The 1,153,433-nt window shown below is 45.9% G+C and overlaps 2 protein-coding genes and 1 long non-coding RNA gene across 9 annotated transcripts; 1 reads left to right on the top strand and 2 right to left on the bottom strand.

Annotated features, from left to right (window-relative positions):
• Positions 1-321,855: 321,855 nt before the first annotated feature.
• On the bottom strand, positions 321,856-450,921 carry CEP19 (centrosomal protein 19). Of its 3 annotated transcripts, none has more exons than XM_078665760.1 (4): positions 450,799-450,921; positions 355,264-355,339; positions 351,785-351,977; positions 321,856-325,581 (listed from the first exon to the last, which is right to left on the bottom strand). In XM_078665760.1, the coding sequence occupies exons 3-4, from the start codon at positions 351,921-351,923 to the stop codon at positions 325,220-325,222; spliced, it is 501 nt and encodes a 166-aa protein (XP_078521886.1). In that variant the 5' UTR covers positions 351,924-351,977; positions 355,264-355,339; positions 450,799-450,921; the 3' UTR covers positions 321,856-325,219. The 3 variants fall into 3 exon arrangements, with proteins under 3 accessions (XP_078521886.1, XP_078521887.1, XP_078521888.1); XM_078665761.1 differs by having other exon boundaries at positions 450,777-450,827; XM_078665762.1 differs by lacking the exon at positions 450,799-450,921 and adding an exon at positions 438,805-438,824.
• Positions 450,922-450,999: 78 nt separating this feature from the next.
• On the top strand, positions 451,000-800,901 carry PIGX (phosphatidylinositol glycan anchor biosynthesis class X). Of its 5 annotated transcripts, none has more exons than XM_078665765.1 (7): positions 451,000-451,266; positions 502,905-503,001; positions 503,760-503,829; positions 662,368-662,509; positions 684,887-685,100; positions 776,889-776,989; positions 800,507-800,901. In XM_078665765.1, exons 2-7 carry the CDS (start codon positions 502,935-502,937, stop codon positions 800,648-800,650), a joined length of 738 nt encoding a protein of 245 aa, XP_078521891.1. In that variant the 5' UTR covers positions 451,000-451,266; positions 502,905-502,934; the 3' UTR covers positions 800,651-800,901. The 5 variants fall into 5 exon arrangements, with proteins under 5 accessions (XP_078521891.1, XP_078521892.1, XP_078521894.1 ...); XM_078665766.1 differs by having other exon boundaries at positions 451,001-451,222; XM_078665768.1 differs by lacking the exon at positions 503,760-503,829 and having other exon boundaries at positions 451,001-451,222.
• Positions 657,092-942,042, bottom strand: LOC144791105 (uncharacterized). Its single transcript, XR_013602297.1, has 3 exons — positions 941,908-942,042; positions 676,638-676,754; positions 657,092-660,050 (listed from the first exon to the last, which is right to left on the bottom strand). It is a non-coding gene; the product is annotated as an uncharacterized LOC144791105 (long non-coding RNA).
• Positions 942,043-1,153,433: the final 211,391 nt, after the last annotated feature.

Here is a 1,153,433-nt window from a genome sequence, read left to right on the forward strand (position 1 = left end):
TCCTTCTAGCTGAAAAAGACTGGCCACCAGAGTTTGTCAGGGAGTGCCCTCATGGCGAAGAAGTAATTATGCCTGCCTTCTCGAATCAAATACCGATTCATAAAAAATACACACTTGCTAGAAAGTGGGCAGTGGCCTTAGCACCTGCTTTATATAAAAATCATGTAGGATGGGATGAGGATTCTCCTCCTCACAAAATCCAGTTAAAATCACAACCAACTGCACAAAGGCAGTATCCAATTAAGCAAGAAGCTAAAAAACAAGTAAATGAAATACTAGATCAGCTAGAATACCAGGGGGTGATTGAAACTTGCACCTCACAAATGAACAATCCTTTGTTTCCGGTCTCCAAACCAGACAATTCATATCGTCTAGTTTTGGATTACCGACACCTTAACACATGTTGCAAAACCTTTGCAGTGCAAAACGCACACAGTGCTGCACTAATGAATAACATAGTGCGCAAAAAATACAAAACAACCTTGGACATCTCCAATGGATTCTTTTGTCAAAACATAGCACCAGAGAGCAGATATTTAACTGCATTCTCAGTAAATGGCACTTAAAAACAATTCTGTCGGTTAGCCCAGGGGTACAAGAACAGCCCGGGGGTATTCTCAGCGAGAGTAACAGAATTACTACAACTATATGATGATGAAGCATTATCTTATGTCGATGACATTTACCTAACAGATGATGACTTGGAGACTCACTTGAAAAGAGTGAACACCATTATACTTGGTTTCGCTGCAGAGGGTTACAAATTCAACTTTAAAAAGTCCAGAATTGCCCATCTGACGGTCCTATTCCTAGGATATGAGTTATCAAGTGAAGGCAAAAGCCTGGCAGACAATTTCCTAGAGAAATGTGCTGTAATCCAAGCTCCAAAAACACTAAAAAACCTACAGTCAATTCTAGGCTTCCTAAATTTCGGAAGAACATACATTGCAAATTACGCAGAAAGGGTCAAACCCCTTTATGATCTAATTAAACCAGACTTTAAAAGATCCAGTTGGACTCAAACACACACAGAAATTTTGAGATCCTTACAAACAGACATGCTAATTAAAACAAAATTAGAAACACGTGATAACACACGCAACCTTGTGATCCGAGTCATCCCAGGGAGATGCGGATTCACATACCTGACTTCTAATGAAGGAGAAAAGGTACCAATTGCATTCAAATCACACTTGTACACAGAAGCTGAACAGAAATTCAGTAATACAGAAAAAATAATTCGTGCAGTTCAAACCGCAATAGCTAGAGAAAAAGACATAGCTGACGGTAGACATATCACAGTCAGAACAGCGGAATCAGCCTTTGAGGCACTAACAACACCGTGTAATTTACCAACAACAACATTGAATCCGGAATGGATACAATGGGTGAATTCAATCACAACGGACAAAGTAGACTACTACTTTGATCCAGAACTAGAAGAATTAAAAAATCTAAAATATGAAAAGACGTATCCTCTGCCAATCGACATTCTGCCTCTAAGACATTACCCCTGTGTAATCTATACAGACGGACATGCTCAACCCTCCGTTTGGGGAGAACATGCATACAACCCCACATGTGAGATTACAAAAGAAGTGTGGCGCGGAGGTAAATTAAAACCTCTATTAACAAAATCACACTCAGTAGAAACTAATTCAGAAAAACAAACTGAAATAATAGCTTTGAAAATGGCGCTAGATAATGCGGATCGCGAATTCCCGACACTTATAGTGTCAGATTCATATTACTGCGTCAAAGCATATAACAAGGATTTGCAGACATGGATTCAGAACGGTTACAAAGATGACACAGATGCACCAATAAAGCAGAGACTGCTCTGGGAACAAGTAGCTCTTTTGAAAAAAGAACTACCAAAGACTCACGTGACTCACTCACTGAGTCATCAACGTGATGGCGTTCACGTTGTAGGGAATTCATTGGCTGAAGCAGCCGCAGCGGCAGCCACTAAACCGGCTCCCGTAGATCGAAAAAAGCGTACATTAAAATACATTGACGGTGAAACATTGCTGGCGGTGAAAACGTCATCAAAAGGCGACTGCTCAGCGTTACCGATCAACTATCCACTCAATTATACATACATAATCGATGCAAACTCCGTCCCTTTTGCTCAAATCCCTGGAGTGGGGGATAGAGTGATTCCAAACATGGACAGGAGAAACTTGTTAATCGCAGACGCACACATGGGCGAGGGTCACAGACACCTTAAATTAAAAGATTCTCTGGAAGAATTACAATCACGGTACTGGTGGCCAGGCATGAGCCTGCACTACACCATGTTTGTAAAAAACTGCCCAAACTGCAACAGAGATCGCAGTGGGGAGAGAAGCAGTTTAATACCTCGTCGTATCAAGGCAGATAATATTACCAGCAAAAAGAATGGCTTGCGATTAACATATACAGGCTAGTTTCCACTTATAATGTAGATCCTCAGCACTCGGCTGACGTCCGGACTGTTATACAAAGATTTGCGAGTCTAAATGGCATATACGCTAAGAGCATGCTACGTTCGACCATTTCTTTCACTCAGGCAAACCAGCCTGGGGGGGAAACATGGCCAAATGAGCACAGCCCAGCGGGAATCTTCTCACTTCCTTCCTGAGGGTATGGGATGGTGTAAAGAAAAAACCAAGGCAGAAAGCAATCTATAATAGAAAGGATATTAGGTTCGGGAGCAGGGTGGGTCAAACATCTAATAAGTGTCCAACGTAGTCTAAATAACTTGCCAAGAAATTCTCTGAAGGGATTCAGTCCGTACGAATTATTATTCGGAACTAGGATGTTGATCTCTGACCTTGATAGTCAGACTTCAGTGGTAATAGAAAAAACCTTTGATGTCAAAGACCGTTTGGCTATTTTACAGGACTTAAACAAAACAAGAAAAGACCTGAGCAACATACAGTTGAAACAACAGCCAACAACCACTGAAGAATCACCACCTGTCCCAGCAAGACCTGTCTGGATTCCAAAAGTCGGGGATCTAGTCAGGGAGAAGATCGCGGTAAAGAAGGAATTTGGGCCTTCTTACAGAAAAGCAGTTCCTGTCTTGTCTGTCAACGGGACAAGATCAGTTGTACTACCGCCACTTGCTGGAAAAAAGGAGAACCGAGTTGTATCCATCGACCTGGTAAAACCACAACATGTGTCCGATAACAAACAGTAGGCCAAGTGGACTCCCAATAAGTAGCAGAACACCAAGGTTTGCTACCAGTACAGAGGTCCTATCAAAGAGGCTCATCACATTCGAAACGCCTACAGAAGAACAACAAGGACTATGCAACAATGCAATAGAACTAAGACCTCTGAAAACCCAAATAAAAACATTTAGCAGAGACACACCAATCTATACTGAAGTACCAAGTGACAATGCAAAAAACAAAAATCCTGAACCAATTGGAACAATTGACAGAACTGCATCTGGTTACTTCATCAACTTCGATGATTCCTCTGAAGGCTTCAGTGAACCAAAGACACAGCCATCATCAAAATCCTTTAAAGACAAAGCTAAGGAACTTTTGAAACAACTGAAAGAAACATATCTGGTTTCTCCATGGATTGAATTTTGGGTGGGTTTTGGTGCATTTATCCTCATACTTTGGCTCATCATGGTATTTACTTTGGGACGCTTCATTGAGGGAAAATATGCTAAAATGGACACAGCAAGTCAGAACATCAACTTGGTCCTCAAACCACACACATCTTCACACGTCGAGAAAAGAGAACTTTCTCCAGAACTTTCTTCAGCCAACTTCACAGCCAATCCGATACCTGGTGGGGTAGCCTGGGACAACACTGACTATGAAATTTATGGTCCGGTCGAGATCCTGAAATATCCACACCAAATCAAGATCTCCTTGAGTGACTTTGCAAAACCAAACTCATTTGCTGATGATTGGGACTTTGAAAGTATTAACAATATGATGTCTGACTTAGTAATGTCTGCTAAATTTACAAAACATGATTATTTGCAAGGTTCTACAAATTATGATAGTATGTATTGCTATAACCATTATGGTAACCATTTCTTGCATAAATCTGCACAACCTAGAAATGTTTTAAATTATAATCAATGGGAACATTGTGCTACACCTCCAAAAGGGAGCTCTAGAACCGTTTATGACAAATATTCATATTTTTCAGGTTTTAACATAACTAATGCTGAAACATTTTATTACAAATTGTCAAACAAGACAGGGATGAAAACCATGATAACCAACACAAAATTGATATATTCAGATTCATTCTTTGAAAAAATGAATACTTTTGGATTTGATTATTGGGACAAAAATGTTGATTTGAAAAGTGTTTGGGGTACAAAAGAATGGCAAGTACAGGGTTTAGAAGCTTTGTTTAGAGCCTGCATGATCCCAGAACAAATGATATTTTTAAATGACACTGTTCAACAAACCACCTGTCTTGGCTTAGCCAAAATCAAAGATTTAAATAACCCGTCTATTCCAAAGCCAACAATGTTTAGCAATAACTCTGATACAGATGAAGGAATAGACATAAACCATATACTTAACCAAAACAGAACACATCCTGATTGGAAACAATGGTTGATCTGGCCCACAGATACAAATAACTGTCAAGATAGATTCCTGAATAAAACACAGGGTTTCAAAATGACCAGGCCAGACCCTAGATATCCTCAAAGACATCACCCAGGGATAATAACAACCTACAGTGTGGGCAAATTATGCCTTCAATGGCTACAGACTTCCACACTGCCTGAAATTAAGCAACACCTAACTTTACTTACTGATGGTGCTGACTTGCGTGATTTCATAATGGGACCACGCAAACAGCGTCAAAAGCGTTTCATAGCAGCCTCTGTATATGCAGCATACAATGAGGCCTGGAAGGTTACTCAAATTGAGACAGCAGAAAGAAAAGGGAAATTGACCGTATCAATTTGGAAAAATCACTTTCTGTAGTGGACAATGGGTTAATGACTCTGTCCTCCAGAATTTTTTCATTGGACAGCATTGTGTCTTCAGCAATCGATATATTATCGCAAGACTTACTGTTATTACAACATGGTCAGTCACAATTGCGTTCCATTGTACAGCTTGGCTGGACGTTACAAAATCTGCGTTCAGGCTATGTGCCTTGGCGTTTAATCAACACAACGTCACTATTCCAAATCTTTAACCTTACTGATAGACAAATCGGTATGGCGCAAAAGGGTGCTGATTATACAATCTTGAGCATTGAAAAACTAGAAAGATTACCGATGACAATGTCAGAACGACCTGTCAGTGAATGGATAATCCACGGAATCATAAATATTCCAATCTCAACCTTCAGGTTTCAATACTGCCAAAAATATATACAGGCTGGCATGTACGAGAAATTGGGAAAGGGGTACCTTAAAACAACTTGGAACCTGCCCTATTCACATGCATGTGTCAGTAATAAAGGACAGAAAGTGTTTCTTAGTGGCAACAATTGTGCTATGTCACTAAGCGGCACGCTTCTGTGTAACGGAATTAGTTTGCATGGAGCCTGTGAAGGGAATTCATACAACCTTTCATGTCACCAGCAAGGCGCACCTGCAACTGAAATAGAACCATTCTTTCAAAGACTCTATAATGGGAGTTACATTCTTATTGTAGACCGCAGATGTTGCAGTCTTATGCCCGGGACTCCTTATCTAGTAACTACAACAGCGAAGGTCAAGTGCTGTGGACGTTCTTTGTTCCCCAGCTCCTTTCCAGACAGGGAGGCAAGGGCATGGCCCAGTTTGAAAATTACTTCTATTCGAATAGACACTTTAAGCAGAATGAAAACAGTGCTTCTTCAGACGCCTACAAGGCTCACGTCATCAAAAGAAACGTATGATCTACAAGTCGCAAGGACGACTGCAGAGATACATACATTATTATCAACTAATTCCCCCGTACATTTCGCGGAAATCCTGAGCGAAATCTTAAATATTTCTGATACCACTGGGGTCTCAAAGGTATTTAAGACAGTATTTTCGATGGCATTAACACCATTCAAAGCCATACTGGGTATTTTTCCAGATTTCGTCCATTCGATTTTTGGCGGACTTCCCCTGATCCTGGGACTAATTGCAGGAATCCTATTCCTAGTCCTTATTTTTCGTTATGGCAACCCATGTCACAGATCAAACTCTCGCGACAATGGAAGATACGATCCTAGCCATTGGATACCGGGACCGGATATCAAAAATCCTGGGACTTTCCCGGCTTAGAGACCTAAACATGACTTGGTTTCTATCATTTCGACCAATGTGGCAAAGGTGTGTTTTACCTGTACTAAGGTGTCTGCTATGCGGAGAAGAATGCGTGTTAGACACCTGTCTGACGCTACAATCGGATGCGCCAGTGGATGCAGATACACTGTTGGTTCCTACCAAGGTTCACGCTTTGTGCTGCCCTCAAAGGCTGCCAATCCTGATGACGGCATTCCTGGAATCTTCACCACTACGATTGAAGAGTAGTGAAGTTCAAGATGAAAGCAACATCGAACAGGTACGACCTTCTGTCAGCAATGCAAATCAGAATGTCAATGGAGACAATCATGCGCACGAATGCATGGTTACCCCTATTTCCGACTTAGTGGAACTTTCCCATGAAGCTGTTGACAGTTTTTTCGAAAGCCTGAATGATATGATGTTCTCTCCGGAACAGAAATAGAGACTTTTGAGTAAACTCGCACACGGCGTTCCCTGAATTCGGCCTTCAACTTTAAAAATAAAGTCACATGAACAATTACAATCCAGTTCACGGACAGCAATTTTTTCAGCATGCCCCTTAAAATATTTTTCTACATATTTTTTCCCGGGACACTGATCTTCTGCTTAAAGTAAGAAACTATTCCTAGAGAACTAAGATTTCTATTTTTAGATACTTTATATAGACTTTAGCTGCCCGCTGGTATGTTCACAAATATTTTATTATGTGATGAAATGGTCTCGAACTTCCTTTCTGTATAGCCATATTAAGAGCCATTTCATGTGTATTTCTCATATACCAAAAAGCAATAATGCATAACAATGCGTGTTTACTTTTGCATTTAAACCATAGCTTAAGTGCATACAATATATATGACTGCAATTTTTCAGTATATTTGAAAATTTCAAAATGCATTTATGTATTTTGGGGTGGTAAGGTATACACTATACTCTATAGTATGTTGTACTATGTTATACTATGCATAGATTAGTAGATATGACCATAGTTAGCGTGGAGTGGGTGTCGTGTATTTCTATAGGTTCTGAATCAGTCCCCCTATTCCTGACCCTATTCTGGTTAAACTAACTATCAAGTTAACTAACAGTCAGCCCATGAGGCAAGAAATCCCCCATGATGCAGATACCGTTATCTGACGCAGTCACACTACGGCACAGGAACGTGTTATCTGATTAGGTCATAACGCTTGAGATCTAATTAGACAAGCGACATTCCTCCAGCCCCTGATAAGGCATACGACGTTCTCATAACAAATCAAACCTATGACAACCTGGAAAATCCGTGCGGCCATTGTTTTGATTTCACAGAGAACTTTTGCAAAAGAATGTGCTAACGAGCAAGTCGTATGACATCTTTATTGACGTACCTATGTCCATCCTTACGTCAATCTCGGCACCTTTAAGGTATAAATATTGCCGACCTTGCCCTATGCAAACACACGCGTGGTGACAAGACGGAGCAGCCATACTTGCCGAAGCCGAGAGCAGAAGCAGACCCCGCTGGCGCAGCCCCGCCTTCCTGACGCGCTGAGAGACGCGCTGCTATCTCAAGCCGAGAGACCCAGCACCGGCGCTTCTGGGCAGCCCTCGCAGGCAGCCTGGAATATCGAGAGCAGAGAAAGAGATACCATTCCTCATTCATCCTAAATTCCAGGTACAGAACTGAATAACCCCTCACAGAGAATTCTTTAGTTATTCACTTGGCAAAAACAAACTTAACTTAAACTGTAACTTTCTATTCCCGCCCACGCATTAGACTTAGGTCAGGTACACGGGGTAGGCGTATTTAGAAACACCAGTTGAGTACGTTTAGTCAAATGTATATGTGTATGTAAATATATTTTAATCATTTTAAACATCATATGGCTCAGAAACCATATCAATGTTTTTACAGTATTATTTTATACTATTGCTTTTAATGTATGCACTTTACTTAACTATAAGTATTGCAATAATATCGATCCATTTCTCATGTATGAGAAAAGAGACTGATCAATAAATAACATCTTTTATTGAACACGCCCGTCTCTTCCTTTTCTCTACATTCTGATGAGACTAAGAATGCACGTACTGACTGAGTAAAATAATTGCCTTGTGCTCACACGACTCTTGAGATTGACTCTTGATTAGGGGAGAGCAAAGTTGTCATGTTCTATGGTTGTCAGAAACTAAATCCCTTCTTGTCTAATCAGGGAAGTTAATCCTTCCTTGAACATTCGAGAAAGTTTCTAGCGAACTCTGAGCTTAGCTGGCAAACCCCAAAATTAAGTCTAGCATCGACAGTAGTAGACCTAGTTAACGTCTGGCCTAGGCCTTTACTGCTGTAGGTACTATTCCAATGCGCAGAGCCTATTGGGAAAATAGGAGCTACACTACAAAGTAAAGCCATAAAGAAATCTGGTGTGAAAAAGCAGCAGGAAAGGTGGCGGAGAGGAGGCTCTGAGGGAGAGCGACGGAAAGTCATATGGCTGCTTTGTGCACGTGCACACCTCGTGCACTGTAGATTTATGCCAGCGGTAGCACTTTGAAGACTCCCTTACTAAATGTCTCGATAGCAGCTCATGCGCGCTGGCTCAGCGAGACCTAAAAGCGAAAATGGCTGTAATTCACTATTAGGACATGCTACACACACCAGGGCATGTCCTACCTTATACTTAAAATGCACCCTGCCCATGGGCCTACCATAGGGGTGTCTGATATAAAGAAAAGGGAAGGTTTAGGGACTGGTAAGTGGGTGCACTTGCCAAGTTGACATGGAAGTCACAGACTGCACACAGGCCTTGCAACGGCAAGCCTGAGACACACTTTACAAGCTGCTTCTGTGGGTGGCACAACCAGTGCTGCAAGCTCACCAGCAGCATTTGATTTACAAGCCCTGGGCACACATGGTTCACTGTACTAGGGTCTGACAAGTAAATCAAATAACCCAATCATGGAATCACTAATTAATACATCAATTTAACATAGGGAGGACTTGCACTGTGGCACTGAATAGCAGTGGCACAGTGCCCAAAGCATATAACCAGCAAAAACATATCAAAACAGAGGAGGCATTCAGTAAAAATGGAAGGGAGACTCACGCCAATGATACCAGGTCTAACACACCTGGTACAGAGAAGTTGATTGGCTTACAGGGTGTACTTGAACAAATTCCCTGTTCTGCTTCCCCTGCTTGCTGTTTGGTGGTGAAATTTCTTGGACAAAAAAAGGTGTAAAAGTCTTGAAGCATTTGTCAGATAAAGTAAACAAGCATGCACACCCAAATATACATATGGAAACCTGACGAGACTGGGAATGTTGGGAGACACACTGATTGAAGCCCACATAAGCGACACATACCAGAAAACAATAAAGAAACACAATGAAGCAGTTTATAGGAATAGACTTTACTAAAAATAGTCATTTCCACTCCAATGACAACATCAGAGGCGGAATAATGTTTTTCCACTTTGAACAGAATTAAGACATTCCTGAGGAACACCATGATTCAGAAAATACTGAATGCTTTAGCAATGCTCTCAATAGAGAGAGACCTAGTTAAAAGAATCCCAGACTTTAACGATCAAGTTATTGAAAAGTTTGCTGCTATTAAAGACAGACTTGCTGATTTTATGTACAAAAAGTGAACAATATGTTGAATGCTGCTAGTTTGTGACCTGTTTAGTTGTTTGTTAAACATCTGTGAGGTACTCAGCAATGCATTGTATCTCGAAGTCTGTTATGAAGCTCTGTGGTTATACTGAATAAGCAGCTACCCATGCTATATGACATCTCTTTATTAATGTAATAACTGCTTTTTCCCAATTGCTTAATTATCCTTCCTGCTATCTAAAATTTGCTTGAAAATGCACCATTTGTCCACTCTTTTTTCAAAATGTTCTCGAGGGAAGTATGTTCCCGAACCCCCGTAGGTTGCAGTGCAGTATGAAAATAATTTTACGCCTCATCATTTTCAAATGTCACCAGCCGCCACTGCTCCTGAAGCCTGAGAGCTGCGGGTACATGCAAATTACCGAAATTCTTGAGCACCCAGGCAGTCAAGAACCCGCGGGCGCTCCGAAAAACAAAGTAATTCTGTTCTAAACCATCCTCTCCCAGTTTTCCATCTGTCTTAAGTTAATTAACAGCATGCTACTATAATTATGTGACAATAGAGGACTATATTATGTGGCAGCACTGGCTAATTTATGTGTTTAAAAAAGGCAAGTTACGCAGCAGATTGTGGATCATGTGGCACATCAGGTAAATCCATAGTTATATGGAGCACACTGGATCAGCTGTGGCTCTGGTTATAGTTCATAGTAATGATTCTAATAGATATGTGCTGTCTACTGTGAAAGCTAAACCTGGTCCCTACAAGGCATCATCCTGGGGTCACACCACTGAAAATATCACACGATATATCCTCTCTTTCAAAAGACCAAATAGTAGCCCACATTCAAAATCAAATTATCTGCTGTTTGCTAATGCTCTTTAGCACCTCGCCAAGGGTATGACGCACTATATTTGAAATACAATACAGTACAGTTTGTTTATTGTATGGCATCACAGCACTTTTTGATAGTCAGTACGTAAGAGGAATAGTTAACAGACATGGCTATTCTCAATTGTTACATAAAGCTACACCACTGCCTATCACAGCCAGTGAACCATGATTTACATTTAGATGCATTAGAGTCAAATTCTGTGGCACGTTAGGGTAAAAAAAAAATCACATTCATGATATCAAGCCACATTCTGAGTGAAATAGTATATGTGATACACTCATACATCAAAACGACGTGCAGAAAAGTCATCAATCCAGTTGAGAGGAAGTTCCCTGCCTACAGAAATCACTGCATTACAAATCATAATGAAAACACAGAAGGCGAGAGTGAACGTTTGCCACAAAGTGCTTACTGTACCGCAAGTTATACCAATACAGGCAGCTGTCTGCCCACAAACCTTACTCTGAAAAAGACATATAGGTACAGTCAGTGAGAGAGAGAGAGAGGCACATGATCCATGAAGCTTACAGGAACTCAATTCACATATGCAAAGTTATTGAGAGGGACATCCCGGACACATGGGGCACACTTAAAGCTGTGTTTGCAAGACACCACTCAATTTTCAGAGCACTAGCACAAACGTATATTATCCATACATGCTTTAGAAGTAAAACCCTTTTTATATATCTTTTTTTTTGTTTAAGAATTTTTATTAATTTGCAAGAAAAGGATACATACAGCAAAGAAAAAGACGAAGGTATTCACAAATTATGAACCATATTACAGAAAATAAATGAATGGATAATATATAAGCATTACAATGTAGAAAAAAGAAACAATGGACAGAGAACAGTAAAAACAAAAAGAAGGAAAAGAATAGAAAAAAGAAAAAAGGGGTGAAGAAAAGAGAGAAAATAAGAAATATATCAGGCAAAGAATGAAAAAATATAGGACAGAAAAAGAGAGTTAAGAAGTAGGTGCATGGGAAGAGACATAAGTTGTAAAGGGTAACCAGAGGAGATCAGATTTAATTTTTTGCGAAAGAGGGAGAGAAGAAACAGTAGCAATTCTATGTTCATCACAGATAAAGTTCCACCAAGTCAATGAGGAAATTTTGGAGTTGTCTTTCCAGGATAATAAAATAACTTTGAATGCTAATGCCATAAAAAGGTCAAATAATAAGGAGATAGAAGAGAAGTCAGCAACAGCATGAGAGGAGGAACCTCGAAAAACATTTTGTAATGATAAAGGAAAAGCACAGTGAAAAATGTTCATACAAGTGGTCCAAACATATTTCCAAAACATCAATACATTTGAACAGTCATAAAGTAGATGACACAAAGTGCCAGTAGCATTAGAACAAGACCAGCATAATGAGGAAGAGGAAGGGGAAACTTGGAAATATAAATAGGTGTAATAACAACTCTATTATAAATAAAATACAAGGATTGGGCTATACGAGCAGCAGCAGAAATGTTAAAAAAATTAGACCAAAATGTGTCCCACTTCGAAATGGGAAGAGAAATAGACAAGTCTGTTTCCCACGCAATTTCTATAGGAGACTTAGGTCTTTCAGTAATATGTAACGACAATAGCTTGTACACAATAGCTGCTTTAGATCTATGTGTCTGAAATAAACTATATAGTAGAGTAGGTGGAGTGAGATAGGGTTTATCAACAGGAAGGTCAAAAGAGGCAAGCTGCAATTGCAAAGCATCAGAAATTACAGTATATTAATTGAAACATGAACTAGGCAATTGAAACCGGGATTGCAATTCATCAAATAGAATAACAGAGTTTTGGTGGAGTAATTGGTGCACATAGATAATTCCCTTCTCCCTCCAGTATTTGTAATAGAATGATTTACCTTTATAGTTGAGAAATGTGTTATACCAAATGGTAGATGATAAAAAACATTGAAATGGGGTTAGGTCAGTGGTAAAAGTATTGTATAATAAATTCTGAGAATATTTTAAAATAGGGTTATTAGATGTAAAAGTACAATTTGGCATATACACAACATTCTGAAAAGTGAAATCCTTTAGCAAGGAATGCTCAAAAGCAATCCATCTAGGGATAGGAATATCAACAAAATCATAAGCTAGAGCAAATGATTATTTAATTAAGAAGGCCGAATGGTAAGCTTTAAAATTAGGGAAATGAACGCCACCTTTTGCTAGAGCAATACGTGGGTGTTTCTTATTCCATAAAAATTGTGAACAAATAAAGTTAATTTTAGAAAAATATGATATGGGTATGCAAATCGGTAACATAGATACTGTGTATAGTACATGTGGAACAATCATCATTTTGATGGTGTCTAATCTACCCCACCAGGAAAGAAATAATGGAGACCAAGTAAGGAGGAGAGATTGGATTTTAGTGATTAATACATTGAACGTATACTTAATTGTGTTGGACAAGGAAGCAGAAAACCAAATAACGAGGTATTTTATTTTAGTTGGGCAAAATCAGTATCAGAAAACATATATTGGTAAAATAGAAAATTTAAAGGTAAAACTTCAGTCTTAGAAAGGTTTAACTTATATCCAGAAATACTGGAACACAACCAAACTTCTTCCATAAAGAGAGGCAAGGAAGTAAGGGGATTAGACATATAGACTAATATATCATCAGCGTAGGCCAGTAATTTTGTTTCAATAGAGTTATATGAGAAGCCAGAAATATGCGTATTGACACGTATGCGTTAAATAAAAGGTTCGAGACATAAAACAAAGAGTAAGGGGGAAAGGGGACATCCCTGGCGCATACCTCTAGATAAAGAAAAAAATTTAGAAAAGCGGTTACTAACAAAAATACTAGCTCTTGGGCAGGAATAAAATAATTTGACATAGGAAATGAATGTAGGTCCAAAGCCAAACCATTGAAGTGTTTTGAACATAAATTGCCAATTAATATGGTCAGAAGCCTTTTCAACATCCAAAGACATTGCTGCAAGAGGGAATTTTGATTTCTTGCCGTAGGAGATAATATTTGCAAACATTCTGGCATTATCTGAGGCTAACCTGCCCTTCACAAATCCAACTTGGTCATTCTTTATTAACAATGGAATAATATGCTCAAGACGAGAGGCCAAAATCTTAGCAAATATTTTACAATCATAGTAAATCAATGATTTAGGACTGTAATTTTTACAGAGTATATGGTCCTTGTCAGGTTTAGGGATTAGGATTATTAAAGCATCCATAAAGGGTCCAGAGGTTTAGCATCATCAATAAAAGTATTAAAAAGTTGTAAGAGTTTGGGGATGAAAATGGAGGCAAATGTAAAGTAAAATTCAACGGAGAGACCATCAGGTCCTGGTGCTTTTGTTTTTTTCAGAGATTTAATGGCATTAGCAATCTCCTGGGATGTAACTTCACCCTCTAATAAACGAAAATCATTAGGCAAGGATGGGGGAGAAGGGAGGCCCCTGAAAAAAGTATCCAGATTCTGATTAGAGGGATGTGTATCATCAGTATACAGTGATTGATAATAGTCATGAAAAACATCAGCAATATCGTCGTCTGATGTCACCAAAGTGTTAGTAGAGTCCTTCAGGATGGGTCTAATATGTTTACGTTCAGATTTGATTTTCAGATAATTGGCTAATATTTTACCCTCCTTGTTCTGGCCACCATGATACTTAGAATTGACTTTAAGAAGAGTATTACACACTTCAACTGTTGCAAGTTTATTGAGTTCGGATTTGGCTTTAATTAACTCATGAAGAGTTTCGGGGGATTTGGACGTAAAATAAGTATGTTCCAATAATTTAAGTTGTTGCAATTGATCTGCATACTTTTTCAGATTAGTTTTCTTTTTCCCTGAAACATATGAAATGGTAAAGGCACGAAAAGAGGCCTTAAATGCATCCCAATTATTGGGAAAGGAGGTGTCTAAAGGGTTATTGAATGTGAAATATTCATTTATAAAAGTAGTGGCTTTTTTAATGAAAATAGTGTCAGATAGTAAAAAGTTGTTAAATTTCCATCGGCTAAAATCTTAGGAATTAATGGATAAGTCTAGAACAGCATGAACTGGAGCATGGTCGGAAATGAAAATAGACCCAATTTCGGATGATTGAACAGACAGAAGTAGGGATTTGCTTATCAAAATATAATCAATCCTGGAACGAGTTTGATGAACATTGGAAAAAAATATATACTATAATGAATGAGAGGTAATGGCCGACTGGAATGCTTAATGGGATTTATCCGGATTAAATTTACATTTAGATTGTCTATCTGAGAAGGGGTCACTCCATTGATTAAAATCACCTGCAATAATAATGTTAGGGCAATCTATGGAGGAGAGTAACATTTTAATACTATTCCAAAATTCAAGGATCAGACTTTACTGGGCCATAAATATTCATCAAAACCAGAGTTTTATTTTGTATAACCAACTTGGCCATTACCCAACGCCCATCATCATCATTTTGTGTAGACAAAATTTGAACAGATAACGACTTATGAAATAATATCGCAACACCCCCTTTTTTCCTAACAGCAGGAGAATAAACCACTTGGCCCACCCATTGCCTTTTTACTTTGAGCGATTCCACATCAGTACAATGTGTCTCTTGAAGAAAGGATACCTGAGAATAAAGTTTAGATAAGTGAGAGAGTACCTTTTATCTTTTGATGGGATGACCAAGTCCACGTACGTTCCATGTTACAAACTTCACATGGAGGAGGGATGGGAGGGTTATACATAAAAGTTGATACACATCAGGGAAATATCTAAAAAGTAAATGACACCACATATGAGAAACATAGAGAAAATATATTACATAGGAATAAACAAAACTGAGAAATGCATGCACCAAATTTAACCACTGCAAGAAAAAGAAATAGATAAACAGAAATAAGAGGAATAACAAGAAAGAACAAGGAATAAGACACAGAAAAAACTGAGGATAGATCAAGGAACAAAGTCCAGATCTACAAAAAGGCGACAAAGACAAATGCATGGGAGGTAACTGCCTAAACAAGAGATGAAGCGAAAGGGAGAAAGAAAAAAGTGAAAGAATAACGAACAATCATAATGAATAAGACATATTAATAGGAGAACAAGAGAGCCAAAGGTGATAGGAAGAACCAGCAGCAGAAACTGGACATATATGCAACAACAAGAAATGAAGCGACAAAGAGAGAGGAGTAAGTAATAAAGTGAAGAACAACCCTCTTAAACGTGATATGAGAAAAAAGAGAAAGAGAAAACAATAGGATCATTATAGAGAAGAAGAAGGACCAGCATCAGAATTAGATGAAATACTCTGGAGAAAAGATTTCAATTTAGGAGGATCTTCAAAAGAACGTGTAGAACCATTGTGAGTAACTTTACACAAGCAAGGATGCAGGATACCATAACGAATATTCAAGTGTCTCATCTGAGGACGTAGAGCCAAAAACTCCTTACTTCTAGCATTCATAGCATTAGAAGCTACCAGCCCATATGATCCACCCTACTCTCTTCTCACTCTTCCACCTCTCTCTCAGACACATTTGGAACTCCTGGCCTCTAGGGTGAAGTCCGGATCACCAGATGACCCGGTAAAACCTGAAATGTTCCGATCTCACCAGTATTCCATATTGCTTGAGGGACGGGAACTGATCAATAGATCGCTCCAATCTTCTATAGTCCCTAGCTCCTGGAAACACGCTAAGGTGGTCCCACTGCTGAAAAAGCCCACCTTGGATCCTTCGCGGCCTGAGAGTTTTAGACCCATCTCTCTGTTGCCGTACCTGGCCAAGGTGACGGAATCTCACGTAAATTCCATCTTGACCAAATACTTGGAGACTAATGAGATCCTGGTTGAATCTCAAAACGGTTTCCGAGCTAATCATAGCACGGAATCCGCTCTTTTGGTAGTCACCGAACAGCTGAGGGCTGCACAAGACCTGGGCGATACTTCAGTCCTGATCCTGCTTGACCTGAGTGCGGCCTTCAACACGGTCTCCCATAAGATCTTACTTAAACGACTTGGGGAGATTGGGGTCGGGGGGAGGGGCTCTGGATTGGTTCGCGTCTTTTCTATCTGACCGTTCCTTCCAGATTCATGCCCCACCGTACTCGTCCAGCAGGCTCCCCCTCAGTTGCGGGGTTCCACAGGGGTCTGCCCTCAGCCCCACGCTGTTTAATGTGTACGTCCGCCCCCTGGCCGTATTAGCCATGGAGCGTAATATCAAATTAACAACATATGCTGACGACACACAGCTTATTTTCACCTTTTCCAGTGACCCCGAGAGGGATCGAGTTAAATTTCAAGGAGATGTACTAGCCATCTCTGGCTGGATGTCAGAAAACAGTCTCCAACTTAACACGTCTAAAACCGAGGTGCTTTTGGTTGGCCGAGATCCTCAGAAGTGGGATGAGCTTTGGTGGCCCCCTGCATTGGGCCCACCTCCGATTCCAAAACAGGAAGTAAAAAATCTGGAGGTGCTTCTGGATAATGCTCTTGCTCTCGACTCCCACGCAAAAAGAGTGGCTGGCACCTGCTATGGTCCCGTACGCTCTCTCAAGCCCATTTTAGGTTTCTTTGAGCCTTCCACCCGACAGACAATAGTCCAGTCTATGGTCCTATCTCATCTGGACTACTGTAAAGTACTCATGCTGGGCTCAAACCTGACAGTCATTAAAAGACTTCAAAGGGCTCAGAACGCTGCTGCCCGCACTCTCCTTGCTTTGCCAAAACATTGCCCCACTTCTCAGATTTTACGTCGATTACATTGGCTACCCATTAAACGAAGAATTCAATTCAAAACTCTCTGCCTAACTCATACAATTCTTTATGGCCACGGCCCACAAATATTGCAGGGACTCTGTACTTTCTATACTCCCACGCGTGCTCTCCGTTCTGCTGATCTCCTTCTTGCTCGCACCATTAGGATGCGTAGGAGTAGAGCTGGGGGTCGCTCCTTTAAGTCCATGGCTCCGAAACTTTGGAATTCCATCCCCTTGGAAACACGTAATACCATGAATCATCTGGTCTTCCGAAAACTAATCAAAACTTGGCTGTTCTCCTCCTTTTAGGGCCCCTCCCGTATATTGATCTTCTCTCTTCCCCTTTCTATTATGCGCCCACTAGGCCTACTGTTGGTCCGTCTGCTAGCGCTGGGACGCCCCGTTGCTGGGGTAGCCATGCGCTATATAAATACATTTAACATAACATAACATAACATAAATCCTGGGATATGAAGATGTCGTGACCAGACCATTTGAGATGACGTTTTGCTTAGGCTTTAGAGAGGACATGCTTTAAGTCCTTAAATTCCAAAAATAACATAATGATTCCTCTGGGTTTGGAGGCATGAGATTGTAGATGACCAAGTCTGTGGGCATGTTGAATATTTAAAACAGGCTCTGCTGGAAGGTCCAGAAGTTCTGGCAAAAATTTCTTTAGAAATGACAGCATATCAGGACCTTAAATATTTTCTGGCAGACCATAAAGGCGTAAGTTATTACGTCTGTTTCGATTTTCAAGGTCCTCTGTATGCAATTTTAAGCGTTGGATCTCCTGTTCTAATAGTGGAATTTTAGTAGAAACATCATGTAAATCGCTGATACGTTGTTCCATATCCAACACCTTAGCCTCCATACTGATCCATCTGTCCTCTGTTTGTTGAAGCTTCTCATTAGTCGAGGTCATAAAAGATTTAAGACCCCTGACTTCATCTAGGATAATGTCAAAAACAAGGTTTTGGGAGGATAGAATAGGTGATGGAGGATCATTGTGGCTCTTTTAGGCTTGGTACCAGTTGAAGCAGAAGTTGAAGTTTCAGTTGCCATCTTGAAATGATGAGAAGGGCGAGATGTAATTTTTTGTAAAGTTTTCAATCTGCCCATACGCCCACAAAAAATAGTGCAAAAATGGTTAAGGCACCAGCAAAAAGGAATATATATATAAGAAAAAAGAGGAGAAAGTCACCCACCTGTCAACACACAAGTAATCGCAAAAGAAAATGTATATATCATAAGCGATACTGCAAGTAGTAAATCACAAGCCAATGTGTCATGAGGCTAAGGGGTGTGACTTATTGCAGCATAAGAAAGAGGTAACTTAGACTGGCTTAATTTGAGAAGAGATCATCATAAGCTCCATAAGCAAAAAAAGGGCACTGAAATAGAATCCACTTATTCATAAGTGTGGAGAGTGAATTGACATGAATGAGTAGGAAGAAAAAAAAGAAAAAAACTCATGCCCCATTACTATTGATTACATGGAAATGGAAAGAAAAACACTGTTGGCTGCAGATGTTGGCAGAATCACTATACGGTGGATAATAATATCATTCATCCATGAAAATAGCGAGCTGATGAGAAAGCGATTCCAGTAAAAATGCTGGCTGCCTAGTTAAATGCAGTGCGCAGCTGATATTACAATGAGTGAGGATTGTACCATTACAACAGACTAATTTGCAGGCAATCACAGAGCAGCGACTAAATTTGATCCTCAAGGCTTTAAAACACGTCAGAACAGGGAGCCACACACTATTTCCTCATCAGCAAACAAAATACTTCATAAGCACTGCAGCGTGATAACTTCCATCACTTCTCTGCCAGAAAAAAGTTGTAAAATAGGAACATAGCTGAGAAGATCATATTCAGCCCAAGTCTGAAGACACGCTGTAGAACATTGTTGAGGCACTGTTACTTTAAAAAATAATTAATTCCTTATAATATATGGGCCATGTGTATCAAAAAGTCATTTTGCGATTCTCAAATAGCGATTTTTTGCAAATCGCTATTTGAGAATCGCAAAATGCTATGTATGTAGGATTTGCAATAAATTTTGCGAATCCTACATATTCCTTAATTGCGATTCGCAAAATGCAATTCGCAATTAAGGAATACCTCCCCATTTATTCCTATGGGCCTAGAGGCCCATAGGAATGACTGGGAAGACATTCTCAATTTGCTAATTGCGAATCGCAAATTGAAAATGCAATTTCAAGGGTGCAGGGGTGTCAAAAGGACACCCTGTTGCACCCCTGAAAAAGCATGGGTGCACATGTGGCGCACATACATGCCCAAAGGGCTTCATTTTGCCTTAATACATAACATTTGGCAAAATTGCATTCGCATACGCCGAAATTCTGCGAATTTCGGCATTAGCGAATGCAATTTTGCTTGATACATATGGTCCATGGACTCCTTGTCAGAATGATAAACAAAGAAGCTGCGCGTTAATGAGAAGAGTGCTGGTTACCTCAGTTATGTGCGTTGGGCTGCCCATGTCAAACTGGCGGCCGCAACGCACATCGTCGTGAGGAGAGATTCCGTTTCGTGTATTGAGCCTCCCTGAACTGCAGGAGACGTAAAAAACTTGCCAAAGTTCTCCCCGCACCTTCACAAGGAGGCGTCCATCAAATGCGGCTCCCCTGGACCTCGGAATGTGGCTGAAAATCAATTAGCAGCTCCGTGGGATCACGGAGCTCACGTAGAAGTCGCCATCTGCCTGCAGCATGAGACCACGCCCCCAAAACAACCCTTTTTAAACATACATGTCACCCCTATCTCCTCTTTATTATATACTCCTGTCATTTTGGTCATTTATGAGCTAAATTAGCATTTAATATGTGGACGAAAATTATGTGTTCTACAGTAAGTATAATAAGATTTGAGTGTTCATTTCAAATTTTCATTAGTCACAATTTCTCGTTTGTTTTTGTATATTTATATTACTCAGTAGTCAGGAGGCTGCCTCGGAGCACTAATAAAAGCATAGCATGATCACAAACATCTGAGTCCTGTGTATCTAAACCTACACGCGTCCCATGATACACTTAATATAATACATCATAAAATCGTGCATTTGACAGGATACAGCATTAATGATATTAACTTGATAAGTTACAAATAGAATGGCAAAGCTTCCTTAAATAACAGATAGAATCCTTCGTTTGAGTGTTATTGCATTGCAGATGCTCCTGAGTGATAATTCATGCATGCATTCCTTTTAAATGTAGGCTAATGCATTGCCAATAATATTCACTGCTTTGAGTGGACAGGTAGTGCTCTCGGGTTTCGGGTACTCATACACACAGAGCACCCTTACATATAAACCACCATGTTCATGGAGCAGAAATCTCATTTCATATTTGGGGTGCATCATAATCATGTGTAGAGCGCACTTGCAATCTTGCAACTGTATTAACGTTAAGTGTTAACATTATGAAATGTATTAACATAAATACATGATGTATTTTAGGTTATTGACAAGTAGCATGCAGAATTATCATAGGAAATGGATGTAACTAACAGAAAATGTTAACAGAAAGAACTTGTGTTGTGAAGTTAACGCCACTCGTATATTGAATGTGTTTAACACTGATATTTCTATAATTTGGTAAATAAATTAGCTGAAAATGTATTAATGATTAAGTGAATTTGTGAAGCTCATATGATGCATTCTTATGCTAGCTGAAGTCATAGGCCTGAAATGCAAGTCTCTAACAACTCTCGCTTTAGAATTAATAGTTTGAATTTCATGTGTGCTCTGGAATCTGCTCTTTTCTCACGTTTTGTATTGCAGGTGTAATTGGGATTCACACAGGAGAAGGCCTGGGAACCAAGGACAAATTGTTGCAAGGGAGGTACATGGACAACATTGTGGAAAAGTACATTCAGGATTGTACCTACAGTGGATGGTATTTGTGAGGTGCACTATTGGAATTCTACCTGTGGATAACTGATTGTTAGGGAAAGAACCTCACTTCTTTCCTGCCTACAGAGAGAGAGCATCCCAGAACAAGCTCTTTCTTTGCGATAGTGGCTTAATGGTACTTGACCCATTGATGGTGTAAAGGCTTCTTAGGAAGACTCCACGTACTGACACCTTTTCTTTTTCCCATCTGAAAATGCTTAGGGAAGGGATGTCATCTTTATGTTAGAGTAGGGATAGATTTAGTGCTTTTCATGCATCAACCCTCGAAACAGGGAAACTTGGACTCATGCTTTCTGATTTTTTGAATCATACTTCTTGAATTTAGAGTTTTGTTCAGGCTACACTGTCTAAATTGAATGTGTAGATTTGGCTTCATGTTAATTCCTTTGTATTTCTACAACCTCGTGTTCAGGTGTCTTTATGTCCAGTTGTTACGGCTTTGTAATAAACTAACTAACTTGATGCAGTTGCCAGTGGGTTATTATGTATCAAGGAGAACTGTTGGCAAATCAACTGTTTATTAACAACTTTTCACCCCTTTACACTTTCATGCTAAAAAAAAGAACCACCGGAGTATGTCTCTAGAAAAGGTTTCAAACTAATGGGCCCGGCCATTTCGATGGGTAAGAAAGTAGGATGCTGCGCACATAAAGTAAGGGGAGAATCTGGAAGTGATCTAGCATAGGTGGAATCTAGAACCCCAAAGCCACAAACTAGAGCCCAATGATCGAGAATGGAAGGCAATGGAATCTGGTGGAGACCAACGGTGTTTGATGGTGCTGCAAGATCAGCAGCGGAAGGGGGAGTGAGTATTAACAGGGTGTATGTAGTATGTCAGATTGTGGGACGGGTTGGAGTGTGTGATATCTTGTGGCATTGGAGTGAGAGTCGAGTGAATGTGGTTTTGGGTCTGACATGGTCCAAGGACTGAGATTTGAGTTACAGCTCCCCAAATGGCCTAAGATCCTGGGATGTTATAAGGTGTAGAAGACACAAGATTGTGATTGCCTGACCGAAGATTTGAGGAGCTGTCGTGAGACTTCATTGGCAGTTCCACCTAAGACAGGGAATCTTGTGTGAATAGGATGTATGGGAATCGTCTAGTGGACCTTGTTTACAGGGGTTAACTAAACTGATTCGGGTGATCCACGCTGGTCGAGGGATACCGTGTGTGAACGTTCTTGAATGGTTGAATTCTATCAATCTTTTAGAGTGCAGAAAATTATGGATTTAAGATGATTGTGTGTGGTAATGTGTACGGAGAAATTGTGAAGGAGGGTTTGCCGCTGCGAGGAGTGAGAATGTCGTCAAATTGTGCCACACTGCGATAGGTCGGTTGGTGTAACAACACGCTGGGATTGGTTGGTAGTCATCGGGAAGTCTGTGGTTCAAAAGAATTGTTCCGTCGTAGTTCATTGAACAACAAATTTCATTTTTGGAACCATGTGATGCTTTTGGTTGTAACAGGATCTTTTCAGGAGTGATAAAGAGGTTATCACTTGAGTGGACAAAGAGACGCCACCCGAGGATACTCCAGCACACTATATGGCAACAAAAGTTGGGCTCCACACTATAATTCAGCTTCACAATTGGCACAAGATCACTGAAAAGGAGGGTGAAGCGCTAGATGCATGGATGTGTGCAGATCATGCTAAGCAAAGAGAGAAATATCAAGGGAGGATGAAGAAAATTGTGAAGGCGTATAAGGATGCACAGTGGGACGCTAGGCTTAAGAGGTGGAGAGTGGATACAGTTGAGGGAGAGATATTGTACCCAGTGCTGATAGGAGATGGAGGACCACAGGATAGGAGCAGAAGGACAAATGGGAGTGGCAGTAGTGATAATGAAGACAGCTTGTTGGATGGATTGTTAGCCGAGCATCCTCCACCTTACAGTCCACAAACGGGTGAAGGGGGCTGAGGCTCGGAGAGTATGAGAATGTGGAAAGTGCAGTAGATTCAGTAGCTCCTGATCCAGGGGTCGTGGAAAGGATATCAGCAGGGGAGACGGGAGTGTCTGTCTCGGGGTATGAAACAATGCTGCTTTACTGTTACTGGAAGCTCTTACAGTACAAGTTACCATTGGTCCTGTTGTTCCTGTTTATGACTCACACCCTGTAGGAAGCCTTGGTCAGAGACAACCTATACATGCTGAAGGGACTGGATTAGGGAGAACAGGAAGCACAAATGGAAATTGTCATCCCTTGGTGCCTATGGAATCTAGTACCCCTTTAGCGAATACTTCCGACCCTTCCGGAGTACGGATTGGCTCCAGTACTATACGGTCTATACCCATGGTAAGCACTAGCTCAGATCTGAGAATGTGGGAAACTCCTGTGAGAGGACCAAGTGGCGTAACTCACAAAACAAGCACAAGTCAGGGAACCTCTGGGAATCAGCACGCTCTAGATGTTGCAGACTTAGAGTCATGGTTGTGGGACCATAATAACAGCAAGGAGAGCCTTAATAGTAAGTCAAATCAGGGTTCCACCAAGGCTGCAATGAGGGTGAAGCTAGTGGATGCGTTGATGATGAAGGCTGAATTAGGGGAAATCATCAGTGGGAGTCTACCTTTAGACAGAATAGGGAACTATGAGCCAGAGGACTTGTTGTTTATGGCTAAGGATGTCACCCGGAGAGCAAGACAAGCACAGGGGAAGTTGTTGGAGTTGGCTCATAGGTATGGAGTAGATTTATCCCAAACAAAGACATTGCAGGGAAATCATAGGCTTACTTACAGTGACCCAGAGTTAGAGGAAAAGAGAGTGACTGGGTTAAAGATGCACATTCGAGAGTTGGTAATAGGAATAAGGGCTAGGAGTATGCTGGATAAGTGGGAGGAGAGATGGTCAAAGAAGAGCATAGGAAAGGTTACAGCAGAGACCCCACCTCCAGGAGGGGAAACACAGGGAGTAGAGGCATATCAGTTACAGTAGGTGCCTAGTGGAAGGTATGTGCATGTTCCCAGTCGGGGTAACCTCGCTGCATTTATAAATGATTTCCCCAGATTAAGAGAGAAACCTGCCAATTGGTACAAGCAAATTGATCACTTTGTTAAGATCTTGAAAGTGTTGTGGGTTGATTTAAACACCTTGTTCGAAATTGGGCTTCCTAGTGATCTATGTTCTGCTTGTAAGATAGCTGTTGACTGGCCTACTGCTGAACCGCAGAGGGACTTGTAACTCATGGTTCTTCGCCGATAGCTATGAAGAAGTATGATCAGGTGATCACATGGTTGCAGTCCAAAATAGCCCCACAGGACATCAATTGGGTTAAGATAGATCGAACAACCCTGAAACCTAAAGAGTCAGTGTATGCTTAGTACGAGAGGCTGTTACAAGCCTTTAAGCAGTACCGTGGGTTAGATACACTCGACCCTAAAGATATGGGACAATTTGTGTCCAGATTTGTGACAGGATTGAGGCTGGAGATCAGCCTCATTATCCAACAGCACCTAATTTGTTGGCAAAACAGATCTGTGGACGAAATCCTACGGCCTGCTAGGTATTGCAGTGATGAAGTGGAATCTAAATATAGGAGGATAAGGAGAAATTGATGTTAGTCCAAATGCGTAATGCCCAAAAAGGAGAGCAGGTGCAGGCAATGATGGGAGCTGTAACTCGTCGTCAGGTGAATGTCCCAGGAGGTGTACAAGTACAATCAGTTGCAGGGTCAATGGGACAGGGCAAGGGAGAGGCATCCTATAGATCCAAAGACAGGGATATATGTCGCGACCCTGAAAAAGACCACTGCCTGACATTTTCGTCATAAGATCGAGCACTGGAAGCGCGAGTGGAGCCTTATTCCTGCGAACCAAGAGCAAGGAGGAGAACTCGTGCAGGTGGCAGATGGAGTATATCAGTTACCGACAGTGACCAGGCCAAGATCATTTAATGCGGGAGGGAATCCGAATCCATTACTGCAGTAACCCCATCCTCCAAAAATTCACCAGGGTAATTGGACATATCACCAGATGCCCTTGAAGGTAGCTTTTTGTGAATTTGATCTGGACCCATCCTTATGACGGTGCCTGAGGGGGGAGGAAGACTGTAGACTTTGCGCAGCCTTAGAGGTAGACCAGAGTGTACCATACGTGGAAGCAGACGTAGATGGTCATTTCATTTCATTCTTGATTGATTCTGGCGCTGCACGTTCACTGTGAGATCTGCAGTAGCCCCAAACCTGCCCCTCTCAGGAAAATCAATCCAAGTTGTAGGAGTCTCTAATAAATGAATGACAAACCCTTTGACAGAAGAGGTGCCTGTGAACATTGGAACCTTCCCAGATCACCATCAGTTTGTGGTTTGTGATTCAAGTCTAGTCTGTTTGCTAGGGCGTGACCTGTTGTGCAAATTGAATTGTACCATCTACTGCACACCAACAGGAATCGAGTTGCAGACTAATGATGAGGACATTGCTATCAAATTGGACAACCAGAATGATTGTACTGTCATGTTTCCTTTATCGACAGTGGAAGACATACCGCTGGATCTGGGAGACACTGTCTCTCTGGTGGTGTGGGACTTCTCAAGGGAAGAGATCAGACTGATTCATGCGAGCCAGTCCGCATACTGGTGAAGCCAAATGCGGAGTTTCCAAAAACACCCCAGTACAATCTGACCCCAGAAACAGTGGCAGGAATTACACCTGCAGTTAAATCCATGATTGCACTGGGCATCCTAAAGGAGATCATGGGAATTCCGTGCCATTCACCTATCATGGTATTGCAGAAGCTGAGTGGGAAATTTTGCATTGTCCAGGACGTAGGATGGTAAATAGCATAGTGATTCATGTTGTCCTGTGGTACCGAATCCATCTGTAATCCTATTTTAGAGTCCTTGCAAAGCTGAATGGTTCACAGTGATTGATCTCTGCCAAGCATTTGATTTCTATTCCATTGCTTGAGAAGAGTTACTTTTTATTTGCTTTTCTTTTGGCGAATCGTGTCTTAATGTGGTGCCGTATCCCTCAAGGGTACACTGAAAGTCCATCTATTTTCAACCAGGTCTTGAAAAAGAACCTTGAGAGTCTGATTCTGCCCCAAGTCTTATGTTGGTCCAGTACATTGACGACCTTCTCATCACGTCTGAGATGCGAGAGGCTTGCAGGGTTGATACCATTGCCTTACTGAATCATCTGTCTGACAATGGGCATAAAGTGACTCTGAGTAAGCTTCAGTACTGTCTGAATCAAGTACAGTACTTGGGCCATCAAATCAAAAAGGGCAAGAGAAAGGTGTCACCAGAAAGAGTGGAAGCAATCATGAAAATGAATCTGCCCAGTACCCAAGGACGAGGCAGAAACAGCCACCTACATCTCTCAGAATATGCGAGTCACCATGCCATGATACAGGCATTCCCAGCACACATCACTATGATCTGAGGCTTCACAACGCATGCTAGAATGGGGCACATGGTCACCTGTGGTGTAAAATCGATAAAGCGCCTGGAACCTTCAAGGAGTATTGTGAGATATATGTATATATTTACTGCTATTACTTGTCTAAAAAGCACTAAATATTCTAGTGCCTCAAAGTACTCAAAAGGCACAGTCAAGCACCTCGAAGCAGTTATAATGCCAAAGGTAAGCAACTTTGGTATTCAGAAAGACACAGGCGCCTCAAAACACTAATAATAGCAGTGAAGTGTACATGTGTTCGGTACAGTGAAGGAAGCTTTCATCAGTTAGAAAAACAGACACAAGTGCAAATGCGCTCAGGAGAGTAAAGTTAAGCACTACTAGGCACTCTGAAAGTCAGTGAGTTGGCTCAATGTAAACATAATAAGCAGGTAAACAAACATGCAAAAGTGAACTGGTGCGCTTTGAATGGCGCAGAATGGCAAAACAAGCACCTTTTAATGAATAAAACTACTAACTGAAGAACCTCCTGGCACTCTGATAATTGGGGTCAAGAGCCTTGAGAAAGAGTAAAGCCAAAATCTGTAACAATAAGGCACTTAGGGGGATATGTACAAGAACTGCCGCTAACAAGTGTTAGCGTTAGTTAGTGACAGTTTTCTTAACGCGGCCTATCACCAAAAACTATCGCCCTGTCAGCTCTGTATTTACAATACACTGCTACATGGCGATAGTTCCAGGTAGCCGCGGTGAAAACTGCAGCTAACTTTAGCATGAAGGTGACACAAATTCAGGCGTTAGCAGGCGAAAATTGACGAAAGGCCCATTAGCGGGCAAAAAACTCATGTTAGTCAGCCCAATGTGACGTTTGTTGCCTCTAGAGGCAAAAATAGCCTATAAATCCACCTCCAATGAAAAATAGGAAACAAACCCAATGGAATGCAGAATGAATCAGCCAGGGCCAAGTGCAGCATGGATCAACAACACCCCCAAGCTCCCCAAAAGCCAGGATGACCAGCCAGAGTCTCAGGAAAAGAGGAAATTGAGGGCTACAATCATGAAAAGAGGTGCATAGATGGACAAAACCAGTGATGCATCACTTATCATTGTGCACTCCTTGCAACACCATGTCATCCAAAACCTTGAAAGTGCGGAGAGTCATCGTGGCCAAGAGGCCTCTTTGGGCCTGCATCTCGGTCCCCGAGTGGGATGCAGAGGTGCTGTGGAGTTGACGGGCCGTGGCGGTAGACATTGAGGTGTCGGCGATCGCCCTTACCTGGTGGTGAAGTGTGCCAGGTCGCATGGAGACACGTTACTGACCTGGGTGAGAAGACCGCCTGGTACCCCTTGGAGCTGTGAACGGTAGAGGTGCTCCTGCGCACCAACGTAGGGAGGTCTGCATTGCATACCACGCGCTACCACTACACTGGGGTGCATGGAGGAGATTACTAATGGTGTGCAGAGCCTCTCTGCAACACAGGCCAGAGGATGTTGCGCTGGACAGACGCTGTGGAGAGTGAGGTCCCTGAGCTGCGCCAAACTTGTGTGGTGGGAGCACTGTAACTTCACGCCTAAGGAGGCCCTGTTGCAAAACTTGCATTGGGAGGTACCTCAGTGGACTTGGCAGCGACTGCTGTACCCCAGGCTTGTGAAATCCTACCTAGCTGAGGCTCCTGCTGGCTGAGTCACAGATTTGGAGAGAGTGCAGCGGGTTGCGCCATGGTGTCAATGTCCAAGTGAGAAGATGGTGGGACGTGTAGTGAACAAGGCCCGGGGGTCGAGATGGGCTAAAGCCTAGCACCTGTTGGTGACGCACCCCCAGTGGCGCCTCATCTGCTATGTCGGAAGAGCGTTGCCCCACTGCTTTCAAGTGCAAGGAGAGGAAACATAACATGATGATAACTTTCTGATGTACTCATGCAACCTTTCCTTTGTTGGGGCTGCTCTACTCATGGAGCATGGCAGGGGAGGAGTAGTATGCCCACTCAAGTTCGCAATGGCTGTTTGGTCAGCCCTCTCAGGCCACCCAGAACAGTAATGCTCACATCCCTGTTGGCAATGCAGGCTGCATTACAGCCTGCATGGAGAATATGCCCACCACTATAGCCCCTGGCTGAACGCCTTGTCACGGTGCTCAAGAAAAATCACAACGCCGCATTGCAGCATTGTGATTGGCTTAGGGGAGGGAGCCTGGCTGCCTGCCTCCTGTTCCTGGAAGCAGACCTAGGAGAGCAGGAGAACACAAGATGCTGGACCCGGCCTCGAGTTGAGAATTTTTTCAAAATATATTTACAACCCCCACTCCCCTCCTGTGTCCTCACCCCCTCCAGTGTCCTTTCCCAGGTTTCCCGCCTCCCAGCTGTCCAGTCCTCCCCGCAGCACTACAGAATGGTGGCCGCTGTGCAGCCATGTGCAGTGGGCATACGACTGGTGTGCCAAAGGCAAGCCAGTCTGCTTCTGTCTGCTCCTGGACTCCTCCCAGCACCAAGGACCTTTCCTCTCAGACATCCACTGCTACGACACCAGCACCCTCCTCACCATCAACCCTGGATGCCATGCCAACTGCCATCTAGCAACAATGTTGAATTCTCTTGCACCCTGCACCTGTCAAAACTGCAAACGCACCTTCTGCCACATCAGCACACCAGGGCCTCCTGCTGCCCAGCTGCCCAACAGCACAGTCGACTGACTCAACTGCATCCTCCTCAACGTGCACTCCCTCCACAAACACGCAACCGAAATCTGGGACCTCCTCAACTCTACCTTTTCAGACATCACCTTCTTCACAGAAACCTGGACCAACCTCTGTTCCACACCAGACATCCACATCACCATTCACGACGACTACAAATTGACCCGCACGGACCACCTCGGCAGCCAGGAGGCGGCATTGCCATTGTCTAAAAAAAGGCACACTCCGATGGACCATGCACTCTAATGACCCAACAGTGACCATGTAACACCTCCACTTCCAGATCCAGACCAACGCCAACACCACCCTCCTTGGCACCCTCATATATCGGCCCCCTGGCCATGAACCCCCATTCACCGATGCTATTGTAGACCTCATCGCACCCCAGGCTTTCCCATCCACCGACTACATCCTACTCAGAGACCTCAAGTTCCACATGGACAACCCCAGAGACCAGAACAGCACACCCCTTTTGGGGAATCCCACCAACATTGGATTCAAGCAGCTAGTCACCACACCAACCCACATAGCCTGACACACGCTCGAGCCCGTCTTCTCCACCAGCGGGAACTTCACCTACAGCCACAGGACTCTCCTGTATCGACCATCATTGTTTACATCACGCCTTCACCACGCCCACCGTACACCATCACCATCATTGCTCCCCGTCACAGCTGGATCAAGGCCACCGAAGAACTTCCCGTCAACTTCCTCAGCACCACCACTCTGCCTACACTTGCCGACGCAAACACTGCAACTCGCAACCTCCACCGATGGATCTCCAACTACGCCGACACCCTGGCACCCCTCAAGAAAAGACCAGGCAAACAACACTCCAAGAAGGCCAACTGGTTCACTCCTGCCCTCCACTAGTCCAGCCCCGCCTGCAGACATCTCGAGAAGAGATGGAGCCACAACATCAATCAACTCGTAACACAGTCACCCTTGCACCATGGTGCAAGAGTGCCTGCGTTGGCGCATGGCACCCATTGTTCACTAACATAGGGTAAAAAGACAGGGGGGCTTATTCATGAGCCCCTTCTGACAGTTTCACCCCGCCGGTGCGTTATTTTCTTGATGTACTTGCAGCGTGATTCTTGCACCATGTTGCGCCGTATTTGCAAAGTGACGCACCTAGGCATATGCATGACCTTGTGAAGTCCTGTGCCACATTATACCTGCATCAGTTATGATGTATGCAAGGTGGGCGTTCCCACGCAACAAAGCCTTATGGGAGTGGCGCAGTGAAATCCATCAGAGTTCACTGCAACAATTGTAGGATGCCACTGCGTCAGTACCTTACACCTGCCACATGACAGGCGTAAGGGTGACACAGTGCCACAGGGATAGACTGGCCCCATGTATTGCTGGAGTTGCGTCATGCTTGTGACAGAACTGCAGCAATGCGTGACTTTAGCGCTGACAGATACATCAGGATTCCAGACGTATCTGTCATTAATTGCGACATAGAGCACCGTACAGTGAATACAGCGCATCCATGGTGTCTCAAGAAGGGCATAGTGAAAAGTGTTGCAGCGATGCAACACTTTTCATGAATGAGGCCCAGGAATGCGCCCTATCTTATTGATGGTGTGCATTCCTGCCCTGTAGTTTTGTCGCAGGGCAGTGCAGCAACATTCCTCGCAGCGCTGGCCAGCAGCAAAACCTTCTGAAAGGAGGCCCCAAGTGTTTGCACCATTTTTAAGACCAGCTATTTTCGGGTCTTAAAAAACTGCCTATAACTGGAGTTAGAGGCAGGTTTTTTGATTTTGCACCATACAATGAATTCCTTGTAAATATCGTCAAGTGTGGTAGGTGACAGGCTTTGCTCGGGAACACCTACCTTGCATCTCATTTTCGTTAAGAGCTGCTAACAGAAGTGGCAATCTTGAAAATTCATGTTTACACTGGAAAAGTGCTGCTAACTTTAGTTAACAGTAACTTGTAAATAAGGTGATAAAAAAATCCACCATAAAGTAAAAAAATAGATGCTACTGCGGCGTTAAGTCCTTGGACATATGCCCCTTTGAATAGCAAAGCCAAATCTCTTGAAAATAAAAAAAAGGGTGGGCACCTCTATTAATGCCAGAGTCAGGCATTCTAAAGGCAAGCAACAGTCTCAAGCACATTGAAGATGAGCTTGAACTACACTACAGTCCCTAAAATGCATGAATGACATGACAGGAACGTAACTTTGCTGGTATCTTGCAGCACTGTCTACGGATAAAATTACAGCACAGTATATTCACAGAATATAACACTCCTTGCTTTACAAAGTCTGAAAAAGTTGTATGCAGCCCCTTATGTCGACCGTGTAAACTATACTGACAGCTTCTCCTCACTTATCGCTCGTTGCATTACAATGATGCACTCTGCTTCATACATGCTGTGAAGCAATAGTGTATACTTGCTGTCTACAATAAAGCACAGACTTTAAAAAAACAACAGTGTGAGTTGTGTTTGCTTTGCTGGGGAAGATGAAGTCTGAGTGAGGGCTACTAAGTCAAGCCATGCATATAGATGTGTTCCATGTCGGGAGCTAAAGGACTGAGCAGAGCGTAGGTAGAGACTGATAACGGCGTCAATATAATCAATGTTTTTAAGACATGTGCCACAACAGCATTAGCTACTGTGCAACATGGCTTAAAGTCAGGAAAGAAAAATAATCTCCCCAGCACTACAGACAGAGGGAAAGTAGTACAATTGCGGGCCTTGTAAAGTGTTTCCAAGTCGAAGGTGAACTGCAGGAGGCATCACACATCTCCTGTGATGCATGACAACTGCCTGTTTAGTAGTAAACTATAGCAAGGTGTTTAGAGGGAAAGATAAAAAAATGTAAACAGTAAATGGGATGCAGCAGTAACCAAAAGAAAAAAGTTCGAACCACCAACGCAGATTGATGAGAATGAGTAGTTTGGCCACGGGAAACTAATCAGAGAGACACAGAAGGGAGAGCAGACTACAACCAATAGAAACGGAGGAAGGTAAACTGGCAGGCATAGTGACCAATTAAAAGCCCCTTTTAACCCCTTCGCTGCTAGGCCTCTTCCCCTCCTGTGATAAGCCTTTTTTTGGCTATTTGGGGTAGTGTGTGCTTAGGCCCCTGTAACATTTTGACCACATAAGGTATCCACATCATTTTTGCGTCCTTTTCATCCAACATCATGGGGATTCTAAAGGTACCCAGGGTTTGTGGATTCCCTTGGAGGGGTCCCAGAAATTAAGCAAAATACAGTGACATTTGTGTTTTTTTTCAGAAAAATTGGAAAAGCGGGCTGCAAAGGAAGGCCTCTGGGTTTTTCCCTGCAAATGTTATCAAAAAAGGGTTTGTGGGGCTGAAACACCATTTTCCCAGCTTTTAGGTAATGACAGTCTTTTGTCAGAGAACCAACATTTTTCACACAGTTTTGGCATTTTTCTGGGACATAGCCTAATTTTGCTATTTTTAGTGCTTACAACCTCCTTCCAGTTAAGGGTAAAAATGAGTATGAAAGCAATAATGGATCCTGGTAAGCTATACATTTTATTAAAGTAGACACAAATATGAATTCAGAAAGGGGTCATTTGTCTAAATCCATGAAGGTTTCTTTATAGAAACTAACAGCTAAATATTGGAAAAAATGAAAATTAGTTGAAAAAAACAGCCTTTTGTGTCAACGTTTTCACCTGTAACTTCTTATAATTATGACAGCTCTTTGCAAGCAATATACCGTTACATTTGCTGGACCTTCCTGGTTGTGGGGATATATAGGTCTTGTTGGTTCACCAAGAACCCGACGAACCCAGAGCCAAGAACTGCGAAGCGACTTGCAATGGAATTTTATTATGTACCGGGTTTAGAGCAATTATTCTTCGAAAATGTATACATGGAAAAATCTGTATGAAATACACCTATATATTTCTGAAATGGGTAAAAATTATAGTGTTTAGAAACAGTACATATTTGCAAATTTTCAAAATTGGGAATACTCATACTAGCATGAGCATTATTGGTCATTTTTCAAAATGACTTTTTTACACAATGTCTTTAATTTGGAAGGCAGAAATGCATCAAAACTCAACAGGTAATAACAGTTGCTTTAAAAATATGAGTTACCCTAAGTCTCCCGATAAAAATGGTATCTCACTTGTGTGGGTCGGCCTTGTGCCTGCGACAGGAAACGGCAGAAAACACAATGTGGTCACACCTCAATTTTTCGCAGTTAAAAATTGCCCTTTTTTGGCAAAGTGCCTACCTGTAGTTTTTAACCCTAGCTCTGCCGGCACCGAGGGACACCTAGCAAACCTATACATTTTTTAAAACTAGACACCCAGGGGAATTCAGGATGGGGTAACTCGATTGCTTCCCACCAGGTTCTGTTACCCAGAATCCCTTGCAAACCTAAAAAATTGACAAACAAAACGCATTTTCCTCACGTTTCTGTGGTGGAAAGTTCTGGAATCTGCGTAGATCCACAAATTTCCTCCCACCCAGCGTTCTCCCAGGTCTCCCGATAAAAAATGGTACCTCATTTGCGTGGGTGGCTCAAGGACCCGCAACAGGCAAGGGCCCAAAACCTAATGAGGCGACATCAAAATAACCTATCACAAACCAACCTGGTTTTGCAAGGGGGTTCACATGAGTTTTTGGCCCAGGGCTCGGCGGCCATCTAGGGAAGCCTACCTAACCCACACATTTCTGGAAACTAGACACCCTGGGGAGTCCAGTGAGGTATGGCTTGCGTGGATCCCTCATCATTCTCCTACCCAGAATCCACTGCAAACCTCAAATTTTGCAAAAAAAATCACTTTTTTCTCAGATTTCTGTGTTATAAAGTTGTGGAATCTGCGTGGATCCTCAAATTTCCTCCCATCCAGCGTTCCCCCAGGTCTCTCGATAAAAATGGTACCTCGCTTGTGTGGGTAGGCATAGTGGCTGCAACAGGAAAAGGCCCAAATGGAACGGTGGAGACTTTAAAATTACCTACGCTGGGTAGGTGGAAATTTGAGGATCCATGCAGATTCCACAACTTTACCACACAGAAATGTGAGAAAAAAGTGATTTTTTTAGCAAAATTTGAGGTTTGCAGTCCATTCTGGGTAGGAGAATGATGAGGGACCCATGCAAGCCATACCTCGCTGGACTCCCCCAGGTATCTAGTTTCCATAAATGTGAGGGCTAGGATAAATGTGAGGGCTAGGTAGGTTTCCCTAGATGGCCGCCGAGCCCTGGGCCAAAAACTCATGGGAACTCCCTTGCAAAACCAGGTTGGTTTGTGATAGGTAATTTTGATGTTGCCTCATTAGGTTTTGGGCCCTTGCCTGTTGCAGGTCCTTGAGCCACCACGCAAGTGAGTTACCATTTTTATAGGGAGACCTGGGGGAACGCTGGGAGGGAGGAAATTCGTGTGAGCCCAGTGATGCCACGCTTTCCCACACAAAAATGTATGAAAAATCTGATTTTTTTCAGCTAAAATTGAGGATTGCAAGGGATTCTGGGTAAAGGAACGTTTGAGGATCCACGCAAGCCATACCTCCTTGGAGGCCCCCCCTTGTGTCTACTTTCCAGAAATGTGTGGGTTTCGTAGGTTTCCCTAGATGGCCACCGAGCACGGAGTGAAAAAACCATGTGACCCCCCCTAGCAAAACCAAATAGTTTTGACAAAATTAGTTGTTTTGTTCTGCAGTGTGACAATTTGGGTGCAATATTGCAAGGAAAATATGACAGACATTGTGAGTTTTGCAGGATATTGTGGATAAAATAACTTGTTAGATTTCACCAGAGAGACATCACCATGTACTCCCATGGGTTTTCAACAATATCTACAATTGGTAGGTTATTCGTAGGTGGAATGTACACCTTGGCAGAGAGACTAAAAAGACCAAGATCCCTGCACAGCCATCTATTCCTCAAACACACACACATACTGGTTGGATTTGGCACGAGGGCGAGTGATGGTTCAGTATATAAAATTTTATTAACAAGAGATTTCACAAAAATGAAATGCACTGTCAATTACATGGACAAAAAAACGGAACCAATGACTCGCAGATCGTGAGCTGTAAAGCCACTTCAAGGCACCAACCGCTTTACAAGCCTTTCACACACCTTTCATACCTGATACACAGAAGACCATTCACACCAACAGGCATGAAAGCAACACATCACAACATTAAAAAAGGGACAAGGTGCAACCGGCTTCAAAAAAAAAAAACAATTACTACACAGCCATCAAGTCCTCAAACACACACACATACTGGTTGGATTTGGCACGAGGGTGAGTGATGGTTCAGTATTGTATTAGCAAGTGATTTCACAAAAAATGAAATGCACTGTTAATAATTGAAAGGACGAGAAACTGAACCATTGACTCACAGCTCGTGAGCTGTAAAGCCACGACAAGGCACCAACCTCTTTACAGGCCATTCATACACCTTTCATACGTGTGACACATAAAAAACATTCACACCGCCAGCCGCGGACCCATCACATTACTACACTTCTACCAGCAGACAGCGCCATTCAAGGGCCCATCACTTTCACACAACCACATTCCTGACACAGCAACCACAAACTCATGGATTGCATGGAATGGTGCTCAGCTAGCACTGTGTGTAGTGACCAGCATTAAGTCACTTCTCACATACCGCCAGCCGAGCGCCAGTCCACGCACACCACCAGCCAAGCACCAGACCACGCACACCGCCAGCCAAGCACCAGACCACGCACACTGCCAGCCAAGCACCAGTCCACACACACCACTAGAGAAACGCAAGTCCACGCACACCGCTAGGCAAATGCCAGTCCAGGCACACTGCCAGTCAAGTGCCATTCGACGCACACCGCCAGTCAACGCCACCCCACGCACACCACCAGCCAAGCACCAGTCCAGGCACACCACCAGCCAAGCACCAATCCAAACAAACCACCAGGCAAGCGCCACTCCACACACCACCAGCCAAGCACCAGTCCAGGCACACCACCAGCCAAGCACCAATCCAAACACACCACCAGGCAAGCGCAAGACCACGCACACCGCCAGCCAAGCACCAGTCCACACATACCGCCAGCCAAGCCCCAGTCCACAGACACCGCCAGCCAAGCGCCAGACCACGCACACCAGACAATCGCCACTACATGCAAACCAACATCATATTTTAGAATTTTTTTAATATAAATAAAAAAATTAAAAAAATTGCAAATTGATACAAATCTACTAACACAACAACTAAAACTAAATACACTACTCAAATGCCAACATTGAAACTGAACAATAAGTATTAAAGAATAGAGACCAGGCAATTCCCTTTACCACTCATGGATGCTCCCAAAAATTATTTTGCGTGTGGTACATTCTAAAACAAGCAGGTACGCATAGCCCAGGGTTAGAAGGACAGCCGGGGCAGTACATATGAACCTCCTTCCGCAAACCTCTTTGCCAACAGACTCTACATCTCCGACTGGGAAAGTCTTCTGAGGATGTAGGAGGAATTTGATCAGGAAAGTGGCGATCTTTCAATCTGGCAACATCCTCCACCACTCCAACTCTAGGAACACTTGCCTGTTCCACTAAAACAAGGCTGCCTATTACAGACTCCTGAAACTTTACAAAAGTCATCTTTGACTGAGGACAAGATTGCTGGAACACAACAAAAGCATTAAAGGTTGCCTAGTGGAAAAGATGGATAGCCAACTTCTTGTACCAAATGTAAGCCTTACGAAGAGCAGCATACGGTTCCAGCCTCTAATCTACTCTGTCAACACCACCCATGTGCCTATTATAGTCTAAAATGCACACAGGTTTGCGCGCTTCTGCAACCTGACCCCAAACAGTCACCGGTTCAGTGCTTTCATCATGTATGCTAGTCAACATGTAGACATCTCTCCTGTCTGAAAACTTCACAGCTAGAAGCTCCTCGCAACGCAATGCACTGCACTGTCCCCGGGCAAGCTTTTGACAAACAAGTTATTTTGGGAGACCTTTATGGTTAGAGCGGATTGTGCCACAAGCAACAGTGTCCACTTTGGCCAATTCCCTGAACAACCGCACAACAGTGTAGAAGTTATCTACATATAAATGATGGTCTTTGTTAAATAATCCTCTACCAAGTTCCCACACAATTTTCTCCGTCACTCCAAAAGTGGACGGACAACCAGGGGGGTTAATCCTGGATTCCTTACCGGTGTACACCCTGAAATTAAAGACATATCCAGTCCGACTGTCACACAGCATATACAGCTTAATTCCATAGCGTGCCCTCTTACTAGGAATGTATTGCCTAAAAACCAAGCAGCCCTTGAACAACACCAAATACTCATCCACAGCAATTTCTTTCCCAGGAGCATAGATCTCAGAAAATCGATCAACAAAGTGATCAATGACAGGCCGAATCTTGAAAAGACGGTCACAATCAGGGTGATCTTGTGACAAAGCTAAACCATTATCGATAAAATGCATCATCCGAAGCAGAAGCAAATACCTATCACCACTCATGACTGCCGGAAATATAGCAGTTGCCATCAAGGGACTAGTAGACCAATATGTAGCCATTGATGGCTTCCTAAGCAAGCCCATCAAAAAAGTTAAACCCAAGAACTTCTTCATCTCTTCCAGATTTGTGGGAGTCCACCAGGTAGCTCTAGCGTGGGGCTTAAGGCTGGCACTGTTCTCCCTCAAAAACTGTTCTGCATACAAATGAGTCTGCTCTACAATCTCAGCCAAAAACACATCATCCATAAACAGCTGAAAAAAATCAATCGGCAAAAGTTTTCAGTGTTCACCCTACACCCTGGAACACCAGTAAATTCAGGCAATGCCGGCTCCACCATGCCTGGGGCAACCCAGAGGTCAGAACTTTCAACGGGAAGTCTTGCAGCCCCAGGCTGCTGCCCCGCTGCCTCTTGTCTCACTATACCAAGAGGAAGTCTTGCAGTCCCAGGCTGCAGCCCTGATGTCTCTTGTCTCAATATACCAATGGGAAGTCTAGCAGCCCCAGGCTGCAGCCCAGATGCCTCTTGCCGCACTATCGGCACAGCAATGCCCTCCTCAAACACAGGCACTTCATCCACACCAAAAGTAGCTTCATCAGCACTCAGAGTATCTTCATCATCAGATGATGCCATGTGGAGAGAAAACTCACTACCTGAATCTTCACCTCCCACCTCTGCATCAGAATCAGAGTCAGTCTCTGGACCATGGTCAGAGGAAGAATCAAAATGTATTACAACAACTTGCTGTGCAGTAATCCGGCGGCTAGCCATTATCCTTACTAAGAAAGGAGACTGCACAAACAACTCAACAACCAACACTGTGCAAAGTAAGTAAAAAAATGTAAGCCTTTATCACAAAGATCTATATACTGAAAAAATATACAATTCACTTACAAGAGACAGCTACACTCACCAGCACCTACTCTGCAAAGACACAGCAAATAGTCAACTATATCCCACTAGAGAGAAGACAAAAAAACATAAATCTACAGAAAACAAAATACACATCAAGCACAAATGCAAAACATGTTTTACAATCACAAAAAACAGAAACCAAACATACTCGTATTATTACACACTTTGCAAAAAAAACATTTACATTGAAATTGTACAAAAAAGGTCTCTTACCAAACACATGCAACTACACAAACAGCAGAACCACCAGTAACGAAACCGCACACTGCAACAGACTAAAGAGCAAAAGCCTTGAACAAGAACAAAAAAGGAGAAAATAAAACATTACACTTTACAAAAAAAACAATACACATTATAACAGGCTATGTCACAGGGTATGTCACAAATGGGGGCAGAAAGGGCTGAATACACATAAACAAATATATGTCCCCTGGAAGCAAGCACATCTTCATTTTTACATCCCTGGCACTAGTGGGCTGGGGCCAGAAACGCCCAAAAAATCAGGCTGTTTGTCCCCAGGGGGCACAGAATATAATTTTTTTAACAATTGGGCCACCAAGAAGCGACCCTTGACATAGGGGTCGCTTCCATTTAAAAATAAAATAATTCCCTGGTGTCTAGTGGGGGTTTTCTGCCCCGCCTGGGGGGAGAAAGGCCAAATTAAAAAAAACGATCTACACCCACAGGGGGCAGAATACATATTTTTTTAAATTTGGGCCCAAGGAAGTGACCCTTGCCCAAGGGGTCGCTTCCAATGTAACTAAAAACAATTCCCTGGCCTAGTGGGCTTTTCTGCCCCCCATGGGTCCAGAAACGCCAACAAAATGAGGCTGTCTGTCCCCATGAGGGGGGAAATATAAATCTTTGTAAATGTGGCCCCCCTGGAAGCAACCCTTGCCCAAGGGGTCGCATCCATTTCAAAATAAAAGATTTCCCTGGTGTCTAGTGGGGTTTTCTGCCCCCCTGAGGGCAGAAAGGCCAAATTAAGACACTGATCTGCCCCCAGAGGGGGCAGAATATATTTTTAAACAAATATGGGCCCAAGGAAACGACCCTTGCCCAAGGGGTCGCTTCCAATTTAGAGAGCAACAAAATCCCTGGCTCTAGCGGCTTCTCTACCCCCCTGGGTCCAGAATCGGCCAAAAAAGTGCCCGATCTGCCCCCGGAGGGGGGCAGAAAAGTCTGAAATATTTATTTGCCCCCAGGAAGCGACCCTTGCCCAAGGGGGTCGCATCCTTTACACAAAAAAAATAATCCCTGGTGTCTAGTGGGCTTTTCTACCCCCCCCCCAAGTCCAGAATCAGCAAAAAAAACACCCGATCTGCCCCCGGGGGGGGGGGGGGGGGATGAAAAGTCTGAAAATTATTTTGCACCCCTGGAAGCGACCCTTGCCCAAGGGGTCGCTTCCTTTTCACTAAAAAAAATCCCTGGTGTCTAGTGGGGCATTCCTGGTGCACGATCGCGACGCTGTGCGTGATCGTGCACCAGGAATGCCCTGCATTGGGACATCAGGGGAGAGGAAACACTGTTTCCTCCCTCCCGATGCCTCAAGGCACTGAGAAAAGGCCCCCCCGCCCCACCGGAGAGCCAAAACCTACCTGCTCTCCCTGGACGCGCTGGAAACAAATGGTTTCCAGCGCTTCCTGATGACATCGGCGCGTGCTGTGCGCGCTGACTTCATCAGGAAGCGTGGGGGGCCCGGGGGTGGCAGCGGAAATTCTTCCGCTGCCACCCCTGCTTCAAGATGACGATCGATGCCCCAGGTAGGGAGCGGGGGCTGTGCTGATGACGGAGCGGTTCCGTCATCAGCACAGCCCAACCGATGCTGATGACGGAACCGCTCCGTCAGCAGCATCGAAGGGGTTAAGATATATTACCAACAAAAGATTTCACAAGCACTATGCAGGCAAAACCAAAAAAAGAGAAGGGAAAGTTATATAAAGCAACTGCCTAGGATCACACAATTTGGTAAAGTGGGAAAGCCAGGATTAATTCCAGGTTTTCTGGTTTCACATCATGCAATTGCAACTAGATGTGTAGATGTATATGCTTTGCATCCCTACACCCACCTTACTGCCACCACCCACTCTGCACCCCCACTCCTCCCCGCCTCCCACTGCCACTCTGCTGGTATCATTGTGGCCCTAGGTCACATCACAGACAAATCTTTATGGCCACTGGGAAAATATTTGTGAGTACCCATGTTGTTCTATAGAGTCATCTTAAGGGAACCAGGAATATCTTTTTAGAACATGCTATAATGTTCTATATTCTCCCATATAAACTACAGCAGTAATGTGCCCCTTAAAACAGGGCTGCCTTGCTGAGATGTGTTGTCACTGTCCAGATACCTATGTTGCTGGTCTATTGTGAAGTTCCTATAGTATACCTATGTCTAAACCTATATCTGTACACATATACACCTATAAGTCACTCCTATGGCAGGCCTTAACAATCCTGGTGGCAGAGTGCTTGGTTTTTATGTGAGATGGTGCTCTAGCATGAGCTGAGCCTGTCTGCAGCTTTCGGAACCATGTCCTTATAGCTGTTCCAAGGTATTGCCATACCATATTCTCTTAAGTGCATTATAATCCTCACGGTTAGATGCTATCTTTGGTTTGGCTTTATCGAAACATGTCGTGTAAGGTGTTATACGCTTTGGAATACTATCCCCTCGCCAATTCTGGCGACGGGGTAGCATTCCACCCTTCTAGAGGGAGAAGACATGTTGCTAACAGTAAACGCGGTTAAAACTAACTAGAGCCTCAGCATCACAAAATGGATGCTGCTGCCACAGACACAAGTCTGGCCTCCTGCTGCTGACCGAAACTCCGGCAGGGGAGGCCTGGACAAAAGGTTTCCTGTCACAGGGAGGTGCTAACACCACCCCAGACAGGAGATAGTGGATTGGGGAAGGGAGGGATGAATGAAACTAGACACTGCCTGGGGCACACAAGGTGTCCCATGCATAGCCCAGTTCAAACCGGTGCTGGGGCACTCCAGCCCCAGCTCTGGCGCAAAACTGGACAAAGGAAAGGGGTGTAACCACCCCCTTCCTGGGTCCCACCCATAGGAGGGACCTAGCAGTTAATCCAGCCCCTTTATTTGGAATAAAGGTAGGAGCTGTGTCCATAGACTTTAGATAATCCTGACTGAAACTTTGAAACAAAACTCTGGACCCTTCGACATCCTACTCGACGTAGAAGACTGAAGAATCTCCCTTGTGGTCAAGGAATGACCACCCTGTGCAAACAGGCACCACCAAGAGCTCAAAGGTTTGCTTTGTTGCTGCTAACGCCGGAGCTCAAACAACAGAGATCAACAAGAACTAGACTTCCAACAGCCCGATCCACAGCCACAGCAAAGCTGAGACCCGCGGAGGCGACGTGAGACGTGGGACCGGCCATCTTGGAAAGCCAGCAAAGTGCTTTCTGTGCAGTTCCTGAGGCACGCTCAAAGCTGTGCATTGGGGATTAAGAAGCCCCAGCCCGGTGCAGCTTTTGCACCGAAGATCACCTCCCCACACTCACCGAGTGCTGCGTGGGGCCCTTTCCTATTTTCCTGCTCGACGCGTCTGTCCAGTCACTTGCCTGTTGGCTAGTGACCTCTGTGATGATGAACCTTTGAATTTACAACACTGGTCAGGTTGCTCCAGACTGGCCCTTGCTCCCCTGAAAAGGAGCAGCCCATCAGACATTGCTGGTCTGATCCAGAAGCCATCTTTGATTCCTGCGTGGGTTGCATTTGCCAAGGCTTGTTGACTCCGAATCGAGATCCGACACGGCCGACAGGGAGAGCCTTTGTGGGACAATCCGTGCCCAGCTCCTGGTCATCATCAATACCTCCTGGTCTACATGGCAGTGGAGACAAGCTTCACAACAACCACCTGATTGCGCCCGACATCGCCTGGTTCCTTCCTGGTTCCATCCTGGTCACTGGCTAGTGACCCAGACTCCAACCCCTCCGCTTTCAGGTACTCTACATCTTCAATCCGCCCTTGGATCCAACCGGACTCTTCTCTCCTGGTCGCCTGCAGCATCTTTTCCTTCAGGCTCCATAGAACTCCATGAAGAAACCCGACGCACTTTGACATCTATGCACCCGCTTCCTGTGGGTGAGGTAACGCGAGTACTCCGGTGCTCCTGTAGTGGTTTACACCTGTAGTGTCCTAGTTTTAAGTGGTTATGTTCTAGTCCAGTCGGAAGACTTCCAAATCTGCAACTTTCTAACTTTTACGCACCATTGAGTTGTATTGGTGCACGCGTGTGCATTTAGACATTGCACCCGCATCCTGTGGGCCTCCCACGTCCTAACTTCTGTTAGTCCAGTGTAGCCTCACCAATTCTCAAGGCCCTAGGCCTTACCATTGTTCGTGACGTGGTTCTTATACCACTATTTTAGTATATGGTTTTAGGGGCCACCAGGGCCTATCCATATTTGTGCAACTTTTGTATGTTATTTGAAGTTCTTTGTTTAAGCTCTTGTGCTTCTGGCCTCATAAAGAGTACACAGGATTATTCTAGTAATAAATACATACATTTTATAATATATAACTTGTGTGGTGTCCTTTCATTTGGTATTAAAGGGATTGCATATGGTAAAACAGCTGAATTCACATGCACTCTTGAGTTTAGCCTAAGACTGCTTTTGTCCATGCTACCTCTAGGATAGCTGGTCTATAAGGCTGCCTTACAACCAAGCACCATAAGGGTTGTTTGGACTGGTGCACGGTGCTCACTAGAATAGTGAACATCACATACCAGGCCAACTTCTCACATTGGTGTGCAGCGGTTGGGATTTGAGCTTGCTGTTGTTTTACCAATTGTAATCCTTGACAATATCATTTGAAAGATCACATCAAGTACCATAGGTACATATAAACAAAGCTTTAAATACTTAAGTTCTACAGAACTTAGTAGTTGTAGACCAAAGGGCTTAAAGGCACACCCTGACTACAACTCCTACAGAGGTTCAAGTAGGTAAACACTTAGTGTAGGTAGGTGCACACACCCACACCTCACTAGTCATGTCTGGCACAGGTGAACAAGTCAGTTCTCTACCTGTGGAAAGTGACCCTCCCAGGGCACCATCCAGCTATGACAAACTCAGCTTCAGAAAATTGGGTGCCTTGTGTACCTCAAGGAGGCTGAAAAAGGATCATAACCATACCATCCCAATCCTGATACATGTCCTAGAGACAGCTGATCTTCAGAAGTCTTCTGCAGGCCCCTCAGGTAATACAGGAGAAGGAGTAACCCCCATAGATGATGATTCCATCACCCCAGAAGTTGAGGCTGAGGAGGTAGATGAGGATGATGATTCAGATGATAGAGGAAATGGCCAGGTTCAGGTCAGAAGGCTTAGCCAGGCTAACCTACGTTTACATGGGAATGGAGAGGTGTTCCACCTTTCCAGACCTAATAGTAGGCTTAATCCAGGCAATAGAAGGGACAGATCTCCTTCCAGGGAATCTCTCCTCTCTAATGCCTCAAGAGGTTCTCAAAGGGGAATGACTTCCCTCAGAGAAAAGAGCATGAGGCTAGGATAAGAGCTGTCCAACTTCAGATAGAGAAAGAGGAAACAGCCCTGGCCCAAGCTAAACTTGCTTTAGCAGGGGAACAAAAATTAAGTGGATTAGATTCCACTGGTGGCAGCAATATCCCCAAGGTCCTATGATCATAGAAACCTGAGTAAGATTGTTCCCCCCTACAAAGATGGGGATGACATCCACAAATGGATAACTGCTCTGGAGAGGGCCTGCATGGTACAGCAGGTCCCCCAAGATCAGTGGGCAGCAATCTTGTGGCTTTACGTTTCAGAAAAAGGAAGAGACAAGCTCCTCACTGTTAGACATGAGGATGCTAAAAACTACACTGTCCTGAAGAGTGATCTGATTGATGGGTTTGGCTTAACCACCGAGCAATACAGGTTGTTGTTCAGGGATACCCAAAAGGCTCAGACTCAGGACTGGACTGATTTTCTAGATTGTGCTACTAAGGCTCTGTAAGGTTGGTTACTGGGCAGTAAAGTACATGACTATACAGGATTGTATAATTTGATTATGAGGGAGCAGATCCTTAGTAATTGTCAAAACTAGCTTTTACACTAGCACCTGGTGGACTCAGATCTGACCTCGCCACAAGAATTGGGTAAGAGGGCAGACAAATGGGTCAGAACCAGGATTAGGCCTAAGAATCAGGGTGGTGACCAAAAGAAGGATAATTCCAAGGCTCAAGAGAAAGGTGGGGATAAATCAAAAGGCAAGTCTTCCACAGGGCACCAAAACTCCAATGGTGGGGGTGGGTCCCAAAACACTTCTTCTAACCAAAAGAAACCTTATTGCCATGTCTGTAAACAGCCCGGCCACTGGAAAACTGACAGCAGTTGTCCAAGGACCAGCAATAAGGAAAATGTTCCTCCAAGTAAGACTCCAACACCTCCTGTTACTATTGGTAGTAATCCCGCAGGTGGTAGGAGTACCCCCAAGAGTTTGGCTGGGTTTACTTTTGGAACTCATGTGGACTCTCGCCTAACCAGGTCCCCTACAACAGCTACTCTTGTCTGTGAAAATGGCATGGGGTTTGCCAACTTCACTGCTTGTCTCAACACTATGGGCAAGTACAGACAGGAGCCCCTCATCAATGGTCAGAAAGTTGAGGCCTATAGAGACACAGGGGCTAGTATCACTATGGTGACTGAGAATCTAGTCTCCTCAAGGCATCTTTTACCTGGAGCCATATACCAGGTGACAAACATTGATGGGGTACAGAAAGATCATCCCTTGGCAGTAGTTAATCTCAGCTGGGGAGGTGTCACTGGCCCCAAGAAAGTGGCAGTGTCTACAAACTTGCCTGTAGATTGCTACTGGGGAATGATCTGGAAATCTCAGCCTGGGCTGAGGTAGAACAAGAAACCCATTCTAAAATGACGAATCTCCATGGAAAGGTTAGTGGGGCTGTGATGGCCACAGCCCCAGCTCGGGATGTCCTCCCTGAAAAGGTTGGTAGGGCTGTGCTAGTCTCGGCCCAATCCCAAGCAGACTCCTTCCCTAGACAGACTGGCAGGGCTGTGATGGTAACAGCCCATACCCAAACTGAGTCCCTTCCTGAAAAGGTTGGTGGGGCTGTGATGGCCACAGCCCAAACTCAAACAGATTCATGTGTTGTGAAGCCTGAAACTATGGATCACTCCACACAAACAGAGAGCATTGAGGAGGAAGAGAAATCTCCCTCCCACCAGACTTTAGGAAAGGATCAGCCTCCTCAGGGAAATGATCTTACCCCTTGTGAAGAAACTGCCCCAGAGGTAGTCAGGCCTAGCCTGGCAGAGCCCCTGATGTCAGTGGACCCTTCCAAGGTGGGACCCAGTCTGGAGCAGGTAGCCTGCCCCTCTCTACCCTGCCTTAGTCAGCCCAGGGCTGCAGAGGTCAAGGAGGCCAGTGGACCCCAAAGGGCCCCCTGTCCAATAGAACACCCCCATGATTTGGGGCATCAAAGCTAGCAGCCCTAGCAAGGTGAAAAATTCAAAAACTCCTGATGGATCTCTCTTACACCTAGTTAGGAACCTCCCCCAGATGGACACTGTTGGGCACAGCCAAACATGGGACCCAAAGGCCCCAAACCTGACCTGTCCCTCCAGTAAGCCAACAAAAGGGACCCAGCCTCCAGCTGTAGGCAGTCAGAGGTTGACCCTGCGAGCACAGTGCAACTCAGTTATGGAAAGAAAGGCATCCATGGTGGATAGTGATTGGAGGTAGCTGAGCCCTACATTAGTGGAGCCTCACTTCAGTACTCCATCTCAAAACCAGCCTTTTACTTTGCGAAAACACACCACAGGTACAGATTCCCTATGGTGGAGACCCTCTGATACCCCTAGGGTGAGGGATTGCTTAGTGGACCATGAGACAGGGGGTAACCATGCTAGTGCAGGTACTTCCTTATATGGCCACTTAGGCAATATAAGCTTACCTGGTCAAGGATAGCCTTATCTCCTTTCGTTTGGGGGGGGTTATGTAGGAAGGTAGATACCTGACTATGGTTACCCCAGATTTTTTGCCTTGTGTTTAGCTGGTTTTCGACTTAGTTGGCCTGTGATCCTGCTAATCAGGGCCCCAGGCTATCTGCTCTCTCTGTAAAATGGACTCCATGTACCCTAGGTACATAACTAATTGGATATTGAGTCACCTTATCAGCCCCTGTATAGTGTACTATAGGTACCCAGGGCATAGGTGCACCCAAGGCCTACCAGGGGCTGCAGCATATCTTTTGCCACCCCTGGCTGGCCATCCAAACTGACACCCCTGGCTGATCACTCAGCTGGGGCAAGGTTGTGTAATCATCCCTTGCTTAGATATAGTTTATCTATGTCTAAACCAATATCTGGACACATATACACCTATAAATCACTCCTATGGCAGGCCTTAACAATCCTGGAGGCAGAGTGCTTGGTTTTTATGTGAGATGGTGCTCTAGCATGAACTAAGCCTGTCTGCAGCTTTCGGAACCATGTCCTTATAGCTGTTACAGGGTATTGCCATACCATATACTCTTAAGTGCATTATAATCCTCACGGTTAGATGCTATCTTTGGTTTGGCTTTATCGAAACATGTCGTGTAAGGTGTCATACGCTTTGGAATACTACCCCCTCGCCAATTCTGGCGACGGGGGTAGCATTCCACCCTTCTAGAGGGAGAAGACATGTTGCTAACAGTAAACGTGGTTAAAACTAACCAGAGACTCAACATCACAAAATGGATGCTGCAGGGGAGGCCTGGACAAAAGGTTTCCTGTCACAGGGAGGTGCTAACACCACCCCAGACAGGAGATAGTGGATTGGGGCAGGGAGGGCTGAATGAAACTAGACACTGCCTGGGGCACACAAGGTGTCCCATGCAAAGCCCAGTTCAAACCGGTGCTGGGGCCCTCCTGCCCCAGCTCTGGCGCGAAACTGGACAAAGGGAAAGGGGTGTAACCACCCCCTTCCTGGGTCCCACCCATAGGAGGGACCTAGCAGGTAATCCAGCCCCTTGATTTGGAATAAAGGTAGGAGCTGTGTCCATAGACTTTAGATAATCCTGACTGAAACTTTGAAATGAAACTCTGGACCCTTCGACATCCTACTCGACGTAGAAGACTGAAGAATCTCCCTTGTGGTCAAGGAGTGACCACCCTGTGCAAACAGGCACCACCAAGTGCTCCAAGGTTTGTTTTGTCGCTGCTCCTGCCGGAGCTCTAACATTAGAGATCGACAAGAACTAGACTTTCACACTTCCAACAGCTCGATCCACAGCCACAGCAAAGCTGAGACCCGTAGAGGCGACGTGAGACGTGGAACCGGCCATCTTGGAAAGCCAGCGAAGTGCTTCCTGTGCAGCTCCCGAGGCACCCTTGAAGCTGTGCATTGGGGTTTTAAAAGCCCAAGCCCCGAGCAGCTTTTGCACCCAAGATCACCTCTCCACACTCACCGAGTGTTGCGTGGGGCCCTTTTGCATTTTCCTGCTTGATGCGTCTGTCCGGTCACTTGCTTGTTGGCTAGTGACCTCTGTAACGATGAACTTTTAAATTTAGAATGCTGTTCTGGTTGCTCTAGACTGGCCCTTGCTCCCCTGAAAAGGAGCAACCCATCAGACCTTGCTGGTCTGATCCAGAAGCCATCTTTGATTCCTGTATGGGTTGCATTTGCCAAGGCCTGCTGAATCTGAATCAAGATCCGACACCGCCAACAGCGAGAGCCTTTGTGGGACAGTCCGTGCCCAGTTCCTGGTCATCGTCGATACCTCCTGGTCCACGGGGCAGCGGAGACAAGTTTCATGACAACCACCTGATTGCGCCCGACATCGCCTGGTTCCTTCCTGGTTCCATCCTGGTCACTGGCTAGTGACCCAGACTCTGTCCCCTCTGCTTTCAGGTACTCTACATCTTCGATCCACCCTTGGATCCAACCGGACTCTTCTCTCCTGGTCGCCTGCAGCATCTTTTCCTCCAGGCTCCATAGAACTCCACGAAGAAACCCGACGCACTTTGACACCTATGCACCCGCTTCCTGTGGGTGAGGTAACGCGAGTACTGCGGTGCTCCTGTAGTGGTTTACACCTCTAGTGTCCTAGTTTTAAATGCTTAAGTTCTAGTCCAGTCGGAAGACTTCCAAATCTGCAACTTTCTAACTTTTACGCACCATTGACTTGTATTGGTGCACGCGTGCGCATTTAGACATTGCACCCGCATCCTGTGGGCCTCCCACGTCCTAACTTCTGTTAGTCCATTGTAGCCCCAGCAAATCTCAAGGCCCTAGGCCTTACCATTGTTCGTGACGTGGTTCTTATACCACTATTTTAGTATATGGTTTTAGGGGCCACCAGGGCCTATCCATATTTGTGCAACTTTTGTATGTTATATGAAGTTCTTTGTTTAACGCTTGTGCTTCTGGCCTCATAAAGAGTACAGAGGATTATTCTAGTAATAAATACATATCTTTTATAATATATAACTTGTGTGGTGTCCTTTCATTTGGTATGAAAGGGATTGCATATGGAAAAACCGCTGGTTTCACATGCCCTCTCAAGTTTAGCCTAAGACTGCTTTTGTCCATGCTACCTCTAGGATAGCTAGTCTATAAGGTTGACTTACAACCAATCACCATAAGGGTTGTTTGGACTGGTGCACGGTTCTCACTAGAATAGTGAACATGGCATACCAGGCCAACTTCTCACAATAACAAAGACACCCTTGCTCTATGTCGAAAGGGTTCTTGGGTTAGGGGAACCCAAAGTGTTCTAAATCATGGAGACAGCAGAACTGCACCATTTCTTTGAAGATATGGCACAATTCTATTCTCTTCAGTTAACGTAAAGCAGCAACTTTTCTTGCTGTGCTGCATTGCGCCGCTTCTATGTAAATATTCCCTTTAGTAACAGGGTTACCAAAAAGTAGCAACCCTGCAATCTATAGCACTGCTCCTTGAAAGGATGCAAATTTACTGCTTTGTGAAATTCACAAACATTTGCAGTAGTAGGCTTGGAAAGCTACATCATTCTCGGATTTCCAGGCATACTACTGACAGGTGCTTGAACAAAACATCGGAAAAAAAGTATTGTGATTCAAACATATTGTATTGAGAATATGGGAACATCAAAAATATCGTCGACAGGACTATCAAAGGTAGAAATATCTCTTTTAGTGTGGTTTTTAATATCGTAAAAAATATTGATGTGCAAAATATCATTGTGTGTAATATCGTTTGTGTTTATTAGTATGTAACTTATTGTAGGCTGTGTTATTGTATATTTGTATACATTTTTTTATTAGAATTTTTAGTAGCGTAATTTTTAGGTCTCAAGCCTGCATTGCACTGCGCAGCAGTGCTCGCGCGAGACCTTAAGTCAGTGAAAAACGGGGTTTTAGCACTGACCTAGGAATCGCACACGCTCATGCGTGTGCGATTCCTTTTGTGCTATCACATTGGCCTTTGCGTGCGTCTTTTTGTAAAAGACTGCACGCAATTGGCCAAAGGCGGGCGCGTTGCTCCGCCTACGGCCTATTGGTGTCTATTACGCGCTTGGTGCACGTAATAGACACCAATAGGCCGCGTGGTTTTCAATTATCATGCCCAGACATGGGCTCGATAATTGAAACACATGGCTCGCAGCGGTGCGCGCTCGCGCTTTTTCTTTATTTTTGAATCCATTTCATACGGAAGCAACAAAAGCCGCTTCTTTTCCTTGCGAAACGGAGGGCTGCTTATCTCGCATTGTGCAAGAAAGCACAAGTTCTTGTTTAAATCTCTCTTCATTTGTGCCCATTGGATAACTCTTCATGACATTTCCCAAAAGGATGCACATAATTAAGATTGTTTTTTTTGCACTTTAATCCGGGCATGGGTGGAGCGTTTATTTATAGCGGATGTCCTTAATTTTGTATTTCCCATTCATAGTCACACATTTGTTCACATGAAGAAGGTTAACACTTTCCAACAGTAAAGAACTGCAACACCAGTTGTTGCATCGAGCGATAACACACAATCAGCAAACCTGTTGGTGGTGCAAAGACATGCACAGGAAGAGGGATATGACTGTAATAGGTATTTAATGGCTGTGCAAAATGGTGGAAAGACTAGATTCTGACAGCAAGAGGGTCACAGGAGTATTGACAGTGAGTGTAAATGAGGTTGGGAATTAAAGAGTAGAGAGGAAGTTACGAGACACAACAGCAGTATAGGGGAGGAACATGAGTCAAATAGAGTTTGAACAGGTACGTTTTTAGTTTTCTTTTAAAAAGGATTAGGGTCGTAGCATTGCTCAGGTTGGCTAGGCCTGAGCACCATAGAGACGCTGCTAACCCAGGGAGGGCTTGAGTTGCAGCTTTTAGTTCTGTATAAGTCCATTTCGAATCTGTTGGCCAGTACCAGACGGCGTGAGTGGTTTGACTCGGTGCTCTCCCTAATAGAGGTAGGTACAGGTACAAACAGGAGCTCAGTTGTCATACTCATTTGCAAACCAGCAACCCAATATCTCTACATAATCAATTGCCACCTCCTAAAGTACATGCACATTGTTAGTAGGAACATGCACTTTGTACTAAAAGATGAAAGTACCTCGCAAATAACGTGCAACTTAAATTCCTGCATAGAGCAGCTAAAGTTAGGCCAGTGAATTGCACAAATCTGAGAGTGCTGTGATCTCTGTTACCAACAGTTATTTTATCACCTCATTGATTAGGAACGGCCTCACGAGTGTTACTCCTTAAAAGCTATATTAGGGATTTAATGCTACAAGCAGCTAGAGGTTTACTCTTGGGCACAAAGACTGATGGAGAATATGTAATTAATGAGTAGAAACGGATTTAGATTCATAATTAATATTTTTCTCGACAAAGGCATTGAAGAGGAGTTTGAAGGAGGTGCACCCCAAATGCTGATGAATCCCTAAATGAAGTTCCCAAGAGGACTAAGTCAGATCAAAGAAATTGACCCCTTTTAGGAAAAAGTAAATGGTTGTGCACAGGATATTGTAATAAGCATGGTCGATCTATGTGGTGCCATTTAATTGAGGTAGTTGTTTAAGAGAATCCTACTCGCCTTAAAACCATCAAGATACTGGGCTATGATGAATTTTGGATGTCCTTCCCTAACCGAGAATTTGGAGTGGGAAATGTGCAGTTTCCATGAAGGTAGCCATTGCTTTATATTCACAGTCGCCTCACCTCAAAGAAAGGTGTTTGGAGTCGTCGCTGTGGTACGTGGTTACTGTACGGATAACATAACTAGTATGCGAACGATGGTCTAGGGAGGACAAGCCATCAGTTATGCTGTTCTTCCACACAGAATAGGATGTGTACCACTGGTGTTCATTTCTAAGCTATGAAGGTTATATACTTGGTAAACAACTTAAAGCAACACCAACCTATCTACTATCTACTTACTGCACCAGTAGGTTATGCACAATACAACAGAACTGGAATTTGTCTGTTATGATGATAATAAATATGGATTATTGGTCGCCCAAGTATTTGGGTAGGACTATGCTTTAGTGGTTGGTAAATAAAGGGTGCAGTAATGTTGTGAAATAGTTGTACCCTTAAGGTAACACCTAAACCTCACGATTTATTATAAAATAGGCGTGGCTGCAAGAAGAAAAGAAAAGCATACTGTTCACCTACATTCACCCCATGACATCATTAGTGGTTGATCAAGGTATCTGGCCGCATCCTCTCATTGGAATCAATTGGCCTCATCACCATTTACATGAGTTACATCCTAAGCTGGGTTTATAACAGGTATAGGAAAACATTTCCCTTGTATGCATTGTGCATTCTTGTGGGAAAAAAACCTAATGGATATTGCATGCCCTTTAAAACTGTGGAGAAATATCAGTGTATTGGCTGTTAGGATATGAAGACTGATCTGTTTTCCTGTGTGCAGGGTATATGCTGCTGAGAACTTTGACAACGTTTTTCTTCGACAATATGCACCCTGTATGTTTCCGAAATATTGGTTATATTTGCAGTTGCTTCTCATGAAGAAGATGTTATCTTCGAACATCATTCTGGCAAACAATTACCAGCAAGGGAGGGGAGTCCTATCCAAACAAGCATTTGCAATGCAATAGGTCTCGCATTATTAAAGTTTGAACTATTGGCATTGCTAAAGAATGCAGCACCAATAGCTCAAACTTTAATAATGCGAGACCTATTGCATTGCAAATGCTTGTTTAGTTATGAAATTGTTAAATTTTTAAAACAAATTGCAATAATGTATGTAATAATTGTTTTTTTGTAGGGGATATTGGGTTTTTAGGGGATACGGGTGGGAAGATTTGTAAAATTTTAAAGAAGTTTGAAAGATATGCGCATTATTAATTTAGAATTGTTATAATTATTTTGTTATTTATATTTTAATATATTTTAATTTGGTGTCAATCAAAGTGTATATTATTAATATTAATTATTGTAATTATTTTAATATATATATTAAATTAAAATCATATAAAATATTTTAAATAAAGTAGAATATTCAGGGAATATTTTTGTTTAAATAATTTTTTATATTGAAATTTGCATAAAATGTTTACATATTTTAGATTTAGAATTTTATTTTTAATTGAAACATTTTTTGAAATGTTTAAAGATATAAAATGTATTTACATATTTTTTAAAGACATGATTTTTAATTTTGTTATATGATTTTATTGTCAGTTTATTCTTTAAAGTTTAAAGTTTAGGAATGGTAGAAAATATTTACAATAATATATTATTTTTTGATAGTCATTAAAATATTAATTGTATGTATTACAATTTGCATATGTATACTAAGGTTTGTAGTTGAGATTAGTGTGTTTTTAGATAACATTTAGTTGATTTTTTATTAAAAAGAAATATGTGTGAATATGGAGTATTGAATGTGTATGTACATTTTTTATTATATATTACCTTGTGTAAAAGGTTTTAGTTTGAAGTGGGTATTATAAATTACATCTCTTTAGTGTCCAACACCTTCTTCAAATATATTGGAATAGGAATAGTAAATGTCATCCCTTTAGTGTCCAACATCATCCCCCAATATGATTATATAGGAGTGTGAATAGTAAATGTCCACTGTTTAGTATGCAATACCTTCCTCAAATAGGTTCATATTTGAGTGGGAATAGTAAATGTCACCTGTTTAGTGTCCCATGCCTTTCCCAAAGTGGCTTATACTAGAGTGGGAATAGTGAATGGCACCTCTTTAGTTTCCAACGTCTTCTACAAATTGTTTTAGATTGGAGTGGGAATAGTAAATTATAACCCTTTAGTGTCCAACACCTTCCCCAAATTGGTTTAGATTAGAATGTGAGTAGTTAATTTTACCCCTTTAGTATCTCCTACTATGGTTAGATTGGAGTGTAATAGTAAATGTCACCCCATTAGTCTCCAACACCTTCCCCAAATTGGTTTGGTTTGGAGTAGGAATAGCGGATTTCATCCCTTTAGTATCCAACACCTTCCCTCAATAAGATTAAATTGGACTGGGAATAGTAAATATTAAGCCTTTAGTATACAACACATTCCACAAATCTGTTTAGATAGTAATTGGAATAGTACATTTCTACCCTTTAGTGTTCAGCGCCTTTCCCAACTGGGTTTAGATTGGAGTGGGAATTGCAGATTTCACCCCTTTAGTGCCCAGCACCTTCTTCCAATGTTGTTAGATTGGAAAAGGAATAGTAAATTGAAATTGTTTTATTGTTCGTCACCTTTAATGAGTGGGTTTAAATTGGAGTGGGAATGGTAAATGTCACCCCTTTAGAGTCCAACACATTCCCCAAATTGGTTTAGATTGGAGTTGGAATAGTTAGGTATGTGAAATAACAAGGACCCCCTGGTATTCTAGGAACTTCTAGGGCAGGGTAAAGCAATATGTGGGTATCTTCCTAGACAGTCTGAGTAATACACAAGTATGTCATACAATGGCCCAGTAAATGCAATGTCAAGCAAACATCACTATTGTAAAAAGTTTATGGATTTATTGTTGATAAAAACAGTGTTTTTTAAAAAAAAAAGGGGAGATTTATACCAAATATTTGTATCACGAAGTACAGTACATATAATGTTCAATCATAATGTGCAACATACATAAATTCATATAAAAAACTTAAAAAAGCAGTGCATATACAAAGTTTTATTTTAGAGGGTGTGGCGAGATTAAAAATAATTCTGATGCGCATTTCGGCGCTATTCCAGCGCCTTCTTCAAGGGAATCGAGCCACAGAATCCTGAAGATAAATAAGAACAAAATGCATATTATATTTCTTTTTAGCTTGACAATTGCTACAAATCAATTTAACAACAAAAACGTTCTAGACTTAAACATAGGCCAATGTGACAGTGAGATATGATAATATTTAAAGGACATACATGAGGTGCCTTAGAGCTGAGGAAGTAAATACTTTTTAACCCCTTGCGCGCTAGCGGTTTTCCCGCTGTGCGCTGACTTTTGCGGAAACCCGCGTTACATGACGAGCTCAGCTCGTCATGAGCGTACGACAGGCATAACTCATGACGAGCTGAGCTCGTCATGAGCGTAGAAGGGGTTAATAGTTCCTAAATTATATACAGGGAAGTTATAAAGCCTAACATGTGGCCTTATCTTAACTAGTCAGAAACAGTTATATAGATAAGACTAATTGACGTAAATGGGCAGTACTGTAGGTGTAATAATTACAGTGGATTGTAGTAATGTGTTAGTAAAAGTAAACAAGTCAGTGTTATCAAAAGGGAAACAGTCAAAAAAGACTTGGGCAAAATACCTGGGTGTATAGAGAGCAACGTCTATTGGGAGTATGAGAGTTTTCTTGTCCTTGGAATTTAGAAGTGGACGTGATTCTGGAAGACGGGTGTTTAGAATGGGTCAAATAAATGTATTAAAGAATATAGCTTAAGATTTATTGTACGGATTTCAAGTGCAAGGTTCGCTGCGTATATGCTAACCTCAATTTGGAAGAGGAAAACTGCCTTGAGAGGTTCTGTGTCAGTTCGAGTCCTTCGTTGGCGTAGTTGAATAGTATATTTCTATTTTGTATTATGTTGATGAGCTGATACACATCTTCGATGGAACAGAACTGTTGGGCAGATTCTAGAATAAATGGACAATGCATGTACATAAAAGCATTTACTGTTTATGACACCCTATTTATTTGTTGTCTAAATGTACTTTATTTATTTTATTTATTATAGTGTTTTGTATAGCGCGAACAAGACCCGTGGGTATCAGAGCGCTTAACATCGAGGTCAGTTACAAATTGGCAGTACAATAACAATTATAAAAAACAAACATATGAGGTAGATGAAATTATGGCTATGAGGGGGTGCATAAATATATATATTCCAAACGCATGTGCAATTAGCAATAAAAGGTAGGTAAGGCTTAGCTTATATCCCTATCTATATTGACCAATAAGAAGAGGTAGAGGTTATATAGTTTTCGGCTATAAAAACAGTTATAGGTTTACATAGTATGGTGATAGCAATGAGGACAAAGTTGAGGCTTGTGGGTGGAGTCAGTCATTTATCAATGATATTGTTCCTGAAGATGGCCGCCCTTCGGCTGATATGGATATTCGTCCTAGAGATCCGTCAGCTTCCCCATTCAAGGTATTTCCTCAACATATGGCTTTTCAATTCCCGTTTGAATGAAACAATATTTTGAATCTTCCTGATGCTTGGAGGGAGAGAATTCCAGACTCTGGGGGCAGCTCCAGAGAATGCTCGGTCATAAGACTTTTTCTTTCGGAAGATGGCTGGCCGCAACAGTAGCTCCTTGGCGCTTCTGGTTGGTCTATTTCCTCCCGATAGCTTGATTTTCTTGGCTAGATATCGTGGTGTGTTATAGTGCACCGCTTTGTGGGTAATGCATGCTATCTTCATTTGAATTCTAGCCTCATAAGGTAGCCAGTTTAGTGCTTTCAAGTGAGGAGATATATGATCAAATTTCCTAGATCCAGTGATGAGTCTTGCCGCTGTGTTGAGACAGGCTTTTAGTGGTGCTGTGGATGTTTTTGGTAGGCCGGCTAGTGTGGAGCAACTATATTCGATCCTCGATATAACTAGGGATTGAATAGCCAGTTTTAAATCTGCCTCCGAGATGAATGGTTTTAATTTTCTTAAGTAGCTCAAATGGAAGCGGGCACTTTTCGCCATTGAATTAATGTGGGCTTTCATGTCGAGATTTTCATCTAAAGTGATTCCTAATGATTTGGCTGAGTTGACTAGGGTTGGGGTGCAGTTTAGCGCCGTCAATAATTTGGTCCATTCCTTTATTTCAGAATTGCTCCTTGGTGGTGAAATTAGCAAGAATTCTGTTTTATGGGCATTTAGTTTCAGATGATTAGAGGTTAACCATTCCAGAGCCATCTTTAGTGTCTCATTCATTCGGTCAATGTCCTCAAGAGAGGCAATCTTCAAGTATATATGCGTGTCGTCTGCATACATGTGGTAGGAAATCCGTGATTTCCGTAGAATGTCTGTAAGAGGTTCAACATACAGGTTGAATAGATCTGGGGATAGCGTTGAACCTTGCGGGACCCCGATTGTATTAGGACATGAGGGTGAGATTGCTTGGTTAACCAGGAATCGTTGTGTTCTGTTGCGTAGGAAAGAATTGAACCATTTCAGCACATTTCCGGACAATCCCATCCTGTCCTGTAGTCTGGACAATAATGCTTCATGATTTACCGTGTCAAATGCAGCTGATAGGTCTAATAGAATCAATAGACAAGCTTGCTTTTGGTCTAGGGCTTGTAGCGCGTCATCGACAATGTGCAGGATCGCTGTTTCCGTGCTATGCCCTGCTCTGAATCCTGATTGGCATTCGTCTAGTAAGGAGAACTTGGTGATGTGTTGATTCAGTTGGCTCTGCACGCATTTCTCAATAAGTTTGGCCAATAAAGGGATGTTGGTTACTGGACGATAGTTATTCGGATCTGTTGTATCCGCTGTCAGTTTTTTGATTATTGGCACTACTTGTCCTGTTTTTAGGCAGTCAGGGAGGATCCCTTGTGCAAGTGACGCGTTTACTATTTTGGTCCAGATTGGGACCAGGATGTGGCTGATTTCTCTTACACACTTTGCCGGTAAAGGGTCATGATAGTGGTTGTTCGGTCTGATTTCCGACAGCGTTTTGGCGATCTCGTCCTGATCATATAATTCAAATGTGTCCCAATTTGCTTTATTTTTTGCCTTAATACTCTCTGTTGTCATGGGGGCCGCGTTTGTTGGCAAATGTTGGGTCGGGAGGATAGCCGCGGCGTTTGAGAGCTCTACCTCTAGCGATTTGGTCTTTTCCGTGAAAAATGTGGAGAATTCCTCGTCGCTTAAGGGAGTTTTTGAATGCTCTTGGGCCGATTTGGCTAGTTTGTCTGATTGTTGTTTTAAGATCTCGAAGAGTTTTCGTGGTCTGTTTTTGGCATTGTCAAGTTCTGCTCTTATATATTCTTTCTTGGAATTGATTATCTTTTTGTTATATTGATTTCTGATGGTTCTGAGGGCTTTCAGATCAGGGGAGGAAGGGTGTTGTCTCCAGTTTCTTTCGGCCGTTCTCAGTTTGCGCCTTTCCTCATTCAGTGCCCCATTGAACCAAGGATTTTTTTGGTTTTTCTGCGACTCTTTTCAGTTTTAGTGGCATGGTGTCATTGACGATATTTCCAATTGAGGTTAGGTAGGGATCAGTCAGCTCGTTTACATTCTGCATGTCGTTAGGTGACTTTAAATCTCTCTCGCAGCTTTCAACCAATAACTCAATATTCGCCTCTTTTGTATCTCGGATCGCTTTTTTGGACCTAAGGGGTTGCACAGTCCTACCCTTTTTCACTGTGGGAATCACAAATGTTATGGCGTGATGGTCCGACCAATCACACGGATCAATAGCGCGTATTGATGTCTCTTTCTTTTTTGCAATAATCCAGTCTAAGGTCGCTCCTTGCGCATGTGTGGGTTGGGTGCAAGCTTGTGTAAGGTTTAGATCTGCGAGGAACTCTTTAAGCAAGTTAACCGTTTTGTCATTTGCGTCGTCCCAGTGTAGATTAAAGTCTCCCAGGAAAATGTTGTTGTCATCCGAATCGGAGTTGGCCGTTATGATCTCTATTAGTTGCTCTGTGAACTTTGCTTTATCTCCTGGTGGATGGTAAAACGCATGCAGATTGCATTTTTGGTTACTTGAGGATCTTATATTCACACCCAGGTATTCACAAGATTCTAGGGGGTCGGCTTGGATTTGGTTGACCTCTATCTCTGATCGGTGGATGCAGGCTATACCTCCTCCTACTTTTCTTAGCCTATCTAATCTCACAATGTTATATTGCAGTGGTACTAAGAGATCAATGGCAGGCGATGATGATTCATTGAGCTATGTTTCTGTAAGTATTACTAGGTCAATTTCCTTATTGATGATGAGGGCTGCTATGTCTGATGCATGTTTGGTTGCCGAACGACAATTGAGTAGAAGGCAACTCAAAGGTTTTTCTGAGTTAATGAGGTTTCCATTTTCTGATTCAGTTGCTGTTAATTGGATATGTTGTAGGTTGAGGTGGATTGCTTTCCTGTCATTCTTTCTGGATCTTCTGTTAGCATCTATTGGTACTGTTTCGATTCTCTCCTCACTCCCCCGGGCCGGTTGTTCATATGTTCGGAGTAAGGCTAGGGTTTCTTCATCTGATAAGGGATTTGTCCTATCTGGTCTACTGAACCTGTTTTTTTGAGACAAGGCCATCTCGTCATTCCTTCTTTGTGCGGATAGTACCAGATTCTGAATATGTGAAACCTTAGAGTGCGTGCTTACCGTCATCTCCCACATTTTATCAATTGCTTTTGAAATTTCCATCGAGCCTTGTGCCAGGTTGCCTACTATTTTCAGGAGCTCCTTAATTTCTTTCTGGTTTCGGGGTGATTTCTTAGCGAGGATTGATCTGTTAGTCCGGGTTTTGCATTTTGCTCTTCTCCGTAATTGATTTGTTCTCACTCGCACAATTCTTTTCTTCGTATCCTTAGTTAGGTTTTCACTTCCGATTCTATATGAGATGTCACAAGTATTATCTATGTTGTGTGGTGTTATTAGTGAATTTCTGGGTGAGGATCTATAACACTCTGGTATCGAATTCGAGAGAGGTGGCGGGTCACCAGGTGACTCGCTAGGTGCTGAGGTACCCTCTTCAAGTAAATTCACCCCGAGTAGTGGCGACATCAGCTCTTCCCTTTGCACAGGGAGAACGCCCTGTATGTATCTAAAAAGAATAGGGGGGAGAGCAAATGTTACCTTTTAGAGAATGAATGCCCGTCCGAAATGGTCTTCAGATTAATGATTCTGATTCTGCATGACCATTAGTGTGAAAAAGGAGGGATGATAAAAAGTTCCTGTAAATGAAAAAATACCACGAGTTTTAATGTAGTGACAGGGGTTGGTTTCAATTCTTTTAAAAATCGCTGTACACTCAATGTGTGTTGGAAACAATCATGCGGCTTAAGGCGGCATGGGTGGAATATAATCTATATTAATAGTGCTGAAGATGGCAATGAACAGTGGCGAGTAACAAAATTTCTTAGTTGCTCGTGAAATTGGGCTCAGAAATTGTGGGTATTTTTAACAATGATGGGCATAATGATGGTACAAATAGAGAGGGAGAGTCCGACAGTAATTTCATTAAAAGAGATATTCGCCCTGATCGAGTAGCACCTTTAAACTATGATCATGTGAGTTTAATAGTACGCATGATGGGAGCGAGCCGTGCACATAAAGCAAGATTCAGTAAGGGCGAATGGCATGCGATCCTAAGCGGCTTGCAACGGGCAGCTGATTGATGAAAATGGTGGTAAACAGAATTAAATGAGGAGTACATGGAAGTACATGCGGCGAAGAAAAAGAAGGCCCTACGGTGACAAGGCATATAATATTATTCACAATAGTCGGCAGGCGATATGTGCTAACTAGAGTATAGATTATGGTGGGCCGGAATTCTTACCGTCGGGTATATTTCTCGTGGTGGTAATGTCTATCCAGACCTCGATATGGTATCGGCTTGCTGGAGGTTATGTGTGGAGCCCCCTTCTAATAAAGCGTCGAGATATCGCAAGAATTAAGCGATGAAGGGGAAGGATGTGATGGTGAAATGACTTCCTGGTCATGTGACCAACATGGCTATGGATATGAAGAAAAGACTGCGGGCTGGCGATATCTAGTGTAAGGGGAACAACCGATAATGTATGAAATATATTGCATTAGATGATGGGGAGGGGAGAGGTTTAATTATGAAAATTCAGTTAACCGAGAGATAGCTAAAAAATGGGGGGGGAAGGGGGAGAAAAAATGTTTAGGGGACTGAATGGGGCTGGAATTAAACCTCTCCCCACCCCTTATTTCTCTGTAAACCAGATTAGTGCATACCATTTATCGCAACCCTAACACATGTATTTTTCAAAAAACACTTTTATATACTTTTTTCACTGTTCGATACGTTGTTACACTGCCCCATTCATCTCCCATAATCACCATAATATTTCAATTGATAGCCATCATATTACCATCCATTGCATTACATCGTTTAATGCAATATATTTCACACATTATCGGTTGTTCCCCTTACACTAGATATCGCCAGCCTGCAGTCTTTTCTTCATATCCATAGCCATGTTGGTTACATGACCAGGAAGTCTGTCAAATCGATGCCAATAATTCAACAGAGTCAAGTTAAAGAGACCTAGGAGTTTATTAGGTCATATGCTATATCCTAACGACCTCAGCCACAGCCTCTCTCGAAGGTCGGCTTCACACAGTCCCCGGCGCTCGCCTTGGAACGCTGGTCGCGGTGACATTCTAAGTGATGTCACCGCGAGCAGCTCCATTACATGCGGAGCCGCCGGGGGGGAAAACAGAGGTGGAAGATACCACACATCCCCCTCCCCTGCGGAATGAAAAATGGGAATGAACAGAGGAACAAAAACATGAAGCGAATCACATCATTGCATATTAGCCTGAGTGTAACATACAGAAAATCACATCATAACATATTGATCCAAATGTCTAGGGGGTCTGGTCACTCTCCTGCTAGACCTACCAACCGGGGGTGGGACTGGCAACGGCTTCCTAGCATTGGGACGATTGCTTCCTCCCACATCACTTTTCTCCTCCCCTTCACTATCGGAGTTATTCCCAGGTGGGTGAAACCTCACTACTCTTCCTAGGTTCCATATTTTCCCTTCCTGAGTCTTCACAGCATTCTTGAACAGTTTTGTGATCTTAGTTGGACCACTGTATCCTGACCAGCTTGCTCTACCAGTAGGTGTCTTGATCTTGATGTTATCCCCTACTTTGAACTCGGCATCCCGCGTAGATTTGAGTCGGTCGTACCTTTCTTTCCTTTCCCTCATGGCTCCTTCTTGTTTCTCCAGGCTTTTTGTTTCTTTTGAGTGGTCCGACCATCCTTTGTGCCACCCCATCCATCCCGGGGATAGCTTGGTGTTAGGTACCCTTGCCCGGAGCAACTCGAAGGGGGTGACTCCCGTCGTTTGGTGCGGGGTGAACCTGTATGCCTCCACACGCCTCCACATCTCTTCTTTCCAGCTTAACCCACTGGCTTTTGCGAGTTGGATGCTTTCCTTGAGGGTTCTATTGAAACGTTCGACCATGCCGTTGGTCTGAGGGTGATACAGGGCACACCGTTTGTGAGAGATGCCTCTCCCCTCCAGGAAGTCTTTCATCTCTTTGGAACACAATTGCACTCCATTGTCTGTGAGTAGGCTGCTGGGTAGCCCTTCTCTGACAAATAACTCCTGCATGAACTCAATGACAACTTTCGTCGTGACTTCGCTCACTAGTCTCACCTCCGGCCACCTTGAATACATGTCCATGAGTACCAGAATGTACGGCGTGCGCACTTCTCCTGTCAATGGACCCACAATGTCCAGTGCCAATTCCTCCCAGGGTCCTGACGGTGGTGGCCTACATACCATTGGCGGTGTCATTTGCTTCAAGACTTTGTCACTGTTGCTGCATGGAATGCAGTCCCTGATTGTCCTTTCAATTGCAAGGTCCATGCATGGCCACCAATAGTCCTCTCTCAGCCTTTGCTTCGTCTTGGTGATACCCATGTGGCCTTCATGGGCTAACTCGACTAGGCTTTCTCTCACTGACGCAGGGGGGACGAGTCTTGTTCCCCTGAACAGGCATTCATCGGCCATGGATAGCTCATCTTTGACTACCCAGTACGGCCGCAGATTCTCCTCCTTTTTGTCTTCGTGCTTCCACCTGCCCTTTATTCTGTTGCACACCTCCTCCAAAATTTCATCTTCCTTCATTGCGTTTTTCCATGTTTCTTCTCCTATTGCCCTCTGGATGGTGCAGACACTCTCCAACTGGTGTTCATCCGCTTCAACATCCGCCTCCTTCACCTCCTCCTCATTCACGAGTCTTGACAAACAGTCTGCTGCGAAATTGCGTGTTCCCGGGACATACTCGACGCAGAAGGTATATTCTTGCAGACTGACCACCCATCGCCTGATCCTGCTGGAGATGGCATCAAGGCCCTTCTTGCTGAAGACTTCAACCAACGGCTTGTGGTCAGTACGCAGCGTGAATTGTGTACCCCACAGGAAGTCTCTGAATTTTCCTAATGCCCAGGAAACTGCCAAAGCCTCTTTTTCGATAACTGAGTAGTTGTTTTCGGACTTCTGGAGTGATCTAGAGGCGAACGCAATAGTTTCTTCACCGTCTCTGCCTATTTGTGTGAGGACTGCTCCCAGCCCTTTAGCGCTTGCATCGGTGGTGACCACTGTCGCCCGGTTGGGTATGTAGGACTTCAAGCTGGGGGCTTCTGCCAGTGCTCTCCTTACATCTTCAAACTCCCTCTGACACTCTTTACTCCAGTTGAACTCCGTCTCTTTCTTCAATAGCAACCTGATGGCGTACGTCCTTCCCGCAAGGTTCCGTATGAACTTTCCATAAAACTCTAGCATTCCCATGAATGACTTGATTTCATCCTTGCTTGTGGGGGGCATCAAACTTACGATGGTGTTCAGGAGCTCGGCTTTAGGGCATATTCCTTCGGCTGTCACCTTGTGTCCCAAGAAGTCTAATTCTGCGCAGCCAAAAACGCACTTTTCCTTTTTTAGAGTTAGACCTTGCGACCTGAACCTTCCTAGCACACGTCTCAACGTCTCATCATGTTCTTCATGGTCTTTTGTGAATATCAGCACATCGTCTTGATAACACACAATGCCTGGGATGTCTTTCAGGATGTTCCCCATGAGCCTCTGAAACACGGCAGCCGCCGAGACTAACCCAAAAGGCATCCTTTTGAACTTGTACGCGCCCATGGGTGTCACAAACGCTGTGAGTTCTTGCGACTCCTCATGTAGTTTGATCTGAAAGTACGCCGAGGTGAGGTCGAGGGTGGAGAACACTTTTGCCCCCTCAAGCATGCTCATCATCTGGGTGATGTTCGGGAGAGGAAATCGATCGACCACGACTTCTCTGTTGAGTGCCCTCAGATCGATGCAGAGCCGAACCGACCCATTTTTCTTCTTTGCGGCCACAATGGGTGCCAACCATTCTGTTGCTTCCACTGGTTCGATGACTCCTGCCTTGCACAGCTTCTCCAGCTCAGACTTCACCTCTTCTTGGATGGCAATTGGAAGCTTCCTGACCTTGGCCACGACAGGTTTAGCGTTCTCCTTCAACTTTATCTTGTGACAGTAGTTTTTTAAACATCCTAGTTCTTCTCTGAAAACTTCTTTGAATTCAGACACTACGGCTTCCTTTAGTTCCAGCATCTCCTGTATCAAGATCTGGGGGTTACAATTGGGATTGAGATGGACCCCCAACTCCTTCTGCGCTTGCCACCCCAGTATGTTATCCCCGACTGTAGACACATACACCTTGGATACTGTTGACCTGTTCCTGTATTCTATTTTGCTCCAGAAGTACCCTTTCATTGAGATGGGGCGTCCCGCATATCCTCCAGGTCTCACGTCCATTTTTCTCAGAATTATCTTCCCCTTGGACACACATGTGAATACTCTAGCATTAATGATGGTTATCCTAGAGCAGGAATCAAACAATGCCTCTACCTCAGTGTTTCCCACTTTTATGGTGTCTTTGGGGCTGCTGACCTGACCCTCATCGACCAGCACTACAATTTCTTCACACATGGTGTCATTGCGGCTTATGACCTGACTTTCCTTGACTTGCACCACAATTTCATCACAGACTATGTTCGTCCTGTCTCTACTCTGTCTGCTGAACCCTTGTCCAGTCTTGCAATACTGCTTAAAATGACCCTTCTTCCCACACTTGTTACATGTGAACCTGAGGGCAGGACACTCTTTGTCATTGGCTAGATGCCCCTGCTTGCCACATCTGTAGCAAGTGCCCTTGAATGATCCTCCCACTCTGTTTTCCTTCTGTTCTCTACCCGTTATTTTCTGGCCCTTGATCACTGACACAGCCTCACATTCAGTCATCACTTCACTCACAACGGGCTTATCATCATTCCTTTTCTCCCCAGTGTCTTGCTTTATTTCTTTGACACACTGCAACATGTGCTCAACTTGTTTAGCTATGATCAAAACCTCTCTCAAGGGCGGATCATCCTTAAGCCATAACTCCTCACGTACACGTTCCATTCTGCATGCTAACACAAACTGATCCCTGATCCTTTCTTCACTAGCACCACCAAACGTGCATGTCGCAGCTAGTTTTCTTAACTCAGAAACAAAATCTTCAATAGATTCCCCCTCCTTCTGTGCTCTCTTCCCAAAATGGTACCTCTCCATATGGTGCTAGTCTTGGGGAGATAGTGTAGATCCAACTTCTTCAAAATCACTTCTAGCTCATTGAGGCCCCTCGCTTCCTGTGTCCCTAACTCTGGGAGATGATCTAGGACTTTTTCCCCCTCTGCCCCTAAATAGTATGCTAGTCCAAGATTTGGCCCGCACACAGTTGCATAATTCAAAAATACTTTTTTCCACTTTTTCCATTGAATACTAGGATCACCTGGGTTAGTCAGGAAGAAGGGCGGAGGAGTCACACTCTGCATGGTATAGTGTACAGAGCGCTAAGGCAACAGAGAACCCAAAACCAATAGTGTATTACTAGGCTGCAATGAGGAGTATGGAACAGGACGGGGTACAATGTCACAATACGCTATACTAACCAAATAACCCAAACCTGGGGGAACCTGCTAGATATTAGTGTAAGGGATGGGGCACAGAGCTATTCTTAAACCACAGGTGTGGCAAGGTACAGGGAATAAACTACCACACAATTATGACACTAGCAAATCATTCACTGAGAGGGTGCCTCCCCTTAGAATTGCAAAAGGAGAAACCTGAACAAAGCGGTAAAAGGCCCACGGTTACAATTTATGGTTCCCCCGAGGCCTCTAACACTGCCAGCACTCCTAAGGGCTGAGTGCCACAGGCTAGTGAGGAGGTTCTGCCCAAGTTCCAGGGTTAGACACAGTCCACGCAGTGCTGGCTCCAAATGTCAATGTAGCGTGGGAAAATCGCAAAAGTCTTGCTAGATAAGGTGTGAAACAGCAGGGGATGGTGCGTTGATATTGCTGCCCGTCACTTCACAGGGTGAGTCAACATACGACGATGATCATTTGAGGGGAGACCTGGCGAGCTGAAGGCTTCCTGCTGAGGGCAATGCGATAGTCAGATGAGAGCGTGCGGTAGTCTGTCAGAAATGACGCTGTGCAGCCACTGATCGCATTGATTAGCAGTCCGCTGACATCAAAAGCACAAGGTGCACTTCCTGTTATCCTTACTTTGCGCTACACAGCGTAAGAGTTGGACCGAGAGAGATTAGTCCACAACCCTACGCTTCTGCGACGATATATCACTGGCACCCCTCAGCGTCCTCCAAAGTAAGTGGGGAATACGCGCCTTGCTCTTCCAGCCGGCTTCACACGCCAGTCATTAGGTGCAGCGTGCGCTACAATCCACCACTCGGCAGGCACAAGCAGCGGCGAGCACCTCACGCGTTTCACAACCCCAGCCGAGAGTCAATTCAAAGCAGCCAGAGACCGAGGATTTTGACACAACGCTTAAGAGGCAGCCGGCAAGCGCGCCTTACTTCTATTTACGATGCGGACGGGGTTCTTTCTTCTGTACTCACGGTACTCGCTGTGTTAAGATTGCCACAGAATCGATACTTCTCCCCGACTCCGCTCATTCCGACAATTCCTTAGCAACCACGTCTCTCCAAGGCGTGATGAAATACTTCTGTCCCGTCAGCTGTCACCTTCCTTGTTATGGCGTGTTGAGGTCGCAGGTAGGGCTTGTCCTCGTCGCCAGTGTCAAATTGATGCCAATAATTCAACAGAGTCAAGTTAAAGAGACCTAGGAGTTTATTAGGTCATATGCAATATCCTAACGACCTCAGCCACAGCCTCTCTCGAAGGTCGGCTTCACACAGTCCCCGGCGCTCGCCTTGGAACGCTGGTCGCGGTGACATTCTAAGTGATGTCACCGCGAGCAGCTCCATTACATGCGGAGCCGCCGGGGGGGGGGGGAAACAGAGGTGGAAGATACCACAAAGTCATTTCACCATCACATCCTTCCCCTTCATCGCTTAATTCTCGCGATATCTCAACGCTTTATCAGACGGGGGCTCCACACATAGCCTCCAGCAAGCCGATACCATATCGAGGTCCGGATAGACGTTACCACCACGAGAAATATACCCAACGGTAAGAATTCCCGCCCGCCATAATCTATACTCTATTTAGCACTTATCGGCTGCCGACTATTGTGAATATTATTATATGCCTTGTCACCGTAGGGCCTTCTTTTTCTTCGCCGCATGTACTTCCATGTACACCTCATTTAATTCTGTTTACCACCATTTTCATCAATCAGCTGCCCGTTGCAAGCCGCTTAGGATCGCATGCCATTCACCCTTACTGAATCTTGCTTTATGTGCACGGCTCGCTCCCATCATGCATACTATTAAACTCACATGATCATAGTTTAAAGGCGCTACTCGATCAGGGCGAATATCTCTTTTAATGAAATTACTGTCGGACTCTCCCTCTCTATTTGTACCATCATTATGCCCATCATTGTTAAAAATACCCACAATTTCTGAGCCCAATTTTGCGAGCAACTAAGAAATGTTGTTACTCGCCGCTGTTCATTGCCATCTTCAGCACTATTAATATAGATTATATTCCACCCATGCTGCCTTAAGCCACATGATTGATTCCAATACACATTGAGTGTACAGCGATTTTTAAAAGAATTGAAACTAACCCCTGTCACTACATTAAAACTCGTGGTATTTTTTCATTTACAGGAACTTTTTATCATCCCTCCTTTTTCACACTAATGGTCCTGCAGAATCAGAATCATTAATCTGAAGACCATTTCGGACGGGCATTCATTCTCTAAAAGGTAACATTTGCTATCCCCCTATTCTTTTTAGATACATACAGGGCGTTCTCCCTGTGCATTGAGTATCTAGAAAGTACATTTAGACAACAAATAAATAGGGTGTCTAAACAGTACATGCTTTTATGTACATGCATTGTCCATTTATTCTAGAATCTGCCCACCAGTTCTGTTTCATCGAAAATGTGTATCAGCTCATCAACATAATACAAAATAGAAATATACTATTCAACTACGCCAACGAAGGACTCGAACTGACACAGAACCTCTCAAGGCAGTTGTCCTCTTCCAAATTGAGGTTAGCATATATGCAGCGAACATTGTACTTGCAATCCGTACAATAAATCTTAAGCTATATTCTTTAATACATTTATTTAACCCATTCTAAGCACCCCTGTCTTCCAGAATCACGTCCACTTCTAAATTCCAAGGACAAGAAAACTCTCATACTCCCAATAGACGTTGCTCTCTATAGACCCAGGTATTTTGACCAAGTCTTTTTTGACTGTTTCCCTTTTGATAACACTGACTTGTTTACTTTTATTAACACATTACTACAATCCACTGTAATCATTACACCTACAGTACTGCCCATTTACTTCAATTAGTCTTATCTATATAACTGTTTCTGACTAGTTAAGATAAGGCCACATGTTACGCTTTATAACTTCCCTGTATATAATTTAGGAACTATTAAAAAGTATTTACTTCCTCAGCTATAAGGCACCTCATGTATGTCTTTTAAATATTATCATGGCTCACTGTCACATTGGCCTATGTTTAAGTCTAGAACGTTTTTGTTGTTAAATTGATTTGTAGCAATTGTCAAGCTAAAAAGAAATATAATATGCATATTGTTCTTATTTATCTTCAGGAATCTGTGGCTCGATTCCCTTGAAGAAGGCGCTGGAATAGCGCCGAAACGCGCATCAGAATTATTTTTAATCTCGCCACACCCTCTAAAATAAAACTTTGTATAAGCACTGCTTTTTAAAGTTTTTTATATGAATTTATGTTTGTTGCACATCATGATTGAACATTATATGTACTGTACTTCGTGATACAAATATTTGGTATAAATCTCCCCTTTTTTTAAAACAAACACTGCTTTTATCAACAATAAATCCATAAACTTTTTACAATAGTGATGTTTGCTTGACATTGCATTTACTAGGCCATTGTATGACATCCTTGTGTATTACTCAAACTGTCTAGGAAGATACCCACATGTTGGAATAGTTAGGGCCCAATTACAAGTTTAATGGTGCAACAGCGGGTCCGCCCACCGCCGCACCGCCAAACCCATGGTCTGGACGCCTGCCAGATTACAAATTAATCATGTCTGGCAGGATTTTTTGGGCGTTCCCACAGCGGTGCCTTTAAAAATAGGCACCGTAATGGGAATGCCAAAAACAGTTCCTGCATGGCATGGACTCAAAAGTCCATGCCATGCAGGAACTTGCGTGCATGCACACGGGGGGGTGCACGTTTTGCCCCCCTGTGTGCATACACAGGGCATTAGGCACAAGGGGGCTTGTTTCCACTCCACCAGGGTTTACATGGAGTCGGAACCACCATGAAAATCCTGGCAGAGAGGAAACTCGTAATATACTTGGCGGGACCACTGCATCCCACCAAGCATATTGCAGCCTCTAAACCGCCACACCACCTCCAGGGAACGGTGGTTACCTGGTGGCGGCAGCAGTCCCGTGGCGCCAGACTCGTAATCAGGCCCCTAAATGTCACCCTTTCAATGTCCAATACCTTCTTCCAGTATGGTTGAATTGGAGTGGGAATCGTAAACTTCACCCCTTTAGTGCCCAATACCTTTCCGAAATGAGTTTAGATTGGAGTGGAAATAGTAATTGGCACGCCTTTAGTGTCCGTCACCTTCACTAGATTTATTTAGATTAGAGTGGGCATAGTAAATGTTACATGGAAGAGAAACCTTGCAGGCACAAGGTGGGTGACCTGAGCACTCCTATGTGCTTAAAAAATGCCAGTTGTACGTAGATATTCAATGGTTCAAAGTTTTATTCACTTTGTGGTTTGATACATGGGATTCATCCTTCTGAATCAAGAGTGATCCTTTAAATAAAGATGACTCGAATTATGCATTGCGTAATAGCTTCAAAGTCACAAAAAGTTCAATACATCGTGATTGTAAATATAGAATGACATGTGTCAATATCCCCGATGCATTTCGAGCTGAAGAGCTCTTCTTCAGGGGGTCAATTTGTTCGAAAGTGTGTTGTGTGGAAACGCGTAGATTCGAAATTGCAAACACGGAAGCCCGTCACCCGAAGAGTGCGGAAGTAAATGTTACCCCTGTAGTGTCCAAGACCTTCTTCCAAATTCCAATATGGTTAACTTCAAGTGGGAATAGTAATTGTCATCCGTTTAGTATACAACCCCATCCACCAATAGGGTTAGATTGGTGTGGGAATAGTAAATGTCACCTGTTTAGTGTGTTTACAATTTTTTTAAATGATTTATGTTGGAGTATGATCATTTGATTATATCATTTTATTAAAAAAACATATAATTTACTTTTATTTGTAGTAAAAATGCTTGGTATTATTTTATTATTTTTGTTTGCGGTATGGTGCTGCTGTGCATCGGAACAGGAAAGTCCTTTGTTAAGGATTTTTTAAGGGTTTTGAAGTTAGGGGGTTTAGAATGAAGGTTTAGAAGTTAGTTATAGTGTTGTTTGTGGGTTATTTGTGTATTTAGATGTATTACTGTTAGTGTTTTTGACTTGTTTGTAGTTTTGTGTTTTTGAACACTATTTTAATAATGTATCACTATGTTATGCTGAATTGTGTGATGTTAGTTATATTTTAATGATTAAATGTTGTGTATATGTATTTTTGGGAATGTAATGTGTTTTGCGGGCTGGTTTCTTTATTTACTTCACAGGTTTTTGTCTCCAAAAGTTTCAGATGGGCATTTGCTGTTTATGTTTTTTTTTAAGGAAATCAGCATTTATTTTGGGGATTTTTTTAAAGAATTTACCAAACTTTTGGTGGGTTACTATTTTTGATTGCAAGAATATATACAGAGAACGATCAGCAGCTGCAGAACAGTAAGCTTTTTTGTCTTTCTTTCTTTTGGGTTCGAAATGTGATATATTGTTTATGTCACAATTATGGGATTGTTATGTAAAATTGTTTTGTTTATGTTTTGTAAGGATTTTATGTGATGAATTGAGTTTGTTTACAACTATCTTGGCTGGTGATGATTCAATATTTAAAAAAAAGGTTTGGTATGTAAGTTTATAGTTTGCCATATTTTTTTACGATTTGGTAGGTTACTAATTATGTCATAATATGCTTTTGGCTATGATTTAAAAGTAATCTCTCGTTTGTTATTTATGAAGAGTTTGAAATTAAATTGTAGCATGGCGTCCATTGTTTCGGTTTGTTTGTTAAGTGTATGGCAATTTGGATAGCTTGGCTGATGACGGCTGATAGCCAGAAACCGGTCTACAAACAGTAAAGAGTGTTGAATTTTACTGAAGACACTAGGTGTCCAAAGCAGTGCATCACGTAGGCAGTGGTTTCCATTGCCTCTCATTGTCTTATAATTCTTGGATTTTTGGGCTAAACCCCACACATGCGATAGCACGCATATTTAGTTTTAAGATATACTTTAAACAGTTACATAATAGAATCATAGGATTACATTGGTGTGAAGGCCCACCACTCTTTTTTTTTATTTTTTTTTATTTTATTGTTTTATTGCAAGGAAATACAGCAATACATAGTTACCAGAATAAGTCAGTATCCTCTTAAAATACATAACAATTTATAACATAAATCTGATTCAATCAACATAAAAAGTTTAAATCCATTCGGCAATTGGTGCCCAAATTTTCTCCCCCAATATTCTCTTTTTAACCCCTTTTAACTTATATATAGCAGATTCAATATTGTACATAAACAATAATTTTTCCCGCCACATAAAAAAAGACGGCGGGTCCGAACTAATCCATTCCTTAGTAATGCAGGATCTAACTGCAGCCATACACAAAAATAAAAAATAAGAAATTGGTGTTGACCTAACAACAGTATGGTCAATACCCAACAACACTAATTCCACCGTTATCTTAATCTCACTCTTAAGCATAATAGCTAGAAAATTTTCCACATGTTGATATAAAATAGAAAGTTTGGCGCATGAAAAAAACATATGCAGTTCATCAGCTGCATATAGCCCACAGCGGCTACAATTCGTACCTGTCGTTGTACTCCACTTAGCAACTTTGTTTGGGGTGTAATATAGATTATGAATGCACATAAAATGTTGGGATTTCATCATCCCTGTCATTAGGCAATCTGAAGCCATTTTAATCGATAACAAAATATCCACATCAGATACACCTAAGCTATTAGCCCATTTCCGCTGACATTGTCCTAAATCATCCCCAAATTCCTGAATTAAACTTAAATAGATAGCACCTATACGGGTTTTTTTTTGCAAGAGTTCTAACAATGAAATTTTCGTCATTTTTACTGGGGAAATTGAAAATTGGTTCTGTAGGTAGCTTCGAAGTTGGAGAAATTAAAAAAAAATAAATTCTTCCAACAGAAAGTTTATTCATTAAATCCTGAAATGAAACAAATTGATCATCACTAAATAAGTCTCCCAGATACCGTATTCCTTTTTGCTGCCATCTATACATAATTAAATCACAAAAAATTTCAGGTAAAAGGCCCCTTGATATAAGGGGAGTATAGGCATTTAATTTATGTAATTTTATATGTTTGCGGATTTTTTGCCAAACTCCAAAAGCTGCCTTAAGTATCTTATATTTAGTTTTTTTGTGATAGTTGGGCTCTACAATCCTCAAAAAACTACCTTTAGCTTGTTCGCCCAAAAGCATTTCGTAAATTGAAGGAGTTTGACATTTCATAATTTCCACCCTATCTCCCATAATTAAAGGACTTATGTATTGCAATGCAGCAGATAAATAATAAAAAAGAAAATAAGGAACATTCCATCCACCTTGTTCATTACTTAGTATCATTTTCTTTGATGCTTTCCTGTGACGTTTATAACCCCATAAAAAACGAAAAGTGCTTCTTTCTAAATTTTTAAAGCAAAGCGGCTGAAATTCTAATGGTATTGTACGGTAGATATACAGTACTTTTGGTAAGATCATCATTTTTAAAATGTTGAGTCTGCCATATAATGATAAGTGTAAATGATCCAAGCGCTGCAGTGAAACATTGATTTGAGTTATTATAGGGTTTATATTACGTTCTGGTATCTTTTCTATGGGGAGAGAAATCTTTATTCCTAAATATGTGACCTCTAAAGTAGTAGAAATGTTTGAGGGTGGATTATCTCATGAGCATAAAATTTGTGTTTTCTCCAGGTTGAGTTTGTAACCGGAGAAAAGCCCAAATTGTTTAGCAAGGTCATCTATCGCTGGTAAAGCTGTCTGAACATCAGTAGTGGTTATCACTATATCGTTAGCGTAAGCTAAGACTCGATAATTATTATTGGCTAAATAAATAGGTTTGATTTTTTGTTCCAAAAAAAAGCGGTTAATTAAGGGGTCAATATAAAAAGCAAAAAGTAAGGGAGAACAGGGACATCCTTGTCGAGTGCCACTGGTCACTGAAAAAGGAGGGGAAATTTGTCCATTAATTCGAATACACGCTTTAGGAGCGATATACAAAGTTTTTAAAGCTTTTATGATTCCAGGGCCTAATCCCTTCCTAGATAGAATTTCCCATAGATAGTCCCAGGCAACCCGGTCAAAAGCTTTTTCAGCATCTAAAAATATTAGTCCAACATTAGACCGAGTTGCCTGGGACCAATCCAGGAACGAAATCACACGTTGAATGTGGTCAGCAGTGTCTCTAGCAGGGATAAAGCCATGTTGATAAATAGAAACTAAGGGAGAAATAATATTAGATAATCTTAGAGCTAAAATTTTAGAGAAAATTTTACTATCGGCATTTATGAGTGATATGGGACGAAAAGATGAGGGTGATAAAGGAGGCTTCCCTTTTTTAAGAAACACAGTTATTATTGAATCATGCCATGATTGAGGGGCACTACCTTGTTGAGCTCTCAGACATAGATCTACTAATTCTAATTTTAAGGCATTCCGAAACTGTTTAAAGAACTCTAAAGGGATAGCATCAGGACCAGCTGCTTTTCCTGAGGCTAGAGACATTAAAGAGAGTTCAATTTCCTCCCAAGTAAATGGTAGATCTAACTTCTCCTTCTCTTCGCTAGATAAGGTGACATTTAAAGTTGATTCAATAAACTGAGTAGTTTGATCTAAACAATCTGACCTCACATCCTCAGTATACAGTTTAAAGTAGAAGTCACTAAATACTTTAAGAATATCCTCTATTTTATTAACAGTTATCCCTGTCAAATTATTTATTTTATCAATGCTAGCAAATGCCGCTTTCTGCCTGGCCCTCTTAGCCAAATGTCTGCCAGAATTCTCACCAACTTCATAAACCTCTGTCCTAAAGGCAGAAACTTGCTGAGCAAACTTTGTCGCATACCCCTGATGAATCTTAACTTTGAGAGTCAATAACTCCTTTATAATGCTTTCAGTAACTAATCCTCTATTGCACGCCTGCATAAGCTGAATCTCTAGCAATCCTAAATTTTTCATTTCTAGTTCTTCTCGCATTCTAACCTCCTTTTGTTTTCTTATTGAGTAGCTCAATGTTTCTCCCCGAACCCCACATTTAAAAGCATCCCAAACTATTTCAGAAGATGCAGAACCTTTATTATTAGAGAAAAATTCAGGGATCCAGATATTCATGTAATCAACATAGGATGAGTCATACAATAGTTTGCGGTCAAATGACCATGCTCGAGGGGTAAATGAGGTAATTAATTCGAATTTAAAAGTAATAGGATTATGATCCGAAATAATTTTTGGTAACCCCCAATATTCCACTTGAGTAAGTTCATTGTATAGGCACTTAGATACAAAAAAATAATCCAATCTGAAAGATTTTTGGTGCGGGGCAGAAAAAAAAGTATAACCAAACATTCCCCCCCTTTTCTCATACCCTACATCTAGCATTCTATATTCTAGAATTATCTCTTTAAGTGCCCCAAATACCTTTTTCTTCCTACCATTATATGGGGTACTACCATAGATGTCAAACGTTTCCTCCATGTGTAAATTAAAATCTCCACATAGTACAATATTGGATGACCATTGAGCTAACTCCACACTTAGATGATTAAGGGCAGTGGGATCGTCAATTACTGATGCATATAGTGAGCAGATAGTGATAGTCAATCCTCCAAATTTAAGTTCGGCAATAACCCATCGACCTAATAAATCTTCTTTGACTTTTTTAATTTCCCCTAATCCAAATCTCTTAAGAATTGCGACTCCTCTTATTGTAGAGCTCTGCCGAGAGCACCCTACAACTTCCAATCCAAGATCTTTTAGCCACCCTCTGTTAGACCAGGCAATGTGAGTCTCCTGTATACAGACTACGTCCAGCCGCATAGTTTTTAGCATCTGAGCCATTATTCCCCTTTTTCTTTTGTCGTTTAGCCCACAGACATTAATAGAGCATATCGACAGCTTAGCCATTATATTCTTTTAGTAATTTAGCACAATAGAGCATATGATAACAGAAAATTACAAAATTCGACACCTGCCATAGATAAATCATAGCATTAAAATGAAAACATTTTTCAGCTGTATGTCCTTGCACCCCAAAAAAAGAAAAAATTTTCCAGCCCACAACCCCCCCAGCTAAGCCCTCCCAACCCACCCTTTCCCCAGCACCCCCCCACCAGAAGCGTAAGGACTAATGCCCTCATTGATGGTAAGTGAGTATGGGCTGTTTGTTCCGCCCGGGCCAGCCCGACCTGTAAATAATATACCTCTAGCACCACAAAAGCCAAAAAAAACTTGAAAACAAACAAAGCTAGAAGGGTCGCCCACTCAAGCCACATTCAGATATTATCCTTCATCTCTATCCTGTAAATCCCTATTGCATAGTTTCTAGAAATTGTTGTGCTTTGATCTCCGATACACAGTAAATAGTTCTCCCCCTATGCACAACCTTAAGCTTAGCCGGATTTAATAGAAAGGCTTGTACCCCCTTAGCTTGTATTGGTGCCATTAACTGTTTAAGTTTCCAGCGTTGTTGGACTGTTGCAAAACAAAAATCTGGTCGGACAAAAAATTCATGCCCCAAACCCTTTCTAGTTTTGGATGGCCTTGCCAAGTCAAATAGAATCTCACGAAGTAAGTAATTCTGTAAACTTATATCTCTTGGATTTTTACTTCCCCCCTCCTGACCATGTTTTAGATTAAAAGGAAAACGGTGAGCTCTTAAGACTTCTTTATCCCAGTCCCATCCTTTAAGATCCTGAAAGGCATCTGAGAACATTTCAACAACAAATCGTCGAACGTCCTTTCCCTCTGATTTTTCTGCCACTCCCAGTATACGTAGGTTGTTACGCCTTGCACGATTTTCCAAATCAATTAACTTCCAATCGACATCTTTTCTGGTACTATCAAGATCTTTAATTTAGGTTTTTTGTAAAGTTAATTCATCCTCTATTGCAGATATACGAGTCTCAGTCTCCTGTACTCTTAAATTAGTATCTGTATTTGATTTGGCCAACCGACGAACAACATTCTGGAGCTTACGCACAGCTCCTTGAGTACGAAGTCCCTCTGCTTTTGTTTCCTCTCTGTGAGTCATGATCATTCTGTACATTGACGTTTGTAGTTTATAGATTGACTTCAATGTGACTTCTTCGTCTCCCTCTAATATCTCTAAGGATTCGAGATCAGTTCCAACATTCGTGCCAGCCCCTTCCCATTGCGGCTGACTTATAGAGCCTACATTTTCACCTATTTTAGCCTCTATGACCCTACGGACGGTATTTGGGGCTCCTTCTTTCAATAAAAAGTCTGATCCAAGAGGGTCTTCTTCTGAACCATCATTGCGATCATCAGCCCAATCTTTTGCAAGTAAATGATCGTCACTAGATAGCTCCTCGTCAGGGTCCCCTTCAGATGCTACCGACACATCAGACATGGAGAAAAATTGGCCCCCTGATTCAATGGAATCTGCATCGTGTTGTTCACTCGCCCTGGGTGAGACTCTGACTTCTTCCACAGCATGACAGAGTTTAGCTAGTGCATCATCTATCACTCCTACTCCAGCTCCAGCTGCTTCCTCAACTGTTCTCACTGCTGCGTTTACAGGAGATTTGGCTGATTGGATTGCATCAGGTTTTTTTGAAGTAGCACCAGGTAGAGCTTTGGAGGAGGTCTGCTCGTTAATATTGTTTTTAGAAGAGTTAGGTATATATTTTTTTCTAAATAGATCGGGTATTACAGGCTCTTTAGTAATAGCCTCATCTGCCTGGACAGCCCGATTTTCTGATTCTGGCACTGATATAGTTGCTGTTCTCTCTGTAACTCCTGGAGTGGTATTAACGGAATTAGCTGAATTGACAACATTTTTTTTAGCTCCTCTGCCTTTGGGGGCCATGACTTTATTACTTTATGAGGAGTTTCAATAAGCCTCCAAAACTCAATCTTGCTGTTTCACTTATTATTTGGTTCAATTCAAACACAAAAACTTCAATCTTCTTTTACTTTTGGCTCCTTTTTATCTGTTCTCACCACGTTTTTTTTTTCTTTTTTAAATGTTACAGTTCTTACCTACAGTTTTTATGAATATGACCTGCCACGTCACATTGTATCCGGCTCAGTATTAATTATTCTTCCCAGTAATGAAGCAGCTCATCACTCGAGCTGAACACAATATCCAACGGGTTTCAGCAATACAATGTAGCAAAAATGCACAATGAGCGATTAGCTCAATCCACCGGGACCTGCCTGTGTCTCTCGCTTCTCCTGCAGAGACGCCGTGAATGGCGTCTCCACTCACAGGAAGTAAGCTCCGCACCATGCTGGCCCCAGCCTCGGCAGTAGCAGCGGTGCACAGAACGGAATACCGCGGGAAGACTCCACTCGCGGCCCGCAACAGCACACGGCCGCCGCACCTTCCAAACGGCCGCCGCACCTTCCAAACGGCAGCAGCGTAGAGGCAGCACGGGGACACGCCAAGCACACCGCGCCGGTCTCACTCCCGGTAAAGCACCGAATCTCGGGAACCACCGCCGTGGCCCACGGAGCTCACACCAAGCACCAGGTAATTCTTGTAGCCAAAAGCAACTGTAGAACAGCGGGAAGCAACGCCGATTAGAAGCAGGTCGGGTCGGTCATTAGGCAGAGAACGCCACAGCTCCTCACACGGCTGCAATAGCAGCCGCCATCTTGCTTCCTCTCAGAAGGCCCACCACTCTTATTAGTCAGTATTACTTTCCTAGCCTGCCATCCTCAAAGTATCAGAGACATTGGTTTCTCAGTGTTATTCTGTACTGTTGCATATACGATCACATGTATGTATCAATCTCTATTACTGCCACATTTTGCAATGGTGTCTGCAAGTTTATACTCAGAGAAATATCATCACTGGACCCATGATATGTGTCAAAATTTAAATGTATGGTCCATTCCAAATGCCTGTTTCCAATAATTATGGTAGACTAACTATTTGTCAAGTGTAGGTAAGTCGAGTCGAATAGAAATGACTACAACTACCTTTAGGCCCTGTGACACTGTAACTCTAACCAAGATGCAATAGTCTTTTTGTGCTTTCTCACTTGTCTGCCCTGTTACAACTGATGCTCACCTTATTGCAGGTTACCATTTGCCAAGTGTTGGTAAGTCAAGTTAGAAATAGGTACAATTACCATGAGGCCCTGTGACTGTAACTCTAACCACGATGAAATAATATGTTTTGCCACTTATCTGCCATGTTGCAACTGATGTTCACCTTCCATGCAGGTTACCATTTGTCAAGTGTTGTTAAATTGATTTAGAAATGGCTACAACTACCATGAGGCCCTGAGACTGTAACTCTAACCAAGATGCAATAGTATTTTTGTGCTTTCTTACTTGTCTGCCATGTTACAACTGATGTTCTCTCATCATGCAAGTTACCACTTGTCAAGCGTTGGTAAGTCAAGTTAGAAATGGCTACAAAATACCATGAAGCCCTGTGACTGTTTCTCAAACCAGATGCAATAGCTTTTTTGCACTCACTTATCTGCCATGTTGCTACTGATGGTCCCTTAATCATGGAAGTTATCATTTGTCAAGTGTTGGTAAGTTGATTTAGAAGTGGCTGCAACTACCATGAGGTCCTGTGACTGTAACTGTAACCAAGATGCAATAGTCCTTTTGCACCTTCTCACTTGTCTGCCATGTTACAACTGATGTTCAACTTATATGTTATGTTATGTTATGTTATGTTATGTTATATGATATTTATTAAGCGCACTGTCACCATGAGTTTCCTGGCGCTCCAAGGATCCTAAAACTATAACAGAGGAATTCAGTGACAATGGGAGAAGAGCAGGGTTTTTAAAGATTTCCTAAAGGCAAGAAGGGAACCGGAGGTCTTGAGGGGGAGAGGAAGAGAGTTCCATAGTTTTGGGGCCAAATAAGAAAAAGTGCGGCCACCGGATCTGGTGAGTTTGACGCGGGGGACAACTAAGAGGTGAAGGTTAGTGGACCTGAGGGCACGGGAAGGACAGTAAGGAGTGATCAAGGACGTGAGGAAAGCAGGAGATGGACCAGTAAGTGCTTTAAAGACCAGGCAGTGGACCTTAAAAGCTATTCTTTCACTGACTGGGAGCCAGTGAAGTTGATACAGTAAAGGTCGGGCCGACTGCCATCTGGAGAGATTGAACGCGAGTCTGGCAGCCTGGTTCTGGATGAGTTGTAACCTAGATAACAAGGAGTTGGGGAGACCGTGATAGATCGAGTTTCAGAAGTCTAGGCGGGACATCACCAAGGCTATGATGACTTGTAGCAGTGCTTCAGGGGTTAGAAAGTGGGCGACCTTCCGAATCCTGTATAGCTGGAACATACAGGAAGATGTTACTGCACTCACCTGGGCCTTAAGAGTGAGGCCGGAGTCAATAATGACCCCAAGGCTCTTCACACGGTCAGCGCGAGAGGGAGGAGTACCAAGCTCGCTGGGCCAGAACTGAGGTCCCCAATAGGTGGCACTGCTCCCGGGAAGGAGGAGCTCAGTCTTGCCCGGATTGAGCTTTAGTTGGTTTTGGCACATCCAGTGCTGAATGTGTGTCATAGCCGATTGGAAGTTGGACACAGCGTCAGGGGAGGTGAGGGGAAAGATAATCTGCAGGTCGTCCGCGTAATTGAACACGGTAGCGTCCCACCTACTTAGAGAGTGAAGGAGGGGTAAAAGATATAAATTGAAGAGGAGGGGGGACAGGGAGGAGCCCTGGGGGACCCCGCAAGATGACGCAGCACTGGTGGCGCTGAACGGGCCCAGCCTGACTGCCTGAGATCTCCCCTCTAAAAAGGACTTAACCCAGGACAAGGCAGGCCCGCGGACTCCGGCGGACTCGACACGGTGGAGTAAGATGTTGTGGTCCACCGTGTCGAATGCCGCCGATAAGTCAAGAAGGACTAATGCCTGGGGTAGTCCTCTGTCCGCCTTGCTTCTAAGGTTGTCCAGTACGGCAAGGATCACAGCCTCGGTGGAATGGGCTGGTCGAAAGCCGGCCTGGTTGAAAGCCAGGAAGTTGGACTCCTCGATGAAGTGTGATAGGCAAGTAGTAACATGTGCCTCCAAGACCTTAGACAGAAAAGGCAGAAGGGAGATGGGCCGATAGTTTACAAATACCGCTGGGTCCGCGCCAGTTTTTTTTAGCAGGGGCACCAATACGGCCTCCTTGAATGACCTGGGGACTATGCCAGTGCTGAGGGAAGAGTTAAGTAGGGGGAGGATACAATGGGGAAGGGAGTGACAGATGTCACGAAGCACGGACGGGGGACAGCAGTCCTTCGGAGAGCCAGATTTTACTCGCGAGGACAGCTTGGCAAGGGAATCAGAATCGAGTATAGGAAATCGATCCAGGATAAATGGATTGATAGGGGGAGGTGTAGCTGTGGTTAACGGGGGGGAATGGGATATGGAATTTTTAATTGTGGTGATCTTTTCAATGAAGAAAGAGTTGAGCGCGTTGCATGACTCAGCGGAGGGAGGCAGGTTAGGAAGTGTCCTGGCGTCGGATGTTAGTTCGCCAAGGACTTTGAAAATCTCCTTAGATTTATTGGGGGCTGTTTGGATTCGCTCAGAGATGAAAGCAGACTTGGTGGAAGTGATGGTTTGTTTATAGATTTTCCGTGCGACCACGTACGCTTCCCTGTCGGCACTAAGATAATTGCGCCTCCATCTACGTTCCAATTGGCGTAGCTCTAGATGTTGCTGTTTTAGGGTCGAGTTATACCAGTTGTGAGACTTATTGGGGCGTGTTCGGGGGAAGCAAGACAGAGGTGCAAATAAATCACTGGCTGTCATGAGCCAATGAGAGATGTTAGCATCAAGAATGTTGACGTCTGAGATGTCAGTGGTTGATGGCTGAGTATCAGCAAGGGAGGAGAGGAAGGCAGGTGAATCAAGGAGCTTCCATTTCCGGGCAGTTCCTCCTGATAAGGGAGGAGATCTGACTGATCCTTTGACGACGATGGAGGACTCGATCAGTAGATGGTCGGACCAGACACAGGGGGAGACGATCGGACAGGAGAGCGTCACCCCCTGAGTCCAGATATGATCGAGAATATGGCCACCGATGTGGGTGGGGGAGGTGATATGCTGAGTCAGGTTTAGACTGAGGAGTGTCTCAAACAGTTCAGTGGCATGGGGGCCCGCATTAGCATCATTGTACCAGTAATTAAAATCTCCGAACATAACGATGCGGCCTGAGGAGGTCATCAGAGCAGAGAGTTGTTCACAGAGGGCAACGGAGAAAAAGGGCATAGGGGTTGGGGGGCGGTACAAAACGATAAGGGACAAAGCGCCGACCTCAGTTGCAAGGCTGATGACGAGATTCTCGGCCTCAGGAAGGCATAAAGAGGAAGACGTAATAACAGACAGGTCTTTACGTATGACTGCCGCCACCCCACCACCGCGCCTGCCGTTAGGCCGGTTGGCGTTCAGCATGTAATAATTGGGGGGTAGGGCAGCCAGAATATCAGGGAGGGAAGAGTCAGATAGCCAGGTCTCTGTGAGCAGCAGGATATCTGGGCTCTCTGCTGTTAATAAGAGAAAAATGTCGGCATGGTGCTGTGGGAGGGACCGCGTATTAAGATACAGGATGCGAATGCGGGACTCAGGCAGGGTAGGGGCCGGCGTTGGTGCCTGGATAAGTGTAGGAAAGGAAAGTGTAGGAAAGGGCATGGACTGTACAATGTACATACAATGCTGTACTCAGAGACATGTCTGACTACGTTGATTGGTGCTGCCTTGGTATCCTCAACTGAAACTATTGATGGCATGAGTGACCCCATACCAAGTGTGTACCTCTAATATATGTTAGGCATGAAGATGACTCATCTGATTATAAGTGGCAGGTGACCCATTGACTCTGCACTGCTCACATGATGAATAATGTTAATCATACAACAGTTGTGTGTATGCGTGTATTCTACACAACTAGGTCTTTGAATGGTTAAATACACTTGTTACTTCTACACTGTGTTGGCTTAAATGTTTAGGAGATGTTAGGTTTATCCCTGAATCCAAAATGCAACATATCAATTCAGCACATCAGCTAATGAGCTCCTCAATTCTACTACATGTATTAAAGGGCTCCAAATGTCTATGAAATTACTTCAATACCATGCAAATAGGTCATAATAGTATTCTCTATCTATCTTGTTTATTCCTAGGTCTCTCCTTACTGTGACGCAAACAATGTGCATGGGAATACCACACTTCCAACAATAACAATGTTTTCAATTTCTCAGCAGGTCTATCTGGCAGTGCACCTGGCCAGAGCTTGCCCACAGGACAGACTTCAACTCCACTCCAGGATCTAGCCCTCAGTGATGACAACAATCCTGGAGAGGTGGCCATGGATAACCTTCCTGTCCCATCTGGTCACCCTAGGCGGAGGGCAACAATGGGGCTCACTGTGCCCAAAACAACAACTCTCAACCCAGCTGCAACAACACAGTCAACTACTGCCCCTTAACCTGTAAGCCTAGCATGGTCAGTAACATCTTTTGGCCCCCAGTCGTGGATTCTAAGGTGGCAATCACCAACAGAGTCACTGATAAACCTGCAACCAGTAGGAGCGTACATCCTGGGCCAAGGGCACAGGCACTGGGGGTAGGGGTCGTGGGAGGGTAACTCTGGGCTACTGAGAGCGCCCACTGGGGCCACTGACGCCCAAGTCACCATCACCCAAGTCTTGGGAGTCTATCAGACTACTAAGGCATGGTGGGTAAGGTACTTACCAAAATCCGGGAGATGAAGCAACTGCCGAGGGACACATACCAGGAGGTGGCTGGCATCAAAACCAACATGGCCTCCCTGGTTGGGATGCTGTAGGACATCCCCACCACATTCTGCTGGGCTTTTCCTCCTGCATCTACCCCTTTCTGTGGTCCAAGTACATCCAGCCCACCAAGATCTGCGAAAGCCACAGGATGAGAGCCACTGTCAGAGGAAGACACGTCTGCAGGCACCCCTGTCTCAGTAGCAGTGGATCTCTCACCGGAAAAAAAGAAGGGAAGTCCATGCAAAAATCTAGAAGGTGTGGTTGGCACCACCACTAATAAAAAACCTCACACCTAATTTTCTCCTGTGTGTGCCACACAGTCACATTTTTGGACTATTCCTGCACACTTTTCCATTTCTAACAGGAGTAGTATGTTGAACTTTGAACTCCAGACAATGTGGCATCTACATCTATGGTTTGATCCACCATGGATGACTTCTTCACTTTTGGTTTTCCCTGTTTTATCTTGAACATTTTTTATTTTCTCCCTGTTCAATGCAATAAATATACTAGTCACCAATTCATTGGCTCCTGTAGTATCTCTCACAAATACCAATGTATACGTACTCCCATGTGAACCTTAGAATGGCAAAACAAGGTATGTGTGTAAGCATGGATATGTTAAATGTAAACAACGTTCAACTCCGGATCACAACCATGCCACACCAACATATACTTACAAGTGTTCACCAAAATGGGGTCGCACACTGCTAATACACCAGCGGGATCGCCCCTAAGGACCATGGTAATTGTAGTACCGTTCTCTGCGATGCATCTTCTTTCGAATTCTCGCGTATCTTCAAATCTTCGCCATCCCTGTACACGTGTTTCAGGGTATTTACCCCTCATCAGCAGGGATTAGGCTATCTTCTTATCTTCTGGGGTTGCTGCGTGCTGCCAAATATTACCAGGTATAGTACCACACAAAGGCGCGCAGGTGCGGGGTCCCGAGCTCGTCAGCTCAAAGCTCGAAGGAGCATAAACATTCACCAAAATGGGGTCGCACACTGCTAATACACCAGCGGGATCGCCCCTAAGGACCATGGTAATTGTAGTACCGTTCTCTGCGATGCATCTTCTTTCGAATTCTCGCGTATCTTCAAATCTTCGCCATCCCTGTACACGTGTTTCAGGGTATTTACCCCATATCAGCAGGGATTAGGCTATCTTCTTATCTTCTGGGGTTGCTGCGTGCTGCCAAATATTACCAGGTATAGTACCACACAAAGGCGCGTAGGTGCGGGGTCCCGAGCTCGTCAGCTCAAAGCAACCCCAGTACACGGCCTATCCCTGCTGATGAGGGGTAATACCCCGAAACACGTGTCCAGGGATGGCGAAGACAGCGAAGATAGCAGAAGATCGAAAGATGATGCATCGCGAACACTTTACTACATTGACCAGAGTCCTTAGGGGCGACACCGCCGGTGTGTGAGTAGTGTGCGACCCCACCCCCATTTGTAACTTTAAAGCTCCCTTGAGCAGCGGGCTGACGAGCCTGGGATCCCGCACCTACGCGCCTGAGTGGTACTATACCTGGCAGATATTGGCAGCCATCGGCAACCCCAGTACACGGCCTATCCCTGCTGATGAGGGGTAATACCCCGAAACACGTGTCCAGGGATGGCGAAGACAGCGAAGATAGCAGAAGATCGAAAGATGATGCATCGCGAACACTTTACTACATTGACCAGAGTCCTTAGGGGCGACACCGCCGGTGTGTGAGTAGTGTGCGACCCCACCCCCATTTGTAACTTTAAAGCTCCCTTGAGCAGCGGGCTGACGAGCCTGGGATCCCGCACCTACGCGCCTGAGTGGTACTATACCTGGCAGATATTGGCAGCCATCGGCAACCCCAGTACACGGCCTATCCCTGCTGTAGAGGGGTAATACCCCGAAACACGTGTCCAGGGATGGCGAAGACAGCGAAGATAGCAGAAGATCGAAAGATGATGCATCGCGAACACTTTACTACATTGACCAGAGTCCTTAGGGGCGACACCGCCGGTGTGTGAGTAGTGTGCGACCCCACCCCCATTTATATACTTACAAGTGGCTGGCCTTTTAACATCTTTATTCAATTGTTACATTAATAGGCTGGTCTGATGTCAGAAACATGGCAAATAAGACATGACTCAAATACCCTGTGTCTGTGATCACAGATTCAGTTGCTGACCTTAACAACAGGGAATGAGGGGACACATCAGACAATAAACTATTCAATTGGCAACATAAAAATAGCTGGAGCTATGTTACCTAACTCACAAAAGGAATACCACATTAATTAAACCAAAAAACAGGCACAACAGTACAACAGTTACTGAGCAGAGGGTCATGCCAATTCAGTTTTGCTGCATCTGGTGGAATGTCCCAAACATATGTCAGTGATGTGCCACACACACTGAGAGACTATCCTCAAACTATCCTCCCGTCAAACCTGCACAGGGATTATTATTTACAGAGCACCTGGCCCTCTGGTCTCATTTTTTGAGGACCTTCAGGCGGCACTCTCTGTAATGTGTTTGAGATCAGAGCACTGTCTCCTATTGGGAGACTTCAATCTCCATATGGACAACACTGCTGACCCTGACACCATTAAGCTCTTGGATATAGTTTGTCCGCTTGGCCTGTCCCCTTTCATTTTTAGCCCGACTCATACTAAAGGCCACACGATTGATCAGATCTTCTCTACCGGGTCTTTAGAGGCCTCCCCACCGCTTCCTGTTCTTTGGTAAGACCATTTTCTGGTAGATTTTTGCATCTCCATCATGGCCATGCCCAATGTTAGAGGAGCGAAGGATACTAAGAGGCTGTCGCGGCCTTTTCATCGAGTTACGGCAGAAATGTTTTCAGCCGCTCTCTGTCAACACCCCTGCCCCTTATCAGGGGATCTGGAGCAAGATATAGAATCGGTCCAGAAATGGTTTGAAATTAGGTTTGAGGAATTAGCCCCTGGTAAGACAGGTAAACCGGAGAGCAAACACATCTCGGCCCCCTGGTTCACTCCTCTTCTTGGCAAGTTGCGTCAGGACTGTAAGAGGGCAGAAAGAGTTTGGAGGCGCCTGTATGATCCAGAAGATAAAATCAAATACAGGGGACTAATTCGTCTCTACCACAAGCAAATCTTGGAAGCAAAAAAAATCTATCTTGAACATAGAATTGACGTAGCAGATAGCAGGAGTAAAGAAATTTTTAGAATTGTACAGGAATTTATTTCTCCTGCCGCAAGCTCTCCTAATCATTCTCACACGGAAGCTTGGATCTGCCAACTCAATGAATTCTTTATCAACAAAATCAAGCTCATCCAAGACTCTTTTCCTAGTATAGGCCTTAGCGCAGGAGCTTGTCATTTGAGTCCTATGCCTTCACTGTTAAAGGAAACGGGACCTCTGCTTCTGGACTTCCCGGCCTTATCTCAGGCCTCTTCCCTTGATCTTCTAACCCGACTTAAGTCAGGCTCGCCGCTGGACCCATGTCCTGCTACTTGCCTTGGAAGGGTTGCCCCGGCAATTAACACCTTGCCTAACCCATTGCTCAATGCCTCCCTTACATCTGGTGAGGTACCCTCGGCCTGGAAGCACGCCCTAATTCTGCCGCTGTTAAAAAAAACAACATCGGATCCCCTTGTTCACGCGAATTATAGACCAATCTCCCTTCTTCCATCCATGGCTAAGGTGATTGAGAAACACGTGCACCTCTCGATTTCCAGCTTCATAGAGAACAACAACTTGTTATACGACTCTCAATCAGGTTTCCGTGCGAATTACAGCACGGAGACAGCCCTGTTAGAGATAACTGATGCCATTCGAGAGACTCTGGATGGAGGAGGGAAAGCCATCTTGGTCATGTTGGACTTGTCGGCGGCGTTCAACACCGTCCCCCATGTCGGTCTCCTTTCAAGACTATGGGAGATCGGTTTGCGGGGGACGGTGTGGGAATGGTTTAAGTCATTTCTTACCAACCGCCGACAAGTGGTCTGGGCACCCCCGTTTTCCGCTGAAATGCCTCCGCTGGAGGTAGGGGTTCCGCAAGGGTCCATTCTGAGCCCCACCCTTTTTAATATCTATATGGCCCCTCTGGCGGAGGTAGCGGAATCTTTTGGTGCCCAGATCATATCCTATGCTGATGACACCCAGCTACTTTTCACGTGTAACAAGGGTGAAGATCTTGACAGCAATCAGATCAGGGAGTGTCTGGAAGCCGTGTTTGAGTGGTTTCTGAGACATAGTCTGAAATGCAACTCTGATAAGTCGGAGCTGCTCTTCTTTGGAAGTCCGCCTAATCCCGAGTGGAAGTCTTGGTGGCCGCGGGATATGGCACCGCCTGGGGATACCTCGCAAAAAGCCAAAAATCTGGGCATCTTATGCGATGTAGATCTTTCTTTTAGACCCCAGGTTATAGGGCTGACTGGAAAGTGCTTTGGCATTTTGAAGATGCTGCGGAAATTCCTCCCACTAATATCCCTCCAACACAAAAAAATCATAGTTCAGGCCTTGATAGGCTCGCGGCTTGATTACGTGAATGCCCTCTACCTAGGCCTCCCCAAATATCTTTTAGCTCGTTTGCAGGTCGTGCAAAACTCAGCCGCTAGAGCTATCTTTGGACTGCCGCGAAGGGCTCGCGCGTCAAAGTTGCTAGAGAAACTTCACTGGCTTCCAATTGCCAAGAGAGTCACTTTTAAGATCTTGACTCTGGCCTACAAAGCTCTCCATCACATCGGCCCTAAGTATCTCCGGAAACGGATGGCTTTCTATGTTCCAAAGAGGGCCCTGAGGTCCGCACGACTAGCCAAAGCTATTGTCCCTATAATTAAGCGTGCTCGTACTGGAGGCCGCTCTTTTCGGTATCTGGCCCCTTGTTGTTGGAATGAGCTCCCTATTGCCTTGAGAACTATCTCTAACCTGCTTGCCTTTCGAAAGGACCTGAAGACGTGCCTTTTCACCCAGTAAATTCTTTGCCGCCCATGGAGAGCACTGTGTTATGTACTTCCCTTTTGACTTTTCTCTTTGCCAAAGAGCCGGGACACTCTTTGGAGTAGCCGTGCGCTATAGAAGAGCTTTCATAACATAACATAACAATGGCCCTGCTGCTTCTCTCTCACCATTAATCGCCCTGCTGCTTCTCTCTCACCATTAACGCTCCTGCTGAAGACACTTTCACTGAAAATTACATTGACGGCGCCTAAACCTCCATGTCCATTGACCTCTGGTGCAGAAATGAATATGACTAGTGTTTTGGCACCAACCAGTTTAAATGGCCGTTTTGCACAGACCTCTTGGTCCAAATGTCAGAGTAAAACTGTGTGCACCATTGATAATATAGATAATTGGACTCTGTATTATTGTACTCTTGAAAATATATTGTGGCAAGATGCAACCAATGTCATTCCTTTTTTCCGGTTTTTCTATTTAGAACTTATGATTGACATGCCACAGAAAAAATGTATGCAACATCTACAGTCTTGCACTCTATTAATGTAGTTTTCTACATAGGTAAATATTTAGGTCAGATGCATTTAATAAACTATCATGACGACTGATGTTGCCTGAAATGAGGAAAGGGGTTTGTCCCAGGCCAATCCCTCGGTATCAATGCTGGGGTCTACTAAGCACTACAATAACTACTGGTGCCAAACTGGCTAGAGCAGGGACTTCCAAAGCTCCAAAAATAACAAGCTGCTCTCAGTCAGGAATGCCCGTAGCTAAAGCACAACAAAATGGTGGAAAAATAAACACCACCCATGACCACGAAGAAAGAACAAAAGGCCCCTAACAACCCGGAGACTTAACCGGCTGCCCAAGGACTTGACAAAGAAATTATTAGTTTAGATTTGGATGCAAGTCGAGTTGATAGCCCGCAGGTGGCTATCGTTAAAACCCAAACACGGTTTGTTGCCATATTTGAATCAAGGCAAAGCATATGTAATGCAGTCTGTGGTGAATTAGTCTGCACTAACTTTTCTCTACTTAATATGACCCTACTAATATTGAAAAGTACCCCGAGGGCTCGTCTTGTGAGTTAACTGAATACGCTGTATATCATGGAGGGTGTTAACTATGCCTGTGTGGGATGGGTATGTCAGGCAGTGGCTCAGGCATGACTGTTATACCGTATACGTAATAACATGTCAGCACCACCGACTCTCACTGTCAGCGCTCAGCCATGCTTTCCCTCCACATACACCTGCCCTCTCTGTTCCAACTGGCTGTCAAACCTCTGGGAATTCACCAACATGCCCAGTAAGTAGTACGACTGTGAAGCTGGGCCAGACACCTCTCGCTACTAGGCAAATACACACTTCTTTCTTTTTTCCCAGGAGGAAAACATTTTCCCCATGAATAAGGGCCTTATCCTTTGGTCGTTTAAGAGGCATATACATGTTCTGCCTAGGAAGTTACATTACAGTGTCTACATTAGAAGCATTCATGGTACTATTACAGCTCAACTGTTATACATTATTACAGTTGAGTACCTATGCCATGTTCATATTACAGAAAAGTAGAGATGTCACTTCCAAAGCCCTCGTTACTATTGGCCTCTAAATACCCATTTGCGTGGAAACAGGACATCCTGCTTAAAATGATCACCATTTCGAGTCCTGCGGTATTACCCATGCTGCGACAGAAAGTCCCGATTCACCCAGCATCAGAGAGTGACCTCGATGTTGTATTACTGCCCAAAAATCCAGCTCCACTGATTACTGAACCCTAACTGTGATGAGATAATTAGAGACAATGAATGTATAATACAATTACGATCATAAATCTAGGGTATGGCCCAGCCCCAAAAAAGTGATAAACAATGAGTGTTATTATTGCTACTACAGTTCTCGGCCTTACAAGGTAGAACATCGGAATCGACCCTGACGAGATTCACCCGCCCTCTGCAGGCTTCGCTCCGCATACTCACACATTGGCAGCGAACGTGGCCACCAAAGTAGTGTGTGGAGTGGGCGCCAGGTGGGGTGGGCCGTTGGGGGTTGTGTTGTTACGGGAGGCAGTGAAGGAGGCTTGGGAAAAATTTCTCCATGGGGCCTGTGGGGTCAGGAAGGAAGCACACGCCACCACAACTTTAGGGGTGGCTGAGCTTAGGCAACTGCGTCGCGTGACCTGAGGGGGGGCAGGAAGCATGCCTTGTGCAACCACGTCACTGAAGTCAAGTCAAGTCAAGTCAAAAAATTTGTATAGCGCACTACATACCCAGAGGGTTTCAAGGCGCTTAGGAAGGGGAGGAGGATTATTTGTCAAATATCCACGTTTTAAGCTGCTTTCTGAATGCTAGGTGGTTCTGGGTGAGGCGAAGGTAAGCGGGGAGTGAGTTCCATGTTTTAGCAGCCAGGTATGAAAAGGATCTGCCTCCCATGGTGGTCTTGTTTATGCGAGGTACAGTGGCGAGGGCTTGGCTGGAAGAACGTAGTTGGCGGGGGGGGTGTAGAAGGACAGTCGAGAGTTGAGGCAATCTGGTCCGATGTCGTAGAGTGATTTGTGTGCGTGGGTAAGCAGTCGGAAGGTGATCCTCTTATTGACGGGTAGCCAGTGGAGGTCTTTAAGGTGACCAGAGATGTGTTCGTTGCGTGGGATGTCTAGTATGATCCTGGCTGAGGCGTTCTGGATTCGTTGGAGTTTCTTCTGGAGTTTGGCGGTGGTACCTACGTAGAGGGTGTTTCCGTAGTCCAGTCGGCTCGTGACCAGAGCGTGGGTGACTGTTTTCCTTGTTTCGGAGGGGATCCAGCAAAATGTTTTTCTGAGCATGCGGAGAATGTTGAAGCAGGAAGAGGAAACGGCGTTGACTTGTCTGTTCATTGAGAGTGAAGAATCCAGGATAACGCCTAGGTTCCGTGCGTGGTCTGTCGGGATGGGTGCTTTTCCGAGGGCTTCCGGCCACCAGGAGTCGTCCCAAGCAGAGGGGGATGTACCTAAGATGAGGACTTCTGTTTTGTCTGAGTTCAGTTTCAGACGGCTTTGTTTCATCCATTCGGCAACTTCTTTCATTCCTTCATGTAGGTTAGTTTTGGCGGTGTTGGGGTCTTTGGTGAGTGATAGGATGAGTTGGGTGTCATCAGCGTAGGAGATGATGTTGAGGTTGTGTTGGCGTGCGATGGCCGCGAGGGGGCTCATGTATACGTTGAAGAGGGTGGGACTGAGTGAGGATCCCTGTGGTACGCCACAGATGACTTCAGTGGCCTCGGACTTGAATGGTGGGAGGCGGACTCTTTGTGTTCTTCCGGAGAGGAAGGAGGTGATCCAATCAATTGCTTTTCCTTGTATTCCGATGTTTCTGAGGCGCTGAAGAAGAGTGCTGTGGCAGACTGTATCGAATGCAGCAGATAGGTCGAGGAGGATGAGGGCGACTGTGTCTCCATTGTCCAGTAGAGTTCGAATGTCGTCAGTTGCTGCGATGAGGGCGGTCTCAGTGCTGTGTTTTGCTCTGAATCCCGATTGTGAGGGGTCGAGGGATTTGTTGGCTTCGAGGAAAGCGGCGAGCTGGTTGTTGACGGCTTTCTCGATGACTTTGGCCGGGAATGGAAGAAGCGAGATGGGGCGGTAATTTTTGAGTTCGGTGGGGTCCGCTGTTGGTTTTTTCAGAAGGGCGGTGAGTTCAGCGTGTTTCCAGATTTCTGGGAAGGTAGCGGAGTTGAAGGAGCAGTTGATGACGTCTCGGAGGTGCGGTGCTATGACGGAGTCTGCTTTGTTGAAGATGTGGTGAGGGCATGGGTCTGTGGGGGATCCTGAGTGGATGGAGTTCATCAGGCGGATGGTGTCCTCAGTGGAAATTGGATTCCAGGCGTGAAGGGTGTTCACGGGGGGAAGATGGTCAGCAGATGGTAGGGTGGGTTGGTTTCCGGGAAGGTTGTCAAAGCTGTTGTGGATGTCTGCAATCTTGTTGTGGAAAAAAGAGGCTAGGGAGTCACAGAGGGTTTGGGAGGGGGTGATGTCGTTGGAGTTGGCCGAGGGATTGGAGAATTCCTTGACGATGTTGAAAAGTTCCTTGCTGTTGTGGGCGTTATTGTCAAGTCGATCCTTGAATGCTGTTTTCTTGGCTTTTCGGATCAGTTGGTGATGAGTGCGGATGGCGCTTTTGAAGGCGTCCTTGGTGCTGGTGGTTGGGTCTTTTTTCCAGGCCTTTTCTAGGGAGCGGCAGAGTTTCTTGGACTTCTTGAGATCATCGTTGAACCATGAGGCTTTCTTGCTGAAGGGTCCGGCTGGGCCCACTTGGGCAACAACCCCGGCGTGCATGCCAAGGGGCCAACATGGACTAACCACAGTCTGCAGCGTGCATTCTTTTAATCTATTTAGAATTTCTATGTGCGCTTCGAAGCGGCTGCTTACCAACTGAGAGCGTAAAAATAACCATAATTAATTATTTTGCAGTGATATAGCTCTGCAGCATGGGGCAGGGTGGGAGAGAATGTCAGCGCTAGAATAGTTGTAGTTCTTTTCTTTTTGCCGTTAATTCTAGAATAAATTCCATTAAAGCCAGGTTTTGATGCTCTAGTTTTGCCTTCGGATTCTGGACTTGCAGTCCAGAGTGTCTCTTCCGCAGAACTCTATCCTTTTGTACGTGAGACATGTTGTGCCTGGTTTGTTACAGTGTGTTTTAGTTCTTGGATAAATGTTTATGAGTTCTATCTTTTAATGTATGTTATCTTGTCCCTGCACAAGGCCTTAAACTCGCTGTACTGTGCACAGGAAAGAAAGAGACCGATAGATCTGCACTCACAGAAGTACTCATGAGGGGTCCGGGAAGTAGTGCTGCAGGAGGCCCTCTCATGGCTTTCCCCAGACGGTGGCAGCGGCTCTCATGGATGACTCTCCAGCTCACAAACCCTGCCCGTCCTCCGCTCTCAACCCCAGCCCGTGCTTCCACCCTCCGCTGCCGTATGCCAGGTTTAAAACCTAAAACAAGCACAAACCCCAATTAAAACAAAGATATAAACAACAAGTACAAGTTCTACCAACCTACCTTGTGGTGGAGGCCGGCGTGCTCGAGGGCTGCCAGTGGGGTGTGTGTGGCAGCTTTCCCTCCACCCATGCCTCTTTCTGACTAACCTCCGCTTCTCTCCCCTGCCGCCTCCGAGTCCTCGCTGGGGGTTGATGCCAGTCTGATGAAAGCAGACCCACGAGGAGAAATGGAGGCGTTGTATCCGGGTGTGGCGTGACGTGAGCAAGGTGTGCCACCCCCACGCGCGGCATCCAATGATGGATGCTGCGGGGTGGACCAGCCAATCCTGGCGCTGCATGCAGCCCCAGGATTGGCTAGGGGGGCACATTTGGTGCTCGCCCTGTCGCCCCTTGCAAACCCGGGCTACGGCAGGCAGAGAAGTCCCCGCAGGGTCCCACTGGGGTACTGTAGTGCGCATGCTTGCGAAAGTTGGAACACAACTTGCACTTGCGCACTACGGTCTGTCTGCTGCAGCCTGAGTGTACTGTCACTCAAGCTGCAGCAGGCCTCCCCCCCTTGCGCACAGCGAAATCTCCGGGTGTGTCCCGGCGGCTGACTCGCAAACCTTACAATAAATTACTCTGTACTAGTACAGAGTAATTTATTGAAAGGATTGCGGCGGCGGCGTCCGCGATGCGGGTCCATGTGGCTGGTGGGGCTACGCCCATACGCCCCAATGGATGCACCGCTGCTGGGACAGCAACTTCATCGGAGCGAACGTCGTGGTGAGCGTTGCACTCTTGCAGAAAACTACAGGTCATATTTGTGTTTAGCTGAGGACTTTAAAAAAGCTGAGGTGAGGAGACAGGCTGACGCACTCGGTGAAGGGAGAAACTGGCGCGTCAAGGCTCCGCCCATGTTAGTCAATACACCACCCCTGCCTGCATGAAGTAAACACCCTCATTTCTTAAAGGAGAAGGACTCGCAATCGACAGCAAAAAATAGAAGTTTTGAAGTAATTAGCAAATTCAGAGTCCCCCGCTTCACGGATCGTACATTCATGGATGCATTCACACTCACACGACTCAGAGCGATGTTGCGCGCTGTCTTCCCCACATTTCCTCTCCCACCTGACAGCAACCCTGCGCTTACATTCCTTATACAGAACACTTCGGTTGCACACGTGGTGTCTAAATTGTATAAGCTGTGCTTGGCATCTCTTCCATCGTCAGACGGGGTGGTGCGAGCTGCCTGGGAGCGGGATCTGAGCACACAGATCTCAGACGAACAGTGGGAGGCGTGTTGTGCTGTAACCAGGGAGGTTTCAATGAATAGTAGACACAAGCTCATTCACTTTAAATTCCTGCGCAGGATGTATCACACACCGGCGTTAGCTCACAGAATCGACACCAATAGACCCCATGCTTGCCCCAAATGCAGCGCCCCTCAGGCTGACTTTGCGCACCTATCTTGGACATGCCTGAGACTGCACACATATTGGGTTGAGGTTCACAGGATTTTGGGTGAAATACTGGGTCTTCCGCTGACGGTCACACCAGAGATCGCGCTGATGGGCTATGTTGCGAATTTTCCCCGCAAGATTCGTAGGTTAGCGTCCATTTGCTTCCTCTTGGCCAAGAGAGAGGTGGCGCTTCTCTTTTGCGCCAGGCGTGGCCCGACGAGCGCCTCGTGGCTTCGGAGTGTGGCATACTGCAACGTGAATAGTGTGGAGTATTCGGAACAACTACCTACTTCTTCCCGCCCGGCGGACATATGGGGGCCATATCGCCATTACATTGCTAAACTGACTCACGACACACCATCCCAATCACTCCACCCAAACACACCAACTGGGGTGGGTTAGTGCTTGCGTGTATCCTTCGCTGCTCCTGGCCACACACGGATATCAGTGCGGCTCACATACGCAAATCGACTCTAGAGAAGAGCTGCGCGACGACTGAAGACCCCTGGCCCTTTGCTGCCCCTAATTGTTCTTGCCAACGACTGCTGGTGACACTGCCTTAGGCTTGCCCTATATACCGGCCATGATGGCTGACACTCGGCCTGGTGAGCTACATCGAGCTACTTGTACCCGTATGGTGCGGTACATGGACCCGTCTTATACATCAGACCCGGGTTGCTGTCCGGAGTGGTGGTCCACACATCAAGAGCTGACCTACTGTACCAGTCTTGCAATCTAGTAGATATGATTTTAGTTATTTTGGTTGTTTTTGCTTTCGCTCTCGCAATGTTCATAATTTGTTTGTGACTTGAGTTGCTATATTGAAAATTAGCCCCTGTATCACACTCAATGTCCAATTACGCAATCCAACTCTGTACACTGCAGTATTTCCATGCACTGCTTGCTATGTAGTTTCTTCTGTTTCTGCAATTGATATGTACATGGTCTTTAACACTGTGGATTGCCTCAGTTGAATCAATAAAATGTTTAAAAAAAATTAAAAAAAAGTTGGTGGAACTGAAAGAAAATCTCACTTTATCAATGAAATGGGACTAAAATGTTGGAATAAAAGCTAGCAATAAATGTAAAGTTATTACAATGAAAAAAAAAACAATTAGCAAATTCAGAGTCTTTTCTCTCTGAAGAAAGTACGCTGGTGAATATAAAAGTGGTGTTCCAATGCAATGGAAAACATATGAGTGCAAATTAAACAAATGGATGTACTCTGGCTGTAAGGAAGATATTAATCTCAGCCTGGTAGTGGTAAAGAAGCAGTAGGTATTTGGTGAAACAATATTTATGTGCTTTTTTAGCTTAACCTATAGCTTGAAGCACGAAAGCTTAATTTACACCTGTAGCCTCCCACTTTTCAAAAGTCTCCAATATTTACAAAGAAATTCTACATTGGACTAGAAATTTTATTTGAAATATGCAGTCTGTCCACCCACCACCACCATTCCTTGATACCCCTGGAGAACCAGCAGTGCCATGGAGGAAGTGGTTTGACGCATTTGAAAATTATTTGGGGGCGATAGGAGCGCACCGATTTAGATCTGAAAGAAAAAGGTTTTTATTGCTTCACTCGTTGGGGTTTGAAGGCAGGGACACCCTCAAACATTTACCTGAAGTGGTGGATGAAGCTGGTGAGGAAACTGATGAATACAAAGACACGGTTAGGAAGTTGACTAAAAGATATGACAAGCAACCTAGTGTTGTAGTGTTAAGACACAAATTCTTCAAAAGGGCTCAAAAGATGGAGGAGGATGTAGACACGTACATCATTGCACTAAGGAAGATGGTGGCGGAATGTGAATTTGAACATTTCTGTGAACAGTTGGTTCGTGAGCAATTCATAAGTAAATGTCTTGACAAAACCATCTGACAAAAGTTGGTGTCTTTGGAAAACCCGTCTTTAGATGAATCCATCCGTATAGCTAGGAGCATAGAAACTTCACAATCCTCTATCAAGGAACTGGAAAGTAAAAACGCACAAATTGTCACTCCAGTGCGCCTCAAGAATTACAAGAAAAAGAAGGATTATCAGCAAAATAATTTTTTCAAAAGAACTGACATCTGCTTCAGGTGTGGATACCCTTCTCACACAAAGAGTGGTAGACCATGTCCTGCTAGGAATGCTGTATGTCGCAACTGTGGAAAGATGGGACACTTTGACAAAGTGTCTCAAATGCATAATAAAAACAATATCCAAGTAGGATGTGTAAAGGACTCAAGCAATAGCGAAAATGATGATATGCTGAGTGAATTAAAAGACATGATACTAGTTGTCAATGATGGAGGTGTAAAATGTGGAGATCCCAATGACTGTGTGGATCCGTATGTGATCATTGACTTTGGTGATAAAAAGTTGAGACTTCTAGTGGACTCAGGTGCAAGGATCACAATGATCACAGAATCACTTTTCAGAGAAAAATGGGGGGAAAGACCCCTACAACCTCCAGATCGTGAGCCAGTATCCTATGAAGGAAGAAAAATAGACCTCCTAGGGTATTTGAAGGATATTTTGATTTTCAAAAACAGGCATATATATGGAAAAATATATGTACCTGTACATGGTCTGGACATATTAGGATGGTTCCATCAAGGCTTGTTTAGCATGATGCTATGCCCAGGTGCAAGTGAACAGATATTGGCGATTCGTGACAAGACACATGTTGAAGAGTTGCTCAACAAATACCCTAAAGTATTTTCAGGAGAATTGGGTAGGATTAAAGGGTTCAGACATAAAATAAAGGTAAGAGAAGATGCGGTGCCTGTCAAACATAAAATCAGAAGCATACCCTTCAGCATAAGAGAAGATCTGGAAAAAGAACTCATGTCCATGCATAAAAGAGGGGTAATTGAACCTATTGAGTCCTCGGACTGGTCTTCGTCTTCAGTAGTTGCTCAGAAAAAAAACAATGAACTGAGAATTTGTATTGACCAGCGCAGCTTAAATAAGGTGATTTGGGTGGATTCGCACCCACTACCCAATATATCAGAAATGCTGGGGGTGGTAGCAGGGTCAAAGTTTTTTCAAAACTGGACCTGGCCTCTGCGTACCATCAAATTGAACTTGACAAAGATTCGCACCACTACACTGCATTCAACTCTCCATCTGGGTTATTCCAATTCTGTCGCATGCCATTTGGCCTGGCTGCGGCAGCTTCAGTCTTCCAAAGGGTTATGGTCAACCTGCTTAAAGGTATAAAAAACATAGCGATATTCCAAGATGATGTCCTTTTATTTGCTAAGGACCAGAATGAACACGACTTGGTCCTGAACAAGATTCTGTCAATATTTCAGGATTATGGTGTGGTTCTAAAAAGGGACAAGTGTGTGTTTTCTAAAGACAAGGTGGAATATCTGGGTCACACCATCTCAAGCGCAGGGGTCACGCCCAAGCCTAGTCTGGTTCAAGCCATTTTGGATGATTCCGCACCGAAAGATAAAGCTGGAGTCAAATCTCTACTGGGGCTGACAGAGTTCTATGCTCGCTTTATTCAAGATTATGCCACCAAAGTACGCCCTATTTCTAGATTGTTGAAGGATGAAAGTGAATTTGTGTGGGACGACGATTGCAAAATTGCGTTTGATTGGCTCAAAGAGCAACTGAGCACTGTTAAAGCTTTGAAACCTTTTGAGCACGACGTACCATGCACATTGACTGTGGATGCTAGTAGCTATGGTTTGGGGGCAGTTTTGACACAGGAAGTTGGACATCAAGAACACACTATCGGTTTTGCGTCCAGGGTACTGGGAGAGGCAGAAACGCATTACTCAGTAATAGAAAAAGAACTCCTTGCATGTTGGTGGGGCATTGAAAAATTCAAGAAATACCTTTGGGGACGTAAGTTTACTTAACAAACAGACCATAAACCTTTGGCGGCAATTTTAGGAAATACTAACAATAGCAATGCTACTCCTCAAATAGCCCGTCTTGCATCGAAACTTTTACAATTCAACTTTGAAGTAACACACATTGCAGGGGGCAAAAATGTGAGGGCAGATGCTCTGTCACGATTGCCTGCTACCTCTATTCAGGCCATGCAGTGTGATGACGACTGTGATTATGATGAAAAAGAAGATTGTATCGTAGCCATTGTTGAGTTGATGAATGTATGTTCGGTGTTGCAAGAAAGTTGGAGGGCGGCTATGGAAAGAGATGAAGTGTTAAAAGAGGTGAAGAAGTACACTACCCAAGGGTGGCCAAGAGAAAGGAATGTGAATGTGACTTTACAACCTTTCGTGAAAGTAAGTGAAGAGCTTTCTATAGAGGATGGTCTAGTATTCAGGCTAGATAAACAAATACCTCCTGAAAGCGTTAGACCCACCTTACTAGAAAAAGCCCATGAGGGACACCTTGGGGCCACTCTCACCAAACGCAGGGTTAGAGAGTATTTTTGGTGGCCACAGATGGATAGTAACATAGATGCTATTGTGCAGGAGTGCACCGTTTGTTCTTCAAGTGACTAAAGTCTTCGCACATCAAATCCCCCTCTCATTCCTATACCTCTTCCTGAAGCTCCGTGGGAGAAACTAGGTATCGATGTTTTAGGGCCTTTTCATTGTTTAACTCATCATTGCAAGTTCGCCATAGTGATGATGGATTATTACACTAAGTGGCTAGAGGTTAAGTTTGTGTCCAGAGTAGACTCGAAGGAGGTTCTTGACTTCATGAAAGAAGTTTTCATGAGAGAGGGGTTCCCCTTATCCATCGTTTCCGACAATGGGGTACAGTTTGTGTCTGCTGATGTGGAAGAGTTTCTCAAAGAATCAGCTATAACTCATCTGAGAAGCTCTCTTTACCACCCTCAAACCAATGGTTTGGTCGAGAGGCTCAATAGAGTAATAGGTGAAAGTCCATAGGTCGCACTCTACTCCACCCACCAGCGGGTGTACCCCATGAGCATCATGGTAGATGCAGTTCTTTGAAGCGTGTGTGCTTATCATAGATTCTGGCGTGTAAAGGCAAAGTTGCAGGCCAACTCTGGACACCGGTGTTTCAGGATTATTGTCCTTCATCAGCAGAGTATAGGCAGTTTGTCGGGGTTTGCTGTGCAGGCTGCCAAGTATTATCGGGTCTGGTACCTCTCACGGCTCGTAGGTGCGTGATCTGAGCTCGTCAGCTCGTGAGGCTCGAGGGAGCCATATTAAGTAAAAGTCCATAGGTCGCACTCTACTCCACCCACCAGCGGGTGTACCCCATGAGCATCATGGTAGATGCAGTTCTTTGAAGTGTGTGTGCTTATCGTAGATTCTGGAGTGTAAAGGCAAAGTTGCCGGCCAACTCTGGACACCGGTGTTTCAGGATTATTGTCCTTCCTCAGCAGAGTATAGGCATTTTGTCGGGGTTTGCTGTGCAGGCTGCCAAGTATTATCGGGTCTGGTACCTTTCACGGCTAGTAGGTGCGTGATCTGAGCTCGTCAGCTCGTGAGGCTCGAGGGAGCCATATTAAGTAAAAGTCCATAGGTTGCACTCTACTCCACCCACCAGCGGGTGTACCCCATGAGCATCATGGTAGATGCAGTTCTTTGAAGCGTGTGTGCTTATCGTAGATTCTGGAGTGTAAAGGCAAAGTTGCAGGCCAACACTGGACACCGGTGTTTCAGGATTATTGTCCTTCATCAGCAGAGTATAGGCAGTTTGTCTGGGTTTGCTGTGTAGGCTGCCAAGTATTATCGGGTCTGGTACCTCTCACGGTGCGTAGGTGTGTGATCTGAGCTTGTCAGCTCGTGAGGCTCGAGGGAGCCATATTAAGTAAAAGTCCATAGGTTGCACTCTACTCCACCCACCAGCGTGTGTACCCCTTGAGCATCATGGTAGATGCAGTTCTTTGAAGCGTGTGTGCTTATCGTAGATTCTGAAGTGTAAAGGCAAAGTTGCAGGCCAACTCTGGACACCGGTGTTTCAGGATTATTGTCCTTCATCAGCAGAGTATAGGCAGTTTGTCGGGGTTTGCTGTGCAGGCTGCCAATTATTATCGGGTCTGGTACCTCTCACGGTGTGTAGGTGCGGGATCTGAGCTCGTCAGCTCGTGAGGCTCGAGGGAGCCATATTAAGTAAAAGTCCATAGGTCGCACTCTACTCCACCCACCAGCGGGTGTACTCCATGAGCATCATGGTAGATGCAGTTCTTTGAAGCGTGTGTGCTTATCGTAGATTCTGGAGTGCAAAGGCAAAGTTGCAGGCCAACTCTGGACACCGGTGTTTCAGGATTATTGTCCTTCATCAGCAGAGTATAGGCAGTTTGTCGGGGATTGCTGTGCAGGCTGCCAAGTATTATCGGGTCTGGTACCTCTCACGGCGCGTAGGTGCGTGATCTGAGCTCGTCAGCTCGTGAGGCTCGAGGGAGCCATATTAAGTAAAAGTCCATAGGTCGCACTCTACTCCACCCACCAGCGGGTGTACCCCATGAGCATCATGGTAGATGCAGTTCTTTAAAGCGTGTGTGCTTATTGTAGATTCTGGAGTGTAAAGGCAAAGTTGCAGGCCAACTCTGGACTCCGGTGTTTCAGGATTATTGTCCTTCATCAGCAGAGTATAGGCAGTTTGTCGGGGTTTGCTGTGCAGGCTGCCAAGTATTATCGGGTCTGGTACCTCTCACGGCACGTAGACTAAACCCATGACTGTTCATGGGTTTAGTCCTGTTAGTCGCACCAGCGAGACTACTAGGGGAAATGAAGAGCTTGCTTAGGGCCCTAATTAGGTCACAGAAAATCTGCGTGGCCTCCTCAGGCGCATGAGAAAGTGAACCCAGATTGCTCTGGGCTGCAGCCAGCAATGCCCCTATGTCTGCAACTTTCTCAACAGATAAAACGAGCTTGGCCCACTTCAGACGTCTCCCACAATTAGATATGCTGACCATCTGAGAGTTGGTTGCCGACGGTGATTGTGACCCAGCCTTGCCCTTGAGCCACTCCGGAGATAAGACTAGAGAGAGAAGATTGTGGTCACTCTCAATAGTCTGAATAATCTCCATGTCACTCAAGGTGCTCCATAAGCATACGTCCAGAAGAATGTAATCTATTCTAGACGTATGATTGGGCCTATTATAAGTATGTACACCAATTAAATCGGATTTGGTCCTCCCGTTAACCGCCCTCAGATCAAATTCCATATTAAGTGCATTGATCTGCAACGCCACTTGTGACCACCTTTTAATGGGGGGCAGAGCCAGGGCCGGAATCCCCTTTCTCGAGTCCTCCTCTGCTATGCCTGGCATATCATCATGGCCTAGGGGCTCAAACGTGCAATTTCGGTCACCCGCCACCAAAATACACGATTTTTTTGACCGCTGCCTAAGGAGATCTTCCAAGAGCGCAATGGTGGGCGATTGTGCGCCTCCCCTAGTACCTCTAGCATAGATATTGAAGATGTCTAAAAGCAAACATCCCCGAGAATCCTTTAGTGTGATGTTGAGCAGATCGGGTGAGTTTGTGGGGTGCTCCTTCACCCTGCAGTCTAGAGAGACAGCAATGCAGATGAGGAGACCACCCGAGGGGCGTCCCCTCCCTGACAAAGGGGGGACAGCTGGAACAAAGTGGGATGAATATCCCACCTTATGACAGGGCTCCCTACCCCACGTCTCCTGGAATATACAGATGGAATAACCCTCAACAAGGGCATTCCAGTCAGGCAAACCTATCTTCCTTTCGATTCCTGCGATGTTCCAGCTGAAAATCCTAAGAACCGGATCCGCCACAGCTGGATCACCGTCAGAGTCGGGGCCTCCTCCACCCTCCATCAGGTCCTGAGTCATTATGCTGCCAACCCCACCTTGCCTCCCGGGGAGCTGATTAATCTCCTGTATGGGAGTGGGGACTACTGTAGTGAGGGGGAGTGTACCGTCGTCACTAGCCAGCCCACTCAGCTCTTTGACATCACCTGAGTTACAGACCCCGAGAATCTCCCCAGCGGTGACGTCGGTTCAATATCCCGATGGTCTCCAACCAGGCGAAGGCCAGACTGCCTGAGGGTAAAATTGTGGATTTGCAGAGAACTCAGAATGGGCAGAGCTATTGCTCCAGGCCCTGCCGAGTTCTCGGCCAATCGGGGTAGTGACTGATCTTGGGTAAAAAAAGGTTAAGTCCACTATGCCTATTCCCGGCCCCCCGGAATTCAGTTTATAATTGCAAATGGTTTGTGCTACCCTGCTATCCCTAAAATTAACCACCACGCAGTCTCCTTCCAGATGCTTATGACCATAACCCACCCATCCCACCCTTCTAACTCCTAGAATTGTTCCATCAAGGCCCCTAGGAAGGGGTCTGTTGGACTCGAGCCCGTGCAGAGTTTTGTTTTTTAGGGCTTGAGGGGATTCATTTTGATCAACCTTCAGGGTGGGTACATTTGTGACGACGGCAACATACGGATGGCAATCAGGGGGCAAGTTCACAGGTGGGGATATTGGGGCAGCTTTGGGTGGTAAACCTTTTGGGACAGCTTTTGGTAATAGTGTTTGAGGATGGGTAGGAGCAGGGCAAGTATTTGTGGTTTTGGCTGGACAAGCCTGACTAATTACTTTACCTTTGCCCGTCCCCTTTGATGTTCCCTTGGGTTTGACAGGACCACTCCCTCCCGACAACTCAACCCGACCCGACTTCGTGCCCGGGGCTTTGGGGGGCTTGGGGATACCTGAAGGGGCTTGCGATTTTTGGCCAATGCTCCCAGAAGTAGCCACAGAGGGCACTAAGGGGACATTGTCAATCAACTGTGGAGTTACCAAAATAGCCGCAGTGGATACATCTGGCAACGCCTGCTGGGGTTCCGTAGTTTTCCTAATTTCTGTGGTCCCTCCTTGTCCCTCCTCCCTTAGTCTAGAGTGCAGTTTAATGAGTGCTTTCAAGGAGAAAAAGCTATCTAGGGTTGATTGTTCAAACCTATCTAGCCTGTCACCCAACCCTATTACTCGGTCAGCTATCGGGGACAACAATGTTTTCAACAACTCTTCAATTTGTGCAATAGTAACAGGGACACAAAAGGCTGGTGGCTGATGGAAAGAGAAGGGAACTGCACCCACTTTTTCTAAGATAGGACCACTTCCCTCAATAGAAGAAGAGGAATTTATCGTACCCAGGCCCTCGCCCATTTTGGTGCCTATGCCCTTGACCACCTGTTTCCTTGGTTTCTTAAACAGTTTCAGGGAACTTCCTTTGCGCGGGCTGGCAATCCTTTTCCTTTTAGTAATTAATGGAATCTTAGGAGCCGACAGCGGAATGCCCAGTGTATTGGGTTTTTCCACTATGGGAGGGGGATAGGCAAGGCCTGCTATGGATGCATAAGAGACAATAGGAAACAAGCCCGTATTGCCACCATCCTCAGAAGTAAGTATAGATGATGCAGCCAGGCTCTCCAATCTATCAATACTGGCCCTCAGAGATGCAACCCGCGGTTCGTCAAGCACACGAGGTGTGGCTAGAAGGGGAGCAGGGTTGCATACAGGTGACACTGCCTGAGCTAAGAGACCCAGGGATGATCTTTTAGACGGGGGGTGTTCCTGCGAAAGACGCCGCTCCGTCATTACAATCTCCTTCTCTATGACAGCTGCAACCCGTGTGATAAATTTGTCCATAGTACCAATGACACTACTAGGTCCCACCTCGCCCCCTCCCCTCAAGATCTTCCCAGAGCGGGTAGACATTAGCACAACCTACAAAGAAAGAGTAAATACCCTTACTAGTGTTAATTTGTCCACCGTGCCTGGAGTATCAGATATCAATGTCAGAGGGGTGGCCCAGCCCAGCCTTAGACAGCCCCTGACTGCCACAGACTGCCCGCCCTTTGCCCGGGCTTCGCTCGGCGTCCCGCTCGCGTTCCGCTACGCGATTGACGTACAGTTAAGTAGATAGCGTTTCGGGCGGGGGCGTGGTTTCAAGGGGGCACGGCCAAGATCTCCGGGGCTTTGCAGGGACTCCTGGACAAGCGAGTCCCTGTCTCGCACCGCCCTTGTTGCTTTCAATAATGCTCCTCCTCTCCCTCGTGGTCCACCACAGGAATGGGACAAACAGCCCCTCGCTTCAACCCGCGAAGCGGCACCCGCGAAGCGGGTGCGGCGAGAAGTTGCAGGAGCAGCGGTATCCCTCTGGGATGAGGGATAAAGGGCCACCCAAGACTCCAAACGGCACACAGTCCACACAGGACCACACCAAGTACGCTGTCCCACCTGTTTCCTGGCTCCACGGACCTTTAGCTCTCAGCCGGGCGGGGGGCGTGGTTTCAAGGGGGCGCAGCCAAGATCTCCGGGGCTTTGCAGGGACTCCTGGACAAGCGAGTCCCTGAGTGCGACCTATGGACTTTTACTTAATATGGCTCCCTCGAGCCTCACGAGCTGACGAGCTCAGATCACGCACCTACGCGCCGTGAGAGGTACCAGACCTGATAATACTTGGCAGCCTGCACAGCAAACCCCGACAAACTGCCTATACTCTGCTGATGAAGGACAATAATTCTGAAACACCGGAGTCCAGAGTTGGCCTGCAACTTTGCCTTTACACACCAGAATCCACGATAAGCACACACGCTTCAAAGAACTGCATCTACCATGATGCTCATGGGGTACACCCGCTGGTGGGTGGAGTAGAGTGCGACCTATGGACCTTTATCTAATATGGCTCCCTCGAGCCTCACGAGCTGACGAGCTCAGATCACGCACCTACGCGCCGTGAGAGGTACCAGACCTGATAATACTTGGCAGCCTGCACAGCAAACCCCGACAAACTGCCTATACTCTGCTGATGAAGGACAATAATCCTGAAACACCGGAGTCCAGAGTTGGCCTGCAACTTTGCCTTTACACACCAGAATCTAAGATAAGCACACACGCTTCAAAGAACTGCATCTACCATGATGCTCATGGGGTACACCCGCTGGTGGGTGGAGTAGAGTGCGACCTGTGGACTTTTACTTAAATATCTCCATCGAGCCTCACGAGCTGACGAGCTCAGATCACGCACCTACGCGCCGTGAGAGGTACCAGACCCGATAATACTTGGCAGCCTGCACAGCAATCCCCGACAAACTGCCTATACTCTGCTGATGAAGGACAATAATCCTGAAACACTGGTGTCCAGAGTTGGCCTGCGACTTTGCCTTTACACTCCAGAATCTACGATAAGCACACACGCTTCAAAGAACTGCATTTACCATGATGTTCATGGGGTACACCCGCTGGTGGGTGGAGTAGAGTGCGACCTATGGACTTTTACTTAATATGGCTCCCTCGAGCCTCACGAGCTGACGAGCTCAGATCACGCACCTACGCACCGTGAGAGGTACCAGACCCAATAATACTTGGAAGCCTGCACAGCACACCCCGACAAACTGCCTATACTCTGCTGATGAAGGACAATAATCCTGAAACAGAGTTGGCCTGCAACTTTGCCTTTACACTCCAGAATCTACGATAAGCACACACGCTTCAAAGAACTGCATCTACCATGATGCTCATGGGGTACACCCGCTGGTGGGTGGAGTAGAGTGCGACCTGTGGACTTTTACTTAATATAACTCCCTCGAGCCTCATCAGCTGACGAGCTCAGATCACGCACCTACGCGCCGTGAGAGGTACCAGACCTGATAATACTTGGCAGCCTGCACAGCAAACCCCGACAAACTGCCTATACTCTGCTGATGAAGGACAGTAATCCTGAAACACCGGTGTCCAGAGTTGGCCTGCAACTTTGCCTTTACACTCCAGAATCTACGATAAGCACACACGCTTCAAAGAACTGCATCTACCATGATGCTCATGGGGTACACCCACTAGTGGGTGGAGTAGAGTGCGACCTATGGACTTTCACTTAATATGGCTCCCTCGAGCCTCACGAGCTGACGAGCTCAGATCACACACCTAAGCACGGTGTGAGGTACCAGACGCGATAATAATTGGCAGCCTGCACAGCAAACCCCGACAAACTGCCTATACTCTACTGATGAAGGACAATAATCCTGAAACACCGGTGTCCAGAGTTCGCCTGCAAATTTGCCTTTACACTCCAGAATCTACGATAAGCACACACGCTTCAAAGAACTGCATCTACCATGATGCTCATGGGGTACACCCGCTGGTGGGTGGAGTAGAGTGCGACCTGTGGACTTTTACTTAAATATCTCCATCGAGCCTCACGAGCTGACGAGCTCAGATCACGCACCTACGCACCGTGAGAGGTACCAGACCCGATAATACTTGGCAGCCTGCACAGCAAACCCCGACAAACTGCCTATACTCTGCTGATGAAGGACAATAATCCTGAAACACCGGTGTCCAGAGTTGGCCTGCAACTTTGCCTTTACACTCCAGAATATACGATAAGCACACACGCTTCAAAGAACTGCATCTACCATGATATTCATGGGGTACACCCGCTGGTGGGTGGAGTAGAGAACGACCTATGGACTTTTACTTAATATGGCTCCCTCGAGCTTCACAAGCTGACGAGCTCAGATCACGCACCTACGCACCGTGAGAGGTACCAGACCCGATAATACTTGGCAGCCTGCACAGCAAACCCCGACAAACTGCCTATACTCTGCTGATGAAGGACAATAATCCTGAAACACCGGTGTCCAGAGTTGGCCTGCAACTTTGCCTTTACACTCCAGAATCTACGATAAGCACACACACTTCAAAGAACTGCATCTCTCATTTTTTTGGGGGGGGAAATATATTTTTATTGCAGAAATCAGTCACATATTCAAGCCGGTTATCAATTATATAAACATCGTTTGTGAGCGATGAAACAATAATATTCATAATACACAGCCATTTAGCCCACAACCCGGGGGTTGGGCGGCGTGAATCAGATATATAGTATGCGTGTGTATGTCATAGAATCATGAACATGTCCGGCCCACAAAGAATAATAGTATCTGCTTTTCTTTTGCTCCCATTTACCCAACATACAAACCCCAACAACCCCTGCGAGCCAATACTTGAGCAAGCACCACCCGTCCCGAGTCTCCCGCTCCCGTGTCCTGTGTCCCTTGTATCAGTCCAAGACAGCGTAGCTCCACAGTTACAGTAATCAGCTTGATTTCAGGTGCATTCATCCTCCCAGCCAGTCCCTGATAGCATGGATCTCCTTACCCGGTGGTCAGCTCCCCCCACCCTCCTAATCCCTCCCCCCTTACTTGAATGGTGGTGTGGGTGTTTATATAAGCACTCAATATTCGTAGCGGTAATAACAATGGGCTAACGTAATTACGCGTTACATGTAGTAGTCACATGGACGTGGAGCTCACTCCCCTTCTTCCGTCAACTGTTGATCCTTCAAAGACTGGACCAGTGCTTCCCAGGATCGAGCTGCTTCCAACGCTTTATCATTACCCGATCGGGTAGCCTGTCGGAGCCTCACTACGCTCTCGCAGCTGGCCCATTTACAGAGTTCCCTTCTCCGGCGCCCAAATGATGGCCCCACTGTTGCCTTCCAATGCCAGGTAATTTCACGTTTAGCCAGCAGAAGCCCTAAGTCGATAAATTTGCTGGTGACCTTGGTCTTGGCCGTGTGCGGAAACCAGTGTAGCAGGCAGGTGGCCATGTCATAATCCAGTTGTCTGTCTGTGATCGTATTCAGGAGTTCCCCTACTTCCTCCCAGTAACCGCCCATGCGCGGAGAGAACCATAACATGTGGTCTAGCTCAGCACTTTCCTCCCTACATCATGGGCACGCCGCATTCTGAGCCTGAAAGTACTTTCGGATCTTCCCCGGTGTTAAATAGGCCCTATGCAGCACAAAGAATTGAATCAGTTGGAGACGAGCATTTCTAGAGGCCTTCCACGCCCGCTTGAGGATCTGTCCCCAAGCGGCTTCCGGTATCTCCCTACCTATGCTTTCCTCCCATTTCACTTTAAGAGTATCTAAGGGACGCATGCCCTCCCGAAGTGGCCTAGACTGGAGGCACGTTACCGCTTTGATGGTGCCCGCCGCCATCACAATATATTGGCAAGCAAGGGTGACCCCCGGCTCCATTTTCCCCGTTCTCCAGTGCTTTTGAATCGCGGTTGTCACCGCAGAATGAAGCAGGAAGTCCCCCTCTGGGAGCCCATACAGGTCTCGCAGCACTGGGAAGGGCACCAGTTCCTGGTTCGCATACAGGTCTCCCACCACCTGGACGCCCATCTGTTCCCAATTCGCCAGCGGCGACCAATCCCCGCCATGCGGCAGCGCCGTCAACATTCCCAGTGGAATTTCCGGCGCGTACGGGTGCAGGGTCCCTGCTTTCCGCTGCATTCTGTTCCAGCAAAGTCTGAGGGTTCGTTCCTCCCCCGTCAAGGCCTGCTGGTCGAGCCTTTGCTGCAGGACTATATAGGCCTGTACATGACGTGGGATGCCCTTCCCCCATTCACTCTCCGGGCCCCGATAATCCCGCGCTATGTTTTGCGTCAGAATCTGCATTTGGGCCGCCAGGTAATAAAGTTCAAAATCCGGCATCGCCAGGCCACCCTCTACTCTGGGCCTCATCAATGTCGTCAGGGCTATTCGACGTCTACCACTACCACAGATGAAACCCACCATCAACGATCTCAGTTCCTTAAATATCCTTGGCGGAAGCCAGATCAGCAGTGTACGGAAATAATATAACAGCCTGGGAAGTGCTACCATCTTAAGCAACGCCACCCTGCCCATCACCGACAGAGGAAGCGTTGTCCAGAACTCCATACAACCTTTCAAGGCTCTGACACACCTGCATATGTTACCCTCCAGCAAGTCCTGGACCGTGTGGTAAATCCGGACCCCCAGATAGGCGATGCACGTCGGTTCCCATTTAATGGGTCCCAGCGTCACAGGCCCAGGGAGACCCCGCCGCATCGGAAAGATGCACGTCTTAGTCCAGTTCACCTGGAGACCAGAAACTCCCCCAAAACTGGACAACATAGCAGTCGCCCCCTGCAGATCTACCTCAGCTTCCCGGAGAAAGAGGAGCAGATCATTCGCATACAGGGAGATGTAGTGGTGATCACCCCAATGCAGCAGTCCCCTATACATCCTCCCCATCCTTGCCCGTGCCGCCAAAGGCTCGATCGCCAGTGCAAACAACAGTGGCGATAATGAGCACCCCTGTCTCGTGCCTCTCATGATTGGGTATTGGTCAGAGATCACCTCGCCTAGCTTCACTCTAGCCGTGGCCGAGGAGTATAACACCCTCATCCATTTCACGAACCTGTCACCCAATCCAAAGCGGACCAGGACCCTGCAGAGAAACGCCCACTCCAAACTATCAAAGGCTTTCTCAATGTCGACAGAGAGCACCGCTGCGGAACTTTCATCACTCTGATTGTCCGCCATGATCTGAAGAAAGCGGCGGATATTCGTAGCTGTGCATCTCTTGGGAATAAAGCCCGCTTGATCTACGTGTACCAGCGACGTCATGTACGGCAGCAATCGTGTCGCCAGTATGCGGCTCAGGATTTTATAATCCACCGATAACATAGACAAAGGTCGGTAGGAGGCCACATCCAGCTCTGACCGACCCGGTTTCAGAAGAGGGATTATCAAGGCCTCACGCATCGAACCTGGGAGGTGTCCCTCCGTCTCTGCCACCCGATACACCTCCAGTAAAGCGGGTGCCAGTTTGTCCACGTATGAAGCATAAAATTCAATGGGAAGCCCATCAGGGCCTGGCGTCTTATTTCGGGCCATATGTTTAATCGCCACACGTATTTCCGCTAGTGTGATATCCTGTCCCAACATGTCAGCATCCTCCTCCTCAATCCGCGGCAAGGGGGTACCCTCCAGATATTCTTCTATGTCCTCCTCTGCCTCCCCCCTTCTACTGCTATACAGGTCTTCGTAATAGGTAGCAAAGCGAGACAGCACCATGTCCTGCGAGTGGGTCAGAGTACCATCACCCATCGCTATCTGCATAATTGGCCCATTTCTCTGCACCGGGTCGGCCAATCTAGCCAGCAGCGTTCCCACCTTATCCCCCTCCGCATGGGTCCTCGCCAGGTAACCTCTGTGATCAAAGCATCGCAGCCGTTCAGTTTCGTTTGCCACCTTCTCTTTTGCCTCGAGCAATTGCTCCTGAAGGGACGGCACTTCCAGCCTCCTCTGCTCCAGATCCCTCAAGGCCTTGTCTGCTCTCGCTACATCATCCACCACTGATTTCCTGGCTCCTGAATACTTGGTGATGCATAACCCTCTGATAACCACCTTAAAAGCATCCCACTCCAACGCCCTAGAGCTAGCCGTACCCCAGTTCTCCCGGAAGTAATCATCAACGCCCTCTCCCACCTCCGTCCTAAATACCTGATCTTCCAGAGTCTCAGGGCGTAGGCGCCATGTCGGGATTGCCGTCCTCACCCTCTGCCAGTGAAGCGACATCAGCAGCGGGTTATGGTCGGAAAGAGTTCTAGTGAGGTATTCAGTATGTGTCGCCATATGGGCCAGCATAGGGGAGCACAGGATAGCGTCAATGCGGACATGTAGGTCATGCACAGAGGAAAAGAACGAGTAATCCCTAACCTGCGGATGCTGGGCACGCCACACATCAATGAAGCCCCAGTGGTCTTGCCAGTCGGATCTCGTTTTAGCCAGCTTCCTAACCGGTGCAGCCGCCAGAGGAGGATGCGATCTATCCATGTCCACATCCGAGATAGCATTAAAATCCCCCCCTACAATGGCCGGGCCAGCCAAAAAGGGCGCCAACGTGCCCGACAAACCAGACAGAAATCGAGCTTTCTCAGCGTTCGGGGCATAAATACTACACAGCACAACGTCCCTGCCAAATAGCCTGCCCTCTACAGCCACATATCGCCCTTCTTGATCGATCACCTGCCGAGAGACCTGGAACGGGATCCCGGCCCGAATCCAAATGAGTACCCCCCTGGCAAACGCAGAATAAGCTGTACTGAAAACCTGACCCCTCCATCTCCGCTGCAGTGCCTGGCCCTCCGCCTTGGTAAGATGTGTTTCCTGTAATAAAGCTATGTGTAACCCTCTCCCCAATAAATAAGCATGCACCTTATGCCGTCTAACCATAGTATGTAAGCCTCTCACATTCCAAGTGATACATTTTAAATCACGTAGCGTTTCCATCCTTGTAGCCCTGCTTCCCCGTCCTCCTCAAAATAACAGCACCCACACCTTTGCCAACCCCAAGAAACTCAACCCCCCAAAAAAGCCCCCCCCCCCAATCCCAGAATACAGAACCCACCCTCCCCCAGAACAGGACCCAATACCAACATATCAGCCCCCGTCCAAACAGCCACAGCAAAACACACAATACTATCCTGCGGTAGTCACCACAGGTTGCCTTAAGGGCTATAGGAGTGTAGATCAGCCCCGACAGGCAGCAGCGCCACCCCCGCTTCCGGCCCCCGACCCCATAAGCAGCATTCCCATCCACAAAAAAAAAACATAAATATTACCAGGGGCTCCATCCCCTTCCAGTGTAGTCCAATAACGGGAGCTCCGCAATGAAGGAGAATCATTCTACAGGTCGTCCGCAGATCTGGGCATCACTTCCGGCCCCACGGTGCTGTCCACATCCGAGAGTTCAGTGCCCGATTGTTTCCGTTCCTCATCCGAGTCTGACACTCTGTTAGAGTCCGCCTTCTGTGACCCTGTGATTTCCGCTGTCGCCGCCAGAGCGTTCCGTTTGTCAGCAGCCACTTGTGCAAGCATGAGGGCCTGCTGATTCTTGTTCTTCTTTTGGATACGCTGCGATTGGCGAATCCTTTGTGATTTCGGCTGTTCCCGGCTACCCCTGTTCCTGTGGTCTGTGCCCGCCCTGTAAGACTCCAGCCATGCCCATGCGTCTTCAGGTGTCAGAAAGAAGTGGGTCATGTCATCCACAATGATTCTCAATTTGGCGGGGAATAATAATGAGTACTGGATCCCCTCCTCTCTTAGTTCCTTTTTAATGGATGAATAGGATGCCCTGCGCCGCTGAATGTCCTGCGTGTAGTCCGGGAAAATCGTAACTGAGCCGTTCTCCACTTTAAAAGGGCCCTTGTCACGTGCATTTTGGATCAGCAGGTCCCTGTCTTTATAGTGGAGGACCCTGGCAACCACAGGTCTGGGCGGGCGACCCGGCAGCGGTGGCTTGGCCGGGACCGTATGTGCCCGTTCGAGCGTGAAAAAGGCGGAGAGACCCTCCGGGGCAACCCGCGTCCTAAACCAGTTCTCCATGTAAGCTACCATGTCCGATCCCTCCACTTTCTCCGGCAGGCCCACGACCCGTACGTTATTGCGCCGATTTCGACTTTCCGCATCTTCGGCCTTCTTTTCAAGGGTTGCAAGGCGCTGTAAGGCATCCTCCAGCTTGCGTTCCACCGTCACCACCGCCGGTTTCAGTTCCTGCACCACCAGCTCAATATCCTTCACTCTATCCGCCAATTTCGAGTGGTCCGCCTTCAGGAGGCCCAGCCCCGTTGCGACGTGCGAGATGTCGTGGTGTAAGGACTCTTTCGTTGCCGTGATGGCTTCCAGGATTTTGTCTAGGCGCTTGTTCAGCCGTTTCTCTGATTCTGTGCTTTCAATATCCTCTTCGTTATTGCGGACGGCGCCCTGCTCCGCAGCCCCCTCTGTCTCACTCGTGGGCTTCATCATGAAGGTTGGGGCGCACCCTGTCTCCTACTGGAAGGACTACTTGCGCCAAATAGTTTGTTCACAACGGCCGCTCAGGATGTCACACACAAGGGCCGGCTCCGGTCCCCACCAGATTTCTATATTTGCTCCAAGCTAGCGGGCCGCCACTTCACAGCCACGTCATGCACCCCACCCCGGCTCCACAGGTTGCCCCCCGCAGTCCGCTTCCAGGTGTACGGGGTCCTCGGTCTCCCGAAAGCACCTCTGTTCCGCACCCCGCCACCAAAGCCAATAATCAGGACCGGGGCTCAGTCTTTGTGCCACTGGTTAGACCCCTTCAGCGCAAACCTCCGATGCGCGCAGGGACCCAAGTTCAGTCTGGGCTAACAGTGGGGGCGCAGCGGGGTAAAAAATAGGTTCCACGGCTGCTCCCATGGCCGCATCATCCCAGCATCCTCTGTATTGCGTCACCCTGATGTGCAGAGCAAGGGAAGATATGCCACCTCAATATGCTCCCTTATATCCACGCTCGCCTCGGCAGACCCATCTCCTTCACTCCTACAGTTCCGCTGGTCTGACTCTGTCCCCACCCTCGCTGGTCCGAGTTTAGAGCCTCCGCCCGTCACTCACCGGGGCCACAGGGGTACGTCGGTGTTTCACCGCCACTGGGGTCCGCTCGTCCCTGTCTGTTCCGGTGCCCCCTCCAGGGAGCGCCGGAGGCCGGCGTCAATTTAGTGGGCAGCCACCGGTATAGTTCAGTGCATGCTCCGCTCTTAATGCAGGGTCGCAGGTTCCCCCTACTCTCTTTGGGTCGAGCGCCGCACAGCTGCCTGACCTCGCTCACTGAAAGCAGTACACACTGCTCGCCGACCACAAATACCTCCGGGGCAGGGTTACGATGCTGTGCCTCTCATGTAGCACCAGTAGTGGCCGCCATAGCAGGACCTTTGCGGGATGCCTTCCCCTCCAGGCAAACCCCCGTCATACACGCCCGTCAGGGTCCTCTCCTCAGCGCAGGCAGTGAGAGCACCAGCCACCCGCTGATCACAGCGGCAATCGTCTCACAGCTCCCGGGCGCCGGGCCTCTATTAGCGGCTTCCCCGCTGCCGGGTCAGTCCCGTCTCCCTTTGTGCTCCGCCATCTTGTGGAATCGCTTTGCAACGCTCCAACATTGCCGCCGGGTCCGGAGCTCAGCGGAGCCTCCAGTCGATGCGGTATTAACTTCAGGATGTCCCCCTGATATTCCGACGCAATTACAGGCGTTGCAAGCCGCAATCAGGATAAATAAAAAGGATAATCGGCGGGTGCGGGCGTGGAGCTCTCGGCTCACGCCGCTGTTCCCATCAGCGCTGAAACCACGCCCCCAGAACTGCATCTACCATGATGCACATGGGGTACACCCGCTGGTGGGTGGAGTAGAGTGCGACCTATGGACTTTTACTTAATATGGCTCCCTCGAGCCTCACGAACTGACGAGCTCAGATCACGCACCTACGCGCCGTGAGAAGTACCAGACCCGATAATACTTGGCAGCCTGCACAGCAAACCCCGACAAACTGCCTATACTCTGCTGATGAAGGACAATAATCCTGAAACACCGGTTTCCAGAGTTGGCCGGCAACTTTGCCTTTACATTCCAGAATCTACGATAAGCACACACGCTTCAAAGAACTGCATCTACCATGATGCTCATGGGGTACACCCGCTGGTGGGTGGAGTAGAGTGCGACCTATGGACTTATACTTAATATGGCTCCCTCGAGCCTCACGAGCTGACGAGCTCAGATCACGCACCTACGTGCCGTGAGAGGTACCAGACCCGATAATACTTGGCAGCCTGCACAGCAAACCCCGACAAACTGCCTATACTCTGCTGATGAAGGACAATAATCCTGAAACACCGGTGTCCAGAGTTGGCCTGCAACTTTGCCTTTACACTCCAGAATCTACGAAAAGCACACACGCTTCAAAGAACTGCATATATTATGATGCTCATGGGGTACACCCGCTCGTGTGTGGAGTAGAGTGCGACCTATGGACTTTTACTTAATATGGCTCCCTCGAGCCTCAAGTGCTGACGAGCTCAGATCACGCATCTACGCGCCGTGAGAGGTACCAGACCCGATAATACTTGGCAGCCTGCACAGCAAACCCCGACAAACTGCCTATACTCTGCTGATGAAGGACAATAATCCTGAAACATCGGTGTCCAGAGTTGGCCTGCAACTTTGCCTTTACACTCCAGAATCTACGATAAGCACACACACTTCAAAGAACTGCATCTACCATGATGCTCATGGGGTACACCCGCTGGCTGGTGGAGTAGAGTGCGACCTATGGACTTTTAGAGTAATAGGTGATTGCGTCAAATGGGCCATTGAACACAACAGGGCTGTTTCCCAGAGTGTAAGAACAATGTTGTGGTTCTACAGGACCACCCCCATTCATCTACGGGAGTTTTTCCATTTGAACTTCTGAAAGGCAGAAAACCATGTACTGAGTTTAGACCCGCATGGATGTCTAAATGGTTTAGAGCCAACACTACTCCCCAAGAATTAGATGAAAGAGTCAGATCCAAGGTTGAAAAAGTCCAGTGCAAGCAGAAAGGATACTTTGACGAGAGGAAGCGGGTCAAAAGCGGAGAGATTGTTGTAGGTGACTGTGTCAAAATAAAGAATCAAGGTTTTGTTAAAAATGGAGAAACAAAGTTCAGTAAAACTGTGGTTGTAGACAAAGTGTGTGGCAGTGCGGTTCGTGTCAATGGACACAACTGGTGGAATTTGAACAAAGTTGTAAAAGTGAAAAATGTAAAGGATGATATGCTGAATTCTAATGATGTATTTGATGTGTCACACAACCATGCTCCTAAAGATCGCAGTGTTCAAGATTCTTGTCATTCACACTCTGTGTTGAGGAGGAGCACTAGAGCGATCAGGATTCCGGTCAGGTACCGGCGTTAGTACCTTTTGTCCCCTTCTTCTGTGTTTCCTTCTCACTTGTTCTTCTCCTCTCCTCTCATCTTTTGCTTCTCGTTTTCTCTATTATTTATTCTCTTCCTTCTCTCTTCTCCTTGGGGAAAGGAGATATATTTAGTGACCGTGCCCGCCGCGCGCTGCCTGCGCATGATCACCTTAGGCTTTGGTCTCGTGCTGCCCGTTGGCACGCATGTCTGATTACTGTTGGCTGACAGTTGCCGGCCATTTTACTTGTATCCGGCTTCCCGGTTGGACTTGCATGTGGGAACTAATGAAGACATTTGCGTAAAGTATTTACTGTGCCTTCGAGTTATTACACTTTGTGTCAAAAAAACGTGGTTAATGGGAAATATTGTAAGGGACATTTTAGAGTTTACGAGAAATAAAGGGCTAAAATGTGATATTGTATGTGAGTAATTAACGTTTGTGGGTGGGTTACAGGCTTATTCATTGCATGTGGAATAGAATGTAATATTAATATTGTAGTGGAAATTAGATATTGGTGCATAATCTACATTTGATAGCTACAGTGAAAATATGCATGTCTATGTAACCCAGTGTGCTTGTGAAGTTGGCTATTATTTTAGGTCTAACGTGCATTCATCTAATTTCACGTGTGATTTATTCTAGCCTAACACTGTGTTCCAGTGCAAGTATACGATGCAGCTAACATTTGATTTGTGCTTAATCTTTACTGTGGAATGTTTTCACTGTATTTCGTCTCTATTGCAGGTATGGATAATGCCGTATTAGCTACCATGGAAGAGTTATTGGTTTGCTCAATAGTGAGGTGTGAAAGTTCAAAGTAGCACAATAGGAATGTGGTAAATAGCACAAGGATGAGTTCCCCTGGAGGAGAAGAAGGATGACCAAGGATGAAGAGGATTGCTTATCTGTGTACGAAGGGAGATGGAAGAATTAAGTCTGACCAATGGAAAAGTACTTGAGGGAAGTTCATGTGAAACATGCTCTTTTTGAATGCAGTTGATATTGCTTGTTGATTCTTAAGAGAGGCGAACACCTTTGAGACTTCATTACAGACAGATGCGTGTGTGTCTTCATGCTACTCTACCCATTCTTGAAGTACTTCTACTGTTGAATTAATCATACTTTCTGTTCTGAATCGAGCACATCTCTTCAGGAGATTTGGGCATGGTGAACTCTTTTCTATTTTTATATGCTCATGCTAAGAGTGGTTAATATTAGCTTAATTTTGAATTTGTAATAAATACCACTAAACCTTTTTCCAAATGTGGACTAGGTTATTGAGTGGCCTAATGAGTTACACATTGAGACATTGAGATTTAACATTGTTTTCCCTTTTGCCTCATGCAGTCAAAGACCCATAGGGAGCAGAAAGTAAATGGGCTCAGATTTCCTCAGTTGGGAGTTAGGTGGAGCAGATGGTAGCTTATCAGATGGCTGTTCATGAAGCAGAGGGAGACAGTAGTAAGAATTGGCATAGTTTGTACTATATCTTAGTGGCCTTAATCCTCAAGGCTGGAATCGAGACACAGAGGATCGACAGAGTTCCAGTGGCGTATCATTTAAGCAGCGACAGCCAAAGAGTGAGTATGTGGAGAGTTTGTGATGCTCAAATTTGCATTGTGGTAAAGTGTGGATTGTATGGTGTCTAGCAGAGATGTTTTTAGAGTTTTGTGAGTGATGCTGAGTTGTTGAACTGTGAAGCTGTTTAAGTTGTTGAAGTTGTTATGGGGTCCAACGAGGCCTAAGATCCTGTGATACACTAAAAAGTGCAGAAGACACCATATTATATTTGTGTGCTAAGTTTTGTGGCGTTTGTCGTGAGATGGCGGCGGCGGCCTGAATTGAGACAGGGAACTTTGTGTGAAAGAGACAGTTGTAATTAGTGTGTTGGACCTTTTTGCGCAGAAAAGGAAACAGCGTTTACAATGCAGACAGACCTACACAGTGTCATTACAATGCAGGCACTATAACAAATGTATTGTTACCATGTGTTCCATTACAACGCAAGTTGTTACAACTACTTGCTTAAATCCAACACCTTCCCTATTGTTGCACAGACTGGAGTTGGACTAGAAAAATGTACTATTCCAAAGTCCAGCATTTTCCTAAGGCAAGTCGTTGTAACGACTTGCGTTGTAATGGAACACGTGGTACCAATGAGTTCATTGTAATGCCCGCATTGTAAAGGCATGTGTTGTAAAAGCATGCATGAATATGTCATACATCCGCACAGAAATGAAAACTATACTGATAAGTGAATCCCCGTAAGTCGAAGTTTCATCCATGAATGTATGTTCCCTTTGAGTGAATGAATTCTATCATCAGGGCTCCACAAATTCACTCGACCGCTCGCATTTGCGAGTGAGATTGATTAAGGACGAGCTATTTTTAGGTCCTACTTGCCCTTTCTGGCGAGTAGGAATACAAACTTGACACTTGACCTCTGCCTCTGAAAGCAGAGGAAATGTGACAAGATAGGAAGATTTAAAGGCATCTTTATTGCTCACAAAGTAAATGAACAATAAAAATGCTTTTAAATCTTGTTAACTTGTCACATTTGCTCAGTTTTCAGAGTTTGAGGTCAAGTTCATTTAAGTTAGGGCGAGGAGATTTTGTAGTTTACTAGACCTGCAGGTCTAGAGCATTTTTTATGATTTGTCGAGCCCTGATCATTCTTTAGTGGAGCAGAAAATTGTTGTTTTGTATAAGAAACTTAGTGAGAGAAAGTGTGTGCGAAGAAATTGTGAAGGAGAGTGAACTGCTGCGAGGAGTTTGAGTGACGTAATAGAGTGCCGCGCTGTGATAGGTCAGTTGTTGTAACGCTGCACTGAGATTGGTTGAAATAATTTCTTGGATGCTGGACTGCTGTTGGTGATCGTATTGTCACAGAACTTGAAATTTTCCTGAATTTGATATGAGTTAAAACTTTGAAACAAGAGATTAAAAATGAGATATTTTAAAGCAATAAGAGATATAAATGATGCAAGGAGATGTAAGGGTGACTAAAAGAATGGGCGAGGAAGAGTCTTTGGAGGATATGCCAGGACATTATATGTCGACAATAGTAATGGTTCATATTATTATTTGGCTTCAAAATTGGCACAAGATCATAGTGAAAGAATGTGCATTGATGTTTCCGAACTATAGTACTTTCAATTTGAGAATATTCGACTATTTGAAAGGAATATTATTTGCAATAAGACCATTACCAAGGCACACACAATTTGAAGCGCTTAATGCATGGGAATGTGTGGCGCATGCAAGACCAAGAGATAAACATCAAGAGATGATGACAAAAGTGATGTGTGCATATGCAGAGGAGAGATGGGATTCTCAACAGAAGAGATGGAGAGTAGATATGATTGAGGGAGCAAGATTGTACTCTTCCATAATGAGCAAGGGAATAGAGGATGGCAAAAGGAGAAGAGAACAGATGTAGGAGGGAGATGCAGACAATGAATGTGATGCTAGTGATATTCTTTTGGATGGGTTGTTAGCTGAACGTCCACTTCCAAATAATCAGACTCCAATGGAGAGTTGGGGAAATGTGAACGTTACTGATAGTTTTGACAGTGCTTCGGCACCAGTTGCTCCTAGTCCTGGGGGTGTAGGGGTCATATTGACTGGGGGAACACAAACTGTAACCCCGGGAACTGGGAACTTAATTTGGCTCTGCAGATTCCATATGCTCTTACAGTACCTACTACTATCTGTCCTATAGTGCCTAGGTATGATCACAGCCTGATTGGGATTGTGAATCATGGAGTGTCAACTCTTATTGAAGTAAGGATAGCAAAGAAGGAAGTGGATATTTCAAATGTGAAATTTGTTCTGTTGACCCTGGCAAATGGGAGCATGCCTCGTACAGCAAGTGCAGATCCTCCTGCTTTGCAGAATGGATAAGCCCCTTTGAGGTCTTTCACAGGATTAGCAGGACTGAACTCTCCTGTATGGGAAATGCTTCCAAACAAACTACTCCAGAGAAGGGAACATCTGAGAGTTAACTTGTATTTGATTTCCAAGATTTAGAGAAGTGGTTAAAAGATCATAATGACAAATCTGTAGGGAGCAAGAGTACTGAAACGAGTCAGGGAACCATCAAATCAGCCATGAAACGGACATAGTCGATGTGCTTAAATTGAAAATGGAATTGGATACGATTATAAGTGGAAGTTTAGAACTCCATCAGATAGACTCTTACCAGCTTGCTGAATTATGTTCCTGAGTAAAGATGCTACCAGGAGATCAAGGCAGGCACACAAGAAATTATTTGAACTGGCTACAAGGTACAATGTTGATATAGAACAAACAAAAACGTTGCAGAAAAATCACAGGCTTGCATTCAGTGATCGGAATATAGAGAACCTGAGAATACCAGGGTTGAAACCCCAAATTCAAGAACTTATATTAAGCATTCAAGTTTGGAGTACATAAGATAGGTGGGAAGAGAGATAGGCCAAAAGGAAAGCTTCTAAAAGAATAGTGGGAGCACCTTCTCCCGGTCCAGGGGGAACAGCCTTCAAGGCTTTGACTTTACGAGAGGTTTCAAGTGGGTGTTATGTTGTGGTAAATAAATAAATTACCGGTACTATTTTTCTATGCATTAAATGAAAAGGATAGCTCAATAAATAAGAGGCAGAGTCCGTGGTATCTGAGTCATACGGGCTTTAATTAAGTGGCTCGAGCCAATGGATATCGGGTTCCATTACCTACTAAGGATCAGGAAGGGACATTCTCGACCTCGATCTCAACATTTCATTAACATCATACAGTATATATAGTAAAACAGTACAGTTGCATTGAATACAGTAGGCGTAACAAGTGAAAGAAAGAAAGATAGGAACATATGGGCGTAAAAGAAGGCGTGCACAGGGCGTGCACGGAGGTGTGTGATGTAGACGTCACAAAAGTGTCATAAGTGGGTGGACACATGGAGGGGGCTTCATGGGCAGCTGGAACCTTTAACCTACTGGTGCGCGCAAAACGAGTCATGACGTGTAACTGGAGAGAGCTGGGGGGGCCGCTGACTCCTAGCACTAGTAGAGGAGACTGAAGTCTGAGATGTCAGAACGACCTGTACCTATAGCGTATCTGATATCTTATGTTTGGAGTACATGTTGCTTGATTCTAAAAGTCATCAGGGCAAAGGCAACTTGTCACTAAAGGCAAGTGCATGCATATATTTCCTCACGTATTGCGTGAGCTATGAATCTTCTATGGATACTAATTCAGTAATTTACTTGCATAGAGACAGGAAGACTAGACTGTAGATGGATATGTTTATGCTGTTCGTTAGCTAGGAATGTGAAGCCGGGGAGCTGAACAGATAACTGTAGGCATAACATATTCTTGGCAGGCAGGCCAGGCCGAGCCGGGCACCGCGTTGCTTGGCAGGAAGTAAGGGAAGGGTCAGGGATGCGGGCGGGGCTGCATCTCTCGGAGTGTTTCAGGAGACTTGAGGCCTGAATCTGGTGTCCGGGCCCTGTGGGGCCTTGGAAACGGGTGCATCTCGAAGATTTAACGTGCACCATATAAATACGTTGGCAACATAGGCCTGAAAGCCTAATTCACGTTGCTTTCACGGAGGACTGGATAACTGGCATACTAACGTTGGGCAACTGGAAATGCGTCTTTATTATCGGCCATGGAGGGAAAATGCATAGCAATTATGCACATATACCACATGATGGGGAACACGTAGGGACACATGACAGGGCAAAATTCAATTTTCCTCATTCCCTCCTTGTTCCCTACGTTCCCTTCAGGAAACATCAATATTCATGAGACCATCTATCTGTTCATACAGCATCATTTGCTTGTCTTTTTTCATTTGGGTATGGGATCGTGGACGTGGAATACAAGATGTAGCGCACAAGCCGCAAATCGCTGGGCCACATTGTAAACAGAGACAACAACTGAATATGATCATTACTATTACTCCTAGGAAAGACAGTACTTTCCATCCCCATGCAGATATTATACTCCAGAGCCAGCCGGACCAAGTCCAGGTGCCTGGATTCTGGTGTAGCTGATGAGCTATTTTATGAAGTCTAGTTATTGCTGAATACACAGACGGTGCGTTATTAGGAATGAAAACGCAACAACTAGATCCGATGACTCTACAAGCTCCGCCCCTATCGGCCAGGATGACGTCAAGGACAAGGCGGTTCTGAAGAACAACAAATCTCATAGCAGACTGCTCTTCTGTTAAGTTACCTAGGGCGGAAGTAGTCTCATTCACTACTGCTTCAAGGGTTCTGGTTAACCTGCGTATTAATTTACTATTCTGGACAGGACCTATGAAGAAAAAGAAACCTTTATTGAAATCCGTATACTGTTCCAATGCAGTTTCAGTCTGATCGACAATTGGGGACTCAATCTCCCTCCTATGTCTGACGTGTACTAGATGTGTATTTCGGTGATAATCGGATGGGGCTAGGAAAACTGGTGGCAGTAGGAATGCAATGTAACATGTTCCATCCCAATCTAGGGGCAAACGTACATAAGCGGTCTGACCACATATAAAATAAGAATGACGTGAAGTTTTGAAAATAGACTTCCCTTTGTCACTGTACTCGACCACAGTAGTACAATCACTGTGTCCTAGGTGTACTGAACCATTCTTTCTAACACATAATTCGCCTTTCACTGGTAGAACTGTTATAGAAGGCAAGTCTGAATTAGTCTCGGACTGGACATTCAAAACCATGAGGTTGGAGGAAAAATTACCTAGATCATATACTTCATTTTCTAGATCTATCCCTGTCCTATGGGAAAGACCTTCCTTGTCTGGGAAACAGGTTTCATTCATAACTGTATTCAGAAGGGAAGCTGTGGACTTGTCGTCTAAAGATGACGCCAATTGAAACCATGCCCCACACGAACCATTGTGTGAAAACGGATAGGGAAAGAGTGGCAGAGCTCCCTTCACTGTCTGAAAAGGGGGGAGTCGACCACATACCCAGCAATCAGTGGCATTGCTGGTCTAGGGCGAATAGTGTAACATGCGAATAAAAGTATTGTTGCGCATTGCAAGTCGATAGGACAACTCGTGAGGGGGTAGTTCACTAAATGTGTGCTCTACAGTATCATTAGAGGAAAAGTGTGAATGCGAACCAAGAGGAGGAAAAAATACATGTAGCATATAACTTATACATGTGATCGTAAGACTCAGAATAAACATAAACAATAATGTAACAATGCATCTGCTTCGCAGACTTTTACAGTATTTCGTTTTCTTGAAGTTTCGTCTATCTCTCTCACTATGTGGGTCTATCTCATACATGTCAGGAACCTGTCTAACCGCTTCACCCGAGGGGGACTTAAACAATTAAACGCTGTCTGACTTACTAGACCTTAGTTTCAGTTTATACTCCTGCTGCGGAGTTTTCTCTAACAGGGGAAGTTTAGAGTCAGTATCGGGGCAGTCCTTGAAATAAGTCTTTGGACACAGTCCATGGAAACGCTTGATATGACTGGAATGGAGCCAGCCTTTTCTTCCTTCTAGCTTTACGGCGGTCCTTGTGGTCATCAGAACGAGTTTTGGCTCCTTCCAGCGGGGCTCCAGAGGACTTGAACGATCAAAATTCCGGACCAGAACGAGATCACCTGGAACGACCTCGTGCGGTTTCACCTGGGTGTTGTCTGGAAAGGCAGCCGCGACCTGTGAACGACAAGAGAGTAGTGCAGACATCAAGGAAGCTAGGTAATCTGTCAGCATGTTACTGTCAACATCGGTGATTTTACGAGGCATAGGTGTACCCCACATGTTTGGGGGACGACCGAAAATTACTTCGTAGGGTGACAAACCAGATCTGGAGTGAGCGACCATTCTCATATAGAAGAGGGCAACCGGCAGGGCTACCATCCAATCTACACCTTTTTCTGCACAGACCTTCGCTATTCGTATTTTCAGAGTTTGATTGTGTCGCTCGACGAGGCCAGCTGCCTCGGGGTGTCGTACACAGTGGAATTTCCACTGGTACCCTAACAGAAGTGATACCTGTTTCATGAGTTCGGACGAGAATGGCTGTCCATTATCTGAATACACGACCCGGGGCAAACCATATCGAGGGAAAAACTCACGAACCAACTGCTTGGCAGTGGTCACGGCAGTATAATCTGAGACTGGATATGCTTCTGTCCATCTGGACAGAGCGCATACAACTACGAGGACATACTTGAATCCTCGACATCGATCCATCTGGATATAATCCATCTGGAGGACTTCAAAAGGATGGTCAGGAGGATGAAATCCACCTTGTTCCACGGGAACACCTTTACCGGGATTGAACTGACAACAGATCATGCAGGTACGCACTTTCTGCTTCGCTGCTGCTCGTAAATGCTTGTTAAACCAGAGGTTCTGGATGCTGTCTAACATGGCCTTTTCTCCTAAGTGTGCTGGACTATGTGCTGTATTAATGATGACTTGAACCATAGAGTCGGGGAGAAACCATGTGGCTTTTCCCTTCGTCAACCATCCCTGATCTGTTAGGACCCCTCCTTGTTCAGTCCATTTCTTGATTTCGTCTGGAGTAGCATGTGTCTGTATGTCTAGTACATCTTGTGTGGGATCCTTGACTGTCATGCAAGTCGTCAGGACTGAAATGTCTGTCTTTGTCGTGTCGGCTGGAATGTCTGGAGTCTGAGCTGTAAGCTTGGCTGTTCGATCTGCCAGGTCGTTACCCTGGGAAATGGTGTCAGTGACTCTCGTATGTGCTTTGCACTTCATAATCGCTATAGCTGTAGGTAAATGTATTGCTTCTAGCAGAGCTTGAATGAGGGGGCCATGCTGAATCTTGGCTCCATGAGAGGTCATAAAACCTCTTTCTTGCCAGAGGACTCCAAAGTCGTGAACAACTCCGAATGCATAACGTGAATCTGTATATATGTTTACTTTCAGGTTCTTGGCTCGTATGCAGGCTTGGGTCAGAGCGATGAGCTCTGCTGCTTGGGCAGACAAGGTGTCAATACGATGTGTTTCTATAACTTCAGTTTCAGTAGTTACTGCATATGCTGCCACTAACTCTCCTGTACTTGTTCTCATACATGAACCATCCACATAAAGTGTCAGGTCGGGATCAGGTAATGCAATGTCCGTCAAATCTTGTCTTGGCTTTGTCATGGTGTTAATAACTTCCACACAGTCATGTGTCGCAGGGTTTGAGGTAATCGAAGGTAACAGTGTAGCAGGATTTAATATGTTGCAGCGTCTGATCTCTATGTGTGGCTGAAACAGTGTCAATTCATATCCTGTCAATCGTGCAATTGTCAAGTGCTGAGTCTGTGTTCGGTTTAAAAGAACTTCCACGGAATGTGGAACCTGTACTGTCAGGGGGTGTCCTAACACTATGGAATCACTTTGTCTGATAGCTAAAGCTGTGGCGGCAACTGATTTGAGGCACGCAGGCAAAGCCTGAGCTACTGGATCCAATGTGCTAGAAAAATAAGCACAAGGCTTGTGTTGTCCTGCTTGATCTTGTGTGAGAACAGATAATGCTGTACCATCGTGTTCAGTGACAAAAAGTGTAAAAGGTTTACTATAGTTTGGTGTCGCTAAAACAGGTGCTCGACATAAAGCTTTCTTTAACTCATTGAAAACAAGTGTATGTTCCTGGGTCCAAGGGAGGACAGTCGATGTCGCTGCCTCCTGTGTTGTCAACTGTATCAGTGGTTTGGCTAGATATGCGTACTGAGGGATCCATTGTCTGCAGTAAGAAGTGAGGCCGATAAAAGCTCGTACCTCCTTCTGTGTCTTGGGTTGTGGAAGATGTGCAATTAACTGGATACGGTCAGGTGTCAGCTGTCTACCCCTCTTGGACAGTAAGTGTCCAAGGTATACCACTTGCTGGACACAGAATTGCAGTTTCGAAGGGGACACCTTGTGTCCCATTTCAGCCAGAAAATACAAGACTGTCAGTGACGCACGTTCGCAGTCACGTTCTGTACGGGCTGTAATTAATAGATCATCGACATACTGGAGCAGGGCAGTGTCAGTTGGCATGTGAATACTATCTAGTTGTCGTTTAAGTGCTTGACTGTAAATACTGGGACTTTCTGTGAACCCTTGTGGTGCACGTGTAAATTTATAGCTTCTTCCATTTAAACAGAATCCGAAAAGGAACTGGCTGTCTGGATGGATGGGTACACTAAAGAAGGCGTTCTTAAGATCAATAACAGTAAAGAACGCTGCTTCGGAATCAATGGCAGTCAATAGGGAAGAGATATCTGGAACCACTGGGTACTGGGGTATAATACATTTATTAAGTTCTCGAAGATCAATCACTAGTCGATAAACTGGAGGTGCATTTGGGTCAGTACGTTTAAGGATCGGAATGATAGGAGAATTACATACATTGGAGTCAGTTTCTACAACCACTCCTTGAGCAATGAGCTCGTCAATGATTTTTGATAAGGCTGCTACAGCCTCAGGTGGTAACTTGTATTGTCGGATTCGCGGTAATACAACTCCTTGTTTCAGAGTGACACGGTATGGTGTAATGTGTATACAACCCACATCAGTTGGACCTTGTGCCCATAAATGCTGTGGTACATTCAGTAATCTTGGATCAAAATCTCTTAACACATAATCAGCCTGATTCATGAAGCGAAATAGCGCCCGCAATGGCTGCGAAAATGCAATTGCGGGTGCAAAACACGGAATCGGCATTCAAGTACGAAATAGCGAAATCGCAAAAAAATAATAGCGAGCGGAATAGCGATTACGCTGTAAAAGTCGCAGACTCCGGGAAGTCGAGCATTAGCGATAATGAAATAGCGACCAACCACGGAATCTGCGAATTGAATAGCGAAACGCCATATTGTCTCAATCGGCATTCATGAAAGAAATACATTAGCGAAAAATCGCTAAATCGCACATTAGCGCGGCGCAATTTAAGGACAACTCAAAGCAGGTGGTAACTGTCATGCTTTGGGATTCCCCTACGCTGTCCCTTTAAGAAACCCGGTATGTAAGGAACCAGGAAACAGGGAACGACGCTTCACGTTCCTGCGTCAAGCTTCCCTTGTTTCCGGTTCCGTCCTATTCCTGTTTCCTGACTTGTTGTTCCTGGTTGAGTTTTGCTGTTGTCCGCTGTTAAGCGTTTTGCGCCCCCCTGCACCAACTATTTTGTGGGCTCGCTTACGCTTTTGTTTATGCAGCGTCTTGCTGCCTCAGGCGTACTTTGCTGTGTGCCTTATCACTTCTCCCTTTCTCCTGTGCCTCGCCCGGCGGCCGGGCTTTGCTCCGCCATCCGGCCGGGCACAGCTCCGTGGAGAACGTGTTCACAGATTCATTGTGAACTCCTTCGAATTACTCTGACACTTAGTTCCACCCGGCGGCCGGACTTTGCTCCGCCATCCGGTGGGACTAGTTTTTCCTTTATTTTCCCAGTATTTCTTTTTCTACACCTGACGGCCGGGTTTGAGCTCCGCAGTCCGGTGTAGTGTATTCCCCATTTCTTCTTTACATAGTTAGTCAGTTAGGTTTCTCCCTACTTTTTCCTGTCCCCGTTCTGTCCCCTCCTTACCTGCAAGGTCCCTGTTTCCAGGATCTTCCACTATACTTTCAGTTATTCTGGAAACCCCGTCCTTGGTATTTCGTGGCACTCTTGCGTGGATCAGGGTGGGTGCCTCTATTCCTCACTACAGGGAATCACGGTAAGAGCGTTCATGCGCTACCAATCTTTTGTGCCTTATTATTGATACATGTGAATAGACTGTATAGATTTCGTTTGGTTCTCATAGATGGTGGTAATTCATAAAGATATCTGCAGAAGAGATGAATGGAAGGTTCTTTGTGTACCAGACAGTATTGAAGGGGTCTTCAAAGGCAGTTCCAAGATAGTCGAAGTAAGAAGGATTGATTAGAGCACTATCAAACATACAACATCTAGCCTATAGTACTCATTCCAATAACTGTGTCATCCTTATCATAGCTCCAGACGCTGTACCTTATTTCCACCTTCATCTGCTAAATCAGCGACATATTAAGAACCTGGGGTACGTGATATGTTTATGTACATGCATACTTAATATTTCATTTATTGGAGTAGAGCTAGAGTGTTTTGTTTACTCTTGTCATTTCAGCCTACCTGTTTTCCTGTTATCTCCATTGAAGCACCCCATATTCACTACTGGAGATTGCCATCAGCCAACATTGTCTTCCCCCCTCTTTCCTTGTTTTGTTTCCCTGTTTTCCCCTGGCGAGTCTCTCGTACTCTAGTGCTTGATAGAGTCGGAAGACCGCAGGGGAAGGCTGCGGACTACTCTTCGGATTCCTGACGCTCCTGTGGAACCAGCCTGCAATCCTTACAGAACGTGAAGCCCAAGTGGTACGTTCTGCCCGAGCGTCATGGATCTCGAAGCAGTGACCCTGACAGACCTAGCTGGCATGTTAGGTAATCTACAAGTAGAAACGCAAACTCTAATGGCAAGGATGGACACCCTCCAGAGACAGCAGCCCTCGGGGGCTTCTGGAGGGGGTACATCAGTAGTACAAGTGACTACCCCCCCTGTCATTCCTCTGGCACCACCTGAGAGGTTTGCAGGAGACGCAAAACGATGCGCTGCTTTCCTTAGCCAGTGTCAGTTACACTTTTCTTGTAAAGCAGCTTGTTTTCCCTCTGATCAGGCCAAGGTAGCCTTTGTGGTTTCTTATCTTAGCGGGTCAGCTGCAGATTGGGCAATCCCATTAGTCGACAGGGATGATCCTTTGTTACACAGTTATTCGGCTTTTAGGCGAGAGTTCCGCAAATTATTTGACAGACACATGTACACCCATTCTGCTGACACTGAGTTACTAGACCTCAAACAGGGTACCCAAGATTTGGTATCTTATATAACCAAATTCCGTAGCTTGGTGGTCGAATCTGAATGGCCTGAAGCAAAACAGAGTACCATGTTTTATAGGGGTTTGCGAGAGGAATTAAAGGACGCTCTCTCTCAAATAGTCGACCTTCCCACCTCTTGTCCAGCATTAATAGATTTGGTGGTAAAAATTGATCATCGCTGCCAAGAAAGAAGAAAAGAGAGAGGGAAACATGAGTACCGATACGCTAGCACTAAGGAGAAAAAGAGCGCTCCTGAGAAAGCCAGTGAAGACAGTGAACCTATGCAGATAGGTGTAGTCAGAGGTCCTTTGACTACAGAAGAGAGACAGAGGAGAAGAGCTCTTAGACTATGTCTTTATTGCGGTAAAGCAGGGCATTTTCTGCGGGAATGCCCGGTGAAACCCAAAGCCACACAAACCAAAGTACAGGGAAACTAGCAAGCCTGGGTTCTTGTGAGACAAGGAACCCAGGTAGATCTGGTCTTACGGTCTCTTCTTCTGAGGTTAACACCACTCCCACGAACCATCTATATATTGCAGTACATATGACTCAGGGGGCGCTTGGTCTACATGTATTGGTAATGATCGATTCGGGGGCGTCTGGAAATTACATGGACCAAGAGTGGGCAAAAGAAAATCTGGTAGCCTATACTACAAGGGAGACACCCAGTATAGTTACTACAATAGACGGTAGTTCTCTTATTTCCGGCCCCGTAACCCAATGTACCAGTCCTATTCGCATGACTATCGATCCCGATCATCAGGAAGAAGTGGTGTTCGATTTGATTTGTTCACCACAGTTCCCAGTATTACTAGGTATCCCATGGTTGAGATCCCAAAATCCTGTTATTAATTGGGAAACGTCTACAGTTACCTTTCCTTCTGTCGTACCCTCACCCGTAGCGGGGGCAGTTGTAGAAGGCTTGAGTATGGACCACGACAGTCAAGAGCCTAGTACTCCCTTACCACTATGTTACCAAGATCTACAGGCAGTCTTTGATGCCAAGGAAGCCGAGGTTCTTCCCCCACACAGAGTATATGACTGCCGTATAGATTTAGAGGCAGGAGCTAGGATTCCTTGCAGCAGAGTCTACGCCCTTACGGAAAAGGAGAATGTTTATCTACGGGATTATCTGGATTCCATGCTTCAGAAAGGGTTTATCCGACAATCGCGGTCCCCGGCCTCTTCTTCTTTATTCTTCATTCCAAAACGTGAAGGGGGTCTGCGATGCTGCATAGATTATCGGAAGTTGAATGATGTCACAATCAAGAACCGTTACCCCCTGCCTCTCATCGCCTCCCTCCTTGACAAGATACGCAATGCCCAATATTTCACCAAGTTAGATCTACGTGGAGCTTACCATCTTGTGCGTGTCAAGGAGGGTGACGAATGGAAAACAGCCTTTTGCACCAAATATGGTCTGTTTGAATATCTCGTGATGCCCTTTGGGCTATGCAACGCCCCTGCGGCGTTTCAATTTTTTATTAACGAGGTATTAAAGGACATGCTTGAGATCTATGTAATTGCCTACATAGATGATTTGTTGATCTTTTCCTGTAACCTGACAGAACACAAACAACATGTTCGCAATGTATTGGAACGACTGTTTGACAACCGTTTGTATTGCAAACTGGAAAAGTGTACCTTTCACACTAAGGAAGTACCCTTTTTGGGATATGTCGTATCCCCTAGAGGCCTTAGCATGGATATCTCCAAGGTAGAGGCTGTGTTGGCATGGCCAGCTCCTCGGTCAGTAAAGGAAATTCAAAGCTTTCTGGGCCTAGCGAACTTTTATCGACGGTTCATCCGTGACTTCTCCACCTTGATATCACCTGTCACTTCACTATTGAGGAAGGGCGTTCCCTTTGTGTGGTCTGATGAAGCAGAACGTTCTTTTCGTCTGCTGAAGAAGGCATTTACTAGCGCTCCTGTCTTGCGTTATCCGGACCCTGCATTGCCCTTTGTAGTGGAAGTGGATGCTTCTCAAGTGGCGGTGGGTGGTGTGCTGTCACAAGCGGATGCGGTGACTGGCGAAAGCCATCCGGTCGCTTTCTTCTCGCATAAGTTCACTCCTGCTGAATACAATTATGCCATAGGAGATAAGGAACTGTTGGCCATTAAGAAAGCGTTTGAGGAGTGGAGACAGTATCTCTTGGGGGCTAGATATCCTGCTGTAGTATATACAGACCACAGAAACCTCCAGTACCTCAAATCTGCTAAAGCCCTATCCATGAGACAGTTACGCTGGTCCCAATACTTTAGTGAATTTGACTTCACCGTCCAATATAGACCTGGGAGAAAAAACGGAAAGGCGGATGCCCTGTCTCGGTTGGGTTTTGATATTCCTTCGGACCCCATTGAGCAAGTCAACATCATCCCCAGAGCTAACATCATAGGACTTGTACAAAATGAGGATGTATTCCTATCACAGGTTAGAGCTAGTCAAGTAGCAGTAGACATGATGCAAGTGGTGGGAGCTCAGGAAATGTCGCTGCGAAAAGGACTGGTACGGGTACAAGGGGGAGTGGTGTTACCGTCGGGAGAGCTACAGGAACAGGTCCTGAAGTGGTATCATTCCCATCCAGTAGCAGGCCATCCCGGAATCAAGAGAACAATAGAAGCTGTGCGTGACCGTTTTTGGTGGCCTACAATGTTGAAAGACATCGAACAATATGTGAAGACATGTTGTGTGTGTGCTCAGACCAAGGTGTCACGTCTCAATCCGGTGGGCCTTCTTATGCCCCTACCTTCACCTGCAGGCCCATGGCATACTGTGTCTCTTGATTTCATAGTAGAACTACCACTCACAAAACTGAAGAACAATACACTGTTAGTGGTAGTAGACTTGTTCACTAAGATGGATCATTTTGTGCCCTTAAAGGGTTTGCCCACAGCAGTAGAGTTGGCATCCATATTCATGCAGCACATAGTCCGTTTACATGGTTTTCCCTCTGTTCTAGTGTCTGATAGAGGGGCACAATTTGTGTCACGATTCTGGAGAAGTTTATGTTCCCTTCTCCACATTGATGTCCGTTTGTCGTCCAGTCACCATCCGCAGTCAGACGGACAAACAGAGAGGGTTAACCAGTGTTTCGAGCAGTACATACGGAATCAGATGTTGCAAACATTGGATGAATGGGATGAGTTGGTCTGGTTGGCTGAAATCTCTTACAACCAAAGCACACACTCCTCCACCAAAACCTCACCTTTCTTTTGTACTTATGGTTATCACCCCAGGTTATTGCCCTCAGGTATCCCTACTGATTGTCCAACCCCGGCTGCCTCAGACAGGGTAGAACACCTACACGAAGTGCAGAAGAAAGCATTAGATAATCTGGAGATGGCAAAGGTGAGATACACAGAAGGGACAAACCTACACAGGAGACTGGAACCTATTTATACGCCAGGAGATGAGGTCTGGCTCTCCACTAAACATCTCTCTTTGGGGGGTCCACGCAAGTTTAGCCCTAAATACATAGGCCCTTACAAGGTGGAGAAGGTGATCAATCCTGTCGCCATCAAAATCATCCTGCCTCCCTCCTTTAAGATCCATCCGGTCTTCCATGTGTCGCTACTCAAACCGGTTGAACCAGGGACTCGGGTTCCTGTAAGACCTGCTCCTGTTATCCTGCATGATTCAGAGGAGTTTGAGGTTGGGGCCATTATTGATTCCCGGTTGGTCAGAAAAGTATTGCAATACCTGGTTCATTGGAAAGGGTATGGTATAGAGGAACGCACATGGGAACCTGCGGCCAATGTTCATGCCCCTCGATTGTTGAGAGAGTTTCATCGGAGAAATCCTGACAAGCCCAAACCGGGTGGGGAGCGTTGTGGGGGGAGTGTACTGTCATGCTTTGGGATTCCCCTACGCTGTCCCTTTAAGAAACCCGGTATGTAAGGAACCAGGAAACAGGGAACAACGCTTCACGTTCCTGCGTCAAGCTTCCCTTGTTTCCGGTTCCGTCCTATTCCTGTTTCCTGACTTGTTGTTCCTGGTTGAGTTTTGCTGTTGTCCGCTGTTAAGCGTTTTGCGCCCCCCTGCACCAACTATTTTGTGGGCTCGCTTACGCTTTTGTTTATGCAGCGTCTTGCTGCCTCAGGCGTACTTTGCTGTGTGCCTTATCACTTCTCCCTTTCTCCTGTGCCTCGCTTGGCGGCCGGGCTTTGCTCCGCCATCCGGCCGGGCACAGCTCCGTGGAGAACGTGTTCTCAGCTCACCTCTCCCCTTCTCCTTGTGCCTCGCCCGGCGGCCGGGCTTTGCTCCGCCATCCGGCCGGGCACAGCTCCGTGGAGAACGTGTTCACAGATTCATTGTGAACTCCTTCGAATTACTCTGACACTTAGTTCCACCCGGCGGCCGGACTTTGCTCCGCCATCCGGTGGGACTAGTTTTTCCTTTATTTTCCCAGTATTTCTTTTTCTACACCTGACGGCCGGGTTTGAGCTCCGCAGTCCGGTGTAGTGTATTCCCCATTTCTTCTTTACATAGTTAGTCAGTTAGGTTTCTCCCTACTTTTTCCTGTCCCCGTTCTGTCCCCTCCTTACCTGCAAGGTCCCTGTTTCCAGGATCTTCCACTATACTTTCAGTTATTCTGGAAACCCCGTCCTTGGTATTTCGTGGCACTCTTGCGTGGATCAGGGTGGGTGCCTCTATTCCTCACTACAGGGAATCACGGTAAGAGCGTTCATGCGCTACCAATCTTTTGTGCCTTATTATTGATACATGTGAATAGACTGTATAGATTTCGTTTGGTTCTCATAGATGGTGGTAATTCATAAAGATATCTGCAGAAGAGATGAATGGAAGGTTCTTTGTGTACCAGACAGTATTGAAGGGGTCTTCAAAGGCAGTTCCAAGATAGTCGAAGTAAGAAGGATTGATTAGAGCACTATCAAACATACAACATCTAGCCTATAGTACTCATTCCAATAACTGTGTCATCCTTATCATAGCTCCAGACGCTGTACCTTATTTCCACCTTCATCTGCTAAATCAGCGACATATTAAGAACCTGGGGTACGTGATATGTTTATGTACATGCATACTTAATATTTCATTTATTGGAGTAGAGCTAGAGTGTTTTGTTTACTCTTGTCATTTCAGCCTACCTGTTTTCCTGTTATCTCCATTGAAGCACCCCATATTCACTACTGGAGATTGCCATCAGCCAACATTGTCTTCCCCCCTCTTTCCTTGTTTTGTTTCCCTGTTTTCCCCTGGCGAGTCTCTCGTACTCTAGTGCTTGATAGAGTCGGAAGACCGCAGGGGAAGGCTGCGGACTACTCTTCGGATTCCTGACGCTCCTGTGGAACCAGCCTGCAATCCTTACAGTAACCATAAAAGCCATGATTAACCAAAGTTTGAAAAACTGTTAGCCAATCACCAACAGGTCCAGGCCTGACCAATCACACATAAGGACATTCAGCAGCAGCAATAGGCGTTCCACAATGCCTGGGATGTACATGGTGGTGAGGCGGCGAAGGCTACAGCGAGCAGCACGGAGGAGACGCATGAGGCAGGCAAGGATTTACCGGCAGCGGGTCACCTTGCTGGGGCAAACCAGAGAACAGATTTATGCTAAATACAGGCTGAATGGGGAAATGATCACCTGGCTGATACAAGAACTCGACCCCATCATGCAGCACCTAACAAGGCGAAACAATTCTGTGCCCACACATGTGCAGGTATTGTGCAGCCTGCACCTCCTGGCATCCGGCAGTTTCCAGGGCATAGTAGCCGCTGCTGGGGGGATTTCCCAGCCCACCATGTCACGCTGCCTCCACACTTTTGTTGATGCCATGCTCACCCAGCTCCACCGGCACATCACATTTCCCACGAGCCAACAGGATTTGGACCTCACAAAACTACAATTTTATAATGTTGCCCATTTTCCCCATGTCCTTGGCTGCATAGACTGTACCCACGTCGCCATCTGCCCACCAGCTGGCACGGAGTATATGTACCGCAACAGGAAGTCGTACCACTCCCTCAACATACAGATGGTCTGCAATGCCAAGACCATCATCACTGACATTGTGGCCCAGTACCCAGGGAGTACCCATGACTCCTTTATCTTCAGGCACAGCGGACTCCACACACGACTGATCAGGGGAGAGTTTGGGGAAGGACACCTACTTGGTAAGTACACTTTGTCGACAATGTCACATTGCTATGAAGTAACTGCGCTGCACAGGCAATCAACATCTGCTCCTCTCATTCAGGTGACAGTGGCTACGCCCTACGGGAATACCTCCTGACCCCTTACCTCAACCCTGCCACACCTCAGCAACGCCGCTACAATGTTGCGCACATCCGGACAAGGAACTGTATTGAAAGGACATTTGGCCTGCTCAAGAGCAGGTTCCGTATACTGCACAAGACAGGTGGGGCCATGTATTACAGTCCTGCAGCATGCTGCCGCATTGTGGCTGTCTGTGCAATGCTTCATAACATTGCAACCAAGCGCCGGATACCAGTTGACATCTCAGGCAGTGAATCTGAGGGGGACGACCGGCCACCAGCACATGCGCACCATGCACGCGGGGAGAACCCAGCTGAAGGCCACAGACGTCGCAACCACATCACAGCTAACAATTTCTAGCCCACCCCCTTCCCCCACCCCACATATCACAATAGCATGCAAACTGTAATGATTACACAAGGCGTATGTGTGCACCAAAATAAATGTATTTGTTTGAATCACAAAAAAATATATGGGTCTCCGTAACAACTATTTACAAAATGCAGTATTCATGCATACTGCATGAGACGCTCCATGGCAGGCTTAAGTTCAGCCTGCGCCCGTCCCTGACACAATGTCATTGGCGCCTCCGGCGCACAATTCCCAGGCGCCTGGGAGCCTCTTCCTCTTCCTGGGCAGCTGGAGCTGGGGCAGCCCTTGTGCTGCGCCTAGGTGTGGGGGCCTGCGTGGCAGAGTGGCTGCTGACACTAGAGGCACCCTCACTAGCATCATCACCCCCCACAATTGCCGGAATCACAGGTGCGTGCAGTGCGGTGACGGCGGTTGTCAAATGCTCCAGCACTCGGGTAATATCCTCGCAGCACTGGACGAGTTGGTGCTGCTGGGTTAACGAGCGCCGCGCAAGCAGGGTGGTGGCATTTGCCGAGGCATAATTGGAGCGGCTATAGGTAGACAGCCGGCTCAGCAACTGGTGGTGGCGCCTGCTAGCAACACTTCGGTGCTTCACCAGCGCTGCAGTGTTGTGTTCCATAGCCGTCGCCATGCGGTCAATGGCCGCCGTCATGCGGTCCACCCTCTCGCCCACTCCCGCCACATTGCGGCCGATCTTCTGCAGCTGGAGCTGGATGGCTCCTTGCTGCTGCGACTGGCGCTGGTGTAAACGCAGCATGCGCCGCTCCACACTCATGCAGGCGTGGAAATGGCCATTGCCCCTCCTGGTGGTAGGCCGCTGTGTAGCGGATGTGGCTGGCCCAGATGGTGGTGGACGAGCTGCAGGTCTTGCAGCAGCTGGTGTTGCAGGTGCGGCAGGTGTGGTGGGTGGCCTGGCCTTGGCAGCCGGTGGGCCTGAGGCGGATGCAGCAGGCAAGGTGGGTGGCCTGGACTTGGCAGCCGGTGGGCCTGAGGCGGATGCGGAAGGCAAGGTGGGTGGCCTGGACTTGGCAGCCGGTGGGCCTGAGGCGGATGCGGAAGGCAAGGTGGGTGGCCTGGACTTGGCAGCCGGTGGGCCTGAGGCGGATGCGGAAGGCAAGGTGGGTGGCCTGGCCTTGGCAGCCGGTGGGCCTGAGGCGGATGCAGCAGGCAAGGTGGGTGGCCTGGCTGCTGGTGTTGGCGCTGCCGCAGGGGCTGGTGGCTGGGTAGCAGGTAGGGATTCCTCCTCCTGGGCCTCCTCGTCGATCAGCAGCCTCTCACTGTCGCTGCTATCTCCCGCACCTGTGAGGGTAAGTGGATACTCATTAGGTGCATGTGACTGTCAGACGTGCAGATGTTACATGCATGCTGGGTGTCATTCCCTGGGTGGCTGTGTATATGCGCACTTTGGAACCTTTGGGGCCGCATTGTGGTACTACTACATTGTGGACATACTACGTCTCCCACAATGCTTCAGGGCATTTCCTGATGCACGGCATGACTAACGGCCAATGAGTGAGCCTATGTGGTCAGGGGCGGTCATAGGGGACAGGGTCGCAGTCGCATGCCACTTACCTTGGGTGTCTTGGGTGGGGCGGGAGGAGTCCAGAGGGGTCACGCCAACACACGCCTCCCTCTCCAACGTGTCCTCTACCCGGTCCTCCAGGGGGGTGTTGGGTGGGACAGTCGGTCCACCACCTCCGGTGCCTGATGCCTCACCAAGGCGCTCCGCCACCCTCTCCTTGGCACGCCCTCGGAGGTCGTACCACCGCTTTTTAAATTCCTCCAGGGACCTGTCCGCAACGCCCACAGAGTTCACGCTTGCGGCAATCCCCACCCAGATTCTCCTCTTCTCCTGCTCTGGGACCCTCCGGGAGTTTGCACCAAACAGCTGGTCGTGGTTGGCCACCACACCCTCTATGAGGTTCTCCAGCTCCTGTTCGGAAAATTTCAATTTGCGCTTTCGGCCAGCGCTGTTGCTGGGTCCGGGCTGCGGGTCGTCTGACATAGCGGTCGCTATTTCGGCGGGGTCGGGATGCGCAAACGGCGGGTTGGTGGCAGCTTTCCGTCGTGGACAGTCGACTGATAGCGTCACTGTGGTGTTTGGGGGTGGGATTTGGCTGCTTCCTGGTTGTGATGTCATCACGGTGCTCGGAATGCGTCTTCCCGTTTTCCAGATCCCGCGAGAATGCGACTCGCAATCCCGTGCAATCGGGATTGCGAGCGCAATCGGGATTGCGAGTCGCAATCCCGATCGCAGGTAGCCGGAAATAGCGATTATTCTGCGTTTTTTGTGGGTCGCTAACGACTTTAGCGCCCGCATGCGAGTCGCTATTTTTTCTCCGAAAAGTACATGAATGCCGTTTTGCGTTTCCTCAATAGCGAGTCGCTATTGATCGCTATTAGGGACACGCAAAACGGCCCGTACATGAATCAGGCTGAATGTCCTTTAAAATCACGTAAAAACAATCTCACTCCTTCCGGAGAACAGCAAATCACTGCACCCAATTCTTTCAATGTTTTAAGACCAAGTAAGTTTTCTGGACATGATTTCGTAAGTAACAAGTCTGTAGTTCGGGACAATGGACCAACTTCTAGGGAAACTGGTTTCGATATTTCATTAACAATAGGCTTTCCTGAAAATCCCAGGGAAACATTTCTTGAGCCTGAGAGAGGGGCCCCTGGAACCTCGTCATGACTGATGGTAGTCCTACTTGCCCCTGTATCAATCAGAAACTTTCTGTCTTTCCCTAATACTTGGCTGTGTACATAGGGACCCTCTTGATCTACAGGAACCTCGATGAGAGGCAAGCCAACCTCTCTCTCTAGGCTGTTTCATGAATACTGCTGATATTCTGGATAATCCGACTGTGCGTACTGGTACATCTGCTGTGTAACTTGTTGTGTGGCAGCTATAGGCTGCGGTACTGCTACTGTCTGTTGTGCGTTCTGCGGCGGTTGCATATTTTGCGGAACATGTTCCTGTCTAGGAGGACGCGGTCTCTCTTTCGTCTTGCCAGTAGCTATGTTGTGTTTCAGAACGGCACATTCGTTTATATAGTGACCTGGCTGTTTACAGTAATTGCATGTCCCTTTAACGGGAGCTGCAGAATGACTAGTCTGAGTCGTACCCCTCTTCTGACTATCCACCGGAACAGACTGTGCCACTAGTACTTTCATTTTCGTGTCTTTCATACGTCTCCTTTCGTGTTCTTGCTCTTCTCTGATTCGGTTCTGATGGTACTGCAACATTTGTAACATTTGGGACGGGGTATTAGCTTGCCAGGTACTCTCAACTTTCAGTACTCGATTTTTAACTTGTGGTAAAGAATTCTCTACTAATTTGGTAACAAAAAGATGTGGATACGACTCACTACTTGTTTTCAAGCCGCTATTAATAATGAAACATTTCTTAAATCTGGAATAAAAATCACTAGTGTCTTCGTCTTGTTTCTGTTTACAGGCTGAGATGGCATCCCAGTCTTCCTTTTTCGTGGTTAGTAATCTTGGCAAGACTTGTATTAACAACTCGGGCAATGCTTTGGCTTTTTCCCCGAGACCAGTACCAGGAACTCGTGTATTATCTTCGTTCTCTAATTCTGCCCAGTCAATCTTTTTCTCTCCCACCTCCCATTCTTTTTCTTTAAGTTTTTCATATATGCCCGCAGGCAACAGGACCTTTAACATTTTAATGATATCGGGATACGTGTATTCTCCCATACGGAGCATGTCTTTTAATTCACGGTGGAACCCTGCTGGATCTTTATCGTGACAGGGCACTAACTTTTTCATTTCCAGTAGTTCTATTTTCGTTAAAGGGGTGTAAACAAATACTCGTTCGAGCGTACCTCCCGTTCCCTTAACAGGATGGACTTCTCGCAAGGGATTCTGTCTGTCTATGTAAAATGTCTTCCTTACTGGGGGTGGAACAGGAACAAAATGTGGAGTCAGGAACGTTCTGTATTTGTGGCGTTGTTCTAGAATGACATTAATCAAATCGGTACCTAGACCTTTCCATCTGTTTAGGAGTAACTCGTCCAATACATTATATAGGGGACCTGGGTCAGAATGCTGACTTTCGTACAATGTAATGAGGTGTTGGATCATGTACATACCCACCAGTCGCTGCTCGTCTGGGGAAAGTTTCAGAAACGTTTGGGCCACTACTTCGTCTGAAAATGTGCTAGAATCACTAGTCCATTGAACTGCTGATCGGGCTAGTTCCTGTTCATGCATAGTACTAAGCTCACTGTAACCTATTCGTTGTTTCAAAACTCTATCGGTAATTTGGAATAAATGCTCAAGAGAACACTGTTCTGGTACGGGAGGAAGACGAGTTTTCTTGCATTCTAGGCGTGTGTGTCTGTCAGAAGGTCTCGCCCTACCTACGTACGCTATTCTGTCTGGGTTCTCTATATCTACATCTTCGTCTGAAGTGTCATTCTCTTTCTCGGTTTCTCTCGTTGCTTTCTCCCTTTCGTGTATGCCTAGAATTTCCTTACAAATCTTTCTATACATGGATTCTATACAACCTTGTTTACTGTGTTTTCCGTCTGCTATGTTGTCACTCCATTTTATCAGGGCCTTCATTTCATCTTTGTTTTTACCAGGCTGGTCTTGTTCTCTTATTAAACAGTTTATCAAAAACTGCAAGATCATATTTTGAGTCTCGACTTTCCTGTGGGCCATAGCCTCGTGAATACTTTCTGGTCTTTCCCCTGTCCTGATGAAATGATATATTCTGTCTAAATGTTCCCTCATCTCTGGTATGATAGCCAAATAGCTTGCAACTCGTCGTAGGCGTATGGAATATAATATCATCTGATCTTCGCCTGGCACTGGGTCATATCTACAATCCGTAAGGTATTGTTTGAGGGCTGCGTATGTAGCTACTTTTGGCGTGCGCTGTAATGCTGCGTCTCTCAGCGGCATTCGTTTTACTTGAGGCGGGGTGATAGGGATACCTCCCCCTGCCCCTCCTGAACTAGAATCGGCAACTAATACTGGATGTGCCGTTGCTGGTAGTGTGACTGGTAAAGTAGGCATACGTAACGTGGGTTGGTCCGGGGTTACTGGCGGATCAAAGGGATTCCCGAGACCAGTGGCTGGAGGAACAGTAATCACGTTATTAACAGGGTTATGAGGTTGAGCAGGCGGAGGAGGATTCGGATTTGTATATTCTGGGACAGTGTCGTCTAAATAGGAAGAAAGGAAAATTTCAGCTGCGGTCGGTTTATGACGTAGCTTAGTCGGGACCAATGGTGGCGGTAAATTACAGGGTGCTTCCGGGGTCGCCTTAGGCAGGCCCTCGGCGAGAAGGGGATACATGCCTTTAATAAGGGCATTTCTTTGTCTGTCTGACTGTTCCGCTCTAACTCGTTCACCTTCTTCTAGTAGTTCCCTTTCTTGGGCTTTTTCTGATGATTCCCTACTTAGTTCTGCTTTCCTGAATTCTTTTTCTGTTCTTTTATGCGATTCTTTACGCCACAATTCTATGGCATCTTTCTGGGATTGTCTGGCTTTCTTTTTCCATAATGCTTCCTCTACTCTCATGATGCATTCAGCATCCCAAGTTCCTGAAACAGGCCATCTATATTTCTCTTCTAGATTTTTGGTATAATCTACCCATAAGTCTAAGTACAGTATGGCATCTAAGCCATGTTTATGATACATGAAATGTCCGGGACTGTCCCTAGGTGGGACAGGAACTGCTTCTTCGAGTATCCCTTTTCTGGATTTTATCTGACGTAACTTTGAAAACAGAGGCATATTTGAACGTACTTGAACTCGAACACAATAAACACAGTAATAAAATAACAAACAAATCATTCATACCACGACATCAAAAACACATTAAACAGGTACTACCTAGTACATTGAAACCATAATGCATCGAAAACATAATACTTGAAATCTCGAGGAACTATACTAGAAAAACAGAATTACTGGATGCACTGCTAAAACAGTACAGAACATACCGGTCTCATAAAGAGACACGTCATACCGTATCCACCTAGGTGAACACGTCGGACCGGATCTGTGTACCCAAACCCGTCTGGACCGGGCACAAGTTAATGAACCCGTCTAGATGCGTCCCCAGCAACGGTACTCACCGGGAAGCAAAAGTGAAGGCCTCGGACTGGACTGAACTGGACTGCTACGACGTCTGGTTACTGCTACGCACTACGCATGCGCTTCGGGCTTCGGAAACAGGTGGGCCTCAGGATACCTCGGACCTTGCTCTCTCGGCTTGGGCTCTGGTCGGGACTCGCCGCGTTCCTCACCGCCTCGTCTGGATGCCGGACCGCAGTCTCCGTCTCCTCCGTGGGCCTGAGGGAGATTAAGCAGGAAAACCTGCGAGTGCACAGTAGGGGTCCGTCACGGCTGTAGAAGGGGTCAGGGGGCCTGCGTTACATCGCCGGCGCATGGGGAAGGGGCATGTTCCTGTTCGGGCGCCATTCTGTGGTAAATAAATAAATTACCGGTACTATTTTTCTATGCATTAAATGAAAAGGATAGCTCAATAAATAAGAGGCAGAGTCCGTGGTATCTGAGTCATACGGGCTTTAATTAAGTGGCTCGAGCCAATGGATATCGGGTTCCATTACCTACTAAGGATCAGGAAGGGACATTCTCGACCTCGATCTCAACATTTCATTAACATCATACAGTATATATAGTAAAACAGTACAGTTGCATTGAATACAGTAGGCGTAACAAGTGAAAGAAAGAAAGATAGGAACATATGGGCGTAAAAGAAGGCGTGCACAGGGCGTGCACGGAGGTGTGTGATGTAGACGTCACAAAAGTGTCATAAGTGGGTGGACACATGGAGGGGGCTTCATGGGCAGCTGGAACCTTTAACCTACTGGTGCGCGCAAAACGAGTCATGACGTGTAACTGGAGAGAGCTGGGGAGGCCGCTGACTCCTAGCACTAGTAGAGGAGACTGAAGTCTGAGATGTCAGAACGACCTGTACCTATAGCGTATCTGTTATCTTATGTTTGGAGTACATGTTGCTTGATTCTAAAAGTCATCAGGGCAAAGGCAACTTGTCACTAAAGGCAAGTGCATGCATATATTTCTTCACGTATTGCGTGAGCTATAAATCTTCTATGGATACTAATTCAGTAATTTACTTGCATAGAGACAGAAAGACTAGACTGTAGATGGATATGTTTATGCTGTTCGTTAGCTAGGAATGTGAAGCCGGGGAGCTGAACAGATAACTGTAGGCATAACATATTCTTGGCAGGCAGGCCAGGCCGAGCCGGGCACCGCGTTGCTTGGCAGGAAGTAAGGGAAGGGTCAGGGATGCGGGCGGGGCTGCATCTCTCGGAGTGTTTCAGGAGACTTGAGGCCTGAATCTGGTGTCCGGGCCCTGTGGGGCCTTGGAAACGGGTGCATCTCGAAGATTTAACGTGCACCATGTAAATACGTTGGCAACATAGGCCTGAAAGCCTAATTCACGTTGCTTTCACGGAGGACTGGATAACTGGCATACTAACGTTGGACGCAACTGGAAATGCGTCTTTATTATCGGCCATGGAGGGAAAATGCATAGCAATTATGCACATATACCACATGATGGGGAACACGTAGGGACACATGACAGGGCAAAATTCAATTTTCCTCAATGTACATGTACAAAGCACAGAGAGAAGGCCAGAGGGGGTTTAAAGACCAGCACGGGTTGTATCCCCAAAACAGAATCAAAACACAACAGGAACCCTGGGTCTACAAGAAAGACACCCCATTAGTATCCGCATTCTTCCTTTCTTGTAGACCCAGGGTTACTGTTGTGTTTTGGTTATGCACATGTACCTTGGAGTAGAGGTGATCTTGCAGCATTAACTAATGATTTCCCGGAGGCTGACAGAAAAACCTGTGAAGTGGTATAAACAAGTTGATGGATTTATAAAAATCTCAAAGGTTTTGTGTATTGATTTGAATGCTATGTTGGATATTGCGGTCCCAAGTGATTTATGGTCGGCTTGTAAAATAGCTGTGGTTGGCCCGAGGGTGACCCTGAGAGAGACTCAGTGACACATCGCCCGTCCCACATAGTGATGAGAAAACATGATCAGATGATTATGAGGCCGAAGGCTAAAGTGCCTCCAAAAGACATTGATTGGGTTAAATTGACAGGACTACTCAGGAACCCAAAGAGACGATTCATGCGTATTGTGAAAGGCTGTTGCATGCTTTTGAGTAGTACAATAGGATGGATACCCTAGAGCCAAAAGACATGGGACAATTTGTGTTTCAGTTTGTAACCGGATGGCGACATGAAATTAGTATGATGATACAGCAGCATCTGGTCTGTTGGCAAAACTAGTCTGTCGTTGAGGTCCTGTAGTACATCAAATACTGCTGTGATGAAATTGAGATGAAAACCAAGAAGTTGAAAGAGAAGTTGACCGTAGCGCAGATGAAAGCAGCTCAAAGGGGTCAGGAACCAACTTATGAAGGTAATATTAACTCGATGCAGAGAGGTTTGCAGTCTGGAACTGCAGTAGAGCAAAATGGAGGTTTCCAGAGACAAGGAAGGGGAAGAGGTATTACTATAGATCCTAAGGTTGGAATTGATATTTTCTCTTTGAAAAAGGCTTTCCCGCTTCCTGGATCACAAGTGGCCCGGACTGCACACTCCTTTGCAGATTGGCTGACACATAGCAGACTCCAGGAGTCTGGTGCTCCCTGCATCCTGTTACACAGGAATACTCTCACTTTTCCGTGGTTATCAATTGGGGGGAGCAAGATGGCGGCCGTGACCCACGGCTGAGTTGCATCGTGAAGCAGTGATGGCTCTACCGGGATCACCCTAGGAAACACCCCGTGAAATTAAGGCGCTCAAGTCCGCTCAAGTCTGCTCAAGTTCGAGAAAGGGATGTTGTTTGAGCGGAGGCTCTCTTCAAGAAAATGAATATAGCGAGTTCGGTTTATTAAAAAAAGCGATCGAGGTGAGAGGAATGAGCGAGTTTTAATGCAGCGGAGAAAACTAGATGCCTCTTATCTCATCTTACCGCAAGGCGCTGTCTCCTGTAACGCTGAGGGCTGCCGCGGCACTGCTCCTAAGGATCGGGCTTGTTGGTAGAGATGCCGGTAGAGCCCGCAGAGCTCACGGACTCAGGGGGCGTGCCTACACTGACCAGGTGAGCGGCGTCAGTCGTAGCAGCAGCGGCAGAAGCGTGGAGAGTAATGCGGAAACCGCATGGTGCGGAGACAGCCTACAGAGCCTTCATAGGCATCAGCAGGAGCGAGCGGAGCAGCAGTCTCTAACGTGCATGGCTACAAAGACGAACTCGGGAGGTAAGCCAGCGTCTAAGAGGAGAAACGCCAATGTTAGGACAGCCACAAACTCCACAGAGATTACAAGTGCTATAACAGCTGCTGCTGCAGAAAGAATTACATATATTGAAAAAAACGTAGCGGAGTCATCTTTGAGGGCCCGAGAAAAACAACTGGCATCGGTGCTGTGCACTCCCAAGGGAATGAGGCCCCCAGCAGCTAGAACAAGACAAGCTGCAGCTACAGCCGCCGCTACAGCAACAGAGAGCGTAGTGGAGCTCATGAATCGTAAGGAGAAAGAAAAAGTTAAAAAACTGAAAAGTAAAAACATGGAGATGGCTCCCGCGGCAGGGTTAACACCATTACCTAATGATGAGAACATGGGAGTTGAGCAAGAATCTTGTCAGGATACAGCTGTCTTGGTTGCAGTGGATGTTGATAGCAGGACCCAAGCGGGAGAGAGTCCCGAGACTTGTGTTGCAGCAGGTAAAGTGCTTAATAACACATCTATGGTAGTTGCCGAGATGGTAACAACTGCCTCAGCCGGGACTACGGAGCAGCTATTAGAGCCTGAGCTTGAGTTTGAAGTCCCTTTTCAAGCTGCAGACACCAGTGTGAGTGTGTGTCAAGCGGGTCCAGCGGGTCCAGATAAGCATCCCTCTCTGGCCACAGGTGATGCACTGGCGGAGAATGCAGCGGCTAACCCCCCGGGGGGTAAAACTTCAGGTCAAACCTCAGGTCAAGATCAAGCTCAGAGAGGTGAAATCGATATGCAGAATGGCTCAACTGAGGGGGATAAGGAGAAGGAGAAAGAGAAAACCCCCAGTGAGTGTTTTTTCTCAGTGGCTGAGGAGGCCGACTGGTCAGCTGACGATGAGGAAGATGAGCTCCATAGCTCGGATATTGATGGCAGCAATGTTGAAACAGAAAGCGACCCAGAAGGGGAACCACCGCTGACTGTCAAAATAGTGCACTCTCAAAAAGGTCAAAAAGGTCAAGATGACTTAACATGGGATCACTCCCCTACTACCTCGCTACAGGGCAATTTAAACCAGGCGACACATTTTGTGCAGGATCAGGCTATCCTACCAGCAACACAGGATACTACACAACTCTCAATGATGTCAATGATGTCAATGATGGAATCAATCCATCAGGGCATTGCAGCACATCGTGAGGAAACTAGATCTGATAGCCTCAAGGCCCAGGCTACTATGAGGAAAATGAAAGGGGTAGTCAGGAAGCTTTCAAAAGCCTGTGAGAACGTGGGAGATAGGGTTTTAAATCTGGAAGAGAGAATTGTCTCTACTGAAGCTGAGGTGGCAACTGCAACAAGGAAAGTGGAATCCCTAGACACACAAGCACAGGATGTCCAGTGGAAATTGGAGGACTTAGAAAATAGACTAAGAAGAAACAACCTTAGAGTCCTAGGGATTCCGGAAGGATGTGAGGGGCAAGATGTTAAGGCCTTTATTGTGAAAATCTTCGAGAAGGCTTTTCCAGATGTTGCAGGTTGGAATTGGACTACCAAAATCCAGAGAGCACATCGTATACCAGTCAGGCTGAGGCAGAATGCTAGAGCAGATGATAAGCCCAGAGCAATCTTGATATATATAGGGAACTTCCTGCTGCGCCAATCCATCGCAGAAAAAGCAAGACCAGATTCTAAGAGAGCTTTCGAGGGAGGCCTTTTCTTCGTAAGGCCAGACTTTTGCCACACTACTGTGGAACGGCGATGGAGATTAAGACAGTTAATCAAGCCCTTTCAGGACAAAAAGATACAGGTGTATCTCATTAATCCTGCTCAACTTAAAGTTATTCATCAGGGAAAGACTATTTATTTCTCCTCAGAAATTAAAGCTCGGGATTATCTAAACTCAGTATAGTTATGGTTAATGCTTAAGTAGTATTCCTTAATTAGATTAGTCCTAGGGTGGTATAATAGTCCTAGTAGGGGCCACTAAGGGCAGTGTATGACTCTTAAAGGTTTGAGTTTTTGTCTGTTTTCACGGGTTAAATAATGTTAAATAATGTAATCAACTGGTTTCTACTTTCTGTTTGCTCTGGGTATATTTCAGGGGAACGGGGTTTCCAAAATAATTTCTATGTTTGGATATAGAGCCCACTGCACGATGTATCCATCACACGCACAGACCCAGTCTGTGCGCTCCTTCAGGGTGGGGGTCAGGGTCATGGGCGGGTTCAGGGGGGGTCACGTCGCGGGGTGGGAGGGTGGGATACGGGGGGGTGAAAGCAAAAAAAAAGAAAGTTCATACAGTCAAGATGTATATTGTTGAGGATGTAAGATTGTTAATGTTATGGCTACTCTATTCAGTTGAAGTCTTCAGGAGAATAATTGATTGGATAGACCAATGGTTACGACTTTTGCAGGGCTATGTCTAAGTTAAATGTAGTAAGTCTTAACATAGGTGGTCTGAATAACTGGAAAAAAAGAGGTAGGTTGGAGGAGTACATCAAAATAATAGGGGCTGATATCCTCTGCCTACAAGAAACTCATCTACCGTGGAAAAAAAAACATTGGTTGAATCTAAGGGGTTATGAAATTTTATCCTGCTCCTCACAGACATCTATGATAAAAGGGGTAGCAATCATCGGAAGGATAGGGCTGGGGGGGGTTAAAAGATGCAAGGCTGATACTTCTGGTAGGTGGGCTATATGTGAAATGAACATAGGTATCACTATATGCTCAATATACGGATCTAACCTCGATGATCCAGCAGTGGTGGATTATTTAGAGCAGGAGTTAACTAACTGGTCGGCACCTATTATAATCTGCGGAGATTTAAACATATCAGCAGATTTTACAAACGGGAGTGTATACACAGGTCGGAAGCCGCGGGTATATAAAGCGATATCCTCTGTTATAAAATCCCATGGTTTGATAGATGTCTGGGGAAGTTTAAAGAGAAATAATCCAGGGTTTACGTATTTTTCACATCCTTTTAATAAATATACTAAACTGGATTATTTCATGATAACAGCTAATTATCTTTCTAATGTGGAAATAGTAAGGTTACCCAAGATAATATCGGATCACAATCCCCTTGTTCTAACAATTGCTATCAATAAACAAGGTAAAAAAGTTAGACCCTGGACTTTCGACAGAAAGCTCCTAATGGATAATAATTATATTTCACATCTGAAAACATGGTGTCAGTCATTTTTTGATGCAAATAGATATAGTGCTTCCCGTAACGTTGTCTGGGATAGCTTTAAAGCGGGTTTGAGAGGTGAGACAATTAGCTACACAGGTCAAATGTGGAAGAGAGCTAAGATAGAGAGGGAACGTCTATTGGGTAAATTGGCAGATGCAGAGGAACAGCATAGGAAAGATGTATGTCAGGGGAGTCAAGGTAATTTAAGTCTAGAACGACTGAATAGTATCAAGGCTGAACTCCAGATACAATTGGCAAAAAAAGCCGCAGCGGCATATCAAACACACAGGTCTGGAATGTATGAAACAGGGGAAAGTGCTGGTAAAGTTTTGGCTCTTCGGATAAGGCAGGTTGCTTCAGGGAATATCATAACTGAAATAAAGGAAGGAGATCAAATTTATAAAAAATCAGATGAAATTCTTGATGTCTTCAGAAAATTTTATCAAGATTTATATAAGGAAGAGTCGGAAAATGATGATCCGGATATAAATTGGCCGGAAATGGGTACTAAACTCACCCCTAATCAGAGGAAAATATTGGAACGTAGTATAACCATAGATGAACTATCCGAGGCGTTACAGGATTTAGCAACTGGTAAAGCGGCAGGCCCCGACGCCATACCCTTGGAGGTATATAAAGGTTTAAGGGAAGTAATAACACCCCTACTATTGGATTTATTTAACGGGGTTATAAATACCGGGGCTATCCCGGAATCCTGGACCGAAACAAATATTGTGGTCTTCCATAAGAAGGGGAAACCGAAAGAGAGCCCCGGTTCATACAGACCAATATCGCTAATAAATAGTGACAATAAATTGTATGCTAAAATTATGGCGACACGGCTGGGCGGGATCATTGGGACCCTGGTTTCCCCCTGGCAACACGGTTTCATTCCAGGCAGAGGCACGACTGACCATATAAGGAGAGCCATCACATTATTTGATATACATGCTGCCGATGGGGGGAGGGCCGCGATGACCCTACTTGACGCGGAAAAAGCTTTCGACCGCGTCAGGTGGAGCTTTCTGTGGAGGGTGATGGAAGATAGAGGTTTTGGTCCTAGATTCTTACAGGCAATTCGGGCTATGTATGTGAACCCAACGGCTAGTATTCATCTTATGGGGGAGCACTCGGGGAAGATCCACATATCAAGGGGTACGCGACAAGGGTGCCCGTGCTCACCCATTCTTTTTGCTTTATATATAGATCACTTAATAATTCTACTAATGAATAGTAAAATTAAGCCAGTTGTTACCAATGGATTCCACACTAAGGTTCTCGCCTATGCGGACGATATTGCTATTTTAACTACGGATCCTGATAGTGCTTTGAATGAAATAGTAAGAATTACTTTAGAATTTGGTAGATTATCTGGATATCGTCTTAATGCAGCCAAAACGCAGATATTATGCACCAGTAACATAATTAAAACGGACAACAGATATCTGGACTCAGTTGTTTACTTAGGAATTGTAATCAATTCCCAGCCAAGGGACATCATCAAAGATAATTTTGAGTTACTACTGGCCAAGATTAAACAGGATCTAAGGAGAATAGACAAACTTCATTTATCAGTTATAGGAAGGGTTAATGTCATTAAAATGTCTATCTTCCCTAAGATTTTATATAAATTTAGGTCCATCCCTTTCAGAATAGAAGATGCAATGATAAAGGAAATGGAGTCTATCTTCATGAACTTTGTATGGCAGTACGGTAAGGTCAGGAGATCTAATAGGCTTATGTCCCTTCCTCAAGAAAAGGGGGGGTTGGGAATACCCAATCTCAGGTTTTATAACTGGGCCTGCCTCCTCACAGGGATGTCTGTGCTCTTCTTCCCAGAGGATGCTAGATACAGCGAGGGAGACATTCCCACCATTTATCACCTGGCACTGGGGGGGGAAGTATACGGGATATTGTCGAGGAAACATGACAAACGTTTCTTTAAAGCATCTGGCTATAAGATACTTGAAGATATTTGGGGGATATGGACTACTATATGTAAGGATCAGGACATCCCAAGGTATAATCAGCATACCCTATTATGGAACTCAGATCTATTCCCGCATCTAAGTGACGATGGCCCATGGAAATATTGGGAAAGACAAGGGATTACCACATTAGGCCAAGTAATGATTAAAGACGTTTGTAGGCCTCTCGAATTGTTGAGGACACGGTTTTCACTGCAGGGTGTTCAAGAATTTAAGTATATGCAGTTGGTTAATATTATTAAGTCAAAAAGACCGGTTCTGAATATATCTAAAGGCTGTGCTCTATTAGATTATTTGAAAGGGGGAGGTCATAGAATTAAGGAACTGTACAGGATACTTATGGAGAGTCTCCCCGATGATCTGATTAAGGTGGAGGAGAGCTGGGCCTCCAAATTGCAGGATCCAGACATTGATCTTGACAGAGCACTGGTAATGGACAAAAGGTTTCTGAGATCATCAAATTTAAGAGCACAGCACTTTAAGACTCTTTTTAATTTATACTACACACCAGCTAAACTGTTTAAATGGGGCAAGAGACTAGACCATAATTGTCCTAGGTGTGGTAATGGGCCAGCAGACGCACTGCATATGTTCTGTAGCTGTGTAAACTTGGGATCAATTAAAAAGGAAATTGAAAAGTTTTTAGAGGGGCTGCTAGCTGTCAGAATAGACCTATCCCCTACTCTTTTAATATTTGGTTGTGATCCAAAGTTAGGTTTGAGTACAGAGATAGAGGCGCTGGTTTTCATATCGATAGCTGTTCTCAGGATATTAATCGCTGCTGCATGGAAGGATGCGGAGCCTCCAACCTTTCAAATGTGGATGTGCAGGCTGTTAGGGATCCACAATATTGAATCAGAACTTTATGCCCTTAAAGGAATTAAATCTAGAGAAATGGGGCTACGGATATGGGCACCAGTGGCTAGGTGGAGGAAGTCAAGGTGTGCGGCCCTATAGATTATATTGTGGGATGTCATGGTCTATGCTAAGTATGTTTGGTTTTACCCTGTTTTAATCTTGGCTTATCCTGTTAAATATTGCTTCTGGTTAATGCTGCTTCTATGGTATTTATATCATTGTATTTATTACATTATCAAGTGTATTCATATTTATATGTCTATATTTTACGTGGATATATTTATATATACTGATGATTTTAATGTACACCTTGCTGCTATGAAATTTCAATAAAAAAAAAAAAAGAAAAAGACTAACCCATGTCATTATTGTAATAGGGTCTGGTATTGAAAGTGAGAATGTTGTTTAAATCCTACTACCCAGGAACAGAATGGAGATATGGCTCAGTCCCAGGAAAATGTTGTGCACCCTCAGAATGTGCCCAGACCCTGATCTCAGAATTATCCGAGTTCGCAAGATCCTATAATATAGTGTTAAGTAGACTTCGTAGCCTCAGAAGTAGGTGAAAAGAAGTTTAATCCAATAATAGGAAGCACCACCGGTTACAAGACTTCAGGCTCCGGCTGGCTTCATACAACTGCTCACCTTGATTCACCGGACCGATCACATGTTCTATTCTAGAACATACTGATCGAGCTACGAACCAAGGAAAGCTTTAGATAATAAACAAGGAAACAAACTTGTGCATGCAAGCCCGAGAAAAACATATAAAGAACATATGTAACACATCTTCCTCCTTTAATAGTACAAACATTACAAAAAATGTATTTACAAATGTATTCCTAATCAAAGAGACAAAATCAGACATCCAACCTGGTTTCTTTCTTTGGAGTTTACCAAGTCCTTCAGTATTATTAATATCATCTGAAACATTGACAACATTAGGACTAAGAACTGGACATGCAACTAGGTCTTCATCATCTAGACTGTCAAAAAACTTAGGTTCATTCTCAGAATGATAATAAACACTTTTGTCACCCTTGAGAACAGCAATTCTGCTTAAATTCTAGACTTTATTATTGGTAAGTCTGACTGAGTTCTTGAGGACAGCTTTAATTTCAAAAGAACCCATGAATTGGCTCTCACCTTTTTTAACTTTCCAAGGTTTCTTAACTTTAACCAGCATACACATTTTGAAATTGGGATCTTGTCTCGAACCTTTTTTCTTGTCAAACCGTTCTTTAGTAATAGCATGATTTTGAACAAGTCTTACCTTGACAGACACTAAATCTATATTTGACAAGGTAGATGGAGCTAACCATGCAGGATTACACTTGGTTCTGGGAAGTCTACCCCTCATAATCTCAAAAGGAGAATGACCAGTCATGACATTGGTAGAGGTTCTGTACATCCATATAGTTTTGAAAATCTGTAATTCCCATTTATCATTGTCAACTCCAGAAATCTGCACTGCTCCCTTGAGAACTCTATTAAACCTTTCAATGATACCATTTCCACTGGGATTATATAGTGAAGTGGTACAAGGATTTATACCAACTCTTTTAAAGTACGCTTTAGCTTTATTAGAAAGAAATTGAACGCCGTTATCTGTAATAAGACGTACTGGTAACCCTTCCTCAGTGAAAGTTTCATCCCAAAAAAACAAAACAGAATCAGTATCTACTTTCTCTACAATTTTGATGTCAGGCCATTTAGAGAATACATCAATAGCTGCAAGAATAAACTTTAAATTCGGACCTACAGTTCCCATGATATCCATGGCGATGGTATGCCACGGATCATCAGGAATAAAATGATCACCCATATTAGGTTTAAGAGTAACCAGTGTCTTGTCCACATTAGCACATATGATGCAGTTCCTCACAATGCGTTCAATAAAAATGTCCATACCTGGCCACCAGAAAACATTTTTTACCTTTTGTTTGGTCCTAACAATACCACCATGACCTTCATGACCATGTGTCACCGGGTCACGAAAACAACAGGAACGTTCCCCGTGACTGATTGTCCGTCTTCCCTGCAGGATTGGTCCGGGCCCTTTAAGGGAAGTCTGGATTCCCTTGAACGAGACTCCGCCCCTCTGACATCAGCGGGGATCAACCTATCACCAGGGCGAGACCTCGAAGAAAAGGAGGACCCGGAAGACGCGGTGTTGCTGCTGTGCCGAGGAGACATCGAGCCCGTGAGGAGAAGCAGACTTGGAGAAGGAGCTACGGAGGACGCCGAGTCGGACGGGAGAAGCACCGAACTCGGGACGAAGCCAGCCGACACCGGAACGCTGGAGACAGAGAGAGAGACTACGACCCTGCCGAGGGAGAAGCCAGGAGGCCACCGGACCCACGCACCGCCCAGCCACGCGCAGGAAGACGCGTGGCTCAGTCAGGTACGGGGTCGTTTCCGTAACCTTCTAAAACTTAAGAAAGGGGGAACCGGGTAACGGAGGGAGCGGGAGAGACCGGGGCACACCAATTCCTTTGTGCACTGCACAGCACTTCGGGTATTGCATCGTGAGCTCGTTTTTGGGTGATGGTGGTTCACTCTCCTTCTCACATTCAATTATCCTCACTCCCTTCCCCTTCTATGTTCATAAAAGCCGGGCAGTGAAGTAATTGCCACTTTTCTTTGTTTTCCTGTGGGTACCGGGCAAGCCGCAAAGACCAAGCAGCTGAGACTACACCTGAAGAGAAAGCAGGAAGTCATACCAAGTCCCCTGGAACTATATAGTGTTTGAAGTGTCTTGTATCAACCCCCATTAAACCCGCATATAACAACCTTAACAGTGACTCCGTCCCTCCTTGTACCCCCTCAAGGTTACACCATGAGAAACAATACCGTGACTTAAATTACATGGGGGAATGGCTCGGTCACCTCTTTTAAGCAAACCATCAACGCAAGAAAGTTCGTTCCTAATTTCCCAAAAATATCTAAGTTCAGCATTAATATTCTTTTTAGGTAAACAACCTTTACAACGAAACTTTTACCACGCAGTGCCTTTACAACGCAACTTTTACAACGCAAACCATTACGCTGGGGGGCGCTCTAGGATAGGGAATGGGTTTAATGTACTATCCAACACCTTCCCTACTATCCACGGGGACTGGAGTTGGAATAGTAAATTAAACAATTCACTATCCAGCGCCTAAAAGCACTATGCGTTGTAATGGTATGCGTTGTAAAAACCGCATTGTAAAAGCATGCGATGTAAAAGCATGCGTTGTAATGTCATACATCCTTCTTTTTATTAGGCCTTCCACACAAGATGTATTTTTCAACTTCCTTTATTAAAGGATCATTTGCAAATTCTTCACACCATACAATTTGATCAATAGGCATAGAGTCTTTTTTATGTACCAAAGAGATTTGGAAATCATCCCACTCATTATAAGTACTTTCTCTGAGCGGTAAAGGCATTCTAGAAAGGAAATCAGCAGTTACATTTTCTTTGCCAGGTACATAAACAATAGTGTAAATAAAATCTTGAAGACGCATAGACATGTGTGCTATACGTGCAGACGCTTTCAACATACCCTCCGTGGTTAATAAACGCACTAAGGGTTTATGGTCACTTCTAATCAAACATTCTTTACCCCATATAAATACTCTGAAGTGCTCAAGAGCTCACACGCATTCTAAAGTCTCTCTTTCTATGGTAGAATATTTCTCTTCTGCAGGTGTGAGTGCTCTGGATGCATGAGCAATGAGGAATTCCTTACCAGAATTGGGCTTTTGCACCAGTACTGCCCCTAAACCTTTTGAACTAGCGTCAGTGGTAACAATACAAGAAAGTGAAGGGTCAAAACTTGAAAGAGCAGTAGCTGCACAAATTGCTTTCTTGACATCAATAAATTCAGTTTCGCAATCTTTACACCAAATGAACCTGTTCTTATTCTTAATCAACTGTCTAATATTAAATGTATGACACAAAACATTTGGTACATACCTTGAATAAAACTCAGTGAGACCTAAAAAACACCTTACATCATCCTTAGATTTAGGAAGGGAAGCAGATTATATAGCCTCAACCAAATCAGCTTTGGGTTTAATTCCTTCTTCACACAGCTCATGTCCTAGATAGGTTACAGATTTCACTCCAAATTTGCATTTTGAGTGTTTTATGGTCAAACCATGATCAGAAAGAACCTTAAGTACATTTTTTCTAATGCTGACAAATGTTCTTGAGCATTACATCCAAAAACAAGAATGTTGTCTTGAAAACAGATGGCGTTATTGCAATTCTTCAAAATATCTTGAATGACACGTTGAAAAATAATAGCCGTGGCGGTAGCTAATCTGAATGGCATTCTATTAAACCTGAAGCACCCGAAAGGGGTGATAAAAGCAGTGTAGTCTTTGCTTTTTTCATGTAACTCAATCTGGTGATAAGCCGCAGATAAATCAATAGTTGAAAAAAAACTAGCTCCCTCAACACTGTTTAACATTTCAGAAATGTGTGGTAAAGGAAATTGATCAAACACAATATTATTATTTAAATGGCGTAAGTCCATGCACAATCTAATTTTGCCATTGGCACGTTTGGCCACTGCAATGGGTGAAACCCATTCTGAGGATTCAATCCTCTCAATGATTCCTTCTTTAACAAGAGTATCAAGGTTTTTTTTAACTTCTTCCCGCACAGCTAAGGGGATGTTTCGAGCTTTGTACATTTTTGGACAACAGTCTTTTTTTAAGCGTATTTCATGTTTGAAACCAATTAATTTACCAATTTCAGTTGTGAAAACACTGGGAAATCTTTGTAGTAAAAGATTACTAATACCATTGGATTCATCAATGACCATAACTGGATCAGGGCAGTTGGGATTGAGAATAATATATAACTTACCTTGCTCAAACCAACTTAAAACAAAAGGTCCTTTGTTTGAAAAATATAGTTTAGCCGTACATTCACGATTCTTGAATCTAAAAATTTGAGTTCTAAACCCAATAATCTCAATCCTTTCTCCAGAATAACCTTCTGGGTTAATGTCGGGCAGTTCTAATTCACTACCTAATTTTTTAACAAACTGGGAATTCCACACAGTCTCATTTACAATGGAGTAAGGTGATCCTGATTCTGCATACATTTTAGTGCTTACACCTCTGTAGGAGAGTAGGGTCTGCTATCCTATGGTCACCCCATTTTTTTGCTTTTTGCTTCACTGGTTTTCGACTTAATGTGGCTGTGGGCCTGCTAATCAGACCCACAGCCCTGCTGTTCTCTCTCTAAATTCACAACCATGTACTTTAGGTACATCACCAATTGGGATTGGGTCACCTTATGAGCCCCTGTACAGTGTACTATAGGTACCCAGGGCATAGGTGCATCCAAGGCCTAACAGGGGCTGCAGCATATCTTTTGCCACCCCTGAATGGCCATCCAAACTGACACAACTGGCTGATCACTCAGCTGGGGCAAGGTCGTGTATTCACCCCTTGCTTAGATATAGTATCCCTATGTCTAAACCTATATCTGGACACATATACACCTATGAGTCACTCCTATGGCAGGCCTTAACAATCCTGCAGGCAGAGTGCTTGGTTTTATGTGAGATGGTGCTCTAGCATGAGCTTAGCCTGTCTGCAGCTTTCGGAAGCATGTCCTTATAGCTGTTCCAGGGTATTGCCATACCATATAATCTTAAGTGCATTAAAATCTTCGCGGTTAGATGCTATCTTTGGTTTGGCTTTATCGAAACATGTCGTGTAAGGTGTCATACACTTTGGAATACTACCCCCTCACCAATTCTGGCGACGGGGGTAGCATTCCACCCTTCTAGAGGGAGAAGACATGTTGATAACAGTAAACGCGGTTAAAACTAACCAGAGCCTCAGCATCACAAAATGGATGCTGCTGCCACAGACACAAGTCTGGCCTCCTGCTGCTGACCGAAACTCCGTCAGGAGAGGCCTGGACAAAAGGTTTCCTGTCACAGGGAGGTGCTAACACCACCCCAGACAGGAGATAGTGGATTGGGGCAGGGAGGGCTGAATGAAACTAGCCACTGCCTGGGGCACACAAGGTGTCCCATGCATAGCCCAGTTCAAACCGGTGCTGGGGCACTCCAGCCCCAGCTCTGGCGCGAAACTGGACAAAGGGAAAGGGGTGTAACCACCCCCTTCCTGGGTCCCACCCATAGGAGGGACCTAGCAGGTAATCCAGCCCCTTGATTTGGAATAAAAGTAGGAGCTGTGTCCATAGACTTTAGATAATCCTGACTGAAACTTTGAAATGAAACTCTGGACCCTTCGACATCCTACTTGACGTAGAAGACTGAAGAATCTCTCTTGTGGTCAAGGAGTGACCACCCTGTGCAAGCAGGAACCATCAAGCGCTCCAAGGATTGCTTTGCCGCTGCTCCTGCCAGAGCTCGAGCAACAGAGATCAACAAGAACCAGACTTCCAGACTTCCAACAACCCGATCCACAGCCACAGCAAAGCTGAGACCCGTGGAGGTGACGTGAGACGTGGGACCGGCCATCTTGAAAAGCCAGTAAAGTGCTTCTTGTGCAGCTCCCGAGGCAGCCTCAAAGCTGTGCATTGGGGATTGAGAATCCCGAGCCCCGAGCAGCTCTTGCACCGAAGATCACCCCTCCACACTCACCGAGTGCTGCGTGCGGCCCTTTTGCATTTTTCTGCTCGACACATCTGTCCGGTCACTTGCCCGTTGGCTAGTGGCCTCTGCGACGACGAACCTTTGAATTTACAATGCTGGTCTGGTTGCTCCAGAATGTTTCTTGCTCCCCTGAAAAGGAGCAGCCCATCAGACCTTGCTGGTCTGATCCAGAAGCCATCTTTGATTCCTGCGTGGGTTGCATCTGCCAAGGCCTGTTGACTCCAATCCAGAAGCTGGACTGTTCCCATGAGGCACAGGGTCAGAGCTGATTTGCATATAGCCAGTGTCTAACCCAGGGTGGTGTGGAGTGCAAAAAAACGATGGATTTAGGCCCAGATCCTTGTACTGGGGTGAATGTATGACATTGTTCTACATTCTGTCCATCAACTGTGTTTTTTGCAATTTCTCCAATCCAGAAGCTGGCACCGCCGACAGCGTGAGCCTTTGTGGGACAGTCCATGCCCAGCTCCTGGTCATCGTCGATACCTTCTGGTCCACGTGGCAGCGGAAACAAGCTTCACAACAACCACCTGATTGCGCCCGACATCGCCTGGTTCCTTCCTGGTTCCATTCTGGTCACTGGCTAGTGACCCAGACTCTGTCCCCTCTGCTTTCAGGTACTCTACATCTTTGATCCACCCTTGGATCCAACCGGACTCTTCTCCCCTGGCCGCCTGCAGCATCTTTACCTCCAGGCTCCATAGAATTCCACGAAGAAACCTGACGCACTTTGACACTTATGCATCCGCTTCCTGTGGGTAAAGTAACGCGAGTACTCCGGGTCTCCTATAGTGGTTTACAGCTCTAGTGTCCTAATTGAAAGTGGTTAAGTTCTAGTCCAGTTGGAAGACTTCCAAATCTGTAACTTTCTAACTTTTACGCACCATTGACTTGTATTGGTGCACGCGTGTGCATTTAGACACTGCACCCGCATTCTGTGGGCCTCCCACGTCCTAACTGCTGTTAGTCCAGTGTAGCCCCAGCAATTCCCAAGGCCCTAGGCCTTACCATTGTTCGTGACGTGGTTCTTATACCACTATTTTAGTATATGGTTTTAGGGGCCACCAGGGCCTATCCATATTTGTGCAACTTTTGTATGTTATATGAAGTTCTTTGTTTAACGCTTGTGCTTCTGGCCTCATAAAGAGTACAGAGGATTATTCTAGTAATAAATACATATATTTTATAATATATAACTTGTGTGGTGTCCTTTCATTTGGTATTAAAAGGATTGCAGATGGTAAAACAGCTGTTTTCATATGCCCTTTTGAGTTAAGCCTAAGACTGCTTTTGCCCATGCTACCTCTAGGATAGCTGGTCTATAAGGTTGACTTACAACCAATCACCATAAGGGTTAAATGTAAATGTCAAGGTATTTGTAGAGCGCACTGTCACCAAGCGGTTTCCTGGCGCTATTACTCATACCGCTGTGGAACCCTTCCTGGCTTTCCCTGTGAAGTGTCCACTCCTGGGCACCCCCAGGGTGAAGCCAGGCATCCTAGCGCTGTTGGGGCCGGTGTGGAGGTTAAGCAAGCTATTGCCCAGAGTTGCAGCATGGGGCCCATGAATAGAATAGGCACCGAGGCGAGAATTGACCGGTCCGAGGAAATTGAGTCCAAGACCTGCCGAGGCGGGAATTGAACCCTGGTCCCGGGCCAGAACTCTGCATCAGGGTCTGCCGCTCTAACCATTGAGGCACACTCCTCCTTGTTTGGACTGGTGCACGGTGCTCACTAGAATAGTGAACATCACATACCAGGCCAACTTCTCACATTGGTGTGCAGCGGTTGGGATTTGAGCTTGCTGTTGTTTTACCAATTGTAATCTTTGACAATATCATTTGAAAGATCACATCAAGTACCATAGGTACATATAAACAAAGCTTTAAATACTTAAGTTCTACTGAACTTAGTAGTTGTAGACCAAAGGGATTAGCACACCCTGACTACAACTCCTAGAGAGGTTCAAGTAGGTAAACACTTAGTGTAGGTAGGTGCACACACCCACACCTCACTAGTCATGTCTGGCACAGTTGAACAAGTCAGTTCTCTACCTGTCTAAAGTGACCCTCCCAGGGCACCCTCCAGCTATGAAAAACTCAGCTTCAGAGAATTGAGTGCCTTGTGTACCTCTAGGAGGCTTAAAAAGGGTCATAACCCTACCATCCCAATCCTGATACATGTACTAGAGACAGCTGATCTTGAGAAGTCTACTGCAGGCCCCTCAGGTACTACAGGAGAAGGAGTAACCCCCCTAGATGATGATACCATCACCCCAGAAGTTGAGGAGGTAGATAAGGATGAGTCAGATGATGGAGGGGAGGGCCAGGTTCAAGTCAGGAGGCTTAGCCAGGCTAACCTGAGCTTACATGGGAATGGAGAGGTGTTCCACCTCTCCAGGCCTAACAGTAGACTTAATCCAGGCAATAGAAGGGAAAGATCTCCTTCCAGGGAATCTCTCCTCTCTAATTCAATTCAATTCAATAGAGACTTTATTTCAGTTTTGTTTCAAACCATAAAAGTGCACATATAAAATACATTGAACATTTCATATTTAAAAATCGCATTTACAAACAGACATAATATACATATTTCATTAATGGGTAAGTAGGCGAAATCAGCAACAACGTACAGTTAATACTGTGTTTACAACATGATATACGTTCTTTCAGTAATTGAGCTCAACATCCATCAGAGGTGTAGAATCACTGGTCCAGGCAATTTCTTAATTTAACTGTTAATTAAAAAAATTCTATTACCTGAAGAACACTGTCACTGTGCAAAAGCTGTAAATACATAAGTGCTGGTCTTATTGGATCCTCTCTAATGCCTCAGGGGGTTCTCAAAGGGGAATGATTTCCCCTCAGAGAAAAGAGCATGAGGCTAGGATGAGAGCTGTCTAAATTCAGATAGAGAAAGAGGAAACAGCCCTGGCCCAAGCTAAACTTGCTTTAGCAAGGGAACAAAAATTAAGTGGATTAGATTCCACTGGTGGCAGCAATATCCCTAAGGATAAAGACAGGTCCAATGATCATAGAAACCTGAGTAAGATTGTGCCCCTCTACAAAGATGGGGATGACATCCACAAATGGATGACTGGTCTGGAGAGGGCCTGCATGGTACAGCGGGTTCCCCAAGATCAGTGAGCAGCAATCTTGTGGCTCTCCTTTTTAGAAAAAAGAAGAGACAAGCTCCTCATTGTTAGCCCCGGGGATGCTAAAAACTACACTGTCCCGAAGAGTGCTCTTATTGATGGGTTTGGCCTAACCACTGAGCAATACAGGTTGTTGTTCAGAGATACCCAAAAAGCTCAGACTCAGGACTGGACTGATTTTGTTGATTGTGCCACTAAGGCTCTTGAAGGTTGGTTACTGGGAAGTAAAGTTACAGACTATACAGGATTGTACAATCTAATAATGAGAGAACAGATCCTTAATAATTGCCAGAACCAGTTGTTGCACTAACACCTGATTGACTCAGATCAGCCCTCTCCCCAAGAATTGGGAAAGAAGGCAGACAAATGGGTCAGAACCAGGGTTAAGCAGAAACCCCAGAACCATGGAGGTGATCAGAAAAAGGCAGACCAGAAGGGTGGAGATCAAAAACAAAAAGACCAGAAGTCTTCTTCAGGCCCCAAAAATACTCGTGGAAGAGGTGTGGCGCCGCAGCCAGGGCGACTGACGCTGGAATCCGAGGATCACGGTTCGATCCCCGGCTCCGGCGGCAGGTTAGCCCAGCACCATGTGACTCTGGGCAATAGCTTGCTTAATCTTCCCGACAGCCCCCAGCGCCTAGAGACCCTAACGGGTGATTGTGCGCTTTACAAATGTGGATTATTATTATTATTATTCTAATGAGGGGGGGTCCCAAAATGGAAGGAAAAAGAAGAAGAATGATGGACCAAAGAAACCTTGGTGTGATTACTGTAAGTCAGTTTCTCACTGGTTTAGTGAGTGCACTAAGAAAGCTACAGCCCCTGCCACTGCAGCCCCTAATGCACCTGAGCCCCCTAGTACAGTCAGCAGTGGTAATTCCCAACCCAAGGGTATAGTAGGGTACTGAGGTGGATAGTGGCCTAGTCAGGATTCCTACTCAGGCTGTTCTGATCTGTGATGTAGACATGGCTATGCCCACTACTGTGAGTCCCAATACTTTGGGCAAGTACAGGCAGACGCCTTTGATTAATGATAAAGTGGCTCAGGCCTACAGGGACACATGTGCCACTGTCACTATGGTGACACCTAACTTTGGGGACCCTGGACAAATTGTACTGGGTGATAATTACCTAGTGACCAATGCTAGCAATGTCACTACTACACATAGTGTGGCAGTTGTTAACTTCTCCTGGGGAGGGGTAACTGGCCTCAAAAGAGTTGTGGTAAGTGCAGACCTCCCAGTTGAATGTCTTTTGGGCAATTATCTAGAGGACTCAGTATGGTCAGAAGTGGAGTATAGGGCTCATGCGGAGATGCTAGGTATTTCAGCACATGTCCTTGCTGTAACCAGGTCCCAGGCCAAGAATTGCCTACCTGAACCTGTGCTGGATCTTGAAACTATAGACCAGACACAACCCAAGAGAAAGAGCAAGAGGGTTAAGGCAGTGCCTTCCCCCTTGCCCAAGGTTGAGGATCAGCCCTCACAGGAGGATGATTCTGTGATCCAAGAGGAGACTGTCCTGGAAGAGCTTGAACCTGATCAGGTTGAGTTTCTGGGGACAGGGGGACCCTCAAGGGCAGATCTGGGGCAGGCTCAGTTAACTTGTATTTCTCTTCAACCCCTCAGACAGCAGGCTGCTGCTGAGGCTGCTGGGAATGCTCAAAGTACCCATAAAATATATTGGGATGATGGGCTCCTTTATTCAGAGGCTAGAGACCCCAAGCCTGGTGCTTCCAGGAGATTGGTTATACCTCTGCAATTTAGGGGCTTCCTTCTAACCTTTGCCCATGATATTCCTCTAGCAGTACACTTAGGCTAGAACAAGACTTGGGGCAGGCTTGTCCCTCACTTTCACTTGCCTCACATGTCAGAAGATGCCAAGGAGTTTTGTCGCTCCTGTGAAACCTGTCAAGCCAGTGGCAAGTCAGGTGGCACCACAAAGGCCCCCCTTATACCACTACCTGTGGTGGGGGTACCCTTTGAAAGAGTTGGGATAGACATTGTTGGACCAATGGATCCCCAAACAGCATCTGGGAACAGATTTATACTGGTGGTAGTGGATCATGCCACCAGGTATCCAGAGGCTATTCCCCTGAGGACCACAACAGCTCCTGTTGTGGCACGGACCCTACTTGGAGTTTTCTCCAGAGTGGGCTTTCCAAAGGAGGTACTTTCAGACAGAGGTACCAACTTCATGTCTGGATATCTAACAGCAATGTGGAAAGAGTGTGGTGTTAACTATAAGTTCACCACACCCTACCATCCGCAGTGCAATAGGCTTGTTGAAAGGTTCAATAAGACCCTCAAAGGGATGATAAAAGGGTTACCTGAAAAGCTTAGGCGAAGATGGGACATCCTTTTACCCTGCCTTCTGTTTGCTTACAGAGAGGTCCCACAAAAGGGGGTTGCTACAGCCCTTTTTAACTTTTGTTTGGGCACCCTGTAAGGGGACCCCTGTGTCTTGTGAAGGAAGGATGGGAGTTACCTCTCAAAAAGCCTAAACTTGACATAGTGGACTATGTACTTGGTCTCCGCTCCAGGATGGCTGAATACATGGAGAAGGCTTCCAAAAACCTTGAGGCCAGCCAAGAACTCCAGAAAGCTTGGCATGACCAAAAGGCTGTGCTGACTGAGTACCAGCCAGGACAGAAGGTGTGGGTGTTGGAGCCAGTGGCCCCAGCAGCCCTCCAAGACAAATGGTCTGGACCCCACGCTATACTTGAGAAAAAGGGAGAGGTCACCTACTTGGTGGACCTTGGCACCCCTAGGAGCCCCCACAGGGTGCTCCATTTCAACAGATTGATGCATATGTGGACAGGGCAGACATGGTCTTGCTCATGGCTACATATGGGGAACAGGAGGAAGAGAGTGACCCTCTCCCAGACCTGTTATCCCAAAACCCTGATGATGGTTCAGTGGATGGAGTAGCCTTGGCAGGCAGTCTCTCTGACCAGCAGCAATGGGACTGCAGACAAGTTCTACAGGCTCACAGACACATGTTTTCATTAACACCTAGTCAGACTAACTGGTGCACCCATGAGGTGGACACTGTTGACAGTCTGCCTGTAAAGAGTAAGATCTACAGGCAACCTGGCCATGTCAGGGACTGTATAAAGACTGAGGTGCAGAAAATGCTTGAACATGGCGTAATTGAGCCATCAGAGAGCCCCTGGGCCATCCCAGTAGTTCTTGTGCCAAAACCTCACACCCAAGATGGTAAGAGAGAGATGAGGTTCTGTGTGGACTATAGAGGTCTCAATGCTGTCACTAGGACAGATGCTCACCCAATTCCAAGGGCAGATGAGCTCATTGATAGATTGGTGTTGGACTTGGGTCTTCTGGCAGGTTCACCCCTGAACTTTTTGCCTTGAAGTATAGTGATTTCTGGTCTTTGCGCACTTTGACACTGTGGCGCAGTGTAAAGTGTGTCCGCTCCCTGAGTGCGTGTGTGAGATAGGCCTGCCCTCCCATAGGAATGCATGGGGAATGTATGTGTCCCTGGTAGTTCCTGATGCGTGGGGAGTGCAGGCTCGAGTTTGGTATGTGTGAACTCGTGAGAGTGAATGCTGCGCAATGGTATGTGCGGCTCGTATGTGTCTAGTGGGGAAGTGCTACTTCTAGACATTGATGTATGTGTGCAGTGAGGGTGCTGGAGCGTGATTGGCTGGAGCTGGCTGGCAAGCCTGGCTCCAGGAAGTCTGGGTGGGTCTGCCCGGTGGTGAGTGTGAGATTAGCATGCTGATGGCTGGGGAGGAGTGTACCTGTGTCCTGAATGAGGCTGGGTTTTCCCCAGACAATGCTGGCTCCGCCCCCTGTGGTGCGACTGATGACCCTAGTCCTGCCAGTGAATGAAAAGGGTGATTGAGCACATCAAGAGTGCTCACCAACCAGCTGCGACTGGTTTCTCCCCTCACCCTGTGCCAGAACAAAGGATTTACTAGTATAAAAATGGGGCTGTGTCCCCACAGAGGTTGTTCTCTTCCAGGATCCTGATAGGAGGGGGCTGCTGCTGGTAGGGCCCAGGAGGGACCGCCATGGGGGCTGTCTCCTGCCCTGTGCGCTGGCCCCTGGGCCCTGCATGCTCCTCCTGATGCCCAGGACCTTCTGCTGTGCCTTTGTCCTTGCCCCAGGGCTGTGGCTGCCCCTAGCGCCCCGTGAGCGCTTTAATTTGCCTGCCTGGGCAGAGCGCTGTCGTTTTCCCTCTGAGGGAAGCGCTCCTGCCCTTTTTGTGCCCCAGAGTGCTTCGTTGCACTTTATTTTTATATAAGGGTGCCACCCCTTTTTATGTGTCCATTAGCGAGTGCCCACCTCGCTTTTATGTTTTATTTTAATCTCGAGGGTGCCCACCCCTCTTAAATGCCCCCGAGATTCACTGCCGCGGCCCTCGCGCCGCAAAACAGGAAGTCAGGCACTACGGTGCCTGATGCGGGGCGGGACTTCCGGTTTGTCGGAGGAAGTCCCGCCCGCCGCCGTGCTGTGATTGGCCAGCGCCGCCCCGAAGAGGAGAGGTGAAGTCCTCCCGCGGCCCGGGGCTCCCGTGAGCTGGGGAGAGCCGGGGCCGCCAACCAAGCAAAGCGCGAGCCATTAAAGGCCCGGCCCCGAGATGGGGGACCGGGGGAACAGCGAAGCGGGCGCATGAGGAAGGCGGGGCTCCCATGAGGAGGGAGAGCCCCGCCGAGCGCTACCGCCGCCCGGACACCGAGAGCCCGCCGCAGAGAGAGGACAGACCGGTGAGTGGGGGACGGGTGTGCTAAAGAGAGGGTGGCATCGGGGCACATTGCCGGTGCCCGCCCCCTCCCTTCCACGGAGTTAGTTGTTTAGGAGCCCTAGAAGGCTCCAGGTGCCCCACTTGTTTCCCGGGCCCCGAGAGGCTCCTGGTTGCCGCAGTTTGCTCCCGTCGAGTCCCCAGAGAGGGGGACTCCAACAGCGGGGCATATTTGGAGCCAGAGAGGCTCTTAGCGGCAAGCCTATTTCGAGCCTGTGAGGCTCCGACAACCTCAGGGGCATTTCCTTGTTTTACGAGCCCGAGAGGCTCTTGGCCCCATAATTTACTTCGAGTCCCCCCTGAGGGACTCCAGCAGCTGTGGGGGCATTTGTGTATTCCCGAGTCCCCAGAGGGGGGACTCCAACGTCCTGGGCCAACAGCGTTGCAGGGCCCAGAGGCTATTGAGGGCCTCAATCATTTCTAGGGTCCAGAGGGGCTCAGGGGACAGTCAGTAGCCCAGAGCCTGCGAGGATCCAACGTTGGCCCATCCTTGTCTTCACAGCTGCACAGCACTTCGTGGGCAGCTGCCACGTTTAGGACCCTGACATTTGGGACACAGGGCGTCCTAGCCCTAGAGAGACCAGTTGGCCTAGGGACTGTCACAGGTGGTGACGTCTGTGGGTTTGGCGCAATTGTTCTTTTGCTGCACCTCTGAATGTGTTTTAATGCGTCATGTGCCATGTTCTTACACCGCTGAATGTATTGTTGATGCATCATGTGTTTTCCTTCCTTACACCTCTGAATGTTTTTAGGCATCATGTGTTTTTCTTCCCTGCACCTCTGAATGTGTTTTTATGCGTCATGTGCCTTGTTCCTTACACCTCTGAATGTATGTTATGCATCATGTGTTCTGTGTTTACACCCCTACAGGTATTGTGATACTTAGGTGGTTTTTCTCCTAGTGCAGGTGGTGCTAGTGAGGTCCTGGTTACCAGTAATTACTGGTGGTGTACTTTATGTTCTAATTTGTGCTACAGTGATTTATATTCCATGTTCTGAGAGCTAATTCTACCTAGTGCTAAAAGTGCTGATTCCTGACAGTGGTCCAGGTGGCCCTGTCTTGTACATATCCCCTGTAAATTCTGCCCGTGCCTCTGGCACATTGTAAAGTGTGTGTTTTCATCTAATGTGTTTTGGTGTAATACAAAGGCTATTTTTATATAACCTTGTGTGGAGTTTCCTTTGTGGTGGGCCTTTGGGTGTTGTTGCTGGGGTGAGTGCGCAAATACTTAACTCACATCGCCTCCAAGTTTAGCCTTGCTGCTCGCGCCACGTTACCTAGAGGGTGAGCAGGGGTTATCTTGGCGTGTAACTCCCTTGCCCTGACTTAGGAGTGGTGGTCTCTGACTGACTTTGGCGCAAGCCCTGGCCAGCCAGGGATCCCATTTCTAACAATTGGCCTCTGCCAAATTTCTGAGCACATTTGATCTGACAGCTGGCTATTGGAAAATCAGGTTAGCTGAGGAGTCCAAGGCCAAAACAGCTTTCTCAATACCTGGAGGTCATTATCAGTTTGTGGCAATGCCCTTTGGTTTGAAGAATGCACCTGCCACTTTCCAAAGGTTGGTGAACCAAGTCCTTTCTGGGTTGGATGACTTTTGTGCAGCTTATCTTGATGATATTGCTTTCTTCAGCTCCACCTGGGAGAATCATCTGATCCACCAGAAGAAGGTTTTAGAGGCACTGCAAAAGGCAGGCCTAACTATCAAGGCCACAAAGTGCCAGATAGGGCAGAGTAAGGTTGTGTACCTGGGTCACCTTGTAGGTGGGGGTCAGGTTCAACCACTGGAGAGTAAGATCCAGACCATACAGGACTGGGCTCCTCCAACCACCCAGACACAGGTCAGAGCTTTCTTGGGCCTGTCTGGGTACTACAGAAAATTTGTCAAGAATTATGGGTCCATTGTGACACCACTCAATGATCTGACATCCAAGAAGATGCCAAAAAAGGTTCAGTGGACAGTTAGCTGTCAAAAGGCATTTGATGACCTGAAGAAGGCCATGTGCTCTGCACCTATCTTAAAGAGTCCTGACTACTCCAAAGAGTTCATTGTCCAAACAGATGCTTCTGAGTTGGGGGTGGGAGCTGTGCTTTTACAACTTAATGTAGATGGTCAAGACCAGCCCATTGCTTTTATTAGCAGAAGGCTGGCCCCTAGAGAGAAACGTTGGTCAGTTATTGAGAGGGAGGCCTTTGCTGTGGTTTGGGCCCTGAAGAAGTTGAGACCATACTTGATTGGCACTCACTTCAAGATTCAGACAGACCATAAGCTCCTCTTGTGGCTAAATCAGATGAAGGGTGAAAATCCTAAACTACTCAGGTGGTCCATTTCCCTACAGGGGATGGACTTTACAGTGGAGCACAGACCAGGGACTGACCATGGCAATGCAGATGGTCTCTCCAGGTATTTCCACTTAGAACATGAAGACTTATCTGGTCATGGTTAAGTTTAATGTCCCTGCGTTTGGGGGTGGGTTATGTAGGAGAGTAGGGTCTGCTATCCTATGGTCACCCCATTTTTTTGCTTTTTGCTTCACTGATTTTTGACTTAATGTGGCTGTGGGCCTGCTAATCAGACCCACAGCCCTGCTGTTCTCTCTCTAAATTCACAACCATGTACTTTAGGTACATCACCAATTGGGATTGGGTCACCTTATGAGCCCCTGTACAGTGTACTATAGGTACCCAGGGCATAGGTGCATCCAAGGCCTACCAGGTGCTGCAGCACATCTTTTGCCACCCCTGGCTGGCTATCCAAACTGACCCAACTGGCTGATCACTCAGCTGGGGCAAGGTCGTGTAATCACCCCTTGCTTAGATATAGTATACCTATGTCTAAACCTATATCTGGACACAAATACACCTATAAGTCACTCCTATGGCAGGCCTTAACAATCCTGGAAGCAGAGTGCTTGGTTTTATGTGAGATGGTGCTCTAGCATGAGCTGAGCTTGTCTGCAGCTTTCGGAACCATGTCCTTATAGCTGTTCCAGGGTATTGGCATACCATATACTCTTAAGTGCATTTTAATCCTTGCGGTTAGATGCTATCTTTGGTTTGGCTTTATCGAAACATGTCGAGTAAGGTGTCATACGCTTTGGAATACTACCCCCTCACCAATTCTGGCAACGGGGGTAGCATTCCACCCTTCTAGAGGGAGAAGACATGTTGCTAACAGTAAACGCGGATAAAACTAACCAGAGCCTCAGCATCACAAAATGGATGCTGCTGCCACAGACACAAGTCTGGCCTCCTGCTGCTGACCGAAACTCCGGCAGGCGAGGCCTGGACAAAAGGTTTCCTGTCACAGGGAGGTGCTAACACCACCCCAAACAGGAGATAGTGAATTGGGGCAGGGAGGGCTGAATGAAACTAGCCACTGCCTGGGGCACACAAGGTGTCCCATGCATAGCCCATTTCAAACCAGTGCTGGTGCACTCCAGCCCCAGCTCTGGCGTGAAGCTGGACAAAGGGAAAGGGGTGTAACCACCCCCTTCCAGGGTCCCACCCATAGGAGGGACCTAGCAGGTAATCCAGCCGCTTGATTTGGAATAAAGGTAGGAGCTGTGTCCATAGACTTTAGATAATCCTGACTGAAACTTTGTAATGAAACCCTGGACCCTTCGACATCCTACTCGTTGTACAAGACTGAAGAATCTCCCTTGTGGTCAAGGAGTGACCACCCTGTGCAAGCTGGCACCATCAAGCGCTCCAAGGTTTGTTTTACTGCTGCTCCTGCCGGAGCTCGAGCAACAGAGATCAACAAGAACCAGACTTCCAGACTTCCAACAGCCTGATCCACAGCCACAGCAAAGCTGAGTCCCGTGGAGGCGACGTGAGACGTGGGACCGGCCATCTTGAAAAGCCAGCAAAGTGCTTCTTGTGCAGCTCCCGAGGCATTCTCGAATCTGTGCATTGAGGATTGAGAAGCCCCAGCCCCAAGCATCTTTTGCACCAAAGATCACCCCTCCACACTCACCGAGTGCTGCGTGGGGCCCTTTTGCATTTTCCTGCTTGACACGTCTGTCCGGTCACTTGCCCTTTGGCTAGTGGTCTCTGCGACGATGAACCTTTGAATTTACAATGCTGGTCTGGTTGCTCCAGACTGGCCCTTGCTCCCCTGAAAAGGAGCAGCCCATCAGACGTTGCTGGTCTGATCCAGAAGACATCTTTGATTCCTGCGTGGGTTGCATTTGCCAAAGCCTGTTGACTCCAATCTGGAAGCAGACACCGCCGACAACGAGAGCCTTCGTGGGACAGTCCTTGCCCAGCTCCTGGTCATCGTCGATACCTCCTGGTCCACGTGGCAGTGGAGACAAGCTTCACGACAACCACCTAATTGCGCCCGACATCGCCTGGTTCCTTCCTGGTTCCATTAAGACCTTCCTGTTTCCGTCACCTTAGTCCCTCTTAAGCTTCTCTCTTTCTTCTCAGTCTGGTCCGTATTTCTGTGCCTCTTTCGTGGTTAGCGCCGGGACGCCCCTTTGCTGGGGCAGCAGTGCGCTCTATAAAACGGTTAACATAACATAACATAGCATAACATCCTGGTCACTGGCTAGTGACCCAGACTCTGTCCCCTCTGCTTTCAGGTACTCTACATCTTCAATCCACCCTTGGATCCAACCGTACTCTTCTCTCCTGGCCGCCTGCAGTATCTTTACCTCCAGGCTCCATAGAACTCCATGAAGAAACCCGACGCACTTTGACACCTATGCACCCGCGTCCTGTGGGTGAGGTAACGCGGGTACTCCGGTGCTCCTGTAGTGGTTTACACCTCTAGTGTCCTAGTTTAAAGTGGTTAAGTTCTGGTCCAGTCGGAAGACTTCCAAAACTGCAACTTTCTAACTTTTACGCACCATTGACTTGTGTTGGTGCACGTGTGTGCATTTAGACACTGCACCCGCATCCTGTGGGCCTCCCACGTCCTAACTGCTGTTAGTCCAGTGTAGCCCCAGTGATTCCCAAGGTCCTAGGCCTTACCATTGTTCGTGACGTGGTTCTTATACCACTATTTTAGTATATGGTTTTAGGGGCCAACAGGGCCTATCCATATTTGTGCAACTTTTGTATGTTGTATGAAGTTCTTTGTTTAACGCTTGTGCTTCTGGCCTCATAAAGAGTACAGGGGATTATTCTAGTAATAAATACATATATTTTATAATATATAACTTGTGTGGTGTCCTTTCATTTGGTATTAAAAGGATTGCATATGGTAAAACAGCTGGCTTCACATGCCCTTTTGAGTTAAGCCTAAGACTGCTTTTGTCCATGCTACTTCTAGGATAGCTGGTCTATATGGTTGACTTCCAACCAATCACCATAAGGGTTGTTTGGACTGGTGCACGGTGCTCACTAGAATAGTGAACATCACATACCAGGCCAACTTCTCACATTGGTGTGCAGCGGTTGGGATTTCAGCTTGCTGTTGTTTTACCAATTGTAATCTTTGACAATATCATTTGAAAGATCACATCAAGTACCATAGGTACATATAAACAAAGCTTTAAATACTTAAGTTCTACTGAACTTAGTAGTTGTAGACCAAAGGGATTAGCACACCCTGACTACAACTCCTAGAGAGGATCAAGTAGGTAAACACTTAGTGTAGGTAGGTGCACACACCCACACCTCACTAGTCATGTCTGACACAGGTGAACAAGTCAGTTCTCTACCTGTCGAAAGTGACCCTCCCAGGGCACCCTCCAGCTATGAAAAACTCAGCTTCAGAGAATTGAGTGCCTTGTGTACCTCAAGGAGGCTGAAAAAGGGTCATAACCCTACCATCCCAATCCTGATACATGTCCTAGAGACAGCCGATCTTGAGAAGTCTACTGCAGGCCTCCCAGGTACTACAGGAGAAGGAGTAACCCCCCTAGATGATGATACCATCACCCCAGACGTTGAGGAGGTAGATGAGGGTGAGTCAGATGATGGAGGGGAGGGCCAGGTTCAAGTCAGGAGGCTTAGCCAGGCTAACCTAAGCTTACATGGGAATGGAGAGGTGTTCCACCTTTCCAGGCCTAACAGTAGACTTAATCCAGGCAATAGAAGGGAAAGATCTCCATCCGGGGAATCTCTCCTCTCTAATGCCTCAGGGGGTTCTCAAAGGGGAATGACTTCCCCTCAGAGAAAAGATCATGAGGCTAGGATGAGAGCTGTCCAAATTCAGATAGAGAAAGAGGAAACAGCCCTGGCCCAAGCTAAACTTGCTTTAGCAAGGGAACAAAAATTAAGTGGATTAGATTCCATTGGTGGCAGCAATATCCCTAAGGATAAAGACAGGTCCTATGATCATAGAAACCTGAGTAAGATTGTGCCCCCCTACAAAGATGGGGATGACATCCACAAATGGATGACTGCTCTGGAGAGGGCCTGCATGGTACAGCAGGTTCCCCAAGATCAGTGGGCAGCAATCTTGTAGCTCTCCTTTTCAGAAAAAGGAAGAGCCAAGCTCCTCATTGTTAGCCCTGGGGATGCTAAAAACTACACTGTCCTGAAGAGTGCTCTTATTGATGGGTTTGGCCTAACCACTGAGCAATACAGGTTATTGTTCAGAGATACCCAAAAAGCTCAGACTCAGGACTGGACTGAATTTGTTGATTGTGCCACTAAGGCTCTTGAAGGTTGGTTACTGGGAAGTAAAGTTACATACTATACAGGATTGTACAATCAAATAATGAGAGAACAGATCCTTAATAATTGCCAGAACCAGTTGTTGCACCAACACCCGATTGACTCAGATCTGACCTCTCCCCAAGAATTGGCAGAAAAGGCAGACAAATGGGTCAGAACCAGGGTTAAGCAGAAACCCCAGAACCATGGAGGTGATCAGAAAAAGGCAGACCAGAAGGGTGGAGATCAAAAACAAAAAGACAAGAAGTCTTTTTCAGTCCCCAAAAATACTTCTAATGAGGGGGGGGTCCCAAATTGGAAAGAAAAAGAAGAAGAATGATGGCCCAAAGAAACCTTGGTGTGATTACTGTAAGTCAGTTTCTCACTGGTTTAGTGAGTGCACTAAGAAAGGTACAGCCCCTGACGCTACAGCCCCTAAGGCACCTGCACCCCCTAGTACGGTGAGCAGTGGTAGTTCCCAACCCAGGGGTGTAGTAGGGTTAACCCTGGGTACTGAGGTGGATTCTGGCCTAGTCAGGATTCCTACTCAGGCTGTTCTGATCTGTGATGTGGACATGGCTATGTCCACTACTGTGAGTCCCAATACTTTGGGCAAGTACAGGCAGACGCCTTTGATTAATGATAAAGTGGCTCAGGCCTACAGGGACACATGTGCCAGTGTCACTATGGTGACACCTAACTTTGTGGACCCTGGACAAATTGTACTGGGTGATAATTAACTAGTGACCAATGCTAGCAATGTCACTACTACACATAGTGTGGCAGTTGTTAACTTCTCCTGGGGAGGGGTAACTGGCCTCAAAAGAGTTGTGGTAAGTGCAGACCTCCCAGTTGAATGTCTTTTGGGCAATGATCTAGAGGACTCAGTATGGTCAGAAGTGGAGTATAGGACTCATGCAGAGATGCTAGGTATTTCAGCACATGTCCTTGCTGTAACCAGGTCCCAGGACAAGAAGTGCCTACCTGAACCTGTGCTGGATCTTGAAACTATGGACCAGACACAACCCAAGAGAAAGAGCAAGAGGGTTAAGGCAGTGCCTTCCCCCTTGCCCCAGGTTGAGGATCAGCCCTCTCAGGAGGATGATTCTGTGATCCAAGAGGAGACTGTCCTGGAAGAGATTGAACCTGATCAGGTTGAGTTTCTGGGGACAGGGGGACCCTCAAGGGCAGATCTGGGGCAGGCTCAGTTAACTTGTCCTTCTCTTGAACCCCTCAGACAGCAGGCTGCTGCTGAGGCTGCTGGGAATGCTCAAAGTACCCATAAAGTATATTGGGATGATGGGCTCCTTTATTCAGAGGCTAGAGACCCCAAGCCTGGTGCTTCCAGGAGATTGGTTATACCTCTGCAATTTAGGGGCTTCCTTCTAACCTTGGCCCATGATATGACTTGGGACAGGCTTGTCCCTCACTTTCACTTGCCTCACATGTCAGAAGATGCCAAGGAGTTTTGTCGCTGCTGTGAAACCTGTCAAGCCAGTGGCAAGTCAGGTGGCACCACAAAGGCCCCCCTTATACCACTACCTGTGGTGGGGGTACCCTTTGAAAGAGTTGGGATAGACATTGTTGGACCAATGGATCCCCAAACAGCATCTGGGCACAGATTTATACTGGTGGTAGTGGATCATGCCACCAGGTATCCAGAGGCTATTCCCCTGAGGACCACAACAGCTCCTGTTGTGGCACGGGCCCTACTTGGAGTTTTCTCCAGAGTGGGCTTTCCAAAGGAAGTACTTTCAGACAGAGGTACCAACTTCATGTCTGGATATCTAACAGCAATGTGGAAAGAGTGTGGTGTTAACTATAAGTTCACCACACCCTACCATCCACAGTGCAATGGGCTTGTTGAAAGGTTCAACAAGACCCTCAAAGGGATGATAAAAGGGTTACCTGAAAAGCTTAGGCGAAGGTGGGACATCCTTTTACCCTGCCTTCTGTTTGCTTACAGAGAGGTCCCACAAAAGGGGGTTGGCTACAGCCCTTTTGAACTTTTGTTTGGGCACCCTGTAAGGGGACCCCTGTGTCTTGTGAAGGAAGGATGGGAGTTACCTCTCAAAAAGCCTAAACTTGACATAGTGGACTATGTACTTGGTCTGCGCTCCAGGATGGCTGAATACATGGAGAAGGCTTCCAAAAACCTTGAGGCCAGCCAAGAACTCCAGAAAGCTTGGCATGACCAAAAGGCTGTGCTGACTGAGTACCAGCCAGGACAGAAGGTGTGGGTGTTGGAGCCAGTGGCCCCAGCAGCCCTCCAAGACAAATGGTCTGGACCCCACACCATACTTGCGAAAAAGGGAGAGGTCACCTACTTGGTGGACCTTGGCACCCCTAGGAGCCCCCACAGGGTGCTCCATTTCAACAGATTGAAGGCATATGTGGACAGGGCAGACATGGGCTTGCTCATGGCTACAGATGGGGAGCAGGAGGAAGAGAGCGACCCTCTCTCTGACCTGTTATCCCAAAACCCTGATGATGGTTCAGTGGATGGAGTAGCCTTGGCAGGCAGCCTCTCTGACCAGCAGCAATGGGACTGCAGACAAGTTCTACAGGTTCACAGACATATGTTTTCATTAACACCTAGTCAGACTAACTGGTGCACCCATGAGGTGGACACTGGTGACAGTCTGCCTGTAAAGAGAAAGATCTACAGGCAACCTGACCATGTCAGGGACTGTATAAAGACTGAGGTGCAGAAAATGCTTGAACTTGGAGTAATTGAGCCATAAGAGAGACCCTGGGCCAGCCCAGTAGTCCTTGTGCCAAAACCTCACACCCAAGATGGTAAGAGAGAGATGAGGTTCTGTGTGGACTATAGAGGTCTCAATGCTGTCACTAGGACAGATGCTCACCCAATTCCAAGGGCAGATGAGCTCATTGATAGATTGGCTTCTACCAAATTTCTGAGCACATTCGATCTGGCAGCTGGCTATTGGCAAATCAGGTTAGCTGAGGAGTCCAAGGCCAAAACAGCTTTCTCAACCCCTGGAGGTCATTATCAGTTTGTGGTAATGCCCTTTGGTTTGAAGAATGCACCTGCCACTTTCCAAAGGTTGGTGAACCAAGTCCTTTCTGGGTTGGATGACTTTTGTGCAGCTTATCTTGATGATATTGCTGTCTTCAGCTCCACCTGGGAGGATCATCTGATCCACCAGAAGAAGGTTTTAGAGGCCCTGCAAAAGGCAGGCCTAACTATCAAGGCCACAAAGTGCCAGATAGGGCAGAGTTAGGTTGTGTACCTGGGCCACCTTGTAGGTGGGGGTCAGGTTCAACCACCGGAGAGTAAGATCCAGACCATACAGGACTGGGCTCCTCCAACGACCCAGACTCAGGTCAGAGCTTTCTTGGGCCTGTCTGGGTACTACAGAAAATTTGTCAAGAATTATGGGTCCATTGTGACACCACTCAATGATCTGACATCCAAGAAGATGCAAAAAAAAGGTTCAGTGGACAGTTAGCTGTCAAAAGGCATTTGATGACCTGAAGAAGGCCATGTGCTCTGCACCTATCTTAAAGAGTTCTGACTACTCCAAAGAGTTCATTGTCCAAACAGATGCTTCTGAGTTGGGGGTGGGAGCTGTGCTTTTACAACTTAATGTAGATGGTCAAGACCAGCCCATTTCTTTCATTAGCAGAAGGCTGGCCCTTAGAGAGAAACGTTGGTCAGCTATTGAGAGGGAGGCCTTTGCTGTGGTTTGGGCCCTGAAGAAGTTGAGACCATACTTGTTTGGCACTCACTTCAAGATTCAGACAGACCATAAGCCCCTCTTGTGGCTAAATCAGATGAAGGGTGAAAATCCCAAACTACTCAGGTGGTTCATTTCCCTACAGGGGATGGACTTTACAGTGGAGCACAGACCAGGGACTGACCATGGCAATGCAGATGGTCTCTCCAGGTATTTCTACTTAGAACATGAAGACTTATCTGGTCACGGTTAAGTTTAATGTCCCTGCGTTTGGGGGTGGGTTATGTAGGAGAGTAGGGTCTGCTATCCTATGGTCACCCCATTTTTTTGCTTTTTGCTTCACTGGTTTTCGACCTAATGTGGCTGTGGGCCTGCTAATCAGACCCATAGCCCTGCTGTTCTCTCTCTAAATTCACAACCATGTACTTTAGGTACATCACCAATTGGGATTGGGTCACCTTATGAGCCCCTGTACAGTGTACTATAGGTACCCAGGGCACAGGTGCATCCAAGGCCTACCAGGTGCTGCAGCATATCTTTTGCCACCCCTGGCTGGCCATCCAAACTGACACAACTGGCTGATCACTCAGCTGGGGCAAGGTCGTGTAATCACCCCTTGCTTAGATATAGTATACCTATGTCTAAACCTATATCTGGACACATATACACCTATAAGTCACTCCTATGGCAGGCCTTAACAATCCTGGAGGCAGAATGCTTGGTTTTATGTGAGATGGTGCTCTAGCATGAGCTGAGCCTGTCTGCAGCTTTCGGAACCATGTCCTTATAGCTGTTCCAGGGTATTGCCATACTATATACTCTTAAGTGCATTATAATCCTTGCGGTTAGATGCTATCTTTGGTTTGGCTTTATCGAAATATGTTGTGTAAGGTGTCATACGCTTTGGAATACTACCCCCTCGCCAATTCTGGCGACGGGGGTAGCATTCCACCCTTCTAGAGGGAGAAGACATGTTGCTAACAGTAAACGCGGTTAAAACTAACCAGAGCCTCAGCATCACAAAATGGATTCTGCTGCCACAGACACAAGTCTGGCCTCCTGCTGCTGACCGAAACTCCGGCAGGGGAGGCCTGGACAAAAGGTTTCCTGTCACAGGGAGGTGCTAACACCACCCCAGACAGGAGATAGTGGATTGGGGCAGGGAGGGCTGAATGAAACTAGGCTCTGCCTGGGGCACCCAAGGTGTCCCATGCATAGCCCAGTTCAAACCGGTGCTGGAGCACTCCAGCCCCAGCTCTGGTGCAAAACTGGACAAAGGGAAAGGTGTGTAACCACCCCCTTCCTGGGTCCCACCCATAGGAGGGACCTAGCAGGTAATCCAGCCGCTTGATTTGGAATAAAGGTAGGAGCTGTGTCCATAGACTTTAGATAATCCTGACTGAAACTTTGAAATGAAACTCTGGACCCTTCGACATCGTACTCGATGTAGAAGACTGAAGAATCTCTCTTGTGGTCAAGGAGTGATCACCCTGTGCAAGCAGGCACCATCATGCGCTCCAAGGTTTGCTTTGCCGCTGCTCCTGCCGGAGCTCGAGCAACAGAGATCAACAAGAACCAAACTTCCAGACTTCCAACAGCCCGATTCACAGCCACAGCAAAGCTGAGACCCGTGGAGGTGACGTGAGACGTGGGACCGGCCATCTTGAAAAGCCAGCAAAGTGCTTCTTTTGCAGCTCCCGAGGCACCCTCGAAGCTATGCATTGAGGATTGAGACGCCCCAGCCCTGAGCATCTCTTGCTCTGAAGATCACCACCGAGTGCTGTGTGGGGCCCTTTTGCATTTTCCTGCTTGACGCGCCTGTCCGGTCACTTGCCCGTTGACTAGTGGCCTCTGCGACGACGAACCTTTGAATTTACAATGCTGATCTGGTTGCTCCAGACTGGCCCTTGCTCCCCTGAAAAGGAGCAGCCCATCAGACCTTGCTGGTCTGATCCAGAAGCCATCTTCGATTCCTGCGTGGGTTGCATTTGCCAAGGCCTGTTGACTCCAATCCGGAAGCCGACACCGCCGACAACGAGAGCCTTTGTGGAATAGTCCGTGTCCAGTTCCTGGTCATCGTCGATACCTCCGGGTCCACGTGGCAGCGGAGACAAGCTTCACATCAACCACCTAATTGCGCCCGACATCGCCTGGTTCCTTCCTGGTTCCATCAAGACCTTCCTGTTTCCGTCACCTTAGTCCCGCTTAAGCTTCTCTCTTTCTTCTCAGTCTTGTCCATATTTCTGTGCCTCTTTCGTGGTTAGCGCCGGGACGCCCCTTTGCTGGGGCAGCTGTGCGCTCTATAAAACGGTTAACATAACATAACATAACATCCTGTTCACTAGCTAGACACCCAGACTCTGTCCCCTCTGCTTTCAGGTACTCTACACTTTGATCCACCCTTGTATCCAACCGGACTCTTCTCTCCTGGCCGTCAGCAGCATTTTTACCTCCAGGCTCCATAGAACTCCACGAAGAAACCCGACGCACTTTGACACCTGTGCACCCGCTTCCTGTGGGTGAGGTAACGCAAGTACTCCAATGCTCCTGTAGTGGTTTACATCTCTAGTGTCCTAGTTTAAAGTGGTTAAGTTCTAGTCCAGTCGGAAGACTTCCAAATCTGCAACTTTCTAACTTTTACGCACCATTGACTTGTGTTGGTGCACGTGTGTGCATTTAGACACTGCACCCGCATCCTGTGGGCCTCCCACGTCCTAACTGCTGTTAGTCCAGTGTAGCCCAAGCGATTCCCAAAGCCCTAGGCCTTACCATTGTTCATGACGTGGTTCTTATACCACTATTTTAGTATATGGTTTTAGGGGCCACCAGGGCCTATCCATATTTGTGCAACTTTTGTATGTTATATGAAGTTCTTTGTTTAACGCTTGTGCTTCTGGCCTCATAAAGAGTACAGAGGATTATTGTAGTATTTGTGTCCATACATACATGAAGAGATGTAGCCGAGGCAGATGTAGATGAATTGTAGAGTAGGTTTATTCAGCTATAGATTGAGTTACAGGAAGTATTATGCTGGAACAAGCAGCCCCACCAGGAGCAGCCTCCTAGCTACTCAGCCCATACTCCAACTGCCAACCCTCATACCAGTCACACAAGCATTCCATTCATGTCAATCACACTCACATTCTAACCTGGAACACTCATACTGGCTGAGTAGCTAGATGCAGAGAAGTGCAGTAACATACATACTAAACCCAGAATACTACACATCCTCTCCCTCTCGAAATGGAAAACAAAAAGGAACCTGAGAGCGGAGAAGAAAACTATCCACAATCAAAATATACAATCGTAATATTTATCCGTAAACCCAGGGATGAGAAGGACTTCACACCACGAGAGGGTAAACAGACAAAAACCAAGAAAGAAGGAAGAAAGAGACAGTAAACACTAACACTGACACATCCTCCTCCTTTAATACTGAAAAAAAAGAAAAATGATATATGAGAGACGAACTCACAAACAACAAGTGAGTAAGACCTAACATGAAGAAAACGTCTTCACGAAGGTAGACAGTGGCAAATAAAAGCCACTCCTCAAGAGAGGAACTAAGAAGACACGGGACTAACCCATAAGCGAAGGTGTAACAAGGGACAAACCCAAGAAAACACACGCAGCACGGGAAGGTGCAGCACAATGTGGCAAAACAATTCCACTCCTCATGTGAGGAACACTGAAAATATGGGGCTACCCATGAATGAAGGTGTAACAGAGGAAATACCTAAGAACACAAGCAGCATAAGATAGTGCAGCACAATGTGGCAAATATTCCACTCCTCACGTGAGGAACTGAGAAAATATGGGGTTACCCATGACCAAAAAGAAAGAGATGTGACAAGGGACAGGGCCCAAGCACACACGCAGCACGGACAGGTGCAGCACGATGTGTCAAACCAACACATAGGTAAGAAGTGAAGCACAACCAGCTTACACAAGACAAAGTGAGCCAAATAATGACTACACACACAAACGAAAATGTGATGCACATGGCGTCTTACACACTGGACACAAAAGAGAAATTCGCACAGTGCGACATGCACGTAAAAACGTACAACAAGGTGTCCAACACAGGTAGAGAAGGTAAAAGTCCTAAACAAAGACAAGAACCCAATAACCCAGACATGAGGGTTAACTAATGGTAAAACCATGAGGGGAAATGGGACTACAACCCAAACCCATCCCAAAAACAGGGATACAAAGATGCAAATGAGGGTGAGAGAACCCTTAACCAAGACTTAGCGCAGACATGAGTAAGAGAACTCATGTACGAAATTAATTACAGATAAGAGGGTGAAAGAACCCTTAAGCAAAACTTTTGCGCAGACATGAGTAAGAGAACTCATGAACCAAACTAAACACATAAATGAGGGTAAGAGAACCCTAATCACCACATAAGAAATGTGACTCAGTCGTAAAATCATGTCAGATACATTGCACACACATTTCTAGAATATTTCTTCAAGAATAAACATGCTCGTAGATTAAACACAGTCATAGGTGTGCCTGTCACCGGGATGATGGACAGGCATGACGTGAGGTAAATGAAAATACCACTTGGCAGCAGAACAACATAGGCTGTGCAGGAACCGAAACAAATAGAAATGTTCCAAGTTGAACGGAGCAGTTTGCTTGAGAATGCAGCTTCAAGCACACAAACCAAAACCATAAAATTGAAAAGCAGTACCTTGCTGGCGAAGAGTACTTTGCAGGCGAAACAGTAGGCAGGATCCTTGAAAGGTCAAAACTTCGGAAAAACACAAACGAGGCATATACCAGTCACACAAGCATTCCATTCATGTCAATCACACTCACATTCTAACCTGGAACACTCACACTGGCTGAGTAGCTAGATGCAGAGAAGTGCAGTAACATAAATACTAAACCCAGAATACTACACATCCTCTACCTCTCGAAATGGAAAACAAAAAGGAACCTGAGAGCGGAGAAGAAAACTATCCACAATAAAAATATACAATCGTAATATTTATCCGTAAACCCAGGGATGAGAAGGACTTCACACCACGAGAGGGTAAACAGACAAAAACCAAGAAAGAAGGAAGAAAGAAAGAAAACTATCCACAATCAAAGTATACAATCGTAATATTTATCCGTAAACCCAGGGATGAGAAGGACTTCACACCACGAGAGGGTAAACAGACTGCGTAAACATCAACAACAGATCTGCCTACGTGACGCAGAAGAAACAAAATGTTCCAGCATAATACTTCCTGTAACTCTATCTATGGCTGAATAAACCTACTCTACAATTCATCTACATCTGCCTCGGCTACATCTCTTCATGTATGTATGGACACAAATACCACATTATTTTTGGCGACGATCTGGAGACTTTCCTACGCAAATCTGACTATTAACAAGAACTGGGAGTTTCCTGCAACTTTTGTGGAACAAGCAACAAGTTTCTGAAGAAGAAAGAATCTCATCATTCACGCGAAGTAGCCCCACCAATGTCAAGAAAATCAGACAGCCCAGGATCAGTAGTGTCATGTCATCTCTGTTTCATAATAGAAGCTGTCAAAAGAACCAACTTTACTAACAAGGTTTCTGCGTAAAAATCAACAACAGATCTGCCTACGTGACGCAGAAGAAACACAACCTGACATAGTGCCTTGAAAGCAACAACCCAGAATACTACAATTATTCTAGTAATAAATACATATATTTTATAATATATAACTTGTGTGGTGTCCTTTCATTTGGTATTAAAAGGATTGCATATGGTAAAACAGCTGGCTTCACATGCCCTTTTGAGTTAAGCCTAAGACTGCTTTTGTCCATGCTACCTCTAGGATAGCTGGTCTATAAGGTTGACTTACAACCAATCACCATAAAGGTTGTTTGGACTGGTGCACGGTGCTCACTAGAATAGTGAACACCACATACCAGGCCAACTTCTCACAACCTCCAATAACCATATCACATACAGGTTTCTTTTTAACAACAGAGTTATCAATGTTCAAAATGGGAAGCTCAGAATCCTTAATGTTAAGGATGAAAGAACTTCCATCACCATAATCTGTGTTAGGTTTTTCATCATCGCTGTCTTCACTTTGATCAATACATTTAACGTTGTTGTTTTTATTTTTCTTATTGCAAGCTTTAGAAAAATTACCAACTACACCACAATTAGAACACCTCTGCTTCATAGCTGGGCAGAGTTTATAATTAGCTAGGTGAGACTTACTCTTGCACCTGTAACACCTCAAATTTTCTCTATGGTCTTCATTTTTACCCTTGTAAGAACTGGTAAGTTTATTTTTTTTAAGATCTCCTTCTCTAAAGTAAAGCTAAATCTTTCTACTGCAGTAAAGCAGAAGTGCAAAGAGTATCGACATTCCCATATTTGGGGGTCACTTTCGAAGACAAGGGAAGTTGGGGCCCTCAAATAGGAAACCGAAATAGTGCCGTAGTAAGATCATCCTCTGCCATTTTAAGTTTTAGCAGAAGGCTGGGGGCTAGGCCAATTTCAGCCCTTATGGCAATTTACAATGCTAAGTGCCTGTCTGTTGCCACCTATGGCTGCTCCCTATGGGGCTACGGACCGATAGACTGTCTTCAAGTTTCTGAAAACAAATTTTTCAGATCAGTCTTGTCTGTGCCCCAGTCTACCCCTTCTTACTCCGTTCATTCTGAGCTTGGGGCCGATTTTATAACGGACAAAATTCGAGTAGCCCCTTTAATTATGTGGCTTAAAATTTGGCTAAATAATGAACTATCTTTAAATCAGGCTATCCTGAAAGATTGTCTCTCACTTGATAATGCCTACAAAATCAAGTGGTTAAATTATATAAAAAATGGCTTCAACGCCCTGGGTAGACTTAACCTCTTTTCCTCACCGGAGTCAATATCCCGGAACGATATTGTTAAAATTAAAAATGACATGCATATGAGGTTGTCCCTAATAAGAGAGGAAAAGGAGCTCACAAAACCATCTGTTAGAGCGCTCCTTTTGGTTGCAAATCCGCCTGGCCCAGAATTTTACCTTACTCTGGTTAACCACCCTTTTCATAGGTTTTTATTAACTTGTTTTCGCCTAAACATGATACACCTGATATTAGGTCAGTATACAACGTGGTGTAAACCAGATGAATTTTCACCTTGTTCCTGTGATAGTTTTTCTATTCAAGATACCATGCACTTCACCATGTTTTGTGGGCACTTTATAGTTGAAAGGAGGAAATACCTTGTGCCAATTCTTAAAAAGGCAGGGTTTCTGCAAGTTAGACCAGCACTTCTCTATCTGCAGTTATTAAATAACCCCAGCATTGTCTCTCATGTAGCCAATTATTTAGTGTGTGCGGTGCGCACAAAGAAAAGACTCATGGGGAATGGGTAATTGGTCACATGGTTCTGATGCTTTACACCTTGCACTTTACTGGTTAAAACGGCACTTTATATCAGGAATTAGGCTGTTGGAGGAATGATAATTTTTAAATATTTTATGATAAAATTCTTATGAATTTAGTGATGATTTTAATATTTTTTTACTTCTTGTTGTCTTTGTCTTTTTGTAAACATGCCGTGGGCTTTTTAATATTTTTTAATATTGTATAAATGTCTGTTTTTACTGTCATTGCATATTTCTTTTTGTACCGTGCCTTTTTTTGATATTCATTTATCGAAATAAAGATTTTTGACTGACTGACTGTAATGTTTTCTATTTACCTTGGCAACAATTTCATTGTCACTACTGTTAGTTTCACCTTTGACTTGTTTTGCACTTCTGCATGACATCTCTGATTTTCTTACAATAGCAAGAATGCTTTCAAGGTCAGAGTCACCATTTATAAACAACCTCTCTTGAATTGTAATATTATTAACATGCATTACAGCCTGATCTCTGAGAAGATCTCAGAAGTAGGTGAAAAGAAGTTTAATCCAATAATAGGAAGCACCACCGATTACAAGACTTCAGGCTCCGGCTGGCTCCATACAACTGCCCACCTTGATTCACCGGACTGATCATATGTTCTATTCTAGAACATACTGATCTTGCTACGAACCAAGGAAAGCTTTAGAAAATAAACAAGGAAACAAGCTCATGCATGCAAGCACAAGAAAAACATAGAAAGGACATATGTAACATGTAGGTACCGCAACCCACAATGCCACAAGCTGGGGGTAATCACAGATTCCATCAGAATATGGACATAAGTGCAAATCAGAACATGTCTCAGAATCTTCTGATGTTCGAGTTCCGCTATGAATACACTTCAGATCAGTCATTATGACAGAGTCTGAAGGGGGAGGGATACTGTACACTTGGTGCAGTCTTGGAAGTAGACCAGAGTGGACCATATGTCAATGCCAATGTAGATGGTCACAATGTCACGTTCTTGTTCTTGATTGGCATTGATGCTTTCTCGCTCTACTGTTAGAACAGCAGAGGTCCCAAACCCACCCCTCTCTGAAAAAATAATCCGAGTTGTAGGAGTTGCAAATAAGAGGTTGTCAAACCCTTTAACAGAAGAAGTGCATGTAAAGAGAGGGACATTTCGATGATGATCCTCAATTTGTGGTGTGCAACTCTAGTACAGTGTGTCTCTTAGGACTTTCCGGTTACAGGCTCACACAGAACTGGTGTACCGACGGAGAGAGCGGTGCGCCCTTCCTGAGCTGTTGCCAGGCAGAGGTGAGGTTGACGACCCAGCACTTGCGGGTCATGATTCTTCTAAAGACAGAATGACACGTTATTTCGTCTGTGTATGATATACTTTTTTGATTTATCTCATGTTTTCACTTAAGCAGCGCGATACAAAAGGGGATGATGGACGGAGCGTTTGAACAAATCAAACACTCACCCCCAGTCAACTGATCTGGGTTTAATCCATCACCATTCTTTAGTTCACTCAGCCACCCCAGTTCAGACATGGCTATATGCAAATCAGTCTGACCCAGTGCCTCATGGGAACAGTCTAGCCCGAACTGCCAAGCCATGTCTTCCCTGGACCGGAAACAAGCATCCTGGGACCGGTTTCAGATTCATAATCCTCATCAGCCAGGCTATCTTGAATCCAGTGGCCAAGTGAACAAGGGACTCACGTCTGAGCATACCCTGCCACACTTCGGGCGAACAAAGCGATACAAAAGGGGGGTATGCTCAGACGTGAGTCCCTTGCTCACTTTGCCACTGGATTCAAGCAAGCCGGGCTGAAGACGGCTGTAATGCCAGAAACCGGTCCTCTGAAGCCTGTTTCCGGTCCAGGGAAGGCATGGCTTGGAAGTTCGGGCTGGACTGTTCCCATGAGGCACAGGGTCAGACTGATTTGCATATAGCCATGTCTGAACTGGGGTGGCTGAGTGGGCTAAAGAACGGTGATGGATCAAACTCAGATCTTTTGACTGGGTGTGAGTGTTTGATTGTTTCAGATGCTCCGTCCATCACCACCCCTTTTTGTACCGCTAATTCACTTAAGCAGCAGCACCATCCTGAGGTCCTGACGAAGGCCCAGTCCACGGTTGGACATTCAAGGCTGAAACATGTTGACCACTTTATTCACGTACACCACAACGGTTTAAATTCATACCGTTGGTGCACTGCATTTTAATCCTGGCAATGGGCATATTCTAATAAAAATGTTTTTTTGTGCTCATTAGCTAGTTTTAGCTCACATCCCCTTCACCTTTTTATTGTTTGTGCTGCGTCCTCACTCATACTATATCTTCACGCTTATGGATTTATTATACTCCACCTATACTCAAAACATCCCTGAGCTCCTCCCTCTCAGAGAGGGGGCTGTAGCGCTCAGAGGAACTATGGGTTTCCTCTGGGAGGAGAAAACCCAAATGATAAAGCATGTCACCTTTGTTGAGTGAGGGATTTCGTCCTATTAAGGGATCTGCCCAATGCTAGATCTGTGGGTACTAGTCATTGGTTCTGTTTTGTTTAATGGTAGGGCATTTTGGCATCTAGGTTTCATTACCACATTCTAGTTCAGACCTAAGGATTTCACACTGTTTTGTATCTCTTAGGACGTGACCTGTTGTGCAAATTGAATTGCACTATATATTGTACACCAAAAGGGATTAAACTTCAGACAAACATTAAAGACATCGTCCTTAAATTAGCCAATCAGAACTTAAATGTTTCGTTATTTCCTCTGCTAACTGACCCAGTAAAGGATATAGTATGGGATTATTCTCGAAAGGACATTGGACTCATTAAAGGAGTTGAGCCTGTATGCATTAAAAAAAACAAATGTTGAAAATATGAGAACTCCACAATACAATTTGGTGCCTGAAACTGTGGCGGCAATCAATCCTGTGATTTAGACAATGAAAGAGCAAGGACCTTTGAAAGAGATCACGAGGAGTCCATGGACCTCTCCTATTATGAGCTTACAGAAGCCGAGCAGTAAGTAACACATTGTACAGGGTACCGAATCCATATGTGATATTGTTTCAGATTCCATGCAATGCTGAATGGTTCACTGTTATTCACCTTTGTCAAGCATTTTTCTAAATACCCCTCTATGAAGAAACCCAATTTGTATTTGGTTTCAGGCTGGGGAATCGTGTCTTAACGTGTTGCCGTATCCCACAAGGGCACACGGAGAGCCCCTCCATATTCAATCAGATCTTGAAAAAGAACTTGGAGTCCTTCATCATGCCCTGTAGTTCTGTCCTGGTCCAGTATATTGATGACCTTTTAGTGGAATTGAATACTCGAGAAGCATATGAAACAGATACCATTGCCTTGTTGAACCATTTGACTGAGAATGGACATAAGGTATCCACAAGCAAATTACAGTACTGTATGACAGAGGTTCTTTATCTTGGACATAACATATTGAAAGGTGCAAGATTGGTGTCTCTGGAATGTTTCGGTGAGCATGCAAATGAATCAGCCATGTACCCAGAAAGAAGTCAGGATATTTTCGGGAATAGTGGGCTCCTATCACCAGTGGATACCTAGCTTTACTTATTGGCAATACCTTTACAAGGGCTGGCACACAAGGATGTGTCTGATCCGATGCCTTGGGACAGTGATTGCTTGAATGCCTTCCTGGAGCTGAGAGAAAGCCTTTGTCGTGCTCCTGCCATAGGAATGCCTGATTACAACCAAGTGTTTTTGTTCCTTTGCAGTGAGAAAGAAGGTTGTGCATTCTCAGCATTGATTCAGAATCATGCAGATGCCCATAGACCTGTTGCCTAATTCTCAGCTACTTTAGATCCAGTAGCTTCAGAGTTGTCAGGATGTCTCAAATCCGTTGCTGCAACAGGTGTCAGCACAGAGAGATGCAAAAACATTGTAATAGGTCATCCACTGACTGTGTAAATTCCTCACACAGTGGAGATACTATTGGCAAGAACTCGTACTCAGCACCTAACAAACAGTCAGCTGCCTAGGTATGAGCTGATTCTTCAGGCTACAGAGAATGTGAGTCTAAAAAGAATATTCTCTTTTGAACCCTGCAACATTTTTACCCTTGCCTGATTGTGAATCCGATGATACTGAAGTGGAAAATGATTGTCTCCATGTCACAGAACTGAGCCCCAAGCCACGTCTTGATATAATGGACGAACCCTTACCTAAATCTGATTATACTTTATTTGTAGATGACTCTTGTCTCAGAGACAATTAAGGGAAGTTAAGGGTTGGCTATGCCATTATCCCAATACGAGGAGTGGTTGAAGCTGCCTGACTTCAAGGAGTATGTTCCACGCAGGTGGCAGAATTTATAGCTCTTACCAATGCCTGCTGCATTTTAGACCAGCTAAAGGTGACGGTAGTCATCGATAGCCAGTATGACTTTGGTGTTGTTCATGACTTTGGACAGTTATGGTCCCAGAGGGGATACATGACTTCGTCAGGATCCCCTATCCGTAATGGAGAACATGTGAGAAAATTGTTAGAAGCACTACAAATGGCATCACAGGTTGCAGTGGTGAAAGGTTCTACCCATTGTAAGGGAAATTATTTTGTGACCGTTGTTAACAGATATGCCGATGAAGTTGCATGCTATTAAATCAGGGATCTGATTCAGCAGATTTCATCCTTTTGATGACAATTGCAGATAATTGGGAAGAGGTTATGAAGTTGCAAGAGGGGGTTTCCAAAGAGTAAACCAATACTGGATTAGAGCAGAATGTGTGAAATGTGAGGATGATATTTGGGTGTCAGTAGACGGAAGACCAGTGTTGCCTAATAGCTTGTTGCCCCCAATGACCATATTTTGCCATGGGCCAACGCATGTAGAAAGAGATGCAATGGTGCGATTGTTTCAACAGACTTGGTTCAATCCAAAGTTTCAAATGATGGCAGAAGCTTTGTGTTATAGATGTCTGATATGTCAGCAAATGAATTTGGGAAAAAGAACTGCTGTTAAAATGAGTCACATAGGAGGGTCTAGAGGTCCTTTTAGCGGGATGCAATTGGATTTCATAGAAATGCCAGGGTGCAATGGATTGAGGTACATTCTAGTGGTAGTGTGCATCTTTTCATGTTGGGAGGACGCCTACCTGACTAGAAGATGTGATGGTCTCACTGTAGCTAAACTGCTGTTGAGGGAGCTGATTCAGAGATTTATTTTCAACCTCTTTGGAGTCAGACCGAGGAACCCATTTTAATAATGAGGTTCTGAGGATGCTATGTGCAGCACTGCAAGTGGAACAGAGTTTACATTGCAGTTATCGTCCAGAAGTTTCAGGTATTTGAAGAACAGGTCAAAGGTTTTTTGAAAATCCAGATTGGATAAAGTATGTGCTTTAACATCTTTGAAATGCCTTGATGCTTTGCCCTTTGCACTGATGAGTCTTCGAGGTGTTCCTTATCGAAAGGCTGTATTATCCCCCCATGGAATAATAACAGGACGGGCTATGAGACTGCCTGCTGTGCCAGCCAGAATACTTGTTAACATCACAGTCAATTTGCTGCTTGATTACTGTAAAGTATCGATTGAAGTGGTCTGTTCTGTGTCTCACCAGGTTGAAACTGAAACAGCACCAACACACCAGGAGCAATTGCACAACCTTTGTTCCAGAGACTGGGTCGTGGGGAAGAAACATGTGAGAATGAACTGTCTTGAGCCTTGTTGGCATGGTCCGTACCTGGTGATCTTGGTTACCACATATGCTGTGAAATGCGGTGGTCTACCAAACTGGGGGCATACATCCCACACTTGTAGAGTCCTGTGTCCCTATTAACGAGTAACAGCTCTTCTACTAGAAGAAACATCAGTGGTGGTCGAAAGGCCACGGGAGAAGGTCAGTCAAGCTGTGGGGGATCTTGATGGGGTCAGAGACAACAGTTGAATGATCTGAGAGGGGGTCTCAATGAAATTGAAGTTGAATCTGAAGCAGATGTTCTGGTGGTGAATGAATCAACTTCCGACCCTCAAGTGGCAGCTAGTGTTGTGTGACCATGAGTGGTGGTGGGAGAAAGCTAGCCCAAGAGTAAAGAAAGGCAAGGTCTGAAGTTATCATCAGAAAAGGATCTTGCACCCTTAACTGAGGTCTCAGGTGAATCTGAACTGGGGGGAAACAAGATTAAAAGAACAAATATCAGAAGGTCTAAAAGATCAAGGGTGCCTTGTTGAAGGCACTCTTCTCCTGAGTGGACCTATTTAGCTACAAATGTCAACAAGGGAGAGCTCTGGAACCTCATCGCTTATAATAGATGTTTTGCTGAAGATTTCAGGGACTGAATTGAATGTCCTATTTGGATTTGCCGTTTCTTGTCCACCAAAGTTGAGTGGCTTGAGAAATCTAATACTAAATTAAACTGTTTTTCCTCATTTAAATCCGGAATAATTACCTGAGGAAATTCCATAATTGAGAGAAGATTTGTTACAGTTGCTCATAAGTGAACTAGGTTCAGAACATATGAGGGATGCTCAATAAACGTTATTAACTTTGGTTGAATTGGTTGAAGAAGAAAACCTAGGCCTGAGTGGAGGAAGAAAGAAATTTGGGTTGATTATTTAGAAGAACACAGATTAGAGTTTGGGAAGTCTCATGAAGATTGTACAAATTTCAGTAAATAAAGGCAAAGTAGATTAAGACTGTTGATGTTTTGCTGTTGCACAGGTGGAGACCGACATAAGCAAATCTGTTGCTTCTATTTCTTCACCCACTTGCTCCGATTCTAAACAGTATGGAAACTAGTAACACTAGTTATAAACGAAGATGCATAATATGCGTAGCAATTATACTATTGGTGTTAGGCTTAATAGTATTAATTGTAGGGCTAAGCCTAGGTTCAACTAATGCTAAAGAAGGAAAACGTGCACCTGAATTGTAATCAATACACAAGGTAGATGGAGGATTATATTTATCGGGGAGAGCAGAATTTACACAAGAGGTTTATCCAGGGGAGATTACACATTAAAGGCTTCCACTAATTTGCTGTACGCGTATGTCGATACAATGGAAGCGCAGGATTGCTAGGTTTGTATGCAGTTCCTTGCTTCAGTAGCTGAGGTAATTACATATCATCATATACTACTAACACATGGAATCACATTTAGCTTATTGCTGAGCCTTTTTTATGGGCAAGATCATTTTCAGTATTATTATTCAAACTATGATTTAGTTTTTTCAAAGATTCTGTTGTTTAAACATTTGAAAATGCATTCTGATGCTAGGGTTGCGGAAACTGTAAATAGATATTTCACACCAGTTGGTACGATAGATACAGCTTGTGCACATAGAAAGAATTCAACATGTATTCTCACTGATATTTAAAAGAGATTTTTGGAACAGGTAGAGGACAGGTATAGAGCAATCAAAGTAAAGGTGGCACATCAGACGGCAGGAATCATGGGAGCGTTGACATTAGATTGGCAACATCAAGAGAAGTTACGGATTCAAAAGAACAAGAGCAGTACCATTTTTGTGGGTGAGAGTGAGTGTGATCATACTTTTGCGGTTCTGGAGATTTGGAAGTTATTCTTGGATGGAACAGATCCTGTGATTCCTGGAGTTTATTTTGTTTGTGGGAAGAATGCCTGCTTTAAGTTGCTGAATGAATGGGATGGCACATGTTATTTGGAGGCAGTGTTTTCAAAGAGTTATCTTCTGAAAATTTGGATCATCCTGTGTGGGAAGAGAAGTCGAGAACAAGGAGTGGTGCGAGTGCTGGAGAAATTGTGGGAGATATTTTTAGAGCAATCAAACCCAACAGAGGGGTGATATTGAATCCCATCAAGATTAGAAAGCTATTTACTGTAGTTGATAGGTTTTTACTGACACTGCTGGAGCATTGTTGATTGTAAATACTGAGATGGTTGCTATTAGAGCTACGGCTATGTAAAATCTCGTTGGTTAGACATTTTGTTCACAAAAAAAGGCGAGTCTGTCGGATGTTAAAAGTTCAATAATGTTGTACTTACATCCCACATCCCAGACAAAAGTAAGGATTTGCAGAAGTCCATAAAGAATATTACTGGTGTGCATGAAGAATTTGGTGGATTGGCAACAGAAGGTGCATGGGAGTTGGTTGGACATGGATTGAGTGCTGTAGGTAGGTGATATGGAAGTTTGGGAAGTGGCATTGTTGGATCTGTTTTAAGACCACTGCTGATTATTGTCCTGTGTGTGATAACATTGATTGTGAGAGTGTGGCTGTACTGGAGATATAAAGCGAGGAAACAAAAGTTCAAAAATGGATGATGTTCAATTAAAGAAGAAACATAATGGACAGTATTATGAAATGAAAGCTTTGGAGAAGTTCCTGAGAAAAGCAATTGCCACCACAAGGGTTTAACTTTGTTCATCTTATAAGATCTAAGTATAAGACATGATGGCTTGATATGCCTTCAGAGGGGGGGAATTGGTGAAGCGTAATTTTGGTTTTCATGTGAGAAGCCGTAGGACTGCATCATAGTCACCTATAGTTGGCACTCAAATATTATGTGTGAGTAATTGTACTAGAGAAGGGGTGACGTTTGACATTTAGTTAGAATATTCGTTGTAGAGAGAAACGTGATTAAGCTTTGGATGACATGGATAATGGGAAATATTGTAAGGGATGTTTTAGAGTTTATGAGAAATAAAGGGCTAACATGTGATATTGTGATGTGAGTAATTAACATATGTGTGTAGGTTGCATTCTAATTAATTTAATGTGAAAGATAATTTATTATTAATAATGTAGTGGAAATTAGATATTGGTGAATAATCAACATTTGATAGCTTCAGAGAATATGAGCACATCCATGCAACCCAGTGCTCTTGTTAAGTTGGGTATTATTTTAGGCCTAACATGATAACATCTGATTTCACGTGTGATTTATTCTAGCCTAACGCATGGTTCCTGTGCAAGTATACAATACAGTTGACATTTGGTTTGCACTTAAATTTCAGTCTGGAACATTTTTGCTGTATTTTGCCTCCATTGTAGGTGTGGATAAGGCCTTATTATTTAGCATAGAAGAGTTATTAGTGTGTTCGATAGTGAGGTGTGAAAGTACAATGTAGCACAAGAGGAATGTGGCAATGAGCACGGGATGAGTTACCTTGGAGGAGTAGGATGGCCAAGGCCAAAGAGGATCGATTTTCTGAGTGAAAAGGGAGCTGGAAGAATCAAGCCTAGCTGATGGAAAAATACTCGAGGGAAGGTCACATGAACATGCTCTTTTCAAATGCAATTTATATTAACTGTTAATACAAAGGAGCAGAAGAAGCTTTTGAGTCTTCATATGGTGCAGACCTATGCTTGTATGGCTTCATGCTACTTGACCCATTCTTGAAGTACTTCTACTGTAGACTTCAGTGCTGGCACCTTTCTTTCCTTTTCTCTGATATTGGTCTCAAACTTTAAAATCATCTGTTAAAATAGGTGTTCCTTGCAAAGATAGTGTAAGAAAGGGTTGGATTAATGCTGCTTGTTGAGACTCAATTAATGCAATTTGATTTAACATTCTTTTTCCTGATTGTTTACTTTGTAATAATTGAACTAATCATACGTTCTCTTCTGTATTGAGCACATCTCTTCTGGAGATTTGGACAAGTTTTACTAAGTTTTTTATTTTTGTATGTTCATGCTAAGAGTGGTTTACTGGAGCTTATTTTTGAATTTGTACTAAATCTCACTAAACCTTTTTCCAGTTGTGGACTAGGTTATTGAGCGGCCTAATGAGTTACCCAATGTGATTTTAAATTGTTTTCCCTTTTGCCTCTCATGCACTCAAAGATCCATAGGTAGCAGAAAGTAAACGGGCCCAGATTTCCTCAGTTGAGAGTAAGCTGGAGGAATGCAAAGGGAAAAATGTGCAAAGCACACAACAATGCTGTGCGTTTCATGCCCCGTTTTTCCAGCTATTCCTCAAAATTACAAGCACAGGCTCGACAAATAGCGAAAATGGCTTTGTTTACACCATGTTTACTGAGTCAGACCATATTCGGTGCGGATCACTGACAGAATATAGAATGCCAAAATATCGACCTATCAAAATATAGTGGACAAAATATAGAATGCAAAAATATCGAATTCCTATCTGCAAACAGGTAAGTACAAAAATATTGAATCAAAAATATAGTTGTAAAAAATATAGTCAAAATATTGAATTTTAATAAATGTCTTAAAAGTAATTTAAAATTAATGAAATAATAAATCTAACTAAAACATACTTAAATAACCTTAAAATTAATAAATAATTAATGTAAGTTAAAAAAAGAAACATACAATTTTATTTTTAATACATGTATATATATATTAACGTAATATTAATAAAATATATACAATATTTTTACCGTAGGATAGCGGGAGGGTAAAATTTACTATTACCACTCCAGTGAATGCAACAGTAGGGAAAGCGTTGGATAGCGTAGGGGTAAAAATTACTATTCCCAATCCAGTGAGTGCAACAGTAGGGAAAGCGTTGGATAGCGGGAGGGTAAAAATTACTATTCCCACTCCAGAGAGTGCAACAGTAGGGAAAGCGTTGGATAACTTAGGGGTAAAAATTACTATTCCCACTCCAGAGAGTGTAACAGTAGAGAAAGCGTTGGATAGCGTAGAGGTAAAAATTACTATTCCCACTCTAGAGAGTTCAACAGTAGGGATAGCTTTGGATAGCGTAGGGTTAAAAATTACTATTCCCACTCCAGAGAGTGCAACAATAGGGAAAGCGTTGGATAGCGTAGGGGTAAAAATTACTATTCCCACTCCAAGGAGTGCAACAGTAGGGAAAGTGTTGGATAGCGTAGGGGTAAAAAATACTACTCCCACTCCAGAGAGTGCAAGAGTAGGGAAAGCGTTGGATAGCGAAGGGGTAAAAATTACTAATCCCACTCCAGTGAGTGCAACAGTAGGGAAAGCGTTGGATAGCGTAGAGGTAAAAATTACTATTCCCACTCCAGAGAGTACAACAGTAGGGAGAGCGTTGGATAGCGTAGGGGTAAAAATTACTATTCCCACTGCAGTGAGTTTAACTGTAGGGAAAGTAATGATTTAATATATTAATAAAAATAAATTAAATATCAATACCAATAAAAAATTAATTACAATGAATTACCAATTTAATATTATGTAATAATTAATCAATTAGAAATACAAATAAATATTAGTTAATACAAATGAATTACCTATTCATAATGAATTAACAACGAATTAATTTCAATAACAAAAACTAATTAATAATAAAAATTAATACCAATTAATAATTAATTAGCAGTAAATTAATTATCAATACACAAAAGGTATTTTTAATATGTAATTAATTACAAATAAATTACTTCCCACCCTATTACCCCACAATCCGCTATGGAAAATAAATTAATACAATTATCACAATTATCAATTAATCAATTAATACAAATTAATTACCCATTAATAAAAATGAATTACCAATTAAAAATTGATTAAGAATAAATTACAAATCAATACCAATAAATAAATAAAAATATTTACTTAATTACAATTACATTACTTCCCACCCTATTCCCCTATAAACCCACAACCCACAACAGAAAATAAATTAATACAATTAACATAATTATCAATTAATCAATTAATAAAAATGAATTACCAATTAAAAATTAATTAACAATAAATTCAAAATGTATACCAATAAATAAATAAAAATGTTTAATTAATTACAATTAAATTACTTCCCACCCTATTCCCCTATAAACCCACTACCCGCTACAGAACTAAAAAGCAAAATTTAATTAAAAACAATTAATAATTTCTAAAAATGTATATTTAATTTAATATAATTAAATTACTTCCCACCCTATTCCCCTATAAACCCACAACCCGCTACAGAATTAAATTGCGCAAAAATTAAATAACATAAAATTCATTACTTAAAATAAATTAAACATACATTACAAAAATAATATACACTTTTCACACATATACTAACATACAAAACACTTTAAAAAATTCGATATTATTAAACATTCGATATATTTTAATGCCTATGTTATATACTTCGATATTTCGACTTCTATATTTTGACAATCGATATTACTTAGCTTCAATTCGATATTTTTAACTACTATATTTACTTCGATATTATGTCCATTCTATATATTTTTTCGATATTATGACTAGTTACCAATTAGAGCCTCAGTTATATGCTCTAAATCAGCAGCAACATGCTTCCTTTACTTTAGAGACCTCGAACATTCAACATGCTTTTATCGTATTGTATGTTATTTTTGACGCTTGTTATTTGCCTTTTCCTTCTGTTTCAGATATTGTGAGGTTAATGAGGTCTATGCTGCAGATCCATTGATGCTGGTGCACTTTCGATTTGTGAATGTTGCTTGTTGTAGGACCACATACTAATTTGAAAGTGCGCATTCATTCAAAATGGCACAGCACTGTAGGAAGATGCACGCATTTCAGTGCGCCATTTGCAAATTTGCAATTATCTAAGATGGTGAACTTTTCATTACTGAATATGTGCTATGTCCAGGAAAGTTTTTTTTCCACATGTGCAATATCATTAACTTACTTTGCCCACAGACGCATTGACCATACTTGTTTCTGCAATATTTATTTTAAAGACTTGTAAACCTTAATTCAAATACTACTCCATGTGTCACAAAAAGACAATTACACAGTGGTGTCTTAAAAGCAATAAATGTTAGCACAATTAAAAGTGGGGCTATTGTGTCAGTGAGTGTGATATGCTAATGAAATCGCACAGGTTGAAAATACTGCCTGGGAAATAGCGCACAATCATTAATGTAAAGTGCACTTTCTAACACCATAACTGCACATGTACAAACATTGCACCTGACCTCAGATCGTACAGTTGCACTAAAAACCAAGTGACTACGTGTGTGCACTTTCCATATAAGATGTGCTTTCAGAAGTACACAGTTGCAAATTGGTAGCTCACAGGTGTTAATAATACATATGGGCCACTTCACAAAAGTATTAATGAAAGACATAAATTATTTTACTACTGCAGATTCTCCAGTACCAGTGCAGAGAAATATCAGGAGAAAATCCCAAAGAAGGGCTGGAAAGTGGGAGGAACAAGGTGCAGTTTGCCTTGTACGCTAGTGAATGTCAACAAACATGCACAGCTGAAATCTGAACACTTGCCATCGTGAAAATTGCTAAAGAGTTAGGGGCATATTAACAAGAACGGTGTTAAAATTTATCGCAGGTTTAGCGGCAGAAAACTGCAACTAAAACGGCGATAATGGGCTTGATAATATGCCCTTGAAAATTCCCATAGAAGTCCAGGTTCTGGTGTGAATTAAGTATGGGCGCAAAATCCGTTCCGCTCGCGGAATTTGCGGATTTTTGACAATTTCGCGATCCGAAAATTGCCGAAAAATCCGCAAATCCGCTGGCGGGCGGATTTTTTTTTTTTTTCACATGCCCGAGTTAAAGAGTAACGTTTTAATCAGCCCAAACAACTAGTGAGCACTGTCTAGGCTAGGCAGGTGTGCTTCCTCCCTATATCAACCGCCTACAATTAGATGTAATCCTTGATGGAGGTCTTTGCATCCACGAGTTTCTCGAGCGCAATCCCTGTGTACTTCCTGTGACCAGGAGGCTGCTTCCTTCTCATCTGCTGCTCTGATCGATCACTGACTCTTACAAGAGGCATGTGAACTCGCATGGAAGCCCCACCCGTTTGGCCCCGCCCCACACACACTAGGGTATGCAACGTCTTCCCACCCTTTCCTCACTATGATGGACAGCTCACTCGAGGGACCTCGTCGCCTTTCAGCGCTGTGGCAAAGTTAGTTACAAACACATGTGGTCACATTGTGCAAATCCGCGAGTTTGCGGATTTTCTGGCAACTCGCGTATTTTTTGCGATTTCGCGTGAATTTGCGGACCGCAAATCCGCAAAATTCACCCATACTTAGTGTGATCATGGGCTTCTATTGGAATTCTCCAGGGCCTATTATCAAGCCCCTTATCGCCGCTTTAGTGGCAGTTTTCCGCCGCTAAACCGGTGTTTAGTTGTAACGCTCTTCTTGATAATATGCCCCTTATTTCGGCCAAATGCTGGAGTAACTCCCCTTACAGGATGGAAAGAATAGATTAGCACCAGATGTGATCAGTTGCGGCTGCTGGCCAATTCAACTGATAGGGCGAACATTTGAGGCACTGACAGGTGTTGAAAAAACCCAGCATTGCCCTTAGGCTTACCGCCAAAACACTCAGTCACGGTCCCTTTTAAGCAATGTTTATAAAGGGCCATAATTGAGAACTCTGGAGTTGAGGCTGAAGTCACTGTGAATTTTCCACGGTGTCTGTCACAAAGTTAAAATAAATAAATAAAAGATTCACTTACCTTCTGTCTCTGCCCTTGATGCTCCTCCATCTCGTCGTCAGTGCCTCCACCAGCGCAGGCTCCCAGAGCCTCAGACAACTCCATTCTTCCAATCAAGACGCTGCTCTCATGCACGACAAAAGCACCAGGATTGGCTGGAGTGGACTGGCTCCACGCTCACTGCGGCACTGGTGGCCTGTGCTTGCTCTCCACCCAGCTGTCTAAGAAAGCTGGGTTGAGAGGATTACACTGCACGTCCGGCTGGCAGTCAAAAGACGGCCGGACAAAGTGACATATTCAGTGTGAACTGGTGGAGAGAGCACCACTCCCTGGCAGCAGTTGTCCTGCCCCAAACTCAGCTGGGGAAAGGATAATACATTCAATGTATTACCATCTTATTTTTCCCCTTTGCTGCGCTGGCAGCAGAGGGGCAATACTGCTCTACCCTTAGTAGAGGGTACGCCATTTGATTTGATGCAGGTATAGTGGTGGTGTATGTCCCGGGGTAAAAAGTTTTCCCAAATTAAAAAAAAGACAAAAAAGTGTTCCTTTGCATGTTCACCTGACCTCATCACTATGTAGAATTGTATGCTACAAACAGATCAACATAGGGATAGGAGCCAGCCCAAAAAATGTACATGAAAGGTGGAATAGTACGCCTGGACATTTCCGCATGGTGTGGCTTTACAGTCATTTTATTTTACCTCTTTTATAAATTGAAAAAAGTGTGAAGTTTCATTCAGGCAGTGTTGTTGAATTGCGCCTATGCTTTCACAGTTAGACATCACCTTGAATCCTAATGCAGCCATGATGTGTATTTTCACTTTTCCTCACATTGCAAGTAACAAAATGTGCACTGGTATAACCCTCTGTGTTAACATGCTGTTCTCGAAGAACTCTTGAGGAAGCCTTTGCAACATTCCAGGATATTCATACCTGTGTTACTGGAGGTCTATTCACTTATGAGGCTGTTATTGTTTTGAGTTTAACAACACTGGTATTGGCATGTCCGATGACGTTAGTTTACTAGGGGTGTTTTTAATATTCATAATAGGGATGGAGTTTAAGTAATGCTAGATGATGATGCATTACATTTTGCGTTCTGATTCATCCATTTCCGTAATGATGTATGATATGATCATCTGCTCATGATGTGATTTTCACTGTGCATTTTACTATAAAAGACATGTTGAGGTGAGCCAGTCTGCTTTTCCTAGATTCTTTGACAAAAGAACTATGTCAATCTGTTTCTTAATTGGGAAAAAGTTGGATGGGATATCTGTCACATTTTGATGGAGTTCCCATCCGCCAAACTCTAAATCAAGCCCTAATTCTACTGATTGGCATTAATCATTCCCTCATTTTCTGAGATTGCCATGAGCCTATATGCTGTTTTCAGCACTAACCCAATCTATGCTGTGTGAGTGCTTTATGTTCGTTTTCCATGAATTAACCCTGAGCTAATTATTTGCCCTCACTAGCTTAAGCTATGTCCAAATAATTCAGTGATTTGACGTTTTCTTGCTCATTCTGTACCAACTATAAGTGTGCGATGTTGTTTAGCCTCATGGCTTGCAACTTCACGCAATTACTTTTAAAACATGAGAGCTTTGCAAAGCAGGTACCTTTTAACAAATCGTGTGCCATTCAAGGCAGTGGGGGGTGACTAGGCGGCCATCCATCCTATCCCCTGTTGGAGGCTGGAGACAATGGTCCCAGAGGACACATTGTAAATTCCTGGCCAACGAGTTCAAAACGTGAAAAAGAATCTTGGACCACTAACTCGAACCTGTCACACCCTTCCCCCAACCCCGACACCACCCAGTCATAGCTCCTGGAATCTCCTCAAGTTCCTCACTCCCTGAAATCCAGATGTGGGGTACGTTCAACTGGTCCTGACCAGCCAAAGTGATGCTCAGGGTAGCGGGTCCCCTAGTAGAGGAAAAGAGCTGTTCAGCAATCACACGATCACACTTATTGCCTTGATGGTGTTTAAAAAACTCTGCATAGGTTTGAGGGGAGCAGTGCTCCATTCTGGGGGTCGGGGCTTCCCCAGTCTGTCTCTTAGACTCATGCTATGACCAGAATTCCCAGAAACATCACTACCAAAACGTCTGGAGTGTAATGTCCCTGAGGGTATGAGCCATAATCCAGTCCAGAAAGAGGGGGCGACAGAGAATCATGCTTAAAGTGGGCTCAGTAAAGCTCTGAATAGCTGAAGAGATCTTGCAGAAAGCAGTGCCCACAATTTCACAATAGTTTATAATACGGCTCCCTTTGCTTTGAACATGTCTCCCACTAGTATATTCTCCCATTTCCCTTTCACTCGCTGGGACTTTCCAGAATTGCCTCAAAATATAAGCAGCTAGGGAAGCACAAGCAAAAAAGATGTAATCTATTGTGGTGCCCTTTATTGAGATGGTACGCTGGTTAAATAAGGACACCGCCTTCAAATCTCCCACTCAAAGACGGTTCAGTGCTTTATTTGGGCTGGTGATTGCAGGGAATGGGCACCTGCACGTAGTTTTTCAAAATCAGATTTTAACCACGAGCTAGAGAAAGAAAGACAGAAAAGACATACATGAGGAGGAAGAGAGATATAAGAAAAGAGTGAACAACGGAGAAAGCAGCGTTGAAAAAGAACCTTGAAAAGTGAGATGAAGAGGCAGAAAACTGAAGATGGTAAAGAAAGAGACAAAAACTAGGAAGCCTCGGTGCTCAGTGACCCTGGCATTCGACAGTGCAGACAGCGTATCCTTATTTTTAAAAAATTAGGCACTGTTGTCATTGCAATACTAATTCCAAATATCAGACAGTGCGTGGACGTCACCTTAACAGAGACTGAATTTAAATGTAACCTCTGAGTGCCTCAGAGTGGCTTCTTCTAGGAGGAAGGGTCCGATGGGGCAATACCCTCTCCTTAGGCCCCCCCCCAGCTGAGCAGGGACACTGAAAAAACGTATACCGACCCATGCCACAAACCACGTGTTAAGCAGCAACTGTTTGAGGCAATATATGAGCCTACATGTTTGCTTAAAATGTTTAAATATGAATTTGTATGTATACGTGTGCAAATATATGTGTATAAACACACATGTGAAAAGAGATGCTGGAACATTTTTTAGAGTGGGGGGTGCAGGCCAATAACGTCACCTCACTAAAGACGTAGGGCCAGATGCACTACCCGCCAATTAGCAAGTCACAAATTGAGTCGCATTTGCGACTCGCAATTTGCGACTCGCTAATTGAAATGCACAACAGTGTCTCAGACACTGTTTGCAATACCTAATGGAGTGGCAAATTGCACGACTCATTATTATTAATGAGGAAGGCACAATTTGAGACCCCTTTAGGAATGGCTAGCATTCATAGGGATGGTGGCCTGCTGAGGTCAGCAGACCACCATGTCTGTGACTGCTTTTTTACTAAAGCATTTTTTTTTAAATGCAGCCCGTTTTCCTTAAAGGGAAACGGGATGCATTTAAAAACAAAAAATGAAACTTTTCAGTTTCATTTTTTTATGGGCAGGCAGTGGTCTGCTCTAAAAAAAATCTTTTCTCGCATACTCACAAAGGGGAAGGGGTCCCCTGTGGACCCCTTCCCCTTTGCGAGTGGTTTACCACCTACTTGAAGTAGGTGGTAAACTGTGAGGGCCTTATTTATGAAGGCCTTGCGCCACCGGTGCGTCACTTTTAAAATGGGAAAAAGTGACGCACCGGTAGCGTAGGCCTTCATAAATAAGGCCCTGAGTGTTTTGCGGCCGCAAAACATCAGTACATAGCATGTTGACTCGCTATTAGGAAGGGAAGCCCCTTCCTAAAAGCGAGAGTCGCAAATGCTATTTTGTGAGTCAATGACTCGCAAATTAGCATTTGTACATGCTATTACCCTTATTTGTGGTCGCAAACGGGAGGATCTCCCGTTTGCGACCGCCAAAAAAGGTCGTACATCTGGCCCGTAATGAATACGCGACAATCTGCCTTTTAAAACACAACAATTGCTGGCAAAAGAAAAACGTTCGGAAGGCCCCGTTATTGTTCATTCTTCATCTGACCTCTGTTAAGTTTAGTGGGGGTGCTACAGTATCTCACACCCCTTGTTGCAGTGCCACTGCAAGCTGCACAGGCCTGCAAACTCACAGTGCCACTGGTGCGTCACTTTTAAAATGGTAAAAAGTGACGCACCGGTAGCGCAGGCCTTCATAAATAAGGCCCTGAGTGTTTTGCGGCCGCAAAACATCAGTGTTGACTCGCTATTAGGAAGGGAAGCCCCTTCCTAATAGCGAGAGTCGCAAATGCTATTTTGTGAGTCAATGACTCGCAAATTAGCATTTGTACATGCTATTACCCTTATTTGTGGTCGCAAACGGGAGGATCTCCCGTTTGCGAACGCCAAAAAAGGTCGTACATCTGGCCCGTAATGAATACGCGACAATCTGCCTTTTAAAACACAACAATTGCTGGCAAAAGAAAAACGTTCGGAAGGCCCCGTTATTGTTCATTCTTCATCTGACCTCTGTTAAGTTTAGTGGGGGCGCTACAGTATCCCGCACCCCTTGTTTCAGTGCCACTGCAAGCTGCACAGGCCTGCAAACTCACACAGTGCCACTGTGTGCCCCACAATATCAGAAGCTTGACACGGTCTCCTGGTGAAAAGCCAATATCAACCGGTGAGCACCATGCGAGCTGTAAACCCTGCCACTGAGTCGGTTTCCAGCTGTATTTGGAGGCTCTGCACAAACATGCAGTACATCAGCTGCAGCCTCACAAAACTTGAATTTTATCCTGGTGAGGGTTAGTGCCTCTCAGGCAGTTCTTCCCAGAGGCCCACCCCACCCCTTCCTTTACATTGTTATTGCATTTATATATCTCTTAGTACCCCTAACGTTGTGACAAAGCTGTCAGGTCTTCATATATGTGCATGCAAACACTTTTCGCGATTGTCCGTTGAAGTGGTCCCACCACTTTTACCCGTGGCCCTTTGTGTGCCCCTTACAAAAATCTATTCTATAGACGCCACTGATGCCTCGTCGTTTTAAATGTCCGTCCCATTAGTTTGTATTGATATTGTTTGATGGCGATAATTATGCGGTTACACTGCTTGTTAAAGTAGTGATAGATATTCGGTGAGGAGGACCAATGAAGTTATGACAGTTCCCCTTTCCTTTTGACCCTGGGAGGGCTGCAGAAGCTCAACCGGAAGATGAGAATCACTCACTCCAAGTGCACTTCCATACTGGGCATGTGTTGACTTCCGGCCTTCTGCAGAAGCCTCCACACCAGTTCCCCTTTCTGAAGAGCCAGGCCGCGTGCGTGGGGAGAGAAGTCGACAGCTGGCACAGGCCTACAGGAAACAGAGAAGGAAGGGAAGGGGAGGCCCTCGAGAGGGCAGCAGTGATGTGGTGCAACGGAGGTTGCTGTAACACATCCTGAATGAAATTCAAGTCATCAAATAAAGGTTTCATGAGATTAAAGTTGAAGCTTCAGCCTGGCCGGCGATGATTTTCTGATTCATCCAGAGACACACTATCGACTCCTTTGTTATATTATGCGACCCCGTTGATGGGATGGAACCGCGATAGTGCAGTATTTGTATCAACTGACAAATGGTGGATTTAAAATAAACATTAGTAATGCCAATAATTCTATCTTTTGTAGATTGAAAAGCAGACAGCAAGTTGGAGGAGAATACAGACGAGGTCACGTGGTTTGCAGTTTCGCCCGTGTACCTATAAGCATGCATTGATGCTGTCCATGCTGAATTTATGGATTATATCGGTAAAGCATAGTGAAAATCTTTTCAACATACAGAACCTGATAGACACTACATGTGATCAGCGCAGACAGTACTAGATGGAAGGAAAAGGTGCAACACACAGTCCAAAGATTGGGTTGAGTAGAGGTTCAGGGAACATCGTGGAATCAGGGACAAAGGGCAGGGCCGGCATCGGGCATGGGCGAGCTGGGTCCAGACCCGAGGTGCCAATATTCTGAGGGGCGCAGCAGGGAGATACCTGACCTAATGCCATGGAAACAGCAGTCCGCCCATCCCTCTTGGTCTCCATCGGTCCCTTTAAAGACTTTGTAATCAGCCCTTAATGTACCTCAGCATAATTGTTAACACCCCATCAATCCCCGGCCCTCCTCCCATCTTCCTCACTCCTCCTGCTGTTACACGGCAACAACCCCCTGCCCCCTCAACAAACACCAAATGTTCTTTCTGCCCAGAGTGCTGTCCCAGTCAATCCGATTTCGGACCGGCCTTGGACAGGGGGCAAGATCCTGCCGGGTAATGCAAGGTCTAAGTAAGGATCGGTGCCAGGGGCAGGGGAGGCTAGCCAACTAGCTGACCTTGAGGGAGCCCAACCCTGACTCCGGATGAGAGCGAGGCAAGAACAGAGTGAGTGGTACAGCACGTTGTCCTAGGGGTGGGAGAGCAGTGTAGGTGACAGGTCAGTAGTATGTTAATAATTTTGAAAACAAAAGAACAGACCACACAAATTAGAACTCTTGGAATTTTTTTAACCTGTATCTTTTATCAGTTTTGAGCGAGTACAAGCATCATTTGGACTCATAAAATTGCCAATGTTCTTTCTCTTTATCAGTAGTGTCTTAACTTGAATACTTGAACCAGTTTTTCTTTTTTTTATCTTTTAACAAGTGCATATTTCTTTTTTTTAACTGATATAGTATGTAACATTGTAATGGTTTTTACTAACTATACAATAAAGAATTTCATTTCATTTCAGGTCAGTAGTACAGGGACCAAAGAGCTAGCGGGGCAATGCAGACTCAAGGGTACATGGAGCCAGGTAGGGTCAAGAGATTGGAGAGTAGCTTTGGGCAGCTTAGGGAATAGAGGAACAGTGCAGGGTCCAACAGGGAGCAAGGCAGAGGCCTTCCTGGAGTAACACTTGCAAATCTGTGAGTCTGTGGCAGCCCAGGGACAACGAGAGTTGTAGACAGTGGTGTGGTAAAGTAGCAGAAAGCACTGCAGGGTTGAGAGGAGTGCAGGGTGCAGGGGGGGCAGTTCTTCCTCTAACCCAGACTGCAAGTTTGAAGATACTGCTAAGGATTAATTGTACTGCCTGTGTCATGGAGGATGCAATGTTGAGCCATCTAGGTCAGAAAAAGAGCGAGTTTTCACGAAGAGTTACACCACTAATGGATGTGTGCTGTGCTACTGTGCACATATGTTGTAGAGGTGTCCTCCACAGTGGTGGCTGGTGACATTTGAAAGTGGTGGGGAGTAAAAGGTGGTTATAACTTTTATGTAAGCAGCAAAGCAAGCAAGCTTAATCGACTAATGTGGAGTCCAGGATGGGATCTCATCCCGAGAAAAAATTGAAAAAAAATGGGCACATTGTGCATTGAAAGCGAATTAATTTAGTGAGAAACAAAGGTTTATAAAGAAGTGGGAACGGATAGACTTGAAATATTAAACATTAAAAACGGACTTATGTCTTACTGCGTTAATATGCTCAACAGTTATGTTAATGTGCAATTTTACAGCGTGACAACTTCAGGCCTCTTAAAGTCTGTGCTTGTCCAGTGTCTTGCACTGCATGAGGCATCAGCTTTGGAAGTACATGCTCTAACAATGCTTCAGGAAACACCCACAGCTACTGACTGAAATTAGTGATATAGAAATAGGTACAGACCGGTGTTTAAGTGGAATTGAAAAAGTGGGGGCTCTCTAAAAAGAAACATGTAAAATCCATTTCAGTGAATCCCACACTGTGCCACCAGTATTTTGGTTTCTCTCTGACATGTTATTACATCCAGATATATATCAAAACAACTGATAAACACCTATTGTCAGTATGATTGGCTTTGTCAATTATTGTTAGCTGCTTAAGATAATTGAGAAACAACATGAATTGTTACAAATAATTAACAATGGAAATGTTTCAATTCTGAAATTATGAGACTGTAAAATAAATATTATTGAGGCCTGTGTAAGGCACTTTGGTATTTAGTAATGTGGGCTTTATGTTATATAGTATGCCCTTTTCTCTGGGTATCTTACCCATCTGCACATTTTCAACTTCCTCTCTTTCCTCTTCAGCAGCCTCTTTTTGCTCACCCGAATGCACTTATTCCCATCTCCCTCATTTCCCCGCCCCCAAAAATACACTGCATTTACTCACTCACATTTAAGCACTTAAATTCCTTTTCCTTGTGCCTTGTAAATATTTTGACATCTGTGTACCCATCCACATACATTTACACAAAATTTAAATTACAGTTGGAATACATGACCATTGTTCTATGTGCTCTGCAGAGACAAAAATGCACTGACAGGCACTTTTGCTTTGCCTTCACCCTCAGCACCAGTGATCTCAATCAAACCCCCTCATAAACACCTGACACAACCCAAAGTATGTACTATGCAAGAATAGCAAGGTGCACAAAAAAATACAGAAATACAACATGATGAAATAGCTAACCCTCTTGGGGAATGCAAGAATAAGTAAAACTTGAATAAGAGAGGAAATAAATCGGTGACATGCATCAACTTAACGTTTTTAAAATTGATTGATCGTAAATCAATCCATGTTTTTGACATTAATGTTAAGGGCATGAAGACTGGGCTAGTTTTAACTACATACAGCAGATAGCTGTCTTTACTGTAAACAGACATTTCTCGCTTTGCGCTTGACTCTGATATTTGGATCAACTTCGCAAGGGAACAAGAAGCCTGCTCGTCTTTTGGATCAATATTGTGGGTGAACAAATACAACAGCTCCACTTCTAAAGGGGCCAGTGGCCTGCAGCCTGGGCCTGGGGTATCAAAGTGGGGGAGGTTAGTATGACTAGGGGTCTCAGCACAATATCTATAACACAAGATTAGTATTATAACACCTACAATTACCGAGGACAACCCATAAACTCACACATACTTGCATCTGCTCCAATGTGTGACAAATGGGAAAGGGTGGGACCTATGCCTGTGAATGACAGACGTCTGGCATCATGCAGGGATGCAGACTTCGATGCCTAAAACTGTGATGTTGATAGCATCACTGGCCTACATTGAATAGCCTTTAACTACAATGCAATGAAGGGCTTTAGAAAGGTAAGCCCTGTGTCGTACGTCACAGTCAGTAGTGGCTGCTACCAGACAGGAGTGGTGTAGCGGGGAGGGGGGAGAAATGAAAAAAAAATGTTTTTAAACCACACACTTACCTGGAATTAGTGACGGCCGCCACCTCTACCCATTCCTCTTCATCTTCCTCGAGTCCAGCAGCAGAAAGCACCTGGGCTCCCAGGCTCCCCACAGCCAATCACAATGCTTCAGTGCAGTTGTCCTTGGTCTGAGAGCCGTGGTTCTGCACTCAGACAGGCAGTGGGAGCATGAGCATGTTCTCCACCCAGGCTGCAATGCAGCCCGGGTGGATAACATGCAAAGTGCACATGATGCTTTGGCTGGGCTGAGACGGACAGATTTATTAGATGCACGTCTTCATGTCCCTTTTCACAAACATTTGTTAAGATATTTGCATATTTTTATGTTAGGGAAACACTACCAATTGAGAGTGTTACCTTTTGGACTTTTCTCTTGCTCCAAGAGCTTTCACTAAGGTTTTGTCTAGTACCTTTTATTGGTCTTTGTATAATCAAATATACATATTTTTCCTTAACCGGCAACAGTAAAGGAGTGACTTGAAGTTGAGGGGGAGATGGCCACTTTCTTAGCATTTATTCCCTGGTCCTGTTGGCACTTGTTTCTATTGATTCAACAACTCTTAAAACATTGGAACCCTCAGTCAGAGGGATTTGAGAAATTCATCCCAGTAACTTATTGTGTGAGACAGGACTTGAACTTGTGGTTGGTTCGGGGCAATCTGAACTAGGGGTTGCCATTGATCAGTCCAGATCCAAGGGTCATCACAACAGATGTCAGTCTAAAAGGCTGGGGTACAGTCTTGAAAGATCATTTAGTACAGAGTTATGGACCCAGATTTCATAAATTGGAGAGTAAGCAGTCATTATCAAATCTCTTCAAGCCTTTCTACCCTTGATTCAGAAACAGGTAGTCAGAATAAGAGCAGGTACCCATGGCATATAACCACCAGGGGCAACAAATATAGAGTTCTTGGCTGGTTTGGCACAGGAATTAACCATAGTCCACTCTCCTCTCTTTGGAAGCAATTCATCTTCTGTGAGCGAGAATGGGCTTGCGGTCCAGCTGAGCAGGGTGTTTCTATGTTCGAATTTAATGAGCATCACTCCTGTGATCTTTCAGGAGATCACTCAGAGATTTGGCCTGTCTTGGATAGCAATGTTAGCCTCGGAAGAGAAGTCAATGCTTCCCAAATTCTGCTCTCTGGATCCATCTCTTGGGATATTCACTTGGTCCGGTGGCCAGAGGCCTTGATTTACACCTTTCCTCCAATCCCCTTACTCTCCAGAGTTCTCTGCAAGGTGGTTCAAGAGAAGGCCAGAGTTCTTCTTTCTACTCCCTGTTGGCCTTGGTATCCGCTCCTTCGCAGCCTCAAAATTTGCTGTACTGCCAGCATGTTAGACCACCTCTCAGAGGTTATGCCTACTACTTCACATTCTCAATCAAACATTCCTAACAACCGTGCATAAATGTTCCCAGTTTTCATTAGGCATTTTTCAAGTGTTTGCATTACTCAGATATGCATAGCTGAAGCAAATTCAAACCCATTGAGCTCACTCATAACATCCTGTAAAGTTGAAAAACAAATCCTTAGGGATATGTGGGTGCTGGGAAGCACTAAGAAGAGGCATGTGTGTTGCCTTCATTATTACTGCTTCAAGTTAAAGCACTGATAAGCTTTTTCTCATTTAACTTAATTTTGTGTTCCTCAACTTGCCTTTCTACTACATGTCCTTTTTCCACTAGCCTGAGTTAATCTCTCACGAAACTCTCTCTTTTCCAGCATTTTCCAGCACCATCTCCAAATCCAGTCTTCTAAGAACTGGGACAGATCTATCTGAGGATGTAGGACTAAACACCAATGCACCAGATAAAGTAAAAGGGGGCTCTCTTTTGACTGAAACCTATCAAATAATAGATGAAAGGAGGAAGATAGAGTGCCTTAGTGTTTACTTTCAGCTGTTAAAGTTAATAAAAATGTATGGAAGTTACATTGGACAAAACAAAATGACTGGGTGATTCTGTGATTTTGTATTGTTGACAAAACTGGTCCCAAAATAAAATGTTGGGTGGAACTTTCCCTTTAATATTGGCTCTCTAGCTAATGTTATTTTTTGGGTCATGTATCAGGTCGACTCAGAAATTCAAAAGGCAGTTAAATCTGTAATTCTTAAAGGAGGATAATCTCCAGATAAAGAATTATAAGGATGGGCAAGGGGAGCAGATGCAGGCCATGTGGATGCGGTTTTGGCCCATGGGTACCACTTTAGTACAAATGGATTGAAAAATGTGTTGTTCCTATTGTAGGAGAGTAGGGTCTGCTTCCTATGGTTACCCCCACTTTTTGCTGTGATTCTCTGGTTTTTCTACTTTAGCCTGGCTGTGGCTCTGTTAATCAGGCCCACAGCCTAGCTGTTCTCTCTCCAAATTGATTCCATGTACTTTAGGTACATACCAGATTGGTTACTGGGTCACCTTTGTGAGCCCCTGTATAGTGTACCATAGATACCCGGGGCATAGGTGCATTGAAGGCCTACCAGGGGCTGCATCTTGTATTATGCCACCCCTGGCTGGCCCTCTAAACTGGCACCACAGGTCTGCAGTTGCAACCTGGGTAAGGTGGTGTAATCACCCCTTACTTAGACATAGTATACCTATATCTGACACTTCAGACACTGCAGACAAGTTTAAAAGTTGTATGAGGCAGGTCAGTCTGTGGATGGAGAGAAACTGTCTGAAACTAAATGGGGACAAAAGTGAAGTCATGATACTGGGAGCAAACAACGAAGTCTGGTTCCCTGAATGGTGGCCTGCCAATCTCAGAAATTGCCCAACACCTGTTAATAAAGTAAAAAATCTGGGTATGATGCTGGACAACAGTCTAACGTTTGAAGCCCCAACCAACAAACTAGTAGCCACTATGTGGTTTATCCTGAAAATGATCAGGAAACTACTGCCCTACATCCCTATGGTTTCCCGTAAAACCGTGGTCACGACACTGGCTTGTCGAGACTTGATTATGGGAATGCGTTATATATGCCGGAATGCAGGCCCAGCACCTAGCCAAACTGCAACGCCTGCAAAATTCAGCAGCTAGGCTGATACTAGACATCCCCAGATCAGAACATATATCACATCACCTGGATACCTTACACTGGCTCCCCTTGGGAAAACGAATTACATTTAAATCCTTATGTTTAACCTACAAAGCACTTCAGGGCTCGGGATCTCTGGTCCTTAGAACACATCTCAAGCCATATGTTCCTCCAAGGGTACTGCGCTCCAGTCAGGCGAAACTGATCCAGATCCCCCGCTTCAAACAGGCAAGGTGGGGAGAAAGAAGCTTCCTATTGCATGCAGCCAAGGACTGGAATCGGCTCCCAATTGCAATCAAAAACAGTACCTCCCTGTTGTCTTTCAGGAAATCTGTAAAAACCTGGCTGTTCAGGTCCGTTAAATTAGGTTTCCCATCACCACACTAGTCTTATGTTTCTCCAGCGCCAAGACGCCCACGGGCATACGTGCGCTTTACAAAACCATAAATCAAATCAAATCAATCAAATCAAATATATCTATATATATATATATAGACACATATGAACCTATAAGCCACTCCTATGGCAGGCCTCAACAATCCTGGAGGCAGAGTGCTAGGTTTTATGTGAGAGGGTGCCTTAGAATGAGCTGAGCCCCTCTGCAGCTTTCGGAACCATCTCCTTTTAGCTGTTCTATGATATAGCCATACCGTATACCGTTAAGTGCATTATAATCCTCGTGGTTAATGCTAACTTTGGTTTGGCTTTATCAAAACATGTTGTGTAAGGTGTCAAACACTTTGGAATACTACCCCCGCCAGTCCTGGCAGCAGGGGTAGCATTCCACCCTTCTAGAGGGAGAAGACATATAGTTACTGGTAAACCCGGTTAGAGTTAAACAGAAAGAGCCCCAGCATCACAAAATGGATGCTGCTGCCACAGACATGAGTCTACCCTTCTGCTGCTGGACGAAACTCCAGCAGGGGAGGCTTAGACAATAGGTTTCCTGTCCAGGGAGGTGCTGGCACCTCCCCAGACAGGCTTTAGTGTATTGGGGCAGGGAGGGTTGCATTCAGTGAATGCTTTTGAGACACTGCCTTAGGCACGCAAGGTGCTCCATGCATTTCCCAGTTCAAACCGGTTGCTGGGGCACTCAGCCCCAGCTCTGGCATGAAACTGGACAAAGGGGAAGGGGTGTAACCACCCCCTCCCCAGGTCCACCCATAGGAAGGGCCATAGAGTTAGTCCATCCCCTATCTTTCCTATAAAGATAGAACCCCAGTCCCTAGGACTTTAAATTAACCTGGACGAAACTCTGAAAAATATATCCTGGACCTTCAACATTCCATTTCAACTGGAAGATGGAAGACATTTCCCTTGTGGTTAAGGAGTGACCACCCTGTTCAAACATGCACCAACAGCAATTTCGAAGCTCCTGCCGGATCACGAAGAATCTGGACATGGGTTTCCAGACATTTCTGACCCGACCTTCGCTCACAGCAAAGCTGAGACCCGTGGCGGACACGAGAGGTGTGGGACCCGAACTCCTGGACATCCTGCATTTTGCATGCTGCACCTACTTCCAGAGGTATCCCGAAGTTGTGCATTGGGGTACTTAAAGCCCCAGCCCTGAGCATCTTTTGCACTGAAGCTCAGAGGCCCACACTCCACGAGTGTCCCTTGGGCCGACTTTGTGCATTTCCGCTCAACGCATATTTGTAGTTCCTGGCCTGTTGGCTAGTGAGCCTCTAAGAAGACCAATCTTTAATCAAACTTGCTTTCCTGGTTGCTCCAGGCTTGCTCCAGCTTCCCTGCAAAGGACAAGCACCCCAGACCTTGTTGTTCTGCAAAGAAGCCAATCTTGACATCCTGCGTGTGTTGCGTTTGCCAAGGCTTGTTGGGTCCAATCCGGATAACGACACCGCAGTCAACTAGATCCTTTGTGGTACAGCACGAATCCAGCTCCTGGTTATCATCGACGCCTCCTGGACCTCGTGGCTGAAGAGACAAACTTCACCTTTTCACCTGAAATCACCCGACATTGGCTGGCAGCTTTTCATCGCCATCCTGGCCACTGGCAAGTGACCCAGACTCTGTCCCTTCTGCTTTCAGGTTCTTCAGATCTTTGATCCACCCAGACACTTTTCCTCTAGTCGCATGCAGCACTTCTCTGCAGCTCTCCATTGAAAACGACGACGAAACCCGACACCAAAAGGCACCTATGCACCCGGCTTCTGTGGGTGAGGTAACACGAGTACTCCTGTGCTCCCGTGGGGCTTGACTCTCGAAGTGTTCTTGTCTAAAAGGGTCCCATCGTAGTCCATCTGGAAGTCTTCCTAAATTGTAAATTTGTAACTTGTTTCTTTCCAATAGAAAGTCAATTGTAACCCACAGCTGTGTTTAGACACTGCACGCGTCTCCCGTGGGCCTGCTACTTCCTAACCCTTGGTTGTTCCTAGAAGCCCCAGCGATTCCCCAGGCCCTAGGCCTGCTTTCTATCCCAGACGTGGTTCTTATACCACTATTTTAGTATATGGTTTGTGAGGCCCCTAGGGCAAAACGTATACTGTGCAACTTATTGTATGTTAATTAAGTTCCTTGTAATGTACTTTTACCTCTGACCTCATAAAGAGTCCAGAGGGGTTGTATTTAGAATACATACATATATATTTGATATATATGTTGTGTGGTGTACTTTCCTTTGGTACTCAAGAGATTATAATTGGTAAAACAACTAGCTTAATTCGCTCTCTGAAGTCTTAGCCTGAAGACTGCTCGCCACTGCTACCCCTAGGATAGCTTTCTATAAGGTTGACTATACAACCACCATCAATAAGGGTCAATTGGACTGGTGCAAGGTGTCTCACTAGAATAGTGGACATCATATACCAGGCCAACTTCTCCCACCTATAATTAGTCTTTGTCCAGATGAAAAAGTGGTGGCCCAAAATATTGAGCCCAAGCATACACCCACCCCCCTAAACAGGACAATAACAATCTTTAAATCTTCCCAGTTGTGCTCAGCAGGTGATGTCCTGATAATTCAATGTCTGGTTTCCATATCCGATTACAGACCCTGTCTCCTCAACTGGAGTTCAGGGACCAGTTAAGCTCCCAGCAGGTCTTTATACTTCTGTTGGGACAGTTATAAAAACAGTAAAATAGCTCCCAGTATAATGCCACAGGATGCCATGAACTTTAGAACTCTATATGTCATGATGTACAGCAAGGGTTAAGATTTTCCATTGGCGAGGGGTGACCAAGAGCACAATGGTGTAGGCAGCACAGAATAGTTGCTGTAGCTCGACAGGCCGGAAACAGACATTAACCTGCCCCACAGCACCAACACCGGTGGTGCTGTGAGAGGTGTTGGAGAACAGAGGCACCGATTGCAGGGTTTGGTGCCTGCAGGAGAGCCGCTAATCTAAGCTGGCGGCCAACCCGAATCTAAACTGGTGGGCAACCCAAGATGGTGGCCTCCATGGACCTGCAACAGATCGAACCCTGGTGGCCGAGTAGCTTGCCCTGCATGGGAGTGGCTGTGACCCTAGGCGGTCGTCACATGATTAAACTAAGGGCAGATCACTGTAGGCTGGGGCCAGCCGTGGGCACTGCCTTGCCACGCTGGGCCTGCAGGAACTGGTTGACATAAAAGAAGCACACAATTAGGAATGGTAGGACAGTGGAGTGCCCCACTGGAGCCACTAATGTGATACTACTAAACATTGGGGTGGCTGAGGGTATAACAAAAAGAATGCGTCCCATGACAGCTGATCGCCTCTCCCCTGGGAAGGACTGTGTACCATTTTATTTTTTTATATTGGCCAATGCCCACAAGTTAAGCTCTAGGACCCAGTAATTTGCTGAATCAACCTCCAGCGGCACAGGTAGTCAACACCACAAGTGCACACATTAATACGGTGTCTGACTTTTTGAGATAGTGAAACCTATGGCGGAAAACCTCAATCCGAGGACAAAGACACCAAGGTACAAACTTCACAGACCTCTAAAATAGACATCACCATTAAATCTGTTGAACACTGGAGGCCTACAACGGGTAATTAAATACAATACTCAAGGCAATTCTGGACACTAAAATGAATCTGGAAGGCAAGATTGATACAGTAAAGAGTGAAGTTGAACTGTTCAAGGCTGACCACTGAAAACTCTAAGAACAAGTCACAAATAACAAATCAATGCTGTCTCCTCTTTGAACCCCATAATCAGTGGGGTTAAGGCCCAACTGAAAGAGCTAACGTGAGAGATGAAACTATTGAAGAACAGAGTAGAGGATGGTGAGGTGGCCCCCGGCAGAACAACATGCGGTTAATACAGATTATGGGGAATACGGAAGGAACGAACTCTGAGGAATTCTTGGAGCAAATTTTCAAGCAACACATCTGCGGGGCTGCCCCTCCCCCACATTTCTTTCATAGAAAGGACCCACAGAATAACGAGTACAGAAAGGAGCTTCTGAAGCAGTCCAATGAGGGAGCAGATACAAAAAAGTGAGCGACCCAGATTACCCTTGAGGGCTTGGGTAATTAAATGAAAAGGTAAGAGTGCCTTCAAGGGAATTCGTTTAAAAAAAAATTCTTAATTAACAATGTGATTTCGTCAGAATCAATAAATCATCCTCTTTGGAAACAAATTCAAATCAATAAAATTCGACAAAGACAAACATAATTACGTATATGACAAACAAACGCATAAACCAGGTGTATGAAAAATAGAAGTTTATCAAGGCACTCTTACCTTTTCATTCAATGAGGGAGCAAGCAGATAGAAAAAAAGCCCAGGTGGTGGATGACGTCCTGTCCCACAGAGAACCACAGTACTAGCCCTCATAATCTGAATACTGTGCAATAGGGTAACAGGGCAACAGTGAGGGTGCCTCGGAAGCAGGTGGTCTGGCTTAGGGACCAATATTGACTGCTATGACCACAGAATTCCGTTCTTGATGGGTCAACATGAGTGGCCATAGGGTGGATTGCCATAGGCAAAAGAGCAAGGAGCTGACATAAGAACCATGGGCCCGGTTCACAAAAGTAATCTGAGACAAAATCCTAACTTTATGACTTTCGGCATTCACAAAATGGATTTAGGAGTACTAAAGTTAGGAATCCTCTTTCGGGTTTCACAAAGGGCATTTAGGAGTACTAAAGTTAGGATTCCCTCACTTTAGTAGACCTAAATGCATTTTGTGAATACCGAAAGTCGTAAAGTTAGGATTTTGTCTCAGATTACTTTTGTGAATTGGGCCACCAATGTCCAACACGGATAACATGCAAAGATGTATGCAGTTTGCAGGGGATACTACATCTATGCATGGAGCTGAGCTGGAACTGAATGATAATCTGATGACTCACGGTAAACTGGATATTCAAGGGGACAGATTATTTTCTTTCTCATTGGTTAACATGGAATTTGGTGAGCTAGTTACCCAAGCTTCAGTCAGAGCATGGCAGGTTTAACAGCCAACTACATAAACATAGGGTCTCGCTTTTTAATTGTCTGTGCTAACCATAGAATTACAGCCTCGCATACACACAGGTATAATTACTCTGGTCAGACGCATTCCAGCAGGGACAATCAGGAATTTGTATATATATATTCTGAAAACCCCAACCATATCAGTTCTGAGATGGTATGTGACTTAGTTGTCCACAACACAGCAATACCATATGTATAAGTTAATTCAGTGTATCACATGTGTGAGTAGTTAGCCTGGCATATGATGTCCACTATTCTAGTGGGCACCTTGCACCAGTCTAATGAACCCTTATTGATGGTGGTTGTAAAGTCAACTTATAGACAAGCTATCCAAGCTATCCTAGTGGTAGCATGGACCAGCAGTCTTAGGCTAAGACTTCAGAGAGCATGTGAAGTAAGCTGTTTTACCAATTATAATCCCTTGAATACCAAAGGAAAGGACACCACACAAGGTATATATCAAATATATATGTATTTATTCTAAACACAACCCCTCTGCACTCTTTATGAGGTCAGAGGTAAAAGTACATCACAAGTTACTCAATTAGCATACGATAAGTTGCACAAATACCCGTATGCCCTAGGGGCCTCACAAACCATATACTAAAGAAGTGGTATAGGAACCACATGAGAGGTTTACAGCAGGCCTAGGGCCTGTAGAATCGATGGGGCTACACTAAACAACCAAAGGTTAGGAAGTAGGAGGCCCACGGGAGACGCGTGCAGTATCTAAACACAGTTGCGAGTTACCGTTGACTTATAATGGGAAACGAAGAAGTTACAAAGTTACTGTTTAAGGACACTTCTGGATGACTAGGATGAAACCCCTTGATCTAGGAGACTTCGAGAGTCAAGACTCACGGGAGCACCGGAGTACTCGTGTTACCTCACTCAGGGAAGCCAGGTGCATAGATGCCTTTTGGTGTCGGGTTTCGTCGTCGTTTTCTATGAAGTTCTGCAAAGAAGTTCTGCAGGCCACCAGAGGAAAAGTGTCCGGGTGGATCCAAGGGTGGATCGGTGATCTGAAGAAGCTGAAAACAGAGGGGACAGAGTCTGGGTCACTAGCCAGTGACCAGGAAGGAACCAGGAAGGAACCAGGCGATGTCGCATGCTTGAAGGTAAAGAAGGTGAGTTTGTCTCTTCAGCCACGAGGTCCAGGAGGCATTGACGATGACCAGGACCTGGATACGAGCTGTCCCACAATGGATCTAGTTGACTGCAGAGTCGGTATCCAGATTGGACCCAACAAGCCTTGGCAACCGCAACCCACACAGAATAACAAGATTGGCTCTGTTGCAGACCTGCAAGATCTGTGGTGCTTCTCCTTTGAAGGAAAGCTGGAGCAAGCCTAAGGCAACCAAGAAAGCAGTTTAGTTTAAAAAGAAAGTCTTCAGGGGGCTCACTAGCCAATGGACAAGGAACTGGGAAGACGTGTTGAGCTGAAATGCAGGAGCAGGCCCCACCTGGCTCTCGTGGGGTGTGAAGGGCTGAGCTTCAGTGCAAATGGCGATCGGGTCTGGGGCTTCTCGTGCCCCAACGCACAACTGCAAGGGTACCTCGGTAGTCGAGCAGTTAGCAAAATGCATGATGTACAGGGTGTCCGGTCCCACGTCTCTCGTGTCCGCCACAGGTCTCAGCTTTGCTGTGGATGTGGGTCGGAGTTGGAGAAGTCTGAGAGTCCAGGTCCTGTGTCAATGAGTCTTCGGGTTCCAGCAGGAGCATTGACAAAGCAGACCAGCAAGGTACTGGTGGTGCCTGTTTGCACAGGGTGGTCACTCCTTGACCACAAGGGAGATGTCTTCCGTCTTCTTGTCAGAATAGAATGTCGAAGGTCCAAGAGTTCTGTATCAAAGTTTCTTTCCAGGATAATCTCAAGTACTGGGGACACAGCTCCTATACTTATACTAAACTAAGGGGCTGGATTACCTGCCTAGGTGCCTCCTATGGGTGGACCTGAGAAGGGAGTGGTTACACCCCTTTCCCTTTGTCCAGTTTCATGCCAGATCTGGGGCTGGAGTGCCCTAGCAACTGGTTTGAACCGGGCTAAGCATGGAGCGCCTTGTGTGCCCCAGGCACTGTCTAGATGCATTCACTGAATGAAGCCCTCCCTGCCCCAATACACGAAACCCCTGTCTGGGGAGGTGCTGGCACCTCCCTAGACAGGAAACCTATTGTCCAGGCCGCCCTTGCTGGAGTTTCCCCCAGCACCGGGTGGTCAGACTCGTGTCTGTGGCAGCAGCATCCCTTTTGTGATGCTGAGGCTCTGTTTAACTTTAACCGGGTAAAGCAGTAACATACATGTCTTTTCCCTCTAGAAGGGTGGAATGCTACCCCCGCAGCCAGAATTGGTGGGGGTGTAGTATTCCAAATTGTTTGACACCTTACACGACATGTTTTGATAAAGCCAAACCAAAGTTAGCATTAACCGCGAGGATTATAATGCACTTAAGAGTATATGGTATGGCTATATCATATAACAGCTATAAGGAGATGATTCCAAAAGCTGCAGAGGGGCTCAGCTCGTGCTAGGGCACCCTCTCTGCCTCCAGGATTGTCGAGGCCTACCATAGGAGAGACTTATAGGTGTATATGTGTCTATATGTAAAGGTAGATATAGGTATACTATATCTAAGTAGGGGGTGATTACACCACCTTACCCAAGCTGAGTGATCAGCCTGTGGTGTCAGTTTGGAGGGCCAGCCAGGGGTGGCATAATACATGCTGCAGCCCCTGGTAGGCCTTGGATGCACCTATGCCCTGGGTACCTATGGTTCACTACACAGGTGCTCACAGAGGTGACCCAATACCCAATCTGGTATGTACCTAAAGTACATGGTATCAATTTAGAGAGAGAACAGCTTGGGTGTGGGTCTGATTAGCAGGCCCACAGCCACATTAAAGTCGGAAAACCAGAGAATCACAGCAAAAAGTGGGGGTGACCATAGAAAGCAGACCCTACTCTCCTGCAACGTGGAATGTACGAGAGCTGGTCACACCTACCAAAAGACACAAGGCAATTGGGGTGTTCATTCTTTTTCCTATGGTGCCCTTTTTACTCAGTTGTATCTATGTCCACGTCCCATATGCAATTCAATTATTAACTGGATTAACCACTCTGTGATTCCCCATCCTTTCCTTTCTTACATAATCTGTTTCTATTAAATCAAAGGCACTATTTAGATCAATAAATGCATCAACAAGCTATCCTACTTTGGGTTTTATATAGTTCTGTGCAAGAGGTTGAAGCACTGCACATCCAGTTCAAGGTTTCTCGGGGAGGAGGTAGGTGTAGGGCAATCACAGGCTCACAACTCAACATACTTTCAGGAACCACAATAAATAAATATCCAGTCTAATGCTTGATTTTGTAAAAAGTAGTATTTGTGCACAGACACAGCAAAGTACAGTACACACTAAATAATGACACACTCTTTGAAAGGTCTGTATTCTGGCATGGTCCCAGCAGGCACTCTTCACTCTGGAACAGGGTATTCCTCATTCACTTGAAGCAACATCCAGGCTTGGTTCCGATAGGGAATGCGAGTCGCAGACTTCCCATTATGGTTAGATAAAGGCAAAATGTCCCTTCTTCTCTGGCACTACAGTCAGTGTAGTTCTCCCTACCCACGGGCTCTGTGACTCACGGTTCAGTCTTTTCCACTCCTGTTTCCAAGGCAGAGGGCCCAGGAGTGTTCTGTGGACCAGGGTGGTGTTGATGGTGGTAGGGGTTGGTAAGGAGTAGAAGTTTATTTGTGGCCGGCAATGATTCTCATCTTCTGTGGCACTCTTCCGTTGTTGCAGTAAGTACCCTTGGGTCCAGATGGCAGACTCAGGGTGCTCCTTATGTTCCAATGATGACGGAGCAGCTCTGAGCTCACAGTTTGTAGTTGGTTTGTGGGTCATGACAGATTCCTTCTTTTGCAGCCCCCTCCTGGGTTACAAGGACCACTTCCCGTGCTCTCAAAGCGACGTCCCTCTGCAGGTTATAACACTGTCCAGGACGACGGCCCTCTTGTTACCACAGCACTGCACCAGAGTGATGGCCTCAAGACTCACCATGGTCCCTACCTGGCATACAGTGGTCATGAACACTGTTTCGTGTCACAAAGCTTTACAGGACAATGGTCCTCACCACAAAGCTGCACCAGGGCAACAGCCTTCAAGATGAATCCAGCCCCCATCTGGCATATGGGGTCGTGAACACAGCTAAGGCAGCATCCCTCTTTGGGTCACAACGCTGCACAGGGTAACGGACAGCTACACCAATACACTGTACCAGAGCGACAGCCCTTAACATTCACCATGGACCTCACCTGGCATATGGCGGTCATGAAAAATGCACACAGGCCCAATCAGTGCTGTATCCCGATGTGAACCCGAATTTCACATTCTGCTTTGGGATCCATTCAACAGGATCCCCACTGGATCCTACTCCCTCCAGGTTCCTCACAGGGTCCTCTGATCTTTGGCCAGGCAGAAACTGGTGCCCCAGGGCCAGTGGCTTTGATCCTCCTGGTTGATATCCCCCTCATCCAGTAGGGAGTCTGACAGACCCTTTTAGGGGCTGATCATGATAGTGGGCCGTCAGACCACCGCCCGCTACCACAGTGGTCAGGAGACAGCACGACAAGAAGTCAGTGATCTGACCACCGCATTATGATGCGATCATCAGCCTGGCAGTCACAAAGTGCTTTTTTACACAGCAGCTTGTGCTGTGGCCCAGGAAAAGGGCTGCAGCCCAAGCCACTGTGCAAAGGAGCACTTAATGCACATCCATGCACCGTGCACCATGCACTATGAGTTGCATGGCACACAGTGCCTGGAGGTGTGTGGAGGCACTAAATGTGCACTGTGGACCACTTTACAGTGTCCCAGAATAGACAAGGGCCCTTTTATGGTGACCCTAAAATAATTTCACGACAGCTTTTAAATGACGGTCTTTTCGACATAAAAAAAGCTTTTTGGAAAGGGATTTCGTAATCCGGGCAGCGGTGCCTGCCTCTGTACCACCTCCATTCGGGAATGCGATTCCGACCACTGTCCTGTCGAGATCAGATGATGCTTTCATGGGCGAAAGTCTTCCCTCGACTGCTTAGGACCAGACCGCCTGCATTTAAGGGGTGAGACTGAAGGCCTATCAACATTCGGTGTGCGGTCCGATCGGCATCATAATCAGGACCTTAATCTCCAGTCCTGGTCCAAACAGGCAGAAATCATGCTGTGCTCCTCCACAGTGATATACAGCTTTAGTTTGACAATTTGAGAGTATCAAGCTTCCCTTTTTATAAATGATTTACAGACACAAATCTGATTTAGTGTCCATGCCTTTGAAGTTCTTGTTCTGGGGGTTGTCCACTTTGAACGTTTCATTCCTCTAATGTGCTCTTCCTCCAGAGAGATCTGCCACAGCAGGAGTGTTTCCAAATATAATAACCACAAACACAGGCCATGGGAGTAACTCGAGGTTCACACCTGGATGTCACCCTCAGTGATATATGCATGAAAGGTTTACCAATGGGAGCTACTTTCGGCGGCTGCGAGGCATGATCATCGGCTTTCTGTGGGGGGCGGGCAGGCGCAGGGTGGCCCACGCCACACTTCTCCGCCCTAGAACAGATGGCGGTCTGGCAGTGCCGGACTACGAGCTCTACTACTTGGCGGCGCAGCTGCAGTGGCTGACGCAATGGGTAGCACGAGCCAGGAGAGGGTCAGACGGATCGGGAGAACCGGCGGGTCCGGTCCAAGTGCTGTCTCGGATCGTCCTGGGACTACCGATGGGGGATTTCCACCTCACTCAGGAGTTTGCAACGGCCCGAAAATGCTGGAACAGATATCGCCGGAGATGCGGTATTGCGATTCCGTACGCACCTGAGATCCCTCTTGGACTCTGCGGGGCACTTCCACACGGGGGCTCGTGGCGTGGGCTAGACGGGTGGGATCAGCAGGGGCTGTCATCCATGGGTGACCTGTACGAAAACGGGGCGATGTTGCCCTTTGATCTCCTCCAGGACCGCTTTGGGTTGGCGGGCGGGGACTTCCTACTTCATGCGGCTCTAACGGCGGCGATCCGCAAACACTGGGGAACGGGCATGTCGGAGCCACCATTGTCCCTGGGCTGCCAGTACATCGTGATGATGACGGGGACGGTCAAGGCTGTCACGTGCCTGTCTCGTCGCATGGTCTCGGAATCCATCGCTCCACTGATGGCCCTGAAGGCGAAATGGGAGGCTGATTTGGCGACTGAGATCCCCGAGGAGGCATGGAAGGGTATACTGGAGGGGGCCCGGAATAGCACACGCAACGCGAGGTTCCAGCTGGTGCACTTTTATGTCCTGCATAGGGCCTACCTGACCCCTGATAAACTGCATAAATACTTCCCGGCCCACCCGGCGTCCTGCCCGCGTTGCCCGGCAGATCCCGCCGACTTCCAACACATGTTCTGGTCCTGTCCTGAGCTGGGGCCCTTTTGGGAGGAAGTAGTGGAGGGTCTAAGGGAGGTGACGGAAAGGGACCTGCAGCTCACCATGGCGCATTGCATACTACACTGGTTCCCACACACATCAAAAAACAAAGTCACTAGCAAGTTTCTGGACTTGGGGCTCATCCTGGCGAAGCGAGCCATCACGTCCCAATGGAAGGCGTCCCGGAGCCCCGTGATAGGGCGCTGGAGGACTGAGCTGCATAAATGGGCTAGATGTGAGGGTGAGGTTCGCCTGCGGGCCGCGCTCAGGGCAGGCAACGACACAGCACTGGAGAGAGCCAGGGCGTGGGAGGGGATGGTCCTAGGACTCACACTCATGGACATGGAGGAGGAGGACTCCCCGGAACATAGTCCGGCTCCGGCGGAGCGCCCACCAGACGGGGGGACGGTCTAGACCTGATTTGCTGCTTCCCTACCCTTGAGTTCCATTGTGAAGACTTACGAATGGTCGCTGATAAATCCTGGTGCTAAGTTCCGGATCTGGTCTTGTGGTTGGGATTGAGAATATGATTAGGCAATACTCTGGCATGCCTGGGGGGGAGGGGGGTCTGGGCGGGGGTGGGAGGGCATTCAGGGGTGGGCCTGGACGAGGGTGGAGGGGTAGTTGGGGTTGAGGGTGTTGCGGGGGAAGGGGGGGGGTTGTTCAAGTTGGGTGAAAAGAGACTCCTGGTTTACCTGGACTTGGGACAGGGAGAAGGGAATGTTAGGACCAAAAGCAGCCATGTCAATTCTCATCCGCTTGGTGACTATGGGCATGAACAAAACGCTCCAGTGAATTTTTTTTTTCCCACCGTGGTATTGCCGCTCAACCTCCGGGTTATGAGCTGAATGGCTGTGTAATACTGGGGTGAGGGGTGACACGCCAACTGAGAACCAAGGAGAGATGTTTGAACATGCTATATGATTTTCTGATATTGCTGCAATAAAAAATATTTAAAAAAAAAAAAAATGAAAGGTTTACCAATGGGCCCCAGCCCTACTCTTTATGATTCACTTATCAATGTCCTTCCAGAGATGTGTCCAGCCCCCTATGACCAGTGACGTCTATTAGAACCAAAGTGCCCTTTTGAAGTGCATGAAAGGACAGCCTTTTCCTTCCTTCGGTGTGTGTCCTACCCAGCTCTCAGGAATGTAGCAATCCACAAATCTGTCTGGGCAAATCCTTTACATTTTCCTACAGCAAGCCCTGGGTCCCCCAAAATGGAACCCAGAACCTTCCATGTATGGTGCCTCTCACAAGCACACATACACCCCTCAGAGCCAACGCAATTACATGTGTGCAGGCTCCCATGTACTGTACCCTTTGAAAGTACGCACGCACACACACACAACCTTACATACTATCCGGTACTGAATACAATCCAGTGCAGGCCATGGATGAGTTAAGCACACAGCAGCACAACGTTACCGGAGTGGGCCAGGACCCACCACTCCAGTGACACAAGTAAAAAGGCCTGTTTACTCAACTGATCACTAAAACTTCAATTATGGTATGCTGCCACTACCACGCTCATGCTACTTAACTCCTGGTGGAGGTGGTAGCCTTTCACCACCTGTGGGAAGCATTTGGGGCACCACTTCCGGTCTTAGCAAAACTGGAATCCATGAGACAGGCCTACGTCATGGAGCATATACATGATCCGTGTTCACCCATGGCCAAACATTTTTACCAAAGATCCCAATATCACGACAGCTGAGGCACTCAGGGCGGGGGTACACGTCCATTAGCATGTGAGGGATTTTCCATCCCAACAATTGCAGTAGACGTTTACTGAATATTTTGCCAGATATATCTTTGGAGCACTCATCCTGCAATTACCCTGATTTTCCCTATCACCTTTTTTATAGAATGCGATTCAGATACTCTCTGTCCAGGTATCAATAAGTTTACATTGCTGTTTCACTGCTTGGTGTTTCCGCACTGTAGAGGCATCAATATGCCGTCCCGCCAAGCATATTATGAGTTTTCTCTCCGCCAGGGTTTTTATGGCGGTTCCTCCTCCATTAAAACACTAGCAGAGAGGAAACAAAGAGGGCCCTACAGGATCCCCTATGCCTCTGTGCCAAGTGGATGCACACAGGGGGGGGGGGGAACATGTGCCCCCCTGTGTGCATGTACACCAGGTCCTGCACATCATGACCTTTACAGTCCATGCCGAGCAGTAACTGGTTTTCGCTTCCCATTGCGGTGCCGGTTTTTAAAGCACTGCCATAGGAACACCAAAAAAAACAGCCAGACAGACACAATTTACACTCATAATCTGGCAGGCGGCCACACCACAGATTTGGTGGTGCCGCGGCATGTGGACACGACACCGCAGCACCAAACTCGTAATCAAGCCCTTAGTCTTTTAAGTCCCAATCAACCACAGAAGTACACTTCAAAGGCCTAACAGAAGGGCACTTAAAGACTATCAGTGTATCAGGCAGATACTGATAGCAAAGTTGTCTCCAAGTCCACTTGCCACTAGTCAGCTGGGTACTTTCAGGATGGTAAAAGTCTTTTGCCACACTAAACTTGGCCTGTGAGGGCTGGACTTATATGACTGGTGTACTATGATAATCCCAGTGTCCTCTCACATCTAACATTAAAATCTAGTTTGGAGCAGCCAATGTACCCACAACAAACCCATAGCCAGACGCCTAGTAGGAAAAAAGCAGGATCCTTCAGAAATTTGACAGGTGATACAAAAGGATGGTCTTGGCATCTTATTCTCTCCCTTTTAAGTGTGCCTCATGTGTCACATGTGGTTCTACATACCTATCAAGCAGTATTTGACAGTGCGGTCTCACAGAATGCCAAGTGCACCTATTCAGAATTTTCTGTGGAGTTTGGCAGGTCAGCCTATTGTTTGCTCTGGAACGCAATTCACACCTTATTCAAACCTATTCAAGGCTGAGCACAGGCGAGGACAAACTTGAGAGCTAATTCAAGTTAGCTTTTAAGAACTTCAGGTATGGAAAAGGTAACCTTCTAAAAGTTGCTTTTCCTTAATATTTATTTAGAAAATCTGACTTCCACATTGAAGTGGATTTTTGAAATCCATTGAAAATAGTAGTTTGATTATTTTATTTGTTGGTTCCTTTCCTGAGATAGCCATATTAATATTCTACTCTGCACTGTGGTTTTATAGATAAAACAGCTAGGCAGGTCACATTAAAAATGTGTTTTGGGCATTTTACCTGTAGAGACAAAGTAATAATAATTGTCTACATCTCCCACTTTGCAATATCACTCACCCCACCTTTTGGGCTACAAGACTTACATAGGTGAGACATACTAATATTTAAAAGGAGATGTCTCCCTTCCAAAAAGGGATACTTCAACAGGCATGGTGTAGGATTTACACTGCAGCAGTCAGACTGCACTGGGAAGAGCAATATGTGTATTTGGAAGACAGGTCAAAAAAGAGCATAAAGGCCTACTGTTTTATCGTCATTGAAGCCTGTGACATACAGCAAGACAACTCAATTGACAGTAAGCAAAGAGGGAAGTCTGAAATTGCACCACCTGTAGTCTTCTGTGAACTGTTTTTGAACTCTATTTACTCTCTTATGTTAAGTATAACAAGTGTTTATTGTGTCTTTCTTTATGTGCGTCATATGTATCTCCAGTGGCTTTCTAATTCCCTATGTTAACTTTAGTATTACATCCTGATTATTCATTTATGGTAAATACATTTTATATTTCCATATATACTTAATTGAACTTTCTGTACCAATGTGAATCGCTCTGAACGTCCTGGGATTTTTGATAAATATAAAAATTACTTAATTATTTCACATTTAAAGTGAGGCTCCCCTTGCCGTAGGTTTCAACTTTTAAAAGCTTCAGTAAGGGTCCCCTGACAGGGAAGTGCTAGTAGATGCTACAACTGAAATGCTAGTAAATATACATATTTTCTAGGGTCAGGGGAGTGCACTGGTTATTTTTTTGTCTTCAAATAATGAAACATTACTTATCCGCCAAATAAGTGTAACTTTAATGCTACACATAATTTTACATCCTAAAACATAAGTATTCTTTGTTGGATTCGTTGCTATAATAAATCGCGAGATCCTCTTTGAAAATGGGCATATTCGACTTCTCCTAGTGGCTTAATTCTGGAGTGACAAGCACCATTAGAAAAGGACTGCACTTTGCTGTTTTGTCGTGTAGATAGGCAGATAATATTGCACTTACGATCCTTGATTCTTCTTCGTGATGCATGATAAAGTCAATTCTGTCAACAACTTATTTCCTATGGAAAGCATTGCCCTCTAGTGGTTTTATTTAGTGAAACAAATTGCAGTTAACATAAAATTTACATGACCTACCCATTACTTTCCTTGTTTTCACTATTTATTTTTGGCATGGAAAAATCATGCTTCTGCACTGAGAAGCAAAACATTTGAGGGCATATTTACAAGCCGAGTGCGCTGCCGGAACTTTATTTTTTGTGACGTTCCGGTGGCACACAGGGATCAGAGGTATCTACAAGGCCACTTCAAGCCACTCTACGTGGTTTTCATGGCCTTGTCGATATGGAGTAAGGTAAGGAAGTGCGAGTCGCTCCCTTGCCTTACTCAGCATGAAAGAAGCACTCCAGGGGTGTTGCTGTGGGTGTTCCCACACAAAACCCTGGAATTTGACACTTCCCCAGATTCATAACATCTGGGGCAGTACCAAAACCTTGAGCCTCCCAAGAGCAGTCATAACAAGCAGAAGTTTTCATCTTTCCATGTGTGCTGCAAAATAACCGGGAAAACACTTCTTGTGATTGTTTTTGTGCAGGAAGGGGAACCTTGGAAACAATAGTGCCAACAAGACACAATGGTGCAAGGGTGTCTGCACACAGCCGCAAATTGTGCGCTGGCCAAAAGGACAGGAATGCCGTCTATCTTGTAAATACTGTGCATTCCTACCCATTTCAAATAGGCGTAGGTTGGTGCAGCAAAATGACTTGAGGCACTGCCTTTCGCCAATTCTTTGTAAATAAGCCCCACAGTGTATAGATCACTTCAAATTTACAAAATATCAGGCCCAACAACCAATCATTGGGGCATATTTACAAGAAATGACATATCGCTGTGCCAAGGCATCTATGCATCAAAGGGGCATATTTACTAGAAAATGATGCAGCATGGCGCTGCAAGCCATTGTGCTGCGCCGAGTTGCATCATTAGGAAACTGCAGGGATGCGTTGTATTTACCAAAATACTTTTGTTTTTTATTTATTTTTTTACGAAGTTTTATATAGCTCTGGCCTGACACGAGGGTATCAGAGCGCTTAACAACAGTCGCGTTGCAGAAAATTACATGATACATTAATAGTATAGATCATGAACAGAGAGTTCAATTCGTAGGTAACCATGAGGCGCTGAGGTCTTGGGAAGTCTTAGAGGAAAGTTGATGTCCTGAGCAGAGCTCCATTTCGGGAAGGAGTGACGAGAATGGGGTCAGGGATGAGGCGGAGGTAGAAGTCTTGAGGACACAGAGTCGAAGCGGTGCAAGGTGCCTGCTTCAGCGCTCCGGCGGCTCCTATTGGTTCACTAGGGAGCGGTTGAGGAACAGGACTTAAGCGGGAAACACCTGTTAAAACGAATGTATCGCATCGCGCTGCCATCGCAACGCGACTATCACATCGCGGCGGGCATCACAACGCATGTTATCCGGATACATGGTACTACATCGCAATAACATATACATCGATAGCGATTACATCGCTAGGTGTAGTGTTGCTGCCAGTGGGGTGTACCACTGCAGCACACGCCCCCTCCCACTGTTCCTGAATGTTTCGCCCCTCAGGCGTGAAGGGGCTTTGGTAGAGCCCAGACGTAAGCGTGGACACGCTACATTGTTAATAAAGAGCCCAGGGCCCTGGGCGTGGTCAGTTAGTTACTAGCCACCAACAGTAACGCATGTGTCCTGAGTCCCTATCTTGTAGGCCTACACTAGGACTCTACACTGGCGACGACGGTGGTCTATCGCCTGCCCACCGTGTGCCCTGCTGCACCGTGACCCTGCCGGTCGCTCACAGCTGCCCCGCAGCCCTGCGCCGTGCCTCCCTGCGAGTGGCACGCCTACCTGCCTTCCAGAGTCGCCTGCCGCCTCTGCGACGCCACCGGACATCACCTGGCCCGCCCCTATCCCGACGGAACGGAAACCTGCACCGCCTCGGCCCCCGGCGACGTCCCGCCTGCCGGTAGCTGCCCGCGCTACCTGCCGATGCCTCCACGTGGCCTCCGCCTCCTTTCAGGTACGGGCCGCTGCCTGCCCGCTCCGCACGGCTGTCCCGGTGCCCTGCCTCAGCCTCGCTCCCGCTACCCCTGGGCCCGCGCACGCCTCTCCATACGCCGCCAGGCCCGCGCGACACCCCAGCGGTCTCGCGCATGCGCAGTAGGCACCCGGCGGCGTTTCCTCACGCATCTCGCGTGTCCTCGGACCGCTAGCGCTGCCATCCATCACGCTTCTGGCGGGACGGAGCCCGCCTGCGCCCCTGGAGTGCCTGCACCTCCCCGCTGTGCGTGTGGGAGCCAAGAAGACCCGCCTCTACCCGCCAGCACAGCGAGAGTGTCCCGCCTGGCCCTACTTCCGCCACCATGGCCAATGTGCCGCCCCTGGAGCCATTTTCCGTCACCGGTACGCCGCCCTCGCAAGCAGCTCGATGGAGAAAGTGGGTGGAACGGCTTGAGACCTACTTTATTGCGGCAGATATCGCAGTGGCGCGACGCCGTGCAATGCTCCTACATCTGGGAGGAGAGGCTATTCATGACATCTCCAAGGACATCACAGAAGGCGACCCACCCCACACATACGCCACCCTGCGAGACGCCATTACAAGATACTTCGAGCCTTTCACCAGCGCGGATTACGAGCGTTTCCTGCTCCGACAAGCGGGCCAACTCCCTGAGGAGTCTGTTGATGTATTCTACACGCGTCTTAAGAAGCTAGCCAGCACGTGTACGCTCCCGGACGCGGAGGATGAAATTCACGCCCAATTCATTCAGGGGTGCGCCTCTCTAAAGCTGAGAGAGAGGGTGCTAGAAACGGACGCCATGCCCATGCGCGACATCCTCACTTTGGGACGCTCCAAAGAACTTTCCCAAGCCCGTGCGGCCCACATGGAGCCAGATCCAGCAGTCAAAGTCAAAACGGAGCCAGTGTGCGCAGTCAAGTCACAACGTCCAGACGGCCGGACGAGGCCTCAGAGGAACGCACAGCCACATCAGGCCCAGTCCACCCGCGATCGCACCTGCATGTGGTGCGGAGGTGCCACTCCACACAAAGGCGCCTGCCCAGCCCAAGGTAAAATTTGCAGCGCGTGCGGCAAAGACAACCACTTTGCGAGCGTCTGTTTGTCGTCACAGCGGAAGAAGCAAAGCGGCCCACCCAGGAGGGCGCGACAGGTGGCGCCACTACCGAACACGTCAACCAGCAGCGACATGGACGACGACGAGGAAGACGCCGCGTCTGTCCACGTGGTGCGCATGCTCAACACCCTAGCTGCCACGTCGTCAACCGAACCGATGTGCACCGTCCAAGTCCATGACCAGGCAGTCAGAGCCCTCATCGACACCGGCGCTACGATAAACCTCATGGCAGCCAGTGTGTACCAGGGCCTGGTAGACGCTCCCGCGCTTCACCCCACCAGAGTGCAAGTGTTCGCCTACGGAACCCGGCGCCCATTGCGCCTGTGCGGAGTATTCCGGACAACAGTGTCCCACGATACCATGCAACTGCAGACAAAGATCTACGTCTCCCAAGAAGGATCAGGGTTCCTCCTTGGTTGCAAGACTGCACGTGAACTCGGACTCATACACTTTGCCCTAACAGTACAAGCTCAAGGTCTGGATCATCTGGTCACAGAACATTCCTCGCTGTTTGAGGGCATCGGATGTCTACGAGGGCCCCCTGTCCGACTCCACATTGACCGATCAGTGGCCCCTGTAGCCCTTCGGCACAGGCGGATCGCGTTCCAACTCCGGCCCAAAGTGGAAGCCGAGCTGAAAATGTTAGAACAAGCAGGAATCATCGAACGAGTGACGGGGCCCACCCCATGGGTATCCCCCATTGTCGTGGCCAAAAAAACCGAAGCAACCCGATGCGGTAAGAATATGTGTGGATATGCGCCTCCCCAACCTGGCCATTAAAAGAGAACATCATCTGACGCCGACCATTGACGACATCATCGGGGAGCTCGCAGGGTCCAAGTGGTTCTCCAAAATGGACCTGAGATCGGGATACCATCAGATCCCGCTTCACCCCGACTCGCGCCCAATCACGACATTCTCCACACACGCCGGCCTGTGGAGATACACGAGGCTTAACTTCGGCATATCAAGCGCCGCCGAGGTGTTTCAGAACATTATCCACAACGTCCTCCAAGGCCTCGACGGAGTACTAAAGTGAGCGACGATATCCTGGGGCATGCCCGGACTTTGGACGAACACGTCCGGCGCGTCCAAGCAGTGTTCGACCGTCTAAAGGAGAGGGGACTGACTCTCCACAAAGACAAATGCGAGTTTCTGCGCAAGGACATAAGCTTCTTCGGATACAAATTCTCCGATCAAGGAGTAGGCCCGGACCCAGAGAAAGTCAAGGACATTCACAATGCGCCAGCACCCACCTCGGTAACAGCAGTCCGCAGCTTTTTGGGCATGGTGACCTACTGTGGGCGTTTCATAAAAGATCTGTCTGATTTAACTGGACCACTCCGCGATCTCACAAAGTCAAACACCACCTGGACGTAGGGCCCAGAGCAACAAGAGTCGTTCATGAACACGAAAGCAGCCCTATCAGCTGACACAACACTAGCATACTTCAACCAACAAAACGAATCGCAACTGCTAGTGGACGCCAGTCCCACTGGTCTGGGAGCCGTCCTGTCACAGCGACAACCATGCGGAGAGTGGGCCCCCGTTGCGTACGCCAGCCGTACCCTCACACCTACCGAACAACGCTACTCCCAAATTGAGCGGGAAGCCATTGCAATTCTGTGGGGGTGCCGCCATTTCCACATCTACCTCTATGGACATCCTTTTTCAGTGGTTACCGATCACAAGCCCCTCATACCATTCTTCCAAGGCTCTTCCTCTCGCCCACCCCCAAGGATCGAGAAGTGGGTGCTGCAGTTGCAGGAGTTCCAGTTCACAGTAGAATACCGGCCCGGCTCGCGTAATCCTGCGGACTACCTATCAAGGCACGCCCGACCAGTTACTGACGCGGAAGCAGCCGAAGCAGCAGCCACCGAAGAGTACGTCCGGCTGACCGTCGAAAGGTCAAGACCACGTCCCATGTCCCTGGAAGAGGTATCAAGCGCCACTAAGGACGATGACTGTCTCCAGATCGCGATCCATGCCATAGAGTGCGGAGACTGGAAGGCGCTCCAGAGCCCGGCATCCTTTCGCACATCTGACGCCCAAGCCATCCTGAAAGCCCTGTACCAAGTCCGGCACGAACTGTCAGTATCAACTGAAGGATGCCTCCTGAGAGGCCCCCGCCTGGTGCTGCCCAGCAGCCTGACCCAACAAGCCGCCTTACTGGCACACGGATCACACCAAGGGATCGTCAAATCCAAAAACAGGCTCCGAAGCAAGGTGTGGTTTCCGGGGCTCGACAGAGCAGTTGAAGAAGTAATCCATAGGTGTCCAGTGTGTCTTGCGACGAGCCTCCCAAACCCTCCGGCGCCAGTGGTAACCGAAGAAGGCCCCACATCCCCGTGGGTGCGAGTGAGTGCAGACTTCGGCAGCCTCCCTGGGGGCAAGTACATGCTCGTCGTGGTGGACGATTTCTCCCGCTACCCGGAAGTAGAAATTGTATCGTCAACCGCAGCCTGGGAAGTAATACCAAAGTTCGAAAAGATACTGGCCACCCACGGGCTCATGAAGGAAATCCGCACTGACAATGGACCCCCTTTCAACGGCAACGAATTGACGGATTATCTTCAGGGCCAGGGTATTAAACACAGACGGATAACGCCAAGATGGCCTCAAGCTAATGGAGAGGTCGAGAGACTAATGAGAACTTTGAACAAAACGATACAAATTGCAGTTGCCGACGGCCAATGCCTGGAGCTGGCCATCTACCAATTCCTCCGAGAGTACCGCCTGACCCCACATTGCACTACAGGAGTCTCCCCAAGCCGACTCTCCTTCAATCGAGTCATGGCGGACACTATCCCGCACCACCCAGCGTGGGAGCTCGCCCCAAACCCGAGGAACCGGTCCATGGAACAGCGCGCCAAAACCAACCAGGAAGCGTCCCGACGGAGAAGAGCAACAGACAGTCCCATACAAGTCGGGGATACGGTTCTGGTGAAAGACCGCCACCCCGGAGGAAAGTTCCGTCTGCCCTTCGAACTGGACTCATGGACTGTGACGGAGGTAAACGGAACCATGGTTACAGCTGTCAGGAATGGCGAATCTGTCACAAGAAACGTCTCATTTTTCAAGCAAGTACCAGAGGGAAGTGCAGACCCTGACCAGGACAAGTGGTACCCGACCCCCCAACGTCGGCCCTCAGGATCGATGGGAACAGACGCTGCAACGGGCCAAACAGAAGACACTACCCCGAGCGTCCACGCCACGGAGAGACCAGCGGAGGAATCCACCGTCAACGAGACCAGAGACCCAGAAGAGCCACCCACAGCTACGGGAGAAGGCCGAAGCCAAGCAAGATACAGCCTGCGTCCGTGTCCAAAGCCTTCCCAGAGATATCGTGACTTTGTGGCACAGTGTTGGCTTTGAACTGATCGAGATGGCTGACCCCGCCGAGAAATAAAGTAAGACGGTTCTGTTTTTGATATTCGAAATATTATGGGTTGTGCCAGTTAAGCAGAGACTGAACCAGAGACAGTTGGTGAACTTTGTTTGAATGCCGCCATCACAACCATCACAGCATGTTCGCTGACCGGATAGACTTTTTAGTATCTATGTGTTTGTTTTCAGTTTCTTTTCATCCCTAGGTAAAGGAGGAATGTAGTGTTGCTGCCAGTGGGGTGTACCACTGCAGCACACGCCCCCTCCCACTGTTCCTGAATGTTTCGCCCCTCAGGCGTGAAGGGGCTTTGGTAGAGCCCAGACGTAAGCGTGGACACGCTACATTGTTAATAAAGAGCCCAGGGCCCTGGGCGTGGTCAGTTAGTTACTAGCCACCAACAGTAACGCATGTGTCCTGAGTCCCTATCTTGTAGGCCTACACTAGGACTCTACACTAGGGATGCCAAAGTGTGTTAGCGATGTGATGCCAAGGTGTGTTAGCGATGTTTTTTAATGTGTCATTGTTAAACATTATTGGAAAAGAAACACGCACATGATCAGATGAGAATATTTAAGAAACAGTGTATTAACACCGCCTCAATGACAAGAAACACGCGCATACAAGACAAGAAACACGCACATACAAGAGCGCGCACATGAAACACGCACATGATCAGATCAGAATATTTTATAGGCTGTGTATTACCAGCGCCCGTGATAATGATCAGATGATATGTAAATGTAAAAGAAACACGCACATGATCAGATGAGAATATTTAATAAACTTGGTATTACCAGCGCACATGATAATATTTAAGAAACAGTGTATTAACACTGCCTCAATGACAAGAAACACACAAATGATCAGATGATATGTAAATAGGAAAGAAACACGCACATGATCTGATGAGAATATTTGATAAACTGTGTATTACCAGCGCACATAATATTAAATAAACTGTGTACGCACATGAGCAGATGATATGTAAATATAAAAGAAACACGCACATGATCAAATGAGAATATTTGATAAACTGTGTATTAGCAGCACCGATGATAATATTTAAGAAATAGTGCATTAACACTGCCTCAATGACAGGAAGAGGATGTGGTCTGACGGATAGCTCTGCCGACTTTGGTGCTGTCAACCATGGTCCGAACCTCCTATCAAATCGCCGCACTTACAAGTGCAGCGCTACATTTACTTTTAATGTATTTACAGTGATATTTTATGTGTGTCGCAAATGTAAAAAATGTATCAACAGTGGATATCACTAGTGGGTGGGTGGATGCATGATGGGTGGAAGCTGGATGGGTGGATGGGTGGCTGAATGGATGGCTGGATGGTGAATGGATAGATGGATGGGTGGACGGATGGGTTGGTGGATGGGTGGATGGATGGATGGATGGGTGGCTGGATGGATGGGTGGGTGGATGGGTGGTGGATGGATGGATGGATGGGTGGGTGGATGGGTGGTTGATGGGTGGATGGATGGATGGGTGGCTGGATGGATGGGTGGATGGGTGGGTGGATGGGTGGTGGATGGGTGGATGGATGGCTGGATGGATGGGTGGGTGAATGGGTGGTGGATGGATGGGTGGCTGGATGGATGGGTGGCTGGATGGATGGATGGGTGGATGGGGGGATGGGTGGATGGATGGATGGGTGGCTGGATGGATGTATGGGGGATGGGTGGTGGATGGATGGGTGGCTGGATGGATGGGTGGGTGGGTGGTGGATGGGTGGATGGATGGATGGGTGGATGGGTGGGTGGTGGATGGATGGATGGATGGGTGGCTGGATGGATGGGTGGATGGGGAATGGGTTGGTGGATGGATGGGTGGATGGGGGATGGGTGGGTGGCTAGATGGGTGGCTGGATGGTGGATGGATGGATGGGTGGACGGATGGGTGGCTGGATGGATGGGTGGATGGATGGGTGGGTGGACGGATGGGTGGCTGGGTGGATGGATAGATGGATGGGTGGATGGATGGGTGGCTGGATGGATGGGTGGATGTGGATGGGTGGTGGATGGGTGGATGGATGGATGGGTGTCTGGATGGATGGGTGGATGGGTGGGTGGATGGATGATGGATGGATGGATGGGTGGCTGGATGGATGGGTGGATGGGGGGATGGGTGGGTGGCTGGATAGGTGGGACTGCGCATGCACACCCGGGGGAACAAAATGGAATGCGCTCATCACCTAGCAAACGTTCCTTGCACTAGCTGTTGCAGCTTGGTAGAAAGTAATAACACACAAGAATAAGGGTGAGTCCGTCAATTTTTATTCGCATATGGGTGGATGGATGGATGGGTGGCTGGATGGATGGGTGGATGGATGGATGGATGGGTGGCTGGATGGATGGGTGGATGGGTGGGTGGATGGATGGTGGATGGGTGGCTGGATGGATGGGTGGATGGGTGGGTGGCTGGATAGGTGGGACTGCGCACGCACACCCGGGCGAACAAAATGGAATGCGCTCATCACCTAGCAAACGTTCCTTGCACTAGCTGTTGCAGCTTGGAAGAAAGTAATAACACACGAGAATAAGGGTGAGTCCGTCAATTTTTATTCGCATTACATTGGATTGATATCACAGAAATAGATACAAAGTAATAACAACACATGACAATAAGGGGTGATCCCTCAATTTATTTGCATTACATTGGATTGATCTCACATAAATAGATACTTTGGATTTAGGGCATAACTGACATTATTTAACTTGTATTTACACTGGGAAAAAGGACACCAGGATTTCACATTTAGCATTCTTGTTTGCTGTGAAACAGAAATTTCCGCTGGAACATTTGCATCTCAAAGATAAAACACTTGTTAATATTTTGTACGTTGAAATGACATACAGTAAATTTAAAACTTAAATACAGAACATACTTTCCTGCAATTAAGCAAATTATGGATAAGTCCTAAATAATTTCCAGTATATCCTTTCTTCCATGTCTGCCATACCAGCAGGGGAAGGACTGCCCATTTTGAATGTTCCTAAGGACTGGCCATTTGGAATGTTCCAAAGGACTGGTCATTTTGAATGTTCCAAAGGACTGCGCATTTTGAATGTTCCTAAGGCCTGATCTTTTTGAATGTTTCTGTCTTAGCTGTTCTCCCATCCTCACAAAGGTTGCTTTTGCCTCTTTGGCTGGCGGGAGCCACCTGAGGGTATAAACTATATCAGCAATTCTAACATGCCCAGGCAATGTGGTGCAATTGCTACCACACCTTGTACAGACTCACAAAAGTGGGGTATTTACTGTCAATATCCACATGAGAAGTGTCCCTGATGGGGTGGGACTATTTCTTGGCACTTAGGAGACTACTGTGTGTAGTTTAATGCAAAATAGTCATGGTGTACATGATGTCTTGCGTGGGAGAGCTATAGCCACACGCCGGCCATGTTTGACCTGCAAGCAGTTGGTAAATCACCATTTTCTGTAGTGTCTGTTCCGCAAACGTGCCATTGCAGATGGCAGAACTTTCAGTCTGTGCCTCACAAAGTCAACCTTCGCTCTAGCTCATAAATGGACAAAGTAATGAACAAAAGTATAATTTGGAATTCCGCCATGTTTGGTGGTAATCTAGTTACAGCCCCCCTCAGAATCGGGCTGCAAAAGTCCTGAGGAGGATTCCCAAAGCATTTCTATACCGACGGCTCCATAAATGCTCAATATGGTCTTGATCAACACTGCAAAGTCCTGCTCTGCTCCTTGAATACATTATTGGTGTGGGGCAGGTTCCAGAAGTCATGTAAAGACATTATATTCAAGTGGAGGGAGGGGGGGGGGCGACTCCTTTTATACAGCCCCCCCCCATTACTGGAAAAAAGATTGAAAAGTACGTTTAAAAAAAAAACCTGCTTTCATTATTAGCCGTTTACAAAATAAATACACTCGACAAAAACAAACAAATGAAAATAGAAGTTTTTGTGTCGAGGGGAACGGGGAGAGGGGGGCCGGGGCAGAGGCGGCTTCACGCGGCAAATACAAAAAAAACGCGTTGTTTTGCACTGCGACGTGATGCACTGTGGGGTGATGTTCGGGTCAATGGGAAGCAACGCAATCGTGTTTCAAAAGGATGCGATGTCGTTGATCATGATGTAATGGACGGGGCGATGTGATAGATGCGATGTTACAGCGCGCGATGTTGCTGACCGCGGTGTAACGTCATACATCCGACTTAAGCTGTCTTTTGAAATTTGCAAAAGAGGGGCTAGTTCTGGAATGAGGGGCAAAAGAGTTCCAGATTTTGGGTGCGTTCCCAGCGAAGGACCTGGCCGCGTTTTTTTGTTTGTGTTTTTTCAGCGGGATGAGTAGAAGAGTGTTCGAACTCCTGAGGTTCCTGGTCTGACCGGCTTTTTTGAGTTTGGAAGCCAGATAATCCAGTGTGCAAGGCTTTGTGCGTGAGGCAGGCTGTTCTGAAGCTCCCCCACATTTCAATTGGGAGCCAATTTAGTTCTCTGAGTGCGGGTGAAATGTTATCAAATTTCTTGATTCCAGTGACCATTCTGGCTGCCGCATTGAAAGTTGTTTTGAGGGGAGCAAGATGTGATTTTGCTATTCCTGAGAGGACTGCATTCCCATAGTCTAGTCTTAACAACACCAATGCTTGGGTGGCTTGTTTGAGGCCCTTGGGCGGGATGAAAGGTTTTATTTTGTTCAGTAGCTTCAGGTTAAGAAAGGCGCTCTTAGCTGAGTTCTTAATGTGTTTGTTCATGTCCAATTTCAGGTCTAGCGTGATACCTAGTGATTTTACAGAGTCGTTCCCATTGAGCGCATCGATAGCTTTTAGCCATTCCGCAATTTGAGGGTTCTCTTCTTTGTTTTTAGATGAGGAGTATTTCCATTTTGTCTTGATTAAGTTTTAGGTGGTTACTTGACAGCCAGTGTTGGACCTCTCTTAGTGTGTCATTGAGTCTTTGAATATCCTCGATGGAGGACGTTTCCAAGTAGATCTGTATATCGTCTGCATACAGATGGAAGGGAATGTTGGCTTTTTTGAGTAGGGTGGTGAGGGGTTCCATGTAATGTTGAGAAGTTGCGGGGAGAGCAATGAACCTTGGGGGACTCCCCTGCTGACTGGGTGTAGGTAGGACGCAAAGTTTTTGATTGTAATTCTTTGGGTGCGGTTGTGTGGGAAGGAGGACACCAGTGGCGGCTGGTGACATTTGAAAGTGGTGAGGCGTAAAGTTATCGTGGTACTGCACTGAGGCGAGCGAGCGCGCCTGAACAACCTACAGGTGGTTATGGTGAGTTTCCCCCACCCCACCGAGAACATTTAGAAAAAAGAGTGGAAAAATGGAGCATTTTCAAGCAGATTTGATATACCAGGAAGGCTGATAAAGCACTTGCAAAAGTGTCATGCCATCAATAGTAGAGATTTCATATGATAATGACGTTGGTAGCCGCTTGTTCAGTTTAATCAGAGAACTTCACTTTACAACCCCCAAACCACAACGCACTGACTTACCTGTAAGCAGTGTATTTTCCTTTACAATTGCCTTGCCAACATTTTGGCAACTATGTACCTCCTTCACACACAGTGGCACAGAATCGCAAATGCAACTTAAATAAGTGTCCTTTGCTTTTATTGTTCAGCAGAGGTCAGGGGTTGGATGGCCAAGTTCTCTGAACACTTTTTTGACCCACTGACAAGGCACTGTGAGAAATTGACAAAGCCTTCAGCCTTTGCTCTAAAGCTCTCAATGGTGGCCCGTTAAAAATGCCTGAACGCGACTCAGTTGAATGAATGCACTGTACAAGAAATATACTGCACAACTAAATACAGAAATACAGCATCCTGGAAATAGGGGGCACTCTTAAGGAATGCAAGATTAAGTAAAACATGTGAAACTAACAAAAACTATACCACTTACATGGAATACCTTAATGTTTTATACATTCTTTGTTCAGAAATCAGTAATTTCCCAGTTGTGGATTGGTGGATGCATGCATGCATGTATGTATGTATGGATGGATAATTGGTGATGTGGATGAATGGGTAGGCAAGTGAATAAATGTGTTTGAGGAGGATGGATGGCTGAATGGGCAAATATGCGGAGGGGTTAATGAATGGATGTGTAGGCCATGGGTCGATGGATGAGGTTGTGGGGTGAATAAAGGGAGGCAGTAAGGAAGGGGTGGATGAATTGGCTAGAAGAATAAAGAAACCGCCAATGCCATAATTATGCAGCACACGCTGCAGGACGACACAATTCCTGGTCCTGTTCAAAGCACACAAAATAAAGTCAGATGCAAACCGAGAATAAGACTGTTAGCAAGCACACAAGCAGCGGTGCACCCAACAATCTGCAGCTGAATTCATATCACACACAGTGAGAAATCCTTATTTGGGGATTTAAAAAGAGACAAACTGATACGATCAGCACAAAGTATTCCATGTCAAATTAAAACATATTACACATTTTCCAGTAGTAAGGAACACATATATACTGTGATGTATTGTCATTACCACCGAAATATTGACACTATTTCTGAGCTATGCTAAGCGTTTGTCAAACCAGTTTATGAGACTTGTGATGCTTGTTCGGTCAGAACACCCATTAACATGTGGTGCTCATCCATATTTTGTTTTTATAACAGAACATCTTTTACCATGTGAATTGAGCAAACATTTTACGTCACATATACATGTCCAGCCTGCAACAATGATAGAGAACACCACCTATTTCGATTGAACTATAACCTTCATGTCTCGCACATTTAAAAACACACCGGAGCAAAACTCAAGAATACATACATAAATAGACGCCGAATGGGTTTTCGGGCCTAGGTATATGACAGTCAGAGAGAGGCTGAATCTGCGGCCATCTGGATGTTATGGGGGGTGGGTGGGGGCTCAGATTAAAGGGTGAGTGGTCGCAAGGGAAGGGGGTCGCGCGGGGGTTAAATAAAATGAAACTTAACTTACCTTTCCCGGGTCCCGCGTTTTCTGATCTTCTCTCCATGATAGAGTCCAGGATACTCCTGTAACCTCAGATCTGTAACTCTGCAAGGATCCACTTGACTGCAGAGTGACCAGAGCTATCCTGTACCCTAGGATCCTAATGCCAGTAGAGGCAAAAAGAGACCAGAACTATCCTGTGTAGCCTCAGATCCCTGCCCTGCAGCAAGATCCTTCTCTCCATTATAGAGTACAGGATTATCATGTAACCTCAGATCAACAATCCAGCACGGAGGTCCTGCGGACCACAAAGAGGAGATGGACCTGTCCTGAACGCAGACACCCCAGTTTGTTCCGAATACAGTAAGGAGCGAACTCTTCTGCACTCAGACCCCTGCACTCATCAGCCATTGCAGTGCACCTACCTCTGGCAGTTTTGCATATGTTGGTGCGGGCCACGGTACATAGAGTTAAGGGTGCAGTGAGGGGGCCACAGGTGTGCGTGAGCCCTTCCTGGCCTGGCGTCATGGTAGTCGAGCTGCCTCTCGCCCCAGGGGCCGGCAAGCAGTCGGTGCGCAGGAGTTACCGGGAGGCCAGGTTAATTCTTCTTCCTCCCCTGGCACTGCGCCGGGCTTTGCAGGCGGGTAGTGTGCCGGGGACGATGTGCATCATTCCAGGACGGGCACGGGCGGTATGCCCTGGGTGCGACGCGGGAGGTCACAGCACTTGCTGCCCCAGCGCTAGGTTGCCAGCTGCCCCCCTCCCCTCTCCCTTTTGCAGGCAGTCCTCCGGTCCGTGTATGCGAAGCCAGGAGAACCTGGCGGAGCGTTGTGGTGCCGGCGGAGCTGCCGACTGCAGAGCCGGTCTCGCGCCCAGCGCCCGCTCATCACCTGGGTTACTTTGGGCAAGGAGGCTATCCCCCTGGCAGCAAGAGTTAGGCCTGCCCACGTGTAGAGGTGTGCGGGGTGGGTGATATGTAGAACTACGCCGGGTGGGCGCGAGCCGCGAGGTGTTTACTGCCTATTGGAAAAAAACTTCTTTACTTGATCACGGTCCTAGGAGTTAAGGGCAGCATTGTGGTTCCCAGTGTGAATTTGAGCGGCAAAAAGAACACGAGGGAGCCGTGAGGCGCAGACCCTTTCGGTGACATATTGGGTGCAACCGGTGACATATTGGGTGCAACCGTGCAGTGAGGGGGCCACAGGTGTGCGCGAACCCTTCCTGGCCTGGCGTCATGGAAGTCGAGCTGCCCCTCGCCCCAGGGGCCGGCAAACAGTCGGTGCGCAGGAGTTACTGGGAAGGCCGGGTTAAGTGTTAAATGCGCATTGCGCAGACAAAACAAATTCTGTGTGTCTAATCTATTCGTCGTCGTATTCGAAATAGATTAGACACACAGATTTTGTTTTGTCTGCGCAATGCACACTTAATACTTAACTCTCCCCTCCGACTCTGAGACCTAACTGAGGCAGCCGCAGCCAGGTTTATACGCGCGCCAGTCACCAGACAATTGCGGCCCCCCCAAGACACACTACAATCAGATGCCACCCACCCCACGCCCCTTGCTGTACACACAGTCACTATCTATGTCTCACACACTGTGTAAAAAAAAACTTACATTGGAACAAAGTCCTGTCTGTACTTGTCTTGGAAGCAAGTGTGTACTAAACAGCGGTGAACCAAGCACGAGGTCTACTGTAGTCTACACACGACACTCTCTCGTCTCGTGACTCGTCGTGGCACAGGCACTAGCGCGCCATGCGCGGTGACATACCAACAACATCGTAAAGGAAATGGCCAATCCACTGCATGGCTTCGCATATGCCATGGTGTGATTGGCCATACAGTGCGGCACTGTGCAGCCACCACCACCCACGCACGGGCGGCACCGTCTGTAGTCTGCGTGCTGACTCTCAGCCAATCCTGGCGCAGCATTAGCAGCGCTACTGCGCCAGGATTGGCTAAGAGCAGGGTCATTACCTGCCCATAATGAGACCCGGGGCCCCGGGTCCCTGCCAGTCTCAGAGTCACAAATTTAGGGAGGGCAAAGTAGTACTGCGTGTGCGCAAGCGCGAGACAGTACTAAAAATTACTAGGCCTAAAATTTACATGCGCACACTGCTGCAGCTGCTGGCTATTTCTGCATTCTGCTGTGCTGTCACTCACTGCCGCAGCCCCGCCCCCATACCCTTCCGTGGCTCGATGTCTGGTTCAGTCGGGCTTGTCCCGGCAGAGAGAGCTCTCCGAGAGGCAAGGCGAATCACGAGTAAGCTCTCAGAAATCATTTTTAAAATCAAATTCGAGCGTCTGAGCAGCATGACGGTCGTCCACATGGCTAGTGGGGCAACGCCCCAACGCCCCGAATGGACGCACCGCCACTGGAGGACACCCAGTGTAAGACCACCTCATCTAGTCCTACCCTTTCTTGAAGAACCTTACAGAGAAGTTTGTGATCGACAGAGTGAAAGGCTGCCGATAGGTCTAGGAGAATGAGGAGGAAGCATTGGTTCGATGCCAGTGATTTGTGGATATCATCAATGACGTTGAGGATTGCGGTTTCAGTGCTGCAGCCTTTTCTGAAGCCTGACTGGTGGGAATCCAGGAGGTTAATGCTACCCATGTGTTGGGTTAGTTGTAGGAGCATGCATCTTTCCAGGATTTTGGATAGAAGAGGTAGGTTAGAGACAGGTCTGAAGTTATTCAGGTCCTTTATGTCAAGGCCAGGTTTTTTTCAGCAGTGGCGTGACTTGCCCAACTTTGAGGCAGTCTGGAACGACTTCGCTTCTCAGGGAACTGTTTATGATCTTGCACAAGAGCGGGGCTAGGGAGAGTTTCAGCTTTTTGGTCAGTTGTGGGGGTAAAGGATCTAGGACATGAGAAGAGGGATTGGAGGTGGAGATCAGTTTGACTTTCTCTGCTTCCTGAATGGGGTGGAAGAATATCCACGGTTTGATAGGGGGTGTGGATGCATTATCATTCGCCCCAGGCGTGATGCTCTTCTTGGTGGTCTTGTCATTAAAGAAATTTGCGAAGTTGTCGCCCAGGTTTTTGGAAGCCAACACTGAGGACTTAGCAGGCTTTGAGGCTTATTGCTTGATGATGTTAAAGAGCTCCTTGGGTCTGTTTTTTGTGCTGTCTTGTGTGGTGCATAAAAATGTTTTTTTTTTTGTTCTTTATGTGTTTGTTTTACTTCCTGCAAACTGCTCTGAGTTGCTCGCGGAGGATAACGATACAATTATTCCTCCAGCGTCTTTCTGTTGCTCTTAGATGTCTCCTTTCGGAGTTGATGTCAGTCCTAAACCATGATCTGGAAGGAGTGTTCTTGCTTTTTTTTAATTTCAGGGGGGCTAGTTGATCAAGAATGGCCAACATATTTGAGTTGTAGAGCGAGGTGAGTTCAGTTGTGGTGATTATTGGCGCCTGGGGAGGAGGGAGCTTATCCTTTTTTCTAGGATGGCAAGGGGAATCTGGGTTAGATTTCTAGACCATTTGGGTGGGTCTTGCGAGTGTGGCTGGGATAGCACTTTTTGGTTGGCGTGGAATATGATGATGTGGTGGTCCGACCAGTCCACGGGGAGGATGTGGTTGATCGTAACTGCGTCTTGTTGAGCGATAATGGCATCCAAGGTTGCTCCTTTATTGTGCGTTTCCTCTGAGCAGTGTTGGGATAGATTGTTGTCCCAAAGACGAGTTTTTAGGGTTTGAATTAGCGAGTTGTTCACTTCATTCTAACGTAGGTTGAGGTCACCAAAAATTAAGTTGTTAGAGTCTCCGAGTGAGCAGTGAGCATCGAAGCCGGAAAAGTGTTCCCCGAATGCGGAGGTGTTGCCTGGGGGGGTGATAAAGAAGATGGCAGAGTATTGCTCTATTAACTTCTGTCTAGATGTTGGCAGTAAGACATTCAATGGTGCTGTACTTGAAGGTGTCCATTTCCATGATGGCGATGTTGTTCTTGTGCATGATGGCTACACCTCGTTGAACTTTTCTGTCTTTGTTTATAATAGTAAAGCCTGGGGGCACAAGCATATCCAGGCTTGGTGAGGAGAATTCATTCAACCTAGTCACAGTGATAAATGCGATGTCTATGTCATTTGAGAGGATGGCTTTTGCTAATTCTGTTGCATGCTTGGAGACTGATCTGCATTTTATGAGCATGCAGTTGATGAAAGACCACTCTTTGCTGTGGTTCTTTCCATGGGGGGCCTAGGTATGGTGGTGAGGAAAGTTGGGGGTCTTGAGGGTTTAGGGAGGGGGTAATCTCTGCCGAATCCCGTGATCACTTGGATCTTGGGGAGGCAGTGGGGGGAGAGTTGAACGTTGAAGCTAGATCAGCCGTTTTTTCTGAGGACATTGCGGCTTTGGTTCTTATGGGTCTCTGAGTCAGGATCTCTGTATCGGTTCTTATGGGTCTATGTATCAGGGTCGTGAGGGTGGTTGAGGTCCCAGTAGGGTGCATTAGTTGGGTGGAGTTGGTCGGAGTGGGAGTCCTGGGAGGGGATTGCCTGGGCTTTCGGGCCCTGTCGAGGTTAGTTAAGATTTTGCTTAGGCCCAGGAATATAATTTCTAGCTGGCTTTCTAGGCAGGCGAGTGTAGTGAATGAGCCACTTTAGTGGTCTGATGATCTGTGATGACCCTCGATCACCACCATTGTGTACTGATTTTAGTGTGCTATGTTACTTTAGCCTTAATGTAGGATGGTCTTGCATTAGAATAATCTTGCCAAAGAATAGAAGGTATGGGATATCGAGGTGCAGAGTTGTTGGTGATGGTGCACACATGTGCTCCATAGTGGATACTGAGGGATTAAGTGCATAGTGTTATTTGAGTTAGGTGAATTATGACTTTAGCCTATTGGCTTTGACGTGGTCTAATATCATTCTGCTTTCCAAGTAGTAGAGGCCTATGCTTGAGCAACTCCATATTCTAAACTGCAGCCATCTTCTGAGCCTCTGTAGGTGAGAGGTTATATTTGAGATTACATGTGTTGTTCACCGGCAGTGAACCAGAGCAGACCAGTTCTTATCAGGAGGAATGTGCCTTCTTCGCATTGGCGCCATAACAAAACGCTTGGCCAGCTGCTATTGGGTGCCTGGTGTGGAAGGGTACAGGAATCTTGTGAGAAAGGTAGGCGGGTTCTTCCAGAAGCTTCGATAGAGGATAGAGTTCTATATTAGAGAAAGGGGGTCCGAGAGAGAGAGAGAGTTTTCTGAGAGGCAGAGAGATTCTGAGATGCTGAGAGATGCTGAGCTGGGATGCTGAGCTGAGATGCTGGTCGTTGTGTTTTGGCGGTCTGATGATACATCACGGTGCAGACGTGCAGTTGTGTTTCTCCAACAGGGAGTCCTGACCCAACCAGAGAGAGGGAAAGAGAGACAGACACTTCTTCAGATGACAAGACGCCTAAGATTATGGTGAGGTGTTCCATGTATATCTAACCTTATCTAACTATGCTTTTATTTTCAGGCTCTATGTATATGTATGTGTTGATGATTGCTGCTAATGTTTACTGTGATGTTTAGTTATTTTCATCCTATTATCATGTAATAAAGAAACCCTAGAGCATATCATTTGTTTGTATTCCTTGTGAGGGAAGGTTGGGACCCTTTTTTACCAAGTACTTACAGAGGGATGGGCGATTCCCCTCTAATGGGTAATTGTTGATACGGAAGGGAAAGTGCCTCCCATCAGGGATGTCTAAATTCTACCCAATACATTGCCAGGAGGAGCATGCGTTGTGTACCCTCTCGGAAAGGGAGGTGTTGTGACTTGTTATTTGCGAGCTCCTCAGCAATGGTCTTATATGTTGTCAGTGTTTATTCCTTTCTTGGGTAAGTATTGTGAAATGTGGTGTCTTTCTGGAACCTGATAAAGGATGTGGTAAGTAATGACCTGGTGACTGACAGAAGCACCAAAACATACAGAGAAGTAGGACATTACAGCGAGACGCTGAGCCATGTTTTCCGGGGGTGAGGGAGTCTTGGGCAGGGTCGTCCCGTGAGGTGGTGGGCATGTCAGTGTTATGATGTCTAATACTGCTTGTGTTGTCCGTGATGCCTCCGTTTGGGACCCTGGGCAAGGGGTGCAGTGGGTCATTTCGTGGTTTCATCCTCTTGTTGCCTACGGGTACGGTAATGTAGTTAGTGTCCTGTGCTAGCAGGGCAGGGTCATTCCTGGCTTGATGGTGAAGGTGATTCGGGGGGGAGGCTAAGGTTGACGTTCGTCGGGGAGTTGGAGATCGTGATTCTTGGGGGCTGAGGTGCAGGTGGTGACTCGTGGGGGGCTGGGTTGGCGTTCGGCAGGGAGTTGGAAATCTTGATTTGTGGGGGCCGAGGTGCGGGTGGTGACGGGAGAAGGGAGGATGGTGGTTCTGGCAAAGGGCACGGGAATGGCTGTTTGACTCTCCTGGTAGGACAGTTTGACCAGGGGTAAGTAATGGGTATGGGAAGGTTGGCGCGTGTGTAAGTGGGCATTTCGGAGTGAGGGGAAGAGGGAGTCGAAAGATTCTAGGTTCTCATTGTTTGCTTGTATCAGGACTGTGCCATTAGAGTAGATGGTCACAGACGTCTTCCCGCTCTTTGTCGAGCGGTTAGTGGGTGAGGTCATCAGTTTGCAGCCATGTGGAGTAATCGTAGTTTTGGAGATGTGAAGTTGCATTCTGAATGTGGCATTCCAGTTATAGGGTCTTTCTGTGTGTGTTAGACCTGGTATCATTGGCGTGAGTCTCCCTACCATTTTTTACTGATTGCCTCCTCTGTTTTTTATATGTTTTGCTGGTTATATGCTTTAGCCACTATGCCACTGCTATTCAGTGCCACAGTGCAAGTGCTCCATGTGTTAAATTGATGCATTGAGTAGTGACTCCATGATTGGGTTATTTGATTTACTTGTCCGACCCTAGTACAGTGCACCATGTGTGCCCAGGGCTTGTAAATCAAATGCTGCTGGTGGGCAAAAACGATTCAAAAAGGGGGTGGTGATGGACAGAGTATCTGAATTAAGCAGAACACTCCTACCCAGTCAAAAGATCAGGGCTTGATCCATCACCGTTTTTTAGCTCACTGCACCATCCCAGTTCAGAACCTGGCTACATGCAAATTAGTCTGGCCCTGGCCCAGTGCATCATGGGAACAGGGCAGACCAAACTACCAAGCCAATTCTTTACTGGAAAGGAAACAAGCTTCCGGGGACCGGTTTCTGGCATTACAGCCGTCTTCGGCCCGGCTTGCTTGAATCCTGATGGTGCAGTGAGCAAGGGACTCACATCTGAGGATACCCTTCCACACTTGTGGTGGCTAAAACGATTCAAAAAGGGGGTGGTGATGGACAGAGTATCTGAATTAAGCAGAACACTCCTACCCAGTCAAAAGATCAGGGCTTGATCCATCACTGTTTTTTAGCTCACTGCACCATCCCAGTTCAGAACCTGGCTACATGCAAATTAGTCTGGCCCTGGCCCAGTGCATCATGGGAACAGGGCAGACCAAACTACCAAGCCAATTCTTTACTGGAAAGGAAACAAGCTTCCGGGGACCGGTTTCTGGCATTACAGCTGTCTTCGGCCCGGCTTGCTTGAATCCTGATGGTGCAGTGAGCAAGGGACTCACATCTGAGCATACCCTTCCACACTTGTGGTGGCTAAAACGATTCAAAAAGGGGGTGGTGATGGACAGAGTATCTGCATTAAGCAGAACACTCCTACCCAGTCAAAAGATCAGGGCTTGATCCATCACCGTTTTTTAGCTCACTGCACCATCCCAGTTCAGAACCTGGCTACATGCAAATTAGTCTGGCCCTGGCCCAGTGCATCATGGGAACAGGGCAGACCAAACTACCAAGCCAATTCTTTACTGGAAAGGAAACAAGCTTCCGGGGACCGGTTTCTGGCATTACAGCCGTCTTCGGCCCGGCTTGCTTGAATCCTGATGGTGCAGTGAGCAAGGGACTCACATCTGAGCATACCCTTCCACACTTGTGGTGGCTAAAACGATTCAAAAAGGGGGTGGTGATGGACAGAGTATCTGAATTAAGCAGAACACTCCTACCCAGTCAAAAGATCAGGGCTTGATCCATCACCGTTTTTTAGCTCACTGCACCATCCCAGTTCAGAACCTGGCTACATGCAAATTAGTCTGGCCCTGGCCCAGTGCATCATGGGAACAGGGCAGACCAAACTACCAAGCCAATTCTTTACTGGAAAGGAAACAAGCTTCCGGGGACCGGTTTCTGGCATTACAGCCATCTTCGGCCCGGCTTGCTTGAATCCTGATGGTGCAGTGAGCAAGGGACTCACATCTGAGGATACCCTTCCACACTTGTGGTGGCTAAAACGATTCAAAAAGGGGGTGGTGATGGACAGAGTATCTGAATTAAGCAGAACACTCCTACCCAGTCAAAAGATCAGGGCTTGATCCATCACTGTTTTTTAGCTCACTGCACCATCCCAGTTCAGAACCTGGCTACATGCAAATTAGTCTGGCCCTGGCCCAGTGCATCATGGGAACAGGGCAGACCAAACTACCAAGCCAATTCTTTACTGGAAAGGAAACAAGCTTCCGGGGACCGGTTTCTGGCATTACAGCCGTCTTCGGCCCGGCTTGCTTGAATCCTGATGGTGCAGTGAGCAAGGGACTCACATCTGAGCATACCCTTCCACACTTGTGGTGGCTAAAACGATTCAAAAAGGGGGTGGTGATGGACAGAGTATCTGAATTAAGCAGAACACTCCTACCCAGTCAAAAGATCAGGGCTTGATCCATCACCGTTTTTTAGCTCACTGCACCATCCCAGTTCAGAACCTGGCTACATGCAAATTAGTCTGGCCCTGGCCCAGTGCATCATGGGAACAGGGCAGACCAAACTACCAAGCCAATTCTTTACTGGAAAGGAAACAAGCTTCCGGGGACCGGTTTCTGGCATTACAGCCGTCTTCGGCCCGGCTTGCTTGAATCCTGATGGTGCAGTGAGCAAGGGACTCACATCTGAGCATACCCTTCCACACTTGTGGTGGCTAAAACGATTCAAAAAGGGGGTGGTGATGGACAGAGTATCTGAATTAAGCAGAACACTCCTACCCAGTCAAAAGATCAGGGCTTGATCCATCACCGTTTTTTAGCTCACTGCACCATCCCAGTTCAGAACCTGGCTACATGCAAATTAGTCTGGCCCTGGCCCAGTGCATCATGGGAACAGGGCAGACCAAACTACCAAGCCAATTCTTTACTGGAAAGGAAACAAGCTTCCGGGGACCGGTTTCTGGCATTACAGCCGTCTTCGGCCCGGCTTGCTTGAATCCTGATGGTGCAGTGAGCAAGGGACTCACATCTGAGCATACCCTTACACACTTGTGGTGGCTAAAACGATTCAAAAAGGGGGTGGTGATGGACAGAGTATCTGAATTAAGCAGAACACTCATACCCAGTCAAAAGATCAGGGCTTGATCCATCACCGTTTTTTAGCTCACTGCACCATCCCAGTTCAGAACCTGGCTACATGCAAATTAGTCTGGCCCTGGCCCAGTGCATCATGGGAACAGGGCAGACCAAACTACCAAGCCAATTTTTTACTGGAAAGGAAACAAGCTTCCGGGGACCGGTTTCTGGCATTACAGCCGTCTTCGGCCCGGCTTGCTTGAATCCTGATGGTGCAGTGAGCAAGGGACTCACATCTGAGCATACCCTTCCACAATTGTGGTGGCTAAAACGATTCAAAAAGGGGGTGGTGATGGACAGAGTATCTGAATTAAGCAGAACACTCCTACCCAGTCAAAAGATCAGGGCTTGATCCATCACCGTTTTTTAGCTCACTGCACCATCCCAGTTCAGAACCTGGCTACATGCAAATTAGTCTGGCCCTGGCCCAGTGCATCATGGGAACAGGGCAGACCAAACTACCAAGCCAATTCTTTACTGGAAAGGAAACATGCAGCAGTGGTTGTGCCACCCACAGAAGCAGCTTGTACAGTGTGTTTCAGACCTACCATTGCCGGGCCTGTATGCAGTCTGTGACTGCCATGTCGACTGGGCCAGTGCACCCACTTGCCAGTCCCTAAACCTTCCCTTTTCTTCATATCAGACACCCCTGTGGTAGGCCCAAGGGCAGGGTGCATTGTAAGGATAAGGTAACGACATGCCCTGGTGTGTGTAGCATGTCCTAATAGCGAATTACAGCCATTTTCGTTTTTCACTATTGCAAGGCTACCTGTTCTCCATAGGCCAGAATGGCCAGTTTGATTATTACATCCTATAATCCTAACTGACTCAGGAAACTAGGTAGAAATGTGAGTTTAGTATGATAAACTACATCTTTTAGTGAAGTTAATTTTAACATTCTGTGTTTGAAAATACCACTTTTAGAAAGTAGGTATTTTCTTGCCTAACTATCCAAGCCTACCTCTGCTAGGTTGTATATTCCTTGTCTAGAGTTTGAGTGACAGGGGCTGGGGGGTTCCAGGAGACAGGGTGAGTCAGCACAGTGCTGAATAGAGAGATCTGCATCTAGATGGGTGGGAGGAGTTGCACCTGGGACCTGAATAGGGCTGTGCCTTCCCTCCACAATGCTGGCTCCACCTCCTGTGGTGTGTCTGATGTCTCTGCCCTGCACTGTGAAAGGAAAGAAGGAATCATGTCAACAAAGTGCTCTAGGACTGACCAGAACTGGTTTGGACTAGGCAGAGGCCTCTCTGCCTTCAGAGAACAAAGAAAATTTGAGTATAAATATGGGGACCCAGACACCAAGACTTCAGATCACTTCTGGAACAACAAGGCAAACCTCTGCCAAGGAGAAGAACCAAAGAAAGCTGAAGGAGTGGACTGCCCCCCTGCCAGTGTGCTGTGTTGCTGGGTTGGCCTACAGTGGTGTTTTCAGTGCAAAGGAGAGGAGAAGGAACTGTGTGTGTACTTCACCATCTTGCAGAATATTTCTCCAAGGGCTTGAACTTGTGTTTACCTCCTGCTGAAGTCTCAGGGACAAGACTTCACCACCAGCTCCCCTCTGATTTTCCTTGCTGGGAATTCTATCTGCAGAAGCCTGCGTGTCGCTGGGAGCTGGAAGCACGATGCAACGAGAGGAAGCATGTCGCTGCCGCAGCTGTAGTCGTCGCATCGCTGGAGAAGCGTGCCGCCACCGCATCTCCCCAAAAGCATGTCTTCATCGCAGCTGTCTGCTGTCGCATCCCCGGAGAAGCGTGACGCCACAGAGAGGGTCACTGTAGCATCATCGGAGATGCGTGTTGCAAGGCCTGTCGCGGCTCCAAAGTACAGAGTGGTCGCAAGGCTGCCAGGGCATGTACGCATTGTCTTCGCATAGTTGCATCAAGGGCGCCATCTTATTGCATCGTACCGGATTGTTGCATCGCATCGAGGCACCATCTTGCGCATCGCAATCGGACCGCAGGACAGGAATCTACGCATCACCTCCGCTCCGGTAAGGATCAAGGTGCATCCCCTACTCTGCGCAAGTATTGAGGCGCTACGAATCATCTCCCCCGAAGCAAGGAACCAACGCATCTCCCACTCTGAGAGCCTTTTGTTTGTTTTGCATTATGCATCCAGGTACTTTTGTGAGAACTTTGTAGCATTTATCATCAACTTGAACTAAGCAACTTCTACCGTCTTTAAGTCAATTTTAAGTACAGTATTGTGGATTTTTGTCATTGGTGGTCTTGTGTTAAGTCTATATAAGGAATACTTATTTTTCATAAAACCTGTGTTGTGTCCAGCTGTAGTGTTTTCACTGTATTACTGTGTATATTCACAAATGCTTAACACACTGCCTCTGAGATAAGCCTATTTGCCCGTTCCAAGCTACCAAGGGGGTGAGCAGGGTTATCCAGTAGTGTAATCCCCTTTCCCTGACTTAGAAGCAAGGGTCCCTATTTGGTCAAAGGAGTACACCATTGCTAACTAGAGACCCCCGGTTCTAACAGTGTGGAAGATGAGATCCATCTTTATCTGCCCTTTGGAGGAGCAGTGATATATGTCCGCGAATAATGTTTCTGGATGCTGTCTAATCAGTCTGTGTTTGAAGTTTCTTTTCGCTTTAAGTGAGAGGTTGGGAGGGAAACTAATCTCGAAGGAGTTTGTGCCATGAGGTTTCATGTGGGTCGGTATGGGGGGTTAGTGACAATAGGCATGCCCGGTGACATTGTTGTGTTCCCTTGAAGGGGGGACCATGATTCTGATAGGGATTTACACTGGTCAGGGACTGTCATCCAAGGGATACGGGTCTCGAAGTGAGACTGGAAGGCGAGGGTGGGCCCTCTCTAATTAAGGGTCTGTGGGTCTGTGCTTAGAAGTTATCCTCAGCGTAGGGAAAGTGGTATCAGGGATCTGTGCTTAACTGTTGCCCTGGTCTGAGGTGCAAGGAGGTCAGTGTGATAATGTGTGGTGTGGAGGACACTAATCTACTACAGAAGGATTGTATTGTGAGGGGGACCCATCTTTTGAGGTCTGGTCAGGATGGAGAGCTGGCTTGATAGATTATAAGCAGTGCTCTGGGAGAAGTTGTGGTGCTGGGTGCTTTGCCGGGAGGAGGCTGTGATTTGCTGCCTTAAATTGGGTCAGGGAGGTAGGGCTTAACTGACCTGCTGTGCAGCCCCTTAGCTTCGTTTCACTCCAAAGGCTTCCGGCTTCAGGTGATGCTTGGGCAATTGTTCCCCAGATTGGGTCGTTTCATTGCCAAATTGTTGCATGGTTCAAGTGCGGGATAGCACAGAGTCGCTCCTCACGCTGTCTGAAATTGCTGATCAGGGGTGACTGCACTCATGGACCCGCCATGTTGGGGTCAGGCATCCGAGTCAGTTATCAGCTGGCCTGTGACTCCTTACTGCCAAGAACCGCTTATCGGGGGCGCGTTGTGTGATGACCCGTTTCTTGTATATTGTATGCTTGTGTCTTTAAGATCTTAGAATGTAAGTGTTAGTAGATTCCAACCTGTCATATTCTGTTATGGACTTTCCATGCCTTTTTGTAGCAGTTGACTTGTGACCGTTTGTGGCTGAGGTTAATAAAACCTACGTGCTGAAGTACATCCTTGAAGATTCATTTATTTACTTGTGGTGAACACCACATTAATTTGGCGACAATCGGGAGTTGTTTTATCACCTCAACACAAAGAAGATCCTTATCTACTCCTCCAGCGGCTGAAAAAATCTGAAGCGAAGCGTTGTCTTCTCGGCGGCAGTTAGTAGTGAAGAAAAACACCTGTTATAGCATTGACGGTGAGGAGTATTGAGGGAGGTTTGAGAGCGGTCACGGGAGGAAAAGGTCCACTATGATGTGAAGGGCCGGAATATAAAAAATTTGAGAAAGACGTTGTGCGGGTCAGTGACGCTGCAAGGAACGCGAGGAGTGAAGTGACGTTTGCGTTTCAAGGCTGAGTTAAGAGTGACGTCGTACGTGTCACTGAATTTGCGCAAGTCAAGCAACGTGAGAACGTGAAGAGAATACGTCTTCTGCGTTCCAGTGAAGAGATATATCTCCTTTATCCGTTTCAATGATGTTATTGACGTTGAACATATTGTGACGTGGAAAAGTTAGCCAGATTCCAGGCATTCTTGCAAAAAACAAAGGAAAGAATTGTGGTTGCCAGGCAGCTTGTAAACACAGTATTGTGACGTATAATTAAGCCTGATTTCAGTCTTGCAAGCTAGTACGAAGAAGTGCATTGTTGTATTCAGACAACTTATAAACACTGTCTTGCAAATAATCGCGTGCTGTTTTGAGAAAACAAGTGACAGACACGTTTTAGGTTTTCTTTTAAAGGGAAAAGAAGAAATGAAGGAGAGACATTTTTAAAAAAAATATTTGAACAAATAAGAATAACATTGAAAGGAGCGAATATTAAAGTCAAAAGTTTTGAATAATTTAAAAATAAAAAAGTGCAGAATGTAACTCAACCTGCATTTTTTTAGAAAGTCCAGGTGAACCTAATGTAAAGTGGCAAAAATGGAAACAAAATTTTGCAAATTATGCAAGAGTTTGTGCCACTAATCTTAGTGCAGAACGTAAACATTCCTTGCTTTTATATTGTTTAGGAGGAGAAGGTCAAGATGTTTTAGAACATTTACCAGAACTTAGCATATCTGAACAGCGGAACTTGAATGAATATGAAATAGCTATTACTCAACTTGATCCTCATTACTTACCTAGGTTAAGCACTATAATGGAGAGGTATCATTTTGGGTTACGTGAGTAAAAGAAGGATGAATCGGTGGAAGATTATGTTTCTGTCTTCAGAAAGTTAGCCTCGTCATGTAAGTTTGGACAGACTTTAGATGAAAGGATAAAGGATCAGTTTGTTTTAAGATGTGCACATGACAGCATAAGGAAAGAACTTTGGTTAACAGACGAGCCACCATTGGAGGAAGTGTTAGTCATCGCAAAGCAGGTTGAACACATGACAAAATGTGTAGAAGAACTTAAAGGAGAAAAAGAGAAAGTGTCAAATGCAGAAACGAAAGTGGAATCTAAAGTGGAAGAAGTGGTACATCAAGTAAAAAAAACACGATGGTGGTAGTGTTGAGAAGTTTAATCAAAAATCGAATAGTACAATTACAAATTCTCCTCCTATCTTAGGTAATAGATTTTCCTGTTTTAGATGTGGACAATATGGACATTTAGCTAATTTTTCTGGTTGCCCTGCGTTAAAATCTATGTGCAATACTTATGGCAAAAAGGGTCATTTCGCAAAATATTGTAGATCTAAAGTGTATAAAGGAGATAACTCTATTAAAAGGTGGACGCAGCCACAGCCACAGGTGAAAACGGTTACTTTTGAAGTGAATGGAGACTTAGTAGAACATCCTTCACATTTGGTGAATGTTGAGAATGTTATGATTGATTTTAAGTTTGATTCATGTCCACAGATAACTATGATTGATGAGAAAGTGTTTATTCAAAATTTTGTAAAGAAAGTAAAATTGTTAAAGAGTGACATCTTTCCTTTTGGGTATGGTGACAAACCAATAAAGTTGCTGGGATATTTTTTAGCCAAAATTAAGTTGGGTAGTCGCATAATAGCAGGAAAAGTTTATGTGGCTAAAAAGGGTGATGCGTTACTAGGTTGGCGTCATCAGCGAGAACTTGGTGTGAAACTTATTCCAAATGCGTAACCTCAGGTGCAAGTGCAGGAGGTTGAGGATTTGTCTTCAATGTTCTCGGATCAGTTAACAAATGTTTTTAGAAATAGTTTAGGGTGTTTACAAGGTTACAAACATCACATTAGACTGAAAGAGAATGCTGTGCCGGTGGTGGCAAAGGTAAGGATAATTCCGTTAGGTGAACAACTGACAGTTCAGAAAGAAATTGAGAGACTTGTTGAAAATAAGATAATTGAGCCAGTTGAAGCCACGGAATGGTTGGCCCCTGTTGTCATAGCTAAAAAATCCAACAGGAGACATTTGTTTATGCATTGATTTACGTTCTCTAAATAGGGAGGTGGTGGTGGATAAATTCCCATTACCTAACATTGATGAGATGGTTGGTACACTGGAGGGTGCGAAGTATTTTACAACACTGGATTTGGCCTCCACTTACCATCAGGTGGAATTGGATGAAGTTTCACAGGAGTTAACGGCATTTGTTACTCCCATGGGCACATTTAAATTTAGGAGGATGCCTTTTGGGCTTATTTCTGCGGCTTCAGTTTTCCAATGCATAATGTCAAGAATTCTCAAAGGCCTGGTGGGTGTAAAGTGTTACCAGGATGATTTGTTAGTTTATGGCAATAACATTTATGAACACAATAATCGTGTGTGTGCGGTGTTGAAACGTTTGAGTGAGGCAGGTCTATCTCTCAAAAAAGAGAAATGTAGGTTTGGTGTGGAAGAAGTCAATTACCTGGGACATCGAATAACGTGTGATGGGGTGTTTCCAAAGAGAGAACTGGTTGATTCCATTAATAAAGTTGTGGAACCAGTTAATAAGGAAGAGCTTCTCTCTTTTCTTGGTATGGTAGAATTTTATGGAAAATTTATAACAAACTTTGCTGACAAGACCCACAATTTAAGAAAACTTACAGCAAAAAGTGTTGTGTTTGATTGGACTTGTGAGTGTAAGCGTGAGTTTGAAAGTATAAAGGAGGAGTTGAAGAAAGCGCCGTCACTCCATGCATTTATTCCTGGTTTTCCAACATATATGTTCACTGATGCAAGTGACAAAGGACTTGGTATGGTTTTGATTAAAAAAAAATGGGAAGGAATTTTTAATTGGTTGTTCATCAAGATGCCTTAGAGGTTCGGAATTAAACTATTCTGTAATAGAGAAATAATCCTTAGCTATTTTTTGGGCACTGAGAAAATTTAAAAATTTAATTTGGGGTACTAAAGTTTGTGTTATGTCTGACCATAAGCCATTGAAAGAGGTATTTTTGAAGAAGGGTTTAGATGCGATATCAGGATTAGGAGGTGGATTATTTAGTTACAAGAGTTTGATTTTGATGCACAGTATATTCCTGGTGTGGCAAATAAATCTGCTGATTGTTTGTCAAGATTAGTGAATAGCAGTTGTGTTGATGATGAGTTGTATGATGTCGAAGAAGCAATTAATGTATGAGAAGTTACTGAGGGTGCTGTGGAAGAAGGTGAATTGAAAATAGAGTTAGAAAAGGATGAGGACCTAATTAAAGTTATGACTTTGTTGAAGGAGAATAAACGTTTAGTGAAACCCTGGTCTCTTGTTGGTGAAGAACTCTCGGTTACAGAAGGAATGTTGACACGTGGTACAAAACTGGTTCCTCCTTTTGGCATTAGAAAAAAACTGTTGTCACATGCGGGATTGTTAAAACTAAGGAGATGATGCGCACGCAATTCTGGTGGCCTGGCATGGACGGAGAAATTGAAATAATGGTTAGGGATTGTGGTGAATGTTGTGCAAGCAGATGCCAATGGTTTGCAGAGAGTTACCATGTTATCCTTGGGATGAAGTGGCTATGGATATTTTAGGTCCTCTGAGTGGTGTTTCTGATACTCCTTATTTGATTGTACTCATAGATTTGTACTCTAGGTGGATTGAGGTATCTGCAGTTAGAGACATTTCTTCTGACTCTATTATTAAGTTTTTGGAGGAGCTTTTCAAGAGAGAAAGTTTTCCTAATAGTATTCTGTCCGACAATGGTCCGCAATTTTGTTCTAGTTTGTTTCAAGGTTATTTGAATAAATGTGGAATTATTCATAAAAGGTGTTCCTTGTACCCTTCTGAGTCTAATGGTGCTGTGGAGAGAGTTAATAAGACTCTGAAGTAATGTATACAGCTTGCCAGGGTTAATGGTTTGAAGTGGAAGGTGGCTCTTCAAGACAGGATTAATGCGTATCGGTGTTCTCCACATTCCACAACAGGAAAGTCCCCATTTGAGTTGTTTAAGGGAAGAGTTCCTAATACTCTGTTGTGTCCTGGATGGATGAAGTGGAATAAAGGTTTAGTTGATAATGCAATAGGAAAGTGGAGAGAACGAGAGGTGAGTAAACAATGGGGAAGGAAGAGGTATTTTGATGAAAAAAAAATGTGTACAATTTCAGGTGGTTAATATCGGTGATTTAGTTAAAATAAAAACACCAGTTGGTTGTAAACCTTGGTTTAAGTATACCAATGTAAGATCAGTTATTAAAGTTTTTAGAAATGCTGCAAAAACACAAAATGGGAGAATTTGGAATAAAAGTTGTGTAGTTGTTGTCAAATCTAAAAGCTTATGTCAAGATGATGTTGATGTTAATAACAATTTGTTTAATTCTTGTAATTTCTCTTCTGATGCTTCATCGTCCTTATTTAATGGTGCCAAAAGAAGCCAAAGAACACGTAGGGCTCCTGTGTACATGAAAGATTATGTGTGATCTTTAGTTGCTTTAAGTTTGTTCTTATTCTGTGTTAAGTTCTTTTAGCTTATAGATTGATGCTCATTTTTGTCTTCATTTTTGTTTGTGTTTTGTAAAGAAGGAAGATATGTGATGACCCGTTTCTTGTATATTGTATGCTTGTGTCTTTAAGACCTTAGAATGTAAGTGTTAGTAGATTCCAACCTGTCATATTCTGTTATGGAATTTCCATGCCTTTTTGTAGCAGTTGACTTGTGACCGTTTGTGGCTGAGGGTAATAAAACCTACGTGCTGAAGTACATCCTTGAAGATTCATTTATTTACTTGTGGTGAACACCACACGTTGCTGCATGGCACTCTTGATGTGTACCTTTATTTCATTTGAAAGGGGCAAATCGGTGGGGTTACGCCGGTGGTGGGATGTCCAGGACTGGGCCGTGTGTTGCCATTATTGGGGCCAGGTATCTGAGACTTTTATTCTCCGCCCTGTGTTTATTTTTATTGCGTGAGAGCCCTGGCGATCCAGGGCGAGTTGTTGTCTGAGTCACTTGCGAAGCTCCCTATCATCGGTTCTGAGGGTCTCAGCTGCACAGTTTCAGGACCCGGACGAGTTCCTTGGATAGCCGTGGGTGGCCATTTTGCGATCAGGCATAAATGCTGGAGGCATTGGTTTTATTGTCGGGTCTGCGTTCCTTTGATGGGTATTGCCTAGCGGGTTCGGGGCAAGGGGTGTGAGTGGACTGAGAAGAGGCCTGCTTCTTTGGGGCGGACCGGGGGTCACCAGTGCAGCTTCAGTTGACCGGGAGTTACCCTTTGACACCATCACAGGGCCAGGCAAGTCCAGCAGTTGAGTGGAGGTAGGACTATTCTTTGCTGCGTTTCAGTGGCCGTAGGATTAACGGTGAATTGTTAGCATTATTGTCTTTGAGTGAATTGGTTTTGTAGGTTTGTTCCGGTCTTAAGCGGCCCATATTTCCCCATGGGACCGGGGGTATGCAGTGTCGGCCATCACATGTTCAGGCATTCTCGCTGTGCGGAGCGGAACTTAGCGTTGGATCAGTGATTGGTTCAGTCTCCGTTCCCGGTCGTGGAGGGTGGCTGGAGGAAGCCTCGCTGCAATGGGTATTCCGATGTTCAACGGGACCTGGTACTTCTTATGGGGAGAGACATGGGTGAGCCATGGGTGGCCATTGTGAGTTCAGGCAGTCTCAAGTTGAGGGACAGTGCTCAGTGCAGGTCCGGTGACGGCTTTGTCTCCTTCCAAGGCCACTTCCGGCCTGGTTGTGGAAGGTGGTAGCCGAGATTTGCTATGATGAATGCGCCGATGCTCAGCGGGACATAGTAATCGTTGGGGGTGAGAGCCGATAGTAGACTATGAGCGGCCATCTTGGGGTCTGTCAGTCACACTTGGGGGACGGTGTTCCGTGCAGATCCGGAGGGGAGTTCATTACGATCCAGGGTCCTGGTAACCGTGCCCAGGTGTGGTCAACCGTTGGATTCGGGTCCAAAGCGGGCTGTCCAGGGATTGCTTGGTGGTCTCCACCGCAATGGTCACCTCAGCAGGAGCGCATGCCATCCTGGAGGCACCGGACGAGGGACGTTGTTATATGATGCTTCCCTCTGCAATGGCGCACAATTGGCTGCCTAGTGCCAACGCAGGCACCCTCGCACCATGGTGCAAGGGTGCCTGTGTTGCAGGCATGATTGTTTTTGTGCAGAAAGGGAGGGCTTCCTGCACAGAAACAATAATTAACTGCATTTTCCCCTTCTAAGTGTGCTGCAGAAAGCAGCACACATAGAAAGAGCAAACAATCAGGAGAAATAAAGGTATTTCTCCTCATTGCACCACTTTAACGCCTCCCCTGGGGAGGCATTAGAATCTGACGCACTCCCAGGTTTACAAAACCTTGTACATCTTGGAATGCATCAGAATCCATGGGTGTTGTGTGGTAACCCCCAGAGCAACACCCACGAAATGCCCCTTTCACGCAAAGTAATGCATGAAAGGGGGCCATATTTACTAGGCCGTGAAAAGCCATGCAGGGTGGCTCAGCGTGGCCTTGTAAATATGGCTCAGCATTGTGCACCACTGGAGTGTAAAAAAAAGTGATGGTCCGGTGGCACAACGGCCTTGTAAATATGCTCCAAAATGTTTTGCCCCTGCAAGAGAAATCCTTACAGGGGTCTGAACTGGGTTGGTGAAGTGAGCTAAAGAACAATGATGGATTCAACCCAGATCTGTAACTGAGGGTGAGTTTCTGAAAAGTTTCAGCACTCCGTCCATCATCTCCTGGCGTGTACTTTGTTCACCCTAAGTTGGCAGGGTTTACCCAGTAGTGGGTCCCTTGCTCACTTTGCCACTGGATTCAAGCTAGCCTGGTTGATGGAAGGTGTTACACGAAACTGGTCCCAGGATGCTTGTTTCCAGTCCAGGGAAGACCTGGCTTGGAATTTTGAGCTGGATTGTTCCCATGAGGCAAAGGGTCAAGCCTGATTTGCATATGGCTGGGTCTGGACTGGGGTGGCGAAGGGAGCTAAAGTACAATGTTGGATTCAACCCAGATCTGTGACTGGGTTTGAGTGTCTGAAAAGTTTCTGCGCTCCGTCCATCATTTCCTTGTGTTTGCTTTGTTCGCCCTAAGTTGGCAGGGTATGCCCGACGTAGGTCCATTGCTCACTTTGCAACTAGATTCAAGCTAGCCTGGCTGATGAAGGGTGTAACCCCGAAATTGGTTGCAGGTTGCTTGTTTCTGGTCCAGGGAAGACCTGACTTGGCAGTTCGTGCTGGACTGATCCCCTGAGGCACAGGGTCAAGACTGATTTGCATATGGCTGGGTCTGAACTGGGGTGGCGATGTGAGCTAAAGAACGATGATGGATTCAACCCAGATCTGTGACTGGGACTGAGTGTCTGAAAGGTTTCAGCGCTCTGTCCATCCTCTTTTTGTTTTGCTTTGTTCCCCCTCATTTGGCAGGGAATGCCCGATGTAGGTCCCTTGCTCACTTTGTCACTGGATTCAAGTTAGCCTGGCTGATGAAGGGTGTTACCCCAAATTTGGTCCCAGGATGCTTGTTTCCAGTCCGGGGAAGACCTGGCTTGGCAGTTCGGGCTGGACTGTTCTCATGAGGCACAGGGTCAAGACTGATTTGTATATGGATGGGCCTGAACTGGGGTGGTGAAGTGAGCATAGAACGATGATGGATTCAACCCAGATCAGTGACTGTGGGTAAGTGTCTGAATAGTTTCAGTGCTCCGTCCATCATCTCCTTGTGTTTGCTTTGAAAAATCCTTACAATGCCATGGATGCACCGTATTTACAATACAAGACTCCGTGGTGCAAGGTTCCAAGGATGCGTAAAGAATTCTGACTTGTCTGTGGGAAGGATGCCACAAGTCATCCGGTCCAAAAGTGGCGAATTGCTGTAGTTGGTCATAAAACTGACTCAACTACACCAATGCGTCAAAGAAACAGAAGCGATGCATTAGTTTTGACTGACGCAAGTGTCCTACTGTATAGCGACCACTGTAATAAAATGTGAAAAGGTGAAAAACTCACCTGGCATTGGTCCTGGATTTCAGCATACAGGTGGTCATAGTATACTTATATGTACCACTATGCCTATGTATGTGTGACATAAGTCATTAATGGTGTGTAATGTGTGAGTTACTGTGTTACCTACCTTATGTGTGCACTTACCTGTTGAGGGGAAGTGATTTTATTGCACATTACACTGATGTAAGTCACTTTAGCTGGACAAATTCCCCTGAAACAGCCAATGTGTCATTCCAACTCCTATATTTTGAAGGTGTACGCATTATGACGCATCTGTAGCTCAGCAGCTGGCCTCCCAAAAATGCCCCACCATATGAAAAAGTCATAAATACCACTACGTCACTTTCACAGAGGGTTTTAGGTGAAAACGCCTACCTTGCATATATTAAAACTAACGTGACACAGCCGATCCTGATGAAGGAAACAAGCATTGGCATAGCCAATAGGTCTCGCCTTTGGAACCTTATAAGTGTTTATCGGGAGCTATTGGCTTTGCCAATGTATTTAAGCTACATGCAACATGCTGCACAGCAGCAATGCTGCTTTACAGCATAGCTTAAATACATTCGGAAAGCCAATAGCTCTGGCTAAACACTTATATGGTTCAAAGGCGAGACCTATTGGCTAATCCAATGCTGGTTTCCTCTTCTTCCCGTCTATGCTCATTCTCTTTTACCATTCCCTTCTGCTTTTCTCTTCCTCTGCCCTCCGCCTTACGAGACATGTAGGTTGGTGCAATTCAGATACTGCATTGTATTTAATCTTGATAAAATACGGTGTGTACATATCAAGAATATACACCTAACTTTCCTTTATTTTTGTGCATTAGTGGAAGCCTCAATTTCGAATTGGCCTTTGTGGTTATTGATAAATACGATGTAAACATAAACGCAGGATAGGAGCTGTATTCTTCTGAGTGCTCACAATGGCACTGGACAAGCTAGCCTGGTTGATACCCTGAAACAGGTCCCAGGGAGGATCTGGCCTGGCAGTTCGGGCTGGACTGTGGCCCTGGGGAGCAAGGTCAAGACTGATTAGCATATGGCTGGGTCCAAACTGGAAAGGCATGGCAAGCAAATAAACTAGCGCCATGGTACAGTTATCATATGAGTTCTCATAAATGTATGTAAACTCACTACAACAATCACGCGGGATTTCGTACTATCTTGCTAGACACCTCACATTTTTACACAACCTTTTCACGTATAGCACCATATATTCTTCCACGGCCACAAATTGTCAACTGTCTACAACGTGTCACTAGTAATAATAGGATCAGAACTCACAGATTTGCACTTTTGTCACCCCACAAAAAAATGTCTCCATACACTCTAACACTGAGTCACCTACAGTCACATGTTGGCATGTCTTCCTCTTCACTAATGGTGACACTACCCAGTCACCTTTCTATACACTTGCAATGGAAATATGATCGCAAATGTACTCTCTATGTTTCAATCCAGCCCTGAAGATTCGCAGTCTGTTTCCCTGCGATGAAACACGTGTTGGCCTACCCAAAGGAACAATAAACGGAACTTTTTCGTACCAGCAACGGATTACATCCTTAACTTTTTTCTCTATTTTGTCTTAAGATGGTCACCAACTATTGAGCTACTTGTATGAATTGGATGTTGTTCTATCTGTTCTTCATACTTAGCGGAGTGACATTGTAGTTACCATACACCTCAATAATTTTTCTGTACAAGTGCAGGGGCATTGTGGTTTTCTTTTGTTCTTGTATGTACCAAGCTTGGTCCATCTTTGAGCGGTTGTGAGGATTTACCGTTCGCCCTATTGCCTGTACCAACCATTTAATAACCTTCTTTTCAACCTTTAACTTTACGGATACTCCGGCTGTGCGCCTTGTAATTCTGGAACACCCCAAAAAAAACCTCCCAGTTGTTTGTATATTTCATGATTTCCAGAGAGGGCTGCCCCCCCGTACACTACTAAACAACTAACAGTATATCATAACCTTGAACAACCTTCCTGACCAGATCTATTTCATCATGAATAGAGACAAAATAGCGGCAGATCTATTCGAAAATCTAGCAAAAGGCATGCCTACTCATACCGCCACGGCCAATGCCGGTCCCCCTCGTGTAGAGGGTCTAAAAGACAAATTAAAAAAATTAGAAAGATTGAAGAAACAAGAGAGCTCACGATGGTGGGATGCCACCACGCTCAAACAATATATGCGACTCAAACAGATACCTAGAGGCTTACGCTCCCAAAATCTTTCCAACCTACGACAATTTGGATGCTGATCTTCTAAAGAAATGGGAAGATTCAGTAACCAATAATTCATTTGTTCTCATGGACATCTTAATAGAGAGCGCGGATCGCAAATCAGTTAAATTACTAGAAGAGATAGCGATCCTGGAAAAAGAGATAAAAGACCTGAACTTACCAGAACCTACTGTAAAAAACTACACCATCCTAGACGAATTCTTAGCCAAACATCAAGATGAAATAAAAGAAAGGAAAGCCAGACAAATAAAGAGAGATGATGGGGACTACCGCAATGGTAGAATCTTCACCTATGATCGCAAATACGATGCGATGATTCGATCAACCAATCCTACAAGACCTAGCGATAACATATCTGCCCCCAGCTCAGTCTCGTCCAGCAACACGTCCCTGAACAGCGCAGGTACAAGCGAACCTGGAACAGAGACAGGTGACATCCTAGATACAAACAGTACTCCTTTTTTAGTGGAAATGGAGCGTATCCGAAAAGGGTACAGGGCTCTGCCTCAAAGGAGACCACAAAATCCAAGACCCACAGAGGCAGCAGGGGTGGTCAACGAAGACTACCGAAAAAAACTAAGATCAGGAACGACAAGGAAATAGAAAATGAAGACAAGGAGGTACAAGTAATAAACCTTTCCTCTTTTCCCCTAACCACCGACATGACCAATCTTCTCTCTAAAGGCCTTAACTTTAACCCATACTCGACAGGCGACATCTGTCAAATCAAAATAGATCTTTTTAAATTTATTCGCAGCCTGAAACTTAAAAAACATTTTTTAGGTAAAACAACCAGCGACAAAAATGTACAAAATATTTCAAATGTTGTGGCAAATGATGAGCTTTCAATAAAAGATGTTCAAGCAATTCATCTACTGTTATCCATTACCGAACGGGAAGATAGTCCTATGGAAATGGGACAACTTCTTGAGGAATTGAACATAGAGACTAACCTGGATATGGGAAGTGGCCTAAAAAACAAATCCACCTGGACACCTACCTTACCGGGTGGTAATAGCATCGACACTTTTCATAGACGTGTTCTAGAAGATCTTAACAAAATCAACACAAAAAAACATAATGAAACTTTCGTATTTAAAGACAACCTGACTAAAGGAGAGCGTCTTGCCCTTACCACACTTACAAAAACTCCCACCATCATCATTCGCGAAGCAGACAAGGGAGGCAATATTGTGGTTATGAACACAGATGACTATAACAATGAAATACTGAATCAGCTAGCAGACCAGTCCTGTTACGAACCCATCGCCAACAACCCCATGGGCACTCTGACAATTACCATTAATGACCACCTACGAACATGGAAAGAGAAGGGCCTCTTGAATGACGACGAGTACCTATACCTCAAAGTACTCAAACCCACATACCCGTGGCTCTACACTCTACCCAAAATCCACAAAGATCTACCCTTTCCTCCTGGAAGGCCGATCGTTTCGGGTATTGGAGGTCCGACCGAGAGAATTGCAGAGTACGTGGACATGTTTCTAAACCCACTGGTGAAGAACTTGCCCTCTTTTATACAAGATTCAAAGCACATACTAAGTGTTTTGGGTGACCTAGAATGGCAACCCAACACTACTTTAGTCACCATGGACGTCGTCGCACTGTATACCAGCATCAATCCAACTTTGGGTATAAAAGCAATCACCCAAACTTTGTCCACACGACCGGCGTCTCTTTGGGCACACACACAAATGCTGATTTCCATGATGAATCTTATCCTGAACAACAATTTTTTCATTTTCCACAAAAAATGGTACCAACAAAAACGCGGAGTGGCTATGGGTTCAAAATTATCCCCATCTTCCGCAAATCTATTTATGGGTGCCTTTGAAGATGACCACATTTGGGGCCCGAAAGGCACTGTATACACTGATTCAATCTTGTTTTGGGGTCGCTATATAGACGACTGTATTCTACTATGGACAGGGACAGAGGAACTTCTGAATGACTTTTTTGCACATCTCAATCACAACGATTGGGAAATCAAGTTCACTATGAAATCAAGCAGAACAAACATAGAGTTCCTAGACCTGGAGTTTTATGTAGAGAAAGACAAACTCCAAAGTAAACTATACAGGAAACCGACCTCTTGTAATGCTATCCTAAGAGCAGACAGTTTTCATCCTTACCACCAAATCAAATCAATTCCCTTTGGAGAATTCCTCCGCGCCAGGAGGAACTGCAGTGACAATAAGAATCTTGAAACAACCATACAGGATATGGAAACCAGATTTGAGAAAAGAGGGTACCCTAAAGGCATCCTCACTCAGGCAAAGAAAAAACTCCACAAAATCAAAAGACCTGATACACTGATACCCAAAACTCAACCAGTAGCGAAAGATTCTACAGTGAGATTGATTACTGAATTCAACGCAATGCATAACTCACTTAGACACAGCATGACGAAACATTGGGGTCTGCTTAAAGATGATTCGACCTTGAAAGCTATAATACCTACAACCCCCCAAATTACCTTTCGAAAAGGGAGAACACTGAGAAACAGACTGAGTCCAACCGTCCCACGAAGTGACATGACAGCAACCTGGTTAACCCAACGGAGCAATGGGTTCTTTAAATGCGGCTTTTGTACAATGTGCAAATGGGCCAAACACAAAACTAAACACTTTTATGGACCAGACAAAGAGATTTATGATATAAGAGTCAATATCAATTGTGTCACTAAATATGTTGTATATATCATTGAATGCCGATGTGGCAAACTTTACGTAGGAAGCACCATCAGAGCACTAAAAGAGAGAATAGCAGAACACATGAGAGCCATTCAAAAACAGGATCCCAGATATCCGGTGGCTCTTCATGTGGCTACGTGTCAGGCTAACACAGAAGACTTTACGGTTTCTTTCTATGGAATCGAAACCGTGCCTGTACACATAAGAGGAGGCAACAGAGAACTGACACTCAGACGCAAAGAAGCTACGTGGATAATGCGTCTTCAAAGTATCGAACACGGTTTAAACTATGACCCAGAGATGCAATTTTTCCTAGGAAACTAGCAAACCCAATGGATCCAAAACCCAGATTTTGTATCCATAAACATTCATACAACTTAAAATGAAGAAAAAAATAATATAAATAAATTTTGTGTGTTTTTTATTTTGTTTTATTTTAAACATGTTGCACATTGGTCCAAACCATTTATCTATTAAGCGAATCATCCTAAGTACTTATCAGAAAGGCATATTTTCATTCAATTTATGACTTGTGGATAATTACGTACTGTTTGAAATGTGTTAGCATAATGACCCCCACAAACAAAACAAAAAAAAAAAAAAAAAAATGCTTTGGAAAATTATTTGTGGGAACTTTGTTTTTTGGAAAGTTATGTTTTGTGTTTTTCTTGCATTTTGTGAAAACTAGGACAACGTAAACTAAATATGCAAATAATAGCAGTATTAACAACTTAATGTAATCGCAGTACAGGATTTTTTATTAGATAATCCAACTTAGATGGACACACACAAATAAAACCTTTCATTTGTGTTCATGACTTAACAGTACACCTCCTGAGAAATAACAGTACTAAACTGTGAGGAACATTAACAAAAGGATTCCTCCTTTCTAAAATAGTAATCTATGAGCTTCACATGTACAACAAAAAATAAACAAATAACGAAGGAATTTGTTGTACATATACTCGTTTCGCAATCTATGAGCGTCGTTGCACGCATGCTCGCAAAGCAATAAATTATCCCCGCAAAACTAGCGCCATAGAACCGCCGTGTAATTAAAAGATTCACCAATCTCGATCAATACAGATTTAATTGAATCAGGTTTACGAAAATTCGGATAAATAATACTCTTAGAATAAAAGAAAGACCCGATAACCTTAGACAAGCCCACTTAGGCCCACAGTAACTAATGTGGACTTTTAGTATTTCTTCACTATAGCCCCCATTGAATAACGGAACTACTCAGGTTAGACGTTCTAGTTGTTGTCAGAACAGGAAACCTCCGGCCGGTATATCTTCAGGCCTGGTTTCCTGTCACGTGACCGTCCTCGGAAAACGGCGCCGGGAAATTCAAGAGGGAGAACTGCTGTGAAAAGGTAAGCGACCTTTCCCTGGCGCTCTCTTCCTCTTCTAAAACCGTAATTGCCTTGACCATTCACCAGATACGAGTTTAAAGGCTAAACAAACCGTTTTGCTTTATTTTTTCGTGACGGATGAATATAGGTGTACCTGCCCTTTCTTTTTTGATGACATCGTCACTTAATTTGGAGTAACCTGTTAATCCTCTCCTCCCGGTTCTAATTTTGGTGCTAAACTATTGAGGTAGGTTTTTTCAATTTTTTTTCATTTTGTCGCGCGTTTTTCAACCCTCCTTGTTTTTTACTGCACTTGTAGACTAAGTTACGAAATAGTCTACCAGGTCACGTGTTTGTAAACAATACTCCTGATTATACCACCCACAGACTCATCAGGTCTTTCGGAGTGTGACTTCACATACACAGTGAAACTCCGTCATACAGGATCCCTTGAATATATCTAGCCGAGGTGGCCTTTGCACCTCACCAATTAGGGTGAGTGTTTTCTTTAGCCCTGAAACAGTTCATTAATATATCCACTGAGCATGCGATGCACGGTCCGTTTTTGCACTTAACTCCAGACAAATACCGGAACTAGAGATCACTTAAACCGACTATCTTGAACTATATATTTTACGAATTGTCGTTTTTTCAATTTTTGATTAATGCAGATTCAGACTAGATACGTCTGTATGGTAGACAGTTTGTACAATCACCGCACAACTTTTATTATTCTTTAAAGTAAAAACATCGCATTAAATAGATAACTGGCATCCAAGAGCGTAGAGCTATAAAAAGGAATAACTACTCAGCAATTCAGTATAGAATAGTTGTGATTTACAATATACACTAAGCAAACCCTGATAAGAATATGAGACATATCCACCATTTAAGCGCCATGGTACAGTTATCATATGAGTTCTCATAAATGTATGTAAACTCACTACAACAATCACGCGGGATTTCGTACTATCTTGCTAGACACCTCACATTTTTACACAACCTTTTCACGTATAGCACCATATATTCTTCCACGGCCACAAATTGTCAACTGTCTACAACGTGTCACTAGTAATAATAGGATCAGAACTCACAGATTTGCACGTTTGTCACCCCACAAAAAAATGTCTCCATACACTCTAACACTGAGTCACCTACAGTCACATGTTGGCATGTCTTCCTCTTCACTAATGGTGACACTACCCAGTCACCTTTCTATACACTTGCAATGGAAATATGATCGCAAATGTACTCTCTATGTTTCAATCCAGCCCTGAAGATTCGCAGTCTGTTTCCCTGCGATGAAACACGTGTTGGCCTACCCAAAGGAACAATAAACGGAACTTTTTCGTACCAGCAACGGATTACATCCTTAACTTTTTTCTCTATTTTGTCTTAAGATGGTCACCAACTATTGAGCTACTTGTATGAATTGGATGTTGTTCTATCTGTTCTTCATACTTAGCGGAGTGACATTGTAGTTACCATACACCTCAATAATTTTTCTGTACAAGTGCAGGGGCATTGTGGTTTTCTTTTGTTCTTGTATGTACCAAGCTTGGTCCATCTTTGAGCGGTTGTGAGGATTTACCGTTCGCCCTATTGCCTGTACCAACCATTTAATAACCTTCTTTTCAACCTTTAACTTTACGGATACTCCGGCTGTGCGCCTTGTAATTCTGGAACACCCCAAAAAAAAACTCCCAGTTGTTTGTATAAAGCAAATAAACTATGGTTTTAGGCTCAGATCTCTGTACTGGGGGTGTACTGGCGGGTGTACTGGGGTGAGTGCCATTGTTCAGCATTCCATCCATCAATTGTTTTTTTTGTATTCTTCTGAGTAGGCACTGTCGGACATAGAGTCCCAGCAAGCGGAGTCTTTACTAGCATAGGGAGCTGAGCTACAAACTGTTTTCTCTGGCTAACTTAAGGAGGTTCGGCATCTTCATGAGAAAGTTGAGTTGGTGTTTTATAATCCATGATTTAAGATGTACATGTAGCTACTTGAAGTGGTGCTTCTAACCCTTCACAGGAATTGTACAACTCGCATAACATATAGAGGTTGGTGAGGGCTACCCCTTACCAACCTCTATATATATTTCAATTGGTTTTCAAAGACACTCCTCTATTTTCACTAAAGTCGCCTTGCCCCCCTTCCATGAGTTTATCATGTATTATTTGATGAAAATCCGCTCTCGGTTCAGGTTTCTTCGACCAATCTCTAGGCTGGTGCAGTCGAAGTATTTCTGTACTATATTTTAGAGTAGCACTTGGAATACTGCAAACACTTCCTCTTCCATACATATGCTCAGACATCTCGTACAAGTGTGCATTGTTTTTTGCAACCTTAACTAAGTTCTACGCAAAGTCTGTGTAGGTGGCAACGTTTTATGATTAGATACATTTTCCATCAAAATAAAAAAAAAAAGTTGACTATACCGAAAAAAGGCAAACGTGCAGAGAAAAAAACTGCATACTTTTGTCACTGTGCATGGAAAACTCTGAAAAAGGTAAAGTGCAAAGAATGTTCTGCGCACAGTTTCAATAATGCAATACAGCAAAAAAACATAGCGAAGTACAAAGTTAATCATGGAAACTGCACAACTCACGGAATAAAAACAAATCCATTTTGGCATCCCTATTCCTGAGCTCAGCCTCTAAATTCAATGTACAATTCTGTCCTATTAACTTAACTATTTTTAATGAGGCTTTCTATAAGACACTGGAGTGTATTAGAAATTTGCAATATCGTTTTACTACAAGACTGGCCTCGACTGACCTGCTTAAATTTGCCACTGGCAAGCAGAAGAGACTGCACGCGTGCCTCTCTCATGAAATCATACGGTGGCTGACGTATGAAAATAAACCCCATCACAGTAGAAATGAGCTAATCACAGGCTCCAGTCTCCATATAAATGGGACCAACACCCCAGAAAACAAAATACAAATCACTCTTTGTATTTGTTTTTATTCTTCTTCAGTATAAAGCGGCGACGACAGAAGCTTCGAACAGCTTTCCGACTGGAGCCCACTGCAGAGAGCATTGTGCCCTGCCAAAGGGTGTGGACAAGCGCCCGAGCGAGCAGCCGGCACGTGGGGCGAACAATAAGAAGCCAGCTGAGTCACCACCCTCCCAGTGATTCAAGGTATGGCTGCAATGCAGGGCACAGAAGAATCGGAAAAGACCCGGACACCACTCATCCACCAAGGCTGCAGACCCATGGGCAGTTCCAGTGCTCAAACACAGTGTGCTCTGCTGTTCCTTGAAAGCTCTCACCTCACAGTACAAGGGCTTTCCTGTAAATGGCACGAAGCCATTCTCTAGGCTCACGGTCACATTTACAAGCCCCTCGAGGCAAGGAATCCACGGCCGCCATCTTCAATCGGGGCCTGGACAGCGCTCTAGTGGCTGGGCGATTTGGGCCCAACCCATTATAAAATGGAGCCTCCTTCCCGTCCGCGCAGCGGGCGGGCGCAGCGGGCGCGCCGATGGCGCGCCGGAGGCGCGCCAGAGGCAAGCCCGTCTGGGCCCGTCCGGGCCAGGCCGGGCACAGGGCCATCCACTATGCCCGTTTCTCATAGTCACCGGATTAAACATTCACGCGACTATCTGTTACAATTCAGCACGCCAGCCTCATCCCCGATACCCAACCACTCATCTACGCCCCTAGATGAGTCCTTCGGGTCAACCATCCACCATTCATCTACTGGTATTAGCTTGGCTTTGTTGAACTGTAGATCAGCCCCCAAGCATGCACTTGAAATTAAAATTCTGATTCAAGACCAAAATATTGATATTTTCTTCCTAACGGAAACATGGCTAACGTCTCATTCTGAAGCCGACATTGTCAACATGCTTCCCCAAGACTACCTCATTCAATATCAGAATAGAATGAAGGGAAAAGGAGGTGGACTTGCGATTATCTATAGAAACCTCTTCACTTGCAGGATACAAGCAGGAGGAATTCAGGATTGCGAAAGTATCCACTTCTCAATTCAACTAAATCCCAACAATTCTCTTTCAGGTATCCTTATATACCGACCTCCTAGTAGCCTAGGAAACTTTGTGAGCTCATTATTAGAGACCTCTATCTCAGCCTGCACTTCGGCCCCAAATTCCATCCTGGTCGGAGATTTAAACTTGCACTTTGAGGATAGCAAAGATAAAATTGCCGCTAACTTAATTTCCGAGCTAAAAGCACGGGATTTCCACTTAATCAATTCAGAGGCAACCCATAGTAAGGGACATCTTTTAGACCCCCTTTTCACTAATCTGCCAAAAATTGAGGTTCAGTCCGCACTTCCACTTCCCTGGTCAGATCATTTTCTCATCCCATTCACCTGGCAAATTCCCTTAAAAACCTCTCACATACCTATCCCCAAAGAACACGACAGAATATGGTCCAGACTCTCATTTGAGCACTGGACCCAGGAGCTTACACGCTCCGCTCCTCTGGCAGACCCAGACCCTGCAACAGCAGACAACAACTTCACTAGCTGGCTTACCTCTTCCTTGGACACAATCGCTCCTAAGAGAGACGTAAAAACAAAAAGTAAGAAATTCAAATCTCCATGGTATTCACAAGAACTAAGGAACCTAAGGAAAAATTGCAAAATCCATGAGAGGAAATGGAGGAAAAACTGGGATCCTCTCATCAAGACAGAATATAAAACAGCAATGAGGTCCTATAAAGTAGCACGCAAAGTAGCTCAATCCTCTTTTTTTGAAAAGAAAATTAAGGAAGCATCTAATTCAACTCGTGAGACTTATGCAATAGTTAAAGAGCTCCTTAAAATACCTAATCCCCCCCCCAATTATCAACCCACGGTCGCTAGATGCAACCAAATAGCAGGTTATTTTCAAAATAAAATCACCAACATCCTGCAATCACTCCCCCCCAAAACAGATCACAGTCCCCTGGTGGCCCCTACATCTTCCACCACCAGTCCAACACTGGATAGCTTTAATTTGATGTCCAATGAGGACTTTTTAAAAGCCCTCTCAGATCTAAAAAGTGGCTCCCCCAATGATCCCGCCCCCATCCGCATTCTTAAACAAATCGGACCCACTATCGCCTACCTGGCTACTAACCTTATTAACGCCTCCCTTAGCCAAGGTGTAGTCCCCCCCAATTGGAAACATGCAATTGTTAAGGCACTACAGAAGAAACCAGGCCACGACCCCTCAGATCTGTCTAACCTTCGCCCTATTTCTCTTTTACCAGGCCTGAGCAAGATTGCAGAGAGGGCAGTCAATCAGCAAGTATCTACCTTCCTCGAATCTAACAACCTCCTCTGCCCCTCGCAGACAGGCTTCCGTCCAGGGCAGGGGACCGAGACAGCTCTTCTCAAAGTGGTCGAGGAGACCAGATGCATCTTGGATTCAGGGGGATCGGTTTTACTGATCCTCCTGGATCTAAGCGCTGCATTCGACACGGTTGACCACGAGATTTTAATCCAGCGATTATCCGGGCTGGGGGTGAGGGGCACGGCACTTCGTTGGCTCTCATCTTTCTTAGAAAACCGCACCTTTCAGGTTTGCGAAGGGAACATACGATCTGACATCCTTTCCCTCCAGTGTGGGGTTCCCCAGGGCTCTTCATTGAGCCCTACACTTTTTAACACCTACATGGCCCCCCTGGAGGATGTGGTCACCCCTTTTGGGATAAAAGCCGTCACATACGCTGACGACACCCAAATGGTTGTTTCATTTTCGCTTGAAGAAGACAAACTGAAAAACCTCCATGACTGCCTAGAAGGCATTCATGGTTGGATGTCTAACTCAAGGTTGAAGCTAAATGGCTCAAAGACTGAGCTTATGCTGCTGGGACATCAAGTACCATCCCTTCCCCCTACCATGTGGCCACCATGCCTAGGACCTATCCCAGAACTCAAATCTGAGATTAAAAGTCTGGGCTTTTGGATGGAACAGAACCTCTCCATGATAACACAGGCAAAAAAAACAGCCGGTACATGTGTGGGTCTATTACGGTCAACCAGAAAAATTCTCCCTCTACTCCCAGCACCATCCCAGAAAACGCTCATTCAAGGTCTAATACTGTCAAGATTAGACTATTGCAACGCTCTTTTCCTGGCAGCCCCGGAAGCTACGGTTAATGTTCTGCAGAGAACACAAAATGCCGCAGCAAGGATTCTCACGGGGACCTCTCGCAGAGAATCAGCCAAACCTGCCCTTAAAGCATTACATTGGCTGCCGATCCGCGAGAGGATCAAATTTAAAGCTCTGTGTTCCACTCACAAGGCCCTGCACAATCTAGGACCCCCAATACTAAAAGACATGCTTTCCTTATACAAACCCAATAGACCCCTACGATCAGCCCAAGGCAACTTGGCCATGGTACATCGAACAAAAAAAGCCCGGACTGGAGGACGTCGATTCTCGGTTATGGCCGCCACCATCTGGAATACCCTGCCAATCCAACTGCGTTCCGAGCCGAATCATATGAAATTCCGGAAACTTCTCAAGACTCACCTGTTCCCTCAATAGCCTTCCGCCTTATTCCCCCCACTTTCACCTTCAGATGTTTCTTGCAATCTCAGCGCTGGGACGCTTCCGGGCAGCCATGCGCTATATAAAAACCCAAATTCATTCAAATTCATTCATTCAAAAAAAAAATGTTGAATCCACTACCGGGTCTAACAAGTGAGTGATGGAGATCATATCCACTAGAGGAATCCGTCACAGTCTTGTCTGGTGTGGTTTCAAGATCCTACCTCTTTTGGCCAAGTTCTTCTAAACATCAGCCATGGTGTTTCCCAGTAAAGTTGTGGTTGAAATGGGTGTTGGTCAACGACAGATCTTGCATCCACGGCCTCAAATACTCTGTACTCGCACGGCAGAGGTTAATCCTCAATTAGAAAAAGCATTGGCTGCGTTGCCGGGCCGCAAATATTATTTTTTTTAAAAACACGAGTTCTGCGCGCGCGCGACGGTAAAAGTGCTGTGCAAATCGCACGCGCGTGTGGGCCTCCTAGCAAGCTGGTCGCCTGCACGCCTGTGGTGGGCAGCACTTTTGTAACCCGCTTTAAACTTACTAAATGTCTCGCTGACAGCGCATGCGCGCTGGCTCAGCGAGACCTAAACAAGCATTGGCAAAGACAATAGTCCTCGCCTATGTGAGAGCTAGTTCGGGCATCGAGGTCTTTGACGGTTGCTTGGCGGCCTTCTCTTCCACCCCTAACTATTTTCTCTACTGATGAGGGAAGTTATCCCGAAACCCGAGCCATGTCTCGGGCGATATCCAAAAACCCGGGACATGTATCGGGTCTAGAGTTCATCAGTTCTACAACTACCTACTTGCACCCACTGGGGTGAACCACTCAAGAACTCCATGTACCAGACTCCCTAGGGGCGATCCGGAGGAGGGTTTAGCGGTGTGCGGTCCATTGCGATTGTGTCTACAAATTGGCTCCCTTGAGCTTTGAGCCGACGGGCTCCTGGACGACGCACCTGCGTGCCGGTTCGGGCATCGAGGCCTTTGAGGTTTGCTTGGCGGCCTTCTCTTCCACCCCTAACTATTTTCTCTACTGATGAGGGAAGTTATCCCGAAACACGAGCCATGTCTCGGGCGATATCCAAAAACCCGGGACATGTATCGGGTCCGGGGATCATCAGTTCTACAAGTACCTACTTGCACCCACTGGGGTGAACCACTCAAGAACTCCATGTACCAGACTCCCTAGGGGCGATCCGGAGGAGGGTTTAGCAGTGTGCGGTCCATTGCGATTGTGTCTACAAATTGGCTCCCTTGAGCTTTGAGCCGACGGGCTCCTGGACGACGCACCTGCGTGCCGGTTCGGGCATCGAGGCCTTTGAGGTTTGCTTGGCGGCCTTCTCTTCCACCCCTAACTATTTTCTCTACTGATGAGGGAAGTTATCCCGAAACACGAGCCATGTCTCGGGCGATATCCAAAAACCCGGGACATGTATCGGGTCCAGAGATCAGCAGTTCTACAAGTACCTACTTGCACCCACTGGGGTGAACCACTCAAGAACTCCATGTACCAGAGTCCCTAGGGGCGATCCGGAGTAGGGGTTAGCGGTGTGCGGTCCATTGCGATTGTGTCTACAAATTGGCTCCCTTGAGCTTTGAGCCGACGGGCTCCTGGACGACGCACCTGCGTGACGGTTCGAGCATCGAGGCCTTTGACGGTTGCTTGGCGGCCTTCTCTTCCACCCCTAACTATTTTCTCTACTGATGAGGGAAGTTATCCCGAAACCCGAGCCATGTCTCGGGCGATATCCAAAAACCCGGGACATGTATCGGGTCTAGAGATCATCAGTTCTACAAGTACCTACTTGCACCCGCTGGGGTGAACCACTCAAGAACTCCATGTACCACAGTCCCTAGGGGCGATCCGGAGGAGGGGTTAGCGGTGTGCGGTCCATTGCGATTGTGTCTACAAATTGGCTCCCTTGAGCTTTGAGCCGACGGGCTCCTTTGCGACGCACCTGCGTGACGGTTCGGGCATCGAGGCCTTTGACGGTTGCTTGGCGGCCTTCTCTTCCACCCCTAACTATTTTCTCTACTGATGAGGGAAGTTATCCCGAAACCCGAGCCATGTCTCGGGCGATATCCAAAAACCCGGGACATGTATCGGGTCTAGAGATCATCAGTTCTACAAGTACCTACTTGCACCCACTGGGGTGAACCACTCAAGAACTCCATGTACCAGAGTCCCTAGGGGCGATCCGGAGGAGGGGTTAGCGGTTTGCGGTCCATTGCGATTGTGTCTACAAATTGGCTCCCTTGAGCTTTGAGCCGACGGGCTCCTGGACGACGCACCTGCGTGCCGGTTCGGGCATCGAGGCCTTTGACGGTTGCTTGGCGGCCTTCTCTTCCACCCCTAACTATTTTCTCTACTGATGAGGGAAGTTATCCCGAAACCCAAGCCATGTCTCGGGCGATATCCAAAAACCCAGGATATGTATCGGGTCTATCAATCAATCATGCCATTTGTATAGCGCACTACTCACCCGGGAGGGTCTCAAGGCGCTGGGGGGGAGGGGTATGCTACTGCTCGAACAGCCAGGTCTTGAGTTGTTTCCTGAAGGCGACATGGTCCTGGGTCAGCCGAAGGTGGATGGGGATGGAGTTCCAAGTCTTGGCAGCCAGGTAAGAGAAGGATCTTCCTCCGGCGATGGCTCTTCGGATGCGTGGTACGGCTGCGAGGGCGAGGCTGGTGGACCGTAGCTGGCGGGTGGGCGTGTAGAAGGTCAGGCGGTCGTTGAGGTACTTGGGGCCCAGGTCGTGGAGAGACTTGTGTGCGTGGGTGAGGAGCCGGAACGTGATCCTCTTGTCGACGGGGAGCCAGTGCAGGTTCCTCAGGTGGCTGGAGATGTGGCTGCGTCGGGTGACATCCAGGATGAGTCGGGCGGAGGCGTTCTGGATGCGCTGGAGTCTTTTCTGTAGCTTGGCTGTGGTTCCCACGTAGAGGGCGTTTCCGTAGTCCAGTCGGCTGGTGACGAGTGCCTGGGTGACAGTCTTCCTGGTCTCGGTCGGGATCTAACGGAAGATCTTGCGAAGCATACGCAGGGTGTTGAAGCACGATGAGGAGACGGCGTTGACTTGTCTGGTCATCGAGAGGGAAGGGTCCAGGATGAAGCCCAGGTTGCGTGCGTGGTCGGTTGGCTTGGGTGCGGTGCCCAGGGCTGGGGGCCACCAGGAGTCGTCCCAGGCGGAGGGCGAAGATCCCAGGATGAGGACTTCCGTCTTGTCCGAGTTCAGTTTCAGGCGGCTGTCCTTCATCCACTCGGCGACGTTTTTCATCCCTTCGTGTAGGCAGGTTCTGGCGGTGTCGGGGTCTCTGGTGAGGGAGAGGATCAGCTGGGTGTCGTCGGCGTAAGAGATGATGTTGAGGTTGTGCTGGCGTGCGATGGCTGCAAGAGGTTTCATGTAGATGTTGAAGAGGGTGGGGCTGAGTGAAGATCCTTGCGGGACGCCGCAGATGACTTCGGTGGCCTCGGAGCGAAACGGGGGGAGGCGGACTCTTTGTGTACTTCCGGCGAGGAACGAGATGATCCACTCCAGTGCTTTCTCTTGGATACCGATGTTGCTGAGGCACTGGACTAGGGTGCAGTGGCAGACCGTGTCGAACGCAGCGGAGAGGTCCAGGAGGATGAGGGCCACTGTTTCCCCCTTGTCGAGCAGGGTCCGGATGTCGTCGGTGGCTGCGATGAGGGCGGTCTCGGTGCTGTGGTTGGCTCTGAAGCCGGACTGCGAGGGGTCGAGGGATCCGTTCGTCTCGAGGAAGGCGGTCAGCTGTCTGTTGACGATCTTCTCGATGACTTTAGCAGGAAAAGGGAGGAGCGAGATAGGGCGGAAGTTTTTGAGATCGGTGGGGTCACCTGTAGGTTTCTTCAGGAGGGCGCTGATCTCGGCGTGCTTCCAGCTCTCCGGGAAGGTGGCGGTGTTGAAGGAGGCGTTGAGATTGTTCTGGAGTTGGGGTGCGATGGTGGAGTCGGCCTTGTTGAAGACATGGTGTGGGCAGGGGTCGGTCGGTGACCGGAGTGGATGGTGTTCATCGTGCGGGCTGTGTCTTCGGTGGTCACCGTGGTCCAGGTGCGAAGGGTGGCGGTGGGGGGCGTTGGTTCGACGGTTGGGTGCGTGGGTGGGGCGCCGAAGCTGTTGTGGATGTCGGCGATCTTGCGGTGGAAGAACGAGGCGAGGGAGTCGCAGAGGTCTTGTGACGGAGTGATGTCGTTGGTGCCGGTGCTGGGGTTGGAGAACTCCTTGACGATAGTGAAGAGCTCTTTGCTGTCGTGGGCGTTGTTGTCCAGTCGTTCCTTCAGGGATTTCTTCTTGGTGGTGCGGATGAGCTGGTGGTGCTTGCGGGTAGCGTGTTTGAGGGCGGTCATGTTGTCGGTGGTCCGGTCGAGGAGCCAGGCTTTCTCGAGGGTGCGGCAGGTCTTCTTGGAGTCCTTGAGGACCAGGATGCCTTCTTGCTTCTGGGTCTGCTGGGAGGGTTCTTTAGTGGCGCGAGGTCGTCGGCGCAGGCGGTCAGCCACTGTGTGAAGTTGCGGGCTGCTTCGTTGGGGTCCATTGTGTTGGCGGGTGTGCTCTGGCTGAGGGAGGTGGTGAGCTGGTCTGCGGTGATCTTGCTCCAATTCCTGTGAGGTACCTGTTGCGGGTGGTGGTAGGTCGTGGATCTTTTGAAGCTGAAGTGGACGCAGCTGTGGTCGGTCCAGTGGAGTCCGGTGGCGTGGCTGAAGGTGATGTACTTGCTGGAAGAGAAGACGGGATCAAGCGTGTGGCCGGCGTAGTGGGTGGGGTTGTTGACCAGTTGCTTAAGTCCGACTCAGTTCTACAAGTACCTACTTGCACCCACTGGGGTGAACCACTCAAGAACTCCATGTACCAGAGTCCCTAGGGGCGATCCGGAGGAGGGGTTAGCGGTGTGCGGTCCATTGCGATTGTGTCTATAAATTGTCTCCCTTGAGCTTTGAGCCGACGTGCTCCTGGACGACGCACCTGCGTGTTGGTTCGGGCATCGAGGTCTTTGACGGTTGCTTGGCGGCCTTCTCTTCCACCCTAACTATTTTCTCTACTGATGAGGGAAGTTATCCCGAAACCCAAGCCATGTCTCGGGCGATATCCAAAAACCCGGGATATGTATCGGGTCTAGAGATCATCAGTTCTACAAGTACCTACTTGCACCCACTGGGGTGAACCACTCAAGAACTCCATGTACCAGAGTCCCTAGGGGCGATCCGGAGGAGGGGTTAGCGGTGTGCGGTCCATTGCGATTGTGTCTACAAATTGGCTCCCTTGAGCTTTGAGCCGACGGGCTCCTGGACGACGCACCTGCGTGCCGGTTCGGGCATCGAGGCCTTTGACGGTTGCTTGGCGGCCTTCTCTTCCACCCCTAACTATTTTCTCTACTGATGAGGGAAGTTATCCCAAAACCCGAGCCATGTCTCGGGCGATATCCAAAAACCCGGGACATATATCGGGTCTAGAGATCATCAGTTCTACAAGTACCTACTTGCACCCACTGGGGTGAACCACTCAAGAACTCCATGTACCAGAGTGCCTAGGGGCGATCCGGAGGAGGGGTTTGCGGTGTGCGGTCCATTGCGATTGTGTCTATGTGAGAACTAGTGGTTTTACCAATGTCTTTTAGTCCTGTTGTACCGCAGCGTGACTGTGCAGCATGGCTAACAGTAAAGTTAGAAAACAAGCGCTGTGATGCAGCCAGTGCTGACTGCGTCATGGCGCTGTGTTTTCTTGTGGTGGGTGAGAGTGGGCAGGACGGACAATGGGAAGGAGGTGATGGGCAAGTGAGGGTGGGGGGAACAAGACAGTTAAGTCAGGTGGAGGGAAAGGCAACACAATCAACTGGGGAGGGGAAGAAACAACGGGGAAGAAGCAGCAGGGGCACGGGGTTGGGAGGAGATGAAGCAACAGAAGCAGGAGTCAGGAGGGGATGAAGCAACAGAAGCAGGAGCCAGGAGGGGATGAAGCAACAGAAGCAGGAGCCAGGAGGGGATGAAGCAACAGAAGCAGAAGTCAGGAGGGGATGAATCAGCAAGAGCACGAGCCAGGAAGGGATGAAGCAACAGAAGCAGGAGCCAGGAGGGGATGAAGCAGCAGGAGCCAGGAGGGATGAAGCAGCAGAAGCAGGAGCCAGGAGGGGATAAGCAACAAGAGCACGAGCCAGGATGGGATGAAGCAACAAGAGTACAAGCCAGGAGGGGATTAAGCACCAAGAGCACGAGCCAGGAGGGCATGAAGCAACTGAAGCACGAGCCAGGAGGGGAGGAAGTAACAGGAACAAGAGCCAGAAGGGGATGAAGCAACAAGAGCACGAGTCAGGAGGGGATGAAGCAACAGAAGCACGAGCCAGGAGAGGATGAAGCGGCAGAAGCACGAGCCAGGAGGGGATGAAGCAACAAGAGCACAAGCCAGGAGGGGATGAAGCAACAGAAGCAGGAGTCAGGGGGGGGTGAAGCAACAAGAGCACGAGCCAGGAGGGGATGTAGCAACAGAAGCACGAGCCAGGAGGGGATGAAGCAACAAGAGCACGAGCCAGGAGGGGATGAAGCAACAAGAGCACGAGCCAGGAGGGGATGAAGCAGCAGAAGCAAGAGCCAGGAGGGAATGAAGCAACAGAAGCACGAGACAGGAGGGGATGTAGCAACAGAAGCACGAGTCAGGAGGGGATGAAGCAACAAGAGCACGAGCCAGGAGGGGATGAAGCAACAAGAGCACGAGCCAGGAGGGGATGAAGCAACAAGAGCACGAGCCAGGAGGGAAGTGTCGGAATCACTGCGCCAACAATCAATGAACTGTGAAAGGACATTAATCAAGCTCAACCAATCAGAAGTTGGGCCATGCTGCATACAAAAGAAGAGGGACTAAAGCCAGCATGTGCTGGTCAATTAGGAAGCAGCAAATGAGTAACAATGATTGCTTTGGAGAAGAAAAGGAAAAGACTGGATCATTAAGACCTCAGTGACCTGTGCAATCTCGTAAACGTACTTCTTACAACAAGTCCACAAATACCAACAGAAATATGGACTGAGAGAGCTACACCAGGCCGTAGGAAACTTGAGAACTCCGAGATATCGTCAAGTTAGCACTGCAGGCTGTTTTATTAACCTACTAAAGCTCTTGTTTTTTCAACCCTGAAAATGTCTACTCTGACTGACATTGCATGTGAGCAAGACGAACAATTGCTAATCTGCTTTTTGCTACACAGACATTTGAATAGGAAAAGAAATGAGATTAGCAAAGTCAATTGGTCTGGCTTGAAAACGCAAATAAAAAACGTGCTGTCTGCATTCAGTCTGTCTATGAGATTAATGCGCCATGATTCATTGGACTATTTAGGGGCGGAATATTCCTTTGCAATACAAAAGTCTATAGGAGGTGGAATACCTCAAGCTGTCAATAGTCTGAGATGATTGAAAAATACTCCTTTGGGCAATGCCAAAGCCTTCTTCGTTTGTATTTGAAAGAACTAGTTACAAAAGGTAAGCAGCGAGCTGTACTGTCAAGCCAAATGTCGAAAAAAAACCTGGCAAAACCAATAGTTCTGCTATCCTGTGTTTAAATGTGGTCTCCAGCTTCACGTGTAAATTAGATGAGATCAGAAAATGTAAATGGGAGGGGCGTGGTTTCGACACCACGCAAGATGGCACCTCTTCACGGTATGTTCTGACCTTCAGACACGGCGCACCTCAGTCGGAAGGTAAACGCTGCAATTTAATTGCTTTTACACCTTCTACAACGCAACGCCTGCCCGACAATGTTCGCTGTAACATTCCTCAGCTGACCTGTGACGGCCGCCATTTCCCCGACGTACGGTTCTCCTCACGAACCAATGTGCGGTGTCAATATGCTGCTTTGAGCCTCCAATTTAATTTGTGACTGTTTGAAATATTTTTCCACTTTCATGGAATTTTTGTGGCTTCGTCAGACCTCTTCTGCTTCAGCACATAGAGATATTGCCTGCATTATGCTTTATTGCTCCTTTCAACAACTCAACTACTCTACCTGACTCACTTTTCTCTCTGGCATTCACATGTTTGGAAAGTGCATCGGTCTTTTATTCCTGACAAGTGCTTCTGTTGAGGGCCTCTTCTATTAACCGCTACGCTGCTGGTTTTTTTGGAGCTGTCTCTCCTGTCAGTTCGCCACCTATTATCTTCCTGGACTGCACACCTTTTTCGCAAATTCGCTATTTTCCATTCCTACACTTTGAGGCGTCCTGTAAGTGCATTTTTCTGTTATTTCGGTGTATTACATAAATGGAGTCTTTTTTCTGCTGTTTTTGGAAGTTTTGATGAATATATTGTTTGTTATTACTGCGTTTTGTAACATTCTGCACTCTGAGACTGTACTATTTTTGGCTGCAACATTGTCCATTTACTAATTTCTGTATCACGGTGTTCACTGCTGTGTTCATTATTTTCTGGACCTTCTCACCACTGAGGATTGTTACTACGTTGATGACGTCACCTTCCATTCTTCATTTTCTGGATTATTCCTGCTTGTCGCTACATGGGCAAACTGCGCAAACCAAAATGTATATTTGTCCCTTCTAGTTGCTGCGTTGCGGACTTATCTTCTTCATCTGCTCCTCTCCTTGCCTCTTCAACGCAAATGGCTGGGCCCCTCCTACCCACTCTTCTGCTTCACAATCCCCTTCATCTAAATCCTCTCCTCCTGTCACATCATCCAAGAGGTTGAAGCAGGATCCTCCTTCTCCTGACAAATCTTCCTCTCAATTCTCCATGGAATTCATTTTAGAGGAGATTCGTGCTCTACGCCCATTCGTGGAAGATACAAACAATGATCTGAAATTGGTAAAAGAGAAGTGGTGAGTTATGGATGACAGAATTACCTCGGTGGAACAACAAGTCGCGGAGATTCCAACACATGCTCAACGCATACCTTCCCTGGAGAAGTCTGTTCTTGCTCTTCAGCAGCACACGGAGGATTTGAAAAACAGGAATAGAAGGAACAATCTCCGCATCTATGGTCTTCCTGAATCTTTATAAGGTGATGATTCTGTTACTTTCTTTACTTCTTTTCTCCCAAACTGTTGGATATGTCACCCACCACATCTCTTACCATACAAAAAGCACATAGACTGGGTCCTCGTTCTTCCACCTCACCGAAACCTCGAGGAGTTATCATCTTATTTTTGAAATTCACGGATATTCTATCAGTTTTTTCTGCAGCTAAGGCCAAGAGTCAACTTTCCTGGTTGGGACAGAAAGTTTTCCTCTCTCAAGATGTCACCAATGCCACGGCAGCCAGAAGAAAGGAATTTCTCAGTCTTCGTCCATCCCTGCGCAACCTTGGTGCAAGATACGGCTTGTTTCATCCATGTAACTTTAAGGTCACCCATTAGAATCGAACATGGACTTTTCAGGATCCTGGAGAACTTCGGAACGTTATTCACATTCAATCTAATAGTTCCATGGATACCTCCACTGTTTCTAGTGGTTGATTTATTAGCCATTTATATTTGTTAGCATTTGATTAATCTGTTATGATAATGTTTTCTGCTCCTTCTTTGCCTTCCCTGATTCTTTGAAATACATTTGACGTTGTTTTCGTAGTTCTGTTTTCATGGTTTGATATTGCTTTCTGTTCCTTCTTTACTTCCACTGGTTCTTTGGAATACATTTAACACTGTTCTCATTGTTCTGTTTTCATTGTTATATATTGCTATTATATTGTTGTAGTGTATTTGTTGCAATTTACTTTCTCCCTTTATTTTTCACACAAGTTCCTCGTATTTGTTTCCTCATTCAGTTTGGCTTCCTGTCTTTGATTCCCTTGTTCTGGCTTGGTTGGGCTTTCGCTTTCCGAGCGTTCCGTCTTGTTGAGTGTCGACATCGCTCCACTTCCCTCTTGTTTGTCCCCCTCAGGTATGTTTCTCTCAGTCGTCCTTTGGATTTGTACTGTCTACTCTTTTCTTTCACCTTCCCACTCCCTCCCTACTTTCCCCCTTTCTTCCCTGTTTCATTCTTTTGGCATTATTCTCTCTTTTCTCCTTCTTTTTTCTCTTCGGCTACATATGCAATATATGTTTTGTTTGCTTTGTTTCTATGAAGTATACATATTGTTTGTTTTTATTGCTCTAATTATTTTCCTCCTATTTAAAATTTAGAGTAATTTCCTGGAATGTAAAAGGTTTTGTTAATCCAATTAAACGGCAGTGAGTTCTATTTCATTTAGCTTCCTACACCCCTGACATTGTCCTCTTACAGGAAGCTCATCTTAATGAGCTTGAGTCCCTTAAATCAAAACGAAATTGGGTTGGAACAGTTCTTTTTTCCCCCTCTAACAACAAGAAGAATGGGGTTGCCATCCTTTTACATAAAAAGTTGAAGTGTAAGGTTTTGTCTGAGGATAAAGATGATGATGGTAGATGGATTCTTGCTAATATCCTAGTTAACTCAATTCCATTAACTGTTTTTAATGTCTATGGCCCCACCCAACCTGATTATACCTTTTGGCCTTTAATTATGAGCAAATGCATTCAACATAAAAATGATTTATTTCTCTTAGGTGGTGATTGTAATGAATTAATGGACCCTTTCCTTGATCGCAAATCCACGGTTCGTTTTATTCCTCACAAGTCTCATAAACAATTTCTCGACACTATTTCACAAACTCACCTCACTGACTCTTGAAGACTCTTACACCCTGACACTTTGGATTACTCTTTCTTTTCTCCCCCTCATTCCTCCTTTTATCGACTGGACTATATCTTTCTTTCTCAATCCTTATCTCAAAACTTACTTTCCTCTTCCATTGAACCTATAGTTATCTCCGACCATGCTCCAATTGTGACTGACCTTGATTTACTTCCACCTCAGTCTAAATCATCTTGTTCGCGTTTCAACTGTGCTCTACTCTCAGACCCTAACTTCTCTTCTTTATTCCGGTCTTTCACTGATGATTTCTTTCAAATTATTTCTGAGCCTTGTACACCCCCTCATATCCTTTGGGATTCTTATAAAGCTACTGCAAGGGGTTTTATTATTGATTTTGTCTCCAAGAAAAAGAAGCAGTTTCTTCAGAAACTGAAGCTTTCTCTAGCTCATATAAAACGACTAGAACATCTTTTTTATACCTCTTCAGATAAACGTATGTCACCAGATCTTCTCCGTGCTAAAATTGACTTTAATGAACTTACGACTGATAATGCATCTTCTATTCTTCTCCGCAGTAGCGCCCGTTATTATGGAGGTCGCAATAAATCGGGTAAACTCTTAGCTAACTATCTTAAATCTCGTAAGGAATGCACTTTTATAGATTCCATCTATTCTGCTGATAATACTCTTCTTCATAAAGACAAATACATCCTTGACCAGTTCCAATTGTTTTATCAACAGCTCTATACTCCAGAATCTCCCCCCTCCTCTTCCCTTATTCACTCTTATTTTGAGAAATTACCCAAACCAGCCACTTCCCAACTTAACTTCCCTGCTCTTGAACTTGATCTCTCTTTGCAAGAACTCTCTACTGCCTTGTCCTCTCTTACTACTGGTAAAACACCGGGCCCGGACGGTTTTCCTGTTGAATTTTATTTACACTTCACTGACCTTTTATTACCCAAACTTTTGTCACTTTTCCATTCATTTTATTCTTCGGGTAAGGCTGAAGGCTCCTTTCAGGATGCGACCATTTGCTTGATTCCAAAAGACGGCCGTGATCCCAAGTATTGTAAGAATTATCGCCCAATCTCACTAGTTAATGTCAACTACAAACTTTTCGCTAAGCTATTAGCCTTGCGTTTAGATCCCCTTATGCCTCATCTTATTGGTAAGGAACAATGCGGTTTTGTTAAAGGTCGACTTACTTCTGACAATTCCCGACTCCTTCTTAATGTTTTGAATAAAGCGTCCTCTCTCTCCACCCCTTTAGCTGCTATTTCTGTTGACGCGGAGAAGGCTTTTGATAGAGTGGATTGGTCCTTTTTGTTTGCTTCCTTACGTTGGCATGGTTTTGGTCCTAAATTTATTTCTCTTATTTCCTTGTTATATTCTGCTCCTAAAGCTTCAGTCCTTGTCAATGGTCAACTCTCCTCCTCCCTCAACCTTCAAAGATGTGTGCCTCAGGGCTGCCCGCTTTCTCCACTTCTTTTTATTTTGGCCCTTGAACCGTTTCTCACTTCTATTCGTAATATTATGTCTATTTCTGGCTTTCCTTACGGTGAGGAGCATTTAAAAATTTCTGCTTATGCGGATGATATTCTTTTGTTTATTTACGATCCGGAGACGTCTCTTCCCCCCTTATTATCTGAATTTGCAGATTTTTCCTCTGTCTCGGGATATAAAATATATTCTGACAAAACCGAAATTCTTCCACTGACCAGTAATTGTCTCCCACACTTGCTCTCCTCGACAGGCTTTGTCTGGAGTAGCACAAAAATAAAATATCTAGGAATCCTTTTTTCTAAGTCCATTTCTTCCTCCGTCACGTTAAACATGTCCGCAGTTTTGTCCCGAATTGAGAAATTATTCTCCTCATGGAATCCTCTTTTCCTTTTCTGGTGGGGTCGCCTTGACTCTATCAAGGTGATGATAGCTCCTATTCTTATTTATATTCTTTCTATGTTACCTGTCCACGTCCCTGCTCTTTATTTCAAACGCATTGATTCTTCTCTCTCCAAATTTCTTTGGAAAGGCAAAAAATCCTGAATTTCTTTTCTTTTAAGGAAATTTTGGGTTTCTCTACCAAAACTACTTATACTTCACTTCCTCTGTTTAAGCATACGTCTTCTCTTCTAAAACCTTTGCTCTTTTCCCATGATCTTTCGCAGGAATCCTTTCTAACTTCCCCAATTTGGTATAATTCTCTTATACTTGTTAATAATAGACCCATTTGTTGGTCCTCTTGGAGGTCAAAAGGTATTATGTGGGCCAATCACCTCTTTGACGGTGTTTCTCCTCGCTCCTTTCCCCAATTTCAACTTCTGTTTCGCTGCCCTCATTCTTTCTTACATAAATGTACTCTTCTCATGGAGACAATTCTTGATCGTTATTATTCTCTTCCCTCTTCTACCTCATTATCTCCTCGATCTCCTCTTCTGGTTATTCTTTCTACTCTTCCTAAGGCGTCCTTATTTACAAGTTCTTCTCCTCCCCCAACCCAGAACGTTCCAAAACCAAAGTGGAACTCTCTTGGGAACATGATTTTGATTGCTCCTGGTCTGTCGCTCTCTGGGATAAGCTCTGGTCTAGATCGCTAAAGGTCTTTCGCTCCGCTTCTCTTACTCAATCTTTATTTTTCTTATATCATAGACTATATCTTTCTCCTCTAACTTCATCTGGATTTTCTTCCTCTTCTGACTCTAAATGCTGGACCTGTGGCGCTTTAAATGCTGATCTTTTCAATCTATTTTTTCTCTGTCCCCCTGTCTCTACTTTTTGGAATAAAATCTGGTCTTACTTTTCTCGTATTTTTACACTCTCTACTCCTTCTTCACACATTCATTTCTTTCTAGGCAGTCTCTCAGACTCTTTGGATCTTCCCCCATATTCACACAGTCTTTATGATCTTATGCTAGCACTTGCATTCCAACACATCTCTTCCAATTGGAAATCCCTTTCAAACATTTCTATACACCATTGGTGGAATTCTCTGTGTCATTTTCATAGACTGGATGTGGCCTTTGCCTCTTCTTGCAAACCACGACGTATTGTGGAACTTTATTGGTTACCCCTTACTACATATTTAGACCAGCTGGCTCATACCTCATCCAATCATATCACCTCAGAGAATTTTAAGCCACCTTGAAGGGTTTATATCCTCTCCTTCTCTGTTTTGCTTGCTCTTTTTGAAATGTTTTTCTCTTTTATATTTCTTTTATTTTACTTTTTACATATGTATACTGATTGTTTATTCGATTATTTACTCTCATAGTTTGCATTGCCATCATTTCTTATATTATATTATTATTATCCTGCCGTAGTATTACCCCTTTCCCCCCTCCCCCCCCCCTCTTCCTTTTAATCTTAAAATCCCATAAAATGCTTTATTTCTCTGTTATGGCATTAGCACTCACTGTGTTTCTGTTTTTGTTCTTATACTTTTCATTTCCTGCCGATGCCTCTTGTTGTTTTTCATCTTATTGTTCTTAATAAAGCTTTCAAACACAAAAGAAAATGTAAATGGACCCACCGAGAAGGCCAAGAGTGGCTGTTAGCTTTAAAAACTTAACTTTTCTTACCGCCTGCTCCTATTAGGAGCAGCAGCAATGCTTCTGCCAAGTAAACAGATTTTCTCTCCAAATTAATACACATTCACATTAATGAGTAAACAGAGGTGGTGCTCCAACCGCGTCTAGCGGTTTTTTTGTGAGGGGCAGGCAAAGAGGGGAAGAGATGGTACGGGAAAGAAGAGAAGACGGGGAGGGATGGGGACAGGGGGCAGAAAATTGTACCACAACCAGAGTGCCACATACAAGCCGCACAGAACAACAGTAATCAAGGGAACCATCAGTACCTTGGCCATGCTACAGTAATCCGATGCAGGCATACTGAAGAAATACGAATCTGACTTGCGCTCACCAATTAAAACAAGTGAAAGAGCACAATAACAAATGACGGGGCCCTTTGCAGCATGTAATGAGGGGCCCCTAAGTCTCCCATATCTCATGGCTATTCATTGGCCTTGGGTGGAATGGACACCTCTGAAGGGTTGCAGCCCTCTCCCAAGGGATCTGTGAGGGGCACTTCATATGAAAAGAGGGAGAAAACAGGCCTTGTGCAGCACACTGATCAAGTTTTCAAAGACAGGAAAGTTAAACTCGCTCAGCCCGTTTAATTTCATCAGCATGCGCTGCCTCCCCGAGGTAAAACCCCCTAACTCTAGCTCCCACCCTCTACTCTGTGCAGTCATTGCACTCCTGTGGACAATGTGGAATTCAGCAATCCTGCTTCATGTGCCTCTGGTAGCTGCTGCGCATTGAGCAACCCTCTCTGACAACTTTGGGGCAGTTGCTAAATCAGGGGAGTGGATGTGGCTTCACGGCCAGAGCTGTCGACTTTGGGGGTGGGGAACCAGGTTCGAGCCTCAGCGTGGGCTCAGCAGTCTGTTCTTCTATGCAAATCTCTTAATCTCCCTGTGCCTAACAAGACAAGCACTGATTATATATATAGCTGGAGTCAATCACAGAAGCAGCAAAAGTCCTGTTAGGCGACACACTATGCTAAGCACAGGTTGTTAGCCTACGCATTTTAAGCCACACCCTTAACTGCATCGGACACGCCTCCTTGAGAGACCCCCGATTGGTTCATCTCACTTAAAACCCTGCGTTGCAGTAATGTTTACTTTTTGGGGTGCAGTAACTGTACGCCGAGGATGATGTCTACTGTCTTCCAGGTGTATAATAACTACAGTGACCGTGTGCAATTATTTAATAGAACCCATTCAGGGGTGTTGGCAGCGGCTGCTAGAGAGCAGAATTGTATTGCAGCACAATACACCTGGCCATGCGGTGGTACAAATCTGCAGTGAAGCAGAGAATTCTCCTGTTGTGGGTTCTGACTTGCCGTCCTTCCAACCCCCTCACTCAGCCCGATTACTGAGAATATTCGGTTTCATGGAAATGGAAAGAAACTAAGTATGGCATTTACTCTGCTTTATAAAGCCTTTGAAACATCGGTAACAAATAATGGCATTAGTGAGCATACATATGTTCTATGGGGGTACGTCTTCTGTCAGCATGTCTCCCCAGCACGCAGCTTGTATTCCAAGAATGGGGTCACGCCCAACCTCACGTCTGTAGTTCAAAGTAAACACAATCACAGCAGTCGTCTCTGATGACGCTTTTCTTCTCACGTATTTAGTGGCTAAGTACGAAGGAGTAGCTTAAATATGCTGTAAGCACGGGTGTCGGGTGTACGGAAAGCATGGCCCACAGCAGTTGGCAAGCTCGTTCCGCGATACAATGAAATGGGTAGAGAGCAGACGATGTTAAACAAAGTAAAACAAGCATTGGCCGCACGCGAGTCGGGGAGGGGGAGAAGCGGGAGTTGTGTGCGCGCTCGGCCAATGCACACAAAAACAAGCATTGTACGCAGGCGCAGGCAAGGGGGGCTGCGGCCGCGGCCGAGAGCAGGCAGCATTTCCCTTGCGGGAGCATGCGACCACGTGAACGGGCTGCATTGAAAGCAATGCAACATGTGCACGTTTTTGCCTGGAAAGCTGCATCCATCTCAAGAGGTCTCTTTCCTCTGCAACGCATGTGCGTTGCGGAGGCAAGACCTAAAAACGACGCATCCTAGATGCTTCACCTTGTAAATATTGATCAATGATAGCGCTGCTAATGCTTCAAAAAAAATGTGCAGCAGTGGCACAAGCTCCTTGTAAATATGCCCCTTTAGGAGTAGAGAACCTGTGGTGATAGGTCAAGAACAAAAAGTGTCTTAACAGATACAGCAGACGAGGACCACAGTTGAGCAATGACAGATAAGGTTAATTAGAAAACGGAGATAGAGAGTTCACGCATGTCAGGAAGGCTCCATCCAAAGAGGAAGGTCTGCAAGTACAGAATTATACGCTGTTAATCAGGGGGTTCACCTAGAGATCCTGAGGGAATGGATTCCAGCGATCAGCACTTTGCATATTGTATGAGCAAAAGTAAAACTGTGCCCAAGTTACTTTGGGGCCGAGTGAGAAGGTGGGGGGTGTTCAGATGTGTGTGTCTGGTTGAAGTTTCAGATATATAAGGAGGGGTTAGGCCCTGAATTGGGCAACCACCTCCCTTCAGATCATTACGGGCACTGTTTCAAGCCATGGACTTTTGAGAGATAACCTAATGCATTCTGGGTGTTTTAGTCTTGTTTTGCTCCCATACGGTGGGAGATTTACAGGCAGAGCTCTCAGGGAGATGTAGCGACATCCAAGGAGAATTACTTAAATGTATAGGGAGCCCTCACTGCAAGTGATTTTGAAGATGTCTCTGGTTGATATGGATGGAGACTCAGAAAGATATTTCTCCTAGCCCTAGTGTAAGCCGGCCTGAGCACAGAGCTAGTGGTTAGCAGAAAGGTGCCCCTGGGCAGGATGTAGCTATCAATGGTGAAACCTGTGCTGTGAAACCAGGGCCAAATGGGAGTAATAGGCCCATCCAGCCCTGCATCAGCAGTAGTTATTTGTAAGGCTGCTACCCACCCCCAGGCATAACTCAGGCCCCCGCAGACCCCGTACCCCCCACAGTTCAGGGGGCCCCAGGTACCCTTACTCTGGAGGGGGGCTCCCATCCACCTTTCATATCTGTCCTAATTTTGTGAACTAAAGAGAGTTGATGGCCAGTATAGACTCTCAGGTTCTTAACAAGAGATCTGGCTCATGATGCTGCCGTAAGGAACTCTGTCCTAGAAAACAGAGACTAAGATAGAATAGCCACTCCATTTTGTGATATTTTATTTTTTCTGCCACTGAAAGTTGGTTTATGTACTGTCATCCCTGCAAGAAGCTGTTATTTGCTCTCTCTACTGTAAGACATGAGGGATAGCATACAACAACCCTCACTCTAAAATGGTGCATGCCTCCTGATTTACAAGAAGAGGCAGCACCATGCCTGAGGATGATGGCACTCTAATTTCTGCCTTTCAAGATTACTTCTTTGAACTTGCCACAACGAATAGTTCAGGAGTGAAATGGTAATCAGCAGTAGAGTTGATCAGCTGTAGACTAGCCAGAGATGGCAAAGTAACCAGAAGCCTGGAGTGACGCACTGCTAGTTTAAATTCTGATCTGAAAATGCCTGGTAATTAAGGTATCTGTCTGACCCAGGCTGAATATAGTAGGAAAATAAAAAAGTAGCACAGTGGCACCGAAAAGGCAAAGAGCACCATTTGTAAATGAAAAACTGGAGGAAATCTGGAAGAGTGAGAGAGTAGACTCTAAGGGGTAGGCAAGGAGAAGAACGTGGAGCAGTGGTGAGCAGGAGGATGCATAGATTAACTGGAAAAGTTCTGTACTGCAACGTAATGCTGTGGAACACTTACAGTCGGCACTAAACTCCTTTTTAAGTGGACTGAGACTTGAGCATGTTCAAGTGATCAGAGTTTTCTTAAAGGCATTTTCTGTATTACGCTTACTGACGTGCCAGACACCAGCTAATTCTGTGCTTGGTTTGGTTGCTGTTGCAGGCTCTTGGATGAAGGCAATCATTCCATGATTAAATGTGGCCACTAGGAGGCCACAATCTCTGTGATCCATTAAGAATGTGGAAACAGAGCCTGGAAACTACCTTCCTCCAGACGAAACCTTATTTGGGTGTTATATTTGGTGCTGAAAGGTCAGTCCAGTTGGAAGTCCAGCCATATATCCTTTAAAAAACAATGGATACACTGCAGAAACTTGTGGTAAGTAAAACTTACAAACATGCTGCTGGCTTATTTCATGTGCCACTTCCTCCGACACTTGGTCAATACTGGCAAATAGGAACTTGGTCTAAAATTTTCAGTCATCCATGGGCAGACCTTCTTTTTTGAAGATGGGGAGCCACAACAGCTGTTTTAATCTATTGTGAGACCAGACCCTCTTGCCATACCATGGGAAGATACCACAACATGCTGCTGTTCAGGGACCCAACAGTGCCTCACCCAGTGAGAATGAGAGGAAAACAATGACTTCCTGACTAGATAATATTCATATTTTGTGCTGGATTATAATGATCTTGTATTGAAAGGCAAGAGTCCCAGTTGGTCACCAAATTCTGTGAAGGTGTAGTGTAGTTCCTATATTCCCAATAGGCTCTGCGCATTGGAATAATATAAACAGCAGTGTAGAGGTAGGACTGAGGTCGACTAGGTCTCTACTGACTATATTAGACTTAATTAGTTTTGCCAGCTAGCTCAGGTCACTAGAAACGTTCTCGAATAAACAAGGAGGAGTTTAACTTCCCAGGATAGACAAGAAGGGATTAGCTTCTGACAACCATAAAACATGACAACTTTGCTCCCTCAGAATAAGAGTGTATCTCTAGAGTCGTGTGAAAACAATAGACAGCTATTTCACTCAGTCAATCGTGCGTACTTAGTTTCACCAGAGTGCAGAGAAATAGATAGACGGGCGTTTTCAATAAAAGGTGTTATTTATTGAGTAGTCTTCTTTCTCATGCAAGAGAAATGAATTGCCACAATTGCAATACTTATAGTAAAGTAAAGTGCGTACAGTAAAAGGAGTATTATGAAATAATACTGTAAAAGCATTGATATGGTTTCTTAGCCATACGATACTTTAAAATATATAAAATATATACATACATAAAAACATTGACTAACGTGCTCAACTGGTGCTTCTAAATACGCCAACCCCGGTGTACCTGACCCAAGCCTAATACGTGGGAAGGAGTAAGTAAGTAGCAGTTTAAGTTAAGTTGGTTTTGCCAAGAATCTGAATCAAGAATTCTCTTTAAGGGTTTAGTCAGCTCCGTACCTGGATAATAGAATTCAGGAGGTCTGGTATCTCTCTCTCAGGACTCGATATCCCAGCAACCCGCAAGGGCAGCTGGAAACACCGGAGCTGGATTTCTCGGCTGGAGAAAAGACAGCGTCTCTCTCAGTGCGTCAAAAGGGAGGGGCGGCGTCCGTGGGCTCTCGCATCAGCTGGGCTCTCGGGCAAATAGATAGCCGCTCTGCTCCAAACCACTGTGTGTTTGCTTAAGGCAACGTTGGTATATTTATACCTGAAAGGTGCCGGGTTTGACGTAAGGTTGGACATAAGACGTCAATAAAAGATGTCACTAAGAACTGGCCGTTCTCCTAGTGCTCGCAGGAGTTCTAGGACAAATCAAAACAGAAGCAGGGGGAATTCCCAGGCTGCTGGAGGTTTGGTTTGTTTAAAGAACACGTTGTACTTTCTAGGAGTCTGGGGAAGTAGTCTTGCTTAATTTGGACTGCATGGGCTACGACTAAATATGGATATGATTCTTATGCCTTTATAAGGATATTATTTATTATAGCCATACAAGGGCATAGATTGGGAATATTGAATTAGGGTCCTAGATAGAAATACAACACCCACTCCACGATCTAATGTCCATCATTACTAAAACTAAGCAATAGTAAACATATAACGATGCATGTGTGTTTTCCAACCCACCCCAAAATACATAATCGCATTTGAAATGGTATATGGTAAATACACGAAAATGAGTATTGGTACTGTACGCTTTTCAAGCAGTTGTATCATTCAATTAAAAAATGCATATATATATCAGCTGAATACATTGCGAAATTTACACATGAAATCTCTCTGAATACAGAAAAGAAGGTTGAGACCATTCCATCACATATTAATACAAAATGCTGTACATGTGCTAGAGGCTGAGGTAAAATATTGTCTCTAGAGTTCCTAAAATAGAAGCTCTGTTCTCTAAAAATAGTTCTACTTTAAGCAGAGAACATGTGCCAGAAAAAGGTAAATATTTTGGAAGTGAAAAAAATAATAATTTCGCTTTCAGGGGAAAAAATTGTTCCAAATGTTTTCAGTAGCTTTTGTTTATCAAAGCTGAAGGCCGAATTCAGAGTTCAGGGAACGCTGTGTGCTCGTTGCTTTAAAAAAGTTATTCCCGTTGTTCAGGGGAGAACATCATTTCAGACAGACTCGCAAAGAATTGGTCTACAACATCAGGTGAAAGTTCGACCAAGTTTGAAAATGCCGAAACAGTGCATGTGTGAGAATGATTGCTATCATCGATGTCAGGATCAGAAATGCTCACAGAAGGTTGTACCTGTGTGATGTTGCTCTCATCTCGTACTCCACTGCCACATACTCGTAGTGGTGAAGTCTCAACGAATGCCGTCATCAGAATAGGTAGCCGCTGGGGACAACACGATGCATGAGCCGTTACAGGACCTAGCAAGGTATCTGTATCCATTGGTACTGCTGATGGTAGTGTAAGGCAGACGTCCAACATGCATTCTTCTCCGCATAGCATACATCGAAGCACAGGTAAGATGCAATTTTGCCAGATAGGTCTGAATGAAAGAAACCAGGTCATATTCAGATCTCTTAGCCATGCTAATCCGAGGACTTTAGTTATGCGGTCCCGATAGAGTATAGCTAGGATCGTTTCTTCCATCGTTGCTGGAGTCTTGTCTGCTGCTTGGCTTGCCATATCGAAGCAAAAGGACCAAAAATAAAATTCCTGCCACGAGTCCCAAAAGTAGAGGTAGGCCGTCAAAGACAGAATGGACAAAATTAGGAAAGATGCCCAGAACTGTTTCAAAGGGTGTTAACAGTCCCGAAAAAATTGTCTTAAATACATGTGTGATGCCACTGGTATCTGACATGTTTAAGATTTGGCTTAGCATTTCTACGAAATGCACGGGGCAATTTGTTGATAATAGGGAATGTATCTCTGCCGTTGTCCTTGCAACTTGCAGATCATACGTTTCTTTGGACGAGGTCAAAGGCACAGTTGTCTGTAAAAGAATAGACTTCATTCTGCTTAAAGTATCAATTCGAATAGAAGAGATATTCAAATAAGGCCATATTGCCGCCTCCATGTCTGGAGTGCTGTTTGGATACAATACTTGCATACAGTTTGCGTGGTCCCAGAATGAAATCACGCAAGTCAGCACCGTCTTTAAGTAAATTCAAGTGTTGCTTAATTTCTGCCAGTGTGGATTTTTGTAGCCATTCGAAGCATAGTTTCCCTACACTGTATGTTGTAACTATCCCTGGATGTTGTCTCTGGGAGTATCTTGGATCTGGCCTGGTCATTTTGAACCCCTGTGTTTTGTTCAGGAATCTATCTTGACAGTTATTTGTGTCTGTGGGCCAGATCAACCATTTTTTCCAATCAGAATGTGTTCTGTTTTGGTATAAAATATGGGATACGTCTATCTCCATGTCTGTAGTGCTATTACTATCAGGTATGGGTTTCGGAATAGACGGTTTGTTTAAGTCTTTTATCTTAGCTAGTCCAAGACAAGTAGTCTGTTGAATAGTATCATTCAAGAATATTAGTTGTTCTGGGATCATGCAGGCTCTAAATAATGCTTCTAAACCTTGGACCTGCCATTCTTTTGTACCCCAGATGGTTTTTGTTTCAATGTTGTTTTTCCAGAATTCAAAACCAAATGTAGTCATTTTTTCATAAAATGTTTCAGAATAAATCAATTTAGTATTTGTCAATATTGTTTTCATTCCTGTCTTATTCGACATTTTAAAATAAAACGTTTCTGCATCACTTGTGTTAAACCCTGAGAAGTATGGGAATTTCTCATAAAATGTTTTCGAGCTGCTTTTAGGTGGTGTTGCACAATGTCCCCATTGGTTATAATTAAAAACATTTCTAGGTTGAGCAGATTTATGCAAATAATGATGACCAAAATGATTGTAGCAATACATTTCTTCATAATTTGATGAACCCTGTAAATAATCATGTTCTGTTACTTTTGATGACATTACTAAATCTGACATCATATTATTAATATTTTCAAAGTCCCAATCATCAGAAAAAGTACTTGGTGTTACAAAGTCACTTAAGGAAACCTTGAACTGGTGTGGATATTTCAAGAGCTCAATCGGGCCATAGATTTCATAATCCGTTTTGTCCCATGCTACCCCACCGGGTATTTGATTGGCTGTGATGTTCACAGATGACAGTTCTCTTTTCTCGATGTGAGATGACTTGTGAGACTTTAGGACCAAGTTGATGTTCTGACTTGCTGTGTCCATTGTACTGTATTTTCCTTCAATGAATTGTCCCAAACAAAGAACCATGATGAGCCAAAGCAAGAGGAAAAGTACACCTAACACAATCCAAAATTCAATCCATGGAGAAATCAGATAGGTTTCTTTTAGTTGATGAAGGAGTTCAGTCACTTTGTCTTTGAAAGTTTTTGTTGCTGGCGTTTCTTCAGGCTCGCTTGGATCCTCAGAAAAGTCATCGAAATTGATGAAGTAGCCAGATGCAGTTCTGTCAATTGTTGGAATTGCTTCCGGATTTTCATTTGCCTTTGGATTTTTCTTTATTTCATCAGCATAGTCTGAGGCTACATCGTTGTAGACTGGTGTTTCTTGACGAACTGTTGCTATTTGGGTTTCAAGAGGCACAAGTTCCATGGCTTTGTTGCACAGTCCTTTTTTATTCACTGTAGGTTTATCGAATGTGATTAGTCTCTCAGATTGAACCTCTTGGATTGTAGCAAATTTTGGTATTCTGCTATTTCTTGGGAGTCCACTGGGCCTACTACTTATTATTGGCCACATGATTGTGGTTTTACCAGGTCGATGGATACAACTCGGTTCTCCTTTTTACCAGCAAGGGGCGGTAGTACAACTCATCTTGTTCCGCTGACAGCTAAGACAGGTACTGCTTTTCTGTAAGAAGGCCCAAATTCCTTCTTCACCGCGATCTTCTCTCTGACCAGATCCCCAATCTTTGGAATCCAGACAGGTCTTGCTGGGACAGGTGGTTTTTATTCAGTGGCTGTTGGCTGTTGCTTTAACTTTATGTTGCTCAGGCTTTTTCTTGTTTCATTTAAGCCCTGTAAAACAGCCAAACGGTCTTTGATATCAAAGGATTTTTCTTCTACCACTGAAGTGTGACTATCAAGATCCTGAATGTGCATTTCAGTACCGAACAATAGTTCGTACGGACTGAGACCTTTTAGAGAATTTATTGGCAGATTATTAAGACTACGTTGGACACTTGTTAAATGTTGGACCTACCCATCACCCGAACCTAATACCCTCGCCGTTATAGATTGCTTTATGTCCCGTTTTTTTCATCCACTACCGCATTTCCCTCAGAATGGAAGGGACAAGAGTACCGCAATGCAATGCCCATGCTTGGTCATGGCCTCCTTATAAGCCCGAGAGCTAAAAGCAGGACCCTGGTCAGAATGTAGCATGCCAATTGCGTATGTGCCGATAAGGACTCGCAAATCTTTGTATAACAGTTCTGGCGTCAGCCGAGCGCTGGTGTCGGCATTTTAAGTGAATCTAGTCTTAAATATTATGGGGACGCATTTCTCCGGCTGGATTTCTGTGTATAGATACCATGATGCTTTCTAATAAAAGGGTCCTGGCAATATTCCGCTCGGTTCATGACTGCGATCTCTGTTGCAGTTTGGACAGCTCATTGCAAATCTGTAATGTTGCAGGCTCATCCCCGGCCACCAGTATTCTGATTGTAATTCTTTCAGAGATTCCTTGATCTCTTTGTGCCTTAGACCTTCACCCATGTGTGCGTCTGCTATTAATAAGACTCTCCTGTTCGTGTTTGGAATTACTCTGTCCCCCACTCCAGGGATTTGAGCAGAAGGAACAGAGTTTGCATCAATTATGTATGTATTATTGAGTGGATAGTTCACAGGTAATGCTGCATAGTCGCCTTTTGAAGACGCTTTTACCGCTAGCATGGTTTCCCCGTCTATGTATTTTTCTGAACGCTTTTTTGTGGCTACGGAAGCCGGTTGAACCGCTTCCGCTGTGGCTCTGTTAGCCAATGAATTCCCTGCAAAGTGGACGCCATCACGTTGATGACTCAGTGTATGCATCAGGTGAGTCTTTCGTAGTTCTTTCTGCAAAAGAACTACTTGTTCCCAAAGCTTTTTATGCTTTATTGAGGCACCTGTGTCATCTTTGTAATCGTTTTGAACCCAGTTCTGCAATTCCTCATTGTAAGACTGGACGCAGAAATGAGAATCGCACACTATTAGTGTCGGAAATTCACGATCGGCATTTTCAAGCGCCATCTTTAAAGATCTTATTTCAGCTCGCTGAGTTGAGCAGTTTCTGAGTGATTCAGTTTTGGTGACTATTGGTCTGAATTTACCAAAGCGCCATCGACCTTTAACAATCGCGCACGCTGCGTTGTAGGATTTTTTCTCTACATCGTAATGTTGTGGAAATCTGTCCATGTAGATTACACATGTGTACTGTTCGAGAGGCAGAATTTCGATTGGCAGAGGATATTCTTCTTCATATTCTAGATCTTTTAGTTTTTTCATTTTCGGGTCAAAATAGTATTTCATGTCTTCTGCAGCAAGAGAATTTTCCCATTGTATCCATTTTGGATCTAATGCCACAGCAGTCAAATTGCGTGGGCTTGTTAATGCCTCAAGGGCTGATTCTGCTGTTAAAACAGTTATCCTTCTGCCTTGGGCTTGGGCTCTTTCTTTTGCTACAGCAGTTTGAACCGCAGTTAGAACTTTTTCAGTAGAACTGGATTTCATTTCAGCTTGTGTGTACAAGTGTGATTTGTAAGCTATTGGTACCGCTTCTCCCTAATTAGAGGTTAGGTACCTGAATCCGCATCTTCCTGGGATTACTCGGATTACAAGGTTGCGTACGTTTTCGCAAGTTTGTAATTTTGTTTTAGCTAACATGTCTGTTTGCAATGATCTTAAAATTTCTGTGTGTTTCTGAGTCCAATTTATTGGTTTGAAATCAGGTTTTATTAATTCATAGAGAGGTTTAACCCTCTCTGCATAATTTAGAATGTATGTTCTTCCGAAATTCAGGAAACCTAGTATTGATTGCAAGTTCTTCAGCGTTTTTGGTGCTTGGAGTATAGCGCACTTCTCTAAGAAGTTGTCTGCTAGGCTTTTGCCTTCACTTGATAATTCACATCCTAAAAATAGGACAGTTAGATGGGCAATTCGTGATTTTTTAAAGTTGAATTTGTAACCCTCAGCTGCGAACCCAAGTATTATGGTGTTCACTCTTTTCAAGTGTGTCTCCAGGTCGTCATCTGTGAGATAGATGTCATCGACATAAGATAATGCTTCATCATCATATATTTGTAGTAACTCGGTTACCCTTGCTGAGAATAATCCTGGGCTATTCTTGAAACCCTGTGGGAGTCGACAGAAGTGTTTTTGCGACCCCATTATTGAGAATGCGTTCAAATACCTGCTCTCAGGTGCGATGTTTTGACAAAAGAATCCATTAGAGATATCCAATGTCGTTTTGTACTTTTTGCGTACGATGTTATTCATTAGTGCTGCACTGTGTGAGTTTTGTACTGCAAATGTTTTGCAACATGAGTTTAAGTGTCTGTAGTCCAAAACTAGACGATATGAATCGTCTGGCTTGGAGACAGGAAACAAAGGATTGTTCATTTGTGAGGTGCATGTTTCAATCACCCCCTGGTGTTCAAGTTGATCTAAGATCTCCCTGACTTGTTTTTTAGCTTCTTGTTTAACTGGCTACTGCCTTTGTGAAGTAGGTTAACTTTTTAACTGGATTTTGTGGTGAGGAGAATCCTAATCCCATCCTACATGATTTTTATATAATGCAGGAGCTTGGGCCACTGCCCATTTTCTTGCATATATGGATTTTTTTATGAATTGAAATATGATTTGAGAAGGCAGGCATAATCATTTCTTCGCCATGAGGGCACTCCCTGACAAACTCTGGTGGCCAGTCTTTCTCAGCTAGAAGGATGTCATAGCCTTTCGAAAGGTTAAAAAGAGACCCCTTACTTTCCTAGTCTTGTCCCCCTCTATACGCAATGTTATTTCGTATATTTTATGAGGTTTGCTAACTCTGGTATCTGCAGTTTCCACCTGAATGTATTCATTCGTGTCCACTGTCTCCAGAAGATTCATCAGGATCTTGCGAGCTATGGTCACTTCTGCTGCGCTGTCTAGCATTGTCTGGGCCCACTCTCCGTTTTTCAGTTGTGTCCTCAGTATCCTCGGCATGTTTAATTATTTTAATACTGGCTACCTTCTTTCTTGGAAATTGTAATTTTTTACTTTGATGAGCAGGTTCCTTGTCTTTGGACTTGACGTGCTCTTCCCTGTGTTCTGACCGTCCTCTTCTTTCCGATTTCTGCGAGGAAGTCTGAAAATATCGAGAGGGACGTGTATCAATATCTTGATATCTATCAGGTTTTTTCAAATTATCCCTATTTCTAAGGTTGTATCTTTTCTCAGAGGGCTCCCTCCTGGGAGACTTGTTTCCTCGGTCTGGAGATCTCTTCCTCTGGACTGGAATCGTTTTTCTTTGGGAGTGGATTGTTTATTACCATCCCAAATCTTTTTCGGAGTATTTAGATTATTTGTAATAAATGTTTTTTCTGGATTTTCAGTTAGTTGGGGTTTTACTGGTTTCCCACCCAAACTATCTCTTCCTAGTTCTTCATAGGATTTTTCTATGATTCTGGCAAGTTCAAATGGTTGTTCTGCTATATCTGTTTCTTTCAATTTCTGGCGGATCGCCACAGATGCTGCTTCTCCTTTTATGTTGGCTAGTAATATAGCCGAGACCTGCTTGAAGTCTTTCAGTAATTTCATACCCAGAGTTAAAGCAGGTTCTGGACCGTATTCATTTTGAATCTGTCTTAGTACATCTGGTATTACCGCCATGGACGGAACACCATGTGTTTTTGTGTAGATGGAAGCAAAGACTGTGCCCCGAGTGTCACAGTCTTCCACATGTGGTGCGATCCCCATTGGAAAACAGATAGTCAGAATTCTGTGTTTTTCATGAGCTGTAGTATTAGGAAATACTTCCTCAATTTGAGTTATTTTTTGTGCTAACGAGAAAAGAATTTGTTCCCGTTTTGCGGGTATTTTACCAAGACATGATTGTATGTTCTGTGGTGTAATTTTGTTTGTGTTCCCCTGATGAGGGGTCAGCTGTGGAATGTTAATAGCTGGTTGGACTGTTGAAGTCCGCATTACATATTGGACTAATTGTCTATGTATTTTAATTAGTAATTTTAGCTGACTAGAACCGGCCACGTTGCTCCTGGTCTACCTAGTGGACCGAGCCTGGTGATGTGATTATGATGGTTTAGGGCGTCTTTAAACCAGAGCAGGAGCTCTTGGTAATTTAGTGGGATTTCAACATCCTCGAAAGGAGTGTATTCATCCGGAGGTTCCTCTATTTTGTAAAAGTGGAATTCGTCTGTTACAGCGTTTGCTGCTGGAAAGTTTATCCATGAATAGAATACCTCTGTCTGCTGATATTCATGGGCCTCTACCACGAATATGACTGTACCACCTCTTGGTGTTAGTCCATTTTCTATAAGTTTAATAGTTATAGTTCTTCTTATATTTGCCGGGAGGAGTATAGCATCCGGGTCATTCTGTTGGACAGTTGTGTCATCCGCTAGGAGTTGAGCTGCTATTCTAGCTCTCTCCGCTTCGTCTTCACTTTCCACCATTTTACTGACAGAAAGATTTTTGTTGCAGATCAAGTTTCAAGGGAAACAAAGATTAGGTGCACAATATTTTGGAACACTGTATCCTTCAACGTTGACTAAACCAAAACTAATACATAGGAATCTCTTCCTACTAAGTTCCGGAGGATTTTAACCTTTTACCCACTCCAGACGTCTATTGGAGTTTTTACGGGAAAAGGGTCTGTGTGAAAAAGCACGACTGAGTTACTCTAACGTCTTGCGTTAGATTTATCGCCTTACCAAACGTTGGGCGCCATGTAGTGTTGTTCCTATATTCCCAATAGGCTCTGCGCATTGGAATAATATAAACAGCAGTGTAGACGTAGTACTGAGGTCGACTAGGGGCCAGATGTAGGAGCCCTAATACCGGTCGGTAACGGCCTAATTCGGCCGTTACCGACCGGTATTTGGGTTTTGCAATGTAGGGGGCTTAAAATTACAGAATCGGTATATTTACCGATTCGGTAAAATTACCGATTCGGTAAATTACCGAATCGGTAAATATACCGATTCTGTAATTCTAGATGTAGCTAGCACTTCAAAGAGTGCCACAGGCCCTTAAGAGTCGGTATTTTACCACACAATCCTATTGTGTGGTAAAATACCGAATTCAGGTGTGCATGCACACCTGTGCCATGTGACACACAGACATGCCCTTAGGGCATGCATGTGTGCCACATGTCACACAAGCCTGTACTTGGAGTGCTAGAGGGTGTCAAAGTGACACCCCCTGCACCCTTGCAGGATTCGGTATTTACCGAATCGGTAAATACCGAATCGGTATTGCCCATTGATTCCTATGGGCTTCAAGGCCCCTAGGAATCAATGGGCAATACCGATTCGGTATTTACTGAATCAGTAAATACCGAATCTTACAGATTCGGTAAATGTAAAATGAAATTTACCTACATCTGCCTACTTCTAATTTACCGATTCATAAATACCGAATCGGTAAAATTCGGTAGTTATGAATCGGTAAATTCGAATTACCTACATCTAGCCCTAGGTCTCTACTGACTATATTAGACTTAATTAGTTTTGCCAGCTAGCTCAGAGGTCACTAGAAACGTTCTCAAATAAACAAGGAGGAGTTTAACTTCCCTGGATAGACAAGAAGGGATTAGCTTCTAACAACCATAAAACATGACAACTTTGCTCCCTCAGAATAAGAGTGTATCTCTAGAGTTGTGTGAAAACAATAGACAGCTATTTCACTCAGTCAATCGTGCGTACTTAGTTTCACCGGAGTGCAGAGAAATAGAGAGACGGGCGTTTTCAATAAAAGGTGTTATTTATTGAGTAGTCTTCTTTCTCATGCAAGAGAAATGAATTGCCACAATTGCAATACTTACAGTAAAGTAAAGTGCGTACAGTAAAAGGAGTATTATGAAATAATACTGTAAAAGCATTGATATGGTTTCTTAGCCATATGATACTTTAAAATAGATAAAATATGTTCATACATAAAAACATTGACTAACGTGCTCAAATGGTGCTTCTAAATATGCCTACCCCGGTGTACCTGACCTAAGCCTAATACGTGGGAAGGAGTAAGTAAGTAGCACTTTAAGTTAAGTTGGTTTTGCCAATAATCTGAATCAAGAATTCTCTTTAAGGGTTTAGTCAGCTCCGTACCTGGGTAATAGAATGCAGGAGGTCTGGTATCTCTCTCTCAGGACTCGATATCCCAGCAACCCGCAAGGGCGGCTGGAAACACCGGAGCTGGATTTATCGGCAGGAGAAAAGACAGCGTCTCTCTCAGTGCGCCAAAAGGGAGGGGCGGCGTCCGTGGGCTCTCGCATCAGCTGGGCTCTCGGGCAAGTAGATAGCCGCTCTGCTCCAAACCACTGTCTGTTTGCTTAAGGCAACGTTGGTATATTTATACCTGAAAGGTGCCGGGTTTGACGTAAGGTTGGACATAAGACGTCAATAAAAGACGTCACTAAGAACTGGCCGTTCTCTTAGTGCTCGCAGGAGTTCTAGGACAAATCAAAACAGAAGATGGGGGAATTCCCAGGTTGCTGGAGGTTTGATTTGTTTAAAGAACGCGTTGTACTTTCTAGGAGTCTGGGGAAGTAGTCTTGCTTAATTTGGACTGCATGGGCTACGACTAAATATGGATATGATTCTTATGCCTTTATAAGGATATTATTTATTACAGCCATACAAGGGCATAGATTGGGAATATCGAATTAGGGTCCTAGATAGAAATACAACAAAGGCAATGCCATCAGAAAGAGGCCTGATGGATGAGTAAGATAACTGAACCACCTAGGATAACAATGTTATGGCTTTAATTATTGTAGTAATATAATACATATGTTTGCCTTTTTCAGTTCCTAATGGAGCTGCAGGTGCTTCCTACAGCAAGCTCTGTCTTCCTCAAATTCTCTCTTCCTCCACCTTCTTTCTGCTGTTCTACACATCTCCCTTTGGTGATAAATGGACAAACTAAACCAGGGTTAAGACGTATGCCTATTAGATGGACTGGCTGCCTCAGACAGAGGCATCAACATCTTCAAACACTTGTTTATGGTTTAGTAAAATGCTTCAAGGTTTCTGCCTACTATGTCCCTAAATCCTGAAACAAAGTATTGAGCGTGTCAGTGCTTAGTGTTTTTTGCATTTGCGCTACATAAGGTTCTGATTGATTGGTTTTCATTCTTGTCTACAGTTGTTTGCATTACAGGACTGCCATTTCCTCACTTAAATAAAAGATCTTTTTAGATCTTCTGATTTCCTCTCTGTCAGTCCCAGCATTGCATACACTAAGAACAATAGTAATTTGTCTAAGATGCATCTCTTTCTTGTATCAGTAACATACCTACTCCCCTGTTTAGGACCCAGTTTGGTTGATGTCAAGTTGTGTGTGCAGCCGGCAGACCTTTTTTCACTTGAGATACAACACAGTCTCAATCCACAGCCTGAAGATTTGTGTAATCTGGGAATAGTTCTGCTGAAAGTGTCTATATGTGGCCAGTTCTGAAAATCCTCGCAAAGGTGAAGGGTGAGGGTCATAGATTGCATGTAGGTGAGCAGGGCCTCTTCATCGCATCTTGAAGGGGGCCCCTCTAAGGTTTTGTTACGCCACTGCTAACTCCATTTTATTATATTTTTAGCGAGTGTCTGGGGCCGGCTTTGTTTGCTTACACTTCCCTTGATGTGAAGTGATACCGTGGAATCATATGTCCCTAGGGTGACCACCTGTTATGAAGGTAAATTCTGCTCAGTGACCATAAAATTCTGGACAAAGGGTAAAATTCATGATGACAATTCAAGACAAAGTGTCAATTTTACAGACACATCTGAATAATTCACACAATAATATAAATGTAGGTTAATAAGCAGCCAAAACAAGTACAAGTAAAAATAGATTTGTATATGTGCTTTGTATAATACATTGCAGCAGTGAACAAAACTTCGTTTGTAGCGGGACTTATTTAATAATTAAACCAAACAAAGAAAAAGAGACAATATGATTTATTGTTGAACGCCTTGTTATGTATATGGTTGTCCGAGCGCCTAACAAAGCATATCCAAGCCCACCAAGTGTGATGTGATATGTTGAGATTTTTCCATTAGGCTAAAATAGTTTTTATCCCATTGGTAAGACGTCCATGAGATACTGGTCCCTAGCAGGCAGAGGAGCGTCGCCCCACTGCCTTAAAGCACGGCAAAAATGGAAAAATACAATAATAATGTTATTATCATTTTATTTTTCTGTGTTGGGGCAGTTTTGTGGGATGGAGCTAGGCTGCCCAGGGGGAAGGAGTGGTGGCACCCTCCTAAATGTGCATGAATGTTCCCCACCCAGGCTGCATTACAGCCTGGGTGGAGAACATGCCCAGGTTTCCATTCCCCATTTGAGAGCCGAACCGTGGCACTCAGACCAAACACAGCACTGCATTGCAGCACTGTAATTTGCTCAGGGGAGCCTGGGTGCATACCAATCACAATGCTGCATTGCAGCGTTGCCATTGGCTTAGGGGAGCCTATACTGTTTCCTGCTCCAACAGAGGTCAGGAAGAGGACGAAAAAGAGGCAGCTGCTGGCCAACCGGCAGGTGTTTTTTTTTCTTCTCTGCTTCCTGCAGCTCCTCCCAGCCCCACTCTCATTTCGCTGGAGCAACCTCGACGGGTCCCAAGTGTTCATAGTTTGGGTAGATGTGCTTGCACATGGTCCTAAAGAGACAATGATATGGTTTAGTGCGAGTTGAGTGTTTTATATTTTGTTCAAGGCCTCTTCTATTTGCGACTAAAAGAGTTTTATGTGCTTACAATAAAAGAGTAAATGATCAAGGTCACCCGGCAAGACTCCACAATGCCAGCATAAGTGTGGCTGGGCCAATCTCACTTTATATAATCGGTAGGGGACCAAAGGGACCTATGTACTGTCCAATATTTGCATTGGTATAGAAGGGGAGACATTACGTCTTAAAGGTGAATCTCAGATTTCATCCCATGCAATGGGTAGGAGAGGTGTGACATATTGTGGGAGCAGGATTCCGTCCATTTGTTCTGGATGTATTTTTTTATTTGGTATATGTTTATTTTGCAGAGTTTTATATATGATGGACACCATGGGAGGTTAATTCACTAGTAACTCACATACTTTAAGTCACTTTGCTTAATGGGTATGGCTAAATTAACTCAGAGCAACTTTTAACTTCATGAACTTTTAAAAGTCATATGGTTGTAGTTGGAATCTTTTGGATAGTCTAGCGAAAGAGTGTTTTTTGTTATCACCAAGATCTTTAATATAAAGAATACCAAGGGCAGCCCAGTCTTTCCAGAAGGTCTTAGTGAAGTCTATTATAAGGTGCTTTTGAGCAACAATAAAGCCAAGACTGATAGGTATTTTTTTGTTAAGACAGGAATCCAAAGTTTTGCTAGCTGACAGTGTCCCTTTATTAATCATAAAAGAGTGAGGAACTTTAATTAGTCTGATCATTAGAGTACTTATTATCAAGAGGGGGCTAACAAGGTCAGCTTCAATGTCGACCTGGGGGGGGACAAGAAGGGGGGGTTGGAGTTTAGCCACCAAGTGGCTTGCTAGCCAAAAAGGCAGTTTGGTAGTGGGTGAAATTTGGGATTCCCTGGCCTGCTTTGAAATCGATTCTCGCACAGTTCTCATACCATAAGAAGGATGTGATCATTAGGTTAACAGATTTGTGGAAGGAATTAAAGAGTGACATAGGAAACATGCGTAGGATTAAATTTATTTGTCGGGCAATCAACATCTTGATCGTCTCCACTCGTCCCCACCAAATGATATATTTATACAACCCTATATCTCTTAACCGTTTTATTTTGGTGAGTAGGATATCCTTATTGAGGGTTCTGGTTTCCTCAATCATATGCGTAAATTCAATACCGAAGTATTTTAATTTGGGCTGCCATTTTAGGTTAGATTGCATGGCAGTATTCAGGAAACAAAGCATGCTGTGTGAAAAGATTTCAGTTTTTTCCCTATTTAGAATAGCTTGATACTACAGCATATTGAGTGATTGTAGTAAGGATTTCAAGTACAGCTGTGTTTGCCTCAGTGGAAAGGATGAGAACATTGTCTGCATGTGCAGACAGTTTCTGGACTCCATGGGCAAAGGGAATACCTTTTATGTAATCATTGCTTCTTATGGCATGAAGCAAAGGTTTTATTGCAAGAAGAAACAGTAAAGGGGGTAGGGGGTACCCCTGTCTTGTGCCCTGTGTGAGAAGGAATTCTTTGCGTAATTAACCATTGATTTTGATGTGGGCTGAGTTTAAAATAAAGGGATATTGCCAAACTGTGACACCTTTACCCTAAGTTGAATTTTTTTAGAGCACCGCTGTAAGGAAAGGCCACCACACTTTATTGAACGCCTTCCTCACTTCCAGGGCCATAGCCATGGACGCAAGACAGAAAGTATGGATACAATTTGGAGCAAGTCTCCCTTTTGCAAAGCCCATCTGCGTAGAGTGTATTATAGAGGAAAGGATTTTTTACAACCTCAGCACCAATATTTTTCCATACATCTTGTAATTCTTAGTCAGCAAAGATATTGGCCAGGAATTGTTTTATCTCAAATTAATCATTTCCTTCTTTGGGAAATACTACAATGTGTGCTTTTGAGGCTGTGCCCATTAGTGTACCTCTTTGTTAGAGCTTGCATCTTTAGCGTGGTTTTCCCCTGCATTGTTGCCTTTGCCTCCTGTGTTTTTGCTGTGTGTTGGACTTTGTTTTGCTGGTCTAGATGCTTTGGACACGTTGCCAATGCTGTTCAGTGCCAAAGTGCAAGTGCTGCCTTTGTAAATTGTTGTGATGGATTGGTGTCTTCATAATTGGCTTATTTGATTTACTAGTCAGTCCCTAGTACGGTGCACTGTGTGTGCCCAGGGCCTGTAAATCAAATGTTGCTAGTGGACTTGCAGCCTGATTGTGCCACCCACATAAGCAGCCTGTAAATGTAACTCAGGCCTGCAATTGCAGAGCCTGTGTGCAGTTTTGTACTGCCATGTCGACCTGGCAAGTGCACCCACTTTCCAGGCCCTAACCTTCCCTATTCTTACATGTTAGTCACACCTAAGGTAGGCCCAAGGTACTCATGTGGGAAGGGTGCAGTGTATGTGAAAGGTAGGGCATGCCCTGGTGTGTGTGTGGCGTGATCTGATAGTGAAATACTGCAAATTTCATTTTTCACTATTGCAGGGCAATCTGTTCCCATAGGATAGAATTGGGAGTTTGCTTATACCATCTTATAACCCTAACTACCCCTGGGAAAAAGATGGAAAATAAAGTTTGATATGCCTGAACTCAGAATGTTATAATGCATCCTTCAGTGAAAGTAATTTTTACATTCTTTGTTTGAAATTACCACAAAGTAGGTCTTTTCTTGCTTAGCCATCCTGTGTCCCTCTGCCAGGATGTGTATTGATGTCTGGCTTTGGTGTTACAGGGGCTGGGAGGTGCATCGGCTCCAGAGAGTCTGGTTGAGTCAGGGCTGGACTGAATAGAGCTGGACTGCATTTAGAGTAAGGGGGGGGGTTCCTTTCACCTGAATGGGCCTGGTCTGCCTTCTACAATGCTGTCTCCACCTCCTAAGCTGCCTGCATTAAAGAACTGGATTTGACTGAGCACAGGGCTTCTCTGCCACCAGAGAACAAAAGATTTTTCTGTATAAAAAGAGAGGTCCAGACCCCAGGGAATCAAGAGGAACCTTTGCCAAGGAGAAGAGCTGGAGAAACTGAGGAATACTGCCCCTGTGCTGTTTGCTGTTTGCTGTCTGGGGTTGGCCTGCAGTGGCTACTTTTTGTCAAGGAAAGGGAAGGGAAAAGGACGTTGCTGGTTGCTGTGTTCCCTGCTTGAGGAAGATCTCCAAGGGCTTGAAGAAGAGCTTGCCCCCTATTCTGAAGTCTCAGGGGCACAAATACTTCACTCTCTGCTCCCCTGAACTTCCTTGTGAGTTATGACCTGCCAAGTGGTGCCTGTAGTTGTTCTTGGCCTCTGGAGGTTGTTCTGCCTGTTGGGAGCTGGAAAAGCAACTGCAACAATGAGAAGCTTGATGCATCCATGCCTTTTTCCAATGAATTGACGAAGAAGAACCCGACGCAGCACCTGTGCACGGTTCGAGTAATCGCCGCACGCTGCATCGAGTGCACTGGTCTCCGAAGTCCAAGATCACCTCACCCTTCTCCTCCAGCAAACACATCTCCTTCAGCCACACCACCAAATTATCCTGGACGGACCACAGCTGTGTCCACTTCAGCTTTAAAAAAAACGCCGTACACCACCACGCCCAACAACCACCAAGAAGACAATGGAACCGAGTCACCACCGAACAACTCACCACTGCCCTCTCCCAGAACCCACCCACCAGCACCGCAGACCCCAACGAAGCGGCCTCCAACCTCACGAACTGGATCTCAGACTGCGCCAACCTCCTGGCCCCCCTGAAGACCCATGTACACAAAGACAACCACAAGAAAAACTTCTGGTTCACCCCCACCCTCAAGGACTCCAAAAAAGAATGTCGCACCCACGAAAAAACCTGGCGCCTCAATCAGACCGACAAGAACATGTCTGCTCTCAAGAACGCCACCCGCAAACACCACCAACTCCTCTGCGCAGCAAGAAAATCATCCTTCAAAGACAGGCTCGAAAACAACGCCCACAATAGCAAGGAACTATTCGGCATCGTCAGGGAACTCTCTAACCCCGATGCTGAAAACAACGCCATCCCCCCCTCTCAGGATCTCTGCGACTCCCTCACGGCTTTCTTTCACCACAAGGTCACCGATATTTACAACAGCCTCTCCACATCCAACACGAACCCACCTCCGGAATCCGACACTGACAACACCACCATCCACACCTGGAACCCAACCACCACCGAGGAAACCACCCGCATCATGAACTCCATCCACTCAGGATCCCCATCCGACCCATGCCCACACCACATTTTCAACAAAGCCAACAACATCATCGCACCCCACCTACGAGACGTCATCAACGCATCACTCACCACTGCCACCTTCCCCGAAAACTGGAAACACGCCGAACTCAACGCCCTCCTAAAGAAACCTACAGCAGACCCCACCAAACTCAAAAACTTCCGGCCCATCTCGCTCCTCCCATTCCCCGCCAGTGATTGAGAAGATCATCAACACTCAACTCACCACCGCCCTAGAATCCAACGACTCACTCGACCCCTCACAGTTCGGTTTCAGAGCTAACCACAGCACCGAGACCGCCCTCATCGCAGCCACAGACGACATCAGATCCCTGACAGACAAGGGAGAGACCGTGGCACTCATACTCCTGGACCTCTCCGCAGCCTTCGACACGGTATGCCACCGTACTCTAATATGGCGCCTCAACAACGCCGGCATCCGAGGCAAGGCCCTGGAATGGATCACCTCCTTCCTCTCCGGAAGAACACAGAGAGTCCGACTCCCCCCCTTCAAATCTACAGCTACTGAAGTCATCTGCGGCGTCCCACAAGGATCCTCCCTCAGCCCCACCCTCTTCAACATTTACATGACCCCCCTGACGAACATCGCACGCAAACACGGACTCAACATCATATCCTACGCCGACGACACTCAGCTCATCCTCTCCCTCACCAACAACCCCACCTCAGCAAGAACCAGACTACACGAAGGCATGAAGGAAGTAGCGGACTGGATGACAGACAGCCGGCTTAAACTCAACACCGATAAGACGGAGGTCCTAATCCTCCACCCTACTCCCACCGCCTGGGACGAATCCTGGTGGCCCCCCGCCCTGGGCAGCACTCCCCAACCCACCGACCACGCCCGCAACCTCGGCTTCATCCTGGACTCGTCCCTCTCCATGAACAGACAGGTCAACGCGGTGACATCGGCATGCTTCAACACTCTCCGCATGCTCCGCAAAATCTTCCGCTAGATCCCCACCGACACCAGGAAAACCGTCACCCACGCCCTCGTCATCAGCCGCATGGACTATGGGAACACTCTGTACGCCGGCATCACTACCAAGCTACAGAAGAAACTTCACGAATCCAGAACGCAGCCGCACGACTCATCCTGAACATCCCCCGCCACCACCACATCTCCGGACACCTGAAGAAACTTCACTGGCTCCCAGTCAGCAAGAGGATCACCTTCAGGCTCCTCACCCACGCACACAAAGCCCTTCACAACCTCGGACCAAAACTCATCAACCACCGCCTCTCCTTCTACTGTCCTCCTCGCACCCTGCGCTCGACAGGACAAGCCCTGGCAGCCGTGCCCCGCATCCGCAGGGCCACCGCCGGGGGCAGGTCCTTCTCCTACCTGGCAGCGAAGACCTGGAACTCTCTTCCCAGCCACCTGCGCGCCACACAGGACCACCTCTCCTTCAGAAGGCAGCTCAAGACCTGGCTTTTTGAGCACTGACCCCCCCCCCCCCCCAGCGCCTTGAGACCCCCACGGGTGAGTAGCGCGCTTTACAAATGCAAATGATTGATTGATTGACCCATTCCAACGTAAGCCCTGCTATGTGGCTGCAAGAACCCAGGTATTGTCCCAGATTGTCGCATCGCATCAAGGCACCAGGTCTGTCACATCATTGGGAGCCGTAGTAAGAAACTAACGCATCACTTGCCCACGCAGTAAAAAAACGACGCATCACCTCCTCTCCGGTAAGGAACCGACGTATCCCCTTTGGCGCAGCAGTAAGGAACAGACGCATCACCTCCTCCAGACCAAGGAACCGATGCATCTCCTTCCCTGAGTGTAAGGAACCAACATATCACCTTCCTTGTGACCCTTTTTGTTTGTGTGCGCGACGCATCCAAGGTACTTTGTGTGAAAAGTGTCGCAGCTGCAAATTGCTTTGAACTGAACTATTTCTACCATTTGAAAGTCATATTTATATTAATTTATTGTGGATGTTTTTGTTGTTTTGTTCTGGTTTGGTTTAGATAAAGATTACTTTTTTTCGAAACTGGTGTGGTGTCCATTTGTAGTGTTTTCACTGTATTACTGTATGTGTTCACAAATGCTTTACACACTGCCTTTGAGATAAGCCTGTCTGCTTGTGCCAAGTTACCAAGGGGCTATTTTAGAAGTGTATCCCCCTTACCCTGACTAGGAAGAAGGGTCCCTACTTGGACAAAGGTCCCTACCTCTGCCAACTAGAGATCCCCATTTCTAACACTGTTGTTTTAAATGTATCAAAGGTAACAGCATAAGATGGGGTGATATCTGGATAGCATTTATAGAAAGAGGTTAGGATGGTTCTAAGGGCTTTGATCGCCACTATGATCTCTTCCCTCTCAATCTTCTTAACATCAGCGGTTATTTTGTCCTTTAGTTGTAGTAAAGTCATCCTAAACATTTTTGACAGCTATCAGAGCTATCTATGAATTTGTCATGAAAAGGGTTGCATAAGTCAATATAAACAGCCTGAAAATACTAAAATCTTCTCCTGGTCAACCTGGAGATTGCCCAGTTTGTCTCAAATGGTTGAAATACATGTTGTGTTTCTAGAGTCTTTAAGTGTTACATACAGCTAGTAGCTTACCCACCATGTTGTGTTCTATAACATTTCTAGCTTTGATTTTATTAGACCAGATCTGGGCTCTTTTGCTCAAAAGTTTGTAAAATAAATATTTAATTGGTTTAATTCGATCAGTAATATTTAGATTTTTCAACAGGGATCATTGCCCAGAATTTGGTTCCTTCATGCATCCGGATTCTCCCTAAGCATTTTGCCAGGTCCTACGTTATACTTACTTCACCAATGCGTGACCGCGAAGACGCTCGACCAGATACCGTGCAAACGGTTTACTGCCACCTGGCCCTGGGTTCGCTGTGGCATGGTTACTAGTAAAGCACAACCTTGAGGATAGGAAAGACAGATGCAGGTTATCCAATTCAATCAACTGGTCCCTGACAGCTACTCCCTGCATGGAATTGCCCACTTTATTTTTTTTTATTTTACAGAGTTTTATATAGCGCAAACTTGACCTGAAGGTATCAGAGCGCTTTACATAGCACCAGTTGCGTTACATGGGGACACATTCATTTTTGTTGTTGTTAGGCACAGAGAGATTAAGTGATTTTCCCGGAATCACAGGATGTTCAGCATCCTTGCCAAGACTCAAACCCAGTTGCCCAGATTCGAGGTCGACCGCCCTAGCCGTTAGGCCAACCACTCTCCCTAACTTAACCTAACTTCACCTTGTATGACTTACCCCTCGAGTCCTATTCCAATAACGTGGCTGCTACGATGATGAGCAGCCAGTGACATGATACCTTCAATAAAAGAGCAGAACAATAAAAACTAGTTAAATTCAGGACATGTGCTTGAAACACATCACAGCAGAATGTGGAATGTTGCTAACAGCATGTCGGCACTACGCTATTGCAAATAAAACGAAAATGCCTTATGGATGTCGACTGAGCTGAACCCAGAATGTAGCAATAAATTATATGAAGGCGAGCACCCCTTAAGAAGAAGATTCTAGACATTCAAGTTACACCTTCGCGACCTTACTTGACACCTCCTGAATAAAAACAAAAATGTTTTGTTGAACTATAGACCTGGGCAAATCTCCTAATTATGCCTATGTTTTCTTCTCTTACCTGCCCAGAACTGAGGGAGTGAGATACAAAGAGAGTACAACCGTACTGTTGTCCACACTAGAATCTTGGGTACACATCCCCCATTAAGAAACAAGGGAAATTCAGCAAAAGTGGAACATTCCCCCCTCAGTAGCCTAGTGATTCATAGGACCAAGGAGAAGCTCACTACCTATAGTTTCCTATCAGATCCCTAATATTGATATATTGCAAAAATGTATGATTGGTCCCCTGTATGTTTTACACCAACTGTAATTTCTCATACCATCACAATGTAGGCTGTTGCCTAAGACACAACTGATACTAATTAGTTATGTGGCTTTCGTTTCCAGCAAAGCCACAAGGACATTTGAACGCTTCAGCAACCTCGTAGAAGGGAGAGGATGTAGCTTTATGACAAGAGCTGCCGACCTTGGAGCAGGGGAACCGCATTCGAACCTCGGCATCGGTTCAGCATCCTGTGGTTCAGGGCTAATCACTTAAACTCCCCGTGCCTACCAAATATGAATGTGTCATTAAGTTTGGATCGAGCTTGTGCTATATAAATCTGCACAAAAAAAATTTGAGCCCTCTGATCGCGCGAAATTCAACAGCAAACGACTCATGGCTGTGGTGTCGGGCCTCAGGCCCGCATATCCTGGAATGATGGACACAGATACTCGATGGTATGGTGCTGTACACTGGCCCAGGGCACGTGCGCCAGGCCCCTTTTATTGACAGGGTCACCAGACTGGTGACGCCTGTGGTGGGTGGGTGTCTAGTGTGGGTTACATCAGCAGTGGAACACTAGAATGTATCCAGACGGATACTACATCCCTCCCAAACTTTAATGAAAAAAAAAAAAAAGTCCAACCTGAAATAAAACAAACAAACAACACATAGCACCACATGAGTCTATTCTGGCCGTCAGCCAGGCAGCGCTGGAGCTTCGGACCGCATGGTCAGGATGCCTTCCTCTGCCTTGGCAATGTTCTGTAGACCAGCCTGGTCTCGCAGTGGTGAAGTTTCTGTATAGAGTTCAGTGCTGGTGCATCTGGAGCTGAGGTGGAGTCCACTCTGGAGGATCTCTCAGGTACTCAGGCCTCCTTGGATGACAGAGCATGTGGCTGTTGGAGACGTTCTCTGTGAGTGAGGCCGTCCTTTGGAGGTGGCGTGCTCGATGGCCTTCTTTACTCCTGACTGCTGAGCGGCGTCCGACTTGCCTCTCTCGCCCAGACTCCTCTCTCACTGGAGCCTCTTGGAAGGCTTTCCTGCTAGCTGAGGACCGTGCAGGGCTTTGTGTGAGCTGCGCGAAGGCATCGCTGGGGAACTGCCAACGGACTCACAGCCAAGTCACTCATGTAGCCTACGGTGATGGTTTCTTCGTCTGGGCATGCTCGCCGTCCGGACTTGGGTTCTGCGCCTTCCTCTGACGATCTTGTGGGTGACCAGTCTTCAGCCGTGACCTCCATGCTTCCAGGGCCAGACGTGGAGCTGCGGCCGACGCCTCTCCCCTATTCGGACTCCCTTCGCACAGGAACTCCGTCAAGGCCCTTGTCCCCTGGACTGCCACATGACCGTGTGGTAGGGTGACCAGATTCTCAAAACAAAAAACGGGGACAGGTCATAGACATAGAAGTAGGACTACAGTTTGCAGTAACTATCGACGTAAAAGTAGGACTATGTGACAGCTGTCAGACATAGAAATCTGAGAGACAGTGGTTATGGAGACTTGAGGGGCACTGTTAAAGGGTACTAGTGAGGGAATCCGTGGCGGAGGTGGCCTCTCCCTCCATCTGTCTCTCTCTGAATGTCTCCCTCTCCAACTGCCTCCCTCCGACTGCCTCAGTCCGACTGCCTCCCCCCGACCGCCTCAGTCCGACTGTCTCCCCCCGACCGCCTCAGTCCGACTGCCTCCCCCCGACCGCCTCAGTCTCCCTTCCTCGGTCTTACTCTTTCTGTCTCCCTCCCTGTCTGTTTCCCTCTGTCTCACTCCCTATCTCTGTCTCCCTCCCTGTCTGTCTCCCTCTGTCTCTGTCTTCCTCCCTCTCTGTCTCACTCCCTCCCTGTCTCACTCCCTCCATCCGACTGTCTCCCTCCCTCTGTCTCCGTCTCCCTCCCTCTGTCTCCCTCTCCCCCGACCAACATTCTGTGGGTTCCATAAGGGTCTGTGACACTGGACCCAATAACCCACCGTATTCACTCATTGAAGGGCCCTTTGCCAAAAGGACTATCCACAAATGCACAGGGTGCAGCAAAGCTGGGTAGTGTCTGAGTTAAATGGATCTGACCTCTACATTCTTGCTGTGTGTACATTACTGCTCATAGAATGTATGGATTTTCAGACAGACCAAACCAATTTGCGTGATGTTAAACATTTTACGTTTCTAAACCCACTGTTTCCTTTAATCATGCATAAACCAGACCACAAGTTCTTCAGGGAAATGTTTTGTTATTTTGGTTTACCTTTGACGGCTGCCGAGCACCACGAAGTTTTTTAAAGAAAATCATTAATGGTGTATAATTGTGATATTGTAGTGGTTTGGGGATGCACAACGCTGAGAATAACACTGGGTTATATTTTTTTCTCACATAGAAGACCCTCTGAATCCCGCCCCCCCTCCGTCGTCTGTGTGTGCCTGGGCGGAGACAGCTTCCAGGGGACACACACACAGCCGCACCCGAGCACTTAAGAGGTCTTTAAAATACCATTTTAGTGCTAATGAGGCTTTGTTGTTATTCACCCCTTATCAAAGCCCCTGCAGCGCCACTCTGCCTGTTGCTGGAAGGCCCACGGCGGGGGTATGCTAAAACCGGGACATTTGAATGTTTTACCCGGACGCTGTTACAAAACCCGGACATTTCTCTACTTTAGAGAAAAGTGTCGGGACACCGGGACAATTTTCAAAAAACGGGGACTGTCCGGGGAAAACCCGGACGTCTGGTCACCCTACCGTGTGGGCATTGCGGGCCTTTGCATAGGTTGTGCTTAGGGGTTGCTGCAGAACTCCCAACAGGGCCAGGGCCAAGTCTTATGTAGTCCCCAAGGGTGGATCTTCCAATGGCGGGGTGTGCTCAACTTCGGCAGGCTGTTGGTTGACTGGGGTGCACAGGCTGTTCCTGGGTGATTCGCCTCATTGAGCTCCGGTTGTTTGGGGTGTGTGTTGATTCACTAGGTGGTGTGATGCTCCTTGGTGATGATGCACCTGGAAGATGGTAACAGGATGTTAGTATTCTTCAGTGGGCAGACAGGCGGTGATCTACTGTCGGGGTGACCTTCGGGAGTGAGGAGGACTTAATGGACTTTGTGACACCGCTCCGTTGTCTTCAGTCAGGTGCACTGCGAGGTATGATGCTATTGATACTAAGCAGCCGGTGACAGGTGAGAGGAGGGTTGAACTGCGGAGCGTGGGGCTAGGACGCAGATAGCGCTGCTAGCGGCTTACGGTAGGTCCTCCCACTGAGCTGTCTCCAGTGAAGTTTCTGCACCCCGGTGGCTGGCTTGTGTGGATGAACACCTTCCTCAGTGCTGGTGCGAATCCTTGGTCCTGTCGCTCTTTTCTGTTCCATCTTGCGCGTCTGTGGTGGTTGTCTGCCCTATGGCGTCATGCCACACTCTTCTCCTTCTTCCGACCAGGTTTTTCCTTGGATGTGGCATCCTACCACCTGTCCCATGTTTGCGGCACGTGGATATCTCACTGGTCTTGTCGTTCTTGTGACGGTCTTTCCTTCCCTTTTGTGGGCCTGTTGCAGGCCTGTCCTGTCCGTAGGACTTCCATGTGCTTCTTGGGGACTTCTATTGGCACCATCCCCTCCTCAGGGATCTCGCGGGGTTTCCCATTTCTCTTTGCTCGAGGACTGCTTACTTGTGCCCCGATGCTGCGCCGTCATGGCGTCTGCTCCTTCCTTTCTTCCGGTGCGCTTCCTGGTCACTTTGCATGACGGGCTCCTTCTCTGCTGTGCGCTGTGACGTCCGGTCATGTGTCGCCATGCCGTCAGAGCGCCTGTCGCTGTGGCAGCCTGCCACATGGAGTGTGCGACTCCTCTCTTGCCTGTCTTGGGTCGATGCCAACTCCGTCTTGAGGCAGTGCAAGGGAGGACATCCTGTGTTGCCTTCGGCCCACTGTGGGGCATTGCTGGGGCAATGGAGATTCTTCTTGATGCTTTCAACACTTCTTCTTCTCTTCGAAGAGGTCTTGTTCTCCTGGGCGCCTGCCAATGCAGTCAAACTTCTGGGTGCCTCTGTCGCGCACCTCAGACTTGGCGCTCTTGTACCTTCTTTGGGGTATTCGTGCTTCTGATGGTCTGCCCAACCACTTCTTTGACCTCTTTCTGGCGACCTCTTTCTGCGCCCCTCGTTCAATTCACTGGACGCGCTTGCTGCGCATTGTCTTCAGTCTGTCACTCCTGGAAGTGTCGCAGCTGTTCCTGCGCTGCTGCACACTTGCATGGTGCTGTGTTCTCCTCCCTGCGTTCCGCAGAGGTGGGAGGCAATGCTCCTCTATTCCTTCTTTGGAGTCCTGGTACGTAGAATGCTCTCGGGCCAATGCGCATTCGGCATTCTAGGGAGTAACCAACGCCCGGGCGCATTTGCGGGGTTGGATACTCTCCTGTTAGCACACTCCCGTTCCTCTTCTTGGGTGCTGCGTGCTCAGGCTGTGTTGCGTTGGGCCTTTGGTCACACTGTTCTGGTTGAGCTCGGCGTAGCTGCCCAGTTTGGGCTTCATGCAATCTCTCTGGGGTTAGCAGCCCGTCCTTTGTGTTCATTCTAGCCACGGGGCTCATGTGGCTGGCATCATTACGCGGACGGGTGGTGTCGCTGTCAGTGTTGGCGTTGCTTCTTCCCACCCTGGGGTTTACAGATACATGTCCCCCAATTGGAGGATCTCCTCTTCCCTCTTCACCGGGCTACAGCCAATCTTTCCTCTTACCTCCGGTTCATTTGCAGCTTGTGCATGGGCCACCAGGTGGCGTTGTGGGTGCTGAGTAGGCAACCTGCCCCACGGGCTGAAAATGCCGGTTTGGGCCCCTTGCAGGCCTTGTGTTGCTGCCAATAGTCTGCAGAAGATATGGCTGGCACCGCTCACTACCTCTTCTTCATCCACTCATGCTGCATAACAGGCGAGTGAGGGTGCACAGCTGCATGGGCCACCAGGTGGCGTTGTGGGTGCTGAGTAGGCAACCTGCCCCACGGGCTGAAAATGCCGGTTTGGGCCCCTTGCAGGCCTTGTGTTGCTGCCAATAGTCTGCAGAAGATATGGCTGGCACCGCTCACTACCTCTTCTTCATCCACTCATGCTGCATAACAGGCGAGTGAGGGTGCACAGCTGCATGGGCCACCCGGTGGCGTTTTGGGTGCCGAGTAGGCAACCTGCCCCACGGGCTGAAAATGCCGGTTTGGGCCCCTTGCAGGCCTCGTGTTGCTGCCAATAGTCTGCAGAAGATATGGCTGGCACCGCTCACTACCTCTTCTTCATCCACTCATGCTGCATAACAGGCGAGTGAGGGTGCACAGCGAGGGTGCAGGACTAGCGTAGTTCTGCCAGTGGCGTTCACTCTGCCAAAGGGGGCATGCATGCGGCTGGAGTGTGGAGTGTGTGTCTCTTTTGCGCTGGCCTGAATGGAGTCCGGGTGCGGTGTGACTAGCAGGCGCTAGGTGGCGCTGCTGGTGCAGCAGTCTCTCTTTCCTAGGCAGGCCGTTACATGGGGCTTCTCTGGGCAGTGCCTCCCTGAGCTTCTGGGCGCCTTTCCCTAAAAGGCTGCTTTGGTACCCATGACAAGGTGCAGGCACGTGACCGCTAGGTAGTGCTGTGTTCCGGCTGGCTTGCGGCAGGCTCTGGCGTGCTGAAAGGGGCTGGAGCAGGACCCCGTGCTGTTTCGGTGCATGGCGCTGCTCGCCTTCTGGCAGGGGTCAGTTGCTGATGCGGTGTTGTTGGCTGCGGATTGTGCCGTCGACCACCAGGTGGCACTGGAAGCTGCGATGGGGCAGGCGTCTAGGGAGGTATGCGCCTGGAGGGCAGCTCTTACTGGCGTTTCCTACTTTTCCCTGAAGCAGACGCCCTGAGCTCTCGGCAGCCGGGTGGCGCCGCTGGCATTGGCTCTTCGTCGGCCGCTGCAATCTCTCTCGCAATTGCCGGCCGTGGTGTTATGTTATGTTATATAGAGTTTTATTAAGCACTCAGCTACTCGACGCCAGAGCCGTTGCTTGACTCTCATTCCTGGCGGCGTTCCTCCTATGGCTGAAACTGTAGCCGGCGGGCAGGGAGCCTCCTCGTGCTTGAGCAGGTATGGGGGCATGGACCTTTGCTCTGCGCGGCTGCGTCTTTACCTCGTTGGCGGCGTTGTCTATGGTCTTCGGCAAACTTGACAGCGCTCATCCTTCCTGGAGGACATTCGGGGCTCGTGGGGTGATATTTGTACGGGCGTTTGTTCGCTGGCCAGCGGGCTCTTTCTTTCACTCCCTGGGGCAGTGAGCTGTCGCGCAGGGAAGCGAGTGTCTGTGTGTTGGCGTGCATTGGGGGGCTGCGAGGCAGGGTCGCACCAGGCTCTTCTCACCTGGGCATCCTGCGGGTCCGCGGATGGCACTATCTTCACCCCCCCCACCACCACTCGGGTGGTGATGGCACGGGCAGTGTCCCACCTACTGCGGCGCCAATCGCATCACACGCGGTCTCACTGAGCCTGGTGCTGGCATTAGCAGTCCCCTTGCTGAGGGTTAGTTACTGGGCAGGCCAGTGTGAAGGGCAGTCGGTGGGACAGCATAAAGGCGAAATGTAGGGGCAGACTGGCGGGCCCGTGTCCAGGAGTGTCAGCTACACTTCTGTCCCGAGGAACCAGGAGGCGGCTGCCTTCTCACGCGTAGGATAAGACCCACTTGTCACCAGTGTGGTGTCGGGCCTCAGGCCCGCATATCCTAGAATGATTGACACAGACACTCGATGGTATGGTGCTGTAAACTGGCCCAGGGCACGTGCGCCCGGTCCCTTTTATTGACAGGGGCACCTGACTGGTAACGCCTGTGATGCGTGGGTATCTAGTGTGGGTTACATCAGTAGTGGAACACTAGAATGTATCCAACCGGATACCATAATGGCGTCGAAGCTTTCCTGCTCGCATCTAGAATAGTAGTGGTAAAGCCGTAGGCCCCACACACAAACCTCAACTCTATCTGGGATAAGCACTTCTGCCCCGTGGAGCCCCTGAATGGACAGGACAGCAATTCAACTTAAAACGACTACTTTAAAACAAATAATACTTCGGTATTTCACCTTCGTTTCAATGGATGAACAGTATTCCAGGCGCACTCATGCTTACGTTAGACAACAGTGCCACCACGTGGCCATCGTAATTTACGGGCACAATTCCATAACTGTTGAAAGACTCCCGACCTGAAAAGCGGCGTTATGCCACCAACTAGCCGCTCAGTCTTTCTCTCCATTCGGCGTTAAGTAGAGAAAAGCTGCGTCGTGCACGAAGGGATTCCAGATTGGTTCTGACTGGGTGGTACTCCCTCCCAGCTCAATTCCCAGTGTTTTTCAAGAATGGTTTTTTAAAGGGAAAACTGTTTCTTCACACTACCGATTTACAGAGCTTTGTGCTAATGTCATGCCTCCCCAAGTGCAGGTAAGTTTGGTGAAAGGAAAACGTTAGTCTTAGAACTGTGAGTGTGACAAATGTGGGAACAGGTAGTGTTCCATTTGTGCTCAAATAAAGAAAACTCACCAAAAGCTATTTGGTCTCTTGATAACCCTCTCAAAACCCAATCAACCCTGGAATTTGGATTTCACAACCGACTTATCACCATAACAAAAACGCATTCCTTTTCTGGTTGTTGACTTTTAAAAAAAAATCAAATATGCACATTTCTTCTGCTACACAACATACCTAACCTCCACAATTGGTCATGCTATTTATGAGGGATTCTTTGAGATTACATGGATTACCATTTAAATTTGTAACTGATAGAGCATCCCGATTCATCTCCAAATTCTGGAACGTTCTGCGACAGTGATAGGGCACAGTCACATTTAAACCAAACAGTCATCATCCCAAACAAATGGTCAGATTTAGAGAAGCAATCAATCTTTGGGACAATATCTCCGCTGATATACTATGAACCAACAACCAACAGTCGTATAACTGGTTACCCGTAGCCGAACACGCATATAACAACTTGTTGCATTCATCTCTTTGCAATTTTCCATGTAAATCCCTGTTTGGCTTTCATGCACAACTATGTGCAGATATTTCCATACAAATCTCTGACCTTCAGTTACTGTCATCAATCTGTACTATTCAAGCTAATACTCTACTTCACCTATAACAGGTCAAAACAAATCGCCATCGGCAAAAGGTGCCAAATACAAGGAAGGACATTTTGGTTATCAGCTCTATTTTTGTCACTGTCCGGTTTTGATTCCACATTGACATTCCGTTTGCAAGTCTATTTCAATACCCAGATTGGCAGGGACAGGTAGCAGTAGCTCTAGGGCTCCCAAAGGGCAGGACAGTCTACCCTGTGATCGCGTCTTCAGAGTAAAGCATGCACTATTACCCAGTAGCTCCCACTGTATCGGTTATAAAGGATGAGTCCCGAAAAATTGAGGTGGTTTCTGCACTAGATTCAAGGAATGTGAAAGATCAATTGCAGAGTTTAATCTTTTGTTCACGTCCCCAGATTAGTGGATTCCTTTGAAAAATAATACTTGAAAAACTAGCACCAGCAAGGTGGATCGAAAGGGAGTACTCGCAGGAATCAGCATGGTACTAAGGGTTTGAGTGCTCCTACACAAAGACGTGTGGGACACCTTCCTTTAATTCTGGGATGGACCACACCTTGGCAGCTGGGGGTCGATGAGTAGCAGGCCAGTCTGGGGCAAAGGTGAGACTTCAGGGCTTAGACAGGCAGCGGCACTATTTAAATAAAATAAAGGCTTAAGGTAAATGCCTGCCAACTTTCCCAGTTGTGCTGTGTTCTGCTTGCCACGTAGTTAGTTCACTGTTTCCCATTCCCCACATTCGTTATTTTTCCCTTCTGTGTTCCTCAGTTACCTAACCATTTGCATATCATGCTGACATTGAATTGCATTTTGGATTTGTCGTATTGCTGTGCTTTTCCATATTCCCTTCCCAGAAGAGTCCTAATCTCTCATCTGATTCTCTGATTTACTATCTTCATCCCGCTTGGCTTAGCCTTAGTGTGGCCCCTAATTTCGAAGCTGGTGAGTATACTCGTTTGTTATTGTATCATTGTGAATCGTTTGTGCCTTTCACCTGTACTAAAACACTAAAAGTGTTCTCTTTGATTAGTGAGTCAATTCTGTTACCAGAGAACGTCAGTATATAATTGTTTTGCAACTAGAGACGTAATACCTAAGAGAGCTATCCTCAAGAAGACCTGGGGAATCTGTGAGGTTCTTGCGCCCTCTCATCCCAGTTCCCTTTCCATCTAGTATTTGGCTTTGTCTGGTCTGTTTTCCTTGCCATGGACGAAGCCACTTTCAGGGGAGAGGGGCAAATTGCTATTAAAACTTGTCAGACAACACAAACACAACCCTTGCCAATCTGACAGTCAATTGAGATGGCAGCAGATAAAGTGATTTCGCCAAATCCAGAGTTTGTAAGACGCAGGCAAATTAAACCCACGCTTTCCCTAATTTGTAGGACTTTCTGTTGTAACACATCATTTACTCACATCATTCTACAAGATCTTTTACAACAGTTTTGGTATACAAGGTTGATCATGTATCAAAATCCCTTAGAGCAGTGGTTCCTAACTTGTCCGAGGATGCATGGGGGTCAGCACGGCCTACTCAGGCGTAACTGTTTTACAAAATTAAATAATATTAAAATGACAAAATTAGATTTTTTTCAACTATGTACGAGTAAAGAAGCAAAATTGAAAATGTGAAAACTTTTTCTAAATTGGATTGCGAATTACACAAAATATTTTTATATTTGAATTGTTTGGTGTACATTGTTTTTTGTGTTTTTATATTGTTTTGAGGTTCAAATCATAGAATTTGCTTAAGCCAGGGGTCCCTGGCTTCCAATAATGATTCAGCGGGGGTCAATACAAGTCAAAAAGTTCAGTATCGCTACTCTAGAGAATAAATGAATAATTCCTTAAATAATGTAGAATTTTGTTTTTGCTCTTATTTGATGCATCCTAATATTTTCCTTATTTGATACAGCTTAATATTTTGCATGGAACATAATCAATTATAATCATATCTTTCTATCCCTTCTTAGTAGCCTGGACTTGAAGAGGATGTGTATCAAAGAGGGTCTCCTGACCTTTTGCATGGATAAACCGTTGGATGTCATGTAACCTTGTGTTCTGATTAGTCAAGGTATTGGCATCAATAAAAAAAACTGATATATAAGAGAAGGTATGTCCTTATTGTTGAAGCACAGACTTTTCTATGCATCTTGTCAAATGAATAATATACGAATATACTGTCTGTGGCTTTAGGACATAGAAAGTAGGTTGCTCACTGGAACAGGAATTGTTTCATACAACTCATCTCATGTTGACAGATGTAGCAATCATGTGAGTGGTCTTCAAGTAATAGTTCAATTTAAGAGAGAAAGTAAAAGCTACATTTCAAATGAAAACTGGTCTACAGTTCCTTGGCTTCCGAATGAGGTTCATTCCCATCAGGGTATGTACGCAAAAACGGAAACACTCACCCCCTGAGAAGGAGCATTTACACACAGCACTGCTCACAGCTAATTTTGAAGTACCTTCCTGAAGGCAGGCGACGTTTAAGGGATGTTAGCATCAGCTTCACTGAAGGGAAAACAAGCTCAATGCAGCAAACACGCTCGCTCATTGCAGCTAGCTGTAAGGACAAGGGATGTTATGGCACAGGAAGGTGCAAAGGGTTACTCTCTCGTGATAGAGGAATAACTGAAGATTCGGTTCTAATTGGCAGACCCACGTCTGCAAATACATGGTAACTGTTGGAAGAACACTTTTTGGAAGGCAGAACGTAAGAGTGGTTAGATAAAACGGGCAGGCAAAGCACGCGCAGATTTCGAATGGGGAACATCCGCGCTTCTTTCTTTCCAAGCTGGATAAAAAGCTTGAAAGTTTAGTAGGTGATTAAGACTACAAATTCCATAAAACTTCCCTCAGCCTATGCTAGCTTCCAGTCACCAGCTATCGTCTTTGTAGAGTCCTTAGACATTATCGTCAGATTCAGCATCCCATTCACACTCTTCAAGCTGCCCATCCTGTGGGAACTCCACTTCTACATTGTATTTGAACTCAGGGTCTTCCTTTCTCTTGCGGTTCTTCTCAAATGTTTCATCCATCAGACTCTTCCGTTTAGCTAGTTCTTTATCACCCAACTTGTTCAGGTCTTCATCTGGGTCAAGTGTGGTCTCCCGCTTAATATCCTCAAGGGTCTGAGACAGGTCCTGTCCCTTCAGGTGACCCCTTAGGACGGAAAACAGCTTCTCCAACTGATGCAGTGAGACCCCCTCAAGATAACACTTGTGTCGTGGGTTGTTCTTCAGCTGTTCTGCAGCCCTATTACAATCTGAAAAGGAGAAACAGAGAGTTATCAAACATTATTCTGGTCCAGTTTCCTCCCAACATACCAAAATTACAATGCACAACACTCATAGGTGCACTCACACAACTCCTAGTGCCTCGTTCATGCCCAGAATAATGTTTATAGGTAATCCAAACTCCAAATATACATTGGAGTAGATTAAATGTCTTTAAAGCTTTACTGGAGAACCAAAATGTATAAATTATTTTAAAAAGCAGCGCACTCTGTAATTGTGGTTGTGTGAACTAGGAAGTAAATCAAATAATTTAATTATTTTTTACCTCCTTGCTTGTCAGGGGAACCAGGTTAATGTGATCAACCTCAAGCTGACAATAGGTTCCACCGCCAGCATGTTACGGTTGTTGTCCGTTGGGAAGGAAGTAATGCAATGTTTCACATGTAACTCCCAATGGGTTTGCACAACAGATCATTTAAAAAAGAAAGGTGTCAAAGATCTTCACCCAGTAAGACTCCTGTATAGCAGCCTACTGGATCAAGCGGTCAACACAATGCCTTGGCCAACACAGAATGATGCCACAATGTTTGTAAGAGGGTACTGACGCATCCAGACAGCACACAACCAGTCATATGTATAAACCCATATCAGTTACTTCAGAAGGGCTATGCCCTACTTAGAGATCTGCAACTGAAGTCTTTAGCGTCTATTGCTGCTTCCTTGGGAGTTCCATATTCTGTCAGTCCGGTTGAATAATAGACAGTAAGGTGACTCCAGTGCCTCCTCTTTGGGAACAGCTCTCTTGCTCCTGTTTACCTGCTGTTCTAGTCGGTTCCATTTTCTGTATGCCCGATCGAATATGTGTGAAGTATCTGTGCCTCTGTCCTTTGCCTTTTTCCGGCAGACATCAGCTTCCAGGATCTGTGCTTGCTCACTAACACTCAGTTACTACAATTACCCTGCTGAACGACAGACCACCGATATTAATGCTTTACTATCAAGTAGTCTCATGGGTAAGTAAAAAAAAAAAAATCTACACCTAGTCAGGAGTTTGATTTGCTTAGCGGATAAGTAGGTTTCTTGTTTTTTCAAAAGTATTTTTATTGGCATTTCTTTGTAAAACATTGAAAAAGGGATGACATTGCGACAATCCCGCGCATCTCCCACGCAGGGGTAAGCTATGAAAGTGGCCCACATTCAACCCACCACACCGTACCAAACTCAGTTCAACCAGGCCCCAGGCACATCAGCTAGGGTTCTAATAGGTGCAATCCTGGCAAAGAGGTGCGCCTCCCGGCTCGCTGGGTAAATGCACAACCAGTGGCAGGTAGGCCAGACCCCTGCAGTGCCAACCAACCAAAGTCTGATCGGAATTGTCCATCATAAAGTCAACAACTATCCTCTCAAGGCAGGTCAAAGGCAACTACCTCGTGTGGCACCCTGGTGGGGTTCGCCATGAAGAAGCGGTAAGCGGGGTACACAGAAATGATAACAAATTAAGAAACCCCCCACAATCCTCCCCCTCCCCGTGGTGGTAGCAACTCATAGGAACTAAAGGTAGGGCGCACAATATGAGCAGATCACAGTTGAAACAAGTGGAGGGCTCTTACACTAGCAGGACACACTGCGGAAGGCAGTCCTTTGGAGATGAAAGCAACCAAGGGGCCCCAGCGGAATTCAAAATTCTTAAAGTCGTCTAGGAATATGTCGGCCATTCTTTCCATACTTAATCTACTACGAAGAGCTGTGATTACTTGAAGCTTCTCTGCCTATATTTCAAAGCTAGATCCCTTCCCAAGCATGCCATTGTCATATGGGACCTGCTGAATGAAAAGAACCCCGATTTGGTTTTTATAACCAAAACTTGGCTGAATGACACTAACGCCCCAGACCTGGCCAATGCATTACCTAGTAACTACAAAATTATCAAACAAGACAGAGTTGGAAGCTGGGGAGGGTGCTATTATATTTTAAGACCACCTGACTTGTCTTTCGGTGCAGGTAACCTCCTACAATGAACATCAAGTTCTCCCTTTTCAATTACTCCACGAAGGCCTCACCATACTAGCAGGAACAGTAATTTATAACCCCCCCTGGCCAACAAGTCAATTTTAGCACTAAATTACTCACCCAACTTCTACCAACTTGCCTAAAATACAATAACTACTTGGTAATCAGAGATTTTAATATGCACTATGAGAAAAGAGACACTCTAGCAGTCTCCCAACTGGAGAGTGATATGAGGATCCTTAATCTTAAACAGTGGATAGAGGGACCGACCCATAGAGCTGGGCATACGCTCGATCTACTCTTCTCTAACATCGAAGCCACAGACATTCATGAGACCTTGCCATTACTTTGGACATATCACTCCCTCATAGTCTTCACACTGGGTTTACCCATTAAACCAATGAAATCCAGGGTAACCCATCAGATTTCTAACCGAGCCTGGAGGCAAGTTAACAAATGCACCTTTGAAGCACATTTTTCAAATACTAATATAGAGTTCTCAGATGACACCACAGTATGTGCAGATACAGCCACTCTTGAAACTGAGATTCATCAAACGCTAGACAAACTGGCCCCTATTCGGAAATCCCGGAAACGGCCTCATACGGAAAAATGGTACACCCCACAATTAAAAAGCCTCAAGAGGGAGTGCCAGAAACTTGAACATCTATGGAGACGGCTCAAAAACGAAGCAAACAAACTAAATTATATGCTCAAATTGAGATCCTATAATCTTTCAACAAAAAAATTACTATTTCCAGCGCATCAATGAGAGCTGCAATTCAGCCAAAGAACTTTTTAGAATTGTTAAGGAACTCAATAAGCCGTCTAGCACAACTTCAACGCTTACCCCTTCGGTAGAGGCCTGTGAAAGAATTAGTGCTTTTTTCACCGAAAAAATTAGAAAGATCTACACCACCTTCAGTCCCCAGAGTTCCCATAGTACAACCAATGTAACCAATACAGCCCCGCCCACTCCCTATCCGGAAGTTACACCAACCCTGGGCAGCTTTGAGCCCCTCACAGTTGATGAGGTTCTGAAAGCTATGAGTACAGTAAAATCAGGTTCCCCGTTGGACCCCTGCCCCCATTTCGTCTTCTTAAAGATTGCCTCCACGCTCTGCCTCCTGATCACCCAGCTTTTTAATAAATCCCTAAGAACTGCCATCTTCCCGGACTTATGGAAACATGCCTCAGTGATTCCCCTCTTGAAAAAAGCTGGGACGGACGTCCTTAACCCCGAAAATTACCGCCCCATCTCTCAGCTCCCTTACCTTTCTAAGGTCTTAGAGAAATTGGTAAATGGTCAGCTGACTAAATATCTGGAAACAAACCATCTCCTTGATCCCTCCCAGACAGGGTTCAGAGCCAACAACAGCACTGAGGCAACGCTGCTGGCTGTGTCGGACAGTGTCAGATCATGCACCGACCAAGGAGGGGCGGTGGCTCTGATACTGTTGGACCTGTCTGCAGCGTTCTACACGGTCTCCCACAACACCCTGTTGAACATCCTTTATGAAAAAGGAGTTCACTCTACTGCCCTAAGCTGGTTACATTCATTTCTGAGTAACCGTACACAAGCAGTGCATATGGGCCAATTTCATTCCAAACCCAATCCCATCGGTTGCGGGGTCCCTCAAGGTGCCTCATTAAGCCCCACCCTCTTCAATGTCTATATGTCATCACTAGCTAAAATTGGGAGGAAGTGGGGCATTGGCATCTGCTCCTATGCGGATGACACGCAACTGATGGTGGCCCTGGACGAAAAACTAGATATCACCAAATCAAAACTGCATAACTGTCTTTCTGAAATGGCCCAGTGGATGCACACACATTGCCTGAAACTGAACGCCGGCAAATCCGAAATCCTATTGTTCGGCGGCGCTACACGAGTGTGGGACGCCACCTGGTGGCCACTCACCTTAGGCAAGGCCCCCACCCCAAAACAATTCGCAAAAAACCTGGGTATTATTATAGATGACGCCCTGACCATGAAGGATCATGTGCAATCCCTCTGTGGCAAAGGCTTCGCTATCCTCAAGCTTTTAGCCAGACTGTTCTCATGGATACCGCTGGACTGCAGACGCTCGGTAACACAAGCTTTGCTGGTCAGTCTTATGGACTATGGCAATGCCTTATTTGTAGGCATGAATGAACATCTATTCACACGCCTACAAGTACTGCAGAATGCAGCAGCTAAACTTGTCTGCAATAAGGGAAAGTTTGATTCCGCCTCAGACTGCTTAAAGAAATTGCATTGGCTGCCGATGCGCCAGAGAGCAGTTTTCAAACTACTCAGCCATACTCATAGAACTCTCTACAAAACAGGCCCTAGAATACTTCAGGAAAAGATCGAATTTTATGTTCCCACGAGAAACTTACGATCCCTTCAATCAGCCCTCGCCAGAACAAGACACATTAATAAAGCAAGGACAGGAGGTCGCTCATTTTCTTACCTAGCAGCAAAGTGGTGGAACAAGCTTCCTCAAGACTTAAGACATACCTCTAACTATCTTCAGTTCCGGAAAAAATAAAAAACACATCTATTCCCCAAACCTTAAGTATCAGCATACTAGCGCCAGGTTGGCAGATTTATCAGTTCTAGCATCAGCGCCTTGATATCCCTTGGGATGAGTGTTGCGCTTTACAAATAACATAAAATAAAATAAAATAAAATAAATAGCCTCCTCCAAAGGCGCGAGTGCCAAAGAGAGATGGCCGGTGCTTCCCTTTGTTTCCATGCAGCAGCGAGGGTGAGCTTGGCAGCCCCTATACTGAGCCACATGATCCTCTTGTCCGCCCTAGTTTGAAGGTCGAGAGTAGGATCACGGAGACCCAGAAGGGTAGTGGCTATCGAGGTAGGAATGGGGTACCCCAGCATCTCCTTGATGTGGGCCAGAATTTCCTCCCAAAATGGGCGGATGATAGGGCAATCCCACCATATGTGCTGGAAGTCTCCCAAAAGGCCACACCCCCTCCAGCATCTATCCGAAGTGTCGGGGAATATCTGTCGCAGTTTGGCAGGGTACAAGTACCAATCCATCATGGTTTTCATGTGTGCCTCCCTTAGTTCCACAGAGTGGTTAAACTTAGCTATGTCCGACCATAAGTGTGTCCATTCCGTGTCAGGAATATCCCGTTGGAGCACCCCCTCCCACATGGACATGTAGCGAGGCCCAGGAGAAACGGCAGTGGAAAGAAGGAACCCATGTATAAATGTGATAGCACCCTTCATGGAGGAGGATTTGGTCAGAAAGGCTTCAAATTTGGTGAGGGGACGTGTAGCTGCTTCTCTCACCTGGGGGTTAGTGCCCAGTGTAGTAGCTGTGCGTGGTGGTAGCGTTCGGTCTCCTGAAGAATGCCATGATATTGGATATGATAGACCGAATCCTGACAAGAACTGCTTTAAGCATTATGGGAAATGGTACCATCAATTGCAGAGAACTGCCACAGGCTCTCGTTTCGCTCCCTCTAATTCCGGACTCTTTATGGTCTGGTATAAGAGGGAGTATGCCTCCGGCAGAGCTGCCTCCCGAAGGAGCAAATACATTATATTCTGGGGGAGGTACATAGATGATATCATTTGCCTTTGGGCAGGCTCCAGTGAATTACTATAGATGACGCCCTGACCATGAAGGATCGTGTGCAATCCCTCTGTGGCAAAGGCTTCGCTATCCTTAAGCTTTTAGCCAGACTGTTCTCATGGATACCGCTGGACTGCAGACGCTCGGTAACACAAGCTTTGCTGGTCAGTCTTATGGACTATGGCAATGCCTTATTTGTAGGCATGAATGAACATCTATTCACACGCCTACAAGTACTGCAGAATGCAGCAGCTAAACTTGTCTGCAATAAGGGAAAGTTTGATTCCGCCTCGGACTGCTTAAAGAAATTGCATTGGCTGCCGATGCGCCAGAGAGCAGTTTTCAAACTACTCAGCCATACTCATAGAGCTCTCTACAAAACAGGCCCTAGAATACTTCAGGAAAAGATCGAATTTTATGTTCCCACGAGAAACTTACGATCCCTTCAATCAGCCCTCGCCAGAACAAGACACATTAATAAAGCAAGGACAGGAGGTCGCTCATTTTCTTACCTAGCAGCAAAGTGGTGGAACGAGCTTCCTCAAGACTTAAGACATACCTCTAACTATCTAAAATCAAAATCCTGAAAGAGGGCAGGATGGTGCCCACGGAACTGGATGCCTGCAGGATCTCTTGCTTTGCGCAGGATTTGTTCCTTAATCTGGAAGTCATGGACGCAAACCAGTATGTCCGGTGGTGGGGCCTGTGCCCCCCTTGGCAGGCCAACCCTGTGGACCCTGTCCAGTTTGAGCTCAAAGTCATCCCCCTCACCCAGGACCTGACGGAACAGCGCCAAAACGTAGTCTCAGAGGCTTTACCCCTCACCCTTCCAGGGCACAGCTCTAATCCTGATGTTGTTTCTCCACGAGCGGTTTTCCAAGTCTTCCGCATGCACTTGTAAATCCAGATTTTGCTCCGGTGCCCACATCATGCTCCTCCAGAGTGAGGAGAGCTGGGAGCGTATCTCCAGGATGTCCTCGTTGATAGCCGCAAAGAGTTCCATCATGAATGCCTTGGTGGCTGGGGCCTCCTCGTCGGCCTGATGTGTCGCCTGCGCCGTTGCCTGCTGGGGGCTCCCATTACCCGACTTCGGCATCACGTCCTTGACGACCCTGTCTTTCTTGCCCCTAATGCCAGCCATGTCGGGGGCACCCTGTGTACACGGCCTTGGCACTGTGATACCCAATAGGAGGGGGTTCTAGGCAGTGGGGCTCCCTGCTGTAGCACTAGCTTTGTGGCCCACCTGCACTGTCGGTGCTCTTGGTGCTCCTCTTCCCTCCGTCTTAGTCGCCACTGCACTGGGGGGCCCTACGGCCGATGATAGGGCAAGCTCAGGATGTCAATATCCCCCCGCAGACCCACTTTCCGCTCCAGTTGCCAGGGCTCCCTGTCCGCGGTCAATTGGCAGTCGCCGGACCCCCCCCTCGTCGGTGGTCACTCCGCGAGGATCCAAACCACTCGGTGCCTCGCCACCTCGAGGTCGCAGGGGGGGAGGAGGAGCCCGCCTTCGGGGTCAAGTTTGCGGCCTACCTCTCTGCGCTGTGTCCTGGGCCCTCAACCGCCTTCGGTCCTCTGGAGACAAGGACCCCGCTCCTTTCAGGTGCTCCGCTGCTGGTGCCACACAGTTTCTGCCCGGGGGGCCCGCTAGGGAAAGTGCTGGAGGGGCCTTCCGTGTGCTGCTAGGCCTCAGGTAGTCCCCTCGGATCTAGGGTACTTGCGCCTCCCTCGTAAAACGATAGGCCGGTACTTCGCATCACACCCTCCATGGCGATCGTAGGGATTGTCGCCGGTCCCTCTGATGCGGCTGAGCCAGGCTGCAGGCGGCTCCGGACCCCCTGGGCCCCTCTCCCCGTCACTCTGCCGTGTCGCTGCAGGTCCGCCTCTCCTCTGGCCGGCTCCCTGTCCACACCGCTGCCGCCAGGCCTGCCCGCCTACAGCGCCGCCGAGCCGTTGCAGACTCCGCTCTCACTGGGTCCTGGAGAGCTATCACGGCCCTCCAGCGGTAGGCCTCAGGGTCGCTGGGCGCGTCTCGATTGCGGAGGCTTCTCGCCAGCTGCCGGGCCTACAGGCCGCACCCACCACTACGGACAGCCTCCAACGCTCACAGGGCGCCCCTGAGCCAGCAGGCCGCAGAATCCACTCGGCCCGGGGTGTGCAGGCCCTTGGTCGCTATCGGCCCCTCTCAGGCACGAGTCGCTATCTCCGACTCCGGATGGGCGCAAGTCAGTATGGCATGCTAGGGGTCCGCTCCGGCGCCGCCCAGGCTCCGGCCGAGCCTCGACGTGGATCCCCGGCCGCCCGGCCCACAGGAAGGGTATCCCTGTCACCAGCTGCCTGAGGCGATCAATCGTCGCCCCCTCCGGTGTATGGATGGGCACCAGGAGACGCGTAATCCACGCTACAAGCCGGGCGGAGCGGGAGGAACACGTCCTACACCGCCGCCATCTTGGGGGTTTCTTGTTTTAATCCTTTGTCTATCTGCCAATACACTTAGTGATCAATATCAATAAAATGGTGTCCAGAGCTATTATGACTTGTTTTCTTGCTCGACAATAAAGTCACTGGCTGTGCACAACACTAAGATACTACATTCAACAGGACCTCCTTGCTGTACTCTGACTAGCATGCCGTTATTTAGTTTGCTCCCACATTAAGTCAAGTGGCCATTTGTGTGTTATACACCTTTGCTTTCACTAAACTGGGAAACAATATTGTTGGGAGCTAAATTCAAAGTGGTGCTAATCCATCTGTACCCATGGTCTGGAGGTAAATGAACTATACTAATTTGAAGTATATATGTAGGCTGCGTATGCTTGTGCTCACCTATCCTGACATTTCATAACAAATTCCGCCTTAACCCAAGGAGCTTGCAAATCCAGATACCTTTGGTCATGTGTCTTCCCCCCAATGCTGATATAGCTTGTTCTTTATGAGGCAACCAGAAGCATAGGAGCAGGTCACTGGAAACAGAGTATTATTGTCAGTATTTAAACTATCCACCCCCTCAGATTGCTGCATATCAATTTTGAAGGTTATGTGAAAGTTTTTACATTTGTATTCAAATCTCGACTCTCGGCTGGGCATTCCCTCCCTCGGGTTTCACTGGGGATCGCTTGTATAGGGAATTAAAATATATCTTCCAGAATTCGCCTTGTACCCAGAAACTGCATTGTATTTTAGGGGTTGTGCAAGCTGGTTGGGAGATACATAGTAACACATCATGTGCAGAGAGAGGTTTGATTGCCATCCCCACCTTCACACCACTGAAGTTCCTGCTTTGATGTACCAATTCTACTAGAGGTACTAATAAATACGACACAAATTAGGATTTCAATCCGGTTAGGCCCTGCAGTTAATCCTGGGCTTTGTAGAGCGTCTGATAAAATATCACAAGCCAGCCGTTATATGATCAGAGACCGACTGGTACCAACTGCGCAGCGAATAGAGAATTGCATATCGACATCTGCTTTTTGCCTTATCATGGGCCAACCATTGAAGATGCTAAGTTTTAGCACTGGCCCACCAATAATAATTATACTTTTAAATCAACCGCCCATATATCTTGTATCCCATTTGTAGATAATGTTCGAAACAGTTCTGCGCTGCTGACCTTATGGTATAGCATCAGAAAAGCTCTTGCTGGATGATATTGCGAAACACATGTTGGCTGATGCTGTGAAATTTTAACTCCTTGACAATTAGAAACGTGAACTGGGTTGTCTTGAAGCTTTGAATGACAGCTAATGAGAAAAGGGAAATGCCTATCAATAATAATATATTTTAACAGCTATCAACAAAAACTGTTCGTGAGTGTGAAAAGTGAAGCTTGCCAATACAACAGAGGCTGAAAAGGTAAGTATATATGAATATGGAAAAGTAACTGGATTGGAACATATCTGCATCGCTAAAAGATACCATTTAATACTGCAATTCTATTGTATGAAACTGAAGTGTGCACCTCACTGCTCTTTGAAGTACAGGTGCTTTTAGTTTAGCAAATACCACGAGCAAGAATGGCCATTCATGACACAGTCCTCTTTTGACTGCACATCAGTTAGGCAGCACCCAATTCACAAATATATTTTTATGCAATATTTGAACGAAACTTTTATGACTCTAAGGAATACCTAGTGCACAAGTTACTTACCTTCGGTAACGATATATCTGTAAGAAACAGTAGTTAGTATTAGATTCATTACCTTAGAATAGCCCCAGGCGTCAGACTGGATCCGGAAAGTTTTGCGTAGCAGGAACCCCTGCACGTCGGTAGGCGTCGTCCGCTGCTCCGCATCCGTCATCGGCGTCGTTGGCGACTTGATGACGTCATCGGAGTACCTAGACACCGCCCGCGCGCGCTGACGTCAGTTCTTATACACAGCTTTTTCGCGCCAGAAACGCAGAGACATGATAAAAACCAACACTAGTGCCATGAAACTAGGGCCCTAGAAGGGATGAACCTTAACCCTAGATATCGGTTCGCAGAACGGGGAAGATGGGTGGGGTGGTAAGGAATCCAAGACTTACTACTGTTTCTTACAGATACATCGTTACCGAAGGTAAGTAACTTGTGCATCTGAAAGAAACGGGTTAGTATTAGATTCCTTACCTTAGAATAGATACCCCAGCAATACCAACCCCGAAAGTGGGTCTGCAAACCAATAATCACACCAGAAAGTCCTGGAGAACGGAACGGCCGAAAAAGCCATTTCTCCAGACTTGGCTGTCCAGGCAGTAGTGTCTTGCGAACGTGTGCAGCGAGGCCCACGTAGCTGTCTGACAGATGTCCTGTAAGGGGACTCCTCGGCCCAGGGCCGTAGTAGCCGCCGTGGCCTGAGTAGAATGGGCCCTCAGCCCCACAGGAGGCTCCTTTTTAGCCAAAGAATAGCATGCCTTGATGCACAACACGACCCACCGAGAGATGGTCCGTTTGTGCACCGCCCGTCCCTTCTTAGTGCCAACGTAACCAACAAAGAGTTGGTCATCCACACGGAACTGGCGTGTGCGATCAAGGTAGAAGGAGAGTGCACGTTTTGGGTCCAGACTGTGGAGCCTCTCTTCCTCTTTCGAGGGATGCGGAGGCGAAAAGAAGGTGGGCAAGGTGATGGACTGCCCGATGTGGAAGGCCGTGACTACCTTGGGCAGGAAAGAGGGACGTGTTCTCAACACAACCTTGTCCGGATGGAAAGAAAGGAAAGGATGCTTAGAGGAAAGAACCTGGAGCTCACTCACTCTCCTGTCAGAGGTGATGGCAACCAGGAAAGCAGTCTTAAGAGTAAGGAGACGAAGAGGGCAATTATGAAGTGGCTCGAAAGGAGCGCACATCAAATAAGTAAGAACAAGGTTCAAGTCCCACTGAGGCATCACGAAAGGAACAGGAGGAAACATATGAGTGATGCCCTTCAAGAACCTATTTACAACCGGGGACTTGAAAAGAGAGGGCTGATCAGGTAGCCTTAAAAAGGCGGAAATGGCAGAGAGGTAGCCCTTGATAGTGCCCAGAGCAGAGCCCTGCTGGGCAAGAGAAAGAAGAAAGAGGAGAACCTCAGATAGAGGAGCAGAGAGTGGATCCACAGCCTTTGTTGTGCACCATGCCACAGATTTGTTCCACCTGCAAGTGTATAACGATTTTATGGAGGGACACCTGGCTGCCAGAATCACATCACAGACTTCAGGAGGCAAGTCAAATGGCCTCAACTGTCGGCGCTCAATCTCCACGCATGGAGGTGGAGACTGGACAGGTTCGGGTGAAGGACCGTCCCCTGCTGCTGCGACAGAAGGTCCTCCTGAAGAGGCAGACGAATCGGGGGATCGACTGACATGCTGAGTAGCTCGGGATACCAGTATGTTCGTGCCCAGTCCGGAGCCACAAGGATGACTTGGGCCCGGTCACGCCTGATCTTCTTCAGCACTCTGGGCAGAAGTGGTATACGCGGAAAGGCATACAACAGACCGCAGCTCCACTCGCGATGAAAAGTGCCTCCAAGCTCGTGCCGCCTTGGAAATTCCAACGCGCAGAACTGAAGACATTGCGCGTTCTCTTCTGTTGCGAATAGATCTAACCAAGGCTCTCCCCACTGCTGAAAGAGGCCTTGCGCCACGTCCGAGTTCAGACGCCATTCGTGATCCATCATGCACCGACGGCGGAGTTCGTCCGCCCTGGCGTTCAGAGAACCTGCCAGGTGTTGAACCACCAGGGTCACGCCCTGATGTTCCAGCCATTGCCAGAGACGCAGAGCCTCCTGGCATAGGGTCCACAACCCCACCCCACCCTGTTTGTTGCAGTACCACATGGCAGTGGTATTGTCCATGAACACTTGCACTACACTCCCCCGGACAGAGGGGAGGAATGCTTTCAGCGCAAGACGGATCGCTCGCAGCTCCAGAAGGTTGATGTGGAGCCGGGACTCCGCCGGAGACCAGAGGCCTCTGATCTCCGCATCTCCCATGTGGCCTCCCCAGCCTAGGAGGGACGCGTCCGTCACAACTAAGTACTCCGGTTGGTGAAGGGAGAGGGATCTACCGCTGACCCAGTCGCGGTCCGTGAGCCACCACTGCAACTGACTTGCAGTGCCCTCCGAGATCAAGACATGGTCGGACAAGTTGCCCTGATGCTGGGCCCACTGAAACTTCAGGTCCCACTGCAGAGCCCGCATCCGCCACCTGGCGTAATGCACCAGAAGGATGCAGGAGGCCATCAGCCCCAGAAGCCGCAGCGTCAACCTGACCGAGACTCGGGATAAAGGCTGAAAGATCGTAATCAGAGCCTGAATATACCGAACCCGCTGTTCGGGAGGATAAACCCGAAGCTGCGCCGAGTCCAGAACCGCTCTGATGAACAGGAGCTTCTGAGAGGGGCACAGGTGTGAGTTCGGCACATTGATGGAGAACCCCAGCAGGTGCAGGAGGTCGGCCGTAGTCTGGAGGTGGCTGACGACTGTCTGGGGCGAGCCCGCCTTCAACAACCAGTCGTCGAGATAGGGGAAGACTGACACCGCCATCACTTTCATGAAAACTCGAGGGGCGCTGGTAAGGCCGAAGGGGAGCACGGTAAACTGAAAGTGCTCGTGAACTACCGTGAACCGCAGGTAGGACGGGGATGTGGAAATATGTGTACTGCAAGTCCAACGCTTAAAATCCAGTCTCCTGGGTATAGGGCAGCTAAGACCTGAGCCAAAGTCAGCATCTTGAACTTCTCCTTCCGGAGGAAGCCGTTGACGTCCCGGAGGTCTAAGATAGGGCGTAGGCCCCCTTTGCCCTTCTTGGGAACCAGAAAGTAGAGGGAATAGCAACCACACCCTACTTCTGGCCCAGGAACGTGCTCAAGAGGGCCGTAACTTCCTCCTGCAGAAGATTCAATTGATCCCCTGACACTCGGTGGTATTGAGGTGGCATGGCTGGAGGGGTCCCCTCGAAGGGGAGGGAGTAGCCCCTTTGGACGATTTGCAGCACCCACCTGTTCGATGTGATGGTGCGCCAGTGGAGGAGGTGATGGCGAACCCTGCCCCCCACTGGTGTCGAATGGGCCTGAAAGCTTGGACTAGGAGAGCTTTGAGGCAGATGCTGCGGGGGTGGATGTGGACTGGCCTCGCCGCTGTCTCCGGCCACCGCCACTGCGGTTACCACGTCCACCGCCTCTCTGGATGTTAGTCTGCGGCCCATGGCTGGCAGGACGTGTGGGGGCACCCCTTCCTTGGCCACGAAAGGAGCGAAAGGCAGACTGCTGCTGATGCAGGGCCGACAGGCCCAAGGACTTGGCCGTAGCCCTGGAGTCCTTGAAGCATTCAAGCGCATGATCTGCCTTGCCACCATAGAGGTGGCTGCCATCAAACGGCATGTCCATGAGGGTGCTCTGGACATCAGCCGAAAAGTTGGCGGACCTCAACCAGGCGTGGCGGCGAACCACCACCGTCGCTGACATCGCCGTGCCCAGTGAGTCTGTGGTATCCAGCCCACATCGAATAGAATACCGCGCTGCGCCTCGTCCCTCCACTAGGGCTTGTGCAAGCTTTGCCCGGTCCCCTTCCGGGCACTCTGGCAGCACGGCCGCAACCGTATCCCACAGAGACTGGGTATAACGGCCCAAGAGACACGCAGTGTTGACTGACTGCAGTCCGCAGCTAAGGGACGGGGAACAGCTTCTTACCAAACTGTTCGTACCTCTTGGATTCCCGATCTGGGGGAGCAGTCTGGAATGCGGATTGGGAAGTGGAGGCCTGGATAACCAGGCTCTCGGGGTGGGGAGGGAGGACGAGAAGCTAAGGTCACCCAGAGCTGGGCGGTGGCGCCTGGCGACGTGCCTATCTACAGGAGGGCCTGTACCAAGTGCCCAACAGGACGTCTCCGGAGAGCCAGCCTGCGGTCTAAGGACCTCAGTGAGGATATAAGGCCTCACAGTAGCAACGGGGAGCGTAAGCGCCAAGGCCTTGGCTGCCCGTGTCAGCACCACACTATAAGCAGCCCCCTCCTCCGTAGCCACCGTAGGAGGGGAGACAAAACCAGTGTCAGGCGAGGTGTCTAGACCACTGGTCTCCCCTAGCTCCTCTGTCCAGTCCTGAAAGGACTGACACTCACGTGTCCGAGGGTCCTCAGACCCCTCCCAACCCTCCTCGTCCTCCATCTCCTGAAATTCAGGGTCAAAAGATGGAGCCGGATCAAAGAAGAAAAGTTCTTCGGCCGGCGCCGGATGGGGACCGAGGGAAGGATCGGGGACGATGTTGTCCAGCGACGGCGTCGGGGGGCGACACCCTGGGGGTCGGTGCTGGCGGAGGAGCTGTGAGGTCGACCAGCGGCGATTCGGACCCGGATCCAGTGGGGCCTTGCGGCGTCGGGACCGAAGTCGCCGACGGCGCCGGGGCCGAAGCTGCCGGCCCGCCAAGGACCCCAGTCGGGGCTGTGGGGCCTGAAGGCGCGTTGACAACCCTCGACAGAGGGAAGTGAGTCCTCATGGCCACGAGGAAGTCACGAATCTCCTCCGGCATTGCATTAAGCCCAGGGAACAGCGGGTGTGGGCCTGGCTGCAACGCCTGTGGCGGAACCGCATGGGCGGTGTCGCCCGAACCCCCGGGCGCATTGCGCGAGCGTCGGGGGGAGTCAGAATAGCGGTGTCGCTGCTTTGACTTCTTGTGCCTCTTACCTGAGGACTTGGAGCCCGACGAGTGGTGTCGACTCGACGAGCTGTGATGACTCTGGCCCCGCGACCGGTCCCTCGACCTCCTCCTGGACCGGGACCTCGAACGGCGCGGGGCCGACTGCCGGAGCTCGAGGCGCTTACGGGACCGCTCCCGCCTAGCCTTCGACGTCAAGGCCCGGCAGTCGGAGCATGTCTTGTCATCGTGGTCGAACCCCAAACAATGTAGGCACCGGTGATGGGGGTCGGTAACCGACATCAGTTGGTCGCAGTCGGCACAGGGCTTGAACACGGGCATCCCTACCGGCACCGATGGAGTCGTTCGACTCAAAAAACAGATCAAAAAGATCGAAAAAGTTTAGTCAAAAAATGACTAAGGGTACTACTTTTTCCGGATCGGCACTTGTTGGCGTGGAAAAAAGAAGAACTGACGTCAGCGCGCGAGGGTGGTGTCTAAGTACTCCGACGACATCACGGCGCCAACGACGGACGCGGAGCCGCGGACGACGCCTACCGATGCGCAGGGGTACTGCTACGCAAAACTTCCCGGATCCAGTCTGACGCCTGGGGATATTCGAAGGTAAGGAATCTAATACTAACCTGTTTCTTTCAGATCTTAAAGACACCACCACTGTAAACAGACAATCCACATGGCTAAATGCATCTTTCTCAGCGCCCAGAACCACTCCAGCTGCATCATCTTTCACATCTTCAATGACTTTGGTCTTGTTAGCGAGTGTGGTATTTTATCCCATCAAATTCGACCTTTTATGAATCCTGTTTGGTCTGGGAGTATATCGTGATTTTGGAGTGGCTCTCAGGGAACTCTTTAATGTTCCTTACCTAGTTTGGAAGGGACAATTATAAAAGCCCTCCTTTGGAATGTTTCTGTTTGTTTTCCAAAGGTATGTTTATGACAACTGATAGCACCCCATTACATTCGGTTATACAGTACTCGCATGCCTTGCCTGGTCCAGGTACCTAGGACTATTGGGCAGCCTTGAACCAAATGTTCAAACTCTTCTGACTTAAACTTCTTGTTATTTCTTCTGCCTATGGCGCATCTTCATCTGAAGATGGTCTAGGAATCAACATGTCTTTACATCCACAACTGAACTGGTTCTACATTTTACACGTGCTCATATAAATCCCAAAAGTGTTTGCAATGTTTGGGGTCAAAAAAGTTTGAGATCTGATATGGGTCACTTAGGCTGGCCACCAAATCGGAGGCATAATGTACTTTATTTGTATGGTTAGGTGCCTATCCATCCTGTTACTCTGTAATGTGTTTTCTGTACATAGAGTTGATTCCTCTCTAGGGCCTTGATTATGAGTGGGTCTGCATTTTCCAACCCCTGCGCAAACTCCTGTGCGAAGCATGTTTAGCCTACCTCCTTAAATTCTTGTTGTGTCTTTCCTAGTTTGTTCTTCCCTACTGAGTCCCTGCTGCGTCTGTGCAGGCATTTTGTTTGGTTCCCATCTAAGAGTCCCATTTCAGTCTTCACTGAAGGGTATGCCTAAAAGGGGGATCAAAATCATTTCTCCTGTTTAGAAGGCCTTTAATGTGTCTCATTAAAGAGTTGCTTTTGTCTCAGAAGAGCCATATGTATTTGACAAACTCCTTTACTGACTCCATTAAGTTATCCAATGATTGGTCACCTTCTGACAGCACAACTCATCTAATACAGGAACACTCACAAAAACACAGCCTCTTTTTACTATCTGAGGCGTACTAACACTGCTGCATGATTTCAAGTTACTACTCATCTAATTCCAACATTCACATTGGACCATCTTTTTGATGGTACCTGTGTCTAGTCTAACATTCATACACGTAGGAGCTTTCAAAATCATAACGCATGTTAAGAACACCTTTAATGTGTCCCTTTATGGACTTGCTTTCATTTCCCCACAGTCATTTATCAACAAAATCATGTATTGAGTCTTCTAATTTACTCACTATTAGGGAATCTGTGCATGATCCGATAGCAATGTTCAATAATTCTAGCACGTAGCCACATGCACATTTGTGCATACACACACAAAGTCGGTATTTTACGCCTTTAGCCGTAACAACACTGGTGCATGATATGACATCACTGCTCCCCTAATCTGAGCGCACACACAGCCATTAATTGGGTAATTCCTGTGTCTAGTTGTGCCTATTTTATGTTTCACTGAGTAGTGTATGAAAACTACACATGGAACTGTGTCTCCTTGAATCCTTTTAGGTTATTTCCACCTTGGTTGCGTATCATGTTTAGGATACTTTTGTAGTGGTCATGCGCCTGCCTGGCCCTTCCTTCCACCATTCACGGTCATTCTTTTTGATATGAAGCCTAACCACCGGGTTGAAATCATTCTGTGTCCAAGTTATATGCCCATAAATGTAGACAAACCAAAAGTAAACAAACATTTGCAATGCAATCGGTCTCGCCTTGGGACCTTATATGTATTCAGCTATGCAGCACATTAGCCTGGGTGCTGAAACATCTTTGACAAGGAGGGAAAGTAAGCACCAAACTGCGTGACACGCCAGGTATGGGAACACATGGAGAGAAATATTGCCTTTCAGCGGGCAATGGTAAGCTCTGTTTTTGATATAACTTCAGGGCCTTCGGTGGTCATTTCAATGAAAATGCAAGATTTGAAAAAAATATTATTGTCTACGGGTGCTCGTGGAAGACAATTTCTATGGACTGGAATCTAGAGAATGCTAAAGTGATTCTGGTACTTTACTGACCTCTGCTGACCGATTTCTATCAAGAAAGTTTAATAGAGACAGTTGCCAGAAAAATAAAAAAAGAAGGTCTCTCGGCATAAAGCAATTCTGGTATTTTACTGACCTCTACTGGTCGTTTTCTATCAAGACAGTTAAACAGAGGCAGTTGAACAGAAAAAAAGTCCCTAAGCGGAAGCAGACAACTCCTAGCGCAGATCTCCAGAGCCCACAAAGTACATACATATGTAAGTATATACTAAACTATATACAAGAGGTCTCGAATGCTCGGCCTAAAAATAAGTGGTTGGTGGGATGTAATGGCTTGTCCATCTTTCTGACCCAGTTAGTATTGTCAAAGTATTTTAAGAGTTTGTATTTTAGTCTGGCAATGCCCTAGGAAACTAAGGTAGCATCTTTGTTGTTCATTGGGTTCATTTTTTTGTTTACCTGAAACCTACTAGTTTCCTTTGGTTACTCAATATGTACCTCGGATCAAAGTTGATATATTACTCTTTATTTAGCTACCAGTTTCTATGCCTGCGAAAGCATTTGTATTGGTTTTAAAGTCCAGGAATCGGGACAGTAATGTGAGGTATTTATTTGGGTAGGAAACAAATAATGAATTGTCCACATGTAGAAGTTTCTCGCTCCCCTGTATAACTAATTCACACATTACTTTATTCTAGTAAAATGCTTTTTTCCTCCTTCCATTACCCATTCATTACTTTCCCTCGTAGGGCAACGCTAAGAATTTAGTGGTGTGCTGCAATAAGGAGAAAATTGTCACTAAGGGAGCAGGGTGAAACACGTAGAGTAGGTTGGCAGTTTCTTTTTTTTTTCTTTTCCTCATTTTCCTTAACCCCACTGAAAGAAAAAAGAGGAAAATAACCTCCATCCTTCTTTTCGTGTCCTGCTAAACTCGTTGTTTGCTGCCGTCAGCCAAAGACATTTAATTACTCGAAGGAGGATCGTGGGAAAGAGATTTTTGCTCCACCTAGGTTTTTATACAACCTGCCGGACCAAGTGACTGGGAGACCCTTTTCGGTAGTCCGAGGAACATCAAAGGCATAATTATAGAACCCGGGAAAAAAAAAACCCGGACTCCTACCTCCACAACTTCAGTAGATCCCAAAATGCCAGTTTATTCTTGTTACAGGATCTGGCCAAGTCAACCCTAGACACTTCATACAACGAGGCCAGCCATTCTGAGTGTGTCGGCGCTGTTGACTCTGCCCAATACTTGCATATTTGCCTTCTTGCCAGAAGTATTGCATAAAGAAGTAAGGATCCTGCAGGGCCCATAATGTTGTCATCCAGGCCGAAGATGATTAACCGTAAACTAATAGTCAAAGGGACCATCAGGATAGATTCCATAGATTTTATTACTTTGTCCCAGAAATCACGTATAAGGTGAAAATCCTTGTACATGTAAACATCCGATGCTTCTGGCAATCCACATTTGTTACATACTTTGCCGGGCTGAAAGTTCGAAAGCTTGAGTGGGGAGAGGTACGCTCTATGGCCTGTAAAGATGTGATTGCGCCTAAGCCAAGCAGGTTTGACTATTCTATACAGGGTGTTAAATGAATCCATCCACATCGAATCACATTGTATATTCATCTGGTCTCCCCATAAGTCATCGGCAAGTTTAAATTCGCCATCTGCTTCCTCCGCAATAGCCCAGTACCACATTGAGACCTCCCTTCTCCCTCTAGGCTTTGCCATTAGCTGCTCTTCTAGATTGCTCTCCCTCCCTAATAATGTGTTACTCTTAGCCTGTGACTGAACCCAGCTATTCAATTGAAGATATTTAAACTTGGAGAGACCGGGCCCCACCGCCTCGCGAAGATCTTCCCAAGAAGGCAAAACGGCCCCTTTCAACAAGTCTCCCCATGTTGAAAACCCAGAATCTCTCAGAGGTGTGCTCAGACTATCTGGAGGCATGCAGGCGTACCCAGGGAATCCCATAATGGTGCCTTTTTTGAAAAGTAGCCCAGCCCTACTCTCCTTCTTATTGCTGACCAGCTTCTGGCTATTGACTGAAGAACTTTCAACGTAACTTTAAAAAAAAAATGTTGGTCTCCAAACTTAAACATAAAACCAACTTCCGACAAGTCTGATCCCCTTAGCATGGCCCGGAACAACTCTCCCTCAGTTGTGCTGGTAGGCATTTTCAGCAACATTTGTGAGTGAGATAGCTGGAATGCCCACGCATAATATTGCAAATCGGGCATTGCCAGACCTCCTTTCTCCCTCTTCCACCTGAGCTTCTTCCAAGCTAACCTGGTAGCTCTGTGCTTCCAAATAAATGAATTTAGTTCTCTTTGACATTTCGCTATTTGCTTTGTGTCAAACGCCAGTGGGATGGAACTAAGAAGAAATGTTAGCTTGGGGAGCATGGACATTTTAACTAGATCGATCCTTCCCAAGATTGATAGGGGAAGGTGCACCCAAGAATTCAACTGTTTACGCGTCAGGGCTGCCCCCTCTCCCCTCTCCTGTTTAACCTCTATATAGAACCATTCGCAAAGGTACTTAGAGAAGGCCACAACATCGTTCCGTTTAAATTTGAAGAGTGGGAGAGGAGAGTGGCCCTGTATGCAGATGATAATTTGATCTTTACAGCTGACCTTGATACAGCTTTTTCTACAGTTATCGCACATGCAGAAGAGTTTGGTACAATATCTGGATATGAAATCAATGCGAATACGACCGAGATAATGGCGTGGAACATGGGAAACACACACCATCACATTGCTACCACCATGCGATACCTAGGAATTAGAATAACTCAGGAAGTTGAGAAGATCCCGGAATTCAATCTTAACCGCATTTTTAAAGAGAGGTTGGCAGTTTCAAAAGAAAAATAATTCCCTTATTCTAAAATTTAAACAAGTACTAGTGATAGCTGCTCTAATCAACTCCAGGTTGTATTACCGCAGTGGCCTTCATGGGGGCTGTGCAAGAGGAGCGGGGTACTCCATCTAACCTTTTTTGCCAGCTCCAGATCCTGCAGAACACTGCAGTTAGGGAAGCAGTAGGTTTGAACAAAAAGAGGGCCACATGCCAGAAATGTGCTGAATCCTCCACGGTCTCACACATGGCACCGGGGTGCAGTTTATGGAAATCAAGCACCTAAAAAGTTACTTAAGTAGATTGGCTTCATGCACAGCAGATCTCAGTAAACTGCAAGTTAATCAAATTTCATAAAACCGAGGAGGTTAAAGATAGATTTTTTTCACTTCTCTAGATCAAGCCTCAACTGTTCATTGGCCTAGAACAAGATTAGGGACTGAGTTACGGGCATTAGTAACATGATTTAGTTACACTCAAGAAAGGCACTGCAGGTCTCTTAGCTCATTATACAGAATCTCAACAAGAATACTTTTGGGTAGGGAACTATATAAATCTTTACCAACTCACTCTTAAAATTTTTGCAATAGACCTTACTCAAAGACCAACAGTTCCAATCAATGAATGAGTACTACTGGATTGCAATGAGATTTTTGGTTAAAACTAAAGAGCATGTGGAAGAGGTGTGGCGCAGCAGCCAGGGTGCCAGACTCCGGACCACAGGATTCACGGTTCGCTCCCCGGCGGCAGGTTAGTCCAGCACCATGTGACTCTGGGCAATAGCTTGCTTAATCTTCCCGACGGCCCCCAGCGCCGGGACACCTCTGTCAGAGGAAGCTGGGCGCTTTGCAAGTGCTGGCATTTCCGTTTACATTTAAAGGGCACGTCTGTTGTTGTGAGAAAGTGCATACCTAAAGCTTTTGTCTTTTTGTGGCAGAAATCTCTTGGCAAATAGGTATGGGGCCTTTATAATCCATAACCAAAATCTAAGTGAATGCATCTTTTTTTTTTTTACTGAAGATACAACTCACAAGGGGGATGTTGGGTTATCAGATTTTCCGAAAAACCAAAGGTGGTGATGGACGGAGCGTTGACAATACAAACACTCACCCCCAGTCAACTGATCTGGGTTTAATCCATCACCGTTCTTTAGCTCACTCCGCCACCCCAGTTCAAACATGGCCATATGCAAATCAGTCTGACCCTGTGCCTCATGGGAACAGTCCAGCCCGAACTGCCAAGCCATGTCTTCCCTGGACCGGAATCAAGCTTCCCAGGACCGGTTTCTGGCATTACAGCCGTCTACAGCCAGGCTTGCTTGACTCCAGTGGCAAAGTGAGCAAGGGGCTCACGTCTGAGCATACCCTGCCAACTTAGGGCGAACAAAGAAAAACCAAAGGTGGTGATGGACGGAGCGTTGACAATACAAACACTCACCCCCAGTCAACTGATCTGGGTTTAATCCATCACCGTTCTTTAGCTCACTCCTCCACCCGAGTTCAGACATGGCCATATGCAAAACAGTCTGACCCTGTGCCTCATGGGAACAGTCCAGCCCGAACTGCCAAGCCATGTCTTCCCTGGACCGGAATCAAGCTTCCCAGGACCGGTTTCTGGCATTACAGCTGTCTTCAGCCGGGCTTGCTTGACTCCAGTGGCAAAGTGAGCAAGGGACTCATGTCTGAGCATACCCTGCCAACTTAGGGCGAACAAAGAAAAACCAAAGGTGGTGATGGACGGAGCGTTGACAATACAAACACTCACCCCCAGTCAACTGATCTGGGTTTAATCCATCACCGTTCTTTAGCTCACTCCGCCACCCCAGTTCAGACATGGCCATATGCAAATCAGTCTAACCCTGTGCCTCATGGGAACAGTCCAGCCCGAACTGCCAAGCCATGGTGAGTGTTTGTATTGTCAACGCTCCGTCCATCCCCACCTTTGGTTTTTCTTTGTTCGCCCTAAGTTGGCAGGGTATGCTCAGACATGAGTCCCTTGCTCACTTTGCCACTGGAGTCAAGCAAGCCCGGCTGAAGACAGCTGTAATGCCAGAAACCGGTCCTGGGAAGCTTGATTCCGGTCCAGGGAAGACATGGTTTGGCAGTTCAGGCTGGACTGTTCCCATGAGGCACAGGGTCAGAATGATTTGCATATGGCCATGTCTGAACTGGGGTGGCGGAGTGAGCTAAAGAACGGTGATGGATTAAACCCAGATCAGTTGACTGGGGGTGAGTATTTGTATTGTCAACGCTCCGTCCATCACCACCTTTGGTTTTTCTTTGTTCGCCCTAAGTTGGCAGGGTATGCTCAGACGTGAGTCCCTTGCTCACTTTGCCACTGGAGTCAAGCAAGCCCGGCTGAAGACGGCTGTAATGCCAGAAACCGGTCCTGGGAAGCTTGATTCCGGTCCAGGGAAGACATGGTTTGGCAGTTCGGGCTGGACTGTTCCCATGAGGCACAGGGTCAGACTGATTTGCATATGGCCATGTCTGAACTGGGGTGGCGGAGTGAGCTAAAGAACGGTGATGGATTAAACCCAGATCAGTTGACTGGGGGTGAGTGTTTGTATTGTCAACGCTCCGTCCATCACCATCTTTGGTTTTTCTTTGTTCGCCCTAAGTTGGCAGGGTATGCTCAGACGTGAGTCCCTTGCTCACTTTGCCACTGGAGTCAAGCAAGCCCGGCTGAAGACGGCTGTAATGCCAGAAACCGGTCCTGGGAAGCTTGATTCCGGTCCAGGGAAGACATGGTTTGGCAGTTCGGGCTGGACTGTTCCCATGAGGCACAGGGTCAGACTGATTTGCATATTGCCATGTCTGAACTGGGGTGGCGGAGTGAGCTAAAGAACGGTGATGGATTAAACCCAGATCAGTTGACTGGGGGTGAGTGTTTGTATTGTCAACGCTCCGTCCATCACCACCTTTGGTTTTCCTTATCAGATTTTACACCAACTCCATTTTAGATGATAACTAAAAAATGTCACAAAAAAGTAACACTTTGAAGAAAAGAATACATTAAGAAATAAAATTATGACCTTAGTAATGACATTTAAGATCTCCAAAGCGAGACGAGGATTACAGACATTGGCTGATCCATTATTATGTTAGAAGCTGGTAGCACATGATGGAGAAGTTTATATCCCAAACATCTAGGTAAAAGTCATCACATGTACTTGCAACATTCTTCAAAATAAAAAAAACTATGAGGCTTGTTGATGTTGATATGTGTTGGGATGGAAAAGTACTCCATATGGTAATGGATCTGCTCCCCCGCCCTGAGCTCCCCAGCTGGCCTGATGTCTGGATCTCGAATGCTGATTCTTGTTGTCATAAGCAAACGCGATCATGTGTATGCTCTATGACATAGGCTTGTCTCACAAATTGCTGTCTTGTTGGACCAGTAGGGGTACACAAAGAACTACCCTCATAGTGGTAGAATACTGTCTAGTGACTAGTAGGATTGAACAGGTAGTTTTTGCCGGTGTCACTGGAGTGAGACTTATAAGCTCCCTCATTTAATGTTCCGCTGCTGTGTGAATTACTCAACCTTGTCCTACATTTATTGGATGAGTAGTGCAGCATGAGGCATGCGTGTGGTACATGTGCTGAGTGTATGTGTGCTAGTGAATTGTACACTACAAGGATAATGCAGTATTGTGCAGTCCATGTATGTTAATACATGTGGGTGTATGTGTACCTGTGAAGGGTACAATACATGAAGGATGTAGTGTTATGCAGTGCACATATGTTGTGTACATGTGCTGGGTATATGTGTGCCTATGAATGGCACAATACATGGCAGACTCTGGGTTCCATTTTGGGACACCCAGGGCTGCATGACGAAACATAAGGAGAGACGGTAGAGGAATACCCCTGACAGATCTGTATAAAGCTGCATGCCTGTAAGCTGAGTGAGACACACTGGAGAAGGGATAGACAGGCTACCCCAACCCACTTAAAGAGTGGTTTCTGAGTCAGAGGGAGGTCACAAGGAAGGACCTTGGGAACAACTCAGGAAGGAGATGGGGCTTATAAGGGAATTATAAAGAGTAGGGCTGAGGCCCTGGGCTAACCTTTTAATAAACATATCACTGTGGCTGACACCTAGGAGTGACCCTCTGGTCACTCCTATGATCTGTGTTGTGGAGCTTTGAAGTTGCTCCTCCTGTGACAGATCGCTTTCAAGAGGAAGAGAGGGCCAAGGAGTAGGCACTTCAAAAGAAATAGACATCTAACATAAACCTCAAATATTCAGACTCTAAATCGTATTTGGTGTCAGGAACTAGACTATAAGAAGGGGAGCTTGAGACCCCAAACATTGTCAGCGGTTAAGCAGCAAGTCAGACTGTGTGAAGAGTAGAGGCTCTGCAAGACTTCTGACTGTGACCTGGGCTGAAGGCCGAGGCTTATTAGTCTCTCAGCTGAGTGAAAGGACATCACCCAGGGCATCCAAGAGAACCTGCCCTGGAGCACCAGCACCAGCCTGCTTGCCAAGACCAGTGTGCCCTGTGAAGAAGAGGAGAGTGTTGGAGGGAGCGAGGTCCAGAGTGGATTCCCTTAGCACGGTGAGAGGAGGCGGCTACTGCACCAATCAGGTCATTGCCCTATGTGTAGGGAAAGTCATCAACCCTCATATGCCACAGGAGGGCCGCTGTGAAGTGAGCTATGATTGTCACTGTACCGACTGGGTCTTCACCCCTTTGCAGTGAGAACTGGGGACCACATATGGCAGGAGAGGCCCCCGTTAAGAGATTGCCATACTGAGCAGGCTTAAGCCTGTGTGAGGTAGAAAGCTGGTGACCACCTTGAAGAAATCTGCTGTGCCGATCAGGTCGGAGCCCAGGTGCAGTGGAGAGAAGGTGACCCTGTATGCCAGAGCGGGCCACTGGGACCAAGCAAGAAGTGTTACCTGGTAGGAACATCACCAGAGGAGAGAGGCCGTCATGCGGACCCCTCTGGACCTACACCATGATGCAAAAATCCTAATGTTGATCCTCCACTTGCTTACCCCTAGCAACCTACACTCACTGTGGTTGAGCCACAAACAACCTGCGGTTGCACGACTGCGTGTGAGGAACCGGAGGACTGCCGAGCCCTGCTCGCCTGAGCTGCGTGCAGAGAACTTACCTGAGACAGACACTATAGCTCCAGCGCCCACAGAGGGGGCGCAATTAGGGACTCCGATTGGTCCGATCCTGCAGGTGGTGGTAAGACTGATTTCAGGACAGTCAGTTCTATTGTAACTTGTTTGCCAGACAGCGTTGCAGCACTGGAACACTTTTGACTTTAATACAGAGTGAAACTCCTGAGACACGGACTATTAGTGGAGCTTTACCTTGCTGTCGCATATAGAGAATGGGGACTAACCACTATCGCTAGAGTGAGGAGGGAGTGGGATTCAGGGAACCACCTAAAGAAACACTAGAGCACAACCAAAGGGGGCTGTGAAAGTTGTTTGTGAATGTTGCATTTCCCTTTGTGTTAGTAGAGGTACAATAAATACTTATTTTTTTCATAAAAGCAAGTATTTTACTGGACAATCATTTATTGCTGCTGTACGTATTTTGAGTGTGAAGCTTTGTTCACTCCCTATATCTACCTCGCCTTCGAGAAGCCTTGGACTGCTCGAACTGCGCTACTTTTGAGAGTCAAGTGCTGAAGGGTTACCTGGCCAAGCTGCTCAGGATCCATAGTAGGTTGGGCCGCAGCACATCAGGAGTGAAAGGCCTTAACCCCCATGGTTGGGCTCAGTAACCCTTGGTTGTCGTGTGGCCTTCTGTATTGGGTTCTGACAGTATGTATATAGGGATTTTGAAAAGCTAAATAATATCTTTATATTCAATACTTGATCAAGTTGTGCATTAAAATAAATATCTGGCTTGAGGTCTTCAAAAACATTTGAAATATACACAAGTTTGATGACATAGTACAGTATACCAGAGAACTTGGAGAAGTTCCTTATAGGCATTATGCGCTGGCGCATTTTGCCTTCGCTGCCATTTTCTTCCTCGTTGTACACCAGAATGATGGCTGGGGGCTGGTAACGTATGCCACACTTTCTTGCAAGATATTTCATGACTGCTCATGATGTGTGAATCACCGACCAGATGAAGTAATGGTTACAGGGCTCCTGGGAAGACAAAGAGGAGATGTTTGAATTAGTTGAGATTGAATAACTTGGCAGAAATGATAAGGTGGTCATTCTGTTGCATGGACAGATGTGCTAAGGGCTGCAGCACAGGGATACAGAGTGTTTCATTCCGAATGGCTAATTGAAATATAAGAAAAACATAATGGTTACTAACAATTAACTTCTGATAGGATGTCAAGTAAATAAATGCAGTTCTACCTACCTTAAGAAACCTAGCCTTGACCCACTAACACTTGGCAGTTACCGCCCCATTTCCCTGTTACCCTATCTGAGTAAGGCCTTAGAAGCACATGTCGCCACTTCTTTTAGCTCTTTTGTAAAACAGACACACTATCTGAACTCTCACCAGGCAGGTTTTAGACCTGAACACTCCACTGAGTCTGTTATCTTGGCAGTTATGGATGAATTGAGAAGGGGGGCCAACCAGGGTACTATATAGGCCCTGGTGCTTCTCGATCTGCTGGCTGCCTTCGACACGGTCGATCACCATCTTCTGATCGATCATGTCGGTCACGCGGGGATGCAAGGCTTGTCTTTGAAATGGACTGCTTCCTTTATTAGCAATCGCTGGCAATCAGTACGCCTGGCCAGCTTTAGGGCAGAGCAAACAAAATGTACTTGTGGGGTCCTGCAGGGCTCTTCCCTTTCACCCTTACTTTTCAATCTGAATGTTCTCCCCTTGGTTTTGGCCCTTCGTAAAAGAGAGGTTGCAGTCTTTAATTACGCAGACAACCTTCAGCTGGTATTTAACATCGACACTTCGGCATCATCTGTGTCCAGCTTCCAATCTACTATGAATTTCAAACAGGAAGGCGTGGGTTCGTCCCTTAGCATTATGGTAAATGCAGTTTGTTTGTAGTGCATGCTTACTTGGTATTTTGCTGGAGTGTTCCACCAAAGTTGGTGCAGGTTAGTGCTGTACATCTCTAGACACATGTGTTTCTGGATTATATCCTTCATCAGTAGAGATAAACAAAAAACGATTTTCATCTGGGGTGGCTGAGCAGGCTGCCACAATTCTTACAGGTCTCAGTACCTCTCACAGGCGCACAGGTGCATCTCCACAAGCTCGTCAGCTCAATGGCTCAAGGGAGCCTTTTCAAACAGGAAGGGATGGGAGCACACTGCTGACCTCCCAGCACAGTTAGCACCTTAGCAGTATGGTAAATACAGTTTGTAGTACATGCTTACTTTGTATTTTGCTGGAGGTTTCCACCAAAGTTGGTGCAGGTTAGTGCTGTACATCTCTAGACACATGTGTTTCTGGATTATATCCTTCATCAGTAGAGATAAACAAAAAACGATTTTCATCTGGGGTGGCTGAGCAGGCTGCCACAATTCTTACAGGTCTCAGTACCTCTCACAGGCGCACAGGTGCATCTCCACAAGCTCGTCAGCTCAATGGCTCAAGGGAGCCTTTTCAAACAGGAAGGGGTGGGAGCACACTGCTGACCTCCCAGCACAGTTCGCCCCTTAGCAGTATGGTAAATACAGTTTGTAGTACATGCTTACTTTGTATTTTGCTGGAGGTTTCCACCAAAGTTGGTGCAGGTTAGTGCTGTACATCTCTAGACACACTAAGGGGTGAACTGTGCTGGGAGGTGAAGCAGTGTGCTCCCATCCCCCTTCTGTTTAAAAAGGCTCCCTTGAGCCACTGAGCTGGCGAGCTCTTGGAGATGCACCTGTGTGCCAGGGAGAGGTACAGAGACCTGAGAGGATTGTGGCAGCTTTCTCAGCAAACCCCAGATGAATTTCTTTTTATCTCTACTGATGAAGGATATAATCCAGAAACACACGTGTCTAGAGATTACAGCACTAACCTGCACCAACTTTGGTGAAACACTCTGCAAACTTTCAAGTAAGCATTTAAATTGAACTGCATTTACCAGGATGCAAAGGGGCGAACTGTGCTGGGAGGTGAAGCAGTGTACTCCCATCCCCCTTCTGTTTAAAAAGGCTCCCTTTAGCCACTGAGTTGACAAGCTCTTGGAGATGCACCTGTGCACCAGGGAGAGGTACAGAGACCTGAAAGGATTGTGGCAGCTTTCTCAGCAAACCCCAGATGAATTTCATTTTATCTCTACTGATGAAGGATATAATCCAGAAACACATGTGTCTAGAGATTAACAGCACTAACCTGCACAAACTTCGGTGAAACACTCTGCAGACTTTCAAGTAAGCATTTAAATTGAACTGCATTTACCAGGATGCAAAGGGGTGAAAGCAGTGTGCTCCCATCCCCCTTCTGCTATGAATTTCATCAGAGATTGGATGAATACCAATCAACTCAAGTTAAACCCAGACAAAACGAAGCTGATTCTTACTGGCAGGCGGGCTAACCCCTGGAATTCCGACTTTTGGCCACCGCCACTAGGGAGCCCCTCCTAGTCAGCTCAGTCAAAAGTCTGGGAATCGTTATCAGCCATGATTTAACCATGAAGGCTCAGATTAGCTCAGTGCTCTCTGCGTGTTTTTTCCATCTCCGCAGAATTCGGAAAATCAGCAGATTCCTTTCCACCGCAGCTCTGACCCAAGTGGTTCTTGCCTTGGTTATATCACGTATTGACTATGCAAACTCCCTGTATACTGGCATACCGGCCTACCAGTTGCATTGGTTGCAACTGGTCCAGAATCAGGCCTCTAGGCTCATCTTCGGTCAGCCTAAACACCGGCACGTGAGTCCATTGCTGAAAAGCCTTCATTGGCTTCCATTACCCCAATGCGGTCTGTTTAAGTTGGGCTGTACCATCTACAAAGCCCTTTCAGGACGCGGGCATGCTTTCATCGCCTCCAATATACTGCGGTACATCCCCTCTCGCGACCTACGTTCTTCAAACAAAAACTTGCTGGTCTCCCATACTTTTAAACGAAAAAAACATGAAGGTCTTAGATACACGACCTTGGCCCCCCAGTTCTGGAACACCCTTCCCCCAAATCTGAACACCGCCGAATCCTACATCAAGTTCAGGAAACTACTTAAGACCTGGCTATTTACCCAGGCGTATAACTGAAAACCCACTCCCTACTCTGCAACTGCTGCCGTCCTCCCTCAGAGCCAAGAAACCGCCTGGTCACCTTTAACATAACATAACAAAGCCAGAGAGCATGAACTACAAACTATCAATGATCCACAACTGGTAAAGGAAGCGAAGACAGTCAGCCTTTGGGAATAACATATCGTTCCAAAGACCTACTTTCATATGACACGATCTTGAACCAAGGGAAGCAGAAAGTTAATTTGTTAGTCATATGTTCAGAATCTCACCTGTAGGCCACTTGCTGTAATCAGGTCAAAGTTGGTAGAGAAGTAACATTGTTGCTGTCTTCAAATCTTCAGTTTCCTGTGTAGAGATTACAGTTATAGTCCAGTATCCATGGCTTGGTGTCTACTTGGACGAAACAAACACACACACACACCAGATCTTAACTAGACAAGGTCATCATATTTTAGCCTGCAGCATAGCGGATAGGTTTGGACTGTCATAAAAATACACAACTGACAGACATCCCTGAACACAACACATATTTGCAACACACACACATTAGAGGGGGTTTATTATATACTAATGAACCATTTTAGTTCGTTTGCAAAATCCTATCCTAAATTCGTACTCGGATATTCCGAGCTATGTAATTTTTTTTTCTTTTACATAGGTACAACACATGTGACTAGGCTGCTGGCTCATAGGTAGGGAAATGTCCTTTTGCTGGGCAAGGCAGCCATGTCCTCTGCTCCTCCTCTTGTGAATTACGTGGTTATAGCGTTTTGTACATGGTTACTAGAAGTGCCTAACAGATATGCCGTGGCAACCCACTGCTATGTGCAGATTAATCTAAGACACAGAATGGTTGGAGCACATTACTGAAGGGGTGACAGTGTAGTCAGTAAGCAATTAGTAAGAAATATTCCTAGGCTTGAAGTAAAAGTCCACAAAGGTTGCCAGCTAACCCATTACATGATGGGCACATCTAATAACCGGTCACTGGGCTCGATTCATTGTTAATGAGGATGGCAAGGCAACTACCTGATGTCAAGGAGTTGTTGCAGAAGCACTGCATAATAAGCATTAGTGAACTGCATGGCAGTGATTTTCATTGTTGTGATGGTTATGCACAATTTGTATTGTTTGAGTTTCTCCATAAAAATACATTAGATTAGTCATATTATGTTAGTATGACAATATCTACATAATTAACATTATTAGGGTCTACAAGCTTATACCTGAAAGAACATTAGTAAGGGGGTTAGTGAGGCACCATCCTTTTTAGGTCGAGCCTCGACAGCGCATGCACGTCCACGTCCACAACCACCACCACCACCACGTCCACCACCACCACCTCGTCCACCACCACGACCTCGTCCACCACCACGACCACATCCACCGCCACCACCACGACCATGTCCAACAAATCCACCACCACGTCCACCACCACGTCCACCACCATCACATCCACCTCCATCACCACGTCTAACCCCACCACGTCCTCCACCACCACGTCCACCACCACCACCATGTCCAACACGTCCACCACCACCACGTCCACCACCACCACGTCCACCACCACCACATCCACCATCACCACCACGTCCACCACCACATCCACCCCCATGCCCACCGCCACGTCACCACCACCACCACCACCACGTCCACCACCAACACATCCACCATCACCACCATTACCACCACGTCCACCACCACGTCCACCACTACGTCCACCACCATGTCCATCACCACTTCCACCACCACCACCACATCCACCACCACCACCATGTCCACCACCATGTCCACCATCACTTCCACCACCACATGCACCACCACCACCATGTCCACCACCACGTACACCACCACCACCGCCATGTCCACCACCACCACCACATCCACCACCAGTTCCACCACCACCACCACGTCCACAACACATCCACCATCACCACCATTACCACCACGTCCACCACCACGTACACCACCACCACATCCACCACCACCACCTCCACCACCACCATCACCACATCCATCACGTCCACCACCACGTCAACCACCACGTCCACCACTACGTCCACCACCACTACGTCCACCACCACACCCACCACCATGTCCACCACCACAACCACGTACACCACCATCACCACCCGTGCCGGGTAAAGTGTCACTGGAGGGCAGGGGTAATAGGAGTGTCAACCCTGGCTGTACATGGGACGTTTAAGGATGCATTGGGTGCCAAAAGACGGGAATAGGGGCTAGAAGTATTACACCAGACCCAATATACATTTTAAAGAGGCGCAATGTCACAGGGGCTCCTGTAAAAGCACTTGCAGCATCTCTACCTCACAGTGGCATACCTGCACGAGCCACTAACTCAAAACAAGCATTGGCATAGCCAATAGGTCTCGCCTTTTGGACCACCACCACGTCCATCACCATGACATCCACCACCATCACCATGTCCAACACCACCATGTCCACCATGTCCTTCACGACCACCACGTCCACGTCCACCACCACCACCACGGCCACCACAACCACGTCCACCACCACCACCACATCTGCCACCACCACCATGTCCACCACCACATCCATCACCACCACGGCCACCACCACCAAGTCCACCACCACCATGTCCACCACCACGTCCACCACCACCACCATGTCCACCACCACCACATCTACCATGTCCACCACCACCACATCCACAACGTCCACCACCACCACGTCCACCATCACCGCTGCGTCTACCACCACCACCACACCCCCCACTACCATCACCACAACCATCATGTCCTCCACCACGTCCACCACCACCGCCATGTCCACCACCACGTCCTCCACCACCACCACCAGTTCCACCACCACCACCACGATATTCACCATCACCACCACGTCCACCGCCACGTACACCACCACCACCACCACCAGGTCCATGACCACATCCACCACCACCACGTCCACGATCACCACACACTTCCACCACATCCACAACGCCCACCACCTTGTCCACCACCACCACCACCAATTCCACCACCACCACGTCCACCACCACATCCACCATCACCACCATTACCACCACGTCCACCACACGTTCACCACCACGTCCACCGCCACCACAACAACCACCTCCACCATCACCACATCCATCACGTCCACCACCACATCCACCACCACCACATCCACCACCATGCCCACCACCACCACCACGTACACCACCACCACCCGTGATGGCTAAAGTGTCACTGGAGGGCAGGGGTAATAGGTGTGTCAACCCTGGCTATACATGGGACGTTTAAAAATGCATTGGGTGCCAGAAGACGGGAATAGGGGCTAGAAGTATTACACCAGACCCAAGATACATTTTGAAGAGGCGCAATGTCACAGGGGCTCCTGTAAAAGCACTCGCAGCATCTCTACCTCACAGTGGCAAACCTGCATGAGCCACTCACTCAAAACAAGTATTGGCATAGCCAATAGGTCTCGCCTTTGGGACCTTATAAGTGTTTAGCCATGCAACACTTGATGTTGTTACACCAAGGATATTGTGCTGGATAACTAAACACTTATAAGGTCCCAAAGGCGAGACCTAATGGCTATGCCAATGCTTGTTCTGAAATGGTGTTACAAACTTAGATGCTTTGGGCACTTTGCCACTGCTGATAAGTGTTCCCTGTGTAAAGTGCAAGTGCTCCCTGTGTAAAGTGTAATGGTAATTGGTTGTCCAGGATTGGTATGTTTGCCTTACTAGTAAAGTGCACTTTGTGTGCCAGGGCATGTAATGCAAATGCTACTAGTGGGCCTGCAGCACTAATTGTGCCACCCACACAAGTAGCCTTAAAGAGAGAACTCAGGCCTGCAACTGCAATGCCTGCGTGCAGTTTGTTAAACTGCTATGTTATCCTCACAAGTGCACCCACTTGCCAGGCCACAACCCATCCCTTTCTATGTACATCAAACATCCCTATGGTAGGTCAAAGGTACCCCCTGGGCAGGGTGCAGTGTATGTGAAAGGTAGGACATGTACTGAGGTGTGTACCATGTCCTGACAGTGAAATACTCTCCATTTCGTTTTTTTCACTTTTGAAAAGCAATCCTGCCCATAGGACAGAATGAGGAGGCTGTGTAATATGTTTCCAGCCAATCTTCCCAAAGGCTTAATATGGAAAGGTGAAGTTTAGTGTGCATGAACTCACAATTTAATAACACATCTTTTTGTGAAGGTGGTTTTTGCATTCTGTGTTTAGAAACCACTATTTTAGAAGTGGCGGGATGTCGTGCTCTAAAATGTCTTTGTGTCTCTGCCTGGTTGTGTATTGACTGTCTGGAGTTGAAAGTGATAGGATCTGGGGAATGTCTTGACCCAGGGGAGGAGGTGAGACAGCAACAGACTGACCTGCATCTGGAGTATAGGGGGGAGGAGAAGCCCCTGGAGGTGAAGAGGACTGGGCTGCCACCATAAAACAATGGCTCCATCTCCTGCTGAGTGATTAAGGATCCAGACCCCCACTATCAAATGAAGAAGGTGTCACTGGCAGGGAGATACCCAGAACTGGAATGGACAGGGCTCAGTGCCCCCCTGAACACAAAGACTTCAAAGACATTTAGGGGTATAACTATGAGAGCTGAAACCCCTGAACGTTGGAATGAAACTGTTCAAGACTGTAAAGGATTGAAACTACTTTGTGGTCAAGAGGAACCTCTGCCAAGGAAGAAACAGCTGAAGAGACTGACGGAAAGGTATGACCCTTGCTGTGTGTTCTGGGGCTGGCCTGCAGTTTACTGATTTAACGAAGGAGATGCTAAAGGGACTTTGCTGTGTGCTGTTTCCCCCTGCTTGAAAGGACTTTGCTGTGTGCCGTGTCCTGAAGTAACTTATCCCCAAGGGCCCGAGGAGAGCTGATTCCCTGTTGTGGAAACTCAGGAACACAAAAGTTTCCAGGTGTGTCTCAGCAACATTGTGTGCGTCTGCTTTCTGCAGCCTGAGACCCTCGTAAGAATTGCCCGGTGATCATAGGCACCTGGAGTCCAAGCGAGTCTCAGCGACGCTGTGTGCGTGTGCTTCGTGCAGCCTGAGACCTTCGTAAGGATTGTCCAGTGATCATGTGCACCTGGAGTCCAAGTGAGTCTCAGCGACGCTGTGTGCTTGTGCTTTGTGCAGCCTGAGACCTTCGTGAGGATTATCCTGTGTTCGTGTGCACCTGGACTCCAAGTGAGTCTTAACGACGCTGTGTGTGTGTGCATTGTGCAGCCTGAGTCCTTCGTGAGGATTGCCCTGTGATCGTGCATACCCGGAGTACAAGTGAGTCTCAGCGATGCTGTGTATTTTGTGCAGCCTGAGACCTTCGTGAGGATTGCCCTGTGATCGTGCACACCCGAAGCTCAAGTGAGTCTCAGCAACGCAGTGTGCGTGTGCCCTGTTGCAGCCTGAGATCTTCGTTATCCCCATTGGCCCGGACCGGCATCCCCAGGCCCGAGCCCGCCGTTGCCAGAGCAGGACCTCGAACCAACCCCGTGGGGGAGGGCCCGAGTTCCACTGCCCGGAATCAACAAAGTCGCATCGGAGGCCCAAGGTGCGACAAGAGGAGAGGAGAGTGAGGTCGCACCCCCCAGGTAACGTGTGTCGCCTCGGGCGGGGTGCGGGCTCGGAAAGAGACGGTCTCTGCCTTTCCCATTCTTGCAGCACAAGCCTCTGCTCAAGCTCATATCGCGGCCCGTACTTGCCGAGGTGTGGCAGTGCCAGAGTGTGGAGCTGCACTTTGGTTTACACCATACCTGTATTGGGGCCATATGTTGGCGGAAGCTGACCGCAAATCAGTACAAGTGGCATAGAGACCGTCTAAAGCATCGTGATCAGTGCTGGAGTGCTTTACGCATTGCATTATGTTAGAAATGGGATCCCGGGTTGGCCGAGGCTTGCGCCAAGGCCAGGCAGAAATCACCATTTCTAGTTAGGGTAGGGAAGTCACCCTTCAAGACAACCCCTGCTCACCCCCTTTGGTAGCTTGGCACGAGCAGTCAGGCTTATCTCGGAGGTCATGTGTAAAGCATTTGCGCACGCACCCCCAGCAACAACATCCCAGGCCCCCCACAAAAGGAACTCCACACGAGATATATATGAAAAATATACTTTGTATTGAAAAACATACTTAGGGGTAAATACACAAGATACAATGTGCCAGGGGCACGGGCATGGTTTACAAGGGAATATATACAGGACAGGGCCAGGGGACCACTGCCAGGAATATGCACATGATGGAAATGGCATTTAAGACACATAACAACTGGGAGCTTCCTAGAACTAGTACTAGAACACATAACAACCAGGAGCTAGCATTAGAATACATGACAACCTGGAACTCAATAGAACTAGCAGTAGAACTCACTCTAACCAGAAGCCATATACATGAGACCTAGGATACTTAGGAGGGAAGGAAGGACAAGCACATAACATAACAGAGCACCTTTGAAGGCGCACATAGGATACTCTCTCAGGGATGACATAGAACATCAAACAATAACTTCCAACAGGCCAGCGGCCTTTTCTGGGGCGAAGGCGCCCAAAGTCTCAATGTCAGGACAGGCTGCAGGGAGCCATAAACAAACCTACACGTGGCAGCTGCCCACGAAGTGCTGGGCAGCTGAAGGGCCAAGGATGGGCCAACATGATGGAGCCTCGCAGGCTCGGGACAGATAACCACCAGCGGAGCCTCTCAGGGCTCGAGAACAAGGAATGCTGGATGGAGCCTCGCAGGCTCAGGAGGATTGCGCCAAATGGGGGGGAGCCCCTCTGGGCTCGGGAAGCCAGGGACACGTGGGAGCCATCTCGGGCTCGAAAACAGGATGGTGGGCGGAGCCTCGCCGGCTCGTAAGAACATGGGCCAAGGTGGAGCCTCTCGGGCTCGTGGGTGAACTGGGGTAGGAGCCTCTCCGGGCTCGAGGGGCAAGATGCTGCTGGGGCCGGGCCTCGCAGGCTCGGCGGGACAGGAGCCATGGGTGGAGCCTCTCGGGGCTCGAGGAGGAGGAGTGGAACGAGCCTCGCAGGCTCGGGGAGGACTCTGGTCAAAGTGGAGCCCCTCGGGGCTCAAGAGGCTAGGTGTGGGCCGGCGGGGCCCCCCCCTCGGGGGACCCGGCATCACTGGGGCCTCACGGGCCTCACAACATCTGTGCGCTCGCGCTGGAGGGGAGGGGCGGCCACCGGCAATGTGGCCCGACGCCCCGCCTCCCCTCCTGCCGCACTCACCGTTCGGCGCGCGCGCCGGGCTCTCCTTGCTCTCCGGGGCTCCCTCTTGCTCCTGGGGGCCCCAGGGGGAAGACGCGGCAGTCTTCTGGCCACGCAGGGGCGCGGAGTAGGCTCCCGCCGCCCCCCTGCATTCACTGCTCTCTGCCAGCCGTCTCACAAGCTCCCCGAGCCGCCGGCCAATCAGAGCGCGGCCCGGGGAGACGTCATCAGCCCAGCCCGGGCCGGCAGCCAATCAGAGCGCGGCCCGGGGGCGGGCCTCGCAAAGGGTCCCGGGCGGCGGCGGTGAACTCTGGGGGAAGATTACGAGGAGTAGGCTCCCTCGATAAGGGTCACAACAACGGGGCACGCGAGGTAGGCACTCGCTGGGGGCTCGGGCCCCCTCCCACGAACGGGGCAAATGCCGGGTGGGCTCCGGCTGGTGGACGACAGCGCTCCCAGCGCTTGAAACACGCATGAGCGCCCCAGGGCGCTAGGACAGCCAGACAGCGCTCCCCAGCGCTAGAAGCGTGAATGAAGCGCCCCGAGGCGCTAGGACAGCGGGAAAGCGCTCCCAGGCGCTAGACCCACAGTAAGCAGGGTCCATGGGAAGTCCAGGAATTCAGGGGGAGTACAGCAGCTCCCAGAAGGGGAAGAGGGCCCCCAGCAGTTCAGGAGCAGGGCAGGGCCCAGGGAGGCCAGCCAACCCTGAGCCCACGCAGCAGCAGCCCCTGGCAGGGTTCCAGTCAGGACAAGCAGGAAAGAGAGAGAGAAGAGGGCACACCCTCCTTTTATACAGGAGATCCCTTTGTCTAAAAAGGGGCAGGCAGGATGAGAACCAGCTAGAACTGGTTATCAGGAATTTCTTCGTACTGGCCAGGCTAGGACACCAGACGCACCCCAGGTGGGTGGAGCCAGCATTGTGGGGGGACAGCCCAGACCCATACAGGATACAGGCACAGCCCCTCCCTCACTTCATCCAATCACACGCCAGCATACTTACTGCACACACACACCGATGTCTAGAAGTGGCACTTCTCTTTTAGGCACACCCACGTCGCATACATCATCTTACAGCATTCAATCACACGAGTTAATACATACCAGACTCGAGCCGGTACCCCCCACTCACCAGGAACTATCAGGGGCACACCCATTCCCCATGCATTCCTATGGGAGGCCAGTCCTCACCCATCTACACGCACTCAGAGTGGGAATTACCATCCCCAGGTCACATATAGCAAGCAAAAACTTCAGGGGTGGACCTGCCAGAAGGGCCCAGTCCAACACATTATTTTTGCATAACGAACTGCCTGATTGTTGCATTACGCATGCATTATTTTTGCATTATGAACTGCCTGATTGTTGTATTACGCATTGCATTATTTTTGCATTACGTACCGCTGATTGTAGCGTTACACATTGCATTATACCTGAATTACAACCTGCCTGATTATTGCATTATTTTTGCATAACGAACTACCTGATTGTTGCATTAAGCATTGCATTAGTTTGCATAACGAACTGCCTGATTGTTGCATTACGCATTGCATTATTTTGGCATTACAAACTGCTTGATTGTTGCATAACAAGCTGCATTATTTTTACATTGCGAAGTGCTGATTCTTGCATTACGAACTGCATAGCATTGCATTAGGACTGGATTGGATCATCTAGAGTTGCTCATTAATACCGCCAGAACCTAAAAAAATAAACAGCCAGAAGGAATATTACAAATACGCATATGTTGGATTTTTATTGTGTGGTCTCATCATAAATCTTTTTATATGAACATATCCTTGTTTTTAATGAAACTCATGTGGAGCCCATTTGTAGTGTCATCATTGGATTGCTGAGAGCGTGGTTACAATTACTTTACACACTTGCCTTGAAGATAAGCCAGGCAGCTCGTGCCAAGCTACAGAGGGGGGGGAGCAGGGGCTATCTGAGAAGGTGTCCTTCCTTTCCCTGATTTAGAAGCAAGGGTCCCTATTTGGCCTAAGGTACCTACCTCAGCCAACTAGAGAATCCCAGTTCTAACAATGCCTTTAAACAGTTTACTCCACCAGTCAGGGTTTAATGCACTGGACCGTTTTTTTTGTGTAGAGGACATGTACGTGTTGCACAAAAATCACAAACATGACAAAAATGCTTTAGTAGAATGTAGACACAGAGAGGAAATTCCCTGGAGACGAAGGGCATGAATAAATTCGTAGGGCCTCGCTGTGCGTGGAGCTGCTCTGCTTTCTGCATAGGAGCTTAGGGCGAAGGGCTCAGTGTCATTAATCATGTAAATGCTAGTATTGGAAATGAAAATGTTCACGCAGGAGTTCAAGATAAAACTTGTGCTGTCTATCCCAGCCGCTCAGAATGAAGCAGATCGGTGACTAATTTTGTATGTCTAAAATTCAAACAACGTGCATAGAACAAACTGCGCCTAAACCATGCCACAGCCCTCTAAATTATGTGGCGTAAAGAGAGATTTATTTTCTATAACAAATTGGCTATATATGTATTTGATTACACCATAATAGATCCATCATGTGCTGCAGAAGGTACTGCTTCAAGTCCCTTTATTGCTCCATTAGGCTTCTTTTCTAGGTGTACATAGGTACCCAATTATCTCATGAGAACTGCCTTATGTGGGGCACTAACAACTATTTTATCTTAATTTAGAAAAGCGTGGATACCAGGCCCAGTAATTATCAGGCAGTAATATTGCCAACTGATTGGCACGGACTTATTCAATCGCAGGAAAAATGGAAGATACTTTCCAAAAAAAAAACTCGAGACACTCCACTCACATATCCTGAAATCAGTATGCTTAATATTCTTAGAAAAGTACGTGAATGGCCTCAAGCAAGCATATTTAGCAACATCACGATGAGCAGACTGAAAATAACCTTATGGTCAATAGTCATGCAGAAGAGCCTTTCTAAAGATGGAATAAAAAATATTTCAAGAGATCATTGTCATTTCATAAAAGAGATTTTTGGATAATTGTTAAAGAGGGTCGTTGTATTTAGCTAACGTCCCGAAAACTGGTTCTAAAGTATGTTGTGTCTATTGATGAAAGCATTTGAGATCAATTTGTACTTAGGTGCAAAAGTGATAATATGAGAGTGGAATTGTTGCCACTGTTGGAAGAAGTGTTGATTATTGCAAAAAGAGTGGCACAAATGTTAAAGTGCGTCAACGAGTTCAATAACAATATAAACAGAATTCAATTATGTACAGGGAGTGTGGAAGAGGTAGTAGGTAAAGTCAAAGGCAAAGTATAAAGAAAGAAAGTGCAAAACTAATTTCTTGGTGAGTATTATTAGGTGTGGGATGAGTGGCCATAAAGCAAATGCAAGAGAATGTCCTGCAGCAAATGCCTACTGTAATGGCTGTGGGAAGAAAGGACATTATGTTGAGCACTGCAGGAATAATGGAAGATGGTAAAAGTAGTATCACAAGAGATCATTTTCAAATCAATGGTCAAACGGATGATCAAGTAAAGTGGTAAAAATCGAGGGAGAAGAGATACTCATGAAATTTAACTCCTATTCTCATTTGACCATAATTTCTAAGCAAACGTTTGATCAATTGTTTCAAAACAAAAAGTTAAGCTAAGAAGGAACTTTGGATGTGCAACCGGGAGGGTATGGTGGTTAACCAATCAAGATGTTAGGATTCTTTGATGCTAGTGTAGAATTGGTCAACACGTTTATTGTGGGTAAGATGTAGATCTCAAAAAATGGGGACAATTTAATAGGTTGGCCACATCAAAAGCTATTGGAAGACATGGTGCATCTGAATGCACACCACATTAGGTTACAGACCTGAGCAAAACCTATAGAGGCAAAAGTCAGGGGGATTCCAATAAGTTTTTCAAGACAGCACTGAATTGGAGTTAAAAAGAATTGTTGGACCTTGGGGTGATTGAGCCTGTAGAAGCCAAGGAGTGGCTGGCTCCTGAGGTTCTGAAAATCTGGATTCATATAATTATTCTGGACTCGAGAATTTAAACTTCGTCGAAACATGACGAATTTGGTATCAAAAGACCGAGAATGACGGGTACATCATGTACATATATTTTCAGCATATTCAAGTGACGATTTCACCTCGAAATCGTCATTTACATTCTGAACCCTTGGTTTCCATTTATATGTTGCCCTTTACATAGGCCTTAATCCAGCTGAATTCGATTCCACAAGGACACATATTCCTTAATCGACTTTTCCATGACCTATACAAGTTGGAACCATTGCCCCAGGCCGAACTCGTTAGGTCAGTTCCCCTCCCAGTGGCTGAGCAAGATAGCATCTAGGCTCAACAAACCATAAAACCATTTCAGCGCGCACGCCTGCCATATCTCGCTCACATCTTTCTTCACTCTTTTGCTTCACTTACTTTATGGTGGGGAGGTGCCCGTTTTTTATTAGGGGTCCAGTGATATCTGATGAAATGTTGGGCCTTGCCAAATGATTTGTTGTAGGCAGCACGAAGTGAAATATGGACATGTCATCGTGACTCTGCTTTCTCTTTGTACTAAAAGTATGTTAACGATTTACTTTACAACCAAGAATGTTTTGCCTGGAGCCCAAAATTGTGTATAAGAAGAGAAGCCTGACTTTGTAAAAGTGTGCAGTCTCCTGAGAATATACCCGTATTGTACTTCTAGGACACTTGTTACCTTGGTTGCAGCCAATAAACTAATCTTTGACTTCACCTAGAAGACTCTGAGTTTCTGTAGGTCTGGATCAGGAAGAACCCGAGGTCTCTGGGTGTTGATTCCCTGGCACCGCTGGGTTACCGGTTCGGTGCCGGTTCTTAAAAACCCAGTAACTCAGTTGGCGCCCAACGTAGGGCGATTCCAGTGGTACCAGTCAGCCAGAAGATCGTGAGGAGCTTTGTGTGGAAATTCCGGAGGACGGCCAACCACCTCATCGACCCCTGCATGTCGACGTGGTCCGAAGGTCTTTGCTGCGAGGTTCCCCGCTTCCCGACGGCTACAAGGACTGCTGCCCTGGCTATCGCCCTGATTTGGACCCTTGAAGTTTTTGGTAGAGCGAAACACTGAGACGAGTCTTCTGGTGACGTCATCGATATTTCAGTTAAGTATAAGTGGAGCGTCTCCCAGTCTTTAGTTGGACTTAGTTTTGGGTATCTTTGGGATACAAAGTTTTGTGTTGGTACTTGCAAGCACCAAAACCGAAGGACTTGTGTATTCACGAGAAATATCGTAATCGATAATCCTTTGAAGTTTGGAACTAGACTAGAGAGCGAAGATGCCTAGTCTTAGACTTGGGAATTTGTTTTGTCTTGGTGGTAATAATAGGGACTCCCGATTGGAGGACTCATGTCCGGTTCCTCCAGTTGGAACTCCGACTTACGAACTGTATGTAAAACATGGGGTAGGCCCCATCACCTACAACGAAGTATGGATTAAATACACCAGGAAAGATGGTGTCCTAAAATGGCCCCAATATGGTAGCTTTGATTCTGAAATCTTAGACAACCTTGAAGTTGAACTCTTCAAAAAGAAAGCCCGGCCGGCGATGTTTGACTCTTTCCGCATTAGGCGTAAAGAAGCCAAACAAAAAGAAATTAAATTAGCTAAGAAAAATAAGAGAGAAGGGGGACTTTCAGTAATGCAAGCTGCTGTGCAGTTTAAAGATAATGAAGAAGAGCAGATGAATGAGCAGTTGCACAGGCAACGTAAAATGGCAATAGATAAGTGTTATCCAGTTTTGCCGTCTCTTCAGCAAGAGGCAGCAAAAGAGCGTGAAAAAGACCCATTAATGTCGCATTTACTAAATTCACCACCCCCCTATGCGCAGAATGCCACAGCACCCCCGCAACCTTTAGCTGCGCAAACTACGCCTCCTGCTCCTCCACAGCACCCACCAGCTGTTCTTCAGCTGGCTCCTACTTCTTCGGTGCAGCCTCCTCCAGGCCCACGACCACCTCTGTTTCACCTGTGTTCTCTACAATTTTGCCTACTGTACTTTTTACGTCTCCTAATGCTCCCTCTACGATTTTGCCTAGTGCCCCCTCTATTTCCCCTGATACCTCTTCTGCTATCTCTGCCCCTGCCTTATCTCACCCCGTTTTTCCATTTGTTTGTGCTTCATTTTCACCTTCCATTCGGCAGAAAATGGCCAGCACTGTTACTAACCTTCTTTTACCTCTTTTCGGGTCGCCTACTACGACCCCTAACATGGGAAGAAGACAGTTGCGAAGTCAACTACCTGATTACCAAGAGAGAGATTCACTGAATGGTTTAGCTCGGAAATGGGTCAGGGACACTGTAAAATATGATGTACAGTCTGTCATGGAAGTCTTCCATCAATGGGAAGCAGCGACACAGAGATATGTTTTCGAACAGATGTGTGTTTTCCTTTGCGAGGATTTAGAAGACAATGATCAGGAATGCATCCCACGAGAGATGTGTCGTGTACAATTTAGGTTCGGAGAGGGTATGATTGTGGGTCCAGATGTGGAAAAAGCAGTTGAAATGTTGTTATCATATCGAAGTAAGGGAAGCAGTTCTAGGTCACCATCTGAATCTAATACATCCAGTAGGAAAAAGGCGCGACAATACCCTATGAGAGAAGTTCCCCCACAATGGAGAGAGGGTGACACGACTGCTGTCCCACCTATTCTGCCACACTTCCAGCGTGTATGGGTACATGTCCCATGGAAGCGAGCTGAAGTTGTAGCACTCAAACAAACATTACCAGATTCGCGTAAAAATCCTGCAGGGTACTATAAAGAGTTGTCACAAACTGCTGGGTCATGTATAATGAATTTAGCCGATATCGATATGTTATTTGGGAACGTTGTTCCACAGCCTTTATGGGGTAAAATTCGTCATATAGATCATGACCAGGAATTAGGTGACACATGGGCTAATATTACTGCTGCAGATGCCCGACAAGTTGGTGGTGCCAAGCCTGAGCCTTTGATAGCAGAACTCCCTGGTAAAATAGTAGATTACATGAAAACGATAATGCCTGCAATACGCGTAAATTGGGATAAGTTGTCTGCATGCAAGCAAAAGAAAGAAGAAACTGTTTCAGATTTCTTCACCAGATTTGAAGAAACATTCGTTGACCACAGCGGTCAAGATATGACCACAGAAGGTGGTCAGAGATTGTTTGTCGATAAATTTGTGCACAATCTGCTTCCAGAATTGTGTAAAAAATTAAAAGATTCAGAAAGTTCTTGGGCAGTCTCATCTTCAGCCCAGATATTGGCTACTGCACAATATTACGAGAATAGAGACAAAGATGAGAAAGATAAAGTAGAAAAGAAAACTAGAGAACTAAAAACGAAGGTTTTGCTACAGCAAGCCTATCCGCCACGTGGTGGTGGTAATCAAAATAATAATGGTCAGAATCACTACCAAAATACTTTTCAGCAGCCTCAACAGTATCAGAGAGACTCGCAAAGATTCGAGTATACTCAACCCCGTGTACCTGTAGGTCCCAATCAGTGTTTATATTGCAAACAAGAGGGTCATTACAAGTATAATTGTCCTATTCTATTGCAACGTGCAAATGGAGTTTCTGGTGTTAGAGGTCGTGGCAGTCAGCAAGCACCTAGAGGTAGAGGGCGTGGAAACGCCCCTCAGGACACACGTCCCCTTCCACCACAAAACTCTATGAACAGGTTTGATCAGCAAAATAATGTATCTGACAGGACAGCTCAATACTACGTTGATGATTATTACACAGAAAATGAGCAGTGGGAGAATAATGATTGCTAGGACAGCCGTAGACAAAGAGAGGGAGTTGTTTCAGTTCCAGTAGATCAGAGTGGACCTTACGTTGAGGCGATTACATCAGGTGTGTCAGAACCTTTTCTGTTGGATACTGGTGCTACAAAGAGTTCTATTATGCACTCCAAACTCCCTGGCGCACCTTTGTCTGGCGAAATGAACGTTTCTATAGGTTTTTCTGGCGCCCCAGTTAGAAATCCGATTTCTGACCCTTTATCTCTTTCTGTTGGTCCTTGTGAATTCGAAGCACCCCTTATTCTGACAACAGGTTGTGGTGAAAATTTGCTAGGATTAGATTTGCTAAAAAGATTGTATGCGACTTTGTACTGTTCTCCTTCAGGAGTACAACTTACTTTAGGTAAGAAAGTGGTTTCTCCCATGTATTTGTCGAGAGATGCACTTCCAGCAGAATTGTCATTTCTCCCGGATATTCTTTGGGCTACTGGTCCTAATGATGTAGGTCTTTTAGAAATTCCACCATATGTTGTAACATTGAAAGCCAACGTCAAAATGCCACGAATTCCCCAATACAAAATATCTAATGAGGGTGAAAAAGCTTTGCTAGCAATTGTTTACGAATTGATCGAAAAGGATGTGATTGAAGAAACACGAGGCAATGTTTGCAATAGTCCTGTTCTGCCTGTTTTAAAACGAACTGACCCTTCTCAGCCACCTGTGTACAGATTCGTGATTGATCTTCGAGAAGTAAATAAGATAGTTGTGCCACAATTCCCAGTTGTCCCCGACATTATCACATTATTGACTATGATTCCAGCTTCTGCTTCATGGTTTTCAGTGATTGACCTAAAGAATGCTTTCTTCAGCATCCCAATTGCTGAGGAGAGCAGGGACATTTTTTCCTTCAGTTTAGGAGGTCGAAGCTTCCGCTTTAAACGCGCTCCTCAAGGCTACTGTGAAAGCCCCTCCATATACAGTCAAGCTCTGAAAACACAGCTTGACACGATTGTTTTACCTAAAGGTGCTACTCTTGTACAATATGTGGATGATTTGCTCATTGCTGCAGACACTGAGAAAATTTGTAAAAATGCCACATTGACATTATTGCGTCATCTGTGTGATCTGCATCACAAGGTGTCACTTTCCAAGCTTCAATATTGCCGACAAGAAGTGACCTACTTAGGTCACCTCTTATCGAAGGAGGGAAGGAAACTGACCCCAGAAAGAATTCAGGCAATAGCGAAATTGAATGTGCCAAGAACACAGAGAGAAGTGCGTGCTTTCTTGGGCATTACATCGTACTGTAGACAGTGGATTCCAAATTTTTCGTTATTGGCCAAACCCTTGGTGGCATTAACGTGTAAAAATACACCCAATCCCATTCCTTGGTCTGAAGAGTGTCAGAAAAGTTTTCTCGAATTACGCACAGCATTATGTTCGGCTCCTGTGTTAGGTACGCCCAACTACAGTAAGCCTTTCACATTGTATGTCCACGAGAAGGAGGGCTGTGCATTGTCTGTGATGACTCAGTTATTCAGAGGTAGACAGCGGCCATGCGCCTATTTTTCGTCCACTTTGGATCCGGTAGCACAAGCATTGCCAAGTTGTTTAAGGGCCACGGCAGCAGCAGCTGTTTCTATTCGACAGTCTGCAGGTCTAGTGATGAATAATACACTAATCGTGATGGTCCCGCATGCAGTAGACACATTGTTAAATAGGACCAAGACACAGCACTTAACTAGTGCTCGACTGTCCAGTTACGAATTAACGCTGCTAGCGAGCCATGTGCACATAAAAAGGTGCAGTACCCTAAATCTAGCCACATTGTTACCAATTGCAGAAGAATCAGATGCTTTAGAACAGCACGATTGTTTCCTCAACAGAGGAAGAGACAAAAGGGAGAGTGGATTTATTTGACACTCCTCTTGCTGAATGTGATGGTACGTTATGGGTGGATGGTTCATGCTTTAAGCTCCCAAATGGTAACGTGACTGCAGCATATGCTGTCACGACTTTGCACACAGTTGTTGAAACTGCACAAATACCACATGGTTCAGCTCAAGCCGCAGAATTAGTCGCACTCAGGAGAGCATGTGTATTGTCCAAAGGAATCAAAGTGAATGTCTACACCGATAGTCAGTATGCGTTTGGAGTGGCTCACAGTTTTGGACGATTGTGGAGAGAACGTGGATTCCTGACTTTGCATGGAGCTAAGATTCAGCATGGTCAGTTGGTGAATGAGCTTCTTGAATCACTGACCTTGCCCCTGCAAATGGCGATTGTGAAATGTAGTGCTCACAAGAAGGTGACTGATGATGTTGGTCGTGGAAATGAGTTTGCTGATGAGACCGCTAAAGAAACGGCAAAGAATATGATGAGCCGAATGTATGTTGCAGGCCCAGAAAGATGGACTGGTGATGTTGGAATATGTGAGGACACGATAGAAAGTGTGAAGTCCATCCAAGCTGAGGCCACTGAGAAAGAGTTGAGCACGTGGAGAGAGAGTACAGGGAGAATGGATGCAAATGGTTGTTGGATTGAATTGACAGAACATCAGAGATGGTTGTTACCCGATGCATATGTGCTTGCAGTGATTACAATGGCTCATGGAATGGCTCATATCAGCGTGAAAGGGATTTGCGAGTTGTTGGCCCCAGTGTGGAAGAATTCAGGGATTCCCAAGTGTGCGGAGAATGTTGTCAAGAATTGCATGGTATGTCTGAAGCACAATCCTGGTAGGGGAACCCCAACTCCAGCTGGTCATTTTGCACCTCCTACGTATCCGTTCGAGGTTTTGCAGCTAGATTTCATACACATGGAGAGGTGCAAAAACTTAAAATACGTGCTCGTGGTTGTTTGTGCTTTTTCAAGATGGGTAGAAGCCTATCCCATAAAAGACAATACTGCCTTGTCCACAGCGAAAGCCCTTGTGAAAGAGTATTTCCCCAGGTTCGGAATGCCTAGAATGGTCTGGTCTGACAACGGAAGTGAGTTTGTGGGTCGTGTGATGAAAAAAGTGTGTGAAGGGCTAGGCATTAGGCAGAAGTTCCACGCTGCAAATCACCCCCAATCAGCTGGATTAGTAGAATGTTACAATGGCACGCTAAAACTTAAATTGGCCAAAATCCAAGCGAGCACAGGTCTTAAATGGCCTGATGCTCTACCCTTAGCACTCCTATCCACCAGAATGACTGTGCATTCGCGAGTGAAACTCAGCCCTTACGAAATTGTCTTTGGCCGGCCAGCCAACATATGGGGAGTGCCTAGGCCCACGAAGTTCAGCGAGCTACAACACCCTATTTTGCTTGATTACTTGTATGAATTGACGGCTAAATTGCGTGTTTTGCATCAACAGGTCCACAACACCCTGCCTCCGGTCTCTGAGACTCCAGGTCACTCCATTGTCCCTGGATCCTGGATTCTCGTGAAAAACTTTCAGAGGACAAAGAACGACCAGCCCAGGTGGACCGGGCCGCACCTCGTCCTTCTTTCCACAAGGTCAGCAGTTCGAGTGGAGGGGAAGGCCAACTGGATCCACGGGGTCCATTGCAAAAGAATCCCTTCACCTCCGCCACATGACCAGTGGGTCCAGAAAGGTGTCACTGAGTCAGAGCTTACAACTGTGCCACGTGTCATACCTGTCAGCGATGACCGTGTAAAAGGAACTAACCCTGAATGTGAAAGCGAGAACATTTTTCAAGAGACTGTGCCACCATCAGAACAATTTAACTCCTTGGAGCCTGAACTGCTGTTTCAGGACCAGACAGTACCAGGAAAAAGACGCTACAATTTGCGACCGAGAAAAACAGACTAATAAAAGTGATTCCTTTTTATGATTTGAGACCAAGACCTATGGACAAATAAAATATCCTTTTTTCCTTCCAAGTACTATTTTTGAAAGTGCAGATCTCCCATCTAGGTAACTTGCTTATTTTTGTTTTTCAAACCGCCATCCGGGTTCCGCTGCTAGGGCCGCGGTTGATTAAAGTCTTTTGGGTGCAGCTGACGACGTTAGGTCGGTAGTTCTGGTCAGTCCAAGGGAGTTGCCCTAGACCGACGGAAGCATCCTTTAGCAGAGGCAACCTCCCACCGCGGGCAGCACTTTAGAGAGGATGGAGTTTCCTGATGTGGAGAGACCTGCCAAACAAATGAACTTTAAGCAGAGACTGTGTAACACAATGACAAAGAAAAGTTTTATAATATTGTGTATTTTTATGATATCCAGCGTAATGATCTTTTTTGATAAGTTATGTTTTATTCTCTTTCCATGTAACATTTGCGCCCACTGCATCACCCATACCTCCTCCTACTGTTTCCTCTCATTCTTTCCACCCTCTGCCTGACCACGAATCCAATAGAAGGTTAGAATTCATTAATAACTCCTTCGTTCAGTTATTACACCAACACCAACTTGTAATGAACACAACTAACTGTTGGGTGTGTGGTCTCATGCCTCACACAACGGATAAAGGTATCCCCTATTTGGTCCTGCCATTTAGTCACAATGGTTCAGTATGGGCATATAGGACAATGTTCATATATGCACGAGAAATCCAACCCCTGCGTTCTGTAAAAGACAACCTCAAGACTAGCGCCCTAGTCAAAGGTATAGTTGACATGATCAAGGAAGTAACTTCTTATGAAGATACTCCGGATGATGAGATACTTGCATATGTAGGTTGGAACGTGACCGGATATGGCACTACTTTAAGTGAGAAACAGCAAGCCAAAAGATCGTCCCCTATCTGGATCGTACCCCATCAGGGTCACCTGTGTCTGCAAGGTGTTGGCAAGAATCCCAGAGCTCAGCTAGGGAAGAGTATCTGTACAGAAACGTATGTTTTTGGATCTCAGACCTCCCCTGCGTTTTTAGCCGCTAAGGGTACTTATTTCATCTGCCATGATAGAGCATATACATGGTTGCCCCCTGACTTCTCGGGCTCATGTTTTGTTTCATTCCTGTTGCCTCCCACCTACACAGCAGCGGCGGATTACCACCGGACAAGGGTAGTTAGAGGTGTCTTGAGTAAAGAAGACACTGCAGGTCAAGAATTTGGGGACTTTGCAAAGGGTTTTCTGCCGTTCTGGGGATCCATGGCTAACAGTAGAAACATAAGGCAATTAACAAGGGTAGTTGAGTCCACCGTGACCGAAACTGCTGGTGCCCTTAGTAACTTGACTGCTGAGCTCCAGTCGGATCGACTTATGACCCTTCAGAACCGGGTCGCTTTGGATGTTATACTTGCAGACCGAGGTGGAGTATGCAAATTGATCCAGTCTAGTCTAGTTGTTGCATTTTCATCCCAGATAATGCTCCAACCGTGTACAGGGCCATCTCCAAACTACATAAGATTTCTGAATCTATCCACGTGGATAAAGGAGATTGGTCGTTAATGGGATGGTTCTGGGAACTGATATCTGCCTGGGGATGGAAAATTCTGATGGTCAATGGGATGGTCTTAGCCGTTCTTTTCCTGTTCTGTCTATGCATACAGTGTGCTCCTGCAATATGTGGCCTCTGTGCTACATCATGTGTAAGGAAGCCTGCGTCAAGAGATGAACTAAGTACTAGAATGATGTTACAGCAACATCTCAATGACTTTACGAATATCGATCTGGACTCAGACTAACATGAGGATAGATTAAATTGCCTATGTAAGGGCAAAAGGTTCTGAAAATCTGGATTCATATAATTATTCTGGACTCGAGAATTTAAACTTCGTCGAAACATGACGAATTTGGTATCAAAAGACCGAGAATGACGAGTACATCATGTACATATATTTTCAGCATATTCGAGTGACGATTTCACCTCGAAATCGTCATTTACATTCTGAACCCTTGGTTTCCATTTATATGTTGCCCTTTACATAGGCCTTAATCCAGCTGAATTCGATTCCACAAGGACACATATTCCTTAATCGACTTTTCCATGACCTATACAAGTTAGAACCACTGCCCCAGGCCGAACTCGTTAGGTCAGTTCCCCTCCCAGTGGCCGAGCAAGATAGCATCTAGGCTCAACAAACCATAAAACCATTTCAGCGCGCACACCTGCCATATCTCGCTCACATCTATCTTCACTCTTTTGCTTCACTTACTTTATGGTGGGGAGGTGCCCGTTTTTATTAGGGGTCCAGTGATACCTGATGAAATGTTGGGCCTTGCCAAATGATTTGTTGTAGGCAGCACAAAGTGAAATATGGACATGTCATCATGACTCTGCTATCTATTTGTACTAAAAGTATGTTAACGATTTACTTTACAACCAAGAATGTTTTGCCTGGAGCCCAAAATTGTGTATAAGAAGAGAAGCCTGACTTTGTAAAAGTGTGCAGTCTCCTGAGAATATACCCGTATTGTACTTCTAGGACACTTGTTACCTTGGTTGCAGCCAATAAACTAATCTTTGACTTCACCTAGAAGACTCTGAGTTTCTGTAGGTCTGGATCAGGAAGAACCCGAGGTCTCTGGGTGTTGATTCCCTGGCACCGCTGGGTTACCGGTTCTGTGCCAGTTCTTAAAAACCCAGTACCTCACTCCCACTGTAGTTGCCAAGAAGACAAATGGGGATATAAGATTGTGTGGATCCAAGAGCTCTCACTAGAGAAGTTGAGGTAGATAGAGTCCCTTTACCCAACGTAGCTGAAATGATGTATACTATAGCAGGTGCAAAATATTTTTCAACATTAGATTTGACTGCAGCATACCACAAGATGGAATTTGATTCTGTGTCACAAGAACTAACTGTGTTTATAACACCTATGGGTGGGTATACATTCAAGAAGATGCCTTTTGGGGTGGCTTCTGCGGCTTAGGTGTTTCAAAAGGTGATGACAAAAGTTTTAAAGGGAATAAGTTGTGTAAAATGCTATCACAGGATGTTATATTATGTTATTTAAATTTGTAGGATGCACAGCTACCCCAAAGGGTTTCCGGGCACCGCCAGATTAAAAATCAGAAACTTAACAAGAGGTTAAGAATTAAATAACCAAGTTTTCAGACTTTTGCGGAAGAGACTATAGTTGGTCACATTTCGAAGGGAAAGGGGAAGCAAGTACCACAAAGAAGGACCCAAATAGGAGAAAGACAGATCCCCTAGAATATGATTATGGAAATACCAAAAAGGAACACGATGAGTCAGTGAGTGTGGTATTTGCAAGACTTCTAGAAGCTGGTTTGACCCTAAAAAAGGATAAGTGCAAGTTTGGTGTAGGTGAAATCAATTAAGTCATAAAATCTCTGGAAAAGGGTGATGCCTAAAGAAGGCATGACCAAAACTATAGTAAATTTACAGGATCCCTGTTCAAAGGAGGAAGTAATCTCATTCATGGGCATGAGTACTATAGCAAATACATTTAGAACAACTGTGTTAATCTACACAGTTGAGATTTCTGGTAGAGAAAATTTTTGAATTTAAGGGGTCAGGTGTGTCAAGAATTTGATACTCTGAAAATTGGATTGAGGAATGCACCAAATTTACAGGCATTTGTTCTAGAAGTGTAAACTGTAATAGTCAAAGATGCAAGTTGTAAAGATCTGGCAGCGGCGCTTCTACAAAGAAGAGATGGTGTGGTGTTCTTGACTGCTTGTGCTTTCAAGTTGTAAAGGTCTGTTAGCGGTGCTTCTACAAAGAAGAGATGGTGTAGTGTTCTTGGCTGCTTGTGCTTCCAGATGTTAGCGTGATTCAGTAATGAATTACTCGTCATTGAGAAGGCTTGCAGGCTCCCCACGCCGCTGCATGGCTCTGCCTGTCTTTGCCTGCTTCGCCGCCTGTACCCGCATTGTTGTGCTTAAACCTTGTTGTCTCTGTACCTAACCTGTTTTCTCTCTGCGCCTAAATTGTTTTCTTTTTGTGCCTGATTGCCTAAATTTCCTGTGCCTCACCTGTTTTCCTTTTGTGCCTAATTGTTTTCTTTTGTGCCTAATTGCAGTTCTTCGCCCGTTTTCCCGCTGCAGCGTCCCTGCACTCCCATTCGCAACCTCGCGCCCGCCTCCCAGCTGCTCCTCCCTCCCGCATCCCCTCATATCGAGGTCCTGCAGAGACAAGCCCGTCTGTGCCCGTCCGTGCCAGGACCGCACCAAGCGCCTGGAACCCTGGCCCCCAAAAGCACCACGACACCCGCATCAGCTACAACTCCAGCACCCTCCACGCACTCAACGCCGGACGATCAAGCACATGCTGCCTGGCCGCCCTGAAGCACACCCAAGGACCCTTCTCCTGCCGGAACTGCAGCTTCACCAGCGTACGGCCCGCCAACCCACCCACCAAAGAACCCAACGACCTCAGATGCATCCTTCTCAAACCCGCTCCGCACACAAATACTCCGTTGAACTCTGGGACCTACTGGACTCCAACACCCCAGACGTCGCCTTCCTGGATGAATCCCTGCTCGGCACCGGACATCGCCATAGCCAACACAGAAGGCTACAAGATCACCCGCAAGGACCGCACCAATGGAGTAGGAGGAGGAATCGCCATCATCCACAGGAACACTCTCAAAATCTCGACATACACCGATGACACCGTCAGCACCGCCGAACACCTGCACTCCCAGATCCACACCGACCCCAACACCACCCTCAAAGAAACCCTTGTCTACAGACCCCCCGGACCCCGACCACAGTTCAGCAACTCCATCGCTGGCTTTGTCAGCACACACGCCCTTGCCTCCAGGGACTACATCCTCCTCGGGGACCTGAACTTCCACCTCAAGAACAACAAAGAATCCAACTCTTCCGCCCTGATCGACAACCTCGGACTCAGACACCTCGTCACAACACCCACCCACTCCGACCGCCACACGCTGGACCGCACCTTCTCAGCAAGCTCCCACGTCTTCTTCAACCACACCACCGAACTCCACTGGACCGACCACCATTGCATCCACTTCACCTTCCAGAAACCCACCACACACCACCGCACCCAGCAGATGCCTCGCCGCTGCTGGAGCAAAGTCACCAAAGAACAGCTAACCACCACCCTCGCCCGAAGCCCTCCCACAGGCCCGACCGACCCCGCAGCTTCAGACAGTGGATCGACGACTGCGCCAACAGCCTTGCCCCGCTCAAAAAACCCTGCAACAGCCACTCCAGAAAGAAAGCTAGCTGGTTCTCCGAAGACCGCCGGGCCTCCAAGCAAACCTGCCGAAAGCTAGAGAAGTACTGGATCTGTGAACAAACACCGGAAAGGTACGCAGCCCACAAGAACGCCACCCGCAGACACCACCACCTCATCAGATCCGCCAAAAGGACCTCCTTCAAAGACCGCCTAGACAACAACGCACGCAATAGGAAAGAGCTCTTCAACATCGTGAAGGAACTCACCAACCCCAGCTCCAACACCAACGACATTGGACCCTCACAAGCCCTGTGCAACTAGATGGCCACCTTCTTCCACCGCAAGATCGCAGACATCCACAACAGCTTCAACACTGCGACCGCCCCGGCTACCACGAGACCTCCATCCCCACGACCACCACCCGCACCAACCGCCTGATATCCTGGACTCACATTAATGACGAGGACACCATCAAGATCATGAACTCCGTCCACTCCGGATCCTCGTCAGACCCATGACCTCACCACATCTTCAACAAAGCCAGCACCACCATCGCACCCCATCTCCAGACAGCCATCAACATTTTCTTCAAGACAGCTACTGTCCCAGAGAGCTGGAAGCACGCCGAGATCAACTCCCTACTCAAGAAACCCAAGGTGGACCCCAAGGACCTCAAGAACTTCCGACCCATCTCCCTGCTCCCATTCCCGGCGAAGGTCATCAAGAAGGCCATCAACAAACAACTGACCAGATTCCTCGAGGAGAACAGCACCCCTCCCAGTCCAGGTTCCGCAGCAACCACAGCACCAAAACTGCTCTCATCGCTGCCACCTACGATATCAGAACCCTGCTAGACAACGGAGAAACTGCTGCCCTCATGCTCCTGGACCTATCAGCCGCCTTCGACACGGTCTGCCACCGCACACTACAAACATGCCTCCACGACACCGGGATCCAAGAGAAGTCCCTGGACTGGACCACCTCCTTCCTCTCCGGCAGAACACAGAGCGTCCGCCTCCCCCTTCCGCTCCGAAGCCACCAAGATCATTTGCGGCGTATCCCAGGGCTCCTCCCTCAGCCTAACGCTGTTCAACATCTACATGGCACTGCTCGCCCACGTCGCCTGACTGCACGACCTCAACATCATCTCTTACGCCGATGACACCCAGTTGATCCTTTCCCTCACCAAAGACACCCACACCGCCAAAACCAACCTCCATGAGGGAATGAAGGCCGTTGCCGACTGGATGAGAAACAGCCGACTGAAGATGAACTCGGACAAGACGGAGGTCCTCATTCTCGGATCCACCCCCTCAGCCTCGGACGACTCCTGGTGGCCGACCGCGCTAGGAACAGCTCCAACGCCCACCGACCACGCACGCTACCTAGGGGTCATCCTCGACTCCACCCTCTCCATGAGGAAGCAGGTCTACGACGTCTCTACCTCCTGCTCCAACACCCTCCGCATGCTCCACAGGATATACAAGTGGATCCCCACCGAAACAAGAAGGACGGTTAACCAGGCCCTCATCAGTGGCAGACTGGACTACGGAAACGCCCTCTATGCAGGAGCCTTGGCCAAACTCCTGAAACGGCTCCAACGCATCCAGAACGCCTCCGCACGCCTGATCCTCGACATCACACCCCACCTGAGAGACCTGCACTGGCTCCCTGTCAACAAGAGGATAACCTTCAAGTTCCTCACCCACGCGCACAAGGCACTCCACAACACCGGACCAACATACCTCAACAGCCGACTCAGCTTCTACACCCGCGCCAGCTCCGCTCCGCTGACCACGAGACTACTCCAGCATCCGAAGAGTGAGCGCCGGCGGCAGGTCATTCTCCCACCTCGCCGCCAAGACATGGAACACCCTCCCCATCCTCCTACGGCAGACCCAAGACCTACTGACCTTCAGAAGACTCCTCAAGACCTGGGTCTTCGAACAGTAGTAGAATTCCCCCACCCCTTAGCGCCTTGAGACCCTCACGGGTAAGTAGTGCGCTTTACAAAGGATTGATTGATTGATAGATTGAAGGAAGCATTGGAGATATTCTGGTCTTTGAAAAATTCACCAATTTCTTTTTGGGTACCAAATTTAAAATATGGTCAGATCACAAGATACTAAGGAAAGATTTTATGAAAAAAAGGTTTGGATTCTATATCTTCCAGGATACCTAGGTGGGTGATAGCTTTACAAGAATTTTATTTTGAAGTAGAGTATATTCCGGGAGTCCGGAATGTCTCAGCCCATTGTTTATCCAGGCTGATCAGGGATGCAACAGTGGAAGAGGGTCTAGATGGATTGGTGAAATAGGAGGTGAATTTGGTTGAAGTCAGATTAGGTGTGATTACTGAAGAGGAAAGGAAAGAGGAGTTGCTGAAAGATGTTGCGATAAAGGAAGTAGTGACTGCATGTTAGGATGGAAAGGTTGACTTACTGAAGAAACCATGGGCGATGATAAAATAGTAATTGTCTGTAGATAAGGGTATGTTACTAAGAGGCACTCACTTGGTGCCTGCTCTAAATTTGGGAAACAGATTGGGTACACAAGCTTATCTTGGTCATTTAGGGATAGTAAACTCTAAAGAGAGACTGTGAGCTGACTTTGTCCAAGTATGGACAAAGTGCCCAAGTATGAACATTCAGGTGGAAAGAACTGTTGTGAATGTATGGAATGTAAGAATAGTGATATGATTAAATGACTAGGCATGTACTCATGGTGTCTCGACAACTACCTGATTACCCGTAGGAGGAAGTTGCTATTGACATTGTTGGACCGCTCGGGGTGACCATAACACTCCGTACCGGTTAGTCTTGTTGGATCTTTATTGAAGGAGGGTGGAAGTGGTGTTTGTGCAGAGGTAATCTCATTGAGTGTAATCACATTTTTTGATACAATGGTTTAAAAGGAAAAGTTTTCCTAAGTGTATTCTCTCAGACAATGGGCCTCAATTTTGCTCAGATAAAATGAAGAGGTTCTTTGCTTCAAGTAGGGTTCTTCACAAAAAAAGAGTTCTATTTATCATCCTCAAACAAATGGAGCGGTAGAGAGGATGAACAAAATGTTTAAAGAATGTATTCAATTAACTACGGCTAATGGTCTTGATTGGAAGTAGGAACTGCAACACAGAATCATTGCATATCGTATGACAATATATTCTTCTACTGGTAAGAGTCCATTTGAACTGTATAAAGGGAGGCCTCCTAATGATATTCTAAGGCCAGATTGGATGAATTGAGGGAAAGGAGTGAAACGAGAGAGACTTACAGTATAAGAAGAAAAGTTATTTTTATGCTACGAAATATGTTAAAGACGTGGAGGTTCATGTGGGAGATTCGGTGAAGATAAGAGAGCGCCAGTTGGTTGTGCTCAATGGTCTAGATTTGGCAAAATACAAAAAGTAATTAAAGATATTTACGAATGCCATTAAGGAGAATGAAAGGGTATTGAACATAAATAGAGTTGTGGTTCTTAAATGTGATAGATCATAAGACAGACCAGGTGAACATTGTAAGGAAAAGGTTGAAGTGAATGAAAGTTCACATTTGGACAGAACAGTGGCCATAAAGAGGAGTACCAGATTACGTAAGAGACCTACTTATTGAGATGTATATGTCAGTAGATAGGGTATTACTTTGGGGGCAAATGAACTCACAAGATGACTCCATATTGTTCATATTTAATTTTGTTGATTCGTATTTTATGCTTTTTTTTAATTTTTTTTTTTTTTTTTTTTACACAGAGTTTTAAATAGCGCAAACTTACCCATGAGGACATGTTCATTTTGTTGTTAGGCACGGGGAGATTAAGTGATTTGCCCAGAATCACAGGATGTTCAGTGTCATTGCCGATACTCGAACCTGGTTCCCCAGGTCCGAGGTCGAACGCCCTAGCCGTTAGGCCAACTCCTCTCCCTTAATAATATTTTTTTGCTTTCAAGTGTTAAAGTTTATATTTGTCTCAGATTGATACTGCTTCTAAAGAAGGAAGATGTGTGGTGTCTTGCGATGACCGTCTTACATCACTAGGTTGGAATTCTAATGTAGTGCTGGGAGGGCGGCTGTTATTGGATGTGACTTGATACTAAGGAGGCTGATGGATGAGGTTTTCAATAAAGACTTACCTCACTACTTCTGCATCTGTGGTTAATGAAAGCGCTGCTTCATTACAAAGTGCTTTGTACGGAAACCAATAGAAGCTGCTATTTAGTTAGCAAATCGCTCTTTACAGTTTTTAAAGATCTCTGTCAGTAGCCTAAAAACAAAGTTTTAAGCAAGCTAGGTCCCTTCGGGTCTCAGACCCAGTAGTAATTTAAAACAGACATCGAAACAGGTCCCTTTCAGGCCCTATATTCACGTCCTTAACTGTTCACGCAAAAACAGTTATCCATTTCTGAACAATGATTGTAAACATTTTTAAATATAATCCATGTCCTTGCTGCTTATATTTCACATGCTTTATTTGATCTTGCATTCCCTGTGAGTGTTTGTTTTTTCCAGGTTGTTGTGTTATTTTTTTTTTTTTCGTAGACAGCATATTACTCTTGTCTAGTGCATAATTTGAATTGAGTCTCATCCAGGTGTTTTTAACAGGGCACAATAGAGTTGAGGCTGAAGGCAGTGTGACTTTCTCTCAGTGCCTGTAAGGCGCAAAAAGACTTTTCGAATACGTGGTCATTGAATCCTTGGCCTCAATGTAAAGTGCACAGATCAGTGGTCACGTATGATAGCTGCAGCTGTGATTCTATGCAAATGTGTGGGAAGGGTGGCACTCTATGCAAATTTTGGTGTATATGTTTAAGCCACCCATTTAATTATATGGGCTCCACCTGTAGAAATAAAGACGTAGGCAGCAATAAGTTCAAAGGATATTATTTATTGGATGTAGTACACACCCACGACCGGGAGCGTCCGACTATCACAAGTCTCCACTGCAAATGACTCAGTTTGAGAGATAACTGCAGAAGCCTTTTCGCTGTCCAAGCGTGGAACCACAGTTACAAGTAAGGAAGAACCTTAAACAATACAATGCTGGCCTCAAGGAGACCACATACAGTTGCTGTGCGGAAGAGTGAGTCAACTCATTACATACTATAACATTTCCCCCTTTAACAGACATAAGGAAGATAGAAGCAAAATAAACAACTATACAATACAGAATGTTGGCACAAAACTACACTGCAAAAATGGTTATAGCAAAGCTTGGTCTTTGAACCCACAAGGCAAATGTGAAAAGTAATTCCAATACATAATCTTTAAATCTGCAAAGCAATTTGCTAAAGAAACCATTTTCTCTGTTGAATGTTCCCTCACCCGCAGAAGCCATGGGGGCCAAAGGATCTTGAAATATCATAGGACCAACTTCAGTCATCATAGTCCCCGCAACAGAGTTGGAAACCACAGTATCTTGTAACTAATCATAACATTGACTATGATCTGCATTAGAAGCAGAAAGTTTCTTGAAGATGTCGACCTGTGAACAAGTATGTAGCACCAAACTCCTCTTGTTCCACCATCCCTTGTTTTCTAAAAGGGCAGAACCTTTGCTAAACTGTACAACTAGTGCAGATGATGAATACCTAGAAGTTCCCGTCATCCCTCTTATGGGGTTTTTACTCAAAACTCAATCCTTCACCTTTAAAGGATCATTTTTTAAATGTTTGCCAGAGCGAAGCGAGATTTCATGACATTTTGTTTAAGCTCAACCCTGGATTTAATGGCATCCAAAGATCCAACTTCCTGAAAACTCTTGCTAAGAAGCCAATTAGGACACAAATGCACCTTCCTTCCACTAAGCAACGTAAAAGGTGCTACCCCAGTGGTACGGTGGGGTGTGACATTATATGACCAGATTTTGTTCCATACTAATTCTTGGACAATGCATTCTACACACCCAACTTGACCATTCTGTTCCTCCTCTCAACTAGGCCATTGGAGGAGGGAGAGTACAGAGCCACTTTAAAATGGTGAATGTCATTGCACCCTAGGAACCTACACATCTGTTGTGCAAGGAAATGGGTACCATTGTCTGTGACAATGACTTTGGTGGTCCTTCCAACTTGAAAACTTGTTCTAAACGTATTATGGCATTATCAGTTGTGGCACCATCACAAACCTTAGAAAACATCAATTTTGAAATGTAGTCCACCATTAAAATAAAACATTTGTTCTCAACAGGCAACACCTCATAGGGACCAGAGAAGTCAATACCAACTTTGTCCTAGGGACCTTTGGGAAATGGCACGAGATGCAGAGGCGTGTTAAGGGTTTTCCATCGCTTGTCAGAGAGTAAGCATTCCACACAACTTTCAAAGATTGTCCTAACTTGTTTCTCCAGAGAAGGCCACAAATAGTATTGTTTAAGGCGTTGACATGGTTTGGTAACCACCAGGTGACCATGTTGCGCTGTCTGAATAATGTCTTTGCGCAAACTTTCTGGAGGTATGAAAAGATCATGACACATCACAATCTCATCAAAAACTGAAAGTTCAGAAGCCAAAAAAAAAAAGCTTTCATCTGACCAGAAAGAGCCCTACTCTCTGGCTAGCCTTTAATAAGGAACTCTTTGACTTTAATGAGATTGGAGTCTTTGGAATACGCCTCCCACCAAGTCTCTTCAGAAAGGGGAGCACACTCCAGAACAGCATCAACTCCTGCTACAACATACTCTGTATCTTCACTTAACTCTGGACGCACTCAAATGACATACGTGATAAGCAATCTGCTCTAAGTTCTATCCACCAAGCAGGTGTTTGATAACAAAATGGTACTTTTGTAATGTGTATAATAAATGCATCAACCTGGCAGATGCCTTATTAGTTCCTCCACCATTAAAAATGTACATTAAAGGCTTGTGGTCTAAATACACTTCAAACTTACGTCCCCAAATGTATGGCCTGAACTTGTGTATTGCCTAGACACAAGCAAGTGCCTCTCATTCGATAGTGCTGTATCGCGTCTCAGCAGGTTGCAGTGTACTGGAAGCGAATGCAACGGTATGTTCCTTACCGCCAAACCATTGTCCAAGTAGAGCAACAACTCCTGACAAACTTGCATCCACATTCACAAATTATCTGCATTCATCCTGAAAAGGATGTAAGGCTGGTACCTGCTCAGTAATAAGTATGACCTTGGTAAATGTGCTATGCAAGTCAATGCTCCATATGAATTTAGCACACTTTTTGAGTAACGCTCTTAAAGTTCTACTATTTGACCATACCCATGCAAAAATCAAGCATAGGATTCGACCAACCCGAGAAACGAACATAAAGCATCTTTATATTTGGATGGGGCTGCATCACATATTGCTTTGATTACAAATAAATTGGTTTTGATACCTTCTGGCAACAAGGTGTGTCCTACATAGTCAAGTTCCTTAACATCAAACTTACATTTTTCATGTCTAATGGTCATCCCAGCATTGCACAACTTTGAAAGAACTTTAGATAGAGTGTAATTGTGGGGCTCACAAATGCTAGTGAACATCAGAATGTCATCCTGGTAAGCTTGGACTATAGGAATGTCTTTGAAAAGAGTGGCCATGAACTTCTGGAATAAGCTAGCAGCGGAGACCAAACCAAATGGCAGCCTGAGGTACTTCAATGCACCAAACGAAGACACAAAAGTTGTACGTTTCTAAAGCTCAACGCTGAGAGGAATTTGGTGATGGGCTGACAGCAAATCTATTATAGAGAAAAACTTGGAGCCCCCACAGACAGGCCAAGAAGGTCGTGAATTTTGGGGAGGTGGTGACAGTCCACGAGAATGTTGCTGTTAAGAGAGCGCAAGTCAGCACAAAGTCTAACCTCCCCGGATTTTTTTCATACAACTACAATGGAGATATCCATGACGAAGAATCACACGGTATGATTATTCCTTCCGTGCAAAGATTTTTCAAATCATCTCTGACACTGAGGCAAAGGTTGAGCATCTGATTTTAAACGAATTTGGTGTTCAAAACCTAACACAGTTCCAATTTTGTCAGAAAAAACTGTGGGAAATTGGCTTCAATAGCTGAAGAAGTACCTGGAAAGGAAAGATTGTTACAATCTACGACAATATTTTTGTCAAACTTCGGCCTGAACTGCCATTAAAACACTGCTAAAAATGCAGTACATACCATTTGTTAAAAAGGAGAGGACAATCGTTACAATGTATTAACAGCAGAGGGTAAATAAAGTGCTCCAGTGTAATCCAGGTACAAATATAGTGGTCTGTAAAGTGCAAGTGCGATACATAAGCAGCAATGGGGCCTATTTCGAAGAAAGCAGCATCTTAAAACATCTACTTAAAAACCATTGTATGTGTGCAAATTGCCTCTGCCCTCTGATATTCCTTAGGCCCTGCGGCCCTCCATGAAATTTTACAGTACATAATCTACTTTAAAAACAATTCCTGATATACAATTCACACGTCCCCTCTGGTGTTCCTAAGGCGCAATGCCACTCTTAAAAAGTTTACAGTACAGTGCAAAGTTAAAAAATCTGCAGAAAGTTGTAGATACAGTAGAGCCACCTTGGCCTGCCTAAACCCTACTTTATTTAAGACTCTTTTTAAAAAAGAGTTTCCTTGGGTGCATGTAATATGGACATAACAACACAAAGAGAAGGGTGTCCTGCGGAGATCGCTGATCGCAGCCGCAGGGACCCTTCTGCTCCCCGTTTTACTAAAACCTGCAGGCACCGCTAAAATATGATGTATGCCATTCAACCTAAAACGTGTCATAAGGAACCTATTTTGAGCACTGTGAATAAAATACAAGTAGGGTTCTATACCAGGGAACATTTTTCGTCAGGATAGGGCTTCTCACTGCGGGTTTTAATATCTCTTGGTCTTCTCTACTGGACCCCAGTAATTTCAAAAACTCCCCCTTCACAATGATCTTATCCTTTGCCAATAATTTCGTGGGGTGAGTGAAAAATTCCCGACTACCCATGGCCTCTAGAGATTAGAGATTCTCTGACATATTTGAGTCATGGAATATTCATCCCCTTATCCCATGCAAGGCAATCCTGAATAATGTCTCTTGTCAGGGTGGCCTATGGATTTGTCCAAATTTTAACCCAGCAACTGACCGGTTTCAATTTTATCCTGTCCTTAATGTAAGGAACGCCCAATTCCTCATGTATAATGAAGCCTGGGGTACTTTGTGGCACTTTCAGTAGTCTTCTTAAAAGTTTGTTCTCCTCAATATGGAGCGACTTAGCATCCACAAAGCCCCAGACCTCACTGCCATAGAGTACTTTGGCGGAGCATATTGAGTTATAGAGGATCAGGATCTGACCTGGGGCCCAACGACCCAGCCTATGTGCATAGTTCATAATCGCTCCCATACTTTTGATTAGGGTACGACATTTATCCTCCAGCAGCGGTTTAAAGTTGAGCCTGGAGTCAACCAATATCCCCAAGTATGAGAAGGACTGGACTTTTTCTATGTGATGTGCCCCAATCGTATATTTATATTTCTTTGGGGGCGCCTTCCCTACCTCCATTATATAGGATTTGGCAAGATTTGCTGACAGATCCAAGCTCTCCATGAAGTGGATAAAGCCATCTAACAGTATTTGTAGGCCACGCGGGGTTCGGGCCAGAAGTACTGCATCATCTGCATAAAGCAGAACCTGAACCCCCCTATGACCTATCTTAGGCGAGTTCCCATTCCCAGCGCAGCCAAAGCTTTCTCTAGGCAGATAATATAGAGGGTAAATAAGAAGGGGGCCAGAATACAGCTCTGTCTGACTCCCCTCGTACAGGGAAAGTGATCTGTCATACTGCCCTCCTCATTATACCTAACCTGGGCACGGGTGTTCCTGTGTAGGGATCTCAAAATATTTACTAAGCCCTGGTCCACTCCCAGTCCCTCCATCAGTTCCCATAGTTTGTTCCTATTCACCCTATCGAATGCCGCTGTAAGAGCCATAAACGACAAGTACACGGTATCTTGGCTCGCTATCGTGTACTTGGCCGTCAGGAGATACAGATTTTAAAATTGGTCTGTTGTGGAACGACCGGCCCTGAAACCATACTGCGTGTCCGTGATGATCTTGTGTTCTTCTGCCCAATCTAATAGGCGGTTAAGTATAACCCTGCCAAGAACTTTCACGGACACGTCAATCAGGGAAATGGGTCGGTAACAGGACGGGCTCTCCCTGTCAACTTTTTTGAAAATTGGAACAATTGTGGCTGTCGGCCAGGATTCAGGCATGCCCGTACACATTGCTGCATTTATAACCCTAGTCAAAATGGGAGCCCACAACTCTGCATGAGCCAGGAACAATTCCGGAGGGACACCATCTGGTCCCGGCGCTTTGTTTTTGGTCAATCCTTCCATGCCAGCCTTAATCTCATTTAATGAGAAAGTTATAGGTTCCTCTCTTCCTGTCCCTTCCTTAGTAACTAGACAGTCCACATGAGTACTAAGGTTGTATAGACCATTAAAGTGCTCAAACCATGTCTCCGCCAGGATATGATTTACAATCTTGGGTTTATCCCTGTCTTGGAAGCATGGGTCATTTATGATCTTCCAAAATGCTGTCATGTTTTTGGTGTCCACTGCCTCCCTCAGGTTCTCCCAGGCCTGCTGCTGCAGGGAGGATTGGCGGCACTTTACCGCATCCTTATATAAGCCTCGACACACCATGGTCATGATTTTGTCCCTAGGGCGGGTTTTCAGTGCCAATTTCAACTCTCTCAGAGCCTTGGAACAGGCCTGATCGAACCACCCATGTTCCCTCGGTTCTTTTTTACTGGGCTTGACCCTGACGAGTCTGTCTATGTGCGATGTTACCCCTTCATAGGCCTTGACTAGATCAACCCCTGTTACTTCGAGATTTAGGCACCTCCCTACATGGTGGTCTTTATCTGCCATTAGTGCTTCGTAAAAGGCGTTGATATCCAAATTGGACCAGCTCAGCCTTCTGCCCTGGTCGGTCGCCATTAGCTCCCCCTCCCTCAGGGTAATAACTAGGGGGTTATGATCACTGAATGCACTTGATTGTATTTCAAACCCCAATAGCTCCGGTTTCCTTATGTGTGATACAAAAATAAAATCAATAACTGAGTCGCAACCTCTCCCTTTAAAAGTTGGATTTTTCCGCCCAACGTTCCCTCCTTTGATTAAATCCATAGTGTGTTGGGGTCGTGCCTTTCTAGCACCTTGTTGAGCTCCTTTCCCTCTGCCGTATGTTCTAGATGGGGGCCCTCTTCCAGTCAACAAGAGGACCAGGCACCCCCTAAACTTTTTACGCTTGGGCAAAGGTGACAGTTAAAATCACCCACAAGTACCCATTGGTACACACGTCCCTTATGGTCAGTCTCCCCCTCCAGTCTTTTTTCCAATTCTTTAAAGATAGTAAGTGATGACCCTGGTAATGTAACGTTATAAAAGTTCACAAATAATATGTTGTGGCCCCTCATACGTAATTTTAACCCTTGTAGAACATCAGAGTTCCAACTCAGGTCTTCCCATGTCCCTTTCAGTTTTAGATCTACATAAATAATCAACCCTCCCTTAGCTCTTCCTACCCGGCCTTTCCTTGCCGGACAAAAAACAACTTAAAACCTTCAAGAGCTAGCTGGTCTCTGTTCCATTCCCAGGTCTCTTGTAAACATATGACCTGGAACTTTTTTTATATAAGCCACCCAGTCGTTATTTGTTAATTCAGCTGTGAGCCCCGCTACATTCCACGATATAACTTTTATAGTGCCTTTGCTGAAGGTACTTATGCTCGGCGATATCTGACCACCTATGGTAGACGAGTGGGTTCCTAAAACCAAACCTTTGTCAGTTTTATGACAACTATCCTTGTTACTTTCCATTGGGACAGATATTAATGTACTAAGTGGGAATACTGGGGGCCTCCAAATAAACATCTGCATGGAGCAATTGCTTCGGCGGAGGCATCACCGCAGCGAGGGCTCCATTCACGTCAATCGATATCTTCCAAGCTCTGACTGTTTGCCAGTGGGGCATACCAATTTTTTGTAAAAGGCACGGGCCCTTTTCCAGCCACTCCACTTTGCATTTGCCAATCAACCTCTCTTCTGGAACTTATCCTTGTGTCCCGATAAAACAAACCCAGCGGTAACAATTGGATAAGTGAGTCACTCTCCCCCCTGAGGCCACCCCGGGAGTAGGCCAGATGGTCCTGAACCAGCCCTGGTGATCTGAAGTTTACGATCACTACATCTCCTTCAAAGCACTTTCTACTACGGCCTATCCAGGACACCCTTCTTGCCATTAGTATGTGCCTGTAGTGCTCAAGCTTGAATTTTTACTTAGCCAATGGGCTACCTTGTTAATTAACGTTTGGGGTGTTTCTTCACAGGTTTCAGTTAAGGCAGGAACCCCTGTCAGAATTATTGTATATGGACTTGCTGCAGGAAGGAGGTCCATGACAGGCAAATTCCTCGTGCTCATGACGTACGCTGGCACATCAGAATTAGTTGCGCCAGCCCCATCCCCATCCCCCATCCCCCCCCGCCCCCCTGTACCCTTTCGTCTATTGGCCGACTTTGTTGTGGCTTCGTCTGCCCTTCCTTCCTACAGGGCAGAGCTCTTTCCTCCCCTCTAGTTTCATCCTTTCTGCCACACCCCGGGGGTCCTGCTTGTACATTGCCCAGGTGTTTAATGTTCCTTTCTCTTTGTGAGGGATCCCCCTGTGGAGCTCCCCCCCTACTATCACTACATCGGGTGACCAGGTCCGGAACTTCTGTAGGTTGGGGGGGGGGGGGGGGGTAACTGTCGTGGATGGACCCATCCTTTCTTCTGCCACTCTAATTACTTTCTCTTCAAGCGCACTCATTTTCGTGTAAAGTGGTGCTAGTAGGTTAGTAATTAGCATTTCCAGTCTTAGCCATAGTGGTAAGTACTCCCCATCACCCAAGTCCATCCCTCTGCATTTAGAGCACTGCGAGGAGCCTATAACTTCTGGGGTCCCTTTAAGCCTACCCTCCTTTGATGACTTTTTCTTATTTGCTTTGCTAGTAGGCAAATGACGTCCCCCCCCTGGCCTCACCCTTCGTGAGCTCTTAACTAAGGCTATCGGGGCGCTTGCAGGTGTACCCTCCCTGTTTGTCGTTTATTTGTCTAGGAGCGCCTTTTTAGAACGTGTTACCACCTCTGCAATTTCTATGTGTGGCTGCCCACAGGACTCGGCTTCGGCCCCCACCACCCCCTCTTCCCCTGCTCCCTACCCCCTCGAAGATGACATAGATACAACTGTAGGTCGGCACGGCACTCCGTCCTCCACTCCATTTATTACCATTAAAACTGACCCCTCCTTGGTCGGTGATATATTTACTGCTGCCTCAACATCAATAATCTCGATCTCTCTCTGGGGGGTATTTTCGCTATCTAAATTTCTCAGAGTGACAGCCTTCGGTGTCCCTGTCTTAGCTAAACCCCCCATAGACAGTCTTTTCTGAGCCGTGTTAGAGTCCAGGGAGAGTCTTTTTTCGGCAGAACTAATTTCTTGGTCCAGGGCCGACTCTGCCCTAACAAAGAAGGCGTCAAGTGTCCCTTTTATGCTCCCTCCCCCAATGCCTGACTTAATCCTCTCTTTGGTCATCACGAGTCGCTGATCAGTGTCCTAACGAGGACAGCTTTAAGCTCCACACAAGTATGTATCCAAATCGGCAACCCTCGAGATATATAAATTCTACCCGAGAGTAATGTTCCAAAACGAGGAGCAGTTACAGTTCTGAATGGCCCGACTAAATAGGAACACAAATGTTAGTGCCTTTGACAGATGATCACAGTCACACACAATACTCCCCACCTTCCTTATGTGGCGGTATGTAATCGCAGGAGCGGTTTGGTCGGGTGTGTAGTTAACGATGTTACAACCCTGGCCCAGCCCTGCCTCCTCCTGGCTACGACGGGCTAAGACGGGCCCGCCCTTGGCCGGGCTTCGCCCCGCACGCGTCCCGCAGGGCGGAAGATGAGGCGTGTTCAAATACCTCCGGGGCAAACGAGGGAGGGGCTGCGTGTCTGCTCCTTGGCCCGGTGTGTCCTGGGCGCTGTAGTGCTGCCGCGGTCCCCCAAGGCTTGCTCGATGCGTCTCCCACGACAATATTTATAGTACGCATGTCATCCTCCAGATAGCCTTCTGGAAGACCAATTAGCACCACAGCATTATCCAACCGAAATTTTAGATAAATTCCCATTCTTGCTAGGTCTTTCCAGCCTAATATGTTCTCCCCTTTGATGACTACGTACACTTTAGTGATGGTTTGTTGAACTAGGCATACTACTTTTGACTTAAAATAGCCAAGCATGTCGATTTCAGTTTCCCCAAAGGCTTTTGGATTGATTTCTGTCTGAGAAAGTACCACGAAACCTTTCCATTTGTCTTGAAAATTGATATCAAATAAAATTGTAATTGGATGTAGTACACAACCACGACCGGGAGTGTGTGACGTTCACAAGTCTCGACCGCCAATGACTCAGTTGCCGAGAGACCTGCAGATGCAGTTCTGCTACTCGAGAGTGGAACCACAGTTAAAAGTAAGTAAGAACCTTAAACATTACAATGTTGCCCTCAGGGAGAACCCATACACTTGACGCTTGACTTGGGGAAGGACGAGGCAACTAATTACATACCACACCGCCCCTTTCAGGGCCCCCACACATACTTTTTTCATCCTAAATAAAGTCCTGCCTATAAACATTGTCAAATCTATTAATATAGGTTTATTATCAACGTATTAAGTTTGACCAACATCTATAAAATACATAATTTATAAATATATCACTCTATTATCTTGCATTGGCTCCAACAATAGCTTTGCCTCCAGGGCTTTAAAATGGGCCGGTACTGCCCGGTACTGAGTATCAGCACTTTTTAGGTCTCGCCAACCTGCGTTGCAGCGAGCATGAGCTGCTCGCTCTGCTAGGCTTCTTGTAATCGAGGACATTTCAGAAGTGGACTTGGAGCCCCGCCCATCATTTCTATTGGCTGGCGTCATTGTTTATGCTAAACGCTGGCTTCCGATTCAAAATGAGGCTTCTTTGTTACCGCCCTGTCTCCTTCTCATGCGGCCCATCTGGACTGGATTTTTCACTTGTGGCGTTACACGGTCTCCTTCAATTAGTTAAGCATGCATTATTTGGGAAATGGACAATGATGGGGACAATGGCGGCTGCAGTGCTAGGACCTCTCAATTGTATGTTTTTGATTACTTTAATGAGCGCGGCACCCGCTAGGGACACCATGCTCACTTTATTTATTTATATCCTAGAGCAAATGCTTGTTTATTTAGTAAACACTCGTATGCTTTTTTACTTGTTAATTTATGTGGTAAAAAATGGCGGCCGTGCGCCTCGTTGCGCGTGTCTCACCCAACTCATACCGCTAGGCTAGACCTAAAAACATGTTGGAGTTTGAGTGGACCTGAGCGCTGCGAGAATCTTTTCGATTTATCTTTTGCTCAGTACTCCACACTATGGCAGCCAGTGTCTCTTAATATGGCCTTTACGAACAGGCGTGCAGGTATTCCCCCAGTTGGGACGCATGTGTCACGTCACCGGAAGAGGCTTCAACTAAAGATAGTGGCTGAGACGTAGACTGGCTTCCCGAGTGACAGGTGCTCCACTGACGAGTAATCAGACCATGGCCACATGTCCCGCACCCCGGCACCCAACTGTAAAGTGGGAGAGGCGGCCAAGTCGTTTGTCAAACGTGTGAGTAAATCGACAGGAAACATGCTTCTGGAGGTGAGGATGAGCAGTGCAATGTATATTTTCTACTACTGTTGTGAACGTATCTAGGACCCTAATTAAATATTCCTAATTTATGCCCTTATGTGGTTATAACAAATCATATCCTTATAAAGGCATACGAATCATATCCATATTTAGTCATAGCCAATGCAGTCCAAATAGGGCAAGGCTACTCTCATAGACTCCTAGAAAGTACAACGCGTTCTTTAAACAAACCAAGCCTCCAGCAGCCCGGGAATTCCCCCTGCTTCCGTTTTGATTTGTCCAAGAACTCCTGGAGACCTGAAAGAACTGCAAGTTCTTAGTGACGTCTTATGTCCAACCTTACGTCAAACTCGGCACCTTCCAGGTATAAATATACCAGCATCTGCCTTTGCAAACACACGGTGGTTTGGAGCAGATCGGCTATCTACTTACCGACGCCCTGCTGTAACGAGTGCCGAAGGAAGCCGACCCTCCCATTGACGCACTGAGAGAGACGCTGTCTTTTTTCCTGCCGAGAAATCCAGCTCCAGTGTTTCCAGTCACCCTTGCGGGTTGCTGGGAGATCGAGTCCTGAGAAAGAAATACAAGACCTCCTTCATTCTATAACCAAGGTACGGAGCTGATAAGACCCGTAGAGAATTCTTGATTCAAATTCTTGGCAAAACTATCTTAACTATAACTATATCTCACTTACTCCTTCCCACGTACTAGGCTTAGGTTAGGTACACCGGGGTAGGCGTCTTTTAGAAACACCAGTTGAGCATGTTTAGTCAACTTTTATCATTGTATGTATTTGATCCGTTTTAAGTATCTTATGGCTTAGAAACCATATAAATGCTTTTACAGTATTATTTCATAATACTCCTTTTACTGTACGCACTTTACTTTATGACAAGTATTGCAATTGTGGCAATTCACTTCTCTTGCATGAGAAAGAACACGGCTCAATAAATAACCACTTTTATTGAAAACGCCAGTCTCTCTATTTCTCTGCACTCCTGGTGAAACTAAGCATGCACGATTGACTGAGTGAAATAGCTGTCTATTGTTTCCGCGACTCTGGAGATATACTCCTTATTCTGGAGGGAGCAACGTTGTCATATTTATGTGGTTTATTTATTTATTTGTAGGTTTATATAGCGCTTGAATCACTCCGACAGGAGTATCTCTGCGCTTTTTGACCGGAAAATCAGCAGCATGATGTGGGGATGAAATTAGACTTCATTTTTTAAAAGAATGGTTTTTACAAGTTTACGGAATGTTAAGTGCTCTTTGCATTTTGGTTGCCAGAAACTAATCCCTTCTTGTTTATTCAGGAAAGTTAACTCCTTCCTGTTCACTCGAGAAAGTTTCTAGTGACCTCTGAGCTAGCTGGCATTCATAATTAAGTCTAACATATTCAATAGAGACCTAGTCGACCTCAGTCCTACGTCTAAACTATCGTTTATGTTATTCCAATGCGCAGAGCCTATTGGGAATATAGGAACTACACTACATGGCGCCCAACGTTTGGTAAGGCGATAATCTAACGCTAGATACTAGAGTAACTCAGTCGTGCTTTTCACACAGACCCCTTTTTCCTGTAAAAACTCCAATAGACGTCTGGAGTGGATAAAAGGTTAATATCCGCCAGAACTTAGTAGGATGAGAATCCTATGTATTAGTTTTTGGTTTAGTCAACGTTGAAGGATACAGTGTTCCAAAATATTGTGCACCTAATCTTTGTCTCCTTGAAACTTTCTCTGCAAAACTTTCTGCAAAACTTTCTGTCAGAAAACATGTCGGAAAGTGACGACGAAAGGGAGAGAGCTAGAATAGCAGCTCAACTTTTAGCGGAAGACACAAGTCTCCGGCAAGATGACCCGGAGGCTATAATAATACCAGTCAATGTAAGGAAGAGTGTAACTTACAAACTAATAAACAATGGAGTACCATCAAGAGGTGGTACAGTCATATTTGTGGTAGAGGCCCATGAATATCGGCAGACAGAGGTATTCTATTCCTGGATACACTTTCCAGCAGCACATGCTGTGACACGCGAGTTTCACTACTACAAAATAGATGAATCTCCAGTGGAATACGTCCCCTTCGAGGACATTGAAATTCCGATAACATACCAAGAGCACCAGCTCTGGTTTAATGACGCCCTAAAACATCAAAATCACTTCACCAGGCTCGGTCCACTAGGTAGACCAGGAGCCACATGGCCAGTTCTAGCCGGCTATACACCACATCCTAACATTGAAAAAATGTCAAGCAAAGAACTTTTAGTTAAGCTAAAAGAATTAACAAAAGCATATAGAGAATTAGTTCAATTGACGGTACAAACTGCCGCCAGAAATTAAAAGAAACCGATATAGCAGAACAACCTTTTGAACTTGCCAGAATAATTGAAAAATTCTATGAAGAACTAGGTAGAGATAGTTTGGGTGGGAAACCACCAAAACCCCATCTAACCGAAAATCCTGAAGAAACCTTTATCAAGAATAATCTCAATACTCCAAAAAAGAGGTGGGAGGATAATAAACAAACCACTCCCAGAGAAAAACAATTTCAGTCCAGAGGAAGGTCTCCTCAACGGAGAGATAAATCTCCAGAACGAGGGGGCAAGTCTCCACAAAGGGAGCCCTCTGAAAAAAGATACAACCTTAGAAATAGGGACAATTTGAGAAAACCTGACAGATATCAAGATATTGATACACGTCCCTCTCGATCTTTTCAGACTTCCTCACAGAAATCGGAAAGAATAGGACGGTCAGAACACAAAGAAGAGCACGTCAAGTCCAAAGACAAGGAACCTGCTCATCAAAGTAAAAAATTACAATTTCCAAAAAAGAAGGTAGCTAGTATTAAAATAAAACATGCCGAGGATTCTGAGGACACAACTGAAAAACGGAGAATGGGCCCAGACAATGCTAGACAGCGCAGCAGAAGTGACCATGGCTCGCAAGATCCTGATGAATCTTCTGGAGACAGTGGACACGAATGAATACATTCAAGTGGAAACTGCAGACACCAGAGTTAGCATACCCCATAAATTATATGAAATAACATTGCATATAGAGGGGGACAAAACTAGGAAAATAAGAGGTCTCTTTTGGGATAACCGATCTAAAGGCTATGATATCCTGCTAGCAGAGAAAGACTGGCCACCAGAGTTTGTCAGGGAGTGCCCACATGGCGAAAAATGATTATACCTGCCTTCTCAAATCACATTTCAATTCATAAAAAATACACATTTGCTAGAAAATGGGCAGTGGCCCAAGCCCCCTACATTATATAAAAAACATGTAGGATGGGATGAGGATTCTCCCCACCATAAAATTCAGTTAAAAAAAATCAACCTACTGCACCGAGGCAGTATCCTGTTAAGCAGGAAGCTAAAAAACAAGTCAGGGAGATCTTAGATCAACTTGAATAGCAGGGGGCGATTGAAACATGCACCTCACAAATGAACAAACCTTTGTTTCCTGTCTCCAAGCCAGACGATTCATATCGTCTAGTTTTGGATTACAGACACCTAAACTCTTGTAGCAAAACATTTGCAGTACAAAACTCACACAGTGCAGCACTAATGAATAACATTGTGCGCAAAAAACTATAAAACGACATTAGATATTTCAAATGGCTTCTTCTGTCAAAACATTGCACCAGAAAGCAGGTATTTGACCGCTTTCTCCAGTATGGGGGCCCACAGGCAATTTTGTCGTCTCCCACAGGGATTCAAGAACAGCCCAGGATTGTTTTCAGCCAGGGTAACAGAGTTACTACAAATGTATGATGATGAGGCATTATCTTATGTCGATGACATCTATCTTACAGACGATGACCTGGAGATACACTTGAAAAGAGTGAACACCATCATACTTGGGTTCGCATCTGAAGGGTACAAATTCAACTTTAAAAAATCACGAATTGCCCACCTCACTGTCCTATTTTTAGGATAGGAGCTATCAAGTGAAGGCAAAAGCCTAGCAGACAACTTCTTAGAGAAGTGAGCAGTACTCCAAGCTCCAAAAACGCTGAAAAACTTACAATCAATTCTAGGTTTCCTGAATTTCGGAAGAACGTATATTCTAAATTATGCAGAAAGGGTTAAACCTCTCTACGACTTAATAAAACCTGATTTTAAACCAATTAATTGGACTCCGAAACATACAGAAATTTTACGATCATTACAAACAGACATGTTAACTAAAACAAAATTGCAAACACGCGCAAACGAACGCAACCTTGTAATCCGAGTCATCCCAGGAAGATGCGGATTCACATACCTGACCTCTAATGAGAGAGAAACGGTACCAATAGCTTATAAATCACACTTGTACACACAAGCTGAAATGAAATTCAGTTCTACTGAAAAAATTCTGACTGCGGTTCAAACTGCTGTAGCAAAAGAAAGAGCCCTAGCCCAAGGGAAGAGCATATGTGTTTTAACAGCAGTATCAGCCCTTGAGGCAGTAACAAGACCACGCATTCCGAATGCTAAGGCTTTAGATCCAAAATGGATACAATGGGAAAATTCTCTTGCAGCAACAGACGTGAAACACGCATTTGATCCCAAAATGAAAAAGCTAGAAGATCTAGAATACGAACATGAATATCCTCTGCCAATCGAAATTCTGCCTCTAGAAAAATACGCCTGTGTAATCTACACAGATAGATTTGCACAACACTACGTTGTGGATAAAAAAAATCTTACAATGCAGCGTGCGCGATTGTTAAAGGTCGCTGGCGCATAGGAAAATTCAGACCACTGGTAACTAAAACTGAATCACTCAGAAACTGTACAGCTCAGCGAGCTGAAATAAGATATTTAAAGATGGCGCTTGAAAATGCCGATCGCGAATTCCCCACACTAATAGTATGCGATTCGCATTACTGCGTCCAATCTTACAATAATTCCATGCAGACCTGGATTGAAAACGGTTACAAAGATGAGACAGGTGTCACAATAAAGCATAAAGAGCTCTGGGAACAAGTAGTTCTTTTACAGAAGGAACTACGAAAGACTCACGTGATACATACGCAGAGTCTTCAACGTGATGGCGTTCACGTTGCAGGAAATTCATTGGCTAACAGAGCCACAGAGGCGGCTGTTCAATCGGCTTCCGTAGCTACAAAAAAGCGTTCAAAAAAACAAATAGATGGAGAAACCATGCTGGCAGTAAAAGCCTTATTAAAAGGCGACTATGCAGCATTTCCTCTCAACTATCCACTCAATAATACATACATGATTGATGCGAACTCCGTTCCTTTTGCTCAAATCCCTGGAGTGGGGGATAGAGTAATTCCAAACACGAACCGGAGAGCTTACTTGATTCAAGAAGTACACATGGGAATGGGTCTGCGGCACCAAGAGATCTTGAAATCTCTAATAGAATTGCAATCACAATACTGGTGGCCGGGGATGAGTGTGCAAATTTATAACTTTGCAATGGATTGTCAGGACTGCAACAGAGATCGCAGTTGTGAACCGGACCAGATACCAGCCCAGACACCTCTATTAGACAGCATTAGGCTATTTACACGCAGATGTCCACACGGAAAAATGCGATCCCATAAATATTAAGACGAGATTCATTTGGATGTATCCCCAGCGCTCGGCTGACGCCAAAACTGTTATAAAAGATTTGCGAGTCTTTATCGGCACATACACAATTGGCATGCTACATTCTGACCAGGGTCCTGCGTTTAGCACTCGAGCTTACAAGGAGGCCATGGCCAGCATGGGCATTGCATTGCGGTACACTAGTCCATTCCATCCAGAGGGAAATGCGGTAGTGGAGAGAAAAAAACGTGACATAAAGCAATCTATAACAGCGAGGGTATTAGGTTCGGGTGACGGGTGGGTCAAACATCTAATAACAAACGTAGTCTTAATAATCTGCCAAGAAATTCTCTAGGAGGTATCACTCCCTACAAATTTTTGTTTGGTACTAGAATGATCATTCATGACCTCGATTGTCAGACTTCAGTGGTGAAACAAAAATCTTTTGATATCAAAGATCGTTTGGCTGTTTTACAGGACTTACATGAAACAAGAAGAAGTCTAAGTAACACAAAACTAAAGCCAACAGCCACTGAAGAAAAACCACCTGTCCCAGCAAGACCTGTCTGGATTCCAAAGATTGGGGATCTGGTCAGAGAAAAGATCGCGGTGAAGAAGGAATTTGGGCCTTCTTATAGAAAGCAGTACCTGTCTTAGCTGTCAGCGGAACAAGATCAGTAGTACTACCGCCCCTTGCTGGTAAAAAGGAGAACAGAGTTGTATCAATTGACCTGGTAATACCACAATCATGTGGCCAATAATAAGTAGTAGGCCCAGTGGACTCCCAAGAAGTAGCAGAAGACCAAACCTTGCTACAATCCAAGAGGTTCAAACTGAGAGACTAATCACTTTTGATAAACCTGCAGTAGATAAAAAAGGACTATGCAACAAAGCCATGGAACTTGTGCCTCTTGAAACCCAAATTGCAACAGTTCGTCAAGAAACACCCGTCTACAATGATGTAGTCTCTGAACATACATATCCAAAGATTAATGAAAATCCGGAAGCAATTCCAACAATTGACAGAACTGCATCTGGCTACTTCATCAATTTCGATGACTTTTCTGATGATCCAAGTGAACATGAAGAAACGCCAGCAACTAAAACTTTCAAAGAAAAAAATTACTGAACTCTTTCATCAACTCAAAGAAACATATCTGATTTCACCATGGAGTGAATTATGGATTGTGTTAGGTGTACTTTTCCTCCTATACTGGCTCATTATGGTTTTAAGCTTGGGAAAATTCATTGATGGAAAATATAGCTCAATGGACACAGCAAGTCAGAACATCAACTTGGTCCTAAAGCCTCACAGATCTTCTCACATTGAAAAAACTAGAACTATCGTCAGTGAACATCACAGCCATTCCTATACCTGGTGGTGTAGCATGTGACGCTACTGATTACGAAATCTATGGCCAGATAGAACTCTTGAAATATCCACATCAGTTCAAGGTTTCCTTAAGTGACTTTGTAACACCTAGTACTTTCTCTGATGATTGGGACTTTGAAAATATTAATAATATGATGTCAGATTTAGAAATGTCAGCAAAATTTACAGAACATGATTATTTACAGGGTTCATCAAATTATGAAGAAATGTACTGTTTTAATCATTATAGGCATCGCTATTTGCATAAATCTGCTAATCCTAGAAATGTTTTTGCTTATAATCAATGGGAACATTGTCCAACACCGCCAAAAGGCAGTCCGAAAACATTTTATAAGAAATTCCCATACTTCTCAGGGTTTAATAACACTGATCGAGAAACATTTTATTTCAAAATGTTAAATAAGACAGGAATGAAAAACATGTTGACAAATACCAAATTGATTTATTCTGAAACATTTTATGAAAAAATGTCTACATTTGGTTTTGAATTTTGGAAAAACAACATTGAGACAAAAACCATCTGGGGTTCAAAAGACTGGCAGGTACAAGGTTTAGAATCACTATTCAGAGCCTGCATGATCCCAGAACAGATAATATTCCTGAATGACACCATTCAACAAACAACCTGTCTTGGCCTAGCCAAGATAAAAGACTTAAACAAACCGTCTATTCCAAAGCCCATACCTGATAGTAATAGCACTACAGATGTGGAGATAGACGTATCCCATATTTTACACCACAACAGAACTAATCCTGATTGGAAAAAATGGTTGATATGGACCATAGACACTAATAACTGTCAAAATAGATTCCTGAACAGAACACAGGGGTTCAAACAGAACAGGCCAGACCCAAGATATTCCCAGAGACAACATCCAGGGATAATAACAACATACAGTGTAGGAAAACTATGCCTCGAATGGCTACAGAAATCCACACTACCTGAAATTAAGCAACACTTGACTTTACTTAAAGAAGGTGCTGACTTGCGAGATTTCTTACTGGGACCTCGCAAACAGCGTCAAAAACGTTTCATATACGCCGGTATATACGCTGCTTACAACGAAGCTTGGAAAGTAACGCAAATTGAAACTGTTGAAAAAATACGAGAAATTGATCGTATTAATTTGGAAAAATCACTGTCTGTAGTGGACAATGGGTTAACGACTCTGTCCTCCAGAATTTATTCACTGGACAGCATTGTATCATCTGCTATTGATATAATAGAACAGGATATGCTATTGTTACAACATGGCTAGTCTCAATTACGTTCTATTGTACAGTTAGGCTGGATGTTACAAAACCTCTGTTCAGGCTACGTGCCATGGCGTCTAATCAACACAACGTCATTATTTTCAATCTTTAACCTTACAGATAAACAAATCTCTTTGGCACAAAAAGGAGCAGACTATACGGTGCTGAGCATTGAAAAACTAGAACATTTCCATTGACAATGTCAGAACGACCTGTCATTGAATGGATAATACATGGTACAATTACATTTCCGATAACGACTTTTCAGTTTCAATATTGCCAACAGCATATACCAGCAGGCCTGTATGAAAGGTTGGGTAAAGGATACATCAAGTCAACCTGGAATTTACCTTCTACACATAGATGTTATAGTGAAGGGAAAAAAGAGGTATTTCTTAGTGGCAACAACTGTAAAAAATCACTAAGCGGTACACTTCTGTGTCAAGGTATTAACTTGCATGGAGCCTGTGAAGGTTCATCAAATAACCTTTCATGTCACCTACATGGCACTCCTGCAACACAGATAGAGCCTTTTTTCAGACAGCCTTCCAACGGCCGCTCGTTATAATAAGTGACCACAGCTGTTGTGGCATGGTGCCAGGAACGGCCTATCTCGTGAGCGTTACTTCCAGGGTAATTTGCTGTATGCAAGAATTGTATCCAAACAAGACAAGGAGGCAGCAATATGGCCTTCTCAGAAGATCTCTTCTATTCGAATTGATACTTTAAGCAGAATGAAGTCTATTCTTTTACAGACAACTGTGCCTTTAACCTCGTCTAGAGAAACGTATGATCTGCAAGTTGGCAGAGATACATACACTATTATCGACAAATTGCCCCGTGCATTTCGTAGAAATGTTAAGCCAAATCTTAAACATGCCTGATACCAGTGGCATCGCACATGTATTTAAGACAATTTTTTCGGGACTATTAGCACCCTTTGAATCAGTCCTGAGCATCTTCCCGAATTTCGTGCACTCTGTATTCGGCGGCCTGCCTCTCATCTTGGGACTCGTAGCAGGAATTTTATTTTTGTTCCTTCTGCTCCGATATGGCAAGTCAAGTCACAGACAAAACCCAGGCAACAATGGAAGAAACGATCCTAGCGATGAGATACCGAGAAAGGATTACTAAGGTCCTCGGCTTGGCGAAGCTAAGAGATCTGAATACTACCTGGTTTCTTTCATTCAGACCAATCTGGCAAGATTGCATCTTACCTGTTCTACGATGCCTGCTATGCGGAGAAGAATGCGTGTTGGACGTCTTTCTTACACTACCATCAGCAGTACCTATGGATATCGATACTTTGCTTGGTTCGGTAACAGCTCATGCAACGTGTTGTCCCCAGCGGCTCCCTATTCTGATGGCGGCATTCGTTGAGACCTCACCATTACGATTAGGTGGCGGTGAGGTACGAGATGAAAGCGGCACACAGGTACAACCTTCTGTGACCATTGCTGATCCAGATATCGATGATGGCAATGAGTCTCACATTTGCACTATTTCTACTTTTTCAGATTTGGTCCAACTTTCACCTACTGTTGTAGACAAATTCTTTGCCAGCCTATCTGAACTTATGTTCTCCCCTAACAACGAGAATAACTATTAAAAACAAAACATGAGCACACAGCGTTCCCTGAACTCTAAATTCGGCCTTCAGTTTGGATAAACAGAACTTCTGAAAACATTTTGAACTATTTTTTCTTCCCTGAAAGTGAAATTATTTTGTTCCGTTCCCAAAATATTGACCTTTTTTGGCACATGATACTCTGCTTGAAGTAGAACTATTCTTAGAGAACAGAATTTCTATTTTTATAATCTCTAGAGACAATATTTTGACTTAGCCTCTAGCACATGTACAGTCTTCTATAAATATGTGATGAAATGGTCTCGGCCTTCTCTTCTATATTAAGAGCCATTTCATAAATGTAATTTTCGCAAGTCATTCAGCCAACGTACCATATATGCATTATCTGAATGTTACCTCTGCTTGAAAACGTACAGTATTATACTAATCTTTCGTGTATATACCATTTCAAATGCATTTTTTTGTATTTTGGGGTGGGTTTGAAAACACATGCATCGTTATATGTTTAGTATTGCTTAGTATTTAGTAATGATGGACATTATACGTGGAGTGAGTGTTGTGAACTTATCTAGGACCCTAATTAAATATTCCCGATTTATGTCCTTATGTGGTTATAACAAATCATATCCTTATAAAGGCATAAGAATCATATCCATATTTAGTCATAGCTAATACAGTCCAAATACGGCAAGGCTGCTCCCATAGACTCCTAGAAAATACAACGCGTTCTTTAAACAAACCAAGCCTCCAGCAGCCCGGGAATTCCCCCTGCTTCTGTTTTGATTTGTCCAAGAACTCCTGGAGTCCTGAAAGAACTGCAAGTTCTTAGTGACGTCTTATGTCCAACCTTACGTCAAACTCGGCACCTTCCAGGTATAAATATACCAGCATCTGCTTTAGCAAACACACGGTGGTTTGGAGCAGATCGGCTATCTACTTACCCGACGCCCGGCTGTAATGAGTGCCGAAGGAAGCCGACCCTCCCATTGACACACTGAGAGAGACGCTGTCTTTTCTCCTGCCGAGAAATCCAGCTCCAGTGTTTCCAGTCACCCTTGCGGGTTGCTGGGAGATCGAGTCCTGAGAAAGAGATACAAGACCTCCTTCATTCTATAACCAAGGTACGGAGCTGATTAGACCCTTAGAGAATTCTTGATTCAGATTCTTGGCAAAACTATCTTAACTATAACTATATCTCACTTACTCCTTCCCACGTAGTAGGCTTAGGTTAGGTACACTGGGGTAGGCGTATTTTAGAAACACCAGTTGAGCACGTTTAGTCAACTTTTATCATTGTATGTATTTTATCAGTTTTAAGTATCTTATGGCTTAGAAACCATATAAATGCTTTTACAGTATTATTTCATAATACTCCTTTTACTGTACGCATTTTACTTTATGACAAGTATTGCAGTTGTGGCAATTCACTTCTCTTGCATGAGAAAGAAGACTGCTCAATAAATAACCACTTTTAGTGAAAACGCCCGTCTCTCTATTTCTCTGCACTCCTGGTGAAACTAAGCATACACGATTGACTGAGTGAAACAGCTGTCTATTGTTTCCGCGACTTTGGAGATATACTCCTTATTCTGGAGGGAGCAAAGTTGTCATGTTTATGCGGTTGTCAGAAACTAATCCCTTCTTGTCTATTCATTAAAGTTAACTCCTTCCTGTTCACTCGAGAACGTTTCTAGTGACCTCTGAGCTAGCTGGCATTCATAATTAAGTCTAACATATTCAATAGAGACCTAATCGACCGCAGTCCTACGTCTAAACTATCGTTTATTGTGGTTCTTTGAATTCTGAACCTGTGTTTTAAATATCATGATTCTGTTATGAATTTGGTAACAGCAGACCGTAAACAGTGAGTTCAGCAAGTGCAAGTGTTTTCGTCATGTTACACCAATGGATTCACTGTGTATTTGAAGGTTTTGTTCTGAACCCTTGGTTTCCATCTTGTGCATAGCAGCCATTTTGTGGATTGCTCTTACAGTAGGCCCTCACTGTGGCAGAACAAGTATTTAAGGACATAATCTTAGCATGGGTTTGTGCTGACTCCTGCATGACCTGGCGAAAGCTGACCCTGTTGCTTGAGGCTAACCTTGCCAAGCCAGTTCCTGCCCTTTAGCTGATCAAGATTATAGATCAGAGCACAGGACATTGTAATAATTTACTACACACAAACGTGCCTATCTTACTTCCATCTGTTCCTGTTCCTGCCTCCACGAGCTATTTATGACATGGGCTGTGATCTTACTGTTTTGGGTTTATCGGCCTTGTCAGCTAGAGAATGTACGCATTATGTGGACATTGTTTATGGCCTGGACTGATCTTGAAAGTGGGTTTGTCATCATACAGTGCTTTGTGTGCACGTCCTGGGAGTGACCAACAATAATGTACTTCAAAGAGAAAATGTGTGCCTAGGGCATAATAAATGGTATAAAAGGTCTGTGCTGAGACCATTCAGGAGGCTGCCTCATTCAGTTGCTTTAGGTGTGACTGGGCGACGTAGCCTCACAATTAATTGTAATAAAGATGTCTTTTCATATTTCAGATTCTCTGTTGACTTCTTTGCTGCTTTTGAATGGACTACTTATTGGTAAGACCCCTGAGAAGGAGTTTGAGGATTTCTAGTATTACAGATGGCGCGACCAACGATGGGCCTCATCAAGAAGTGACTATCTGGAGGAGTAATCTTGTCAGAGGACAGAAATCTACTGGGGCAGGCAAGACAGAAATCTACTAAAAGAGGTACTCTGTGCACAGAGGTTCTGGGGGATTCTTTGTCGCTGCGGCCCAGTATCTTTTTGATTTTTCTGACTTAAACTCTCCAAAAGATGTCACTCCTGACTGAGGAACCTTTTTGGCGTAAGTGTTTTTTTTAAAAAGGAGACTGTTAGTGCAGTTAGAACTTGGCAGTTAGAATTTGGACAACTATTTGCTTGGTATAGCTTTGATAGGTTCGTATAGGTTTGTATATGCGAATTGCAATTTGTGTAGGCAGGTAATGAAGAGACTTTTCTCCATCTGCTTTAGTTGAAGTATAAGTGGGTCGCTCCCAGTCCTTAGTTCTTTGGTCCTTAGTTTATTTGAACATTGCAATATTCAAAAACTGAGGGTCTTGTACATTTGCGAGTGTATTGATAGAGATAGCCCCTTGAAGTTTGAAGCTTGGTTAGTGAGCGCAGATGCCTAATCATAGCAAATTTGGTATTGTGTTGTTGTTTAAGTTGCAACAGGGATTCCCGATTGGAGGGTTCATGTCTGATACCTCCGGTTGGAACTCCAACTTATGAGCTCTATTTAGCTAAAGCGTGCTGTATTGTGTGTCCTGAGTGTTTGACCTCCTTTCCGTTTGTGTATGGAGTGGGCCCAATGTGTGTTTGTTGGTTTTCTTGATGTTTCAGTCTGTTAAGTAAAATGCTGGTTGGTTAATGTTGAGTAGAAACTTGAGTAAAAGATACAGAAATGAAACATGTAATGTGCTAAGATGGGTATGTGTTGCGCTTTAGTTTGTAGAATGAGCAATTGTGCACATATACAAAACTGCTGTTACACGCTTAAAGGATAAAATTAGGAAAAAAACATTCCATAGATATAAATAAGGCCCCAAAAAAAAACAAAAAAAACAAAATTGTCTATTTTTACAAAAATAAATACATTTACAGCATTTTCCTTAGATGCACTGTATTAGATGTTCATAGGCAAACATTTCAGCTGCAGTATATTTGATAGGAATGTTCATTCAGCCAGCACTTTTCCAGTTAAACACGGGTGGAATTTTGCATTACCGTCCTTTTAAATAAATGTGGCGCAAAAATGTGACGCAGGAATGTGACGCGTTTTAAGTTTGGCATATGCGCTTAGGTTTGTGAGTTAATGCATCTAAATGATAGGCAAGGGATGCAGCGGGCTCTTATATGTAGAACATTCACAAAAAGGAATAATTGGTTTTATTAGAAGAAAAAATTATTAATTATGAAAAATAATTATTAAAAATAAGTGCTACAAAAATCGTTTTTTAATATTTATAAAGCTTAACACTCATACTATGACCTCCTAGCATTAAAATTTGATTTAAGTTATGTTGCATCACTAAAATGACAAGCATTTGTGTGTATAATTTCTCCTTGGCATAGGCGCAAGCAAGCTCATTTTTATAAAGTATAAGTTATTATTTTCAAATGCCTGACTCAAGGGTTATGTAATAGACATTCTAGTAATACATATTATGCAAGAAAATTGTAGGATATTCATTTTTTAATGCCCAAAATATGAAAGTCGATTTTGAGTAAAAGCACTGTTTAAACTGCATTTTGCTTTCATTTAGAGTACTTTTTAAAGTGTCTCAGGCTTCAGTAAATGCATACATTTAGGTTTTGATATATATTTGCAGGTTGTGCCTTCTTATGATTCAGTGGGTTAATGTGCCAGTACAAAGGCGTGTTTTTATATCAGGGTTGAAGGTTCTAGCTTCAGCTAGGCCTACGGAAAAGTTTGGTAATTTAAGACTGATGAAGTGTGTACCGTAGGATTGCAACAAGCATTTACTCTAAAAAAAAAACTGGTATGTGTGTTATTAGGTTTCGTGAATTATTCACAGTAAATGTAGTTTAATAATCTGGGAATAGAGATAATTTTAGCGCCTAAAACAAGAGAAATTATTTTTCAAAATAGAGTGAATTATTACAGGTTAGGAGAAATTAGTTAGGCCTTCTGGCTTTGACAGCTTCAGTGTGGCAGAAGCTGAGGGCTGAGAGAATTGCAGAGGCTGGCTCGAGCCATGCTGCTGAGATGTTATCTTTTAGTTTCCCTGTAAACAACGGAGAAGGCTGTCATGTTGACATTTGTGACCTTTTAATTAGGACTTTGCCTCCGAGGAATGCAGAATGACCTTGCTGAACGAGCCTCTAAAGGTGGGGTTTCTGGTTTCTCCGTGAGAACATCAATAAAATGAAAGAACTTAATTTAATAGGGAAAATAAAAAGGGGTTTCATTGAAAGTCCCAAACATCGTGTTAAATGCTCTGCAGAACTGATACATTTGTGTCTCCACGCTAAGAAAAATAATGTTTGCTAGTTGCGTTTATTTGACAGAAAACGAAGTGTTGCATTAAGTCTTAAATTTTGAAGGCTACAGGCCTAAGTGAAAATGATTTGCTAATTAGGAATTATTTTTCACAGTGGAAATTATAGGTGCCAAATTAATATGGAGTGTCAGTGTATCCATTTCTTTTAGAACGGTAAAAATAAGGTGGCTTGATGTTGCGAGGTGAACTGACAAGAGAGTAACAGTTAAGTCATGAAAAATTATTTTTGTGTATGTTAAAATGTGTTTTTTTTGTGTTGTGTATTTTTCTGCTTCTGCCTACAGATCATTCATGGATTGTTCTAAGGCTGACAAGACACGTGAGTTTGGTTAGTTGAAAGGAGATGTGTTTTTGTGTAATTTCTTTAGAAAGAAATGTTCATGTTTTCGTTTGTGTATTTGGCCCTATCGTGAAATATTTTAGCTGGTCCTGTATGTTAGAAGAGAGACAGCAAAGTTATATTTGACAGCAGACTCCCACTGCCTGGTGCTCTACTGTCAAAAGGAGGGTAATGATTTTAGACCTGACAAATTTAGACAGGCCCAAATATTGGGTTTTGGGCTGCAGGTTTACAGTGCATAAAGTACATGTGCCATGGTACTGTGTGTCACCGCTTATTCACATATGCTATAGTTTTGTCTGTGCTTTTTTTTTTGTGCTTGATATACAGCAAGTATATCTGATGGCTTGACATGTGCATTTTTTTGTGTGTATGTTTTGTTTTATGTTGTTACTATTACAAGTTCCCCTGTGTTGTGAAGGGACCCGTATGACGATACGTATTGTTGCACAACAGTTGGATGGATTTGGTATAATGATAAATTTCACAGATATGGTTTTCATACTGTGAGGAAGACAGGTAGCACTTTTACCAGTGCATGCCTAAATTTGGCTATAATGATATTGAAGAAAACTAAAAAGATATACAGGATCAAAGTGTGTCACCTGCTGTTAGTCACTTACTGCCCCTTCCCTTAAAGGAACAGGCAGCCCTACATTTATGTATCCTTGATTGGACCTAAGGATGGAATTATAGATCTGTGACTCAAGGTGGCCTAATTTCTATATTGCATTACTTAATCATGTTCTGTTTCCCCAATAGCATATGGCTTTGTCCCTTGAAAGGAAACCAGGTTTCATTTTTTTCTCCCTGAAGAGAGAACAGGAACATTAGTTAGGATTACCGTATATGGTGTAGTTGCCAGCGGTAGAGTTAAAATTTGTGTAACTTTGGTCTTTTGTGTATCCCCCGTACTCTTGGTGCTGTGTCACATGCCTGAGGCACCCAAGCAAATTCTTGTTCTTCCTATAGATTTTTCTTTTGTTGCTTCTCCCCTGACCGATGTCGCATCATGCTTAGTTATTGGGGAATTTAGTTGTGTCCTAGTTCCATTTCCCTTTTCCATATTCCTTTCACCAGTCAGCCCATTTATTATTATGGGCGTATTGTTTATGTTCACACTTCTAGACTGCAGTGATGTATCAGGGACCCCCCATGTTATGTATAATTCCCTTTTGTATGACCAGACTGGTTTTCAAGAATTTTCCTCAGGCCTACTTCAATGTTTTTTCAGACTGACTGTCAGGGTAGTGATAGACTGGTTAACTGACCCAATATTATAGTAAGACAAGTTTTCCATCTCGATAGGAGATATCTTAAGTTTACCTTTTGAACATGACGAATTTTCAATGTCTATTTTAATTTTTCAGTTCTCGTCTGTTCCTGCTGCTTTAATTTTTGGTGGGATCAGATGTGTTCTAATCATGCAAATACCAGGACTCTCTAGTTCTTGTCTTTTTGTCTGCACATTTGATCATTAGCCTTTGTTTTGCATAGTGCACTTGATGCACATTTTTTAAAGGGACTTTTCTTCATGTCCTTGATAATCTGTATTATGTCATTTCTCTATTTGAGATGTTCTAGATAAGGAATTTAGGAACACCTAGGCTTAATCATTGAGGAAAATATGTATTTACCCCATTAGACAATGCCACTGTGTGAGGACATCCATTTAGATTCCCATGGTGTATTGCCACTCCCTTGCAGATTTCAGGCCACCTGCTTGCAGTCCCCTTGTTAAAACCCATGAACTATTTTTTGTGCTTGATTTGAAGGAAACTCACAATTGTGTTACATTTCCTATATCACTAGGTTCTGCGGGATCTTCCAGAGTCAAAGGAAGAGTGATACCCTGCAGACCTGTGATCGAGACTAAGCCCACTCCCCATCAGTGACCGCTACAGATGAATGACAGACTTCTTGGCTCTACAATTCCTGCAACCAGAAAGTCGCGAGGCTGGACAGCGATCATCAGCGTGCCGTCAATGGTACCTCCCAAGCAAGGCATTTGCTTCATCGGAAGGCATTGCAAAAAAAAAAAGGAGCTGGTTCCTTGTTTGCCACAGAATGAGAGCTTCTGTTCGTTTGAGCTTTCTACCTGTTATGTGCTGGAAACCTCTGACAGTGTACAGTCCCTTGAGCCCTTGGCCCGAGTTTTGGCCAAACACACACCTCTTTTCCCTTTGCTCCGACGGAAAGGCACTATATTCTGGTGCCCATGAGAGAGCAGCTTGAGCGTCCTCTGACACTAAATAATGAGTGTTGGAGTCTGAAAGTGCTGCTGATCTTGAGAGGTTGTTTCTCAGTAGTGCTTGGATCTGCACGAGGTGTTTTGTGCCCATGATCGATGAAGAGCACATCATTTGTAGTGTCTGCCACAAAGAAGAGACACTGGTGCATTGTTTTGAGACATTGAGACTTTCGAGTGAGCTGTGGGTGTTTGCCAGGAGGGCACTCCAACTAAGCAGTACTTTTTCTCATGAAAAGGCCTGAATCGAGAGGCCCAACGCGGAAGAAGACAATGGAAGCGGATTTGATGGACAATAGAAGCCTTCCAAAGAGGCTTATAACGGACTTTGGGCACAGTTGCAGATATAGACTGAGTGATTGCCTATGTAAGGGCAAAAGGATGGTCTGTGGTTCCTTGAATTCTGAACCTGTGTTTTAAATATCATGATTCTGTTATGAATTTGGTAACAGCAGACCGTAAACAGTGAGTTCAGCAAGTGCAAGTGTTTTCGTCATGTTACACCAATGGATTCACTGTGTATTTGAAGGTTTTGTTCTGAACCCTCGGGTTCCATCTTGTGCATAGCAGCCATTTTGTGGATTGCCCTTACAGTAGGCCCTCACTGTGGCAGAACAAGTATTTAAGGACATAACCTTAGCATTGGTTTGTGCTGACTCCTGCATGACCTGGCGAAAGCTGACCCTGTTGCTTGAGGCTAACCTTGCCAAGCCAGTTCCTGCCCTTTAGCTGATCAAGATTATAGATCAGAGCACAGGACAGTGTAATAATTTACTACACACAAACGTGCCTATCTTACTTCCATCTTTTCCTGTTCCTGCCTCCACGAGCTATTTATGACATGGGCTGTGATCTTACTGTTTTGGGTTTATCCGGCCTTGTCAGCTAGAGAATGTACGCATTATGTGGACATTGTTTATGGCCTGGACTTATCTTGAAAGTGGGTTTGTCATCATACAGTGCTTTGTGTGCACGTCCTGGGAGTGACCAACAATAATGTACTTCAAAGAGAAAATGTGTGCCTAGGGCATAATAAATGGTATAAAAGGTCTGTGCTGAGACCATTCAGGAGGCTGCCTCATTCAGTTGCTTTAGGTGTGACTGGGCGACGTAGCCTCACAATTAATTGTAATAAAGATGTCTTTTCATATTTCAGATTCTCTGTTGATTTCTTTGCTGCTTTTGAATGGACTACTTATTGGTAAGACCCCTGAGAAGGAGTTTGAGGATTTCTAGTATTACATTATGTTATTCCAATGCGCAGAGCCTATTGGGAATATAGGAACTACACTACACTACTTTGCGCATTAAACTCTGGGACATTGTATTTTTGTGAGCGCCTTGTTAACTTAGATTGTGGGGAGCAGATACGCTTACGGTCACACTGTGGGAAAGAGGAGAAGCCATGATTAGCAAGGACACAGCATGTATACTGAAGTAGTCAAGTTTCCCCTGTTGCATGCACTACTGAAGCATCACCTTGTTCTGTAGAAAAAGGAGCCGGCTTTTCAGAAATGAAACCTTGCAGACTACCTGTCACGTGCCCCCCATCTGTGCCTTAGTGTATCCACGTGTAGGCAAGCGTAATATTGAGGTAGCCCTGACAAGTATCACGCATTAGGCGTTAGACTAAAGCATTTCAGTGTGGTGATCCACATCACCGCACTGAAATACATTGTCACACATTTATAGCGCCTTAGCTGTTCGCTGACTGCCAAAGCTCTTAGCTTGTGCGCAATCTATAATGTTTTATCCGACACCGCGTCAATCACTGACATCAAGTCACGAGTCTGGCCATGATTTCATTAGCCCAATCACCGTAGGCACCGTCGGCAGGCGCGGCTGCTCGGTATAGTTTCAGTTCTGTGGCAGCCTTCCCACTTGGAGCCCGCTGCTGCAGCTCGCAAAACACGTCCCGACCGCCGTAATGATTCTACCACAGAGGTGGAGGTGTGTGTCTGCCTCAGTACCCGCCCTGCAGTCCTGGGCAGCCAGTGCGGAGTGTCTGATGATCTGGACTGCGGACGCAGCGCTGCCCGGGACTGTGCCAGTGCAGTGGTCAGCTGGCCCATACCATCAGTGGAGTTCACAGCTGTAACAAAGTAAGTGACATTTCACTCACTGTTTCTTCTCCAACTCCCTGACTTCCGACAGTATCTCCGTGAACAAACGGTAGGAACCGCAGCAGGCCCTGGCAGTGATCCCTCAGAGCCACATTATCACACACGTCAAGCAAGCCGAGCGCCTCTCTGAGTGAGAGTTCCTTAAGATCTTTTAGTGCATGTGTCATGGGTCGGAGCTCCCTCCCCGTGTTAGTTTGGCCTGAGAGTGGCACCTTAATTTGTTTGGCCTCTGGTTAATATTGTGCTGCGCAGTGCTGGTTGGTCCATTATGTCTTGAACAATTTTATAGATAGCCAAACTTAGCCGGAAGGTGGTGTTGCAGCGCTCATTTGGGATGAGGTAAGGCACCTGTAATGTGCGCTCACTAATACTCCCACTGCATCTCTTTTAAATGTTTGAGCTGCTTTGCTGGACTGATAACAAATAAACTTCCGTCATAAAAGATTCCCTTTGGATACCTTATTTCAGAGACATCAATACTTTCAAACACATAGACAGATGTTAATGTAACACAAAGGCCTATCAATTGAAGCAATGCAAAAAATATTACAAAAAAACTATAAAAACTAATAAATTCAGCCTGCACAGTTTATTCATATTAAAAAACAATTAAAATTGAGACATATTAAAATTGGGAACACAGACAATATAAAGAAGGAACAGATTATATACAGAAAATCATAAGCAATTCCTATTACTAAGAAAAAAGGAGGTACACAATAAAGAGTAAATTCCGCAACAGTCAGAATTATCCTTGGTCAGTGTATATTGTACTTCTCCCTTCGTTTCATTCAGTTTTTTTGTAATATTTTTTGCATTGCTTCAATTGATAGGCCTTTGTGTTACATTAACATCTGTCTATGTGTTTGAAAGTATTGATGTCTCTGAAATAAGGTATCCGAAGAGGAATCTTTTATGACGCAAGTCAGTTTTGGTACCCTATCCCTTTGGTTTTGGGGTCCCTCTCTCTTTTATTAGAGATGCTGATAACAAATAAAGCCACTCCTGTTCCCCAGCATCATATTGCAAGCAGGAGCTCTGATAGATTTCTTCTATCTGTCACAGTGCTCTCCTTTCAGTACCCTCAAAGCCAGTAAACAGTTTGGTACATAATTACAGTGAGGAGTGCTGCATATTTTGCTTGCCAGCCCTTCTAAAACAAAACGTGCAAGATGGAGCAACAGATCTTCGACTGAACAATAAGCACTTCAAAATAAGCCTCAAGAAGGGGGGTAGAGATGATTTACAAAATGACAATTAAAATAATGCATGCACTTGCAAAGGCCCGAAGTCTGCTTTTTTAATCAACAAATCAGTGGCTGAGTGCATAGCTAAGTGAATGAATATAAATAAGTGCTATTTGGATAGATTGGTGGAGGAATAGAAGAATGCATGGATCACGAAACGGGTGAATGCACAGTGATAACTATGCATGAGCAGTTTAATGGGTGAATAAGATAATGAGGGTGCATGGATGGACAAATGAGTGAGCAAGTAGATGAGAGAATGGATACTTATATAGAAGTTAGTGAGTGCACGAGGATATACGTGCATTTAACTCACTGGCTACTGCACTCATAAAACCACTAGTATACTTAGGCCAGCAGCCTCATTCACAACTCACTGCCACATGCACCAGTAACCTTCCTCACACCTGCAATGGAAGTTACAAAGTATTCTCATTTGCACCTTACTCACACAACTGGAACTTCCACCAGGAACTTCCACCAGTAACCTCACGCTCAGCTCACTCACACCTTTACTGTCACTGGCACCAGCACCTGTACTTGCACTTTAACTCTCACATGCACTCACACTTGGTCTGGCATCATTTATCTCTCTCACAGTAGAACTGGCATCTGCTCTGGCACTAACAATCACCCCTGTCCACCTAGTTACACTCACAGATATTCTGACACTTGCACCAGTAACATGGTCACTGCTAGATGCTTTGTATAAAATTCATCGGTTGCTTCATACAGCTGCTCAGTCTCTTGCAACCACGCTCTTTGCCACATTTACTGCAGAGTGATTCAAAATCCTCAAAGAGCAGAAATATCTTTAGGAAGAATCTAAGGAGACTCCTGGTAACTTTGATTCCATAGACTACCGTTCTCTTGCAGATTAATTATAGAATTGCAAGGTCTGAGTAAAACCAGCCCTGTCAAGTACCAGGCATCAGGTGTTACTGTACCTGAGCTGACCCCTGCAATGCAGTCACTGTCCGAAGTCTATACACTAGCAACAAAAAAACTACCTGTCCCAATAATTGTAAACAAGGCTCCAGATGAGGGTCCTTATATAAACAGGATTGTAGGATTGTGCTACATATAGGATTCTTCTGGAACTTACTAGGTGGGTATTGCTTTCATACTATTCCATTTTAGACAGCCCTATTCTTCTTTCAAAGAATATCCCCTTTTCGTTTTCTTTCCACTTTTGTTCCCCTGTTTTTCTTCTTTTTACCTTTTCCCCCCTCTGTCCCCCTTTCATTTTTTTTCCACGCCTATTCCCCTTTTCTCCCTTCCCCCTTCTTGTTCCCCCCTCCCATTCCTACCCCTTCTTCTCTTATCCCTTCCAGTCTTGTTCCTTTTCTTCTTTTGTTTCTTTTTCAGCTTATCCTGAGTTTCTCTTAGTAATGTTTTCTTAACTTCTTTCTGGTTATTCTAAACAGAGTGAGATTTCTCTGCATTTAGTGAGGCAACCCGCCTGGTGCACCCTATGCTACGCCTCCCAGGCGTTTGAATTTCTACTTCCCTGCCCTTTGGTAGGTGTCGCTCAGAGATTATACCCTATTAAGCTTTTTATCTTCAATTCCCACTTCTTGGCTTCGTTTAAGGGTGTGGTGATGGCACAAAATGTGGTTTGTTTTTGTTTTCTCTGACCACGGATTGATATCGCGCTTTAACATTCTTTACACTACTTTGCTTTTACAAAAGTTTAGTGTTTGAATTCCTAAGTTTGGGATTAATTATGTTCACTCTGCCCTTTGTTCATTTCTTTATGGGTGTTGGAATTTTGCTTTACCACTATGTTGAATGCAAGTGTGGACACAATATAAAAAATGTTTTTGTTGAGAATGTTCTTGTGAGATAGTCCCATACTACATGGGTGTTGTATGAACCATGATGTTTGCACTTTTCCAGTGTTCTCAGTTTTCGAATTGTTTATGATGGATTATTTGAATGGCTGTCCGAGAGCATATTAAATATGTACTGTTATCCTGAAGTTATTTAATAATGTTTTTCTTAAAAGGAAAAATCAGTCACCATGTTTGAAAGTATGTATTCTTATATCCCGTTTTATTCATAATTTCAGGATCTGGGTTTCCAACCCGCTCTCTATCTTTGTTCTCCACCCTGAAGAAGGTGTAGCCCGACTGGGGCCAGACACCGAAACGTGTGTTGGGATTTCTGTAAAGGGGAAGCTGGTTGATACCTACCCTTTGCTATGATGAGCTATATCATTCGGTCACAGAACCATCTTGTGGCGTTGATCTATTATGCGTGCTTGTAAGATTGTGACTAAGTGTGTGATTGAGATTTGAAGTTGTGTAGGGAGTGGTGATAAATTTGAAGGAATGAATGTGCAGTATGAGAGAGGAGTTTGGGAAGATATATTTTGATTTATTCTGTCTCTGATGTTTTTATATATATCATGTTAATAAGATTTTCCTTTGAAATATTTATCAATGTTGTATTTTTGTATTATGTGGTGTGACTGATTTTCCTTGTAATTATATTGCTCTGCTGACAGCGTGTTTATTTAAGGAACCCCATCTGGGGCCTTGTTTACATTTATTGGGACAGGTAGTTTTTTGCTGCTAGTGTATCGGTTGTTCCCCTGCCTACCTGACCTCATTTTTTCAGGGGTCCCCCTTCTTAGTAGTTTTTACTGTCAGAAGTCTGCACAAAGTTGAGTTCAGGGTCAGTGAGGCTGGCTCAGGCTCCACGCTGGGGCCTTTCTCACATCCTAGTGCCATTCCATTTCTGGTGATTTGCAGAATGTTTAAGACCTTCTCAGAGTTTTTTCTCGCTCAAATGGAAGTAATTTGTGGTAGTTATATGATTTGATCGTCTTCATTGCTTGATTTTGCTTGCGAGAAAGTGTCACACATATTCGTTAAATGTCACTCATAATTACACTGAAATTCTGAAAATGTCACACATAAGCAACCTGAAACCTTGGCAGCTATGGAGGGGCCCGAATTCCAGTTGTAAATGTTTTCTGATTAACACAAGAGTTGGTATTTTTGGGCTTCCGCTTAATTAGGAGCAAACCCTGGTGCTCGCAGTTTCTTTTGAGACTAGTTATTGAGGCAAAATGATTATTATTTTTGCTTCTTGACAGTTTTATATTGCAGTGTGTCATGCCCTTTGAGCTTTTGTCGTTCTACAATGCAGACTGAAGTCTGATTTGTTTTTAGATAATGCTTTATTAGCATTGTAATTGTATTTATTTAGCGCTTACTACACTTGGCGAGGCGTTGAAGTGCTTTTCAGCGAGTAGCAAGCTATTCTATTCTGGTCTGTTTCGGATTGGTGGTTATGTAATATTCTTTTAGTCTGAAAATGTTTGGTTCTCGTGTGTAAGGCAAAAGGCTTACAAATTAATTGTGTGTCTTCTTGGTCAATTTTAGTGTCAGTTGTATTTTTTTTAATCAAAAGAATTTCTCTCGGTTTTGCACCTTCACCCATTCAGCTCGATACACAGACTTACAGAATATGCCGGAAGCGCATCCAATAGAAATCTCCAGGTAGTAATTCCCATGCAGGGGAGCGCCAACTAGCTGGGATGAAACGAGCATTTGCAATGAAATAGGTCTCTCATTTATGCGAGCTGAAGCTATTAGCATTATAAATGACAGTCTTTTATTTATTTATTTAAAACAAAAACATAAATAAAAGGCATTGTCATTTACAATGCCAATAGCTCAAACTTCCGTAAATGCGAGAAGAGACCTATTGCATTGCAAAGGCTTGTTTATTTTGAGAAAAAGAGTACCTGTACTTCTCAAGAGTGGCGTAATACTTTTAATTGGAGAGTACCCGCACTTCTCAGAAACAAGCAGGTACTCTGGGTACAGAGTACCTGAACTTATATTTTTCCATTTCAAGCAGTTTGCCCCATTATTTCAAATGTTAGCCCATATTCCCCACATCAAGTTCGGATCTAGTTGAGCCTTTTTGAAAACATCACTGATAGACCAGTTTTGCCACTGGTAGAAAGAGTACATAACACACTATAGTTGTGTCTAGGGTGACCAACCGTTCGTAAATTTCACGGACCGTCCGTAATTTGGACCTCACGCCCGTTGACGGTGAGGATCCTTTCTACGGACGCCTTTTGTCCGTAATTTTGGTTATTGCAGGGAACAGCACTGTTCCTGACATGAAGCCTCAGCCCCCTGATGGGGCATGTCGCACTCCTCCTCGAGCACAAGTAACCCCACCCGCCCTTTGTCATTCTGTATGTGGCTGATTGCCACATACAAAATGACAATGGGCCAGTTTGGAGTGTTACTTACTGCATGCAGTGGCCTCCTCCTGCCACGGGCTAGGGCAGATGGAAGGAATGAGCAAACAAGGCAATGCTGCTACAAAATCTAGTTCATTCAAAGAAGCTGGTGAAACAAGTTGAAAAGAAGGGGCTGGAGTTCTTCCACAGTCTTATCCTTTTAGAAAAGTGCACTTCAATATTATATTCAATGAAGCCATGGTTGCTGTATTTTTAGGTCTCGTGGCGTTTACAGCGCGAAGCGCTGTCTCGCCAGAGACCTATTGTGAGCGACTCAGCTTTCCAGGAGACAAGAGATGGCCACGTGCATTCCAAAAGGCGATCGGAGCGGGCCGCGCGTGCGAACGCGCTCGCTGTGGCCATCTCCTGTCTCCTGGGAAGCTCCAACACACACACATGCGCACACACAGACACACACACGAGCGCCCATACACGCACGCACACATACAGAGACGACCGCCCCCCCCGCCATCGTACACATACACACACACACGAGCGCACCGACCCCCTACAATTAAGGCCCACTTACCGCCACTCAGGACTTCTGCAAGTCTCTTCAGTGTACCCCGTCTACACTGCTGTCAATCGCCTCCTTTGATGTGTACTACCTCTCCGTTGTCACCCTAATCCAGTGGTTCCCAAATCTGTTTGACCTGTGGCTCCCTTGACCTAATCGGCAGTTGGCCGTGGCTTCCCACCATTTTTTTACCGGTGGGTGGGTGGTATGTACCTCCTATTTCACTCATCCAACCATCCGTTCACTCATCCAGCCATCCATTCTCTCATCCATCCACCCTTTCACTTCACTCATCTATCCATCCTTTTGTCCATCTACCCCCTTTCACTAACTCATCAATCCTTACATCCACCCTTTCACTCATCCATCCATTCACCATTTCACTTATCAATTCATCCATCCACCCATTCACTTGCCCATCATCTACCCTTTCATTCATCGATCCATCCATTCACACACCCATCCACCAATTCACTCACCCATCAGCTGCCCTTTCACTCATCCATCCATTCACACACCCATCCCCACTTTTACCCATCCATCTACATTTCCACCCATACATCCATCTATTTACCTTTTCTCTCATCCATACTTCCACTCATTCACTCATCCATCCATCCTTTCTTTCATTATCTATCCATTCCCCCTTTCATTCATGCATTCATCCTTTCAGTAATCCATCCAGCCATTCAGACATTCCTTCACTTATTTACTCACCCACCCTTCCACATTATGAGCTGAGCCTTTGTCTGCATGTGGTTCTGAAAATCTGGATTCATATAATAGTTCGGGACTCGAGAAATAAAACTTCGTCGAAACATGACGAATTTGGTATCATAAGACCGAGAATGACGAGTACATCATGTACATGTATTTTCAGCATATTCGAGTGACGATTTCACCTCGAAATCGTCATTTACATTCTGAACCCTTAGCTCCCATTTATATGTTGCCCTTTACATAGGCCTTAATCCAGTTGAATTTGATTCCACAAGGACACGTACTCCTTAATCGACTTTTCCCTGACCTCAGTACAAGTTGGAACCATTGCCCCAGGCCAAGCTCGTTAGGTCAGTTCCCTCCCAGTGGCCGAGCAAGATAGCATCTAGGCTCAACCAGCCATAAAACCATTTCAGCGCGCACACCTGCCATATCTCGCTCACATCTTTTTCCACTCCTTTGCTTCACTTACTTTATGGTGGGGAGGTGCACGTTTTTTATTAGGGGTCCAGTGATATCTGAAGAAATGTTGGGCCTTGCCAAATGATTTGTTGTAGGCAGCACGAAGTGAAATATGGACATGTCATCATGACTCTGCTTTTCCTTTGAACCAGAATATGTTAACTATTTACTTTACAACCAAGAATGTTTTGCCTAGGGCCCAAAACTGTGTATAAGAAGAAAAGCCTGACTTCATGAAAGTGTGCAGTCTCCTGAGAACATACCCGTATTGTACTTCTAGGACACCTGTTACCTTGGTTGTAGCCAATAAACTAATCTTTGACTTCACCTAGAAGTCTCTGAGTTTCTGTGGTCTGGATCAGGAGAACCCGAGGTCTCTGGATGTTGATTCCCTGGCACCGCTGGGTTACCGGTTCTGTGCCGGTTCTTAAAAACCCAGTACCTCAGTTGGCGCCCAACGTTTGGGGCGATTCCAGTGGTACCAGTCAGCCTGAAGATCGTGAGGAGCTTCGTGTGGAAATTCCGGAGGACGGCCAACCACCTCATCGACCCCTGCATGTCGACGTGGTCCGAAGGTCTTTGCTGCGAGGTTCCCCGCTTCCCGAAGGCTACAAGGACTGCTGCCCAGGCTATCGCCCTGATTTGGACCCTTGAAGTTTTCGGTAGAGCGAAACACTGAGACGAGTCTTCTGGTGACGTCATCGATATATTTCAGTTAAGTATAAGTGGAGCGTCTCCCAGTCCTTAGTTGGACTTACTTTGTGGTATCTTTGGGATACAAAAGGTTTTGTATTGGTACTTGCAAGCACCATAACCGAAGGACCCGTGTATTCACGAGAAATATCGTAATCGATAAATCCTTTGAAGTTTGGAACTAGACTAGAGAGCGAGGATGCCTAGTCTTAGACTTGGGAATTTGTTTTGTCTTGGTAATAATAGGGACTCCCGATTGGAGGACTCATGTCCGGTTCCTCCAGTTGGAACTCCGACTTACGAACTGTATGTAAAACATGGGGTAGGCCCCATCACCTACAACGAAGTATGGATTAAATACACCAGGAAAGATGGTGTTTTAAAATGGCCCCAATATGGTAGCTTTGATTCTGAAATCTTAGACAACCTTGAAGTTAAACTCTTTCAAAAAGAAAGCCCGGCCGGCGATGTTTGACTCTTTCCGCTTATGGCGCAAAGAAGCCAAACAAAAAGAAATTAAATTAGGTAGGAAAAATAAGAGAGAAGGGGGACTTTCAGTAATGCAAGCTGCTGTGCAGTTTAAAGATAATGAGGAAGAGCAGATGAATGAGCAGTTGCACAGGCAACGTAAAATGGCAATAGATAAGTGTTATCCAGTTTTGCCGTCTCTTCAGCAAGAGGCAGCAAAACAGCGTGAAAAAGACCCATTAATGTCACATTTGCTAAATTCACCACCCCCCTATGCGCAGAATGCCACAGCACCCCCGCAACCTTTAGTTGCACAAGCTGCGCCTCCTGCTCCTCCACAGCATCCACCAGCTGTTCTTCAGCTGGCTCCTACTTCTTCGGTGCAGCCTCCTCCAGGCCCACCGACCACTTCTGTTTCACCTGTGTCTTCTACGGTTTTGCCTACTGTACTTTTTACGTCTCCTAATGCTCCCTCTACGATTTTGCCTAGTGCCCCCTCTATTGTCTCTGATACCTCTTCTGCTATCTCTACCCCCGCCTTATCTCACCCCGTTTTTTCATCTGTTTGTCCTTCAGTTTCACCTTCCATTCGGCAGAAAATGGCCAGCACTGTTACTAATCTTCTTTTACCTCTTTTCGGGTCGCCTGCTACGACCCCTAACATAGGAAGAAGACAGTTGCGAAGCCAACTGCCTGATTATCAAGAGAGAGATTCACTGAATAGTTTAGCTCAGAAATGGGTCATGGACACTGCAAAATATGATTTACAGTCTGTCATGGAAGTCTTCCATCAATGGGAAGCAGCGATACAGAGATATGTTTTCGAACAAATGTGTGTTTTTCTTGGCGAGGATTTAGAAGATAATGATCAAGACTGCATCCCACAAGAGATGTGTCGTGTACGGTTTAAGTTTGGAGAGGGTATGATTGTCGGTCCCGATGTGGAAAAAGCAGTTGAAATGTTATTATCATATCGGAGTAAGGGAAACAGTTCTGGGTCACCATCTGAATATAATACATCCAGTAGGAAAAAGGCACAACAATACCCTATGAGAGAAGTTCCCCCACAGTGGAGAGAGGGTGACGCGACTGCTGTCCCACCTGTTCTGCCACACTTTCAGCGTGTATGGGTACATGTCCCATGGAAGCGAGCTGAAGTTTTAGCACTCAAGCAAACATTACCAGATCCGCGTAAAAATCCTGCATGGTACTATAAAGAATTGTCACAAACTACTGGGTCATGTATAATGAATTTAGCCGATATCGATATGCTATTTGGGAATGTTGTTCCACAGCCTTTATGGGGTAAAATTCGTCATGTAGATAATGACCAGGAATTAGGTGACACGTGGGCTAATATTACTGCTACAGATGCCCGCCAAGTTGGTGGTGCCAAGCCTGAGCCTTTGATAGCAGAACTCCCTGGTAGAATAGTAGATTACATGAAAACGATAATGCCTGCAATACGCGTAAATTGGGATAAGTTGTCTGCATGCAAGCAAAAGAAAGAAGAAACTGTTTCAGATTTCTTCACCAGATTTGAAGAAACATTTGTTGACCACAGCGGTCAAGATATGACCACAGAAGGTGGTCAGAGATTGTTTGTCGATAAATTCGTGCACAATCTGCTTCCAGAATTGTGTAAAAAATTAAAAGATTCAGAAAGTTCTTGGGCAGTCTCATCTTCCGCCCAGATATTGGCTACTGCCCAATATTACGAAAATAGAGACAAAGATGAGAAAGATAAAGTAGAAAAGAAAACTAGAGAACTGAAAACGAAGGTTTTGCTACAGCAAGCCTATCCGCCACGTGGTGGCGGTAATTAAAATAATAATGGTCAGAATCACTACCAGAATACTTTTCAGCAGACTCAACAGTATCAGAGAAACTCGCAAAGATTTGATTACACTCAACCCCGTGTAGGTCCCAACCAGTGTTTATATTGCAAACAAGAGGGTTACTACAAGTATAATTGTCCTGCCCTATCACAGCGTGCAAACGGAGTTTCTGGTGTTAGAGGTCGTGGCAGTCAGCAAGCGCCTAGAGGTAGAGGGCGTGGAAACGCCCCTCAGGACACACGTCCCCTTCTACCACAAAACTCTATGAACAGGTTTGATCAGCAAAATAACGTATCTGACAGGACAGCTCAGTACTATGTTGAAGATTATTACACAGAAAATAAGCAGTGGGAGAATGATGACTGCTAGGACAGCCATAGACAAAGAGAGGGAGTTGTTTCAGTTCCAGTAGATCAGAGTGGACCTTACGTTGAGGTGATTACATCAGGTGTGTCAGAACCTTTTCTGTTGGATACTGGTGCTACAAAGAGTTCTATTATGCACTTCAAACTCCCTGGCGCACCTTTGTCTGGCGAAATGAACGTTTCTGTAGGTTTTTCTGGCGCCCCAGTTAGGAATCCGATTTCTGACCCTTTGTCTCTTTCTGTTGGTCCCTGCGAATTCGAAGCACCCCTCATACTGACAACAGGTTGTGGTGAAAATTTGCTAGGATTAGATTTGCTAAAAAGATTGTATGCGACTTTGTATTGTTCTCCTTCAGGAGTACAACTCACTTTAGGTAAGAAAGTGGTGTCTCCCATGTATTTGTCGAGAGATGCACTTCCAGCAGAATTAGCACTTCTCCCAGATATTCTTTGGGCTACTGGTCCTAACGATGTAGGTCTTTTAGAAATTCCACCATATGTTGTAACATTGAAGTTGAATGTTAAAATGCCACGAATTCCCCAATACAGAATATCTAATGAGGGTGAAAAAGGTTTGCTAGCGATTGTTTACGAATTGATTGAAAAGAATGTGATTGAGGAAACGCTAGGCAATGTTTGCAATAGTCCTGTTCTGCCTGTTTTAAAATGAACTGACCCTTCTCAGCCACCTGTGTACAGATTCGTGATTGATCTTCGAGAAGTAAATAAGATAGTTGTGCCACAATTCCCAGTTGTCCCCGACATTACCACATTATTGACTATGATTCCAGCTTCTGCTTCATGGTTTTCGGTGATAGACCTGAAGAATGCCTTCTTCAGCATCCCGATTGCTGAGGAGAGCAGGGATATTTTTTCCTTCAGTTTAGGAGGCCGAAGCTTCCGCTTTAAGCGCGCTCTTCAAGGCTACTGTGAAAGCCCCTCAATATACAGTCAAGCTCTGAAAACACAGCTTGACACGATTATTTTGCCTAAAGGTGCCACTCTTGTACAGTATGTGGACGATTTGCTCATTGCTGCAGATACTGAGAAAATTTGTAAAAAGGCCACATTGACATTATTGCGTCATCTGTGTGATCTGCATCACAAGGTGTCACTTTCCAAGCTTCAATATTGCCGACAAGAAGTGACCTACTTAGGTCACCTCTTATCGAAGGAGGGAAGGAAACTGACCCCAGAAAGAATTCAGGCAATAGCGAAATTGAGTGTGCCAAGAACACAGAGAGAAGTGCGTGCTTTCTTGGGCATTACATCGTACTGTAGACAGTGGATTCCAAATTTTTTGTTATTGGCCAAACCCTTGGTGGCATTAACGTGTAAGAATACACCCAATCCCATTCCTTGGTCTGAAGAGTGTCAGAAAAGTTTTCTCGAATTACGCACAGCATTATGTTCGGCTCCTGTGTTAGGTACCCCCAACTACAGTAAGCCTTTCACATTGTATGTCCACGAGAGGGAGGGCTGTGCATTGTCTGTGCTGACTCAGTTATTCGGAGATAGACAGCGGCCATGCGCCTATTTTTCATCCACTTTGGATCCGGTAGCACGAGCATTGCCGAGTTGTTTAAGGGCCACAGCAGCAGCAGCTGTTTCTATTCGACAGTCTGCTGGTCTAGTAATGAATAATACACTAATCGTGATGGTCCCGCATGCAGTAGACACATTGTTAAATAGGACCAAGACACAGCACTTAACTAGTGCTCGACTGACCAGTTACGAATTGACCCTGCTAGCGAGCCATGTGCACATAAAGAGGTGCGGTACCTTGAATCTAGCTACGTTGTTACCAATTGCAGAAGAGTCAGATGCTTTAGAACAGCACGATTGTTTCCTCACAACAGAGGAAGAGACAAAAGGGAGAGTGGATTTATTTGACACTCCTCTTGCTGAAAGTGATGGTACATTATGGGTGGATGGTTCACGCTTTAAACTCCCAAATGGGAATGGGACTGCAGCATATGCTGTCACAACTTTGCACACAGTCGTTGAAACTGCGCGAATACCACATGGTTCAGCTCAAGCCGCAGAACTAGTCGCACTTACGAGAGCATGTGTGTTGTCTAAAGGAATGAGAGTGACTGTCTACACTGATAGTCAGTATGCGTTTGGAGTGGCTCACAGTTTTGGACGATTGTGGAGAGAACGTGGATTCCTGACTTCGCATGGAACTAAGATTCAGCATGGTCAGTTGGTGAATGAGCTTCTTGAATCACTGACCTTGCCCCTGCAAATGGCGATTGTGAAATGTAGTGCTCACAAGAAGGTGACTGATGATGTTGGTCGTGGAAATGCATTCGCTGATGAGACCGCTAAAGAAACGGCAAAGAATGTGATGAGCCGGATGCATGTTGCAGGCCCTGAAAGATGGACTGGTGAGGTTGGAATATGTGAGGACACGATAGAAAGTGTGAAGTCCATCCAAGCTGAGGCCACAGAGAAGGAGTTAAGCACGTGGAGAGAGAGTACAGGAAGAATGGATGCAAATGGTTGTTGGGTTGAATTGACAGAGCATCAGAGATGGTTGTTACCCGATGCATATGTGCTTGTAGTGGTTACAATGGCTCATGGAATGGCTCATATCGGCGTGAAAGGGATTTGCGAGTTGTTGGCCCCAGTGTGGAAGAATTCAGGGATTCCCAAGTGTGCAGAGAATGTTGTCAAGAATTGAACGGTATGTCTGAAGCACAATCCTGGTAGGGGAACCCCAACTCCAGCTGGTCATTGTTCACCTCCTACGTATCCGTTCGAGGTATTGCAGCTAGATTTCATACACATGGAGAGGTGCAACAACTTAAAATACGTGCTCGTTGTTGTTTGTGCCTTCTCAAGATGGGTAGAAGCCTATCCCCTAAAAGACAATACTGCCTTGTCCACAGCCAAAGCCCTTGTAAAAGAGTACTTCCCCAGGTTCGGAATGCCTAGAATGGTCTGGTCTAACAACGGAAGTGAATTTGTGGGTCGTGTGATGAAAAGTGTGTGTGAAGGGCTAGGCATTAGGCAAAAGTTCCACGCTGCAAATCACCCCCAATCAGCTGGATTAGTAGAATGTTACAATGGCACGCTAAAACTTAAATTGGCCAAAATCCAAGCGAGCACAGGTCTCAAATGGCCTGACGCTCTACCCTTAGCACTCCTATCCACCAGAATGACTGTGCATTCGCGAGTGAAACTCAGCCCCTACGAAATCGTCTTTGGCCGGCCAGCCAACATATGGGGAGTGCCTAGGCCCACGAAGTTCAGCGAGCTGCAACACCCTATTTTGCTTGATTACTTGTATGAATTGACGGCTAATTGCGTGTTTTACATCAACAGGTCCACAACACCTTGCCTCCGGTCTCTGAGACTCCGGGTCACGCCATTGACCCCGGTTCCTGGATTCTCGTCCGCAACTTTCAAAGAACAAGAAACGACCAGCCCCGGTGGACGGGGCCTCACCTCGTCCTTCTGTCCACGAGGTCAGCTGTCCGGGTGGCGGGGAAGGCCAACTGGGTCCACGGGATCCATTGTAAAAAAGTACCCTTCCCTCTGCCCTATGACCAATGGGTCCAGAAAGGTGGCACTGACTCAGAGCTCTCAACTGATGACCGTGTAAAAGAAACTAACCCTGATTGTGAAAGCGAGAACATTTTTCAAGAAACTGTACCACCACCAGAACAATTGAACTTTTTGGAGCCTGAACTGCTGTTTCCGGACCAGACACTACCAGGAAGAAGACGCTACAATCTAAGACCGAGAAAAACAGACTAATAAAGTGATTCCTTTTAGGATATGAGACCAAGACCTATGGACAAGCGAAAGTATTTCTTTTTTCCTCCCAAGTACTATTTTTGAAAGTGCAGATCTCCCATCTAGGTAACTTGCTTATTTTTGTTTTCCGAACCGCCATCCGGGTTCCGCTGCTAGGGCCGCGATTGGTTAAAGTCTTCGGAAGTGCAGCCAACGACGTTAGGTCGGTGGTTCTGGTCGGTCCAAGGGAGTTGCCCTAGACTGACAGAAGCACTCCTTAGCGGAAACAAACTCCTCGTCGCGGGCAGCACTTTAGAGAGGATGGAGTTTCCTGATGTGGAGAGACCTGCCAAACCAATGAACTTTAAGCAGAGACTATGTAACACGATGACAAAGAAAAGTTTTATAATATTGTGTATTTTTATGCTATCCAGCGTAATGATCTTTTTGATAAGTTATGTTTTATTCTCTTTCTATGTAACATTTGCGCCCACTGCACCAACCATACCTCCTCCTACTGTTTCCTTTCATTCTTTCCACCCTCTGCCTGACCACGAATCCAATAGAAGGTTAGAATTCATTAATAACTTCTTCGTTCAGTTATTACACCAACACCAACTTGTAATGAACACAACTAACTGTTGGGTGTGTGGTCTCATGCCTCACACAACGGATAAAGGTATCCCCTATTTGGTCCTGCCATTTAGTTACAATGGGTCAGTATGGGCATATAGGACAATGTTCATATATGCACGAGAAATCCAACCCCTACGTTCTGTAAAAGACAACTTCAAGACTCGCGCCCTAGTCAAAGGTATAGTTGACATGATCAAGGAAGTAACTTCCTATGAAGATACTCCGGATGATGAGATACTTGCATATGTAGGTTGGAACGTGACCGGATATGGCACTACGTTAAGTGAGAAACAGCAAGCCAAAAGATCGTCCCCTATCTGGATCGTACCCCATCAAGGTCACCTGTGTCTGCAAGGTATTGGCAAGAATCCCAGAGCTCAGCTAGGGAAGAGTGTCTGTACAGAAACGTATGTTTTTGGATCTCAGACTTCCCCTGCGTTTTTAGCCGCTAAGGGTACTTATTTCATCTGCCATGATAGAGCCTATACATGGTTGCCCCCTGACTTCTCGGGCTCATGTTTTGTTTCATTCCTGTTACCTCCCACCTACACAGCAACGGCGGATTACCATCGGACAAGGGTAGTTAGAGGTGTTTTGAGTAAAGAAGACACTGCAGGTCAAGAATTTGGGGACTTTGCAAAGGGTTTTCTGCCATTCTGGGGATCCATGGCTAACAGTAGAAACATAAGGCAATTAACAAGGGTAGTTGAATCCACCGTGATTGAAACTGCTGGTGCCCTTAGTAACCTGACTCTGAGCTCCAGTCGGATCGACTTATGACCCTTCAGAACCGGGTCGCTTTGGATGTAATACTTGCGGACCGAGGTGGAGTATGCAAATTGATCCAATCTCATCCCAGATAATGCTCCGACCGTGTACAGGGCCATCTCCAAACTACATAAAATTTCTGAATCCATTCATGTGGATAAAGGAGATTGGTCGTTAATGGGATGGTTCTGGGAACTGATATCTGCCTGGGGATGGAAAATTCTGATAGTCATTGGGATGGTCTTAGCCATTCTTTTCCTGTTCTGTCTGTGCATACAGTGTGCTCCTGCAATATGTGGCCTCTGCGTCACATCATGTGTAAGGAAGCCTGTGTCCAGAGAAGAACTAAGTACTAGAATGATGTTACAGCAACATCTCAATGACTTTAGGAATATAGATCTGGACTCAGACTAACATGAGGATAGATTAATTGCCTATGTAAGGGCAAAAGGAGGGTTTGTGGTTCTGAAAATCTGGATTCATATAATAGTTCGGGACTCGAGAAATAAAACTTCGTCGAAACATGACGAATTTGGTATCAAAAGACCGAGAATGACGAGTACATCATGTACATGTATTTTCAGCATATTCGAGTGACGATTTCACCTCGAAATCGTCATTTACATTCTGAACCCTTAGCTCCCATTTATATGTTGCCCTTTACATAGGCCTTAATCCAGTTGAATTTGATTCCACAAGGACACATACTCCTTAATCGACTTTTCCCTGACCTCAGTACAAGTTGGAACCATTGCCCCAGGCCAAGCTCGTTAGGTCAGTTCCCTCCCAGTGGCCGAGCAAGATAGCATCTAGGCTCAACCAGCCATAAAACCATTTCAGCGCGCACACCTGCCATATCTCGCTCACATCTTTTTCCACTCCTTTGCTTCACTTACTTTATGGTGGGGAGGTGCCCGTTTTTATTAGGGGTCCAGTGTTATCTGATGAAATGTTGGGCCTTGCCAAATGATTTGTTGTAGGCAGCACGAAGTGAAATATGGACATGTCATCATGACTCTGCTTTTCCTTTAAACCAGAATATGTTAACTATTTACTTTACAACCAAGAATGTTTTGCCTAGGGCCCAAAACTGTGTATAAGAAGAGAAGCCTGACTTCATGAAAGTGTGCAGTCTCCTGAGAACATACCCGTATTGTACTTCTAGGACACCTGTTACCTTGGTTGCAGCCAATAAACTATTCTTTGACTTCACCTAGAAGACTCTGAAGTTTCTGTAGGTCTGGATCAGGAGAACCCGAGGTCTCTGGGTGTTGATTCCCTGGCACCGCTGGGTTACCGGTTCTGTGCCGGTTCTTAAAAACCCAGTACCTCATGCAGAGTTGCAGGCAGAAGAGTCCTATCAAGAACGAACTACAGCAAGGGGTGGGGTGCGGTGGGGGAGAGTTCACTATGCCCCTGCAAATAGGCAGACTGAAAACGTAGAAATCATGAGTCACACATGATGCACAGTGCCAGGATGTGAGGTGACTGTGACATGGTGTTGTTTCCAGGGCTTTAAGCGGTGTAAAAAAACTGGGGGGTCTCTTCAAAGGGGGTGTTGGATGTAATTAAGAGAGCAGTTTATAACACCTAGGCTAAAAATCTGCACTTAGCATAGTGTTGCGCCCGACTGGTATTATCTTGTTTATGTCATTGCATCCAGATATATAATACAGCAAGTATCATTGCACCAACAACAAGCCAGGACTATTGGCTTTGTCAATGGTTGCTAGTTCCTTAAAATAAAAAAACAGCAACCGTGGCTTTGTTGAATATAATATTGAAAATACTTCAATTAAAAAATGATGAGACAGTGAAAGAACGATAACCTGTTCTTTTAAACTTATTTCACAGGCTTCTTTAAATGAAGTGTTCTCTAACGTTGCAGCCTGGGCGTTTTACCTTTTTTCTTACAGATTGCCCTTCTGTACACTGAGGCAGGAGGCCGCCACCACATGCTTGAACACCCCTGACTGCCCCATTGTCATTCAGTATGTGGCAATCAGCCCCATACAGAAATTCAATGGGTGGGAGGGGCTGCTCTTGTGCTCCTGGAGGAGTGCGAGGCGGCTCCAGCAGCGGGGGTGAGGCCTCTCACAGGGGAGCAGCGCTGCTCCCTGTGATGGCCACAATTACAGATAAAAGGCGTAGGGACGGTCCATGGAATTTACGGACGGTTGGTCACCCTAGACTGTGCGCGGCGCCCCTGGCACCTCATTACGGCGCACTGGGGTGCCGCGGCGCACAGTTTGGGAACCACAGCCCTAATCCTACTGTCCGTCTTCATGTTTACCATCTGAAAACTGCCAGTCAATTAAAAGAAAAGCCCAGAGACCGACTGGACGACTTGAATCGCCCTCCTCGCCCACTCCCAGTCAATCGTTCCCGCGTCACGTGGTGATCCCCCAGCACGCACACGCTGCCTGCAGGCTTGTCGGCCGCCCGTCGCCCGGCACCATGGGATATGTAGTCTGAGCTCGTGCGGAAACTGGGACTACTCTCTGACTCGTGAACAACAACTCCCAGCAAGCCCTGAGGCGGGGAGCTGCGCACCGCTAGGCTGCGTTGCTAAGGCCTGAGAGCTGCGGTGGTACCGGAGGGGCAGGAGGTAAGGGAGAAGGGGCACGAGGAAAGGTGGAGGCTGCCCGGGTCTGTGGGGATTGCAGGGAGGCGCGCGGCTGTGCATGGCTGGCACCGAGCGGGGTTGGCACGGGCCCCACTTCCAGCCTAAACCGCTGCAGAAAGGCATGTCCCTGGGCGGGGGTGGCTGCAGAGCCCAGGAAGCAACAGGTAGGACAGTTACACAGACAGTCATTGCAATGCCATGGTAACCCTTTAAAATGAATGCACAGTCATTGCAATGCCATGGTAACCCTTTAAAATGAATGCACAGTCATTGCAATGCCATGGTAACCCTTTAAAATGAATGCACTCTGTGCATGTCAGTTTATTATTTCTGGATTTAGTGCAGGGCGATAAACGAAATGCGCCTGCAGATTTGCAGTGTTTTGCTGCAGACACACTCATTTTGCCCAACTGTATCAACATTGTTGAATTTAATGTATTTTTGCTTCATTCTTATAACGAGGCTGTACATGTATTCGAATTTTTTACTGCTTCAGTTGTACACGAGATAAACTGTAGACTACTGTGTACACAAGCGGGTAATCTAAAGTGTGTGGTTCCATTCCTTTCCGTGCGTTAATATGCAAAGTTGTGGTTTTAGACGCGATATCTGTGCAGCGTGTCTAGCTCAGCTGTTTCAATATTCACTGTTGCATGACAGTTTGTTATTGACTCTGGAAAATATGTAGTTGTTTAGCTGAAATACAGGCACTTTCAGGAGGCGTCAGCCCCGTGCGTGAGGAGCATCATCAGAGCTGTGTGAATAATAACTGCGTCAGCCCCGTGCGTGAGGTGCATCATCAGAGCTGTGTGAAAAATAACAGCTGTGAGCCCGTGCCGGAGGTGCATCATCAGAGCTGTGTGAATAATAACAGCTGTGAGCCCGTGCCTAAGGTGCATCAGAGCTGTGTAAATAATAACTGCGTCAGCCCCGTGCGTGAGGTGCATCCTCAGAGCTGTGTGACTAATAACAGCTGTGAGCCCGTGCCTACGGTGCATCATCAGAGCTGTGTGAATAATAACTGCTTCAGCCCCGTGCGTGAGGTGCATCATCCACATTGCTAAAGTCACCCAAATTCCTGCACTCTCTACCACACTGCTTTCAAGAACAGCATACTCTTGCACACACTCTCACTGCTCACCAATTCAAAGTCTGCTAAAAATTGTATGCAACGCATTGTCATACACAATGCCAATAACTCAAACTTTAATGCTGCGAGACCTATTGCATTGTAAATGCTTGTTATTTTATGCAACTAACAACCATTGACAAAGCCAATAGTTCTGGCTTGTTGTAGGTGTAACGTTACTTCTGTTATATATCTGGATACAATGACAGAAGAGGCAAAATACCAGTCGGGTGGTACACTATGCTAAGCAGAGATTTTTAGCTTAGGTGTTTTAAACCACGCTCTCAATTACATCAAACACCCCCTTTTAAGAGCCCCAGCTTTTTCATCCTGCTTAAAGCCCTGGAAACTGTCACAAACAAGCATTTACAATGCAACGGTTTCGCCTTTGGAAAAGTTAGAGCTATTGGCAATGTAAAGGACAATGCCATTTATTTATCTGTTTTCAAAACCAACACATAAATACAAATGTTGTCATTTACAATGCCAATAGCTCAAACTTTTCCAAAGGCGAAACCGTTGCATTGTAAATGCTTGTTTTGTTTTGTGGCTGGCTGAGGTTCTTAAGATTTTTCCAGCAGTGATCTTTCATATATTCCCTAACATGCTGGATTTATTTCTCATGGCCAGGTGTGGAGTCCTCTGCGTATAAGTTTGAGCATCAGTGTCAGGATGCACTCGCTTATCATTGTAATATGCACACCCTATCCACACAATGCTGCCAGACAGGCAGGAGACAACGCACACTTGCAAATGTCCAAAAGAGCAAACTCTCAGGAGGGACGCAGCTGGGCTTCACATGCATCTTGGACACAGGGTGGGCAGGAGTCACCTCAGCGGACCCCAGAGTCCACCCTCAAGAGCTGTGGAAGGTATTTGGAGGGTGGGGCGGTGAAAGTTCGATGCAGAACGAGTGCAACATCATAACCAGCCCAGGAAACTCTGAAAGCCAGGAAGAAGTCAGGATTTATTACGGACATGCTAGGAGAGGGGAGTGTCAGTCACATCCTTGGTTTGCCTCCAATAGGTTAGTGGAGCTGAGGAACAAACAGTTGCACATCAGCCTCACTTCTTACAGGACAGACAAAATTGGGGGGAATGTGCCCAGTGTCAGAGACATGGCTCTGTAAAGTAATGGCAGGACTGGTGAGTGAGACATGTTATCCAATGCATGAAACGTGACTAAAACCATGTCTTTTTCCCAGTAAGAAAAATAACGGAACGCGATACAATAGCAATCATAATAATGTGTAACATTGTTATCAATATCACAGAATGTTGAACAGTATGCTTCTATCTATTGCCAGTTATAATCTAATCACATTTACCTTAAAAGGATGAGTTGACTGACAATATATGTACCACTGACCTGCGAAAGACAGTCTGAAGCATGGAATGTTAACCCAGTGGGGTTTATTCAAATAGTCACTGGAGTTTCCAATATATGTAATGTAATGTAATGTATACTTGTAAAGCGCACTGTTGCCAGTCGGCGTCCTGGCGCTGTATACCGCTGGGGAACCCGTCCTGGCTTTCCCTGTGGGATGGTCCCTGCTGGGAATCCCCAAGATGGAGCCAGGCATCCCCGGCGTTGATGGGGCCATTGTGGAGATTAGGCAAGCTAATGCCCAGAGTTACCGAGTGGGACCCCTGGTTAGAGTAGGCACCAAGGCGAGAATTATCGAGTCCACTGACCCTGCCGCGTCGGGAATCGAACCCTGGTCCCGGCCGACTTCTGCTTCCAGGTCTGCCGCCTCTAACCAGTGAGCCACAATATATATATATATATATATATATATATATATATATATATATATATATATATATATATATATATATATATATAACTCCAGTGACTATTTGAGTGAACCCCATAGGGTTAGCATTCCATGCTTCAGTCTGTCTTATACACATACCTTATCCAGTTCAACGAACAGAATGTTCACTTTGTGTATACAGACAAGTACAGTAGCCAGAAACTGGAAAAAGCAGACCCTCTACGACAAGGGCTGAGCGAGTGATTCTTCTTTTTAATACATCACTTTTGGTGAGTTCACTGCACACGCTAAGTAGTCCCACACTTATTTATTTTTGGACTTGCACCCTGTTCCTCACACTGCACTTGTTTGGCTCTTGAACGGAAAGGACAACCAATTATTACCTTTTCCTGTGAAACTAGAAACAGGATGAGATAAACGTTCTTGCGTGGCTCTGCAGACAGAGTGAAAAATCTCTGCTTCCTTCCTTTGCTAAATGTTTGATCCTGTGCAAACGATTTGACCTCAGTGCACACCATGCTCAGTATCTTTGTCTGGATCTTGCATTATGTATGTCATAGTCTCACATTGCAATCGCTGCTTGCACTCCTGCGTATTTTAGACGTTGACTACTAGCAGAGTCTGACAGTTGTGACAACTATTCCAATGTGGGCCAAAGCTTTAACTGCTCCTTTTCTATCTTTCAAGCTGCTTCCTGAGTGCCACAACAGTGACCCGTCCAATGAAGTCACTTCCTATGATGTCATGGTACGTCGAAGAGCATGCCTTACGGGTCAGCAAGCTAACTACCGCACCCCTGCACCCCCCTCAGTTGGCGACTCTGGCGATTTATTGTAAACGAACTCACTTCATTACTACAGTTTATGTAGAGCCAACATACCTCTTTTACACTCTCGGCCCAATTCCCTCTAGGTGAAGCACTAAGAAGGCATTTATGCACACACGAATTACAGCTGAAAACAGGATACATTTTTGCATGGTTTTCCAAAAGCGGCAAATCATCTTTGGCGATTTGGGGCTACCCACCCGAGTAAATTTCTGTTACATCAAGGTTTTTGCTTTTTGTGAAATAGCTTTGAATGAAACCCAACTTCTGTACTGCACACTTATGTGATTGTTGGGTTTTATTCAAAGGTATCTCTCTGTAATACAATATATATTATACGTACACAGCGTTGTATCGGTAGACAGCGCCGACTGTCAAAGGTGCCAAGAGGCCATAGTCATGGCAGATGTACGCTATTCAAATAGCGCGCGCACACACGCATATATAATATTATATTAGAGTGAAATAGATGATCATTCTTTACTCTTACGGGTTTCTATACAGTGCCAATCGCCCACTAATGTAGCGTCTTGGCGCAGTGAGCTATCCAAAGCGGAAACTGCCACGCAGCTGAGAGTACCTTTCAAGAAGGTCTGGGACTCCTCCATGTCAGGGATATTTGAAGTGCTAAAAGGCATGTAAAATTACAGTGCGCCAATTTGGGAGATTCCACTGAGTTCCGGGAGACCAGTGCAACCTACCAGAAAAGGGTCGACGAGCACCTCTAAAAAAGGCGCAAACTTCTGTCTGGATTTAGTGCGCGCGCACACATTTAATGGATAGGCAAGGCCTCCTGTTTTGAATTCGAAACATTGCATTTAAAAAAAAGAAGGGGGTGGTACACGCACACGGCTAGGAGATCCCTCCACGGGGGGGATGAGGGGTGTACTGCTTCTCGGAGAGGGCGGCGGAGCGAAGAGTTACTTTTGTTTATCGGTCAACTCACCAGAGATCCCGATGCTGCTCTCCTCTGGATTCCTTTGTTTTTCGGTTCAAATCAAGCCGATCTTGCAAACGCCCGGGGCCAGAACAGCGGAAGAGCGCCGTCCCTCTTCTCGCACGTGCCACAGCTTTAAGCATTTAACACAGCACCCAAAACGGAGGAATTAGCACCCATTCTAACAAGTCAGGTCCCGGGCCGCGCTGTGATTGGCTGACGTCACGGGGGTGTCCCGGGCCGGCAGCCAATCACAGCGCGGCCCGGGAATGACGTCACGGGGGTGTCCCGGGCCGGCAGCCAATGGCAGCGCGGCCCGGGACAAAGGGGCGGGGCTTAAAAAAAGCACCAGAAACGCCCCCGAATCGCGTTTTCGTGAGAAAGCGTGATTGACAGCCTCTGCCTCCCAATGGCTAGCCTCCATTTATGGAGCTAGCCAATTGGAAACAGAGGCTGTCCTAACCTCACTATTAAAAACAACAGATTTCGATCTGGGAGGGGCTTCGCCCCTCGCCAGGTTACGAAACCTAAAAAGGGGGGGAACCCGGTACGCCTATGGCATCTGGGTAAATAAAATAATACACAAAAAAATGATGATGCCTAGGACATAATTAACACAATCTGTTATTCAAGGAAAGAGAGAAATCAATTATCCCCTCCTGTGAGAAATGTATCACATCCACAAAATAAATTATACTTCATTTGTAACCCTCCAAACCCAAAACAAACCATAACACAAAATTCTAGCTGCTTTTTTATTTTTACGTCAATTAGAAAGATTTTAGCAAAAAGGTTTTTTGATTTTCAAACCCATATTCTGAATACAAAAACAAACAAACACATATATGTACATCACTTTTTACACATATATATATATATACACACAATATTAATATATTGACGTTTTTTATCTATTTCAAATATTCTAGCCCAAAATTTAAAAAAAGGATGCTTTATACATATAAAGCCAAGCATTCCTATAAAGCAAGATCTACCAAAAATGAAACAGGAGCAAAAACGGTCTATATTGTTTCAACCTCTCAAATTATTATCCTCCTTATCAATTATATTTACACAAAATATATTTTTTTGGCTGGTGTCTTCTTGTAAATGTCGACGCGTTTCAGCCCACTGATTAAGGGCCTCATCAGGACAAGGGCTAATGGAAATCCGTCTATAAGATCACGAAATCATATATAACTACATACACATCAATCATTGAGCAAGCTCAGAGAACAGAGTTATACTATATATATATATATACACATATTTACATATTTTACTCGGAGTGGTCAGACACTAGCCCAAGAAGGAAAAATTATAGACACTTAAAGATGTCACCCTCATGTGATTTCACTATAATAGAACAGAATACAAAAAGAAAGCACCAAGATTTCGCCACACCCAATTTGTGTCATTCAAAATACCAAAAGCGTAAAAATGTGCCAAGCGGTAAACCACCAACCTATATCTATCTTTAAACCAGACGACAAATTACCGTGGTCTGTGTATTCCAACTGTCTGAACAAAGAATAATTTCCCAGGTTTCTTCTTGGTTATGGTTTTCTAGACAGCTATAAATACCAGAACAAAGAGATATAGTCTTAATGTCTCTAAACTGGTGGTTATTCGTCTTACACTAAAATAATCTCCAGCTACAGCTTACCAAAATAATTCACAGGAAACAACACCAGTCACAGGCACCTCATTGCATGGCACTGTGCATCATGCATAACTCATGCCTTCTACTTTTTCAGATTGCCTATGTGCAGGGGTACAGTGAACCCTCTCCACACCCCACCCCTTGCTTTCTGAACTAAATCAAGGGTGAAATTCTTGACGGGCCTCTTCTGTCTGCAACTCTGCAGACAAAGGCTCAGCTCATAATTAGGGCTCCCAGTTTTCTGTTTAAACGGATTTTTACATATAAATACAGACGGAAAACAAGGTTTCCTTTGTCTGTATTTATATGTAAAAACGGCAAAATACTAGTAAATTTTACCGGGCTGTCCTGCTTTATCCCAGAGTTGAATTCAGCATCTGTTTGTCAAGTGTATTTCTGGGGCCTCAGGGGACAGATTAATGGCGCGCAACGCCATTAGGCTCAAAGAGCGTCAGCCCCGCCCCTCCCCCTCGTGTGTGTCAGCCCGGCTGAGGCAGGTTCCCCGGGCACACACACAGCAGCACCCGAGTACTCCACAGGTCTTTAAAGACCATTTATTTGCTAACGAGGCTTTGTTGTGTTTTCTCACCCCTTCACCCCTGCATCTCCGCTCTGCATATTGCCAGGAGAATCAGCCCCCCAGTAGCCCCCACCCCGAAATTTGACTTTAGTTGAGCCTCTTTGTCAGGTAGTAAGTGTCCGCGCTGCTTAGATTTGAAAGCGTTATCAGAAGCTTGGCACTGTTAGATATTAGCATATGCACACGACACAGAAGAAGGTCAGGAAAACACGCAACTCTTTAAACTGCACTAGGTGTTAAAATAGGGTAGCATTCTTAAACTAGGGAGGCGTGGTTATGTAATAGTAAATAATCGAAGGCTCATTCAAAATCGAAAAGTTGGAGAAATGTATAGAACACTTAATGAATGATAAAGAAACAGATTAATTGAATTATAAAATGCATTTTACACATTTTAAATGCAATACAACATTAGTAAAAAACGTAACCTTAGTCTAGCAAAACGTGTACAATAGGTTTAAGATAGCATCCTAATGTACACATTTTATTTTTCTCACGACTGTAAAGACTCGCGTATTCAGTAGTGAAACATTCGGTTTTGATATGGCACACTGCTGGGTAGAACCGACATAAAGTGAGTCGCAGAAGCCATACACAGGTAGAGAAGTTCACATGGTTCTGCCACTGCTGGGTAGACCCGATAAAGCAAGTTGTGCAAACTGCGTCCGGGCTGAGCTGAGGCAGTGCCGGGCATCAGTAGCTGCTACGAGATCGTCGGGCGAAAAGTGACCTGCGTACAGCTACGACGAGAGCTACGTGGACGTCGGGAAGGAGATCTCGTGAAGGTAGTGAAGTTGCGGAAGTCTTGCTCAGGTACAGCTCAGCTGATCGTGTCGGGTTGCGTGAGCAGATGTATGAGCGCTAGTAGTTGCACGAGTTTCCACCAAGAGCCATAATCTCAGCTGCATCCTCCTTGAGCTGCCCTGTCCCTCAGATGAAAGTAGAAGGAGCTCTTGCATAGGCATGCTCCTAGGCAAAGCATCAGGCGCACACACTACAAATTCAGTTCGCAGGCACCCACAGCCTCCACACCCCAAGGCACCCTGTACCCCTTCATTACCATTGGAGTAGTGGTGACGGGGAAGATTTCACCACTTGGAGGCATCCTGCCAAAATGGGACAGCTGTAGGACCCATGGCCACCCACCCTGCCTGACGTCCAGTGGCCACCCTGCTCGCATTTGCAGAGATGGAGGTGGCAGCGGAGACTTAGCTGGGGCCTTCCCTCCAAGACCATCTTATCCTTTTCCTTTATTGTTTTGTTATGTATGTTCTCATTTGATTTAGCTCTCTCATGCCTGTTGTTTGTCGTCTGTTAATGTTTTGCCATTTTGACTGTTTCAGTCTTCTATCTGTATGTAAAAGAGAAGCTGTAGGGCTCTCTTCAATGTCTGCACTCCTTCACCCTCAACCCCCACATTATTTTGGGAAGTAGTTGTAGAGTTAATACCGTTTATGAGACAGTCTCCATGTGTGTCTCGGTATGGGGCTGTGTATTGTGGAAAAGGGCAAAGTCTCCCATGGGTCTTGCGTTGCTGGTCTTCTGAAGAATCCCTTCTAAATATAACAAGCATTTGCAATGCAATAGGTCTCGCATTAGGAAAGTTTGAGCTTTTAGTATTGTAAATGGCAATGTCTTTTTATTTATGCAGTAGTTAAGTTTTGTTTGTATAAAAAGGAACATATAAAATATGGCTTGTACAAAAGTATCAAATTTTAATGATAGATAAAAATAAATTTGATATGTACATGCGATTTCCAAATGAGGTAATTGTAAACATCACAAACATATTGTGCAAACTTTGCAAAACCTACCTATTGCATTAAGTAGTGGAAATCATTAAATTCAGTTGTTTGTTGACTTGAACTCAAGCCCTCCTTAAGCCATAACCGCTGCAACTCCAAAATGTTGTGCAAACTATAAACTCTCCACTATATCGTGTTCTAAAAAAGTTATTTGAGCAGCTCTGTTCAGCAGTATTTCTTCTCATGTGTATAGCAGACTACAATTAGCGTAAATCTAAATATCAAATCATGTTTTACAAGTGTTTTTAAAGGGTTTTTTACGTGTATTTTGTGAGCAGCTGTTGACAGCAGTATCACGCTTTCAAGTGTGGGTTGTGTACTACAAAGACTAAGATTGCCCCACTCTACAAGCACACAAACTCACAGATTTACGCCAATATGCTAGTGTAGATTTATTATTTAATTAGATTTATTATTTAATTAAATTCACAAACACGGTCAGAAATACATGTGGGGCGCTTTACGTTTATCTTTTGCGTTTTCAAATGGAGCAAGAAACACGCTATCAAAGCAAATGCTGTTGTATTAGAAATAACTTACAACGGTTTGCCCGGCTTGAACAGGAAGCCAGGCAACCTGTGTTGGGACAGGGGCGGGGCCGCAAAAAGACAGGAAGCAGACGGGAGCCTACCCCGCGCTCCTGTGCTTAAGCGCTCCTGTGCCCGTCAGCCGGATGATTTGCGTGTCAGCTAGCGGGGCTCCCGTGCTCGTGGAGAGCCCCGCCTGCTGCTGAGGATGACCCGCTGCCTGCCGAGGGAGAGAGGGACACACGAAAAGAACTCGGTGAGTGGGGTGTGAGGGGGGGGGGATGTGTGCGCGCCAGCGCGTGTGTGTGTGTGCGAGTTTGTCTGTGTCTGTGTGTGTGTGTTTGTGCCTGTGTGTGCGCGTGTGTCTGTGTGTGTGTATGTATGTATGCATGCATGCATGCGTGCGTGTGTAAAAAGAGCCGATGACTGGTGGGGGGATGGAAAGTGAAAGTAACCAGCGCGCTTGTGTTTCAGTCTGTGTGGTGGCTGGCTGTGTGCGCACGCGTGGACGGAGCCGACGTGCGCGTTCGCGCACCCAAATCCTGGAGAAAAGCTCATAACACCCTCTTGTCCCTCATTCCCCCCAGACTGATCACTAAAGATGTCGAGACTGGACGCATCCTTCGCATGCTAACTCCAGCTCGACCTAAAAAGGGTTGTTTTGCGAGATGCTTTGAAGATTCTTTTTTTATTTTTGCAGATTTATGCAAAAATCGTCCCGAAGGTATTGACGCGCTTTACAGGAGCAACAGTTACGGTACACAAGGACACTTGTGTAAAATGATTATAACGGAGGTAGATGTCTAGTGCAGGGAACGTCTGTCCAATTTTGGGAGAAAATAAACAGAGGGAAATAAACAATGGAATACAGATAATTTAATTGTAGATGATGCTGGAGCGTTTGGGAAATGTCTTGTGATTCAAGTTCGAGAATTTGTATAGCGCACTACTCACCCAGATGGTCTCAAGGCGCTTGGGGAGGGGGTTTATTATTTATCGAATAGCCAGGTTTTAAGTTCCTTTCTGAAGGAGATGTGGTTTTGTGTGAGGCGGAGGTGCGTGGGGAGTGAGTTCCAGGTCTTGGCCGACAAGTAGAAGGATCTACCTCCCATGGTGGATCTTTGGATACGCGGGACTGTGGCAAGGCCTTGATTGGAGGATCTTAGTTGGCGGGTGGGTGTGTAGAAGGATAGTCGAGTGTTGAGGCACTCGGGTCCTAGTTTGTAGAGGGCCTTGTGTGCGTGGGTGAGGAGACGGAATGTTATTCTCCTGTCGACGGGAAGCCAGTGGAGGGCTCTCAGGTGGCCGGTAATGTGGTCTTGTCGAGGGATGTCCAAAATTAATCTTGCCGATGCGTTTTGGATGCGTTGGGAGTCTTTTCTGTAGTTTGGTTGAAATTCCGGCGTAGAGGGTGTTACCGTAGTCCAGTCGACTCGTAACCAGTGCGTGGGTGACAGTCTTTCTTGTCTCGGTGGGGATCCAATGGAAGATTTTTTTGAGCATACGAAGTACGTTGAAGCAGGAGGATGAGACGGCGTTGACTTGTTTGGTCATCGAGAGGGAGGAGTCCAAGATGAATCCTAGGTTACGTGCGTGGTCTGTAGGTGTGGTTGCAGAGCCCAGATCCGAAGGCCACCATGAGTCGTCCCAGGCAGAGGGGGATGACCCTAGGATGAGCACTTCTGTTTTGTCTGAGTTAAGTTTTAGGCGGCTGTTTTTCATCCATATGGCTACTTCTTTCAAGTCTTCGTGGAGATTGGTTTTGGCGGTGTTGGGGTCATTGGTGAGGGAAAGGATCAGCTGGGTGTCGTCCGCGTAGATGATGTTGAGGTTGTGTTGGCGCGCGATGGAAGCGAGTGGACTCATGTAGACGTTGAAGAGGGTGGGACTAAGTGATGATCCTTGTGGTACACCGCAGATGACTTCGGTAGCTTCTGATTTGACTGGGGGGAGGCGGACTCTCTGGGTTCTTCCGGCGAGGAAGGAGATGATCAAATCCAAGGCTTTACCTTTTATGCCGATGTTGCTGAGGCGTTGTATGAGGGTGCTGTGACAGACAGTGTCAAAGGCGGCGGGGAGGTCGAGTAGGATGAGGGCCACTGTCTCTCCGTTGTCCAGTAGTGTTCGGATGTCGTCTGTTGCTGCGATGAGGGCGGTTTCGGTGCGGTGTTTGGCTCGAAAGCCGGATTGTGAGGGATCGAGGGAGTTGTTGGATTCCAGGAAGGCAGCGAGTTGTCTATTGATGGCTTTCTCAATGACTTTGGCAGGGAATGGGAGGAGGGATATGGGGCGGTAGTTTTTAAGTTTGGAGGGGTCTGCTGTGGGTTTCTTCAGGAGGGCGCTGACTTCGGCATGTTTCCAACTTTCTGGGAAGATAGCAGAGTTGAAGGAGCAGTTGATGACATCACGGAGATGGGGTGCGATGATGGAGTCTGCTTTGTTGTAGATGTGGTGGGGGCATGGGTCGGATGGCGAGCCAGAGTGGATGGAATTCATTAGGCGGATGGTGTCTTCAGTGGTGATTGGGTTCCAGGCGTTGAGGTAGTTGGAGGGCGGTTTAGGTTCTGAGGGGGGTGGAGAGGATTGTTCGTTGGAACTGTTTTCGAAGCTGTTATGTATGTCGGCAATTTTGTTGTAGAAGAAGGAGGATAACGAGTCGCAGAGGTCTTGGGAGGGAGTGATGTCGTTAGAGGCTGCGGTGGGGTTGGTGAATTCTTTGACGATGTTGAATAGTTCCTTGCTGTTATGGGCGTTATTATCGAGTCGATTCTTGAATGCTGATTTCTTGGTGGATCGAATCAGCTGGTGGTGTTTGCGGGTGGCTGATTTGAAGGTGGTCATGTTGTCGGTGGTTGGGTTTTTTCTCCATGTTTTCTCGAGAGTACGGCATAGCTTCTTGGATTTCTTAAGGTCATCGTTGAACCAGGGGGCCTTTTTGTTGTCTTGTTTGGTGTGATGGTTTTTCAAGGGCGCTAATTCGTCAGCGCTGTGAGTGATCCATTGTTTGAAATTGATGGCAGCTTGGTTTGGGTCCGATGAGAGGGCGGGTGGGTTCTGGTTGAGCGATGTGAGGAGTTGGTCGGTGGTGATTTTGTTCCATTTTCTCCGGGGGATAGGTTGTGGGGGGTTGTGGGTCGAGGTGGTTTTGTAGCTGAAGTGAACGCAACAGTGATCCGTCCAATGGAGAGCTGTGGTGTGATCGAAGGAGATGTGTTTGCTGGAGGTGAAGATTGGGTCGAGCGTATGTCCGGCTATATGGGTGGGAGTGTCGACAAGTTGTTTGAGGCTGAGATTGGCCAGGTTGTCCAGAAGGGTGGTGGTGTTGCTGTCGTTTTTCTTTTCCAGGTGGAAGTTGAGGTCTCCTAGTAGAATGTAGTTCTCGGAGGTGAGGGCATGTGGGCTGATGAAGTCAGTGATGTCTTCGCTGAATTGTTTACGGGTTCCTGGTGGTCTGTAGATGAGGGTGCCTCTAAGTGTGGTTCTGGGGTCGGTGTGGATCTGGAAGTGGAGGTGTTCGGCGGTTGTAGGGTTATCGTCGGAGCTGGTCGTGATTTTGATGGTGTTCTTATGAACGATGGCGATGCCTCCTCCTGTTTGGACGGTGCGGTCTTTCCGGACGATCTTGTAATTGTCGGGGATGGCAATGGCGATGTCGGGTGCTGATGATGCGTTCATCCAGGTTTCTGTAAGGAAGGCGATGTCCGGTGAAGCAGTGTTGAGTAGGTCCCAGAGTTCGGTGGCGTGTCTGTGGATCGAGCAGGTGTTCAGCAGGATGCACTTCAGGTGGTTAGAGTCGAAACTGTGTTTGGAGTAAGTTGATTTGGTGTGGGTCTTGATGCAGTTGAACTTGCAGGAGTGGCAGGCGAAGGGTCCATGGGTACGTCCTGGGGCAGCTTCGTAGCAATGTGGTGTGTATCCGGGGTTCAGGGCTAAGAGGGTGGCGGCGTCATACGTTATGCGGGTGGAGGGGATTTTGCGGGGGCCAGGGGGTCTGGCGGTCCAGGCGCGGACGGGCTTACCTTTGGCGCACCTTCGGCGCGTCCGCTGCGCGTGGCCGCTGCGCGGGAAAGCATCTGTCATATATGGATGGTGGAGGGGGCGGGGGCGAGGGAGGAGCAGCTGGGAGGCGTTAGCGGGGCGGGGAGGCTGTCCACGAGGCACAACAAACAAAATGGCTGCGAAAACAAGCAGACCTGCAGCAGGGCGAGATTGGGGCACACAGATGAATGGCGCTATGGGCGGAGGTACCAGCGCAATCAGACCGAAATAGAAATTTTAAACTGTACCAGTGCGAGCGTCTGAAATTATATGCGAGCACAGAGAAGTTAACGTACAATGCATACAAGCGCTATTAACAGTAAGGTATCTAGGCAATACAGCGCACAATGCTAACAAGCGCTAATACTAATTAAGTCTCAAGTCTCTAGACAGTCGGAGTTACGATACCCAAGCAGTTTAATGTGGACAGGCAGGCAGAAGCACCCAAGCGCTGCGAGGATCAGGCAGAGAGCATGGGGGAGCGACCTCTTCGCACGGAGTCAAGGAGGTGATTGGCAGGAGTACGACGTTTTTGTCCACTTGTAATAGTGGACGTTTGGCTTTACCACCCATTACAGACTGTCATCATGTAAAAGTATATTCACAAAGGGTTGCATTGATCACCTATATGTGTGATGAGGGGCAAAATCAGCGAACTAGAAATTGGGGGCTGCGTTAGCGCGAGCGTAAAAACAGATAATAGGGGCACACGACAGGCAGTCCTTGAATACCTTTGGCGCTTTGCATCTGGGCACATTGTGGACTATGTAATTTAAAATAAACCTTTTATTTGAACCGTTTCTGTAATCCGAATTCCCAAAGTTTCGCCAGCCTGCCTGCCTCTGGCACTTTCGTCCCCCTCCCCACCCATCTCCCTCCCCTCCAGAGGCGCAGTCTGGGGTTCCTGGGCAGTGCTCGGGGAGGGCGTGCCCGCCGAGTCTGTGGGAATGTGAGCTGCAGAAGGCTGTAAACAGCCGGTGACTCATCGCATAGCTATGTCACATGGAGTGGCCGCGGGGCCTCACCGCTGTGTGGGTGGGCGCGCGCGCGCTCCGGAGGGGGCGGTGACCGCTTCCTCTGCGTGGTTAACATGCAGCCACTGACACCTGACGGGCGCAGGCCCGAGGTGCGGGGCTCAGGAGCATGGACGCACCGGAGCTGAGCTCGGCGCCAGGGTCCTGTGCTCGAAGGAAGGTAACCGTGGAACGAGCCCCCTAGGAGAGGAGGGAGGGGGAGCCTTGGTGACGGGAGTGCTGAGTCTAAAAACACGGGGCTGGCTGGGTCGACTACGACATAGACGGCAGCTGGTAACATTGCAACTCGGCGTTTCTGTCCCAGAATTAAAATGCTTTCCTGCTCCTTCCTGTAGACACTCGTGTGTGTAAAATGAATCCAACGTCCTCTGAAAATGTTAGAATCTGGACAAAATGAAATTGCAATGCAAAAATAACACACGCGAAGAACGAACGGCCCACCCACCTTCACCACTCGCTTCCCAACACCACGCAAGTATTCACAACAAATATGATCTATCCATTCCAATGCAATCCACCCTCACGCTTATGCACTCACCCATGCTGCCTCGGTCCCTGCTGGCGCACTGGGGAATTCGCTACACATCTCCTTTCGTTAGGAAACCGATATGTAGAAGACCAGGAAAGCCCGGACATCCTAGATGTTTCATTATTCGTTCTTCTGTAGGTCGGTCGGTAATACATGTCTCGTCACTGCGCATGCGCGTTTGAGCCTTTGAGTTCCTTTGGGCGGGCGGGACTTCCGTCTTCAGAAGTCCCGCGCACACGCCCACGGAGTGCCTGAAAGTGGGGCTCCCATGCCCGAGGGAGAGCCCCTGCTACAGAAGTCCCGAATGGCGGTAAGTGTGGCTTAGTTCGAGGGGGGTGCGCTTGTGTGTGTATGTGTGCGATGGCGGCGGCGTCTTTGTATGTGTGCGTGCGTGCGTGAGTGTAGGTGCGCTGGTGTGTGTGTGGGGGGTCTCCGTGTGTGCGTGTAGGTGCGCTAGTGTGTGTGTAGATGCGGGGGCGGGGCGAGGGGTGCCTGTGTATGCGTGTGGCTGTGTATGCGTGTGGCTGTGTATGTGCGCATGCGTGAATGTGGGTGCGCGTAGTGAAATCCAGCAAAAGAGAAGCGCGTGGCACCCTCTTGTCCCTCCTTCCCCCGAGACGGGCAACATGAAGTCTCCAGCTGGACGCATCCTTCGGATGCAGTACCAGCGAGACCTAAAAATGGCTGCCCACGTGCTCATCTCATTTAAGATGTGTGTGTGTGTGCAGTTGATTATACCTATGTGCCTGGCTGTGGGGAGAGATGTATTTCACTTACCACATTAGCTATTAAAATCAGAACTGGGGACATTTTAGCCGCCCTGCCATCACACTGCTGCTCCTCCTCTCTTTCCTCACTGTTATCATGGGGTAGGGTAGCCTTGATGGATAGCGCAAGCATGCAAGGATCCCTGGAGCAGGTAGACCAGATTAGTTGTGGACGAGCGGTTTCAGTTCCATTTCTCCGCAGGAATCTTGGAATGCATTTCTTTTGAAATTCAAATAGTGTTAGTTGCATAGTTATTCAAACTATTATAAGTATATCAAATATTGATTTTCCTCTGATGCCTACTGCTCCTATTCTAGATGTCCTGGTGTCAGTTGTAGAAATTCCAAAAGCGCAACACTCAAATTGCACTGGAAGCCAGTAAAAAGCGATTTGTGAGTTTAATTTGCCCATCTTGATTCAGATTGTGGTTGGTGGAACTTTCCCAAAGAGGGCACATATGTATACAGAAATTGTGCTGCTTAGAGGAAATGGCTGTACTTGTCAGTTTTTGTGTGGGAGGGAGATTGAGTACAGTTGAAACTGCATATACATATTTAGCTCCCAACCCATTCAGGAGCAAAGAACCCGAGTAGGCAGACAGCAGGCACAACATACCTTTAAATAACAAAGTAAAGTGTGCCAAGGCCCCACCTACCCTTCTCTACCCAAATAACTGAATAACATATCCACTACTCAAACTAGTTAATATTTTACTATACTAATTTTCAACACTAATCCTTTATGGGTACCAGAGTGGCGTGCTACTCGCCAGAAAAGCGCTTCAACATACATCAGGGGGAACAAGTGCTATAAGAATGTCCCTTTTGCATTGTGATCAGTGTGTGTTGAGTTCGTTGCCATTTAGTTTGATGTTTCCTCGGCTCTTGTGTCTGTGTACAAGCAGTTGCACATGTGTTTTTGCGGACTGAAATAAATGTGGAAAAAAACTAGCTGTAGCGTCATCTTTTGCTTGTGGCAAAAATAAATGCGGATACAGAAAAAAGCTCAAAAAACAAACATGGATACAGACGGAAATGGCAAAAAAATAAATACCCTAAAACCGGGAGCCCTACTCATAATTAATATGAGAAGGTGGGCGAGTGAGTAAGTGAATTGATGGATGGATGGATTATTGAAAGGGTGAATGGATGAATGAAATGGTGAATACATTGATAATGAGCGAAAGGATGGATTGATGAGTGAAAGGGTGGATGATCGGTGAGTGAATGGGTGGATGGATGAGAGAAAAAGTAAATAGATGAATGTATGGGTGGAAGGGTAGATGGAAGATAAAAGGGTGGATGGATGAGTGAAAGGATGGATAGATGAGTGAAAGGGTGGATGATGGGCAATTGAATGGGTGGATGGATGAGTGATAGGGTCAATGGATGGATTAATGAGTGGATGAGTAGAAGGATGGGTGGATGGATGGATGTAAGGAAGGATGGATAAGTGAACGGGTCAATGGAGAGAGAAAGGGAGGATGGGTGGATGGATGTAAGGAAGGATGGATAAGTGAAAGGGTCAATGGAGAGAGAAAGGGAGGATGGGTGGATGACTGAAAAGGTGAATGGGTGGAAGGGTGAGTGATTGGGTAGATGGATGAGTAAGTGAAAGGATGGCTGGATGGGTGAAAGGGTAATTGCTGGATGGATGAGAGGTTAAATGGCTGGATGGATGAGTAAAGTAAAGTCCACATTTGTAAAGCGCACAATCACCCGTAAGGGTCTCTAGGCGCTGGGGGGCCGTCGGGAAGATTAAGCGAGCTATCGCCCAGAGTCACATGGTGCTGGGCTGACCTGCCGCCGGAGCCGGGGATCGAACCGTGGTCCCCAGATTCCAGCGTCAGTCGCCCTGGCCGCGGCGCCACACCTCTTCCACATGAGTGGATGGTTGGGTGGAAGAGTGGATGGATGGGTGGATGGATGAGTGAAAGTGTGGATGGAAGGAATACATGACGGATAGGTTTGCAAAGGATGAAAATATTTGGATATAGATGAGATCACGTATATACTATTACGCGACCTCCTTTGATGTGTTTGTAAAACGTACCTTTTGTCCCGAAGTTTTGTCCTGAATTTTGACCGCCTGTGCTGAATTTTTTGTCCAAAATGTTGACGCTTTGTCCTGAATTTTTACCCTCACCGTCCGTAATTTGCACCCATGCCAGTTGGTCACCCTAGTAGGGTCACTTGAACTGTGTTCCAGTATGTAATATAATATTCGCACATGAAATACGGGAGATTATTTGGTTTAGTGTAAATCCGCTAAATTTAGCTCATGTTTATTAAATCTACTGCCGATTTGCAGAGGGTTTCACAGTACTTTTCCGCTCAGCCACAAGTCAAGAGGTACACTCTGTATAGTAAGTAGGCAATCTGACGTTTACGGTTATTGATTCTAAATATTACACAATTCCTAATGCAATATTTGTAAACGAGTCAAATAATCTAATCATTAATATTGTACGATCAAAAGGACCATCTTATAAACGTAATAAACATTTCAAAAACAAGGCTTGTTCACCTTAAAGGCAAATTTCAATTACCTGGCAACGACGGCGTTTGAAAACATGGCATATGTACTTGCACTGGAGATAGGCGGAACGAACACAGCAGATTACTTTCTCTCTAAAAGAAGCCCCACTATGTACAAACCTTTCAAAAGAAACCTGAAACAAGGCCAACCCAATTAATGAAGAGGATGGGTTAAAAACGGGCAGCATTTCTGGTGTGCGAACGCCCACACCCTTTGCTCTCACTTCGATGCAGGGGCCGCAGTCACATAAACCTCTGTGAATGTGACGCCAAACGGTGTTTCTGCGCACGCGCCAAGCTACTTTTCATACGGGTATACACTATAGAGCACCATGAGGAGCGGTGCTTTAGAGAGACGGAACACGTCAGAAAACCAGGAAGCGCGCATCTATAAAACGAGCAACAGAGCTGGGAAACACAACTAGATCACGGCGGGTAATGCATCATTATTCTTATGCAGTGGATTTGCAGTATTTGAGGTAATTTATTCATGGCTGCCTAGGTTTCACATTGATTATGTGTGAAAGTATCATAATTTAGGTGTATTTATGAGTAACATTCGAGGACTATGAGTGACTTTCTCGCGAGCAAAATCAAGCAGACGAATTCAGCAGCAAAATGCAATATTTATCTTTGTGTTTGTACGTTTAAGGCCAATATTTAGCTGTTATCGGGATCAGTTTCTTACACTGGGCTTTAATAATAACATAGAACCAGTTTTGTTATGGGTGGCATGTGGCACCATGTCACATAACACACGTGGCTAGTTTTGCCTTAGCCAACAACCCTTACAATACTGGTGCTTTAAAGCTGATGCTTAAAATGTTTATTTTCGAGTCCAATATAAATAAGGTTGCTGTGGAACTACAGATCCCAGAATGAACTAAAACCATATGACTTGCTTTTATAGTCTCAAATGCCACGTGACAACTTGGCTGCCACAGAAGCAATTGCATGTTTTAATTTTCCTCAGACGAAATGAAAGATAAACCGTATCTTTACCTAGTCAGTGCGATTTTATATAGGGGGCAAGCCATGAACCAGGTTCTTATCCAGGTGTTGTAATTTAGCAGAGCCAGACTTCACTTGTAGAAGACTTCTTCTTCCTTTATCTGTATACAATCTCTGGCTGCAGTCTGAGATTTTCTTACTACATTGAGCTCCAGTTGCACCGCTACACCAGTGAAAGAGGCAGACAGTTATTTAGTGTTCCGATCCCCTTAGCTTCCTGGACATGCTGTATTCATGCTGCCTTGCAGCTGGTCACAGCCTGGGTGGCATTGTTGATGAAGAGAGCACATTGTGTTTTGTCAGTGGTACTAGTGCCCATACCGGCACAGCATAAGTGACCCTCCAGAGAGGGTAGAGTCACAGGAGAGGATGCAGAGTGGTATGGTGTCAGAGACGCTGACCCTTGAAGATTGTTTGACTACAGGGCAGTGCCCCCACTTCGGTCCCGGGATAAAAGAATCAGTAATAAGATTCAAATGTAAGGTCTTTTAAACCATTCTTAGGTCAAAATCTGACTATAAATACTTGAAATAATCATAAGAGATCGATACCCTGAAGAAGGCCATTGACCCACAAGGGCAATAGAAATGGACTGAAACATGTTGATGTAAGCAGATGGGGTACAGGAGCTGTAACTCCTCGTTGACACCCAATACGAAATTTTTAATCTTGTCAAGGGGGACCATTAACAAATAAGTTCCCACAGTACCCTCTTAGGCAGTCTTAACTTGTAATTGTCTCTGCATTAGGGACCCCTCACTTGGAAAACTTTTCTTTCCTTTCTCCTGTTCTTTTCTAAAAAATATCAGCGCTCCACCCAGTGTGTTGATCTGCACATAGTGGGTGAGGGCAGTCTTAAAAAATCCAATGATTTTCCCCAACATTTGCACATCTTTGACCCTCCAGTAAGTATTTCTGGTGTAAGCACACCTAACATATACATAACATAGAGTGAGCATTCACTTGACTCCTGCCTTTCTTTCATAATATTCTCCAGTCCTTCTCTTTTTGTGAGTTTTGAGTTAAGATGTGCACCTACCTGACAACTGCTCTGTCTGATTGCGGATGTAAGATGCCCACTCACAGCAGACTCAGATCCATCCAGTGCTTATGGAACGAATACAAAACGTATTCACCCGGGTCACCCATGAGCAGAGCCTAGTTTACCTTGGGATGGAACAGCATTGCATGGACTCCTTCACTGCTGAGTTGCAGAAAGCCCAGCTGGTAAAGGCCTGGCTAGTAAGCCAGCAGTTGAGACCACTCAAATAAGTCAGACTTGTTGACAAGTGTACACGGGGACTAAGGTGCGTGTACCTCCATTGATATCGCATGACAAGCCATCCCAATCTCGGAGTGAGATCCAGACCCCTCTTACGACTCTATGGCGAGGTAGAAGTGCACAATCAATCAATCAATCAAGACATTTATAGAGCGCACTACTCACCCGTAGGGTCTCAAGGCGCTGGGAGGGGGGGGGGGTGCCGTTACTGCTCGAACAGCCAGGTCTTGAGCTTCTTCCTGAAGGAGAGGTGGTCTTGGGTCATGCGCAGGTCGGACGGGAGTGAGTTCCAGGTCTTGGCAGCCAGGTAGGAGAAGGATCTTCCTCCTGATGTCGCTCTTCGGATGCGGGGGACGGCGGCGAGGGCGTGGCTGGTTGATCTGAGGAGGCGCGTGGGAGTGTAGAAGTTGATCCGGTTGTTGAGGTAGCTCGGGCCTTGGTCGTGTAGGGCTTTGTGCGCGTGGGTGAGGAGGCGGAAGGTGATTCTCTTGTTGACCGGGAGCCAGTGCAGGTCTCTCAAGTGTCCGGAGATGTGGCTGTGTCGGGGGATGTCGAGGATGAGTCTTGCTGAGGCGTTCTGGATCCGCTGGAGTCTTTTCTGGAGCTTGGCGGTGGTTCCGGCGTAGAGGGCGTTGCCGTAGTCCAGTCGGCTGGTGACGAGGGCCTGGGTGACCGTCTTCCTCGTCTCGGTGGGGATCCACCGGAAGATCTTCCGTAGCATGCGCAGGATGTTGAAGCATGACGAGGAGACGGCGTTGACTTGTCTGGTCATGGAGAGGGAGGAGTCCAGGATGAAGCCCAGGTTGCGCGCGTGGTCCGTCGGCTTGGGTGCGGTGCCCAGGGCGGGGGGCCACCAGGAGTCGTCCCAGGCGGAGGGCGTGGAGCCCAGGATGAGGACTTCCGTCTTGTCCGAGTTCAGCTTCAGGCGGCTGGTCGACATCCATTCGGCTACCTCTCTCACCCCTTCGTGCAGGTTGGCTCTGGCGGCGTCGGGGTCGTTGGTCAGGGAGAGGATCAGCTGGGTGTCATCGGCGTAGGAGATGATGTTTAGGTTGTGTTGGCGTGCGATGGTCGCGAGGGGGCTCATGTAGACGTTGAAGAGGGTGGGGCTCAGCGAGGATCCTTGGGGTACGCCGCAGATGACTTCGGTGGCCTCTGACTTGTACGGTGGTAGACGGACTCTCTGCGTTCTGCCGTCGAGGAAGGAGGTGATCCAATCCAGTGCCTTCTCCTGGATTCCGATGTTGCTGAGGCGCTGTACAAGGGTGCGGTGGCAGACAGTGTCGAAGGCCGCGGAGAGGTCCAGGAGGATGAGGGCCGCTGTTTCTCCGTTGTCCATCAGAGTTCGTATGTCATCGGTGGCAGCGATGAGGGCGGTCTCGGTGCTGTGGTTCGCTCTGAAGCCAGATTGTGAGGGGTCGAGGGATCCATTCGTCTCGAGGAAGGCGGCCAGTTGTTTGTTGACGGTCTTCTCGATGACTTTGGCCGGGAACGGGAGGAGCGAGATGGGTCGGTAGTTCTTGAGGTCGGTGGGGTCTGCTGTGGGTTTCTTGAGAAGGGCGCTGAGTTCGGCGTGCTTCCAGCTCTCAGGGAAGGTGGCGGTGTCGAAGGAGGTGTTGATGATGTCCCGCAGGTGGGGTGCGATGACAGCGTCGGCCTTGTTGAAGACGTGGTGAGGGCAGGGGTCGGTCGGAGATCCGGAGTGGATGGAGTTCATTGTGCGGATGGTGTCTTCGGTGCTGATCGGCGTCCAGGTGCGGAGGGTGGTGGTGGGTGGCGTTGTTGCGGTTGTGGCTTCCGTTGGTTGGTTGCTGAAGCTGTTGTGTATGTCCGCGATCTTGTTGTGGAAGTAGGACGCGAGGGAGTTGCAGAGGTCTTGCGACGGGGTGATGTCGTTGTTAGCGGCGTTGGGGTTGGAGAGCTCTTTCACGATGTCGAAGAGTTCCTTGCAGTTGTGTGCGTTGTTGTCCAGCCGGTCCTTGTAAGTATTTTTCTTGGTGGCGCGGATCAGTTGGTGGTGTTTCCGGGTGGCGTGCTTGAGGGTGGTCATGTTGTTCGTGGTTGGATCCCTCCTCCAGACTTTCTCGAGGGCTCGACAGTTCTTCTTGGAGCTCTTGAGTTCGTCGGTGAACCATGGTGTTTTTCTGCTGCAGGGTCCGTGGGGTGGGGTTCTCAGAGGGGCGAGTTCGTCTGCGCAGTTGTTGATCCACATCGTGAGGTTGTCTGCGGCCTGGCTGGGGTTCGCTGAGCTGGCGGGAGGGTGCTGGCTCAGGGAGGCGGTGAGCTGGTCGGCTGTGATCTTGTTCCAGCTTCTTCGGGCAACCTGTTGCTGGTGGTGGTGGATCGTCGTTCTTTTGAAGGTGAAGTGGACACAGCTGTGGTCCGTCCAGTGGAGTCCTGTCGCGTGGCTGAAGGTGACGTCTTTGCTGGATGAGAAGACGGCGTCGAGTGTGTGTCCGGCGAGGTGGGTGGGGGAGGTCACCAGTTGCTTGAGTCCAAGGTTGGCGAGGTTGTCGAGCAGGCTGATGGTGTTGCGGTCGCTGTTGTTCTCCAGGTGGAAGTTGAGGTCCCCCAGGAGGATGTAGTCGGCGGAGGGGAGGGCATGCGGGCTGACGAAGTCGGTGATGTCCTCGCTGAAGCGTGTGCGTGGTCCCGGGGGTCGGTAGATCAGGGTGCCTCTGAGGGTGGTCTTCGGGTCGGTGTGGATCTGGAAGTGCAGGTGTTCAGCGGTTGTCAGGGTGTCGTCGGTGTTGGTCGTGATGCGGATGGTGTCTCTGTGGATGATGGCAATGCCTCCTCCCGTCAGGTTGGCGGTGCGGTCCCTCCGGATGATCTTGTAGCCCTCTGGGATGGCGATGGCGATGTCGGGGGCTGAGGAGGCGTTCATCCAGGTCTCGGTGAGGAAGGCAATGTCAGGGGCGGTGGTGTCGAGGAGGTTCCAGAGTTCTACGGCATGTCTGTGGACGGAGCGGGTGTTGAGCAGGAAGCACTTGAGGTGGTTGCTGCTGGTGTTCGGCTTGGCGGGTGCAGGGAAGGTCCGGATGCAGGTGAACTTGCAGGCGTGGCAGCTGAAGGGTCCGTGGGTGTGCTTCGGGGCGGCTCGGTGACATCCTGGGATGCGGCCGGTGTTGAGTGCGATGAGATCGGCGGCGGTGTAGGTTCGTCGGGTCGGCTTCCGTCGGTGGGGGCCAGGGGTCCTGGCGCTGGTCGCGATCCGGTCGCGGACGGGCGCAGACGGGCTTACCTTTGGCGCGCCTTCGGCGCACAATCGGCGCGCCCGCTGCGCGTCAACGCTGCGCGTTCGCACGGTCGCCATATAAGGCGAAGTGCGCGGGTGGGCGGGGCAGCTGGGAGGCGGGAGCGGGGAGGGAACAAAAGAGAAAGGGGCGGGGCAACTGGCGGTGGCGGGAAGCGGGGAGGGAGAGCGGCGAGGGCGGCGGGAAAAAGGGTACACAACAAGCAAAATACTACTACTGGCACAGATGGGGGGGGGACAGAACGAAGACAGGGGGAGAGGGGACGTTAGGACAGAAAAGAGAAAGTCACGAAAAAACAAGCACAAATTGCGGGAAAAAAACAGGCTCAGAGTACGGCAAAAACAAGTACAAACTAATGGTACAACAAGCACAAATTACGGCAAAAACAAGCACAGGCTTCTGGAAAACAAACAAGCACAAATTCCGGCAAGACAGCAGAACCAGCGCGCAAGGGAGATGCAAGGCGGCCGCTAGACCGGCGGCGAGGCAGTCAGGCACAGAGGGGCACACGCAGCAGCTGGTGGCCGTGCGGCGCGGGGGTGTCCCACAAGTGGGTCACACTCACCTGCGTCGCACGGTCGCCATATAAGGCCAAGTGCGCGGCTGGGCGGGGCAGCTGGGAGGCGGGAGCGGGGAGGGAACAAAAGAGAAAGGGGCGGGGCAACTGGCGGTGGCGGGAAGCGGGGAGGGAGAGCGGCGAGGGCGGCGGGAAAAAGGGTACACAACAAGCAAAATACTACTACTGGCACAGATGGGGGGGGGACAGAACGAAGACAGGGGGAGAGGGGACGTTAGGACAGAAAAGAGAAAGTCACGAAAAAACAAGCACAAATTGCGGGAAAAAAACAGGCTCAGAGTACGGCAAAAACAAGTACAAACTAATGGTACAACAAGCACAAATTACGGCAAAAACAAGCACAGGCTTCTGGAAAACAAACAAGCACAAATTCCGGCAAGACAGCAGAACCAGCGCGCAAGGGAGATGCAAGGCGGCCGCTAGACCGGCGGCGAGGCAGTCAGGCACAGAGGGGCACACGCAGCAGCTGGTGGCCGTGCGGCGCGGGGGTGTCCCACAAGTGGGTCACACTCACCTGCGTCGCACGGTCGCCATATAAGGCCAAGTGCGCGGGTGGGCGGGGCAGCTGGGAGGCGGGAGCGGGGAGGGAACAAAAGAGAAAGGGGCGGGGCAACTGGCGGTGGCGGGAAGCGGGGAGGGAGAGCGGCGAGGGCGGCGGGAAAAAGGGTACACAACAAGCAAAATACTACTACTGGCACAGATGGGGGGGGGACAGAACGAAGACAGGGGGAGAGGGGACGTTAGGACAGAAAAGAGAAAGTCACGAAAAAACAAGCACAAATTGCGGGAAAAAAACAGGCTCAGAGTACGGCAGAAACAAGTACAAACTAATGGTACAACAAGCACAAATTACGGCAAAAACAAGCACAGGCTTCTGGAAAACAAACAAGCACAAATTCCGGCAAGACAGCAGAACCAGCGCGCAAGGGAGATGCAAGGCGGCCGCTAGACCGGCGGCGAGGCAGTCAGGCACAGAGGGGCACACGCAGCAGCTGGTGGCCGTGCGGCGCGGGGGTGTCCCACAAGCACATGACCGCTGGTTCGCCTATACCGAATCCCCTTCCTAGCCAGTGCAATGGGAGGGTCTAATCGGCTCCAGAGCAACATTCTATGAGGCCGGACTGGACGAGGCCTGGACTGTGAACACATTATCACAAATGTGTTGGTCTAATACGCAATGCGTGGTATATGGCAGGGCTGTTTCTTAAAAGATGTTGTGGGTTACGTAGTGACTGTAGCGTCCTCCCCAGCCTGGTAGCATGCAAATGAATATGCCACATGTGGCACTCTGGATTGTGCGTTTTTATTCCTCAGCATACAATCACACACTGTCCTCTTTTTACGTCATAACCCTTAATGACCAAACCTTAACACCTCCCATCAATATGCGTAATTCATTGTTGAGCCCGACCCAGAACCTCAAGGTTCCCAGGGCAGATAGTCTCACAACCGTACATCTCCCACCTTGTTAAATAAAAAAATATAAACAATAGTCACATCATATTTTTTCAATAAGTCGTTGAGGCGCTCATACTAGTCGGCCAGATTGAGTGCTATGAGATGGTTAAAATGCACTCTGATTGTGCACTGATGGCACAGTTCTGATGCCTGATCTGAACAGTCAGGCGGTGTTGTCTCATTCATGATTGCAGGAGCTTTTGACTGTCGAGGTAGATGGTTAAAGTCTGATGAGTCCCGGGTGATGGACTTTTCGGGACGATTAGCCGTCACCATATGTACTTTGCACGTCACAACCCTCAGACGATCAACAGCAAACTGAATGTCTGTTTTTTGCTTTAGTTTTTGCTTGACCAGGACCTAGTCACCTTCATCGAAGGGGGTTTCCTGAGCTCATATGCAACGATCGGCATATGTTTTCATCTGGCATATACGCAAAAAAAACCTTATCAGAATTCAAGGATCAGACAACTGGCCACTGTAGAAGTTTGGTTTTGATGGCTCTCTCAAATAGCAAGGTGGCAAGGCTTTCTCTAGTTGTGGATTGAGAAGTTGAACGATAAGCTTGGAGGGCTTGACACAGGGCTTGGTTGAACTCAATTTCATTACTATTTTATTATTCTGGTTCCCTCCATCGATGCTTGTTGATTTACCTGTTTTAGGGCACCCTTGACTCGTTTCACAGTCCATTTGCTTTGTGCCACAGAGGTGTGCTCGTTTGATGCTTGACATTTAGTCTAACCAGAAATTCCTTCAATTCTTTGCTATTGACCAGCAGACCATCATCCGATTTAAGAATGGCGGGGATACCCCACTCTGCAAAGATGTTATTCAGCTGTTCAATGACATTGTAATAGGTTGTTGATGATAAATCAACTGCAACTCTTTCCCAAGCATGTTCAGGAAGGTCAGACTTTGTCAGTGGGTGCTGCGTCACTTTGGGGGAAAGGCAGTTGCAAAGATTGCACTCATATAGTTCCCTCTCAACTCCTCATCTAGGCCCGGGAACCACACTCAGCCTGTTAGGGCTCTTTTGATAGCTACAATACAAGATGTCCTTTGTGGGCTAGTTCAATGACCTGTTGTCTTAGGCTCTCAGTAATGACGATTCTGAGCCTTTTAATACAACACCTTCCTTGGTAATGGAAATTCATCCTGTACATATTAGATGTTTTTTTTAATTCAACTTTGTCCGTTAAAGGTCGAGCATGCTTTTTCCACGAATGGATTGAAATGATGTCTTTGAGGATAAGCATATTCTTATCAGCATTTGTAGCAGCAATGATCTTTTCAATGGATAGGGCTGCTGGCATGCTGGACCTCCTAATGAAGTTAATGTACTCCTGAGCCATTTTAGATATCGAACCGTGCCACTGTAACAGTACTCGTGAAAAGTAATCAGTAGGGTTCTAATATTTACCCAGCTTGTGTACAATTGTATAGTTATACTTTTGCAGTCCCAACCCGCCACATCTCAATGCAAGGGAGCATCTTGGCTTTCGGGTTTTCAAAAATAGTGAGCAGAGCTTGGTGTTCTGTAATTATAGTGAACCGTTTTCTGTATAGAAAAACATGAAAATGCTTGCAAGCCCACACTACAGCCAGACTCTCCTTTTCTGGCTGAGAATAGGCTCATTCTGTATCAGACAGGCTTCAACTGGCATAGGCCACATAGAGTCTCTGAGCATTTAGATGACCATTATGTGTAGCAAGGATTGCCTGCAGGCCCACCTGCCTCCCGTCGACTTTGAACTCTGTATGTAACTTGGGGTCAAAATGAGCCATCCCGGTTGTATTTTCAATTGCATGTTTTTTTCTTTTGAAGTTTTGGTCACTTTCAGCAGACCACTTGAAAGGGAAATCTCGTTTTGTCAAGTCTCTCAATGAGGCACCCACAGTAGCAAAGTCACAAATGTACCTTGAACAATAACTGCCCATGCCGTAGAAGGATCGCTGCATGGTGACAACTTGTGAGGGGCAAGTATCTATCTGAAAGTACTTTCACTTTATCAGGGTCAAGAGACATTCCTCCTCAGAAAATATGTGTCCAAAGAATTTGAGTTTGGTCTTGTGAAACTCACACTTTGCGGCTTTCAGTGTGAGACCTGCATCAGCAAGTAACTGCCACACTTGTGTAAGAAGATCCTTGTTAGGCTCCTGATCGCAGCTACAGATGACATCCGAGCCCTGCTCGACAACGGAGAAACAGCGGCCCTCATCCTCCTAGACCACTCCGCGGCCTTCGACACTGTCTGCCACCGCACCCTAGTACAGCGCCTCAGCAACGTCAGAATCCAGGAGAAGGCACTGGAGTGGATCACCTCCTTCCTCGCCGGAAGGACACAGAGAGTCCGCCTCCCGCCGTTCAGATCGGAAGCCACCGAAGTCATCTGCGGCGTCCCTCAAGGCTCCTCGCTCAGCCCAACTCTCTTCAACGTCTACATGAGCCCCCTCGCAGCCATCGCACGCCAGCACAACCTGAACATCATCTCCTACGCAGACGACACCCAGCTGATCCTCTCCCTCACCAACGACCCCGCCACCACCAGAGCCAACCTGCACGAAGGGATGACAGACGTAGCCAAATGGATGTCGAACAGCCGCCTGAAACTGAACTCGGACAAGACGGAAGTCCTCATCCTGGGATCCTCACCCTCCGCCTGGGACGACTCCTGGTGGCCCCCCGCCCTGGGCAGCGCACCCAAACCAACTGACCACGCACGCAACCTGGGCTTCATCCTGGACTCCTCCCTCTCCATGGCCAGACAAGTCAACGCCGTCTCCTCGTCGTGCTTCAACATCCTGCGGATGCTACGCAAGATCTTCCGATGGATCCCCACCGAAACCAGGAAGACGGTCACCCAGGCCCTCGTCACCAGCTGGCTGGACTACGGCAACTCCCTCTACGCCGGCACCACCGCCAAACTCCAGAAGAGACTCCAGCGGATCCAGAACACCTCAGCACGACTCATCCTGGACATCCCCCGCCGCAGCCACATCTCCGGACACCTGAGAGACCTGCACTGGCTCCCGGTCAACAAGAGAATCACCTTCCGACTCCTCACCCACGCACACAAAGCCCTACACAACCAAGGACCAGGATACCTCAACAGCCGCCTCAACTTCTACGCTCCCACGCGCCAGCTTCGATCGACCAGCCACGCCCTCGCCGCCGTCCCCCGCATCCGAAGAGCCACCACAGGAGGAAGGGCCTTCTCCTACCTGGCCGCCAAGACTTGGAACTCCCTCCCGACCCACCTCCGCCTGACCCAGGACCACCTCGCCTTCAGGAAGCAGCTCAAGACCTGGCTGTTCGAGCAGTAGCGGACCCCCCCCCCCAGCGCCTTGAGACCCTCCTGGTGAGTAGTGCGCTATACAAATGTTCTGATTGATTGATTTATTGATTTGCATTGCCCAAACCACCAGTATGTCATCACTGTAATTAAAAGCATGTGTGACAGGTTAAATTACTCGACTTATAACATCCTGGAATATTTCTGCAGATGATGACACTCCAAAACTCAACCTTTTGTATCTGAACAAACCAACATGAGTGGAAAAAGTAGTGATGTACTTGCAGTTCTCCTCCAACTCGAGTTGTTGGTATCCCATGTTCAGGTCAATACGGGTGAAGACTTTGGCACCGTTCAGTTGCATGATCGTGTCCATGATGTGTGAACCAGGTGTTTTTTTCTCTCAATTGCTTTGTTGGCCTGGCGCATATCAACACAGATGTGCAGTGCACCTCCACCGTTACCTTTTGGCACCACTGGTATGGGAGAAACCCATGGTGTAGGGCTGGTGCAGTGCTCAATGATGTCCTACTTCAATAGCATTTCTAGTATTTTCTCAACAGCTTCTCGCAAGTGGAAAGCATCTCTAGGGTGCCTCTGGGCAACAGGGTTAATGTCTTAATTTATTTGTCTTGAGCCTGCTTAGGCCATGAAATTACGACTGGAACTGACTCACAACTTCAGATTGAGTGTGGAGGTTGAAATTGATAGATATCAGTCCCATGTCTGCAGCAGTGGCAAAACTGATTAGGCATGCACTGGACGATGCTACTTGAAGAACCTGAATTGGCGCTTGCACTGATACTGTTTTATGTCTAATGGTCGTTATGAATGACCCTTGACTCTGCAATGGTTTAGATACAGCTTACGTGTATATTTTTGTGTTTGACGGCATGGCACATGAGAAAGGCTGTTGAACTTTTTGACCGGCATGATGTTAATCGACGGGCCACTGTGTATGATAAAGGTTATGGGTCAACCGTTGACCTTTATTGTAATCTTGGGGCAGTGTCCTAATAGATTCTGATGTTTCGTGTGGTGGTTTGCCATAGTCTTTTGTTCTTCTTTGCAACCAGCCAAATCTACCTGTGCTTGTCGTTCCTTGGTTGGTGCCATCACTGGCACTAGATCATGATGTTGACGAGCCTTTGTAGTAAGAACGTGACAACAATCAACTTTGGTCTGGTTTCTACTTGTCGTACCTAATGTTGCTTTTTGGCTTTGTGGGCGTGGCGAGAATGCTTCTGGAACCTTCTGGCATCCATTTTATCTTTTCGTTATGACATAGTTTCACTTTTGCTTTGCAAACCAATTATCAAGTTGCTGTCTTTACCCTAGCGTTTACACGTTTGTTATTTGGCTGACATTTGCATTCATGGGGAAATGAAAACCCACATCGGCAACACTGCTTTTTCTTCTTTGGAGGCACCACCTTGCATGTATCTATCTGATACTTGTGTTTCATCACCAACGCTGATGAATTTTTTCTGTTCCTGCTTCCATATCAGCGGCTTGTCGATCTGCTTTTCCTCAACCCTTGCAGCCATTAATACTTGCTCTAAACTGAACATCTCTCTTAACATGCATCTTTTAAACGAATCTGAAAGACATCCATCAAGAGGCGTATAGCTTCTTCATCATTACATTCTTTAAACTTGCATTCTTTGATATGTACATCAAGTCTCTCAACAAACTCATCCATCGTTTCACCAGCTTGCTGTCTAGCTTGATTGAAAATGTACCTTTTATAGTCGACATTTGGTATCGATTGAACTTGGCTTCCAACTCTTCCTTAATTTTATGGTATGATACTGCATCTGCTTGTGTTATTTTCTTTATCACCTTTCTCACTCCATCACCAGCAAGGTTCTTTAAATACATAGGGTCTGATTTAGATCTTGGTGGATGGATTACTCCATCACAATGGTGACAGATATCCAGTCTGCCGAAATTTAAATCCTATAGGATATAATGGGATTTATATTTCGTCAGATGGGATATCTGTCAATGTTATGATGGAATAACCCATCCGCTAAGATCTAAATCGGGCTCTTAATGATTTTCTCATCATCTGCTTCTTACAGTCCATCTATGAAATCATCGAATGTCTCGATCCATGCAGTCCACCTGGTGCCAATATTCTGCTTCATCGCCATGTTGCGTGGCGGTAGTGGTTTCAGGAATGTGGTGACACCGTACTTCGTGCTCCCTTCTGCAGCCATTGAAAACTTTTACTATTCCAAAGGCCGATCGGTGCAGTAGATGCTACTTGCCACTGTGCAAGCATTGGTGACTCAACCGGGCCTGGTCATCATGATTTGAGGTTGTGTGACACTTCCCTCACTCTTGCTGGTAAGTATGTTTGCCCTTTCGTACCTTGTTATCACTGCCTTTAGTGTTTGCTTCATATGAATACTAGCTTGGCGTTATGGCACAACGCAGTGTTTCTTCTTTCAGCCTTACCTACGGATTCTGGTAGGCTTTTGAATGTGCACCTCCACCGGGCCTTCAACTTCTTCGAGCGCTATATGGGCATGAGTGAGGCTTTGATTCCACACATGAGAACTTCAAACTACTACTCATCTTTGGGACCGGGTTAAGCCCTTTTTACCTGCTGCTAAAGAGAGAGGCGTTTTCGGACCTACCGCTTCGAGGTTTTAGACATCGGAGGGAGCCGCTGCTTGTTCTGCGAGCCGTGAGTGCTCACTGGGGGGCGAGAGAGCTAGCTGGAAGAACGCCGCAGGGACTCCAAGTACCAGGAGTCCCTGCCTGACCCGATACAGCTGGTCACGCGTTTGGCTGGAAGCTCCGCCTGCACGGCACCACTAAAACTCCCCTGCTCACCAACGCTATTGGGATTCTCTGAGTCTTTGGGACCGGGTTAAGCCCTTTTTACCTGCTGCTAAAGAGAGAGGCGTTTTCGGACCTACACCTCGCCGCACCCGCTTCGCGGGTGCCGCTTCGCGGGTGCCGCTTCGCGGGTGCCGCTTCGAGGTTTTGGACATCGGATGGAGCCGCTGCTTGTTCTGCGAGCCGTGAGTGCTCACTGGGGGGCGAGAGAGCTAGCTGGAAGAACGCGCCGAACGCCGCAGGGACTCCAAGTACCAGGAGTCCCTGCCTGACCCGATACAGCTGGTCACGCGTTCGGCTGGAAGCTCCGCCCGCACGGCACCACTAAAACTCCCCTGCTCACCAACCCTATTGGGATTCTCTGAGTCTTTGGGACCGGGTTAATCCCTTTTTACCTGCTGCTAAAGAGAGAGGCGTTTTCGGACCTACACCTCGCCGCACCTCGCGGGTGCCGCTTCGCGGGTGCCGCTTCGAGGCTTTGGACATCGGAGGGAGCTGCTGCTTGTTCTGCGAGCCGTGAGTGCTCACTGGGGGGCGAGAGAGCTAGCTGGAAGAACGCGCCGAACGCCGCAGGGACTCCAAGTACCAGGAGTCCCTGCCTGACCCGATACAGCTGGTCACGCGTTCGGCTGGCAGCTCCGCCCTCGGCCTCCTCAGGTGCTATTTAACCGAGCTCGACCACCGCAACGCGGGAGAAGCCCGGGCAAAGGGCGGGCCGTCAGGGGCCAGAAGAGGCCGGGACGGGCCACCCCCCTAAACCCGAGGACCTTGCAACGATCAGGTGATTGACATCCGGTACTGTAACAAATGGACTATTTACCCACACTCTGTTGGACATTTCTTTAATAGACTGAACTGAGCATTTAAACCAGCGCAGGGTAAATCATGCCTCGTCGTAAATAAAATGGGGGTTCATTACTGTCCAAATCTAGTGGGGAAAGCACTACTGGCCCACTAGACGGTTTCTTTACCAGGGCAGTAGCTGTCCTGGAACGAGAAATAGCACTCACTGAGGAAAGGCTATCAACTGAGTTCCCTAATACTAAAAGATCATCACTGGGTAGTATTATGAGTAGCGTAACGCCCGAGAGGCGAGTCAGTCAACTCCTCATAGATCTAGGGTTACCAGAAATCAGCTCTGTTTCGGAAGAGCTAAGTATTACTACATTGGGGGACCGCACACAGGATAGTATAACCTGTAACGATGATAATAAACAGGATAATACACTTCCCATAGAGCTTAATGTTTGCCCTATAGTAAAGATAACTCCCACTTGTAGTAAACTTCCAGGGAAAAGAAAACGGTGGTGTGGGGGGCCCAAGAGCTAAACGGGCGAAAATTCCCAAGCTAGCAGCCAAAAAGTTTATCCAACCTGGAATCCATAGTCAAACTTATGCTCTTGCCCAGCACAATAGCGTTCCAGCTCCGCCTAACATCATGCATAACCCTTTGCCCAAAAGACCATCACTGACCGCTCAGGGAGAAGTCAACCTGATTAGCCAAGTAGAACAGCTAGCAAGGTCGCTTACACTCCCTCTCATAGAGAGACTTAGAGTGGTTAGTGCAAAACTAGAAAAGCTACAGCAAACTACCACAGCCAACAATCCCTTGCTTCAAGAGTTAGCGGGTAGCAAGAGGTCGTTAGGATACAACCTACATCCCAGCACAGGGAATGGTATTAATAACTCGACCACACTCATTACAAGCCAACCCTCTACAGCACCTCTTAGTGGAAACCTAGATATAAGGGATAAAAGTCTAGCGGACAGCAAAGGTAGCCCCAAAAAGCTAGGAGGCAGTTGTAGCGTAATGAGGGCCTCCAAATCTCCCCCAGCAGGGGGATCTAAACCGGTCAGACAGAACAACGGGCCTACACAGTCTAGCAGCATGGCCCAAGGCCCGGGTAACCGCTCCATCCTGCATTGGCCCCCTCAGAGTACCCCACTTGTAATAGTATTGGGGAATGTTCCACCATTGCCCTTGGGGGGGGATCGGAAACCATCTCACATACGGAGGTCACAAACAGATTTAACATTCTCTCAGGTCTAAATGACTGTGAGTGAATGAACGGTCCCGTTGCTAACCCCACCCCCTCCCACGGTTCTGGTCTTCAGCCCGATTGCCCAGTACTACTTAGGGGCAGTATGGCACCAACCACTGCTGCCTCAACGGATCGTGCTGGTTCAACTGGTTTACTAATAATGGTCGGAGACTGTGGGGATTACAACATCGGAACAAAACAGATTGGCACATCTAGTGCGAGCATAGGGGTGGCCATAGATGGCAATTCAGAATACAACATCATCTCTTGGAACATAGCGGGGGTTGCAAATAAGGCCTCAGATCCATCATGGGTGCAGTCCATAAAGCACTATTCTATCATCCGATAGTAACATTGCACTTGAGGGTTACCATCTTTTTGTGTTCCGGCAACAAGCGCCAGAAGTGGGCGGGCTACGGGCGGTTTAGTCATCTTTTTTTTCTTTAACACTAAGATGTTGTGTCAGGGTTCTTCCCTCAGGAAATAAAAATTTCCAGGCAATTATGTTGGGGAAAGAAGAGAACAGTATGTGTGTAATTAATTTTTACAACGCAAACAATCAGGGTGAGGGCTGCAGGATAACAGAATTGCATAATTTTATCACCCAATGTCGGGGACCTGCAAGAAGGAATTTGTTGCTTTCCGGGGACTTTAATGTCCATCTATGCGGTGATCCTATGCTACATACCTTGGAGGATATGGGATGTCCCCTGTCATCGGGACTTCATTTTGAACACACAACCCAGGGTAAAGTCTTGAACCGCATAGTAGACGAGCAAGACCTCCTGTTCTCAATGAACATTGCCCCACCAATGATTACACAAAAAGACCCCACCTTCAAAGGAGGAAGAAAAGGAACCTTCATTGATTTTATCTTAGTCGATAGAAACCTTATGACACTTTTATTAGGTTTTCTAATAGTCCCCAGTGCTCACAGGGATCACAACCCAGTCTGCGTCTTGTTAGGAGGGAACCTCATGAAAAAAACTAAAAAGGATAACATGACTAGGGATAACGTGTTGCAACCGATTAATGGCGGGCGACGCATTAAATGGAATAAGGTAATACCGACCGAATTCAACAAAAAATTAAAAAAAACTGCGAAAAGGAATTTTTAACTTGTCTTAGCTCCAATCCAGAGAGCGAAGGAGTCTTTACAGCCTTTGAGAATATTGCCCGGAATGTTGGAAAGATGTTGGAGGCACGGGGGGTAAAACCACTTCTGGCGTACCTAAGTGGTTCTGCAAAAACTGTTCTAAAGCAGCAAGAGACCCGAAAGAGGCCCTCAAAATACTTCCCCGAGATAAAGCCCTGATCAGCTCACTCCGTCTAACTTACAAAAAGGTGCTGACAAAAAGAAAGAATGAGCTGAAGAATGCGTTATGGGAGGAACTTTTAAATCCTCTGACCTTATCTAATAGCTCTAGATTCTGGCGCACAATTAATCAATCACCCTTAGCACCGACAGGGGCTACTGAAGTGGGGTCAAATATAACGGAGGACGAATGGGTGAACCATTTTGTTACCATCTTTGAGGATAAAAATGTACAACCAGCACCCTCATACGAGAGGTCAGGACGGGACACGCTGGTATTCTCAATAGGGGAATTAATGGAAGGAATAAGTAAGCTTTCTAATAAAAAGGCCCCGGGCCCAGACTGCATTCCTCCTGACCTTTATAAATCAGACCCAACTTTTTGGGCCCCAATTCTCACAGCCGTGGGAAACGCTGCAGCAGAAAAAGCTTGTCCAGCCTCATGGGGTCTTTCAACAATAGTCCCGGTATTTAAAAAGGGAGACCGGAACTGTACACTAAACTACAGGCCTATCTCCCTGATAGACCCCATAGTAAAAGTTCTAGGGTGCGTTATTCTGAAGAGGCTATCCAGTTGGGCAGAGGAGAATCAGATCATCTCCGATATACAGTATGGGTTCCGTGCAGGTCACTCTACCATGGCCCAATGCCTCAACCTCTACCTAATCCTGGGTAAATATTCCATCGCACGACCAGGAACTGTCTACATGGCCTTCATGGATCTTTCCTCGGCTTTTGACTGTGTCACCCGGGGAAAGTTGTGGCAATCCATGAAGGCCATGGGGGTAGAGCAACATCTGGTAAATGTCCTTATGGATTTACATAGTGAGACAAAGGCCAATGTTAGATATACCAAGGATCTCAAGGTCACGCGCAGTTTTAACACCAGACGGGGGGTCAGGCAAGGGTGCATCCTGGCCCCCTTTCTTCTTAACTTATATATTAACGACTTAGAAGATCATTTGCTCAAGACGGGGGTGGACTACCCGTATGTGGGACGTCGGGGCCTGCCAATTTTACTGTATGCAGACGATGGTGTCTTCCTAGCCCGAACCCCTAAAGGACTACAAACATTGTTGGACGCCTTCTATGGATTTATGTTAACACGAGATTTACATATAAACAACACCAAATCCTATGTGCTGCAAGTGGGGAAGGCAGCCAGGAAACAGCACCCATTTAGGGTAAATGGAATCAGGGTGCCTATATGCACCACCTTTTCTTACCTGGGGGTACTTTTAGACCAACAGCTGAACTGGGTCGCACTTATGAATAGAAAAAGGGGAGAAGTAGCTAGGGCCAACGCTGCCCTTTTTGATTTTGCAGCTAGAATGGGCAATAGACCGGTGGTAGCCATGCTAAAGGTCTACCGCTCTAAAAGCCTGGCGATAGCTACCTATGAGAGTGAACTCTGGGGATACAGCAATCATGAGTGTTTACAAGTTGTTGAAAACAAATTCTTAAAACAACTATTGTGTGTCCCACAGGGAACCCCGAACACATCAGTGCACGAAGAATCTGGCTTACCTTTCATCAGTGATACTTTGTCAATGCGTCCTCTCATGTTCTGGTTGCAATGTTGGCTCAACAAACACCTTGGGCTAACACACAGCTTGCTTAAAGAAACCTTGAGCCTAGAACACATGTCTAGAATACCTTGGTTGAGATACCTTAGAGATAGCTTTGGCAAAGAGGGATGACCAGATTTATTTTTAAACCCGGCAGGAATAATGAGAAAAGGTCTTACATTTATAAAACAGTCTTTCATTACCCGTAAGAAATCAGACGGAGAGGAAAAGGACTGGTTGAAGCCTAACGTACGCCTTCATTCAATGTTAATAACCTCATTTGCCGAGGAGCAATATTTACTCTGGCCATTACCGGCATACGAGCGTTTTCTTTTAATTAGGTTCAGGTTTAATCTGTTCCACCTTTTACTGGCAGTCCCTAGAGGGAGTCACAAGGGGACGGTGTTAGCACCCTGTGGCTGCGACAAACTGTCTCTACAGGATCTGCTTCACTTTATGTTCTTTTGTAAATATTACAAATTCCCCAGGGCTTTTTATCTTAAATCTATTTTAAAAAGAATGAACTTTGTACAAGCTCGCCCTGCGTTATTTTATCTTCAATTACTGTACCCAGAAAGTATTTCTCATGTGGCTGTTTTTTTAAAATGCACTATGAAGTACAGGAAACACTTGGATATGTAAGATAGTTAAAATTAACCCTTGTGCTTTTTTTATGTTAAGAATAGCCGGAACTATTATACTGTATTTTGTATTGTATGTCTTTACTTGATAGCCCGGAATGCTACTTTTAAATGTTACATGAACTTTTATGGTTTTGCACAAAAAAAAACCGAATAAAGTACTTTTTGAATTTGAATACTACTCATCGATTTGGGCTCATGTGGCCCACACAAACAGTTTGCTGTAGCGTCGCAAACTCTCAGGGAGAGCAGTCTCGTTTCTTCTTGGCACAGATCCCCCGACTCTTCGACAGTTGTAGCAGCCCAGGAGCATGCATGTGAGTATGCCACACATGGAACTCTGGACTGCAAGGATCCTAGCTCACATAGTCTCACCACACTACAATGACCACCTTGTAATCAAGTTTAATTTTGGGTGGTAGTTGTAAAACGTAGTGATAAAATGGACAGTGTTACAGGCACTGGTTCTGCATACGCAGCCAATTTTACATGCAACAATAACAGATTGTATTTCATGCAATATATACATTGTGATTGCTAATGTTAACTAAACAACTTTCAGTTTGTGATTGCTGTATTCAGGTGTTAAACTGGGAGTGATGCGATGAAACACTTGCCTAGACAAGTTTGTGTATTAACATGACAAAAGAATAAAGTAATACTGCCAAAGAATATGCACTTAACGCTGCAATAATTTTAAATAAACTTGCCGTCTAATGTAATATATATTTTGGACCTTCGTTGCACCATAACACGTCTCTGGTTAAGATACACTGTTACATTACAGATTGTGAATTCATCTGGTATTTTAGTGTTTTACATCTTAAGTAGAGCACAATTCATTTACAGTTGAAAAAACATTGATGTGCCTATCAGGAAATGGCTTGATTACTTACTGGTAATACTCATTACTCTTAGGCGGTCTCGTCACAAATATTACTTGTGAGTTGAATCCTACCTATGAGACAGGAAACATCAGGAGTGGTGAAAATGCAAGCCTTGCAATTTGGGTGCCAAAATAGGGCTGGCATTCCCAGTATCATTCTGTTCGAATCAAGCACTGTTAGAGGCCCATAAGCCATGGATCGTGGTGAGGTCTTATGATGGAGATAAGAACGAGTTGGACTTAGAGTAAATAATATTATTGTTAAATAATGAGACCATTTCTTCTATGTTCCTCAATCTCATTCCAGTCATTACTTGTGACGTGTACCAAAGAATAAGAACTTGGACCATAGAAATATTCCAAAATCACCTCAGATCAAAAAACTGTGAATTGTAATGAATAAACAGTGAACCATAGCAAAAGCAAGAAACTTAATCATAAATAAAGATCAGATTAATACGATTTTACAGAACTTAAACTCCAGAAGCAAAATTTTAAACAGCATTCATAAAGTATAATGCCTAATAACACTATTTTTCCAGAGCTCATGTTCCAGGTCTACATATCTCTGTCAATAAAATTCCATGAAATGCCACACAGGAAGCAAAAACGCATCACGTGGAACATTCTTAAATCCTATATTGAATAGTAGTGTCTTGGACAATGTAAACAATGTGGATTTTATCCATCTGGTTATAGTCATCGGAGTTGCCTTTTGACCTTCACTAGACTTCCCAAACGTCACATACAAGTGGACCCTGAAGGAGCTGTACCTGGCAAAGTAAATGAACTAAACTGTTTTAAAATGAAGCTGATTTAATAACCTTCCTTTTACAGATAAAGGGTGAGGAAATAATGTCGGTAACACTACTTACTGTAAAGTATGAAAGCATGAAAAGACAACTTTACTTCAAGAGCAAATACAGATTGCGGTTTTAGCACCACTCCTTTCTGAACAAATTTCAAAAAGGGAAGACCGCACAATAAAGCAAATTATTCACATCCTATTCAGTCTGAAGTAAAGGTCACCAATAATGCTACCTTGTATGAAAGAAGGATGTGCCTGAAGAAATGTGAGAATCAAGCACTATCTCACAGAAGAATGCCTAGAAGAACTCTTTCAAACAGTCTCGATACAAGCACATCATCATCCTGAAGGTTGTTACTGGGCCCACAGTAAAGCCTTGAAAACAAATTATTGAGCTTTCCATGGGGAAAGTTAAATATTTAATTAAACATCATCCAATAAAAACTGAATATATCCGTATGAGAACAAGAGGAGGCTGACACCAATTGACACATATATTCTCCTTGTGAAAAGAGGAACAGATTCCAGAGTATGACTTTAAAGTATAAGCTTTTCTGGATAGCTTCAGCTATAGGGAGTAGAAGACCTTTGCTTTGTAAGCCTATCCTGTCAACTTACTAGCCAATCAAGTCCGATTGGAAGAGGCAGAGTCAAGGATGTAAGAGGAGATGGAGACAGCAGAAGACTCCAAGGAGGTAATACTGCCAGGGACTGGAGAAGGAAAAACCAAAATCTGGTGTGGCTAAAAGAGAACTAATACTACAATTCTGTGTGTTCCTCCTGAACTTTGCTCAGGAGTCTTGGAATGAAAGGAAAAAGAGGGAAAGAATACAGTGATTTCTTGGGTCACTTTCCCACTAACTCATCCACCCCTCAGGCCTGGGAGCTGGAGTAGAATCTGGTTAGCTGAATAATGCTCCTGGAATGAAATAGGTCCAAACATAGGGTGCTATCCTCTTGGACACCTGAAATGTAATTCTATTATGAAGAGGGAGGTGTGCTGAGCTGAACTCCGTTAACATGTTCCTGTTCCCTGATGCGAAGAGCAGAAAGTAAGTGTGACTTTAGCCAAGCCCCACCTGAACTGCTGTTGCATTCAGCAATTTGGAATGTGTGCTTCCTTGACAATATGTCTGCTACAGTAATTGTGTTTTTTCTCATCAATACATTGCGCTGTTGAATCTCACAACTTTCCTTCAGAGACCACCTGGCTTGAACAGGATTGGAATCCAGCATCCCTACCCACCCTAGGAAGCTTTCATCTGTTGTAAGCACCATTGAGCCTTTAAGATGCATGTCAACACCCTTGGGGAGAGTGAATGGATTCATCCACCACCTTGATCTCTCGTGTTACAGCAATCATGGACCTCAGTGACTTGGATGCTAGAAACCAGTGTTTCTGAAGATGCAACAGTGATGGATGAATATTAAGTTTGTCTCGTTGAATGATGTATTATTCCCTGTGTCCCAACAGGTGCCTCATATTTTCTGATGCTTACGTTGACATCCCCTCATTTGGTAGACTGATGCTCCTCAGTGATCCATGCCCTTTAGTCTTTCTTCTAATTACAGCACCAAAGTAACCCACCAGTATTACTGTTAGAACTAGAGCTACTTGTTCCGTAGGTAAACTACAGAACTCAGAATGCACTGCTAGGTAAACAGGTTGTGTACTATCCCATACTGCGTTGGGGCTGATCAGGTGATGGGGAGGTTCTTAAGCCTCAAGGTGAAGGGGTAAGTGCTTGGCTTTCCTTGCCTGTTTCCTGGTTTCGTGCCCGAGTTATTGAATAGGAAGAATTCAAAATTTGCAAACATTCGTGACAAGAATTTTCAATTCTATTAAGGACTAGGAGGCGAGGATTATGCTTTCTCATTTCTTTATGAAATGCTCAGCAGCCAATAAAAAACAGAACTACAAATCCCATGAACACTTGGGAACAACCATAGAGGATACACTATATAAGGTCCAAACACTAGTCCGTCTTCCTCTTTCTTTGGGTAAACAGTTCCACATCAAAAAACAATCCCAGGTACAGCAACAACAAAAGTTCCAAACAAGCTGCCGAAATCCAAAGGATCCTGAAGCAGAAGATGGAGACATCCTGGGTCCGTGAACAAGGAGGCAGAGGAAACTCTCGAGGCAGAATAACCATATCACTTCTGGTCTGAACCTGCAAAAGACACATAGCCGTAATATCCAAATAACGGAGAGAATAATCAAAGCAGATCAGGGGGGGAAAGAAACAAGGAAATAAAAACTGCAACAGTATGCAATATTGTACAATACATGATAATGCAACAGAGTTACCATAGGGTGGGATAATCCTCGCCTCCTAGTCCTTAATAGAATTGAAAATTCTTGTCACGAATGTTTGCAAATTTTGAATTCTATGTCAGGACAGGAGGCTCCGATTATGCTTGTTTAAAGCTCGTCCACCACAACAGAAGCAACAGTAACAATTGGTTTATAGTAAAATTGCTTGAAAACAGAGTCCGAAGACCAGTCTGCAGCTTTCATGATGTCAAACAAAGTAGCACCCATGGAATAAGCCTTTGAGGCCATCGCGCCTCTAGCAGAATGTGCACCAAACACAGAAACATCAATGCCTGCCTCAGACATGAGCCAGCGCACCCAGCGAGCTAAAGTAGCCGGTGCAACAGGACGGAAAGGCTTCTGCAAGGCGATCAACAACTGACCTTGCATGTCAGCGCGTAAAGAAGCGGTACTCACCTCGTAATCTTTCAAACACTGGACAACACAAAGATTGGGATGATCCGGAAAAGAAGGATACGTTATGGAGGAGGTGTTGGTTTTAGTCCTCCTAGAGAGATTGAAAGTAACCCCCTCAGGGGTGAAACAGCGACCCGCAAGATCCAAAGCACGAATATCCGAAACACGTTTGCAAGAAACTAGACACAGTAACATGGTCAGTTTTGCAGACAACTGTTTGCGAGATAACAAAAGATTAGTAGGCCAATTCATCAAAAATTTCAGAACAATCGAAACATCCCACAAAGACACATATTTCGGTGTGGGAGGTTTCGCGAGGCGAATACCTTTTAGGAGTTTGGACAGCAAATGATGTTCACCAACAGGCTTACCATCAACGTGGATATGGCCTGCCGAAATGGCAGAACGAAAACTATTAACGGTCCGATAAGCCAAACCAGAAGTGGCCAAAGAGGTCAAAAAATTAATGACTAGACTGATATCCGCCGAAACGGGATCAACCTCCCGTTGAACACACCAATCACTCCAGCGTTTCCAGGCTCCTCGATACCGCTTGTGGGTATTGGGAGACCAGGCGTTACTAATGAAAGTGGCAGCTTCGCTAGAAATTCCTGGGATCGACCAACGATCCCCGAGATTCGCCATGCCAGCAACTGGAGAGTGCCGGCGAGAATGAGGGGATGCGGATCTCCGAGGGGATCCAGCAACAGATTCCGCTTCAGGGGAAGAAGGAGGGGAGGTGCACAGCACATTTCCAAGAGAACCGGAAACCACGCTTGAGCTTTCCACAAGGGAGCAATCAGAATCAGCTCCGCTCGAAATCGTTTGGTGTAAGCAAGGACTCTGGGAAGCATCATGAACGGGGGAAATGCATAACAAAGAGTCGACGGCCACTGTTGGAGAAAAGCATCCGTGGCCAGAGCTAAGGGGTCCGGTCTCCAGCTGTAAAACCGGGGAAGCTGTGTATTGAGGCGAGAGGCGAAAAGGTCTAGGTGACACTGACCCCAAAGCCGAAGAATGGCGCGGAAGACTCGAGGGTGAAGTCTCCAGTCGCTGAAATCCCGAAGATGTCGGGAGTGCCAATCCGCAACCTGATTGTCGCGGCCCGGGAGGTACTCTGCAATAACCGTGATCTTCCGGTGGAGGCAAAAATGCCAAAAATCCTTGGCAATCTCCGCTAATATCTTGGACCGTGTCCCGCCCAATTTGTTGATATAGCGGACTGCCGACACATTGTCCATCCTGAGAAGAATGCAACAATTCGCCTGTAGGGGGGAGAAACACCGAATCGCAAAGGAACCCGCTAGGAGTTCCAGACAATTGATATGGAGAGACAACTCCTGGGGAGACCAACGACCCCCTGTCGAAACTGACCCGCAACGGGCTCCCCAACCCCATCGACTGGCATCCGATTCGATCACCAGCTCCGGAGACGACCCGAACAGGGCTCGACCATTCCAGGCCTCCATGTGGTCTAGCCACCACTGCATCTCCATCCGCACCTCCTCTGAGAGAGGAATTTGATCCGAGTATCGGAGGCCTTTCCGGAGATGTTGAATCTTCAGGCGTTGCATCGCCCTGTAATGGAGAGGGCCCGGAAAAATTGCCTGAATGGAGGACGCTAGAAGACCTACCACACGTGCCAACGACCTCAATGACACAGTCTGTTTGGAAATAACAGACGTCAACTCTCTCCTGATGTAGCGGAGTTTCTGATTGGGCAAGAGAAGCTGACAAGTCAATGAATCTATCTGAAACCCCAGAAAATCGATAGACTGAGTGGGAACCAAAACCGATTTCGGAACATTGACTAGAAATCCCAGAGACTGCAAGAGAGTGACAGACCACTCCAGATGTTGCAGAAGCTTGAGAGGGCAATCTGCCATAAAAAGAATGTCGTCCAGGTAAATAATCAATCGGACCCCCCTGGAACGAAGATGCTCTACAACTGGCCTCAACAATTTCGTGAAGCACCATGGTGCCGACGAAAGGCCGAATGGGAGAACTCGATACTCGTACCACTGATTCAGCCATTGAAACTGTAGGAACCTGCGATGGGGCCTGTAAATCGGGATGGACAAATACGCATCTTTCAGGTCCAGACGGACCATCCAATCCCCTTCCCGTAGGAGATCCCGCAGAAGATGGATGCCCTCCATCTTGAAGTGCCTGTAGATCACCCCGCTGTTGAAGTCCTTCAGGTTGAGAACCAGGCGAGACCCGCCTCCTTTTTTCTCGACCAGAAAGACTGAGCTGACAAAGCCCTGTGGATGGCGTTGGGTAGGAACAATCGCCCCTTTGCTGAGGAGCAATTCTATCTCCTCCGACAGACAAGTCTGAGAGTGACTTGAAAAAAAGCATAGGGGTCGGCAGACGGGTTTGATGTATTGGGTGATAGAACTCTATCTTGAACCCTTGAACGGTTTCCAACACCCAAGCATCGTTGGAGATCATACGCCAATTGTTCAGAAAATATTGCACTCTGCCCCCCAACATCACATCGCAAGCTTGAATGAGGCTCACCTGTAGCTCCGGAATCTTGATATTGGCCTTGGTGGCCACCAGAACGTCCTTTGCCGTACTGTCCTTTTCCTTTACGGGAAGGATAGAAGTTGGCGCGGGTGGAGTAGCCAGAGTCGTAGTGACCACCACGTTGCTGCGAGGCACCCCTCTGGGACTGTTGTTGAGATCCACGGCCGAACGATCGTCCCCTTTGTCGTCCGGCCTTGGCGAAAACCGGACGCATGGCCCGGCGCAAGGAGGCCTGCGCTTTATCGATGCCGCTGAAGGCGGACACAAACTTAGTCAGCTCCTTTAAGAAAGGCTGTCCAAACAGAAGGCCCTGCGCTTCTGGACCGGCCTCAGAGGTAGCTAATTCTGCCAATTTCGGATCCAGTTTCAGGAGAATGGATCGACGTCGTTCTGCTGAAATGGCACAATTAACATTTCCAAACATGCACACTGCCCTCTGGGCCCACTCTATGAGTTCGTCAGGATTAACAGTCGCCGAGGCCTCCTTGGCCTTGAAACCCAGGTCTAGGATCTTAGCTAGGGGACCCAACATGTCCATCAATTTATCCTGACAAGACCGCCAGGAGCGGTCCAGGCCTTTCTTCGGATCCTTAGAGTATTTTTTAAGGTAGGTGACCATCATAGGGTCCACCTCCGGAGTCTCAGCAATATGGTCCGCAAGGTCCGGTCTCGGGCACTCAGAGCGAAGCCGAGCCCGGACAGGCGCCTCAAAGGGATGGCGAACATGCGCCTCAAGATAAGCCGCCACCGCCGGAGCAGGTAACCATGACGTTGAATTTGGATGAACCATGTCCTCCGGTTCGAAATTGAGAAGGCGGGGACGCTCAGGAGCGTCAACAAAATGCTCCTTACGGAGGCGTTTTGTAGGAGGGGAATCATGATCTGAAGAGGCTTGACCATGGTCGGAATCCTCCGTATAAAGAGACGCAGAAGATTTGGGCTTGTCTGAAGATAAAACCTTCGCCAGTCTCTGGAAGTCTGATTTGTGAGGGTTAAGAGGGGACTTTGCGGACTTTTGGGAAGGCGGCAACCAGCCCTGCTGAATAGCATAGGCATTGAGATGACGTTTTAGGGGATTAATAGCCCTCACAAGTGCCTTGTTAACAGAAAGTTGAACACCTTTATCCAACTCCTCGACCAAGTCATACTCAAGAGAAGTATCCTCCTCCTCATCATAATAACAGTCTGCATCTGCGTCATAGAAATCAGCCATTGCACCAGTGTGCAGAAAGTCAATGCCCACAAGACTGTAACAATATGGAGTATCAGAGATACCAGTAAAGGGGGAGTGACAACCCCAAAGCAGGCTTGAGTAAGGCTGGAAACAACCAAACACTGAGCAAATAGATTAGAATGTGGAGGGAGATAAGCCTGCCAACTATTAATCACTCTAGGCAGAGCCTATGCACATGAAATTACAACCAGAACACTTTCCTGTGCTCCGGCGTCAAAATGGGGTCGAAAGTGCAGGGCTGTGGGCAAGAGCGCTGGGAAGCGTTCAGTCAGCGAACCGGCGTGAGGAAAGAGCCAGCAACCGGAAATAAACGCAGCGCGCATGCGCGACGCTGCAGCCACTGCCACAACCGGCTCGAGAGCGCTCGCGCTCCCCCAAGGAGCCGACGACCCCTGCTCCCGCTCCACTAAGCTACCGGGCACAAGCGGCCAGGCGCAGGGAGGCGACACGCGCTCCCAAGAAGACGCCGCGAGCAAGCGTTACAAGTATACCGGCACAAAGGAGAAGCCGAAAGAACAACACACGCGAGCACCGCGTAACAGCTGAAACAATGCAGCGCAACCTGAAACAAAGCAGCGGAGTACTTCAGGAAAGTAAGCGCATGCAACAATGTAACCAAATTTCAAATGTAGTAGAAGTAAATGGAAATAGACTTAACTGGCTGCGGAGCAGCAAAGAAAGAGGAAGACGGACTAGTGTTTGGACCTTATATAGTGTATCCTCTATGGTTGTTCCCAAGTGTTCATGGGATTTGTAGTTCTGTTTTTTATTGGCTGCTGAGCATTTCATAAAGAAATGAGAAAGCATAATCGGAGCCTCCTGTCCTGACATAGAATTTGTTATCCAAGGACTTCGTGTTGTTTCCTGGCAAAGTCGTCCTGCCCTCTCTGTTCTATTTTTGAATACCGAGCGCGTGTGTGCGCTAGCCTCGTGTCAAGCCTGCCCTGCTGTGCCCCTTTTTCCCTCAGCATTTTGCCTGCTGCCTTTGGGCGCTGATAAGAGAATCCTTGCTGCCATAAACCACTGTCACAGGGATCCTTGTGGTTTTGTTTAGTTTGCAATCTGCTGTGCTTCATTATTTTCAGCGCTGGACGCGCTGCAACGTTTCCTTTTGCGATCAGCTGTGCCTCATTACTTTCAGTGCTGGACGCGCTGCAACGTTTCCTTTTGCGATCAGCTGTGCCTCATTACTTTCAGTGCTGGACGCGCCGCAACGTTTCCTGGTTCAGGAGCTTTTTTATATTATTGATAAAACTTTATTCAGTGCTGAGGCGCGCTGCAACGTTTAGCTCTCCTCGCCTTGATGGATCATATTTTTTTATAATTAGACTATCGCGCTGTTGCGGTACTCGTATTTCTGTTGCAAACCTTTAGAGAGAGCTTAATTTTTTGCCTTCCAAGCAGGTGCGCAAATAATCATCCTATGTTCTCTTTTGCGTCAACTTCCTCCTTATGGACTGAACATTATTTTGGAAGGAATACAGAATAATATTAATTTCCGTTCCACAAGGATTATTCCCCTCTCACTGTTGTGCAAGTTCCTCCAATAACCTTCTTATACAACAATCCATTGGGTTATTTCCTGGACCTCAGATCAAAATTGGTCACATAACTTTTTATTATTGTTTCAAGAGACCAAGGATTACTTCCCTGAGACTTCCTTTAAGACCCTCCGCAGTAGAGGCAGAAGTAAGTGTGGGATGGCACACAGTAAAAGTAGATAGATTGTGGATGATTATTAATTAGTAGTATTATTTACCTTGTAATACCTTTTGTTGCATAATTACATTTTTTTGTTTTTTATTTACACAGGGACTTCGCCTTTACCGTACTTGGACCTACCTCATTTGGGCTGTTGAACTATTTAGTCTGACGTCCTTCCTTGGTCTCTTCATTTTCTAGGGTTACTTATCCTACTCTGGTGTGTTCCTTGGTGACACAGAGGGGGTAGTACCTTTTGGAAAGGTAGAGAACTTAGCTTCTCTCCTGGGGAATGTTCCCTTCTGCCTGGAGCTCCTTGGCGCCCGACAATTTGGCTGTGTCACGATCTGTCAAGAGAAACCTTAGATTAAACAGTTTGTTAGTAACCCTGGCCAGATCCAAGTCACCAATTAAGCCCAGTAAGGCTGTGTTGTAGTAAATTCGATGGGAAAGCCCAGCACTCACAAGAGAGTGCGGGTGTCCTCCTCTAAAACCTCTGGATAAACATGTTTCCCAAACCCACATTGAAAAAGTGGCCCATATAGCTAGAACATTGTCAGCCTTTTAGCGAGCTACTGTGCCGCATACTCCACAGGCACTTGGGGGTGTAATAGACCCTGTGTAAGTATTTAAATTGTATCAGGTGTACTGTCCCCATGACGGCGACCTCTCTGGCACCATTTTGGCCTCGCTCCATTGTTCTTCTGTTAAGGGCCCTAAATCTTTTTCCTAGAGAAGGTGGAGAAGGCTTACGCGGACATTTATGGTTTGTGTTTTATATATATATATATATTTTTTTAAAAACTTTATTTATTTAAAGCAGTTAGATTGCAAGGATGATACCAGATACAGTGTCATTTCCATATAACATAAACCACTACAGAACATTCAAAACCCCCAAATCCCGGCCTCCACATACTGCAAATGAAGACATGCTGTACAAATAGCATACATCACCCATGCAAAGTACTAAAGATATGCGATGCTACGATCACAGACGGGACCTCCAGTATCAAAGCCCGGGGCGTCCATAGTTTACTGGGCCAGAGTCGTATTGTCCAACTCCTCCTCCGCATCACCACACGCCAAAAGATAGTCTCTGAGTGGACCCCAGATGTCTTTAGGGCTCGAGCTCCTGGGGAGTTCGTCTGAATAAGTATTTAGCTGCTCCTGGCAGTATACCAAGTCTTTAAGCCATTGAAACGCCCTGGGGTAGTGCTTACCATCCCATGTAAACAACACCCTCCTCTTCGCTAACAGCAAAGCCACCCTCACAAAGCGGCCCAGCAGCCCTTTGGCGTCCGGGACGTGCCCCAACAAACACAGCAGCGGAGTACAATCAAGAGTGAGACCTGTCATGGTATCCAAGAGCTGTAGTACATCTATCCAGTAGGAATGAACATCGGGGCAGTGCCACGATAAATGTATGAAGTCGGCACCAGCCCGACCACATCTCCTGCAACAATCAGAGTCCCTATATCCTACACGATGAAGCTTAGTGGGCGTGTGATATGTCTGGTGTATGAACTTCAGGTGGATAATGCGTAGGTTGCTATTGGGCGATAGCCTACCCGTGAGTGAGCAGATGTGAACCCATGTGTCCTCTGACAGTGGTGTGCCTAGAGCAGTATTCCATCTAGCTAAACTGCGGTCCTCAGGAAGGGCCAATTCCGAAATTACCACTTTGTACAATCTAGTGAGCAGATGCTTCCTGGTGGCAGCAGAAATCACCAGTTGCAGCGACTTGGAGGTGATAGGCTCACATGGAAAACTGGGATAGTGATCCCTCATGGCCCGGCGTAACCGATAGCATGTGTATAGGAATAGTGGCGAAGCGTTGGAGATATAATGTAGATCTTCTCCGGAGATATACGTCCCATCACTGAATAAGTCACCCAGCGTGGATATGCCAGCATCAGTGAGCAGACGCATTGAGCCACGCTCTTGTGCCACGGAGAGGGCTCCGTGGCCAACAATGCACATATTCGGCGCGTATAAAGGTAATCGGTCCGTTAGTCTACCAATCGCCTTCCAGGCTGAGCACGTGGCGTCAATCGTGTTGATCTCCGTCCTAGGAACATGTCTCTGGGTGTGCGTCAGTATATTTTGCAAAGGAATATCACCCGCATCCACCTCCTCTACTGCTACGTGCGGGACAAAGCCATGTGGTCTGTACCAGAAAAAAGCGTATTGAGCTAGTCCACACAAATAATAAATGTAAAAATCTGGAGCGCAGAACCCTCCTTTGTCAAACGGAAGTGTCAGGGTTGCCCAGCTGATACGCGGAGGCTTCGTCCCCCATACCAGGCGGGGCAACTGAGTTTGCAGTGTGGTAAAGAAGTGCTTATTCAGACGAAGAGGGACATTGCATAATAAGTACAAAAACTTGGGAAGGATCACCATCTTAATGACAGCAATGCGGTCTGCCAATGTCAGAGGTAGTGCCACCCATTTGTCCACCCGTTGTACCAAGTCATCATAGGCCCTGCCATAATTCTCACGAATGACAGTCTCTGGGTCTCTATGAACCCAGACCCCGAGGTATTTCACGGGATCCACAGTCCACAACAGCGGATATTCCAGCGTGGGAGCGGTAGTGGCCGGCGTGAGAGGGATTACAACCGACTTCTCCCAGTTAATACACAATCCTGAGAGAAGGCCAAAGCGGATATACTCACGGATAATGCTCGTGAGGTGAGTATGTGGTTCGCGAACATACACCACCATATCATCTGCATACGCAGAGACACCCACCGGTCTGTTACTAAAATTAAGCGCGGCTTCCCTGTGCTGTTGTCGAATTCTACACATCAGTGGTTCCAGTACAATGGCAAAGAGGAACGGGGAAAGAGGACATCCCTGCCTAGTACCACGCTGTATCATCAACGGATCAGAGGTGAAACCGCCGATCCGCACTCTCGCCGAAGCATCAGTATACAGGATCTGTATCCAGCGGATAAAGACAGGGGGGAACCCCATCCTGCGCAGAATGAAAAATATATACCGCCATTCAATTGAGTCAAAGGCTTTGGCCGCGTCAAGTAACACGGCCACAGCTTGGAGATTGGGGTTAAGAACATGGAACATCGCAAAAATTGTACGGAGGTTCCAAGATGTGGAACGATCAGGAATAAAGCCCGATTGGTCAGGCAGGACAAGCATTGGCATCAACGTATGGAGTTTAGTAGCAAGAATTTTAGCAAGAATCTTGGCATCAATGTTTATCAGGGATAAGGGCCGATAGGATTCACAACGGGCGGGGGGCTTATCTTTTTTCAGGAGAGTGATAATGAGCGCTTGACGCAAAGACGGAGGGAGATAGCCCAGCTCATGCGCCTCGTCGTACATGGCTAGGATGTGGGGCGCCAGTAAATCAGCATAGCGCTTATAAAATTCAACTGTCAGCCCATCTGGACCGGGAGCTTTCTTATTCGGCAGGGAGAGGATCGCATCTTTAATGTCAGCCTCATCAATAGGAGTGCTAAGATATTTCCTATGGATGTCCGACAGCCAGGCACAGGCAGTGTCTTGTAGGTAGTCGTCTATTACGGAGTCAGACACGCAGCCACGAGACTCATATAGCTGTCCGTAAAATGCTCGGAACTGACCTAGTATAGCGTCTGATGTGTAATGCCTAGTGCCGTGGTCATCTTCTATGTGAGCTATAGGAGGGGCAGTCTCTCGCTCACGCAGTCGACTGGCTAGTACCCTGCCCGGTCTGCCACCCTCTCCGTATGCTCTGGCCACGAACCGTTTGGAGATATACCTCATTTCTGCCTCCGCCAAAGATTTATGTTCCTCAGTGTAGTCCCTAATGCGTGCTAATGTGTCCAGTGAGGGAATCGTGTCATATGATGTTTCTAGTTCGTGCAGCTTGGCCTCAACCCTACTTATTTGCCCCCTCAGGTCGCGCAATATGCCTGCCGTCGTGCCTATACACACCCCTCGGATATTGGCCTTAAACGCTTCCCAAAGAGTGGCGGCACTTTCCACCGTGCCCAAGTTCAGGTCGAAATACTGTACAATAGCTTTGTGGATCGTATCAGCAAATAAGGGGTCCAGCAGAGCGTCTGCTCGAAACCTCCATGTGAAAGGGGGCCGTACAGTGTGCGGAATCTGCAGTTTAATAAGTACTGGATTGTGGTCTGATAAAGTCCTAGGGAGATTATAGGCCTCAGTTACCCACCCATTGGTCGATCCGTCCACCAGCCAATAGTCTAGGCGTGACCACGTGCTATGGGAGGGTGTAATGTGTGTGCCCACCCGTACCCCTGCGTTGCGCAGGCGCCAAGCGTCAATTACCCCCATCTCCTCCATAAACTGCCGGACACATGAAGCAGTTTTCAACATACGGTTACTTGCCATAACGGATTTGTCAAGCTGAGGATCTAAGTGTGTGTTCAGATCGCCCCCAATCATTAAGGCAGATTCTGGCCAGGTACGCAGCACCTGAAACAAAGAAGACAACGACGCTGGTTCGTCAATCACAGGGCCATATATGTTGGCAATAGTCACAACCGTCTTGCCCAATGTCCCTCTAACCACTGCCCAGCGGCCCTCTTTATCTGTGCAGGAGTTCAATGGAATGAAAGGTGTGCCTTTTTTAATAAGGATAAGGACTCCACGGGCATAATTAGAATAAGAGGAGGCCAGTCGGAATCCAGCCCATCTGCGCGCTATGGAACCCTCGGTGTGGACAGTCAGATGCGTCTCCTGCAATAAGGCAATAGCGATCCCATGTCTATCCAGGTGAGATAGCACCTGCCTAGTCTTTCTGGGCGTGTTGAGGCTGCGGACATTCCAAGTGACACAGGTATAGCACTCACCCACCATCATAGAGGCTCCCGATAGATTCCGAACCAGCGTCGCTTAGTAGCACAGCACACTTACAGAGTGATGAAAGCATTTCAGCATGAAGCGTGGTATCTGCAAAATATATTCAAAGGCGAAAGAAGAGACCAGGCCCCCCACCCACTTTGGCAACCCCAACCCGCCAAAGAACCTAAAGACCCCCCCACCAACCCACCCAATACAAAACAACAAGAAGTTCAGCAAATGGGTTATACCCATCAGGGGCAGTGGAGGCAATGCACACTTCCGGCATAAAGCAGAAGTGGGCCGCCGCAAAGAGTGGTCAGTGCCCCCCAACGTTCCAACAAACGGAAATAAGAGAAGAACGACCAGTGAGTCGCCTGGCGTCCCTTCCACAATGTATATCTTAGTATATGAGCTAGCACTTTGCCTCAGCTTCAGTCATGACAAATGGCGTCCTACAGGGAGGATCATATCCAAGTTCAGTCGTCCACGTCAGACGTGTCAGCAGGGGATTTGCGCCGTTTTTGCAGTGTCTTAGCGTATGCCATCGCTTGCTTGGGGGTGGTGAAGATTTTCCCTCCTTTGAATTCGCCAATTCGAAGCCTCGCTGGGTACAGCATGGCATATGGAATCTCTTCCCGCTGTAGAAGTTTCTTTACGGAGTGAAATTCCTTCCTCGCCGCCTGGACTTGAGCAGTGAAATCGGTATAGAATGAGAGCTGGTTATTCTGATACGTGATTTTGCCCTTCTGACGGGTAACGCGAAGCACAGTGTCCCGATCCCTGTAATTCAGTAGCCTTATGATTATGGGTCGCGGTGGCAGACCAGGTGGAGGCCGAGCCGCTAGTGAACGATGGGCCCTCTCAACCGCGAACATGGGAGACAGGTCGTCAGGACCACAAAGTTCCCTCAACATGGTCTCTACGTAATCCTCTAGCCTCCCTACATTGGTCGATTCCGGCAGGCCCAAAACGCGGATGTTATTGCGCCGGGCCCGTGATTCAATGTCTTCATTCTTGGCCTGGATTACTTCCAAAAGCTTGACCATCTCCGAAGTCTTGTTCGCCACCTGCTGCAATCCATCTTCGGTGTCAGTGATCCTCTGTTCCGCCTCTCCCAGTCTCGTGGCCTGCTTGTCAAGCTTGGTAGGGAATTGATCCATGCGTGTGTTCAAGGCCTCAATTTTTCCGTCGATTGCCTGAAGGCTCGCCTGTATGGCAAGCAGTGTAGTTTCCAGCATGGAGGGACTTTGTGATGAGGCCTCGTGAGCTCCGTCAGCTGCCCCGATTGCTTACTGGACTTGCGGAGCTCAAAGGACAGCTTGGGTTGTGCCCTGTCGAGTTTGCCCATTGTGAGTCCCGTGTTCTGTCCTCCACAGATTGCAGCCCCGGCCGTGTTTCCCTGCGCAAGTCACGGGCAGGCCAGATGTCTCTCCGCACCGCACGGGCTGCCCGCTTGATATCCACCAGACGCCAGCCAGGCATCGAGCCCCACCCCACAATCACAGCAGAGTGGGTTTATGTCCTCCTGAAGAGTGTCGGCCGGGAGAGCTCCAGCCTGCGGGATGGGACCGCAACACTTCCCCAGCGCCTCTGACAAGCAGAAAGTGGCGCAGTTGCCAGCAGGCAGGCTATAAGGATGACCCAGATCGGCAGGCAGGGGCAGTCCCTCAGGTCCAGCACAGCGCACAATCTAATCCCTCAATCAAGCAGCAGCTGCACCTCTGCGGAAGGGCCCAACCAGACACACCGCCGCCGCTGCACAACACAACGGCTTCCAGTATCCAGCAGGGCGCCCCGGTATCTAGAAGCGCGCCACGTGTGTTTCAGGTGCGTCGTATCCACCTCAGCACTGGACGCTCATCCACCAGCCGCCGGGCAGGGAAATCAGGGGTGCAAAGCAAGTGTCCCCGCAGTAAGCTCCAACATCGTCCCCCACATAGGACTGCTTGCTCCCCAGTCCAAGGCAAATGTCCCCGCCGTAGCTCTTGCCCCCCCTGTCAAGGGCCGAGTCCTCAAGTTCTCGCGGCCCACCAGTCGCCCCGCAGCCGGCCGCTCGAGTTTAACGCTGCCCAGACGCCGCTCTGTACCTCAGCGTCACGAAACTCGAGCGCCGCACGGATCTCCGCGACCGCCGGTGATGGGCTGGCGGGGGAGGGATGAGGCTTACCGGCAGTCACACTTCGGCCCCCACAACAGATTGTCCAGCTCTGGGGCTCCGAGCGAGCGTCCAGCCAGGGGAAGCGCCGACCGCGCCAGTCAGGACAGGAACTCGAGCGGACACTGCAAGGGCTGATTTCGGCAGCGTCCGACTCGCTAAATCTCCGAAACTCGCCCAGTCAGCGAGGAAAGGCACCAGCAGCACGGCGCTCACTTCAGGTCGGCTTATAAGGCACTAGAAGGGCAGGATAATGCAGGATATGTTTGCGGTGGCCGGCAGAGCAGCCCTACTGTGCTGCCATCTTGCCGCGCGCCAAGCCACGCCCCCCGTGTTTTATATATTTGGGCAACTCCCTTGTCCTCAAGGTGGTCAGTCATTTGTTTTGCTTTCAGTTGGTTAAACACAGTGACCACACAAGTGGTTGGGAGATGAGACTCCCAGGCATGCCTTGTGCAGCTATATTCTGCAGCTAGGAGAGTGTAGGACTTAGTCTGATCACTGTCCCAAATGACTCCTTAGGTAGAAATACCAATTACATCCCAAACCTGGAAATCCTGCAGTGTAGCAACCACAGGAAGTATGTTACCCGTCCATAGTGGGGGGTTTCCTGGTCATCCTGCCTTCCCAGTCTAATCTGTTAAGTGTCTTGTACTGGGGCTAAAATACTACTTTTGTGTGTGTGTGTGTGGGTGGGGACGGGGGTTTATCTGGAATCTTGACACCATACAGCTGCTTCAGTACTGGGTTGTTTGTAAACCAGTCTTGCTAAAGCTGGAAGATCGGGTCATTTCTATCACCACTACAATGAGGTGTGCTTCCAGTGATAGGACTTGATGGCTTCCATCCCAGCCCACCTTCATAAACAGATTGATAGCACTTTTCCAAGGCACCCACAGTAAGCCACCCTACCACAGATGGAAGTGCATCAGATCTGTTCATATGTGGGAAACTGAGGCTGTGATTCAAAAGGATTGTTCTGAAGCATATTTAAAAGTCAAGATAGGGCAGCCGTTTGAAAAAGCTCATCCTCCCCATGATCAACACTGAGAGTTTGGCACATTCCATAAATCTGTCTAGAAGGACCCCAGGCCTTGAAAAATCATAAAACTTTTTCTAGACCTGCAGGTCGAGTAACTTGAATAATCTACTCAAGCTAACCTTAATGTACTTGACCTGTAAACTGGTCTCAGTCAGTCAGTCTTTAAGTCTTTATTGCGATTTCTTCTTCATAAAAGACATTCTATACAAATTAAGGCAAAATCCATACAAGGTAAAATTCTTCATATACAGGGTTATAAAACCAGATCTAAAATCCAATATAAATAAATACATATATATTTACATTATAAAACCATCCCTAAAATAGTATTAAATATCATTCATCATAAGGCTTTATTCGATAAAATCATATCATAAAAGCATCACATTTTATAAAACAGATTTACATAGGGGCAAGTTTTAGTAGACCATTTGCTCCAAAAGTTTGTAAGCTTTAAAAACAAGAAGAATAAAATCACAATTCAAAATTAAAATTTGACCATACTCTTTAAAAATAAAATGCATCTTAAACATTATGTATTAGCCTTTTAGCTCTAATGCACCATGTCCACGATAAAAACTTAGAAATACCACAAACATACAATGACCGGGTATCTGACATTAGAATGCGAAGTGCCTCATTTGAGTGCCTAGTACCCATAGCCAGACATATGCGTTTAAGCCACCTTTGTCTTGGCTGCGCATATGCCGGGCAGGCAAACAAGATATCGGCTACAGATTCTATTCTGGTATGGCAGATGGGGCAGAACGATGTTGTTTGGGCCGGGGGATTCCAGTGAGCAGTTAGGGCGCGCACTGGAAGTGCCCCTACCCTAAACCTAAAGTATAAAGCCCTATCATAGGACTTCCAAACAATATCTAAGTATAGTTCCTGAAATGGCACATCCTTATGCCTTAGGAACTCATCCGTCAATCTGCCAAGGTTTGGGTTAGTGCAGATTCTAGAAGCGACCCATTTCCAATAGAGAGTCTTAAGCGTCGCTTTCGGGGGAGAAGATCGACAATCCCAAGCTTCGTTAAGCCCTAGCTTGCCGAGTAAAGATTTTACATCCTTAAGCCATTTTATTTTATGCCATCCTGCCATTGACATGACTTCTGCTAACCCCTTCGCATACTTAGCAAGTTCTGGTACTCGCCACAGCCGAGCCCATAAGAGGAGCGGCCGGAGTTTTGCCAGATCATTGATAGGATGGCATCCTAAATCAAGCAGTGAGGGTATCATTGGAGTGCTCTGCGGGAGTGACATAATGTTAAGAACTTATTTTCAGACCTTGTCAAGTGGTCTACACTAGAGGTACCCCAAAGCTCTGCCCCATAGAAGGCAGAGCTAACACCCTTCGCCTTATAGATGTCAATAACAGGGGGCGATAGGTCTGGTCGAAGAGGAACGCTGTTCTTTGAGGAGCGCCCCCGTAACCCTCTTATGGTTTAGCAACATTTTGCAAAGATGTGGGGTCCACTGCATGGTGTCCGTAATGCGAATACCTAGGTAGTCAAATACAGTGACCCTCTCCAGGGATACATGGTTTAATACCGGTGGTCGCCCAAGTTTTTTCAGGGGATTCAACACCAAATATTTTAGTTTTGTTTGTATTTATTACTAGGACCCGATTGGTACAAAAAACCTGATAATTAACTAGGAGGCTTTGGAGGCCCACCGGTGTCTTAGATATTAAAAGCGTATCATCGGCAAATAAGAGGGTGGTGATTAACTCCCCCGCCAGGGATGGAGCATCTGATGGTTTTTCTAACAAGTGCTCAACCACCCAATTCACATAAAGTGCAAAAAGGGTGGGAGCAAGAACACATCCCTGGCGGACCCCTCTCTCCACCGGGATTCTATTGGTTTTCTGGCCCTCGGTGCCCCACCTTACTTGTGCGAAGTTTCCTTCGTGGAGCCTCACTAGGATAGACAAAATATTGGAAGGAATACCCATATCAGACAACACACCCCAGAGGCGCCCTCTAGGCACAAGGTCAAAGGCAGTCTTTAAATCAATAAATGCAAGATACAGACTGCTTTTGCCTATGACGACCACTTTCCAATAGATTAGCAATAATCTAAAGGCCAGCTCTATTGTCCCGGTGCCAGCACTGAAACCTGCTTGATAGTTAGAGAGAATCTCATTGTCTTTTGCCCATTGTAAGATTCTCTCAAGTAGCACCTTTCCCACAATCTTCTGGGTAGAATCTAGTAGACTTATAGGGTGTTAGTTAGAGGGGTCGTCCCACTGGCCCTTTTTAAAAATAGGGACGACCTCCGCCCCCTTCCATGATTCAGGAATAGCGGCACCTTTATCAATAGCGATAAGTAGAATGTGGATAAGCTTCCCCCATTTTACCAAATTAGAACGAAGCAGATCCCCGGGGATACCGCCCGGGACAGCTGCCTATTGGGGCACAATACAACTAATCGCATATTCAACCTCCTTGGCTGTAAACGGGAATAGAATGTTTTCTTCTGAGGGTATTTGAGGACTACATAGAGCACAATCGATAGAAACCCCTGGCTGACAACAGTACAATTTAGAGAAGTGATCGAACCACACCTGGTCAGTAATGTTACAGGTGATGAGGACACTATCAAGCCTGATCCTTGCTCTTATAGTGCTCCAAAGCGACCTGTATCTCGACCAGCGCTGGCCTCTTTTAGTGTTTGGCAGTACAAGTCCTCCCACTCCTTTTTTGCATGTGTTATCGCCATATTATACTCTTTCCTGGCATGCTGAATCAGGGGTTGCGACTTCGCCTTTACTGCCTCAATTAAGGCAGACTTATTTTGTCTACATTTGGGCGTAAACCATCCCTGCTTTGCCTTGGGCCTCAGGTGCCCTTTTACCCCGCCCCCTCGTGTTTGTACCAAAAATAAATTTCCTATAGCCTTTATGGTATCCTGAAATATTGACGTAACTATAGAAGGGTCAGAGCATTCCAGGAGGGACACCTCTAGCTTACTTTGTGTGGCTGTCAATAATGTTTCTATAGCTTGAGTTTTCTCTTCATCAACGGCAACTTTACACCACTTAAGGCGCCTTCCACAGTTAGATGGAAGAATTTTTGTGGTAGACTTTACCTTGCTTAGAAGTACTCGGTCGTTTTGGCATGGCCACAAGTGCTTTAAACTTAAGGACAGCAAGTTGTGATCACTGTCTACAGTTGGTATTATTGCCATATCCTGGACAAATTGTCAAAGCATTTGGTCAAGGAGGATATAATCAATCCTTGACGTGTGGTTGGCCCTGTTATACGTATGAGCTCCTACGGGGTCTGAAACAGTTCTTCCGTTTGTTGCTCTAAGGCCGACCTCCAAAGTCAGGGCATTCAACTGGATAGCCCTTTGTGTCCATCTTTTGATTGGTTGAATCGCTAACGTTGGTATACCCCTCCTTGAGTCATCCTCAACAAGATCTAGGATGTCCTCTGTCGCAAGAGGCTCAAACGTACAATTAAAATCTCCCGCGACCAGTACCTGCGTACCATCACAACAATCTCTAAGAGCTTTTTCTAGCAATGCTACTGTGGGATATAGGGAGCTACCTTTGGTGCCCCTAGCATAGACATTAAATATATCAAGGGATCTCCCCCTGGCTGGGCCTCTTAGTGAGATCCTAAGAATGTCTGGTGAGGTACATTGCTTTTGTATAATGCTACAGCCCAGAGAAATGCTCACCCAAATGAGGAGCCCACCCGAGGGCCGACCCCTCCCCGTTGGTGGCAGAACTGCAGGTAAAAAATATGTAGCGTACCCAACCTTATGTATAGGTTCCAGGATCCAAGTCTCCTGGAAGATACACATTGTATAAGACTCCACCAGGGTGGTCCAGTCTGGAAGATCCAGCTTCCTAGCAATACCAGCTATATTCCAGCTAACAATCCTCATTGTTGGCCTCTCAGCCGCCTCTGAATCCCATGAGCAGATAGGTCGTTCATTATATAATGGCAGTTGTTCTGCAGGCTCAATTGCCATAGAAAAAGGCAAGAGAACATGTAGTGGAAGGACATTGCCCTGATGAACAGATAGAGGTGCAGAGGACATAGGTGTATCTAGAGAGGCAAAAAATATGTCCTTGCCGTTAGATGGGCCAGGTCTAGTCGTGGGGTTATTGAGACTATTATCTAATTCCCCCACGATCATACCACCACAATTAATTTCCTCAGTGTGGGGTGCTAGCACAGGTCTTTCATTAGGGTATTTTATTTTGGATGAAATTAGGTTGGGGGGAATGGGGGAGAACCCAAAAAGTGAAGTAGAAGACCTACACCCATAAGGCCTTCTATTGACATCTTGGTCAGGCAAGGAATACAAGAGCGAATAGTCGCTATGTCAATAACAAAAGTTGGATCGATAACAATCAATACCTCTGCAAAAAGCAGGGTTTGAATAAGGATGGAAGTCGCTAGCAAGTCCTCCCCAGAATTGGTTGCCATTGCCCTGTCCCTGGCAGCAGCTTGGTGGCTGTGAGTATCAATAGAAATATCCCAAATCATGTGCACTTATTCCACTATCGCTATGCACGTTCTGCTGGTTGCAAATGGACCTTGTCACTCGCGTATTCCTAAAGTTAACTATGATACAATCGCCTGGGATATCCTTCGTCCTTCTTCCCACCCAACTAACTCGTCTGACGAGAAGAATCTGACCATCAAGTTCCCTCGGGAGAGGCCTATTGTTGTTTAGCCAAAATGAAGTTTTGTTTTTGAGTTCGGTATATGATTCCGTTTTACCCGGCGTTAGCCGTGGGACTCCCACAAAAACAACTACATAAGGCATACAGGCTGGAGGCAAATTAATACGAGGAGGATCAATTTCCGTGCTATCAGCTAGATCAGGCTTTAAAGGTAGATCTTTATTCTTTCCCTCTACGTTGCTGTTGATATATTTGTCTTTCGGGTTCTGTATGGGTGCGCTATCGCGAGCCCTCTTATCCCCTTTGGTTGAAGGTTGGACTATTGATTTGCTAGCTTTATTTGAGATAGCGGCTGGCACTGCGGTTATGCTCGTTGCTGCAGCTTTCGCTGGGAGGTCAGTTCTACTCTGGGTCCCTAGGTCGCCTTGTTGATTTGAAGATATGTGTTTACCAATTTCTAAGGAGCCTACTGATGGAGTTTGCTTCCGTGCAACTACTTCAGGACTATTTGTAGAATGTAGCTTAATTAGGGCTTTTATAGAAAAAAAGTTATCCAAGGTCCCTTGTTCAAATTGATCTAGTCTTGTTGTTAAATCTTTTAGCCTTTCAATCACTGACAAAATAAAGGACTTCATGATTTTCTCAATATGCAAAATGATAGGGATTTCTTTCACAACATTGGGAGGACACGCTGCATTTGAGCTAATATTAGATGGCAGAGTGGTGTTACCACTAACTAGTCTGCTGCTTTCTGGGACATTAAGGTATTTTTCCAAAAGAGTCTCTATTCTTTCCCAGAAGCATGCATCGACTGATGATCCTGTGTCCTTCATTATAGCAGGTACAGCATTAGCTGCATTGCTGTGGATGTTCTTACCCTTTGTTGTACTATGTTTAGCAGGCACTTTCTTTTGTTTGTTCCCCTCTACTAACCCCTTACGTCTTTTAACAGTTGGGCATTCCTTAGTGGCATATTTGGACTTACGCCTAGCCAGCTGCCCTCTAGTTGTTACACACGGGCTGTCACTGTTGATACTTAGCTGCGAGCCGGAAGCCAAGCTGGTGTTTTCTGGTGTATTGCAGCTCCCATTATCGATATGAGCCACTACCTGAGACAGAGATTCAGCAATGGCCTCGTTTGGGAAAATGGAAGGGGTCAGCGATAGTCTGACCGGAAAAGGGGAAGTCTCAGGAGAAATATTACCCGTCATTGGGCCTGGATCCTGGGATATTGAGATCTGGCCACCCCCTGGAAGAGCAGCAAAGGATGGTGCCAATATCGAGTCCTGTGAGTTAATGGAGAACATTGATATATTGGCAGAGGGTAAAGGGGGAACAGAACCCGCAGGAAGCGAAAAGCGACACTCTGTGCTTTCTATGGCACTAGCCACTACCCAATGGTTTTTTGCAGCATACGATCTATTGCTGTCAGGCTAGGAAGCTGAGGTTTCACAGCCTCTGTTTGCTTGGGGGCAGGGGCCGAAGGAGGCATCATGGGGTTACGCCTCACATTCTTTACTACTATAAGTAGCGGGATAGAATGTAAAGGCTCAGATACTATGCAGTCAACAATGCTCCTATATACCACACAAATTAAACACCAGTAAAAAACATTGGGGGATAACAATTACAGCGCAACTCGCAATACTTTTTAAACTTTATACAGCTGATGGTAAGCATACAGAGTCCCAGATCATAAATAAGAATTACTCTGTTGAACGAATACACAGAGTCAAGGGGGGTGGCCCAGCCCGGCCTCGACCGGTCACTAACGGTCAAAAACGGTCCCGCCCTTGTCCCGGGCTTCGCCCGGGGGCTCCCGTGCGCTCCCGCGACGCGGGGAGTGATGCGGCCATTTGTGCGCCTCCTGGCGCGTTTCCCGGTTGTGCGGCTTCTGGCCGCAAGGTCCTCTGGGGAATGTAGTTCAGCCCCGCAAGCTCACCCCTGCACAGCGGCCACAGAGATGTTACGAGGACGCGGCGGCGGGGGGTGAGCAGGCACGCCAACACAGGCAGCGGGTCCACCAGTGTAGGTGATTCCTATGTGCGAGCGCCTACAGAAGTGCAGGTAAAGTCCCAGTCTCGCCAAAGTTTTAGAAAGAAAAGAGCAGCCCCGCTCCACCGGGAGTGATGCGGCTATTTGTGCGCCTCTTGGCGCGTTTCCCCGTTGTGCGGCTTCCGGCCGCAAGGTCCTCTGGGGAATGTAGTTCAGCCCCGCAAGTTCACCCCCGCACAGCGGCCGCAGAGATGTTACGAGGACGCGGCGGCGGGGGGTGAGCAGGCATGCCAATACAGGCAGCGGGTCCACCAGCGTAGGTGATTCCTAGGTGCGAGCGCCTATAGAAGTGCATGTAAAGTCCCAGTCTCTACAAAGTTTTAGAAAGAAAACAAGCAATAGACTTAATACATATCAAATATAAAGGAATCTATGGTGTGAACTCTCCAATCCTGAACTAGTAAGCAGCAACAGCCCCTACATCGATAGTCACAGCTTCAAACAATCCTGACGGCTATGCCCCTCCATTTTTCTTCCGAAGAACCCAGGCCCAGCTCAAAACTTTGCTACTCCAATTACAACCAGATTTGAAGTATCATTTTTCAATATTCTACTTGCAACCAAAGCTGATCTTGTTCCCAAAAGCGAACATACAGGTTTTAGCCAGATGCGCCTTGGTTGGTGGTACACAGGGCAAGCAAATAAGAAATGGTCGATGGTTTCAGTGAGATCTGGGCAAAATAAACATTTATCGCTACCAGCAGAGTTCCATCTACTAGATAACCATCATAGGGGTAAGGTGCCAACTCTGAACTGGTGATACAGTTTGCGATCGGGTAACTTCGTAATGATATCCCAGTAATCTTCCAGGAGGGGTTCATCCTTAATATCGAGAAAGACTGTTGTCATAGACATACTAACATGGGAGGAGAATCTCTTAACTTTAATCATCTCCCAATACACAGCGCGGTAAACTTTTTTGGATGGAAACTCAGCTGAGTCCAGATGGGCCCAGAGTTTCCCCATATCTGACAACAGTGTCTTGATTTCAGACAGCCAGGAAATCTTGTGCGAGCAGCCGAGCCCCCTTACTTCCGCCAAGGCTTTGGCATACAAGGAGAGCTCTGGAGTAGTCCAGAGACGTCTCCAAAATGCCTAAGGTCTGAAGCGTGCTACGTCCTCAAGAGCCTGGCAGCCGAGATCTAACAATAGAGGAATATGGGGTGAAGATTGGGGTAAGCCTACTGTCGATATCAGAAATGTCTTCTGGGCGACAATAAGTGGGGACAGATTGCTAAAGCCCCAGATTTCTACACCGTACAGAATCGCAGGCAAAATGTTCAACTCATATATTTTAACAATGGGGGCAATGTGGAGAAGTGTGGCTCACTGGTTAGAGGAGGCAGACCTGGAAGCAGAGGTCAGCCCGGGACCAGGGTTCAATTCCCGGCTCGGCGGGGTCTTGAGTCCTAAAATGTCCATGGACTCGACAATTCTCGCTCCGGTGCCTATTCAATTCACGGGTTCACACTCTGCGACTCTGGGCAATAGCTTGCTTAATCTCCACAACGGCCCCTCGCGGTGGGATGCCTGGCTTTCACCTTGCGGATACCCTGCCGGGGTTATCTCACAGGGGAATACCAGGACGGGTTCCCTAAGCAAGCGCTTAGAAACCGCTCGGTGATTTGCGCTATATAAATTCCTGTACATTTACATTTACATTTAGTAAGGGACAACCTATGTTCTTTGATCAGTGCACCAGCTAGCTGGGTATTCTTTAAGGCTAGCATGTCAATTTAGGGCTTCCATCTCAATTTGTCACTGTATGTGACCCCCAGGTAGGTAAAAACATCTGTCTGCTCCAAAGGGTCACCACACATGTAAACACATGTTTTAACAGACTTCGACCCATGGAGCACCATGAACTTAGTTTTCCCTACATTGACCTCCAACTCATGTTCACGGCGAAACACCTCAAAACGAGACAGTGCCAGTTGTAATCCCTGTCTCGTTTTGGAAATAAGTAACGTGTCGTACGTGAACATAAGGAGAGGGACTTTCATGCCAGCTAGTATCGGTGCATCAGTCGGGAAATTTACAAAGTACTGGACCACCCCGTTAATGAATAAAGAGAACAGGGTGGGAGCCAGCACACACCCCTGTCTGACGCATTTACACACCTCAAACCTGTCTGTAACCTCCCCCGGTTTACCCCAGTGAACCTGTGCGTAAGTATGTTCGTGGAGTTTAACCAAGATAGCAACCAGTTCATTAGACATCCCCTGCTCCAAGAGTACTTTCCACAACTTTGCCCTTGGCACTAGATCAAAAGCAGATCTAAGATCCAAAAAAGCATGCCCCCACCTAAAAACACCTCCTTCCAATACAGTAACACAAATCTAAAGGCCTGATCCAGGGTCCCTATATGTGACCGGAAACCCGCCTGTAAGGGGGTTAGGATGTCAGCTTCAGTCATCCAGCACTGCATTCTCCCTAATACTAATCTTGCTATTATTTTCTGCACAGCATCGATTAGACTGATCGGTCTATAGTTAGCCGGGGCAGAGCGATCACCTTTCTTGTAGATCGGTAAAATCTCTGCTCCAGACCAGGATTCGGGAACTGGTGCACCACTAGCTAATGCATTTGCTAGTACAGTTTTATATAAGGAACCCATAAATCCTGGTTGTGCTTGAATAAATCTGCCGGAATGCAGTCTGGGCCCGGAGCTCTGCCACTCGGAATCACTTTCAGCACAGACTCCACCTCTTTATGTGAAAATACCTATGGTTCAACATGGCTAAGGGGCGGGACAACCTCAATATTGCTATCAAGAATCTTAAATTGATTTCCAAAATAGGTTACCCAGTGCTGTGGCTCAACATGATTACTAGGAGTCTGTGATTGCGGGCAGTTCCCCCACTTTAATAAATGCCAAAAGTGGGTCATATTGTGACCATTGCAGGCCTGTAACAGCTCTTTCCAATGGTCTTCATCCCACGATTTTTTAGCTAGTTTCTGCACTGCGTTATAGGTGACCCTGCATTGCTTAATGTGGTCCTGTGATCTAGATATAATAGCTTCCACCAAGGCTTTTTGGGCCTGTCTACAGCTATTATTATACCACGTACTAGGCCTCGGCAATTTATCCTTTTTACAGGGATTGTTTTTAATAAAGTACTTTTTAAGGCCCATAAAGAGATCACTGTTGATGGGCAGGGGCTGAAATCCTGCCAATATACAAGAAAGGCGATCGGTCTGTTCCCTCCAACTACAGGCCGATCAGCCTTATAGACGCGGTGCAAAAAATCTCAGCCCGTCTTGTACTTGGCAGGATTCAGGACTGGATGGATGAATTTAATATCCTTACCCCGCTCCAAGCTGGTTTTAGGTCTCATGTGAGTACTTTAGACCAGGCCTTCCGTTTTATACTTCTTTATTGGAAGACGGTGCTCTTAGGAAAAGGCAACCTTTATGCAGCCTTCGTGGATCTTAGGTCTGCCTTTGACCTTATCCCGAGGGCTGGGCTGTGGAAATGTTTAGTAGAACTGGGCATGCCAGCTCCTCTTGTCCGTCTTCTTGTGAGCCTACATGCAAACACTTATGCCCAAGTACGCTGGGGCAAACCAGGGGAGGTAACGGCCAGGTTTCCAGTTGCCAAAGGTGTTAGGCAAGGATGCGTATTAGCTCCTACCCTTTTTTCTTTATACATTAATAGGGTTACTAAGTATTTTGATAACAACCCGACCGATGCCCCTTCCCTAGATGGAATGAAAATCCCCTTGCTCATGTTCGCTGACGACACTCTTCTAATCTCACAGACTAGACAGGGACTTCAACAAGCCCTGACGAGGTTTGAACTGTTTCGCAGCGAACATGAGCTTGAGGTGAATGTGTCTAAGACCAAGTTTATGGTTTTAAGAGGAAACAAACTAATTTCAGCTAGGGTTACTTTGGGGGGTACTCCCTTGGATCAAACTAAGTTGTTTACTTATCTGGGAGTAACATTCAGTGAGACCCTAAACTGGTCCCACCAGGTTGATACTATGGCCCTTAAGCATACGCAGTTAGGAGGAGCCCTGATTAAAGAGCACAAAGGTTCACACACCCGGCCAATCTCCCCGTTAGCAAAAATCTATGGATCTAAGGTTCTTCCCTCTGTTCTATATGGGGCTGAGCTGTGGGGCTATAGTAATCTGGATCCACTGAGAATAGCACAAAATAAATTTCTTAGGGTGGCAACGGGTCTACCACAATCAACACCAAGGATCCCACTCCTGTATGATCTTGGGTTTCAGCCTGTGGAGGACCAGGCCAGGTTTCGTCCTCTAGCATTCTGGCGTCGACTATGGACAACGCCGGAACTACACCTATATGCTAGAGCCTGTTTGGATGTCAGAGACCGGCCGGGTGCATGTAATATAGGCTGGTTTAAGGACCTAAGAACCACCCTGAACTCCATGGGGTACGGCGAATTGTGGTTCGACCCTGCAACTGTAACATTCCCCTCAAAAAAGGCTTATAAACTACGCTATTGGGAAAGGGTGGTTCAAACCAGACACTCAAGACTGGGTTCCAGTACTCTTACTAGTCAATTTGTGGCCATCAAGGACGCTCCCAACCTCGAAAAATATTGGGATATCATAACAAAGCCCTTGGACCACAAACTATTCCATCAATTCAGATGTGGATCCTTGCCCCTAAAGGAATTTACTATAAAGTGGGGCTCAGGTGGGACCGGGTGCTGCCCCAAGTGTCCGGGTCAAAGTGAAAGTATAAACCACTTTTTGTTTGTCTGCCCCTTATATGTCGCTCCTAGAGCAAGATGGTTGAGTCCGGTCTGTAGAACCCTGGGAACGCGCTCGGCGGTCACTGCCAGTAGAATATTAAAATCAAATGTGTCACCATTAATTGTAACAGGTGTAGCAAAATACATAGGTTGGGCCTGAATCCTTAGAACCAGGTTCATCAAAGCTTCCTAGGTGGTTATTAATATTTAATGCTCTTGTTACTCTTGGGTAGTTGTATTACTTGTGACACTGTGTTCTCTTTTAACGAAACTGAAATGTTTATACCTGTTCCTATGAAGTCTGTACAATGTAATTGAATATGGTTTTAGAAGGTTTTTATTCTGTTATATATTAAATTGTACCTTCTTTTTCTATTTATATATTATGTAATGTATGTCTTTTATGATGAATTAATCGAATAAAGACTTCTTGAACTTGATCACTGTTGATGGTCAATAAATTAACATTGAGCACCTCTTGTGACTCGCAGCCGTTGAGTTTTAACAGAGAGCTTGAGACCAAGTCCCTAATGTCAGCACGGGTCCTCTCATTAGTATCTACCCTAGGGCACCGTACCCTTCTTTGGTCCTTAGAAATAGTTACCATCTCCTGGGCCATTACACCTTCCCTCATAGAGGAACTACTAAAACTATTATCATTGAATGTCAGGATCAGGGGGTTGTGGTCACTTTCTGACCTACTCTCAACCACCATATCTAAAATATTAGGCCACATCTCCACATTAGGCCACATCTCCACATTAGGCCACATCTCCACTAAACGGGTCTCAAATTGTGCGATCATTGGCAAATATTTTAATTTACAGTCACCTTTTTTTGCATTCTCACATATGAGTGCACCTTCAAATATGTGAGCTTACCTTTTCTGTTGTACAAAACTCTTCGGTTTGAATAAAATGACTAAATGTTTGCTCCATGTTTAATAAGAATCTAGTCCACATATAGGGTACATGTGATCCCTGACTTGCCTCACAATTTACTAATAGCATTGCCATCAGGGCAGGGGAAGGAGTTTGTTGTACCCTGAACATAGAGACACAGGTAGCCTTGTAGTATTTCCAAGTCTTCTTTATTGGTTCCATGTCCAGTTAACATATTTATTAGTCCTGTCCGCTCTGGTCAAGTACCAGCCATGTACCAGCCCCACCAGGAGCAGCCTGCCTAGCTGCTCAGCCCATCTCTAACTGTCACCACACATCCACTCAGGCACCCAGGCATTCCAAGCATCACAGACACACCAACATTCTGTAACCAACTCACACTCTGGCTGAGCAGCTAGGAGGACCTAGACTGGTTTACATGTAAATGCAATAGAGAGGATATAATAGAGTTTTTCTCAGTTTATGTTTAAACATCAACTTTTAATAATTATGGGGCACATGCATCAAGCATTTTTTTGGCTTAGCAAGCGGGCCGATTCGCAGAATCGGCTTGTTTGTGAACGCAAAAAATGCTTTTCAAATGCCACAAACCCTATTTTGCGATTCGGTAGCCTGTTACCGAATCGCAAAATGGGTTTGCGATTCGCAATTAGGAAGGGGTGTGTTTAGGGCTTTCCTTCCTAATACCGAATCGCATCGGTACGTAGGAAAGTTTTGTGACTGAAATGCGGTCGCTAAATATTCATATTTTACCACCTACTTTAAGTACTTTAAGAAGGGGTCTTCACAAGTACTCACATATTACATTTAAGTCTGATTTCAAATTGCTTCTCTTTGAAAGTCTCTTCCTACATAGAACCCTCTAATTCACTTCTGGTGTTCTGACTGATCTTTAGCCACGTACCCCATGACTATCTTTTGCTCCGCTCCTTTCTCTTATCTAGCACACAACAAATGCTGCCTCCTTGTCTACCTTTGCACTGATCAAGGGCATTCCCACAGTGTTTAATGGTGTATTTCATCTTGAGCTTTTTACTGTGTCGCGCCGGGATGCCCCCGGGTAAGCTGAGCGCGTTATAAGTTTCATATAATAATAATAATAATTAATTCTTATGCACATTTAAAGTTCTTCACCTCGAAACCACGGTTTTTATTTTCAGTACACAATAAGATTATCACTGCAGTCTGTGTATATTTGTGGTCCTTGCTTGTTCCTTTATGTCTAAAGTTGATCTATGCAATCTATGTATACTTGGTATTCTCTATATCTATTTTTCTCTAATTCAAACGATTACATGTCAATAATGTAAATATATTATTTATTCATATACTTATATTGCACAATTCTAAAGTGCTCCAATTCCCCAGAGAGATGTTCTCTCTATATAAAATTAGAAAAATTAACTAAAAGTGGGAAAGTATAAAATATAACATTAACAATATGACTGCCACTGATTTTTGTCTTTCATTAAGGTGAGTGAATACAAAAATGTAGCGACCCTGTATTCCTTGGAACCCGGGTATAACTGTGCATAAATGTTGGAATAATGTCAACATAACTTAAGCATTGTAAGCCAAAACAAGGTCTTGGCCAAGATAAGGAAGGGTGTGACAACAAATGAAATTCACCTGGTGCACTTATTCAGATAAACATATAAACTACTATGCCGTGAAATATATAAACAGATTTAATTTTCTTGATTAAGAAATATAAGTATTTGTCCTGCATCAGTGACTGTGGTCACTGTAGGTGCTTGAAGCACCAACAATAACACATTGGAAATAGTCAGTGCTTTGCATGTAAAGTTCAAAAAGGTTTTGGCTGCATAACACTAAAGAAAAAGGGAATCCAATGGAAATGATCTGGTTTTGGGACTTCAAAGTGGTCAGTGCTAGCAGTACGAAAATGTAAAACTGTTTACATTTTGACCCCTTTGAGTAATTAATTCTGGGATCTTAATCTTGTCCTCAGAGACTGAAGTGACACTTGATATATTACTCCAGGGTGATGAGAATACTGAATGTGGTGGCAATATACCCACGATTATACACAGCTCCTAGCTCTGATAAGTTAAGAGGGGGTGAGTCAAAGCATGGTTTCAGAAATTCACTGGTGGTTGAGGAATAATTATTAGAACATACCCAATCAGAATATGGCCTTCTGCTCTGAATGCTTTCTTTTTTTGTAGCTTGGAGGGTGAGTGGCAATAGTCCATATATTGGCAGCAATGAATTCAAGGTTCATGGAATTCTTATCTGATATTTTATCCTGGCATGTCTGGGGGCCTGAGTATGGTCTTGGCAGACAGGGTTACTCCGTCAAAAATGTGACGGATATCACGCCTGCTAAATTGCAATTCCATTATGTCCTGTCGAATTGTAATGTGGCACACGGGATATCCGTCACGTTTATGGTGGAGGAACCCTTTCCATCAAGATCGGATTCAGGCCCTTAGTCTTTTTGTATCTTGTTATGCTTCATAAAATTTCAATTCGCTTTTAACATTAGTCTGTCTGACTAATTCTGATAATGATTGTTTGGATACCTACACTGACCTTTTTCTTTTCTCTTTTCTTAGTTCCGCTCCGTAAGATGAAGGCGTAGAGAAATGGCACCATGGACAGAATGCCCAACCCTGGGTTCAATATTGTTCTTTTGTTTAACATCACATTCCAGTAAGCTCTAAAATTATACATTATGCTATTTTAGTGATCCACTATTACTACAGATGTAAAATCAAACTTCTAACCTACAGTACTCTGGCCCCCTCCAAGATGCCGCCTTGAGTCTGAGAGAGTATTCAGTGTTGGAATGACTGAACAAATCAACCGCAGTGTAAAACTCCTCATGGGAAGGCCTAGCATTTAGCTGAAATTTCTTGATGGCTTCTTGTTATATTTGCTTAATGGAAGGAGGACAGGCCCCCGAGTTGGGGCCCATTACAGCAAAAGATTCGATAATGTCTGAAAACCCAGAAAACCTCTACAGAATTACTTTTGGTTTTGAAGACCTAGCCCTGGTGAGAATATCTATTATTCTGTCTTTATTGTTTGTGCTTTGGTTAGGGTTTGGAAAACAAAGTACTATCTCCAAAGTACTTTTCAAAGCAGTATCATAGCCTTCACTGTAGTCCACCCACTTCTTAAAGACCTGTGAAACTGTTTTCAGGGCTGCTGATGTGTATAATAGACTTCATGCCTTATTATAGACAACCTATACTATAGAAGCCTTTAGGCTCTATTATGTGAGATGTGCTGACTGTCACATCAGATCATTCTCTCTTCCTTCACCAGTTCATCTCATGCGTCAATGTGCCATTTATGATGTCATTACAGCTTCAGTGGATTTGCTAAACCCTTCTCTTACATGTGAGATTAGAATAGTTTACTGCAATACAGGAAGTTTGCTTAATGTTGATTATTCTTTATTTTAGTTTCATACATTTGGGCGACCTGTCCTGAGGTCACTGTGACTCGCGAGATTCTCAATGAAGGATTTCACAGGTATGGCCTACATTCATCAGCTTCCTGCCACTTTAAGGTATCCCTTGCATGTTTCTCACCTTTCCCCTTCCACGTTTCTTAATCACCACCTTCCAGTTTTATATCCTATCTCTTGCCGCCTCCTGCATTTCCAGGATATAGTATCTCTGCCCACCATCTTCTACTTGGGTTTCAGGTTCCCATACAAACCAATACCAGAGGCCACCACTGACAACCCTGCTACACTTTGGACTATAGAAACCACAAACATGTCATGCAAAATGTCTAAGCTGTCTTAAACCATCCACTACAACTAGGCCAGGCTCGCCTTTTGCACTGAATTTCTGCCAGCTGATTTAGCAGAAGTGCATTAATTTGAACAATATCCGGGACAAACCTAGGAGACTAATAAAGTAATGTACAAGATCATTTCAAAAGCTCTAAGTGGGCTCTTGAGCTGAACTTTTATCCTAACTAATGACTTCATTGACCCAGTGTTTACTGTGCTCTATACACAGCCCTCTTGTGCGCCCATAGAGAGTATACTAATGCAAACCTGTTTCCTCAGAGGGAGATGCTGCAGGAAATCCTAATGCCTGTGTTCTCTGCTCCACAAAATATTATAATTTCTCGACATACTTTCCTGCTCTTGGCCTACAACTATATTGTCTGTGGCTTTCTTGTCTTGTTAATAAGTGTTATGTTTTTAGGTTCAGTGATTTCTGTAGTGGAAAGTCTTATTGACTAATTGACTAGGAATGCACATATTATAGTATATTCAACCAACCAATTACCCCTTTTAGGCTGTGGGCCCACACCTGGCCACAAAGGATTCCCTACCAGTCACAGACATAGTATACAGAAGGATGGTCCACAAATAGTACAGGAGCAGTTTATCCCATGCCCAGCAAGTGGTAGAAACTGTTTGGATATCTTGGGGGTCCCGAGGCAATCCCGTAGGCAGGACATTGGACAGGGGGCGTGGGAGCACCAGATCAGCTTCCGGTTTAGAGTACGAGACGCGAGCATCTGGGTGAAACCAGATGTAGGCATAACAACATTGAGCTATTAAATAATACAAACGGAGATCGGGGACTCCAAACCCCCCTCTCCCGTACAGTAATACCAAGGTCTGCCATCGGACCCGAGGTGTCTTGCCCGCCCAGACAAGGCGCAGTAGTAACGACCGCACTTGCGCGAAGAAGGTGTTAGTGAGGGGAATGGGGATGTTATTAAACAAATATAAAAAGCGAGGGAGAACAACCATTTTGATGATAGCAACTCTACCAGCCATAGATAATGGCAGGCGTAACCCTTTTGTAATCTGCAATTCCAAGTCTCCAACAGCCCTGCCATAGTTCAACCTGATCATGGCGTCCGTATCAAGATGAATATAGATCCAGAGGTATTTCACCGCGTCATTGCACCATGTTAGTGGGAATGCACAAGGCCAGGCAGTCGTGCCAGCCGTGAGAGGAAACATGACCGATTTATGCCAATTAATTCAGAGTGCGGAGAATTTGCCAAACCGCGTAAGTTCGAGGATCAGGGGCTCCAGGTTCACTTGAGGCTTTTGAACGTATAGGACAGTATCGTCCGCATAAAATGAAATCAAGAGGGGACCCGTGCGGAACTGAAGTCCACGATGCAAGTGTTTTTCTTGGAAATGACGGACTAAAGGGTCCATAGCTAATATGAATAATAGTGGGGACAACAGGCATCCCTGTCTGGTGCCGTGTGACAGTGTGAAGGGCTCGGAGAGAGTACCATTGAGGCGTAGCCTGGCAGTGGGTTTGGTGTATAACAGCGCCACTGTGGAGACGAAGCATTCTGGCATACCCATGCGTCTCATAACTGATAGAAAAAAGGGCCATTCCAGGGAGTCAAACGCTTTTTCAGCATCCAACATGACAGCGGCCGCCGGGGTATCAGGGTCCATTCTGTGCAGCACAGTGAACAAGGTACGAAGGTTGAGAGAAGTGGACAGATTGCGCCGGAGCAATGATGGATTCCATCAATAACGACATTCGTATAGCAATGACTTTAGCCAAGATTTTATAATCGGAATTTAAAAGTGATAGTGGTCTGTAGGAGCTGCATAGAACGGGGTCATTTCCGGGTTTGGGGGGGAGAATGATTACCGCTTCTCTAAACGTCGGGGGAAGTGTGCCTGTCTCAAGTGCCTCTGCATAGACCTCAATCAATCTCGGGACTAAAATGTCTTTATATTCTTTATAAAAATCGGCCGAAAAGCCGTCCAATCCAGGAGCGGAGGATCCATGAAGCGCATCTATGGCTTCGATAATGCTATCTGGCGAAATGGGGACAGCCAAAAACTCCTGCATATATTTCTCAAGGTAGACCAACGCTATCTCCGAGATAAATATTCCCCCTGTTCCCGCAGGTTCCCAGTAAGCCTAGAGGTGTATAGCGCGTTATAATAATCTAGGAAGTGGTCTCGAATATCTGTGGTGGTGTACAGCAAGGTGTCCTGCGGGCCAGTAATTGTAGTAATATATGCGTGGTCGTGTGGGGGGCTTAAGGTATGTGCCAATATCCTCCCAGGCCTCTCATCCTCTCCATAACGCCGCGCCGAGTATTGTTTATTGAGGAATAGCATCTCACGTTCCGCCGTTTCTCTAAATTCTAGCAATAATGATAGTCACTTTGCCTCCCCAGAAGCAGTGGCCAAGACAACTAAATCTCGGTCCAAGGCGGCAATATCCCTCTCCACCCGATTCAACGTTGAACGAAGATCACACAGCACCCCAGCGCGCTTGGTAATGCACACACCCCTGATATAAGCTTTATAGCCCTACCAGAGGACTGACCAATTATCAACCGTTCCAGTATTTAGTTCAAAATAGTCATCTATCTTTGTTCTCAGCTCCTCGCGAAACACTTGATCCATTAACGCGCTCCCGGGGAAGCGCCATTGACGCTCGTAGCCACCCGGTCTAGGAATGTTCAGGCGGAGTATGACAGGGGAATGATCTGATAGGGTACGGGAAAGGGTAAGCACGCCATCTAGCCAACCAGCCACCCCCGGGGAAACCAACCAATTATCAATCCTAGTCCACGTATTATGAAACCCAGAGTAGTGTGTGAAATCCGTGTGGGAGGAGTGTAATCATCGCTCGACATCAATTAAGGAAAAGTGTGTACATGTGTCTGCGAGGGCCTGTCGGGCATGGGGCTTGGCGTCTGGCGAGAGAGAGGTGCTGTCTCTGGATGGATCCAATAGCAAATTAAAATCCCTCCCTAAAATTAAAAGCCTGGGGTCGAGTGACATGAGTTTGACCTGGAGATCATGGAAGAAGGATGGGGAATCCGTGTTAGGGCCCTAGACTCCTACAAACAAAACTTTGTGCTCCATCAATGAGCCAGAAACAATTAGTGTGCGTCCCTCCGTATCAACCACGAGTTTGTGCAATGCAAATGGGATACGCTTATGTATGAAAATTGCCACCCCTCTGGCGTAACTGCTAACGTTCGAGAAATATCTATGGGATCCCCAGCTCACACCCATAGGAGTATCATTCGCCCCAGCCAAATGTGTTTCCTGAAGAAACACGATATCTACGTGGTGTCTGGTAATATAGTTCAGAACCTGTCTGCGCTTTCTGGTATTATTTAAACCCCTGACATTCCATGATAGTAAAGAAAGCCCGGAAGGACCGGGCTGCTGTCCTAGGTTAGCCATAAAACATGTAGGTCCATACTAAATACAAGATGAGTGATGGCCATACGCTGCCAACCAGCACCATGATAGATCATAACGCAAAAAATATTAGGACTGAACATACCCCCCCCAGCCTCCTAGCAACCCACCAGAGCCGATCCCTGTCTATCAATTCGAAACGCTTGTGCAATAAACCAAAGATATAGATTGAAAAAACCAAAACAGTCATGAGCTGAAAAAGCAAAACAATCAAAGGCATTTTGGTATACACCTTAGGGCGTGACAACGCCACGCCTACCGGGCTATGGAAAGGACCACAATTACATGTATAGGAGCCAATCAAGCAGAACAAACGAACATTAGACAACTGCAACATCAGGAAACAAAATGTATCTGAGTCCATCAGCCAGACCTGGATTGGGAGAAGAGTTCTACACTACCCTGCGAGCCACTCTGCGATGGAGAGGACTGGCGGGGCGCAGCTGGGGATCCAGAAGAGTTCTTCTTGTAGGTATGACAAACTTCTTGAGCCTCTGTCGGAGTGTCAAAAATGCGAGGCCTTCCATCAACGTCCACCCTCAGTCTTGCCGGATACAACATGCCATATCATAACCCCAGATTCCTCAGGGCCGCCTTGACCCCTTGGTATTTACGCCTCCCCTCCTGGACCATGATGATGAAGTCAGGGAAGAAGGCTAATTTGTTGCCCTGCCATTTGACGTTGCCCATGTCACGGGCAGATCTCAAAGTCGTATCCCTGTCTCTGAAGTTCATCAGCCATGCAATAATGGGCCGCGGGGAGGCCCGGGCGAGGACAGGGGCCCAAGGATCTGTGAGCACGCGCAACCACAAAGCTCTGTGTGAAGTTCTCTCTGCCGAATAGATCTACCAGTAGTTGTTCCACGAAGGTGTCCATCCGTCCAGTGGCCGTTGTCTCCGGAACGCCAATATTGCGGATGTTATTCCGGCGGCTCCGCGCTTCTAAATCTTCATTTTTATGGCGACGTCCTTAAGAATCTTCTCCACACGTTCCAGCCTTTTCAACGATGTTGAGGTGCCATCTTCAATGTCCGAAACCCTCGCCTCCACGACATCCAGGCGACGATCGTGTGTTTGAAGTTTAGTGCCCATGTCAGCCAGTTTCCTATCAAGATCATCAAAACGGCTCTCTAATGCTTTGAAACCGGCCCTCATCTCAGTCAACATGGATGACGCAAGGGAGGCGGTGCCCCCGGAGGCCTCAGGGCCCAAAGCTGCCCCAGGCATGGCAGGAGGGGCTTCCGAGACCGGCACAGCAGGTTTATCAAAAGGCAGTTTACTTTGTTTGGGATCCTTCTTCCCCATCATGGAAAGCGCCGCAGGAGACTTGGATAAGGGGCAACAAAAACAGGACCACGACCACAGAGGGCCAAGGGGTGGGAGATGGCCACTCAAACGTTTACATGCAGGCCACCAATTATCCAGAGCAGGGAGCGACTATTGTTCCAAAGTACAATCCAGGGGAACAGGAAAACGGAATCCAAGCACTTGCCTACACAGCCCGCAGAATGGAAGAAAAGAAAGTCAGGGGGCCGCCGGGCTCGTGTATTCAGCTTAGCAGGCCGCTCCGGGGGTCAAGGACCTAACCGGCCAGCCACTGGAGTAGGGCACAGCACAGGGGGTGCCGAGCGCACCGCGACCATGCGACTCTAGATGAATATTGTAAAATGCAAGGGCCGGGTCAGATATGCAGGAGCTCACTCACGGCTGATGTTCAAACTGGAGGCCCCCACTGGCATCAGGCACCGCTGATAGCGTATATGAGTCCGGGCCTGCGGACTGGGGGCAATAGCGGAAACGCTACAGTATGGGGCCAGCGGCACGTCCCGGTGCAGAGGTGTAAGCACTATGGCCCGGCTTCTTACACTTTCGCGCTTAAAGATGGTCAGTAGTGCATGCGGTCGACCTGCTTCTTCATTTAGGTACAGCCTCCACGGCACAGGTCAGGCAGCAGAGAGCACACAAGGGCCCAGGTTTCGCCCAGATACAAGGCCGCGTCGCCCGGAGGCGGAAAATACCAGACAGCTCGGTCTGGAAGGCGAAACAGCATCCAATGACTGCCGATAACCCCCGCAGCTGGATAGAAAGGCGTCCGGAGGGGAGGTAAGGCTCCCGACAGGAGCCAGCGCCACTGCAACTCTGTGGGGGTAAACCGGGGGCCCACCCACTAGCCCGCCACGTATCCCGCCGGCAGCCACAACTCCAAACCCCGGCGCGGACACGCCCACAAGGCCCCTTCGAGGTCTGAGAGCACCGCATCAGTCACGGGGCAGAAAGCGGGGCATGGCGGGAGGGGGGGGTAGAGCCCGTAGCGCAGGATAGAGAAGGAGTACAGCGCAGCGCCAGCCAACCGCCGGGGCCCGCACTCACCACACCGGTCTCAGCTTGCTCCTCATCCGGGGAAGGCCTCCGAGCCGCTTCGCATCCGCGCGCCGATCCGAGCGCGCCGTCAGCGGGAAGCCCCAGAACCACCGAAACTCACACAGTGGGGCAGCATGGTCTCCGGGGGCAGATGGAGTCTCTGTTCAGCTACTCTGGGGCTTCAACATGAAGGAAAAGTGAATGTTTTTCACCCGTACGGCGAAGCTTCAATCAGACGCGGCCATCTTGGTCGCGCCCGTGGCCACGCCCCCGCGATTTAAATAAACATCACCTGTTGTTGTGGTATAATAGACAGTGTAAACAAACTTCATTAATCATAGAAAACCATTACATGTTACCATATACAAACTCATTATGATCGTCATATTGATTGCAATTAATGTTATGGCGACTGCGGTAAACATTCCTTCAATATATGCGACATAAACATTTTTGACAGCAGTTGGTTCAGTTTCAATCACTTCACTTTGCGCGCGTGAATGTCTCTATTCGTCGTGAAAGTTTTTTCTTTCAACCTGAGACAACTTTATTGTTCTTGGTTGTAAACACAATCTCACCATCTTGCCATAATAGAGTATACTATTCACCAAATTCAAGGCACACACCAATGCAATCAAAACTGAAGTTTGTAATTATTTTTTAGACAGAAAATGATGCTAGTATTCTTGTTCTTCTGTATGTTCTTCCTAACGGATTGGATTGATCCCCCAGAATCATACTCGATCTGAGGAGGATTCCCTTTAAATCAACTGAAGTTTAGCAGCCCTGAGGAAGTCGTAAGGGTAATATTCCCACTGCGACGAAACACGTTGGCGTATGGCTAAAAAGAAATAAAAGAACATTCAGAAGAACAAGAATACCAGCATAATTTTGTGTTAAAAAAAATAATTACGAATTTCAGCTTTGATCGTGCAGGAACGGGGGTGGGAGCACACCGCTTCACATCCCAGCAGTTTTGATTGTAGTGGTGTGTGCCTTGAATTGTGTGAATTGTCGTTTCAATCCTTTAATTGATAATTGGAGGGAGCAGCGTGTGTCTCCCCTTCTCGAGAGCACCGCACTAATTAAGGCAATAGATACTGAGTGGTGTATTCCATGCGAGTGCCTGGGATTAACACACCCACAACAGTATAATGGAGCATACGAGCGCGCCTGGGTTTGATGCACCCTCCCGTCATCAGGTCACCCATATTTCTATTGTATCATGCCTGCAACATACGGTCGAAAAATAAATCCTAGTTTGGCCTCACTACATTTCCGAACAAATAAGCAGTGTCTCATGTCGTCAGTTAACGGGAATTACAAAACTTATATATATTATGAAGTGGATGTTACAATTCTGCCCTGGTGGGCATATTGTCATAGGCTCTACCAAGTGGCTGCCTTCCTTACAGTCATGGGTAAAAATGAATTCCTAGCGCTAGTGTGCTTATTATCATATGCGCCCACATTCTCACTGGTCCACCGCTTCATTGCTTCAACTTTCATAATGTTCACCGCACTGCAGGTGGTGTACAACTTTCAAAATTCATTGTCCAGGTAGGTATTGTCATCTACTATGGGTTTCAATTATCACTATTGGTCATAGTGAATCGTCGGCATCCATTACCAGTCGCTCAAAATGCTTCCATTCACCTCACAATATTTGTAAGGAGATCTTCAAAAGATAAACAAGAGATAACAATTAACCATCAAGTGCAAAAAAAAAGCATAATAAGTGCCACAAATTGAATACTAAAAACCAAGGTTTGTGAGAGTAAAATCATCGTAAAATATTACATGTTCCTGTTAGTTATGTGGCTTCACTAAATACTTTAAGTGGCTAGTTAGCTGTTATCCCAGATGTACTGATAATTCTTCATCATTATTGTGTCCTAATGGGTACGTTGTGCGATATTCAATTATCATCCTTGACACCAGGCGCCAGAGTTCTAGCATGCTATCACCCCCCCCCCCTCTCGCTTATTGGGATGGGGTCCAGTACACAAAATGATAACAGCTTGCTATTCTGGTTGTACTGGGGCCATGGGATACTGTTTATCGTTGTTTTTAATCGCCCTTAAATGTTCAAGGACCCTCTTCTTACCTTTATGTATTGTGCTTCCTATGTAGTATTTTTCACATGGGCATTTGGGGGCATAAACTGCATTGTCAATGTTACACGACACATGTTTGGGAATTACGAAAGGCTGACTCTCAGGGAACAGTCTGACCTTTTTGCAATTGCCGCTGTATTTGCAAGCTTTGCACTTGCCACATACAAAAAATCCTTGTATAGTACTCATTTTGGAGGCAGAGGTCACTAGAGTACGACAAATAATATCTTTGAGTGACTTTTCCTTCCTATACGTGATCTGAGGATAGTTTTCTACACAAGATGTGAGGTCTCAATTTATTTTAAGGACATTACTGAATTTATCCAAGCTTTTTCTAACTGGTTTACATTGTTTACTGTATGTCGTGATGAATCCGATTTTATTTTCTACATCATCATTGATCCTATCTTTCTGTTTAAGTAGATCATTTCTTTCTCTTTTGTCTACTTCAAACATGCTTTGTTGATCGTAGTCTGTGTGTACCCCCTCTCAGGGAATCTTTTCACCATTACTGTCTTTTCATTTTCGTATCCCTCTATGGTACTGCAATTCTTTTTGGCTCTTAGTAGTTCGCCTAAGGGGATACTGTGTATCAGACTCTCTGGATGGAACTCCTAGCATGTAACAGTCTATTCCCGGCTGTCTTTTTTCTAAACAGGTAACTGATAAACTGTTTGTCTTTAAGCTTCAGTCTCAGATCTAGGAAGTCAATGTTTTCCTTGCTCAATTGGCTGCTAAATTTTAGATTAAGGGTGTTGTCATTCAGTGTCTTTACAAAGTGATTGGCTTGTTCACTACTTCCTTTCCAAATGCAGAAGACGTTGTGAGAAATTAGCCTGGCATATGATGTCCACTAGTTCTAGTGGGCACCTTGCACCAGTCTAATCAAGCCTTATTGATGGTGGTTGTAAAGTCAACCTTATAGAAAGATATCCTAGGGGTACCAATGGCGAGCAGTCTTCAGGCTAAGACTTCAGAGAGCGAATTAAGCTAGTTGTTTTACCAATTACACAACCCCTCTGCACTCTTTATGAGGTCAGAGGTAAAAGTACAATACAAGGAACTTAATTAGCATACGATAAGTTGCTCAGGATACGTTTTGCCCTAGGGGCCTCACAAACCATATACTAAAATAGTGGTATAAGAACCACGTCTGGGATAGAAAGCAGGCCTAGGGCCTGTGGAATCGCTGGGGCTTCTAGGAACAACCAAGGGTTAGGAAGTAGGAGGCTCACGGGAGACGCGTGCAGTGTCTAAACACAGCCACGGGTTACCATTGACTTTCTATAGGAAACAAACAAGTTACAAATTTACAATTTAAGGACACTTCTAAATGAACTAGGATGGAACCCTTTTAGACTTAGACACTAGGAGGGCCAATACCTTCGAGACTACCAGAGTACTCGTGTTACCTCACCCACGGAAGCCGGTGCATAGGTGTCTTTTGGTGTCGCGTTTCGTCGTCGATTTCAATGGAGATCTGCAAAGAAGTACTGCAGGCGACCAGAGGAAAAGTGTCCGGGTGGATCCAAGGGTGGATCGAAGATCTGAAGAACCTGAAAGCAGAAGGGACAGAGTCTGGGTCACTTGCCAGTGACCAGGATGGCGATGGAAAGCTGCCAGCCAATGTCTGGTGATTTCAGGGGAAAAGGTGAAGTTTGTCTCTTCAGCCATGAGGTCCACGAGGCGTCGACGACGACCAGGAGCTGGATTCAAGCTGTCCCACGAAGGATCTAGTTGACTGTGGTGTTGGTATCCAGATTGGACCCAACAAGCCTTGGCAAACGCAACCCACCCAGGATGTCGAGATTGGCTTCGTTGCAGACCAGCAAGGTCTGTGGCGCTTCTCCTTTGCAGGGAATCTGGAGCAAGCCTGGAGCAACCAGGAAAGCAAGTTTGATTCAAGATTGGTATTCTTGGGAACTCACTAGACAATGGGATAGGAGCCGCAAAGACGCGTCGAACGGAAATGCACAAAGCGGGCCCACGGGACACTCGTGGAGGGTGGGCCTCTGAGCTTCGGTGCAAAACTTGCTCGGGCTGGGGCTTCAAGCACCCCAATGCACAACTTCAGGATACCTCGGGAAGTCGATGCAGCTTGCAAAATGCAGGATGTTCAGGAGTTCCGGTCCCACGTCTCTCGTGTCCGCCACGGGTCTCAGCTTTGCTGAAGGTCGGGTCAGAGATGTCTGGAAGTCCGTGTCCTGTGTCGCAGATTTTTCGGGAGCCTCGAAAATGCAGACCGGCAGTTGCTGTTGGTGTCTGTTTGAACAGGGTGGTTACTCCTTGACCACAAGGTAGATTTCTTCCGTCTTCCAGTCTAAATGGAATGTCGAAGGTCCAGGATATTTGTTTCAGAGTTTCGTCCAGGGTAATCTAAAGTCCTAGGGACTGGGGTTCTATACTTATAGTAAGTTTAGGGGTTGGACTAACTCTAAGGTCCCTTTTGTGGGTGGACCTGGGGAGGGGGTGGTTACACCCCTTTCCCTTTGTCCAGTTTCGTGCCAGAGCTGGGGCTGAGCGACCCAGCAACCGGTTTGAACTGGGAAATGCATGGAGCACCTTGTGTGCCCCAGGCAGTGTCCGGAAAGCATTCACTGAATGCAGCCCTCCCTGCACCAATACACTAAAGCCTGTCTGGGGAGGTGCCAGCACCTCCCTGGACAGGAAACCTATTGTCCAGGCCTCCCCTGCCAGAGTTTCGTCCAGCAGCAGGAGGGCAGACTCGTGTCTGTGGCAGCAGCATCCATTTTGTGATGCTGGGGCTCTGTTTAACTTTAACCGGGTTTACCAGTAACTACATGTCTTCTCCCTCTAAAAGGGTGAAATGCTACCCCCGCCGCCAGAACTTGGGGGGGGGGGGGGGGTAGTATTCCAAAGTATGTGACCTTACACAACATGTTTTGATAAAGCCAAACCAAAGTTAGCATTAACCGCGAGGATTATAATGCACTAAAGAGTATATGGTATGACCATATCATAGAACATCTATAAGGAGATGGTTCCGAAAGCTGCAGAGGGGCTCAGCTCATGCTAGGGCACCCTCTAACATAAAACCAAGCACTCTACCGCCAGGATTGTTGAGGTCTGCCTTAGGAGTGGCTTATGGGTGTATATGTGTCTATATATGTATAGATATAGGTATACTATATCTAAGTAAGGAGTGATCACACCACCTTACCCAGGCTGTAAGAACAGACCTCTGGTGGCAGTTTGGAAGGCAAACCAGGGGTGGCACAATACATGCTGCAGCCCCTGGTAGGCCTAGGGTGCACCTATGCCCTGGGTACCTATGGTACACTATACAGGGGCTCACAAGGGTGACCCAGTAACCAATCTGGTATGTACCTAAAGTACATGGTATCAATGTAGAGAGAGAAAAGCTAGGCTGTGGGCCTGATTAGCAGGACCACAGCCATACTAAAGTCGAAAAACCAGAGAATCACAGCAATATGTGGGGGTAATCATAGGAAGCAGACCCTACTCTCCTACAGATGTCATCAATAAATCTTATCCATACTGCCACATGTTCTTTATAGAGTTCCATTTTGCTGACAACCTGCTACTCCCACCAGCCGAGGTAAAGCCCTGCAAAGCTTGGGGCGAAGCAGGTTCCCATCACCGTACCAAGGGTTTGTCGATATATCTGCTTGTCAAAGACAAAAAAGTTCTGAGTCACACAGACATCCATCATGTCAATCAACATATCTGTATTGAACAGATAGGATAAAGATCTGTTCCTCAAAAAATGTCTGCATGCCTTTATTTCCAAATCATGTGGGATACAGGTATACAGGCTGTTAACGTCAAGGCATATTAGTATACAGTTATTGTCCCACTCAATGTTATTGATCCTTCTTAAAAAATCACTAGTGTCTTTTATGAAAGACGGTAGTTCCTGCACTAATGGCTGTAGATAGAAATCCAAGTACCTAGACATGTTATCATAATATCTCGTCCTGGATGAGACTATTGGTCTCCCTGGAGGATTCATGTTGTCTTTGTGCAGTTTTGGGAGGAGGTACAAGGCTGATAACGTGGGGAATTTGCATCTAAGAAATTCATATTTTTCCCATTCTAGTAGGCCTTGTTCCCTCCATTCTCCTAGTTGGTCCTGATAAACTTTATTAGTGGCTTCATACTTTGCCCCGGTGGTGATTTCATATTTCTCTTTGTCATCTAACTGGCCTTTACCCTCTTTTAGATACATCTCTTTGGACATCACCAACACATTGCCCCCTTTATCTGATTTTTTTTATGGCAATATTGGTATAGTTTGTAAGTGATTGTATAGCCTCCATGTGTGCATTCATGATAATGTTGCCCCCATACGATTTATGTTTTGACAATTTGTTCAATTCTTGTATGAATCCCTTTTCTAAAACATCAATTGCCTCGTTGGTACCTTTTGGGAGATAAATAGATTTAGGCTCAAAGCCACTGTTATGGCTTAGACCCAGTCTAATATCATCATTAAAGCGGTTCTGGTAGGGGTCATGAATACATTCTGAATTCCCTTCCAGTTCGTTCATGGTATGTAATAGTTCAAAGTTCCCAATCCTGATATTGCTCAGTATCTCTTTGATATTAGCACTGATATCAGGTACCTTTGTGGCAAACCATTTTTGAAACTTAATTTACGAGTGAATTGAAAAAGGGCAATTCTGCTTTGGGTATAGTTAAAATCAACAGTGGGACAAAACAATAACCCTAGGGAGAGCACTACATTTTCTGCAATATTAAGGTCCCAACCTGAAAGGTTGATTACTCTTTTTTTTTTTGTCCATCATTTTGATTTCTTTTGCCCCCTTGTTCTGCTTCCCAGTGGGCTTTCCGAATCTTCTCTTGATGTTGAGTTTGCTTTTCCATCTCCACGATCACGTTCTCTGTAGATTTTGGCACCCTGTTTGTGTTGGGCAGACATTCTATACTGTGTCATTAGTGTGAACTCATTTTAAATTTTGGTTTTTACTTCAGTCTGTTTGGAAATCAAAGACACATCGCTTTCATTGTTATCAATTTCTCCCATTTCACTTTGCTCTTCAGTGGGCTCTTGATCTTTTGAGCCTATTGTGGTTGTTTTTGCCCTGTTAGGTTGCTTTTATGTCTTATTATCCTGTTCAAAATTTGGCAGATGGTAATACCTTTTTCCAAAGGTTAATATCTGACCCATGTCATAATCCACTATATCCCAGTAGAATTTCCTTTGTTTCTTTATTTTAATGTCCGCTTCAATTTTTTCCAATCCCGTTTCCATTTTAGTCATATCAGTTTGGAATTCCTCTTGGGTGCACAAAGCTTTAAGCTTTGATGTCAGCGTTTCAATTTCAAGTGAAATTAAATGAAATACCAGTATTTGTAAAGCGCATAGCTACTTCCGGAGAGGTGTCCCGGCGCTGGGGGCCGTCGGGAAGATTAAGCAAGCTGTTGCCAAGAGTCACATGGTGCTGGGCTAACCTGCCGCTGGTGCCGTTGATCGAACCATGAACCCCGTGGTCCGTAGTCAGGCACCCTGGCTGTAGTCAGGCAACCTGGCCGCTGCGCCACATTCTTCCAAGTGCCAGTTTGCCACAGTCTTTCCTGGCATATTTGGCCAATATTCCCAGCATGATTGTAGAGCAGTTGTGACTGTTGCCTGCTCATTCATCAACTAACTTCAGGTCCGGATTATTGAATATCGGGGTGATAAAAAACCTTAGGCCTCATGGGACATCTGGGATAGTAGCTAACCAGTCACTTAATGTATTTAGTGAAGCCGCATAACGAACAGAAACGCTGATGATGTTTTTACTCTCGCAACCTTGGTTTTTTAATTTCATTTATGGCACTGATTATGCTGTTTTTTGCTCTTGATGTTTAATTGGTATCTCTTGTATATCTTTAGAAGCTCTCCTTACAAATATGGTGAGGCGAATGGAAGCAATTTGAGCGACTGGTAATTGATGCCGATGATTTACTATGACCAATGGAGATAATTGAAACCCACAGAAGACGCCAAAACATACCTGGCCAATGAATGTTGAAAGTTGTACACCAACTGCAGTACGGTGAACATTATGAAAGTTGAAGCAATGAAGCGGGTGACCGGTGAGAATGTGGCCACATATGATAATAAGCGCACTAGCGCTAGGAATTAATTTTTACCCATAACCGTAAGGAAGGCAGGCACTTGGTAGAGCCTATGACAAAATGCCCACCAGGGCAGAATTTTAAAACCCACTTCATAGTATATGTAAGTTTTGTCATTCCTGTGAACTGGTGGGATGAGACACTGCTTATTGGTTTGGAGATGTAGTAAGCAAAACCAGGATTTATTTTTCTGCCGTTTGTTGCAGGCATGATACAATAGAAATATGGGTGTCCTGATGACGGGAGGGCGCATCAAACCAAGGTGTGCTCGTATGCTCTATTATGGCAAGACGGCGAGATTGTGTTTACAACCGAGAACAATAAAGTTGTCTCAGGTTGAAAGAAAGAACTTTAGCGACGAATAGAGACATTCACGCGCGCAAAGTGAAGTGATTGAAACCTGAACCAACTGCTGTCAAAAATGTTTGTCGCATATATTAAAGGAATGTTTACCGCAGTGGCCACAACATTAATTGCAATCAATATGACAATAATATTGAGTTTGTATATGGTAACATGTAATGGTTTTCTGTGATTAATGAAGTGTGTTTACACTGTCTATAATACTACAACAACACGTGATGTTCATTTTAAATCGCATTGCGCTGCAACTATGTTACTCGTGATCAAGGAGACTTGTTCGCCGAAATGCTTAGTGTTGCATTTGGCTAAATAAACCTACTTGAAAGCATTTTGGGGCTGTAGTGTGTTGTTTTAAGAAGACAGAGGAGATGACACGGTTTCTTGTATAGATATATATGTGGGTGTTTGAATAGTACTGTATTGTCTTTGCTTATATCTTTATGCATCCTCATGTCCTGCGATGTGATATAATTGTTTTATTTTCCCTTGTATATGTAAAGCGCTCTGATACCCACGGGTCTAGCTAGCGCTATATAAAACGTTATAAATAAATAAATATATATATATGTGTGTGTGTGTGTGTGTGTGTGTATATGTATATTCATATGTGTGTGTGTATATATATATATGTGTGTGTGTGTGTGTGTATATGTATGTCCTGACGTGCACCTGCGGATTGAACTAGATTGGGAGTACCAAGCTACAGGTGCACGTCAGGATTTTGCAGCATCTTCGTGCGATTCTACATACTGACCCAGCCTACCCTGTGGCACTCCATTTCAAGAGATGTCACAATAATGATGTGGCCTGCCTAAAGTATTTTGTGGTAGGGGCTATCCCCAAACCACACAGGGGAGGTAATCGTGAGCGACAGCTGCGACAATTAGAAACTAAGATGATACTAGAGTTTGACAGCAAATGGCCTAATGGGTTAAATAATACGGAAGAATTGCACAATTTTTTGTAAATATTAAGGTTCCCTGGCATTTATCTAATAATTGAGGTTTTAATTACTGATATCTGAATTAGTAATGCAGTTTACTGAATTGCTGGCAATGGTGGACATGTTGTATTTCTCCGCATGATATATAGGTTCCCTAATATCATGACAAATGAATAGTAATGAAAATGAGAATACACATTTGAGATTAAGATGAATTATTTTTGGCAACTGTTTCTATATAGTTCTGAGAGTATAGAATATGTCAATAATCCAATCGGAGGTTTTTTTGTTATATATTTTACTTCATTTTTGCACTGATTTTACCGGAATGATAACGTTTTAAAACACTATTTATATATTTTTAACAATATTTTATCCGATACATGAGGATTCATTGTTGTTGAATATATTGATTAATAGATGGTATTTATCGTAAGGTTTGCACTTTACAATAGCTATTTGCACAGACAATTTGCACAGTTTTTTGCACAGTAACTTATTAATCTTTGCTATAATTTGCACATGGTTTAGACATATACGGAACATTTTTGATATCATTCATAATGAATAAATACGTGTTATTGGATTTTTTGTACTGATACAGGCATAGGCAGCTCATCGAACTCTGTATTTAAACAGAGTATAGTGACAATATATATGTTTGATTTACTCATTTTGTCCTGTTCTATGCCTTGTGGGTAGGACTAAAGCTATTACTTGTATTTATAGAGTGATTTTAGAGATTGTAAATATCGCTGCTATATTTATTTAAATATCTGTATTTATACAGTGATGCTAAAGATCTATAACGTGGCTGCTATATTAATTTCACATACTGATCTATTTATGCAAAAGTATATCGATAAATGACAGTATATGCCGAATGGATTGAGTATTTTCTCACTGTTGATGGTCATATGACCTAATCACATGGTGCTGGTGGGAGTGCACAAACTAGCATTTAAAAAAGAGACATGTTTGCTGTGGCCGTTATGTGATCAAGGGCTTTTCACGTCCGAAACGCGACATCTGTTAAGACTTGGCAACAAAGAAATAAAAGGAACATCTCGACGAATTTGAGTGGTCTGTTCTCCTGCTTAGCCTGCGTTTCCAGGCTGTAGGTGGTTTGGAGAGTTGCTAACTGATATATATATAAATGTATATATCCCAAACATCCATCCGGCTCCGGAGAGTAAATGGCACGTACTCATGATCGGTAGGAATAGGGTAAATTTATTGGTTCAGGTCTCCCACGACCCCGCAAAGACAGAGAGACGCGTTTCGCCTGCGCAGCAGGCTTTGTCAATCCCATTTGGCGCCTAACTTTTAACAGTATATATAGCCCTCCCCTCTCATGCAAGCACTGATAAACATAAAAAGCAGACTGCATAGGTAAATTCCTGTCTGGAAAAACATACATAGCATGTTAGATAGGTAAAGTGCATAATGCAAGTTAATAAATACAAAAGCCGCATAATGCAAAGCCATCCTATTATCTGAATTATATCCTATCATAAAAATTATGTCAGTGCATTATCAGCCTAGGAGAGTGGCATATAAAAAATAACATTCCTAAATGAATTAGTAATTAATGTAAGTACGGCACCAAAGCTCTCAAAGTATGCAGCCCATCCAGTATATCCATAAAATTAAAGCAACTTTAAAAGACGTGCTCGTTATTGCTGTCATGAAGGTCGGAAACACACATTTAGTCAACTGATCAGAAGGCACGCATTTCCCTAGATAACAGAAGCGGCGAATATGGCAGGAAACTGATATCATTTACTGTTAACATGAACCATCTGAAACACATATGGGAGATAACGGTTTAGTAATGAGTACATGGGGCTCAAATTGCACCAACTAAGTGCACTTGCGACCTGAATGCCAGCCTCCGGGCAGTCTCTACTGGCTAGTAGAACTACAAGGTCCAGAATCCCCATCAATGGAATTGTCAATCAAAATCCGTGCAAGAGTTCTTACGTCAATATACAAAGTGAATAGAATCCGGATCACTGCTCAAACCCTAAAAAAAAAAATTCCTTTTCAGGGCCGCCACCTTAATGTTTGAAAATAATGTGGAAAAAAGTTTTCCGAACCTCCTGTGCAAGAAACACGCTGCTTTGTTGAAGTCAAGGGCGCACATGAGGGGTCGGAGAGGACCGATAGGAATAAACTTCAATATGCCACACCAACCTCACCGCTTAGCTGTCAGCATCCACGGTGCCCAGTCACCAGAGAGCCACGGTATCCTGGTTAAGGCCTTTCTTGACGCAGAACACAGAAAGGCGAGCTGGCAGTTGGAAATCCGCCCCGCCTCGCCCTCTGAACCTCCACGCCAGTCATCCTGAATCCCCTTCCCGGTGCAATCCCCTCGGGGCTCTGCTGTATTAGCACTACCATGCTAATCCAACGAAGGTTGCGGTCTAGAGCAGAGCCACAAACCGACTGGTGGTACGCCAACAACGCCAACCGCCGGCGCTGCATTTAAATCCCAAACATCCATCGGGCTCCGGAGAGTAAATGGCACGTACTCATGATCGGTAGGAATAGGGCAAATTTATTGGTTCAGGTCTCCCACGACCCTGCAAAGACAGAGAGACGCGTTTCGCCTGCGCAGCAGGCTTTGTCAATCCCATTTGGCGCCTAACTTTTAACAGTATATATAGCCCTCCCCTCTCATGCAAGCACTGATAAACATAAAAAGCAGACTGCATAGGTAAATTCCTGTCTGGAAAAACATACATAGCATGTTAGATAGGTAAAGTGCATAATGCAAGTTAATAAATACAAAAGCCGCATAATGCAAAGCGTCTCCAGTTTAAAAGACACTGCCAGACGCGTTTCAGGATAAACAATCCTTTCTTCAGTGGCTGCTTTCAGGAATGAAACATCGCGCTTCACAGTTTTGATTATAAACACCTGCCCAGGTGGGCGTGGCGCTCCCACTGCCTCTTGGTGTTTGTGTTTGTAGTTTACAACCCATGTGGGTGCGCAGTTCACTCCTTATAGTTCACAAAATGAAATTAAGTCCCAAGTGGGTTAAAGGAGACAAAAAGCAGCCTTCCTGTGGTCCCGTGCCTGTTTGGTGCTACCTGTGTTGTTGGATGTTACGGCTTTGCACAGCCGAGGAGGAGACCCACCGCTGAAAGGCGGGCCCGTTCCGGCCCCTACCAGGAGTCGGAAGTATCGGGAGGAAGCGAGTGCGGGCGCAATTGCAGGGTTGGCGCTCGCATCTGTTCTTGTAAACTTCCCTAAAGCGGCGCTGGCACTGCACAGAACAAGGCAACAACCCACTGGGGTTTTATTTTGCATTTATTAAGGAGAACCAAAAAGCATCCACTCGGAAAGATCGAGCGGACTTCAACATCCAGGAGGCTGTGGGAGAGCCACGCCTTGTAGGCGGGGAGTTGGATATTTAATTAGTGCGCTCACGCTATTTGGATTCTTTCCTTGCTGCCATTGAAGAAGGGAGTCTCAACTCCCGAAACGCGTCTGGCTTGACTTTTGGTTGCTGTGGTTGGCAAAGTGCACAGCTTGCAGGCAGTTTACTATTAAAGGAGACAAAAAGCAGCCTTCCTGTGGTCCCGTGCCTGTTTGGTGCTACCTGTGTTGTTGGATATATATATATATATATATATATATATATATATATATATATATATATACACATATATGTAAAATCACTGAAAAAAACAAAGGTTACTGAGACGTAATAATTAGCAATCAGAATTTTTTTTAAACTTAGAAATTCGCTAGAAAAACAAAAGATACTGGGACATTATAGTTAGGATCAGATTTCACTCATACAAAACCAGTGAAATTCTGCAGTTATAGTTTCCTGAGCTAACTATAACTTAAGTCGCTGCAATGCACTGCTTATGACCTAACATATTACATCACTCATGACCTGGTCAGTGACATCACAGCGGACACCATCCAGTAAGTGTAAGCTTTTTGTAATAGATTATGATTGTTAAATATATGTATACTATGGTACTAGAAAAGTTAAAGTATAATACTGTGACGAAACCAAGGGAAAATAAATGCCCCAAATGTCCCTGGTTCAATACAAGTTGTCGGAAAGCCAAGCAGGATCTTCTAGATGCAGTGAAGGCAAAGGATAGGCCATTAATCAAACAGCTCTGGGCTAGGTACAAAGGGGCTATTCAAACAGAAAAGAAAAAATGGGAAGCAGACATGTGGGAAGCCCTTAGGACTGCCCTGAATGATAAAAACCTAAAATCATTCTGGGCAATTGTAAGTTCTGGTGACAGGGAGGGGAGACCTGCCGTGGAGCCCAATATAGCGCCCGAAGTTTGGGAACTACACTTCGAGGCATTGTAAGATGAGCAGAAAGCAGAGGATGGTACTGTCGATTCTCTAAAGCCTCTTCAGGAGCTCCAACTAGAGGTGCTGTAGGAAAATATTATGGTCGAAGTGGGAAATGCTATCACCAAACTGCAGTCTAATAAAGCACCAGGCCTAGATAAATTACCCGGGGATCTTTTCTGGATGGAAACTAAAATCTGGGTCCCCTACCTGTGCGCCCTATTTAATGCCATCTTGAAGGGCATGGATCCCCTGGAAACCTGGCGCGGGGCAGAGATAGTTCCCATACACAAAAAAGGTTGTCCTCTCCTACCCACAAATTATAGACCCATCAGTCTAATCGATACCACCGAAAAAATGATGGGACGGGTCCTCTTGGGTCGATTGCAAGGTTGGATAGAGGAGAAGGAGATACTGAGTCCATATCAAGCCGGCTTCAGAGTGAGTACGTCAACCGTTGACCAGATATTCAGACTACCCTTCTTTTCTGGAAAAGAGTGTAGAGGGTGGCAGCTTCTACCTCATATTCGTCAATCTGAAGTCGGCCTTTGACCTAGTCCCCAGGGAGAAACTCTGGAAAGTATTTCACGACCTTAGGATTCCACCATATCTCCTGGACGTGCTAGTGAGGCTACACACAGGGAATTATGCAAAAGTAAGAAGTGGAAAATATGGAGAACTTTCTGCACGCTTCCCGGTTAAAAAGGGGGTACGCCAGGGATGTGTGCTTGCCCCCACTCTATTTTGTCTTTACATTAATGGGCTCATCAACCATCTCAATAACATTAAAGACAACGATGCACCAAGGCTAGTCTCAGGAAAGGTACCCGTGATGATGTTTGCGGACGACATCTTGTTGTTGTAAAAAAAGTCAACAGGTATACAGCGCACCCTGGACGGCTTCGCGGAGTTCTGTAAACTGAGGGTCTTGGAGATCAATCTAACCAAGACCAAATTCATGGTCCCCTCCCAAAACCACCCGCCCAAATCCCTCCCTAGATGGTACTCTCCTGGAAAGGGTCAGGATATTGGCAACTGGCGAAGGCAAATCTTAAGTTAACACAGACGGTGGGGGGTATCATGAAGTTGCACAGAACCTCAACATTCAAGCCAGCTGCCCCTGTTGTTGAAATATACAAAGATCAAGCTGGGGGGCCACTTTATATGGGGCTGAACTGTGGGGTCACTGCTCTTCCTCTACCCTTTTGAAAACAGTGAACAACCTTATGAGGCAACTACTGGGTCTTCCTAGTAGCACCCCCTTAGTTCCCCTTCGTATGGATCTGGGCCTGCGGCCCAATGACGGAGAGATTGCCATGAGGTCCATTACATTCTGGCGCAGGATATGGGTGACTCCGGAGTTATCATACTACAGAGCCAAGCTTAGGGAGATCCTTTCTATTTTAACTAATAAGAAAATACCGTGGCTTTCCCACATACGGGACCTCTGTGCTAGGCTTGGTAGGCAGGACCACTGGAAAACGCCGGAGTCAGCGTGCCCATTAATGTCTAGGCTAGATCTTGTGCTGCATTATAGGCAGCATAACTTACAAACCCTTCAGGAAAGGACCATTGGTAGACGGCTGACTGCAGAGTTCCTCCAAGTAAAGGCAGAATATAAAAAAGAATCATTTTTGGATGTGATCCATCCCTCCTGGCCAGGAAATTGTATATACAATTTAGAATGGGGACCCTCCCACTATTGAGCCTCACTAGTAAATGGGCCACAGAGACCAAGGAAGACTGCCCGGCGTGTAACTAGAGGGTAGAGTCCGAAATTCATGTACTGTTTGCCTGCCCCGCATACCATCTGCCACGCAAACGATGGTTAGTGCAAATATGTAGAAACCTAGGGTTTAGGCATTGTCTAGAGGCCTATCGACTGTTAAAATATGACACCCACCCCTCAATCGTATTTGCTGTATCACGCTTCTTAACCCCTTCCATGCTCATGACGAGCTCAGCTCGTCATGCAGTACACTGCTTGTGTGCTCATGTAGAGCTGAGTTCCTCATGATCCATGGAATTTAACAATTTCCAGCACAGGAGGGGAATTGCTGTAGCAGTCAAGGTGTTAAACAGCATGTGGCATAGGCGGAGGGGCATTCTAAAGTGATACTGGGGAATGCATTAAGTATGTTATTTTATAGGCCATAAGCGGGTCTAGCTAACAAACGTTGTCCCAGTTCTCTGTTCCGCCACTGCTTTTCATCTCTATATCTTTTAGACTCAAATTAATTTACTGCTTTTTATCTTGATATTTGTTAGTTTTAAACAAATTCAATAACTGTTTTAATCGGTTTTCTGATAATGTCATATTATCTTGTACATTGTAACAATTGTAGTTACATTGACATTTAGTCCATTGCTATTTATTTTTTATGTCGGTTGTATGTTGTTAACGATGCACTTTTATGGTCCTAGCTGGCCAAAATAAAGTTTTTGACTGACAAAGTATAATACTAGATGTACTACTGAGTGATACTACTTGTAGGAGAGTAGGGTCTGCTTTCCTATGGTCACCCCAATTGTTGCTTTTTGCTTCACTGGTTTTCGACTTAATGTGGCTGTGGGCCTGCTAATCAGACCCACAGCCTGCTGTTCTCTCTCTAAATTCATAATCATGTACTATAGGTACATCACCAATTTGGTACTGGACACCTTATCAGTCCCTGTACAGTTCACTATAGGTGCCCAGGGCATAGATGCATCCAAGGCCACCAGGGGCTGCAGCATATCTTTTGCCACCCCTGGCTGGTCACTTAAATCGACACAACTGGCTGATCACTCAGCTGGGGCAAGGTGGTGTACTCACCCCTTGCTTAGATATAGTATACCTATGTCTAAACGTATATCTGGACACATATGCACCTATAAGTCACTCCTATGGGAGGCCTTTACAATCCTGGAGGCAGAGTGCGTGGTTTTATGTGAGATGATGCTCTAGCATGAGCTGAGCCTGTCTGCAGTGTTCGGAACCATTTCCTTACTGCTGTTCCAGTGATACTGCCATACCATATACTCTTAAGTGCATTATAATCCTCGCGGTTAATGCTAACTTTGGTTTGGCTTTATCAAAACATGTCGTGTTTGGTGTCATACACTTTGGAATACTACCCCCTCGCCAGTTCTGGCGACGGGGGTAGCATTCCACCCTTCTAGAGGGAGAAGACATGTTACTTTACTTAAAACGCGGTTAATCCTAACCAGAGCCTCAGCATCACAAAATGGATGCTGCTGCCCCGACACAAGTCTAACCTCCTGCTGCTGACCGAAACTTGGCAGGTGAGGCCTGGACAAAGGGTTTCCTGTCACAGGGAGGTGCTACACCACCCCAGACAGGAGATCGTGGATTGGAGCAGGGAGGGTTGAAAGAAACTAGACACTGCCTGGGGCACACAAGGTGCCCCATGCAAAATCCAGTCAAACCGGTTCTGGGGAACTCCAGCCCCAGCTCTGGCGCGAAACTGGACCACCCCCTTCCTGGGTCCCACCCATAGGAGGGACCTAGCAGGTGTCCAGCCCCTTGATGTGGAATAAAGGTAGGAACTGTGCTGATGCACATCAGATTATCCTGACTGAAACTTTGATACATAACTCTGGACCTTTCGACATCCTACTCGACGTGGAAGACTGAAGAATCTCCCTTGTGGTCAAGGAGTGACCACCCTGTGCAAACAGGCACCATCCAGCACCTCACCGTTTGCTTTGTTGCAGTTCCCGCCGGAACTCGAGCGACAGAGATCGACAAGACCCAGCGTTCCTGCCTTCCAACAGCCCGATCCACAGTCCCAGCGAATCTGAGACCCGTGGAGGCGACCTGAGGCGTGGGGCCGGCCATCTTGGAAAAACTACGAAGTGCTGACCGTGCAGCTCCCGAGGCTCCCTCTAAGCTGTGCATTGAGGTTTGAGAAGCCCCAGCCCCGAGCAGCTTTTGCACCGAAGCTCACCCCTCCACACTCATCGAGTGCTGCGTGGGGCCCTTTTGCATTTTCCTGCTCGACGCGTTGGTCCGGTCGCTTGCCCGTTGGCTAGTGGCCCCAGTACTGACGAACCTTTGAATTTGCTCTGCTAGTCTGGTTGCTCCAGACTGGCCCTCGCTCCCCTGAAAAGGAGCACCCGCTCTGACTTTGCTGGTCCGAGTAAGAAGCGATCTTCGAATCCTGCGTGGGTTGCATTTGCCAAGGCCTGTTGACTCCGATCCGGAAGCCGACACCGCCGACAGCGAGAGCCTTCGTGGGACAGCTCGTGATTCACTCCAGGACATCCTCGGTGCCCCAGAGTCCACGTGGCAGCGGAGACAAGCTTCACAAAAACCACCTGATTGCACCCGACATTGCCTGGTTCCTTCCTGGTCACTGGCTAGTGACCCAGACTCTGTCCCCTCTGCTTTCAGGTACTCTACATCTTCGATCCACCCTTGGATCACACCGGGCTCTTCTCTTCTGGCCGCCTGCAGCATCTTCATCTCCAGGCTCCATAGATCTACACGACGAAACCCGACACGCTTTTGCACCTGTGCACCCACTTCCTGTGGGTGAGGTAACTCTTGAATGCCGGTGGTCCTGTAGTGGTTTACACCTCTAGTGTCTAAGTCTAAAGTTTTGTCCTTCTAGTCCAGTCGGAAGTCTCCTAAAACTGTAACTCGATAACCTTTACGCACCATTGACTTTGCATTGGTGCATGCGTGTGCTTTTAGCGCTGCACCCGATTCCCGCGGGCTACTCCCGTCCTAACTACTGTTAGTCCAGTGTAGTCCCAGCGATTCCCAAGGCCCTAGGCCTTACCACAGTTCGAAAGGTGATACTTATACCACTTTTTTGATATATGGTTTGAGTGACCACCGGCCTCATCCATAATTGTGCAACTTTCATATGTTATACTGTGCTTTTGTTTAAACGCTTGTGCTTCTATACTCATAAAGGGTACAGGGGATTATTCTAAGAATAAATACATATATTTTTATAAAATATAACTTGTGTGGTGTCCTTTCATTTGATATTACAGGATTGCATATGGTAAAACAGCTGGCTTCACATGCCCTCTTGAGTTAAGCCTTTTGGCTGCTTAGTCCATGCTACCTCTAGGATAGCTTGTCTTTAAGGTTGACTTACAACCATCACCATAAGGGATTGTTTGGACTGATATAAGGTGCCCCCAGAATTGGAGACATCATACATCAGGCCAACTTCTCACATTGGTGTGCAGCGGTGCGGATTTGAACTTGCTGTTGTTTTACCATTGCAATCTTTTATCAAATTGAAAGATCACATTAAGTACCATAGGTACATATAAACAAAGCTTAGCATATTTAAGTTCTACTGAACTTAGTAGTTGTAGATAAAAGGGCTTAGCACACCCTGCCTACAACTCACTAGCAAGGTACAGTAGGAAAACACTTAGTGTAGGTAAGTGCATCACTTACACCTCACTAGAGTCATGTCTGGCACAGGTGAGCAAACCATTGCTATACCTGTGGTGGGTGACCTTGCCCAGGCACCCTCCAGCTATGACACACTCAGCCACAGAGACTTGAGTGCCTTGTGCACTGCAAGGAGGCTGAAAAAGGGTCAAAACCCTACCATCCCTATCCTGATAGGCATCCTGGAGAAGAATGATCTTGAGAAAGCTAGTGCAGTTCCCTCAGGGTACGGAGAAGGAGTGATCCCCCGGATACTGAGAACACCACCCCAGAAGATGAGGAGGAGGACCCAGAGTCAGATGATAATGATTTAGAAAATCATCAAGGGGATAACCAGGTACCAGTTGGGAGGCTTAGCCAAGTCAACTTGGTCCTACATGGGAATGGAGAAGGGAATCACTTTCCCAGACCCAATAGCAGAATTCTCCCAGGCAATAGAAGAGAGAGATCTCCTTCCAGGGATTCTCACATTTCTAGTGCCTCAAGAAAATCTCAGAGGGGAATGACTTCCCCCCCCAGAGGAAAGAGCATAAGGCCAGGATGAGAGCTGTTAGACTCCAAATAGAGAGGGAGGAAGTAGCCCTGGCCCAAGCTAGACTTGCTTTAGCAAGAGAACAAAAATTGTGTGGGGAGACACCCACTGGTGGCAGCATTATCCCGAAGGATAAAGACAGGTCCTATGAACATAGAAACCTGAGTAAGATTGTGCCCCCCTACAGAGATGGGGATGATATCCACAAATGGATAACTGCTCTGGAGAGGGCCTGCATGGTACAGAAGGTCCCCCAAGATCAGTGGGCAGCAATCTTGTGGCTCTCCTTTTCTGAGAAAGGGAGAGATGAGCTCCTCACTGTTAGACCTGAGGATGCTAAAAACTACTCTGTCCTGAAGAGTGCTCTTATTGAGGGGTTTGGCCTAACCACTGAGCAATACAGGTTGTTGTTCAGAGATACCCAAAAAGCTCAGACTCAGGACTGGGCTGATTTTGTTGATTGTGCCACTAAGGCTCTGGAGGGTTGGTTGCAGGGAAGTAAAGTCTCAGACTATACAGGATTGTACAATCTTATAATGAGAGAACAGATCCTTAATAACTGTCAGAACCAGCAATTGCATCAACACCTTATTGACTCAGATCTGACCTCTCCCCAAGAATTGGGTAAGAATGCAGACAAATGGGTCAGAACAAGGGTTAAGCAGAAACCCCAGAACCAAGGAGGTGATCAAAAGAAGGCAGACCAGAAGGGTGGAGATAAGAAAGAACAAGCATTGAAAATGCAATAGGTCTCGCAATAGAAGAGTTTGACCTTTTTCGTTTTGCAAATGGATGAGTGGCGTTGCGTGGATGAGTGGCGTTGCGTGGATGAGTGGCGTTGCGTGGATGAGTGGCGTGTGTGAGTGGCGTTGCGTGTGTGAGTGGCGTTGCGTGTGTGAGTGGCGTTGCGTGTGTGAGTGGCGTTGCGTGTGTGAGTGCCGTTGCGTCGATGAGTGGCGTTGCGTGTGTGAGTGGCGTTGCGTGTGTGAGTGGCGTTGCGTGTGTGAGTGGCGTTGCGTGTGTGAGTGGCATTGCGTGTGTGAGTGGCGTTGCGTGTGTGAGTGGCGTTGCGTGTGTGAGTGGCGTTGCGTGTGTGAGTGGCGTTTCGTGTGTGAGTGGCATTGCGTGTGTGAGTCGGGTTGCGTGTGTGAGTGGCGTTGCGTGTGTGAGTGGCGTTGCGTGTGTGAGTGGCGTTGCGTGTGTGAGTGGCGTTGCGTGGATGAGTGGCGTTGCGTGGATGAGTGGCGTTGCGTGGATGAGTGGCGTGTGTGAGTGGCGTTGCGTGTGTGAGTGGCGTTGCGTGTGTGAGTGGCGTTGCGTGTGTGAGTGGCGTTGCGTGTGTGAGTGGCGTTGCGTGTGTGAGTGGCGTTGCATGTGTGAGTGGCGTTGCGTGTGTGAGTGGCATTGCGTGTGTGAGTGGGGTTGCGTGGATGAGTTGCGTGTGTGAGTGGCGTTGCGTGTGTGAGTGGCGTTGCGTGTGTGAGTGGGGTTGCGTGGATGAGTTGCGTGTGTGAGTGGCGTTGCGTGTGTGAGTGGCGTTGCGTGTGTGAGTGGCATTGGGTGTGTGACTGTGCTGCCTGTGGCGAGTGCAAACTACAATCAATTGGCACAGATTAAAATAATATTTTTAAAACATGAGTTTATTATGCCAGTTTCAAAACAACTAGTAGTTTCACTTAACCTGCATTAACAGTAGCACTTGGAATATAGGTATTTAAACTCTTTGATGTCGCACATACGGCATTGAGTTGGGAGATCAGCAGCTGAGCTGTACATTTTCAGTTTTGCGTGTAATTGTGTTATATCTAGGGAGACGGACGGACGTGAAAGTGATCGGGGGAGGAGGGGGGTGGGGAGCACGTGAGTGGTGTATGTATGTGCCTAAGCGAGGTGCTTGGGAGAGCGAGGCTGTCCAGGAGGGAGGGGGAAAAGGGAGGGGTTATGGCAAGCAGGGGGCCTGATTATGGCCACAGCTTGAAGTCTTTGAAGTCTCCGCATGCTGGCAAATGGTGATGAGGCAGAGAGTCTTTGATTCAGAGTTGTACTTCTGGATTGCTTTACTTAGGGAGGAGCCAGACAAGCATGAGGGCCTTTGAAAGTCGGTAGTATAGACGGTATGTGAATGGCGACTTTGGGTGATGTTATCATACATGGTTCATGGCCCTGCACTGCAGAGCCGGCATAGCGGAAACGCTTTATTATTTACTGTCAACGAGAACTGAAGGCGAGGGTGCTAGGCAAAATGCAAATCTGGCGGGCGAGACAGTGCAGTGGCCCGAAGATGGGGGGTTGGGTAGTGTGGGGTAAACAAGAGCCACCCAGCAGCACGTGAGCGGGAGGCACCACTTGTAGGGGGTGGATGTGAAGAGGACTCGTCCCTGTGCACGCGAAAGTGAAAGCAGCGGCCGCATCAAAAGTGTGCAAACTTAAAATACAAACTGCAACGAAGTAGAGCATCAAAAAGAACCCGCTGTAGACTTACTGCAATTTGAGAGATGCTGTCGCGTGAAGGGACAAACTGAGTGTGTTACTGCAGTAGAAAGTGAAGAAAGGCAAACCAAGATGAAAAAAAAGTTAAAACAAGAATAAGACCAAAAGAGACAAGACGGAGGGAAGGCAGAGAAGGGGAGGGGGGAGGAGAAATGCGACACGGCGGGCAGGGGAGGGGGCGGAGCGGGGAGAGGGTGTGAAAGCAGCAGGGGCCTGGAGTGCGGCTGAGGGAACTGAAGAAATGCGACACGGCAGGCAGGGGAGGGGGCGGAGCGGGGGTGTGGGAGGAGTGCGCCTGAGGGAAAATACATGCAAGGCAGGCGGCTGGGGGCATGTGCACGCGCTTTTAAGCTCACTGCGCATGCGCATTGAGCTTGAATTTCACGGGCACTGCAAGGAATCGCCACAATTCCTTGCAAGTTGGTTAAAGACTGTTTAAGCCCCCATAGTCTCGCAAGCTCGATGCGCATGCGCATCGACAGGCGAGACCTAAAAAGACCAGAAGTCTTCTACAGGCCCCCAAAATAATTCTAATGAGGAGGGTAGTTCCCAAAATGGAAACAAGAAAAAGAAGAATGATGGCCCAAAGAAACCTTGGTGCAATACTTGTAAGTCCACTTCCCACTGGGGAAGTGAATGCACTAAGAAAAATCCAGTTCCTACCACTGTAGCCCCTAAGGCACCTGCACCCCCTAGTACAGTTAGCAGTGGTAGTGCACAACCTAAGGGGATAGTAGGGTTAACCCTGGGTACTGAGATGGAGTCTGGCCTAGTCAGAATCCCTACTCAGGCAGTTCTGCTATATGATGTGGACATATCTGTGACCACACCTATGAGTCCCAGTACTTTGGGCAAATATAGACAGACGCCTTTGATTAATGAGAAACTGGCTCAGGCCTACAGGGACACGTGTGCCAGTGTCCCTATGGTGACACCTACCTTTGTGGACCCTGGACAAATCATACTAGGTGAGAACTACCTAGTGACCAATGCTAGCAATGCCACTACTACACATAGTGTGGCTATTGCTAAATTCTCCTGGGGAGGGGTAACTGGCCTCAAGAAAGTTGTTGTTAGTGCAGACCTCCCAGTTGACTGTCTTTTGGGCAATGATCTTGAGGAATCCTTATGGTCAGAAGTGGAGTATAGAACTCATGCAAAAATGCTAGGGATTTCAGCACATGTCCTTGCTGTAACCAGGTCCCAGGCTAAGAAGAGCCTACCTGAACCTGTGGTGGATCTTGAAACAATAGACCAACCACAACCCAAGAGAAAGAGCAAGAGGGTTAAGGCAGTGCCTTCCCACTTGTCCCAGGCTGAGGATCAGACCTCACAGGAGGATGATGCTGAGATCCAAGAGGAGACTGTCCCTGAAGAGCTTGAACCTGATCAGGTTGAGTTTCTAGGGGCAAGGGGACCCTCAAGGGCAGACCTGGGGCAGGCTCAGTTAACTTGCCCTTCTCTTGAACCCCTCAGACAGTAGGCTGCTGGGAATGCTCAAGGTACCCATAGAGTGTATTGGGATGGTGGGCTCCTTTATTCAGAGGCTAGAGACCCCAAGCCTGGTGCTACCAGGAGGTTGGTTATACCTCTGCAATTTAGGGGCTTCCTTCTCACCTTGGCCCATGAAATTCCCCTTGCAGGACACTTAGGCCAGAACAAGACTTGGGAAAGACTTGTCCCTCACTTTCACTGGCCTCATATGTCAGAGAATACCAAGGAGTTGTGTCGCTCCTGTGACACCTGCCAAGCCAGTGGCAAATCAGGTGGCACCACAAAGGCCCCCCTTATACCTCTACCTGTGGTGGGGGTGCCCTTTGAGAGAGTTGGGATAGACATTGTTGGGCCAATGGATCCCCAAACAGCATCTGGGCACAGATTTATCCTGGTGGTAGTGGATCATGCCACCAGGTACCCAGAGGCAATTCCCCTGAGGACCACAACAGCTCCTGTTGTGGCAAGGGCCCTACTTGGAGTTTTCTCCAGAGTGGGTTTTCCAAAGGAGGTACTTTCAGACAGAGGTACCAACTTCATGTCTGGATACTAAAAAGCAATGTGGAAAGAGTGTGGAGTGAACTATAAGTTCACCCCACCCTATCATCCTCAGTGCAATGGGCACGTGGCGAGATTCAACAAGACCCTAAAGGGAATGATAAAAGGATTACCTGAAAAGCTCAGGCGTAGATGGGATATCCTTTTACCCTGCTTACTCTTTGCTTACAGAGAGGTCCCACAGAAGGGGGTTGGCTACAGCCCTTTTGAACTTTTGTTTGGCCACCCTGTGAGGGGTCCATTGTGTCTTGTGAAGGAAGGATGGGAGTTACCTCTCAAAAAGCCTAAACTTGATATTGTGGACTATGTACTTGGTCTCCGCTCCAGGATGGCTGAGTACATTGAGAAAGCAACCAAAAACCTGGAGGCCAGCCAAGAACTACAGAAAGCTTGGCATGACCAAAAGGCTGTTCTGACTGAGTACCAGCCAGGACAGAAGGTGTGGGTGTTGGAGCCAGTGGCCCCAGCAGCTCTCCAAGACAAATGGTCTGGACCCCACATCATACTTGAGAAAAAGGGAGAGGTCACCTACTTGGTGGACCTTGGCACCCCTAGGAGCCCCACAGGGTGCTCCATGTAAACAGATTGAAACCATATGTGGACAGGGCAGACATGGGTTTATTCATGGCTACAGATGGGGAACAGGAGGAAGAGAGTGACCCTCTCCCAGACTTGTTATCCCAAAACCATGATGATGGTTCAGTGGATGGTGTAGCCTTGGCAGGCAGCCTCTCTGACCAGCAACAAATGGACTGCAGACAGGAGTTGCAGGCCCATAGACATATGTTTTCTCTTACACCTAGTCAAACTAACTGGTGCACCCATGAGGTGGACACTGGTGACAGTCTGCCTGTGGAGAATAAGATCTACAGGCAACCTGACCATGTCAGGGATTGTATAAAGGCTGAGGTGCAGAAAATGCTTGAACTTGGAGTTATTGAGCCATCAGAGAGCTCCTGGGCCAGCCCAGTAGTCCTTGTGCCAAAACCTTATACCAAAGATGGAAAGAGAGAAATGAGATTTGGTGTGGACTATAGAGGTCTCAATGCTGTCACTAGGACAGATGCTCATCCCATTCCAAGGGCAGATGAGCTCATAGATGAATTGGCTTCTGCCAAATATCTGAGCACATTTGATTTGACAGCTGGCTTTTGGCAAATCAGGTTAGCTGAGGAGTCTAAGGCCAAAACAGCATTCTCTACCCCCAGTGGACATTATCAGTTTGTGGTGATGCCCTTTGGTTTGAAGAATGCACCTGCCACCTTCCAAAGGTTGGTGAATCAAGTCCTTGCTTGGTTGGATGACTTTTGTGCCGCATATCTAGATGATATTGCTGTCTTCAGCTCCACCTGGGAGGATCACCTGATCCACCTGAAGAAGGTTCTGGAGGCCCTGCAAAAGGCAGGTCTGACTATCAAGGCTACCAAGTGCCAGATAGGGCAGAGCAAGGTTGTGTACTTGGGCCACCTAGTAGATGGGGTTCAAGTTCAACCATTGGAGAGCAAGATCCAGGCCATACAGGACTGGACTCCTCCAACTACCCAGACATAAGTCAGAACCTTCTTGGGCCTGACTGGGTATTACAGGAAATTTGTAAAGAACTATGGGTCCATTGTGACACCATTGAATGATCTGACATCCAAGAAGATGCCCAAAAAGGTTCAGTGGACAGTTAGCTGTCAAAGGGCATTTGATGACCTGTAGAAGACCATGTGCCCTGCACCAATCCTTAAGAGTCCTGACTACTCCAAACAGTTCATTGTTCAGACAGATGCTTCTGAGTTGGGGGCGGGAGCTGTGCTTTCACAACTTAATGTAGATGGTCAAGACCAGCCCATTACTTTCATTAGCAGAAGGCTGACCCCTAGAGAGAAACGTTGGTCAGCCATTGAGAGGGAGGCCTTTGCTGTGGTTTGGGCCCTGAAGAAGTTGAGGCCATACTTGTTTGGCACTCACTTCCTAATTCAGACAGACCATAAGCCCCTCTTGTGGCTCAATCAGATGAAGGGTGAAAATCCCAAACTGCTCAGGTGGTCCATTTCCCTACAGGGGATGGACTTTACAGTGGAGCACAGACCAGGGACTGACCATGGTAATGCAGATGGTCTCTACAGGTACTTCCACTTAGAACATGAAGACCTATCTGGTCAAGGTTAAGTTTAATGTCCCTGCGTTTGGGGGGGGGGGGGGGGTTGTGTAGGAGAGTAGGGTCTGCTTTCCTATGGTCACCCCAATTTGTGCTTTTTGCTTCACTGGTTTTCGAATTAATGTGGCTGTGGGCCTGCTAATCAGACCAACAGCCTGCTGTTCTCGCTCTAAATTCATAATCATGTACTATAGGTACATCACCAATTTGGTACTGGACACCTTATCAGTCCCTGTACAGTGCACTATAGGTGCCCAGGGCATAGATGCATCCAAGGCCACCAGGGGCTGCAGCATATCTTTTGCCACCCCTGGCTGGTCACTTAAATCGACACAACTGTCTGATCACTCAGCTGGGGCAAGGTGGCGTACTCACCCCTTGCTTAGATATAGTATACCTATGTCTAAACCTATATCTGGACACATATGCACCTATAAGTCACTCCTATGGCAGGCCTTTACAATCCTGGAGGCAGAGTGCGTGGTTTTATGTGAGATGGTGCTCTAGCATGAGCTGAGCCTGTCTGCAGTGTTCGGAACCATTTCCTTACTGCTGTTCCAGTGATACTGCCATACCATATACTCTTAAGTGCATTATAATCCTCGCGGTTAATGCTAACTTTGGTTTGGCTTTATCAAAACATGTCGTGTTTGTGTCATACACTTTGGAATACTACCCCCTCGCCAGTTCTGGCGACGGGGGTAGCATTCCACCCTTCTAGAGGGAGAAGACATGTTACTTTACTTAAAACGCGGTTAATCCTAACCAGAGCCTCAGCATCACAAAATGGATGCTGCTGCCCCGACACAAGTCTGACCTCCTGCTGCTGACCGAAACTGTGCAGAGGAGGCCTGGGCAAAGGGTTTCCTGTCACAGGGAGGTGCTACACCACCCCAGACAGGAGATAGTGGATTGGAGCAGGGAGGGTTGAAAGAAACTAGACACTTCCTGGGGCACACAAGGTGTCCCATGCAAAATCCAGTCAAACTGGTTCTGGAGCACTCCAGCCCCAGCTCTGGCGCGAAACTGGACACAGGGAAAGGGGTGTAACCACTCCCTTCCTGGGTCCCACCCACAGGAGGGACCTAGCAGGTAATCCAGCCCCTTGATTTGGAATAAAGGTAGGAGCTGTGCTGATGCACATCAGATTATCCTGACTGAAACTTTGATACATAACTCTGGACCCTTCGACATCCCACTCGACGTGGAAGACTGAAGAATCTCCCTTGTGGTCAAGGAGTGACCACCCTGTGCAAACAGGCACCATCCAGCACTGTTGTAATTCTATCTAGGACCCTAATTCGATATCCCTGATTTATGCCCTTATGTGGTTATAATAAATGATATCCTTATAAAGGCATAAGAATCATATCCATATTTAGTCGTAGCCCATGCAGTCCAAATTAAGCAAGGCTACTTCCCCAGGCTCCTAGAGAGTACAACGAGTTCTCTAAACAAACCAAACCTCCAGCAACCTGGGAATTCCCCATGCTTTTGTTTTGATTTGTCCTAGAACTCCTGTGAGCACCGTAAGAACGGCCAGTTCTTAGTGACATCTTTATTGACGTCTTATGTCCAACCTTACGTCAAACCCGGCATTCAGGTATAAATATACCAACGTTGCCTTAAGCAAACACACGGTGGTTTGGAGCAGAGCGGCTATCTACTTGCCCGAGAGCCCACGGAAGCCGCCCCTCCCTTTTGACGCACTGAGAGAGACGCTGTCTTTTCTCCTGCCGAGAAATCCAGCTCCGGTGTTTTCAGCCGCCCTTGCGGGTTGCTGGGATATCGAGTCCTGAGAGAGAGAGATACCAGACCTCCTGCTTTCTATTACCCAGGTACGGAGCTGACTAAACCCTTAAGAGAATTCTTGACTCAGATTCTTGGCAAAAACCAACTTAACTTAAACGGCTACTTACTTACTCCTTCCCACGTGTTAGGCTTAGGTTAGGTACACCGGGGTAGGCGTATTTAGAAGCACCAGTTGAGCATGTTAGTCAATGTATATATGTATGTATGTATATATTTTATCCATTTTAAAGTATCATATGGCTAAGAAACCATATCAATGCTTTCACAGTATTATTTCATAATACTCCTTTTACTGTACGCACTTTACTTCATGTTAAGTATTGCAATTGTGGCAATTCATTTCTCTTGCATGAGAAAGAAGACTGCTCAATAAATAACACCTTTTATTGAAAACGCCCGTCTCTCTTTTCTCTGCACTCTGGTGAAACTAAGTATGCACGATTGACTGAGTAAAATAGCAGTCTATTGTTTTCACACGACTCTAGAGATACACTCTTATTCTGAGGGAGCAAAGTTGTCATGTTTTATGGTTGTCAGAAACTAATCCCTTCTTGTCTAATCAGGAAAGTTAACTCCTTGAACATTCGAGAAAGTTTCTAGTGACCTCTGAGCTAGCTGGCAAAACTAATTAAGTCTAATATAGTCAGTAGAGACCTAGTCGACCTCAGTCATACGTCTACACTGCCGTTTATATTATTTCAATGCGCCGAGCCTATTGGGAATATAGGAACTACACTACATGGCGCCCAACGTTTGGTAAGGCGATAATCTAACGCAAGACACTAGAGTAACTCATTCGTGCTTTTTCACACAGAACCCCTTTTTTTCCCGTAAATACTCCAAAAGACGTCTGGAGTGGGTAAAAGGTTAAAATCCGCCTGAACTTAGTAGGAAGAGATTCCTATGTATAGTTTTTGGTTTAGTCAACGTTGAAGGATACAGTGTTCCAAAATATTGTGCACCTAATCTTTGTTTCCTTGAAACTTGATCTGCAACAAAAAACTTTGTCAGTAAATGACAGAGGTATTCTATTCATGGATACATTTTTCAGCAGCACATGCTATGACACACGACTTCCACTATTACAAAATAGAAGAACCTCCGGATGAATACACTCCTTTCGAGGAGGTTGAAATCCCATTAAATTACCAAAAGCACCTGCTCTGGTTTAAAGGCGCCCTAAAACATAAAAATCACATCACCAGGCTCGGTCCACTAGGTAGACCAGGAGCAACGTGGCCGGTTCTAGCCAGCTACACACCTCACCCAGACATTGATAAAATGTCAGGCCAGGAACTTTTAGCTCAGCTAAAAATACTAATCAAAATACATAGACAATTGGTCCAATATGTAATGCGGACTTCAACAGTCCAACCAGCAATTAACATTCCACAGCTGACCCCTCATCAGGGGAACACAAACAAAATTACACCACAGAACATACAATCATGTCTTGGTGAAACACCCGCAAAACGGGAACAAATTCCATTCTGGCTAGCACAAAAAATCACTGAAATAGAGGCAGTATTTCCTGATACTACACCTACTGAGAAACACAGAATTCTGACTATCTGTCTTCCAATGGGGATCGCACCACATGTGGAGGACTGTGACACTTGGGGCACAGTCTTTGCTTCCATTTAGACAAAAACACATGGTGTTCCGTCTATGGGGGAAATACCAGATGTGCTAAAACAGATTCAAAATGAATACGGTCCAGAACCTGCTTTAACTCTGGGTATGAAATTACTGAAAGACTTCAAGCAGGTCTCGGCTATATTATTAGCCAACATAAAAGGAGAAGCAGCATCTGTGGCGATCCGCCAGAAATTGAAAGAAACAGATATAGCAGAACAACCTTTTGAAGTTGCCAGAATCATAGAAAAATCCTATGAAGAACTAGGAAGAGATAGTTTGGGTAGGAACCAGTAAAACCCCAACTAACTGAAAATCCTGAAAAAACTTTTATTAAAAATAATCTAAATACTCTAAAAAAGAGTTGGGATGGTAATAAACAATCCACTCCCAAAGAAAAACGATTCCAGTCCAGAGGAAGGTCTCCTCAACGGAGAGAAAGATCTCCAGAGCAAGGAAACAAGTCTCCCCAGAGGGAGCCCTCTGAGAAAAGATATAACCTTAGAAATAGGGATAATCTGAAAAAACCCGATAGATATCAAGATATTGATACACGTCCCTCTCGATCTTTTCAGACTTCCTCACAGAAATCGGAAAGAAGAGGACGGTCAGAACACAAGGAAGAGCACGTCAAGTCCAAAGACAAAGAACCTGCTCATCAAAGTAAAAAATTACAATTTCCAAGAAGGAAGGTAGCCAGTATTAAAATAATTAAACATGCCGAGGATACTGAGGACACAACTGAAAAACGGAGAGTGGGCCCAGACAATGCTAGACAGCGCAGCAGAAGTGACCATAGCTCGCAAGATCCTGATTAATCTTCTGGAGACAGTGGACACGAATGAATACATTCAGGTGGAAACTGCAGATACCAGAGTTAGAAAACCTCATAAAATATACGAAATAACACTGCGTATAGAGGGGGACAAGACTAGGAAAGTAAGGGGTCTCTTTTGGGATAACCTTTCGAAAGGCTATGACATCCTTTTAGCTGAAAAAGACTGGCCACCAGAGTTTGTCAGGGAGTACCCTCATGGCGAAGAAATGATTATGCCTGCCTTCTCAAATCATATTTCAATTCATAAAAAATCCTATATGCAAGAAAATGGGCAGTGGCCCAAGCTCCTGCATTATATAAAAATCATGTAGGATGGGATGAGGACTCTCCTCCTCACAAAATCCAGTTAAAATGTCAACCTACTGCACAAACAGTACCCAGTTAAACAAGAAGCTAAAAAGCAAGTCAGGGAGATCTTAGATCAACTTGAATACCAGGGGGTGATTGAAACATGCACCTCACAAATGAACAATCCTTTGTTTCCTGTCTCCAAGCCAGACGATTCATATCGTCTAGTTTTGGACTACAGACACTTAAACTCCTGTTGCAAAACATTTGCAGTACAAAACTCACACAGTGCAGCACCAAAGACTAACATCGTGCGCAAAAAATATAAAACGACATCTCTAATGGATTCTTTTGTCTAAACATTGCCCCTGAAAGCAGGTATTTGACCGCGTTCTCAATAATGGGGTCACAAAAAAAACTTCTGTCGACTCCCACAGGGATTCAAGAATAGCCCAGGATTATTCTTAGCAAGAGTAACAGAGTTACTACAAATATATGATGATGAAGCATTGTCTTATGTCGATGACATCTATCTCACAGATGATGACCTGGATACTCACTTGAAAAGAGTGAACACCATAATACTTGGTTTCGCAGCTGAGGGTTACAAATTCAACTTTAAAAAGTCACGAATTGCCCATCTAACTGTCCTATTTTTAGGATATGAATTATCAAGTGAAGGCAAAAGCCTAGCAGACAACTTCTTAGAGAAGTGTGCTGTACTCCAAGCACCTAAAACGCTGAAGAACTTACAATCAATACTAGGTTTCCTGAATTTCGGAAGAACATACATTCTAAATTATGCAGAGAGGGTTAAACCTCTCTATGAATTAATAAAACCTGATTTTAAACCAATAAATTGGACTCAGAAACACACAGAAATTTTAAGATCATTGCAAACAGACGTTAGCTAAAACAAAATTGCAAACACGCGGAAACGTACGCAACCTTGTAATCCGAGTCATCCCAGGAAGATGCGGATTCACGTACCTAACATCTAATTAGGGAGAAACGGTACCAATAACTTACAAATCACACTTGTACACACAAGCTGAAATGAAATTCAGTTCTACTGAAAAAATTCTAATAGCGGTTCAAACTGCTGTAGCAAAAGAAAGAGCCCAAGCCCAAGGCAGAAGGATCACTGTTTTAACAGCAGAATCATCCCTTGAGGCATTAACAAGCCCACGCAATTTGACTACCGTGGAATTAGATCCAAAATGGATACAATGGGAAAATTCTCTTGCTGCAGAAGACGTGAAATACTATTTTGACCCGAAAATAAAAAAAACTAGAAAATCTACAATATGAAGAAGAATATCCTCTGCCAATCGAAATTCTGCCTCTCGAACAATACAAATGTGTAATCTACATGGACAGATTTGCACAACACTACGATGTAGAGAAAAAATCCTACAATGCAGCGTGCGCGATTGTTAAAGGTCGCTGGCGCTTGGGTAAATTCAGACCATTAATTACCAAAACTGAATCACTCAGAAACTGCTCAACTCAGCGAGCTGAAATAAGATCTTTAAAGATGGCGCTTGAAAATGCCGATCGCGAAATCCCCACACTAATAGTGTGCGATTCGCATTACTGCGTCAAGTCTTACAATAATGAATTGCAGAACTGGGTTCAAAACGATTACAAAGATGACACAGGTGCCACAATAAAGCATAAAAAGCTTTGGGATCAAGTGGTTCTTTTACAGAAAGAACTACAAAAGACTCACGTGATACATACACTGAGTCATCAACGTGATGGCGTTCACGTTGCAGGAAATTCATTGGCTCACAGAGCCACAGCGGAAGCAGCTCAAACGGCTTCCGTAGCCACAAAAAAGCGTTCAGAAAAATACATAGACGGGGAAACAATGCTGGTGGTAAAAACGTCTGTGCAAGGCGACTGTGCAGCATTACCTGTGAACTTTCCACTCAATTATACATACATAATTGATGCAAACTCCATTCCTTTTGCTCAAATCCCTGGAGTGGGGGATAGAGTAATTCCAAACACGAGCAGGAGAGTCTTTTTAATAGCAGACGCACACATGGGATTGGGTCTAAGGCACCGAGAGATCAAGGAATCTTTGAAAGAATTACAATCAGAATACTGGTGGCCGGGGATGAGCCTGCAACATTACAAATTTGCAATGGGCTGTCCAAACTGCAACAGAGATCGCAGTAGCGAACCGACCGGAGTAATGCCAGGACCTTTCTTTTAGGATGCATAAGGCTATCTATACACAAAATACATCCCATTAATGTTGAAGACTAGATTCACTTAAAATGTAGACACCAGCGCTCGGCTGACGCCAGAACTGTTATAAAAGATTTGCGAGTCTTTATCGGCACATACGCAATTGGCATGCTACATTCTGACCAGGGTCCTGCATTTAGCTCTAGGGCTTACAAAGAGGCCATGGCCAGCATGGGCATTGCATTGCGGTACTCTTGTCCCTTCCATCCTGAGGGAAATGCGGTAGTGGAAAGAAAAAACCGGGACATAAAGCAATCTATAACGGCGAGGGTATTAGGTTCGGGTGCTGGGTGGGTCCAACATTTAACAAGTGTCCAACATAGTCTTAATAATCTGCCAAGAAATTCTCTAAAAGGTCTCAGTCCGTACGAACTATTGTTCGGTACTAGAATGCATATTTAGGACCTTGATAGTCGCCACTTCAGTGGTAGAAGAAAAATGCTTTGATATCAAAGACCGTTTGGCTGTTTTACAGGACTCAAATGAAACAAGACGAAACCTGAGCAACATAAAGTTAAAACAACAGCCAACAGCCACTGAAGAAAAACCACCTGTCCCAGCAAGACCTGTCTGGATTCCAAAGATTGGGGATCTGGTCAGAGAGAAGATCGCAGTGAAGAAGGAATTTGGGCCTTCTTACAGAAAAGCAGTACCTGTTTTAGCTGTCAGCGGAACAAGATCAGTAGTACTACCGCCCCTTGCTGGTAAAAAGGAGAACCGAGTTGTATCCGTCGACCTGGTAAAACCACAATCATGTGGCCAATAATAAGTAGTAGGCCCAGTAGACTCCCAAGAAATAGCAGAATACCAAAATTTGCTACAATACAAGAGGTTCAAACTGAGAGACTAATCACATTTGATCAACCTGCATTGAATAAAAAAGGACTATGCAACAATGCCATGGAACTTGTGCCTCTTGAAACCCAAATTGCAACAGTTCGTCAAGAAACACCAGTCTACAACGATGTAGCCTCAGACTATGTTAATGAAACAAAGAAAAATCCAAAAGCAAATGAAAATCCGGAAGCAATTCCAACAATTGGCAGAACTGCATCTGGCTACTTCATCAATTTCGATGACTTTTCTGAAGATTCAAACGAACATGAAGAAACGCCAGCAACAAAAACTTTCAAAGAAAAAGTAGCAGAACTCTTTCATCAACTCAAAGAAACCTATCTGATTTCTCCATGTATTGAATTTTGGATTGTTAGGTGTACTTTTCCTCCTGCTTTGAAGGAAAATACAGTACAATGGACACAGCAAGTCAGAACATCAACTTGGTCCTTAAACCTCACAAGTCATCTCACATCGAGAAAAGAGAACTATCATCAGTGCACGTCACAGCCAATCCTATACCCAGCGGGGTAGCATGGGACAGAACTGGTTTTGACATTTTTGGCCCGATTGAGCTCTTGAAATATCTACACCAGTTTAAGGTTTCATTAAGTGGCTTTGTAAAACCAAGTACTTTCTCTGATGATTGGGACTTTGAAAATATAAATAATATGATGTCAGATTTAGTAATGTCAGCAAAATTTACAGAACACGATTACTTACAGGGTTCATCAAATTATGAAGAATTGTACTGTTATAATCACTTTGGCCATCACTATTTGCATAAATCTGCACAGCCTAGAAATGTTTTTAATTACAACCAATGGGAACATTGTGCAACTCCGCCTAAAAGCAGCTCAAAAACATTCTATGAGAAATTCCCATACTTCTCAGGGTTTAACACAAGTGATGCAGAAACGTTTTATTTTAAAATGTTAAATAAGACAGGAATGAAAACAATGCTGACAAATACTAAATTGATCTATTCTGAAACATTTTATGAAACAATTATTACATTTGGTTTTGAATTCTGGAAAAACAACATTGAAACAAAAACCATCTGGGGTACAAAAGAATGGCAGGTCCAAGGTCTAGAAGCATTATTTAGAGCCTGCATGATCCCAGAACAATTAATATTCTTGAATGACACGATTCAACAGACTACCTGTTTTGGCCTAGCCAAAATTAAAGACTTAAACAAACCGTCTATTCCAAAGCCCATACCTGATAGTAATAGCACTACTGATATGGAGATAGACGTATCCCATATTTTATACCAAAACAGAACACATCCTGATTGGAAAAAATGGTTGATGTGGCCCACAGACACAAATAACTGTCAAGATAGATTCCTGAACAAAATACAGGGGTTCAAAATGACCAGGCCAGACCCAAGATACTCCCAGAGACAACATCCAGGGATAGTTACAACATACAGTGTAGGGAAACTATGCCTCGAATGGCTACAGAAATCCACACTGGCTGAAATTAAGCAAAACTTGACTTTACTTAAAGACGGTGCTGACTTGCATGATTTCATTCTGGGACCACGCAAACAGCGTCAAAAACGTTTCATAGTGGCCGGTATATACGCTGCGTACAACGAAGCTTGGAAAGTAATGCAAATTGAAACAGCAGAAAAAATACGAGAAATTATTCTTATTAATTTGGAAAAATCACTTTCTGTTGTGGACAATGGGTTAACGACTCTGTCCTCCAGAATATATTCACTGGACAGTATTGTATCATCTGCTATTGATATAATAGAGCAAGACTTACTAATGTTACAACATGGTCAGTCCCAATTACGTTCTATATTGTACAGCTTGGCTGGACGTTGCAAAATCTGCATTCAGGCTACGTGCCATGGCGTTTAATCAACGTAACGTCATTATTTTCTATCTTTAACCTTACTGATAAACAAATCAGTTTGGCACAAAAAGGAGCAGACTATACGATTCTGAGCATTGAAAAACTTGAGAGATTACCATTGACAATGTCAGAAAGACCTGTCATTGAATGGATAATACACGGAATAATCACAATTCCGATAACAACTTTCCAATTTAAATACTGCCAAGAATATATACCAGCAGGCCAGTATGAAAGGTTGGGTAAAGGGTACATCAAGTCAACATGGAAACTACCTTATACACACACATGTTACAGTGAAAAGAAAAAGAATGTATTTCTTAGTGGTAAAAATTGTAAACGATCACTAAGCGGTACACTTCTGTGTCAAGGCATTAACTTGCATGGGGCCTGCGAGGGGTCTTCGAATAACCTTTCATGTCACCTGCACGGCACTCCTGCAACACAGATAGAGCCATTCTTTAGACAACTCTCTAACTGGAGCTATATTCTAATAAATGACCACAGCTGTTGTGGCATGGTGCCAGGGAAAGCCTATCTCGTCCGCGTTAGTTCCATGGTCACTTGCTGTATGCAAGTATTGTATCCAAACAGCACACCAGATATGGAGGCGGCAATATGGCCTCGTTTGAATATCTCTTCTATTCGAATTGATACTTTAAGCAGAATGAAGTCTATTCTTTTACAGACGACTGTGCCCTTGACCTCGTCCAGAGAAACGTATGCTCTGCAAGTCGCAAGGACAACGGCAGAGATACATACCCTTTTATCAACAAATTTCCCCGTGCATTTCGTAGAAATGCTAAGCCAAATCCTAAATATGTCAGATACCAGTGGCATCGCACATGTATTTAAGACAATTTTTCGGGACTGTTAACACCCTTTGAAACAGTTCTGGGCATCTTCCCCAATTTTGTCCATTCTGTCTTTGGCGGCCTACCTCTACTTTTGGGACTCGTGGCAGGAATTTTATTTTTGATTCTTCTGCTCTGATATGGCAAGCCACGTCGCAGACAAGACTCCAGCAACGATGGAAGAAACGATCCTAGCAATACGCTACCGGGACCGCATAACTAAAGTCCTCGGATTAGCCTAAGAGTAAGTCCTAAGAGATCTGAATATGACCTGGTTTCTTTCATTCAGACCTATCTGGCAAAATGCATCTTACCTGTGCTTCGATGTATGCTATGCGGAGAAGTATGCGTGTTGGACGTCTGTCTTACACTACCATCAGCAGTACCAATGGATACAGATACCTTGCTAGGTCTGGTAACGACTCATGCATCGTGTTGTCCCCAGCGGCTACCTATTCTGATGACGGCATTCGTTGAGACTTCACCACTACGAGTATGTGGCAGTGGAGTACGAGATGAGAGCAGCATCACACAGGTACAACCTTCAGTGAGAATTGCTGATCCTGACATCGATGATCGCAATCATTCTCACGACTGCACTGTTGCAGCATTTTCAAACTTGGTCGAACTTTCACCTGATGCTGTAGACCAATTTTTTGCGAGTCTGTCTGAAATGATGTACCCTAATTCGATATTCCTGATTTATGCCCTTATGTGGTTATAATAAATAATATCCTTATAAAGGCATAAGAATCATATCCATATATAGTCGTAGCCCATGCAGTCCAAATTAAGCAAGGCTACTTCCCCAGGCTCCTAGAGAGTACAACAAGTTCTCTAAAAAACCCAAACCTCCAGCAACCTGGGAATTCCCCATGCTTTTGTTTTGATTTGTCCTAGAACTCCTGTGAGCACTGTAAGAACGGCCAGTTCTTAGTGACATCTTTATTGACGTCTTATGTCTAACCTTACGTCAAACCCGGCACCTTTCAGGTATAAATATACCAACGTTGCCTTAAGCAAACACACGGTGGTTTGGAGCAGAGCGGCTATCTACTTGCCCGAGAGCCCAGCTGATGCGAGAGCCCACGGAAGCCGCCCCTCCCTTTTGACGCACTGAGAGAGACGCTGTCTTTTCTCCTGCCGAGAAATCCAGCTCCGGTGTTTTCAGCCGCCCTTGCGGGTTGCTGGGATATCGAGTCCTGAGAGAGAGATACCAGACCTCCTGCTTTCTATTACCCAGGTACGGAGCTGACTAAACCCTTAAGTGAATTCTTGACTCAGATTCTTGGCAAAAACCAACTTAACTTAAACCGCTACTTAATTACTCCTTCCCACGTATTAGGCTTAGGTCAGGTACACCGGGATAGGCGTATTTAGAAGCACCAGTTGAGCACGTTAGTCAATGTATATATGTATGTATATATTTTATCCATTTTAAAGTATCATATGGCTAAGAAACCATATCAATGCTTTTACAGTATTATTTCATAATACTCCTTTTACTGTACGCACTTTACTTCATGTTAAGTATTGCAATTGTGGTAATTCATTTCTCTTGCATGAGAAAGAAGACTGCTCAATAAATAACACCTTTTATTGAAAACGCCCGTCTCTCTTTTCTCTGCACTCTGGTGAAACTAAGTATGCACGATTGACTGAGTAAAATAGCACTCTATTGTTTTCACACGACTCTAGAGATACACTCTTATTCTGAGGGAGCAAAGTTGTCATGTTTTATGGTTGTCAGAAACTAATCCCTTCTTGTCTAATCAGGACAGTTAACTCCTTCTTGAACATTCGAGAAAGTTTCTAGTGACCTCTGAGCTAGCTGGCAAAACTAATTAAGTCTAATATAGTCAGTAGAGAACTAGTCGACCTCAGTCCTACGTCTACACTGCTGTTTATATTATTCCAATGTGCAGAGCCTATTGGGAATATAGGAACTACACTACAGCACCTCACCGTTTGCTTTGTTGCAGTTCCCGCCGGAACTCGAGCCACAGAGATCGACAAGACCTAGCGTTCCTGCTTCCAACAGCCCGATCGACAGTCCCAGCGAATCTGAGACCCGTGGAGGCGACCTGAGGCGTGGGGCCGGCCATCTTGGAAAAAATATGAAGTGCTGACCGTGCAGCTCCCGAGGCTCCCTCGAAGCTGTGCATTGGGGTTTGAGAAGCCCCAGCCCGAGCAGCTTTTGCGCCGAAGCTCACCCCTCCACACTCATCGAGTGCTGCGTGGGGCCCTTTTGCATTTTCCTGCTCGACGCGTTGGTCCGGTCGCTTGCCCGTTGGCTAGTGGCCCCAGTACCGACGAACCTTTGAATTTGCTCTGCTAGTCTGGTTGCTCCAGACTGGCCCTCGCACCCCTGAAAAGGAGCACCCGCTCTGACCTTGCTGGTCCGAGTAAGAAGCGATCTTCGAATCCTGCATGGGTTGCATTTGCCAAGGCCTGTTAACTCCGATCCGAAAGCCAACACCGCCGACAGCGAGAGCCTTCGTGGGACAGCTTGTGATTCACTCCAGGACATCCTCAGTGCCCCAGAGTCCACGTGGCAGCGGAGACAAGCTTCACGACAACCACCTGATTGCGCCCGACATTGCCTGGTTCCTTCCTGGTCACTGGCTAGTGACCCAGACTCTGTCCCCTCTGCTTTCAGGTACTCTACATCTTCGATCCACCCTTGGATCACACCGGACTCTTCTCTTCTGGCCGCCTGCAGCATCTTCATCTCCAGGCTCCATAGATCTACACGACGAAACCCGACACGCTTTTGTACCTGTGCACCCGCTTTCTGTAGGTGAGGTAACTCTTGAACGCCGGTGCTCCTGTAGTGGTTTACACCTCTAGTGTCTAAGTCTAAAGTTTTGTCCTTCTAGTCCAGTCAGAAGTCTCCTAAAACTGTAACTCGATAACTTTTACGCACCATTGACTTTGCATTGGTGCATGCGTGTGCTTATAGCGCTGCACCCGATTCCCGCGGGCTACTCCCGTCCTAACTACTGTTAGTCCAGTGTAGTCCCAGCGATTCCCAAGGCCCTAGGCCTTACCACAGTTCGAAAGGTGATACTTATACCACTTTTTTGATATATGGTTTGAGTGGCCACCGGCCTCATCCATAATTGTGCAACTTTCATATGTTATACTGTGCTTTTGTTTAAACGCTTGTGCTTCTATACTCATAAAGAGTACAGGGGATTATTCTAAGAATAAATACATATATTTTTATAATATATAACTTGTGTGGTGTTCTTTCATTTGATATTACAGGATTGCATATGGTAAAACAGCTGGCTTCACATGTCCTCTTGAGTTAAGCCTTTAGGCTGCTTAGTCCATGCTACCTCTAGGATAGCTTGTCTTTAAGGTTGACTTACAACCATCACCATAAGGGATTGTTTGGACTGATATAAGGTGCCCCCAGAATTGGAGACATCATACACCAGGCCAACTTCTCACACTACTTTTAATGTATATCATGTTATTGGCTGTGTGACTATGTATCCTTGTGAGTATGGGTGTGTGAGGGGCTGTATGGGTGTATAAGTGGTTGTGTGAGTAGCTGTGTGGGTGGCTGTATTGGTGAGTGAGTGTGTATGTCAGTGGCTGTATGGGTAGGTGAGTGACAGTATAAGTGGCTGTACCAGTGTGTAAGTGGGTGTGTAGTGACTGTATAGGTGAGTGAGTGGCTGTCTGAATGGCTGTATGAGTGAGTGGCTGGTTGTAACTGGCTGTATGGGTGAGTGATTGGATTTGAGTGTAAGTGGCTGTATGGGGGAGTGAGTGGATGTTTGACTAGGTGTTTCGTTCAGTGACTTTGTGTGTGAGGGACTGTATTGGACAGTGAGTGTCTGTGTCAGTGGCTGTATGGGTGAGTACAGGGATGTGTGGGTGCTTGTATGGATGTGTGAATGGGTATGTAAGTGGTTGTGTGAGTCAGTGTATAAGGGCTTGTATGGTGAGTGAGTGGCTGTGTTGAGAGACTGATTGGGTGAGTGAGTGGGTGTGTGACTTTGTAGGTAAATAAGTGTGTGTGTGTATACCTGTATGGGTGAGTGTGTGGTTATGTGACTGGTTGTATGGGTGAGTCACTGGTTGTATGAGTGGCTGTATGGGTGAGTGAGTGGGTATGTGAGTGGCTCTGGAGTGAGTGGATGTGTGAGTACTGGTATAAGTCTATGAATGGGTATTTCAGTGGTTGTACGGGTGTGTGAGTAGGCACGGAAGGTGTTGTATGGGGGTGTGAGTAGGTGTTGGAGTGGTTCCGTGGATGATGCCATCAGTGATGTCTTTTGAGATGTCATCAGTGATGTCACTGACCATGTCATCAGTGATGTATTATGTGAAGTCATAAGCAGTGCATTTCACGGAGGTAAGTTATAGTTAGCTGTGGTAACTATAACTAAGCCTCCTGTTACCTCCAGTAAGTCCCACACAGCAGGATTGCTGAGTCTTGGAAGGCCATGCCGCCTTTCTCCAACACTCTGCAAATGTGCCTCTTGTTGCCCTACTAGTACCTCTCAGCAATCCCACTGTGAGGGGCTTACAGGCATAACAGGAGGTCTTGTTGTCCCCTAAGGACCCTCACCAGCCACAGGGACTTCATCCCCCAACCAGCAGCCCACCAAAAGGCCTGTTTGCAGAGTAGTAGAAAAAGGAGGCAGAACCTCCGGCGAGTTGCCAGCTTTTTTTTGTTTTTCTATTGACTTTCTTATGCTGTCTGACCTATACCCAGCGGGCAGGTTCATCACTGTGCAGGAGGCGTTTGGGGCATTTGGACCGGGCCATTTTGACAGTACACCATGATAGCAGCTACAGTGAGGGAGACCTGGTCCCCGTTCCCTCACGCCCCAGAGCCCACACAAACAATGGTCTCCATGCTCTTTCTCTCTTTATGGCAGTGGGTCACAAGTTCATCACACACTTTTATAGGGCACTCAGAATGGATAGGCAGGGGGCCCCAGTGAGGGTGGAGGAAACTAAACAGCACCTCAGTGATGACACCATCACGGCTCCGGGACGTCAGAAAATACAGGGCAGGGTTCGAGAGGCGTCAATCAATGCCAGATTCAAGTTGGTTCATTATAATTACAAATATTTGACATATCTTTCTCCAGAGTGGCTGCATAAGATCTACCTCAATAGGGACTCAGGCTGTGTGTGTTGTAGAGAAGGGTCTGCTGACTTTCTGCATGTGGTGTGTAACTGCCCGGTTAGCCCAAAGGTTTGGTAGGAGGTGCTGGCGCAGCTTAATAGGGCAGCGGGCTGGGCTGTCCAGTGCGCGATTAAACCCTGTCTGCTGGGATTGCTTCCAAATAGAAGTAAGATAAAGGTGAGAAGGAAGTTTATGATTTTTGGCCTCGTACTAGTGAAACAGCTGATTACTATCCGATTGTTGAGCCCCAGGCCCCCTACAGTACAGGACTAGAGTATGGATATACTGCAGTGGGCGAGTGCGGAGGAAGTACACATGAGGGCGGCCTATAGTTCAGGGCAAGATGGCGTCCATTTTGGACGAATGAGTAGCAGGCTCCCGGTGTCTCTCCCCTTTCCCTCTTTTGGTATAGACGGCAAGAGAGAAATGTGCTTGGAAAACAGTTGAAAATAACGGAGGATTATATACGGCTCAAGAAGGCTAAAGAAGGAAAAGAAGTTTCATGGAATGCTGAAAGTGGTTGAAGAGTAGCTCTGGTGTAGCGGTAAAAATGCTGGACGCAAGCAAAGGAGAAAGGAAAAAAAGAGCTACTTACGGTGGTGCTGCTGAATGGCAGCGGTACGTGAGAAGAGGCGATTCCCCAGCATGGATATCAGTCGACCACATCATACGGCAAGGATTTAAAAGAGGTTTTAATCAAAGGAGGAGGAAAAGGAAACTGTTTTACCGAAGAAAACAACGGCGTTGCAGGAGAAGGGCTGCTCATTAGCCCTGGACACAGCTGTGCCCGACAATTCCCTGTCATCTCTAGATGCCGATATGCCTCCCAAAACCTCCAGGAGTGTGAAAACCCGAGTAATCGTGGAGCCAGCTACCGGGAGCAGAGCTGCTGTACTCGGGCGGCACACAACTGTAGCTGTGGAAGGCTCAACAGGGCTTTTGGACGACGTGGGTCAAGGAGGTGAGCTGGGGGCTGAGAGGGGGAAAAATACCTCAAATGTTTGCGGGGGCAAATTAAAAAAAGAATATAACCCCACATGGGCTTAAAGTGGACTTTAAGAATAAAAAGGAGGGCCCAAAGGAACAATCAAAACAACAACTGGTTAGTGATGATATGCACACTCATTTAAATAATGAAATACTGGAGAATATGGTATCATGAGATAGAGGCATGGAAAAAGAGATTGATTTATTACAAGATAAAATGACGAGTGGAGCAGCTGGAGGGCTAGGGCCAATGACAATGGAAGATGAAGATAATGGGCTAGCATAGAATATAGAGAGTGATTTGCAACAAAAGGGGATGGAAAATACTGCCTCAATGGGACTCTTGGCTGATGGGATGCTGGAGGAGGTTGAGATTGGACAAGCAGGAGTAGATGACTGCAGGGAGAGTGACTCGGGGGGGCGACATTTTTTTCCATTTCGGGGCCCTCCGATACATCGGACGATGACTGCATTTTAAGGGCAAAAGACACGGTCTCAGGAAAGCTTATTAACGGGTGTTGGCAGTGATCAGATTAGTGCAAATTGGGAATTTGATAATGCTGATGTGTCCACGGTCCGAAAGAAGGAGGTAGCTAAGAAGGGAAATTTGTTAGCCGAAGAAGCTAATAATGTGATGTGGGATGTATCAACATCATTGGAGGTAACCCCTGAGGGGTTGAGTACCGATGGTCGAGGTTTGGAAGGGGTTGAAGAAATGCAAGATGGAGCAGTATCATTGGAATCAATCTACAAGAGCATAATACATCATAGAATGGAAACTCGGGTAGAAAACGTCATGTCGTAAATTACAGAACACAGTCCGGAAGAGTGCCAAGGTCTGTAATGAGTTTACGGATAGGATGAATGAGGCGGAGGCAAGGATATCCACGTTAGAGGATGAAGTGGTGGCTCAAAAGACGACGCTGGAGGCTATATGTTCCCATAAAGATGACACACAGCTTAAGTTAGTAAATTTGGAAAATCTACTTTGAAGAAATAATTTAAGGATGCTTGGAATACCTGAGGAAGTTGAGGGACGTGACGTCCGGAACTTTGTAGTCGAACTGTTTAAAGAGGCTTTTCCTGAACTTTCAATGTGGATTTGGGCTAGTGATATTCAAAGGGAGCATTAATGTCCCCTTTAAACAAGTGAGGGCCAGAGCTGGGCAACCTGATGTTGGGCCAAAGGCAATATTGATTTGTGTAAATCATTTTTGGGTACGACTGGAGGTCTATGACCTTGCAAGGCCTGATAAAAAGAGGCTGGGGAAGGGTCAAAGTTTTTTTGTTAGGGGGCTCCGTCCAGCCCAAAGTTTATCCTTACCTTATCCTGGCTCCCTCGGACTTTGCTTAGTCCTGGAGGAAGCATCCTGGCGGGCCAGTGCCTCCGAGTCCACAAGTTGTGGCCTGCATTTTGTGGCGAAGCAGGGGCGTGGAGTTAGGTGTGCCCCGGAGGTGGTGCTAACAGTGCCGCCGCCCTTGGGTGCCCGCGGCGGTGGCTGGTGGCATGGTGATTGCGAGGTGAGTCGGCCTCGGAGTCAGGCAGGAAAGAGTGCCCCGGCCTGCGGAGGAGTTTGGGGACCCCCCCGGGTGCCACGTTCAGAAGGTGAGGCCTGATTCTGGGGCCCTGGGCGTGTGACTGCGCCCCCGCTCCGGTCGGCTGTCGGGCAGAGAGCAGCTGTGCCAGTTAAGGCTCCATGTGAGCTCCTTCTTCCCCCCCCCCCCCCCGGGCTGCTCTGTGGGTGCGGCCAGGCCCCCTTTTCTCAATCCCGGGGGCCCTGCTCTGCTGATGGTGACCGGCCCCGGGGCTCGGCCGGGGTCTGCTGGGATCGGACATAGGCTGAGGGGAGACGCGCTGGCGGGCCGTCGTCACCCCCTCCCCCCCCCCCTGCTTCTTCTTTGGCCTGCTCGTTGTGACCTGGGAATTGGCGTCCATATCGGGCCATGTGGGGAGAGCAGGAGGTACCCAATGCGTGTGGGCGGTCCCCCCCCCCTTACATTCCGGGGCCCTGGACTGGTAACTGAGAGCGGGCGCAGCGGGGGCCCTGGACCATTGGAGCCCCTGGGCTGGAGTAGTGGTGGGCCTGGCCGGTCGCATGGCCTCTGGTGGTGATTCGTGGTGGTCCGCTGCCTGCTGAGGAACCTGGAGGGGTGGCACAGCCCCTGGGACGAGACGCCGGACGCCTGCTGTCCTTCGCCGCTGTGGGGGCCCCGGACGTGCCTGTTGGTTGGTGGACGTGACTTGGCGGGGTCTATCTGCTTGGACGGTTGGACTGGTCAGCGCCGCATCATCGGCCCTTGGTGTGGGAGCTCCGGTGGAACCTTGCCACCTCTGTGAGCTCTGGTGTGTGCGGACAGGTCAGCGGGGACTCCGCAGATTGGCCGGAGGCCCTCCGGTGGTGGACTGTGGGCTGTGGCTCGGGGGTACCTTCCCTGCTTCTGTTTTGCCTCCGCTTCTCTTCCTGGGATTGGGCTGAGAGACGGAGTGGCCTGCGGCGGGTCGGTGCTGGGGTGGTCCGGTGTGTGAGTCTAGCCTAGCCTGGTGGCCGGGACGGGCCATCATGACAAGAGACAAGAGTGGCAGCAGTTCCGAGAAACACGGCCCCATTGATATATTCACTGGACCCGGAGCGACGGGCGGTGCACCCAGGGGATTGTGCCCGACAACGTTACCCTGATGGCGGCTATCACCCAGTCCAGGGACATGCTCAACGCGAAAATTGGTGCGGTGGGAGCGGACGTTATGCTATTGCGGCAGGATCTACGGAATGCAGTGTCCCGCATTACGGAGGTCGAAACCCGTATCTCAGGGGTGGAGGATGATGTCTCGGTCCTCAAGCAGAAGGTGGCTAGCATGGAGGGCATCCAGAAGGGGCTGGCGCTCCGGTTCGAGGATGCTGAGGGACGGGCACAACTTGCACTTTGTTGGATTTCCAGAGGGGTGCGAGAATGGTAATGTAAATGTACAGGAATTTATATAGCGCAAATCACCAAGCGGTTTCTAAGCGCTTGCTTAGGGAACCCGTCCTGGTATTCCCCTGTGAGATAACCCCAGCAGGGTATCCGCAAGGTGAAAGCCAGGCATCCCGCCGCGAGGGGCCGTTGTGGAGATTAAGCAAGCTATTGCCCAGAGTCGCAGAGTGTGAACCCGTGAATCGAGTAGGCACCGGAGCGAGAATTGTCGAGTCCATGGACATTTTAGGACTCAAGACCCCGCCGAGGCGGGAATTGAACCCTGGTCCCGGGCTGACCTCTGCTTCCAGGTCTGCCTCCTCTAACCAGTGAGCCACACTTCTCCAGTAATTGGAGTGCTTCCTCACAAAGTGGCTGGAAAGTTGGCTTCCACCTGATGCGCTGTCCCGGTGCCTTGTCGTGGAGCGGGCCCACAGGGCGCTCACTCAGAAACCGCCGGTGGGGGCTCGCCCGCGACCAGTGATTGCGAGGTTGTTGAATTATCTGGACCGTGACACTGTGCTGAAGCATTGTAACCCTAAGGAGTTAGGCCCGTCTGGGCATGGAATAGGCTGGAACCTTTTTAAAAACAAAACACACAATATGCCTAAACCACTCTTATTTTTGTACAACACAAATCTTTTTGTCAGTCAAATAGCCATTTATTGAATTTCGACCAGGTATTATTATTTTATACCATTGATTTGTTATTTTTCTTTAAAGACTTTTTTAACACATTAATTAGCAAAATAAAGACCAACTGTACATTTATATATTTACACTATTATACATGAAAGTTTACAAGCACAAATAGAAATACATGTAAACACAAAATTAATTTGCAACATCATCCATATCAACAAACAATTTTCACAAAAAACAACACATAATATATTCATGTATATTTGATATCAAGAAATGAGTGACCAAATCAAAAGATGAGGAATACAATCAAATTAGTGAGACTAATTAATACTCTCTAAACTAAATGATGCTCATTTATTCTTATAATCAACCATTTATTCCTCCAAGTTTGCTGACGCGTTTCGAAACCAGGCTGTGTCCCCGTCACAGATATACACTGGTTCCTTGTTGTGTATAGCTAAACACCTTTTTCCTTTTGTGTATAATATTTAATAGTTCTCTCTCAGTTCTGAAAGCTATTCTACTCGTGGGGCACAACATGTTGCATCTTAAACAGACGTATCTTGTCAGACTGTCTGATTCTGTGTTCTGTCTCAATCGGGTAATTTAAGATGCACTTGATTTTCTCCTGCGCGAGTCTTTACAAGCCATCGTGCCATTGACACGGACAGCACATCGTTGCTGTTTCCAGCCCTCCTTCTCAAAATTGAGCAGGCTCTACTTAGAGACCAGAAGTCCTGATCCCCGGGAGCTCCCAACTACCTGGATAATACGGGAGATTTAACCCCCTCCAACCGAAGTTTATTTACCCCCCTGCCGAACTAGGGTCTGGGTCTAAAAAGCGGCAATTATCCGGCAGCTACAGCGCCGTTTCCCTTGGCTGCAACAAGTGCCCACATTTAATTCGGGCCATTATTACTTTTCCCAGGCAAATGTATTGATTTGGTCCTGATGATGATCCCGAGAATTAAGGAGCAATGCTATCGAAACGTCGACAGTTGTAAACAGCACCACAGTTTTCCATTGTGCCTAACTTTTGTGGTTTCTATTTCTGGTTAAACTCGCTGCATAATATAATACATGCGAGTGACCACAGCTCAAAGTTTTTGCCTGTATTTATGTTTATTTGTTTTGTTTGATCAATCTTTATTGTTCTCCACACTTCTTTCCCAATATAGGGTACAGGCTTGTGCCCTATGATGGAAACCGCTGTTTCAGAAATTGTTGACTATATTCTTAACTATTGTTGAATAAAACTCCACGTCCGGCTGGACAGTGGATTCATATAGTAACCTATTGTGGCCTATATTGTATATTCGTTTTTCATTCTTCAGTCTGCTAAGGACCATTGTTCCCCTTAATAGAATTGTTACCCGTGGTCCCTAGCCAATTATCGGGTCCCCTTGTCTTTTCTAAATTAAAACATCACATGCAGTCAGCAAGCCTGTTGTAACACACTGCACACTTAAATCTGCAAACCCCTGCTCTTACACATTGCACATGTACTACTCGTAAAGCTGCAGTTTTATTAAATAAAACGGATGTCTCTGTACTCATTTGATTAGGCCAGATTTATAATGGAGCAGTCAAGAAGGCAATTGGGTAAAGCTTATTTTACGTTAGTCAGAGCAGCAGAAGAAATTAAAGAACAACACCCACTCAAAGTGTCGGTAGTGGAGTCTGCAGTGCACAGTGGCTACATTCCATACCGCCTCCCTCTCTTTTTATCCCCCACTACAGCAGTTATGTTATTCTCTAGTTGAGGTGAGTAAGTGGCAGGCAAACTGCGCCGTTTATTGAAAAACATAATCTAACCCTATTACAATAACTGACAGCTAAAATTTACAGAAGCATTCTTTTGTTTGTAGTGGCACGGCGCACACTGCAAATCACTGGTGCAGACCTGAGTCCTCATTTTGCTTAACAGTACGATCACCTTAGAAGAGAACCAAGTGCTTTAGTTTCTGATCCTTTGCTGCCAGTTTTAACATTTTCTTAGAATGTCTTGTTGCTCAAATGGGTTTAACTGCTCATATTTATGTTTTCCTGGTTTTCATTGCTTGATTTTGGTTGCGACAGTGTCAGTCATAGTTGTTGAAATGTCACACATAATTTTACTGCATTTATGAATGTGTTACACACAGCAATCTGAAACCTTGGCAGCTATGTTTATGTGCATTTTAGTTAAATTACGGCGGTGGACTTCACTTACCAATTTCCTAGAGTTCAGAGTACACGAGGCACGGCGGGCAGGCAGCACAAACGAGGCTCAGACGCTGCTCAAGCTGGAGTACAGAAGAGGGTTCCCACGAGGCATGGCGGGCAGGCAGCTCAAACGCTGCTCAAACGCTCAGAACAGGTACGGCTGTATGCCAGTAATGGCGGAGACTAAACCTGTAGAAAGCACTACGACGTGTATGTACGCATGCCGCTCATGGCCCAATCCATAATCCAGGATAATGAAGGGTGGTATTTCTAACTCCCCCGTAGGTTCCCAAGTTGTGCGCGACGCCCCTGGCCACTCATTGCGGCGCACCGGGGTAACGCGGCACACAGTTTGGGAACCATGGCTGTAAGAGGACCCCTTTGTCTGGTGAAGGAAGGATGGGAGTTACCTCTCAAACTTTCCATACAAGACATTGTGGACTATATACTCGGTTTCCACTCCAGAGTACATTAAAAAGGCATCCAAAAACCTTGAGGCTAGTCAGGAATTGTAAAAGGCCTGGCATGAGCAAAAGGCTGTACTGACTGTTTACCAGCCAGGACCGAAAGTGTGGGTGTTGGAGCCTGGGCCCCAGCAGCTCTCCAAGATAAGTGGAGTGGACCCCACACTATTGTTGAACAGAAGGGAGAAGTCACCTATCTGGTTTACCTTGGAACTCCCAGGAGCCCCCACAGGGTGCTTCATGTCAACAGACCGTAACCATATGTTGAAAGGGCAGACATGGGCTTGCTCATGGCTACTGATGAAGGACAGGAGAAGCGAGTGACCCTCTCCCAGACCTGCTCTCTCAGAACCCTGACGATGGGTCAGTTGATGGTGTAGCCTTGGCAGGCAGTCTCACTGATCAGCAGCAGAGTGACAGTAGACAAGTTCTGCAGGCCTACAGACATATGTTTTCACTGACTCCAAGTCACACTACCTGGTGCACTCATGAAGCGGACACTGGGGACAGTCTGCCTGTTAAAAGTAAGATTTACAGACAACCTGATCATGTCAGGGACTGTATCAGGACAGAAGTCCAGAAGATGTTGGAATTTGGAGTCATTGAACCCTCAGAGAGCCCCTGGGCAAGTCCAGTAGTCCTTGTGCCTAAACCTCACACCCAAGATGGTAAGAGAGAGATGAGGTTTTGTGTCGATTACGGGGGTCTCAATGCTGTCACTAGGACAGATGCCCATGCAATACCCAGGGCAGATGAGCTCATAGACAGGTTGGCATCTTTCAAATTTCTGAGCACATCAGACTAGCTGATGATGCAAAGCCAAAGACAGCATTTTCATCCCCTGGTGGACATTATCAATTTGTGGTAAGGCCCGTTGGTCTGTAAAATGCACCTGCCACTTTTCAAAGGTTGGTGAACCAAGTCCTCTCAGGCCTGGATGACTACTGTGCAGCTTATCTAGATGATATTGCTGTCTTTAGCTCCACTGGGAAGATCACCTGATACACCTGAAAAATGTTTTGGAGGCCCTGCAAAAGGCAGGCCTAACTATCAAGGCTACCAAGTGCCAGATAGGACAGAGCCGGGTTGTATACCTGGGCAACCTTGTAGGTGGAGGCCAGGTTCAACCATTGCAGAGCAAAATCCAGACCATAATGGACTGGACTGCTCCAACCACCAAGACTCCGGTCAGAGCTTTCTTGGGCCTGACTGGGTACTACAGGAAATTTGTCAAGGGGCATGGTTCCATTGTGACACCCCTTAATGACTTCACTTCCAAGAAAATGCCTAAGAAAGTTCAGTGGACAGTCAGCTGTCAAAAGGCATTTGATGACCTGAAGCAGGCCATGTGCACTGCACTAATTCTTCAAAGTCCAGACTACTCCAAATAATTAATTGTTCAAACAGATGCTTCTGAGTTGGGGGTAGGGGCTGTGCTATCACAATTCAATAAAGATAGTCAAGACCAGCCAGTATCTTTTCAGAAAGCTGAACCCTAGAGAGAAACATTGGTCAGCTATTGAGAGGGAGGCCTTTGCTGTGGTTTGGGCACTGAAGAAGCTGAGGCCATACTTGTTTGGCACTCAATTCAAAGTTCAGACAGACAATAAGCCCCTCTTGTGGCTAAAACAGATGAAGGGTAAAAATTCCAAACTGCTCAGGTGGTCCATTTCCCTAAAGGGGATGGACTTTACAGTGGAACATAGAACTGGGAGTAACCATGTCAATGCAGATGGACTCTCTAGATATTTCCACTTAGAACATGAAGACTCAGCTGGTCAAGGTTAGTTTAATGTCCCTGCGTTTGGAGGGGGGGTTGTGTAGGAGAGTAGGGTCTGCTTCCTATGGTTACCCCCACTTTTTTCTGTGATTCTCTGGTTTTTCGACTTTAGTCTGGCTGTGGCCCTGCTAATCGGGCCCACAGCCTAGCTGTTCTCTCTCTAAATTGATACCATGTACTATAGGTACATACCAGGTTGGTTACTGGGTTACCCTTGTGAGCCCCTGTATAGTGTACCCTAGGTACCCAGGGCATAGGTGCACCCTAGGCCTACCAGGGGCTGCAGCATGTATTGTGCCACTCCTGGTTTGCCTTCCAAACTGACACCACAGGTCTGTCCACACAGCCTGGGTAAGGTGGTGTAATCCCCCCTTACTTAGATATAAAAAAAAAGATATATATATATATATATATATATATATATATATATATATATATATATATATATATATATATATATATTCACTGAAAAAACCATAGGTTATAGACCATATATAGTTAGGAATTAGCATTTACAAAACCTTATTTTACTCACACAAAACCATTGAAATTCGCATATATAGTTAGTTGTACTAACTATATATCGCGCACCCGCAATCCACTGCTGATCATGTCACATATTACATCATTCATGACATGGTCAGTGACATCACTGATGACATCACTGATGACATCACTGAGGGAACAGAGGGACTGAGAAAAAGAGTGGAAGGAGTAGAGTAAGTAAGTAATAGAGAAAGGAATGAGGGAATTAGCAAAGGCAGGAAACTGAGGGTTAAACAAATGAAGCAGTGGAACTAATAGAAGTTAAATGTGATAGAAATGTAACGAAAAGAGTACAAAACATTTACCTTATAATTGTCGTTAACTTAGTCACTTGTTATTTTTATACTTTCAATCTGTGAAAGAAACAACAAAAATTTGAAAAATATTAAAACATGTATTTAAAAATTAGAAAAGACAAGGGAAAACATTGACAATCATCCAATTTTACAAAGAAATAAAGTTAGAGATAAACATGCAGAAAAAAAAGAGAAAGAAACGGTGATAGACAGTCAGAGACAAAAAGAAATTGAAATAGAGTAAATTACTAAGAGAAAAAAAAGAAGATACTTTCAGTGACAGAAAAGAAGGATAGAAGAGAAAACTAAATTGAAATTGTGAAAGCTACTAAAAGAAACTGAGTAAGGTAAACTATATAAGGAAAGGGTGAATAAGGAAAAGAGAGTGAAGGAGAGAGGAGACAGAGGAAGTGAAGGAAAGAGTGTCAGATACAGACTGAGTGAGGCATCTACACAATGTGATTCATAATGTTAGGAAACACAGGTAATGTAATTGAAAAACGTTCAATTTTTTTTGTTTATTCCACAATCACATCACTTGTGTTTCCTTTGCTTAGGTATCTCATTGTGCAGATGTAGTCTAGCATATCAAAGACTACGCAGAAGGTGACCACTGTATGCAACAACTTTGACACTTACAGAAGCCTCTGCTTCTCCATGCCCCCTACACAGTCCTAAATATATACATTTTAAACTAACAGTATCTTGTTGCAGATGAAGTGAGGCCTATCTTGCAACATGGTGCATCTTTTGCACTGCTGCTGTGTCACAAAAGTGACACAACGGCAGCGCAAAAGAGTTGCACGGCCATCATAAAACTGCCCCTAACATTTTAAATGATTGTTTCTGGATGCCGATAAGGTGTGGTCTATCCGGAGATTTGTTTGAGGTGAGGTCTACTCAGAGTTACAGATTAAATTTAGGCTTGTTGAAGAGTACAGAGGAGATAATACATGTGCAAGCCTACCAACAAAGTGAGTCATGTCCACTGCACTCTTGAACAAAAGCCAGACCTCCTCTGTCTCCCTGGACAGGCCTAAACCTCATCTGCACAATGTGATTCGTAATGTTAGGAAACACAGGTGATATAATTGGAAAACGTGCAAATATTTTTGCTCATTTAACAATCACATCACCTGTATTTCCTCAGCTTAGGTATCTCATTGTACAGATGTAGTCTAGCATATCCAAGAGTACGCAGAAGGTGAGGACTGTATGCAACAGAGCAATGTACATTACTCACCTCCCTTGACACTTACAGAAGCCTCAGTTTCTCCATGCCTCCTACACAGTTCTAAATGTATATCATAAATACAAAAAGTACAGAATTAATTATACATGTTAAATGGTTTATTTTTGCTGTTCTCAGAATATATCAAATTTCACTAAAAACAGTGACTTGAAGGTATTCATCATATAACAGCGGGGAAAAAAAACCACAATCAAAATGATTGTGTTAAAAAAAAAACATATAACATAACCAATCAGAAATCAGAATTCCTCAAAAGTAACTTACTTTCCATGACGTCGAAGGATGTCCTATGAACAGCTTATACTCTGTTGTGCTGTTATTATTTTCAGCCCGCCACTTTCTGAAAGAAAAGCTCAATCGTTTTGACAAATATGTTACATACAATAAATGACTTCTCGCTCTCTACCGCACTTCTCCTCAAGGCCAAATCGTTTAAGAGCCATTTATAACTCTTGGAATTCTTCTAAGCAAATCCCGTCATTTTCTTTTTCCGCAACTTTCAGAAAGAAAACGTTCAAGATCACTTTCACAATCCTGTACTAGTAATATCTCACCCTTCTTGCTCACTCATGTTCCACATTTCCTGTGACACTGATACTGCTTACTATGAAGCAGACGTACACTACCTCTATGACTATTACAATTATTTAATTCTCTACATCACTTTTAATCACAAAGCAATTTAAAACAGTACATAAAATTATATCAACTCCTAAACTCATTATAGGCCAGTTACCTACCCTAAATTCTTTTTTCTGAAAACAGAAAGTAAGAATATTTTTAAATAAAAAGGCAACATTGTTTCATAGTGCAATGTGAATTATTTTCGGGACATCAGCTTTTTTTACATTTTGAATAAGATGTCTAATAAGTGGATGTTGTCAAAGGACCATCATGTCATATAATAGCTGCAGTTAGAAATGTTCTTCCTAAAATCAACGACTGTGTAGCCATAACATTTGTAATTAAAGTTGAAAACTTATTTTCATCAGGTTTATATAGTTGGAATTTTTAAATGACATTATAACCAAAAGTTTGTTCAAAGTATGTCGACAGCATTGCAGACTTACATTACCTCTACTCCATGTTTTGATTGGCTGCTTGAATTACCTTATTAAAAGAAACAGTTTTTCTGAACTCATTCAAAGTGCAGTTATTTTTCCATGACGTCAAGTGTTATGGTAAGAACACCGTTTGCTTTGGGAAATACTCTGTTGTCCTTTAACTAATCCGTGCCCACCACTTTCTGTAAGAAAACCTTCTTTTTTTTCAGGAACTACTTAAAACTCAAAAATAACTTTTGACTCTGTACTACACTTATCCTCAAGGCCAAATAGTGTAGGAGCCATTAGAACCTCTTGAAATTCCTCAGAGCAAATCCCAAGATTCTTTCCCTAAAATTTTGGTTGTAAAAACACCAGGTAAGAACTTTTAAGGTCAAAAGGCATTTTTTTTTTTAAAGTTAAAACAGAATCATTGCAGAATGACCAGCCGTTTCTAGACTTCAAATAAGCTGTATAATGTCCTGATGTTGTTGAAGGACCGTCATGATATATAATTGCTGCAGTTACAAAAGTCCTTCCTGATATTGACAACTGCGAAGCCACAACATTTTTAATTAAAGTTGTCAATTTTGTTCCATCAGGCCTACATCGTTGGAACATTAAAATGACATACTGGCCATATGTCCGTATAAATAATGTGGACAACATTTCAGACTTACATTGGCTACACTCCATGTTGTGATCGGCTGCTTTTACTAGCTTATTAAAGGACACTGATTTACTGTCTGGCAAAGTTAAATATATACATTTTTCTGAGTCTACACTAGTAGTACTTGATACCCTACAGTTCTCGCAGTCATGCTGCCATTGATAAGAAAGGCCAAACAGGTGATCTACATCTACACCTTCATCTTGCAATACATCAAACATATACATTAAAAACTCCTGACAATCTTGCTGAATATTTTGAGAGAATTGCGTTTGACCTGAACATTTGTCTAACAGATTTCGAATTTCAGACACACTTTCTATTTTTGTTCTATCAGTGCTACATTTCTTTAACACAGAATTCAACAAACTGCAAAATCTTTGATCCGAATTGACCACAATCTCTTCTTTTAAAGTTTCTAGAGAAAAGACAACATTAACCACAACATTAGCATAGCAGTTGACACCAGAACTATTTTCAAATTGAAAACCAACAACATCTTCAACAGAATCCATTTTTTTTCTGCTTATAATTTTGGGTTCATCGACTTTTCGTCTTTTTGCTACAACCTCCCTACTATTGGCCACATTTCTTCGTTTCCGGCCTACCACACGTTTCTCAAACAAAGGATATTGAGGCAAATGTGGCGCATACTCTCTTCTTAACCTATTGTATTCCTTAACACAATCTAGATCCGCACAAATGTTTGTGACATCACACTCAATCAAGTACAATCCCGACAAAGTTCTGACTCGTGACAATGCCACATATGCCATACCTTCCTTGAACACGGAACTGCCAATATTCACCAATGCGCTGTCTACACTTAAACCTTGCGATTTATGGATTGTCACCGCATATGCCAAGCAAACAGGAAACTGCTTACGGCGAACATATAAGTCTTTTACAAGCAAAAACCTAGCAGAGCAACGACCAATTAGCTGTACTTCCTCAATGCCATCAAATTTAATTTTTAAAAATTCAATTCCATCTCTATTTCTGTATTTCTCAAAATCAACAACATTACCCATTGATCCATTTACCAGACCTCTTTCAACATGTAAATTCCTTCTTAAAATTATACGGCAATTTAAGCACACATTCAGAGTCTTTTCAAAACCAGCAGTTTTAGATATAGTCTTCTCTAATGAATCCAATTTTGATTTCAAATTCTCAGACAAAATAATTGTTGCTCCCATATGCTCTATTCTGTCAATAGCTTCCATTTTCACAATCTCTTGGTTTTCTAAATTCAACATTTTGTTGTTGAAGATGGCACATTCTGCAAGAGTTGGCATCAAACATATTCCAGATTTCTTCTCAGTAATTTTCCGAAAAATATTCTCAGGCACAACGTCTTCTTCTGGATACAAATTTGATAGTAATCGTGCATGTAAAGCTTCTTTCCCATGCTCGGTCACTTTTCCGATTCTAACATCTTGTAGAATATTCTTATAATCTTCATCCTTCGCTTGACGCATATTTTCACGCAGTTCAGCATAATTGAAGTTTAACCATATATTAACGTTGCCAATGCTCCCTAGGCACTTCCTGGTATCTTCATGCGTAAGTAGTTTAAACACTGGTTGTCCTTTCACTGGTGTCAGCTGCAGAAGATCACCGAAAACAATGATGTGTTTGCCACCAAATAACACATCATACTCTGTTTTGAGAACTTCTTGCATTCTCAAATGCACAAAGGCAAGCATGACATTGGAAACCATGCTTACTTCGTCAATGATAAGAAGTTTCATTTTCCTCAAGACTCTTGAAACTTCACAACAAGCATCTCCAGATAACTTGTGGTATTGTAATTTGTTATCATGCTCCACTGGCAGCATCAGTAGACGATGCAAAGTAATACCTTTAATGTTATGTGCTGCCAGTCCAGTTGGAGCGGTGACAACACAAGACAGCGATGACTCAGTCCTTTTCTGCAAATAACATGAAATTGCTTTAATGAGGAAACTTTTTCCAGTTCCCGCTTCTCCACTCACGTACAGTCGGACAGGCTTCAACGACGTACATGAGCACTCTTTCTTCTCATGACTTAATCCATGATCTATTTGGTTGGTAACTTCGTCATATATTTTCCTCTGCTCAACGTTGAGTTGTCTTTCCAAGTCTTCTAAGTTAACCGCATCCTCCTGAGCATGTGCCATGGCTCTTTCCACTTCAATCATGGCAGTGGCAGCTTCATTTTCGATAATTGGTCCTCCTAGTGGATCCTGACTCAATGAAACAGAACTCTGACTGTCCTGAGAACTGTCTCTAGCAATCTCGGCTGCAATCGTTGCTTCCTGCTCGATTTCCGCATTCAACATTTCTAGATATTTGGGAAAAACAGGACATTCTATGGTCTCCTTGGCGGCATTGAAAGAGTCTTCGTAACAGAGGAAATCTCCAAGCAGTTCCTCTTCTGCACGCCAAGGCTTGAAAAGTTGCAAAAGTGCTAAATAGAAAAACTCTTTTCTTTCAGGAGATTCGCCACTCAATTTTCGATGGTTTACCAAGTGGCATTTTCTTTGCTTGACCAGACATCCCTCACTTCCAATTACAGCATATACTCCTTTATCAATATCTTCTTTGATGTTCCTCTTGAATATGTAATTTTGTAGAACCTCATACAGACAAACATTCTCGAGGTGACTGCTTCTATTTGGATAATATGTATCCAACATGTTGGTCTTCAAAATATCTGTACTGTTTGGCTCCTTTTCCGCCAAATACTCAATTTCCCGTACAGGTTTCAGAACTCGATTACGTGTTGCAGCAAGACCAAGACTCGCCCAAATGATACTCCTGGATTTGGCATAGAGACTTGCTGAAGACAACCGGTCAGAACATTCGTAAGCTCCGATTTCTCGATGCGACAACATCTTCAGACTGAAAGTACAACTTCTTACTGAGGCTCTTTTCATGGGAAATGTCCTCCCACATATCCTTCAATTCTGTCTTTTCTTTTTTGGTGATGTAAGATGTCACATACCGAGCCACAGCCATACAGTTATCAGCCGCAAACTGTATATCCATGTTAGCATTCCACATGGACAAAATCACTGGGTTGTAGTCGTTGATGTACTTGGACTCTTCGTTCCTTTTCAAATTGTAGGTATTTTTGGGTGATTTCTTCATCACATTATGTCGCAGCGAAGACATCAAACTGTTCACTCTTCCTTTAGAAATCACCGGTCGTGGAAAGGCGAAACGACATTTTGTGTAGAACTTGTCCTTGTTTCTGAATTTACGACGACAGTACTTTCCACAACGATGGCTTTGGAAGCGTAAAACTTGTTCTCTTAGGCTTTTGTCTTCCTTTGCCTTTGGAACAGCACATGTAGAATACTGTTCTATGAAACTCATCACTAAGTCATCCGGATCTGTTCCAAATTTCGGTGCATCTTTGATCCACAGCAGCATATGTATATGAGGAGCACCTCTTGCTTGGTACTTCTTTCTCCAGAAGAAATCCAACACCTCTCCAAGAGGTGGATTTTTCTTGTTCATGATGAAAGACATCATAGCTTCAAATCTATGATTGAAGTACCTGCATACATTCACTGGATCCAAAGAGCACAGTTCTCAGGGTGTCTTGAATTCGATATTTTCAATGTTTCCATTTGCCTCTCGTAGAAATTCAAGTAAGTCTTCCCAGCCATACTCGGCACAGCTGAGAGTGAGGAACCATGTGGGAGTTCCTAAGTTCCTCAGCATACATTTTAAATCACCATGACGACGGTACCAGTACTCATTAGTACCACGCTGACACGCCATGAGATTAATGAGGTGAGAATCCAAAATACTGTCTTGCACATTGACTTTATCAATAAAGTCCCTTGCCGAGATATTTTGCATGTGTACACCACTTTTCAAGATGTGGTTCACTGCATATGACAGTCCAGACAGATCGCTTTCAAACAGTAGATGAAACAAATAGGGAATGCATTGACGAAACCTAGGATCTTCTGCATACAATCGTAAAGTCCGGTATTCAGAAGCAGGAATTTGATCAGGTCGCTCATCATATCTTCCTCCTTGACCTGTTGGAAATAGCTGTGGGAAACACTGAGCTTCCAAGCTTTCCTCCCAAACACTAATGGGACTTCCTTTGGCTTGTTTCATTTGAAACAACTCAATAGCATTCCCCATGACTTCCTTGGAATGCAAAGGATGAACACTATAATGTTCATATATTTCTTCATTTTTAGAGGCTTCTACTTTCTCAATTTGACCAGCACACAAATCGCTAACCTCTTCTTCACTTACTTCCTCTTCTGCAACATATACATTCTTGTAGTACTTATTGTTTTTCTTCAAATACAATGTTGCCTTTTTGACTTTCCTAACATCCACTAAATCTTGCCAGATTTTCTTACTCTTTGTCGGAACCCCATTAACTAAGATAACCAGAGGTTCCTCTTCCACTTTCTCTACTCCAATTGTATTAATGTTTTTCTTCAAATCTAGAGACAAATAAACAACTCTTCCCTTTAATCCTCTCTGTAAATCTGATGGAGGCAATTTCCCTGTCTTTGGCTCCATTCGTACAATAGCCTGAAAGGGATGGACACTTTGAATCAAAATAGATTCATAAGTATTTAAATCCTTCAATTCAGAAGGAATGTCAACCAATTCCAGATTATTATGAACCGCTCTAGCAGGCATCTGGTTTTGATTTAATTTGTTACAACAAGTACACACACGTTGATCCGATCCCAAATCAAAACAATTTTCTACCATCAAGTATGTTGCAAAATCCTTCCATTCACTATTATTTTCACTTTCACTTTTCGCATATAAATCCACTAACTTAGTCTGATTCTTATAATAAGTGCGTCGACAACACACACAAGTAAAATTAGGCCTCTCACTTGATTTCACCTGAAACTTGGCAATTTCTTTCTGAAAATTATCTGTACTGGAAACCTGTACACTATCTTCCACATTACCTTCTTCTTCTGGGTCAATTTCAACATTCTCCTCTTTACTTGCAAAGTAACAAAACTCAATTTCTTCACAAATATTCTTCACATCTACTTCAGAACCATGCAAAAGAGCAGTGCATAATTGTTTAAGCATAATTGCTGGACTCTTAGCATAATACAACATTCTAACTAATTTCCTCACTTTATTATGATGCACTGCTAGCATCCTGAAATGATAAAAAACACTCTGGCATACTCTCCTGGAAAGACAAGCCCGTGAATGACCATGCAAATCTGTCACTTCTCTCACTCTGCAAGGATCTAATTCTTGCAACAACTTCATTTTCTGTTTTAAAGTTTTCTTATTAAATGTCCGTACAAAATCACAAAGCAAATTGATGGAATCCTGTCGCACACTGCAAATACTACTACACTTCCAGGTATACACTGGTCCCTTAGGACGTCTTCCTAAAACCTCATTACCTAACACCTCTTCTGCCTCTGTTGTCACAAGTTTTTCTTTTTCAACTGGACAACCCTCTTTCACCTCATAAGCTCGACCACTGGTGTCAACTGCATGCACCAAATCATTATCCTGGAAATAACTCTCCTCATTAAAAAATGCCTCACAACTTGGACTATGCATCCATTCTCCTGAAAAAACTTCACAAAAATTACTACGATTAACTGTTCTCTTCCATCTACTATTTCTTTTGAAATCATAAATTGCCTTGTTTAGCTTCCTAATTCTATTGATTATCAAAATAAATAACTTTCGCTTAATTTCAAATGCCTGATCAATAATTTTCTCAACTTTTTTTTTTCTCTTATAAAAAAACACTTTCTGTTGACCTTTCTTAATATTTTTTAACAAATTGCCAATTATCCTGTTGCGGAACATTCGTCTACATTAGTAGTCACAAATAGAGCAAAGAAATGGAATGCTGTTTTATATGTGAATCTGAACTAATTTTTATCAGCATATTTCCCTATTTTATTAAAGACACTTCACACAAGCTGTTTTTGAAGATGTGTTTAATTTTAAATGAAACGGTTAACATGTTTACTTTTCATTTCCAGTAACTTTTAAAAATAAATGTTTATAGTTCCATAGGCTCGAGCAGGTCAGCTTCCCACCCTATGTCATACAATTCTGACAAATCGGCATCCTCATCATGTTCTTCATCATCCTCAGGATTTAAATCATCCAAGGGATCTACTTCCACTGATGTTTCAATCACAATTTCAATGATAATATCGAGATCAACAGATTGCTCATTATCACTCATGCTTGATGTTGTCGTTATCTTTAAAGAAAGAGAACAACAATGAGATGTTGCAGAGTAAGAGACAAATCTCAGAGACTATAATTGTAAATTTGTTTAACAAGAGTAACATTTTGCAGATATTATTTAACCATGTCCAGCAATGCTGAGGAGGTGAGGCCTATGTCCAATTTTTCAGTGAACAGGACTCATCTCTTCTTAACCTTGGATAAGCCTCACCAACACTGAGAGGTGTGGCGCCGCGGCCAGGGCGACTGACGCTGGAATCTGGGGACCACGGTTCGATCCCCGGCTCCAGCGGCAGGTTAGCCCATCACCATGTGACTCTGGGCAATAGCTCGCTTAATCTTCCCGACGGCCCCCAGCGCCTAGAGACCCTTACGGGTGATTGTGCGCTTTACAAATGTGGACTTTACTTTACTTACACTGTGTCCCCTGCTAATACTTAAATTTAAAGGAGCAGATTTATGTTAACTGGCGCAACCCCAGGGATGCACCAGTTAACGTGCGCCACTGCTCTGCCACCCATGATGTGCCGCATTTACAATGCAGAGCACCATTGAGCAAAAACAGCACAGATGCACGCATCTGTTCCACAAAAACGGCGCATTGCACGAATCACGTCGTAAGCGCGACATGTCTACTGCAATGCACAGGGGCAAGCCACACATTGCATGGTGCATCACTCCTTATGCCTGTTTCAAACAGGCACAAGGATTTGATTCAGCAATGCCATAAATGTGACTCAGTGAAATCTTCTTAATTTTACTGTGTTAGTTTTACAGGGCTTTCATGCAAATGACTGGCCACCCTACAACAAAACGCTCACATGAAATCTGACGCAGGTTTCATGTGGCACAGGACTTTACAGCATGACACATCTGCCTAGATGCATCAAGTTGTAAATATGTCGCAACATAGCAAATCTTTTGCACCGCCGCTGCGTCACAAAAGTGATGCACAGCGGCGCAAAAGAGGCACACGGCTATCATAAATCTGTCCCTAACATTTTAAATGATTGATTCAGGATGACGATAAGGTGTGGCCTATCCAGAGGTTTGTTTGAGGTGAGGCCTACTCAGGGTTGCAGATGAAATTTAGGCTTGTTGAAGAGTACAGAGGAGATAATACATGTGCAGACCTACCAATGAAGTGAATCATGTCCACTGCACTCTTGAACAAAGGTCAGACCTCTTCTGTGTCCGTGAACAGGCCTAAACCTCATCTGCACAATGTGATTTGTAATGTTAGGAAACACAGGTGATGTAATTGAAAAATGTGGAATTTCTTTTCCTCATTTCACAATCACATCACCTGTGTTTCCTTTGCTTGGGTATCTCATTGTGCAGATGGAGTCTAGCATATCAAAGAGTACACAGAAGTAGAGCACTGTATACAACAATTTTGACATTTACAGAAGATTCAGCTTCTCCATGCCCCCTACACAGTCCTAAATGTTTACAGTTTAAACTGACGGTATCTTGTTGGAGATGAAGTGAGGCCTGTCTTGCAACATGGTGCATCTTTTGCATCACTGCTGCATCGGTTTCATGTGGCACAGGACTTTACAGCATAACACATCTGCCTAGATGCATCAAGTCTAAATATGTCGCAACATAGCAAATCTTTTGCACCGCCGCTGCGTCACAAAAGTGACGCACAGTGGCGCAAAAGAGGCACACGCCTATCATAAATCTGTCCCTAACATTTTAAATGATTGATTCAGGATGACGATAAGGTGTGGCCTATCCAGAGGTTTGTTTGAGGTGAGGCCTACTCAGGGTTGCAGATGAAATTTAGGCTTGTTGAAGAGTACAGAGGAGATAATACATGTGCAGACCTACCAATGAAGTGAATCATGTCCACTGCACTCTTGAACAAAGGTCAGACCTCTTCTGTGTCCCTGGACAGATCTAAACCTCAACTGCACAATGTGATTCATAATGTTAGGAAACACAGGTGATGTAATTGAAAAATGTTGAATTTATTTTCCTCATTTCAGAATCACATAACCTGTGTTTCCTTTGCTTAGGTATCTCATTGTGCAGATGGAAACTAACATATCAAAGACTACGCAGAAGTTGAGGACTGTATGCAACAATTTTGACATTTACAGAAGATTCAGCTTCTCCATGCCCCCTACACAGTCCTAAATGTTTACAGTTTAAACTGACGGTATCTTGTTGGAGATGAAGTGAGGCCTGTCTTGCAACATGGTGCATCTTTTGCATCACTGCTGCGTCACAAAAGTGACGCAACAGCGGCACAAAAGAGGCGCACGGCCATCATAAATCTGCCCCTAACATTTTAAATGATTGATTCAGGATGACGATAAGGTGTGGCCTATCCAGAGGTTTGTTTGAGGTGAGGCTTACTCAGGGTTGCAGATGAAATTTAGGCTTGTTGAAGAGTACAGAGGAGATAATACATGTGCAGGCCTACCAATGAAGTGAGTCATGTCCACTTCACTCTTCAACAAAGGCCAGACCTCATCTGTGTCCCTGGACAGGCCTAAACCTCAACTGCACAATGTGATTCATAATGTTAGGAAACACAGGTGATGTAATTGAAAAATATGGAATTTATTTTCCTCATTTTAGAATCACATAACCTGTGTTTCCTCAGCTTAGTTATCTCATTGAGCAGATTTAGTCTAGCATATCCAAGAGTACGCAGAGGATGAGGACTGTATGCAACAGAGCAATGTACATTACTCACCTCCTTTGACACTTACAGAAGCCTCAGTTTAATATTTCTCAGTTCAATATGACCTCATAAATGTGAAAAGCGTTTTTTTTTTTTAAAAAAAAAACGATTTTCTGGTCATAATTTGAAAACACAACACAGGTCCTATGTAGAAGCACATCCTATCAGTACTTAAATTAGCCAAGCACACATGGGGGCGTATTTACAAGGACCTTGCACCACGGGGAAATGACTTAAATTAAAATGGGGAAAATAACATCAAAGGGACTCAAAGGCCTTGTAAATATGCCCCAAGCAGCCTATGAAACTCTAGCAGTACATATCAAGAAACTTAAATGACTTCAATAAACGTTTTTAAACACATCAAGTAAAGCAGTTATTCAACTACATTCAAGGGGAAGAGACTTAAAATGCCATAACACACATGAAAGCGTATTTTGAAGGCCCTTGCACCATTTTTCCATCACTTTTAACATGGCTATGTAACTCAAAGAAACAAAATCTAAATTTGCCAAGCACACATGGGGGCGTATTTACAAGGACCTTGCACCACGGGGAAATGACTTAAATTAAAATGGGGAAAATAACATCAAAGGGACTCAAAGGCCTTGTAAATATGCCCCAAGCAGCCTATGAAACAAAGCAACATTTTAAATACACAACTTTCTTCATAATTTTCTCCTTAAAGCATACTATTCTCTATCTAAATTAAATGAATCTTTTCTCACCTTAGCAAATACTTTTTGAGTTTCAAAACAGTCTCAGGCACACACCAATTTGTCTTCAGCAGAGCAAAAGGTATGCACTCCAGAGGCTGCAACCAACAATGGCACAGAAATGCTGTAATTCATCACACATATCTCTCATGTCACCCAATCAAAACTCTTCCCTCACTTTTTTCAAATCAACACCCTTCCCCCCTCTGCCTTTTTCCATAGCAACCACCTCCTGAAAGACCTCTCATGTTTGCAAGTTCACACAACAATGTTTCAATTGAACTCTGAACTCTCAGTACACCTGCGTATCCAGTGCATTCTTTCATAAAATGATTTTTTCTTGACCATTCAAATTACATCTTTCAAATAACCTATCCATGCACCCTAACTTTCTGTTTTCAGCAATCAAAATCCACCAATCACTGCTACTGATTAATTACCACAGAAACTCCACAGTTTTTTTCATTACATACTCCTACTGTTCAAACTGCCATTTCTTTTCCACACTTCATCTGACTGCAGCAGAACCTCCTCTCACCATGTTTTCTGTCTGGATTGTTGGACATAGTTATATCCACTGGGCTCAAAGGTATGCTGATAACAGAAATTTACACAACCTCAATTTACAAAATGTGGAAATCAACTGGATTGGCCACAGAGGATTAAGATGTCACCAATTGATACCATTGGTGAAAACCTTTTTGCATTTGCCAAAACCTGACCTGTTAATTGTGCACTGTGGAGGAAATTACTTGGGCACTTTGACTGGGGTAGGTCTGGAAATGCTTTTAAAGGACACCTTTGAGCAATTGATGGCACTATTTCCTCAAACTGCCTTGGTATATTCAAATATATGCCAAAGACAGAAATGGAGGTGGTCGAACCAATTTTGTCCACAAATTGAGAAATCGAGGAAGCATGTAAATAAATCTGTTTCAGCTTACATGAGAGACCATGGAATGGGCTCCATCTACAACAATAACTTGCGTTACTACATGCAAGATATCTACAGAGCAGATGGAGTTCACTTCTCAGATGAGGGGAACAGAATTTTCTTCCTGAATTTAATACTGTGCATTGGTACCTACTTGTAGGTACCTAAATCAGCCACAGGACCCAAAAGCTCTTTTCAGAGCTACCCTACATCTGATCACTCACAATTATTATTTTACTCTAACTTTTTTCACAAATTTTCACCAAAGTACGCTCCCCGTAGCGCTACCCGGTGCGCGCACCGGACGCTAACCACGCGAAAATTTTTAAAAAAATGTTTTTTTCTCGCACATATGGGCCTCCTCAGCCGCCCTCAGAAAACCTAGGGGGTCAGGATACGTCTACCGTGCCCCCTTCTACCCATTCTCAACATTATTTGCCCTTCATCTTGTATCTCAATTATACCGAAACACAAAATGGAGGACTCCCGTAACGCTGCCGGTTCGCGTACCGGGGCGCGCACCGGGAAGCGCTCGCTCAAAAAAGGTGGGAAAGTAATATACAGAAAAACCACTGGAGACACTTTCACCAAATATAGATTAGCTCATACTACATACCAATCCCTACCATTTTCACAAATTTGGTTGGAATTCCATTTAGCCATTTAGCCTGTAGACCTCTCTAAATACCCTGAGGTAAATTACTTCACAAAACACATCTGAAGTGTTGGAATTGACAACCAATTAAAATGTTACCTTAATTTTCTACTTTTTTTACCTGACATTTGATTGGTTATGTACCTGAATATATATAAAGAAAGAGAGAGAAACACAGCCATTTTGACTACTACTTCCTGAAGTACATTCCAAGAGCATTTTCACTGACAACTTAAACTTGTTTTTAAAAGGTAAGATGTTATTTTGTAAATTTGAAAGGAGAACTATGTCATGCACTTTAAATTAATTTGGGAAAACATTTTCAGATAGTTATATACTGTCCCTCTGTAAGAGTTAGACATTGAGAAAGGCTTGTTTATTATAATTATGGATTGATTTAGGTTTCTGTGGTATAATTATGAATTTACTTAGGCTTCTTCACAGGCACTTTTTAATAGTACTACTTCACGCCTGAAACCATACAGTGCCCATAGATTACTACTCTGTTATAAACTCACAAGTACCTGCCTGAACTTAAACCCAACAGTGCCCTATCTCTACTGATATATTTATTTTTTATGCAAATTACAGCAAGAAAATGGAAGGAGAGCAGAATATTTCCTTCAAAATTGTTCTGGAGAACAACACAGAAAAAGATATTGAGGACAATGATGACTCAGATTTCATGGATGAATCACGGGACCATGAATTAGTTCAATGTGTAGATGCAGTAGATTCGCTGATTGAAAATGAGGACATTTCCGACAATGTGTTGTTAAATGTTCTGTTAAATTTGGAAAAAGAATCACAAAAATAAATTTATTTTTAATTAAAAAAAAGCAACAAAAAAAAAACAACAAAATGAACAATAAAGAAACATACAATATTTGAAAAGTCTATCATTCTTTTTTCCTTATAGTACGCTCCCCGGACCGCTTCCCGGTGCGCGTACCGGGCGCTCCCCACGCAAAAAAAACGATTTTTTTTTTCTTTTTTTTTCCCCGCTGGGCCCTTTTAAAGCCTCCACATCAAACCTAGGGGGCCAGGGAGGATCTACTATGCCCCCTTATGGTCATTTACCCCTTTGTTTTGGCCTCCTCTTGTCTTTCGATCCTACCGAGAGACAAGATGGCGGCCGCTCCGGACTGTTTAGAATGTTGACAGACACCGGAGAGCCAATCAGCTTCGCTTCGCGAAGTTCAGTTACGCGTCAGGTACGCGAACCGGGGCGCTGCCCGGAGCGCGCTTACAGATATATATATTTTTTTTAACGTTAATATCTCAAAATCCACTGGAGCACATATATTGAGACCTAGCAAAGGCACATTGGGCTACCAGTCCCTACAATTTTGCCAAGTTTAGTGAAAATCCATTCAGCCGTTCGAGTTAAAAGTGAGGCCAACCGCCCTATGGAAAATTGCATGGGAAAAACACGTTTTGGGACCCCCCTTTTTTTCTCGGCCCCCCTTGACGAAACCCCCCCAAATTTTCAGGGGCTGCTCAGAAACAAAATGTGCCATTTTCCTGAAAATTTCAGCCAATTCCGTCCTCAAACGCCAAAGTTATTCGACATAGAATTTTCAAAAATCCCATAGAGAAAAAATCCTAACTATATATACCTACTGTTAGCCCGATGTGCCTTTGCTAGGTCTCAATATATGTGCTCCAGTGGATTTTGATAAATTAACGTTCAAAAAAATATATATATCTGTAACAGCGCTCCGGGTAGCGCTCCGGTTCGCGTACTTGACGCGTAACGGAACTTCGCGAAGCGAAGCTGATTGGCTCTCCGGTGTCTGTCAACATTCTAAACAGTCCGGAGCGGCTGCCATCTTGTCTCTCGGTAGGATCGAGAGACAAGAGGAGGCCAAAACAAAGGGGGAAATGACCATAAGGGGGCATAGTAGATCCTCCCTCACCCTCTAGGTTTGATGTGGAGGCTTTAAAAGGGCCCCGCGGGGCAAAAACAAAATAAAAAAATCATTTTTTTTGCGTGGGGAGCGCCCGGTACGCTTTTGTGCAATGGGCGGTGGTAATCTAAATGATGGGGGGGGGGGCAGCGTTCAAAGCACATCAGCGTGCATAAACACGAAAATGTTTTGATCTACCACGTACTTGACTTATCTCTAGCTTTATTAATACAATAAACAATAATGAAAAATCGACATCAATAGGGTTGTCCGTATTCCCAGTCAGTACCCTTCCCCGCCCGCCATGTGCACAAAGACCGCATACATCCCCCATAACGTCAAGGCTAAGTAACTAGAACGTCATAAGGAGTTGCAAGTCGCTCCCATACTGGCGCCATTTTGGTCGAGGCCAGGCAGGTCCAGAGTATAGTTCAATGTCTCCAATAAGTAGCGGCAGGCCAGAATCCCTTTCGGCAGTTCTGGCTTCGTCATTACGAGCACTAGAAAACAAGACATTCTGGGTAATACCACCCTTGACGCAGCACTTTATTCTACAAGATGGTGTCTTTCAAAAGCCAGGGCTATAGGAGTATGTAACAAGCGGTCCATTTAATTGAAAAAACTAAACGTGACAAACGGTTGCAGGATCAGTGAAGGTTGATTTTATAATTGAAAGTATAACAGGATCAGTTACAATAAAATCGTTCATACGCACACCATGGGCGAGTATCATGGGTAACATTATTTCGAAGCTTTATTAATACAATAATCAATAATGAAAAATCGACATCAATAGGGTTGTCCGTATTCCCAGTCAGTACCCTTCCCCGCCCGCCATGTGCACAAAGACCGCATACATCCACCATAACGTCAAGGCTAAGTAACTAGAACGTCATAAGGAGTTGCAAATCGCTCCCATATTGGCGCCATTTTGGTCGAGGCCAGGCAGGTCCAGAGTATAGTTCAATGTCTCCAATAAGTAGCGGCAGGAGCAGAATCCCTTTCGGCAGTTCTGGCTTCGTCATTACGAGCACTAGAAAACAAGACATTCTGGGCAATACCACCCTTGACGCAGCCCTTTATTCTACAAGATGGTGTCTTTCAAAAGCCAGGGGTATAGGAGTATGTAACAAGCGAGCCATTTAATTGAAAAAACTAAACGTGACAAACGGTTGCAGGATCAGTGAAGGTTGATTTTATAATTGAAAGTATAACAGGATCAGTTACAATAAAATCGTCCATACGCACACCATGGGCGAGTATCATGGGTAACATTACTTCGAAGCTTTATTAATACAATAATCAATAATGAAAAATCGACATCAATAGGGTTGTCCGTATTCCCAGTCAGTACCCTTCCCCGCCCGCCATGTGCACAAAGACCGCATACATCCCCCATAACGTCAAGGATAAGTAACTAGAACGTCATAAGGAGCTGCAAGTCGCTCCCATACTGGCGCCATTTTGGTCGAGGCCAGGCAGGTCCAGAGTATAGTTCAATGTCTCCAATAAGTAGCGGCAGGAGCAGAATCCCTTTCGGCAGTTCTGGCTTCGTCATTACGAGCACTAGAAAACAAGACATTCTGGGCAATACCACCCTTGACGCAGCCCTTTATGCTACAAGATGGTGTCTTCCATTCAGAAAATATTGTTGGCAGCATTTTGAAAGGAAAGATAAACAGCCGTTCTCCTAGTGAGTCTCACATTGTTACATTTATGAAGAATGTTGAAGAGTAGTATGTTGAAAATCTGAAGCCATCATTCTACAAACTCTCAACCAGCCTTGGATGGAAAAATCCTGAAGAATGTACAAACTGAAAACCAGTTTTTGTCTGCATAGCATCAGCAGCAACACTTGAGTCAGCTTTGTGTGAAGCCGCCATCTTGATCCAATCAATACTGTCCACCTGCACACATTCAGGGACCAGGCCGCATTGCGAGGGCACCGCAAGCCGTGTCTTCAGGTCAAACGGATTGTGGGACAAGGTCCAGAATGAAGAGTCACCAAAAGGCAAAAAGTTCCGCCGGACCCCGGGAGGCGGCCGCCTATGTCGGGCCGATCTCAGGCCACACCAGGGCAACAAGACTTGGGGAGGGGGCAGGAGCCAAGCGCCCCCTCCCAGTCCGCGCCACCACACCGCCCCTCGGGGGCCTCCGTCAAGCGGTTCAGGGAGGCACCGCAGGCAGCGGTTCTTCAGATCAGTGGCTCTCACCGGCAAGGCTCCCCTCCGTCAGCAGCGATCGTTGGCGCTGTGGTTGCGGCCGGAGGCCCCGCCTTGTCAACGCTCCAGCCTCTCCATGTCGTAGGCCGCAAGAGTGGGCGCAACTCAGCTGGATGGCGGGTGAGACGCTGTAGCCGCAAGAGTAGGCGAAACTCAACCGGCCGAGTGAGGCACTGTGCCGCAAGAGCGGGCGGAACTCAGCTGGCCGAGCGAGGCACTGTGCCGCAAGAGCGGGCGGAACTCAGCTGGCCGAGCGAGGCACTGTACCGCAAGAGTGGGCGGAACTCAGCTGGCCGAGCGAGGCACTGTGCCGCAACAGTGGGCGGAACTCAGCTGGCCGAGCGAGGCACTGTGCCGCAAGAGCGGGCGCAACTCAGGTGGCCGAGCGAGGCACTGTAGGTCTTCCTCTCACAAAGATGAAAGTCAGAGTGAGGAAACAAGGAGGGGTTTTCATCATTTGGGACAAAAAAAATAGTTCTAAACCAATGAAAAGTGTCATTTTTAGGTCACATGACCTAGCCTTACATCATTAGGAAACCAAAAGTGAAATGAACCAATGAAAACTTTTATTAACAAGTCACATGACCTGTTATGCTTACGTTACGCGCTCCACGCCCCGGATCGCTTCCGGGAAGCTGCGCTTCGCGCATTGGGTGCGCTAACGCGGCGCGTCATATGACGCATAACGCGACAACGCGATACTACAGTGTTTCTGGATGTTTCAGACTGAAGCTGGCGTCAGCATGAGAGCACCCCGTGGCTACGTCGTGACCGTTCCGCGAGCAATCATGGCAGTCGCTCCCCACCGGAAGTCTGCGGGAGTCGGGGGCCCAGGTGACTCTTGTAGAATCTTCAAGGCTGAGGGGACGCTTTTGGGAATGGGGCCCATGCCCTAGCAGTCAAGCGTCCGAGTTCCAGGGTTGCCCAGAGCCATCCTTGCAGGCCAGGCCCAAGTCTGTGGAGCCGACCGCCATTTCTTGAGCTCCGTGGCAGCCGCCTGTCGCTGTACCGCAAGAGTGGGTGCAATTCAGCCGGATGGCGGGTGAGACGCTGTAATAGCAAGAGCAGGCGCAACTCAGCTGGCCGAGAGAGGCACTGTGCCGCAAGAGTGGGCGTAACTCAGCTGCCGAGTGAAGCGCTGGGGTGCAGCTGAGAAACCTCCACCTGGGGAGGTGGGGGAGGCTCGTTCGCGCCGCCTCTCCCTTCCGGTGCACCCCACGCCGTCTCGTGGCGCAGGTAGGCACTGTGCCGGAAGAGTGGGCGTAACTCAGATGCCGAGTTAAGCGCTGGGGTGCAGCTGAGAAACCTCCACCCCACGCCGTCTCCTGGCGCAGGTATATGTGATGGTCGGACCAGGGCACCGCAGGACGTGTCTTCAGGTCAAACGGATTGTGGGACAAGGTCCAGAATGGAAGAGTCACCAAAAGACAAAAAGTTCAGCCGGACCCCGGGAGCCGGCCGCCTATGTCGGGGGCGATCTCAAGCCACAGCAGGGCAACAAGACTTGGGGAGGGGGCAGGAGCCAAGCGCCCCTTCCGAGTCCGCGCCACCACACCGCCCCTCGGGGGCCTCCGTCAAGCGGCTCAGGGAGGCACCGCAGGCAGCGGTTCTTCAGATCAGTGGTCTCACCGGCAAGGCTCCCCTCCGTCAGCAGCGATCGTTGGCGCTGTGGTTGCGGCCGGAGGCCCCGCATAGTCAACGCCCCGGCCTCTCCATCTCGTAGGCCGCAGAGTAGTCTGGGAGAAATCCCGGGAACGGCGGCATGTATTTGGATCGATGTTGCAGCAGGCTGCCATGTAAATAGTTATTTAATAAAACGTTTTACCCTGTTACTTTGCTGGTGTGTTGTATATATTTATAATATTTGCATAGGGTTTGTCGTTATTTTGGGCGGGGTGGGCGGCGGAGCCGAGCTGTCTTGCAGCCATCATGGCGTCGAGCTCGGTTCCTCTCACTAGTTTCATATTTCTCATGAGGGGTTGTTCCTAATGTTTCTATTTTAGCGAGGTCAAAAAGAGATCCCATTAGTGGCCTACTGATTTTGCTTGATTCCTTTTGTTTTTTCTAACGATTTTTCACTATCTGCAAAGACTAAACAGAGTATTGCCACTATGTGCTTGTTTGTAAATAGAGAATGAACCAAAGAGAAGCAATTCCAAAACAGTAAATGCTTGGATAACAATCAATCAAATGGAGAGGGAAGCAGGCACGACGGATTACAACGGGGGCAAAGGCCTGCGTTACCTACCCTTCACTATCTGCAAAGAGAGAATACTCCTAAAAGAAAAGAGGGGAGGGGGGGGGGCAGCGTTCAAAGCACATCAGCGTGCATAAACACGAAAATGTTTTTACCTACCACGTACTTGACATTTTAAAGCTTTTGATATTTGCTAATAAAAAAACATTGAAATTCACTGAAAGAACCATAGGTTATAGACCATATATAGTTAGGAATTCGCATTTACAAAACCTTGAAAATTCACTGAAAAAACCATGGGTTTATAGACCATATATAGTTAGGAATTAGCATTTACAAAACCTTATTTTACTCACACAAAACCATTGAAATTCCATATATAGTTAGTTGCACTAACTATATATCGCGCACCCGCAATCCACTGCTGATGATGTTACATATTACATCATTCATGACATGGTCAGTGACATCACTGATGACATCACTGATGACATCTCATTTGACATTACTGATCACATCACTGATGACATCATTCATGTGATGATACGATGAACCTCTTCAGACTCTAATATAACCTTCGATACACTCAGTGTAAACAGGCACTCACAGACTGTCACTCATCCATGGAGTTACTTACACACCTAGTCAGTCTTGCAAAGAATCAATCACACCTCAATTTCCTCAACTATATAGTTATACACACCTTACTTATTGAAACATATACTAACACATATTTACTCTCTTATACAATCCCTGATACAAGTTCACAAAGATCCATACAGCCACTCACACATTCACTGGCTCTTATGCACAGTTATTTATATATGTCAACTCTCACATGTACTGTGTTTTACATATGTACTTACTTTGACATGTAGCACTGAGATATCCATTCACTCACCAATACACTCATGCACACAGTCAACCGCCCATACAGCTGTTTCCACATGCACTTTTTAACCCATACATCTAGTGAATCAACTGCTCACACATCTATGCACAGAGTCATACACCTTCCAGCCACCCACACACACACTCAGTCTCCCATACAAATACTTGGGCAACCAATCAATAACCCATATAGTTAGTCATATAGCTAATGATCAACACATGCAGCAGATTACAGAACAACAGACACAATGATGCACAAATTAAAACAGTTTAGTCACTAATCCATGCACTCAGTGAGACACATTTAATCACTCACTCATACAGTCAGTCATGCACCTACTAAATCCTTCATCCAGACACTTATACATCCACTCATTCTTCAATATGTAAGACATATTTTAACTTTACAGAAACATACAGTCACTGGATGTTGTCATCAGTGATGTCATCTGTGATGTCATTTGAGATGTCATCAGTGATGTCATCAGTGATGTCACTGACCATGTCATGAATGATGTAATATGTGACATCATCAGCAGTGGATTGCGGGTGCGCGATATATAGTTAGTGCAACTAACTATATATGGAATTTCAATGGTTTTGTGTGAGTAAAATAAGGTTTTGTAAATGCTAACTCCTAACTATATATGGTCTATAACCCATGGTTTTTTCAGTGAATATATATATATATATATATATGTATGTATATGTTATATATATATATATTCACTGAAAAAACCATAGGTTATAGACCATATATAGTTAGGAATTAGCATTTACAAAACCTTGAAAATTCACTGAAAAAACCATAGGTTATAGACCATATATAGTTAGGAATTAGCATTTAAAAAACCTTATTTTACTCACACAAAACCATTGAAATTCCATATATAGTTAGTTGCACTAACTATATATCGCGCACCTGCAATCCACTGCTGATGATGTCACATATTACATCATTCATGACATGGTCAGTGACATCACTGATGACATCACTGATGACATCTCAAATGACATCACTGATGACATCACTGATGACATCTCATTTGACATCAATGACCACATCACTGATGATATCATTCATGTGACAATACAATGCATCTCCTCACATTTTAATATAACCTCTGTTTCACCCAGTGTTAAATACAGAATATAATTTTTGAAACCATTGACACACCAATACTAGTTACTACATACGCACTCACTGATTCCTACGTCTACACACACCTTCACTCATTCACCCATACTATCATTCATACATACAATCACTCATCTTTACAACACTATCATATGCACTCATACACCTATACAGACACTCACAGTCTGCCACTCATCCATGGAGTTACTCACACACCTAGTCAGTCCTGTAAAGAATCAATGACACTTCCATTTTCTTGTCTATACAGTTAAACATAGAGCACCTTACATTTTCAAACATATACTAACACATACTTACCTTGTTATACAATCATTGATACAAGTACACATTGATCTGCACAGAGTCACACACCTCCCAGCCAGCCACACACACACTCAGTCTCCCATACAAATACTTGGACAATCAATCAGTAACCCATATAGTTAATCATATAGCTACTGATCAAAACATGCAGCAGTTTACAGAACAACAGACATAATGATGCACAAATTAAGACACTTTAGTCACTAACCCATGCACTCAGTGAGACACATTTAATCACTCACTCATGCATTCAGTCATGCACCTACTAAATCCTTTGTCCAGACACTTATACTTCCACTCATTCTTCAATATGTAAGACACATTTTAACTTTACAGAAACATACAGTCACTGGATGTTGTCATCAGTGATGTCATCAGTGATGTCATTTGAGATGTCATCAGTGATGTCATCAGTGATGTCACTGACCATGTCATGAATGATGTAATATGTGACATCATCAGCAGTGGATTGCAGGTGCGCGATATATAGTTAGTGCAACTAACTATATATGGAATTTCAATGGTTTTGTGTGAGTAAAATAAGGTTTTTTAAATGCTAATTCCTAACTATATATGGTCTATAACCTATGGTTTTTTTCAGTGAATTTTCAAGGTTTTGTAAATGCTAATTCCTAACTATATATGGTCTATAACCTATGGTTTTTTCAGTGAATTTCAATGGTTTTTTAATAGCAAATATCATAAGCTGTCGAATGTCAAGTACGTGGTAAGTGAAAACATTTTCGTGTATATGCACACTGATCTGCTTTGAATGGTGCCCCCCCCCCTCATTTCTATTAGGAGTACTCTCTCTTTGCAGATAGTGAAAGGTAGTTAACGCAGGTCTTTGCCCCCATTGTAATCCGTCGTGCCTGCTTCTCTCTCCATTTGATTCATTGTTATCCAAGTATTTACTGTTTTAGAATTAGTTCTCTTTGGTTCATTCTCTATTTACAAACAAACACAGAGTCGCAATACTCTGTTTAGTCTTTGCAGATAACGAAAAATCGTGTAAAAAAAAAGAAAAGGAATCGAGCAAAATCAGTAGGCCACTAATGGGATCTCTTTTTGACCTCGCTAAAATAGAAACATTAGGAACAACCCCTCATGACAAATACAAAACTAGTGAGATGAACTGAACTCCACACAATGATGGCTGCAAAACAGCTCTGCTCCGCCACCCACCCCGCCCAAAATAACGATAAAGAACGGCTGCCATGATTGGTTGCGGAATGACCACGACGGAGCTACGAAATGGTGCTGCTCTCATGCTAACCCCAGCTTCAGTCTGAAACATCCAGAAACACTGTAGACTACCAATTCGATCAGTTCCGGTAGCGCCCCAATGTAACCCGGTAGAGAAGAACTAGCCCTCCCCTCTTTGACTGATGGTTCTTGTTGCCTGTCCCTTCTGTTGTCATTTAACAGAACTATTTAGCCTGCTGAAAGGGGTTGTGTTCCGACCGCTGGTTGGTGGAGACATTTTGACTATATTCTGTACCTGCGTTGTCGCGTAATGCGTCATATGACGCGCCGCGTTAGCGCATCCGGAAGTCATCCGGGGCGCGCAGCGCGTAACGTAAGCATAAGAAGTCATGTGACTTGTTAATAAAACTTTTCATTGGTTCATTTTACTTTTCTTATTGTAATGATGAAAGGCTTGGTCATATGACCTAAAAATTACGCTTTTCATTACTTCCGAACATTATTTTTTCTTAAATATATGTTATAATGTTCCAGGCTAATGTACTTTCCCGGAAATTTTACAACTGTCCTGCAAGTAAAATATATTCTTTTTTCGAGAAAAAGAGCGTTTCTTCGTCCCATGACGGAGCCGTTGAGCAAAAGAGGGTCGACCTGCTGTCTTAGTCGCCGATACGCCTGAATATGAGATTCTTATCGATCACTTTATGTTGCAGGAATAGAAAACACAACAGCCCTTGACCATTTATCTTTACTGCGTTCCTTCGTATTATACCTTTTACCCTTCATGTAATTGGTCTGCTTTATTTCACTTGCCTTTTAATGATTCTAAAACAGTGACTATTATTAAAAACTTTACCAATGTATATACTACTACCATGTTTTCTTTTAAAAACCTTTATTGTGAAAATTTCATTATAGAAATACGAGCCTATAACCACGTGGGCCGGCCACGGAGCAAACTATAATCGTATATGATGAATAGACATTTACACTGTAGAGGAACGTAACGGGCGGGCCATTAGGTTGCAAGAACTAAGGTGTCTAACAGTTACGGAATCGGTGGACGTACATTTTATAATTAAAATACGACAGGGCCAGTTACAATAAAATTATCTAGATATACATTTGCGGGCAAGTACCATGGGTGACGTTAATTCGAACTTTCAACAGTACAGTAATCAATAACACATCAGAACTTAATATCAATAGGGATGTCGAAATATTCAATCAATTCTCGTCCCCGCCCGCCATGTGCTTCAAAACTGCATACGTATCTCGTGATTTCAAGGTTCTGCAACCAGTACACAACAAGGAGTTACGAGTCCCATTTATTCTGGCGCCATTTTGGGCGAGGACGGGCAGGTCCAGGATATAGTCAAAATGTCTCTACCAACCATCGACTATGATGATGTTCATATGCTGTATTTATTAGAGTAACACTCAGATGTCCACATGAAATAAATTTGCCACAATCTAAACATGTCATTTTAATCTTTCCAAAGTTCTTCTAAATATTTGGGACCGTTTCCCTTGCCTCTGAAGCTCTCAGTGCCACTTCTTTGATGAATGTACTAGCAGGTCAGGGGTTCTCCTCCAAATCTCTCTTTTATGCAGCACTATAATTAATTGGTGCCACCTCTCCATATGACGATGCATGGTATAGTTACCACAACTATATTTTTTTTCGGTTCCTCTAGAGAGTTCATCGTGGCAGATGAAGCGTGTAACGTACCGGGCATTTACCTTTTTTTGCATGTACAGGAAAGGAAAAAAAAATCGAGCGTCCGAGTTCTAAGGTGTCCCAGGGCCATTTTAGTGGACCAGGCCCAAATCCAAAGAACAGGCCGCCATTTTGAGAGTCCTGTTGCAGCCGCCTGTCGCTGTAGCATCAAGAGCAGCCGAAACTCAGCTGAATGGCAACTGAAACGGTAAAGGGGCGCCCCACTACAGCAGACGAGCCAGGCCCAAATCCAAAGAACAGCTATCTCACAGGCTAATGGGGCGACCCACGCCGAGTTTCAGCATTGTAGGATGACCACACAAGTACATCAACTTGCTAGACATCACCTCGGTGCCATCCGGATCTCGGCGCCCCACTGCAGATGAAGTGCCTCTCAACTATGAAACCACCACGGTGACATCCGGATCTTGGCGCGTTGTGCTGCCTTCGGCCTATTCGCACATCGGTCCGCTACTGACGCCATCTCACAGGCTAATGGGGCGACCCACGCCGAGTTTCAGCATTGTAGGATGACCACACCAGTACAGCAACTTGCTAGACATCACCTCGGTGCCATCCGGATCTCGGCGCCCCACTGCAGATGAAGTGCCTCTCAACTATGAAACCACCACGGTGACATCCGGATCTTGGCGCGTTGTGCTGCCTTCGGCCTATTCGCACATCGGTCCGCTACTGACGCCATCTCACAGGCTAATGGGGCGACCCACGCCGAGTTTCAGCATTGTAGGATGACCACACCAGTACAGCAACTTGCTAGACATCACCTCGGTGCCATCCGGATCTCGGCGCCCCACTGCAGATGAAGTGCCTCTCAACTATGAAACCACCACGGTGACATCCGGATCTTGGCGCGTTGTGCTGCCTTCGGCCTATTCGCACATCGGTCCGCTACTGACGCCATCTCACAGGCTAATGGGGTGACCCACGCCGAGTTTCAGCATTGTAGGATGACCACACCAACTTGCTAGACATCACCTCAGTGCCATCCGAATCTTGGCATCTCAACGCCTAGTGGTATCTTCCATACAAAAAATATTGTTACGCTGCCTTTGGCCCCATTCGCACATCAGTCCGCAACTTAGACATCACCTCGGTGCCATCCGGATCTTGGCATCTCAGCGCCTTGTGGTGTCAGTCAGAAAATATTGTTGTGCTGCCTTCGGCCTATTCGCACATCGGTCCGCTACTGACGCCATCTCACAGGCCAACGGGGCGCCCCACGCCGACTTTCAGCATTGTAGGATGGCCACACCAGTGCGGCAACTTGCTACACACCACCTCGGTGCCATCCGGATCTTGGCATCTCAGCGCCTTGTGGTCTCTTCTACACCGGAAATATAGTAGAAAATATTGTTGCGCTGCCTTTGGCCCCATTCACACATCAGTCCGCTACTGACACCATCTCACAGGCCAACGGGGCGCCCCACGCCGACTTTCAACATTGTAGGATGGCCACAGAAGTGCGACAACTTACTAGACACCACCTCGGTGCCATCCGGATCTTGGCGCGTTGTGCTGCCTTCGGCCTATTCGCACATCGGTCCGCTACTGACGCAAACTCACAGGCCAACGGGGCGCCCCACGCCGACTTTCAGCATTGTAGGATGGCCACACCAGTGCGGCAACTTCCTACACACCACCTCGGTGCCATCCGGATCTTGGCGCGTAGTGAAGCTGCAGCAGCTGCAAATAAGCTTCAGACAGTGTTACAACCGCTGCTCAGAACTCTCAACTATGACACCACCTCGATGCCATCCGGATCTTGGCGCGTTGTATTGCCTTCGGCCTATTCGCACATCGGTCCGCTACTGACGCCGCCTCACGTGCCAACGTATTTTCTCCGCATTTTATACCCTATGCCGCATAACAGGTCATGTGACTTGTTTATAAAACTTTTCATTGGTTCATTTTACTTTTGGTTTCCTAATGATGGAAGGCTTGATCATATGACCTAAAAACAACACTTTTCATTGGATGAAAACTTTTTTTTTCCCCCAAACGATGAAAGCCCCACCTTGTTTCTGGATGTTTCAGACTGAAGCTGGCGTCACCATGAGAGCACCACCATCTCGTAGCTCCGTCGTGGTCATTCCTCGAGCAATCATGGCAGCCGCTCCCCACCAGAAGCCTGCAGGAGTCGGGGCCCCCAAAACTTTTTATGAATTCTCAAGGCGGAGGGGACGCTTTCGAGAATGGGGTCCAAGACCTAGCAGACAAGCGTCCGATTTCCAAGGTGTCCCAGGGCCATTTCAGTGGACCAGGCCCAAAAAGGAAACAGCCTGCCGCCATTTTGAGAGTCCTGTGACAGCCGCCTATCGCTGCACCGCAAGAGTGGGCGCAACTCAGCTGAATGGCGGATTTTGACACAGTGGACCAAAAGCGGACGGAATGGCAACTGAAACGGTAAAGGGGCGCCCCACTACAACAGACGAGACTCCACCTGGAGAGGCCCGTTCACGCCGCCTCCCCCGGGGCGCTCCACGCCGTTATTCGGAGCAGCATTGTAGGATACCAAAACCAGTGCGGCAACTTACTGGACATCACCTTGGTGCCATCGTTCTGCTGCCTTGGAACTATTCGCACAACAGTTTGCTACTGATGACCCACCCCCCGCGACGCCCCACGCCGTTATTTGCTGGGTGGCAACTTACTAGACATCACTTTTGTGTCATCTAGATTTCGGCGCGTTCTGCTGCCTTGGAACTATTCGCACAACAGTTTGCTACTGATCACCCACCCCCCGCGACGCCCCACGCCGGAAATCTGGACGTTGTGCTGCGTTGGGACTATTCGCACAGCCGACCGCTACTTCGTTGTTTTTCTCTAAAAATGTTTATATGTTATTACTATTTTTGTTTTCTTGTATATATTTATAAATTATTAAAGTTTTATAATCTTACTACTTTGTCGGAGTGCTATATATTTTTAATGTGACACATAATTGTAAAAACTTTGATGTACAAAGAGTCATCCCTGGAATCTTCCGCTTCACGCTCGGTCCCCTCCCCAATCACAATACAGAATGGTTTTCAGATAATAGCAACGCTTCTGCTGTGACGGATCTCATCGAGTGTGGGCCTTGATCTACTATAACTCCTTTGAAGACGGGTGATTCTTTACAGCTGTGGCCATAAACTACATCTGCAGGGCTAGCTGATAGCCTAGGACCGGCCTGGACAATCGGACACAGAGGAAAAGGAGTGTCAGAGGGTGCGGTAGTGAATAGGGCGAAAGGGAGGTGTCGGGCGGGCACAGGGTGTGATTCTCAGGGAAGAACAGCGCAGATGGGGGGAGGTTTATTACCCATGCATAAAACAGAGAGCGGGGGTGACCACTGCCTGGGGGAGATGCTTGCGAGGGTGGGGAGCCATGCTAAGGATCGACAGCGTTCACAGAGTGGATCTGGTCAAGGCATCTAAAATGGCTGCCGTGCACGACAAAAGTGTGGCATTTGAAAAAAGACAAGATGGCGCACACAATGTTTTTCAACAATTCCTGATTTCCTTCGAATCGAACGTTAACAGACGTTGGGGCATATTACCAAAGTTAAGCGATATTTATCCCTAACGATGCATTGCAAAGATTTTTTTACCGTCAGAAATTATCGCAGATAAACCTTGCTATTATCAAGGTTTATCGCAAATACGATAAAAAACGAGCGCAATGCATTAATGTCGCTGAAAACTCCGCGATATTCATGCATTACCGAGCTAATGCTCTTAGCCATGTTATCCACCTCCCATTGGATAACATGGCTAAGAACTGCTCAGGGCAGCTGTTACTTTTTGGAGATATTCGCGCTTATCTCGAATATTTCCAAAAGTTGATAATAGGAGATAGCGATGTTAGCGACTGTTTCCAGTCGCTAACATCTTGGCATGCCCACTTTGCATGTCATTAGTGATAAATATCACTCACATGCAAAGTGGGACCCAAGATGGTCGCTATCTCCTACTAGCCGTCGCTAACTGGTGTTAGCAACAGCTAGGTAATACACATATAATTTTATCTCCGCGAAGCGGAGCGCTGTTACAGATATATATCTTGTTTTTGAACGTTAATTTCTCAAAATGCACTGAAGCACATATATTGAGACATAGCAAAGGCACATCGGGCTACCAGTCCCTAATATTTTACCAAGTTTCGTGCAAATCCATTCAGCCGTTCGATTATTATTATTATTATTTTTTTTTGCCCCGCGGGGCCCTTTTAAAACCTCCACATCAAACCTAGGGGGTCAGCGAGGATCTACTATGCCCCCTTATGGTCATCAGCCGTTCGATTATTATTATTTTTTTTTTTTTTGCCCCGCGGGGCCCTTTTAAAACCTCCACATCAAACCTAGGGGGTCAGCGAGGATCTACTATGCCCCCTTATGGTCATTTGCCCCTTCGCTTTGGCCTCCTCTTGTCTCTCGATCCTACCGAGAGACAAGATGGCGGCCGCTACGGACTGTTTGGAATGTTGACAGACGCCAGAGAACCAATCAGCTTCGCTTCACAAAGCTCCGTTGCGCGAAAAGTACGCGTCCTGGGCCGCTGCCCGGTCCGCTGTTACAGATATATATCTTTTTTTAAACGTTAATTTCTCAAAATCCACTGGAGCACATATATTGAGACCTACAAAAGGCACATCGGGCTACCAGTCCCTACAATTTTGCCAAGTTTCGTGCAAATCTATTCAGCCGTTCGGGCTAAAAGTGAGGCTAACCGCCCTATGGAAAAATCAATGTTAAAAACACGTTTTGGGACCCCCCTTTTTTCTCGGCCCCCCCTTGACGAAACCCCCCCAAATTTTCAGGGGCTGCTCAGAAACAAAATGTGCCATTTTCCTGAAAATTTCAGCCAATTCCGTCCACAAACGCCAAAGTTATTAGACATAGAATTTTCAAAAAACCCATAGGGAAAAAATCCTAACTATATATACCTACTGGCGACCGCCAGTAGGTAATATATGTTATATATATATATACATGTTATATATATATATATATGTTATATATATATATATATATATATATATATATTACCTACTGGCGGTCGCCAGTAGGTATATATAGTTAGGATTTTTTCTCTATGGGATTTTTGAAAATTCTATGTCTAATAACTTTGGCGTTTGTGGACGGAATTGGCTGAAATTTTCAGGAAAATGGCACATTTTGTTTCTGACCAGCCCTTGAAAATTTGGGGGGGGTTCGTCCAGTGGGGGCCGAGAAAAAAGGGGGGTCCCAAAACGTGTTTTTAACATTGAGTTTTCCATAGGGCGGTTGGCCTCACTTTCAGCCCGAACGGCTGAATGGATTTGCACGAAACTTGGCAAAATTGTAGGGACTGGTAGCCCGATGTGCCTTTTGTAGGTCTCAATATATGTGCTCCAGTGGATTTTGAGAAATTAACGTTTAAAAAAAGATATATATCTGTAACAGCGGACCGGTTAGCGCTCTGGTTCGCGGACTTTTCGCGCAACGGAGCTTTGTGAAGCGAAGCTGATTGGTTCTCCGGCGTCTGTCAACATTCCAAACAGTCCGTAGCGGCCGCCATCTTGTCTCTCGGTAGGATCGAGAGACAAGAGGAGGTCAAAACAAAGGGGGAAATAACTATAAGGGGGCATAGTAGATCCTCGCTGACCCCCTAGGTTTGATGTGGAGGTTTTAAAAGGGCCCCGCGGGGCAAAAAAAAATAATAAAAATAATAATTGAACGGCTGAATGGATTTGCACGAAACTTGGCAAAATATTAGGGACTGGTAGCCCGATGTGCCTTTGCTAGGTCTCAATATATGTGCTCCAGTGGATTTTGAGAAATTAACGTTCAAAAAAAGATATATATCTGTAACAGCGCTCCGCTTCGCGTAACGGAGGTTTGCGAAGCTGATTGGTCATTCTGTCACTGGGCTATAGTTGGGCTACATCTGGCTGATATTTGGGCTACATTTGTTTTTTTGTGTGTCTGGCGGCCATCTTTGGGCTACATTGGGCTACATTGGGCTTCATTGGGCTACATTCGGCTAATTAGCAAATAGCTCATCGCAAACTAGGAATGGTAAAGAATCGCTATTTATTCCTTAAAGTTCGCTATTTAGGAAATGCAAATAACTTTGATGATACATATGGCGGTTCATCTCTAACAAGATAAGAAGCATAGGGATAGATTTATGATGACTGGCGCATCACCAGGGATGTGTTAGTCATTCTGTGCCGCTGTTCCGTCGGCTAATTAGCAAATAGCTCATCGCAAACTAGGAATGGTAAAGAATCGCTATTTATTCCTTAAAGTTCGCTATTTAGGAAATGCAAATAACTTTGATGATACATATGGCGGTTCATCTCTAACAAGATAAGAAGCATAGGGATAGATTTATGATGACTGGCGCATCACCAGGGATGTGTTAGTCATTCTGTGCCGCTGTTCCGTCACCTATGGTGTGCTGCATTTACAATGCGGCGCATCACGGGGCAAAAACAGCACAGATGCGTGATGTATCTGTGCCGTAAAGGTGGCGCATTGCTGGAGTTGTATCGCAAGTGTGATGAAGGTCCAGCAAGGGTCGGGGGTGCCCCTGTCGCAGGGTTTCTGTTCTCACACAGAACTGTGGACAGAGGATTGGAACCTCGGCGAATTAGGGTGTCCCAAAACTCACGTTAGTAATCAAAAACTATTTAGCAAGCTAGGTACAGTGTCACATTGGATATAACAAACTCTCAATGTTTAGACAATCCAGAATATGAACTTATAGTACCTCAGGATACGTGGAACTCATGAACAGTCGGTCGTTATATATTTCTTAGAAACCAGAACATGGAGTTAAGAAGAACACATGTGTATTTGAAATGTTTATTTACTAATGCCGTCTTCTCAGGCGTAGTACCTTAGATAATAAAAGTACACATATTATCAGTAGCAAAATTACCAGCATAGTTACTAGTACATAAAAAGTGAATGGTGATAGTATGTTAACATGCTGTAAATGAATAAGAGTTAGCAACACTTATAAGCAGCCGCGGGCCGTGGAGGGAGTTACGGTGAGGCAGGGAGGCGGGGAGGGGGAGAAGCAGGGTGGAGAATACAAGTACACATATTATCAGTAGCAAAATTACCAGCATAGTTACTAGTACATAAAAAGCGAATGGTGACAGTATGTTAACATGCTGTAAATGAATAAGAGTTAGCAACACTTATAAGCAGCCGCGGGCCGTGGAGGGAGTTACGGTGGGGCAGGGAGGCGGGGAGGGGGAGGGGCAAGGTAGAGAGGGCTCCACCCTGCTTCTTCCCCTCCCCGCCTCCCTGCCTCACCGTAACTCCCTCCACGGCCCGCGGCTGCTTATATCTCACCCTCCCTAATACACATATTATATTATTTGCTAAGAAGGTCTCTTTGTGTTGGTTTAGGGCGTGCCCATACTTTAGTGTCTTAGATTTGAAGGAATCACATCAGCATACACCAGCTCTCTCTTCATGTGAACCGCATCAACTGTTGTGTATGTGTGTTCGGCAAAGCAATATAAAACCCGCCTCATGCCCAGAATTGGCAGAAGTTGCACTTATGTTATGAGTATGAAGTCGTGGAGATCAGACCTCATAACAATTCTGTATCGTGTTGTTCTTGAAACTTTAGCACTCGCTGTACAGATATAGTTTAACAAGCAAAGCAGATAGTAGAGCAATAACATATTATTCTCATGTAAACCACGATGAACTACTAGGTTGAAAGCTAAAGCAACAACTAAATGTCGTGTGCAGAAGTTGCAAAAAAGGAAAAATGGCGTTTAAACCGGTAATGAGCCCATGCTAACTTAACACGGTGTAAAGATATCCAGGACCTAGATGACACCTCCTCATGATCCGGAAACGAACTGAATAAGATAATAGAAGTGCCATCTCATGAGAGCAGATTGCAAGTTTATATGTGGACGGTCCGCAAGGTAAAGCATTAAAAACTAGGAAAATTCAATGCTAAAGAAAAATAAAACAGCCAAGTACTTTATCGAGTCTTAAGCCAATAGGCAAGGTAAATAATAAAAACTTGACAATTAAGTCAATGAATTGTCAATGAAATGCTAGTACTCAGCATATGAAACATGAAAAAGGTCTATGACATAACTGTGTATGCAAAATAAGCTGCAACAGCCTCCAACAGGAAGTCACCGTCTTCATCCGAAAACAGTTCAGCCATCCAATTTAAAAGCGGAAAAGAACATACGTGCTCTCCCAGCACCGGATCCTCTATCACCATCAGAGGACAGCTCGGTGGGTTTTCAAGAAAGCTGTGTTCCAAGAAAGACTGTGCTGCCGCCAGTAAATTCCAGGGACCAAGTAGTCCATGCATCAATGCCACAGCCATAATCCTTTCGCCAGGACAAATCAACTCGTGAGTAATGATAGGAGTCATCAGCTGATTAAAGTCGACGTCAGGAGAAACCGGTCCGCAGAGACACAAATCAATGGCCCAATCGAAATCACAGGTCAGGCAGTGAAATACAGGCTGGACACAGGTGAAGTAGGAGAACCGAAAAGATAATCCATATGCCGTGCTTAATATCGCCAACGGCATTGTGCCATAATATTCTAGCATGCGATTGCGGAACAGTGTCAGCAGCTGCAGGGTCGGAGGTTGCATAGGAGGGACATCCATATTTAAAAATGTAAAAAAGTACAAGAGCGTCCGCTGGTAATGCAAGTAAAAATGCAATCCACGAACCAGAGTGGAGAAAATGGAATGAAAGGGAGCAGGGATGACTCCAAAGATTTTCTCAAATGAAGTCACGAGACCACTGGTAACAACTTTAAAAAAGTGTGCCAGGGATTTTGTGGAGGATGCGTTAAAGATAGTCGGAAACATGTTGCTGAAATTGAAAGGCAAACCTGTGTACGGGTGTTCGCTATGTGAAGTACGAAAGTTTCACGGGCCGAACTCAAGGCCACCTCTCTCTGAGACAAAAGAGCTCTTATTCTTGTCATGCCGTTGAAACGTGTCCCAAGGTTGGTATTTGTGGCCAGATTGAAAACTCCCTATGTTCATGTGTGGGAGGAAATAGAACATTTCTGCAGCAAATAACCCGTTCACTTACTGTTACGATAAAAGGAATACTTTTAATTAACTCAGAACAATCTTCATTATTGAGCATCAAATAACTACCATTTTCCAACAACTTGAACGTGGGGATGATAGCAGGAACTGGCGTGCCTTGCATCACGCAAGCCATATTTGGTCGCTGTTTGTTGCATGAATCGTGTAACTGTATGTGCCTACACATTAGTGAATGATCTGGCGTCTCAGTGCATTCCTCTCCATTCAGATAAACTTCTTGATCATCTTTGAAACATCTGTATGTGTATGGAAGCGACCAGACCTCATGAACAAAAGCACTACCTAAAGGTTCATAAAGACCTATTGGTATATATTTCATACAATTTGAAAACTTATATAAAGCAAAAGGCAGCGTTATTAAACCGTCGATAAGGCATGGTGCCAAAAAACCCGCAATCCTCTGCTGATGATGTCACTGAGCATGTCATGAATGATGTAATATGTGACATCATCAGTAGTGGATTATGGGTAATAGTATCTCTAGTTTACTCCCCTATAGCTGTCTTTCTTTTAACATAAGTGTGTGTTTCCTTCCCTTATACTTACTGTTTTTGGTTCGCTTCCAGTTCGCGTACCAGCGAGCGAACTAGGAAGCGAACTAAGAGAAATAGAGGTTGGCACAGTTCCAAATATTGTACCAATTTTTTAATAACGGGGAGGTAGTTCTGAAAAGAACTTTTTTTTTTATTTTTCTGAACATTTTTTTACTGTAAGGTTCCCGATTCGCGAAGCGGGAACGAAGAAAAAAAAATATTTAAAAAAATAATTATTCATAAACATATAAAATATATTTTTGGATTTAAAGAAGAATAAATTTTACAGCTACAGATATTAGCTGTTAAAAAACCAATGAAATTCACTGAAAAAACCATAGGTTATAGACCATATATAGTTAGGAATTAGCATTTACAAAACCTTGAAAATTCACTGAAAAAACCATAGGTTATAGACCATATATAGTTAGGAATTAGCATTTACTAAACCTTATTTTACTCACACAAAACCATTGAAATTCCATATATAGTTAGTTGCACTAACTATATATCGCGCACCCGCAATCCACTGCTGATGATGTCACATATTACATCATTCATGACATGGTCAGTGACATCACTGATGACATCACTGATGACATCATCCAGTGACTGTGTGTTTCTGTAAAGTTTAAATATGTTTTACATATTGAAGAATGAGTAGATGTAGAAGTGTCTGGATGAAGGATTTAGTAGGTGCGTGACTGACTGTATGAGTGAGTGATTAAATGTGTCTCACTGAGTGCATGGGTTAGTGACTAAACTGTCTTAATTTGTGCATCATTATGTCTGTTGTTCTGTAAACTGCTGCATGTGTTGATCAGTAGCTATATGAGTAACTATATGGGTTATTGATTGATTGCCCAAGTATTTGTATGGGAGACTGAGTGTGTGTGTGGCTGGCTGGGAGGTGTGTGACTCTGTGCAGATCAATGTGTACTTGTATCAATGATTGTATAAGAGAGTAATTATGTGTTAGTATATGTTTCAAAATGTAAGGTGCTCTATGTTTAACTGTATAGATTAGAAAATGGAAGTGTGATTGATTCTTTACAGGACTGACTAGGTGTGTGAGTAACTCCATGGATGAGTGACAGAGTGTGAGAGTCTGTATAGGTGTATGAGTGCATATGATAGTGTTGTAAAGATGAGTGATTGTATGTATGAATGATTGTATGGGTAAATGAGTGAATGTGTGTGTAAACATAGGAATCACTGAGTGCGTATGTAGTAACTAGTATTGGTGTGTCAATGGTTTCAAAAATTATACTCTGTATTTAACACTGGGTGTAACAGAGGTTATATTAAAGTGTGAGGAGATGCATTGTATTGTCACATGAATGATATCATCAGTGATGTGGTCATTGATGTCAAATGAGATGTCATCAGTGATGTCATCAGTGATGTCATTTGAGATGTCATCAGTGATGTCATCAGTGATGTCACTGACCATGTCATGAATGATGTAATATGTGACATCATCAGCAGTGGATTGCGGGTGCGCGATATATAGTTAGTGCAACTAACTATATATGGAATTTCAATGGTTTTGTGTGAGTAAAATAAGGTTTAGTAAATGCTAATTCCTAACTATATATGGTCTATAACCTATGGTTTTTTCAGTGAATATATATATATATATATATATATATATATATATATATATATATATATACACAAACCTCCTTCCAAACGAAAGAAGACAGCGACCCAGGAGGAAATGGTAGGAAACACTGGTTTATTGACACAGATGCGAATGCATTTCGGCAGCCTATCTGCCTTCCTCAGCGCCCAAAGCGTCCAACCAGTGAAATGTCACGCTGCTAGTAGGTCCCTCATTTGAACGCTTGCTAGTGCAAGCCAGCTCCACCCCTTTGGTGAATTCGCCGCACCTGTGTGCAGTCCCGAGTGTAGCGCAGGACTGCAGATCCCAGAATGCAGCATAATGGAGACTGGGAACCTCGGTGCAGGAGAATGGCGTAAGTGGTGACAATGTCATTAAGGGGGGGGGGGGCAGGGAACAGCATGAGCCCCTTAGGATGCTGTGATGGAAATCCCGCTTTGGTCTGCCAACTGTCCAGTGCCTCCTCCGGTCCCCCAATACCGTCACAGCCACGTCAACCAGAGAGTCCATAAAGCAGGGGATGAGCCACAATGTGCTCTACCCGGCATGGGATTAACAATCCCAAAACTGCTTGCTTTCCTCCTCGGTTTCGATGGCGGGCTCCCAGCCTTTCCAACCAACGCTGGCAAAACAAACCGAACTGCAGGAGTCCGAATCCCAGTGAAGCCGGTTGCCCAAGGCGTGACGGGGGTCATCTGAGAAGCGTCCCTGGGTGGCGCTAAAACTGATGCACAAACCTCCTTCCAATATATATATATTACCTACTGGCGGTCGCCAGTAGGTATATATAGTTAGGACCTAGTTACCATAGGAAATTCCGAACATTATATTGAGAATAACTTTGGCGCCGATTGAAGGATCTGCCTGTAATTTTCCTTAAATTTGCCTCGCTCCGCTCCGCTCCTTCCCTGAAAGGTTCGGGGGGATTCGTCAAGCGGGGGCCGAGAAAAAAGGGGGGTCCCAAAACGTATTTTCCCCATGTTAATTTCCATAGGGACATTCTGACAAGGCTACAGCTCGAACGGCTGAACGGAATTACACCAGATGTGGCAAAATGGTAGGGACTGGTATGCAGCAGTGCCTTTTGTATGTTTGTTGTAAATCCCTCCAGTAGTTCTTGAGAAAATTGAATTTGACATTTTTCAAATGGCATTTTCTATGGGACCTTTAGACACGGCTACAGCCCGAACGGCTGAACGGAATTACACCAAACTTGGCAAAGTGGTAGGGACAGGTATGCAGTAGTGCCTTTTCTATATTTGGTGAAAATCCCTCCAGTAGTTGTTGAAAATTTGAATTTGAGCAAATTATATATCTATATGCGCTCAACATTCTATTGGGAATAACTTTGGCGCCGATTGAGGAATCTGTGTGTAATTTTCCAGAATTTTGGCCAGCTCCGCTCCGCTCCTTCCCTGAAAGTTGCGGGGGGATTCGTCAAGCGGGGGCCGAAAGGGGGGTCCCAAAACGTGTTTTCCCCATGTTAATTTCCATAGGGACCTTTAGACACGGCTACAGCCCGAACGGCTGAATGGAATTACACCAAACTTGGCAAAATGGTAGGGACAGGTATGCAGTAGTGCCTTTTCTATATTTGGTGAAAATCCCTCCAGTAGTTGTTGAGAAAATTGAATTTGAGGAAATTATATATCTATATGCGCCCACTGTACGCGTACGGTACGCATACCGTGCGCGTACCCTTACGTGCGCGAGCGATTTTCTGATTGGCTGGCAGTCGACTGTCAACATTCCAAACTGTCCAAACCAGGAAGTGTTGGCCACCATCTTGTTTTTCAGGAGAACTGAGGCACAAGAGAGCCCAAAACAAGAGTGGAAAACACGAAAAGGGGGCAGGGTAGAGACCCCCCCAACCCTCTAGCCCTTCTCAGGGGGTCCCAAAAGGACCCCCAAGGAAAAAAAAAAATCACGGGGTACGCGTACCGTGCGCGTACCCCACTCTTTTTTTGTGCTCTCTCCTGCCTCACTTCTCCTGAGAAACAAGATGGCTGCTCAGGTGGTCCCAGAAGGACAATAACATATATAAACGTTATCCGCTAATAGAATTAGCCTTTACAAAACCTTTGAAATTTATTGGAAAAAAAAAAAGGTTTCACGCCTGATATAGTTAGTAATTAGCATTTAAAAAACCTTGTAAATTCACTGAAAAAACCATAGGTTTCAAGCCTTATATAGTTGGGAATTAGCATTTAAAAAACCTTGCAAATTCACTTAAAAAACCATAGGTTTCAGGCCTTATATAGTTAGGAATTAGCATTTAAAAAACCTTGCAAATTCACTTAAAAACCATAGGTTTCAGGCCTCATATAGTTAGGAATTAGCATTTTAAAAACCTTGCAAATTCACTTAAAAAACCATAGGTTTCAGGCCTTATATAGTTAGGAATTAGCATTTAAAAAACCATTGAAATTGCTCCTATATAGTTAGTTGTACTAACTATATTTCGCGCACCCGCAATCCACTGCTGATGATGTCACATATTACATCATTCATGACATGGTCAGTGACATCACTGATGACATCACTGATGACATCTCAAATGACATCACTGATGACATCTCATTTGACATCACTGATCACATCACTGATGATATAATTCATGTGATAATACGATGCACCTCCTCACACTCTAATATAACCTTTGATACACCCAGTGTTAAATACAGACTACCATTCTTGAAACCATTGACACACCAATACCAGTTACTACAGACGCACTCACTGATTCCTAGGTCTACACACACATTCACTCATTCACCCATATAATCACTCATACATACAGTCACTCATCAATACAACACTATCATATGCACTCATACACCTATACAGACACTCACACACTGCCACTCATCCATGAAGTTACTCACACACCTAGTCAGTCATGCAAAGAATCAATCACACTTCCATTTCCTCAACTATACAGTTATACACACAACACCTTACTTATTCAAACATATACTAACACATACTTACTCTCTTATACAATCACTGTTACAAGTACACAATGATCTATACAGCCACTCGCACATTCACTGGCTCTCATGTATAGTCATTTATATATGCCAACTCTCACATGCACTGTGTTTTACATATGTACTTACTTGGACATGTAGCACTGAAATATCCATTCACTCACCAACACACCCATGCACACAGTCAACCGCCCATATAGCTGTTTCCACATGCACTCTTGAACTCATACACCTAGTGAATCAACTGCTCACACATCTATGCACAGAGTCACACACCTCTCAGCCACCCACACACACACTCAGTCTCCCATTCAAATACTTGGGCAACCAATCAATAACCCATATAGCCACTCATATAGCTACTGATCAACACATGCAGCAGCTTACACAACAACAGACATACTGATGCACACATTCAGACAGTTTAGTCACTAACCCATGCATTTAGTAAGACACATTTAATCACTCACTCATACAGTCAGTCACGCACCTACTAAATCCTTCATCCAGACACTTATACATCCACTCATTCTTCAATATGTAAAACATATTTAAACTTTACTTACTTTATTTCTTTATTTCGAAAATGTGTTTGTGATAAAAGAGAGAATACAAACATTTGTTACATCTGAAATAGTTAAAACAGGGAAAAAAAGTTAAAACATTTCAACCGATCCATGTAGATTAGACAGTAGAGAAGTGCAATATACATCGTCCCTCACACCCCAACAGAGATAAGGGGGGCCTATCCCCTGTGGTCCAACCAAGTAGCGCAATTAAAATCTCAGAGGGTGTTTAGCAGTGACCTCCTCATGGTCCACATTGCTGCTAAGAACTTAGTTACAGCAAAGACCACAACTGGCGAGATATCGGACTTAAGAATCCTGTATGTTTGGGCACAGTGGGTTAACCCCAAGTTTTTACATAATGGGGCAACCCACCTCCTCCTTGGACTAACATAGGCAGGGCAAAAAAAGACAACATGGGCCTCACTTTCTAGATTGGCACTGCAACCTGGGCAATTCCCAGGGGATGAAGTGCTCCACCTTGAAGTCAGCGCTCTAATCGGAAGAGAGCCGTGTCGCCGTAGCTGGGCCCATATCATCCAAAACTTTCTCATAAAAATAGCTGTCCTTTATTACTAAAAACATAGCTGTAAGTGTTCCTGTTTGGATGTTGGACAATAAACGCGCCCTTTTGGTTTCCCGGTACAACTGGACCAGCTTCAGTCTCGAGATCCCTGCACATGCTTGCTCTGGGTCAGACCACATTGCCTCCAGGCCTAGATTCCCAAGGTCCCCTCTAACATGCTTAAACCAGGGTAATTTAACAACATTTGTTAGTCGCAAAATCTCGGTTAACTCTCCCCTGTATACACTCAACTCCGGAGAGACCCAGAGCCGCCTCCAAAAAGTTAATGGTCTTAAGGCCAGCTCTTCTTCAATCGGCCGTAAGCCCAGGTCAAGTCTCAATGGGACGAAGGGCGTGCTTGGAGGTAAAGCTACCAACTGCCTAGGAATCTGTTTTCGGCAATTGCAATTCCCGGGGCAACCTTAAATCCCCACACCTCCGCCCCGTAGGTCACAGCCCCACGTGCTCTCAGTTTGTATATTTCAAGAGGGGGGCCGAGCGCCTTACTTGATGATTTATTCAACAATTTCAGGATGCCCCCGGCTATCTGGGTCAGCTTAAGTTGTGATCTTACTTGGTGATGCACCCAATTAAATGATTCATTGAGGGTCAGGCCAAGATAATCAAAGGTATAAACCCTTTCAAGCCGTACTCCCTCTATGACAGGGTTTGGTCGGGTTTTAGCAGGCGGGTTAAAAATCATAAATTTAGTTTTTGTGGTGTTGATTTCAAGACCCCGATCCTGACAAAAGGAAACAAACCCGTCAGGACTCGCTGAATACCCATCGGAGTTTTTGATAATAGCAGGGTATCATCCGCAAACATAATTGCGGGAATCCTGGAACCTGCAAGCCTTGGGGCATCGGTATCCGCTACGGACTCCAGGTGTGCGATTAGCCCGTTGACATAGTCAGAACAGGGTCGGTGCCAAGACACAACCCTGTCTTACCCCCCTGCCAATGGGGAATCGAGATGTTAAAGACCCAGCACTACCGCATCTAACTTGGGCATAGTTTCCTGCATGGAGGCGGATCAGGATATTCAAAAGTAAGGGCGGAAACAGACAGTCACTGGATGATGTCATCAGTGATGTCATCAGTGATGTCAAATGAGATGTCATCAGTGATGTCATCAGTGATGTCACTGACCATGTCATGAATGATGTAATATGTGACATCATCAGCAGTGGATTGCGGGTGCGCGAAATATAGTTAGTACAACTAACTATATAGGAGCAATTTCAATGGTTTTTTAAATGCTAATTCCTAACTATATTAGGCCTGAAACCTATGGTTTTTTTAAGTGAATATATATATATATATATATATATATATATATATACATTAAGGGATCTCAATGCCTTACACCGTTCCAATATGGCCGATCTGGTTTTAATTACTTTTTGTGATTTGCATTTGCACTAGTCCTTCAACTATGTTCATGACTATGGGGGAAAGTTGGCGCGCAATCTGCCGTACTTACGTGTATTTAAAACTGTGGAATGGTTTTAACAAATTGTCAGTGAGCAAGGGCACAGCCGGTGCCCGAAACGCGTATGACTAGGCTTTGCACCCTGCATGCATCAATAAAAGATTATCACCTTTGAATTCAGACTGGCTGTGGCGTCATTTGGAGTCCCCGTTACGTGTCTGCACGTAAAGTGCGTTCAGGGACAGGTTGGAGTTCATATATATATACATATACATATATATATATGTAGACACATTTACACCTATAAGTCACTCCTATGGCAGGCCTTGACAATCCTGGAGGCAGAGTGCTTGGTTTTATGTGAGAGGGTGCCTGTTGGAAATGGCCCTTTTTGCAGGGTCCTCCCTAAAACTTTTGACTTCCACCTGGATTTTCCCTGACCTATTTTTGTTGGTTCTATGACTCTGGGCACTTTACCACTACTGACCAGTGCTAAAGTGCCTATGCTCTCCCTGTGTAAATATGACTGTGACTTGGTATATCCCTGATTGGCTTATTTGGTTTACCTGTTAGTCCCTAGTAGTGTGGCCTGTGTGTGCCCAGTGCTAGTAACCCAAATGCTGCAGGTGGGCCTGCAGCGCTGGTTTGCACCACCCACAGAAGTAGCTTGTAAAGTATACCTCCGACCTGCCACTGCAGTGTCTGCGTGAAGTCCAGAACTGCCATCTTGGCTGTGAAGTGCCCACACTTCCCAGCCCCTGACCCTTCCCTTAGCATTATGTCAGTCATCCCTATCGTAGGTGCATTGTGTGTGTAAGGTAGGACATGGCTTGATATGTGTAGCATGTCCTGGTAGTGAATCACCCTCCATTTTGTTTTTCACTGCTGCAAGGCTAATTGTTCTCCATAGGCTAGAATGGGCAGACTGGCTATTACATCTTATAGTCCTATCTGACTCAGGGAACATGGTAGAAATTCAAGTTTAGTATGCCTGAGCTCAGAATAATAAAATACATCTTTTAGTGAAGTTGGTTTTAATATTCTGTGTTTGAAAATCCCACTTTTAGAAAGTAGGTATTTTCTTGCCTACGCCTCCAGTGTGCTCTGCTGTTTTGTGTATTGGTTGTCTGGGTTTAGAGGGGCAAGGCAGGCTGAGTCGGACCTGGGTTGAATAGAGAAATCTGCATTGAGTACTGGGGAGGGGTAGCTCCTTGTCCTGAATAGGGCTGTGCCTGGCAAGGTGAATGCTGACTCCACCTCTTACTGTGCGTCTGATGGCAGACCCTCTCTTTCTAAAAGGAAGGATGCAGCCTGGTAAACAAAGTGCTCCAGGCCTGAGCAGAACTGGTTCTAGCTGGGTTCAGTGACTAGAGACTTCTGAAAACAAAGACTTTTGGGGTATAAATATCTGTGCCCAAACCCCAGATTTTTATATTGCCCCTGGATGTCAAGAGGAACCTCTGTCAGTGTTACTGAAGGAATCTGCAGGAGAGGACTGTCCTTGTGCTTGTGTGCTGTTTCTTGGATTGGCCTGCAGTAGTTCCCCTTGGACTTGGAAGAAGAGGGAAAAGGACTTTTGACAGACTTTTATTTTTGCTAAGCAATCACCCAAGGGCTTGAAGAGAGCTAGCCTACTGCTGGAGTCACAGGCACATCTGACTCCCCCAGCAGCCTCCTGATTCTTCCCAGCGAGGATTTCTATATGCAGGTGAGGCCCCTGTGAGTTCCAGGGCCTCTAGTTCTACTACAGAGAAGAGAGAGCTGAAAATCGTCGCCAACGCCATTTGCGAGTGGCCGCAGCTGAAGAGCGTAATAAAAATCCACGTGCTGCTGCCGCCGAGTGCTCGCAAACCAAAGATCATCGTATCACACGCTTGTGGGCCCCAAAGTGCTCGCTAACCCCAGAGATCATCGCATCGCACGTTTGCGGGCTTTTCGAAGGCTCGCTGACCCCGGATCATCGCATCGAGATCATCGCAGCGTGGACGCCGTGCGTCCGCCATTTTCCCCGCATCGCACCCGAATCGTCGCTCCCTCACGGGGCGACATTTTTTTTCATCGCACACACAATAGGATCAGCGCATCATGCCCCCTCGCGGCAAGGATTCAACGCATCACCGGCCTCGCGTGGGGAAAATCATCGCTACAGCTTCTTTGCGACATTTTGTTGGTTTTGCTACGAAATCCAGGTACTTTGTAAGTAAAAGGGTTGCAGAGACCACTGCTTTGAACTGAACTCCTATATGAACACTTTGAACTCTTTTTCCAGCTTTTCAAGAGTACCCCCATTTTTCAGTATAGTGGCTTTTTACCGTTATTGGTCTTGTGTTAAGTCTATATATAAAGATACTTATTTTTTATAACTACTTGTGTGGTGTCCCTTTATAGTGTCCTTCACTGTGTTACTGTGTATGATCATAAATGCTTTACACACTGCCTCTGAGTTAAGCCTAACTGCTCGTGCTACGTTACCACAGGGTTGAGCAGGGGTTATCAAAGGGTGTAGCCCCCTTATTCTGACTTAGGAAGAAGGGTCCCTACTTGGACTGTGGCCAGCCACTGCCAACTAGAGACCCCCATTTCTAACAGTGCCCTAGCATGAGCTGAGCCCCTCTGCAGCTTTCGGAACCATCTCCTTATAGCTTTTCTATGGTATAGCCATACCATATACTCTTAAGTACATTATAATCCTCGCGGTTAATGCTAACTTTGGTTTGGCTTTATCAAAACATGTTGTGTAAGGTGTCAAACACTTTGGAATACTACCTCCCCCCCCCACCCCCCACCAGTCCTGGCGGCGGGGGTAGCATTCCACCCTTCTAGAGGGAGAAGACATGTAGTTACTGGTAAACCCGGTTAAAGTTAAACAGAGCCTCAGCATCACAAAATGGATGCTGCTGCCACAGACACAAGTCTACCCTCCTGCTGCTGGACGAAACTTCGGCAGGGGAGGCCTGGACAATAGGTTTCCTGTCCAAGGAGGTGCTGGCACCTCCCCAGACAGGCTTTTGTGTATTGGGGCAGGGACGGCTGCATTCAGTGAATGCTTTCCAGAACACTGCCTGGGGCACACAAGGTACTCCATGCATTTCCCAGTTCAAACAGGTTGCTGGGGAACTCTGCCCCAGCTCTGGCGTGAAACTGGACAAAAGGAAAGGGGTTTAACCACCCCCTTCCCAGGTCCACCCATAGGAGGGACCTTAAAGGTAGTCCAGCCCCTAAACTTAGTATAAGTATAGGATCCCAGTCCCTAGGACTTTATATTACCCTGGACGAAACTCTGAAACATAAATCCTGGACCTTCGACATTCCATTTCGACTGGATGATGGAAGACATCTCCCTTGTGGTCAAGGAGTGATCACCCTGTTCAAAAAGACACCAACAGCAACTTTACCGGTCTGCATTTTCGAGGCTCCCGCCGGATCCCGAAGATTCTGTGACACTGGACACGGACTTTCAGACATCTCTGACCCGACCTTCGCTCACAGCAAAGCTGAGACCCGTGGCGGACACAAGAGACCTGGGAACGGAACTCCTGGACATCCTGCATTTTGCCAACTGCATTGACTCCCGAGGTATCTCGCAGTTGTGCATTGGGGTACTTGAAGCCCCAGCCCCGAGCACCATTTGCACCGATGCTCAGGCGCCCACACTCCACGAGTGTCCCGTGGGCCCCGCATTTGCATTTCAGCTCAACGTGTCTTCCCGGTTCCTAGTCCGTTGGCTAGTGAGCTCCCGGAAGACTTCCTTATGAATCTACCTTGCTTTCCTGGTTGCTCCAGGCTTGCTTCAGCTTTCTTACAAAGGAGAAGCGCCCCAGACCTTGTTGGTCTGCAACGAAGCCAATGTCGACATCCTGCGTGGATTGCGTTTGCCAACGCTTGTTGGGTCCAATCCAGATACCGACACCGCAGTCAACTAGATTCTTCGTGGGACAGCTCGAATCCAGCTCCTGGTCGTCGTTGAAGCCCCTGGACCTCTTGGCTGAAGAGACAAACTTCACCTTTTCACCTGAAGTCACCCGACATTGGCTGTAAGCTTTCCATTGCCATCCTGGTCACTGGCAAGTGACCCAGACTCTGTCCCTTCTGCTTTCAGGTTCTTCAGATCGTCGATCCACCCTTGGATCCACCCGGACACTTTTCCTCTGGTCGCCTGCAGCACTTCTTTGCAGATCTCCATTGAAATCGACGACGAAACCCGACACCAAAAGACACCAATGCACCCGGCTTCCGTGGGTGAGGTAACACCAGTACTCTGGTAGTCTCGAGGGTATTGGCCCTCCTAGTGTCTAAGTCTAAAAGGGTTCCATCGTAGTCCATTCGGAAGTATCCTTAAATTGTAAAATTGTAACTTGTTTGTTTCCCATAGAAAGTCAATGGTAACCCGCGGCTGTGTTTAGACGCTGCACACGTCTCCCGTGGGCCTCAAACTTCCTAATCCTTGGTTGTTCCTAGAAGCCCCAGCGATTCCCTTGGCCCTAGGCCTGCTTTCTATCTCAGACGTGGTTCTTATACCACTATTGTAGTATATGGTTTGTGAGGCCCCTAGGGCAAAACGTATACTGTGCCACTTATCGTATGCTAATTGAGATTCTTGTATTGTACTTTTACCTCTGACCTCATAAAGAATGCAGAGGGGTTGTGTTTAGAATAAATACATATATATTTGATCTATACCTTGTGTGGTGTACTTTCATTTGGTACTCAAGGGATTATAAATGGTAAAACAACTTGCTTAATATGCTCTCTGAAGTCTTAGCCTGATGACTGCTGGTCCACGCTACCACTAGGATAGCTTTCTATAAGGTAGACTTTACAACCACAATCAATAAGGGTCGACTAGACTGGTGCAAGGTGCCACTAGAACTAGTGGACATCATATGCCAGGCTAACTTCTCACAGCGGTCACCCCCCTTCCTGGTCACTCGACGGTGGGAAGACCAAGAGGGCACATACGTGGTGGTCTAGGGTACTTGGAATCACAAATGTTGGTTAACAGTCTGTGCTTATGCACCCCCACGTCTCCAGCAGCGTATGCTGGATAAACTGTCCGACCTCCTGTTGCACCGCGACACATTTGATGGGAGGCAACGTCAATGACATGAGTGATCCAGCCCTGGATCGCTCACTGATGCGACAGAGGCAACAGGAGACCACAGCACTGGCTAGGTTCCAGGCGGCCCTCGGGCTTACTGACATGTGGAGGCGCCATCATCCATCCACACGTACATATTCTTACTTTTCTGGGGCACACAGGGTGTTTTCTAGGTTGGACTATCTTTTTGCCCCAGCTGGTGAGATTGACCATGTCGAGGAGGCGGAGTACTAAACCAGGGGAATCTCAGATCATTCACCGCTGTATCTGCGGGTGGGGGGGCGATAGAGAAGTCAGGCCATGACATGGAAGCTAAACGCTTGAATACTGAGGGATGAACAGGTTGCTGCAGAACTTGGGGTAGACATTGATTTCTATTTTAAAGAAAATGAGGGCTCCGTGCAATCGGCGGTTACTCTCTGGGAGGCCTTTAAAACTGATTTGTGATAGAGCCTGTTAGACCTGACACCCTTGGCGTGGTTTTCCCCCATATTTTTGCCTCTGTCTACTGTATTTTTGATGCTGTGCTGGATTTCGTTTTTGCTGGTTTAGATGCTTTGGACACTCTGCCACTGCTGATCAGTGCCAGAGTGTAAGTGCTCCCTATGTAAATTGTTATATTGATTGGGAATACCTGATTGGCATATTTGTATCACCATGAAGTCCCTAGTAAAGTGCACTGTGTGTGCCAGGGCTGGTGAGGACAGATGCTACTAGTGGGCCTGCAGCGCAGATTGCGCCACCCACATGAGTAGCCCTAAAATGGTGTCTCGGGCCTGCCAGCGCAGAGCCTGTGTGTAGTCAGTGGACTGCCATGTCCGCCTGGCCAGTGTCCCCACTGGCTGGGCCTAACCCTTCCCTGTCTGTGCACATCAGTCACCCCTATGGAAGGCTCAAGGTACCCCCCTGGGCAGGGTGCAGTGTATGGGTAAGGTAGAGCATGTACTAGTGCAGGTCACATGCTCTGGTAGTGAGCAGCAGCCATTTTGTGTGCTCACTGCTGTAAGGTTATCTTGCTCCATAGAATAACATGGGGGAGGCTGGTCCCATTGGAAACCAGCCTATCTTCTCATAGGAACAAGATGGGACATAAGTGATTGATATCCCTGAACTCAGATTTTAATAACACATCTTTTAGGAAGGGTTGTTTTTAAATTCTGTGTTTGAGAATAGTACTTTTAGAAAGTGGCTGTTCTCTTGTCTAACCTTTCTGTGTGCCTGGGCCTGTTTGTGGATTGACTGTCTGGCCTGAGTGTGACAGGGGCTGCAGAGCCCCCAGGAGGTTGTCTGAGTCAGCCCATGGATGAAAGGCAGTATCTGCTGCCAGGGAAGTGGGAGAAGATCACACCTGATAGTGACAGGGCTGTGCCTGCCTGACCACAATGCTGGCTCCACCCCCCTTCTGGGCGACTGTCACCTCTGTCCCTGATACTGAGAGGAAGAAGGAAGCCAGGAAACCCCCAGTGCATCAGCAACACCCAGAACTGTTTTAGACCGGGCTCAGGGCCCACTTGCACAAAGACTTCAAAGGACTTCAAACACTTTTTGGGGTATAAGAGAAGGACCCCTGACAACAGAAAATGTAGATTCTACAATCAAGAGGAACCTCTGCTGGAAGAAGGACTGCTGGAGAACTGAAGGAAGATTGCCTTGCTGTGTGCTCTAAGGGCTGACCTGTTCTGCAGTCCAACTGGAAGCTGAGAAGGAGAAAGGGACTTGCTGTGTGCTGTGACCCTGCCTGCTTGAAACTACAGAGACTTTGCTGTGTGCTGTGTCTTCTGAACTGAATCTCCAAGGGCCTGAGAAGAGCTGGCCTCCTGTTTGGAACCCAGGGTTAAAGGTTCCTAAAGCTTTGCCAAAAACGCTGGGGAGATCGTGCATGTTCCCTTCTGGGCACGTGATTTGAAACTGCTGGCCGTGTAAGAGGTTCGGTGTGCTCATCCGCAGAGTCTTGCAGCAGACCGGAGACTCGCTGTGCTCCCCCTTCGGGAGTTATTGTCCAAAAGGCTTTTTGTGCCCACACGAGCGCTCTGCCCGTCTTCTGAGCCCTAAAAATCACCAGGCCGCTGTTCACCGCCGCTGCCCGGGGCCAGGAATACCCTGTGCAGTCGCCGTTCATTTAGGAGCTGCAGCGGCGAAGATCGGAGACACCGCGCTCTCATTGGCTGAAGGAGCCGAGCCCCCTCACTGACGCCGCGACGGGATAGGCCCTTGCGCCGCAGCGTCATCAGGATTGTCGAGCGGTGATTCGCTGCCCGAAGTGCGTCATTGCAAGTCTGTCCCGGGAGCCTCTCTGCCGTTGGCTGACTCCCGGGCGTGTGTGGAGGCTCGCCTTCAGAGCCGCGACCTGATTGGCCCATCAGTGAGGAGCTGCTGCGGAGACGTCAAGGGCCGCGCCGCGAGGAAGAGCCTTCACGGAGAAGACACGTCCTCGCCGAGGGAACCACGAGTGCCTCTGTGACCCCCGGCCTGCCGTCCCATCTGCTGAGCGCCTGCCTACCTCACCCGCCGCTCGTTGGATTGCCGAGAGCTGGCGGGAGAGCAACCGGGACCGGCCGGTGCAAGGAGCGAGTGTGCTCTGTCAGGCGCTGTGCACCTGAAACCTTTGTACAAAGGAGGGGTTTGGCCCAACAGGATGAAGGAGAGAAGGTAGGGCCCATTAACAATGAAAAACAACTAGTGTACCCTCTCAACCAATTATTCAGGAAATGTTACTTATATGGGGAAATAAACGAAAGTGAATGCGTTTTTCCCAGCCATTGATTTCGGCTGATTAATTTTAATTATTTTTTGATACTATATTAATTCTCAAAAAAGAACACATAATCTACTAAACAGATGATCTCATTCTGTACAATCTCGAATTACAATACAACAAACATTTCAAAAAACAATTATTTACAAATTCACAAAAAAGCAAGTAAAATGACAATAATTTGCCCTATGTATCTGTCTGTAGGGAAAGCACACGTGGAGAACCGCGAATGGTATCGACCGGTTAGGGAAGATCCTGTCCATGAGATTCAGGATAAAATTGTCAATTTGACTAAAGTTGCTCTTGAACAAGGCTTTCTAGGTCCAAAGGAGTTCGAGTTCTTAAATAGGAAACAACCAAGAACACCGGTATTGTATTTTTTACCCAAAATACATAAAAATAACTTGGAACCACCGGGAAGACCCATTGTCTCGGGTTGTGATTCAGTTTTAGAACCAGCCTCGAAGTACATTGATTTCTTTTTGAAACCGTTTCTCTCTAGTGTAACATCTTATCTTAGAGACACTAAAGATTTCATAACAAAAGTGGAGGGTTTCCATTTTAATAGTGACACGCAGATTATGGCCACAATGGACGTAACATCTTTATATACACAAATCCCTCAGGATGAAGCTCTTGAGGTGATAGAAGTATACTTGGAGTCAAGGCAAAGACCGCACAGGGTCCCTATATCTTTCATTATTGCATTGGCTGAGATATCACTTCGAAGTAATTACTTCAAGTTTGAAAATGATTTTTTTGTACAGGTTAAGGGCACGGCCATGGGCTGCCCTTATGCGCCGGAAATGGCTGTGTTATATATGGCTCAATACGAGGAAAGGTTTATTTACAATAACAATCCCTTTTCAAGTAACATACTTCAATGGTGGAGGTATATAGACGACGTCTGGCTCCTGTGGCAGGGGAGCCAGACCGAGTTAGACCAATTCCATGATTGGGTCAATTCACGACACAATGATATAAAATTCTCCATACAATCTAGCAGAAGCAAAATGACATTTCTTGATGTCTCAATCCGTTGTCAAGAGGAAAAACTGGTTACATCACTGTACAAGAAAGAAACTGACAGAAATACTATTCTGCACTATAAAAGCTCGCACCCACAGTGCCTAAAACAAAATTTACCGTATGGACAACTATTGCGGATCAGAAGAAACTGCACTGAGTTGGCGGATTTCGATGTGCATGCAGATTCTTTCTGTAAAGAAATGGTAGATAGAGGATACCCTAAAAAACTCTTAAAACATTCGAAGAAAAGAGCTAGGTTTACCCCTAGAGAGACTCTATTAGATAAAAAGGTCAAATCTGATTTGGACAAGCTTGTCTGTGTGACAACCTTTGGACCTCACACAAACAAGTTCAGACAAATTGTTTTAAGAAACTGGCATTTGTTGGAGAATCTTGACTGTCCTATGTCAAAACCAATTTTTGCTATGAAGAAAAATTTGAGTGTTGGTCAGCAACTAATACATGCTGATAGCTACATTCCAATACCTAAAAGCAATCTTTTAACACAATGGATCCTTCCACCAATCACTGGACACCACAGATGTGGTAATTGTGTTGCCTGTCCGTCAACGTTGGAGGGAGATGTATTTGACCATAACGGTATAACATGGAAGCACACAAACTTCACGAACTGCAAAACAAAAAATGTAGTTTATGCAGTGCTATGCCCTTGTAATAAAATTTATATCGGCAAGACAAGTCAACAAATAAACATACGGATAACACAACACAGATCAAGAATAAAGAAGGGGGTTCAATCTGCCCCCATGGTCGAACATTTTTTGTCCCTAAAACATAATGAGAACCAATTCAAATGGACTATTTTGTCCGCAATTGATTCCGGACAACGCTCCACGGGTATTGAAAGTGCCTTGTTACGTAAAGAAGCCTACCTGATTATGAAGTTTGACAGCATAAGTCGAGGACTAAACTGTATGAGTGAGCTTAATCGAGTTTAACTATCTGTCTTCATGACACCACGGATAATTAATATGAGTGGCAGTGTTGTTTTTCTCAAAGCGCAAATCTGAAATACAAATCCCATACTCCATTGCTTTGAATAGTTGTATAGTCCCGCCCTCCCTATACCACGTGTTCTCCCCAACTCGGTAAAGACGTTTGGAGAATGGCGGCAAGCTCTCGCTCTTACTGATTACGAGTGATTCACTTTAAATGACCATGAGGCTTGCACAAAAGGTAAGCGTGACTCTGTGTCCTCATCCGGTCCGCGCATACAAATAATCCTTAAAACATGCGGTTGTTCTCAACCGCTAAATGCATTGTATCTGTCCTTCTTTCCAGAACTAGAATTGGAACAGAGTTGAACAGCTAAAAGTCGTGGCGTGCTGCCCGAACTGAAATCGATCTTAGTGTGAGTACAATAAATTCGAACGTTTGTTCGTGTCGTTCAAAATAATGGGGATAAGTTCCTAATGGGCAATTTGTACCGTTTCCACCCATTTAGATTTTATGACCGAAGCGCCGTGACCTTGGACACATAATGTGAAGTCTTAAAAATGTACGCCCCACAAGAGCACTTTCAAGGTAACCCTTGCTCTTTAGATACAGTAACATAAGTTTATGTTAGTTTGTTTACAAGACCATTTAGTCTCTGCTGATTTGTTGCAGAGTGACGTGCACTGCATGAAATTCCACCACAAGCCCTCAAATTGCGCTGGTTTTGGCCAGGTATGTTGGCTTTTGTTCAGATAAACACAATATCAGTTTTTAGACGTTATGGGAAGCGCATTACAATTCATTCTTTTGTTGTTTTTTTCATTATAAACAGTTGGCTTGTATCAAAAGACTCATCCAGCCCTGATGAGAGTCCGGCAATATAAAAAACCGGGACTCGAAACGCGTCGGCAACTATACTAAACATAGTTTGGCAATTATATTTGACATTGTTCCTGCATAAAATAAGTCTTTTACAATAATTCATCATTTGACTTTGGGAATATGATGTGTTTAAATGCGAAAATGTGATTTCCTTTCACATGTCACTACTGTTTATTTGTAATTATTTTTGTGAATTATTGTCATTTTACTTGCTTTTTTGTGAATTTGTAAATAATTGTTTTTTGAAATGTTTGTTGTATTGTAGTTCGAGATTGTACAGAATGAGATCATCTGTTTAGTAGATTGTGTTCTTTTTTGAGAATTAATATAGTATCAAAAAATAATTAAAATTAATCAGCCGAAATCAATGGCTGGGAAAAACGCATTCACTTTCGTTTATTTCCCCATATAAGTAACATTTCCTGAATAATTGGTTGAGAGGGTACACTAGTTGTGCGCCTGAAACCAGCAGAAGTGCGAGGTTGCCGATCAGGAGGAAAGAACCCTAAAGGTGCTCGGTGAGGCGCGCTTGCAGCGCTTGGGGTGCATTCCCTCACAGGGCAAGTTTTATAGATATCTACCTACTGGCATTGCTTGGGTGGCTCGTTTTTAGAGCTAAGTGGAGATAAAGTAATAGTATTATTTTTAATACTGATTTACAAGAGACTTGAGACTGATTCTCATATAAGAACTTCCTATTAACAAGTGCAACCATTAAGATTAAGTACAACCTATTCTTGAAGAAGTGATTATCATGCAACTGTTCTATTTACCTGCTGAAACTAGATAAAGAAATATATTTTTATAAATATACTTAACTGTGTGGTCTCAGTTTGTGGTGGATTGGGGATTACTGTTGTGTTGAGTGCATTTATTTTACACATTGCCTTGGGGATAAGCCTGCCTGCTCGCGCCAAGCTACCTAGAGGGAGAGCAGGGGTTATCTACTGTGTGTATTCCTTCACCCTGACTAGAAGCAAGGGTCCCTACTTGGTCTAAGGTACCTACCTCTGCCAATTAGAGACCCCCAGATCTAACATTGTTGGACAGCGGTGCGGATTTGAACTAATAATTGCACTTGACCTGCAGTGATTTCTTGTGCATCACTAGTCTAGTTTAGCAGCACAGGTTGCGCAAGATTTTTTCTTTTTGGTAAAACCTTTTTGTTGAAAAGGTTAGGAAGCATCATGTCTCAGAAAGCAGCAAGCGTGAGGGTAGAGTTGGAATTTGAAATTCAGGAGTTGTTCAACTACAAAAAGGAGCAACTGAAGCAATTCTGCAAACAGCTTGGATGCCCAGTGAAGGGCAGCGCAAACAAGGAGGAGCTACAGAAAGCTCTGAGGGCCTGGTGGGAGGCCAAACATGGTGATCCAGATGAGGTTATTGGAGAGGGAGGCACATAGGAGAATTATTTTGTATCCGGTGATTTGCCCGTGAGGAGGCCAGCGTCTAGGGTTGGCAGCAACCACTCCAGTAGGATAATTTCTCCAGAGGAGCTGGAGGATAATCGGAGAGCTAGGGCCCATGAGATTGAGCTTTTTAAACTCAAAGCCCGAGCAGAAGAAAGGAGACTGCGCCTTGAAACTGAGAAAGAGGCGGAGGAGAGAAGAAATGCTCTTGCTTTGGAAGAGAAGAAACTCCAGTTAGCTCATGAGTTGAGCATGAGGGAGCTGGACATTAAATCCAAACAGGTGGAGTCCAGTTCTAATGGTGGCAGCGCACAACCAGTACAGGCGGGTAAAGTATACATACCAAAAGATCTGGTACAGAATTATCAGAGGGGTGAGGATATTTATGCGTGGTTTAGATCGTATGAACTTGCCTTGAAGATGAATGAAGTGCCTGAGAAGAATTGGGGGGCAGGTTTGTGGAAGCATTTTGAGTCCTCTGGGAGGGATGTCTTGGCTCCCTTAGAAGCAGCAGGTACTTTATCCTACCCCGCTATGATGGAGGCTTTGTTCCTCAGGTATGGGCTCACTCCAGAACAGTACCGCCAGAAGTTTAGGAACTTCAAGAAGCTTGATTCTAGTACTTGGGTGGAGTGTGTGAGTATGTACACGCGTGCACTGGAAGGTTGGATAAAGGGCAGCAAAGTTACTGATTATGTGGGGTTGTGTCACTTGATTAGTTGGGAGCACTTGAGTAGTTTATGTGTTCCAGAGCTGCGCCAGCATCTTTTAGACAGCAAGTTAACTGATCCCAGTGAGCTTGCTAAAGAGGCGGACCGCTGGACTAGCATCAGGGTCCACAAGGGGGTGGTAAGTACCCCAGCCAAAGGTGGACAGGGTCCCCAGCAGAAGAGTGGGGGGACACGGGTAATCAAAAGGAGTCTTCTAAAGGGCCCCAAAATAGTTCCCAGGAGAAGGAGTCTCAACCCCCCAAGTCTAAGAAGTCCGGGCCCCATGAGGGCAAGCAGGACAACAGGTCCCCGCCTACTTGCTATGCATGTAGGGAGGTGGGGCTCATTGCCCCAAAATGTCCAAAGAAAACCTCAGCACCCACTGGTGCTCCAACTCCGGCGTTAGCCAGTGTAGTTTTGGGAGGGGATTTGATTTCCAGTGGGGAGGAGGGGTTAGCAGTGATGACCCTTGTCTCTTTAGGAGACCAAGAGATGGCCCAGGAAACCTTGCTGCCCCAAAACACTAAGAAATATGGGCAGAAGGTGACCATCAATGGACAGGAAATAGAGGCTCTGAGAGACACAGGGGCCAGCGTGGCATCTGTCAGGTGTCAGTGGGTGTCTGAAGAGCAACTCATTCCCAAGGTACTCCGGCCTGTGGTGGTGTCTGACAGTTCAGTTCGCCTCTGCAAGTTGGCAAATGTTTCATTTGAATGGGGAGCAGTCCCCGGTATTTTGGAACTTGTAATAAGTGATGCCTTGCCTGTAGATTGTCTATTAGGTAATGACCTGGAGAGCTCTCCATGGAAAGAGGTGGAGCACAGAACTCATTTGGAAATGTTAGGTTTGCCTGCGTGGATCTGTGTGACCACCCGTGCAATGGCAGCCAGTGAGGGTGGATTAGCAGAGCTGGAGCCTGGAACAATGGCCCAGGGACCTGCCAAGAGAGGAAGGGGTAGAGGGCGCGGGAAACCAGCCCCCACCGTTCCCACAGTCCAGGAGGAAGCAGAACCTGAGGGGGATGCCCTGGAACCTACAGGGGAGCAGGTGGCCGAACTGGGGGAATTGCCTGAGCTGTCCCAGTGGCAGCAAGATGGTGGTCCCTCCAGGGAGGAATTCTGCCAGGCTCAGAAGGAGTGCCCTTCTCTCATTGGTGTGCGGCAGCAGGCTGCAGACCAGGCAGCAGGCCTGGGGTCCAAGGAACATTTGATTTACTGGGAGGATGACTTACTTTATAGTGAGCCTAAGTTCGCTGAGCCCGGTGCAGCCCGTGTGCTGGTAGTACCCGAGCGCTTCAGGAACTTCCTACTGGGTCTGGCTCATGACGTGCCTCTCGCAGGAGATGAAGAAGCACGTCTCTGCCTTTTGTAAGTCTTGCCAAACTTGTCAGGCCTGTGGCAAGAGCGGAGAGAAGTGCGTGGCACCCCTCCAACCCTTTACTGTGGTGAGCACCCCTTTTGATCGGGTGGGCATTGACATCGTGGGGCCCCTGGACCCCAAGACAGCCTTAGGCAACAGGTTTATCCTGGTCTTGGTGGACCATGCCACTCGGTACCCGGAAGCCATCCCGCTCAGGACAGTCACAGCCCCCGTGGTGGGCCGGGCCTTGATGGGAATCTTTTCCCGTGTGGGGTTCCCCAGAGAGGTGGTCTCTGACAGGGGGACAAACTTCGTTTCTAAGTACATGAAGTCCCTCTGGGAAGACTGTGGGGTGACATACAAATTCACCACTCCTTACCACCCTCAAGGAAATGGGTTGGTTGAAAGATTCAACCGCACATTGAAGGGCATGATTATGGGCCTGGAAGAGCCCATGAGGCGGAAATGGGACGTCTTGTTACCATGCCTGTTGTTTGCCTACAGGGAGGTGCCTCAGAAATCCTTAGGGTTCAGTCCCTTTGAGTTGCTGTATGGCCACCCTGTCAGAGGGCCTCTCACTCTGGTAAAGGAGGGGTGGGAGAAATCCCGTGGGAAAACCCCTGAGGATGTGTTCAGCTATGTGCTGGCCATTAGCAACCAGACCAAGCGCTTCAGGGAGCTCGCTCAAGAGAACCTGGAGGCTATCCAGGAGGAAATGAAGCGATGGTATGACCAGAACACTTCTCTGGTTGAGTTCCACCCTGGTCAGAAAGTGTGGGTGATGGCGCCAGTGGAGCCTTGTGCGCTCCGTGACAAGTGGACCGGGCCATATGAGGTGGTGGAGCGCAAGAACGAGGTTACCTACTTGGTTAACCTGAAGACTCCCAGGCAGCCCCTGAGAGTGCTGCATGTGAACCGCCTCAAACCCCACTTTGAGAGGTCTGAAGTGACTATGCTCATGGCTACAGATGCTGGAGGGGAGGAGGATAATGATCCTCTCCCTGACCTCCTGGCAGTCAAGGAGCAAGATGGGTCAGTGGATGGTGTGGTCCTCTCGCCCACCCTGACCCCAGAGCAGCAAAAGGACTGTCGCCAAGTCTTGGGTCAGTTTGCCCCCCTGTTCTCCCTGACCCCAGGTGTCACCAAAAGGTGCGTCCACGATGTGGACACTGGAGATAGTCTGCCTGTGAAACAGAAGTTTTACAGGGTGGCTGACAAGGTCAGAGCTAGCATCAAGGAAGAAGTTTCCAAGATGTTGGCACAAGGGGTAATTGAGCCCTCCAGCAGCCCCTGGGCTAGCCCAGTGGTCTTAGTGCCTAAGAAAGCTGCTACACCTGGTGGCCCCCCAGAACTCCGGTTCTGCGTGGACTACCGTGGGCTCAATGCGGTCACCAAGACTGACGCGCACCCCATCCCCAGAGCTGATGAGCTGGTGGATGGGTTGGGAGCTGCCCAGTACCTGAGCACCTTTGATTTGACTTCAGGGTACTGGCAGATTGCCTTAACTGAGAGGGCCAAGGAGAGGTCAGCATTTTCAATGCCAGAGGGGCACTTCCAGTTCCGTGTCATGCCCTTTGGGTTGAAAAATGCCCCTGCCACATTCCAGAGACTGGTCAACCAGGTGTTAGCTGGGCTGGAGGATTTCAGCGCAGCATACCTGGATGACATTGCTGTGTTCAGCTCCACTTGGGAGGAACACCTGCAACACCTCTGCGCAGTGTTGAAGGCTCTGCAGAAGGCAGGCCTTACTATCAAGGCCAGTAAGTGCCAGATAGGGCAGGGATCTGTGGTGTACTTGGGACACCAGGTGAGGAGCGGCCAGGTGGCGCCCCTACAGGCAAAGATTGATACCATTCTGGCTTGGGAGCCCCCCAAGACTCGGACTGAGTTGAGAGCCTTTCTAGGTCTCACCGGGTATTACAGACGGTTTGTCAAAGGTTATGGCACCATTGTGGCCCCTTTGACAGAGCAGACATCTAGAAATCAGCCCAGGAAAGTGAATTGGACTGAGGCCTGTCAAACTGCTTTTGACACCCTCAAAGCTGCCATGTGCACAGCACCGGTGCTTAAGGCACCTGACTTTTCCAGTGAGTTCATTGTGCAAACTGACGCTTCAGAGCAAGGCGTGGGAGCAGTACTCTCACAAATCAATGATGAGGGCGGAGACCAACCAGTGGCTTTCATTAGCAGGAGGCTACTCCCCAGGGAACAGAAATGGAGTGCCATTGAAAGAGAAGCTTTCGCTGTGGTCTGGGCTCTGAAGAAGCTGAGGCCCTACCTGTTTGGGACTCACTTCCGTGATCAGACCGACCACAGGCCCCTCCGATGGTTAATGCAGATGAGGGGTGAGAATCCAAAACTGTTGAGGTGGTCCATTCCCTACAGGGGATGGACTTTACGGTGGAGCACCGCCCTGGTACAGAACACGCCAATGCTGATGGTCTGTCCAGATTCTTCCGCTTTAGTGATGAGGACTCCCAAGAGGTTGGGTAGTTCTCCCCACTTTCAGCTGGAGGAGACACGTGTTAGACCTGACACCCTTGGCGTGGTTTTCCCCCATCTTTTTGCCTCTGTCTACTGTATTTTTGATGCTGTGCTGGATTTCGTTTTTGCTGGTTTAGATGCTTTGGACACTCTGCCACTGCTGATCAGTGCCAGAGCGTAAGTGCTCCCTATGTAAATTGTCATATTGATTGGGAATACCTGATTGGCATATTTGTATCACCATTAAGTCCCTAGTAAAGTGCACTGTGTGTGCCAGGGCTGGTGATGACAGATGCTACTAGTGAGCCTGCAGCGCAGATTGCGCCACCCACATGAGTAGCCCTAAAATGGTGTCTCAGGCCTGCCAGCGCAGGGCCTGTGTGTAGTCAGTGGACTGCCATGTCTGCCTGGCCAGTGTCCCCACTGGCTGGGCCTAACCCTTCCCTGTCTGTGCACATCAGTCACCCATATGGAAGGCTCAAGGTACCCCCCTGGGCAGGGTGCAGTGTATGGGTAAGGTAGAGCATGTACTAGTGCAGGTCACATGCTCTGGTAGTGAGCAGCAGCCATTTTGTGTGCTCACTTCTGTAAGGTTATCTTGCTCCATAGAATAACATGGGGGAGGCTGGTCCCATTGGAAACCAGCCTATCTTCTCATAGGAACAAGATGGGACATAAGTGATTGATATCCCTGAACTCAGAATTTAATAACACATCTTTTAGGAAGGGTTGTTTTTAAATTCTGTGTTTGAGAATAGTACTTTTAGAAAGTGTCTGTTCTCTTGTTTAACCTTTCTGTGTGCCTGGGCCTGTTTGTTGATTGACTGTCTGGCCTGAGTGTGACAGGGGCTGCAGAGCTGCCAGGAGGTTGTCTGAGTCAGCCCGTGGATGAAAGGCAGCATCTGCTGCCAGGGAAGTGGGAGGAGATCACACCTGATAGTGACAGGGCTGTGCCTGCCTGACCACAATGCTGGCTCCACCCCCCTGCTGGGCGACTGTCACCTCTGTCCCTGATACTGAGAGGAAGAAGGAAGCCAGGAAACCCCGAGTGCCTCAGCAACACCCAGAACTGGTTTAGACCGGGCTCAGGGCCCACTTGCACAAAGACTTCAAAGGACTTTAAAGACTTTTTGGGGTATAAGAGAAGGACCCCTGACAACAGAAAATTTAGATTCTACAATCAAGAGGAACTTCTGCTGGAAGAAGGACTGCTGGAGAACTGAAGGAAGATTGCCTTGCTCTGTGCTCTAAGGGCTGACCTGTTCTGCTGTCCAACTGGAAGCTGAGAAGGAGAAAGGGACTTTGCTGTGACCCTGCCTGCTTGAAACTACAGAGACTTTGCTGTGTGCTGTGTCTCCTGAACTGAATCTCCAAGGGCCTGAATAGAGCTGGCCTCCTGTTTGGAACCCAGGGTTAAAGGTTCCTAAAGCTTTGCCAAAAACGCTGGGGAGATCGTGCATGTTCCCTTCTGGGCACGTGATTTGAAACTGCTGGCCGTGTAAGAGGTTCGGTGTGCTCATCGGCACAGTCTTGCAGCAGACCGGAGACTCGCTGTGCTCCCCCTTCGGGAGTTATTGTCCAAAAGGCTTTTTGTGCCCACACGAGCGCTCTGCCCGTCTTCTGAGCACTAAAAATCACCAGGCCGCTGTTCACCGCCGCTGCCCGGGGCCAGGAATACCCTGTGAAGTCGCCGTTCGTTTAGGAGCTGCAGCGGCGAAGATCAGAGCCACCGCGCTCTCATTGGCTGAAGGAGCCGAGCCCCCTCACTGACGCCACGACGGGATAGGCTCGTGCGCCGCAGCGTCATCAGGATTGCCGAGTGGTGATTCGCTGCCCGAAGTGCGTCATTGCAAGTCTGTCCCGGGAGCCACTCTGCTGTTGGCTGACTCCCGGGCGTGTGTGGAGGCTCGCCTTCAGAGCCGCGACCTGATTGGCCCATCAGTGAGGAGCTGCTGCAGAGACGTCGAGGGCCGCGCCACGAGGAAGAGCCTTCACGGAGAAGACCCGTCCTCGCCGAGGGAACCACGAGTGCCTCTGTGACCCCCGGCCTGCCGTCCCATCTGCCGAGCGCCTGCCTACCTCCCCCGCCGCTCGTTGGATTGCCGAGAGCAGGCGGGAGAGCAACCGGGACCGGCCGGGGCAAGGAGCGAGTGTGCTCTGTCAGGTGCGCCTGAAACCAGCAGAAGTGCGAGGTTGCCGATCAGGAGGAAAGAACCCTAAAGGTGCTCGGTGAGGCGCGCTTGCAGCGCTTGGGGTGCATTCCCTCACAGGGCAAGTTTTAAAGATATCTACTTACTGGCATTGCTTGGGTGGCTCGTTTTTAGAGCTAAGTGGAGATAAAGTAATAGTATTATTTTTAATACTGATTTACAAGAGACTTGAGACTGATTCTCATATAAGAACTTCCTATTAACAAGTGCAACCATTAAGATTAAGTACAACCTATTCTTGAAGAAGTGATTATCATGCAGCTGTTCTATTTACCTGCTGAAACTAGATAAAGACATATATTTTTATAAATATACTTACCTGTGTGGTCTCAGTTTGTGGTGGATTGGGGATTACTGTTGTGTTGAGTGCATTTATTATACACATTGCCTTGGGGATAAGCCTGCCTGCTCGCGCCAAGCTACCTAGAGGGAGAGCAGGGGTTATCTACCGTGTGTATTCCTTCACCCTGACTAGAAGCAAGGGTCCCTACTTGGTCTAAGGTACCTACCTCTGCCAATTAGAGACCCCCAGATCTAACAGAGCCCAAAATATTATAGCCCACAAAAAAAGACGGGAACTTCAGGAGACGCTGGTGCTGGAACGCAGGTTGCTGGAACTTGAAGTGAGTGCCCCTCCCCTGGGCGAACATACCCTCCGTCAGATAGATATTACTCAATGGGAATATCAAGCTCTCGTTACTAAAGAGACTCGGGTGCATCAACACGTAGTCCAGCATAGACTGTGTGAAACTGGAGACCGAGCGGGTAGATTATTAGCGTGGTTGGGCAGGAAGGAGCAAGAGTCGAGATGGGTCTCGTCTATCAAAGAACAGGGCAGTATTTATACCGCACATCAGGACATTGTGGAGGCATTTGCTCAATACTACTCAAAGCTATATGCAGCCCAGACAGAGGCCTCCGAAACACAAATAACGCAATACCTTGAGAAGGTTGAGCTTCCCTGTCTGGCCCCTGAGGAGCGAGACAAGCTCAATAAGGATATCACTCTGGCAGAGGTCACGGAGGCCATTGGTCGACTAAAGGCAGGGAAAACCCCGGGTCCTAATGGCCTTCCGGGGGAATTTTGTAAAGCATATAGCTCCCTGCTGGCTCCACACCTACTTAAGATGTTTCAGGCCTCTAAAGAGGAAGGGATACTCCCGGCAGATCTTTGGCTAGCGACGGTGGTGGTGATTCCTAAATAAGGGAAACCCCCAGAGGATTGTGGGTCATATCGACCCATTTTGCTTTTAAATATTGAAACTAAGATCCTGGCCACTGTTCTGGCAACGTGCCTCGTCTCCGTTATTGCTTCCCTGATACATGGAGACCAGACTGGCTTTATGCCGAAATGTGCCCCACGTTACAACCTACGACGAGTAGCCAGTTGGATGGATGTGGTCAGGGACCGAGAGGAGGCACATCTGCTGCTCTCCCTGGATGCCGAAAAAGCGTTTAACACCATCCATTGGTCCTTCATGAGACAAGCTTTAGAGAAGTTTGGCTTCGGCCCTGGATTCCAGCAATGGGTGGCTTTGTTATACAATGCGCCTGCAGCCAGGATTAGGGTCAATGGTGCTCTTTCTGAGACCTGGCCGATTCGACAGGGGACTAGGCAGGGTTGCCCACTCTCCCCCTATTGTTTGCACTTATTTCGGAACCCCTGGCCTGTGTCGTTAGGGCCTCCTCAGGGATGGGTGGCTTCGTAGGTGACTCCCGACAGATAGCGGAGGAACGCATATCGTTATATGCAGATGATATTTTGCTTCATGTGATGAATCTGACGGAGATACTCCCTCAAATCCTGCGAATAGTTGAAAACTATGGATACCACACAGGATATAGGTTTAACTGGTCCAAGTCCACCCTTTACCCAGTGGGAGGATGGTGGCGACTCAGACTTTCCCTAGCTGCTTCCACTGATCCACAGAAGGATTTACTTACCTTGGTCTTTACATTACTTTGGATGCAACCACCAGTCTGGTTCGCAATATTCAGCGGGTCTTCTCCAACTTTCAGGAAGATGTTAGGAGATGGCGGAAGCTTCCCTTAACCATTATGCCATGTTTAAAATGGTAACACTCCTGCAGTTGCTCTACATACTGCAAATTACTTAAATTAAGATTCCAGATCTGATATTTAAAGATATTGATAGTGAGCTACGCTTACTCCTCTGGGATGGGGCCCATCTACGCATTGCAGTTTCAACACTGCGGCGGAATCCCTATAATGGGGGTTTGACTCTGCCAGATATTCGGTCCTATTATAGAGTTGCTCACCTTTATTGCCATTAATGAATGGATCCATGCAGCTGGGGATCATCCGTCATATAGGCTCGAGAGGCTGCAGTTTAGAGACCGTTCCCATCTTCACTATCTGTATGGGGGTAAGGGGTGTAGTAGATTGCTCCAGGCGACCCAGAGAAAGTTGGAGGCATGGAAGAGTGCAGAGCGACAAATTAAGTGGGACCAAAAATACACCAGGGAAACCCCACTATGGGAGGGGACTAAGCTGAAAGAGATTGGAAAGTTGAGTGGCTTTAGGCAATGGGACCTAATAGGGATCCATAAAATTGGCGATGTCCTTGAACATGGTATGTTGGTCTCTTTCCCCACGCTCCAAGCTAGGTACCAACTACACACCACTCAGACATGCGCGTACCTTCGTTTCCTACATGCTTGGGTGGCGGAGAGGTTGGATGGTATTACGCTACCGGAGTATGCCCCGCTAGAAGGTCGTCTCCTCCGAGAGGAAATCCCAGCTGAAGCTATTTCCTTTACCTACAATACATTACTTAATAACATGCCCGACAGACTGGGCCCACTCCGTACCAAATGGGAAACGGTCACTGGTGAGTTGGAGGATATTGATTGGGAGGCCGCCCTCATGCATCCACATGAAGTGGCAATTAAACTAAGGTAACATCTCATTCAATACAAAATACTACATTGCACATATTTTGATAGAGCCAAATTCCATACAATAGGAAGAGCCGAGAGCCTGGAGTGTCTTCGATAACACACTGAGCCTGGGACGTTTATACATACCGTTTGGGGGCGCACTGAGATACAGGACTATTGGGGATCGATTGTGTGGGAGCTCAATCGTATATTGGGAGTCCAAATAGAACTGAAGTCACGGTTTCTACTTTTGAGAAATTGCAACAAAGGTAGACATCCCAAGGCGCAAACTTGTTTTAGCTAACTTGGGGTTGGTAGTAGCCAATCAGGATGTAGCTAAATACTGGAGGGCTCCACAAATACCTACTATTAACAAATGGAGGGCAAGTCTCAACTTGTACATGGTTGCAGAATGGGTGACATATAAGGCCCGGGGCTGTCCTAAAAAGTTTCGGAAAATTTGGGCCCCATGAATTAAATGTTATGGTCTGGAGGTGGGGGAGAGGAGGAGGGCGGGACTCCGTCATCCGAAGAACCTGGGGCAGAGCCTTGACCGATGTACTGTTTGTTCCAAATAGGTGTAATCATGTGAACTGTACTACTGCCTCTGACTTCTCTTTGCGCCTAGCCTGTTCGCAAATATGTTTAAATTTAACCGAGATAGTCACTCTGTTATACGCTTACCCTAGATGACCAATGTGGAATGCTATGCATTGTGTATTGTGTATTCATGCTTTGTTTTATGTTTTGCTTTATTTGGAAAACGCAATAAAAACATTTTTAAAAAATGGCTTACCATAAAAGCTAAAAGTCATAAAATTCACAAGATAATTTGCCACATTACCTCTTGTCCCAACCCCACTGTACAGAGTCAATATTAACACGCACCCCTTCTTTGAAGTCTTAGCAAATTGACACACCTTTTCATACAAAAGGAAGCACACTATACAATATTCTTCTACAATAAAAAACATCACAGGATATACAGTATAAAACCTCCTTAATTACATCACCATCATGCACCATACAGGCACCATCATATGCCAGCACACCAACCAACATGCACTCACACAGCCACCATTTACCAGTACTCTACACTTTCACACTGTCATACATATGTATACAAATAGTCAACAGTTCTATCAAGTACATCTCATTTGAACTTCCTCAAGTAGTAAAAGGGGTGGAAGTTTCATTCGACTTATCATGTTGTATCGACAAAGATATTTTGGAACTCCAGAAATCACAAATGAGTTTTTTTTCAAACGAAATAGTCTATATTTGTTTTCAGATTTAGCGTATTGAAAGCAAGTAGTCTACGAGGCCATCATGATGACAACATATGTGAGCTGCCATTCCTGTGTTCCTCATCAATAATGTGCCGAGCTCCACTGCTATAAAAAGTAATCAAACCTACTGATGCACTGTTTCATCTTAAGAACTCTTTTGTGATTTCCGGAGTTACATTTTTTCATGTATAGCATGCTTGTTGTTGGGTGTCTTTTTTTCTGTTTATGCAAAAAAAATCTTCATTCTGATATGTATAATATAATAAAAAAAGCTGCAAGATTTTTACTTATGTGCAATTTGACTTCTGATAATTATGATATTATCATTTGTTTGATTGTTAATTTTAGGCGCATAAGGAAACTTTTGAGAGCATTAATTATATAGACTGGACATCTTTTCCAGGTCTGGGTTTCTAAAATGAGTACCAGTAATATTGTTACTCCTGGGGTAAATAGGTTGGCCTATTTATTGTGTACAGAGTTGCCTATCATGGTAGCCTCAGTTGTTGTATTTCCATGGCTTATCAATGATAGTTCCCCTTTGACTTTCACAAAATTTGTCTAATTATTAAAAAAGCTTACTTAGCAAACTAGGCCGGATGTTACCCAGAAGGTGTCCGGGTTTAAACGTTGTCACAAAATATGTCCCCATCTAACCCCAACAATATTTCCATGTGGTTCCTAGATGCGTGTGCCTCCATGCATCTGAAGTCCATCAGTGAGCGGGAGACTAAGTTATTCTTGGCCAGGGACAATAAGGAGTCTCTAATGGTCCCTTTTCGTTTCTACAGGTAAGTTTGATAGAGAGCAGTCCTCCAAAGAGTTCCTTCATAAGAAGCACAAGAAACAACATAGATAGAGATAAGCCCTTTTAATCCTCATCTCGAGAGTACGGTCACTCCCGAGATTGTTCAAAGAGTGTGGAGCACTCTTCCTGACATCTCAAATGTCTTTTCTTCCTGGGAGCTGATCTTGGATTTGAAGAAAGTTTGTCCAGAGTTCAAGGATCTATCTGTTGGTCCGTCTCAGATTGAGGCTTCTTAACACGTAGTTTCGGACCGTATCAGGGCTGCCCCTCCCACTTGTGGGCTCCTTCAGGCTGCTACGGGTGGGTCTACAAAAACCACCTATATAAGACACCAGCTTACCTGGTGTCAACACTGCTCTAGAGCTGTAAAAGCGCTTCCTCTGCTCGCGGAGTCAGATTAAATGCTTTGGGTGGCCCGAGAAAAAGTCAGTGTCCTTTAATGACCTGCCTCTGGCTAACCCACTGCACAGATTCTAGAGATTTGCATACATGGAAGAGCTCTTTGACTTAAGTTCAGATGCAGGTTGCTGTGCCGAATGTGGACTTCCAGCACATTGAGGAGGAAGCATTGGAGGCTGGAAATCTCCTCATCCCTTAGTTTATCAACAATGGGCTTTAGTAGGACTTTCCAAATGTCAGTGGTCTCATTATTTCCCCAGAAGGGGATATTACCTTTCCTTTGGCCCTACCTCGAAGAGGTTTGCCCTTTCTTTGCTCGTGTGTATAAAATAGAATTGCCCCTTCCATCTGCTGAGCCCAAATCCAACATTCTCATAGAAATCCTACAGCCAACTTCTGTGGCTTCTTAACCTCTTCAGTCCTTCAAGGAATCTTTGTTGTAACCAGTGCTTGATACAGCGGAAAAGCTGGTTCTGAGGGACACTAGGTTGCCCCATTACGTTTACCACTGCTACATGGGGGGAAAAGCTGTTCACCCAAATACCAGTTAATATACAGGTTGCCTGCCACCCAAGGCCTGTGCTATAATCTGAAGTTCTTTTAGGTCAGCCTCCTCCGGAAAAACTGGTAGTTCAAGCATCTTTAGTGGAATGAGCCCTCCAATGCTTTCCCTACTGCCACTTTAGACCATGAGCCCACACATCTTGACTCAGTGCCACCCAAAGTCTTTGCCTCTGGCCGTCTAGCCTCACAAAGCTTATGCCGAATAGATCTTTGGGTGGTATGTCCATGCCGTTTGAGATATACGGAAACTGACTACCTTCAGCTGTCCAGAACACTTGTAATGGCCATTTTCTGAACATATTAAAGATGGCCTTGATGCTTCCAGGCAAATTCTGAAATGCAGATTAGACTTGACTGACACTGTTACCAGTGACAACATAATTACTCCTGGATGCAGTGAACAGGGTTTTTGGAGATGCCCAGTCAACTGTAATGTATATATATCCCATGTTTTAATTGAAAGACTAACCTCTTGACTGGTAATCACTTGTTTTTTATTGAATTTTAAAATGCACTTTGTTAAAATGTTTTGCACTTTACATGGTTTAACCTGTCATGTAATGTAATTGTCACAGTGAAATTTTCTCAGGGCCGGTTTATTGCTCAGAATGATCCACTTCTTGATATTCCCAAGCCAGAGTAGCCGTATGGCACAGGTCAGTGGGAGGATCAAGTGAGCGAAGGAAAGGGGGGAACAGCAGGGAGGGAGACCTGAAATGACACCAGAAACATAAATGTTTCAACTCCAGTCTCATAGAGAATGTTTACCACAATATATCAATAAACCCTATAACACAATTCCCCAAATATACCTGTAACATAAAATAACAGATGCAGCTTGAAGTATCCTATAGACTCTGTGGCTTTGGTGTAGAAATATAATTTACATCAACATGGTCTCCTATTCTAGACTCCATTGGCCAGCCAGGGGTTGACTGTAGTTCCACACCGCTCCTGAAATCACCCCTGTTAGATAGAGCCAGAAAAATAGCAAACATGTAAACACTTTCCAGTATTGCAGGATATCACATTTAACCGTCAAAGACATGCGTAATTAAAGCCACCAAACTCTCGCTGGTTAGAAGTCACCAACAAATCATAAGTCCGGTAAGCAGGAGGTAAATCACCGTTTCCTCTCTGCATTAGGAAATTAAGTAATATTACCATGGCATGAACCTCAACCAGTGGTTCGCAAACGGTGGGAAACTCAGAGATAGCATGCTGTGTGTGTGAGGGGTTTTACTCCCGCCGCGTGAACCGCAAGCAGTGGTTCTCCAACAGCGGGAAGGTCAGGGTAATCAAACACAGGAATGCTGGTGGGGGAGAATGGAAACTCTACCTCCGCGTGAGCATGAACACGCTCTCCAACGGAGGTCAGAAAGTATTCCCACCCCGCACTCACAGAACAAGGGCCTTGGATATGGGTGCAAAGCACCCTTACCATACCGGCATGGAAAAGCGATCCATACAATTCAATCCTGGCATCAGAATTTACGACACTTTCACCAGTTCCACCTTTTCCTTTATGGGCGGAACTAGATCACACCATGCGTCGGTGCACACTGCATCACAGGAATTGTAAGGATTACAAGAGTTTGAGAGGTGCACTCAGTAACATAATTAGCAAGAAAAGTTCATGAAATATATGGATCTTCTGTTCCTTCTTTATTGGTTTCTTTATTTCTTTCTTTATAAAATACAGTGGCACAGCCAACGCGTTTCATTCCCTTTCATGCCTTGGGAATTTCGTCAGGGCAAAAGTTTCACCGTCTCAGTCCCATAATTCAAGGGAAAAGCTGTATGTTCACCGTAGGCGCAAATCAAATGTATTGTCAAAAAAACAGACTGTCCAATTCCTTCATATGGGATAATTTTCCAGAAGGAAGTCCAAATGAGTTCTTCCGTGTAGGGGGAATAGTAATGCTCGCCAACAGAGCGTATGGTAGTTCTTGCCCCCGAGGGGCTGTGTTATGTCCTATGCGCCGACAGTTCCTTCAAATAGGTGAAAACTCGATACCGGGTGGCGTCTATTTAAATAGCCAAGAGCAGTGTAAGACACTGCAGTGATACCTCTGATAGGGTTTGCGGCACCGTCTGCTCCTCCATCCGAGTTCGGACAGGTCCTGGAGGATTATTTTGTCCGAACTCAGATGGAGGAGCAGACGGTGCCACAAACCCTATCAGAGGTATCACGGCAGTGTCTTACACTGCTCTTGGCTATTTAAATAGACGCCACCCGGTATCGAGTTTTCACCTATTTGAAGGACCTGTCGGCGCATAGGACATAACACCGCCCCTCGGGGGCAAGAACTACCATACGCTCTGTTGGCGAGCATTACTATTCCCCCTACACGGAAGAACTCATTTGGACTTCCTTCTGGAAAATTATCCTATATGAAGGTATTGGACAGTCTGGTTTTTTGACAATCCATTTGATTTGTGCCTACGGTGAACATACATCTTTTCCCTTGAATTATGGGACTGAGACGGTGAAACTTTTGCCCTGACGAAATTCCCAAGGCACGAAAGGGAATGAAACGCGTTGGCTGTGCCTCTGTATTTTATAAAGAAAGAAATAAAGAAACCAATAAAGAAGGAACAAAAGATCCATTTTTTTCATGAACTTTTCTTGCTAATTATATTACTGAGTGCACCTCTCAAACTCTTGTAATCCTTACGTATAACTGACATCCTTGGCAGTGGATGTGGAGAGTGGTTGCACCACAACAACTTATGAAACAGAGGAACTTAATGTGCTGAACCTTGGTCTTCTGCTGTGTGCTTTTGTCTTTGTAATCACAGGAATTGTAGTTTGAGTCTTTCCCCGCATGTTGTCTTCTTTAAGTGGCAAAAAAGCAAGGGCATCAATAATTCCTGTTTGACCACGCTAGCGCACTCGAGGCGTGCACTCATTACAATACATCCCCACCCCCTCACCGAGAGCGTGCTAGGGGCCAGGTTTCAACTGATACTTTTTGTGAAAGGAAGTCACTAGCCTAGGAGCATGAATGCCAGATGCTGGCTCCCATGCGTTCTCCTCAGGTCCAAACCCTTTCTAAGCTACTAGGTACCATAGCTTGCTCCCACGTAGTTTAACAACAATGATTCCCCTTACCTCATATTCCTTGTCATCGTCGACCAGAACTGGCAGGACTAGTTTTCTCACTGGTGTGAAAGAAGGTTTCAACAGAGAAACATGAAACACAGGATGTATTTAAAGCTGGGTAGGCAAGGCCAGTTTCATTGTCACTGGAATAATACATGTGCTGATCTTGTACGGACCTATATGCCTGTGGTAAAACACACTGTGTTTTCTAAAGCGAATGTTCTTGGTAGATAACCAGACTGCGTCACCTTTTTTATACAAAGGACCTGTCCTATCTTTGTCAGCTGATATCTTGTATTTTACTTTTGCTTCTTTTAAATGTTTCTGTGTATTTGCTAGTGTTTCTTGGATATGGGCCACCCTTTTTGATACTTCTGGTAGCCTGGCGTTCTCAGTGGGATGAATGAAAGGAAGGAACCTAGGATGATGTCCATAGGTGCTGGAGAGAGGAGATGCATGCATGGAACTGTGTGGGGTGCTGTTGTAGGCGATTTCTGCCAGCCAAAGATAAACCACCCACTTTTCGGTGCTATTGTCCACATAGCAATGCAGGTTCTGCTTTAGTGTGTGGTTAAGGTGTGAGAAGTTGGCCTGATGTATGATGTCTACAATTCTGGGGGCACCTTATATCAGTCCAAACAATCCCTTATGGTGATGGTTGTAAGTCAACCTTAAAGACAAGCTATCCTAGAGGTAGCATGGACTAAGCAGCCTAAAGGCTTAACTCAAGAGGGCATGTGAAGCCAGCTGGTTTACCATATGCAATCCTGTAATCTCAAATGAAAGGACACCACACAAGTTATATATTATAAAAATATATGTATTTATCCTCAGAATAATCCCCTGTACTCTTTATGAGTATAGAAGCACAAGCGTTTAAACAAAAGCACAGTATAACATATGAAAGTTGCACAATTATGGATGAGGCCGGTGGCCACTCAAACCATATATCAAAAAAGTGGTATAAGTATCACTATTCGATCAGTGGTAAGGCTTAGGGCCTTGGGAATCGCTGGGACTACACTGGACTAACAGCAGTTAGGACGGGAGTAGCCCGCGGGAATCGGGTGCAGCGCTAAAAGCACCCGCATGCACCAATGCAAAGTCAATGGTGCCTAAAGGTTATCGAGTTAGTTTTTTTTTTTTTATTTAAACAATTTTATTGGCTTTTTTGGTGTAACAGTACAGGTAGAGTTCGTTTTGTACATGCAGGCATTATACTTTAGCATCTTCACTATACAGCATTAATATTCCAGTTGGTAAACAGTGATCATGTACAATCATCACATCAACTTTGTGTCAACAGTAGCGAGGCGATCCTCAGGTATAATTCCCCCTGGGCGGTGCCCACCTATTGTGTATTTGGGGGAACAGCGTACTTTGGCCTCTGCCTTATTTAACAATAATAGTATATTTGGTATGCAATGAAGATTTACAACCAGCACCTCATCTCTGCGTCGACCGCAGCGTGGCGATCCTTGGGTGCATTTCCCCCTGGGGACAGCCCACCTTTTATGCGTGTGGTGGACCTTTAATATCCCGCTTTCATGTCAGGGACGAGTTATGTTGGTGAGCAGTTCTACCCAGTGACCAACCTCGAGAGGGTATCTGTGTCCGCCCCCTTGTGTTACTTCCTATGCTCCCTCTTATGGGCTCGCTGTCAGTTCAGTCATCTCCTGTGGTGGTTCGCAGATGTCCCCTCGGTACGTATTCCATTTGCCCCATATAGTGGACCATTTTCGTGGGCACCCCCTGTGTATGAATACCGCCTTTTCAGCCACCATTGCCGTGTCCATGTCATTCCCCCATTGCGATCCTGTGGGAATGGTTCCAGATCCCCATTTTCTAGCTATGTTACGCTTTGCTAGTGTCATGCCCAGCGTTGCCCAGGTCTGTTGCCCCCGATTAAGATCTGTGGGCGGCCAGATATTTAATAGACAACAACGTGGGTCAAGTTGTATCTCCACCCCGCTTGCAGCTGAAAGTACCGCCATTACACCCGTCCAGTATGCTTTTATCCTAGGGCAGTCCCAAAGAGTATGGAAGTATGTTCCCGGGTAGCCGCAACCCCTCATGCACTCCGGCCCTGGGACGTGACCTAATTTGTGTAGTAGTGTGCGGGAGTAATAGACTCGGTGTAGAATCTTCAATTGTATGAGTTTTAGCCGAGATGGTATGGATGCGTCTCTGGCTGAGGCAAGGGCATAAAGCCAGTCTTCTTTTTATATATCTCCCAATTCCACTTCCCACTTGCTGCGGAGGACCACCGTGGGGTCCGGAAGATTGTTTAGCAGCTTGCGGTAAGTTAATGAAATTGCTTTCGTTTCAAGATGGTCAGTAAGGAGTCTATCCTCCAGTGGGGAGGAGTCAACCAGGGTCGTGTCTAATTTGCGTGTAGCGATACCGTTCTGTGTTTGCCATTCCATATTTTTCTTGCAGAGCTTCAAACGTGATGTCGCCCCTGTTCCACAGGTCCCCTATTCTTGAAATACCTATGAGGTCCCATTGTCGGAAACCCTTGGTGTTAGCCAGGGTTCCCAGGCGGCGTGTGTCCCAAAGTGGGGTGGCCAACGTGAGCACCCCCTCCCAGCCCAAGGTTCTCTGAGCTGCGTGCCATATTTTGACTGTGTGGGCCGTAGGGCCAGTAAGTGTATGACGCCGTTTGTTGGTGTATAGGGCCTTCATCAGTCGGTCTGCGGGGAGTAGTGTTCTATCTAAACTGTATGCGGGATCATTGTGAGGGGCGTGTAGCCATTGATTGACTACCGTCAACTGTGCCGCCCAATAGTAGAGCTTGACACTAGGCAGTGCTATCCCCCCGTCATACCAGCTACGGATTAATTTGGAGTTTGCTATACGGGCCGGTTTCCCGTCCCAGAGCAGGGAAGATATTTCTGCGTCTATAGCCTTGAAGTAGGTAAGTGGGACCGGGAATGGGGTGTTTTGCAGTGCGTAGAGGAACCGTGGGAGTGAAAGCATCTTAAAGAGCGCCGCTCTTCCCAACAGCGTTAGCGGGAGGGAGCGCCAATGTGCCACATCCGATCTGAGCCTCTGCAAGGGTTTCTGCAGGTTCTCTTCCGTAAAGACGGTGGCTTGCGGAGTGACATAAATGCCTAGATATTTGAAGCCCCTGGTCACTGTTTGTAGTGGGCAGGCGGGGGGAAGCGTGGGCGTTGGGCCATGCAATACATACAAGAGCGATTTAGTCCAATTTATTGTGTATCCTGAGGCTTCCCCATAGGTCTTGAGTATGTTTAACAGGGTAGCTATGGATGTTGCCGGGGACATGAGGTAGATCAATACATCGTCGGCATATAGGGAGATGCGATCCTCCCAACCCGGTTCCCATGTGATCCCGCGGACCATCGGGTCTGTTCTAATTAGTACCGCCAGCGGTTCCAAAATAAGGGCAAACAAGAGAGGGGATAGGGGGCACCCCTGCCGCGTGCCACGCCCCAAGGCAATGACGCGGGAAGTATGGCCATTGGCCACCACTTGTGCTAGAGGGGCCGTATACAGCAGTTTTATCCAACTACAAAATGTGGGGCCGAAGCCCATCTTCGTGAGTACTGCAAACAGGAATGGCCACTCAACAAGGTCGAATGCCATTGTTGCGTCGAGAGAGAGGACGGCTGCCTCTTCCCTAAGGCCAGGGACGCGGTGGAGTACCCCATTCAACCGTCTCAAGTTAAGCGATGTGTTTCGCCCGGGCATGAAGCCCGATTGGTCCGGGTGGATTAATGTTGTTAGGTAGGGTTGTAGGCGTAGCGCCAGCAGTTTCGCCAATATTTTCGCGTCCGCATTTATTAGCGAGATCGGACGATAAGAGGACATCTGGTCAGGAGGTTTATTAGGTTTATGTATCGCTACTATGGTGGCCAACCGTTGATCTGCCGTTAATGTACCCTGCGCTAGGCAATCAGTGTACATGGTAAGCATGTTAAGGAGGAGCTGTCGGGCCAGTGCTTTATATAATTCCACCGGCAGACCGTTCGGTCCCATTGCTTTGCCTGTGTGCACCGCTGCCAGTGCCTTTCCCAATTCCTCCACGTTAAGGTCCCGCTCAAGCTCTTGTGCGTCATCCTGTGAGATGGTGGTGAGTGGTATGTCACGTAGGAAGGCTATGCAATCTTCTTCTGTCATATTACCCCGTGGAGTGTATATGTTTTCATAATAGGAGGCCAGTTCTTCCACTATTTGTTGGGGGGACGTGGTGTGTGAGCCGTCTGGTAAGGTTAGCCGCGCTATCCATCTATCCGTTCTTTCTTTCCGTTCAAGCCATGCTAACATTTTCCCTGTTTTGTCCCCCAGTTCATAGACCCTGTGTAGTGTATCTGTGTGTCTGTTTTTAGCCATTTCCTCTGCATAGGATTTGTATTCGCTCAACGCCATAGTGAGCGTGTGCGCCGGATCGTCTGTGGGGTTGGTTGCATGGGCTATTTCTGCTGCTAAGACTGTTGATTCTAGCGCTTCTATCGTTTGCCTTTGGTCTTTTTTATGGTTAGTTATGGCGGAGATGGCCTGCCCCCTAATGACTGTCTTGAACGCCTTTCACAGGATCGATGGGGAGTCTACTGATGTTAGGTTTTCTTCAAAGTATCGTGTGGTTGCAGTGTCGAACGCTTTCGAGATTTTGTGGTTTTTTAAATAACCCGGGTAGATTGGGTATATTCTCTGTCGCCTCGTGGGGTGTGTAGTGTAGGTGAATGAAACCGGTGAGTGTGTAGTCTATTCGGGAGAGGCTAATATGGGCTCCCGATCGGAATGTGTAGTGGCGGTCATTTGGGTGGTGCAGTCTCCATATGTCTACCAGTCCCATTGCGTCCTGAAAGTCTCTAAATAGTTGGTTGGGTTTCGCTGAGGGTCGCGGTGGGTGGCGATCTATTGCCGTGTCGAGTACTGCGTTGAAGTCCCCTCCCATAATCATGTCCCCTTCTGGGAGCTCGAGTAGGAATTTTCCAAGATCTTGGAGGGCCCCGTGATGGAGCGTTGGGGGAATATATACTGTTATTACATTATAGGTCCGTCCCTCCCATTGGCATGTAACTGCTGCAAACCGCCCCTGGTCGTCTGCCCATGTGTTCCTGATTATCAGCGGGGCTCTTTTGTTGACCAGTATGCCGACTCCTCGGGAGCCTGAGGTGAAGTCCGAATGCGCCACCATTTTGAAGCCCCACCTGTTCAGTGCCTTAGACGCTGTGCCTGTCAAATGTGTTTCTTGTAGCAGGGCATCGTTGGTGCCTTGCGCTTTAAGTATTGTAGTACCAGACCCCTTTTAATTTTATGGCCCAGCCCATTCACATTCCAGGAAATGATCGTCAATGGTGGGGATAGCAGTGTAGTTCCTGGGGGATCAATTCCCGGTGGTGCATTGTCCGTCATAGTGTGCGTCGTAGTGTTGTAGTCGCGGTGCTGACTGCTGTGTAAGGGTCGGTGTTGTCAACCAGAGAGTACCTGACAAGTGTTGTGGGTCGCTTGGGGGCCGGTTCCAGGTGATGCGTCTGGGTGCATAGAGAAGTGCATGAGCCTGTGCTGCATGTGTGCATTAACAAAGCCAGTAACAAAGAACATGAACAGTTCAAACATAAAGTGTGTAAATCCCTTACCCCCCTCCCTGCCTCCCTGCCCGGTGGAAAAAGAACCCTCCACCTCCCCAACTGAGCAGAGTGCTTAAAGTCCCAACTTATAGTTATAGTTCTAGTTCGTGGGGGTGAGACTTCTGCGTCTGCTGCCGAGTCCCTCCTCCGTTAATACCATGCAGTGCCTGTCCAGATCAGAATGTCTTACCTGCATGGGCCCTAATTTCTACGGTCAGTGTCTAACCACGGCTGGCCCCCGCTTCCGAGGATAAATGTTCTCGTATCTGGTCACCATTGTGGCGCTCCTTTCACCTTACCCGGGGGGGACACAGGTGTTCAGTCAAATAGACCGTGCCGCCCGGGTAGTGCCTGGAAGAGTCTTCCGGTACGGTTGCGTTTGCTTTTCGGTCATTCCGTCTCGTCTGTGATCCGTGGGCTTCCGTTGCCGTTGCCGCGCCGAGGGCCGCGATTCCTGGGTCCTTTGGCAGGTCTCCATCCCTCCAACCATTCACGAGCGTCTCGCGGCGACTCAAAGAACCATGTCTTCCCTTCTGACTCGACGCGCAGTTTCGCTGGGAAAAGCATAGAATATTTGAGTTCACGTGCTCTCAGTTCCTTTTTTACGTCCGTGAAGCCCCGTCGTTGTTGAGCCACTGCAGCCGTGCAGTCCGGGTAGAAGTTAATTTCTGCGTTGTCGATTCGTATTGGCGGGCGCGTGCGGGCTGTTTGTAAAATGGCGTCCCGGTCTCTGAAGTTGAATACTCTCATGAGGATGGGGCGGGGTGCTGCCCCCGTTTTTGCTTTCCCTCCGGGCACTCTGTGGGCGCGCTCAATGGAGAAAAAGTTCGACAGTCCCTTAGGTTGGAGCCGATTTTTAATTAGATCCTCGACGTAGGGGTCCAGGGCATGGCCGCCTTCCGTCTCCGGCACACCAACCAGGCGTATTTTATTGCGTCTTGAGCGGCCCTCTTGGTCGTCCAGTTTGGCTTTCAGCGTGGCGTTGTCATCTTCTAACTGTAGGACTCTCCGCGTAAGTTCTGACGTGTCCTGTACTAGCCCGGTGGTCGTCTTTTCCACTTCCACTAGCCGGTCCGACATCTTTGCGAGGTCCGCCCTTATTAAGGAGACGTCTGTCGATATTGTGCCCATCGATGATTGCATCGCCTTCAGCGTGGACATTACATCCAGTAGGGTGACCTTGTCAGTGTCATTTTGCGTTCCCCCGTGTTGGGCCGGCGAGCACTGTGGGTCCCCTTTTGTTGTGGCGTTGTCTGGCGGATCTTTGTGGTAAGCAAACTTGTCCAGCTTTGAGGTCTGCTGGCCTCTGGTCCCTCTCCCAGCCATTGCGGATGTCCCAAGATCCAGGTAACTGAGAGGGAGGTCCGCGTAGTAGGTATGCCGTTTGCTTGCCAAGTGGAGGTGGTTTAGAGTTGAGCGTGGTGTTTGGGACTTGCCGTTTGCGTTCCCCTGTGCCACTCGCTTTATCCGTAATGGCAGCCTATGGTGGTGGTTGCTTCCGTGCTGCCTTTAGGCCCGCCTCGCCGAGGTCCCCGCAGTGTTGGAGGGGTCAAGTGTGCTTTTATTTTATTTTTATTGTTTGTTTCCCCCCGTTTTTAATTTATTTCTTTGTTTGCTGCAAACCAGTTAGAGCCAAAGCGCCTTGAGGGCAGTGCACGTGCGCCTCCAGGTGGGCCCCCTCGTGAGTTGTGGAGCACAGTATTGTCATCCCCCTTCTCCGTCACCTGCAATGCTGCTGGCGGCCGATTGCGGATCTCTGCCGAGTCCCGTCCGCCCCTTCACTTCGCGCCCGTACTGGTCGGGCGCTTCCCTGCCAATATCGTCTACTACGCCGGAAACCTGTCACCGGTATCGGTGAATCCGCGTGGCGGTGGCCAGGGTAGACTGTGCCTGTGCCGCTCCAACAGTGGTTCGAGTAGCGGCGCTGTCGGACGTACCTCTCCGCGGGCGGCGCTGGTCTCTGCCTTCGGTCTCGGGTTCCGCCGGCGTCGACTTCTACTGGGGTCCCCGGCTCTTGGCGCCAAACCAGGCCCCTGTGTTGATCACGATGCAGCTCCGCGGGGGTAAATCGCCCAGGGAATCTTGGCAGTTTTGTGTGCACCGGAGGCGTAGGAGGTTCCGATGGTGCGGTAGCAGCACTGCGCTGAGTCGGATTAATGGGCGGATTTCGTTTTAGACGGCTCGTCAGCTACAGAGCTCCGCTATGCTGCTGACATCTTGGCTGGTAGCTAGCCACGCCCCTCCGAGTTACAGTTTTAAGAGTTTTCCGACAGAGCTAGAAGGACAAAACTTTAGACTTAGACACTAGAGGTGTAAACCACTACAGGAGCACCGGCGTTCAAGAGTTACCTCACCCACAGGAAGCGGGTGCACAGGTGCAAAAGCGTGTCGGGTCTCGTCGTGTAGATCTATGGAGCCTGGAGATGAAGATGCTGCAGGCGGCCAGAAGAGAAGAGTCCGGTGTGATCCAAGGGCGGATCGAAGATGTAGAGTACCTGAAAGCAGAGGGGACAGAGTCTGTAGCATTAGCCAGTGACCAGGAAGGAACCAGGAAGGAACCAGGCAATGTCAGGCGCAATCAGGTGGTTGTCGTGAGGATGTACGACGGTACGACGCGTACTTTGACAACGCGTACCGTTACCACGCTAGTTTTACAACGCAAGTCGTTACAACGACTTGCGTTGGGGGGTGCTGGATAGTAAATAGTTTTATTTACTATTCCAATTCAAGTCCCCGTGGACTCGAGGGAAGGAGTTGGATAGTAAATTAAACTATTTACTATCCTGGAGCGCCCCCCAGCGCAAGTCGTCGTAACGACTTGCGTTGTAAAAGTAGTGTGGTAACAGTACCGCGTTGTTAAAGTTTCGTCGTAATGGATGTTCCCCTTGTCGTGAAGCTTGTCTCCGCTGCCACGTGGACTCTGGGGCACGGAGGATGTCCTGGAGTGAATCACGAGCTGTCCCACGAAGGCTCTCGCTGTCGGCGGTGTCGGCTTCCGGATCGGAGTCAACAGGCCTTGGCAAATGCAACCCACGCAGGATTCGAAGATCGCTTCTTACTCGGACCAGCAAGGTCTGAGCGGGTGCTCCTTTTCAGGGGAGCGAGGGCCAGTCTGGAGCAACCAGACTAGCAGAGCAAATTCAAAGGTTCGTCGGTACTGGGGCCGCTAGCCAACGGGCAAGCGACCGGACCAGCGCGTCGAGCAGGAAAATGCAAAAGGGCCCCACGCAGCACTCGATGAGTGTGGAGGGGTGAGCTTTGCTGCAAAAGCTGCTCTGGGCTGGAGCTTCTCAAACTCCAATGCACAGCTACAAGGGAACCTCGGGAGCTGCACTGTCAGCACTTTGTCGTCTTTCCAAGATGGCCGGCCCCACGCTTCAGGTCGCCTCCACGGGTCTCAGCTTTGCAGGGACTGTGGATCGGGCTGTTAGAAGGCAGGAATGCTGGGTCTTGTCGATCTCTGTCGCTCGAGTTCCGGCGGGAACTGCAACAAAGCAAACGGTGAGGCGCTGGATGGTGCCTGTTTGCACAGGGTGGTCACTCCTTGACCACAAGGGAGATTCTTCAGTCTTCCACGTCGAGTGGGATGTCGAAGGGTCCAGAGTTACGTATCAAAGTTTCAGTCAGGATAATCTGATGTGCATCAGCACAGCTCCTACCTTTATTCCAAATCAAGGGGCTGGATTACCTGCTAGGTCCCTCCTATGGGTGGGACCTAGGAAGGGGGTGGTTACACCCCTTTCCCTTTGTCCAGTTTCGCGCCAGAGCTGGGGCTGGAGTGCCCCAGAACCGGTTTGACTGGATTTTGCATGGGACACCTTGTGTGCCCCAGGCAGTGTCTAGTTTCTTTCAACCCTCCCTGCTCCAATCCACTATCTCCTGTCTGGGGTGGTGTAGCACCTCCCTGTGACAGGAAACCCTTTGTCCAGGCCTCCCCTGCCAAGTTTCGGTCAGCAGCAGGAGGTCAGACTTGTGTCGGGGCAGCAGCATCCATTTTGTGATGCTGAGGCTCTGGTTAGGATTAACCGCGTTTTAAGTAAAGTAACATGTCTTCTCCATCTAGAAGGGTGAAATGCTACCCTTGTCGCCAGAAATGGCGAGGGGGTAGTATTCCAAAGTGTATGACGCCAAACACGACATGTTTTGATAAAGCCAAACCAAAGTTAGCATTAACCACGAGGATTATAATGCACTTAAGAGTATATGGTATGGGAGTATCATTGGAACAGCAGTAAGGAAATGGTTCCGAACACTGCGGACAGGCTCAGCTCATGCTAGAGCACCATCTCACATAAAACCAAGCACTCTGCCTCCAGGATTGTAAAGGCCTGCCATAGGAGTGACTTATAGGTGCATATGTGTTCAGATATAGGTTTAGACATAGGTATACTATATCTAAGCAAGGGGTGAGTACACCACCTTGCCCCGGCTGAGTGATCAGCCAGTTGTGTCAATTTAGGTGACCAGCCAGGGGTGGCAAAAGATATGCTGCAGCCCCTGGTGGCCTTGGATGCATCTATGCCCTGGGCACCTATAGTGCACTGTACAGGGACTGATAAGGTGTCCAGTACCAAATTGGTGATGTACCTATAGTACATGTCTGTGAATTTAGAGAGAGAACAGCAGGCTGTGGGTCTGATTAGCAGGCCCACAGCCACATTAAGTCGAAAACCAGTGAAGCAAAAAGCAAAAATTGGGGTGACCATAGGATAGCAGACCCTACTCTCCTACATATGGTGTTCTGTTTGTCCATCCGTTTGTGGGTGGAAACTTATGGACAGGGCTGTGGTGATGTGTAGGGACGACCACCACACCTTCCAGAATTGGGCCGTGAACTGGGAACCCCGGTCCAAAACAATGGACCTTGGTAATCCATGGTAGCAAACAATATGTACCATGAGTAAGTGAGCCAAAGAGCCTGCTAAAGGAACCTGTTTGCATGCTATGAAGTGTCCCATCTTCGTTAGGTAGTCGACGATTACGAGGATCACAGTATACCCTTTATCTTTTGGAAGACCCACAATGAAGTCAATGCTTTCCCAGGGAGTGCCCAGTGTGGGAAGTGGCTGCAGAAGACCTTGAGGCCGTAGATGATCGGTTTTCATCTTAGCACATGTGTCACACAACTTTATCCATGTCTTAATGTCCACCTGGAGGGACGGCCACCAGAATTGTCTATTGATGCGATCTATAGTCTTTCCTACCCCAAGGTGTCCTGCACTCGGTAACTCATGACACCAGTGAAATATTTTTTTAAGCAATGTTACTGTAGTCACCAAAATAAGATGACTGTTCATCGTGATTCCATTCTTTATTCACCATTCAGGGTGTCTCTTCAGCCATTTTCTCCAAGAGAAGGTGTTAACCCCTTTTATCACTTCCTTAAGGAAGGTATTCGGTTGTATGACACATAGTAACTTCAGGGGATCAATGATAGAACGTTCCTGGTTATCTTCCTGTTCTTGGATAGATGACTGTCTAGTGAGGGCATCCACTTTTTTGTTTTCACTACCTGGTCTGTAGGTAATGATAAAATGATATTCTGAAAAGAGTAACATCCAGTGAGGCTGGCGAGGGGTAAGGTGTCTGGCTGAAGTCATAAACTGCAGGTTCCTGTATTCTGTGTACACTGTAACAACATGATTGTCTCCCAATAAAATGCGACTCCACTCAAAAATAGCGTCTTTGATGGCCAGGAGTTCTTTCTCTGAGATGTTGTAGTTCCTTTCGGCATCCTCTAGGTTTATCGACATGTATGCCACAGGATGGAGCTGTCCTGTGGAAGAGTGTCGTTGAGACAAAATGGCTCCTATTGCCACGTCACAGGCGTCTGCCTCAACAATGTAGGGTTTCTCAGGATCAGGGTGTGTTAAGACCGGGGCAGTTATGAAGGCCCTTTTTAAGGCAATGAAAGTGTTGTGAGCTTCTTTATTCCACTCGAAGGCCTGTGAATTTCTCAACAATTTCGATATAGGTGCAACCAAGTTAGAAAACTGATTTTTAAATCAGAGATCGAAATTCGCAAATCCAATAAAGCACTGAACGCCTCGAGCGTTTTGTGGTGGTGGCCATTCTTTTACAGCAGTTATCTTTCTTTCTGCTATTTCCTGCCCTGAAGGAGTGAGCATTACTCCTAGGAACTCCACCATCTGTACATGGAACTAGCACTTGCTTAATTTGCAGAACAGGCGGTTCTTTTGCAGTATTTGTAATATAGACCTAACATGTTGTATATGCGTGTTCTAATTTTCTGAATAGATTAGGATATTGTCTATGTATACTACCACGTAGTGGTCTAAGATCTCACGCAGGACATAATTAAGGAAATATTGGAATGCCGCTGGGGCATTGCATAACCCGAAGGGCATTACCAAATATTCAAATAATCTGTAACGGGTTTTAAACGCTGTTTTCCATTCATCTCCACTTCGCATGCGAACCCGGTGGTATGCTCCCTTTAGGTCCAATTTAGTGTAGATCTTCGCTTTCTTCACCTGCTCTAGTAGAACTGGTATAATTGACAAGGGATATTGGTTCTTTACCGTAATGTTACTCAATGCCCTGGAATCTATACAGACCCGGAGATCGCCATTGGCTTTTGGAATAAAAAAAAGTGGAGAGGTGGCTGGAGACTTAGATGGATGTATAAAACCTAACTCCAAATGTTTGTCCAGATAGGCCCTGAGAGGGAGGTTTTCGGGCTCAGTTAGGGCATATATTCTCCCACTAGGTACTACAGCCACAAAAACAACATCGATTTGATAATCATATTGTCGGTGTGGGGGTAGCTCTTCCGCTTGACTATCATTAAACACCTAGATGTATTCTTGGCACAATACAGGTAGTTGTATATCCTTTTCTGCTGCGGTGGCTGTACACAGACCAGAGGCCAAGGCAGTAGCAGGTCCTTCTAGTATCTGTAGGCAATGTTCACGGCAATAGGGTGAAGTTATCAGTACTTTCCTGGTCACCCAATTGATTTCCGGATTGTGCTTCTCTAACCAAGGTAATCCGAGAATAATCCCATATTGAGGAGCTTGTATGATGTTAACGGTTATATGCTCCATATATAACCATGTGAGAAGCTCCATACATAACCTCCACGTCCTCCGAAAAATACCCAATGAGTCCTGTGTCAAGTTTTCTTCCATCCGCAGCATACACTGCTTCCGGCTTGCCTTTGGGCACAAGGTGTATGCCTCTACGCTGTGCTCCCCCCATATCCATGAACATGCCAGTGGCTCCAGAATCAATCATGGCTGGTACTTGTGTCCACTCATATTGTATGAGTAATATTAGTTCTATAAACAAATGTCTCTTTTGAGGAGAGTTTTCATTATGTAAGGAAGGGAGGTACGTCTGGCTCCAAGAAACCCCTTCTTCTTTCTTAGAGCAAGTTATTTTTCCGATGGTTTGTCCATACCAGTAGTCACCATCCTACTGCTACAAAATCTATTGGTCTTTGGCTTCACTGGGCATTCCTTTATGAAGTGGCCTTTCTGCCCACAGTATAAGCAAAGACCTTGTTTATGGTGGACGGCTTTTTCTGCTCGGGATAGTGCTGCGTGCACGGTTTGGATTTCCATCGACTCTTGTAGAGATGCGTTGTATTGTTCTGTGGATCTAGGGCGTTCATAACCAGCCACACATTTCCGTTTATGATCCCCTTGCGCTCACTGATTCTGTGATCCAGCCGTAAAACCGGGCTAATTCGGTTTTCACAAGAGGTAGGGTGAGGATCGATTTAGGCGATCATATCCTTGAGATCATTGCGTAGTCCTTGATGGAAGATCGCGGCTTGTTTAGACTCTGTCCACTTGGTTTCCGCTACCAACATACGAAAGGTTTTGAGATACACTAGCAGATCCTTATTCCCTTGCCTTAATTCTAGTAGCTCCCTATCTGCGGTAAAGGACTCTGCACGCCTGTCAAACACTTTTATAAACTCTGCTTTAAAAGACTCCCAATCATATAGGAGTGGGTCATCTCTACTTACCAAAGGTATCGCCCACTAAATAAGAAATGAGGAAAGCTTGCTTGGTGGGAAAGGACTTTTGTTTGGAGGAAAAGTGTAACATGACCTGCGTCAGGAACATTTGTACCTTTTCTGTATCTCTCAGGTGTTGCTAGCGGTATGGTACTAGGCATTTCCACTACAACTGAGCTTGAAGGCATCGTGGTCTGACCACCTACATCAAAGGGATTCCTTTGTATGTGTTCTACTCTGGCTTTTAACTCAGCGGTATCCTGAAAGGATGCCGCCAATTCCACCTGGACGTCTGCTAGAACTGCCAAAATGTCTTCAAGAGTGGCCATTCCTGCACATCTCGAATGGGAGGAATAAAAATCCGTGGGTCGGAAATTCCTTCACAACAGAATTTCCTCAGGGCCAGTTTATTGCTCAGAATAATCCACTTCTTGATATTCCCAAGCCACAGTAGCCGTTATGGCACAGGTCAGTGGGAGGATCAAGTGAGGGAAGGAAAGGAGGGGGACAGCAGGGAGGGAGACCTGAAATGAAACCAGAAATATTAATGTTTCAACTCCAGTCTCATAGAGCATGTATACCAAAATATATCAATGAACCCTATAAGATATTTCCCCTCATATCTGTAACACAAAGTAACAGCTGCAGCGTGAAGTATCCTATAGACTCTGTGGCTTTGGTGTAGAAGCGTCTAGTCATCACAGGGGTTGAGTATAGTCCCATACCACTCCTGAAATCACCCCTGTTAGATAGAGCCAGAAAAATAGCAAACATGTAAACACTTTGCAATATTGCAGGATATCACATTTAACTGTCGAAGACATGTGCGATTGAAGCCACCAAACTCTTGCTGGTTAGAAGTCACAAACAAATCAAAAGTCCGGTAAGCAGGCGTTTCCTCTCCGCACGAGGCAAATAGGTAACATTCCCACCGCATGAACCGCAACCAGTGGTTCGCCAACGGTTGGAAACTCAGGGATAACACACCGTGCGTGAGAGGGGTTTTAGTCCCACTGCATGAACCGCAAGCAGTGGTTCTCCAACGGCGGGAAACTCAGGGTAATCAAACACAGGCATGCAGGTGGGAGAGAATGGTAAATCCACCTCCGCATGAACACCCTCGCCAACGAAAGGCAGAAAGTGTTCCTACCCCGCACGCACAGAACAAGGACCTTTGTTATCGGTGCAAAGTACCCTTACCATACCACCATGGAACAGCGATCCATACAATTCAATCCAGGCATCAGAATTTCCAACACTTCCACCATTTCCACTTTCTCCTTTATGGGCGGTACTAGACCCATGGTGAAAAAGATGCCTACTTACTTGAAGGACACCACGGATCTATTGCGCATGCTACCCGATATCGAGTTTGACCTTACCACTGATCTTCTTGTCTCTTTTGATGTCGAGGCTCTATACACCTCCATCCCTCAAGATGAGACCTTGGAAGTAATTCACTCCCTGCTTGACTCTCAAGACCTTAACAGTATAACACCTGTTCCCTTTATCATGGCCTGTGCCACACTGGCCATGAAACAAAATTTCTTTCAATTTGAGGACAAAATCTATCTACAGGTGTCGGGCACAAGTATGGGGAGTATTTATGCCCCCAGCGTAGCAAATTTGTATGTGCACTCCTTTGAGCAAACACATATTTTTAGCGACCTGAACCCCTATATCGATAACCTGAAAACCTGGAAAAGGTATATCGATGACATTGTGGTGGTTTGGCGAGGTACAGAAGATAGATGTCTTGACTTTCTCGAATGGATGAACACCAGGAACTCCTTTCTGAAGTTCACCATCGAAATAGGAGGGTGCCAACTGTCATTTCTGTACATTCTGATAAAAGCAACACCAGAGGGCCTGCAGTCAGAACTGTATAGGAAGCCTACCTCGAGAAATTCACTACTACTATTTGACAGTCATCATCCGAGATCCCTTAGAGAGAATCTCCCCTTTGGACAGTTTTTACGGGTCCAAAGAAACTGCTCTACGCCTGCTGCCTTTAAGGAACACTCGAACACTTTGCATGACCAGCTAATTGCACGAAATTATCCTCCAAAGCTGGTAAGACAATCCATGAAACGGGCCAGGAATAACAACCGTTTGGCCCTGTTGGAGCCTGCAACTCCTAAAGCACCTTTGGAACGGATGACGTTCGTGCAAACTTTTGGGACCATGTCAAATAAAATCCAGAAATTGGTCGAGAAACACTGGCCCATTTTAAACTCCGGACATTTGAGTGTCCAACAACCACTGTTTTCCTTCAAAAGAGGTTCTAACCTGAGAGACAGATTAGTACATACTAGACCTCTCGAGATCCAACCCAGAGTAGTTGGAACTATATGGAACCTTCCTCCAGTTGCAGGACACCATCCCTGCGGTACTTGTCAGGCTTGTCCACAAACAAAGAAAACATCAGAAGTGGACATTGGAACATCAAGACCCTGGAGACAATTGAAATTTACTAACTGTAATAGCGATCGATTGGTTTATCTCATTACTTGTCCCTGAGGACTCAAGTACGTAGGGATGACCACCCGAAAGATACGCATACGAATATCAGAACATAAAAGCACCATCCGGTGTAAAAGACAGGCTACCAAACTGACTGCACACTTCTTAGAAGTTAATCACTTGTCCACTGATTTTATTTGGACTGTTTTAGAACAACCTTTTATTCCATCTCATACCGCAGATATAGCCAAATTCCTTTTGATAAAGGAACAAAAATGGGTACTGAAACTAAATACCCATAACCAGGGACTAAATGATGACATTCCGTGGTCTGCTTTGAATTAGAATACCTGTAAGAACATCTCCTAAGAGGGTTTTACACATATGGTTGTTGTATCCTTAATGCCAATGTACACTATACCCATTGAGGGGATGTCATCTGATATTTCGGCTAATCAGACTTATAAACCACTAGGATCCTGCCTATCCAGAAAGAGAGGTTTATTTTACACTATATACAATGTATTCCGCTAATTTTGGTAGTGGTTTATAATGGACGCCAAAAACTGTCAGCTGGGTCCTTTTCATTTTTGACGAACTATAACTAAGACAACGAGCTGTCATCACATGCTTAACTGCAAATATTCAGACTGTATGCCGACTTTGTCATCAAGAAAGAATAGATGCCGATTATATTTTTATCGGCGCTCTTTCTTTTATGGCTACACTCTCTATCCTTCATTTAGACGCTGTTGTAAACAACAACGGACAACCAATCAGGAGAGTTTTCACAGACGCGGGCCGGGCCAATAACTGTGTAAAGGGTGCCGATCACGTGAACAGCTGACCAATCGGCTCCCTCTTCTTAACGGCACGCTCACTGTCCGTTCGGTGCTTCCCCAGTCGGTTCAGATGCCGGCTACGGAGTACCGACGGATAGGTGAGTGTGCAGCGTGGCTTTTCCTATCTTTTCCCTGCTAAACGCGCCTATTTCGAACATCTCAATCGAGGCACAGTATTATCTTAGCTTGCTTCGTGGTAGCAGCTGTCGGGTAATCGTAACACGAATGGAGCCTTCTATTGAAGTTGGTATTTGGCTCCTATCTCCCGTATAAATACTAGTGACCAAATAGGCTGAAACGAAACCCTTTTTTTAAAAACGGTTGCAAAGAACATCATTCCGTTTATTTCAACTAATGATACGCTGAGGCTTTGAGGACCTGTGACAAAGGGTGAAGTTATACTAAGTCGAACATGTTTTCTCCTTTACATGTTTTATAGAGCGGTGCTTCACATTGCCCCTGAGCCACTGCCAGGTGAGGTGAGGCTTTCACATCTCGCAGACTATGGTAAGATGTGTTATCGTTTGCTATTAGGCATATAAGTTGTATATCCTAATATTGATCATTTATCATACCACTGTTTGGGTACACTTTAGTCATTATGTTTGATTAAACCTAAGGCTTAAACGATGGTTGCCTAGTGTTAATGATTCGTGGTGGGCACTGATGTGGTTGAACTACTGACCTTTGCCTATTCTGACTCCACAGTGAATAAACACAAGCTGTGAGCAAGGACAAGACAGTTTTGCCTGGAAACTGCAGGTGATTCTAAGTATCTGTCCATTTATATTCACTTTTGTTTTTTGTTTTGCAGTAACAATTTAGTGTTAAGAGGTCCTGAAGAAAGCAAGGATCATTTATGATCACATTTGTGTCCAAACTAATCTTATTGATTGATTGTATATCCTACTGGCTTGGTGAGAGGGTCTTTAGTAAAACCTGCTCCCTGGGGCTGGCCTATCCAGCAAAACAGTTTCACCAACAGTATTGGTGCTGTTGTACTTTTACAGAGTCCATCCTTCCTGGAAGACACACACTTCTGAACTATTGCTGACTCTGCATCAGTTCTAATGCTTATTCTATGGAAGAAATGAATCAATAGGTCATCAGTAGCAGCTACAGCCTCTTGTCTCTTCGTTTGGCTTTGCAACCACAAAGCTGTTGTGATTTACCCTCTCTCCACCATCAACTTCTAGTTAGGGAAAGTGTCTCCCATTATCTGTTCCAGTTGGAGTCCATCATCACTGATTTACTTGTTTGATTTACAAGAGTTGTGTGCTACTCCATGTTGCACGAAGAAGTGATTGAAGTGGTGCCCTTGGAAGCCCTTTCTGGTCTTGCTGCTTTTCACTCTGTTTGTGTGGCTCTTGGCCGAGTGATGTCCTCCTGGCCTTGAACACACAGGACACAGGACTGATCAGGATGATGAACCAATTATTTGTCTGATTTGCTCTGGTGAAGTAGGGTAAATCAGTCACCAAGCATATTATTGTTGTGACATTCTTTCCATTAAGATCTGTTACATCTTGCCTTGTTGTATAGCATTTTAGGACCCTAGTGTAATTTTCCCGATTCATGCCCTTATGTAGGTATAAATCACCTTGTCCTTATATAGGCATAGAAATCATAACCATATTTAGGCATAGCTCATGCAGTCCAAATACGGCATGGATACTTCCACTAGTTCTGAAAATCCACTACGATTTCTTGGAAAACTCACCTTCAGCAGTCAGGGACTTCCCCTTGCTTGAATATTGATTCGTGCAAGAACTCATGGAGTTTTCAAAGAACTGAGATTCTTTGGTGACGTTATTATGTCCAACCTACGTCAAACTCGGCACCTTCAAGGTATAAATATTTCCACACTTGCCCTAGCAAACACACGGTGGTTTGGAGCAGTTCGACTATCTACTTGCCCGACACAGCTCGCTGCAGCAAGTGCCGAAGGAAGCCGACCCTCCAGCAGACGCACTGAGAGAAACGCCGTCTTTTCTCTTGCCGAGAAATCCAGCTCCAGTGTTTCCAAACTCCCCTTGCGGGGTGTTGGGAAATCGAGTCCTGAGACAGAGAGATACCAGACCTCCTCCATTCTAAACCAAGGTACGGAGCTGATTAGACCCTAAGAGAAATCTTGGATAGATTCTTGGCGAAAAGAATACTAAACCTATGCTACACCATACTTACTTCTTCCCTCGTACTAGACTTAGGTTAGGTACATTGGGGTAGGCGTATTTTAGAAACACCGGTTGAGTACTTTTAGTCTTTATTTATTTATATATGTTATTTTATATGGCTTAGGAACCATTCCATGCTTTTACAGTATTATTTCATAATACTGTTCGTACTGTACGCATTATACTTGGCAACCAGTATTGAAACGAAGCATGCACGATTGACTGAGTGAAATATCTATCTATTGTTTCCACGACTCTGAAGATACGTTTTATCTTGGGGAAACAAAGTTGTCATGTTTATGCGGTTGTCAGAAACTAATCCCTTCTTGTTTATTCGAGAAAGTTTCTAGTGACCTCTGAGCTAGCTGGCACTCACAATTAAGTTTAATATATTCGATAGAGACCTAGTCGACTTAAGTCCTACGTCAATTCTATAGTATATATTATTCCAATGCGCAGACCCTATTGGGAATATAGGAACTACACTACAGCCTATGTGAGGTAGCTTTAAGGAGAGTTCTGCAAAGGCAATGCAGGTTCTACTGCCTTGAACATGCGCTTCCGGGATGGTAATTTTTGCTGGGCAGCCACTTGATCTTCGCTGCATACTTTTGTCAAGCATTATTGCCTGACAGCTTAAGCGAGGTTGTGATGGCTATTTCACTAGAGATATGCTAGACAATTTTCTTGTTTAACTGGTACTACTCTGTCTCCTATTTGAGTAGTGACTGCTTTGTGACTCATTCACAAGTTCAGGAATTTGCAGGAATAAGAAACTCTCAGTAAGGTTTAATCTTTGGTAACAATATTTCTGGTATCTCTATGGGCCCTATTCACTGAGGGAATAGGGTGAGAGGATGTAGCTCTAAGGCTAGAGCAGGCGACCCCGAAGCTGGGGGACCAGGTTCAAATCTCGGCCACAACGCTCAACATCCTGTGATTCTGGGCAAATCACTTAATCTACCAGTGCCGAACAAAAATGAATGTGTCCATCTGAAACGAAACTGGTGCTCATGTAAAGCGCTCTGATACCTGGTATCCTCAAGTCTAGTTCGCGCTATAAAACACAAAAAAAAAGAAGGGGACATGTGTAAAGATCTATGTACACGTAGATTTACATCTTACCCTGGGAAGAAATCTTGTTCTGTGCAGTTTTTGTTTCTGGAGGGCATAAATATTAGTCAAATCATAGTATTACAGGTATACAACCCTTTCACATTAGGGGGTGGAGACTCTTATGACTGATTGTACCACCATAAAATTACCACTAGTGATTTTACAGTCTAATTTCATTTGTACCCATATAGGCTAAGTTCTCTGCAGCAGAGACAGATATTTCTGCCAATGCTACAGAAAACTCAAAATGGCAAATAATTAAGAAAGGGTATTCACCTGACCTAAATCACACACACCATGCTTACATGAACCTAACAAGCCCATGAATTTCAACATACACCTTGGCCTCTTCTCTTGGACTGCATGGCTTTCCAGAAGACACACTGTACATCCAGCCTCCAGAATGCAGCTCATCCCACTTAAGAAGAGACATTTCACTGATGAGGACACAGACCTTGTAACGTCCTTTGTTGTGTGCCTTCAGCAACCTTCAGTGCGGCAGGGAATGCAGCCCTATGGCAGGAACTGGCAGACTTTGTTATTGCACTGAAAGTGAAGGTATGCAACATTTTGTGCCTAAAAAAGTGGTAAGATGAGAGGAGATGGGAGAAGAAGTTTTCCAGTTTAAAGTTTCCAGAATTTCTCCCTGGAACCTGATCCGAATCTCATCTTAGTCTTACCTCCCATTGATGCACATAGCCTCTCCACCCACCGTGCACTTTGCTGCCTGACTCTGTTAAAAAATCCCACAGTCAGCCCAGGTAAGAACCAAAACCCCTCTTTCTTTCCACTGCAAGTCCCGATACATGTTGTCTTCTCCTAAGATAGGCCCACTTCTCACACATGGTCTGCACGCTCAGCTTTACCCCCTCTTTAGAGTATAAATTGATTTGACTGAGATTCATGTTATTGTAACACAGAGATTCATGTTTTCTAACTTTTAAAGAGTCCCAAGATCTGGCGCATCAGTTGCAACAGGCGGAGCAGGGTGGAGGATATACTGTGAAGGAATACAGTCACACCCGTGTCTTAGATGCATTCCTATCACCACACAGGTATGCCACACTGCTTTCAATATCACAATCAATCTACTGAAAATTGTATGTCTTTGTTTGGTGTACCTTAACACTGCCATTAAATTATCCTCTTTATGTATGTTGAGACAATGTCTTCAACACATACTTCTATTGTAATTGAACAGTCTTCAAATATACTTATCCAGTATAAGTTTCTGTGTTGTCAGCCCCTCTGCCAGCTGTCACCACCTTTTTCTGCTCCCAACAGTGCATCGACATGTGACTGGACACAGACACCAAACGGAGGCCGAAGCCTGGGAAATCTACTGCCAGCATGGCTCAATAACTGGTCTAACAGTTACATGTGTATATATGATGCCTGTATAACACAAATCATCCTTCCATTTTGCTACATCAATGGTAAGTGCATGTGTTTGTCTGTTATCACCCACCCTATATGCCAATATCCCCATTGCAGTAAAGTATTAAATAATACGCCATTTGTCACAGTAACTAACTCTTTTTCGGGTCATGTCATTGTCTGCCTAAAAAAGACCCAATTTTTCCAGTAAATATGGACCTTTGTTGACTGGATAATATTAACTGGTGGTGCCATTCCTGATACTATTTATATTAGTGTATTTTCACAGCCTCTCGTGTCCACAGGGTGTCCCACCCAAGAGATGTCATTTGGAGACATCCTGCAAGCAGCATTCTGGCCCTTTGCCATCTGTCCGTCAGATAAGTATATGACCATAATATCTGCACCACTATCAATCTCTAATTATAACTTATTTTCCTCTTTGTCATTTCTTACAAATTTCTGTCCATTAAGCCATTTCTCCTTGTGAGCTAACTAGAACATATGTATGTTACATTTTTGAGCATGTACACTATTTGTCTCACCTTTCTTGGTTTTCCTCAGTCTCATTGTCACAATTCTAAATGTTATCTTTACTTTGTTCTCCAGCTGCTCAATCAGGAACACGTGTCCCCAACTTTCTTTGAGTACACTAGTTTAGCATCTGACATCTGGGTCTGACCACAAAGTAAACATCCGTGGAAGAAGAAGGTACAACTGTGCTGTCTCATTTGTATATGCATATTATAAAGAACCAATAAAAATGGTTAATAATCTAATGGCCTATGCAAAGTGTCATTGTCATCTGTTGCTATAATCTTAAGTACAACATGTCTGGTTTTGACTTTCAAACACTCTTGAATGCCCAAGTTACTGTTTACATCACCATTCTCTTGCAGCTCCTAGGGACCAATAGGCTTGCAGATGACACCAACCCACCCATGAGCGAAGGCCAGAGTGCGATCCAATCTGTGATCTCCTTGTCTACCATCTCCGTAGAGGCATAAGACGTTGTGCTCACCAAGGAGATCATCTCTAAGAACAGCTCACACGCAGTCAGCAGTTTCCCTCTTAGGATTTTCCTATGGATTGCAAGTCACCACACATTGCTAAAAAGCCTCAAATGCTTGTCCTGCCTACGCAGGACTCTCCTTCCAACCACTCTCCGACTACAGGCAACTCAGTTGACTCTTTTGTTTCACCCTGTAACCCAGATGCAACTCCAGTCTTCTCTGAATTTTCGCGGGTAGTGGGAAACCCCTTGTGAGGCGGACTTCTTCCCTATTGAGTAGTTTCCACCCACAGCAGCTCATGTGTCATTCCTATACATGATGGACAACCTGCTAGCATTGTCAGACAAATGGCATATGGAGAGATTGGAGGGGGTGAGTGGCATGGACCAATCCTGTCATATGGGAGGCTCCATTTTTCAACAGCAATTCTCTGTGCAGAGGATATATATATATATATATATTTTTTTTTTTTATAAAACCTTTATTTTATTTTTTTTATTTATTTTTTTTTTGGGTGAAAAACTTTTATTGAGCAATCAAATACAAATTACAAAGATGGGCCTTATAAAACCTTTATTGAATTATGCAAAATACTACAGGCGCAGGCCTACAACCACAGAGGCCGGCCGCAAACTCAGGAAAGAGATCAGGAGACATGTAGATATATGTGACCAAGTAATATCGACGACACAAATACAGCATGTGATTGTATGTGCCACTAAGCGAAAGGACATCTAAGGTTTCGTTTTAAGTTATGAAGAAGCAGTAGTGGCTGCACTATCAATGGCGTCACACCATGCAATAAAATTGAGTAGAGATGGGGGGACGTGCCCCGCAGTGCAATCAGGACCAGGTGATAAACAATACAGCTTTAGACACACTACGCCCGCCGAGGCAGACTAGGAGTAAAAGGCAATATAATAGCAAGCGATTTAGCAGGAGCACCACCCCGAAAACCCACCCTCCAGAGACAGTGAGGTAGAGGCAACATAGGCGCCAGATAGAGAAAGAAGTGAGATAAGGAAATACAGCCAACCCTACCGAGGAAGAAAGAAAGCCCATCGAAAGAAGAAAGAAGGAAAGGGACCATAGAACAAAACAAACTAAAATAACAAACCCCCCCAGCACCCACCACCCTGCACCCCTGTAATGGCTACGGCCTACCCCACTAACAGCGTGCCTGTCACCCCGGAGCTACCCCAAAGAAGGGAAGAAAGAAAGCGGAGGAGGAGAACAACAGACACATTCCCGGCCCCCGTACCCCCGCCATTAGCGACCTCCCCAAAACATTTCGTCCATGATTAAAAGCAAGTATTGAGAGCCTACATGGGGAGGACATCAACCAAAACCGCCCGACTCCCAGCAAGATACATGTTACAATCCCGATATAGATCACATAGCATAACTGACTCCAATAGCCCAAAGCAACCTAATCAGTTCAGTTCTTCACGAAAACCCCATGTCACCCAGGCCATATCAATCTCGAAGAAAGCGAAGCGCCCCAGACAGTTCAAAGCGATGGTATCGGGCCGAGGACAGGATACTGGGTGAGGTCAGCCCCGACCTGTGCGATTCGTTATGAAAACCCATGTCGCCCAAGCCACAGTAAGCATGAGGTAAACGAGGCGTGCGTAGCAGTGCGAGTCAGCAGAATCGGATCGAAGACAGGATATAAAATAGTGCACTGCGGCCACACAAATTGCCGAGTTTTAACAACAAAGTCGTACGATCAGTGGGATCAGTATTAGCCAGCTTGCCTTCCGTACCCCAGTAACACAAGTGAAAATCCCGCACAGGCACCAGACAGAACAATCATGCAAATATCAACCCAGACCCGCCCGATCAAATGCATGGATGCAACCCGTGTCAGTTACTGCAGCTGTAAGCAAGTACCGAACTGGACCGAGGCAGTAATGCTGGAGTCTGGCAGCATACAACAAAGCACTGTGAAGCCCCACATCACCAACATATCCAAGAGCCATCAGGAAACCCTGTTGCAGTCGCATGGTCGATAGCACAGGGTCTGGGAGAAAGAAGAGAGACATGCCCTGGCGCCACCGCAGCTCCTCGACAGCGGTCGGAGGGGGAACAACACTGATTAGCATTCCCACAGACAATGCCTCCAACCGACCCTCTGGTTCCGCCATGAATACCGGGCGCCGCTCGTTAATGCCGAGTGTCTGGCTATCTTGGACAAACAAGCCGCTTCTTACACACTCCCGCACCGTGAACCCCAGGGGGTATTCAGCAGCCGTCTGCCAGTCCGCATAATGTCTCACAGCTGCGAGGACCCATCCACAGCAGTGAGGTCCGCGCTGCACGGACCCATCCCCGACACTACCACATCAGAGCCGCACTCCAGGGCTTCCAGCCTCCAACACAAAAAGGAGTGTAGTTCCATAATAGCCGCCATGATATCGCTCAGCGTTATTTCCGTTTTCTCTCCCCCATTAGTGGCTCCCATCGCGTCTGCCGGAGCTCCACCATAAGAGGCAAAGCTGTCCGGAGCAGTAAACCGGACCATGGTATTGTCATCGGCGGGTCGAGCCATGATCGCATCCGGGCCCCCTTCAAACGCCATCACTTGCATTGCCGCTCGTAATGTGAACCACACTCCGACAGGCAGAAAAACGTCCCGTAGTTGCTATCGGTCAGCCGGGGAATAATCCCGCCAAAGTCGGGACACAGCCGGCCAGAGTCGGGCGTCCTCCTCTCATGCAGGATATTTGCGATCGGCGTGCGGGGAATCCATCCTGCGGGGCAGCCAACAGGGGGGGGGGGGGGCACTTCAGTCACAAGCAGAGCAGCGTATTCTGTTTCCACTACTGCCGCTGACAGAATGCGTGTTCTCCCGTCCAGTCCGGGAGGGTCCCAACTTCGCACCCCACTGCCGCTGTTATTCAATTCGGGGCCGGCCACTCCAGCACCATAGATCCCGGTCTCAAAGCAGGGGTCGGCCGCAATCTTCGTGATGCCATATCTCCGTCCACCCAGCAGGTAGGACACTCGGGGGTACACCGATCGGCAGCATTTACTCTCAGCCGCGCTGGGACATGGCAGGGACGCAGGATAAAAGACAGGATGTAGTGGCAGGAGAAGGAGGTCAGCGGAGCCGGGAGCCTAAGCGCCCATCTTGGTCGCCAGCCTGGCTCCTCCTGTGTGCAGAGGATATTTGTTAAATCTGTACACTATAAACAGCTTATCTACGCACCAGGAACAACCCCCCCAGGTTGATAAATGGACAGACCCATGTCTTGAAGAACACTGAAAAAATGTCTTCCGGACATGGTGAAGTTGCACCAGGAAGATCTCTAGATGGTGTGGGAGGAGGATGGAAGGTACCATGCCTTTGGTCATGCAGTGATACAGGTCACTTGTCACATGGTGGCCTTTTCAAGCTACAGGCCCCAGTCATGCCCTACAGTCAAATGGGGATCAAAATCATCCTGCATGACCCTCTCCACACACAAACCCTTCCAACAATCCACCTACACCTCCTACATACCCACCATCTTCCAGTCCACCATCATATCCTCAATCCAGTGTGGACCTACTATTGTATAGCCAGGCAGCTGAATGACGCCCTGCCCCATGAGAGTCGACAACAACCACCACCCACATAAACAATTCTCAGTAATCACTGACCAGCCCTCCCACAACACACCCTGTCTTTAATATTTACCCATCGCACCACTGAAGATGTGTAGAAAAACTTGATTTGTAAATACAAACTAGTTTCACCGTCCTTCCACCAGAGTGTCTTCTCATTTGGCCGTTTAGGAATGGTGTGTGCGAATAATTTATTACATTGTGCTAGTCTATATCATTTAACATTTACCATTGCAGCAAACTAGCCGCATAATGTTACCACCCATGCCCATAGACCCCGATAACAGTAAGAACACATCCATGTTGGTTGTAAGCAGAAATCTTTTAATATAATTTTTCCAAAATTTTTAAAATGGCCTATTTAATATGAAGTAAAATAAACAAAAAGGGGGCAAAAGAACAAAAATAGTAACCGAATCCAGAGAGGAATTAAACAACTTGGATGTTGGCAATGGAAAAAACACATTGAGAACATCATTGGACAAGTAATTTGACACAGTCCAATCTGTTTAATAAAAAAAGTCAATTATTAGAAAACAGTCCAAATCAAAGTGACAGTTAATGAAATAGTAAACATTTAATAGAAATGTAAAGCCAATCCTTCACCCTATGAAGTGCCTCAGTGCTGCTGTCCTTGTTGAGGGCAACATTTCCTGGCCTTTCTCCGGGTCTTTTATGAGGACCATCTGGTGCCCCTTCACAGGTGTAGGCATTTACTGTTGTGAGGCGGATCAGAACAACTCCTGACACACTGGGGTAAGTATGGGGACAGAGAGGGAAGACATACCGAGCAACACAACTAGAGCAACTCGGGAGTGTGTCTCGACTGAATGAGATAGCACCGGTCAAGGAGGACAGGAGGACAGGAGGCAGAAGAGTTCTTTGTGCTTGTCAGCCTGCACCTCTGAATGTGCTATTATTACCTTACCCACTACCTCTTTGATATCTCAAGAGAGTGCGTTCTGACAAGCAATCAACTACTTCATGGCCTCTTACATGGCCAGCCATAGTTACATACTGAAGAGCCGGTTTCCTACATAAGAGCTCAAAGGGGAATGCGATCCTCAGCCACTGATCTTGACCGCATGTATTAGCTTGAGGAGGTATAACAGTGTTCAGCTGGAGGCCCTTTTGTTGGGGAGGTCTTTTGTGCGGCGGAGGGAGTTGCTTCAGGCTATCGTGGTGGAGGAGCCTGCTCCTTGGACTCCACAGATGTTTCTTTTGGCCATGAGGTACCCCGCTGTCTGCCTCCCGCTGACATGTGATGTCCAGCGCTGCCACCACTTCGAAGATCTCTCATCCTCCTTCGCCAGGAGTCTCTCTGATTGAGAGCAAGCAACTGTACCAGGCCCTGCCTGCTGATGGATTCTCCTTCGCCAGTGGTGGTTGTGTCCTCTTCTGCCCGCAACCCAGGTCTATCCTTTCTTTCTTCTTTTGTCCCGCTCTTCCATTCTTCTGCTTTGCCTGAATGGAACAATGACAAAAGAAACAATTAATTGGTTTATGCGTCCAATACTTCATACACATAATACCACTACTTGTACATTACAAAATTAAATATGAAAACAAGTTGCATTGTCATGTACCCCTCTGCCCTTTTGCTCTACAAGGCTCATAATGTCCACATTCCACTTTTAACCGTGGGTGACTATGATTGATGGAGGTACATCAGAAGCACTTTTCTTCCCCATCAAATATTATCCTTTGTCTATGATCGACATACTGAAACATCACGTAAGCACTTGGGATATCTTGACTTACTCAGCAATGTCACCCTTGCATTCCCTTATAGAACATCAACATGACTCCAAGATCAAAAGATGATGACTGGCTGGTGCAGCATGCATGGCTATTAGCTGAGCATGTCATGGCAAATACTCCTAAGTGTACATTGCGGAGGAGGAGGGATGGGGTAGGGATTGGATTCAAGAATAGAATCTGTATTCCCTGTTGTGATTATTGTTATTATTATATTATTTGGGATGTTGGTTTAACTGTTTGAAGATGAACAGAACAAAGAAAAACAACTGTTCTGCTGATATAAGCGAAAGTAACTCGTTCTTACGAGTAATTACCCTGTATATACTTACGGGATATTTTGTTAACAATATTATAGATATTTTGCTTGTAATCCCTGGAAATGTACATGTGTGTCCTTATCCTGGATGTAATGGAGGCAGTGTTTAATAAAAAAAAGTTTTTAAAAAAAGTGTACATTTTATGAATATGACAGTGACTATTTTGTTTGTGTTACTATGTGAAAATGTCAATGTGTGTTTCACACTTTCGACGATCTGTGTCTCCTAAAAAAATCAGCATTCTATGTGCCATGTGCATTTAACAATATTAAGTCACTCTTTTAAAAATACTTAGCCGTATGAAAATGGTAATCTGAACATTTAAAAAAATAAAATATTTGCTATTGCCAAGTTCCTGCGTGCCAACATATGATTCAACACACTTAAATAGGGGAAAAATGTTTTTTTAAATGATTATCCTATGTGACATTCATTCAACTACACATTTTAGAGGACTGCCTAAAATACAGATAATATGGATATGAAAAGACTCATTAAACATTAGACATGACAGACCAAACAAGTTGAGTGTGGTTGTAGAACCCTACTGTGCGTGCTTTGAAATCTTGGTGATGATCAGCAAACCACAGTTTGTGTCACAGCGTTGTATTCTTAGTAAGTTCTAAGTCACTTTTTTCAGGTGGACAGGATTCATCTGGAAAAAAAAAAATCTTTTGGCCAAGATCCATTTTTGTCAGTATGCCTGATCACAAGGCCCCGGATTTTAACATTGCAAGCAGCTCTTTGGGCTATTCATGTTTGAAAATTGGGCAGGCTGCAGACATTTTGGTGAGTGGAGCTGGCTTATAATGAAGGGTTTGTGAGCTGGGTGGTTAGTCCTTCACTGGAAGATCATCAGGGCAGAGTTGTGGCTGCAGCAGTTTATGATTCTTGGGTATGTGTTTAAGAGAATGTTTGTGCCTAGTGTAACTCTGAAAGCTTTCTACTTCTTCTTGGAGGGTAAACTGCTGCTGATTGTTTGGTGACAAGAAGGTGCATTGTACTTGCAGTCACGTATTGAGTCCCTTTCCACTTCCTCTGGTTGATATTTATTTTTTATACTATCTTGTACCAGAAATGTCTTGGTTCCTTTAGATTTTTCAGCCTATTGTAAACACAGAAATATTCGGTCCCACTTGGTCTCTTGGGTTTTTTGTCCTACCCATGACTTTGTTAAACAAGAGATAAAGACTGACAAAATGCAGCCAGTTCCAGCAGCTCATGTTACTGCGAGAAACATAATGGATGTAGACATGCTATAAGGAATCTATCTAGGTTTGCCATCCTCTGATTGTCAAAGTTTGTAATGTTACTCCATTTTCTCCCGTCTTGGATTGCAATTTGGTCACGGTCTTAAATTCAGATGTTCCATCCATTCAGCTCTGCCTTTGCTCCTGACATACATTCATCCTTCTTCTGTATCCTTTGGCTGTCTGTAACCTTATTTGCTTGTCTTCCTGAGTGCTGATTCACTTGGTAGACACAGACGACATGCTTTGCTAGGCAAAAACACCAGTATTCTTCCCACTGTTTTTCTCACCAGTTACTGTTACTTACATGTTGTGACCAAATAGCTGTCTTGTTCCTTCATAAGATTCTGAGGGTTAACTCCCCGACAGAGGAGTGTTCTGTTGACTTGCAAACATTAGTTTTAACTGAAATAGCATTCTTCTCAACTCTCTGCTTTTGTTGTTTTCTTTTAGAGATCTCGTTTCTCGAGTGAAATTCGTTGGATTATCTGAGCATGTGGAAAATTGCAAAGTTATGTTTCAGGAGAAGGTTCCCTCTGGGTTGTACATGGACCCCTATCAGCTGTCTTCTCTGCAGGAGCACAACATTACTGAGGTATGAACATCCTGAGATAATGTTTATGGACTGCAGGCTTGTAGATGACCAGAGAGCTACAGAACCAAAACTTAAGGCTTGAATGGGCTTGCAGATTTGCACTGTATCTTTAGAGACTGGAATGGTGATATAAACCATTTTTCATATGGCTTAAAGCCCTCCTTGATTGTCACAGGGAAACAGTCTTTCACATCTGCGAGTCACATCTGGTACTTCAGCAGTTATGTTTACAATGTAATTTCTATATATTAATCACACAGAAACGTAAGAAGCCTTATTGTCCTATAGCATTAGGGGTATAACTTGAAATGCAAGTATGTTGCTAAATCAGAAGGAGGTGACTCTCAAGAGTCCCATGAGTGACTTCTACTTTGAAAAGAGACACATTTTGAGTTTGTTTCTGAAAAGTACTTGGTTGTGAAATACCCAAAGAGAAAGAAACAGTGAGTTCTGCATGGCCTAAGCCATTCAAAGATCTAGAAGGAATACATTGCACCAATATTTTCCTGTAGAATGGTGTAGCCGCTCGACTTCATGTCTGAATTACACCTCAAGAACGCCTATTTTCATATACCAGTTCATACTACCCATAGCAAATAACTAAAATGTGTCTTTTAAGGACAGCACTATCAATTCAAAGTGCTTCCCTTCAGGGTCACCACTGCTCCACAGGTATTCACAAAAGGCCTGGTAGTAGTTGCAGTACATTCACATATTCGCTTACTTGGATGATTGGCTCATAAAAGCCAACAACTCCCACATGTTCTATCAACATATCCAAAAGACAATCAGCCTGCTGTATTTTTTTATTTTTTTATTGCACAGTTACTTAAAACCATTTGCAATTAACTTACATGCATACAATTCTTTTTTTTTAACAAACGAATACTTGAATTGCTTAAAATCCATATATTAAAAGGAATTCACTTTGAGCTTTAGCTAATTTCATTTCTAAAAAGAAATATAGTATTTGCATTTAAAAGGAGAAAGGATTATGTATACCGCCTTATGACAGAATATAATGTATCCTTTAAAAGTGTGCCTTTAGTCCAGTCAACAATCGGGACTCCTTCCGTATTTCAGGGATCATCTTCTTCAATAAATCTAAGGCGCAACTCGTCCATATATCTCCCAAATCTAGCCAAATCTGACGGTAGGGTGCAAGAAAATAAAACCAAAGCTGCTTCTTTCACTGCCTGGACCCCATTTCGTAACCACATTGGCTTAAAGAACTTCTGACGGGGCTGTAACATGCATTGGCAGCAGCAAATCAGATGTAGCAAAGTTCTGTTTTGAAGTTGCAAAGTTTGCTTTTGATTTTAAGTTCAAGGGACTTCCACCCGGGATTTAACTCTTTGATTGAGAGGGGCACTAATCTGGCCCACTGAATGTTTTTTAGGGCCTTCCTCCCCAACGCTTGACTGAGGTAAGGCTGGGTTTTATGCTCTGTATATGCTGCTATCAGCCCAAGTGACCTCCTCCCATTTCGTAGTCTGCTAGGTCATTTTTGCGTGACAATTGATAGCATTGTTTGTTAATTGCATTTTTAATAGCCGGGTAGTTTATGTCCTCTTGATCCCAATTTTGTATTACCAGATCCAGTGTTTCCACTGCTTCCTGCATGTAGAGTTGCCATGGGTTGATTGTCCCCCTCGTAGATCGGTTTCAGCATACTTTTTAATCTTCCTGCGGGGGGCTATGTGTACTTGATAGTAACATTTCGCCTGCAGGCCCAGACATTCTTCATTCTGTTGCATCAGTCCAAACTCCAGTCGGATCAGGTTATTACAAGTATATTTTGGTAACTTAAAAAATGCGTTTGTACACCTGGCATTGTGCTTTTTCTAACATAGTGTCCATTTTACTTGGTAATGCCTGTTGTGCGTACCCCACAATTGCCCTTATTTTGGCTTGTAGTACTTTTCTGATTGGGACTGTCATTGGACTTTGCATTTTCTCATGTAATGTGCACAGAGCATAAATTGTCGACTGTACTTTTTCATTTTGTGTAAATGTAAAGTCGCTTTACCTGATTCGCTTAGCCAACACCCAAGGTAGTTGTAGGATTTCACCACCAAGATAATTTCTTTGCCCACGTGCCATTTAAGCAATGCTTTTTTTGGACAACGGACGAAAATCATTACTTTAGTCTTATTAGAATTTATTGTTAGTTAATTTCTCTCGTTGTAATTGTTTAGGGGGTTTTGTCCCCTTTGTAATCCAATTTTCGTGTGGTCCATCACCACTAAATCATCAGCGCATTGTAGTATTTGAAATTTGTTAGCTCCGATTTTTGGGGATTGCAAAGTTGGCATTGTGGAGTGTCTTTCCCAAATTCGCGGTATATAAATTAAAAAGTGTAGGGGCAAGTACGCATCCCTGTTTTAGTCCACAATTTGCGAAGCACTTTTTTGTTATGGTGTTATCTGCTAGTTTAACTTTAATCCAAGTATTACTATACAGCGAATTTGCCAGTTGCATATTCAGCCTCCTACATCATGTAGGGTTTACCATCAACGTGCAAAAATCGCATCTCCAATCTTACTTGGGGGACATTCAAAATGCGCAATTAGGGTTAGCATACCCAAATACAGCCAGGATTCAAAACATTCAAGCACTAGTCCAACAGTTTCAAACAATGAATCAACTTACGGTCAGGACAGTCATGCGCCTTTTAAGTCATGATGACATCTTGCATCGCAATAGTCCAACATGCACGGCTACATATGGGACCACTGCAAGAATGCCTTTCACGCCAATGGAATCAGACACAGGGTCAAATGCACGATCTGGCGTTGACTGAGACACACACACATCACTCTCTGCACTGGTGGAACTCACAAAACCTTTCCAAGGGGACAGCGTTTCTAGACGCAGTTCCTCAAGCCATTCTTGCAGCAGATGCTTCTCGGACAGGATTGGAAGGTCATCTGCAAACTCTGACAATTCAGGGTATATGGGAACCCAAACAACAGGTTCTCCACATCAATTACCTAGAGCTTCTAGATGTTCTCCTAGCATTGAAAGCGTTCCTAACTAACCTAATGAACAAGGTTGTACTGATCCGAATCAACAACATAACAACCATGTACTATCTGCAAAAACAGGGAGGGACTCACTATCTGCAGTTATTGTGCCTACCACAATCTGGTGCTTAGCAGTACATAACATTAATCTCCTGGCAGATCTTGTACCAGGCACAAGCAAAAGTTGCAGACCTTCTCAGCAGGACGCATCAACAAGTCCATGAATAGGAACTCCACCCCCAAGTACTCCAAACGTACTTTAAAAAGTGGAGGTTTCCACAAATAGACTTATCTGCAACCCCAGAAAACTAATAATGCTCAAATTTTGTGTCCGGATTCCCATACCCACTATCCAAAGGATATGCCCTATGGATGAACTGCTCAGGGATATTTTCCTATGCTATTCCTCTTCTCCCACTACTTCCATTTGTGGTCAGAAAAACCAGGCAGTCATTACTCACCCTAGTTCTCATAGCTCCATCCTGGGCTTAGCAACCATGGTTCACCAAACTACTAGAACTCTCATAAGTTCCCCACGAGAAACTTCTCCTCAACCCGGACCTTCTCACACAGAACCATAGCAAAATCAGACATGTCTATCTTGAGGAAATGAACCTTGCTATATGACTCCTGTCATGAACTATGGCTATCTAAACCTTCCACAAAAATGTATGGATATTCTTAAGGAAGCTTGTAGACCTACAACTAAAAAATGCTGCTCAGCTAAATGGAAAAGATTTGTACTTTTTTTCCAGCTTCAAAAAGTTAAACCTTTACAGGCGCAGGTACAAACAATTCTTTGTTATCTGCTGCATCTTGAACCATCATGTTTAGCCTACACTTCAGTAGGTCTACATCTTGCTGCCATTCCAGCCTATCTGCAAAATAGACGACATTTATCTTTATTCAAAATGTCAGTCATTAAAACATTTATGGTGGGACCTAAAAGAGTAATTGCTCCTAAACTCCCACCAGCGTCAGCATGGAATCTTAACATTGTAGTAACAAGGCTCATGGGGCCACCATTTGAGCCCCGACATTCATGCCAGCTCCAATACTTATCTTGGAAAGTAGCCTTCAAAATAGCTATTGTGTCACTCAAATGAGTCAGTGAGCTCCAGGCATTAACCTTGGAAGAAGGATTCTTCCAACTCCATAGAGACAAGATCATACTCAGAATAAACACAAATTTTCTTCTGAAAGTGGCTTCTCCTTTCCATAATAATCAATCAATAAAATTACTGGTCTTCTTTCCGCAGCCTGATTCAGTTACAGAAAGAGCCCTATATACTCTCGACATTAAAAGAGCTTTAATATATTCTATCAACAGAACCATGACATTTAGGAATTCCAAGCCAATATTTATTGCCTTTTCACCTCCTCACACTGGAAATCCAATTTAAAGAATGGAATTTCCAGGTGGATAGTTAAATGCAAAGAAAATGGAATCAGCACCCATCAATTTAGATTATTGATAAAAGTTCAAAATAGCATCAAGTGTCCATGATGATTTGAAGAAATTCTCAAGATCCAAACGTTGTCTTTGTATTAAAAAATCTCATAGGAGACTTCTTCAGGGCTCTAAGTTGTATTCTTTAAAAAAATAGGTTTTGAATTGTTTCACGAACATACGCCGAGATTACTGCTGCTGGCTACCCTGCCACTTACTGATGGTGCATATTTAACCATCGTCACTTTAAGACTAATAGTGTTTCATTAGAACTTCATTTGATTTTACAAAACTCCTTTTGAATAGTATTGGATTTTGAAAAGAATACAACTTAGAGCCCTGAAGAAGTCTCCTATGAGACGAAACGCATTGGCTAGATGGGTTAATGAAATTTGGCAATATTGGATTTTAAATGACCACTGATCAATAAAGAAAACATTTTTTGAATACAAAGACAACGTTTGGACCTTGCGAATTTCTTCAAATCATCATGGACACTTGATGCTATTTTGAACTTTTATCAAAAATCTAAATTGATGGGTGCTGATTCCATTTTCTTTGTCTTCAGGGTTCTTCCCTAATAGGAAGTGTAGAGGGGTACACCTCCTGGTTTCTTAGCACCATCACCAATACTAGTTAGCCACTTGCAGTGACAGGTGCAGACTTTTGCCTCAACCCTCTTTTTGTGCTTCTCTTGGATAGTTAAATGCATCCAAACTAAAAGCTAAAAGACTTGTACATGTTACACCCTAGGGCTCACTCAACTTGTAAAAAAGGAGCCTCTATGACTCTTTTAGGAAACATTCCTATTGCTGTCATTTGAAAAAAAGCAACATGGTCAACACCACACACTTTCACAAAACATTATTGTGTAGATGTATTAGCACGTTGTGAGAAGTAGGCCTGATGTATGATGTCTCCAATTCTGGGGGCACCTTGTATCAGTCCAAACAATCCCTTATGGTGGTGGTTGTAAGTCAACCTTAAAAAGACAAGCTATTCTAATGGTAGCATGGACTAAGCATCCTTCAGGCTAAACTCAAGAGGGCATATGAAACCAGCTGTATTACCATATGCAATCCTGTAATATCAAATGAAAGGACACCACACAAGTTATATAATTTAAAAATATATGTATTTATTACTAGAATAATTCCCTGTACTCTTTATGAGTATAGAAGCACAAGCGTTTAAACAAAAGCACAGTTTTACATATGAAAGTTGCACAATTATGGATGAGGCCGGTGGCCACTCAAACCATATATCAAAAAAGTGGTATAAGTATCACTTTACGAACAGTGGTAAGGCCTAGGGCCTTGGGAATCGCTGGGACTACACTGGACTAACAGCAGTTTGGACGGGAGTAGCCCGCGGGACTCGGGTGCAGCGCTAAAAGCACACGCATGCACCAATGCAAAGTCAATGGTGCGTAATAGTTATCGAGTTACTGTTTTGTAAGTCTTACCACAATTTAAATTTAGACACTAGAGGTGTAAACCACTACAGGAGCACCGGTGTTAGATCGTTCCTCACCCACAGGAAGCGGGTGCATAGGTGCCAAAGTGTGTCGTGTTTCGTTGTGCAGTTCTATGGAGCCTGGAGATGAAGATGCTGCAGGCGGCCAGGAGAGAAGAGTCCGGTTGGATCCAAGGGTGGATCGAAGATGTAGAGTACCTGAAAGCAGAGGGGACAGAGTCTGGGTCACTCAGCAGTGACCAGGATGGAACCAGGAAGGAACCAGGCAATGTCGGGCGCAATCAGGTGGTTGTCGAGAAGCTTGTCTCCGCTGCCACGTGGACTCTGGGGCATCGAGGATGTCCAGGAGTGGATCACGAGCTGTCCCACGAAGGCTCTCGCTGTCGGCGGTGTCGGCTTCCGGATCGGAGTAAACAGGCCTAGGCAAATGCAACCCAAGCAGGATTTGAAGATCACTTCTTACTCGGACCAGCAAGGTCAGAGCGGTTGCTCCTTTTCAGGGGAGCGAGGGCCAGTCTGGAGCAACCAGACTAGCAGTGTAAATTCTTTGGTTCGGTGGTCCTGGGGCCACTAGCCAACGGGCAAGTGACCGGACCAACGCTTCGAGCAGGAAAATGCAAATGGGCTGGGGCTTCTCAAACCCCAAAGCACAGCTTCGAGGGTGCCTCGGGAGCTGCACGGTCAGCACTTTGTAGTTTTTCCAAGATGGCCGGGTCCACGCTTCACGTCGCCTCCACGGGTCTCAGATTCGCTGGGACTGTGGATCGGGCTGTAAGAAGTCAGGGAAGCTGGGTCTCGTCGATCTCTGTCGCTCGAGTTCCGGCGGGAACTGCAAGAAAGCAAACCGTTGGGCGCTGGATGGTGCCTGTTTGCACAGGGTGGTCACTCCTTGACCACAAGGGAGATTCTTCAGTCTTCCACGTCGAGTGGGATGACGAAGGGTCCAGAGTTTTGTTTCAAAGTTTCAGTCAGGATGATCTGAGGTGCATTGCCACAGCTCCTACCTTTATTCCAAATCAAGGGGCTGGATCTCCTGCTAGGTCCCTCCTATGGGTGGGACCCAGGAAGGGGGTGGTTACACCCCTTTCCCTTTGTCCAGTTTCGTGCCAGGTCTGGGGCTGGAGTGCCCCAGAACCGGTTTGACTGGAATTTGCCTTGGACACCTTGTGTGCCCCAGACAGTGTCTAGTTTCATTCAGCCCTCCCTGCTCCAATCCACTATCTCCTGTCTGGGGTGGTGTAACACCTCCCTGTGACAGGAAACCTTTTGTCCAGGACTCCCCTGCTGGAGTTTCGGTCAGCAGCAGGAGGCCAGACTTGTGCCGTGGCAGCAGCATCCATTTTGTGATGCTGAGGCTCTGGTTAGGATTAACCGCGTTTTAAGTAAAGTAACATGTCTTCTCCCTCTAGAAGGGTGGAATGCTACCCCCGTCGCCAGAACTGGCGAGGGGGGTAGTATTCTAAAGTGTATGACACCTTACACGACATGTTTTGATAAAGCCAAACCAAAGTTAGCAATAACCGTGAGGATTATAATGCACTTAAGAGTATATGGTATGGCAATATCCTGGAACAGCTATAAGAAAATGGTTCCGAAAGCTGCAGACAGGCTCAGCTCATGCTAGAGCACCATCTCACATAAAACCAAGCACTCTGCCTCCAGGATTGTTAAGGCCTGTCATAGGAGTGACTTATAGGTATATATGTGTACAGATAGGTTTAGATATAGGTATACTATATCTAAGCAAGGGGTGATTACACCACCTTGCCCCAGCTGAGTGATCAGCCAGTTGTGTCTGTTTGGATGGCCAGCCAGGGGTGGCAAAAGATATGCTGCAGCCCCTGGTAGGCCGTGGATGCACCTATGCCCTGGGTACCTATAGTACACTGTACAGGGGCTGATAAGGTGACCCAATCCAATTTAGTTATGCACCTAGGGTACATGGAGTCCATTTTAAAGAGAGAGCAGATAGCCTGGGGCCCTGATTAGCAGGGTCCCAGGCCAACTAAGTCGAAAACCAGCTAAACACAAGGCAAAAAAGTCTGGGGTAACCATAGTCAGGTATCCACCTTCCTACATAACCCCCCCCCCCCAAACGAAAGGAGATAAGGCTATCTTTGACCAGGTAAGCCTATATTGCCTAAGTGGCCATATAAGGAAGTACCTGCACTAGCATGGTTACCCCCTGTCTCATGGTTCACTAAGCAATCCCTCACCCTAGGGGTATTAGATGGTCTCCACCATAGGGAATCACTACCTGTGGTGAGTTTTGGCAAAGCAAAAGGCTGGTGTTGAGATGGAGTACTGAAGTGAGGCTCCACTAATGTAGGGCTCAACTTCCTCCAATCACTGTCCACCATGGATGCCTTTCTTTCCATGACTGAGTTGCACTGTGCTCTCCGGGTCAACCTCTGGCTGCCTACAGCAGGAGGCTGGGTCCCTTTGGTTGGCTTACTGGAGGGACAGGTCAGGTTTGGGGCCTTTGGGTCCCAGGTTTGGCTGTGCCCAACAGTGTCCATTTGGGGGAGGTCCCTAACTAGTTGTAAGGGGGATCCCTCAGGAATTTTTAAAGTTTTCACCTGGCTAGGGCTGCTAGCTTTGGTGCCCCTAATCTGCTGATGGGGGTGTTTTATTAGACAGGGGGCCCTTTGGGGCTCACTGACCTCATGGACCTCTGTAGCCCTGGGCTGACTGAGGCAGGGTAGAGAGGGGCAGGTTACCTGCTCACGACTGGGTCCCACCTTGGAAGGGTCCACTGACATCAGTGGCTCTGCCAGGCTAGGCCTGACTACCTCTGGGGCAGTTTCTTCACAAGGGGTAAGATCAGTTCCCTGAGGAGACTGATCCTTTCCTAGTGTCTGGTGGGAGGGAGAGTTCTCTTCATCCTTAATGCTCTCTGTTTGTGTGGAGTGATCCATAGTTTCAGGCTTCACAACACATGAATCAGTTTGAGATTGGGCTGTGGCCATCACAGACCCACCAACCTTTTCAGGAGGGGACTCGGTTTGGGTAGGGGCTGTTACCATCACAGCCCTGCTAATCTGTTTAGGGAAGGAGTCTGCTTGAGATGGGGCTGTGTCCAGCACAGCCCTACCAACCTTTTCAGGAAGGATATCCTGGATTGGGGCTGTGGCCATCACAGCCCCACTAACCTTTCCATGGAGATTTCCCATTTTAGAATGGGTTTCTTGTTCAACCTCAGCCCAGGCTGAGATTTCTAAATCATTCCCAAGTAGACAATCTACAGGCAAGTTTGTTGACACTGCCACTCTCTTGGGGCCAGTGACCCCTCCCCAGCTGAGATTTACCACTGCCATGGGATGATTTTTCTGCACTCCATCAATGTTTGTCACATGGTATGGGGCACCAGGTAAAAGTTGCCTTGAGGGTACTAGATTCTCAGTCACCATAGTGATACTAGCCCCTGTGTCTCTATAGGCCTCAACTTTCTGACCATTGATGAGGGGCTCCTGTCTGTACTTGCTCAAAGTGTTTGGGCAAGCAGTGAAGTTGGCAAACCCCATGCCATTTTCACAGACAAGAGTAGCTGTAGTGGGGGACCTGGTTAGGCCAGAGTCCACCTGAGTTCCAAAAGTAAACCCAGCCAAATTCTTGGGGGTGCTCACACCACCTGGGGGATTACTACTAATAGTAACAGGGGGTGTTGGAGCTTTACTTGGAGGAATATTTTCTTTATTGCTATTCTTTGGACAACAGATATCTGTTTTCCAGTGGCCAGTCTGTTTACAGACATGGCAAAAAGGTTTCTTCTGGGTAGAGGAAGTGTTTTGGGACCCACCCCCCATCCTTGGAGTTTTGGGGCCCTGTGGGAGACTTGTCTTTAGATGTATCCCCCCCTTTCTCTTGAGCCTTGGAAGTATCCTTCTTTTGGTTATTACCCTGATTGTTAGGCCTAATCCTGGTTCTGACCCATTTGTCTGCCCTCTTACCCAATTCTTGTGGAGAGGCCAGATCTGAGTCCACCAGGTGCTGGTGCAAAAGCTGGTTTTGACAATTACTAAGGATCTGCTCCCTCATAATCAAATTATACAATCCTGTATAGTCATGTACTTTGCTGTCAAGTAGCCAACCTTCCAGAGCCTTAGTAGCACAATCTACAAAATCAGGCCAGTGCCGAGTCTGAGCTTTTTGGGTATCTCTGAACAACAACCTGTATTGCTCAGCGGTTAGGCCAAACCCATCAATAAGAGCACTCTTCAGGACAGAGTAGTTTTTAGCATCCTCAGGTCTAACAGTGAGGAGCTTATCTCTCCCTTTCTCAGAAAAGGAGTACCATAAAATTGCAGCCCACTGATCTTGAGGAACCTGCTGTACAGTGCAGGCTCTCTCCAGAGCAGTCATCCATTTGTGGATGTCATCCCCTTCCTTGTAGGGGGGCACAATCTTTGTCAGGTTTCTATTGTCATAGAACCTGCCTTTCTCTTTAGGAATAATGCTGCCATCAGTAGGTATCTCCCCACACAGTCTTTGTTCCCTTACTAAAGCAAGTTTAGCTTGGGCCAGGGCTACCTCCTCCCTCTCTATCTGGGGTTTGACAGCTCTCATCCTGGCCTTATGCTATTTTCTCTGGGGGGGGAGTCATTCCCCTTTGAGATTCCCTTGAGGCACTAGAAAGGTGAGATTCCCTGGAAGGAGATCTCTCTCTTCTATTGCCTGGGAGTATTCTGTTATGGAATCTGGGGAGGTGCTGGCCCTCTCCATTTCCATGTAGGTCTAAGTTGGTTTGGTTAAGCCTCCCAACTGGTACCTGGATATCCCCTTGATCCTGATCTGACACATCACCTTCTGATCTGGGTCCCCCTCCTCATCTTCTACCTCTGGGGTGGTGTTCTCAGTATCTGGGGGGTTCACTCCTTCTCCTGAATTACCTGAGGAAACTGCACTAGCTTTCTCAAGATCATCCTTCTCTAGGATGGCTATCAGGACACAAATGGTAGGGTTGTGACCCTTTTTCAGCTTGCTTGCAGTGCACAAGGCACTCAAGTCCTTGTAGCTGAGGTTGTCATAGCTGGAAGGTGCCTTGGTAAGGTCACTTACCACAGGCAGAGCAATGGGTTGCTCACCTGTGCCAGACATGACTCTAGTGAGGTGTAAGTGATGCACTTACCTACACTAAGTGTTTTCCTACTGGAACCTTGCTAGTGAGTTGTAGGCAGGGTGTGCTAAGCTCTTTTATCTACAACTAATAAGTTCAGTAGAACTTAAATATGTAAGCTTTGTTTATATGTACCTATGGTACTTAATGTGATCTTTCAATTTGATAAAAAGATTGCAATGGTAAAACAACAGCAAGCTCAAATCCCACCGCTGCCACTACACTGGACTAACAGCAGTTAGGACGGGAGTAGCCCGCGGGACTCGGGTGCAGCGCTAAAAGCACACGCATACACCAATACAAAGTCAATGGTGCGTAAAAGTTATCGAGTTACTGTTTTGTAAGTTTTCCGACTGGAATAGAATTACCACACTTTAAACTTAGACACTAGAGGTGTAAACCACTACAGGAGCACCGGTGTTAGATCGTTACCTCACCCACAGGAAGCGGGTGCATAGGTGCCAAAGTGTGTCGGGTTTCGTCGTGCAGTTCTATAGAGCCTGGAGATGAAGATGCTGCGGGCGGCCAGGAGAGAAGAGTCCGGTTGGATCCAAGGGTGGATCGAAGATGTAGAGTACCTGAAAGCAGAGGGGACAGAGTCTGGGTCACTCAGCAGTGACCAGGATGGAACCAGGAAGGAACCAGGCAATGTCGGGCGCAATCAGGTGGTTGTCGAGAAGCTTGTCTCCGCTGCCACGTGGACTATGGGGCATCGAGGATGTCCAGGAGTGGATCACGAGCTGTCCCACGAAGGCTCTCGCTGTCGGCGGTGTCGGCTTCCGGATCGGAGTAAACAGGCCTTGGCAAATGCAACCCACGCAGGATTTGAAGATCGCTTCTTACTCGGACCAGCAAGGTCAGAGCGGTTGCTCCTTTTCAGGGGAGCGAGGGCCAGTCTGGAGCAACCAGACTAGCAGTGTAAATTTGTTGGTTCGTCGGTACTGGGGCCACTAGCCAACGGGCAAGCGGCCGGACCAACGCGTCGAGCAGGAAAATGCAAAAGGGCCCCACGCAGCACTCGATGAGTGTGGAGGGGAGATCTTCGGTGCAAAAGCTGCTCTGGGCTGGGGCTTCTCAAACCCCAATGCACAGCTTCGAGGGTGCCTCGGGAGCTGCACGGTCAGCACTTCGTAGTTTTTCCAAGATGGCCGGCTCCACACTTCACGTCGCCTCCACGGGTCTCAGATTCGCTGGGACTGTGGATCGGGCTGTTAGAAGTCAGGGATTCTGGGTCTCGTCGATCTCTGTCGCTCGAGTTCCGGCGGGAACTGCAACAAAGCAAACCGTTGGGTGCTGGATGGTGCCTGTTTGCACAGGGTGGTCACTCCTTGACCACAAGGGAGATTCTTCAGTCTTCCACGTCGAGTGGGATATCGAAGGGTCCAGAGTTTCATTTCAAAGTTTCAGTCAGGATGATCTGAGGTGCATTGCCACAGCTCCTACCTTTATTCCAAATCAAGGGGCTGGAATCTCCTGCTAGGTCCCTCCTATGGGTGGGACCCAGGAAAGGGGGTGGTTACACCCCTTTCCCTTTGTCCAGTTTCGCGCCAGGACTGGGGCTGGAGTGCCCCAGAACCGGTTTGACTGGAATTTGCCTGGGACACCTTGTGTGCCCCAGGCAGTGTCTAGTTTCATTCAGCCCTCCCTGCTCCAATCCACCTTCTCCTGTCTGGGGTGGTGTAACACCTCCCTGTGACAGGAAACCTTTTGTCCAGGCCTCCCCTGCTGGAGTTTCAGTCCGCAGCAGGAGGCCAGGCTCGTGTCTGTGGCAGCAGCATCCATTTTGTGATGCTGAGGCTCTGGTTAGGATTAACCGCGTTTTAAGTAAAGTAACATGTCTTCTCCCTCTAGAAGGGTGGAATGCTACCAGAACTGGCGAGGGGGTAGTATTTCAAAGTGTATGACACCTTACACGACATGTTTTGATAAAGCCAAACCAAAGTTAGCAATAACCGCGAGGATTATAATGCACTTAAGAGTATATGGTATGGCAATACCCTGGAACAGCTATAAGGAAATGGTTCCGAAAGCTGCAGACAGGCTCAGCTCATGCTAGAGCACCATCTCACATAAAGCCAAGCACTCTGCCTCCAGGATTGTTTAAGGTCTGCCATAGGAGTGACTTATAGGTATATATGTGTCCAGATATGTTTAGATATAGGTATACTATATCTAAGCAAGGGGTGATTACACCACCTTGCCCCAGCTGAGTGATCAGCCAGTTGTGTCTGTTTGGATGGCCAGCCAGGGGTGGCAAAAGATATGCTGCAGCCCCTGGTAGGCCTTGGATGCACCTATGCCCTGGGTACCTATAGTACACTGTACAGTGGCTGATAAGGTGACCCAATCCAATTTAGTTATGCACCTAGGGTACATGGAGTCCATTTTAAAGAGAGGGCAGATAGCCTGGGGCCCTGATTAGCAGGGTCCCAGGCCAACTAAGTCGAAAACCAGCTAAACACAAGGCAAAAAAATCTGGGGTAACCATAGTCAGGTATCCACCTTCCTACACACGTTAACAAGCTAATGTTGGACAAGCAGTACAACGTACTCTCTTTTAAACAACTGCAACTCCCACAGGCTAGCCACCACTTAGGGAGAGGGGCTGCTTTACAGTCTATGCACAGCATGTGTATCTACAGCCACACATGCCTCAAACTAATTATGTTCCTTACATCTGTTGGCATATAGAGCTGTAGATTCACATGCACCTTCCCTCCCCGGATGCCTTTGCAGGTCGCAGTTTATTTCCTCACATCGCTTTAATTCACATTACTAGCATAGGCATCACTTTACTAATACTTACTCTAACTCCATTCTCACCCTCCTTCGGCAACACAAGTAAGTAAAATAATCCATCCCAGCAATCATCAAGTGACTCCATCCGCAATACACAAATCAGACCATGCCTCTGCCGAAGTAATGACAGGATGCCATATCAATTTCTCTTTGTTTGCCAGCGACGGCAAACAGTCTATGAACTTGGGTATGCTGAAATCCGTTTGAACTGGAAGAACCTAACTGTCCCCTCGACTTATGAATTGGAGTGGAATCACTTGCCGAAAATCCGGAACTATAACTGGAGCACAGGTTGAACCTGCTGGAACAAGCCTATTCTGTTTTCTGCTCAGAACCTGGAACTTCTTCAATTCCTTTAATCGAGCTTCCAATCAGAATCTGAGAAGGAGAAAGAAAAATCACCTTAATATCCAATTCTATGTAGAGCCAAACACACTGGTATACAATACTCAGTCATGTAGGGTAAATACACCATATATGAGTATATTAGTACATACTACCTAGTGGCATGTAGGATTAACATTACGTATGAATATATTATTACAAGAAGATGGGATTACAGAAACATTATAACACTCCAGCATGTTAAACAACATTATTTAACAAGTGATGGTGGGATAATCCTCACCTCCAAGTCCTGATCTGAAAAATCCTGAAATTCCTGAAGATTCCTCCCCGGACCAGACGCAGAGCACGTCGTCAATATATCTCCTCCAAAGGCGGAGAAGCCTTTTGAAGGGATTGGTGGAGGGGTATACGACGTGCTCTTCGAACTGGCCCATGTAGGTACATGCCAAGCTCGGTGCCATAGTAGCACCCATGGACGTCCCTGTGGTTTGTAAAAACAACTTATCTTAGTAGCTGAAAAAATTCCTGGTCAAGGCAAGTTCTACGCATTGCAGGACTAATGTTTGGGGCGCATCATAGAACCATTCTTGTCCCCCAAGAGCGCGCGCTGCTGCCACCAGGGTTGCATCTTGGGGGATACAAGAATAGAGGGACTCAATATAGAAGTAGACATACAAGAGAGACTAAGACCAACAAGAGCTGGTGTAAAGAAAGAAGAGATATGAGCTATAGAAAATTAAATATATCAAGAAAGAACATAAATAGAAAGACCCAGCCCAGAAAAGAATGAATGTGAAAAGGAGAAAAGAAAGAATGTGAAAAGGAGAAAAGAAAGACCCAATTACCACTAATACCAAGATAATACTACAATCTTGATGAACTATGAAACCTGTAAAAGAAAAGTTAGTAAAAACAAAAAATAACCAGCATAAAGCTAATAACCTTAACAGTAGATGATCATCTTAACAACAAGAAACCAGAGGAAACACCAATATCCACAGACTAGTGGAAAGGCACCGAAAGTAATTAACCAACCCATCTGAAAAGGAAAAAGATTAAACATTGGAGGTACCAGGAGGAGTTTAGGAATCCATCTGAGACTCCGACTGATTATCCAAAAAAGTGGACAAGTCTGAGGGTTCAAAGAATATCTGGGTGCGACCTCTGTAAGTTATTCTGAAGCGTGAGGGACCTGCAAAGGAGAATGGAATGTTCATCTCTAGAAGCCTTCTACATAGATTCAGAAAATCTTTCCGACGAATTATAGTGTCTGTAGCGAAATCTTGTGAAATAGCAATTTTATGACCTTCCCAAAGCACAGATTTGATTTTCCTCATTTGAGGCAAAATCTGTTCAGTATGTTGGTGCCGCAGGGGTTTAACAATCACCGGTTGCAGAGAAGCCAAGGATTTTGGTTTAAAGGTGGGCACTCTATGAGCACGTTCTATTTCAAAGTCTTTTTGAAATGAAATGTTTAACACAGTAGGAATCCAAGTAAGCAAAAAATCTAATTATGATGAAGCAGATTGTTCGCAATCCTCCGGTAAACCAAAAATACGGAGGTTACTCCTACGATTCCTGTCTTCCTGTTCAGTGAGATCTCTCCGCAGTGAAATCAAAGAGCGCTCCATACTTTGCATATGTTTAGCTTGCTTATTTGAAGAATCCTCAACATTTACCAATGCGTGTTTCAGGCGCACACACCCTTTGGGCTCACGGGGCTTCAGCCCCCCCGCATTGTGTGTGTCAGCCCGGGCGAAGACAGCTTCGCGGGCTTGCGAGCCTCTAATTGCAGCCACACCCGAGTGCTTAACAGGTCTTTAAAAGACCATTTCGTTGTAAACGAGGCTTTTAGTTGTAAATGAGGCTTTTGTTGTGTGTTCACGCCTTCTTACAGCCACTCTGTCTAAATTCGGAAGAATTAGCCCGCCCGAAATATTTTCCTGTCAGCAGATATTGTAATGGCCTTAAAGTAATGACAGCAAAAGTATTCCATTACATGACACCCCTTTAGCCACTGCCACGTGTAAGATGCACCTGATAATACGGTCAACAACATCCTGAGGGAGAGTTACAGGAACCCAAGCAGGAAATGAAAATTAAATGCCTGCCAGCACGCACTGAGGTGGCCGGGGCTCCATGATGACCACCATTTTGTCACAGCAAGTGCTTTTTTTTTTTTTTTTTGTATTCAATTCTCTTTATTCCACCCCTGCAACAGGGCGTAAGCCTAAGAGTGACATGTACACAGCGATAAGCCTACAACCCTGCCAGGGCCGGCCGCGTTAAACACAATGCATGGTAACAGAGTAGAGACACACTATCGTGGAAACTGTATACACAGCGGTAAGCCTACAACCCAAAAAAGGCTGGCGCGTAAGATAGCACAAAGTGTACGCTGGGCAGTCATTTCCAATTATAGCTCAGCCTCAAGGGCCATAGAAACTCAAAGAACCAGAACTAATAGAACCATGGGACCCTACGGGTCCAAACCATAACATATTGTCTGAAGGAGAGGCAGAGTATAGAAGAGACAGAGGAAAAGAGGGAAGAAAAGAAAGATTAGACAGTAGAAGCGAGAGAGCCTAAGGGGGTATGAGCGTCATCTCGAACCCTGGGAGATAGCAGCGGCACCTATCTCAGGGCACACCCCAGTCTCTGGGACTGCTATGGCAGGGGTCTGGTCGGCATGGGGGGGACCACCGCATCCTCCACCAGACGCAGCGCCCGTAATTTAGGGGGCATATGTCGCGCATGCTCTACTTTGCATAAATACTGCACCAGAGGTTGCCACACCTTCTTAAAGCGTGTGTCGCGAGCCTGCAGCTGAGCTGTAAGGAGCTCCATTGTTATAACATGCCAGAGGCGCACGAACCACGGCGCGACAGGTGGTGCTTCCGTTTTTTCCAGTAAAGGGCAATGAGCTGTCTGGCTGCTCCCAGCATTTGAAGTGCTATGGTCCAGTCGCTCCGGGTAAGCGCTAGCAGGCCTGCCGGTTTGACCCCAAATAAAATTGTGCTAGTGGCATCAGGCAGAGGAAACCCCAGGACCCCCATGATGTGGCTCAAGATCTCCTTCCAGAAGAGTGTTATCGAGGGGCAAGACCACCAGATGTGCAGAAAATCACCAGTTGCAGATCGGCACCTCCAGCACTCCGGAGAAGAGGTCGGAAACATTTTGTGGAGTCGTTGCGGCGTATAATACCACTGGGTCATCATTTTATAACACAGCAAGTTCTTTTGAAAAAAGGTTGCAAGGATAAACATAGCCAAAGAGACTCAAAAATTAGGCTCTCAAACAATAATGTTTAAAATATTGCATCCACTCTGAGGAAGAACTGCCCAGAAAATGAGTCCCGGGCTATATGGTATGCCAGCCAAAAAAGTTCTGTCAGAACACCCTTTCCGTGTGTGCCAGACACACGGAAATGACATCACCAACATGAATATTGCAGCACAGAGGCAGGAATAGAGAGAGCTGGCACCATACCTCATGTTGAGTAAATAATATATGAGGAACCAGGGTACACCGACCAATAAACTCACGCATTCGGTTCAAGAATCGACAAAACCTTTGTAGTCGCCGCCATTTTGAAGCCCCAGCTATGACGAGAAAAGCGTCGCGATGTCAGTAATGCCAGAAGACTAACCCAGACGTCAGAAATTCAGGCCATGGGCTCCTGAACCATTCCAATGCCCATTTCTGCTGTACGGTGAACAAAAATTCACCCAAGTATCATTCAACTTGAGCGACGGCGTCGGCGGTCCTATGGAGCTCAAAGCAGCGCGGCCATCATGGTTGCGCTCAGAACCACGCCCCATAATGACACATTACTTTAAGGGTGGCCAAAGTAGGTCCAGGAAACCCGATTTCCTGCTAGATTTTCTTGTCATGGTTCACTCCTTTCAGGAGCTCTGCCCCCTACACTCCATTTCAATTTGGCGCCAGATGTGGCTTTTCTGATGGCACTATTATAATTTTAGCGCTATTTGTTCTGATGCTGCAGTATTTCTGTGCAAGTGGCCTGGCAGAACGTATCCTTTATGTTTTTCTTTCATTTGAGATCACATAATGTTTATTCATACTGCATCTTTTAGCCGGTACCGTTAGATTGCAGTGGCCAAAAGAAGGTATAGAGGGCTAACAATGTACATTAGGGCAGGCGTTTCTTTCGTGATGCGCAGCTAATGGAGGGGTGAGAAGTAAACTAAAAATGCCAACTAACATTAGACAAAAGTTAAACCTTTTAACATTTCTAGTTTCAAATCAATTTATAAAAAGAAAAAAATGTATATGATTATTTAAAGCTGTTGAGAGTGTGTGGGCATGTGAGTGGGGGGGATAATGTGCTGAGGGGCTAAACACTTGATGAGGTCCCAAAGGCGAGACCAATTGGCTATGCCAATGTTTGTTCTGGATGCGAGTAGCACCCGGTGGACAGTTCCTTTGCATTGTCAGGATACTGAGAAGTGGGACTTCCTCCTTGAAAGAGTTAGCAGTGGGAGAAAGGGGGTTTGATGATCCAGAATTCCAGCTATTTCGCCTATAGCTGAGGTCCAGAAGCTCTGGTTCTCTTCATTAGAGGGTAGCACATGGGGGATAAAACCATTAGCGCCGCACCCTCTCCAAAAGAAGAGGGACTCACTGGAGCCCATTCAATGCAACATAGAGGGGGTGATAATATAATGTTGAAGGATAGGTTGTATGTCTTTTATTGTATTTGGGTTTTTTCCCGATTATATGAAGCACTGATATGCATTCTGCAGCAAGGGTGCATCTTTAATTGTGTGTACATCTTGGTTGTGTTAGAAATCATTGAAGGGCCATTTCAACTCTATCAGACCTGTTAAAATGCTAAAACTAGCATTTTTAATATGAGACACACAACAGGATGGGTTCTGACAGTGCCAGGGGTGGCCGCAAGTAGGAGAAACGGTATATTATTAAGTATCAGAAGAGAGACCATGCCTCTATGCCTTTCCATCCCATGAATGTATGCCTTTCGGTATCTCTCATCAGCTAGGAACACGCATCTGTTCACGGCTACCATTTGAGCCTTGAGGTGATAGCTCCTAACTTTGGGGAATGCTTAGCGACATGGAATGTATTTCACGCAGTTTGCAAGCACCAGTGCTTGCAATCTGATTTTGAGACAAGAACTCAAGGTCTTCTAATTTACCCTTAAATATTGCCTTTGTTAAATGCTTATCCTTCTGCATCATGCTTCCAAAGGTTTTGCTTTTCTTCATACGTTTTTTCAGACAGAATGCAGGATCCTAAGCTAGAGAAGGAAATCCTACCTGTATCTGTTTTTCTCTTGGCCAAACGTCCAATGTAGTTTCACTTGCCACCACCTCCTCCTTTGAATGACGTGTCATACCTGCTCCCTGGGGCTTATAACTAAACAGACTTAGGGAATTATTTAAAGTGTTGTAAAAAGTTACATCGGCCCTAAATTAACAACTATGACGTTATGCGCCACACTCTTTGCTCCTCTGCCTCACTTACAGGTTGAGGAATCACTTGTTTCCTGACAGGAGGTCTCCAGCTGACCTCACTGTAGTAAACGTTTTGTCTGCTCCCAATCCCATCAAAGCCCTTCCAACCTCAGCTTTAGGAGGCCCATCATAAGACTGGCCATTTTTTCTGTGGTTTTTTCTGACACAGATTTTCCCTGTTGGCAGTGTTGGTGGCACAGCGCTCACAAATAGAACAAGCATTACTAATGCAGTAGGTCTCGCCTTTCATTAAGTTAAAGCCATTTGCTTTGCTATACAATACCATTTGCAAAGCAAATGGCTTTAACTTAATCAAAGGCGAGACCTATTGAATTTTCAGTGCTTGTTCTATTCGTGTAACTCTCCCATGACCTCTCCCCTACAATCCTGCACCTGCCACTATCCTTAGTGAGGACCGAGCAGCCTTAATCTGCTCTGTAAAGCCTCGTCCACCCGGTAGCACCCCTTGTCGTCCATCTTCTCTACGGAGCTAGTTGTTTCTTTACATCAGAGCTCTTGCCTTCTTTTACTCCACTTCTTTTAGTCGCACCCACCTTCTTATCCCCGCCCGCGTGACTCCGCTTTGGGATCAAATGGATTTCCTCCTTGTCTTTCATGCACCTGTCTAATGTTCCTCCTATCGTAGCTGTGCTGGCAGCTTCTTGCACCCTCCTCCTTGCCCTGACTCCTTCAGATTACGTGGGTCTGTGTTGTGCATGCCCACCCCTTCCAAATGGCTGCATTCAATTCTGCCTTCATCACTGGGGCACACAGCTGTGGCGTGTCAGCAGTGAAGTACACAGCAGTGGGGTGTCAGCAGCTGCGGTGTGTCAGCAGTGAAGTGCACAGCAGTGGTGTGTCAGCAGTAAGGCGCACAGCAGTGGCATGTCAGCAGTGGTGTGTCAGCAGTGGTGTGTCAGCAGTGGTGTGTCAGCAGTGGTGTGTCAGCAGTGGCATGTCAGTAGCGGCGTGTAAGCAACGGCGTGTCAGCAATGGTGTGTCAGTAATTGTGTGTCAGCAGCGGTGTGTCAGCAGCGGTGTGTCAGCAGCGGTGTGTCAGCAGCGGTGTGTCAGCAGTGGCGTGTCAGTAGTGGCGTGTCAGCAGCTGCGTGTCAACAGTGATAAGTCAGCAGCGATGTGTCAGCAGTGGTGTGTCAGCAGTGGTGTGTCAGCAGTGGTGTGTCAGCAGTGATGTGTCAGCAGTGGTGTGTCAGCAGTGGTGTGTCAGCAGGAGTGTAGCAGCAGTGGTGTGTCAGCAGTGGTGTGTCAGCAGCAGTGTGTCAGCAGCGGCATGTGCACATTCACAAATTCTTCAGATAAAGAAAACATCAACCGCACCTCAAGCGTATAGTAACAAAGTAGCATAAAATGAAGAAAAAGCATCCCACACGCAAGATATAGCAACAAGTAGCGTAGAATAAACAAAATGCATCCCACACGCAAGAGACCCCACCTTAATAGTATAACCGATATGACCAAAAAAAGCCATAAATAAACGAATCAGAAATACATAACCCACTAAAGCTTACCTTTTATTCCGACAAATCATCCACAAAAGCGTAGCTTTTATGCCGATTCTGCCGCCTGGATGCTAATGTTACGGACATTCCCTCAAAACGCTTCCAACGGCATGTGACACATTCACGCATTGTTTAAATAAAAAAAAAGCATATAGTAACAAAGTAGTGTAACAAAATAGCATACAGTATATTCCACACGCAAACACATGCAATAGTTTTTAAAAAGTCAATATTAAACCCACCGTCTCACGCCGCCAGTAAAAGATCCAATCCCTCTGGGCGTGGCGTAAAACGGACAAGGTGGCAACCAGGAGGGACTAAAAACACTCCTGGACAACCAACAAAGTCTGTTCCGAATAATAATTGAAGACAAACGACACACACAAATCACAATTGCGGGCGGAGCTCAGACATGACTTCTGAAACCGTATAGATTCCAAGACGCCCTCGCATGGCGGCTGCTAACTCCAGGTGAGACCTATAAACATACAGGAACTACAAAATGGGATAAAAGCAATTTTTTTTCCAGAAACAAGCACACATTGTGTGCAATTGTTTCTGAAAAACTAATCGTAGACAAGCAGGTCATATTGTATGCCAGCACTGGATTTTAACCTAAAGAGCTCCTGCTGTCTTGGCCAGGACATTTTTGTGAAAATGCTCGTCTGCCTCTGAATAGCACTCAGTATATAGTGAGTGGAGACCAAACTCAAAATTTTGAGGCCAAACTCAAAATATGCCCTTTATTGACATAAAATAGCTCAAATTTACAATTTAAAAACCCTGTAAATACAACAAAAAAGATATTGTTGCATGATTTAACCATAATGCCGGAGGAGGAACCTAATCATGCTAATCTGAATCACAGTGGAGAATCATTGATACAGGTAAGTAACATTTTTCATATCTGTAGTAACATATATTACAGTGTCAAATCCGCCTGCAATTGTAGATATCCGTCAGTCTCTGCAGTTACATATATTCTAAGCTCACAGCTCATGAAGTCAATAGGGGCAGGCTGAAAGTAACTATTTACTTCATGTGTAGAAAGAAACAGCTTCCATTCTACCTCTCGACCCTACAACAAAAATGCATATGTGACTTTTAATTGCATATGTATTATTTTTTTAATCTGTCTCGTCAGGCTATCATCACAGACATGGTAGATGTGGAAGCTGCGGAATATTTATCTTTTGGGCACACTGCCTTCATTTTCGCCAAACCAGACCCATTTACTTGTGCTGAATGCTTTAGAGCGGACATCCCAGTGCACATCCGGTACCAGCAGCCATCTCTAGAAGACGGAGAAGCCTCAGTCACTCTACAAAGCCCACAACTGCTTATGCGTTGCAGCACAGGTAAATTATGCTTATAGAACTTATTTTAGGACTTCAGTGTTATCGAAATGGTAGTGCTGCATTCTCGTTATTGAAGCCCTGAAAGTTAGGATTGGTTGTCTGGATCTGTTTTGTTGGCTTTTAATCTTGAACTCAGTTTAAATAACAACCAGGTCAGTTTTTTAGAGGCAACTGACTCATTTGCACATTTCAAGGGATCCTATGAATTCATCAGATTTTGTCAAAGATTTTGAGTGAGTAGATTTCTGTAACCCTTAATGTACATTGAACTTTTTCTTTGGCCGGGTCGAGTTACCACAGCACCTATTCATATTCATTGGTCGCTTAAGGTACTATCATTCTTTGGTTCAGCAGACTAACAGTCAGGAGCATGCTCAGCTTGGCTTTATACTTGCCAAGAGAACAAATGTCTTAATGACGACTTAAATCACCTTGTGTAAACAGGTTTCGAGTGAGGTCACACTCCGTGCACAGCCCCCAAAATCCTTTACTCTGAAACTTCTGTAAAGCAGCAAGTCAAATTGTCTCCGAAACTAAAATCTGGTCAATATCTCAGGAGTAGGGTCCCCAAAAGCCAGGTTAATGAGACTAGAACTAACAAGCGAAATGTCAGTAGCAGAAAATAGTCTCTGGCTACCGCGAACAACCTTTTGAGTTTGTTTCATGGATGTGTAGAAGGGAGGCATGTAGGGCAGCTGGCTTGCGGCCGGACCCCTATACATCACCAACCTTCACGGACATTCTAATCTCCATAAGCACTTCCTCCCTAGCAAGAAGCAGCCTCATCAACTCACTCACTTCACTCATATTTCCCATTGTTTGTGTGACTTCGATATCACACCACACTCATCAAAAAAGACAAATTTGACGTGCTAGATCCAGCTAACAAATCTACTCCACAGAAGGAAAGAACCTACTCTCTGACCATGACAACGGTTTCTGCCCAGGCAGAAGCATTGATCCCGTCCTAACATCTATCATAGACGGATGGCCTCAAATTTACTGCCATTGTAATACAGTTGGCTACACTACTACAGCTGAATCGTTCCTCTGTCCATGACAAAGTGCAACCCCAGACCTGCAGTATTCTACATCTGAAGAAACTTCTTGGACTGGATTATCTCCCATCTGTACAGCAGGTTTCACATCGACTCAACATCCCCTTTAATTGCAGCTTCCTTCAGTCCTAACTCAGGGAGGGACCATCTCAGCAGTCTTTTCTAACTCTACCTGCACCTTTGACAACTAAACTAAGAAAACTGGGAGTTGCATGGTCTCCAGCGCTTATTTGGTGGCCAAAGTGAACCATGAAATTAGAAAATCTCATGACTGGAATATGGTGATGATAGTAATTTGGTTATCTTACCTATGTAATGTGTAACACCTCATGCCATTCCTGACTTTTGAAACAACAAAAGCACAAGTCCCGTATTGCAATATGGCGTTGCCTTAAAAGCCAGGACTGACCAACAGTTGCATGCTTGCCAAGTGGCATGATTCCACTTGGCAAGCACCCACCATTAAATTGCATGTTTTATGGTACCTACATTCACCCTTTTGTTATTAGTTTTGACTTACTCACGGTGGGGGGAGACTTACTCACGGTTGCAGCTTTCGCCGTGGCCGGGCTTTGCTCCGCCAGTAGCGCCGCAGCACCAGCAGCTCAGGGCCGGGCCTTGCTCCGCCTACTCCCCGGCCGGGCTTGGCTCCGCCGGGGCCCACCCACCACCAGTGACGCCCTCAGCAGCGCCAGGAGGCGCATAAAGGCAGCGCCAGTGCAGAGTCCTGTGGGGGAGACTTACTCACGGTTGCAGCTTTCTCCGTGGCCGGGCTTTGCTCCACCAGTAGCGCCGCAGCACCAGCAGCTCAGAGCCGGGCCTTGCTCTGCCTACTCCCCGGCCGGGCTTGGCTCCGCCGGGGCCCACCCACCACCAGTGACGCCCTCAGCAGCGCCAGGAGGCGCATAAAGGCAGCGCCAGTCCCTCGTCCCGCGGGACGCCGCTGGCACGCGCCGGGAGAAGCCCGGGACAAGGGCAGGGCCGTCTGTGGCCGTCAGGGGCCAGAAGAGGCCGGGCCGGGCCATGGACTTTGGTTTTTTCCCCAGGATTCAGGACTAACTGTAAGAAATAACAACATTATTTTATGGTTCCTAAGTGAATTCTGCTTTTTTGGCCTTAAACACTATATAAAATTGTCAATTCTTTTAATAGAGACACTGTTGGTTATTTTGTGCTTAGTATCTCTGGTCCTAATATGTCAAAGTCCAGAGTAGCTAAACCGGCAGCTGTCAATGATACAAGGACAATAGATAACTATCTTGTCAAGGTAGTTAATAAAATAAACAAGGAAAGGAGATTATCATTAAAAAGGGCAAGCCCAGAAGAGATAGGGTTGAGCTTGTCCACTACCCCAGTGCCTCACTCAGATATTAGTGTGAATAGCCCTAACGTCAATGTCACCAGTGATGTATCCATCACGATGACACCAGATGAGCGGGTAATTACAACTGATTCTATTCTTAGTCTGAGCCCAACACCCTCCCTAGTGCAATCACCGACCCACTCGCCGGTCCGGAGAATGGTGCGGGCATGTAGGAAGGTCCCTGTCAAAAGGGCGGCGGGCCGGAAGTCAAAAAAGGCAGGTACTTCTCCTATTACATCACACAACGGTGGAAGTATATTAAAACCCACAACTAACGCTGAGGAAAATATTTTACACCCTGACCAGATAGAGCTTTTGGCATCCATCCTTGAGTCGAAACTAGAAGCAATGGTTAGACCACTGGTGGCTAAATTAGAGCAGGTCGTTCAAGAGGTCTCTAGAATAGGGGGCCTCTTAAATTCCCATATGGCACGGTCTCATACATCTACGAGCCCCCCCCCCCCCCCGGCCCCTTTATTTTTACTGGAAATACCATAGCTGGGGCTATTGTACCTGCTCCTGTTGGTACATTTGGTACATCTATTAGTACCAGGGATACAGGGTTAGCGGTCACTGCACAGAATCCTCCAGCCTCCCGTTCACAGAAAACCCCACCCTCTACTTTACCTTCGGGGGGAACTCCAATAGTACAACCAATAGTACAACCATCAGTACAGCCAGCTACTGCTAGTCAGAAGTCTGTAGCTGGGGGAGAAATGGGCGGGAGTAGTAGGCCTAGGAGGAAAAGCCCAGTAAACCTTCCACCGGAGTGTGTTCCATACACAGTGGTACTAACAAACGTTCCTGAGGTTGACTCTTGTTTGACTGACTCTAGACTAGAGACCCATGCAGCTTTAAAAAATAAAACACTTGCATGGCTAAACAGGAATTGTGGGTTTCCTTTTGCATTTTCAAATGATATAATATCTACTCGTAGAGTCAGCTGGATTGGCAATAGAAGAAAGAGATCAAAAGGGGATTGTATTATTGTAAATTTTAAGCATCCCCAACACGTGTCAACAGTTCTCCTCAGTGCAGCATCTTTACCAATCTAGGAAAACTCTGTATGTGCTAGACCCCTAGGCTTTTTCTATAATCATTTGGATAATACGAAATGTCCAACACCACCTCAGCATAGGTATCCAGTAAATGGGCACAGAAGGGAGGTGGCAGGTCGTGTTCCAAATGTTTTAAATGTTTCAAATGTTCAACAAAGTCAAAATAATGGGGAAAGGTATTGTTACCAGTTAGCAAATAGGCAATTTGATTATACTTTACCATTATACAATCGTTACACAGCTTTATCCTCTTTAGAGGAAAACGATTGACTGCCTATTACCATGGGGTGCACTGACCAATCACCGGTACCGTCATTAAAAATTGCTACATGGAATGTTGCGGGTATCAAGAATAAAATTGGAAATGCTGATTGGTTAAAGACATTGAAATCCTTTGACATTATTGCCTTACAAGAGACATGGGATCAATTTAATAGTTTTTCTTTGGATGGCTACAGCCACTTTTGTAACCCTGCAATTGGTAGTGCTGCAGGAAGAGCCAAGGGAGATTTAATAACCCTTTTTAAATTGGATGTAAAAGGCAAATTAGTTGAGTGTTTTTCGGGTTGTGAAAACTGTTTGATTGTTGAACTTTCCACGCAGGATAAGGCCAAGATTCTTTTTGTTAATTTTTATAATTCTAACTCAAATGAATGTACCAGTCAAAATCAGGAAGTACTGGCCAAATTTCTGTCAGTCTATAGTGCAAATGGAAATACTTTTGAATTAATATTTTTAGGGGACTTTAATATTCACCCTTGCACCCAGCCATGTATGAGTCAGGATGATGAAGGTCCTCCCCTCTCCTTACCAACCCACATGGAACATACTAGGCGAGGAGAGTTACTTGAAATCTTTCTTGCAAGATGGAATCTATATGAGACAGGCTGTGGGAAGGGTACAAGTAGGTCCCCTACCTTTAAAGGAAAAGATGATGGCACCATCATAGATTATATTTTTATGTCTTCTTTTTTGTTGAATAATGTGATAAATTATTATACAGAGGAATCAGTGTTTAGTGATCATAATCCTGTTTTACTTGAAGTGAGGCACACAGACTTACTTTCATTAAAAACGGTGATATATAGAGGGGGACTAAATGTTGCCGTTAAAGATCAAAAGGTTAAAATGGACAAAAATAATCCCTGACATATTTCTTCCAGAGGTTTTGTCTAAAGTGGAGGATGAAGTTGCAATATGCTTAGCAAATCGAATTGAGAATAAAGAGGTTATATTGGCGTTTGATAATATCTGCCTAGAAATAAACCATAGTTTACAGATTGATACTAGGCAGAAGCCAGTCTCGGGAAAAAGATGGTTCGACAAAAGATGCACGAAGGCGCATGGGGAGTTACTTAAAGCACGGAAAGCCATGCCTAAAAATCGTGTTGACATAACTAGAGCAAGGACTGCATACAAAAAAGCTATCACTGAAAGAAAAAGGGAATTGAAAGATACAGCATGGGACCAACTTCTCGACCCTGGAACACTAAAAAATAGTGGCTTATTTTGGAAAATCATAAATCAGACACTTTTTTCTGATGTTGAGAATACCCCCCTTCATGCGAATATCCCAGATGAGGGCTGGATTCATCACTTTGAACAGATCTATGCTGGAATCAGTAGCGCAGATCTCCCCATTGTAACCCCCGAAGTAGAGGTGGGGGAACCACAAAATGCAGAGGTTTTTGCCATCAATTTTGAGGCAGTAGAAGTGGAAAGGGCAATAGAGTTGACCCTGAAAAACAAGGCACTGGGCCCTGATGGGGTACCAGGAGATGTCTTCAAATGTGCCCCGAAATTTTGGTCTAAAGTTTTATGTAATGTTTTTAACGCTCTCAAACAGGACAATATCCCGGCCTCCTGGAAAAAATCTATTATCATACCGGTTTTTAAAAAAGGCAACAGGCAAGACCCCTCCTGTTATAGACCGATTTCGCTGATTGATTCATCGGTGAAAATATTGGGTCGGGTTATTCTATCCAAACTGAATGATTGGTTAAATGAGAAAGGGGTTCTATCAAATGTTCAGTATGGTTTTAGACCAAAAAGGAGTACGATAGACCAAGGTCTTAATCTGCACTTATTGGTAGATAAATACACTAGAGCTAAGGAGGGGTCCATGTACCTGGGGTTCATGGACCTCTCGTCTGCTTTTGACCTTGTAAATCACTCAAAATTGTGGCAAATTTTAATTAAGATGGGCCTAGATAGGGCATTTGTTAATCTCTTAGCGGACTTGCACACTGATCTCATAGCGTCAGTTAGAGTTACCCCGGAGGGTCGATGTAAGAGTCATTTTAAATCCGAAAGGGGGGTCAGGCAGGGGTGCATATTGGCACCCCTCCTATTCACCATCTATATAAACGCCCTGGAACCAGCCTTAAAGGAGGCAACTCTTGACGTCCTGCGTGTAGGTGAACTTGGAATTCCAGTTCTTCTATACGCGGATGACGCCGTTTTGCTTTCACGGACTGGTGTTGGACTCCAGAGCCTTCTGGATGCTTTTGAGGACTTCATGGGTTCTTTGGACCTTAAGATAAATGTAAGGAAGTCTCAAATTATGATAATGGGCAAGGGAAATAAAAATAAGTTTTTAAAAACATTTATATGTGGCAAGCAAGAGCTATGTAGAGTAGCCACCTTTCCATACCTGGGGATTACATTTGATGAGAGAGGTACTTGGGGTCCCCAGGTAGAAAATAGAAATATTTCCCTTGCAAGATCAGCCTCTGCACTACAGGGTTTTGCGAAAAAAATTGGGAGCTAGGCCAATAGCAACATTAATAAAAATATATAAAGCGAAATGTCTTGCTGTGGCCACATATGGGAGTGCAATTTGGGGTTACTGTTCCCGTGATAATATCCAGACTACTGAGAATACATTTTTAAGAGCTGTTCTCTCAGTTTCACAGTCCACTCCAACATATACAATCCACACTGAATTAGGAGTAGGATATATCACAGATTTGATTAAAGTGGCTCCTGTTTTAGCATGGTTTAAGACTTGGTTGAACCAAGAAATCCCCCTTAACCACAGCATACTAAAAGACTGTTTGCAGCTAGATAGAGTCAATAAAATTCCGTGGCTAGCCTACATCAAAGACAGTCTTGTAAAGCTAGGGAGACCAGAGCTCTTTTTTTCCCCGGCATCTATAACAACTAAGGATATTGCTCTGATCAAAGGTATGATGGGAGAACTGCTAAGTTTGGAGAGGGAACAAATGGAATTAGAGAAATCAACGGTGAGGGCTAGCATTATTATGAGTACCCAAGCTGGCCTCGAATTGTATTTAACGACTGTGAATAAACCCTATCACAGTTTTCTTTTAACCCGTTTTCGTTTTAATTTGATCCATTTGAACCTCGGACATTTTCCAACCTGGAGCACCCCAGACAATGCAATGCTGTGTACTTGTGATAATTTTTCGATCCAGAACACATTGCATTTCTTGATGTTCTGTGGACACTACACGGCAGTAAGAACGAAATACCTGATCCCTATTTTAAAAGAGGCAGGGTTTATTCAGGTCAAGCCAGCTCTCCTGTTTTTACAGCTATTGCAGACCCCAAGGATTATGTTCCATGTTGCCAATTTTCTAGTGGGGGCTGTTAGGATAAAGAAGAGGAATATGATCAATAATTCTTCCACCATGCTTCTGTAATGAATGTAACTGTATAATGCCTATACTATAGGTAATGCCTACACTATGAAATTGTTTTGTGTTATTGTAATTAGTATGTGATTATGACGACCGATTTAACTGACCTCTTTTTATGGTATTTTAATCCATTTTAACATGTATTTATAATGGAAAATATGTTTTTATCCCATTTGTAAATATATAGATTGTGTAAATGAATTATGATTTTATTCTGTATTAACTAATTAATTAATTATGTATTTTGGATGGGGATATTTGTCTAGTGCTATTGTCTTTTTATGATATTGATTTATCGAAATAAAGTATTTTGACTGACTGACTGACTGACTTTTATCTAGTCATTTGACATTATTATGTGAATTCCACTCATTGCTGTTGTGCTATCAAGCTGCCGTAGAGGGACCCACGAAGCCCGTTTTCGAAACATTACCAAGGAGTCTAAAGCACCGGACTGCAACAACTTGTAGCCGCATACTGCCATTGCTCCATTGTTCTTCACCAGACTTGGCTCCTATGCTCACGCGCACAGGACGCTGAATCCCTCCCAAGAACGTCTACCAAACGTTCGATCACACCCACTACCGAGCTAAAAGGCCCCCGAAAGGCCTCACTAATTATTCAGGCAAAAGTATTAATGTTAGTCCTGAAGATGATCCCAGTCGTTAATTGGAGATAGGGATTGAAATGTCACGTCGACTGTTTAAACAATACTGCACTTGTGAATTGTGTAACTGGTGTTGCAGTAGTTGTTGGTTTGAGCTTACACAAGATTGCATTGTATTGTAAGCCATCTTTCTCTCCACTCTGTTTGCCTGTTTAATACTTTTCCCCTGTATTGTCTTCTTGTCACTTGGTACAGGCTTGTGCCCAGTTGTTTGATTCTTTTCGTGTCCCACGTTACTTGTTAATCTTTATTTAATCCTGGCAATAAATATTCCTCTGTCTGGCTGGACATTGGACAAAAGAAGCAACATAGTCCTTATTCAAGTCTATGTTTATTATTCCTTTTGTATTCAAAAAGTTTAGGACCCCTGTTCTTCTTAAACATTAAATTACCCGAGGTCCACGACTACCTATACAGGTTCCCTTGTTCCTGATACTGATCAAGTTGTAACACATCACATGTGTAAACGTATAGCATACATTGGGCATGATCACCCTAGGGACAGTCCAGATCCCAAATCAAGAAATTGTGGGATTTAAGAAGCAAGATCAAGGTTCCTATGATGGTTGCTTGGCAATGCCTCGGCAACCTTGACAATTGTCTGTGAAATACTGTAGTTCCGTGCCTGTGTCAATCAGTCAAACTTCTTAAAGCAGGTGCTTGCATTCATGTTGTCCGTGGTGTAGGGGTGTGTATGTGTTGCACTGTGCCCATGACAAGCAGCAAGCTTCTTGTTATCTTCACTATTAAGTGAGTATATGCCATAAATTTGCATCCAACAAAGAAGCGTTCACCATTGTTGTGAAAAGGACTGTGTTAGCAAGTGTGCTGGGCATGGTGTTTACAATAGTAGTGGTGCAGCCATGTCTTATGGGATGACAGATAGCTGTAGAAGGATGTGTGTGCTTCTGCTGTTAGCATAACTAAAAGGTGACTCTAAAAGTAGGGCGTCTTTAGGCAACTTTCCGAAAAGTTAATGAAATCTACTTCCTATATCCAACAAGGCACATGAGAAAGAAGTGAGTGCCTCTACCATTGTGTCTGCATGGCACCAGAAGCCACTGTTTTTGTGATGTTGACAGGGTCCCTGTTTTGTTTCCAATTTTTTAGACGCTAATTGACTCACTCCTAAACCATGCAGCAGAGCAGAACCGGGAATTGCAATTATGCAGAAACTTGTGGCGTTTTCAACAAAATTGTCATTTTAGTGAAAATGTGCAAATGGCCATTTTAACACTTTGGCTTTGGCTAATCTTCAGAAGGGAAAAGCAATTACAGTTGATATAATGCATGAATAATGATCTATGCAGTGAGGGGAGTGCAAACTTGATTTGATTTTAAATCTATAGAGCGTAGCAGTTACCTGAGGGCGTCAAGGTGCTATAGATCACCATCTCAGAAGAGAGTCCTCTAGTGTTCTAAAGTTGGGGGCTGGCTACAAGCAAAATAGCCCGGTCTAAAGGGCCTTTCTAAATGGCAGTAGCTGAGATATGGCCTTTATATTTATTGGAAAAGTGTTCCAGAGTTTACAGGCAGCAGTGGAGAAAGCTCTGTCGCCCCATCTCTTTCTTATAGTTTTTGGTATTTTAAGCTGTAGTTTAGACGCAGAGTGGAGATATCTGGGGAGTACCAACCAAACATCGTTTTTAGTCTTGAGGGATAGGGGAGATAGAGAGCCTTGTGTACCATACAGAGAGATTTGAAGCTAATTCTCTTGTTAATCGAGAGCCAATGAAGGGTTTCTAGTCCCCTGGCAGCCAACTGCCCTCTAGGAATATCCAGGACCAGTCTTGCCAGTGCGTTCTGTACCACCTGGAGTTTGTGCTACGTACTTTTTTTCGAGTCCAGATACAGTGAGTTACAATAATTGAGTCTGGACATTACCAAGCTGTTGGCGTGCAGACTGCTGATTGAGTGAAAAATTGTTTTTCAGCATCCTCATAATCCATGTGCAGGTTGAAATTGTATAATTAATTTGAGCATTAAAATTAAGTTCCCTGTCCATCAGTACTTCTGGGTTCTTGGCACTATTTCCCGGAGTAGGACAGATTCCTGAGGAGTGAGGCCAACAGCTGCTGTTCCAGCTTGAAGCGCCTGGGCCAAAAAACATCACTTCTGTCTTATCCCCATTCAGTTTTAAGAAGCTGCATGACATCCATTCTGACACTTTAGTTATGCAACAAGAAACATTTTCAGCTATTGTGCATGAGTTCTTAGCGACTGACACCATGATCTGGGTGTCGTTTGCATACAACACTACCTCCATTCTGAAGGAAGGGATAATACCCGCTAGGGGTGCCACATAAAGATTGAAAAGCATAGGACTTAGAGATGAGCCCTGTGGCACTCCACCGGGCAGGGAAAAGGCGTTTGAGTAAAAGTGCTGTAGCTTCACCTTTTTCAATCTTTCCACCAGGAAAGAGGACAAGAGAGCTAACGATTGATGCGAAATGCCGAGACTCTGGAGACTGTGTAGCAGCAGCGCAGGTGAGATGGTATCAAATGCTGCAGTCAGATCCAGGAGTATCAGCACCACCTCCTGTCCCTCATCCACCAGACGTCTGATACAGTCCGTCGCTGAGATCCGAGCAGTTTCTGTCCCATGATGTTTTCTAAAAACGAACTGGGAGTCGTTGAGCCAATGTTGCTGTTCTGCAGTCTCCATCAGATGGGTATTCAGATGCATCTCCAATATCTTTGCCAGCACAGGAAGCAAAGAGATAGGACTATAGTTTTTACAGTTCGTGGTGTCCAGATTAGTTTTTTTTAGGCCTAATGATAGCTCTTCCAACTCTGCGGGTAATATCCAGATAAGATCACATTGTTAATTAGCTTACAGAGTGGGTCAGCTATAGTGTTGGTCACCATGTGGAGGACTGCAGGAGGACAGGCTTCTAAGGGTGATCCTGCATGAGTTTTCAGGAGGAATTGTTCAGCCAGCTTAGGAGAGAGTGTAGAAAAAAGGGAAAGGCCTTTTGTCACCTGGCTGGGACAAGATAGCGACTCTTGGGATACTAGTGGAGACCCACCGGCAACAATAGGATGGGTTGGCGTGAAAGGAGCTAAGCTGAAGCCTGTGTGGATATCCATGATCTTGGAATGAAAAAAAAGTTGCTAACTTGTTACAGAACACCTGAGAGCTCTCTTGTTCTACTCTGGGCTGTGAGGCCGAGAGCATTTGTACTAACCTGAATAGTTCTTTAGTGGAGGTTGCATTTTGAATTTTCTGGGTGCAGTACTTGGACTTTTCTTCGATTAGTGTACGTTCATATTCTTTGATGTTTATTTTATATGAAATTCTTTCTTGTTCATCTTGGGTCTTCCTCCACGCCCGCTCCTGGCGACTGCATGTTTGTTTAAGCATCCTAAGCCTGTCATTATAGCAGGGAGCAGATAGAGAGGTCCTTTTATGTGAGGTTGCCTTCAGAGGAGCCAGTATATTGGCTGCACTCTCCATCCAGATCGTAAAGGCATCTGCTCCGCTATCCGGGTCATCTGGAATTACATAGGGTATGCTGTAGAGTTCTGGATAGTGCCTAGGCCGAGACACGTTTCCAATTTCTGAAGTCGACCACAGTGCGGGAAGTACTATTATTTTTGACAGCCAAAGCGGGTGAGAAAGCGAAGGCAACTACACTGTGATCAGACCAGTTGATAGGAATCATTTTTGGTAGACCAGTCTGGGATCATTGTTAAAGATACCATCCAGAATACGGCCTGGCTTATGAGTGGGGGAGGAGACCGATTGTGATATTCCAATATTAGCAGGGGCCTCTAAGAGGGTATTCGAGTCATGGTTGTCCTTCTGCTCTAGATGAAAATTAAAGTCCCCCCCAGGATGGTCATCTGACACTCGGCTAAAAGGAGTTCTAGGAGGAGTTTGAGGTCCATGAGAAAAGAGGGTCTGGGGCCATGGGGCCTATAGATCAACAGCCTTCCAAAGGAGCAGGTGGCAGAGATGGCAGAGAACTTGCATGCTTTATGTCGCATGTTCACTCTCAAGAGACCAGCCCATTACAACTGGAGCACATAAGTGAAAAGCTGACCCTTAGCGACTAGCGCCTATAAGTAAAAAATCAGCCCTTACCAGCTAGCCTAAGCATTACATTCTACATGTAAAATAGCTTTTTCCAGTCTAAGAATTATTAATAAAGAGAGGAACCACAGAATTACAGGGGTCTCTTCAAAGAAGAAATGCGCATAACTGCTGGGCAATGGACGTACCTTCTTTCCCACCTGATCTAATAATAATTAATGATAACAACGGTCTTCCATTACTGTGCAAAAGCTTAACAGTCCATGCGTTGTACTAGAACACTCAGATTACTATACCTAGTTAAAAAATGAAGTGGTTAACCCTCAATGTAGACATTTTCCAGAAGCAGTTACTGGAGTGTTTTGACCAAAGCAACCAATGACTGAAGTGTCTCCCAGGTAAAGGAGGCTTTTCGGTCCAGACAAGGAGAGCCTATCAGGCGGCCTTCGATAATCTGCTTATAAGCCACTCTTACAATACAATCAATCTGACACATGGGTGTGAGCCTTACCTCACCTAATTTCCTAATGGGAACCTCAGGTTTTATTTTACAAGGCTGTGATTAAGCCTATTGCACCTGATAGTTCCTTTTCCTCTGAACCTAGTCTGGGGAGAACCACTACCTAGATGCCCGTGCAAGAACACTGCCACTCAAAGCACGTTGCACTGTATTGTATTTTTTGCGCTCTATATGCTCATCTTAGGACGAGATTTCTATGCCCCTTTTTTTGCTTCTTAAATACGAACTCCTATATGGAGCCTTCTGAGCGATTGCAAAGGCTGGAGAATAAGAAAAGTTGCATGCTTCATCCGCCTTTCACTGGGGGTCGGAAAAAATATGGCTCAATGTAACACCTCCACCCTCTTTATACTAGTAGTTTAGGATTTGAACCGCTTTTAAATTTAATTACATTTTTTAATAATTCATCTTATACCCACCGTGCCTTTTTAGGTCTTCGCCTAGCGTTGCAGCGCGAATGCGCTGACATCGCTTTGCGAGGCATGCAGTATACACTATAGTGTGGAAGCTTTGTGGAAGCTCCGCCCACTCTCTGGCCCATCTTTTTCATTGGCTTAGGTTATAAATGCTGCCTTCCGATTGGTTTTAAGCTTGTTTCTTCCTTCCCATGACAGCCATGTCAGTCATTTTTATCCTTCCATGGCTACTGCCCCTTCACTGCACAGACTACTTTCTTCCCGTGCCCCCCTCCCCCTCCCCCAGTCCAATGCCTTATTGCCCCCCTCCCCCCACCCTCGTGCCTCGTCACTGGGGAACTAGCAGCTATGCGCACGCAATCCCTGCCTTTCAATTTCCAGGCAGTGCGTGTCTTCTGCATTGCTGTGTTATAGCATGCACTTTACAGTGCCCCGGGGGCACAAGCAGGGATCAACTACAGTGCTCCTGTACTAGCACGCAGTCTATGTTCCCCCGGGGCACAAGCAGGCATCTACTTCTGCGTGCCTTTCTTGTTAAAACTGAAATGGGAAAAAAGCGAGGTCGGCAGACGTGGACACCAGTAAGGTTTATAAGGTACGTAAAGGGAAGTCGATGCCCTGGCCAAACACTTCCGAAGAACATGCAGCGCAGACCACGTGCTGGTTTGGCAGAGTGTTTGACTGTCGTAGTGTGCAAAGTGTATTCATTAAAGGCAGGTCAGGAGCGTCTCGCCGACCTGGTGGCTCATTGCTGTGCTGGCTGCAGCAATGAGCATTCATTATTAGCCCAGATTCTGTGGCCGGCTGGGGATACCCACTACATTCACGTGACCTGGGTCACGTGATTGCAACAAATCCTCTATCCGTAACTGTCAATGATTGGGCGGCAGGGCAAGCATCAGTTTGAGACTCTGGGCCTCCCTCGCACAGCACTCTCTCTCCATGTGTCTCCTGGCCTCCCTGACACAGCAGTACAAAAGGGGGTGGCAATGGACGGAGCATCTGAACCAATCAAACACTCACACCCAGTCAAAAGATCTGGGTTTAATCTATCACCGTTCTTTAGCCCACTCTGCCACCCCAGTACAGACATGGCTATATGCAAATCAGTCTGACCCTGTGCCTCATGGGAACAGTCCAGCCCGAACTGCCAAGCCATGCCTACCCTGGACCGGAAACAAGCTTCCGAGGACCGGTGTCTGGCATTACAGCCGTCTTCAGCCCGGCTTGCTTGAATCCAGTGGCAAAGTGAGCAAGGGACTCACTTCTGAGCATACCCTGCCACACTTATGGCGGCCAAAAGTGGTACAAAAGGGGTTGGTAATGGACGGAGCATCTGAACCAATCAAACACTCACACCCAGTCAAAAGATCTGGGTTTAATCCATCACCGTTCTTTAGCCCACTCTGCCACCCCAGTTCAGACATGGCTATATGCAAATCAGTCTGACCCTGTGCCTCATGGGAACAGTCCAGCCCGAACTGACAAGCCATGCCTTCACTGGACCGGAAACAAGCTTCCGAGGACAGGTTTCTGGCATTACAGCCGTCTTCAGCCCGGCTTGCTTGAATCCAGTGGCAAAGTGAGTAGGGGACTCATGTCTGAGCATACCCTGCCACACTTATGGCGGCCAAAAGCGGTACAAAAGGGGGTGGTAATGGACGGAGCATCTGAACCAATCAAACACTCACACCCAGTCAAAAGATCTGGGTTTAATCCATCACGTTGTTTAGCCCACTCTGCCACCCCAGTTCAGACATGGCTATATGCAAATCAGTCTGACCCTGTGCCTCATGGGAACAGTCCATCCCGAACTGCCAAGCCATACCTTCCCTTCCCTGACACAGCATACTCACTCCCTGTGACTCCTGGCCTCGCTCGCACAGCACTCACTCCCTGTGAGTCCTAGCCTCCCTCACACAGCACTTTTACTCTTCTTGAGTCCTGGCCTCCCTTGACAGCACTCTCACTCCCTGTGACTCCTGGCCTCCCTCGCGCAGCACTCACTCCCCGTGAGTCCTGGCCTCCCTGGCACAGCACGCTCACTCCCTGTGACTCCTGGCCTCGCTCGCACAGCACGCTCACTCCCTGTGACTCCTGGCCTCGCTCGCACAGCACTCACTCTCTGTGAGTCCTAGCCTCCCTCACACAGCACTTTTACTCCCCTTGAGTCCTGGCCTCCCTTGACAGCACTCTCACTCCCTGTGACTCCTGGTCTCCCTCGAACAGCACTCACTCCCTGTGAGTCCTGGATTCCCTCACACAGCACTCTCACTCCGTCAGCGCTACTCCTGCCCTCCACACATTACTTACTCACTCCCCGAGTGTCACTACAGAGCTTCTTCCTGTCTGCGTCCACAGGTCTCGCAACCCAACCCTCTATCACCAGACACCAGAGTGCCCCAGCCAGCTCATGACAGCACCCCTTCACTTCCTTGGCTCCGCAGCCTGGCGCCTACAGGTGACATGGTGCGGGAGGGATGTTCGGAGCACGGGCAGTGTGATTCCTCGGCTTCTCGGACAAGTGAAAGCATGTTACTAAGGAAACCACTATATTAGCGTGGTGATGTGTGTGTGGGTAAGGGGGTCACGACTGGATATTACAGACACGTGTTCGATAGCCATGCTAGATTTGTTAGTGTATGAGATTTCATTTGTTGTATCTGCGCAGTGCAGAGGACATCTCTATACAGACAGACCACCAGCAGCACCTGTAAAAAAAATCCCAAGGGGTGTACAGGTAATATGTATTCTATAATTTATAGGTTTTATTTACAAGCTAGGCCATCCAGAGGGGTGCACGTGACAATTGACCTGCCTCTTGGTGCACTATTGGTTTTGTTGTCAGGGTGGGAGGAGGCATGGACGTTTCTACGTTAGTTTTTAAAAACTATCAGTTTAAAAAAAATCTTCTCAATGCACTCTTCCAATTTGGTGGACTAAGATGAAATGCTTCTACCTGTTTATGAAATAAGCTTTCTTTGAATATTTGTAGAAACATTATCAATCAATCAGTCGATAAATTAATCAATCAAATTCTTTATTTCCAAGAAATACATTCTTACAGAAATATAGCTTGCTTTTAGCTTCAAGAAATACGACAAATAGAAGTTTAACAAAAATGTCAATACATGAAAAGTACAAATACATCAATACATTGACACCTGTATTCATAAGAAGTTTGTTTCTAAATAAAAGTCTTCTAACAAAACTCCATCATGTACAAATCATCACACAATAAGTCTAACCCATCAAGTCTGCACAATACCTCAATTGGATCCATGAGGATGCATAGCTAGATTCCATTTATACATATTAGAAAGGTCAGAAACAAGGCCGGTCTAGCCCAATTACTATGGACAATCCAAGTAACAACCACATAAAATGGATTTTTAGATCGCTCCTTAACCACATTATCTGGGCCTATATCAAATTCTGTACCCTCAATTGGCCGTGTCAAAATATAATCAACTGAGTATCACAGTTATGTGCATTAAAGTGCGTGGAGCAAAGTGCATTAGGCAGAGAAAATTACCGGAACCTTCATTGCCCCATTGGCAGAGCTTAATTGGCCTCATGGATTCCTATTCTGGGGATTCTTCTGATAAAATCTGCAGCATATCAGAAGTACAGCTGATAAAGAGCATAGTACAAAGTGTAAGGTGCAAAAAAACAAAGCTATCAATAGCTTAATTTCAATAGCCGTTTAGAAAGGCCCTATAGTAGACTTTATTTCATAAACCAAGCTCGCTTCCCGATAGAATCAAGAATGGCCTTATAATGCCAGTGCTGAAGTTGAACAGTGGTTTCCAGTGCTCGGCACTGGCACTTAATTGTCAACACCGGCATGTATGGCAGTCTGAGTTATTTATTAATCCAGTACTCATTAAAAAACGAGTAATACCTGCCGTCCAAGTAATTTTAATAGCTTTGGGGGCCTAGCATAGTCGGAATCGTCACACTTGTAAGAGTGGGCTGGTTAGTAGTTGTGTTGGTACTGTCATTGGCAGCACTGGCAGGGTGAGTGAGTGGTACTATCAGCGAGCAGAATCCTTACGAGGGCCTTGGCGCATATGTTTTTACACATTAAGCAGTGGATAATGCAGAAAACAAATTTGGCCACCAAGATGTAACTAGTTCTAATCTAGAGCAACATTCGCTAGATAAATCCTGGCATAGGATGAGACAATTTTGCGCAGGAATTGACCTACAGCGATGGCCACATCCCATGACCCAATTCACACAACAAGCTAAGCCCCATGATGCTCTGCCTTATCTCATACTTTAAGAACACTGGTTTCCAAAATCTCTTCCTTTCCCCTAGGAAGAATACACAGTCCACCAACAAGTGGAGGACTGAGGATTCTTTACCCTCTTACATGGACACTGACCAAGGTTCTTTGCAAACTGTGTTTTTGGCCTGGGCATCTAACACCCCGGATCTACCCCCACCCTCGGACGTCAGATTTCACTGCGCAAGGTCTTTTCTGGAATTCTGTATAAATATGGAAAAGGGCCTGGGCCCTCTTAGGAAACCAGGGAAGGCACTACTGATCTCTAACTCCCCAGATACTTGAGGTCTTCACTGCAGGTAGTTTCATCTGCATGTCGTCTAAGGGTGTTCTTAAGTCGGCTACATTTTTTTTCTCTTTACTCCCAACTCCACACATATCCAACTCACCTAATCGCTCCAAAATAACCTTAACTGGGTTTCTCTTCTCAGGAAAGGTTGACAATACCTCAGGAAAAATTAAAGTCAAAAGTTTCTCACTGGGGGATGTATTACTGGTCCTAAAATAAAACTGGAGGGCCCTCTCATCTGCCGCTATAGTTCATGCTATTGATTTCAACTCCATCCTTGTCGCCTGTGGTGTGGTGTGGAAGCTTCGTGGAAGCTCGGCCCACTCTCTGGCCCATCTTCTTCATTGGCTTAGGTTATAAATGCTGCCTTCCAATTGGTTTTAAGCTTGTCAGTCCCTCCCCATGACAGCCATGTCAGTCATTTTTACCCTTCCATGGCTACTGGCCCCTTCACTACACAGACTACTTTCTTCCCGTGCCCCCCTCCCGCAGTCCAATGCCTATCTCGCCCCCCCACCCTCGTGCCTCCTCGCTGGGGAACTAGCAGCCACGCGCATGGAATCCCTGCCTTTCAATTTCCAGGCAGTGCGTGTCTTCGGCATTGCTGTGTTATAGCATGCACTTTACAGTGCCCTGGGGGCACAAGCAGGGACCAACTACAGTGCTCCTGTACTAGCACGCATTCTACGTTCCCCCGGGTCACAAACACAAGGTGTTTGACACCATTTGCTCACACAGGTAGGGTATAAATCTGCATTCCCTAACACAAACACTGCTCGCAGCTTCTCATTCACTCTGAGAAGAGCCAACCTCTTGCATTTCAGCCACCCTTCACAATTGTGCAAACTGGCTAAATCTCATCCACATATCACTCTGACACAGGAAATGATGGATGTTTCTTTTGCTGAATCTTCTGTTCACCAGTAAACATGCATTTACAATGCAATGGTCTCGGCATTATTAAAAGTAGAGCTATTGGCATTGCTTATGACATTTTTTTTAAACCATAAATAAATGGCATTGTCATTTACATTGCCAATACCTTAATCGTTAAATAAATGGCTTTGTCATTTGCAATGCCAATAGCTTAATTGCTCGCAAATGCATGACCAATTGCATTTACACCCACACAGAGCCACACACACAAAGCCACCCACACACACATACAGAGCCACCCACACAGAGCCACCCACACAGCCATTCACATAGAGCCACCTACACAGAGCCACCCTCACACAGACAGAGCCACCCACACATAGAGCCACCTACAAAAAAAGCTATCCACACAGAGCCACACACACACACACAGAGCCACACACACAGCCACACACACAGCCACACACACACACACAGAGCCACACACACACAGAGAGACACACACACACACAGCCACACACACAGAGCCCCACACACACAGAGCCCCCCACACACACACAGAGCCCCACCCACACACACACAGAACCCCCCCACACACACTCACAGAGCCCCACACACACACACACACACACAGCCCCCCCCCCCACACACACACAGCCCCCCACACACACAGAGCCCCCCACACACACAGAGCTCCCCACACACACAGAGCCCCCCACACACACAGAGCCCCCCACACACACAGAGCCCCCCACACACACAGAGCCCCCCACACACACAGAGCCCCACACACACACAGCCCCACACACACAGAGCCCCAAACACACAGAGCCCCCCCCCACACACACACAGAGCTACATAGAATTATTGAATCTAATTGTAGGTTACTGGGTTCTGAGGTTCGAGTCCACAGTACCTCCTGGATTCAGCCCACAACTGGTCGGCGCCGGTGTTATGAGATTTAGATTCTGAAAGGAACACTTGGGTCTGCAGAACAGAGGCCACAGGACACGAGAAGTAAGCCCGCCCTGTGATACAATAAAGTAGCTATAACTTCTGATTGCTCTCGGCCTGCCCCACCCGGACTTCTCACGGGCATTATGGGGCTTCTATGCACCAGCGGGGGTTTTGGGTCAGTAAACTCTAGTGAGTGGAACCAGTTAAGGCAGATATGGTAATAGCTTGGGAGACATTGCATTAGACTTACGGCAGGAGAATACATAGCTTAATCAAGGTCGGTGACGTGTGGATAGGGTGAGTGATGGGTCAATAATAGGATTCTTTGTGTGGGGGAGGGACAAATAGGGTCAGGAATGGGGCATAGTTTGCAAGAACATCAGCACGGGTCAGAACGGGTGAGTGGGGGAAAGTAAATGGAAAGTGGGCTAAGTGTGTGGGCTTGGTGGGTCTCTGTACTCGGCCCCCGATCAGGGGTGCCAGGGAGCCCGTCTCTGGAGCTCGGGGTGCCGGTGGGGGCTGGGGGGTCAGGTCCTCTATTTACCTTCTCTTGCTCTGCCCCGCCTCGAGCAACAATTATTTGTGATCCGAGCATAGACTTGGGTGGCCGTAAAAAACGCGCCCCTCGTATTCACACTCAACGGAACCCCCAGAGTTCGAAAACATAGATTATGCCCCCAGAGTTCGAACACATAGATTATGTGACAGTGGTTTACGTTAAGAGAAAAGAACAGGTGGAATTGGCATGGCGGGTGCAACGTTACCAAACAGTCCGACTGTCAGGGAAGCACATTGCATTTGACAGGTTTATGTCTCCCAAAGAGAAACTTGCGCTGAGATAAAGTCTTCTGGCTGACTACGTCGCGCGGACGGCCAGGGAAGCCTCCCCCCGCCTAGGCGCGCAGGGCGGTGACGTCACACTCCCCTCAGCAGCCTCCCCAGCAAGCCGCTGATGTCTGAAGGGAGAGCTCAAATGTGAGAGTTGCTTGTACCGTCCGGGACTCCAGCGTCTTTATTGCACTCCCACGACCGAAACAAGCTCCGCAGAACCCAGGGACCAGTACCGGAGTCCGCGCACTCAAAAGGCCAGACATGGGTAAGCGCAGATAGAGTATTGTGCCCCTGTTGCAGTTTTGCCCCGGCTGCAGACAGCGTTGGGTAGAAGGGGCGTGTGAAGCAGTCGATACCAGGCAAGACCGAAAATGCCAAAAACTTTGCAAAGAGCACTCCTTTAACAGGGTGCTCTGCAAAGAGGTGGAACGGAGGCTCTGAGGGTGTTCGCGCGCTGCAGGAGATAAAGCCACAGGTGTGCAGCATTAGCCCCAGTAATCCCACCGGATCAGAGAGCCGCGAATAGCACGGGGTCAAGGTGCAGGGTGGGAAACGGGGAGGTCGCACACTTGAACGCTAGGATAGGGTCAGTGATTCACCGTCTGGGAAAGAGGCTGCCCTCCCTCGGGTGTATATTACCTAAATCAACAACGTGTTTGCAGAGCCGCGGGAGAGCCAAGGGGCGAGCCCCAGAAGTCCCGGGCGTCCTGTAGGCTCCGGGAGACTTCTGGCGCTCTGACGCTCTGGTGCAGAGTGGAGGAACAAGGGAACAAAGGAAAGAATGGCCAACGAAGCAAGCGGATGGATGCAAGGGCCAGACTCGGTCGGGCAGAAATGGCTGCCGCAAAGCTCCGAAATTTTCGGAATCTGGGGCGTGTTTTTGGGTGAGTGACGGATGACGTCACAGATCGAAAGAAGCTAAAAAACATACCCCCAATCCAAAAAAGATGGGGCTTAAAGGAAGTGACGCCCCTCTCCTCCAATGGCTGGCCAGCATTTACGAGGCCAGCCAATGGAGAAGAGGGGTGGGTTCAAGCCCCCTACACTAAGAAACATAACATCTCGGAGCTCCGCCCACTGCTTACGCAGTGCGACGGAGTCCTCGACTTAAAAATGGTTTACGCTGGCAGGATTCAGCTGGTAGCATATAACGGTGATGCTATGTTAAATATCTCAGTGGATTCCGATTGCACAAGATGCTGATTATTGAAATAAAATGGTGTATATTAATGTCATTTGACATTTGTAGCTAGCAAGTATAGCTTCCTATTTTTCTGTTGGACATGTGTGGTACAGTACTACCCAAACACCCACATATTCTAATTTGAGCCAATCCGCCTTTCGGCCAACCACGCTTAGCATTCTGTTATTTGTAGGCCCATGTTGATGCAAAATTAGAAACCAGATGATCTTGGCGCAGAGGAGACAAGGGTTTGATGGGATTTAGTAATGGTGTCAAGATGAGGGAGAGAAGATTGGAGGGATATGCAGAGGATAGAGAGTCCACTCCGATTTGTGGGTAGCTGACACACTCCCGAAAATACATGATTCATGCTGCATGTGCCGGCAATGTTCGTTTATTGAGGGACATACACGCTTGATATGTTTGGAGTGGTAACATGTTTGATTTAAAGAATGGCACAGACACGGGGTGCAGGGTTTAAATGAAATAACAGTTTCTGTGCTTCCTACTATTTACATTAGTCAAATGGAGGGGAAAAATCAAGATTTCGAAATGTTACAAAAATTTCAAATATCGACATGTGGTAAATAATAAGCGGCCATTGAGCCTGAGTCACGCACGGAAACGTAGGCAAATGCATATTATTATGCAGTTTTCTAAGCACCTCCAATATATGCAGATAAGGGCACTAAATGACGAAGCTGGGATTCCATCAAAACATAGCTATCCCTGATATTTACAGGCTATGTAAGGATTTATTTCTATAGCTTCACGCCATGTTGATAAGTTAATAGCTGGCGGCACAGTTAAGTAATATGTTGTCTTCTGCAAATAAAGCACACAAGCAGAGCATTATCGAGTAATAGTGTCCCTGACTGATGAGATAGTCATTTGATAACCTTGCACATTCTGCAGACCAGTTTCTGCAGTTTTTTTCATTGGGAGAGCCAGATACAAAAGAAATTTTATGGGGAAGGAATTTTACCGTTGAATAGCTGACCTTTGATCATATTTACAGAAGTTGCATGTTAGTTGCAACACCGCCAGGCATTTCTATTTTGGCACTTGGCATTCCGCGAATTCTGGGTCAATGAAACGGCTGTCTGAAGGTGTTACGCATGTCACTGTGCCACTTAGGACCTGTGCATGATGAGCTCACACAGGGTCAGCAGCAACTGGATCAGCTTGGGTAAAGTTTTATCTTGCGGTGCTATTAAGCATGAAAAACAACATGTGCTAATGGACCATGTTGGGCTCTTTATTGTTTTTCTGAAAGATATCATAAATCATTTGTTAAATGAGCTAACCATGGTGCTCTTTCATCTCATACATTTGAACAACACTGTAATTTTCTGGGGCTGTGATGTTTTGATATTTAAACACAAAAGATGACCCTTATTTTGCATGTGGTTTAATCCTTGCATAATTAATGTATTCTTGTGAACTCTGGTCCTTGACTTTACACTTATCCTGGAAGTGTATGCAGCTATTCTATTGTTTCTTTTGGGAATTTATATTTAATTTATTTTGTGCCCATCCCTGTGTTTATGGCCTGACAAATGATTTGCATTGTACTGCCTACATTTGACAGCTTTCGGTAAAACACAGTTTTATCCAGATTGTAAGGTTGCAGGACATAAACAATGGGTTCAGGCTGTAAACATCGGGGAAGGAAACCGTGCCTAGATCACGGGTTTAGCAGATGTGCAGCTTCCATTCTGAGCCTCGTGTTGCTGATGGAAAGTTCAGCAGGTACTGACAGCACCATGAGTCCAGTATGGAAGTGCATCGGTCTATCGTCTGGTCTGCTATGGAAGCTGCAGTGGTGCTGGAACAATTTACAGAGTGGGGGTGTTGCCAATTGCCATCAATGTTACATAACCAAAATGAAAAGGATTGTGAAAACAGGGTAACACAAAAAACAAGTCTCACGAATGCCTTATAAACCTTCTTGCTCTCTCAAATGTGCTTTAAAACGCACCATTTGCCATGTCAGTTGGGTTTGTTTACTTGCGATCAACACTCGTCCCCAGCTTTTAAACCTCACCACTTCCAAATGTCACCAGCCACCCCTGGCACGCACTCTTCAGGACTAGCCCCAAAGGCACATGCTCAGCATGTAACTTGTACGCCAGCCTAGCAAAGGAATATAGCTCAATATACAGTGCTACTCCACAAGGTCTGGAGCTAAGCCAGGTTTAAGAACAAAAACCGAATATAAGAACAATTCCAATATAGATGGTTTACATGCACTCCAAATTCAAGTGGATATCATGAAAATCTGGTATAGCTCCAACCCTCTTTAATCAATTTCGGACATCTATTCACAATTAGTTTAGGTACTGGACTGACAGCATTTGAATAACCAGGGGTGCACTCGTTTTCTTTACTGCATCAGCCATATGTGCACAATTTCCATAGCATAATCAAAATGCATGCATACTGTGCAGAATAATGTGTGTAGTACCGTGTCCACAAGTAGCCTATGTTTACCCTGTGCACATATCTGCATATACGCACTGCCAAATTGTTTGCAGATTATAGAGTATTTTGCCTTTGTTTATTAAGTCTGGCGTTGGCCAAGACCTTTTTGATTTGACTAAATTACATATATATAATATTCTCTTATAGATGCTCCCAGCCTGCCTGCTCATTCTGTCTACGCTCCTACACTCACTCACCCCCTCTCCCCATTCCAGCTCTAATTCTCCCTTACCCCATTTCACTTTCGCTGCCCCCTCTTCACTCTTCTGCTCCTTTCTCTCCTCTTCCTCCCCTCCCTTGCCTTTCTTTCCTCGCTTGCACTCCTTTTCCTACTTCCTCTAACTGTGAACTCTCTGCTTCTCTTCCCTGACTGCCGTCTGTTCTGGGGCATTCCAGTTCTCTCGGCAGCTGGACCGCCACTTTCGCAGGCCCAAGCCCAGAATCCTGTTCAGGAGATGTACAAGGGGCGGGGCGATGCGGCTGATGCACAGGCTTTTTATTAGATTTGCTATTCCGATGAGCTTCAGTGTGAGTGGTAAGAAAGAACACGCTTGAAGAGGTACGTGGCGGTGGTGGTATGGACGTGGTTTGTGGTAGGGTGACCAGACGTCCCCGATTTTTCGGGACAGTCCCGGATTTCGGAGGAGTGTCCTGAGGCTTTTTTTTTCATTTTGAATACGTCTCGGTTTTTAGAATAAAGGTCAAGTCATTGTGCAAACCAAAGCAGTGTTGGAAGTTGTGCTCATGTTTCCAGAGTTTTTAAAGGCGCGTCTGATGTTGGAAATAATGCATCTGCCTCTTTCAAGCAGCGCAGGTGAAGGCCGGCTGCATGCTCAGAGGAGTCAGAGTGGGGAAGAGGGCAGGGGGCTCAGGGTGACGATCCTGCCAGAGGCACGCATTTACATAGATAACTAGTAAATGTGCGTGTGTTTGTGTGTGTGTGTGTGTGTGTGCGTGTGTATGGGTGTGTGTGTGTGTGTGTGTGTATATATATATATATATATATATATAAAAACCATAGGTTTTAGACACGTTATAGTTAGAAATTAGCATTTAAAAAACCTTTGAAATTCACTGAAAAAACCATAGGTTTCAGGGACATTATAGTTAGAAATTTGCATTAAAAAAACCTTAGAAATTCACTGAAAAAACCATAGGTTTCAGGGGTGTTATGGTTAGCTGGACATTTCACTCGTACAAAACCAAAGAAATTCCTCCATTATAGTTAGTTCTGCTAACTATAACTCATGCGCTCGCAATGCACTGCTGATGATGTCACATATTACATCTTTCATGACATGGTCAGTGACATCACTGATGAAATCTCAAATGACATCACTGATGACATCATCCAGTGAATGTGGTTTTGTTTGAAATTTAAATATGTATTATATATATACAAATCTGTATTGAAGATTGAGTGGATATATAACTGTCTGGAGGATTTAGTAGCTGTCTGACTGTCTGTTTAAGTGAATAATTAAAATTGTCTCACTAAATACATGGGTTAGTAACTAAACTATGTGAATGTGTGCATCACTGTCTCTGTTGTTATATAACCTGCTACATCAGTTGATCACTAACTACATGAGTGTCTATATTAGTTATTGATTAGTTGGCTGAGTATTTGTGTGGGAGACTGAGTGTGTGTGTGGTTGGGTGGGGGGTGTAACTGCATAGATGTGTGAGTGGTTGATTGACTAGGTGTATGGGTTTAAGAGTGCATGTGGAAACAGTTGTTTGGGTGACTGAGTGTGTTTATTTGTGTGTTGGTGAGCGAATATAAGTCTCAGTGGTACATCTCCAACAAAGTACAAAAATAAAAGGCATTGTATGTGAGAGTTGGTGTATTTAAATAAGTATACGTAAGAGTCAGCGATTGTGAGAGTAACTGTATGGATGAGTGTATAATTGTAATTGTTGTTTTTTAACATAGTAACTATGAGTTACTATGTGTATCAATAAATGATGTGTTGTGTTTATAACTGTGTAGGTGAATAAATGTAAGTGTGATTGATTCTTTTCATGAGTGAGTAGGATGACTGCATAACCGACTAGGATGACTGCTGATGTGTCAATGTCTATATAGGTGTGTGAGTGTATTTGATAGTGTTCTATTGATCAGTGACTGCATGTATAAGTGATTCTGTGGCTGAATGGGTAGTTGTGTGTGTAGACTTTGGAATCAGTGAGTGGGTATGTAGTAACTGGTATTGGTATGTCAATGGTTTCAAATATGGTACTCTGTATTTTACACAAACGTTATACTAGTGTGTGATGAGGTGTATCAGATTGTCACGTGGATGATGTCATCAGTGATGTCATTTGAGATGTCATCAATGATGTAATCAAGCGATGTCACTGACCATGTCATAAATGATGTAATCTGTGACATCATCAGCAGTGCATTGCAGGCGCGCCAGTTATAGTTAGCAGAACTAACTATAACGGAGGAATTTCTATGGTTTTGTATGAGTGAAATGTCCAGCTACCTATAACACCCCTGAAACCTATGTTTTTTTCAGTGAATTTCAGAGGTCTTTTAAATGCTAATTTCTAACTATAACATGTTCGAAACCTATGTTTTTTTCAGTGAATTTCAAAGGTTTTTTAAATGCTAATGTCTAACTATAACATGCCTGAAACCTATGGTTTTTAAAGTGAATTTCAAAGGTGTTTTAAATGCTAGTTTCTAACTATGCCTACAGAGGTAGGACATGTGATGAAAGAAGAAACAACGCACAGAAAGAAGCAAAAGAAATGCAGAAAGAAGCAACAGAAGTCCACAAACACGAAGAAAAGTGCAGGGAGAAGCAAGATATGTGCAGAAAGAACCAAGAGAGGAGCAGAAAGAGGCCTTGTTGCAAAATCATCCTGTGCGCACAACTTTTTCAGACGGGTACTGGTGGTAACTGACTCTGACTAACCAGGCCAAGAGCCAGTGCTATGCTAAAAGACACGTAGAATACAGTGAAAACACCTACATTCACTAGGGAACACTATTGGTTGGGGTACCCCTGTTATTAGCATGACCTCCTCTGTAAGGCCCTAGTACATAATAGGGCAGGGGGATTAAACCTACCTCTAAGTCAGAGGTGCAGAAATATGCTACTTTAACTAGTAGTCGCGTTTGCAGAGTGGTGGAGAAAGGGTGCTCGGCGTCCAACCAACTCTCAGGAATTCCACTGCGTAGGACTTACCGGAGGTACCAGGAGGGGTTCTTGGCCCCCAGACTCCCTCAGGACTAAATTGGACTTCATCCCCCATCCCGTAGTCTGCCATGAGGCACGTTTGCAGAGTGATAGAGAAAGCGGGCCATGGCCTCTGAAGACGTCTTAGCAATTCTACTCTGTGAGACTTACTGGAGGTAACAAGAGGGGTAGTTGGCCCCCAAGGACATCCTTGGGGGCCATCTTCCCAAACTTTTACCTCCAGTCAGTCCCACACAGCAGCATTGGTAAGTACTCATACCAGGTCACGCCCACCTTGCCCACCACTCTACAAACGCTCTCCCTGGCATACTCTTGGATGGGGATTGAAGTCCCCTTCAATACTGGGGGTCCTTTAGGGGCCAACTAGCCTACCTTTTACCTCCAGTAAGCCCCACGCAGTGGGATTGGTGAGAGGTAGACAAAGGCCATGCCCCCTGTAGGAGAGTAGGGTCTGCTTTCCTATGGTCACCCCACTTTTTGCTTTTTGCTTCACTGGTTTTCGACTTAATGTGGCTGTGGGCCTGCTAATCAGACCCACAGCCCTGCTGTTCTCTCTCTAAATTTCACACCATGTACTTTAGGTACATCACCAATTGGGATTTGGGTCACTCTTGTGAGTCCCTGTACAGTGTACCATAGGTACCCAGGGCATAGGTGCACCCAAAGCCTATAAGGGTCTGCAGCATATCTTTCGCCACCCCTGGCTGGCCATCCGAACTGACACAACTGGCTGATCACTCAGCTGGGGCAAGGTCGTATAATCACCCCTTGCTAGGTATAGTATTCCTATGCCTACCATTATATATAGACACATATGCACCTATAAGTCACTCCTATGGAAGGCCTTAACAATCCTGAAGGCAGAGTGCTTGGTTTTATGTGAGATGGTGCTCTAGCATGAGCCGAGCCTGTCTGCAGCTTTCGGAACCATGCCCTTATAGCTGTTCTATGATATTGCCATACCATATACTCTTAAGTGCATTATAATCCTCGCGGTTATTGCTAACTTTGGTTTGGCTTTATCAAAACATGTCGTGTAAGGTGTCATACGCTTTGGAATACTACCCCCTTGCCAGTTCTGGTGACGGGGGTAGCATTCCACCCTTCTAGAGGCAGAAGACATGTTGTTCCTACTAATCCCGGCTAAAGTTAACCAGAGTCTCCGCATCACAAAATGGATGCTGCTGCCACAGACACAAGTCTGACCTCCTGCTGCTGGGAGTCCTTCCAGCGAAGGAGGCTTGGACAATAGGTTTCCTGTCTTGGGAGGTGCTAGCACCACCCCAGACAGGCCATAGTGTATTGGGGCAGGGTGGGCTGAATGAAATGAGACACTGCCTGGGGCACACAAGGTGTCCCATGCATAGTCAGGTTCAAACCGGTGCTGGGGCACTCCAGCCCCAGCTCTGGCGCGAAACTGGACAAAGGGAAAGGGGCGGAACCAGCCCCTTCCCGGGTCCCACCCATAGGAGGGACCTAGCAGAGAATCCAGCCCCTAAATTTGGTATATAGGTAGGAGCTGAGTCCCAAGACTTTAGATTTATCCTGACTGAAACTTGAAACGAAACTCTGGACCTTCGACATTCTACTGCAACTAGAAGACTGAAGAATCTCCCTTGTGGTCAAGGAGTGACCACCCTGTGCAAGCAGCACCATCAAGCTATCAACGGTTTGCTTTGTCGACGCTCCCGCCGGAGCCCGAGCACAGAGCCTGACAAGACCAGGACTTCCAGACTTCCAACAGCCCGATTCACAGTCACAGCAGAGCTGAGACCCGTGGAGGCGACGAGAGACGTGGGACCGGACATCTTGGAAAGCCAGCGAATTGCTTTCCATGCAACTTCTGAGGTACCCTCAATGTTGTGCATCGGGGATTGAGAAGCCCCAGCCCCGAGCATCAACTGCACCGAAGATCAGCCTTCCACACTCCACGAGCTCTGCGTTGGGCCCTTCTGCATTTTCCTGCTCTATGTGTCTGTCCGGTCACTTGCCCGTTGGCTAGTGGCCTCTGTGACGACGAACCTTTGAATTTACAATGCTGGTCTGGTTGCTCCAGACTGGCCCCTGCTTCCCTGAAAAGGAGAAGCCCATCACACCTTGCTGGTCTGATCCGTAAGCCATCTTCGATTCCTGCGTGGGTTGCCTTTGCCAAGGCTTGTTGACTCCAATCCGGAAGCCGACACCGCCGACAGCGAGAGCCTTCGTGGGACAGTCCGTATCCAGCTCCTGGTCATCGCCGACACCTCCTGGTCCACGTGGCTGCAGAGACAAGCTTCACGACATCACCTGATTGCTTCGTGACATCGCCTGGTTCCTTCCTGGTTCCTTCCTGGTCACTGGCTAGTGACCCAGACTCTGTCCCCTCTGCTTTCAGGTACTCTTCATCCTCGATCCGCCCTTGGAACCACCCGGACACTTCCCTCCTGGTCGCCTGCAGCGGCTTTCTTCAAGACTCCATAGGATTCAGCGACAAAACCCGACACACTTTGACACCTATGCACCCGCTTCCTGTGGGTGAGGTAACGCGAGTACTTCGGTGCTCCTGTGGGTATTTACTATCCTAGTGTCTAACTTTCAAGTAGCTTTCTCCTTGTCCATCCGGAAGTGACCTAAAAGAACTAGTTTCCATTTCTTTCGTTCCCCTTCTAACTCTATGGTAACTCGTGTGTGTGTAAAGACACTGCACACGCATCCCATGGGCCTCCTGCTCCCTATCCTTTGGTAGTGTCAGGTTCCACAGCGCCAGACGATCACGGGCCGCCAACATGAACAAAGACTACATTTCCCGGCATGCCGTGCATACGTCGCATAATGACGTGAGCTGCGCGCGCATGCCAGGAAATAAAGGATTGCTGCAGACGGCGGTGAGACGCCGATCATTCCGTTCTGCGGTGGCGTTTCTGGATTCCAGGACTGTTAGCGGTAGGATTAGACTTGTTGTCCCAAGTCCAGCGAGACCGTGAGTAATCTGGTGTTTGGCGGTGTGAGGCGTTGGTTCCATCGATCCCAACAGCACACCCAGCCAGCAGTATTCAGGGTGGAGGTTTCACTCGGCTGAGTGTTACACGAAGGTTCCTTGACCTTCGCTTTCAGTCATAGAAGTTGTTGGCATTGTGTTTTGTCGTAGGGACAGAGACCTTTTGTTGATGCAGTGCCAAAAACACAGTCAAAACATTGAAAATCCATTATTGTATATATTTGTACTTGGTTATACTCTATTCCAGTTGCGATAGGACTCACTTGGAGCATATTACTGAGCCTCGCTATTTCAAAACTTAAAAAGGAATAAGCACACAGAACTTTCGTGTGAGAAAGCTTATTTGGGAGAAGTTGTTTCATAGTGTGAATTAACACTTTTGTACAAAACTTGAGGAGCATTCCCCCTGCATCTCTCTGAGCGGAACCCTTGGAGGGCAGGGTTCATTATTATTATTTCCTTATCTCGTTTCTACAGGAGACAGGAGGGGTATTGGAGAAAGGGAATTGTGGATTACCCATAATATAAGAAATGATGCATTATTTATGGTATGTGTATTGCACCCTTTTAACAAAAACCGAAACAACCGTTAACATCTATCAGAGGGCATTGAATGGTGTTCGTTTTGTTTTCACAGCTGGGTACAGTTCCTCGTACCTCCTCAGACCACTGTCTCCATTGGATATTGATCATTGTGTATTTTCCTTTACAGGTATTGCTTGGTCACAGTGGGGTGTTTTTGGTTACGGGATATTAAGAAAACAACTGTTTTAGGTTGAGGGAGATAGGGTGTTCTAATTCTTGTTCTTTGTTGTTACAGATCTCCCTCCCCGCTGTCCCCTTCCTTTCCTGCGCCCCGCTGTACTATCTCGGTTGTTCGTTTCATTGTATATTGGACTCTGAGGTAGTTCAGTAGGGAAGGGTATTGGACTCTCAGCACAGCCCCGAAGAAGTTGGAAGCCGAGCCTGATAGAATTATCGGCCCAAGGATTTTGCCTCTTCTTGGCTGTGTTGGGATTTCACCATGACTACCTTAGAGGATGTCCTGGCTGCTTTGGCCTTAGTTCAGGTGGAGCTGGCAGCTTCCAATAGAGAGGTAGCTGCCTCGAGGGCTGAAAATGCGCAATTACGAGCTAGGGTGGATAGATTGCCCACAACTACTGCAGCAACAGGGGCAACAAGTGGCTCTTCCCCTACCACTTCCGTGGTGGTAGAAATGCCTGCACAGATCCCTCTAGCCCCACCCGAACGATTCTATGGGGATAATAAAAAGGTTCAAGTGTTTGACACAGGTTCAGTTGCACTTTATGTGCATACCCAAGATGTTTGCTACGCATCAAGCGAGGGTAGCTTTCCTTATCTCGTATTTAGGGGGGAAGCTGCACAGTGGGCTGTTCCAATAGTCAGAAGAGATGACCCCCTCTTATATCACTGGTACAATTTCCGGGAAGAATTCGAAAAAACATTCGATAGGAGATCAGAGACATTCACGGCGGACAGAGAGTTGTTGAAACTGAAACAGGGAGAGGCCGATCTGGTTACCTATCTCAACAATTTCAGAAGACTCGTGGCCGAAACCGATTGGCCTGAAGCCAAGAGAACAGCCTTATTCTATCAAGGCCTTAGTGAAGAAATGAAGGACGTTTTGGCTCAGATCGACCCTCAGCCCCGTACTTGCTCTGCCTTAATCGAGCTTGCCTTACGCTTGCACCATCGCATGAAGGAAAGGAAAGGAGAGCATAAAAAGAAGGAACGAGCCGTGATGCCTTATGAACAGACAGGTAGTGGGGACAAAACGACTACCTCCTCAGAAGCGATGGATATAGGAGCGGTGCGAGCCTCGTTAACCGCCAGCGAAAGAGAACATAGGCGCAAACAAGGATTGTGTCTCTATTGCGGGAAGAAAGGGCATTTCCTGCGTGAATGCCCAGTGAAACCAAAAAGTAACCGGTTTCGGGGAGGACAAAGCCTCGCAGGAGTAGCAGAAAAAGAGTCGGAAAACTCCACTGCTTGATGGTGGATGAAGGGAAACCCTCAAGCACACATATCATCCCTTCACTCACCCCGAAGCTGGTAGACGAGCAGAATCACCTCATTTTGGACATGACCATGTTGATTAATGATGGGAAACAAGACGTTCAGGTGATGGTTGATTCGGGGGCTACCGGTTGTTTTATGGACTTTACTGAGGCTCGTCGATTGGGAGTACAACTTGTTCACAAAGAAAAACCCGAAACAGTGTACGCAGTCGATGGACATGAACTGCACGCGGGACCCATAAAATATCATACGAGGGAGTACGAAGTAATCTATGATAATTCCCACCATGAACATCTGGTATTCAACATCATAGAAGCCCCGCAATACGGGATCATATTGGGTCTTCCATGGTTACAAAAACACGATCCTGATATACGATGGACCGCTAAAACAATCCAGTTTCTTTCTCAGTATTGCCTGGACCACTGTCACTCGAAGAACTGGAGCCCGGCAACAACATTAGCGTCTATGCAGACGATAGCCACAGCAGTAGAAAAAGACGTGTCCCTGCCTTTGTGTTACGCAGAGTTTGGGACGGTCTTCAGTGATAAAGAGGCAGAGGTGCTTCCACCCCATCGGTCGTATGACTGCCGCATCGACCTCATCCCAGGCTCTGAAATCCCTAATGGAAGAATTTATGCTCTTACTTTGCCTGAAACGGATACATTGAGAGACTATCTAGATAAATATCTGGCTCTAGGATACATTAGACCACCTAGATCCCCTGCAGCATCTCCTTTGTTTTTCATACCGAAAGCAAATGGTGAAAAAAGGTGCTGCATCGACTACAGAGCTTTGAACGCCATCACCGTAAAAAATCAATACCCACTGCCTTTGATCCCAGTGTTGCTGGAACAGGTCCGTGCAGCGCGCATCTATACAAAACTGGATCTACGGGGGGCCTATCACCTTGTTCGTATTAGACGGGGTGATGAGTGGAAAACGGCCTTTAAGACGCGGTACGGACTCTATGAGTATTTGGTGATGCCCTTTGGGCTCTGCAATGCCCCGGCCGCTTTTCAATTCTTTCTCAACGAAGTGCTTCGCGAATATCTGGATCGTCATGTAGTCGTTTATATTGACGATATTCTCATATATTCGAATTCGACTGAGGAGCACGTAACACATGTGAAATCCGTGTTGCAAGCGCTACGGGAACATCATCTCTTCTGTAAAATCACCAAATGTGAATTTCACGTAACGACGGTGGAGTTTCTGGGTGTAATGCTTACTCCATCAGGACAGGTGATGGCAGAGAGAAAGGTGCAGGCTATTGTGGGATGCCCACGTCCAAATAACGTCAAAGACATCCAGAGCCTGTTGGGGTTTGCCAACTTTTACAGGCGATTCATATCTGGTTTCTCCGGAATGGTGTCACCGCTCACGCGGCTTACGAAAAAGAACGTACCGTTCGTGTGGGATGAGGAAGCTCAAAACGCTTTTGACAGTCTAAAAACAGCATTCTGCTCCGCACCGGTATTAACACATGCCAATCCTGACATCCCGTTCATAGTCGAGGCGGATGCCTCTGAAATTGCTCTGGGGGCTGTGTTGTCTCAAAAGGAGGTTTCTACAGGCACTCTTCATCCGATAGCCTACATGTCTCGGAAGCTCAGTCCTGCGGAAATAAACTATACAATCGCAGAAAAGGAGCTGCTAGCCATTCGAGACGCTTTTATGGAATGGCGGCACTGGCTAATGGGGGCTAGACACCTGATCACGGTTTATACCGATCATCGAAACCTGCAGTTTCTAAGGGCCGCTAGACACTTGTCTCCCAGACAGCTCCGGTGGATGATGTTCTTCGAGGAGTTCCGCTTTGTGGTTACGTTCCGGCCTGGTGCCAACAACAGGAAAGCGGATGCACTAACGAGAAGAGAAAACCTCCTGATTCCTTCGGAGAAACCCATTCGGTCAATCATTGAGCCGGGAAAAGTCATAGGAGTAACGCACACCAATGACTTTTTGTTTGGAGTTAGGAGAGGAGTACAAACCTGTGTGTGGCGCACATGGCTCAGACATCATCCGGAATGGAAGATAAAACACGGCGTTCCAATGAGAGGAAAGCAGGTCCTAGTACCCACGAACGTTTTGCGTAAAACTGTGTTCTCCTGGTGCCACGAGGTTCCATGTGCCGGTCACATGGGTTTCATCAAAACGTTGGAGAAAACCCAGAGACAATTCTGGTGGCCTTCCATCAGACCTGATTTGAGCCGATGGGTGGCGGAGTGTGCCACCTGTAATCAGATGAAAACGGACAGGCAAAGACCTCAGGGATTGTTACAACCTCTGCCCACTCCGGAGAATCCATGGGAGAGGTTCTCAGTTGACTTCATCGTGGGTCTTCCGAAAGACCAAGGCAAAACAGCCATAGTAGTGGTGGTGGACTTTCTGACTAAAATGGGCCACTTCATCGCCTGCACCCAGGTGCCCACTGCGGGCCAATTGGCTCAGCTACTCCTGGTGAACATTGTAAGACTGCATGGCCTTCCCCGAGACATTGTATCCGATCGAGGGGCCCAGTTTACGGCTAGATTTTGGAGAACTTGGTGTACAGCATTGCACATAACCTCATCAGTGTCCTCCAGTTTCCATCCGCAGACGGATGGACAGACGGAGAGACTGAACCAATCCTTGAAACAATATCTCCGATGTTATGTACAAGAAAGCAGTGATTCTTGGGTGGATTGGTTGTGGGTGGCGGAAGTGGCCTATAATAGCACCCAACATGCATCCACACAACACACTCCTTTCTATTGCTCCTACGGGCATCACCCCAGATTCACCCCCATGCTGTTACCATCTGATAGTGTGAAGCTGCCAGAAGTGAGGGAACGATTGTTGCGGGTGCGCCAAGTTCTTTTGGATACACGCAGAAATCTTGCACGGGCCAAAGCTCGATACAAACACCAAGCCGACAAACACCGGAGACCCAATCCGGTGTATCGGAAGGGTGATCTGGTGTGGTTGTCTACCAAGAACATCAAATTCAAGAAACACAGCGTGTTTAACCCCCGTTTCATAGGCCCTTACCGGGTGGTGGGGCATGTGAATCCGGTGGCTGTGCGTCTGCGTTTACCTGCGCAGTTGCGCATACATCCTGTTTTTCATGTTTCACTCTTAAAACCCTCCAGAAGTCCTGTTCGTAGGGCCCCTTTGCCTATCTGGGTGCAGCAGGACAGGGAGTATGAGGTGAAGAGTGTCTTGGACTCTAGATGGGTGAGGGGTCGCCTGCAATACCTGCTCTCTTGGAAGGGGTTTGGTCCGGAGGAGGATTCCTGGGAACCGGCGGGTGCCGTTCGGGCTCCCCGGTTGGTGGCCAAATTCCACCGTTTGTTTCCTGAGAAGCCGCGGGTGGGGTTGGGCCCCTTTGTGAAGGGGGATGTACTGTCAGGTTCCACAGCGCCAGACGATCACGGGCCGCCAACATGAACAAAGACTACATTTCCCGGCATGCCGTGCATACGTCGTGTAACAACGTGAGCTGCGCGCGCATGCCAGGAAATAAAGGATTGCTGCAGACGGCGGTGAGACGCCGATAATTCCGTTCTGCGGTGGCGTTTCTGGATTCCAGGACTGTTAGCGGTAGGATTAGACTTGTTGTCCCAAGTCCAGCGAGGCCGTGAGTAATCTGGTGTTTGGCGGTGTGAGGCGTTGGTTCCATCGATCCCAACAGCACACCCAGCCAGCAGTATTCAGGGTGGAGGTTTCACTCGGCTGAGTGTTACACGAAGGTTCCTTGACCTTCGCTTTCAGTCATAGAAGTTGTTGGCATTGTGTTTTGTCATAGGGACAGAGACCTTTTGTTGGTGCAGTGCCAAAAACACAGTCAAAACATTGAAAATCCATTATTGTATATATTTGTACTTGGTTATACTCTATTCCAGTTGCGATAGGACTCACTTGGAGCATATTACTGAGCCTCGCTATTTCAAAACTTAAAAAGGAATAAGCACACAGAACTTTCGTGTGAGAAAGCTTATTTGGGAGAAGTTGTTTCATAGTGTGAATTAACACTTTTGTACAAAACTTGAGGAGCATTCCCCCTGCATCTCTCTGAGCGGAACCCTTGGAGGGCAGGGTTCATTATTATTATTTCCTTATCTCGTTTCTACAGGAGACAGGAGGGGTATTGGAGAAAGGGAATTGTGGATTACCCATAATATAAGAAATGATGCATTATTTATGGTATGTGTATTGCACCCTTTGAACAACAACCGAAACAACCGTTAACATCTATCAGAGGGCATTGAATGGTGTTCGTTTTGTTTTCACAGCTGGGTACAGTTCCTCGTACCTCCTCAGACCACTGTCTCCATTGGATATTGATCATTGTGTATTTTCCTTTACAGGTATTGCTTGGTCACAGTGGGGTGTTTTTGGTTACGGGATATTAAGAAAACAACTGTTTTAGGTTGAGGGAGATAGGGTGTTCTAATTCTTGTTCTTTGTTGTTACAGATCTCCCTCCCCGCTGTCCCCTTCCTTTCCCGCGCCCGCTGTACTATCTCGGTTGTTCGTTTCATTGTATATTGGACTCTGAGGTAGTTCAGTAGGGAAGGGTATTGGACTCTCAGCACAGCCCCGAAGAAGTTGGAAGCCGAGCCTGATAGGTAGTACAGCATAGCCCTAGCGATTCTCCAGGCCCTAGGCCTATCCTTTGTTCGTGACGTGGTTCTTATACCACTATTTTAGTATATGGTTCGAATTGCCCCTAGGGCATTACTGTATTTTGTGCAACTTATTGTATGTTGATTAAGTATCTTGTTATGTGCTTGTGCCTCTGACCTCATAAAGAGTTCAGAGGATTAATTTAGTAATAAATACACATATATTTTATATATATATCCTGTGTGGTGTCCTTTCATTTGGTATTAAAGGTATTGCATATGATAAAACAGCTGGCTTCACGTGCCCTCTTGAGTTTAGCCTAAGACTGCTTTGTCCATGCTACCACTAGGATAGCTGGTCTATAAGGTTGACTTTACAACCATCACCATAAGGGTTGTTTGGACTGATACAGGGTGCCCACTAGAATAGTGGACATCACATATCAGGCCAACTTCTCACATTGGTGTGCAGCGGTTGGGATTTAAGCCTGCTGTTGTTCTACCAATTGTAATCTTTGAGATATCATTTGAAAGATCACATAGGTACCATAGGTACATATAACAAGACTTAGAATACTTAAGTTCTACTGAACTTAGTTGTTGTAGACCAAAGGGCCCAGCACACCCTGACTACAACTCCTAGAGAGGTTTAGTAGATAACACTTAGTGTAGGTAGGTGCACACACCACACCTCACTAGACAATGTCAGCCACAGGTGAACCTAGTGTATCTCTACCTGTGGGAGGTGACCCTCCAAGGGCATCCTCCAAGTTTGACATACTCAACTTCAGAGAACTGAGACACTTGGTGTACCACAAGGAAGTTGAAACAGGGTTCCAACCCTACCCTTCAGCACCTGATAGAACTCTTAGACGAATCTGAGGTTCTCAAGGCCTATAGCACAGGCCCTACAGCGAAGGCAGAAGGCATGCCCTCCACAGAAGATGATGTCCTTGACCCTACTGTCATAGATGAAGATGAGGTAGTAGAGGAGGAAGATTCTGAGGATGAAGTAGGCAGCCAGGGCCAGGTTGAAGTTAGGAGACTTAGCCAGGCTAACCTAAGCCTACATGGGGCTGTAGAGGGGCTAGCCCCATACAGACCTGTCGGTAGACTTAACCAGAGGTATAGGAGGGAAAGATCTCACTCAGGTGAATCTCTCCACTCTATTGCCTCAAGAGGTTCTCAGAGGGGAATGACTTCCCCTCAAAGGAGAGAACAGCAGGCTAGGATGAGGGCAGTCCAAATCAGAATAGAGAGGGAAGAACTTGCCCTAACCCAAGCAAAACGTGCTTTGGCAAGGGAGCAAAAGTTAAGTGGATTAGATTCCACTGATGGCAGCAATATCCCTAAGGATAAAGACAGGTCCTATGACAATAGACACCTGAGTAAGATTGTGCCCCCCTACAAAGTTGGGGATGACATCCACAAATGGATAACTGCTTTGGAGAGGGCATGCAAAGTACAGCAGGTACCCCAAAGTCAGTGGGCAGCAATCTTGTGGCTCTCCTTTTCAGAAATAGGAAGAGACAAGCTCCTCACAGTTAGTGATGATGATGCTAACAATTACACTGTCCTGAAGAGTGCTCTGATTGATGGGTTTTGCCTAACCATTGAACAGTACGGGTTGATGTTCAGAAATACCCAGAAGACACAGACTCAGGACTGGACTGATTTTGTTTATTGTGCCACTAAGGCTCTGGAAGGCTGGTTGCTGGGAAGTAAAGTTAAGGACTATACAGGATTGTATAATTTGATCATGAGAGAACAAATACTTAACAATTGTCAGAACCAGTTGTTGCACCAACACCTGATTGACTCAGATCTGACCTCTCCCCAAGAATTGGGAAAGAAGGCAGACAAATGGGTCAGAACCAGGGTTAAGCAGAAAAACCAGGTCCAAGGTGGTGATCAGAAAAAGGCAGACCAAAAAGGTGGGGATCAGAAACCAAAAGACCAGAAGTCTTCATCAGTCCCCCAAAATTCTAATGAAGGGGGGACCCAAAATTCCAAGAAGAAAGAAGGTCCAAAGAAACCTTGGTGTAATTATTGTAAATCTGCCTCTCACTGGTTTAGTGAGTGCACCAAGAAAGGTACAGCTCCTACCACTGTAGCCCCTAAGGCATCTGCACCCCCTAGTACAGTTAACAGTGGTAGTTCCCAACCCAAGGCTATAGTGGGGTTAACCATGGGTACTGATGTGGATTCTGGCTTAGTCAGGATACCAACCCAAGCTGTTCTTGTCTGTAATGTGGACATGGCTATGTCCTCAACTGTGAGTCCCAGTACTCTGGGCAAGTACAGGCAAACACCTTTAATCAATGACAAAGTGGCTCAGGCCTACAGGGACACATGTGCCAGTGTCACTACGGTGACACCTAACTTTGTGGACCCTGGACAGATTGTACTGGGTGATAATTACCTGGTGACCAATGCAAGCAATGTCACTACTACCCATAGTGTGGCAGTTGTTAACTTTTCCTGGGGAGGGGTAACTGGCCTCAAAAGAGTTGTGGTAAGTGCAGATCTCCCAGTTGAGTGTTTGTTGGGCAATGATCTTGAATCCTCAGTATGGTCAGAAGTGGAGTATAGGACTCCTGCAGAGATGTTAGGCATATCAGCTCATGTCCTTGCTGTGACCAGGTCACAGGCCAAAAAGTGCCAAACTGAACAGGTCTTGGATCCTGTAACTATGGACCAAGTATCCCCCAAAAGAAAGAGCAGTAGGGTTAAGGCAGTGCCTTCCCCCCTGCCCTCGGGTGATGATCAGCCTTCTCAGGAAACTGATTGTGAGACCCCTGAAGGAACTGTCCTAGAAGAACTTGAACCTGACCAGGTTGAGTTGCTTGGGACAGGGGACCTTCAAGGGCAGACTTGAGGCAGGCACAGTTAGACTGCCCCTCTCTTGAACCCCTCAGGCAGCAAGCTGCTTCTGAGGCTGCTGGGAATTCTACAGGTACCCACAGAGTTTACTGGGATGAAGGACTCCTTTATTCTGAGGGTAGAGGCCCCAAGCCTGGTGCTTCCAGGAGGTTGGTCATACCTCAGGCCTTTAGGGATTTCCTTCTTACCTTAGCCCATGATATTCTCTTAGCAGGACATCTAGGCCAGAACAAGACTTGGGACAGGCTTGTCCCTCACTTTCACTGGCCCCATATGTCAGAAGATGCCAAGGAGTTTTGTTGCTCCTGTGTGACCTGCCAAGCCAGTGGCAAATCAGGTGGCACAACAAAGGCCCCCCTCCCCTCACTATCCCGGAAAAACCCAAGTTGAATTCCCGCAAGAACGCCCATTCGCAAACATTACCTTTTACAACAGGCTTTAAACTGCCCATAAAGCACTCGTTAATTAACCATATTGAGGCTAAACCTGAACCTGTTAGAATGCCACGAATTAACTTACCCCCTGAAGCCGCCCCTTATGTGACTGTTGTATCTGGGATCCCATCACTAAATCATGGAAAACATGAAACACATCAAGACCTGTTAAATAAGGTTACGTTCTGGTTACAGACCAATAGACCTCTGCCACCTGACTTAGATGGGGGGATCCTAAGCGTTAGGAGAGTGGGGTGGTTGGGCGCATTGCCAAAATCCATCCCTGGGGACTTGGTGCTAATCAAATTTAAGCACAGGAAAATAGTCCCTTATTCACAATCTTGCAAACATAAAGAGGGGGATGGCCCAATTCGCATTTGGGATTTACACGACTTACACGACTTCTATCCGAGCATTCCACCTGTTCAGTCACCAAGAACAGCAGTAAAGAATTATAACGTTTGGGGCGGGGGACTCTGTGCATCTAATGCCCCTAGCTTCCTAGCTCCTAACAGATTCGAACCTCTGTTGAAATACTGTACTTCTTGAGCACTACTCACAAGAGCCCACCCATAAGCATCCAAACCAATTAGAAAAATTGCTGACCGAGCCCAGTTTGGTGATTTTCCCTAGATCCCTATTCCACTAAATAGCACTGAACGTACGATTCTTTCCTATTTTTGATTAGCTGACTCGTTTTATCAACTTAATCATGTTTTAACAATTGTTATGTAACAAAATATTGATGTTTTTATTTATGTTTTGCTGCTGCTTTTATGATTTTAAATCAAAAATCGAATAAAGCTAATCTGACTATTGGCCCCCCTTATACCACTACCTGTGGTGGGGGTACCCTTTGAGAGAGTAGGAATTGACATTGTTGGCCCAATGGATCCCCAAACAGCCTCTGGGCACAGATTTATACTGGTGGTAGTGGATCATGCCACCAGTTATCCAGAAGCTATTCCCCTAAGGACCACAACAGCACCTGTTGTGGCAAGAGCCCTCCTGGGAGTTTTCTCAAGACTGGGCTTTCCAAAGGAGGTTGTCTCAGATAGAGGTGCAAACTTCATGTCTGGGTACTTGACTTCTATGTGGAAGGAGTAGGGTGCTAATTACAAATTCACTACACCCTACCATCCACAATGCAATGGGCTTGTTGAAAGATTTAACAAGACCCTAAAGGGTATGATCAAGGGTTTATCTGAAAAGCTTAGCCGAAGATGGGACATCCTTCTACCCTGCCTTCTGTTTGCTTACAGAGAGGTCCCACCGAAGGGGGTTGGCTACAGCCCTTTTGAACTTTTGTTTGGGCAACATGTAAGGGGACCCCTATGTCTGGTGAAGGAAGGATGGGAGTTACCTCTCAAAAAGCCTAAACAAGACATAGTGGGCTATGTACTTGGTCTCCGCTCCAGGATGGCTGAGTATATGAAGAAGGCTTCTAAATACCTTGAGGCTAGCCAAGAACTTCAAAAAGCTTGGCATGACCAAAAGGCTGTGCTGACTGAGTACCAGCCGGGACAGAAGGTGTGGGTGTTGGAGCCAGCGGCCCCAGCAGCACTCCAAGACAAATGGTCTAGACCCTACACAATTGTTGAGAAGAAGGGAGAGGTCACCTACTTGGTGGACCTTGGAACTCCCAGGAGCCCCCACAGGGTGCTCCATGTCAGCAGACTCAAAGCATATGTTGACATGGCAGACATGGGCTTGCTCATGGCTACAGATGAGGGACCGGAGGAAGAGAGTGACCCTCTCCCAGACCTGTTGACTCAGAACCCTGATGATGGTTCAGTTGATGGTGTAGCCTTAGCTGGCAGCCTCACTGGCCAGCAGCAACAGGACTGCAGACAAGTTCTACAGTCCTTCAGACATATGGGAGTCTGAGTTCCACAGGGTTCTGTGTTGAGCCCGACACTTTTTAACATCTTTATGACCCCTTTGGCGGCACTCGTGGAGACTTCGGGGGCCCAGATCGTGTCCTATGCGGATGACACACAGCTTCTCTTCACCTGCAGGAAAGACCAGTCATTTGACGGGGAGAGCATCCGGGGATGTCTGAAGAGGGTCTTTGACTGGTTCCAGCAGAATGGTCTCAAGGCCAACTCTAGTAAATCTGAGGTTCTGCTATTCGGCTGTGCTTCGGAACCGGAATGGCGTGATTGGTGGCCAGCTGATATGTGCCCCCCGCCCAGCCATCTTTGGCTGCCAAAAATCTGGGAGTCAAGGTCGATAATGGCCTCACGTTCAGATCGCACATTCTTGGTCTGACGGGCACCTGTTTTGGCATCCTTAAGATGCTCCGGAAGTTCCTACCCCTGCTTACAGAGGAGCATAGGAAGATCACTGTCCAAGCTCTTATAGGATCTAGACTGGACTATGCTAATGCTCTTTACTTAGGGCTTCCGGAGTATCTGATCCAAAGGCTGCAAGTGGCGCAGAACTCTGCGGCTCGCGCCATATTCGGCCTTCACAGGCGGGCAAGAACATCTGGGCTGTTACAGTCACTTCACTGGCTCCCCATCCGAAAGCGGATAATGTTTAAAACGTTGACGCTGGTGCATAAGGCACTTTCTGGCTCTGGAGCTAAGTATCTGCAGCGCAGACTGGCCCTCTACTGTCCGGCCCGCTCTTTGCGGTCGGAATCTTTGTTTATGGCCGTGGTGCCCCGCGTGAGGAAGGCTCGCATCGGGGGTCGTTCCTTTAGCCTTAAGGCTCCCCAGCTGTGGAATTAGTTGCCCCTTGCTCTTCGCAGCATTCCTAGTCTGCTCCTGTTCAGGAAAAACCTGAAGACCTGGCTTTTTAATCTTTAGGTTGTTTTTGTCTATTCTATCTTTCTTTTTCTTTCTCTTTGCTGTTATGTTTTTTAATTGCTGAGTCGCCCTCTGAAAGCGCCGGGACACTCTTGTTGAGTAGCCGTGCGCTATATAAATAAAAGCTTAACATAACATTAACATAACATGTTTTCCTTAACACCTAGTCAGACTAACTGGTGCACCCATGAGGTGGACACTTGTGACAGTCTGCCTGTGATGAGTAAGATCTACAGGCAACCTGACCATGTCAGGGACTGTATAAAGACTGAGGTACAGAAAATGTTGGAGCTGTGAGTAATTGAGCCATCAGAGAGCCCCTGGGCCAGCCCAGTAGTCCTTGTACCAAAACCTCACACCCAAGATGGTAAGAGAGAGATGAGGTTCTGTGTGGACTATAGAGGTATTAATGCTGTCACTAGGACATATGTTCACCCAATTCCAAGAGCAGATGAGCTCATTGATAGATTGGCGTCTGCCAAGTTTCTGAGCACATTTGATTTGACAGCTGGCTATTGGCAAATCAGGTTAGCTGAGGATGCCAAGGCCAAAACTGCTTTCTCAACCCCAGGAGGTCATTATTAATTTGTGGTGATGCCCTTTGGCTTGAAGAATGCACCTGCCACTTTCCAAAGGTAGGTGAACCAAGTCCTCGCTGGGTTGGATGACTTTTGTGCAGCTTATCTTGATGATATTGCTGTCTTCAGCTCCTCCTGGGAGGATCACCTGATACACCTGAAGAAGTTTTAGAGGCCCTGCAGAAGGTAGGCCTAACTATCAAGGCCACAAAGTGCCAGATAGGGCAGAGTAAGGTTGTGTACCTGGGCCACCTTGTAGGTGGGGGTCAGGTTCAACCATTGGAGAGTAAGATCCAGACCATCAAGGACTGTGCTCCTCCAACTACCCAGACACAGGTCAGAGCTTTCTTGGGCCTGTCTGGTTACTACAGAAAGGTTGTTAAGTAATATGGGTCCATTGTGACACCACTTAATGACTTGACTTCAAAGAAGATGCCATGAAAGGTTCAGTGGACAGTAAGCTGTCAAAAGGCAGTTGAAGACCTGAAGAAGGCCATGTGCTCTGCACCTATCTTGAAGAGTCCTGACTACTCCAAAGAGTTCATTGTCCAAACAGATGCTTCTGAGTTGGGGGTGGGAGCTGTGCTTTCACAACTTAATGTAGATGGTCAAGACCAGTCCATTGCTTTTATTAGCAGAAGGGTGACCCCTAGAGAGAAACGTTGGTCAGCCATTGAGAGGGAGGCCTTTGCTGTGGTTTGGGCCCTGAAGAAGTTGAGGCCATACTTGTTTGGCCCTCACTTAAAAATTCAGACAGACCATAAGCCCCTCTTGTGGCTAAATCAGATGAAGGGTGAGAATCCCAAACTGCTCAGGTGGTCCATTTCCCTACAGGGGATGGACTTTACAGTGGAGCACAGACCAGGGACTGACCATGGCAATGCAGATGGTCTCTCCAGGTACTTCCACTTAGAACATGAAGACACAACTGGTCAAGGTTAGTCTAATATCCCTGAGTTTGGGGGGGGGGTAATGTAGGAGTGTAGGGTCTGCTTTCTTATGGTCACCCCACTTTTTGCTTTTTGCTTAACTGGTTTTCAACTTAATGTGGTTGTGGGCCTGCTAATCAGACCCAGAGCCCTGCTGTTCTCTCTCTAAATTTCCCACCATGTGCTTTAGGTACATCACCAATTGGGATTTGGGTCACTGTTGTGAGTCCCTGTAGAGTGTACCATAGGTACCCAGGGCATAGGTGCACCCAAGGCCTACCAGGGGCTGCAGCATATCTTTTGCCACCCCTGGCTGGCCATCCAAACTGACACAACTGGCTGATCACTCAGCTGGGGCAAGGTCGTGCAATCACCCCTTGCTAGGTATAGTATTCCTATGCCTACCATTATACATAGACACATAATGCACCTATAAGTCACTCCTATGGCAGGCCTTAACAATCCGGAAGGCAGAGTGCTTGGTTTTATGTGAGGTGGTGCTCTAGCATGAGCTGAGCCTGTCTGCAGCATTCGGAACCATGTCCTTATAGCTGTTCTATGAGATTGCCATACCATATACTCTTAAGTGCATTATAATCCTCGTGGTTGAATGCTAACTTTGGTTTGGCTTTATCAAAAAATGTCGTGTAAGGTGTCATACGCTTTGGAATACTACCCCCTCGCCAGTTCTGGCGACGGGGGTAGCATTCCACCGTTCTAAAGGGAGAAGACATGTTCCTACTAATCCCGGTTAAAGTTAACCTGAGCCTCAGCATCACAAAATGGATGCGGCTGCCACAGACACAAGTCTGACCTCCTGCTACTGGGAGTCCTTCCAGCGAAGGAGGCTTGGACAATAGGTTTCCTGTCTTGGGAGGTGCTAGCACCACCGCAGACAGGCCATAATGTTTTGGGGCAGAGAGGGCTGAATGAAATGAGACACTGCCTGGGGCACACAAGGTGTCCCATGCATAGTCCAGTTCAAACCGGTGCTGGGACACTCCAGCCCCAGCTCTGGCGCGAAACTGGACAAAGGGAAAGGGGTGTAACCACCCCCTTCCCGGGTACCACCCATAGGAGGGACCTAGCAGGTAATCCAGCCCCTAAATTTGGTATATAGATAGGAGCTGAGTCCCAAGACTTTAGATTTATCCTGACTGAAACTTGAAACGAAACTCTGGACCTTCGACATTCTACTGCAACTAGAAGACTGAAGAATCTCCCTTGTGGTCGAGGAGTAACCACCCTGTGCAAGCAGGCACCAGCAAGTGATCAACGGTTTGCTTTGTCGACGCTCCCGCCGGAGCCCGAGCACAGAGCCTGACAAGACCCGGACTTCCAGACTTCCAACAGCCCGATCCACAGTCACAGCAGAGCTGAGACACGTGGAGGCGACGAGAGACGTGGGACCGGCCATCTTGGAAAGCCAGCGTATTGCTTTCTGTGCAACTTCTGAGGCACCCTCGAAGTTGTGCATTGGGGATTGAGAAGCCCCAGCTCCGAGCATCAGCTGCACTGAAGATCAGCCCTCCACACTCCACGAGTTCTGCGTGGGATCCTTCTGCATTTTCCTGCTCGACGCGTCTGTCCGGTCACTTGCCCGTTGGCTAGTGGACTCTGTGACAACGAACCTTTGAATTTACAACACTGGTCTGGTTGCTCCAGACTGGCCCCTGCTTCCCTGAAAAGGAGAAGCCCATCGGGCCTTGCTGGTCTGATCCGTAGGCCATCTTCGATTCCTGCGTGGGTTGCCTTTGCCAAGGCTTGTTGACTCCAATACGGAAGCCGACACCGCCGACAGCGAGAGCCTTCGTGGGACAGTCCGTATCCAGCTCCTGGTCATCGCCGACACCTCCTGGGCCACGTGGCTGCAGAGACAAGCTTCACGACATCACCTGATTGCTTCGTGACATCGCCTGGTTCCTTCCTGGCTCCTTCCTGGTCACTGGCTAGTGACCCAGACTCTGTCCCCTCTGCTTTCAGGTACTCTTCATCCTCGATCCGCCCTTGGATCCACCCGGACACTTCCCTCCTGGTCGCCTGCAGCATCTTTCTTCAAGGCTCCATAGGATTCAGCGACGAAACCCGACACACTTTGACACCTATGCACCCGCTTCCTGTGGGTGAGGTAATGCGAGTACTTTGGTGCTCCTGTCGGTATTTACTATCCTAGTGTCTAACTTTCAAGTAGCTTTCTCCTTGTCCATCCGGAAGTGACCTAAAAGAACTAGTTTCCATTTGTTTCGTTCCCATTTTAACTCTATGGTAACTCGCGTGTGTGTAAAGACACTGCAGGCGCATCCCGTGGGCCTCCTGCTCCCTATCATTTGGTAGTGCAGTGTAGCCCCAGCGATTCTTCAGGCCCTAGGCCTATCCTTTGTTCGTGACGTGGTTCCTATACCACTATTTTAGTATATGGTTCGAAGTGCCCCTAGGGCATTACTGTATTTTGTGCAACTTATTGTATGTTGATTAAGTATCTTGTTATGTGCTTGTGCCTCTGACCTCATAAAGAGTTCAGAGGATTAATTTAGTAATAAATACACATATATTTTATATATATATCCTGTGTGGTGTCCTTTCATTTGGTATTAAAGGGATTGCATATGGTAAAACAGCTAGCTTCACGTGCCCTCTTGAGTTTAGCCTAAGACTGCTTTGTCCATGCTACCACTAGGATAGCTGGTCTATACGGTTGACTTTACAACCATCACCATAAGGGTTGTTTGGACTGATACAGGGTGCCCACTAGAATAGTGGACACAACATATCAGGCCAACTTCTCACACCCCCTTTCTCCACCACTCTGCAAACGGCCCGGCGTGTTGTAAGTTGGGGGATTAAGTCCCCTTGAATCCTGAGGTGTCTGTGGGGCCTGAGGTGACATGTGTGCAAACACGCACTGTGGCGTGTTTTAAGTTGGGGAATTAATTCCTCTTCAATCCTGAGGGTCCCGGGGCTAACTAGCCCACCACTTACCTCCAGTAACCTCCACTGCACTGCGTTGCAGAGAGGTGGCCCAAGCCACACCCCTTTTTACACCACTCTGCAACGCAGCTCTGTGGCACTTACTGGTGGTAAGTGATGGGCTAGTTGGCCCCCAGGGACCCTCAGGACTCAAGGGGACTTAATCCCCCATTTTACAATGCACCAGGGGCGTGGCCCCCCTCCCGGGTCACTTCTGGCGGGAGCCGGCATTGCTTTTCCACATGGGGAGCTGCTGACATGCAGCTCCCCGTGTGGAAAAGCAATTGGCTTTGCTTCAGTGAAGCGAGAGCAGGTTTCCCTGCCCTCGCTTCAATGAAGCAAAGCAGTTTGCAATGACAGGGCGTGAGCCGCGAGGTTCCCGCCCTGTCATTGCAAACAGCAGTGTCCCGGGGTTGGGCACCCCGGGACACTGCAGGAGCCGGCACTGGGGTGGCAGTCCCCAGGGCCATCACTGGCTCCAGGAGGGGGTTCGCACGGCCCCCCTCCCAACCAATGCACAGCCCCGCGGGGCCCCAAGAGTCTCTGGAAGATCAATTTGCTACTTAATTGTAATTCTGAGTATACCGTCTACTGCTTGGTTTGTCCGTGCAATAAACGATATATTGGTAGCACCATCCACCCCGTGAAAAAGCAAATCCTTGAACATATGCAGGCGATTAATAATAAGGATGTTAATTATCCCATCGCCCGTCATTTCCAGGAATGTCACAAAAGCAATAGGGATCTATTGAGCTTTTTCAGTATGGATCAGATCCCCAAAAAGGAAAGGGGAGGGGATAGAGTGAGACAATTGCGGATATTAGAATCCAAGTATATTAAGCTCCAAACCATGACACCTGGGGGTCACAACGAGGACGAAGAAATGTGGGTACACCTGGGTTAGTAACAAATAATGCAATGTTACCTTCCCTGTATCTCTGTCCTGCTGCAATTCTCTTTAAAAGAATAGGATATTTTCCCTGCCGTTAAGTCAGATCTTTTGTAGAATAGATCATAGTAATTATACTGAATATTGACACTCATTTATGATATATAGTTTTTAATTTTGTATTTTAATGTAATTGACATATGGTTTCATGGAGGGCTCCCCAATCTACCATAAAGAGAGAAAGAATAGACTTCAAACATCAATTATGTCTAAAGATCAGGGAAATGACATAAAATTCTGCCACACTGTAACATTAAGTTGGATCATTGCCCATTCAGGGCACAATTGTGAAAAGTGTAAATGGGTACGAAATAACGTTACACATGGTTGTTTAGCTAGTCTTTATGAAATGTTTCGTTTACATTAAATTCTAAACCATCTGTAACTACACGGATCGAATTACCCGACAAACTGCAATTTTGCTGTGTATAATACTTGTTTTTTTTCTCACTGTTACTTTATTCACCTATTTGCACTTTCAAAGATGGCCGCCATAGATTTCTAGGTGTTGTCACCTCTTTGATTTCTAGCACTTTGAGGGAAATGTTTACATAACATGCACCAATAGGATGTATTTAAGTTCGATTCTAACTTTATCAAACTGACACGGCGACATGACCTCGGGTCGCTCCCCACGCCGCACGGCTCCTCCTGGGTGCCCGTGTCTCTTGCCGCTGCCGAGTGTTCGGCGCCCCTGGTGACTGTCATTACGCTGTACTGTACTGCACTGTTAACCTTGCTTTCTTTCCCCATCTTGTAATTTGTACTTTTCCCCATCTTGCCATTTGATTTGTACTTTCTTTTGATTGTCTGTCCCAAGGTGCTCCTTTTCGCGCCACTGCCCTCTGTGCCCCCCTGCCCCCGGCTTCCCGCCGCTGCTCCCCTGCGGCCCCGCCCCCTTTTTCCTTTCATGTCCCTCGCCCATTGGCCGCCCCTCTCCCACCTGCTCCTCCCTCCCACTTGGCCTCTTATGGAGGTCGCCGCGCGGCAGTGAGTGCGACCCGACCTCGGGTCGCTCTCCACGCCGCACGGCTCCTCCTGGGTGCCCCTGTCTTGCCGCTGCAGAGGATTCGCCGCCCCTGGTGACTGTCATTACGCTGTACTGTACTGCACTTTTAACCTTGTTTTCTTTCCCCATCTTGTAATTTGTACTTTTCCCCATCTTGCCATTTGATTTGTACTTTCTTTTGATTGTCCCGAGGCGCTCCTTTTCGTGGCATTGCCCTCTGTGCCCCCCCACCCCCCACTTCCCGCCGCTGCTCTCCTGCGGCCTCGCCCCCTTTTTCCTTTTGTGTCCCTCGCCCATTGGCCTCCCCGCTCCCGCCTCCCAGCTGCTCCTCCCTCCCACTTCGCCTCTTATGGAGGTCACCGTGTAGAAGCGCAGCGGGTGCGCAGCTGGCGCGCCTTCCATGCCGGTACCGCGCCCAGTGCCAGGACCCCGGGAACCCACGCCCCCCCGCAACACCAGACTGCACTACGACTCCAGCACCCTCCACGCACTCAACACAGGACGAGACCACCCCTGCTACCAGGCCACCCCGAAGCGCACCCAAGGGCCCTTCACCTGCCGGAACTGCAGATTATCCAGCCCACCAAACCACCAACCAGAGAACCCAACCACCTCCGCTGCATCCTCCTCAACACTCGCTCCGTTCGCAAACAGGCCATCGAACTCTAGGACCTCCTAGACTCCACCGCCCCCAACGTCGCCTTCCTGACGGAGACCTGGCTGAACGCCACCTCAGCACCAGACATCGCCATAGCCATCCCACAGGGCTACAAGATCTCCCGCAGAGACCGCACCAACGGAGTTGGAGGGGGAATCGCCATCATCCACAAGGACACCATCAGAGTCTCGACCAACACCGACGACACCCTCACCACCGCCGAGCACATGCACTTCCACATCCACACCGACCCCAACACCAACCTCAGAGGAACACTCGTCTACAGACCACCCGGACCACGACCTCAGTTCAGCGACACCATCGCCGACCTCGTCAGCACCCACGCCTCCACAGACTACATCCTCCTCGGGGACCTGAACTTCCACCTCGAGAACAACAACGACGCCAACACCACCGCCCTGATCGACAACCTCGCCAACCTCGGACTCAAACAGCTCGTGACGACACCCACCCACACCGCCGGACCCACGCTGGACCCCATCTTCTCCGCAAGCCCCCACGTCTCCTTCAACCACACCACCGAACCCCACTGGACCGACCACAGATGCGTCCACTTCCCCTTCAGGAAACCCACCACACACCTTCGCACCCAACAGGTGCCGCGCCGCTGCTGGGGCAAGGTCACCGAAGACCAACTGACCACTACCCTCGCCCTGAGACCACCCGCCGACCCCACCAACCCAGACACCGCCGCGACCGACCTCAAACAGTGGATCAACGACTGCGCCAACACCCTCGCCCCTCTCAAGACCTCCACAACTAACCACACCAACAAGAAAGCCGCCTGGTTCGCCGAAGACCTCCGGATCTCCAAGCGCAACTGTCGGAAGCTGGAGAAGAAATGGATCCACGACCGAACACCAGACAGCTACACAGCCCACAAGAGCGCCACCCGCAGACACCACCAACTCATCAGGACCGCCAAGAAGACCACCTTCAAGGGCTGCTTAGACAACAACGCACACAACACCAAAGAGCTCTTCAGCATCGTGAAAGAGCTCTCCAACCCCAGCTCCAACACCAATGACATCCCACCATCACAAGACCTATGCGACTCCCTGGCCACCTTTTTTCACCGCAAGATCACCGACATCCACGACAGCTTAAACTCCGACACCCCCGCACCCACCACGGAGCCCACCACCCCTGCGACCACCACCCGCGCCAGCCACCTGACCGCCTGGTCCAACGTCAGTGACGAAGACACCATCAAAACCATGAACTCCATCCACTCCGGATCCCCATCTGACCCCTGCCCTCACCACATCTTCAACAAAGCCAGCACAACCTTCGCGCCCCACCTCCGGAAAACAATCAACAGCTCCTTCAAGTCAGCAACCTTCCCGGAAAGCTGGAAGCACGCCGAGATCAACGCCCTTCTGAAGAAGCCCAAGGCGGACCCCAAGGACCTCAAGAACTTCCGGCCCATCTCTCTGCTCCCGTTCCCGGCAAAAGTGAAAGAGGAGATGGTCAACAAACAGCTAACCCGCTACCTCGAAGACAACAACATCCTGGACCCTTCCCAATCCGGTTTTCGCAGCAACCACAGCACCGAGACCGCCCTCATCGCCGTCACTGATGACATCAGGATCCTGATGGACAAAGGAGAAACAGCTGCCCTCATCCTCCTGGACCTATCAGCAGCCTTCGACACGGTCTGCCACCGCAACCCTATCAGCACGCCTCCGTGACGCCGGAATTCAAGAGAAAGCCCTGGCCTGGACCACGTCCTTCCTCTCAAGAGAGAATCCAGAGCGTCCACCTCCCGCCCTTCCGCGCAAAAAACACCGAGATCATCTACGGTGTCCCACAGGGATCCTCCCTAAGCCTGACGCTGTTCAATATCTACATGGCACCGCTCGCCCATGTCGCACATCAACATAACCTCAACATCATCTCCTACGCCGACGACACCCAGCTGATCATATCCCTCATCGAAGACCCCCATACCGCCAAAGTCAACCTCCACAGAGGATTGAAGGCCTTAGCCGACTGGATGAAGGACAGCAGGCTGAAGCTGAGTTCAGACAAGACAGAGGTCCTCATTCACGGACCCGCCCCATCAGCCTGGGACGACTCCTGGTGGCCCACAGCGCTAGGCACAACCCCTGAACCCACAGACCACGCACGCAACCTGGGGGTCATCCTCGACTCCACCCTCTCCATGACCAGGCAAGTCAACGCCGTCTCCGCGTCCTGCTTCAACACCCTCCGAATGCTCTGCAGGATCTTCAAATGGATCCCTCCCAACATGAGGAAAACCGTCATCCAGGCCCTCATCACCAGCAGACTTGACTACGGGAACGCCCTCTACTCAGGAACAACAACCAAGCTCCCGAGGCGACTATAACGAATCCAGAACACCTCGGCACGTCTGATCCTCGACGTCCCCCGAAGCAGCCACATCACACCCCACCTGAGAGGCCTGCACTGGCTCCCCGTCAACAAGAGGATCACCTTCAAACTCCTCATCCACGCACACAGAGCACTACACAACACCGGACCTACATACCTCAACAACCGACTCAGCTTCCAGACCCCCACCCGAAGCCTCCGCTCAGCCAACCTCGCCCTCGCCACAGTTCCTCGTATCCGGAAAGCCACTGCTGGCAGCAGATCCTTCTCCTACCTCGCCGCCAAGACCTGGAACGCTCTCCCTACCAGCCTACGACAGACTCAGGACCTGCTGGCCTTCAGAAGACTTCTCAAGACCTGGCTCTTCGATCAGTAGCGGCCCTCCCCCTCCCACCAGCGCCTTGAGACCCTCACGGGTATGTAGTGCGCTTTAGAAATGTAGTGATTGATTGATTGATTGACATTGAGAAAGGCGTTTTACGCCGCAACGCGTCTGTCAGCCGGGGGGGGGGAGACCGCACAATAAAGAACTTGGCCGTAATTGACCCTCGAGTGCGCCTTTTTGCTGTTATACGTTACCGCTGTGGAGAAAGATATCGCGGCTTACCACCTTCGAGGACAGCACGCAGGATGAGTGGTGCGACGACGGTGATCCTTGTGCTTCAAAAAATATATATATATATATATATGTGTGTGTGTATGTATGTATATATATATATATATATATATATATATATATATATATATATATTGGAAAGCAAATGCCCTTGAGCTTACAGAGGGCTCACAATGCTGACCTCACCTTCCGGTACTCGAGCCTCGCAGCTGCTTGCCTGTCAGGATTCCGTCTGGTTCACACCATGCCCGACGCGTTTCGAGGCTAACTACGCCCCGTAATCATGGGCTGCTTGTACAACAATTTGTTAGGTGCCTTATTTTGTTCCTTAAGTAGGATGGGTTCACCTGTCAGGCAGCAAAGTTCGTTGCAGGTCAGCAATGCTTCTCACGATGGAAATCGTTTCACTCCAAAGCCTTTCCCTGCCTTTCCCTGCCTTCCCAAAGCTAGCTAGCTAGCAAAGCAGCCCATGATTACGGGGCGTAGTTAGCCTCGAAACGCGTCGGGCATGGTGGGAACCAGACGGAATCCTGACAGGCAAGCAGCTGCGAGGCTCGAGTACCGGAAGGAAGCTAGCTTTGCGGGCAGGGAAAGGCTTTGGAGTGAAACGATTTCCCTCGTGAGAAGCATTGCTGATCTGCAACGAACTTTGCTGCCTGACAGGTGAACCCATCAGGTGAACCCATCCTACTTAAGGAACAAAATAAGGCACCTAACAAATTGTTGTACAAATACTGACTCTACTCAAGTGAATATTGCTTGTCGTTTCAAGGACCACAGTTACCATCATGCCTCAGTGCATCATCTGTGAGCCATGCCCACTGGGGGCGTTTTTGCAATAAATAAAAGTATTGTGAAAGGAACGGCAAGCTTCAATCTGTACTTCAAGCAACCCATGATTACGGGGCGTAGTTAGCCTCGAAACGCGTCGGGCATGGTGTGAACCAGACGGAATCCTGACAGGCATCAGGAACGGCAAGCTTCAGTCTGTACTTCAAGCAGCCCATGATTACGGGGCGTAGTTAGCCTCGAAACGCGTCGGGCATGGTGTGAACCAGACGGAATCCTTACAGGCAAGCAGCTGCGAGGCTCGAGTACCGGAAGGAAGCTAGCTTTGCGGGCAGGGAAAGGCTTTGGAGTGAAACGATTTCCCTCGTGAGAAGCATTGCTGACCTGCAACGAACTTTGCTGCCTGACAGGTGAACCCATCCTACTTAAGGAACAAAATAAGGCACCTAACAAATTGTTGTACAAATACTGACTCTACTCAAGTGAATATTGCTTGTCGTTTCAAGGACCACAGTTACCATCATGCCTCAGTGCATCATCTGTGAGCCACGCCCACTGGGGGCGTTTTTGCAATAAATAAAAGTATTGTGAAAGGAACGGCAAGCTTCAATCTGTACTTCAAGCAACCCATGATTACGGGGCGTAGTTAGCCTCGAAACGCGTCGGGCATGGTGTGAACCAGACGGAATCCTGACAGGCATCAGGAACGGCAAGCTTCAGTCTGTACTTCAAGCAGCCCATGATTACGGGGCGTAGTTAGCCTCGAAACGCGTCGGGCATGGTGTGAACCAGACGGAATCCTTACAGGCAAGCAGCTGCGAGGCTCGAGTACCGGAAGGAAGCTAGCTTTGCGGGCAGGGAAAGGCTTTGGAGTGAAACGATTTCCCTCGTGAGAAGCATTGCTGACCTGCAACGAACTTTGCTGCCTGACAGGTGAACCCATCCTACTTAAGGAACAAAATAAGGCACCTAACAAATTGTTGTACAAATACTGACTCTACTCAAGTGAATATTGCTTGTCGTTTCAAGGACCACAGTTACCATCATGCCTCAGTGCATCATCTGTGAGCCACGCCCACTGGGGGCGTTTTTGCAATAAATAAAAGTATTGTGAAAGGAACGGCAAGCTTCAGTCTGTACTTCAAGCAGCCCATGATTACGGGCCGTAGTTAGCCTCGAAACGCGTCGGGCATGGTGTGAACCAGACGGAATCCTGACAGGCAAGCAGCTGCGAGGCTCGAGTACCAGAAGGTGAGGTCAGCATTGTGAGCCCTCTGTAAGCTCAAGGGCATTTGCTTTCCAATATATATATATATATATATATATATATATATATTACCTACTGGCGGTCGCCAGTAGGTATATATAGTTAGGATTTTTTCTCTATGGGTTTTTTGAAAATTCTATGTCTAATAACTTTGCCGTTTGTGGACGGAATTGGCTGAAATTTTCAGGAAAATGGCACATTTTGTTTCTGAGCAGCCTTTGAAAATTTGGGGGGGGTTCGTCAAGGGGGGGCCGAGAAAAAAGGGGGGTCCCAAAACGCGTTTTTCCCATGTTAATTTCCATAGGGCGGTTGGCCTCACTTTTAGCCCGAACGGCTGAATGGATTTGCACGAAACTTGGCAAAATTGTAGGGACTGGTAGCCCGATGTGCCTTTTGTAGGTCTCAATATATGTGCTCCAGTGGATTTTGAGAAATTAATGTTTAAAAAAAGATATATATCTGTAAGCGCGGACCAGGCAGCGGTCTGGTTCGCGGACTTTTCGCGCAACGGAGCTTTGTGAAGCGAAGCTGATTGGTTCTCCGGCGTCTGTCAACATTCCAAACAGTCCGTAGCGGCCGCCATCTTGTCTCTCGGTAGGATCGAGAGACAAGAGGAGGCGAAAGCGAAGGGGCAAATGACCATAAGGGGGAATAGTAGATCCTCGCTGACCCCCTAGGTTTGATGTGGAGGTTTTAAAAGGGCCCCGCGGGGCAAAAAAAAAATAATAATAATAATCGAACGGCTGAATGGATTTGCACGAAACTTGGCAAAATTGTAGGGACTGGTAGCCCGATGTGCCTTTGCTAGGTCTCAATATATGTGCTCCAGTGGATTTTGAGAAATTAACGTTCAAAAAAAGATATATATCTGTAACAGCGCTCCGCTTCGCGTACTTTTCGCGTTACGGAGGTTTGCGAAGCTGATTGGTTTTTCGGCGTCTGTAAACATTCCAAACAGTCCGTAGCGGCCGCCATCTTGTCTCTCGGTAGGATCGAGAGACAAGAGGAGGCCAAAGCGAAGGGGCAAATGACCATAAGGGGGCATTGTAGATCGTCCCTGACCCCCTAGGTTTGATGTGGAGGCTTTGAAAGGTTCTCGCAGGGCAAAAAAATATATACCGTTTTTTTAGTTTTTTTGCGTGGAGTGCGCTCGGTTCGCGAACCGGGAAGCGTTCTGGGGAGCGTACTTTCTTGAAAATTAGTGAAAAAAGTTAGAGTACAATAATAATTGTGAGTGATCAGATGTAGGGTAGCTCTGAGAAGAGCTTTTGGGTTTATGGTACATTTAGGTACTTATAAGTAGGTACCAATGCACATTCTTAAATTCAGAGTGAAAACTCTGTTGCCCTCATCTGAGAAGTGAACTCCATCTCCTCTGTAGATATCTTGCATGTAGTAACGCAAGTTATTGTTGTACAGGGAGCCCATTCCATGGTCTCTCATGTAAGCTGAAACAGATTTGTTTACATGCTTCCTCGATTTCTCAATTTGTGGACAAAATTGGTTCGACCACCTCCATTTCTGTCTTTGGCATATATTTGAATATACCAAGGCAGTCTGAGGAAAAAGTGCCATCAATTGCACAAAGGTGTCCTTTAAAAGCATTTCCAGACCTACCCCAGTCAAAGTGCCCAAATCATTACCTCCACAGTGCACAATTAACAGGTCAGGTTTTGGCAAATGCATAAAGGTTTTCACCAATGGTATCAATTGGTGACATTTTAATCCTCTGTGGCCAAACCACTTAATTTCCACATCTTGTAAATTGAGGTTAGGTAAATTCCTGTTTTCAGCGTACCTTTGAGCCCAATAGATGTAGCTATGTCCAACAATCCAGACAGAAAACATGGCGAGAGAAGGTTCTCCTGCAGTCAGATGAAGTGTGGCAATGAAATGGCAGTTGAAAAAATGAGAGTGTAAAATGAAAAAAACTGAGGAGTTTCTGTGTTAATGAAGCAGTAAGAGTGATTGGTGGATTTTGATTGCTGAAAACAGAAAGTTAGTGTGCATGGATGAGTTCGTTGAAAGATGTATTTTGAGTGGCGAAGAAAAAATCATTAAATGAAAGAATGCTTTGGATATGCAGGTGCACTGAGAGTTCAGAGTTCAATTGCAACATTGTTGTGTGAGAGGTCTTGCAAGAGGTGGTTGCTATGCAGAAAAAGCAGAGAGGGGGCAGAGGGGGGAAGGGTTTTGCTTTGAAAAAAAGTGAGGGAAGAGTTTTGATTGGGTGACATGAGTGATCTGTGTGAGGAATTACAGCATTTCTGTGCTTTTGATAGCTGCAGACTCTGGAGTGCATACCTTTTGCTCTGCTGAAGACAAATTGGTGTGTTTCTGAGACTGTTTTGAAACTCAAAGTATTTGCTAAGGTGAGAAAAAATTTCTTTCATTTAGATAGAAAATAGTGTGCTTTAAGGAGAAAATTATGAAGAAAGTTGTGTTTTTCAAATGTTGCTTTGTCTCAAGTGTTTCACAAATAGATTTTGTTTCTTTGAGAAATTGTAATTGGAGAAAATGTGAAGTATTAGTACTGACAGGGTTTTTATGTGCATAGGAGCTGTGGAGTGTTTTCAAATTATGACTTGTAAATCGTTTTTGAGAAAAAGCAATGGTTTTAATATTGATGAGAAGGACATAATGGTGTCTGCTTCTTTATAAGGTAATTGAGAGTCTCTGATGTTATTTTTCCCATTTCAATGTAAGAAGTTTGTCTGTGGAGCAAATTGCTTGTAAATATGCTCCCACCTGTGCATGGCAAATTTAGATTTTGAATGTTTCCGTTACATAGGCATGTTAAAGGTGACTGAAACATGCTGCAAAGGCAATCAAAAAATGCTTTTATGTGTCTTAAGGACATTTTAAGTCATTTCCCCATGTGCAGTGTTTTCAAATTATGAGTTGAAAATCGTTTTTGAGGTAAAGGAATGTTTTCAAAATTTATGTGCGCCATATGACCCCAAATTTTTTTTTCAGGGGTGCAGCAGGGTGTTCTTGAGATACCCCTGCACCGTCGGAAAAATTCGTAATTTGCGATGAGGTAATTGCTAATCGCAAATTGCACCTTCATTCCTATGGGCCTCCTGCTGCATGGAAATGAATGGGTAATCTTGCTGAAATGCAAAGTCGAATCTGTATTTAAAAGGGTCTGCACCTCTGTACGGGTGTTCGCTATGTGAAGCACGAAAGTTTCACGGGCCGAACTCAAGGCCACCTCTCTCTGAGACAAAAGAGCTCTTATTCTTGCCATGCTGTTGAAATGTGCTCCCAAGGTTGGTATTTGTGGCCAGATTGAAAACTCCCTATGTTCATGTGTGGGAGGAAATAGAACATTTCTGCAGCAAATAACCCGTTCATTTACTGTTACGATAAAATGAATACTTTTAATTAACCCAGAACAATCTTCATTATTGAGCATCAAATAACTACCATTTTCCAAGAACTTGAACGTGGGGATGATAGCAGGAACTGGCGTGCCTTGCAACACGCAAGCCATATTTGGTCGGTGTTTGTTGCATGAACCGTGTAACTGTCTGTGCCTACACATTAGTGAATGATCTGGCGTCTCAGTGCATTCCTCTCCATTCAGATAAAGTTCTTGATCATCTTTGAAAATCTGTATGTGTATGGAAGCGACCAGACTTGATGAAGAAAACCACTACCTAAAGGTTAATAACGACCTATTGGTATATATTTCATACAATTTGAAAACTTATATAAAGCAAAAGGCAGCGTTATTAAACCGTGGATAAGGCACGTTGCCAAAGCAGTCAACCTTTTGGATTTATACTGGAAATGTTAAAGGAAGAATTACGGAGTAGGGCCTGTAAATCTTTAATAGACAACGAGTAAAATTACTCCAACCATCGTATTCCTCTAACTCCGGGATAGTAGGGGTGTTTAATTTTTTAGAAGTAGCCAATCCAAAGCATTTGGTCTGGGAAATTGTTTCATTCACAAACAACATATGTTTTGGGATGAGACATGCACGGTGGAAAGCCTCAGTGCCTTGTACCTGCCAGGTTCGTGAACCCCAAACTGATGTAGATCCTGGATATTTTTACTCTGTATTACGTTAGCATGGTCTCATTACTGGTTTAAACGCCATTTTTCCTTTTTTGTAACTTCTGCACACGACACTTAGTTGTTGCTTTAGCTTTCAGCCTACCTGCGTCAAGATCTATGCCTGCTTCAAGCAGGCGCAGGGTTTTGATGTAGCTTTGTCCTATCTGATTGTAAATGCGGCACACCGTGGGTGGCAGAGCAGCGGTGCACGTTAACTGGTGCATCCCTGGGGATGTGCTAGTTAATATAAATCTGCCCCTTTACATTTAATTATGTGCAGGGGACACAGAGTAGGTGAGGTTTATCCAAGGTTAAGAAGAGATGAGTCCTGTTCAGTGAAAAATTGGAGATAGGCTTCAGTATATTATATACTTAAGTAGTGTGTTAAGTTTTTGATGACTGTTATTAATTTACTGTTGGGTAATAGTGGTTAATAACATTTTTTATTATATTTTACCACAGATTCAACTGCAGATTATTTCAAGATTTTAGGATGCCTAGCAAAGAAAGAGTAAGAAAGGCTGGAAAACGTCAAAGACAGCAGGAGCATGGAATATTGCAGCAGTCCTCTAACAAAAATATTTGTCAAGTCACCAAGAAAGCACCGGGTAAGAGTCGAAAAACAGTCATAAGAAATATGTGTAGTAAAAAAAATATTACTACAGAAAATGTTTCACTCCAGAAAAGGAGAATGAATTCAAATGGTAAGGAAAGGCCAATGAGAAATGTTACTGCTAGAGTAAGAGATAACTCTATGCATGAAAGTAGAAGGAAACAACAGTTTAGGGATATTCGTAAACGAATGTTCCGCAACAGGATAATTGGGAATTTGTTAAAAAATATTAAGAAAGGTCAGCAGAAAGTGGTTTTTTATAAGAGAAAAAAAATAGTTGAGAAAGTTATTGATCAGGCATTTGAAATTAAACGTAAGTTATTTATTTTGACAATCAATAGAATTAGGAAGCTAAACAAGGTAATTTATGATTTCAAAAGAAATAGTAGATGGAAGAGAATAGTTAATCGTAGTAATTTTTGTGAAGTTTTTTCTGGAGAATGGATGCATAGTTCAAGCTCTGAGGCATTTTTTAATGAGGAGAGTTATTTCCAGGATAATGATTTGGTGCATGCAGTTGACACCAGTGGTCGAGCTTATGAAGTGAAAGATGGTTGTCCAGTTGAAAAAGAAAAACTTGTGAGAACAGAGATAGAAGAGGTGTTAGGTAATGAGGTTTTAGGGAGACGTCCTAAGGGTCCTGTGTACACCTGGAAGTGTAGTAGTATTTGCAGTGTACGACAGGATTCCATCAATTTGCTTTGTGATTTTATACGGTCATTTAGTAAGAAAAGTTTGAAGCAGAAAATGAAGTTGTTGCAAGAATTAGATCCTTGCAGAGTGAGAGAAGTGATAGGTTTGCATGGTCATTCACTGGCTTGTCTTTCCAGGAGAGTATGCCAGAGTGTTTTTCATCATTTCAGGATGCTAGCAGTGCATCATAATAAAGTGAGGAAATTAGTTAGAATGTTGTATTATGCTAAGAGTCCAGCAATTATGCTAAAACAATTATGCGCTGCTCTTTTGCATGGTTCTGAAATAGATGTGAAGAATATATGTGAAGAAATTGAGTTTTGTTACTTTGGAAGTAAAGAGGAGAATGTTGAAATTGACCAAGAAGAAGAGAGTAATGTGGAAGATAGTGTACAGGTTTCCAGTACAGATAATTTCCAGAGGGAAATTGCGACGTTTGAGGTGAAATCAAGTGAGAGGCCAAATTTCACTTGTGTGTGTTGTCGACGCACTTATTATAAGAATCAGACTAAGTTAGTGGATTTATATGGAAAAAGTGAAAGGGAAAATAATAGTGAATGGAAGGATTTTACAACATACTTGATGGTAGAAAATTGTTTTGATTTGGGATTGGATCAACGTGTGTGTACTTATTGTTGTAACAAATTAAATCAAAACCAGATGCCTGCTAGAGCAGTTCATAATAATCTGGAATTGGTTGAAATTCCTTCTGAATTGAAGGATTTAAATACTTATGAATCTATTTTGATTCAAAGTATCCATCCCTTTCAGGCTATTGTAAGAATGGAGCCAAAGACAGGGAAATTGCCTCCATCAGATTTACAGAGAGGATTAAAGGGAAGAGTTGTTTATTTGCCTCTAGATTTGAAGAAAAACATTAACACAATTGGAGTAGAAAAAGTGGAAGAGGAACCTCTGGTTATCTTAGTTAATGGGGTTCCGACAAAGAATAAGAAAATATGGCAAGATTTAGTAGATGTTAGGAAAGTCAAAAGGGCAACATTGTATTTGAAAAAATATAATAAATACTATAAAAATGTATATGTTGCAGAAGAGGAAGTAAGTGAGGAAGAGGATAGCGATTTGTGTGCTGGTCAAATTGAGAAAGTAGAACCCTGTACTAGTGAAGAAATATATGAACATTATAGTGTTCATCCTTTGCATTCCAAGGAAGTCATGGGGAATGCTATTGAGTTGTTTCAAATGAAACAAGCGAAAGGGAGTCCCATTAGTGTTTGGGAGGAAAGTTTGGAAGCTCGGTGTTTCCCACAGCTTTTTCCAACAGGTCAGGGAGGAAGATATGATGAGCGACCTCATCAAATTCCTGCTTCTGAATACCGGACTTTGCGATTGTATGCAGGAGATCCTAGGTTTCGACAATGCATTCCTTATTTGTTTCATCTCCTGTTTGAAAGCGATCTGTCTGGACTGTCATATGCAGTGAACCACATCTTGAAAAGTGGTATACACATGCAAAACATCTCGGCAAGTGACTTTATGGATAAAGTCAATGTCCAAGACAGTATTTTGGATTCTCACCTGATTAATCTCATGGCGTGTCAGCGTGGTACTAATGAGTACTGGTACCGTCGTCATGGTGATTTAAAATGTATGCTGAGGAACTTAGGAACTCCCACATGGTTCCTCACTTTGAGCTGTGCTGAGTATGGCTGGGAAGACTTACTTGAATTTCTACTAGAGGCAAATGCTAACGTAGAAAACATCGAATTCAAGACACCCGGAGAACTGTGCTCTTTGGATCCAGTCAATGTATGTAGGTACTTCAATCATAGATTTGAAGGTATGATGTCTTTCATCATGAATAAGAAGAATCCACCTCTTGGAGAGGTGTTGGATTTCTTCTGGAGGAAGGAGTACCAAGCAAGAGGTGCTCCTCATATACATATGTTGCTGTGGATCAAGGATGCACCTAAATTTGGAACGGATGCAGACGACTCAGTGATGAGTTTCATAGAACAGTATTCTACGTGTGCTGTTCCAAACGCAAAGGAGAAAAAAAGCCTAAGAGAAAAAGTTCTACGTTTCCAAAGCCATCGATGTGGAAAGTACTGTCGTCGTAAATTCCGGAACAAAGACAAGTTCTACACCAAATGTCGTTTCGGCTTTCCACGATCGGTGATTTCTAAAGGAAGAGTGAACAGTTTGATGTCTTCGCTGCGACATAATGTGATGAAGAAATCACCTAAAAACACATACAATTTGAAGAGGAACGAAGAGTCTAAGTACATCAACGACTACAACCCGGTGATTTTGTCCATGTGGAATGCTAACATGGATATACAGTTTGTGGCTGATAACTGTATGGCTGTGGCTAGGTATGTGACATCTTACATCACCAAAAAAGAGAAGACAGAATTGAAGGATATGTGGGAGGACATTTCCCATGAAAAGAGCCTCAGCAAGAAGTTGTACAGTTTCAGTCTGAAGATGTTGTCGCATCGAGAAATCGGAGCTTACGAATGTTCTGACCGGTTGTCTTCAGCAAGTCTCTATGCCAAGTCCAGGAGTATCGTTTGGGCGAGTGTTGGTCTTGCTGCAACGCGTAATCGAGTTCTGAAACCTGTGCGGGAAATTGAGTATTTGGCGGAAAAGGAGCCAAACAGTACCGACATTTTGAAGAGCAACATGTTGGATACATATTATCCAAATCGAAGCAGTCACCTCGAGAATGTTTGTCTGTATGAGGTTCTGCAAAATTACATATTCAAGAGGAACATCAAAGAAGATACTGAGAAAGGAGTGTATGCTGTAATAGGAAGTGAGGGATGTCTGGTCAAGCAAAGAAAATGCCACTTGATAAACCATCGAAAATTGAGTGGCGAATCTCCTGAAAAATAGGAGTTTTTCTATTTAGCACTTTTGCAACTTTTTAAGCCTTGGCGTGCAGAAGAGGAACTGCTTGGAGATTTCCTCTGTTACGAAGACTCTTTCAATGCTGCCAAGGAGACCATAGAATGTCCTGCTTTTTCCAAATATGTAGAAATGTTGAATGTGGAAATTGAGCAGGAAGCAACGATTGCAGCCGAGATTGCCAGAGACAGTTCTCAGGACAGTCAGAGTTCTGCTTCATTGAGTCAGGATCCACTAGGAGGACCTCTTATCGAAAATGAAGCTGCCACTGCTATGAATGAAGTGGAAAGAGCCATGGCACATGCTCAGGAGGATGCGGTTAACTTAGAAGAGTTGGAAAGACAACTCAACGTTGAGCAGAGGAAAATATATGACGAACTTACCATGCAAATTGATCATGGATTAAGTCATGATAAGAAAGAGTGCTCATGTACGTCGTTGAAGCCTGTCCGACTGTACGTGAGTGGAGAAGCGGGAACTGGAAAAAGTTTCCTTATTAAAGCAATTTCATGTTATTTGCAGGAAAGGACAGAGTCATCGCTGTCTTGTGTTGTCACCGCTCCAACTGGACTGGCAGCACATAACATTAAAGGGATTACTTTACATCGTTTACTGATGCTGCCAGTGGAGCATGACAACAAATTAGAATATCACAAGCTATCTGGAGATGCTTGTTTTGAAGTTTCAAGAGTCTTGAGGAAAATGAAACTTCTTATCATTGACGAAGTAAGCATGGTTTCCAATGTCATGCTTGCCTTTGTGCATTTGAGAATGCAAGAAGTTCTCAAAACAGAGTATGATGTGTTATTTGGTGGCAAACACATCATTGTTTTTGGAGATCTTCTGCAGCTGACACCAGTGAAAGGGCAACCTGTGTTCAAAATGCTCACGCATGAAGATACCAGGAAGTGCTTAGGGAGTATTGGCAACGTCAATATATGGTTAAACTTCAATTATGCTGAACTGCATGAAAATATGCGTCAGGCAAAGGATGAAGTTTACAAGACTATTCTACAAGATGTTAGAATTGGAAAAGTGACCGAGCATGGGAAAGAAGCTTTACATGCACGATTACTGACAAATTTATATCCAGACGAAGATGTTGTGCCTGAGAATATTTTTCAGAAAGTTACTGAGAAAAAATCTGGAATATGTTTGATGCCAACTCTTGCAGAATGTGCCAAATTCAACAACAAAATGTTGCATTTAGAAAAGCAAGAGATTGTGAAATTGGAAGCTATTGACAGAGTAGAGCATATGGGATCAACAATTATTTTGTCTGAGAATCTGAAAACAAAATTGGATTCATTAGAGAAGAGTATATCTAAAACTGCGGGTTTTGAAAAGACTCTGAATGTGTGCTTGAACTGCCGTATAATTTTAAGAAGGAATTTACATGTTGAAAGAGGTCTGGTAAATGGATCAATGGGTAATGTTGTTGATTTTGTGAAATACAGAAATAGAGATGGAATTGAATTTTTAAAAATTAAATTTGATGGCATTGAGGAAGTACAGCTAATTGCTCGTTGTTCTGCTAGATTTTTGCTTGTAAAAGACTTATATGTTCGTCGTAAGCAGTTTCCTGTTTGCTTGGCATATGCGGTGACAATCCATAAATCGCAAGGTTTAAGTGTAGACTGTGCATTGGTGAATATTGGCAGTTCTGTGTTCAAGGAGGGTATGGCATATGTGGCATTGTCACGAGTTAGGACTTTATCGGGATTGTACTTGATTGAGTGTGATGTCACAAACATTTGTGCGGATCTAGATTGTGTTAAGGAATACAATAGGTTGAGAAGAGAGTATGCGCCACATTTGCCTCAGTATCCTTTGTTTGAGAAACGTGTGGTAGGCCGGAAACGAAGAAATGTGACCAATACTGGGGAGGTTGTAGCAAAAAGACGAAAAGTTGATGAACCTGAAATTATAAGCAGAAACAAAAAGGATTCTGTTGAAGATGTTGTTGGTTTTCAATTTGAAAACAGTTCTGGTGTCAACTGCTATGCTAATGTAGTGGTTAATGTTGTCTTTTCTCTAGAAACTTTAAAAGAACAGATTGTGGTCAATTCGGATCAAAGATTTTGCAGTTTGTTAAATTCTGTGTTAGAGAAATGTAGCACTGATAGAACAAACATAGAAAGTGTGTCTGAAATTCGAAATCTGTTAGACAGATGTTCAGGCCAAACACAATTCTCTCAAAATAGTCAGCAAGATTGTCAGGAGTTTTTAATGTATATGCTTGATGTATTGCATGATGAAGGTGTAGATGTAGATCACCTGTTTGGGCTTTCTTATCAATGGCAGCATGACTGCGAGAACTGTAGGGTATCAGCTACTACTAGTGTAGACTCAGAAAGATTTATATATTTAACTTTGCCAGACAGTAAATCAGTCTCTTTTAATAAGCTAGTAAAAGCAGCTGATCACAACATGGAGTGTAGCCAATGTAAATCTGAAATGATGTCCACTTTATTTATACGAACATATGGCCAGTATGTCATTTTAATGTTCCAACGATGTAGGCCTGATGGAACAAAATTGACAACTTTAATTAAAAATTTTGTGGCTTCACAGTTGTCAATATCAGGAAGGACTTTTGTAACTGTAGCAATTATATATCATGATGGTCCTTCAATAACATCAGGACATTATACAGCTTATTTAAAGTGTAGAAATGGCTGGTCATTCTGCAATGATTCTGTTTTAATTTTCAAAAAAAATTGCCATATGACCTTAAAAACTCTTACCTGGTGTTTTTAAAACCAAAATTTTAGGGAAAGAATCTCGGGATGTGCTCTGAGGAATTTCAAGAAGTTCTCATGGCTCCTACACTATTTGGCCTTGAGGATAAGTGTAGTACAGAGACATAACTTTTTACCATAACACTGGACGTTATTGAGAAATACGTGCACTTTGAATGAGTTCAGAAAAACTATTTCTTTTTATAAGCTAATTGAAGCAGCGAATCAAAACATGGAGTAGAGGGAATGTAAGTCTGCAATGCTGTCTACTGTTTTACATTGCTTTGTGATTAAAAGTGATGTAGAGAATTAAATAATTGTACTAGTCATAAAGGTAGTGTAAGTCTGCTTCATAGTAAGCAGTATCAGTGTGATAGGAAATGTAGAACATGATTGAGCAAGAAGGGGAAGATATTACTAGTCCAGGATTGTGTAAATGATCTTCAACATTTTAATTCTGAAAGTTGCGGAAATGCGAAAAGACGGGATTGGCTTACAAGAAATCCAAGAGTTATACATGGCTCTGACACGATTTGGCCTTGTGGAATCGTGTGGTAGAGAGCGAGAAGTCATTTATTGTATGTAACATGTTTTTGAAAACGATGGAGGTTTTCTTTCAGAAAGTGGCGGGTTGAAAGTAATAACAGCACAACAGAGTGTAAGCTGTTCATAGGACATCCTTGGCCGTCATGGAAAGTAAGTTAACTTTAAGGAGTTCTGAATTCTGATTTGTAATGTATGGGTTTTTTAAACACAATCATTTTGATTGTGTTTTTTTTTCCCCGCTGTTATATGATGAATACCTTCAAGTCACTGTTTTAGTGAAATTTGATACATTCTGAGAACAGCAAAAATAAACCATTTAACATGTATAATTAATTCTGTTCTGTTTGCATTTATGATGTACATGTAGAACTGTGTAGGAGGCATGGAGAAGGTGAGGCTTCTGTCAGTGTCAAAGTTGTTGCATACAGTGCTCATATTCTACATAGTCTTTTATATTTCATTACTTTCACTGTTTCTGACAGATCTAAAAAAAAATTTTTAAAAGAACAGTAAGTATAAGGGAAGGAAACAGACAGTTATGTTAAAAGAAACACAGCTATAGGGAATAAACTAGGGATACTGTTACCCGCAATCCTCTGCTGATGATGTCACTGAGCATGTCATGAATGATGTAATATGTGACATCATCAGCAGTGGATTACGGGTAATAGTATCTCTAGTTTACTCCCCTATAGCTGTCTTTCTTTTAACATAACTGTCTGTTTCCTTCCCTTATACTTACTGTTCTTTTTTATAAAAAAAAATTTTTGGTTCGCTTCCGGTTCGCGTACCGGGGAGCGAACTGGGAAGCGAACTAAGAGAAATAGAGGTTGGCACAGTTGCAAATATTGTACCAATTTTTTTATAACGGGGAGGTAGTTCTGAAAAGAACTTTTTTTTAAATTGTTTTTGTTGTTTTATATTTTTTTTATTATTTTTCTGAACATTTTTTTACTTTTTTTGAATTTTTCTGAACAGTTTTATATTTTTTTTGTTTTTTTTTCGGAGGGGGCAACGAAAACGATTCATTGTAAAGGGCTCAACAGGAGGAAGAAAACAAAAAAAAGAATTTATTGTTTGGGGAGTTTCGGACAAACATGAGCATGATTGTTAATAGCTCTGTTGATCAGAGTGATGCTACTTTCTGCGTAGCAAATGATTCCACTGCAATGTACGCAGACTTGTTTTACTTCACGAAATCTCGTTTGTATATTTGGCACCATCTCCCTGCCCTCTGGTCCCGTTACTTCCGGTACAACAGATCTTCTGGCCATAATAGGGAGATTATCTAGGTCGTCCTGTTCCTCTTCTTCCTCTTCTTGCTGAATTATAACTTTAGCAGGTGGTCCACTCTTCCTTGGATGTGGTGGAGGTGGTGGGGAAGCACCAGCTGAAGCTAGTAAAGAAGCCATTGCTCACTGGTAACAAAGGGTCTTTCTCTCACAATGATGAAAGTCAGAGTGAGGAAAGAAGGAGGGATTTTCACCATTTGGGAAAAAAAATAGTTCTCAACCAATGAAAAGTGTTCATTTTAGATCATATGACCTAGTCTTACATCATTAGGAAACCGAAAGTGAAATGAACCAATGAAAAGTGTTATTACCAAGTCACATGACCTGCTGTGTTTACGTTACGCGCTTTGCAGGGCCTCCCGGTTTGCTTCCAGAAACCTGTGCTTTGCGACTCGGTAAGCGTACGAGTTCGCTAACGTAGCACGTCATATGACGTATCACGCGACAACGCGAAACGTCATGCGGACGGGAGGCGTCACGATGTTGTTTTCTAACGCGGCAGTTGCGGTAAAGAAACGTTTACCGGCTCGCGGTCTATTTCGCGGCATCAAGGTCAGCTAACGGGAAGCTTCCCGATTCGCGAAGCGGGAACGAAGAAAAAAAAATATTTAAAAAAAAAAATTATTCATAAACATATAAAATATATTTTTGGATTTAAAGAAGAATACATTTTACAGCTACAGATATTAGCTGTTAAAAAACCAATGAAATTCACAGAAAAAACCATAGGTTATAGACCATATATAGTTAGGAATTAGCATTTACAAAACCTTGAAAATTCACTGAAAAAACCATAGGTTATAGACCATATATAGTTAGGAATTAGCATTTAAAAAACCTTATTTTACTCACACAAAACCATTGAAATTCCATATATAGTTAGTTGCACTAACTATATATCGCGCACCCGTAATCCACTGCTGATGATGTCACATATTACATCATTCATGACATGGTCAGTGACATCACTGATGACATCACTGATGACATCTCAAATGACATCACTGATGATATCTCATTTGACATCAATGGTCACATCAATGATGATATCATTAATGTGACAATACAATGCATCTCCTCACACTTTAATATAACCTCTGTTACACCCAGTGTTAAATACAGAGTATAATTTTTGAAACCATTGACACACCAATACTAGTTACTACATACCCACTCACTGATTCCTACGTCTACACACACATTCACTCATTCACCCATACAATCATTCATACATACAATCACTCATCTTTACAACACTATCATATGCACTCATACACCTATACAGACACTCACACTCTGCCACTCATCCATGGAGTTACTCACACACCTAGTCAGTCCTGTAAAGAATCAATCACAGTTCCATTTTCTAATCTACACAGTTAAACATAGAGTACCTTACATTTTAAAACATATACTAACACATACTTACTCTCTTATAGAATCACTGATACAAGTACACATTGATCTGCACAGAGTCACACACCTCCCAGCCAGTCATACACACACTCAGTCTCCCATACAAATACTTGTGCAACCAATCAATAACCCATATAGCTACTTATATAGCTACTGATCAACACATGCAGCAGCTTGCACAACAACAGACATGCTGATGCACACTTTCAGACAGTTTAGTCACTAACCCGTGCATTTAGTAAGACGCATTTAATCACTCACTCATACAGTCAATCACGCACCTACTAAAACCTTCATTCAGACACTTATACATCCACTCATTCTTCAATATGTAAAACATATTTAAACTTTACAGAAACACATAATCACTGGATGTTGTCATCAGTGATGTCATTTGAGATGTCATCAGTGATGTCAAAAGTGTAATCTCAGTAACCACAGCACCAATCACAACACCCAATACAGCGTTGGAAAGGGCAGTTGCAGCAGAAGGACATGGGCTATGCAGACGGCCACCATATATTTTTTTCTTTTTGCAGAGTTTTATATAGCGCAAACTTGACCTGAACTGAATCAGGTATCAGAGCGCTTTACATAGCACCAGTTACGTTACATGAGGCCACGCATTCATTTTTGTTAGGCACGGGGAGATTAGTGATTTGCCCAGAATCACAGGATGTTTGGCGTCTTTACCAAGACTCGAACCCAGATCCCCAGGTCCGAGGTCGAGCGCCTTAGCCGTTAGGCCAACTCCTCTATACATTTAAAAGGTAAAAGAACTGTGCCAGCAAAGTAGTCCCTTATGGGCGTGTCTGCGTTGTGCTGTGGGCGTGGGCTGGGGGCGTGACTAACGGTGGGGGCGTGTGGTACGGCCATCACATCGTGGGCTGTGGGCGTGTGCTGGGGGCGTGACAAACGCTGGGGGCGTGACAAACGCTGGGGGCGTGTGTCTGCCCTTCATGCCATGTGAGTCGTACATACAAGCGCCAATTGCGTTGCTGCGCAGCATCAAGGGGCACGCTGGGGGCGTGAGAAACGCTGGGGGCGTGTGTCCGGGCTTCATGCCATGTGAACGCAATTGCGCCGCATCAAGGGGCACGCTGGGGGCGTGAGAAACCCTGGGGGCATGTGCTACGTTCCGCCCTTCATGCCATGTGGGTCGTACATTAATCAGAAGATCGTCCGCTGTGGCCGTGTGCTGGGGGCGTGACAAACGCATTCGCCTGGAGGCCTGGTAAGTAACGTTACTGCAGCCTCTCCTGCGCGCTGTTACTGAACTCTCTCATTCAACGAAATTACACGTGCCTGCTACCATCAACCAGGGCTCTAGCCGGGCTCAGGCGGCGGATCAGTACACTAATTGCACGCGCCTGATAACATCAACCAGGGCTGCAGCTGGGCCTCAAGCGGGTGAACACGCGCCTGCTAACATCAAACAGGCCTGCATCTGGGCCTCAAGCGGGGGAGCACGCAAATGAGCGTGTCTGCGGGGACAATTATTGCAGCCTCTCCTACTTGCTGTCACTCAACTCTCTCATTAAACGGATTTACCCGCGGCTGATAACTCTCTCATTCATCGACATTACACGCGCCTGCTAACATCAACCAGGGCTGTAGCCGGGCTCAGGCGGTGGATCACTACACCAATTACACGCGCCTGCTAACATCAACCAGGGCTGCAGCTGGACCTTCTCCGTCCCTATTCTAATGAAACAAAAAATGTTGTCTACCGCGAGATTTTAAAATAAATTGCCCTTGCCAAATACACACATTACACACATTCTATTTCATACCCAGACAACGTCGGGACGGGCTGCTAGTATATATATATATATATATGAACAAGGCAGGTATGCCGAAACGCGTCATGCTTTTATAATAAAATAACCCTGAAAGACTGATGATCTAATCTGCTCCTGTGTCGGTGTCCGGTTTTTGGAAGAGAAATCGGGTTTGGTTGGAATATATATATATATATATATATATATATATATATATATATATATATATATATATATATATATATATATACATATATATATATAACATGAAATTCCAACATGCATCCTGGACCCCTCCTGACTTTGAATGTAACTTTCACAATTTTCACTTTATTGATTTAACAATTTTGCACTTTTTTCATGATAGCAATTTTTTTTTGCCATCTTGACATGTTTTGCACTAGTTACGCATATTTGCACAAGAATCAATTGTACTGTTTACCTTAAATATCAAAGCATATCCCATTTCGGTAATTCCCTTACAATCACATATCTATTGCATCATCAATGCCCCACTTTATAGATGGGGGTGCTGTATTCTGATGAAATGCTTTTTAAATGGCAATGTTTAAATGTTAATATTTATAGCTTTTAACTTTTTTATACTATTTTAAAGGTGTTTTAGTGAATATTGATAAACTATTGCCATTTCTTGTGTGTATATAGTGATTGACGTACAATGTGGTTCATTATTTTCTGGTTGGAACATGTATTTTACAGATAATGTCCAGAAACTATTGGTTTATTTTAAAATGTGCAATTTACAGCATTTATGCAGTAATTAACTATGTGGGGAAAGAATGAGAAATAGTATTTTTTCCGTTTCTATGACATGTGATGGCACTTTGCACTTTAAATGGGTGGTCAGCCCCCGTGACGTTGTCATGTGATGAAGGCTATCTCTAGCCGAAACGCGTCATGGCGGACTGGTGCTGGGCTTAAAAACCTAATAAAATAATATTGCACCACTTTGGGTCTTGCTGGTTCCTGTCTGTTCGTGTGGATGTACTGCTGTGCCTACGGACCCTTTTGGAACTTGACATACCTCATATATATATATATATATATATATATATATATATATATAAATATTTATTTTTTTTTCACTGAAAAAACCATAGGTTTGACACCAGTTATAGTTAGCTGGAAATTTTACTGATATAAAACCAATGAAATTCCACGTTATAGTTAGTTGGACTCACTATAACTTGTGCGTGTAATGCACTGCTGATGACGTCACATATTACATCACTCATGACATCACTGATGACACCATCCAGTGAATGTGTGTCTTTCTGAAAAATAAATGTGTTATATATGTATATATTATTGAATATCTTAGTGAATACATATATTAGTGAGTAATGCTTAAATATTTAAATATATGTATTAGTGTTTCACTTTGTGTATAAGTGGCTGCATGGGTTGATGAGTAGGTACATGTGTATGTATATAGGTGATTAGATGTTTTTCTTAGTATCAGTATGAGTGTTTGCATGCTTTGGTGGGAGTATTACTTAGTACATAGATGCAAGAATGACTGAGTCTCTGTTTGTATGTGTTTTGAAGACAGCATATGTGCAGGACTGTATGGGTGGATTCGTGTGCATATGTCTGTGTTAGTGAGTGAATGACTGTCTTATTAGTGTCTTTATCAGTAACTACATATGTTTTAATGTAGTATATGTGAATATTGATGTATATAAGTGACTATATGTGAGAGTGAGGGATTGTAAAAGTTCCTGTTTAAATTAGTATGTGTTTCTATAAGTGATTTTTTAAGAGAGTAAGTATGTGTAAGTTTCCTTAGAAGTAAAGTGGTAGTGTGTGTATATTTGTTTATGCAAATAAATGTATGTTCAATAGTTTATTTGCATGTGTGAGTATGTGTGTGAATAACTTTTGGATGACTGTCGGTGTGTAACAGGATGTGTAGGTGTATCACTACATATGATTAGTGAATATATGTATGAGTGACTATATAGAACTGTTGGTGAATTAGTGCATGTGTATATAGATGGTGGAATTATTGAATTGGTTGTTGTAACTGGTATGGGTATCTCCATTTTTTTGAACATTTTAGTTTCTATTTTTGAATATGCGTTTCAAGGGTTAGATTACAGTGAAAGGAGGTCTGTCACTGTGTCACAAGGATGGTGTCATCAGTGATGTCATGAGTGATGTAATATGTGACGTCATCAGCAGTGCATTACACGCACAAGTTATAGTGAGTCCAACTAACTATAACGTGGAATTTCAATGGTTTTATATCAGTAAAATTTCCAGCTAACTATAACTGGTGTCAAACCTATGTTTTTTTCAGTGAATTTCATAGGTTTTGTAAATGCTACTTCCTAACTATAACGTGTGTAAAACCTATGGTTTTTTCAGTGAATTTCATTGGTTTTTAAAATGCTAATTCAGAAATATCTCGTGTATACAACCTATACTTTTGTCAATAAAGTTCTGGCAATATTTTTTTCAGAAACAAGCCGTTTTCTTCACTGTTCAAGTTGCATAGAGACTCCTTGTAAAGCGATACAGAATTAGAAAGTCTGTACCTTGCCTTTTTTTCAACGCATTAAAATTTGCCTGTAAATAAAAATAGCCTTTCTAAACTTTCGTGCACGACCCGGTGTGCGCACTCTCAGCAACAGTTCTCAATAAAATGGATAGCGCATTTCCAGGCTTTCGTGCGCGACCGACTGCGCGCACCCGCCTATATATTTCGTGAAAACTTTGCAATCTGAACTTATTGAATTTCTTCATAGACCCATCAAAGAACTTATAATACCTCAAAGAGACTAAACCTAGGCTTCTTTTTTAATATTATGAAAATTTTCATTAAATGGAGCCGAATGTCTTTTTAAACTTTCGTGTGACCGAATGTACACACCTTGGTATTTTAAAAAAATATATAAAAGGTTTTATACTTTAACAATTGTATGCTTGAATCGAGCTCAGAAGATATATTAAATCCGGATATGTTTGGATTTACTCCTTTTCACGTTTTGAAACTTCGCTGAATTAGACCGCTACTTCCAAATGGCGTACGTGACCAGATACTATCACCGCGTACACGTCCTGAGACGCACATGTGAAGTCATGTGACTTGAAAACAACACTTCCAATTGGTTCTTAGTAGTTTCTATTCTGCAATTTACACTGAGAACTCCACCCACTTCTCTCACTATCTTTTCTACTCTCAAAAGAGAACGACGTTCAACACCCTTCGGAAGACTTTGCTGAAATGGCTGCCGCCCCGCATTCATCTTCCGAATCTGAAGGAAATGAGCGACTACCTTTAAAAAGAAAAAAGGAATCTTTTATTTGGCAATTTTTCACTTATCCTGAAGAACAAAAGAAAGTGAATGCGTCAAAAGTTACCTGCACGATATGCAATTCGGTTCTCTCAAGAGGAAATCCAAGAAAAAAATATTCCTTTTCCATACATACCATGGTGCGGCATGTCAAACAAGTGCACCCTGTGGAATTTGCAAAGGCATCGACAAGAGCCCTGGCCACGCTATTACCATCAGAGGTGGTCCCTGAGATTCTTAGATGTCACTGCCTTCCACAAATGGCATAAGTCCTGGATGTTCGGTGCCATACTTGAGGGTTTGACCTAAAGACACGTCCTGCGGTGCCCTGGTCCAAAATCAAACAACATAACACTTGTTTTAAAAAAAATAAAAAAATAAAAAAGTTCTTTTCAGAACTAACTCATTGTACCAAAAACAGCTCCAGGAGCATATTATAAAGGGGGTTTATCTCCCCTTTTTTGGCTTTCGTTCGTGCGCGACCGTGTGCGCGCACCCGCCTATATATTTCGGGAAAACTTCGCGATTGCAACTTATTAAATTTCTTCATAGACCCATCAAAGAACTTATACTACGTCAAAGACAGTAAACCTAGGCTTCTTTTTTATTATTATGAACATTTTCATTAAATGGAGCCGAATGTCTTTTTAAACTTTCGTGTGTGACCGAATGTACACACCTTTGTATTTTTAAAAAAAATATAAAAGGTTTTATACTTTAACAATTGTATGCTTGATTCCAGCTCAGAAGATATATTAAATCCGGATATATTTGGATTTACTCCTTTTCACGTTTTGAAACTTCGCTGAATTAGACCGCTACTTCCAAATGGCGTACGTGACCAGATACTATCACCGCGTACACGTCCTGAGACGTGCATGTGAAGTCATGTGACTTCACAACAACACTTCCAATTGGTTCTTAGTAGTTTCTATTCTGCAATTTACACAAAGCACTCCACCCACTTCTCTCACATCTCTACCCTGTTATCTGCAATTGTGAACATCAAAAGGAGCTGCGCTACGCCCCTGTAAGAGGCCTCACTCCCACTGCTGCAACGGCTTGGCAGTCCTCCAGATGCACAGGAACAGCCCCTCCGATCCATTGAAGTTCTCTGTCGTGAGAGGCCTCACTCCCACTGCTGCAACGGCTTGGCAGTCCTCCAGATGCACAGGAACAGCCCCTCCGATCCATTGAAGTTCTGTGTCGGTCTCAATACCACTTACGAAATGAAAATAAGCACTGAAAAATATTTATGCTGTAGCAGGAGGAGTACTACATGCTTGCAGAATGCATTCTATTACCTATAAAAAAGTGAAACACCCACGCTACAATCATATAGAATACTTCCTCTAAAGAAGCCTGTGAATAACTTTCGAACATCAGGTTAACCTTTTTTTACTCTGTCATCATTGTTAAAGATAAGTATTTACAATACTATATTAAACAATGCCATGATTTTTCCTTTTTTTTTTTTTTTTGTAAACCTTTATTTGTACAAAAAGGAAATACAAATCTGGGCCTACAACCAGACCGGCCGGCCACGATACAATAGAGCAATCCAAAAAATACAGAAGAAAAATATACAGATACAATCAGGATAATATGCAGTCAATACAGTTCGAAAAAGGAAGGGGGGGGAGAATCTGGACGGCCCACAAACAGGAAGAAGGAAGGTTAATTTTTATAATATTACAATAAGGAGTATAACAGGCTCGGATACAGTATAAATGAATCCAGGTTCCCAGAGCAAACTATTGGCCATAAGAAAACTAAAGGGGCAGCAATGCGGAAAATTATCACTACAGTCTACATCAATACGAAAGCAGATGCGGTTAATTCAAATCAACATACAAGTAGACTCATCGTGTGCACCTCTACCACCCAATAGCACAGCAGAGATAGGACGATCGAACCGGAACACTAACATCACTAAAGCCAACCCGTCATACTAACCCTAGGGAGAGAGAGGAAGAGAAGGGGAGGGGAAAGAAAAGGGGGAAAAAGAAAAAAATACAGACTGAAAGAGAAGAGCGCCGCGCCGAGACAAGCATCCCGTAGTAAGGACACAGAAAGAGCAGGAGTATTAGCAACAAGGAATGGATGGGAGTCGGCACTGAAACGCAGCATAGCCACAAAATGAGAGAAGCAGCAATCCAGACCCCATCCCTATAGTGGAGAAGTGTGGCTCAGGGGTTAGAGGCAGCAGACCCGGAAGCTGAGATCGGTCCTGGACCAGGGTTCAATTCCCCGCCTCGGCAGGTCTTGGGCTAAAAATTCCACGGACTCGATAATTCTCGCCCCGGTGCCTCCTCGACTCACGGGTTCACACTCTGCGACTCTGGGCAATAGCTTGCTTAATCTCCACAACGGCCCCTCGCGGCGGGATGCCTGACTTTCACCTTGTGGATACCCTGCTATCTCACAGGGGAATATCAGGATGGGTTCCCTAAGCAAGCGCCGGGACACCCACTGCGGGTAGCTGTGCGCTATATAAGCTCAACTACATTTACATTTACATTTATAATACCACGGGAGGCAGGGACAGCCGCGGCGCTCCTATAAAGGGATACAAAAGGGCCATAGAACAAAGGAAAATAAACCGGGAAAGAAAACCCATCCCACCCAGCACCCCTGCAGAAGGCTACGGCCTACCCCCCCAGCAGCGTGCCTGTCGCCCTAATCCCGAACCCGAAATGTAGGAAACACGAAAGAGAAAAAGAATACGGAGACAAAAAGAAGAATAAGAAGACAAAAAAGATGTGAGGGAGGAGTGAAGAAGTAAAAACAAAATGGTCGGCCTCAGCCCTCCGCCCAACCAGTCAATCGTAATACATGTAGACGAAAGCGATACAACTCGAGCATCATATAACGTACAAGGGGGTCACCCACCGCACTATGCACACGGGAAAGCTCGCCATGGATATGTATACCAGCAATCCACCGGAAGCAATGTATCTCACCCCAGGCCTTCCTTAGCTACATGCAACTCCCACCATACGACAGCGAGAAGCGAACAACTCGGTGTAAGGCAATCACACGAACAAAAAATAGTCAGATGAAGACGTAGGCCAGGGCGGGCAATCCATAAGCAAAAGATCAAAAGTCCGGGTATACAGTGCAAGTGTCCCAACAATGTTAACAGGGGCAGGAAAAGACAGGAGTTCAGTCTCGCCGCTCGGGAAAGCGGGGGCTCCCCTGCAGAGCAGAAACACGACCTCATCAAGGCAAATAGATGTAGCAAGCCATCATGTTTCTCGGACACTCGAGTAGGATCCGACCCCAGAACGACATCCGGGCCCCCAAACTCCAAACAGTGAAGCGCAGGAGGTTCAGAAGCCAATCGTTCGCATACCTGTCGACGGCCAGTGGCAGTAGTTCTCAGCGCGGCCGAGGGGGGTGAGGCAGAAGCAGCACCGAGACGAGAGGGGACCGTGAGAGACCGGCCCTCTAAGATGGCGGCGGACCGCACCGATACCCCAGAGGCAATGGGGGTCAAGGCCGCATGCAAGGACCGCAGTGCTTCCAGAACGTCGCCGATTGTAGGCTCGCGCACACATGTCCAGGCCCCCGTGCAGTCCAGTAGTCCAGGTCCGGAGGATATCCACGGTCTATCTCGATGGCCGCCATTTTGTGGAGTCAGGCTCGTCACCACCTCCCACGACTCCCGGATCAGGGCCTCAGATGCGGACCTCCACAGAAACCAAGGGGGTCCCGCTATGGCAGCCTTGGTGCCGAAAGGAGAGCCGCCAAAGTCGGGTTGCAGCCTGCAATACCTTTGGCGTGGTCGAAGAGCAGATCCCGGGCGCGTAGCTCCAGGATGGATGGACGGAGCCGCGGCAGGGGGGCCCCCTTCACACGAGCAGCCCTCGGTGCACCGTGCCCCACACCAGCTCCACGGCCGCCAAGGCAAGTCCGGATCAGGACCACCGGAATGTTCGCACAACGGTCTCCCGCCAGCGGCTCACGCTCTCGGCCGGGGCCGACGCGTACAACAATGCCAGGCTGGGTCCAATAGGCGAGGCCCCGGCTTCATCACCGCGGAGGCCCTGGTTCCTCAGGGGGCACAACTTCGGAGTCGCGGCACGTAGGAGCCTCCAGGTCAGACGGTGAGTAAGAGCAACACGTTGCGTTTCAATCTCTGCTCGAGTGCATCGTCCCGGGGCAGGATATATGGCAGGATTTGCGAGTCAGGCCGGAAGGCTGACGGAGCCGAGCTACAGAGCGACCATTACGATCGCGAGCTTGGCTCCTCCCCCCGATTTTTCCTTTTTAATTTTAAAAATCTTGCAATCTTTCACAAACCCAATACTCATGGCTTCTTTTTCGTGACAAAAATCTTGCAATATTACATACCTACATAGAATAACAGAAAAAACATAAAACTACAAAGGCCAAACAGTCTACTAAACGCTGATTTGTAACCTATGGGGCAGATTCATGTTAACTACTTCATACCCAGATATGCACCAGTTAATGTGCACCACAGTATGGTAGTGCTCCGTTACCCATGGTGTGCCACATTTGAAATGTGGCGCACCATGGTACAAAAACACCATACATGCGTAACACATCTGTGCTCAAAAACTAATACATTGCTAGAGTTGCATCGCAACTGTGATGCAGCTCCAGCAAGGCTCACCAATGCACTATATTCACAATGCTACGTCAATACCTACGCCTGCTTCAAGCACATGCACAGTTTTGAAACAGCAAGGGCCTGAAAGTCACTGTGTGAAATATCATACATTACAGTCAGCCACTTTCAAGACGCATTCCTTCAGAGGAACACTTACCGGTTATTAGAGGTAGATCGTCCGACTTCACCGGAGGAGACCCCTAATAAAAAAGACATATATAAAATGCGGACTAGCCACTGTATCGTGCTAGCAAACTTTAACTTAAAAATCGTTAGAAAAAACAAAAGGAATCGAGCAAAATCAGTAGGCCACTGATAGGATCTCTTTTTCACCTCGCTAAAATAGAAACATTAGGAACAACCCCTCATGAGAAATATGAAACTAGTGAGAGAAACCGAGCTCGACGCCATGATGGCTGCAAGATAGCTCGGCTCCGCCGCCCACCCTGCCCAAAATAACGACAAACCCTATACAAATATTAAAAATAAATACAACACACCAACAAAGTAACAGGGTAAAACGTTTAATTAAATAACTATTTACATGGCAGCCTGCTGCAACATCGATCCAAATGCATGACACTGTTCCTGTCAAGGTAGCATAGCTGGCGGCCTAGGGGTGGAGGACCGTTGTGCAAATACCCCGGGGAGGACTCTGGATATGCTTGGTCCCTGAGATTCTTCGATGTCACTGCCTTCCATAAATGTCATAAGTCCTGGATGTTGGGTGCCATAGTTGAGGGTTTCACCTAAAGACACGTCCTGCGGTGCCCTGGTCCAACCATCACATATACCTGCGCCAGGAGACGGCGTGGGGTGCACTGGAAGGGAGAGGCGGCGCGAACGAGCCTCCCCCACCTCCCCAGGTGGAGGTTTCTCAGCTACACCCCTAAAGACACGTCCTGCGGTGCCCTGGTCCAACCATCACATATACCTGCGCCAGGAGACGGCGTGGGGTGCACTGGAAGGGAGAGGCGGCGCGAACGAGCCTCCCCACCTCCCCAGGTGGAGGTTTCTCAGCTACACCCCTAAAGACACGTCCTGCGGTGCCCTGGTCCAACCATCACATATACCTGCGCCAGGAGACGGCGTGGGGTGCACTGGAAGGGAGAGGCGGTGCGAACGAGCCTCCCCCACCTCCCCAGGTGGAGGTTTCTCAGCTGCACCCCAGCACTTCACTCGACATAGGCGGCCGGCTCCCAGGGTCCGGCGGAACTTTTAGCCTTTTGGTGACTCTTCCATTCTGGACCTTGTCCCACAATCCGTTTGACCTGAAGACACGTCCTGCGGTGCCCTGGTCCAACCATCACATATACCTGCACCAGGAGACGGCGTGGGGTGCACTGGAAGGGAGAGGCGGCGCGAACGAGCCTCCCCCACCTCCCCAGGTGGAGGTTTCTCAGCTGCACCCCAGCACTTCACTCGACATAGGCGGCCGGCTCCCAGGGTCCGACGGAACTTTTAGCCTTTTGGTGACTCTTCCATTCTGGACCTTGTCCCACAATCCGTTTGACCTGAAGACACATCCTGCGGTGCCCTGGTCCAACCATCACATATACCTGCGCCAGGAGATGGCGTGGGGTGCACTGGAAGGGAGAGGCGGCGCGAACGAGCCTCCCCCCCTCCCCAGGTGGAGGTTTCTCAGCTGCACCCCAGCGCTTCACTCGACAAGATGAGTTGCGCCCGCTCCTGCAGCACAGTGCCTCGCTCGGCCAGCTGAATTACGCCTGCTCTTGCTATTACAGCGTCTCACCCGCCATCCGGCTGAATTGCACCCACTCTTCCGGTACAGCGACAGGCGGCTGCCACGGAGCTCAGGAAATGGCGGTCGGCTCCACAGACTTGGGCCTGGCCTGCAAGGATGGCTCTGGACAACCCTGGAACTCGGACGCTTGACTGCTACGGCATGGGCCCCATTCCCAAAAGCGTCCCCTCAGCCTTGAAGATACTACAAGAGTCACCGGGGCCCCCGACTCCCGCAGACTTCCGGTGGGGAGCTTCTGCCATGATTGCTCGCAGAATGGCCACGGCGTAGCCACGGGGTGCTCTCATGCTGACGCCAGCTTCAGTCTGAAACATCCAGAAACACTGTAGTATCGCGTTGTCGCGTAATGCGTCATATGACGCGCCGCGTTAGCGCATCCGGTGCGCGAAGCGCAGCTTCTCGGAAGCGATCCGGGGCGCGGCGCGAAGCGCGTAACGTAAGCATAACAGGTCATGTGACTTGTTAATAAAACTTTTCATTGGTTCATTTCACTTTTGGTTTCCTAATGATGTAAGGCTAGGTCATGTGACCTAAAAGTAACACTTTTCATTGGTTTAGAACTAAACCACACCTCCTCAGGTGGTGGTTGAGCAAGAGGTGCCCCCCTCCCCACCTTCATGTTGCCTGATTCGGCCAGCTCAATCGATCGAGCATGAGACTCTGTTGTGATCTGAAGAACCGCTGCCTGCGGTGCCTCACAGAACCGCTTAATGGAGGCCCCCGAAGGGCGGTGTGGTGGCGCGGACTGGGAGGGGACGCTTATCTCCTACCCCGTCCCCAAGTCTCGCTTGGCCAGCTGAGTTCCGATCACTCTTGCGGCCTACGACATGGAGAGGCCGAGGCGTTGACTAGGCGGGACCTCCGGCCGCAACCACAGCGCCAACGATCGCTGCTGACGGAGGGGAGCCTTGCCGGTGAGAGCCACTGATCTGAAGAACCGCTGCCTGCGGTGCCCCCATGAGCCGCTAGACGGACGCCCACGAGGGGCGGTGTGGTGTGGTGGCGCGGACTGACAAGGGTCGCTTGGCTCCTGCGCCCTCCCCAAGTCTCGCTCGGCCAGCTGAGTTTCGCCCACTCTTGCGACCTACGACATGGAGAGGCCGGGGCGTTGACTAGGCGGAGCCTCCGGCCACAACCACAGCGCCAACGATCGCTGCTGACGGAGGGGAGCCTTACGGTGAGAGCCACTGATCTAAAGAACCGCTGCCTGCAATGCCTCCCTGAACAGCTTAACGGAGGCCCCCGAGGGACGGTGTGGTAGCGCGGACTGGGATGGGGCGCTTGGCTCCTGCGCCCTCCCCAAGTCTCGCTCGGCCAGCTGAGTTTCGCCCACTCTTGCGGCCTACGACATGGAGAGGCCGGGGCGTTATGGATCAGTATGAGCAAATTGATCTCAGTCTTGTTGCCCTGGTGTGGCCTGAGATCGCCCCCGACATAAGCGGCCGGCTCCCGGGGTCCGGCGGAACTTTTAGCCTTTTGGTGACTCTTGTCTTCTGGACCTTGTCCCACAATCCGTTTGACCTGAAGACACGTCCTGCGGTGCCCTCGCAATGCGGCCTGGTCCCTGAATGTGTGCAGGGGGACGGTATTGATTGGATCAAGATGGCGGCTTCACACAAAGCTGACTCAAGTGTTGCTGCTGATGCTATGCAGACAAAAACTGGTTTTCAGTTTGTACATTCTTCAGGCTTTTTCTTCATAAATGTAACAATGTGAGACTCACTAGGAGAACGGCCGTTTATCTTTCCTTTCAAAATGCTGCCAACAATATTTTCTGAATGGAAGACACCATCTGAGATCGCCCCCGACATAGGCGGCCGGCCTCCGGGGTCCGGCGGGACTTTTAGCCTTTTGGTGACTCTTGTCTTCTGGACCTTGTCCCACAATCCGTTTGACCTGAAGACACGTCCTGCGGTGCCTTCGCAATGCGGCCTGCTCCCTGAATGTGTGCAGGGGGACGGTATTGATTGGATCAAGATGGCGGCTTCACACAAAGCTGACTCAAGTGTTGCTGCTGATGCTATGCAGACAAAAACTGGTTTTCAGTTTGTACATTCTTCAGGCTTTTTCTTCATAAATGTAACAATGTGAGACTCACTAGGAGAACGGCCGTTTATCTTTCCTTTCAAAATGCTGCCAACAATATTTTCTGAATGGAAGACACCATCTTGTAGCATAAAGGACTGCGTCAAGGGTGGTATTGCCCAGAATGTCTTGTTTTCTAGTGCTCGTAATGACGAAGCCAGAACTGCCGAAAGGGATTCTGGTCCTGCCGCTACTTATTGGACACATTGAACTATACTCTGGTCCTGCCTGACCTCGACCAAAATGGCGCCAGTATGGGAGCGAATTGCAACTCCTTATGACGTTCTAGTTACTTAGCCTTGACGTTATGGGGGATGTATGCGGTCTTTATGCACATTGCGGGCGGGGAAGGGTACTGACTAGGAATACGGACAACCCTATTGATGTCGATTTTTCATTATTGATTATTGTATTAATAAAGTTTCGAAGTAATGTTACCCATGATACTCACCCATGGTATGCGTATTGACGATTTTATTGTAACTGATCCTGTTATACTTTCAATTAAAAAATCAACCTTCACTGATCCTGCAACCGTTTGTCACGTTTAGTTTTTTCAATTAAATGGCTCGCTTGTTACATACTCCTATACCCCTGGCTTTTGAAAGACACCATCTTGTAGAATAAAAGGCTGCGTCAAGGATGGTATTGCCCAGAATGTCTTGTTTTCTAGTGCTCGTAATAACAAAGCCAGAACTGCCTTGGTATATTCCAATATATGCCAAAGACAGAAATGGAATTAGTCCAATCAACATTGTGCACAAATTGAGAAAGCAAGGAGACATGTTAATAAATCTGTTTCTGCTTTCCTCAGAGATTATAGCATGGGTTCTATTTACCACAACAACTTGCGTTACCACATGCAAGACATCTATAGGACAGATGGTGTTCATTTCACGGATGAGGGAAACAGAATCTTCCTCTGCAACATCAGACTCTGCATCGGTACTTATTTATAAATGCAGAAAAAACTCAATTAACACAAGGGCTCTTTTCAGAGCCACCTTATATCAAAGCACTCAAACTTCTGATTTATCTCCATTTTCACACTCTTGTAAATAGGTGTGCGCGCCCGGGTGCGTGCACCCCGCAACTTTTTTTTTTTTTTTAAATATATATTTTCACGTTTAAGGGCCTTACTGCACACCCTGAGAGAACCTATGCAGCAAAACAATCTCTACCTTCTCCCCTTTCCATGTTCCAACGCTTTGAAATGACAATATATTTACTCGCAGTGACAAAATGGCGGTCAACACTTCCTGATTTCCTTCGAATCGAACGTTAACAGACGTCACGCAGCAAAAAAAAAATTCCGCTCGCGCGCAGCCGCTTGAGTGCGCGCACCCGTCCGCGCTTACAGATATATAATTGCCTTTAACTTTAATTTTCTCATCAACTACTGAACGGATTTACACCATTCCAAAAAAAAGCGTAATCTGCGAGCCGGACTCTACAGTTTTGCCAAATTTCTTATAAATCCATTCAGCCGTTCGACCTGTAGCCGTGTCTAAACGTCCTATGGAAAATAACATGGAGAAAACACGTTTTGGGACCCCCCTTTTATCTCAGCCCCCACTTCACCAATTCCCCCCAAACTTTCAGGGAAGGAGCGCAGCGGACCGAGCCATCTTCTTTGAGAAATTCGCAAAGATTCATCCACCAGGGCCAAAGTTAATCCAAATAGAATGTTGAGGATTTCCTATGGAAACTAGGTCCTAACTATAACTACCTACTGGCGACCGCCAGTAGGTAATATATATATAGATATATATATATATATATATATATATATATATATATATATATATATATTACCTACTGGCGATAGCCAGTAGGTATATATAGTTAGGATTGTTTTCCATAGGGAAATCGCAACATTCCATTGGGAATAACTTTTGCGCCGGTTGGGGAATCTTCCTGAAATTTTCCTTAACTTTGCCTCGCGGCGCTCCGGTCCTTCCCTAAAAGTTTGGGGGGGATTCGTCAAGCGAGGGCCGAGATAAAAGGGGGGTCCCAAAACGTGTTTTCCCCATGTTAATTTCCATAGGGCGGTTGGACTCACTTTTAGCCCGAACGGCTGAATGGTTTTCCACCAAACTTGGCAAAATTGTAGGGACTGGTAGCCCGATGTGCCTTTGCTATGTCTCAAGATATGTGCTCCAGTGGTTTTTACGAAAATTTACTTTGAAAAAATATATATTGGGCTACATTGGGCTATATATATGTTAGAGCCCAAATGTAGCCCAAAGATGGCCACCAGAGACAAAAAAACAAATGTAGCCCAAATATCAGCCAGATGTAGCCCAACTATAGCCCAATGACAGAATGTCCCAGAATGTTCTAAAGAACAAAAAGAGCGCTAACAGTGTTACTTATGACAAAAGTATGGCACACCTGAAGTCATCTTGATTGGAATAAAGTGTTAACACTTAAAACATTTGATTTGCAAAGGAACAACATGAGGGGGTTCATTTTGCCATAGAAATTATGATTAGTGCTGAAGAAAGAAAAATTAGGGCACATTTTGAGTGACTTCTCAAATCCTCTTATATTTCATTAAAAAAATTCTGATATGCAGTCTCCCAAGATGGCCACCAGAGACAAAAGAGCCTGTGCTTAAAAACTCTGTTAGCAAAGCAGGCATTTGAGATTTAAAAAACGTTTTAATATATAAAAACGTTATCCGCTAATAGAATTAGCATTTAAAAAACCTTGCGAATTCAATGAAAAAACCATAGGTTTCAGGCCTTATATAGTTAGGAATTAGCATTTAAAAAACCTTTGAAATTCACTGAAAAAAACATAGGTTTCAGGCCTTATATAGTTAGGAATTAGCATTTAAAAAAACCTTGCAAATTCACTGAAAAAACCATAGGTTTCAGGCCTTATATAGTTAGGAATTAGCATTTAAAAAACCTTTGAAATTCACTGAAACAACCATAGGTTTCAGGCCTTATATAGTTAGGAATTAGCATTTAAAAAACCTTGCAAATGCACTGAAAAAACCATAGGTTTCAGGCCTTATATAGTTAGGAATTAGCATTTAAAAAACCTTTGAAATTCACTGAAAAAAACATAGGTTTCAGGAGTTATATAGTTAGGAATTAGCTTTTAAAAAACCTTTGAAATTCACTCAAAAATGTCATTTGAGATGTCATCAGTGATGTCACTGACCATGTCATGAATGATCTAATATGTGACATCATCAGCAGTGGATTGCGGGTGCGCGAAATATAGTTAGTACAACTAACTATATAGGAGCAATTTCAATGGTTTTGTATGAGTAAAATGTCCAGCTAACTATAACACCACTAAAACTTATAATTAATGGTGTGGCTTAAAAGCACCTAAGCTGAAAATCTATGCTTAGCTTAGGCAACAGCTCCTCTGCACTTTATTTACTCTACCCATGGGTGTACAATTTTACTTTATATTAGCCACTAAACTACTGCATGTTATAGAATTTTAGAGGGAGCCGCATCTCATTATTTGTCAGAGCGCTTACACAGTGATACATTTATAGCCATGGAGATCTACATTGCACTAATGTGCGATAATATGCTGCATCACTAAATTCTTATAAGGTCCCAAATGCGAGACCGATTGCATTGCAAATGCTTGTTATATCTGTTATGTATCTTATTATTGGCATGTCTTTTATGTAGTGTGCTTCATGAAACTCACTGTATTTCATCCCCTGCCCTCTGATGTGTTTTGAACTCTGTAATGCTGCTATATTTATTAAATGTTTTTATCATCTGTACTTTTACGGCCATGATTGGCTGCAGCCACCGTTAATATCTATCACAATGAAATCCTCCTCATACAATCTTCTGACCGGATCCTTAATATGCTAGACCACATATTTCCACTCATCCTGGAGAAAGTCTTGTTATCCTACCCCTCCTCTCCTGCAAACAGTTCTGAAACTCTCAATCCCCATCCTCTTCCAATCACAACTCAGGACTCCCAGTTATCCCCATCTGCTCTGCTACAACCCATAGTCCTCATCGATTCCCAACCGAAGAACCCATCCCACCTTTCATACGTCTCCCCCATAAACCCTACCAACTCACTCTCTCCTCCTCCCCCTACATCACCTCCCCCTTTCTCCCCCCTCTCCATCCCTCCATGCACCCCCCTGCAACACATCTATTCCACCTACACCCCTTCGAAGTAGGGATTATCCGTCTCTCAGACACCTCACCCTACACTCCCACCTCCCACCCCGCCCCCACCACTACTCCCAACACCACCTTTCAACCTCACAACCTCAACCTCACCACCATAGATCCTAGCATGGACATCCTCCAGCCCCTACGACCCTCTACCCCGCCACACAACATTATTCCCAACACCTCCTTGCTACCCCTCAACCTCACCACTGTAGATCCTAGCATGGACATCCTCCAGCCCCTACCACCCTCTACCCCGACACTCAACATTATTCCCAACACCTCCTTGCTACCTCTCAACCTCACCACAGTAGATCCTAGCATTGACATCTTCCAGCCCCTCTTGCCTACTCGTCTTCCCCCACACTCCCTCCTTACAACCACTCCTTACACCCCGCTTCAGCCCACTAACGTCCACTCAGGCACCTAACCCTACACTACCGTCTCCCCCTGCCCCCCTCCATTACACCCAACACCACCTTTCAGCCCCTTAACCTCACCTTCACCACCAAAGATCCTAGCACAATCCTCTTCATACCTCCTCACCATACCCGTCCTCCCCGAATCTCCCACCTCACAGTCTCTCCTAGCACCTCTCTCCACCCACCATCTCCACTGCTACCCCCACCACCACCCCTAATGTTCCCATCTTAGTCGTCCCTTTATCCCCTCTCCACCCGGTCAACCCCACCTCTACCCCTATTGACCCCTACTTAATCGTCTATATGCCATCTCTCCCTACACCTACTGATTCCCTCCCTTCCCCCTCCATGAATACCCCTAGCTCCCACCATATGCCTAGCAAAACCACTGTTACCCCCCCTGATCTTGACACAGCAGTTGCTCATACCCCCCCCCTTCTCGGCCCCTCCATCCATTGACATAATCCCCGATAGAACACCCTGTTCTATCCCCGACCAAGATAACCCATCAATTGATCCCAACGATACTAGTACTCCTCATATCCCCTCAGCCTATCTTTCCAAGGCGGTAACTCTCGCGCCGGACCCCAATCTCAACCAGATATTATCAGCCCTACAGCAAATCAAATCGGACATCCGATCCCTACACAATCTGATCTTACAACAACCCAAATTCTCTTGCAATAAACAGGAATACAGGTCTTGCCCCCGATCCAAGAATTATGGGATAGAATCGAGGTTTTTCAAGTATCTCTTCCGGATCTTAGATCTCAGGGGTTGTGTATGGAGGCGTTTAACATCTTCTAAGACTTGGAAAGTGATAATTTGGTGGTCAGATCAATCGCAAGGTATGATCAAGTCAAGTGATGTGATGTCCGCATTTGAAATTACGAGGTCGAGAATTGCACCTTTGACGTAAGTAGGGATATCTAGTAAACAAAACAAGAGTATTCTATGGCAATGATAGAGACCATCAGTAAGGAGCAAGGAAACGACTTCACTTAAGGCGTTTTTAATGAAAGCCCTCACTCACCACCTAGTGATGACATGCTTCATCATCGGGCCCCACAGAGGGGACCTAGCATCCCCTCTGTGTGCTGCGATGCCAGATCTACTGCGGAGCGGGTTGGTGGGTAAGGACAGTGCTGTGCAAAGAGTTTTAAGTGAGTGTTGTGAGGTTTAAAAAAGGCGTAATTGGCACACCGCCCTCGACGCTCGGCACCCGTGGTATACCTATAGCGACCCTCTGCTGGATCTTCGGGGTCCAGCAGAGGGTCGCTATAGGTATACCACGGGTGCCGAGCGTCGAGGGCGATGTGCCAATTACGCCTCCACCCCCCTCCTGTGACCCATGGTGTGAAACTTACACACTATTAAAGTGCAGAAACCGAAAATTGGAAGCCTCCTAAACCAGGAGTTATTAGAAAGACAGCTTTTCTTTCTAATTTTTTGCACTTTTTTCACGATTACTTTTCACTCTCACGTCCCTAGGTAAGGGTGGACCTTAGCGAGTCCATACCGCCAGGATTTATTTACACCAAGTCCTGAAGAATGCCAGGTAAATTTACACCGTTTCGTGGCTGAAACATGTCGACTGACTTAGGAAACTACCACTTAATTAATCGTGGACGTATTTCCTACACATCATTTTATCTATAAAGTCCTTAGTGATCCTAATAAAATTAATTTTGATACACTACCGACTTTTTTAAACCTCACAACACTGTGTCGTTCTGATCATCCCAATGGAGGTTGAAGTCTCCCAGGAATATTTGCTTATGTTGATGGCTATTATTTGACGCCAGAATATCCATGAGTTGCTCAATGAATGTCAGTTTATCTCCTGGAGGGTGATAGAAAGTGTGAAAGGAGCAGATTTGTTTGTTATTACTGGCGATGTTTAGGCAGAGGTATTCACAGGACAGGGTCGGGGAATTGGAATTGGACACTGTAAGGCTGCTCTGATGTATGCAGGCTATCCCACCACCAGGTCTGTCGGTTCTGTCGAGCCTAGTGATGTTATAATTAGGAGGTAACAAAATGTCCATGATGGGAGTGGAGGTATCATTTAACCAAGTTTCAATTAGGATCAGAATGTCATGTTCGTTAGTGAGTAATAATTCTGCTATCTCGGCTGCATGTCTGGAAGCAGATCTGCAGATACCAAGGACCTCTTATCCATCTCAGACACGGATAAGAATCTATATGCTGAACCGGCTGATGCGCAAACTAACACCCTCCCTAATTCAAACTCAAAAACAACGCAAATTGGTCCCACTTCATTATGTACAGTGAAGACTCTATACTAAAGACACTAACCTCTCTGAACCCTTCCAACCATTTCACAGACCCGCTCCTGGCTAACTACTTAAAAGATTTAATTCCCCTGCTACTGCCTCTCTGGACCAAGATAGTAAATACGTCCCTCCTTCAAGGAATCATTCCGGACATCCTGAACACTGGTCAGGTTTCGCCAATCCTAAAGAAGATAACAGCTGACCCCTTGGATCTAAATAACTATTGGCCGATTTCCAACATACCTATGCTAGCCAAACTCTTGGAAAAATGTGTTAACCTACAGCTGAACAAACACATTGATAATTTCAACTTGCTTAACCAATTTCAATCTGGTTTCCGAGCAGGTCATAGTACAGAATCGGCCATGACTCACATAATTGACGAAGCTCTAAAAATCCTGGACCAAAATGAAGCTTGCCTACTTATCTTATCCTACTAGACCTATCGTCTGCTTTTGACACCGTCAAACACGACAACTTGCTTTAACTCCTTAAACAAAGAATGGGTTTGTCTGACATTGTATATAATTGGTTCGCCGCCATCCTTCAAAACAGATCCCAAAGATTCAAAGTCAACCAATCCCTGTCCAATCCTTTGCCAGTAACTCTTGAAGTTCCACAAGGCTCTTCTCTCTCACTGACCCTTTTCAATCTTTTTATGGAACCTCATACTGATGTTCTCAGCTCCACCAAGATTCATTTCCATATGTATGCTGACGACACCCAAATCTATATCAAGATCCACTCACTCGAGGACATCAAATCTCTCAACTCCACCTTACAAAAAACCGAAACTTGGCTGGCCGAAAATCATCTGAAACTAAACTCACTCAAAACAGAAGATCTCCTATTCGCCCCCCTAACAAAACTCCTACTATCCTTGACTGGCTGAAGCACCTAACAGCTCTCAAAGGTCAACCACTCATCGTAGATTCAGCGAAATCACTTGGGATAATTCTTGACAGTTATCTAAAGATGCAGAAGCACCTCAGCGCCTCCACTAAAGGAGCCAACTTCCACCTGAAGACCCTGCGAAAATTGAAACCCTTTCTTCCAGCCTCTGATTTCAAACAAGCTGTTCAAGCCCTAGTAATACCTAGAGTGGAATACGGTGCTGTAACCCTATGCGGCCTCCCAAGATCGTCGACAGCCCCATTAAGAGCCACTATCAACTCTGCTGCAAGACTCATCACTGGCTCAAAGAGAAACTCACACATATCGCCTGACCTTAGAGCTCTCAACTGGCTACCATTTGAAGCTAGAATTTATCCTCAAATCGCCTGTATGACTCACAAAGCCCTTCACCACAATTCCCCACTTTATCTAGCTCAGAAACTGGAGCTCTCTGCTGGCAGCAGATCCTCCAGGAGTGCAAAGACACTTCTTCTAAAACCACAATGATTTACCAAGAAAAAAACATACTCTCGCTCATTCTCTGGTATGGCTCCTAGGATTTCGAACACTTTACCCACGGAAACAAGAACAAATCCGTCACCTCCCGCCTTCAAAAAAGAAGTGAAAGCGATCCTCTTGGCTCCTACCTTTTGTTTTATTGTTCCTATCTATGTATTTATCCTCAACTAGCTGACATTTGCTCTGTCAAGATAACTGACTTTACATGCTTAAGTTTTGTACCCTGTTTGCACCTATCCCTTGTTTTTATTACATTTTTTGGTTTCTTTCTTACACTTGTCTGTAAAGCGCTCTGATACTTGTAAGAGTCTTATTTGCGCTATATAAAAGCTTCATAAAAATAAAAAATAAAAATGTATCAGCGCCAAATAATTCAAGTTGCTACCATATTTAAAACATTGTCTTCAACAACTATCCTTTATTTGACCACGAAAAGATGGTAATAGGACACATTACCTTTGTAAAAGCACCCTGTAAAAGATGTTACAATTGATTAACGTTAAATGACAGTCACTCGACTCGACTGTCAAAGGTAAAAAGAATAACCTATGAAAATAGTGGGACAGTCTCACCTTTCCGAGGTTTTCTAGCGACATTGGCATAAGTTCATTGTCATTTAAAACACAAAGTAGAACTTGTATTTTTTTCGTGGGTATCATCTCAGTGGGGAAGGTTAAATGTGGAAGCCGTGGCTCTGGAGTGAGAGAATGTGTGTTCTTGGTTGTTTAGGTTATTAAGAGCAGCATGGTGGAGCACATTTTTTAAAAGACCTGACTTCAGGTGTCCCATACTGAGTGAGTTCTCGTTTCAGCTGGTTTGCAGACCTTTATTTTCTGTTTCTGTCCTTCTGCTCCAGGTGGCCTCTTGAGGGAGTGCTGGGAGTATTCCGAAGTGGACGCCCCATGTGCAGCGAGGGATGGAACCATCTGCCGATGGAATAACATCAAGTACAGAGGAGTGAGTGGAAACCAATTGAAACGCCGGGTTCTTTAAAGGTGTTTGGCAGCCCTGTGAGGTGGCAAACAAAGAATGCCTAGCTTAAACTCTAGAGGAAGAAACGTTTCAAGACTCAGTATAGTTTACTGGGCGCATGATAGCTGTACAAGTCCTCATTTCAGAGAGGGGATGAGTGCCACCAGCTTGAATTGATGAAAGCAAAGCCGCTGGATGTTGACCATAGGGAACAAACAGGACATTTTGGGGTGGGGTCACAGCTAGGAACGTTTGTGGCTATAAGTGATGTACTTGCCAAAGTAAATTTCAAAGCACTGTATGCGCGAGTACAAGCTGATGAAAACAAGAATGATTCTTTTTGTGGGATGGTGTACTGAATGATGATTTTGCTCTATGCTGTGCAGGAATTGCCAAGCGCTTGTCGATTGTTTTGCATAGTTTTGTATGTCTACATGTATTCATTGTATGTGATATGGCTTGCAGACTCAAAAACGTGTTTTCACAAAGTATCTCATTATAAGAATGACCATGACGGTTACTTACCGGTAATGTTCATTACTCCGAGTCATAGTCTCCCTTGTCACAGTAACCATGGAGCACCCTGTGATCCGGACACAGCATTCACCCAATCAAAAAGGTCCTCACCCAAGATGGTCGCCCGGCAGGAAGTACCTGCTACCTGACCTATAAGGGCGGGACCTAGACAGGAAACATCTTGAAATATAAAGCAAAAAAACATTGTTCGTCCCCCCACCATGAGGAATGACTCGGTTACTTACCGGTAATGTTCATTACTCCGAGTCATAGTCTCCCTTGTCACAGTAACCATGGAGCACCCTGTGATCCGGACACAGCATTCACCCAATCAAAAAAGGTCCTCACCCAAGATGGTCGCCCGGCAGGAAGTACCTGCTACCTGACCTATAAGGGCGGGACCTAGACAGGAAACATCTTGAAATATAAAGCAAAAAAACATTGTTCGTCCCCCCACCAGCAAGGGCAGGCAGGAGGGAATAAGACTGTGATGAGGGAGACTATTACTCGAAGTAATGAACATTACTGGTAAGTAACCGAGTCATTACCAACCTCATTACCAACCTCATCTGTTTCCCTCATCACAGTAACCATGGAACTTATACCCAAGCTCAAGACGAACAAGGAACAGACACCAAAGATGCCAGAAAAATGCAAATGTTAATCAATGTAGACAAGAAACACAATCAGTGGACAGCCGCAAGGACAGCGGAACCAAAATCCCCAGAAAAAACCTCCCCCATCCTCAATATATAATGGGAAATGAAAGTGTGAGGGGAGGACCAAGTAGCCGCTTTACAAAGATCCTTAAGGGATGCCCCTCTGAAGGAAGACAAACCCCGGGTAGACAGACCATGAATAACCGGGGGAAGGGACACCCCCGAATGGTGGTAGGCCAGGGAGACAGTGAAACACACCCAACCGGAAAGAGTGGCCGTGGTAGAGCGATGACCCTGCCGGGCAACACCAAAGGTAACAAACAAAAAATCCACCTGGCGAAACTGGCGAAAGGAGGCAGTACGCTCCAGGTAGATCACCAGAGCCCTGTTCAAATCCAGGGAATGGAGACGAATTTCCTCATCAGTAGAAGGGGAAGGGAAAAAGGCAGGCAGGACAATATCCTGGTATAAATGAAAAGCAGAAGAAACCTTGGGAAGAAAAGCCAGGTCAGGACAAAGGACCACCTTGTCAGGAAAAAAACGTAAGAAGGGAGGATGACAAAGCAAGGCCCCAATTTCCCCCAAATGACGGCCAGAAGTAATGGCCACCAGAAAGCAAACCTTCAGGGTGAGAAATTTCAGAGAGACTGAAGGCAGAGGCTCAAAGGGAGAATCCTGCAAGGCATGAAGTACCAAGGGAAGATCCCAGGGAGGGACAGGAGCAGCAACGACAGGCTGCCAAAGAAAGAAACTGCGCAGAAGGCGCAAAACCAAGGACTCAAAGGGAACGAGAGAGGACCCCCGGAGAGCCTTAATGGCGGGCCACTGGCTGCGGAGTGTAGAGACCGACAGCCCAAGCAAAAACCCATCCCGGAGGAACTCAAGGACAGAATCCCTTTCATAGGAATCAGGGAGAAAACCCCGGGAAGAACACCAAGCGTAGAAATTCCGCCAGTGGCGCTCGTAGATCTTAAGGGTATTGCCCTTACAAGAATTCTTGATAGATAACTCCACAGCAGAGGAACAACCCAGGGAGACTAGCCTACGCCTTTCAACTTCCAAACCCCCAAAGCCAGCTTGCTGAGAGCCTGGCGAGACAGGTGAGGAAAACAGAGAGGTGCAGGTGACAGCGGGAACCTCCACGGAGGGGCAACCGCCAGAAGAAGAAGGAGGGAATACCAAGACTGGCGAGGCCAAAGGGGAGCCACCAACAGCACCAACACCCTCTCCGACCTGATCTTTGCCAGAACCCTGCTGAGAAGGGGAAAAGGAGGAAAGGCAGAGAGAAGACCCTGAGGCCAAGGGAAACTCTGGGCATCTACCCCGTGCCTCCAACCTCGGCAGCAGAGCATCCTCAGGGGAAGCAAGGAGATCCAACCGGGGCCTCTCGAACCTCGCCGACAGCTCCCGAAAGACCAGAAGAGACAGGGGCAGAGAGACAGAAGAAGGAAGAAGGCGACTCAGCTGATCCGCAGGCCCATTCTCCCTCCCCGGCAGATAGACAGCTGTCAGACCCAGCAGATTGTCCTCCGCCCAAGACCCAATCTGATCCACCAGGAGAGCCAAAAGAGGAGAGGGAGTGCCCCCCAAATGGTTCAAGTAGGCACGAGCAACCTGATTGTCCGTCCGTACCTGAACCCACAAGTCCCGTAGGTGAGGAGCAAAGTGCACAAGAGCCTTGATTACAGCAGCCAGTTCTTTCCAGTTTGAGGACATTCAGCTCTCCGCAGGGCACCAAGCACCCTGGTCAGAGAGATCCGAGGGTGGCCCCCCAACCCCAAGGGCTGGCATCAGTGGTCAGGGTCCGGGGAAGGGGAGGATCTAGGGGAACACCCCTCACCAGTTTTCCAGCACCAACCTCCACCGCAGCAGGAGAGATACGGCAGGAGTCACAGGAACAGGGGCCTCATAGTCCAGGGACATCGGATCCCAGTGCGACAGAAGGTGATACACCAGATGGTAGAGGTGTCTGCGAGCCCAAGGGACAAGGACGAGAGAGGCAGACATGTCTCCCTGAACCCGCAACCAGGTCCGTGCATAGGCAGAAGACTTTGACAGGAGGGAGTCCAGATGACACCGGGGACGGAGCTGGCGATCCGGAGGCAGAAACACCAACACCAACCTGGTGTTGAAGAGAACTCCGATGAACTGAAGTTCCTGAGAAGGGACGAGATGGGACTTGCTGACATTCACCAGGAACCCATGAGACTCCCGGCAAAGCCGTACCAGCGCCACATCCTCCAGGGCCTTAAGAAAAGACGAGGAAGAGATTAGCCAATCGTCCAGGTAGGGAAACAACAGCACCCCCTGAGCATGCAAAAGACCCACCAAGGGTAGGTGCATCCCCTCTCCCACACTGGGAGAGGGGATGCACCGGAATATGGTAATAGGCATCCAAAAATGCCAAGGAGGACAGGAAGGCTCCAGAGGAAACAAGGGGCAGGATCCGCTGCAAACTCACCATTTCGAACTCTGGTAAGGCACATAGAGATTCTTGGCCTTGAGATCCAAGATAGGGCGAAAGTCCCCCGAAGACTTTGACACCAGGGAACATCAGGGAGTAGCAACTCTGCCCCATCTCCAGCCCGGGAACAGGGACGATGGCACCCTTCTGGAGAAGATCCTGGATCCCCCGCTGCATTCCCCTCAACCTCAGAGGATTCCGTGGAATGGGAGTGCGGACGAAAAAATCTGGTGGAGGAGAAGAGAAGACGATAGAATAGCCGTCTACCACCAGACGAAGTTCCCAGGCATCGGTGATGTTGCGGGTCCAAGCGGAAGAGAACAGAACAATCCGTCCGCCCACCTTCGGATAGTAAGGACTTGGCAGGGGCATCGGGAAGGGCAGCAGGCTGTTTCCGGGATTTGGCAGCGAAGGGGGTGCCACGGCCACGACCCGGTCCACGAAAGGGCTGGGAGGACCCACGAACAGGTGACAGGTGATTCCCAAAGGCACGTCGATAGCCAAAGCTCCGACCCCTCAGAGGGGGCCGTAGGGGTGTCAGCAGCTTACGATTCTCCACAGATTGTTTCAGGAGATCCCCAAGCCGAGACCCAAACAGATTAGCCCCATCAAAGGGCAAGCGGGAGAGAAGGCTCTTCTGAGAGGCTTCCACCTTCCAGTTCCTCATCCAGAAGTGACGGCGAGCTGAAAAAAGGGAACCAGAAATTGCAGCAGACAGAGTGTCAAAAGAAATGTCCGAAAAGAAGTGAACCTGCTGCTCCTTAAGGGACAGGCGAGGAGCAACGTCCTCCGCCTGCTGAAGGGCCTCAGACAAAATCTGAAAGTCGTGAAGGGGAGACTGGACCACATATGAGGCATAGGCAGCCACTCGGATCGAGAAGTTAGCAGCGGAGTATGCACTCCTCGCAGCAGCGTTCACACGCTTATCCACCTGATCACTAGGAGAGGCGTCCTCTGAGATAATCGACCCACTGGACGCCAGACCCACCATAACAGAGTCCACCTTGACGTTAGGAGGAAACTCAGTGAGGAAGTCCTGAAGAGGATACTTCTTGGCGAGAATCCCAGAGAAACCAGCTTTTTCAACATCAGCCCATTCACGTGATAGAAGACCCCGCACAGCCTTGTGAAAGGGAAGAGCGTCAGGCTCCGGGCGACGGTATTGGGAGAAATAATCCTCATCCTCCGCCAGTGGAGCAACCGCAGGTAAGGGCTAATTGTCTTTCAAATGTGTGAGGACCTTCCTCAATTCAGCGCCCATAATGAAACGCCCATGCTGCTCCTCATCTGAGCCGTCGGAGTCAGGATCAGGAAGAGAGGAACCCCTAGGAACCTGAGGCACCGGACCACCACGAGCCGCAAAGGCAGAATCCACAGCCCTATTAATCATGGACTGGAGGACATCAATATCCATGGCCACTGGCAGCTGGGCCACAGGATCTGAATCAAAGCCAGAAGACCGGTGAGGACGCTTTCCAGAATGCCTACTCTCCATAGTGAATACAACACAAAGAGTGAAGGAAAGGGAAGCTAATTTCAAGCTTATGTCCCGGTGGGGCATATCCATGAACAACAAATTAGGGTCAGGGACAGCCCCGCGAGGCCGAAGACGCCAAAACGGGTGCTGCTTACAAAGGAGGCACGCATCAGGAATGCAGAGCGCGAAGCCCATCCTTGCCCAAAACAAACCGAACCGCTTCCGAAAGCTCAAGCGCAGGAGCGGCACGGGACTGAGGCCAATGAGACCACAAATTCACCTACAGCACCGCCGCATACCAAGCGCTTAGGGCGGCGGTGCACACAAAAGGCAGAGAGGCGGCCGCTCCCCACGCTCATGCGGGAGCATCGCCGCCAGAAAAACGCTGCCCCAGAGGAGCACGCAATATTTAAAACAAACAGGGACGCTAGAGCAGTACCCCGGGACCGACAAATACATACCGAGTCCGGGAAGGATACGAACCGGCTCGACGATGAAAGGGTGTTCCAGCCAGAACACAGAGAAAAAAACAGGATGTTTCCTGTCTAGGTCCCACCTTATAGGTCAGGTGGCAGGTACTTCCTTCCTGCGGGCGACCATCTTGGGTGAGGACCTTTTTGATTGGGTGAAAGCTGTGTCCGGATCACAGGGCGCTCCATGGTTACTGTGACGAGGGAGACGGCCGTGGTTGGTAATCGGCAAGGCTGCTACAGGCTAACTTTAACCTGCCCTTTGGGCATAGCACTGTTTGCAGTCTTGATCTCACCCTCATTGGAAAACTGAACAACTGATAGATAAGGCTGTTCAAACTTAGCAATGCTTTTTTGGAAACATGTTGAAGAAGCATAGTAAGCGTACAAAGTTCCGACATGACACAATCGCAAGTTCGCAAAAACCACATTTGGAAATTAAATTAAACAATATATTTAAACCTGGGTTGGGAATGGAAAAGGGAACTGAATTTAGACTGCTAAAACTCTACCCAATTTCTAAAATTAAGGAAGTTGCAAGGTAAATTAAATCAAAATTAAGTATAGAAGATGTAATTCGGAAATAATAATAATAGAAAAAGGTTATTGCATTTGTGTTTCTACTGTGATCAGAGTATTAAGGAGCCGTAAGGGAAGAGGCGGAACAGTGAACTCAAAGGGAGAGAGACCAAGGAGGAATTGAGTACAGGTGGTAGGTAAGGGAGAGGGAAAAGTCTGCAAAGATCTGAGATTGAGGCTAAGAAATAAGCAACTTGATAGAAATGTACAATTTTAAAAAACTATCCTGAGGAGCAAGAACCTGAGAAATGAAGGAGTGAGAGCGGTTGGTAGAAGAGTTGAAAAGTGTGTGGAGTAATTGAAAAAGTAGTAGGAACGTAAGGTGTTACTCACATATAGGTAAATAAGACTAAAGGGGTTTTCTTTTTCTCCATGCCCTCATCCTCCTCTCCCCACTTCATTAGCTTCTTCAATTGCTTAGTCTTCGTGTATTCCCTAAACCACCCTCACCAGTCCACCCCTCAATTAAAGCAGAAAACATATATCATCAAAATGTACAGTTGTAGTTTGTGGATAGCCAGATTGCAAGATGGTGGGCTTTGTTTTGTCTGCAGTTTTATAGCATATTTCAGGCAATGTAAGGTAAAGGACGTGGAAAACACAGCATGTGAGCTGCCTTACACTGGACTATCAAAATTGATTTCTCAGAGTATTCAATGGCTGTGGATAACAAGACTTGGCCACCTGACCATTATACAGCCACAACGTCCTTCAGCCAGGCCAATGTTGCCCCCCCAAGGTACCCATTCACTTCACCTATCCTCTCTGTAAGCAACCTCTTCTTCAAAAATGGCCCTGCTTATTGAGCGCTGACTCAGAGCCTTATCGACTACCCTCTGAAGAACATCTCTCATGGCATCATGCCACCCCATGAAGTCTAGGGTCATCCTGGAAAAAGACTACTGATTTGCATTTGTTTACATGTAAGTACGATGACTAGACATAGTTCCAGCACCCTCTGCTACTTTCTGTCTCACTTTTGCTGCTGTCAAGTAAGTAAAAACCAGAAAGTAGAAATGAAAGTCCAGAGACAAGTTTGCATCATCGCATCCCTTCTCAGCTTACCCTCCACTTCTCCATCTCTGGTATATCTCAGCGTGCTCCATTGTCAGTCCCACACAAGCTGGAGGCCCACCACTTCAATTTACAGGTTGACCAAGCAAGGAGAGACCATTACCTGTGGATCTCCTTACCCCAGTCACTGCATAGACACTTATTGCTTCAGCTGTGAACTGACAACAAGTCCACTTCTGGACTTTCTCATTCAGTTCTTGGCCCACCCTGGGATAACTGCTCCAGCTGTCAGCATGCATCAACCCTTACCGCTATCCGATTTACCTTGCTGGACTTGTGCACCAAACACAAGGGTAAAAGCTTTCCTGGCCTCTAAGCACCAACAACATTCCAGATGATGCAGAGGAAACGTTTCTTGACTGATGCAGGATATCAACAGGCAAAATTCAAGAAAGAGGCATTTTAGTTGCGGGCAACTGCCATCATCCTACACAGATGCTATAGTAAATTAACCTGTGCCTAGCCCTCAGACATCATGTTGGACTCAAGCAAGGTGACATCCAAGGGTCTAGCCCTACGTTTACAATTAGGAAACTTCACAGCAATAGAAATAGGGTGACACTATGTTTCTCAACAGTTCAATAAAATAATGTGCTTATAAGAAGCTAAGGACAGTCTGGAAAAGAGAGATAAAAAATCACTTTAAACAGCAGTGAAGACATTAAAGACAGTAAATACATTAAAGTCATCAAGTTCATTAGAAACACTCAGCAGTATGTTATGTTATGTTATGTTATATATTTATTTCTATAGCGCATGGCTACTCCAAAGGAGTGTCCCGGCGCTTTATCGAGGCAGCTCAGAATAAAAAACATAACACCATACAGCAATCAGCAAACACGGGAAAAAAGAAAAGGGATTCTAAAGGTTAAAAAGCCAGGTCTTCAGGCTCTTCCTAAACAGGAGCAGATTAGAGGAGGACCGTAAGGCCAGAGGCAGGGTGTTCCACAACTGAGGGGCCCTCAAACTAAAGGAGCTCCCCCCAGTGCGTGCCTTCCTTATTCGAGGAACCACCGCCAAAAACAAAGATTCTGATCGCAGAGATCTAGCCGGACGGTAGAAGGCAAGCCTGCGTTGTAGGTACTTTGCTCCCGCGCCAAAGAGCGCTTTATGCGCCAAGGTCAGAACTTTGAACATGATCCGCTTCCGGATGGGCAGCCAATGAAGCGACTGCACCAAACCGGAGGCTCTTACTCGCCTGTGAAGGCCAAAAATGGCACGGGCCGTGGAATTCTGCACAACCTGCAGCTGCTGAACAAGATAATCCGGAAGACCAATATACAGGACGTTCGCATAGTCCAGTCTGGAGCCAACTAAGGCTTGCACAGTAATTTTTCTATGCTCTTCTGTGAGCAAAGGCAAGAACTTCCGGAGCATCTTGAGTATACCAAAGCAGGTGCCCGTCAGGCCACGAACATGTGATGTCAGCGTCAAGCTGTTATCCATCTTTACTCCCAAGTTTTTTGCCACCAACGATGCTTGGGCAGGGGGACACATATCTGTGGGCCACCAGGCCCGCCAATCGGGGTCGAGGGAGCAGCCGAAGAACAACACCTCCGATTTGTTGGAAGTGGCTTTGAGGCTGTTTAACCGAAACCAGCTGAAGACCAACTCCAGGCAGCCCCGGATAATCTCACCATCGAAGGCCTGATCTTTCCCACACGTAAAGAGCAACTGCGTGTCATCAGCGTAGGACACGATCTGGGCCCCAGAAGACTCCACCAGTGCCGCCAAAGGTGTCATAAAGATGTTAAAGAGAGTCGGGCTCAACACAGAACCCTGCGGAACACCGACTCCCAATGGCGGCATCTCGGCGGAGCTCGGGGAGGCCCAGACCGTTTGTCGGCGGCCCTCAAGAAAAGATGTAAACCAGTTAAGCACCGTCCCCCTCAGACCGATGTCATAAAGTCTGGCGAGGAGCACCTCATGGGGGACGGTGTCAAAGGCCGCCGACAGATCAAGCATGACAAGCATGGCCCTGCCTCCAGAACCCAGTGTCTCCCTAATGATCTCTGACACCTCCAACAGTGCCGTCTCCGTACTTAAATTAGGGCGGAAACCGGACTGTGAAGGGTGAAGCAGATCGCTGGATACAAGAAAGCTGGAGAGAACGCCATGCACATGCTTCTCCGTGATCTTAGCCAACGCCGGAAGGAGGGAAATCGGCCTGTAGTTGGCCAAAACCTCTGAGTCTAACCCAGGCTTCTTGAGGAGGGGGATCACCATAGCCCTTTTCCAGGGCGCCGGGACCTTCCCCTCCCTCAAAGACAAATTCACAAGTGGGTTGACCACGGTCGCCATCTTAGCCAAAAATTTGGCCGGACAGGGATCTAATGGCGAGCCCGATTTAAGATTGGCCAGAAGCGCTAGGGAGGCATCGATGGAAATAGAAGGGAACTCAGCGAGAACCACAGCCTGCGTGGACAACCGCGCAGGTCCCGCCACCAAACTAGCACACACTTCGGCAGACCCCACTGTGAGAGAGTGCTGGATGGACTTGATCTTATCCGTGAACAATTTGGCCAGATCACAGACCCATAACTCAGATGGAACCCCTTGGGGCAAGTTAGATCTGGGGGCCATGAACTCCCTCACTACAGTAAAGATCTCCTTACATGAGTTAGAGGCGGCCTCAATCCTCCTGGCCAGATAATCCCTTTTCTCACGGAGAATATCACGATGGTAGGCTTTAACCATAGACCTATAAGCCAATCTGGCCTCCAGATCATAGTGGAGGCGCCATGCCCTCTCCGCCACCTTACACTGGCGGCGAGTGGCCCACAACTCAGTAGCACAGCAGTAACAAACCAAATAGGTTTCACCTATGCGAGACCTATTGGCATTATCAGTGTTTTTTTCAAGATGTTGCAGAGCATTGCGGACTGCTCTGCAACATGGCCTAAAGTAAATAAAAACAAAGCGCTATGGCGCAGCCGGCGTTTACCACTTCATATTGCTTTTTTGTTAAAGGCATGTTTCACAGCAACTTACACTACTGTGCAACATATCTAAAAAAAAACATTGATAGCTATAAAACAAAAAAAGAAGTTGCAATGCTATAGGTCACGCATTAATGCAAGTTTAAGCTATTGGTATTGTAAAAGACAATGCCTTTTATTTATGTGTGTTAGACTTGGCATCTTTTGGAGTGTTTCCGAAGACTTTTTGCTTTCGGACCTCCCATGTTTGACTCTGTTTTTGCTGGTGTAATGATTCTGCACACTTTTCTCACTGCGGTCCAGTGGTAAAGTGCAATTGCTCCTGTTATAAAATGTGTTACGGATTGGTATTTCCATGATTGGCTTCTTTGATTTATGTGTCAGTCCCTAGTAAAGTGCATGCGAGTGCCAGGGCCTATAAATCAAATGCTATTGGTGGGCTGCAGCACTGGATTGTGCCACCCACGTAAACAGCCCATAAAGTGTAACTCTGGCCTGCCATTGCAGAGCCTGTGTGCAGCCTGGGGCTGCCATGTTGACTTGACAAGTGCACACACTTGGAAGTCCCTAACCCTTCCACTCTCTACATATGAGTCACCCCTAACGTAGGCCCAAGGTACCCCCATAGACAGGGTGCTTTGTATGTGAAAGGTAGAACATGCCCTGGTGTGTGTGGCATGTCCTGATAGTGAATTACAGCCTAATTCATTTTTCACCATTGCAAGGCTACTTGTCCCCCATAGGCCAGAGTGGGCAGTTTGATTATAATATCCTATAATCCTAACTAACCCAGGGAACATGGTAGAAATTCGAGTTTAGTATGCCTGAACTCAGAATGATAAAATACATCTTTTAGTAAAGTTGATTTTAACATTCTGTGTTTGAAAATAGCACTTTTAGAAAGTAGGTATTTTCTAACCTAACCGTCCTGCCTGCCTCTGCTAGCTTGTGTATTAGCTGTCTGGTTTGTGAGTGACAGGGGCCGGGGAGACTCCAGGAGACAGGGTGAGTCAGCACAGGGCTGAATAGACCCATCTGCACATAGATGGGTAGGAGGAGTCGCACCTGGGTCTGAATAGGGCTGTGCCTGCCTTCCACAATGCTGGCTCAACCTCCTGTGGTGTGTCTGATGACCCTGGCCCACACTGACAAAGGAAGAAGGTGCACACTGGCAGAATGCACCCAAAACTGGTTTGAACTAGGTACAGGCCTCTCTGCCGTCGGAGGACAAAGGATTTGCTAGTATAAATATTGGGGCCCAAACCCCAAGACTTTAGAACTCGCTGGAATCAAGGAACCTGCCAAGAAGGAGAGCTGGAAGAGCTGCCAGGAGGAGTACTGCCCCTTTGCTGTGTTGTTGCTTTGTTGGGTTGGACTGCAGCAGCTTCTTCTGCCTTGGGCAGTGAAAGGACTGGACTGAAAATCCTCTACTTGTGCTGAGTATCTCCAAGGGCCTGAAATCGAGCTGGCCTTCTGTTATGAAGTATGAGGGACTGCAAAGACTTTACCAACCTCTGGGTACCGCTCCTGGAACCGCTGTTTCAGTTGCCACAGAGAAGAGGGAACTGCGACCGACTGACACCGACTCCGTCGCTGGCCTTGTGTCCTGAAGGCACTGCAGGCCGCACCGTCTCACCCTGCACCGCAAGCCTTGGTCTAACCAACGCCGTCTGCAAGATTTTCACCGAGCCGCTGCCTGCACCTCATTGAGAGGACACCGCAGCCCGTACTGCCTCGCTTCACTTCACTGGCCTGTTCTCACCGCCATGATCGCCGCTGGCTCGACACCCGTGACCGCCTCGTTACACACAGCTGTCTGGCTCCGCCAGCGCCAATTCCCCCTAACCGGCTCTGTCGCCTGCACCGCAACCTGCCAGCACCACATCGAGCACCAACACTGCACCGCACGCCTTGGTCTCACCAACGCCGTCTGGACGATCGTCACCGAGCCGCTGCATGCACCGCATCGAGCGAACACCGTGCCCTGCACCGCTTCCACTTTGCACCGTAACCGCGACAGACGCCACGACCAGCTCTGTCACCTGCACCGCAACCTGCCAGCACCGTCTCGCCCTGCACTGCAAGCCTTGGTCTCACCGACGCCGTCTGGACGATCGTCACTGAGCCGCTGCTCACCCCGCATCGAGAGGACACTGCTCCTTGCACCGCTTCCACTTTGCATCGCAACCGCGACGGATGCCAAGACCGGCTCGCACCTCCGTGTGAGCCGCACTAAGAAAGGTACTGTTAACGAGTCTGTTTACGCTGTTGCTGGCCCGTACCGACGCGGTCAGCTGGAACGGCGAGACTCTGTTGTGTTCAGCATCGTGGTAGGCTCGGACCAAGCTACCTACTCATACAAACTGTGTTTTCAACATATTTTGGCAATTTAAAGACATCTTGCGAATGAACTATTTTTAAAGTACTATATTGTGGATTTTTATCGTATTTGGTCTTGTCTTGAGTATATACAATATTGGATATTTTTCTAAAACTGGTGTGGTGTCCTTTTGTAGTACTTACACCGTATTACTGATGGTTATGTGCAAATGCTTTACACACTGCCTCTGAGATAAGCCTGACTGCTCGTGCCAAGCTACTAAGGGGGTGAGCAGGGGTTATTTTAAGATTGTTACTCCCTTAACCTGACTAGGAAGAAGGGTCTCTACTTGGACAAAGGTGCAAGTCCTTGCCAGCTAGAGACCCCCATTTCTAACATTGGTTGTCAGCGGTGAGGATAGGACTTGTGTTTGCACTTGACTTACAGTGATTGGTGTGCATTACTACCATATCACAGACCATTACGTGCCACATACTTGTTCTTTTTTTCTTTTTGGCCTATTTTTGATCTTGCCAGTTTGAACTTGCTACTTCAACGTGCCTGAATCTAGAGCATCATGAATTGCATGGAGGATAGGTTGGAATCCTACAACGTAAAGGAATTGAAAACCATTTGCAAGAACCTAAAATTCCAGGTCACAGGCCTCACCAGGAAGGAGGAGCTACAAAAGGCACTGACGGCCTGGGTAGCAGCCAGACATGCCAGTGGGCAATCTGGTGATCTCAGTAGAGAGGCGAAGGAGCCTGTTCCTAGGGTGAATGTGCTTTTGGGAGGGGGGAACGCTCCAGGCAAGGCAGCAGTATCTTGTCCCCAGAGGAGCTGGAGGACTGGCGTGAAGCAAGGAAGTTTGAGTTGGAGAAACTCTGAATAGAAAGTGAGAGGGAAGACAAAAGAATAGCCATGGAGGAAAGGAAGATGATATTAGATCATGAGAGAATTATCAAGGAGCTGGATCTAAAGAGTGGAACCTGCTCAGATGGTGGCAGCAACTCTTCAGCACACACAGACAGGATTGTACATATCCCCAAGAATGTAGGTAAAGAGTACAAAAAGGGGGATGACATACAAAGGTGGTTTCAAGGGTATGAGTCATCTATTCATATGAATGGGGTCCCTGAGAGCAACTGGGGGCATGGTTGTGGCCTCTCTTTCCAGAAGAAGCTAGGGATACTCTGATAGCTTTGGGTAAGGGGCAGGACCTCACCTATGCTGACATGAAAGACGCTCTCCTCACTAGGTATGGATTCACTCCTGAAAAGTACAGGGATCAGTTTAGGTCCAGTAAAAAGTCTGGGGACAACACTTGGTTGGAATGTGTTGACATGTTCTGTAGGTCACTGGATGGCTGGGTGAAGGGCAGTAATGTAACAGATTTTCAGGGGCTCTACAATTTGATTGCATGGGAGCACTTGTCTAGTCTATGTTTTGCAGATCTGCACCAGCACCTAGTTGATAGTAAGCTGACTGACCCCAGGAAGCTTGCTATGGAGGCGGATCGCTGGGTGAGTACCAGGGTCCACAAGAAAGCGTTTGAGGTAGACTCAGCCAAAGGTGGGCAGGATCCCCAGCAGAAAAGTGAGGGGGGGCATGGGTAAAGCACAGGAGTTCTCTAAAGGACCCCAAACTAATACCCAGGGTAAAGGTTCCCATCCCACAGGTGATGAGAAGAAAGGGGTCTCTACAGGGAAGCCTGCTGAGACCGGCCCCCGCAAGTGTTTTGCATGTGACCAGGTGGGTCACTTGAAGGGGGACCCCAGGTGCACGAAGGGGACACAGCCACCCACCGGTGGACACACCAAGGTGTTGGCTAGTGTAGCGCTTGGGGAGGAGGGGTGCCCACAGGAGGGTGGGGAACCCGCAGACATGACCCTTGTCTCACTAGGGGCCAGTGAGATGGTCCCAGGAAACCAGGTGCCCCCTAGCACAAAGAAATATAGCCCCTGGGTGACCATCAATGGGAAAAGGGTAGAGGCTCTCAGAGATACTGGAGCCAGTGTGACCTCAGTCCTGTGTCACCTGGTCTCTGAGAAGCAGGTAGTCCCAGGGGCATTCCACCAAGTAGTTGCTGTAGACAACTCTGAGTGCCAGTGTATGGTGGCGCAGGTTCCCTTTGAATGGGGGGGGGGTCTTAGGTCCCTTGAAGGTGGTTGTGAGCCCTACCATGCCTGTAGATTGTCTGCTAGGTAACGACCTAGAGCGGTCCTTATGGAAGGATGTTGAGCTCAGGTCTCACTTGGAGATGCTTGGGTTGCCAGAGTGGGCATGTGTGTCTACTAGGTCAATGGCAGCCAGAAAGGGTGATCAAGAGGACTTGGGGCATGGGACAATGGCCCAAGTCCCTGCCAAGAGAAAGGGCAGGGGGCGCCGGTACCGGCCCCTGAAGTTCCCACAGACCAGGAGGAGGTGGACCTCTAGGGGTACGCCCCGGTGCCTACAGGGGAGCAGGTAGCCGAACATGGGAGACATCTCTGAGCTGACCCATTGGCAGCAAGAAGGGGGTCCCACCTGGGAGGAATTCTGCAAGGATCAAACAGAGTGCCCTACTCTGGAGGGTGTGTGACGGCAGGCTACATACCAGGCAGCTGGTGATCAGTCCGGGTCACATCTGATCTACCGGGAGAATGGTCTCCTATACAGTGAGCCTAAGGTTGCTGAGCCTGGGTCAGCCCGTGTGCTGGTGGTACCCCAGTGCTTCAGGACCTTCCTACTGGGTATGGCCCATGACGTTCCTTTGGCAGGACATTTGTGGCAGGACAATACATTTGACAGGCTTGTCACCCACTTCTTTTGGCCCCAAATGCGAAGGCAGTCAGAAGGAAACTTCAGGTCTTGCAAAACATGCCTGGCAAGTGGCAAGAGTAGGAGGAAGGTCAAAGCTCCTCTCCAACCTTTTCCTGTTGTTAGAACGCCCTTTGAAAGGGTAGGGATGGGTATTGTGGGGCCACTGGATCCCAAGATGGCCATGGGAACAGGTACATCCTGGTCTTGGTGGACCATGCCACCCGGTACCCGGAGGCAATCCCTCTCAAGACAACGGTGGCGACAGTGGTGGGCCGGGGGTTAATGGGGATCTTTTCCTGCGTCGAATTCCCCAGAGAGGTGGTTTCTGACAGGGGGACCAATTTCATACCAAGTATATGACATCCCTGTGGAAGGAGTGTGGTGTAACCTACAAGTTCACCACTCCTTACCACCCCCCAAGGAAACGGTCTGGTGGAGAGATTCACCCAGACCTTAAAAGGCATGCTCAAGGATCTAACAGAACCTATGACGCGTAAGTGATACGTCCTCTTGCCATGCCTTCTCTTTGCATACAGGGAGGTGCCTCAGAAGTCTCTTGGGTACAGCCCCTGTGAGCTCCTGTATGGCCACCCTGCCAGAGGACCTCAGAGTTTGGTAAAGGAAGGCCAGGAGGCAACTCCCAGGAAAACTCCCCAGGATGTGTTTAATTACATGCTGACCTTCAGAAACCAAACTGCCCGCTTCAGGAAACTCGCTCAGGCGAAACTAGAAGCATGCCAGGAAGAAATAAAGAGGTGGTATGACCAGAATGCCACTCTGGTCGAATTTCAACCTGGGCAAAAAGTGTGGGTCATGGCCCCAGTGGAACCTTGTGCCTTGCAGGACAAGTGGACTGGACCATTTAAGTTGGTGGAGCGCAAAAGCAACGTCACCTACATGGTGGATTTGCGGACTCCAAGGAACCCTTTGAGGGTCCTCCATGTTAACCGCCTCAAGCCCCACTTCGAGAGGTCTGCTCCTGGCGACAGATGATGGGGTTGAAGAGGAGAGTGAGCCTCTCCCTGACCTCCTGTCTACCAAGGAGCACGATGGATCAGTGGAGGGTGTGATCCTCTCCCATACACTGACTCCAGAGCAGCAGAGTGACTGTCACCAGTTGTTGGGACAGTTCGCCCCACAGTTCTCTCTGACCCCAGGTTTTACTCACTGGTGTACCCATGACGTGAACACTGGTGACAGCCCTCCTGTAAAGCACAAGATTTACAGGTTGACTGACTCTAAGATGTTGGGGTTAGGGGTGATTGAGCCCTCCAGCAGTCCTTGTCCGGCCCAGTGGTCTTGGTCCCAAAGGCTGCTGCACCCGGTGCCACTCCAGAACTACGGTTTTGTGTGGACTACCGGGGGCTCAATGCCGTCACCAGGACTGACGCGCACCCCATCCCCAGAGCTGATGAGCTCATTGATCGATTGGGAGCTGCCCGGTTCCTCAGCACGTTTGATTTAACGTTTGGGTACTGGCAGATTGCCTTAACCGATGGGGCCAAGGAGTGGTCAACATTCTCAACCCCTGAAGGTCATTACCAGTTCCGGGAGATGCCCTTTGGGCTGAAAAATGCCCCTGCCACCTTTCAGAGGTTGGTCAACCAGGTGTTGGCTGGGCTGGAGGATTTCAGTGCTGCCTACCTGGATGACATTGTTGTGTTCAGTTCCAGCTGGGAAGACCATTTACAGCAACTCGGTAAAGTGCTGAGGGCTCTGCAAGGGGCAGGCCTCACGATCAAGGCCAGTAAGTGCCTGATCAGGCAGGGTTCTGTGGTTTACTTGGGACACCAGGTAAGAAGCAGCCAGGTCGCGCCCCTACAACCCAAGATTGACACCATTCTGGTTTGGGAGCCCCCCCAAGACTCAGACAGAGGTGAGAGCCTTCTTAGGTCTCACCGGCTACTATAGGAGATTTGTTAAGGGCTATGGCAAGACCTGGAACTCCCTCCCGAACCACCTCCACCTGACCCAGGACCACCTCGCCTTCAGGAAACAGCTCAAGACCTGGCTGTTCGAGCAGTAGCGGACCTCCCCTCCCCTAGCGCCTTGAGACACACCGGGTGAGTAGTGCGCTTTATAAATGCTGTGATTGATTGATTGATTGATTGGCAGCATCGTAACAGAGCTGAATTCCAGGAAGCAGCCCAAGAAGGTGATCTGGACTGAGTTCTGCCAGAAAGCTTTTGATGCCCTGAAAGCAGCCATGTGTACGGAGCCCGTGCTCAAAGCACCTGACTTCTACAAGGAATTTGTTGTGCAGACTCACGCTTCAGCGCATGGTGTGGGAGCGGTGCTCTTACAACTAAACGAAGAGGGCCTGGATCAGCCTGTAGTCTTCCTTAGCAGGAGACTACTCCCCAGGGAACAGAGGTGGAGTGCCATAGAAAGGGAAGCTTTCGCTTTGGTCTGGGCACTGAAGAAGCTGAGACCATACCTTTTTGTGACTCACTTCCGGGTTAAGACAGACCACAGGCCCCACAGATGGTTAATGCAGATGAGTGGTGAGAATCCAAAACTGCTGAGGTGGTCCATCTCCCTACAGGGAATGGACTTGGTGGTGGAGCACCACCCTGGCACAGAACCCGCTAACGCAGATGATCTGTCCAGGTTCTTCCGCCTTAGTGAAGAGAACTCCCAGGAGGTTGGGTAGTTCTCCCTACTTTCAGCTGGAGGGGACATGTGTTAGACTTGACATCTTTTGGCATGTTTCTCCTAACTTTTTGCAATCTGACCTCCCGTTTTTGACTCTGTTTTTGCTGGTGTAATGATTCTGCGCACTTTCCTCACTGCTGTCCAGTGGTAAAGTGCAAGTGCTCCTGTTATAAAATGTGTTATGGATTGGTATTTCCATGATTGGCTTATTTGATTTATGTGTCAGTCCCTAGTAAAGTGCACTGCGAGTGCCAGGGCCTATAAATCAAATGCTGTTGGTGGGCTGCAGCACTGGATTGTGCCACCCACGCAAACAGCCCATAAAGTGTAACTCTGGCCTGCCATTGCAGAGCCTGTGTGCAGCCTGGGGCTGCCATGTCAACTTGGCAAGTGCACATACTTCCAAGTCCCTAAACCTTCCCTTCTCTACATGCGAGTCACCCCTAAGGTAGGACGAAGGTACCCCCATGGGCAGGGTGCATTGTATGTGAAAGGTAGGACATGCCCTGGTGTGTGTGGCATGTCCTGATAGTGAATTACAGCCTAATTCGTTTTTCACTATTGCAAGGCTACCTGTTCCCCATAGGCCAGAGTAGGCATCATCCATCTAATGACTTGTGTCGCGAGAGGGAAACCTCAAGAATCCAATGCCCAAGATGGATTCTATATTTTGAATGTTCTGGGGTCCAGCAGGCAGTTCTATTATTCAGTGGGAAGTGCCAGGAATGAAAAAGAGGGGTGTCCGTTTTTTGTTTTTCTTTTGCGAGGAGGAGATAAGTTCCCCTGCAGTCCCTTCCCAGTGGTGGCAATCGTTTCAAGGCAGTGATGTCTCACTACAGCTGTAGCCGCAACCGCAGAGAAAACGCCTAGAAGGTACGGATCAGGTGGCAGGGGTCTAAGCTGGCAAGGGGTGCAAAGCTCTTACAGTCCATCGCAGGGACTATTTCTAGTTCGCTTCGGCGCAGGCCGTCTAGGAAAGCTGCATGGACTGATTTAACACGAGGACGAACACAATCATATTTGTCAAGTTGTGAGAAGTTTGCCTGGTATATGATGTCCACTATTCTAGTGGGCACCTTGCACCAGTCCAAACAACCCTTATTGATGGTAGGCTGTAAAGTAAACCTTATAGAAAGCTATCCTAATGGTAGCTGTGGAGAGCAGCCTTCAGGCTAAGACTTGGAGGCGAGTTAAGTAACTTGTTTTGCCAGATATAGTCTCTTGAATGATCAAATGAAAGCACACCACACAAGGTATAAATCAAATATATATGTATTTAATCTAAACACAACCCCTCTGGACTCTTTATGAGGTCAGAGGTAAAAGTACAATACAAGGAACTTAATTAGCATACGATAAGTTGCACAGTATACGTTTTGCCCTAGGGGCCTCACAAACCATATACTAAAATAGTGGTATAAGAACCACGTGAGGGATAGAAAGCAGGCCTAGGGCCTGTTGAACCGCTGGGGCAACCAGGAACCACCCAAGTTAGGGACGCAGGAGACCCATGGGGAACGCGTGCAGTGTCTAAACACAGCCGTGGATCAGCATTGACTTTCTATGGAGAACGAACAAGTTACAATTTTAAAGATTAAGGGCACCTAGAGGTGAACTGCGATGGAACCCTTTTAGACTAGGACACTTCGAGATTCGAGACCCACGGGAGCACCAGAGTACTCGTGTTACCTCACCCAGGGAAGCCGGGTGCATAGGTGTCTTTTGGTGTCGGGTTTCGTCGTCGACTCCAATGGAGAGCTGCGAAGAAATGCTGCAGGCGACCAGAGGAAAAGTGTCCGGGTGGATCCAAGGGTGGATCAGAGATGTGAAGAACCTGAAAGCAGAGGGGACAGAGTCTGGGTCAGTAGCCAGTGACCAGGATGGCAAGGAGAAGATGCCAGACGATGTCGGGTGTTTTCAGGTGAAAGAGGTGAAGATTGACTCTTCAGCCACGAGGACCAGGAGGCGTCGACGACGACCAAGAGCTGGATTCGAGCTGTCCCACGAAGGATGTCGAGTGCTGCAGCGTCAGAATCCGGATTGGATCCAACAAGCCTTGGCAACAGCAACCCACGCAAGATGTCGATATTGGCTTCGGTTCAGACCAGCAAGGTCTGAGGGACTCCTCCTTTGGAGGGGAGTCAGAGCACGTCCGGAGCAACCAGGAAAGCTCAAGGAATCAAAGATTGTCCTTCGTGGGGGCTCACTAGCCAACGGACTAGGAACCGCAAAGGAGCCTCGAGCGGAAATGCACAAAGCGGGCCCACAGGACACTCGTGGAGTGTAGGCCTCTGAGCTTCGGTGCAAAGGTGCTCGGGGCAGGGGCTTCAAATACCCCAATGCACAACTTTGGGATACCTCTGGAAGTAGGTGCAGTTGCAAAAATGCAGGATGTCCAGTTCCGGTCCCACGTCTCTCGTGTCCGCTACAGGTCTCAGCTTTGCTGGGAGCGCTGGTCATCGTCAGAGATGTCTGGAAGTCCGTGTCCTGTGTCGCAGATTCTTCGGGATCCGGCGGGAGCCTCAAAAATGCAGACCAGCAAAGATGCTGTTGTTGCCTGTTTGAACAGGGTTATTTACAACAAGGGGTGGTGAGGGACAGAGTCTCTGAATTAAGCAGAATACTCTCACCCAGTCAAGAGATCAGGGCTAGATCCAACACCGTTTTTTAGCTCATTGCACCATCCCAGTTTCAGAACCTGGCTGTATGCAAATTAGTCTGTTCCTGTCCCAGTGCATGATGGGAACAGGGCAAACCAAACTACAAAAGCCAATTCTTACACTGGGAAGGAAACAAGCTTCCGGGGACCGGTTTCTGGCATTACAGCCGTCTTCGGCCCGGCTTGCTTGAATCCTGATGGTGCAATGAGCAAGGGACTCATGTCTGAGTATACCCTTCCACGCTTAGGGTGGACAAAATTATTTACAACAAGGGGTGGTGAGGGACAGAGTCTCTGAATTAAGCAGAATACTCTCACCCAGTCAAGAGATCAGGGCTAGATCCAACACCGTTTTTTAGCTCATTGCACCATCCCAGTTTCAGAACCTGGCTGTATGCAAATTAGTCTGTTCCTGTCCCAGTGCATGATGGGAACAGGGCAAACCAAACTACAAAAGCCAATTCTTACACTGGGAAGGAAACAAGCTTCCTGTTTGAACAGGGTGGTCACTCCTTGACCACAAGGGAGCTTTCTTCCATCTTCCAGTCGATATGGCATGTCGAAGGTCCAAAAATATATGTTGCAGAGTTTCGTCCAGGGTAATCTAAAGTCCTAGGGACTGGGCTCCTATTCTTATAGTAAGTTTAGGGGTTGGACTAACTCTAGGGTCCCACCTATGGGAGGACCTTGGGAGGGGGTGGTTACACCCCTTCCCCTTCCCCTTCCCCTTTGTCCAGTTTCGCGCCAGAGCTGGGGCACAGTGTCCCAGCAACCGGTTTGAACTGGGAAATACATGGAGCACCTTGTGTCTGAAAAGCATTCACTGAATGCAACCCACCCTGTCCCAATACACTAAAGCCTGTCCGGGGAGGTGCTAGCACCTCCCTGGACAGGAAACCTATTGCCCAGGCCTCCCCTGCCGGAGTTTCGTCCAGCAGCAGGAGGGCAGACTCGTGTCTTTGGCAGCAGCATCCATTTTGTGATGCTGGGGCTCTGTTTAACTTTAACGGGTTTACCAGTGTGTACATGTCTTCTCCCTCTAGAAGGGTGGAATGCTACCCCCGCCGCCAGAACTGGCGGGGGGTGGTATTCCAAGGTGTTTGACACCTTATACGACATGTTTTGATAAAGCCAAACCAAAGTTAGCATTAACCACGAGGATTATAATGCACTTAAGAGTATATGGTATGGCTATATCATAGAACAGCTATAAGGAGATGGTTCTGAAAGCTGCAGAGGGGCTCAGCTCATGCTAGGGCACCCTCTCACACAAAACCAAGCACTCTGCCATCAGGATTGTCAAGGCCTGCCATAGGAGTGACTTATAGGTTAATATGTGTCTATATGTAAAGGTCGCTAAAGGTATACTATATCTATGTAAGGGGTGCTTACACCACCTTACCCAGGCTGCAATTACAGACCTGTGGTGTCAGTTCAGAAGGCTAACCAGGGGTGGCATAATACATGCTTCAGCCCCTGGTAGGCCTCTGGGGCACCTATGCCCTGGGTCCGTAATGTTCTATATACAGGGGCTCACAAGGGTGACCCAGTAATCAATCTGGTATGTACCTAAAGTACATGGTATCAATTTAGAGAGAGAACAGCTAGGCTGTGGTCCTGATTAGCAGGGCCACAGCCATACTAAAGTCGAAAAACCATTGAAACACGCAAAAAGTGGGGGTAACCATAGGAAGCAGACCCTACTCTCCTACACAAGTGCTTTTCTGAAGAAAAAAAAAAACGTTAATCGACATGTGAAAAGTCTAACAAAAACAAATCCCTTATAGAACCGCTCAGCAATTCCCTCTGTCTGGGTCAGGCAGGCCATGGACAAACAATGAGGCAGTGTGAGTAAAAGGTACACTACACGATTAAGAGAGGCTAACGGAGCGGCCTTGGCATTTTCTTAGTTTTTTAGAAGGGTCAAAAAAGGACTGTAATGTAAGAGAATTCTAAAAATACAATAATATTTGGAAGATAAAGAACGCCGGCTGCGTTTTCAGACAATGTCGTGGGTCGCTGCTTTATTAGTCACAGTAGAGATGTATGAAACATCACAACAAGGCCCCCTGCACTCTTCGCTGGGGTTGGGGGCGTGTCCTGGAAGTGATGAGGCCGACAAATCACATTATAGACTAGTTTTCAGTAACATTTCATCACTTCCCCTTACTGATTTCCCTTGTTCTGGATTCCTACACTATTGCGAGCATAGTGGGAGTACACTATGCCAGATCTCTTGAGACAACCCACCCCCCGACACCTGTGTATGATGTATGAAGAAGCAAATCAGAGCAGGCTACCGTCCTTTGCAGAATAAAGGTTAGATTCAGCAAGGCTGCTTCTCAGTCACAGACACAGAGTTCCAAGATAACCCGCAGATGTACTTATCTGCTGAATTTGGATCAGAGAAGGTTTATATAATAAAAGCACTGTTCCAACTGCATTGTGTCAGAGGTGCTGTGCTGATGTGATTGTTTGTCTTGAGACTCAGAGTAGTCTCCAACCGGAAAACCAAATGCAAGGGTATTGCGTTCAGTATTCCTTAGCCTTGGACGGAGTGTGCGAACACTCCCTAATGTGTTTTTGTGGGGTACAAATATTACTGTTGATATTTTATCAGAGTTGTAGCTTTTTTGTTCAAAGGGAAGGAAGCTGTATTTTGGTTATCTGCATTTCAGATGGGTGGATATGGAAATCACTGATGTCATGTGGAATGTATTATTGGTATTTGGAATATACAAAATTCATTTGAATTGTGACTTCCCTGCTGTCTGGACCTCTGGTGGTCAGCCTCCTTTAGGAAATCCACCTTGAAACATAATTGTTTGTTGAACGTGATTGAGAAAGGGCAACACAAGACATAACAGCTTGCTCTCTTCCCCCTCTAGGTGCCAGAAGAGCTGATCCTACAAGTTCCAGTTGGCCTCCAGCAGCACAGCTCAGTGATTTGTGCAGTGACTCTCCTTGTGACACTCTCATGTTCTCTTATGATTTTGGTTACGGTATATGGACATGCAGGACGCCACATTTAAAGACTGGTCTCTTCCTTGGGACATTTAAATGGAGAATTATTAGCACCTTTACAATAGAACATTCAGTGTTCATGGTTTATGGTTAGTTCAATGATTATGTACGGAGTTTTGTTTCCTTACAAAGCAGAAAGAATTAATTTTGATTCTTTAGGAAACACAAGTGCACAGTCCAGACTAGTCCTGTTCGTGCAACCCATTCTTCCTTTGGACTTTATCAAAATCAAATTAAAGCTCTCCTTATAATAACTTAATAGATTGTGTCATTTTCCTATAAATTATCTTTTTATGTAATGAAACAGATTCAAAATAAGGAAAGCAGTGCCAATGCAAAATGAATTTAGTAGAAATTAGTTTAGTTGAAAAACAGACTAGGGTGGTGTAATGCAAACATTTAATTCACAAGACAATGTTTTAGTTTAAGCAATATTTCCAATATAGCTATTTCGGGATGTGAAAATATAAGCGTATCTGTTTACTATTAAAAAAAGTTATTGATCCCACAGAGGCCACAAACTTTTTTAATACATATTTATCAAATTGATGACTGCTGGTACATTCTTAGCTGCGACACTAGTTAACGAGGATATGAATTTTCATGTTAACAGGAAGCCTACAAACATGGGTGCAGTTTAAATCAATTAAGCACTGTGAGAAGTTAGCCTGGCATATGATGTCCACTATTCTAGTGGGCACCTTGCACCAGTCTAATCGACCCTTATTGATTGTGGTTGTAAACTCAACCTTATAGACAAGCTATCCTAGTGGTAGCATGGACCAGCAGTCCTAGGCTAAGACTTTAGAGAGCATGTGAAGGAAGCTGTTTTAGCAATTCTAATCCCTTGAATACCAAATGAAAGGACACCACACAAGGTATATATCAAATTCTAGCTTACGCGTTGCTGCGATCTCCGAAGAAAGGAAATTCAAGGAAACTCGTTATAACATTCAATTTACATTGTGTCATTTTTATTGAAACATTGGAAACCTGTTGTCCAGGCCGTCCTTGCTGGAGTTTCCCACAGCAACAGGAGGTCAGACTCGTGTCTGTGGCAGCAGCATCCATTTTGTGATGTTGAGGCTCTGTTTAACTTTAACAGGGTAAAGCAGTAACATACATGTCTTTTCCCTCCAGAAGGGTGGAATGCTACCCCCACCGCCAGAATTGGCGGGGGGGGGGGGGTTAGTATTCCAAAGTGTTTGACACCTAACACGACATGTTTTGATAAAGCCAAACCAAAGTTAGCATTAACCACGAGGATTATAATGCACTAAAGAGTATATGGTATGGCTAGATCATAGAACAGCAATAAGGAGATGGTTCTGAAAGCTGCAGAGGGGCTCAGCTCATGCTAAGGCACCCTCTCACATAAAACCAAGCACTCTGCCTCCAGGATTGTCGAGGCCTACCATAGGAGTGACTTATAGGTGCATATGTGTCTATATATATGATAGATATAGGTATACTATATCTAAGTAAGGGGTGATTACACCACCTTACCCAAGCTGAGTGATCAGCCTGTGGTGTCAGTTTGAGGGCCAGCCAGGGGTGGCATAATACATGCTGCAGCCCCTGGTAGGCCTTGGATGCACCTATGCCCTGGGTACCTATGGTACACTGTACAGGGGCTGATAAGGTGACCCAATACCCAATCTGGTATGTACCTAAAGTACATGGTATCAATTTAGAGAGAGAACAGCTGGGCTGTGGGTCTGATTAGCAGGCCCACAGCCATATTAAAGTCGAAAAACCAGAGAATCACACCGAAAAGTAGACCCTACTCCTACACAACCCCCCCCCCGCCAAACACAGGGACATTAAACTAACCTTGACCAGTTGAGTCTTCATGTTCTAAGTGGAAATATCTGGAGAGTCCATCTGCATTGGCATAGTCACTCCCAGGTCTATGTTAAACTGTAAAGTCCATCCCCTGTAGGGAAATGGACCACCTAAGCAGTTTGGGATTTTCACCCTTCATCTGATTTAGCCACAAGAGGGGCTTATGGTCTGTCTGAATCCTGAAGTGAGTACCAAACAAGTATGGCCTCAGCTTCTTCAGTGCCCTAACCACAGCAAAGGCCTCCCTCTCAATAGCTGACCAACGTTTCTCTCTAGGGGTCAGCCTTCTGCTAATAAAAGCTACTGGCTGGTCTTGACCATCTTTATTCAGTTGTGAAAGAACATCACCTACCCCCCAACTCAGAAGCATCTGTTTGAACAATGAATTCTTTGGAGTAGTCTGGACTTTGCAGAATAGGAGCAGTGCACATGGCCTGCTTCAGGTCATCAAATGCCTTTTGACAGCTTACTGTCCACTGAACTTTCTTTGGCATTTTCTTGGAAGTTAAGTCATTAAGGGGTGTCACTATGGAACTATACCCCTTGACAAATTTCCTGTAGTACCCAGTCAGGCCCAAGAAAGCTCTGACCGGTGTCTGGGTGATGGGAGCAGTCCAGTCCTTTATGGTCTGGATCTTGCTCTCCAATGGTTGAACCTGACCTCCACCTACAAAGTGGGCCAGGTATACAACCTTGCATTGCCCTATCTGGCACTTGGTAGCCTTGATAGTTAGGCCTGCCTTTTGCAAGGCCTCCAAAACATTCTTCAGGTGGATCAGGTGATCTTCCCAAGTGGAGCTAAAAACAGCAATATCATCTAGATAAGCTGCACAGTAGTCATCCAGACCTGAGAGGACTTGGTTCACCAACCTTTGGAATGTGGCAGGTGCATTCTTCAAGCCAAAGGGCATTACCACAAATTGATAATGTCCTCCTGGGGTTGAAAATGCTCTTTTGGCTTTTGTATCATCAGCTAGTCTGATCTTGCCAGTAGCCAGCTGTCAAGTCAAATGTACTCAAAAACTTGGCAGATGCCAATCTGTCAGGAGTTCATCTGCCCTTGGTATTGTTTGGGCATCTGTCCTAGTGACAGCATTGAGGCCTCTGTAATCCACGCAAAACCTCATCTCTCTCTTACCATCTTGGGTGTGAGGTTTAGGCACCAGGACTACTGGACTGGCCCAAGGGCTCTCTGAGGGCTCAATAACTCCCAACTCCAACATCTTTTGGACCTCTGTCCTGATACAGTCCTTGACATGATCAGGTTGCCTGTAGATTTTACTCTTGACAGGCAGACTGACCCCAGTGTCCACTTCATGAGTGCACCAGGTAGTCTGACTTGGAGACAGAGAAAACATATGTCTGTAGGACTGTAGAACTTGTCAGCAGTACTGTTCCTGTTGGTCAGTGAGGCTGCCTGCCAAGGCTACACCATCAACTGAACCATCATCAGGGTTCCGAGAAAGCAGGTCTGGGGGAGGGTCACTCTCCTCCTCCTGTCCCTCATCTGTAGCCAAGAGCAAGCCCATGTCTGCCCTGTCAACATATGGTTTCAATCTGTTTTTTTTTTGTCAACTCTTTTTATTGGCATTTCTATGTCCTTTTCAACAACTCGGTTCACGCATCATGTACATCAAACACATTATCATCAGTGTGCTGCTATCAGTACTCTGACAACACCTTTTGCTATTAAGACGCTGATGTAGCGTGACATATACGTCAGGCGACTGAGTCCCGGGCCTTCGTACACGGCCATATCCCGTGCGAGTCTTTGCGTCTCATTTCCGCCTGGAGTGCCAGTTCATATATACATAACTCAGTTGCAACCACAACATTTGCAAGAAACAGTAATAACGAGATACAGCTTGATCACCAGTGTTCAATACAAAACATTCCCCCATTCCCCTCCCCGAGGTCCCCCTCCCATTCCTTCGGTCTGTAAATGTGTGTTTATTCCCTCATCTTATCTAACCGGCCTCCCGCACCCCCCGCTCCCCGTCTCCTCACTCTCGACGCATGTATGTTCCCCATGTCTACTGCACCCTCACAGCATTCTGACCATGAGCCCCGCATGCGCGGTAGCGTCAGTGTTACTGCTGTCATTGCTGTTATTATTGGTGTTCGTCATGCGCCCCTCCCCATGGCTATCCAGTCCGCCCACCGTGTCCCCCGCCCCTTCCTCAGCCGTGTCAGTCCCTGCTGCCTGTAGTGTGTTGAGCATGCCCTCCCAACATTCCGCCATGGGCTCTCTGTGGAGTCCCACTGTTTCCTCTCTCCTAATGGCGGTCCACTCCGCACGGCCCCACGACAGGAGAGACAGGGTCCACGTCTGCACACTGGGTGGGTCCCTCGCCTTCCATCTTTTTGTTAGGAGTCTCACCGCCGTGACCATTCCCAGGTCCAGGAAACGGGACGACGCCTTGGTAGCTGGCGACCGCTTGAAGTGGTGTAAGAGGAATTCAGGCCAGTCACAGGGGATTACGCGGCCAGTGCATTGCACAAGCCGGGCATGGATCTCCCTCCAATAAGTGCTAAGTCTTGTACAGCGCCACAAAAGGTGAAGGAGGTCCGCATCTAGCTCGCCGCATCGGGGGCAAGATGCATCTGCCCTATTAAAATACTTATTGATTAAAGCTGGGGTGAGGTATGCCCTGTGGACTATATATACCTGGATCTGGCGAAAGCGCATGTTTCTGGGGATGCGCACCGGACTTTTGAGCATCCGTTCCCATTCTTTATCCGCCAGTGGTCTTCCCATATCCTGTTCCCACTTCCCGCGGAGGGGGGCCAAGTCCAGCTCTGTGTGCAACCGTAGGGACGAGGCAAACCATTTAATGAGATGCCAGCCCCTGCCCATGACATGGAGGTACTGTATCATTAGATGCTGCGCCGGCTCCTCCGTTATGTCGCCCCAGCCCATCGCCATTCGGGCTGTGAGTGACCTATGCATTAGGAATCCCCCAGGGGGGAGCCCAACCTCCGCAACCAACGTCTCGAAGGGGATCAGGGCTCCATCCTGGTAGAGGTTGCCCAGCGTCTGCACCTCCGCCTCCTGCCACTGCTCGAGCATGCGGCGTGTGAGAACACCCTCGCCTCCCGGAGAGCCCTCCAACGGCACCGCGGGCGCGTATGGAAGCACTTTCCTCTAAGGTATAGTGCCCTGCGGAAGCACTTGTATGCCACCCCTAGCAGGAGCGGGGCAGGTCTGGCCCTGGCTGCCAGCGGATGAAACAGCGCAGTGATCCTTTCCATGGTATAGGGCGGCTCGCTTGTGGCGGTGTCCTCCCTCCCCCTGTCCGTCATCCAGCGGGCAATCCATTGGAGCTGCGCTGCCAGATAGTAGTGCTCAAAGCAGGGGGCGGCCAGGCCACTTTTGTCTGTGGGGAGAAAGAGCTTCCCTAGGGCCAGTCTGTGTCGAGACGTGCCCCATATGAAATCACGTAGGATCCCGTTGAGCTTGGAGAAGAAAGTTGCAGGCATGAACAGAGGCAGATTCGTAAAATAGTATAGAAGGCGAGGAAGCATCACCATTTTGGTCAAAGCGACACTGCCCATGGGCGTCAGGGGGAGCGTGGACCAAAAGCCTATCTGCGCCCTGAGCGCTGTAACCGCTCTACCTAAGTTCCCGTCCATCAGGTCACTGGCTGCCGGTAGATCTGGATCCCCAGGTATTTAAACGTGTCCGCGCACCACTGCACTCTCGTGCCCTGTAGACTATACTCCGGATCATTCACCTCACTATTAAAGGCGTATAGGCAGGACTTACCCGCGTTAACTCGGAGCCCCGAGAGATCGGCAAATCGACTTAGCAGTGGGGCAAGCTGTTCCGGCATACTGTTCACGTCCCTGACAAAGACCAATAGATCGTATGCATATAGGGACACCTGGTGTATACCATCTCCTAGTGGATCCCGTCAGCCAGCAGTTGCCTCATGGCTGCCGCCAGAGGTTCAATGGCTAGCGCAAAGAGCAGCGGTGACAGAGGACATCCCTGCCGGGTGCCTCTGCCCTCCGCCACCTCCTCTGAGACGTAGGGTCCCAGCCGGACGCGGACCACGGGGTCCCTATACAGAAGCCCCACCATCTCCAGAAATTCCCTTTCCAGCTCATACGCCTCCAACACCGCCCGAAGATATCCCCACTCGAGGCTATCAAAGGCCCTTTCCAGGTCCAGTATCAGACACCCTGCTCTAGGCCACACCGCCGCTGCCTCCGCCGCCACTCGAAAATACCTCCTGAGATTCAGAGATGTAGACCTCGCCGGCACAAAACCATTTTGGTCTGGGTGGACCAGATGCGGGACTAATGGCGCCAGGCGCTCAGCGAGTATCTTGGCTAATATTTTATAGTCCGTATTGAGCATCGCCAACGGGCGATACGAGCTCAGGAACATTGGATCCCTGTCAGGTTTGGGCAGGGACACCAAAAACGCTTCTCTCAGTGAGGGCGGAAGCCGCCCTCAGCTATCAACCGAGGTCCTGCGGACCTCGTTTCTACTACACACTGGGCTTCTCTTTTTGCCCGCCCTCTCACTGTTGCCAGGAAGACGGTCTCAGTATCTCCAGACACCTGCACGCTTCAGGCCCCCGAGGTCAATGGGGGATGCCTTTTGGCAAGTCAACTAGGAAGCTGGCATGACAACCCCTCTTCACTTAGCACCCAGAACATTGCCCTCTCGGAATCCGACCCCCTCTCCTGGCATGGCTGCCGCTCTGGACACCACCATGGAGTGCATCCTGCTTTGGCTGTGGGATTCAGACTGGAGGGCATGGAGAGCACCATCTCCACACTGGCCATCGAGACTAAATCAATACGGTCGGATATAGCAGGGTTCCATACGTAAGTGGAGGATCTGGCACAGTGTGTTTCATCAATTGAAGCGCGCATAAACCTGATACCAGAGAGAGACCAGGAAATCATTTATCTCCATAACAAGGCCATCGGCTTGGAAGACAGACGTCGGAGAGACAACGTCAGTTCTTTGGGTTCCCAGAAAACGTGGAGGACCCAGACGCCAAATACTTCCTGAGGGACACGCTCCCGAAACTCACAGGCCTGACCTTCTATATCCCTGGAGATGCAAAGGGCTTACTGTATTGGTCCCCCTCAGCGTGGAGCCTCCACCCAACCACAGCCTCTCATAGCCTGCTTCCTTCATCACGAACATGCATGCCAACTTTTCTCCGCAGCCCGCAATCAAGGACAGTACATATTTGAAGGGCACAGATCCAAATTGCTGTGGATTTCTCGAAGGAAAAAAAGGCCAGACGCAAAGCCTTCGTCTCTCTGAGACCCATCCATTATCAAATGGACATCAAATATGGCCTCTTTGAGCCAGCACGCTTCTGTATCACAAGAGATGGAGTCACAAAGGAATTTTTCGATCCAGACAACCTTTGTCACTTCCTGGAGGGATACAGCCCTCAGGACATGGAAGCCCACACCTCGACTCCTGGAGACACTCTCAGCCCATCGGTCCTGCAACTCCAGCCCCTTCCAGAAGAACCCGACGGAGCTCAGGAGGCTCTCATAACAGGGAGAGGGACCCTGATAGGGCTGCTTGCTCCATAGGAGACTGGACCCAGGCCATCCAGGCGGTGACAGCGCTGACCCAAGAGCAGGACAGAGACAAATCCTGATCCCCTCTGAGGTCCACATCCAATGAGGAGAGGGCAATCTGAAGGCAAAGTTATGGCTCCTGTGGCGGGCTAACAATACTGAGTACAGAATGCCAGAAGTGGACAGAAGACCCAGAAGGCTGAGTATCAGCTTACTTATTCAGAGACTGTTCTGTAACTCATTCTCATGTATTTGCTTATTACGGTTTAACTGTTTAATTGCTATGCGCATACATTGCATCTGGCATTGAATTTGCGGCCTACACGTGGCAGTTCACAAGAATCTGAGTACTCTACCCTTCCACTCCCTGAGCTAGTTCCCCACGCTTTATGCTGTATATTGTTTGAGGGGCAGCTCGTGCAGTGCAGGGCCTTAGGGAATGGGTCAGGGCCAGATCACACGCTGCGCATCCCACTCCGTAGGATCTATCCCAGGGACATTGCACCCTGCTCCCCAACTCCTTTCTCTTCAGCCCCCAACGACAAACCCCACCTCACTCCATGCTGTCTCAGGATGCGCCTTGGGGTTTGGGGGTCATGGGTGGTGCCCTCTCTCTCCTCCAAAATGCTTGACCTTGTCTGGGAACCCAGGGTATGATCGCGACACCCACTCCTCCCCAACACTATTGAAACCATGGGTCCATCTCAGGCATTTTTTTTAATGGAGTTATGTATAGCGCAAACTTGACCCAAAGGTATCTGATATCAGAGCGATTTACATAGCACCAGTTGCGTTACATGAGGACACATTCATTTTTGATAGGCACGGGGAAATCAAGTGATTTTCCCAGAATCACAGGATGTTCAGCCTCATTCCGAGACTCAAACCCAGTTCCCCAAATTCGAGGTTGACAACCCTAGCCATTAGGCCAACTCCTCTCCCCTAAGGCATTAAGGCTTTAAGGCTCCCTCTGCCCTCACTCACACCCTTGGCACGACAGGCTCTGATATGGATCACCATCCACTGTGTTGTCTCCATGAAAAGACAACCCCCACTCTAAGCCTCCTATCACTCGCACCTCCTTGGCACAGGCAGAAGGGCTGTCGCCGCCACCTCAATGCTTCCCCACTGACCAGATCGAACCGCAAGCCTAGACCCACAGTTAACAGACCCATGCTCTCTGACAAAAGTAGAGCAACAACCTACCCACCACCCATCCCTAACCCCCTCTTTTAACCTCGTTTGTTATCTGCCATCACCAAACCCCTCTCATTGACGAACCCCCTGACATCCCTGAAGCACCTGGTATCCTTGAGCAGCTGTCGGTGGCACCTCTGCCTAGGTGGCCACACCCCTCCTGCTTAGCATCGATGTCCCCCTACCTCTCCATCCTCCAACCACTTCCCCCTTTCCCTTTCTTTTGTTCTTTGTTTTTTCCTTACCATTCTGTCCCATCCCAAACCCCGCTTTCCTTTCCTGCCCCCTAACCCTCTACAAACCTTCTCCTTCTGCTGAACGTCTGTATGTCCCACCCCCGTTTATAACCTATCCTTTCAGCTACCTCACCAGGTCAACGTCCTCTGATCAACCACACTCACCCCGCATCACTCATGTGCATGAGCGCCCAGACGACTCTCAAACACCCTAGAGTACTAATGGCACCAACCAATGTTCCTAACCCACAGTCGCTAGGCATCCTCTCGTGGAAAAAGTCCTCTCTTATTTGCAAAAGCAGAAAGCTGACATCGCCTTTAAACAGGAAACGCATCTCCACAGTTTGAAGTCTGCAATCTCCATCGAGACTGGGCGGATAGAGTTGTCCACAGCTGCGTGGTGACCTCATCCCCTACTAAGGAGGGCCAGCCATGGAAATGCAGTGTGAGAAGTTGGCCTAGTATATGATGTCCACAGTTCTGTGGGCACCCTGTATCAGTCCAAACAATCCCTTATGGTGGTGGTTGTAAGTCAACCTTATAGACAAGCTATCCTAGGGGTAGCATGGACTAAGCAGCCTTAAAGGCTTAACTCCAAAGGACATGTGAAGCCAGCTGTTTTACCATATGCAATCCTGTAATATCAAATGAAAGGACACCACACAAGTTATATATTATCAAAATATATGTATTTATTCTTAGAATAATCCCCACTACTCTTTATGAGCAATGAAGCACAAGCGTTTAAATAAAAGCACAGTATAACATAGACAAGTTGCACGTTTTGGATGAGGCCGGTGGCCACTCAAACCATATATCAAAAAAGTGGTATAACAATCACTAATCGATGGGGGGGGGGGAGTAAGGCCTAGGGCCTTGTGAATCGCTGGGACTACACTAGACTAACAGCAGTTAGGACGGGAGTAGCCCGCGGGATTCGGGTGCAGTGCGGGAAGCACGGCTTGCACCAATGTAAAGTCAATGGTGCGTAAAAGTTACAAAGTTATTGCAAAAGGAGTCTTCCGACTGGACTAGGACTACCAAACTTTAGACTTAGGCACTAGAGGTGTGTACCAGTGTAGGAACACCGGCGCTAGTAAGTTACCTCACCCACAGGAAGCGGGTGCACAGGTGCCAATATGTGTCGGGTTTCGTCACGCAGTTTGATGGTGCCTGAGGATGAAGATGCTGCAGGCGTCCAGAAGAGAAGTGTCCGGTGCGATCCAAGGGTGGATCGAAGTTGATGGGTACCTGAAAGCAGAGGGGACAGAGTCTGGGTCACTAGCCAGTGACCAGGAAGGAACCAGGCGATGTCGGGCGCAATCAGGTTGATGTCGGGTGCCTTGTCTCCGCTGCCACGTGGACTCTGGGGCACCGAGGATGTCCTGGAGTGGATCACGAGCTGTCCCACGAAGGCTCTCGCTGTCGGCGGTGTCGGCTTCCGGATCGGAGTCAACAAGCCTTGGCAAGGGCAACCCACGCAGGATTCGAAGAAGGCTTAACACTCGGACCAGCAAGGTCAGAGCGGGTGCTCCTTTTCAGGAGAGCGAGGGCCAGTCTGGAGCAACCAGACCAGCTGTGTAAATTCTTAGGTTCGTTGGTTCTGGGGCCACGAGCCAACGGGCAAGCGACCGGACCAACGCGTCGAGCAGGAAGATGCAAACAGGCCCCACGCAGCACTCGTCGAGTGTGGAGGGGTGAGCTTCGGTGCACAAGCTGCTCGGGGCTGGAGCTTCTCAAACTCCAATGCACAGCTTCGAGGGAGCCTCGGGTGCTGCACGGTCAGCGCTTCGTTGTTCCTCCAAGATGGCCGCTCCCACGCTTCAGGTCGCCTCCACGGGTCTCAGCTTTGCAGGGACTGTGGATCGGGCTGTTAGAAGGCAGGCACGCTGGGTCTTGTCGATCTCTGTCGCTCAAGTTCTGGCGGGAACTGCAACAAAGCAAACGTCGAGGTGCTGGATGGTGCCTGTTTGCACAGGGTGGTCACTCCTTGACCACAAGGGAGATTCTTCAGTCTTCCACGTCGAGTGGGATGTCGAAGGGTCCAGAGTTTTGTTTCATAAATTTCAGTCAGGATAATCTGATGTGCATTGGCACTGCTCCCACCTATATTCCAAATCTGGGGGCTGGATTACCTGCTAGGTCCCTCCTATGGGTGGGACCCAGGAAGGGGGAGGTTACACCCCTTTCCTTTGTCCAGTTTGCCGCCAAGACTGGGGCTGGAGAGCCCCAGAACCGGTTTGACTGGAATCTGCCCAGTGACACCTTGTGTGCCCCAGGCAGTGTCTAGTTTCTTTCAACCCTCCCTGCTTCAATCCACTATCTCCTGTCTGGGGTGGTGTGACACCTCCCTGTGACAGGAAACCCTTTGTCCAGGCGTCCTCTGCCAAGTTTCGGTCAGCAGCAGGAGGTCAGACATGTGTCTGTGGCAGCAGCATCCATTTTGTGATGCTGGGGCTCTGGGTAGGATTAACCGCGTTTTCAGTAAAGTAACATGTCTTCTCCCTCTAGAAGGGTGGAATGCTATCCCCCGTCGCCAGAACTGGTGAGGAGGTAGTATTCCAAAGTGTATGACACCAATCACGACATGTTTTGATAAAGCCAAACCAAAGTTAGCAATAACCGCGAGGATTATATGCACTTAAGAGTATATGGTATGGCAGTATCACTGGAACAGCAGTAAGGAAATGGTTCCGAACACTGCAGACAGGCTCAGCTCATGCTAGAGCACCATCTCACATAAAACCAAGCACTCTGCCTCCAGGATTATAAAGGCCTGCCATAGGAGTGACTGATAGGTATATATGTGTCCAGATATAGGTTTAGATATAGGTATACTATATCTAAGCAAGGGGTGAGTACACCACCTTGCCCCAGCTGTGTGAACAGCCAGTTGTGTCGATTTAAGTACCAGCCAGGGGTGGCAAAAGATATGCTGCAGCCCCTGGTAGGCCTTGGATGCACCTATGCCCTGGGCACCTATAGTGCATGGTACAGGGGCTGACAAGGTGTCCAGTACCAAATTAGTTATGTACCTATAGTACATGTCTGTGAATTTAGAGAGAGAACAGCAGGCTGTGGGTCTGATTAGCAGGCCCTCAGTCACATTAAGTCGAAAACCGGTGAAGCAAAAAGCAAAAATTGGGGTGACCATAGGATAGCAGACCCTACTCTCCTACACAGAGTTACAATTCTCCTCCGCAAATCGCTACTTCTAACGATAGCAAAAACATCGGTCTAACTACTTATCTATATAGTGAATGTGAATACTTACAGTTCTGTAATTCCTACTAGTCCACCTGCAAGAGAGAACTTGAACGGAACACAATGTGGACGTCAAAAATGTGTGGAGGGACTTATATTGTTATCATGGAATATAGCTGGACTTTCTGATAAAATGCAAGATAAAGACTGGCTGCACTATGTTAAAAAATATTCTATAATATGTCTTCAAGAAACCTGGGTAGTAGGGAAAAACCTGTATATTGAGGGATATCAGAGCTTTATGATCCCGGCAATACCATCTGCAAGTGGAAGAGCTAAAGGGGGTTTGGCCATCTTTGTCAGTTTGTCGCTTATATGTCACAAAATTGAACACAAATCTGGTAATAATAACATACAGATTTTGGAATTCAGAAGGGGTAAAACTAATTTTGCACTGATTAATTTTTATAATTCTGTGAACCAGGCTGGAGATTGCAATATAGAAATTTTGCGTGGTCTGCTAGGGGCAATTGATAGTTCTCTGCCCTGCTCTAAAATTTTAGTAGGTGATTTTAACACACATTTATGTGGGAACCCAAGCGTGGAACCTGTTGGACAATTGGGCTGTAACAGTATGGAAGGAATACACTTCGAACACTCGCGGAGGGGTACAGGGTTAAATGAGTTAATGAATGAAAACAATCTATTCACGGTAATGTCGACAGTACCTGATCGAACTGTATTCCCAATCCCTACTTTTAAGGGCCATGCCACAGGTACATATATAGACCACATTCTCATTTCAGCTGACTTTGTTAATATCACCGAGGATTTTAGGATCCTCATGAGTATTTATAGCGACCACAACCCTTTATGCATCACTATGGGCATGAGTCTACTTGAAAAACGCAATCCCCGAGAGGACCGTGGCCACTTAAAATGCATTAATGGGAAGCGCCGCCTAAAATGGGCAATGGTGGATTGCGATCAATTTTATACCTCTATTAGTGCAGTTTGTAATCAAGAACTAATGATATGTACATCTCCTGAATCAGCTCCGTCGCAAATCTTGACATCATTTAAGGAGATAGCTAATAAGGTGGAGTTATTTCTAACGGTACCCAATAAGGGGAGAATAAATTTAAATTGCAATCCAAAATGGTTTGACAGTGATTGCTCAAAGGCTAGTCGCGAGCTAAAGAAAGCTTTAAAAACAAATCCGAGAGATCCACTGATCATTAGGGGTTTGCGGAATGATTATAAGAAATCATTGGCTATTCGGAAGCGAGCAGTTAAAAAAAGTGTATGGGAGTCACTTCTAGAACCCGAGACTTTAAAAAATAGTTCGAAGTTTTGGGAGATAATCAACAAACCAATATTTGATTGCCCTACCATCCCAAACGTGGGCACAAATATATCAGAGGACGAATGGATAGATCATTTCAGTTCTATTTTTATAAATAATGAATCACAGGCAGAACACAACTCAGGTACAGGTAGAGATATCTCTCTATGTTTTACAAATGAGGAGATAGTTAAAGGAATTAAAGGTCTGTCAAATAATAAGGCCCCAGGTCCCGATGGACTTCCGCCCGACCTCTTTAAGTCACGCGAAGCACTATGGGCGCCGGTACTCACAGCAGTACTTAATGCAGCTGTGTTATGTGGATGCCCAAAATCATGGGGGGTATCTACAATAGTCCCCATATTTAAGAAAGGAGACCGTAGCAGCCCGGCCTGCTACAGACCGATATCGTTAATAAATTCTGTGGCAAAGGTGATAGGAGGAGTCATTTTAAATAGATTGACTAGTTGGTCAGAGGAAAATAATATATTATCTCCAATCCAGTATGGTTTTAGGCCTGGACATTCTACCATTTCCCAATGTCTGAATTTGTATCTCATTGTAGGGAAGTACACCAAGGCTCGAAGAGGAACGATCCATATGGCGTTTATGGATCTCTCTTCGGCCTTTGATTGTGTGAACCGTGGGAAGCTCTGGGGTGCCATGGAAAAAATGGGCGTGGACAAAAACCTAGTAAACTTCCTAGAAGATATACATTCAGATACCAAAGCGAATGTCAGATATACCCAGGACCTAAAAGTGACCAAAGATTTTGGAGTGTTTCGGGGCGTCCGGCAAGGATGTATTCTGGCCCCGTTCCTCTTCAATCTTTATATTAATGATCTGGAAGAGACCCTTTTAAGTACCAACACAGACTATCCATACATTGGTCGCAAAGGTCTGCCGGTTTTACTATACGCGGACGACGCAGTCCTTTTATCGAGAACGGCCAATGGACTCCAAATTTTACTAGATTCCTTTTACACATTTATGAAGACCAGAGATTTAAGTATTAATAACACTAAATCCTACATAATGAAGGTTGGTCAAGGATTTAAAAAACCAAACCACCTAAATGTAGCTGGAGTGGCAATACCTGTTACACACACATTCTCCTACCTCGGGGTCCTCTTTGACAGTCAACTTAAATGGGGACCCGTGATTCTGAAAAAGAAGGGAGATGTCTCAAGGGTAAACGCGGCTATATTGGATTTCTCAAAAAAACTGGGAAATAGCCCAGTTGCCGCTCTACTCCAACTATATAGGGCCAAAAGTGTAACCACAGCTTGTTACGGCAGTGAAATATGGGGATACGTTCCCTTGGACGTACTCCAGATAGTTGAAAATAATTTTTTAAAACAGATTTTAAGGGTTCCGAGGGGTACAGCAAACTATTCTGTGCATGAAGAACTGGGGGTTCCGTATGTTAGCGATAAAATTGCATTGAATCCCATGTTATGTTGGATGAACAGCTGGTTAAATGATAATATCCCCCTGACCAAGCTTATTCTAAGGGAAGCTCTTACATGGGATAACAGGTTGGAGGTTCCCTGGCTTAAATATTTATTTAAATGTTTTTCTGATTTAGGCCGTCCTGAACTTTTTTTATGCCCGGAATCCATCACTAAAATGGATCTTATTACGGTCAAAAATGCTTTTATTGACTCTAGACAACAGGAAAGGGAATCATGTGAACTAAAAAACGAAAGTGTACGCAATCACATACTAATTAAAAGCACTTTGCTTATGGAACCCTACCTGACATGGCAAATGTCGAGTTACGACCGTTTTTTGTTAACAAGGTTCAGGTTCAACCTGTCTCATCTTTTGCTGGCGGTACCTAGGGGTTCTCATCGAGGTCAAGTGTTGCCGGCTTGCGGCTGCGACGATAAGTCTCCGCAAGACCTGGCACACTTTTTGTTTTTCTGCCCCTTTTATGCTGTACCAAGGAAGCTATGCTTGAAACCCTGTTTGAAAAAATTGAACTTCCAACAATTTCGTCCTGCACAATATTTTTTACAGCTGCTAAATTATGATTACACCTTGTTTATATGTAGTTTTTTAAGAATGGCGATCAAATTTAGAAACAGTATGGAAGGATAATAATACTGATACTGTTATTTATAATTGCTGTTAAAGGAATACTATTTTTTAAACGGTCTTCAATATCTTGATACAGTGCTGTATTTTTAATTCTGTGATTTTTATCTGCAATTGATTACGCTCTTTTAAGATTATGTGTATGTCATGTTATTATCTGTAATGTAAATACTTTTATGGTTGTCAAATCGAACAACCGAATAAAGTTACTTGACTTGACTACTTATCTTGCAGACAATAAAGAGTCGGTGGACTCCTATAGGACCTTATGGGCAGCAGCAACAGCGACAATCCTTGGGCAGATCATGAGAAACGCTGCAGCAGCTAAAAAACAAGCGTCTCTCCTCCCCATAGAATTAGAAGCCCAAATTGCCTCCCTTACTCGCACTTATACCACTCAACCTTCAGTACCTAATCACCTGACCCTAGAGACGGCATGCACGGCTCTCAATATCAACTTCACCTTTTTTTCTAAATTGTCTTTATTGGTTTTCCACAAGTTATGCATAGTGAAATTTTGCCAGCTTTATTATACAAAACATCACAGTGACATTTACTTAACTTGACACTTGGTGGGGAACCAGGCTGTATTGAGTGCTGGTGACAGGAAACATAATTAACATTTTGTATATGTCATTATATGCTATCCACTTTGTAATCAACAAATAAAGCAGCAGACTGTCCTGGGGCCAGATTCACAAAAGTAATCTGAGACAAAATCCTAACTTTACGACTTTCAGTATTCACAAAAGGCATTTAGGAGAAGTAAAGTTAGGATTTTGTCTTAAGTCTGTCTTAAGTTTCGGTCTTAAGACTAAATCCTGACTTAAGAAGTTAGGATTTTGTCTTAAGACAAACTTAAGACAAAATCCAAACTTTACTACTCCTTAATGCCTTTTATGAATACCCAAATTCGCAAAGTTAGGATTTTGTCTCAGATTACTTTTGTGAATCGGGCCCCCTGTTTCTATATTTTCCCACCAACCAGACTGCTATGAACACAGAACTGTACGATCTCCTCTAACCCACATGTACTTTGCGACTCAGGCAATGTATGAGCTAGGGTAACTGCTTATGTTTGCAAATTCTAGAGATAGCGGGAAGAGCGAGAAGGGGGGATGCTGCACGCATCGCTCCAACGCATGCACGTGGTAGCCTAAGCTTCTGCCCAGTTAGGTCATAACTGAGGAGGGGCCCAACTTACTTGTGAAAATATGTTAGCGTGTTATTACAAATGCCCAAAGGTAGAACCGTCTCATCCCTGGGATGAGCCGGATGCATTTAATCTGCCTTCCACAAAAGACAGGTATTCTTGCCATTACATGGGATTAATGGGGTGCCTTCATTGCCTGCATCATATGTTCCAGCACCAGCGCCTTGTGGAGATCCAACAGACAAGTGTGTATGCTGGGAGTTGCACTCGACTTCCAGGACATAGCTATTCTCCATTTTGCCAACGCCAAAGCTAGGTCCTGAAATGTATTAAGCTTTTTCTGTGCAGCATTGGACTTGGTAATACGAAGTAAAAAGTGCAGGCCCTCACAGGTATTGTGGTGGCAGTTGCTTCCCATAGAAGTACTGATATCCCAATACCCCCTTCACTTCTAAAGCTGAATATACCCTCAAGCACCTTAAGAGAAGGCACTATGGGGCACATTGTTATGTTATGTTATGTTATATGGGATTTGTAACACGCACAATTACTCATGAGTATCCTGGCGCGATATGGGCACATTAGCAAGAACCTCGTAAAAATGATCGCTGTTTTAGCGGCAATAATGGACTTGCTAATATGCATTGTAGAATTCCAATAGAAGCCCAGGTTAGATGTCCAGGACATCTAACCTGGGCTTCTATTGGAATTCTATACCGCATATTAGCAAGCCCATTATCGCCGTTAATTTTAACGAGGTTCTTGCTAATGTGCCCCCTATGTATAGGGGGAACAGGCTGGCCGCCGGCTGATGGCGCTGCTATGGCAGTGGGAAGCAGCAATGGCCATTCCCACCATACAATCCAAGGGGAGACTCTTATCAGGCCTCAAGACAGTCAATGAGTTTACATCCTTTTACATGCATCTGTACACACCAGAGGCACCAGCCACAGTGGAGTGGATCTCAACTTACCTCGAGGGGATTGTCCTCCCCGCCTATCGGACAAAGGCAGAGAACTCTTGGAGGGTGACATCAGCAGGGAAGAAATACAGGCAGCCATTGCCAATTTGCCCTGTCATAAAACCCCGGTGGAAGCCGGCTTCCTGCTGAGTATTACAAGTGGACCAGTGAGGAAGCACTAGATACCCTACATGCGGCCCTACAGGTAGCCAACAGAACCGCTTCGTTGGGTCCTATCTCCAACAGGGCAGTTATAGCGGTCTTGCCTAAACCAGGGAGAGATCTTCTCCTTTGTGGCAGTTACCTCCCTATTTATCTTCTAAATGCAGACATTAAACTATTGACCAGTGTCCTCGCTGCATGTCTAAAGAAAGTCATCCCTGCTCTCATCCTTTATGAGCTGGTTGGTTTTGCGATCTTCTCGAAACCATCTAGAAACCATCTCTGCACACTTGCTCATACGCTATGGACAGCAAAAGATCTGCCGGAAGATGCAGTAGTCCTCGCGCTTGACGCGGAAAAGGCGTTAAGCCGCATAGATTGGAATTACCTTTTCACCACTATGAAATGCTTCAAGCTCGGTGACAAATTCATCTCCAAGATCCACTTGATCTACGACTGCCCGAGGCCCAAGTCAACTGCGGAAGGTTTCTGTCGGTTACTTTAAGGATGCAGAGAGGCACATGTCAGGGATGATGCTCACTCTCTCCCATACTGTTTTTTCTGGCCATGGAACCCCTGGCCTCTGTCATACATCACTTGCCAAGAGTAACTGGTATCCCCATAGTGGATGGCCTCTCTAAAATATATCTGTACGCAGATGACATACTACTCACCCTCCGAGACCTACCACGCTCCCTCCCGGTATTATTGGACCTCACAGAGGACTTTGCAACACTGTCGAGCTAACAGTGAAACTGGGATAAAACCAAGGCAATACAGAGATGCCCCTTCCGGTGGAAGTCCTCTCGGCCTACATACCCCGGAGTGCTAGTTAACAGAGACCTGGAGGGAATGGTCTTAGATAACCTAACACCCGTAATTGCACAAATAAAAATAGATTATGATAAATGGTCGCTTCTAGGATTCTCCATGTGGGGCAGGGTACAGGCTGTGTGCATGGTCACGCTTCCATGCTTTACTTATGTCCGAGTTATGCTGCCCATGGTGACCCCTGTCAACCTTACACACTATCTATGCAAGAATACGGGCCTTTGTCTGGGGTACTACCTGGCCCTGTCTGGCTTCTCCTAAGCTCATGTTCCGCTGTTCTTGTGGTAACCTGGGATTTCATTAGTGGAGCACTACAGTTTGGCCCTACATCTTTCCAAACTCGCCTACCTCCACCTGGCAACACAAGACCCCTCCAGTGGGTGACAATGGAAAGATCACTCCTCAATCATGGCAAAGGATTGGGCCTCTTATATGGGGATACCATCATGCACGAACCAGTTCCACACCTAGTGTTACAGGCCACACACAAGGCACCGCGCACACCGCCTCTTAGGCACCAGCCACCATCTACGCGCCAAGGCACTGATCTGGGGTAATGATAGCATTAGAATTGACAAAAAGACACTCAATTGGCCTGTATGGAAAGCCCTGAACATACATTTCCTCGATCAGGTGATCTAAAGCCCTTCGCACTAGAGTAATTAGGGTTACCCCTACAGCAGGCCTGGAGATACCTGCAGTTGCAACACTGTCTATAAAGATGCCTTGGCCACCGACCTTGGGCCCTTCCATCCTCCACGGTGGTGGAATATCTGTCAATCTGGGGCGGACACAAACGTGTCATGTCAGGACTCTATGGTATCCTAATCAATCACTTGTTCTCGCACCCCCTCCAACACAGTCTCCACGCCAAGTGGCAGGCACAGCTACAACACACAGTTGCGGCGGAAGATTGACAGATATAGTAGAAGACCTAGACAAGGGAACTCAAGGAGACAGATTAAAATGTCTCATTAAAACTCTACACGACTGGTACTGGACCAGTGTGAAACTGAACAGGGTCGGCTGCTACCACATTCCAAATGCTGGAGGTGCCCAGGTGTGCAAAGTGATCTCCCCAAATACTATGCAAGTGTCCTTCTGTCCAATCCCTTTAGTCCTTTATAGGGACCACACTGGGAGCAGTGATACCCCTCTGCCTACCTCTCTAACCCACCGTTATCCTCCTGCATGACACCAGCACCACCCCGAATGTCACACGACCGCAACGTCGCCTTCTTCATACAGCACTGTCCACTGCTAAACTCTGCATCTTAAGGAAATGGAGATCACCTGACCCTCCCTCCCAAAAAGAATGGATGGCGGCGATGATCCAAACGGCTTCATACGAATGTGTTATATACGGCCTCAAGACCAGACGGAGGTATATACACAGACGTGGGCCCCCATTCTCAGAGAGGCCACGGAAATAAGAGTCTGCAGCCCCACCTAGCCCAACTCCATCTGTCAGTTCGATAACCATAGCTACAAGAAGCGCCCATTTCCCCACCATAAATGCCACCTTGTCCTATAGTAACTCACTTCCCTATGTCCTCTACAGTCTTTCCCCTCGCCCTCCTCCTTCTCTTCCTCTCCTCTTGCTATCACTTCTGTTTTCTACACTTCCTTTCCCCCTCCACCATCCATAGCCCCTCTACACCCAGACTTCTTGCTATGCTTTCAGCTACCATCTGGGCACGTAGGCAGGCACCCCCTTCACAACTTGTTCCCCTCCCATCTAGAGCTGATTACCACTATCCCATCCCAGCATGCTGGCATGCAACCATTACATGAGGGACTGCTGACAACCCTGCCCCCTCTTGGTTTTGTACCAACACCCCGTCCACCCTAAGACTCAGACACAACCTATTCCCTGCATCCCCACTCCTGCACAACTATATGTGCCCACCCTCTTCTCTTTCCTAACAAAAATACCACCCAATCATTGTTCCTCCCCCTACGCCTGAATAAGACCAGGGGCTGCCTGACCTCGTCCACTTATGATTTGATTTGATTTAATTATTTGTATAGCGCTTGATTCACCCCTGGGGGGGTATCTCAGCGCTTGGAAGTACAGCAATGGTAGTGAAAAGGAGATTAGAACAGGGCAGTTTTCAGGAGTCTTCTGAATTTAAGATGATCCGGGCACTGTCTTAGGGCCAGAGTAAGTTGATTGATACGAGAAGGACCTGCCTCTGGATCTAGCCTTTTTTATTTTGGGGGTTTTGAGGAGAGATTGGGAGCTAGAGCGCAGAGTCCGGGCCGGGTAATAGCGGTGAAGTCTCTCTGCTAGATAGGGGGGGCCATTGCCCCAGATAGCTTTGTGTGTAAGGCAGCATATCTTGAATTCCACACGTTTCGTATAGGCAGCCAATGTAGCTGGTGGAGAAGGGGAGCGGAAGCTGAACTGGGGGGGCATTCAGAACCGTGCGGGCGGCAGTGTTCTTTATCATTTGTAGTCTGTTTAAGGAGGACTCATTTGCTGCGATCAACAGGGCGTTGCAATAGTCCAGCTTGCTTAGTATCAGGGCCTGTGTGAGGGTTTTCCTTATAGTATCACGGAGATAAGGAAAAGCTTTCCTTAGTAAGCCAAGGGTGTGAAAGCAGGATCCGACTGTGTGATTGACGTGTTTTTTCATGTTTAGGGACTGTTCAAGGTGTACACCGAGGTTGTTGACTGTGGTTGCCGGGGTTGGGGGTGTGCCTAGTTCAGGGGGCCACCAGGAAGGTGACCATAGGAGGGGGGCATCTCCAAAGAGCAGAACCTCCGTTTTCCCGGCCTTCAGCTGGAGGAAATTGCTTTCAATCCAGGGTGAGATTGCCAGCAATCCTAGAGAGAAGGTATTTTGGGCAGATTGAGAAGTTCTATTAAAAGAGAAGGTGAGCTGGGTGTCGTCTGCGTATGATATCGGGGCGAACCCATGCTTTCTCAGGAGGGTTGCCAGCGGGGCTATGTATATGTTGAACATCGATGGGCTCAAGCATGAGCCTTGTGGCACCCCCTTAGCGAGTTCCTGGGGAGCGGATCTGTAGGGGCCTAAATTGATGGTTTGGGAGCGGTTGGAGAGAAAGCTGGTTATCATTATTTAGCGATTTATAAAGCGCCTGGTGACCCGAAGGCATCCCCGCGCTGTTAATTTAGTGTAGACCGAGGGGGAGGGGATACTGTAGGGGGTACTATTTAGGGAAAAGGAAGGTTTTCAGTCTTTTGCGAAAGAGTGGGTAGCGGGGTTCCAGACGGAGGCTGCGGGGGAGTGAATTCCATCCTGAGGACGCTTTTACCGCAAAGCGTCGACCACCGGTGCGTACTTTTCTGAATCTGGGGACAGTGGCCAGGCGTTCGTTGTCTGAGCGCAAAAGTCTAGGGGCTTTATAGGGGGTGACCATGTTTTCCAGAACGGCAGGGCCTACACCGTTAATGAGTTTATAGGCGGTGCACAGAGCCTTGAGTTATCCATTTCAAGACTGTCCCTCCGACTCCTGCTTCCCTGATTCTAGTGAGCAGAGTCTGGCGGTCCACCGTATCAAAGGCGGCGGATAGGTCCAATAGCACTAGAAGGGTACGTTGATTCTGGTCTAGGGAAAGTCTGATGGTGTCGGTGACTGCCACGAGGGCTGTCTCAGTACTATACTTAGAACGAAAACCAGATTGGGAGGGGTCGAGGTAGCCAGTCTTCAATGTGGTTGGAAAGATGATGATTGACATGTTTTTCCAAACCTTTGCTCAGATAAGGGATTTTTACACCTGTTTTTTTCTTTCTGGAGTTCTATGGAGAACCATGCCACCTGAAGGGCTTTGGTTTTGGGGTGTCCTACTTTTACCGGAGCGATCCGGTCAATGGCATCGAAGATGGATTCATTAAGAAGGGAGAGGCTATCTTCGGTGTTGTTACATGGCCAGCTTTTGGTAATCGCGAAGGTGGAAGCGAAGGAAGTTGGGTTGACTTTATGCCATTGTCTAAACTGCGATTGTTTGCGTGGGATTAGTGGTTGGCGTGTCTTGGGATCCTCCAGTTGGAGGTTGATGATAGCATGGTCTGTCCAGCTGACTGGTTTCGGGGCTTCGCATGTGAGGAAGGTAGTTGGTAAAAAACGCATCTAGAGCGTGGCCAGCTGAATGAGTCGGACCATTGCTAATTTTAGTAAGGTTGAGTGTGGCAAGGTCAGAGAGAAAGGATACGGTGTCTGCCTTGTCAGGGTTCCCGCTATGGATGTTGAAGTCCCCTAAGAGTATGAAGTTGTTGGAAGAGATCACGTGGGGGGCTATAAGTTCTATAAGGGTGAGGGAGAAGTCTGCTAGGGGTCCTAGGGGGCGATAAACCAGGGCCCCTTTCCAGTTGGATTGGGGGGAGAGGTTGAGCCTGAAAATCATAATCTCTATTTGTCCATTGGAGTGACATTCCTGGATGGAGGGTTTTACCCTGTGATTATGAACAATTGCGATCCCTCCTCCGCTTTTAACCTGTCTATCAAGTCTAAGAATTGTATACCCTTCTGGAAGGGCGATAGTGATGGCTGGGGTGTTGGAGGGTTTGAGCCAGGTCTCAGTTATGAAACCTACATCTGGGGAATCAGTATCTAGCAAGTCCCATATCTCGATGGCGTGTTTGGGTAGGGATCTAACGTTGCTTAGAAAGCCTTTCAGAGTGAGCTTAGGGGGGGGGGAGCCAGAGTCGGGTTTCCTTGTGTTGATCTCTTTGGGGTCTGCTTTGGGCAGGGGTCTGGGGGGATGCGATTCTTTTTGTGCGGGGTGTGATTCGAGCTCTGGTATCTACAGAGTGGGCATAAGAAGAACCCTTTGAGGCCTTGGAGTCGGGAAGTGCCCTTGATGTTGCGATGTTGAGAAGACAGGTGGCAGCCTTCTCCAATAAGTGTGAGCTCTGACCTGGAGTACGATAGTTTGGGGAGTGCAGTTAAGTCTGGACGTAGTTGGGCAGCGTCTCTGGCGGCTGGCGGTGGCCCTCACTCCTACCTTCCTCCAGTACCTGTTCCATAAAGATCATCGACCCCTCCCAACACGAGGATCCCTCTCCTCATTTTCCCTATTTTCTATGTTGTACATGCACCATTTTACCCGTACCACAAACTCTATTGCATACTACATGCTGGTAAATGCTCCTGCAACATGTAGTCTCCACACCAGATACCTATAACCTACTGACCATCATGAGCCGCTGTATTGTTATTGTTGTTACCACACTAATATAACCATTGAATATTCTATTGTGTGCACAAATTGACTTACTTTCTACCCCACCCGATCTCCTGACCTTCCCCCACTCCCCCGCTCCTCCTCTATCCTTCTTTCCCCCTCCACAACTCCACTTATACCCCCTACTCTACAGTGTATAACCCTGTATGCAATGATGTGCTCAGTTCTTTCGATGGTGTTGTACTAATGTGCCATGGTCTTATTGTCTTATATTAATTACCCTTGTGATGCAAATTAAACAATTACGAAACAATAAAAACCTCTCTAGTCCAAGTTAGCTATAGAGAGGGTTACCAGGCCAGAAGTAGGCTGCAGTTGTTATTCCTGCTATTTTCTGGTCCCAAAGAAGGACAGAGGCCTACGTCCTATCCTAGACCTCAGAGCCCTCAACTACTTCCTCAGAAAGGAGAAGTTTAAGATGCTCACCCTAGCTCAGGTCCGGTTGGCCTTGGACCCAGGAGACTGTAGCGTTGGACCTGCGGGATGCCTATTTTCATATCCCTGTCCTGCCTGCCCATCATCGTTACCTGCAGTTTACAATGGGCCACACACACTTTCAATTTGCAGTGCTCCCCTCCAGCCCCACTGGTGCCTTTCAGATGTTCACAAAGGTGATGTCGGTGGTTGCAGCCCATCTGCTGAGATCAGGGATTCCAATCTTTCCCTATCTAGATGACTGGTTGTTGAAGGCGGGCTCATCCCAAACAGTTGTCTCCCACCTCCAGACTACGGTTCACCTCCTGCATTATATGGGGTTCACTATCAATGTGAAAAAGTCAGGCCTGACCCCCTCTCAGATGCTCCCTTTCATTGGAGGGCACGGTGCAGTTTCGGGTTTATCATCCCGAAAGGCAAGTCCAGGATATTCAGGCTATAATACTAATGCTTCGGCCTCTTTCCTGGATTTCGGTGAGAATGACTCTGAGGCTGTTAGGCCTCATGACCTCCTGGTGACCGTCCTGAACCTCTTCAGAAGCGGTCGCTCCCTCGCTCCCAAGCTGGTATCGTATCGCCACATTGCCAGACTGAAAAAAAAAAGCTTTTTAAAGTACTGCCCTTTGCTCGCACTGACCCCTGCTTTCATTCATTCATTGTGCCTCATTAGTACTGCATCGTAGCGCGATTCTAGACGCTGAGCGACGCACCAATTAACTGTAATTGACTTTGTCTGCGCATTGCTGCCTGTAACTGTATAAATTGTTTTTGCTGTGTAAATTGTTTTTTGCTGCCTATTGCGACACTCCCTCTCTGTCCAAATATTACTATCCCAGCCTCGTCCTGTTTGGCTTGGGGTCGCTGCCATTTTGTTGATTGTTGTTGCCTCCCAGCACCGCCTCTCCACCCCGCTCCCGCCTCCCTGCTGACACCCCCCTCCCACAGAAAGGATAGCCTCTTTCCTCGGCCACTAGCGCTGTGACCGTCCTGAACCTCTTCAGAAGCGGTCGCTCCCTCGCTCCCAAGCTGGTATCGTATCGCCACATTGCCAGACTGAAAAAAAAAAAAGCTTTTTAAAGTACTGCCCTTTGCTCGCACTGACCCCTGCTTTCATTCATTCATTGTGCCTCATTAGTACTGCATCGTAGCGCGATTCTAGTCGCTGAGCGGCGCACCAATTAACTGTAATTGACTTTGTCTGCGCATTGCTGCCTGTAACTGTGTAAATTGTTTTTGCTGTGTAAATTGTTTTTTGCTGCCTATTGCGACGCTCCCTCTCTGTCCAAATATTACTATCCCAGCCTCGTCCTGTTTGGCTTGGGGTCGCTGCCATTTTGTTGATTGTTGTTGCCTCCCAGCACCGCCTCTCCACCCCGCTCCCGCCTCCCTGCTGACACCCCCCTCCCACAGAAAGGATAGCCTCTTTCCTCGGCCACTAGCGCTGTGACCGTCCTGAACCTCTTCAGAAGCGGTCGCTCCCTCGCTCCCAAGCTGGTATCGTATCGCCACATTGCCAGACTGAAAAAAAAAAGCTTTTTAAAGTACTGCCCTTTGCTCGCACTGACCCCTGCTTTCATTCATTCATTGTGCCTCATTAGTACTGCATCGTAGCGCGATTCTAGACGCTGAGCGGCGCACCAATTAACTGTAATTGACTTTGTCTGCGCATTGCTGCCTGTAACTGTGTAAATTGTTTTTGCTGTGTAAATAGTTTTTTGCTGCCTTTTGCGACGCTCCCTCTCTGTCCAAATATTACTATCCCAGCCTCGTCCTGTTTGGCTTGGGGTCACTGCCATTTTGTTGATTGTTGTTGCCTCCCAGCACCGCCTCTCCACCCCGCTCCTGCCTACCTGCTGACACCCCCCTCGCCCCACCCCCCTCCATCCTCCATTTATGACGAATGGACGTACGCGCAGCGTCCACGCGCTGCGACCGCGCCGAAGGTGCGCCAAAGGTAAGCCCGTCTGCGCCCGTCCGCGCCTGGACCGCGCCCAGCGCCAGACCCCCTGGTCCCCGCCGCTCCCAACCCTCTAGAATCACATATGATGCCGCTACTCTCCTCGCCCTCGACCCCGGACGTACTCCACTATGCTGCGAGGCTACTCCTGGACGTACCCACGGCCCATTCGCCTGCCTCTCCTGCAAGTTCAACTGCTTCAGGACCCTCACTAAAACCACGTCCTCCAAAAACAACTCCGACTCTACCCACCTAAATTGCATCCTGCTCAACACACGCTCGGTCCACAAACACGCAACGGAACTCTGGGACCTAATCGACACTGCGTCACCTGACATCGCCTTCCTTACTGAAACATGGATGAACACATCATCTGCTCCCGACATCGCCATAGCCATACCGGACGCTTACAAAATTATCCGGAAAGACCGCACCAATCAAACAGGAGGAGGCATCGCCATCGTCCACAAAAACACCATCAAAATCACAACCAGCTCCGACGACAATCTTGCAACCTCCGAACATCTCCACTTCCAGATCCACACCGACCCCAGGACCACACTTAGAGGCACCCTCATTTACAGGCCCCCAGGCACCCGCACTCAATTCAGCGATGACATCACGGACTTCGTCAGCCCACACGCCCTCGCCTCCGAGAACTACATTCTTCTAGGAGACCTCAACTACCACCTTGAAAACAAACTCGACAACAACACCACCACCCTTCTAGACAACCTGGCCAATCTCGGGACTCAAACAACTTGTTGACACCCCCACTCACACAGCCGGACACACGCTCGACCCTATCTTCACCTCCAGCAAGCACATCTCCTTCGATCACACTACAGCTCTCCATTGGACGGATCACAGTTGTGTTCACTTCAGCTACAAAACCACCCTGACCCACAACCGTCTATCCCTCGGAGAAACTGGAACAAAATCACCACCAACCAACTCCTCACATCACTCAGCCAAAACCCCCCCACCTTCTCTATGGACCCAGACCAAGCGGCCATCAACCTCAAACATTGGATCACCCACAGTGCGGACGAACTAGCACCCTTGAAAAAGCACCAGATGAAACCAGCAAGCAAAAAGGCTCCCTGGTTCAATGACGAACTTAAAAAATCCAAGAAGCTACGCCGCACCTTAGAAAAGAATTGGAGAAAAAACCCAACCTCAGACAACATGGCCTCCCTCAAGACAGCCACCCGCAAACACCACCAACTGATTCGATCCGCCAAGAAATCAGCATTCAAGGATCGTCTTGACAACAACACTCACAACAGCAAGGAACTCTTCAATATCGTCAAAGAATTCACCAACCCCACCGCAGCAACTAACGACATCACCCCCTCCCAAGACCTCTGCAATGCGCTATCCTCCTTCTTCTTCAACAAAATTGCCGACATCCACAACAGCTTCGTGAACTCTCCCAGCGATCAACCCGCCCCACCCCCTTCAGATCATACTCCTCCGACTAACAACCTCAGCGCCTGGAACCCAATCACCACTGAAGACACCATTCACTTCATGAACTCAATCCACTCTGGCTCGCCTTCTGACCCCTGCCCCCACCACATCTTCAACAAAGCTGACTCCATCATCGCACCCCAACTCCGCGATGTCATCAACTGCTCTTTCAACTCTGCCACCTTTCCGGAAAGCTGGAAACACGCCGAACTCAGCGCCCTTCTGAAGAAACCCACAGCGGACCCCTCAGAACTAAAAAACTACCGACCCATATCCCTCCTCCCTTTCCCGGCAAAAGTCATCGAGAAAGCCGTCAACAGACAGCTCGCCGCCTTCCTCGAATCCAACAACTCCCTTGATCCATCTCAATCCGGGTTTCGAGCCAAACACAGCACCGAAACCGCCCTCATTGCAGCGACCGACGACATCCGAGCACTACTAGACAACGGAGAAACAGTTGCCCTCATCCTACTCGACCTCTCTGCCGCCTTCGACACAGTCTGTCACAGCACCCTTATACATCGACTCAGCAACATCGGCATACATGGAAAAGCCTTGGACTGGATCATCTCATTTCTCGCTGGGAGAACTCAAAGAGTCCGACTTCTCCCATTCTACTCAGAGACCACCGAAGTCATCTGCGGCGTACCTCAAGGATCCTCACTCAGTCCCACCCTCTTCAACGTCTACATGAGTCCTCTCGCCCCCATCGCGCGCCAACACAACCTCAACATCATCTCTTACGCCGACGACACCCAGCTAATCCTCTCCCTCACCAAAGACCCCAACACTGCCAAAACCAATCTTCACGAAGGCATGAAAGAAGTTGCCGAATGGATGAAACAGAGCCGCCTAAAACTCAACTCAGACAAAACGGAGGTGCTCATCCTAGGATCTTCCCCCTCAGCTTGGGACGACTCTTGGTGGCCTTCAGCTCTGGGCACAGCTCCCACACCCACAGCCCATGCACGTAACCTTGGCTTCATCCTAGACTCCTCTCTCTCGATGTCCAGACAAGTCAATACCGTCTCGTCCTCCTGCTTCAACGTACTTCGCATCCTCAAAAAGATCTTCCGCTGGATCCCCCTCGAGACAAGAAAGACTGTCACCCATGCACTAGTCACGAGTCGACTGGATTATGGTAACACACTTTACGCCGGAATCACAAAAAAATTACAGAAAAAACTCCAGCGCATCCAAAACGCGTCAGCGAGACTCATATTAGACATCCGGCGCCAAGATCACATCACCGGACATCTAAAAGACCTCCACTGGCTTCCCGTCAACAAAAGAATTACCTTCCGCCTTCTCACCCACGCACACACGGCCCTCTACAATCTAGGACCCGAATGCCTCAACACTCGACTATCCTTCTACAAACCCACCCGCCATTTAAGATCATTCAATCAAGCCCTCGCCGCAGTCCCGCGCATCCGGAAATCCACCATGGGTGGCAGATCCTTCTCCTTCCTTGCTGCCAAAACCTGGAACTCACTCCCCACCCACCTTCGCCTTAATCAGAACCACATCTCCTTCAGAAAAAAACTGAAAACCTGGCTATTCGACAAATAATTTAACCCCTTCCCCTAGCGCCTTGAGACCCTCTGGGTGAGTAGTGCGCTATACAAATGCTTGAACTTGAACTTGAACTGCATTCTTCTGATGAACCATGCACGGTGGCAAATGCGGGCTGTGCAGTGGGACCTGAAGTTCCAATGGGCACAGCATCGAGAAAATCTCACCGACATGGTTCAGAATTCGGAGGTCACTGTGAAAGAGCTGCAGAGGTTTCTAACAGACCATGATTGGCTCAAGGGCAGACCCCTCTCCCTTCTCCACCCAGGCCTTACAGTAGTGATGGATGTGTGCCTTCTAGGATTGGGAGGCCATCTGGGAGAGGTGGAGATCAGAGGACTCTGGTCACCATCAGAAGCAAAAGCCCCATATCAATCTGTTGGAGATTCGGGCAATTCTTCTGGCACTGAAAGCCTTTTCACGGTCTATAAAGGGAAGGCTGAAACAAGTGTTCACAAACAACACTACCACCATGTGGTACTGCAACAAACAGGGTGGAGTGGGGTCGTGGATGCTTTGGAGGCTTCCTTACCTGCCCTGACTCGCCTCTCTCACTCCTCAACAACTCCCTCAAACAAGGCATTGTCCCCGACACCTTCAAACATGCTGTGATTGTCCCAATCCTGAAGAAACCGAACGCCGACCTGTCAGTCTTGAGCAACGTCCGCCCAATCTCCCTGCCCCCCTACCTTAGTAAGTGTCACGATTGCCAGTCCCGAGGCTCCATCCAAGATGGCCGCCCCGCACAGCGCATGTGCGAGAAGGTAAGGCGACCATAAATGCCTGACTTCCCTCAGGTGAGGCGCTTCGCGTTCTAGTGTCCGCATCTTCCACCGCGTCACTTCTGCTTCGCCGTGTCACCCTTCTCTGTTTCCTACGGGAAATTCTCATCCAGAAACTGCTCAGTGAACCTGTCGGGGTTCCACTTCCCCGAGACCCCTTTTGGCCGCTTCCAAGCTCCCTCTAGATCTTTTTGGAGCCTTGCTCGGTCTCAGCGGTATTTTCAGTTGTTTGTTCGTTTTGTCCTTTGCTTAGAGTCCTTTTCCTACCTGGGTCATTGCCTTAGGCCCGCTACCCTCTCCTGGTGTGCTTGAGGGCTGGCCGGACTGTTCCTTCCCGGTTCCGCTCACCAGCCGGACTTGGTGTTCCGCTAGCCAGCTGGGCTTGGGCTAGGGTGATTCCGTTAGCCCACCTGGGGGATTGTGGTAGTTGTGGTTCTCCCCACTGCTTGGCCCTATTCCCTCGTTCATTTGTTCCTCGCCTATCTTTGGACTGATACGGAAGTTTTCGTTAACTGGCAGTCGTTGCAGCTGGGATTACTTGGAAGAACTGGTACAGGCGCTCAGCGCTATTTTTTATTATGTTTAAAGTACTATATATATATATATATATATATATATATATATATATATTCCAGCTCCCAAATCCCATTAACAGCAGCTTGTCGAACTCCTAAGGCGGGTGCCTTTCCATCGTGAGAATGGGAACTCACGTAAACAACAAAGCTCCAGCATATGCAATTACTGCACACGAAGGCACTCTCGGGATGAATTAAAATCAGCTTTATTAGTGCAGACGCGTTTCACTAATAAAGCTGATTTTAATTCATCCCGAGAGTGCCTTCGTGTGCAGTAATTGCATATGCTGGAGCTTTGTTGTTTACGTGAGTTCCCATTCTCACGATGGAAAGGCACCCGCCTTAGGAGTTCGACAAGCTGCTGTTAATGAGATTTGGGAGCTGGAATATATTACCTACTGGCGGTCGCCAGTAGGTATATATAGTTAGGATTTTTTCTCTATGGGTTTTTTGAAAATTCTATGTCTAATAACTTTGGCGTTTGTGGACGGAATTGGCTGAAATTTTCAGGAAAATGGCACATTTTGTTTCTGAGCAGCCCTTGAAAATTGGGGGGGGGTTCGTCAAGGGGGGGCTGAGAAAAAAGGGGGGTCCCAAAACGTGTTTTTAACATTGAGTTTTCCATAGGGCGGTTGGCCTCACTTTTAGCCCGAACGGGTGAATGGATTTGCACGAAACTTGGCAAAATTGTAGGGACTGGTAGCCCGATGTGCCTTTTGTAGGTCTCAATATATGTGCTACAGTGGATTTTGAGAAATTAACGTTTAAAAAAAGATATATATCTGTAACAGCGGACCGGGCAGCGCTCCAGGACGCGTACTTTTCGCGCAACGGAGCTTTGTGAAGCGAAGCTGATTGGTTCTCCGGCGTCTGTCAACATTCCAAACAGTCCGTAGTGGCCGCCATCTTGTCTCTCGGTAGGATCGAGAGACAAGAGGAGGCCAAAGCGAAGGGGCAAATGACCATAAGGGGGAATAGTAGATCCTCGCTGACCCCCTACGTTTGATGTGGAGGTTTTAAAAGGGCCCCGCGGGGCAAAAAAAAAAAAAATAATAATAATCGAACGGCTGAATGGATTTGCACGAAACTTGGCAAAATATTAGGGACTGGTAGCCCGATGTGCCTTTGCTAGGTCTCAATATACGTGCTCCAGTGGATTTTGAGAAATTAACGTTCAAAAAAAGATATATATCTGTAACAGCGCTCCGCTTCGCGTACTTTTCGCGTTACGGAGCTTTGCGAAGCTGATTGGTTCTCCGGCGTCTGTCAACATTCCAAACAGTCCGTAGCGGCCGCCATCTTGTCTCTCGGTAGGATTGAGAGACAAGAGGAGGCCAAAGCGAAGGGGGAAATGACCATAAGGGGGCATAGTAGATCCTTCCTGACCTCTTAGGTTTGATGTACCATTTTGCCAAGTTTGGTGTAATTCCGTTCAGCCATTCAGGCTGTAGACGTATGTAAATGTCCTATGGAAAATTGCATGGGGAAAACACATTTGAAAGTGTTGAAATTTAGAACCAATTAAAATGTTACTTTGGTTTTGTATTTGTGTGTGATGAAAGTTAATTGGTTATGTATATATTTCAAATGAGAGGAAACCACAGCCATTTTGTGATACTACTGTCTGAGGTACATTTGTGAGGAATTTTTGGTGGTGAATTTCTGGTGTTTGATTTACACAGTACTAACACTTCTCCTACTTTTAAAAAGGTGAGTTGTTAATTTGTAAGGGGAACTATGTTGTACACTTGAAGATAATTTGAAAAATGTTTTCTGTTATTTATTTGCAGTCCTTCTGTTATACTAAATACTTGATAAAGTTAGTTTTATATTATGTATTACTAAAAACGATAAATGAAAGTGATTATTTTTTTCTGCAATTTACAGCAAGCAATTTCAAAATAAAATGGCTCACAATGAAGAGACCGTGGCAATTTCTTTTGAATTGTCCACTACATTGATTGAAATTGAGAGCACCAATAATGAAATATTGTCACAAGGAGGACATGACTTGTATGATTCCATTAGATTGATTGAAATGGACAGCACCAAGAATGAAATATTGTCACAAGGAGATGACTTGAATGATTCCACTACATTGATTGAAATTGAGAGCACCAATAATGAAATATTGTCACAAGGAGGAGATGACTTGTATGATTCCATTAGATTGATTGAAATGGACAGCACCAATAATGAAATATTGTCACAAGGAGGAGATGACTTGAATGATTCCACTACATTGATTGAAATTGAGAGCACCAATAATGAAATATTGTCACGAGGAGATGACTTGAATGATTCCACTACATTGATTGAAATTGACAGCACCAATAATGAAATATTGTCACAAGGAGGAGATGACTTGAATGATTTTTTTGATCAATCTCTTGATGGCGAATTTATCGAGTGTTTGGAGACCATAGAGTTACAAGAATCATCATTGGAGACTTTTCATGAGGACATTGCTGATGAGGACATGTTACTAGTTCTTTCAAATTTAGAAAATTCTGAAGAATAAATTTATATTTAGAAATCAAAAATTGTTTGAGACATTATTCATTTTTATTTTTAATTTATGAGGTTGTAGCGAAGTGATTGTAGTATAAAATGAGACTTATAGTATAGAGTGCAACATTTTTATGTTACATGGTAAGTTTACTCATATTTACTTCCCTTCTGCCACTATATTATCTCCAATGTGTATTTGACATCTCTTCTTCATCTCCGGCCTCCTTTCTCTCACTGTGTGTCTCCGATGCATCTTATCGCTGCTATTTTGTGTAATTACAGAAGAGAGTAAAATAAAATAGTTCGGAACGTGAAAAGGGGGCAAAGTAGAGTACTCCTCACCCCCTAGGCCTTTTTAGGCGGTCCCAAAAGGATCAGTTTCTGCTTTCCTGAGAGATTATGGTATGAGTTCCATATACCACAATAACTTGCATTACAACATGCAAGATATCTATCTCCTATTACCAACTTTTGGAGATATTCGCGCTAAGCGCGAATATCTCCAAAAAGTAACACCTGCCCTGAGCAGTTCTTAGCCATGTTATCCAATGGGAGGTGGATAACATGGCTAAGAGCATTAGCTTGGTAATGCATGAATATCGCTGAGTTTTTAGCGATATTCATGCATTGCGGCCGTTTATTATCGCATTTGCGATAAACCTTGATAATAGCAAGGTTTATCTTCGATAATTTCTGACGATGCTTAGTGGTAAAAAATTCGTTGGTAAGCATCGTTAGCGATAAATATCGCTTAACTTTGGTAATATGCCCCAACGTCTGTTAACGTTCGATTCGAAGGAAATGAGGAAGTGTTGAAAAACATTGTCGGCGCCATCTTGCCTTTTTTGAAATGCCACACTTTTGTCGTGCACGGCAGCCATTTTAGATGTCTTGACCAGACCCACTCTCTGCACGCTGTCGATTCGTAGCATGGCTCCTCACCCACGCAAGCATCTTCCCCAGGCACTGGTCACCACCGCTCTCTGTCTTATGCATGGGCAATAAACCTCCCCCCATCTGCGCTGCTCTTCCCTGAGAATCACACTCTGTGCCCGCCCGACACCTCCCTTTCGCCCTATTCACTACCGCACCCTCTGACACTCCTCTTCCTCTGTGTCCGATTGTCCAGGCTATCAGCTAGCCCTGCAGATGTAGTTTATGGCCCCAGCTGTAAAGAATCACCCCTCTTCAAAGGAGTTATAGTAGATCAAGGCCCACACCCGATGAGATCCGTCACACCACACGTGTTCCTACTATCTGAAAACCATCCTGTATTGTGATTGGGGAGGGGACCGAGCCTGAAGCGGAAGATTCCAGGAATGACTCTTTGTACATCAAAGTTTTTACAATTATGTGTCACATTAAAAATATATAGCACTCCAACAAAGTAGTAGGAATATAAAACTTTAATAACATATAAATATATACAACAAAACAAAAACAGTAAAAACATTTAAACAACGAAGAGACCGTGGCAATTTCTTTTGAATTATCCAATAGATTTATTAAAATTGACAGCACCAATAATGAAATATTCTTGTCAGTAGCGGTCTGTTGTGCGAATAGTTCCAAGGCAGCAGAACGTGCTGAAATCTAGATGGCACGAAGGTGATGTCTAGTAAGTTGCCGCCCAGCAAATAACGGCGTGGGGCGCCGCGGGGGTGAGTGAGTCCAGTAGGCACCACAGCTATTCTTACCGGCATTGCAGAATTACTGCTGGGGACAATGCCTGTGCTGTAGCAGGGTCACAGCAGAAACAAAAAGGATTCTGTTGAAGATGTTGTTGGTTTTCAATTTGAAAACAGTTCTGGTGTCAACTGCTATGCTAATGTAGTGGTTAATGTTTTGTTTTCTCTAGAAAATGTAAAAGAGGGGGAGGCAGTCCAAAGTTCCGTTAAAAGGGCAAAGGAAAGGATCGGTGGTTTGAACTATCAGTCAAAAAGGGGAGGGGGTGCAATAATTTTTCCTACCGGGTCACACTGTGCTTTCACCGGAAGTGAGGTCTGCAGGATTCTAGTAATTCAAAGTGAGGCTGGCGCCAGCATGGGAGCGCCAACGTCCCGCGGATACAGTTTCGTCACTCCACGGGCGATCATGGCAGTCATTCCCCATCGGGGGTCGGAGACTCCCGCGGCTCCTCTAGAATCTTCAAGGTCGTGGAGGACTACGGTGGTGGAGTCAACCAGTGACCGGGCCATTTCTTTATGCTGGGCCCGCTCTTGCCAGGTCGACCGCCATTTTGAGAGTTCGGCAGCTACCGGCGATCGCGGGGTCACATGAGCGGACGGGCTCCACCCTGCCGGGCGAGACGTTGCAGCATGGCCACAGTGGAAGAACCCTTTTCCGGGCGTCTGGAGCGCTGAGGGTGCAGCTGGGAAGCCTCCACCTGGGGAGGCGGGAGAGGCCTGTTCGCACCGTCTCTCCCTCCCAGTGCACCCCACGGCGTCTCGCTTGAGATTTGTTATGGCCGGACCAGGCGATGAGGACGAGGGGGGGGGGGGGTCGGAGGCATGTGCAAGACATCCCCCCCCAGTGTTGTCGCAGCCATTATTCAAGAAAGAAGAAGTGTCCCGTCCGTCTTCGGGCCGGGCTTCCGGTAGATGTCGGCCGGACGCCCCTGGCTCTGGCCCCATGAACGGGTTTCTTGGTTTATCGGCTGCAGCCGGATCCCGTCGGCCTCGGCCCCCCGACCGTTGGTGGCCGGACCGGAAGAGCATGTGGCGGGACTACTTGCAACTCTCAAGGGCCACCGCGGCCGGACTGGGAGAGAGAGGGGAGGGTCGAGGAGACATTCCCCCCCCCTGCAACTGTTCAGCGTTGTAAAGGCAATCCCCTGGCCGGGTCCCGCTGGCCTCGGCCTCTCCTCCGGCTACACCCTACGTTAGGATCTCCTGGCCGAGGCGTGGCAGCAGGACCTGCCTTATATGGGCTGCTCCCGGCTGGGCGTAGCCGGAACCCTGCCCCACCTTGGAAGTTTCCAGAGTGGGGGCGGATGTTCTACTGACTTGCATTTTCCCTAGTCTATCGATTTTTTTGGCGTGGCAGGCGGTGGGACAGCGAGGGGTGATTTGGTTTCTCTTACTGTTTTTCTGGTCTCTCACCACTGGCATATTTTAACGTTTTCTTGTTTCTAGGACATTAATAGGTTTTATCATTACGTTATGTTATCGTTTCTTTGTTCGTTGTTTAATAAAAGTTCATGTTCATCAGTGGCCTACTGATTTTCGTTTTCCTATTCTTTTCTTTCCAGGTTGTTTCATGCTAAAGTTTCTGTTAACAGGATACAGTGATCACTTCGTTATTATTGCATATGTCCTTTTCACTAGGGGTGCTCTCTGGTCGGGCCAGATGAGGTATCTCTAGTAAATGGTCCGGGTGAAACAGGTGCATCAATCAGTGGGGAGTAGATAGGCATGACAGATTACAACGGGGGAGAAAGGTCCGCATTACGTACCCTTTCACTACTTGCAAAGATTTTCCTACGTTTATTTGCAAACAGGGAATACCTCCAAAAAGAACTAATTCCCAAACAGTCAATGTTCGGACAATCAATCAATCAATGAGGAATGAAATAGGTACGACGTGTTAAAGGCTTGCGTTACCTACCCTTCACTATCTGCAAAGGGAGAGAGAATATTCCTATTCTTCCTCGTTTGCAGGCAGAGAAGATCCTTAAGAGAATTAACTTCGAACAATTCAATGCTCGATTCAAACAATCAACAAGGGGTACTGTGAACACAAATGAACGCCGCTTATGTACATACGCATTGCTATTTTCAACAGGTTGTTCCTAATGTTTCTATTTTAGCGAGGTCAAAAAGAGATCCCATTAGTGGCCTACTGATTTTGCTCGATTCCTTTTGTTTTTTTACACGATTTTTCGCTATCTGCAAAGACTAAACAGAGTATTGCGACTCTGTGCTTGTTTGTAAATAGAGAATGAACCAAAGAGAACAATCAATCAAATGGAGAGAGAAGCAGGCACGACGGATTACAAAGGGGGCAAAGGGCTGCGTTAACTACCCTTCACTATCTGCAAAGAGAGAGTACTCCTAATAGAAATGAGGGGTGGGGGGCAGCATTCAAAGCAGATCAGTGTGCATAAACACGAAAATGTTTTTACTTACCACGTACTTGACATTCGACAGCTTATGATATTTGCTATTAAAAAACCATTGAAATTCACTGAAAAAACCATAGGTTATAGACCATATATAGTTAGGAATTAGCATTTACAAAACCTTGAAAATTCACTGAAAAAACCATAGGTTATGAAACAGAGGTTATATTAAAACGTGAGGAGATGCATTGTATTGTCACATGAATGATATCATCAGTGATGTGGTCATTGATGTCAAATGAGATGTCATCAGTGATCTCATCAGTGATGTCATTTGAGATGTCATCAGTGATGTCATCAGTGATGTCACTGACCATGTCATGAATGATGTAATATGTGACATGATCAGCAGTGGATTGCGGGTGCGCGATATATAGTTAGTGCAACTAACTATATATGGAATTTCAATGGTTTTGTGTGAGTAAAATAAGGTTTTTTAAATGCTAATTCCTAACTATATATGGTGTATAACCTATGGTTTTTTCAGTGAATTTTCAAGGTTTTGTAAATGCTAATTCCTAACTATATATGGTCTATAACCTATGGTTTTTTCAGTGAATATATATATATATATATATATATATATATATATATATATATATATATATAGTACTTTAAACATAATAAAAAATAGCTGCTGTTAATGGGATTTGGGAGCTGGAATTTTGAGCAGTACCTGAACCGCCTCTGAAAGAGTTTTCCGTCGATGAAAAGCATCGCAAATTATCCTAATTTGGGGGATGCAGTTTATGTACTGCCACCTGCGGAACTAGACCTTGGCAAAATATCCAGAGGCTTGGCGAGGGATTTGTTGCACACAGCGCCGAGAACTGCAAACCACATCGGAATGCCGGGCAAGTAAAAAGAAGGAATTATTTCCTTTCAATTTTGAAAGCAAGAACTCGAGAGGGAAGGTGACATTTGAAATATAATCAACCACGTAAATACATCACCCTTCTTGCATGGCTGCCACGATTGGAAAAATAACTTTTGCAGTCCCCTTTTGATCACCATCAATATGAACTGGCCAATGAGGGTACAGCACTGTTTATTTAAACAGTATGCTGCGCGCTGTGTGTTAACACTATCAACTTTGTGCATTGATAAAGGCTACAGGCTGAAACGCGTCTGCACTAATAAAGCTGATTTTAATTCATCCGAGAGTGCCTTCGTGTGCAGTAATTGCATATGCTGGAGCTTTGTGATATATATATATATATATATATATTACCTACTGGCGGTCGCCAGTAGGTATATATAGTTAGGATTTTTTCCCTATGGGATTTTTGAAAATTCTATGTCTAATAACTTTGGCGTTTGTGGACGGAATTGGCTGAAATTTTCAGGAAAATGGAACATTTTGTTTCTGAGCAGCCCCTGAAAATTTTGGGGGGGTTCGTCCAGGGGGGGCCGAGAAAAAAGGGGGGTCCCAAAACGTGTTTTTAACATTGAGTTTTCCATAGGGCGGTTAGCCTCACTTTTAGCCCGAACGGCTGAATGGATTTGCACGAAACTTGGCAAAATTGTAGGGACTGGTAGCCCGATGTGCCTTTTGTAGGTCTCAATATATGTGCTCCAGTGGATTTTGAGAAATTAACGTTTAAAAAAAGATATATATCTGTAAGCGCGCTCTGGGCAGCGCTCCGGTCCGCGGACCTTAAGCGTACCGGAACTTCGCGTAGCTAAGCTGATTGGCTCTCCGGTGTCTGTCAACATTCTAAACAGTCCGGAGCGGCCGCCATCTTGTCTCTCGGTAGGATTGAGAGACAAGAGGAGGCCAAAACAAAGGGGGAAATAACCATAAGGGGGCATACTAGCTCCTCCCTGACCCCCTAGGTTTGATGTGGAGGCTTTAAAGGGGCCCCGCTAAGCAAAAAAAAAAAATTTTTTTTTTATTTTTTTTCGTGGTTAGCGCCCGGTACGCGAACCGGGAAGCGTTCTGGGGAGCGTATCACAATGAAAAATGAATGATAGACTTTTCAAATGCTGTATGTTAATTGATTGTTGGTTTTGTTGATTATTTATTTATTTTTTTTAAGTTTTTTTTATTGTGTTTCATAATTTATTAAACTTTCTAACATTTCATTGTCAGAAATTTCATAATCATGGAATATAGATTGTAGTCTCTGAGGTTGTAAAATGTCCTCATTTGCAAGGAGGTTATCTACTGCTTGTACACATTGCAGTAGTTCTTGGTCCCAAGATTCATCCATAAATTCAATCTCATTTGGATCAATGATTTCTGTGTTGGACTCTGGAAGGACAATTTCAAATGAAATGTTTTGTTCACTTTCCATTTTTCCTGAAATTTGCATAAAAAAATATATATTAGTAGAGGTAGGGCACAGTTGGGATTAATTTTAGATAGGCAGTTTTTAACAGAGAATTTATCTTTGGGCAGTGTATAGTATCAGAGTGGAAGTAGGAATATAAAAAAGTGTATCTAAATTTATAAGTACTACAGAGGGATAGTATATAACTAACAGAAAAAGTTTGCCATATTAACTTAAAGTGCTCAATATACTTCAGTTTTAAAAATAACAACTTACCTTTAAAAAGAAGTTGAAGTTATTAATGAAAATTCTAATAGAAATGTACACCAGGAAGTAGTAGTCAAAATGGCTGTGTTTCCTTCTCTTCCTTTATATATATTCGGGTACATAACCAATTAAATGTCAGGTAAAAAAAGTAGAAAATGAAAGTAACATTTTAATTGGTTGTCAATTCCAACACTTCAGATGTGTTTTGTGAAGTAATTTACCTCACGGTATTTAGTGAGTTCTATAGGCTAAATGGCTAAATGGAATTCCAATCAAATTTGTGAAAATGGTAGGGATTGGTATGTAGTATGAGCTAATCTATATTTGGTGAAATTGTCTCAAGTGGCTTTTGTGTGAACTACTTTCCCACCTTTTTTGATGGTGCGCTTCCCAGGAAGCGACCCGGTACGCGAACCGGTGAGCGCCCTGGTACGCGAACCTTAAGCGTAACGGGAGTCCACCATTTTGTGTTTCGGTCGAATTATGATACAAGATGGAGGGCAAATAATGTTCAGAATAGGTAGAAGGGGGCATGGTAGACTTATCTTGACCCCCTAGGTTTTGTGAGGGTGGCTGAGGAGGCCCATATGTGCGAATAAAATACATTTTTTTTTAAAATTTCGCGAGGTTAGCTCCCGGTACGCGTACCGGGTAGCGCCCCAGGGAGCGTACTTTGTTGAAAATTAGTAAAAAAAGTTAGAGTAAAATAATAATTGTGAGTGATTAGATGTAGGGTAGCTCTGAGAAGAGCTTTTGGGTTTATGGTACATTTTGGTACTTATAAGTAGGTACCAATGCACATTTTTAAATTCAGAGTGAAAACTCTGTTGCCCTCATCTGAGAAGTGAACTCCATCTCCTCTGTAGATATCTTGCATGTAGTAACGCAAGTTATTGTTGTACAGGGAGCCCATTCCATGGTCTCTCATGTAAGCTGAAACAGATTTGTTTACATGCTTCCTCGACTTCTCAATTTGTGGACAAAATTGGTTTGACCACCTCCATTTCTGTCTTTGGCATATATTTGAATATACCAAGGCAGTCTGAGGAAAAAGTGCCATTAATTGCTCAAAGGTGTCCTTTAAAAGCATTTCCAGACCTACACCAGTCAAAGTGCCCAAGTCATTACCTCCACAGTGCACAATTAACAGGTCAGGTTTGGGCAAATGCATAAAGGTTTTCACCAATGGTATCAATTGGTGACATTTTAATCCTCTGTGGCCAAACCACTTAATTTCCACATCTTGTAAATTGAGGTTAGGTAAATTCCTGCTTTCAACGTACCTTTGAGCCCAGTGAATATAACTATGACCAACAATCCAGACAGAAAACATGGTGAGAGAAGGTTCTCCTGCAGTCAGATGAAGTGTGGCAATGAAATGGCAGTTGAAAAAATGTGAGTTTGAAATGAAAAAAACTGTGGAGTTTCTGTGTTCATGAAGTAGTAACAGTGATTGGTGGATTTTGATTGATGAAAACAGAAAGTTAGGGTGTAGAGATGTGTTCTTTGAAAGATGTATTTTGAGTGGTCAATAAAAAATCATTAAATGAAAGAAAGCACTGGATATGCAGGTGCACTGAGAGTTCAGAGTTCAATTGCAACATTGTTGTGTGAATTTGCAAACACCAGAGTTTCTCCAAGAGGTGGTTGCTATGGAAAATAGGCAGAAAGGGCAGAGGGGGAAGGGTTTTCATTTGAAAAAAAGTGAGGGAAGAGTTTTGATTGGGTGACATGAGAAATATGTGTGAAGAATTACACCATTTCTGTGCTTTTCATAGCTGCAGACTCTGGAGTGCATACCTTTTGCTCTGCTGAAGACAAATTGGTGTGTTTCTGAGACTGTTTTCAAACTCAAAGTATTTGCTAAGGTGAGAAAATATTTCTTTACTTTAGATAGAGAATAGTGTGCTTTAAGGAGAAAATTATGATTTATGTGGCGCAAATTGCTTGTAAATATGCTCTCACATGTGCATGGAAAATTTAGATTTTGAATGTTTGTGTTAAATAGCTATGTTAAAAGTGACCAAACCATGCTGGGAAGGCAATCAAAAAACGCTTTCATGTGTTTTAATGACATTTTAAGTCATTTTCTGATGTGCAGTGTTTAGAAATTATGATTTTAAAATCGTTTTTGGGGAAAAGGAATTGTTTATAAAATCATGACAAGGACATAATGGTGTATGGTTCTTTATAAGGCAATTGACTGTTCCTGATGTTATTTTTCTCATTTTAGTGTAAGACCTTTCTCTGTGGCGCAAATTGCTTGTAAATATGCTCTTACATGTGCATGAAAATTTTAATTATCAATGTTTGTGTTACATAGCCATGATAAAAATGAATCAACAATGCAGGAAAACCAATCAAAAAATGTTTTAATGTGTTTCAATGACATTTTAAGTCATTTTCTCATGTGCAGTTTTTTGAAATTATGATTTGAAAATCGTTTTTGGGAAAAAGGAATTGTTTTTAAATGCATGAGAAGGACATAATGGTGTATGGTTTTTTATAAGGCAATTGACTGTCCCTGATGTTATTTTTGCCATTTTAATGTCAGACCTTTCTTTGTGGCGCAAATTGCTTGTAAATATGCTCCCACCTGTACATGGAAAATTTTGATTTTGAATGTTTATGTTACATAGCCATGTTAAAAGTGACCCTACCATGCAGGAAAGCCAATCAAAAAACGCTTTTATGTGTCTTAAGGACAATTTAAGTAAGGTTATGGATACATTTATGATGACTGGTGCAATGAAGTAGAAATCACTTACTTCATTGGTAGGCATTTACAATAAAATGTTCTCCTCTGTTTTGTTCATCAAGCGTAACTTTAATCTGCAATCCTGAGTAGGCCTCACCTTAAACAAACCTCTGGATAGGCCACATATTATTGTCATCCTGATTTAATCATTTATAATGCTAGGGATAGATTTATGATAGGTGTATACCTCTTTTGTGCCACTTAGAAAACATTCTCCATGGGGAAATGACTTAAAATGTCATTAAGACACATGAATGTTTTTTTTTTTTAAACGTTTGCAAATTTTTTGGGTCACTTTCAACATGGCTATGTGTCTGCAACAGTCAAAATCTAAATTTGCAATGTACAGGTGGGAGCATATTTACAAGGAATGTGCTTCATGGGGAAACGTTTGCAATTTTTTTGGGTCACTTTCAACATGGCTATGTGTCTGAAACAGTGAAAATCTAAATTTGCAATGCACAGGTGGGAGCATATTTACAAGGAATGTGCTTCATGGGGAAAGGTCTTATAATGTAATATGGGAAAAATGACATTAGAGATACTGAAATGCTTTATAGAGAAGCATACACCATTATGTAATTGTCATAATTTTGCAAACCATTACTTTTCCCCAAAAACGATTTTCAAATTATATTTTGAAAACACTGCACATGTGGAAATTACTTAAAATGTCATGTACATATGGTGGTTCATCTGTAACAAGATAAGAAGCTTAGGGATACATTTATGATGACTGGTGCAATAAAGTGGACATTACTTACTTCATTGGTAGGCCTTTACATGTATTATCTCCTCTGTATTCTTCATCAAGCGTAACTTTGATCTGCAACCCTGAGTAGGCCTCACCTTAAACAAAGCTCTGCATAGGCCACACCTTATCGTCATCCTGAATTAATCATTTAAAATGCTAGGGACAGATTTATGATAGGTGTATGCATCTTTTGCGCCACTGTGCGTCACTTTTGTGACGCAGTGGCGGTGCAAAAGATTTGCTATGAGGCGAGAAAATTACAAATTGATGCATTTAGGCAGATGTGTCATGGTGTAAAAAAAACGTGCCACATGAAACCGATGCAGCAGTGGATGTGCCAGTCATTTTGCGCCGCTGTTCCGCCACCCATGGTGTGCTGTATTTACAATGCGGCGCAGCATGGGGCAAAAATGGCACAGATGCGTGACGTATCTGTGCTGTAAAGGTGGCGCATTGCTGGAGTTGTATCGTAAGTGCGATGCAGCTCCAGCAAGGCTCAGGGGTGCCCCATCTATACAATGCTGCGTCAAGACCTATGCAAGCTTCAAGCAGGCGCAGGGTTTTGAAGCAGCTTTCTCCTATCTGATTGTAAATGCGGCACACCATGGGTGGTAAAACAGTGGTGCACATTAACTGGTGCATGCCTGGGGATCTGCCATTTAATATAAATCTGCACTTTAACATTTGAGTATGTGCAGGGAACACAGAGTCGTTGAGGCTTATCCAAGGTTAAGAACAGATGAGTCCTGTTCAGTGAAAAATTAGACATAGGCTTCACCTGCTCAGCATCGCTGGACATGGTTAAATAATAGCTGCAAAATGTTACTCTTGTTAAATAATTTTACTATTATAATCTGTGAGATTTGTCTCTTACTCTGCAACATCTCATTGTTGTTATCTTTCTTTAAAGATAAAGACAACCTCAACATGAGCGACAATCTGCAATCAGTTGATTTTGACCTCATCATTGAACTTGTAATTGAAACATCAGTGGATGTTGATCCATTGGATGATTTAAATCCTGAGGATGAAGAAGAGCGTGATGAGGATGCAGATTTGTCTGAATTATATGATATCGGATGGGAAGCTGACTTGCTTCAGCCTTTGGAATTATAAACATTTATTTTTAAAATTTATAATCAATAAAAAGTAAAAAGGTAAACCGTTTAATTTAAAAATAAAAACACCTTCAAAAACAGGTTATGTGTAGTGTTTTCAATAAAATATTAAAATATGCTCATAAAATTAGATCAGATTCACATATAAAATAGCATAGGTAACATAAATATAAATGTCATTTCTTTTCTGGTATTTCTGTATTGTAAAAATGGCAATGACTAAAAAATCTTCAAAATAAAATGTCAAGTAGTGTGTTATATTTTTGATCACTATTAATGATTTACTGTTTGATAATAATGTTTAATAACATTTTTTAGTATCTTTTTCCTCAGATTCAACTGCAGATCATTTCAAGATGCCTACAAAAATAAGAGAGATGAAGGCTGCAAAACGTCAAAGACAGCAGGAGAAAAAAAAAATGCAGCAGTCCTCTAACAAAAAGATTTCTCAAGCCATGAAGAAAGCACCGGGTAAGAGCTCTAAATATTTCATAAGAAATATTTGTAATAAAAAAAATATTAGTACAGAAAATGTTTCAATCCATAAAATGACAAGTAAATCAAATGGAAAGAAAAGGACAAATGAAAATGTTACTGCTAGAGCAAGAGATAAATCTGTGCATGATAGTAGAAGGAAACAACAGTTTACGGAGATTCGTAAACGAATGTTCCGTAACAGGATAATTGGCAATTTGTTAAAAAATATTAAGAAAGGTCAACAGAAATTAGTTTTTTATAGGAGAAAAAAAAAAGTTGAGAAAGTTATTGATCAGGCTTTTGAAATTAAACGTAAGTTATTTATTTTGATAATCAATAGAATTAGGAAGCTAAACAAGGCAATTTTTGATTTCAAAAGAAATAGTAGATGGAAGAGAATAGTTAATCGTAGTAATTTTTGTGAAGTTTTTTCTGGAGAATGGATACATAGTTCAAGCTGTGAGGCATTTTTTAATGAAGAGAGTTATTTCCAGGATAATGATTTGGTGCATGCAGTTGACATCAGTGGTCGTGCTTATGAAGTGAAAGATGGTTGTCCAGTTGAAAAAGAAAAACTTGTGACAACAGAGGCAGAAGAGTTGTTAGGTAATGAGGTTTTAGGAAGACGTGCTAAGGGTCCTGTGTACACCTGGAAGTGTAGTAGTATTTGCAGTGTGCGACAGGATTCCATCAATTTGCTTTGTGATTTTGTACGGACATTTAACAAGAAAAGTTTGAAGCAGAAAATAAGGTTGTTGCAAGAATTAGATCCTTGCAGAGTGAGAGAAGTGACAGGTTTGCATGGTCATTCACTGGCTTGTCTTTCCAGGAGAGTATGCCAGAGTGTTTTTCATCATTTCAGGATGCTAGCAGTGCATCATAACAAAGTGAGGAAGTTAGTTAGACTGTTGTATTATGCTAAGAGTCCAGCAATTATGCTGAAACAATTATGCGCTGCTCTTTTGCATGGTTCTGAAATAGATGTGAAGAATATATGTGAAGAAATTGAGTTTTGTTACTTTGGAAGTAAAGAGGAGAATGTTGAAATTGAGCAAGAAGTAGAGGGTCATTTGGAAGATAGTGTACAGGTTTCCAGTACAGATAATTTCCAGAGGGAAATTGCGACGTTTGACATGAAATCAAGTGAGAGGCCTAATTTCACTTGTGTGTGTTGTAGACGCACTTATTATAAGAATCAGACTAAGTTAGTGGATTTATATGCAAAAAGTGAAAGGGAAAATAATAGTGAATGGAAGGATTTTGCAACATACTTGATGGTAGAAAATTGTTTTGATTTGGGATTGGATCAACGTGTGTGTACTTATTGTTGTAACAAATTAAAACAAAACCAGATGCCTGCTAGAGCAGTTCATAATAATCTGGAATTGGTTGAGATTCCTTCTGAATTGAAGGATTTAAATACTTATGAATCTATTTTGATTCAAAGTATCCATCCCTTTCAGGCTATTGTAAGAATGGAGCCAAAGACAGGGAAATTGCCTCCATCAGATTTACAGAGAGGATTAAAGGGAAGAGTTGTTTATTTGCCTCTAGATTTGAAGAAAAACATTAACACAATTGGAGTAGAAAAAGTGGAAGAGGAACCTCTGGTTATCTTAGTTAATGGGGTTCCGACAAAGAATAAGAAAATATGGCAAGATTTAGTAGATGTTAGGAAAGTTAAAAAGGCAACATTGTATTTGAAAAAAAATAATAAATACTATAAGAATGTATATGTTGCAGAAGAGGAAGTAAGTGAGGAAGAGGATAGCGATTTGTGTGCTGGTCAAATTGAGAAAGTAGAACCCTCTACTAGTGAGGAAATATATGAACATTATAGTGTTCATCCTTTGCATTCAAAGGAAGTCATGGGGAATGCTATTGAGTTGTTTCAAATGAAACAAGCCAAAGGGAGTCCCATTAGTGTTTGGGAGGAAAGTTTGGAAGCTCGGTGTTTCCCACAGCTTTTTCCAACAGGTCAGGGAGGAAGATATGATGAGCGACCTCATCAAATTCCTGCTTCTGAATACCGGACTTTGCGATTGTATGCAGGAGATGCTAGGTTTCGACAATGCATTCCTTATTTGTTTCATCTCCTGTTTGAAAGTGATCTGTCTGGACTGTCATATGCAGTGAACCACATCTTGAAAAGTGGTATACACATGCAAAACATCTCAGCAAGTGATTTTATGGATAAAGTGAATGTCCAAGATAGTATTTTGGAATCTCACCTGATTAATCTCATGGCGTGTCAGCGTGGTACTAATGAGTACTGGTACCGTCGTCATGGTGATTTAAAATGTATGCTGAGGAACTTAGGTACTCCCACATGGTTCCTCACTCTGAGTTGTGCCGAGTATGGCTGGGAAGACTTACTTCAATTTCTACGAGAGGCAAATGCTAACGTAGAAAACATCGAATTCAAGACACCCGGAGAACTGTGCTCTTTGGATCCAGTCAATGTATGTAGGTACTTCAATCATAGATTTGAAGCTATGATGTCTTTCATCATGAATAAGAAGAATCCACCTCTTGGAGAGGTGTTGGATTTCTTCTGGAGAAAGGAGTACCAAGCAAGAGGAGCTCCTCATATACATATGTTGCTGTGGATCAAGGATGCACCTAAATTTGGAACGGATCCAGAAGACTCAGTGATGAGTTTCATCCAACAGTATTCTACGTGTGCTGTTCCAAACGCAAAGGAGAAGAAAAGCCTAAGAGAAAAAGTTCTGCGTTTCCAAAGCCATCGATGTGGAAAGTACTGCCGTCGTAAATTCCGAAACAAAGACAAGTTCTACACCAAATGTCGTTTCGGCTTCCCACGACCGGTGATTTCTAAAGGAAGAGTAAACAGTTTGATGTCTTCGCTGCGACATAATGTGATGAAGAAATCACCTAAAAACACTTACAATTTGAAGAGGAACGAAGAGTCCAAGTATATCAACGACTACAACCCGGTGATTTTGTCCATGTGGAATGCTAACATGGATATACAGTTTGTGGCTGATAACTGTATGGCTGTGGCTCGGTATGTGACGTCGTATATCACCAAAAAAGAGAAGACAGAATTGAAGGATATGTGGGAGGACATTTCCCATGAAAAGAGCCTCAGCAAGAAGTTGTACAGTTTCAGTCTGAAGATGTTGTCGCATCGAGAAATCGGAGCGTACGAATGTTCTGACCGGTTGTCTTCAGCAAGTCTCTATGCCAAGTCCAGGAGTATCGTTTGGGCGAGTCTTGGTCTTGCTGCAACGCGTAATCGAGTTCTCAAACCTGTGCGGGAAATTGAGTATTTGGCGGAAAAGGAGCCAAACAGTACCGACATTTTGAAGACAAACATGTTGGATACATATTATCCAAATCGAAGCAGTCACCTAGAGAATGTTTGTCTGTATGAGGTTCTGCAAAATTACATGTTCAAGAGGAACATCAAAGAAGATACTGAGAAAGGAGTGTATGCTGTAATAGGAAGTGAGGGATGTCTGGTCAAGCAAAGAAAATGCCACTTGATAAACCATCGAAAATTGAGTGGCGAATCTCCTGAAAAAAAGGAGTTTTTCTATTTAGCACTTTTGCAACTTTTCAAGCCTTGGCGTGCAGAAGAGGAACTGCTTGGAGATTTCCTCTGTTACGAAGACTCTTTCAATGCCGCCAAGGAGACCATAGAATGTCCTGCTTTTCCCAAATATGTAGAAATGTTGAATGCGGAAATTGAGCAGGAAGCAACGATTGCAGCCGAGATTGCCAGAGACAGTTCTCAGGACAGTCAGAGTTCTGCTTCATTGAGTCAGGATCCACTAGGAGGACCTCTTATTGAAAATGAAGCTGCCACTGCTATGAATGAGGTGGAAAGAGCCATGGCACATGCTCAAGAGGATGCGGTTAACTTAGAAGAGTTGGAAAGGCAACTCAACGTTGAGCAGAGGAAAATATATGACGAAGTTACCATGCAAATTGATCATGGATTAAGTCATGATAAGAAAGAGTGCTCATGTACGTCGTTGAAGCCTGTCCGACTGTACGTTAGTGGAGAAGCGGGAACTGGAAAAAGTTTCCTCATTAAAGCAATTTCATGCTATTTGCAGGAAAGGACAGAGTCATCACTGTCTTGTGTTGTCACTGCTCCAACTGGACTGGCAGCACATAATATTAAAGGGATTACTTTACATCGTTTACTGATGCTGCCAGTGGAGCATGACAACAAATTAGAATATCACAAGCTATCTGGAGATGCTTGTTTTGAAGTTTCAAGAATCTTGAGGAAAATGAAACTTCTTATCATTGACGAAGTAAGCATGGTTTCCAATGTCATGCTTGCCTTTGTGCATTTGAGGATGCAAGAAGTTCTCAAAACAGAGTATGATGTGTTATTCGGTGGCAAACACATCATTGTTTTTGGAGATCTTCTGCAGCTGACACCAGTGAAAGGGCAACCTGTGTTCAAAATGCTCACGCATGAAGATACCAGGAAGTGCCTAGGCAGCATTGGCAACGTCAATATATGGTTAAACTTCAATTATGCTGAACTGCATGAAAATATGCGTCAGGCAAAGGATGAAGTTTACAAGACTATTCTACAAGATGTTAGAATTGGAAAAGTGACCGAGCATGGGAAAGAAGCTTTACATGCACGATTACTGACAAATTTATATCCAGAACAAGATGTTGTGCCTGAGAATATTTTTCAGAAAATTACTGATAAGAAATCTGGAATATGTTTGATGCCAACTCTTGCAGAATGTGCAAAATTTAACAACAAAATGTTGCATTTAGAAAAGCAAGAGATTGTGAAAGTGGAAGCTATTGATAGAGTAGAGCATATGGGATCAACAATTATTTTGTCTGAGAATCTGAAAACAAAATTGGATTCATTAGAGAAGAGTATATCTAAAACTGCAGGTTTTGAAAAGACTCTGAATGTGTGCTTGAACTGCCGTATAATTTTAAGAAGGAATTTACATGTTGAAAGAGGTCTGGTAAATGGATCAATGGGTAATGTTGTTGATTTTGTGAAATACAGAAATAGAGATGGAATTGAATTTTTAAAAATTAAATTTGATGGCATTGAGGAAGTACAGCTAATTGCTCGTTGTTCTGCTAGATTTTTGCTTGTAAAAGACTTATATGTTCGCCGTAAGCAGTTCCCTGTTTGCTTGGCATATGCGGTGACAATTCATAAATCGCAAGGTTTAAGTGTAGACACTGCATTGGTGAATATTGGCAGTTCTGTGTTCAAGGAGGGTATGGCATATGTGGCATTGTCACGAGTTAGAACTTTATCGGGATTGTACTTGATTGACTGTGATGTCAGAAACATTTGTGCAGATCTAGATTGTGTTAAGGAATACAATAGGTTAAGAAGAGAGTATGCGCCACATTTGCCTCAGTTTCCTTTGTTTGAGAAACGTCTGGTAGGCCGGAAACGAAGAAATGAGAACAATACTGGAGAGGTTGTAGCAAAAAGACAAAAAGTGAATGAACCTAAAATTACAAGCAGAAACAAAGAGGATTCTGTTGAAGATGTTGTTGGTTTTCAGTTTGAAAACAGTTCTGGTGTCAACTGCTATGCTAATGTAGTAATTAATGTTTTGTTTTCTCTAAAAAATGTAAAAGAAGAGATTGTGGTCAATTCTGATCAAAGATTTTGCAGTTTGTTAAATTCTGTGTTAGAGAAATGTACCACTGATAGAAGAAACATAGAAAGTGTGTCTGAAATTAGAAATCTGTTAGATAGATGTTCAGGCCAAACACAATTCTCTCAAAATATTCAGCAAGATTGTCAGGAGTTTTTAATGTATATGCTTCATGTATTACATGCTGAAGGTGTAGATGTAGATCAGCTGTTTGGGCTTTCTTATCAATGGCAGCATGACTGCGAGAACTGTATGGTATCAAGTACTACTAGTGTAGACTCAGAAAGATTTGTATATTTAACTTTGCCAGACAGTAAATCAGTCTCCTTTAATAAGCTAGTAAAAGGAGCTAATCACAACATGGAGTGTAGCCAATGTAAATCTGAAATGATGTCCACATTATTTATACGAACATATGGCCAGTACATCATTTTAATGTTCCAACGATGTAGGCCTGATGGAACAAAATTGACAACTTTAATAAAAAATTTTGTAGCTTCGCAGTTGTCAATATCAGGAAGGACTTTTGTAACTACAGCAATTATATATCATGACGGCCCTTCAATATCATCAGGACATTACACAGCTTATTTAAAGTCTAGAAATGGCTGGTCATTCTGTAATGATTCTGTTGTAATTTTCAAAAAAAAATTGCCGTATGACCTTAAAAACTCTTACCTGGTGTTTTTAAAACCAAAATTTTAGGAAAATATTCTCGGGATATGATCTGTGGAATTTCAAGAAGTTCTAATGGCTCCTACACAATTTGGCCTTGAGGATAAGTGTAGTTCAGAGACATAACTTCTAATCATAGGATTGGACATCATGGACATGTATGTGCAGTTTAAATGAGTTCAGAAAAACTGTTTCTTTTCATAAGCTAATTAAAGCAGCCAATCAAAACATGGAGTAGAGGGAATGTAAGTCTGCAATGCTGTATACTGTTTTACATTACTTTGTGATTAAAAGTGATGTAGAGAATTAAATAATTGTAGTACTCATAGAGGTAGTGTAAGTCTGCTTCATATTAAGCAGTATCAGTGTCATACGAAATGTAGAACATGACTGAGCAAGAAGGGGAAGATATTACTATTCCAGGATTGTGAAAATGATCTTCAACATTTTAATTCTGAAAGTTGCGGGAATACCAAATGATGGGATTGGCTAACAAGAAATCCAAGAGTTATACATGGCTCTGACAAAATTTGGCCTTGTGGAATCTTGTGGTAGAGAGCAAGAAGTCATTTATTGTATGTAACATGTTTTTAAAAACGATGGAGATTTTCTTTCAGAAACTGGTGGGCTGAAAGTAATAACAGCACAAAAGAGTATAAGCTATTCATAGGACATCCTTGGACGTCATGGAAAGTAAGTTAACTTTAAGGAGTTCTGATTTTTGATTTCTGATCTTGTATGGGTTTTTTAAACACAATCATTTTGATTGTGTTTTTTTTTCCCCGCTGTTACATGATGAATACCTTCAAGTCACTGTTTTTAGTGAATTTTGATACATTCTGAGAACAGCAAAAATAAACCATTTAACATGTATAATTAATTCTGTAATGTTTCCATTTATGATGTATATGTAGAACTGTGTAGAAGGCATGGAGAAGGTGAGGCTTCTGTAAGTGTCAAAGTTGTTGCATGCAGTGCTGCACTTCTGCGTATTCTTTGATATGCTAGACTACATCTGCACAATGAGATACCTAAGCAAAGGAAACAGAAGTGATGTGATTGTGAAATGAGCAAAATAAATTGCATGTATTTCAATTACATCACCTGTGTTTCCTATCATTACGAATCACATTGTGCAGATCAAGTTTAGGTCTGTCCAGGGAAACATAGGAGGTTTGGACTTTGTTGAACATTGCAGTGGACATGACTCACTTCATTGGTAGACCTTCACATGTATTATGTCTTCTATTCTCTTCAACAACTCGAAATTTCATCTGCAACCCTGAGTAGGCCTCACCTGAAACAAAACTCTGGATAGTAGACATCTTATTGGCATCCTGAAGCAATTATTTTAAATTTTAGTGTCTTGCGACACTTTTCTGAGACAACAGCAATGCAAAAGATGCACCATGTTTTAAGATAGGTCTCACTTCATCTCCATCAAGATAGTGTTACTTTAAAATGTATATCTTTAGGACTGTGTAGCTTCTGTAAGTGTCAAAGTTATTGAAAAACTGTTTGTCCTTCAATCTTTGCCCTTGTCTTTTGTAATTTTTCAATACATGTTTTTATATTTTTCAAATGTTTGTTCTCTCTTTCACAGATTGAAAGTATAAAAATAAAAAGTGAGGAATTTAACGACAATTATAAGGTAAGTATTTTGTACTCTTTTCGTTACATTTCTATCACATTGAACTACTATTAGTTCCACTGCTTCATTTCTTTAATCCTCAGTTTCCTGCCTTTGCTACTTCCCTCATTCCTTTCTCTATTACCTACTTACTCAACTCCTTCCACTTTTTTTCTCAGTCCCTCTCTTCTCATAGTTCCTCACTCTTGTTCACTCACTCCGTCTCTATTACTCTTAGTGTCTTAGACTGATCACTGTATCACTATTTGTTCATAATGCTTTCTCTGTGTAGTTGAAGCACACTAAGGGTCATATTATGAATGCAGCCAATAAAATTATTGCTCTTTTTATTGGCAGAAAACTGGTGCAAAAGCGGCTTTAGCGGCAGTTTTCTGCCGCAAAAGCAGCTTTAGCGACACATTTCTGCCTATAAAAGCTGCAAAACTTTTATTGCCTATGTTGATAATATGCCCCTATGTTATTTACATTAGGGCTATATTGTCCAGTATAACAATCAAAATTGCTCTCCAAAGACACCAGGCAAAGCAGACGCTCCCTCAAACAGATCACCAAGCGCAATTTACCCTACTTACAATCTAGCCTGTTCTCTGTCGAGACTTTAGCAATCTTTAGAGCACAAGATAAGATTTTTTTACATGGAAGAGCCATACGTATTGCAATTCTACTTAAGAAACAAGCATTGGCATAGACAATAGGTCTTGCCTTTGGGACCTTATACGTGTTTAGCCATGCAACAGTTGATGTTGCTGCACCAAGGATATTATGCTGCATAACTAAAGACTTAGAAGGTCCAAAAGTCGATACCTATTGGCTATGCCAATGCTTGTTTTTCTTTCAATTCGTTATCTATTTTGTTTTTCACAATTATACCATCTTCTGTCTGTTCTTTGGTAAATAGATCTATTAAATAGTATCTCTTCTTTACTCCCTATAGCTGTCTTTCTTGAAACATCACTCTCTGTTTACTTTCCTTATACTTACTCTTTTTTTTTAAAAAGTTTTTTTTTTGGTTAGCTCCCGGTACGCGTACCGGGAAGCTAAACCGGAAGCGAACCAAAAGAAATAGAGCTTGCCAGAGTGCTAAACATTCTAGCAATTTTTTTGGAAAGGGAAGGTAGTTCTGAAAAGAACTTTTTTTTTTATATTTTTGTTGTTTTATATTTTTTTTGTATTTTTTGAACATTTTTTGTTTTTTTTTGTATTTTTTGAACGATTTTATATTTTTTTTGGTTTTTTTTGGGGGGGGGGAACAACAAAAAACAGGCGTTGAAAAGGGCTCAACAGGAGCAAAAAAAAATTACTGGGGGCGGTTAGGGCAATTATGATTGTCATAAGCCAGGTTGATGGCATTAATACTCATGTTACCACATGATATCAACGCACCACAGTGCATACAAGTATGTTTCATGTGCCCAAAATTCTCTTGGATGTTTGGCACAGTTTCCCGTGCCTCTGCTGGTGTCAATGATATTGACGATGTTGACCTGGCCACAGGAGTTGCTGTTGGGTTTTGTTCCATATCCCGTATTTCCGCCCGGCTGTAATTAAGTGGATGCTTCCTGGTCATGTGCCGATGCATGGTATAGTTCCCATAGCTATACTTTTTATCAGTCCCTCTTGATAATTTCTCTTTGCAGATGAGGCAGGTCACATACCTCGCATTCACTTTCTTTTGCCCTGGAGGGATTGAATAAAACTGCCAGATGAAACTGGCTTTCCTATGGGAAACCCGGGGCACCTCTTCCAAGAACTGTGGTTCTTCTCTCTCCTCTTCCTCTAGGTCTTCCTCTTCCTCCTCTGTGTTGGTGATCACCTGGGGAGGTGGTCCTCTCTTCCCATGAGGAGGTGGAGGTGGTGGTGGGGGTGCACCAGCTGAAGCAAGTACTGAAGTCATTTCTCAAGTATTAATAAAGGTCTTCCTCTCACAATGATGAAAGTCAGAGTGAGGAAAGAAGGAGGGGTTTTCATCATTTGGAAAAAACAATACTTCTCAACCAATGAAAAGTGTTATTTTTAGGTCACCTGACCTAGCCTTCCATAATTATGAAACTAAAAGTGAAATGAACCAATGAAAAGCTTTATTAACAAGTCACATGACTCTAACTTTCATGTTACGCGCTGCGGAACGCTCCCCGGTTAGCTTCCGGTTCGCTGCGCTTCGCGCCTCGGTCCGCGCCCGGGGACACTTCCGGGTGCGCTAACGCAGTACGTCACAAGACGCATTTCGCGGCAACGCGATACGTCGCGCTTTCGCGCCGCGGATCGCTTCCGGGGAGTTGCGTTTCGCGCCTCGGTCCGCGCCCCGGGGCACTTCCGGGTGCGCTAACGCCGTACGTCATAAGACGCATTACGCGGCAACGCGATACCGTAACTATGTTGATTTGTTACCGGTTCGCGGACCGGATCGCGGAATCGAATTGAGCTAACGGGAAGCTTCCCGGTTCGCGGACCGGGAGCGAAACAAAAAAAATATTAAAAAAAAATTATTAATAAACATATAAAATATATTTTTGGATTTAAAGAAGAATACATTTTACAGCTATAGATATTAGCTTTTAAAAAACCAATGAAATTCACTGAAAAAACCATAGGTTATAGACCATATATAGTTAGGAATTAGCATTTACAAAACCTTGAAAATTCACTGAAAAAACCATAGGTTATAGACCATATATAGTTAGGAATTAGCATTTAGAAAACCTTATTTTACTCACACAAAACCATTGAAATTCCATATATAGTTAGTTGCACTAACTATATATCGCGCACCCGCAATCCACTGCTGATGATGTCACATATTACATCATTCATGACATGGTCAGTGACATCACTGATGACATCACTGATGACATCTCAAATGACATCACTGATGACATCACTGATGACATCTCATTTGACATCAATGACCACATCACTGATGATATCATTCATGTGACAATACAATGCATCTCCTCACATTTTAATATAACCTCTGTTTCACCCAGTGTTAAAAAGAGAGTATAATTTTTGAAACCATTGACACACCAATACTAGTTACTACATACGCACTCACTGATTGCTACGTCTACACACACCTTCACTCATTCACCCATACAATCATTCATACATACAATCACTCATCTTTACAACACTATCATATGCACTCATACACCTATACAGACACTCACACTCTGCCACTCATCCATGGAGTTACTCACACACCTAGTCAGTCCTGTAAAGAATCAATCACACTTCCATTTTCTTGTCTATACAGTTAAACATAGAGCACCTTACATTTTCAAACATATACTAACACATACTTACCTTCTTATACAATCATTGATACAAGTACAGATTGATCTGCACAGAGTCACACACCTCCCAGCTAGCCACACACACACTCAGTCTCCCATATAAATACTTGGGCAATCAATCAATAACCCATATAGTTACTCATATAGCTACTGATCAACACATGCAGCAGTTTACAGAACAACAGACATAATGATGCACAAATTAAGACAGTTTAGTCACTAACCCATGCAGTCAGTGAGACACATTTAATCACTCACTCATACAGTCAGTCATGCACCTACTAAATCCTTCGTCCAGACACTTACACATCCACTCATTCTTCAATATGTAAGACATATTTAAACTTTATAGAAACAAAAAATCACTGGATGTTGTTATCAGTGATGTCATCAGTGATGTCATTTGAGATGTCATCAGTGATGTCATCAGTGATGTCACTGACCATGTCATGAATGATGTAATATGTGACATCATCAGCAGTGGATTGCGGGTGCGCGATATATAGTTAGTGCAACTAACTATATATGGAATTTCAATGGTTTTGTGTGAGTAAAATAAGGTTTTCTAAATGCTAATTCCTAACTATATATGGTCTATAACCTATGGTTTTTTCAGTGAATTTTCAAGGTTTTGTAAATGCTAATTCCTAACTATATATGGTCTATAACCTATGGTTTTTTCAGTGAATATATATATATATATATATATATATATATATATGTATATATATATATATATATATATATATATATATATATATATGAGTGTGTATTTACTTTCCCTTATATATTACAGCACTTGCAGGCTAACTGAAGGACATTAGGACTCTACCTAACCCTACACATTTATTAGGGTGAGCCACATACTATGCTTGCATTTACAAATACTATTTAGAGTATATACATTGATAGCCCTTTTTCTTCACAAGCTGCTTATATATGCTTAATAAGATGTATGGAGAATCCTAGAAGAAGAGAGTTATACCTATGTGCTGAGACCCTTCAAGTAAACTCCTGGGTATATCACAGTAGCCCAGTACTCCTTAACATCTAAGTGTGTATTTTTACTTCAATATTCTTCTTTTTAGTACCAGTGTCCTACCAACCGGATTTGTCCCTCCAGTCCAAGGAGTCTCGCCCCTCCTTTCCTTGTTTTGTTCCCTCCTTTCCCTCCATATCACCATTGTGTACTAGAGTTTGATAGACACAAGAGGTGTAGGAGGGAGGGGTTGGGCTTGTCATCGGTTCCAGACACTCCTGCAGAAACACCACCTGGATCCTTACAGAACGCGAAGCCCACGTTGTTTTTCTGCCTGAGTGTCATGGAGCTGACCCAAGTTACACTGGCTGATTCAGCCAACATGTTAGGGAATTTACAATTAGAAACACAATCTTTGGCAACCCGAGTTGACGCATTACAAAGAGATAGAAGATCAGACCAGGATGTAGGAAGGCAGGTTCAAGTGCTTCTCCTCCAGCGATACATGTGTCAACTCCCCAGACCATTCCATTGGCCCCGCCCGAACGTTTTCTAGGTGATACCTCTAGGTTCGCTGCCTTCATTTGCCAATGCCAACTGCACTTTATGTGCAAAGCCAGTTGTTTTCCTACGGACCAGGCAAAAGTTGCTTTTGTTATTTCGTATTTGGGAGGGCCTGCAGCCAATTGGACGATACCATTGATAAAGAGAAACGATCCCTTGTTACAAGACTATTCCGCCTTTAGAAGAGAGTTGAAAAAGTTATTCGACAGACACACATTTACCCATTCAGCTGATACAGAATTGTTATCATTGAAACAGGGCACTATAGATCTTGCTACATACATCACCACCTTCCACAGATTAGTCGTTGAGGCAAGTTGGCCTGAAGAAAAGCGTAGCGCCTTGTTTTACAAGGGGTTAAGAGATGACCTTAAAGATGCTCTATCACAAGTGGTTGATCCCCCAGAAAGGTGTCCAGAACTCATTAACTTAGTGGTGAAATTAGACCATAGAATCCAAGAACGAAAAAGAGAACGAGGAAGAACTGATACCAAGGGATATGTCTTTCGGGAGAAAAGAATGGAGACTGAAAAGGCAGTCGATGAAGTAGAACCTATGCAGATAGGTAGTATCTGAGGCCCTTTGAGTCCTGACGAGAGATAACGCAGAAGAGACAATAAATTGTGTCTCTACTGTGATAAATCCAGTCATTTTTTAAGAACTTGCCCTACTAAACCCACTCAAAGCAAAAAGTCAGAAAACTAGAGAGCCCGAGGCCCTGTGAGACTGGGACCTCGGGTAATTCAGGTTTGAGTGTCTCATCCATAGAAACCAACTGGGATCATCCTAGTCATTTTTCTTTATCTGCTCGCCTAACCTGGGAAGACCAAGAATTGGATATTTTCATAATGGTGGATTCAGGGGCCACCAGGAATTTTATGGACCAAGATTGAGCTCAAAGACATAACATTGCTCATAGACCTAAAGATACCTGGGAGAAGGTTACCACCATAGATGGTAGTATATTAAAATCAGGGCCTATAACACATCAGACCATTACCTTACAATTAGATTTGTCACAAGGACATCATGAATATCTACAGTTTGATCTCATTCAGTCCCCTCAATTCCCTGTTTTATTAGGGTTGCCCTGGCTTCGCACTCATAACCCTACGATAGACTGGGTGCATTTGACTCTGGAATTCAAGAAGGAGTTCTGCGGGGTACATATAGTGGGTGCCATTCACCCTATGGAAACCACCGAAGAACCACTTCTTTCTGACGAACAGGTGTTACCCGCACAGTATCATGAGTTCAAGAGCATCTTTGATGCAGACATGCCACAAGTTTACCACCGCACAGACCGTACGATTGCCGTATTGACCTTCAAGCTGGTGCAAAGATACCTTGTAGTAGGGTATATTCCCTTACTGAAAAAGAGAATCTCTATTTAAGAGAATATTTGGACAACATGCTTAAGATTGGGTTTATCCGGCCCTCGAGGTCTCCTGCCTCTTCATCTCTTTTTTCATTCCGAAGAGAGAAGGTGGATTGAGGTGTTGTATTGATTATAGAGCGGTAAATGACATCACGATAAAGAACCGATATCCTCTTCCATTGATCTCCTCCCTCCTTGACAGAGTAAAGAATGCCACCATATTTACAAAACTAGATCTACGCGGAGCATACCATCTCGTGCGTGTCAAGGAGGGGGACGAATGGAAGACGGCTTTTTGTGCCAAATACGGTTTATTCGAGTACCTCGTTATGCCCTTTGGGCTTTGCAATGCCCCTGCGGCTTTTCAATTTTTTATTAACGAAGTACTGAAGGAATTACTGGATCAATACGTCATTGCATATATTGATGAGCTGCTCATATTCTCCTCTTCATTACAGGAGCATGAGGATCTTGTAAAAAAGGTCTTAGAACGTTTGCAGAGAAACAAATTGTATTGTAAGCTAGAAAAATGCATGTTTCATGTACAGGAAGTAGCCTTTTTAGGGTTTATTGTGTCACCTGGTGGGTTAGAATGGATCCACAAAAGGTGGAGGCCATTCATAAATGGCCTGCTCCAAGGAGTGTCAAAGAAATCCAGAGTTTTCTGGGTTTCCCTAACTTCTATCGTCGGTTTATTGATGGTTTTTCTAGCCTGGCAACACCCATTACCGCATTAATAAAAAAGGGGGTGCGCTTTCAATGGTCAGAAGAAGCCGATACAGCCTTTCAGGAGTTGAAAGCAGCCTTCACTCAAGCTCCCATACTACGTCACCCTAATCCTGCATATGCCTTTCTGGTTGAAGCAGACGCCTCTCAAGTGGCAGTTGGGGGGGTTCTATCACAGGCAGATCCAGATACAGGCATTTTTCATCCAGTGGCGTTTTTTTCACGCAAACTGTCTCCTGCAGAAATAAACTATATGTAGGAGATAAAGAACTTCTTGTGATAAAAAGAGCGTTTGAAGAGTGGATGCAATAATTATTGGGGGGTAATCATACGGTGACAGTGCTAACCGATCACCGTAATCTCCAGTTCTTAAAATCAGCCAGAGCCCTTTCTATGAGACAGTTAAGGTGGACTCAGTTCTTTAGTGAGTACGACTTCACAATTATGTATAGGGTAGGAAAAAAGAACGGTAAGGCGGATGCCTTATCTCGCTTGGGTTATGATCCAGATGAGGAGCAGACAGATCCACCCCATATAATTGAGCCAAACAGATTCATAGGAGGGGCTCACTCTGAGAAGGAGTTCCTGGACAGAGTAAAGACCGAGCAAAGTCAGTCTGATATGGAAAGCTTCTTGCAGTCCCAAGAGCCAGCTATTATGGATGGTTATGTCTATGTTCAGGGTGGTCTTGTTCTTCCCACCACAGACTTACAGACACAGGCTTTGGAATGGTGCCATACACATCCATTGGCGGGACATCCTGGCTACAAGAAAACAATAGAAACTTTGAGAAGACATTTCTGGTGGCCAGGCATGGGGTAGCATACCATACAGTTTATACAGACCTGTCATGTTTGTGCCCAAAGTAAGTCCTCCCATCAGAACCCTGTAGGGTTATTGCAACCACTGTCTACACCTCCAAGGCCCTTGCATACTGTCTCCCTAGATTTTATAGTGGAACTGCCTCGCACAGCCAAGGGACATAACACCTTACTCGTAGTGGTGGATACATTCACCAAAACAGCCCATTTCATTCCTTTAACAGGACTAACCACATTGGCATCTATCTTTCTGCAACATGTGGTTCATCTACATGGTCTCCCTTCTGTCTTGATCTCAGATAGGGGTGCTCAATTCGTCTCTAGGTTTTGGAAGGATCTATGCGCTCTGCTATCTATTGATGTTAGACTCTCATCTAGCCATCACCCGCAGACGGACGGGCAGACCGAAAGGGTCAATCAATGCTTTGAGCAATACGTCAGAAGTCAGGCCTTACAATCACTCACAGAATGGGATGGTTTAGTTTGGTTAGCAGAGATTGCGTACAACAATAGCCCACATTCTTCCACTAACTTTACTCCTTTTTACTGTTCTTTTGGATACCATCCTAAAACCTTACCTAGTCCCTCTTTTTCCTCTTGTTCTACACCTGCTGCGGCTGAGTTGATTCAATAATTACAAAGAATACACAAGGTCACACAAAACAACATAGAACAAGCTAAGATGCGATATAAGAAGGGAGCAGATCTTCACAGACGTCAAGAACCCCCTGACGAGCAGGGAGATGAGGTATGGTTATCCTCCAAATATTTGAATCTGAAGGGAGCCTGTCAATTTAAGACTAGATACATAGGTCCCTATAAGATCCTCAAGGTTGTGAATTCAGTAGCCATGAAACTTGAACTTCCTACTACCCTCAAGATACATCCTGTTTTCCATGTCTCCCTGTTAAAGCCCGTTGAGCCCGGTACAAGACTACCTGTGTCTCCTCCTCCTGTTATGATTGAGGATGATTCTGAATACAAAGTCGAGGCTATCATAGATTCACGCAGAGTTAGACGTCGACTCCAATACCTCATTCATTGGAAAGGTTATGGGATTGAAGAGCGCACTTGGAAACCGTCAAGTCAGGTACATGCTCCACGATTAGTAAGACTATTCCACAGAAGACATCACAACAAACCTAAACCTGTGGGGGGTACTGTAGGGGGGTGTACTGTCACGATTGCCAGTCCCGAGGCTCCATCCAAGATGGCCGCCCCGCACAGCGCATGTGCTAGAAGGTCAGGCGACCATAAATGCCTGACTTCCCTTAGGTGAGGCTCTTCGCGTTCTAGTGTCCGCGTCTTCCACCGTGTCACTTCTGCTTCGCCGCATCACCCTTCTCTGTTTCCTACGGAAGATTCTTGTCCAGAAACTGCTCAGTGAACCTGTCGGGGTTCCGCTTCCCTGAGACCCATTTGGGCCGCTTCCGAGCTCCCTCTAGATCTTTTTGGAGCCTTGCTCGGACTCAGCGGTATTTTCAGTTGTTTGTTCATTTTGTCCTTTGCTTAGAGTCCTTTTCCTACCTGGGTCATTGCCTTAGGCCCGCTACCCTCTCCTGGTGTGCTTGAGGACTGGCCGGACTGTCCCTTCCCGGTTCCGCTCGCCGGCCGTAATTGGTGTTCCGCTGGCCAGCCGGGCTTGGGCTAGGGCGGGTCCGTTAGCCCACCTGGGGGATTGTGGTAGTTGTGGTTCTCCCGACTGCTTGGCCCTATTCCCTCGTTCATTTGTTCCTCGCCTATCTTTGGACTGATACGCAAGTTTTCGTTAACTGGCAGTCGTTGCAGCTGGGATTACTTGGAAAAACTGGTACAGGCGCTCAGCGCTATTTTTTATTATGTTTAAAGTACTATATATATATATATATATATATATATATATATATATATATGTATATATATATATATATATGAGTGTGTATTTACTTTCCCTTATATATTACAGCACTTGCAGGCTAACTGAAGGACATTAGGACTCTACCTAACCCTACACATTTATTAGGGTGAGCCACATACTATGCTTGCATTTACAAATACTATTTAGAGTATATACATTGATAGCCCTTTTTCTTCACAAGCTGCTTATATATGCTTGATAAGATGTATGGAGAATCCTAGAAGAAGAGAGTTATACCTATGTGCTGAGACCCTTCAAGTAAACTCCTGGGTATATCACAGTAGCCCAGTGTGTGTTAACTCCTTAACATCTAAGTGTGTATTTTTACTTCAATATTCTTCTTTTTAGTACCAGTGTCCTACCAGCCGGATTTGTCCCTCCAGTCCAAGGAGTCTCTCCCCTCCTTTCCTTGTTTTGTTCCCTCCTTTCCCTCGTTTTGTTCCCTCCTTTCCCTCCATATCACCATTGTGTTCTAGAGTTTGATAGACACAAGGTAGGGGGGAGTGGTTGGGCTTGTCATCGGTTCCGGACACTCCTGCAGAAACACCACCTGGATCCTTACAGTAAGATCTTAGAGGTCCACGTAACAAACTGTCTCAGCTCATTTATTGAGCACTCTCAGTTTCTCGATCCTCAGCAGGCAGGATTTAGACCGGCACACTCCACGAAGTCAGTCATCCTGGCAGTCATGGACGAGCTTAGGAGAGGAGCCGATAATAACATCACCCAGGCCCTGGTGCTTTTGGACCTGTCAGCTGTTTCTGACACGGTCGATCATGATCTCCTGATCGATCGTATCAGCAATGCTGGCATCCAGGGTTTGACTCTCAGGTGGATCTCCTCCTTCTTACGATTCCAGGCAGTCCGCATAGCCAACTTCTCGGCCCAAAAAATCAGGTTGACCTGCGAGGTTCCCCAGGGCTCCTCCCTAACGCCTCTCCTGTTTAATTTATACATGCAACCCCTGATTGTGTCATTACGCAATAGTCCAGCTACTACTTTTAACTATGCCGACGACCTCCAGCTGGTGTTCGAAATTGATTCTTCTAACACATCAGTCTCCAATTTCCAATCCACCATGACCTCTATTAGCGAATGGATGTACACCAACCAATTAAAACTCAATCCCGACAAAACTGAGCTGATCCTGACTGGAGGCGCCACTAACCCCTGGGGTTCTAACTTCTGGCCCCCACTTCTGGGCAGCTCCCTTCGCCCAGTGGATGCTGTAAAAAGCCTTGGGGTCATAATCTGCAACGACCTGTCTTTACAACCTTAAATTAGCGCAGTGGTATCTTCTTGCTTTTTCCACCTACGCAGAATTCGGAAGATCTGCAGATTTCTGACCACCAAGGCCCTCACCCTTGTCACTCTGGCCTTGGTCATCTCTCACATTGACTATGCTAACTCACTTTATGTTTGCGTTCCAGCCTACCAACTCCGCCGTTTACAATGGGTACAAAATCAAGCAGCCAGGCTCATCTTCCTTCAACCTAAGCATCAACATGTCAGCCCCCTGATGAAAAGCCTCCACTGGCTCCCGGTGGCCAAACGCTGTGTATTCAAATTGGGCCGCACCATTTTTAAAGCCCTTGCTGGCCAGGGCCCAGCTTTCATCTCTTCTAGGATCCATCGCTATGTCCCCGTACGCGAACTTCGCTTCTCCCACCACAACCTGTTCATGATCCCCACCTTCAAGCGTAAAAAACCTGGTGGCCTCAGATTCTCCTTCCAGGCCCCTCATTTCTGGAACTCTCTCCCGACTGGACTGAGATCCGTAACCTCTTACACCCAACTTAGAACACTTCTCAAAGCCCTTCTTATCTCTAAAGCATACAACTAAAGCTCCTGTCATTCACCTTGCTGCCGCCCTCCCGCCCTCAGCGCCATGAATCCGCTTGGTGTAAGCGCGCTCTACAAATAATTTTAACATAACATAACATGCTTTGTCAAGAGGCCCTGTGTCTTTGGACTTGGCTAGAACAACATGGCATTTCCCTGGTGGTTCAGCACCTTGCTGGTTCTCTGAACGCCAGGCCACCGAGCTCAGCAGAAGGTGCCTTGTGGATCACGAGTGGAGTCTCCATCCGGAGGTGGTACAGGGTCTCTTTCAGCAGTGTCGAGAGCCTTGGTTAGATCTGTTCACCTCTGAAGAGAACACGCATTGTCAGCAGTTTTGCACGTTGGAATGTCCAAAGTGGTTCTCGCTCGACGACGCTTTTTGCCGTGAATGGAGCTCAGGCCTCCTATACGCCTTTCTGCCCATGCCACTCCAGCCCAGAGTTCTAAAGAAGATCAGGCGTGACTAATCACAAGTAATTCTTGTGGCTCCGGACTGGGCACGGGAAGTTTGGTATCCCGAGCTTCCAGACTTGAATATCGATCCTCCAATCAGGCTGTCCCTTCGAGAGAATCTTCTGTCGCAGCAGGGGAAGGTCCTTTACCAGAACCTATCTACTCTCCGCCTCCTTGTGTGGAGACTGAGTGGTGAAAGTTGACAAGCGTTTGACCTCCCTCCTGAAGTCTGTGAGGTTACTGTGGCAGCCAGACGTCCCTCCACGAAATTGGTATATGCCTGCCAATGGAACAAATTTTGTAAATATTGTATAGAAAGGTCCATTGGCCCCATGTCTCCCTCTCTGGTTCCGGAGTGGCGTGCTACTCGCCAGAAAAGTGCTTCAACACCCATCAGGGGTAAAAAGTGCTATATGAATGCAAATCTTTCTTCCCTTTTTATCCCTCCGCTATCCTTCTCACTCCAAGTAACTTACTAATATCCACCACTGAAATTACTTCATATTTCACCATATTAATTCACCACTAATCCTTTGTAGGCTTCCTGAATAGCGTGCGTCAACAAGCGCTATATAAATACAAACCTTTGTCCTCCTTTATCCTTCTGCTATCATTCCAAATCCAATTAACTGATTAACCTATCCGCCACTTAAAATGTACTTGTATGTTTCACTATACTAATTCAACACTAATCCTCTATGGGTCCCGGCCGAAAAAGCGATTTGACGCCCCGTCAGGGGTAGTAAGCGCTATATAAATGCAATTACAATACAATACAAGATCATTTTTTTGTACTTTCCTTGGTCCAGCAGGGTCCTTCCTTGGGCACTCTGAAAGGCTATCTTTTGTCCCTTTCAGCTTTTCTTTGGCTACCAGACCAGCTTTCACTTATCAAGTCCCTTCTGCTGCAGAGGTTTTTGAAGGGGTTAACCCACTTGTTTCCCCATTCTCCCTTTCTTATGCCACAATGGGACCTTAATTTGTTTTTCACATTCTTGATGTGCGCACCCTTGAGCCAATGCACAACTGTCTTCTATGGTTGCTCACCATAATAACAGCTTTCTTGGTGGCAATTATCTCTGCCTAGAGGGTGAGCTAACTTCAAGCTCTGTCATCACAGCCTCCTTACATGACAGTTTTTCCTGAAAAAGTGGTACTGAGAACTAGGGCATCTGTTGTATTTCCTTACTTGTATTTTATCCTATCTCTTTAAGATGTACATTCCATAATTGCTGATGTCATATTGTGCTTTGGATTGTCTTGATTCTGGCTTGTCAGTTAGCTCCCTGGCTTTCTGATGGGAACACCAGTTCTTCTCTGTGGCATTTGATTAAATACTCATTAGCCATTTCTACTTTAGTATCTGCCTCATTACTTTGATTATTACACATGGCGATGCTGATGTCATCTAAAAAAATAAAAATAAAAAAAAACTATCAGTTTACACGCATGCCCTTTGGGCTTGCATCTGCGGCGGGGGTCTTTCAACGAATGATGGGTGCAGTATTGAAGGGGGTGAACAATGTAGTATATTTCCAAGACGATGTTTTGATTTTTGGGGAGACTGTGGAAGAACACAATGTAATTTTGAAGACTGTTTTGGAGAGGATGGAACAAGCGGGATTGACGTTGAAGAAAGAGAAGTGTAGGTTTGCGGTGGAGGAGGTGGAGTACCTTGGTTACACGTTGTCTGTAAATGGGGTGAGACCGAAGAGGGATCTACTGGAGTCCATTAGAAACGCACCGGCTCCATGTGATAAGGACCAGTTGCGGTCTTTCCTCGGTCTCATAGAGTACTATGCGAAATTCGTGAGGAATTTTGCAGGGAAGACGGAAAAAATCAAGGTGCTATTGAGGAAGGGATGCAAGTTTGTGTGGGATGCAGAACAGGAAGATTGCTTTCAGAAGATCAAGAAAGAAATATGTGAGGCTGGTATATTAACACCTTTTGATACCAAACGCAAGTCTGTTTTGACAGTGGATGCGAGCGCTGTGGGGATTGGTGCGGTGTTAGCTCAGATGCATGATTCTGGAGTAAAGACAGTTGCCTTTGCATCGAGAACTCTCACAGCTGCAGAGAGGAATTATTCTATAATTGAGCGGGAGGCATTAGCTGCAGCATGGGGTTGTGAGTACTATAGGATGTATTTGTGGGGGTTCACGTTTAAGCTGTTAACGGACCACAAGCCATTGATAAAAATTCTGTCACCTGGTGGGGCTGGAAAGGGGTCAGCGAGATTAGCTAGACTAGCTGCGAGGATTCAGGAGTATTTGTATTGTGTGGAGTACATTCCTGGATGGAGGAACAGCCAAGCTGATGGTCTTTCTAGGCTACCGCTACCTTGGGAGATGGTAGATAAGTCGGGGGTGGAATCACTCAATTCTGAGGGGTCTGTGGCGGCTGTGGATGAAGTGGTGGACATGTGTGCAGGAGCAGTGAGTAAGAGTTGGTGGAATAGTTGTATGGGGAACGATGTAGTACTGAGAGAGGTGAAGGAAATGATTGTGAAGGGTTCGAGGAGAGAGAGTTGAGTATCTCCTGCTCTTCGCCCATATCTGAAGGTTGTAGAACATTTGTCGATATTGGACAAGGAAGGCTTTATCATCTTAAAAGAAGACAAGTTTATTCCTCCACAAGAGGTGAGGTTTACTCTATTCAAAATAGCTCACGAAGGTCACCTGGGACAGTCCCTTACTAAGAGGAGAGTGCGAGAGCATTTCTGGTGGCTAAGTATGGATCGGGAGATCTCCGAGTGGGTAGAGAGATGTACGGATTGTTTGGAGAGTGAGAAGAGGCTTAAGGTTGGTGTTCAGGGAGGATGTGGAACAATTGAAGACCCAGGAGTGCCGTGGCATACTATATGCCTTGATTTTATTGGTCCTTTTTATCAACTGAACCATGATATGAGGTTTGGTTTGGTGGTTGTGGATGTTTCATCAAAATGGTTGGTGGTCAAGTTTACAAAGGAGATCACTACCAGATGCACGATTGAAATGTTGAAAGACATTTTCAGGGAGGAAGGATTTCCTATGAAGATCATCACTGATAATGGGACGCAATTAACTTCGGTGGAGATGGTCAGTTTGTTGGAGAAATGTGGGATTGTGCATTCAAGGACGTCATTGTACAACCCACAGGGTAATGGCATGGTTGAGAGGGCGAACCGCATGGTTAAGGGCGCTATCCAGATGGCCCTGTCATCTAGGGAGAATGTGAGAGAGTTGGTTAATGATTTAGTTTGGGCCTATAGAACCACCGAGAACGGTGTGACTGGGATGATTCCTTTTTGTGTAATGAGGGGGCGTTCGGCTGGTAACAAACTTGTTGCAGCATGGATGAAGGAGTGTTTACTTTCTGGTGTTTTGGAGAAGAAAGAGGATGATAGGGAGGTGGTGAGTAGGCGTAGCTTTGCGGTGAATGATTGGGTGAAAGTGAAACCAGGACGTGTTGGTGTTGGGTTAACTAAGTTCAGGGGCCCGTTTAAGGTCAAGGCTGTGCATAAGAGGTTTGTGACCTTGTTTAATGGGGAGCATTGGAATTTGAGACGGGTGGCTCTGTACAAGAAAGCGGAAGAGGGCGTTGTTTTTCCTCAGTCTAACCGCAGGGTGGAATCAAGAGAGGGTGGTGGAAGTGGAATTGGAGTCAGTAGGGAGCAGAGAGAAAGGAGACCACCGAGGTTCTTGCAAGATTTCGTTTGTGAATGAGAGTCGTTCCGTGTAGCAGTGGGCATGGGCATAGTTTGATTTAGTTTGGGCATAGTTTGTTTTTTTTTGTTTTGTTTTTTTCATGGGAAGGGAAGAGGATATGTTGTATTTCCTTACTTGTATTTTATCCTATCTCTTTAAGATGTACATTCCATAATTGCTGATGTCATATTGTGCTTTGGATTGTCTTGATTCTGGCTTGTCAGTTAGCTCCCTGGCTTTCTGATGGGAACACCAGTTCTTCTCTGTGGCATTTGATTAAATACTCATTAGCCATTTCTACTTTAGTATCTGCCTCATTACTTTGATTATTACAGCATCCTTTTTGCCCAAGGTTGTAACTCCTTTTCTTCTGGGACAGTAAGTTACCCTGCCCACTTTCTATGCACCTCTGCATCCTTCCAAGGAAGAAGAGTGTCTCCAACTTCTGGACCCAAAAAGGGCATTATCATTGTATCGTGATCGCACTAAAGGATTATGGGTGTAAGACAAACTCTTTGTAGGATACATGGGACAAAGAAGGTGCGTGCAGTTCAAAAGAGGACCATCTCCTGTTGGGTCATCCTCTGTATAAAAATCTGTTATGCCTTGGCTAAGAAGTAGCCACCTGAGGAACTTAGGTCTCATTACACCACAGTAAAGGCAGCCACCACAGAGCTTCAGAGTGGGGTTTCAATCGATGATATCTGTCAAGCTGCCATGGGGACATCTCTGCAAACGTTTGCCTGACAGTACTGCCTAGATTCTCATGTTCACATAGAAAGCTTGTTTGGGCACTCTGTCCTGTAGGATTTTCTAGTCTAAAACTTTTCCGCAGTCCCTCCTCTGGGGAAGGTCTTTTTTGGATATATGTTTAAAGGTAAGCAATCTGCGGCTAGATGTCTCTATCAGATGGAAAAGTTACACCTTTGGTAACACCTTATCTGGTAGAGACATGATCTAGCTGCAGATTCCTTACCGATCCACCCATCTTCCCCGCTCTGCTGAACTGTTTTTATTGTCAAGGCTTATTCTCTTCAGGGCCTTAGCTCTTTTTAAACACACCATGGTCAGTCACTTCATGGCTTTGCGCTTCTGGCGTGGAAAGTTGTAAAAAGTACTGACGTCAGCGCATCAGAGTGGCTGTTAGATTTACGACATGTATGTGAGGACGACAACGAACACAATGTTGACAACGTCACACAGAGTTTACTGACGCCACCTACTGACGAGCAGGGGTACTGCTAAGAAACTCTTACGGGTCCAGCCTGATGCCTGGAAGTTCAAGGTTAAAGAATCTGTAGCTACGTCATGTCTCTACCAGATGAGGTGTTACCAAAGGTAAGTCATTGTCAGTCAATAGCTAAAGGATAACCCATGAAAAGTTGGGGATGCGTGATATAACAGCCTTGCGTAAACCATTATATTTGGTATCCCCATTGTAAGAGATGTTAGAAAACTAGAGGAAGGGTGCCACTGGCGGAAAAATACTGTGCTCATAAAGCCAATTGAATACTGGTAGGTTGTAACCCTAGAAACCTAGGGGATACGACAAAATATAGTTCGTAAGGCAACTATATTTGATATCTCCCAGAGGAACCGGATGTGAAAGAATGTGGAATGCAATCGAAACTGCGAAAAGAAACTGCAATCTGGTATTAAATGAAAAGCAACTTCAGTAAGTCAATGGCTAAATGGTAACCCTTGAAAAGTAGGAGATAAAAGATATTACAGCAATGCGTGAGCCATGATATGTTGTATTCCCATAGTAAAAAGTGTTGGAAAACTAACGGAAGGGTGTCAGTTGGCAGAACAATATTGTGCTCACTCATCCAACATTAGACCATGTCAAATTAAATTTACCAAATATTATAGGCGGTAAAGGGCATCATATTTGGTATCGCCTAAGGCAACAGGATGTAAAATCTTGTGGAATGATGTAACCAATGTGAAACGATACTGTAGTCTGCTATATAATAATCAGCAACTTCAAGTGACCAATGGCTAAAAGGTAACCCATGTAACATAGGGGATACGAGATATTACAGCAATGCGAAAGCCATAATATTAGGTATCCCCATTGTAAGCGATGTTGGAAAGCAAAAAGGAAGGATGCTATTTGCCATGGGAATACTGTGCTAATCCATCCAACATAAGACAATGTGAAATTGAGTACTGGTAAGTTTTAACCCCAGAAACACAGGAGATACCAGATATTATATCTGGTATAGGCCATTATATGGGGATATCTCTTAAGAGTTACGGCTGTAAAACCTTGTAGGATTGATGTACAAAATCTGAAAAGATACTGTAAACTGCTGTATAATAAAAGGTAACTTCAACTGGTGAATGGCTAAAGGGTAACCTATGAAACATAGGGATACGAGATATTACAGCAATGTGTGAGCCATAATATTTGGTATCCCCATAGCAAATGATGTTGCAAAGCAAAAGGAAGGGTTATAATCTGCACAGAAATACTGTGCTCACCCTTCCAACATAAAACCATGTCTAATTGAATCCTGGTAAATTCTAAACCAAGAAACACCGGGGATACCAGATATTATAGCCGGTTTAGGCCACTAATTTGATATTCCTTCAGGGAACTGGATTTAGAATCTCGTTGAATGATGTAAAAATGTGAACATTTACTGTAGTCTGCTATCAAATAAAAGGCAACTTCAAGTGGTCAACGGATATTGGGTAATACAATATATTGCAGCAATGTGTGAGCCATATTATTTGGTAAACCTTTGTAAACGATGTTGGAAAGCAAAAGGAAGGGTGCTATTTGCCATAGAAATACTGTGCTCATCCATACCACATAAGACCATGTCAAATTGAATACTGATAAGTTCTAACCCAAGCAACACAGGGGATACCAGATATTGGAACACTGGAATGTTGGGAGCTCCATTGAAAACAATGGAGTGCTCCGGGCTTGTAATACCTGGTATAAGCCTGGAGCTCCAACATTCCAATGTTTCTTTGTTCACAGCTGTGGCTGTGAACAAAGGCTTCAGGGAGCCTGAGGGGATTCCAATCCTCTCAGGCTCCCATAAGGCTTTGGTTTTTTTTGTTACAACATTCTGCCCTCTAGTGGCTGAATGTTCTAATAGCCTTATAGCCCTTTGTAGCAGGGCTATACCGGCTATTAGAACATTGGAATGTTAGAAGCTCCATTGAAAACAATGGAGTGCTCCGGGCTTATAATGGCTGGTATAAGCTTAGAGCTCCAACATTCCAATGTTTCTCTGTGGCAGAATGTTCTAATAGCCTTATAGCCCTTCGTAGTTGGGCTATACCGGCTGTTAACCCCTTCGACGCTCATGACGAGCTCAGCTCGTCATGAGGTAGCCTCCTCGCACGCTCATGACGAGCTGAGCTCGTCATGAACAATGGGAAATGAGGATATGCAGCACAGGAGCAGAATATGTCCAGCATCAATGTGGTTAAAGTTCCTCTCCCTTGTTAAAAGCACTCACCTTCGGCTCGGGCCTTTAATGCTGAAGAGGGTCTTTAATAGCCGATTTAGCCCTCGACGGTGGGCTATAAGGCTATATTAAAGTCCCACTGCTTTGTTAAAGTCCCTCGCCGAGCTGCAGTGGGCCGTTAATAGCCGGTAAAGCCCGCAAAGGCCATTATATATGGTATCCCCAATGGGAACTAGATGTAAAATCTTGAGCAATGATGAAATATTGTGAAAAGTTACTGTAGTCTGCTATCAAGTAAAACGCAACTTCAAGTGGTCAATGGCTACAGGGTAACCCATGAAGCGTAGGGGATACGAGATATTACAGCAATGCGTGAGACATAATATTTGGTATCCCCATTGTAAGCGATGTTGGAAAGCAAAAGGAAGCGTATTATTTGCCATGGGAATACTGTGCTCATCCATCCAACGTAAGACTATGTTAAATTGAATACCTGTAAGTTCTAACCCCAGAAATACAGGGGATACCAAATATTATAGCCGGTATAGGCCATTATATATGGTATTCCCTATGGGAAACAGACGTACAATCTTGTGGAATGATGAAAAAATGTGAAAGGTTACTGTAGTCTAGCATCATGTAAAAGGCAACTTCAAGTGGTCAATGGCTAAAGGGTAACCCATGAAACGTAGGGGATACGAGATATTACAGCAATCCGCGAGAGCCATAATATTTGGTATCCCAATAGTAAACGATGTTGGAAAGCAAAAGGAAGGCCGCTATTTGGCAGAGAAGTACTGTGCTGACCAATCAAAATAAGACTATGTCAAATTGAATCCAGGTAAGTTCTGAACCGAGAAACACAAGGGATGCCAAATATTGTAGGCGGTATGGGCCATTGTATATGGTATCCCCTAAGGCATGGGTACTCATAGTACGGCCCGCGGCCCGGCAAGCCTTCCTCGGCAACCCGCGGACCTTGCTAACATCGTACCTATGTATTATTATTTTTTTTAAAGAGTGTCTGCTGCAGCGCGACTTGGAGAGTCTCTGTTGCTCTGTGGGGGTCGGGCGATTCTCGCATAGCCAGAGTGGAGCTGCAGGGGCCTAAGATGAGGTGAAATACAAAAAAGCCTCATTAGCATGCAAATGGCCTTGTAGGAGGATGGATATCTGACTATGGTTACCCCAGATTTTTTGCCTTGTGTTTAGCTAGTTTTCGACTTAGTTGGCCTGGGATCCTGCTAATCAGGACCCCAGGCTATCTGCTCTCACTGTAAAATGGACTCGGGTACATCTCCAATTGGTAACTGGGTCACCTTATCAGCCCCTGTATAGGGTGCCATAGGCACCCAGGGCATAGGTGCATCCAAGGCCTACCAGGGGCTGCAGCATATCTTTTGCCACCCCTGGCTGGCCTTCCAATTTGACACAACTGGCTGATCACTCTGCTGGGGCAAGGTGGTGTAATCACCCCTTGCTTAGATATAGTATTCCTATATCTACCTTTACATATAGACACATATGCACCTATAAGTCACTCCTATGGCAGGCCTTAACAATCCTGGAGGCAGAGTGCTTGGTTTTATGTGAGATGGTGCTCTAGCATGAGCTGAGCCTGTCTGCAGCTTTCGGAACCATGTCCTTATAGCTGTTCTATGATATTGCCATACCATTTACTCTTAAGTGCATTATAATCCTCGCGGTTATTGCTAACTTTGGTTTGGCTTTATCGAAACATGTCGTGTAAGGTGTCATACGCTTTGGAATACTACCCCCTCGCCAGTTCTGGCGACGGGGGTAGCATTCCACCCTTCTAGAGGGAGAAGACATGTTACTTTCCTTAAACGCGGTTAAAATCAGCCAGAGCCTCATCATCACAAAATGGATGCTGCTGGCACACACACTAGTCTGGCCTCCTGCTGCTAACCGAAACTCCGGCAGGGGAGGCCTGGACAAAAGGTTTCCTGTCACAGGGAGGTGCTAGCACCACCCCAGACAGGAGATAGTGGATTGGGGCAGGGAAGGCTGAATGAAACTGGACACAAGGTGTCCCATGTATAGCCCAGTTCAAACCGATGCTGGGGCACTCCAGCCCTGGCATGAAAGTGGACAAAGGGAAAGGGGTGTAACCACCCCCTTCCTTGGTCCCACCCATAGGAGGGACCTAGCAGGTAATCCAGCCCCTTGAATTGGAATAAAGGTAGGAGCTGTGTCCTTAGACTTTAGATAATCCTGACTGAAACTTTGATACAAAACTATGGACCCTTCAACATCCTACTCGACGTAGAAGACTGAAGAATCTCCCTTGTGGTCAATGAGTGACCACCCTGTGCAAGCAGGCACCATCAAGTGCTCAAAGGTTTGCTTTGTTGTTGTTCCCGCCGGAGCTCGAACGACAAAGATTGACAAGAACTGGATTTCCAGACATCCAACAGCCCGATCCACAGCCACAGCAAAGCTGAGAACCGTGGAGGCGACGTGAGACGTGGGACCGGCCATCTTGAAAAGCCAGCGAAGTGCTTTCTGTGCAGCTCCTGAGGCACCATCGAAGCTGTGCATTGGGGATTGAAAAGCCCCAGCCCCTAGCAGCTTTTACACCGAAGATCACCTCTCCACACTCACCGAGTGCTGCGTGGGGACCTTTTACATTTTCCTGCTCAACGTGTCTGTCCGGTCACTTGCCCGTTGGCTAGTGGCCTCTGTGACAACGAAACCCAAAATCTACACTGCTGGTCAGGTTGCTCCAGACTGGCCCTTGCTTCCCTGTGAAGGAGAAGCCCCTCAGTCCTTGCTGGCCTGAGTAAGAAGCCCTCTTCAGTTCCTGCGTGGGTTGCCTTTGCCAAGGCTTGTTGACTCCAATCCGGAAGCTGACACCGCCGACAGCGAGAGCCTTTGTCGGACAGTCCGTGCCCAGCTCCTGGTCATCGCCGATACCTCCTGGTCTACGTGGCAGCAGAGACAAGCTTCGCGACAACCACCTGATTGCGCCCGACATCGCCTGGTTCCTTCCTGGTTCCACTCTGGTCACTGGCTAGTGACCCAGACTCTGTCCCCTCTGCTTTCAGGTACTCTACATCTTCAATCCACCCTTGGATCCAACCGTACTCATCTCTCCTGCAGCATCTTTTCTCCAAGGCTCCATTGAACTCCACGACGAAACCCGACGCACTTTGACATCTATGCACCGGCTTCCTGTGGGTGAGGTAACGCGAGTACTACGGTGCTCCTGTAGAGATTTACATCCCTAGTGTCCTAATTTTAAGTGGTTAAGTTCTAGTCCAGTCGGAAGACTTCCAAATCTGCAACTTTCTAACTTTTACGCACCATTGACTTCTATTGGTGCACGCGTGTGCATTTAGACACTGCACCCGCATCCTGTGGGCCTCCCACGTCCTAACTTCTGTTAGTCCAGTGTAGCCCCAGCGATTCTCAAGGCCCTAGGCCTTACCATTGTTCGTGACGTTGTTCTTATACCACTATTTTTAGTATATGGTTTTAGGGGCCAACAGGGCCTATCCATATTTGTGCAACTTTTGTATGTTATATGAAGTTCTTTGTGTAACGCTTGTGCTTCTGCCCTCATAAAGAGTACAGAGGATTATTCTAGTAACAAATACATATATTTTATAATATATAACTTGTGTGGTGTCCTTTCATTTGGTATTAAAGGGTTTGCGTATGGTAAAACAGCTGACTTCACATGCCCTCTTGAGTTTAGCCTAAGACTGCTTTTGTCCCTGCTACCCCTAGGATAGCTGGTCTATAAGGTTGACTTACAATCAATCACCATAAGGGTCGTTTGGACTGGTGCAAGGTGCTCACTAGAATAGTGAACATCATATACCAGGCCAACTTCTCACAGGCCTTTAACGACCTGTGAAGTGCTTGGGTACGGCTGTGTGTGTGTGTGTGTGTGTGTGTGCACCTGGAAGCTGTCTCAGCCCCAGCTGAAACGCAGGAAGGGTGAGATGACAGAGGGAGGTAGATAGAAGTAGGGAGGGAGTGAGGGAGGGGGAGAGCGAGGAAGAGAGGGAGACGGGGAGTGAGAGAGGGAGGGAGACGGGGAGGGGGAGTGAGAGGGAGAGAGTGAGTGAGAGAGTGAGGGAGTGAGAGAGAGACAGACAGGGATAGAGACAGAGAGAGACAGACAGAGGGAGGGATGGAGAGAGGGAGAGAGGGAGTGAGGTAGGGGGAGAGAGGGAGCGAGAGAGGGAGGGAGAAAGGGAGGGAGACGGAGCGAGAGAGGGAGCGAGGGAGGGAGAGAGAGGGGGGAGTGGGAAAGGGAGGGAGTGAGAGACAGACAGACAGAGGGAAGGCGATAGAGAGAGACAGCTAGAGGGAGCGAGGAAGTTAGGGAGAGGGAGAGGGAGCAAGAGAGGGAGGGAGAGAGGGAGCGAGGGACAGAGAGAGAGGGAGTGAGGGAGAGTGAGAGAGGGAGTGAGAGAGAGGAGAGAGAGAGGAGTGAGAGAGACAGACAGAGGGAGGAAGAGGGAAGGAGCGTGGGAGGGAAGGCACGAGGGAGGGAGGGAGAGGGAGAGAGGGTACAAGAGAGGGAGGGAGAGAGAGCGAGAGTGAGAGAGACAGGGAGAGGGAGTGAGTGAGTGAGGGAGAGAGAGAGAGGGTGAGAGAGAGAGGGAGTGAGAGAGGGAGTGAGAAAGAGACAGACAGAGGGAGGGAGAGCGAGGGAGGGTGGGAGCGAGGGAGAGAGGGAGACAGGGAGCGAGACAGGGAACGAGGCAGCGAGAGAGGGAGGGAGGGGGCGAGCAAGGGAGCGAGGGAGGGAGAGAGAGCGAGGGAGGGAGAGAGATGTGTGTATGCTGGGTCTGGTGGCTCAGTGGATGAAGGCATCCGCTGCAGGGACCTTTGATCAACCTCATGGGCATAGTTTTTTGTTGTTGATCTAGCCCGCCCCCTCCCCCACTGACCCCACCCCCACTGGTACGGCCCTCGGACACAAACCACACTGTAAATTTGGCCCCCAAGAGAAATTTTGTGAGTACCCATGCCCTAAGGAACCAGATGTACAATCTTGTGGAATGATGTAAAAAAATGTGAAAAGATACTGTAGTCTGCTATCAAATAAAAGACAACTTCAAGTGGCCAATGGCTAAAGGGTAACCCATGAAACGTAGGGGATACAAGATATTACAGCAATGCATTAGCCATAATATTTAGTATTCCCTAAGGGTATCGGATGAAAATCTTGTGGAATTATGTGAAACATCTGAAAAGATACTGTAGACTGCTATCAAATAAAAGACAAATTCAGGTGGTCAATGGCTAAAGTGTAACCCATGTAACATAGGGGATACGAGATATTACAGCAATGTATGAATCATAATATTTGGCAACCCATACTAAACGATGTTGGAAAGCAAAAGGATGAGTGTTTTTTGGCACAGAAATACTGCCCTCACCCATCCAGCATATGACCATATCGAATTGAATCCTAGTAAGTTCTAAACCAAGAAACACCAGGGATACCAGATATTATAGCTGTTGTAGGCCATTATATTTAGTATCGGTTAAAGGAGCCGGTTGCAAAATCTCGTTGAATGATATAAAACATGTGAAAGGTTACTGTAGTCTGCTATCAAACAAAAGGCACCTTCAAGTGGTCAATGGCTAAAGGGTAACCCGTAAAGCATAGGGGATACAAGATATTACAGCAATTTGTGGGCCATAATATTTAGTATCCCCGTTGTAAATGATAATGGAAAGCAAAAGGAAGGGTGATGTTTGCCATAGAAATAATGTGCTCACCCATGCAACATAACACCATGTCAAGTTGAATACTGGTAAGTTCTAACCCCAGAAACACATGGGATACCTGATATTGTAGCCGGTATAGGCCATTATACATGATATCCCTTAAGAGAACCCGAGGTAAAATCTTGAGGAATGGGGTGAAACATGTGAAAAGTTACTATAGTCTTCTATCAAGTGAAACACAATTTCAAGTGGTCAATGGCTAAATGGTAACCCATGAAACTATGGGGATACAAGATATTACAGCAATGCGTGGGCCATAATATTTGGTATCCCCATTGTAAGCGATGTTGGAAAGCAGAAGGAAGGATGCTCTTTGCCATGGGAAAACTGTGCTAATCCATCCAACATAAGACCATGTGAAAGGTATTACTGGTAAGTTCTAACCCCAGAAACACAGGGGATACCAGATATGATAGTCGGTATATGCCATTATATGGGGGTATCTCTTAAGAGTACAAGCTGTAAAACCTTGTAGGATTGATGTACAAAATCTGAAAAGATACTGTAATCTGCTGTATAATAAAATGTAACTTCAACTGGTGAATGGCTAAAGGGTAACCTATGAAACATAGAGGATACGAGATATTACTGCAATGTGTGAGCCATAATATTTGGTATCCCCATAGTAAATGATTTTGGAAAGCAAAATGAAGGGTTATAATCAGCATAGTAATAATTGGCTCACCCATCCAACATAAGACCATGTCTAATTGAATCCGGGTAAATTCTAAACTAAGAGACACCGGGGTTGCCAGATATTATAGCCGGTTTAGGCCACTATTTTTGGTATCTCTTCATTGAACCGGATGTAAAATCTCGTTGAATGATGTAAAAAATGTGAAAAGATACTGTAGTCTGCTATCAAATAAAATGCATATTCAAGCGGTCAACGGATAAAAGGAAACCAATAAAAAGTAGGGGATACAATATATTACAGCAATGTGTAAGACATATATTTGGTATCCCCTTGTAAACGATGTTGGAAAGCAAAAGGAAGGGTGCTATTGCCATAGCAATACTGTGCTTATCCATCCAACATAAGACCATGTCAAATTGAATACTGGTAAGTTCTAACCCAAGAAACACAGGGGATACCAAATATTATAGCTGGTATAGGCCATTATATATGGTATCCCCTATGGGAAACGGACGTACAATCTTGTGGAATGATGAAAAAATGTGAAAGGTTACTGTAGTCTAGCATCATGTAGAATGCAACTTCAAGTGGTCAATGGCTAAAGGGTAACCCATGAAACGTAGGGGATACGAGATATTACAGCAATGCATTAGCCATAATAGAACCGAGAAACACAAGGGATGCCAAATATTGTAGGCGGTATGGGCCATTGTATATGGTATCCCCTAAGGCATGGGTACTCATAGTACGGCCCGCGGCCCGGAAAGCCTTCCTCGGCAACCCGCGGACCTTGCTAACATCGTTCCTATGTATTATTATTTTTTTTTAAAGAGTGTCTGCTGCAGCGCGACTTGGAGAGTCTCTGTTGCTCTGTGGGGGTTGGGCAATTCTCGCATAGCCAGAGTGGAGCTGCAGGGGCCTAAGATGAGGTGAAATACAACAAAGCCTCATTAGCATGCAAATGGCCTTGTAGGAGGATGGATATCTGACTATGGTTACCCCAGATTTTTTGCCTTGTGTTTAGCCCAAGCTATCTGCTCTCACTGTAAAATGGACTCCATGTACTCTAGGTACATCTCCAATTGGTAATTGGGTCACCTTATCAGCCCATGTATAGTGTGCCATAGGCACCCAGGGCATAGGTGCATCCAAGGCCTACCAGGGGCTGCAGCATATCTTTTGCCACCCCTGGCTGGCCTTCCAATTAGACACAACTGGCAGATCACTCAGCTGGGGCAAGGTGGTGTAATCACCCCTTGCTTAGATATAGTATTCCTATATCTATATCTACCTTTACATATAGACACATATGCACCTATAAGTCACTCCTATGGCAGGCCTTAACAATCCTGGAGGCAGAGTGCTTGGTTGTATGTGAGATGGTGCTCTAGCATGAGCTGAGCCTGTCTGCAGCTTTTGGAACCATGTCCTTATGGCTGTTCTATGATATTGCCATACCATATACTCTTAAGTGCATTATAATCCTTGCGGTTATTGCTAACTTTGGTTTGGCTTTATCGAAACATGTCGTGTAAGGTGTCATACGCTTTGGAATACTACCCCCTCGCCAGCTCTGGCGACGGGGGTAGCATTCCACCCTTCTAGAGGGAGAAGACATGTTACTTTCCTTAAATGCGGTTAAAATCAGCCAGAGCCTCAGCATCACAAAATGGATGCTGCTGCCACAGACACAAGTCTGGCCTCCTGCTGCTGACCGAAACTCCGGGAGGGGAGGCCTGGACAAAAGGTTTCCTGTCACAGGGAGGTGCTAGCACCACCCCAGACAGGAGATAGTGGATTGGGGCAGGGAGGGCTGAATGAAACTAGACACTGCCTGGGGCACACAAGGTGTCCCATGCATAGCCCAGTTCAAATCGGTGCTGGGGCACTCCAGCCCCAGCTCTGGCGCGAAACTGGACAAAGGGAAAGGGGTGTAACCACCCCCTTCCCTGGTCCCACCCATAGGAGGGACCTAGCAGGTAATCCAGCCCCTTGAATTGGAATAAAGGTAGGAGCTGTGTCCTTAGACTTTAGATAATTCTGACTGAAACTTTGATACAAAACTCTGGACCCTTCGACATCCTACTCGACGTAGAAGACTGAAGAGTCTCCCTTGTGGTCAAGGAGTGACCACCCTGTGCAAGCAGACACCATCAAGCGCTCAAAGGTTTGCTTTGCAGTTGCTCCCGCCGGAGCTCGAACAACAGAGATCGACAAGAACTGGATTTCCAGACATTCAACAGCCCGATCCCGAGCCACAGCAAAGCTGAGACCAGTGGAGGCGACGTGGGACTGGCCATCTTGGAAAGTCAGCAAAATGCTTTCTTTGCGGCTCCTGAGGCACCCTTGAAGCTGTGCATTGGGGATTGAGAAGCCCCAGCCCCGAGCAGCTTTTGCACCGAAGATCACCTCTCCACACTCACTGAGTGCTGCGTGGGGCCCTTCTGCATTTTCCTGCTCGACGCGTCTGTCCGGTCACTTGCTGGTTGGCTCGTGGCCTCTGTGATGACGAAACCCGAAATCTACACTGCTGGTCTGGTTGCTCCAGACTGGCCCTTGCTTCCCTGCGAAGGAGAAGCCCCTCAGTCCTTGCTGGCCTGAGTAAGAAGCCCTCTTCAGTTCCTGCGTGGGTTGCCTTTGCCAAGGCTTGTTGACTCCAATTCGGAAGCCTACACCCCCGACAGCGAGAGCCTTTGTGGGACAGTCCGTGCCCAGCTCCTGGTTATCGTCGATACCTCCTGGTCCACGTGGCAGCAGAGACAAGCTTCGCGACAACCACCTGATTGCGCCCGACATCGCCTGGTTCCTTCCTGGTTCCACTCTGGTCACTGGCTAGTGACCCAGACTCTGTCCCCTCTGCTTTCAGGTACTCTACATCTTCGATCCACCCTTGGATCCACCTGGACTCTTCTCTCCTGGTCGCCTGCAGCATCTTTTCTCCAAGGCTCTATAGAATTCCACAACGAAACCCGACGCACTTTGACACCTATGCACCCACTTCCTGTGGGTGAGGTAACGCGAGTACTACGGTGTTCCTGTAGAGATTACATCCCTAGTGTCCTAGTTTTAAGTGGTTACGTTCTAGTCCAGTCGGAAGACTTCCAAATCTGCAACTTTCTAACTTTTACGCACCATTGACTTCTATTGGTGCACGCGTGTGCATTTAGACACTGCACCCGCATCCTGTGGGCCTCCCACGTCCTAACTTCTGTTAGTCCAGTGTAGCCCCAGCGATTCTCAAGGCCCTAGGCCTTACCATTGTTTGTGACGTGGTTCTTATACCACTATTTTAGTATATGGTTTTAGGGGCCAACAGGGCCTATCCATATTTGTGCAACTTTTGTGTGTTATATGAAGTTCTTTGTTTAACGCTTGTGCTTCTGCCCTCATAAAGAGTACAGAGGATTATTCTAGTAATAAATGCATATATTTTATAATATATAACTTGTGTGGTGTCCTTTCATTTGGTATTAAAGGGTTTGGGTATGGTAAAACAGCTGGTTTCACATGCCCTCTTGAGTTTAGCCTAAGACTGCTTTTGTCCCTGCTACCCCTAGGATAGCTGGTCTATAAGGTTGACTTACAACCAATCACCATGAGGGTCGTTTGGACTGGTGCAAGGTGCTCACTAGAATAGTGAACATCATATACCAGGCCAACTTCTCACAGGCCTTTGACGACCTGTGAAGTGCTTGGGTGCGGCTGTGTGTGTGCGCACCTGGAAGCTGTCTCAGCCCCAGCTGAAACGCAGGAAGGGTGAGATGACCGAGGGAGGTAGAGAGAGGGAGGGAGGGAGGGAGAGAGGGAGTGAGGGAGGGGGAGAGTGAGGGAGAGGGAGTGAGGGAGGGGGAGAGCGAGGAAGAGAGGGAGACGGGGAGTGAGAAAGGGAGGGAGACGGGGAGTGAGAGGGGGGAGTGAGAGAGGGGGGAGAGAGAGAGTGAGTGAGAGAGGGAGGGAGTGAGAGAGAGACAGACCGAGGGAAGGAGACAGAGAGAGACAGACAGAGGGAGGGATGAAGAGAGGGAGCGAGGGAGTGAGGTAGGGGGAGAGGGAGCGAGAGAGGGAGAGTGAGTGAGAGAGGGAGGGAGAAAGGGAGGGAAAGGGAGTGGGAGAGGGAGAGGGAGGGAGTGAGAGAGGGAGTGAGTGAGGGAGGGAGGGAGTGAGAGAGTTGATCTAGCCCGCCCCCTCCCCCACCGGTGCGGCCCTCGGACACAAACCACACTGTAAATTTGGCCCCCGAGAGACATTTTGTGAGTACTCATGCCCTAAGGGAACCAGACGTACAATCTTGTGGAATGATGTAAAAAATGTGAAAAGATACTGTAGTCTGCTATCAAATAAAAGACAACTTCAAGTGGCCAATGGCTAAAGGGTAACCCATGAAACGTAGGGGATACAAGATATTACAGCAATGCATTAGCCATAATATTTAGTATTCCCTAAGGGTATCGGATGTAAAATCTTGTGGAATGATGTGAAACATCTGAAAAGATACTGTAGACTGCTATCAAATAAAAGACAAATTCAGGTGGTCAATGGCTAAAGTGTAACCCATGTAACATAGGGGATACAAGATATTAGAGCAATGTATGAATCATAATATTTGGCATCCCATACAAAACGATGTTGGAAAGCAAAAGGATGGGTGTTTTTTGGCACAGAAATACTGCCCTCACCCATCCAGCATATGACCATATCGAATTGAATCCTAGTAGGTTCTAAACCAAGAAACACCAGGGATACCAGATATTATAGCTGTTGTAGGCCATTATATTTAGTATCGGTTACAGGAGCCGGTTGCAAAATCTCGTGGAATGATGTAAAACATGTGAAAGGTTACTGTAGTCTGCTATCAAACAAAAGGCAACTTCAAGTGGTCAATGGCTAAAGGGTAACCCATAAAGCATAGGGGATACAAGATATTACAGCAGGGATACCAGATATTATAGCTGTTGTAGGCCATTATATTTAGTATCGGTTAAAGGAGCCGGTTGCAAAATCTCGTGGAATGATGTAAAACATGTGAAAGGTTACTGTAGTCTGCTATCAAACAAAAGGCAACTTCAAGTGGTCAATGGCTAAAGGGTAACCCATAAAGCATAGGGGATACAAGATATTACAGCAATGTGTGGGCCATAATATTTGGTATCCCCGTTGTAAATGATGATGGAAAGCAAAAGGAAGGGTGATTTTGCCATAGAAATAATGTGCTCATCCATGCAACATAACACCATGTCAAATTTAATACTGGTAAGTTCTAACCCTAGAAACACAGGGGATACCTGATATTATAGCCGGTATAGGCCATTATACATGGTATCCCTTAAGAGAACCAGAGGTAAAATCTTGAGGAATGGGGTGAAACATGTGAAAAGTTACTGTAGTCTGCTATCAAGGGAAACACAATTTCAAGTGGTCAATGGCTAAATGGTAACCCATGAAACTATGTGGATACAAGATATTACAGTAATGCGTGGGCCATAATATTTGGTATCCCCATTGTAAGCGATGTTGGAAAGCAGAAGGAAGGATGCTCTTTGCCATGGGAATACTGTGCTAATCCATCCAACATAAGACCATGTGAAAGGTATTACTGGTAAGTTCTAACCCCAGAAACACAGGGGATACCAGATATGATAGTCGGTATATGCCATTATATGAGGGTATCTCTTAAGAGTACCAGCTGTAAAACCTTGTAGGATTGATGTACAAAATCTGAAAAGATACTGTAATCTGCTGTATAATAAAATGTAACTTCAACTGGTGAATGGCTAAAGGGTAACCTATGAAACATAGAGCATACGAGATATTACTGCAATGTGTGAGCCATAATATTTGGTATCCCCATAGTAAATGATTTTGGAAAGCAAAATGAAGGGTTATAATCAGCATAGAAATAATGGGCTCACCCATCCAACATAAGACCATGTCTAATTGAATCCGAGTAAATTCTAAACCAAGAGACAACGGGGATGCCAGATATTATAGCCGGTTTAGGCCACTATTTCTGGTATCTCTTCATTGAACCGGATGTAAAATCTCGTTGAATGATGTAAAAAATGTGAAAAGATACTGTAGTCTGCTATCAAATAAAATGCATATTCAAGCGGTCAACGGATAAAAGGTAACCAATGAAAAGTAGGGGATACAATATATCACAGCAATGTGTGAGCCATATATTTGGTATCCCCTTGTAAACGATGTTGGAAAGCAAAAGGAAGGGTGCTATTGCCATAGCAATACTGTGCTCATCCATCCAACATAAGACCATGTCAAATTGAATAATGGTAATTTCTAACCCCAGAAACACATGGGATAACAGATATTAAAGCCTTTATAGGCCATTATATATGGTATTCCCAATGAGAACTAGATGTAAAATCTTGAGGAATGATGTAAAAAATTTGAAAAGTTACTGTAGTCTGCTATCAAGTAAAACGCAACTTCAAGTGGTCAATGGCTACAGGGTAACCCATGAAACATAGGGGATACAAGATATTACAGCAATGCGTGAGCCATAAAATTTGGTATCCCCATTGTAAGCGATGTTGGAAAGCAAAAGGAAGCTTATTATTTGCCATGGGAATACTGTGCTCATCCATCCAACATAAGACTAATTTAAATTGAATACCTGTACGTTCTAACCAAAGAAACACAGGGGATACCAAATATTATAGCCAGTATAGGCCATTATATATGGTATCCCCTATGGGAAACAGACGTACAATCTTGTGGAATGATGAAAAAATTTGAAAGGTTACTGTAGTCTAGCATCATGTAAAAGGCAACTTCAAGTGGTCAATGGCTAAAGGGTAACCCATGAAACGTAGGGGATACGAGATATTACAGCAATCCGCGAGAGCCATAATATTTGGTATCCCAATAGTAAACGATGTTGGAAAGCAAAAGGAAGGCCGCTATTTGGCACAGAAGTACTGTGCTGACCAATCCAAAATAAGACTATGTCAAATTGAATCCAGGTAAGTTCTGACCCGAGAAACACAAGGGATGCCAAATATTGTAGGCGGTTTGGGCCATTGAATATGTTATCTCCTAAGGGAACCGGACGTACAATCTTGTGGAATGATGTAAAAAAATTGAAAATATACTGTAGTCTGCTGTCAAATAAAAGACAAATTCAAGTGGCTAATGGCTAAACGGTATGTAATATAACCTAGGGGATACAAGCTATTACAGCACTGCATGAGCCAGAATATTTGGTATCCCCATAGTAAACGAAATTGGAAAGCAAAAGGAAGACCGCTATTTGGCATACAAGTACTGTGCTCATCCATCCAACATAAGCCTATGTTAAATTGAATCCTGGTAAGTTCAAACCCAAGAAACACTGGGGATACCAATTATTGTAGCCGGTATACGCCAATATATATGGCATCCCCTAAGGGAACCGTACGTACAGACTTGTGGAATGATGAAAAAATGTGAAAGGTTAATGTAGTCTGCTATCAAGTAAAAGGCAACTTCAAGTGGTCAATGGCTTAAGGGTAACCCATGAAACGTAGGGGGTACAAGATATTACAGCAATACATGAGCCATAATATTTAATATCCCCATTGTAAACGATGTTGGAAAGCAAAAGGTAGAGTGCTGTTTGGCATAGAAATATTGTGCTCACCCATCCAACATAAGACCATCTCAATTTGAATACTGGTGGTAAGTTCTAACCCCAGAAACACAAGGGATACCAGATATTATAGCCGGTATAGGCCAATATATTTGGTATCCCCTATCGGAACCGGACGTACATTCCTGTGGAATATTGTAAAACATTTGAAAAGTTACTGTAGTCTGCTATCAAGTAAAAGGTGACTTCAGGTGGTCAATGGCTGAAGGGTAACCCATGAAACGTAGGGGATACAAGATATTACAGCAATGCGGGAGCCATAATATTTAGTATCCCCTAAGGTAACCGGACGTATCATCTTGTGGAATGATGTACACAATGTGAAAAGTTACTGTAGTTTGCTATCAAATTAAAGACAACTTCAAGAAGCCAATGGCTAAAGGGTGACCCATGAAACGTGGGGGATATGAGATAATACAACAATGCGAGAGCCATAATATTTGGTATCGCCATACTAAACGATGTTGGAAAGCAAAAGGAATGCCGCTATTTAGCACAGAAGTACTGTGCTGACCAATCCAACATAGGACTATGTCAAATGGAATCCTGGTAAGTTCTAACCTAAGAAACACAGGGGATACCAAATATTATAGGCGGTATGGGCCATTATATATGGTATCCCCTAAGGGAACCGGTCGTACTATCTTGTGGAATGATGCTGTAGTCTGCTATCAAATAAAAGTCAACTTTAAGTGGCCAATGGCTAAAGGATAACCCACGAAACGCAGGGGATACAAAAAATTACAGCAATGCATGAACCATAATATTTAGTATCCCCTAAGGGAACCGGATGTAAAATCTTGTGGAAATATGTAAAACATCTCAAAAGACACTATAGACTGCTTTCAAATAAAAGACAAATTCAGCTGGTCAATGGCTAAAGTGTAACCCATGTAACAAAGGGGATACAAGATATTACAGCAATGCATGAGTCATAATGTTTGTTATCCCCATACTAAACGATGTTGGAAAGCAAAAGGAAGGGTGCTTTTTGGCATAGAAATACTGTGCTCAGCCACCCAACATAAGACCATGTCAATTTGAATCCTGGTAAGTTCTAACCGCAGAAATACAGGGGATACCAAATATTATAGCTGGTATATCCCATTATATATGGTATCCCCTAAAGGAACTGGTTGTAAAATCTTGTGGAATGATATATAAAATGGTAAAAGCTACTGTAGTCTGCTATCAAATAAATGTCAACCTCAACTGGTCAATAGCTGAACGGTAGCCCATGAAATGTACAGGGATACAAGATATTACTGCAATACGTAAGCCCTAATATTTGGTATCCCCTTAGTAACCGATGTTGGAAAGTTAAAGGAAGGGTGGTACTAGGCATAGAAATACTGTGCACAGCAATCCAACATAAGACCATGTCAAATTGAATCCTGATAAGTTCTAACTCGGGAAACACAGGGGATACCAAATATTATAGCTGGTAAAGCCCATTAGATATGGTATCCCCTAAAGGAACCAGATGTAAAATGTTGTGGAATGATGTATAAAATGGTCAAAGTCTGCTATCAAATAAATGGCAACCTCAACTGGTCAATGGCTTAATGGTAGCCCATGAAATGTAGGGGATACAAGATATTACAGCAATACATTTGTCATAATATTGGGTATACCCCATAGTAACCAATGTTGGAAAGCAAAAGGAAGCTTACTATTTGCCATGGGAATACTGTGCTCATCCATCCAACATGAGACTAAGTTTAATTGAATACCTGTACGTTCTAACCAAAGAAACACAGGGGATACCAAATATTACAGCTGGTATAGGCCATTGTATATGTTATCTCCTAAGGGAACCGAACGTACAATCTTGTAGAATGAAGTAAAAAATTTGAAAATATACTGTAGTCTGCTGTCAAATAAAAGACAAATTCAAGTGGCTAATGGCTAAACGGTATCTAATATAAGCTAGGGGATACAAGCTATTACAGCACTGCATGAGCCATAATATTTGGTATCCCCATAGTAAACGAAATTGGAAAGCAAAAGGAAGACCTCTATTTGGCATACAAGTACTGTGCTCATCCATCCAACATAAGCCTATGTTAAATTGAATCCTGGTAAGTTCAAACCCAAGAAACACTGGGGATACCAATTATTGTAGCCGGTACAGGCCATTATATATGGCATCCTCTAAGGGAACCGTACGCACAGACTTGTGGAATGATGAAAAAATATGAAAAGTTACTGTAGTCTGCTATCAAGTAAAAGGCAACTTCAAGTGGTCAATGGCTTAAGGGTAACCCATGAAACGTAGCGGGTACAATATATTACAGCAGTACATGAGCCATAATATTTAATATCCCCATTGTAAACGATGTTGGAAAGCAAAAGGTAGAGTGCTGTTTGGCATAGAAATATTGTGCTCACCCATCCAACATAAGACCATGCCAAATTGAATCCTGGTAAGCTTTCACCCAAGAAACACTGGGGATACCAGATATTAAAGCCGGTATAGTCCATTATACATGGTATCCCCTAAAGGAACCAGATGTAAAATGTTGTGGAATGATGTATAAAATGGTCAAAGTCTGCTATCAAATAAATGGCAACCTCAACTGGTCAATGGCTTAATGGTAGCCCATAAAATGTAGGGGATACGAGATATTACAGCAATACGTTTGTCATAATATTGGGTATACCCCATAGTAACCAATGTTGGAAAGCAAAAGGAAAGGTGCGATTTGGCATAGAAATATTGTGCTCACCCACCCAACATAAGACCATGTCAATTTGAATCCTGGTAAGTTCTAACCGCAGAAATACAGGGGATACCAAATATTATAGCTGGTATATCCCATTATATATGGTATCCCCTAAAGGAACTGGTTGTAAAATATTGTGGAATTATATATAAAATGGTAAAAGCTACTGTAGTCTGCTATCAAATAAATGTCAACCTCAACTGGTCAATAGCTGAACGGTAGCCCATGAAATGTACAGGGATACAAGATATTACTGCAATACGTGAGCCATAATATTTGGTATCCCCTTAGTAACCAATGTTGGAAAGTTAAAGGAAGGGTGGTATTAGGCATAGAAATACTGTGCTCAGCAATCCAACATAAGACCATGTCAAATTGAATCCTGATAAGTTCTAACTCGGGAAACACAGGGGAAACCAAATATTATAGCTGGTAAAGCCCATTATATATGGTATCCCCTGAAGGAACCAGATGTAAAATGTTGTGGAATGATGTATAAAATGGTCAAAGTCTGCTATCAAATAAATGGCAATCTCAACTGGTCAATGGCTTAATGGTAGCCCATGAAATGTAGGGGATACAAGATATTACAGCAATACGTTTGTCATAATATTGGGTATACCCCATAGTAACCAATGTTGGAAAGCAAAAGAAAGCTTACTATTTGCCATGGGAATACTGTGCTCATCCATCCAACATAAGACTAAGTTAAATTGAATACCTGTACGTCCTAACCAAAGAAACACAGGGGATACCAAATATTATAGCTGGTATAGGCCATTGTATATGTTATCTCCTAAGGGAACCGAACGTACAATCTTGTGGAATGATGTAAAAAATGTGAAAATATACTGTAGTCTGCTGTCAAATAAAAGACTAATTCAAGTGGCTAATGGCTAAACGGTATCTAATATAAGCTAGGGGATACAAGCTATTACAGCACTGCATGAGCCATAATATTTGGTATCCCCATAGTAAACGAAATTGGAAAGCAAAAGGAAGACCGCTATTTGGCATACAAGTACTGTGCTCATCCATCCAACATAAGCCTATGTTAAATTGAATCCTGGTAAGTTCAAACCCAAGAAACACTGGGGATACCAATTATTGTAGCCGGTATAGGCCATTATATATGGCATCCCCTAAAGGAACCGTACGTACAGACTTGTGGAATGATGAAAAAATGTGAAAGGTTACTGTAGTCTTCTATCAAGTAAAAGGCAACTTCAAGTGGTCAATGGCTTAAGGGTAACCCATGAAACGTAGGGGTACAAGATATTACAGCAATATATGAGCCATAATATTTAATATCCCCATTGTAAACGATGTTGGAAAGCAAAAGGTAGAGTGCTGTTTGGCATAGAAATATTGTGCTCACCCATCCAACATAAGACCATGCCAAATTGAATCCTGGTAAACTTTAACCCAAGAAACACTGGGGATACTAGATATTAAAGCCGGTATAGTCCATTATACATGGTATCCCCTAAAGGAACCAGATGTAAAATGTTGTGGAATGATGTATAAAATGGTCAAAGTCTGCTATCAAATAAATGGCAACCTCAACTGGTCAATGGCTTAATGGTAGCCCATGAAATGTAGGGGATACGAGATATTACAGCAATACGTTTGTCATAATATTGGGTATACCCCATAGTAACCAATGTTGGAAAGCAAAAGGAAAGGTGCGATTTGGCATAGAAATATTGTGCTCACCCATCCAACATAAGACCATGTCAAAATGTATCCTGGTACATTCTAACCCGAGAAACACGGGGGATACCAAATATTATAGGCTGTAAAGGCCTTTGTATTTGTTGTCCCCTAAGTGAACCGGTTATAACGTTTTGTGGAATAATGTAAAAAATGTGAAAAGCTAATGTAGTCTGCTAACAAATAAAAGGCAATTTCAACTAGTCAATGGCTAATGTGTAACCCATGAAACATAGGGGATACAAGATACTACAGCAATACGTGAACCATAATATTTGGTATCCCCACAGTAATTGAGGTTGGAAAGCAAAAGAAATGGTGATATTTGGTATAGAAATACTGTGCTCCCGCATGCAACATAAGGTGATGTCAAATTGAATCCTGGTAATTTCTAACCCGAGAAACGCTGAGGATACCAAATATTGTAGCCGGTAAAGTTCATTATATTTGGTATAACCTAAGGGAACGGATGCAAAATCTTGTGGAATGATGTACAAAATGTGAAAAGATACTGTAGTCTGCTATCAAAGAAAATGCAATTTCAACTGCTCAATGGCTAAAGGGTAACCCATGAAACGTACATGATACAAGATATAACAGCAATGTATAAGCCATAATATTTGGTATCCCCATAGTAAATGATGTTGGAAAGCAAAAGGAAGGGTGATATTTGGTATAGAAATACTGCTCTCCCATCCAACATAAGGTGATGTCAAATTGAATCCTGATAACTTCTAACCCGAGAAACACTGGGAATATCAAATATTGTATGCTGTATAGGCTTTTAATGTTTGGTATCCCCTAAGGGTACCGGATGCAATATCTTGTGGAATGATGTACAAAATGTGAAAAGCTAATGTAGTCTGCTAACAAATATAATGCTACTTCCACTGGTTAATGTCTAAAGGGCATCCCATGAAACGTAGGGGATACGAGATATTACAGCAATACGTGAGCCATAATATTGGGTATCCCCATAGTAACAAATGTTGGAAAACAAAAGGAAGGGTACTATTTGGCATAGAAATATTGTCCTCCCCGTCCAATAAAAGACCATGTCAAATTGTATCCTGGTACATTCTAACCCGAGAAACACTGGGGATACCAAATATTATAGGCGGTAAAGGCCATTGTATTTGGTATCCCTTAAGTAAACCAATTATAAAGTGTTGTGGAATGATGTAAAAAATGTGAAAAGCTAATGTGGTCTGCTAACAAATAAAATACAACTTCAACTGGTGAATATCTAAAGGGTAGCCCATGAGACTTAGGGGATACGAGATATCACAGCAATACGTGAACCATAATATTTGGTATCCCCATAGTAAATGATGTTGGAAAGCAAAAGAAAGGGTGGTATTTTCATAGAAATACTGTGCTCACCCATCTAACATAAGACCATGCTGTAATGACCTACTTCTCTGTATGTTTTGGTGCTTCTGTCAGTCACCAGGCCATTACTTACCACATCCTTTCTCAGGACCCCAAAAGACACCACATTTCACAATACTTACCCAAGAAAGGAATAAATACTGACAACATATAAGACCATTGCTGAGGAGCTCGCAAATAACAACAAGTCACAACACCTCCCCATCCGAGAGGGTACGCAGCAAATCACAACACCTCCCCATCTGAGAGGGTACACAGCACATGCTCCTCCTAGCAATGTATTGGATAGAATAATTAGAATTTAGACATCCCTGCTAGGAGCCAATTTCCCTTCCGTATCAACAATTACCCATTAGAGGGGAATCGCCCATCCCTCTGAAATGAAAGGAGTCTTAGAATGCGCTACTAAGCCCGGAGGCATCAAGGCGCCTAAAAAAGAGATCAAAATAACCAGTTAACCAGCACTACGGATACGCCTTTGAGAATAGCCACGTTTTTAGGGTTTTCCGAAAGTTCTGGACTAACGTTTGGGATTTAATTTCGAGAGGAAGGCTGTTCCACAGTTTGGGGGCTACTATTGAAAACGCCTTCCCACCCCATTTGGTTCTACGAAATGTAAGTACTTGGTAAAAAAAGGGCCTGACCTTCCTTCACAAGGAATAAAAACAAATGATATGCTTCAAGGGTTCTTTATTACATGATAATAGGACGACAAAAGAAAGAAATAACTAAACATCACAGTAAATATTAGTAGCAATCATCAACACATACATATACATAGAGCCTGAAAATAAAAGACATAGTTAGATACAATAAGTATAGATGGAACACCTCACCATCTTGTCATCTGAAGAAAGGTCTGTCTCTCTTTCCCTCTCTGGTTGGGTCAGGACTCTCTGTTCCACAAACATGACTGCACGTCTGCACCGTGATATATCATCAGACCGCCAAAACCACCAGACCAGCATCTCACCCTCTCTCTGACCCCCTTTCTCTAATATAGAATGCAGCTCTCCATCGAAGTTTCTAGCAAACTCTGCTGTTAAGTATAGCACTCAGGAAGATGTCGAAGCTTTTGAAGTCTTTTATTTGTTATAGACAACACACAGAAGCTAGCGTAGTCTCGCAGCCAAATCTCAACTCATAACTCGTAACTGTCAACCCTCGGAACCCTCAGCTGTCAACATTCCAGCTGGCTTAACCAATTACGCGCTGGGGGCAAGCTTGCGTGGAAAAAAGGTAAAGGAAAGAGAAAAAGGGTTAAGATGCAACACATCACCTTCCCTAAAGAGGATGGAATTTAGAAACATGCTGGAAGCCCCAGTAATACACAGCGCGGTGTTACACGCAAACATAGTCACCCAATTTACAGGGTTTACTCGGAACTCTGCCAAAACTGCTAGTGCTGGCATTATCATCTCCTGGATCGCTCATAATTGCACTAGCCAGTGCTATGAAAGTTCCATCTTTGGTTTGTAAAGATTCTCCAGTATCTTCAGGCATGCAGTCGCTTCCCGCGGTAAACAGTCAAAATATCGACTACAAAATATCGAATGGACATAATATCGAGTTTTAAATATAGATTGGACAAAATATCGACTGGACAGAATATAGACATAAAAAATATCGTTTATAAGGTAAGTAATGTAATATCGAATGTTAAAAATATAGACAGTTAAAATATCGAAGTATATAATATAGGTTATTAAAATTATCGAATTTTTTATAATATCTAATTTTTTATAGTGTTTTTTATGTTATTATATGTGTGAAAAGTGTGTATTTATGTTATAATTTATTTTAATTAATGAAATGTGTTTTTTTAATTTTTGCGTAATTTCATTCTGTAGCGGGTTGTGGGTTTATAGGGGAATAGGGTGGGAAGTCATTTAATTATAATTAAGTAAATATGTAAATGTATTTATTGGTATTAATTTTTAATTAATTGTTAGATTATATTTAGTAATTAATTAAATTTTAATTGGCAATTAATTTTAATTAATTGATTGTTAATTATGTTAATTTTACTAATTTATTTTCTGTAGCGGGTTGTGGGTGTATAGGGGAATAGGGTGGGAAGTAATTTAATTCTAATTAATTAAATATGTAAAGTTATTTATTGGTATTCATTTTAATTAATTGTTAATTAATTTATATTTAGTAATTAATTAAATTTTTATTGGCAATTAATTTTAATAAATTGATTAATTGCTAATTATGTTAATTTTACTAATTTAGTTTCTGTAGCGGGTTTATAGGGGAATAGGGTGGGAAGTTATTTATTTATAATTAATTAAATAAATACATGTATTTAATTGTATTTAATTACAATTAATTGTTAATTAATTTTTAAATGTTAAATAATTAATTGTTAATTTGTAATTAATTTATATTAATAGGTAAATAATTGTAATAATTATTTTTACTTTGTAATTTTAATTGATTAATTATTATATTATATTAAATTGGTAATTACTTTTAATTAATTTTTCATAGATATTAATTTATATTTATTGAAATAATACATGAAGTATTTAATTTTACTACTATTGCACTCTCTGGAGTGGGAATAGTAATTTTTACCACTATGCTATCCAACGCTTTCCCTACTGTTGCACTTTTTGGAGTGGGAATAGTAATTTTTACCCCTACGCTATCCAACGCTTTCCCTACATTGCACTCACTGGAGTGGGAATAGTAATTTTAACCCCTACGCTATCCAACGCTTTCCCTACTGTTGCACTCTTTGGAGTTGGAATAGTAATTTTTACCCCTACGCTATCCAACGCTTTCCCTACTGTTGCACCCACTGGAGTGGGAATAGTAATTTTAACCCCTACGCTATCCAACGCTTTCCCTACTGTTGCACTCTTTGGAGTTGGAATAGTAATTTTTACCCCTACGCTATCCAACGCTTTCCCTACTGTTGCACCCACTGGAGTGGGAATAGTAATTTTTACCCCTACGCTATCCAACGCTTACCCTACTGTTGCACTCTTTTGAGTTGAAATTGTAATTTTTACCCCTACGCTATCCAACGTTTTCCCTACTGTTGCACCCACTGGAGTGGGAATAGTAAATTTTACCCCTACGCTATCCAATGCTTTCCCTACTGTTGCACCCACTGGAGTGGGAATAGTAATTTTTACTCCTACGCTATCCAACGCTTTCTCTACTGTTGCACCCACTGGAGTGGGAATAGTAATTTTTACCCCTACGCTATCCAACGCTTTTCCTACTGTTGCACTCTTTGGAGTTGGAATAGTAATTTTTACCCCCACGCTATCCAACGTTTTCTCTACTGTTGCACCCACTGGAGTAGGAATAGTAAATGTTATCCCTAAGCTATCCAACGCTTTCTCCACTGTTGCACCCACTGGAGTGGGAATAGTAATTGTTACCCCTACGCTATCCAACGCTTTCTCTACTGTTGCACCCACTGGAGTGAGAATAGTAATTTTTACCCCTAAGCTATCCAACGCTTTCCCTACTGTTGCACCCACTGGAGTGGGAATAGTAATTTAAACCCTACGCTATCCAATGCTTTCCCTAATGTTGCACCCACTGGAGTGGGAATAGTAATTTTAACCCCTACGCTATCCAACGCTTTCCCTATTGCTGCACCCACTGGAGTGGGAATAGTAATTTTTACCCCTACGCTATCCAAGGCTTTCCCTACTGTTGCACTCACTGGAGTGGGAATAGTAATTTTTACCCCTACGCTATCCAACGCTTTCTCTACTGTTGCACTCTCTGGAGTGGGAATAGTATTTTTTACACTTCTGCTATCCTACGGTAATAATATTGAATATTATTTAATTATATAATGTTACTATATATATATGTTTTAACAAATGATTGTAAAACAATTTTTTATAACTTTTATTAATTATTTAATTATTATAAGTTAATTTAAGTATTTTAAGTATATTTTAGTAATTATTTTTACCTGTTAATTTAATTTAACACTGTTTTTAATAAAGTTGATATTTTAATAAACTATATTTTTGTAAACGATATTTTTGACTAGATATTTTTGTACTTACCTGTTTGTAGATACAAACTCGATATTCTATCTGTCGATAGTTTGGCATCGATATTTTTGCTAGTAGATATTCTGTCCGTCGATATTATGTCAGTGATCCGCTTCCCGCACCTTCCAACTCGTTTCCCTCTTGTTCATTTCCAGTGGCAGAGCACTTACTCGGGACCTGGAATCCTACCGAGGCATCTGTGCTGAAGTCCTCACATTTACCTATAGATTTGATGTTCACTAGGTCTTGCACACCTAGGTTGTCCTGAGTTGTGGTTGCTATTCCATTGCAATCCTCCTCAAGTTCTGACTCCTCTTCCATCCCTAGTGACTCACTGCAGTAGTTTTCTTTTTGCACGGGGCAAAGTTCACTGCCATTACTTTTCTTGATATTTGCACCTTGACAAATGGACCTTGCAAAGGCGTGCCATTCTCTTTCATCACCGTGCACAACAAAAATGAAGGAAACCTCCATGACTTCCAATGGTGCAGTAAACTTGGTTTCACTCTGTGTATTGGTTCCCTCGCCCTCATTCACTGACTCCTCACCATACAACCAGTCAAAGTAATCCTTTTTGTTGTCGTACCCTAGTTCATCTTGACGCGTACATTCTTTCCCATTCTGGACAGTATCACCAGTATAATTTCCCCTTGCCTTGGGGTTGCACATAGATAGTGCAGACGCCTGCCACACTTCCCCAGCACTGATGCGGGCAGAATTACAAGAGTCTTCTTCTTCCATCAAAGTTAGTGTAGACCTACTATGTTCTTTTTTTGCAAATCCAATCCTTTCTGCTCTTCCACTTTCTCCTTTATTTATCTCGATTTCTCTGTTTTTATGCTTTGTATTATCTTTTTCCTTGTAAGTACTCTGTTTTTGTTTAAAGTTCTCCATTGCTGCTTCGTTAGTCCCTTCCATTCTCACTGCAGCCCCTTGCCATCCAATTCTTCCCATAGATAGTGTAGTTCTTCCTCTCTTCGTCTTAAAATGTTTATATTGTGTACCATCGTTTGGTGCAGTCCAACTCACAGGTTCTGAACTGTTGGGATTCAGAGTTATCCCTAATTTCCTCTGATCTTTCCATCCTAGTACAGATGGGCCTTTATCTGAAACGTATAACTTACTCCTGGTACTCCTGTCTCTGAATTTAAAATCCAGCTCTCTGCATCCAACCAAATCAACAATTTCACCTATGTATGTTTTAGTGTTATGTCAGCTACCTTTAACTCATTTCCAAGTTTTTCTGCAAGTCTATTTTTCCACACAGTCTTGTTAACAATTGTACAAAATACTCCTGAATCAACAACTATATCAATCTCGACTCCTCCAATGGTGATGACACATTCAGGTTTTCCTTTACCATTCTCTTCTTCCTTCTCATTTGTTTCATCATCTGTTACGATGAGCACGCATAGGTTGTATTCAGACTCATCCGATGATTCTGATTCTTCTTCCTCATCCTCCTCTACATATCTCACTTTTCTCTTGTCTTTCCTGTAGCACACCTTTTGAAAGTGACCATCATTCCACATTGGGTACACTTACTGTTCCTTGCGTGACATTCCCAACTATCCGCCAAGTGTTTGTTGCTTCCACAACGGAAACATTTCAGATCCTTGTAATTTCTAGCTTCACTTTTTGTTTCCTTTTCTTCCTCATTTCTATTTTACCTTATTATGTGCTTCTTTTTCCCGCAGCTTCTTTTAGCCACCGTTCCAGTTTCCTCCATTTTGTTTTCATCCTCTTTTAACACTGCTTTTGCGCAACGCCCAGTCAGTTCTTTTCTTTTAACTATTTCGATTACTTCTTGGAGAGGTTTCTCTCCCTTGGCCTATAATGCGTCCTGTATGTTGGGATTAGCCACACACATTACTATTTGGTCTCTTATTAAGTCGTCATGCATGTTTCCAAATTTGCATGTAAGTGCTAGAATTTTTAAAGCAGAAACGTAATCCTCTATACTTTCTTCCTTTCCTTGTTTCCTCCTATAAAATGTATACCTGTTAACTGCTACACATACAGTTGGCTTATAATAATTGTCTAAGTCCTCCATGGCGTTTTTAAATACATCTCCATCATCTACTCCTCGTGCTTTCTTGGTAATGCTGTTGTACGCTTTCAGTCCACCAGCCCCTAAACAGTGCAGCAGAATATTTTTCTTTGCCACCGCTGGTAAAGGTTCTTCTGGCTTATCAAATGTCGTTATATAGTTATTAAAGAATTCCCTCCACACCTCCCACTTTATTTCTGGTTCCCCTTTTCCAGTTAGAAATGATTGTGGGGGTGGTAAATTGTAAATGTTGCGATACAAAAGGTGATGATGGACGGAGCGTTTGAACAAATCAAACACTCACCCCCAGTCAACTGATCTGGGTTTAATCCATCACCATTCTTTAGTTCACTCAGCCACCCCAGTTCAGACATGGCTATATGCAAATCAGTCTGACCCTGTGCCTCATGGGAACAGTGCAGCCCGAACTGCCAAGCCATGTCTTCCCTGGACCGGAAACAAGCATCCTGGGACCGGTTTCGGATTCATAATCCTCATCAGCCAGGCTATCTTGAATCCAGTGGCCAAGTGAACAAGGGACTCACATCTGAGCATACCCTACCACACTTAGGGCGAACAAAGCGATACAAAAGGTGATGATGGACGGAGCGTTTGAACAAATCAAACACTCACCCCCAGTCAACTGATCTGGGTTTAATCCATCACCATTCTTTAGTTCACTCAGCCACCCCAGTTCAGACATGGCTATATGCAAATCAGTCTGACCCTGTGCCTCATGGGAACAGTGCAGCCCGAACTGCCAAGCCATGTCTTCCCTGGACCGGAAACAAGCATCCTGGGACCGGTTTCGGATTCATAATCCTCATCAGCCAGGCTATCTTGAATCCAGTGGCCAAGTGAACAAGGGACTCACGTCTGAGCATACCCTGCCACACTTAGGGCGAACAAAGCGATACAAAAGGTGATGATGGACGGAGCGTTTGAACAAATCAAACACTCACCCCCAGTCAACTGATCTGGGTTTAATCCATCACCATTCTTTAGTTCACTCAGCCACCCCAGTTCAGACATGGCTATATGCAAATCAGTCTGACCCTGTGCCTCATGGGAACAGTGCAGCCTGAACTGCCAAGCCATGTCTTCCCTGGACCGGAAACAAGCATCCTGGGACCGGTTTCGGATTCATAATCCTCATCAGCCAGGCTATCTTGAATCCAGTGGCCAAGTGAACAAGGGACTCACGTCTGAGCATACCCTGCCACACTTAGGGCGAACAAAGCGATACAAAAGGTGATGATGGACGGAGCGTTTGAACAAATCAAACACTCACCCCCAGTCAACTGATCTGGGTTTAATCCATCACCATTCTTTAGTTCACTCAGCCACCCCAGTTCAGGATCAGTTGACTGGGGGTGAGTGTTTGATTTGCTCAAACGCTCCGTCCATCATCCCCTTTTGTATCGCTTTGTTCGCCCTAAGTGTGGCAGGGTATGCTCAGACGTGAGTCCCTTGCTCACTTGGCCACTGGGTTCAAGATAGCCTGGCTGATGAGGATTATGAATCCGAAACCGGTCCCAGGATGCTTGTTTCCGGTCCATGGAAGACATGGCTTGGCAGTTCGGGGTTGGACTGTTCCCATGAGGCACAGGGTCAGACTGATTTGCATATAGCCATGTCTGAAATGGGGTGGCTGAGTGGGCTAAAGAATGGTGATGGATTAAACCCAGATCAGTTGACTGGGGGTGAGTGTTTGATTTGCTCAAATGCTCCGTCCATCATCCCCTTTTGTATCGCTTTGTTCGCCCTAAGTGTGGCAGGGTATGCTCAGAAGTGAGTCCCTTGCTCACTTGGCCACTGGATTCAAGATAGCCTGGCTGATGAGGATTATGAATCCGAAACCGGTCCCAGGATGCTTGTTTCTGGTCCATGGAAGACATGGCTTGGCAGTTCGGGGTTGGACTGTTCCCATGAGGCACAGGGTCAGACTGATTTGCATATAGCCATGTCTGAAATGGGGTGGCTGAGTGGGCTAAAGAATGGTGATGGATTAAACCCAGATCAGTTGACTGGGGGTGAGTGTTTGATTTGCTCAAACGCTCCGTCCATCATCCCCTTTTTTATCGCTTTGTTCGCCCTAAGTGTGGCAGGGTATGCTCAGACGTGAGTCCCTTGCTCACTTGGCCACTGGATTCAAGATAGCCTGGCTGATGAGGATTATGAATCCGAAATCGGTCCCAGGATGCTTGTTTCCGGTCCATGGAAGACATGGCTTGGCAGTTCGGGGTTGGACTGTTCCCATGAGGCACAGGGTCAGACTGATTTGCATATAGCCATGTCTGAAATGGGGTGGCTGAGTGGGCTAAAGAATGGTGATGGATTAAACCCAGATCAGTTGACTGGGGGTGAGTGTTTGATTTGCTCAAACGCTCCGTCCATCATCCCCTTTTGTATCAAATTGTAAATGTTGCCAGTAGCCATGTTGAATTAATTTCCTTGTAACTTATTTTTTTTTTTTCCGTGTTGCTTCCTGTTCAATATTGTTTAAACATGCGATTCATTTATTCCAATGTAACTCATTACTTTTATTCTCCTTTAAATATAGTTCGCTGGTGCTCTATTTTTTTATCTTGTTTCACTCTTAAATAATCGCTGCCAGTACTTCAATAGTTAATCCTTTTCACTCAAATTATCCGCGTGTTTCTTGGCTGACAGAAACGTCTACCGCAGTGATTTCCTCATTAAATATGGCCCCAGACGCTTATTACGTCATCACGCAGCTTCAGGAGGTGCGCATGAAATCTGACGAGAATGCTGCCTCACACGCTTTCCCGCGTAGATGCAATCAATGCGTCTTATTTTCAAAATTCGCCTTATTTTTAACCACAGGTTCCCCTCACTGGTTACTCAACCCCCTCTCAGCATACGAGGCTCACCTTAAAATCTGCGCCGATTCCACAGACAGTCGAACTCAAGGTACTTCTTCATTTATTTTAATTCCTCAAAATCACCAAAAGTTCTGTTCGTGGCTGCCAACACATGTGGTGACTGCGCAGTTTTTCTCACTTCTTAAATTCTTCGTGTATTTTAATACACTTTCAGCCAATACTTCTTCTCCTCACCAGTATTTTCTGTATTCTTTCATACGTTCATTTCTCAATTCTTCTCATTATCTTGCTGCAATATCTTTTCTATTACACACGCTGCTTTTATATTTTCCTTATTTCCTCCGTTCCTTTATCTTTTATATTTCATCCGGAGTTTCACCTTGTGGGTTTGCTGTGTGTTGCCTTCGTCCTCATCGCCAAATTGTTTAGTATAGCACTCGGGAACACGTTGAAGCTTTTGAAGTATTTTATTTGTTATAGACAACACACAGAAGCTAGCGTAGTCTCGCAGCCAAATCTCAACTCATAACTCGTAACTGTCAACTGTCAACCCTCGGAACCCTCAGCTGTCAACATTCCAGCTGGCTTAACCAATTACGCGCTGGGGGCAAACTTGCGTGGAAAAAAGGTAAAGGAAAGAGAAAAAGGGTTAAGATGCAACATCCGCCTACAGTTCTCACTGGATTCCTGTACCACCTCGTACCAAGAGAGCACAACAAGTAGCTGGCCAAGCGTTTTGCTATGACTCCGGCATCGAGTGAGCACATTCCTCTGATAAGAACCGGTCCTCTCTAGTTCACTGCTGGTGAACAACACATTTATTTATTTATTTTATTTAAAAAGTTTTATATAGCGCTGCTGGACCCGGGAGTATCAGAGTGCTTTACATAGTGATGAAACATGAACAGAGCAAGTACATATTGAGTAATATACACAATTAGAAATGAGCAGGAGAAATAAAAAGAAAAGAAAATGTACAAAGTGGTAGGTTAGAGAAAGGGGTCAGTAGAGCAGAGTAGAGGCGGTGCAGGGGGAGTTGAAGATAACGCTAAGGAAGAGGGTGAGGAGGGGGCGGGTGAGATGAAGGGGGGAGAATGTTGGGAGACAGAGGGAGAGTGATAGAAGGGTGATGAGGGAGTTCAAGATCAATAAAAAAAATAAGAACCCCAGTATTTATTGAGGAGAAGAGCTTCGAGTCTCTTTTTGAAGAGAGGATAGGAGGGGTTGCAGCGAAGGTCTTTGGGTAGTGCATTCCAGATAGTGGGTGCATTACCAGAGAATGCACAAGATTGGGTCTTTTTGCATTTAAGTTTGGGAGGGATAAGGACAAGGGAGTTTGTACTTCTCAGTGATCTAGTGCTTCCTGCTATTTGTAGTTTGCTTGACAGGTAAGAGGGGGTATCTTGGTGAAGAGCTTTATGGGTAATGCATGCAATTTTGTAGGTGGAGCGACCTTCGATAGGGAGCCAGTTCAGGTTTTTGAGGACAGGAGAAATGTGGTTGAATTTGCGACAGTCAGAAATAAGTCTGGCGGCTACGTTGAGGACAGATTTAATTGGTGCCAGGTGGACTTTGGGGGTGCCTGCCAGAGTGGCGTTCCCAAAGTCAATCCTGGATAGGACAAGGGATTGTACGACGATTTTGAAGTCATCTGCTGGAATGAAAGGTTTAACTTTTTTGAGGTGGTGTAGGGTGGAGAGGGCGCTTCTTGCTGTATTTTTGATGTGGGGGATGAGAGTAAGGTTCTGATCAATACTGATACCCAGGGATTTGACCGTATTGGAGGTGGAGAGGGCGCAATTAAGGGCTGTGATGTCTTTAGTCCAGAGTTGAATGGGAAGGGAGTTGAGTTTAGGGGTGAAAAGGATAATTTCGTTTTTTTAGGATTGAGTTTGAGATGATTAAGGTGGAACCAGGCTTGGACTTTCAACAGAGTGTCATTGAGGTGAAGGATGTCATTGTGGGTTTTAATCTTGTAGTATAGTTGGTAGTTGGGTATCATCGGCATATAGGTGGCAGATGATTTTGGCTTGTTTGAGAATGAGAGTGAGGGTTCCATGAAGAGGTTGAAAAGGGTTGGAGAGAGGATAGACCCTTGGGGGACTCCGAGAGCAACAGGTTGAGGTTTAGAAAGGCAGTGACTGAGTTTAATTTGTTGGGATCTGTTATGGAGGAAGGAGGTGAACCATTGGAGTACAATGTCTTTAAAACCAAAGCAAACTTTTAGGGTGTTCAACAGGGTGGGATGGTGTACACTATTGAATGCCGCTGAGAGATCCAGGAGGATTAGTAGGGAGGATTCGCCCTTGTCAAGAGAGCGATGAATGTCATCAGTAATATTGAGCATGGCTGTTTCTGTGCTGCATCCCTTTCTAAACCCAGATTGGAAGATGTCAAGTAGGTTGAAGGAGGAGATATGGTTGTCTAGCTGTGACAGAACACATTTTTCAAGGGCTTTAGAGAGGAAGGGAAGGTTGGAGATAGGGCGTAGATTGTTCAGATCATTAAAGTCGGCAGTGGGTTTTTTTAGAATAGGGGAGATTTGACCTAGCTGAAGGGAGGCAGGAACGCAGCCAGAAGAAAGAGAGGAGTTGATGATAGCGGTCCAGATTGGGGCAATGGTGTATTTGAGTTCTTGAACTACATGGGCGGGGAGGTGGTCTTTAGAATGTGAGGACGGTTTGAGTTTGGAGATGATGTTGATGATAGTGGTTTCAGAGGTTGGATTAAATACACTCCATGAAGCGTTATTTTTAGGAAGGGAAAGGGTAGAGGAGGCATCCTGCAGGGTGAGAGAAGGGAGGGGTTGGGTGAGGTCGGGGTGCAGGGGGGAGGAGGAAATAGGTGAATAGGGAGAGCTGGGGAATGAGAGTTGGATGGGGGAGGTTGATAGGTGAGAGGAGAGAGGGAGGGGGAAGGAGGTGAACTGGGTATATTAGGTAAGGTGGGTTGGGTGGAGGGAGGTTGGGGAGAGAGAGGAGGGGAAGAGAAGGATAGTTCAATGGAGTTGACTATGTTCGAAAAGAAACTGGCAATTTCTTTGCATCTATCGACAGAGGCTGCAAGTTTAGGAGGGCCAGAGGAGGTTTGTTTTTTAACAATGTTAAACAGTTTTCTGGGACGGTTTCTGGCCTGGTCAAGTTGAGACCGGAGGAAGGTGGCTTTTTCATTAAAGATATGTTTTTTGTAATGTCTTCGATTGGATCTCAGTAGGGCAAGGTTTTCAGAGGAGGGGTGATTCCTCCAGGCGCGTTCTGATTGTCTGAGGGTCTTTCATTATTGAGCTCAGCGTTGAACCACGACTTTGGAGGGATTTTTTTTGTTTTTTTAATTTAATGGGGGCAATTAAGTCAAGGGCGTCAAGAATGGAATTGTTATAATGATCAGTGAGATCATTGGTGCTAAGAAAGGGGGGGGAGTAGGTGAGTTTTAATTGCCGATTCCAGTTCGTCAGGTGGGATGAGGTGAAGGTTACGAGTCGGTTTCATGGGAAGAATGCTGATAGGGGCGGGGGGAGTGGGGGGCAGTTCAGGGTAAAGAGGATGAGGTGGTGATCAGACCAATCAACAGGTGTTATATTCGAGAGAGAGAGAGGCCATATCCTTGTTCGTCAGGATAGCATCTAGGGTGGCACCTTTGATGTGAGTGGGGGCTAGGCAGAGTTGGGTCAGGTTAGTGATCTCAAGAGTTTCGTTAAAAAGGGAGAATGCAGGGTCATCTTTTTTGTTCCAATGGATGTTGTAGTCACCCAGGAAGAGATTTTAGGGGTGGGAGATTGAAGCTTGAATAATAAGATCAGTCATCTCTTCAGTGAAGGGGAGGCAATTTCCTGGGGGGTGGTAGATGGTGTGTAGCCGAGTGGTTGGAAAGCCAGGAAAAGAGAGGTCGGCGCAGAGGTATTCAAAAGACGAAGGGTCTTGGAGTAGGACAGGGGATATGTCGAGTTTCTCCTTAAAGATAAGGGCAAGGCCTCCTCCTGGTTGTTTGATTCTGTCCTTCCTGATAATAGAAAAGCCTGGAGGGATAAGCAGGTCGAGGATAGGGGTGGAGTGGGCGGTGAGCCAGGTTTCAGTAAGGAAGGCGATGTCAATGTTTTCACTGAGAATGGTTTCAGAAATCTCAGTTGCGTGGCAGGAGGCGGATCTACAGTTTATCAACATGCAGCGAAGGGGAGAGGGGACCGGAGGAGGGGAGGGTCGACAGCGGGGGATAGATCTAAGTAGTTGGGGGGGTCTAGGGGATGTCGGTTGAGGGGGGAGTCTGTTCGTGTTTAAGAGAACAGGTATTGTGGATGAGCAGGGGATGGTAGGCGAGGATGGATAAGGGGAGTCAGGGGTGTTAATAAGAGAGTTGGTTCCCAAGATTAAGTTGCAAGTATCACGATGAGGCGGAGAGGAAGTGTTACAGTTGCTGGGTGGGGTGCTTAAGGAGTAATCATTATGCTTAGCATGGGTTGTGAATTTACAGGGGAGGAGAGGGATGTCGGTAAAGGTCGATACACTAGGAGGTCTGTTAGGGGGTGATTTGAGAAGAGTGTCATCTTGTGTCGGGACGGTGTGATTTGCCGCCATAGAGGTGTGGTCAGAAACAGACGGGTGAGTTTTAAGGAGGAGAGAGATATCAATTCTGAGTGAGGAGAGTTCTAAGACGAGGGAGGAAAGTAAAAGTTCGACTTTAAGGAGTGACTGGGATGGAATTGAGGCGTAAAGTGTATCGGATAAATTAAAGAGATTGGTAGGGTATGGGTTATCAGGGTGGGGGGAAGCATGGGGCGGAAGGGGGCGAAAGCCTGGAGGGGGGTGGAATAGAGTGGGGTGGTCGAACATTAATAGAGGTAGGGGATGTATCTGAAGTAGACGTAAGGGGGGAATTCAATTTACTATAGTTGTTAATGGAGGAGGTGGGTATTTCGGAGGTAGGCATAAGATGACCAGCTTTTAGATGACGGATAGGTGAGTGAGGTGGAAGGTCAGTAAGGGGTGGAGTGCATGGGGAAAAGTGGGAAGAAGGGGGTGATAGAGGAGGGTGCATGGTGGGTGTCGATGGAGGAGGAGGTAGTGTGGTGAGAGAGGGCTTTGGGGTGGGGGATAGTGTGATGTGTTTCCTATGGGAATTGTATCGATATTCCTGTTTCTAACCCTTGTCCGGTTAATAATTCACTAATGGCCATACAACGGCACAAAAACCCGTTTTCTGATTAGGTCATAGCGCATGCTACCACGTTAGGCAAGCACTATTCCTCCAGCCCCCATAGAAAGCATACCGAGTTCTCAAAACAAATCAAACCTCCAGCAACCTGGGAAATCCCCCGCAGCCATTGTTTTGATTTAGCCAAGAACTCCAGTAAAGAATGTAAGAACGACCAGTGCTTATGACATCCTTATTGACGTATTTATGTCCATCCTTACGTCAATCTCGGCACCTTTCAGGTATAAATAATACCGACATTGCTCTAAGCAAAGACACGGTGGTGACGAGATTGGAGCAGCGCTACTTGCCGAGGAGCCCAGCTGATGCAGAAGAAGCCCACGGAAGCTGCCCCTCCCTTTTGACGCGCTGAGAGAGAGACGCTGCCTTTTCTCTTGCCGAGAAATCCAGCCCCCGGCGTTTCCAGCCGCCCTCGCAGGCAGCTGGGATATCAAGTCCTGAGATTGAGATACCAGCCCTCCAGCCTTCTAAATCCCAGGTACTGAACTGAATAACCCCTTACAGAGAATTCTTGAATCAGATCCTTGGCAAAGCAAACTTAACTTAAACTGCTACTTATCTACTCCCGCCCACGTATTAGGCTTAGGTCAGGTACACTGGGGTAAGCGTAGCTAGAAGCACCAGTTGAGTACGATTAGTCAATGTGTGGAAAAGTAAATTTTGCCATGTTGTATGTGCCTACGTGTTCCCCATATTTTGTTATATGTGCATGATCGATATGCATGTATTCCCCTCTGATCGATTAAAGATGCAATTACAGTTGTGTCCATCTCTAGTATGCCAGTTTCCAGTCTTCGTGAAAGCAACGAATATTAGGCCTATGTAAACCTACGTTGCCACATTTTACAGTGTGCACGTTAATTCATTGGATTGTCCCCGTTTCTAGGCCTCAAAAGGGCCCGGACTCAGATTCAGCTCCTGTCTCCTGAACACTCTCCGAGGAGCGATACAGCCCCCACCTATATCCCTGACCCTTAGCTTACTTCTTGCCACGCAGTGCCCGGCCCGGCCTGGCTCTGCCTCCCAGTCTGCCAAGAATATGTTATGTTTCCAGTTATCAGTTCAGCCCTTCCTTCTCTGCATTCCTAAGCTACTGAATCGCATCAATAGTTTCCGTCATGGTCTAGCCTTTATGTCTCCATGTAAGAGAAATACTGTATTAATATTCATAGAATATTCCTCGCACACGCACTACATATAGAATTATGCATGCACCAGTCTTAGAGTCTATTGGCCTTTACCCTGATAACTTTTGGATTCTATCAACATGTACTCTAAACACCAGATACTAGATATGCCTGGGTACATGTCGCTCTGACACTCCAGACTTTAGTCTCCTCTTCTAGCGCAGCAGTCATAGCCCCCCAGTTCTCCCTGGTAACACGTCATTGCCCATTTGCGCGCACCACTAGGTTAGAGGTCCCAGCTGCTCAGGTAGCCCCCTCCATGTTTCCGCCCCGTTTATGACACTTCTGTTACGTTTACATCACATGTCTATGTATACGCCCTGTACACGCCTTCTTGTTACATCATTTTGCCCTTATCTTTCGCGACTGTTACGAACCACGCCTACTGCTACGCCTACTGTATTGAATGTAATGTATTTGTTTAAGTATATATACTGTACTCGCATATTAAAAGTTATTCCCAGATGCGCATTATTCCCAGATCCTGCCCCCGGCAGCTGCCATCCTATTCCCGTACAGGCTGTCCTGTTCCTGTCCTTTATGCCTGATTAAAAGCCTGTAAACTCCAGCTACCTCGAATTTTGACTCTTATTTATTGAGCTATCTGTTTATATGAGTATCCTGAAAAATAGAACCGGTAATTAATTATTTATTTACCACATAATGGTGCCCGAACAGGAACTTGCCCTTTCCCCACGCGCCGGAGAAGCCACGCAGGCCCCCTGATCCTCTGCAGCCGTGACGGAACCATACCGTGCACGTGCAGATATTTCTGCTTCAAGTATCCCTCAGGCCCACGGAGGAGACGGAGGTTGCGGTCCAGCATCCAGACGAGGCGGTGGAGGAACGCGGCGAGTCCCGACCAGAGCCCAAGCCGAGAGTCCAAGGTCCGAGGTATCCGGAGGCCCACCTGTAACTGAAGTCCGAAGTTCGTCCGTCCGTCGTCGTAGCAGTCCAGTCCAGTCCGAGGCCTTCCGTTCGTGCTGCCCGGTGAGTACCGTTGCTGGGGTAGTATCTAGACAGGGTCAAGTAATTTGTCTCTGGTCCGTGGGTTTGGGTACACAGATCCAACACGAAGTGTCCACCTAGGTGGATGCGGGTCCTGACGTGTCTCTTTATGGGACCGGTAAGTTTCGTACTGTTTTAGCAGTGCATCTAGTTATTCTAGTAAGTTCTGTTCTCGAGAAATTCATGTGTTCTGTTCTCAGTATTCCAGGTAATATTCTGTTCGAACTGTTATTCTAAATGTTATTCCATGTGTTTTCAATGTCGTGGTATGAGTGATTCGTTTTTCAGTTATTATTGTGTTTATTGTGTATTGTATTGTGTCCAGACTCCAGCCTAAGCTATGCCTTTGTTCTCGAAATTACGTCAGTTAAGAACCAGAAAAGGTCTGCTAGAAGAAGCAGTTCCTGTCCCGCCTAGGGACAGTCCAGGTCATTTTATGTATCATAAGCATGGCATAAGTGCCATATTATATCTAGACTTATGGGTGGAGTACACCAAGGAATTAGAAGAGAAATATAGATGGCCCATGTCAGGTACATGGGATGCCGAGTGTATCATGCGAGTAGAAGAAGCGTTATGGAAAAAGAAATCCAGACAGTCCCAGAAAGATGCCATCGAGTTATGGCGCAAAGAATCTCATAGAAGAACAGAAAAAGAAATCAGAAAATCAGAATTAAGTAGGGAATCCTCAGAAAGAGCCCAAGAAAGGGAATTAATCGAAGTAGGTGAACGAGTTAAAGCCGGACAGTCAGACAGACAGAGAAATGCCCTTATTAAGGGTATGTATCCTCTTCTTGCCGAGGGCTTGCCGAAAGCAACCCCGGAAGCACCATGTAATTTTCCGCCGCCATTAGTTCCGATTAAGGTACGTCACAAACCGACCGCAGCTGATATTTTTTCTCTCGTCCTATTTGGACGACACAGTCCCAGAATATGCAAATCCTGTTCCGCCAGCTCCCGTAAATAATGTAATTCCTGTTCCTCCAGCCACCGGGGCACCCGTTACAGCACCTGTTACGGTACCCCCGGTCCAGCCCACAGTACAAGTACCGGCTACATCAGTCACTCTGCCAGCCCGTACGATACCCGTCGACGATTCCAGTTTAGGAGCCGCGGGGGGGGGGGGAAGTCCTCCTTGTACCCCGCCTCAACACAGACGTGTGACATTAATCGAGTTACATGAACGTGCGTTACAGCGTACGCCCAAACCCCAGTCCGTTGCAGATATCAAGCGAGCTCTTACCGAATGCCGTTATGATCCAGTCCCAGGCGATAATGATATGGTCATATATTCATTGCGTGTAAGACGGGTGACCGAGTATTTGGACACCCTACCGAATATGAAAGAATATCTAGACAGAATGTATCGTTTCATCCGTACAGGAGTAGATCCAGAAAGTATTGGCGAAGCCATGTCTCAAAGGAAAGCTGAGACTCAGCTCATGCTTTTAAAGTTTCTAATTAATTGTTTAATAAGGGAACAAGATTATCCAGATAAAGATCCGACCGAAATGAAAGTCCTGACCAGGTGGAGTGATCATATAGCCGAGGGAAGACACAAGACACTAGGTAGTATAGAGAGTATGTACAAGAAAATTCGTAAGGAAATAATAAGGTTACACGAGAAACGTCAAGCAGCACAAGTGTCCGAGAAAGAAAACGATTCTGATACCGAAGAGGTAGACGACGAGAATCCCACCAGAATAGCGTATGTAGGTAGAACTAGACTTCCCGACCGACATTCACGCCTAGAACACAAGAAAGTTTTTCCTCCTCCAGCACCAGATCAAGGTTCTCTTGAGCAAGTATTCCAAGCCACCGATCACATTCTGAAATCACGAATCGGTTATAGTGAACTGAGTACAATGCATGAACAAGAATTAGCCCGATCAGCAGTCCGATGGACTACTGATTCTACCACTTTTCCAGATGAAATAGTGGCACAAATGTTTCTGAAACTGCCCCCAGCCGAGCAGCGACTGGTGGGTATGTATATGATCCAGCACCTCATTACACTGTATGAGGGACAGCATTCTGAACCAGGTCCGTTGCATGATGTTCTGTACGAGTTACTCCAGTATAGATGGAGAGGTCTAGGTACCGATTTAATTAGTATCATTCTAGAACAGCGCCACAAATATCGAACGTTTCTGAATCCACATTTTGTTCATGTCTCACCTCCAGAAAGTAAATCATTTTACATAGATAGACAGCATCCGTTACGAGAAGTACACCCAGTTAGGACAACGGGTGGTGGACTAGAACGAGTATTTGTTTACACCCCTATCACCAAGATGGAACTCTTAGAGATGAAAAAGTTAATTCCCTGTCACGACAAAGATCCAGCAGGGTTCCATCGAGAATTAAAAGACATGCTCCGTATGGGAGAATACACATATCCTGATATCATTAAAATGTTAAAGGTTCTGTTGCCCGCAGGGGTATATGAGAAACTCAAGGAAAAGGAATGGGAGGTGGGAGAGAAAAAGATAGATTGGACAGCTCTAGAAGCTGAAGATACTTCACGAGTACCAGGTACCGGTCTAGGAGTTAAAGTTAAAGAATTGCCCGAGTTATTGATTCAGGTTTTGCCAAGGTTACTAGCCATGAAAAAGGAAGATTGGGATGCAATCTCAGCATGTAAACAGAAACAGGATGAAGACACTAGTGATTTTTATTCTAGATTTGAAAAATGTTTTATTATTAACAGTGGTCTGAAGACAAGTAGTGAGTCGTACCCTCATCTTTTTGTTACCAAACTAGTCGAGAATTCAAGTCCACAAGTTAAAAATCGAGTATTGAAAGTCGAAAGTAGTTGGCAAGCTAATACTCCGTCACAAATGCTCCAGATGCTCCAGTATCACCATAATAGAATCAGGGAAGAGCAAGAACACGAAAGGAGACGTATGAAAGACACGAAAATGAAAGTATTAGTTGCACAATCTGTTCCACAAGACAGTCAGAAGAGGGGTCCGAATCAAGCCAGTCATCCTGCAGCTCCCGTTAAAGGGACTTGCAATTATTGTAAACAGCCAGGTCATTTTATAAACGAGTGTGCAGTTCTGAAACACAACATAGCTACTGGTAAGACTAAAGAAAGACCACGTCCGCCTAGACAAGAACAAGTTTCACAGACTTCTCAGTCACCACAGAATGCACAACAGACAGTTCCAGCACCGCAGCCCATCGCTGCAACACAGCATGTTACACAGCAAATGTACCAGTATGCTCAGTCAGAGTATCCAGAGTATCAACAGTATTCATGAAACAGCCTAGAGAGGAAGGTAGGCTTGCCTCTCATCGAGATACCTGTAGATCAAGAGGGTCCCTATGTACACAGTCAAGTATTAGGGAAAGACAGAAAGTTTCTAATTGATACAGGGGCAAGTAGGACTACTATCAGTCATGACGAGGTTCCAGGGGCTCCGCTCTCAGGCTCTGAAAATGTTTCCCTTGGATTTTCAGGAAAGCCTATTGTTAATGAAATTTCGAAGCCAGTTTCCCTAGAAGTTGGTCCATTGTCCCGAACTACCGATTTGTTACTTACGAAGTCATGTCCAGAAAATTTGTTAGGTATTAAGACACTGAAAGAATTAGGTGCAGTAATTTGCTGCTCCCCAGAAGGAGTCCGATTGTTTTTGAGAGACTTTAAAGGTCACTATGTATTACGTGATTTTGATCCAAGATTACTGAATGTTCCACAGCATTTATGGGCGCAAGGTCCAACTGATGTAGGATGTATGCACATCACACCCCATCGTGTGACTCTCAAACAAGGTATAGTTTTGCCACGAATCAGACAGTACAGATTGCCACCTGAGGCTGTAGCAGCCTTATCCAAAATTATAGACGAACTTATTGCTCAAGGAGTGGTTGTAGAAACTGACTCCAATGTATGTAATTCTCCTATCATTCCGGTCCTGAAACGTACTGATCCAAATGCACCTCCAGTATATCGATTAGTGATTGACCTTCGAGAGCTTAATAAATGTATCATACCCCAGTATCCAGTAGTCCCAGATATTTCTTCCCTATTGACAGCCATTGATTCTGAAGCTACATTTTTCACTGTCATCGACCTCAAGAATGCATTTTTCAGTGTCCCCATTCATCCAGACAGCCAGTACCTTTTTGGTTTTTGTTTAAATGGAAGGAGCTATAAATTTACACGAGCTCCTCAAGGTTTCACAGAAAGTCCTAGTATTTACAGTCAAGCACTTAAGAGACAACTAGACAATATTCACATGCCAACTGACATTGCCCTGCTCCAGTTTGTCGATGATCTACTGATCACAGCCCGTTCTGAACGTGACTGCGAGCGTGCGTCACTTACCGTCCTGTATTTCCTGGCCGAGCAGGGGCACAAGGTGTCCCCTTCCAAATTACAATTCTGTGTCCAGCAAGTGATCTACTTAGGCCACTTACTGTCCAAGTGGGGTAGGCAGTTGACACCAGACCGTATCCAGTTAATAGCGAGTCTTCCACAGCCCAAGACACAGAAGGAGGTACGAGCTTTTATTGGCCTCACTTCTTATTGCAGACAATGGATTCCTCAGTATGCATTTCTAGCCAAGCCACTGATACAGTTAACGACGCAGGAGGCAGCCGTATCGACTGTCCTCCCTTGGACCCAGGAACATACATTTGTTTTCAATGAATTAAAGAAAGCCTTATGTCAAGCACCTGTTCTAGCAACACCGAACTACAGTAAGCCTTTTACACTTTTTGTCACAGAACGTGATGGTACTGCATTATCTGTTCTTACACAAGATCAAGCAGGACAATACAAGCCCTGTGCTTATTTTTCAAGCACATTAGATCCAGTAGCCCAGGCTCTGCCTGCGTGCCTCAAGTCAGTTGCAGCCACAGCTCTAGCAATCAGACAAAGTGATTCCATAGTGTTAGGACATTCCCTGATAGTACAAGTTCCACACTCCGTGGAAGTTCTTTTAAACCGAACACAGACACAGCACTTGACAATTGCACGTTTAACAGGTTATGAACTGACACTGTTCCAGCCACACATAGAAATCAGACGCTGCAACATTCTAAATCCTGCTACACTGTTACCGTCCGTTACTTCAAATCCTGCCACACATGACTGTGTGGAAGTTGTTAACACTATGACAAAGCCAAGACAAGACCTGACAGACATTGCATTACCTAATCCCGACCTGACACTTTATGTGGATGGTTCATGTATGAGAACAAGTACAGGAGAACTAGTAGCCGCGTATGCAGTGACTACTGAAACTGAAGTTATAGAAACACATCGTATTGACACCCTGTCTGCTCAAGCAGCAGAGCTAGTTGCTCTGACCCAAGCCTGCATACGTGCCAAGAACCTGAAAGTAAACATATATACAGATTCACGTTATGCATTCGGAGTCGTACATGACTTTGGAGTGCTCTGGCAGGAGAGAGGTTTCATGACTTCTCATGGAACCAAGATTCAGCATGGTCTCCTCATTCAAGCTCTATTAGATGCAATACATTTACCGACAGCTATCGCTATCATGAAGTGCAAGGCACATACGAAAGTTACTGACATAATTTCCCAAGGTAACGATCTAGCAGATCGAACAGCCAAGCTTACAGCTCAGACTCCAGACATTCCAGTTAACACAATACAGACATTCACTCCAGATCAGACTACTTGTATGACTGTCAAGGACCCTACACAAGATGTCATAGACATACAGTTACATGCTACTCCCGAAGAAATCAAGAATTGGTCCGAACAAGGAGGGGTCCAGACAGATCAAGGATGGGTGACGAAGGGAAAAGCCACATGGTTTCTCCCCGACTCTATGGTTCAAGTCATTATTAATACCGCACATAGTCCAGCACATCTAGGAGAAAAAGCTATGTTAGACAGTATTCAGAACCTATGGTTCAACAAGCACTTACGAGCTGCAGCCAAGCAGAAAGTCCGTACATGTATGATATGTTGTCAGTTCAATCCAGGTAAAAGTGTCCCGGTGGAACAAGGTGGATTCCAACCTCCTGACCACCCTTTTGAAGTCCTCCAGATGGATTATATTCAGATGGAGCGATGTCGAGGTTTCAAGTATGTCCTCGTAGTTGTATGCGCTTTGTCCAGGTGGACAGAAGCATATCCAGTTCCAGATTACACAGCCGCGACCACTGCCAGGCAGTTGGTTCGTGAATTCTTTCCCCGCTATGGACTCCCTAGGGTCGTGTATTCTGATAACGGCCAGCCATTCTCATCTGAGCTTATGAAACATGTTTCCCTTCTGTTAGGGTACCAGTGGAAGTTCCATTGTGTGCGCCATCCTGAAGCAGCCGGTCTCGTAGAGAGACATAATCAGACCCTGAAAATTCGCATTGCCAAAGTATGTAAAGAGAAAGGTGTAGACTGGCTAGTTGCCCTGCCAGTAGCCTTATTCTATATGCGGATGGTTGCACATTCCAGATCAGGTCTGTCCCCGTATGAGGTCGTATTCGGCCGCCCCCCAAACATGTGGGGTACACCTAGACCCCGCAGTATTACAGATGTTTCCAGTAATATGCTGACAGATTACCTAGCTTCCTTGATGTCTGCCCTACACTCTTGTCGTTCACAGGTTGCCGCCGCATTTCCAGACAACACCGAGGTGAAACCGCATGAAGTCATTCCAGGAAGCCTCGTGTTGGTGCGGAATTTTGATCGTTCAAGTCCACTGGAACCCCGTTGGAAGGAGCCTCGCCTAGTTTTATTGACTACAAGGACTGCCGTGAAGTTGGAGGGCAGGAAGGGATGGGTCCACCTGTCCCACGTCAAAAAATTCCATGGACTTCGTGAAAAATCTTTTGCAAAGGACTGTTCCATTACTAAAGACTGCCTAAAAACAGACTCTGAACTTGATTCTGAACTCAAGCCTCCCCTATTAGAGGAAACTCCGCAACAGGAGTATAAATTAAAACTCCGGTCTAGTAAATTAAGTCAGCCAGTTTAATTGTCTAAGTCCCTCTCGGGTGAAACGGTTAGACAGGTCCCTGACATGTATGAGATAGACCCCCATAGTGAGAGAGTTAGTCAAAACTCTATCAGATGTATCGTTGTTCTAAGTTTTTTATTGTTTCTAAGTCTTATGGTTACCTGCACAAGTTATGCTTTACATTTATGTTTTCCAAGTTCACATGTAAACAAGTTTGCTAATGCTACAGTAGAGCACACATTTAGTGATCTGCCTCCTCACGAGCTATCCTATCGTCTTGCTATGCGAAATAATACATTCATTAGAATGTTACACTATTCACACCAGACCAGCAATACCACTAATTGTTGGGTGTGTGGTCGACTCCCCCCTTTCCAGACACCGAAGGGAGTTCTACCACTCTTTCCTTATCCGTTTTCACATAATGGTTCGTGTGGAGCATGGTCCACTTTAACGTCTTCCTCAAATGATATGTCCCTTCTGAATAGAACATGTTTCCCAGACAAGCAAGGTCTCTCCCACAGAACAGGGTTAGATCTAGAAAATGAAGTATATGATTTAGGTAATTATTCTTCGAATTTTATGGTCCTGAATGTTCAGTCTGATACTACTCCAGATTTGCCTGCTATTTCAGTACTACCAGTCAAAGGCGAATTATGTGTCAGAAAGAATGGTTCCGCACATGTAGGACATAGTGATTGTACTACTATTGTCGAGTATAGTGACAGTGGGAAATCTATTTTCAAAGCCTCACGTCATTCTTATTTTGTTTGTGGTCAGACCGCATATGTTCGTCTGCCCCTCGATTGGGATGGAACATGTTACATTGCCTTCCTACTGCCACCAGTTTTTCTAGCCCCATCTGATTATCACAGAAACACACATCTAGTACACGTCAGACATAGGAGGGAGATTGAGTCCCCAATTGTCGATCAAACTGAAACTACTCTAGAACAGTATCAAGACTTCAATAAAGGTTTCTTCTTCTTTATAGGACCTATCCAGAATAGTAAGTTAATACGTAGGTTAACCAGAACCCTTGAAGCAGTAGTGAATGAGACTACTTCTGCTCTAGGTAACTTAACCGAAGAGCAATCTGCTATGAGATTTGTCGTGCTCCAAAATCGTCTCGTTCTTGACGTCATACTGGCCGATAGAGGAGGAGCATGTAGAGTCATCGGATCTAGTTGCTGCATTTTCATTCCTAATAACGCGCCGTCTGTTTATTCAGCTATAACCAGACTTCATAAAATTGCCCATCAGTTACACCAGAATCCAGGCACCTGGACATGGTCCGGTTGGGTCTGGAGTATCATATCTGCCTGGGGATGGAAAGTATTGTCATTCCTAGGTATTGCAGTAATGATCATATTCAGTTGCTGCCTCTGTATACAATGTGGCCCTGCGATTTGCGGCATGTGTGCTACCTCTTGTATTCCTAGTCCTAAATCCCGTTCCAAGACAATCCGAGACGAGCAAATGATGCTATATGAAATGATAGATGGTATCATGAAAATTGATGTTTCCTGATGGAAACGTAGGGCACAAGGAGGGAATGTGGAAAAGTAAATTTTGCCATGTTGTATGTGCCTACGTGTTCCCCATATTTTGTTATATGTGCATGATCGATATGCATGTATTCCCCTCTGATCGATTAAAGACGCAATTACAGTTGTGTCCATCTCTAGTATGCCAGTTTCCAGTCTTCGTGAAAGCAACGAATATTAGGCCTATGTAAACCTACGTTGCCACATTTTACAGTGTGCACGTTAATTCATTGGATTGTCCCCGTTTCTAGGCCTCAAAAGGGCCCGGACTCAGATTCAGCTCCTGTCTCCTGAACACTCTCCGAGGAGCGATACAGCCCCCACCTATATCCCTGACCCTTAGCTTACTTCTTGCCACGCAGTGCCCGGCCCGGCCTGGCTCTGCCTCCCAGTCTGCCAAGAATATGTTATGTTTCCAGTTATCAGTTCAGCCCTTCCTTCTCTGCATTCCTAAGCTACTGAATCGCATCAATAGTTTCCGTCATGGTCTAGCCTTTATGTCTCCATGTAAGAGAAATACTGTATTAATATTCATAGAATATTCCTCGCACACGCACTACATATAGAATTATGCATGCACCAGTCTTAGAGTCTATTGGCCTTTACCCTGATAACTTTTGGATTCTATCAACATGTACTCTAAACACCAGATACTAGATATGCCTGGGTACATGTCGTTCTGACACTCCAGACTTTAGTCTCCTCTTCTAGCGCAGCAGTCATAGCCCCCCAGTTCTCCCTGGTAACACGTCATTGCCCATTTGCGCGCCCACTAGGTTAGAGGTCCCAGCTGCTCAGGTAGCCCCCTCCATGTTTCCGCCCCGTTTATGACACTTCTGTTACGTTTACATCACATGTCTATGTATACGCCCTGTACACGCCTTCTTGTTACATCATTTTGCCCTTATCTTTCGCGACTGTTACGAACCACGCCTACTGCTACGCCTACTGTATTGAATGTAATGTATTTGTTTAAGTATATATACTGTACTCGCATATTAAAAGTTATTCCCAGATGCGCATTATTCCCAGATCCTGCCCCCGGCAGCTGCCATCCTATTCCCGTACAGGCTGTCCTGTTCCTGTCCTTTATGCCTGATTAAAAGCCTGTAAACTCCAGCTACCTCGAATTTTGACTCTTATTTATTGAGCTATCTGTTTATATGAGTATCCTGAAAAATAGAACCGGTAATTAATTATTTATTTACCACAAATGTATATATGTATATATCTATTTTATCCATTTTAAGTATCATATGGCTAAGAAACCATATCAATGCTTTTACAGTATTATTTTATAATTCTGTCTTTACTGTATGCACTTTACTTAACTATAAGTATTGCAATATTAGCGATTCATTTCTCTTGTATGAGAAGGAGACTGATCAATAAATAACACCTTTTTATTGAACACTCCCATCTCTTCCTTTTCTCTACAATCTGGTGAAAATAAGAATGCACGTACTGACTGAGTAAAATAAGTTGTCTTTTGTTTTCACACGACTCTAGAGATATACTCTATATTAGGGGAGAGCAAAGTTGTCATGTTCTATGGTTGTCAGAAACTAAATCCCTTCTTGTCTATCCAAGGAGGTTAAACTCCTCCTTGCCTATTCGAGAAAGTTTCTAGTGAACTCTGAGCTAGCTGGCACACACATAACTTTAAGTCTAATATCGTCAGTAAAAGACCTAGTTAACCACAGTCCTACGTCTATACTATTGAAGATATTATTCCAATGCGCAGAGCCTATTGGGAAAATAGGAACTACACTACATGGCGCCCAACGGTTTGGATAGGCGATAAATCTAACGTAAGACATTAGAGTAACTCAGTCGTGCTTTTTCACACAGACCTCTTTTTCCCATAATACTCCAAAGACGTCTGGAGTGGGTGAAAGGTTAAATCCGCCAAACTTCGTAGGAGGAGACTCCTATGTATGGTTCTTGGTTTATTCAACGTTGAAGGATACACTGTTCCAAAATATTGTGCATCTAATCTTTGTTTCTGTAGAAACCTGATCCGCAAAAAAATAAAATAACGTTCCTGCCAGTAAAATGTCAGAAACTGAAGAAGAAAGGGAGACAGCTAGAATAGCAGCTCAACTCCTAGCGAATGACAATAGTCTCCTACAGCAAGACCCGGAGGCAATACTAATCCCGGTCAACATAAGAAAAACTATAACCTTAAAACTTATAGAAAATGGGCTGACACCGAGAGGTGGTACAGTCATATTCGTAATTGAGGCACACGAATATCGGCAGACAGAGGTATTCTACTCATGGATAAACTTTCCAGCAGCAAACGCTGTAACAAAAGAGTTCCACTATTATAAAATAGAGGAACCACCGGATATCTACACTCCCTTCGAGGAGGTGGAGATACCACTCAAATACCAAGAGCACCTGCTCTGGTTTAATGGCGCCCTAAAACATAATAATCACATCACCAGGCTCGGTCCACTAGGAAGACCAGGAGCAACGTGGCCGGTCCTAGCCGGATACACACCACATCCAGACATTGAAGAAATGTCTGCACCAGATCTTTTAGCACAGCTAAAACAACTAATTAAAATACACAGACAATTAGTCCAATATATAATGCGGACTTCAACAGTCCAACCAGCTATTAAAATTCCACAGCTGACCCCTCATCAGGGGAACACAAATAAAATTACACCACAGAACATACAGTCCTGTCTAGGTAAAGTACCCGCAAAACAGGAACAAACTCCATTCTGATTAGCACAAAAAATTACTCAAATAGAGGCGGTATTTCCAGATACCACCTCTGTTGAGAAACACAGGATTCTGACTATCTGTCTTCCAATGGGAATCGCACCACATGTGGAGGACTGTGACACTTGGGGTACAGTCTTTGCTTCCGTTTACACAAAAACACATGGTGTTCCATCCATGTCAGTAATACCAGATGTGCTGAAACAAATTCAAGATGAATACGGTCCAGAACCGGCCCTAACTCTGGGTATGAAATTACTACAAGACTTCAAGCAGGTCTCGGCAATATTACTAGCCAATATAAAGGGAGAAGCAGTAAATGTGGCAATCCGCCAGAGGTTGTAAGAGACAAATATAGCAGACCAACCATTTGAAATTGCCAGAATCATAGAAAAATCCTATGAAGAACTAGGAAGAGATAGTTTGGATGGAATACCGGTGAAACCCCAACTAATTGAAAATCCTGAAAAGGTATTTATTAAAAATAATCTAAACACTCAAAAAAAGAGCTGGGACGGTATGTTGGCATGACCAGCAGGAGGATCAAGCTACGCATATGTGAACACCGTAGTACGATCCGTTGTCAGAAAACAATGACAAAACTCACAGAACATTTTTTGTCTATGAAACATGGCCCGGATGACATCAGATGGACTGTCATAGAACAAGTTGAGAAAGAGTCCAACCTCTTCGAAAAGGAACAACGTTGGGTCTACAGACTGGCCACACACAAGACCGGCCTGAACGATAATATTCCTTGGAATTCAATACAGAACTAGTTTCCTCGAGCATAACTTTGGGATTCCACTGTTATTTATCCTGTTTCCTGTACATGTATGACCCGCACTGGCCCTTGTACATTATAATGGTGTAATATAATCATGCTATCAAGTTATCATATTCTTTGAAATACTTGTAATTACCAACTGACCCGCTAGCTGGTTTTTCGAGTTGCACTCGTTTAAACACTGTAAAATGCACAGCTGGCCCACGAGCGCTCACGCTCTGAATTCCGAGTCGCACTCGATATAATACACAACCGGCCCACGAACGTTCCCGCTCTGATTGGCCACCCGTAGTCACATGTAATTTCTCCACACACCCCCACGCCCCAGCCTCCCCATTGGTCTAAACACCGATGACGCTTTGGAGCTGACCGCGCCCAACCCGGAAGCTTCCCTTTCAACTACCGCTTCGGCGGCTCCGCTCAGTAACACACGGAGCACTCGCGGAGACGGTTAGGTGCAAACGGCGCCCTCCTTTCCTTTTACAAGTAAGACTGTCCCACTCAGGGGGAACCCATTAATTGTGGGTTCTTTCATGTTGGCATATCCTCAAACTCTGTGTGTTACTTTCTTGCCAGATCGTAACGAGGAAAGTGCCAGTCCCGAGTTCGCTCATGGAGCATTGAGTAGTAACGCTCCCAGTAAGACGTTCCGTCTTCCTCTACCCACACCACTTATGTGCATGCTCCGTATACCGACACTTTCGCTCTTGTGTTATTATGTGGTCGTTGTGGCACGTCCAGATTGGGGTTTTTAAATCACACATTGTTTCCGTTTTGATTGAATGCTGTTTTAATCACGCGATGTCGTTTTTCACCACCACAACGACTTCGCTATCTCAGCCACTGAGACACAACACCCACGATTTCGCCCACAAGTGTTTTCAACACTAAGCGATCTCTGTATCCATGATACATTGGGTGCTCTACCACGTGGTATTTAACTCGCTGGTTGCCGCGGTACTGGGACTTACCTCACATGTCCCTCACATCAAAAATTCTTGATTAACGATGATGTACATCACAAATCACTTATCGTGTATTATATGTGTGTTATATATATGTTAGTTCGTTATCCACAACCCTTTTCCCTCATTTTTTCCACAGGCTTTTTCTACAAATCAAAGAAGAATACAGCCCTATGGAGATTCATTTTTAGTCTCTCCTTGCGTTACATACGAGGATAGGGTGCGCCTTAGCGTGCGTACACCGTCCCTTATGTATTCCATGGTCCTGACGAAAACCTGTTAAATTTACACATAGGTAGAAACATGTAGACCTTTTTAATCACACACCCTGTATTATAGTTTTTTTTCACCGACAGCCTTCCTAATTGGGCAACAGGTGCCTTTTTGTTTTTAATATTATTCGTTACACCCCAGAATAAATCATGTAAGTGGGCAGTACCGAATATTTTTAATATCACTTAGTTTCCTCTTTTTTCACACATAAAAATTAAATCCCGCTCCACTGTAATCAGGTGTCGCAGCACACCTGGATGGCATTCGGCTATCCGGGTGGGACCCCGATGATGAAGCATGTCACCAACTAGGTTGGTGAGTGAGGGGTCTTCCAAAGGACAAAGGAAGTCCTTCATTTGGATTGTGGTTAACACACAGACCCGTCTCCACTGAGTATTGGGTATATCCTCTAGGTGTAACTCCCTTATTGTTGTTTACTGATACTTTAAAGGGGACAGGGAGTCCCTCTCCTGCCTTCACTGGCAAATACCCTTTCTCTCTCCATTGTTGTTCTACTGTTGGCAGCGTACAGCTGTGAGAGTATATTCATTTTTTTAAAAAAAGTTTTTATCGTTTAGTTTGCACCCCCACTTCTGGACGACTTACACCACCGTTTTCTGACAACATGAGCGACTACCAAGGCCTCAAGTTCTCATCCGAAGAGATTGATGCTATTATGGGTGACCTCTCAACTTTTGCGGATACCAACATCTCGCAGAGTATCTCACAAACCACTGAGTGGGAAAAACTCACCGAACTTAAGAAAAACAGGATAAGGACTATCCTGCACGGAACTATTCTAAAAGAATATGTAATTAACAAAATGGCTCCTAAAGGCTTACTAGTGACCAATGCCCCCCGCATTTTCCTGGAAGACGCCACTTTCAGAAAAGACTGGGCCCTAATAGCATGGCACTGCACACATGACTGGATCATGTTGATCCTGAAAACAGCGGTGCGATTGTCCGAAAAAATCCTAGTGGAAATTCAAGTCGTTGAGGGACAGATAAAAGCCACCATCACTGGCTACAAGAAAAAACTGGAGGAACTCAACAAGGAGATCAACGAGTATAAAGACAATCTCACCCAACAAAAGGTATCTAAGTTCCAGAAGGACTTAAAGAAATTCTCTTTCACCAAAACATATCCCTACTCTGACCCTGAGTACACAGCACCGATGAAAGCGGATCCAACATCAGTCTCCCCTAGTAATAGCTCAATGAGCAGCAATTCAAGCACCTCCAGTACTGGAAGCTACAAACAACGGGGCAAAGAGAGAGGGAGAACAACCCAACAAGGCAATTGGCCTCAGTTTAATCCAATGATGCAAGGCTACCAACCACCATTCCATCCTCCACCATTCCAGATGTATGGATGGCAACCACCCTTTCAACACCCACCACCTCCACCTAACAACTATAGGCCGCCTTTTTTATGGAGGGGCGGAAGAGGCAGGGGAAGAAACAGAGGAGGAACGGGAGGGGCCCAAGTACACTGGGCACCGGAAGACCCGATTGGGAATCACACCAGGAGCAAGAATCAACAAGCGGGACCGAGCAACACCTAGAACTAGTGACCAATTTGGCAACTAGACCTCTATCAACCACTGAAGCACAAGTCCTTAACAAAGGACTAGGTTTTGTTCCCACACAAAGATTCGACAAATTCCAACTCCATTGTGAGCTAGCTGGTTTCTTTAGGAAATTGAAACTTAAAGCTTTCTTTGAAAAAAACACTGAGAACAGTGAAAGTCAAGACATCAATGAGACTGGACTACGACCAAAGTCAACTTTCACCCCCCCCCTCCGCACATGACACCAGTGGAACTTTCTGCTTTTGAACAGGCAGTATTTAATGATATTGAAACCTTTCAACCCAAGGAACCATTCACAAACCTTACTAAACCAGAAAGGCTCGCTCTGGAAGAATTAAAACACTGTGAAACAATTACTATTAAACCTGCGGACAAAGGGGGAGGAGTGGTAGTATTGGACACCTCTATGTACAGAACTGAATGCCTCCGCCTTTTGGGGGACGTGCAGAATTACCGACAACTGACCTATGACCCAACTCCCGAACTAAAAAATGAAATCAAATCACTCACTGACCACGGTGAAGAGAGAGGATACATTTCAAAACAGGAGGCTAACTATCTTTGCAACAACGAAGGGAAGATTCCATATTTCTACATACTCCCTAAGATGCATAAGAACAAGCATCCCCCGCCTGGAAGACCCATTGTATCAGGCATTGGATCGGTCTTAGAACCTCTATCAAAGTTTTGTGATATATTTTTGAGGCCTCTAGTTCAAAAAACTTCAACATACTTGAAGGATACCAAGAATGTCCTACAACTACTAAACCAGGTGACAATTGACGACGAAACCATACTTGTCAGTCTAGATATAGAGAGCCTTTATACGAGCATACCGCAGGATGACACTTTGAAAGTACTAGAAAATGCCCTGAAAAAAGAGGTCTGGACAAACAGAACTCCAAGGAACTTTATCTTGGAATGTGCTAGACTAGCACTCAAAAAGAACTATTTCGAGTTTGAGGGTACCTTGTACCTCCAAATAGGTGGAACATCGATGGGAAGCACATTTGCCCCAAGCGTGGCGGGTCTGTATGTGTATGACTTCGAGGAGAGATTCATCTTAAGTGACCAGAACCCTTTCGCATCACACATCCTCCTCTGGAAGCGCTATATAGATGATGTGCTGACTACATGGCAAGGACCAGAAGAATCACTCCTGGCATTCCTACAGTGGATCAATACTCTGGATAACAATCTGAAATTCACACATACTAAGGATCCCACGACTCTGACCTTCCTGGATCTAACGATCACCAAAGAGGGAGGGCATTTGGAAACCAAGACCCATTTTAAACCTACTGCTAAGAACAACCTCCTGAAATTCGAGAGTTTCCACCCGAGACCCCTGAAAGAGAACCTCCCTTACGGTCAATATTTAAGAATTAGAAGGAATTGTAGCAAACTCAGTGATTACCGTAAACAGGCAGGTGATTTAACCACTAAACTCCAAGCAAGGGGTTACCCAGACACTATCCTCAAGAAATCCCAGCAACGTGCAAGGAACCAGCCACGAGAAGCACTACTAGAGGATAATACTAAAGAACAAGCTGGAACACCACTGACTTGCGTAACCACTTTTTGTACTGCATCAAACCTAGTGTCCAAATCCATAAACAAACATTGGAAAATAATAAACACAGGCAATTTAAAATGGGACAAACCCTTATTTTCCTACAAAAGAGCAAGGAGAATACGTGACAATGTAGTCAACACCAGACCAAAGAAGAAAAAAACTGAAGAAAACCCTACAGTACTTAACGCATGGGGCTTACCCAAGGTCATGGGACATTACAAATGTGGGAATTGCAGTGTCTGTCCCCTCACAGAGAACACTAAGACATTGAATCTGGAGGAAGGCAAAATCTGGACTATCAGATCGCATACCAATTGTAATAGCTCACATGTGGTGTACTTAATCACCTGTCCCTGCAAGTTACGGTATGTTGGCATGACCAGCAGGAGGATCAAGCTACGCATATGTGAACACCGTAGTACGATCCGTTGTCAGAAAACAATGACAAAACTCACAGAACATTTTTTGTCTATGAAACATGGCCCGGATGACATCAGATGGACTGTCATAGAACAAGTTGAGAAAGAGTCCAACCTCTTCGAAAAGGAACAACGTTGGGTCTACAGACTGGCCACACACAAGACCGGCCTGAACGATAATATTCCTTGGAATTCAATACAGAACTAGTTTCCTCTCGCATAACTTTGGGATTCCACTGTTATTTATCCTGTTTCCTGTACATGTATGACCCGCACTGGCCCTTGTACATTATAATGGTGTAATATAATCATGCTATCAAGTTATCATATTCTTTGAAATACTTGTAATTACCAACTGACCCGCTAGCTGGTTTTTCGAGTTGCACTCGTTTAAACACTGTAAAATGCACAGCTGGCCCACGAGCGCTCACGCTCTGAATTCCGAGTCGCACTCGATATAATACACAACCGGCCCACGAACGTTCCCGCTCTGATTGGCCACCCGTAGTCACATGTAATTTCTCCACACACCCCCACGCCCCAGCCTCCCCATTGGTCTAAACACCGATGACGCTTTGGAGCTGACCGCGCCCAACCCGGAAGCTTCCCTTTCAACTACCGCTTCGGCGGCTCCGCTCAGTAACACACGGAGCACTCGCGGAGACGGTTAGGTGCAAACGGCGCCCTCCTTTCCTTTTACAAGTAAGACTGTCCCACTCAGGGGGAACCCATTAATTGTGGGTTCTTTCATGTTGGCATATCCTCAAACTCCGTGTGTTACTTTCTTGCCAGATCGTAACGAGGAAAGTGCCAGTCCCGAGTTCGCTCATGGAGCATTGAGTAGTAACGCTCCCAGTAAGACGTTCCGTCTTCCTCTACCCACACCACTTATGTGCATGCTCCGTATACCGAGCACTTTCGCTCTTGTGTTATTATGTGGTCGTTGTGGCACGTCCAGATTGGGGTTTTTAAATCACACATTGTTTACGTTTTGATTGAATGCTGTTTTAATCACGCGATGTCGTTTTTCACCACCACAACGACTTCGCTATCTCAGCCACTGAGACACAACACCCACGATTTCGCCCACAAGTGTTTTCAACACTAAGCGATCTCTGTATCCATGATACATTGGGTGCGCTACCACGTGGTATTTAACTCGCTGGTTGCCGCGGTACTGGGACTTACCTCACATGTCCCTCACATCAAAAATTATTGATGAACGATGATGTACATCACAAATCACTTATCGTGTATTATATGTGTGTTATATATATGTTAGTTCGTTATCCACAAACCTTTTCCCTCATTTTTTCCACAGGCTTTTTCTACAAATCAAAGAAGAATACAGCCCTTTGGAGATTCATTTTTAGTCTCTCCTTGCGTTACATACGAGGATAGGGTGCGCCTTAGCGTGCGTACACCGTCCCTTATGTATTCCATGGTCCTGACGAAAACCTGTTAAATTTACACATAGGTAGAAACATGTAGACCTTTTTAATCACACACCCTGTATTATAGTTTTTTTTTCACCGACAGCCTTCCTAATTGGGCAACAGGTGCCTTTTTGTTTTTAATATTATTCGTTACACCCCAGAATAAATCACGTAAGTGGGCAGTACCGAATATTTTTAATATCACTTAGTTTCCTCTTTTTTCACACATAAAAATTAAATCCCGCTCCACTGTAATCAGGTGTCGCAGCACACCTGGATGGCATTCGGCTATCCGGGTGGGACCCCGATGATGAAGCATGTCACCAACTAGGTTGGTGAGTGAGGGGTCTTCCAAAGGACAAAGGAAGTCCTTCATTTGGATTGTGGTTAACACACAGACCCGCCTCCACTGAGTATTGGGTATATCCTCTAGGTGTAACTCCCTTATTGTTGTTTAATGGAAATAAACAATCCACTCCTAAAGAAAAAAGATTCCAAACTAGAGGAAGGTCTCCTCGGCGGAGAGAAAGATCTCCGGACCAAGGACGCAAGTCTCCCCAAAGGGAGCCCTCTGTGAAAAAATACAACCTTAGAAATAGGGATAATATAACAAAAACCTGATAGATATCAAGATATTGATACACGTCCCTCTCAATCTTTTCAGACTTCCTCGCAGAAATCGGAAAGAAGAGGACGATCAGAACACAGGGAAGAGCACGTCAAGTCCAAAGACAAGGAACCTGCTCATCAAAATAAAAAATTACAATTTCCAAAGAAGAAGGTAGCCAGTATCAAAGTAATCAAACATGCCGAGGATACTGAGGATACAGCTGAAAAACGGAGAGTGGGCTCAGACAATGCTAGACAGCGCAGCAGAAGTGAGCATAGCTCGCAAGATCCTGATGAATCATCTGGAGACAGTGGACACGGATGAATACATTCAAGTGGAAACTGCAGATACCAGAGTTAGCAAACCTCATAAAATATATGAAATAACGTTGCGTATAGAGGGGGATAAGACTAGGAAAATAAGGGGTCTATTTTGGGATAATCTCTCCAAGGGCTATGACATCCTTCTAGCTGAAAAAGACTGGCCACCAGAGTTTGTCAGGGAGTGCCCTCATGGCGAAGAAATAATTATGCCTGCCTTCTCAAATCATATTCCAATACATAAAAAATATACACTTGCAAGAAAGTGGGCAGTAGCCCAAGCTCCTGCATTATATAAAAACCATGTGGGATGGGATGAGGACTCTCCTCCTCACAAAATCCAGTTAAAATCACAACCTACTGCACAGAGGCAGTACCCAATTAAGCAAGAAGCTAAAAAACAGGTAAAAGAGATCCTAGATCAACTTGAATACCAGGGGGTGATTGAAACTTGCACCTCACAAATGAACAATCCTTTGTTTCCTGTCTCCAAACCAGATGATTCATATCGTCTTGTTTTGGACTACAGGCACTTGAACTCATGTTGCAAAACTTTTGCAGTGCAAAACTCACACAGTGCAGCACTAATGAATAACATAGTGCGCAAAAAATACAAAACAACATTAGACATCTCTAATGGATTCTTTTGTCAAAATATAGCATCAGAAAGCAGATATTTGACCGCGTTTTCAATAAATGGTGCACAAAAAAATCTCTGTCGTTTACCACAGGGGTTCAAGAACAGCCCAGGATTATTCTCAGCGAGAGTAACAGAGTTACTACAAATATATGATGATGAGGCATTATCTTATGTCGATGACATCTATCTAACAGATGATGACTTGGATACTCACTTGAAAAGAGTGAACACCATAATACTTGGGTTCGCAGCAGAGGGTTACAAATTCAACTTTAAAAAGTCAAGAATTGCCCATCTAACTGTCCTGTTTTTAGGATATGAATTATCAAGTGAAGGCAAAAGCCTGGCTGACAATTTCCTAGAGAAATGTGCTGTAATCCAAGCACCTAGAACACTAAAAAACTTACAATCAATTCTAGGTTTCCTAAATTTCGGAAGAACTTACATTATACATTATGCAGAGAGGGTCAAACCCCTCTATGATCTAATAAAAACAGATTTTAAAAGAATCAACTGGACTCAAAAACACACAGAAATTTTGAGATCTTTACAAACAGACATGTTAGTTAAAACAAAACTACAAACACGCGACAACACACGCAACCTTGTGATTCGAGTCATCCCAGGAAGATGCGGATTCACATACCTGACCTCTAATGAGGGAGAAACGGTACCAATAGCATACAAATCACACTTGTACACAAAAGCTGAAATGAAATTTAGCCCAACGGAAAAAATTCTAACCGCGGTACAGACTGCTGTAGCAAAAGAAAGAGCCCTAGCACAAGGTAAACGAATAATTATCGGGACACCAATACCAGCCCTGGAGGCGGTAACAAAGGCAAGCATTCCGAATGCTAAAGCACTACATCCGAGATGGATACAGTGGGCTAATTCCCTTGCTGCAACAGACGTGGTATACGAATTTGACCCTAATTTGAAAACACAAGAATTTCTCCAATATGAATTTGAATGTCCTCTGCCGACTGAAATTCTGCCTCTAGAACATTACGGCTGTATAATATATACGGACGGATCAGCACAACCCGCAGTGGGGGGTAAGCAAGCTTACAGTGCTGCGTGCGCGATTGTTAAAGGTCGCTGGCACGAAGGAAAATTTAGACCACTTGTCACTAAAACACAATCTCTAGGAGATTGTACAGCTCAGCGAGCTGAACTACTAGCATTCAAGATGGCGCTTGAAAATACCGATCGAGAATTCCCCACACTCATAGTGTGCGATTCATATTATTGCGTTCAGTCTTACAATGAATACTTGCAGATCTGGGTTCAGAACGGTTTTAAAGATGCAAAAGGTGGCACAATCAAGCATAAAATGCTTTGGGAACAAGTAGTTCTTTTACAAAAAGAACTACAAAAGACTCACGTGATACATACACTGAGTCATCAACGTGATGGCGTTCACGTTGCAGGGAATTCATTGGCTGATGAGGCCGCGAAGGCAGCTGTGCAAACGGCTTCCGTAGCTGCCATCACCCGGTCAAAAACAAAAATAGACAGCGAAATATTACGGGCTGTCAGCGCTACAGTAAAAGATGCGATAGAAACACTCCCGAAAGGCTTTCCAGTAAAGTACTCATACATAACTGATGCGAATAACGTTCCATTTGCTCGAATCCCTGGAGTGGGGGATAGGGCTATTCCAAACATGGAACATAGGTTAGGACTTATTATAGCGGCACACGAAGGGCTTGCTTCTGTACATGCTGGTGTTTCAGCCACAGTATCATTGTTAAAACAGAGATACTGGTGGCCGAGAATGAGAAGACAAACTAGGAACTATGTTCTAGAATGTGAAATATGTCAAAGAATGAAGGTATCAACAGTGAAACGACCACCCCAGACGCCCCTTCTAATCTCAGATAAACCATTAGCCTGTGTTTACCTGGACCACTGCGGTCCCTTACAAAGGGATGGTAACTATAAATATATCATGGTCGCAGTGGATTCATGCACGAGATTCATATGGATGTGGCCCCAGCGATCGGCTGACGCCAGAACTGTTATAAAAGATTTGCGAGTCTTTATCGGCACATACGCAATTGGCATGCTGCATTCTGACCAGGGTCCTGCTTTTAGCTCTCGAGCTTATAAGGAGGCCATGACCAGCATGGGCATTGCATTGCGGTACTCTTGTCCCTTTCATCCTGAGGGAAACGGAATCGTGGAAAGAAAAAACCGTGACATAAAGCAATCTATAACAGCAAAGGTATTAGGTTCGGGAGCTGGGTGGGTCAAACATTTAATAAGTGTCCAACGTAGTCTTAATAATCTGCCAAGAAATTCTCTGAGAGGTTTCAGTCCGTACGAACTATTGTTTGGGACTAGAATGTTAGTCCAGGACTTAGATAATCAGGCTTCAGTGGTTGAAGAAAAATGCTTTGATATCAAAGATCGTTTGGCTATTTTACAGGACTTAAATGAAACAAGAAAATACCTGAGCAACATAAAGCTGAAACAACAGCCAACAACCACTGAAGAGAAACCACCTGTCACAGCAAGGCCTGTCTGGATTCCAAAGATCGGGAATCTGGTCAGAGAGAAGATCGCGGTAAAGAAGGAATTTGGGCCTTCTTACAGAAAAGCAGTTCCTGTCTTGTCTGTCAACGGGACAAGATCAGTAGTACTACCGCCCCTTGCTGGTAAAAAGGAGAACCGAGTTGTATCCATCGACCTGGTTAAACCACAATCATGTGGCCGATAACAAGTAGTAGGCCAAGTGGACTCCCAAGAAGTAGCAGAACACCAAAGTTTGCTACAACCACAGAGGTTCAAACTGAAAGACTAATCACATTTGATAAACCTACAGTGAAATAACAAGGACTATGCAACAAAGCAATGGAATTTAAACCTCTTGAAACTCAAACCAAAGCTTTACATCAAGAAACTGCATTCTACAATGATGTAACCACAGACTATGCTAATGAAACAAAGCAAATTCTAAAAGCAAAAAGTAATCCAGAAGCAATTGAAACAATTGACAGAACAACATCAGGCTACTTCATCAACTTCGATGATTTTTCTGAGGATCTGAATGAACCTGACGATCATCCAATGAAAAGAACTTTTCAAGACAAAGCAAAGGAACTTTTTCATCAACTAAAAGAAACCTATCTGATTTCTCCATGGATTGAAATTTGGGTGGCACTAGGTGTATTTATCCTCATACTTTGGCTCATCATGGTACTATGCTTGGGACATTTCATTGAGGGAAAATATGCTACAATGGACACAGCAAGCCAGACTATCAACTTGGTCCTTAAACCACGCACATCTTCACACGTCGAGAAAAGAGAACTTTCTTCAGTAAACTTCACAGCCAATCCTATACCCGGCGGGGTAGCATGGGACAAAACTGAATATGAAATATATGGTCCGGTTGAACTCCTGAAGTATCCACACCAATTTAAGATTTCATTGAGTGACTTTGTAAAACCCAGCACATTTGCTGATGATTGGGACTTTGAAAGTATTAATGATTTGATGTCTGATCTAGTGATGTCAGCTAAATTTACAGAACATAATTATTTACAAGGTTCATCTAATTGCGATCAAATGTTTTGCTATAACCATTATGGTAACCATTATCTGCATAAATCTACTCAGCCTAGAAATGTTTTAAATTTTAACCAATGGGAACATTGTGCAACTCCACCAAAAGGCAGTTCAAAAACATTTTATGATAAATATTCATACTTTTCAGGGTTTAACACAAGTAATGCAGAAACATTCTATTTCAAATTGTTAAATAAGACAGGAGAGAAAACCATGCTTACAAACACAAAATTGATATATTCAGACTCATTTTTTGAAAAAATGAACACATTGGGTTTTGATTTCTGGAACAATAACATTGAAACGAAAACGATCTGGGGCACAAAAGAGTGGCAAGTGCAAGGTATAGAATCATTATTTAGAGCCTGCATGATCCCAGAACAAATTATATTTTTGAATGACACAATTCAACAGACCACCTGTCTTGGTCTAGCCAAAATCAAAGACTTAAACAAACCGTCTATTCCAAAGCCAACAACGGATAGTAATAGCACCTCTGATGTTGAGATAGACGTAACCAATATTTTAAACAAAAACAGAACACATCCTGAATGGAAACAATGGTTGATCTGGCCCACAGACACAAATAACTGTCAAGACAGATTCCTGAACAAAATACAGGGGTTCACATTGACCAGGCCAGACCCTAGATACTCCCAGAGACAACATCCAGGGATTGTAACTACTTACAGTGTGAGAAAGCTCTGCCTTCAGTGGCTACATACATCCACACTGTCAGAAATTAAGCAACACTTAACTTTACTTAAAGAAGGTGCTGACTTGCGTGATTTCATTATGGGACCACGCAAACAGCGTCAAAAACGTTTCATAGCGGCCTCTATATATGCAGCTTATAACGAAGCTTGGAAAGAAACTCAAATTGAGACTGCAGAAAAAATACGGGAAATTGACCGTGTTAATTTGGAAAAATCACTTTCTGTTGTGGACAATGGGTTAATGACTCTGTCTTCCAGAATATATTCACTGGACAGTATTGTGTCTTCAGCAATCGATATAATAGAGCAAGACTTACTGATGTTACAACACGGTCAGTCTCAATTACGTTCTATTGTACAGCTTGGCTGGACGTTACAAAATCTGCGTTCAGGCTATGTGCCTTGGCGTTTAATCAACACAACGTCTCTATTTAATATCTTTAACCTTACTGATAAACAAATCAGTTTGGCACAGAAGGGTGCTGACTATACAATTCTGAGCATTGAAAAACTTGAGAGATTACCATTGACAATGTCAGAACGACCTGTCATTGAATGGATAATACATGGAATAATTAATATTCAGATAACGACTTTCCAGTTTCAATACTGCCAAAAATATATACAGGCAGGCCAGTATGAAAGGTTGGGTAAAGGATACATTAAGTCAACATGGAACTTGCCCTATACACACACATGTGTCAGTAACAAAGGACAGAGTGTATTTCTTAGTGGCAATAATTGTGCAAAATCACTAAGCGGTATACTTCTGTGTCAGGGTATTAGTTTGCATGGGGCCTGTGAAGGGACTTCAAATAACCTTTCATGTCACCAGCTAGGCACACCTGCAACACAAATAGAACCATTCTTTAGAAGACTCTCGAACGGGAGTTACATTCTAATTGTAGATCACAAGTGTTGTGGCTTAATGCCCGGAAAACCTTATCTCGTAAGCGTGACTACCAGGGTCATGTGCTGTGAAAGAGTATTGTTCCCGAATGATGCTCCAGACAGGGAGGCAAGGTTATGGCCCAGTTTAAATATCTCTTCTATTCGAATTGATACTTTAATCAGAATGAAGACTGTGCTCCTACAGACGCCAACCCAGTTGACGTCATCAAAAGAAACGTATGATCTCCAAGTTGCAAGGACAACGGCAGAGATTCATTCACTGTTATCAACAAATAGCCCCCTACACTTCGCAGAAATACTAAACGAAATCTTAAATATTTCTGATACAAGTGGTATCGCAAGTGTATTTAAGACAGTTTTTTTCGGGAGCTTTGACCCCATTCAAAGCCATCCTTGGTATTTTTCCAAACTTCGTCCATTCCATCTTTGGCGGACTACCTCTCCTGTTGGGACTAGTAGCAGGCGTCCTATTTTTGCTACTTTTGCTTCGCTATGGCAAACCGTGTCACAGACATGACTCCAGCAACAATGGAAGAAACAATCCTAGCTATCCGCTACCGGGACCGCATAACTAAAGTCCTTGGATTAGCACGGCTACGAGATTTAAATATGACCTGGTTTCTTTCATTCAGACCCGTGTGGCAGACTTGTGTTATGCCTGTATTAAGGTGCTTGCTGTGCGGCGAAGAATGCGTGTTGGACACCTGTCTCACACTACAATCAGAAGTGCCATTGGATGCAGAGACTTTGTTGAGTCCAGTTAAGGCTCATGCATTGTGCTGTCCGTAGCGGCTACCAATCCTGATGACGGCATTCGTGGAGACTTCACCACTGCGATTGAAGGGTAGTGAAGTACAAGATGAAAGCAGCATCGATCAGGTACGACCATCTGTCAGCTATGCTGATCAAACCATCACTGAAAGCAATCATGCTCATGACTGCATGGTAGCGTCATTTTCCAACCTTGTCGAACTCTCTCCAGAAGCTGTTGACTGTTTTTTCGAACATCTCAATGATATGATGTTTTCACCAGAACAGAAAGAATGACTTTGAGCAACGTGCACACAGCGTTCCCTGAACTCTGAATTTGGCCTTCAAACTTTGAAAACAAAACCAGTAAGAATTTTTTCTCCAAGATCAAAATATTTCCATTTTTTTTTGGGGCACTTATCTTCTGCTTAAAGTAAAACTATTCTTAGAGAACAGAAATATTCTATTTTTAGGTACCTCTAAAAGACATTACCTCGACCTCTAGGTTGTTTGCAAGTAGAATTATATTTTATGTGATGAAATGGTCTCGCACTTTTTCTTCTGTATTAAGAGCCATTTCATGTGTTATTTTCGCGAATCATTCATGCTGATATAAAAATGTGCATCCTCTTTGAATGATTACACTGCTTGAATGCATACAGTAACTATATTCATTTTTCATGTATTACGCTAATCCATTTTTTTATGCAAATTAATGTATTTTGGGGCGGTTTAAATACACATACAATGTTAGTTATGTTTACTATGCTTAGGTTAGTAAATATGGACATAGATTCCGTGGAGTGGGTGTGATGTATTTCCTATGGGAACTGTATCGATATTCTTGTTTCTGACCCTTGTCCGGTTAATAATTCACTAATGGCCATACAACGGCACAGAAACCCGTTTTCTGATTAGGTCATAGCGCATGCTACCACGTTAGGCAAGCACTATTCCTCCAGCCCCCATAGAAAGCATACCGAGTTCTCAAAACAAATCAAACCTCCAGCAACCTGGGAAATCCCCCGCAGCCATTGTTTTGATTTAGCCAAGAACTCCAGTAAAGAATGTAAGAACGACCAGTTCTTATGACATCCTTATTGACGTATTTATGTCCATCCTTACGTCAATCTCGGCACCTTTCAGGTATAAATAATACCGACATTGCCCTAAGCAAAGACACGGTGGTGACGAGATTGGAGCAGCGCTACTTGCCGAGGAGCCCAGCTGATGCAGAAGAAGCCCATGGAAGCTGCCCCTCCCTTTTGACGTGCTGAGAGAGAGACGCTGCCTTTTCTCTTGCCGAGAAATCCAGCCCTGAGATTGAGATACCAGCCCTCCAGCCTTCTAAATCCCAGGTACTGAACTGAATAACCCCTTACAGAGAATTCTTGAATCAGATCCTTGGCAAAGCAAACTTAACTTAAACTGCTACTTATCTACTCCTGCCCACGTATTAGGCTTAGGTCAGGTACACTGGGGTAGGCGTAGCTAGAAGCACCAGTTGAGTACGATTAGTCAATGTATATATGTATATATCTATTTTATCCATTTTAAGTATCATATGGCTAAGAAACCATATCAATGCTTTTACAGTATTATTTTATAATTCTGTCTTTACTGTATGCACTTTACTTAACTATAAGTATTGCAATAATAGCGATTCATTTCTCTTGTATGAGAAAGGAGACTGATCAATAAATAACACCTTTTTATTGAACACGCCCGTCTCTTCCTTTTCTCTACAATCTGGTGAAACTAAGAATGCACGTACTGACTGAGTAAAATAAGTTGTCTTTTGTTTTCACACGACTCTAGAGATATACTCTTGATTAGGGGAGAGCAAAGTTGTCATGTTCTATGGTTGTCAGAAACTAAATCCCTTCTTGTCTATCCAAGGAGGTTAAACTCCTCCTTGCCTATTCGAGAAAGTTTCTAGTGAACTCTGAGCTAGCTGGCACACACATAACTTTAAGTCTAATATCGTCAGTAAAATACCTAGTTAACCACAGTCCTACGTCTATACTATTGAAGATATTATTCCAATGCGCAGAGCCTATTGGGAAAATAGGAACTACACTACAATAGGAGATGAGGCGCATCAAAGGGTGAGGGAGAGTGGGGGTTAGTTGGAGGGAGGGCGTTAAGGGAGAGTGAAGTATTAGAAAAGGGGGATGAAAGAGGGTAGTTAGGTGAAACTGGAGGAGTAGATGCGGGGTTGGATAAGGTTGAGGATGTGGGGGGAATGGTTGAGAGGAGATCGTCAGGTGGAGCATGAGTGGATGTGCATAGGAAGTGAGGGGTTAGGGAGAGAGCCTGAGTAGGTGTGGTGGTATTAGTGGATATAAGTAAGCTCGGGGGAGCAAGGGGTGAGTCGGGGGCAGGGGGTAGGGTAGAGGAGAGAGCATTGTTAGGGAAGAGGGGTAAGAGGGGGTCAGTAGGCGACGCTAGGGGTGTGGTTGAGGTGTTGGAGAGAGAGGAGGTAGCGGGTATAATAATCGGGAGGAGATCGACAAGTGGTGAGTGAAAGGCCACAAATTGGAAATTAGAGTTTAGGGAGGAGGTCTGAGAAGGTGTGGAGGAATCAGGAGGTAAAGGCGATTTAGGGGAAGTCAGGGGGGTGGTGGGGGGAACAAGAGTTGAGGGTGGAAAAAGGGGGACAAGTACATTGGAGGGCTGAGAGACATTTGAAGATAGTGAGAAAGTTAGGGGTTGGACGACAATTGGGGATTGAGAGATGTTAGGGGATAGGGGAACAGGGTTGTCGTAGCAGTTAGGAGGTGGTTGAGGGAAGTCAACATGCTTGGGGGCGGGGGAGAGTGTGCTGGGGGGAGGGGATTGAGGTGGGAGGAGAGGTGGGGGATCGTTATTTGAGATATTGAAAGGGACGTGGGAGGTCTGGAATTTTTGGGAGGGGTCGATGCGGTTGGGTGTAGGAGAGGGGGATGGCGTATCAAGGGTAGGAGAGAGGGGGGTGGGAATGATGATGGGAGAGGAAGGGGCTGTAAGTTGGGTGGGGATGGGAGACAGGGGGGCCGGGACAGATCGTGAGAGGGATTGTGATAGAGAGTTGAAGTGGAGCTCAAAGATGAGTAGGTGGTTTTCAGAGGATTGGATAAGAATTTTTCCAGATTTAAAGATGGAGATATTGATATCACCCGGAAAGGAAGGTGTGGTAGACGTGGAGAGTTTCACACCGTAGGGGATATTTCGGGAATTGGTGATAGGGAGGTGACGGAGAAAAAGGCTTTTCCATTTAGAAGTGCGTTTTGTGTAGAAGATGTAGTTGGTGATGATGGAGGAGTTTAGGGTATTATGATGGTCTGCAAATAGGGTTTCAGGGTGAAGACAGAGAAGTTTGTGTTTGAGGGTTTTCTTACCGTGTTTGGAGAGATGAGGGGGGTAGAGGATAGACCAAGAGTGCAGGCCGGTTTTAGAAATGGGTGAGGGTGAGACAGCGTGGGGGCGCGCGCGAGGAGGCATGATTAGGAGTATAGGTAGAGGAAGTAGGAGCAGATAAGTTTGACCAAATAAATAACAGTACAGGATACTGTTGTGTGGGAGCGGGGGGGAGTGGGGTGGGGTTAGATATAGGCAGATTCAGACAGTAGAGTGAGGTTAGTCCAGAGCAGGATAAAACAGTAAGAGTAGTGGGTGCCTGCCGACTGCGGGACACAAGTGTGGAGGGTCACGGAAGACCGAAAAAAATACATGAAAACATAATAAAAATAAAAATGAGCCACCACACGGGAGCTCGATAATGCTTCATCAGATTAGAAGTCAACCGTGAGAGAAGGGAGTGAGGCAGGGCAGCGTATGAGGAAGGTGTATGCAAAACAGTCGGAGCAGGGAAGACAGTACAGAGTGGAGGGAGGGGCTAGGGGAGGGGGTGGTGAGGGAACTTTGATATGGCAAGGAAAGGGATATAAAGGGTATATGTAAAATTAAACATGAAGAAACAGAAAACAATTCTTAAAGATACTAGAATCCATAGTGCAGGATAACATCTTGGCTAAAGTAAGGGATATAAAAATGGTATGAAGTGCAAAATAACAATTCTAGCAGCAATAATCCGATAAATAAAACTGAATTAAGGTGATTACATGAGGAAAAACAAGCTAATCAGATAGATATAAAAGACAGAGTGTGCAAAATAATCCAAGGAGGAATACAATATGAATACAAAAGTCATATATAATGGATAGCGAAAGTTTCAAAAGTAGCACTCTTTTTGCAAAATAACATCATGGCTGAAGTAAGGGATATGTAAATGGCATGAGGTGCAAATAACAATTCTAGCAGCAATAATCCGATTAATAAAACAGAAATTAAGGTGTAACATGAGGAATAACGAGCTAATCAGATAGATATAAAAGACAGAAAGTGCAATATAATCAAAAGAGGAATACTTTATGAATATAAAAGTCATAAACAGTAGATAGCGAAAATTTCGAAAGTAGCACTCCTTTCGAAATGACTGGGGAAGCTCACTGGAGGTCTCGCTTCAAAGATGGATGCCAAATTAGAGGAGGAAAAAATATATATATATATTTGTCCTATCTCAATGTCAGTTCCTCAGCAAGGTCGGGGAAAGAGTCCTATCTCTATGACCATTTCAAAGTGAGGCATGAGGAAACAACCAAAACAAAAAACAACAAAATGGAGGTTCTGAAGGCAGTCCCCTTGATTAACGAAGTGAGCGGGGGTTATGTCCTCAGTAGGCGCTATCTTAGGGTCGGGCACCGGAGGGTTTTATGGAAAACAAAATGATCCAGGTGAAGCAGCACATTTCTTCCATAACGCTGTTTCAGCCCACATATGAGTGACAAATAAATGAATAAATAACAAGCAGTATCACCCTGGCAAGTTTAGCTCAAGGGGGGGGGGGGGGGGGGGGGGGGGCTTTGGAAACAGGCACAGAAGTGTGTCGTCACTTCGGGATTCCCAACAGCTTCCATTCCTGTTAAATCGTACCGAGCATCGCGCCTCAGGCACCCAATCGGATGAATAAACAAATAAATAAAAGAAAGAAAGAAAGAGTACTATCACCCTGGCAATACCAGTGCAGGGGGGGGCCGCGGCAACAGGCTCAGAAGTGCGACCTCGGGACTCCCAGGATACTCACGCCGAGCACCGCGCTCCAGGCATCCCATCGGCTCCGCTCACGGCCGGAACTCCCATGTTCACAGCCTAACCCGTCAGATTCAAAAAGGCTTCTTCTTTTATTCTCGGTCTTCAGAACTCCGGATGCTTCCCTCTTCACAGCAGTAGCAGATTCATTCCAAGGCAGTGAGAGGTCGTGGTGTGACTCAGTGATGCACCCACTGTCGGCTGAGAACGCGATGTCCGAGGTCCTTTTCACCCGTCTCGCCGTTTCTGCCTGGTGATGCTCCGGCACGCGACCAGCGGGAGGCGGGTAGTGCAAACCTCGGAGGAGCCGCGGCAGGGCGAGGAAGGCAATCCTGTGGGTATGTCCCCGTCAACGTGTCCTGTGCTGGCATCCAAAACTGTGCCAGGAAGGAGGTCAAGGAGTCGTGGTCTGGAAGGAGCCGTCCGGAGCGATGACGGCCTGAAGCGCTCAAATGCGATTCAGCGGATCGGCAATCGTCGAAGGTCCTGGAGAGGCGGACCTAGGGAGCGGCAGTCGACTCGAGCAGACCGGGATCATCAGAAAGGCAAGTCGACACTTAGTTCCGAAGAAATCACGAATGTCCGTAGCTTATCTGGAGGGAGGAAGGCAGGGTTAAACAGGGATTCAAACCGCAAAGGTTATCCGGAACCCAGAAGCTCTTTCCTCATAACCTCTCACCTAAAGAGGCTCAGAAGATGGCTGCAGTTTAGAATATGGAGTTGCTCAAGCATAGGCCTCTACTCCTGCAAAGAGCCAAAATTAGTATGCAAGAAGGCATAAGATCGTGCCAAAGCCAATAGGCAAGCCCCTTCAGGTCTACACATCACTATGTCTATGTGATGATATGAATTGCAAATGGTCGGAGTAGTTCAGTAAACATTCAAATACACATCAAATTAGTGAACAAAGGACGAAAGGACAGATCACCAGAACAATTTTTGAAAAAGGATTTTCACAATGGAATTTTAATTTGCCAAGCCGCATTCGATGCAATTAACATTCAAAGCATTAAATGGATACTTGCGTCTTCTCAAGATAGATAGTGCTCATGGGTGTGGAAAGTGCTGGAGCAAGAGAATGGGGAAGTGATGGTGAAGGACAGGGTAAAGTTGTTTGTGACATAGATACAATACAGACAATATATACAAAAGCCCTTCCAGCCTGTCAAGGTCAGATTGTTCCAGAATACATTGCTCATTGGTATATCCTCATTAAGTGCATTTTAAACATTGAGCATGTGAAGGTTGAGACAAGACTGTCTATGTTTCGACCCCCATAGATCGGAGGGTTGATGATGGCCTCACAGTGGGGTCTTCATCAGGACAATAGGGCACCTAAAAGTAATGAATGCAGTTCAGTACCTAGTTTATTAAGAGGTGATAAGTCAGGGGTAGGCAGTAATGATTAATATCTACTGAGCTGTAAGATGGACCTGAAAAGGTAGAATCCTGTGCGAGCTCCAAAAGGGCTCCTGGGTTTCTGTGGAGAAGACATGAGGGTAAGTATTCATGTCCGGGGCATAAGTACTAATTGATAGTAATATGCTGGTGTATGTGTACTCACATATATTAAAAAATGCGCGTGGGTCTGGGGAATCAATCTCCCAAGGACCTACGATGATTAATCCAAATCACAAAATCTAAAAGAGGAAGGGATGGGTATCCAATAAGTAAATCAATTGCTAACTTCTAAGAAAAGTCTACTATTGACTGACCTACAAAATAGAGTTAGTTGGCTTAGCAAAATCAGTTATTAACTGGTCTGAAAACGGAGTATAGTGGCTATAAAATGGTATGGCTAGGTCAAAAAGATCACTAGATCAATGGAGACGTGGGTAAAAAGCAAAAATGAAAATGCGAGGACAAGTAAAGAAGTCATGTAAGCTTAAAACAAACTAGCGTGGAATTCATTAAACAAAGTAAACCACGGAATACACATGCTTGGGGACATGATGGCATAACAATCTCCTAAAATGTTAAAATCAATCACAGTGCAAAGCCTAATGGATGCGGTGGGCGACAAACAGGCATTACGATTGTCATAGTCTAACCTCCTAGCAGGATTGAAATAGAGGTGAATAAGTTTGATCAAAGAAAGGCGCAACCCCCGATAGAGTACACGGAGGGAACGTGCCTCTGTACTATACGGCGGGTGGGTGGCAACGCAAAGGGGAAATGGAGGACCGGCACGTAGGGTCGTGCTTACCTGTCTCCGTCTGCGGCTGCAATGAAGAGTGCGGCTCGCCTGTCTTCTTCACAGTATAAAATAGGCACTTCAGCGGGCTCACACCACGCAGTGCAGCCGCTGGATGAGTGCTGGGGGCTCGTCCAGACTGCAGCCAATGGGTACAAGGCAGGGCGTGTCAGAGTGCTTAAGGCAACCCGCGGGGAAAACCGCGGTGCGCGCCAGGCCGGGATGGATCATGGCAGTATCTTAATGACCTCGACCAGGGCTCTGGAGAGATCTAGTGTTTGGAAAAGTATCTTATTTACAATAGCATTAAAGCTAAGTATATGTTAAAAACAACACTCCTAAGTATGCATTTCGTCAAGCAAAACAAGCTCTCCTGACACATAGTTCTGTATATTCACACAGGAAACCAAGGTAGCAACTTAAACATGGCTATACATGGAGTGAAGAATATTGTCACATTAATCAGAGGAATGTATTGTTCCACCACTATGGAGTAAAGATATATTTGATATACATTTGTCATGATATTTAAAAATAAACAGAATTGAGCATACACTTATATCATGGTATTAATGTAAGCAATACACAAGATGTTATTAAGTCACAGGTTTATATATATACATGTAACACTCTTTGCGTCCTATTTGTGAAGCAGGGAGTGAGGACATAAAGGTGGAGCCTATGTTTTAGGGTGTATATATGCAGTTGATTGTGAAAACCTTCAGTCTATCGTGTACTGCGCTATTCAGTTTGTTCAGTTCATAAGTCTTTATTTCGATAATAAAATCATAAAAGACAGAAGTCAACGACATTCGGTACAAAATTCTAATCAAAAAGTCAATCTTTACAGACAATTTTTAAAAGGGATATTAAACAATGTAAAAAAAGACTTATAACAGTACAGAAAAAGCTAAGACAATATAAAAGTACATTGACAACAATTCCTTAAAAAAAATCATTTCAAAAATAAATTCATTTCAAGGTTCAGATACAATTAATTTCCTAGTTCGAATAACCCATGCCCACCCAAGAAATTTGGCAAGGCCTACCACAACCAGCTCAGAGGTATTTGTTCGGAATATCTTCAGGGCTTCAGCACTCCCTTTAATTCCTAAACTGCAACAGGTCGGCCTGAGCCATTTCAGTCTGGGTACTTGGTACGCTGGGCATGCGAAAAGGAAGTGGCCCATGCTCTCCGATTGAGTTGGACAGAAGGGACAATGATCACAAGAATTAGCAAACCACTTCGATGTAAAGGAATTAATGGGTAAGGATCCGACACGGAATTGATGGTATAATTTCCGGTCAAGGGTCTTTGTGATCGCATCCCAATAGGTTTCCAAGGAGGGGGTCACTTTAAGGGTCAAGAAGAGGCCAGTTAGGCTGATGGAATCGTCTGACTGGACTACAAGAGAATGTTTAACTGAGGCCCAATACATATCTTTGAGGTCCTGTTTGGAGGGGAACAAAGAAGTCCCCGGACAGAACCATAACTGATTGAGGCCCATCTCTTCTAAAACCATTTTCACTTCCCTGAGCCATGCAATTTGTGAAGCTCCCAATGTTGATTTTATCTCGGCAAGTTCGCTGGCGAATAAGCTGAGATCTGGAGAAGTCCAGATCTGTCGCCACAGGGCCACCGAACGATACCGTGCTAACTCTTTGATGGGTTTAACGCCCAGATCTAGTAGCAGTGGTTTCGTGGGTGTGGATTGGGGAGGCTTATCAGATTCCGCAAAAATTTATTTTGGACTTTGGTCAAAAGAATTAAATCTTTATAACCCCAGAGGTCAGCACCATACAGAATGGCAGCATTGATTTTGGCATCATAAATCTTAAGTACTGGAGCAATACGTTTAGTATGGGATTTCTTATGCTCCTGAATTAAGCAACCAGTGAGGCGTGCAAATTTTAAGTATAGAGCCTCAATCTGGGGTTTCCAAGTGAGGCGGTAATCTAAAGTCACACCCAAGTAACTCATTACCTCGACTTGTTCAACACTATCACCATTCAAACTAACTGTGCTTTTAATGGGACGCTTTTTACTAAAGACCATAAATTTGGTCTTATTAATGTTGATTTGTAAGTCATTAGCCCTGCAGAATTCATCAAATCTATTGAGCGCGGTCTGTAGCCCTTTTCGAGTTTTAGAAAGGAGCAACGTATCGTCGGCAAAAATAAGCATCGGATACTTGGTTCCTTCCAAACTAGGTGCATCTGTTGGGGTGTTAGCAAAGAACGCCACTACTTGATTGATGAACAGGAGGAAAAGGGTAGGGGCCAGCATACAGCCCTGCCGGACTCCACGTGTAACTGGAAAGCTGTCAGTCACCTGCCCTTGCTTCCCCCATCTCACCCTTGCAAAATTGCCGTCATGTAATCTGATTACTAAATTCAGAAGATCAGACGGCATGCCCATAGAGTTTAGAGCATTCCACATTTTACCCCTGGGCACCAGGTCGAAGGCCGACTTAAGATCCACAAAGGCGGCTTAAATCGCTCCTCCACCTATCTGGACAAACTTCCAGTACAACATGGTTAACCTGAAGACCTGATCTATTGTACTGGTTCCAGATCTAAATCCGGCTTGCATGGGTGATAAAATGTTAGCCTGATCCATCCACCCCTGGATTCTTACAAGGATCATCCTAGCAGTTATTTTTTGAATTGTGTCGATCAAACTGATCAGGCAGTAATTACCCGGGGCCGAACGGTCACCTTTTTTAAAAATGGGTAAAATCTCCGCCCCTTTCCAGGAGACCGGAATCCTTGCCCCTTTGGCAATAGCATTGATAAGCATAGTTATATAAGGGACCCAGATATGTGGATTGTGAGAAGTTGGCCTGATATGCAGTGCTCACTATTCTAGTGATCACTATGTATCATTCCAACAACCCTTATTGATGATTGGTTGTAAGTCAACCTTATAGACCAGCTATCCTAGTAGCATGGATACGAGCAGTCTAAGGCTAAAACTCTAGAGGGCGTGTTAAGCCAGCTGTTTTACCATCACATGTACCCCTTGAACACCAAGTGAAAGGACACCACACAAGTTGTTATGAAAATAAACAGATATTTATTTATAACAAGACTACCCTGGCTCTTTATGAGACAGGGAGCTAAGCACACAACAAAACTCTTGAAGAAATACTTAAAGTCGCACAATTTACACAAATGCCCGAGGGGCACGAAAAACCATATACTATACAAGTGGAATGCGAAATACTAGCAGGTAAGTAACTATTCTCATAGGCTTTAGGATCGCTATGACTGGACTACTGAACCTTTAGATTACAAGCAGGAGGCCTAGGGACGTCGTGTGCAGAGTGGGAACTCTCACGCGTAAGGCGGGAAAAAGTCTATGGAGGCTAGTAAAAGCAAAGTTAGTGTTTTCGGGCGAACCCGACTAGGTAGGTCAAAAACGAAAGTTGATCTAGACACTTAAAGAGTTGGTCTACGCTGGAGCACCGGAGTACTCGGTTTACCTAGCCCAGGGGCTGCGGCTGCATAGGGTTCAAATGTCGTCGGGTTTCTTCGTTGATGAACCAGGAGCCTGAAGAAAGAAGTTGCTGGCAGGCGACCAGTGAAGAAGTTCGTGGTGATCCAAGCCTGGATCAGGGAAGAGGAAGACCTGTAAGCAGAGGGGACCAAGTTCTGAATCACTTGCTAGTGATTTAGTGGGCACCAGAGTGGCACCGGACGAAGTCACCTCGACCAGGTGAGTGGGCGCTGCTGGGCTCTGCAGTCTCCCGGACCAGGAGGCGTTGTCGGCGACCAGGATGGAGGTGCGAGCTGTCCCACGGAGGTATCTGCTGTCGACGTCGCTGGACCCAGGATTGGGGCAACAAGTCTTGGCAAATGCAAGCCCACGCGGTGGACTTAAAATGGCGTCTGAAGTGGACCAGGAGGGTCCGGGGTGCTCCTCTGTTGGAGGGGAGCAGGGGCCAGTCTGGAGCAACCAGACCAGCGGTGTTTGTCATCGAAGTTCGTCGTCAGAGGGCCACTAGCCAACGGGCAAGTGACCTGGACAACGCGGTGAGCAGCAAAGAGCAGAAGGGCCCTACGCAGATCTCGTGGATGCAGGGGGGCTGAACTTCGGTGCTGGAGCTGCTCAGGGTCGGGGCTTCTCTTACCCCAAAGCACTCAGTCGAGGGTCACTCGGTGGTCGTGCTGGACAAGCGTCGTGCAGTCTTGAAGATGGCCGGTCCCTCGAGGTCTCGTCACACCCACGGGTCTCAGCTAGGCTGAAGATGCAGGTAGAGGTCAGAGGTGCCAGGGAAGCCGGTTCTCCTTCGAGCTGGGCAGTCTTGATCCGGAGGAGAGACTTACAGCAGACCGCGATGCTTGGATGGTGCCTGCTGCTGCAGGGTGACTACTCCTTAGTCACAAGGGAGAAATCTTAGGAAGAGTCTTGAGTTCCTTTCGTAGAAAGTCGGTTCAGGATTCAAAGATGATCTAATTTGGAAGGGGGCCTGCTCCTACCTTTATCCTGAAAAAGGGGGCTGGCACGCGACTAAGTCCTGCCCTATGGGTGGGACTAGGAGGGGGGTGGTTACACCCCTCTCCCATGCCGGGCTTTCCCCAGCTCAGGGGCTGGTGTGCCCCTGGAACTGGTTCTAGCCGGCATATGCACAGTGAGCACCGGGGTGCCACTTGCAGTCACCTTCCTCTAACGCCCTGCCTACCTGGGATACACAAAATCCTGTCTGGGACGGTGCTGGCACCGCCCCTGGCAGGAAACCCTTTGTCCTTGCCTCCCGCGCTGGGAGGACTCCCAGCAGCAGGAGGGCAGACTTGTGTCTCGGTGGCAGCATCCATCTTGTGGAGCTGAGGCTATGTCTGACTTTAACCGGGGTTACAGGTTACCAACATGTCTTCTCCCTCTAGAGGGGTGGAATGCTACCCCCCGTCGCCAGAACTGGCGAGGGGGTAGTATTCCAAAGCGTATGACACCTTACACAACATGTTTAGATAATGTCAGTCCAAAGTTACCATAACCGCGAGGATTATAAGGCACTTAAGAGTATATGGTCTGACGCTATCATGGAAACGGCTAAGGGATAGATCCCGAAAGCCGCAGACAGGCTCAGCTCATGCCAGAGCACTATCTCACACGATTCCAAGCACTCTGCCTTCAGGATTGTTAAGGCCTGCCATAGGAGTGACTGATAGGAGATCTGTGTGCCCATTTAGGTTTAGATATAGGTATACTATATCTAAAGCAAAGGGTGATTACACCACCTTGCTCCCAGCTGTCAAGCAGCCAGTTGTGTCTGTTTAGTTAGTCAGCCCAGGGGTGGCATAATACATGCTGCAGCCCCTGGGAGACTTCTGGGTGCACCTCAGCCCTGAGTACAGGGACTCAGAGAGGGCCCAGTGCCAATTGGATATGTACCTAGGGTACATGGAATCCATTTTAACAGATAGAGCAGTGGGCCTGGGGTCCTGAATAGCAGGGCCCCAGGTCAACTAGGTCAGAAAACCAGCAAAACACCAGGCAAAAAAGTTGGGGGCAACCATAGTCAGGGATCTACCTTCCTACATGGATTACTTTTAAAAATATCTGCCGGTATTACGTCCATTCCTGGAGCTTTCCCTGACTGCACCATACCAAGGGCTGACTCTGCCTCTGAATAGGTGAAAGTTAGGGAAGGGCATGAGTTATCAGATGGAAGATCCAACTTCATATACTCAGTAGATTGCTCGGGGATTATAGCCCTAAACTGGGAAGAGTAAAAAGTTACCCAGTCAGCTGGGGAGACATGGTTATCTGGAATTCTGGAATCCGGGTTAAGACCCCACTTAACGGTTTCCCAAAACCTAATATGATTAGATGACTGGCACGCCATATGGAGCTCTAACCAGAGCTGCTCACCTCATTCTTTCTTAGCGGTCCATTGTACTCTTTTGTATAACTGGCGCGCTATTTTAATGTCACTAATGACACGAGTTTTAATCGCCTTAATCAGACCACCATGTGCCTCCCTACAACTCTTGTTGTACCATGTATGTTGGTGTTCTAAAACCTTATCCTTCTTTAGTTTGAACGGTTTGGTTAATAGAATTTTGAGTTTGGAAAAACATTGTTCGTGGAGGTCACTGATCTGGGTGAAGTCCTCCGAGGGAAGATTAAGGGCTTCCATCTTAATAAGAGCCATCGAGGCTTCCTGTTCTATACCACTTATAATAAAGGGGTCTTCAAGTACCCTAGGCCATCTAACTCTTCTTCTGTCATTGGTCAGAATGGCTTCAGACGTTAGACAGAGGTTTTTAGGAGGTTCACCTCTAATCCCATCGATCTTCAAGGATAACGAAAGGGGATTATGGTCACTCTCTGGTCGTACTACTACCTCCATGTCAATCACTAGTGACCAAAATTCTATTTTAATTAAGATATAGTCTATTCTGCTTGCGCAGACCCCGTTATTGAAAGTGGGGTTTCCTTCCTTATCAGAATGTGTGCGCCCATTTACTGCTCTAAAACCCCGTTCAAGACACAGCCCTAGCCAGAGGAGTGCCGCTTCAGTGGCCTTCATACCCCTGTCCATAAGTAGTGGTGGAACGCTCCAAACAGCATCTTCCTCGACCCCCATATCCTTACCCACACTAAACAAAGGTTAAAATGAACAATTAAAATCTCCAGTTAAGAAAATACGTTTGTTCCCACCTATTTCATCAAGCAACTGGTCTAAATCCTCCAGGATAATGGGCCGACGACCACCTGGCCGTCCACGGGCGTATATGTTAATAATTATTATGTCCTGTTTATCTATCCTACTGAGTGTGATCCCTAAAAGGTCAGGACTAGCCACTGTGAGTTCAGATGGTCTATACCCAATGGACTGTCTTACCCAGACCACTAGTCCTCCCGAGGCTCTCCCCTTAGGGCCCTGAATCGCCGGTTTAAAAAAGTTCAAATAACCTACTCGATGTATAGGGTCGGGAGCCCAGCTCTCCTGGAAGATAATGATGTCAAAGGAATCTATAAAGGTTGCCCAGTCTGCTGAGTCAACTCGACCCTTTAACCCCGCTATGTTCCAAGAGAGAACCTTAAATGAATCAATTGAACTAAGGGAAAGAGTAGGCTCCAGGTCACACAGTTCCTCCTCAGTAAATGTAACTAGTCTCATTGGAATGTCCGATAGCTGTTCAGATGAATTAGGGTTTACAGTATCATTTCCTATTACAGGAACACACTCATTGGTTTAAGTTTAAGTTTAAAATATTTATCAAGCGCAACGTACACCTGGGCGGTTTCTTGGCGCTAAAGTAGCAGGCAGCTAACTGAGCTAGAACAGTGACTAAGGCGACAACTGGAAGACAGGCAATTTGCTAAAGAAGAGCCTGAGAAAATAAAAAGGTCTTCAAAGTTTTACGAAAACTGGAGTACTCGGTGAGAGACCTAAGATGAAAGGGGAGAGAGTTCCAGAACATAGGGGAGAGAGTTCCAGAACATGGGGGCGAGAGTGGAAAATTTAGAGCCACCCTGTTTTTTTTTCCGGTAACGAGGTACAGCTAAGAGGAGTTGTGCCGAGGAGCGGAGGTCTCTGCCAGGGACGTAAGCCTTGATGGCTGAAGATATGAATAGGGGGGCCAGGCCAGTCCAGTCCTGGACTGAAACGCCATGCAGCCTAGTTTAAACAGGGCGCGTTCCCGCACAGGGAGCCAGTGAAGAGTTTTCAGGAGGGGGGAAGTGTGATGGAATTTAGGAAGACCGAAAGCAAGGCGGGCAGCCTGGTTCTGCACTAATTGCAGCTTACGGAGGCTGTACTGAGGGATGCCATTATACAAAATGTTCCCGTAGTCCAGGCGGGACAGGACCAGTGCGGACATAATTAGCTTGAGTGCAGGGAAAGAAAAGAAACGGGAGATAGAACGGATAGTACGGAGAGTAAGAAAGCAAGAGGAAACCACCGAACCAATCTGGGAGTGCATAGTAAGTTGATTATTTAGCTTAATACCAAGAGTCTTAACAGAGGGAACAGGGGTAGGAGGAGAGCCAAAGGAGGGGGGCCAAAAGAGAGAATTCCAGGGACTGGAGCAACCACCCGTCACCACAAGTTCCGTTTTATCGGGATTGAGTTTCAGGTGGTTGAAGTTCATCCAGTCCCTGATGAAAGATAGAATAGATTGGAAATTAGAAATAGAGTCAGGAGTAGAAGAAAGATTAAAGATGAGCTGGAGGTCATCGGCATAGTTATATACCGTGACCTCCAGTTGCTGTAGAGCAAAGATGAGCGGAGCGATATAGAGATTAAACAGTAAAGGAGAGAGAGAAGAGCCCTGGGGAACACCGCACTGGACCTGACAGGGGGTAGCTGAAAACTCCCCAAGATGAACCGCCTGGGTCCGGTCCCTCAGAAAGGACGAGAGCCAGATGAGGGCTGATCCTCCTATGCCCCCCGCCTTGACACGGGAAAGCAAGATGGAATGATCCACCGTGTCAAAAGCGGCGGACAAGTCAAGGAGGACCAGCGCCTGTGGTCTACCTGCGTCCATACCCTCTCTGAGGGTGTCTAAAACTGACACCACCACTGACTCTGTCGAGTGCTTTGGCCGAAACCCAGCCTGACATGAGGCCAACCTCCCATTCTCCTCGGCAAAGGAGCTGAGTGCAGAAGTAACGTGCCGCTCCAGCACCTTCGCCAGAAAAGGGAGAAGGGAGATGGGGCGATAATTAGCCATCACAGAGGGGTCGGCTCCCGGCTTCTTCAAGATGGGGACGATGGAGGCGGCTTTTAAAGAAGGAGTGACAACCCCTCGGGCCAGTGAGTCGTTAAGGAAACCCAGAGGGGGCAAAAAGCAGACAGTATAGATCTGCCGTAAGATATGAGCCGGGCATATGTCAGACGGGGAACCGGACTTAATTTTAGGGAGGAGGGACAAGAAAAGTTCTTCAGAAAGAAGAGGGAAGGAATTAAGAGAAGCTGGGACAGGGTGAGGGAGGGGGTCAACAAAAGAAGGGGAAGGAGGGGGGATGTTAGATTTGATTGTCGTGATTTTTTCGACAAAATAAAGATTCAGCGAATCGCAGAGTTTCTGGGAGGGGGGGATTTAAGTGTGGTCCGGTCAGAGAACGCCAAATCATGGGTAATGGCAAAGATCTCCTTTGGTTGATTCTCGGCCGCTAAAATTTTGGCCGAGAAATATGCTTTCTTGGCCTCAGTAATTTTTTGCTTATAGGTCCCCAGGAGGTGAACGTAGCAGGTCCTGGAATTAGGGGAGTAATCCAGTCTCCATTTTCGTTCAGCCCTTCAAACCGTAAGCTTCAATTCCTTCAGCTCGTTGTTGAACCACCGATTGGCGTCTTTGGGGCGCCTAATCGAGGTACGCCGGAGAGGAGCCAAGCAATCGCTTCCTTCCATAAGCCATGAATCAATGGCTTTGGCTTGGGCTGCGGAATCCAGTCCCGATAGAAGGGGAGAGGAGGCCCGGAGTGCGGTCGAGAGGTCAGACAGGTTGACCTTACCCCAGTTACGAGCCCATGAATTTTTGATGTGGATAGGGGTCTTGGTCAAAGAAAGGCTAAGGGAGAACGAAATTAGAAAGTGATCGGACCAAGTGCAAGGGACAACGGACAGTGTAGAGAGGGTACAGTTGAGAGACCAGACCTGGTCAAGAATGTGTCCGTGAATATGAGTAGGGGTGTGAACAAAAGAAATAAAATTAAGAGAAAGGAGAGTTTCTGAGAATTCCTTGGATGAAACACACTCCTTGGGGTCCGAAGGCCAATAATTGAAGTCCCCGAGGACTAAAGCCGAGGCATAGTTGACCGCCAGGGTGCCAGGAAGGTCTTGAAAGGCCGGGAGAAAGGATGGAGTTGGTTGGGGAGGGCGGTAGACGAGCACAATGGCTAAGTGGGGGGAAAGGGAGGTAGGGCCACCAGATAGTCGATTCCGGCCAAGGGGGGTGAAGGGAGGACTTGAAACTGGAGATCAGAGCGGGCAATGAGAGCAACGCCTCCACCCGCTTTCCCGCCAGGGCGGTCTGCACGGATGGCATAGTAAGTCGAGGGGAGGGCAGCCAGAAGGGAAGGGAGGGAGGCTTCAGTAAACCACGTTTCCGTCAGCAATAGAAGGTCGGGTTTGTCAGTGTCTAGAAGAGTGAAAAGTTCATGGTGATGTTTAATGGCAGACCTAGTATTGAGTAACACAATAGATAAAGGGGGAGAATACGAATCACTGGTGGTAAATAAGACAGGGGCCGACGGTGACGCGTGAGGAGGAGGGCAACCAGATGGGCAGGCATAACAGGGAGAATTACAGCCCAGCAGTGCGATCCGATGAATGGTACGAGGATCGAGGGGCCAATGGCCTTGCAATAGGGTCAAGTCAGCGGATGAATATTGGGTGCGAGAGCCAGGGGTGATGGCCCCTAGCCCCGGTCTGCCGCGGACGGGCGCAGACGGGCTTAACTCTGGCGCAACTCCGGCGCGCCTACGTCGCGCCCGCTGCGCTCGTCCGCTGCGCTGACGCATGAGGAACGTCTATGTAGGCAGTGACGCGGTGGGGGAGGAGTCGGGAGGGCGGGGTAGGGATCGTGAGTTTAAAAATAAAGATTGCCGTTCGCCGCTCTTGATCAGCGGGACGGTGAAGGAATACACAAACAGACTGCTAGCAATCAGCAGAGCACAGCAGGTAGCAGGTTTAAAAAGCCAAAGTGTGGTTCTAGCGCTCAGCGCGAAGCCCTCCGCCCTCCGCCCATTGGTATCCTGAACTAACTCATAACTCTTCAACTTAGTACTCATAGTTATAGGACGTGTGTACACTTGTCCTAGGTCATGATGCAGTCAATCAATACCCTCAAGGCCAGACAATAAATCATACCGATTAGACAAACAGGGATAAAAAGGGGAATTAGGTGTCCTCTCTGCAGTGTACCTCCCTGCATGTCTATGCGTATGGAAGAGTGAGGGGGGTGGAACACCGGGCCGCTTTGGATAAAAATATTTCAGGCCCAGGGATTGCACATCCCCCATCCTCCCAAAGCGTGCTTCTCTGCGAATGTGGTCTACTACCCATGGGTCTCAAACGTTTATGAGAATACAATCGCCTTCTAAATCCTTCTTGCAGTAGCCCACCCAATCTACTCTGCGAACAGTCAGGATCTTGGTTGAAGATGTGGGTGGTAGGGAGCGATTTTTATTTAGCCAAAAGGCGACTTTGTTCATGAGGTCATCATGAGATTCTGGATGACCCTCCCTGAGAGGAGCAACGCCTGTGAGAACAATAATATAAGGCGTGGCATCTATAGGTAAGTCTGCCGGTGGTGGACCTCTATTCAATACTTTTCTAGGGGGTTGGGTAGGGTGGATTTTGTTATTGGTGTTGGTGTTCCGCCCGACTGCAACACTGGGAGTCCCTAAAGATGGTAGATGGGGATTGGTTGCTCCCTTGTTGACAGTCTTAGCCTGTATATTGGTTGGCATGTTGGACCTTGGTTGCAGCGAGCCATTAGGTTGAGAACTAGCCCTCTCAGGTATTGGTGGGCGGGCCACCAAAGTAATAGGACCCTCTCCAGGAAGTTTACTAACAGATGGAGGAGCCTGAATAGAGATAGATTTATTCCCCTGGGTCTTAGTGTTTCTATCTGTGGCAGTGGCCTGTTGAGTAGCTTGGGCGTCCGACAGTTGATTGAGTAGGCAACAGTTGGTGGTAACAAGAGTTTCAAGACTATCTAATTTTAAATTCATCAACCTGGTTCTTTCCAGGACCGGTAACAAAAGGGTCTTGAAGAGAACCTCCATTTTGGAAAGTAAGTCAATATCACTACTACCCATACTTTTTGGGAAGACTTTCGTAACCACTGAAGGACCTAAAAAAGAAACATCATGATCACTAGAAAGTGGGGTCTTATTAGTGTCACTAGTTACATCATGAATGTTTGCTGTCAACATGTCATTTGTCATTTTAGGTAGTTTAGATACACCCCCTCTCTGATGTTCCCTATTTCGCTTCCTTTTACCAGCTTGATTGTTATGCGGGGATTCGTCTTCAATAGAAGAGGCTAGTAGGGAAGGACTATTAGACAAAATACTATCTTCGTCCCCACTCCTCTGTGTGTCAAACCTTTCAATGTCATTGCTGCAAAGTGACAGTGAAGGACCTTCTGCTCCACAATGAACATCCACCACAACAGGAATAATATTAGAATTTTGAGCAGGCTGGGGTATGGGTAATTATTTATAATTATTAAAGGGGTTTGTAAAGCGCCTGGTGACGCCTCCCGGCGTGTCCCCGCGCTGTGGAGATCGAGTCAAGGGAGGAGGAGGGGGAGGGGGAAACTAAAGGGCGAACAGATGTGTTTTCAGCAGTTTTCTGAAAGAGGACTCATTATTAGCTAGTCTAATGTTGATGGGAAGGGTGTTCCATCTGTTGGCTGCTAGAGAGCGGAAAGAGCGACCTCCCATTATAGCTTTTTTTGTGCGCGGAGTCTTGAGCAAACCCATTCCCTTGGAACGAAGGGATCTGTTGGGCTCGTAGGACATGGCTAGATCGGACAGATAGGATGGAGCGTTCTGAGAGATAATCCTATAGCACCAGAGAAGTGCCTTGAATAGGATTCTCTTCCTGATTGGCAACCAATGGAGGGTAGCCAAGGTGGGTTTAGAAGGTGCTCTTCTGGGGAGTCTTAGCACTAAACGTGCAGCTGAATTTTGTAAGACCTGCAATCTTCTGATGTTCTTTTCGGAGGTACCCAGCAGAAGCACATTGCCGTAGTCTATACGGGAGGTTATAAGTGCCTGAGTCATGGTACGCCTGGAATCTAGAGGGAGAAGATCCAGGGTACGATTGAGAGTTCTCATGACTCCAAAGCACTTTCCTACAGTTTTTTTAACATGGCTGTCGTACGAAAGTTTGTTGTCAATCCAGACGCCTAAGTTCTTCGCTTCCCGACTGGGAGTGGGTAGAGGCCCTAGACAGGGAGGCCACCAGTCTTTAGTCCAGTTGGTGTCCTTACCTCCTATTATGAGTACCTCAGTTTTTGTGCCATTTAGTTTGAGGCAGTGATTAGTCATCCAATCTGCGAGATTGCTCATGCAGGATTTGAAGTTGTCAGCATCAGAGTTGGGGGCTTGGGACAAGGAGATCAACAGTTGAGTATCGTCGGCGTAAGAGACAAGCTCTACGCCGTACGATTGAACCACCTCTGCCAACGGCGCCATATAGAGGTTGAACAGGGTGGGACTCAGGGCAGAGCCCTGAGGTACCCCCTGTTCTAATACCATGCTGTCCGAGAGAAAGTTTCCTCTCTGGACCTGAAAGCTCCTGTTGGTGAGAAAGGCTTTCAGCCACCCCAGAGCCTCTTTGGTGACCCCCGCTTTGTTTAGACACTGTAGCAAGATGGAGTGTGCTACAGTGTCAAACGCGGCACTGAGGTCCAGCATGATGAGTGCCATGATCTTACCCTCATCGGCTCCTTCCCGCAGAGTTTCGGTCGCTCTCAGGAGCGCTGTCTCTGTGGAGTAGCTCGATCTAAAGCCCGACTGCGAGCTATGAAAGGCATTTTGAGATTCAAGGTGGGCCATGAGTTGGATGTTGGCTACTTTCTCGGCAAGTTTTGCTAGATAGGGTAGCAAGGAGATGGGGCGAAGGTTCTCCAGGATGTCCTGGCTCACATTCGGTTTTTTCTTGATGGGGAGTACAATTGCTTTCTTCCATTCTACAGGCAAACAGGCAGTGTTAAAAGAGACTTGGAGCATATGTCTAAAGTAGGGCTCTAAGACCGAGAGGCTAGCTGCTAAAACTTTAGGGGGAGCGGGATCTCGGGGAGAGCCAGATTTAATACTTTCACAAGTCTTCATGAGAATTTCGGGGGGAGGAACAGTAAAAGCACAAAGGCAAGATTTTGTAAGGGTGGTATCTTCCCTCTCCACAAAGTCATTGCCAGATTTTATATTACTGGAGAAATTGGCATAGATGTCCGTGATCTTTTTATTGCAAGTGTCTACTGAATCATTGTGGGATGTAGGATTCGTGGTTATTATAGAAATTTCCTTGAAGATCTGAAAGAGCTCTTTCGAGGAGTTTTCAGCTTCCAGGATACGGTTGCTATAATGGGATGCTTTAGACACTCGAATCTTTTTGGTATATTCTTTTTGCGCCGTTTTATATAGGGTTTTGATTTTAGGGCAGAAGTTATTGCGCCAATCCCTTTCGAGCTTTTTACAAGCAGTTTTAGCTAGCTGAAGCTCCTGTGTAAACCACGGGGCAGTTTTTTTAGTCCTCTTAGAGTTGGTTAAAGTGCGAATAGGGGCAGTGATATCTAGAGCATTAGTGATGCAATTCTGTAGATGTTTATATGCTGTCTCACTGTCAGATCCTCTAGGAGGTCCCGCATTTTCAAGGATTTTTATAAAGGTGTCTAGAGAGAAATTTTTCCGTTTCCTACGTTGATATCGTTGTGCGCTATCTTTGTTGTGTTCAGTTTCATCTAATTGAATTTGCATGGGGATAACAAAGTGATCGGACCAGGGTACTGGTTGGGGAGATGAGGTCTGAACTCCCGTCCAATTCCCAAATATAGGGTCCAATAAATGTCCCAGTTGGTGTGACGGGTCGTAGTTCTTTAGCTCTAGTTGTAGAGGGAGTAGTTCAGATTTAATGTCTGCCGCCTCTTTATCAAGGGGATCGTCAAAGTGGACATTTAAATCCCCCAATACTAACACTCTGGTTTTTCTAAGTGCTAGATGGGCTGTAGCCTCCATAAGGCTGGGAGTAAAGTCATAGAGCCTACCCGGGGACGGTACAAAAGGATGCCTGAAAGAGAGTGTTTCGGCCCTGTGATGATGGTAAAAGAGCCGGCTTCACTGTGATCAATCGTAATGGGAGAGAGTGAGCATTCTAAAGGGGCTTGGTAACAATAGCAGTGCCCCCACCTCTACCAACCTTTCTATCAAGTCTGGAGAGGGAATAACCGGGTGGTAGAGCCTGTATAATGTCGGGATCAGAGTACTCGTCCAACCACGTCTCAGTGAGAAACAAGATGTTGATATTCTCATCCTCAAGTAGATGGAAAATTTGAGTGCAGTGTTTTCGAAGGGATCTGCAATTAAGCAGTGCTGCTTTTAGTTTCCCTACCGTGCTTATTTTAGTAATCGTATTCTCAGGACTAAAAGTACATGTGGGACAGTTCTGGAGCGATAACGCATCCATAGAGTGTTTGCAAGATAAGGGAATGTTAGGCCGCATATCCAGCAGTTCTTGCCTACCATACCGTATATTGTCGGGCATAGAAGAGCCAGGGTTTATGGCCCCGCGCCCCGTCCGGCCGCGGACGGGCGCAGACGGGCTTGCCTTAGGCGCGCCTTCGGCGCGTAAACGGTGCTCCCGCTGTGCTCGTCCGCTGCGCTTGTGTGGGAAGCACATTTAGGGAAAGAGGGGGTGGGCGTGGCCTGTCAGGGGGCGTGGCCTCGCGTGTAGCAGCGATGGCGGCCGAGTAAAGCGTCCCACGAAAACAGCGCTAGGTCAGCTGATTGTGGGGTGCCTGCTTGGCGCTTCACACAGAGAGGAGCTCAGGGTGAGATTACAAGTTTTAAAAATTGCTTCAAACACAAATGCAAATAAGTTTAAAAAAACCGAGTGAACACCACCTCCGGCTTCCGCCTCAGAGGACTCAGTTTCCAGCGAATGCGCTATCAGTCAGCGCTTTAATAGGTGGGGGTGGGCGTGGCCTGTCAGGGGGCGTGGCCTCGCGTGTAGCAGCGATGGCGGCCGAGTAAAGCGTCCCACGAAAACAGCGCTAGGTCAGCTGATTGTGGGGTGCCTGCTTGGCGCTTCACACAGAGAGGAGCTCAGGGTGAGATTACAAGTTTTAAAAATTGCTTCAAACACAAATGCAAATAAGTTTAAAAAAAAACGAGTGAACACCACCTCCGGCTTCCGCCTCAGAGGACTCAGTTTCCAGCGAATGCGCTATCAGTCAGCGCTTTAATAGGTGGGGGGGTGGGCGTGGCCTGTCAGGGGGCGTGGCCTCGCGTGTAGCAGCGATGGCGGCCGAGTAAAGCGTCCCACGAAAACAGCGCTAGGTCAGCTGATTGTGGGCTGCCTGCTTGGCGCTTCACACAGAGAGGAGCTCAGGGTGAGATTACAAGTTTTAAAAATTGCTTTAAACACAAATGCAAATAAGTTTTAAAAAAAACGGGTGAACACCACCTCCGTCTTCCGCCTCAGAGGACTCAGTTTCCCTGGGCTTATAACAGAAGCGAGTGGCCCCAAGGATGAACGCTTCCCATTTACAAGGTCTAATGACAGTCTTTTCTCTGCGTCGGCTATCTCTTTCTCCAGTATACCTGTAGCCTTTGTGATGAAGGCATCCAAAGGACCGGTAACCACCCCTTTAGGCGTCTGCAAAGTAACAGAACGTTCTTTTCCAGAGCGAAGAGGCATATTAACTGAGAAGTGAGTTAAAAATAAAAATAGATAGCTGTAAGCAGGGGCCTGGGAATCTGGCCCAACCCAACCACGGCCGACCTCAGACGGCCTCAGACGGCCCGCCCTTGTCCCGGGCTTCTCCAGGCGCCCTCCCGCGCGCTCCCGCGCAGCGTGAAGAGCACAATGTATTTATAGATAGTTCCGATGGTGGGGGGCGTGTCGGACAGGCAGGGAGAGCGGCCCAGCTGATAACGATTGGGTCTGGCGAGGCCTCCTGGGAGAGGTAGTCCCGCAGCTCGCAGCCCTGCCCACGCACTTCTTCTCCCACAGCAGTCACCGTTGATTAAGGGCAGACCACAGCAAAGGTCCAAGGTTCTAAATTCCGCACTTTACAGCACACGAAGCGGGTCCCGCGCAGCGGGTTCTGCGAGGCGCTGCGCTGAGAGCAGAGAAAAGGGCAGTGTGACCGGCTTCCACAGGCACAGGTAAAACAGCGTCCCAGTGAGCAGAGAAAACACAAAGATTTTAAGTTCCGATGGTGGGGGGCGTGTCAGGCAGGCAGGGAGAGCGGCCCAGCTGATAACGATTGGGTCTGGCGAGGCCTCCAGGGAGAGGTAGTCCCGCAGCTCGCAGCCCTGCCCACGCACTTCTTCTTCCACAGCAGTCACCGTTGATTAAGGGAGACCACAGCAAAGGTCCAAGGTTCTAAATTCCGCACTTTACAGCACACGAAGCGGGACCCGCGCAGCGGGTTCCGCGAGGCGCTGCGCTGAGAGCAGAGAAAAGGGCAGTGCGACCGGCTTCCACAGGCACAGGTAAAACAGCGTCCCAGTGAGCAGAGAAAACACAAAGATTTTAAGTTCCGATGGTGGGGGGCGTGTCGGGCAGGCAGGGAGAGCGGGCCAGCTGATAACGATTGGGTCTGGCGAGGCCTCCTGGGAGAGGTAGTCCCGCAGCTCGCAGCCCTGCCCACGCACTTCTTCTCCCACAGCAGTCACCGTTGATTAAGGGCAGACCACAGCAAAGGTCCAAGGTTCTAAATTCCGCACTTTACAGCACACGAAGCGGGACCCGCGCAGCGGGTTCCGCGAGGCGCTGCGCTGAGAGCAGAGAAAAGGGCAGTGTGACCGGCTTCCACAGGCACAGGTAAAACAGCGGTTTGTAGACTAGCCATTTGCGCATAGGTAGTGTCTTGTTCATTCAAACCATTCAGGACACTGTTGAAACGCTGCATCCAGTTACACTCTCTGATATCGAGGATTCCGCATAGATCTCCTCCTCGTTGTCCTGTTGAGACCCTCTCCAATATCACCCATTTGAGAGATTCAGAAGTGTGGGTGGCATTTATGAAGTGTTCCACTAATGGGGCTCCAGCTGTCCTGCAACGTATCCTGCTACAGTGTTGTAGGATCTGTGTTTTGGCTTTTTGTCTAGTCTGGCCCACATATATTTTGTTACATGGGCATACAATCGCATAAATTACATTCTCTGTATTGCAATTAGTATGTTCTTGGAGGGTGATGGAATGCTCTCCATGCATGAAGATCTTGGTTTCGATGCACATAGGGCACGCCTTGCATTTGCTGCACTTGTAATGTCCCAGTATTTGAGGTAGATTCCACATTGTCTGGATAGTTTGTTGAGGTGGGGTATCAAGTAGAGAGCGTCCGACCTGATCCTTGATATTTTTTGCTTTTTTGAACGCGTGCATTGGCGGTTCCTCTACTTCCAGGGTGTCGGAGATTAACCCCCAATGTACATTGATGATCCATTTGATGTCATTACTTCTTGTGCAGTACGTCGTAACGCATATCATCCTGTTAAGTGTGGAAGCACGGTTTTTAAGAATAAGAAGTTTCCCTGTCATTGTGCCATGCTGTCTTTCTTGATCTCTTGACAAGTCTTTGGGGTAGCCTCTTTCAATTAAACGATTAATCAAGTCATCCGATTCCCTGAAAAAATCTTCTTTGCGCGAGCAATTTCTTCTGATTCCCCGAAATTGGCCAAATGGGAGATTATCCCAAAGTCCTCTCGTATGGTGACTGGTGTACCGTAGCAGAGTGTTGCGCTCTGCCGGCTTCCTAAAGAGGGTAGTGTAAAGGTGGTTTTCTTGGACTTTGATGCTGATATAAAGAAATTCGATTGTCTTTTTGTCGTACTGCATTGTAGTGTAGTTCCTATATTCCTAATAGGCTCTGCGCATTGGAATAACATAAACAGCAGTTTAGACGTAGGACTGAGGTCATCTAGGTCTCTACTGACTATGTTAGACTTAATTAGGTTTGCCAGCTAGCTCAGAGGTCACTAGAAACGTTCTCAAATGAACAGGAAGGAGTTAACTTTCCTGATTAGACAAGAAGGGATTAGTTTCTGACAACCGCATAAACATGACAACTTTGCTCCCTCAGAATAAAGAGTATATCTCTAGAGTTGTGTGAAAACAATAGACAGCTATTTCACTCAGTCAATCGTGCATGCTTAGTTTCACCAGAGTGCAGAGAAATAGAGAGACAGGCGTTTTCAATAAAAGGTGTTATTTATTGAGCAGTCTTCTTTCTCATGCAAGGGAAATGAATTGCCACAATTGCAATACTTATCATGAAGTAAAGTGCGTACAGTAAAAGGAGTATTATGAAATAACACTGTAAAAGCATTGATATGGTTTCTTAGCCATATGATACTTTAAAACGGATAAAATATATACATACATAAAAACATTGACTAACGTACTCAACTGGTGCTTCTAAGATACGCCTACCCCGGTGTACCTGACCTAAGCCTAATACGTGGGAAGGAGTAAGTAAGTTGCAGTTTAAGTTAAGTTGGTTTTTGCCAAGAATCTGAATCAAGAATTCTCTTAAGGTTTTAATCAGCTCCGTACCTTGGTTCTAGAATGAAGGATGTCTTGTATCTCTCTCTCAGGACTCGATCTCCCAGCAACCCGCAAGGGTGACTGGAAACACCGGAGCTGGAATTTCTCGGCAGGAGAAAAGACAGCGTCTCAGTGCGTCAAATGGGAGGGTCGGCTTCCTTCGGCACTCGCATCAGCTTGGCGTCGGGCAAGTAGATAGCCGCTCTGCTCCAAACCACTGTGTGTTTGCTTAAGGCAACGTTGGTATATTTATACCTGGAAGGTGCCGGGTTTGACGTAAGGTTGGACATAAGATGTCACTAAGAACTAACAGTTCTTTCTGGACTCCAGGAGTTCTTGTGCAAATAAAAACAAAAGCAGGGGGAATTCCCGGGCTGCTGGAGGTTTAGTTTGTTTAAAGAACGCGTTGTACTTTCTAGGAGTCTATGGGAGTAGCCTTGCCGTATTTGGACTAAATTGGCTATGACTAAATATGGACATGATTCTTATGCCTTTATAAGGATATGTTTTGTTATAACCACATAAGGGCATGAATCGGGGATATTTAATTAGGGTCCTAGATAGATTCACAACACCCACTCCACGTATTAATGTCCATCATTACTAAATACTAAGCAATACTAAACATATAACGATGCAGGTGTGTTATCCAACCCACCCCAAAATACATAAATTGCATTTGAAATGGTATATGGTAAATACATGAAGCCAGGACAAATACTGGGAAGTACTCAACGGTGCCCTTACAGGATGGGACACGTGCCCCTGGATTTTGGGAGGGGACTGGAACACGGTAGTGGATGTCACATTAGATAGATCACACCCGTCACTACGCGGTGCAGGGGTACTTAAGCAATCCGAGGCGCTGGTACGCTGGATGACTGGTTGGAGACTCTACGATGTGTGGAGGACACAGCATCGGGAACACCGGGAATACTCATTTTATTCAGTAATGCACTCCTTACACACTAGGATAGACAGGATTATTTGCTCTGCTGATATCACACAACGGGTGCTTTGCTCTACGTACCTACCCAAAACATTTTCCGACCATAACCCACTGGAGGTTACCATCACATGGGGCAGGGTACCTTCGCCAGTCCCCACGTGGCGCCTGTGGCCACAATTGCTGGAAGATACAGTATTCCGCACAGAAATATTACATACGATAGAGCAGAGCAGTACTTCACCGAAAACAGTGGCACTGCGACCAACAGATTGGTAGAATGGGATGCGTTCAAGGCAGTATTGCGGGGTAAGGCGATCAGCGCAACGGTGGGTGCACGACAAGAATTACACAGGTCACTGGTAGAAACAGAAACGGAGATGGGCAGACTAGAACAACTAGCAGCGACTGATGACACACACTCGAGGGCACTCCAGGTAAAGCGCATTGTTCATGCTGAACTGTTGTATCTCTTAGACACATAGATTACCAGGAATATACCAAACGCACGCATCTAGAAGCGGACAAGGCAGGCACTATGCTGGCCAGACTTCTCCGTGATGCCCCTCCCATAATAGTAATCACTGAAATCACTCAGGCTGATGGCGCAAGCCTATACACACAGGGAGAGATCAATGAGGCCTTCAAAACATACTACGCTTCTTTATATGCTGCCCCTGAGGCGACACCCTCTGACCGAAAGAATGATTTCCTATCCACCCTGACCTTCCCCACACTGACACCCGCGGCACAAAAAGACCTATCAGGGCCCATAACCCCACAGGAGTTAAGGGTTGCTATGAAGGGCCTACCTCGTAATAAGACCCCTGGTATGGACGGTCTACCCGTCGAATTTTACACCACGTACGCAGAGACATTAGTACCCAAACTAACAGACTTGTACAAGTCGATCTGGGAGGAAGGTGCACTGCCTCTTACTACCGCGCAAGCACTGGTAATATCACTGCCTAAGCCCGGCAGAGATCACACGGACATGACCAATTATCGCCCGCTATCGCTTTTACCCACGGAGTACAAAATACTGAGCAAAGTGCTGGCCAATAGACTGCAGCCCTTCTTACACCACCTGATACATGTGGATCAGACTGGGTTTGTACCAGCGCGTAGCACCTCCTTGAATATTCGGAAATTGCACCACTTAATGTCGGAGGCACCACAAGAATTCCCACACGCAGGTTGCCTCTCTCTGGACCTTAAACAGGCGTTTGATTCGATTAATTGGGAATACATGTTTTGGGCGCTCCCGCGCTTTGGGATACCCGAAAGTTACATAGCGTGGATGAGACGGCTTTACATGGAGCCGACAGCGAGAGCGAGGACCGGTAGACACATCTCGGGCGAATATAGGATACACCGGGGAACGAGACAGGGCTGCCCGCTATCACCTCTGATTTTCATATTAGCGCTAGAACCCCTCGCGATTGCACTCCGGCAGAACTTCCCAGATATGGGAATACCACTCAGACAAACTACGCATTTTTTTTCGGCGTATGCCGATGATATCATTATCTATCTCCGGGACCTCCGGCAACCTCTAGCTCCACTTTATGACCTGTTTCAATCCTTTGAGATTATGTCCGGTCTTGCTGTATATATAGCCAAATCACAGGCCTTTTTCTTTACTAATCATGACGCCACTGCAGACGTGGGGTTTGGGGACGCCTCATTACAAGTTGCCCCCACTACTTTTAAATACTTGGGCATCCAGGTGTATAGAACTAATGCTGACATGTTGGAGGGTAATCTTGGTAGGACTATACGATCCCTGCGATCCAGTATTGCTTTCAGGACCTCCTTGCCCTTATCCGTTATGGGGAGGGCCGCAATAGTGAAAATGGTGGTCCTACCACGCCTGCTTTATTTCTTTACGTACTTGCCACTAATTGTGCCGCTATCCACATTTCAAACATTGAACACACTGCTAATAGACTTACTATGGGGCACAGGGAGGAGGCTTATTAGTTTCAAGAAATTACAAATAGGTACAGGTATGGGAGGGTTGAGTGTCCCTGACTTCCGTGCATATTATTATGCCTGTCAACTACAATGGCTATCCTACTGGACAGCAGGCCGTAATCTCCACGAAATAGGCTACACTACGACTGATTTTGAAAATGGGGCCCTGCACGCTCTTTTACTACCCAGCTACAAATTGCGGAAAGACTTACCTACACTACTAACCACTGCACTGACGTGCTGGAAGGCGGCACTCCGATACACAAAAACACCATCCACATATGCGAGCAATATACCTCTGCTGGGCATTCCGCTTGCCGCTGGCATCCTCACACGGCGTAAGCTGATGACATGGGCAGACTCGTAAGCTGATGACATGGGCAGACTCTGGCGTAACGACGGTGACAGACCTTTTTAGTCATGGGCTACTAATGGATCATGACACCTTCGTTCACGAGACAGGTGCACCACAATACTTATTTTTAACACACGCAGCTCTTCTGCAGTACATTAAAAAACTATGGGCACCACGGGGCCAGGAACCCGACCAAAATGAACTGGTGAAAATGGTACATTATATGGGGAGAGGACGGCACCTGAGCCGCTGGATATATCATGGGATCAGCGCCCACACCAGGATGAACCTAGACTCATTGCGGTTTATATGGGGGAAGGAGATAGGCAGGGAACTTTCAGATACTGAATGGGCAAAGATTATAGAGCACCCCAAAAAGGTTTCCCGAAACTCGAGATTCAAGTTTATTCAAACCATGATCCTGCATCGAGCCTATCTGGCCCCAGATAGGCTAGATAAAATGTTCATAGAAACAAGAAAAAGAGTACCACCAGCGTGGAATCGCAGATTCCTAATGGGGTGTGTGGTTGTACAAAAGTGAGAAGTTCTCCTTTTGTTAAAAAACCCCTCACTCACCACCTAGTGGTGACATGCTTCATCATCGGGGTCCACCCTAATGACCTAGCGTCATCAGGGTGTGCTACAACACCTGTTTACAGTGGAGCAGGTTGTGAGTGAAGGTGCGTGAAAAAATAATAAGTGTGTTAAAAATTGTCCTGGTTTAACTTGGGAAAAATAAAACTTTATTTGCAAGCAACTGGACAATGTTAAAAACAATGGCGAGATAAGGTGAGGGTAATTATGAGCCCATGTATCTCTATGTGTGTCTGGTCTACATGTTTCAACCGTGAAGGTATAAATTAACCAGGTTTTCTTCAGGACCAAAAACCCAGGAGAGTGGATGGTCTGTGTCCCCTAAAAGACGCACCCGGTCCTACTCTCTGGGACCACAAAAAGGGCAAAAGTGTGCCTGTGGTGTCAGCTTGTACCACAATGGGTAAGCCCAAAAAGATCAAATTACCTGTAAAAGAAGGTGAAGACAAATGTCAAAATGTAAACTTCTACATGCCTGTTACGTTGTGCAGTGCCTCAAAGTCGTGCCTGCATGCTGTCACTCCCATTAGGAAAATGTTTAGCTTGGCGTCGCAAAAGTCAGGGCGCAAAGAGTTGCTGATTGTGCCTTTTCTCAGTGAAAGGATGTGGATGTGCATGGCCGTGGATAGGCGGTAGATATTAACCACAACTTGCAAACTTTACAATTGTACGTGCTGCGTGGTAACTATATATCTAAACAACTCACGCGCTTCTCATCATTTTAAGTGGCGTGATAATATCTCGAATTCAAAATCGTGAGGGCGAGGTCATATCTTATAGATAGTGCATGTGCTGCCATACTTTACATACTCAACATAAAACAGACTCACTCACATTAATACATGTAGGAAATACAAAAAGTTGAAAATATGAGGCTTACTCTCAATGGGATATTGATAGACATCATAGGGCAGGGAAGGTTATCCACACTATGAAACGTATTCTGAAACAAAAGGTCGGTAAATTGTTTCATGAATAGCGTTTTTAGGGAGACCGGCAAAAGAGCACTGAGCCGTGTCTGGAAAACACGTTACGGAGATAAAATGTTCCCCCAGACACAACACTTATGCCCACGATGCCATGTTCCAGGAGCGAGATTATTACATATGCTGTGGACATGCCCCTCACTAATAGACTATTGGGGCACGCTTAGAGAACTTACTGAAACGGCAACACACCTTACGTTACACGGTACAGTGGAGGAATGCCTACTGGGATTACATAAGCGTAGATCTAAGCACAAGGTACAGTTTCGCTTCATCGACCTGGCGTTACTCATGGCCTGTAGGAATATTACAATGCGCTGGAAATCCAGCAGGCCCCCCGAGATACACAAATGGCACTCGGAGGTGATAAAGTGGGGTAGTGCAGAAGGCGCAGCGCTGCGCAGAGAAGAGGCGAGAGGGCTACGTAAAACACCAATAGCCCTAGAGTGGGAGACAATGATGGAGGCGCTCAAGTCGAAGGAACCTAATGTATTCGTCTGATGTTCGCAATGTGTGTATACATAATTGTAATTTGCCCACACCTGTCTGCCAAGCGGAATATATGGATGTTTTACGCAGTTGTATGCAACTCAATCCATCTACTTAGAATGCAAATGTACAGATACGGATATAGCGCTAGGAATGTGACCACAGTTATCTAGGGTGGGGGGTGGGTATAAAAGGGATTTTCTTTATATTCTTTAAGTTCACCCAGTATGAACCACTGACATGTATTACGTCGTTGTGTCCATAATGCTGATCATATATATAACATGTGATGTTTTTATATGCATGACCATTTTGCAAGATTGTGAACGGAAATAAAAATTCAATAAAATGTGTGCAAAAAAAAATGGTAAATACATGAAAATGAGTATTTATACTGTATGTTTTTCAAGCAGTGTTATCATTCAGAAAATGCATATATAAATATTGGCTGAATGAATTGCGAAAATTACATTTATGAAATGGCTCTTAATACAGAAAAGAAGGTCGAGATCATTTCATCACATATTTATACAATACTGTACATGTGCTAGAGTCTGAGGTAAAATATTGTCTCTAGTGTTTCTAAAAATAGAAGCTCTGTTCTCTAAGAATAGTTCTACTTTAAGCAGAGTACCATGTGCCAATTTTTTTTAAAATATTTTGGAAATGGAAAAAATAATTTCGCTTTCAGGGAAAAAAATAGTTCCAATTGTTTTCAGTAGTTTTGTTTATGAAAAACTGAAGGCCGAATTCAGAGTTCAGGGAACGCTGTGTGCTCGCTTGTTTCAAAAGTTATTCTCGTTGTTAGGAAAGAACATCATATCAGACAGGCTTGCGAAAAATTGGTCTACAACAGTAGGTGAAAGTTCGACCAAGTTCGAAAAAGCTGCAATAGTGCATATGTGAGAATCATTGCCATCATCGATGTCGGGATCAGCAATGCTCACAGAAGGTTGTACCTGTGTGGTGCTGCTTTCATCTCATACTTCACCACCACCTAATCGTAATGGTAAAGTCTCAACGAACGCCGTCATCAGAATAGGTACCCGCTGGGGACAACATGTTGCATGAGCAATTACCGAACCAAGCAAAGTATCGATATCCATAGGTACTGCTGATGGTAGTGTAAGACAGCCGTTCAACACGCATTCTTCTCCGCATAGCAGACATCGAAGTACAGGTAAGATGCAATCTTGCCAGATTGGTCTGAATGAAAGAACCAAGTTGTATTCAAATCTCTTAGCCGGGCTAATCCAAGGACTCTAGTGGTTCGATCTCGGTAGCGTATTGCTAGGATTGTTTCTTCCATCGTAGCTGGAGTTTTGTCTGTGGCTAGGCTTGCCATATCGGAGCAGAAGGATCAAAAATAAAATTCCTGCTACGAGTCCCAAAAGAAGAGGCAGGCCGCCGAATAACGAATGCACAAAATTCGGGAAGATGCCCAGAACTGTTTCAAAGGGTGCTAACAGTCCCGAAAAAAATGTCTTAAATACATGTGCGATGCCACTGGTATCAGACATGTTTAAAATTTGACCTAACATTTCTATGAAATGGACGGGGCAATTTGTTGATAATAGGGTATGTATCTCTGCTGCTGTCCTTGCAACTTGCAGATCATACGTCTCTTTGGACGAGGTTAAAGGCACAGTTGTCTGTAAAAGAATAGACTTCATTCTGCTTAAAGTATCAATTCGAATAGAAGAGATATTCAAAGAAGGCCATATTGCCGCCTCCATGTCTGGATTGCTGTTTGGATACAATACTTGCATACAGCAATTGACCCTGGAAGTAACGGTTACGAGATAGGCTTTTCCTGGCACCATGCCACAACAGCTGTGGTCACTTATTAGAACATAGCTGCCGTTGGAAAGCTGTCTGAAAAAAGGCTCTATCTGTGCTGCAGGAGTGCCATGCAGGTGACATGAGAGGTTATTTGATGAACCCTGGCAGGCTCCATGCAAGTTAATACCTTGACACAGAACTGTACCGCTTAGTGATTTTTTACAATTGTTACCACTAAGAAATACCTCTTTTTTCCCTTCACTATAACATTTGTGTGTATAAGGTAAATTCCAGGTTGATTTGATGTATCCTTTACCCAACCTTTCATACAGGCCTGCTGGTATATATTTTTGGCAATACTTAAACTGGAAAGTTGTTATCGGAATTGTAATTGTTCCGTGAATTATCCATTCAATGACAGGTCTCTCTGACATTGACAATGGTAATCTCTCAAGTTTTTCAATGCTCAGAATCGTATAGTCTGCTCCTTTTTGTGCCAAACTGATTTGTTTATAAGTAAGGTTAAAGATAGAAAATAATGACGTTATGTTGATTAGACGCCATGGCACGTAGCCTGAACGCAGGTTTTGCAACGTCCAGCCTAGCTGTACAATAGAACGCAATTGGGACTGACCATGTTGTAACATTAGTAAGTCCTGCTCTATTATATCAATAGCAGATGATACAATGCTGTCCAGTGAATATATTCTGGAGGACAGAGTCGTTAACCCATTGTCCACTACAGAAAGTGATTTTTCCAAATTTATACGATCAATTTCTCGTATTTTTTCAGCAGTTTCAATTTGCGTTACTTTCCAAGCTTCGTTGTAAGCAGCGTATATACCGGCGTATATAAAACGTTTTTGACGCTGTTTGCGAGGTCCCAGTATGAAATCTCGCAAGTCAGCACCGTCTTTAAGTAAAGTCAAGTGTTGCTTAATTTCAGCCAGTGTGGATTTCTGTAGCCACTCAAGGCATAGTTTCCCTACACTGTATGTTGTAACTATCCCTGGATTTTGTCAGGAACTGACTTGCGCCTGCCGAACTACAATCCCCATGATGCTATGGCAGAAAACTACAAGTCCCTTGATCCTTTGCGGCGCGGTGTCATAGCGCGGCCAGACCAGGGAACGGACGTACTTGATTCTTCCTGGTTTGTTTCCTGCGGAAGCGCTGGCGGATTGTCCCTGTGATCCTGCTCGGGTTCGAGTAAGAACTTAGAAGTGGATTCCCGTTTGGATTCGGCGCTGGTGGTAAAGTACCGCGCTTTGTTTGGCAAGCGCTCCGGTGCCTTTGTTTGTGAGCTTGCTCTCAGCTCGTGGACTGGGTCAGCGGCATCTTGCGCACTGGACATTGGGTCTGGTGGGGACGTGGTTGTTCTCGCTTACCTGCTGTTTGGCTAAACAGGGTATTTGTCTCGTCTAGTGGCGGAGTGTAGAGGGGGCGTTCCTTTCCCTTCACATTACCGTCACGAATTAAAGCTTAGTATTGCACTGGTATCGTGTGTTTGGATTTCAAGTACCAAAGCGGAGGGCAGTAGTGCTGTTAACTACGCTCTGCCGTGTTTGGGGTGACCATTATCTTGTGTTTGGATTTCAAGTACCAAAGCGGAGGGCAGTAGTGCTGTTAACTACGCTCTGCCGTGTTTGGGGTGACAATTATCTCGTGCTTGGATTACAAGTACCAAAGCGGAGGGCGGTAGTGCTGTTAACTACGCTCTGCCGTGTTTGGGGTATGTTTTGACTCTGCTGCTTCATTTATGAATGTATCTGCATTAGTGGATGACGAACTTCATTTTTGCTGCTCTACAAGTATCTAGGATTTGGATTACAGCGGGTGGTTATTCCCCCAGGGGTAGGCTTGTTTCCTTTACAGATGTATTCCCTGTAGTTCCATTGTGTGCACATATAATAATGCTGGTTTTCATGTTATACAGGGAAGGAGTGAAGGAGGAACGCTTGTTGGATGGACGCTACCAAAAGGATAGCAAGAGGCAGGTGGTGTTTAGTTTGTTTTTTCAGTGAGAGATGAAAGAGAGTAGGGTTTTGAGCAATATATTAACTTATGTGTCTTTCTTTTCACAGCTTCCTTTTCCCAGCTGCTCCCTCCCTTTCCTTCCCGGGTTTTTTCCCCTTTTTGGGGTTTTTCCCTCGCCGTATCACTTGAACACCCTGTGATCTTGTATTCAGGGTGTTTGGGAGGTCCGGAGGTGGAGCTTATCACGCCGCATCAATCCTGCAGAGTGCAGCCCTTGACAGAATCAAGTACCCACGAATTTCACTCTGCCCGGTTGGTGTGGTGTGATAAATGGCGTCCATGGAGGATGTGTTGCATGCGTTGGTTTTAGTGCAGCAGGAGTTGGCTTCTTCCAAAGCCGAAACTGCGGCACTGCGAGACAAGGTAGAACAGTTATCAAAAAACCCGTTTAATGCCTCATCTGCTGCGTCTTCCATACAGGTAACAGTTCCTCCGCCCATTCCTTTAGCCAATCCTGAAAGGTACTCGGGGGATCCAGGGAAAATACAAGTATTTTTGACCCAGGTGTTGATGCATTTTTCATGTAAACCGGCTTCGTTCCCAACCAATCATTCCCGAGTGGCTTTCGCCATATCTTATTTGGTAGGGGATGCCGCCAACTGGGCGGTGCCTTTAGTAAAGAATAACGATGCCATCTTGTCTGACTGGTCGGCTTTTCGAACAGAGTTCGAGAAGGTGTTTGACCGCAGGGCCACTAATTTTAGCGCCGATAGGGAGTTATTGGAGTTGAGACAGGGAAGGGGCGAGTTGATTACCTATTTGACTAGGTTCAACAAGTTGGTAGCGGAGGCTGAGTGGCCCGAAGAAAAAAGAATGTCCCTATTCTATCAGGGTTTGAAGGACGATCTGAAAGATGTCATAGCTCAGGTGGATCCCCAGCCTAGGACATGTGTAGACATGATCAATCTAGCCTTAAGATTGGACAGCAGACTGACTGAAAGAGGGGGTTCTAGGAGAAGATGGGAGAGAGGGTCAGTGTATGTGGATCGTTCCCCTCGTAAGGTGTCAGGGGGAGCGGAGAGTGGCCCAGAGCCGATGGAGATAGGAGCGCTCAGAGCTCCATTGTCAAAAGAAGAAAGGGAAGTCCGGAGAACCCAAGGGTTATGTATGTACTGCGGTAAAAAAGGACACTACGTCCGTGAATGCCCTTCTAAGCCTAAAACTACTGTTGGTAGTCGTTTCAAGAAAGTGGCGGTGTCTACCACAGGGGTTGACACCGAACAGGTCAAGGATAAAAGGCAGGTAGTGGACGAGGAGAAGGAGTGGAAACTCACCTCACTCTCTACTATTGGTATAGGAGAGACGGAATCCCATCTGGTTATAGGCATGACCTTGGAATGTGAGCATCTGTTCCATCAGGTGTTGGTAATGTTGGATTCCGGAGCCACGGGTAACTTCATCGATGATGGCTTGGTGTCTAGGCTGGCCTTGCCTCGTGTACCCAGAGACAATCCGGAGGAAGTACTGGCTGTGGATGGACAGCCGTTGAAATCCGGACAGATCACAGAAAAAACCTGTGAGGTAGGGCTGTCAATAAGACAAAATGGAAATGTACACTCCGAAACCTTATCGCTAAACATCATAGCTGCCCCCCAGTATGAGGTGATCCTTGGTATGCCCTGGTTGTGTCATCACAATCCGGCCGTGGACTGGAAGTCAAAAACATTCCGGTTTTTGCCCGAGATCTGTGGAGCACATATGGTGCCCTTCCCTTCCTCACACGTCGCAGTATTGTCTTCATCATATTCCGCTGCCACTGCGGTGGAGAAGAATGTGCAACTACCCAAAGAATACAGTCTCTATAGTGATGTGTTCAGCGAGAGCAAGGCGGAAACCCTGCCACCACATAGAGACTATGATTGTCGCATAGATTTGGTGGAGGGGGCTACGATACCCTCTTGTCGAGTGTACGCGCTGTCCGTACCTGAAACAGCTCATTTGAGGGAATACATAGACCACTATCTTCGGCTGGGGTTCATTAGACCATCCCGTTCACCAGCAGCCTCCCCTCTGTTCTTTATAGCGAAAGCTAATGGCGATCTCCGGGCTTGTGTGGACTATCGCGTCTTGAACAGGAACACCGTGCGGAATCGTTACCCTCTCCCTCTCATTCCTGTTTTGCTCGACCAGGTGAGAGAAGCCAAGGTGTACACCCGGTTGGATCTAAGGGGGGCTTATCACCTGGTCAGAGTCCGCGAGGGGGATGAGTGGAAAACCGCGTTCAAGACGCGATACGGGTTATATGAGTACCTGGTGATGCCTTTTGGTTTGTGTAACGCCCCTGCAGCATTTCAATTCTTTATTAATGATGTGCTAAAGGACTACGTGGATCGTTTTGTAGTAGTATACATAGACGATATACTGGTGTACTCTCAGAATGAGGAAACACATACAGAACAAGTCAAAATGGTTCTGGATAAGTTGAGAGACAACCGGCTCTATGTCAAATTGAGTAAATGTGAGTTTGGGGTCAGCGAGGTGGAGTTTCTGGGGGTTAACCTCAGTGCAAAGGGACTACAAATGTCCGACCGGAAAGTGCAGGCGGTGAGGGATTGGCCTGCCCCAGGGAACGTGCGTGAAGTACAGAGCTTCCTGGGGTTCGCCAATTACTATCGCCGATTTATAGTCCATTTCTCACAGATCGCCGTCCCCATTACCAGGCTGCTGAGAAAAGGGGCTCCCTTTATGTGGACTGCAGAGGCGGAAGAGGCTTTCCGGACATTAAAGAAGGCTTTCACTTCAGCGCCGGTGTTGGCACACCCGGTGTTGGAACATCCGTTTGTGGTGGAGGCTGACGCTTCAGACGAAGCGATAGGAGCGGTCCTGTCCCAGCGAGATCCTCTTACTGGTCAACTCCATCCGGTTGCCTATCTCTCCAGAAAGTTGTCTTCCGCTGAACACAACTATACTATTGCAGAGAAGGAACTACTAGCCATCAAGAGGGCATTTCAGGAATGGAGGCAGTACCTATGGGGGGCTTGTCACGCTGTGACAGTGTACACTGATCATAAAAATCTGCAATATATGACCTCCGCTAGGCACCTAACGCAAAGACAAATGCGATGGATGCTTTTCTTTGCGGAATACAATTTCGTGGTGACCTTCAGACCAGGTACAGACAACAGAAAGGCTGACGCGCTGTCAAGACAACAAGTACCAAACGAACAGCAGACAGAAACCCAGCATGCTATCATCCCCTCTGCCAAGGTGTTGTGTGTGGTTCGGGCTGAGACCTTTCTGGAAGAAATCAGGAACTGCAGATCAACGGCAGCTTGGGGGCTTTGGACTGCTGCTGCCCCGGGAAGGGTGTTGAAACAAGGGCTCCCCCTGCAAGGGAAATGTTTGTTCCTGCCTAATAAGGTGCTACGGAGAAAGGCGTTTGAGTGGTGTCATGAGGCTCCCATGGCCGGGCACCCTGGTGTGACTAAAACAGTGAACCTCTTAAAAAGGCATTTTTGGTGGGAAACATTGGCCACAGATACGGCCCAGTGGGTACAAAAGTGCGACACCTGTGCCAGAGCAAAAGGAGACAACAACAAACAAAAAGGTTTGTTGATGCCTATGCCATCGCCTGCTCGTCCGTGGCAGAACATAAGTCTGGATTTCACCACAGGCTTACCTATGGATCAGGGGTGTTCAGCAATCATGGTGGTGGTGGACAATCTGACCAAAATGGGACATTTTATCCCCTGTAAAAATCTCCCTACTGCAGGACAAACCGCTCAGCTGTTGGCCTCACAGGTCTTACGGTTACACGGTCTTCCACGGGTGATAGTGTCTGATAGGGGTCCCCAGTTCGTGGCCCGTTTTTGGAAAATGTGGTGTAAAGCATTGGGCATTGAAGTGGCTCTTTCGACCAGCTTTCATCCACAGACGGATGGACAAACCGAAAGGTTGAATCAAACTTTGAAAAAATACTTACAGTGTTATTCCAGGGAGGCGCACGAATCATGGGTGAATTTGTTGTGGATGGCGGAGTTGGCCTACAACAACGCCTGGCATAGCTCCACAGGGATGTCTCCGTTTAAGGCCAACTACGGTTATGATGCACACACTCTGCCAGTAGATGTTCCTGTGGAGGTGTCCAATCATCCCTCAGTCCTGGCACACGTTCGGGTGTTGAGAAAGGTGCACCAAGGCGTCCAAAAGCATTTGGCAAAGGCTAAGGAGGTGTACAAGAGGTGGGCGGATAAACACAGAAGGCCGGGTCCCTTATTTCAGGTGGGAGACAGAGTATGGCTCTCCACGAAGAACATCCGATTTAAGCTGAGGAGCGTGTTCCACCCCCGTTACATCGGTCCTTACCCGATTGTTCGGCAAGTGAATCCCGTGGCATATAGGTTGCGGTTACCTGGCTCCTTACGAATCCACCCAGTATTCCACGTGCACCTTTTGAAAAAAGCTCATTCGGCGCACAGAGTAGCGCCGCCACCTGTGGATGGTGAAAATGGAGTGGAGTACGAGGTGCGTTCCATACGTGATTCCAAGTTGCGTCGTGGAGTGCTCTGGTATCTGGTCTCCTGGAAGGGGTATCCTGCCGAGAACGATTCCTGGGAACCATGGTACAACGTCCACGCGCCACGGGCTGTTCGTTCCTTCCACCTGAGGTGTCCGTCCAAACCAGGCCCTAGGAGGCACTTGGGAGGAGGGCGTACTGTCAGGAACTGACTTGCGCCTGCCGAACTACAATCCCCATGATGCTATGGCAGAAAACTACAAGTCCCTTGATCCTTTGCGGCGCGGTGTCATAGCGCGGCCAGACCAGGGAACGGACGTACTTGATTCTTCCTGGTTTGTTTCCTGCGGAAGCGCTGGCGGATTGTCCCTGTGATCCTGCTCGGGTTCGAGTAAGAACTTAGAAGTGGATTCCCGTTTGGATTCGGCGCTGGTGGTAAAGTACCGCGCTTTGTTTGGCAAGCGCTCCGGTGCCTTTGTTTGTGAGCTTGCTCTCAGCTCGTGGACTGGGTCAGCGGCATCTTGCGCACTGGACATTGGGTCTGGTGGGGACGTGGTTGTTCTCGCTTACCTGCTGTTTGGCTAAACAGGGTATTTGTCTCGTCTAGTGGCGGAGTGTAGAGGGGGCGTTCCTTTCCCTTCACATTACCGTCACGAATTAAAGCTTAGTATTGCACTGGTATCGTGTGTTTGGATTTCAAGTACCAAAGCGGAGGGCAGTAGTGCTGTTAACTACGCTCTGCCGTGTTTGGGGTGACCATTATCTTGTGTTTGGATTTCAAGTACCAAAGCGGAGGGCAGTAGTGCTGTTAACTACGCTCTGCCGTGTTTGGGGTGACAATTATCTCGTGCTTGGATTACAAGTACCAAAGCGGAGGGCGGTAGTGCTGTTAACTACGCTCTGCCGTGTTTGGGGTATGTTTTGACTCTGCTGCTTCATTTATGAATGTATCTGCATTAGTGGATGACGAACTTCATTTTTGCTGCTCTACAAGTATCTAGGATTTGGATTACAGCGGGTGGTTATTCCCCCAGGGGTAGGCTTGTTTCCTTTACAGATGTATTCCCTGTAGTTCCATTGTGTGCACATATAATAATGCTGGTTTTCATGTTATACAGGGAAGGAGTGAAGGAGGAACGCTTGTTGGATGGACGCTACCAAAAGGATAGCAAGAGGCAGGTGGTGTTTAGTTTGTTTTTTCAGTGAGAGATGAAAGAGAGTAGGGTTTTGAGCAATATATTAACTTATGTGTCTTTCTTTTCACAGCTTCCTTTTCCCAGCTGCTCCCTCCCTTTCCTTCCCGGGTTTTTTCCCCTTTTTGGGGTTTTTCCCTCGCCGTATCACTTGAACACCCTGTGATCTTGTATTCAGGGTGTTTGGGAGGTCCGGAGGTGGAGCTTATCACGCCGCATCAATCCTGCAGAGTGCAGCCCTTGACAGATTTTGTCTCTGGGAATATCTTGGGTCTGGCCTGGTCTGTTTGAACCCCTGTGTTTTGTTCAGGAATCTATCTTATTCACAACAGAGTACCAGAGGGTCAATAAAAAGACAGGCTAGTTAGTGAAGACAGAACGGGTGTAGCGCTCCCACTATCCATATGATTTCGGGGTAAATGCTAAAGAACATATATATGTGTATATATGTATATATCTCTATGCCAGATCAAAATAAGTATCTGGTCTCTGGCTCCCATCAGTCACCACTCGGAACCGCCCTTCATCATTTGGGGCCCCGAGGACCAACACTGTACCAGATCTCGGTGTATTGACAGAAAGAAGAGATCTTCCTGTAAGTCTGTATGTGTTGGTATTATGGTGCAAACCATATGTGTTGGTAAGGTAGCTGATGGGGTTGAAGAGAAATCTACAGTGCAGTGCAAGAAAAACCAGGAAAAGAATAGGGGTGAATAAAATTGGTTTAAGGAGCAATAATTAATTTATTAGGGTTTAACTCCTAGCACCAATGTTAAAAAATAGCTAAGACAGGGTGAAATTATAACCTGCCTAGTGGTGTGACGTGGAATCTATCTTGACAGTTATTTGTGTCTGTGGGCCAGATCAACCATGTTTTCCAATCAGGATTTGTTCTGTTTTGGTGTAAAATATGGGATACGTCTATCTCCACATCTGTAGTGCTATTACTATCAGGTATGGGCTTCAGAATAGATGGTTTATTTAAGTATTTTATCTTGGCTAAACCAAGACAAGTTGTTTGTTGAATGGAGTCATTTAGGAATATTATCTGTTCTGGGATCATGCAGGCTCTAAATAATGCTTCTAGACCTTTTACCTGCCAGTCTTTTGTACCCCAGATGGTTTTTGTTTCAATGTTGTTTTTCCAAAATTCAAAACCAAATGTAGACATTTTTTCATACATTTTTTCAGAATAAATCAATTTAGTATTTGTCAACATTGCTTTCATTCCTGTCTTATTTAACATTTTAAAATAAAACGTTTCTGGATCACTGTTGTTAAACCCTGAGAAGTATGTAAATTTCTCATAAAATGTTTTCGAGCTGCCTTTTGGCGGAGTTGGACAATATTCCCATTGGTTATAAGTTAAAACATTTCTAGGATTAGCAGATTTATGCAAATAGTGATCACCATAGTGATTAAAACAGTACATTTCTTCATAGTTCGATGAACCCTGCAAATAATCATGTTCTGTGAATTTTGCTGACATTACTAAATCTGACATCATATTATTAATAGTTTCAAAGTCCCAATCATCAGAGAAAGTACTTGGTGTCACATAGTCACTTAAGGAAATCTTGAACTGGTGTGGATATTTCAAGAGCTCAATCGGGCCATAGATTTAGTAATCAGTTTTGTCCCATGCTACCCCACCGGGTATTGGATTGGCTGAGATGTTCACTGATGACAGTTCTCTTTTCTCGATTTGAGAGGGTGTGTGAGGCTTTAGGACCAAGTTGATGTTCTGACTTGCTGTGTCCATTGTACTATATTTTTCATCAATAAATCTACCCAAACACAAAACCATGATGAGCCAAAGCAGGAGGAAAAGTACACCTAACACAATCCAAAATTCAATCCATGGTGAAATCAGATATGTTTCTTTTAGTTGATGAAAAAGTTTAGTCATTTTTTCTTTGAAAGTTTTTGTTGCTGGCATTTCTTCATGCTCGCTTGGTTCTTCAGAAAAGTCATCGAAATTGATGAAGTAGCCAGATGCAGTTCTGTCAATTGTTGGAATTGCTTCCGGATTTTCTTTAGTCTTTGCATTTTTCTTTGTTTCATCAGCATAGTCTGATGCTACATCGTTGTAGACAGGTGTTTCTTGACGAACTGTTGCAATTTGGGTTTCAAGAGGCACAAGTTCCATGGCTTTGTTGCATAGTCCTTTTTTGTTCACTGCAGGTTTATCAAATGTGATTAGTCTCTCAGTTTGAACCTCTTGGATTGTAGCAAGATTTGGTCTTCTGCTATTTCTTGGGTGTCCACTTGGCCTAATACTTATTATTGGCCACATGATTGTGGTTTTACCAGGTCGATGGATACAACTCGCTTCTCCTTTTTACCAGCAAGGGGCGGTAGTACTACTGATCTTGTTCCGCTGACAGCTAAGACAGGTACTGCTTTTCTGTAAGAAGGTCCAAATTCCTGCTTCACCGCGATCTTTTCTCGGACCAGATCCCCAATCTTTGGAATCCAGACAGGTCTTGCTGGGACAGGTGTTTTTTCTTCAGTGTCTGTTGGCTTTAACTTTATGTTACTTAGACTTTTTCTTGTTTCATTTAAGTCCTGTAAAACAGCCAAACGATCTTTGATATCAAAGGCTTTTTCTTTCACCACTGAAGTCTGACAATCTAAGTCCTGGATTTTCATTCTAGTGCCGAACAATAGTTCGTAAGGAGTGATACCTTTTAGAGAATTTCTTGACAGATTGTTAAGACTACGTTGGACACATGTTAGATGTTTGACCCACCCATCACCTGAACCTAATACCCTCGTCGTTATAGATTGCTTTATGTCACGGTTTTTTCTTTCCAATACCGCGTTTCCCTCAGGATGGAAGGGAGAAGAGTACCGCAATGCAATGCCCATGCTGGCCATGGCCTCCTTGTAAGCCCGAGAGCTAAACGCAGGAACCTGGTCAGAATGTAGCATGCCAATTGCAGATGTGCCGATAAAGACTCGCAAATCTTTTATAACAGTTCTGGCGTCAGCCGAGTGCTGGGGCCTACCTCTTAAGTGAGTCTCGTCTTAATAATTATGGGAACGCATTTCTCCGGCTGGATTTCTGCGTATAGATAGCCTAATGCTTTCTAATAAAGGTGTCCTGGCAATAGTCTGGTCCGGTTCACACCTGCGATCTCTGTTGCAGTCCTGACAATCCATTGCAAAGTTGTAAATTTGCAAGCTCATCCCCAGCCACCAGTATTCTGATTGTAATTCTATTAGAGATTTCAAGATCTCTTGGTGCCTCAGACCCTGTCCCATATGTGCTTCTTGAATCAAGTAAGCCCTCCGGTTCCTGTTTGGGATTACTCTGTCCCCCACTCCAGGGATTTGAGCAAAAGGAATGGAGTTTGCATCAATTATGTATGTATTACTGAGTGGATAGTTGAGAGGTAATGCCGCATAGTCACCTTTTAATGAGGCTTTTACCGCCAGCATGGTTTCTCCATCTATGTGTTTTTTAGAACGCTTTTTTGTGGCTACGGAAGCCGATAGAACCGCTGCCGCTGTGGCTCTGTTAGCCAATGAATTCCCTGCAACGTGAACGCCATCACGTTGATGACTCAGTGTATGTAATACGTGAGTCTTTCGTAGTTCTTTCTGCAAAAGAACTACTTGTTCCCAAAGTTTTTTATGCTTTATTGTGGCACCTGTGTCATCTTTGCAGCCGTTTTTGATCCATGTCTGTATGTCATTATTGTAAGACCTGACGCAGTAATGCGAATTGCACACTATTAGTGTGTGGAATTCACGATCGGCATTTTCAAGCGCCATCTTTAAAGATCTTATTTCAGCTCGCTGAGCTGTACAGCTTCTGAGTGATTCAGTTTTTGTAATTATCGGTCTGAATTTACCTAAGCGCCAGCGACCTTTAACAATCGCGCACGCTGCATTGTAGGATTTTTTATCCACATCGTAGTGTTGTGCAAATCTGTCCATGTAGATTACACAGGTGTACTGTTCGAGAGGCAGAATTTCGATTAACAGAGGATATTCATGTTCGTATTCTAGATGTTCTAGTTTTTTCATTTTCGGACCAAGAGCGTGTTTCACGTCTTCTGCAGCAAGATAATTTTCCCATTGTATCCATTTTGGATCTAATGCCACTGCATTTGGAATGCGTGGTCTTGTTACTGCCTCAAGGGCTGATACTGCTGTTAAAACAGATATGCTTCTGCCTTGGACTAGGGCTCTTTCTTTTGCTACAGCAGTTTGAACCGCAGTTAGAATTTTTTCAGTTGAACTGAGTTTCATTTCAGCTTGTGTGTACAAGTGTGATTTTTAAGCTATTGGTACCGTTTCTCCCTCATTAGAGGTCAGGTATGTGAATCTGCATCTTCCTGGGATGACTCGGATTACAAGGTTGCGTATGTTTTCGCGTGTTTGCAATTTTGTTTTAGCTAACATGTCTGTTTGTAATGATCTTGAAATTTCTGTGTGTTTCTGAGCCCAATTGATTGGTTTGAAATCAGGTTTTATTATTTCGTATAGAGGTTTAACCCTCTCTGCATAATTTAGAATGTATGTTCTTCGGAAATTCAGGAAACCTAGTATTGATTGTAAATTCTTCAGCATTTTTGGAGCTTGGAGTACAGCACACTTCCCTAAGAAGTTGTCTGCTAGGCTTTTGCCTTCACTGGATAATTCATATCCTAAAAACAGGACAGTTAGATGAGCAATTCGTGACTTTTTAAAGTTGAATTTGTACCCTTCAGATGTGAACCCAAGTATTATGGTGTTCACTCTTTTTAAGTGAGTCTCCAGGTCATCATCTGTGAGATAGATGTCATCGACATAAGATAATGCCTCATCATCATATATTTGTAGTAAATCTGTTACCCTTGCTGAGAATAATCCTGGGCTATTCTTGAATCCCTGTGGGAGTCGACAGAATTGTTTTTGTGACCCCATTGTTGAGAAAGCGGTCAAATACCTGCTTTCAGGTGCAATGTTTTGACAAAAGAATCCATTAGAAATATCTAAAGTCGTTTTATATTTTTTGCGCACGATGTTATTCATTAGTGCTGCACTATGTGAGTTTTGTACTGCAAATATCTTGCAGTAGGAGTTTAGGTGTCTGTAGTCCAAAACTAGACGATATGAATCGTCTGGCTTGGAGACAGGAAACAAAGGATTGTTCATTTGTGAGGTGCATTTTTCAATTACCCCCTGGTATTCAAGTTGATCTAAGATCTCCCTGACTTGTTTTTTAGCTTCTTGCTTAACTGGATACTGCCTTTGTGCAGTGGGTTGATTTTTTAACTGGATTTTATGGTGAGGAGAATCCTCATCCGATCCTACATGATTTTTATATAATGCAGGGGCTTGGGCTACTGCCCATTTTCTTGCCAATGTGTATTTTTTATGAATTGGAATATGATTTGAGAAGGCAGGCATAATCATTTCTTCGCCATGTAGGCACTCCCTGACAAACTCTAGTGGCCAGTCTTTTTCTGCTAGAAGGATATCATAGCCTTTCGAAAGGTTATCCCAAAAGAGACCCCTTACTTTCCTTGTTTTGTCCCCCTCTATACGCAATGTTATTTCGTATAATTTATGGGGTTTGCTAACTCTGGTGTCTGCAGTTTCCACTTGAATGTATTCATTCGTGTCCACTGTCTCCAGAAGATTCATCAGGATCTTGCAGGCTATGGTTAATTCTGCTGCGCTGTCTAGCACTGTCTGGGCCCACTCTCCGTTTTTCAGTTGTGTCCTCAGAATCCTCGGCATGTTTTATTTTAATACTAGCTACCTTCTTCTTTGTAAATTGTAATTTTTTACTTTGATGAGCAGGTTCCTTGTCTTTGGACTTGACGTGCTCTTCTTTGTGATCTGACCGTCCTCTTCTTTCCGATTTCTGTGAGAAAGTCTGAAAAGATCGAGAGGGACGTGTATCAATATCTTGATATCTATCAGGTTTTCTCAATTTATCCCTATCTCTAAGGTTGTATCTTTTCTCAGAGGGCTCCCTCTGGGGAGACTTGCTTCCTCGTTCTGGAGATCTATCTCTTCGTTGAGGAGACCTTCCTCTGGACTGAAACCGTTTTTCTCTGGGAGCGGATTGTTTATTACCCCCCCAACTCTTTTTTGGAGTGTTGAGATTATTTTTAATAAAAGTTTTTTCAGGATTTTCAGTTAGTTGGGGTTTTACTGGTTTCCCACCCAAACTATCTCTACCTAGTTCTACATAGGATTTTTCTATGATTCTGGCAAGTTCAAATGGTTGTTCTGCTATATCTGTTTCTTTCAATTTCTGGCGGATCACCACAGATGCTGCTTCTCCCTTTATGTTGGCTAATAATATAGCTGAGACTTGCTTAAAGTCTTTCAGTAATTTCATACCTAGAGTTAACCCCTTAATTGCTGCCGTCGGCCAACGGTCGTCACGGCCACTACCTCCCCAGTGCTGCGCACGACCGTTGGACGTCCATTCAGCACTAGTTCCAATGGACAGCGCAGCACTGGGGAGGTTTATTTACAAGCTCTAAAGGGGTTAAAGCAGGATCTGGACCGTATTCATTTTGAATCTGTCTTAGTACGTCTGGTATAACCGCCATGGACGGAACACCATGTGTTTTTGTGTAAATCGAAGCAAAGACTGTGCCCTAAGTGTCACAGTCCTCCACATGTGGTGCGATACCCATTGGAAGACAGATAGTCAGAATTCTGTGTTTCTCATTAGGAGTAGTATCAGGAAATACTGCCTCTATTTGAGTGATTTTTTGTGCTAACCAGAATGGAATTTGTTCCCGTTTTGCGGGTATTTTGCCAATGGCTGATTGTATATTCTGTGGTGTGATTTTATTTGTGTTCCCCTGGTGAGGGGTGGTCTCTGGAATTTTTATTGCTGGTTGGACTGTTGAAGTCCGCATGACATATTGGACTAATTGTCTCTGTATTTTAATTAGTAGTTCTAGTTGAGCTAAAAGTTCCCGGTGTGAGATTTTTTCAATGTCTGGATGTGGTGTGTAGCTGGCTAGAACCGGCCACGTGGCTCCTGGTCTACCTAGTGGACCGAGCCTGGTGATGTGATTTTGATGTTATAGGGTGCCATTAAACTAGAGCAGGTGCTCTTGGTAAGTTAGTGGGATTTCAACATCCTCGAAAGGAGCGTATTCATCCGGAGGTTCCTATATTTTGTAATAGTGGAAATCTTGTGTCACAGCGTTTGCTGCTGGAAAATGTATCCATGAATAGAATACCTCTGTCTGCCGATATTCATGGGTCTCTACCACAAATATGACTGTACCACCTCTTGGTGATAGTCCACTTTCTATAAGTTTAAGAGTTATAGTTCTTCTTACATTTACCGGAATGATTATAACATTCGGGTCATTCTGTTGCAGAGTTGTGTCATCTAACAACAGTTGAGCTGCTATTTTAGCTCTCTCTCTTTCATCTTCACTTTCCGACATTCTACTGACAGAAAGTTTTGTTGCAGAGCAAGTTTCAAGGAAACAAAGATTAGGTGCACAATATTTTGGAACACTGTATCCTTCAGCGTTGACTAAACCAAAAACTAATACATAGGAATCTCTTCCTACTAAGTTCTGGCGGATATTAAACTTTTACCCACTCCAGACGTCTTTTAGAGTTTTATGGGAAAAGGGGTCTGTGTGAAAAAGCACGACTGAGTTACTCTAGTATCTTGCGTTAGATTATCGCCTTACCAAACGTTGGGCGCCATGTAGTGTAGTTCCTATATTCCCAATAGGCTCTGCGCATTGGAATAACATAAACAGCAGTTTAGACGTAGGACTGAGGTCATCTAGGTCTCTACTGACTATGTTAGACTTAATTAGGTTTGCCAGCTAGCTCAGAGGTCACTAGAAACTTTCTCGAATGAACAGGAAGGAGTTAACTTTCCTGATTAGACAAGAAGGGATTAGTTTCTGACAACCGCATAAACATGACAACTTTGCTCCCTCAGAATAAAGAGTATATCTCTAAAGTCGTGTGAAAACAATAGACAGCTATTTCACTCAGTCAATCGTGCATGCTTAGTTTCACCAGAGTGCAGAGAAATAGAGAGACAGGCGTTTTCAATAAAAGGTGTTATTTATTGAGTAGTCTTCTTTCTCATGCAAGAGAAATGAATTGCCACAATTGCAATACTTATGAAGTAAAGTGCGTACAGTAAAAGGAGTATTATGAAATAATACTGTAAAAGCATTGATATGGTTTCTTAGCCATATGATACTTTAAAACGGATAAAATATATACATACATAAAAACATTGACTAACGTACTCAACTGGTGCTTCTAAGATACACCTACCCCGCTGTACCTGACCTAAGCCTAATACGTGGGAAGGAGTAAGTAAGTTAGAGTTTAAGTTAAGTTGGTTTTTGCCAAGAATCTGAATCAAGAATTCTCTTAAGGCTTTAATCAGCTCCGTACCTTTGTTCTAGAATGAAGGAGGTCTTGCATCTCTCTCTCTCAGGACTCGATCTCCCGGCAACCCGCAAGGGTGACTGGAAACACCGGAGCTGGAATTTCTCGGCAGGAGAAAAGACAGCGTCTCTCTCAGTGCGTCAAATGGGAGGGTCGGCTTCCTTCGGCACTCGCATCAGCTGGGCGTCGGGCAAGTAGATAGCCGCTCTGCTCCAAACCACCGTGTGTTTGCTTAAGGCAATGTTGGTATATTTATACCTGGAAGGTACCGGGTTTGACGTAAGGTTGGACATAAGACGTCACTAAGAACTAACAGTTGTTTCTGGACTCCAGGAGTTCTTGTGCAAATCAAAGCAAAAGCAGGGGGAATTCCCGGGCTGCTGGAGGCTTGGTTTGTTTAAAGAACGCGTTGTACTTTCTAGGAGTCTATGGGAGTAGCCTTGCCGTATTTGGACTGCATTGGTTATGACTAAATATGGACATGATTCTTATGCCTTTATAAGGATATGTTTTGTTATAACCACATAAGGGCATGAATCGGGGTATTTAATTAGGGTCCTAGATAGATTCACAACAGCATGGTAAATTTTATGTTGTCCGACCTTGTATTCAACCAGGTGAAGAAATTGGTGAGGTCGCTGGCATCTCCTGTCCAGATCAAGAGAACATCATCTATATACCTTCGCCATTCAGTGATGTTGTTTCTGAAGGGATTATTGGGTGATAGGATGTTCGTGGTTTCAAAGTCGTCCATAATTTGTCGTCCACAATTTGTGACGACTCACAAATTGTGTTTTCCCTATCTCAAGCTGACCCTTCATCACCTTCCTCTTTGCAATCTGGTCTTAGCGACATCTCCCGCTGGATGAGCTGTAACTTTCTTAAGCTCAACAGCGATAAGACAGAGGTGCTTGTCTTTGGTAACAAGCCTGACCTATGGAGTTTGAGACACTGGCCATCAACTATGGGAGATTTACCCATTCCATCGGAACGAGCGAGAAATCTCGGGGTCATTATCGATAGGGAGCTATCGATGAAGGATCAGGCAAATAAGGTTGCAGCCACCTGTTTTACTATTCTTAGGTGGCTGCGTAAAATCTTTTGGATCCTGCCTTCTGACACCCAGAGATCCGTTGTAACGGCTCTGGTGACCTCCAGATTGGACTACAGTAATGTGCTCTATCTGGGGGCGACCAGGGAGGTTATGCGCCGTCTCCAATTAGTCCAGAATGCCGCTGCTCGGCTTCTGTGTGGATGTCGGAAATATGACCCAATTTCCTAACGCATAAAACAACTCCATTGGTTCAACCTTGATAAACGAGTGAAGTTCAAGACACTATGCTTTATGCATAAGATAAAGATTGAAGCTGCCCCCACCTATCTCCAGTCTCTCGTCAAACCCTATGTTCCTGCACGCCCTCTTCGCTCCTCCTCCCAACATTTTTTCTGTGTGCCTAAGTTTAGGCTCACTAGAATGGGCGGTCGTTCCTTTTCGGTACTAGGACCCAGACTCTGGAATTCTCTTCCTTTAGACCTTCGAGTGGAGCACTGCCATCTTCGCTTCCGCAAAGCCGTTAAGACCTGGCTTTTTGCCCAATAATTCCCTTCGGAAAGCTGTTAACCTTTAAGACCTGGTCTGTTGCGCTTTAGTTCCCTCTGGATTATTATGCTATAATGTCAATTAGCGCCGGGAAACCCTCACGGGTAGCTGTTCGCGCTCTACAAGACTAATAATAAATAAATAAATAAATAAATAAATAAATAAATATACAGAATAGCCAAATCCGGGGCGAAGGCCGCCCCCATTGCTACGCCTTTGCTCTGTATGAAATAGTCATTTTGAAAGATTAAAAAATTCTTAGTCATTGCTACTTCAAGTAAGTTGATTATGAATTCAGTTGGGACGTAGGTGGGTTTAGGTCTTCTCTCCAGTGCTTTCGTCATGGATTCCAAAGCGGGTATCTGCGGAATGCTGGTGTATAGAGAAGCAATGTCAATGGTAACCAGTAGTTGTTTATTCTCTTCAAAAATCATATTGTCTACTAAGTTCACGATTTGCATGGTATCTCGTATGTACGTGTTTGTAGATTCAGCCAGTTGTTTGAGAAAAAAATCAACATACTTGCAAATAGGCTCTAAGAGTGATCCGCATCCCGATATAATGGGTCTTCCTGGTGGTTTAAGTGAGTTCCTGTGCACCTTGGGCAACGTATATATGGTAGGTGTGCGGGGCTGATTGACATTAAGGAACTCAAACTCCTTTTGTGATAGAAAACCCAAATCTCTGCCTCTTTCCGTTATGGTTTTAATTGTTGTCCGAATTTCTTTGGTGGGATCCAAGTTTACATGTGTGTAACTTACACCATCTCTCAACTGGGAGTAGATTTCTGCTTTGTAATCAGCCGTATTTTGCAGGACGATGGCTCCCCCCTTGTCCGCCGGCTTAATAACAATGGCTTTGTTATCCTTTAAGTCATTAAGGGCTTGTTGTTCTCCTTGTGTTGTGTTATATCTCACATAGGGTTTCTAGTCGCATACTCTCATGACATCGCGCAGCACAGCACTTTCATATGTGAGAATCTTATGTGATACAGAATGCGCTGGGGGCATAAAGGTGGATGGTGGGCGCAGCCCAGTGTGAGACGTTGATGATATCGGAAGAGAGTGTTTGAAAAAGTGTCTTAAACCGATCTTACGAAAGAACCTATGTAGTTCAGCTTTTAAATTGAAGCGGTTAGCATGTGTCGTCAGTACAAAGGACAAACCCTTCTTTAGGATGCTAGTTTCTTCAGGTGAGAGAGTGTGGGAGGATAGGTTGATAATAGGGTTCTTTTTGTTCACCATCTGTATGTTCTCCTCCTGGTATTGATCTCCCCGTGATTCTCCTGTTGAAAGCGTACTTGTTTGGTGTTCTGTTCCTGTCCTTGTTGGCGACCTATGTCCCAGTTCTGTTAGTTTTGGCCTCTGCGTGGTCTTCTGTTCCAAGGGCCTCCTCGTCCTCTCAGTAGGCGCCAGTCGCTGTTCTCTAAAAAAGACGGTGGTCCGGTTTGACGACTTTGTTGTGGTTGGTACCATGGGTCCTGGTATTGATAGTTGCTAGGGCCCCCTTGTTCACCTTCGCTCTCTGTACTATATGTGGAGTCCGAAAAGGGTTTTCCCCGCGGGTTGCCTTAAGCACTCTGACACGCCCTGTAATGCACCCATTGGCTGCAGTCTGGACGAGCCCCCAGCACTCATCCAGCGGCTGCACCCCGCTGTGCGAGCGAGCTGGAGTGCCTATTTTATACTGTGAAGAAGACAGGAGAGTCGCACTCTTCATTGCAGCCGCAGACGGAGACAGGTAAGCACGACCTTACGTGCCGGTCCTCCATTTCCCCTTTGCGTTGCCACCCACCCGCCGTATAGTACAGAGGCACGTTCCCGCCGTGTACTCTATCGGGGGTTACGTCTTACTTTGATCGAACTTATTCACCTCCATTTCAATCCTGCTAGGAGGTTAGACTATGACAATCGTAATGCCTGTTTGTCGCCCAGCGCGTCCATTAGGCTTTGCACTGTGATTGATTTTGACATTTTAGGAGATTCTTATGCCATCATGTCCCCAAGCATGTTTATTCCGTGGTTTACTTTGTTTAATGAATTCCACGCTAGTTTGTTTTAAGCTTACATGACTTCTTTACGTGTCCTCGCATTTTCTGTTTTGCTTTTTACCCACGTCTCCATTGATCTAGTGATCTTTTTGACCTAGCCATACCATTTTATAGCCACTATACTCTGTTTTCAGACCAGTTAATAACTGATTTTGCTAAGCCAACTAACTCCATTTTGTAGATCAGTCAATAGTCGACTTTTCTTAGAAGTTAGCAATTGATTTACTTATTGGATACCCATCCCTTCCTCTTTCAGATTTTGTGATTCAGATTAATCACCGTAGGTCCTTGGGAGATTGATTCCCCATACCCATGTGCATTTTTGAATATATGTGAGTACACATACACCAGCATATTACTATCAATTAGTACTTATGCCCGGGACATGAATACTTACCCTCATGTCTTCTCCACAGAAACCCAGGAGCCCTTTTGGAGCCGGCACACGATTCTACCTTTTCATGTCCATCCTACAGCCCAGTAGGTATTAATCATTACTGCCTACCCCTGACTTATTACCTCTTAATAAACTAGGTACTGACTTGCATTCATTACTTTTAGGTGCCCTATTGTCCTGATGAAGACCCCACTGTGAGGCCATCATCAACCCTCTGATCTATGGGGGTCGAAACGTGGACCGTCTTGCCTCAACCTTCACATGCTCATTGTTTAAAATGCACTTAATGAGGATATACCAATGAGCAATGTATTCTGGAACAATCTGACCATGACAGGCTGGAAGGGTTTTTGTATATATTGTCTGTATTGTATCTATGTCACAAACACCTTTACCCTGTCCTTCACATCACTTCCCCATTCTCTTGCTCCAGCACTTTCCACACCCATGAGCACTATCTATCTTGAGAAGACGCAAGTATCCATTTAATGCTTTGAATGTTAATTGCATCGAATGCGGCTTGGCAAATTAAAATTCCATTGTGAAAATCCTTTTTCAAAAATTGTTCTGGTGATCTGCCCTTTCGTCCTTTGTTCACTAATTTGACGTGTATTTGACTACTCCGACCATTTGCTTAAACGTACCGCGATTGTGACCCAGGCCGGGTAGTTTTTATTTGGGCCTAACCCCATAAAAACACAACACAAGATATGAATTGCAAAGCAAGATAACATGAAAGCATGTCAAAGGCAATAGTCAGCACTGCCATAAAACAAGGTAAAGTCAGAAACAGGCCTAAATATCACTATATTAGGCTAAAATATGCTGAGATGGTGTTTTTTAGACTTCATCACGTATGATCACAATGAAGCAGGCAAAAACTGCATTACCTAAAACAATAACTCAGGTGAAATATCTAAATATAATTCAGAAATATCTGGATGCTTGAGTCATTTGAACCTCTAATGATTAAATTGAGAATTCTACTGCCAAGGCAGCCAACTGTAGTTAAGAAAATATCTACTCTAATTGCAACAAAGTGTCTCTATTGAAAAAAAAGTGTTCTTTTCTGTGAAAAAAGGAAAACAAAAACACCGCTGTCTCTTGTCAGGGTGCACAAGCAGCTCTCCTGTGCGAAAGACACACAGCCCTTATGCTTTCAAAGTCAGCCTCACTTGAAGGGGACAGTTACAATTGTAGCACACTCTGCTGATCCCTTCTTCGTTTGGAAAGAAGCAGTCCATCTGTGTAGGTGCCAGCTTTCCAACATCCATCTTCATCTGTATACCCTCGACAAGAAAGAACCCCATCCGATCTGGTCAGCCACAGATCATCAGCTCCCGTCCGCCATCAGCCACAGGACATCACCTTCCACCGTCCGGTCTGGCTCCAGGCTTGGGGCGGGGCGGGAGTGGGAGGGGGCCCTCAAACACACAAAAAAAGGGGGAAAGGGGGGGGAGGAAGGCAGCACTCGCACCCGGCACCGCAATCTGAAACGCTGCGGAATGCCATGTTATCTCACCAAGGTCAAGACAAACCAGTCTGCATGCAATATTCTTTTCCTACCTTGTAAATCCTTCCCAATTAAATGCTCACAGCCCTAAACTGTGGAACTTTCTGTTCTTAGATGGAATACACCAAAACAACCTACTCAGCAGCTCAAGTTTAAATACATGCACCTTTTCTTTTAAGGAAGACATGTCACACAGTTTAAAAACTCTTCTCTTGTCTCAGACGAAAAACAGATTTAACCTCTCCTGACCTCCAGCAAAACCCTGCATTCTGTGTTTAAAGCTCCACACTTCTAACTAATTCAAGCAAATTCTAAACTGTCATTTGTCTACAGCCTCATGAAAGACCAAATTAAAACAAACCAAAAATTAAGGACTATTAATAATAAAAAGACAAAACATTTGCAACATTAAAAAGTCATATACCAAGTCTCATGGTACTTCTGTAACAATATCTGGGGCAGCATCAGTCAAAAGGGATATATATATATATTTTTATTTTGCAACAGTCAATTGTCATGGGCCAGGAATTCTCACATTTGCGAAAACATTTTATTCTTGTGATTGATGTTACCAAATCTGCTTCTGTCAAATTCAGCGCAGACTACCTTCCTGTCTATATGGGCCATTTAATTACCAATGCAATGTCCCATAGGCAAATCACATTTTCTCTCATGCTGTTCTGTCAAGTATCTTTTAGTGTGCAAAAGCACAGAGTAATGGGCATTTGACTTCTTTCTTCCCTGCTAAAAGGGGCACATTGCTTTTGGGTAAAATCACAAAATACATTTTTAAACCTTTGAAACCAGTCATACACAATCTGCTGTTGTACACTTTCAAAATCATATGGTTGCATTTGTCTTTTAAAGAAAAATGTATCGTGCACTGTTAGGTCCGATTTATCTCTACAACCGGTGATCGTTAATTCTAAAACACTGGTCTCCTTATCTTCTTGCACATTCCTTTCTAACTGAAAACTCTCTTTGGAAGAATTAATTAAACAGCCTGTACAATTGGCAACCTGACTAGATTTTCTGTAACATTTTTGACCTCTGAATCATACACATTTAATCCTGTTTGCAAATGCTCAAATGGTTGATGCATGTTAAACAACACATTTAAATGAACACTGCTATCTCTGTCTAAAATGGCATTAATCTCCTGTTGAATAAAACCCTTAATTCCGTCCATCACATCCCTCGGTCTGCCAGCTTGAATACACTTTTCTCCCGAGTCTGTAACCTCATAGGTAAAATCACAAACATTTTCATCCCACGTTTCACATAGCAATAGCAATTGAGCACATTTTAAATGCATTTTTTACTGAACACTTTAAAGGAATCCAGCCCTTTTCTGCGTAACGTAACAAGCTATTTACAACCCTTTTATACAGAACACATTTAAACACAGAGATTCTCATTCAAACCAACACAATTAGCTCACTCATGAGCCAGAACACCATATGGGCTACCCCCATGCAAATAAATCAAATGATATCTGAGAGTGTGCTTTCAATAGCTAAAAAAAATATTTTTCCCCTTTTAATTCAACGTTCATATCCTGCGACCGACTATGCCAAATTGTAATGACTACTTCTCTGTATGTTTTGGTGCTTCTATCAATCAATCAATCAAGGACATTTATAGAGCGCACTACTTACCCGGAGGGTCTCAAGGCGCTAGGGGGGGGGGGGGGGGGGGGTGCTGCTACTGCTCGAACAGCCAGGTCTTGAGCTTCTTCCTGAAGGAGAGGTGGTCTTGGGTCAGGCGCAGGTCGGTCGGGAGGGAGTTCCAGGTCTTGGCGGCCAGGTGGGAGAAGGACCTTCCTCCTGTTGTCAATCTTCGGATGCGGGGGACGGCGGCGAGGGCGTGACTGGCTGATCGGAGGTGGCGTTTGGGAGCGTAGAAGTTGATGCGGTTGTTGAGGTAGCTCGGGCCTAGATCGTGTAGGGCTTTGTGTGCGTGGGTGAGGAGACGGAAGGTGATTCTCTTGTTGACGGGGAGCCAGTGCAGGTCTCTCAGATGTCCGGAGATGTGGCTGCGTCGGGGTATGTCGAGGATGAGTCTGGCTGAGGCGTTCTGGATCCGCTGGAGTCTCTTCTGGAGCTTGGCGGTGGTTCCGGCGTAGAGGGCATTGCCGTAGTCCAGTCGGCTGGTGACGAGGGCCTGGGTGACCGTCTTCCTGGTCTCGGTGGGGATCCACCAGAAGATCTTCCGTAGCATGCGCAGGATGTTGAAGCATGACGAGGAGACGGCGTTGACTTGTCTGGTCATGGAGAGGGAGGAGTCCAGGATGAACCCCAGGTTGCGTGCGTGCTCTGTTGGTTTGGGTGCGCTGGGCGGGGGGCCACCAGGAGTCGTCCCAGGCGGAGGGCGAGGAGCCCAGGATGAGGACTTCCGTCTTGTCTGAGTTCAGTTTCAGGCGGCTGGTCGTCATCCACTCGGCTACATCTTTCATCCCTTCGTGAAGGTTGGCTCTGGAAGCGGCGGGCTCGTTGGTCAGGGAGAGGATCAGCTGGGTGTCATCGGCGTAGGAGATGATGTTCAGGTTGTGTTGGCGTGCGATGGGCGCGAGGGGGCTCATGTAGACGTTGGGGCTCAGCGAGGATCCTTGAGGGACGCCGCAGATGACTTCGGTGGCCTCTGACTTGTACGGTGGTAGACGGACTCTCTGTGTTCTTCCGTCGAGGAAGGAGACGATCCATTCCAGTGCCTTCTCCTGAATTCCGACGTTGCTGAGGCGCTGCACTAGGGTGCGGTGGCAGACAGTGTCGAATGCCGCGGAGAGGTCTAGGAGGATGAGGGCCGCTGTTTCTCCGTTGTCCATCAGGGCTCGGATGTCATCGGTGGCAGCGATGAGGGCGGTCTCGGTGCTGTGGTTGGCTCGGAAGCCAGACTGTGAGGGGTCGAGGGATCCATTCGTCTCGAGGAAGGCGGCCAGCTGTTTGTTGACGGTCTTCTCGATGACTTTGGCTGGAAACGGGAGGAGCGAGATGGGGCGGTAGTTCTTGAGTTCGGTGGGGTCCGCTGTTGGTTTCTTTAGTAGAGCGCTGAGTTCGGCGTGCTTCCAGCTCTCCGGGAAGGTGGCGGTGTCGAAGGAGGTGTTGATGATGTCCCGCAGGTGGGGTGCGATGACAGCGTCGGCCTTGTTGAAGACGTGGTGAGGGCAGGGGTCGGTCGGAGATCCGGAGTGGATGGAGTTCATCATGCGGACGGTGTCATCGGTGCTGATCGGAGTCCAGGCGCGGAGGGTGGTGGTGGGCGGCGTTGCAACGGTTGTTGTGTGCGATGGTTGAATGCTGAAGCTGTTGTGTATGTCCGCGATCTTGTTGTGGAAGTAGGAGGCGAGGGAGTTGCAGAGGTCTTGCGATGGGGTGATGTCGTTGTTTCCGGCGTTGGGGTTGGAGAGCTCTTTCACGATGTTGAAGAGTTCCTTGCAGTTGTGTGAGTTGTTGTCCAGTCGGTCCTTGAATGCAGTTTTCTTGGTGGCGCGGATCAGTTGGTGGTGCTTCCGGGTGGCAAGCTTGAGGGTGGTCATGTTGTCCGGTGTTTGTTCCCTTCTCCAGACTTTCTCGAGGGCTCGGCAGTTCTTCTTGGAGCTCTTGAGTTCGTCGGTGAACCATGGGGCTTTCTTGCTGCCGGGTCTGCTGGGCGGGGTCCTCAGAGGGGCGAGTTCGTCCGCGCAGTTGCTGATCCACTTCGTGAGGTTGTCGGCGGCCTGGCTGGGGTTCGCTGAGCTGGGGGGAGGGTGCTGACTCAGGGAAGCGGCGAGCTGGTCGGCTGTGATCTTGTTCCAGCTTCTTCGGGCAACCTGTTGCTGGTGGTGGTGGGTCGTCGTTCTTCTGAAGGTGAAGTGGACGCAGCTGTGGTCCGTCCAGTGGAGTCCTGTGGCGTGGCTGAAGGCGATGTCTATGCTGGATGAGAAGACGGCGTCGAGTGTGTGTCCGGCGAGGTGGGTGGGGGTGGTCACCAGCTGCTTGAGTCCCAGGTTTGCGAGGTTTTCCAGCAGGGTGGTGGTGTTGCGGTCGTCGTTGTTCTCCAGGTGGAAGTTGAGGTCCCCGAGGAGGATGTAGTCGGCTGAGGGGAGGGTGAGCGGGCTGATGAAGTCGGCGATGTCCTCGCTGAATTGTATGCGTGGTCCCGGAGGTCTGTAGATGAGGGTGCCTCTGAGGGTGGTCTTGGGGTTGACGTGGATCTGGAAATGCAGGTGTTCGGCGGGTGCGATGGTGTCGTCGGTGTTGGTCGTGATGCGGATGGTGTTCCTGTGAATGATGGCGATGCCTCCTCCTGTCTGGTTGACGCGGTCTCTCCGGATGATCTTGTAGCCGTCCGGGATGGCGATGGCGATGTCGGGCGCTGAGGAGGCGTTCATCCAGGTTTCCGTGAGGAAGGCGACGTCTGGGGTTGTGGTGTCGAGCAGGTTCCAGAGATCGACGGCGTGTCTGTGGACGGAGCGGGTGTTGAGCAGGATGCACTTCAGGTGGTTGCTGCTGGTGCTCTACTTGGTGGACGCTGGTGCAGTGCAGGTCCGGGTGCAGGAGAACTTGCAGGACTGGCAGATGAAGGGTCCGTGGGTGCGTCTCGGGGTGGCTCGGTAGCATCCAGGGGTTCGGCCGGCGTTGAGTGCGTTGAGGGTGGCGGCGTCGTACGTCCGGCGAGTGGGCTGGGGTCTGCGGGGGCCAGGGGTCCTGGCGCTGGGCGCGGTCCAGGCGCGGACGGGCGTAGACGGGCTTACCTTTGGTGCACCTTCGGCGCTCAATCGGTGCTCCCGCTGCGCGCGTCCGCTGCGCGGTCGCTCTGGGGACGTCATAAGAAGGGAGCCGGTCGGGAGGGTCTGCGGGGAGGCGGCAGCGCGAGCCAATCGGCTGTCGGGGGGGCGGGGCCACGGGCTGGGGCGGCGGGAAAAGCTGGAGCCGGCTTGGCGGCCCTCGGGAGGCTGGGGCGGCGGGAAAAGCTGGTGTGGGCTCGGCGGCCCTCGGGAGGCTGGGGCTGCGGCAGCGGCAGCAGGCACAGGAGCGTGGGGGTGACCAGGCCGAAGGCGCAGTGGTCACTCCCTGGAGCTTGCTCTGGCTCCCCTTAAGAAGGGAGCCGGTCGGGAGGGTCTGCGGGGAGGCGGGAGCGCGAGCCAATCGGCTGTCGGGGGGGCGGGGCCACGGGCTGGGGCGGCGGGAAAAGCTGGAGCCGGCTTGGCGGCCCTCGGGAGGCTGGGGCGGCGGGAAAAGCTGGTGTGGGCTCGGCGGCCCTCGGGAGGCTGGGGCTGCGGCAGCTGCAGCAGGCACAGGAGCGTGGGGGTGACCAGGCCGAAGGCGCACCATTACTTACCACATCCTTTCTCAGGATCCCGAAAGACACCACATTTCACAATACTTACCCAAGAAAGGAATAAACACTGACAACATATAAGACCATTGCCGAGGAGCTCGCAAATAACAACAAGTCACAACACCTCCCCATCCGAGAGAGTACGCAGCAAATCACAACACCTCCCCATCTGAGAGGGTACACAGAGCATGCTCCTCCTAGCAATGTATTGGATAGAATAATTAGAATTTAGGCATCCCTGCTAGGAGCCAATTTCCCTTCCGTATCAACAATTACCCATTAGAGGGGAATCGCCCATCCCTCTGTAAGTACTTGGTAAAAAAGGGGCCCGACCTTCCTTCACAAGGAATAAAGACAAATGATATGCTTCAAGGGTTCTTTACTACATGATAATCGGATGACAAAAGAAAGAAATAACTAAACATCACAGTAAATATTAGTAGCAATCATCAACACATACATATACATAGAGCCTGAAAATAAAAGACATACAGCCTGATTCATCAAAGACCCGTTTTGCGAGTCTATAATAGCGATTCATAAGGAATCGCTATTACAGACTCGCAAAACGGGATTCATGTAGGAATCGCAAAAAGAATTGCGATTCCTACACATTCCTTATTTGCGATTAGCAAATTGCTAATCGCAAATAAGGAATAACTTCCCATTCATTCCTATGGGCCAAAAGGCCCATAGGAATGAATGGGGAATATTCCTTATTTGCGATTAGCAATTAGCTAATCGCAAATAAGTTAGCGATTTAAAGGGTGCCAGGGATGTCCAAAGGACACCCTGTAGCACCCCTTAAATACAAATTGAAACAGGTGTTGCGCACACACATGTCCAAAGGACATGTGTGTGTGCAACATGCAACTTAGAAAAATGCTTTTAAAAGCATTTTTCTAAGTTTTCACTATTTACCACGAGGTTTGACCTCGCGGTAAATAGCGGGCCGAAATTGCGAATTCGCAATTTTTAAATGGATGATGAATTGCATTTAAGGAATCTCAAATAGAGATTCCTTAAATGTAATTCCTCGCAAAATAGCGAAATCGCTATTACCGAATTTTGCATTTGGGATGATGAATCCCAAATGCAAAAATAGCGCTCGCAAAGGGCCAGATTCTCAGAATCTGGCCCTTTGCGAGCCGATTTCGGCTTGATGAATCAGGCTGATAGTTAGATATAATAAGTATACATGGAACACCTCACCATCTTGTCATCTGAAGAAAGGTCCGTCTCTCTTTCCCTCTCTGGTTGGGTCAGGACTCTCTGTTCCTCAAACATGACTGCATGTCTGCACCGTGATGTATCATCAGACCGCCAAAACCACCAGACCAGCATCTCACCCTCTCTCGGACCCTCTTTCTCTAATATAGAATGCAGCTCTCCATCGAAGTTTCTAGCAAACTCCGCCTACAGTTCTCACGGGATTCCTGTACCACCTCGTACCAAGAGAGCACAACAAGCAGCTGGCTAAGCGTTTTGCTATGACTCCAGCATCGAGTGAGCACATTCCTCTGATAAGAACCGGTCCTCTCTGGTTCACTGCTGGTGAACAACACATGGAAACTAAAATATAACCTCTCACCTAAAGAGGCACAGAAGATGGCTGCAGTTTAGAATATGGAGTTGCCAGTCAGTCAAGAGGTCTTTATTCGGTTTACATCGTAAAAGACAAATACATATACATATAAAAAATAATTCGTTTTGCATATAAGATAATAAATACTTTACAATTTAAAACCATGTTAAAAAAGTATTACATTTTTTTAAACAATGATGGACGAAATGACCCCTTGCAACATAAGAACAATGTTACTTTAAAACTAATAATCATAAAAAACTGTACAGTGGGAACTTCATTTGCCAAGGTTACGGGTTCGAATTGACCATGCCCAGCTCACAAATTTTGCTACACCAATAGCGATAGAGGGGGAGGTATCAGTTTTAAGAATTCTGAACGCTGCAGCAGCAGATCTGGTGCCTAATAACCGACAAACTGGTAGAAGCCAAACTTTCCTGGGTAGCAAATACATGGGGCAGCAGAAAAAAAAGTGTTCAATGTTCTCTACTGCAGTTACACAGAAGGGGCACTTATCACTACCACCAATTGTCCAAGAGTGCGTGAGCCCCCGCACAGGTAGCGAGCCTATTCGTAATTGGTGGTACAGTTTGCGATCGTTTGGCTTGGTGATTAAGTCCCAATAAGCTTCGTATTTAGGGACATCTTTTACAACCAAAAATTCCAGTGTCATGGTCGGACCATCAACCATAACAGATCTCCTCTCAGTGATCCAGTGCCAATAAATATCCTTAAGTGCCTTTTTTTGTAGGAAAGGTCGCGCAGGCTGGATCTACCCATAGTGCCTCCAGGTTTAAATTTTTCAGAAGCGTCCTGAGGTGACAGAACCAGGGTACCCTGTGAGACCCTTCAAGACCCCTCACATAATCGATGGCCTCGGCAAACAGGGATAATTCCGGTGTAGTCCACAGACGCCGCCAAAACGCCAGTGGTCTATACCGTACCTCATCCCCAATGGATTTGACACCTAGATCTAACTGCAAGGGTAAGCAGGGTGTCGATTGTGGGAGGCCAGTTGCCATTCTCAGGAACCTGTTCTGAGCCACCCTCAGAGAGGATAGATCACTATACCCCCACAATTCGGCCCCATAGATAGTTGCGGGAATTACCTTGGAACCATAAATTTTAACCAACGGTGCCATGGGTTTGGTGAGAGATTTAGCGTACTCCTTCAATAAGGCTCCCCCAAGTTGCCCATGTTTCAAGGTCATAAGATCCATTTGTGGTTTCCAGCTCAAATTCTCACTTAGTGTGACACCCAAGTATGTGAAGACCTCCGTTTGATCCAAAATGGCACCGCACATTGACACCTTGGCCTTCACAGCCTTGGGGCCTCGCAGAACCATAAATTTGGTCTTATTGACATTCACCTCTAACTCATGCTCGCTGCAAAAACACTCAAAACGAGCCAGGGCGGACTGCAGTCCCTGCCTCGTTTTAGAAATAATAAGAGTGTCGTCCGCGAACATGAGGAGGGGAATTTTCCTTCCAGCAAGAGTGGGCGCATCCGTTGGGAAATTCGAGAAATACTTGGTCACCCCATTAATAAACAAAGAGAAAAGGGTCGGGGCCAACACACACCCTTGTCTAACCCCCTTAGCAACTTTAAAGCTATCAGTGACTTCCCCTGGACCACCCCATCTTACTTTGGCGTAGGTATTTGTATGCAAATTAATCAACAGCACCACCAGCTCTTTGGGCATGCCTAGGTCCAGCAAAACTTCCCATAGCTTACTCCTGGGTACAAGGTCGAAGGCTGACCTGAGGTCCACGAATGCCGCAAACAACAGGCCTCCCCCAAGAAGGACCACCTTCCAATATAATAACATAAATCTAAAAACTTGCTCTAGGGTCCCCATATGTTGCCGAAAACCCGCCTGGAGAGGACTTAAAACATCATGGTCAGAAATCCAGGTCTGAATCCTACCCAAAAGAAGGCGGGCCACAATCTTTTGTACTGCATCGATGAGGCTTATGGGTCGATAGTTGGCCGTTACTGAGCGGTCACCCTTCTTATGAATGGGGAGGATCTCCGCCCCAAGCCATGATTCGGGGACTTTCGCACCCCTTGCCAATGCATTCGCCAAGAGTACAATATATGGGACCCAGAGGTCCTGTTCCTGCTTAAACATGTCAGCTGGTATGCAGTCGGGACCTGGTGCTTTGCCTCCCGGAATAACCCTTAACACTGCCCTCATTTCTGTAGGCGTAAAAACCAAAGCTTTGTTGGTGGTAATGTGCATCAGATTGGCGGGGCTGGAAACATTCTCTTTGAATTGGTTCCCGTAGTACTCAACCCATTCCCTTGGCTCAACACTATTTGTGGGGGATCTATCATGTGGGCGATTGCCCCATTTAAGCTGCCGCCAGAATTTGGTCATATTATTACTCTGGCAAGCCTCCAGCAATTCCTTCCAACGGGTCTCATCCCAATTCTTCTTAGCAGTGGCCTGCACAACTTTATAGGTGGCCCTGCAGCAGCGGATTAAGGTCTGGTCTCTTGACCTTAAAGCTGCGTGTAGCGCCTTTTGTGATTCCCTGCAGGCGCTGTCATACCAGGTTAGGGGCTTTGGCTTGTTCCTACTAGGGCAAGTGGATTTAATGAAAAAAGTTTTGAGATTTAAGAAAAGATCCCTATGTAATGAAGTGATATTGTCCAATAGGGCCGACTCCTGACTAAACCCGCTGATTTGGGTCATTGTATCCCTCAGCATGGAATAGGGCCGACTCCTGACTAAACCCACTGATTTGGGTCATTGTATCCCTCAGCATGGAGTTGCTCAAGCATAGGCCTCTACTCCTGCAAAGAGACAAAATTAGTATGCAAGAAGGCATAAGATCATGCCAAAGCCAATAGGCAAGCCCCTTCAGGTCTACACATCACTATGTCTATGTGATTATATGAATTGCAAAGCAAGATAACATGAAAGCATGTCAAAGGCAATAGTCAGCACTGCCATAAAAGAAGGTAAAGTCAGAAACAGGCCTAAATATCAATATATTAGGCTAAAATATGCTGAGATGGGGGTCGGCAACGGTCATAATCAGACCGATTATCTACCAAAAACACCAGTCACTACACATGCAAAATCGAATTCTGGCAAGTTGTAACCCAAGAAACACTGGAGATACCAAATATTGTAGCGGGTAAAGTCCATTATATTTGGTATCTCCTAAGGGAACCGGATGTAAAATCTTGTGGAAAGATGTCAAAAGTCTGAAAAGATGCTGTAGTATGCTTTCAAATAAAAGGCAACTTCAAGTGTCTAACGGTTAATGGGTAACCCTTAAAAGGTTCAGGATACGAGATATTGCGGCAATGCGTGAGCCATAATATTTCGTATCCCCATTGTAAACGATGTTGGAAAGCAAAAGGAAGGGTACTATTTGGCAAAGAAATACTGTGCTCACCCATCTAACATAAGACCATGCCAAATCAAATCCTGGCAAGTTCTAACCCAAGAAACATGGGGGATACCGGATATTATAGCTGGTATAGGCCATTATATATGGTATTCACAAACAGAACTGGATGTAAAATCTTGTGGAACGATGTACAACATGTGAAAATATACTATTGTCTGCTTTCATATAAAAGGCAATTTCAAGTGGTCAATGGCTAATGGGTAACAAATGAAACGCAGGGGATGCAAGATATTACAGCAATGCCTGAGCCATAATATTTGGTATCCCCATTGTAAAAGATGTTAGAAAGTAAAACGAATGGTGCTATTTGGCATAGAAATAATGTGCTCCCCCATAGCACATAAGAACATTTCAAATTGAATACTGGTAAGTTCTAACACCAGAAACACTAGGGATACCAAATATTAAAGCCAGTATAGGCCATTATATAGGGTATCCCCATACAGAACCTGACGTACAATCTTGTGGAATAACGGAAAAAATTTGAAAATATACTGTAGTCTCTTATCAAGGAAAAGACAACTTTAAGTGGTCAATGATTAAAGGGTAACCAATGAAACGTAAGGGATAAAAGATATCACAGCAATGTGTGAGCCATAATATTTGGCATCCCCTTTGTAACAATGTTGGAGAGCAAAAGGAAGGGTGCTCTTTGCCATAGAAATATTGGGCTCATCCATCAAACTTAAGACCATGTCAAATTGAATACTGGTAAGTTCTAACCCCAGAAACACAGGGGATCCCAGATATAATAGCTGGGATAAGCCGTTATATTTGGTATCCCCAAAGCGAACCAGACGTAAAATCTTGTGGAAAGATTTTAAAATCTGAAAAGATGCTGTAGTCTGCTTTAAAATAAAAGGCAACTTCAAGTCTCCAATGGTTAATGGGTAACGCATTTAAGGTAGGTGATACGAGGTATTGCAGCAATGCGTGAGCCATAATGTTTGGTATCCCCATAGTAAACAATTTTGGAAAGCAAAAGGAAGGGTACTATTTGGCATAGAAATACTGTGCTCACCCATCTAACATAAGACCATACCAAATTGAATCCTGACTAGTTCTAACCCAAGAAACACAGGGGATACCAGATATTATAGCTGGTGTAGGCCATTATATATGGTACCTCCAAAGGGAACGGGATGTAAAATCTTGTGGAAAGATGTAAAAAATGTGAATAGATCCCACAGTCTGCTATCATATAAAAGGCAACTTTAAGTGTATCCCTGGGCGTAGTTCGCATAGTAGCGCTACGTGTAGCTATGCGAAGTGCACTTCACAATACGCAAGCTAAGCGTAACTATGTTAACTGCGTAGTGCACTGTGCAAAATGCTGTTCGCACTGATTGCACAGTGCTGGATGCTTGTCCGCACTGTGCAATCATTGCAAATGGTATCTTGCACAGTGCAATGGGTCGATTTCTGCTGCTCGAGTAGATTTGTACTCGAGCTGCAGTTTTCTCAATGTGGACTGGTAGTTTCTTATCGCGAGCGGTCGCGAGCATACGTGACCACTCGCAATGAGAAACCTGACCTCCGCACTTTGAGAATCTCGCCGAGAGGTTTATTTTCCACGCTCGCGAGCGGCACCTTGATGTTGCTGATCGCGAACGAGGAAAAAGTCTCGCAGGGATGTTATTTTGCTCGCTCGCAATCGCCAACTTGACGTTGAGGGCCGCGAGCAAGCAAAAAAATGCCTGCTATGCTACGCGTTTTTGCACTGTGCTACGTGCAAAATTTGCGTAGCGCATAGTTGCGCAAACTACGCGATCATAGCGTAGTCTTACGCCCTGGGTTATTCAAGTGGTCAATGGCTAAAGGGTGACCTATGAAAAGAAGGAGATATGAGATATTTCATCAATGAATGAGCCATAATATTTGGTGTCTCCACACTAAGAAATGTTAGAAAACTAAAGGAAGGGTGCCAGTTTTGCAGAGAAACACTGTGCTCACCAAGCCAACATAAGACCATGTCCAAATGGGGGTGCGTGCCTAGCCAGCCAATATGGCGGACGTCTTTTACTAGAGCTCTGGCACTGATCCCCTAATTATCCTGACATTTACCCATTTGATGTGCTTTGGTGTTTCCCACGCGCGGGGACTGGCGTGTGGGTGTGGAGGGGAGCCTGCGACACCCAGAGGCCCTTACCTGGAGAGCGCTGAGGAGGCGCCCGAGGCTAGACTGCCTTGGGCGTGAAACGTGACCGGGGCTCAATGGTTGCTTGGGAGTCCAGAGGAGGCGCCACGGCCCATCTGCAGCTGCCGGGAATCAACAGAGCGCCGCCCTGAAGGAGCCGGACACCCCTGGAATAATTGCTCGATCGGAGCTGCGGGCGGGACTGGCTGTGCCCGCGGCTCGGGCTACTGACAAGGCGCAGCCCCGTGTGGATGGTGGGCGCGCGAGGGTGACGAAACTCCGGCCAGGGTGCCCAGGCCTGGAACTGCTGAGGCCTGCTTTGAGGGCTCGAGCGGAGTGTCGGGGTAGAAAATTATTGCGGCGGCTGCCGTCGGAATGAGGGCCGGCTGGGGAGCCCCCGCGACTTCCCACACTTGAGGAGGAAGGAGCCGTGAACTGGGCCTCGCGTCGTGGAGGCGGACCCCTGCCGAGGAATGCGGGCCGACCCGGCTCCCGCCCGGCATAGTGCCCCAGGTGAGGTGAGCAGCTCTGGGGGCGGATTGAGGACCCGGGAGGTCCTGGTGGTGCCCTGTTCTGAGGGGGACAGAGGCGCCTGGAAAGACGTCTCAGAACTGTGGCGGACATTTGGAACCCAGGAGGCCGCCCGTCTTTGGTTCATGTGAGCAGAGCTAAGCGGGGATGCCCCTAGGAGCCTGGGGGTGCTGGAAGTAACGGGGAATGCAGTCAGGCACCGGTACACTAGAAGGAGGACTGGGCATGACCCCCACTTTGGCCTGTGGTGGCGGTGTGTCCCTGGCGGGGAGGTGAAGGCCTGCGATCCCCCCTGTGGCTGGAAGCGCAGTGAAGTCTCGGAGGGCCACAACGGCAGGCGGGAGGTGTGGTGCAGCCCACTGGGGACCCGGCCTGTGGGCTCTGGAAGACCGTGGCAGTCAGACTGTGAGGTGCGCTTCATGTGGAGTGAAGGGGCCCTCCCTCATTGGTGGAACAGTGACCACGGCGCTGCATTGTGTTGGCTGCGACAACTAAGGGGCAGTCTGCGAGTACGGAAAACAACGCTTCTGGTGGGTTGAAGGTGCCTGAAGGCGCTGTGCAGATCCCGACTGGTGAAGCTCCGGGGGCCCGCCATCTTGCATCTCGTGTGCCATTTTTGGGGCAGAGACTTGCTAGGTGCGGATAGAGTGGCGGTGGCACATTCACGGCAGGGGAGCCACAGCATGAGGAGAGGAGGCCCCGAGAGGCCGGAGGTGGCTGGGGCGTGTGGCGCACCAAGTTTTCCACAATGGCCTGGGCGTGCTGAACTACTTCCTGCGGCACGGTAGAACACTTCATCTGGAGGCTTTGTTGGAGTCCTGACTGACGCCTGCTAGTGGGGGGCCGTGGAGAGGAGACGCCCGGGGGCAGCGGAGATGACATCTCACCCGGTGCTACCGGGGGAAGCGAGACCAACACCTGTGCCGCTCTCAGACTCTGTCCCACTGACCGGGGGCGTAACCCCTGCCAGGGCGGCACCCGCCCTGGGGAGTGTGCAGTTCATCTTGTGTCGACGCCGTTGAAGGACTGGTGTGGCCCGGACACCTAAGTGGAGGATTTGGAACGGGGAGTCGGTGGATGACTGTGCGTGACCGGCTTGATGAATGCCTACTGCGCAGCAGCTTGTAATGGGCAGGCTCAGGGATAAGTCGCACAATAAACAGCAGGCGGCTGACGGTCTTGGCCCTTCACACGGACATCAGGGTGGTAGCATGGAGCCAGCGGCGGCCCACGCGGCTAAGATGGACTCTGTACTGGCGGAGGTGGAGCGCATTGGCACTACTCTGGAGCAAACTAAAGTGTCCTTGGAGGCCCGGATTGATAAAGTCACGTCCGACTTTACCCTTCTCCATGCTGACCATCGCAAGCTGTCGGAGTCAGTCACCACGCAAAGTCAGTCGCTCCAGGAACTACAACCTGTGGTGCAAAATCACGCTTCAGCGCTCCAAGATATAATCAACCGGGTTCATGTGCTGGAAGATCGCATCAAGGACGCGGAAGGGCGCTCTCGGGTTGTAGGACTTCCGGAGGGAGAACAAGGGAAAGACCCGGAGCAGTACGCGGAAAACTGGTTGCGTGTGCTATTGCCCTGGGGGGTGGCCCCGCACGGTAGAAAGAGCGCATAGAGTGCCAGCGCAGAAGCCTAGGCCGGGAGCTCCACCTCGCCCGTGCCTCTTCAAACTCCTCAATTATCGAGATCGGGACATGGTGCTCCGCGAAACCAGGAAACTGGGTGATCTCAGAGTGAGGAACAGTCGTGTGATGTTCTTCCCAGATTACACGGCAGCAGTGCAAAGAAGGAGGAGCACGTACATGGCTGTGAAGCGACAACTGAGGGAACTAGGCTGCCCTATTCCCCTCTCGCCTCCGCGTGGTCTTGAAGGAGGGTGCACGCTTTTTTGATAACCCATCAGAAGTCTGGGACTGGCTGGAGGAGACGGGACAATGGAAAGGAGCAAGACCTGCAGGCCTGGAGGAAGGTGGGTGGCAGGATCAGTGAACGAGGAGCCGCAGACGGATAGGGGCCCGCCGGGGCATGGGCCTTGGCCCAATTGCGCCCAGCCCGGAGAAGATGCGGCTGGAACGGCAGGAAGCACTTGAGGCGGTTGCAACCCTGGGAGCAGTGAACAGTGCTATCCGCCTGGATCCCCAGCCAAACAGCGACCTGGAAATGAGTGGCTCTTCTTGAGGTTTGGACGTATGCCCCCTTGGGGAATCGCCCTTTTAGTTGCACTGTTTGTAATTGTTCTCATGTTTCAGTTGCGGCACACTGATACCCCCTTCCCTGATGGTGCCCGTAGGCCCCCCTTCGAGGTGTTTCCCCGGCCCCGTGCGGGTGCGGCACGTCCGGACACATGACACACACTAACATAATGACCTGGAATATCCGCGGTATGCACACCCCGTCACGCCGTTACTCTGTCTTCTCCTATCTGCAACGGCATGCGGTGGGGATTGTCCTCCTCCAGGAGACCCACATGACCCAGGTAGAGCTCAACAAACTCCGCAGGTGCTGAAGGGGGCAAATTTATGGCACGGCCTTTTCTGCGCATGCGCGAGGCACACTGGTATGGGTGAGGGCAGGCGTCCCCTTTATTTGCAAAGAAGCAAAGGAGGATCAGGAGGGGAGGTACTCCCTAGTGCGGGGGCGGCTGAATGGTCGGGAAGTTCTCTTAGGATCCCTTTACGCCCTGAACACGGACCAACTCTCCTTCCTAGCGAGCTTGAATCAGGTCCTTCCCTCATATGCTGGCCTCCCCTGGCTACTTGGCGGGTACTTCAATATGGTGCTGGACGTGCACCTGGATCACTCTTTCCCTCCCCTCTGAGCTGCAGCGCTGATGTCCGATGCGCAAGCGTTCCGGGACTGGCTCTCACACTGGGAGATACATGACCTATGGCGAGCGCAGCATCCAGCGGACAGGGTATACTCCTATTACTCATCAGTTCACGACTTGCATGTCCGGTTAGATAGGATGGTCGGCACCCAGTCACTGCTCCCACTCTTTGCCAAGTCAGAGTATCTGGGGAGAACACATTCTGATCATAACCCCCTATGGTTCCAGATTAGTTGGGAGGCCGTCCACCTGTACCCACGTGGAGGCTACAGCCTACCACACCGGAGGATGCAGAGTTCCGCTCCTCGTTGGGCACGGCCATCCTTGCCTACTTTGAGGTCAACGAAGGGACTGCGAGTAACGCCATGGTTGAGTGGGACACACACAAGGTGGCCATCTGGGGGCACTGCATGGGGCCACGTGGAATATACGCAAAACACTTTCTACTTCCCTGACGTGCCTGGAGGCTGAGCTCCTGCGATACGAGCGGGAGCGTGAGCGTGAGGGGACAGGTGAGCACTCACGCACACGGAGCGACCTCCGCGCTAAGCACGCTTTTCTTCTGGAGCAACTGAGGTGCCATAACTTTGCGGCGCACACGGCCAAAACGCACGCTAGGGCGGACAGAGCCGGCCGGCCGTTAGCCTGGTTGATACAGAGAGAAGGGCTTGGTGCCCCGATAGGAGCTCTTTGCACAGCAGCGGGGGAGATGGTGTACACGCAGCGCGAAATACATCATGCCCTGACTGGTCATTACATGCTGCTATATAAGGCTCGAGGCACTGGCCACAGGCACGCGCTGGAAGGGTTCCTAGATTCGGTTATATTGCCTGTGGCCTCTGAGGAACAAAGGGACGCACTTAGTGCCCCCTCACGCTGGAGGAAGTGGGGGAAGCGATTCAGGCTATGGGGGAAACAACCTTTACAACGCAACATCCATTACATCACATGCCATTACAACGCAACCATTACAACGCATGACACTACAATGCATGTCATTACAACGCATACTATTACAACGCATAACATTACAACGCATAGTACCCTTACACTATCCAACACTTAACCTACTGTTGCACCCCCCTGAAGTTAGAATAGTAATTTTTACCCCTACACTATCTAACACTTACCCTACTGTTGCACCCCTTGGAGTTAGAATAGTAATTTTTACCCCTACACTATCCAACACTTACCCTACTGTTGCACCCCCCTGGAGTTAGAATAGTAATTTTTACCCCTACACTATCCAATACTTACCATACATGCAATGTAATGTTATGTGTTGTAATGGTATGCGTTGTAAAGGTAGTATGCGTTGTAATGGAATGCGTTGCAAAGGTAGTATGCGTTGTAATGGAATGCGTTGTAAAGGTAGTTTTTAAAAATTCGTTGTAATGGCATGCGTTTTAATGGATGTTGCGTTGTAAAAAATGCGTTGTAAAGGTATGCGTTGTAAAAGTATGCATTGTAACGTCATACATCCGGCAATGGCGTCCGGAAAAACTCAGGGGCCGGATGGCCTGCCCGCCGAATACTATAAGGCAAACAGGGAAACCCTTGCGCCCTTACTCCTTCAGCTATATAACACAGCAATAGACGATGGCTCGTTACCTCCCTCCATGCATATAGGCCTTTGGCAATGTTCAACGTGGACTATAAAGTCTTCGCAAAAATAGTTGTGGAGCGGCTGACGCCGGTGGTCCCCCACTTAATACACTCTGATCAAAACGGGTTTGTGCCAGCGAGATCCACGTCCTTCAACCTCAGGAGGTACTTCAGCGTGGCGGCCGAGGCAATGTGGGAGTGGCCCAGGGCAGGGTGCCTGATATTAGACCTGGAGAAGGCCTTTGATTGCCTGGAGTGGGGTTACCTATCCACGGTACTAACACGCTATGAGCTGGACATAGAATTCCTGCAGATGGTCGATCTCCTCTACAAAAACCCGGAAGTCCGCGTGCGGCTAGGCCCCTACATCTCGGAGGTAGTGGCAGTGGGCCGGGGCACCCGGCAGGGATGCCCCATATCCCCGTTACTGTTCGCGCTGGCTATCAAACCCCTGGTGACGGCCATGCGGCAGACCCTCGGCGACGGAATTCCTTTGGGCGATGCCACCTATCAGGTATTGCTTTATGCAGATGACCTGTTGGTGTTTGTGAGGGATGTGGGATGCATACCGGAACAACTAGCCCCGTTGCTACGTAAGTCCGTAGATGTCTCGGTGCTCCAGGTAAATGCGGGCAAATCCTGCCTTTATGCGTTTGGCAGGGAGGTAGAGGATCCGGGGTATTGCCTCGAAGGCACGAGAGTCCAATGGAAGGCTGACACCTTTAGGTACCTGGGGATCCAGATCTACCACCAGCCGGCTGACTTATTTGCTGGGAATCTAGGACGGGCGGTTGCAGCGATCAGGTCTCAGATATGCTTTTGGTCCACCCTCCCGCTGACGACCACGGGCAGAGTGGCCCTTGCCAAGATGGTCATGCTTCCCCGAATCCTGTACTATTTTGTAAATCTGCCTCTATTTATCCCGGCCTCCTTCTTTTCGACGCTTAATGCGTTCCTACGGGACTTCATCTGGGGTACGTCCCGGCACAGGCTGGCAATGGTGAAATTATTCCTGCCCACGGATAGGGGGGACTGGCCGCCCCCTGCTTCGAGCATTACTATCTGGCCGCGTAGCTCCAATGGGTCGCCCGCTGGTTGGCAGATAGGGGCAAAGACGATACAGCCACAGGCATGCCGCCATATTCTCTAGAGCGTGTTACCAAACTCTTCCACCCACTGGCAGCACCTGAGCAACCCACTCCGCTACTACTGGTGGTGGCGTATAAATGCTTCTGCAGAGCCTTGTTCCTCACACGTAAGGTGCTTCCATACGTGCCTGCTATACCCCTGGAGGGCTACCCAGGCGGCGAAGGGGTTCTCACACGCTCCATGTTAGAGCAGTGGAGGGAAGTAGTCGTCCAGACACTTGGAGACCTTTACAGAGATGGAGCACTAGTGGCATATGAGACGCTGGTCTCCGAGGACGGGCTCCCCCCCTGGGGGTTCCTACTACATCGCTCCCTAGTAACGAAGCTGATGGCCAGGTGGGGAGATGTGGCGACGGAGCCTGAACAGCACTTAACCATGCAGTACCTCCACGTCATGGGAAGGGGCAAACATCTGGTCCGCTGGTTTGCTGCGTCGTTACAGTGCACACGGCGCACAGTTTGGCCCCTCTCAGAGGTAAATGGGAGCGCAACCTGGGAAGGTCGCTCTCTGACAAAGAGTGGGAGAGAATCCTTAAAATCCCAGTGCGCATTCCCAGAAACGTGCGATTTCGCCAGATACAACTTTACGTTGTTCATAGAGCCTATCCCACACCTGAGCTAATCAACAAGTATTTCCATCACTCAGACGCATCATGCCCCAGGTGCGGTGAGATGGGTGCGGGACCCCTCCACCTCCTGTGGAGCTGCCCTGGGCTGGGACCTTACTGGAGTGCAATCAGTGAGCTGCTTAGGAAATGCACTGGTCGTACTATACCTTTTGACTGGCCTGAGTACATTTTACATCATTTTAGGCGCACCCCCAAGGATAAGGTGTCGTCCCGTTTCTTAGACCTGGGGATGGTGGTGGTAAAGCGCCTTCTTACGAGGCAGTAGAAGGCACGTGACCCGCCTGGTGTACTGGCGTGGACTTCTTCCCTTCAGGCATGGGCCCGGGCGGAGTGGACCGCCATATGGAGAGAGGAAATACTGGGGCTCCGAAAAGAACCCATAGCGGAGCGCTGGGAGCACATGCTTAACACCTCACAGTTGCCAGATGGGGAAGGCGGTGCGAGCGGTGTAGAGGTTTAGGCGGGTGCCCTTGGGGGGTGGAGCGTACCGTGGGCTGTTCTCCTGTCCTGATAGTTTGTTGGGTACAACCACTGCTCCACTGAGGTTAAAAGTGCAGGCGCAGCTGTGACTGGGGTTGTATGTGTGCGCGGGGGGCGGGGGCCGAGGGGGAGGGGGGGTTAGCATGTGACTGTGGTTCTGCCGCTGTTGTTTCAGTTTTCTTTACTGTTGTAATATAAATATTACTTCTGCATGCAAGTCCAAGTTGGGGGGCCCACCCAAATCTTGCTACTCGTACAGGGTCCAGCGCGAGGACAGTCATGGACAATTCTGGAGTTTTGCCTGCTTAGGCACTCCTTGATCTAGCCAGCTTCGGGTGTTTATCCTCTGTCTCTGAGATAACACAACTGAGTCATTGTGATCCCAACATGTAATGTTACTATGTATGTGAATGCTTAATTGACATGCCCAGACAGCTGTGCTGCAATGGTTGAAGTTTCTACTGTATTATGAAACCCTAAAATGCCAATAAACAGATTTGACCAAAAAAAAAATAAGACCATGTCCAAATGAAGCCTGGAATTTTTTATCCCCAAAACCTATGTGATACTAAATATTATAGTTTGTATGGGTGATTATATTTGGTATCCCCAAAATGAATTTGATGTGAAAGCTTGTGAAATGCATTCAAAAGTACTAACATTTACTGTAATCTGCTCTCAAATAAGAGGCCATTACAACTTGTCAATTGCTAAAAGGTAAACCTCGAAAAGTAGGAGATACCCTATATTATACCAAAACATGAGCGGTAATATTTGGTGTCCATATAGAAAGAGACTCTGAAATACACAAAAATGCTGCAATATGGCAGAAAACACTGTGTTCACCCTGCCAACTTAAGGACATGTCAAATGTTGTCCTAGTAAGCTTTAACTTTAATACCATATGGAATAGCAAAGATTACAGCCCTCATTGCCCATTCTATTTGATATCCCCTAAAGGAACCAAAGGTGGAAGCTTTTGTTAAGCAATTACAAGTGCAGATATTTCATCACTACATGTTCCATAATGTTCAGACCCCCTTTTGAAAGAGACAGTGCAAATTATAAACAAGGGTATGATGTGTCAGAAAAGCACTGTGTTTTCCACACCACTTCAAGACCATGTCAAATCCTAGTACGTTTTAACCCAAGAAACAGGGGATATCAAATATTTTAGGCTATATGAGCCATTATATTTGGTAATCCCTAATGAAACCAGAAGTGAAAGCTTGTGGAATGGTATCAAAAGTGCTAAAAGATACTGTAATCTCCTATCAAATAAAAAGCCATTTCAGTTCATTAATAACTAAAAGGTAAGCCTTGAAATGTAGGGGATAGAAGCAAAAGAAATTAGCCACAATATTTGGTGTCCCTGTAGAAGAAGATGTATGAAAACACAAAAAAGTATGTGACTTGGCAGAAAAATATAGTAGTCAACAGGCCAACATAAAACTGTTTACTCTTTAAATAAAATATTACAGCAGCGTACAGGTATCCTCCACAAGAACTGAATGTGAGGGTTCATTAAAAATACCAAATGTAGATAGACCTACTGTAAGACCATGCCAAATACAATAAAAAAAACGAATTTCAAACGGTCAATGGCTAAAAGGTAACCATTGAATAGTAGGAGATACAAGATACTATAGCAATGTGTAATCCATAATATTTGGTATTCCTATAAAGAAGAGTGGAAGTTACTGCGAAGGGTGTGATGTGACAGGTAAATACTCTGCTAAATTAGCCAACAAGTGAATAACTTGTCATATTCTATGCCAGTAAGTGGTAACACTTGGTACGTAGGTGCTATTAAATACAGCCAGTATGTGCCATTTTTTGGCACACTGCTAACTTAGCTTATATGGCCGTGTTGTGTTATCTACTAGTTTTGAATTTTTGCAAAATGTCAAATACTCAATGCTATAGTGCAAGGCAAGTGTGTGCTATTACCAGTGGCAACCAGGCTTGCCGTCATCAAATAACACGGCACCATAAGCAAACCAAATAGACGATGCTTCCAACACCAAAAACCAACAAGAGATCTAGACTAATGATTTTTTTCTCATTGATTTTGTTTTTATTTGGAAATGTTTCCCTCAAACTCCTTAGGAAGTCATCTAGTACACCTGTGCTTGTAGCAGTGCACAGGTGTACTATTGTACCTGTAGCTATTTTGTGTTTGACTGAGGTTTGCACTGCAGGTGCCTAGGAAGTACTGATTCTCTTCAAGTTGTTGACTAATGCACTGTTGATGCCCACAAAGCATATTCAATGTCCTTCTCATTTAGCCACATTACCACTTTACTTGCTATAATTTTTCAGCTGTACTGTCAAACTTAAAAGAGAAACATTTCCAGTCCCAGAATGCAAAATGGTGTAATTAAAAAATTAAGACTGCAATCTCACATGACATGCAGCTACTTGATAATCGGGTTACACAAGAAAAAAAAATCATTTGCTTACATTTGCTATTTTGGAACAACCAAGAGCTAGTAGGTGGAAACAAATTTGTGTAAAATGGTCAGTCCTCATTAGTCAAAATCATGCCTCCATTTCCTTTATTAAGTATTAAAAAATTAGACACTTTTAAATGATTTATTCACATACATGCTGTTTTAGGTTTATATGTCAAAAGAAAACATACAGAATTGTATACATTTGCTTTGTAGTTCTTGCCTAGGCAGAGCAAGCACTGTGAATTTGTGATCTTTTGTTTTCCAAGAGTGGTCTTAGAGCCCGCTCATTGCTTACCATTTGTTGGCTTTATTGTGACTCTCTTTAGTTTCCTTTTTATTGGCAAGCTTCAGTAGGCATCCTTTGTTTTTGCGTGTTTGTCCTTCCACTCGGGCATGTACACACTACTTGTATCCTTCCACTGATCATGTTTTTTTATCCTTACTTTTTCTTTGTGTTTAAGCACTGTACTAGAATGTGTCTTGTTCAGCTGGCTCCCTCATGTACTTCTCCCACTTAGGGTCCCTCACTCATCCATGTTGCGTGCCTACACTCCCTCCCTCCAGTGTTGTCCATGTTGTTGCTTGCCCTACTCATCCAACTTCCTTTTGTTGGCCATAGCCTTGCGTTCCCTGGAAGACCGGAAGGGCATCCCGATCCGGGGAACACATAACTTGATATCCATCTACGCAGATGATATTTTACTGTACTTTAAGGATTTAGAGGCGGACCACGTGGCCCTCTATGATATTTTTAACCACTTTGAAGAGATATCAGGTCTAGCCATTAATCCAGATAAATCACACAGTTTTTATTTTAGGGAAACGCCATGTCCTGCTTCCATCCCTTTCAGAGCTCATTCGATCCCGGTGGCCCAGACTACGTTTAAGTATCTTGGGATACAAGTGTGCAGTTCACCAGAAGATCAAATTGACAGTAATATTACACGAGCTATAGCGCGCCTTTGTAATAGTGTGGGCTTCTGGACTTCCTTGCCGCTGTCCGTCATGTTATGTTATGTTAGGGAATATTTATATAGCGCCTATCACCGCCGGTCTCTAAGCGCTTAACAGAACAAAAACATAACACACTAATGCTCCTAGAACCTCAGTTGTTCCAACTCCTATAATGTCATGAAAGCCCTTCTAAAAAGATAGGTTTTTAATTTCTTTCTGAAGGGTAAGAGCTGCGATTCCTCTTTCAAGGTGGACGGGAGCTCATTCCACAGCTGCGGGAGGAGCACAGACAGGGCCCTGCCCCCTTTGGTCTTTAATTTAAACCTAGGTTGAATGAGGTTGGAGGTTGTTCCTGAGCGCAAGGGTCTCCCGGGAATATACCTCTTCAGACGTTGCTTAATGTACTCTGGGGCTTTCCCAAAAAGTGCCTTATGGGCCACACAAAGACATTTGAACTGTACTCGGAATTTCACTGGAAGCCAGTGCAGCTTCTGATGCAGGGGGGATGCATGCGAGTTTATAGGCATGGAATAGATCAGCCTGGCTGCGTCGTTCTGTATTACCTGCAGCTTCCTCAACAACTTGTGAGGTAAGCCCAGGTATAAGGCATTGCCATAGTCAAGTCTCGAAATGACTGTGGCGGATACGATCGATTGCAGGGTGGAGGCAGATAAGATGGGTACTAGCTTACGCAATTGCCTCAACACACCTATGCAGGATCCAACGACAGCAGAGACTTGAGGGGCCATTGAGAGGTCTGCATCCATCCTTAACCCCAGGCTTTTTACTACGGTACCCGGAGACGGGGTGGTTCCCAGCTCGGGGGGGCAATACAGGTCACTCCAGGGGTCCTCTTTGTTGCTGATCACCAACACCTCTGTTTTATCAGCATTCACTTTCAACAGATTGTTAGTCATCCAGTTGACTGTGAATGAGAGCAGATTCCTCACTGATTTCTGGGTCTCAATAGTGTTGTCCAGCCGGACTAAGAGCTGAGTATCATCTGCGTAGTTAAAAATTTCGCAGTTCATACTCATAAGCTCCTCCACTAATGGTTGAAGATAGATATTGAAAAGCAGGGGGGATAAGGCCGACCCCTGGGGCACCTCCCAGGTCACTTCGAAGGTCTCAGACAGTTGGTCTCCTAGCTGCACTCTCTGGGTTCGACCTGACAGGAAGGATTCTAGCCACTTTAGCACCTGGCCTGTGATCCCCAACTTCGCGACACGGTCCAACAAGATGGTATGGCAGACCGTGTCGAAAGCCGCCGATAAGTCTAGTAGAATCAGGGCGCACGGCTGCTTGTTATCTGCCCTGACTCTCAGCTCATCGGCGACCGAGGCCATGACTAGTTCTGTGCTGTGTTGGGGCTGGAACCCAGCCTGCCTTGTGTGAAGAAGATGATATTCTTCCAGATGGCCGGCTAGAGTACTGAGAACGTGCTTATCTAAGATCTTACTGAGAAAAGGCAACTGCGAGATGGGCCTGTAATTTTTTAAGGCTGTCGTGTCCGTACCTGCTTTCTTTAAAAGAGGGGAGACCCTGGCTTCTTTCATCTGGGTAGACAAATATCCAGATTTAAGTGAGTTGTTCAATAGATTCAGAACCTGAGGCTGAATGCCTGGCAGGGCCATTTTGAAGATTTTTGGGGGGCATGGATCTATATTGGAACCCGATTTAATGTGACAGACCAGTTCCACTAGACACTTGTCGTCGATGGGAGGGAAGCTGTTCAGGGTCAAGGATGGCACCTGAGCAGTCTGGCTGGGCAGCATAGTTATAGTTGACCGTGACTTGATGTCAGAGATGATATCCTGTACCTTCCGAAGGAAGAAGGTTTGAAAGGAATCACAGTCAGGTTGATCTTCCGCCGAGATTTTCCCTTCTCGTTGTGTAAGTTCCCTGAGAATCGTAAAGGTTTCTCGCTGAATGTTAGTAGGCTCTCTTATTCTTCCCTCATAGAAAGCAGCCTTTTTTTCCAGGATATCTGCCTTATATTTTGAAAGCAGAGTTTTGAAAGTTTCGGCCTCTGATTGACTATAATGAAGTCTCCACCTTCTCTCTGCCTTACGAAGGGCTTGCTTCTTCTGTTTCAAGGAGGCATCAAACCATGGCGCTCCTTTCCCTTTAGTTCTGGTGCTCTCCGTCTGCTCAGGGACAAGTTTGTCTAGCGCGGTGAGCAACCAGGTCTCTAGCATCCTAACATCATTATCTAGGTCTATACCATTCATATTAGGAGGGGAAGAAGAGAAGAGAGCAGGGTCGTAATTAGGAGGTTGGCTTCCACCTTACTCCAGGATCGAATTTTTCTCCGAGATTTATTTAAGGCAGCCCTCACAGGATCACCTGGAACCCAGCATTTTATCAGAAAATGATCTGACCAAATCCATGGACTAATCTCTGTTATTTCTGTGTTAGGCAGAGAGGACCAAACAAGGTCCAATGTATGACCTTTCACATGAGTTGGACCCACCACTAGCTGTTGCAAATTAAGCAACGAAAGATGTCATGTCATGGCAGAATCACAGTCTCGAAGATGGTTATGCTCCCCGTATGTTGTATTTTGTCATGAATCTACCTGTAATTCTACCTCAACATGTGTTTAACATACTCAACACTCTTTTAATTAGTCTTATTTGGGGAGTCGGCAGACGGCGAATTAGCCTGCGTAAGCTTCAACTGGGGACCAGATTCGGAGGTCTAGGAGCCCCAGATTTCCGGGGATATTATTATGCCAGTCAACTCCAGTGGCTCTCATACTGGACGGCAGGTAGGAATCTCCACGAGATTGATTTCACACCGGAAAGACTCGGACGAGGAGAGCTACACACTCTGCTGGTGCCAAGGAGTCGTATTCCCCCAGATTGCCACCCGCTTCTGCGCATGGCCCTGAAGTGCTGGAAGAGAGCCCTCTCATACACCGCACCGACAGTATCATATGCAGCGAACATCCCCCTATTGGGAATCCCAACGCCACAGGGTAGGCTCACGGACCGGGTGTTGCGCCCTTGGTCGACTGCAGGGATAGCAGAGGTAGGCGCCTTTTTTGGGGATGGCAACCTATTGGATCATGACACCTTTATACAGACTACAGGCGCCCCTCCCAGACTCTACCTGCTACACGTCACTGTAACACACTACATTAGAACCGCTTGGGCACCACAGCGCACCCAACCTGCGCAGAATGAGCTGGTTCATTTATTATACTACATGGGAGCAGGGGGACATCTAGTACGCTGGCTGTACACGGGGGTCCGAACACACGCTGCAATCCCACTCACGACACCTAGGGACACTTGGGTTCAAGACACAGATGCGTTACTGATGGATAAAGATTGGCAGACTATCCTGGAACACCCTAGGCAGGTATCACGGAATGTTAAATTCAGATTTATTCAGGTGATGGTCTTGCACAGAGCCTATCTGACCCCCCAGAGGCTACACAGAATGTTCTCAAACTCCTCCCACAGTTGCCCATGATGTGGAGAGGACGAAGCTGGGTTCCTCCACATGGTCTGGTCCTGCACACGCATACAGGGGTACTGGATGGAGATATGCCAGGCTCTGCGTACGATCACTCACATGCCAGTGCCCGGGGAGGCTCTTCCCTGACTGGTGGGGTTACGTAGACGGTCCAAGACAAAGATGGCACAGCAGAAATTCCTTGACTTGGCGCTCCTGCTGGCAGTCAGAGCGCTGACAATGAGGTGGAAGCCCCCCAGACCGCCAGGAGTATCCTGTGGCAGTCGGAGGTGATGAGATGGGGTCGGGCGGAGGGAACAGCCCTTAGAAGGGAGGAGGAACGAGGTCAGAGGAAATATCCTATATCACAAGAATGGGAGATCATGATGGTGATGCTGGAAGAGTTAGACTTCGTCCCGGCACAAGGGGACAGAGCGTAATTAGTACACATAACACCGGGGTCCATTGGTCGGGGTCTGTTAGTACCCAAAGAAGCGCACAGACTATCTGAATGTATTACATGACAAGTGTATATACTGGAGATGGTCGGCTGGAATTAGCTCAGGGAGGATTCCGTTACCACCAGGGGGGAGGGAAGGTTAGAGAATGGGAGGGTTTCTAGGGGTGGGAAAGGGAGTTGTTGGGGTTTTCCATTTTCCGTTTTGTCTTCTTCCTATTGCAAGTCAGGACAATGTTGGAGAGAGGTTGTGGATCCTCGTTATTACAGTACATATGTAATAGGCCTAGATATTCGAGGAAGATCTAATGGTACCTGCATCGCACGAGACTCCTATGTAACTCTGAGATCCGGGGAAGACTGTAATGGGGAGAAAACAGAAAAACTGGCTGATGAATAACTGTGTTGATATGTAACGGTATACCTGTGCACTGAACAGCTGCGAATTCACCACCAGATGCATCAAAGTTATGTTTTGCGATTCCTTAATAGCGAATTTTAAGGATTCGCTATTAAAGACTCGCAAAACGGGATGCATGTAGGAATCGCAATGTTATTTGCGATTCCTACTGATTCCTTATTTGTGATTCGCTAATTGCTAATCGCAAATAAGGAATGGCTTTCCCATTCATTCCTATGGGCCTGAATGGGGAGTCATTCCTTATTTGCGATTAGCAATTAGCGACTCGCAAATGTGCCGCAATTTCAAGGGTGCCAGGGTGTCCAAAGGACACCCTGTTGCACCCCTAAAATGGTAATGTTCACTGGTGTTGCGCACACACATGTCCCAAGGACATGTGTGTGTGTAATATACAACTTAGAAAAATGCACTAAAGTGCATATTTCTACGTTTTTGCTATTTACCACGTAGTTTGAATTTGCGGTAAATAGCGACCCCAGATTGCGAATTCACAATCTTGGAATGGTTCATGCATTGCATTTAAGGAATCGCAAATTGCGATTCCTTAAATGCAATCGCAATTTGAGAACTCGCAATTATTTACGAATTCTTAAATTGTGAGTGCATGAACCCTTGATGCATCTCAAATGCCATTTTTGCGGGTGCAAACGGCCGAATTTTGCGATTCGCACCGTTTGCGCTCGCAAAAATGCTTGATGCATCTACCTGAAAGGGTTTAAAAAAAAATAATCCAACTTCCTTTTGTTGTTGCCTGTGTTTTTGCCTGCAACACCCACTTTCCCATCTGCCGTTGTTGCCCATGTTGTAGCTTCCTCTACCCACTCTCATTCCTTCCTTCAATTGTTGCCAGTGTTATTGCTTGCTTGCTACCACCCTCCCTCCTTCCATTGTTGTCCGCATTATTGATTGCTTCTACCTGCCCACCCTACTTCCATTGTTGCACTTGTTGCGTGCCCTGCACCCTCCCTTCTTCCATTGTGTCCAGGTTGTAGCTTTGTTGCTTGCTTCCACCCACCCAACCGTTGTTGCAACAGTTATTGTTGCTTTCCCCACCAATTCTCCTTTCGTCCATTGTTGCCTGTGTAATTGCTTACAACACCTACCCTCCTTCAGTTGTTGCCTTTGTTGTCGCTTGCCTCCACCTACACTACCTTCTTCTATTGTTCCTTGTGTTGTTGTTTGCAATCCCACCCACCCTCACTCCTTCCGTTTTTCTTGTGTTGTTGCTTCCCCCACTCACCCTCCTCTGTTGTTGCCCATATTGTTCTGTACCTTACCCTCCCTCTTGTTGTTGTCCGTGTTGCTGCCAGTGTTTGCTTCTATCCACTCTCCCACAATGGGTTGTCAATTTGCCTGCTCTGAGCCCATCCCTTCTATCATCCATTGTCCGTGTTGCCCCCCTGACACAGCTGATAGAGCGCGCGAGGCCACCCGACCAATAGTTTTCGCCGTTTCCGGCTTCAGGGCCCATATACTTTTCAAAAATCACCATATACCTCGATCAGGTGACTTCACGAGCTCTACCAAGTTGTGTGTGTGTGTTCCCTACTATTATTTCAGTGTACCCGACTTACCATCCACCGATGCGGGTACCTAATGACCACAATGAATCAGGGAGCTAGCTGTAAAGAAAGGCAACAAAATACAAACCCAACCAACAACATTCAAATACTGTTTAAATGACCACGGACAACTGGAAGTTTTAAAATGTTTATCTAAAGTTCATTATTTTCTTGCATGAGGTACAGTAAAATAAGGCAATCAATAACCAAGATAACGTAAATTATATAGGCATAAAGAAATAATGACAGAGTAATCATTAAAGTACTGATAAAATGTAACGAGAAGAATACTATGCAATTCAGTATTATCTAAACATGGGCAGACTAAGTGTGGGTAATTATAGGAGGGCCTACAATGAGTAACACGCTTCACTTAAAGTAAAGGGGCCTTTGAACAGTCTAGGCAATGAAGTTCTAGACCATATCAGAAAATGACAAACTGCAATGCAAAATATAATTTCTAACAAATGAGAAGACATAGGAACAAACTTATGAAAATATGTAATTGACTTTCAATAGATGCGGAAAGGCATGGAAAATATAACATATGCAATGATGAACTTTATTAAAGCAAAAGTTAGAAATTCAGAAGGTGCAAGATTTTAAGAGTTTTCAGAGCAATATTTACCTAGAAAGGTGTGGAAACCAAACCCTGGCCACGGGTCAGTTACGGACAGGAAACCCTCAAGGAAGGATACCCCTCAAAGGACAGCAGGTGCAGAATGGACACCCAGGACAGAACAGGATACCCTCGGAATAGGAATCAGGACAGGACCCTCAGGACAGGACAGCAAACCCTCAGGACAGGACCTCTTCAGGACAGGACCGGAACCCACAGTTCGGAAGCAACGCCTGCGCTCCACCCGCTCTGCAGCTATCGATCAAGACCCCGATTGGGTCAGCGAACTCCCAGCTAAGTGCTTCGCCAGCACTTTAAGGTTCAGTAGAACCTCAGTCTATGGTCAAATTCGGACAGAGTGCTTCGCAGCGCTCTGTATCTTTCAGTCACCTATTGAGTGCGTTGGGTCAGTGACAGGTCAGCTAAACCAGACAAGTCGGACGGCTCCCTAGGGGAACCCAGGGTAGATATACAGTTTGGGGACAGCGTACCACCCCCCAATGTTGCAAAGTGTCAGAATCCCTCAATGTCGATTGGTCCTAAGGTAGGATTTGGGTAACACACCAATCATAACAGTCTATTTGTATGCCACATTAACATATTTTGGTACCGCCTAGTGGGATAGTGGTTCCCATGAGAGACTACACGGCAAGCAGCAATACAATTACATTGTAACATATAAGGAGCCATATTCGCTGTTCTCGCAGGGCAGAGGTGACTTTCTCAGGAGCATCTCGCCCATCGCTGCCAACTGGCTATGTTCCATCAGTCAAGGTCCGCTGTGCCTCGGCAAGTCGCGCAGGCGCAGAAGGACCTCCAAAATGGTTCTCGGTACAGACAAACCCCATTCCCCGCGGTACATGAAAAGTAAGCGAAAAACAAATTAATACATAGTAATGTCAATATGAAAACACATCACAGGATTTGTACTTTTAACTCATCATCAAGAAATAAAACTATTGCGTTTAAATGTTAGCCACATTGATACAGTCACAAGAGCAGTGGCACGAGCAGTACCACATGATAAGCATAGCTATGAATTACGCATGCGCATAACTTTCCCTCCACTTCTGCAGACGCGTCAGGACACGTGAGTGTGGCTGACGCATGCGCAGTAACTAAATACAAGCGGCGGCCATTTTTAGATGACTCGAGTAAATTATTTTAGTAAAACACATGTGCAAGCTTCACGATCCTTATCCAAACTAAACATAAATGTTAGTAAAACATACACTTGTTACCGTATTACACATAAACGAGGTTCTTGACTTCGGCAAGCCGCAAATATGCGAAGCTTTGCTTCATCAATCCCCTCTTTGATGATATTTACTATCATCACAAAAAATGGAACCAGATGCCAACTTTCTTTCACACTTTATAAAGTTCTATTTCTTCCAGCAGTCGTTCTAACTTTTCTCTCTCAGTTTTAGTAGGGTGAGAAGTCTTCACCTTTTTGTATATCTGATCATTCACTTCCTCCAACTCAATCTCATCCACACTCCGTTTCAACCCTCTTGCATTTACCTCGTGCTTCTTGGTGCGCTTGCGGCATTTACAACAGATAAAAATGAGAAATATAATAAGACCTATAATACCAATTGGCATCAGTATCTTGAACAACAAGCTTTTACCTATGCTAGCAAGCCAATGACCTACATTTGAGAGACCATCTACCAGTCTCTTCCAGGCACTATCAACCTCGAGTGGTTTGAGTTCCTTTGCCAAATTAGTAATGTTTTTCACATATCTTTTGATCTGTACACTTTTATCCGGAATATAAGTGCAACAATGTTGCGCCTTCAACATCCGGCAGACTCCGCCCTCTTTCGCTAATAAGGTGTCAAGAGCAAGTCGATTCTGCAAAACCATTGATCTGATCGCAACCATTTCGGTATTGACCAGCAGAAATCCATGAGCTGTTTCAGTAGACAGCACATCCACTATAGTAGACAATTTGCAAATTCTGTGAGTGTTCAGAACCACTCCCACTCCAGGTATCAGTGCACTGAAAATACTACCCATAATTTCACCTATACTTTCTCTTTTACTACGCACTAAGCCATTAGTATCTTCATTGCTTCCAGCTTTTCCATTCACATGGTATATTTTCGGGAAGACAATGCCAAAGTAGCAGCTTCCATACCAGTGATCCGGCAATTTGAAATAAGCCTTGTCCCCACAAATATAATAAATTCCAGGAAACACAGGCTCTGACCCATTTTTGAAACCCCAACCTCCAATTACCTTGTAATTATGTTCGCATTCACTGGAACCAATGAAAACATTATTATAATAGCTAGTCTTCTCGCGGTGAAGACATAGCTTGCCTTTCTTTTCAAAATCCAGCAACAGAGCAGGACCCGCTCCACCAGATGAGGTGCCTTCCATGTTCTCTGCCCATTTTGGCTTTTTCTGACTTTCGTCATTAGCCTTCTTTTGAATTTTAATTCTTCTTTTCTCTGCCATGTTCAGGAACATCTTTTCCTGCTCACGCAAAGAACAAGTCAAGTTATCTCTGTGTGCGTCTGCTATGTCAATGTTACCTATAGTCAGAAAGTAGTCGCCCATATATCTAATGGAGTCACTTTTGGTATGTACAGGATTCAAGTTCCCACGTATCGGAAGTTCAGAAAAGATCACGTCATTATTAGAGTAATAGTACTGTAATGGTCCTCTTTTGTAAAATAAACTAGCTAAAATGCTACAGGAGATTCCATATGTCAATGGCAGGTGATGGTATGTCACGCCTTCAGCCACAGAAGTAGGTAGCTTCATGCAGACATAGCAATCTTCAATTTCCATAGTCTCTACATAGTGTATTAACAAGTTTGCGAAAACATTTAAATGTGTTTTATTCTTAACTCCATGATAATGTAGTCCTCCCTCATCTGATGCTTCTAAGTCTCGTTTTGTTTGCTACACTCTGTGTTGTCAACTCCTCACTGTCAGTATTTACAGTTTCAGTAGGGACAATGTTAGTATCTTTACTTACAGCAAAGGGAATGAAAATTGTTAGTCCTATCCAGATGACTATCAGTACTACTACACTACATATACACACCTTGCAACACGTCTTAAAACGGCTGCAACTAGGTCTACCATTCACTGTTGAATCAGACATTTTGGCTCAGAAGGAGTTTCTCGACCCCTCTTTTTGGCTTTACACAACTAGCTTACTTTGTACAAATTCACGGTGGTTCGTCTTCTTCTTCAGCTGAGTACTCAGGGACGGGCTCTCCGTCGCTCACGTCAGTTATATCAAGATCTTCAAGTTCTTCCAAAACGAGTGTCCATTCAGGAGACTTGTATTTCTTGTTTTGTCTTTTTAATCGTTCACTCCTTCTTTTGGAAGAGTTTTCTTCTTGCTCTGCTATCCGTGCACTTCTCCTTGCTTCTGCACGTTTCTCTTCCACCGTCTTTATCCTTAGCCTTAGTCTCTTTATGAACCTAGGCTCAAGGTTGTTTCTTTTCTTTAGTCTCTTAGTTGGTACTTGAACTTCACCTTCTTCTCTTATTCTCTTGTTCTCTTTAGCTTGTGGCAATTCTTCTCCACTTTCTTCTTCTACTTCCCCTATCTGGCTAGTTCCCGGGCTAGCATCAAATTCTTCTGCCTGGTTGCTAATCTGGCCTTGTTCAGGAATATTTTGTTTTTGGCTTTCGATTGTCTCTGTTTCTGTTTCTGTTTCCTGAACCCGTTCTCCTAACCCTCTCTGATCCTGTTCAAGCACTTCGATCTCTTGATTTTCTTCTGCTCGAACTATCACTCTATTTCTAGTCTCTCCCTTATCTGCATCAGGTGTTAGCGGTGGTGTATCGAACACCTGTTCTGTCCCTGTCTGACCTTCTCCTTCCTCAGTTTTGATGTGAATCTCAAGCGGCTGAGGTTCTTCGCCTGTGCCTTGCTTTTCCTGGCTAATCCACTCTCTACCTTCACACAGTCGTTCTCTTGTTCTGATGGGATCTTCGGTCAGATCAATCATCGGTATCCATTCTTCTGGCCATATGCTTGGCAGCTCGTCTTCAGCTACTCCTGGCTCAGTTTCCTGGACCTCTTCAGCAGGCTGAATTCTTGGCAGTTCGTAGTCAACTACTCCTGGGCCAACGTCTGCTGTTCCTGCAACCTGACTGGTGCTGGGCTGCTCGTTGTCAGCTGCTTCTGGACTGGCTCCTGCAGGGTCCTCTGCTGGTTGCCCTTCTTCTGCAAATTCTTTGTCTGGTAATACCTTCTGGGTGTGTCCAGCATGGATCCACTGGGGAACACCTGCGACCTTCACTGCAGTGGTTGTTACCAGGATTACTTGGCGTTTCTTTCCCCACCTTGGTGCCAGACAGCTTGATCGAGTGTGTTTCTTTATTTTGACCCAGTCTCCTGGAACCAGGCTGTGGAGAGGAGTCGTTGGATTGAGGATGCCGTCGTCTCCAATCTGGCGAGAGATAGAACGCACTTGGTCACCCAATCTTCTGCAGTATTCAAGCACCAAATCATCAGTAATACTCAACAGTTTGCTTCCTGGCACCCATGCTTGTCTCATTACTCTTCCCATAATGATTTCATGGGGACTTAGGCCTGTCTTGCGGTCAGGAACACTTCTCAGTCCCATCAGGACCAGGGGCAGGGCCTTCACCCAGGTCATGCCAGTAGCATTTGTCAGCTTTGCTAGCCTGTTTTTGATAGTTCCATTTACTTGTTCCACTATTCCAGAAGCCTCTGGGTGGTATGCACAATGCAGTTTCTGCCTTATTCCAAAGGCCTTACAGAGTTCAGCCAGTATTTCATTCTGGAAATGTCCACCCTTATCTGATTCAATAATGTATGGTATTCCGAATCTAGGTATCAGTTCTTTTAGTAAACACTTCGCTACTGTCAGTGCGTCACTTTTGGGAGTAGGGTAAGCTTCTACCCATTTCGAGAATACGCACACAATGACAAGGACATATCGCTTTCCTTCACAACGGGGCATGGTGATGAAATCAGTCTGTATTTTTATAAAGGGACCCCCTGATCTCCCAATTTTGCTCAGTTCAACCATTGTCCTCTTGCCTGGGTTCATCTGTTGACATGACAGGCACCTCTGGCAGAGGGACTCTGCTACCTTCCTGAACTTTTTACTGTACCAAGTCTGTTGAAATACCAGAATCATGGCATCCCTACCAATGTGTGATCCTTCGTGTATTAATCTTGCCATTGTGCCAAGCAAGTGTCGGGGTAACACAGGCATACCAGTTGGGCCCAAAATCACACCATCCACACGTCTCGGTCTACACCCATCCTCCTTCCATTTCTCTCTTTCTTGCCAAGGAGCCGATTCCTGCCACTCTCTCACTTCATCCCAAGTAGGCACTTCCTCAAACACCTGAAGCTGGCAGCTGGTTCCTGGCCCCCCTCGTTTTGGATTTACAATATACCGATCTTTGGCGCACCATTGGGCCACTCGATCAGCATAATCGTTTCCCAGTGATACTTTGTCCATGCTCTTTTTATGAGCAGCACATTTTACCACTGCCAGTTCTTTGGGCAACTGGATGGCCTCTAAAAGGTCATGAACAACCTTTGCATTCCGAATGGGAGTACCTGAGGAAGTCATGAATTCCCTCTGTAGCCACAATTGGCCAAAGTCATGCACAACTCCATAACAGTACTGACTGTCAGTATACACTGTTATGCGTAAGTCCTTCCCAATTTTGCAAGCTTTTATCATAGCAATTAATTCGGCTACTTGTGCAGACTTGATGTTATATAGGTAACCTGCTTCTTCAATTTTTGTAAAAGAGACTACTGCATAAGCAGCACTCAGGCCTCCTAGTTCATGTCTTAGACAGGAACCATCCACAAATAGTTCTTTATCATGTTCAGGCAATGGCGTTTCTTTTATGTCTGGGCGTGGTTTAGTACTGAACTCTGTCAGGTCAATGCAGTCATGTTCATCATCATCCCCACCTTCCATTTCCAAGGGGTCGGGGAGCAAAGTGGCAGGGTTCAGAATACCGCACCTGACAATGCTTACATTTGCTGCACCCACAAGAATCCTCTCGTATTTAGTCAGCCGACTAGGGGTGAGATACTGCGTTTTAGTTCTGGTCAAAAGAATTACTACTCCATGCGAAACATACACAGTCACAGGATGTCCCATGACAATGGACTCACTCTGTTCCAAACTTGCACAAGTAGCAGCTACTGCTTTCAGACAGCCTGGTAACCCAGCAGCTACTGGGTCCAAAGTGGCAGAGAAATAGGCCACAGGCCTTCTGGTCGTGCCATGTTCTTGAGTCAGGACTGACAATGCGCAATTATCGCGAGTGTCACAGAATAAGGCAAATTCTTTGGAATAATCAGGCATTCCCAGCGCAGGGGCTGTACACAGACAGTTTTTCAGTCTTGTGAAAGCCATTAGGCTTTCATCGTCCCACTCTACAATATCTGGCATTCCTCTCGTGGTCATTTTTATCAAAGGCCTGGCTAAGGCTGCAAATCCCAGAATCCACTGCCTGCAGTACCCTAGTACACCCAGGAACATTCTGACATCTTTTTGAGTACGGGGCAACTGCATCTTTTCAATTATTCTCACTCTTTCTGATGTGACTTTTCTGACCCCCTTTTCTATCTGGTGTCCTAGATATTTCACTGATTTCGCACAGAACTGTAGTTTGTCAGGGGCCACTTTATGCCCTTTCTCACACAGATGATTTAGGAGGGCAATGGTGTCAACTACACAGTCCCTATGACTTTTAGACGCCAGTAGAAGGTCGTCTATGTACTGCACTAACACAGAGTTCCCAGGTAAGATCAAAGTCTCTAGACATTTTTTCAAGATCTGATTAAAGATAGAGGGGCTCTCTGTATACCCTTGAGGGACCCGGTTCCAACAATACACGTGACCTTCGAAGGCAAATGAGAAAAGAAATTTGCTGTCGGGGTGCAGGGGTATCGAAAAGAATGCATGACATAAATCAATCACAGTGAACCACTCAGCATCCCAAGGAATCTGGTACAGAATCACTGCAGGGTTCGGGACAATAGGGCAGCAAGGAACTACAATTTTGTTAACCTTTCTCAGGTCTTGCACTACCCTATACTTGCCACTAGGCTTCTTGATGCCCATAATCGGTGAGTTGCATGGGCTGCTCATCACTTCCTGTATGATGTCTCCTTCTAATAATTTTTGTATTTCCAGAGTGACACCTGCTTTCACTTCAGCATTCATTCGGTAGGGCTTAGTGTTAGGATATACTGCATTGTCCTTGATGGCTATCTGTATGGGGTCCACATCTTTCATTAACCCCACATCTTTTCCAGTGAAATCCCACACCTCTGGCTTTACTGCTTCCTGGAGTTCTTGGGGCAAGTCCTGCAGGGTCAATCTTTTAATTTCCGAGTCAGGTCTAAGTAACAATAGTTTATAAATGCCATCTTCATCTGGGGTCTGTATTTCAACACCCTTTGGTGTGCAAAAGATGGTACAGTTCATTTTGCACAGCAAATCACGACCCAGTAGATTCACTGGACTGGTGTCACAGACGACAAATCTATGCATTTGTTTAAAATTTCCAATTGAAATCTCCATTGGTTCGGTAACAGGAGTACTAATCAATTGATTAGATACACCCACTACTTGGATATTTTCTCCCGAGAGGGGTAGGTTTGGAACGTCCACTGTTCTTACAGTAGAACGGGTAGCGCCAGTGTCCAACAGAAAGGTGACATCATTTCCGTCAACCTTTCCTTCAATGTATGGTCCAGTCTGGTCTACCGGCAAGGAAGCGCCAAGTACGCACTCCTCGTCCTCCCCTCTCAGGCCCCGTCAGTCCTGATCATTACAAAGGAAGGTATCATTTAGCAGATACTGCGAAGTTGCTGTATTTCTGTTCTCCCCGCTTTCCCAAACTTCTATCTCCTCACCCTCTGCCGGTCTTCCCCTGTATACCTGCTTGGGTGCTCGAGGCACCTGAACTGTTTTTACCTGGGGTTGAGTCTTTCTTGGTTTTTCTTTCTGCGTCTGTGGAGTTAAATCAGGAGTTTTTGCATTATCATTTAATAATTGGGGACACTCGTTTCGCCAGTGTCCAATTTCGCCGCACTGATGGCAGGGAAATTTCTTCATAGCCTCTTCCCTGCTAAATTTGGGCCGGGGCTTTCCTCCACCCCCTCCCCCAGGATTTTGGTTCTCAGCATTTTTAACCATGTTACTCAATTGTTTTTCCTGCTGTTCTGCAAGCTTCACCTGAGCCCACATCACCTTTTCCTTAAGGGCCTTTTTCTTTTCTGCCATCTCGTCCTCACAGTACTTAGCGTACCGCAGGACCTCATCCATTTTCTTAGTATGCCAACAGATTTTATTATCTTTTATCCACTGACAAATTTCAGGTCTTAAACCATTTACAAACCTGTAAATAAAGTGCGTCATGTCCTTCAAATCGATGTTATCAATACCACTGTATGTTTTAAATACCTGCAATAACCTCTCATAGAAGGAGTGCACTGTCTCGTCCCTTTCCTGTGTTGTTCTATCTATTTTTGTCCAATCCGTTTCCTTTGCGGGCACCTTTTCTTTCAAATGCTGAATTACCTGCTCATATTTTCGCATGACATCCTTTGATGGCTCCCCTGTTTCCTTATTTCTTGGGTACTCCTCACTAGGCCAGTCTATGGCTATTTTACACTGGGTCCATAAATCTACTGGAACCACAATGTCGAAAAACCCATCCAGGTCTTTCCACAGACATTTCTGTACCTTCACGAACCTCTCCACCTGCCTGTACCAGTCAACTGGTTTCTCTCGTAATTTTGGAAAATCGTTCGTGAAGGACACAATATCCTGCCTAGACCAGGGGACATGCACATATTTCCCTCCTGGAACTTCGCGCATGGGGCATAACTGCTCAGGTTTTTCTACCTCCCTTAAAGCAAATTCAGGGGTCACTTGTCGGGAGCGAACCTCTTCCCTCTTTTTCGCCCACCTGCTTCTCCATCTTTCCACATCTCCCCATTTCTGCAGTACCCCCATTAATTCTTTAATCTGCAGCTTTTTTCCCGCCACATTCAGGTGCTCTATATCTTTGTCTGAGAAGTCTGCTCTGTACGGTTTCTGTAAGGGCTTGGATTTTGAGATATCTACCCCCATACTAACTGCTGTTTCGCTCAGTTTTTCGTGGAGCACTCTGGTGTTCCTTGTAAAGCTTTTACATATGAACGACAATTCTTCTTCAGAGTAAGTGTTCAATCGATCCAACCCCACATTTCCTGCCATTAATTCTTCTATTTCTACCCTCAGTTTGTAGAGGTCTAAAGGTTTCGTTTGCGGAGTCTGTTTCTCTAATTCACGACTCCAACTCTCAATTTCGTCCGGAGTTACCAGAGAGACATTCCTAGTACCTGTTGCTGACTCTAATTTGATTTCCTTTGTATTTAAAGGGTTATGCCTCTGCTGCATTCCCTTTCCGGTCTGTTTGTTTGGCAAGTCCAAGAACGCAACTTCAGACTCGCACTCACTGGACTGATCATCTATGATTATCGGTTCCTGTCTCGGGGGTGCCATGACTGGGGTCATAACTGGAGTAATCAGATTTCCCTGACCATTTCCGTACAATGGGACCACCGGTCCAATAGTTACTGGAATAGTCAATGCCTCAGGACTGGTATTTAACTGGGAGATTTTCTGAATTATTTCTGTCCTTTGTCTAGTTAGAGCCTCTTGCTCCTTTTCCACTAGTATCCTTCTTAAAGTGGTGTCATGTAATATCTGTGGGGTCAAGGGAGGAGTAAAACTCGGGGCAGTAGGATGCGTTTCACTTGGTCCCCCACCATAATTTGGTTTCGGAAATAAAGTTCCAGTGTTAAAGGACCTGCGTTCTTCCCCATATGGAGGTTGAACAAAAGGCAGTCCTGAATTCGATGGTTTCTCTTCGCTTTCATACAAGGGTCTGGGGAAAAAAACTTTCGTACTTGAATATTTTTCTTCCTGGCTTGCGGGCACTTTGGGATATATATCCCTTGTTTCCGCCGGTTCGGGTTTCTCAGGATAGGGCAATACTTGACCACCCCCTCCCAGTCCTAAGAATCTGTCTTCTTCCTTGAGGAAGTGGCGTCGGGGAGCATCTCCTACACTGGAAGGGTGGGTTCCCTCATTATAAGGTGGCGGACTTCTGGTACAGATGTCATCTATCAGTTCATCATCTGATTCCCCCGGGGCCCCCCAATGCTTACACTTTTCAGTACTTTTCTCACCCGCTGCAGGGTTATGACATGCCGGCATCATGGGAAACAGACCCTCAACAATCATGCTCTGCCTCCACTGTTTCATCCTTTTATCCCGGGACTCCTGTTTCTGCCTGGGGTACCACTTGGTCAAACCCTTGTCCATTCGGGGTCTCTCTCTTTCAAAAGCCTCAATCTCCCATTCCTCTAATGCCTCATACTGCGTTAGTCTCGGTCTGGGATGCAGTTCATTCATTCGGGTTCTTAAATTAAATAAAATCCTTCCATTGAAAGTACCATCTAACGGAAAAGCCAATACTCCGTCATCTTTTGTGTACTTCACCCAATTCTCCAACCACACACAGGTATTGTACCCTCGGTCAAACATCATAAATGAGGCAGGAGTATTAGGTGGTGGGACAAGAACACCTTCTCTAGATTTAATCGGTTTGTCCGTTTTAAAATAATTTTTCACCTTACTTACAAGGGACATTTTTCTCTTTGTTCCGTACATAATATCGTATCTATTAGTCTTCCACTGATCCCTTTCAAACCCTAGGTGCCTTGGATCAGGTCGAGTTCCTGTAGTCTGCGAGTGCCACATACGACTTCTACGCTAAACTTTGTTTACAAACTACCTCCAATCAGAACGCGCTTCAGAAATTCGTGCAACCAATGGGTGCGCGACACTAAATAAGCTCCGCCAATGGGTGCGCGGCCCCTTCGTGAGACAGTTCCCACGCTCCGGCGCTCACCCCTCCTTTACAATTCCAGCTCCGCTACCCGCCCGCTGCTTCTACCAATCCCAGCGCGGCACAGAGTGACGTCAGAGACGCTTCGCGGCTGACCCCCTCCCTTCACAAGGTAACGGAAACTTTCTTTCTTTTAAAGTGCTCAGTGCTTGGTTATTTTACAACAAATACACATTCGCCACAGTGCTCAAGTGTCTAGACAGAGAAAGAATTGTCTTACTGCAAGTAAACTACTTCCATTTACTTTTCACTCGCTGCGGGCAGATCTCTTCCGCCTACCCTTCACTCTAGCATCGGTGAACCTGTTATTCCCCTAAACTCATCCACTTCTTTTCGGGATATATTCCGAGTTTAAGGTTTCTCAGCGGACCCCGCTGCTTTCACGCTAGCTCCGAGGAACCTGCTACTCTTCCGATGTGACCCTTACTAGGTTACGCCACTATGGGAATTTTGCCAATGAACCCCGTTACTGTCATTTATTCACACATGTATTCAGAAAAACCCTAGTTAGTGCTTCCCGGTTATCCTAACCTGCACCTAACTTTCCTCGAGCCTGTGACCTCAGGACAATGGATTCTATTCACCACTTGCCCTTTCAATTCCCCGGGGAGTTCGGACAACATGAAACGATACGGTTTACAAATGCATGGATTAGTACATATAACAATATAAGAACAAGAATAATAACAATGCAAAAATTCATGAGTTTCAGCAGCGTATTCACAAGAGAATGATCAGGTCTCTTAGAACAGCCGCTCTTCTAGCAGCATCAATATACTAGCAGCTTCCGACTCAACTAGTCCAACTAGTCCCTGCCTTACTCTCAACTAGTCCCTAACCATCCTCTAGCTACCAGAAAAACTGATAGAGCGCGCGAGGCCACCCGACCAATAGTTTTCGCCGTTTCCGGCTTCAGGGCCCATATACTTTTCAAAAATCACCATATACCTCGATCAGGTGACTTCACGAGCTCTACCAAGTTGTGTGTGTGTGTTCCCTACTATTATTTCAGTGTACCCGACTTACCATCCACCGATGCGGGTACCTAATGACCACAATGAATCAGGGAGCTAGCTGTAAAGAAAGGCAACAAAATACAAACCCAACCAACAACATTCAAATACTGTTTAAATGACCACGGACAACTGGAAGTTTTAAAATGTTTATCTAAAGTTCATTATTTTCTTGCATGAGGTACAGTAAAATAAGGCAATCAATAACCAAGATAACGTAAATTATATAGGCATAAAGAAATAATGACAGAGTAATCATTAAAGTACTGATAAAATGTAACGAGAAGAATACTATGCAATTCAGTATTATCTAAACATGGGCAGACTAAGTGTGGGTAATTATAGGAGGGCCTACAATGAGTAACACGCTTCACTTAAAGTAAAGGGGCCTTTGAACAGTCTAGGCAATGAAGTTCTAGACCATATCAGAAAATGACAAACTGCAATGCAAAATATAATTTCTAACAAATGAGAAGACATAGGAACAAACTTATGAAAATATGTAATTGACTTTCAATAGATGCGGAAAGGCATGGAAAATATAACATATGCAATGATGAACTTTATTAAAGCAAAAGTTAGAAATTCAGAAGGTGCAAGATTTTAAGAGTTTTCAGAGCAATATTTACCTAGAAAGGTGTGGAAACCAAACCCTGGCCACGGGTCAGTTACGGACAGGAAACCCTCAAGGAAGGATACCCCTCAAAGGACAGCAGGTGCAGAATGGACACCCAGGACAGAACAGGATACCCTCGGAATAGGAATCAGGACAGGACCCTCAGGACAGGACAGCAAACCCTCAGGACAGGACCTCTTCAGGACAGGACCGGAACCCACAGTTCGGAAGCAACGCCTGCGCTCCACCCGCTCTGCAGCTATCGATCAAGACCCCGATTGGGTCAGCGAACTCCCAGCTAAGTGCTTCGCCAGCACTTTAAGGTTCAGTAGAACCTCAGTCTATGGTCAAATTCGGACAGAGTGCTTCGCAGCGCTCTGTATCTTTCAGTCACCTATTGAGTGCGTTGGGTCAGTGACAGGTCAGCTAAACCAGACAAGTCGGACGGCTCCCTAGGGGAACCCAGGGTAGATATACAGTTTGGGGACAGCGTACCACCCCCCAATGTTGCAAAGTGTCAGAATCCCTCAATGTCGATTGGTCCTAAGGTAGGATTTGGGTAACACACCAATCATAACAGTCTATTTGTATGCCACATTAACATATTTTGGTACCGCCTAGTGGGATAGTGGTTCCCATGAGAGACTACACGGCAAGCAGCAATACAATTACATTGTAACATATAAGGAGCCATATTCGCTGTTCTCGCAGGGCAGAGGTGACTTTCTCAGGAGCATCTCGCCCATCGCTGCCAACTGGCTATGTTCCATCAGTCAAGGTCCGCTGTGCCTCGGCAAGTCGCGCAGGCGCAGAAGGACCTCCAAAATGGTTCTCGGTACAGACAAACCCCATTCCCCGCGGTACATGAAAAGTAAGCGAAAAACAAATTAATACATAGTAATGTCAATATGAAAACACATCACAGGATTTGTACTTTTAACTCATCATCAAGAAATAAAACTATTGCGTTTAAATGTTAGCCACATTGATACAGTCACAAGAGCAGTGGCACGAGCAGTACCACATGATAAGCATAGCTATGAATTACGCATGCGCATAACTTTCCCTCCACTTCTGCAGACGCGTCAGGACACGTGAGTGTGGCTGACGCATGCGCAGTAACTAAATACAAGCGGCGGCCATTTTTAGATGACTCGAGTAAATTATTTTAGTAAAACACATGTGCAAGCTTCACGATCCTTATCCAAACTAAACATAAATGTTAGTAAAACATACACTTGTTACCGTATTACACATAAACGAGGTTCTTGACTTCGGCAAGCCGCAAATATGCGAAGCTTTGCTTCATCACAGCCACACACCCAAGGTGCCTCCATAGCTGCTTATGTGCTGCTTATGTGTGGCATTTCAATGGTTAAACATACTTATGAGTGACATTTAATGACCAAATATGTGACACTTAAAGTGACACTTTCTCTTGAGTAACACCAAGCATTGAAGTGCAAGGAAAGCGAAATGACAGTCGTTTGAGCACTAAAAATGCTCGAAAACAATCTTGAAACATCTGCTAAGTACCTCAAATGGAACAACTTAGAAACCAGATTTTAAATCTCCTTTTCTCATTTTTTTAGAGAACCACAATATGACATACAAACATAATCACCCTAAACGGCACAGTGACAGACAGATCGCTTTGAGTTTCTCTTAATGGTTGCCCTGCCTACAACTTACCAACTCCCTCTGCTGGCCTTCTGTGTGCTGACTCTCATGTTATAGCTGCTCCTGTGTGTGGACTCACACCGTCTGCCTTTTGATACTCAACTAGTGCAGAGATGCTGCTACCTAGTGTGCTGTCATGTTCTGCTACTCAGTGCTGCTGGTGACGGTGTGGAGTAAGGGTAAGTGGAGACCTTGTGCTCTCTCTCATGGGTGTAGACAGGGAAAAACTCCCTGCGCATTGACAGTCTGCCACACTTGACAGCCGCCCCAGTTTTTTTAATCATTACAGCGTGGCACATGTCCTTGCCATGACTGGACATAAGCAGATTGCCATCCTGTGCCTTCCCACATGTGGATGCCTATCGAGAGCAGCATGTGTGACATGACCAACTTGTTGTTTATCGTGTCACCAGGTGGGCCCCATGGTCCACTTGCAGCAATGCCTTTCTGGGGAGCGGCAGGAGGCTTTTGAAAAAACATTCTGGTGCCAGTCTTCAGTGTGCTGACACACTAGCACACAAGGTAGTACAAACAAAGCACTGTTAATGAGGCTGGGGGTCTTTAGCGATGCGTGGTCTGAGAGGTGCCAACAGCCCCACTCACTCTATGCCTGCAGGGGAGCACACAACGTGTAGCAAAGTAAAAACATAATTTTGCCCATCTGTTGCCGGGTCACTGACCAATCATCCAATCACTCAGTTTGTGGAATTAAATTACCTGTCACTGACGGTGGCATGCAGGAAGCCTCCGTTTTCGAAATACAACAGGGCAAGTTGTCACCCTCTGGATGCATCATCACTCTCAGCCTCAGTCTGAACAAGGGGCAGTGCACAGCTGAGTAGTCTCAGTGTTATTACTACTCTCCAGGGAGGATGTAATTGTCAGTGGCGGCTCGTCGTGGAAGTGCTGCAGGGTGGTGGGCGGGGTGTGGGAGGGGAAGGGTGAGGGGTAGTAAACTCCAGCTTAAGGCCGAACGGAGTTCCGTTAATAAAACAATAAATAAAACGATTTTCACTGCGCGTGCTGCATTGCATCACTGCAAAGCACTCCCACGAGGAGCCGTCACTGGTTATTGTGAGAGTCTGTTTTACAGACTTAGCCATGGCATGTCACTTGGCTGAGTACCGGCGGCTCAGATTCATTGTGCACTGCAGTCTGAGCCTGAGACTGCATTATTCTGGGTGATGGCAATTTGTGTTCATTATTGTTAGTGAAGAAACTCAACCTTGAAGGCGGCACTGTATAATGAAGGCTTACTGGCAGCACAGTTTGCACAGCACTGCCAGCAGGCAGCCGGCTGCTTGTGCTTTTGCAATGGTCTGCTCCTTTTCGTAGTTTCCTATGCCCAGCAGTGCCGCTGTGTTTGGAGGTGCTATAAATGCATGATTAAGTATTTAGTGTGGTGATGAGGACGTCCATGCTAAACTGCATTGGTCTAACCACTGATGCATGATACTTGGCAGAGCTGTACCTCCAGCCTGAAAAAATAAAAAGGTGCTTTCATTCCCCACCCTCCACTGTCCATGTTGCCAACGACACCCATTCCTTCCCTCCCTCCTTGTATCCCCTGCTTTCCCTCCTACCCTGCCAACAATTTAAAAAAAGGGTTACGGCAGTGTCATATCTCCTTTTTAGGTAAAGGCTAGAGTGAGCGTACATGTACTGCCCTGCGAAGCATGCTGTATCTACAATATGGGCTTTAACCAAGGCCACTGATTGCCATTTGTTCTTTTTTGTTCCTATCAGAAATGCTGCCTTTTTATTAAAGCATTGCTTGTAATTGTCCTCTCTTTGGTTACTTGGTTCACACCCAGGCGATTTCCCTAAATGTTCCTCCTGGTTGTCCATCGCAACGAGCGGCTTATTTGCTCTTTCCCTCTTGATCAGCATGGCATGCAGTGTTTTATCTATTCATCTGTGTGGTACATCAAGCTTCAACTTTAAGCATGGATGCATTCGAACTTTAAACTGCATGCTTCAAACAGACAGATATCTTGACCGCTGCACGTTTCTCTGTGTATTTGGCATGATTCTGCTCAAGCGAGCATTGTTGCAGTTTAGGTTTCCTTTCTTTTTCACAGACGGCGATTGTAAGCCACGTGAGGGGGGACCTGCCAATGTGGTCTTATGTTTACACCTGGAAGACCAGTGACTGGAAGCACAAAAGACATATAGAAATGTTCCTTGAGAGATGTATTTATTTAAAAGGTTTTATATAGCGCTAGCTGGACCCAAGAGTATCAGAGCGCTTTACAGGATAAGTTAAACATCGAGAACAGATCAAACTGAGAGCTATTGTTAACATAAAATAAGGCATACGAGCTTTTAGAGTGGATAAGGATAACAGAGTTCAAAAAGCATGTACATAGATAGTAGATCAGGAAGATAGAGAAGGGTTGTATAGTTAGTCTGAGGATGGAAGAAGGTGAGAGATTTTAGGAAAAGTTGTGGAAGTGATGGATGAGGTGAGTAAAGGTAGAGCAAGGAGTAAATGGCCAGAGAGGACAATATAATTAAGAACCCCAATATTTGTTGAGGAGAAGCAGCTTGCATGTTTTTTTAAGAGAGGGTAAGAAGGGTTACAACGAAGATCTTTGGGAAGAATATTCCAAATAGAAGGGGCGTTACCAGAGAAAGAGCAAGATTGAGTTGCTTTCTTTCTTAGCTGAGGGGGGATTAGGACGAGAGCTTTAGTGCTCCTCAGAGATCTAGTACACCCATCTTTTTGGAGTTTGTCCGAAAGGTACGAAGGAGTATTTTGGTGAAGGGCTTTGTGAGTGATGCAGGCAATCTTGTAGGTGGATTTGCCTTGGACTGGAAGCCATTTGAGGATTTTGAGGACAGGGGAGATGTGATCGTATCGCTTACAGTCAGAGATAAGCATGGCCGCAAGGTTGAGAACGGATTTGATAGGGGCTAGGTGGACTTTGAGGGTGCCAGCAAGGGTGGTGTTGCCATAATCTATTCTGGAATGGACCAGTGATTGTACAACTGATTTAAAGCCATCGGCTGGAATGAAGGGTTTAATTTTTTTAAGGTGATGTAGAGTGAAGAGAGTACCTTTTGCCGAGTTTTTTATATGAGGGGTGAGATTGAAATTCTGATTGACGCTAATGCCGAGGGATTTGACCGAGTTGGAGATGGTGAGAGAGCAGTTGAGTGCTTTAATGTCCGAGATCCAGTATTGGATAGGGAGTGAGTTGTTTTTGGGAGAGAATAGGCTGATTTCAGTTTTTTGGGGATTTGATTTTGAGGTGGTTTTGATGAAACCACATTTGGATCTTAGTCAGGGCATCGTTAAGATATGAAATGTAATTGTAGGATTTGATCTTGTAATATAGTTGTGTGTCATTGGCATAGAGGTTGTAACTGATTTTAGCTTGTTTAAAAATAAGGGGGAGGGGTTCCATGAAGAGGTTGAAAAGAGTTGGAGAAAGGATAGAGCCTTGTGGGACACCCAGGGAGACAGGTTGAGCTTTAGAGAGGCAACCGCTGAGTTTAATTTGTTGAGTTCTATGTTGGAAATAAGAGGTGAACCACTTTAGGACATTGACGTCTAAGCCAAAATGATCTTTGAGAATCTTGAGTAAGGTGACATGGTTAACAGTATCAAAGGCAGCGGAGAGGTCAAGGAGAATGAGGAGGGAGGATTCGCCTTTGTCTTGGGGTCCGCCGCAGAGTTTTGATGATGGGGGTAATTCGGCCTAGTTGGAGGGAGGCAGGAACAATACCAGTAGCAAAGGAAGAGTTGATAATAATGGTCCATAGTGGGGCAATGATGTGTTTAAGTGCTAGCACTAAATGAGCAGGAAGGGGATCTCTGGTATGCAAGGATGGTTTAAGCTTGGCGATGTTGTTGAGAACAACACTTTCTGATATTGGACAAAAATCACTCCATGATTCATTGTTTTTTAGCTGGGGGTCAATAGAGTTAGGATCGTACTGGGAAGGAGAGAGGAGTAGTTGTGGGGGGTCAGGTGGGGGAGGGAAGTGGAAGAAGTTACCAGTGGAATGCTAAGGAGGGGATGATGTTGGCTGAGTAGAGGGGGAGGAGGGGTGAAGGATTGATCAATCTAGGTGACTTTATCAGAAAAGAAGCTAGCAATTTTTTCACACCTCTCAGCAGTAGCTAGTAATTTTGGAGGGCATGTGCTGGTTTGGTTTTTGACAATGTTAAAAAGTTATCTGGGACGCTCTGAGTGCGCTCTGTGCCTCGCTTGCTTGTGAGATTAGACTGCATGTAGAGAAGTGATCCTGTACGTCGTGTCAGAGCTGTCGCAGACAGGTAGGCTATTGTCTGTGCGCCCAGGTCTACAACAAAATTATTCTCATTGAGTTGTTATTAATTTCCAATCTACAGCCATGGTATTTCATCATTCAGTCCTGTGTCCCATGTAAGTACGTGATAGAACCACTGTTGTTCTCTCGTGTGGAGGATCCCCCAGATATCGGGGCCTGTTGTTTTATGACCTCAAGTACCACCCATTTCAGATCTGTGTCCTTGTGATTGTGTTCCAAGCAATGCCATGTCAACTTTGTATCCATTTGTTTGCATCTAATGGTGCTCATGTGTTCGTTGATGGGGACCTTGATTTTTCTGGTTGTCATTTCCACATACATAAGATTGCAGGGGTATGTGAGCAAATAAAAAAACATTCTTGCTGTTACAATTGCTAAAGTTTTTTAATATTCATGAATTGTTCGTTTTTATATCCACCATTTTGGTTGTGCTGGTAAATGGGCATGCCACACATCCTCCCCATGCGTAGTGTCCAACTGATGTTTGGTTGCCCCATAGTGTGGTTTGGTTCAGGTCCTTTGGAGGTGGTGCCTTAGTGTGAACAAGTTCATCACAGATTCCCCTGTTACGTCTGAAAGCAAATAGTTGGGGGGGCACTGTTTTTGTTGTCCCATTAAGGATATGCCAATGTTTATGTAAAATGTTTAGTACTTTATTCGATTTTGGGGTGTATGTGGTGACACATAGTACTCTTTCATTCATCTTCTTTTCTTGTTGTTCAAGTAGAGCATCTTGGTTATTGTTTTTAGCTCTTTTCCTTGCTTTTCGGATCATATATCTAGGGTGGTGTCGTTCAATCAACTTCTTCCCCAGAGTCTCGGCCTATTCCTCATAGGTTTCCATACTAGAGCAATTCCTCCAGATCCTGAGTAATTGACCTACTGGCAAATTTTGTCGCAGTGATTTGGAGTGGAAGCTCTCAAAAAGTAGTATGCTGTTTTTGTATGTGCTTTTGTTGTGAACTTTAGTCTGGATCCATTCCACTGTCATGCTTATAGCAAGGTCCAAAAAAACGGATCTCTCCTTGCTGACTGCATGTGTGAATTTCAGATGTTCATCTCTAGTATTGATCCATCTCACAAAGTCCTCAGCTTCATCTTGGTTGCCGCGCCAAATGACAATATATCATCTCCATACTTTCAATTGTGCTGCAAATGAGTTGCCTTGATGGAAGATGTGGTCCACTTCGAATTGGTGTACATAGAGGCACGCCATTCTCGGAGCAAAAGAGCGTACCATGGAAGTGCCTCTGATCTGATGGTATATTGTGTCTTCATATTCGAAGTAGTTTTCCATGAGAGCCAATTCTGCTCACTCCATGATGAAATGTCTGGGTGTCATGAACTCCCAGTCTCTTTCCAGGAGAATGTTTTCTACCACGCTCAATGTGCGTCTCTGAGGTATGCTGGTGTATAATGCCTCCATGTCAATGGTAATGAAAAGATCTTCAGCTGTGATGATCTCGAGGTCTCCAAGTAGGCACAGGACAACTTTAGTGTCTTAGGCAAGATGTAGACGACTGAACGATAGGTCTCAAAAACCAATCGCAGAATTGTGAAAGAGGTTCAAGAACTGAACCTATTCACAACACTATAGGTCTCCCTGGTGGGGGGCATCCTGTTTTTGTGGATTTTCGGGAGAGTATAGAATCTGAGGGTGCAGGGATTATCCCCCACCGGAAACCCAGCCTCGTGTTTGGTTATCCAATCATTCATCAGGCCCTCATCCACCAAGGTTCTGATTCTGTTCACAAGTCTTGCAGTAAGGTATATCCGGTGGATTACATAGTTGTTTTCATCTGATAGCAATCTGATGCATTCTTCGTGATCCATGCTTTGATCCATGATAACGATTGCGCCGCCTTTGTCAGCTGGTTTAATGACAAGTGTAGCATTTTCTTTCAGGTCCATGAGTGCCTTCCTCTCACCTTTCTTCAAGTTCTGTTAGACTTTGATGTTCTGAGAGTCGATTGTTTGAATTTCCTTCAGTACTGCCTGTTCGAATGCCAGGACTGTCACTGTTGATGTACTTACAGTGTCAGATATATGTTTTAAAAACAGTTTTGTAAATTATTGGTTGTATATAATCTGAAATGTTTTATTTCTCCATTTTCCTCTCCTGCTTTTTCCCATTACTTTTTTTCCATACCTCTGTTAGAAACGGGGAAGCGTGGTGTGGAGCGGGTAGGCCAAATTCGGAGGCATTGTGTAAAGCATCCTCGCAGCACACTCACAGATGACACACTAGGCACACTACAAAAAGAGACCACACCAGGTTAGGTGAAAAAACAGCATATGTATTATGCAGAACACGTCATGAGGCGATCACAGTTGTAACACCCGAGCCAACATCATCACCAGGTACAAAGATACAGTGTAAAACCGTCAGGATCAAATGTGAACCCACCAGTACTTACTGGTAAAATAATTAGGTCAGCAAAATTGCCGTAGCATCAGCCACATTAGCTCAGAAAGGAACATGTGAGCATAAATCACATCAGCATGAAACATTAGGCATACATCAAAGAGGCGTAAACCTGAAGCATAAACCTCACCAGTTCGGGCATAAAATACAAGCACCATAGGATGGCTTTAGGCCACCTCATAAGCATAAATGCAATATCATCACCTTGGGCAAAACACAAGAGCCTGGAGACATTAGTCATCGAACTAGCACTGCAACCATTAAGGAGGACATTAAGCATGAATAGATTATGCCTAGAAATACATTAGCATTATAACCCTGAGGGGAAAAAAGCATATAACGGTATGGGCCTAAGACATTATCAGTAGGCAGAAATCACTAGGCAGAACACCAACAGCATAGGTCCATGAGGCCTAAGTACATTATGCATAACCTTCGACACCTTGAAATAAGCAATATACAGGGACATGTGAGCATGGAGGCATTATCATGGGGCAGAGGCACAGCCTGGCTTCAAAAACAAACTGGCCCCAGGTGGCAGATCAGTCTTTTGCCGCAACCGTTGCCACTGCCCACTGTCCAGCAGGGCGGTGGTGTAAAATAAAGTCAATTCTGGGCAGGTTGGAGTCCCCTTTGTGACTCGGTGGTCACCACAAATGCACAACCGTTGCAGCGGCCCGCAAAGGCAGCGCCGCTGTGTAGCCCCAAAGGAACACTGGCACTAGTGTGCAATTGGGAGCCCAGATGGTGCCTCTCTCTGGGCCTCTGTGGTTCAAGTAATGCCCCCAAATCGTTGCAGCTGCCCACTGTCAAGCGGACAAAAAACACAAGGGGCCTTGACTCTAAACTCAGCAAGGCTGAGTCAGACTAGAATGATCAAAAACAAAACAATTGCCAGTGCTGAGAACCTGAATGATAAGCAACCGAACTGTGAACAACTGGTTGTTATGAATGTAACATGAACACCTGCTTTAAGAATTGCAACCAATGAATTTTAATATTTCTTTTTTTAGAGTTCTTACAATGTTTATGAAAACGAACTGGTTTGGTACATGGGAATACGAAAACATTTATATACACAATATATACAACATAATTATCACACTACAAAAAATTTTTTTACAATGCAAACACTCTTGGCCAATTCAATCGCACACCAGATCATTCAAACCAACAAACATACACAGATTGGTCTCGGCATCAATAGGACTTTTTAGACATGTATTTTAGGGACAGAATCCTAAGCACAGTCTGACACTGTCAAAGTCTTTTCAAAATGCAAATAAGCAAAGAATAAATCTCTTGCTACTTCACAAACGTCCGTTTGTGAAGAGGATGTTAATCCAATGACCCGAGACCGGGTGGGTCGACGCGTTTCAAACCCCGCGAATGCCGGGGTTCTCCTCGGGACCAATAATGCAACTTATAATCTTCGTTCGAAGATCCAACTAATGAAGAGTTGTATTCCCGAAAGGAATTGTGAGCGGGGGCCGCTATGGGGAAGGCACCTCTATCCCTGGTTTTCTAAATTGAGGCCATACGGTGAAACAGCTACAACCACTTGGCGTGCAGATTATGCACTTCTGGCGGGTCGACTCGATGTGTCTCCCTGGCTAACTCGATAGTAAGCGGCCTTCCCAGCTGTCAAGCGGGGCAGCTGGGAAGGCCAGCACAACCACTCTGCTGCCCTCAAAGCGGGGGGGTGACGAGCATCGACAGTGTGCCCCGACACCACCCCTATCAAGCTGGAACTGAGCCCCCACTCACCAGACTCTCTTCTTGTGCTGCTCCAGATCTCCTCTGAACTAGGGACAGGCACTGGTAGTGTGCCTTGGTCAGCCCTGCCTCCGGACCGTCAATGACTTCACCCGGGCCCCCTCCTGGGACCCGGGACTTCAATCGGGAGTCCGCGAGGCTCCGGATGACATCTCCTTCCTGCGGGCCCAGCAGGTGGGGCTCTCCTCTACTCAGAAGCGTCCCGCCAACTTCAGCAGCTTCTCTTCCTGCGGGTCAGAAAAGGGGGTGGTGATGAACAGAGTGTCTGAATTAAGCAGACCACTCTTACCCAGTCCAAAGATCAGGGCTTGATCCATCACCGTTATTTATCTCACTGCCCCATCCCAGCTCAGAACCTGGCTATATGCAAATTAGTCTGTCCCTGGCCCAGTGCATCATGGGAACAGGGCAGACCAAACTACCAAGCCAATTCTTCACCAGAAAGGAGACAAGCTACCGGGGACCGGTTTCTGGCATTTCAGCCTCTTCGGCCCGGCTTGCTTGAATCCTGATGGAGCAGTGAGAAAGGGACTCATGTCTGAGTATACCCTGCCACACCTATAGTGGCCAAAAACGATTCAGAAAAGGGGGTGGTGATGAACAGAGTGTCTGAATTAAGCAGACCACTCTTACCCAGTCCAAAGATCAGGGCTTGATCCATCACCGTTATTTATCTCACTGCCCCATCCCAGCTCAGAACCTGGCTATATGCAAATTAGTCTGTCCCTGGCCCAGTGCATCATGGGAACAGGGCAGACCAAACTACCAAGCCAATTCTTCACCAGAAAGGAGACAAGCTACCGGGGACCGGTTTCTGGCATTTCAGCCTCTTCGGCCCGGCTTGCTTGAATCCTGATGGAGCAGTGAGAAAGGGACTCATGTCTGAGTATACCCTGCCACACCTATAGTGGCCAAAAACGATTCAGAAAAGGGGGTGGTGATGAACAGAGTGTCTGAATTAAGCAGACCACTCTTACCCAGTCCAAAGATCAGGGCTTGATCCATCACCGTTATTTATCTCACTGCCCCATCCCAGCTCAGAACCTGGCTATATGCAAATTAGTCTGTCCCTGGCCCAGTGCATCATGGGAACAGGGCAGACCAAACTACCAAGCCAATTCTTCACCAGAAAGGAGACAAGCTACCGGGGACCGGTTTCTGGCATTTCAGCCTCTTCGGCCCGGCTTGCTTGAATCCTGATGGAGCAGTGAGAAAGGGACTCATGTCTGAGTATACCCTGCCACACCTATAGTGGCCAAAAACGATTCAGAAAAGGGGGTGGTGATGAACAGAGTGTCTGAATTAAGCAGACCACTCTTACCCAGTCCAAAGATCAGGGCTTGATCCATCACCGTTATTTATCTCACTGCCCCATCCCAGCTCAGAACCTGGCTATATGCAAATTAGTCTGTCCCTGGCCCAGTGCATCATGGGAACAGGGCAGACCAAACTACCAAGCCAATTCTTCACCAGAAAGGAGACAAGCTACCGGGGACCGGTTTCTGGCATTTCAGCCTCTTCGGCCCGGCTTGCTTGAATCCTGATGGAGCAGTGAGAAAGGGACTCATGTCTGAGTATACCCTGCCACACCTATAGTGGCCAAAAACGATTCAGAAAAGGGGGTGGTGATGAACAGAGTGTCTGAATTAAGCAGACCACTCTTACCCAGTCCAAAGATCAGGGCTTGATCCATCACCGTTATTTATCTCACTGCCCCATCCCAGCTCAGAACCTGGCTATATGCAAATTAGTCTGTCCCTGGCCCAGTGCATCATGGGAACAGGGCAGACCAAACTACCAAGCCAATTCTTCACCAGAAAGGAGACAAGCTACCGGGGACCGGTTTCTGGCATTTCAGCCTCTTCGGCCCGGCTTGCTTGAATCCTGATGGAGCAGTGAGAAAGGGACTCATGTCTGAGTATACCCTGCCACACCTATAGTGGCCAAAAACGATTCAGAAAAGGGGGTGGTGATGAACAGAGTGTCTGAATTAAGCAGACCACTCTTACCCAGTCCAAAGATCAGGGCTTGATCCATCACCGTTATTTATCTCACTGCCCCATCCCAGCTCAGAACCTGGCTATATGCAAATTAGTCTGTCCCTGGCCCAGTGCATCATGGGAACAGGGCAGACCAAACTACCAAGCCAATTCTTCACCAGAAAGGAGACAAGCTACCGGGGACCGGTTTCTGGCATTTCAGCCTCTTCGGCCCGGCTTGCTTGAATCCTGATGGAGCAGTGAGAAAGGGACTCATGTCTGAGTATACCCTGCCACACCTATAGTGGCCAAAAACGATTCAGAAAAGGGGGTGGTGATGAACAGAGTGTCTGAATTAAGCAGTCCACTCTTACCCAGTCCAAAGATCAGGGCTTGATCCATCACCGTTATTTATCTCACTGCCCCATCCCAGCTCAGAACCTGGCTATATGCAAATTAGTCTGTCCCTGGCCCAGTGCATCATGGGAACAGGGCAGACCAAACTACCAAGCCAATTCTTCACCAGAAAGGAGACAAGCTACCGGGGACCGGTTTCTGGCATTTCAGCCTCTTCGGCCCGGCTTGCTTGAATCCTGATGGAGCAGTGAGAAAGGGACTCATGTCTGAGTATACCCTGCCACACCTATAGTGGCCAAAAACGATTCAGAAAAGGGGGTGGTGATGAACAGAGTGTCTGAATTAAGCAGACCACTCTTACCCAGTCCAAAGATCAGGGCTTGATCCATCACCGTTATTTATCTCACTGCCCCATCCCAGCTCAGAACCTGGCTATATGCAAATTAGTCTGTCCCTGGCCCAGTGCATCATGGGAACAGGGCAGACCAAACTACCAAGCCAATTCTTCACCAGAAAGGAGACAAGCTACCGGGGACCGGTTTCTGGCATTTCAGCCTCTTCGGCCCGGCTTGCTTGAATCCTGATGGAGCAGTGAGAAAGGGACTCATGTCTGAGTATACCCTGCCACACCTATAGTGGCCAAAAACGATTCAGAAAAGGGGGTGGTGATGAACAGAGTGTCTGAATTAAGCAGACCACTCTTACCCAGTCCAAAGATCAGGGCTTGATCCATCACCGTTATTTATCTCACTGCCCCATCCCAGCTCAGAACCTGGCTATATGCAAATTAGTCTGTCCCTGGCCCAGTGCATCATGGGAACAGGGCAGACCAAACTACCAAGCCAATTCTTCACCAGAAAGGAGACAAGCTACCGGGGACCGGTTTCTGGCATTTCAGCCTCTTCGGCCCGGCTTGCTTGAATCCTGATGGAGCAGTGAGAAAGGGACTCATGTCTGAGTATACCCTGCCACACCTATAGTGGCCAAAAACGATTCAGAAAAGGGGGTGGTGATGAACAGAGTGTCTGAATTAAGCAGACCACTCTTACCCAGTCCAAAGATCAGGGCTTGATCCATCACCGTTATTTATCTCACTGCCCCATCCCAGCTCAGAACCTGGCTATATGCAAATTAGTCTGTCCCTGGCCCAGTGCATCATGGGAACAGGGCAGACCAAACTACCAAGCCAATTCTTCACCAGAAAGGAGACAAGCTACCGGGGACCGGTTTCTGGCATTTCAGCCTCTTCGGCCCGGCTTGCTTGAATCCTGATGGAGCACGAACCGGCGGGGTGGGCTCCCGCTCCGGTTTTAAAGTAAGTGAAGGCTCGGGCCTCTCACCAGCTCATGGGGGCTCTGGCCTTACTTCCGGGTCACTCCTTCTCCTTCCGGGTGGTCGCGGGCAGCACAGCGGCCCTCAGTTAATCCCCGGGTCGCGGCAGTGATTTCTGTTCAGTTGGCGCCAGCACGGGGTAGGCTCCCGCTTAGTTTTAAATAATTTCAGAGGCGCCAAAACCGTGGGGTGGGCTCCCGCTGGTTATTAAATATGCAGGAACGCGGCAATGACGCAGGGTAGGCTCCCGCTAATTGTACCTCAGCAAAAGAGTGGCCATAACGCGGGTTAGGCTCCCGCTGTGCTTTTAGACATGCAGCTCCCCCAGGCAGCACTTATAATACGGCAGAAACGCGGGGTAGGCACACGCATTTCTCTTGCACACAGGGGGGATCCCCACCGGGGGTCCCCTCGGAGGTCACACAGCAGCGGGGTAGGCTCTTGCTGTATTTCTAAAACAAGCAGCTCTCCCTAGCAGCACGCGCTACAGATCCCCCGCACCTTCTTCCTCAGGATAATTAAATATAGTGCTCAGGCGGCTCTATAGTCCTCCCAGGATCACATAGCGCTCTGGCAGCACAGCACTGCAGGGGGCAGGCACTCCTCACCTCCAGGACAGCGAAGACAAAGCGCTTCCCAGGCGCTAGGCAGCAGGCAGAGCACAATCCTTGCTGGGGTAAAGCTGTGGCGCTACCCCGGCGCTAGGTCCCATAAAGCAAAGTAGTGCCCACGCTCCTCACCTCCAAGGCACAGTTGTACCACTCACAAGGCGCTAGGGCTGGAGCGCAGGCAGGCAATGCTGGGCCAGATCAGCAGTCAGTGGGCACTCATCAGTACAGGACAGCAGCTCCTAGAAGCAGTCATCTCCCATAAAGTGCCACTCCTCCTGACATAGAAGTCTTCACTCCAGCAAAGGCTCTCACTGGCCCTGTGGACAGCAGAGGGGTACAGATGGGCTAAGGGGCCAGCACACAGGGCCTTGCGGCGGTACCTCCTGGCAGAGAGTCCCCTCTCGATCAAGTCCACGCTCAGTCTGAGCACAAGGAGGCACAGCCCCCCTATATATACCCCATCTACCAGAAAGGGCTAGAACCTTCTAGAAGACTCCTAGCAGTTCCAGTCCCAACTGTAACTGTGGGGGAGGTTTAGGGCACCCTGTCACTCCGAACACTAGACCACTAACCCTCCTCAGGCAGGCAGCACAAAGCACACAGCAATTTTAAAAGTTACATTTTCTTACATGGTGAAGATAAACCTCTGCACACCATTGCACAGCATGCATTATTTCTAGTGCAACCACCAAACATACATATTTATTGTGTCTCATTTTGAACCACCAAATCTATATTAGGTAAAAAAAAAACTAGGGGGAAGGCAATAAGTTCCGGGATGACCCTTAAAGCAGGGCCAAGTCCAACACTCTCACACTTTAATATTCTTTCCATATTGATGTGTTTTACCCTTTCAGGTTTTTTAAACTCTGTCATTGTTTCCCTCTGCTCTGCCAAGTACCACGCATCAGATGTTAGACTAACACATTTCAGTGTGGTTGTCCGCATCACCACACTGAAATGGAAAGTCATGAATTTGTAGCGCCTCAGTATCAAGCCAGAGTGCTATTAGTTCTCTGTTAGAAACTGAAATCCAGGTTGCAATGCACGGTCCGCGCTGCTTGTGCCGGCTTTGGGCGGCTGGCTCACCTTGTGACTAGGCTGGGTTAGGCAGGCGAGAGCAGAGGCCACAATGTAACAAAGTTTATACACTTCCCCTCAACTCCGGCAATTCATTCAGGTTAACCGTGTGACTCACTGTGAGACCCATCAAGTGATGGCACTTCACAGTCCGTGTTAAAATTATGCACAACAGCTTCTATCAAGAGACTTGCACTCTTTATACATTGGCGGACTGGCTTGGTACGAGGGGGCTATGCGGCAGTCACTCACTAATGTGAGAGGCTTTTGACACATGGCCGGTCCCATCCCAGTCTAGGCAGCCACAGGATTGGTGGTCTCTTACAGGCAGCACTTAGCTGCAGCCTTGCAGCCTCACCTCAGAATGCATGCCGTGGCGCAGCAGGCAAGGAGTCGTCAACTCAACTCCTGGAGGAGCACGGCTGCAGACAACTCTGAAGACAGCAGCACCCAGGAGGGAGAGGCTGAGCCTACACCAGCAGCAGGTAAGGGAACCAGTGCCCCACCTTGAAACTTAATCTTGCTCCACGTGGGCCAATACTAGCTTCCCTGGTCGGTTTGGTCTTGAATTCTCACAGAGCAGGCCAGGAGAGCAAGTACTCACGCACTCAGCAGGTAATGGGAGCCACAGGGATGAAAAGGTCTGCACTTACCACCTAACCCCGCAAATGGCTTGATGCCCCACCGGCGCTTCACAGCAGATAAACGGCAGCGATCTGCAGTGCCACAGGATGTAAGGGACCCTATGTGAGACACCTGCCTGCAACTGGAATCTTTCCCCCACACCCTCCAAAAACACCAGAGAAACCCATACTCACCCCCCCTCCACCCAGCATCCCTGCTTCCATACTTCCCTTCCAAAAAAGGACTGCCCAGGTATACCCCCTGCATACTAAGCTGCCACAGGTGAGTGCTGCCTACACATAAATAAGCAGGAAGGTGAGCCCTAGGAAGTAGTCACCAGGATAGATGTGGCCTCCCTAGGGCCTCAGTCTGTCGGCGCCTGCCTAACGAAGCGACTCTGGCCTAGCACCGACAACTTAATACCTGGTTCTTGTAATCAGGGGCAGTGGTCAGGCCCGGACTGGCCGTTGCGGGCACCGGGCAATCCCCCGGTGCGCGGCAAGGGAGGGGGCCGGTTTTGGGCCTTGGGGGCCGTTTTTGTTACAGGGCCGTTTTTGCAGCATAGCTGCAAAATCGGCCCTGTAAAAAAATCGGCCGAAAACCGGCCCCGGCAAAGAGCTCGGTCGCACCCCCAGGGGGCCGGCCGAGCACTTTGCCAGGGCCTGTTTTGGTTCTCAGTCCGGCCCTGGCAGTGGTAATGATGATGGTCCAGCTTTCAGCATGGCAAGCAGCTTTGTCACGTTCAAGCCTGTTGGTTTTAGTAGGTCTGTGACAGCTGCAGCCTGCTGGTGTGATCTGGTGCTGCGGGGTGGGGCAGGTAGTGGCGTGCCAACCGGGGCTGACACTACTCAGCTGCACTCATCCGTTATCATTTTTATTCAGATTGATTAAACAGTACTGTCTTTGAAATCAACAGCTTTCTGGCTGGCTGTAAAGGGTGTACCTCGCTGTCCTGAGCCTTGCCATTGCCCTGGTCTTTCTGGGGCGGTTTGAGAGTTCTAGGTTAGTGCCCTTCCATAACTGGTGACTTGCAGTAATTTTAAGATCTTCTTAGAGTTTCTCTTTCGTGATATGGATGTAATTTCTGATATTTATAGGCTTCCATCATCTTTATTACTTAACTTTGCTTGCCAGAAAGTGTAACTCATAGTTGAAATATCACGCATAATTACACTGAAATTATATGAATGTCACACACAGCAATCTAAAACCTTGCAAGCTATGTTCCCTTCTCTGTCCTTCTCTCCCCCATGTTTTAATTTACGTCATTCCATCTCTTTGAAAATAAAAATTCCATTCTTTCACTCCGACTTCGTGTATATGTTTAATTTTCATTTATTTCTTGTTTCCTTCTTTCCTTCTTTGTACTACCTGCGATTTGCTTAAATAATAAAAAAAATTCCATTCTTTCACTCCCAGTCCCTGCGTGCATTTATTTAATTTTCATTGATTTCACCTTTCCTTCTTTGTACTAGTTGCGATTTGCTTAAAAAAAAGAACATTATTTCACTCTGATTCCGTGTGTGCATTTATCTCACCTTTCCTTCTTTGTACTAGTTGCGATTTGGTTGGAAAATAACCATTCCATTGTTTCACTCCGTCTCTGCATTTATTTTTCATTTATTTAAGCTTTCATTCTTTGAACTACTTTGATTTGCTTCCTGTCTCTTGTGCAGCGGTGGCTCCAGCATTAGAGAAACTAAACGTTAAGTAATTTATAGCGTGTGCTCTGTCTGGTGTCCCATGATATCGTGTATCCCTGCACTCAGCCCGAGCAGAGATCGACTGCTTCTGTCTGATCCTGCCCGGGCTGAGTTCATTTTCCGAAGACGGCCGAAGTGCAGGGGATACACGATACCAGGGGGATACCACAACACCGGCACTAAATTGAAGCAGAGCAACATGCATTTTTCGACCATTCAGAGAACTCTGTGAAATCACGGGGAAATATTTAATAAATTGTACCGATTAGGGGGACCCAAAGTATGTCTTGACGTGGCCCCCCAAATCCTTAAAACAGCACTGCCTGTTTAAAGATCCAGGACAACCTTTTCCTCCTCAGAATGTGACCTCTCTGAGAACAACTATGCTGTGGATGGAATGGTGATTGAGCACCTCTGTTGTTGTACTTTGAAGTATGCACTTTCCTTGGGGCATAACATAAATGTTGAAACAAACAAGCTCAGACTGGTGATGTCAGCCGAGCAAGCTCTCCCTTCACCATCTTTCCCAAAAGCACATGAGGAGAAAACCTTTGTAAAAGTTTTGCTGCACTTTATTAATTGACATGAAAGTATGGATATGTGGCGCTATCTGGTTTATAAAACTTTATCCAAATTGCTCTTACCATCTGCTGGCAAGTTTTTGTCAGACATGTTCATTAGCTTTAGGGTGGCTTGGATTAACAAGGACTTCTGTAAAGCTGTATTTGAATTGCCTAGCAAGCAAACGACACACTAGTTCCAACCATGAAGGATTTGTGGATCAGCCATTTGACCAGAAGCAGCAACATCCTCATTGTGGTGTGCGAGGTCAGGGCCTCGCACGCAGCAAAGTTAGCGCAATAACGGACACACACACTGTGGCTGGAGGTATGCCGGAAAGACCCCGAGCGGTCTTCCGCGCTTTTATTATATACCTCGGGCGTGCCCGTCCCGAGGGTGAATGCATGCATGCGTGTAATCGATACATTGTTGTTCAGAGGCCGGGTGGCTCTCTACATCCCTCCTTCAATTTAGTTCATCTGACGGACTGCTCTTTCACTTGGTTATGGGGAAGTCCACACAAAGTCTCGTAGCCTCTGACTGTGGCCGGGATTGGGCCGTAGGTGATATCGGTGATTGTGGCGGACAGGAGACCCCGCAGCCCCGGCCGGGGTTGCATCACCATCACGATCGGAGGGAGTATGCTCAGATGTTTCACTTCGGGGACTGATGGGTTGACGTCTGTCTTCGCCGGACCTGTCAGGGTTCGGGGGGGGACACGGATTCATGGTCCCTGGGTCTTACGTCGCCCTGACGGTCTGAGTCTGTCTCGGTTGTTTCTTCAGTGTCTCTGGGGTTACCATCCGGTCTCCCTATTCTTTTGAAGCACGACACGTTGCGGGTGACAGTCTGTTGGCCGAGGCGGGCGGTCACCATCATTCCTCGAATCCTTTCAACGATCCATGTTTCCGGCTCAAATGGGGTCCTGAACTTCCACCCTCGGTGGCGATCTTGCACCACCACAGTGTCCCCTTCCTGTAGCCCAGGTAGCCTGGCATGTCGTCCTTCGCTTGCCTTTTGATTTGTGATGGTTCTCCTTGACTGGATCGCCTCACTGTCCCTTATTTCCGGTGTCCAGGTGGGGGACGTGGGGATGTTTCCCCTTGGGGCTCTTTTGAACAGGACGTGTGCGGGAGCACATTGTGTGGTGCTATGTGGAGTCTGCCGCTATGCACTTAGAAATTGGTCTAAAGCGGCCTCTGGGTCTTTTCCATCGTTGACAGCGATGAGGAGGGCCCTATTGAGGGTCCGCATGAGTCTCTCCACTTCGCCGTTCGCTTGCGGCCACAAAGGTGTGATTCTCCTGTGTTTAATCCGTAGTCCTTCCAGATAAGCTTGGAACTCTCTCCCTTGAAAATGCGGCCCATTGTCCGATTTCACTTCGTCTGGGAGCCCCATCGTGGCAAAAATGTGGTCCAGCGCCTTTTTGACTTGCCCGAACGCTGTGGAAGTGAGCAATTCTACGACAGGGAACTTTGAAAATGAGTCCACCACCACCAATGTGTGTCGACCATCCGGGAAGCTTCCAAAGTCGATGCTTAGCTGAGTCCAGGGGGTCGTCGCGGCCTCTTCCGTGATGACAGGGGCCGGAGCTGGATCCGAACCCGTGATGGTGCATGCGTGACAGGATCGCACCATGTCGTCCACCATGCGATCCATGGCTGGAAACCACACTTTGTTGCGCAATCGGGCTTTTGTTTTGGCCATCCCTTGGTGGCCCACGTGTGCTATCGTGAGCATGTGTTGCTGAAGGCTCGCGGGCACGACGATAAGGTGTCTTGGCAGTACGATTCCTTCGTCCCCTATGCTCAATTCATGGCGGATCTGCCATAGCTGTTGTCGGGCGTGGCTCACTTCCGGTCGTAGTCCTTGAATTCCATCTAGGAATCGAGTCCAGCTTCCATGTTCTAGGGCTTTCTTGACTCTGACCAGAGTCTCGTCGGCAGCCGTGGCTTCCCCTATTTCCGGCAGGGTGAGTGTGTCCGGGCATGCAGCCATGGACACCATGTGTACAAACTCTTCTACGACCTGCCCATCTGCAAGCGGGAGTGCCTTCTTGGTCACATCTGGGTGTCTGGACAGATAGTCTGCTGGATTGTGGGCGCCCGGCCGAAAGATCAGGGTAAAGTTGTAGCCTTGTAGCTGGACTGCCCATCGCTCAATTCGCGGGGGAGCGAGTCTGGAGGATCCAGTGAACAGTGGTAGGAGTGGTTTGTGGTCGGTTACGATGGTGAAGTTCTGGCCGCAGAGATAGAGGTGAAAGTGGTGGCAGGCCCACTTAATGGCTAGCGCCTCTCGCTCAATCTGGGCGTACCGAGTTTCAGTGTCTGTGAGGGCTTTGCTCGCATACGCCACAGGTCTCCACTCGTCCCGGCCGTGTTCTTGCAGCAGGACTGCACCGAGGCCTACCGGGCTGGCGTCTACGATTAGTTCGGTCTTTCTGCGCGGTTGGAAGTAGGCCATCGTGGCCTTATCCAGAAGGCTTGCCTTGATTTCCTGGAAGGCCTGGTTCGCTGCGCATGTCCATTCCCACTCCTGATCCTGTTTTGTGAGTGTTCGGAGGGGCTCGGCCAGATCTGCTAAATTAGGTATGAATCGGCCACAGTACGTGGCCATCCCGAGGAAACTCCTCACCTCCGATGGGTTCTTGGGCGTGCTTGCATTTTGGATGGCTTCTGCTTTCTTCGGGTCAATCCGGAGCCCTTCGCGCGTGAACCTGTAGCCAAAGAAGTCGACGGCTTCCTGATAGAATGAGCATTTCGCTCGGTGGAGCGTCAACCCGTGTTCTTGGAGTCTCTGTAGGGTGGCTCTTAGGTGGGCGTGGTGTTCCTCCAGCGTGTCCGAGTAAATGAGAATGTCATCACTCAGATTGATGACTCCGTTCAGCCCAGATAGAACTTCCCTAATTGCGTTTTGAAATACCTCGGCTGCTGATGACACTCCGAAGCTCAGCCTCTTGTACCGTCGGAGTCCGACATGCGTAGAGAAAGTTGTGATATATCGGCTGCTTGGTTCAAGTTCCAATTGGTGGTACCCCGCGTTGAGGTCAAGTTTTGAGAACCACTTCGCCCCGTTGAGGTCGGCGACGATGTCATCCATGGTGGGCGTGATGTGACGCTCCCTCTTCACGGCAACGTTCGGCAGTCTCATGTCGACACATAACCTGATGGCGCCAGGCTGCTTGGGTTTTGGGGCCACCACCAGCGGGGATACCCAGGGAGTCGGTCCCGACACCTTCTCGATGACGTCTAGATCCTCAAGCCTCTTCAGTTCCTCTTCCACCTGAGGGCGGAGATTGAACGGCACTCTTCGGTGTCTTAGCGCGACAGGACGTATGGAGGTGTCTATGTGCAGTTTGACTTTCTTGCCTTTGAGCTTTCCAAGGCCACTGAACAATGCAGGGAATTCTTGTAACATGTTGTCAGCGTGTGATTGATGGACTTGGTTGGCGAAGAAACCCAGTCCCAGATCTTCGGCTGTGTTACAGCTGAGCAGTGTGCCTTTCTTCCCCTCAGTAATGTGAAACTTTGCCTCTGTGGTGTAGTCTCCGTTGCTAATGGTGGTGCTAATGACTCCGCGCAGGGGTTCCGTGCCCCCATAGGTGTATATTCGGGCGGTCGACGTGGCTAGTGGAGGTCTGGGCGACATTTGTTCATACTGATCAGAGTCCATGACATTCACTGAAGCTCCAGTGTCAATGAGAGCTCTGATTTCCGATCCTTCCACCGATATCGTGCACATGGGGGGTGGTCTCTTCCTGGTAGAGATCCGGCTGACATACGATATCACATACACTTCGTCGTCTTCCTCATCTTCATAGTGCGGCCTCCTGTCTTGGGCATGCGTGTCGGGAGGTGGGTGTTCGGGTTCTAGCGATAGTTGTCTCACCCTTGAGGTCATCGACCGAGACCCATACCCGCCCCGTGACCTTGGGGCATTTGGCCTGTATCTCCCTCCTTGGCACACGGCGGCAAAGTGATTGAGCCTGCCACACTTCGAGCAGATCTTCCCTTTCGCGTTGCACACAGCTGTCGCTGCGTGGTCTCCACCGCAGTATGCGCATTGAGCCTCCCGGGGTTGCCATTGTCGTGTTCGTCCACCCGCTGGTCTTCTGTGTATTGCGTCAACCGTTTCTTCTTTGATGGACGCCATTTTGGGCGTGGCTGGTGGGGCCATGGGGGACCGGAGCGCCAGCTCCATCTCGTCTGCTCTTGAGTCTGATAGTTCATGGGAGCAAGCCAGGACAAGGATGGCGTCCAACGTGATGCCGGGCTGCCTGAGGATGAGCTTTCTGAGTAGTTTCGACCTGCACCCTACAATGATCTGGTCCCGTATCTCCTCACGCGGGTCGGTGAATGGGCAGCTGCTGGCCAGCCGGCGCAGCCTCGCGTAGTACATGTCCACAGATTCGGCATCAGTTTGCCACGCCCGCTTAAATTTGAATTTTTTATAGTCGGTGTTCAATTGGGGGTCAAAATGTGTGTTCAGCGCGGCCACCGCCGCGTCATAGTCGTCATCTTCTCCCGTGTTCGGGAGGGACTCGAAGAGGTCATATATTTCTGGGCCCCCGTAGAGGATCAAGAGCGATCTCTTTACAGTGTCGTCCGTTTCTCGGGTCCCTTTGAAATATAGATTCAGACGCCCCAGCCACGCCTTCCACCGCGGTGCCGCAGTTGCGGGGTCTGCTGTTTCACTGAAGGGTGGAATGGGGGCCACGCCGGTATGAGCATGACTGATTACGTGTGTGTCGGCGTTGCGGCCTTGAGGTGGGCCAGCGGGCCCTGGTTGCGCGGCATTGGTGACAGGTGCTGCGGTCGCGCCTCCAGTGGCGTTGTCAGTCATGCTTTTGTCCCCTCTCTGTATTGCTTGGTCTGGGGCAGGGGTAATGCTTTGGCAGGCTGCCACTGCACTGTGATGGCAGGAGGTCTCCTATAGTTTGATTTTGCCAGTGCTTTATTTTTATTTTTTCTTCCTGTTCTTTTTTTTTTTTCAAAACGTGCTCAGGAACGGTGAATACTGATATGTTTTTCAGTTCCCACTAGGCAGTCCAAAGCGGAGTGAGGGACGACGTGTGAGGGCGCAGGGCAGGGCGGGCGTTGGAGGCTCCACGTGTCAGGAACCTCGGGGTTGACGTGCAGCGTCTCCCCTCTTCACCCCTCCCCCACCGGGGCAGCGCGCCTCTAGAAGCGCGCGCGCGCACACGCGCTATACGCCGGGGCTGATGGCGAGCCCCCAGACAGTGACGCGCGTAGCGCGGGGGGGCCTCGGCAGGGCCGCAGGGACAGCGCACTCACCCGGCACTAGGAGGAAGGCCAAGCGCAGCTCCCGCCAGCTGAACACGCTCCGCGACAGGAGGCGCGTGGGCGGGGGCCGTCAGCGAGGCACAGCAGCAGGCCGGCGGACGAGCTCCGCGGCCAGGGACGGCACAGGCAGCCACAGCCTGTGGAAGGCAGCAGGTAGGGGGGCGAACAGCTCCAACAAAGGCTAGGCACGCGCGGGGGCGGTACCGGCCTCGTCGCCAATGTGGTGTGCGAGGTCAGGGCCTCGCACGCAGCAAAGTTAGCGCAATAACGGACACACACACTGTGGCTGGAGGTATGCCGGAAAGACCCCGAGCGGTCTTCCGCGCTTTTATTATATACCTCGGGGCGTGCCCGTCCCGAGGGTGAATGCATGCGTGCGTGTATTCGATACATTGTTGTTCAGAGGCCGGGTGGCTCTCTACACTCATTTATCTTCAAAATCCAAATGAACATCCCTAGAACAGGGAAGCAATTAGGAAACTCCATAATCCTAATTATCACCATAGACATCATCCTCCTCTTGATGACAATAGAGGACTAAAACATCCGATAACTACATCAGAAGAAGGGACGGGGGCACTAGAGAGCCAGCAGTAAGGTTGCCGTACCTTAGTGCAGTTCTGCAAGCTGGGGCACAATGTAGCATTGTTGTGTGGGCAGCAATGTAAACCAGCAGATCTCTCTATCTATATCATTTCTGATGGCCCAGCTTGAAGAAATTGGCAATACTTTTTGAATGTGAGGCGAACCTGCGCAGAGGAGCAGCTGACTTGTGGCCGTTCTGTCTTGAGACCCCTGGCCACTAGGGTTGCTGGGGACCGGTTGACCTCACCAGGGTCCTCGAGCCAGCGGTGAACGCAATGATCGGAGAGTAGAAGCCCCGGATGAGGCCACATAGGAAGTGCCGCACATTATGGGCCAGACTAACACATTTCAGTGATTGTGCCTGCATTGAAAAGCATTAGTCACGAAATAAGATAATTTCCATTTCTCAAGGAGTTCTTAGGCTGTGTATTGAGAATAAGAAGAGAAAATCATATGTGTTTATGTAATTTTATTTTAAAAGACCTGCTTAAGAGGCCTCGTGTAAGTAGTGCCACTGGTTAGGGGTCCTGCTCCAGCAAACCCAGTTTTGAGACCGTAACCACCATGTAAGAGCTGTAGCAAAGCCAATCAGAACAGGGTTATTTTTTTGGGGAGTGGTCAGCAAATTCCCTGAATGCAGCCTCTATCCTCCAGCAATATGCAGCGTTGGTCCTGTCATATTGTGCCTCTTCTTTTTATTGTATAAGGCGCTCATGATCCCAGCCGGTTCTAGAAGATGTCTATCAAGCCAGAACGCTGGGTCCTCCTGAGGAACATGAAGCCAGTGATTAATCGCGACGAGCTGGGAAGCCCAATAGTATGCTTTGATGTCAGGAAGAGCAATCCCGCCGTCGTACCAACTCCTAATGAGTTTATGAAGTGCTATGCGGGGTGCTTTCCCATCCCACAGCAGCGTCGTCACCTCCGCATTAATTGCACCAAAATATGCCGAGGGGACAGGGAACGGAGTATTCTGCAGCGCGCATAGAAACCTTGGGAGTGCCACCATTTTAAAGAGTGCAGCTCGGTCCAGGGGTGTTAAAGGTAACGTGCGCCACTGTTTGACGTCTTTCTTGAATCTCGCTAGGAGTTGAGTCAGGTTAATTTCTGTGAATTGTGCACGATCGTGCGTTACAAATACCCCCAGGTCCTTAAACCCATTTGTGATTATTTGCAGAGCACACCCCTCCAGCAATCGCGGCGGGGGACCCTGCAGAACATATAACAATGACTTGTCCCAATTGAGGGTGTATCCGGACATCCGCCATATGCTGCGCATATATCTAATAAGCATTCAATGGAGCGCGCAGGGCATGTCAAATACAACAGGATGTCATCCGCATAAAGCAAAATACAATCCTCCCAGCCAATCGCCCACCGTATTCCTCGTAGCATGAGATCCTGCCTAATCCATGCTGCCAGCGGCTCTAATACTATCGCAAAAAGCAGGGGTGACAGCGGACACCCCTGTCTTGTCCCTCTCCCCAGCGGGAATTCTTTAGACAGATAGCCATTAACCACCACCTGCGCCATTGGTCGTGTGTACAGTAAGCAGATCCACGCACAGAATTTTGGTCCAAAGCCCATGTGTTGGAGGACGGCAAAAAGAAAAGGCCACTCCACCAAGTCAAACGCCATTTGTGCGTCTAAAGAAAGTATGGCAGCCTCCTCCGCTATGGTCGACCTACGCTCTATTACGCCAAACAGCCGCCTCAGATTGAGCGCCTTATTGCGGTGGGGTATAAACCCTGTGTAGGAGGATGGATATCTGGCAGGCCTTAACAATCCTGAAGGCAGAGTGCTTGGTTTTATGTGAGATGGTGCTCTAGCATGAGCTGAGCCTGTCTGCAGCTTTCGGAACCATGTCCTTATAGCTGTTCTATGATATTGCCATACAATATACTCTTAAGTGCATTATAATCCTCGCGGTTATTGCTAACTTCGGCGTGGCTTTATCGAAACATGTTGTTTAAGGTGTCATACATTTTGGAATACTACCCCCTCGCCAGTTCTGGCGACGGGGGTAGCATTCCACCCTTCGTTTTTATTTATTTATTTATTTTTATTAGGCTTTTTATCATTTTTCTGCACAAGTACATTTCGTATTACAGCACACATCTTTAGTCTTTACATATCCAAATAAATTCAATAAATACCTATATATAGGAGGGGTAACATAGCAAATCATAATAACAAAGTAAATGCATATAACCCAAGTTTGAAGAAATCTATGTACACTCAATATTGTGCTTTATATAGCCACTGCCTGAGCCTGCGCTTCGTCGGTCCTATCATTCTTCCAGCTAGACACAGGTTGCCAAATCTTCCGTCCTAATATCTTAGCTCTTCGCCCCTTCCTATCGTATATTGCTTTTTCCAAATTATACGTAGCAAGAAGGCTTGCAATCCATGTTTGGAAAGAGGGGGGCACCTTATCCAGCCATGCCCTTGCTATGCAAATTCGATAGATTGCCATCGAAACAAACAAAAATTCAACTGGTAATCCCTCTGTGCTTTCCTCCGCCCCCACCCCCAAAATAATTAGTTCATCTGTAAGCTTCATCTTAAATTTTAGTGAAATTTCAAAAAATTCCTCAATTGCGTTTTTTAGAGTATACAGCTGTGGGCATTGAGCAAACATATGGACAATGTCTGCCTCGTTAGAATCACATTGAGGGCAAAGTATTCCAGACATGCCACCCCATTGTGCAATTCTAGCCGGTGTATGATATAGTGAGTAAATAGTTTTATAATGTTGAGATTGTAATGTAGCTGAACAGAGCACAGTTCGACCCAAATCAAGGGATGCCTGAAAGCCTTCCGTATCGGTCCCCAGCTTTTCAATCCATTTGAGAGCATATTCCCCCCTGTCATCAATTTTAATTACTCTGAGTTCAGCATAAAGTTGCCTAATTGTACAGCAGTTGGAACGTTCTATATATTCCATTACTTTGTTTTGACCGAACCCTAGTGGGCCACCCTGCTTTTGAAGGAAAAAGCTTCTTACTTGTAAATACTTAAAAAAGCTGCGTCTTTCTATTCCAAATTTAGCTTGTAGTTCTCCAAATTGTAGTATACCCCCCTGGTTATCCAGAAGGTTACCAACCTTTACAATCCCCTTATTATTCCAGTCCTTCATAGTTGTATCCCTGAAAATGTCTCCTGGTAATGAAGTATTCGTGTACAACCTTGTGTAATTATTGTACCTACCTAGACCCAATTTTTTTGAAATCGCACTCCAGATCATATAAGCCGCCCTTAGTGTCTTAAAACGTGTGTGTTTAAAGTAACTGAAGTCGATTGTATTTAGAAATCCATTCTCCGCCCCCTCACCCAATAGTACAGTATATACATTAGTGAATCCTAATCTATCCTCAGTTTGCCCTAGACCACTCCCCCCAATCAGCCCCCGAAAATACTGCAGGGCGGCTGCCCAATAATAAAGCCTAAAGTCTGGTGCCCCCCAACCCCCCTTCTCTCTAGATAACGTCAGATACCGATAGGCTCTCCTTGTCTTCCCCTGAGCCCATATGAGTCTGTTAAGTATCCCTTCTAATTTATTAAACCAATTATGGTTATAATGTAATGGGATAGCTCTAAAAAGATACAAAAACTTCGGGAGAGTCACCATCTTGATTACGTTAATACGGCCCATTAGAGTAAGGTGTAGAGTGTGGATCCTTACAGTATTTTCTTTTACTTTTGCCAGGAGTGGACCCATATTTAGCTCTACCATTTTATCTAGGTCAGCTGTGATTCTTATTCCTAGGTATACCGCTTCTGTGACCACTCTTGTATCTTGATATATTACAAAGTTATTCTGTACTATCTGTGTCTTCTCTTTATTTATTGAGTATCCTGAGACCCTACCAAAGTTTACTGCTTCCTGCTCTATTTCGACTATTGCACTTTCTGGATTCGGTGTAATGATTGCTACGTCGTCTGCGTATGCGAATATTTTATGCTCCTGCCCGTGGAGTTTAACTGGAAGGATAAAATTATTCCCCTCTAGTCTTTGCAACAAGGGATCCAGATATAGTGCAAATAAAAGTGCCGATGCCGGGCAGCCCTGCCGTGTACCCCGCCTTATTGATACTTCGGAGGTAAAACCTTTGTTAATCCTGATTCTTGCCAAGGGTTCCACATATAGAGCCTGAATAGCCTTAGTAAAACCTACCCCTATGCCCGACCATTCCAAGACCTTCCACAGATACCCCCAGGAGACCCTGTCAAAAGCCTTTTCTGCATCCAAGAATACTGCAGCGACAGGGTCTCCTGCAGCTCCCACAGCATCGAAGATGATAACCATTTGTCTTGTATGTTGCGTAGTCCCTTTCCCTGGGATAAATCCGTGCTGTGCGGGATTCACTAAGCTCTCAATTATCTTACTTAGCCTCTGAGCCAGTGCTTTAGAATAAATTTTTGTGTCTGCGTTCATAAGCGTTATGGGTCTATATGAACCCGGCTCCAACGGTGACTTGTTCTTTTTAAGGATTACAATGATGTCTGCCCTCGCCCATGACTGCGGAATAGACTCCCCTATCTGTGCTTGTCTTACTGTCTCTAGCATATCTATCCCCAGGACATCCCAGAAGGTTTTGTAAAATTCAGCTGGAATTTGGTCAGGGCCTGTTGCTTTCCCTGTTGGCAGTAGAGTTACTGCATTTTGAACTTCCTGCAAAGACAATGGCATTTCTAATACCTCCTTTTCTTCATCTTTTAACTTTACCTGTGGAGTGCCTGCCAGGTATTCCTCTATTTCGAGGTCTCTATTACTAAGGTCGTGGTCATACAAATTTGCATAAAATTCCCTGAAAACTTCCCGTACCTCCTCCACCTTATTTACAACCCTACCCCTGCTGTCCTTAATCTCTTTTATTTCCCCAGCTGCCGTATTTTGTCTAATTCGCACTGCTAGTAGATGGCCAACTCGCTCATTGAGCTCATAGCATTTTTCTTTTTTGGCCATATAGTTACCTGCAGTTTTCCTTGCAATACTCTCACTAGCCTCTGATTTCTTTAGTTCTATCCTCAGTAAAATGTCCTCCACTGATTCTTGATTCATAATAGCCTGAATAAGTTGGTCTTCCAGTTCCGCCAGATCGCTAAGCCTTCTGGTTAGCGACAATTTTCCCATTTTAGCCCTATATAGTGTAAAGCTTAGTGTTTCTCCCCGCACCCCGGCTTTAAAGGAATCCCAAACCATCCCTGTTGAAGCTGATCCTCTGTTGATATCCCAGAACTGCCTAATCCAGACCCTCATCTTATTAACATAGTCTTCCTCGCTTAATAGCCTTCTCTCAAACGTCCATTTATATTCTGCTCGTTCTCCTCTGTTGGTCTGGGGGATAGTTATTATAAGAGGGTTATGGTCTGAGAATACCCGGGGTAGTCTTTCAATCTGAGTACCAGCAACCAGGGAGCTGGAGACAAAAAAGTAGTCCAGTCTGGCAATCATCCTGTGTGGTGCTGAATAAAAAGCACTTCCTGTGCCCGGTGAATTATTAACTGCCCAGACGTCTACTAATGCGTTATGTTGTACTAAATTGTGTATGGACTGCGTGTTTTCTTTTTGCGGTCCCCCTGGGTCCCCCCTCCCATCATACCCATCCCTGACAATCCATTTACATTAAAATCCCCGCAACAGATCACAGGTTCTGGACAGAGAGCTAATTCTAGATCCTGAAAATCAAATACATCAGGTTCATCATCATTTGAGCCATATACAGAAATAATTGTGTAGCATCCAGCGCCTGTTTCTGCTTCAATCATAGCCCATCTCCCCCCTTGGTCTTCCTTCCTTTTTTTGATCTTTATTGCTCCCTTTTTGGCAATTATAGCCACACCTCTTGTCTTAGTATCCTGCTGTGTATGTGCGAGGACTTCGAAACCCAGTTGTTCCAAAAGATATTTACTCTTGCCCTCTATATGCGTCTCCTGGAGACACATAACATCTAATTTTAATGATCTTAGCATTGCCGCGACCTTCTGTCTTTTCCCTCCCTCATTTAGGCCACATATATTAATTGAGGCAATTTTTAAAGCCATCTATACTTAATGCTGTTTCCCTTGTGAAGTACCCGATCCAATCGCCCACCTCCTAGTACTAGGATATGACCATGTGCCTTTTTCTCTTGTGCTGTAGTAACCCGCCATCCATCACCTTCCCCCCGTGTCCCCCCCTCCCCCCACTCCCCCCTCTCCCCCCCCCTGTCTGCCCCACCCCCCTTTCTACAGGCAAATAGGTCATGCATGACCTATGTGTGACTGCTCTCTGCTGTAGTGTCGCCTCCCCCTCCTTTCCCTTCTCCTTGCATAGCAAGCTTCTCTAGGAGACTAGCCATGAGTCAATATCTTTTGCAGGTGTGCTCTACGTTATTCTCTACGTTATTCTAGCTACCTCGGTGCCTTTCTTATTTCTACTCCTATGGTTCTCCGTGATCTCTGCTAGATATTCGCCTGCCTTGATTTCTGAAAAAAACATTCTAGTTTGACCCCCGTGATAACTTTTAATTTCGCAGGGAACATTAAATATGCCTCAGAGCCCTGTTGCTGGAAAGGAGTAATCAGTTGTCTAAGTTTCCACCTCCTTTCTACAGTCACATGACAAAAGTCAGGCCTAGCAAAGAATGTGGTTCCGTCATATGTTTTCTTATTATCAGGCCTGGCTTTTGTCATTATTTCTTGCCTCGCAAGGAAGTTTCCCAGAAAAACTAGCATAGCCCTTGGCAAGATGACCTGATTCCCACCTTGTCTCTTCTTCTGCGTAAGTGGAAATCTGTGGGCTCTCTGAACCTCAGTCTCCCATTGCCACTGTGCCTCTGGGAATGCACCTTTCAATAGCTTGACCACATACCCTCTTGCGTCCTGCCCTTCCACTCCCTCCTCCAACCCAAGAAGTCTAACGTTATTTCGTCTCTGACGATTTTCAAAGTCTTCTACCTTCCATTGTAAGTCTTGAACAATCTTCCCCTGCTCCATTTTGTATGACTGCAAGTCTGTGAAATCGTCCTCGAGTCTGCCAGTCCTTTCCTCTACTTGAACCACTCTCTCTTCTACTTCTTCATATCTTTTGTTCATTTTTCTAATGCTCGCTTGAATTTTCTTCGTGTCTTGTCTGGCTCTCCGGCTCTCTGATCTTGCCTCTGCTTGCATCTGCTTTAACATGTTGAACATACCATCTAGTGTTGCGTGCGGTGTAGAGCCCCCATTGCTTACAGCCCCTTCTTCTTCTGGATAGTTTCCTTGTTGGATTCCGGAGGTGCCACTATAGTCCCACAGTAGCTTTTTGTTGATACTAGAGGATGAGCCTCCCCTGTCCTGCCTTATCACTGAAGTTCTTTTCTTTCGCGTGCCTTTACTTTTAGAAGCACTAGCGTGAGTTTCCTCTGAGTCTGATGAGAGTTCTGTTATACTGCCCTCTTCCTGCGAGCTTATCTGGGAAGAATCAGAACCTTCATTTACTGAAAAGAACTTATCCCCGTCCGGGGAACGCCCTCTCCCTTCCTTAGGTGCGCCCTGTTCGTGCTGTGAATCGTAGCTTGCTAAGCTTTTCAAGCTACCCCAGGTTGCATTTTGTTCCTGCTTGTTCTGATTGTTCTCTATTGGAAGCCCTACCTCGACCTGAAGGAGAGCGACCAACATTTGTGAGTTGTTATACCTCTCTGTGTCTCCCAAGTCCTTTGCGCACAGCTCCATTCCCTCCGTGCTCATTGGAGTTGCAGCCTCGGCACCCCCGCCATCGTGAAGCGCTTCCGCGGGAGGCGTGTGCTCCAGGAGCCCCTGTTGCTCGGCAACCTCAGCGCTTGCGTCCTCGAGGACGGCGGGTGCTGTTTCCGCGTTCACAATGTCGGGCAGACTCTCAGACGGTACGGCTGTCGATCCAGCTGCCGCTTTACCCGCAAATGATTCAGTCAAGGTAGGCTGTCTAAGCTCTTTTGCCACGAGATGTTGTGACCCTTTAGCCTCCTTTATCTGCGCACTGTCACCCTGCTGTTGTTCACGCTGATGTGTTTTGTTCCCCACCATGTTTACATGTTTTGCAGCTTTCACCGCTCTTTGCTCAGCTTTCTTCTCCTTTTCTTTTTCAATCTTGTCAGCCTTCTCCTTCTCCGCTTTCTTGCCCTGAAGCGCTCTCGAGGCGGTGGTGATTATAGGGGTCGCTCGCTTGGTCACGCTCGGGATCTTTGGTACTGCCCCAGTACGATGTGCCATCTTCAGAGCGGCTCGTAGGTTTATGTAAAAGGTCCGCCAGTGCCTGCCCAATATTGCCGCTATCGTAGAGACAGATATCAGTGCTGGCTTGCCTGACCGTAGCTCGGTATCGGATTGCTCTCGAATCTGGCTCTTTGCTAGCCCCTGAAGAAGCAGCATGTTCGTCTTAATCCTCCGTCGGCATTCTTGAGTTAGGAGAGGGAGTTCTGTGCGACTATCCTCTACAGCAGCTCAGCGGCCATCTTGCCTCCTCAGGATATTAGCTTGAAGAGCTTATTTCTGCGGCAGGAGAGCTGGCGGTCCCTCCAGATCCCTCTGTCAATGACGGCTCCCCGCTAGCCAGCATTCCACCCTTCTAGAGGGAGAAGACATGTTACTTTCCTTAAACGCGGTTAAAATCAACCAGAGCCCCAGCATCACAAAATGGATGCTGCTACCACAGACACAAGTCTGACCTCCTGCTGCTGGGAGCCCTTCCAGCATGGGAGGCTTGGACAATAGGTTTCCTGTCACAGGGAGGTGCACCTCCCCAGACAGGAGATAGGGGATTGAGGCAGGGAGGGATGAAAGAAACGAGACATGCCTAGGGCGCACAAGGTGCCCCATGCATAGGCCAGTTCAAACCGGTGCTGGGGCATGCCAGCCCCAGCTCTGGCGTGAAACTGGACAAAGGGAAAGGGGTGTAAGCACCCCCTTCCCTGGTCCCACCCATAGGAGGGACCTAGCAGGTAATCCAGCACCTTGATTTGGAATAAAGGTAGGAGCTGTGTCCTAAGACATCAGATAATCCTGACTGAAACTTTGATACATAACTCTGGACCCTTCGACATCCTACTCGACGTAGAAGACTGAAGAATCTCCCTTGTGGTCAAGGAGTGACCACCCTGCGCAAGCAGGCACCAACAATCGTTCAAAGGTTTGCTTTGTTGTTGCTCCCGCCGGAGCTCAAACGACAGAGACCAACAAGAACTGCACTTCCGGACATCCAAAAGCCCGATCCACAGCCACAGCAAAGCTGAGAACCGTGGAGGCGACGTGAGACGTGGGACCGGCCATCTTGGAAAGCCAGCGAAGTGCTTTCTGTGCAGCTCCTGAGACACCCTTGAAGCTGTGCATTGGGGATTGAGAAGCCCCAGCCCTGAGCATCAATTGCACTGAAGATCACCTCTCCACACTCACCGAGTGCTGCATGAGGCCCTTTTGCATTTTCCTGCTTGATGCGTCTGTCCAGTCACTTGCCCGTTGGCTAGTAAACCTTCAAATTTTCAACACTGGTCGGGTTGCTCCAGACTGGCCCTTGCTCCCCTGAAAAGGAGCAGCCCATCAGACCTTGCTGGTCTGATCCAGAAGCCATCTTCGATTCCTGCGTGGGTTGCATTTGCCAAAGCCTGTTGACTCTGAATCGAAATCCGACACTGCCGACAGCGAGAACCTTTGTGGGACAGTCCGTGACCAGCGCCTGGGCATCGTCGACACCTCCTGGTCCACGTGGCAGCGGAGAAAAGCTTCACAACATCACCAGATCACAACCCGACATTGTCTGGTTCCTTCCTGGTTCCTTCCTGGTCACTGGCTAGTGACCCAGACTCTGTCCCCTCAGCTTTCAGGTACTCTACATCTTCGATCCACCCTTGGATCCAACCGGACTCTTCTCTCCTGATCGCCTGCAGCATCTTTTCTCCAAGGCTCCATAGAACTCCATGACGAAACCCGACACACCTTGACACCTATGTACCCGCTTCCTGTGGGTGAGGTAACGTGAGTACTACCGTGCTCCTGTAGAGATTTACATCCCTAGTGTCCTAGTTTTAAGTGGTTAAGTTCTAGTCCAGTTGGAAGACTTCCAAATCTGCAACTTTCTAACTTTTACGCACCATTGACTTTTATTGGTGTACGCGTGTGCATTTAGACACTGCACCCGCATCCTGTGGGCCTCCCACGTCCTAACTGCTGTTAGTCCAGTGTAGCCCCAGCGATTCTCAAGGCCCTAGGCCTTACCATGGTTCGTGACGTGGTTCTTATACCACTATTTTAGTATATGGTTTTAAGGGCCCCCAGGGCCTATCCATATTTGTGCAGCTTTTGTATGTTATATGAAGTTCTTTGTTTAACGCTTGTGCTTCTGCCCTCATAAAGAGTACAGAGGATTATTCTAGTAATAAATACATATATTTTATAATATATAACTTGTCTGGTGTCCTTTCATTTGGTATTAAAGGGTAAAACAGATGGCTTCACATGCCCTCTCGAGTTTAGCCTAAGACTGCTTTTGTCCATGCTACCCCTAGGATAGCTGGTCTATAAGGTTGACTTACAACCAATCACCATAAGGTTTGTTTGGACTGGTCCAAGGTGCTCACTAGAATAGTGAACATCACATACCAGGCCAACTTCTCATATTGGTGTGCAGCGGTTGGGATTTGAGCTTGCTGTTGTTTTACCAATTGTAATCTTTGACAATATCATTTGAAAGATCACATCAAGTACCATAGGTACATATAAACAAAGCTTAAATACTTAAGTTCTACTGAACTTAGTAGTTGTAGACCAAAGGGCTTAGCTCACCCTGACTACAACTCCTAGAGAGGTTCCAGTAGGTAAACACTTAGTGTAGGTAGGTGCACACACCCACACCTCTCTAGTCATGTCTGGCACAGGTGAACAAGCCAGTCCTCTACCTGTGGAAAGTGACCCTCCAGGGCACCCTCCAGTTATGAAAAACTCAGCTTCAGAGAATTGAGTGCCTTGTGTACCTCAAGGAAGTTGACAAAGGGTCATAACCCTACCATCCCAATCCTGAAACAAGTCCTAGAGACAGCTGATCTTGAGAAGGCTTCTGGAGCAGGCCCCTCAGGTATTCCAGGAGAAGGAGTAACCCCCACAGATGATGAGACCATCACCCCAGAAGTTGAAGAGGTAGATGAGGATGATTCAGATGATGGAGGGGATGGCCAGGTTCAGGTCAGAAGGCTTAGCCAGGCTAACCTAAGCTTACATGGGAATGGAGAAGAGTTTCACCTCTCCAGACCTAATAGTGACTTCTCCTAGGCAATAGAAGGGAAAGATTTCCGTCTAAGGAAGTCTCTCCTCTCTAATGCCTCAAGGGGATCTCAAAGGGGAATGACTTCCCCTCAGAGAAAAGAGCATGAGGCTAGGATGAGAGCTGTCCAACTTCAGATAGAGAAAGAGGAAACAGCCCTGGCCCAAGCTAAACTTGCTTTAGCAAGGGAACGAAAATTAAGTGGATTAGATTCCACTGGTGGCAGCAATATCCCTAAGGATAAAGACAGGTCCTATGATCATAGAAACATGAATAAGAGTGTGTCCCCCTACAAAGATGGGGATGACATCCACAAGTGGATAACTGCTTTGGAGAGGGCCTGCATGGTATAGCAGGTTCCCCAGAGTCAGTGGGCAGCAATCTTGTGGCTCTCCTTTTCAGAAAATGGAAGAGACAAACTCCTCACTGTTAGACATGAGGATGCTAAAAACTACACTGTCCTGAAGAGTGCTCTAATTGATGGGTTTGGCTTAACCACTGAGCAATACAGGTTGTTGTTCAGAGATACCCAAAAAGCTCAGACTCAGGACTGGACTGATTTTGTTGATTGTGCTACTAAGGCTCTGGAAGGTTTGTTACTGGGCAGCAAAGTACATGACTATACAGGATTGTATAATTTGATTCTGAGGGAGCAGATCCTTAGTAATTGTCAAAATCAGCTTTTACACCAGCACCTGGTGGACTCAGATCTGACCTCTCCACAAGAATTGGGTAAGAGGGCAGACAAATGGGTCAGAACCAGGATTAGGCCTAAGAATCAGGGTGGTGACCAAAAGAAAGATAATTCCAAGACTCAAGAGAAGGGTGGGGATAAATCAAAAGACAAGTCCTCCGCAGGGCCCCAAAACTCCAATGGTGGGGGTGGGTCCCAAAACACTTCCTCTGTCACGAAACCTTATTGCCATGTCTGTAAACAGCCTGGCCACTGGAAGACTGACAGCAGTTGCCCAAGGGCCAACAATAAGGAAAATGTTTCTCCAAGTAATACTCCAACACCTCCTGTTACTATTACTAGCAATCCCCCAGGTGGTGGGAGTGACCCCAAGTATTTGGCTGGGTTTACTTTTGGAACTCAGGGGGACTCTGGCCTAACCAGGTCCCCTTCCATAGCTACTCTTGTCTGTGAAAATGGCATGGGGTTGGCAAACTTCACTGCTTGTCCAAACACTTTAAGCAAGTACAGACAGGAGCCCCTCATCAATGGTTAGAAAGTTGAGGCCTATAGAGACACAGGGGCTAGCATCACTATGGTGGCTGAGACTCTAGTCCCCTCAAGGCAACTTTTCCCTGGAGCCACATACCAGGTGACTAATATTGATGGAGTGCAGACAAATCATCCCATTGCAGTAGTAAATCTCAGCTGGGGAGGTGTCACTGGCCCAAAGAGAGTGGCAGTGTCTACAAACGTGCCTGTAGATTGTCTACTGGGAAATGATTTAGAGATCTCAGCCTGGGCTGAGGTAGAGCAAGTAACCCATTCCAAAATGGTAGGTCTCCATGGAAAGGTTTGTGGGGCTGTGAGAGCCACAGCCCCAATCCAAGATGTCCTCCCTGAACAGGTCGGTAGGGCTGTGCCAGTCTCAGCCCAATATCAAGCAGATTCCTTCCCTGAACAGGTTGGCAGGGCTGTGATGGTAACAGCCCATACCCAGACTGAGTCCCTTCCTGAAAAGGTTGGTGGGGCTGTGATGGCCACAGCCCAAACTCAAACAGATTCATGGGTTGTGAAGCCTGAAACTATGGATCACTCCACACAAACAGAGAGCATTGAGGAGGAAGAGAAATCTCCCTCCCACCAGACATTAGGAAAGGATCAGCCTCCTCAGGGAACTGATCGTACCCCTTGTGAAGAAACTGCCCCAGAGGTAGTCAGGCCTAGCCTGACAGAGCCCCTGATGTCAGTGGACCCTTCCAAGGTGGGACCCAGTCTGGAGCAGGTAACCTGTCCCTCTCTATCCTGCCTCAGTCAGACCAGGGCTGCAGAGGTCAAGGAGGCCAGTGGACCCCAAAGGGCCCCCTGTCCAGTAGAACACCCCCCATCAGCAGATTAGGGGCACCAAAGCTAGCAGCCCTAGCAAGGTGAAAACTTTAAAAACTCCTGAGGGATCTCCCTTACACCTAGTTAGGAACCTCCCCCAGATGGACACTGTTGGGCACACCCAAACCTGGGGCCCCAAACCTGTCCTGTCCCCCCATTAAGCCAACCAAAGGGACCCAGCCTCCAGCTGTAGACAGCCAGAGGTTGACCCTGAGAGCCCAGTGCAACTCAGTCATGGAAAGAAAGTCACCCATGGTGGATAGTGATTGGAGGAAGTTGAGCCCTACATCAGTGGAGCCTCACTTCAGTACTCCCTCTCAACACCAGCCTTTTACTTTGCCGAAACACACCACAGGTAGTAATTCCCTATGGTGGAGACCCTCTGATACCCCTAGGGTGAGGGATTGCTTAGAGGACCATGAGACAGGGGGTAACCATGCCAGTGCAGGTTCCTCCTTATATGGCCACTCAGGCAATATAGGCTTTCCTGGTCAAGGATAGCCTTATCTCCTTTCGTTTTGGGGGGGGGGGGGGTTATGTAGGAGGATGGATATCTGACTATGGTTACCCCAGACTTTTGCCTTGTGTTTAGCTGGTTTTCGACTTAGTTGGCCTGGAATCCTGCTAATCAGGACCCCAGGCGATCTGCTCTTACTGTAAAACGGACTCCATATACTCCAGGTACATCTCCAATTGGTATTTGGGTCACCTTATCAGCCCCTGTATACTGTGCCATAGGCACCCAGGGCATAGGTGCACCCAAAGCCTACCAGGGGCTGCAGCATATCTTTTGCCACCCCTGGCTGGCCTTCCAATTTGACACAACTGGCTGATCACTCAGCTGGGGCAAGGTGGTGTAATCACCCCTTGCTTAGATATAGTATTCCTATATCTACCTTTACATAAAGACACATATGCACCTAGAAGTCACTCCTATGGCAGGCCTTAACAATCCTGAAGGCAGAGTGCTTGTTTTTTTTTAGATGGTGCTCTAGCATGAGCTGAGCCTGTCTGCAGCTTTCGGAACCATGTCCTTATAGCTGTTCTATGATATTGCCATACCATATACTCTTAAGTGCATTATAATCCTCGCGGTTATTGCTAACTTCAGTTTGGCTTAATCGAAACATGTTGTGTAAGGTGTCATACACTTTGGAATACTACCCCCTCGCCAGTTCTGGCAACGGGGGTAGCATTCCATCCTTCTAGAGGGAGAAGACATGTTACTTTCCTTAAACGCGGTAAAAATCAACCAGAGCCCCAGCATCACAAAATGGATGCTGCTGCCACAGACACAAGTCTGACCTCCTGCTGCTGGGAGCCCTCCCAGCACGGAAGGATTGGACAATAGGTTTCCTGTCACAGGGAGGTGCTAGCACCACCCCAGACAGGAGATAGTGGATTGAGGCAGGGAAGGATGAAAGAAACGAGACATGCCTGGGGCGCACAAGGTGCCCCATGCATAGGCCAGTTCAAACCGGTGCTGAGGGACGCCAGCCCCAGCTCTGGGGCAAAACTGGACAAAGGGAAAGGGGTGTAACCGCCCCCTTCCCTGGTCCCACCCATAGGAGGGACCTAGCAGGTAATCCAGCCCCTTGATTTGGAATAAAGGTAGGAGCTGCGTCCTAAGACATCAGATAATCCTGATTGAAACTTTGATACATAACTCTGGACCCTACGCAAGCAGGCACCATCAAGCGCTCAAAGGTTTGCTTTGTTGTTGCTCCCGCTGGAGCTCGAACGACAGAGACCGACAAGAACTGGACTTCCAGACATCCAACAGCCCGATCCACAGCCACAGCAAAGCTGAGACCCGTGGAGGCGACGTGAGACGTGGGACCGGCCATCTTGGAAAGCCAGCGAAGTGCTTTCTGTGCAGCTCGAAGCTGTGCATTGGAGATTGAGAAGCCCCAGCCCCGAGCATCAATTGCACCGAAGATCACCTCTTCACACTCACCGAGTGCTGCGTGGGGCCCTTTTGCATTTTCCTGCTCAACGCGTCTGTCCGGTCACTTGCCCATTGGCTAGTGGCCTCTGTGACGACGAACCTTCAAATTTTCAATGCTGGTCAGGTTGCTCCAGACTGGCCCTTGCTTCCCTGAAAAGGAGCAGCCCATCAGACCTTGCTGGTCTTATCCAGAAGCCATCTTCTATTCCTGCATGGGTTGCATTTGCCAAGGCCTGTTGACTCCGAATCGAGATCTGACACCGCCGACAGCGAGAGCCTTCGTGGTACAGCCCGTGCCCAGCGCCTGGTCATCGTCGACACCTCTTGGTCCACGTGGCAGCGGAGACAAGCTTCACAACATCACCTGATCGCAACCCGACATCACCTGGTTCCTTCCTGGTTCCTTCCTGGTCACTGGCTAGTGACCCAGACTGTCCCCTCGGCTTTCAGGTACTCTACATCTTCGATCCACCCTTGGATCCAACCGGACTCTTCTCTCCTGGTCGCCAGCAGCATCTTTTCTCCAAGGCTCCATAGAACTCCACTTTGACACCTATGCACCCGCTTCCTGTGGGTGAGGTAACGTGAGTACTATGGTGCTCCTGTAGAGATTTACATCCCTAGTGTCCTAGTTTTAAGTGGTTAAGTTCTAGTCCAGTTGGAAGACTTCCAAATCTGCAACTTTCTAACTTTTACGCACCATTGACTTCTATTGGTGCACGCGTGTGCCTTTAGACACTGCACCCGCATCCTGTGGGCCTCCCACGTCCTAATTGCTGTTAGTCCAGTGTAGCCCCAGTCATTATCAAGGCCCTAGGCCTTACCATTGTTCGTGACGTGGTTCTTATACCACTATTTTAGTATATGGTTTTAAGGGCCACCAGGGCCTATCCATATTTGTGCAGCTTTTGTATGTTATATGAAGTTCTTTGTTTAACGCTTGTGCTTCTGCCCTCATAAAGAGTACAGAGGATTATTCTAGTAATAAATACATATATTTTATAATATATAACTTGTGTGGTGTCCTTTCATTTGGTATTAAAGGGATTGCATATGGTAAAACAGCTGGCTTCACATGCCCTCTCGAGTTTAGCCTAAGACTGCTTTTGTCCATGATCCCCTAGGATAGCTGGTCTATAAGGTTGACTTACAACCAATCACCATAAGGGTTGTTTGGACTGGTGCAAGGTGCTCACTAGAATAGTGAACATCACATACCAGGCCAACTTCTCACACCCTATTTATAGCTCCCGCCCTCTTCTGGTGTCACTATATGCTGATGACATCACCTTGTATATTGAAAAACCCTGTGTAAACCTCAATCCGATACTTCGCGAAATTACTAAATTTGGAGGTATCACTGGAATCCAGATTAATTGGTCTAAATCTGCTATTTTTCCACTCACGGATAATACACACATCTTTCCACTTGACTATCCATTGCGCTGGGAGCAGGAGGAGGTGAAATACCTGGGGGTTCATATACTTAGAGACAAGGAAGCGATGATGCGTGCCAACTATGGCACCACGATGGACAAAATTACAGACAACGTCACAAAATGGCTACACCTCCCTCTCTCTATGGCGGGCCGCATCTCACTAATTAAAATGAACATACTTCCCAAGCTGCTATACTTGTTTGTTAATATCCCATACAACCCAGGCACCGTTTTCTTCCGCACCCTCAATTCACAGCTTTCGCGTCTTATATGGGGAGGGAAACAAGCCAGGCTTAGCCTAGATACTCTTATGCTCATGGTTCATATCTCCTGAGGCGGAAAGCCGGGAGACGCTCTTTTTAGCTTGTGCATACTGTGTTTTTAAACTTTACCTGCTGCTATTTACTTGTTGCACTGCGAGGGCTCCGTGGAGCGGATCTAGCGCCCACGTGACGCCCTCCTGCCGGCTGGCCACGCCCACCTTCAGGCCACGCCCCCTTCCCGCCCTTCTTAAGCGCCAGATCCAGAGCGCTCGCTGGGTTCATATCTCCTGAGGCGGAAAGCCGGGAGACGCTCTTTTTAGCTTGTGCATACTGTGTTTTTAAACTTTACCTGCTGCTATTTACTTGTTGCACTGCGAGGGCTCCGTGGAGCGGATCTAGCGCCCACGTGACGCCCTCCTGCCGGCTGGCCACGCCCACCTTCAGGCCACGCCCCCTTCCCGCCCTTCTTAAGCGCCAGATCCAGAGCGCTCGCTGGGTTCATATCTCCTGAGGCGGAAAGCCGAGAGACGCTCTTTTTAGCTTGTGCATACTGTGTTTTTAAACTTTACCTGCTGCTATTTACTTGTTGCACTGCGAGGGCTCCGTGGAGCGGATCTAGCGCCCACGTGACGCCCTCCTGCCGGCTGGCCACGCCCACCTTCAGGCCACGCCCCCTTCCCGCCCTTCTTAAGCGCCAGATCCAGAGCGCTCGCTGGGTTCATATCTCCTGAGGCGGAAAGCCGGGAGACGCTCTTTTTAGCTTGTGCATACTGTGTTTTTAAACTTTACCTGCTGCTATTTACTTGTTGCACTGCGAGGGCTCCGTGGAGCGGATCTAGCGCCCACGTGACGCCCTCCTGCCGGCTGGCCACGCCCACCTTCAGGCCACGCCCCCTTCCCGCCCTTCTTAAGCGCCAGATCCAGAGCGCTCGCTGGGTTCATATCTCCTGAGGCGGAAAGCCGGGAGACGCTCTTTTTAGCTTGTGCATACTGTGTTTTTAAACTTTACCTGCTGCTATTTACTTGTTGCACTGCGAGGGCTCCGTGGAGCGGATCTAGCGCCCACGTGACGCCCTCCTGCCGGCTGGCCACGCCCACCTTCAGGCCACGCCCCCTTCCCGCCCTTACGGCCATCTATAACAATGTGCCATTTTAGTACGCGCAGCGGACGAGCGCAGCGGGAGCGCCGACTTCGCGCCGAAGTCGCGCATAAGTCAGGCCCGTCTGCGCCCGTCCGCGGCCGATCGGGGCTAGGGGCACGTCACTATGCCAAAATTCGGTCCTATTCGTCTAAGGACCTCATCGCCCTTCAAGGCCCCTGGCCTCTTCCGGATTCCGTCCATAGACTCGTCTCTGCACTAGGCCTTGCCCCTACCCTCCCCACACCTCCGCTCCCCCCTCTACGCACCCCCCCGTCACCCTGCCCCCCCCTCGCCGATCCCTGTCCCACGACCCCAGCATTGTCTATTGTCCTACTTAATACCAGGTCAGCGGTCAAGCACCAACACGAGTTGTACGTCCTACTCGATTCTGAGAAACCGGACTTACTGCTCCTGACCGAGACCTGGTATTGCGACTCCTCCCTCCCCGCTCTCCTGGCTACCCTTCCGCCTTCCTATGTGGCCCTGCGTGCCGATCGTCCGGCGGGCAGGGCTGGCGGTGGGGTCGCCTTAATCGCCAGGGCTGACCTGCATTTTCTATCACTTCCTTTTCCCCCTATGCTCCCTGCTGACTTTTTAGTAGTCCGCTCCCTTCTATCCTCCCCTCCCATCACTTGCCTTCTTGTGTACCGCCCTCCTCAGCCCTCTCCTTCATTTCTACCTGCCTTTCAAGACCTACTGGCCAATCTGGTAGTTAATTATGCCTCGGTTCTGGTGCTGGGGGATTTCAATTACTGGCCCTCAGACCCACACGAGTGCCCGGCCTCAAAAGAATTTACAGAATCCCTATTATCTTTCAACTTTATGTCACATATAACTGTCCCCACTCACTCTCACGGGCACACACTCGACCAGGTCTGGTCCCTCAACCTTCCATTGGCCTCGGTGGCTGTCTCTCCATGCCCCTGGTCCGACCATGCCCTCATCTCCTTCTCCATCCTCCACAACCCAATTTCCAAAACCCCGCGTGCCAAAAACACCTGGGCGCGGAACTGGAACAGACTGGATCTCCCCTCCTTGACCTCCCTGCTCCGCAATTCCATTCCCCCCTCCTCTGGCCTATCATCTGCCTCTCAAGCCAAGGCCATCAACACCTGGCTGGCTGGAGGTTGCGACTCGGTGGCTCCCCTGCGTCGCATTTCCATCCGCCGACTCAAGGACTCCAATAGATGGTTTAACGACCACCTAAAAGAACTCAAACTGAGCGCCCGACGGGCGGAGAGGCAGTGGAGGAAAGATTACAGTCTCCCATCTAAAACCCTCTTCCTGGCATCACTGGCTAAATATAAATCAGCAATTCTGGCTGCAAAAACCGACTATTTTTCCACGAAAATAACGTCTGCTGACAACAAATCCAGGGTAATCTTCGGCATTGTGAATGACCTGGCATTCTCTGACCGAACTTCGTCCCAAATCCCCCCCTCCCAGCTCCTCTGTGATCAACTCAATCACTACTTCTTGGACAAAATCTCAACTATCAAGGCTAACATTCCATTACCCTCGTCTGCTTTTGTTGATCCCCTCCCCCCCTCTGTTCAAAACTCCCTCACCCTCATCCCTCCCCTCACTCAGGAATCCTTTCTGGCAATACTCCCCAAAGTGAAGTCGGGGTCTCCGGCGGACGTCTGCCCCGCGCGCATCTTACAGCAAATCTATTCCAGCTGCCCCGACCCCCCTATCGCCTTCCTTAACAGCTCCTTGGCTCAGGGTGTTGTGACCCCTGCACTAAAGGCCGCCACCATAGTGCCTCTGTTGAAGAAACCAGGCGCGGACCCTTCCATCTTGGCTAACTTTCGCCCCATCTCCCTGCTGCCCTTCTTGGGCAAGGGTATGGAACGCCATGTCACCGCAGTTCTGAGCGCTCATATCGAGGCGAACGGGGGGCTGGCCTCTCGCCAGGCAGGATTCCGCCCCAGGCATTCGACCGAATCGGTCGTAGTCTCAGTCCTAGACAACCTCAGAAAGGGTATGGATGACAACAACCGCCAGGCACTGGTCCTCCTTGATCTTTCCGCCGCCTTTGACACGGTGGACCACACCATCTTACTCGCCCGTGTCAAGGCGGCCGGCATCGGGGGATCAGCTCTGGTCTGGCTCTCCTCCTTTCTGAGGGACCGCACTCAGGCGGTCCGACTGGGCGATTTCACTTCCACCCCTCTCCCTGTCACCTGCGGTGTTCCCCAGGGCTCCTCTCTCTCTCCTTTACTCTTTAATCTCTATATCTTTCCTCTTATCTATGCACTCCAGCAGCTGGAGGTCACTGTTTACAACTACGCGGATGACCTCCAGCTCATCTTTGATCTGTCTCCCTCTCCTCTTTCGGTCTCTAATTTCCAGTCAACTATGACATTTATCAGGGACTGGATGAACCACAACCATCTTAAACTGAACCCCGACAAGACCGAGCTGGTTCTCACTGGTGGTTCATCCAGCCCCTGGAACTCTCTTTTCTGGCCCCCCTCTCTTGGCCCGGCACCATCCCCCTCCACCACGGTCAAAACACTGGGTGTCAAAATGAATAATCAGCTCACTCTTCACTCACAAGTCGGTTCCGTGGTCTCCTCCTGTTTCCTCACTCTCCGAACTATCCGCTCTGTCTCCCGCTTCTTCTCTCCCCAGGCACTTAAGATCATCATAGCCGCCTTGGTAATCTCACGATTGGACTACGCCAACGCCCTCTATCATGGCATTCCAGCATACAGCCTGCGTAGACTCCAAACCATCCAGAACCAGGCGGCCAGGCTGATCTACGGCCTTCCACGCTATCACCACTCCACCCCCCTTCTAAAAGAGCTTCACTGGCTCCCCGTGAAACAACGCTCCCTTTTTAAGATCGGATGCATGGTCTTTCAGGCCCGCCTGGGCACTGCCCCCGACTTCATCGCCTCACTAATTAAACCCTATGTCCCCGCTAGAAATCTTCGGTCTTCCTCCAAGTCCCTTCTCCAGATCCCCCGCTTCTCACGCAAAAAGTGGGGCGGTTCTAACTTCTCAACCCTGGCCCCTACTTTTTGGAACTCACTCCCAGACAATCTCCGTTCTGCAACTCAGTATCTCTCCTTCCGCAGAGACCTGAAAACTTTCCTTTTCAGCCAGGCTTTCCCCGCCTAATACTTATTCCACCTTTCCATGGTCTTTCCCCCTCAGGTCTGAACCTTCAGCGCCAAGAAACCGCAAGGTGTACGCCGCGCTCTACAAGTGTTTTAAATTAGAATTAAATTATGCTCCCTTTCCATCTGGGTGGATTTGAGGTGCCCAATTTTGAGAGGTATTATGATTGCGCACAGGCTCATTTCGCGGTCTACTGGTATCACCCCCGCCTTATATGGCACACCTAGCAGTAGAGGCCGGCTATATGAGCCCAGTTGTCCCCACTGGCTATATTCATACTCATGTCAGTCAGAGAAGCCGTGATCCTTCCACTGTGGATTGCACTGTACAAGCGTGGGACCGTCTTATCCACGTCCTGGGCGACCCGTTTGCTTACTCACCCAGCCTGCCATTGCTGAATGACCCTAGACTACAGGTCACATGTGAAGTAATCTGTCACGTAATGCTCCGTAAATTCAAAATAGGCTGCTGGGGAGACCTCTACGCACAGGGCACATTCCGCACGGCGGAACACTTTTTTGGGGCAGTGACACCTTCTACTATGGACACCTTTCTCTTTACCAGACTGAGGCAAAATGTGCGAGCCTTAACCCCCTCTTTCCCCGCTGAACCAGATACATTTGCTCCCCTTCATGCATTAGTACAACCTGAGGCCCCTCGGCATGTCATATCCATGCTCTACAAACACGTGCTGACTGCCCCCACCACGGCCCCTGCTAGAGCTAGACTGGAGTGGGATGGAGACTTGGATGCACCCCTCTCTGATGAACAATGGGAGACCTGCTGCACTCAAACACAAGCTATTACGGGCAATACCAGACTGCGGTTACTCCATTATAAATTTCTTCACAGGCTCTATCACACACCTGCCAAATTGCACAAGTTTCACTTAAAGGACACTGACTGCTGCCTTCGGTGCGGCGCCGCTGGAGCCGATTTCATGCATTTAGCGTGGTTGTGCCCCCAAGTAGCTCGGTACTGGGATCAGGTATTTGATGGACTTGCGAGCATGCTAGGTGTGACCATCACCCCCTGCCCCCTCAAGGCCTTGTTGGGACTCACGCAATCTGTAGTCACAGTACACAGAAAATGTCTGGCCCTGAGTCTGCTGCTTGCTAAACGCTTGATAGCGTGCCGCTGGGGCAGAGGCCGCGCCCCCAAATTTAAGTGTTGGATTTATTCCCTGTCCACATGGCAAGAAAGATTACATGACTATGCTGAGCTCCTACCTCTTATTTCACAGCCAAAAGACATATGGGCACCACTCACGCAATATCTCCTACGGGGGAGGGCAGAGAATGAAGATATTCAGGCAGAAGAGGCTTTGCCCACTGCTACGCCACTCACTGAGACATCGGGGTGAATACATATCAGCACGTACTCTAATTTTGCTTCTCTGATGCTAGACCTATGCTTGAGTCTGTAGTTTGCTTTGTATACGTACGGGTTGGGACCTACTCTAGATTGATAGGTCAAAACCGGGAAATGAATGATGTGTCTCCCTCCTGGCAGTGGTGAGGGCGGGTTACAGTCAGTGCACGGTACCCTTTACATAACTATGTGTTCGTTGCTATGTGGATAGACTACCTCCGGACTACTACGGACGGTTATTGTTCATGACTATCTCCATGTTGGGTCAAGGGGGGGAGGGAGGGGTTGGGGGTAGGTTTGATTATCTCTGTCATTCTCCATGTATGATATCTACGATACAGCATGGGAAGATGGCCTATATATGCTTTCTAATGTTTGATGTCAGTTTGCGAAATTTACACATTGATGTACCATGCTATATGATTCAATAAAGGTTTTGAAACTTCAAAAAAAAAAAAAAAAAAACTTCTCACACCCTGACTGGTCCGGATGAATTATTTCTGACAAATGCGGCTGTAACCTAGTGGCCAGTTTTTTTGCGAGTATCTTCGCCTCCGCATTGAGGAGAGAGATCGGCCTGTAGGAAGTGCATTCCTGCGCCGGCTTTCCGGGTTTATGTATTGCGACTATAGTAGCAAGGTGCTGGTCTCTAGGTAGAATACCATTTGCCAAGCTTTCGGTGTACATGGCCAATAGGTGCGGCGCCAGGTGTGTGGCCCCTTGCTTATAGAATTCAACTGGGATCCCATTGGGCCCCAGCGCCTTCCCTGTGTGTAGTGCCCTGATCGCCTGTGTAAGCTCCTCCGGTGTGATGTCCTCATCTAAGGCAGTTACGGCGTCTGCCCCAAATGTGGGCATCTGTATATCGTGTACAAATGTAAGATTGTTGTCCACCGTTGCAGTTGCCACTGGTGTGTATATTACCTCGTAATGCTGTGCTAGTGCATCGGAGATCTGTTGCAGTGCAATCACTAAATCCCCGTCTTTAGACCGAATCTGCGTTATCCAGTTACTCGCCCTTTCTTTCTTCCCTAACCACACCAGTAAGCGGCCAGCTTTGTCACCCTGACCGTATATTGTGTGCTGAGTATTAGTTAATCTACTAGAGACCTCCTCTCGTGCGTACGCTCTGTATGCCTGCTGCGCCAATCGTAGTGTATGGGCCGTCTCCTCCGTATTACTAAATGCATGCGCCATTTCTGCCTGTGCCACGTCTGACTCTAGCTCATCAGTTTGTTTCTGGTGTTCTCTTTTCTTTCCCGTGATCAATGAAATGGCGTGGTCACGGAGTAATGTCTTATAAGCTTCCCACAGAGTCGTCGGAGAGGGCACTGAGTGTTGATTTTCCACAAAATAACATTTCGTGATCTGAATGAGCGCCTTCCACAATTTACGATCCTGAAGATACCCTGGTCTGATGGGGAATAACCTGCGAGTCTGTGGGGTAAATGCTGCATATGTAATGAGGACTGGGGAGTGGTCTGATATGCCCCAGGGCAAATGCCTAATGTCTGTTATGCCGAGCATCCCTGTGGCTAATGTAAAAATGTAGTCAAGCCTGCAGAGACTATTGTGCACCCCAGAGTGGAATGTATATTGTCGCTCACCTGGGTGTCTGGTCTGCCACACATCTAGTAGCCCAAGTGCCTCCACAAATTCTTGCAGCCTAAGGGTCGACCCACTAGCGTCTCTTGGGGGCTGCTGATCGATCGTTGTATCCATGGTAGCATTAAAATCACCCCCAATAATCAGTTCTCCGCAGGGGAGTGTAAGCAGGAATTTCCCCAGGTCTGTGAAAGCAGCTTGGTGTGGCGTCGTTAGGATATATACTGACACTATATTGTATAACCTGCCATCCCATTGGCCTGTGATTGCTGCAAATCGTCTTTGGTCGTCATGGCATGTATTGGTCACTACCAAAGGGAAACGCTTATTTATGAGGATCCCCACCCCTCTAGACCCCGAGGTAAACTCTGAAGTAGTGCCACCACCTGATTTTTGCGTTTCAGGTCCTGTAGCACTAGACCATGCTTAATTTTGTCCCCCAACCCATTCAAATTCCAGGACATCACCGATAGCTGAGGTGCCTGTCTCTGGGTGTTGTGTGCATGCGAGACTGTGTCTCCGTCATCCTGGCCTGTCTCCGGCATAATAATCTGAAGCGGACAATCTCTCCTGGACTGCTCCGATGCGATCTGTCAAGTCATGCTCTACATTAATCTGTGTTGTAACAGCACAAAAAGGGGTTTCCATCCAAACTAAGAAACTGCCCACAAACTGATCCCGTCCCTCCACCCCCCTCCCTGCTACCCTGCCCAGCGGATTTAAAACTACACGCCTCTCCAACTCAGCAGAGTCCTTAAGTCTAATAAATGTGTACTTGCGTGAAGAGGGGGAGGGGAGAGTCTTTCCATACCCCACCACTGGCCCCGCAAAAAGTGTCCTTTTTCAGCCTGCAGAGGTACTGTGTATGTCCAATGTCCATCTCTCCCAAGGAGTCGCGATCATACATCTCTTGCAATGTCAATTACCATCTTCGCCCGATTACCCGGATATAACACGATCCTTCCACCGCTACAGTGTCCTAGCTGAGGGTCATCTCAGGCTCTGCTACAACGTAGGGGCGGTACCCCTTGTGTCGCCGGTACCCTAGTCATGCTCCGCGGCCTTGTAGCAGATCCATCCTTAAAATCATTCTATGTCGCTTCCGTTTCTTGTCTCCCCGTTCAGATCATGTGCGCTCCCTCCTTCTCGCCTGGAGCCATCTGCGAGGGGTGCCGCCGCCTTCGTGACCCTCGTCCGTGGCTTCCTTTCACTGGTCTCCATCCCTCCAGCCAGTCCTGGGCCTCACTTGGCGATTCAAAGAACCATGTTTTCCCTTCTGCCTTTCAACTTGGCCGGATAGAGCATTGCGTATTTAAGTTCTCTATTGCGGAGCTCACGTTTGATCTCCGTAAAAGTGCGTCGCTGGGCAGTGACGGCAGCTGGGTAGTCAGGGTAGAGGGTCACCACACTATTGTCTATTCGAAGCGGCAGACCGACCCTAGCCGCCTGCAGGATCGCATCTCTGTCTCGAAAATTAAATATCCTTGCTAGGATAGGCCATGGGGGGGCTCCCGGCCTGGGCCGCCCACCCTGAACTCTGTGCGCCCTTTCAACAGAGAAGAATTTGGAGAGTCCAGGAGGGCACAGTTGCGTTTCCACCAACTCTTCCACGAATAGATCTAAAGCTGGCCCCTTGACACTTTCCGGAACACCAACTAAGCGCACATTGTTGAGCCGTGAGCACCCTTCTTGGTCATCCAGTTTCTCTGTCAGTTGCTTATGTGCCAGCTCCAGTTGGTGCACCTGTCGCTGTAGGGTTGCAGTGTCCGCTGAGAGGGCCTTTGTTGTGGTTTCTACCTCCGTCACCCTTGAGCTTATCTTAGAGAAATCTGCCCTCAGGAGCGTAACGTCACTAGAGATGATACTATGGAGGTCTGCATTTGTAGCAGGGTGGCCATTACATCCTGGTGGGTAACTTCCTTTGGCAGTTCTGGCTGCTGACTATTTGCGGTGCTTGACGCCGCGTTGGGTCCACCCTGCTGGAAGTTTCTTGATGTGATTGCTTTGCACCGACTTGGGGCCTCTTGTACTCATGGCGCTGTATCTGCGGAGTGGGCACCTATCGTGTATGTGGCGTCAAAGCAGGAGCATCTATCCCTCACAATTATCTCCGGGCCAGGACTTGCGGGTCGAGATCCGCCGGTATATACCTCCTCATCCGAGTGCCGGGATCAGTAAATGCGGTCTGGCACTGCTGCTGCATAGCGCACCACCACACCCTTCAAAGGTGTAGCGCAGTCTATAGGCTTCGGTGGGGTCTGTGCATCATGCACGGCCTGGCAAAGCCTTCCAATAGCTCCACTGCCTCTCTGAATTCGTCACGCTCACACCTGCCACACACAGGGTCATCACCCACCGTCAGCAGTCACTTATGGCTGGCCTCTAGGTCATCACCTCCAGGGAGCCTGCCTTCCTCTCACTGGCATCTCGTCCTTCTCCGCTCCCTGCTCGCGCCTACCACACCAGGCGCTCACACTGCGCGGGATACAGGGGGCAGCAAACCGCCGCGCCCCACCAACCTCCACCCTGCGCTGCAGGGCTGTGCAGTATATTGGAAGGAGAGGCCTTGAAGTGTTGTGCAGCGCCTCCCGGTCTTCCGTAGCGGCACCGCTATCCGGATCTAGGTGTGCGCCGTATATATTTGGACCTCGACGCTCTCACTGGTAGGTTGTCTCTTGAGGTCGGCGGCGCCAGTGATTCGCTGCCGCCTGCGTAACCGCTGCGTGTGGCTTTAGTGGTTACTGTGGCTTCCGGCTCCTCCACCGGGGCTAGGCCGTAACTCCGCCCCTCGGGCTAATGCGGCTCCGGTGGCTCATTTTCCGCCCAGATTGTAGCAGCGGGTACCGGAGGCGATGCGGTGCCGTCGCAGACGTACTTCGCTGCGCAGACTGCAGGATTAGTGACAGGATTGCTGGGGCATTGTTGGTGGGCTCTGGAGCTCTCCTAGGCTGTGGCCCTTTTCTTAAGACGCAAGCCACACCCCCCTGGATATGCTGAATTAGAAGAGATACATATATAAATTCATAAGTACATTGAAAGTAAATAGATGCATAGAGGAGGTAGGTATATGTAGATTAAAGATATTGTTAGAGGTACAGGGTGAGAAATAGGGTAGTGCATTGGATATGCTTTTCAGGAGGAAAGTAGCAAACACACAGATCCAAGTACATGGAAGGTACATAGATGCACAACGGAAGAAGTACATGTAGACCAAAGATGCACCAGATAAACTCTGATTATCAGGTGTTATTGTACTTTACTTTTTCTTAACATAATTTTTCTACATGTTTATACAAAGCAATACCCAAAGATAGGTACATATCTATAGTAAAAAGAAATAATTATATACAGAGGGATATGCTGTAAATTTCTGTTTGCATATGGTGCTTATGTGGGGAAGAAACAATTTTTGCGCAGTTTTCTGAAGATAAGGTGGCTGTCTGTGGATCTTATGTTGGGGGGTAAAGAGTTCCATAGTTTGGCTGCTTGAACAGAGAAAGATGTGCCACCCATGGCTTTTTTCTTGTATCTTAGGATTTTGAGGCGAGGTGCCATTTTAGAGCAGAGGTCCTTTATTGAGTGTGTTTGGTGATTTGATTCCTGATGAAGAGCGGTCCCATTCCATATATTGCTTTGTGGGTGATACAAAGCAGCAATGGGAAAAGCTACTGCTGACCTCTTCCATAGGAATGATGGACATATTAATTAGGGAAGAAGAGATGAAAAGAAATAAATAGTTATCCGATGTTGTAACAGAGCAGGAAATCAGATCTAAATTTACCAGAAGTCAAGGATAAAAATGATTATATCCTTAAGGAGGTATTAAATAAACATCAACTATATATAAAGGACAAAAAGATGCAGAAAACCAGAAGGGATGAAAGAGACTATATGAATGGTAGAGTGAATACATTTGCCAGAAAGTTTAATATCATTAAAACACACATACCCACAGAGGCACCAGAATGTGTAATACGCACAACTGCATCGACAAGTGCATCTGACATCTCAAGTGTCAGTAGTGTAACAAGTGGTGAGTACACTACATCAGAGATACCAATAACATCTTCGGACAACCTTTATATATTTTTTGGGAACTCCAAAGATTCCGCAAAGAGAACAAACAGCAACACAGAAAACAAGGAGGGGAAAATCAAGAAATAGACACAAGAATAAGGGAAAGGTAGGGTGTCACTGCCAGGTCAATACCTCAGAATCAAAAGTAATGAAAATTGCCTTAACAGTAATAAGATAGCCAATAATATAAATATTGTAATGCTATCAAACCACGAACTGGATGACGCAGAAAAAAAGTTATTTAGCAAAGGTCTGGGTATCTGTTCAAGTTCTTTACCAACTTTCACTTCATTGCACGTAAATTGTTTTAAAAATTACAAGAAATCTAAAATTGTATAAATATTTTCAGGGCAAATAAACTACAAAGACCCACATCAGAGCCACTTCAGATGGGTCACAACAGCACCACCATTGGAGATATCAGGGATCTACAATTGTTGCTATCCTTGGAGGTCCTAGAAGATTCCACTCCCATACAGACACTCTAGGCAGATCTCGATGTCGAAACATACATCAAAGGTGACAGTGGACTTAAATTTAGATCTAAACTCACGCCCTGCCGACCTGGAGACAATCAAATAGATGATTTCTCACTGATGGTTAATAAAGAACTATACAAATTGGTGGATAAATACATATTAAAAACCGCTCACTAATGTTTGTCCTGTTAGGATTTTAAAATCTATGTCCACTGCTGTCAGACAGATGATAGCCACAATTCTAAAATCTTTTTCTCGTGGCACAGTGTCAACAGGAATGAAAGAGCGCTGTCAAACTCCTTTTGAAGAAAAAAACAAATATGGACTCCTCTGTGGGAACAAACTATACTATTTCTTACTCACTTTCAGTTGCCAAGGCACACAAGAGATCTGTACCTCGCTGACTATCGGTCATCTTTAAAACATGAATCTGGTAGACTAACCACAAATGGGCATAAGCTGCGCCTCAGCACTAGGATTAGAAGGTACAGAGTCTGGTTTGCATCCTAACAGAACACAAGTTATTTTTCTTCCTCCTTACTGTTTGAAATAATTACCTATGAGGTGTCATTTCGTCTCACCTAACCCTGGTGTTGGGACGGGGCAGGCGGACGCAGAAGGGGAGGAGCCACGGGGGAGGGGAAACAAGTTAGTTAGGGCGTGACGTGGAGAAATAAAGAGCAATAAGATAAAGCTCCCGCATCCGTGTCTTCTTTGGGGGATAACGACACGAAACTGGCGACGAGGGTGGGATCGCTGTGATCCACCGCTTCTGCCCCCTCACTGCCGCGTCATCTGCTGAACACGCGGCCGAAGACCTGTCCATCGAGCGCTCGGGTTGGAGAAAAGAGCGCGAAGAGAGACCCAACTTGTATAGCGGTCCACGATCGACAGAGCGCCCTAGCGAAGGACTGAAGCACAAGACCAAGGGTGAGTCCAGTCCAGCGACTATCCTTCTGAAGCAGCAGATAATGCTAAAATTAATACACTGCATGTGAAGATTCACGTCCTCCCCGGTGGCCATTTTTAAGTCAGGCACCGTGCATAGGATAACACTGACCCCTACCATGGCAGCCATTTTGAAGTCAGGCAAGTCACCAGAAACCCCTACAAACCTAACAATTTTCGCAAATAAAGGCTCGTACGGTCTGTTGAGACCACATCCCTGCTCAGCATGTCAGTGGAGGCTGATTCCACGTGCACAACTGCTACTGGGTCTGCCCAACAGGCCCCACAACCGAGTCCAATGTTTGTGGGAGTGCCTTACCTGCGCCCTCCGGAGCCTCTGGAGCGAACGTCCGGGAACAGCATAGGCCCAAATGGAAGAGCTGGGCTGAAGACTTTGAGGATTTTATGACAGGGTCTCAGGTGCAAGACTCTAAACAGAAGCTGATAGCTCTGCGAAACTTGATAGGGAAAGACATTGCGCAGATCATCAAAGGACTGCCTGCTACCAACGCCGCCTCATATGAAGATGTGAAGGGAGCTTTAGACCGGAAGTTCCTCCATAAACGAAATCTCGACTGTAGGAGGATGGATATCTGACTATGGTTACCCCAGATTTTTTACCTTGTGTTTAGCTGGTTTTCGACTTAGTTGGCCTGGGATCCTGATAAGCAGGACCCCAGGCTATCTGCTCTCACTGTAAAACGGACTCCATGTACTCTAGGTACATCTCCAATTGGTATTTGGGTCACCTTATCAGCCCCTGTATAGTGTGCCATAGACACCCAAGGCATAGGTGCATCCAAGGCCTACCAGGGGCTGCAGCATATCTTTTGCCACCCCTGGCTGGCCTTCCAATTTGACACAACTGGATGATCACTCAGCTGGGGCAAGGTGCTGTAATCACCCCTTGCTTAGATATAGTATTCCTATATCTACCTTTACATATAGACACATATGCACCTATAAGTCACTCCAATGGCAGGCCTTAACAATCCTGAAGGCAGAGTGATTGGTTTTATGTGAGATGGTGCTCTAGTATGAGCTGAGCCTGTCTGCAGCTGTCGGAACCATGTCCTTATAGCTGTTCTATGATAGTGCCATACCATATACTCTTAAGTGCATTATAATCCTCGCGGTTATTGCTAACTTTGGTTTGGCTTTATCGAAACATGTCGTGTAAGGTGTCATACACTTTAGAAAACTACCCCATTGCCGGTTCTGGAGACGGGGGTAGCATTCCACCCTTCTAGAGGGAGAAGACATGTTACTTTCCTTAAACGCGGTTAAAATCAACCAGAGCCCCTGCATCACAAAATGAATGCTGCTGCCAAAGACACAAGTCTGACCTCCTGCTGCTGGGAGCCCTTCCAGCACAGGAGGCTTGTACAATAGGTTTCCTGTCACAGGGAAGTGCTAGCACCACCCCAGACAGGAGATAGTGGATTGAGGCAGGGGGGATGAAAGAAACGAGGCATGCCTGGGGCACACAAGGTGCCCCATGCATAGGCCAGTTCAAACCGGTACTGGGGCACACCAGCCCCAGCTCTGGCGCGAAACTGGACAAAGGGAAAGGGGTGTAACCACCCCCTTCCCTGGTCCCACCCATAGGAGGGACCTAGCAGGTAATCCAGCCCCTTGATTTGGAATAAAGGTAGGAGCTGCGTCCTAAGACATCAGATTATCCTGACTGAAACTTTGATACATAACTCTGGACCTTCTACCATCTACTTTACAAGAAGATACTGAAGAATCTTCCTTGTGGCCAAGGGGTGGCCATCGTGCGCAAGCAGGCACCATCAAGCGCTCAATGACTTGCTTTGTCCGATGCTCCCGCCGGAGCCCGACCACAGAGCCTGACAAGATCTGGACTTCCAGACTTCCTTCGGTACGATCCATAGCCACAGCAAAGCTGAGACCAGTGGAGGCGACGTGAGACGCGGGCCCGGTCATCTTGAAAAGACTGAGAGACGCTTCCTGTGCAGCTCCCGAGGCACCCTCGAAGCTGTGCATTGGGGATTAAGATGCCCCAGCCCCGAGCATCAACTGCACCAAAGATCATCCCTCCACACTCACCGAGCGCTGTGTGGGTCCCTTTTGCATTTGCCTGCTTGATGCATCTGTCCGGTCACTTGCTCGTTGGCTAGTGGCCTCTGTGATGACGAAACCCGAAATCTACACTACTGGTGTGGTTGCTCGAGACTGGCCCTTGCTTCCCTGTGAAGGAGAAGCCCCTCAGTCCTTGCTGGCCTGAGTAAGAAGCCCTCTTCAGTTCCTGCGTGGGTTGCCTTTGCCAAGGCTTGTTGACTCCAATCCGGAAACCGACACCGCCGACAGCGAGAGCCTTTGTGGGACAGTCTATGCCCAGTGCCTGGTCATCGTCGATACCTCCTGGTCCATGTGGCAGAAGAGACAAGCTTCACGACAACCACCTGATTGCGCCCAACATCGCCTGGTTCCTTCCTGGTTCCACTCTGGTCACTGGCTAGTGACCCAGACTCTGTCCCCTCTGCTTTCAGGTACTCTACATCTTCGATCCGCCCTTGGATCCAACTGGACTCTTCTCTCCTGGTCGCCTGCAGCATCTTTTCTCCAAGGCTCCATAGAACTCCACGACAAAACCCGACACACTTTGACACCTGTGCACCCACTTCCTGTGGGTGAGGTAACGCGAGTACTATGGTGCCCCTGTAGAGATTTACATCCCTAGTGTCCTAGTTTTAAGTGGTTAAGTTCAGGGGCAGTGGGTGACATTTGAAAGTGGTGGGGCGTAAAGTGATTAGCATACAGCACCGTAGCGAGCAAGCAATCCTGAACCCCTAAAAGGGGGGTTTGGGGGGTTACCCTCCCAAGAAAATTTTGAAAAAAAAGAAGAAAAATCGTGCATTTTCAAGCAAATTTGAGAAATCAGGAATGTTAATAAAGCAATTGTGAAAGTGCAGTTATTACATTAATAGATGGCATAACATAGGTAGCTGCTTATTCAGTATAACCACAGAGCTTCATACATTCCGTCCTATTATGCTCTGGTGCTGAATTCAGCATCCCACACACAACTGACTGAACAGTAGACAATTGCTCAACCTCAGTGAATAACATAAATGTAAAAGTTCTATAGCTCACTCACACCCCCAACCACCCAAAATATAAACTGCAAAGAGTCGGTGGAAACTCAACTGCAATACTGTAATGGTCCTTTAATCCAACAGGTACAGTCACTAAGGACAACACAGAACAAATCTATAGGTCCATAGACCCATCAAAAAACAATTGACTACTGTGGCTTTTGTCTGTGGAAAGCCCAAACTGTGACGAAAGCCAAGCATGTACTACTGAAACATCTGTGAGGCAGAAATGGCCAATTCTAATGCTGATAATATAACACTTATTTACAACCCCGCTGTTTTGCAATGTAACCTTTTTCGATATAGAAATGGGGTTTAGAAGATTATGGTAGTTATAAATGGTTGAGCTTTTTTGTTAGATATATAAAAGCGATAGAAAACGGAGCAAGGTTTTCTTATATTTTTCTAATGTGACTGTTAAATTTTCATTTACTGCTTGTGAGATCTTTGTCAGAGAAAGTGAGAGAAATTAATAGGCCGAATTGAGGGGAAAGTTTTCTCCTCTACGTGTGGACTATAGTGGCACTCTCTGGCGAAGCACTGGCATTGGAGTGAGGGGCAATGTGAAGCTGTTTTTAGTAAGAAGGTCAGGTCAGGTCATTGAAGGTGGTGGGTTACTGGTGCTAAAGAAATTCCCACAGTTTCAGGTTTTGATTTCGAGGGTCTCAGCAGGGCTGGCTCCCAGAAGAAGTGAAAGGGTAGAAAGGGTGGAGCGATGCCAGCTCGGAGCACAGGAAGGCGTGGATGCTCAGGGGGCATTGCCTGTCATAGGAGGACTTGACAATGTAAATTCAAGCTGTCAGCAGCCGCTGCTGCGACACCCGCCAGCCCCGGGAGGAGGAGCACACAGTGAAGCTTCATTTTACGTTGTTTTTAGAGCAGATGATGGTGCATGGCAACGCAGGTGTGACTGGTCGAAGCAGCGTCTGGCAGCATCAGTGCCACACAGAGGGCGACAAACTGAAGCGTGCTCTTTGTAGTATATGGTGCCTCTGCAGTACAGGAGCCAGGGCAGGTGGCCGATTCCGGCCGGCACTGCAGTGCATGTGTCAGCCCTGAAGTGGGTGGCATGGGCAATCTGGCCTTAGCAGCTGCAGCATTAGAGGTGCCGCGATGGAGGGCGGAGGGAGAATGCTGTGACTTGTGCAGCCGCTGCAGCAATGTGTTCACTGGAGTGTGGTGCAGCTGCTGCAGGGCAAGTGCTGCCCCGATAAGGGGGTTGGGGGGTAGAGAAGGGTCTGGTCATTACAGCCATATTAATGCAGGTGTCAGTACACGTGCCATTCCTGCAGGAGGCCGCTATGGATAGTGGGATGACCTTTACAACCGCTGCAGTACAGCTTGCTGCATTAAAGTGCTGACGAAGTGTAGTGTGGCCCGTCAGCCGCTGCGGTACACGTGCCAGCATCTGAGGGGGTGTCAGGGTGTAGTGTGGCCCTTCAGCCGCTGCAGTACATGTGACAGTAGCAGTCGTGGTGTAGTGTGGCCCTCCAGCCGCCACGTGCCAGCACCAGACGGGGTGTCATTCCGCATATATATTGCAGCAGTGCAACACAAGAAGCTCTTGTGATAAATCACCTTCCCAAATGTCATGCCACTTACTCGGTTATACTAAAATAGCTTGAACGGCAAAGCTTTTAAGGTCACAATTACAAAGGGGTCAGGATGGGACAGGGGCCTCTGTGCAGCAAATCAGGAGGGTTGTAAAAAGTACTACATCCCCACTCAGAGTATTTAACTCCTTCACACACCTTGCTATGCTGTACCAAGGGTAAACAAGCATTAGGAATGCATTAGGGCTCGGGTTTGTTTGAGTTAGAGATAATGGCATTGTAAATGGCAATGTGTTTTAGGCATGTGTTTTGGAGTGGAAGCATATGGTGTGTGTTGGAGATATGTGTGTTGAATTGGAATGTTATCAATGGTGGCATGCTGCACTTTAACACATTATCTTTAATAGGTAAAGTGCAGCATAGTGCGATAGGTACAATATTAATTGGTGTGTGCATCGATGGGCGGTGGATGTGTGTGCCTGTAGGAATTGTGCAGTGATGACTGTTGGTGTGTGTGTTTGGTGGAAGCGTGTAGTGGTGGCTTGAGGTGCAGTAAGAGCTGTTACTGAGTGTGGCTGTCAAGCGTACAGAGCTGGATGGTAATGCGTGTGGTTGGTGAAAGGGTGCACTGACAGCAGAACTTTACGTGAGAAGGTTTAGTAAAATGTTTGGTCACACTAATAATTTACAAAAACGTGGTATGTTGCCACCACCACTTTGCTTTACTGCCCAGACATGGAAAGTATTCCTATACTTGCAATGAAGGCACACTTTGTGTACCCTCCAAGACACAGAACAGGGTTCTGAGCCTTGTTTTACCAGATACTGGACACAGCATTGTGCATCCTCTACATTACCGTGGTGTCAAACAAAAACTCACAATGCCAGTTTCACATGCAGTAGGACTCTCAGGGCAGCGATATATTCATTTACCATGCAGGGGCTGCTCACATCCAGACACTGCTCATGCTTGATAGGCAACATGAGCAAAACCACACCAAAGGTGCCAGCTAAATCTCAGGACCCTCTTTGTGGACTATCTAACAAATTCATGCTCTTGTTCATGTGATGAAACATGGACCCTGAGGTGGCAAACCACACCCCAAGATAATCATAAAACGAGTCTGCCTGCATAGAGTTGTTGGCTAAGCAAAAGTGGAAAACTCATCTGGCTCGAATCCCCTATTTAGAAGTTGGAGAGCCAAGGCAGGTTCTAAGTCTGCCTTGATTCAAACATCCGGCTCTAGGTTGGCTCTTGAGTGCAGTTGACAGACGAGCCACAGAGCTACCAGGACACTGCTGTCTCTCCTCCATTATGTAGCTTCGTAAAAGAAAAAAAGCTGAATTTTGCTAAATGAAGAGGTGATTTAATGCCCATGGCTGGATTTCAGGCATTTAGATCAGAGAACCTGAAGAAAACCCTTAAACCATATTTGGCCAAACTGTGCGATCCTAGGCATTTACATCACGGTATTTAATTTTCCTTAACTGACTACTTAACTTAACTTAACTTAACTACTTACAAGCAAATCAGCACAGGCGTAGTCCTATATAAAAAATACCAAAGCAAAACAAAATTGTTACTTTCTCTTGTCTCATGCATGGCAAAGATATCAGATAGTCTTCCTCAAACTTTAATACATTTTATAGAAATGACAAGTTTTTAATAAATGTCACTCAATAGAGCATGAGACACAAAAAAGTAATGAGCTGTTTTTTTCTCTGTTTTACTTGCTGACAGCAGCCAACTGTGTGCGAGCTCCATGAAGTAATGAAACATTTCTGGGGAGCCAAAAATAACCGACCCCCTCCCCAGCAACTCCTGATTCCCCGTGAATTCCTCTTTTCTGAGCAGCCACAGGGGTCTCATTTGAAGTCCCCGGAAACTGTCACCATCCGGTGCCTCCTGTATGGTTAATTCTGGGGGTGGAGTTACTGGGCCTCACAACATGCACCTCGCAATGAGGCACAATATTTTCCATTCCCCAAATATGAAGGTCAAAGCAAGTACCCCCTATTTCCGACAAAAACACATCACTTATTAATAATACATCCATCAAATACATCTCCATAGGTGGGTTTAAAATCAAGGAGCAAGAGATGTGTGTGTTTTAGCGGACCGAACTACAGATCCCAGACTGCTTTGCGACACAAAGATTTGCTAGCATTAAAGTAGAAACATATGTTGAAGCGCAGCTCTCAACGCAAGTTATTGCTAACCAGAATTTACGATGCATTCAGATCTGCTCGCGCTAACCCTTATATACGTTTGCCTGATTAGTGATTCCGTTATTATTAACAGACCGTTCTTCTGATTTTATTGATGTATTAATTATTTTCCACGGGCGGAACGCAGCTTAACAACCCTTTGAAATCGGGGGTTACATTGCTGGTCTGGACCCCTCTAAACACGGCAATAACATATTCGTCAAAGGACTAACGAAAGTTCGGCCCTCTCTCATCATTGCAAAGTGTTGAGCTCTTACCTGACATTAAAAAGAAAACGATTTTCATTGCAGGCCTGTCACTCACAATAGTTACATTTGCTGACCAGTTCTCTTGGAAATGGATGCGGTGCGCCTTCATCAGTGTGTTAAAAGCGGTTTAAAGTGATTTTAAAAAAATCGCTCTGTTGTATTTCACGACCCCGCGCACTGCAAAATGGCCAATCACTGCATGACTACATGAAGTCATACACAGTGATTGGCCATTATGCAGTGTGTGTGCACCACCCACGAGCGGCATCCAATAATGGATTGCCCTGGGGTGACCGGCCAATCCTGGCGCTGCAAGCAGTGCCAGGATTGGCTAGGGGGGCTCATGAATGCTCACCCTGTGTCGCCTTTGTAAAGCCGGGGGCTGCGGCCAGCTTAAGCAAGCACCCCCCTATGGGGGAACACTGATGCGCATGCATGGGCAAGTTTCTGCCCCAAGCATCACTTGCGCGCTACTAGTCTCTGGATACCTTGGCTGGCTGTCTGCTGCTGCAGCTGAGTGCGTCACGTGGTCGTGGACTGTCACTCAAGCTGCGCAGCAGACCAGACAAGCCCCCCTGCACTCCCCACTCCTGGATAACTCGGGTGCTTCCCGGATTCCCTGCGGCGCTCGCTCGAACTTTTTAACAGTCACCTCACCAGTTTGTTTTGTTGCAGCAGCACGTCCATGGGGCTTGTGGGGCTACGCCCCTACGCCCCAATGGACGCACCGCGGCTGGTTAAGTTGTAGTCCAGTCGGAAGACTTCCAAATCTACAACTTTCTAACTTTACGCACCCATTGACTTCTATGCATTTAGCCACTGCTGTTAGTCCAGTGTAGCCCCAGCGATTTCCAAGGCCCTAGGCCTTACCATTGTTCGTGACTTGGTTCTTATACCACTATTTTAGTATATGGTTTTACGGGCCACCAGGGCCTATCCATAATTGTGCAGCTTATTGTATGATATTAAGTTCTTTGTTTAAACGCTTGTGCTTCTGCCCTCATAAAGAGTACAGAGGATTATTCTAGTAATAAATACATATATTTTTATAATATATAACTTGTGTGGTGTACTTTCATTTGGTATTAAAGGGATTGCATATGGTAAAACAGCTGGCTTTTTCATTCCCTCTCGAGTTTAGCCTAAGACTGCTTAGGTCCATGCTACCCCTAGGATAGCTAGTCTATAAGGTTCACTTTACAACCACCACCATAAGGGTTGTTTGGACTGATAAAAGGTGCTCAGTAGAATAGTGAACATCATACATCAGGCCAACTTCTCACATTGGTGTGCAGCGGTTGGGATTTGAGCTTGCTGTTGTTTTACCATTGCAATCTTTATATCATTTGAAAGATCACATTAAGTACCATAGGTACATATGAACAAAGCTTACACACGTAAGTTCTACTGAACTTAGTAGTTGTAGAGTAAAGGGCTTAGCACACCCTGACTACAACTCACTAGCAAGGTTCCAGTAGGAAAACACATAGTGTAGGTAAGTGCAACACTTACACCTCACTAGAGTCATGTCTGGCACAGACGAACAACCCAGTTCTCTGCCTGTGGCAAGTGGCCTTACCAAGGCACCTTCCAGCTATGACAAACTCAGCTTCAGAGACTTGAGTGCCTTGTGCACTACAAGGGGGCTGAAAAAGGGTCACAACCCTACCATTCCCATCCTGATAGGAGTCATAGAAAAGGATGATCTTGAGAAGGCTAGTGCAGGTCCCTCAGGTAATTCAGGTAATTCAGGAGAAGGAGTAAACCCCCCAGATGATGAGAACACCACCCCAGAGGTAGAAGATTAGGAGGTGGATCAAGATTCAGATGATCAGGAGGATGTAGAGGTCCAAGTTAGGAGGCTTAGCCAAGCTAACTTGAGCCTACATGGGGATGGAGAGGTGAACAACCTTCCCAGACCCAATAGCAGAATACTCCCTGGCAATAGAAGAGAGAGATCCCTTTCCAGGGAATCTAACCTTTCTAATGCCTCAAGGGCTTCTCAAAGGGGAACGACTTCCCCTCAGAGAAAAGAGCATAAGGCCAGGATGAAGGCTGTCCAACTCCAGATAGAGAGAGAAGAGGTAGCCCTGGCCCAAGCTAAACTTGCTTTAGCAAGGGAACAAACATTGTGTGGATTAGATTCCACTGGTGGCAGCAATATCCCTAGTGATAAAGACATATCCTATCACAATAGAAACCTGACAAAGATTGTGCCCCCTATAAAGAAGGGGATGACATCCACAAATGGATGATTGCTCTGGAGAGGGCCTGCATGGTACAGCAGGTTCCCCAAGAACAGTGGGCAGCAATCTTATGGTACTCCTTTTCTGAGAAAGGGAGAGATAAGCTCCTCACAGTTAGACCTGAGGATGCTAAAAACTACACTGTCCATGCTACCTCTAGGATAGCTTGTCTATAAGGTTGACTTACAACCAATCACCATGAGGGTTTTTTGAACTGGTGCAAGGTGCTCACTAGAATAGTGAACATCATATACCAGGCCAACTTCTCACATTGGTGTGCAGCGGTTGGGATTTGAGCTTGCTGTTGTTTTACCAATTGTAATCTTTGACAATATCATTTGAAAGATCACATCAAGTACCATAGGTACAGATAAACAAAGCTTAAATACTTAAATTCTACTGAACTTAGTAGTTGTAGACCAAAGGGCTTAGCACACCCTGACTACAACTCCTAGAGAGGTTCTAGTAGGTAAACACTCAGTGTAGGTAGGTGCACATACCACACCACACTAGTCATGTCTGGCACAGGTGAACAAGCCAGTTCTCTACCTGTGGAAAGTGACCCTCCCAGGGCACCCTCCAGCTATGAAAAACTCAGCTTCAGAGAATTGAGTGCCTTGTGTACCTTAAGGAAGTTGAAAAGGGGTCATAACCCTACCATCCCAATCCTGATACAAGCCCTAGAGACAGCTGATCTTGAAAAGCTTCTGGGGCAGGCCCCTCAGGAAATACAGGAGAAGGAGGGACCCCCACAGATGATGATGCCATCACCCCAGAAGTTGAAGGGGTAGATGAAGATGATTCAGATGATGGAGGGAATGGCCAGGTTCAGGTCAGAAGGCTTAGCCAGGCTAACCTAAGCTTACATGGGAATGGAGAAGAGTTTCACCTCTCCAGACCTAATAGTAGGCTTCTCCCAGGCAATAAAAGGGAAAGATCTCCTTCCAGGGAGTCTCTCCTCTCTAATGCCTCAAGGGGTTCTCAAAGGGGAATGACTTCCCCTCAGAGAAAAGAGCATGAGGCTAGGATGAGAGCTGTCCAACTTCAGATAGAGAAAGAGGAAACAGCCCTGGCCCAAGCTAAACTTGCTTTAGCAAGGGAACGAAAGTTAAGTGGATTAGATTCCACTGGTGGCAGCAATATCCCTAAGGATAAAGACAGGTCCTATGATCATAGAAACCTGAGTAAGATTGTGCCCCCCTACAAAGATGGGGATGACATCCACAAATGGATGACTGCTCTGGAGAGAGCCTACATGGTACAGCAGGTTCCCCAAGATCAGTGGGCAACACTCTTGTGGCTCTCCTTTTCAGAAAAAGGAAGAGACAAATTCCTCACTATTAGCCCTGAGGATGCTAAAAACTACACTATCCTTAAGAGTGTTCTCTTATTGATGGGTTTGGCCTAATCACTGAGTAATACAGGTTGTTGTTCAGAGATACCCAAAAAGCTCAGACTCAGGACTGGACTGATTTTGTAGATTGTGCTACTAAGGCTCTGGAAGGTTGGCTACATGGCAGCAAAGTACATGACTATACAGGATTGTATAATTTGATTATGAGGGAGCAGATCCTTAGTAATTGTCAAAACCAGCTTTTACACCAGCACCTGGTGGACTCAGATCTGACCTCTCCACAAGAATTGGGTAAGAGGGCAGACAAATGGGTCAGAACCAGGATTAGGCCTAAGAATCAGGGTGGTGACCAAAAGAAAGATAATTCCAAGACTCAAGAGAAGGGCGGGGATAAATCAAAAGAAAAGTCCTCCACAGGGCCCCAAAACTCCAATGATGCGGGTGGGCCCCAAAACACTCCCTCTGTCAAGAAACCTTATTGCCATGTCTGCAAACAGCCTGGCCACTGGAAGACTGATAGCAGTTGCCCAAGGGCCAACAATAAGGAAAATGTTCCTCCAAATAATACTCCAACACCTCCTGTTACTATTAGTAGTAATCCCCCGGGTGGTGGGAGTGCCCCCAAGAATTTGGCTGGGTTTACTTTTGGAACTCAAGTGGACTCTGGCCTAACCAGGTCCCCTCCCATAGTTACTCTTGTCTGTGAAAATGGCATGGGGTTTGCCAACTTCACTGCTTGTCCAAACACTTTGAGCAAGTACAGACAGGAGCCCCTCATCAATGGTCAGAAAGTTGAGGCCTATAGAGACACAGGGGCTAGCATCACTATGGTAGCTGAGAGTCTAGTCCCCTCAAGGCAACTTTTCCCTGGAGCCACATACCAGGTGACTAATATTGATGGAGTGCAGACAAATCATCCCATTGCAGTAGTAAAACTCAGCTGGGGAGGCGTCACTGGCCCAAAGAGAGTGGCAGTGTCTACAAACTTGCCTGTAGATTGTCTACTGGGAAATGATTTAGAGATCTCAGCCTGGGCTGAGGTAGAGCAAGTAACCCATTCCAAAATGGTAGGTCTCCATGGAAAGGTTAGTGGGGCTGTGATGGCCACAGCCCCAATCCAAGATGTCCTCCCTGAACAGGTTGGTAGGGCTGTGCCAGTCTCAGCCCAATCTCAAGCAGATTCCTTCCCTGAACCGGTTGGCAGGGCTGTGATGGTAACAGCCCATACCCAGACTGAGTCCCTTCCTGAAAAGGTTGGTGGGGCTGTGATGGCCACAGCCCAAACTCAAACAGATTCATGTGTTGTGAAGCCTGAAACTATGGATCACTCCACACAAACTGAGAGCATTGAGGAGGAAGATAAATGTCCCTCCCACCAGACTTTAGGAAAGGATCAGCCTCCTCAGGGAACTGAACTTACCCCTTGTGAAGAAACTGCCCTAGAGGTAGTCAGGCCTAGCCTGACAGAGCCCCTGATCAGTGGACCCTTCCAAGGTGGGACCCAGTCTGGAGCAGGTAACCTGCCCCTCTCTACCCTGCCTCAGTCAGCCCAGGGCTGCAGAGGTCAAGGAGGCCAGTGGACCCCAAAGGGCCCCCTGTCCAATAGAACACCCCCATCAGCAGATTAGGGGCACCAAAGCTAGCAGCCCTAGCAAGGTGAAAACTTCAAAAACTCCTGAGGGATCTCCCATACACCTAGTTAGAAACCTCCCCAGATGGACACTGTTGGGCACAGTCAAACATGGGACCCAAAGGCCCCAAACCTGACCTGTCCCTCCAGTAAGCCAACCAAAGGGACTCAGCCTCCAGCTGTAGGCAGCCAGAGGTTGACCCTGAGAGCACAGTGCAACTCAGTCATGGAAAGAAAGGTACCCCTGGTGGATAGTGATTGGAGGAAGTTGAGCCCTACATTAGTGGAGCCTCACTTCAGTACTCCCTCTCAACACCAGCCTTTTACTTTGCCAAAACAAACCACAGGTAGTAATTCCCTATGGTGGAGACCCTCTGATACCCCTAGGGTGAGGGATTGCTTAGTGGACCATGATACAGGGGGTAACCATGCCAGTGAAGGTTCCTCCTTATATGGCCACTCAGGCAATATAGGCTTACCTGGTCAAGGATAGCCTTATCTCCTTTCGTTTGGGGGGTAGGAGGATGGATATCTGACTATGGTTACCCCAGATTTTTTGCCTTGTGTTTAGCTGGTTTTCGACTTAGTTGGCCTGGGATCCTGCTAATCAGGACCCCAGGCTATCTGCTCTCACTGTAAAACTGACTCCATATACTCTAGGTACATCTCCAATTGGTATTTGGGTCACATTATCAGCCCCTGTATAGTGTGCCATAGGCACCCAGGGCATAGGTGCATCCAAGGCCTACCAGGGGCTGCAGCATATCTTTTGCCACCCCTGGCTGGCCTTACAATTTGACACAACTGGCTGATCACTCAGCTGGGGCAAGGTGGTGTAATCACCCCTTGCTTAGATATAGTATTCCTATATCTACCTTTACATATAGACACATATGCACCTATAAGTCACTCCTATGTCAGGCCTTAACAATCCTGAAGGCAGAGTGCTTGGTTTTATGTGAGGTGGTGCTCTAGCATGAGCTGAGCCTGTCTGCAGCTGTCGGAACCATGTCCTTATAGCTGTTCTATGATATTGCCATACCATATACTCTTAAGTGCATTATAATCCTCGCGGTTATTGCTAACTTTGGTTTGGCTTTATTGAAACATGTCGTGTAAGGTGTCATACACTTTGGAATACTACCCCCTCGCCAGTTCTGGCGATGGGGGTAGCATTCCACCCTTCTAGAGGGAGAAGACATGTTACTTTCCTTAAACGCGGTTAAAATCAACCAGAGCCCCAGCATCACAAAATGGATGCTGCTACCACAGACACAAGTCTGACCTCCTGCTGCTGGGAGCCCTCCAGCACGGGAGCCTTGGACAATAGGTTTCATGTCACAGGGAGGTGCTAGCACCACCCCAGACAGGAGATAGTGGATTGAGGCAGGGAGGGATGAAAGAAACGAGACATGCCTGGGGCGCACAAGGTGCCCCATGCATAGGCCAGTTCAAACCGGTGCTGGGGCACAACAGCCCCAGCTCTGGTGCGAAACTGGACAAAGGGAAAGGGGTGTAACCACCCCCTTCCCTGGTCCCACTCATAGGAGGGACCTAGCAGGTAATCCAGCCCCTTGATTTGGAATAAAGGTAGGAGCTGCGTCCTAAGACTTTGATACATAACCAGGCCCGGACTGGCCGTTGCAGGCACCGGGCAATCCCCTGGTCGGCTGCGAGGGTGGGGGCCGGTTTTGGACCCCAGGGGGCCAGTTTTGTTACAGTGTCATTTTTTGCAGCATAGCTGCAAAAACGGCACTGTAACAAAATCGGCCAAAAACCGGCCCTAGCAAAGAGCGCGGTCGCACCCCCCCAACCCCCCGGGGGGAGGGGGGGCCGGCTGAGCACTTTGCCAGGGCCGGTTTCGGTTCCCAGTCCAGCTCTGTACATAACTCTGGACCTTCTACCATCTACTTTACAAGAAGAAACTGAAGAATCTCCCTTGTGGCCAAGGAGTGGCCAACCTGCGCAAGCAGGCACCATCAAGCGATCAACGACTTGCTTTGTCGAACGCTCACGCCGGAGCCCGACCACAGAGCCTGACAAGACCCGGACTTCCAGACTTCCTTTAGCCCGATCAACAGCCACAGCAAAGCTGAGACCAGTGGAGGCGACGTGAGACGTGGGACCGGCCATCTTGAAAAGACTGCGAGATGCTTCCTGTGCAGCTCCCGAGGCACCCTCGAAGCTGTGCATTGGGGATTGAGAAGCCCCAGCCCCGAGCATCAACTGCACCGAAGATCACCCCTCCACACTCACCGAGCGCTGCGTGGGGCCCTTTTGCATTTTCCCGCTCGACGCGTCTGTCCGGTCACTTGTCCGTTGGCTAGTGGCCTCTGTGACGACGAAACCCGAAATCTACACTGCTGGTCTGGTTGCTCCAAACTGACCCTTGCTTCCCTGCGAAGGAGAAGCCCTCAGTCCTTGATGGCCTGAGTAAGAAGCCCTCTTCAGTTCCTGCGTGGGTTGCCTTTGCCAAGGCGATACCTCCTGGTCCACGTGGCAGCAGAGACAAGCTTCACGACAACCACCTGATTGCGCCCAACATCACCTGGTTCCTTCCTGGTTCCACTCTGGTCACTGGCTAGTGACACAGACTCTGTCCCCTCTGCTTTCAGGTACTCTACATCTTCGATCCGCCTTTGGATCCAACTGGACTCTTCTCTAATGGTCGCCTGCAGCATCTTTTCTCCAAGGCTCCATATGTGTGATTTCATTGCCCGCATCCGGCGCCTAGCCCGATGCTGCGAGTTTGACACTTTCAATACTGAGGATGCACTTTGTCTGCGCATTATTGAAGGATGTCAGTCGGAATCACTACGCCGCCGATTGCTAAAGAAACACTACACGCTCAAGGAGATAGAAGAACTCACCAGCATTAATGATCAGGCAGAAGAACACGCTAAGAAGATGGAAGCCAGCAAACCTGACAAAAAGGAACCAGCTCTTCGAATACAGTCCCAGACAGACTCGAGGCATCGCCCCGACCATCGCAAACCTGGAAGATCGGCAAGGTCCCACCGCGCGACTTCCTCACGCAACGGAACTCGAAACAGTAAGACATGCAGACCGGCCTCAAAATGCTAAAGATGCGGCCAAGACTACCCGCATTCAGCTCAATGTCCCGCCATAGGTCAGCAGTGTTATTGTTGTGGAAGGGAAAACAACTTTGAAGTAGCCTGTCAGACGCGACGGTTGGAAATGAAGCTATCCAAGCCAAACACAGATTCCCGCCACCATGCGAGAGCGGTACGAGGAAGAAGAAGCCGCTCATCCAGTTCATCGAGATCAAGCGCTCAGTCAGTCAACTCCTACAGGTCCCAGAGGTCAACGTCCCGGGAATCATCGTCTCTCACACCCATCTAGCAGGACAGCGATGAATATGTGTGCATGGTGTCAGATCCTGTCAGATAGAAGAAATACCCACGGTTGAACATTCAAATAGGGAGCCACCCCTCCAAATTTGTACTGGACACAGGAGCATCACTTAACTACATTTGCGCCATGGAATACCAGAGCATGAACACCCGGCCAAAACTGGAGCCTGCAGCTGTCCGAGTCTACACATGGATGTCTAGGAAACCCCTCCCATGTCTGGAACAGTTTCGCACGACTCTGACATATAAGAATCGACAAATACAAGCTCACATCCACGTGATTGAAGGCCCTGAAGCGGCGGATTGCCTTCTCAGTCTGCCGACAGCAGAACGCCTCAAGCTTGTTGAACTTCTCTACACGGTGGATGACTCCACAGACATTGTCAACAAATTCCCGAAACTCTTCAAAGGTCTCGGGAAGCTTGCCCAGTTCAAGGTCAAACTACACATCAACGAACAAATACCACCAATAGCACAACACCACAGGAAGGTGCCATTTCACCTGCAACAGGCGGTGGACGACGAATTGCAAGACCTGCTAAGAACAGACATCATTGAGGGATCTCAGGCCCCACTCCTTGGGTGTCACCAGTGGTAGTTGTGCCTAAGAGAGGGCATGACATCAAGGTACGCCTGTGTGTGTACATGTGAGCCCCAAACACAGCTATTGAGAGGGAACGGCATCCCGGACCCCACATCAGTGATATGATCGAACGTGTCAATGGGGCAACAGTCTTCTCAAAGCTAGATCTAAATAAAGGATATCACCAGCTGAAACTGCACGAAAAATCCAGATACATTACCACCTTCACCACCCACCAAGGCCTTTTCCGATATAATCGTTTGAATTTTGGAATATCCTCAGCCGCCGAAATTTTTCAAGAAGCTATCCGGCGTGTAATCCAGGGCATTCCCAACGCTTTTAATTACAGCGACGACATCCTGGTCTTTGGGGAGAATCAGGCGGAACATGACAAAGCATTGGACCGAGTGTGCTACGCCTTACTCAATGCTAACCTCACACTTAACCCAGACAAGTGTGAGTTCCACAAGTCCACGCTAAAATTTTACGGACACATTTTCTCCAAAGACAGCATGAAGCCAGACCCCAAGAAAGTGTCTGCCCTTGCGGACACCCCACAGCCAAAGGACGTCAGTGACCTCCGCTCATTCCTGGGGATGGCAAGTTACTGTGCCCGCTACATTAAAGATTATGCCACCATCAGCTACCCGCTCAGGGAACTTACTCGCCAAGGACAGCAGTTCTTGTGGTCACCTGCGTGTGAACACGCGTTCAACAAGATCAAGAAGGCAGTGAGCACTGCTATCAACCTATCATATTTCGACACCAAAAGAAAGACTGAAATCACCGTGGATGCCAGTCCTGTAGGTCTGGGTGCCATCCTGGCACAATACGATGATGAAGCAGACCAACGACACATCGTTGCGTATGCGAGTCGCAGTCTCACTGACACGGAAAGGGCTTACTCTCAGCCTGAAAAGGAGAGTCTCGCGGTTGTGTGGGCCTGTGAACATTTCAATTTATTTGTATATGGGAAGCACTTTACACTCATCACGGACCACCAAGCATTGATTACCATCTTTGGCAACCCGCAGGCCAAGATGCCCCCACGGATAGAAAGATGGGGAATACGCCTGTAGGACTATGTCTACACCATTGTCCACAAACCCGGGAAGTCAGAAAACCCAGCGAACTACATATCATACACAAGTGCGACGCTCCGTGGCGGAAGAATATATTAATTTCGTCATTGACAATGCATGTCCTCCAGCAGTGCCGCTAGACGCTATTCATGTAGCATCTGCTCAAGACGTCACCACCCAAGCCATCATGTCCTGAATACGTACTAACTCGTGGAGACACCTGGACAATGCTCACCAAGATACAGCTGTCGACATCCATTCAAACACGTCCAAGAAGAATTATCAATCAGCATGGACGGCTTACTGCTGAGAGGTGGGAGGATAGTCATTCCTCAGAGACTGCGACAAGGTGTTATCAACCTAGCCCATGAAGGACACAGAGGAGTGGTGGCCACGAAGAAAGCGCTCCGGGAACGCGTCTGGTTCCCATTACTCGATCAGATGGTGGAAGCCACACTCAAAGACTGCGCCTCATGCCAGCTAGTGGGTTGAGATGAACCGCCAGCACCACTGCAGATGTCTGAGCTACCAGATGGCGTGTGGCAACAAGTAGCCATTGACTTCTTTGGTCCGTTAAAATCAGGAAAATACATTATCGTCATCATGGACGAGTACTCTCACTTTCCCATTGCACATCAAGTATCTTCCACCAAAGCGATGGCTGTCATCCCTGTCATCGCTGAAACATTTGCAGCCTGGGGAATCCCCATGGTAGCAAAAACAGACAACGGACCACCCTTCAACGGCCACAAATTCGCTGAGTTTGCAAAACATCTAAACTTCAAACATCGGAAGATCACCCCCTTATGGCCTCAAGCCAACGGGATGGTTGAACGCTTCATGGGGACACTCAAGAAAACCGTTCTGCAAGCAGAACTAGCACACCGCGACATTCAGCAGGCGCTCAACGAAGTGCTGCGAGCCTATCGGACCATGCCACACAGCACCACAAACCAATGTCCTGCCACCCTGATGCTTGGGCGAGTTCCCCGCACTCAGCTCCCTGCCTCGGATGCTGTCATACAATCCCGAGCCGTGACCACTGATCATGACACTCTGGTAAAGCTCGACCATGAGAAGAAATCAAAAACTCCACCATATACTGTTTGAAAAATTTAAAACATGTTTGACAAAAATGTCAAAGAAAAAACAACAATGTGTGAGGATGGGGTGTCATGGAAAATGATGGTATGATAAATCATGTAGAGCAGCCAAGAGGGAACTATTGGCGGCTATAAAAAACAAATCGAAGGAGGATGTTAGAGCAGCTAGGGAATTTTACAAGTCTATCCAAAATAGCTCAAAGAGAAGATGGGAGGAGTCGATTTGGGCAGAGATGCTGTCTGCAGCCAAAATGAAAGACAATGTTGGGTTTTGGAGGTTAGTGGCCAACGGGTCACAAGCAGGTAGAGCTGTGAAGGATGTTTTTTTAGATGAGTTGACATGGGTAAATCACTTCACTTCTCTCTACAAACAATATGATAATGAGTCTGATGTCATTCCCTGGTCTTCCCCACCAATTGAGGGTATGAATTTCACTCTTGAAGAGACAGAAAGAGCAATCACCGATTTAAAAAGTAGCAAGGCCCCCGGTCCCGATAAAATACCAGGTGACTTGTATAAACACGAGATCGAAGTTTGGGCTCCTTATATAAACCACCTATTCAATGCCCTGTCCAGTAAATGTCAATTTCCAGACAGTTGGCGTGCTGCGGAGGTTGTTCTAATTTTTAAAAAGGGCAGCAGGTTTGTTCCTTCGAACTATAGACCAATTAGTCTGATGGACATCCTGCAAAAACTTTATTCAAAACATCTTCTGTTTCGGATAAATGACTGGCTTGAGGAAAAATCTATACTTACCAAACTTCAAGCCGGTTTTAGGGGTAAGATTAGTACCATAGACCAGGTCTTCAGATTCTGTTGTATATATTGGAAGTACGTGCACATTAGGAAGGGTCGGTTGTATGTCGCCTTCGTGGACCTGAGGGCGGCATTCGACCTTGTTCCTCGTAATCTGCTCTGGAGGTCACTTAGTGAAGCTGGTTTTCCGGGAGGTCTCTTGGCCCAAATAATACACTTACACGATGGGAATCATGCTAATATTAGGTGGGGACCGAACGGAGAATTGACACGCGATATCCCCATAGAGCGTGGAGTACGCCAAGGCTGCGTTCTGGCTCCCACTTTATTTTCGCTCTTTGTTAATGATATCCCTGACTATTTGAGCAGTTGTGCTAGCGATTCGCCTAAACTTAATGGGGAGATGGTGCCTGCGTTACTTTTCGCGGACGACACCATCCTGATATCGCAAACAAAGAAGGGTCTCCAAGCCCTTCTGAATTCTTTTAGCACATACTGTGTGAAGAAGGGGCTAGAGATAAACGTTAATAAAACCAAATGTATGGCTCTAAACCCATCCAAGCCTGACAGGGGGACGTTATGTTTGGATGGCCAAGTCCTGGAAACAGTGGATAATTTCTCTTATCTGGGAGTCGTGTTAGATTCGAATCTAACTTGGAAAAATCAAATCGAGAAAAGTAAGATGTCCTATGCCCACAATGTTAGACCAATTATCAGTAAACTTAACAATTGCTCAAGCAAAAGCATTACACCTGCACTTGAGCTATTCAAATTCAAGACTCAGTCTGCTGCCCTTTATGGGGCTGAGATATGGGGGCCTTGGTCTAAGGATAGTTTCTATAGACCAGATAACAGATTCATGAGATCAATCGTAAGGGTCCCCACAAGTACTCCCTTGATACCACTCCAAATGGATTTGAACTTTAGAAGAACTGATGATTCTGTAACACTAAGACCACTAATGTTTTGGGTACGTCTATGGTCTACCCCCGAACTAATTGACTATAGGGAAGGACTTCAAGAGATATTGGGTCTTGATTCTTTGCATTCCATTGTATGGCTTAAGCATATCAAAAAATGGTTTTTAATCCTGGGCTTATCAGAGTTTTGGGAACGCCCGGAGGGGTTACCGTTTAATGCAAAATCTATGGTGAAACAAACATTTTGGTCCTTCATCTTTACTCGTCTTGCAAATGGAAACAGTATTGGCTCCCTCACTCAAAATTTCCTATACTTCAAGGAAGAGCCTTTTTTCGAGATTTTTTTGGATGAGATCGAGCCCCCGCTCGCAAAATCGCTATTCTTGAAGTTTAGGTATGGGAACCTTATGACGAGCAGTAATGTCGAACGATGGTCTAAGAGAAACGGGGATGGGGTCGACCCTATACAGGGGAAGTGTACAATGTGTCCAGGTTCTTATATGGAAGACGAGAGACACATCCTCTTTTTCTGTTCTGCATATGATAAAGCAAGAAAAAAATGGGTTAAACCCCTGTGTAATGCCCTAGGAATAAGAACATGCTCTCAGGCCTATAGGATTGCAAAGACAAATACACTACAAACTGTTGTATTCAGTATCAGTAGATTTCTTCTCTCAGTTTATTTTTCTAGAAAGAAGGTTGGTCAATCATTATGAGTAGTTTAATTAAGCACATACTTTTTCAAAACAAAACGGTGTATGACTGTGTCCCTTGTCAACAAATGTAAATGGTGACTAAATTCACTTCTTGTGTACACATGTGTTTTTATCTTGTACCAAAAAAGGTACCAGTATTGTATATCTTTATTTTTAAAAAGACGTATTTTAAATTTGTATATGTATATATGTGTTGTACGATAGGTTGTATGTTATCATGTATCTTTTATGGCTGAATCAGTCGAAATAAAGATCAATTGAAAAATGAAGGACTACACTGACCAACGCAGACATGCACGACCAATGGACATTCATGAAGGAGACTGGGTGCTGGTAAAGCGCAACCGAAGAACAAAATCAGATAGTCGTTATCTAGCACACCCCTTGCGAGTCTCCAGCCGAAAAGGGACAATGATCATGGCCGAGTATGAAGGTAAACGGATAACAAGGAATGTGTCCCACTTCAAAAGATGCAATCCCTCTGTCTGCACTCGAACTCAGGACCTGGGTCTGACACGGATTCGTCGAGTCAGGGAAGAAACAGTAATGGTGCGCATCGCAGAACATTGACACTTGAAGATACAAGGGACAACGGTCCATCTGAACAAGTGCGGACAAGTCGTCCACGAAGAACAACTAGGCAACCAGTTCGACTCATTGAAGAACTCTGAGAGACAGTAAGCATTATTGTACATAGGGGGGAGGTGTCATGTCGTCTCGCCTGACCTTGGTAATTCAACTAGAAAAGGTAGTAGTGTCCAAATTGGAAAAGTCCGCAACTTTCATTAAGAAATATCCTTATAGTGGAGCCAAGATGGCGATCGCAGCGGCTGCTTAGGCTCCCGGCTCCGGGTGCCCTCTCCCAGCACGCAGACATCCTGATACCCAACCTGAGCGGACGCCGCAGATTCGTGGAGATGAAGTGCAGGGGATACCGGCGATATGCTCCGGTGATCCCGACCTGCGGTAGAAATGCAGAACTCTCCCCTCAGCCTCTCCGGCCTTTGGAGGACTGAGTCCGGGGTCCCGAGTGCGTAGCGAGGCCGGCCGCCAGCGGGACCATCTCGGCCGTGAGCGGGTGGCAGGAGTAATCGGCCTTCATTGAGACTCCGCACGGTCGCCTCATAGGGCATTCGTCCAGCCCGCATCGAGGGATGACATTGTGAGCCGCGCGGCGCCGCGGCTTTGGGGACAGCTGTGATCGCCCGGCCCTTCTTTGTTGTCGAGTGCGGCCATTGTTTCGATTCCCTACCGGGACTTGTGGACAGCCTACATTGAGGTACGGGACCCTGTTATCTACAGCAGGGGCTCCGACCTGCACCGCCAGTTGTGTAGCCCACTGTCCCTGGCACTGTCTGTTCCGGGCCATATCGGGCCGTTCCATATTATTATTTCATTGACCCATACCAGATCATCACGGGACTGAACAGCGCCAGGTTAGCTATGCCGGGGGAAGGTGCCCTACATCAGGTACCCCCGCCTGGGAGGGAGAGTGTTGTGGATTGTGGTGTTGCCCCGCACGCATCTGGAAAGGAGCCCGACTTGAACGATCTCATGGCGGCACTGGGTTCCCTTCGCGTGGCTCTCATTGGCGGCGCCTGGGCTTTGGAGAAGAGGGTGGACGCCATTTCCTCCTCCTTGGGACAAAGAGAATTGCGCTGCCTGCGGTGGCATGATGCTGACGTTGCACCTTCCCCAGCGATGAGTGTCCCGTCTTCTCCCGAGATACCGACTGACCCGAGATGTGGTGCTGACGACTCTACTTGGCCGTGTCCTGGTCCCCGGACGAACGACTACCACCGGACAGCTCCTCAGAAACCCCGGCCGTTGCGATTGCCACGAACCGTAGCAGTGCTTCTTTCCTCGATACTTTGTAGCCCACACTTTGGCCGCAGGAGCTGTGAAGTGACACCAACGATATGGCTCGAGCCTAGCAGGACAGTGACGGTTGGTTCTCGATTGTTTGAAACTAAATGGGGGTTGGAGCGACTTCGTTTTGCCGTAAGACCGGGCTTTAATGTACGTTATCAAATACTGCTTGCTCAGCTTACGCACAAGGAGGGGCCGGATAGACGGGGTTGAAAACTGTTTACTGAACCGGGACTGATACCTGATGGCTGGCTGGCAGAACTGTGTTTGTTACGGGGCTCACGCTGGTGACCAGGACTCCTACGATTTGTCTGTATACTACTCTGTGTATATCTTCCACGAATTGGCTCTGCTTTTTGTACAATCATGGTGTGCGTGGGGGGGGGAGGGGGGACCGGGGGACACACAGAATGGCCCTCCTCCGCATTCTTTCCTTGCTGGCCTTCGGGCTGGGCGGGGGGGATTTTCCTACCTTTGGGAGGGGTTTCTTTATTTTTGGGGCGACAGGCACGCTGCTAGGGTTTAGGCTGTAGCCATCTGCAGGGGTGCAGGGTGGGGGGCTGGGGGGGGGGGGTTCTTGTCCGGGGGTGTTTTCATTTCTACGGCCTTTTTGTTCTTTCCTCTCTCTTTCTCTCTCTTGAGTAACACTTTGGGATATTTCAGCCTAAAGGGTTTCTTCTCCCTTTCCTGTAACTATATTTCGGGTATTCTTTATGGGGCGACAGGCACGCTGCTAGGGGGGGGTAAGCCATAGCCTCTGCAGGGGTGCAGGGTGGGGGGTAGGGGGAGGGGTCCTTCCTTTTTTTTTTTTCTTGTCCCCTTTTTTAGTTTCTATGGGTCCTTTTTTTCCTTCACTCACTTATCCTTCTTTGTCCTCTTATTCTTACCCTTTCTCTTGGGTCATTATGGAGGTTAAGTATTACGCCTCTTGTCGTATCTGTGTTCTGGTATATTGGTATTTTCTTAAGGTGGTCTTGCGTTCATGGGGTGGGCGATGACTGGTGCGAACTGTGATTGCTTATTCCTTCATTCCGATATGTGTACTGTAGCACCGACAAGTATACAACGGTTACTAGCTCTGCTGACATCCTGATGTGTGCATTACCCACCCTATGCCCTTAGCTTGATTGTATGCCATATGATCCTTCTCATTATATAATTTAAAATGAACCTTCACTGATCCTTTACCTCGGTGGGCGCGTCCAGCTGAAGTGCTTTTTGTATTGTATGCAATATGATGTGAGGTGGAATACTGAGGTAATTCTTGATGGCCGTAATTGCTACAAACAGATTTCGAGGCCGGCCAGGTTGGTTGTAGGCCCGTAATTGTATTTACATGCTGCATAACAAAGGTTTAATAAAAAAAAAAAAAAAGAAATATCCTTATAATACATGCAGATAAATACGCGTTATAGTAAACACTGTTAAATTATGAATTTATGTACAATGGGTGCTAAAGAAACTCAAGGCACCTACTACCTCAAGGTGCTATGTCGGTGCACAAGGATGTACAACCGGAAAAGATACTATGAACAGGTGAGGTTCTAATTACAGCACAACCAATAATTAAGATTCTTTCAGTCTTTGTTTGTGTATTGCACCAATAAAGAAACTCTAGCTGTTGTACCCAGGAGAGTTTACAAGAAAACACAGCATTCGAACAGCTTAAGGGTTAATCAATGATCCAATATCCAAAGTTTTTTTTAAAGGTTACTGCGGGTGACGAAGCTATCTACGAGCTCTGCTGCTACTTGTCGGACAGCAACTTATCATGGTTGCGAATGCGGACGTCTCCCAAACAACCGGGAGTTTGTTTGCTCTACTCTTGAACGTTTGAAACACTGGACCTTTTAAAAAAATCTTTGGATACTGATTGTTTGAGCCCGCCTCTTTTCTCGCCTAGCTACATCCTATAACCAATGCTAGATGAAACAACTGACTAAATATCTATGCCGACCTACATGTTGAAGTGAACGCATCTTTGTACTCTACCCATTCTCAAACATTGGGGTATCCCACTGACTACACACCACGTTGTATCTTCACTTTTTGGGCGAATTACTAGACATCTTGCCTTTTTAATGCCTTGATGAAGTCTCTGTGTGGGAGGAAACACGTGTTGGCGATGTTTATGCTGGGAGAACTTAAAATAAAAAGAACGAAATCTGAAGAGGACTCTTTTTGACTCTAAATTGGTTCATTGATTAATCCCTTAAGCTGTTCGAATGCTGTGTTTTCTTGTAAACTCTCCTGGGTACAACAGCTAGAGTTTCTTTATTGGTGCAATACACAAACAAAGACTGAAAGAATCTTAATTATTGGTTGTGCTGTAATTAGAACCTCACCTGTTCATAGTATCGCCTGACCTTGGTGTTGGGTTGGAGCAGGCGGACGAGGAAGGGGAGGAGCCACGGGGGGCGGGGAAACAAGTAAGTTAGGGCGCGACGCAGAGAAATAAAGAGCAATAAGATAAAGCTCCCGCGTACGTGTCTGCTTTGGGGGACAACGACACGAAATGAGGTACCATGCTTTCTCCTGTACAATTTAACATCTACTTCAGGCCTCTTGAACACACAAGATTTGGTGGGCCGCAGTAGTTGCTTATGCTAACGATACGGAGCTTGTCTTGAGGTTAGATAAGCCAATTTCAGAAATCCAAGAAACTATTGTTGAGCGCAAGCAGGAGAGCGGGCTTACAAGGACCAAGCTGTAATTAGAGCATGGTTGCATTGGGGGATGCGCTGTGATTGGGGCAAAGGGACAATAATAATAATGGTAAGGTAACTCCAATGGCTATTGCATTTTATAGAGAGATCAGTGTTTTATCTAGTCGTTTTTGACTGATTATACATTAGCACTGGATTAATGTGCCTCCTGCAAACCACAATTTAAAGCATGCAGATCGAAGATTTCTATTTGATGCAAATAACTCTGTAGGTTATTGCATTTGGCACAGGGATCTTTTTGTTATTTGAAGTTCATAATTTGCAGTACTTCGAGTGAGCTATGAACTGTCATCATGGAGATGCATGCAAACTGCAAGGCATGGGTTTAGAACATTATTGTTTTTCGATCTCAGTCTTTTGGTATTCAAAGGTTACTAAAATGATTCCTTGAGGTAGCAATAAAGTCTGATTAATACAGAAAATCTTACTGTTTTATATTCTGCGTTTCTCCAAACCAATCACTTCTTTTTAACATTTAACAATACAGATGATATGTGGCTCCTACACTATATAACCCTCATTGTCTTTATCAAAATTTCCAGTACACTGATACAAAGTCACTGAGTATTGGCTGTCTGATGTAAAACACTCTGACACCCTACATCAGGATGGATAGGGCTTTAAAATGAAATAAAAAAAATGAGCATGTGCTATTAAAATATTTATTAGTGTTAGACCAGGCATCCTTGGTATGGTTTTCCCCAACTTTTTGCATTCTGATCTCCTGTTTAGCGGACTTCATTCTTGCTGGCTTTAGGATTCTGGGCACTTTTACCACTGCTTACCAGCGCTAAAGTGCACAGGCTCTTTACTCTAAACATGGTAACATTGGCTTAGCCACAATTAGCATATTTAATTTACTTATGAGTCCCTAGTAAACTGCACTATATATGCTTAGGGCCTGTACATTAAATGCTACTAGGGGGCCTGCAGCACTGATTGTGCCACCAACTCAGTAGCCCTTCAAACATTGCTCAGGGCTGCCATTGCAGGGCCTGTGTGCAGTTTAAACTGCAATTTCGACTTGGCATGCTAACCTACTTGACAGGCACAAAGCTACTTTTTTACTACATGTAAGTGACCCCTATAGTGGACCCTAGGTAGCCCTATAGGCAGGTGGCTGTGCATTTAAAACAGTAGGACATGTACTTTTAAGTTTTACATGTCCTGGTACTGAAAAACTGCTAAATTTGTTTTTTACTACTGCAAGACTGTCGCAATGAGGAAAAAGCACGCTGTATATAAGGTAAGTTATGTTTTTATTTCCATTCGGCTGGACCATCAAAGCAGGGCGGCTGCAGCCTCTCAGTAGGACCGTCAACTGCCTACTCTAGAATACACAGACGTAACCATAGAATCATAGTGTTTTCATAACGTTAATATTCTACAACAAGCCTAAAACACTACATGGGACTTCCCTTCATAAAATAAAAGTGGAAACTAAACAGTACTAAAGTAATAAATACAAGTGACAGAAGAAACAAAAAGAAAAGAAGAAAAATAAGAAAAATAAAGATAAAAAACAAAAACAAGAAAGAATATTACTTCCTATATCTAAAAGGAATTTGCTTAACTCATGTACTAAGCCTCAGGGTGAACTCCCCGGTACAATCTGAATTAAAAGTATTATTAATACCATACTTATAGGTAGATCTATTTACACAGTCTTCCTCCACATCAATGGAATTATCATTTAACAGAGAAGGTTGAACATTTCTCTTTACTAAAAGAGATGTATTCCACCACTGCCCATTGCTGAGTTTTACAGAACTACCTCTCACATCTACTACCTTAATTGGTGAACTAATTGTTGATGAGCCTTTCTGTACATGGACAGGTGTCTTTACAGAAGCAAAAATAACCTGGTTTTAAATCAACATCTTTAACCCTCATTTTTTCATCATAATACAATTTTTGTTTGTTCTGAACCAATTTGACTTGTTTCCTAATATTTTCATCAGACCATTGCGTACCCTTGACCCATTTGCTCATCCACGCAGGACATGAGATAGTGGCAGCCCTTCGACCACGTAATAGCTCAAAAGGTGACACACCCGTAGTTGAGTGAGGAGTAGTACAGTAAAATCACAACATACTTTGTTGGCAATGCCACATTGGATACATTCACCTAACATCCTGTTCATACGTTCAACTAAGCCGTTAGTTTGAGGGTGGTAAAGTGAACTTTTGAGATGTTTGATGCAACAATTTTCTAGAATTTTTTTTAATTCCTAACTCACAAATTGTGTACCATTGTCTGTTATCAAAAACTCTGGATATCCATCTTTCAAGAAAACATCATTCAGAAACTCGATTACTGTCTTGGTAGTAACTTCTTTTACAAACTTAATCTCAGGCCACTTGAAGTAACAATCCATGAGAACTAACCCAAACCTGGAAGATGAGTCAAGAGCATGAAAAGGACCTACGACATCTAATCCTAACTTTATCCATGGTGCAGACGGCATTTCAATGGGGGTAAGAGGAGGAGTACGTAATTTAACTGTTTTATCACATCTTGAGCAAATTACACATGACTTGACATAATCATCTACAAGATTGTCCATTGACGGCCACCAAAATGACAATCATATCCTTTTTTTAGTCAATGTTGCACCAAGATGGCCTTCATGTGCATTCTTAATTAAACCTGCTCTCAAGGTAAGAGGAGGTACGAGTTTATCCCCTCTAAGCAAAAGGCCATCTTTAATTGTCAGTTCATCTGCTACTTGTAAGAAAGTTTTAAAGTCAATTCAATTCAATTCAATTTTTTCAATTTCATAAACTTTATTCGGTTTACTTTTGTGCAAAACCATAAAAGTTACATGCAAGACAAAACAGTCACAGGGAAGCAGTACAAAATATATAAAGGAGACTGGGTAAAAAGAGGTGAAGTTAAAATGATGCTCACATTGGCAACAAAAGGGCGGATCATTAGTGGGCTTTAAAATACATGAATTCAGCAGAAAATGATATTTTTTTTAAAGATCTAGACTTTTCCTGTATTTCATGCACATTTCAAAAAGCCGGCCACAAAAGGGATACAATCAGGTTTTAAAAGTTGCAGATAAAAGAGAGCGGGACGTACTTGTTCAAAATTTAACTTTTTTAAAATCGGTTTTAAATAATAAGCCCTAGGCATTTCATAGTAAATATAAAAGAACGTAAAGTGTAGCAGGTCCTGTGGAGACTTGTTGTCGCAGCCACAGGATGCTAACACTGTCCCCTTATGGCTGCCTCTTGTCACTGCTAATAAAAGATGAAACAGGTTTAATCTGAACCTGGTTAGTAAAAATCGCTCGTACGCTGGCAGAGTCCATTCTAAGTATGGTTCTAGGCCTATAGTGGTTTTTAAAAAAAACAGATGTAACCTTACACTTGGCTTCAGCATTGCCCTCTCCTCTCTTTCCAATTTCCTGATTTGGGAGAAGGAATATTTCACGAGCGCTACATCCGAGCTAGTAATTCCTTCAGGGTTTAAAAACAGGTCCAGCCGTCCCAGCTCACTGAAACTGGTTTTCAAGTACTTAATCCAGAGAATATTGGTCCTATAGTCTAGACTCAGAACTTCTTTCAAAAGGTCATGTGTAAGACCAATATCCTTGTTAAGCCAGCATTTTATCCAAAAGATATGGGGGCGCAAGGCCAGGGTGTCACATAAATAAGGCATGTCCGTTTCCTCGTGCACTAATAGATTCGCAGACCCCTTCGGGATACTCAATAATTGTTTTAGAAAATTATTTTCTACAACCTGGAGACTATCAAGATTAGTGTATCCCCACAGGTCACTCCCGTAGCAAGCCATAGATAGAGATCTAGCACGGTAAATCTTTAGCATGGCTGCCACGGCGATTACCTAATTTTGCTGCAAAACCAAATAATGCGGCATTTGCCCTTATGACCTCACCCCTTTTTTTTTTTTATAATCGCAGCCAAATTGAGCCGATGATCTAAAAGGACTCCCAAATACGAGAAGGTTGTACAGTAAGGGACCCTATCCCCATTAACCACAAATGGGAACAGTTTTTTTTGGGCGTGGCCCGACTTGCATCACAAAGGATTTGGTGTTATTTATGGACAAGTCTCGCTTGTCCATAAAGTCGTGAAATGCATCAAGTAAAGATTGTAGCCCTTTTGGGGTTCGGGCCAAGAGGACTACGTCGTCCGCATATAGCAGGACGGGCAGTCCTCGCCTTCCCGCATGAGGGTAGTCAGCCCTTGTGTCCAGTAGTGACCCTTCAAGATCATTAATATAGAGGTTAAAAAGAAAGGGGGCCAGTATACACCCCTGACGAACCCCCCTTTCAATATCAAAATTCCTTGACACCTTCAGATTACCACCATATATGATGTTGGCGTTAGTGTCTCTATGGAGATCCCTTAGGAAATTCACCAGATTTTGCTCCACTCCCATGACCTCCATGGACTGCCATAGTTTTTTCCGATTTACACAATCGAAGGCAGATGGTAGGTCCATGAAGGCCATGTAGATGGTCCCAGAGTGGGCAAGGGTGTACTTTCCTAGAATCAGATATAAGTTCAGGCATTGGGCCATTGTCGAACCCATATTGAATATCGGATATGATGTTATTCTCCTCCGCCCAAGCGGATAATCTCGCTAAGATGACCCCCCCGATGACCTTTACCACCGAATCAATCAGGGAGATTGGCCTATAGTTCTTCGTGCAGGTACGATCTCCCTTTTTGTAGACAGGGACAATTGTGGAGACACTCCAGGATGCTGGGCAACCTTCCGTGGCTGTGGCGTTGCCCACTGCAGTAAGAATCCGTGCCCAGAAAGAGGGGTTTGATTTAAATAGGTCCGGAGGGATACCGTTCGGGCCCGGGGCCTTTTTGTTAGTAAGATTATTAATGCCCACCTCAATTTCGTTAACCAGGAACACCAAAACATCCTTGTCCATAGATTTATTGGGATAGTCTATCAGGTTAGGAGACGAGTTTTTAAAGATACTAACAAAGTGGGACACCCATTCTTCCTCAGTTATATTGGAGCCCACTGCACCGACCCCTTCTGCTAAAAAAGGTGACCGGATAATGGTGCTCCAAAATCTCGAGCCACTTGCTAGCATCATAGGATCTAGGAATTCCTTCCACAATGCTTCTTTAATTTCACACTTTCGTTTAACCAAATCATTTTTGTAATTCTTTCTTAGGGTGCAAATTAGGCATCTATCCCTGGGTTTCTTTTTCAGGCCCGCCCTAAGATTACGTGCAGCCAAGGAACATTGGTGGCAAAACCACTTGGGATCACTAAATATACAGGGTCTCCCTTGTACTAGCAACATCATTCCAACTTTAGATGCTATCCCCTCGAACGAGTCTAAGATTCCTAAGGCTGGCGATTCATCATTGAGACAACATGTAAATTCTACATCACAGGCGGCCTTAAGTGTATAAAAAAAAGGGTCTGGATTACTTGGCTCCATTTGAGCCGCCATCCTCCATCAACAGGTTGTAAACAATTGCTACCCACTGCGCTTCCCTTCTTTTTCAAAAGGTTCCCTCTTATTGTCACGCAGACGGGGTTGTGATCACTATATACACTCGGGGTTATGGAGAATCCCCGTAGGAGAGGTAGAATTGATCTAGATAATAAAATATGATCTATGAAGGATCCATTACCTCTACCCTTAAATGTGGGTTCCTCTTGTATGCTAGAGGCTGGCGCAAAACACAGAGCAGAAGATAGATCTAGCTCATCGAGCATATCGTTAAGGATGTTCCCTTGTTTAGTGTGCTCAAAGTGGAGACCCGAGATCAGTGGGCATCCCAGTGACTCCAAGGGGTTCGACTTAGGGTCCCCTCATGGATGGATAATAAAGTCTCCCACGATGAGCAGGTTCTTCCCATTAGGAGCACCCCCCTGCTTGACAAAAATGTTTAGTTCAGTAATCCCACATCCTTCGCCTTTCTTGATGGAATCATAAACATTTACCACAAGGAGGGTGCTGTTTTTATGACCCAGGTGAATAACCTGTATATTTCTGTTGTCAAGAGAAATAGTCCTGATGCTACAGCGGAGAGCTAGTGAAGCAAAAATAGCCAAACCACCTATCGCTCTGCCACTAGTTGCTCTAATCGCCGGGACGAAGAAGGCTCTGTTGATTGTGAGATTTATCCAGAGTACCCAGGTTAACCACTTCTAGAGGGGCAGACGAAGTTCCTAAAAGAGAGCTAGACTCCCGGGCTCCTTCATTTAAATTAAGAGTTGGGGGAGCTGATATTTCCCTCAAGGGTGCAGGCCCACCCACTGAAATGTTTACTGATGGAGCACTTGTATTAGATGGGATGTTACTTTTGGTGAGGTTGGGGACGGGTTGCTTCCCACCCAGTCAGTCACAGTCGTTTAGTCCAGAGAGAACAGCATATCGGTTGGAACCTGCTAACAGAGAGGAAGCCCCAGGACCGCCCACAAGAGGTGCCCTAAAGGGGCTCAAAGAGGATGTGCCCATTCCCTGGCATCCCCTGGAGTACGGTGTGTTAACTCGAGATCCCCTGTTCCACCTAGCTGGTTGAACTCTGGTTGCTGACCGGTAAAAGAACCCTAGTGGTAATATCTCAATACCTATGTCCTTAGGTCCCCCTGCATACGCTGCGTCCCTGAGAATCCCTTCCGCTATTAGTGGGCTGTTAACATTTATCACGATACAGTCACCCTTTCTTGTTTTTCTTGAGCTAACTAACCAGGATACCCGGCGTACCATGATAACGTTATGACTGGCTCCATATCCATCCCTGATGTTATGGTGCAGCCAGTGTGTCACCTTATTTTTCAGTTGGCTAAAGTTCTCGTGGTTCCAATGGGGAGGGGAGGTACATTACCTAGTACTATCACCAAAGAGGTGTTGATTCCGGGGTAGGTCAATAATCGTGGGGATACCCACAGTTTTTATGGTTACATTCAGATTCCCTTCAGCCTGTCTTGTTATGAGAGTATTGGGTTGTACGGGCTTGTTGCGATCACCCATGTTACCTAGTTTACACATAGTCTGCTGCCTGTTCGTTCTCCCTTCCTCTATCCCGTTTCCTCCGTGGCTAAGATTCCCATTCCCAGCCACTGATAATGTGGGGGCCAAGCTAGGTGTTGAGGGTGGATTCATAGACGAATTACCGGGGAGAGTCCGGGGACCCCCCGGTTGAGTACTGGCTGATAGATTTTTCAGCAATAGAGTGTTTTCTGTGGTTGCCAGTTGGATCTCTCCCAGGTTCTGGTTTATTACCTTGAGCCTTTCTATAAGTGGGAGCATAAGTGATTTTAGCAGGTGTGGAGAAGTGTGGCTCAATAGTTAGAGCGGCAGACCCTGATGCAGAGGTCTGGCCCGGACCAGGGTTCAATTCCTGCCTTGGCGGGTCATGAGCTCAATTTTCCCGGACCTGATAATTCTCATCTTGGTGCCAATTCTAATCATGGGTCCCACTCTGCAACTCTGGGCATTAACTTGCTTAATCTCCACAACGGCCCCAACAGCGCTAGGATGCCTGACTTCACCTCGGGGGTGCCCAGGAGTGGGCACTTCACAGGGAAAGGCCAGGAAGGGTTCCACAGCGGTATGTGTATAGCGCCTTAAGACCCCTTGGGGGGTGATTCGTGCGCTCTATAAGCACTACATTTACAGGTGTTCCACTTGTGATAGAAGCCCCACTGGTTCGCTATAAGCTGTTATAGGGCACGTGGGAGGCTGTAGGGTAACGTTAAGTGAGGATTTAGTCAGTTCTTTACTAAGGACAGAGAGTGAGCAGGTAGATCTAATATCGTTGGTAAGAGAATATTTTACAGATATATTCAATGTCTTGGGGATTTTAGGTTTACTACCCGTGTGTCTACCCCCACCCCTTTTTCTTTTACCCGGTTGTTTTGGGCAAATAACTGTAGGTTTAGGATGTCAACAACGATCGACTTTTTATTGGTTAGTACAATAGGGCGAATGACATCCGGTGAAAAGGTGCTGTCTAGTGAGATGTTCGAAGATGAAATGGTGTTACACCCTTCAGAGCCTAAACTGGGGCTTATCTGGCTGTTCTCACTAGATCTGGTTAAAGGGGGTTTTCTGGAGTGGCAGCATTCTTGATGTTACCTAACGAGGACCGTTTTGAACACAAGCGATCCAGGGATAAACGCTTCTCTGTTAAGGCTATTTCCCTCTCTAATACCACTACCGCTCGAGTGATATAATTATCTAGTGTCCCTGAGATGTTGCCCTCAGGTGGATTTTGCACCAACTTCCTTCCCTTCACACTTGGCAAAGCCATGCTAAACAACAATAATAGAATACACAATTGTAACAACGAGACAAACTCTAGTACCCCTCCAGTAGAAAGCAACACACGATATTACCAGACCCAAACTCCCCAAATAGTTCTTGCCTGGATGTACAACACATTTAGAGGGGTGGCCGAGCCCGGCCTCCTCCGGCCTGTGACGGCCTTGGACGGTCCCGCCCTTGTCCCGGGCTTAGCCTGGCGCCGCCCACGGGCGTCCCGCGACGCGGAGGGTGCGCCGCAGTTTTTAGCGCCTCTGGGCGTGGAAGTGGGCGTGGGCGGGCGGGCAAACCCCACAAAGGATTGTGGGGGCTGTAGTCCCCCCACTCGGTGGCCGCGTGATGCTGTAAGCGACAGCGGGGGAGACCAGCAGCCAAGGGTAAGCACGCGCTCACAGCACGAAACGGGTGTCTGGGCAGTGTTCCCTCCAGGAAAGAGTCTCCTGGGCAAGAGTGCAATCGAGTTCTGCTACTTGTAAGAAAGTTTTAAAGTCAAAAAGACAGATTTCTTTCTGTAGGCCAACCTCTTTCAACAAATTTCATTACTTGAACTAATGAAACATCATCTTTAAGAGCTCTACGCCATTTCTCCTCTGACACCACACATAAATGTGGTACATCGACAGCCGCTACAAAAAAATCTTCTTTGTCCTCTTGTCTGATATCTGGTTCAAATTCTATAGTGTCAGAAGAACGAGATAAAAAATCTGCACAACCATTTTTGGACCCAGGAATGTATTCTGCCGAAAAATCAAACTGAAGAAGTTTAGAGGATAATCGTGAAATTCTTGGAGTAGAAGACCTAACATTTTTACCACTTAGAATAAAAACCAAAGGTTTGTGATCTGTTTGAAGACAGAATTTCCTTCCCCAAATGAAATTCCTAAATTTCATAACGGCCCATCAGCATGCCAACAACTCTTATTCGATTACGGAGTACTTAATTTCTGAAGTAGATAGAACTCTAGATGCATAACCTATGGTCCTAACTTCATTTCCTTTTCTTTGAGAAAGAACTGCACCCAAACCCACATTACTCGCATCTACTGTAAGAGTACAAGTGAGAGACGGGTCATAATGTTTGAGAACTTTTGGAGAGATTAGTTGTTGCTTAATCCACTCAAACACTTCTTGACAATCTCTATTCCATTCAAACACTACTCCTTTCATCAACATTTGGGACAATGGTCTTAGCTTGCTCGCAAAATCAGGGATAAAACGTGAATACAATTCACATATCCCTAGAAAGGACTTCAACGTAGCTTTATCAGAGGGAGCTTTAGATTTAACAATGGAGTCAACTAGGCTCGTTTTAGGAAAAATACCATTTTCATTCACTAAATGTCCCAAATATTCAACTTCTTTTGCTCTAAAAACACATTTGTCTCTGCGTAAGACCACACCATTTGTTTGAAATCTGGAAAGTACTTCTCTTAGAATGTTGTCATGTGTATCATTGTCAGGAGCAAAAATAAGAACATCGTCTTGGAAAACAGACAAACCATGAATTCCCTTCAAAATCTTTGACATCAAACGCTGAAACACCGATGCCGCTGAGGCAAGCCCGAAGGGCATTCGTACATATTGAAACATGCCAAAGGGTGATACAAAAGCAGTAAGGCATCTTGATTGCGAAGCTAGTTCAACCTGATGAAAGGCTGACGCTAAGTCTAGTTTAGTGAAAACTTTTGCAGCTTTGAGAGTAGCCAACATTTTGTTGATGTTAGGGAGTGGATGAGAATCCACCCATATTTCCTTGTTCAGGCAACGAAGGTCAACACATACTCTAAGTTCACAATTTTGCTTGCGTGCTACTACTAAAGGAGATAACCATGAAGATGACTCTACAGGTTCTATTATCCCTTTAGTGCACAAAGAGTCTAATTCTTTCTCTAAATCTCGTCTGATACTAAAGGGTATGTTTCTCAATTTATGTTTTATTGGACAAGCCCCTTCCTTCACAATGATTTCATGTTGGAAATCTTTTATTTTTCCCAGCTCTCCTGAAAACACATGGGGAAAATCACTCACAAGACCTTCAAGGTCAGGATGTTCTCTTATAGCTAGAACTTGTTCTTTAGTTCCTGGCCTAAGTACCATCCCAAAAAAACCTTGATGGAGCCATCCCAAGATGTTTAAACCTTTGTGTGCCACGTAAATCTTTACAGCAATCCTCCTACCTTTGTACTCAAGAAAATCTTCAATATAACCAGACAGGTCAACTTCACGTCCTTCATACGATACAGCTTTGCGATCAGGAGGTATCAAAGGTCTGCAAAGCCAAGTTGCTTGAAATAACTCTAAAGTGATCATGGAGATACGAGCACCAGATTCAACAAGAAGACATAGTGTCCGATCTCCAACTAAAATATCAACATAAGGGTCTACACACAGTTCTGGATTCCCCACAATAACACCATCATCCTTTACTACGACTACCATATTGCTCAGATCCTTTGTTACACAATCTTCCTCTTCATCTTGGATAGTTTGTTCTGTGACACATTTTACCTGTACAGGTTTTGACCGTATATTATTTCTACCAGGTTGACATACTTTTGCAAAGTGTCCTACTCTGTTACAATTTTTACAAGTTGTAAACTTTGCTGGACACTGAGTTCCCCCAAAATGTGGTTTGTAGCCACATCTGAAATAGACATTACTCCTTGAAAAAAATGGATTTTGATTGTTCCATGAGTTTTGCTTATCATAACTTTTGTTTTCAGCACTTTTAGTGTCTTTCATTTTAATAGCAGACACCGGTTCATTCTTCTTCTCTTCTAATTCCTTAGCAGACAGTTGAGACGTCTCAATAGTTTTAGCAACTTTGATAGACTCTTCCAAAGTTGGATTACCTAGTGACAACAGTTTCTGTTTTATATTCTTATCAGTACAATGACAAATAAAGTGGTCACGGACCAGTTGTTCAGAAAAGTTTTCAAATTGGCAATCAGCTACTAGTCGTCTAAGTGCCGTAATATACGTATTCACATCTTCACCAGACTGTTGTTTTGTAAGAAAAAATTTGTGACGGAGCATAACAAGGCTAGGTTGTACATCAAACCTAGTTTGTAATTTTTTTAATGTTTCTTGGTACTCATCAAGAGGATTGTCCTCATCAACAGGAATAGCAGGAAGATGTTTTAGTATTTCTCTACCTTCATAACCTAAAGAATATAAAAGAAGGTAATTTCTTCTTTCAGGCCTGAACCTTGTTGCACCAACTGCCCCAAGATACGTCTCAAATCCATCATACCACTGTTTCCACTTGATAGGTGGATCACCAGGTGTTTCTAAGAAAGGCGGAGGAGATACTACACTCTGCATCGTTGTTATATAAATAAAAAATAAAAAATGTTGATAAGCAAATTACTGAGATTAAAGATACTATTTTTAAATACACTATTCAAATGATCCACAGGATGGCAGCATTGTAATAAGCAAAATGGTAATGATAAAAAAAATATTATAATAATTTTGAATGACTTGTGTTAAAATTACAGATGCAAATATGCTACCAGTTCATTTAATCAGTATATATCAGCAAAAAAAATGTATCTGGAGCTATGGCTATGTCTGAAAGAAAATGTCCTATAGTTAAATAATACTAAAAAAAAATGTTTCCAGAAAAGCTGTGCACATCAGCGCTGAAGCTGAATGCACAAGTGCAATGTGAATATAAATTTGGCACCTTCTTTGTCTGTCTTTTCAATAAAAATTCTTCATATGCTGTGCATATCAGCGCAAACTTTGATTGACATATGCACTTTAATGTGATCTGCCGATCTGTTTGTACTATCTGCCTTCACGTGAATCAAACGAAGAATAATAGTTAAGGAGCACTTTGCCGCTCCCTTTATTTTTCCGCTCCCTTTGTTCCTTTGTGACGTTTTCTGAATGGAATCCAGACGTTCGCTAATCCCTGCTTGTCAGGGATATATTGTGATGTCCTCCGATCATATGCATTTCACCGGTGGAATGCAAAACACGCCTCGCACGTCTTTACGTCAACACGCTCCCAATATCAAAACTTGTGACTCCGACGGTTGCTGGAACGCAGACCATCTTTTAAATAAAAATGTTAACTGTGAAAAGATAGAGATTTTGAGTCTCTAGACTCACAATTTAAAATCCCAACTTATGAAGTTGGATTTTAAATTGTCTGAAAATCCCACTTTTAGAAAGTTGTCATTTTGTTAGTTTAACTAATAACCCGATGATGTAGCCTGACACCACTAGGGTATGTGAAAGTACCTAAAGCAAAAATAATCTTTTCCTTTCCCACTTCCTAGTGGGTACAGATTCATGTCTTCACGTAGTGGCTTTCCTCTCTCATCTTAGTTTAGATCGTGGACCTCGTTCACATTGTCGTGGAGTATTGTTTGTGATTTACAAGTATTGGACCCCTGACACGACCAAATCAGAACTTTGCTGAAACCAAGGACATTCTGCCTGGAAGAAGAGCTGATGTGCTGTAGGAGGGACTACCATGTTGCTACCTGCATTGCTGTGTTGGCCTGCTGATTATGGTATGTGAAAAGTACTGCTGCAAAAAAATCTAAATTTTCCACACAAAAAACCCTCCCCAAAAAATGAAACAAACAAATTCCTCCACCCCCAAAAAAACCCTGCCCCCACCCTCCCTGCTTTCCTGCATGACGGGCAATAAACCACCTGCCACCCCAAACTTGCATAATGCCTATTGCCCACCCTTGAAAAGTCAGGTAAGTGACCCAACCCCACTCCCCAGGGTGACAATTCACGATTAGCACTGGCCCCCAATACATTTACTCGGAGAAGAGGCTGCGTCTAGACTCATTGTATACACATGGAGCTCCAGACACCCCACAATGCTTAAATAGTTATCCCTCTACATTCTTGAACCCAAGTTTCTCCAAGGGCTTGCCTCCTGTTTTCTGAAGTCTCTGGGACACAAAAGACTTCTTGCAACTCTGTGGGTGCTGCTGGATTCTGCAATCTGTGAGTCCTACCCTTGCCTGAGGTGCCCCTCACCTTCTGGGCCTTAGAAGTGGGTTCTGCAGCTTTCTTAAAAAATCATAGCAGTGGACCTTTGCGCCGATCGGACTCACTGAAGACGTGGGTCCAGACTGTGAGGTTCGCCAACCACACAACGCCGATCCTTTGACATCGTCTGTGGGACTGGGCGATGATGCAGAGCCAAACAATTGACACAATCTGTGAGGCTCCACGTGTCGACCCGACTGTGTGGAAAAGACCAATGCATTATGCTCTGAACATCGACGCTGTACTCCATACAGGGTACATTTTTAAGTGGACCTTGCATGAGTTCTGTAGCCATCCTGCCCTCCATTGGTGTGGGCCTGAACTTTGGATCTGCACTGGTCCATCACAACCTCAATTAACCTTTGACCACTAGTGACTTCTAAGCACTGTTTTTGAATTTGATCTTAAAAAATTCATCGCTCAAGTTCAACTTATTGTATTTTTGTTATTTTGGTCTTGTTTTACTCAGATAAATATTCTCTATTTTTCTAAACTGGTGTGGATTCCTTGAGCGGTGTTTTCAATGTGTCACTGTAATTAAAGTGTGCACAAATAATTTAAACATTGCCTCTGAAGTTAAGCTTGACTGCTCGGTGCCAAGGTACTAGAGGGTGAGCACAGGTTAATTAAGGTTGTGTATCTGACTTACCCTGACTAGGATTGTGGCCCCTGTATGGACAGAGTGTATATTCTACCAACCAGAAACCTCCATTTCTAACAATTAGTGGAAATTAATTATAGATGCATCTGAACAACTTCAAAAAATATGCCTCTAGATAATAGTTTCTTTTAGACACTTGTGAAGTGATAAAAGGCTGAGCGCCTTTGTTTTCCACCATTGTATTGGCATCTAGAGATTCGGTTGCAGATACCTCCTAGTCAAGGTGGGACTCCAACAAAAGGAGGGCTGGTGGACTTTTAGGAGAGAACTCTGTGTTTGACCAAACTGGAAGTAAATGTAAGAAACCTTCCCTAGACTTCACTCCTGAGGCGGAAAGCCGGGAGGTGTATCTCTGGTATCTTTGTATTTTACTGATTTTAAAGCCTTTTAAAAAACTTTGAGTGTGATTTATATAACTGTGTTCTACAAGAATCATCCTACTTGACAGAGCGTTTCCTCACGTCCTGGGAGCCTGCTGAATGCGAGCAGCGCCTCCCTAATCCCCTACAAATGCCCTCTGGCCGCCGCCATTGACGGCGTGCAGCGAGGCCACGCCCCCTCTCTGGCCACGCCCCCCGCCCAGCTTAAAAAAGCGCTGAACGCGAGCGCACTTGTAAGACTTTCACTCCTGAGGCGGAAAGCCGGGAGGTGTATCTCTGGTATCTTTGTATTTTACTGATTTTAAAGCCTTTTAAAAAACTTTGAGTGTGATTTATATAACTGTGTTCTACAAGAATCATCCTACCTGACAGAGCGTTTCCTCACGTCCTGGGAGCCTGCTGAATGCGAGCAGCGCCTCCCTAATCCCCTACAAACGCCCTCTGGCCGCCGCCATTGACGGCGTGCAGCGAGGCCACGCCCCCTCTCTGGCCACGCCCCCCGCCTCTCCCTTACTATAAGATGAGCCACTGGAGGAAGCGCAGCGGACGAGCGCAGCGAGAGCGCCGTTTGCGCGCCAAAGGCGCGCCTAAGGCAAGCCCGTCTGCGCCCGTCCGCGCCAGACCGAGCCCGAGGCCCAGGACCCCTGATACAGCCACTCCCATACCTCTCAGGTATACCCGGGAAGCCCTCCTCAATATCAAGGACTCTATCCCCACTCCCTGTCACAGCATGACCCCTCTAAAGGATGGACAATCTTGCTGCCTAATCTGCCCCTACAGGCTAACACCTCGTCTTCCTCCAAAACCACGCTGGATCAAGATGGCCCTCCTTAACTGCAGATCACTTCCCAAACATCAAACAGAAATAAACATGATGCTGCTAAACTCGGAGTACGAGGTCCTCTTTCTAACCGAAACCTGGATCAACCCTAACTCAAACCCAGATATGGTGCAAGCTCTACCCCCGGGCTATCTCATCAAACATCATGACAGATCCTCGGGGATTGGAGGAGGAATAGCGATCATCTACCGTAACTACCTATCCTGTCATTTTAAGGACAGCTCAATCCAGGACTGCGAAAACACGTTGTTCTCAATTCACCTACCCCCATCCACAACCCTATCAGGGATCCTAGTTTACCGTCCCCCAGGGCAGCAGAAACTTTTCTGCAACTCCCTTTTGGAATCAACCTCCTCTCTCTCATGCTTGTTCCCGAACTTTACGATCTTAGGAGATCTAAACCTCCATTTCGACGATCCCCTGGAGAACATCGCCGCAGATTTAAAAAAAGACCTTGCCTCCCTTGACCTCCACTTGATAGGTAATCTGCCCACTCACTCCAAGGGCCACCTACTAGACCCAATTTTTACCAACGTGTCGAGCCTAGTAGCGAGTACCCCCCTCCCGGTCCCTTGGTCAGACCACTTCGTAATCCCGTTCAAGATTCTACTTCCATCTGATGCACGGGCTAAAGCTCCTCCCCAAGAACCATCCCGCCCGTGGCATAAACTGGACACAACTTCTTGGACTCAAGCACTCATCTCCACTACTCCGTGTCTTGACCCAGACCCCTCCAGAGCTGATACCCAACTCCGCGGTTGGATCAGTCAATCCCTTGATAACATCCTCCCAGTCAAACCCCTCCCCAGTAAAAAGGGAACTCCTAAGTCCCCCTGGTACACGCAGGAACTGCGTGGACTAAGAAAACGATGTAAAAGGCTCGAACGCCTCTGGAGAAGAGATTGGGCTACAGAAAGCAAGAACGAGTACAGGACGGCCCTCAGACAATATAAAACCTGCATAAAAAATACCCAGGCATCCTTTTTCGAGAAAAAAATTTCAGCTGCTACCAACTCGGCCAAAGAAACGTACCACATAGTACGTCTCCTGACCAAAACCCCAGTCCCACCACCTATGCCAGATCCGTCCGGGACGAGATGTAATCAGCTAGCTGAGTTCTTCTCCACAAAAATTCTTTACATTCTCAATTCACTTCCCCCCCATCCCCCCCATGCCTCCCACCACTCCCCCCCGGTTCTAATGCCCCTTGCCTCTAAACCTTCGATCAGATTACCATCAAACTTTGCCTATCCACTCTGCAATCAGTCAAAAGTGGGGCCCCATCTGATCCAGCCCCTATGAGTAAACTCAAACTGGTCGCTCCCACGATTGTTCCGCCCGTCACCAGGCTCATCAACGCATCACTGGCACTGGGCATAGTCCCAGACAACTGGAAAAAAGCCACAGTCAGGGCACGCTTAAAAAAACCTCACCTTGACCCCCAGGATCCATCAAACTTCAGACCCATCTCCCTTCTCCCCGCCATCAGTAAGGTGGCCGAGCGCATCGTCAACCACCAACTGTCTCTCTTCCTGGAGTCCAACAAACTTCTGGGCCCCTCTCAGACGGGGTTCAGACCAGGACAGGGAACAGACACTGCCCTACTTGCCGTGGTCGAGGAGGCAAGAACCATCATAGATCGAGGAGGATCAGTGGCAGTGATCCTCCTCGATCTGAGTGCCGCCTTCGACACAGTAGACCATGCGATCCTTATCCATCGGCTCAGCACGATAGGTGTGTCGGGTACTGCCCTGTCCTGGATCAAGTCCTTCCTGGAAGGGAGAACATTCCAAGTGTCTGACGCCACGGTCCAATCAAAAGCACTCCCGCTTCAGTGTGGGGTCCCCCAGGGCTCATCCCTGAGCCCCACACTTTTTAACGTATAAATGTCCCTGCTAGAAGATATCACATCACCATTCGGCATAAAAACAGTTATGTATGCCGATGACACGCAACTAGTGGTGTCCATCAACCAATCTAATAAATGCCTAGACAACCTGGCAACCTGCCTGGAAAACATCTTTCAGTGGATGTGCGAATCACGCCTGAAACTGAACGGAGAGAAGTCCGAGATCCTCTTCCTGGGTAACCCCCGCAATTTTCCACCATCTCCCAAATGGCCAGACTGCATGGGCCCCTCTCCCACCCCCAAAACAGAAGTCAAGAGTCTTGGTATCTGGCTAGACCAAGACCTTAACTTCAAATCTCAGGCCAGGAAAACTGCAGGTACATGCATTGGCCTCATCAAAAGAGCTAGGAAGGTCCTCCATCTAATCCCCCTCCAATCTAGGAAGCTGCTCATGCAGGGCCTAGTAAACTCCAGGCTGGACTATGGGAACGCCCTTTACTTGGGAGCCCCCGTCTCGGTCATTGATAGACTACAATGTGCCCAAAATGCGGCGGCCAGACTCTTAACAGGGACCAAGCCAAGATGCTCAGCAAAACCAGCCCTCAAAAGCCTGCACTGGCTTCCAGTGCAACAAAGGATTATCTTTAAGACCCTCTGCATCTCACACAAGATAATGCACGGCAGAGGTCCACCGGTTCTGAGCACTCTCGTCAAACCCCACCAGTCCAACAGGCAACTGAGATCTGACGCCCTCTCCCTGGCCAGTACCCCCAGAATCCACAAGACCCGTTCTGGAGGAAGATTGTTCTCATACAACGCCCCAAAGTTATGGAATTCCCTGCCAATCTCCATCCGTAGAGAACCCAACCTCCTGGCCTTCAGTAGACAACTCAAAACATGGCTCTTCCCTTAGTTTTCCTCCCCTCTGGATACATAGGTCTTCAACAGCGCTGGGACGCCCTAGGGTAGCTACGCGCTCTACAAATCCGCTTCCAAATTCCAAATTCCTCATCCCCTGCAGGCAGATACTCTGAATAACAAGCAGACAACATGCAGGGCACTTCTGAATTATCCCCGGTGTCGGCAAATTACACTGGGAAAAATTAAGCATATTTCACTGATGATGGCCAATATCACAGATCTTTAACTAAAATAGCTGCAAGATCTGTATGGGCCCTACTCATTTCCTGCAGTGATGAAAGGAAATATTACAGAAGGATGGAGTTAAAAGCTTGTGCTAAAGAGGAAAGAGCTAAGTAAACAGAAACAGGAGTAAACCCGTTATCCCAGCTGAGACCAGGCGAATATTGAAACAATAGAACAATGTCTCAACCGGTATATCATACGAGTGGAAAGAGTAATGTGTGTATCAATCACCAAGCACAGAAAGGGTACACGGGAGACCAAGTAAGAGTGGAAGGGTTGTTATTTGCATGTAGGAGCACAATGGACAACTAAATTGAAGTAACCATAACAACCAAATGTGCACTGGAAGTGTTACAGTGAATAAACTGCGCAGTGACACAAGTGATAAGGAGAACAACGTGAGGCGGCAATAACAAAATAGTGGATCAAACTAAAGTATTTACAATCTCAAAACATGATTTCATTATTAGCGAATGACCCTTAAGATGCCGCAAATAGTGTTGTTGAGTCAACTGCGTTTCGACCTCTGTTAGCTTGAGGTCATCATCAGGACGATGGTTACACGGGAAGTGTGCTCTATAGGATCAGGAGGGAAGGGAAGTACAGTCAGAAGGAGTAAAGCCCAGATGAGGGGAGGCGGGGGTAAAAAAGGGGGGGCAGGGTTTGTGGGGGGAAGGGGGGTGTTAGAGATAAGAGAGGACAGGTATAAGCAAGGGAGGTTACCTGAAGAGACTCAAGAGGGCAAAGGCGAGTGTACAAGGGATGAATGCCACTTGTGTGGGCGCAGCAGGGGAGCGTCCACTGGGGGGAGGCAGCAGTAAATAGCTGCGGACGATCTAAGGAGTCGAAGGAGGACAGGAATAGCAGTAAATGCTGGGGACGAGATGGAGGCCGGGGGCACAGCGGGGATGGCTGTCAGGCGCATGATGCTTACCGATTACTAAGGTTCAAAGTCCACGTCAGGGGAGGTAGCATAACGGTGACAAGGTAGTGCTCTGGAAGCAAAGCAAATGAGCATAGTGAGCCCCAATGCTGGACAGCGAATCTATGGCAAATTATAGAGCACTGGGAGCCATGTATCTTACCTTGGAAATGAATTAGAGTCCGGCGGGAATTCGAGCCGGACGGCAGACAATCAAGGGAACCGGCGTGAATCCGGGGGGGTCAGGGACGAAGAAACCGTCTAGCAGCGTGCAGGTCGGCAACCTGGAAATAAGGAAGCCGGCCAGGTCACATGGCGGCTGACGCGCGCGCGTGGATAAGAAGAGGCAATGCTGCAGAAAAACAGCAAGGCCTTCTGGGGTATAATTGCAAAAGCAAGTGGAGGCAAAATACCACCAATAGCGACACCAGTCCCACAAAAGGAATGGGTAGATTATCTATCTGAATTTTACGTAATCAACTTGATGACCTCTGGCAATGTAAAACTTTATTTGTATAGAGCCTGCAGCAAGTTAGATCAGCAGAAAAAGCTGCCTACAGAAAAGCAAATTGCTTACTATATAAGGAAAGCAAGAGTTACAGCAGCAATAGGACTAGAGAGGATACCTGTAAAAGTCTTAAAGAACAATATTGAAGGCTGGAGTAAATTTCTGGCTCCTCTTTTTGCATACAGCTACAAAACTGGACATGTTCCAAGCTCTTGGTTGGGAAGCATTGTGGTCTCTCTTTTGAAAGGTTTCCACCTCTCTCCAAGCAACTATCGCCAAATTGCCCTCCTGGACGCTACAGGGAAGATCTTTGCGGCCAGCATTTGGGGTGTTATATTCTGTAATATATAGTTAATATGTAACTTATATTTCTGTCCCTTTAACTGCATGTGCCATGTTATGTTTCTTAATACATTCTACATTCTGCACAGAGTTTTGCTCATACAGCATTCTGTATAACTTGTCAGTTACAATCTGAATCCTGCTGTACAAGGACTTGATGCTGTGCTGATCAATAAACCTCTTTGGAAATTAACCTCATTATTGGATTATTACAAATTTGGCGACGAGGACAACCTTTCTCCAGCCATCTTCAGCACAGAAGCGGAGTTTGGACCCATTACTGCAATTTTTGGATAAATTGGGATTTCTTTGAAGATTGCCTGGTTTTTCAATTGATAAAGGAACCTTTACTTCTTCCCATCTATTGGATTATTGTTCCCACGAGGAGTTTCTTTTATTCAGAAGTTTCAAGGTACTTTAGACTTAATTATACATCGTGTGCATCTTTCAAGTATAATTTACCTGCTACTCGATGTTTTCTCTGTCTGCATTCTACTCGTCATAGCTGCTCAACAGCTCCTTGGCAACCCGTTGCTGTCAGCTGTGGAACTTTTCGTTTTGTTGCCTAGTAACTTCTATCAACATTTCTCTCCTCCGGCTTGGCGAACGTCTCTGCAATGCTCCGCGAACGTTGATGCATTCCTGAAAAACGTCATCGCGCAGCGTTAGAATTTTTCTTTAACGCGAGCAAGCCCTACGGAAGAAACGTCATCGCACCGCCTGGGAGAACAAAGAAGACTTCATTACGCGACGTTTGAAGTCATCACGTGATGTGAGTCACGCAACGTACAACGTGCCACCATTTTGTTTTGTCTTTGGTTTACACGTTACCTGGCAACCATTACAAAGCAAATATCTTCGGATAGCACAATCTATTTCTTCGCGTTTCAGCGTTTTTTCTTTTAACTTTATTTAAAAACATAGCGCTAACAGTCTGTGGCCAATTCTACTACTTTTGTACAGCTTCTTCACAGTTTCAATGTGTTTCTTCACAATCGTACTACAAATGGGAGGTTCCTAACAACTTGATCCTGAAGACATTGATACTTATGCTGACATCAATGAAATTCTGCCGTCTTTTCAACATCCTTAAGTACATTGACAATTTTTTTTGTATTAATTATTTTGTTTCCTTTCATATTAATTTTTTTCACTCAATGGAATTAATCCTATTCTGTAATTGAGTTATTACTCTCCTTGAAAGTCACTGCAAGCTTAATTAATTTCTGTGGTATATTCTAGTATATTGAAAGCTCATTTTGAATTATTTTACAGTGAAATGCAATTTGATCCTCCCGCAAAATTTTTACAAATCAAAGGTGATCCTCCCATGCCTTAGTCAAGGTGGAAGGAGGAATTTTTCAACTATATGAGAGCAATAGATGGAGAGCGCATGGGAGCTGAAAGAAAGAAAAGTATTTTATTGCACTGTATAGGGTCTGAGGGGCAAGAAATCTTTAGAACTTTACCCCAGTTATCAGTTCCTTCTGGTAGTGGCGATACTATGAATGTGTACACTGAGGCTCTTGGCAGATTAGAAAAAAGATTCAAACCTACAGCTAATATTGCTTTAAATCATTTCAAATTCTACACTAGAGCACAAAAGCAGGAGGAATCTTTTGATGATTTTCTCACAGCGTTAAGAGCTTTAACCTTACATTGTAATTTTGGAGCCATGTCTGATGAAATGATCCGTGACCAGATTATTGTTCATGTTAAGAACAAAAAGGTTCAGGATAAATTATGGTGTATAGGTGATCCTAATTTGGGAGAAACTATTGCTATCGCCAAGTCCACTGAAATGTCAGAAAAGTGGATGGATATAGTTGTCAAACAAAGTTCTAGCTCTGGTAAAAGCAATACACAAGAGGAAGTATGTCTTGTCAAGCCCAAAATGGATGACAGAAATTTCTTTCCTACACAAGTGAGAGCGAAAAATACTTTGTTTTAACAACAGAAGGATGGATTCTACTAATAGTTCGGTGTCATGTTATAGGTGTGGAAGCAAATCACACATTGCTTCTTTCCAGAGTTGTCCCGCTATGAACAAAACATGTAATATTTGTGGAAGGATTGGACATTTTAGTAATGTTTGTAGGGAAAAACGTTATAATGCCCAACTGAAAGCAGGACAATCGCGTACACCCACTAACTTTTCTACCCCTACAAAAGTATCTGCCATTAGTAACATTGATGTGGTTAAACAGGACCTTGACCATGGTTATGTGGTTTCTATTGTTCAAAGTGGGTGTGTAGTGTTAACCAGTAAGAAATCTCCCAAATGCATTTTTTATATCTTTACTATTGCTATTGAACTTATGGTGGATTCTGGTTCCCCGTGGACCATAATTACTAAAGAATATTTTAATGAAAAACTGCAAAACGTGTGTAACATTTCCAACTTACAACCATCAGATATTTTAGCAGGAGGTTTCAATGGAAATAAGATTGATATTGAAGGATTCTTGAATGTTCCGTTAAATTTTAGGGGAAGGTTAGCTCATATCAAATTGTACATTGCTGTGAAATTAGTCAATGTTCTTGGGTGGCATGACCAATGGGAACTTGGCATAAAATTAAATCCACGTGCCAAGGATCCTATCTCCTTATGTAGTGAGCAAGAAATGATAAATTCGATTTGCTCCAGTGGTGAAGATAAAAGTGTTATCTCATTTTGGAGCAACAAGTTCAACAAAGTGTTCTGTGATCAATTAGGGAAACTAAAAAACTTTGCACATAAAATAGTATTAAAGGAAGGTGCCCTTCCAATCAAACAAAAGCTAAGGGGAGTTCCTCTAAATGTTAGAGATGAATTAAAAGAAATGTTAAATGATTACTTAAAGATAACATTATAGAGCCTATTGAGTCGTCAGAATGGGTTTTGCCCATAGTTTTGGTGCGAAAACATGACCAAAAACTGAGAGTTTGCATTGATTTAAGGGCTCTTAATTCCAGTATTGTTATCGATTGTCATCCCCTTCCCAATATTAACGAGTTTGTTTCCCTTTTTGATGGTGCGCAGATCTTCTCCACATTGGATCTTAGGTCTGCGTATCATCAAATAGAACTTACTGAAGAATCTAAAAAATATACAGCCTTCATCACTCCTATGGGACTGTTTCAATACAGAAGGATGCCTTTTGGCTTAGCATCTGGTGCCTCTGTTTTTCAACGGGTTATGTTCCAAATTTTTAGGGACCTTGATATGTTCGTAAAGTGCTTTCAAGATGATATCTTGATATTTTCTAAAGATGAAGTGGAACACGCTTCACACTTAGATAAAGTGTGTAGTAGACTAGAAAGCTATGGTCTTACTCTCAAAGCACACAAATGCAAACTTTTTAGGAAATTGGTTGAGTATTTGGGCCATACATTATCGGGAGATGGTTTGGTCCCCAAAAAATCGAATGTGGAAGCCATACTCAGCGCTCCAGCCCCAAGCAATAAAGAACAACTACTTTCTTTTGCGGGCATGTGCGAGTATTACAGCAAATTTGTAGTAAATTTTGCTACCAAAATGGAGCCGTTAAGAAAATTATTACGACAAAATAACACGTTTGTTTGGGAGGCGGAACAAGAAAAGGCGTTCACTATTATTAAAAATGATATTGTCAATTCTCCAACCTTGAAACCATTTAGAATGGGTAAAAAATGCATCATTACCACTGACGCAAGTTTGTATGGGTTGTGTTCTTTCTCAAACTGATGGTGTCACCGAATGGAATGTAGCTTTTTCTTCTAGGACGTTGAGTGAGACGGAGCGCAGGTATGCAGTTATTGAACATGAGCTGCTTTCTTGTGTGTGGGCCATTGAACATTACAGGATATATATTTGGGGAAGCAAATTTATCTTGAGAACTGACCATAAGCCGCTTGTACATATTTTATCGGTGGGTGGAGGTTGGAACTCCACGGCAAGGATTGCACGTTTAGCATCAAGGTTACAAGAATACAATTTTACAGTGGAATACATTCCTGGAATTTTTTTTTTTACTGCTGACTGTCTGTCACGTCTTCCGTGCGAAAGTAAAGGAGATAATGTTAACTGTCTTAGGGAAATTGATTTTGTTTTAAATCTTTCTGATGTTGCTCCTCAATATCAGGATATTACTGAACAGTTTTGGATGAAATGTCAAGAGGAGGATGAGAAATTAGTAATGTTAAGGACATATCTTTTAAAAGGTTGGCCTAATAAAACAAATGTTAGAGATGACCTACTTCCTTTTTACAAAGTGGCAGATGAGTTGTGTTGTGAAAGTGATTTGATCTTCAAATCTGGTAAATGCATTCCGCCAGTTGGTGTACAAGAGCTGATACTTAATTTGGCACACAAAACTCATCCTGGCATTTCAGCCATGAAGCGATTGATAAGGTTAAACTTTTGGTGGCCAGGGATGGATAGATTCGTTGACCGTACGGTTAGAGAGTGTAGTGAGTGTTGTAGTAATGATAAGATGTTGAAAGTGAATGTTCCACCCCTTAAGACAGTGGAATGGCCAGAGTTTCCCTGGAACAAAATAGCTTTTGACATTTCAGGCCCTTTCCATATTTTTCCAGAGACCTCACGTTTTGCTTTAGTTATGATAGATTATCATTCTAAATGGCCAGAAGTAAAATTTGTGTCTAAAGTAACTTCTGAAGTTGTTATTTCCTTTTTCAAAGAAGTGTTTGCAAGAGAAGGATGCCCTTCTGTGTTAGTGTCGGACAATGGTGTACAGTTAGTCTCATCTGAGATTAAGTCATTTTTACAGGCTTGCAATATTAAGCATATTAGGACATCCCTGTATGAACCACATGAGAACAGACAAGTTGAGCGCTTTAACCGGGTTTTAAAAGGTTTTGTTTCTGATGCTGTTATGGAGGGTAGTAATTGGTTAAATGTTCTTAGAGGAAAACTTTGGACATATCGCATTACTCCTCATACCACCACAGAAGTTAGTCCTTTTAAGTTACTTAAAGGTAGGGATCCCGCCTCAAGTATTTGTCCTTGGTGGTTTAAGGAGAAGTGTAAGAATTTGGAAGAGAATGAGGTTAACATTAAAGAAGTTGCAAACAAAGTGATTTGTAAACAAAGTAAGTCAGCAGAGTTGTATAATAAGAAGTGGAAAACCAAAGAGCATAGTTTAGCTGTTGATGATTGGGTAAGGATTTTGAAACCTTGTATGGTTAGCAAGGGATCGAGTAAGTTTGGTAGACCTATTCAAATTAAAAGAGTCTTCAGAAATTCTGTCATCACTCAAGATGGCAAAGTCTGGAATGTTAGCAAGGTTGCTAAGTGTCCTACACAAGATGATGTACGATTCAAATCTCAAGGTACTTTTGGTCAATATGACAGTTCCAATAGTAGAGCTGGTCCAAGTTCTTTTTCTGACTCAGTAGCATCTAGAGTCAAAGATGATATGCGTGTTAAAAGAAGACCCACTACTCTTCAAGATTTTATATGATGTGTTGTTGCTTATTTATTTAATGAGGGAGATGTGTTATATTCTGTAATATATAGTTAATATGTAACTTATATTTCTGTCCCTTTAACTGCATGTGCCATGTTATGTTTCTTTTTTTTTAAACCTTTATTTGCATCAATAGGATAGACAAGCGTGGGCCCACAACCAATCCGGCCGGCCACAAGTCAAAAAATGATCAAAGTCAAAACAAGCGACACAAGGCCAGCTGGCAGGCAGGCAAACATATTTAAAACAGTGCTAAGGATAGGACAAGCGACATTAACGGCCCAACATCAGGATCAATAAGGTCCATTTTATAATAAGGGGACAAGGCTCATGGCAGACTCATAAAAATACAGGAAAAAACAATAAACAAAAATACACCCTCGCCAAAATGGGAAGAGGAGGGGGGGGGGAGGAGGACGTGAAGACACGAGTCGATCGTAGCACAAAACAAACGCAAAATATAGTAGATAAGCATACAAGTACTACCAGCATCTCATGCCCCCCACCCGATAACACGCTAACCAAGGCAAGGGGAGCGGATAAACTGCACGATCGAAACCTACTCGCCATACGAGCCTGGGGAAAAAAAGGGGGGGGGAGGGAAGGGGGAGGGGGAGGGAAAGGGGGAAAAAATAGGGGGGAAACAGAGGGGAGGAAACCAATAAGGGCAAAAACAGGGAAAGGGGAAGAAGAAGGAACAAAGAAGAAGGAATATAAAAGGAGAAACACAATCGTGCAAGATGGGCGCCACCCCGGGCCAGGCATCCCGCGGCTAATAATACAGAAGAAAGTAGAGAGCTAGCGAGAAGAAGGGTGTGGCAGTCGCGACGGAGCATCGAAACTGATAAAAGTGGCATAGCAACAGACCCCAACCCACTCACGCCAGAGAAGCGAGGACAGAAGCGGCACCGCTATAAAGGGATAGAAAAGGGCCATAGAACCAAAAAAGAAACATATGAAAGACCCCGCCCACCCGTCCCACCCCGCACCCCTGCAGAAGGCTACGGCCTACCCTCCAAACAGCGTGCCTGTCGCCCTAATCCGAAACCCGAAATATAGTAAAGAAAGAAAGTAGAATAAGGAGACAAAAAGAAGGAGGAGAGGGAATATAAAACAAAAATAAGAGGTGAGGGAGGAGCCAGAGGATATTAAAAAACACACTCGGCTACGACCCTCCCCCCGACCAGCAAATGGATAATTATCAAATCAGTACTACACCTTCACAAACAGCAAAAACCCCGCAGGGGGGGGGAGGGGGGAATTTTAACGTTTCACAATGTCGAGAGTACAAGCATCAGTGCAACGGACAAATAAACCAGCAATCTATCAGTGTTGTGCAGCTTACCCCCAGCCCTTCCTAATCACAAAACCAACCCAATAAAGGATAACATGGAGCGGACCACCCAGCACAGAATAATCGTAATGTTGACCAGGGTTACGGCAGTGATGTAGATTAGGGAGAGCCACCATACTAATGGAACACGAAAAGTCAATGAAGCCAGTCAATTGTAGCAGCAGCGACAGGGCAAGCAAAAGCAAGCCGGAGTCCAGTTTCGCAGTTCGACAATGCAAAGGTACCCCTCCAGGACAAAAGCTCGAATCCATCGAAGCGGGAGCAAACAGCGGTCCACCATAGTTCCCAGTTGTCCGGGAAGGAGCAGATCTCCACGTCGTGTGCAAGTCCTCGAAGTCCAGGCGGTGAAAAAGCGGAGGTTCAAAAGCCACCGGCCCATCAAGCGGCCGAAGAACAGCGGCAGCAACTCCTGGCGCAGCCGAAGGGGGCGAAGCAATGGAGGCATCAGGACGACAGGGGTGCAGGAAAGAGCGGCGACCCAAAATGGCGGCGGGCCGCATGGGGTCGGTAGAAGCACCGGGGGCCAGGACAGCGTACAAGGACATCAAGGCGTCCAGGACATCTTCGAGCGTGGGCGCACGAGCACACGCCCAGGCCTCCGCGCAATCCGGCCAGCAAGGTTCGTCGGTGCAGAGCGGATCACCCCCCACGTTGTTGGTAGCCATTTTGTGAGTTTCGCCGCCCCGCACTCCACCGTGGGCCCCCAAACAGTTCCCAAATGTAGGACTTTACAGATCTCCGGAGGTTCCCAACAACGGCCTCACCGGCACAGAACGGGCAGGCGCTCGATGGGGGGGGGCCCCCTCCGAACCGTGGCGGGCCCCACAAGCAGGTGCTAGGCGCGGGGTCCAGGGCTGCCGGACAGAACAAAGGCAAAGGGACCCCTTCACACAGTCAGCCCCCAACACATCTCGTCCCCCTCCAGCCGCACGGTCCACAAATCGGGGCCGGTTCAGGATCGCCGGGGCATACACACAACGGCTCCCACCAGTGGCTCACTCTCGCGGCCGGGGCCGGCAATCTCAGCACCGCCGGTCGGGTCCCACAGGCGAGGTCCCGGTCTCGAGCGCCCGGAGGCCCCAATCCCACCGAGGGCACAACCGCGGATCCACAGCACGCAGGAACCTCCGGACCAGACGGTGAGTAAGAGTGGGTCGTTAAATTCCAAAATCTGTAGTGAAGTATCGTCGTAGCACAGGATATATTGCAGGATATTCGAGGTTGGCCGGAGGGCCGACGGAGCCGAGCTAAAAGGCGGCCATTACGCTCTCGAGCTAGGCTCCTCCCCCCATGTTATGTTTCTTAATACATTCTACATTCTGCACAGAGTTTTGCTCATACAGCATTCTGTAAAACTTGTCAGTTACAATCTGAATCCTGCTGTACAAGGACTTGATGCTGTGCTGATCAATAAACCTCTTTGGAAATTAACCTCATTATTGGATTATTACATGGGGCCATCTAAATAACTGGGCCACGTCCAGGAGCGCAATTCCTATGTTCCAAGCAGGCTTTCGTCAGAACTATTCATAGACTGATAACATTGCAATCTTGCAAACTATAATTGATAAATATGTAACCAGTAACACTCAGGCAGTTTATAGTTTATTTGTCGATTTCACTACAGCCTTCAACAAGGTGGTTAGGCCCTCCCTGTGGAGAAACTTAATGAAATTTGGAGTCCCACCAACCTTATTGAGGCTAATAGTAGCTCTCCACACATCAACATGGTGTAAAGTCCAGATGGGAGGAGATAAAGGACTAACTCCGGAAATTCCCACATAGAATGGTCTCAAAACAGGGATGCCTTCTTGCCCCCCCTCCTTTTATTCTCATTGTTCCTCAGTGACATACCGGATTGCTTTCTGGAGGTAAGTAATTTCTCACCACAAACAGCATCTAAAAAAAATCCAGTTGTTAATGTACGCTGACGACATGGTTATTTTTAAACTCAACCCAATCGGTCTTCAGTGCAACATGGAAGCCCTTTTTACTTTTTTACTGAGGTAAATCATAGAAAAGTCTAAAGCAACTATTATTAAACATAGGAAGATAAAAGGCACATACTATGACAAGTAGAGAGACAGGTAGATACAAAAATTTAAATATATATTTTATCACAATAAATTAGAGATATCCCTGAATCTATGTTATATTCTTTTCTCAAAAATACACAGTCCAATGGAATAAATGCAGTTCATAAGTACATCTATTTCTCACTGCCTCATGCATTCATATAGTTGCACATCTCTCATCCAGACTAATAAGAATAACATCAATTACGGTCATATACCATACAAAAGAATAGTTGTTCTAAAATTACAATGATCTTTAAGCACTTGTGGCCTAGCCAATGTAAATATTTTTTCGACGTGCTTTTGAGTTGGTCACCTTCTTCAGCAAGCCACAGAATAAATAATTCAGTATATCTGTAAATAGCAAAACAGTCTTTAGTCCGAGTATGTGACTAAAAGTTTCATACAAAAAAAATGTACGTTAAAAAGTAGATTAAAAACCGTTTTGTGTATGGAAACAGCCACCACACTTAGCCAGAAAATACATTCAATTAGATGTATTTCTAGGTAGATTGAGTGACTTATTGTCCTATCAGTGAGAAAATCATATCATATCAAAGTGTTGTTGAACGTGATGTCAGTGTGATGACATACCCGATATGCTTTGATGCATTTCATACTCATATTAGAGTGATCGTCATGCAAGTATCAGTACTGGGTCCATCACCTAGGTGTATATAAGTGAATTCTGAAGAGTAGTCTTAATCTGTTGTAATATTTATTTGTAGGTACATCAAACTCGCAATCTTGATGGTGGGAATAGCCCTTATTCTAGTTTGCGGTGTTCCCTAGATCCAGAAAAAATCCTCAAAATAAAACATTTAGTGATGCAAGAACCATTTAGAATGGGGGCATGAAGTTCCTTACATCTATAAGGATGCTTACCCCTGGAATTGTAGATATCTCGAAATAAATCTACAAATTCACGTATATTAAAGAAGGCTTGTGTGTTGATTGCCCTATTCATTAAAAAGTTCTTAAGAATGAATCAACCATAATCGTATAAATGAACTACAAAAGAGAAAAATAAAATCAGTAAAATTGAGACTATGGATAACTCAAGAAATGCACTCACTCAAGTAGGGTATGAAGGGGAGGTGTCCAAGTTGGACATTGATAATTCCAAGAAGTTTCTGGCATGTAAGAACTGTGCATTTGAAAAGATCAAGGGACAAGCGATGAGTAGAGAGATATAAATGAGATAGGTTTCAGTATATTAAAAATGTACCTATCTAGCCTTTATCTCAAAACGATCTGAAATCCAATCGTATGAAGTCGGCAATCTTTCACACTAGGGGCCATATGTATCAAGGAACCATTTTGCGATTCTGTGATAGCGATTTTTAAGAAATCGCTATTTCAGAATCGCAAAATGGTATGTATCAACAATTTTTTAGCAATTTCTTGATATTCCTTAATTGCGAATTCGCAAATTGCGAATTCGCAATTAAGGAATACTGTCCCATTCATTTCTATGGGCCAGGAGGCCCATAGGAAAGAATGGGAATTTTCTCTCAATTTGCGATTCGCAATTTGCTAATCGCAAATTGAGAATAATTTCAAGGGTGCAGGGGTGTCCAAAGGACACCCTGTTGCACCCCTGAAATAAGCATAGGTGCACATGTGGTGCACATACATGCCCTAAGGGCATTGTGGAGCGGCAGCGGCACCTACCTCGGCGCAAAACAGTCCGAGCGCGGGGGTCCCGTCCCCCGCGCCCGGTCACTTAACGTCCCGGACACCCAGGACACCTTCTCTTTTTCGTCCCCTGCAGGTACCGACGCTGGAGCCCGAAGGACCGGAAGCCCTCGCCAGTAACCCCGGAAGTGACGGCGGGTCGACCCCAAGCAACCCGGAAGCGATCGACCTTGACCCCGGAAGTGGACGGCCAGACCAGAACCCGGAAGGTAGAAAAAGCCCCGAGGACGAAGGAGAGGCGTTCGGAGCAACCGACTCGTGGCAGGAGGCAGCGGACAGCGACGGACCCCGGAGAGAGAGAGGAGCAGTATTGCAAGACCGAAGCGAGGACGAGGAAGAGGACGTCTGGACGGAGGACTGGTGGCGTCCTTAGGAGGAAGCTGGAGAGCGGCCGCAACTCGGACGAGAGTTGCGGCGGGGCACGTGAGTACCTGTTACCCTTTCTCCGTGTCCCCTCCTGTGTATATAGAACTAATTGTAAATACCCTTGTATATATTCCGTAGACTGCACGAGCACAGGGATATTTAGGGTTGTTCTCACACGCACTGTACAAAGACCGAGCACTGCCCTGCACCATCCCGCCTTCAACCCTCCCACCTTTTTCTTGCCTGTTCCATCCCCCCTACCGTCCCCTCCTCACTGGCCTTTCTACGTACCCTTCACTCCCCGGTGTAGGTGGTGGGGTGTACTGATTGAGTACTCAGAATAAAAGCCCTACGCTTCTCTCCTCTTTTTCAAGCCTCCAAGGAGCCCCAGTACCACACCGAGGAGACTACTGGCGGAACAAGGAGAAGCAGATCCTGATCCCCAACAACCTCGCCGAGCCTGGTTCACTGCCGTTTCTATCAGCCGACCACCCCTTGGATTCTACACTGCCTCCCTCCCTCATTTTGACTTTGTCCTTCTGCTGCAATAAAACACTTGTCATAGCTCAATATATACGGCCTCCCCGCCTGTTATTCCGGTCCGCCCGCCACCCAGCTCCACAAGTGGTGTCAGAAGTGGGATATCCCGGAGGCATGGAGGCCGCTGTCAAGCAACTGGCCGAAAGCCAGGAACATTTGGGAAAAATGATGGAGAGGTTCCTCAAGACGGCCGAAGATGATCGGGGCCAACTACATGACGTGCTGAAGGGACAGGGAAGCGCACAGGACCAAGCCCTCGAGAAACTCACTACAGTCATGGGGCAACAAAGACCAGCCACCTCCCTACCCTCAGTCGTTCTACAGAAGTACGTCCCCGGAGAGGACCCCGACTACTTCTTCACGAACTTTGAGCGCCTAGCCCAGGCGGCGGCCTGGCCCGCTGATCGGTGGGGCCACTACCTGGGTCCCCTGTTGACAGGTGAACTGCAAGCTGCCTACCAGCAAGCCAACATCCAGGGACAAACCCCCTACGCCGACATCAAAACCTGCATACTGGAAAGGCTAGGAATAGATGACGAGACTTATAGGGTGAGGCTGCGTCAAGCCAGGGAAGGGCCCCAAGAAACGCCTCGGGCCTTGTCCTTCCGTATACAGGATCTGGCAAATCGGTGGTTAAAACCTGCTACGGCCACCAAGGAGGACATTCTGGCCAAAATATATTTGGAACAGTATTTAGCTTCCCTGCATCCTGCCACACAAAAATGGGTGCGCCAGCATGCTCGCCTAACGCTCGACAGCGCTGTAGAAATAGCCAGTGCCTACAGCCGAGCACAGGAAACACAGCGACCAAAGGAGGAACACCCTTCCCGCATGACTCCAGGAAGCCATCCCCGGGTCCCTCGACCCCCTCAGGTGGTCAGGAAACCTGACCCCGCTCCCCTGATGCCATACCCTATCCTGCCTCGACCCCACCCACCGGGACCTCAATGTTACCACTGTGGTGGGTTCGGGCATATTGCTCGCGTCTGCCCCCAAAAGGAGGAACCCATGGACATAGGGATGGCAAGAAACTATGCCTGTCTCACCGCGGACCCCACCCCTCCTCCATTTCGGTGCCCGGTGCGGATAGACGGACACGGCATGATGGCCCTGGCCGACACGGGATGCCGACAAAGCGTTCTAAGACCCCAGGAGCTGCCCCATCCTGTCGGTCCTATGACAGGCAACGTGGCTATCACGTGTGTACATGGCGACACCAAGAACTATCCGACCACCCAGGTCCATGTGCAACACCCCACAGACGAGGGCAGTCTGCTAACGGTGGGCCTGATCCCCAATCTCCCTGAGCAAGCGATATTGGGCAGCGACTATAGCGGTCTTCCTCGGCTGCTCCAAGACACCACCGAATCCCTGAGGAAATGGTGGGCCGAGGCCCCTTTCTCTCATGAACCTTCTCCTGTGCATCCGGTGACCAGACCAACCAAGACCCGAAGACAGAAGAAAAAGGAAAAGAGAGAGTTCGCGATGGCCTTTCCTGCTCAAGTAGACGTGCATCCCTGGGAAACCGACCGGGAATTCCGCGCCACGCAACAGGAAGATCCGGTGTTGCAGGAGGCCTGGGCCCGTGCTCTGGACGCTGAAGACCCGCTACATGTAGGTCCTTATTTCTTCCGTAAAAACGGACTCCTCTACAGGAAAGGGGGACCCCAACAACCAACACAGCTGGTAATCCCCGGGTTATTCCGCGAGAAAGTCCTGTTTCTGGCCCATAGCCACTTGCTGGGAGGTCATTTCAGCGATGAGAAAACCGGACGCACGATCCTTGATAAGTTTTATTGGCCCGGGGTTCACGGACAAATCAGACAGTATTGCCGGGAGTGCCCTGTATGCCAACGAAACAGCCGCTACCGTCCCCCCAGGGTTCCTTTGCAACCTCTCCCCCTTATTGATGTCCCTTTCACAAGAGTAGGCATGGACATTATCGGACCATTGTTGCCTTCACGAACCGGTTGTCGGTATGCTCTTGTGTTGGTCGATTATGCCACCCGCTTCCCTGAAGCGATACCCCTACGCCATCCCACAACGCAAACCATATCCAAGGCCCTCATATCTATCTTCTCGAGGGTGGGTTTCCCCCGCGAGATACTCACCGATCAGGGGACACCCTTCGTATCCTCCCTTATGCGCCAGGTCTGCTCCCACCTAGGCATCAAGCAGATAAGGACCTCTGCCTACCACCCCCAGACCGATGGGTTGGTGGAGCGCTACAACGCCACCCTCAAAACGACCTTAAAGAAACTCCTAGGCCTCGAAAGCAAAAGGTGGGAGGAGATGCTTCCCCTAGCGCTGTTTGCCATCAGGTGCAAACCGCAAAGCAGTACAGGTTACTCTCCTTATGAGTTGTTGTATGGCCGAGCCCCACGGACACTCTTGGATATGGCCAGGGAAGCATGGGAAGCCGAACCCGACAGAACCAGACCCCTTCCTGAATACGTGGACAATCTGAAGACACACCTTGAACAGATAAGGGTCATCGTGAGGCAGAACCTGGTGGCCGCCCAAAACACCCAGAAACGCCAATATGATAAGGGAACCAAGGCCCGGAAATTCAATCCTGGGGATCTAGTGTTGTTGCTCCTTCCTTCTTCCGACCATAAGCTGCTAGGGCAGTGGCAAGGCCCCTTCCCGGTTCTAAGAGCCGTGACCCCTGTAACGTATGAAATAGAAACCGATCCCACCAGAGGAGTAACCCAGATCTATCACGTGAACCTCCTGAAGAAGTGGGAGGGTCCCCGTCCTGTACTGTCTAGTGCAACACCCCCTCCCTTCGATGTATGCATAGATCCTGACCTTCCAGAACAGAACAAACGGGAACTCAGACGGGTCTTGTTCTCCGTACAACCCGTGTTTTCCTCCCTACCCGGACACTCCACGGTAGTGGAACATGCCATCCACACGGAACCAGGAAAGACAGTAAGACAAAGGCCTTACCGCATCCCCGAAGCACGTAGAGCCATCATTCAAGAGGAAACGAACCAAATGCTGAAAATGGGCATTATAGAACCCTCCAGTAGCAGCTGGAACTCCCCGATTGTTCTAGTCCCCAAGCCAGACGGATCCACCAGATTCTGTATAGACTTTCGGGAAGTGAACAAGATATCGGCCTTCGACACCTACCCCCTACCCCGCGTAGATGAAATGGTGGAACGAATAGGCAAAGCCAAGTATATAAGTACCCTGGATCTCTGCAAAGGGTACTGGCAGATCCCCCTCAAAGCAGCCGACAAACCCAAGACCGCCTTCTCCACGCCTGAGGGCTTATTTCAGTTTAAAGTGATGCCCTTCGGACTACACGGAGCCCCGGCTACATTTCAAAGGGCCATGAACTTGGTGTTACAACCCCATACCAAGTACGCCGGGGCCTACCTTGACGATATCGTTATTTATAGCGATAGCTGGGAACTGCATCTACGCCACCTAAAAGCCGTTGTCACCTCTCTAGGGAACCATGGTTTTACCATCAACCCCTCCAAGACCACCTTAGCAGCCCAGAGTGTGAAATACCTGGGCTACCTGTTAGGGGAAGGGCTCATCCGGCCTCAGGACAATAAGATCAAGGCCATTCAGGCCATCCCTTTTCCCCGAACCCGGAAGGAACTCCGTGCCTTTCTTGGATTATTGGGGTACTATAGGAGGTTTATCCCATGTTTCTCCCAAACAGCGGCCCCTTTAACCGACCTGTTGAAGAAAACCACGAACACAGAAGAACTACTCCAACATCCCCCAACCCTGGTGGTCCACGCCTTTGAGCGTCTGAAACAGTCCCTGATAACCGAACCAGTGTTAGTCAGTCCAGACTATACCCAAACATTCATACTACAAACAGACGCCTCTGATCAGGGCTTAGGGGCGGTGCTCTCACAGAGGGACAGCACAGGGGTCGAACGGCCTATCCTCTACCTCAGCAGGAAGCTGTTTCCCCGGGAGGTGAACTACGCGGTGGTAGAGAAAGAGGCCCTAGCCATCAAATGGGCAGTGGAAAGCCTTCGGTACTATTTGGAGGGGCGGGAATTCGAACTCTACACAGATCATGCCCCTCTGGAGTGGATGGCCCGCAATAGGGGCCACAATGACCGAGTACTCCGGTGGTTCCTCTCCCTACAGCCCTTTAGGTTCAAAACGTTACACAGGAAAGGACTGCAACAGGGCAACGCTGATTATCTGTCCCGATACCCACCTCCCAGTTCCCCTACAAGAAAGACAGCTAGGGAAAGGGGATGTGGAGCGGTAGCGGCACCTACCTCAGCGCAAAACAGTCCGAGCGCGGGGGTCCCATCCCCCGCGCCCGGTCACTTAACGTCCCGGACACCCAGGACACCTTCTCTTTTTCGTCCCCTGCAGGTACCGACGCTGGAGCCCGAAGGACCGGAAGCCCTCGCCAGTAACCCCGGAAGTGACGGCGGGTCGACCCCAAGCAACCCGGAAGCGATCGACCTTGACCCCGGAAGTGGACGGCCAGACCAGAACCCGGAAGGTAGAAAAAGCCCCGAGGACGAAGGAGAGGCGTTCGGAGCAACCGACTCGTGGCAGGAGGCAGCGGACAGCGACGGACCCCGGAGAGAGAGAGGAGCAGTATTGCAAGACCGAAGCGAGGACGAGGAAGAGGACGTCTGGACGGAGGACTGGTGGCGTCCTTAGGAGGAAGCTGGAGAGCGGCCGCAACTCGGACGAGAGTTGCGGCGGGGCACGTGAGTACCTGTTACCCTTTCTCCGTGTCCCCTCCTGTGTATATAGAACTAATTGTAAATACCCTTGTATATATTCCGTAGACTGCACGAGCACAGGGATATTTAGGGTTGTTCTCACACGCACTGTACAAAGACCGAGCACTGCCCTGCACCATCCCGCCTTCAACCCTCCCACCTTTTTCTTGCCTGTTCCATCCCCCCTACCGTCCCCTCCTCACTGGCCTTTCTACGTACCCTTCACTCCCCGGTGTAGGTGGTGGGGTGTACTGATTGAGTACTCAGAATAAAAGCCCTACGCTTCTCTCCTCTTTTTCAAGCCTCCAAGGAGCCCCAGTACCACACCGAGGAGACTACTGGCGGAACAAGGAGAAGCAGATCCTGATCCCCAACAACCTCGCCGAGCCTGGTTCACTGCCGTTTCTATCAGCCGACCACCCCTTGGATTCTACACTGCCTCCCTCCCTCATTTTGACTTTGTCCTTCTGCTGCAATAAAACACTTGTCATAGCTCAATATATACGGCCTCCCCGCCTGTTATTCCGGTCCGCCCGCCACCCAGCTCCACAGGCATGTATGTGCATCACATGGCACTTTAAAAAATGCAAGAATGTGCATTTTTCAAGGAATTCGCAACTTACCACCAACTAGAAGTTGGTGGTAATTTGCGATTCCTTAGAGCCATTTAGCAATTTTTTTTGCCTTCTTACATTGCATTTAAGGAATCGCAAAATGTGCGATTCCTTAAATGCAATCGCAAAATAAGGAATCGCAAATTTTGCAATTCCTTATTTTGCATCGGGATTTCCTTCATACATATTATTTTACAAATTCGCATTCGCAAAGGCCGAAATTCTGCGAATTTCAATGATACATATGATACATATGGCTCTAGATTTGATAAATATGTAACCAGTAATACTCAGGTAGTTTATTTGTCGATTTCTCTACAGCCTTTGATAAGGTGAATAGGCCCTCCGTGTGGAGAAAATTAATGAAAAAAGAGTGCTGGCAATCTTATTGAGGCTAATAGTAGCTCTCCACACATTAACATGGTGTAAAGTCCAGATGGGAGAAGATAAATTACTTACTCAGGAGATTCCCACACAGAATGGTCTCAAGCAGGGATGCCTTTTTGCCACCCTTTTATTCTCATTGTTCCTCAGTGACCTACCTGAATGCTTTCTGGTGGTAAATAATTTCCCACCACAAATAGCATCTAAAAAAATTCATTTATTAATGTACTCTGACGACGTGGTCATTTTTTACTTCACCCCAAATCGGTCTTCAGCACAACATGGAAGCCCATTTTAATTATACAGAAATCAATTTTTTCAAAGTAAACAGTTCAAAAAACAAAATACCGTTCAGAGGAAGACAAAAATGCCAGATCCTTCACCTGGAGGAATACCAATCGAGGTAGTATCTACATACACCTACCTAGGAAGAGTATTCTCTCAGTCTCTGTGAACTGCTACTCACTTCCAACATACTGAATTAAAAGTGGTCGCTTCCCTTAGTGCAATAAAAAGATGTTACCTATCTTCGGGGTGGCAGCAGTTTTCTGCCCTTCTTAAAATCTATCGCACAAAGATTACCCCTATATTAATTTATGCGCTGGCGCGCATTTCTATAAAAAGGTGGGGGGGAGTTCAATCTCAAAGAAGAGAAACTTCAGTGTACGATCACTTCCACAAGTCAAGCTACACCTGTACAAGTGCTACTACCAGAATTAGAGGCAGCCAGTGCATACACAAAAGCCTTGGCAAACCTTATCAGATGGGCCTATAATCTACTACACGCACCTGAAGGCTCACGGACAGCGCTTTTAAGAGGGGAACTTTTAAGGCTGGTCCAGGGAAAAATACTTTTAAAGAAAACCTAGAGATTGACTTGGAGTCTTTTCAATGCTCTGTTAAATCCTGCAATCTTGGTCACCAGTACTCTTGAAGTTTTTCCAGAAAAAAATCCAATCTAAGATTGAACTTTGATAATGATAAGGCTTATTGTTTACTGCTATCCCATTATAAGCCATATTTAGCTAGAGTAGAATATAAAGTGAGTCCAAAATATTTGCGATTCAGATTAGAACATAAGGTCAGGCGTTGCATTTTGATGTTGCAATTGGGGACTCTACCATTAAAAGACTTAACTAAAAACTGGGGTGGCACACTAGATAAATCAGGCTCCTGTGATCTGTGTGGAGAAGGAATTCAAGATTTGGTACATGTACTATACGTTTGCCCAAACTAACTCCTGGTTGAAGCATGTAACCGTTTCATAAGACCTATATGCACTAAATATAATATTTTTAGAATATATGATCTGATCGAGCTAATAAGAGTACCCCCAGATACATTTGTGTTATAAAGTATTAAACATGTTAAAACTTTCTTACCGCTGTTTTAGAGATGTTTAATATATGAATATTTTTTTTTTTTTTTGGTTAAAGACTTTTATTTGTCAATGTACAAGAACACAGCCATAGGCCTACAACCCAAACGTGGGCCGGCCGCAAAAAAGACATCTATTTTCCAACACCTATAAGATATATCCTCTCCGTACACAGTACTTATGCAAATAATAGCAGGTGACAATACAGAAGGTAAATCTTGTAAGGATTATGACTCAATTAGCAAGCAGTCTTGTTTCATAAGCAACCCAACAGTACTTAACCATGGAACATCCCCCCCATCTAACATCCCAGGTTTCAGATCTAACTCTATCAAATGTCGTAAGTAAGTGTGCTGCCAGTGAGGTACATAGAACAACTCAAAGGGCTTGTCGCAATACCACACCGTAAAGATGCTAGAGCAATGAACTGTCTGTGTCGCATTAGTAACATTCCTTGCAAGGGTAAACCATTCTCTTTGTCGCACACCTTCATCTGAGGCCATCCCCCCACCAGCCCTGATCTATGTGCTCTCCTCCACCGCCGTCCTGGACAACATGTACATTGTGTACGGACCCCACACATCTCTAGGCCGTGAGGCTTCTGGTAATTCCTCATAGTAGCAGGTCAGTTGATCACGACAATACGCCATGTCTTGCAACCACAGCTTGATAGCAGGCGCTTGCCTCCCACCCCACGTCACAGCTACTCTGCGTTTGGCTACCTGCAATGCCAACACTATCAGACGCCTAGGTCCAACAGGCACTCCAGAAGCAATACCCAACAAGCATAACCGCGGGTCTGCAGTCACCTCTACGGAAGTCATCTCAGTCAGTGCCTTCGTCACCGCTATCCAGAACTCGTACACCTTAGCACAGCCCCACGCCAAGTGTATGAAGTCAGCATTGTCTGCGCCACATCTCACACATCTGGAGTGGTCCCGCAATCCATATCTCAACAGTTGTGCTGGTGTGTAATACCATTGCTGTAAATATTTATAGTGAATGAGACGGAAATTCCCATTGGCGGCAAACCCACCAGTCCCAGAACAGCACTCAGTCCATTCCTCATCCGTCAGCGGATCTGGCAAACATGCGTCCCATCTCGCTTTCGCCAAGGCCCCTCCCCCGCCCTCATCCTCCTGCGAGGCACGATATAAGCGCGAGACCAGTTTTACACGATTCGTAGAGGTGTACAGTAACTGTAAAGCACCTAACACTTGGGGTTCGTCCGGGAAGGAGGGATACAAGTCCCGCAGTGCAGCGCGTAGCCTAACGTACAGGAACGTGGCCATAGTGGGATTAATCGTGTTATCCAAGAGCGTTTGTAATGGAAAGAACTTGGTATTATGAAACACATGCCCCATGTTATGTATGCCGGCCCCATGAAGTAGCTGGAGCGCTCCCACTTCACTAGTGACCGAAATCTCGTCGTGATATAATAGCGGCATATCCGGAGCATACAACGGCAATCTGTTTGACCTCCTGCCCAATTCCTGCCAAGCACAATGTGTGCTACGCACCGTGTCCACCTCCCCCTTCTCAAACACAGAGTGCCGATTCACTAACATGGCCTTCAGTGGGCGTGGAGTGACTGCACTAGCTTCAAGCGCTACGTGCGGTGTATATGGTGGTGCTGACATCCAATAAGACGCAAAGTGAGCCTGCGTGCAGAGATAGTACAGTTTCATATCCGGTACTGCAAAACCCCCAAGTTCGTACGGCTTAGTTAGAACATCCCATCTCACCCGCGCCTTCCTACCGGCCCAGGCCAGCGTGATGAGCAACGATTGCAGTTGTGCAAAAAAGTGTGAGGTCAGAATAATGGGCACATTGACAAAGTAGTACAGAAATTTAGGTAGCACCACCATTTTGATGATGGATACCCTATCCGCAAACGAGAGCGGCAGCCTAATCCATTTTTGCACTTGGTCTTCCAATTTCGAGATCGCCACTCCGTAATTGGTTCGGATGACTTCAGCACTATCCCTGTGCACCCAGATTCCCAGATAGCGCACCGGTTCTACTGCCCATTCCAATGGAAATTCCAACGGGAAGGGCATAGTGGCGTCAGTGAGGGGCAGCAATATGGATTTGTTCCAATTTATCGAGAGGCCAGAAAACAGCTCAAACCTTATGAACTCCCTTAATACTCTCTCTAGATGCTGAGCCGGGTCTCTAATATACAACACCATGTCATCCGCGTACATGGAGATTGCAAATGACCTCTGCGGGAACTTCAACGCCGTGTCAGCATACCTCTGCCGCAAAATGCAGGCCAGTGGTTCCAGCATAAGGGCAAAAAGGAGGGGCGAGAGAGGACACCCTTGTCGAGTACCCCTCTGGATACTGAACGCCGCAGACACATGACCGTTAATCCTCACCCGCGCCATTGGCTTTGTGTACAACAAAGTTATTAAGGATGTGAAAAGGTACGGCACACCCATCCGGTGCAGCACCACCAGCATATATCTCCAAGCCACTGACTCAAATACTTTGGCTGCATCCAGTAGTACCGCCACCGCAGGAAGTTCCGGTTTGAGAAGGTGCAGAACCGCAAACAGAGCTCTCAGATTGTGAGCAGTAGAGTGGAGAGGAACAAATCCAGACTGGTCGGGCAGGACCATCACCGGCAGAACAAGTCTCAAGCGAGTCGCCAGCACTTTAGCTATGATCTTGACGTCTGTGTTGATTAGAGACAAAGGTCTGTATGATTCGCACAGATTAGGAGGTTTGCCTGGCTTCGGCAGCGCCACCAATAGTGCCTCCCTCATAGTGGCCGGTAGCTGTCCCCGTTCCAATGAGTCTTCCAGGGCAGCCGCCAGTCGCGGTAACAACAAATCAGCATATTCCTTATAAAATTCTGATGGCAGGCCGTCTGTGCCGGCCGCTTTGCCATTAGGCAGAGCAGAAATCGCATCCCGAAATTCCTCCTCCGTGATGTGATGCATTAAAAAATCTTGCTGCCCCTTGGACAGCCAAACGAGGGCAATGTCGTCCAAGTATTGTACCAGTTCCTCCTCACCAGCTGTGTCCCTGAAACTATACATCTGTTCATAATACTGCGCAAAACAGTCCAGGATACCCGCAGAGCTGGTGACAGTGCCACCCTCATGCACTATCTCCTGAACTCCGCAGTACCTCGCCCACGGTTCTCTAATTCTATCAGCTAGCCCCCGACCCGCTCGCCCCCCTTCACTGTAGTACCGCGCCTTGGAACGCTTAGATAAAAAATTAATCTCT

The sequence above is a fragment of the Lissotriton helveticus genome, chromosome 11 (assembly GCF_964261635.1).
Source record: "Lissotriton helveticus chromosome 11, aLisHel1.1, whole genome shotgun sequence".
NCBI classification, from domain to species: Eukaryota; Metazoa; Chordata; class Amphibia; order Caudata; family Salamandridae; genus Lissotriton; species Lissotriton helveticus.

Excerpts from the sequence above, each read along its gene's own strand:
- CEP19 (XM_078665760.1), bottom strand. The coding sequence starts at position 351,923 with ATGAAATATCTTGCAAGAAAGTGTGGCATACGTTACCAGCCCCCAGCC. Across the intron at positions 325,582-351,784 it reads GAACTTCTCCAAGTTCTCTG|ATTGTAATAGGGCTGCAGAA; the intron begins GTATACTGTACT and ends TCTCCTTTTCAG.
- PIGX (XM_078665765.1), top strand. The coding sequence starts at position 502,935 with ATGGCACCATGGACAGAATGCCCAACCCTGGGTTCAATATTGTTCTTT. Across the intron at positions 503,002-503,759 it reads TTGTTTAACATCACATTCCA|TTTCATACATTTGGGCGACC; the intron begins GTAAGCTCTAAA and ends TCTTTATTTTAG. Across the intron at positions 662,510-684,886 it reads AGGAGCACAACATTACTGAG|GCTATCATCACAGACATGGT; the intron begins GTATGAACATCC and ends CTGTCTCGTCAG.